At 42.5% G+C, this 1,153,433-nt stretch overlaps 5 protein-coding genes and 2 long non-coding RNA genes across 15 annotated transcripts; 6 read left to right on the forward strand and 1 right to left on the reverse strand.

The window, feature by feature from the left end:
* Positions 1-47,000: 47,000 nt before the first annotated feature.
* On the forward strand, positions 47,001-65,501 carry LOC138105593 (uncharacterized). Its single transcript, XR_011148546.1, has 3 exons — positions 47,001-47,194; positions 63,352-63,699; positions 64,423-65,501. It is a non-coding gene; the product is annotated as an uncharacterized lncRNA (long non-coding RNA).
* Positions 65,502-319,196: 253,695 nt separating this feature from the next.
* Positions 319,197-323,210, forward strand: LOC138105594 (uncharacterized). 2 transcript variants are annotated; one of them, XR_011148547.1, is made up of 3 exons: positions 319,197-319,259; positions 319,383-319,561; positions 320,723-323,210. It is a non-coding gene; the product is annotated as an uncharacterized lncRNA (long non-coding RNA). The 2 variants fall into 2 exon arrangements; XR_011148548.1 differs by having other exon boundaries at positions 319,204-319,259; positions 319,350-319,561.
* A 3,930-nt stretch (positions 323,211-327,140) lies between these two features.
* Positions 327,141-870,681, forward strand: DPP6 (dipeptidyl peptidase like 6). Of its 5 annotated transcripts, none has more exons than XM_069006390.1 (26): positions 327,141-327,375; positions 701,145-701,259; positions 708,536-708,634; positions 734,219-734,313; positions 736,651-736,725; positions 755,913-755,965; positions 772,322-772,403; positions 789,043-789,163; positions 817,016-817,170; positions 818,374-818,471; positions 822,338-822,461; positions 823,293-823,331; positions 830,125-830,232; positions 830,798-830,889; positions 832,592-832,639; positions 834,512-834,630; positions 855,429-855,476; positions 858,663-858,761; positions 861,024-861,093; positions 862,826-863,020; positions 863,976-864,030; positions 864,903-865,008; positions 865,851-865,909; positions 867,169-867,241; positions 867,341-867,414; positions 868,414-870,681. In XM_069006390.1, the coding sequence occupies exons 1-26, from the start codon at positions 327,319-327,321 to the stop codon at positions 868,558-868,560; spliced, it is 2,406 nt and encodes an 801-aa protein (XP_068862491.1). In that variant the 5' UTR covers positions 327,141-327,318; the 3' UTR covers positions 868,561-870,681. The 5 variants fall into 5 exon arrangements, with proteins under 5 accessions (XP_068862491.1, XP_068862489.1, XP_068862492.1 ...); XM_069006388.1 differs by lacking the exon at positions 327,141-327,375 and adding an exon at positions 468,066-468,266; XM_069006391.1 differs by lacking the exon at positions 327,141-327,375 and adding an exon at positions 620,280-620,376.
* Positions 870,682-908,681: 38,000 nt separating this feature from the next.
* PAXIP1 (PAX interacting protein 1) lies at positions 908,682-941,575 on the reverse strand. Of its 4 annotated transcripts, none has more exons than XM_069006396.1 (21): positions 941,140-941,574; positions 936,044-936,178; positions 934,140-934,183; positions 931,543-931,606; positions 931,088-931,201; positions 928,558-929,202; positions 925,053-925,635; positions 924,135-924,229; positions 923,082-923,177; positions 922,580-922,717; positions 921,089-921,210; positions 920,359-920,543; positions 920,183-920,226; positions 917,704-917,771; positions 917,214-917,316; positions 914,258-914,426; positions 912,609-912,709; positions 911,310-911,444; positions 911,151-911,226; positions 909,933-909,997; positions 908,682-909,464 (listed from the first exon to the last, which is right to left on the reverse strand). In XM_069006396.1, the coding sequence occupies exons 1-21, from the start codon at positions 941,227-941,229 to the stop codon at positions 909,453-909,455; spliced, it is 3,084 nt and encodes a 1,027-aa protein (XP_068862497.1). In that variant the 5' UTR covers positions 941,230-941,574; the 3' UTR covers positions 908,682-909,452. The 4 variants fall into 4 exon arrangements, with proteins under 4 accessions (XP_068862497.1, XP_068862494.1, XP_068862495.1 ...); XM_069006393.1 differs by having other exon boundaries at positions 925,053-925,761; XM_069006394.1 differs by having other exon boundaries at positions 908,682-909,997; positions 925,053-925,761.
* Positions 941,576-960,801: 19,226 nt separating this feature from the next.
* HTR5A (5-hydroxytryptamine receptor 5A) lies at positions 960,802-963,386 on the forward strand. Its single transcript, XM_069005726.1, has 2 exons — positions 960,802-961,539; positions 962,488-963,386. The coding sequence occupies exons 1-2, from the start codon at positions 960,802-960,804 to the stop codon at positions 962,818-962,820; spliced, it is 1,071 nt and encodes a 356-aa protein (XP_068861827.1). The 3' UTR covers positions 962,821-963,386.
* A 123,563-nt stretch (positions 963,387-1,086,949) lies between these two features.
* On the forward strand, positions 1,086,950-1,096,940 carry INSIG1 (insulin induced gene 1). The gene is made up of 6 exons (XM_069006398.1): positions 1,086,950-1,087,062; positions 1,087,396-1,087,799; positions 1,090,487-1,090,611; positions 1,091,267-1,091,433; positions 1,091,893-1,091,992; positions 1,094,663-1,096,940. The coding sequence occupies exons 2-6, from the start codon at positions 1,087,412-1,087,414 to the stop codon at positions 1,094,690-1,094,692; spliced, it is 810 nt and encodes a 269-aa protein (XP_068862499.1). The 5' UTR covers positions 1,086,950-1,087,062; positions 1,087,396-1,087,411; the 3' UTR covers positions 1,094,693-1,096,940.
* Positions 1,096,941-1,147,578: 50,638 nt separating this feature from the next.
* Positions 1,147,579-1,150,168, forward strand: EN2 (engrailed homeobox 2). The gene is made up of 2 exons (XM_069005727.1): positions 1,147,579-1,148,122; positions 1,149,852-1,150,168. The coding sequence occupies exons 1-2, from the start codon at positions 1,147,579-1,147,581 to the stop codon at positions 1,150,166-1,150,168; spliced, it is 861 nt and encodes a 286-aa protein (XP_068861828.1).
* The last annotated feature ends 3,265 nt before the right edge of the window (positions 1,150,169-1,153,433 follow it).

Genomic DNA, 1,153,433 nt, shown 5'->3' on the forward strand with positions numbered 1-1,153,433 from the left:
GAAGATTTATCCTGTGTGATCCATAGGTAAAATATGTTTATTGCTCTGTAATTTTCTCTAAGGAAGTTGCTAACAGTTCAAATGCTTTTAAAAAAAAAGCTGATTTATTTGTTGTTGTGCTTAACTTGGATAAGAATGTGAAAACATTTGGTTTCCCTAATTTTGATGAAAACAGGTTGTATGAAGAATTTCCCAACAGGCATCCACCACTACCATCATGAACAGTCTGCATTAACCTGCTGGCTCCTGCTTTTTAGTCAGTTTTAAATCCTACTTGTAGTGTTAGGATCCTGTCATTACACTTGATAATTTAAAAAATTCCAAGCTTTTGGCCAGTTCATTGTATGAAGTTTTAACTGATGCAGATTTATTATTCCTCACCTAACATTTATACAAGCAAATGGAATTGCACCACTGTGGTTAGCCTACGAGGTGCAAAAGTCATAGATACTGAACAGCAATTTCCTTCATTACTCTGATTTTTGTGCAAGTAAAGTGCTTCTGGTATATTGCCAACTATTTTTTTCCAAGGTCATTTCTATTTAATGTGTCATAGTGCTTAATTCTGCTATAGCTCTGCCTGAGTTGAATTAGGAATCCCTGTATGCTGTAACAATTTCTTTTGAAAGGATACCTTAGTAATACTTCTCAGAAGAGTGAAATGTCCAGGTATTAATAGGTACACTTTTCCAGGGATTTTGAAGATGGTAAAAAAAAGCTGTCATTCACCTCAATGATCTTTGCTGAAATTTGACTGGGGCACTTGATGGAGGTGTGGAGGCAGCCCAAAGTCCTGGACTTGGTTTGTGCTCTCCATTTCAGAAGTGAGTGGGAATAGCAGAGTAGAGCTTTAAGGAAATGTTGATAATTGGGAATCTGATGGATAGATGTTGCCACTTTTATATGCCATTTATACGGTCAGAATATGTCTCTCATCAGTTGTAGAAGGATCCTCAGCTCTCAGTAATGATTCCACCTGCCACTGTCCAGTGCTCACTGTCCCATTAGAGATCAAATACAGAAAATATCATGTTCAGTAGTGATTTAAACTGGGTCTGGGAAGGCTGCTTGGGCCTCATCTTCTAATTTTGTCATCTTCAGAAGAGCATGGTTTAGGAGCCGCGGTGGGATAGGAGGATTCAATATCCAAGGGGATCTTGCAGGTTGTCTGGGAAAGAGTGGTCTCAGTTCTTCTCTGCTGCCTGTGTAGAATCCTGAATCTGGCAGGTGTTAATTAGCAGCTTGTGGCCAGTGCAGTCAGGAAGAGCTGGAACCAGTGTCTGATGCACAGCTGCAGTTCACATCCCATTTAGGTCACGTATACAATAACATTCTATGTACAGAAATGCTACAGAGCACAGAGCCCACTGCACCTTTTCGCAACCACAGGAACGACTGCATAGCTGTTGTCTTCTATAGTTAACATTTATGCCTTTGGTTAGAACACATCTAGTAAAAAAAACCCTTCAGTAAATGGTTAGAGGTAGCAGGGTGGTGTGTTGTCCTTTTTTTGCAGAAAACTGAGTTTAGAAAAATTCAGAATTCCAAGGCCAAGACATTTTGCAGCGAGCATGACCAAAGAGCAGGGAGAAATAGCTCAGTACATCTGTAGAACAACATGTTTTAGTTCTGTCTGCATGTACCAGCCAACAGCTCTTATTACACCTGCCCTGGAGTCTGCCAGCTTTGCCACAGACAGAACATGCTGTCCCTGTGTTGAACAGCCTCTCTGTTGTGTGCTCACAGACACCCCATGCTACTTGTCACCCCACAAACCACACTCAACACCTCATTAGCACCCAGATCCCAGGCCAAGGGGTCTTCTGTCCCAAGAAAGGTCTCCATTATCATCAGAATTGTACTGCCCCTTCTAGGAACCCCTCTGGCTTTCAATAGAACCAGTTAACTTTGGGAAAGCTGCTGGGTGGCAAGAGTTTCCCATTTGCTTGGCTGGGCTGTGTGGGGAAGGAGTGGGAGGAAAGAAAAACCACAGTGAGTGTGAATTTGTGTAAGATAGTTTCTAATTTCTTGCTTTTTTATAAGTTTGGCTTTTTCATAGTTTGGTACTCAGGAAGGACACCTGATCATAGAATCATAGAATGGTTTGGGTTGGCACCTTTAAAGGTCATTTAGTCTAAGCCCCCTGTAGTGGGTGGGGACATCTTCCACTGGATCAGTTTGCCCTTCTGTGGTGCTTGACTTGACAGCCTCCTGTGTGGATTCAATGCAGTAAAAGAAGACTGTACTTAATAACCAGATCCAGCCCAAATTTCCAGGAGACCCTATGAGTAAAGCAGAGATATTCATGAAAGCCTTCTCATGTATTTGAATGTCTTATGACAGCCATATTGTTTTCAAAATATTTTTGCTATTTTTTACCTACTTCTTTTCTCCTCTAGAAGTACTGTCCTAGATGACAACTGTAATGGGTTTAATTTCATAATAGAAATACTCCATGTAGCAGTGTTTGGCCATCACTGCAACACAAGGATTTACCCAGTTGCCCAGCTGCTCATTGGGAGATCCTGGTGAACTAAAATAAACTGGCAACCAGCCCCAGTTTGGTAGTTATGAGAAAGGGAATTAAAGTACTAATTGGAAATGGAGTGCATGAATTTGACTGGCATGAGTAGGAAATGCCTGAGGAAGCTGACAATTCATCACTACAATGTTGCTCCTCAGAAATTCTAATTAGAGATAGCAATTGGGTCCTTTTAATTTTTTTCCATGTGCACTCTAAGCAACATGAAACCAATTAACTTCCTTATTGCATTGATACATTACTTTATGTACAGAACATAGTGATAGAAGACATTTCCATTTGAATTCTTGCCTTTTGGCCTTTAACAGAAAATCAGATAGTTGCAATTTATTGGACAATTACAGATTATATAGGAACAAAATTTTTTATCTTTTTTCTACCAGAAAGGAAACCCTAGACCTTTCTACTTCTAGAAACTTTCTTTTTGTACAGAGCTTGTGATTTCTCAGCAATTTTCTAAAACCTGATAAGGATGCACATTAATTAAGTTTAGATGAAGGAAACTTCTTTGCAGTTAATCTTTAAGTCTGATTGCTATTCTGAACAAAAAGCTCTCCTTGGCTGGTAGTAGGTATTTAACCAGGATTTTGTTTGGAGGCAAGGCCTGAGTGTGGGCACTGTGCATGTTCACACACAGGATGAGCTAGTAACTAAAAATAAGTGTCTTGATCCAGCTTGGGATGATTAATAAATTTAGCTTTTCCTGTTTTGACTTTCTTCTGTTTAGGTAGGACTTATTTCTGAGGGAAAGTTGTATAAAGCTAAATATGAAAGTCTTATGGTGATTCCAATTACATTGCCCTGACAAAGATAAATACTGAATTGAGGCTGCTGGGGGACTGGGAGGAGGCAGGAACTGATCTGTCTCAAGACATTTACTCCAAGCCTTACTTCCATTTACTTTCTTTATGGGTCGTTCATTCAAGGCTCATAAATCAAGAAGAACTATGATGATTTCTGTGAAGTGTCTGTTTGGGGAAACTCCACAAAGGGTGAAAACTGGCAGAGACTGGAGTACCTGGCACTGTCTGAATGTGGATTTATGGTGTTAGAGACCCCCAGTCACTCCCCATCATGGCCTCACATGGTGCTGCCTATACCCCATGATGCAGAAGGAGGAAGAGGCTGCCTGCTCCCATTGTTGGACCCTTCCCAGTTGTTATCACAGCTCTGTCCAGCTCTGACAAATATCCAGACCCAGCTCTCTGTTCAGACATCACCCCCAGACAGATGCAGCTGACTGAGAAACCAGTTTCTCCATTGCTCAATAAAGCAATGTAGGGCAGCTGTATATTTTCAGAATAAACTGTGCTGAGGTCCTTGGCAGTGAATTAAAGCCCAGCATGAGCCTTCAGCATTTGCAGCAACGTGGTCCAACCTTTGCAGGTGCTGGATGTGGGAGTGTGGCCCCATCCCCATGATCTCCAGGGGTGTAACCTTCTTTGCCCTCTGGAAAATCAACTGTTTTCATCTTTTCTCTGACCTCTCCTGTCCCTCCAGCAGCCACTGCAACAACTCTGTGGTACCAACTTCCTACCTGAGGACAAGGAGAAGACAGTGGGAAAGGTGGGATGGGTGCTGCTGCCTAACACAGTGCAGGGGTGTTGTTGCTGGGCATGTGGGTGTTGGAGAACCACAGACAGTAACTCAAGTGCTGCCAGGTGCATTTGAAGAGGTCCTGCCTGCAATGGTTTCAAGGAAATTGAGCAATATCTGCTCTGCCACTCCTGGTGAACCTGCAGAGCAAAATTGGCTGCATTACACAGATTGGCACAACAATATTGAGAGCTGAGATGCTGAGAGAGTTTCAAGAAGGGGCAAAAACTCTTAAAGCCAGGTTGCATTTAACATTAAGGAAAGTAAACTCAAAAGTCTCAGGAAACTGAACTTAATGTCTTACTGGTTTGTATTTATTGTTGTTCTCGATCCTGTGGGAGTGATGAGAAGTAGATTTTCAAACTGCATATATTCTGTACTGCCATACTTTTCTGTAAAGTCCAACTTGCATATGTGCAGTGTTGCTCTGTGGTGCAAGATACAGTTCTGTGGTACTGAACACTATCTGATGAGCTAGAGGGAGCTCTTAGACAAAGATATGTGCTCTTTCAGCCTTGCTTTTTCTTTTCAAAACAGTAATTTTAATATCACCAACCTTTCATGACTATTGTTTTCCAAACTTACGACAACATTTAAAGACTTGGAATAGGTTTTCTGTGTAAGAAATTGGGTTTTGTTGAGCTTGTTTGCCTATCTGATGTCCAGAAAAAGTTTGGGCACACTGATAGAGGAATATTTCAGCTTCCCTTACAATGAATTCCTGCTACAGTGGAAAGGCAAACATCTGCTTAAAAAAAAAAAAGTCTAATTTTTAATTCTGAAGTCAGCAGAGCTGTATGTAAGGGGTGTTTTCCAGTGAGAAGCACATTTGCTTATGGGATGCTCCTGTGCTCAAGTGCCTGCTTCTTAACCTGACCCAAAGCTCTTTGCTGTTTGTGGGATGACACTCATTGACTTCAACAGTTTGACCCCAATTATTTCCTGCTGGAGCTGTGGTTTCACACAGGAAGAATTCTGTGTCTGTTGTCTTGAAGAGTTTGTGAAGACTCTGTAGGTCTTCTCTTATCACAGCTTCTCCCTTCTCTCACATCTGGGTTTGGTAAAAAGGTTTGGGTGCTTTGTGAATCTTGAATTATCACTTTCCCATGTTCAGATTATCTTTCAATAATTAGTGAAATAAACCCTGCAGTATCTCACAAGCCCAGCAGTGCTTCTGTTCTCAGTTTACAGGTGGAAGAACTGAGGTGCACTGTGAGCCAACTGCATCCATGGAAACGTGGGATTTCTGTGGCAAAGCCACTGAGCCCCCAAACTTCCCTCTGCTCCTGCCTTTGCTCTGTGGCTTGGATTATAGGATTTGCAGTACTTTAGATGTTTGCACATGTGTCAGGACTAAACTTGCAACCCTTTTCCCCTCTGGTCAACAATTTTGCTGGTTTTTTTCTGAATATCAGTACCTTCATGAAATTCAATGTGTCAAAGACAAAACAAACTTCCTGACTGCCCTATGCTTCCACGTCCAGTTTGTTGAACCAGAGCAATCATGAGATGTCTCAGCAGGGTGTGATGGATTCATACCCGTACATCTTTTACAGCGAGCTGGTGCCTTGATCCAAAAATGTTATCTCTTAAACCTGGACTATTGGCATTTGTAATTCAAGGCAGGATACGTTTTTATGTGTGGAGATAATGCAGAACAAGTCTAAAGATTTCTGCACAAAAGCAGCACTAAAATCAAGTGGAGCATGGAGTCCTTTTCAGTGCAGATGAAATCAATGGCTCTTTCAGCTCCAGCTGGCACACGTGATATCCCAGCCAGGTCTGCCTGTGCAGGAAGCTGGTGATGCTGGGAAGACTTTCACAGGCAGAGGGTTAGGTCAAGTACCTGGTTTTGTGGAGGGTCAGGAAGAACTGCCTGTGTAACTTCACCATTGACATCACCTTTCTTTCCCAGAGATCAATTTGTTCTGGGCAGGACAAAGCATCCTTTCTAGGTTTCCATCTCAAAATAAATGCATTCAGGATGAAAAATAAGGAAAAAAAAAAAAAAAAGAAGAAGAAGAAATAATTTTAAAAATACTTTGGAATCCTTGAAAATTGCCTTATTTTTCCATTCCAAGATGTTTGAAATAAGCTCCATTCACCACCACTCCCTGGGCCTGGCCATCCAGATGGGTTTTTACCCAGTGAACAGTACACCCATCCACGCCATGGGAAGCCACTTTCTCTGGAAGAATGCTGTGGGAGACAGTGTCAAGGGCTTTGCTATAGTCCAGGTAGACCACATCCACAGCCTGTACCTCACCCACTACGTGGGTCACCTTGTCACAAAATGTGAGGAATGAGACAACTCTTTGTAGAAATTAAAACAATTTATTAAAACAGAAAAATTGAAAAATTGCAAAAAAAAAAAAACTAACAAAATATAAAAATTTGGGATCCAGATGGCTCGAGAGATATGCCCCAGGAGCGCAGGGATTCAGGAACTTTAGGCTTAAGACAGCTCTGAACCTCAGGTAGAGAAAAAAAATAAACTTGCAGTTTAGGCTGGTCAAAAAGAAATCTATTTCTAAAAAGCCCCTAGAAAGGGGTAGGCTTCTCCAGCACTGCCTTAGCAAGCTGGAGAGGAAGGGAAAATGAGAGACCACGTGTCTTTTTCTTCCTTTTATAGCTTTTGCTCCGCCCACAGTCCGCCCACAGCCCACCCACAGTCCACCCCCCTGGTTCAAGGCGGTTGGTGTTTTCCCCTTGACAGACCACCTCTGTCCACCAATGGCTCCTCCTGGTCAGAGGGGTGATATTAGTTGAGATAAGGGTCATGTGCTTATGGGGGGCTGGGCTGTTTGTTGCAACTGGGGTTTTTTAAAATCTGCCTTGAAACCAAGATACAACAAAAAAAAAAAAAAAAAATACATCCAACACATCTTAAAACACTTGTAAAGGTATACAGTAAACACAGGAAGATCATAAAAACTTGATTAGTGTACCTGGACTGATGGATTGCTTTAACATTCAATTTAAAAATATTAAGCTCAAATTAATTAAGGCACTTAATATGCAAAGACCAAGCACAAATAGGGATTTCATGTATGACACAAAAGGAGATAAGGTTGGCCAGGCAGGACCTGCCTTTCCTAAAGCCCTGCTGGCTGATCCTGATCCCCTATTTGTCCTTGTGTGCCATGTGGTACTCAAGATGATCTTCTCCATGACCTTCCCTGGCACTGGGGTCAGGCTGACAGGCCTGTAGTTCCCTGGATCCTTCTTCTGGACCTTCCTGTAGATGAGCATCACATTTGCTGACTTCCAGTCAACTGGGACCTCCCCAGTTAGCCAGGACTGCTGGTAAATGATGGAAATTTTCCCAGTGATAACTTCCGGCAGCTCCCTCAGTATCTGTGAGTGGGTCCCACCTGGCCCTGTAGAGTTGTGTGTGTCTTTGGTGGCACACCAGGTCTCTTGAGCTTTTCCCCTTGGGTTATGGGGGCTTCATTCTGCTCCTCATCCCTGTCTTCAGGGGAGCTTCAGCTTGAAGTGGGGGATGCTGAACTGTTGTAACCACTGGACTCTGCCTAGCAGGCTGCTGCTGCCTGAGAGCTCAGCGAGGGTTTCCTCGGGCCATGCCATCAGTCGCACCCCGGAGTCCATTTCGGACAGCCCTGAGATCTGGCTCCAGCACACAGCAGGGTTACAGGGCAGTGGTGGTAAAGAAGGTAGAGAAGGGTCTCTCATGAGGGTTTGAGATGGCTTTAATCACATCTTGTCCCAACGATGTTCAGAGGTAGAGAGACCATGGGGTCTGGGTGCGGGGTGGTTTTGTCAAGGGGCCCAGGGGTGGTCCCTGGGCGGGGTTGGGGTACAGGAACAAATAGGGAGAAACCAAGGGAGTGGCCAAGGCTAGGGAGGGAACAGGGGGAGCATACAGAATCACAGGGTTAACAGGCCACCACACTAAAGCTCAGCTCTGCGAATCAAAATCACAGTTTGATATATTTGTTCCAAGCAACCTGGAGAGGCAAGGTGTGGTTTGCCCTTTTCTGTCCCACAGGTGACTGTAGCAGGACCTGCTTTCTAGATGCTCTTTAGGAACATCAATCAGGCACTTTGGTCTGTAGGGGAGCACAGATGAAAATGAAATTTTCTTCCTTATTTACAGTCAAGGATGCTTCAGTTGGCAGCTGTTGCTGAAGTCACTTCCAATCTCATCTTGCAGAAGTATGCTGCCAGTTAACATGCACTGGCTTGCTTTTCTTCCCATTACAGATGCAGCTGCCAGGAGCTGGGACTGGTCCCAGTGGGTAAACTGGCCACAGAGCAAGGTAATGTGTGTATAGAACAAGGAAGGGAGAGTGAGGAGATGCAGGAATGTTTTTTACATGTCATCCCAGACTGGGGACCCTGGACCAGGCAAAGTTTTTCTTTGTTTGTTGTTGCTGAGTCTGTTTTGCCTGTAAGTGCCTGCCCAGGATCTGCCCCTCAGAGTGTGCTTGTTCTGGGCTCTGCATTTCTGCAGCAGTGATGGCAGCAGTCTGGAGGCTGCTCAGGTTGTGGGAGTGGCAGTATCCACATAAAACTCTTCCACAGGAGGGAGAGCCTCAGAGCTTCATCTGGGGATAAGACAGGCTAAGATGTACCTGGATTAGGACCAGAAGCATATTCCCACATTCCCTGATAAGGACACAGCTATGTAGCTGTATGGTCCTCCTGCTTGTATTACAATGCATCTGGCCCTGTGGAAAGGTCAGGAGGATTGCCAGTATCACTATAATTGTTTTCAGGCTGGTGGAGCATTGAAACTGCTCCCCAGCCCCAGATTTAACCTTTTTTTTAAATTCCTAGGCCTGCTATATCTGCCATTAAAAAAATCCCTGGCTGAAAACTTCCTGCCAATTTAATGTTTTCAGGACAGGAGTCTTCTGAATTGTTTGTCTGAGCTACAAATAACATATTATACATATGCATGGTGTAAATAACAAATTTTGGGGAAAACTCTTAGAATGTGATTGTTGAGAGATACAAGCCAAGTGGTGAGGGCTTGAAGCTGCCCCAGAGGTTTGAGTCCACCGGTTCAGAGGAAAACAATGAAAATTATATGGGGATCATTTGATACCTGGTTTAGATTCCTAAGATTTTGTGGCTACAGTGTAAGCATCTGCAGGCAAAGCAGATGTCTAAGCTCTCATAGCTGATGAAGATGAAGGCAAAATAGTCACTGGAGATATCTGCTTTAAGATGAATAGAATCATTCTCCAAACTCTGCTAACTACATTGGGATCTCAGACACCTGGATTCTATGTATAGAGCTATAGGTAGGCACTTATGTAGAGGTTCATTCTCTGGAGCTGAATAGTGCTGTAAATACAAAATATAACCTGGAGAGATTGAGATCAACACTTGCTCAGCCTAAATATGAAAAGACTGAGAAGGAGTAGCTCTAGTCTTCAAATACACAGAGGACTGCTACCAAGAATAACTTGTTTTTCAGATTCCTGGAGAATGTGATGAGAATTGATGGATTTTGGTTGCAAGCAAGGAGGATTTAAAATCGACATCACAAAAAAATTTGGTAATGAAACACTGAATAGAGATTCACTGAGAAGGATGTAGAGATGTCAACATTTGAGGTATTTATTAACATGTATCTGCCAGAGGAGGTTGGTTTGGATTCCTTACAGTCAAGTAACTGAAAGATAAGGTCTCTTTACTATTATAGTATAATTGAAAGACAATATATGAAACATTACACAAATCATGGCTTCATTTACAGAAACATTTCCTGCCCTGGAATTGAGGATGTCACCAGACTGGGATGTTCCCTCTGTAGGGGTTACTGGCTGTGCTTACATTTTCCTGAGGAGTCACTGGTGTGGCAACAAGAACAAATAAGTCTTTCTGGAGCAATTCAAAGGCAGTTTTGTTTTCAAAAGCTTAAGCTACTTGTAAAACAAGTGGTATGAGCATTTCTGCAAGCATTTTGCCTGTTGAAGGAATCCCATCCACCATTTTGAACCTCTCAAAATCAAAATCAACCTTCTGCCTGTCCTGCAGAAGCAGCTTCTGAAGGTGCAAGAGTCCTATACAAAATCTGTGTGCTCTAGAGCACATGGCACCTTCTGTGCTCTATATTAAGTCTGAAAAATTGCAATAGGAATATTATAAATGCTTGGATACTGGATTTTTCTGGCAAAATATAGGGAGAAATGAAATCTTCAAAGGCATTTGACATAAAGTAGTTTAAGCCTTGTGAACTGCTGAAACAGCATGTTTGGGTAGGGCTATCTACTGTAGCTATTATCAATATCAAGCACTATATTACTGTGGCTGTGTTATCTCTGACAAGATTAAGTGCATTCCTGTCAGAGAGAATTTTCCGATAAAGATTTCATTGCCTCTTCCCCACATACAAAATGATAAGTGACCCTGATATTTCTCTGCTCCACTTTATCAATAAAAATTGTTCTGCTTGGATTATTTCTGTTTGTCTCCTAATGAAGTGACATTTTGTGATGTGTCAGTCAATCCTGGACTTGAGGAAGACATACGGACTCAAACCCACATCCTAGAAGTTGTAGCTATGCACCACACACTGAAATATGCTGTGCTAGGCTTTTAATCTGCTTTGATCATAAAAGCATAAATCACCAATTAAAAATAATAACTGAGGTGAGGCAATAGATTATTTGATGACCCAGATTGCTCACTGTGAATCATTGCATCACTTGCTGAAACAGGCATATGATGGCATGGAGTTGGAGACATTGAAGCTGATTTAAGAATAGACACCAGCAATGTTAAATCAAAGTTACTGCTTATAGAGCAGGATTTATAGTTTGCTGGGTAGACATCTTGAGGACCACATGGAGTCCCATGAATATTAAATATTCCATGCTGCATGTGAAAAGTGCAACAGAATGGTCTAAAATATGCACAGGAACCTGAACTGATGACAGTGCCCTCGTGTCCTTTTCCTCACTTACTCATCCCAATGCATCCATTTCCAGGGAATCTCAGCTGTGCTGGGGTGAGCCTTCCACACTCAGTCGGGCCCAGCACAACAAAGGGAGCTGGGATTTCCATGTTGGCACAGGTGAACTTACCCAGAATAAAAGTTATTCTCTGGCATCTGTGTAGGTTGGATAAGCTCATGATGGCTGAAGCTGCTTTCCAGGGCTTCTTGGGAAGTGTGAATGCCATTTTAAGAATATTTTTGTCAATGGAAGTGGCTTTGGGGATGATAGAAGGAGTCAGTGGCCAAATAGGAGCTCAGAATACCTGCCCATTCCTGGCTTGGAGTGTTATGGAACTGCTGCAGCTGGTATCTGGTGGAGATTGAAACCAGTTCCACCTACACTGTGAACAGACCAAGGGACAGGATAGTCCCCAGGCATGAGAGGAAGAAGGGGGAAGAGCATTTAGGAAAGGCTGAGGCTAGTGAGATTGCATCTGATTTAGAGCATGGAATTTGCTATCTAAACTGAGGCAAAGAGCCAAGTGAAGAGCCAGGAAAATGGAGAAAGGAGCTGTGTCTAGAGAATCAACACCATGGCATGGGAGAATCATTGATTCCCTCCATCCCATCAAAGAGCCATTGGTTCTTCTTACACCCATGGCTGTTCTGGTGGCCTTAGATTACCTGAGTAGCAAGACCAGAGACTGGGAAAGCTGATGTGAGTGTGCAGCAGTCAGTGCCAGTGGTTGTAAAGGATCTGCAGCTGTTTTCATAGGTGACATAGTTCTCATTTGCCCATTATGATGTCAAGTGTGTTAAATTTATGAGGCAGTGTGTTTATTTTAATGTGCAGTGTCTGCATCTCACCAGCCACATATATTTCAGTCTTTAATGCAGCCATCTCATTGGATTATAACACTCTTGCATATTTACTCACAGTCTCTCTGAATGGAGAATTGAACAGTATCTCATGGCATTTTACTAATTAAATAGATTGTGTGTTTTGCTGGCAGTGTGTTGTGAACATTAACTTCTGAAAGCTTTTTCATTTGTCATTGTCTCATTCCTTGGCATTATGATTACTGCAATTTTATATGTGGTAAGACTGTACAGCAAGTTAGACTGTACATCAGAAATTCCTGCCAGCAGCAATCTGCTCCGTGAGATAGAAGTGTAATGGGATTCATAATGTTCACTCACACTCTCTTCATCAGCATTTCCTCCCTCCTCTTGACTGGGCATTTTATTTGTGTCTCTCCCTGTTCCATTTGGGCTGTGGGGAAGAGGGCTATGCTCTTTTTTTGATTTTCTACTTTAACCTTGACTCTGAAACACTTTCTTATCAGGAAGCTGTTAGATGGGGTTTCACAAAGGCCAGGATGCTGCAGGAGCATATGGCTGTGAATAGGATATGTGTTCTCACAGGTACTATCAGATCCCCTCCCTCCTAGAGTGTGGAAGCAGCTGCTCCATCCCTAAACCTCCAGCTCAGTGGCACTACTCTAGCAGGGTGTGAAGCATAAAACCCCACAGCTGAGCACTGGCTTGCTCCTGGCACTGAATGAGGTTTGTAAATGCCCATGTTGCCTTTAGGTTTGGGGTTGCTGTTGCAGCACAGTGGTGCTTGGACCTGTTTGGGCCCATTTTCTATTGTAAAAAAGCCATGGCCATCAGTGCAAATGGTGTTTGTATCCCCTAATTTAGGATGTCTACATTATAAAAATTTGCCTCAACTATATTCCAGTGCTGAATAGAAAAATATTTTAACTTTGGGAAAAGAGATGTATTCTAGTCCTGATTTCAGAAATTGCTGGTGAGATGCAGATTGTCCTAAATTTAGGGACAGGTAAACTCTCAGATTGAGATGGCTGTGTGTGAGCCTGTGCCCAGATTCCCATTTTATTCCATGAAGAAGCTGTTGATGAAGAGACCAAATTGCAGAGAGTTGTTCAGCTCTGCATAAATGTAGGATGAGATTAATACTTCCTAGATTTCACTAACTGGACAGGCTGGCTCTCTATGAGATATAATCGGGGGTCACCTGCAGATGTCTCACCTGGCAAGATGTGCCTGGAGGTGACAGTGCTGGGTGTCAAAGCTACTGTGATGTCTGTCCCAAGGGATGGCAGGGACCTTGAAAATTCTTCTCCAGACTCCTCATCTGAAAGAGAGCCCTTCTAGAAATGCTGTTGAAGTGACCACAAGCTTGGAAATCCTTCTTTCTTACTTGTTGATGCTTCCAAAGGTCATGGCTGCCTCCTGCCTGAGCAATGAAGTGCACAGAGCAGTGCAAGTGCTGTGCTGTTCTTTCTGCAGGATTATTGTGACTTGATGCCTCTTCTCAGCTGCATCTGCAGGAGCCATTAGTCTCCTCCAGTCTGATGAAGTACATCCATCTTCCTCCCTCTCCTGGTGGCCTCATCTCCTGATGACAGTGCCTGTTCTTGTGTGGATGTGTTTTGGAGCCCCTCTAAGCACGGTGATCTTCAGCACTTTTTTAATGCTTGTAAGGCTCTTCTATTTCTTTAAGGTAGGGAGCTGCTCTTATAAGTTATACCTTTTGAATTTATTTTTTTGCTCAGGCAAAATAAGATCAATCAAATCGTATGGCTAATAAAATTGATAAAGGACCAATAAAAGCCTGATGACACACCATCTGGCACGCTGAAGATGAATGAGAAAACCAAGCCACTGCTCAAGTCTTAACCTTCCCAATCACATTAGAAGCTCATTCACACTTCATAATAGCCCAATATTTCATTTCAGCTACCAAGATTAATGCCAAAGAATACATAATCAGACAATAAATCTCTGTATCTTTCTATCCAGATGCATCGAATGTAGTCATCAAAATAAACAGATCAACTCTTTCTTCCTTCCCACCATATTCACTAGCACTGTAACAGCAGCAACCAAAACAGAACCTCTGCAGGAACTGGGGATCCTGCTGTTAAACAAAAGGCAGCTGGAAAGAACAGCTTTTCCAAAGAATCAAAATTACCTAGGGGGAGAACCCCTGTTAAAGTCCACAAAATTCAAGTTGTAACTCATGGAGCCTCCTGCTGTGGAGCCATCAATGGGCTTTTGAAATTTTCACCTGACCCTGCCAAGAAGGGTGTTACCACAGAGTATAAAGCTGAGTCTCAGATGGAAAGCTCAGGTGAGAGTACCACGGTGCAATCAATGGAGCTGTATCTTAACAAGGGTTTTCAAAAGTCAGAAAGGAACTGAAAAGCCAAATAAGGGTTATTGGAGATCATAGCACTGAACAGCCACATCTATAACATTGAGTGATCTTTTAGAAAGTGAACATATCCTTAATATGGATTGTGATCCTGATGCACCCTGAAAATATGGGGTATTTTAACAAATATTGACAAATTGTCAGTGTAATCATACCTGACAGGGCTGGAGAGTTAACTGCATATTTAAAGTACAGATTGCTGAAGGCTCCTCAGCTCCTTCTTTCCCACTGCTGACCATCCCTCTCGTAATGCATGGTATCTTGTACAATATCTGCTGCAGTACTGTGAGCTGTTCACAGTCCCAGTGACAGGCTTTGGTCATCTATCACTTCAAGGCCTAATCAGAGTGCTGCTCTGCCTGTGATGTGTTGGTGCAATGCATCTGCCCAGAGACAGGGCTGGAGATTGCAAACCCACACATCTGGCAAAGGCACATGCCCCACGTGCTTATGGATGTGTGTAGAGGGGTGTGTGGGCACCCACATGGAGCTGTTTCTCTCTTTGGCTTTAGATTAAAATTGTATTGATGTTTACAGCATAGCTCAGGACTCCCAAAAGAGAGATGTGCATCTCTCAAAATGCCTGTGGGCTGAAGTAATCCTGGTATCTGCCTCGAGGGATGCCATGAATTGGGAACGATGACTGTGGTGGGAGGATTACAGCAATTGTGCTCGGTGATATTAAATGGCCATTAAACCGTTTATTAAGCCCCACAATAAATGGCATACTGAATCATCTGAACCATGCAAAATATCTTAAAGACCTGACTTACCAGGAGAACTCAGTGAGTAGTTACACACAGGATGTAACTCAATGCAATGCATTTATTAATGATCCAAAGGAAAAGAAGGGCTCATTACTAGCAAGTTTTGTGGTTTGGAGCAGCAGCTGGCAGTGGTGAATAATGGTGAGGGAAGGGCAGTTATACAGTGTTCTGTAAGGTGGAATGATTTCAAGAACCAGCACTTTTAATGTACCCAAATGCCAACATGTACCCCTGGGAAGTGGAGTTGTGCCTGGAGCTGGCAGGATGTGGGGCTACCTCCTGGAAGGCATCAACTTGGGGAGGGAATGAGAGGTTATGGCCAACAAACAGCATGCAATGGTTGTCTGATATAATTGTGTGGCTCAGAGAGCTAATGGGAGGCTCAGATGTAAATCCAGGGGAAAATGGAACAAAAGAAAGAAAGTTATATTATAGCTGTTTGCTGCTGTAGTGTGTTTGATGGCCAGAAATGATCTTGGAGTCTGAATGAAGGTGCAATGCAGTCCTTACTACAAGAATAACCACTTACATTTTAAAAAAGTTATCTGAGTTTAGGCAAAAAGCCTAATTACAAGAGGAAGGTTACTCAGAAATAAATATGTGTCTTACAGACTGTAAGCACCTATGTGGGATAAAAAATTACTGAAGGGCTGGGGAAATGAGCAGGCAAAGACATGGTGACATCCTGTGCCAGAACTTCAAAATGGATATATTCAGGGTAACAACGCAGAACTTTTTACAGGCTAGCAGCCCTGGTAATACTCCATCTAATGATTTTCTGTATTCTTCATCACTGCTGGGTTTCTCTTGGTAAGCTTTACTCAGTTCAAGCAGAAATTATGCAGGAATTACCAGGTGAAATGTTATGCCCTGTATTACAGTGCTGTCATATTCACTGATCCTCATGTTCCCTCCTGGCACTACAAATCTGTGAACCTAAGAAACACATGACTGAAGGGCAGCCGTGGTACAGCTGCTGCATTCTTAAGTGGAGAAAGCTATCTGGGTCATATCTTGGGGAGAGAGATTGTGCTGTGCTGGGGAGACAGGCAGAGGTGAGGACTGACCTTTGGCTTGTTCTCAGTGACAGGAATTGCAAATGCATGTTCTTTGCAAAAATACACCTTTCCCTGCCAGTCCTAGGCAGCAAAGGTCTGCTGCAGACAGAGCCTGGCTGGCTCTCACAAGGCTTTGTAAGGGGTAAGAGGGGGAATGCATTTTTGCAGGGGGCCATACTTAGGGCTTGTACTGGAAGAAGGCTGTTTGTGTGGCCACAGAATGAGCTGGTATGGTTTTTCCCCACTCCAACAACAATTCAGACCAAGACTACCCATGTTTAGCACTGTGCCATCCCCTGCTGTCAGTGCTTCTCACAATGAGCCCAGGATGCCATTTTCCCTCCTGGCTACAGGGGCACATTGCCACTGAACTGACTTGTGCTCAGCTTGGTGTCCACCAGGACTTCCAGGGCCTCTTCTCCCAAGCTGTTTTCCAGTCAGTCAGCCTCCAGCTTATCCTGGTGCCTAGGGATGCTCCTCCCCAGCTGCAGGACCTGTCACTTGCCTTTGCTGAGCTGCATGATGTTCCTGTTGGCCCATTTCTCCAGTCTGTCGAGGTCCCTCTGGATGGCAGCACAGCCACTGGTTCATCAACCACTCCTCCCAGTTCTGCGCTGTCTGCAAACTTGCTTGCCAGTTAGTTGGCTTCAGTAGCCAAGCTGCTGGACATTCTGCCACATGAAGCTTCTACCAGGACTTTCACCAATGCAAGGAAGGCCTCATGCCCAGGCAGCCCAGTGTCCCCAGGGCTGTGAGCTGAGTGCCACATTTGGGACACCTCTACAGGGCAGGTTTGTGTGACAGCAGCCCCTCACTTACACCAGTAAGTGACAATCAGTGGGCTGGGGCACAGGTATCTAGATAAGGTTTCTAGTAGAGGACTGATGTCTCCTGTGCTTCATTTTTTTGTCAAAACTGTCTCCTTATCCCCGTGGGCTCCCTCCCTAGTGCACAGCTGCACTAGTGTTACAAAAAGGATAGGATATTGGATTTTAGAAGTAGTAAGGCTAAGGCTCTGCTAGGCTGTAAGGCCTCAGGTGTAGAAATAGTTCTCTGGGGAAACAGGAATAGAATGTACTGGGTGGGGAGGTTAGGAATAGTGAATTAGCTGGGCATGGTGAACCTGTTAGTGAATTAGCTGGGCATGGTGAACCTGTCTAAAAGTAAATTGTTCTGGGTTGATATATGTTGTATGCAAGGGGGATTTCAGTGGTAGGAGCTCGTTGAGCATTATCTAAGACTAGACAACCATAGAGAGATATGGCGTAGGGTATGATTATCAATTGTTAATCCTTGTGATGTATGTTTTACTTTGAAGATTAAATCTTGTATGTGTGCCAATGTTTGAAACTGTATAAAGAGCTGAGTGAAACGATAGGCCTTCGGGAAGCCTGATTTGGGACACCAGTCCCCAGGTCCCCGGGCCCTGAATAAAGCACCGCATAAACTGACTCTCTGTTGGTTTGTGTTTGTGGTCGGTGGGCAACAGTTTTCTGGCGACCGCGGCAGGACTCCGGGGGTCGTAGGGGCGGTTCGCGGGGTGATCTGCTCCGTGCCGGCACCAGGTGATTTCTGGGGAGACATCAGCCCGTGCCCGACCCCGCGTCCGACGGACAACTGTGAGGTAAGCCCATAAGGTGCTTTATTCCTTTTAAACCGGTGGTGGTAGCCTGCCCGGTAAGACGAGTCTCTACTCGCAGGGTTGGGGCATTGGTTTGGATTATAAGGCCTAGGCGCTGGCCGTCAGACAGAGCGAAAGCTTTGCAGAGCCAGCCCTTGCTTCTCGCGGCGACGAGATAAGCAAGGAGGGAATTGGATATTGTGGTAATTAGTATTGGTATTAGTCTGTGTGTTACTAGGTGTGTGTGTGTTATTGTGTGGTTGCATACCTCTGGAATGATGCCGTTGCGGGTGTTTCGGGCTTTGTCAAGTTCAGATAAGGATATTCCGGAGGATTCTCCCCTCGGGTGTTTGCTAAGTCATTGGAAGGAGGGTAAATTGGGACGGGAGCTGCGGAAAAGGGAATTGATTGATTATTGTAATAAGGTATGGCCTGAATATGAAACTGGGGGGATGCAGTGGCCGTGGAATGGCACTATTAATTCTGAAATTATAACCCCCATGATGCGGTACCTACGGGAAAATGAGAAGTGGGATGAGATACCCTATTTGGATTTGTTCTATCAGCTAATAGGAAAAAAGGATTGGCAGAGGAAACGGGGGCATGGGAAGAGGTGGTTTCGGAGGTTTTGTGAATCAGAATGTAGGGAACCAGATGATGCGTAGGGGTAGAGGTAAATTGGGGCCCAATCAGTGCGCCCGATGCTTCGCCGAAGGTCATTGGAAGAATGAGTGCCCCCTCAATTTGGGGATGGGGACACCGATGAGTAACTTTCCAGGAAGGAATCCCATAAATCAGGGAATGAACGCGAATGATGGGTTAAACCCTTTCGCGCCAGGACCACAAGGTGTTGCTCAAGCCTTTATGATGGGGAACTATCAAAATCAGAGCTGACTAGATAAAGATCTAAAAGTGGTCCTGGAAGTTGACGGGGGGCCCAGGGAATTTAGGGTAGATACAGGAGCCACTTTCTCTGCAATCAATGAACAAATAGGACCGTTAAGTGATTCAGTTGTGAAAGTAGTAGGGGTGTCGGGGGAGGTGGTGGAGAGGTCATTCTTGCAGCCACTGGAAATCAAATTTGGAAACAAAGAATTGGATCACCAGTTTTTATATATGCCAAGCAGCCCGGAATGCTTGTTGGGGCAAGATTTATTATCGGCACTGGATGCAAAAATCATATTCGAGAAAGGGCGTGCTAAACTAGAAATCCCGGAGGGGAATCTGGCAAAACTTTTTGTGATTAAAGAGACAAAGACAGAGGAGATACCCCAGGAAATAGAGCAGGCAGTAGTCCCGTGGGTATGGGAAACAGGGACCCCGGGCAGATCCAGGGTAGCCGTTCCTGTAAAAATTGAACTAAAGGAAGGGGCACACCCGGTAAGAGTTCGACAGTACCCTATTAGTTTGGAAGCCAGGAAAGGAATTGCCCCAATGATCACACAATTTATAGCATTAGGGATTTTACAAGAATGCGAATCAGAATTTAATACTCCAATCTTTCCGGTAAGGAAACCAAATGGGAAATACAGGTTGGTGCAGGACCTGAGAGCAGTAAATGCAATTGCCAAAGATACACACCCGGTGGTGGCCAATCCATATACATTGTTAACATCGATTTCTGAGAATTTTCAGTGGTTCACAGTGATTGATCTAAAAGACGCCTTCTTCTGCATCCCACTGGCCCCCGAGAGTCAATACATTTTCGCCTTTGAATGGGAAAGCCCAGACACTCGCCGCAAGCAACAGTTAACATGGACCAGGTTGCCACAAGGATTTAAGTGTTCACCCACCATTTTTGGAAACCAGCTAGCAAAGGAGTTAGAGGAATGGAAAACTACCAAGGTAAAAGAGTCTCCTTTTTCTTATGTTGTTTTACAATATGTGGATGACATACTCCTGGGAACAGAGGAGCGGGGACTGTGCTTAAAGTTAACAATTGAACTATTAAACATGCTGGGTCAGGCAGGATACCGAGTATCCAAGGAAAAAGCGCAGCTGGTGCGACAGAAGGTAATTTATCTGGGATGTGAAATATCACAAGGAGTCAGGAGAATAGGGGTGAATCGCATACAAGCCATCTGTGCAATCCCTGTACCACGAAATAATCAGGAATTAAGATCTTTCCTAGGGATGGTCGGCTGGTGTCGCCTGTGGATTCCGAATTTCGGACTCATGGCCAAACCACTGTACGAAACAATCAAGGAACCCGAATTCAAGTGGGGTAAGACACAGCACAAGGCTTTCCAGGAATTAAAGCAAGCACTCAAAGAGGCCCCCGCCCTGGGTCTGCCAGACCTGACAAAAGACTTTCAATTGTATGTGCATGAAAGGCAGAGATTAGCTTTAGGAGTACTCACACAGCGATTGGGGTCATGGAAGAGGCCCGTGGGGTACTTCTCGAAACAGCTGGACATGGTGAGCGGAGGGTGGCCGGGGTGCTTGCGAGCAGTGGCTGCTACGGTAATCCTAATTCAGGAGGCACGGAAACTGACGCTGGGAAAACACATCACGGTATATGTACCTCACATGGTCATAGCCGTCTTGGAACAAAAAGGGGGGCATTGGCTCTCCTCCAGCAGAATGATGCAGTACCAGGCTCAGTTGCGGGAACAAGATGATGTTGAATTAAAAATAACCAACCATCTCAATCCAGCAGAATTCCTCAGGTCCACCCAAGAGGAAGGAGAACTGGAGCATGACTGCGTGGAGGTGATCGAACAAGTGTATGCCAGCCGTGAAGACCTGAAAGATGTCCCGATGGCAGATCCCGATGTGGAGCTGTTCACGGATGGATCCAGTTTTATGGAGCATGGAACCAGGTATGCAGGGTATGCTGTGGTGACACTCCAAGAAATAGTGGAAGCTAAAGCACTGCCTCCAGAAACTTCAGCGCAAAAAGCAGAAGTATGGGCGTTGGTAAGGGCATTGGTCCTTAGTAGAGACAGGAAAGTAAACATTTGGACTGATTCAAAGTATGCATTTGGTGTGGTTCACATCCATGGGGCTTTGTGGAAAGAAAGAGGACTTTTAACCTCTCAAGGTTCACAGATCAAACATAAGGAAGTAATAATTCAGTTGCTGGAAGCTGTACACTTACCTAAAGCAGTAGCGATCATGCATGTCCAAGGTCATCAAGCAGACTCCGGGAAAGAATTTCAGGGGAATCGGATGGCAGATGAAGCTGCGAAAAGGGCAGCCAGATTGGTCTGGACTCAAATGGCTCTGATACCGACAAGAGAAAATCCCGCTGCACCTTATTTAGAAGAGAAACCGTGCTACTCTCCGGAGGATGAACGGTTGGCACAAATCACTGGAGCAAGAAGGAATGTTGTAGGATGGTATGTAACACCGGTCAGACAAGTTATACTGCCAGTAGGATTGATGAAAGTAGTCATGGAAACTGAACATAACAAACTCCACTGTGGTGCAGAAGCATTGGTAGAATATCTAAAGAAAATAGTACTCTCTAATTCGATGATAACAATGGCCAAAAGAATAAATGCCACCTGCCCGATTTGCATTAAAAATAACCCGTTGGTTGGAAGACAGGTCCAAATGGGGAAAATACGTGTAGGGCCACAACCAGGGGATTATTGGCAAATAGATTTTTCCGAGTTACCAAAATCTCAGGCATACAAGTACTTACTAGTTTATGTGTGCACCTTTTCGGGATGGCCCGAAGCTTTCCCTTGCAAGACGAATCAGGCCAAGGAGGTAGTGAAAACCCTTCTCAAGGAAATTATTCCAAGGTTTGGGGTTCCTTTAGGAATATCATCAGATAGAGGACCACATTTTACTGCAGGGATCGTGCAGGAAGTTTCTACTATTCTGGGAATTCAGTGGCACTTACACACCCCCTGGAGACCTCAATCTAGTGGTCAGGTGGAACGAATGAATCAAACTCTGAAAAATCAAATTAAAAAGATTTGTCAAGAAGCTAAAATACAGTGGCCCCAAGCATTGCCTCTAGCCCTTCTGAGGATTAGGATTAAACCACGAGAAAGGATAGGGGTAAGTCCGTATGAAATTTTGTACGGCAAACCATATCATGCTGTAACCTATCAAGGGGACCCACATGTAATTGGGGATCAGATGATTGTAAATTATGTTCTGTCTTTAAATAAGACCCTTGCAGCACTGAGATCCACGCTGGAGTGGAATCGACCGTTACCTCTGGACACTCCTGCTCACGATATTCACCCAGGAGATCAAGTTTACGTGAAGAACTGGTCGGTGGAGCCTCTGAAGGAAACATGGGACGGCCCCCATCAAGTGATAATGACAACTTACACCGCCGTCAAGGTCGACGGGATCAACAGCTGGATCCATTACACACGGGTCAAAAAGGTCCCCTCCCGATGGTCGGTGGAACCCCTATCTCCCACCAGAATGGTGTTCAAAGCCAAAAATTAATGCTGTTGTTGTTACTCTTGAGTAAAATAATAATTGTTGAAACCTTTGTTAAAATCACAATACCTGAATCAAGGGTGTGGGTACCGGAGAATTCAAATGTAAATCTTACATGTTTGTTTGTCAATGATCAGGGAGCTGGATGGGACAGAGTCAGGGCACAATGGAAATGGATCACCAAGGATCAAATTCCCGATAAAGGAGTAGAAACGGTCTAGGATGAGAAGCAGCAAAAAGGTAGGATTACCCTGCAGATATCCAATATAACAAAAGCCAGAACAGGAAAATACGCTTGTGTGGTTTGGATAAAAGGGACTTATGATTATGGATTCGTAAATCTTGACATTTTAAATATCTCCCAAACAGAATCAGAAAATAAAGTCCAGGTGAATCTCCCAAATGGGAAAGTAGATATGTGAGACGGACCTCCCCTCAGAATAAAATGTACTCATAGGTTTAAGACAGGGTGTCAGAAACAGATTAGAATGAAATAGTGGAAATAGAACACGACACAGGAAATGTGGAATCCACAGGTACAAGGGACAAGTTGGTGGACGCTGGGAAATGAGAGCAGAGGATGGTTGAATATAACGAACTCAGAGATTGGTAGATCGGAGGGTAAATACCTTTGTGTTATCGTTTGTGGTGATAGTGGAGGTTATGGGGTCAGGAAGGTAGAAGTGGTATTACAACAGGAGCAAGGAATCAAGCCTGAACAGGAAATATATAATGCAAAGAAAAGGCAGGATTTAGTTTTAAGATGTAAGATACCAACCGAAAGCTATACTGAGTATGAATGGTGGTTTGGAGGACAAAGCTTGGTGGCTCAAGGGAAATATCAAATTAAAAGAAAACCCCAAGAAATAGTGTTAGTAATTAAAGAAGTCCTAGAACAGCAAGATAATGGACAATACTGGTGTTGGGTTGCTCGAGATGATTGGTGGGCAGCCGGGATGATTAGTGTTTATGTTGAAAGAACAAGGGTGACTCGGCAGGTACTAGAGGATGAAATCCAAACCAAACCAGAGAATCTGATTGTGGGTTTAATTAGGGATTTTGGGCAAACACAAAATGTATCAGCAATCACTGCATGTCTGCCTTTGCCCCATGCGGCAGGAGACCCTATACCATGGGGAATTATACCAGCTCCAGACATGCCTGCATCTAATCGAACAGTTACCTTAAGTTGTACCCAGGAGATTAGGAGCCGAACTAAATTGGTTAATCGGACAAATGTGATAAGGAGGAAAACCCCGAGGACTCGAGCAGATTGTTATAAGCTTCCGAATGCTGTATTTACCAGAATCGGAAGATTCCAGGGAGTAGGATGGTGTGAATACGATGAGAGGCAAACACGAGAAGTCCCGGCAACTGAACAATATTTTGAAATAACATGCCAGAATGTTACAAACACATCTACCATGGAACAATGGCAGACAATCTGGGGACCTAGTTTGTTGGAAACTTATAGTTATATAGGAACAGTTCAATGGTGTATTCATTGGAAGGGACGGAAAAATCAAACTTACTCAAAGACCTATCAAGAACAGGATAGTTGGAAGAAAGATGCACCTAGGATGACCGATTGGAATTGCACTGAGGTCTTCACTTGTGACAGCCCAAGTGAGTCTGTGAGTCTACTGCCGGTAAAGGTACTTTTGAGATTTGGCTGTGAATGTAGGGGATATAACCACACGATAACAGACAAAAATACAGAAGGAGAGTTAAACTGTAAAACTACATCAATCCGAGCTCCAGGAAATTTAGTTTGGGTAATGGGTCATGGACATTGGACCACTCATATGCCGGTAGATGGTCCAACTACACAAATTACTTTAGGAGTTCCAACTCTTTGTCCTTTCTGGAAATCGACAAAATTGACGGCTTCAGAAATACAAATAAGACATAAGCGAGATATAAGTCAGGAAATTGGGGACATAGGGTTAGAAGAAGGGGAAGATTGGCATGAACCTTCTTCAGGAATTAAATTTGGGTGGGTATTAGAATCTCTCTTTGCACAAATATCGTCATATCGAAACAGGGAAATGTTGTACAAATTGTTGGGACAAACAGAAAGGTTAGCGGCTGTGACTAAGAAGGGATTCAAGGACTTAAATCTGCAGTTACAAGCTACGTCTAGAATGACAATTCAAAATCGGATGGCTCTAGATATGATATTGTTGAAGGAGCATGGCGTATGTGGATATCTGCATGGTAGAGACGACCATTGCTGCATTCACATCCCGAATGTTACACAAAAAGTAGAAAAGGATATAAGTCAATTAGAACGGATTGAAGGAAAGGTGAATGATATTCAGAAAGAGGCAGAACACAATTGGGTTGGAGAACTGTTCAGCTCCCTGGGAATTCGGATGTCCGGATGGATATCCTCAATTGTACAATATGGAATCATGATTGTTATAATCATTTTAGTTGCCTTAATAGTATATAAGTGTCTTTTAGGAATGATTGTCAAGGAAGGTCAACATACTCGGCGAATAATGAAGGCGATAATGCGAAGAGAAGTCCTGGCAAAACCAGCCGTTCCACCTCCTGCTTATCGCGAAACAGCGACATGAATTGTTGAGCATCCTTGCGAACCCAGAAGAAGCTCGAAGGATGCTCAAAAGGGGGGACTTGTTACAAAAAGGATAGGATATTGGATTTTAGAAGTAGTAAGGCTAAGGCTCTGCTAGGCTGTAAGGCCTCAGGTGTAGAAATAGTTCTCTGGGGAAACAGGAATAGAATGTACTGGGTGGGGAGGTTAGGAATAGTGAATTAGCTGGGCATGGTGAACCTGTTAGTGAATTAGCTGGGCATGGTGAACCTGTCTAAAAGTAAATTGTTCTGGGTTGATATATGTTGTATGCAAGGGGGATTTCAGTGGTAGGAGCTCGTTGAGCATTATCTAAGACTAGACAACCATAGAGAGATATGGCGTAGGGTATGATTATCAATTGTTAATCCTTGTGATGTATGTTTTACTTTGAAGATTAAATCTTGTATGTGTGCCAATGTTTGAAACTGTATAAAGAGCTGAGTGAAACGATAGGCCTTCGGGAAGCCTGATTTGGGACACCAGTCCCCAGGTCCCCGGGCCCTGAATAAAGCACCGCATAAACTGACTCTCTGTTGGTTTGTGTTTGTGGTCGGTGGGCAACACTAGGAGACCATCACTTGATCTATCCAGCCTTTAGTCAGGTCTACACCTTGCAGTTGATTTCACTGCAAGAATCGGTGAGTTAATGTGGAGTTTTCTGATGGAGACACAGATCATGTGGGTATTGAGTCATGCAGAGATATTAGATCAGACCCCAATAGCTCATCACTCTTAGCACAGCAACAAACCCACGCTGGTAATCTCCATCTCTTAGCAAAACTAATGCCCTCAGAGGTGGGGCTGTGCTGCTCTGGAGCTTGGGTAGCCATCCCTTGCTCTGGCATTTCTGCTCTGTTCCACGTGGTGTGATGTAGACACACTCTTAGATACTTTTCAGACTCACTAAATCATGGCAGTTCCCAGGAACTGATTGGGAAGTTGTATTCTCAGCTCCCTGGAAAATTATTGCTACTATATTGTCACATCAACAGTTGGACAGGCATTTTTACAGGCAAATAATACCAGATCAGGTGGGGAGATTAAAAGGTGTAACCAATGAAAAGGACAAAGCAACAGGGATGAAAAATTACTGCAGTGCAGATTAATTGGAAAGCACAGATGTAAACTGCAAGTCATTCAAGTCAGGAAGGCAAAAGAGAGCTTGATAGACAAGGAATAAAATGCAAAGTACAGGAACAAATGCAATTTCAACAGAAAGTTTATGAGGAATTATTGCTCTGAGGTAAAGAATTTGAGGCTGGAAGAAATAGCTAATAAAGCAGAAGGAAAGTAATTTATTATTTGAAGATGTAAAGGTTTAGGAGCAAAATCTGTGACAGTTCTTTAATATCAGCAGAGATCTGAGTGCAGTTATTCCCTTGGATAACACTGAGACCTCTGGAACTTCTGCAAACTACAGGATGAGACCTGCAACAGCCTGTCCTGTTCATGAAATAATTGTGGGTTCTTTCTCCATATTTCAACAGAGGACAGAGGAAAGCTCAGAGGTAGAAAATGTGCACCTGAAGGCTGAATGATTTTTGATAAATGTTTAACTTGCGAAATGCATTGCCCTGAGCTGTCATGGAGCTCACCACATTGAGAAAATTCATTGAAATAATGGTCACAAGGAGAAGGCTGCATTGTGGTGACAGTTTGACACCACAGCTGAGCCAGTCTGGCCTGGTGAGCTGGGGGAGGGAGCACACACCAGTTTTTCAGCTACAGGCAGGTGGTGCAGCCATCATCTGTTCAGTGTAGGCAGCAGCTCCTGCACTATCCACAAGTGACACTCCTGTCACTGAGGCTGCTTGACAAGTCCCACTACGGAACTGTCATGGTAAGTCGGCATAATTTTGCTGGGCATTAACAGTTAGAGAGAAACTTTCTTGGATGGACAATTCGAGGAGGATGGCATTGATGGTTTTTGTCTTCCTCAGCTTCTCTCTCAGCCATGCCCAGCTCAAGCCTGGGAATGTGACAACAGGCTGGTTGTGGAGTTCCCTTGGAGCAGCCAAGGCTGGTTGCCTTCAGCTACTGGCATTGCCGTCAGCCTCATTACTGATGTGCTAATTGAACTCATTGGTCCAAAGGGTTCTGGCCCACAGTTCCAGAGGCTGTGTGTGCAGTATTTACGTTTCTAGGGAAAGAAGAATTTGATGTCTTTTCCCCTGGTAATTAGTGCAGAAGTTTGAAATCTTTCACTTTCACTATCCAAACTCCACTCAGCCCATAGCACTCTTTTTATGAAAAGTGTATGGAAGGTGTTTGAAAAACCTCTGAAAGACTGCCAGTGTCTTGCAGACTTTATGCTGTCCTATACTAGGTGAAGGTCCCTGAAGAATTCACCCAACAACTCAGTCATTTCCTGTGTAAATGGCTGTCTTATGTACAGAAGGGATTTCTGGGGGCAAAAAAAATCATTTATACCTTTCTGGTTTGTTAACTTGTCCATGTAATAGGAGGCAAGCTGTGCTATCTGTCTGAAGGTGGGTGAAACAGTTTTTACTGCATGAACAATTCATAAGAACATGAGAATGACCATACAAGGTCAGATCAAAAGTCCATCCAAGCCTATGTTTGGCACAGACAATAAAGTGGCAGAGGGAAAATGTAGAACAGAAGAGCAAGCAGACAATATGCCCTCTTTACCTCTCTATGGTTTCCTTATACATACACTTTTTTTTTTTGGTGATTTATTCTTTAGCCTTCACTAACACAGATCATAATCCTGACGTCAGTGGCCATGCTATAGATTTGTGTCAAAATGCCTGGTGCTCTCATCAGGCTGAGGTCAGTAATGCAAGTTATGGCAGAGCTGCTGATCCAAAGCCCTTTCTGCTGGAAGCATCCAGGACTGGAGATCTTGGTGGTTTAAAGACCAGATAGGATTGACTGGCTCTCTGGGAACTGAGATACTGATTTGACATCCTGTAAGAGTAAAGGTAGTCCTGGGATTATATTTCATGAATAAATAAACCTTGGTAGTGAATTCCCTCAAATAGCTGTCAAAGATTCATATTGGTGTTTCAGTAAAAATCAGAAGCCTTGATGGTACAACAAAGCTGATGTAGTGAAGCAAATGAAATTTTTACCAGTGAATGCTTGAGGTTCAATTAATCAGTTCTTTAAAGTCAAGAACATTTATTCTTTTCATCACTGAATTTAGTAATATTATAGCAGTAAATACAAAAAGGCTTGCTATAAATTGTGCTGGCCATGTATGGTCAGATTATTTGTGGGAATAATTGCTACATGGACTAGAATTACATTACCTCAGGTTATTGGATTACATATCATGTCCTGCTGAATTTGTAATATCGTTTTCTTTAAATGCAAATGCTAAAATAAATGATAGCTTCTGCTTTAGGGCTGTGGATTAGTTATTCAAGATGATCTTACTATTAACTCTGCAGGGAAGATAAATTGGTTAAAGGAAAAACTTGACATCTTATCAATTTTTTCTATATAGAGGTTTTAGTGGAAAAAAATGCTTGTTGCAGCAGTTTCATTTTAGTTCCTTAATCATGTGTTAAGTAAGTCTCTACTAGGAGTTTAATATGGAATTTTAAAGTGCTTGGACCTAATGAAACCAGGCAGGACAGTGGCACTGTGGCAGTAGCAGGACAAGCTGTCTTAGAGTAGGAAAAAACCAAACAAGTCATGTTGCCATTCCTCCTTCCCATTGAAAAGTTTGCCAAAGCTTTTATGGTGCCTAATGTCACCGAATTTGGGTGATATGGGAGAGTCACAAGAGAGGCAGGTTAGTGCTGTGTGCTGCCACCACACCTTTCAGTGACTTTTTAGAACTTAAAGGAGGCCTATAAGGAAGACAGGGGCCTCTTGTGAAGATGAGGGAGAATTGTTTTGAAGAGAAGGAGGGTAGATTCAGACTAGATACAAGAAATATTTTTTTTTTAGAAGGAGGGTGGTGAAACACTGGCACAGGTTGCCCAGAGAGGTGGTGGATGCCCCATTCCTGGAAACATTCAAGGCCAGGTTGGGTGGGGCTCTGAGCAACCTGGTGTAGTGGAAGGTGTCCCTACTTGTGTCAGGGGGGTTGGATTAGATGACCTTTAAAGGTCACTTCCAATCCAAAATGTGCTATGATTCTATAACTGTGCAAAAAATTTTGAGACAGAAAACTGGGGAGATTGGAAAAATTAGATGAAAGGTAATTTAAAGAAGAAAAACTCTGCACAAACTCCAGATTCAGTGGAAGGATCAAGCACATGAGGAGTAGTAGGAAGGGCTGGGAGTGCAATCATGGGTGTTATGGCTTGGAGCAATGGGATGAGGAGGCAGTGACTTCATTCTGCCTAAGCTTTTGTGCATTTAATCTTCTGGTCTCCCTAGGCAGGTCATAACTAGGACACACTGAGGGACAGGCTAGAATTCAAGCACTGGTAATAATAAGGGCTGTAGAGCAGGATTTATGAAGAAAAGTTAAGCACCAAATGTGCACAGTTTGTCTCTGTGACAGCCTGACATTAGAGCAGTGTAAATACAGATGAAAAGGAAGAGGTGTCATTTAACATGGATTTAACAGAAGGATGCTGTGAGCAAGGGCTTTACACACATCCTCACTTCAAGGAAGTCTGCACATTAATGAAGACAAAACTCAACCCCTTCTGCATGCTTGGCTGCTGCTGAGATTCCCACCCCCTGCAACTCCTCAGTCAGAGCCTTACCCTGCTCCCAGGAGGGAAATCAATCACTCCTAGCCACATCCAGGTGGGATGAAGAGGGATTCACTCTCCTGGGAGTCAGCAAAACTCCCTTCCCCTTTCTCCAGAGGCTCAGAATAAATCCCCTTAGTCAATGATGTGCTGCACACGGTCCCTGCTCTCCTGTCACCCGTACCTCAGGTAAGGTTTGAGGTGTAGCTGCTGAGGTTACCTGAGTGCTCTAATCCATCACTGCTCACTGGGGCAATGGCACACAAACAGTTGGCCCTGAGGAACCACTTAGCCAGTGAAATGGATTACAAAGCTACCAAACCTCAGGAAAACTTTGGAGACCATCAGGCTGAAAGAAACACCTGTCCAGAGGAGCTGTCTGCAGCCCTTTTCTGATTCCTCACTCAAGGGTAGCAGCTGTCTGAAACCTCCTACAGCCCAGGACAAGGCAACCAGTGCTCAGCTATCAGGAAAGCATCCACAAGTAGTAATTTCCCATTATTTGTTAGATTGCATTTTAATTATTGACAGGCGGGCAGCCAGCATTGGATGGTGATAGCTGCCAAGAGCCCAAAGGCTTTTTGTGTAGGAGGTTAAATTTTGTTAATGATCTGAGTTTCTGCCAAACTCACTGCCACATATCAGGAGTGACACTAACTAGACTTGGAGGCTGTTTCAGTTAAGTGCTTGCACTTTATTTACATGAGCCATTTCATAAACTGCTGCTCAGAAAATACAGAAGAGCACAGAGAAGAAATAAGGATGGGTGAGTACCTCTGGATGGCTGACCAATTTCCTTCTCCACATTGTCAAGTTATTTTTCTGCAGCTGGGAAAGAAATTTGCCCTTATACTGTCATATTGATTTAAGAAAACTCCTTCTTTCCAGTCCTACCTGCCCTTCTGCCTCTCCTTCCAGGAAAGAATTTTACTAGGGAGTCTGGGAATTTTTATACAAGAGGAATGCTGTGATTTTTGGGTTCCTTTCTGACATGTCTGTTTAATTTTTCCTTCGTCTCCAGCTCAAGAAGTCACACGGACGGTTTAGATTCATTACCTTCCTCGACAAAGTCTTTCATGACCTTCAGCTTCCCTTCTGCTTACCAAATCCACCTGCCCTCATCTCCCCCCTTCTTTTCCTTAGGGTGGCAGCTCACCTCTTCACTATTTCACTTTCATCCTTACCCCGGTGTATTAAATTCAGAGACTCATCTACCCATTTCCAATTAATTTTCTTCCTTCCATTTTCCACTTCTTGAAAACCATCTCTCATGCACTACCCCGGGGGTTTCCAGGAAACCCTTATGCTATCCTTTTGGGGTCTCTTCCCCCTGCCATGCAGCCCTGGGAGAGGGGCCCTGAGGGCACAGACACACGGGGTTTCCCTGCCCGTGGTCAGCCTCATTCCCCATGGGTTGGTTTGTGTTCCCCTGCACGGGCAAGGACCCTCAGCCCAGACTGTGAGAGTTCCTCAGCAGAGCCCGGCCATGCGGCTGGGGAAATAAACATCTCTGAAACATCTACCAAGAATCCGTCCATAGATATTCCTTTTCCATGGGACTCCTTGTTTGATATAGGCGTTACAGTATCCCCACTGTAACAAATGGTGGTGAATTGAGAGCAGAACGATCCCCGATCCCTAAGCGACTGATGTGTGTGAGTAAACCCTAGAAACTTTGGATTCCTCTTCTTGTTTTTGTTTTGCTATTCCATATCTAAACTATGGAGGAACTGTGGGAAGATTCTTAGCTTTCAGAGCCACATATGGACATCCATCTTAAACTTAAAATGATTCTTGCACAATGATTTGTAAATTTTAGCTTAATTCAAGCTCAAAAATAACTGAAACACTTCCTGGCATGGTTGTTTAAGAACTTTTTCTATGTTTCTTGGGACTTAATTCTTACCAAAGACTTTTCCAACACCATTTGGACACAGTTAAATTTTGAGTCAAAATACATGCCGATGGAAGAATATTTTTGTGAATATTATTTAATTACCGAGACTGTTGAGCAATGTCAGCTGTGTCCTGGTGAAGGGAAGCCTGGCTCAGGGACCGTGCGGCCCAGGCCACGTGCACCGAGCGCTCTGCGAGCCGCAGCGAGACGGTTCCCGTGTGCGGGCGGAGCCACGCGGGCCGCAGTGTCGGTGGCGGAGCGAGGCGCGGCAGGAGCGGCGCGGCCCGGCAGTGCCCGCCCGGCCCCACGCAGCGCGTGCTGGAGCGAGCCCCGAGAGCGCCCGAACGAGAGGGGCGGCGCGCGGGCGGCGGCTGGCGGCGGCGGAGCGGAGCCGTGCCCAGCCGAAACGCGCGCTGGAGCGGGGCACGGGGGGGTCATCGTTCAGGGGCCCGGCCGAGACGTGGCTGCAGCACCTCGCAGCGGCAGCGAAGCTGCGACCAGAGGAGGCGACACACGGAGAACGGAGCGGAGTGGCCCGGCCCGGCCCGCGCAGCCCCGAACGCGACCCCGGGAAGAGCGCACAGGCACGAGCAGCTCCAGAGGCCCTGGCAGCCCCAGAAGCTCCGGCAATTCCAACACAGGAGCAACCGAAAGAGAAAGCAAGAACGCAGCGAGACAGAAAACAGCAGCCACTTGGAAAAAGGAAAATATCGTAGCAAAGGTTTTAAGAATAGTAAAGTGGTATAATGTTAAACAAAATTATGGTTTTATAACAAGGTGTGATAACCAGCAAGACATATTCATGCATAGAACTGCTATTAAAAAGAATAACCCTGAAAAATGCATCCCAAGCTTGGGAGATAGAGAGGTGGTGGAATTCAAAATTGTACAAGGTAGAAAAGGGTTACAAGCATCGCAGGTCACTGGGCCTGATGGTGTTCCTGTGAAAGGCAGTATATATGCTAAAAATCATAGTCATGTTAGACAAGATCTCCATTATAAGCCCCCCCTACAGTCTCCTAATCCCACCTTTCCCTTTTACCCTATGTCCTATTACCCCCGGTGTATTCCCAATCCGTTTTTTTATCCATGGTTTCCCTCACAAAACCATGCCTTTGCCAATTGTTTCCCCAAAAATCCCTTTCCAATGCCGAATGGGGGATGAAAAGGGGGAGGGAAGAAATTAAACCCTCTCCTGCCTCAGTTTCCCCACAAAGCATGCTCAGAGAGTTCTGTCTCCCTTCTGTCAGCCCTAAGATGTTCCACAGAATCTGTTTGGACATTTAAAGACTCAGGAGGGTGGCTTGTTTTGTTTTGAAACTGTTCTTGTTATGTTTATCCAGTTGTTTTAAATGTTAAGTTTTAAATCTCTTTTGTTAAAAATAAATGGGTGAAATGTTGGGGTCTCCTCTCCCTGCCATGCAGTCCTGGGAGAGGGGCCCTGAGGGGAGGTTTCCTGAGCCCCTGGGCAGCCTCGTTCCCCATGGGTTGGTTTGTGTTCCCTGCGTGGGCAAGGACCCTCAGCCCAGACTGTGAGGGTTCCTCGGCAGAGCCCGGCCATGCGGCTGGAGACATAAACATCTCTCTGAAACATCTGCCAAGAATCCATCCATATCTATTTCTTTTCCGCAGGACTCCTTGTTTGATATATGTGTGTTGCAGTAATCCCAGCTGTAACACTATCCACTCTTCCAAGAACTCTTGTGGCTCTCATGCCAAAGAGGATGGTGCTGTTGCCATCAGAGGATTTCACTGCTACCACCAATTTCTTGACCATGATGTTTTTCCCAGGACTTCAGTTTTTCTCACCATCTAAATTCTGAAGGTTCCAAAATGAATGAAAGTAGCACTGACAATATGTTTAGCAGGTGACCTGAATGCACATGGTATTGCAACAGCAGATGATGTGGACAGGATGGGAATTTCAGCTCACCATTCTGGTGGCCTGTAGTGTTGGGGCTGGTTGGCAGGGGAAATGTCAGCCTGTCCCATTCTGTCAGCCTTGCAGTTAGAGCTTCTTCCCTGAGCCCTGGACACCTCTGCAATACCTGGAAAGTGATTGCTTGGAGACTGCAGAACATCTGAAGTGAGTGCCCACTGCCTATACCCACAGCTTCATTGCACACCCAAAACTCTTAAGTAGGATTTAGGGCTGAGAAGTACAGGAAGTTATGTGATTCCTTACTCTAAGTCAAGAAAGCATCACCTGTCAAGGCAATCTAACTTCCCTGTTTTATCTCCTGAGAAAAAATACATGGTTGATAAATTTATAGAAGTTAACACAAACAAGTTATTTTAAAGGAAATATTCACCACCCTCAAGAAATCCCTTCTGCTCAAATTTGGCTGGCCCCCAAATGTCTTGCAGAAAGGTTAGTACTGAGTATTTTAATTCCCCCTCCAGGCCTCCACAGTTATGAGTTCTCATTTCCCTTCCCTTCCCTTCCCTTCCCTTCCCTTCCCTTCCCTTCCCTTCCCTTCCCTTCCCTTCCCTTCCCTTCCCTTCCCTTCCCTTCCCTTGTCCCTTGTCCCTTGTCCCTTTTCCCTTTTCACTTTTTCCTTTTTCCTCTTCTTATATAAGTAAAATTCCAAGTGCAATGCATCTCATTAGTGATCATGTTTCATATTAATTTAGGTAAACCAGGAGAGGACATTATATAAAGCACTCAATTGAGCAATAGGCTGAGTACCAGCATGTTGGATAAATAGGGAAACAAATTCCCAGAATGCTCAGTGCTTTGTGTTTTGCTCACTACCTTGCCCAGTTCCTTTTCCCGGCACTAGATTCCCAGTAGTGTGAAATAATACTTAATAAAACTTACACTTGGAAAAGTAATTTGTTTGGGCTATTGATTTAATTAAATCGAGTCCATTTGTTTGAGCACTGTTTGTGTTTTAAATGCACAGCACAGAACCCACAGAAGAATGTTCCTCACTGCAGTCAAATACTCTATTCCTTCCTGGAGCGAGGTAAGGAATGGCAAAAGAGTTTCCCTTGGCACATACTCTGTTGAAAATCTCAGTATGGAGGGTTAATGATCCATCAGTGACCTGGTGCTCCAGTTTGGGCTGCTGTCTGTGGACTGAGAGCCCTTTGTGCCCTTGGTGTAATGGAACCTGTGGCTTCAGTAGGGAGAGTTTGCAACTTTACATCAATGGGGATTTTGTCTGTGATTGGTTTTTCTTGTTACTCAACAACAACCAAAAGGCTTTAAAATACATGAAACTTGTTAGGCTGATGTCTATTCTACCAAATGCCTCTCTGTTATTGGCAAATTTACTCAGCTGTATTATTTTGTAATGCCAATATCCCTTCATCAGCCATGAGTCACAGTGTGTGTCAGATCTGAGGGATTGGGTTCTGTAAGGCTTCACCTGTGAAAGATCTTGGTGAGAGTTGGGAAGGTCCCTCCATTTTGCCATTTGTGAGGTGCAGTTATGCTTTTCTACTTGATTTAATGCTGGGCAACAGTCTACAGGTGGAATAAACAGGAATAAACCAGTAATATTAGGAAACAACCCTTTAGTATAAGAGTATATAGGCAGGTTGCCTTGGATCTATGATTGCTAATAAGGCATGAGAAAATGTCAGACATCTCATTTTTCTGTGTCTTTTTTTAAGGCTGAGATGTGGAGAGTGCTACTTTCCACTTACTCATTCTGAACTGGGAGCCAGTAGTGTTCTGCAGAAGTGTCTCTACAATATCTAGAACTGATTAAAAGTAAGATTTTAAAGGATTTTCATTTTTTGGCGAGTACAGAATTAAAATGTCGGGTGAAGGTTACAACTGCCTGTTGATTTCTGTGCATCACTCTTGTGGGCATGAGAATAAAGAATTACCATCACCCTAAGTTACTCAACTTTCTTAGTATGGAGAGTAGAAAGTCAAGAATATCCTCCTCTTCAAGCACTGCAGAACAAGGTATCACAATTCTCTCATCTGGAGACCCTGATAGGGCCCCAGAAAATGGCCACATCACCAGATTTTTAGCTGGAAGGCTCATCAGCCCTAACTTCCATTCACAAAATCATATTTTGGGTTCAGACTCAGGTTTTGAGGAATATGGGTGGTATGAGAAGCTGAATGGGATGGAGTAAAAAAAAAAAATCTTTTTATTGTTTCATGTTTAGTGCACCTTATTCTTCATACAGCTCAGAAGATGGGTTTGATTTTCTTCTAGCATGATATAATTGTATTTTGTCCTGACACTTCATTTCCCTCCTCAGACACAGAGTTGCCATTTTATACCATCAACTAATTGTTCATTATTGTTGAAAAGGATGAGAGGAATTTGACAGCTCCACAGAAGTCCAGAAGTCACTGGGTGTCTGTGGTTGGGCTCCTGTAGCCAAGTGTAACCTCTGTCCTCTGGCAGTCAAAGGAAACATTCTCCATGAAGCCAAGGATGTACAAGTAAATAAACACCCTCATTAGGTTTTGTAGTGAAGACCTCATCACTTAAATTATTGATATTTCAATTAATTTGGAGAACTCTCAGGATCCTTGCTGCTTACAGACTGCTGACCTTCATGGCCAGAGATGCTAATGCTCAGTTAATTATGAACAGGTTAATGCCCAGTTAGTTATAAGCAGCATTATGCCCTTAAAAAAATGCAAATGTGTTTGCTGTCAGAGAAACGATTTAACAGTCAGCAAAGGTATGGACAGGAAGAGCTGTTGGTATTATTCCTCTTCTTAAGTTAGTTTCTCATGGATTTTTTAAGTGTTTTGGTTAGTTAATTTATCTGCCATTATTAAATATCTCTGTGCCTAAAGAGAAGAAAAGAAGCAAGAAGACATTGTGATTTTTTGTATCCATTTCCTAGCATGAAAGATGTGTAAGGAATTTTTAAGATTGTAAATCCAAACATAAAGAAATGAGTAAATCACAGCCATAGCTCTCCCTCTTTGTGCATCATTTAGACAGACATACATGGGAAAAAAAAAAAAAAAACCCGTGAAGGTGCAGTTAAAGAATCATAAAATTATAGACTAGTTTTTGGAAGGGACCTTTAAAAGTCATCCAGTCCAGCCTCCCTGCAATGAGCAGGGACATCTTCAGCTGGACCAGGTTGCTCAGAGCCCCATCCAGCCTGACCTTGAATGATTACAGGGCCAAATCCTGATGCATAGAAATCTGCTTGCTTTCCATGGAATTTCACAGGGCTTTTTGATCACAAAGCTCACTGTGCAACCACTGGCATGGCATCCATTCTTGCTTCCTCCTGAGCATCTCCCTGTCTTCCTCTGGACCTTGGCAATTCTAGTAGGTGCAGATACTGGATTTTTCACAGCAAAATAGCAAATACAATGTATGGGCTGTAATGTAAGAGCTGTGTGAAGTGCAGAATAGCATTACAAATTCCCTCAGCCATTCCATGTTCTGCGATTTCTCTGCTTCTCACCAGTTCAGCTTTGAAAGCACCCTTCACAATTTTACTGGTTTTTCTGGGAAGCATCTGTCTTGAAGCTGTACCAGAGGGGAAATAAAAAAGGGAGCTGGGGGACTGTTGGAACCATATTGATTGTGTGAAACTCCTTGTCAGTGCTATTGAGAATAAAGGAAAATTATTGAAATTATTGAAAATAAAGGAAAAAATTTCATATTTATATTAACGAAATAATATTAAAACTACTGATATATCTTTTGTTTTGTTTTGTTATTTATTAATTTTTAAAAAGACCCTATGATCCAGCCAAGCAGGATTTTTACAGCCTTAGTGAAAGGGATAATAAAATCCACAATGTGTCCCTTTCTTTCCCATCATCTCCTTGTTGAGCTAAGACATATTTGGCCAGCTGCTGCAACAGGCTGATGCTTTTAAATCCATGCCATCCTTCTTGCAATTGGTTGCAATCAGTGAGGTCAAGAAAGTTCTGCAAAATCAGCTTCTTTAGGCTCAATACAGGTAAATTAAAAGCACATAGTTTTGAGCTGAAGAATTTACTCAGTATATCCTTTGTTTAATCACAATCAAGCCAAATTCCATTAAAACTCATTGTGCACTTGACTGCCCATATAATAGGAACCACAGCAAACAATGAGGTATTAGTTGTCTTTTTTCCCTTTCCTTTTCCTTTGACCCTTGAATTTGTACAATATCCATGGAGTGCAACTAACTATGATCTCCGTACTTAATCTTAAAACGTAATTAAAACAAAGAAGTGTGAAATGAAAAACAATCAGACAGAAAACACAGACTCCAGTCAGAGAAGTTCTGTCTGTTTTAGGAATATAAATTGGGCTGATTGCATACTTGGATCAGTCTAATCAAAGTAGTACTAGAGACCCAAACCAGTTTTTGAGGAGAAAAAACAGATATAATTGTTAGGTTTTCCACTCTACAGGGGACAAAAAACAACCAAGATTGCAAAAGTCTTGTCCAGCATTGGGTCAGGTTGGGAGTACAGGGGATGAGCCTGTGCTGGGAGTCCATGGTTCTCAGTTCCCAGGGGAAGAAGGAAGTGCCAGCCCTTCCAGCTTTGGTCATCACTCTGCCATTGCTGAGTCAAAAATTATAACAGTGGCCATGCACTCCTGGCCAAATGAACAGCAGCAAGGACTGCTTTGGTGTGGCGTCTTACTCAGGGCAGTTCTTAGCCTTATCCTCTTTTGTATTACTACCTTATCTAATTGTCACTGAGGAGGCTTTGCAGCCATTAAACAAATAGTTTAGTGCTTAATCCTGTCTGTGTCAGCATTCCCAGCCTGCAAAACAGAAAAAAAGAAAGAAAAAGAAAAAATAATTCCTGGTTTTGGGAACTCTTTGGGCAAGATTTGTACTCTGTATATGTACAGAGCTTTATCCCAACTCAGCTATTTTTATGTCACCAGGATCCATATAATGAACAGTTTATGGCCATGCTATAGATCAGCCCATTTGGCTCAAAAATTAAATAACAGTAATATGAACATCAGGTACCAACAGTGAAGCTCTCAATCAGTGTATCCAGGAGTGCTTTATGAAGGTGGCCAGGTACAGCAGTAACCAGTCAGCAGACAAGGCATACTCAAGGCTCTCTTTCTCAAAATGACACCCACAGGTGTCCATTTGTCCTCATTTATGTCCTTATTATGCACTGGATGGGATATAAATTGTTCAAGTGGCAAATGTTTTTTTATCAGCATAATCGAGTGTTCCACAGTGGGAAAGAATCTCATAATCTTACATAAATGGTTTTAAAACAAACCTACTGTGTGTCCTCTCAAGAACTTACAATGAGTGGATCTCCCTCGGCTTTGGCAGATTTTGTTCTATTCACTCTGTGTTTGGCCCATATTCACCATCAATCTTTGGCTAAATTAGGATCAGTTCAATTTGCTGTACCTCTTGGGCGGACAGTGCAGGAAAGCATGAAAATATCCATGGAAAAAACCCTTTCTCAAGGGATATTTTATCTTTATTTGAATTAGCATTGTGAAAAATCTCACCACTGTGTTATCTTTCCAGGCTGCAAGTCTAATAAACATGAGCCCAAGAATCCTGCATTTAGCTATTTTTTAGATGTTGAAAATAAAGTATGAAGAGCTGCGAAGCAGCAGCAGCAGCAGCAGGACAACCTCATCGCCTTGGGGTCAGGGAGGACCCTGGGAGAGAGAACTGCTCCTTCCCAGCCAGCAGCAGACCTCACTTAACTGGGAAAACCTTCAGGAGCTGGGAGACTGTAACAGAGGTGGTGACCAGGAAGTTCTGAAGGGAGTCAAGGAGTGGGGCCACATTAAAGCCTTCAAGGGGAAGGCAGGAGGGAAGGCAGGAAGGCAGGAAGGCAGGAAGGCAGGAAGGCAGGCAGGCAGGCAGGAAGGGAGACATTTTCTACAAACCTTGAGGGATGCAGAGTCCATTGAGCTCCAGAAGTTGATGAGGGCTGCTGGGCTAAGAACTGGTTGGGAAGAATGGACCTAACATGAGGACTGTTTACATCTCCTTATTCTCAATCATTGCACCTGTAAGACCCCAGTTTTATCCACCTAAAGGTTACCTCCTTCTAGGATGTGCTTTGACAAAGTGCAGAACTTGAGTTTTTGATGGGGAAGATGGAGGCAGAGCCCTTTCCAAGCCTGACACCTCACAGCACTGGAGAGCCTGGCCAGGACTGTGTTGGGGCTCAAGCCATGCTGTCTAGCAGTGACTCCACCCTCAATCACCCCAGCACCAACCTAAGAGCCTCCCTAGCACCAGGTGGTAGAGGATTGGAGCCCTGCATCTTGTTTTCTGAGAACACCATGTGCCTGCAAAAGGTTGGGAAATGGCTTGGTGCAGCCAAAGTTCTGACCACAATGCCAGACTTCCCGCAGCAGCATTGAATAGAGAAGAGGGAAACCCTGAAAATTACTAGCAGTGCTTTTAGTTTTAATTTCCATGGTTTAGCAGGAAGATGACTCTGTCTTTCTTCACGGTTTCAGCATGAAGGGAGGAGAAAAGCAGGTGAAATCCAGTGTTGAATGGAGTGCTGCTCATCAGCAGGGTGTGTTAGCCACTGACAAGAGGAGAGTGTTTGGTGAGGGCTGTGACTACCCACCCCTCCAGTCTGACAGCAAGGCAACAACACAGATGAATTTATGTTCCTCATTCTTCCCACTCCTGATAGTGCTCTTCTCTCCTTTCCACTCCTCAGTTTTCCTCCTCTCTGATCCTCCTCTCAAACTTTAATTCTCTCAGCGTTTTCCTCCATGCACTGACAGCACTCTCCTAATTTCTCCTTTCATGGCATTTCCCTCTTATCTTCTTTTGAGCCCAAATTACTTTTGTTTTGTACCACCCGGTTTTCTTTCAGCAGCTCTATTCTTCCTCCTCACAATCCAAACTCTGTTTTCCCAGGAGGCCTGGCTTATCCCAGCTCTTTGAATTCAATTAATTGATCTTCATCAGCCAGATTGCCATTGGCAAAGAAAACCAGCATGCTGACTGTCTTTGTGCTTTAACTTCTGTTTTATCCTCATTTAATTTGTGCCCTTTGCAGCTTATTGAGCTCTAATTACCTCTGCTGCCACCTCACTGTATTCAATTATAGCCTTCATCTCACTGACCTGACGTCTCTGTCCTCATCATATCTCACCTTTCTGACTTTGCCCATTATTTTTGTATAAAGTCAGTACCCTCAATGGGGAGCTCAGTTCTTCCAATCTCACTTCATTTCCTTGACTGCTTCCAAGCACTTTCCGTGCATTTTCCTGCCTTCACTCTTCCAAGCTATTATGAGATTCATCAGAGCAGAGACAGACCAGACACTCAGGCAGTGGTTTTATCCAAGGCATCTTGACCTGGCTTGAGGAAAATTGATCTATACACCAGCATCTCATAGTAAGGGTAAAAAAATCTCCCACACCCACTGCACAAACTCTCATATGCCCATGCTATTAATATTTAATGTATTTTTTGCTAACATTTCTGGTGAAATCTATCCCACTGGTGCCTGGGTACCTCCTCTCCTGCTCTTTTCATTCCTCTTCCTATTATCTCTTTTCCCACCATCCCATCCCACTGCTGTCAGGTCATGATCCTCAGATATGCCTCTTTCAGATAGCCCAAATTTCCCATATCCTTCATTCCCTGACCTATTTTTGCACTGCTTCTGCTCTTTTCCTTCTTACAAACCTGACCATAATGTGGAGGGGGCTGCACACTGACACAGCACTCACATCTTCGCTCTTATTCCTCTATCTCTTCATTGGGCTTTGTTTGGTTATCCCTGATTTTCTTAACTTCTCTGGAAAGGCTCATGCTTTCCTAATAGCTAACATCCTTACCCTTTGCCCCATTCTAATTTTTACCTTTATTTTCATATTTTCTGTCTCCCATGATGGTGATTTTTGTGTGATTTATGGGCTGTTGTTTGGAAGTGGGGATGGTTCATCACTTGAAAAGTGACTCTTAGCCACAACACAGAAATGCCACTGAAGGTTCACTTCTCACTGAGTCGATCCTGCAAAGTGCCTGGGTTTGACCATTTCCCTCCTTTCCAGCCTTTCTTGCCTATTGCTGTGGAGCTCCTTCATAGGGCTGATTTGGGCTCTGGGTTATCTCTGTGACTCTGTCCTCATCCACCAGCAGGTTTCTGGTCCGTGCTTGTATTTCTGTGAGTCACCTGCAGCAAACTTTATCTACTGATGCCCATATACCATGGTCCATGATGCCTCTGATATCTCCTAATTTCATTCATCTCACTAGTACTTCTTTAAAAAAAGAAATTCTGTCAACTGCTGCCATAGTGGCTCATGTCAGGGATGGCACGCAAGAAGGTCTGGGCATGAGGACTTGCTGCAGGAGCCCCAGCCTATTGAAAAAAGGCCATTTGTGTAATTTTTTCTGTTTCTGTAATCCATCTCAGAGGTGAGGAGGATCTGGGCAGTTACCCTTTCTAGGCTGCATGAGTCCCAAACTCATCAGTCAAGTTTCTGATTCCTCACAATGTTCTGATTCCCATTTCAGCTCATTTCTCAGTTGGATGTTTGGCTTTATCACTGATCCCAGGAGCTGCACTGCTCTGGTTTGGCTGAAGAACAGTGCTGGTTTCTCACAGTGCTGGTCATAAGTGGCCTTGAGGAAGCTTGCATAGCTTCCTCAAGTGTTGAGTTGTACATAAAACACACCTGCCCGGGTCCTTTGCTGTCCTGCAGCTGAGCCCCACTCAAGGAATGTCTCCAAAAATAACCTTGAGCTTTCCTCTCCCTCAGTGAGAGCTATAGCTCTGGGTAGGAAGGCAGCTCCTGAAATTAAACACGAATTCCCGAGTCACTAGTGCAGCCTCAGATGAATATTTGCCAGCGAGGGAATAGGCTGTGAGACTTGGCCTGAGTTATTTTCTCACTTGGGGCTTGCTCCAGCAGCAATGAGCAGAGCTACTGCTTGATCTCTCACTCACAAAGGAGTGAAGTGTGGCATGCCAGGTTCCTCCTCTGACCTTATGTCAGAAGAAAAAGTGCTTTTTAGTACTTTTTCTTTTTGATATGACTGTACTGCTTTGTCTTCTTCCTACTCTTCCTGAACATTCAACTCCCTTCACAATCCCCTTGCTAACTACAAAATTCCTTTTTTCCTTCCTCCCTGCCTTTACTCTGCTGTGTTACTAGATACATGAGAATAAAACAAAAGAAAGTGTAAATTCAGAAGACACAGCTGTTTTGATTATCTGGTTGCTTTTGTGCCATCCTTGAAAATTCTATTTCTGTGTAAGAAATTCTTTTAAGTCAGAGGAGAACTTTCTGCCTTCACTGTTCATTGAGATGTTTTGTGGTACACACAGGTACAATAATATGACAGCAGAGCTTCAGGTATGCTGAATGATTCCCATTTATCCCAAAGCTTTGCATGAAAACAAATTGTTATGAAATTATTGAACAAGTCTCTTTCTAAGACTCTCAGAGCAGGCAGTCCAAACCCATTCCCTTCCCAGGGTACAATGAGATGAGATCTTCAGCCCTATTGCAATATTTATCCCAAGGCATCAGATGGAACGACAGAGCTTAATACTGCAAGGAATTACAGTTGCATTTTTTATCATGTCCAGCTTACATCTCAGCCCTGCTTTGGTTTACTTACCTTTGAATTCGCTGTGTTTATGCTTCAAATGTGCACTGTGGCTATTTCTGTCTGGTAAAAAATAGATAATATGTGTGCCTACATCTTGTTGTAAATGTGTACAGAAGCACATTAGGGGGATCAGATTTCCAGGAGACACAAACCAGCACTACATTGTTAATGTGTTTGTAATATCAGCCAAATTTCACTGCTTAGAACTATTTACAGCTATTTTCCACCTTTACACAATGCATGGGTCTCAAGGTCACAGTTACCAATAGAACAGAAGAATTGGGTCAGACTGGAGTGTCTGCACCTACTGTAAGATGAATGAACTACAGGCCCTGGTTGACACATAAATTGGTGAGTGTTAAGTGTGTGGGCTTGGGAACTTGGTGTTTGGAAGGAGGAATTCAGAGTTTTACTGCCATATGGGTGTGCTGTGAGTGAAGCAGAATGATGTGATGATGATGGCACTGGGTGGGTTACCCAAAGTGTTGTGTGATTTGGGACACATCCTTCACCTGGACACACTCTCTCTGCTCACTGGGGTGAAATAAAGGTGCTGCTCCTCTCCTCTGTACTGAGAACCTTAGAGCAGAGTGGCTTTTATTCTCTAACATAAAGCCCTCATTGAGAAAGATGGGTTGTATCTGTAGGGATGCATTGCCCGTGGGGCTGAGCAACAGAGCTCCTCTGACTTGATGATGGACCATAAACACTCCCATCATTTTTTGCATTCCCAGGGCAAACAGGTAGAAGCAAATCTCTATGACTTCTAGTAATACTAGGGTTTTTATGAAACCTGCTCCTTCCCTAGCCTGGCTAAGGGAGGCTCTGCCTTGCTGTCATGAGAGATGCTTTTATGTGTAAGTGCCTTTTCTCTCCACACTCCTGTCAGTTTTCTTCCAAAGCTATCTCAGAGTGGTAATTTGGGAAATCAAGGTTAAAGTTTCCAATTCCTCTGTTGACAGACCTCTTTCAGAGTCCAGGTCACTTCTTTAATGGCGATTCACCTTTTGCACCCTGAGCAGTAGGTTTCCTATTTCATAAATTTAAAGTTGTCTCAGAATGACATCTTCTGTTCTGATGTGATGGTGGAGCTGTAGCAGTGAACACAGCAGCAAAGCCCAGCCTATCTCCTCTCATTTAGGGTCCATGCCATCCTTTGGAGCAGGTGGAGGGTGTTTCTTGCTTTTTTGGACACATCTTCTGCATTTTAGGCATCTCTCATGCCTTTGGACAGTTTCTGCACTTTCTGTCCTGTTTCCTTTTAGGGTGGATGCATGGGAGGGGAGTGCAGGTGCGCTGAGCATGGGGTTTTACTGCTGGGATTGAGCTGGGAGCAGCAGCTGCTTATTTCTCTGAAGCTTAGGCTGGAGTGGTGAGGAGATGGGGAAAGTGGATGTTTGGAGATGCTAGGGATAAAATGGTGAGGCATGTTAATCAAGGAATGTGGTCCTCCATGCACGGCTTCTCACGATGGGCATTAAACAGGGAAAGGGACTGTAGGAAATGTGAGAAAGATAACTTTATTTTTGACTAGAAGACTTAAGGAGGATATGAAAGCCACTGACATGAGAAGAAAACACTTTAGTCCATTTTTATTATTTGTATTAATTATCTGTGCCTGACTGTGTCTTGGGACCAGGCAGTGATTCTGCCTTGCTTTTGTGCTTGGAGGGCTGCAAGGATCTGAGAACCAAGACCTCATTACTCAAGATTCCCTGTGGCTGAAGGACAGCTTCATCTAAGCGGGCAAGACCTGGGACATTTTTGAGTATCTCATGTTCTGTGTCCAGCTGAGAGGAGTTTGGATGGCATCACATATACAGGTGAGTTCCAGGTGTCTACTCTTGTTGCCCTCCCTGGCTTCTCTTTGCAAGTGGCTCAGTACCAAGGGGTTAGTGAGTCAGTTTAGAGCTCATTTATGCTTTTTCAGTGCTGTTACCAATAATGATTGTACAAATTTAAAGGCTAACACACAATGGAAGAAACTCTTCTGGGGAGCTTTGTTCCAGGACCAGAGGTAATTTCTCCAAGGCTGATAATAGTGAAAATTAATAATTCCCCATTTGAATTAATTAATGTATTTCGATTGTCTTAGTACTAGGAATTTAATGAAGAAAAAGGGCATGTGGGGGAGGTGAACCCAATTAAAATGTAATTGTTTCATTCAATTCACAATCTTGCATTAACGAATCTGTAAAAATAAGTTTTTATAATTAAAACGAAAAGTAGGTTTGATGATGTCCACCAGCACTTTTGGAGTCCATCTATACTACAACAAAAAGAAATTCAACATGTTTGTGTCTGGAAAGAGCATCTGGTATGTACCCCTCCTTTCTGACTTGCTTAGAGTTTATTAATCATTTACATGAGAATAGAAGAAGCCATTCAAAAGAAGAAAATATGTAATGATCCTTTACTACCACTTCTAATACTGGAAATTTGTAATGTATCATAGTGGGGACCCTCCTCCAGCATGGTGAGGTTTGTAAGTTTGATGAAATGACTACCTACTGACTAAATTCCATCTGTTCCAAATACTCCAGGAAGCACGGTATTGCACTAGATTTTGGCAAACTGTTATATGAGGTTCGGCCCCATATTAGCATTTTAATTGCTGGCTGATTGCTTTTATGTTGCAAAACTCAGCTCGCAACAGTGTGTAAGTTGCAATTAGTTTTTACTGTGTGATTCATTAGTTCCTATAAAGCATGTCGTGCTGCAACATTTGGAAGGTAATTTGCTAGAAACATTAGCACTCGCATTCAAGAGTGGGGAGTGGCACTGGAAATGTAGCAGTCCTGCCTTTTACAACACAGAGCCCACGTTTGCTGGCAGGACGCCTTCTCTCAAACGAGATCGAGCTGACAGCTGCGGATAAAATTGTCTCACAGTGGCAGGTTTTCCACGTAAACAGCATCTTGTTCCTGCAGCCTGCTCCGTATGGATTTGCGTCTGCCTGGGATCTGAACGGAGTTGGTAGGATGGACACAGGTGTGAGAGTTCCCTTTCTGGGAGTTTGGCTGCTGAGCTCAGCCTGGTCTGTGATATCCCTCTGGGGGAGTTTCAGATGTCTTTTTCATGCCTCAAGAATCTCAGGCTTCTTTTGGAGATGCTGTCGTGTTCACATTGCTTGTGATGGGGAGGATGTGTGTGTTCAAGTTACATTAATCAGTTTTGCCTTGAGAAAGGGGGATCAATTAAGCACCATCTTTAAAACTCTGCTACCTCTATCATCCTATATTCCTCTAGGCAAAAAAGCAGGTATTCTGACTGGGTTTAAAACCAGCCAAGACTTTTTAGCCCCATTCTGTTAAGCACAGTGGTTCATTTTGCCTTCTTCCATCTCTTTTGGAAATTGTTGTCTCTGGCAGAAAACTTCAACAAATAATGCATGAGGACATGATCAGTGAGTTTCCTACTGGTACACGCATGGTGTGACAGCTTTTCTGAGTATCCACGACAGTCATATTATTTTATCTCCCCTGACTCGGTGAAACTACCCTGGAAAGATTATTCTGCATGTGGTTGCTGGCAGTCCAAATTCTAAATCCTGGCTGTGAATGGCCTGTCTGGGATGCACCACACCACACATCACACTTCAGCACTCACTGCTAGCACCTCTCTGAAGGTGATGCCTTAGGTTTTAACTTTCAAAGGTGTAAATCTCAAAATATAGCCTACAGTTTTAAGGAGGAATTTGAATTTTTCTTGACTGATGAATAAAAAATGGATCCAGAAAACAATAGTTAAAACATCTACCCTCTAAGCAACGTCCCTTGGGATTTTCTAGGTTTCCTTTCTTCTGTTTTCACAAACCCTCTGAATATTTGAAGTCAAACTTTGTGCATCTTGCCTGTCAGAAGTTTTGCATTGGAAGCATTTGCCAAGTAAAGAAAAACACTGCTTATTCCTGAGGAAACACACTTAAACTGGCACATTTGTAATTATACAACAACTTAGGTAAAATATAAACTTCCAATACTTCAGCTCAGACTGGAAAAACTCACTCAATTTTCTAGCATATGCTTTACACCTGTAGGAGTCAAAAGCACCTGCAGCTGCTCAGTCTTCCCTGTTGGTTTGGTATAAGTGGCAGCTGCCTCCCAGCCTTGATTTTCATCTCTCAGTTTAAGCATCTTGCTGCTCAAACCAAATTATAATGCAAAGCGTGGTCTGTGCTGGGAGATTTGAGGTGCATGCTCTAGTTGTCTGTTGGTAAGTCTGATTGTGGAATAAGAGTTTATCCATTTCTTTCAGCTCAAGCTGTACAGTGTGTTCTCTGTTGTGCTAGGACAGAATGACTGCTGAGGGTGTGAGTGCAGAGGTCAGCTGCCAGGTAAGGTGGGTGACTCCAAAGGTTTTATGTTAGGTGTGAGTCAGAAGTACAGGATTTATGCCTCTTTTTGTGTTTCTGCTGCCTGGAAAGTGAAATCCATGGGAGGTGTACTGACAGCAGCAGAGGTGATGCCAAAGTGGGAAAGATGGAAATCTTTCTCCTGCTGCCTTTTCCTGTTTTTATAGTGCATGGAGCCCAACCAGCCAAAATCTTCCCTGAAGGCTTAGTTGGTAGTCCCTGTTGGGCTGCTCTGCCAGCACTGCCTGTGAATAATTTCTGTTTGAATTTCTCTGGAATGGGAGCAGATGGAATTTCCTAAATAGAAGTTTGCTTTGCTCAGGTTAGAGGACTAAGTCCCACTGACAGGCATAAAGCATCTGCTCTGACTGCAGTGAAATATGAGTGACTTGCCTGTGTGTATTTAAAGTCTTGCTCCAAATAAAACAGTGCTTGAAGGAATGGTCAGGGAAATCAGGAGCACCCTTTGCTCTGCTCATCCACTGCTGGCCCACACATGTGAGCAGTGCAGGGTAGGCAGTGTGTGTAGGGGAAATGATGGGCTGAGATTTGAATGGTGCAAATGCTTATTTGGTGTCTGAGATGCAGGAGAGTGGGCAATGAATCTATTGAATTCTACTAACTGCCCTGGATTTGGTCCTGTAGTGTTACCCAGACTCTCCTGGAGATGGTGATTATTCAGTACCCAGCAGAGCTGATCTTCAGGAGTGTGGCTAAGGCTCTTGTGTATACCATAAAAACATAACTGCTCCTCTGTTGTAGTTGAAATATTTTTCTTCAACACAACTTAAACTGGTTAAAATGATAAGCTAAGCTGGAAAAAAGTCCAAAAGTCTGTTACACTCGAGTAGGATGATGTGTTGTATGTGTGTAACTGTAAGTAGCTGAGAATTACATGGGGCATTACAGTGATTGAATTTACTGCAGAGGCAAATCCTTAAGCCAGAGTTGGTAGCATCTTTGTTGGACAGCATGGCTGGAAAGAGTTTTTTCCACAATCATTTTTTTTCTGTATAAGGTGTAAAGGACAATGGTGACTTTTTTGGATCTTTTATGCATTTATATTCAAGAAATAAGCAAGTAAACTAAGAATTTTCTCTAAATGCAAAATTATTGTTTTTTTTTTTTTTTTTCCCCAAACGTTTCTTTGGTGAGGAAGGGCAGGATGGGAGGGTTGTCAAAATTTTTTTCATCTCAGCACTTTCAGTGTGTGGTATTTAATTTCAGAGGGTTCCTCATTCTCTGTCTGCTGTTCAAGCTGACCTCAGAGACTCCCTTTGCCCCTGCAAAAAAAGAAGAAAACTTTTGGAGATATGGCATTGCTTTGTTCCACCAGTGGGTAAAAACGGGAATAAAAACTGATGACAATATAGCTCTTGGTACATACTTAAAAAAAATATATATATATGGCAGCCCAGTGCTGCTCAGATTTCCAGCTTTCTTCTCTTTTTCTTTTTTCTTTTACAAGCACAGGCTGTAGGTGGGGGAAGTCTGAATGAAGTTGGCAGAGGCATTTTGTGTGAGACTGTGCTGCTTTTAACATACCCCACGTATCACTGGCAGTGTTAGCCAGCACTGCTGCTTCTGTGAGACTTTTGATGGTGACAGAGTGGTTTGCTGAAAAGGCTCAGAAATCCTGTGGAGAGACAGATTTTTCTGTTTCACTGTGTTTAATAGATTGTCTTTTGCAAATGTGTTTTACTCTGGTGGACAAATGCAAAACTTGACTTCTTTGTGACCCAATACTTAAATTACATGGCATTGGGAAGGGTGAGGACAAGCATTCCTAGTCCAGCTTTACACATGGAAAGTGGGTGCAAAATTCTGTGTATGGGAGAAGAAGAATTGTTCCTTGTCTGGATGCCTGTGGACTGGGGGAGAGGAGATTAAGGCAAGCCTGAAGTCAGTCTGGCATGGGTAAAAGAGAGTGTGCTTGATGTCTGCTTTGCTCTGCAAGGCCATGCCAGGTGCAAGGAGTGGAGACATCTTCACTATTGCAGAGTAATGGAAAAATTCAGAGTAGCAGACAGCCTGATGTTCACCTGCTCTCCCAGAGGAAATGGGAGAGAAGGAAATGGTACCTTTAAGGAGAATTTTTATGCAGGAGTGAAAAATCAGAGATGGCATAAAGCAAACGTGCAAGAAACCCCCACATGCATCTGGCTTTGGAGTGAGACCAGCCCTTTTCTTTGAGATGCCACACAAGTGCTTAGTGATGGCAAAAGCTGATGGTAAGACAAAAATAGAAATATGGCACTCACTTTCAACCTATCAAACTAGCTGACATCAATGCTGCAGCAGATCAATCAATGGTTGATTTATTTATCCATGTATTTCTCTGGCACACCCAGCCCCTATTTCTGGAAAAGGAAAACATTTGTGTGTTTGCATAGTGTAGGAGTAGATTTGTCAGTGGAGCCGCTGAGAATGTTTGCTAAGTGAAAAATAATTTTTTATGTTTTAGTAAATGCAATTCATCAGAAGCTGTGCAAATTAACTGGGTAGAGCTACACTGAACACAATGGGATCTGCAGACAAAAAAAAGATAAATTATGATATTAATCCTGCTCTATGATTCATTGGGAAGAACTCAGAAGCCAAGTATTTTCTTCAAAGAAATTCTTCAATGAAGACTGAACAGTGACTATGAAAAAACAAAACACCTCTTTTGCAATGGTTTTAAATATTGTACATAAAATCTAATTTATATGGTATTAAAGGCTTTTCTTTGGACTACAAATCATCTTTGAAAAAAGCATCTTGCAAACGGTTCCTCAGATGCATCTCAAATACTTTTATGATTATTAGTAAATGGAAATAGAGCACCTTGTAGTAGTTTTATTACATTTTGCATCACTGTAATGGATTACAGAGAGGCTCTCAGTGCTGTAACTCAGGCTGCACTGCAACTTCTAAGTCAATACACATTTTTCATAGGTTCTTTGTTTTTTGGGATGATACACCACTTTGCTCTGAAATGATCCATGCCTAATGCCAGCTGGAAGTGGGAGCAGTCAAATGGAGCTGCCCATGTCTGTTAAGAAAGTCCATGATGTGTGTAAATGACTGGACTTCACCACCTGCTTTTGTTTCTTGCTTTGTCTGGCAGGTGGAAGGAGATCTGCAGCACCCTCAGGAGGTGTGAGAGAGGGAGGGGTTCACCTTAGGTCATGCTGGTGTTAATTGTGGAGTGTTCAGGGGATCTCTCTCCCCAAGCTCCCATGACACACTGTGGTTCTAAGAGAGTCACTCCAGACCAGTGTTATTCTGGGATGGCATTTGGTGGCCATCTGTGATAACACACAGTGCCCAAAGCAGTGCTTGGCCATGATGTTTATGGGGCTGGATGTAGCCCTCTCTCTGCAGCTGAGCTAGTCAGTGTAGGCCAGGCTGGAGAGAAATAAGTACGTTCAAGGCATGAGTTATTTCAGGTTAGGTGTCTAGCTTGTGTCTAGTTAGTCTGCAACATCAACATCTTTATTAGTACAGAGAGGTAGCTTGGATGGATGTGGGAAGAGATAAGATAGAATTGAGCTGTGGGCTGTGAGACGTGCTGCAGAGACACATGGCAGCACAAAGGAGCACATGGCAGCACAAAGGAGCACATGGCAGCACACAAAGGCTTGTCTCCACTGGACCCTGGGAGGAGGAGGTGTCACAGGGCAGACCCCTACGGAGAGGAGCCTGCCGGGAGCTGATGGACGGGTGAACGATGAGTGATCATCCCACAGAAGGAAGTCTGCTGCTGATGTGGCAACATGGGATAGGTCATGTAGTGAGAATTGCCATATGAGGAAATGCTGTGCCTTGGAAAAGTGTATAAAACCAGCTGATTTCTTTGAAGAAATGATGAGATTCCCTGCTGGTCTGGGTCCATGCCTCAATCGCTAGAGATGAACACTTGAAGTTGGTCAGATGAAACTCACGTGTTTAATCTAAACTACTTGTGTGGGCTTTTCCAACAAAAACAACAGAGAAACAGAGCATGGTTCATCCTACCCTTTTTGGAAACCTCCACATGGGATGGGTTCACAGAATCAGTAAGGCTGGAAAAGACCACTGCTAAACCATCACCACCATGTTCGCCACTAAACCAGGTGTCACATTCATGCGTTTTATGAACACTTCCAGGGATGGTGATTCCAGCACTTCCCTGGGCAGCCTCATCAAATGCTTGGCAACCCTTGCAGTGGAGACATTTTTCCTAATATCCAATCCAAACCTCCTCTGGTGCAGCCTGAGGCCATTTGCTCTCATCCTTGGAATCTATGTGTGCTCTCCACTGACTGCAGACAAATCCTGAATGAGTTGTTTAGAAAGCATAGCTTATCTGAGGCCAGCTTAGGTCGAACAGGATAAATCCTAGCTTTACAGGCCTGTAAGAAGATTTCTGCTGCCTAAAGTTTTATCCAACTGCATTCCATGCAGTAAAGAATACTAATTCCATCAGAACTTGTGTATTTTTGTCCTTAACTTGCCCTAGTTATACCTCTGGGCCAAGGTCCAGCTAGAAACTGGTCTTGGCTTCTAAGTTATAGAGATCCTTTGAAAATATAAGGCATTATCCAAGTAATATAGTATCTTATCCCAGTAGTGCCTGGCCCAATAGCATTGGTGAAGTTCTTACTGCTCCCATGTTTTTCCTTGCTTACAAAAGGACCCATGTGCTTGCTAGATGAGTGTTGAAGTAAAGCACGAGCACATGAGTGCTTTGCTGAACAGGGATTGATTAAAATACATACTTTGGGGCCTTACTTAATTATGTGTTGGGGACTGCATAATTGGCACCGTACTGAAGACATTTAATAGCTTTCTTCTGATAAGTCTGTACAAGCACAGCAGTCCTGAACTGTAATTTAGCATGATAATGCCAGCTTCATCAAGGCCTGCAGAAAAAAAGCAGAAAGATGTTGGGCTCTCTGTGTCCTTGTGAGAGGACTGAATTAGTGATTGCAGTCTCTGATCTGACAAAAAACAGCTTCAGTGTATTTTTCCACTGAAACAGCTTCTTGAGCAGAATGAAGGAGGCCCTGCATAGCTGGCAGAGACTGAGCTGGCAGAGACTGAGGTAGTAACAGAGACTTTCAGCCTCTAGTCAGTCAGGCTGACAAACAGTGGCACAAGATAAATTCACTACAGGACTTGAAGAGATTATAATGCCCTCCATTAGTTTTAAACAGCAGTCCAGTGTCTGATGGGAGACACTAAATCTTGGTGTAGTAAAAGACATTAAATTATTTCTAAGCTCTCTGCTCTGTATTTTCAGGGTTAATAAAAAGCTACTTCACTATCAGAAGCTTCACAGAATGTGTGTATTTAGTAAGTATCTTTCCTTGAGAATGAGTTGTGACTGTTTTATTCTTCTCTTTGTTGCAACACAGAGTGAAAAGGACAAACTCTTCTGCTATCAGAGTGCACACTGCACACAAGCAGAAAGAGGCAGGAGAGAGACCCTCGAGGAAGGTGCAAGCTGTGATTTAAAGGCTGCACAGGTCACTCTCCAAATCGAGTCCTGGCTGTGACTGCTGGCTTGTCACTCCCAGCCATGGACAGGGCTTACAAGTTCTCTTCCCTGCTGCTGCCTTTCTTCTCAGTCATCCTGCAGGCTAGCTCCCCTGTGTCTGTGCTGGTGTGATCCTTGCTGCAAAAAGCCCAAACAAAGGCTTGTCAGATGTGTTGTGTTGGGAAGAAATGTGCTTTTCTTTTCAAGTGAGAAGGCATTGAATTTTATTATATTATGAGTTTTCCCGTGTGTTTCTGGAGCTCAGTGTGTGCTGTGCTGTGTAATGCAGGGAAATAAGCCTATGCAATATTAATACCCCTGTGTCCAGGGCATCCAAGGTGGGTGCAGGGTCCTCTCTACCTCCAAGACTCTGCAAGAAGGAGACAGGTGAAGCAAAAAGTCATGAGGTGTTTACATTTGTTAAGAAAATTGACATTTGACCAGAAAAGCTTTTGAACATACATCACAAAAGCATGAAACATTTGCTCTGAAGGGTAAGTTTCTACCTCTAGGAGCCAGTGCTTCACAACTCATAGGAAGGAGGAGGTCTGCTTGCCCTGAGGCCCAGCTGTGGATACTTGTCATAGGGTTCATCTCACCAGCCCACATCCAGGGCCTTGTTAAGAATGTTTGTTCCACTGGGGAGAGCTGGTATCTTCAGCAGATATTTCTTTACTGTTCCTTTACCAGAAATGTTAAAAAACCCCCAAGTTCTGCCCCCCTAAATATTATAGAAGTATGCAATGGAGGGTTTTGCTACAGGCATTTTATTATTCTGCAGCAGTGTTCCCACAATATGGTCTCTTTCCTCACTCAAGCTTATAGAGAAAATATTTGACTTACTTTCAATAAATCTGAAGGCCATTAAGTAGTGAGTATTTGGTTTATTTTTCTGGGGGCTTCTCTAGTGCTATTCTTGTATTGGGTTTGTACATTGGTAGGACCAGTTTGCATTAGAAGAGGTTAAATAGTTTTTCTTTGTTTATAAACATTTTGCTGACATAAATATTTAATGTCATTAGGGGGCTGCTCCTCTTCATGAGAGTGCTAAATATCATGCAAAATTGAAATAAATGTTACATCAGGGAACTCTAGGGAGCAGTAAGAAAAATAGTCTTAAAACAGGAGCAGAACTGTAATTTATGTTTTACCTAATTTTGTTTCCAATGAAATGATCTGGTTTTATAATCTAAAAAGAGTGATCTTGTCCAAAGGGGAGCTATATTTTACTAAATTTTGTCTTACCTTAAATCAGGCCTTACTGTCCCTTGAACAAGGTGAAACATGTTAGAACAGCCTCAAAGAAAAAATTGCTGACAGTCCCCTGAAGTTAAGCAAATGGCAAGTAATTGTTAAATGGAAGGTAGGAAATGGGAAGTAGTTTTCAAGGGTGGCTTCTTCAGGGGAAATCCCCCCTCCAAAAAAAACCCAAAACCCAACAATTTCAGGAGGTTTGGGAAGGGTGAAAGCTACAATCCAAAGGGCTGTAGTTGTTGTAAGAGTCCTTCTGTGACTCCTTCATAGCCAAGAGAAGCTCAATAGTACAGACTCGATCACCATCATGGAATATCTACAAGATAGAGAGATTGTGTTTGTAAGGTCTTCCATGGGGAGGAAAGGGATTTTGGGCTGATAGCTCAGATCCAGCAAGTTCCATCTGTGGATAGGTGGGAAGTTTTTGGGCTCTTGAGAGAGTTTTTGAGTTCTTGAGAGAACAGGAGTTACATGAAGTAGGGTAGGCAGGGTACAGGGATGTCTCCATGTCCTCCTCATCCCACAAAACTGCCCTTGTCCCAGTATTCCCCATTATTGCATCTCAGCAGGAGCTCACAAGATGAATGGTAGGCATCTAAATGTAATGAAGGGTGTACTGCAAACAAAGTATGAGGAATATTAATTTTTTGAGAGCTAAGGAGCTAATAGAGAATCACAAAACTTCTGGGAATAGACAGAGATGAGGATTAAAGAGTTGTGAATTATTAATTTATTGCCACGAGATGAGAGAGGCACAGTGCAATTTATCCTCTCTACTGCTCCTTCCCTGCTACAGGTGACTTACATCTACCTCAGATTACAGAATCTGCCATAAAAATTAAATTTCACTGCTAAGAGCATTCTAAGGACAAAGAGAAAACATTGAAGGATGCTCCCACCCCACAGATGCTGGGTGAATATGCTCCATGTATTCACTCAGCAGTTCAGATTTGCACCCGAGGGATTTCTGCTGCAGGTTGGTGATAATCTCGTTGTTCCTTTGGTCCCTGAATCTCCCTTGCAGAGTGTCCCTTCTGATACAATCCTGCAGAGACAAAAATTCAGTGTAAATGAGCATAGCTCCATCAGTCAGATGCACTCAGCTGTAGCCAGCCCATGTGAGATATTCACAGCTCTCACACAATCCTCTGGCTGTGTGTCCCCAGTTGTCCCCCGTTGAAATCGTCACTCTTCAAGTAGCTGCATGGTGCTTTCCTCCTGCCAGCTGGATGGGATGTTTTTTGCCCAGCTTTGCCATGAGAAGGGATCAAGTTCTGTTGAACAGATTCATCCCCTGTCTTAGCTGCATGTATTTAGGGTACAAGAGAGCAACCGCCCAGACCTGTCTCTTCCCTGCATCCCAGCTACCTGCTGTGCTTGTTGGAAGGTGAGTTGAATCCATGAATGGCATTTGACCCTTTTATTGCCAGCTGAATTTTCAGCTGTCAGTACATCCTGCTGTAGCCTGAACTGCTGCTCCCAGCCTGGCACTGAAATGCCCAGACAGACAGTGCAACCCAGCGCTCGCTTATGGGACATGAGTTTGAGCTTGCATGACTTTGACTCTCCCCTGCCTCCTGTGCAAAACCTTCTCCTTCATGCTGCTGTTACCAAAAAAGCAGAGTCAGGGATTGCTCTTGCAGCAGATTTCAGGCTGAAAACAGGCCATTGACAAATGGTGCTAGGTCTTACAGAGCTCATTCGTGTTCTGCTTTGCTCAGCTGCGCCATCAGCTATCAGTTGTTCCTGGTTTCATCAATATCAGGCTGCTACAGAGACCTTAACAAGAGGGGGAATGTAAATTAAGCACAAAAAGGTGTACCCAATAATTCATTGCCTTTCTCACTTCTAATTTGGCATTGAGAGAATATAACTTCCTAATACAACATTTGGTGCCTGGCCAAACACTAAATTTAGGTATTTGTTTGTTCCCTGTTTACCATTTGCATGAGGAGATAAATATTGCTCATTGAGTCACTGTTATTACCTTAGAAATAGCTCTGCTGCCCTAAAAGCTTACCCCTTAACTGAAATGGGCAAAAGGTGTGTCAAGTACAGAAAGCAAAGCAGTACCAGAGGGGATGCCATGCCCTTTTCTTGCATACAACTTGATTAATTCTTATTGTTTAATGCCTGGAGGAAAATGTTGCAGATCACTTCTAGGTAAATATCGTAGGGCATGACTTAATTTGTAATACTAGGGGCTATGGCACTGCATTTATTATCACTTTCTTAGCTATTGCAATTTGTTTTTCCTGACAGGCACAGATCCCAGGGTAGTTTATCTCACAAGGACATTGATAATGGGGAAACACCTTCTTTGGAATAGGAACTCTTTGTGGGAAGATGAACAGAAGAGCTTCTCCTTAGCACTGTTCCTTCCCTCACCAACTCTGATAAGCAAAGAGCAGGGGTGGATCACAGCTTGTGCACAAGAGCTTGTCTGCAAGGTTCCAGGGAATTGTGTGGGCAGTGGGAGCCTGTGGCTGTGGGTATAACACAGCCAGTGCATGGGGGTTTGGCAGGAGAGATGGGAATATTTGTATCTGGTGCTGCATTCTGAGTATCTTCAGGCACAAATACTGATGTCCCCAGCCAAAGCTTTGTGACTGACATTGCAGTATTTAATGAGTAAATCATAACTGGCCCAAGAAGTCAACACAGTTGTGACTGAGGTTCATGGTGAGCAGCCAGTGCCTGCATCTGAATCATACTGGCTCATTTATATCTTGTACTCCTGCATCCTTATGCACATTCCAGGAGCACATCTTGTACTCCTGCATCCTTTTGTACCATTCCAACTCCTCTTCCACATAGCACACCCACCTGTTGGAAAGGACTCCTGTACCCCATTGCAAGGGCTGTGTTTTGGTTGTTTCTTTGGTTTTCCTTCAACATTTTTGCCTGCTTCTGTGCCTCACCATAGCAGCCAGACATGCACTCCTCCAGCAAACAACATGTAACTTCCCTCAGCACCCCTATTCACAAGATAAACCACCTGAATGCCTAGTCAAAGCTTTGGGTTTGGCTTTTTTTTTCCTCTCTCCCTGTCCTGGTTTTTCTTGTCATAAGGATTATATTTGCTCTGTGTTTTTGCAGAGCCACAGGCAAGGAAGGTTGGTTTGACAGTGGCTCTGAGTGCTTCTGCATGTGGGTGAGCCACAAGTGGTCCCTCCTGGAGCCAGAGTAGGTGTCAAAGCCATGAGCTGGTGGAAACGCACAGCTGAGGCTGTGGCTCTATCCCTGCCATTTCTTTTCCTTGCTGCTAATGTGCAGGAACTCTGCTAGGAAGATGATAAAGCCTTCATATTGGGGCTCAGTTTTTCAATAGTTTCTACCACTCAGAGCTGTTCAGAAGCTGCAAAGTGAATTTTGTTTGCAAGCCACGTGAGCCTCTTGCTTGCTTTTCTGGCAGGTGCAGGGAAGACACGGGCCACTTGTTTGCTTCCTCGTTTCTATGCGAGAGCATGGTGACATCTGCTCTGCTTGACATTGTCTGTGCTGTGTGCAGGATGCTGAAACATGGATTTTATGACTGCTGCCTCTCTGGGAACTCCAAGAAAATTAGATATTTCTCTCATGAGGTTCATCTGCTGGGGAAAAATATTTAAATAACTGCACAAGGCTGCAGCGATGCCATTCTTATCCCTTAAAATGAGAAAGCAGATTGCTTTGCTTTTGTGCCTGGATTTTGTCTCATACCCGGGGTGATGCTTAGTACTGACAAAAAGAGGACAGGCTGATTTCCACAGAGCTCTGGGCAGTGTTTATACCAGTGCATATGTACGAGTCTGAACACCCAATAAAAACACCTGATGGAAATACTTAAATTTATATGAGCACCATGGAGCTTTGGCTATGGCTCTTGCTGCACACACCTGTGCTGCTGCACATAGGCCTGGTAATTATTTGCCTGAATTTGATAAGAATTGGCTGTGTTTGTGTTAGGAAAGACCACTCAAAGGAGCTTATGCTGAGTACCCCCTTTAGCCTCATACTGTGATAGATTTTATTTCAAACCAAACTTAACCTGGTGCTCTGGAGTCAGTTTTTCCACTTTATAAGTAGCTTGAAACTGTTCAAAGGATGGTTTGTAACCCTATAACTCATTTGGGAGTGAGATTTATTCTGCTTTTGGTGATGTGCTGGTTTGGGCAAATTTGGAAATATATCCTCTGATAAACGGCAGGTTACAACCAGCCCTCCCCCACCAGGTTTGGGAAAAAATGAATTTTCCTTGAAGGAAAATGAAAGAGATAGAAACCATTTATTTAACAAGCACACAGGAAAAGAATAATAATGCTAAATAATAAAACCTCTCAGTCTGCTGAGAAAAACCTGGGAAAATTTAGAGTCCTTCCGTAGATCTCTCTCCCCCTCCTTGGAGCTGGGATGGGGTGGTGGGCCCACCTCCAGGGCCAAGGCCTTGGTGGAAAGTCCTCCCAATGCATTCTGATGTTGAAACCATCCAGCAGAGAAGAAGGGAAAAAATTGGAGTCCCAGAAAAACAAAGTTCAACACTCCAGAGGAAAAGGAGCTGAAAAACTGGCCGAGAGCTGGCTGGAAAGAAAGCAAGTTGGGTGCTTCCCTCCGCTCTCGCTCTCCTGCTGCAGATGAATGCAGAGAGCTGTCTCTATTTCTGTGTCCTTGAAAACATGAAAACAAACTGCAAACTGCTTTGAAAGTTTTGGTCAGGTTTTTTTCTCTTCTCAGGCTCAGTTTAAAGGCATAGAAAGGCACAAAATTAATTTCTGGGCATAGGGCAGCGATATGGGATACAACATCATAAAGTCACCCCAAGACATGTGAACTGGGGAAGAGCTTCTGTTGTAGTTTCCTCCAGAGGAGATTTATTTCACACATGCCAACACTGTGCTGCAGACCAAAACAATGGGGATTCACTTCAGAGCCTCCTTGCTGCTTTGAACCAAACAGAATATCCAAATGTAGACCCAACCAGCATGAGTTAGACATGACTGGGAGTTTTTCCACATGTGCCCTGTCCCTACTAACTAGAACAAATCCACCTGCTCCCTCCTTGCCTGTTTTTTGGCTGCAAATGGAAAAAACTCAATTAAGGATGCTGTGGCACTTAGGAATTGAACTGGAGGTGAGTGGTAAACACTTTCTTTGTGACTGGGCTGGGTGAGCCACGGTCTTGAGCTGAGTCACCTTGAAGATGTAGGGGATGGGCCAGCTACCAGGACAGAAAATACAGCACCAAAATCTGCACTAGAAACTGCTGAACCACATTAAAACCTGTGTTTCTGGGCAGATCTTATGATATTTGTCTCTCTCTTTCTTCCCACCTTCCCATCCCCCTTTTAATTCATATTGGTTTAGGCTTTTCATTTAAAGTTTGAAATTATCCTAAGAAAATGCTTTGAATGAACACGATTTTCCAGTAGAAGGCCTTTATTAAACATTTTAGATTAGTCTTCTTGATTGTTGAATTTTAAAAGATTTCCTCTTGGCATGGTAATTCAGGCTTTAAGAAGGAAATTTCTTATGAAAGGACTCAGTGGTTTGTTATAAAAAAATGCAAGCAGATGTGGTTAGCAATAAAATTGCACCATGATGTCTTTTAATTCCATATTAATGTGTAATTGAGTAATAAAATAGTAGCCTAACGTTTTGCATGCTGCAGTTTTACATACCCATAATTTACCCTGTAATGTTACCTGGCTTTCTTGATCTCATCACAGTATAAAACTGGAATTTTATTAATGGAACTAAATTCTATTTCTGCTACACTTTATATCTGAGTCTGCCAGGCAGCACTGAAAACCCTCAGGACAATTTACTAGAAGCTAAAATTGCTGTTTTTCTTTCAGCATAAGACACAAATGAGACAAAGCTGCCCCTTCCAGTAATGTGGATAATATACAGAAGCTGAACTCTATTAAAAAAAAAAAAGTGTTTATTTATAATTAAGAGTAGGATAACCACTAAGCCTATAAAGCCATCATCCAGAGTTGATAGTGGGATTTTTATGCCACAGATACTCTGTGGTTTTTTAGGAATCTGTAATCATTCAAAAGCCATACAAAGCCCTGTAAGCTCTCTAGGAGAATTGCTTACCAACCTATTTTGAGTGCATCTGAAACAGATTTAATTTACAGTGATCTTTCAGCAAAGCTTCTCTATAGATCCAGTTCCCTTTGGCTCGCTCTTATGTCTAAACATATCTTATAGAACAACCTTCCTGGCTTTAATGATAGCCAAAATAAATATATAATTATGCTTGTTCCTGTAAGTCATGACCATTTCCATAGGATGAAACAATACATGTGTGATTTGTTTGAATTTGATGTTAACTCAGTCACTGTTGCAGCTCCAAGTGCTCTGCAGACAGAATGCTTTTGACTTCAGCAAGAAAATTAAATTAAGCCCACAAAACAGAGACCTTTAGATGATTCCAAGGCTCTTTTGTTATCTCTAAGCTGGGCTTTTTTAGAGATGCTTCAGCAAGGCACAGGGTTTCTGAACTGTAGATTTTACTCATTTTCAACAGCACATTAACAAAAAACCACAGAGCAAATGTAAAATGGATACTTAATTTGTGGATCTAGCAAACCATAAATGTTGCATTTAAAAGCAGAGGTAGATTAGATTTTTAGCAGGAGCTGGTGTTATCTGAAAAGTTTTACTGGAAAAGAGGTTTTCTTTTGAAAATGCTCCTTCAGCAAAGCTGTGTTGCCAGAGGCAAAGGCTCTGGGAAGCACTGTGAGCTCTGTGTGTAGCACCAGGGGATGGATCCTGGTCTGATGTGTCCTCCAAAATGTAACCTGTGACCTTTGGGGCCTCACTGGCTTTTTGCCAACAGATCACAATGAACATGATCATGAGAAAAAATTTTAGACATTGTCCCAGGAAAACAGCATTTCCCTTGGTAAATCACGTGTATTTTATCTCAAATGTATATTTCTGCTGCTTTGAAATATACTGTCAGTCACCACAAGCCTCAATTTACTGGTGAAAATGCTGCATGTTATCAGTTTTTATATATTTCAGTACATTTTGTTTTCGTAAACCTAGTCATAAAAATCCATACCTATTCCACTGACAATTTTAATAGAAGTTCAGCCTTAGCAGAATCCGTATTCAGCAAGATGCTGCATCTGCCCAAATCCTTTCACGGAGGAAAATATTCTTTCTGTGGCTGCATTAGAGATAGGAAAGGATGTAATAAATTCCACATGTTTTAAAAAAGTTGCAGGAAACTGATGTTGAAGGTTCTGGAATATTGTGTGTTCTCACTGTACTGAGCCAGTAGGTACAAGGTATTTCTGAAAAAATATGTTCAGATCCAACTTTGTATTAGGATTTGGCCTCTCAGTGTTTGGGACCTTAGAAGTCAACTTTTTTTTCTTCCCAGAGAAAAAGACTGATTCATTTGCTATGAAACTGGCTGTTCAAGAGCCAACTCAGAATGAAATTATTTTTGAGATTTTTTTTTTTTTGCCCTGAGATATTTTTAGATAAATTACACATCTGATGAAAGAATTTATTCTGTGATTTGGATTTGTTTTTTTTTTTCTTGTTGTAATTTGCTCGTCACTGAATCCTCTGTGTTACAGACTTGAGCACATCCCAGATGAAACTATTCTACTTCTAAGACAGCACCTTGAAATTTTTAGCATGCAATTTTAGCACATAATTACTATTCATAAAAAGTGTCTTTCCACTATCTTCATCTTTGCCACTGTGAAGAAAATGTAACCCTAACCTTGTCTCTATAGAAAGACGTAATTTTTGGAAAATATTTGAGATCCTTTCAATATACATGTAATTACCTGTGTGGGTGTGCCTGAACACTTTGCTGTGCTGAAGGCTGACAAATGGATTTCCTGTAATTTTGGAATTCTTCTGGCACATGACAAGTGACTGAAAACTTCAGTTACGTAAACTTCCAGATCAAAGGATGCTTTTCTCAGGGAGCTCTGCTGTGTGACACTGTATGAGAATGAAGCACCTGAATGGAAGCAAATATTTATTCTTCTTTTCCTTTGAACATTAGACACATTAAAAATAGCAGCCCCAAAGCAGATTGTATTCTTGAGGTCTCAGCCATTTATTTGACTGCAGTAACCTTTTTACACCTGCAATTATTCTAAATGAAGTTTCACTGCTGCCTGGCAGATCACCAGACAATGGATTGTTTCCTTTTGAAGCACAAAGAAACAAGCAGTTTTGGGAGACATTTTTGTATGTCCATGATTTCAAGGATTAGTGGCAGCAGAGAAAGAATAAGCTCTTTTCAGCCATTTCATGTATTGGTTTTTTTGGTTGGAAACTTTTATATATATGTGTAAGGTATATGGAGGAAGAGCTGATAGATTTTGGCACAGAACTGTGAAGATGCATCCTGTTACCTCTAAGTTGTGTTCTCCAAGGTTCACACTCCACCTTTGCAGTTGCTCTTGGGGTAGCCATATGAGCAACTGTGGGTAATGCTGAAGGACACTTCTATCCCTTCTGTAACCCTGTCATTTTCTATCTCCTCCAAGGACCTTGGTAACCAAGTGTTTGAACTGTTTTGCTGTCAAAACCTGTTGAAATTTTTAACATCTGCCCCATTTGCATGTTGCCTTTTGATGATCCACCATGAGCAACCGAGAAACCTGCCTGCCTAAACTGCAATAAATCTCAAAGCAATTATTGCTTCTCTCAGTGATCCATGGAAAATCATATCTGCTCATTTAAGAAAATGCAAAGCTGTTCCTTCTTTCAGGGCTTATGTCTTGCCTTTCTGATGGGATGGTAACACCTCTGCTGTTGGTCATAAGCCCTTTAAGGCTCTAAATCAACCAAGTGTAAATACATAAATAATCCACTGATTTGACTTCATCTGCCTGTGCTCCCTCTGTGTCGGCTTAGAGCTTCCCAGGCACTCTGGGATTGGTGCTCACCATGGGCAGTCAGTCCATGGCTGAAATAATTTTTGGAAAGTAAAAGAGCGTGTGCATATGGTAATATTTGTGCACTAATCTTCTTTCCTGGCCAGGCTGAGGCTAAGAAATTGTCTTACAGTTGATTTTTTTTTTTTTTGACATGTCAGTAGTGGCTGAAATTTCATCAGTTTGAAGTTTCTGATGTAGTTTATGATCCATTGTTCTTTGAAGTGTTGCATGAATGAATGATTTTGTCTAGAATCTAAAATGGTGAACTTGATATTGAGCACTAAAGTGTCTTGGAGATATACTTTAGTCTTCCCTGAAGTCCAACTTTCTATATGTGATAAAATTGCCAGATGAATAACTCCTTCCTGATAGTCACTGATGCTGTATCCTGTGTTGTTTATACATCTAATGTTTTTAGTCTTTACTGAAAAGTATCACTAAACTTGTTTTGCTGCCTAAAATGTTCTTAATAATTTTAGATCACATGCAGGTTTTATCTGAAGAGGTGGACACTGAAGAAAGAATCAGTAGTGCTCCCTTCTCAGCAAGGCACAATTGCTACTTCAAGAATGTTAATTGAATTTCAGCAATGGATAACAATCTAATGGGTTATTCTCCTGAGCTTCCCAGATCCACAGATGTTTCCATTTCCTGATACCACCAAAGGTTTGTTAAGAAGGGAATGCCACAGGTGAAAAACTCTCAGAACTAATGAAGTGGTTTCTTGCTAAAAACACTTTTGAATGTAATAAAAAACCTGGGTATTAGGATTCTAATGAGGGAAACTTCACAGAAACTGAGATGAGCTGCAAGTTGATCACCAGCAGGTAAGCTGCAGTACTTATCTCCGAAATAAAATGTGTACTTGTAAAGACAAGCACTAATGGAGTGTTGGGTAAATGTAATAGATTCGATGAGGATGGACAAGTGGAAAATAACTTGGTAAAGATGACAGGCGGAAGGACTCCTACTGTTACCCGTATAAATACTGAAGAAATTTTCTGTCCCATCAGTTATTAAAATTATACATTAAATCAAGAAGGATAAAACCAGAATACTGTTAACATCAGCAATATACACACTGCAACAGAAAAAATTGTGTTCATTAGAAATGAGCCTTTTGCTAATGCCTTCCTGACTCCAAATTTCCCTGAGAGATGACGTGAAGCCTCAGGTGAGAAATGACATCTAAGTACAAGAGATGGTCTTCTTGCTTTGAAACATATCACAATTATATCTTCTCTTGCTAAATTATCAACAGAGACAAACAAAAGTAGTTCATCAACCTTAGCAGAGGTACTAACATTACTTATTGATGGTGTGTGTAAGTGCAGGTGGAAAAGAAAAATCTACTGAAAGAACATTCTGCTTTTATTTGCTCTGGTCACTAGTATGGATTTTCTAAAAAGAGTGGTGCCATTCATTCTCTTAGTAAATTAATGAATTAACTGTACTGTACCACAAGATTTAGTCTTTGAAACTCAGGATTTGTTTCACAACAAGATGTTGTGTTTACAAGAAACATTAATCTTATGTGTTTGCTACTCCAGCTTTGAGTAACTTACGAAGAACAGCTCTCTGTGGGCAAATGTGGGTGTTTATTTTACACTGAGCTGGATAACTCTTTTGGTCGACTTCTCTACCTCCCTCGCAATGCTGGAAAGAGTAAACAGAGAAAAGTCAACATCGCAGCACTGTATCTGCAGAAGAGCATTTAGAGAAATATTTTTGGATTTCTGCTTTACAGATACCAGAAGAGATTGCAAAAGCTGAGAGGAAGCAGAGAAGAATCTGCATGGTCACATATATTATCTTATTTTCTGGTTATAGGTCTGTCCCACTTATGGAACAAGTGTGATTGAAACAACAAATGCTGTTAACAAGGCATTGGCAGAACGGGATGTTTCTGATCATTGGAGCTCCACGAAGACACAGAAACTCGTAGAATTAATGTAGTGTTCAGCCTTTACAAGGAAATGTCAATTAGAGATGCTGAGAAATGAAAGAGGGGATAAACACAAACATTTATTTCAAGAACGCAGGTGCAGGTTACAAATCTCAACAGCAAGTCAAGCCTTGCCATGTTCTAGCTAGGAAAATAGGGAGAAAATGGTTGGAAAGATGTGGTGTGAACATCATCTACAGTACTTGTGAGCCCTTCTGATTGCAGTTAAGTGGAAGCACTGGAAAGAAGAACTTCTACCTTGTGGCCTGAGGACTCATGTTCCAGTGGTTTTCTCCATGTGCTGTTGACATCTCGTCATGGACACAGGACAGTCATCGGTGCTGGAGAAGCAGGCAGTCTCAGGCTCTCTGCCTTGTGTTCAGCCATGGTAGTCACTCCCTGGTGTAGTAAAAGTAGGGAGAGATTTGGACATGATTTATTGACATTAGAGAATTCACATTCCTTTTTTTTTTTGGAACAGCTGCATGGAAAACTCTGGTTTTCCTGCTTGGCTTTTCAGAGGACTTTGATAAATGCAGCTTTAGTATAGATTTTGCTGGTGAGAGAGAGCTGGTAAACTGAAATCTTTTGCAATGCCAGTGTCAGTGAATGCCTTTTACCAACCCACCTCTGCCAAACGGGGTGAATGCAACACTGATCACCCTGCTCCTGCCTGTGGGATGTGCAGACAGACCCAGGCTGTTCCTGGCTGGGGGAGCACAGTGGTGGGCATGACAGCAGCAAGATGCCAATGGAAATTGCTTGGGTAGGTCATGGTAGCCGGATGCAAAGCTGCCTTGGAGACTGTGAAATGCATCTCTCTCCATTTTGGACAAATCAGTGGATGCAGGTGCACTGGCAAAGCACCTGGGGGTGCAGTGATGCACAGGTATTACCAGTCAAAAGGCTGATGCTGAAGAGGTAAAGAGCTCCTTAGACTATTCCAATGAATAGGGTAAGACAAGAAGGAGGAAAACAATTACCATAGTGTTTGAAGTATCTACCAAGTGTCTTACAAATGCCTTACCACAGTCTTTTATCACAGGAAAATAGTGGGTTGTGGCACTTACAAAAAAGGAGTATATTATATATTTTTAGTTCTTTGTATGTATTAATCCCCTCTTTTTGAGTCATAAGCAGTAAGTTTTAAGAGAAAAACTAAATTTATTGCAAGATTAAAGATTATCACTGTTCAAATCACCATACTTGTTCTGAGCTGTACTTCAGGGAAGGATATCTTACCTAAATCATATTTGTGCCCACAGAAAAATTCAAAGAGCATTCTCAGAGTTGGCCTTAACATGTAAAGTCATAGCAACAACTAAGTTTTCTGAACTGGGTTCACTGATGAACCAGAGTTTTCTTTCTGTTGCATGGTATTTCCTTACTGAATGCAGGAGTATTTACTGGGAGCAAATCACATTTTCAGAAGCCTTAAATGGGAAGCTAAACCCTTATTTTTTAGTTTATGCTGTCAATTCAAGGGGGAATTATCCAATTCTGCAGAATTGGACAATTTTGTAGAAAAAGAGCTTCCTTCTTTTTTGTTCCCTATTACCTGCTGTTGGGACATGTGGTATGTAAATTTATACACCATTTATACGTTTGTGAACTCCAGGACAGAATTTCTGCTTTTTTTTTTTTTTTAAATGTTTGTGTGTGTGTGTATGTTTTCAGCATTTCTGGAGTTCAGAGCAAACTCCCAGACTTTGAGGTTTATTCCTGTCTCACTGAAGTCAGTGGGTGTTGTGCTATTGATTCCCAGAGAGGGAAAGCTGAATTGTCCAGAATGCAGCTCTGGGTCTGTCCCTTTGCTGTTTTCCCAGTACTGGCAGAGGGATGATGTGGATGAGAGCAGAGTGGGTGGTTTGAAAGCACCAACTGAGACATTGATTTTAGTTTTAGGTGACTAAAATGACTGGGCTCCAGGTACCTAATGAGAAATCCTTATATGATGCCAGGCACTTAGCTGGGGTTTATAGACCATCTTCACATAGGAAAAATACAATGCACTTCATGAAGTGTATTCCCTGGGTAACTCCTGCTGAGTTAAATGGGACTAAAGTAAATAATTAAAGTTTCTCTTTGCAGCGTTTTTTCACCCTGACCAATGTATTTGGTGGTACAAAAATTGCCTTCTTTTAGCATGGTGTGCTAGCAGGTACAACAAGCTTTCATCTCCTTACACTTCTGATAGCAGCTTTTCCCCACTGTATTTCAGATGTGTGCGAGGAAAGCCTCTTTAATCAGGCAAGAGTAAATATCTGCAAAAGTATTTTAATTATATTAAGATGAGTTGTTATAAAGGCTTTCTTCCAGTCTCCTTAGGGTTTCTGTTTAGTTCTTATCACTGAGAGAATGTTGTTCTTTTACCTTTAGATGGAGAACAGAAAGTTTAGGGCAGAAATAATGAAATTTTTGTTTATTTATAGGTTATTTTTTAAGCTTAAATATTACTGTAGTGGATACTTTCCATGGCACTGATAATAACAATGAAAGATCAGCCACAGATCATAGAATATTGTCATGTAATGGATAATGTATTAAATGCAACTGCACTTTCTTTTATTCTGAGTCAAGTTTAAATTACATGTGACATTCAGATCAATGAGAGGATTTTGAATTAAATGTCTCATTATCCTCTAATGGAACAATAAATACTAATGTAGGTGTTCCTAGGTAGTAACTCTCTTTGGAATATGGTCTGGCTGTAGAATGCATTAGATCATAGTAACATTTAATGTGTTTCTGTGTTAACACCAACAGAAACAAAGGTGGAGCCATCCACAGCTGGTCCTGAGGTCTGTGTTAATCCTGGGTTTAGCCTAATGTTAACCCAATCCTCATTTGCTGAATGAGATGGAAGAAATTGAGTTCTTGTCAATCCAGTTAAACCCCTTAGGTATGAAGGGTTTTGTCTGTGAGCATTGTATCATGACAATTTTAGTCAACTAAAAAGAACATATTGGAAACCTTGTTTGTTCCAGGCAAGCAAAAGATTGTCCCCTGAGTGTGTGCAGCTTCTGCTGGTGCCTGTTAAATCACACTGAGCCAATGGCCAGTGTCACATCTTCCCAAACTTTGCACAGTTCATATGCTCAGACCTTTGTTTCCCTTGTACATTAAACATAGCTAGCCTGGTTTAAGCTCCTGTCACAGTTTGATTAATGAATGTATAAAACTCAGATCTTGTGAGGCAGCAAGAAGGAGTGATAGCAAGAATGAGTGAGTTTTTGTCAAAATGTGTAAAGCAGAGCTAAAGAAAATTTGTATCTGACTCTGAAGCCTTAAAGGTTTAAAGAAACATATGCACATCTGTTAAGAATCAGTGGGGAAAGCCTCAATTTCAGCTGCATGCATGGACTGAAAATTCTTTCTCTTAGTAAATAAAGGGCTTGGCTTTGCTGAATTGATTCCAAATATACCAGGGTGAAGAGCAACCTCTTGACTAATGAAGCTGTGTAAATGACTGAAGAAGATTGTCACTGGGACTTTGTTTAAGGAAGTGGAAGAAGACTTTGACTCAAAAGCTAAGTACCTACCAATATATATAATAAGGAGAATATGAGTTAATATTATCTTTTTTTACTTTTAATTAGATTACTTGTAGCTGGTGAAAGAGGGCAAATTTTGAGTGTTTTGAGAAAACTGGAATACACCATTTGACACTTTTGATTCCACAGAAGCAATTATTTTCCATTGGAACTAGCACTTTTGACTGTCTGCTCTGGCTGTCAGTTTATGCTGCAGCTCTGTATATTTGCCCTCAGTGCAAGTTTGGTGTTTTGGTGGTCCTGTCTCCTCACTGAGTAGCTGTGAGTGTGTCAACACTGACTTTAATCCACTGTTGTTGAATCGATGGCCATCTTAATCCCCTTTGTGCTCAAACTGAGGCCAATGGATTCTGAAATGAAGAAATCAATAGGCAATTGATGTCTTGGAGGAGATGAAAAATGAAACTTGACTTGAAAAATAGGGCTACAAGATATACATAAATAATGATGATGAGAATGGCCTTAGGCAAAGCAGCTTCAAACTATTTGCTCCACCTTTACTAGAGAACTGCTTCCTTGTTTGCTAGATGAAGCAGAATTTGCTGATGGTTTTGCACCTTTCTTAGACAGGTCACAGTCTTTGCCAGCTTTTCTGTCCTCCTTTTCTCAGTTTGATGTGTTTTAGTAGTTTTTTTTTAATAATTTGCCTGTCATTCTGAGAGTGCATATTGTTCTGAGCCTGCCAACATCTCCTCCCATCTCACAACTTTCTCCTTTTATCTTTCTCTTGCTTCTGGCATCCTTGTACCTTTTGTGCAGTACTCCACACTTTTTGAATCACTATCTTGTGTGCTAATCCTTCTTAAAATCCTTATCCTTCTTAAAATCTCATATATTTTCTAAGGGTCTGATAAAAATCCCTGAGGCTTTAACCAAACCTTTTATGACTGGTTGATGCCTCTGGTGTTGACCACAGCAGCCTCTGGATGAGTCTTAGCTGCTTTTCCCTGAATATTATAATATTCATGAATTCAATATAATTCATGAAACTTGAAGATCTTGCTGGTGAATACCCTTCTTGTGTTCTAGCCTGCATACTCTAAATATTACTAAAATTGGCTTATGAATTGGTGTGAGTTAATTCACTGGTGCTGAGCCTGAGAGCCTTGAGAAGAGCTGTAGAAGTGAGATCCAAGCAGGTCTAAAAATACAGCAGTGTGCTCTGTGACTGAGGAAACTGAAATCTTGGTTTTCTGTGGCTTTATATTGGGTGGTTGGATAATCTTCCATCAAATTAAGTGCAGGCTCTGACTGAAAGTTTTCCTGAATTTCTAACAGCATTTGTAACAGTCTGTACTCAGGGGGATTCTCTGATGTCTGGTTCCATAATTAAAGTAGTGCTGAACTAATTTCTCTCCTCTGCACTGGAACCTCTTTTCACAAAACTTTCAGGGTCTAAATGCATCTAAGCCTTCAATTCCTCTCTTCAGATTTTCACTGAATCTGGCTGAGTGGTTCTGATGTTAAGAGGATGCACAAAGGCAGTGGGATTAGCCAACCCCTTTTTGTCTCAAATCAACCTTACAAAAATATTTGGAGCAGGACTCACGGTTCAAATATTTTGAAAATTGATGGCTGTTTCTTAGTTATGAGAGTGGATGGAGGATTGTCTACAAAAATCTCTGCTTGTCTTGAAAGAGATACTTTCTGCTGGGCATGCATTGGAAACCACCTTGGTGTGTCAAAAGGTGCAGAGAACAAGGCTTATTCTTGTTTTACATATAACATGTTAAGACAGTTTCATTCTAAGCAAACAATGGGAAATAAAATTTGGAGCAAAATTAAAATATACCTACATTTTTGACAGAGACTTATTTTGTAATTCCTATAGAATTACTCCTTATAGAATTGGAAAGCATGGCAAATTTGTTTATAAATGATGTAAAAAGCAAGAATGTAATTTTGGAAATTATTGGAGAGAAATCCAGATTTTCAGGCAGCCAGAGAGCACTTGTACGCTTGGTTTGAAAGAGATTCTGCTTATGTGTGTAGAGTTCACACCTGGCTTTCATAGTTGCTGGACAGCACAGAGGGGCCTTCTCACTTTGATTTAGGAGCTTGTTCTGAATGGGGAGATCACAAAAGGGGTTTGGCAGAGTTTGGGTGCTGGCAGAGAGTGAGAAGGAGTGGGTTGCTCTTGTGTGTAGGTGGGAAATAAAATACTCATGTCTGCCTCTCTAAGAATGCTGACTGGAAACAGGAAGGTTTGGCTCCCCAGTTTTACACTCTCTGATGAACCCAGGTGATGGTGCAAAGTTAAATTTGCCCCATTCCTGTGTACTGGACTTAAATGGACTTTGAAGCAGGCAGTACCTTCCTGTGTTGAAATCCCAGCTGATGGCTAATGCCTGTCTGCCTTGTAGAAATGCCAAGAGATGAAAGCAAAGATGTGGTGGCTGCTGTGAGGAACCACTTGGAAACCAGTTTCTGAGGTGCTTTCTGAACACAGCATTATTTTCCTCTCCAGAAGCACAGAGAAAGAGTCCCTGTAAGTGTATACTGGGATTTGGGCAAACCTGTGTTGCATTAAGTCTCCCTGAATTAATGTTATTTTTCCCAGACATTGCATTTTAGAAAGATTTTTTAATTGGAATGGGTGGCCAAAGCCTTTTAGTAATTTGTAAGCATCCTATAGTGATTTGCTATTCTCTCCTAAAAATATGCTTTTATTTCCTGCTGGAATTGGTTTCACTTTGACACTGGACCTTGTTATGCCTTTGTCTGCTAACCTAAAGATCCTCTTAAGCCAGAAAAATCTCTTTCTTAAAGTAGGTATTTATAGATTAATTTATCATTTAAGCCAAACTGAGTGTTTTTAAAACTCTCAGTGGAAAGTTGATTTTACAGACCTTGAATCATTTTTTCCTTATCCTTTGTGAACCCTTGCTTGACCTCTGCACTCTGAGAATGATGACAGAAATGTAGTGGACTGATCTCCAGTCACGGTGTCTCCATGGTCTCATGAACAGGCAGTTGTATATTACCATGGGATATTTCTATTTTTAGATTTTGCAGCTCTACAGCCATGCCAGATGTTGTTAACCTGAATTACAGAGACATGTATATTTATTCTTTAGGGCTTAATAATTTAATGCTTTGCCTCTCACATTTCACTGATACTTGAAAGTAAACTATAACATTTTTCTTTTCATCCTTTCCTCTTGCCTGTTTATCTGAAAATTTCACAGAAATTAACTTTTTAGGTAAGCAATACATGTTTAGAGATAGAAAAATATCCCAGAAGGATTTGATTTCCACTCTTTGTTGTACCCCAACCATGTCCTAAAAGCCAATGAAGGAGCAGTCTCAGATACAGAGGAAGTCAAGAGACAACTAGTCATTATTCCTCGTTATTTCACTGTGTTCCTTATTCTGGTATTATCAGACAGCAGAGTTAAAACATTTTTTTAGTCTTTCCTTTTTTCAAAGCACTCCAGCCCAACACACCCCAAGGAAAGGATCTCAGTAACAGAGCTCAGGGAGCTATAAAGTTTTTCCTCTCTCTGGGCAATAAGTAAATGTGTTTTCTCATTATTTTTCTTTGTTGTTAGCACATTAATCTGAAACCAGAAAGAAAAGACCAACAAGTACTAAGGGTGATAAGGGATTTGCTGATGTTTCATGAAGGCAGCTAGATTGCTGCAATACAGATGGGAAATAGGAATACTAAAGTCTACTCTAAACTCCATTTTACGATAATGACTCATAAAATATCAGTTCTTTGTTTTAAGATATTGTGGCTGTATAGTAACTATGCATTTCAAGAGGAAGTATCTCTAAGTTGGGTATTAAGACTAACTTATCAAATTGAGAGGAAATGAGGGAAAGAGATTATTTTTTTTAAGCTCAAATGTGATTTTTCTGGCCCCAGATTTTCAAGTAAAAATTGAAGATAAATCTTAAGGAAAGGAAAAAAAAAACAGACTATAAATGTAATAACTTGCTGGAGCATTTTACGAACCCTCAGTACAAACAATATTTCTTGTGATAGCTTTGAAGATGGAATTTGGACCATATTTCATGTGCTGATGCATACAACAGTGGCTGTAGTATATGACAAATATTTCTCTCTTTTTTTTTTTTAGAAAACCTAGAACTCCTATTGCACTTTATCTTGTTCACTGTAGATCTGCAAGTGTTTTGTTGAGGGGAAACAAAGAACAGCAAAAAAATAAAGGGATTATAACCTTTCATATTAACTGAGGTCTTTGTTGTATTCATTGCACTCAAAATGGACTCCAGAAATGCTCTTTGTAATGAGACCATGTCAAAGAGCCTGGTGTTTAATTTGTGGAAGTAGGGATGCTCTGCAGTGCAGCTCCACAGAACTCAGCAGAGCTGCTTCAGACAGCCCCAGAGGAGGGTCTGCTTTATCTGTTTGGTGTCAGAACAACTTAACACACGGTTGGTATCACTCTTCCCAGGTTCAGTTTACTGTGCAGTTATTAAGGTATATATCTCTGGATGTCTGTAATCAAGTTATTTGCAGCCAAACCCAGACAACCTGTGCTGCTTTTGGTCAATAGGTAAGGTGAGTTGGACCCTAAAAGTGTTCATTCCAGGGAGCTGGATGAAGCAGGGCTCTAACCTTTGCAAAAGGAGGCAGAATACAGATATGTTTAGTCTTTTGTAGATGGGTTATGAGCTCGTTTTGCTCTTGATCCTCGTCTGAAAGAAATGGACCATTACTAGTGTGAATATATCCTGCCTTTGACCTGAGATATACCTGGGGTATATTACCTGGTGCAATATGTGGACTGGTGTAATATGTATAATCTCACCCCTGCATGGACCCGTCATGAACCTGTGGTGAACACAGTGGTGTTGGGTTAATTTTGGACCCAATCATCTTCGAGGTCTTTCCAACCTTAATGATTCTGTATTTTTTCATTCTGTGATTTACCTGTGCTGATGGAGCAAGCTGGGTGGGTGACTGAGCCTGCACTGGCCAGGCTGCCCCTGAGATGTGCAAATCCACATTTAGGTACAGTGGCGTATGAGAAAAGCTGCTGCTGCAAAAGGGCATTCTGGCTATTTTGACCCTGCAGAGCACTTCTCTGTTTCACAGGCAGCGACTGGCACTGGAGTAATTTGAAGCAAGTTTTGGCCTCTTGTGATTACTGCAGCCCAGTGAAGGCTAAACAAGCCTGGAATTTACTGTAAATGTGGGGGGAATATGAGGGAGGCCTACGAGATATCTTATCCCTTTTCCTTGTGATTTGTGCTGTTTTATTTTGCTGCACCTCCTAATCCCCCTCAGTGGCTGCCCAGTGAAGGTGTGCAAACACAACTCAGAGCTCTCCAGGAATGGAAGGAATACCAAGACTGACCTTGCATAGCAACAAGGACTACAGTGCTGTGTGCTTTGCAATTTGTGGTGGTGGGCAACATCAGTGCCCTTAAATCTGACTTCACCCTCAGGAGGAGATCCTGGACAGAGGTGACTGTGGCAGGCTTTAAAGGGAATGGTCAGGGTGGCAAACACTCTGCCAGACTGATTTTTGCACCGTTCACCCCGATACCTTCTCTGTCTTTCCCAACACAGCTCAGGAAAGGTGTGAGGATGAGGAAGCAGCTGCCTCGTGGGAATCTGTGTGTCCTTGTCAGGAGTGTGACCTGGGACAGTGGTTCCACTGATGAAGGAGCAATGTGAGGATGCTTTTGTAGGGACAGGTTTCAGCAAATTGTTGCTGGTCCTGCCTGTGCTCTGAGCCACTTTGAAACCTGAAGTCAGAAGTGCAGTGGTGACACAAACACAGCCTATCTCCTCCTGTCAGCTTCCACCCAACACAGAAAGTTTTTCCAAAATTTGTCACTTGGAGAAAAAGAAATTATCTTAAAAAGTCCTTATGTATGTGTCCAGAGATAGACTAACTTGTGCACTAATAGAATTTCTGCCTTAGGAACTGGGCAATAATCTAAATTTGTCCAACATACAGCAGCAAAATAGGGAGGGGAAAAAAAAGTACTTTTTTTTCCTCAGCAAGGACTCCAAGAACTCCAAGATACTGATAACATTTAACCTTCTCTCCTCTTCTGTAAATATCTGTCCCCTGAGGACCTTGACAATGGCTAAAACCCAACTGTTCAGTTCAGCAGAGCTCTAGAGACATCCTGCTGTTTTAAAATTGTAACTGTGAAACAGGATGGCAATGCCTCATTATAAAAATTCCCTATGATACCATTTCTAAATCAAGTTAGTATGCAAGAAGTGTCTTGGAGCAGGAGAGAGGCTTTCCTGTTTTTCATTCTCCTCTGATATTGTCTGCGTGGGAGGCAGCTGTTGGAAGGCCTGCAGGAACTTGAGAATTTGACTGAAAGCCATAAAATTGTACAAATGCATTCAAAAGCTTTGTACAGTTTCTATTGGAATCTGGGTTGCAAGTTTATGGTGAAACCTGAAAACTTCATCTGCCCGTTATTTTTTTTGATGTGAATGTTTTGCTGTGAATATTTTGGAACATCTAATTTGAAGTATTAAAATGTATCTGCAAGGAAGAGGTGTAAATACTTTCCTGGAATCAACTCCCATGCAAGAAATTAATTACAGAAAAGAATTCTCTTCAACATCTACGTCTGCATATGTCTGTTTTCATCTAGGGCTGCTGTTCGTTGCTATTCAGAGGTGCTTTCCCACCGTTTTATCATATTGTGTTAATTAAGATGATGTTTTCATTAGTTTCAGTTCACATATTGTTGGAATATAGATTTTTGAAGAGAGATTTTAGCAGATAATGGAACGTGGGCAGCACAGTGGAGGCCACAGGGAGCTCATTACCCTTTTCTCAATTCGTTGTGGTTTCATCAGTCATTAATTCCACTCTAAGTACCCTATTGTTAGAATGTACATTGTGAGTGACTTTGCTTTTCATATTCAACAACGTGCCACTTTCCATACATAATACAAAGGTAGACTGTAATTATTGGAAGGATTAGAATACTTCAAAAGATTTAGAGACGTGGAAGAAGGCTCCCTGAGGAGGGTGTGTTTGAGAGTGTTTGAGACAACAACACAAATAACCTTGTAAGGCTAGAGAAAAAGGTAGTGAAGAAAAGGGATGATGTTGAGCTTGCTCTCATTTCACAAAGGGATAGAATGAGTTAGGTTGGAAGAGGACTCTCTGGTCCAAGTCCCTCCTTGGGACTTGACTTCAGTGTTAGGTGATATTGCTCAGGGCCTTTTCCAATTGAGTTGTAAATATTTTTGAGGACACTGATTTCAGGCTTGACTACCTTCAGGATGTTAAGCTTTTATTTAAAGGGATTTTTTCTTGTGGTAACTATCATCTCTTACCCCTTGTCCTATTGCGCTTCACCGCTCTGGACATTTTGTGTGTCTTCTGTCCATACCACCCCACTAAAGAGTTAAAGACAGTAATAAGAGCCTCCCTTGGACCCTCTTTCTTTTCCAGGCAGAGCCAAAACAGCTTTTTCAGCTTCTTATGGTACTTTATGTGCTCCAGGCTCTGGAACATCTGCTGTACTCTCTTCTGTATGTCTGTGTCCCTCTTGTATACAGGAGCCCCAAATGATACGCAGTATTCCATATGCTGTCTTGCAAGTCCACGATGAAAAATCACTTCTCTTGACTAGTTGTCTATGCTTTTGCCCAGTATTTGGTTGTTTTTATTTGCTGCAGTGGTACACTGCTCACTTGTCCTCAATTTGCCCACCAGCAACCATGGATCCTTATCCATGGAGCTGCTCTCCAGCTGCTTGGCCTCCAGCCTGTGCCAGTGTGCAGATGATTCCTCCCCATGTACAGGGCATTTCCTGAACTCTGGGAAATTTCTGCCAGCTCATTTCTCCAGTCTGTTAAGCCCCTGCTCCAGCTCCCTCTTGCCATTCTTAAAGATGCATATGATTTTTGTCATCACCTTTGCATGCATCCTTCCTGTTCTTGTATACTTTGGTACAGGCTTGTGTAGTCTCTAATTTGATGTTCTTCTACCACAAGCAGGGCTTCACTGCCCTCAGCTTTGGCCTCAGCACAGGGGTGTGGCTCACTGGTGTGTGTTTATATCCATACCCACCCAATTCACATACAGGAGCCAAAGGACACACACATACAAAACCTTCTGCCCTGACATCCCTGTCTCCTTGTACCATTGCAAACGGACCATGTGCCTACTAAGGCTCACACCTGGGAGCTGGAAGCAAGCTCCCCAAAATGGATTGAGGTGATACCAGACTTATGGCTGGGCTATTGTTCAATTAATAGATTTTGGTTGCTTACTAGAGGTCACAGCATGGCCAGATCCAGAAGTGAAGGCTCTCCCTAGAAAAGTGAAGTGATGGCTGGTTATAAGTCAGCTCTCAAGCAGATGCATGCAGAGACAGTTAGGACAGAGAGCTACCAACTATCAGGAAAGCTGAGTATAATCCTGGCACAGTCCTATAACTCACAGAGCATATTAGGTGCTGAAATTCTTATTCCTCATTTTCTTGACAAATGATGCAACAAGAGCAGAAAATGGCTAATATGAATCTTGTCTCAAGACTGTGATTACAGTGGTAATAAGGAATGATGTAAACTTAACTTGCTCTTGTTACAGAGTGCTAAGGAGAGGGAATTGGACTTCAGGAGCAGTGTGCAGCCAGAACAGAATCTGGCTATAAAATAGCTGTTTAATAACCCTTTTTCATGATTTTTGAATTCTGTTTAGCAAGCAGGGTTCTTGTGTGATACTCAAAGTATCACAGAAAACAAATGCTTCTTTGCTGTACCTTTTGACCATCAAAGAAAAGCTTGTTTAAGGAGGGATATTTTGTAAGGATTATAGAATCATAGAGTGGTTTGGTTTGGAAGGAACATTTAAAGGTCCTCTCTGCAATAATCAGGGACATCTTGAACTACATTAGATTGCTCAGAGCCCCATTCAGCCTGGTCTCAAATGTTTCCAGGGATTATACACCACATCTCTGGACAGCCTGTTCCAGTGTTTCACTGAAAATTATTGTAAGAAATCAAATTCAAAAAACTTCTTCCTTATATCTAGTCTGAATCTACCCATGTGGGACATGAAATACTTGTTCACAAATACCATCTTCTAGCCAGACTCTGTGTGGGTTTGCTTTGCTTGAACATGAAATCTTGCAGAGAACACAATACATGATACAGAAATCATGGCAAAAGGAGGCTTCAGTTCCCGGAAATCTCTCTTTACTGGTCTGGCTTTTGATCCCTTTGTATATTTTATAAGTAAACTATCATTATTGGATTAATCTAATAACTGGTAGAGCCCTTTAGTTTGCGTTCAGGAAGCAATAATGTATCTCAGTGTCTTAGGAGGGGGAACAATCCACTGTTTTGCAGCCCTCTGGGGCAACACTCTGCTGAGCTGTCAATACATGGATTATCAGGTGCCTCCACCTTTCACTTCCTCTGTCAAAAGGCTTCTCTCAAGAGCTTGATTCCTCTAAAAGCCTTGTCTTCATCTATCCTTAGTGACCGTGATTGAAATTATTCTTTCTGGAATATAATAGCTCAGTTTAGGAGTGCCCATGTCACCCAATTCTTGCTATTTTAAACTGTGGAATCAATTACCTTCATTTATTTGAAAATAAATAATATTTGTTTTCAGCATCCCCGTTCTTTTGGTACTTTAGTGTTTCTTTAATGCCTCCGTTTATCTGTGGCCAAATGAGAACTATTTTATTGGGATTTTCTGATTCTGGTATTCATTCTGACATTTTTCTTTCCACCAGTGTAGAAGTAGGTTTGTTCAGCCCTGAAATGCATCCCAGACAAAAGTGTTCAAATTTTGATAGTAGAACCATGCACACAGACTGATTCTCTTCTATTTGCAATGTTTCTTCTTCAGTGATCTGTTTCTAGTTCATCTGCAGACTTGCAGATTCAATGCAAAGCTCTTTATCATGTTTGCATGCAGGTTTACTGCTTGTTTCAGATCATTAGCTGCTCTTGAAAGTGTTTTTGGTATTACTAATGGGACCCAAGCTGAACCTTAGTTGTGATTAAGTACTTCCATATTTGCAAAATCCTCTTTGGTGGTATCTGTTACTTTCTCTTTTGGGTCTTACAGCCAGTGCTCATTGATTAGTTTCTGCTTTGAAACTGCAACTCCAGGGGAAGCTTGAAAATGTTATTCATAGATACTTGCTTGGGTCAATATAGCAAATGCACCATCTATTTCACTTTGTGTACACATCTCCAAGTAGCTCCCAAACCTGTGGGTGTGTAAGAGGCTAATAAACAACCTGCTCTGTGATTCTGCAGCAGTTCTGCTCCCAGCCCTCCCTGCTGCTTCTGTAAGGAGAGTTTGATTTCTTTCGACAGGTTGGTGTTTTCTGCTGATGTTGAAAGGGTTTTCTTTCTTGGGCTGCTCTTGTGCCGTAGCATCCATGGCAGTTTGCTAATCTAGCACAAGTTCTGTGAGCTTTGCAGGGGCCTTACATTTCCCTTCTGACTTTTGAACAATTTTATAGAAGAGTCTTGGCACATGCAGTATTACTTGAAAATGAGGTCATGGGGCAAGGTTTTTTTGCACTTTAGAGTAATATGGCTCTTGCTTGAAACTAACAGCTGGTCTTTTATGGCTTAAGATTCTTTGCTTCAGTCATTCCTAGTGTTTGCTGCAGCTCATATCCCCAGGCCATCAGCATGCCCTTTCACATTTTCAGATGAACTGTGTCTGGCTTGCTGTCCAGTGAAATCTCCATATACATTCCTGTGCAATATTTAAATTCTACTTTACAGTCATGAGGTGGAAATAGATGTAAGGGTTTCAGCTCTGCTCATAGATTGAGCATCCTGCTCTACCAGCTTCCTCTGTCATGACACAGAAGGTACAAAAGTGTCATTTTGGATCCTTTGCTGCATCCCATGGCATTGTCCTGAAGAAAGGAGAATGCTCAACTTCTCATGTCACTAAACTTGACACTTCTGCATAATTTTGACCAGTTGCAGATCAAAACCAAAAAATTGTGCAAGCCAAGATAATAGCCCAGAATCATTCCAAGGTGAAGAAAATGGTTCCTGCTGCAATAGAAAATGCAGGGGAAATGTACAAGAAGGCCTCCTCCATCTGATGATGTTGTGTAGGTACAGCCAGGCTATCCACATGTGACACTTCTCTAGCCTGCCTTCAAAAACTCCTCTAGGAGGAAGATTCAGTAGGTTCTCTAGGAGGTTTGAAAAAGAATTCTGTAATTCTGAGGTAACATTACCTTTTCTCTTGCTTTACTGGTAACCAAGGAGAAATCAGATCCATTAATTGGGTTCTTCTCTGAATGTTATTTCCTGCTTTTGTATGGCAGATGCCACATGCTCCATGTCTTTTCTGAACTCCTGTGATTTTACTGGCATATGTTGTTTGGTCATATTTATATTCTGGGCTCTGTATAGGATACTCTGGTAATAGAAATTTAATGGTTCCCACTGTGTTTAATTCAGTCATTGTATTTAGCTACACTTGCTCCTCTGTGTCCATCTTGTTTGTGTTGTGTGTTTTACTGGAATGCTATTTAATTAACAAGATCTCTCAAAAACAATGATTAAAAATTCCACACTGTATTTAAAACACACATTTCACTGACTTTTAGGTGCACTGGAACATAAGTTTTGCACATCAACACAGCATTTTTGTCCATTGTCTGTGCAGTTGCCTGAACTTTTTTTTCTGTAGTCTTTATTTTCCTGTAGTTGTGCTGATTGCTGTGTTACTGCCATTGCTTCCTGCTTTCCACCATTCGCAAAATTCACCTCTGTTGCAGTTGCTTCCCAATTTTGCTTACAGATTCTTATCAATATATCTTCTTGGCCTTTCTCCAGGATTCTGTGTAGCTATTTCTTTTACTGTTTGATATATGCACATCTGTATCTATCTTGACTACAGTGGTGTGAAATCCATCCCTAGAGCTCACAGACTTGCTTTTTAATAGTTATAACCTGTCTGGTTTTTAATAAGAAAGTCTTTTATGACCCCATCTTCAGAGGAAGGGGTCCTTAAATTTCCCTCTTCATTTTGTCTCTTCCTCGTTGCAGTTTTTTAATAAGTAATGCACAGTGCTCTAGACTTGCTGTGGATTTGTAAATGCATTTCCATCTTTGCTGAGTTTTTGTATTAATGTTCACAAAATACACAGCATTTAGGATGAGGGAAAAAAAGAGCATAAAAGACTTTCTTCAAACAACAGGCAGAAACCTCATGTTCACAAGCCCTGTACCTCAGAGTGGACTTAAGCCACCCTGATACGTGCTGGAAAGGCCCAGCAGGGCCAGGGCACAGGCAATGCAACAGGTTTCTGATGACAGCACTGATAAGAGCTTCTTGACACAGGTGATTGAGAAGCTGATGAGTGGGGAGACACTGCTGAACCTCATGCTGACAGTGCTGGGGCATGTGGAGTTTGGCAGAAACCTTGATGACACTGACTGCATGAAGGTAAAAGTCAGGATTATGAAAGGAGGGCAAAAAGCAGGATCACAGCCCCAGACTTCAGTAGAACAGACTTTGAGTCTTCAGGGACCTGGGCCTTGTTCTGTCCAGTTTGAAAATCTCCAAAGCCAGTGATTCTCTGAGCATCACTCTCTCTGTGAATGTCTTTTCCCCCTCTTCCATTTTCCTGTCTTCTGTCTTTTCATGGTACAATTGCTGGATTATCCTGTCTCTTTCCAGCAGCTAAACTCCTTTGACTGAACTGTTGAAGTCAATTGATCTGCTATGGTCAGCCATGTACACACAGCTTTCTATTTCACTGAGCTGTTCAGGTTTCCTGTCTTGTGGGGTCTTATCTTCTTCAGTGAACATTTCAGTACTGCAGCTCAAAGTGGTCATAAGGTTGTGGGGAGAGGCAAGGATGAGAGAAACAAGACCACAGCTGGTGTTATTTTCAGCCTGTTCAGTCTGGGATCAGTGTACAGGGAGTGACAACACACATCTTGGAAGTAAATGCGTGGCTACACACTTGGAGGTCTTTGTTTTCCTCACCTAAGAATGATGTTTGACAAGGTGATGGGTGAAAATGGAGACCAGTGAGGATCTTTGACTTAGAATTAATCACTCCCAGAAGTAGCATAAAAAATGGTGACTTAGGTGGACATAAAAATCAGGCTGGGTTGTTCTTCATAAAGTCATAGGAGTGGAGAGCACTCACTGTAATGCAAGAAGGATGATGAACAAGCAGAAGGAGCTGTAAATCTTAATGCAGGTTCTCAGTTACCCGCATATCTGTTGCAAATAAAATGTATTTCAGAGGGAGCCTGTTCAGCAAGTGCTTTGAATGTGTTTCTGATGGACTTTGGTAAAGATAATCAAGGTAAGTAGAATAGGGTGAACTTTGATTAAATACTGACCGATAGGAAGAAACTGACAATATTTAGACAAAGATCATGTTAGCTGAGAATGATCATGAAATTATATATTTATGATTCACAGGACTTGAAGGAACATAAGTAGCAAAACAGTAACAATGGATTTCAAGTAGGAAGGCTTCAATACTCACAGAATTGGTAGGTGTTGCCTGGGAGGCAAGCGTGATGGAACAGGGAATTTAAGAAAGCTGGCAGTTTTTTAAAGAAGAATATTAATAAGGCTCTCTCCTTGTGGAGGATAGATAAGATGTCAGTAAGAGATCAACTTGGTTAAATTATGAGCCTTTCATTGACTTCAAACACAGGAGGAAAGGATACAGAGACAAGAAACTAGGTGAGGTTACTAAGGAGGAGAATAAAGGCATTGCAAGAACTCTCAGTAACCTAATCAAAAAGGTTAAGACATAAAGTGAGATGAAATAGCAAGGCACATTACTAAGGAGAAGTCCAAATGTTGACACTTAATAGACAGAAGATTTGGAGAAGCCTAAAATGATGAATGCTTTATTCTGTGCTGATCTTCACTTGCCATCAGGTAGACAGCACTATTAATGCCTGTGCACAACAGAGTGAAATGACAGCCAGAGCAGGAGAGCAAAACAGCAGAGGGAGTTCTCAAATTGATCATGTAAAGTTTTTCTGTCAAAAGAATTTTAGCAGCCCTTAGCTGCTAAAAAGCCCTTATTATCCTTTTCCCCATGAGAGTACTTGGAGATGAGTGAGGTACTCAATGGGTGTAGAATGTGGATGGGTACTAGGGAAGTGTGGTCTAGAGGAAATGACTGATTAGTTCTCTCAGAACAATATAACACATGAGCATTTCACCTTGAAATGAAGGATATTGTCAGTGAAGTCCTTCAAAGTTTCCTCAGGGTTTGGCTGTGACCAGTGTTTTTGTTAGTGACCTGTACAAGGCAGAGGATCCTGAGATGAGAATCCCTATCAGAAGGATACGGACCATAATTAAAAATGATCTTGACAGAATGGAAGTATGACTAGAAAAATGAGAATATTATTTAATAGGGAAAGATTACACTTATGTAGGAATAATAAAGTATGTGAGTATAGGATGAGACGAAAACTCTCTGGACATTCTGAGATGGGTGAAGAGGCTACAGAGAACTGCAAACTAGACAGAGATGAATGATTGCAAGCTTTTCAAAGTAGTTAGTGTCACAGGGAATGTGTGAACAGCAGCACAGGCTACCATGTGAGGTAATTATTCCTGTGCAGCAAAAGGATGGCCTTAGAGAGAGAATTGTGCCATTTTTAGTGCTGTCCTTCAAGACAGAGATGATCTATTCTCTAGCTGAGAACAGTTTGAAACATGACCTAAAAAGAAATATTGAAAGAATTGGGCTTGTTCAAGATGAAGAAAGAATGCCGATAAGAACATGCTATCTTCCTTATTTAATTTTCATATTACTTTTTACTTATTTCCCCCCTATTTGCTCTTGTTAAAGAAAAAAGGAGAGTATCTTCTCTAAGTGCATTTTGAAAATGGAAAAAGGACAAGATTTGACCTTCAGCAAGGAAGTTTCAAGTTGGGCTGTGGAGACTGTCATTGGGGCTGACTTAGTTGAAAAATGTTCATGAGGAATGCCTTGGGCAGGGAAGATGGGTGGACTGGGTAATGCCCTCTTGGATATCTTCCAGCCTTATTTTCTGTGCTGTGAATTGTTGCGGTGGCTAAGTCCACTTTACACCCCCCAAGTTACCCTAAAAGTGAACACTGTGCTAGAAAGTTCTCCCTTTGTCTAGATTCTCCTGGTCACTGGCCCTCTCCCCACTCCTATCCCTTTTCCCCCTGGCCCCTGTTATGCCATTCAACCTTGCCTCTGCCCCCGAGCCCTCAGACTATTGGTTTTGGATGCTCTGCCCTCCTTTGGGAGTTTTTGGGATAAAACTGGCGCGGGCTTTCGGTTTTGGGATCATCTTTCCCCTGCCACCCTTTGGCTGTGTTGCCATTAAACACCTCAGAATTGCATGCAGAGAACCCCTCTCGTCTCTCTGTCTCCAGTTCGTGCACAGACTGTGGGTGTGAGCGGCTGTTGGTGACCACCTGCCAAGGTGAGGTGGGTGCGCGCGTGGGTGCCGGGAGAGCATCGCCTGAGCGGCCCACGAGGGACCCAGCAGGGACAAACGCGGCCTCGACCCACCGAAACCTGCATTCAGTAGTGAGTGAATGAGGTTTTAGCTGCATTACTGTTGGGAGGCAGCGACCCTTCTCCCTACGAATGTCATACTGGCTTGTGAGCAGAGTGACATGCGGATGAACAGGAATACTGCTGGCAGTAATCACTTGTTGTTGCCTTATCTTTACTTTCAGACATCTAGTCACCAAAAAGAGGGATAATATCCCATGGCACAGCTGATTTCTGACTTTATACAAACTGAGAGTGAAATTCATATAGAAACCTTTGATTGAAAACTGTTTATTTCTGTATGATGTGTAAATACTACATTATCACTTCACAATTGACGAGTGAGCAGAAAAATAAGCATCTTTGTAATCATTTGTTTGTAATACAGGCAAATCTGTTCACATTATGAAAGGAATAAATTTTACCAGCTTCTGAGTATCTTTTTTTTTTTCATTGTTTGTCACACTTCAGAATGGAATAAATCTGAAAGAACATCGTAGAAAGGCAAAATATAAGTGCTGAAGAAAAAAATTGGCAAGGAGTTAGGACTTGTCTATCATTTGTCATCCATCAGTTGCAGAGGAGGCATAAATGACTCTTGTTAGACTCTGAGATGGTTTGTATTGACAGAGTTTGTTGTGTTTAATTGCATTAAAACTTTCCATAAGACAATATGTTTCAGCCTTGTGTACTCTGAGTTTTAGAAAATAGTTGTAGACAGAATTTCCTAGAAATAAATGATGCTGTGGGTTGATTGATACATATGAACCCAAAGCCCTCTAAGACTGTTTGGCAGCTAAAAAAGCCTCTAAGGAATCAAGGACAAGTGTAAGACTTTTCTTCTTAATAAATTTGTTCTCATGAGCCATGAATAATTCTGATATCTAGGACAATTTTTTCAGGACAGAGAGCATCATGTTTCAGTGTTTGATATGGTTACACTTTCATGTCATTTGTTCCTGTACATAGGAAATAGCTGTACTGTGTTGAGGGATCTGGTTTTAATACCGTCAGAATGCGTAATCAATGGAGTTTTTAAATATTCTTTTTTTTTTTACTTGTGGGAAGTTATGCATAATGCAACATGTGAGAATACCTTTAGCACTGGTGCTAATGAAAATCCGTTTTTTTGAAAATCTCAGGCATTAATGAACGCAGGAATGTGTTATTCCTTGCAGTCATTATTTTGAAGATTATCCCAGGTTATTAGATTTGATTAAAGGATTTTATGCTTGGCTTGCTTGAGAGCTGAGGATTAAGCAGTAAGGAGCTTTCTCCTATGCTGTATCTTTGGGCTTATCATTTCAGTACTGCAGGGCTTTGATTACTTACCCAATTTTGTAAAACATACAGATTTTGTTAGTTTACAGCTTTTTAGATCAGTCAGAGCTATTAAGCCTTCTGGGTGATATCCTGCCTGACAAGCCCTATTATGGGCTAGGTTTGCTTCTGCTGGCTTGACCAATGTATGCCCTTTGTCAATACAGAGCACTCAGCCCTTGTGGGGATCCCAATCCCTCCATACAGGGACTTCAGTGTCCTTGGGGATTGAACTTGCCTACCTGTTAGCAAATATCCAGAAAGTTTTGGGGATCAGAAGCTTTTTTTTGACTTGTATGAAGGATGTGAGGTTCTTCAGCTTCATCCAGAGACAAGGACTGATACTAAGATGATTCAGGGGATGCCTATCTGGATTGTTTGTCTGCTTTGCTGTAGAACTATCCCTGATCTGCCTTTGCACAAGAGCAGGCTTCATCTGGTGCTTTCTTATGGGGGGTTTGGAGGGAAAGGTGAGGAATTCAGATGCTCATTTCACTGTTACAGTGGTTTACAGACAAGAGGACAAATGTGTTTTCACTCTATGGGTGCTGCAGACAAAGGATATAAGTGTGTGTCTGTATGTCCTTTTTCTGAAGACAGTGCAGAGGTGGTCAGAAGTGCAGGAGCAGGGTCAGAAGATCACTGTGAATTATTCTCCTGAGGATAAAAACCCATTCTGCTCATGGTTCTGTCTCCCATGTACCAGAAGTTAGGGCTATAAGAGGTCTTCTCCACACCAGTGTGCCTGGCTGTTGTGCTATGTTTATGCTCACCCACAGCCTGTGCACTGGAGGTGTCCAGGTGGGAATGCTGTCACTCATATCCTCCAGCCAAACCTGCAGCAGTTTCAACAGATGTTCTGCTGAAGGTGTCTTTGTCTTCTCTGGTACACTATCAAAGAGCAGGTCAAATTCAAGGGTGTGGGTTTGTGTTTTGGGTTGGTCTTCAATACCAGAAGATGCACGTCACGTTAATGTTGTCTTTGTTCATGGCAAAAGACTTTCCTTGTCCCTAAACAGCTGCCTGAAGGATACAGGTTGTGTTTCTCAAACACTCTCTTTTGCCAGTCCTTCAGCTCATTTCCAGTGTGGGATGAAGTACCTTGGAGTTTAGAACAAAACAAGACCTCTGACTTCTTCAACCCAATCTCCCACACACAGACTTCCCACAGAATGAGTCCAGCAGACTGCCTAGGCTGCTTTTTGATGTTTAAAGACCCTGCGTGTATATAGATTCCCCTGATGTTCTTTGAAATATGTGGGCTGGTGGTCACTTTAGTGTTAAGTGTAGAGCAGCAGACAAATACAGCTGCTGAGCTTTCACAACCTTTAATTCATTTAATTGTAACTGCCCCATCTGACTTGATGTTCCCACTTTGGTCTATGATTTTGATTTATTTTTTCCCAGCTTTGACTCTTTTCCATCATCAAAGAGCTGAAAAACAGACACCATTCTTTTACTTTTTATTCCCTGTGGTCAGTTCATAACTTATTCAGCATATTAATTGCTTGTTACACCGTGCTTGGCTTATCTTTCTTCAAACAACTCATTTGCAGAGCTGCAGTTCAATCTGGTTCCAGTTCTCGTTAGAAAGAAATTAAACTTAGATTGACCAGAAATCAGAATCTGTAGTTGTTAACCCATGGGAGTTCAGGGAAAGCTCTGGACTTCACAGCTTTTGTCAACTTTTAATGTGTAAGGTGGTCCAGGAGGTGATGAGACATGGAATTCGGTTATAGCAATGACAGAGGAGAGGTATGAAAGGAAGCCAAGACATTTCTAATGCTGTTGATAGTGTAGATTCCTTTCCTCTCCTTACTTGCTGTTTCTTGCCAGGACCATCCTTCTTCTTTACATACTGTCCTTGGTAGAAGAATTTTGACAGGTGGGACAGTACAAGGGTGAATGTCTCAGAATAGTCTGCTGAGCTAATATCCTCTCAGTTGTCCTTTTGCAAGTTTGGGAGGTGTGGACCTGGGCAACCTTAGGGAATAGTGACAAAATTCCGGTGACTAATAATTCAGAAACCCCTCCTGAATGAAACACAGCATATTTGTTTTTGTTTTGGTGTTGTTTTTATCAATCAATTGAACTTACTAAAATGTGAACCATATTCAGACATTAAAAACCTCTCACCTAAATTAACTTTTGATAGAACCATTTTATTGGTGTTCTTAGACCTCCAACAAAGAGTAACGATGGTAAATCATTAATATATATGCTGCCATTTTAAAAATTAAAGCTGTGCCCTAATATGTTTTACTGCTTTATAGCTATTATATGAAGCCCCTTGGGATGTTCTCATAAAAGGTGCCCCATAAATTTTATATAGCCTTGTACTGCATTATGTTTTATTGCAATATTCCAGCTTTTCAAAAAACCTCCAAGGCATCGTTTTTTTTTCCTGCAGGCCTCCATGGGAGAAAGACATCAGAATTTGTGTTAGCAATTTCTAGTGAAAACACCTACCATTTGCAATTGTCATCTCTGTTCTCAGTGACATACTGCCTTCTGTCATTTTCGATGGAAAAAGCTTAGGTGTAAAAGATACAAAAGGAGATGGATCTGTAGGAATGAGAGAGATCTATTTTGTATGCACTTCTTCTGTCTCTGATTACACACCAGTTGGTTTCTCTCTGCTTGTTTTGCCCTCCTGCTGAGCTTTCACAGGCTTTCCTGCAGTTTAGCTACTTCTACAAAAACAGCCAGGGCCACATCCTATAGGGGAGGACAGAGGCAGATGCTGGGTGGGATCCATATGCTCCCAACTCCTAACAATGGTCCCTGGGGGTAAGGAAATGAACCCTGAGGCAGCATCCAAGCGTGGGGAGATTGCCCCATAACCCCTCTTGGTAGGAACAAAGAGAGAGATGCTGATTTTGTCAGCCCTCTGGAGACTTGTAGTCCCTACAAAGGAGAGAAGGAATGATCTCCTGGATGGCAGCCTGAAATTTAGTACTTGAGGTTAATTCCCATATATACCACAATACAATGTATTGGCATATTAGAAGAGAGCAGGTTTTTAACATTATTTTGGAGGCCTAAAGATGCAAATCCTCTTTGTGTGTGGAGATCTGAAATGCTTTGGGGTGCTTAAATGATTAAAAAATGGAGATGGGTGTATGGAGACTCTGGGACAGCTGTCATCTCACTCTGAGTGTGCAGTGCCCAAGGCTGTGGTACCTGAAGGGAAGGGAAGGAGTCCTTCAGGAAAGCCACAGTGCTGGTTCCTGCATTGCAGCAACAGCAGCTGCTCCATCTCCAAACTCTGGTGAGGAGGGATTGCAGAAACCCAGTGGCTCAAAACAGACTTTTGCAGACATTGGGGAATGCAGAGGAACTTCCTCAACACTGTGAATGTTCTTCAAAATCACATCAATTGTTTCTTAATGTGGAAATTATTTTCCTACTACTGCTTTTCTCAAGGATTGAAATTAGTCCTTGCTTGAATTTCTTTGGGGCATGCAGAAAGGAGGTACTTTCCAGGTCTTTCAATTTCTTCAAGAGCCATCAATGCTTTTCCTTGAAGCTTTACTTGCAATGTTTCTCAGTTATCAAATAAAATGCTCTCCTAGATTCCAAGTTAAGATAAATACTTAAATCAGAATGCTTAAAGCAAAAGATAATTTCAGAAAGGTCCCGTGAGTTTTCAGGCTCGTGATGTTTCTGAGCATTTGTCATCCTCTTCATTATTTTTGACGGGACCAGTGATGTGCCAACAAATTTGCCCATCAGCAGATCTGACAGTACAGGACGTATCAGAGTTCTGCCTCTGAGCAAACTACTTGAGAACTAATGCCTCCTAAGCTGTGCCTTTTGAATGATGCGTGTATCTTCTACCCCCTTTGACACCCACTTCATCTGTGATCTAATTCAAAGAGTGAACTAAAATGGGAAAAGGAAAGAAAATTTTGAAACGTGGTCACTTGTAATTTTGCCTACTGAGTTTTCCCCTTGGGGTCTGGTTTTGCTCTTGTATTAGGTGTGCTGCTGGTCCTAATGCCTCTATAAACCCATTTACAATCTCACTCCTTGCTGTTTGATTCTGTTCATCATTATTATCCACCCTTGTCAGCAATTTTAATCACAGTGATGAAACCAGATTAGAACTATTTAAATATGCTAATATGGTGACAGGCAATTGAAAGGCTTCTTATAAATGACTCAAAATCAAACATAACTTCCTGTGCTTTGCTGCACCTTATTAGCTGTGATATTTCTGCTTGTCAAATATGTTATGCTGCCTCTTACTTTCTTTGTGGTCTGATTTACCCTTTTGATTACTCTCAGTTTATTTCAAATTCTTCCCAAATTGCATTTGTGCATTTCTCTCCTCACCAAGGTGGGTGTAGGGGGTCCCTGGTTTGACACTGGGCAGAAACACCAATTAAGGTGTAGTGGTTTGGTTCAAAATACTCATTACTTACTTATTTACCTTCTGTGAGATAAGAATTAGGAGAAAGCAAAGCAGGCATAAAACTTAAGAGAATATAAAGAAGTTTATTAATAGACCTAAAAGAAAGGAAAAAAAAATCAGACCAAACCTTCAGAACACTTCTCCTCCCCCCACCTTCCTCCCTTCTCCCACTGACAATGTAAAAAGGCAACCCTTGAGATTTTCAGGCAGTTTACCAACTCTATAATAACCTTTTTCAGTTCACTTAGGGAGAGGAGTCTCTCTTGCTCATGCTATGGAGACATCTCCACAAGAAGTTCTCTCATGGCTTCAATGTCACAATGAGACAGCCGCCCCAGTTGGTTCTCTGCTCACATGTGAGAGTCCCTTCCCCCGACGTGCAGCTTTCCCCACAACTGCTTTCGAGGGTCCAATCTTGAGCTACTGGGGTACCTTTTTAAGGTTGAGCTGTTCAGAAACAAAGGTTCTCTTCACCCATCTCTGGGAACATCTTCATCTCTAGGAATAGAGGCCCTCCCCCTTCCCTGGGAGAAAAAGGGTCCTCATGGTCCTCATCATCTTCATCTCTAGGAATAGAGGTTCTCCTCCTCCCCTGGGAGCAAAGAGGCCTCATCAAATTACAGCTACTGTCATTTGCTTATTTCAGCACAAGTACTTCTGCTCACAATTACAGTTTGAATACTCCACCCCCCCATGCTTTCATGAAATTACAACGGGTACTCTGAGATATCATAGTCTATCACCACCATAGCTTTACAACAGAATTTCAGCTTCTAAGCATCTCCCCTTTCAACTCCCTCAGGGTTTCAGCTCTTCCTTCTTCACTGACTTTGGTGTCTCTATGGTGTTTTCTTCACCTTCCCTCTTGCTCAGACTCGGAAGAGGATTAATGTCTGCAGGCTTTATCTGTTCTGGAGGAATCTCACAGCACTAAAAGGGTTAATCTCATCTGGGCCCCGCAGCTGGAATTTCGCTTATCGCTGTTGGTCACACGATCTTTGCCAGGCAGCAGAGCAGCTTCAGCTGAATCTTTGGGTGCACTGGAGGGCTGCCTGCATGGAGCAGGGCTGCGGGGGCCACCTGCACGGAGCAGGGCTGGGGTGGGCTGTAGATGGAACAGGGCCGCGCCACGGCCGACCTGGCTGGGCCGAGCAAAGCCCGGCCCAGCCCCACTGGGCCGCCTGCAGGCTGCCCCCACCCCACTAGATGTCCGAAAGCTGGAAGGCAAGAGAGCATTCCCAGGCTCTGTTCGTTCTTAAATGTGGGTCACAGAGGCGTGTCAAGCTCTTTAAGTGGCTTAAAAAGTTGCCAATGTTCAACTAGCCAGTTGATAGGTTCTGTTAGGTCATAGAGGAAGCTGTAAGCACCTCTTTGCAAGAGAATCACTTCCGTAGCTATGCTAACCCATGACAGTGGGTTTGTAAAACTGCACCCCAAACTGCACCCAGTGGCAATGCACTGTAACCTACCAGCAAAGCAGGTGATCAGCCTGGAACAGTTAAACAATCACTGGAGGTCTTCAAAGACTGAATCAAGGATTCTTCTCATCTGTTTTGCAGCTATGGAGGCTGGAGGTTTAAATGTAACCTTTAGAAACCACTAACCAGCAGAACACAGGAATACAAAGGTATCACAGGATTGTCAAATCTGCTGGCAAGGGGCTTTCAGCTCTACATCAAGACACTTTCTGCATGTCAGACAGTGATAGGACAAGGGGAAATACTTTCAAACTAAAAAGAATAGATTTTGATCAGATGTTAGGAAGAAGTTCTTTATTCAGAGGGTGAAACACTGGCACAGGTTGCCCAGAGAAGTTGTGGACACCCCATACCTGGAAGTGTTCAAGGCCAGGTTGGATGGGGTTTTGAGCCACCTGCTCTAGTGGAACGTGCTCCTGTCCATGGAATTAGATGTTCTTTTGAGTCCCTTCCAGCCCAAACCATTCTATGATTCTATGATAGTTACAGGACTGAATTTATTGCCAAGCTTAATTTGGTCCGCTAGAAGTATAACTTCATTTCATGTTTCTGACTAATCTAATTATGGTAGCAAAACATTGAGATTAGCAGTCTCCCGTGTAACCCTAAATGAAAAAGACAGCCTAGATCCCAGTAGAGATCCTGGTCTGTGTTATAATTCTGGCAGAGTGGGGGGGAGTGGGAATAGAAAAGCTGTGTGTCTGTTTTGGGGTTGAAGCAGAAGTGCTTGTCCTACACAGACTCACATGGGAGATAAAGACTTTGCTAGAGGATGGGGTCTCTAGACATCTTTCCTCAAAAGGAAAGACACTGTTTTTCCCCATGTTTACAAACCAAGCTAGTAAAGAAACTGATTGCAAATTTGTAAAAGAAAATTTGAATATATTGATTTTTTTTTTTGGTAGGGGTGTATAGATTGCATGTTAATGAAACTAATTTGTGGCATTCTAGAGGGAAAGTTTTTCCAGATATTAGTTTTTCAGAAAAAGTAGGAAAACCTAATTTTATGCATTGTCTTTTTCTGAGATATTCGTGACCCCTGGTGTACTGAGCTATTCTTAACTCATGTGTGTGGCTGGGAGATGCATGTACAGGTGATTTGGGAGAGACTGAACGTTATAGCCAGCAGTGGTGAGATCTCAGCTGAGTGTTATAGGCACATATCAGTGAGACATTTGAAGAAAATGCTGAGCAGTAATAGAGACTCTGAAAAATGAACTCCAGAAGGAGAGGACTAGAAAATGTGACCTGAGTCCTCAATTTACTGAAAATAAAGAAGATTAATTTTTCTGTGGCCTAGGAACTGGACAAGAAGTAGTGAGCTTAATTCCTCAAAGAAAGGGAGGTTCAGGTTGGAATGACACTGAAGTTAGGAAGAAGTCTTTTGGGAAGAGCTGTGGAGCTGTTTGGGAGATGTACAGTTTCCACCACTGGAGGTCTTTGAGAAGCACTCAGCTCAGCATTGCTTGGGATGATTAAGGCATGGCAAATCCTCAGCTGGGACTTAGCTTATAGATCTGCAGGAGTCAATTGCTATTTACTGAATCAAAGGGAGTAATACGGAAGTATAAACCCACAAAATGCCATGATAATTTATAATTTCAAATAAAATAATAAAAAAATAGAATATTGTCCTGGGTTGCAGTGTATTCTATTACCATCCTCATGAGCTGTGGAAATCAGGTGGGGCAGTGTTTCCTTGCCTCCTCCCCCCAGACTATCTTGCTGTTAATGGCCCATCATTGTCCTGCTGCATGACTCAGAGATAACTCCCTCCGGACCATCTTCTGTTAATGAGCCTAATCAACACTTGGCCTCCTGACTCATTACCCCATTGTGAGATGCTCCACCCAGAGGGAGGAACCAAGCATCCCATCGTGGATATAATCGGGGACTCTGAACACCGGAGACACTCTTTCCACTGGATTTCCAGAGGACAGGAGCTACACAGCCATCACTGGACCTGAGGAAGAGCAGACCCTTTTTCTACAGGATCACCACTTCAGAGGACTGCAGCCACCACCCTGCCTAACAGGATGTCAGGTTGTATCTTGACTGTCAATTTGAACCAGTGTTTTCTTTTAGTTTTTTCTTTTCTTTAATTTCCCCATTAAATTGTTATTCTGACTTGGTGCCTCCCACTGGTTTGTTTTCAAACTAGTACAAATATCTAAAAGGCTAGAAACTCGTCTACCAAATGAGTTCTCAATTCTAGACTCTGGATAAATGAATGTTAGATGTATCCCAAGCTAAATTTGGAAAGTGCTAGAGAGATTAAATCACATACATGTCATTCTTTTCAAAGCAGGATGTCAGTTGCATGTTTTATATCAAATCAAACGCTATTAAACTGCAGTGGTTTGTAAAGCCTGTCTTCACTGAGACAAAAAAGTCTCTTAGTGTCATGTATTCCAAAATAAACTCCTTAAGAGTGAGCTGGGAGAGAGTGAGTGACCTTCAGCAGAAGAAGGACATCATGTGTTGAGGATACCTTGGGATGCCTTGTCTTGTTACATCACCATTGCAGGCAATGAAGAAAGCTTTTCAAGAGGTAACCAAAATCCAGCTCTTAGAGGGATTTACAGTCTAACATGATAAATCATGTTTGCTACCCAGGCATGGGAATAGTCTTGATGTTATTTCTACTACATAGTCTTGATGTTATTTCTACTACTCATAAAATCAGAAGCTTGCTTTATGTAGGAGCAGGCATTTAAACTGGGCTAATAATTCTGCCCTGCCATGCATAAATATAGCAAAAATCTATATGTCCAAGAATGCAAGATTTGCCTCTGAGTTTAAAAATCTAATGGAAATAAATCAGTGTATATAAACCCAAGAGAGAAATGTAATTAATGCCTCTCAGTGCACTCTTCTCCAAATAAGAATCCCCTGGCAAAAACTATGCCTTCAAGCAACTGGGTAATGTAAAGTGTCACTTACAGCCATCACTAATGGAGCTCTCAGTACGTAAAATGATGAGCTCCCAGCCACAGGGTTTATTGAAGATGTTAAATAGTTCAGAGCACATAAACACAAGTTGAGCTGAACTCGCAGCTTGACTTTGTCAAGAGATCTGCCAAAAGAAGATTGAAATAGGAGACGGCAGAAAGCTGCTACCCTGGATCCTCTCACCCTCCCCAGCCAGGGCAAGGATCTTCTTTAGAGTCTGTTTTCTAGTGGTTGTCTATAATCTGTGATTGGAAGGGACAGATCTGAAATTAATTATGTGTTGTTGAGTGCTGAAATGTTGTTTTTCCTTTGTTGAATTATTGTCGTCTTGCTGAGTTGGGCCAGCCAGACGTTTATTTCTTTTTGTCACACAGATTTATTCCACAGTATTCTGTGATTAGAGCAGGGGGGAAGGTGCATTTCAAAATCTGCCAGAAATCTTAATGTAAATGGACTTTAAAAACATCATGCCTTTTATCATCATTTTACTGGACGCCCCTGAAATTATCAACTTCAGCTTTGAATTTTTCTACTTCATTTTCACCTATTGATGTTCCAACATGTAGCCTGAATAAAACAAACTGGCATTTCTATTTTTCTTTTCTGTTCTTCTCATTTTGTACATCTCAAAAATTTATTGCTGGGGCCCAGCTATGAAATGTGGCCATTGATTTAAGTTCAGTTCCCTGAAAGATAGAAGGTGGCTGTGGTCTTAGAAGATCTGCTTCCCTGAAGTTTGGTTTCATATGTTGGAGGAAGCTCATCCATCTCTAGGAATGAACAGCGTTAGCCACAACAGAGTCTTCAGGATTGTTTAAGTGAAGGTAAATACTAATAAAAAAAAAGCTAAGAAGAACATAATTACAGAGTTATTACTCAGCATCCACAATCAAGTACTTTCCCTGACATCATTGTTAACAGTGTTCAGCTAATCCTTTGGAAGAGTTTTTACTGCTTATACTCAATACAATTTATTTTCCATTTTCACTTCTATTTATCTGCTTTTATGATAATGAGTGCTTAATCCACCATTCATCACTGGTCTTACTATGATCCACTTTTGAACATTTCAATCTGATTATACCAGTGATGTATCTCAGGGAATTAGCACACCAAAGTGTGAACAGCAGGACATTATCTGGCTTTTTATTTTTGTGTGGGTAACAATTTTCAGGTGGTGTTTCTAATTTTTTTTAACAAAAATAAATGAAATGGCTGCTGAAGGGGAATGTAGGAGAAGGGAGGATTAGGCTTTAAGGTTAAAATGGGTTAATAACAGCCAGGAAGAGTAGTTTTGTGAGAGCTTATCAGCATCACTCCCTCCATGGATATGAGAAGAAGCCTGGAAGGAGCCTGGGTACTGCAACAATTCAGCTGGGGATGGCTCCACAGTGCTCTGGTGGTTCATTTTTTCTGGTTCTGTATAAAACCACAGAATTAGGAGAAATGTAGGAAAATAAGATATGAGTAATGCTTTCAAAATTGATAAGCAACAGAAGAGACCAGACCTGTTTTTGATGCTACACCGACAATCCAAAGCCAATGTCTTGTTTGTTTCCAAAAAAACTAAGACCTGAAGGTTGGTGGTTGTTGGCCAAGGTAGTTGTATTTATGAGTATTTGCAGGAAACTTATATTGGGGAAGAGAAGTTGCTGCTGCCACAGCTTATTCCTTCCCCTTGAGCAGCACAGCAGCAGTGTCACATGTGCAACACAACCACACTGCAAAGCTTTTGTCAGCACAGCTGTGGGTCACAAATCACAGCTTACCCGGCTGCTGGGTGAAACCAGAATTGTAGCAACAGCTGGTGGCAAAGATCTCTGCTCCAGGCCCCATCCCTCAAAAAAACCCTCTGGCTTTAGCAATTCTGGCAGGACAAGCAACCCAGACCTTTGCTTACACCAGCGTTGTTGCTCTTAAATGTTGTTAGGTGACAACTAATTACCGAGCTATTTCATTATAAAGTTGCTCCATTAAGTTGTGCTGGGAACTAGTTTGCAAAGTTCCTTTGGACATAGGTTGGGTCAGTTCTCCCCAGAAGTTCTTGAACCTTGGCCAAACCTTTCTTTGCTGTTCATTCTTAATAGTGATATGTTATTGAGGCACCAAGCAGTAGAGGTTTATGAAAATAGTATTGCACAATACGAGAACAACACAGGTCATTTATTTCCCAGATAATGTTAACAAGGTGAGAATAATAACTTGTTACACATGGAAATTAAAATAATGGCTGCTTCCCTGTAAAGCACTGTGGCTTCCTGCTGCACAACCATATCCTGCTTAGTTCAAATGCTGCAGGTGGTAAGGAGAAAACTGGGAGGGGTGCAAGTTGGGTGGAGTGTAGGGGCATGAGAGAAGTAATAAGGAAATAGATCACCTTGTAGGCAGATTTATGTAGGAACTTTAGAGAAAAAGGTGGAAGGTCTGGAGTTGATCTATTAGAGAAGAATACCTGGATTCTACTCTTGGGACTACCAGTAGGAGAGGAGATTTATACACCTCTCTGGGCAATGTTCAAGACCATGGGTTGTTGTATGCCACTCAACCAGCTGTTTCCCCAGGCCATTCTATACTGAAATATGGGCCTGCTGAGAAGGTAATGGAGAGTGGCCAGAGAGGCTACAGAGAAGGTGGAGAGCAGCCTGGGTAAGGGTGATGTGAGTGTGGGTAATGGAAAAAGCAATAACTGGGTGCTGAGGTCTCGAGCTAGCTAATCAACACCTTTTTGTAAAGCTGAAATATCTTCATTTTATAGGCAAGAGGAAAGAATCCTGCAAACTGATTAATCTTTCCAAAAGGGGACTAAAAGCTCATACAAAGGCAGAATTATGTCCCAGCTCTTCTGCCACGAGCCATTGAACTTCTAGTGAAATATGAAAGTGCCATTTTTGGCCAGATTGGATTAGTAAAACAACCACATCTATTAGCAAAACTTGAGGCACTGTGAGATATGGTTATCCTACGGAAAAAAATGTGCTGCAATATAAAAGGTTGGTTCATTTGGCATTCTTGATACGTAAAGTCATTGAAACTGCTTTTGTTAGAACAGCACAGGGGGAGGGGGCTTATGAATAGGAACAAAAATTCTTTTGTGTTTATATTATCTGTGAAGTGACTTAGGTATCATACAGAACACAGCTTTTCCTTCCTTTTCTTTTTCTTTCTTTCCATCCTTCTCAGTGAGCCTCTTCCTTCCTTGTGATGTTGAGATAAATAGGATGGAAAATAAATGTTAGGTGAATGAACAACTTGTATCCCAGCTTTGTCTCATTTAATTTTACAGTGACCATATCCCACCTGGGATAGAGGACACAGATACCTCAACTCAAATTTTTAGAGTAATTTGGTTGAAATTGAAAAAAAGAATTTAAAATAACACTATTACAATCTCATATTTTTACATAAACAGGAAAAAAGCATTTTCATCCCTGCATTAGAGATGGCTACCCAGCTCTGACTGAATTTACCACAGCAGGTGGCTTGCTGGGGTAGGGCAGGGAGAGCTGTCTTGAGCAGGTAGAGAGGCTGGGTCTGCCTGGAGAGCTCCATGGGGAGCCCCAGCAACAGCATTCCGTGTCAACACATCACAATGGATCCTCAGATCAATACTGCTTTGGTTTGCATACTTGTAAGGCTGAATGATTAATTTAGCAAACAAATGTAACAGAATGACAATTCCCTACTGGAGATTGTTAGAGGAGCAGCATGTTTCCCTTTCCAGTAAATCTGGAGGCTTCTGTGTTGTTGTTACATCTCATTTTCAGAGTGCTGCTTGATCAGCTGAAGAGGAGTTGATGGGAGAGGGACTCATGGTACTCACACATGAGGGATTGTGTCACCTCTCCAGTCTTGTATTTCCACTGGATAACAGAATGGGACAGGGGTGAGCATCTCAGTGCTCTGCCTGCTGAATCCTTCTCTGGATGGTCAGAAAATGGCCTTCGAAATTCCTGTGCCATATTCATGCTTTGGGCTGATTTTCTTTTTTTGCACAGCTTTCAGCACATTATTCATTGTTCAGCTGCCCCTTGAGATGGAGAGTCCAGAATTTTATGAGTATTTTATACTCCCCATTCTAAATGTGCTCTATATTTATAGTCTGAAATTCACAGAATCATAAAACAGTTTGGGTTGGAAGGGACTTTTAAAGCTCATGTAGTCCAACCTCCCTGCAATGAGCAGGGTTGCTTTCAAGTAGATGGGGAACCTCATCCAACCTGACCTTGAATGTTTCCAGGAATGGGGCATCCAGCGCCTCTCTGGGAAACCTCTGCCAGTGTTTCACCACCCTCACTGTAAAAAATCTCTTCCTTGGCCTGAATCTATGCTCTTTTTATTTAAAACCATTACCCCTTGTTCTATCACAACAGGACCTGCTAATAACTTTGTCTCTATCTTTCATGTAGCCCCTTTAGGTACTGCAAGGTGCTCTAAGGTCTCCCCAGAGCCTTTTCTTCCCCAGGTTGATCAAGCCCAGCTCTCTCATAGCAGAGATGCTCCATTCCTCTGATCGTCTTCACGGCCTCCTCCAGACTCACTCCAACATGTCCATGTCCTGCTTCATTCTGCCTTAGACATCTCCTTCTACTCTCAGAAATCCCTTTTCCCTGTGGGACACAAGGCTGACACAGCCACTCTCTATGAGCCAAACTAAACCCACACCAGGATCCCTGAACTAAGTAATTTCAGCCATGCCCACTGAACTCCTCACAAGTGGCCTTGTGCCTGCAGCTGACCTTGTGAACCTTGGTTCTCAGAGTTGGCAGCTTTGACTTTCTGTAGCTTTCAGTAGGTGATAAGGTTGAGCCTTCCCCCAGAAACCAATTTAGAGCCACTTTTGCTTTTCAGTCTTTTAAATGGAGCATTGTCTCCCATAACATCCCCTTCCTGGAGATGCTGTCCATCTGTCAGATGCTACTATCACACCTTCCCCTGGGCTGCTCCTCAGCATCTCTGCTGTCACACCCAGCTGCCCTTGACCTTGCTGTGGACTTTGGAAGTACAGACTGAATGTTGTCACACAGGGGCTGTCTGACATTGAGGTACATTATGAAGTGATGACAGGAGATTTGCATTTGTTGTTGCTTTCATCCTCTGCTCAGGGTGACTGCAACCCTTAGGAAATATAGTTCTTGGTGTAGAAATTGTAAATACTTAAGTGGCATTCAGTTTTCAAGAGGAGAAAGGAAAATGGTGATATTTGAGGCACTTGTTATGGTAAGTTCTGCACTCTGCATAGAAATGAGGACACAACAATGTGCATGTGTATTTAATACCTCTGGAAGCTGGGTGGAGCTTGTCACCTTGTGCTTCAGCTGAAACAGGTTCAAATCCCAGCTTTGCCTGGCTGGTAACAGTACTAGAGTACTTCCCTATCCTTGTCATCCTGAATCTGGTAGAATGAGAGCTGAATTTATTTCTTCAGGCATCAAATTCTACTAACATCTGTGTTTTCCACTCCCAGCCTCTGGCATGAGCTGCAGGAAATGGCAGAACCCTTACCAAATTTTCCTTCTGATCAGTTCTGTACAGAGGAAATACTACAGACAGTTCATTTCCAAGGCACGTGGAGAAGTGGAAATAGTGCCTTCTAATTAAAGATTAAACTGCCACTTAGGTAGTCAGACAGGCATTAAGGCACCTTCTGAGCTCAAGGAAATGGCTCCATGTCAGAAAACAGGCATAAATCACCTGAGAATATGAGCTTGAAGTAGCTTGGTGGATTGATATATAGAGAACAGCTCTTAGAGCTGTATTTAGTTAAAAAATAAACATGAATTACTGAAGGGATATGCATAAGACAAGCACTAATCAGCTCGATTCAAGAGTATCTTCAATAAAGGCAAGAAAATCTGTATCCAGGTGACACAGGAGGTAAGAGCTGATGTTATGACTGTTCTTGTGGAATGTCACTGCAGGGGTGCCAGAGAAGAATCTGATATGAAATTTATTTTGGTAGACACCAACTTGTGAATGTCAAAACTTAAGGAAAAAAAATCAAGAGTTAAATTCAAAATGGGGAAAACATTTGCATTTAAACTATTGGGCCTTTTCATACTTCTCCAGTTAACTGCTATAACTTTATTGAAAGATTCAGAAATACAAAAGATACTCACCACAGGTTTCATCTCTATCACTTTGCTAGTAAAAGATTATTTATTCCAGAAATGTCATTGCCATGAGCCACTGCCCCAGTGGTCTGATCTGTGGATAAGACTCAGAGAAATCACAATATACCAGTGGAGGAAAGTAGGAACAGAAATGTCAATAGAATTGGTCTCAAATATCTGAGGATTGAAGTAGACTTCTAATCAGAGGGATTATATTACTCATGACCTTAAGTCCCTTACCTTATCCTTGGTGGATAGTGCCTCCTGTACATGTCTTCCCAATAAAACCAAAGGTAGTTTGTTTTGTTTTTGTGTGTGTAGGTTGTGTGGAGGACAATGGCATCTGAGGGTGGAAACAGCTCATGGCCTCTCCCATGATCAGGCTGAGACAATAAAGAGTCTATCTGTATTTTTTTCGTGCTCAGTGGTAGAAAGTACCAAGTTGTGCAGAGCCATTAGCATTTCAGTTGTATTAGTGGTTCCTTCATGCGTGTAATCACAGCCATTGCCACTGCTCCTCCTAGACTCAGTGAGAGGAAGTAATTATCAAAAGGAGAAAGGAGACCTCAAGGTCAGGTTTATATCTGAGTGCTTTGTGTTTCAGACACCAGCAGTGTCACAAGCCCTGAGAGCCTCCCCCACCTAAAAGTAAATGTTTTGTTGGTGGAGCATGACTACACGTGTCCTCTGTGTGAGGAGAGGAAGTTCAGACATCTGCCTTGTACTTGTGACTTCCAGAGAGTTCCACTGGAGTGGAATGAACCCTTCCTTCAATGAGTAGCATGAATTTCTCTGCTCTTCAAAAAAATATGTCTTTCAAGGAATTGGGGAGTTTGCCGACAGTAGGGTTTCATTATGCCCAATACAGATCAGTCAGATTAGAACTTGCAGTTTTGTATGTATTTCTGTATTTTAAAAGATATTAACAGGTAAGTAAAATAGAATGACATTGGCCTTGATTTTCCTGTTTGGGGCTTTGCCCCATTTTTTAAATCTCTGGAAACTAACTTTGTAATTCTGAACTGCACTCAGGTCTCACCTGTCAACTGTCAAAAAATGACATATGAAGGAGGAGAAAAATTATACCCTTAAACCTAATGTATGGCCATGAAATAGTCTCTCTTTCTTGTATGACTGCAGCTCATTAGCTGTGCTGCACAAAAGGGTGTGACAGCCTGCTTTTCTGCTACCATTAAAACCTCCTCTGTTTTCTATAATGCTTCAAGCTGGACCTTCCCTGGGTAGTTGCCTGTCAATTGCTGTGCCCATTGCCTTTTAGTAAATATTTTTCTCTTTATATGTCAGTCAGAGGGGTGGGAGTTTTCAGAAGAAGCAAATGCTGGAGGAATATTTTGGTAACTTTTTGTGGACTTTTCCAAGCCAAAGTCTTTCTGCTTTCCATTCATCTGAGAATTAGTGAAGGTTGCCTTGAAGATCTATTGTTGTTTATGGTAACCCTGTGGAATAGCAAGGCTTGAAACTTCACTGGTTTTGCTATCACTGTGCTCCAGGAGACGTGCTGTGAGGATAGGGACTCGACATAACATTTCTTCTCCTGTCATCTCTGATGACGCAGATGCACAAACGAAGTTCTAGTTGTTTACTCACATGTTAATTTTAAGCTTAATTAGTAACACAAGGGGTGCAGGGAATTAGTGTTTGACAAATAGAAGAAGACACATTTGGAAGGAGAATGAAGCAATGTTTGTTTTTAAGCTCCTAAGAGGCTGTTGCAAACTGTGAAGAGAAAAAGAAAACAAAGTTGAACTACACGAAAAGTACTTAAGAGTGTGTCCTTTCAAGTACTCCTTCCTCTAATTTAAAAGGGCAATGACTGCAAATATAAAGAGCACAGAAAAAATTGTCCTGTATTTAATTTTCTAGAGGAACAAGAGCCAGTATGAACCTGGCTGTTCATTCCCCAGGGAAGACATCGGATTAAGTTTCCTTTGTAACTTGGGTATAACCCATATAGTTTTATCCAGTAGCCCCTCTGTGATTCCTGCAGTCCTTTAATAGTCTTTAATATACCAGCCTTATGTTGGTTAAACAATCAACAGAAGAGATCACTATCTAGCCACTGCTGAGGAACAGGGAGAATGGCTTTAAGGACCCCTGCCAATTTGCTTTACCCCTAATATTTCCCCTTCCCAGCTGAAAAGCAGCCTTTGTGGAGCATCTCACCTTCTGATAGTTCTAAACCCATTCTTAGACTGCAAAATGGCACCAAGGGTCACATAAAAGCCGATGAAGAGTCAAGACCAGGTCTGAGGGGTGTGACCTGTATTACGAGCACCAGGCAACCACGTCAGTTGTTCAGGAGATAAGATTTACCACTGGCTCATGTTGTACTGTTGTTCCTGGTGTGTTTAGAGGCAGTATCTCCTCCTTTCCTGCTGTGCATGCCATCCCTCACCTGGAAAAACAGAGCAGCAAGATCAAAGCACACGAAGCAGCTACACTGCACTTGCAAGGTATTTTAAAGTCTTGTGTCTCTGTTCTTGGTGAGACTGCAAGCTGTCAGCTGAACAACCTCAGCAAAACACGGTGGCCTGGATCCAGAGCTTTTGATTCTAAAAGTCTCTGGAGGACAAGAACTCGATTTAGAGTTGGAGGAAAATCAGTAAGAGCAGGTGAAGGTTGAGAATGACTGTGCAGCCCCTGCATGAGAGCTGAGGGGTCATGGACCCTGCAGCATACCAGCTTTGAATGATTATCTCTCTGGAACAGGGCTTTGCACAAGAAGCATCTCTCAGGTCCTCTCAGCAGCTGGAGATCCTTCTGGTTTTGTTTAGTTTAAAATGTAATTTCAGCAGTGCTGATGAGCAAGGGCATATGGAGAGGGCACACGCTGCCACCCATGCTGCAGGTCATGAGAAACAGATCAGCAACTCCTCATTCCCAGAAAGGCTCCTTCCAGCCCTTTCCTCCAAGGGGTTCTCTCAGTGCATCTGTGCTGTTGTGTGGACCTGTTTTGCTGTTTCGTCTTGGTTTTTCCCTGTAACTGTGCCAACTCTGTGGGCAGAGGGAAGCACAGCACCTCCTGGTTTTGCTGATCCCATGGAGAGTTCTTGTGGAGATAGTGGGCCCTGCTTCCACTTCCCCCACTCCACAGCTCTGTCATCAAAACTTCAGTGGCCAATTACTGCCAACATTGGCTAGAAACTTTGGTGTTTGGCATGTTTCTTCTTGCATGTTCAAAGAGTTGAAGGGTGAAGTGTGAATCTCTGCCAGGTATGTTTGGGTCTTGTTATTGGTTTTTGTTGTTTTGTTTAATTTAGTTTAGTTTTGTTTTTTTCCCCTAGAAAATTACAGCTCTGCCATTGGGCTCTCTTCTCTTCCCTGCTAAACTGATGAGCATTTAGAGAAATTTCAGTGTGACTGCTAGTGAAGTAAATTTATTCAGGGGTTTCTGAGCAGAGCATCTGGCTCTGCATAGATCTATCTTCATTGCCCTGCATGAGCTGGTCTATACAATTTTAATTGTGCTGCTTTACACCTCCCCTGAGAAACCATTTGCTTTTCCTTAAAATAATAAGGAGTGCAGTGGAAGTTGGATTGGTTCCCAAATGCCATAAATCTTTTCCCCGGTTTTGGGAGAGACTTCCAAAATCATTGACTAAACTAAAACAGAATCAAATGCATATTATACCCTTCAAGAAATCTACCTTTAATAGTTACACTGTGTCAGCTATCTTTATTTCTTTTTCTTTTTAATAAAAAATCTATTAACATTCCTCAGAGTTTCAAGTTGTTAGTGCATTCTGTAGTTAGTAGTATATGGCATATCTAGGAATATATAGTAGCCTACAACAGCCCTGTGCTCAGTTGCTAAAAGGAAAAAGCCCGTTTCATGTTTTAAATTTACTAGCTTTGATATACGTAAAAGGCATAGAGAGACTTCTCCTTTCTCCTTCAGACTGAGCCGAAGCCAAATATTTTTTGTCCTCCACCAGGGACCAAGTGAAGGATGCTCAGAGCTTCCTCAGCAAGGTTTTCTGAAAGCACAGGAGAGACTCTCCTTGTCAGGAATTCAATTCAAGACATCAGCACAAACCCTGGTTCTTAAATCAGCACAAAATAATACTTTCCTTTTTGTATAAAGTCAGCTTTCTCTAGATCAAAGAGGGACTTTTCTAGAACTAAGAGGCATGTAAGGATACATGTTCTGTTTATATTCTCTATGCACAGGTTATCTGAAGTTTTTCCAAAATATTTCTGGACTGCTGTTGCAATGCTTTTATTGCAGTCTTTTAATTTTCATTTACTTAGCATTAGGAATTGACCTGGTTGTTTCACCAAAAGTGTTGAGATGAAAATTATAAACCTATTTCCTTTTCCTGCAACGAAAATGGTGAGGTTTGGTTTTTTTAATTGATTAAAAAAAATTAAGTATCGGGATAGAGCTTCTATTTTGCTGGCAAAGTTTTGGTCACAATCATTTTTTGAGTCCATGGCTATCATAACTGAGCTGAACCTGACAAATTTTTGACAGTGTTCTGCAGCTGAATAATAATTCCACTGAGGTTCATGTAATAATTCAATCCCACTTCACCTGTGTTTGCCAGTCACTCACTCATGCTCAAATAAATCTTATTAATAGGACATAATGCTCCAGACCTGTGCTGTGATCCTGCTCTTCTTTAAGGAAAACTCCTGCCCCTTTCCCTGTGATATCAGTTTCCTGTTCTTTGTTCTACTACAAATAATATACTCCAAGCTTTTAAGTTTAGTCTTTTTGCTGTACTTCATTTATGCATTGTTTTTGTAAAATTATTCTGCCCGCATGATTGAAATTATTCTTACAAAATTTCTCTGCTCGAGTCTCTCTGCATTTTTATGAAAGTTTGTATTGCTCCCCTCAGAGAGACTCTTGTCTTCAATTTGCACAGTAATTTTCCTGTGCACTTAAATTTTTCTCCTAGAAAAGGAATTTGTATTGTCTATGTGTTAAGATTTTGTTTTGTTTAATCCATTTTAATTTGGAGAATGAAAAAACATCATTCAACTTGATCCAGATGGAAAAAGACAAAGTTTTTGAATTCCAGAGGACATTTCTGTCAAGTTGTTACCAAAACTCATCTTTATTAATGATATTTTAGTATCTGGGTACTCATTTAGGGACTATGTTACCTCCCCATATTTTATAACATATATGGAAACAACTATTAATTCCCTCATTGGTGAATGCAGTGCTATGTTCAATTTTGTGCATTCATGCCTATTCTTTAGCATCTTTTTAAGTTATTTATGGAACAGGATTTCTACCTACTTTTACAAAAACAAAAGTGTTATTTTCTTCTTTCTTTGACAGACTGCTTTGCCTCTAGATGGAAACCTAGCTGTTTCCACTACTTCTTTTCATGCAGGAATTTTTTCCTTTCTCAATTCTTATTTTAAGGGAGTTTTGCTGGTTCTGTGTCATCTAACCCAATAGTTCAGGTGCCTCTTGTTAGGCTGGGTGGCTGCATTCCTGTCTCTATATGTGATGTTATAGAACTGCTTATCAAGATAAGAGATGAAAATCCTGGCCCTGTGGGATTTAATCAAAAATAGTAAGGAAGGATGGAATAGAAGGGAGGATGAATGAATTAAATTCAATTAAAGAAATAACTTCTAAAATAATGATGTTTCTTGGTCTGCATTCTGTATGATATTCCCCTAACAGAGAAGACATTACCCTCACATATTTCCCTTTTATCCCCAGATATCCCTCCTGTTCTTCTTCAAGTTGAGGTGCTGTGTGTCTTATTCCTGTGTGGTGCCACACAACAAGGAGCAGTGTGTGATTCAGACTACGTGGGGTTTTGCCTTGCAGAAGGCTGTGAGTGGGCTGAATTTCTCTGACTCATTGGAGAGGCTGTGTGTGTGTGAGAAAGGGCTGGCACTAGGGTAGGATAGCAGAGCCTTCCCTTGGGGTAAGCTCTTTTGGGAGGGAATGACCAAAAGAGCAGAGCCATGGAGCTGGAGTTTTAATTTCCTCAGGGCAGAAGATGGTCAGAAAGAACCACCAGTCTGATGTTAAACAGTTCATAGAAGAGTGCTAGAGCAGGCTGGTCTTTCTATTTACCCCTGCCCTGAGCCACTACAACACACTTACTGTCTTCTGGACCTACACATTTTATAGGTAATGATCCTGCTTTATCCTTTGGCATCTTGCCTTCCCTGAGGGCGAAGTTAATTTACATTTACTTTTGCTTCCTGTACTGCTGTTTTTCCTTATCGTGGAGGAGCCATGGTACTTTTCAATGTCTCTTATCTGGGTGTATTGAGGAGACCTAAACAGCACTGCCTCTTCCTAAATCTTCTGCTGTCACAGGTAGTTCTCCAGAGGCAGACTTAAATCAGGCCTGATGACTTTTCCTTCTCTGTTGTAATACACCTGGCTCCACTAACTTCAGAACATGAGGCCCCATCTTTCGAAAACCATCACTACTTTGATGTGTTCAGGCCCTGATGTGAAGAGCCTGGTGCTGAGGAAGGAGGGGAGCCACGTCCCACCCAACCTTGTGAATGTTTTCTTCCCTGAAAACACTTGTGTTTACTGATGCTGATCATGAGGACAGGGCAACTCCAAACAAGGAGCTCAGCATGAGCTGGAAAAGAAGCAGTTTCAAACAAGAGACAATTTAGAGCAGTCGGAAGCAGCCCTAACAGGTAACTCAAGGAGTCAGTGCTCCCTTCCCATGCCATTAGCATCAAGGGCAGCCACCATGTGGAGAGAGACATGATGTCCTTTTGCTTTCCAGTCTCCCTCTGTGGATGAGGGCTCTTTCCTGCTTCTACCCATTTTATAGCCATGACCAGTCCCAAAAAGGCTGGGAGATGAACGTAGATCTCCTGGTTCAAAAGTTGCTACTGAAAGGGCTGTTATCCTTTGCGTGTCTTTCTCCAAACATTGGGTTTCATTCCTTTTTAGGAAATGCTGAATAAGTAAACATTAAAAAATGAAAAATGCATAAATATCTTCCTTTGTAGCGCTAAAAAGAAATACCTTGGCACAGTAGTTCTCTCCCCTGCTGTCCCACCTCTGTTATCTGAGGATGTTGTTATAAGGCAGTTCAGAGCCTGACACACACTTTGCAAATATAGATTGTCTTTCTCTGCAGTGCTGCTGTAAAATGTGTTTTTGGGAGGAATCTCTTGGTTTCCCCTGTGATCTCTCATTTTAATCTTCCCACTCTTCAGCTCCTGTTAGCAAGAACTCTAAGCTTTGGGGAAGACTGAATGGCCACCAGAGTCACCTGCTCACACACTCTAAAGTGTTTAGACAGATATCAGCATTCATATTGAGCATTCCAAAATAAAAACCTCTTTGCATTTCTGTGCTTTCTCACAATATTCTTTCGGTAGTGGGACACAAATAAGTGCTTTTAATCCATCTGAGGACTTTCAACTATCATTTGCTGATGAACACATCTATGAAAAATAGCAGTAGGGCACTTGTATCTGTGCCTTCTTCACTGTATTTCTGTGCTTGAGCTACAGCAGCCTAAATGAATAGGGACATAGCATAGATGGAGCAGCGTGATCAGGGCACACTAATTTGGAAACACAGCTGTCCCCAGAGCTTGTGTGATGGGGCCGATGCGATGTGGTGTTGTGCAAGGACTAGAAAGGGTCTGATAAACCTTCAAATGGCTCTTGTGTACTAAAATGCCTCCAGTTTTTCAGCCCTGGAAAAGACATCTCCAAGTCTATCCAGATTCACTGATGACTGAGTCATCCCATTACAGGAGGCTACCAGAAGCACATCTCCAGCAATAATCTCAGCACTGCTGTCAGCAAAAGAACAGCAGTTTCACAGTCTGAATAATTTGCTAACTCAAAAAATTTACTACTGAAACAAGTGGTTAAAAATGACAGCTTAAAAAAGTGAATCTCGTAAAAGTAAATTGAGTTTAGACAAATGAAATAAGATGGTCTTTTAGTTTTTGGCTTCCCCAAATCCTGGTAATTTTGGGTCCTGGTCACTTAAGTGTTTTACTTAATGAGATCACTAAAAATAATTAGGTACATGTTGCTGATGTAAAGGAAATTCCAGCAGCAATTGTATATGAACTGATAAGGATTTGCTGCTGGTGGAGTTCTTGGAAATAGGAGTTTAAAAGAGGATAATTACTGTAGAAATCTTGTTGACTTTAGTCAGTGGTTACATAAAACTGTCCTGATCCGTTAAAGGCAAACCTTTTGCCTCAGAAATAAGGCACTATTTTCCCAACAGGGGTATTGTTTGGCATTGCTGATGCCATTCATCTAAGAAAAACCACATTCCCATCATGGAAGGAAAAATGTAACAGGCTGCCTCTGTACACAGGGAGCTAGAGTTTGGATAGGACTCTGTGTCAGGTAACACAAAAGGCACCTGAATAATCAAAGCTGGGCTCATGGTTTTGTGCAAATTCTTATATTTTCCTGCAAATAGCAAAATTATGAAAACTGCATCTCAATTCACATCATTTACAATATTATAAGGAGCTGGTGCTTTGTAATAACCACCAAGGATTTGGGGAATTGGGTGCAGACACTGGGGATACAGGTGTCATTACAGAAGCCTCTAGGGCCATGATCTGCCCCTGGGACCAGCCATCATCAGCAGAGGATTTGGAGGATGAGGCAGATCTATGGGGAGCTCTAGGGGATGGCCCTGTCTAGCCCAAAGGCCAATTCTCCATGGTGCCCAACTTGGGGGCACCAAGTTAAAAAAAAATGCAAAAAAGGACAGACTGGACTACCCCTGCTAATGTTCTTCAAAACAGCTCTCCCCAAGGGTGGTTTGCCATTAACTCAGGTTTTTTTTGAGCCAAGGATGACCCAGGATCACCCTGCACAAAGGTTGGTATCTGCCAGGTGAGCCTCTCTATTTCTCCTCATGCTGAGGTGCCAGGAGGGCCGCAGGCTTGAGCATGTCCTGCCTGGATGCACAACGAGCTGAGTAGTTTTCCCTGGATTTTTGGTGGATTTTCAAAGTAAGGCATAGCTGTTCTTCCTCTGCTGAGGAGCTGGGCAGTAACAGCTCTGTGAAGGGGACATCTGGAGACTCCATGGGGCAGGAATATCCTTGTGTTGTCTCCATGAGAGTGAGTTCTTCCTCTGCCCTTCTGCTCTTGGCTGCTACCAGCTGCTGGTTTGGTGTGACCCAGAGAGTTCTCAGCCCTCAGAGCTGGACAAAGGGCTTTCAATCCTGCAGTCTGCTGCACAACAACTGTTTTCTTGTGCTGTCAGCTTTCATACAGACTGATAACTTCTTGCTGTTTTGAAAGCTGTAAGGCTTGAAACTTTGGGAGGCGTAGGTTCGCCTTGTGACAGATAATTGAGTCTGTGTCACTGAACTCCAAATTCTTAGTTTGATTCAGTGTTCTTCCATGAATTCAATACTATGCTTTTGTTTGTTTCACCTTTCCCCTAACAGCTTGCACGCCTTCAGTAGCAAACTCCAGGTAAAAGGCTTTCTTTAGAGTGGCAAAATGCTGTCTTCAGTGTGGGTGTTAAAAAGACAAACAATTGCTGCAAACAATTTCACTAGCACTAATAAGGGTAATTGGAATTGTTTGGCTTAGAAGAAGTATGGTGGATTTAAAAGCCTAAAAGCTACAGCATTCTGCAAACAGAGAGATCCTCCTCAACAGGGAATGATTTCATCTATTATAAAGGTATAAACTCCTGCTCTGGACAATAAGTGCTGAGAGCAGCAGGCTTAGGAATATTATGGCTTTTAGAATAACTGGCCATAATAATTTGAGTCATAGAAAAGCTTGACTTCTTGAATCCCGGTCTTCAGAAAATCTTTGTGTGAATCTTAAGAACAATTTCTGCTAAGTGTCCAGTTACACTGAGCTCATGCTTATAAGGAAAAGAGGAGCATGAACTGAAATCCTGATTTCAGCAATAATAATACTGTTATTTTCTTAAGTGGAAGATATTGCTTCTGAGACTTATGTTGGGAGAGGGGTGATGTGGTTTCCAGTTATTCTAAAAAGGGATTTCTTGTGTAAAATTAATCCAAACTGTCAAAAAATGCCTTACTAAAAAACAAGGAAAAGGCTGCTGGAAAGCGGTCTAAATGTTAGTTCATATCTGTGGCATAAAATATTACTCTATTTATCTGAAAAGACCAGAGAAGAATAGCAGAAATAACTGTATTGGGAGCACTTTAATCCTGGTAAACGTGAGATAATGAGGCTTAAGTTTCTTCCATTGAGATTAAAATAACTTTTATTACACTGTACTTGCAGTGGGCAACAGTGCCTGTGGATGGTTATCAAGGCCCAGCTAGCCCATGGTAGCTGTTTCTTGGTCACCTGAGTGTGCAGGTTGAAAGAAAAAAAAGAAGAAAAAAAAAAGAAAAAAACAGGTCTGAGCACTTCATAAAGCACCAGAGATAGTGGGACTGGGATTTTGCTTTACTGTTATCTGGAAGATCAAAGCTGCTGGCTGTCTGTTTTGTCTTCCCCTCTCATACCACAGCAAGCAGCCCATTTACCCCATAGGTACATAACAGATGATCAAAAGCTTTTATGCTTTTTCCAACTACATCAGCCAGTCTAATAAAAATAAAGTCATCTTTCCCTTTATTTCCTGGTATCCTTAGAAGCTTACAGCATTACCACCACCATATCCTTAACACATTCAAAATGGGAGGGAAAACAGCTGAGAGATGGGGAATTAACCTTGTATCATTCATGTCTGATTGATGATAACCCAGTACCATTCCTGCCCAGTCAGTTAGAACAGTCATCTAATAATACTGTATCTGTGTTAGTGTTAAGAGTATTCAGGTTTATTTGGGTAAAGTATTGCTGTTTTAATATCACTTCCTTCACTCTGGTCTGATCCACGGCAGTCTGAAGCTGACTTTTTCAAGCCCCATCTGCTCAGAATGGTCTGCAGCTCAGGTAGGAGACACTTATGTCTGTAAATATTGTCTTTCTCCTTCAAACCCTGCTGTGGCTGACATATGCTGTTCTCTGCCCCCTCTTTAGAGCCTGATTAATAATACTGAGGAACTCAACATATGCCTGACTCCTTTTGTATTACTGAGCCAGTGACTCCTTTTCTAATATTGAGCCAGTTAACCTCTGATCTATTAACATTAAACTATATAATTCAATAAGTAAGGGCTGGGCTTTCAATAATTGAGAACAGGCTACAGGGTAATTAGATATTATGAACTGGGGGTGAAGAAGCTCTAATAATCTGAGGAGACATGCAAATCCATAGTGAAAACTTCTCTGGAGGATTACTCCCTTTTCATTTAGGGCTGCTAGGGAGGTTGTGCAATACCTCTGCCTGCAAACTACTCTGCCAATACCAAGTGGGTTCAGGAAGAAAATAAGTATAATGCTGACATGACCAATATGGAATATGTGACAGAGTCTAAGTAAGTTGGATGAATATTTCTTAATTAGTGTAGGAAACGTTAATTCAAATGTATGAACACTGCTAAGCATCTTCATGATTTATTCATGAATATTCCTAGCTGCTATGAAAGCAAACCATGACTTACTGCAGACTTCTTAGCTTCCTGTTGATAATAAAACCAAATCCTCTGGTAAATAACTCTGTAGAAAGTCCTGGTGCCCCATAAGATTTTTTTCAGGAAGCACTGCAGGAAAAATGTTCAGATCCCAATGGATCTGATGGAGTTAGAAGACTTACTCAGATCTTATAGGATCATCAAAGTTGGAGACCCCAAAATTTAGGGCAGGGACATAAGGTCCCTTGACAGCCACCAAAGGGATTCTTTTGACACAACTGTGTTTAAAACCAAGCTTTTGTGTTCATGAAAGCCACTGGTGTTTGAATCCAAACATTTTCAAGGAAATCTTGAGAAGTTTGGTAAGTAAATGCTTCTTGCTATTCTCTCCTGATGTTTGCTTGCAAGAGTTGAGTCAGTTTGCTTGTGCTGTGGAAATTGCCTGTGATTATCCACCAGTTCCCAGCAATTACTCAAAATGTGACAGAACAATATTTCAGTATGACTAAGTCAAAACAGATTCTTACTGGGCTTAGGCATTTTGAACTCAATGGGACTGCTCATGTGGTTAGAAGTAAGTTACAGCTCCAAAATTAGTCTAGATTTCACTACCAGTTTATTCACCTCCTTTTTAAGGGCAGATGTACAAATTGCACGTCTCAATAAGGGGCCATGAAGGGCACCCTCAAATAGTAGCTTTGAATCTTTGTCAGCACTTTATTGAAAAAAAATGGATTGGAAAAAGGGGTGTTTACTGCTCCTGAAAAGAGCAGTTCATCTTCCTGAGTACACACTGTTCCTAAAGCTGAGAGAAAATCCTCCAGACAGTTGAATTATTGGCATCCATCACTAAACCAGTCATCCTGTGCTCCTACCATAGTATCTGAGCTGAGGTACACTGAATCTCTCCATGATTCAGTCTATTCACGTGTTTGAGGTGTTCCAAATACTCATTCCTATAGCCAGCGACATCCCGGGAAGTTGTGCTCGAACTACTTGCAAAGGAAAGCAAAGGAGAATTCAGGATTATATAATTTCCTGCTTTCCTACAAACCTCTTTCTGTCCAGGGTTCCACAAAACAATTGGGGAACTCTTAATTTTCAGCAGGGAAAACACAGATTTAATGCCAATATAGCAGCTAGTCTGGTTCACATGGGCCATTTGGAAAACATTTGTTCACATGTAGAGTGCATTCATGACTGCCTTGTGATCTCAATAACAATCCTGAATCCCTTGGGCAGCACACAGGGCAGAATCTCTTGTCTCAATTCTATTCGAGGCTTCCTCTGGAGTCCCAAGTAAAACCAGAATGATGTCAATGTCCCTGGAAAGCATGAAGGGACAGCTTTGGAGGTAAACTCAGGATCTCAGCTCAGCTTTGGCGTTTATTCATTACGTGGCAATTCCCAGTGAGGGTCTTCAAATGTTCTGCCGGAAATACACACAAATGGAAATTCTCTGAAAGAGGGAACATCGATGCTGTTTATAGATTAAAAGTAGGTTATCAGGAAATTAAATTATTTTAGTGAAACTTTGGCTGAAAATCGTCCAAGTCTCTTGGGATGAGATAAAAATAGAAAAAAATTGCATGGAGTTATTTCTATCAGTAATTTCTGATGACTTCCATGGTCTGTAGAATTATGCCCTCTGTGTCAACAACATTGTTACAGAGATGCACAAGAAATCATAGTCCTCACTTTGAAAAGTAGACATAAATGCTATAAAAAGAGTAAGAGCACAAAACATAAAAGAAATTTCCCTCTTTAATCCACTTTATATCTATGCTACAAGCTCTGCTGCAAGACTCTTCATAGTGATGAGTCTATACCCTCCTTTCACAGCTAAAACAGAAAAATGAACAAATCATTCAGCTTTTATACCCTCTCCAAATACAAAGCTCATCTGCTTGTTTGTGGATCCTTTCTTTGCTCCCTCTTAATTGCATCCATGTGTATCAGCAGTCACTGATGTCTCTGATAATGAGGGAAAACTTGCAAAGGCTGAATGCCGAGAGTGGCAGTTCTGAAGTGTGAGTCTGCTCGTGCACTGTGTTCTTGTTTTTTGTCATGTGGGAGTGGGATTTTGTTTTTGCAATGTGCTGCACAAGTAGCACCCTTCAGGAATGAAGAGATTGCTTGTTGGAACCCTAACCAAAAGAAGAAGCAGGATTAAATAAGAGGGTTTCTCTTTTTTTCTTTTTATTTTTAAAGAAATTATTATTTCACCAGTTGATTTTCTGTGAAATAAGAAAACTTGCAATACGTGTTTAATGTTGTATTTAAGCAGACAAAACATGTCAGGCATTGCAGTTTGGGGTGATAATAGGTGGCAATTTACTTATTTATTCATTCCAAATTTCTCCATGCACATTAATGGAGTGTCTCTTCCTGGATCTAGGTGCCTTAACAGATACTTAAAAATCCAACCAAATGAAGACAAGAGAGAGCACACGCACTCCCTGAATGTCTGAAACCCTGTAAGGACCATGCCCAGGGGGATTTTTGTGTGCCCTCAAGAGCAGATCAGGGGTCATTTGGAAGCAAAGAAAATGAGGATTACAAGCTGCAGCATTCTCAGAGAGGATATTCCAGTAGTATTTTCCTTTCTTATGTTCAAAGCAGGGTTCAGCACTTCTGTTGGTCTTATCTGTGGGAACATGGCGAGAGTGTGTTGGATCAAAAAAAAAGTTGTGAAGAGAAAGTACACTGCTACAGTAGAAGTGGTGCCAAATCCTGAAACAAAATACTTCAGACTATGTAGAATTATAAGACTTGTACCCAGGCACTTTAAAAGACTGGATATATGTATACTTTTTCTTGATATAAGAAGCCGTGGAGAACTCCTTCTCTACCTGTATGCACATGCATTTAAGCTGCTCAATTTGCAAAATCAGTATCTCAAGAAGTTAAGACATGCCAGTATAAAAGAATGATATTTAGTCTGCTTTTCATCACTGTGGGCATATGATGCTATGCTATGCACTTTAATAATTTGTAAGCATAGTTGATATTTTAATTTCTACAGGATTTTTACTTCTGTGTTTCAAGACCAACAGTTTTCCCACTAGTTTTTTTTCCCCTTAGGTGTCACCTGGCTGAAGGAGGAGTAATGAGAGGGAAAGTTTTGCTCAACTTCTGCAATCTTTAGACCCTTCTCAGTACAACCAGTATATTCAGAAATTAGATGCACATACATGGTTGCACACCAGCTTGTGTTGTAATCTCTAACCAGATTCAACCTCTAAATTCCCATGGACATCTGAGTTGGAGTGAGGTAAAGTGAGTTTTGCACTGAATTTGAAGGGAGGCTTTGGGAAATACCATAGTGCCATAGATGGATATCCCTGGTGGATGCCTGAATTCTTCATGGGGACAGTGGTAGGTATACAATGCCACGTGGTGTCCTGTATGGCTGCTTTCTGAGGCACAGAGCCACTTCCAATTCAGGTGTGATTTATAGCCTGTTCTTGCTTTCTTCCTGATCAATTGCATGAACTCTGTAATAATTTGTACTGGTGTGTTCTTATATGGTAAAATAATCCCCTGTATTCTTCATTTCACTAAAAGCAGGTACATTTTCTGTGCAGCTCTTTAGTCACAGAGTGAGTGAGAAATAGGGGTGTGACATGTGAACACATCTGGTGGCACCATCAGAGGGTGTGCTGGTGGCTGGAGAGGGGATGTCCAGGTCTCAGGTGTACAAAGAGCAGTCCCAGTTTGCAGTGACCTAATTAATGACAGTAGAGCCCCATGAGAAGAGAAGCCTGAAATGACCCATGAGAGCTGCAAACCTGCAGCTCTCAGCTGATGGTAGCATGGGTAGGCTGCTCCTGGTGCTATCCAGAAAATGTCAGCACCCTGCAGGGGTTAAAAACTGGATGGTTTTGTATTATGGACCTTAGATCCCTCTTGGATAACTGGTCACTGAAGATTATGATCTTTGCACAGGAATTAACAGGGAAATAGGGATTTAAGGAGAGGAAACATATGTGAAGGTGTGTCAGATGGAACTGGATATCAACCAGAAGTTCTGGCTGGTACTGTAAAAGTAGCTGGAAAATATGCTGTGGTGGTTAACAATGCCAATATGAAGAGTGCAATGAGAAACTCATAAAAAAAGAAGCAGAAATATGAATTCACAAATTATCTAACCTGAAATACTCTGAGGTACATGAACAGCAGACTGTGAGAGTTGCCTCCCCCCACAAAAAATTCTTAAAGGACCAACTCTCCTTCAGCTGAACAAGAAAAAAATGTGCATTAGAACATCCTAATCCAGTTTGGATTCACCTTGAACCTCTTGTTAAAAAGGTAATTTTGTTTCTATTTCTCTCTCCTACCCAAAAACGTTCTTCTCCCGTGATCAACATTCAGATCATGCAGCTGAAAGACTGCGACATCCACCAGACACTGAGACACCTCATGGGGAGGCGACTTCCTTTGTTCTGTAAAGGCTTGGATTGGGCAAGAGTAGCTGGATACTAATAATGCAAATGACATCCTTAACAAGTCTGTGCAACAGAAAAGGTGATTTGTTTCTGGTAATTGCAACTATGTGACCCCACAGAAAACTGCCCTGGATTTCCAGCACGACTCTCAGGAGCAGAACTCAACCTACTATTTGGCTTTGTTCTCTTTTGCTTCTCTCTTTATTCTATCTGCTTTCCTCCATGGTACAAGCCCACCTTCATATTTTAGAGCATCTTGAAGTGTTTCACAAATGTAGGTTAATTAGCAGTTTCAGACCAATCTTTACAAAGAGGAAGGAACATTTATCTAGCACAAGATTAGAGTGGTTTGCTCTGTCTGCTTTGGATCTGAAGGATGATGGCTCTGCTGGACAAATGGGCATGTGCTTATTGAAGCTGACACAAGGAATGATGTTTTTTCTCTGGTTCAGGGTGAAGTTTAGCTACCATTTTCTTAGAAACCTGTAATGATCACAGTCTAAACCCCTCCTTACAGTCTATTCCAGCTTTTGAATATCTATCTCCTAGCTACAGCAGGCATGAAGAACACCTTATTAATATCTTTTTTTCTTGTGTGTATCTTTTATGTTGTTGATGTTTGTTTTCTTGGTCTGCTTTTTCCAAACTGAACTGAGCCCCAAGCCTTTCCTATAGGTTGCATTTTCTAGAGCTCTTGCTGTTATTTTTCTCTATTCTCTCTGATCCATGCATTCCTTGAACTGTGATGCTCAAAGCAGAAGAGTGTTTTCTTAGTGATTTGGTCAACTTTGAGTTGCAAAGAAGAAATTCTGTTTGTATTTCAAGAGTTATTTTATGGATTTTTTTTTCCTCTTTTTCTTTTTCTCTCTTTTTAAAGAAGTTTGACATTTACTTCTCTTTATTTCCTCATCCTCTAAAAACCACAAATCCTTTTTGTAGAGGAGCTGCATAATCAGTTGCTTCTTATCTCTTATGCAGTTGATTATTCTGTGGTCTGCATCACATCCCTTACAGGCTGCTTCTCCAAGGGGACAGTCTTATCAATTCTTCCCACGGAAAGGCAGAACATACTTAGTTTATAGATAGGTTAACCATATTCACTGTAATTCTGGCTGGTTTAGTGTCCAGGGAGTGTGACTGTATCTGCAACAAATTTGGATAATAGCATATAATTTTTTGTTTCCTTGAGCATCTTTTATCCCAGTCGTGTGTGGTACATGTACCTGCTGCTAAGTACTATCATGGAACCACTTTGGAACAGAGCAAAGTTCAAATCTGAAAGGATAAGGGAGGATGTATTTCATTGGAACGCTTTTTTTCTAGGACAGTTTTATAGAAACATTCAGAATTTGATGTCCTGGCATTTCCTGAGGCTGAAGTCACAGACTGTAGTATTTCCCACCAGCTCTAGATCAGAGCTGAGTTACAGCAGGGCTCCTTTCACATGCCAAGTTATATAGGAGATTCAGGAACTTCATGCTGTCTCTTTGCATGAGCCCAAAAATGCTAACTACTGGTAATTAGTAACTAATGGAAATTAATACATCACTAATATGGGAGAATAATTTTGGTCCTACTTACATTCTTCTATAATGAACAGCACTTGCACCTTCATGGTTGCTATTATCACAGTGTGAGCTCTGACAGAATATGAGAACTGGGAGTATAGACCAATTTGCAATAATAATAAAAAAAATTCAGTCTGGAGTAAACCAATTCAGTGACTGAATTAATGGCCATGCAGTACTGTTCAGTCAGTAACTAAGCCAAGTTGGTGCTGTATAAGTCAAATGTCACAGCTGTCATTGCCTGCAACTTCTAGTAGGACAAAAACCCTGCAAATAAATTGAGTCTTCTGCAATCTGCATGGCTTGTTTCTGTTTGAATTTTCTCTTGGTTGTGTCCCCTTTCTTGGATGTGGTTTTGTGCTCTGATGTACAGCAGCTGCCCTGAGCTGGTGGTTTCAGCCAGTACAAATCTCTTCTCTGAGCTCACAGGCTGCTCTGTACTGTCTGCTGGCAAAGAGTAGCATCAAATCAAGTTACTACAGCTCTCTCTCAGGTGCCAATTAAGAGTGATCCTGAAATGTGTTGTGGTACACAGCCTGGGAAACCTGACAGCTGTGTTATGAAAAGCAGGAAGATTAGCTTTTCCCCCTAAATCACTGAGAAATCCCCAGTGACACAGTATTTGTGAACTAAGAAGATAAATAATATATGCGTTTTTTACACATATGTTTTAAAATATACAAAGAGTTTAGGAGTTGGAATTACATCTCTCAAATCCCTGTGAACTTTACTTTACTTTTTCGCATCTCAGTAGCATAAATCTTGCCTTGGGGAACTATTTGCAAGCCCAATCAGGGGATTTCAAGCCTGTGTGAGCACCTCCTGCCCATATCACAGTGGATCAATCAATACCACAGCAGTGCGATAATGCTCTGCATCAAAAATTCTGCAGAAGTCTTATCAAGACCTACCAGGGAATGAAACCAGAGAGTGTTATTTTGAGTGCAAAGGCCAGCCACACGTTTTGAGAGGGAGGTTGTTAATCTCAGCACTGTCAAAAAGTGTGGTACCTGGGGAAGAAATGAAAAAATAACATCGGCTTGCTTTTATTTTTGTATTTACAGCTGGGCAATGAAGTATTTTCTTTTCTTATTCCTGCTTCTGCCTTCCTCAACACATTTCCCACCACTGTGACATAATAGGTCAAGTTAATAACTGATAATGCCACTTGGTTTGACAAGAAGTTGGCGTATTTTTTCTCCCTATCTTCCTTTATACTTTTGCACGTCTGTCCATTTGTGGTATTCATATTTTGCAGATTATCCTGCAGGGCTTGGCTCCCGAGGCAGAAGAAGGACAACGTTGTTATGGGATATTCATACCAGTTATGCACATTTTGAAGCTGACTCTCCAGCACCTTGTTGTGATGCAGCCACTTCTCCCCTAAAAACCAGCTGTAAAGTGCCTACTACAAATGCAAATAGCTGTAAGAGCATGCAGGGCAATACACTATTTGGCTCTGTGGCACTACAATTTTGAGGGGGAGGAAGCAAAATTGTAATTTAACCCACAAATCATGGCTTGCTCTTGCTTCTATTTGAGAATACATCATCATAATCTCTTCCAAAACCACTCTTATTAATCTCTCAGCATTTGTGTTAATCACAGCCATTCATGTGATTCGTGTAGAAATCAAGAACCTATGATGTCTCTTATCACAGCATCAGTGTGATGGGTAATTAAAAGCTAATCAAGTGGTCTCCCAGAGTTCTGGGCCATCATTTACCACTGTAGCCAGCATGATGGATTAAAGCAGTAATTCAGCCTGAAAAGATAGAATCCATGTTATTTTTCCTGATTTTAATTCAAATGGTAGAATTTCATCCTTTTGGTAAGATAGATGATGCCATTTCAGAATATTTTATGTTCGTGGGTAGATTTAGGAGGGGGGGATTTAATAATAAGGCACAGGAAAAAGAGAAAGAGGTTGTTGATAGAGCAATAAAATACATACAGCACAGCAAGGTGGGCAAAACAGCAGTCTTGAAGCTCAATCCCTTCTGAACACAAGCTGCAGTTTGGTGCAGTTCAGCCTGTGGGTCCTCATGGATGCTCTGAGAGCTTTGTTGAGTTTTTTCTGACAGAAGGATTCCAGTACCTTTCTTTCTCTCCACCTCCCAAACTCCTACTTCCTATTTCCTACTTTCTTTCCTATGGGAAAACCTCACTCATTTGGAAAGCAAAAGACCAAAGCTCAGAAACTACAGGCTAGCTGGTATAAATCTTTAAAGCACCCCTGGAGACTTTGTCAGCCATTAGTGTGCTCTGTGATTTGTCTGTGAATTGTAAAACTCCCTGGGTGGATGGGGACACACATGAAGGTTTGCACTAATTATTCTCTTGACTCAGTATTAATTTAGTACCCTGGACTCTTCTCTATTAACACAATTGGAAAAATAGAGCTAAACCATTGAGGCTCTCACATTCAAGAGTCTTCTCTATAAGGCAAAAACCACACAGTGTAGACCAATCATGAGAAAGGCAATTTTTTAAGAATCCTAGTCTCTTAAAGGCCTTTGTGAAGTGCAACCTCTGACAAGAACATGTCTTCACTGTCTCTCCTTAAAGCCCTGTTGCTGGGCTGCTTGTGTCAGTGAAGGAAAAACCACTCTCTTCTCCTCAGCAAACTGTCACACTGTGTCAGTAAAAATGATGCACAGCACTGACAAGTTCAGGGTGGTATCAGTGCTTGTTTTCAGTAAGTGGTGTGACCTTGCATTTGACTCTACTACATTTGTCATTAGGGATAATTAGGTGTGTTCTGCATCCCAAAGCTTCCAACTTTTCTTTACCCAACTTTTCCCTCTTCATTCTCCTTCACTGCCTGATTTTCTGGAGTTCTTCCTAGAGCACATTGTACCAGACACACGTGGTTATTTGTACTCAAGATTCTACTGGTATTTGATGAAAAATATGAAGCATATTTTTAGCTTAGATTAGACTGAGAATGATCAACTATTAAACAGCTGCAGGTCAGGGCAGAGGTTCATCCTGCTCAGTACTCTCTCAGAGTGGGCAAGAGTAGAGGCAAGAAATGCAGAGTGATATTTCCCAGCACATTCTTCCAGCCTCTGATATGTGACTCAGCAAATTCCTTATCCAGAAGTGGTGCATCTTTATATTTAGCACCCCTTTCTCCATTAATTCGTATTTTTGTTCTGAAATGTGCCCTGAAATTTTATGTACAAGGATTTATAAAAATTCCAAAGGCTAGACAGCTCCAGGTAGTGTTGGATGCTGACCCCTGTGCCTTGCATTACTCCAGGAGGAAAGACTGTCTCCTATGGACACTGACTATATTAGATTTTCTCTTTACAGTGAGGGAGCTGGGGGTAGGTGTTCCTCTTCTCCAGTGCCTGCCAGCTCTGGGCAGCCTTGCATGTTGTTCCTCAAGGGATTGACTGTTCTCAGGCTTTCACCTGTGTGAAAAAGAGGTTTTTATGGTAAAGCTCTGTGTTGCTCCAACAAACTGTGCACTGGTTTCTCAAATAATTTATTTTCATTTGGTTCAGTGCTGTACTGATTCTGCAGTATAGCTGATTTTATACCCTTCCGTAGCAGTGACTGGTCTCTTAACAGGCAGCAATAAAACTTGACCTATAGCCCATGTTTCCCCCCCAAATAGTGATTATATTTTAATGTGGAAGGAATGGTCTCATGGAAAATATCTCTCAAAAGGAGCAGTAATAAAAAAAAAATAAAAACAAAAAGGAGACAAGAAGGAATGGAAGGAAAATGGGGCTTACTCTGGTTATTTGCTCCCTGTGACCTGACAATAATTTATGTGCAGTGTTAAGTAAAAGAGAAGTTACCATAAAGTTTCATATTGTCTTCCTCTTGAGGGAATAATAATTGTAAAATGGAAAAACCCAGACCCAGTTTGCTGTTATAAATGGATTGTATATATGAATAGCTTGTGGAGGTAAGTGGTGAAACTGTTGCTTATGAAGGTGTTTATTTTATATTGCTTTTGTGTGCAGGGCAATCAGTCTCCACTTGTTTGTGATTTTTATTAAATATGATGCCCACTGATATTTTATGAGAAATATTTGGGCAAAGTAATCTATTTGATTCATCATCTGAAATTTACCTAATGAATATATATTGCATATGATTAATCTTCTTACATTTCACCGTTCCAAGCATTTAAAAAAAAAGAGAATATAACCAGAATGGGCAGCTTAATGCTATCCAATAAGCTGCAAATGAATAGAGGCTTTTAGCAAAGGTGTTTGAACTTGCAGCTCATGGCTGGCTGGCAATGTTTTGCTTTCAGACAAAATGAGTTTTCTCAAAGAATCTTTTTCTTCTCCTTGTTCTCCACTAAACTGAACTGAAATGCCTGACTTGCAGTTTATATGATTTAAGAATTTGAACTGTGTAATTGGGTGGGGTCTGCAATTTGTTTCCATCCTGTGGTTGGGTTTGTCTCTTCTTGTTTCATCAGATGCTGCAGAGGGAGAAGCTATCCCTCTTCATAGTGAGACAGAAAACACCAAAAATGTTTAAAAGTTTGGGCACCTCTAGCAAAGCCCTTTTGCTCTCTAATATGGTGGATTTCCTTTAATATACACTGGGATTCTCTTTGAATGACTCTGCCCCTTGAGGTTGAATTTTCATAAGCTCTGCAGACAAAGAGTGATATGTGACACCTTTTGTGACCCTTTTGTCTTGGAACCAAAGTTGTGTATTGGAGCTTTTGGTTTGTCTGTCCCCCTTCTACAGCTTTTGATGCAGGTGGCCATTTTCATCCAATGATGGCGTGACTCTGTCCCTGCCAGCACTGATGAAGTCACATCTCAGATCTTGTGGTCAGTTTTGGGCCCCTCACTACAAGAAAGACATTGAGATGTTGAAGTCTGCCCAGTAATGGGCAACAGAGCTGGTGAAGGAGGTGGAGCACAAGTCCTGTGAGGAGCAGCTGAGGGAGCTGGGGTGCTCAGCCTGGAGAAAAAGAGGCTCAGGGGGGACCTTCTCACTCTCTATAGCCACCTGAAAGGAGGCTGTAGCCAGGTGGGGGTCAATCTCTTCTCCCAAGGAACAAACAATAGGACAAGAGGAAATGGCCTCTAGTTATGCCAGGGGAGGATTAGATTGGCTATCAGGAAAATTCCTCATCAGAAGGGTTGTCAAGCACTCGACCAGGCTGCCCAGGGAAATGGTGGAGTCACCATCTCTACAGGTATTTAAAAGACATGTAGATATGGCACTTAGGGACATGGCTTAGTGGGGGCTTCACAGTGCTGGGTTAACATTTGGACTTGATGTTCTTAAAGGTCTTTTCCAACCTAAATGATTCTGTGAGAATTAAAGACCTTAATGATACCTTTTGATACTTAGGTAAATAGAAGACAAAAAAAGAAGGAACCAAAGGGGAGACCAAAGACGGGGGAGACCAAAGGGGAGACCAAAGAAGGAAAAAGGGGACACCCACTTAAAGAGGCATTTATGACCTCATATATCCTGGGGGTAAGAGCTACCAAGCCAGTGCCCACTGGCCATGTCACAAGAGCCCCAAACTGCTCTGCTGGAAGGAACTGGAAATACTGGTTGGGGTGCATGGGAAAGAAGGCAGAAAACCTGACTGCAAGAAAACAGTCTTTCTTAAGCTTTACCATTCATGAAACAGCTTTTGTATTTGGGAGCTGGATTGAGTTTCTGATATGGTTAAGGCCACACTGTGAATCACTATTGACAAGCAGGACATTTTTTGTTCATGGCTGACAGTCCCTATATTGCCAGGCAAGCTGCCAGCATGGAACAATTGAGTCTGTGGCAAAGTCAGGGTGATGGGGAAGCAGAGATGCTGATTAAGATATGGATGTTATCCCAATGAGTAGGAAAGTGAGGGAAATAATCCCTTTTTCCATATGCTGGAAATTTAGAGTAGTATATGCCATTATTTCCACACCTTCTCTAGTTTTCATAGAAATGTACGGAAGTTTGGTCTTGTGGTTTGGTTTTTTCCCCCAAAGTAGGTAAGAATATTGTTATTAAATATATAAGAACCAGCATTCTGGGCTAGATTAAAAGCAGGTAGTGTCCAATCCTTTCTCTGTTTTTAATCAGTGATTCCCCTGGGTGAGGATTAACAGGTTGTATGGGAAACTATTTTTATCTGGTATATCCTACTGGCTCCTGGCAAACAGCAGTTCAAGGAATTTCTGAGCCACCATTCATCTGCAATGACATATTCTCTATCAGTGAGATTAAACTTTTTTTATGAACCAGATTTTGCTTTTGTCTCTACAATTTCCTGTGGCAATGAGTTACACAATTTAATTATGAAGTGCATAAAAAATAATTTCTGTTGGTTTTGGGTTTTTTTACCTTCCTTCTGATCATTGCATTTCACACTGGCTTTTTCTTGGGCATCATGAATAATGATTTGCAACCTTTCTTGTCTGCACAGCTCCTATACAGACCTCTCCTATCCTTTTCTTCTCTTTCTCTAATTTCTATAACCTATAATTTTGTATGTGTGGTTATGTTTTTTTCCCCCAAATGCATTAATTTGTATTCATTAGTATTGAAATTCAACTGCAATCTTACCACCCTGTCATTCAGCATTGTGAGCTCCTTTTCTGAGTCTTTGAAATCAGCACAGAATTGACTGTTCTGAATAGTTTTTTGTTATTCATTCCTCTCCCTAAACCATTTATGAATATGCTGAGCTGAACAAACTCTGGGATGGACCCTCGAGGGACTTCCCTGCTAACTTTACCTCTCTCTCTCTCTCCCCAGTTTTTTGTTATTCCTTTTGTTTCTTGCATTTTAATGTGTGCATTAATCTGTAAGGACATATTTGTTTTGTTGGTCTGTCCATGCCTGTGGTTCACTACATCATTTCCCATCCATATTCACAGGCTCCTCCTCCAGATGAGGTTTTTTTTCACCAAGGCAGACCTTCCCCGTGGATTACACAGGAGTGAGCTGGGAGCAAGGCCAGTGGAGTGAGGAGCAATGCAGCAAGCCTAGAAACCCCACTGATAAAGGAGGCAGTGATGCTTTTCTCTTTCCTTCATTACCACTGGAAGAGAAGAACAACTCAAGCTACCACACTAAATGCAGCCTGGGCTCCGTGCTGCATCAGGAGAAGGCAAGGGGAGAGCAGCAGACCTGGCTGGCCATTAATTGAACCTGACAAGTGTTTACATGAGGAATCAGACTGGCAGTGCCTTAAATGTACTGATTTATAAGGCTATTGATTAGCAGTGACCAGTCAGGAAGAGCAGAGGCAAACTGCTGCTTCAGCATTGCCCTTAAGGGCAAAGATGAGTGCAAGCAGCCCACGCCTGTGTATTTATAGCTGTATCCATGCACTCATTGCCATACTGGGCTTCTATTAATATATTCATATATTACAACAGTTGTGCATTCACCAGACCAAACCCATGTTCTGTTATCCTTCATATTGATTAGGTTTTTACACACATATTGAGACAGATGTACTGGATGTACTTGTTTTTAGCTGATACATATTTATAAAGGAAGACGACTAAGTGTGTGCCTGTGGTCACAGTTTATCTTTTGCTGCCTTGCTTTCCGAGGGATACAACACAGCTCTCTCCAAGATTACTTCCCTTTTTATTGGTATCTCATCTTCCACACTGAAACAGTCTCTAAAGTCCTTCAAATTATAAATGTATCTTAACACTCCCTGATGTAATGCATCATATTTATGCATCTCACAACCCAAGTATGAAATAGTCTCTTGGCCTACTCGGGTTGCTGCACATGGAATATTTTAATATTGTAAAAATCAACTATTCTCAGGCAAATATTTTTTTCATCTCCTTAATATTGGAGTACTCTTTTCAGATATATAAATAAAATTCGGTGTCTTAAAGTCCTCATTTATAGAAATGCTTTTGAACTTAAGATGCAAATACAATGCAAAATGAGGTTTATCATTTGCCCTTCCTCTGATAGCACAGAGAAATATTATACATCAAGTCCAGTGTCAAGTCCAGTGAGCTTTCTGTTCTGATGAACTTGTAACTCCTGAGATGTCAGAAGCCTCTAAACAGAAAATTCCCCACCAGTTCTACTGATATGCTCTGTGACTGAAGCCCTGCAATTTCTTTTCTCCATCTGTGCTGTATCTATCTATCTACTCAAAAAATGATGGGAAATATCATGGATGCAGGACCCAAATTCATTTGAGCCCTAGGGAGCGTTCTCAGTAATATCAACCCTCCTCAGGTACACAGTTCATTCATATCATTTGTTATTAATATTTGTTGTTTTCCTTCCTCCCTTTGCACAGCTTGGCAATGGTCCACAGCCCTGGGTCTGGTGGCTGTGGAATCAAGAGGTGTAATGCCCTTCTGCACTTCCAGGCTCCCCCTGCCCATGCATCAGGCAGGAATTTCTACTGTTTCCCATCACTAGGTGAAGAAGTTTTTTGTTTCTGCTCCTCAGTTGCATCAGACCTGACTTTGAATCCTGATTTCCATTCCCATTTTGTTTCTCAGTCTCTCTTGGAGAGATTTAGCTGCTGGCAGGTGCTTTCTGGAGAGATTGTGGCTGGAAGTTGTCTGCAATCTCAGGATCTTCCTTTCAGAAGCAGCATTGTGGATACTGAAGTCATCCAGAGGCAGGGGAATACCCAGTGCAGCATGGGCACACTTTGCTTCCTGGGCAGCTTTGGGAACATCTGGGTCTGCAAGCAACTCAGATGTCACCACATTGTCTCTACAGGTTAGATACATCACCATGAAGCTTTGCTTGAGGCTCTCAGAGGGACCTGCTGGTTCAGATTTTTGTGGCACCAGGGAACTGGGAACTTCTGGGATGGGTGCTGTGAAGTGCAAAATGAACAATGTCCTTCAGCAAAGAGCTGAGAGTGCAAACTAGGGCAGCCATCAGCACAGTGCCACAAATGCCATCAAGCACAACCAGCCAAAGTTTAGGTCTCTCTGCTGAATAAATAAGTTAGAGCTTTTGGTTACCAAAGGTCTCATCTGTACAGAAATTGTTCTGGCCTTTAGCACGAAGTTTGCCTCGGATGTTGCAGAAAGAAAACATTTAGAAGTCTGAACTGTGCAAATGGGCTTTAGAAGCGACCTTATCTGTATTTGTAAAGATCAATATTACAGCCATACTTGTAGCTATACTTTCACTGGACTGCTGAGAGCCCCTGAAACAGAGCCACTGCTTTGCCCTGTTTTGGTCTGTCATGGCAGCTCTCACAGCTCCAGACAATAGCGTCCATTAACCGGGTTAGGGCCCACAGGTAAGACTGACCTGTGAGCTGCTCCTGGGTCCACATCCCTAATTCTCCTCCTCTGGAGAACTAAATGAGCTTTCTGGGGGACTGGCAGGAGCCAGAGTTGCTCATCCATGAGCCTGAGGACCCTTTCTGAATTTCATGCTTCTACTACTTCTACAAGAATCTTTGCAGGAAGCTGTGAGTTCTGCAACTCTATAAATTGTTCTGGCAAGAAATCAATAAAGACTAAAGCCTAATGAACTGGGTTTCCATGAATGATTTCATTAAAAGCCCCAAATCAGCCAGGTGCTTAGATAGACTTACCTTCAAGCATCCGATCAGTCTTACTTTTAGTCAGCTCTCTGCTGTCTTAGCTCCAGGCATGAAAGCAGCTCAAGTCAAGATGTCTTGATGGAATAAATTTATGTGTATGATGAATCACAATAATGAAATATGTGCTTTCTGCTTTCCTGAGTACAGATCTAACAAAAAAAAAAAAAAAAAAAAGAATGGCAGCTTCTGGTTTGTTTTTGCTTTGAATGTCCTGTGTATAATGATGTCTGCTATTAACTTTAGGGATTATTAAAATTCCCTGGGCTGTATGAACAGAGTAGTAACTAGAAGAATTTTCTAATTCAAATTAGCTTTACTGCTGGGGAAAGTTTAGGGACTACAGCATGGCTCTTCAAGCATCTGTTATGAATGCTTTTTGAACACTTGCCATGAACAAGGCCTGGGTTTCACCTCTCCACCTGTGTGCTACCCCTCCAGCTTGAGAGGATGATGGAAAGCCAAAACTTCTGGTCTTGGAGGTCATTTTACACTAACAATCCTTTCAGCCTCCACTAATCTCTAGGAATCACAAATTGTGTTTCTTATTAATGCCCTCAGAGAGCCTCAGTTTCCTTGACTGAGGCAGAGTGTTGGAAAGAGACAGGATTTAAATGAACAAGAGGAACGGAACTGGAATACAGCTGTCCCAGTTTGCAAAGTCCATTCAGCTGTGACTGTTGTTTTGCATATGTCATTCTTGGTTTGCAGATAAATAGCAGCACAAATGGATTCACATGTAAATTTGTCCCATGATGATGCTGTGTAGCAGAAACGAACATGGCTCTCCAGGGCTTATCTGCTTCAGTTCAAGGGGTAGCCAGTTCCTCTGTAAAGCTGGCTGATATGCTCAGTGTTTGCAGGAGTGAGACCAGGGGAAAGAGTGAGAAATTCCTTTTTTGCTATCAACTTTGTGCAATTGCCAGCAGCAGACACAGCACACATCAGTGTGTGTGAGGGGGTAAAGGGGCACACTTCTGTTAGGGATTTCCATTAGATCATCTGCACTTCAGAACCAATACGGTCCCCACCACTGTTTAATTGCTGGGGCTCATCCACCAGGATGCAGAGGGCAGGCACTGCATGACTAACGGGAGCAAAAAGCAACCCAGTGTTTTTAAAACCATACTCAGCTCTCCTGGGCTGCGTGATGGCACACTTCTGTCTGCAGGATCATTTAGCCAACTCCCCCTGAAACCCAACTGTCTGTAATGGAAATGCTGATATCTTCAGTGGCAATAATGGAGGAACCATGAAATATGCCCAGGGAGCCCCTTTATTGGTTTTAAAGTGACAACAGAGACACATTCACAACTGTAATCTGCTCAGGACACAAATTTGCTCCTCGTTATCTGTGGGTCCAAACTTAATGCCTTTTTAATTGCCTATTCACCGCACCTACCAATTAAGGCAAAATGATATCTCTCAGTTTAAAAAATGTATGAGCTTTACAATTAGAAGTAATTGTCCTCGTTAATTGAAAATGCAGCTTTATTTTCTGTTGATTGTATTTCTTTTTTTTATTAAAGGATTGTAAAGGCTTTTGGAATCCCATTAAAGGGCAAATGCTATCGTGTGCTTCCACTGCAGTCACCAAGGACAAACACAGGGGTCAGCTCAGCACTTGGGGGCTCTTTAAGCTCTGTGAATATTCAACATAAAGTTAGTGATGTTTAAATATGCTAAACTGTGCCAGAGGGTAACTTTCACACCGGACATCTTTTTCTCACTGCTATCAGTAGCACTCAGATTCTTGCCTCTTGGGACAATGGCCATCTCTACATTATGTGTAAGTGTTATTCCAAGAAAAATAGTGCCAAGCTCTTGTGTGCTGCTGTTTGATGAAGGAATGGTAAGTATATCTGTACTGCATGAAGAAGAAGACTCTTGGGGAACACCAAGAATTTTGGAAGCCCCAGAATACAGGACTCAGGGTCATCAAATCCATAGCTGGGATCAGGGAACCAGCCAAAATGGAGCACACAGCACAGGAACCATAGATGGTGTTCACATCAAGGTTGCAGGCACTTGGTCTAATAAATCTGTATTTCAAATAATAATCTCATTCAGGGGACAAGGGACATCTCCTGCCTATTGCTCTCATATCTCATGCTGAGGATATTCAGAGTAAAGGCAGACAGAAAAAATTATGAGCTCAGATGAAAATGCTGAAGAAAACTTTGGGGATGGAACCACCAGGGCAGTCCTTGTACATTCTGAACATCTCATTCCCTATAAAGAGTTATCTGGGTTATAAGCTGCATCATGACTTTGATAATGCATCACAACTTCAGTAGTGGAATTGGGACATCTTCAACATCCAGGCTACCCTGCCTGTCAGTGGATGCCAGAATTAAATTTCAGTGCATGAAATCAAGCCTCACTGCTGTGCAAAGATCCTGCCCAAGAGCCTCAGAGTCCCTCTTCCCCCTTCAGCAGAGAGCTGGAGCCTGCAGAGATGCACTGACTGACGTGCAAAGGCATCTTTCATCTTTCCCTGTCCATGCGTTTGCAAATGGAAGCAAATGGACACAGCCAGGCTTTTCTTCTGAAAATCCTCTGCCTTATTCTTCACATCACCTTTAAATGACTAGATCCCGTGTTCCACAGAGCAGCTCAGAAGAAAGACACAAGGCAACTGCTTCATTTAACACTGCTTGACAAAATGATCTCTCATGACCTCCCAGCAGCAACCCTCTCACTCATTTTAAGTACAGTGTAATTGCCGGGTGTCTGACTCACCTCGCTGTTTTTCAAGTGCACTTCTATGGCTACATTTTTAGGCATGACTTTAAAATATGCAGTTAAATGCTATCTGTTCATATTTCTATGTTACTCTGGTGTTCTGGCTGGGATGTGTGTCAGTCAAATGGACGTTTAACCTTTTCTTCTGAGGGAAGAAAATACTGTGGGATAATATTAATTGGTTTGTGTGAAATGAGTGCTTGAAAGCTGCATGCCTCTGTGTATCTGAGTGTAATCTGATTTAATGGGACAATGCTTGGATTGCAGCTCCCCAGACCTGGCAAGCTGCTCAACCCTTTGATTTGTGGGTTTTTCAGTCAGGGTCCAGTTCAGTTTGCGTGGTTCACTGCCTCTCTGACATGGGACTATGTATTCCCAGCAAGATACTGGGATACAAGATATAGACCCACTAGCAAAACAAAAGATTGAACTGTGGTTGTACTCCTCATTAAAGCACAAATATATTGTTTGGGCTGTATTCATGTTCAGAAGCTCTCAAAATAATGGTCCTGCTTCCAGCTGAAGCTGGCAGGGAGTGAGAAGCATCCAGAGGTATTCCATCCTGTCTTAATAGCAGTATCTGAGCAAGGGGTGTGTGTAACTCTCAAGGGCTGCCTCTCTTTCCTTTAATTTTGATGGAAAGCTAAAACACCATCAAAGCTAAATAGTTGGTATCAGCTAAAACCAATTCCCATCATGCTCTCTATATAATCACAGTGTGATTAATATGTTGGAAAGACCCCATGTAGAAACCTACCTTTATTCTACAAAGGAAATTCATGCTGATTCTTCTGACATTTACCTTAAGATGGGCTAAAGAGCTCTGTTGAGGTGCCCCTCTCCCCACCCTATTCAAGGACCCCCAGAGTGGAATTTCAGATAGTCAGAGCTATCAGAGTAGTAAGAGCAACCCCAGTCTAGCCTGGTAAGCCATATTTGGCCACCTATTCCTTAGTTGTGGTCTTCATGTATAGCTTATTTTTCAAGTTTTAGAGAATACATATAGAATTTAAATATACTAGTTAAACGATACTATAATAAAATTTAAAAACTTGTGGATAATATTACTTTAAAGTTATTCCAGGGCATTACAGCTTGTGCTCCTTTTTTGCACTGAAAAGATTAATCTTTAAAATCCAATGTTACTTCTAGATTCTCTTGAGGAAACTGTGGAATTAATTTGGACCTAAGGGACAGATTCTTGATGGGTGCAAATGGGTGCCTGGTCCTGTCATCAAGTGTCTGTTTTTTTATCTTAATCTTGAAGTTAAAATGCTTTTCAACCCCAAGAACAAGTAGTCCAGTGCCCAGGGCACTCAGGAGAAGTCTTTTCTTGTTTTCACTGGTCTGCTGAGGTTACTTGGATGCTGCAGTTTTCTATCTCAAAGCTCTTCCTTGCGAAACAGATCCATCCAAGACTTTGCCCCACAGAGTCCTGAGTCTTGTGGGAGCCCTGAAAACTAGACCTAGCTTCAGTGGTCTCCCACAAGCCCTGGGAGTGCTGAGTGCCTTCCAGCAGAGAGATTTTAAAAGGAGGGCTTGCCTCCTTTCACAAGTCCTTGTTGATCTTAATTTCCCCAGTGTTCTCTCCTGTATAAATAAGACCTGATCCCTAAAACCAGAAGAGAGCTTTGCAAGGAAGCGATTACATGAGGTCTTGTTTGCATTAAAAATTATTAAAGTATGATGAGAATCTGGACTGAAGCAACAGTGCTACCTGCTAAGGCATGAATGGTGTCTCGGATTAATTTATATTAGCTCAGTCCTATATTCTATAATTCATATGGATTTTTGATTGCCTTCAAGAAATACACTGTGATGTGTGATTTTTATTTTATTTGTGTCTCCTGTCATTCTCAAGCTGGCAAGTAGGGAGTAGGGAGTGGATCATCTTTGATCAACAGGCTGGCAATTGCCATGTCTCTGTGTAACTTAGCCATGAGCAGTAGGATGTGTCTGACCCAGTGTAGACACTGAAATGCAGAGGAACCACTTGACTGAAGCTGCCCAGGGTAATGGTGTGTGCTGGTTTCATTTTCTTCACAGTAGCTACATGGGGCTGTGTTTTGGCTTTTAAAGATTGGGATGGAAACATCCCTGTTCTTGAGTCTGTGAGGACCACGGCCAGGTTCATTTATTTTTAAACTATTTTTAGAGAAAGTTTCTTCTTGCCTACATTCTTGCTCGTTCTCATTATCTTTTACATGCTGAATTTCTTCCATTCCTCTGACATTTCCTTTCTCTGCATTGCTTTTCCCTGTGCTACACATCTGTTATTCTGCCTCTTCCTATTTATTTCCTCTTCCTACTTTCTAAAATCACTAAAATCCCCCCCTCTTCCCTCTTTCTTCTTTTCCAGCAACCCTCAGGCTTTCTGTCTATTGATCTGCTATCCTACACTTTGTCTTATTTTGTTGACTTAAGAGGGGAGCTTAGCTCTGCAGGGGACTTGTCATTCCTGCACTGGCAAAGCACAGGGCAGTTAAAATGGTATGAACATGTTTTGCAGAAATAATCACCTATAATATTTATATTTGCATGGCAAAATATTAACTGGAGTCAACTTAGAGACACAAATCCTGAAAATTGCAGAAATTTCTAGTTATGTGCCTACAGCAAAGACTTAAAAATACTGATGACAGTTCTGTTCCTCTTGTGTATGATGTAAGAAAAGAGGTAGCAGAGACCTGTTACATGTTTTGCCTTTTACATTACCTTTACCAGCAGAAGCACCACCATCCAATTCAGCACCTAGTTGTTTTTATCACAAATGTCTGAGGTCACAGCTGTGCTGCATCTTACAAAGCATGAGTAGGTTTGTAGTCATATTATCATGTAGCAGAATATCAATAAAATGGTGAAGGCAAGAATTATTCTGGTATACTCACCATGTAGAAAACTTGAGCTCTAAAGGTTTTAAATCAGCATTTTCTTTTATAGCAGGTGCAGGCTGAACAGCAATGGGCAGATCCCATATTCTCACTGTGTAAATGGTGACACACATCACTAGTGGGATTTTCAAATGTGCCTCTAAAAATAAATCTTTTTGAAAAGCAGACTCTTAAGCATTTAGGTTCTGCTAACATCACATCCAAACGAAGTTCGTGTGGGCAAGCATGAAAGCAAAATCTTCATATAATAATGTGTTTTTTTTATTGCCCCTCGAGTATCCAAACAAATCACGGAGGTGTTTTTTGCTAACAAACTCTCAGCACCCCAGCATAAAAAAATGCTGCTTACACACATGCATGAGTGATGTACACGTGTCTGCCTGCACTGCCATGTGCACACAGAGGAGGGAGGAGGGAGAGGACGCAGAGGGAGAGGGTTCTTTTTGCACCATTACTCTCAAAGATGTTTTGGAGCAAATTCAGGGAGAAGTTAAGCTTTGTCTGCCACATTAAGTCAATGTGTGTTAAAGGCACAATAAAGATGCAAAGACGTCAATGAACGCAACACAACAGCCGATGCAGTCAGAACTGTCAGGCTCAGGTCTCTGGAATAAGTGATTTCTTCCCTTTAAAGGTTTTTTGAAAAGCAGCAGTAAGCATAATTAACTGTCATAGCGAGATATAAATTGTTTTCTGGAGAAAACACTGAGCTTTTGCCTACATATTTCATACAGCTGTGGTTATAGAAAAGGAGGTTTTGGGAAACTGGCCTCCTCTGACTGCATCCTTGTTATAAATGTGTTCATTTCCATTTCTTTGTTTTGTTACAACTGCAGAGACATTTTGTGATTTTTTTAAAAAAATTCAATCAATAATTATTTTTTAATTAAAAAAAATATAGTAAGAAAGTGATTTCTTTTAAACAAGATTCTTTATCCAAGTTTTAGTCTTTTAATCATTAATTTTCTCTCTCACTGATGAATCTTACCCTGATGATCTTGATGGGGACACACATGTATCTGCAACATAGAGCAAGTGGTAGGGGCTGCTGGAATATGTTCAGATATGGCCAGGTATGTCTGTCTGAAGTCTTTGAGGTCTGCATGTCCCTGTCTGAGGGTAAAATTAGGCCTTTGCTATGTTCTGCATGGAGCCAAGACTGGAAGTAGTGTGAGTCGCAAGATGCACAGAGTTTCAGCAAATGAAACACATATTTTCAGGTCACAATGTCAAGGATCACAAGTTTACAGCTTACAGCCTGGATAAATTAATTTTCTCTGATGGGCCATAAAACTATTACAACAGCCATTACTACAAGAGGTGCAACACTGTGAAAAACCTGGCCACTTTTACATCTCTGGGTCAATAGGCTTGTTCAATTTTGCTATTCTCTGCATCAACAGCTGCTTCTTAGGTCTGGCAAGAACCCTGCTCAAATCTCCTTTATTAACTGATAGTTCTAATGTTATTATTTTCCTATATCCTCTATCATTATTGATACTGTTTTTAGGGCAAGGTGTGCAGTTTCTTGCTAATTCCAAAGCTGAAATGAATACTCATGTTCTACTTAATTACATTTTCATAACAGTGCCCTTGGATTGGTAATTTAGAGCTGAAAATACATATAGCTCTTCTTTCTTTTACTAATGGGCTGGTTATTTAGTGTCAGTACAGATTCAGGAATCTTTTATTTTGAGACAGCCAAAGGGGAAGTCAAGGATATACTTTTTATTATCCTCAAACAATGGCAAATCTTAAAGCCTTGAAAATAAATTCCTGCTAAAAGAAATATCTGTGGCATGGAATCTAGATATTCTCTTAATCCAAATTCTTAGTAAAGTTAGAATAATGCATCTATTGTGTAGGGAGATATTCAGTAAAAGCAAATCAAACTCTCACTCCAGACAATCAAAAAACCATTCACAATTCACTCTGGACAAATTGAGTCATAAAAGAAATTCCCTGCTTGCAGGAGCTTCCCCAGAGACAAGACATCTCAATAACAATATGGCCAATATGGCCTTTCTTCAACACTTTTGCATTCAGAGAATTTATAAAAACAGGTGTGACAGAGTGTTTTTCAGCCTCTCACAGTAAGAAGAGAACAAGGCTGTGTCTGTGCCAGGTAGGCAGGCAAATAATTTACCATTGTTTGACACTATGAAAATTAGAACAAACTGAACTTGAGATTTTGGGGATGTTCTTAGCTTCTTCTGACTCGATTAATTTGAGAAATAACTGCTCCTTACTGGGAAAAGACAAGTCCTTTCTGGAAATGCTCCATAGTCTGAAGAGATTTGTTTGGGTTTTCCTACATAATGAATGGCAGTGGGGAGACCTGTGCTGAGAAAATAATGTCTGCTTAACTGTAGTAATTAAAGATTTTGTTCCTTTTAATTTTGTTTTTTAAGCTGAAAATCTAATTCATCACAAACACAAAGAAAATGTTATTAAGAGGGTGTAAGCCTCTGGCATATTTTTTAGTGCACAGCCATACCATGGGGAAATATTGTAAGGAAGGTCCATTTGTGTTCCACTTACTGGCTTTTACTCCTTGGAAAGATTCTTTAATGATAAATGTGTTTAAAAATCCATTACAACCGGTACATTGGGTTGTTTTCAGTTGGAAAGGGGGAAAAAGCAGCATAAACAATTTTGTATTTCAAATGCATTTTGTGCTGAAACATTCTGCTGTGGCAGAATTTAAACTGCAGACAGATTGGAAAAAATAATGCAGAACTGCTTTGTTTTAAAATATTGGTAGAGATAAAAAATGCATTATTCAAGGAAGTTCTTTGGACTAGTTCTGAAATAGCAAAGAGTGAATGCAGATGGTCTTAAATACATATGTAAGAGAGAAATTTGAGGGAGACATAGCACATGGGACCCAGCTGTGATCCCATCAGATGCTCTGCAGGGATGCTCTCTGGCTTGTAAAGTTTATTTTTCCTTCTTCCTCCTTGAAAAGCTGTGGTAAATATTTTCTGTTTCGTACCCTTTTATCTGCCCTCCTTATTTAATCTTCCCTTGCCTCTTCCTTCCTAGACATCCTTGATAAGAATATGATCACTGGTCAGCTTGCTTATACTTTTATTTCTTCTCTTTAGTGTCACTTCCTTTGAGGTCTTCATCTGAAATCTGTCTCAAGTGGCCACGAGGAAGAAATCTTGTCTGCACCCTACTGTGGCAATCTCTATGCCTAATTAGAGTGTTTTTTAATTGCTTGGAAGGTACTTGGGACAGAGTCTGCTCTGAGGCCTCTGTAACACCCTCATGCTGTTGGTTGATCTGAAAGGAGCCAGTCTCCCTCATAATACCATGTAATTCCAAGGTATCCCTTGTAATACCATGGACATTGTTTAAACTTCTTGATGACCAGCCTTCACAGAGAGGTGGCAGGAAGAGCTTTTGTGTAAGAAACAACCTCAGGCATCTTGTGTTTGTTCCCAGTGAAGAGTCCTGTCCATCAAACAGGTGAAGCAGGTGGAGTTTCTCCATTTTCAGAAAACAATGGTGGCTTTCAGAGCTGTGGAGATTGCTCCTATTGCTCTCACACGCTTCACAAATGAGAACTCAACAGCAATGACACTTATATTTCACATTACATTTCTACCCTACAAGCAGCTGGACCTGTTGCACCCTGTGATTTTTAAAGCAGGGATCAATAACACTTGATTTTGCAGCACAAACATTTCAAGGGGAAAGCATCAGAGTGCACGTCATACTTTATGCCCATCCCAGTAAATTTTTAGCCCGGGGCTCATGGAGAACATGTGTTAGCTGTTGATGAGGAACTGCACTGAGGTCAAAGCTGTATGGTCAGAAAGCAAGGAGACAGCGTGTCTGAAGGGGTTTGCAGTGCTCATGTCCCACTTCAGGCCAGTGTGCTGCTTGAGAGGCTTTCTGGCACTGCTGGCTGCCAGGGGAAATGGCAGTGTCGGGGTTCCAGGCTGGTGAAGCGTGGTGGTGACTGCAGCCTGCAGCTTCCCTGCATGGCTGTGTGTGTTCCCTGCCTGGAGACAGCAGCAGCTGAGCCCCCTTCTCTGACATCCATCACCAAGCACATTCCCTTTCCCATTCCCAGCACATGGGGTTTGATTTGCTCCATCACAGGCATCAGAACCAGTGCTAACAAACAGTCAGATCTGCACTGGGGGCTGCCTGTAAAGAAGTTGTGAGGAGCCCCCAAACTGGCAGGCACATGAGGTGGAGCTGGAGACAGCCTCAACCCTGCAGCAGATGCCTCCATGGAGACAGGCTGAGGTCAATACTTCAACAAAAAGCACTGTGTTTTTGCATTCAGACTCCCTCTGGGAGAGGTGGAAGGCATCTCCCACATGGATGGCAGGTATCTTTTCAACCCTTTTCATGTCCAGCAACTGTAGTTGGGCAAAATTATCTCAAACTCTACAGCTTTCTCTGCCCCCCAGCCAACATATTGATCTGTTCATGAGTAAATCAGCAGGGGGATACCCTTCAGCAAATGTGTTAACTGCCCCCAGGCAAAAATTACAGTGACCCTACAAGGGAAGCATCAGTCGTTGCCCTCCGTGATGATGTGAGTTTTAACTTTCCTATCTCCTGTCAACAAATGGCAGCCAAGGTTTTCTGACCACTTGAGACACTCAGGAATAAATTACTCCACCTGCCATTACAATCAATTTTGAGGCCAAAAATATAAAGCCAGTGCTTTAGCCAGAAGAGGCATGGAACATGCTGTGGATGTGATTCACACCTGTTGCCATGTACTGACATGGGATGAGGCTTAATTTTTTCTGGGCTGGTGTGAATGAGGGGGTTGGCATTTTCAAATGTGCCTAAAGGTAGTGGTGCAAGGACCTGCAAACCTGCTAGGCACGGGGCAGTCTCTGTCTCCACAGTGAATATTGTCCTATTTGTAGTTGGCTGAGAATCTTGTGATAGAATTGGTGTGTGAATAAGAGATGATGTGGACTGAAATGCTGGGGAAAAAAAAATCAGTAGGCAACACCACAGAAGGAAAAGAGTATACTCAACAAGTAAACACAGTAACTTCTGTGTTTGAGAGAACTGGGGATGGGAGGGATGCTTCAAGGCAAAGACTGAAAGGGGTATTAAATTATTTTATCTCCCTGATGAGTTTTGCTGTACATTTTTCTTCCACCCTTTCAGCCAAGGAAGCTGTATGTCAGGTGACATTTAATATAAAAACAGCTCTCACTAAATCACCAGACAGGACTGAGGGATATCTTTAATATCACAAATGTGCCTGAGAACCTTTAATAGGCATGGCACCAGCTGTAAAAGCGACTGCTCCTTATGAACACCTCAAATTGGCATATTGTGTAGGATCCTTTTGATGTGCAGATCTAATCTGTCTCTGAGCAGTAATTGTGCAGCTCACACAATGATATTAGCATGTAGACCATGCAGCTTGACTCTGTAAACGTATTCTGCTGCAGCAGATGGAGTAGCAGCTTTTTTTTTTAATTGAGATAAAATATCAAAAACCAGAAGCAATTTTTAAAAATTACTTTTTTTTTTTTTTTTTTTCCTGAGGGGAGGGGGGTGTGAGTGCTGTAATTTTGGAAGATGTCAAGATAGCAAGATCAAGCACCTGGACCCTCTTTAGCTAAAACTTATCACCATGAGATACAAATGTTGATTTATTCTTCACAATATCAGCGTTTTCATTTTCAAAAACAACCAGTTATTTCTGGTGCCCCAGTTTCTAGTTTCCTATTTTTTTTTCACTATACAGAGACCTATTTTTGCAAAATGACACTTCAGAAATCAAGCTTCTTCAATGAGATTTAAATTGGACATGCAATCTCCTCAGTTATTTGGAAATAATTTGAACCCAGATAGTTCTAATGTAAATATCCACCATTCATCCATATCAGAATCAGTTGATATCAGAGAAAACATTGAAACTGATATCAAGTCATTGATGTTTCCTGTGTATGTGAAAGGAAGAAGTAAACTATACTATCTGTTCACACTGGGCAGAAAGTGATGGGATTAAAACCAAAAGTCAGCACTTGAATAAATTATTTGGGAGTTTGGGCAATTGCTGTTGTTTGAAGATTTTGTGAAAAGCTTAGATGCCTATCAAGAATGATCTGTTAGATCTGGTCCAGCTTTGCAGAAGAATATTCACTAGGTGAGATCACAAGGTCTTTTCCAGCCTCATTTTCAACCATTTTCTCAATGTATATTTCATGATATATTATATATATATATTCAGAACTTCATTTATATGATTTAATAGATCCACCTGATTCTGTCCCCACATATACACATATACAACATACTAGACCAATATATATAGGTAGCTTGCAGACATGGCCTAATGATTTATATTTAGATTTACAATTTTTCACGCTGTGGAATGAAAAGCTAATCAGGGCAATAATAATGAAGGCTGGCAAGTGCAGAGCAGATGCAGAGGTTTTGCTAAGGAGCTCATTCCTCCTTCTCAGCTCGAAGAAAAGTCTCCAGATGGGCCACAAGGTGGCAGATGAGCTGCAAAGATTACAGATTAATAGCTACAAAATAAGATTGCAAATGACAAGTTTAAAAAAAAAAAAAAAAAAGGCAACAATTAGGGATGGAATCGTTGCTGACCTTTTGGGTGCTTTCCTTGAAATTCAGCAGTGCTTCTCATTTTCATCACATAACAAAGTAAACCAAATATCCTCATCTCTGTTGCAACAGGTTTGAGTTCTGATTATATTTGATGATAACAAAATCAACCACAGTAATTTTTTTGGGCAGGCTCCTTGCCTTGGGCAATATTCCAAAAAATTTACTGGTTTTGGCCTTTCATCAGTGTTTGGACTGAAACAGCTCAAGCATGAATTATTTTACATCTGATGGTTTGGAAGTGTAGTGAAGAAATTTCCTTGGGACTGGAGAGTAGCAAATGCACTGTGTGTTTGTGCTGGAACCCTCACCTGCTTGTTTAAATGCCTTTGTGTGTCTGGTGTTTGTAGCAGAAGAGTGATAAGAAACTGGCAGCACGTGTTTTCTGCAGCTCAGAACTGGTGATCAGAAACAGTGAGCAAGGGATCCTGGCTCTGGTCCTTGGCTTATCCCCTGTCTGGTAGATCATTCTCTTTCTGCTGTCTCACCAGCTCATTCCTTTTTCTGAGCTACAGACAGTCTGCTCTGCAACCTTACAACCAATATTAAAAAAATCCTCCCGAACTGCTATAATTTCCCTACTGGGATGGACTAAATTATTGGTATTGTCTGAATCATTGCCCACCTCAGCAAACACGCAGCAGACAGGAAACAAGCTCTAATTAATTTCACTCTTCATTTCAAGAAGACCGAGTTCTCCTTCAGCTTTGTCTCTGAGGCTGATCTGAGCCCGTTCTTGTAAGAGCCATTTGAAGCACAGATTAGCTCTCAGAGAGTGACAGCCCCTCACTAGCAGTGAAACACCTAACTGGAGCAAAGACACTTTGCTTGTTAATGGAAACATTAATAATGGTTCCATTGCTTTTGTAGTTTTAAATAATTTTACTGAATAGTTAAACAGAAATTTCTTCTTTTTGTTTGAAAGCAGTTGTCTAATTTTTCAGCTTGTGTTTGTTATGCTGTTGTTGATTTTCCTGTGTTTGATCTTATGTTTGCTATAAGAAGGATATATACTGGAGTGCTTCTAAAATGCAATAGATAAATGAATTTGCTGGCTATGGTCTTATGTAAGGCTTTGCAATTTTGTGAGTGAATATTTTGTTATAAATAATTCAGTCAATATTAATCAAAAATTCTTGTTTAATAATCATTTGGTTCCATGTCTCCTGTTCATTACTTTTCCTCTTATTAAAACAGTCATAAGTTGTAGGAACTCTCTGAGTATATCCCAGAGAGATCCAGTGACAGTCAGAGTAAGTGGCTGAAAAAAGATTCCTGTCAATGTTTTTTCAAAGGCTTATTGTGTTTTTGTTAATTTTCTTAACTCATTGTCCTAAGAGCAAGAATGGCCAGATTTTCAGAGTACAGAAGAGAATGGTTTACAGTGTTTTTTGCCTTATGTTTGGTTATGGTGGCATAATCAATCAAGACTATTTAATGATGAAAATAATCAGGATTCTGCAAAATCAAGAATTTATATTTACTCTGTTTCAATTCAATTCAATTAAATTAGCTTCTACTACAAATTCAGCTTATAGTCAGAGAAGGAAGGCAAAAAGGGTTTATGAGATTGTCCTGGTTTTGGCTGGGATATAGTTAATTTTCTTCCAAATGGCTGGTACAGTTTTGTATTTTGAATTTAGAATGAGAATAATGCTGATAGCACACTGATGTTTTAGCTGTTACTGAGCAGTGCTTACTTTAAATCAGGGTCTTTTCAGCTTCTCACATCAGAAAGGAGGCTCAAGGGGCACCAGAAGTTGGGAGGGGACACTGCCAGGTCCCAACTGGCTGAAGGGATATTCCAGACCATATGGCATCACACCCAGTATGTAAAGTGTGGGGAAAGCTGGCCAGGGGCTGCTGCTCAGGAACTGTCTGGGCATGGGTTGTGGGGTGGAGAGCCCTATGCAGGGCACAAATTGCATTGTGCATTATTTGTTTTGTATATTCTAATGATTTTATTTTTGTCACTGATTATTATTTTCAATTCCTTTTCTGTCCTATTAAACTGTCTTTATCTCAACTCAAGGATTTTAATTTTTTCCCCCAATTCTGTCTCCCATCCCACTGTGTGAGGGAAGGAGGCAGTGCCTGTGTGGTGTTCAACCATGACAGATAGAGTTTTCTGGGATCTCTAAGATGGCCAACATGACTGGTAAATTTCTGATCTAGTGGTAATGTGAGCATCCATCACTTTGGCTGGCTTTGGGGGAGACAAAGGCATTCAGAGACTCCCAGGTGTGGGCCCAAATCCAGGAAGAATTAGCAGAAGGGTGTAATGGCTCTTTGCTGGAACTGGCACAGCTGATTTTCTAATTTGGAAGAGCTGATTTTCTCTGAGCTGTAGCACTTACCCTTAATGAGACAAAATAATTTCATTCAGGTAGAAATGTTCACTCTGCTCTTTTGCATTTCCTGATTTGTCTTGGTTAGTTTTTTCTGTCCCTCACAGTGGTTCCAACAAAGCCTCATCACTGCAAAGAAGGGGTTTTTATAGTTATCACAAACCTTATACAAAGTGCTCTTTTTTAATCATCTCTTTTGGTATTCCTCATCAAAAATGAACCCACTAGGGATTGCCATTTAATAAACTCTTTTCTTAGGGGAGAATCACATATGTTATTAACTGTGTTGAAATTGAAAACTGAATTGCAAAAATTACTTTGAATATTTAAAAGTTTAAGGAGGGGGAAAATGGCAGTTAAGCAGTTATGAGGAAAACATAGTTTGCTGGACATTCTCAGTCTTCTAAATCATGTTTCAAATTTTGTGTGGTATCCTGAATAAAGTCAATATTCTTTCAGAAAAACTCAAACAGCAAGACTGTGCACAAGAGTTACTCGCATAGATGACTACAGCTGAATTAATCTTCCTTGGCTTCCTTTACAGGCACCAGAGTCAAAACATGGGACTCATAGAGCGCTATTCTACTCATCCCAAAATAATTTAAATTAATCAGATCCTTGAATCGTCTAATTCTTCCTGATGACCATGAAGACACACTCAGGTATTTGTTTGGCAGCTGACATCCTTTCTGTGGATGAAATGCCACCCACAGAGACTTTGTGAGATAAGGCACGGAGACTTTGGATAATATAGATATGTAAGAACTGAAATGGTGCAAAGCTGAATTCATTGCATGAGTCAGTGATGCTGTTGTCGAGGTGTGTGGAATAGCTAAATCAATATAGTGATAATAGAATCTGACTTTTTGCATATTTTTAGTTACAATACCATGATTAGCTATACTATTATGCCATAGTTACAATAGTAACAATATACTTAGGAGTTATTATACTATGATGTATTTCCTAGGTCAGGAAAAGGAGGAGAAGCTGTCTCTGGAAAACTGAACTGAAATAATTATTAACTTTAAAGTCTACATCCTTTCTTTATGGATTAGGTTTAAACATAATATTTATAATTTAAAATGGGCACTTATGAATTTTTGCTCAGAGTCCTATCTGGGGGATGTCAGGTACTTCATATACTTCTTTTAAAGTGCTAATATGAGAACTTGAGAAGTGAGATGGAGAAGCTCTGCCTTTGTGATAGCTGTGGCTGAACATTATCCCCATTTTATAACCTACTGTATGTTAGTTGCACAACAGAATAAATGGATAATGTACTTTGAAGGGAAGTTTTTCTGTCATTGTAGGCCTGAATGTATATGAAAACCTGTTTTGCTGATGGACAGTGGGATGGGATGGAGAGAACACCAGAAGATGGGGTTGGCAGTCATGGCTCTTGACAATCTTGGTAGAAGACATCTTGAAAATGAAGTTATTGCTAAATCAAGGTAGCATCAGCATTCCTACATCTGCTTACTTAGAAATGAAAGCTTCAGTGTAGGAATCTGTGAAAGAAATGGAAAATGTTACAAGAGACAGTAAGAAGCAAGGTGGAGGTGATGATGGGTTGGGAATATGTTCCCACGGATCCTGGCAACCCGTACCAGTCAGAATCTATCATTAGACAGGATTTCTTGCCTCAAACCCCCATTTATCTTTCATGTAAGGAGCCTGCAGGAGAATATTCATGGTATATTGCAGTAGATGAAAGACTGCCAAAGTTGACTAGCTGGAGTCAGCCTTCTCCATATAGTTTTTGTTGGAGTTCTGAGATTAATTTTATGTCCTTTGGTGTTGTCATTGCTGTCTCTTCCAGTGACAGACTATACAAGGGAGGGTGTTTTCAGAGATGTAGGGTATGTATACTTTTTCTTTGCTATCTTCTTTCTGAATAGTTCCTCCTTGCAGTGAATAATTTTTCACCAAGGTATGAGCTGGAAAAGCTCTCCATGAGTCATTGTTGCACAATGCTGATAAGATGCTATCAACAGCTGAAGCAATAGCATATTGGTTTTTCTTCTCACATCCTACACTACAGATAAAAGATACACGTCAATTGAAAACGTCCATTTGGTGGAAATGTTCTTCTATAAATCCTTATTATCTGTTTGATTCTTTTTGTTATTATTGCAGCCAACCCTTTCACCAAAACCGCCTCAGACTAATGTTTATAATACGGAAATATAGACAAGCAGTCACAATATTCTTCCCTCTAGTGCACCTGGCCACTCTTCAACATGCAGCAATGCCACTTGGAACTGACTTTTATGACAGGAGTTTTCCTCTGGACTCGATGAAGATGTGCTGGGAGACAGATCCAGATCCTTTGCCTCCAACTGTTTGGCACTGGCACAATGTCCATGCGACACAAACCAGTCCATGCGACACAAACCAGTCCATGTGACACAAACCAGTCCATCTGCATATTGCCAGGTTCTCTTATGTTCCAAAGTAACTTACTGGGAATGGTCAAATCTGCCCAGAAATCTTGTGAGATCTGGGAGATATTGGTCAAAGCTGCCCTTGGAAGCCTTCTGACAGTGTACCAGGATGGACAGCATTTCAAAGTCTGGGGACATTGCTTGGCATATTTCAGTTTTGTAGCAGAGATACAGCTTCTGCAATAACCAGTTACATGTATTTTGTTCTCACAAATGTCAGTACTCAAAAAGCTATCTCTATCAGCAAACTTAGTTATATGCTGGTTATATATGCTGTTGGTAAAAACCTGGGTTTATAGTCTCTGAAGTGGAGGATTAGAGGAAGAATTTATGATTCAAGAATTCAGAAACTAAATTGTTCTATTAGATATTGTTCATTTTTGACAAATACCTCTAAAAGCCAGAGTTCATATCATTCCACGGCTGTCTCCATACACAGATACAGCTGCCTCCCTTCAAACATCCTGCCTGTTGGTAGAAAGTGAATCTATGACTTTGTGGCTATTGGTAGGAAGTGAATCCTTGACCTTCAACACCAAAAGAATAAGAAGTGAGCCAAAAGAGTAAACCTTGCAGCTGTAAGAAATCTGTGGGCTATTACAGACACTGGAGCTTGCCTTTAGATGAAGACATGATTATACACTAAGCCAGTGTATTATTACACTTTCATTTTCTCTACTGAAAGGTCTATTACACTCTCTGTAGCATGATCTAATATCTGTTGAAGTCAGTGTGAGCTTTTCATTGAGTTTAATCGGCTCTGATTCATGATCTAAATGTGCGAGCCTGTTCATACCAGCTAGAATTAAACAGGGTATAAGAAGTGTGAAGAGGTAATCTTTAAAATCTATGTATTGATCTCTAGATCTGCCTCTCCATATACATCTGTTTTCCATGTAAACACTTAGACATAACAGAACATCTATCTGAAGATGGTAACATAAAGTGTGAAGGAACCCAGTCTAAATTTAATCAAGTGGTTGTAAAGGGCAGCTTAGGTAAACCTGATAGAAAGAAAAAGGAGATTTTTGAGTGAAAGGAAAAGAAAAGATAGCAGTTTTCATGAGTAACCTTAAAAAGAAGGGTTTTTTATCATCAGCATATATTTGTTTTGTTTGAGGTTCATTTCCTACTTTTTCTTACTCTGTCACTGCAATGAATATGTTTTTTTTTTTTCTCTGAGTATTTTTTACAGATATTTTCATCACTGTCAGTAAAGGGAGGTTCTCCGAAGGCAGAGTGCACCCAACCCAAATCCATCAGCAAGGAATCAGCTCTCTGAGGCTGTGCAAATAATATGGAAAATACTCCCATATTTTTAATCTTGAAGCATGTGATATAGGCCCTAAAGTCTGAACTTTTAATTATCTGAATTTTTTTTCCAGAGGAAAATGCTCTGATAAGGACAAGACTGAGGCTTTAGGGCAGTTTTATATTGCAGGAAAAGGCTCTCAGTCATCTTCAAGTACTTGACCTGAATCTGCTAATTCTCCTTTTGCTGCTGTGTACATGAATGGCCACACTGGTCAAACCAAAAGGTTGTTGAACAGTTCATGTGGCTGATATTCAGTAGGTGCTGATATTCAGGAAACATTTAGGAGACCAACATATATTGTACACAGAGCTGTCCTGCATCGTGTAGCCCTCATCTTCTCTTAGTCAACAGTTCAGCACCTTTCTGAGCTGTAGTTTCTTTAGTACTGTTATGATTAACACCCAGTCTCAGCCCTCCCCTCTGGTGTTCCAGTACATTTTCTAGCAGAGTAGGGTATTTTTTAATGTATTTGTTTCTTGACAACTCCAGCTCATTTGCACATATTTTAATGGCAATTCATTCATGAGCAACTTAGTTAGACTCCAAAATGAACTGTACCTGCTACAGTTCTGCCCACACCTCACATGTCCCCACTTTCACTAACTGGTACAACTACACAATTACAAATCTTCATTGTGACAGCCAAAATTTCCACCAGTGGGAATTACCTCTGTAGGAAAGCAGGCAAGGATATTTTCCTGCAAATTGTGGTTGATTGCCATAAGGAGTCCATCCAAATGAAACTGCAGTTGCTCAGCTACTGTAGTAGATGGATCATTTTAAATCTATAGTATAGACAAGTGTAGACTATAAATCAGCAAAAAATTCTCAGTAGACAAGCTTTTTCAGCCACAACTATTTATTGTGGTGGAAATTAACATACATTTGATGTGTGCATATGAAAGGTGACAGGATATAATGACTGGGAGAGCATTACATGGGATGTGGCTGTGGGCTGCAGACTGCTGGGAGAAAATTCTGTTTTGCATCAAACTCTCGGAGACACTAAGACCACTCAAATCCTCTACAGTTTGTCACTGCCAATAGTGAAATCACCTGGCTAGTACTGTGCTTTCTATAAGCAAAGGAAAACGATCATAAATCAGCCACTAGCTTTTAAAATCAAAAATATATATTTTAGTAATAATACAGTGCTGACAACTTCAAGCTCTCTGAAGGGCTCACAGACACTTTCATCCAAAACCCTCTGCAGAGAGTAAAAATAACCTAAGGATTTGGGGCCAGGCTTACTGAATTTCCCTATCTACCCCTTTATCTTCCAGTCAGCTGGCATCAACATCAATTACTGTGCATACTGCAGGAAATGAGAATGCTTTTCATACTATATTATTGGTCTAGAAATCATATTTTGATTCAGTGAACCTAGAAACTCAAAATGGAGGCTGAATCGTGTGAGATAGCAAGAAGGCAGGTGGAGAATGGGGAACACTGTGGCTTGTGTCTCTACTTTCTCCTGCCAGAGGAAGGGAGTGGCCATGGCACAAACCCAGAAACCTTCCCCCCGAGGGTCCCCATGTTTGCAGACACCCTGCCAGAAAACACTTTTGAGGGTATGGCCCCATCCCACAACTTCCCTCTTTGCCATCCTTCTCCTATCTCATGACTCTTCACCACTTGGTCCAAAGAGGCAGAGGAGCAGAAAGCAGTGAGAGGAGGCTGGAAAACACATTGTCTGGAGGTGCAGGATGTATTTGTGTGACAAAAACTGTGTGCCTTTTGGGCACCCTGAGCTATGGGATGTGTCCCTGCTCTGGACTTGTTTCTTAGATGTTTTTTCTGACCTAAATGATTCTATGATTCTCTGTAGCACGTTCTGCTTGCCCCACATACAGCCAGAATAACTTGGATTGTGACATGGGTAACACCAAACCTGTGGATGAACATTGCTCTTTTGAGAATAGCATAAAATTTCTACTGCGGAGAACCAACTTATTAATTAAATTTTCTCTTGTAACAACATGACATCCCTAGGGAGCTGGTTCAGACAGGAAATGAGGATAAAAAGGAAGGAGATATAATTTAGGGCACAGTAATTTTTTTTGACATTCCCATTTTGATGCACTTAGCAGGGGTGGGCAGGTTGTCTGATCAAATTTACGTTTGACCTCATGACCTCAGTCTGCCTTAATATCAGTGGAGACAAGTAGGCACTGCAAAGGCATGACTCACCTCATGAAAGCAGAGATCTGAGTCAAGAGAAGCCCCCAGAAGTGCCTATTTCTTTCCATTGATTATACAGGTCAGATATAAGTGCTCACATTAGAGATGTATAAAGATGGGGGTCGTGAAGACACTGCAGAAGAGCACTTTCTACCTGTCCATCCACCAAATATAAAATAAGCCAATCAATTACATGATTAAATCTTTTGGGCAGGAAAAATCTTCCTGACATGCGGGTGCAGGTAAAAGTCTGGGAATAGCAGTAAAGGCTCTCAGAAATATCAGAAGAGAAATAATAATAATTTATGTGTCTTATTTCACAGGGTGGAAACTCAAGTGCTACTCTGAGATCTGTCACAGGATCTATGAAATATGACTGACATTAAAAGAAAGATAAAAAAAAAGGGTAATTTGGTAACCTCATAACTATTCTGGGTTAAATTAGTTTTTATCATTTTAGAGGATTAGGTTTCCACATAAACTTTTATTGGCTACAACATCTTTATTACTTGAATCAAATAGGGTCTAGTTTTCTGGATCTTATTTTGGTCTTGCAGAGATACTTAATTTTATTAGATTGTTTGATCTTGTCTAAGTGCAGCTGTTAATCAGTCCCTTTCTACATCCTCCTTTCTTCCTCTGCCTTTTCTGGTAAATTATTTCTGCCATTAAGAGCGCAAAATCTGCTAGTCTTAGTAAAATTCATCTTGCCCAATACTATAATAGGAAAATTTAACATGATTTCCAGAAACCCAGATGCTTTTCAAAGGACATCTATCAGGTAGATCAAGGAAGATCTTGGTCATTTTGGGCAGCCTTGTTTTGCTTGCCTCTGTGTGTTGTTTAATATTCACTGGTCATTAGCCCCACACACAATTTGCACTGGATTTCTGAGGATTTAGATCTTCTTGCTTTAATTACATATATAAAAATATCAGACTATCTCAATATTTTTTGTACATTGCACTTAAATATATATAAATATTGTTAACAGGGGCAGTAGTGAGATATTTTCTATTTTGTGTTTCTTCTCATATACACATTTTTTCTGAGTTAACGTAGTCTCAATCTTTTTGAATCTCAAAGATTTTCTAAGTGCTTTTTTTCTGTCTAATGCAGAAATAAAAACAGCCTGCTAGAAAAAAAGGAACAGGTATCTGTTCTCTATAAATAGAAAGTTGTTTTGTTGTTTTCCAGATTGCTAGCTATCCAGTGCTACACTGTATAGAAATATATTGTCAATTTATGCAGAAAATCAAGGAACACAAATTAACAAGGAAGATGAAAAGAAAACTGATGGTGGACTGATCTGTTCTTTCAGCATCTACAGTCTGATCTTACAAAAGTCCTAATCTATTTTTACACCACCTAGGGTGTAAAAAGCCAAAAATGGAGTTAAATTAGCCATTGTATTTCTCTAGAACACACTATGTGCATATATAGTTTCTAAGAAAACACCAATGTTCAGCATATACACAAAGATTGATAGGTACAGTTGAGAGTCTGCTGTCCCAAACTGGATTAGATTCAAAGAAGATAATGAGGTGTTAGAAAGGATGCTCTAAAGTTGTTTATTTTATATTTATTGTGGACCTCTAAGGACCCCCAAAGGGCATTGTTAGTGGATAGGCAGTCAGTCCACATCATCATCTGGTTATAGTTTTGTTCTTTGCATCAGTGAACCCAATAAGTGATTGCAAATATGTAAAGGGTTCAAGAGCTGCTGTAATTTGTGGGGGGTTTCTGTAGTGTTTGTTTTGGTTTTTGTTTTCTTTTCTGTTCACTTTTGTTTTGTTGTGTTTGTCTCATATGATGCAGTTTCAGCAGACAGGATGTAAATAGCCAGACTTTCTAGTTTGCCCCTCAAATAAATCAGAGTTTTTCTCTGCCACCTCTGTGTTGGCCTATGGAGGGTACTGAAATCCTCTTTGTAAACCTGGCCATTTCCACACATTGTGGAGGGTTGTGTTAAGCCAGGTAACATTAACTGGGTTCACCAGCAACACCCATCCTCCTAATCTGGTCCATTCACAGCTGTGCACACTGTGTGTCTGAGATGGCAATTTCCCCCTGATTTGAGTTGTTTGCAGCATGTTGACTTCTAGGATGGAAGAAGTGATGCTCAGCTGCAGTGACCCAGCAGTGTGTGCTCCTCTCTCAGCACTCTGGCAAGTAAATCAAGAGTGTCTCTCCCTTCCAGACTGTTCATCAGCCCATGGGCTCTTGCAGCCCCTCTGTCATATGTTTTGTGCACGTAATATACTCTTTGCAACTAAGAATTGGGCCTGAAAGGAGAAATTGCTGCAGCAGCTCAGTGACAGTTCTTCTGTAGCTATATTTTTCTTGTCCTTACCAGTTCATTCCCCTCCAGAAGTTTAACAGGCTGAGCAGGACTTTGAGTTAGAAAATCTCAGTTGTGCAAAGCGCAGTTTGAAAAATTCCCTACAGTACAGAAACAATATTAACAGTAGATGATAATTAGAGTTATTGGAGTCTGATTGTTAATTGGGCTGTTACAAATGAAACAAATGGATCATTAAAAGGACATCAAACATGGTGGCTTGCAGTAGGGACAGCAGGCTTTGGCAGAGACAAATTGTTCATTAAGGCCATATGATGACTCTAAGTAGTGGTTGTTAACACCAAATTTCACTCTAATGGGATGCTCTTTGGTGCCTGGATAATTTCCCTTCTTATCTTCTTGTGCTTCTTTAATGGGCTTTTCCTTTCCTGTGTGTTGTCTTTGGTTTTGTCGCTCTCAGCTGTGCTCACTGGCCCTGACAGTCTCCTGGCAGGTCCTCTGTTTGCCTGTTTGTTTGTGCAGCCATTTCTTAACTAAGTCACTGGTGTACACCAGACACATCAGTCCTTTGTAGCTTGGTGGGAGCACTCAGTGCTCATGAGAGTCTCCTATTTCTCTGTATTATCCTGGTTGTTTCTCTTTTCTGTTCCACTATGGTTACCAGCACAGAGAGAAATACCAGTTGCTTTTCACCCAAACTGAGTGACCAGAAGCAATCCCACCAAAATGACAGAATGTAATGTCAACATAAGCAAAATCAGGAACAAGGCTCAGTAAAGAGATCCTCCACAAATGCTGAGGTGATATCATAGTGCTCTAAGAGAAAGTTGGTTCTGGGGAAACATTTAAGCTAGGATATCTTAGGTATTTTAGACTAATTTCAGGATAGACCTTTATTTTTCTGGTATTTAATTTCCAGGGGAGTTCTGCACTCAGCAGCATTTGGCATTAGTCCTCAGATGGACAACAGGCAGCCTGCTCATTAGTCCTGTATTTAAGTGTTTTTTAGTCACACTCTCAAGCTTTCCATCTCTTCAGTTGCACAGATACTTTTATTGAATTTCATTCTTTTTCAGACCTTTCCAGGATTTTTTAGCCCTTGCTTGGAGAGAGGAAGCCTCAAAAAATTCAAAGGGCATGGGACTGGCCAAGAAAAGGATTAAGAGGTGACAGATAGTCTGTTCCAGGTTTGTCTCAAATAAGTGAAGGAGTACCTAAAGGTACCTACAAGAAAGCTGGAGAGTGACTTTTTGCAAGGGCAGGTAGAGATAGAACAATGGGGAACAGCTTTAAACAGACAGAGAGTAGGTTTAGATTGGATATTAGGAAGAAGTTCTTTACTGTGAGGCATTGGAACAGGTTGCCCAGAGAAGTTTTGGATGTCCTATCTCTGGAAGTGTCCAAGGCCAGGCTGGATGGGGCTCTAAGCAACCTGCCCTAGTGGAAGGTGTCCCTGCATAGACAAGGGAGTTGAAACTAGGTGGTCTTTAAGGTCTCTTCCAACCCACATCATTTTAGGATTCTATTCAATGACTTCTGGGGCTCATGGCAATGTGCTTTCAGTTTAATTCATCCTTGATCACCGTCTTGTGCTGTATTTTCACACCCAGTGGGATCTGGCTGGGTGCATCCATGCCTGGATGTGAGCACCTGGAGACCCAGCACAGGTAGCTTTATGAATTGACCAAATGTGTTCACGCTTGTGCAATCCATATGAAGCAAAATAACCAGGTACTGCTCTGGGGAATGGAGCTGCCAGTTTGGCATGCATCTCTCCTTGAAAAACTAGACTGAATAAATTCATGTAGACACCCTGACAAGCAGCTGCTGCAGCTGTGTTGTTCTGAGGAGTCTGAGGGTCATTAGTGTCCTTTAGAGACAAGCCTACAGCAGACACGAGGTGTGATAACAGCATCCATCCCCACACAGGCCTTGATTCTGCTGTTGATTTTGTCAGCAGAAGTGTTTTCCCATGAGGAAACCTCTGACATAAGGATTCCCCAGGCTGGGCAAGGCCATCTGCAGACAGGTATTTGTACCATGGTGACCTGTGCTCTGTGGGGATAGAAATCACTTTGATAATAGACTTGCTTTCAATAAAGACAAAGTGATACTTCTCTCTTGTTGGTAAGATTAATACATCATATGTATTCTAAACACTGTCTCCTAAGCTGTCTGGCTTGAATTTTGGGTAATGCAAATGGTATTTTTTTCTTCTTCCTGCTTACAGCACCCTTCAGTTGAAGAAATAGCTTTTCACAGGAGAGACCACATTTTGCAATGCTTTAATCTTTGTAAATGTGGAAATCTGATCTTTATAATCACTTCCAATTATTTCTTATAGCAGACCTTTCTAACCCTAAGAGGTTATTGATGTAATTGTGTTTCCTCCTTGTTAGGCAAATGATACCCTGTAAAGTGTCTTGAGCAAAATTAATGGCTCCATTTTTTATTGATCTGTTTGGCTCATGCAATTGATTTGCCTTTCAGTACTGATTGGCTGATGATACTCACAGTAAGAGCTGATAAATAAATCCTTTTCTTGTGCAAAGCATCACGAAAGAAATTGCCCACTGAAATCTTTCTCTTTTCAGTAGCTGTTTAACTGATGCAGAAAGGAGACTTCTCACAATGAATAAAAACTAAAAGTTGTGGTTTTTTATAATGGGAGAAACTAACTCCTGTCAATTTAATCTGCTTTTTCTTGTCATAGGCAGACTATTCCCTACGGAAAATACCCTTCTCCCTAAAATATCCTTCCCTTGTAATTTTAACTGATCATCAAGTTCACTAAACCAGTCAAAGAGGATGAAAGATGGGCAGTGGATGTGTAATGATACAGGATGCGAAGCTTCTCTTTTCTGTGATGTTACCAGCAATATCTTGGCGTCATCCAGTCAGGAGTCCAATATGGGACATTTTAAAATCAATCCTTACCCCCACTGAAAGGGATGTACCAGCCTGGAGATTCAAAGGCAAAGCTTCTTTAAGACATTGGAGACTTGCTCTTTCCTTTTCCTCTCTAGTCATCTTCAGGACTATCTTTTAAATGCTGAAGATATCAGATGCATACAGTACAAAATTTTTCCAAAAGTGTCAAAGCCTTAAAAACACAAAAGCAAACACTTGAAAGAAGGGGTATTATTGTGCAACATGAGTTAAGTTGTGAAATGTGCTTGGATCCACTGGCCTGTGCCAGTCCTGCTTTGGGGGACAGAAAGGGTCTGGAGACCATTTCCTTGCGAGCATTTTAACTCTCTGGTCCCAAGTAGCAGGCTTGCATAAGATGTTGACAATTTTTACCACCTCCAAACATGAACAAGAGGTGTTTGTGCTCAGTACTCAAGCTCTTGGCAGTTTTTCCACCTGTACAGCATCACAGGGAGTCAGAATTCTAGAGCTAAAGTATTAGGTAACACTGACGTGATTTTAAAGGGTGTTATTTGAAATCAAGAGTTATGCTGTCCATAGAAACATACCGGGGAAAATGAGGGTCCAAAACCACCTTCCTCATGCTGAAGTTAGCAGTATGACACCTTTTTTCAGGAGCAGGACATGAGAAATCTGCTTCCACAAGAGTTGCTGAAGGTTGGAAATGATGAGATAATCAGAATTGGGCCCTTTGATTTTTTCTTCTGTTCTGTTCTAACCTTCTAACCTGTTGCTTCTTTCCATCAGAAAAAGCAGAGCAATATTAATTTCTCTCACACAAACCACATGCTCTTATTAAACAGACTCCTGCACCTGGCTCGTGGCTCCTTGAGGGCTCCTTTGCATATCCCACTCTCTAATTGCCAGCCACAGTGACCTTCAAGTGCTTTGTGCAAAATGCTGGAGAATGACCAAGAGCAATATTTTAATAACTTCACTAGCATGTTAAAATGAGGGGGGGGGGGGGGGGGGGAAGGTGGAAAAAGTCTACTTTATTGTGTGTAACAGCTGGTACCCATTTCAATAGGATTTACTGAAAAACTTTTTTGCTTCTGGGTTTAGGATGACTCATAATTGATCCTGAGAGGACAGCTCAACTAATCTCTGAACAAAACATAATTATGATAAGTATTTTGGAAAATTAAATTATTCTGCCTTTGGGAACTTACAGTCTTTAGAAGAGATCTGCTTCTTACCACATTTATTTGGACTAGTGATTTGTAAAGGGACAAATAACATCTAACTCCCATCATAAAACAACCTTCATTTTGGCCTCATTAAAAAATTAATCAAGGCACATATACTATACTCTGAATGGCATTGGTGTGTGGGCCAAGACTCAGTTCCTCAAAGGCATACAACTGTCCAGATAGGAATTAACCATCCAATACTCGGTGATTTTGATGGAATTATTTACTTAACAGCCGTTGTGGGTCTGAGACTAAATCCTGGGGAACTGGGTACCAGCTGGCATCTGTGATGCTGCATAAATGCTGATGTTGCACAGCAGTGACTGAGACACTGAGAGAACAGCTCTGACAGTGTTGGCTGATAAATGTGGGAGGTGATGGTTTGGGCAGCAGAGGCAGAAAGCAGAGCAATGCCATCAGGCAGAAAAAGGAAACAGTTTCACACAGGGGCAGCAAAGACCCCACTCTTTCAAGCATTAGAAGAAATTTTCCGTGATTCACTACTTCTCCATTGCTCAAGTGTATTGACAACATCCTCTGAATGGCATCATGTTTTGTGGGTTCAGACATTCTCTTGAGCACCTGGCAAAAATATATTGGGGCAAAGATCAGAGGTAAGGGGTTAGACATTAAAGTAATAGCAAATTTTTCACAGCCAGGTAACATTTGGATTTTGGTTTCCACAACTCCTGTTGGAGATGTGATCTCACCAATAAAAATTTCATTTTTCCAGCAAATAGTGACTAGAACAATATATTCCTGATTTGTTTTAAGAGGGACCTCTCAGAGTTAAATATGGTTTCTGCTCCTAGACTCTGGGAAAGACAGTATAGAAATGTTTTAAGTGAAAAAAATGATTACTTGATACAAGAAAAACCTTTAAAATGAAAAAAAACTAACAAAAAACCCCAAATCCCATAACCAACCAAACCGCAAAACAAAACAGAACAACAGCAAGGGGAAAATATATTTTCTTCTGACTTCAAATGAGAATTCATTCTTTCTGTCTGTGATAAAACAGTCAAAATAATGGAAAGAATTTATCTTAGTGTCCCACAAAAACAGTGCCTCCTTTATTTAAACAGTGTAAATATATTTCTGCTTGCAAGAAAAAAATATATTGTAAGTCCATACTATTTTCTCAATTCCCTGAGATAGTCTTAACAGGACCCTGAAGCTAAACAAGTGCTCACACTTATCAAATCCATTTTCACTACATACCTGGCACAGTAATGCTTGAGAATGGAAACAGGTTAGTGGGTATCAGTTTACGCAGTCTACTGAGAAGCATGGATTTAAATGTTGTATCACTATTTTCCACCATGCAAAACTTCAGGGGCTTACATCAAGTGGTAATGTTGACACCAGAAAACTATGGAGTTGATCTTGGATCCATTTGCATCACTGGTGCTGTAGGGATGGTGTGTGTGAGGCATCAGCTCCCACCTGCACACTAATGTCAGATCCAGTCAGGGGCTGCAAATGTGGGAAGGGACAATTTGGAGCCAGATGTGGGAATCTGCCCTCTCACAGACACAAACTGCACTGGTGCTCCTAGGACAGACTTTGTCATCATCCGGAGGGTGGAGATGGAAACACCCTTCAGAAAAACAGGCAGCCCTTCTGAATCCATAAAACACAGAGCCAACCCTCACAGATTCACCCAGCCCCAGGTTTGGAAAAAGCAACAAATTGTCTGCATGGGAAAGGCCCTGCAGTATCTGTCAGCTGTGGTGCTATTTGGGGAGCAGGTATCCCAAGGGGTTTGCTCTGTGAATGCCACTGCTCAGAGAATTTTAGAGATGGTTCACTAGTAAGGTGTGTATGTATAATCTGTATGTGTGACTTTTGTTTTGGTATGGCTGTGCTTTACTGAGGAGGGCTATACCTTCAAGAGCTCAAGTAAGTACTGATTGCTGTGCTGTGGACAATATTCACGTTATCAGCATTCTGGAGAGCTGGAGAAAGTGTCCTGAAAAATACAAATTCATGGATTGGTTTTCACAGACCTCTCAGTCAATTTATTTGTCTTCCAACTAAAAGATTCAATTATTAATTTCTGCCAAATATCAAGTTCAAATTCAGATGCAAATCTAGAGGTCAGGCTGGCGACCCCCTCCTCTTCCTCATCATCAGAAACAGGTTTTGGTCAAGATGCCCTTGTGCAAATCCATTAGCCTTTAACTGGACTGTTAACTGTTCTGCAGCTGGGCTCAGTGCATTGTTTTCAGACTACAGAGTTATATAATAGGAAATGTACATTCATGTCTGTGACTTTTGATCTGCAAGATGATATTTATCGATGAGCCATCTTTTTTCCTGATGTTTATTTTCTTCTTCATTGTTTATGAGCATTTCAAACAGCTTTCTTTCTTTCTCAGTCTTTTCTGGGGCTTTTTATTGACACTAATGCACAGCAGTTGTTTAAATAAATAATTGAGTGGATTCAGGTTTAAATATTGATTAATTGTTAAGGAATCTGCGTTCAAAGTGGGTGGCCGTACAAAGGGCTGGCACATGTGAGAAGGGAAATACCAGGAAGGAAAAGACCATATTTATAGTGTGGTTTTGTCATAAATTACTAAAAAGATTTAAAAAATAATACTATAAGTTTTTCAGCTCCAGATCTGATCTTGCTGTAAGAAGAGAATATAATTTTCCATATTATACTGCTATAAAGGAAGAATGTGTGACATGCCCACACCTACTGGCAGAGAGGCAAAGAGAATCCAGCCACCACATCCAGATGTTCTTGTCACACCATTGTGGTGCCTGATTGTACTTGAATGCTGGTTGGTGTTTGAAATCCAGATCCATTTCCAAAACTCTAAATTCCTTGCCAGTTCCTCCAAAGGATCAAACCATGAATGATTCCTAATATCCATCCATATGAAAGGTTGGAGTCTTTGAATTTTTGGTGCAGTTATGTGGTCCTAATGGCAAATCCTCAGCTGAAACCAACAGTTCTGTTGAAATCGGGAAAGTCACAGTGGTTTAGAACAAAACTGGAATAAATTTTCTTAGCAGAAGCAGTTCATGGAAGACTAAAATATCCTGTGGGATGCTGCAGCCCAATGGATCACTGATTTTAGGAAGCAGAAGCTCTCAGTTGCAGATCTCCACTGCTATCTCCTGCGTCTCCATTTCTTTTATCAGCAGGTGGCGGCTGCATGACAAGGGCAGCCACTTCTGAAATCAGCAGAGTTGGTTTAGATTTACTATGGCAAAAGTGGGATCAGAATTTGGTTTCCTCTTTTTATACCTTAGACATGTTTGTTAGATCTCTGCCTAGATGGAGACGGGCCAGGAAGAGCTGGGTTTTTAAGAAAGAGATAAAACCAATTCTATCAGTAAGCAGGAAGAAAAAGCAACTCTTCCACTTGCTGATCCATACAAAAAAAGCCCATTTTTCTTTCACAGAAAAACCCAAGGAAGTGATTTTTCATTCTGGACGAAACTGCAGAAATGACATGAAAAGTGCTTTTTCCAAGGATTTTTCTCCAAGGCAGATGCATCTCGCATCCCAATGACCACAGAGGGCTGGTGTGCTGTGCAGTCCCCGTGCTCCAGAGGAGGATGGGGTGTATCAGTCCTGAATTACAAGTGAACAAGCCTTGTCCTCATGCTACCTTCAGATCAGGGTGATCTGTCTGCCCGTCGGTCTCAGCAATGGTGCTGCTGCCCATCATCAGGATACGTCAGCACTTGCCATGCGAAATTCGCTGGCAATAACAGTTTTTGACTGTTCCATTATTATTAATTTCACTCTCAGGCTGCAAAACCCATGTGGCTGAGACACTCAGAGAGAATTAAAGGAGCCCTGTCTGTGTGAAATAAGCAGTAAATCTCTGAAGTAGTTGTCTGTTTTGGTGTATCTAGTGTGCAAGCCTGGACATTCTTTCTGGTCGCATCAATTTATTACGTCAAGAGCTGTGGTGTCACTATCAGAAGATCCAGATGTTTCTGTGCCTGCATGTGGAAAGTCAAAGCAAGGAGGAGATTCTGGCTTTGACTATTTTTTGTTATATATTTTTGTTGGAAGTGGTGATCTGAGGCAAGCATGAATTTTAAGAGGAAAAGTAAAGTTGCAGAGACCAGTGCTCTAGAGATTTCTACCTCTCAGCATTGAGTAATACATTTCCACAAACCAGAGCATTGGCTTCTAAGAGAGGGGAACAAACAGGACCATAAGGATTCATTTTTCTCCCAGAGAGCAGTGTTTGCTGCTTTGTAGTCAGGTTTGTAACCCTGCACACCAGTCTTTATTCCTCACTTGGCTAGTCCATGACTGGTATCAATGCCTTCCTTGCTGTAGCTTTATGCTTTGTACTGTTAAAGATTGGCACTTCTGGGGTGAGAAACAGGCAGCAGGCTGGAGGAGACACAGCTCTGAGGATGACCACAAGATATTTGGTCTTTTCAGCAACCAGACAAAAGCCCTTTGTGTTTGTGCTTTCAGATCGTGACCCATGTCTTGTGATTTGATAAATCAATATCTCCAGAAACAATCTGGCCAGGCCTGGATTTCAAACATCCCCAAACAGTAAACTACTTCAGAGCTGTGCTGCATAACAGGGGTGAGTGGAGAGGTCATTTGTCTATATCTCTATGATCAAGAAGTTGTGCCCTGTAGCCCTGCTGAAGGTCTTAGCACAAATAAACTCTCTAATACCCAGCTGAGAGCTAAAAATCTGCAGTGAAACTTGCCTGTTTTTAAAAGAAGCAGAATCAGGCTAGCATTAAGTGCTTCCTAAAACTTTAGCTTCCGTTGAGTTTTTTGACAGTTCAGATTCTTTCTTTGATGTGTTACCAGCAGAAATACTTATATCCGGTATTAATTTGAAGAAAAAGCAATGTTGCTCTTATGAAGGAAGCACCAACATGAAGGAGTGGACCTTTGCAGCGGCCAGTGCAAGATGTCACAAGAGTGTTAACAACATAAGAGTGACCATACCAATTGGGATAAAAAGTCTATTAATCACAGCAGTGCATCCTGCTGCTGCTTATCAAGCCTCAGTGCTCAGGTCCTGTAAATCCCTGAGGTGGAGGGACTGGCTCTGAAAAACCTGTCTGAGGCCTGTATTGAGAGCACTGAATGTGAGGGGCTCAGACAGGTCTGTAGTGTTTTCCAGCTCTTCCCTGCCTTATGGACAGCAGCCACCTACAGCCTACATTGATACCTCAACTAATGCTTAACCATAAGGGGAATCAAATCTGAAACAAATAACACAATCTAGAATTTGTTTGTTTTTCTTCTACCTTTTACTAACGTGACTGGAGGAACTACCAGGCTTTCAGGCTGTTGCTATCCCAGGTCCGCCTGCGGTCCTTTCATTTTCCACCTGCTACATCCTTCTAATCCCAAGAGAGCTTTAAGGGAAAGGTAAAATGTTGCCATTGGTATTTTGGCTATTTCATCACTGGGCTCCCTTAGGAGGAGTGGATGCCCTGGTCAGAGACTGGCATTCACTTTTTCGATTTGTCCCTGCACCTCTTCTGTGATTATTCAGTCTCAGACAGACCTACAGGCTATACAAGACTCTTTTCAGTTTCTTCCACAGCAAACACCTATAAAAAGAGTTTGTTAGCTGCCTGGTAGTGCCCTTGTCTTCCCTGAGTGATCCTTGTCCACTGGGATCATCAGTTGGCCCTACAGGCTTTTCTAGGCTGGTTTGTTCCTGGTGTATTGGAAGAAGAAATTATTATTTGTTTTAATCTTTTAGTCAATTGCTTCTCAAATTGTGTTTTTCATGAGCCTGATTTTATTTTGTGTTTACTAAAAAGAATTTATGGTGCTTCACCAGTATTTTTATTACTATTATTTGGTTTGGGTACAGTTTCAGTCTGTGGAATGGTGCCTTCTTAATTCTAATAACCTCTTTTTCTTTGCTGTGTCATCACGCTGCTTTCCTTTTATCTTTTCTCAAGATTTCCTTGGGGGAGGGGGTATTCACTGTGCTTCCAGATTCACATCCTTCAGTAGTCTTCATACTGCCTAAGAGGTTTTCATTCCCTCAGCTGGTTGTTTTAACTTTTTAACAAGCTTTCTCATTTATACCAAAGTTGTCTATTGGAGTTTAGCTCTACTGCCTTGGACTCTTGTTGTGGTGGTAGGGATATTGAATATCAGTTCATTTCAGTCTCTGTTAAGAGTGGGGCCTCCTCTGTGCAGGCCTGAATCAGACCCTGTGCATTGCTCAGTGTGAAGGCAAGGATTGCTTTTCATCTCCCCATCTGCTTCAACAAACTATTGCAGATAACTGAAACCCTAAATATATTCAAAAGATAATTCCTATGTCACTGAGGTTATTGCAATAACCATTTTAGAGGATCCCCCTGGGGAATTTGATGGCATACAAAGCTGAAACCTGTGCTCCTGAAATTATCCATTCACAGCCAACCTTCACCAACATGGTGGAGAACAAATCAAAGAATGGGAGCTATCCTCCAAATTTGGATCATAATTTCCCCTTGCACGCATTTTAGTTCATCAACAGCCAGTGCTTGGTCTTTGCTGGGAGTGGGAATGCTGCTCCTTAATTCTCTAATTCACAATTGTTGGGCAATTTGCCCAACCCTTCCAGACAGCCTGGACCTGCAGGTGGCTACAAGGCAGGAGAGGAGGGGATCTTAACAGAGGCACAGAAGGAAAATCCCCTCAACTGCAAGCCAAGCCCAATCTTTGGGGGTGTGTTTGTACCATATGGCACCAAACAGCTCTGAAAAACAAACCTGACAGAGTAGGCTCTGCACACACAACCTAATGCTGCTTCTTGCTGTTATTTCACACTTCTGAGGTACAGCTCTGGGAGGTCTTCAGCATATGCCAGCATAACCGAAATATGTACTCTACTTCGTCTTTTTCTTTTTTTTTTTTTTTTTTTTTTTTTTTTTTTTTTTGCTGGGGTTGGTAGTATTAGGAAGAAGATTTAGAGTGAGGAACTAACTGACATCAAATATACCTCATTCTGCCCTGAGATAATTCCAAGAAGTCTATTCCCTATTTTGTATACATTGTATTCTCTATTGTGTGTGCATTTATGTCTGTAACGAATTTTCAGGTGTTTTTAGGAGGATTACTGAGCAGGGCCAGAGTAATTTTCACGGAAGAGAAAACCATGTTTCTAAATCATGAATGCAGACATTCACCATCACAGGTGGTGGCTTTTACTCCGTGCTGTTAAACCCTGCTACAAAACTGGATCCAGATAGAGCTGAGGTGAAAGCAGACTAATGCCTGCTCAACCTCTGGCTTTTTTGTTCTTGCACTGTGAATAATCTTAGATGAGATGAAAACTTATCAGGGACTAAAGACATGGTGATGCCATGCTGGCAAAATCCAGAGCACAAGGGAAGTATTCAGGTGAAAGATGGTAACTGAGGGCACACATTAGTCTTCTCCTGAAAATTATTTCTTTTTGTTGGAAAAAAAGGAAAAAAATCCACACTCCAAGAGCAACACTAACAATGATGTATCACAAGTGTTTACATTTCCCTCTTCCTAAGATTGAGTAAAGACAGTTCCTATCACTGAGTTTCACTCCTGGTGGTTGGCAATGGTGCCACACTATTGGCAAGAACTCAAATGAACAGAAACTCATGAAGATATCTAATGACGACTAAAATTTCTGAATGTGTTTGTCTAGTACCTCGTGCATTCTTAATTATTTATCCTGCTGTCCATCTCTCAGCACTGACAGCCCTTGCTGTAGGCTTGGCCTCTCAATGGAGCATAAAGGAGTGCAGAGATCTCTGAAATACAAGTAAAACACAGATTGGAATTCCCACAGTATTTCCCTGGGCAGCCATATGACAAATATTTAATTGTCTGTAGACCAGTAAAGCACATATCCCACCTGCCAACATATTTATTTGGGAAGAAATCCTTGAGAAGTTTGGCCACTGCAATGCAGCTCTTGCTAAGAGCAGGTAGGACTGGGACAACATGTTACAGCAGTCTTATTTGCAGGCTCTTGTAATTTTATTAGGATTTGATTGTTTCTCCTAGACAATTTTATAGGCCTTTTTGTTTTAGTTGCTATAGATTGTTAGAGAAGATGACACTGCTCCAGCAGGTCTTACAGCAAGTGCTCTTATGAACTCTGGATGCCATGGACGCTATTGGGAGCTTTTCCCTTTTATGGTGAATTACAAAGCTGAAATGTGAAAAAACAAGTTTGTTCCCTTTATTGCTTCTTTGTGGTGCATAAGGGCAGTTTCAGCATCTATTCTGCCACTGACCTTTCAGCACAAATATCAAGCTCTGAATGCCTGGATTTGTTCAGGAGCTCTGGGGAGAACAGATTCAACAGGACAGAAATATGACAACAGACAAAGCAGAATCTGTGCTTTATTCCTTATTCAGCACCCGAACTGAATGTATGACTCCAAACTCTACTTTACTTTTTCTGTGTGGGGGTCTACCTCTTTGCCAAGATTGATTTCACCCAACTTTAGGTGTCACCCTTCTAGTTAAAGGGAAAGAATATATATGTTTAGGGAGTGGCTCATCTGACCCATCTTAGATGTCATCTTTAGCTTGAGAAGAATCACACCATTGATCAAGACATGCTTCACCCTGTCACACATAAGAGCCATAAAAGGTCACATGAATCACTTAAACTTGGAAGAAAAATCACTGACAGGAGAACTTGGTGCCTCCTTATCCTTATTTACACATAAACACTTCAACTACATAACAGAGAGAGTCACCAAGGCCACAGGGGCCTTCAATTGTTTCCTGGGATCACATACTGAGCATGACTATCTGATTCCGAGGGCACAGTTCTGCTTTATTTATGAGTCTAGTTATTTTAAGGCAGAAAAACATCAGAGCTTCTAAAGAAATTCTCCAGCTTTTCATCCTAGAGTAAGATGCTGCTTGTAGGCAAAGAAAAAACAGTTTGAGAGACGGGGTATGGCAGTACCTTCTGACTATATTTAAGCATAAGAAAAGCAGTTCTGGGTTGTTGTGTGGATGGAACTGGCTGGCAGAACAAGTACTGGTAACCTTAAGCCCTTATTTGAGTAGAGAGAGTGAAAACATTCTAGAAATAAATGATGGGTCTCACATAACACTTGTGTTTCAGTCTATTTTGATTTCCACCAAATAGGCCCAAGGCTAAAAATAAGCAAACTTACTTATTCTTGGGAGATAACAGGAAAAAACCCCAACCCCGTTGTGATTAAAGGGCTTGAAGGGACATGGTGACAGGCATGTGAAGAGATTGACCTAACACTTGATCAAACACTTCTAATATGTTAGAAAACCTATTCCTTCTGAGCACTGGTGCTGAAACGCCCTTGGGACACATAGCAGGGACCAGACTTGAACACAAATGTGTGCTGGAAATGTTGTTCACTGAACAGGGGAAACCTGTGCATTGTGAGTGCCTCCCATGCAGATCATAGCAGCTGCTGGGGGCAATCTGCTGTAGATAATATTAATATAACCCCGTATCACACAGCCCATACAGACATATGTCTCCACCAGTAGTTTATATTCCTACACTTACGCAGAGAAGAAGTGTTGGAGGGTTTGGTGTCATCTTTGTCAGATATCAAGTGTTTGACCAGCTTCCAGTGGCTGGTTATGCTCCCAGTGGGCATCTTTTAAGGATAATTGATTCCACCCACAGATACATCATATATGAATATGAAGAAAGCCTTGAACATTGTTTAAATTATACAGGTAGAGTGGAATCAGTCTGAGCACTTGAGCTCTTCCTCCCAGAGAGAGGAACCATTTTATCTTACTTTGTTTCCTTTTTCAGTCAATTAACAGAAAGGAGCAATTTAGAGGATGATGTATGCAATTGCTTAGCCATCATCTTTAGGGTGAGATAAATCATAATACAGCTTCTCTTGACTGGGCATGAAGACAAAGGTTGAGTCATGTTTAAGTGAATGTGAGCCAGACCTTACTGAATCATTTCTGCCCCAACTCTCCTTTTCTTCCTGCTCTGGATGCATTTCTTCTTGCCATCTCAAGGGCCGTAGTTAACACAATACAGAGCAGTGTCAGGCTAGCAGAACAAGCAGCAAACCCAGCAGTACTAAGGCATCACCTTCTAATAAAAATTGCCAGGCAAATCTGGGGAACAGGACTGTGTGAAAGACACCCATCATACTGCATTTTGGAGGCAGCACTGGAGCATAGCTGCCTTGGAAAAATAAAATATATGTACTTCAGATTTTAGATTTGGGTTGAAAAGTCAACATATGTATCTGCCTGGAACTAGTGGCTTCAGTTTGCTATGTTCACCTCTGGAAAATTGTTGCTCATCCAACTGTGAATATGACAGAGAGCCAGACTCCCCCAAGGGAAGATGAGGAACAGGCAGTTTCAGTGGATAAAGTATATCACTGGCACACACACACCGAGCAAAGGTGTGCTGGGGAGACCCACTCCTGAAGGATGGCAAGTAAATCAGAAATAATATCCTAGGCCAAGAGACTGCAGCTCTGGAGGTTGTTGTGGTATGGTTAAATGGACAGAAGGTGATAGGGAATGGCCTTCAGGTGCAAGGACATTTAGGGAGGTATCCGGGATAAATGAGGTAACTCCTGAAAGGGAGAGGAAGAACTCCAAAGGCCCATAAGTATACAAATAGCAGGAAGCAGTAACAGGCACCATGGAGATGGGATCAGTGTGGTTGGAGGGGGATTAGACTAGATTTTGTGGCTGTTTCATTCTTTTGTGGCTGTTTCATGAGAAAGGTGTCTCTGGAAATGGAAGGAGCTAGAAGTGAATGGCTTGTGCCCTGGTGAGACAGCAAACAGTTCAAGTGGAGGATGATAGACCTAAAGACCCACTGATTGCAGATAGACCTGACTGATTGCAGCAGCTGAAAATGGGCCTGGAAGTGAGGTCTTACTGATGCAGAGGTGCCTGTGCCCACCCCAGGGAGAACCACTCTTGTGATTGCACAAAAAGGAGACGAGCATGAGTGGGAGGTGACTGAGTCTCCGGCTGACCCAGCTGCCTGGATGGCCTGCCCGTGGGGAGTGACAGGTTCAGTGAGGCATTTCCTTTCCTTCCTTCTCATCTATCCCTTCAAAAGGCAAAAGGTGTGTCCCAGCAGGGAAGTCTGGAAAAGCTAGAATATAAACCCAAGATCTAGAATGTGGTTTCCCATACTGACGAAATATTAGTTAAATGTTATTTGACCCAGCCCAGCCAGCGTGGCTGTTGAAGAGCCACAGGGGTGATACACTGCCCAGGGACCCCCACAGGACAAAGCAGAAGTTGAATTAACTCTTTTGATATCAATGCCCAGACCACAATTCCAGCCAGCATATCCCAGCATGGACATCATCTCCCATTCCAGTGGAGCCAATGAATCAAGCCTCTCATCCCTTGCTAGTACTGTTGACTGCATGTTAGACACCCCATGCTTCTCCAGTCTCCATCACAGCAGAGGTCCAAGGAACCACAGCTGATGCCCTGCTTTTGTCACTCTCTGCCATACCTGAACAAACTAGTGAAAAAATGACAAAAATCACCTGCATGTGAGGTGAATTCCAAAGATCACTGAGTGCTGGGAAGCACCATGGAAGGGCATGAAGGTGGAGGCGAGCAGGCTGCCTTCATACAGACTCACCAGGTCCACAGCAGCCGTTTGTGCCCACAATGAGTTGTGTTCAGTGAGTAAAACCAGATATCAAATTCATGTGAATCCAATAGGCTAAGCTATAAAGTTCTTAATATGATATTGAGGTGTTACTCTGATGTAATAGGCCACTTACAAAAAAATGGATATAGATTTTCTGTCTTTTACCTGATCCATTTCCTTTCTCACAAAGGAGCAGCTAAGGAGGAAAGTGCTGTGCTCTTGTTTCATAACCATTCCTCTGATGCTTATGGTGATGCTTTAATGGAGATGCTTCGAATCATTTGCTTTATATTGCTGTTACCTGTTATTTTCATATCCCTTTTCCATTACAGTTAAGCCAAGCACTCATTTAGTAATTCTTACCCAAGGCCACGAGAAAACAATAGCAAGATATTTAGTGTTACTGAAAAGCTTCGGGAGCTTTCTATGTCCATAAACTGCACAAATATTTCTGTGTACCAAATGAGTTTGCAGACATGGCTGGGATCTGTGCTCTGAGTTGTAGATGTTGTGGTTGTGCAGGGCTCTTGGCATCTGTGCTCCAGGAGCAGGAAATTTCAGCAATTTGTTATAAAATGCTGCATTGCCAAAGGCCTGAGCACATTTTAATGCAAAAGATCGAGTGTATGTTGCATATCTTTTTCTGGCACCTTGTCTGCAGGGAGGTTGGGCTCAAAGCAACCACAAGAAGAGGCAAATCCCTTGATGAAGCAGTAAAACTCCTGCTTTTGACTCTGGAGATCCTTAATGCCAGTGGATCACAGCAGAGGAGCGATGGGACTACTTCCAGGGTTAATTGCAGTTTCCTACTTTTATGATAGTCTGTAAAAAATTTGTGGGTTTACCCAAATATATGTATTAAAAACAAGAACAACAGATATCTATCATCTTCAACAACATTTTGCTCAAAGCAAATAAAACACTCTCAACCTCTCTGTCTCTGCCTATCACACACAGTCTCCCCCTGCCAACCTACGGAAAGAGTTTGAAGGCAGCAAAGCATTCTACTTTTGACATTTACTGAATGCATCATTTTTCACTGTGAAGTCATCTCATACTTTAGAATTTGCTAAACCTTTGAGACATATTATAAAAACCACAAACAAAAGCAAACAAGAACAGCAGCAAAGCAACATATACTTCACTGAAACCTTTAAATAAAATAGTTTTTTGCCATTTTGTCTTACAGGCAACAAGCCCATTGAGTTGATTTATTCTCCTCTGGTTGTTGTGTAATGCAAGGGGTTTGGGATTTGGGAGAAGAAAGGGTTCTATTGGAGATATTTAATTCAATTCTTCATTTTAAAGCTTCATGCCTTTAATTATTTAATTCTTCAGACATGCCATTGTGGGTATATGTGTAACAAATTGGCACCTACCTGCCTCTTACAACCCAGGGGTGTCAGGAATGGGAGCCTGAACAACACTGGAAAGCTATATTATATTATTTTGTCCTGAATATTGTACAAAGCAAGGGACAGGTTCACTGTCAGACACTCTGAGGGCAGAATTTATCATCTGGGTGCTGTGGAAATGAACAGGCTGCATTCCCTGGTTTATCTGAGTGTACCTCTTCAGCTATACTAAATTGGATGCTGAATGCAGGCCTCTTCCCAAAGTTAGAAAAAAGTAAGCTGGACACAGCCAAATGTAACTTGAGCAAGGCAAGGGAACTAATGATTTGTACTCTGTGTTTAGTAAATAACAAAGCAAAAATTCTGGGACCGTCAAAAAGATTTGGTCCTAAAGAAAAATAAAAAGATTTAATTCTTAAACCAAACCCTTTACGTTCTGCTGATTAATACTTAGTCATGCTTAGTATTCAATAGTGATGGTTTTCTCACTACCTTAACTGTTAATTCAGTGGGACAAACTTAGTAGGTGACTGATTTGGTAGTAATGTCATTAAAACACCGTAAATATTATTGACCCAGTGTTTAACAGCTCTTTGCTTTCAGTCCTGTTTGAAAATTTTTTCATGAAGCATTGGGACAGGCTTTAGTAGAGATGAGGGATTCGTCTTTCTTTACTGGTCTTGTTTTAACCAGATTGTTTAAAAAGACAAATAAATAAGTGGTTTGAGTCACATTATAGTGCTCACACACAAATCCCGCCCCCCAAAATGCCAAAAAACCCCAAACAAGAAAAACGCAAAAGAAATTCTCAGCACAATCGTTGGTGAAATTGCAGTGCCTGGAGCCACCCTGTTTCCTGTACAGTAAGAAAACTGTGCTGGAGTCATGAGATATAAAATCCTAGTTCCCTTAGGTGTGCCCAGTAAGGATCACAATGTACTTGTTCTAATCGCTCCAAAAAAGGGTTTATCAGTCTGATCCTTCAGATACTCCTGAATTTCACAGCCTGGATTTCAGTGTCCTCCAACAGTTCCACTTCCACCAAAATTTCCCCCTGAATTGGGAAATGTGCCTTTTTCCTGAGCAGGCTATAGATTTCTCCATGCCTCAAACTGAGCACAGATTTATGCCATGGTGAGAAAAGCTCTTTCCCTGGAAGAGTTTGGCACCAGTGGCAGCTCTGGATTCTCCTGGGACATCCTTGCTCCTGTGGCCTGTGACAGAGCCGTGCTTGGATGGGTGGTACTCCCTCCCTCTGACTGCTTCCCTTGTTGGAAGCCCTAAGAAGTTAAAAGTCAAAGGATTGACTTGACAAAGGATTGATTTGTAAAAAAACAGATGGGGATAACTTGCACTCAAGAGTTTTAAAGGATCCAGCCAAAGTACTCTTAAATTCCTTAAAACTGATGGTTAGCAAGGCCATGAAACTGCAGGAAAGTAAATACACTGATGTTTTTAAAGGATAAATAGTATGACTTGGGTAATTGCTGCTCTTTCTGTATGACATTGATTCCACAGAATATAATGGAACAATCAATCTGATATAGGATTAAAGGACAATAACGTAATTAATGCTAATCTGCCTAAGATTATTAACAGTAGATCTTGTCAAACTAAAGTGGGTAACTTTACTTGATAGCTTTACAAACCATGCTGATAAGGGAAATAATATCCCATTGATGGACTTAGGCTTTGCTAAAAAATTTGCCTTAGTCCTTAGAAAAAATAGAAAATCAACATGGATGCATTAAATTGATTAAAAGCTGCTAATGGGAGGAACTCAAAACATTCCTGTAAATTAGAGATCATTACTGGACAGGTGACCTGCTAGTTAAGACTGCTATTTAACAGTTCTGTCAAGGCTTTGAATAAAATCGTATCTGATAAAGCAAGGTAATGACAGTAATGTTGGGGGTGTGATAAATAATGAGAGGTGTGATGGAGATGGAATGGTCTGCATTGATTGGCAAACTGAGCCTGGTCAAGCAATGTGCCTTTTGCAACAGCAAATCAAAGTCATAAATTGAACGAAGAACAAAGGGATGGATGCTAGACAGAGGCTGCTGCTCGAGAAACTGAATGTGGAAGGGCTGGCCAGGGTGGATAAAACTGACTCATTGTAGACTCCTGGTTTGAGGGTCTCACCAGTGGAGTGGAGGGATTTCTTAGATCATCAAATAGGAGGCCATCCAATTAGTTTGGAGAGGTTTGAACATTTTAAATTCAGTTGGTTGTTGTTGTAGGCAGTTTTTGTTTAATCATATGTCTGTACATAACCAAAGTCTTCATTTAGCAAGTTACCCAGGACCATTTCTTCCATTAAGCATATGCTTAAATAGTTTGCTGAGCTGGGGACTCTCATCACAAGATACTCTTCCATTATCTTGTGGCTGTTTTTTCCCTTGATTTCATAAACTCATTTGGATGCAGTGGTTTTCTGTGGTTTAATTTACTTTCTCTGTGTTATTATTGTCTCCAAACTGTGTATATTTACAAAAGGAATTAAATGACTACTATTTATTTTACAGCCTGTAATGGCCCTTTTGGAGGGAAGCCATTATGTAGATACTTAGAACATACATCTTTTCGCATTAGAGAGCTCTCATGACATAAATACAAGAAAACAAATATCAGGCTCAGTCCTGGGAACAGTTTATCACAAAATAGGCTTTATTTCCAAGAACAGCTCTGTAAAAAAATGGAACTATTCATTCAGCTGGGAGTATCTCCTGATTTTTCCCTATTAAAGCAGTTTGGTTATAGATGTCTGGGTAAAATTGTCATTAAAAAATAAATGTTCTCGTGTGTGAGTAATTGCATGTGCAGAAATCACAACCAATTTCAGTAGGACTATTCCTGTTTCTCCCAGTTTCAGCTCAGTTAAAGGAAGGAGATTTAAAAACCCTTTTTTGTTGCACAGTCAGTACAGAAAACTTAAGCAGAAAGCTGAATCTGGACCAATGTAATGAATGTGGCATTAGAAAGGTGAAAGGTTTTTTCTGGGAGAGGAGAGGAGAGGAGAGGAGAGGAGAGGAGAGGAGAGGAGAGGAGAGGAGAGGAGAGGAGAGGAGAGGAGAGGAGAGGAGAGGAGAGGAGAGGAGAGGAGAGGAGAGGAGAGGAGAGGAGAGGAGAGGAGAGGAGAGGAGAGGGAAAAAGGAAAAGGGAAAGGAAAAGGGAAAAGGGAAAAGGGAAAAGGGAAAGGGAAAAGGGAAAAGGGAAAAGGAAAAAGGAAGCCACAGGAAACAATTTAACAGAGAGAGAAATGTATGAATGTGCTGGTAGTGGGTGACTTTCTCGACTGCCTTTTGTCAGGGACAGTGGTGACTGCTCTTTCAAATTTTGTCCAAACATGTGTCTGCTTTGGCCTGGATGAAATTGTTTTCAAAAAATGACTGTACTAGAAAAGTTTTGTGTAGTGAGTATTGTATCTTCTGCCTACAATTTTGAAAATAAATGGTGTGGGCTTAAATGCAATTGGTCTACCTCAGATGAAGCCAAAGAGTCTTTTATTACACATAAAAATTGTCTGGATGTATTGACCTTAACAGGGCAACAATGATTTACCCCAGCTGGGAATGTCTCTGCATGTTTATTTATTTCCTTTGCTTTCCTTTTCTTCCTCACTGCTCCTATAGCTTGTTTCTCTCGTCCAACCCTCCACCTTCTGCACACAGACAAATATATACATCTAGACTTCATTCTCATTCACTTTCTTTTTAAATTTTGCTATGAAATTTAAGGCTGATTTCTGAACAGGGCCAGAAGCATTTCAGTTTTTAAGCTCAAGAAATTTTTCCACTCTTCATGCTAATCAAATCCAGCAATTTGTATGGCATAAAGGTAGGCTGTGACTAGCCAGGCTCAAAGATTATTTCTTGACAACATATTAATGCCAAAAATCTCAGTTGTTTTATTCTGGTCATTGCTGTTCTATGGACACAGGAAAATGGTTTTATTCTTTTTGTATGTCCTGGACAATCAACTCAATTTTCTTTGAAAGCATCTTTTGGCAGAATGTATCCCTGTGATGCAAAGCCTGGTATGTTGATATTATGCCTATCTCACAGCTTGGTATGAAAGACCTTGAACTAATGACTTCAGAATTTAGATTAAGCATATTTATCACCTATTGAACTTATACACCTTGGAGAGCAAACTTTAAAAAAAAAAAATCTTTTTTTTTCTCTTTTCCAAATCCCACTGAAAAAAAACAGAGAATGAATCAATGGATACAAATGTCATGTTAGGCATGGTAAATACTTCTTTGCAGTCATGGTGTTGGGAAGCCATAGCCTTCTGTGTTTTCAGCTAAAGACTGAAGTCTATAACTAGAAGATTGTGGGTCAGATCTCTGCTTTTGCCCTTCCTCTGCCAGGAACTGCCAGCACAAATACAAAATAATAATATTTGAAAAACTGCAGTTTGTACCTGTTTCTCATTAGATTCAGAGATCCAAGGCCATGAGCAGCAGAGAGAATGGAGTGGAAAAAAGACCAAGGGCAATGAAGTAAAAGGGGGTAGGAGACCCAAGAGGTCCGGATTAAGAGGGATCTAGTGATGGGATAACTGAGATGATTCTTTGTGAAGCACAGCAGAGGGCAGAACCATAACCATTGCAGTGCACTTGTCAGCTTGCGACCCATCTTGCAGAGAATCAATAATCTCAGCAAACAATTGCCAAATCTAGTAGTGAAGTGGGCACTAAACTGCATTTGATGCTGATTCCATATAGATTCATATCTGTTGATCTGGGTAATGCCAAACTCTGTCACCTGAGCAGGTTCCTTCACAGGTGGAAGTTTCAGGGGAGATTTTACCTGTGGTCCAAATACTTTGTCCTTAGCAAGCAGAAAGGTAAAAAGACAGCCAGAAGACTGATGATTTCAGTCAGATAAGGGAAACTGTTGACTAAAACTGAAAGAGAAGAAAAGATGTTAAATCAGAAAGCAGTAGAAAAAGAGTGAGTGAAAGGGAAGTGACAGAAGACCATAAGTGACACAAGAAATAATATTTAATCACTGCTCTCTATTCCAAGGATAACAAGTATTTGATGATCAGTTGACAGACCTGTAAAGTTTCCACGTTATGTGGACCCAGATCATCCCTAAATATCTCTTTTGATGGGGCCATTCATTCAAGACTTCTTTGCTTCATACCCTTCCAGAATAGGGAGAGCCAAGATTCAAACTTTGCAAACCCAGGAAAGTTGCAGGCAAACTGTCAACTGGGAGACTGGGAACAGACCAGAGAATCTAAAATCTTAGGGGTTTTGCTACCTTCTACCTGTTTTACCTTCACTTACACAATTTTATAATATATATATCCCCTATGTTTGTAGATATTTCTGGGCTTCATCCTTCTGCAAACAGCACCGACACCTCCAATTCATAACAGAGGCTTCTTTCATGGCCAGCTGACAGTGATGTGGATCTGGGTGATCAAGAAAATAACAAAAGTAACAAGTTAATGAGGGAAATTGTGTCTTTGCTGTCCCCCACAGCCTTCAAATCAAGACTGGATGCTATTCTGCATCTCTCACAAACATTTAATTCTAGTAGGTGTTGATCATCTGCCTAGGAAAGGGTTTCAAGGCTCCCGAATTTACCTCCTGCATACATTTCACTCAGCTTTGAAGTGAAGGAAAGTGAGGTCTAAGAGGCAGGCATTGGGCTGTGGACTTAACAGGCAAGCACAAGGAATGGCCAAATCTAAGGAGAAGGTTTGGCATAAACTTTGGTAAATTATCACCTCTTTTATTTTGTTTGTGAAGTCCAAGCTCAGGTTATGGTTTCTCTATTGTGCTTTATAGGTTAAAAGATACCTGGCATTTATAAATGCCTGATGGAACATCAATAGTTACTGTTTATGTTCAAGGCCATGGGCCTGGGAAGTTGGAATCAACCTGCAGTCAGAAGCATGCCCTCAACTGAGGAATGTTGGAAAGCTTTGACAGAGAGGGTGGACTGCCTTTTATAAGAGCTTCTCGGGGAGCACCCATCTCTGAGCAATAGCAAGAAATGCTTCTGCGGTTTTGTTTTTGTTTCCTTTAATGTGTGCACTGCCAATTACCACAGCCTTCAGAATTTTAAGGAAAACAGTCATTAAGAGGTAACCATCCCACATTTGTAGGATGGTTCGCTGGCAGCATTTGCTCTAATTGACCCATTCAGGAGAGTTATGTTGGTCATGTGAACATAATCGACCCACAGCAGATTATTATTTCTGTCACAGGGCTTCTCTGCAGGTGTGATAGAAAGTAACTTAGGCAGGGGCTTCCGAGAATCTCATCAGCCTTGAGCAGTACAAATACTTGTATGCTACTGAGATAAACATGAAATACAACATTCATAAATACCAGGCCCTTGGGCTCAGCACACCTAATGAATGTGGAATGTGTTTCTTATATTATAGTAGATGTGATGGAATGCTACATAGAAACTGAAAATAGAGTACTAGTCACGAAACATCCTTCGTAAAAATGTTTATTTATGTTTATCTTTAATTAATACGGTTCAACAACATCTGTTCATATAAAATAGGAAAATCATTGACTCAAATGCAAGTTATTTGAACAATCATAATTCTCTGACTGACAGCTTGCTGGAAACATTTGCAAACCCGTATCATGACAAGTCTGGCAAATTGTATCTTACTATTCCATTAATATTCAGCAAAATGAGATTTTTTTATTTTTGTCATCTATCATATAGAAACCAAAACCAAAATCAAGTGACACTTCACTCAGTTTACTGTGAAAACCCTCTACTTATAAAAAATGAACTGTAAATGAAATGTACTGAGGAGATTAATTAAATAATATCCTAAATAATATCTTTTAATCTTGGATGTAATCAAGTCCTTACTGAAATCATGGTATGCATATAATCCTGCATTTATGGTTGTGGCGGGGAAATATCTTCAGTGTTTCACTACTGGCACATTTTAGAGAAGCTATGATTGGGCAACATTTCCTCAAATCCTGATTGTATTCTCTTCCTATCCACCATTAGTACATTGCCAGGAGATTTTTTTGTATTTAAATTAAAAATTAAAATGCATCATATGCAAGCTGTAAAGTAAGCTGGTATATGAATCATTTAAACTGAAATGTATACCACTGCAGAAACTGGTTTAGATTAATTTCTGAGAAGAAAATTATTTTAAAAAATGACACCTTCTTATCCATAGAGTTGTGGCTTCCTATGTTTATTTTAAGGAGGTTGCCTGGTTTTGGTGACAAATGCACTTTTTTACTGTTGTAGCCACGACAACTGCACAGCAAGAGGCAACAAACTGCGCATTTGATTCTTTGTGCATGTTAGCATCAAAGCCTCTTTCTTTACTCCAAGAATTTGTTCCTGTGCAAAGACATTGAAACCAACGGCTTTCTTAAAAAACTCCTCCTGGGAGCAGGTAAGACTGAAAAACTTCTGTCATTTCTAGGAAATTAGCTTAAGATTTCCAGCTTTTACCTCAGACCTTGCACACACCAAATAATCTACAAGATGGAATGTCATGGAAAAATCATGTCTTTGTGGAGGTGGCATGGACACACCAGAAATTTTTCCACTGCCACAAACTTTAGGCACCAAGTTTTGATGTGGGATGTGAAGGAGGAAAGGGTGAGGAAAGGCAGGAAGGAGAAAAAGGAAGGGAGGCAAGGCACAAAATTTTGAACATGAGTGCTTCTAGGGCTGGAAACGAGACTGGATGTCTTTGCATTTGCCTACATATGAGATAAATATGATACTGCACAGCCAGACCTCCCATCTCACCTCTCCTCAGTCCTCCTCAGGCTCTAAGGAATCAACCAAACCCATCCTGGGCCATGTGTGTTGCAGGTGTTTTGGGATGAGGGATGTTTAGCTATGAGAAATGAGCTCTTGGCAAGAGTACAGGGGATGATGAAGAGCCTGGTGAGTGCCAGACTTGCCCAGAGGCAGCTCCTGACACCTCTTGACCTGTGAAGGTCACCCAGGCTGTGATCAGGCACCATCACCTCCAGCCCCAAAATGAGAGCAGGTGTGTACCTCCTTGGGTGGCACCTCTGTGCACAAACAGCTGGCTTAGCCAAATCCTTGATGAGCAGGGACAAAGCATGGAAAGACTAGAGGGTACTCTGGGATGTTGGTCTTGGGGACTTCAAAACCTTCAGCATTATTTTTGAAGGGTTCAATTTCCCTTGGATATGATTTGACTCTCCCATCAGATGGATATTTAAATGTATCTGGACTCCAGAATATCGTACTGGCTCGTGGGAGGACTGTTTTACTTTTGTGGAGTTTGAGACTTCTGCAGGAGGATCCATTGAGGCGTAAAAACTTCATTTAAGTCTGCAGAATGGTTTGTGACTGCATCAGCTACACACTTTATGGTCTTATGCTTTTCTTTTTCCTTCTTCAGGAGAGTGCATTTTACTGGAGTGGTCCCATGTGAAAATTACTCAGTTCCTGAGTCCATTTCATTTGGAAACCATTGAGAAGCATTAAACACAGAATCTCACATTGGCATTAATGCAAACCCACTTTTTAGAGCAGAAGTTGACATTACCAGGCGCCAACAGATGCCCTGTAAGATCCACTAACAAGTGCTATTTGTGGAGAAAATTCAGCATATTAACAGTGTAGAGAGCAAGAAACAGAGTAGACTTGGTTTTATCAGATTATTTAGCATAAAAAACATCACTTTTGCTTCTCAAATGGTGACTTATTCCTCTTGTTGCTGCTTAACTTGAACAGATTAATGCAAATTTGTCTAGGGTGCAATTTTGACTTGAATTAAGATAAAAGCCACTTTTAATCAAGTACTTCATGCTCTGTAGGTTCCCAGCCATTCCTTATCTCTTATTAAGCACGTAACCCATTCTGTCATTTTGATTTTGTATCAACAATTGTCAAGATCGGTTGTCACTCTCTTCCCTGACCAGCAGATACTTGATCAGAATAGGTTTAGGATAGCCAGACTCTTTCAAAACAAGAAAGCAAAGCTTTAGAAATATTTTTTTAGTGCTTAAACCGGTCCTTAGAGATTTTTTTGCCCGTGAACAGAGTTCTGTTTTTTTTTAGACAAACTTCTAATTTTCCAGTACATTTTTTTATTTCCATGTGAGCTCGATGTCTTGGCTGATAAAGTGACAGAATTCTGGAAATGCTTCTCTACAGACAGTTGAGAACATTTTCAGTCCATGCTTCAGAGGACCTAACAGAAGACCCATTTTTTCAGAGAATGAATCAGTCCAGCCGACTGTTACTTCAAAAAAAACCCCAAAAAACCAAAAAAACAAACCTGAAAAAAAGACTCCACCAAAAAAAAAAAAAAAAAAAAAAGGAGAAATAAAAGCAGCTTAGAAGCTTTGAACTATGAGATGCTCAAACTAGTTCTTAATAAATGGAACATTTCTGATTTTGGTGTACAATATTTAAACTCTGTGATCCCTAAGATGTTATTTAGGAGCTTGTTTTGTTCTTGACAGGTTTTCAATGCATTTGGAACAGGGTTTGAAAATGGGAGGGCTTCATTTAAATAGAGAACTATGAAGAGTCTGGGCTGCAGATGTACAGAAAAATGTGTGCAGTCTGATTTTGATGAGGGAAAATGAGGGTAGGAGGCTAAGACGGAATCTGCTTACTTCTTAGGGATCCTGAAGGGGAAATAAGGAAAAAAAAAATGCTTAGGCTAACTTACTATCCAGGGGTTCCTGCCTCTGTGGAAATGTCTGAAGGTCTGCCAGTTAGAGGAAAAAAAAAAGAAGAGCTGAACGCTATTAAAATACACCAATGCTGGAACAGCACAACATTTCAAGACCTTGCTATGAATTTGCTTGCTTCCAAGTGGTGCTGAGTGAACAACGTGTAACAAATAATTTATTTGACCTGTTTGTTTGGTTTTTTTTCTTCTTCTTTTATTCTCCCTGTATATTAATCACAGTTTCCAAACAGTGCTCCCGGGTGTGTTTGTAAAGAGAGGGCCCCAGTGCACACCTATCATAGAAAGGTCTTCTGAGTGTGGCTGGGTGAACTCCACTGAGTCTCATTGTGCAGCCCCAATGCTGCAGGCTCTTGGAATGAACTTCAGTGTGGAAGAGGCCAGGTGGGATTTGCTTCACAGAGCTATGCAAACAGCCTGACTCCAAGTCTGAAAGGCTTTTGAGAATGTTACACTGGGCTCTGCGCGTGTAGATCCAGCTTGTAGAGACTGAAGGCTCTATGCAAATATTTAGAGCAGCCCTATTTGCTAGGCTTTGTTCATTCACTCTGTAAAGTCCTTTTGAGGGATTACCAGAAAGTGTGATGAATTCATAATAAATGTACTTAATTTTAAGTACTTTTAATACCCTGCACATGAGCCTCTTTATATAGCACCTCTTAAAAAAAAAACCCCAAACCAAAATAAAGACTCATACTTTGTTGATTGGCACATGCATAAAGACTGCATATTATGATCAGCTCATGTAGAAAGTGTCCCAAGGTTGTCTTCTGTGTATCATATAAATAGGAGTCCTGGGCTACTTGTCATGGGGTAACGATTATCATGGCCCACAAATCTTCTGCTTCACTTATTGACAAATAATCTTGAGCACAAGCTTATTTGAATAAGCAGAGTTCTTCCTGATGGGAAACCTATGGCAGGAGGTTTGCATTCTATATCCTAATAGTGGGTTAAGCAGGATAGCCCCAGAGGTCTTTGTTCTGAGAGAGTTCGTGACCCAGTTAGGACCCAATTCATCGCTATGCACATGAGTGTAGTGGTGAAGAACCACAGATTTGTCAGGGTTGGAAGGGACCTCTGGAGATCATCCAATCCAACCCCCCTGCCACGGCAGGGTCATCTGGAGCAGGTGACACAGGAATGTGTCCAGGTGGGTTTGGAATGTCTCCAGAGAGGGAAACTCCATGACCTCCCTGGGCAGCTGTGCCAGTGCTCTGCCACCCTCAATGCGAGGAAGTTCTTCACGTTGAGGTGGAACTTCCTGTGTTTTAGTTTGTGGGCATTGCTCCTCATCCTGTTGTTGGGCGCCACTGAGAAGAGTCTGGCACCATCCTCTGACACCACCTTTGAGATATTTATTTGTATTAATGAGATTCCCTCTCAGTCTTCTCTTCTCTAGACTAACCAGGCCCATCTCCCACGTTCTTTCCTCAGAACAGAGGTGCTCCAGACACTTTATAATCTTTGTGACCCTCTGCTGGATCCTCTCCAAGTACCTCCTTGTCTCTCTTGTACTGAGAAGCCCAGAACTGGACACAGCAATCCAGATGTGGCCTCACCAGGGCAGACTAGAGGGGCAGGATCACCTCCCTTGACCTGCTCACCACGCTCTTCCTGAAGCACCCCAGGATACCACTGGCCCTCCTGGGGCCCTGGCCAGGGCACTGCTGGCTCATGGTCAACTTGTCACTCACCAAGACTCCCAGGTCCTTCTCAGCAGAGCTGCTCTCGAGCAGGTAGGAAGATACAGTCTCATAGCGAATGTTAGTTACCTTTCAAAGGCTTCCTTTCAGAATAAAATCCTGAACAACAAATGTGCAATTTTCCACTTATAACTAATTTTATGCAAAAGAGACTTCCATAGGATCAGTCCTCAAGAAACTACACCAGAAATTTCAGAGGTCTTTTCTGAGAGGTTTGACAAACTTTGGGTCTCACTCAGCTGGCTATATAATGACAACAATCCCTCTCAGACTACTTTTTATTTTAACCATAGACAAATCAAGGGCTATAACTTTAAAAAGCATGCAAGTTCAAATTATTTTTGGGTCTGGTTTTATTCCTCCAGTTGGATATAGGCCTATCTGCTTCTTGGCTCTTATCTGAGCTATTGACAATTACCAGGCAAAGACTGCACCCAGCTGACAGATTGATTTATTAACAGAAATGACAGAGGTCTGCATTTGAGCTTAAATTTCAAGTTCAAGTTTAACTTCTCTTGACAATCACTCAACTTTGATCTTAAACAATTTGAAGCAATTTTACCATAATTCCTCACTGTAAGTGAGCCAGTTCTAGTCAATATGTCTATCTCTTTGAGGGAAAACATTGCAGTTTTTTCTCTGTGAAGGAAGTCCTGCTACCATCTTCACTGGGGACAAAAAAAGTCCTGCATAACATAATATGATTTATCTGGGAGAGATATGATGAGGATGCTATTTTTAATGATAGCTCAACTAAAATAAAATGTGCAATGACTCTAGGAGGTTATCATTTGAGAATCAGAATCTCACAAAGAGAAAAAGAGCAGCATGAAAAATTAATCATAGGAATGCCTAATCTCCACAGAAGGCATTTTCAAAAGGGAACACCTTTCATGCTTTCAAAGGGAGCCTTACCACTTGAAAAGGCATTTATCAGAGACAGGAAAAAAGACCCCTGTGAAACTTGCAGTCCAGGACTGGAAACTGCAGTAACAGGTTCCAGGTTTTGTTGCAAACTTGCAGTTTTGGCTATAGTTACTGTAAGCTCTGGGTAAATTTGTACTACTAGTGAATCTGGGTGTGTTTACACATGTCACTGAAGACTAGGCAGTAGTAGTAAGAGAATATTTTTTCTTTTCTGGATCTTGAAACATCCTCCCCAATACATAAATCTTCAGAGAAGTCCTTATCTTAGCCCTGGTGTTTGAAAGGGTCTATGAGAGGTACAAGAAGTACTGCCCTTACTCTTTTGTGGAATGGTAGGAAGTACCAAAGCGGCTTTATTTTTACATGAAAACTATGCCCACTGAGATCCATAGAAGGAGAAAGCACTTAGGAATCTCAGAAAAGAAGTTTTCTGTTATTCACAAATTATAAGTCTACTTTAATTTTGATGCAATTAAAAATTAAGATAAAACATGGACTATACTTCAGGTTTCATCCCAAAGCCAAAGACACCCAAGTCTATGTGTCTCAAGTATGGTTCTGTTCTACTGACCCAAGCTGTCCAAGTCTTTTGGTTCAAGCTTGAATTTTTAATCTTTAAAACTCAATTAGATTTTCCTCTCTGTGAACATTAGCAATTGTGCAGTTCTGGGCCATAAAACTTCCCAGATTTTGTAGCACTGCTGCTGTATGTTCTGTGAGGTTCCTGGAGATGCTCCCAGACAGAGGACATAGCTGTTTGGGATTTTAAAGGCTGTTATCAGTAATGTTCTGGAGCTTGCTGTGAGCACAGTTGGCTTCTTATGCTTGTACACTCATTCTATTTTTTTCTGTGTATTTGTTTTGGACTGGTAGAACAACATTTGCTGATTCTGGTAATTTTTTTTTTGTATCAGACTGAAGGTGCTGGAACTTGAGTGTATTTCATGAATATCTGAGACTCTTTTGCATTACAGATAGATCAACATTACTTCAGCAAACACCCCTGGGACTCCTATCTCTATGCAGAGGACAAGCACTTTCTTGAGCTGAGCTCACATTCTGACAACTAATAAATGTTTTTGCTTTGCACACCATTGCCAGAGTAACTGATGCAGCACATGACAGTGACCTATAACTTGTCCATTCATCAAAACCTGAACTGTTTCATTGTATTTTCTATATGGCTGGATAAATGCCTTGATCCAAACGCCACTGGAATCAGTGAGAATGTTGTGTTAATGTTGCTGGGATTAAGGTTGAACCCACAGAGGTTAGGGATTTTTGGAGGGCAGATAATTTTGTATGGCCTTTTGAAATCCATCCTTTTAGAGAGGTATCCTAGATAGAACGTGTGCTAGAGGATTAACAGTACCAATCATCACAGCTCATTAGGGCCATCACAGGGAGATTAATAAACTTCTATTGGAGGGGTTTTCAGCCACTGGGAGCTGGCAGAAGGGGATTTTACCCCTCATGTGCCAACACAAAGAAGCCTGGAGGTTAACGCCGAAACCCCTCTGGAAGGCGGCACTCAGTGCCCGGCACACAATGAAAAGGGGCAGAGCTCCTCACCCCAAAGGGGCTGTATCTTCCTGTCGCTGTTAAGCAGGCACGCAGGCAAAGAAGTAAAGAGAGGGGACTCTCTGTACGTGTTCCACGCAGGCAAATTCCCATGAAACAACAGGGACGAAGAGGCCAATCGGTGGGAGGGTCCAGGGATCTTATACTGGGTACAGAATAGGTGGGGAAAGGGATCTCAGCCAATGGGATAGAGACGAGCAGGTGGGATTGACAGGAAGGGAACCAATGAGAACAAGACATAGGAGGGACTCAGGGAAGGATTCAATGGAGCATTGAGGAACAAAGAACTTTCTAGAACTAATACATATTAAAGAAGGAAAATGAATATACATAACTTCATACATAAAACAGGACACAAAATATTAACCAATCAGAGGAAAACATGCAAAAGGCAGAACAAGGGAATCATGGGTTCTCACCGTGACTGAAAATTAGATGCTAAACTTGGGTTGCTGACCACCACAGCTGGTTGTCTGAGTTCTCCTCAGGAGAAAGAGTGGCTAGAACCACCTGCACCGCCACTTTCTGTAGGGTTTGCTGAGCAAAACTGGCTATTTTATAGTTTTTAGATTCTTGTTAGGCACTCTCTAACACCTGTAGTCGACACTTAAAAATCTTGTAATGCTAATGATATTCCATTCAGTCCCTGGCAGTCTGCATCCTGCTGAGAATACAAATAGTTTGCAGTCATGCCTGTGCCTCTTGCTCACTGGTGTGTCAGGAAGTGAATGCAGGACGTATTTGTTGACAACCAACAACATGGTTTTGATATAAATTGCAGTTATGACATCAATTTCCTTTTGTATAGCACTCCAAAGTCATTGAATATTTACACAAGGCCAAATTCACCTCAAGGACAATGCTGAACTAAATTTAGCAAAGGTACAGAGAACAGAGGAACAACGATACATGACTCCTGTTTCTCTTTTTTTTTGGTGTGAAGCCTGCAGACCAATTCAGATATTCATACAAGATACAGAACCTTTGAAATCCCAGAACTCCTTACAGTTAAAGTTGGTGTCTTTTGTTTTTGTGGTCCCATCCTGTTACTAGTTGTTTAGAGGGAAGAAAATCTCGTTGTGAGTGACAAACTGAGGGTGACTGCTTCCCTAGCCAGAAGTAGTACCCTGAAAGCCATGGAAACCTGGAATGCTGAGAACCAGAGCCAGGAAAATCACTGAAGTTTCTTGAAAAACCACCAGGAGATGACCAAGGGGCTGGGGCAAGGTGACAGGAAACCAGGTCTCCAAAGCTACAGGGCAGGCAGCAGTCAACCTTCAGCCTGTTGGAGCATTCCAAAACTAATACATCCAGGAAGAACTTTTTCATTCCAACAAATTGATAAGGTAAAATATCAATTTATACGTATGGCATCAATCTCTGTCTGATCAGATATCAGTTTTCTTCTTCACCTGTGTCTCAGAGTAAGGTCAGTTTTGGATTTCAGTCTAGTACTAGACTCATCCTTCTGGGAACACAGCTCCAGACTGATGTAAAGTTGTATTACTTCATAGATTCTCAAAGGATTATATTTTTATTCCACCATTGTTTAACTATTTATTCTTCCAGCCTCCATTACTGCATTTGATATAATTTTTCAACTTTATGTTTGTCTTGGTTTGAAAGACAGATGTCTACCAAGGAAGGCAGGAGTCTCGCTTGAAATGAAAAAAAAATGCAACCCCCTTCCCTCCAAATTATTGTAATTTTGAAATTAAGCAGCTTTCAGGCAAAGATATGAGGAATAGGAATAACAGTTCTTTACTATTATATATCTATATGTGTATAACCAGCCAAACAAACAGCAATAGCCATGGCAGTAACAGCAAACAATCCCCAACCCAGTCCCAGCCTTCTCGGCTGTCGGGCCCTTTCCCCTCGGGTGCAGTTCCGCTCGCAGCCGGCAGGGGCGCTGGCGGCTCCCGGTGAGCAGGGCAGGTGCGATGGTTCCCCCGCGGCTGCAGGGGGCGCTCCGGAGCGAGCTCGGGGAGCAGCGGCACCGGGGCCCGGGGATCCCGGGAAGGGATGGGACAAAGGAGCTTCACAAACCCCTGGGCAGCCGATCCCGGTGTCCGGCCGGACCCTCGGGAACAGCAGGCTGGAACGGCAGGCACAAACACAAATCCGTGGTGGTAGATGAGATGTATCAAACTCCGGAGCTGCGGTGGGAACCCCCAGAGGTCTGCGCAGGCAGGGTGTGCGGGGCTACAGAGCAGCGAAGGCTCGAAGCAACAGCGGGGGCAGGGCGGCCGCAGCCCGGCTCCCAGCGGAACAGGGAAAGGCAGGCTTGGGAGTCCCGGGGTTCCTCCGGTAGAAGGAAGGCAGCCGAAAAAGCAGAAGCCTGCAGTGCTGACGAATTCCTTCCAGCCTCTCTCTCCGTCCAAATGCTGGGAACTAACAGCCCACAAGCCCAGGTGAAAGAGAGTAGCCAGATGGACCTCTCCTTCTGTGGCCAGGTGTTTTGTTTTTCTTAAGCACCCAGTAATTTGTCCCCCTGGCAGCATGTATGGGGAAAATTCTTTAAGAGAAAAAGAAAACAGAAGGAGAACTCCTAAAACCCCAACAATGTGCTTCATTCTGATCTGTGGTGACTTCCTCATGTGCATCACTTGCAGCAAGACTGATGTTTTATTATTTTAAGCTGTAGGGAAATGCAGAGAAAAGCATAATGAGAAGTAGAGAGAAGTGTCTGGCTCACCTCAGAAGTCTTTAAAAATACTTGAGACAATCCTGGTTAATTTTTCGAAGTGAGTGATTTACACATTTTGAAAGTGGAGGATAGCAATGCCAGGGAACAGGAGCCACCTCTCCAGGCTCCTACCAGATGTAAATCACTGTAATATCAAACTGGAGAAGAGAAGGACCAGTCTTAATCCTTTCCAACAAGGTAGAAAAGAAAAATATTTTGCACTTTAAATTCATTGCTTTCAGGCTGCGAACTGAACGGAGACATACAGGGTTAGTTAAGCAGCATTTTCATTTTACATGTGACTAGACTATGTGTTCATTTCCCCAGGAAGAAAAATGAGATGCTTTCTTCTCCCCTTTTTATCCTTTGGAGAAAAGATGTGTGTGTATCTTGCAGGCAACTTGTTGCCTGTGAGTGTAACAGAGAAGAAAATAAAAGTGAGGAGAAAGAACAATTTCAGCCAAAGGTCAGAATTGGAACAACACAAAATTGCTATAAATTTTTCATGAGTGAGTTTAGACTGGATTGCTCCAATTCACAAAACTACCTTTCAGATCATTGAGTAAGAGCAAAGTGACCTGTGAGGTGTTGAAGCAGAGCTCAGTAAGCTGGCAAGATAAACCACATAACGTGGTGACCGCAATGGGAGCTCTGCAGCAGGACCTGCAGTCGGTTGCATCTGCAGAGGTCCTCCTGGGAAGGACCTTCTGCCTGGCAGGGGACAGCCTGCAGCATGATGTGACTGCTGGGCACAGGTTGCTAAACTCCTTTCCCTGGTAACGTGTGGTCCCAAGCTGCTGCTGCTGTCATTGCCACTGTGGAAGGTGGTGTGGAGGCCTGGCTTGTCTGAAAATGTCATTCATTTTCTTCTTCTGCACATAGTATGGGTCAAACACACCTGGGGCCAGCTGAGGTGTCCAAGGATCTCCCACCCAAACAGTGTCACTGCAGGAGGAAAGTCTTCTGTAGATCTTGTGCTGTCTGCCAGACTCACACCCCAGATGCCCAAGGGCATTTTGCATAGCAAGTATACCTGTGTTTAGAAAACTAATTATGGCCCCACACAGTGGTTTGAATAAATCTAGATATCTACAATGCAGGCATCTCTATGAGCTAGTCAATATGTCCATTGACTACACCATGACTAAATCAATTGAGATTTAGTCAGTGTAAGTCACTGGTATCTATGGTGCAATTTATCTCATTCTGAAGCAGATACCTGAAATTAGTCAAGTGGTTCTCACTCTAGAAGTGTCAATTTCTCTCCATTAACTATAATGTGAGCCAGATGTGAGATGGTCTGATTTAACCCTGCTTTTTTTCCGATGTTAAAGGTTAAGTGAGCTCAATTTCTTTCTAATTATACTAGTCATGTGTAAACCCTGATGAAGCTCCTCAAATCCAAGAGTTTCTGACTGGAAGAAGGAGAAATAAAACTTTAGTAACCTATGAACCAGAGTTTTGTCTGAATGATAGGGTCAGCTCAGCCAGCCTCAGGGGTGGCTGACAGTTCAATGACTCAGTGCCAAGCTTAGCTCAGGCCAACTGCAAATGTGAACCCCAAAACAGCTCCTGTCACCGCTCACTTAAACCCCCATGGCTCAGGTGGCATTGTCCAGCTTAGAAATCAGAGTGAAAAGAATTATTTACTAAATTTTGCAGGTACATTATTTTGTCTGTTATTAACATTTGTGGTATTTGCAGTATTTAAACACTCTGCAATTTTTTCCCCTTAGGCTATCAGTGCTTTCTTGCAGCTCGGAGAACAGCTCTGTACACAGTGCTGTTGCATGTTTTCACCAATTTATCTGAAGACAGAATTAACTGATATAAGCAATTACGAGGCTTACAAGATTCATAATTGACCTTCTTTGGAGTGACTATATAAGATAAATGGATATGATGTCACTAAACTGCCCTCTGATTACCCTTTAAGACCACAAACACTCTTGCAGGTAACACTTGGGATGTTATGTAGGAATGTAAATATAAAATTCATTGATGGCATATTGATTTCCTACAGTGACTCAAAGCATTTATCTTAGCTCTACTTATTACTTATCATAACTCCAAGAATGGCAGCAGATTCACCTTCTCACTAATGGAAAACATTGTTCAGGTTTCTCTGAAGAGAGACACAAATTGTTTAGTAATAGTATTTTGCATAATCACCTGTTTAAATAATTACCAACGCCCTCCTCCTGCTGATGTTCTATAATACACATAATGATTTCTGAAAACATTGTGTAGCCTTCTGTGACTGGTCCAGACATGTCAAGGTTTTCTGGTCTAGCAGCCACAAGGAGAAGAAATCGTGCTTAGCATGTGTAGGACTTTTTCCTCCAGTGCCAAAGCCAAATGCTCTGCCAAACATCTTGCTCATGTGTAGTGTTTTCTGCACATATCCAGCTGTCACTGCCCTGTGTCACAGAGCATGTGGGTTGATTCTTAGATCAAGAAAAGAGCAAAACATTTTGTCTTTGGGATAAGTTTAGTCATAAATCTCCTGAGTTTTCTTTTTCTTTTTTTTTTTTTTTCCAGATAGAGTAAATATGGTTACATGATGCCGCTGTTTGAATTTATGATATTTATATAATCTTTTCCTGTTGGGGAATTGGGAAATTGACTCCTCAATAGGATTGAAAGTATGCTTAAGTAAACAGCCGTGTGAAAGGCAAAGCATGTTGTGATTTTATTTTGCCATTCCTTTCAAAATGAAAGAAAGTTTGCAAAGTACATTTCAGTGGAACACTTTTTTTTGTTTTAATTATGGTAACATTTTACCCTGATGGAAGCCAGTAAGTTTCTACAATGACACATTGAATGCTTATGGTAGATAAGGATGGTGGCAATGCCATCACTTGTGGCTTCAACAGCATCAAACCATGGCTCCAGCTTTGACATCCTGTGGTGGCAATGGCATTTCCCTTACTGGCTCTGCTTGCTTGTGTTTCACTTTACTGGTACTTGCCCTTTAAATTGAACAAAGATAAGATGATTTAATTATCTGTCTCAGTTTAGTGGAAGTGAGGTCATTATTTAACTCTTTAATATTTTCCTGTGTCAGCATCATTATTTTTTCCAATAATGGAGGCTATTGTCTGGCTGATAATCTTCTCTTGTCCTTTCAAATTCCTGAGAAGATCACGGGTCCTTTGTAAAACGAACCTTTAAATATATTGACAGTAAAACCCACAGATACAGATGAGCCAGGATTAATGCTTAAATCTCAAGGGCTTCCAAATGTCAATGACAACGTGGGAGTTGTGCACGGAACTGAGCTGAAAATTCCCATGAAATGTGCCTGTCAAAAACCACTGATTTTCACTTATTCCAGGCAGTTCACTTGAAATTCTTGTTCTCCAAAATTAATATTTAAAAAGTTAGATGTTACTTCAGTTTCTGGGAGGATTTGTTACACCACTGAGTGCAATTATCATTCCCAACCTGTTGTGAAACAAAGTACTTAATGCTAAAAGCAGCAGGGATGCTGGGTGTCTGGGGCTTCCTGTTAAAAGCACATCGGTCTGTTAGCACTGGAGTTAATGCAGCCTGCTTTCCTCCAGGTTGTATCTTGTGGTTGGCTGTCTGATATCTAATGAAGTGTGTGTTCATGTTGCATCTTTTAGTACTTTACAAGCTCTCTTTGTCAGCCAGTTTTCATGAAACATCTCTGAGATTTCTGCTCGGGTTGAATTTGGTTTTATTGTAGCAGGACTGTCACGCAGTTTCTCTGGCTTGCACACACACATACAGAAAAGAGCTGCTTAACTTCTATAACCTTAGAAAAAGAGTTTAGGATGTCTCGGCTGCAAATAATTAAGCTAATTCTGAATTTGCTTGTGGGGTTTTGCTTGTGGGGATATCACTCTTGCAATGGTCTGGTTCTGTATTCACTGGTTGTTGCACATGTCCATGCCTCAGTCAGCCAGTGACCTTCTTGCAGAAGAAGGTTGCCTTGGAATTGTTTGCATCAGGAACATGTTATGGCCATGAATGCTATTGAAAAGAACGTACTGGTTTAGAGGGTTTTCTTTTGTCAAATGAATGCAGGGGGATAACACTTTGTGGCTTGTAACCTAGCCTGGTGATTGCAATGAAATTACAGCTCGTGGCAGAAACAGATGATGGCTGTGTCAGAACATTTGAGGTTTTAATGAGGCAGAATTTTGTTACCTGACCCTAGATCCAGTAGCTTGTCATCTAGTTGTGAGCAGAATAATTACCAGTGGTCAGGATTCATTAAAAAGGTAATTCTCTTTTAAAAGGAAGAGCTGTGTGAAGCTCAGCCTTTGGGCTCTCAAACCTCTGAGTGGCATACGGGGGATGGCAAGGAGATGGCAGTCAGTGTGCAGCTCAGGGGGGGTGGGATGGAGCAGAATACTTTGTAATGTCACCCTCCATTTATAACAAAAGCACATCGGATAGAAGTAAGAGGAATGCCCTTTTGTAAGAACTGCAATAGGACTCATTACTCCCAACGTTTTTAACTATAGAAAATATGAGAAGATCAGCAATATCTGACTCCATAGCTGAGCACAGACCACATAGCAGGGACAAAGGCAGCAAATTGGATCTCAAATGAGAGAGAAAGAGCCTTTAGAACAACAATGACTCCAGGAGCTTCAGAGCTGAAGAGGCTTTTGAGGAGACAGGAAGAAAAAGGAAATCTTTTGTCCCTTTTAGGAACAATGTATTCAGGCTTTTTAGCACTTGGGAGGAGTGATTTGCCTGACTGGAACAACAGACAGGGCTGTGGAAGTTTGCTGGCTTCACTGTGCCTAGGAGAAGGATCAACATCACTTTTTACCCTAACATTGAGCTACTTGGTGAGAGAGTCACAGCTGATACCCTGCGACGGAGTTAAGATCAAGTTTGGGAGTTTTTGAGGCTGGAAATGCACCTTCCTCCTTTGGATGGGACTGACTGGAGGGAGGAGACTGTCATTTGAAAAGAGGGCAGGTTCTCTTCCCTACGGCAGCCTGGGCAAGCAACAAGTGGGTAACTCTGGAGAATGCTCATGGTCTCGCAGCATGGCTGGTCACTGCAATTGGACTGTTCAGTCTGTAATGTGTTTCCATGCACTAATAACTGCAGCCAGAGGGGTGGGTGTCACCAATGGTATGATGTCTGAGAGATGTGTAACCAGCTTTCTCCACTCCAGTGTGAATAAAAGTTGGTGAAAAGACAGAAATTTGTCTTGTTTATCTTTGGTGTTCAGTTCAGTGCTCTGGAACAGCTGCCCTCCTGTCTTTGCAGCATTCAGGCCCCAGGACATTGAAGAGGACATTACCCTGACAGTCTCCCAGCTCAGGTTTTGGGCATGGTTCCCTGACCTTGCTCAATCAAGAATCCTGTTGGTTCAGAGACCATTCAAAATTATCTGCTGTGGGACTTTTCTTCTCATTCTGATCATTCTTTCCTTTTGTAAATCTCATTTAAGGACATATTTTTACTCTGCCTGCCAGTATGTCCATGGAAAGCACGGAGGTTATATTGCAAAGATAAAGCAGGAAAAGCTTCAGGGTTTTTAGACACTTTTCTACAAAAAATATCAAATTTCTCAAGCCCACATTTACAATAGGCACGGAGTAAGACCCAAAATTTATAACAGTATTATTATGTACTATGTATTTTTTGTATTTATAGAATTTTACTTTATTAGCAGGCAAAGGCTTTTTAGTAATTCTCTAGGACAAAATTGTCTTCTGAGCTCAGCACAGTTATGTTATTTCCTTCTCTCTGTATCTGGGAAGACTTTTGATGTAGCTCATTTAGGGAGGAAAAGGACGGCAGACCCCTGCACTCTCTGCTCTGGGGGCTTTCCTGCACCTTGGGGTCACAGGGTCTCTTCTGCTGTGTTTACTGCTTTCACAGCCCTTTTTATACGCTTCCAGGGCAGGTGCTGCAAACTGGAGGTCCCCAGAAACAAGGATGACAGAACTTCATTTACATTTCTTTGTGTGCTGGATTGTCCTACCTGAGACTGCTCAATGCATTTAATTTCTGCTGTTCCAACTATTTTGCAGTTAAGCTTGAGCAGTAAAGCTGAAATCCCCCTCTTTCTCTCTCTCTCCTCTTGTGGCACTTCAAAGCATATTTCAAGGCACATTTTTGTGCTCTACCTTAAGAATACAGCACTGACCAGGGGTGAATGGTCCCTGTAGCTCTATTAATGTTAAATGAGGCTTTTCATAAATCATGACTGAATTTCTTATGTTACATTATGCCAGAAATTCTTTTCAAAATGCTCAGTGAAATCAAAGTAGCACACAAGGATTGACATTTAAGTTGCATATCTACCTAAAAATATTTTACACACTCCATTAAAAAGTTGAAGATAATTTAAACACAGTAATTCATATTAATGCTGTTAAGTGGAAAGGAAGTATATTTTCAATGCTGAAAAATGTTTATATGGCAGCTTAACCAAATATTAGAACAAACAGAAAAGTCTGAAGTCTAATTTTCAAATGTTGCCTGGCCGTATTTAGAAAAGGGTAAATAACTCTGCATCTGTCTGCCTTTCCAAACAGAAAGGTTGTTAGCTACCAGGGATCAGGAGAAGATTTATATGTCTCTTTTTGTCTTTCATCTGCCTAAACAAAAAAAATTCATGTTGTACCTATAATGATGGAAGTAATAAGGGAAATGGTAATCAAGCAGAATTAAACACTCTGAAATTGTCTAGCGATGAATTACTTTAAGCGAATGTTTAAAGTGCATCATCATTTTACTGGAAGATTGGAAAATCTCATCAGGCACTGCAGATGGATAGATGTAGAGCTAAGGATTGTCCTTTCCCACGAGTTCAGTCCCTGCTGATGAAAATGGTCCCCCACTGGTTGCTGTGACTTGTACTCCTCATCCTGCAAGGCTCAATCCCTGTTTAAATCTTCACACTTGAAGGCTCACCATGATCATACCATTTTGGGTCTGATCCTCTGCACAACCTTTTCCTCTCTCTTCAAACACCTGGTTTAGAAAAATGGGTGCAACTGTCCTGGTGCTCTTGTCCTTCCCTGTCCCATGCTGTGTGTAGATCCTGGTTCCTCTGTGAGGGGAAGGATGCACAGAGATGAGTGCTGGAGAGTTTACAGGTTTTATTTTCTTGGTCTCATTTGAAAATATCTCCTAGGGGCAAGGCTGGAGGGTACCTGTAAGGGTAAGTGAGCCAGAACCATTGGATTGAAGGGGAGAAAGCTGTGCCTTGATTTTCCTTTGCTCTTTACAGTCATTAGCACAGTTATCAATCTGTATGGGAGTACTCCACGCCTGTTCAGCAGGAGGTGCTGGAGAATCACAGCTTGAGGCGGTTTTGTGTGTTCAGACTGCAAATAGGGCAGGAGGGTGTCTTAGTTAAACCTTCCTGGTCACTTCATCTTCTGCCAGTCTTGTGCAAGACAAGGCTTAGCACTTAGGTGTGAGGTGAACAGAGAACTTCTGCAAAACATGGGTGTCTCTGTCCTGATGTGACTCCTACTGTAGGAAATGATTTTACTGAAGGAGAGCAATGTGACCTCAGAAGAAAACCAGTTATTAGAAACTGCAGTCAGCAAAAGTGTTTTCAGTACTGAGTGTTGGTGTTCTCAGCTGGTTCAAGCTGACACATGGCTGAAGCTTTTCTCCTCTCTGTTCTTTGTGTTGCCCTTTTCTGAGAGCACTGAAGAGCCTTGCCTGATGAAAAATTGTTCAGGAAAACACAGCTGATTTTCCCTGCCCTTTCCTCATGGCAGCCAAAGATCACTGAGGGAAAGATGCTGATTGGCAATATCCAATTCCTGTTACAGCCACGTGGATCCATAAGATAAAGATTGCAGCAGAGGCAGGGCTGCTCTGATTTATGACTGATCCTGAATTATGGCTGATCCATTGTCATCTGAGACATCTTTTTTAGCCATCCACCTGAGGCTGCCAGACATTGAGTAAGCCAGAAGCAGAACCTCATTGTTCCAGACAACAGCGTCCACATACAAACAAGCTCTAATAAAGCATGTGGCCATATTTTTTCAGGAGCATTGGCTCCAAAAGGGAGGTTCATATGTATTCCAGAGTTTGCAGACTGTGACAATGCACCTGCTCCCGTGGCAGCATCCCTGGCTGTGCACTGGGGGTGTGTTTCTCTGTTTCCAAGCAGTAGATTACTGTCTGAAATAGTTCTGTGGCCTTATAAAGAAATGTTTCGATTAGGTGAAATCTCTCTGACCCTCTGTTATTTTTCTACTCACCAGCTTTCCCTGTGTGGGTGAGTCTTTCCTCCCCTCATTCAGAGGCTTAACAAAAGTCCTTAAAATTGCCACAAAGTTGTCTGTGAGCAATTCCTGTGTGTGAAAGAAAACAGATGGGAGAATGTTGGAAGAATTGTTTAGTTTTTAAAAACTCTTTTCATTTTTCTGATCTCCTTGTCCTCTTCAATCATGTGAAGCAGAAGTAAGCATTTAAATAATAAGACATTTGTGTAAAATTACTTTTTCCTTGCCCTTGTTTTATATTACATGAATCTATCAATTTTCCCTGCATAAACAAACAAGATTAATTATTCTTGGATGTTTGAGAATATTTCTGCCTCTTATCATCAAGCCCATTCAAGTTATTGAAAGGAATAATAAGAACAGCATTTCACGTTGAATAAAACGTCTTTTATTTGGTCATTAATGCACTATGGTCCTTATGTACCAACACCCTAAGCAATTAAATTCTCATGAGGTAGATTAGCCTTTAAAGGCTAATCAGAAACCTAACAGACTCACTTTAAAGGGGCACATATTTCAGGAACTGGCTAAAGGATGGGTTTTCAGAGGTAGTTTTGAATGCTGGCTGTTCATAGCAGAAAATGGTTTGGGTCATGCAAAGTGAATGTGAATCCATTTTCTTGTCTTGTGAAAAATGTTGAAGCTTCAAGGAGTTCTTTGTGCCAAACCCATGTGCCTTGGAGACCTATCAAAATGTTTGTGTTTACCTATTTATTTTTCCTGAGAAATGAGGAAGGGGAGGTCTAGGAACAGAACAGTCTTGGGAGAGCAAACAGCTTGGTAATCAAGTCCCTCTGCTGAGCTCCCTGTGGATGCTCTGCTTGTTAGGAAGGAAAGGGCTCTTTCAGTCTCCCCTCAACGTCTGATACGACTCTGAGTAGCAACTGTGCATGAGCACATGTGGGAAGAGAGTGGTCTGTGTCTCCCTCCTCTACTCAGGTCCTGACTGATTTCTGATCAGTACTCAGGTACTGATGTTGATTTCTCTTCTTCTCCAACAAAAATGAATGGTTTTTTCATGAAAAAAAAAAAAGAGGAGCAAAGGGTCTTGTTGATTCATCATTTCTTAACAAGGAATATCTTGCTGAACACTTTCCAATCAATTAGCTCTGCTGTTTTATGTGTCCAGCTCAGCACCTAACTTTTCCCTGTGCCAGAAGTGATTGCCCTGCTGTGGTGCAAAGGATAAAAGTACTGCTTTGCTTCTTGGGACAAAGTGAGGAGAGATTGAGGCACGAGCAGCAGCACTTTGTTAAATTGGGATGAATCTTGAGCACTGACTTGGTGTCTTGAGAGAGTGACCACACAAGGAGTCAGAGGATAGACCCTTCAAGTCTTCTGGAGCTGGGCCCAGTGAGCTTAGCCTGTATCAGCACCATTCCTGCTTATGTGAAATATTCTGCTATACAAACAGAGGGACAACCATGCTGTCAGCAATGGGAGGAAATTGAGATAAGGTAGAGTTTCCTCTTCCTCTCCAGACCATACCCTGGCTCCACAGCTTGGAGGTTTGAGTCTCTGTTCATAGGGTAAACCTTCTTGGCAGCAAAGTATCATTTTAAGTCAGGTCAGCTGTGAGAGAAGTACAAGCAAGCTGATCCATGGCTGAGCAATGAAGTGCACTGAAGGGGGCCACAGTGACCATTTGGGAAGTGTTCCATTAAACAGACAAATTTTTGCTATTGTGAGAGCACTCAGTGGGTGTCCACATAGTTTGGGACCATCATCCCAGTCAGGCAGGCATGGAAACATGGTGGTTTTTTTTTTATTTCTATGTTGTTTTTCTTCCCTCTTACCCTCCATGTTCAGTATTTTAATGCTTCTGGAAACCTGAACTGAAGAACTCACCAGGGGATGCAGCTGACAGAAGTGTCCCAGTGGCATTCTACAGCTCACACTGATACATTCAGAGCTCAAAACATCTTTGTCCTCTGTTATATTCCTACTGTACTTGGTCTGAGTAACAAAGTTGATGTCTTTATCTTCTTTCTATTTATTTCTGTCTCTCCCTTTTGGCTTATGGCTATGGGAAAGGTTTTATTTGGGTTCATCTTCAGTTCAACCTTCATCAATAAATACTACATGTCATAAATTTAGCAAAGAAAACTTATTCTGTCAGCAGAAGCATTCACTCAAGTCAGACCTGCTTGGCCAGGTGGATGAGGGGAGCATTACGTGACTGACTTCAGAAGGGTCTTTCCGGCAAATGTCACGGAATTGAATTTAAAGTGTCAGACACTTGCTCCCGTTATAGCTCCTGCTGGGCACCAAAGCCTGTTGAAAAACCCTAAAAGACAGCTGGAAGGGAGTATTGTAGCAAATGTCACTGTGTTTTAATTGACTGGTCTGAGCAACGAAATCCACAAAATACTGAGAGGCCAAGTCCTTGCCCTCAGGTAGTTGGCTTCAGGAGAACTTGCTGTTGCCTTCAAAGAGTACGTCATGCATCCCTGTTGTCTAAGAAGATAAGGGTCTGATGCAGCTGGTGAAGTTCAGCTTTGAGTTTGAGAGGTGTAGATCTGTGTTCAGCTCCACAGGTCAGGGGTTCAAACCTTGCTAACGACTTTTGAAGAAGCAAATCTCACACATCTATCTCAGAAATCAGCCCCAGAAGTTTAACACCGGTGAGTTCTCAGTAATCTATTGAAAAGCAATGATATGAAGAAGGGAAGCTTTTTGCCTTTGAAAATGCAATCTCCACATGCTGCTGTACCTGAAAATGTGCTTTAGCAGCGGTAAAAATGTCATGTTGCCACCAACATGCATTGGACAGATCTGCTCACGGCAGAGAGGGCTCATTTGGCAAAATTTAGCAATGGGTAGAGATTCTCAGCATTCAGAGGACTTTGGCTGAGCTAGAGTTGAGCCAATCCATCAGGGAAGGCTGCTCTTTTTTTTCTTAGTCATCTCTCTCCTCACATTTGTTCATGATTTTCTCCTAAGAAAAGTAGAGAGTGTGGGGAGATGACTTTCTCTGAAAGGAGAAGGCAGGAGAGTGACTACATATTTCAGGTGTGAAGATCTGTTGTTAGGGAGCTAAAGTCATAGGCATGGGAAGGTGGAACAGGTCAAACCATCTTGACTTGCCTTTCAATCAAAGAACTGTGAAACCTTCTGGAAAAAAAATCCCTCAGGTATCACATGAGCTAATGTTGCAATGCCTTTTCTATGTAACTAAATAAAAACAAGGCAAATGTGCAGTGATTACTTATTGCTCTCATGCTGAGTTTTTGGTCAGTTCCACAATTAGGACAAGAAAAGTGCATTTGAGGTTTATTTCTAGTAATGACTTTGGGAAGGACTTTCTAATATCTTACGGAGCACCAACAGCTGCTAGAGGATAAGAAACATCAGCATAGATGCACCTTCCCAGGACCTGGGCCATGTGTAGCATGTTGTGGTGTTCATTGGCAAAGACAGACAAAACAGGAAAGGGCAGCATCAGCCAAGGGAATTTGGTAACAGGTTGAAGGGGCTTAAGCAATTGAGAAAGAAGAAATGGATACCTATTCCTTGTGAGAGTGAGAAAAACCTACTCTACTGTAAATACTCTGGCGTGGTGCTGAAAGAAGCGAGTGTTGTATCTAAAGGCACAGCCCTTTAAAGAATGAAAAAGATGCTCCTGGTCTGCTGAGGTTTAGTTCAGATAAAGTTTCAGTTTGGGCTTGTGAAGGATCCAGCCACTCTGCTCCTTTGCCCTGCTCCCACCCGTGTCACACACTGTGCTCTGAGCAGAAAACTCACACTCTCAGGTGTGCATCTGCTTGTGACAACACTCAGGCCAGGAAAAGAATAGCTCAGCTTTTATGTGGAGGATTAAAACAGAAACAGAACCTGAGGGGGTTGGTATATCTTTTTGTGTTGTGAGAAGCATCAGGCAACAAAAAGAGATGAAAGAAAAATCCACTTCTCTCCCTAGAGATCCAGCAGACTAAAGAGACATGGTGTCAGAGGAAAGGGATGCCTGGAGAGGTGAAAGACTGGCCCAAGGTCACAGAGCCAGGGCAGGGTTTGCTGAGGAGTCAAAGCTTTCCCCGTTGCAGCTTATGGTTTGCCTATTTGTTGGATGTTCTTGACTTAAGATGTCATTTTCAAAGCTGAGTTAGCAGCTGTAATTGCACTCCAGTCATCTTTATTGCATTCTGATAGTTCATTCAGACAGCCTCTTAGGCACAGCACTTCATGGACCTCTGGAATGGCAGGTGTGTGCTGTGAGGAGCTCAGTTTAGGCTGTGCTTGGCACTGCAAAGTAATGGCAGACAATAAAGTAAAGCAGACAGGTGGGAGGGCTGTAACACTGAATGTGCTGATATATCAAAGGAAAGGTAATGAAATCCTACGTGGGTAGATCATCCTTCATCCATAAAACAGGACAGTTCTCAGCAAGAGAGAATTACATTTAAATGTAGCTTTGCCTTGTTAACATTTTTTGGACATTGTCCCTTTTCTCTTGTCTGTGTTGTGATGACCACTAGATTTTTCCTTTGGATCTCAAGTTTAGTGTGGAGAAGAACAAAAGGTTTTAATAATCTTTAGGTATAAAACTAAATATAGATTAAAACCTAATTGTTTGCCTAGCATCAGTTTTCAAAAAAAATTGATGAGGCTGGACCTGGAATTAAAGGTGTGCTGGCCAGTGAGAATGAATGGATGGAAAACAAAGTGTTAAATATGAGGGAATAGTGAACATAAGGACATTAACGTGCTTGGACATTCTGGAGTATCACTGCCCTGCAATATCAAAAGCCAGAAGGGTGAATTGCATTCACAGCAGCAATTCTATAAATGTGTGCTGTGACTGTTGGAGAAGTACTATCATTGAGAAAAAAAAAAAAAAGAAGTGAAAGTTACAGAGACAATCAAACGTTAATAATCTGATTGTAATTGTACAAAAGTCTTTGAATCACTCTGAAAGCAAGGAAAAATCAGAGACATAGAGGTGAGCAGAAAGCAGACTAAAAAAGCCCACAGGTTTATCAAAGGGACAGCATGTTGTGCTGTTCGATACCTTTCTCTGATAAAGAGATTATATCTGTGGGATTTACCTCGTATAAAAACATCAAAAAACCATTTGAGACAGTGCCATGTGAGAAACTGTAAATAAAATCAGAAAACATTAGGACCAGTGCAAGAACTCTACAGTGAAATGACAGGAAGGAAGGAAGCTTTAGTAGTTGACAGGAGCTATGTCAGTCTCGGGGAAGTTACTTACAGTCTTTTTCAAAAATCATTGCAAGATCACTTAATGGACAAATAAAGGATAAATGGTGAGGAAAGATAAATATCTTCCTTCACAAGGTGACTAAGAGACACCATGGCTATGAAAAGATAAATAGCTAGGTAGGCTACACTGGCACAAGCTCATCCAGTAGAGGTAGGTAAGTAATGACACCACTGTGTAAGGCACTGGTCAGGCATCAGGAATTGTAACATTTTTCTATATAAAATGTAAATGTAGAATCCTGGCCACCTACATTCAAGTGACATGAATAACAAACCAACAGGAGCAGGAAAGTAGAGTGGGAAGGAGCAAGAGATTGTTCTTTATGAAAGGAGAAATGAAGAGTAAAACTTCTACAGCCTGGTAAAAGAAGGATAAGCAGGTGTATGGCAACCATCAACAAATCTATGAGGATGGAGACTAAGCAGAAGAGAAGAGAAGAGAAGAGAAGAGAAGAGAAGAGAAGAGAAGAGAAGAGAAGAGAAGAGAAGAGAAGAGAAGAGAAGATTAACACAGGTGAAGGAACAAACATACCCAGACTAGCTGGTTTAGAAATTTCTAGCTATCAGAGGAGCAAGGCTCTGGAACAGTTTTTGGGTGGGGTCAGGATACAAAACTAGACTATTTTGAAGATGGCACATACTTTGTCTGCCTGCAACAGTCACGGACAAAACACAATGACCTGGGAAATCCCTTCTTGCCCTGCACTGCTCTATGTTAAAGAGGAATGGGTGATGTCATGGGTGCATGTAGAGAACTAATGTCCACATGAATTGTTATTTACTGTCCTCAGCTGAGGATTTTTTTTGGCTCTCATGGCAGTGTTTGAACACTGGCTGGCTGAGTTTTGGATGTGATATCTTTTGAAGTAATCTGCAAACCTTCCTCTCGAGCCCTGAAAGCATCTCATCCATCAGGGAGTATATCCCTGAGCATCCCAACCTCCAAGGGTATGTCCCAAAGAGCACAGTGTCAATGGCAAAAGACACTGAATCACTGAGACATAAATGCAGGTATGTAGTTGTAAGAGATGCTCTGGTTTATGTGACTGCTGTGGGGAGGAGGAGGTGTGCAGAGTACAGAAAATAAACTGTGGGACAAGCACTGCTTTTATGATTACTAAAAAACTTCACACTCCATCAATTCTAAGACCTCTGGTCTTTAATCCAATATCTGAGGCTTACAAACAACTTGCTACCATAACTCACTAAATCTTCATGACTCTGGGTCAGAAATGCAGTCCTGGTGATTAGAATTCAATAGATCTTCACCTCTTTACACCACGCTTGGGTCTGGCCACGTAGTCACCCTGGTGGCCTTTGGCTTGGACTGTGTATTAATTTAGGTACAGCATTTATGTCTGCAGTTCAACAAAGTTATTGGCTATCTGAATAATGTCATATGAAAGGGAAATACAATTTCATTTAGAGATCTACGGGGATAATTCAGAGTTCCAAATATCCCCTTGGCAGACCTGCAAATTAAAGGTTACTTTCTTCTTCAGCTTAATAACAGAGCTCTCCTTGATCCATCCATCTTAAGAAAATAAAAATAAAATATTTCAAAATCTAATTTAGCAACTTCCCACATAGTACTGGGATATTTATAAGCAAAGGATATCTGAATTATTTCAGTGTTTAGTAAATATATAACTGTCACTTGCAAAAGTAGACACTGAGGCTTTTCCTTCTGTGAGCTGGAATCAGTGGCCCATTAAAATGCTCCCCAAACACTCCCTAACAGCTGGGCTTCAGATACCTCACTCTGTAGGGAGCTACTAAACGTGGTCAAAGCCAGGTTCATGATTTTAATTTATATTTGGTTTATGTAGTGTTTCAGAGCATATTTACAGATGTATCTTAAGATTTTCCTAGTTAAAAAGATTATCATCTTGTGGAAACAGGTCTGTCCCTTCTGTGACACACAGAGAAGAATTGCCAGGTCTCTCTGAACCCCATCTGTCCTACCTTAGACCTGGGATTCTTGGATGATCCCATGGGAAAAACAGGAGGGAAGATTTAATTCTGTAAGACAATGACTTTAAAGGTACAGAGACTGAATAGGCCAAGCCTTATTTTCTGTGATTGTCTTAAATTGTGCTGTCAATAGTGGCACAACCTTCATTTGGAAGGATATGAACACATCTTTCTGCTTATCCAGAGGTAGAACTTAGAGAGAGGAGCAATGCTTGAGAAAGAGAAGGTGGAAGCTGCTGGAAGTGAGCAACTGTTTCTTTTCCTGGCATTGAAGACTTGTAAATTTTGTCCTTGTATTGAATTCTGACCTGAGCAGTTTGAACATACAGGAGTCATAGAATCATGGAAAGGCTTGGCTTGGAAGGGACCTTAAAGACACCTCCCTGCCATGGTCAGGGACACCTTCCACTATCCCAGGTTGCTCCCAGCCCCATCCAGCCTGGCCTTGAACTGTTCCAGGGATGGGGCAGCCACAGCTTCTCCAGGCAACCTGTTCCAGTGCCTCACCACATACTGATTCAAGAACTTCCTCCTATTCTCTAATCAAAATCTTGTCTCTTTTAGTTTAAAACTTTCCCCCTTGTCCTATCACTGTCTGCTTATGTAAAAAGTTGCTCTCCCTCTTTTTACAGTCATTTATATGAAAGTCTTAGAAGAGATAGAGAGATGTTTGGAAATATATCTGAATTTCTTTCTATGAAGATGGGAAAATATGAAAAGAAAAAAGACAGAAATCCTTTGCCTCTGATAGTCATTATACAAGAAAATAGCATAACTTCTGGAATAAAGAGTCATGTTCATTAACATCCAGGCTTCTACACCACAAATTTTTGCCAGCATGGTTTCTTAGCCAATGTGATGAGGCAATGTGATGTGTCCAGGCAAAAAGCCCAGTTCACCAGCAGTTACACTCCCATTGTAGTACAGAGTTTATTTGAAGATTGAACAGTTGGAGGATAAGAACAGAGACACAGATCCGTAAAGGGCATCACTCAACTTCTCCTCACTGTTTTACTGATGACAGTATCAGTTTATCCACTTTTGTGTTCAAGCAACAAAACTTTGCAGTAGGAGCCTACAGAGAACATGAATGTCCTGATCAGTTATCAGGGCTTTGCACTGTGTCCTTTCCCATCATACCCAGACAGTGGAAAATCACTTGCTGCAGTGGCTCTCTGTAGTATCTGTATCCTAAATTAATAACATGCCAGTTTATTATGGGACACAGCTCTCTGCATTCAGGAAAACGAGGACAGAAACATAGTGCTGCTTCCTGCCTGTGGCATTTCCTTTCCTCTCTGGGATGTAAGCTCCTCTGGGTCACTATCAAACTACATTTCTGCAGTCTTTTGCTTCTCTGCTTAAAACTGAGTTTCAGACCAGATCCCAGGAAACACTGAACATTTTAAATTCCTGTTGTAAAGGACGTGCACAGTCAGAGTCTTAACACCTACTCAGGTCAGGTACTTCTTTGATTCTGCTACAAAAGAGGGAAGCTGTGAGCTTCAGTTCCCACAGAGTTATTCAGTGTCTATCTCCAAAGGGGTACGATATCTGAAGTGTAGTAACAAGCATCTATCCTCCTAAGCAGACAAAGCTAAATGCAAATTTCACGGCAATGAATATACGGAATTTCCATTTCATGCTTGGAAGAAGGGGCAGGCTTTTTATGACCTGATCCACTTTCAGAGACTTCCTGAACTGATAGATCTGATCTAATCCAAACTAGCTTCTGCTGCCCTTGAGTGCCTGCAGTCCTTGCTGCCTGTTTCTGTACTTCTTTCCTGAAATTTGATCCTCTGCCCTTCCCTGTCCCCCAGCACTGACTCCATTTTAGGGCTTTGCGAAGTTCCCCATTCTGTCCCATGTGGGTGCACTTAGAAGCCCACATTACTTGTTTAAAGTCCTGTCTTTGACCACTCCAACTTCTCCAAATTCTCATGTCTTTCTGTCTACAAGCATCAACAGTGCCATGTCATGTTCCCATGGGGAACAGTCCTGCTGGCTGGTAGGGATCACCTGGATAGTAGGTTGTAGGAAAGACAGCAGCCATTTAAACTGATTGATGTATTTTTTTATTGTGGTTCCATTTCACTGTGTTCAGCACAATCTGCTCCCCTCACTGATGCAGCTGTTCTGTGACACCATCAGGGGTCATCTGTGCAGGGCCAGGGGGAGGTTGTGGGCTTGCCCCTTTGGTTTTGGTGACTTTTTTTTCCTAGATAAAATCTTATCTTCCCTTTCCCTTTCTGCCAGCAGGTACTCACCTGCAGGGTCTGCTGGCTTGGGCAGATGGCACAGGGCACATAGGAAGTCTGTGGTAGAGCAGGAAATTAACACCACCAAAATGCCAACATTTTTTCTCATTCTTTTAACTTTGGGGCCGGGAAAAATGCCAGACCCCATGACTGCTGCTGAGGGGAGAAGAAGGGACTCTTTGCTGACTTCAAGTGTTGCTGTCCTTAGATCAGAGAAAAAGCTTGGGACTGTCACACAGGGATACAAGTGACCCTCCAAATCTGCAGCTGTAAAGTCTTGGGGCTCCTTAATCTTCTAACAAGGATGCAGAGCTGCTGTATGGAGCAGTGAAGAGCTTACTATGAATGATGTGCACCAAAGTGTGGGGTTGAAGCTTTCCCAGCTCCTGATTACCAGTCATGAAAATATGGAAACTCCAATCTCAGTTTTTCCACTCTTTCAGGAAAGGGTGTGGTGTGGAACCTCCTCTAAAGCTGCACCCTATTCTCCAAACCATGGGCTTGGCATAAGGGAGAGCAGAGAAAGGGTCCCTCCTGCCCAGAGTGGCTCCTACAGAGCAGGGTGAAACCCTCCGCACACTCTTGTCCACCTCTGCCTTCCCTTCAGGCAGGGCAATGCCATGACCTTCAATCTACACCTCCCCAAGCAGCTGTGAGTGCAGCTGGGTCCTCTCAGTGCAGTGCATCTGTTTTCCCTAAGTGTGAGGTGCTGTCTTGCAAACTATTCCTCTCTTAATAAATTATTGATGAAGCTTCTCCCTGACAGATTGCAAAGCCAGGGAGCCTTGGGCATTTCTGCTCCTCCCCCAAAATGTTCTAACACTTGTATTTATCTGAAGAACATATGCTTATTGTTCCTGATGACTTTGCAGCTTTTTGAGTTGTTGTCTTCTTCAGGAACACAAATGCTTTCTCTTCCTGCAGACAGGAAATCACCTTCCTCTACGCTCAACTTTTCATGGTGTTTTTGGAATTTAATGGGGAAGTACTCTACTGGGAATGTGACTGGACTGCTTACTGATGGATTTTGAAGTTTTAGCTTTGGACTGACTGTTGGTATTGGTATAAATGCACAACAAAGAAGCAAATTAACACAAAACTCCATTTTGTATTTTGGGAGTTTCTGTACAGCTGCACTTCTGAGGAGCCAAAGAGCTTTGCATTGTTCAGGTTTTCTAAACACAGGAGGTTCTCAGAACAGTGGGAAAGCATGATTTTAATAGAGTTTTTCAAAATACAGCCTCAAATTGACCACCTTGGAGTCAGCATGGCAGATACGAGCTTCTTGTCATCGTGCCTGAGCAGTGGCTGTCTGCTCTGAGTCCTCCTTGTATATCTTAGACCACTAAAAAAGTGAGACAGAGCCATATCTCTGATGGAAACTGAGTTCCCCAGGCATGCTCTGACTACAGCAAGTTGCCTTGGGGGTATGTTAGCAACCAAAACCTGGCTTACCTCTACAAGCAGAGTAACCTTCAAATGGCAATGGAGAATATATTTTACTGTTGTTAAAGCCACATGCAGCCATTGCTGTCCCAGCCACAACCAAGGCTGGTCCAGGCTCAGGGTACTCTTTGCAGTGCTTGAGCCACACAGGTGGGCTTGGGGCAGATAGGTCTGCTGGGGTCATGCCCGTGCACAGGTCAGGCCATGTTTGCAGGGCTTTACTGAGTGCTGGAAGTTGGATTGCAGCTTTTAGAAAGTGGGTTAACCATCAAACTTCACATTCTTCCCAATTTCCCTCAAGCCATCTTTCTAAAACTTGGCATCCTTTTACTGTGCCAAAAATATTTAAAAATATTCCCTTTTAAGTCAGCAGAATCTCCTGCTATTTCCATATTTAGCTTTCCCATTATTTTTATCTGCTCTGTTTTGTGCTTCTAGAGTCAGGTAGAACTTTTTTGTTCACTTTAAAAGCTGCAAATGCTCACCTACCAGTCTGCTTTTGTGTTGGCTCCACTGGCTTAATGGAGAGGGCTCCTTTAATTCCCCAAGGAAGGGGGTGTAGAAAGGAGGAGGGATGGTAAAAAGCAGGTAAAGGTTGGAGGTTGGTGAACAATTTTCAGCAGTGTTTCTGTGAGTGGTTACATGTGTTCTCCTTGGAAGCATTCAGAGCTGTCTCTGTCAGTGCCTGCACAGTAAGAGCTTGAACCTTTAGAATTTTCCTTTTTAAATTTGACATTATTTTAATTTCCATAAGTCATCAGTTATCATACCCCAATGGCCATTTTTTCCTTACACCAGAGAAAAATACAAGCTAGTTTTCCTTCAGTACCTTTGTCCCAGTGTGCCAATCCTTGGTTTAGGATATGAAGTCTCATGAAATTTATGTAAGGCTGCTGTTTTCACTGTGTTTCATTATTACTAATACAGACTTTCAAGCAAAGGACATAAATACTAAAAAAAATTTTCTTTTTGTGCTTCTTCCATCTGACTTGGTAGTCTGACTCAAGTCTTGATTTGTGGGTCAAACTTAAGGGTACAATCTGTTAACCTCAGTTTGTTTTTACATATCTCCTTTGCTGCCTGACACCTGCATTTAAAACTTTCATCCATTGTGAAAAGCAGATAGGAAAAGCATTGACTGCTGGCTAGAATGGATATTTCTAATCCATCTTCATCAAAGCTACTCCCAGTTCACCCTCCTTAATCCTAATTTGCAACCATTTTCTAAACACTTGGGAAAGATGGTTAATACTGTAAAGAAACTACCTGGAGTGTCCCAGGGCAACATCTGTGGTAGCAGTTACCTTCCTGGTGAAGTAATCCCACCTCTCAGCTCTCAAAGGTTATAATTTTCAGTGACAGACTCTTTTAAAGTTTTCTGTCAGGATTAGGAGTTTTTAGAGCTCTTGCACTCTAGTTGGGATCTCTTTATGCAACTTTTTTTACATGACCAGTGAATGCTTTTTAAGTCACTATTGAAATGATCATGTGAAGGGCAATGACAGAAATGGGACCACAGATTCCCCCGACCTGTTAGAGATATTGCAAAACACTGTCTCTAACTAATTGTGAACAGGGTTTCTGGGTCCTGATCTTGGGGACAAGAGGCTTATTTCTGCAACTAATATTGTAAGATTAATCTGGATTAAATCTACCAACCCTAGCATCTCAAAATAAAATATTTTCTCATTTATTGGAAAGAGTTTGGGGAAGAGTTTCCAAACTTTCTGGACCACGGGAAGGTCTCAGCTGCAGGTGTACCTTACTCATTTGTGCCCTTAGTGAAAGGTTTGCAGAGGCAGCAGGGATGTGGTGACCAGCTGTGTCCAGGACCTGTGGGACCCCACAAACCATAACTGGGAGATCACTGTGGCTGGGCCTCATGGGCATGTGCTGAACCAACTGAATACAAGCAAACATTGAGTGAGAGTCATGGTCAAGATTTGGCAGCCTGAAACACAGGAACTTTTTCAAAACTGGAAGAGTGATTTCACTGCTGATTTTGTGCCTCAATATCCTCAGTTATGGTATATCAAACTGTGGGATAGGATGGAAGACAAGGGCCACCAGTGATCCATGCTGGCACCACACACAGCACAGGGCAGCACTGTGGGGTGATGCCAGCTGTGATCTGGCAGCAGTAAAGGTGCTCAGGCTGAGGTCCAGATGACCTATCTTGCATTCCCACAGGATGTATTAACTCAAGTGGTAACAGATCTTTCTTATTTCTAGTACTACCATGGTCAATGTCAGGGCTTGAGGGCCCACTTGGTGGGCAGGACTTTAGGAACTTTTCAGGATGATGCCCTTGAAGCTCATGCTCCTGTCTGGTAGGTATGGAGTGTTATTCTGCAAGGATGACAAAAAGGATTTATAAAAATTTCCTAATTCACACAAAAACAGTGCCACTGTGTGTTTCAGTTCCACACTGAGCTCTGCAACAACTAGTTAAAAAAAAATTTGGTTGATTCTGGGTCATCAAGTCCAGACACCTTTCACCTTTGTGAACATGGTAAATCCTGTTCATATTCTGAAAAACTCTATTTTGAGATTGTCTAGATTGCCTTTCTTCCATTACTAGCAAGGCATTCAAAATCCTCACTCTTCTAACAGAAACTGCCATAGGATTCTCAGCCCAAATTTACTGACAGCTAAGTTCTTGTTCCATCATTTCTTTTAATAGTCCTCCCTCTAGGGTTTGTAGCCAATCCATCATCTCACATTTTACAGAATGATCATCTCTCTTTCATTTGTTAAACCAAACAAGGTAATCATAAGATAAATGACTTTAGAGTGAGAGGAGATCAGACTTATTGTCTCATAGAATTGCACAGCAAATTGTAAGCACCTCTTTCCAATCATCCTTTTTGTTCTAGAGCACAGTGGTCTGAAGTTATGTAGTGAAGTATTAAAGACAGGGATTTGTTTATTCCCATGGGAAAATACCTGCCCTGCTGTACCATTACTGGAAATATCTCATCTGAAAAGTCCCTGGCTCACAGTGATTATTTTCATGCTGGATTCCCTCTTCCCCTCAGCCATGCTATTTTTCTTGTGGGACTATTCCCAATCCAGCAAGCTTTTTGTAGTTCCTGCTGTCAGGGTTTGATTTTGTGTTTTTTGTGCTGGGTTTTTTCCCCAGCATTCTGGGTGAGGGATTTTTCAATACCCTGGGTATACTGAGATCTCTGGACTTGGCTTTTACCTGGGATATGACTGTACTCTTCTACCTGTGCTCCATTATTCTGATTGCCTGGGCTTTACTAGCAACCCTGCCTCTTTCTTCTTGTTAAAACAAGAAATATAATGCTTATTTCATATTTTATCTACAACTTTAATCCCCTCCTAATCCACACTGGCCTTGTCCCTTTTCTTCTGCTTCCTCATAGTAGGTAGATACCTTTCACCAGAAATAACTCAGTATGACTGCTGGGCTTTCTCATCTGTTGACAGCATTAACAGATCAGATGTTTTTCTAATGCTTCTGAGATGATGGTCCCAATTTAGTTTTCTTGTTCAGGTTGGGTTATAGGAGTCATTTGCTAAAAGTGAGCAAACAAGAACTCTTTACTTGTAAACAGAACTTAATTAGTAGTGGAGTAATTCAGAGATAATATCACAGGGCCCTTCTGGCACAGGACACGCTGTCACTTCCATGCTCATTGATCCCGTTTAATTCCCATGGCATGCAGACTGCAGCTTCCATCAGACCTCTGGAGCCCACCATGCACAGGTCACTGTATCTGACACGTGCATTTCATTTAACATCCCTCACAAGTAGCTGTCCCTTGAGTTCTCATTTCCCTGACTCCTACCTTGTGTGACATGCAGGCACAGTTCACTGGGTGGGCAGCATCCAGCCTAGGAGTGCATCTTCCACAGGGCTCCTACATGTCACCATAACAAAATAAAATGGTGTTGCTTTCATCCAGTTTAATCACGTGTCTCAATTTTATAAGTGTTAAAACCATTCAAAGTATTTTCATGCAACTCTAACTGACACCTTTTTCTTTTTTTTTTTTGGTGAGTAATGAAAAGAAGTAGGGTGAAATTAAATACCTCTAAAATGTTTTGTCAGTTTTCCCCCCATGTTCCAGCTCTGCTTTGCACTGACTGACAAATAAGATGCATATGAAATTAAAATCACCAATGAATAACGCATTTCTCCAGGAGAGCGTGTAAAGCCAGGAAGATTGTCTTTCCCATTTATGAATTTAAAGCATGAATAATTTAGCAATGTACTGGCACACTAAATATTTATTTGTGGTGCTGCTCTGAGCAGAAAAGATTTAAAAAGGCACAGAAAACAGACTTGACTTTGACCATGAAGATATAAATAGGGGATTTATGTGCTGACTTAAGAGGTTTAGGAACATGTACCTCAGTTGCAATAGGATTTATGCTACTGAATCCCCATGTTTCTTCTGGAAATGTCCTCTAACATCTTCTGTGGTTCCTAGATATTGCCTTGGTTTGCCTGGATGTGCCTTCTACTTCTGGCCCTTTTTGATCACAGTATGTGGTAATACTCTGAAATCAGCACTTCAGCTGCACTGGTTTTAATTATAAATACACTTCATGCAATTAAAAGATTAAATCCCCCATCCCTGACTAGCTTTTCTGAAACTGGGCTAACAATCAGAACACTTGTTTTTCTGTGTGCAAGGCAAATCATGATCAGCCCTCCCTGGAATCAGCCTCTGGAGGGAATATGGGGGTGGAAAGAGAGGAGAGTGGATTCTATTTTCTGTAAATAGAGAGGAAGGAACCTGAGGATGTGTTTTCCACCGTCCGGTTTCCAAAGATGAAAAGCAAACAACACCTAAAGCCCCTCAGGCAACTCAGTGTCTCTGTTTTCTCTCTCTGTTCTCAGCTATCACCATTTGAAATGGTTCTTAGGGTCCTACATCCCTGAGTTACTGTTCTGAATCAATTTACAGTGGTGCATGAAGGGACAAGATGGAGTGGACAAAATGTTAGGACACAGACCTGCTTTTAAGTACTTGGCTTTGTAGTTCATACACCATGATTTTAAGAAGGAAGCTGACTGCATGTATTTTTAGCTAGAGACAAACAGCACAGGTAAAAGCTATAAAGAGAGATGATATTTTAAATAGGGAAGCACAAGATGCCAGAGCTATGACTGAGCATCCCAGTGTTTACATTCTGAGTCATATTAGAAGTATCTTTTCAAAAAGCTTTCTTCATATTTTCATATCTTCATCAGCTTCCTTTTTTTTAAACAAGCCGATCATATTGTTTTCCTCTGCAGAGTGGTAAGATGAACATTGCATTTTCAAGCTGGTAAATGAGCTGAAATGCTGCATTTAAAACCACTTACTGCCAAATCTCCCACGGAGGAGAAATACCTTGTGAGCCTAATAGTCTGCCCAGAGCAGAGTCTGGGCAACTCAGGCTTCAAATGCAGCTCCTTCCCATGAGAGGCACAGAAAATGTGAATTGTCAATGAGATGGCTTTCTGAAAGAAGACTCCCAGCTAAATGTTGGGTTGTGCATGCAGAAGGCGTTGTCTGGAATTCTCTGGCCTGTGGTACAGCAGATGGGTGGAGTCAGACTAGATAATAAAAATGGCCTGTTGAGGTTGCATAAGCCATAAGTGGCATGAAGATAGGAGTGTATGTTTATGTTAACCCTGTAAAAACTCATGGAGAACACCAGTAGCATTACAAAATCAGGCACACAGAGGTTAGGAAAAGCCAGAATTAGGGGAAGACTACTAATTTATGCACAGTCACTGTGATTGCCTTTTAAGGTGGTAAATAATGATGCGTACTTCTTTGTAGTGCGAGGGTTCAGTGGGAAAGAGAACTCTCTTCTGACCTGTCCTGACCAAGCCAGTGGGACACCTGTGTTGTAGGGCTGCTTGGAACCCCTGTCTTCGGGTTTGGGAACTCGGGGAGCAGGGATCTGGGCACAGGGCTCTGCTTTCATGGTGGGTTACAGATCAGAACCTCCACACTGTCAGAGAGAATAGGTTTAAGCTTTCTTCTTGAATTAGTGTTCCAGCTGGTCATACTTTCAGCTTCACCCCTGCAGACAGGCTTATGGTAACACTCAACCCTGCAGTGCCCCAGCCCATGAGTGGACTAGACCTCAGTTCTCTGGTCCCAGCTGGAAAACAGAGGCTGTGAGCCAGGAAAGCCCATTACTGACAGGTTGCAACTTGCCCAGAAAGCAATGGTTAAATAAATGGAAAATGTCTCATATGAGCCTGTCAGCTCCTCCACTGATCTTCTCCAGAGCAGAGACTGGTAATTATAGCACTGCACATTAAATTAAATGGTGACTTTGTCCAATAAAAGGTAAGTTAATTAATTTTTACTTATTCTCTATAAGATTTGTACTGAACTTGTGTTCAAAGGACAGTGCCTTAGCCTTAAGTGTTTTCTAGTCTCATTGGCTTGTTTTAGCTACAGCTAAACCTACCTCACTCTGAAGCTTGTATCATCCACAGGCAAAATGTGTAAAAAGCTGGGTTCTTTTCCCCACTTTGCCTGGTGGAAGGTGGCCTCATATCTGCAATAAGAACCATGGCCTTACTTTATTATTCTGACTATAATTTTTTCCTGCTTAAGTTCCTGTTTTATTCTTGACAATATTCTTTTAGGCTCTTTAATTATTTGATGCAAGGAGTATTTTCATCTTCACTTCAAAACTCTGTAGCAATTTCTTTTCGCCTTTTTAAAAAAAGCAAATGATAATTTGTTTTGCCCATTTGGAACAATGGGAGCTTAAGAGAGCACTCATCTTTCACCTTTCATCTGTAGCTGAAGACAAGAGTCTGCCATGACCCACTCAGCAGCACAGGTTAATGCCAGCAGAGCTCACAGTGGCACAGTTTCCCACCCCCCTCCTCTGAAGCCTCATTACTTCCTGCACAGTCATCTCTTCAGCTGGATGAGCTAAAGGCACTTTCCTCAGCATTAGCTGGATGTTGTTTATGGATTTTGTTGGCAAGGGCTGCTGTGGCACCCTTCAGTGTGGGAAGGCGGTCACGGTCACATACCCCAGGGGTTTGGGCAGCCAGGCTGGTGGCAGCTTCTGAGGGGGTAGGGTTATGAAGGGTGGCAATGACCTTTGGGGGGAAGAAGTGCTGTTCACACTATTCTCACTAAGACCCTCCTCCTCCCTCTTCCAGCTGGGACCTTTCTCTGTCCTCTCCCTGTGGCAGCAATGCCCAGCCCAAGGGATCTCTGTGTGAGAAGGGTAGAAAATGGATCTGGCTCTGTGTTCCCCCTCTGACTGCTCAGCCTGGCATTGTTTCCTGTGCTATAGACATTGCTGAAAAGTCCAGCCCCAAGCTGCTGCTGGTTTTACTTACTTATCTGTGTTTTCCATGCTCCAGGTCTCACAGGTAGGCTCAGTAATGACCCTTTTGAGGTAGGGCATTCTATTTTATCAGACTCTGGGTCTGGCTCTACAATACGTGCTCAGTAGCAAAGGAAAATTGGGATACTTATTACCTAAGTATGCATGTAGAAGTCAGACTTTACAATGCACTGCTCCTGGTAAAAAATAATTTCCTTTGAGAAAAGGACTCACCTTTCTGCATTTTGGATATATAAATCTTTCTTAGGGGCAACCTGGATTTTGTAGAATGGATGACTATAAACATATAGAAAATTAATATATGCAGTGTTGAGTGAAGATCCAGTCAAAGTGAATTCAAATGTGAACTTAAACGACAGAAAATCAGTTCCTGAGCCACAGTTTGCAACTATAGGCAGGAGTAATTCTATATTTTAAACAAAACATAGTTACTCCTGCCTACATAGATAAATGTACTTTTCCCTTATTTTACACTGATAAAAATTTTATTGCAAATGGTTTATCTACATCAGAGAGATAACTTTATTTTTTTCTGTGGAGGAAGAGAACTGGTTAATCTGCAGCTTTTTATGGCTTTCTGGGATTAAAAGATGAGGAGAATGCTCTAAACTTTTTAGTGAAAGATGAACCAATGACAAAAACGTAAGAGAAACCCACAGTCCACAAGCACCTTTCATCAAATGCTGCCCAATCAATAAAATGCTAAACAAAATTAGACAGCTGGGGTAAAAATAACACATACAAGATCACTTTGGAAATTGAACTAACAATAAAGATGAGGATTTGTTTTGGGATTAAATGGTTTAATTCTTCTTTGTGTTGGATTTTTTTTTTTTAAGTTGCAGGTGGTTTGTTTGTTTTTAATTGCAGGTTGATGTAGTCCTCTGTGGAAGGGACATGCTAAAAAAGGGTGTTAATAGCAGGGGGACGAATAGTTCCCAGCCCTGCAACTCTCCCCAAGTTACCTCCAGCAAATCCTGCTTAGGGCAGCAGGGTCCTGCTTTTGGAAGGAGCTGGAGACCTGAGTCTTCCAGATGTGACATGTTTCACGTGTTGTAAAAGCTGCAACTTTCTGGAAGTGTCCAAAAAGCTAAAATTACTCTGGTGATTTAGTCACAAGCTAAAACAGTAGCTGGGTTAGGCTGGTGGGAACAAGGCAGCAGATGAACTTGGCTCACTACTCCCTCTGACATGAACATGGAGATTGTCTCCTGCTGGATTAGCTCATCAGAAGGAGTTAGAGCAGTCAAAGTCACTGGTTCTGGCACTTTTCAGTCAGCTCTGTTTTGTTGCATCCCAAAATGGATGCATTAGCTAAATCTAATTCTCTTGCAGTCCTTTAAATATAGAGATCCTGAGAGTTGCAATGGATTGGCTGCTTTAAAGAGAGCAGAATTCGATCCTTTGCGTGTGGCTCTCTACCCTTCTGTGGGTAAATGCTACAGAAAGTCAGCCCTTTTCCAAAAGATTCATGCCTTTCCAACCCACATCCACTAATTGATTGCTCTCTATAAATTGTAGCAGTGTTTGAGATAGTTTTACTATCTGCTGAGGTTTCTGATTCACTGCTTTATTTGAAGTGGCACTTTCTATTTCAAGGCACTCTGATTCAACTGAACTTCTGAGCTTATATTTAAAAGGTTATTTTGTTCATCATTGCCCTAATGAAGTCACAAAGCCAAGAAGATGCTGCACAAGTTGGATTTGTGCTGCTGCTTTCATCACCTGAACCATGTTCATGCATTCCTACTTGACAAATGTCTCAGAAATTCAGAGCATTCAAATGGCTTCCTGTTCCCTGCAGCTCCTGGAAGAAAAGTTACCTTTGTTTACCCGTGGAGATGGAGAGGCTCTCAGCAGCTTCTGGCTTCTGCTTTTAGAATGGAGTGAAGGCCCTTGTCTGGAAATACAGACACGTGTTCTGTGTGGGCAGTGGGAGATAATGGCCAGCTCGGGGGAGAAATGATGTCACTCTGGTGAAAAGTAGACGGTGGGCAAGCTGAGGATAGACACTAAAAGGATAAGAAAGACAGTGAGGAGGTTTATATCTGATGGGGAGAAATGTGGTTGAAAAATGCATAGAATGAAGAGAAAAACAAATGGTGGGGAAAATATATTGTCAAGATCATGTGGGGATTATGACTGGACAGAATTACATTTGCCAAGACCAAAGCAAAGGGTGTTAGAAGGACCATGTGGTGAGAAGCAGGTATCTGTCACTCCCCTGTAAGAGCTCCTTGGTTCTGTTTGATTATCTTTTCACTAATGTTACAACTAAATATTTCTTGCAGCTAAATTCCCTTCTCTGAAGATAAATAGAAGAGTTGTGGCATGGTTAAAAAATGTGGTATAACTGAGGAGAAATAGAAGAGGTGAATTGTTACTAGCATGGCATTAGGGTGGTGCTAAGGTTTCTCAGCAGTAGTGATGTTTATGGCACTGTGTGAATTGTGTGCTGCAGTTTTACTGTGTCCACAGAGTGAAAGGAAGACAGATGAGTTACAATTTTCTGCAAGGAAATTGAGTGGTAAGGTCTGTCCTAAGCTCCCAGGAGGAATCACTGAGAGAAGTCATTTGATTTCTCAAATTCATAGCGTCATGGTATTGGAAAAGACCTCCAAGGGTCAGCAGGAACTTTCACTGCCCGAGGCAGGACCGCCTTTATCGATGTTAATCGTGCCAAACTTGCTCTTGAAGATGTCCAGTGCTAAACACTCCCACACTCCCCAGACATCCCATTCTCCTGCTTATAAAGCATCTAGAAATCTTTTTTTCCTGGTTTACACTTTGTTGGCTATTAGTAAAATATTTTCAATCTCCTGTTTTGAAAGACACTTTGTAGACTTGATGAGATGACTTCTTGTCACGACTGCAAGGCACAACTGTAACTTCTGTTGCAACACATTGCAACAGGGGCTCTGCTGGTTTAGGGGTCAGGGTTTAGCAGATGTGCCCATGGTGGAGTCCAACATCTGCATCTGGCATCATGCTGTTGTTACACTGCAACTCAGGAGCTCAGCAACATCTGTCCCCTGGCTCTCATATGAAGACCTGAGATTTTGATTTTCTTTTCCTGAGAAAAACAAAGCTGGAGGCTCTGCCCCTGCTTTTTAATGCAGAAAATTGGGATTCAAATGTGATTTTACTTGGGCTAGTGTTGGATTCCCTGAACATGCTGCACTCCATAAATAGTCACAGAGAAAAAATCTGGAAGAAAGCTCTGTAACTTGAATCACCTGAAGGGTGAGAATAGTTGTTTCAAATTTTTGTGGTATATCCTTGTGAAAGTAGAGTTGATCCAGACCTCATGCTTCCTTCTTTTTATTGCATAAACATTACTGTAAGATTTCCGAAATCTTTCATCATTTTGTTATTTATGCAGAAACAATGCATTAAGTTCAATAGATTCAATAGATCTTTTGCCCCAAACCAGCATTTTCAGTGTAGAAAGAAATTGGAGAATTAATCCTTTTGGATTTGTGCGGTTATAGGAAGAAATTACTTGTGCGCTTCAGGAAAAAGGGAAAAAAACCCAGGGGATAAATATTGATCTTAAGTTTTCATGTAAGATGTGAGCTCCTTGCATCAAGAACTCTGATTAACTGCTTGTCTCTACAGCACCTCATGCAGGGTAGTGTTGCTGTAAATGTTTTCTATCATATTATGATGTCTAACAGGAACCATAAGATTACTTTTGTATCTCTCCTCTATGATCCAGTGCAGGCACATGAAAGGCAACATACCAGCACTATATACATATTTAATAGACAGCCACTGCTTGTAACCATGGAAAGGTCCTTCTAAAGCATGAAGGACTTAATGAATGTCTCAAACACAATTGGTCGTTACACCCTTGAAAATTTGAGATCAGTGGAAAAGCTGAAATAGCAAGAATTCCAGGATTGCACTTTGGGTGAATTTTGAATCAAGAAATGGTACAGGGACCCAAGGTAACAGGCTAAGACACTTATTCGTGTGCAGGTGCAATTGGGGCTTTCTTTTCTTCCTTCCACTCCCAATACACACTGTTATTTTCAATACTTGAGAATTTGTGTCTGGTTTCTGTACTTGCTTTTTCTTCCCATGGTTACCTGGACAAGTCATGGCCTTTCTTTCATCCAGTCACAACTATCTTTAAAAGATGCAACAACTCCTTTTGGGTGAAAGAAAAGTACTCTAGTGGGGGAACAGTGGGGAGACCTAGTTTCCTTTCTTCAGTATGGCCTATTTGATGTCCATGGAAAAGTGTTGTGACATCTTTGTGCCTCATTTTATCCAAGAATAAACAGAGATATTAATGCTTCCCTTTCTTTGGCAGATTGTGCTGTTTGTTGATGAAAGAAGTATATAATATTAGCCCTTGTTGTTATTATCCATGTTGTTGCTGAAGATTTCACATGCATTTTAGGGAGCAGGGAACTAAATGTGCACCCACCAAAGATCCCAAAGGCTGTCTTTATGAGCTGGATTGCTGTAAACAGGAGGATGTGGAGCTATTTGAATGTGGTTCAATGGAGCTTTGTGTCTTGTGCTGTCCTCAGGCAGAAGACTTCTGTGTACTGCCTGTGTCTGGGACAGAATTCCTCTTTCAAATGGATACTGGGCACTACCAGGGTATTTCAGAAGTGTATTGAGACAGTTCATCCTGGAAAATGTGATTTCACAGCCAGTAAAACATTAGACATGGTAATAAAAAGGCTTAATATGTGTTGTTTGTTTTGCTGGCAACAGTGATTTTTTTTTTTTTTAAATTGAGCTTTTGAAGTTGAGCAGAATGATGCCTCTACAGGATTTTCTGAGCAATTTGGTTCAGATTTTCATCTGGAGGATTATTGTTTCCTTGCAGACAATAACAAAAAAATCCCACAAAAATAACTCCTTCTCTGGGTTTTTGACAAGCATAAGCCTCAGACACTCCAGTCCTGGAGCTTGTCTAAAATACACACCCCAGGAAAACAGCCTCTTCAGGCAAAAAGTGGTGCCTTGGTGTTGGCCTGTAAAACTACCAGATAAAGACTGTAGTTTAATTGCTCATTTAAGACAGCCTAAAACTGCACTGCTTTCTGCCCCAGCTGCCTGCCATACCCCAAAAGGAGAGCCAGAGGACCTTGATGCAGCCAGATAAATGAGGCTCCTCACAGAGTGGTTCCCACAGATTGCACAGCCCAGGGCACGGGGAAGGATGGAACCAGCACGTTCCACAGTGATATCAAACTACATAACCGTGCTTTCAGGCTTTCAGGCAATTAAGCCAGGACTGCTGAGGTCCAGGGCATTAATATAAACGACAGCTGGTGGTGATTTACATTAATCTGGGGGCTGTGATTGTGGCAGTTCAGGGGTGGCTCTAAGCTCAGTTTGGATATCTCTGTGAAGAGAGAGAGGCAGAGAGCCTAAACATCAGCCACCCTTAAATAGACTGTGAAATGTGAGTCAGAGCCTTGATTTAATTCTTTATTATGGTGGAGAGGTTCAAAGTGAAGCATTACATTTTACCTTGGAGCTCTCAGCAGTGAAGGCAACAGGCTGGCTACAGCAAAAGCCAAGCACGGGGCAGTGGCATGAGAATGCGTGCCTCAAGTTTAAAATTAAAGATTTTGCTCACCTGCAGAGTGCTAGTTATCTTCTATGATGTTCCCTATGTTTTCCAGTGTGTTGTTATTTTCCCTGAAAATAGGGGTCCAAAGCAAAGAACAGTTTTATGCACTGAAACTGTCAGTGCTGTGTCTGTGTGGAGGCAGCACTGGGGCAGGGAAAGTGACTGCAGGCACAAGAGGCTCTCAGGAGCTGCATATCCCCCTTGTTTTAATACTCAACATTTGGGATCCAATTAATGTAATCTGAAATGGGGTGGACCAAAAATGAAAACAGCAAGTGAGGAACTAAGTCGACAGAGAAGCAAAACTGGGCTCACGGTCTACTTCTTTAAAAGCATCCTTGAACAGGTGGGCACTCTTCATGCAGCTCCAAGAGCATCCAAAAAATGAGGAGGGAGCAAATCTCTTCAGACCCAGTGGGAACCAAAAATGTCAGACAAAAAAAAAGAGATCCCTTGATCAAGGGCATCAAAGACAGAAGGCACATCTGAAAGAATGGGAAGGGATATGTGACCGCAATCCATCACCAAGAAGATGCTGTGAGCTGTGACTCTTGGAAATGCCATTGTCTGGGAGCAAACTGAACTCTCATCTGCCCAGCAAATTTTAGGAAAAAGCATGAGGCTCTAGAATCACAAATGATTTAATCTTTTAATCTTATACATATTTTAACCTTTGTGTTTAACAGCCGCCAGTAGACCTGCCACCCATTAACACGGTTTATGACTAATTTGTTTTTTAATCCATTTATTCTCCTGGCTCGTATGATATATCACGGCAATGAGTTACAAAATTGAAGTGTGGTAAGGTGTTTGGCAGGCTGCTTATTCTTGGGGCCTATTTGTCATACTGTGAGAAATAATCAACTGCTCACTGAGTGCAGTAAGCCTTCCTAGCTCTTCTTTTACTTGTCACCTCAGGGCTAAGAGAGCTCCTGTAGGGTAGGAATTGTGGGGTAGTTGGAATCTTTTACCTGTATTTTCTATTCCTTTGAGTTTTTTCTATCCTTCACTGCACTTTCATTTCTTTTGCCGCTATGCACAAGCTTCAGAATACAATAAATCACATTTCTTTTATGTTTCTAGTGGGCTTGAACACATTTCAATACTTCAGACTCTCCTTTAGAGTTTTGGCTTTGTTGTCCTGTTGTTCATCAGCATTTCCAGCCACAGAGGCTCACAAAATGAATTCAGGCTGCTCATCATTTTTTGACATGCTCTGTGTAAGGAGTTCCAGCTGGCTCAGTGCACAGTCTCTGAAAAGTCCTGAAGCCAGACACAGTTTTCCGTGGACACAAAAAAATGTGAATGGTTTCACTATTTACCTCCTTGTAACTTGTCAGCTTCAGATGACTTGCCACTATATAACTTTGCCATTCCATTTATCTTTCCCTGCTACTGCATATAGAGGTGTCTCTTTGTGCCACCCTGAAGAAGATCTTTATCTGCAGCTTTGCAGAAAATATCTTACTCTGGCATCTCCTTCTTTAAACCGAAGTAGATTCTTGAGTCTCATGAGAAACATGGCAGCAACATACGTAAGGTGGATGTGTACCTGTTGAAGTGAGCCCAGAGGAGGGGCACAAAGATGCTCAGAGTGCTGGAGCATCTCTGCTATGGAGACAGACTGAGCGAGCTGGGTTTGTTCATTGTGAAGAAGAGAAGGCTCTGAGGAGACCTTAAAACACCTTCCAGTGCCTAAAGGGGCTACGAGGGAGCTGCAGAGGGAATTTTGACAAATACCCGTAGTAATGGGACAAAGAGAAATGGCTTTAAATTGAAAGAGGGGAGATATAAATTCAAGCACTATCCAGATGAAGGTATCAGCTGTGGATGCAACAGACTGTACCTCTTATCTGAGTGATGGAAAATTCCCTCATTATGGATTGATAGAAAGGTTGAGAGATTATTTAGAAAGCATACAATGTAAGAGTAGATGGCTGTATGCTGATCAAGGCTCAGGCCTATTGGTTTATGACAGTTATAAAAATTGAAATGTTACTTACTGTTTGCAGTAATGCCTCTGAACAAGCAGTACTGTAAATTCTAAGAAAATGTTCATCTCCTAATCAGATATACTTCTCAAGTCTACACTTCTTTTGGAGCTTATGCTTCTTATATGGCTTACTTACACTCCCTCTAGCCATCAAAGAAAATGCATTAACTTTGAGCTGAAATGAGCTATTATTTCTTGTGTCCTAACTTGGGAAGGCCAAAGAGGAAAGGATAAACAGTGAATCAGAACTATGCATTTTCTTGCATTTGTGCCCTCATTGTATGCACAGATGGCTAATGAAGCAGATCTGTGACAGTGCTGCTGTGTGAATGATCATGGTGGCTGGCAGTAAAAACTGAAGTTGCATATCTGAATGTATATTCCTTTAACTGACACGTCTATCCTATCCTTAGACCATGCATCTAAATAAACTTTCTCTAAGCAGGGAAGTGGGGAAACTGAACCAGGTTAACATTTTAACATTGGCTCACTATCCACTGAAGTAAATAGAAGTTTAATGCCTCAACTTATTTTTTTAGTTGTTACTGTGTAACTTTGGAAACCTGAAATTAGTTGTTCAATCAAACAGTCAGTGTTCTGTTGTCTTGCAGTCTTTTCAGCCCTAGGATCAAACAGGAGCTAAAAAATACCTCCTAACAGAAATTTAGTCTTTGTGAAAATGGCGATTATGAAATTGAGTGCTTAGAACACCATCTTGGAAAAATGCTTTAAGTTATTGCAGGGAAAAATAGTTTAGTCTGGCTCACTGGTGCTTAATTTACAGTGTGATTGCTCTGATGTGCCTGTCCTTCCAAATGTTTAGCAATGGAAAGGTTTGGGCATGTGAATGTTTTACTGGGGAGCACTAAATCATTCTGTGGCAGCTTCTTCATGACCATTTCACAGGTACAGGCTCTCCTCTAAGGGGACCTGACAGTAAATGTGAGGGACCTGGGGCTAACACACTTTTAAACTTCTGTTCATTGAGGACTAAAAGCATGAACACAGGTGAGTTGCTGTAAAGTAACTGTAAAGTGTTGATTTGTTAAACTAAGAAAATGATTCATATTTATATATCGGTGTTTCTAAAACTATTTTCTAAAAATTAGGGTCCCCACTGAGAGCAACAGTACTCTGCAGTATACAGTAACACAGATCTCAGTTTTATGAAATAGATTTTTTCCTTAATGACAAAAAGATGTATCCCTGCTGTCTGGCTGAATTTTCAGAAGGGGAATTGTTACTCTTTGCCTTGAAGTGTTTATGGGTCTGTTCTATGGCTGGTTTTATGGTTACCGTGTCAAAGGTATTTGGTGATTGCTGTTTTGATGCCCAGCTGTAAAAGCCTCACAGGCTCCTCATCTGCATAGTTTGTTGAAAACAAGGCTAGTGAAAAATTAGGGGCAGTTTGCCGAAGCTGTTAGAAAATGGCAGTCTCTCTTTGTAGTGGACATAATTTCACAAAGTTGATAAGAGTGGAAATGTCAGGGAAGATTGTGGGTGAATTAGACACAGATCTGCCAGGTGCTTAGATGCCAATTTCTTGCCAGCATCAAGGGGATGTCAGAGCAGATGCTTTACACCCAGAGTGGAAGTGTGGTGTGCATCCACCTCACGTCTGTTCTCCCTGGCTGGGGAATTGACCATTGGTGGAGAAAAGGAGAAGGCAGCAGTATTGAGATAGCTCCTCCTGTCCAAACCCTGCTAGAACGAGGTGTCTCAGGGGAAATGGTTGCAGTAAATCAGATTTGTTCTGGGAATGGCAGGCAGTTAATCAGGTCTCTGCTTACTAAGTGCGTTCACTGGGATTTCCAGTAGAGAAGAGAAAGCTTTTAGTACCACTCTGTGCAAAGTGCAGGATAAAGGAGACACCAATTGGAGAAGTTTGTTTCTCTTTTTTCCCTCCATGTTACATCTGCAGTCTGTTTCCTCAAAACTCCTTTTCTACCGCTGGGCCTTTTGCTGCTTTTCACCATGCCCTGCCTGATGGCTCTCTGGTTTATTTCCCAGCATAATAGAAGGCTTAAATGTGAAAACCTCTAAGAAATCACAAGCTGGATGCTAGATATGACTGCTCTGCCTATGCTTTTATGCGTTGCTTTTTTTCTCAGTCTCTCGAGGCTGAAGTGTTTACATTAAGGGCATATTATCTTCTATGTTTTGATAGGATAGGAATATGACAAGGAGTAATGGATACAAACTAAAAGAGGGGAAATTTAGGTTTAGATATTAGGAAGAAATTCTTTCAAATTAATTAGCAAGAAATGCAGCTAAAGACTTAGATCACAAAGTCTTTATCCAGAGATCACATGGAAAATCCACCTCTTGTCTCTTTTTCTGTCTCTCTTAGTTATACTGCAAAAGGAACAAGGAAAATGCAAGGCCCATATGTTGAAATGGAATGAGACTAAGAATGTGTTGAAACTTTTCACTTTGGAGATATGAATTCAGAGCATGGAAGGGTTGAGCCCCTCTGACCTGCTCAAAGGCTCCAGACACTCAGAAGCATTTCCTTGGCTGCTTGCAATAGATGTCTTTTGAAAATATTGCCCCATTTAGAGTTTCTGAGCTCCAAGAGTTTCTGAGCATTGAGCGCAGTGGAAATGAAGACAAAACATCCCACAGCTCACTGCCTACCAGCAGACAAACTGCCAAGCAGATTCCATTGCCAGATGCTGCCTACTTTGCTTCTTTTATCAGCCATCACCTGCTTTTATACACTCAGTGATTAATGTAGGCCATCCCCAATCCTCAGGCAGAAGTTGCTGCAACTAGATTAATATTAAACACTTCTGGCTTATTAAAATAATAATTTTGCTTTTGCATAATTAAGCTCTTTAAAGGATTATATATATTTTTTCCTCTCCATGTGGCAGCCCTAAGAGCTCAGTAGTTATTGATCACCACGTATCCTAATGGAACCACAAGAGCTTGTGATACAGCTCTGATCTGTCTCTGCATTGCTAATGAAGGTGCTTTAAGCAAATTAGATTAGCTTCAGTTTTATGTAGCTCATATAGAAGCTTTGAAAATATATAAAATAAAAGTCCTCCTGATAATTTTTGACATTACTAGAGATAAAAGTCTTATTGTGACCTGAGGTAGCCTCCTATGGTTTTTTTTTTTTGGAAAGCTGCAAGTGTAAACCTGTGTCTCTATTTTGAGTCAGCACTCCAGGTTTGTTGTGTTCTGCAGCAAGGAGAGATCAGCAAGAGATAAAGGACCATGATACTGCCACAGCTATGGGGAAGGGAACTAACAGCTAATGATGATGACAGAACCATAGAATATTAAGGGATTTGAATGGACCTTAAAGATCATTTAGTTCCAACCCCCTTTCCATGAGCAGGGACAACTCCCACTAGACCAGGTTGCTCAGAACCTCATCCGACCTGGCTCTGAATACTGCCAAGGTTGAGCCATCCGCCACCTCCCTAGGCAACCTGTTCCAGTGTCTTACCACCATCACAGTAAAAAAATTCTTCCTAATATCCAGCCTAAATTTCCACTCTTTCAATTTGTATCCATTACTCCTTGTCCCATCCCTATCTTGTCAAAACATCTGTGTCAAACTCAGCTCTGGAACAGTCTGCATTGTGTGTTCCATTTCTTCCTCTGGGAAATAAAGCACTTTTCACTTCAAAAAGTGGATTTTTACTCAGAAAAGTAATACACTTTGTTCTGCTTCTGAGTGGAGGGGAAGATTGGAAATAGTGGATGGACATCCATTAACAGAAAAGGAAAGAGGGGCTTTGCAGCTAGTCTTTCTAACTCACTTCAGGATAACCTCTGGAGTGGTAGGTACTCAAAAGGAGCCTTTAATTACATCTCCTATTTGGCTGTCATGAGATCAAGCCCAACTGCTCTGCAGACAGGGTCTGGGAGGCCAAACAAGCAAAGTTTGTCTGTAGATGGTACAACGAGACTTCTTGGGATTGACTCCTCTGACAACTGAACCAAACTCCTTATGTCCCAGACTAGAATATCAAAGTTTGATAAACATTTCTTACAATGAGGGCTGAGTGATGACCTCTAGTGTGGTGGCAGTTCAATCCTCCTGATACTGTACATGATCTCAGAGCCTGTGTTAAGAGCTTGCACTGTCCATGCACATTTTCTTCAACCATCACTGACTCAAGCCTTTGTATTTTAGACTGCTACATCTCTAGGGTGCTAAAAGGCCAAAATTTCCTTAGTGATTATCAGGTCTTTGGATACTGTGGTAATAAAGCTATATTAGTCACCAGAGAAACTCTCAGTAGTTGACTGAGGTGATGCAGCAGGAATTGGACAATAATTTATTTTTAGCTAAGATGTTTTTATCCATTTTAGCAAAATTTCACACTAGTTCTCTGAACCCTGAAAGTCTAACAAGGACCATTTTAGAAATTAAAAATGTATGGCATGAGGCTATTTGATGCTACCATTAAGGCACTTCACTGCTGTATTCCTGGATCATCAGGGGAGGAGGAGGAGGGGTGCCCTTCAAATTAGCAGAAGCTGCATATTGCACAGCTGCATGGAGGGAGCCTGAGTGCATTTTACTCAGGGAAAAGAGGTAGTGGTGGCCAGAAAGAATTGCCTTACGTAATGGAAATGGCAAACAGCCTTTGGGTGTGCAGTCGAGGGGGAGAGAAGCCTCTGGACATAACATGTCAAAACACTTAGGAGATTTTGCCAGTGGATCTCAGTCATTCAGAGAGTTCAGTGGCAGCAAAGACATCCCACCACATACCTTTAATTTGCTTTATGTGTTTACTCATTCTTTGCCTTTTCATTCACATCAGTTTGGCTGTGTCTTGGTACTGTACAAGCTCTAATTGCCTGAGCAGATAGCTTTTCCCTGACTTTTGTGTCATAAATGAAGAATAGTCTTGGAAAAGGCAAGGGCTAGGCTAATAATACACTGCTGTTGTGTAGGTGTGCTCAGCACTTCTTTAAATTCTTGCTGGCTAAAGGGTTCAAAGCCAGCTGGCTGGAACAAGGCTGTTAACTCTGCCTTTACACACCTGAATGTAAATGGCCTGACTTGTGAGAAATTATGGACACCCACGTAAATTTCCTATACTTCTCTGGACACATTTGGGGAATTCTTGTTAAAAAAATCTACAGTACTAATTCCCACATCTTCTAGTTGTTTAGCCCTGAGGGCTTGGCTAATTCCAGAGGACTGAGCTCTGTGACCTTTCTGCTGAGTCCAATGTTTGTCATATATGAGCTGGAACAAAGAGCAAGAGGGCATCAGGACAAAATTCATGCCCTGAATAACTATCAGAACTGGAAAGAAAACACAGATTAATAATTTTGTTTCTTGCTCTAACTCTCTATATGGTAAAGCATGGCTGATTATGGGCTTTCAATGCTCCTTATTGCCATTATTTTGCTGTATTCTGCAAAAACTGTCACATTCATTCTTAGTGTGGGTGTCTAAAGGAAGGGAGGCCAGAGATCCAGTGTAAGACAACATAATTAACCTTTATTTGTCTGCAGGCGCTGGAGCACCTTCTGAAGAAATGTGCAGCTCTGAGCCAATGTCCCACCTGATGGTAATGGACTAGCTTCTCTCAGGGTTTTGTAAATGTTCCTCTGCACCCATGCATCCATGAAAATTAAGCTTCTGCAAGTGCTGCTTACTGTTAACATCACATTTTGGTATCAGACAGATTCCCAAATTAGTATCCTGTGTTTTAAATGAAATTCTCTGAATGTTTTGGCCATTTCCAAGAACAGATTTAGGTGAATGAAGATGATGTTTGTCATGTTAAAGAAAGACAAGGAAAGTATTTCTGCCGTAGATTTCAGTAGGAAGATTCTGATTTCTAGAAGACAACCAAATTATTTCACATTTTAAGAACTGACTTACATCCACATTTGAGTGAGGGATAGCTCACTATAATACGACACCAAGACCATCTCTTCCCAACTCAGTGTTGTCCTGTGATTCATCCAAAGCTCCTTAAAGACTCACAATGATATCACCTGGTGTGCACATTTGCACTTCGGGCTTGGGCTGGCTTAAGTCCACAAGAAACTCTTCTCATGCTTTAATTTGTCCCTGAGATTTGAAGCTGAAGCAGATTTAGTTCTTTCCCTCTGCAGTGACAAGACACAGAGGCTGCATTTGCTATGAAACTTGTGATATGGTTCTTAGTCCAGAGAGGGCTGGGTTGGAAAGGACCTTAAAGATCATCTCGTTCCAAGCCCCTGCCATGGGCAGGGACACCTCCTGCTATATCAGATTGCTCAGAGCCCCATCCAACCTGGCTTTGAACACTTCCAGGGATGGGGCATCCACAGTGTCTCTGGGCAACCTGTGCCAGTGCCTCACCACCCTCACAAGAAAGGATTTCCTACTAATACCTAACTTAAGCCTGGCCTCTTTCAGTTTAAAACCATTGCCCCTTGTTCTAGTGCTATGTGCCATTGCAAAAAAGTGCTGTGAAGCCCTGAAGGATGGGAAGACAGGAAGGGTTGCACTGTGACTGCAGAGCTGTTAGCACTGCTGTGACAAGCAGGTCATACTTAGTTAAGCAACCTGCTCATTTTCACTCTGCCTGAACAAGAGGTCAAGAGAAGTTCAGTGTAATTAACTGTAGAGAGATACAGGGCATGGAAAAGTGTGAGGCAGTGTTTATTTAAAGAGCTATAAACCTGGTGAAAAAAAAAAAATTCCTACCAGAGAGGGAGCTATTAGAATCAGCTTTCTTTAGGAATATTTCTATAATAAAGTCTTGCAACTCCATAAAAGGGTGTAAAGCTGTCTGAATAAAACCCAAGGAACAGATTTCTGAAGCCCAGGAGCCACAAGGGACAGGAGCATCAAGCTTTGTTCGTAGCTCCCTTACCTTGAGCTCATGCATATGTGGGAAGCTGCATTCCCAAAAATGCCCGGTTCATAATGATCCACTATTGTCCAGTGGCTGAAATGGAAATTTAGGAGCCCCAGTGGGGAGCTGCTGCTCCTGCAGGGCTTGTGTGGGAAATGCCAGAGAGCTTTTACAGCTCATAGAATGTAGCTTGACACACTGCTCTTCATCACTTTGTTCTGGCTGCAGCTGCTCCCCCTGGTAATACTGTTAATACCTGTAATGGCTGATAATGGTGTTTGATGTGGGTTTGACTGATAATGGTCCTTGACATGGGTTTCCCAAGATTCAAAGGTTTTTCGTGCAGTGAGGCTGCCCTGTGCTATGGGCTGTTCTTCCCCTCCTCTCCTGGGAGCAATCTGACAGGAGGGGAATGAGAAGGGTGAGAGCCAGAGAACTCAGAGCAGCAGGGCTGGGCAAACATTGAAACCAAAATGGGCTTGAGAGGGGGTAGGTACAGAATCTTGGGGCACGTGGGGGTGCTGTCAGTGCTTCCCCTACATCTGTTTAGTAGGGCAGCAAGCATGCAAGCAAGTACAGCACCAGATCCTGACCCAAAAACTACCTAACTAGTACAATTCCAGCAGTAGCACAGCTCTGCTTGGCTAGTTTGGGACTTAAATTTTAATTCAGAGCCAAAATAAATGTTTGAACAAAGATGGTGTTTTTTTTTCTTTGAGGGATGCTCTTAAACACCTCTCCTGTCTTTGAGCTCTCTCAAAATATTGGTGAGCACAGCTGTTACTCTTGTTGGATGTGGGTTTAAAGGTCCCTCCCATACATTATCAATCATCTCCTAAAGTAGTTTTCCTACTTTAAAGCACCGGAAATTAAGAGTAATTAAAAAAATGCTCAATTGAAGTTGTCTGCCACTGAATCTGTCTGCCATAGGAGGAACCCTGTGCTGGAGAGGAGAAAAAACCTGAGCATTCCCTTATGGGGAGGAAGGAGTGGCAGAGACAGCGTGTGATGGATCATCCCCCTTCCTTGTTCCACTGTGTTGCTGTGGGGAGGAGGCAGAGAAAATTGGGAGTGAAGTAGAGCCCAGGAAGAAGGGAGAGGTGGGAAGAAGGAGGTAATTAGTCATAAAAAGTTATTGGTGTTAAGTTATTGTCAATCAAATCCAAGTAGGATAATGAGAAATAAAACCAAAAGCCACTCCTGTAGCTCCTCCACTACCAAAACCTTGCCATGCAAACATAACACAAGTAATCATATTTCAAACATAACGGGTTGAAAAATGATCTGCCATCATGTAAGGTGGACATAACTCCTATCCATGGATCAAAGGTTCTTTATAGTTAAAGAATTTGTCCTGCCTTTCCTCCTTTGAAAGCTCTTACCATAATTTTTCGTTCTGTAAAAATAATAATTATAATCATCCCAATCAAAGGTCACCCAAATGTAGGAAGTTTTATCTGAAAAAGGATTTTTAAAGCTGTAGGTTTCGGCTCACTGTCAAGGAACATTTTCTATTTCATTATATGAGCTTTTGGATTTGCAAGGAGAGTACAGATTCTGAAATAAAACCCCTTCTCTCTAAAAGCTTAGATTTCACACACCGTTCTTTACCATTATTGCTCAGTGGCATAAATTTCTAGCTAAAGTTTACACAGTGTTTTATAAACCTTGTAAGATATTTTCTATGTCCTGAAGTCCCCTGATCTTAGGAAAAAAAGCAAATCATGTAGTTCAGGAAATATAGGAACCTTGTCATCTGAAAACAGACCCGAAACCCACTTTGTTTAGAATCTTCCCTCTGGCACCAGCAGCAGGCAGTGTTTCAGAGGGAAGCCACAGAGCTTGGTAGGAGACAGGTGGATTTGCTTCCCCACACTGGCCTCTAATCACAGGTGGCTGCTTTAAGTCCTGATAAGTGAGATTCTAAAATCCTAGATCGTGAAGCTCCCTCAGGATGGGGGAAATGGAGGGGAAGGTTTGAAGCTCACAGGATCAGACTCCCATCTAAGGAAGCTGCTGTTGAGGCAGAGGAGATGCAGACACCAAGACTTTCCGCTGATTACACATGGACACTGCAGAAAAGACATAAATTAATGAGTTCAGGCAACACTGGGATTCTTTTACAAACCTAGATCAGACCTTCTGGTGTCCACTTCAAGGTACATCCTTCATACAGGACAATGCTTTCCCCCCAGATATGAAACCAAATGGAACCAAATGGAGCACTTGGTCCTGCTCTCAGAATCACTTCACTCTGAGCCTCAGCTGGGGACTGAAATTACTGACATGTTTGAAGTAATGACAGTGCTTATATACTTTGGCAGATGAGAGTGACAGTGCTCAGCACCAGCCAAAACTGAGTCCTTGCATGAGCTTACCTTTGTGGCAGGGATTTCTTAAGCTTAAAACCCAAAGTCTCTCAGAGACAGATAATTACATATTTTTACCTTGTGGAAATATTTACACAGGCTTGTCATGGGGAGTCATAGTGTCCTGTGTTTTTTGTGTTTGTGTCTTGTACCCTCTTAAAAAGAAACAGAGTCTGGCTTTGAAAGTAACATTTCAGAGTGTTGACATCAAATTCTCCTTCCTTTGAGATGCTGCATGAATGGTTGTCCAGGTACGGGTGCAAAGGCTTAAACACAGGTGTGTAAAGAGAAAAAATGATTTTTTTGTGAGAAAAATGTTTTCCTGTATTTTCTTCTGCTGGGTTTTATACTGGAAAGCAATAACAAGAACAAAAAACTTTCCATAGCTGAGTTGACATTTCCATTTGTAATTGCAAGACCAGAGTAAGATGGAGCAGAAAAGCTTTAAAACAGAACCATGTGGAGAAGAGAATTTCTATACTAATGGACATGTTGATGCCTCAATATTTCGTTGCACGTCAGAATGAAGCAAGCTTGTGTTTAAAATTTCAGAAGTCCTGCAAAAAGCTGATTCAAAAATTCTGGAAAAGATTTTTTTGTCATGATTTCTGTGAAAATAAGCATGCTCTTTGGAAGCATCAATATCAAACTATTCATTAAGGAGGAAGTACCTAATTCTCAAAGTCTCCACTAGAAAATATAAATTATTCTCATATTCCCTAGGAAGAACTCTCCTACTCCATTGATTCCTCTGCCAGCCTCCCCCATTCTCCTTTCCTAATGGTGTCATTGAAGGAATAAAGTTAATTGAAAATTAGTGGTCAGCTCCACTTATTACTGATCATGCACACCAAATCACTGCAAATGAGCAGTGGGCCTGGGGGATGTGTCCTTCTCAGGTGCTTCTGGACTCCACAGACAGCTTCCAAACCACAGTCCTGATAAAGCTTAATGGATCAGAAATGCTTTGAACTTGAGCTCTTATTTATCTTCTATTTTGCCTTCAATGAGTCAATGGGAGTTTTGCAATGATGTAAACGGGAACACCGCCCACTCAACCAGAATTATATTACAGTGGCTCATTATTTCTTTGATTCTAAAATGTATAAAAGGACATTTTCCCCACAATTAGGACATTGTTGTGTGATCCTCCAAATATGCAGTAGCTTCTACTGGGCTTATAGACTGAGTAATTGATGCTTATGGAGTTCTCAGAAGACTGCATTTACTCCTCTGTGGCTTGAAGGGCTCTATACTGGCCATTATAAAGGATTTGTTCTTTCTCTAGGAATCATTACTGTTGTGGAACATCTGAATCACTGTTGCAGAGGGTGTATCACTGGTGACAACCAGATGATTGATCCAAAACCAGTTTATTAAAAATTAATTTGATGTCATTCGTAACGTTGGCTCCAGTGCTGTTTTCTCTGAAGTCCTGCTTGCTTTGAAGTTTTGTCACTGTCTTCTTCAATATCAAGATCAAACACTTCTTCTGCATAAGTGTTACCATTCAGGGCAACGCTGTGTGTGACCAGTTTCCTTGATCAAGACTTTCTGGTGACCTGTGCAATCAATCTGTGTCTGTTGTGCTGCTGAACTTCCACAGCTCAGCCACACACCCTGGTAGACTTTCATGGGTTTTGGTTTTTCTTTTTATCTTTTTTAATTTTTTTTTTTTCAATTTTGAGAGTTTGGCATTTTTTATTCTTTTTTTCACATCCCAAAATGGTTAGAAAAGTTGGAGTTGATAATCTGAATGCATCTAGAATGGATTTTTTGCTTTACATCCTTTATAATTACACTGTGCCATCATGACCTCCCAAGAAAATCCCCAAGTGTCTTGATTGCAGTTGACAAAATATACATCAATTTTATTTCTCCTTGGATTCCAAAAGGAATAAGAATTAGCAGTCTGATTGTCTTCATAGCCTTTTCTCCTAGTCACAGAGATCAAGTTCACATTTATCAGACCTCCTCCAAGTCATCAGTGTTGCTCTGCTGTTTTGCAATTTCATCAGTTTATGACAGAACACTTACATTAGTGTGATTGTTTGTTCAAATTTTCCTTTCTCTGAAAGTATTCCTCTTTTGGATGCTTATTACTGCTATTATTCTGCAGGTCTCTGTTCAATCACCTTCTCTGATGAGGGGAGTTCATCACCAATAGATATGAAAAATACAGGAGATAGAGCTGTAGGTGGTAGTAGGAACAAGGAGAATAAATGTGGCAATTCTGCAAACTATGCAAGTCTAGGAACTTATATTCTCTAATTTTTGTTGATGTTTTTTTGAAAAGGATTCACAGATTTAAGAACTTTGAGGATCTGAGTGTTGGAAAATTTCATCCCAGGCACTTTGTCCAAGGTCACATGTAAAGAGCTTGTGTAAGAGCTGGAACCAAATATCTTGAGACCTGATTAGCTGCAGGATTATGAACCTTTTGTTTATTCCCTCTCCTGTGGTCACTGCAGCATCACACACTCCCCTCAGTCACATTCAGCTAATGGAAAAGTTGTCATCTAATATGCTGAGGATATTGCTTTGTCTCTTATATTTCAAACATCCCAAACTACAAAGCTAAAGAAAAAGATGCCCTCAGCTCCTCATTTATCATTTCTATTCTCACAGGATCTGCTGCTGCAGAATTTGTTTTCAAAGTGAGTTAAGGGAAAAATCCCTCCTAATTGCTAAACCTTTCTAGTTTATCTCTTATTAGTTGCAAATAAACACATGAATTACATGGATGTCTGTTATTCATGAAAGATTGTTATAAAGTGTCTTTTTAAAGCACTTCAAATTTAGTGACACTTTCCCCCTTTCAGGAATATTATGATGACAACATAAGAGGAACTTGCCAAAAATGCTTTCTGGGTGGGATAATAAATCTGTGTAGCAAACATCAGCTCAAGTGATATTGAAGGCAAAAGGCTCTGTGGAGATTTGCCATAAGAAGGTGTGTTCTTCTCCTTGTGGATGCTTTGTTTCTACAGCTCCCGTATTTCACTGCCAGTACATTACAACCTGTATCATTTTGCAACAATAAAACCAACAGTCACACTCACTGCCTCCAAATACTTCACAAATTGTTCAATCCATTTTGCCATTTCCTTGGAAAATCAATTCCACGTCTCTATTTTAGCTCTGGTGAGCACAAAGAAGAATGTTTGGAAAAGTGTGGGTGTGCCAGGATAATCTGCGGCCAAGTGGGATCAGCACCTGTCAAAACCACAGTGTCTTTCCAGCCTTAAGCTTTATCTATGAGCACACCTAGCAAGGAAATGCAAATATTCCTCAGTCTTTGAGGTGAAAGATGTTATGGAAAAAAATGTGGTTGCTAGTTTGCAGGTCCATGGTTAAAACAGAAACTTAGAAATGCACCTTTGAGGTGTGTTTTTTGTTATTGTTAGCTTTGTTGTTGCTGTTGTTTTTAATTTTTTTTTTTTAATAGCAAGAAGTAATTTCCTCTGGGTTAGCACATGGTGAATCATGCCAGTTCCTGCAGCAATGGCACACAATAAATCACACAACTAGTACTTACCATTTTTTGTCACCTGAAGAACCAGGTTACAGAATGCAAGATTTGCCAAGATAGTTTTGGCATAATTATTTACAAATATTTACACTCATAATTTTTTAGCTTCCACCAGGCACTGAAATTATTTGTCATAATTTTAAGGCAAATAAAGAAGCTAAAGGTCATTTTCAGAAATTCTTTTTGCATCCTTGGGGTCCTCTACAAATGTTAGGCAGGTGTCAAAGCTGTACACAACATCTTAAGTATGAACTAATTCTCATTAGGCTTGGGCAGCTGCTGTGCTTTCACACTGAAAACCTTCTCTGTCCAAGTACAGATTCTGCCAGGAATTTCAGCTGAGGGAAGTATTTTTCTTTCCAACCAACTAAATTCTCTTATCAGCTTCCTTTTTATTTTATCTGTACAAAGCAAGGAGTAAGACCCACATACCAGAGTGAACACTAAAGCAAATAATTAGCAACCAGTGACCCTCTCCTCCATACCTTGAGGTGTGGCCAGAACTCAAAATGGTAAGCTATGACCCCCAGTTAAATTCCAGCCACAACAGGAACAATATTTACATTGTGGATTTAGGGTTGAAAAAGTGAAATATTTGGGCAGAGGACCTAGAGTTTCCCATCAGGCTGTCTATACTTGTGTCCAGGAGAGGACATCAGCTCCCAATGCTGCAGAACACCTGGTTGTGTTGAGCAGCATGTGGCAAGATCATGGGCATAGGTAGAGGTTTAACAGCAGAAAGTGGAGATGGGCAAGTAGAAATAGAAGATGGGCCATCTTTAGGTCCATCCTCATGACTCCATTATCCTGGACATCCCATCAGACACACGGTGAAGGCTGTCAGGCTTGGCAGACCTCTTTCTCCAGCCCTTTCTTTGGTTGTGATGGAGTCTGTTTGTGTGGGCATCTATTTACACTGTAATCAAAATACTTGTTTGGAAATGTTTAGTTTCATTTGGGTGGGCTGTAAAAGCCTTCTGCTCTTCCTCTGCTTCTGAATGGGAAATGAGGCTTCAAAGTGACAAACTCAAGAGCTTCATTTTGGAAGTTGTTAAAATGAAATGTTCCATCATGTCAGAAAGTATTTATTTGTGACTCTTGAAAACAAAACTCCAATATTTTAAAAACACTTTAATTTTTTTTTTCAGCAGAAACAAAAAATCCACAACCCAACAAAAATCCCCAAACTAACAATCCTGTTCTGAAAATTAGATATAAATCTACTGGAAGTTTCACTTGCATAAATGCACACTTCATTCCCACTGAAACCCCTTTTTTCATTCAATTTGGTGGTTAAAAGGGAAAAATAAAATAGCCCTCTCCCTGTTTAAGGACACAAGCAGAAGGGAATGACAGCAGTGTCACTTGCAGGCTGGGCCAGGGACTTAGAAAGTGCCAACACTCCCAGTCTTTTTTCCATTTCTCGTGGGACTTTGCTGATGGGATTTCAGCCAGTGGGTTGACGGAGCCAGAGATGTCTTTGAAATAAAAGCAGCCTGATTTTCAAAAATACCCAATGCCTGTCACTTTTACTGACTGCAGCAAAACTTCCCTGAACTGAAAGAAGGGACATTTAAGTGTAGGTGTTCAGCCATCTGACTCTCAGGTTTATCTATGAGGCACAATTTCTGGTGTTAATACACAGTATCTCCCCTAAAGAGTCATGCAAGTGTATTTTGGAAAAGTAGGAAGTCTCTCAGAAAAGAATATGATATTTTTACATGTGCTAAAAAGAATGTTATTTACTGTGTGTGTACAGCTCCTGTTGGACTCAGTACTATCCAAGCAAATTCTTGCAGAAGCTTGACACTAAGGCAGTTGTGTTATAATGTTCTTTTTACAGCCAGATTTAGCAGTTATATCTTGTTTTCCTTAATTTGTATTAGTTAATTGCTTTGCAAACCAAAATGAATAGAGGCAAAACTCCTGTGAGACTCTGGGAGTGTGCTGGGAGCATGTTGTGTTACATCTGCTCTCTTCACTTTGAATTGCATCAGATTCTGGAGTGTAACAGACTGTTAATGGGTGCTGTCACACACACCTTGATGAAACTATATCTCTACATTCTGAATTTTCAGCCCTAAACTTGACCCCAATGGACCCCTGAGAAGGGTTTTAGTTCCCTGTGACATGCTTCTTTTAAATCTATGCCAATGCATTTCGAAAGAGCTCTCAGTCTACACTACTGCATAAGTGTCACTGGACAAGATTTTTTTGTCAGCACCATAGGCTTGTCCCAACGACGCCAAAGTCAATGGTATATGAATCTATTTATTTGCAACTGCAGATCCCTGAATGCTGGTGAAAGACACAGTTCACATCCCTGAATTCAAAGACAGTATCACTAATAAACAGCATAATCATGTATGTGATCACAGTGTGTAGGAACAACCCAAAGAGACACAAGAGGCTTTAGAAGAAATCTCGGTGAAGAAAAGGGTTAGAACAGTGAGTGTGGAATAAAACAGGGGAACAGGAAAAGATGGGCACACAGGGCTGGAGCAAAGATACAAGTGACATGAGGTGAAGTTCAGTCTGTTCCACAGGAAAAGAGAGAAAGCAGATGGTTCACAGCTATTGCAGCTACTGCAACTGTTCCTGCAAGCGGGAGCCACTTTGGCAAAGTTGCCTCCAAGATCTCAGGTGAGGAGTGATGGAATGAGGAGGAAGATGGCAGGAAAGGATCACAGGATTCTTTAGTTCCCCAGGTAGGGAAAGGTCTCCTCTGCCTTTAAGGTTGTTAGTCATAGCAAGGCTGCAGTGATATTGCACCCCTTTGAAAGGCCCTGAGAAATCTTTGCTCTCTGAAAATGAGCATGGATACAAGAGGATCCAAGCTGAAAACTGAAACCCTAAATTGCATTTAAAAAATGAATTATCTACTTTAGGGAAGCTATCCCTGGATCAATCCATTCTGGAGAACACTGACCTAGATGTGTAGATCTCCAGGGTGAGATATTTGGTTTCAGCAGAGAGATGTTCATTCACCCTGAGAGTCCTGCTAGAGATTTGCAAAGTGTTAAACTTGCATCTGATACTTATGTAGTGAACCAAATTCTTGCCTTCAGCAACATTAATTTAATATTGGAGTTAGCCAGTGGAGTTGCTCTGAACTCCAGCTTATGGGAATGAGAGGCACATCTAATCTAGAATCTCATGTGGAAACCGGCAATATAGATTGAGATGTTATTTAGAAATATTTCATTGTCAATACCATAACTTCAAAGCTCAATGTGATCTCAAGTCTCCTGGCATGGATACATGACATTTATTAATAGAGGTGCTGAAGGACTGGCATCCAGTTGATGTCATCAGACAAATTACTTCTCCATTACCTATTGATTACTGTTCTGCCTGGCAAAAAGTACGTGCTTACTTCTCATACCGATGGGAACTAGAAAAATTCAATAGCTGACTGCTTTAGGCAATTATCCAGTTCTTGAAATGCTTCATCCATGGACAAATAGAAACTGTGGCTTTTCCAGCACCCAGAAATCTGTTTTCTCAGCAGAATAATCCAAGAGAACATATTGCTTTTGTGTTCCTCATATTTCTCTGATTCTTTTCCACTAGATGGGAGGTTTAATTCATGCTCCAGGCTATATTTTCCACAAGTGGGGCATAGTTAGTCAAAAGATGACTTTATTACATTTTATCCACAAGATAAGAGTGAATCATTAATAGGATTTGTGAAAAAGTTTCGATCCAACAGGTTTCCACAAAAAAATCACAGTTATTTAAATAGAAATGCATGTAAGAATGTGTAAGTTTTCACCAAATAAGACAGGAGAAAATCCAAGTGACTTTTTTTCTCATTTCATTTTGATAGGAAAAAACCCCTTTTTTCTGACACTATTGTCCAGACAAATTTTGTCTAAACTGCTCCATTAAATGCCAATACATATTTTTACAGCATAACAAAGGCATCACATAAATTGATATATTATTTCCTTATCTCTGCAAAACATTTTGACACTGCTGAAATTAAATGCTTCTGTAGTCTTAAAATCAAGCATTGGATTTCTGTGGACGAAAAGACTTCTGGTTTCATTTTGTTTTCCCTCTTTTCATGAAACCACTTAATATGAGCACAGATGTTACGATGTGTTCTGGTGACAGAACAGTAAGGTCTGTTTCCTAGTCACAGTTGAGATTACAGTTGGAAGATCCAGATTAGTTCTTGTTCTCAAAGAGCTGATTCTTTCATGTGGAGAAAAAACCCCCACAACTCTCCTTCCTGTGAAATAAGCCTGGTGTTGCATTTCTGCAGAGGTGGTGTGGAGGTGACTGTTTATAGACCTTCTAATAGTGTTTGAGATGGGATAGACACAGTACTGAGATTGGAGAGCTAAAGGGGAATTCATCAAGAAGGGAATGTGATGGATAAATGCGCAGAGTGAAGCCCATGGAAGAAAGGATGGAAAATGGCCAAGTGCCTGTAGAATGGGGATGAAGGACATGTTTCTCTACTAGCACTGAGTCAAAAAGGGGTTTGTCTTGTTCAGAGTGAGTCACTGTTAAAGAACTGAGAAAACTCACCAGGCAATTGTGACTAAACTCAGACATTCCAATCCCTCTGTGAACCACAAGGAGCTTAATTTGGGATGGGCAATGGCACTGGAGTGGGAAGAGAAAACTGAAATTAATGGGAAATGTGAGAACAGATAGATTCTTGGTGGCAGATTTCAGCTCAGGAGACTGTTATTAGCACTTTAGCCTTTCCAAATATCTCTTTTAAGATTAAGGATGTGAAGAGTCATTGCTGTTGTAGCTAAGGAACAGCTCCCCAAGAAAACACAGAAACTAACCTGTACCTCAGCAGAGCGCCCCAGGTGTGCTCTACAGCTCTGTGCAAGAGCAGGCAAGCTATTCTTTTAAGATCTTTAAAAATTGCATGGAAAAGACTTTGACAAAACCTGCCCTGATTTACATCCTTCACAATTTCACAATTTCAGCCACCTTCCACAGAGAGTAAATCAGAAAAGGATTTGTCTCACTGGCTGCTTAATCAGTCTGTAGTTGCTTAGCAGCTCTCCAGATTGGCACACAGTGGCCAGGAAAGTTCAGGAGCCCTTGTGACTTCTTGCAGAGCATAAAGTAGTTTAAAAAAAAAATCTTTCTTTAATCTATGTTCTCAAGGGCAAAATGGTCACCCACTGGAAAAATGGTCAGCAAAATGGATTAATCAGAAAAAAGAAAAGCAACACCCAAAGGCTTTCTAGATTTCTTGTAACTACAGCTGGGACAAGGTTGAAACCTTGCACTGTGACAATTCAAATAGAATTATTCAAATAAATAGAAATATCAAAAACCCAACTACTCAAATCTGTTGTTAACACTTCACCAAAAAGATCTCAGCACCTCTGGTTGTCCTACAGCATTCCCCTTTCTCAGACAACAGTGAATCCATGTCCAACTCCTGTTTGGGTCTTTCCCAAAAGAAAGAGAAGAAACACCTCACCAGCCTGCAGGGAACATCTGGGTTATTTTGTAGTCTCTGCCATGAAATCTTCACATGGATGTCCAAACACTGTCATTATTTGTCAGGGTTATGAATGGGAAAACAGGATTGGGCATAAAAATCAGAATGAACTTTGAATAGGAGCCAACATGGAGAGCTGTAATCCATTATTTGTTGACAGTAGTGGTTTCTGTGTGAGGAGAGGGTGAATGGGGAATTGCAGAGTTACGAAAGGTGTGTCTTTGACAGGGTTGTGTTTTCTCCATTTGTGGGTAGGATCAGGATGTTCTTGTTTTGCTGCCTCCAGCCCTTTTGAATACAGTGACTTTTCCTCAGCTAGAATAACTCAAGTCCCAGCCCTTTCCCACTTGCACAGTGAGCTCTAATGCCCCTACTGCATTCATGTACAATTGTCAGTAATAAGGAATAATATATGTATTTATCCATATCTGTGCTTGGGAGTTACTCATACCTCCCAGTGCTGAGTGAGGTAGCACTCAGGCCATCTTTCAGAAGATAAATAAATGAACAGACATTAGCTTTTTGTTACTTCTGTGATATAAGTAAGTGCTTTTGGTAAGTGACTGCTTCAGTTTTAACAGCTGAAAGTTAAGCAACCTTAAAAGAGAGTGCAGTTTTGTGTTCACTGAGGTAGAAAGGATAACTTTCCTGGCGTGATGGAGGTTTTTGAATGTTATTACATGCCCCGTGAGCAAGTGGGGTTTTAAGATTACAGTTCCAGAACTGAAACATATTGAGTGATACATCAGGGACTTGAGAATGAAACATAAGCCATGGGTAGGTCTGTTATCAAGGATGAGGTGTGTATGGCATATAATCAGTGTCCAAAACTGGGAGGGAGCATAGCTGGGACAGGTGGCTTGAACAGTATTCCGTAACATGGAATGTCATGTCCAGCATATAAGCTGGGGAAATTACCTGGAAGCAGGGACTGATCTGGGCTCAGGAAGGGGGATCTGGCATCAGTCAGTGGGTGGTGAGCAACTGTATTGTGCATCACTTTTTTCTTGTGGGTTGTTTTCTTTCCCTTTTTATTATCATCACTACTATTATTATTATTTACCATTATTTTTGTATCTTACTTTGTTTTCAACTATTAAACTGTCCTTATCTCAACCTACAAGTTTTGCTTTTGATTCTCCTCTGCATTCCATGGGGGTGGGGAGGGAAGAGAGGAGGGTTGAGTGAGTGCCCTTGTGATGCCTGATTTCCCTCATTTCCAGCTGGGCTTAAATCACCGTACTGGTCCATGGCTTCCAAGTACTGTTGGCTTTGTTGGTGTGATGACACCCACAGGCTGATGATTCCCAGTTTTTTACTGTTCCTCTTTGGATAGAGTACATTGCACAGACATTCCTGCTCTTGTTTAATAGCACTTTCTGCAGATTGCTTCCTTGGATGAACATCTTGCCTTTGTTCAGCTGTCAAAAATAATTCATGCAACAGTGCAAAACATATTTGAGGCAAATAATAGCACAATAATGAATATAAACCGTGTAGCAGTGCAATGCAGATGAAACAAATAGGGAAGGAGATGAAAGAATTAATAACTATAACTACTGGAAACAGGTTCTTTTTTAAAAGGTAAACACAGAGTGATAAACATCAGCATAAAAAGCGAGAGTGTGTGCAGCCTGGAAACAAGGTGTAGACAAGCAGAACATAGTCTCCCCTTAAAGCAGCAGAAAAATTATCAGAAAATGTCTGGCAAGAGAAACTAAGTCATCTCTAAAGACTGCCAAAAAATAATACATAATGCATTTGACTTCCTGCTTTGCTCTTTGCATACCCAGATCTTTTGGTTGTGTCAGAGGGAGATCTGGCAAGTCCAGAGAGGTGAAATGAAGCCTGAACAGGAATCCAACACATATTTTACTTCTCTTACATCCTTCCCTGCCCTACATAGGCTTACATGATTTCATCCCATTGTAAATTATCCCATTATCATCACTGTAACACCTGAAAGCTGATCTCAGCCAAGCTGATCTGCATAATGTTACATCTGAGCTTATTTATTCAGGGCAGTACTGCAAGCTGGGTTGAATCTTTGGGAAATTTTTTGCTAGTTTGTTTGCTTGCTTTATTTTTTTTAACATAAATATAACATATATATAGTGTTCACTTTGCAAAAGAGAAAGCTGAAGACTTGTGAAACTCGATGAAAAAGAATTTCACAAGATGAAGACCTGACTTTAGCACATTTATGCAAGTCCTTAAATCCCCCATTGTTGAAATCATCACTTAAGTTTATACACAGTGCAAAGGATGTTCTTCCAGCTCATTGACCACAACATCTAGTAGATGTGTTTACCTAGGAACTTTTCCTGGTGGTACAAAGGTACATTTTACTGTGCAAGGTTTCTACTTAAAACAATATCTATTTTTTTTTTCTGATTAAGAACTTAATACAAGTCAGGAGGAGGACTAAAGTGAGGACCCCAGAATTCATACAAGGGAGGGATCTCCGAGGTTGTCATGATCCAGAACAATGATATGCCCTTGTCCACATCCATCAGGGAAAGAGGGAAGATAGTTCAGATGCTGCTTCATTACTTTCTAACAATTAGTAGGTACCCTGGCCTTTGCCAGTCACATTGGTGGTGGTGGCAGCAAGCATGAGAAGGACAAATCCCACCAGGCTGGTGAAAAACAAGTTCTTTTTTCCATTAAAAAAAGATTCTCCAAAGGAGGTGGTTCATTTTGCTTACAGAGGATTTTTTAATCATTGCATTTTAAATGAACAGAAGTACTTTTGATCCAAGAGCTCAGAAAAACAAAGCAAAACCCCATTTTTTTTGCTGTCTGTGGATATCACATTTATGCCACATAAACCCCTTGCTTTGGAACTCCTCCTGGCTATCTCAGGGGACAGGAAAGATTGCTTTTCCCCAATTTTAATCCATAATTTAGAGGGACAGAACTGGGAGGGACAAGCAATGGAAAATTTTTAATGTTAGAGATGTCATGGGGGGATGCAGTGGGTATTCTTGGTGGCATTAGGCTTTTTAGTCCGTCATTGTGTTTTGTCTGCACTGAGGTTCCAGAATGGATTTTTCTCCTATATTTTTTGTGTGAGAGTAGGAAAGTGGATCAGTTTTCTCTGTAGCATGGGCTGCAGTTCCTTTCCTATGGCGCATGGGACAATGTATATAAGGAGAAAAGGTACTTCACAAGTCCTCTGCTAGGGGAGGTATCTAAAGTGGGGAGGTATCTAAAGCAGGGAGGCAGCAGCCACACTCCAATGCACATTTCTGATGTGGCACATTACTTGTGTGGGTTTGGGTTTCCCACTCTATGTCCTTGATCAGCATAAGATGGTGGGAGGAACGTCTGCAGGGCGAGGACAGACGTTCTCTGTGCCAACCAAAAAAGAAAATCACTGTGACATATAGAAAATGTGGTTTACCCCCTTTTTTTTTTTTTTTACATGTTGTCTTCTGCAAAAATGGACCTGAATTCACAGATTTGGGTGGGGAAAGGGAAGTGTTGTCCACTAGTTCATTTGTATCCTCCTGACCCATAGAGCTGCTCAGAAGCAAGAAGTTCTGGAATTTTTTAGAAGCAGGTGAGAATAATTTTTCACTTAACCATGCCTTTCTCACTTAAAATAATTACATATATTTTGTCTCTAGGACGATATGCAGGCTAGATATTAAAAAGCATTTTTGTATGTTGGTGTTGAATGGGTTTTGTAAAGTACCTTCATGGCTATTTGTCTTTTATTTCAATGAATGTCAGGTGATGTAGAAAATTCTCCTAAGTACCTCTCTTACCTTTCTATAAATATCTTAAAAATCCATGACCTGCACAACCCAGATAAGAGCAGAAAACAGAATATCAATTTGGAAGTTTTGTGGATGGCAAATGATCCACACAGATTGTCTGGCTCCTCTCCACACCAGAGTGTCTCCTTCCATCATGGCCCTGAGAAGGACACAACTTTCTAAAGTTAATTCAAGTTATGGGCACGAGTAAGGAAGTGGAACTGCTCATTGGGAGAGGACAGACTTGTCTGACAACCAGGAGGAGCCTCCTAACATTGTAGAGGTAACTTTGGGAAATGTTCCCACAGGGAACGGTTCTTGATGTCTTCTGGGTCACTTTAAACCACAATGGGAAATAAGCAGGGCCAATCTAAGCTTTCCTGGAAGGGAAAACACTGGGAGTAGCTATTTTTTCCCAACATGTTCTGTTCTTGTCTCAGACATACTGTTAAAATTCAGGCCAGGTATTTATTTGCCTATGGATTTGCCAAGGTGTCCAACAGTTCCTAACACGTCACTGGAGGGTGCTCAGATAATTTAGAGGCTGTCACTGCGATGGGATCACATCCTGCTGCAGAGGGAAAGATTTTGCATGCTTCTTCCATGCCCAATTCTGTTCTACCTTTTGAGACTATCTTAGAAAATAAAAGTTTGGGAATTCTTGGACTTTGGGGAATTGGAGAATTTGGGAACTTAGATTAAAAAACCCTCCTTGAATTCTTTAAGCCTAGGGGACTCTTTCCTTTGCTACTGGATATTTTTGGCAAGAGTGATAGAAAATATCCTTTGCTCTATCAAAAGACAAGAAACATCCTGTGGAGGACTGAAAGGGAAGTTGAGAAAACATTTTTGAGAGGCACCTCCAGTGAAGAGGCTTCATTTAATGTCACTTGAAAGAAAAAATCCATTTCTCTCAAACTCTTGCTCCTTTTTACTGAACTATTATACTTGGGCACTGCCAACTAAGTCAGAATGTTGGTGTCAGGTGTTATTAACATTTACATGCCCTTGAAAGTGTCAGGGAGTGTTTCCTTGATATTGTGGTGGTTTTTTTCTTGTTTGATGTCCTACCTTGTAAAGTTGGTGAGAGCATCCTGGAAGAGGGTGAATGCTTCTCTTTCTTTTTAATTCCTGTCTTCTGTTGTCAGAAGCCATAATGTTGGAAGCTAAATGCCTCAGTGCAAAAGTGGAGGTATTTTTCTTTCTACAGGCTCTTTTTACTCTTCTACACTGCCAACTCATGAGTAGGTCTTTGATAATTGTTCCCTTCAGCACAACTTTTAACAGATCCTCTTGAGATTAAAACTTTTCAAAGAATATCACTAAACTTTCACTGAACATGTACCAAACTGTACATCAATATAAAATTGTTCCTACCATTCTAGTTGTTTTGGAGAGAAAAACTGAAAAAGAAAATGAGGAAAACAGAATAAGGAAAATAAAAAAAAGGAAGAAAAAGGTTGTTCATAACTCCTGACAAATCTTTCAGAGATCTCCTGACTTCCTGTCCTTGGACATTCTTATGTCCAAGTTACGAGTACTAATTGTTACTTGTTCATACTGGCATGGGAACAGTGGAGCAAAATAGAAGTAAACCAGAGACTTAAAGGGGCTGAGTGGAAAAATGTACCACAGGTATGGCTCAGGATGTCAGAAGTGTTCTAGAAAGAGATGGATAATAGAAAAATAGGACTGATTCAACAGGTAAAGATATGTGCTCCACAAGCCAGTCATAACCCCCGCTATTGGACACCTGGTCCTCCCCTCCAGGTTATCACCAGAGGGGTCTGTTTGCATTAATAAACCTCAGTAGATTCTCTGCTGAGGTACAGTGGCTGGAGAGGAGAGTAGGTAACACTGCTGCTTTAGGCCCAGAGTAATTCAGGCAGGTTTGCATCATTCTCCTGGAGCAAAAGAAATTGGGTCCAAGAGACTAAAAAATTAGGAACATCTCTCAGCAAATTAATTCCTACTTGGAATTTTCTATACAGCCCTAAAAAGTGTAGATTTTTGCAGACTTGAAAGGTGGGTACAAATGGCATCAGAGCATCTTTACTCTTTCACACAGGGGAAAACCAGTTCTGCATGCAACTTCTTGGATGAGTCTGCATTGGCTTGTGGTAGAGTGGGAGAGTGCAGCAGGGCTTTTATTTTAATGCTGTAATAAAATATCTACAATAAACTCTTATGTAATTATCAGTGCTCTGTTTCCATCAGAAATGCTCAACATATCTGACTTCAAAAGATAAGATTCTTTACCAAGTAGGCTAGGTCAGTTCTATCTTGCCAGTAAATACTGCATCTAATAGCACATCTATTTTTACTGAAGTTAAAATGATTATTTTAATGCATTATTAGTTGTTAATTTTTACCTGAATGTGTCACATTAAAATAAAACATTTAGCATCCAAAGATGTGAAGAAGCACAATGTCACCTGTAAAAATCAGAACAACTGAACAGGGCCAGGCACTTGCTGACTGCCTCACAGGGAATGTCACAGCAAAGGGCCACATCCTGTCCTTGGTGCCACCAGTGTAATTTGCAACAAGTGCACTGACTACGAGCATTTCCATTATGTTCTGGTTATAAAGTAGAACACTGAATATGGTAATCTGGGAAGAACCATGTGCTTGAGTACAGGAAACCAGTTCATGGAACAGAATGAATTGATGAGAAATGTGGATGACAAAGGTAAATGTTGTTTCTCAGCTGGCTTAAACAAAGGCTACCAGGGAGAGGGAGCATCCCTTCTTTTTCTGCTGCCCTCACCTGCATGGTTCTTCTCTTCATGGTTCAGTAATTTCACTGAGTGTGTGAAATTTTCAACCAGCTCAGTCCAGATGGATTGTGACACTTAATTTGACATTGCTAACCCAGCAGAACTAGGGCACATCTTCCAGGTCCACATATGTGCCCTCATTACATCATGGTGAAGGAACAGGAGAAGAGGCAGACACTCACTGGCCTCTCCTGCCTCATAGAAACCTAGATCTGTGTGCCAGAAAGGGCCACAACATGCTGTGGCAGATCCTCATCTGGATATTAGGGCTGCACCTGGGGTGGTGTCTTGGTTTGAAAGACAGGTGTCTGCTAAGGAAGGCAGGAGCCCCCCTTGGAATGGCAGATGTGACCCCCCTTCCTTCCAAGTTATTATAATTTTGAAATCAAGGGGCTTTTAGGCAAAGACGTGGGAAATAGGAATAACACTTCTTTACTATTATATATCTATATGTGTATAACCAGTCAAACAAACAGCAATAACTGTGGCAGTAACAGCAAACACAAACCCAGTCCCAGCCTTCTCGGCTGTCGGGCCCTTTCCCCTCGGGTGCAGTTCCGCTCGCAGCCGGCAGGGGCGCTGGCGGCTCCCGGTGAGCAGGGCAGGTGCGATGGTTCCCCCGCGGCTGCAGGGGGCGCTCCGGAGCGAGCTCGGGGAGCACGCAGCACCAGTGCCCTGGGATCCCGGGAAGGGATGGGACAAAGGCTTCACAAACCCCTGGGCAGCCGATCCCGGTGTCCGGCCGGACCCTTGGGAACAGCAGGCTGGAACGGCAGGGGCGAGCACAAATCCCGGGTGGCAGACGAGATGTATCTAAACGGGGAACCCCCTGGAGGTCTGGGCAGGCAGGGTGAGCAGGGCTACGACGTAGCAAAGGCTTGAAGCAATGGCAGGGGCAGGGTGGCCACGGCCCGACTCCCAGCGGGGCAGGGAAGGCGGGCTGGGGATCCTGGGGTTTCTCTGGCAGAAGCAAAAGCAGCTGAAGAAAGCAGCCTCCCTCTCCATCCAAAATGCCGGGGACCAACTGACAGCCACCCAGGTGAAACAAGAGTAGCCAGATGCACCCCACCTCAGTGGCCAGGTCTTTTGTTTTACTGAAGTACCCAGCAATTTGTCCCCCTAGAAACACGTATGGGGAAAATTCCTTTAACAGAAGAAAAAGCCAGGAGAACTCCTAAAACCCCAACTGGTGGTCAAGGCCTTTACCCCTCAGGCAGATGCACAGAAAAGGAATGCCTGGGTTTGTAAAATGCCATATGTGAACTCTGTGGCAGAGCTGGAGATAATTCTCTTAAATATGAGTCAATAGTATCAGTCACAGGGCCTTGAGATGTCTTTAGCTTTTACCACTGAACTGAACTCTGTCTGAGCTGGGCAGGATTGATATGGCTGTGATGACTTCCATGCCAGTAAGCCAGCTTGGCCTGAGATCAAATTAGCCAACAGAATATCACTGTTGGTAAGTTTCAGTTTCCAGATGCCAATGTCTTTTAACATTCCTACCACAAGAGTGCTACTGGGATTTGTTTTCTATTATCTAATTGGGTGAAGCCCATCTTTATTTAACATTATTTTGAAGTTCAATATAGTTTGTCTTTTTTTTAGGTCACAGGACCCACAAATCAATATGTATTGAGTTAGACAACCGCAATGAGATAGTTAATTCTCATCCACCACGCTTTGAGCACTACCTGCATTGACTAGAGAAGGCAGAACTGCCTCCTTGCACTGAAAACCAACGACAACACCCACTAATGACATTGCCAAGTACTAACCCTAAGTTATTTAAGCTAGAATTTTTGCTGAATTAAACTATCAGTTCTTCTACATTGTGTAATGACTTTTCCAAGCAAGCTCATAGGTATGCATTTGAAGTTTCTATCTGCACTGTATGTTTTATACTCTGTGGCCACTTTAAAACACATTAAAGGTAAGAATGTCACAATCTGACTTAGATTGACACAGAGGTTCTTTCTCTGGTATATAAATAATATTTTTTTTGCCTTTCAGTAAAATTCCTCTATATAAACTCTGGTGCCACTGGTGAAAGTAAATTCACTGCACGGTATTTGGCAAATAGACAACACCATTATCCCATCTTTGCAGCTTATTTTTACACATAGACTTTTGCAGCTGGTGGCAAGTGGTTAGTCTACCTGTAACAGTGTGAAAGTGTTTATCTGTATAAAGCACTAGCTGTCAATGCCATTTTTTTTTCCACAAAGCTCAAAATACTCTGCATATTTCTTCAAACCCTGGTGTTTAGGTCTGTGTGATCACACACAGCTCTTCTCTACCTCTGATTGAGCGTAAACACATTAATAGCTTTATGATTAATGAGAAAAGCCTGGAAATGTCATTATTCACAACTTAGAGCTCAGAAGATAAACAGCAATAATCCCAAGGCAATTGGCTTAAAATTAGTAGAGTTATATGTAAATAATTATAAATTGAAAAAAAAACCCCAAAAGTAAATTTCATACTGGCAGTTATGAATGGCCTGGAAAGGCAATTTTATGGTTCACTAAGAGGGTGGGGGAATGTGTTTTTCTCAAGCCCACCACGACAGGATCCTGAACCCAGGTGATGATTTCTTAGCATTGCTACAATACACACAGATAATAAATTTTTCTAAGAGCAGAGTTCAGAGCCTCAGCATTGTTTAGTAATGCTGAATAGCAGATGATGCCTCAAGGAGCTTTCAATCTCTTGGGAATTAAATGGACTATTGCCCAAGTCCCTATGGAATCATAACTTTGAGGATACCTAGCAGGCAGTGAGAGACTAGAAATAAGTCATGCCCAACCTTGGTGTTACATCCTGTGACACCCCAGGCAGAGCAGTGCCAAGGTGTGACTTGTTTAGCAGTGAAGACACCCAAACCATGGCATGGTCATTCCTGACCTGGGACAGGGCCAAGACTTGCTTTTCCTGCTTTTGGAACCAGCTCCCATGACCACCACTGATGGAGGCATCTGACAAAAGACGTGTGTGGGATTTTGTTTCAGCTATTTTAAAGTTCCATTCCTTCATCAATACTTTAGCCCCTTTGATCCAAATTTTCTGTGTTCCATTTTGCATTAAGTAGTTCTGCTCTTTCAGAAAGCAGAGATGAGGAATTACCTCAGCCAGCTTCTGTTGAGACATCTCAATATTTTCAAGTACTTGCCTTTGCAATATTTTTTTTTTTTGGATAGTCTACAAACAGGCAAAGGCCATGCGCAAAACCAAATACAGGTTCCTTACATTTGCCACCTTTCCAGATTTGGCAAGTGTGTAACAGTGTGGTATTTCCCACCCTTTTTTTAGGTTTATGAACAAAAAAGCAGTGAAAATCATCATGTTCCTGTGACATGACACTTCACAATATTCCCAGGAAACAGCATTTGTGATGGAATCAAACCAAAACTATTGCTAATTTTTTTTTTTCTCCTAAGAGTCCTCTAGTTAGGGAAGAATGTAATCTTGCTGCTAATTTTTTCCATTGTACAATTTTGTAAATAAATCTGCAAAGTTTAAGGGTGAGATTTTAGAAGGTCTGTCTTGCATTTCTTGTACTTACAACAGAAAGTTGTTCTCTTTAATGCATCTGTTTCTTGTTTTGGTTTCAGAGAAGATTGTATACTTTCCTTAAAAGTGCTGAAGACCCTTACAGTGCTTTTTATCCCTCTTCATCTTCAAAAGACAGGAATGGAGTCTTTGCTAGTGCTCTCTTTTATTATGCAGTGTTCTCTTTGGTGTCAAATATGACAATACTCTTCAGGGAGACTTAAAAAGGGATGGCCCACTCATTGTCCTGGTTCATAAAGAGCAACTGAAGTGGAAGAAAAATTATCATTAAAGAATTTTCCTGGAGATCTTCCAGGGAAAGCCTCAAGACTGAGCAAATGAGAAAGGCAATCTCCATCAGTTACACCTGACTGTTCAGAGAATTAAGCTTGTAATAGAAATCATAACAAATGCATTTTCTGTCATTGGGAGGTTTGCTGGCAAGGCTTGAGCAGTAGGAAGAACTTTGGGCTGTGCCAAAATTAATAAATTTAGGGATGTTACAGTTACATACCTGCTGCAGCTTATTTTGAGCTGCCATTCATGTTTCCTTACTAGTGCTGGCAGTCTCCTCCACCCACAGAAACAGGGAATGCTGTTTCCAGGGTCTAGGCTGATCCAAACCCACCCAGCAGTTCTGGTTATGTCACTGGTCAACTAAATAACACAAACCAAGACCTGCCTAAAGGGGATGAAATCCATTTAGAGACAGTCTCACCACACCGTGGAGAGGAGAGGGGCAGGTGTGTTGTGCAAGGGGTTATAAAAAGAGTTAGAAAAGAAGATTTGTACCTGAACAGCACACGATGATTGCCACCCCTAGTGCTGCTGTAATACAGCTGAACCACAAAAGTATCTGAGCATAGCTAATTTTAACCTTCATGGTTATTATCTCTGGTTTAGTAAACAACCATAGCCAAAGACGTAGAGCAGCTTTTTATTCCTCTGTCCTGTGTCTTGATGAATCCTGCTGTATTTTGCATCCAAATACAGCTCCAGATACAGCTGCATCCTGGCATCAGCTGGCAGAGCTCTGGTGCACCACAGGGTCCCACTGACGCGGGACTGGAGAGATGCTGGGACAGGTTCACACTGGGGCCTTAGATAAACAGAGTTTTCTCTGATAAGGCCCTAACTTTGTGATATTAGGGATGGGAGAGGAAGAAAGGGAGGGAGGTTCTTCTTAGTAGAACTTCTGATCTTGCTACCACTTCTACAGGCAAATCATCCAAACTCTAAATGGATGAAATCAGAAAGAAAAGCACCAGAGATGGAATGTTTTCCTCAGGTTTTTTTTTTCCTTGGTGTTTTCCACCAGTCTCTGCAATACTGTTTATGTCCTCTGTCTCCCTGCTATGTGGGTCACAGACAGACTTGTCTGCTCCTAAAAAGTCATCCTGTTCTTTTATCTGCCATCAGGACCAGTCAGGCTGCTGCAGATCTACCTGCCCCATACCATGGTGGGGCTCACAACTGTGAATTCTTCCAGCTCATAAGATGTGCCCGAAATTCCATTTTCCTACCAAACAGCATTGCTATAACAGGTATAAAATAACTAGAGGGTGGGCTGTGGAAGCTGCACATAGCTGGGCAGAAGGAGTCTGTATATCATTTTCCTATCTCAGTAATTTTTTTGCTTCCCCTCGGGGCATGTCTCCTAAGCCTGCCTCCCTCTTTGCCTGGTGCAGGGCTGGTCTCACCTCTCCTAGGCAGCACCAGCCCAGGTCTAGTCATCTGCTTTGGTCCCACTGGGGACATTGTTCAGGGTTTTTTTCCCAATCATTTACTAGAAGGGGAGAGAGAGTGTGGGAGCTGCGTTTTATAGGGGATGGGCACAGGAAAGTGTGGGTATGGGTGCTTCCAAAGGGTGTGCAGGTTACTGTAAGGACGAAGGCTACTAGAAATGCCTGCAATACTGCTTATTCAATTATTAAATCAGTGCTCTCCACTTTTTAAAATACTTTCATGTGCTTGGAGGAGAAAGATACCTAATTTGCACATTAGCTAGAACAAAAGCTTTTGTTCTGAGTTGATTAAATGCATTGCAATTGCTCCCACATCTTTCCCCAGGCAAGCACCCAGAATTTATGTACTGAAACATATCAGCACTGGTGATGACTGTGCACAAGAGGATGGGGATAGAGAGGATTTTGTTGCCTGTGTGTCTGGTTCTTTTGCAAAAAACTGATTCCTGTCGTCAGTCTGGTTCCCGCCAAGCAGTGGACAACACTGGCTGAAGATTTGTGCATTGACCTCCAGTTGGTCCAGATCAGAACCCAGGGGAATTTTTTGAGAAAGAGGAAAGGACATTACAGCCTTTCAAAAGTCGTTCATGCCTCCAAGGCTGATCAAAATGTCTGAGAGGTTGTTCTGGCGTGTCACTAACAAACATGCACCCAGTCAATCATGTTGCATTTGGGGTCTTTTGCCTAAATGGGGAGAAAGAGCTGAGAGAAAAAGGAGCAGTCAGCAGAACCCATCCCTGCGTGCCAACTCAGCCATTTCTTGGTGCAGCAGCAGTGTGCCCTGTCTGCTGGAGGACAGAGCTGCAAATATTTGCACTTTGCATGGTCTGTTACATGAGGCAGCTGAAACTCTCATGACCAGCAAAAATTAGAAGCTAACATCTACACAAATCATGGATTTGGCCGTGATAGTCAAGGTGAGAGAGCAAGTCTTGGCTGATCCCCTCTGTGCCAAAAAATCTCCATGGCAATGTGGGTTTAAGAATATTTTCAGTGGAAAAAACAAACTTAATAACATTCTCCTCACTCCTCTTTTTATTCCAGCCATCTTTTGAGCATAGCCTGTCAACAGCCTCTGGAGCTGTGCAGAACCTTTTCTGCTGGATATCAAACTTCTTTTTATAGTGCTGTTCACTTCATTCTTCCAGTTTGCACAGAGGCAGGAGACACATCTGGACCCGCAGGATATTTTTGGAAAATTAAAAAGAAAAATATTGTGTTTATTTTAAGAAAACAAAGAAGGCAGCCCACTTTTTGAACAGGGCCAAGGTGGCTGTTTAAAATATTGATACTTGTACAAAAGGCCCGGCGACAGAATGATAGTTCAGCTTTGTGTGTGTTTGTCTTCCCCTTTGTTCTCTGATGAGACAAGCCTGTTTATTTATGCTGGGGGCCTCTTGTACAGTGCAGATGAAGGCAGGGAGAATGAGCAATGACCTCTCTGGACAGGAGAGGAGCTCTCAGTAGCCCTCCTCAGCCAGAGACTGCTGACTTTAATTCAGGATGGTGTGTGGGGATCATGGCTGCTCGAGGTGGGAGGGAAGAGCTGTCTCTTGAGCCCTGCTGTGCTCAGCTGCTTGGATTTAATAAATCAGCTGGATTTATTTTCACATAGCTTTAGACATCTCTGGTATCATCCTGGGCTTCCTTTACAATCAGTAAGAGGAATGGGCACCTACAGCACTGTTACAGATGCTTGTTTTCAGAGGAGCTGCTCCCCCAGACTCTGCTCACTCTCTTCCCTGAATATCCACTAACTCTGACGGGATCCTTGTGGGATCAGTGTGGGTTAGAATATTTAACTGCAGGGAGTTACATTAAGCCGTCTGAATGCATCTTTAGTGGGAAAAAGGCTTTTGCTTCTCTGTCCTAGAAGCTTTCTATACTTTAAATATATGTATTCTGACTTGTTTTCTGTGACCATTCCCTGGTGGGAGGATGTATGCGTAGCAAACTTAAACCCACTGAAAATAAGCTTGTTTTTATTATTTACCTTTCTCTGCCTCTGTAGGAATAGTCCTCTCACTTGCCAGGCTCCACGGACAACAAAGTATAAACCACCAAGTTTTAGAAAGTGTTTTGTGAATAAAGCTGTGAGAATAACCTTAGTGACACTGCTGGTGGCTTATGGTTTATGAACCAGTGAGGCACCTCTAGAGAAGGAACTAGAAAATTATGGAGGAATAAGGAATAAAATTCTGCTCTCCCTACACTGATAGAAATGTGGAAAGCATGTACCTGGCAGCTCTCATGGTGAGTTTTATCAAAGCAGTTGCTGCTGGCCTAATTTTCCTACCCAGTAAGCCAGGTTTTGACATTTGTGACAGCAGAGTAAAGGCTGTATTAAATGTGAACTACTGTTCTCCGTCACCCAGATGAGCATCTCTGGCACCAGAAATATTGCAGGAGTCCCAGTCCCCATGAACAGTTTTTCTGCCCTTAGACACAGTTTCACTTTGTATTTGGGAATGATGTTGTCTCCAGGTGCAGCCTCTAATGGTGGAGAAGAGACAGCAGAGGTAGTTTTCCTTGTGTTTGGTACCTATGATATAAAGAAATACTGCCTTAAGTGAAAAGTCCACATTTTTTCTGGGGTAGTCTGAAATCCCTCCATGGCCTGCTGGAGATGAGGAGCATCTGTCCATGTGTTTTGCAAAGAGACAGAAGCATTCTGTTGTTGCCCTGTTAAAATAATGACTCACATAAAGGAAAGGTTTGGAAAAATCAAGCAGGAGGAGTGAGAGTGTATGTGGCTGTGTGTGCATGATGCATAAAAGTCTGAGTGAGGATTAATATTGTATTAGAAATTTAACAACTCTGAATCACTGCAGTTTTCATTTAATGTTACAAATGCCTGTAACCTTAAAAGTCTAATACATGACAGATACACTTAATTACCTCACTGGAAGAAAAATAATGATCAGGACTGTTAAGTAGGAGAAATGAAACATGACTAAGCTGGCATTTGTTACAGTGTCTAGTTTTAGACTTTTCCAAGCCATTTGATGGCAAGTCTGTAAGCAGTGGGTGGTCACTAATGCCTTTTCATGGTCAAACTAACACTTTCTGTGCCACTCTCAGTGCTGGGTTGGGGGTGGGCTGGGTCCTCCCCAGGATGCTCTGACAGAAGAAAGGATGGACTGAGATGAATAGAGGAGGGTAGGGCCTGAGAGTTCCAATCTGTCTTCACCACTGACATCACTGAAGCTGGGAGAATCATCCGCTCCAAACAAAGGCCCACTGTGAGGTGAACAAGAAATTAATAATTTTGTGAGCTTTAAAGTAAACATAGAGTGATTAATAGTTTTAAAATTATTTATTATGCCAAAATGCAATAGCCAGTGTCTCCCATGTGTGCTTCAATATTTAAGTTTCACCAGCAAGCATAACATGTAGTTTCAGTGAAGCAGACTTAGCTGGGTACCTAATATGGAGTGCACCACCAGAAGGGAGAGATGATTTTTGACATAAATTGAGTTCATCTTTATCTGTTGAGAGTTAGTTTAATTTTTTTAAAAAACCCAAACAAACCAAACTTGATATTAATGGTAAATCCAGCCACAGTCTTCAAAAAATATACCTTGTGAATGTCCTTGGGCATCAATAAACAAGGCTTCTGACTGGAGCACCTTTTAATATAGCATTTTTTTCTTCTCCTTCCTTTTCTTCTTTCCTCAAATTTTTATTCATTACAAAGTCAAAAATTGTTGAGCTGAAAAATGACCATGTTTAAATTTCTTTTATGTTAACTGTGTCAGTGAAGCAGCAAAGTGCTTTTTGTATTTCTCCATTGCTCAAGGCAATTCTTACGGCCTTTTCTCATGATCTACCCAAATGCCTGGGAAAAGAAAAAAATTCTTCAGAATGAATTGATTTATGAACACAGTTATTGGTTTTTAACACATTTTTAGTTTTTTTGTCTTTCTCTCCTGGATGAAAGATGTTTAGTCTATGAATATTATTGGTTCTAAAATTCTTTCTCATATGTCTCATGCAATCACAGAGATTAGAGAGAGAGAGAGAGACTTTTTGAGTCATTTAATTCATCCCCTTACTATTACAGAACTGTCATCTAAAGTATATCCAGTACTTTATTTTGTTCAATTCAAAATAATTTGGTAGATGTGGGCTTTGAAAACGCCCAGGAAACAATTCCAGTGTCTCATCAGTCCCATATTGATCTGGATCAGTTGAGACAGCCCATCTGGACCAGCAGTGTCACAGCACAGCTGGTTTTGGGAACAATCTCAAAGATCCACTGGTGCAGCTGCCACATGTGGCTGCTTCTCCGGCCCATCCATCCCTGCATGGCTTGGGTTGGGGCAGCTTCTGAGTCTACAGCAATGCTCACACTTGTGTCTTCCACTCTTCCATCTCTTGGAGATAGGAAGGAGGGTTGTTAATCTTTCCTGTTCTAATTTCTAAGGGCTCTCTGCATACCAGCTTCCTCCAGCAATGGTGCTTAGAAATTTCAGATATGCTTTTCTGGGTGGTGCTTTTAGGCATGTAGCTCCTTTAATGAGAGTTTCTGGAGACTTGCACCTTTGAATCCCATGAAGCAGAGCGTGGCAGTGGCTTGCTTGTAGTAGCTGGAAGATGCACACCAGATCCTCTCTGTGTACCAGGGGCTTTGCCTCAGTTTCTTGCTCTTGTTCAGAATGTCCTAGATTAAAACTGCTCTTTGCTTTCTATCCTGACTGCAACTGAGTATTGGCATCCTCCTGCCCATGAGCTGGTTTGGAGGGAAGCTGAGATTCAAGTCAGAGCATGTAATTGCTCTACTTTGTGTGAGTGCCTCTGGCATATTCTTATACATTTATTTATTTAATCAAGAATGTGGTTAACATCCCACAAGGGCCAGGTAAGCAATTTCTATTTGGTCATGACCAATTTTATTTATTTATGAGCAGAAAACCTTCCATTACCAAGCAACATAATGCAAGCTAAGGTCATTATCTTGAAGTTTACATCATTGTTACAGTTTTCCAATAGCACAAAACTCAAAGATAAGCATTGAATATCGTAGCTTCTTGAAGGGGTTGGAGCCAGATCCATTTGCTATGTCTGTCACCTAACTGAGTTTCCCATTAGGCATGGGGCTGGGGTGCAGGTCCTCTGCAGAACTGCCATGGTTGCATTTGAGCTGAGGAGAGGGTCCTTGTGCTACAAGGTGTGGCACCACACAGAGATTACAGAGCTTGCACCAGGCCAGGCCACTTGTTCAAATACCAACTAATTTTTAACATTTGAAACATCCACACAATTACTGAATCATTTAGGTTGGAAAAGACCTCCAAGACCTTGGACTAACCTGCACCTTGCCAACTACACCGCAACACTAAGTGCCACATCCAATTGTTTCTTCAACTCTTCCAGGGATGGTGAATCCACCACCTCTCTGGGCAGTCCATTCCAACATTAACAACCCCTTCTGTGAAGAAATTCTTCCTGATGTCCAAACCGAACCTCTTCTGGTGCAGCTTGAGGCCATTTCCTCTTCTTCTGTCACTGGTTGCCTGAGAGGAGAGACCCACCCCCACCTGGCTACAGCCTCCTTTCAGGTGCTTGTAGAGAGTGATAAGGTCTCCCCTGAGTCTCCTTTTCTCCAGGCTAAATTCCTCCAGCTCCCTCAGCTGCTCTCACAGCACTTGTGCTCCAGACCCTGCACCAGCTCTGTTGCCATTCTTGGGACATTCTCCAGCCCCTCAATGTCCTTCTTGTAGTGAGGGGTCTAGAACTGGACAGAGCACTCAAGGTGCAGCCTCACCAGTGCCCAGGGAGACAATCCCTGCCCTGGTCCTGCTGGCCACACTATTGCTGATACAAGCCAGGATGCCATTGGCCTTCTGGGCCACCTGGGCATACCTGGCTCATGTTCAAGGGGCTGTTGACCCAAATCCAAGATCAGTGGTTGAGGAAAAAGAGTAGGAACAAAGTCTTTCAGTCCTTCAGGCAATGTTGTGTTGAGGGTAATGAATGGAGTGCTCAGATTTTTCTGCTTCTCTTTGTTTTTTGCTTGCTTTTTTGTCAATAGGAAACAAAAATGCAGCTTCCACATATCTCAGGCGAATTCAGAGGATGCTTTTAATCAGAAAAGTACTCACTACTCTTTTTCAGCTGATGCCTTTCACATGCTTTAGTGCTTATTGCAGTAATCAATTAAAGAGACTATGGTGAGCATTTTTTTAACTTAAACTCCTAAACCTTGTATCCAGGAACCAAAGTACGTGCCTGGATTTCCATGTGCCAATGCCCAAGAGATCACATGGACACAAGGGACCTGGAAAAAGAAAGAGAAAAGGAGAAAGAAAAGGAAATGAAAAATGAAAAGGAAAAATGGAGAAAAAAGGAAAGGAAAAGGAAAGGGAAAGGGAAAGGGAAAGGAAAAGGGAAAGGGAAAGGGAAAGGGAAAGGGAAAGGGAAAGGAAAAGGAAAAGGAAAAGGAAAAGGAAAAGGAAACCTCTATAAAGGTGATTAATTTCATGTAGTTCATTTTGGAAAAATAATGGCCTGGGGACATAAATATTTACCTATATCCACTCAGGCAAGCTTTATAGACACACCTATAGCACTGAGCTGTGTGCATTGGGTATGTGCCATCCACTGTGGGGACAGTCATGTCCCAGAAAAGTATCTCCTCAAAGGCAGATCCACCTGAAAGTGATGCTTCTCCATATCTGTTTCTCACTAAGGCATCACTGAACCCTGACCCAAACTTTCCATGACCCTGCAGCAACACAGTTTTCCAGTTTTTCTTGATGTCAGTTAACAGCTCCTCACTGCCTTTGCTGCTCACTCTGTTGAAATCTTGTGGATATATCCACACTACTTATTTAATTTTTGGCCCAGGATACAGTGGGTGAGTGGTAGGTCTCACCACAAGCATTTAGTGGCTGACTATGTTTGTGCCAAGTGTTACTAAAGGGACAATTGCCAGCCCTTGCTGGATAAAGATATGGTTAATTATGATTAATTTTAAAGAACAGCCTGCAAGGTGCAACATCCACTCATCCTACTCCTGCAAATCATGTCTGCTTAAAGATAAGCAAATACCTAGAAACAAATTAATTGACATCTACACTTCTTTCTGGCTTAATGCTTGCACTGCTCTGCTAACTGGAAGCTGCAGTCATAAATCCAGTCTCTCCATGTGCTAAATGCTATGGAAGGAAAAGGAATTTTGGGGAGTTGTTACTGTTTGCTTGGGTCTGCAGAGTCCCTATTCACCCACTTTTTGGATAATTTTAGCACTTTCCCAAGCAATTGCTATTTCTTTGGAGGACAGCCTTGGCTGCAATTCACTCTGGATGTTTTAAGTTTTAAATTAAGATATCATCATCAATCTATCTAGGCCTATCAGTGAGAAGAGACAGGGGATCCTTGGTATTGCCCTAAAAATACTGTGTTCTTTGTCCAGCCTTCTCTAAATGAGGATGGAACAGGAAGTCACCAAGTAGGAAATCAGAGGCAAAATCAGCAGTAAAAAAGATTTACTAAAATAATGAATTGAATAACAACTAGCATAAAGCTGGTCTCCTGTTAAAAAAGGATATTCAATACAGGTTTTCCTAGTAATCTTCATTATTTCCTATGAATTTCCAAAGGGACTGAGGAAGGAAGAAATATTGGAAAAGCAATGTTTTCAATCCTGCTTGAGGGACAACTTAAAATTCTACTCCCTCATGCAGCTGTTCATCAGTAGAGCACAGAACTCCAAAACCGTGTCTGCAATTCAGCCTTTTCAACTTGATATCAAGCAGGGCTCTGACAATATCTGGGTAATTGCAGACTACTTGGAGATATTCCCTTGTTCTCAGTTTAAGGTCTCTCTCAAAAACAGAAACAACAATAAAATTGCATAGATTGTTACTTCAGAAACAGTCAGAAATCACTGGTCTGCTTTCCATGATGTTCTCTTAAAGCACATTACCATTTTTGTGGGGAAGCACAGTGAAAGCCAACAGTAAGTGTTGTGTCACACATCTGTAGTGGTAAAGTTTTGAAGGGGGGTATGGGACGTGGGTAGGAAAAAGAGAGAGAGAATAGTGCTTTCTGTAGCTCTTTGTTGCTGTTGTGAATAGCATCACAATATCTCTTAATGAAGCAGATGTTCAGATAAAGAGTTTCAGGCTACAGGCACCAAAAAATAGAAGTTTCCACACAGCTTGAGTTCCAGCTCTGTTATTCTTGTTAACCAGTTGTCATGCTCTGCCTGACAAGCCATAAGCTCAAAGGCATCTGTTGGAAGAAAAGTGTATCAGAAATATTTCCATTACAGTTTCTTAACCACATCTTGCTGTGCACTCTTTCATCATGTTAGATGGAACCTTTTCAGACTTGTGATCCCAATTTCTATTACTCATTTCATTCTCATGTGGGCCACCACAGACCTAATGCTCTGCTGTTGTAAAATGGGAAATAAGTTTACATAAAACAGATGAGTTTTGATTTAATTGCTTTTTACTTATAATTATGTGCTAGCGCTTGCTAATTGGAACTGTGTCAAACAGTCTCCAAAGTCTCATGAGAAAATTGTTATTTTAACATCCACATGTGATAAAACTCTAATACATTTGGGACTCTTTCTCATTTTTGGATGTATAAATGAGAAAATTGTAAGGGGAAGGAGAGAAGATGTTTTGGAGGAGAGGTCTGGTTTGTACATTAAGTATGGGGCAAGAAAGTCACACTTCACTTTGGAGAAACCTGGATCACTGATAGGTATCAGCATTCTCAGAGTGAAAGATATTTGGAGACTACTTTCAAACACAGAGCAGCTGCTAAAAAGGCTTGGTGAACCTAGAATTAGGTGCAGACCAAAGACAATTAGACCACTGGGTCAAAACCAGCATTTGCACTGCGAACATCTGCTCTGGGTTTGTGTCCAGACTCTTGTGATCTCCTGCAAGCCAGAGACTGGTGAGTGTCTATTAGGGAATGTCAGCCAGAGGCATGGGCAAAGGGACAAATCCACCCTGTGTACAAGGCTTAACAGGAGGTGCTTATTTTTTAGCTGCCATGGTTGATGTTGAAGTGGCCTGCCTGGCTCGTTGACAAGCAGGGTGCTGGCAAGTGGAAGCATAAAGCTGGCTAATGGGAAAGGTGCACAAATCCCTTCAAAAACAATAGCTGGCTCTGTGCAACCTGGAGGCAAAGCCAAAACCATCATGTGCACCGAGGTACAAAACAAACAAAATAAAAAGAAAAATAGGTCCATAAAGGACAACAGCAGTGACTGCAGTGTAGTCGTGCTGCTTATGGCCTCCCACAGCTGTGTCAGACAGCACAGATGCTGTAATCACTCCTCTCATGCTTGTGACTGGGGAGACAAGTATTCTCCTCATGCTGTGGAAGAGCTGCACGATGCGGTGGTGAAGATGATCTGCCAGGACCTGTGCCACTGCCTCCATCCAGCACACAGAGGAAGAGTGCATGTCCTTGCTGTGAAAGCGATACAGAAGGACACAAGTCCCCTGGCCACTGTAACTCAACTCTGATTGTAAAGTAATGAGATCTTGAGTTACAAAAGCCCTGCAGTGAAACCTCAGTGGAGGCAGCTGGAAACAGAGTAAGCCTACAACAACAACAGCAGCAGCATGTGAGTGATAAAGTTAAAGCTCCTGACTGCAGCAGCATTCGTGCAGACTGCATGAACACACCTGTGCTTAACCCACCCTGACCCAGACTCTGTAGCTGAGTGTGGGTTTGTGTCCATGATGTGAGTCCTGAGGTATGGGAATGGCATCTGCCCTACAGGACCTGGAGCTGGAAATGATGAGGCAAACAAAGCTCAGTTTAGCAGTCTACAAGACAGAAAGGAACCTGCATGTACAAGGTGGTGTACAAGGTGAAATCGTGGGTTATGACAAATTTTGAAGACCTAGTGTAAGGTTTTCATGCTTGCTAACACATATACGTGCTTGGTGGTCCTGTGAAGACAGACTGATGCTGTTATGTTACAGACAGGTTTCTTTCCTCAGCCTCAAGGCCAGAGTTTTCTGGAATCCCCAAATTCAGGAAAGGAGTTTGTCTGGCCTGAAAGTAAAAATTTTCCCTTTGGCTGCTGCATCTTCAGGCTTTTGCTTCTAAAGACCACAGGCTAATCCTGGGCTATGCTAAGATGCCTCAGGGAGATGGCTTTCCTATGGGAGTCTCTGTCAAGGACTGCAGCACCATATTCCCTTTGTTTATTTTAGTTAATAGCTTGAAATTGCTCCAGAAGAAGGAAGGTATGTGAGTAAAAAGGAATTTGTCAGACCTAAGTATGATTACAGAGGAATCAAAATAGCTTTACCCCTTCAGATTTATCATGAAGATCTGCCTCAATGGGACTCTTTGTTGTCAATGGAGATAAAAAGGTAGTTTAAGACAGTAGGTGATCTGACCTGTTTCAGATGTCCCTGTCAGTACGATGGTTTTCTCCCACCTCTGTCCCTGTTCACTGAACCTCTGATGACTTTAAAGGCAGCCTTCAGTGACTGGCTCAGCTACAGCCACCTCCATTTAGTCAGCTAAATCCACAGGCTGATACAGAGAATCTGGGTCAGAGATGTCAAGTGCAAAACCAATAAAGCAATGAGCAGACACATTCATCAAACTCTTCTAGAGGATGAAAAGCTGCTGCAGTAGCAGCAGCACACAGCTATTTATTCTCTTTCATTAAAATATGCTTAATTTGGGTTGCTATTCACTTAAAGGCTCTCCTTCACATTTCACCTTTTCCCTTAGAATTAACCTTGGAACCCACAGCATTTTCTTTAAATATCACAACCTCAACCTCCAGGGTTAGTTATTCTTTAGCAAAATTGCTCTTGACTAGGCAATGCTGTATACTAACCAGAATTATGTCAAGACATTAATTCACTTTCCTACTTATTTGGAGAGGGGAGGACATTTGGGATATTTAAATAATGTTGTAAATCTAATTAAGGAAATCTAAAAGAGTCTGAGTTTTCCCAACTGGCATGATTTCCTGCATTTCTTCCACTGATGTTGATGTTCCTCTCAGTCACCTCTGGATTCATCAGGAGATGTCAGACTTTGCAGAACAAGCTGTTTACACAGGAAAATTAAAAGTACTCAGTGCTCATGCAAGTCTCCTGATTGATAATATGCCCAAAGCACAGTATATGGGCTTCTTTCTCTTCTTAGGCCGTGTGCTGGGTGCCAAGCACTGTCTGAAGTCTGCAGTGATTTATCTGTGCACGTCTCTGCACTTACAGGGGGGATGGAAGGAAGTTGCCACAGTCTGAGTTGGAAGTGCAAGTGTATTGCTCTGGTGCTAATAGCAGACTGCTGTATTTCTGTCAGTCCAGGCTCTGTCTGAAAGTGCATGTTAAGACCACTTCCAGTAATTTATGAGATGAGTGAGGAGCCAGCAATGTGAGGGAAACTGCCTTAATAGCATGAAATGCAGTGCTAAAACAACATGCAGCCCTGGAACAATGTGATGTGACTCCTGTTCTTCATTTTTGTCAAAGTTCTGCAATTTCCTGAAGGCCATGAACAGCTTGAGAAGCCACATGAACCACTCCAGTCCCAGGGTCAACCAAATGTCCAGACCACAGTATGCCACAATGGGACACTTTTTTCTCTTCAGTGACACTTCCAAGAAAGTCAGTGCTGATTGACCCCCACATTTACCAGACTATTGCTTCTCCTGCTTATCAGCTCAGGTTCCTCCTGCCAGGTCATAAATATAAAGTTGCCCAGAATGTTCGTACAGTGCATGGGACAGATGGAGCTGTGACCAGTGGCTGAGGTCATTAAGCTCCTATAAAGCCAGCAGTAATAACAATAATAACAAGAAGCTTGAAAGAAATCTGTGCCTTCCTAGAGGTTCTGGGAAAGACATCTGCTGCAAGCAGTTCTTTCATACAAGATGCAAAGAAGCACTGTTAAAACCATTCTTGTGATTTGTCACTGATTTCTGTGCCATCATTACCCTTTCTCTAACCCAAATATTTGCATCTTCAGTTGTTCCCATATTGTTAATCCTTTTATTGTCATTGTTGTTTTCATGGATACAATTTCTCCTCATAAGTGACTTTTCATTGGTGCAAAGCATTGTTTCATTGCTGTATTGTGTTGCACAGCTGCTGTTTTTCCTAGAATTGCATTCTTTGTTGTAATTTCCTGCTTAGCACTTAGCACAAAAACCTGTTGTCCTTTCCTATAATTTTTGCTGGTTCAGTCTTGCTCTTGTCTGTGATTCAGCCTCCACAGACTTCTTTCATGGAGTGTCCTTTTCCCTCTCTCTAATTTGCATTTTTTGCAATATTGTGTATTCCTTTCCCATTTTAAAGGAAAGTTGCAACACTGTGTTAATCCGATTCTCTTTTCCTACCTGCTTTACTGCTTCAGCTTCAGGAATCCTTTCTTTTCCCTCCCATTTCCACTATCATTAACGGTGAACTTCCACCACCTCCAAGGGCAGCCTGTTTTAATGTTTGAGCAACATTTCAGTGATGAAATTTCCCCTATCTAAACCTCCCTTTCCTTTCCCACAGGAATCTGATGACTGAGCACTGCCTCTCAACTACCCTCTTATTCACCCCTCAACTTTTCTCTTTCTGTCTTTTCCTTTCCTACCTGTCCCTTGTTTCTCTCTCATTGAGCTACCATGTGTCCACCTACTCTGAATAGTGGGATGTAAATAATTATTTTGCTGTCAAATGTTTCATGTTCATTTCCTTCTCTGGACTGTAATTCTTCCATGAGTGGTCACTGCGTAGTTAATCGCAATTCATTACATGGCTGTCAGAAATCCAAGCTATAGCTTGATATATTCAATCAGTGCCCTTGGCTTTCATGCAGTAATGTGCAGTGGGCTTTAGATTAAATTGTTATTGTTTGTTAAAAACTTATGCACCTTCCAATGCTGTCATTGTAGGGCCTTGGGTGTGTTGGGATGGAGAAACAGCTGCTCCCGAGTGTGATGGGAGATGTCCCATCAGCAGTGGCTGAACCAGGACTGGTGGTAGGAGGACACTGCCTGGGAATTTTCTCCTGTATTATGTGGCCAGGCAGGGCTCAGGGGTCTTGGTCCAGGCTGCAGCCAAAGCAGATGGCACTACTTTGGAAAGTTATGGAAATACTTAGTGAGCTTTGAAGCTTGTTGAGCTGAGGCCGTAAGCGAGCCAGTTTTCTGGAGAGAGCTAAAATAGATTTCAATTGATTGTCATCCCTGGCTAAAATAGGGCAACTGTAAGGTAAACAATCCCTTCTTCCAGGCCAAAGTAAAATCTTTCACCTTCAAAGCTAAATTGATTTGATGGTGTAACTTAAACTACCTTGCTGCTACCGCCTGAGTCGTGCAGGATGTACACTGGTATTTCACCCTTGGTGGCAGTGCAGCCTGTGCTGGTGCCTACAGGCTGCACTGAGGACCTATCAGAATAAGCCCAACCTATAGGCCAGCCTAAATATATTGCCAGCCCAAATATATGGCCAAGTTCATCTTTTTATAGCTCTTGCCAACACAGTTCCTCCTGACTGTATGAACAGAAGTGGGCACCAAGGTGTCTCCACACTACAACAGCTTCATCGAGCAATGCTGAAGAGGTTTAAATAACCACAGTTTGAAGTCAATTTTAGTCAACATTTTACCTGAGAAATACAGATGGTATCTTTATTGTCTGGGCTGAAATTTTGGATTCCCTCACAGGTTTCTAAGACAAATTTAATACACTTCAGTCTACCATCAGCTATCTCTTGAATTCAGTTCTAGCAGTATCGAAGTCCAGCAAACCATGGTCAGCATAAAAACGGTATCCAAAAAACTGTACTGTATAAAATTGTGCAAGTCACACCCCAGTGAACACAAATGCAGCAGTCCAATCCAAAACATACTAAAAAACAGCAAACAAATAGGCTGCCAGGTTTTCACCACCATCACATCTGTTCTAAGGGGTCCCATACCCACCTTGACAGTCTGAAGAAGCTGCTTGAAAAGTAAATATTTTTCCACACAGACAGTTCTTCTATATTTTCTCAGAAACTTGCTTCAAAAACCTTAAACTGCACCATAGACCACCAAACTCAACATTAAAAGGAAAATATGAAAGAACAATATGTACCAAATGGAATCACATAATTCCTTGAATAATATGTAGTAAAATTGTCAGTATATCCCCAATCATAAGAATATTCCTGAATCCTATGCCCAGGACTCCTACCAAAATATAATATACTTCACCTATGACACAACATCCTCATAGAAATTTTATGGCTGTAACAACCCCCATGAGTGAGAAAAAAAACTAGCACAGGCAAAGCAGAATGGCAAAAATACCCAGTTATTAGTAGATTAAAAACTTGTACCACACAGACACTCAATTTCCTCTCTCTGTCTCCATCCTCCAGAGGAAACACAAAACACTTTCCAAAGGTGGCAATCAAAAGACATTACTCATGATAAGAAAAAGTCAAAGCATCAACAGAGACAAACATTCATGACATGTTGTAATTCTCTTCTTTCAGCACCACTCCAAATTGCTTCCCAGTGAAACTGCCCATGTGCCATGAGCTATAAATTCTTACTCTCTCCTCTCTCTCTGTGTATCCCTTTCCAGTGGTAGACACTCTCATGTCACCTTTCCCTTTACAAAACCCTTTCTTCTCTTCTACAGCTATCAAATTTTTCCTCTTACCTTCCCCCCCACAACTGATTAAGAGAACATAATTAAATTCTATCCTTTGTTCTCAGTTTATACTCACCTTTGAAGTTTGGTCTACCTATTCCTGGCTCAGCAAAGAGCTTTTAAGCCTGAAATCTGTCTGTTGTTTCAAAGTAAATCAGTTAAAGTAGCAAAAGATGCTTTTTTCCTCTGTACAAACTTTGCCTAGCTTAATACATAACTTAGATCAACGCTTAGAAAAACACCACCTCCAAATCTATTTTGTTGCATAAATATTACTCAGACTTGACATCCATGGCTCAACACTAAATTTTTAAGGGATTTTTTCCTCTTTTTTTATTCCAGACTGGGTGTGAGTTCCAGTGGGCCAATACTGCCTGTCTTAATAGGAATTATCTGAACTGACTTTAAAAAGTGTGTGTAGATCTATGCGAATAAATTCCCCTCTGCATCAACCAGGACAGTCTTCTGCAGCAGCACAGCTCTTCTTGTTCCTTTTGTAAGGCATGTTTAACTGCCTCAGCACCTCCATGTGAAATATCTGGCTTTCAGAGCCATATGTCTTTGTTGAGCTGTGAGATGTGTCTCGTGTATCACCTGCTGCACAGAGATTCTGATGCATGACTTGGTCCCCCAGGCTTTACTGCCCAGGCAGCTCCATGCAAGGCTTAATCCTGCCAGTCCTATGGAGTGGTGTCTTGAACTTCCAATTGAAGTGGTGCTAGGCACAATGCACAGTGTGGGGAATGCAGGCAAGGCTGGGCTAAAGATCTTTCTGAAGCATGAGTACATGGATCAGAGGAGCACTGGGCTCCCCATTGCAGCTGATCATAGAAGGAAAGCCGCCAGGTGATTTACATAGTCTGGTACTTCATGGTGAGCAGCATCTTTGAAATTGGGAAGGTTTTGCCCTTTCTCCCATTGAGCACAGCATGTGACGTGAGTGCAGAAACATCCCTGCTGCTGTTTAGGGAAGTGGTTTGATAATAAAATAGCCAACAGACATGAGCACTTGAATTCAGGCACCTCATTTATGCTGCCTTTGAAATTTAAACAGGCTAAGTGACTCCTCCTGAATTACTCCTATCACTCCATATGAATCTATGATTGTATTTTACTTTTTTTTTTTTTAAGACTTGTTTTCTTTCAGTCAGTAAAAGCCCATCAGACTATTCCATACTCCTTGTGTCCCTGATGATGACATGTTATCTCCTAATCTCTGTGTGCATAGGAATGCACTAGGGAAAATCTCAGGGACTGAAATTCCAGGGAAATATTTCTCTAGGTGAAGTGAAAAAGGTGGGATGGCAGATTTTATTGAAACATTTACTATGAGTGATTTCAGTTCAGGATGAACTGTTCCTAGGCCTTTCTCTGGGTTAGGTGCAAGCAACCTGCATTGCAAACCTGCATAATAGCACCTTCAGTCCTGCTCTCTTCAATATTAGATTAATCCACCAATGCCTTGGTATGTATGACCCTGTGGCAGAGTCAGTCACCTACATGCTCCCAAACTGCTGCAAACACACTGAGGGAAATTTAAATTCTCAAAAAATTGATGGTGCTTTGATGTTGGTAAATTTTTTAATGTCATTTTGGTATATAATAGCAACAAATAAAGAAAAATCCCAGAAGCTGCAAATGCATCTTTTTCAGTTGTCTATGGCAGGACTTGTTCCTGTAAAAGCTACGAAGGGGACGCTAATGGGGATTACATATTTATAAAAAACAGATTAGATTCTGTATCTCACTAAAGGCAAGTACCTGGTTCCAGTTTGGTGTAGGCAATCAACTGCACAGAAACACTGGCTGGGGAGTGTTGGGGTGGGTTGTGGTGCTGCAGAAAAGACTTTGGACATATGTGCAGGTGCTAGGGTAAATGGGTCAGTGGGGCCATGGAATTAGGCATGGGATGCTTAAAAATGGTATCTTCCATTCCCTGGAGGAAAAGCACAGATTCAGGTTAATCCAGCATTCAGTCCAGGGCACACCAGTAATAATGCAAACCACCTGTGGGAATTGGGAGGAGTTAACTGGAGTCCTTCAGTCAAAGATGAGGGACAGTAACATCCTTCAGAGATGCAAAAAATATAAACCCCAAGGAATAAGCTGCTCACCCTGTTCCTTGTGGGTAGGATGAAAAGAGCCAGCACCAGACAGCAGCAACTGAGAGTTTTGTTAGGCACTTGGAAAAACCTTTTAAGGTTGCTTAAGCTCTAGGAGGGCCCAGCAAATGCTTTGTGGGTTGTTATGAAGATCTAGGAGGGCCCAGCAAACAACCTTTGTGGGTTTTTACAAAGAGGCTGTGCAGGCACCTGTCAGCAATGATATGCTAATGATTCTGAGCAGAGCTGACCTCTGAAGGTCTCATTCCTATGAGTGGGAAGACAGTGGTTTGTGTAGATCCCATACATAATTTAGGAAGCCTGCAGCTGCTGCCCATAGGCTTCCAAAAACAGTAATGCTCAAAAGTCCTTGGCAAAAGATGCTGTCTTTCTCAGTGGTACCCAGGGGTGTTTGTGGAGGTAATTTCTTTTTTCCTGCCTGATCATCAGAGTCTTCCATTTACTTATTCTTGGCAAACCCTATGTGATCATTAGTGAGGTAAAAGGCAATAGGTACATTTTAGGAAGTTAGATCACTTGCTTTGCTTCAAACACTGGCTTGGCAAAGCTGAATTTTTTCTTCAAACATGGTCAAACTTTGTTTTTTTATTTTATCCTGGTCATTCTAGCCATCCTGGCTTTCCTTCTCCTCCCCCCCCCCCCCCCGCCCCAAGTTCTGTATTTCAAAATAACATATTTACAGAACAAAAAAATTTTACCAAGTCACTTTTCCTATTGATCCACATCAGCTTTAGAAGCTGGCTGGACTGAGACAAGTCCATGTCTTGCTTCCACTTTAAGGTGCAAGTAAACATCTGAAAATCCCATTCAGAGCCTTTGCTGCAAGCTCAGGTCTTAGAATGCCTGTTTCTTGTTGATTTTCCCATGCAGAAAGCAAACAGGAAATCAGAGTGCTCAGGCCAGGTCCTGAATCACTCTTCCTATGAAGAAATGATTAGATTTAGATTTGATTAGATGCTTTACTCCACTTTACTACTGATTCGAGCACTCTCATAACATCTTAATCCATCTTTAACTTGACACCACCAGTCTGATGAACCTGACCATACTTAGCAGAAAACAACACTACAGGACAAGGAATGTGTCAGTTTTCTCTCTGGTGGAGGGCTATGAAATAAACTGCTGAAAGACACCTCTAACAAAAATAATTTCTAGAGCCAGCAGTGCTACCTGAAGAGCTGGGTGCCCTTGAAAAATTATATATTCCTTCCTTAGCCCAGTATCTGCAGCATTTGCAAGCTCATCGAGTAGTTGCTAAATAATGTATTCCGTTCCTAATTATTCTTGCAGATGAGAACAGTTATAGCACAGCCATCACGTAGCCCAGCTCTGCTTGGCTTATGAGCATTGATGTTTGCTTAGCAGCTTTGCCAACTGTGGGTGCTACATTTTCCTTGCTTTGCTTGCAGTGAGCATGAACCTGAAAGATCTTATGATCCTTTTGAAAACCGTAAGTTTCTCTGCATCCTGACTCATTTCTGGAGTGAGCAGGAGGACTGAGCACCTCATGGGGTCAGACTTGCGCACAAGCAGAATAATTTAGCATGAAAAATGCTGTTGTATTCAGCAAACTATTTCCCTCTAGGATTAGTGAATATAAGAGGAAAGCAAAGGAAGTTAATGTTTGCCAGAAGGGAAATAAGATCTCTCCCCCAGTATGGGGCTCAACTGAGCAATCAATCTTGAACATGCAGCCCAGCATGCCCAGAGAAAAACTCCTACTCCTTCTCCCCTGCAGAAATTTATTAGTTTGAGACATTTTCCACAGCTTGCTCTCTGTACTCTATTTTCATAGCTTACAAGTGCTCCTGGAGGGCCGGAAACCCAAAAGTGCGATTTGAGTAATTGTTGCATTGCTCCTTCAGAACAGCAAGGGAGAAGCCACATACACCCCATTCTCCAGCCAGGGTGGATGACATACAATACCACGTTTTTTCAGCTGAAGAGGAATGCAGCACACCTTTGGTGGGGCTTCCACCACTAGCTCTGAGTGTGATATCCACTCTGTTGGGAGGTTTCCCCAAGGGCACTGTTGTGTGGTGAAGGGTTTTTGAGCTACAGGCAAGGAGAGCCTGAACCAGCTCTGCTGCTTGAGACTCATTTTCCCTCATCCTCCTGGATCTATTGTAGGCCACTCAGGAAATATCTTGATCTTCCAGTACAGCACAGCAGAGATGGGAATTATCGATGACTGTAGTCACTGCTTTCTTTTCACTTGTGAACAAGAAAACTGTGAACAGGAGATTGAGTCTGCAACCTCATTGCAGTTACAACTTCTTCATGAGGTGAAGAGGAAGGGCAAACACTGATCTCTGCTTTACAATGGTCAGTGAGGGGAACCTGAGGGAATGGCCTGAAGCTGTGTCAGGGGAGGTTTAGGATGGATATTAGGAAAAGGTTTTTCACCCAGAGGGTGGTTGGGCACTGAGCAGGCTCCCCAGGGCAGTGGTCACAGCACCAAACCTGACAGAGATCAAGAAGATCATGAACAATGCTCTCAGGCACATGGTGGGTTTTTTGGGGTTTTCCTGTGCACAGCCAGGAGTTGGACTTCGATGATCCTTGTGGGTCCCTTCCAGCTCAGGATATTCTGTGATTCTGCTGGTTGTCTGTCTCTGCCCAGCTGGGATGGCAGCTGATGAGACTTGCATTAATCTTTCTGACTCCCTTGGGCTGGTCTCTGGGGTGGGATCACCCTGCTTGCCTTGGGATGTCTGCAGAGTGAAAGTCTGAACCTGTCACCCTCATGGTCAGCAGGGTTGGGTAGGCACAGGCAAGATGTAACTCACCTAGTCCAGGTTAGACCTTTCGTTTAGGTGACTCACTCTAAAAACACGTGTTTCACCAATGACTGTAATGGATGTCAGGGTCTCTCCATGACTCCAGACACCAGTTTTTGGTCAGAATCAGCCCCATCTGTGGACTTGTGCCACATGTGGAAGGTCTCTGGGGACAGGACACTGTTTCTGCCCGTTATGCAATGCTTAGCCCTGTGAGGAGCTGTATTCTTTACTGTGACCACCCATTCTGACACAAAAGTTCAATAATTAACATGTTGTTGCTATAAACTTGTGGTCAATAATAAAGATGCTATTTCTATCAACTTGTTTTCCGTTTGTTTTCCAAAGAACTATTCCCAAGGCAGTAGCAAACTGACTAGAGGTCAGATCAGAGACATTGTTGACCTCCATTTGCTAGTGCCACCACTAAATCTTAAATAGCCATTACAGATGAGACCATGACATTTTTTCTAACAATGCTTGGTTTGAATGATGCTGTCATTTTTAGATCTCTGTTCTCAGCCTGAAAAATCTCTATTTTGTAGACTTGGTTAAAGATTTTGAAGAATATTTTTCAGGAAGGGATTGCTTTGATGATATACTTTGTACATAATACTTGAACAATCCCCATCTGAAAGCTGTTGTTAAGATATCATTTTACTTCTGGTGGAAGCAAGGAAGCTGATGGATTGTCTATAAGATGAATGAGCAGGGGAGGCAGATTAAACAGCAGGGTCTGAAGGAATAATTATTCTGTGTACTTACCAGAGGAAATTGATTATCAGACATTCCTGATCAATTCAGTTTCCCTACATCTGTTTTTTCAGAAGAATGAATATATTTCACTTTATTAAAATTTCATGGTCTAAGGGGCCTTTTAATACTATGAACCAATAACTCCAATAAGCTGTTAGTATGAACAGTCCAGCTTAGCAGTGATGTGTAAAAACTTCAAATGTGGAAACAAAACAGTTGGGAAAAAGAGCAAAACCAGGAACAACTAAATGAAATGAAAGAAATGTGTAGTGAGTGGTAAAATTATCCTTTACCTCTTCCTCATTGTGTTACTCCTTCATGAGAGTTTTCTGTCTGTATCTCTGTCTGGAACTGTCTCTTTTCTCTTAAGTATAATGCACACATAAGGTGAAGGAATTGCCTCGAATGTCACAACATTATTTTTGAGATTGGTTTTGCAAAATTAATGAAATCTCCCAGTGCTCTTACCAAAATGCTGGGCTTTGAAATTTATACCTCAGTGACTGGAGCCCACAGAAAGCAACAGTACAAGCTAAGAATTATGTAGGGAGGGCAGGGGACTCGCATCTTGGGCTGTTCAGGGCAGTCAGGAGCCATGAGTTCCTCCATCTACCCATATGCTGTGTTTTGCTCCATCTGGAGTGGTGACACGACTCTGCATGAACCTGCAGGATTGACTTACTCTCTTATTTTCTTCCTGACTCCTCTTGCTCTCTTGTCAGCACCTACAAATCCATCGCTTGGTCAGGGACACCCCAGCTGCACAGATGGAACAGAACAGGGGTTGAAGTACAAGCAGTGGACCAACCAAACTGAAACAAAGGGACTGACTTCACTTCTTGCCATCCTTCATAAAAAATATTTAATTATTCAGTGTAACTCTCCATGTGGGAAATTTGAACTGTCCTGAAGACTTCTCATGTGCTGTAGCTAGACAAATCTTTATGCTTCAGAGCAATTTTTTTCATTTTGATGTGTTGATTAATACCCTGGATGGAGAATCTGAAGTCTCTCAAGTAGTTCCCACTGCAAAAGCAATCCAATTGTATACAGATAACAAAATTTTAAAATTCTCTTGCAGATACAGGAAGGGTCAAAAAGGAATTTTTTTTGTAATTTTGTTGTGTTGTACTCTTTTACTAAGACAGGAGATGTTTATCTATGGTTTAAGACAACCGAGGACTATGGATTGTGCATTTGCAATAGTGGTCATGTAGGAGCTGGATGCCGGAACTGCACTTTGGGGAGTATCATGAAATCCATATGGATCTCCAGATGGAGATGCTCTTGCACAGCTGCTTGCAAGTCAGGCTCTGGTCACCATCCAGGCAGCAACCAGACACTGTTCACAAGATTTAGTGCCTCGTGGAAGCATTACCTTTTGCAAAAACATCAATTTTTTGTCAAACATTCTGTAGATGCAATGGTTAAGTGATGGAAGGTAAGTGAGACTTTCCTATCTGAACAGAGAAAACCAATTTCTACCATAGTAAATTACCTAATCAAGAAGACAGATATGCCATACAGTATTTTGGAAAATTTATTAGGAGATTGCAAGACACAGTGCTTTTTTGCTGAAAATATCCCTCTATCAGCTCAGGGTTCTGTCTCTAATATTATTTCCTCCTCTAGGAAACAGTTTCTGCATCAATCTCAAAAGTAGGAATGTTTTCTTCATGAGCTGTAGACCAGCTGGTCAAGAGGGAATAGCAGCAAGGACGAAAGTGATGTCCTTGAATCCTTCATACAAATAATTTAGATTCAATCTGTTTACAGAGGTTAGATACCAGTACATAATTCAGATCCCATTAGACTAGAACATCAGGGGTGAGATGATATTTAGATAGATCCTACAAACACAAATCTCCTCTTTCTTAATGCAGTTAACCTAGCAAACTCACCTTACAAAGCAAAATAAGCACTCTGAAGAATCAGAAAATATGTGTAATTTAAAGTAAAATCCCAGTTTCTTTACTAATTTTGCAAACTGCTTTGCTATTTGTATGGTTACAACTGTCAGCACTCATCTGAATTTCCAGGTTAAAATCACAACAGTAAAATAAAAGGAAATTCTTTTCACCATGGACTATGAAGGACAGAAGGGCAATCAAAAGACTTAATTTGAGAATCCTTGTTGACTGGAATATTGACTCGCTGTGACCATTACCGTGGAATTAATCTAACAGAATTTAGACACATAAAATGCAGACTTCTGTGTAGGAGTTTCTAGTTATGCTGGGCTCCCTGTGTGGCCATTTGGAAACTCAACCAGGGAAATTTCAGAGAAGTTAAGATGCATTTTATCTCATCCTAAAGATGCCTACAGTCCTGACATAAAAATGTTTCTCTCCACAGACTGAAGAAAACACCTTGGCAGGCTCATAGACTGTAGGAGTGCAACGTCAGCTTAGGTGGAGGCTTAACTGCCCATTTATAAAGAAGAAACCACAGAAGCACTTGAAAATCCTGGCTGAATCTGTGAATGCTAAACTGGCTTCTCTCTTGTTGGCCTGTTTCTGAAGAGAGGGGTCACAGCACCACGAGCCCACGAAATTCCTGAAGAAACCCCTAGGAATGAGAGCAAGAGCATATCCCTTTCACAGGCAAGTCTTAAAAAACCTTGGTCTTGCCTCACAGTGTAGGACTGTGGGGAGGGGAAATGTCCTGTTCGTTTTCAGGTTGCTAGAAACAGCAGAGATGTAAAACATTGTAGGAGAAAATGGAAAACCTCTGAATCTTTGTTAACCAGGGGGAGCCAGGGACCAGCCTGACCTTCTGGAAATGGTTGCTTTTGAGAACTGATGAGCCGTACCCATTTTTATGACAGACCTTGTTCAGCAAGTCCCTTTTGCTCAGCTGTAATTTCTGCTGGAGAAGTAACTAGATTACAGTGTCATAGTGTACATATGGTCCTTACAGCCAGTGAATTAAAACTTCCCTGATTCTCCTCAGTTGCTGCTGCTGCCAAAACAAAGGTATTTTGCACTAAATATGAAATCTATGACTTTAAATCTGCCTTGCTCTAACAGCCAGGCTCACTTAAAAAATGATGGTTCAGCCAATAACCAGCCTGTTAATTTGCTGAAGAGATTATTGAATCTTGCCAAAATGCAAAAAGGAAAAGAAGAGCTGGGCTTTTCCATCATCACTGATAAAAAAAGTGAAAGTGATGAGACAAAGTGTATGTACAGGAAATTAAATCCCTGGGACAAAACAACCTGGTTAGCTAGAAAGCAAGCCAAGCAGCCAGGAGACAGTAACTCTGCAATCATAAAATATCCGCATTTTTGGCTGCCAGCTTCTTAATAAATGCCACCTTTGCTTCAGTGTTTTGCTCTCCACCTTCTGTCTGCTCAATTTCTTACTCTGGAATAAAGTTTTCCACTTCAGTTCTGCTTTTAAATTCTGAATTCCAGGTTTCTCAGAATTAATCTATATTGTGCTGTGCTGTCTGTAGGTGCCAAAGTCTCCAACAAAAGTACTGAACAAATTTCGGAATAGAAACAACTTCCTCTTCCAAGTGTTTTCCCAGGAATCAGCACAAAGGTCCATGATAGCATTCCTAGGTCTGGCAGCACACAGGTCCTGTCTCTTCTCACAGCCAGCCTAATTTGTTATAAGATCTTGACTCTAACAGAGTAAGAACTTCCAAAGTTGGTAGCTAAGGTCAAAAATGTAGAAACAAACTACCATTAGTGAGAAAAAGCCATGTTAATAATGAGGACAGTGTTCAATTTAGATTTGTTGGCTCAATACTTACTCTTCCTCCTTGAAGATCACCTTCAGGAAGAAGAGCCCTTGAAGCTCCACTTCATGAAATCTGGATTAACATTGGCAAGCAGAGATCTGAGAAACTCTTCCAAAGCAGGATGGTGTAGGAGTCCTTCAGTCAGATGTTTTCTGGGAAATCCAGTAGTACACAACATGCACATATGTAATCATGGACCAAACCTTCCAGAACAACTGCACAATGACCAAACATCATCTTCTAAGCATCCAGCTAGCATAGCAAGGCCTGTGACTGTCACAAGATACTATATCTAAAACCCAAACATTCACAAAGAGGTTGAAGACTGGTCGCTGCTGAATGCTCATTGTTATTATTTTTAATTATAGAGCCTGTTATGGTGAAATGTTTATGAGGGTCCCAGCTTTCAGTGACTGTCAAAGGGAACTTAGTCCCTTCACACCACTGGAAAAAACTGGCACAGTATAAACCCATCAAGTGGAAACAAAGAATTAAACATCAGTGGTTTGCCAGAGCATTGGTGACAGCCTTCTCCTCCCCTCTTCTCATTGCCATGCAAACAGCTGAGGGATGCACAAGAAAAGGCAAAATAAAAGAATCCTTTCAACAGGAGACAAAAATGAATCACTTTAGAATAAATATAATCCCTCAGCCATGAAGGGCAATTAAAGTTATTTTACTAGTGAAAAGGAGAGCTTAATAAAGTTATGAGTGTTTTAAAACTCATAAAAGCAATTTTTACATTCCCCCTTCATGGATGAGCTCTCACAAGTCACAAGTTTGTGAGCTCAATTATCAGCTGCCATTCAGGGAGCCGCAGGTTGTTAAAGTGCTTTATCAACTCTCTCCATCTCCAAGCTTCACCCTTAATTCAAGACTGGGGTTTTTTCCCTTCCATCCAAGAAATTAGAACCCAATAACAATTTTGGTTAGAACAAGACAATACATTCAGCTCCCCATCTCTTCTCTTCATGCCAGCTCTGTAAAATGATCAGCCAAATAATTGGTAGAATTTCTGGTTTTTGTTCCTCCCCAAGTAGCTGTTGAAAACAGATAGGTGAAAATATGAACACATTATGGGAGGAGCAAAGCAAGGCACTGTGGTGGAGCAAAACCTGAAACATAGAAATTATAAGCCAATAAACAAGTTTAAGGAAGGCATTTGAAAGCCTGGACGATTTAACCCTGGTTTATCTGTGAGAATAACTGTCACCTTCTGAGCAGATCCATATCCCTTTGAATGTTTACATCCTTGCCAAGGCTTTCTGCATTGTTTGGATACTTCCCCCCTTATCTGGGTAAACTTTACTTGACACATTGACTTATTTTAGTGGTTTTGGCCTAAAATTGATTTGGATTTACAGACTGAAATTTCCTTCTCTTTCAGTGCTTATACAATCACACATACAGTGGGGGAGAGGGGTGAGTGGGAGGAGAATTCTTGATTCATTTCTGGTTCCTAAGAGCTCATGTCCAGTAGAAATGAACCCTTTTTCTGATCTGCTTCACTGACTATTCCTGTATATGCAAATGCTTCAAGAAGTTAAAGTAATTCCTACAATAGTAGTGAGTGAAAGCTGTATGCAAAACTCTTGTCTTTTAACAGCAGCTATCTTGTGCCAAACAAAATAAAATAAGTGGTGAGCTGAGATGGAGAGCTTCATTTACATTCTCCCTTTCTATGGTAAACCACACAAGATGTACCATCTCAGATGAAATTTCAGACACTTAATAGCACAAAGCAGTCACACACCAGGTGGTATTTGCAGAGGGGTCACCGTACGAGCAGCTACAGGGAGTTCTGCCAAAACTCACCTTTCACTCAGGCAATTCTGCAAGTGGCCACCTCTTAAAAGTCAGCTGCTTTGTTCCTGTGCATAAAACATTGAAAATGTTGGAGCTTTCAGATGTTGCTTATCAAGACAACATTAGGGCAGGAAAATCACACTCCCTACAAAGCACTTGACCTTTTGTTCAATCTCACTCTCCTGCACATTTTAGTGCATGATTTTAAATGTTCTGAAATGAAAGGGAAATTAGGCTGCTGTGATAGTAGTGGTGCAGTTATTTACAGTTGTTTCTGGAGGCTGATTCAGAAATGTTTTTGCTGGACTGTGCACCATCAAGCTTCTTTGAATATCCTCATCAGAACTCCCCAGGGTCTGGGCACTGTACAAGCACAAGTGTGATGCATGCACATGTATATTTTCGGAAGCAGCTCCTCTTTGAGCCCTCAGGTATCAGGATTATGAGTAACATATTTGTTTGTTGGGTCCTTTCCCCCTGCCATGTGGTCCTGGGAGAGGGGCCCTGGGGGACAGACACGAGGTTTCCCTGCCCCTGGGCAGCCTCGTTCCCTGTTGGTTGTTTTGTGTTCCCCTGCCCAGCAAGGACCCTCTGGTCCCGTTATTGCCACAGTTCCTCGGCAGAGCCCCGGCCATGCAGTTGGGGAAATAAACATCTCTGAAACAGCTAGCAAGAACCAGTCCATAGATATTTCTTTTCCACGGTCCTGTTGTCTGATACACGTGTTGCAGCATCCCCACTGTAACCTTTATTCTCTGGGGCAGTCACACTGTATGCTTCCTGACACAGGAAACATTTTTTGAAACAAGGTGAATAAAAAAAGAAAAATCTATCAATTATGTATTTTTACAACCTTAGCTCTGTTGCAAGAATAAAATTGCATCTAGACCTACCCACACCAATATTCTTTGCAACTGTTGGCAAGAGCATGTAGTGACAAGGGGGAATGGCTATAAACTGAAAGAGAGCAGGTTTACATTGGATATTAGGAAGAAATTCTTTACTATAATGGTGGCGAGGTGCTGAAACAGGGAAGTTGTAGATGCCCCATCCCTGACAGTGTTCGAGGCTAGGTTGGATGGGGCTCTGAGCAACTTGGGATAGTGGAAGGTGCCCCTGCCCACGGCAGGGGGTTGGAACAAGATGATCTTTAAGGTCCCTCCATTCCAAATAATTCTATGATTTTATAATTCTAAATTTCATGGACCAAAGAGGAAACATGTCTGAATATTCAGCCCTCTTACACGGTCATTGCAGAGTAATGTATGGATCAGCATCACTTAGAGCACCAAAGTCAGAGAAGTTACTCTTGCACTAGCTGCAAGTTATCAGAACAAACTTCTGAAAATAGTACATGCTTTTGCCACTTGTAATGCTCAGGTTTTAGCAAATTTCCCATTCAGACACAAATTCAATAAGCCCTTGATATTCTGAGTGGTGTCCAAATATAATATCATTATGTGATACAAACCATTTTACTGTTTTCTAATGTAACAACTCTCCAGTGTGAAATACTGTTAATGACCAACATAAAATAGTGATCATTTTAGTACAGTTGTAAATCAAAATTTATTTTGTAGCTGGCCTGCCATGAGGGTATGATTAACTTTTATAAAATGGGCAGGATTTGGGGAGCCATTTGATTGGTCAATATTAGTTCTAAGCCAGAAGTATAAATCTTTATGACTAAACAGGTCAAAATTCATTAGTCCTGTGCCCCTCCTTCAGTTTGCTGTAAAGTGGCTAGGAAAAAAGCACCAGTGAAAAAAAATGCTTTTTTTTTTTTCATTCCCTGATCTATTTTCTCCCAGCAGAATGAAAATATACTGTGGGCTTTAGGTCCAGCCTTGCTGCATGATGATCTCTCTCAGTTACAGCCACAGGCTGGCATCTGTGGACAGCTCTGTGGAGGTTGCACAGCTTGGAGGGGTTTGCGCAAGCCAAAATCTTGCAAAAGGTGCTCACCCCTCTCAGCCAAGTCCTGGAGCCATCCCTTATCCTTTCCTGTGTCCAAGGCCAAGGCTAAGCAGCACAAAACCACCTGGTGCTGCTTGGAGAGCCAAAATGAGGAGGAAAACATGGCATGGATTAAACAGAAGTCCCTGATGTTATCGACTTTCAGCTCAGTCATTGCCTCCTCCATGGCCTGGAGCAACCCTCTGTGCAGATTCTATTTAAATAAAGACACTTAATTTCACACTGCTTGTTCATTTTCTTTTTCCCTTCCTCCCCAGGGCACAGACATCAAAGTCCACAGGAAACAGAGGATTTCAAGCCTACAGCGCTCTCATGCAGGTGCTGCTTCCCAGAGCCATCACCCCAGCATAGCTGTGCTGGAAGGGAAAAAGGGCTTGCTTCTTGATTACTTTGTTGTTTTTCACCTCCCTGGCCAGGCAGGTGTGGATGCTGAGGCACCTGGTGATGAAAGAGCCCCTTGGACAGCTCAGCCCATCACTGAGGTGGGGAGGCACATGCCAGTTCCAGCCTCTGCATTTCTCAGAGGTTCTCATGGAGCTGGGAAGATTTCACTTCTATGCCTCCCTCTGGGTAGGTATAGGGAGGTATCTCCATGCCTTGATGGAGTCATTTGATTTCTTGAATTAAAAAGATAAGGAAAAAACCAGAAGCCTTGTTATCAGGTATGGGCACCTCCAGAGGTTTAATTCTGCTGGAGACCTGCTTTGCAGCTGGGGAGCTGTCCACCAGTTATCCATCCAATTAGGGAGGGGGCCACAGGAGAAGCAGCACCTCAGCAACGTGTCCCCAAGAAGAAAATGCCCACACCTGCAGTGGTATCCACTGGTTCAGAGCTGGGGGCACCAGGTGCCTCGGCACCCCCATAGAACTCATGGCTAAATGAAGGTGACAAGGACACACAGAGAGGCTGTGCCACAGCAGGAGCCCTGCCAGGACCTTTGTCACTCCTCTGCACCACCTCTCTGGCTATAAATCTATGAACATTGTCTCCAGACAGTTAATGATGTGTTTATGTACCAGAGTTTCTAACATTTTATAAGTGATTCTTATCACCCCTTTAATCATCTTCCTTCAGCCATTTTAAACTGCTGTTCCCATGAGATCTATAAATGAATATTATTCATCGGTGAACAATGTTAGTGAAGGAATCCAAACAGAATCTGGTACTTTATATCTGGGAATTAAGCAGCTTTATTATGGAAACTCTTCTGCAATTTTAATTACAGTGACTGTTACTTTTGACTGCTCATAATAAAAAAATTATTTATCTCTGATAAATGCTAAAATAGCAGCTCCAAAAATGAGAGCATGAAAACAATATGTGGTGAAATATTTGTTATTTTGTGTCCTTAAAGCAGTCAGGGCATGACTAGAGCAGAATTAGGGTTAGGATAATAGTAAAACTACTATTAGATGGGAAAGTTTCTTTGCTTAAAGGAAGCCTAAAGAGATTTCCTCACTCTTAACAACAAATTTAAAAGAAATTTTGATCAAAACTAGAAGGACTGTGCATGCAAAACTTATTAAGCAAGGAGGACTCATTTCTCACCTGAGTAGTCAGAGATTTATTGAGTCTGTGAAGCAAATATCCTCTGCAGCAGATTTTAGCACCTTCCTGACCCGGTGGCCAAAAAGCACAGCCAAGCAGGCAAAAATTGCCTCTTCTCTTTCCAAATGCTCACTGCTTCTTGTTTAGATAAGAAATGAGTCATCCACAATCTTAGCAGGAGGCACTGCTGGCCTCATTGCACAATTTTTTTTACTTCAGAGGGTACTTCCCTGTCTCAGACTGTTCCTTCCAAGGCAGGAGGCACTGCCCTGTTTCTGGAACAGCATCAAGCATGGCACAGCACTTTGGGTACATCCAGGGTTCTTCAGAGTCATTTAGCCTGGTTTGATTTGGTTGCTGTTAAGCGAAAAGAACAGATTAACATCTCTGCTGAAATAAAAAGAGTTCCCCTAACAGAGCAATATTTTGGGAACAGAAGAGGGTCTTGTTTCTGAGGACGGGACACATTTAGCTTCTGAGATCCAAGGAGCAGCCTCTTGACTGGGACTCATAAAACCACATCAGTAAGAATTACCAAATCCCCAGTACCACTTCCAAATGGTGTGTCTTCTCCTTTAAAACGGATGGCTCACTGCAGGCTGGGCAGACCTTTAAATGTTCTTATTTGACTTGTGCCCTCCACATCCAGGGTTGATGCACAGTCTTTAGTGCCTTCGTAGTGCCATCTGCTCCCCTGGCCAGCTGCCCAGGGACAACCTGCTCCTACCCTTCCCTTGGACATATGGTGCCAGTGCTGAGCGGGGGCAGCCTGCACCGCAGGGAAATTCTCCTCTGCTGTCCCCCCCACTCTCAGCCTCTGCTCTGATGGGGGGGAAAAAAGGGGCAAAGCCAGGCTGAAAAAATATAAATAAGGAGCCTGAGCATCTCCTGAGCTTCCCTGGTTGCTTGTGCTGCTCCCAGAAGACCCACAGCCAGGCTGAGGAGACCAACGGTAGGCGACCACCTTGGAGCAGTTTACCCTGAGGTCTCTTAATAATCTGCAGTGCTTTTTGCATTACCAGCCATCTGACTTGCTCCAGGCTGTGTTCAGATGAACACAGCAGCTCCAGAGGGATCTGGGGAGGGCTGGTTCCTGTTAGACTCCCTGCCTACAGACATCTACCCGCAGGTGAGTAAAGCCCTTGCGTCCTCCAGGCTTCACAGCTCCCACAGGATACTGCAGGGAAAGCCAGTCTTGGGGGTAGCAGAGTCCCAGGGCACCCAACCTTTAAGGTCTGATTTGCATTTTGCACAGATGGATGAATGTAATTTTAAGGTCTGGATACCACAGCACCAAAAACACAACTGCAGCTCCCCTGGGTGCAACTTGAGGGAAGCTGCAAGCAGCAACCAGAAAAAAAAAAAAAAAAAAAAGAAACAGCCCCAAATCCAGCCTGCCTTCGACAGCAATTGGCAAAAAAACATCTCACTGAGAGATTCACTTGTGTGCAGGCTGGCAGAAAGTGGCAGGTCACTCTCACCACAGGATACACACACTGGGATAATGAGCTCCAGGCTATCACGCTTAGGGATGATTAGAGCCACAGAGTTCACTGAAGGGAGGAGTTATCTGTAGGGGGATAGGAGGCAGTAGGTCCAAACTGATAGGGCATTAAGTCAGCACTCCTTGGAGAAGATGCTCAATTTGCCATGATTTGTCATGTATGTAAAATTCAAAAATTAATGTGCAGTTCTGTTCCTTCAATAGAGCCTTCTAATGTGTTTTGGAAGGATTTATTTGCTACGGCTTTTTGTGATATTTTATTAATTTTATTTCAACATTTTATTACAGACAACAAAAGCAGAGAAAATACTTTGAAATATTGCAGCATCTTATTATATTCATAAACTACCCTTGACTAGAAAGAAGTACTCGCTATTTTATAAAGGAGTGAAAAGAAATCCTTGCTTCATGGTTCACTACAGGTTTGGAAGACTCCTACACCCAAACTGTGCTTTACTGCTGCAGAGTTTAAAAAGGTGGCCTGAAATAAAGCACAAATTGTAAAGCTAGATGGTATTAACTCAAGCATTTAAATGGTACTCAAATATGAAATTGAGGAATCACTAAGTATTGTTAAACTGAGCTTTACTGTGTGAGCAATGCAGAGCAATAAACACAATCTCAGTGGCAAATATATTGTTACCCTTTAAAACAGCTTTAGGAGTGGTGTGAGAATCCAAAGATAATTGATTCTGTCTTTCACACCAGACAAAAAAATGTATAAGATACACTAAAGAAAAGAATTAGAAAATGCTGATACAAAACTCTGATATATTGTAAAGAATTAACAGGATTTTCATTTAAAAAATTAAATAAATTATGTCCTTCACATATATCAGGATTATTTGCAAGGAGCCAATGACCATGAAGATAAACATGGTTTTGTCACTGCAAAGGAGCTGGAGTTTAAAAAAACTTAAATATCTTGCCAAAGACTGTTAAGGAAACTAAATTCTTAAGGGATAAGAAGGAAACTCCTACTCCAGATTAATTACTGAAAACAATTAATCAGGAATTGTCTAATTAATTGGGTAGAAATAAACAGTTTGTTCTCACACTGGAGAGCGAGGTCCTGCATTAAGGATCTCTGTTAAGCTTGGTGCTGTCTGTGTGTTCAGAAATGACCCAGGAACAGGGGAAGATACTTAATGAAATCATCCCCTGACTGATGAGCTGTGGCAGAGTCTTGTGCTATACTGCAGCTTCAAGATAAAAAGATGTGCTTAAATCATTTCAGAGCTCTGTCCCAGCTCTCACCAGCATGTATATCATGTGGAAAACCCAGACATGCCTTATCCCTTCTGTCAGTGTTACCAGGGAGGTCTGATGGCTGTGATCTTTCCTGAAGGAATACTGCATGTCATGTGGGTGTCTTCTGAAGCCATAGGAGATATTTCTTTGGAAAATCCTGTGCTTTGACCCCAGGCCTCTGGCCAGAGTGTGATGTGTCTGCAAATGGTGTAATGCAGTTTCCTTGCATGGCTGGTGCCAGAGTGATGCCAGAGGCAGTGGGAAGGGGGAGGAAAGGAAAACATTTGAACTCATGATTGAGAATCCCACATGCATCCCACATCACTAGTAAAATAAGTCAAACTAGATGGAAAAGGTAAAGCAATGTCACTGTGGCAAAGGTAAAACTCAATAAACCAAGATAGAAGTGATACAGATATATCAGAAAGAATATTTGTGAAAGTTGATACTGTAAGTCCTTTTAAATCTATCCCAGTTCTTGGCAAAATGGAAACCTGCCCTTTTAGTGGCTCACTGTCCTGGTACCACACATAAATCCTGCTGGCAAACAACTGATGCTGAATTTTTCTTGGCTTTTATTTCCCCTTACTGTGTAACAAAAATAAGTGACTCCCTGTGCTCAATTTGTAAGCAGTCAGTGTTCAGATTATGAGCTGAAAGTCAGACCACTTGACAGTACACACCCATAAAGCCCAAACAGGAACTTTCACCCCAGATGAAGGGGAGGAGGAAGAAGTATCTTCAGTCCTTCACTACTTCATGTTCAATCAATTTTCCCTCAATGCTGAATGAGTTCCTTTGACTCTGTTTCCTGTCTTTCCCTTACACAGGACAAAGCAGTCCCATCCAATATTTATGGCAACCCTTATTTCATATTGATTATTTTTAGCTCTTGGTGTTCAGCAGCAGCAGAATTCTCTATTGAAGTTCAATGTAAAATCTAACTACAGCAGCACTCTCGCAATAATTATTTTATTAATTAATTAGAGGTAAGTGGCTGTACATAAGGACAATTGTAATTATATGTATCATACTGTGAACTGCAAACAGTCACACTTTTGGGCTTGAATACTTTTCCTCTTCCTTTTAAGAATAAGCCCATCAAATCTAGAAGAACTCTTTGCACCAGAATTTGGCTGACAGGCTGTGTTGATTGAACTCAATATTTCTGTCTTAGGTTTGTGGGTTTTTCCCCTGAAGAATCTATTAACAACTTTTTCTTTTCTATATCCTTGTTCAGTTGCTGTGTGATGCAAGTTTCAGGGTCAGGCAATATCACCATGGGCCTTCATTCCAACACCCCTTATTTGGGCAGAAATTTCATAAAAGTGAATCAGGAAAGAGTGTGGAAGCACCTTTCTAATATTGCTTTCCTGTTTTGGGGGATTTGGCTGAGCCCTGATTAGATATGTGGTATCTCATGCCTGCTGCTTCACTCCATCCTCTGAATCTTTCTAAGAAATGTATGAAGACTGAAGCCAAACAATCCTGACATAATACAGATCATAAATTCAGGACTTACACACACCTCTCCTCACGCATGCTCAGTCACAGTGTCATGAAACCTTTATTGTTTGCAAAGGTTAAGAGCAGATGAGCTGGATGCTGCTGGTCCATCCCAGCAGGAAGAGGTTCCTAGGAAGAGGCTTCTTCCCCATATCTCCTTAGGGCCGGTGTTAGAACCCAGATGGGATCATCTGCAGGAAGCTTCCCTGGCAGGACCTGAGCCAAAGGTGCCTCCAGTCCAACCTCCTCTTCCTGTGGTCTCACACCAAGCTTGGACATTGTTTATAACAATTTCTCATTCCCACAGGTGCTCAGGACCCCTGTCCATCCCTCTTTGCTCCCCACATCCCTTGTCCTTCTCTATCCATTATTCTTCTGGGCAGGCCTCCAGATGCACAGGGGCATTTAGGCTCTGAATTCCAGTGTGGAGCAGAGAGACACAGGCACCATTGCAGGTTTTGGTTGGAGGAAACTCCTTCCCCCCGCTGTGAAGATCTGTAGGAAAGACATCAGGGTTCAGTGAGGCTCTTGTAGGTATTCAGAAAACATCAATATCTCACACAACTTGTCTGGAGTGTGTGCACAGGTACTGAAAAATTTCAGCCTAGCGGGGGTACTACCACAACACGTGGGAGGTGGGAAGAACATTGCTCTGAGGGCTTAAGGGTTCCTTTGCTCTCTCCTCCTCTCATGGGGAGGTCTGCACACATTCTGTGTAGCCCACTAAGATCAGCACCAATAGAAAAACATGTTTGAAATCAGAGAAGATGCTTTGTGTGGGAAGAAGAAAAGATCAAAGACTACTTAACCTAGTTCTTAGGAAATGGACCATGGCTCAAGCAAGAAAGAAACTGAGAAGAGAGATCAGGCTGCAGAATTCAGATGTGGAGAGCTGGAGTACCCTGCAGAGTCTGCAGTGTGACCAACAGGTCTGGCAGCATTTCAATTGCAAAGGTGAGACAGGGTTAAAATAGAAATACTTTTCTACATAACTGGTTATAAAACAGTCAAGGAAAGCTAGCAAAATGCATAACCTCTGCTAAATGCTCTCTCAAATGTGAAATTTTTTTCCAGTGTCAAAATATAAATTATGAGGAATAGAAGCCATTGCCTGAAAAACTTTGAGAACCTTTTGGTTACCATGCTGGAAGGCACTGCATGTTAATTGCTCTTCAGCCCTTACTCAAGAAGTTCTGAACACCATGAGAATTCAGGAGACCTGTAGTTTCCAAACAACTCCAAAATAAATTTTTTCATTTTTCCATCTTCTGTCCACTGTAAAGCATTTCCATAAAATTTCTGAACTTCCACAAGGAAATAGTTGCTGCACTTATCTTTACTGAGGAAAACCAGCTTGTTAGGCTTGCTTTCTCCCCAGATTCCCTGAGCTGAGCTAAATAAGAGAACCTGGATTAGTAAAATGCACAAGAAAGGGTTAAAAGAGAACAAGGGCTGAAACCTGGCCCTGTTGAAGCATATTTAAAGTTCCATTGACTTCCATGGGGCAGAAAAACACATCTGCTTTGGAGAGGATGAGTTTAATTTTATGATAGGATTAACACAGCTGCTTTGAAGGAGGCTCCCTCAGCTCTAAATGCTTCCAACTTTCTGACAGTTTTGCAGCCCTAATCTTTGATGTTGAAATGTCTCAGAGGGTCAGAAGTCCAGCTGAGGTTCAGACCCCAGCCTTGCTGAGGAGACAAACCTTCATCTACAAGAGAAAAGGTAGGAGCTGGATTTGTCAGGACTAGGAGGCTCTGAGGGCAGAGCCCTTTCCATCCATTTTGCAGGAGATATTTCAATGGATACCCCTGCCTGGATATATCTACTGAGGGGAAAGTGTCCTGGAAGTACCAAGGTGACATTTTGCCTGAGCCTTAACAATCTCATGGTCCTATCAAGTCACAGGGTCTGAGAAAGTTAAACCACAAATAGGCTAAACAGCAGCAATTTCCAAACACCTCAACAGGCCCCTGACATTTAAACAAATTGGGTGTTTATCTGTTCTGAAAATCAGGCAGTGAGACTAAAATTCATCTGCAGTTTAGACATCCATGTCTGAGCAAGGTGATGGAGGCCACAGAGGGTAGGGAGCAGCTGAGCAGCCTGAGATTGTGAATAGAGGTGATAAATTATGTCCCCAAAGTGCCTATGGTCTCCCAGTGACCATGAAGAGTGGCTAGCTTGGTTTTTAAGGTAGGTGAGATGAATCACAGCACTAGTTAGCTAGAAAATTGCACAGTGACTTTGCTGAGTTGGTCCTCAATAAGAATATGAATTCACAGTCTGTCTCCTGTAATTGGTGTAGATTCAGAATAACTACTGAGTCCAGTATGGAGGCACTTCTGCCCTTGCCCTCTAAAAACCTGAACTAATCTAAAAGCACTGATGAATGGTGGTTTCCTGAAGAGCTTGAGGCAGAAAATAAGGGGCCATATCACTTGCAAATGCCATCAGGAAATGTTGCAACAGTCAGGGACTGAATTGTAGTTGCCCTTGCTCTCCATTTCTGTCTCATGGTTGCTCATGAAACCATTCTTTCTGCTGTCTGGAATAAGTGGCAGGATGCAGACTCCAGAAATGTATTTCAGACTACTTGCATGATAAATCACCTTTTATTGTGAAGGGTGGAGGACTGACAACCTGGTGTGTGGGGTTCTTAATCATGTCCTTTTGAGAGAAAATGGTCTCCATCTATTTTGAAATATTTAAATACTGGAAACCAGTGTCCTGGTTTAATCACAGCCAAGAGTCAAGGCTGACCTGGACACTCACACAGCTCCTCCCAGTGGGATGGGAGAGACAATTGGAAGGGCAAAAATGAGAAAACTCGTGGGTTGAGACAAAACCAGTTTAAAAGGTAAAGCAAAAGCCACATACAGGCAAAACAAAACAAGGGATTCATTCCTCATTTCCCATGGGCAGCAGGTGCTCAGCCATCCCCAGGAAAGCAGGGCTCCATCAGGCATAAAGGTGACTTGAGAACACAAAACTCATGACTCTGAACATCTTCCCTCTTCCTTCTTCTTCCCCCAGCTTTATGCACTGGGCATGATGCCATACAGTGTGGATTATCTCTGTGGTCAGTCAGGGTCAGCTGTCCAGGTTCTGTCCCCTCACAACACCTTGTGCACCCCCAGCCTCCTGTCTGGAGGTGTCAGATGAGAAGGAGAAAAGGCCTTGCCTCTGTGTAAGCCCTGCCCAGCAGTAACTAAAACATCCCTGTGTTATCAATGCTGTTTTCAACACAGATCCAAAACATAGCTCCACGCTATGAAGAAAATTAACTCTATCCAAGCTAAAGCCAGTACAATAAAAAAAGATTTATTTACAGGGAAATAAATTTTGCTTTTGTCCCTAGACAAATCCATAGTCTTGTCTTGTACTGTGGTTGAAGCAGAGTTCAAAAGTGATGTGTGGCCAAAGGCAGGTTTATGATTATTTCCTTTGAATCACCTATTTTTTTATGAGCTACATTAGCCCGAATTAAGCAATATATTTGGCAACCTCAGTCCTTTCATCAGAAATATAAAATTTGTGTGTTGAGTGTTTGAGAAGTTGATTCTTATTAATTCCCAGCCCTTTCAAAAATCAGTTTTACTGCTGTCCTTTCATTCTTCCTCTCTAAGACTGGGTGCTGACTACATCAGCTGAATTTTTTACATCAAAGATTTTCTGGGAGAAGGCACAATTTATGGTCAGACTGCTTGGAGATAGACAAAATAACATCTCTTCCATCTCCTTATACTCTTGGGTTTGAGTGGCCCCCATATCTCATCTTAGGTCACCTCTTTACTCAGGACAGGATGAGGGGTTCTGGTTGGTGTCCCCACATGATCTTGGGGAAGCCATCTAGTCATTTATGTCTGTAAAACCCACTGTGAAACTGAATTCTGTAGGAACAAAGCAGTATGAGATGAGATGGGGTATCATGAGAGGCAGAATATATCTCAAATGTGGGTCTTTTGCTTTCTCTTTTCCAGATTTTACACCCTCCTGTTAAGTAAATCACTTTACACACAAGAGCTGCTTTACAGAGTTATAAACTGAAATGTTTTTCCAAGCTGCCAATTTCCACTCTGTTATTTCACTTTTCCCTTTACACAGGCGAGCTCTGAAGAATCAATTTTCATCTTCAAAGATATTAAAGCCTTTAATGAGGTTGATAGGGTTGCCGTCATCTCTTGATAAAACTGACCAGCTTTCGCCCATTGATCTCTATGTCAAAGATTTTTACTCCTCCTTTGGAAAAAGAATGTCTAAAATTCATTCTTGACCCATATGCTGTGACCATTTGCAATCACAAATGGAAACAAAGGAAAGGGAAATGAAAGGACTGGTGACAAAACTAGTTTTTCATTGTTTTAAGACTTTTGCAAAAGTGCACCAGAAGTTGTAACTACTGAGGGGTTTAAGGCTTCCACATGCCTTTCATTTCCAAGATGTGTTTATAGCAGTGAGAGATCTCTGCTGTCAATCTATGTTTCATATTTGACTGTTTGACTTTCCAGTAATGATCTTTTAATGACAGTTTTGTTTAATATTAAGGCTCCTCTGTCCTGTTTTGGTTAAAAACCCAAACAGAACCTCCTTACCACCCCGGGTAAATCTCAGCATATGGTGTAACATAAATTAGTCCCTCTGCCCCAACCAGCAGAAAGCATTTGGTCATGGCTACTGGGATAAGTGAATTAGAGCAGGAATAGGTCACTATTCCCAGTGCAGACTGGTACTGAAGAGCAGAGCACGTAGCTGGCCAGAGGGTTTCATGCTTTTCTGTCAGTGGCAGGAGAGTCTAATGTAGGTCTGAATCTCTTTTCCATCCACCATGGTCAGAGCTTTTTCTGCCCACCTCACAGCACCAGTGTGCCAGGTGTCTCTCCCTTCCCTTCTTGACTGTTTTGTCCCAGTCTTGTTTCCCTTTCCTTGGCCTCTCTTCTACCTCCCAGACCTTATCTCTTTGTCCAAGCATTTTTTTCTAACTTCCTTCCCTTATCTCTATCTAATTTAATTATCTTTTTAACCAGACACTGTCTAGCCCTGCAATTCCCTTCTTCACCATCATACTAGCAGCAAGAAACACAAAGCTGGGGAAAGCACAGGAGAGACAGAAACTGGTCACACCTGATATTGGGGAGCTAAAATATGTTGCAAGAACATCTGGGTCTGCTCTGGAGCTGTGAAGAGCAAATTCAGTCACTGTCTTCATGCAAGCAGAGCTCAGGAGGAGTAAGAGCTGAAAGGCTGGAGAAACCTCAGTGAAAACCCAAGCCTGGAAGATGTTTTCTGTCAAGCTTTCAGAGGTCTGTACTGACCCATGGAAAACAAGCTGACTTCCAAAACCAGCAGCTCAATAGATATTCTAGGCATAGGCACAGTTATCCTTGGGAAAAAAAAGTAACTTTCCTGCCATGGTTTCACCTGGGGAAAGGGATACTAAAACTGCTAAGAAGAGTCTCAAGTATTGCCTGGCACAAGAAATGCAGTAGTTGAAATGTCTTGACAGAGACCCTGAATCAAAAAGTAATGGAAAAACCAAAGCACACAAACCCCACCTGGCTCTACAGGTCCCAAAGCTGGCTGAATAGGAACTGCTTCAAGGATTAATTCAGGCGAGCATCCTGCCTCAGCCAGGATACACAAGCCCTAGCTGATGGGATTCAGAAAACAGAGAGTAGAAAAGCAGTGGAAACAGGCTCATCTTGCAAACATTTATTAGAAAAGCAGTTCAGTGAGCAGCCATGATAATAAAAAAGAGGCAGCAATGGCAGCCATAGTCAGGATTTTCATACTCTGCTCAGGCTGCGCATTTGATCCATCACAAAATCCCCAAAGCCACGGAATGATGCCCTGTCTCCTATGAATGGATCTGGTTTAAAGGAGGAATCTGCTTTTAAAGGACACAAAACAGGTGATACAGGCTCTACTTTGAAAACCCATGTGATTTCATAAAAAAAAAAAGGGTTGTGCTTCTCTGGCTTGTTAGAACGTGTTGAGTTTTTCTGTTAGTGTAAAGGCTTCTGTAATGAAACCAATCACTGCTTTGGGTAGGAAATTTGTAAAGCTTTTAACCCAATTCTTTGGTTCCTAATTAAAATAACATCTAAGAAGCAGAGTTATACAGGCATGAGATATTAGCGCAGTGCTTAAAATTTGGTTAATTCTAGAAACCATGTCTTTAAAAAGAAAATTTAACAGCCATGAGAGACTCTGCAAAAGCCAGCAGTGGGATGTGAGATTTGTTATTGTTTATATTAACACTGGGTATAATGGCACTGAAATCAAGGTTTTCTGGTTTTTAAATTATGCTAAAGACCCACAGATGATAATGGGCTTTGAAATTGGGCTCTGAAGTAATATCAAATAGTGAATGTGATTAAATATAGATAAGCAGAGCATAATCAGTCATGGAAGAAGAAACCAAAAAAGCAGTTGTGAAAATGGAAATATGGTGCTGCAAACTGCCAAGAAAAGAGATTTGTCAAAGAAACAAAAAAGGGTTCAGAAAATGTCCTGAGTTTAGGCAGCAAGTTTGCTACTGAATGCAAACAGGACTTTGGACTTCTGGGGAATATAATAATCTGTAAATCAAAAGGAGAGGTAGTACAGTGCTTCTGTACAATGTATTAGTTAAAGACCATCTAGAGTAACTGTCATTGTGCAATCGAATTTCTCTTAATTGGGAAAAATAGAGATGAAAGCTAATATTATGCACCTCAAAGATAATATTATGCACCTCAAAGATTCGAGAGATGCAGGAATTTAATAAAATTTTAGACTTTTCCTTCAGTGCCCAATGAGAAGGCTGTTTATGTAAACATTCTCACATCACATTGGTAACATTGCTCCTAAGATACACGTGTGTAGGTGCAAGAGAGAAGAAATATTGCCACTTCCAGCAGTATTTATCCAGATTCCCTCCACCCCATGCTGTCCCCCTGCCATACAAGGGGGGGTACTGCAGTGATGCACTCAGAAGGCACCTGCTGAGGAGGGTTCACCTCTCTGAGGGGTCCTTGGTGCAGATGTGAAGGTGACAGAGATGTCCTGGAGACCAAACGACTCTGGTTACACCCTATTTACAGGGGGATGTGCCCTGCTCTAGAGAGCTTTCAAACTCCACAGAGGGAACTGGGGAAAAGAAGATGTTTACAGTAATTGAAGTGGTAGGAGTAGAAACATCATCCCCACACCCCACAGTTTTGTGGGTTTAGAAAAACACCACTGTGTGTCTGAGGTGTAGAACGAAAGTGCAGTGTAGATGAATTCTTTCCAAAAGTTTTTTTTCATTTCTGACCCTCATTTTCCAGATCTGTCGTGTGCCCCTTTCCTCTTTTGATGCTGCTGTAAAGCTGAGCTCTCTAATGCAGTTACTACATCCACTCTGTACAGCACAAGCTGTTCAGCACGAATGTATTGCTCTTTGCTTGCTTTTCTTGTGTTCCCATGACACTGTTGTTGACAGGTTTTGAACACGTCACAGACACAGGTGAGGGCAACAAGAAATGAATCAAGCTAAAATCCCAGGCAATGAGATTTCTTGCTTCTAAGACATTTTTTCCCGCTGTGTTTGATAAGGAAGTTCATTTATTACCCTGTTTTTAAGTGAGTTGCCTATTCTACCTTCAGGATCCTAATTGCTTTTCAGATTGTGTATATCATTAATACTGTATATCTTTATTTTCTAGCCTAGGTAATAATTGAGCATTCAGTCATTGTTATACCCACCATTCTGCCAAAATTTATTAAAATGAAGCAATTAACTATTGTCTTAAATGGAGTTTAGAGCTAAGGCTCATTAATTTTAGACCCACTACAATTAAGTGGGATGATAAACGTAAACTTTTTTTATCACAGCTTTTTACAGAAACCTTTTTTTATTATGTGGTGTGAGTGTTCACTTTGTGCTGCATATTTTTTAGTTTGTTTGGCCTCATTTTATGAAGACACAAGTCAGTACTGTGTCTGACATTGGAATTGCCCTGAATCACACCCAGAGCTGGTAGACAGAAGGCAGCACCCTTCTGGACAAGACCTTCAGATGCAGGAATCCACAGCTAAAGGCTGTCACACAGAGTGACTTGATTTCAAAAGCTGATTTCCCCTCTGCCCTCAGCTCAGCTATGAACCATTCAGATGAAGTCCTTTTCTAATTAAAGTCCTTAATGCAGATGAACCTAATGATGTAGCTACACGTTCATGAACAAGGTCAGAGAGATGAGGACTCCTGATGAAGTCCAGAAGGAGCACTCCAGAGCATAATGTCAAGGCACATGATTAAGTGCCTTGCTGAATGCAAACTTCAAGATCTAAATATACCCAGCCAGGCTCCCCAGAGGCCCCATAGCACATCAACTCAGACCCAAAGATGATACAGAGGCTTCATTCCATTAATTTTTCTCCTTTAACACATAACTTCCAGGGCAGTATTATCCCTATTCCTTAATTTAGGTTATTCCTTCTCTACTGGAACAAGAGAAAGTAATATGAATAATAGGTGAGGTAGGAGAGTCTGAGGAAAAAAAAAAAAAAAAAATCATAATTATAAACTCTGCCATTAGCTCACAGCTCTGAAGAGTACAGCTTTTCTGTACCTCTGTCTAGCAGCTGGACAGAGCACTTTGAAGGGGTCTGCAGTTCTCAGAGATCGGGTATTCTTGTCCAGATATCCAAGTATAGTCACCTTGCAGGACATGTCTTCTGTTGCAGCTTTTGTGTCATTTGAGATGTAAATTACATCACCACTTTGCTAATATTTATTTTAGAAGAGTGATGCCATGAAGATTTTTGCCTTTTCTTTTATACCCCTGTTATACCTTTTTACAACTTCTGTACTCCTAGTGCTTTTTGCCTACATTCTTGGACTTGTTTGTTCAGCTCAGAGACTGAACATTTTAGAAGCTTCGTAGGTAGAGATCAGTGTGCCCCAGAGCCCAAGGTCCTCTCCAGAACACATTCTGTAAACCAAGATAGAACCATCCAGGGGAAGGTTCCTTGGGGAGGGGGGGCTCACTTGAGCCTCTCATTGGGGAATCTTTGATAGATCTGCTAATTAGTAACACCTATAATGTTATACCCAAAGTTGGAGGGGAGAGACTCGGCGGGGTGCATCTCGATGCGTATGACCTGGATGTGTGCACCTAAGGATCCTTAAAATAAATACCAAGGTAAAATCCCTTTTCCCCTTCTAACCGTGTATGACTCTTGATTTTAAGACCAGGAAAAGGCATCAAGAGGAAGGAAAGCCATGAGAATAGGGAAGGATCTAGGTCTGGCTGTCTCCACATATCACTGCCTTCCTCCCCTACCTCTCCGATGAGATAAAAGGGGCACAGTTGGTAAGTGGCTCTTTGAAACCTGCCAGGCTTTCCTTTTGGTTCGTGACAGCTTTGAGAATCCCTGGGCTGGCTGCAAAAATCCTGCTTTTGTAGCCCTCACTCTGATCTGCTCCTAGGGGTAAAGGTCCACTGCTAAAATCAGGAGGATTTTGGCTTCTACCTGCAGGGAAGTTGTGATCAAACACCCAAGAAATGCCTAACATTGTCTATTCCAAATCCCTGGCAGTGAGCAGCAACATCTTCAACTGGATCAGGTTTCTCAGAGCTCCATCCAGTTTAAGATAACAAAATGAAGTCCAACAATTACTGAGTAAGCAGAATGACTTGATCTTTTCAAGAAAAAAAAATTTCAGTAAGGACAAGTACCTTATTTGAAACTATTTTGTGCTAAGGGGAGAAAAAAAATAACCACAGATAAACAACCCTGAGTTTGTATTTTCATGGTGGTACCAGATTAAATTTCAAATCTGAGAATGCCTCTTGGGTCACAAATGTTGGTTTTCAGCTTGTTCTCATTTCCTGGGAGAGTAAGTGAGGTAGCAAAGGAGACTCCAGAAAAGTCAGATATGTCAAAACCTGTAAGTAATATTTCAGGAAAGTCCTTTGTGATTTTTTCTGGATGGCAGCATTTCAATGCAATCAATAAGAGAATTTGTGCCTTTTTGGGGTTCTTTCATAGAACCAGTTGAGTGTCCAATCCTCAGGACCCAACAGATTCATACTTTCAGGAAACAAATAAGATCAACAATGAATTATTGGCTTCAGCAGTAAACTTCCAGGTAGAAATCCTCCTTTCTCTAGTTTGGAAAGGGAATTTAAATTAATAGAATTCAAAGCATCCAACTTAAAGTAAAACCCTGAAAAAGGCCCATAACTCCCTGCAATCATCCTCAATTCCCACCTTACCAGAGAGTTTCTGCTTGAGATACACCCACTCTGGTTTTATAAATCTGCTTACTGCAGTGTAGGAAGCCCAGGTCACCTCCTTCCCCCACATGTCCTGTGTTTACCCAGGAACAACTGCAGCAGGGGCACTGATTTACCAGATTAGACATAACCCTGCTTCCTGAGCTGCACAGAAGAGACTGCCTGTGATTAGTAGCTATCTGTGAAATGTTCAAAGTGAATTGAGAGTTAGCAGCCTCATCTGACTCCCTAAAGGTCTATAATCCCTCTGCATGGGGGTTCAGATGAGTTGATGTGATGTAATTTGTAATTAGGCAGCTTGAATAGCAGAGAGCCTTTAGAGAGCTGGGTAAAGCCTGCTTTCTCCAGGGAGAGTGTTCCTCACAGTGAAAGGGGAAAAAAAAGCAGCAAAACAAACACACAGCTTCCAATAAAGCCAAGAAACAGCCACTCACGCTGCCCATGGCTTATTTGGTCTCTTCTACAAACAACCTCTCTCCTAGGAGGTTCCCTGTGCTGGTTTGTTTCCAGAAACAGTGGTTCCTTCCCGTAGTGGTGATGTGAATATCCCAGTTGTGGACCTAAAGAAAAGGAAAGCAAAACTACATTCATTCAGAACCTCATTTCATGCCTATTTAGATCACCACTGACTCCAGTAACCCTGAAAGAATTCTATTCCTATTTGTGGCAGATTTAATGGTTGGTTGTCACTTTATTTTAAACATTAATACCATGTTTTATTTCTATGAATAGAAGACACAGGTATTTTCTCAGCATTAAAAGGGCTGGTTTCTTGTCTACTTTCCCTTTAATTTCTTGCTACAATTCAGATAGAGACAGATTCTACAGCTCCTGACTCTAAATTCTTGCTGGAGTACAGGGTGTCTGTGTCAGGGGTCCTGGAGAGGACGGCTTCATATTGCAAATTCATTTTAAGGCACTCTATTGCATTTTCACTGTTCAGCCTCCAATCCAAGATTATCTTTGCCCATCTGTTATTTATCCTACTGGTTACATGACCTGTGGATTACCCAGATTTTCTTTAAAAATCTCATTCTGCTTATGTCCATTCATTACTTGCTGCTTATTTGTCAAAAAAGTTGCCAGCCTGCAGTTTTACTGAGACAGTGGTAGGATGCATATTGTACAACTGAAGGGTTTGTGCACACATCTGTAGCTATCTGTACCAGGGACAGCAGAATTTGGGAGAAGCACACAAGTATCCACTGCACCCCCTGAGGAAGCCCAGATGGCCACGAGGGGAGATTTTGCCTGTGTGATGCTTCTTGAGCAAACACATACCCATCAACGTGAGCTGAACACTGCCATTCAGTATTTCCACTGATTGATTTTTCACTGACCTCTGTAATTTTCACTCATAATCACCTAGGATTACCTGTGCATGAGCACCAGCTTTGCAGAAGTAGTCTTTGGCCACCAGTTGATTTAGGGAGCAGTTTTGCCATGGTTCCTGAACTGCTGCACTTCTGCCTTTTTGGGTTTCAGAAGGGTTTTGACTGTGCCTATTCTTAATGAGACATGTTATGGATGTTCTAGCACTAAGGATTCTACTTTTGACCAAAAAGAAAATCCTTTCCCCCCCAACTACAGCTACTGCATCTGAATAATGGATTAATACATGTACCCTGGACTCATGCTACACAGAGGTCTAACAACATGTGTGCATTAAGCCCCATCTGACTTTAAAGGCATTCTTCCTATCTTTTTTCATAATAAACAGTTTTTCAAGAGGGAGACTAAAAATGTGATATTGCTGCTACTGGTATGCACTTTGCACCATCCTGCATCTTTAAAGCTTTACTTAGAGCTGTGTCCCATTATGTTGGGAGATGGAAAAGCAGAGGGAAAGTCACTGCACACCTTAGGGAAATCAGCTTTAAATTAATAGCATAAAACAAACAGCTGTGAAAACTTGGAGCTGGCAAGGCCTGGGAGCATGTTGTACAAACAGAGGGAAGACACCAAAGGGAATAGTTCAGACAGGAGTGGACTATATAGGAAGTTAAACACTGATTTTTTTTCCATTCTAACACCTCTCCACTGCAATCCCTTGGTGTCAAAGCAGAATTAGTCTCAGCTGTTTTCCTGCCAGTTTCATGTAAAATATAACAAAATTATCAACTTTAAAATGCTTTGAATTCTTTAAATTGTCTGTACTTGTAAAGTTGTTGGTATTACCTGCTGCTAAAGCCATTCTCTTGGTCAGGGGGTGGATATACAAACTAATGACACTGTTTGCAGAGGACTATTGCAGCCAGGAGTTGGAACAAAGTCTCCTACATCCAAACTCAGCATGGTTTACAGCAGTTGTACTCCCTGTTGCTCTCTTTCATGTTTGTGTTGAAGTTTTTGCTACCTAAAGGACAACTAATAATAGCCCCAAGGAAAACACAGAGGTGCCTGGCAGCCACTTTACCTTTCTGTGATAACAGATTGATGGAGAGGGGAAGAAAAGCTGGGAAATGGTGCTGTGAGCTGTTACTGATGTTACAGGTGGGGTCTGACTGCTGAGCTCATGGGCACATCTTTATTGCTCATGAGCCAGTTATCCTCTTTCAGGCTTGTGAAGGAAGCAGGAGGCCAGGCCAGGCTGCTGTCTTTTCTCCAAGCTTGGTTTCCTCCATGCAATGAAAAATATTGACTGAAATGGCTGAAAACTCATAGTCTATCTAGGTCCTAAAGGGTCACCCAGTGAAAAGAAAATAGTGCTGGCTCTGCCTGTTACATGACACAAAGAGAATGGAGATACTTTTATTCTGAGAAACCTTAGCATACTAGTGACTGAAAATGAAGAGCTGTGATTTCAGTCTCACAGCCAGAGGAGGATCCGGAGCAAGTGATTGTCCTCATGTTCCCATAACCCTTATTTTCAGAGATGTGTCTCAAAATGCTGATTATTGCTTGTGGAAAGCAAAGGGAGCTCTCATGTTCTCTTGCCCCAGTATTGCCTGTGTCTGTTTAAAAGCAGATGGGTTCTGGTAGCCAGGTGCAAAAAACATCTGAATGGAAGAAAAATAGATTTTCCATAACACCAAACTAAAGAAAGCTGCTTTTTTTTTGTTTTAATTTACAAACCATTACCCATCACATCCAGGGTATTACCAGAGCTGTCAAGAGAAAGAAATCAGTGTGGAAATAGCATTCCACTGGGAAATGTGAAATGGCAACAAGTTGGTCTCTCTACAATATGTCCAACACTTAATATAAAATGATGTACAACTAACGTGCAATGAGCTCTGCACAGGAACTCTCTTCTGGGTTGCTGGCTAGTGATTTACTTGCTTGCTCAGAAAAAGAACTCCTTATAAAAAAAATATTATTCTTTGTTTCCCTTCTCTTTTTTCAGCACAGACTAATGAAGAAGCTGAGCAATTCAGCTGCTAATGTGACCATGAAGGGGATATGTTTCAGCATTTATGATGGTTCTGTGGTGATTATAGCTTTCTCTCAGTTACTTTCCATGCCATGCTCTCTTCAATATGAGTAACAAGTGGCTTCAGGCACTTCTGTGGAGGATTAAGCATTATCTCAGTGATGAAGTCTTCTCCTCTCTCATCTACTCTCTGTCCTTAATGTTTTGCGTGCTTCTCTCTTCCATCTGCTTTCCCCTCACATGTTCAAGCTCTCTCCCAAAACTTAATTTTGCATTCCAGCCTTGATAAACCTGTGCCAGTGCATGGTTAATGGGCCAAGTGAGGGCTCAGGGACATTGGAGGAACTTCCTGCAAGCATTTGCCCTGTGCTCCTTCAGCTATGATTTCAGCTCCCAGACAGAATCCCAGACTAACAAACTGGGACAAAGTGGCTCAAAGCTGCAGCCTCCTCCATCTTTCTTTCTTCATGATCTTCTTTTCTTCCTTCATTCTCCCTTGTTTTTCTCACTGTGACATCTCTGCCTACTCTTTATTCCTAGTTCTTTCCTCCATTGATCAATCCTGCATCCCCAGCTATTAGCTGCCTTTATTTCTTTCATAGCTTCCTTTCCTGAAGTGGTCCACTCCTTTAATACTTAAACATTTCTGGGAGAAAAAGCCCTACTCAGCTGATTTTACAAGCCATTACCCATCACACCCAGCATCTTGCCAGGGCTGTACTCACCTGCTTCCCTTTAATCTTATCACCTCCCCAGTTTCCTTCTCCTCTCAACTAACTGGAAATGCTGATGACAACCATTAACTCCATTTTATATTCCCCCAGCCATTTTTCTGGCTTGCTTTTCACCTAATTTTAGCTTCTCCCTGAACTCTCACTGACAACTCTTTTTTGGCCATGTCTCTAGATGTCAGTTCCCTCCCTGATGCTTAGGCTTCTTCTAATGTTATTACTCACTCCTCTTCAACACTTCATGGCTTACAGCCCCCTAAAGTAACAACTCCTTTCTAGTTATTCTTGTGTCCATGGGGTTTTCCTCTGCTTCTTTTTTATAGACCTTCCTCTTATTGCTTCTGCTCTGTAAGTGGTGCCAACCCCATTCCTCTCTTCACAGTCCCAGCAGTCATCCACATTTAGCACTGAAATCAGTTTTGTCTGCTACCACTCCATCGTGTTTCTTGTCATCCCAAATGAGTCATGGTCACCTTCAATCTCCATACAGAAAAATCAAATGGGATGATGGCTGAGGAAGAGCTTTCCATGAGAGGGCTTTGGTGCTGAGCAGCTTTCTGTGCATTTTGCACTTTTATGTAAATCCAGATGAGTTATGTGTAAATAAATATTGCCAAAAAGGCATTTTATGGGTTATCCAAGCATTTGCAAAAGCTAGGTCATAAGCAAGCACATCTTTACACTATGGCAGAACTTTTACGTCAGGAATTTCCCAGGGCCTCCTAGACACTATGTCCTATTAAGATGATCTGTTGTAAGTGCTGTTCCTCCCTTAGGACACAGCAAAGAACCACTCCTTATATATTATTTACACGGAGCTCTAGCCTAGGTAAATATGTATGGTAATGCTGACTGTGTCATTCTGCACCTCGCTGTATTCATGCTCTTTTTCTTGCTGTGGTAATATAATACACTTGTTTGCAGCAGCTGTTTCATCAGAATATCCTTCAGCAGGGCTAGTTGTGCCTCTCAGGCTGTGCATACATTTGCTGAGGGATACAGAGAGAATTGAAATAGAAGAGATTATTTTTTAAGCCCCAAGACGTTTGTCACTTAGGCTGTAAATCAGCTGTGTGTTATACAGATACACTACTGCTTTTAAACTGTTTGTATTTGAAAATCCACTATGGTGGAAGCTGTGAATTCCCTCTGGACTTCCTGCTATTAGATTATTTTAATTATGCAGCAACTTCATCCTCATTTGAATACAAAGGGCCTGATTTTCATTGTGGTAAAGACACCCAGGCACTTTTCAAGCCAGAGCAAAGGAGTGTCAGCAGAAGCAGCTCAGAGCTCTTCCCACTTGCTCCCACCAAGCTTCCAGCTTTCATATGGCTGGGGAGAAGGGGACAGTTCTAGTGACCAGACATCCCCAATGACAGTGCCAGGCCAGATGCTGAACTTCAGCGAGGCTGCAGATGAAAGGTGTGGCTGGAAGCTCCTGGGAGCACAGCCCTTCGGAGGGGCTCACAATGCCCGAGGGTGGGAGCAGCCCATGGTGACAGCACTGCTGTGGGCACCTCCCAGGGCTCAGGGAGGGACATGGGCTGTGATGGGGGTTTGTCCATGCAGGAGAAGGTGGCAGAGGCTGAGCCTCTGCTCTGGTTTTGCTGAGATGAGCAAGTTGTCTTTTCTACTGAGCTTTCTTAGCAAAAGTCTCTCTCTGACCCAGACAGTACCTGTACAAGGTTCCTCCATTTTGGGGTGATATGAGGAAAGAATCATGCTTCAGCCAATGCCTTTTTTCCGCTCCAAGAAATACAGAAAACGTATTCCATGCCATTTTTGAGTGCTGCACTCACACAAGTAGAGAGAAGGGGGTGAACAGGCAGCTGCACTCACCCAACCTCCCCCTGTGCCTGGTCCAGGGAACCTCTTGGACTTGGCTGACTCCTCTGTCCAGCAACCCTTCAAAGACTTTTCTCCCCTGAACTTGTACAGTAATTTCTTTAAGTCTATGCAAACTTTTAGCATTTACAACACCTAAGTGTTTGTACAACGCCTAAATTTGTAAGTCTGACAAAATTACCATAGTTAAAATATTCATTGTGCAAAAATTACCCACTCTTTTGGTTAGTTTTGTTTTTAACTTGCCACTTTGCATCATTTCTTGATGACCTTTAATTCCTGTATTATGAGGATGAAGTGCATTCACCACCTTGCCACCTCCACTGTGACATTCACAACTTGTATCTTTGCTGGTGGTTCTATTCAGTCTAGTGGCTTATATGGAAATAACTTTGTACCTCTGTTCACCTTTGCAACTTCCTCTGAGTATTATCCAATTGTCTGTATCCTTTTCAAGAGGTAGGATTAAAATGGCATGCATTACTTCAAATGTGGGATTATTTAATGGGTTGATATAATGGCATAATGATGTTTTCTGTTCTATTCTCTGTTCTTTTTGCTTTTTATTTCTTCACTTTTTAGCTGTCAGTGAGCATCCAGCTAATAGATGCATGAAAGTGGCTTTTTTAACCTCAAGATGTTTTTCTTGAGCAGTAATAACTAGCTCAAAGCCCATAATCATGTATGCAAAGTTAAGATTGTGCTTGGGGTTTTTTGGCATTTTTAAAATGAAATTCCTTACTTCACACTTTGGTGTCACATTTCATCTGCCGTTTAACCATGAAGTCACATAATACTGTAATTCTACAATTCTTTTCAGTTCACTTGTCTTTTACTAATCTGAATAATAAAACATCAGCAAGCCTGCTCACTGACAAGGCTCTTCTCCACATGCTTTGTGTCTATTTTGAAAAGTGAATGTGCTGGAACCCTCTGTAGGATGGCACTGGGCACAACCCCACACATTCCTGCCCTTTTATTCCTACTTTCCAGCTGTCTCCTTGTCCATGCAAAGATTTTCTCAATCATATTCCAAAACAACTAACTTTCTAAGAATTTCTGGTAAAACCATTTCTCAAAAGCCTTTAGGAAATGTGAGGAAATACCTCATCAGGCTACAGTCTTTTGTGCACAGACAGGTTTCCTCCAAAGTACTCCAATAGACTTGAGCAATATTATCTTCTTCTTTTTCTACAAAAGTCTCAGCTTTTCCTAATATATCCCAGCTTTGGTCAATGTGTCTGTTAGTTTTGGATGTGCTACAGCTTCTACCAACTTACCCCATGTGATTGCCATCCTGCCCCAAAGATAAATTCCTTGATTCCTCTGCCACCATCCTTTAAACCAGCATTATAAGGCCACTTACTCATTGGTATTAAGACAGTTTTAAACAAAAGAGTAGGTATTACCTAGTAGCTCACCTATTTTATCCTTCAGTATATATAGGTATTCACCTAGTTTTTGGTGAATACCATCTCATCTCTGGCTTTTGTTATGCTTTACTTTTTCAGCTGTTTCATCTGACCTTACTCTTTCTCAGAGCTCTTTTTATGCCTTGATCATCTTCTGGCACCCAAGCTTTTTCCAAATGATGCACCTGGAAAGGATATTCAGAGATTTAAACAATATATGCTTTTGTTTGCATTCTGCTTGTGCATTTAGTATGATTGGAAAAGCGATTTTTTTTCTTTGGTGCACAAACCTCAGCTACCCAAGAAGTGTTTTTTTCCCTAATTGCTTCACCTGCCTTGTTCTATAACCACACTTCTTTTTGAAAAAACACAAAAACGTGAATTTTATCTGTATTTAAGTATGTTGTTTTTTATCAATTTAGGCATTCTCTGAGCTGCATGCCAGATTTTTACCTTTTCAGATGAAACTAAAAGCTAAGGGAGTAAAGTGCTGTAGGTAGATTGAGGATTGAGTATTCAGACAGACAGAGGATTGATTAGCTAATTTACAAAGCACTAATTTTCTAGGTGACTTTACAAGGACTGTGTGATCTAGACAAGTTATATATACAGTTTAACAGAATTCACTAATTTTTCAACTAAATTTAAAGATCTCTGAGAGAAACTTTTCATCAATATGGAATTGCTGAGTGGTCCACCCCTCTGCCTTTGAGGCCTGTGTTCAAATCTCTGTTCCATCCCAGCCCTTTTGTACAGAAGGTGATCTATTGCAGCATGTAGAAGTTCTGCTCAAGTGAAATAGCAAAAGGGATCCCTTTTCTCTCATGGCCCCCCATGTGTGGCCAGGAAAACGGGTGTTACTCTCTGAAAAATAACACTGGTGAAAGATTCACACATATGTGGGAGCTGCAACTTGATTACCGTGGTTACCCTGGTTACCCAGGACAGCAGGTAAAGTTAAATGATGGTAAAAGGTAGTTTGTCCTTCAGACAGATCCAGCTGGCACTTCTGAACCACTTGGAAGAAAATCCCGTGACTTGAATGCCAGAGGTCTGTAAAATGGGGGAGCGGAGAGCAGAAATAAAGGTCAGCAGGTTGAGGGTCTCCCTGTGTCCCGTGGAGCAGATGCTCTGTCTTCAGGACTTGAGGCAGGAATGGATTCCCTAATGCATTGTGATTCCTCATAATGCCATTCAGCTGATTACCTAAACCAATAATTATACTTCTTAACTTGAATGGAGATCAGGGAAATGAAAGTGTGTAAGAAATAATTATGCTGGTTTTACATTTGTAGCTTTCCTTATCTGCAAACCTTGTTTCCAATCTTAACTCTAAATCCATGGATTTTATGTTTCTTTTCTCTAAAAGGTAATGAAACAAGTTACACAGTTTGACAGAGCCTGCTCTAGCAGCTGAATTCCATCTGCCTCACCAGCATTTCACAACTAAGTTAAGTCATTCTCCCTCTTTTTTTTTTTCCTTCTTAGAAAGTCTAGGCTTGAGATCTCCAGGAGTGATGATTTTCGGAGAACTAGGCAAGTAATACTATTCTGTGATCTCAGAACTTTCACCAGGTCTCTGGTCCATTTAGTAATGTTCCTTTGCACTGCAAAATGCATGTATTGGAAATGAAGGGTATAGCTAAGCACAGCTGAACCACAAAATTCCTGAACGTCTCCTAAAAGAGTCATGCTCCACTAAGATTAAAGGTTAAGTGCTTCATAACAAGTAAATTATCATCTGAAAAATACAGCCTGCGCTTAGTTAGCCTTTGGAAGGTGTGGAAGCTCTGTAGGTAGTAGCTCAGATAAATTAAGGAACAACAAGAAAACTTTGCTGCCTGATCTCATTGTATAAACATGGGGTGCTGAGCAGGACTTGTGAAATGAAGTTCTGTAATGTAGTATAAGGGCTGCATCTAAAGGTCTCCACTGGTGCAGGGTCACGTTGTGCTGAGGACTCTGAATGTAAAACCTGTGCAACAATGGAGCAGCAGGAATTAGTAAGATTATAAACTCAGTTATGAAGTGCTAATCTTAAACCTTCTTTGAAGTCAGAAGGATTTTAAATGCAGCAGTCCCTTGGCTTGAAGCTCAATCCTTTCAACCTTTATTATTTGCTTCTTAAAGTTGCCACGGACTATTGGCTAAGGTAGTCTTCTTACATATTGGAGACAAAAGACTTTGATTTAACTGTTCACACAGAGTCTGTACAGGAGCCTAAATTGTACATAATCCTTAAGCACCTATGCAGGAGCAGTGTGTTTCTCCTCTGATGCCATTGCTAAAGTTCTTCTGATTAAAGCACTTGGAGGCAATAAACTTGCAGCATCAAGTTTCATTCTCTTCCTTCTCAGTCAGCTCAGTATAAGTTTTCCCCCGGTGAAGAAGTTGAGGAAATAAACTTTGAATTCCCAGAAAGATAGGATTGAAAATGGTAAGTTTGGCTTCTTTTCAGCAGCAAGAATGACTTTGATAAGCTGACCTGCAAAGGGATGAGCCATGCTGACACGCAAGAATGACCATGTAGATTGCAGATACCTCTACATCTGCTGAATTGCAGAGGAGGCCCCAGCCAAAATGCAGAAGCAGAGGCTTCAGCTGCAGCTGAGGGCCCATATTTCCATCCAGGTGATGCTGGGCAAATGCACAACTTGTTTCTGGTGCAGGAGATGCAATATGTCCAACACACACCAGAGCCTCTGTACCTGTGCTGCAGCACAGCTGATCTCTTACAGATTAGAAAATACCTAAATGTTTTGAACAAATTTATTTTTCTCCACTGAAGCAATATTTCCTGAAGAGGAAAAGAAAGTAAAAAGATGATAATAGATACCAAGTCAGAAAGCAAATTCCCCATCTACTGAATTTGTTCCTCAGAGCTCTTAATCCATATTTCACACTGCATTAATTTGCAAAGGTTTGCAAGTGAAAGGTACAAAAATGATTTTAGCATTAGAGAAAAATGTCCTAAACCGGGATGCTTAGGTTCACCCATCCAGCTAATGGAAGAGATTAGAATCCTGTTGGATTGCTGTTGTGGGAGTACTGATGTACAGGCAATGTCCTGCTCCTGAAAGGGCTCTTTAGCCTAGAAAAGGATAACAAGAACCAGTGTCTGGAAGTGAAGACAAACCTAAATTTGAAAAAAGGACATGTTTTCTATTAGCATGACGATGTAACTGCCAGAAAAATTTCCCAAAGGAAATAATAGATTTTCTACTTATTTGTCCTTAAAGCCAGCAAAGCTTTCTGAAATAAATATTATGATCAAACACAAGTTTCTGGGCTAAACAATATCTGTTTGTAAATTGGAATAGTGAAGGACACTAAAGAGGACAAAATAGAGGATCAAATGTTTTATTTAGCATTTAAAGTCCTCCAAGTTTCTGAAGCTGCTCTTGTACCTGGTCTGAGTGGGGCTGTAGGGATGCATGCTTCACTCCAATATATTATTATATATTGTTACTATATGTTTGCAATCTATTATTATTTATTTGAAATTAGAAAGATTACACTTTTCACTTTAATATTCAGCAGCATATTGCATTTTTAGGGACCAGGGCACTACCTTGGAGGGACAATATATTCTCAGTGCAGTCATGTTTGACCTGTTAATGACGTGACCCTAAACGGGGGCTTCAGATTAATCTCTCTAAAGAAAAAGGTATCAGAGAAGAATTTCATTCCAGTTTGAACTGAGGTTACTTGAGTCAACTTCCAGTATGATTTCTTTCTCTTTCTAAAGAACATAAATCCTCTAACATTAGGGCTGTCTAATGCCTTAAGAGTCAGGGCTATTGTCAACACAACTTTTCAAGACTTTGTCTTCACTTCGTTTCCGTTAACTTTAACAAGATACCACACTGAAATAAGGTGCTTCCTGGAAATGTAGGATTTTAATATATAACTCTTTGAACATTCTCCCTTCCTCAAAAAGCATCCTCTGATTTTCTGAAAGGAAAAGGCACTTCTGCGAGAAATCAATAAACTTTAGAGGAGATGAAAAGCACCATTGTCTTTTTTCATTTTAAATCCTATGAGAAAATCAAAAGCAAAATATTATGATCTGTGCTCACGTTCCCTAATGTTTGTTAACCAAAATATTGTCTTGCTTCTTTCCACTGGGTTGTACTAGAAAAAAAAAATCACAGTCTAGTATCAAGAGGGAAACTTGGCCCTAATTCAGGACTGTCTAAGCAACTGCTTATGATACATTTGCTGGAAAATTATATGTATGCTTGAATGTGTAGCTGAATCAGGACTTTTCCATGTCCCATTATAGATTACATTCAGCCTTTTTTCTCAAGCACAACTAGAGTTTGAATCAAGGAGATGTTTCAGCTCATATTTAACCCTTCCCTACTCTCAAAATAATTAACCATGATGTCTAAAAGTGGTTGGCTCAGCCACCGGTGGAAACACTTCATTCCTCTTGGCATGTGCAGCAGAGGGGTACAAACGTCCCCAGACTGTCCCACCCCACTGTCTCCAGGCCCCTGGGAGTATAATTCCAGCATGGCACAGGGGCATGGACCCCACTGGGGTCAGCTTCCCAAGCCCCAGTGATCCACAAACACTAGCAAACATGGGCAGTGCTGCTGATCCAAGGGAGGGTGGGAAGAGCTGCTGCTCTTCCTGGACTCTCTTTGCCAAGCCAGCACTGCAAACCCTGCCTCTTCCCAAAGGAGGAGTCTTTGGAAACCACTTATCCCAGCCCCTTTCATCACTATCCTGTCTTATTGAGGAACTTGCTATTTTGCCTGACTTTTGTAAGGATATGTGGTGATAAAACTAAAGTTTCTCTGTTCTTACCTCTCCATCTATCACCACTGGAATAACAAAGATACAAAAGCTTAATGCTGGGAGATGAAAATTATAGAAAGGAATGACAACTGAACCCTCTCCATGTGATTTTATCTCACACTCTCTCTCCTCTTTTCCCTGCTTACTCTTGAGAGTGGAGCTCTGTCAATTATCAGGCATCAACCAAATCAGAAAGAAATCATTGAGATATGTCTATCTGCAGATTTCCTTGTATTATTTTCTCCCTCTGTTCTCCGTGGAAACTGCTGGCAATTATTTTTTGCTTCTCTTTTCTGTCACTGTCTATTTCTTTTTCACCAGTTTCACAATTAATGCATCTGAATGCCATGCAGGACGCTTCAGGTACCACACAGAGAGCACTGAGCTCTCAAAAGTGTAGCAAACATACAGTGCAGGAAAAAAACACAAAATATGATTTCTTCAGTGACAAGCTTTGCTCACACTGTGAAATGAATGAACTCCTTTCTTCATTTTAGATAAAATATTTTATGCTTAGAACTTCCCCACAGCACTTCTCTGCCAGGTTCAGAATTTAGATTATGGACATTTCATTTCTGTGACATGTAGCTCCATTTAGAGCACATCTATTCCCTTCTTTAATTGTATTTTGAGTTGGCCACAGTGGAGCTGCATTTCTGGTGCTCACTCCATGGGACCCGGTGAAGGGATGAGCCACACAGAAGGGACATCTTGCCCAGGTGTCCCTAATTTCAGAGACCAAGAATGAACTGCCCATGGGAATGAAATGGAAGAATTCTATTCCCCTTTCATCATCATCAAATTCCCAGGAGTAAGAAGGGATGGCATCCTTTCTCATTCTTTCAGTTATCTTCCCATGAAGGTTTTTTTGCTCCTGAAGAAAAGAATTTTTCTCTTTCTTTTTTTTTTTTTTTTTTTTTTGTTTTCCTTTAAAGGCAGTTGTATTATTACTTCAAGATTGATGTGAGGGACAGTGCCTAAGAAATACTCGTTTTACTTCACTCTCTAACCTCTACATGATTAGGGGAATAAAGTGTAAATAAAGACCAAGCTCTGTGTAAGAGTATGGAGTAAATACATTTCCTCTGAGTAAGAAAGTGAGAGTGGATATGTACTGAAGAAGCCTGGCTAATATCGCTGTTCTAACTTGTAGAAGTAGATGGGTCATAAATCAACTTCATCATAGCTGTAGGAAAACTGCCTGGAAAAACAATCTAATGCAGCTTCTCAATGGCGAAATTGCATGAGAAACCTCGGGCAGCCCAGCTGTAGCTTCATAAGAAAATTAGATGTCTGTGTTCCCTAGACCTTGCCTTTTGTCCAAACTAAATGTGACTACTTAAATTGTTCCTTCGATATGACTTGCAAGCATAAAAGTGGATGCACACATTTTGAAATTTCCTCAACAAGGAGAATTTACTTCTGTGCTGCTTGCATGCAGATGAAGATTTGATACTGAGCATGTTTTTAGTAGAAAATTGATTAATACAATGTGTTTGCAATGAACTTCGCTTTGTGATGCACCTCACTGCACTAAAGTGGCTCTAGCAAAATTTATTTAGAAAAATGTAGTAGGCAAAAAGTCCATTGCAAATTTATATTTTGAGACTCTTGTGGTTCAGATCTCAGCCCAACCAGCTCTCAGGAGGACCACCCTTGCCAGACAGATAGAGTGACATTCATTCTGACCAGGTTTTTAATTCAAGTTGGCACAGCTCAAAAATGAATGGCCTTATTTCTGTCCCTGGAAAGAATAGAGCTGTATCTATATGTGCTTCCTCAAAGAGCACAGTTAGAGCTGAGTCAGCTCTGAAGTTCTGGCATGGACAACCCAGGTAGCCATGAGCCAACTGCCCTCAGCAGTGCTTTATCTTACACATGCATTTTTCAGGAGGGCAGGAATTCTGTTAAATGTTGGCACTGTAAACCTCAGCAGAAGAACACCTTTGATGTCAGCTGAGTAACTAACCAAATTATACCCCCTGGGAGAGCAGGCCAAGTAGTTAAAAGTAGCAGACATGAGGTGAAACCCAGAACAGCAATCCTCACGTTAGCAATACAGATGTTTTACAGGTACAGCTGTTCAGCTCTCCACACCTACAACTCCCACTGACATCACGGTGCAAATGTTTGCATAAGGGTGGTAGGAAGAAGTTTGTGATCATCTGAGATTCTGTAAGGGGGAACTGACTGCTTTTTTCAGAGGAAATAGAATAGTGCACAAGTCAGCTACTGTAATGAAAATGTTCAGCTTCACAGAAAAGCAGGAAAAATAATCACTAGAAAATGTTTAGCCAAACCCATGTTTCCAGTACAGAAACGTTGACTCTTAAACAGAAGGTATAAAACATTTACCTCTGTTTGGAGCAGCCAATATCCCAACAGTCCAAACTCCTTTGCAGTCAGAGAAGAAACCAAGGGGGAATGGTACATTGACCCAAGAGGGAAAGTGGGTCATCAGTGTCCCAGGTTTTGAACTACTCTGAGATTTCTCTGTTGAATTTTCCTATGTAAGATTATATATATATATTTATTTTTTTTTTTTAATTCTGATCCTGAATAGAACCTTCAAATCCTCTTTTTGTGTGTGTAAAGTACACTGTTTTGTTTCTTTTCTGGCAAGGCTGTCAGTTCCTTTGAGGAGCGGAAAGAGGGAACCCACACAGCATATGGTGACAGTTGCCTGCATTGCTGTTCCCAAAGAAAGCTGTCTGGCTGTCCTAAAATAAAGAGAGACAAAGCATTTGAGGAGAAATGCTGCAGATTAGCACCAAGGATTACCTCAGATGTCACTTTTTTTTTCTTAGAATATGTTATAAACACTCAACAGGACAAGATATTTAAACATATACTTAAAATAGTGAATATTCTCGTGTGAATCACTGAAATCACTCAATCTAGTAACCTCTCAGATCCTATATGCTAAATAATGCAGTTATAGTAGATATGCTGCTACATTCATATTCCAAAGATACCTGGGGTCCTGTACCACAGCCCTCAGTCTGAGTCCTGACCTGATTAATGCTCATGGCACCACCTTCAGCAGTGTCTCAACTACCCCTAAGCCTTTTTGCCTCTTTAGGATCATCATCAGATTTATGTGCAGTGCAGATATACTTGAACAGGACTGCCTCGAGCCATCTCCTTCAGGTGTGCTCCTTCAAAGGCTGTGCTGAGCTGTGCTGGTTATCAATGGTGCCTGTCAAGAGTATTTGCCAGCAGCACTTGTTTCCAGCCTTGCTGGTAGTCAAATTCCTCACAGAACACCAAGAAACCAAGAGCTTTGCAACTTTAAATCCAAAGCCATTGAAAATTACCAGCAGCCTCCTGGTAATCAAAGGCCTTGGGAATGAATACTTTAGTGATGGACAGCAAGAGCTGCCAAAAGAGCCTTATTCCCTGCCCTTTCTCTTTGCAATAACTCATCTGGTGACCATTGACCCCCTGATTTAAGTGTGGGAGTTGTTAACGTAGCAATTAGTGCAAGACCTTAGAGCAGGGCAGGGTCTCTGCCTAACAGCATGGATAAGGCACCTGAGAATTCTGCTTATCATTTAAGTGGATTTCCTATGTGCCTGGTGTTCTTGGTTCTCAGGCAACCTTAGCTGCAAGTGCAGATTTAGATAAATTGTGGGGAACTACACATTTTCAGAGATGATTCATCTGATATATTTTAGATGTCTATTCTACAGTGAGATTATCATGTCTTAGAGTCCATTGAGTGACAGATGAGTTCTGCATTGACAAGAAAGTGAGCCTTTAGTGTAACTCACAGGGAGATAACTCCACTGTAGCTACCTCCTGCTAGGCAGATGAGTTCCATGCTAAATACCTGTACCAGCAAATTCACTCAGTCTGAGCCCCAGGATTTTTGACTCAAGCCACATGTGAAAGGTGAATGTGCCTTAAACCAACGTTTTGGGATCCCTCTGCTTACATTTAAGTAATATTGCTGTCAATAGAAGGAGAGTTGTTTCATTTCATTAAGCAATTGAGTACCTGTTCTGTAGATCTTATACTGGGGAGAAAAGCAGTTGGGTATCCAAGCACTATAAATCAGTTTAATCACTCTACTTTTCTTGGTATATGGAGTGGCTACAACAAAGAATTTGGCTGATCATCTTTCTTCAGCTGTCAGCTGCTCTGGAACAGTGGAAGATTTCTATCCTTTGCAAAGAGCTCTGCAGCTGCCAAACGTCTAAAGCAATTCAAGAACCTGTCATAGGCTTTCCTGTGGCAGCCGTGAGTGAAGTCTCACTGCAGAGGGGAAGGAAATGAACTTGCTTTGCTCTTTTAGTATGGATGTAATCAGCATCATTACCCAAGGGAATTGAGCTGTAAATCTAATGTCAACTTCAAGGTTAGTATCATCCAGAGGACTTCCTAGGGAGAGACGGGTTCACTGTGATGAAGTGTTTTGACTTACTACTGTTGTGTTACTTTTGACTGTGTAGCCCTGCAGCTACAGAAGCTGTTGCCTCGGTGGACATTTCCTGCCTGTGGCCCCTTAGGAAGGTGATTTGGAAGACTAGGACAGTGTGCACTGAAAATCCACACATCCAAGGAGGGGTTGAAGTGTAATGTTGGGAGTAGAGTGTTAAACTGCAGTGCTCCTTAGCCTTCATGATCCCAAATCTGAATAAGAGAGTGTGTTCACGATACATTCATTTCAGGGTGAAACTTGAGGTGGCCCCTTCTACATCTGCAATACCACACTCTACTCTCCAGCTCAGCCTGTGCACAGCAGCGAGCCTGCTTTTCACATGCCCTTATGATGAGATTTAACCTGCAGTATCCAGAATGGTGACCAATGTCAGAGAAATCTGAGCCACTGAATTCCTTCATTTTGGCTCCTTAGTTCTGCCAGTTCTTTTGAAGAACAACCTTCTTCACCTGGGGCTCCTCCAAGTTTCTTCAGGAACTCTGAAGCCAGACATGCCTCTCTCCCATCTCTAGATGCTTGTATGGGAGTGGGTGTGTGTCTTTCCCTCTAGTTTTCCTTTTCTACTCCTGCAGTTCTTCAGGGAGAGTTGTGGTCCCTTAGCAACCCCAGGGCTACAACAGTCTGTCAACATAACTGCAGCCAAGCAGGGTTCACCAAAAGACCTCACTCCTATAGGGTACAATCATTCCCACTTTAGAGAGTCTTCAGCACTCCTCTCCCTTCTCTGACTATCTGCTGCCTCCCAGCACAGCAGCCTGATGAGAGATGTCTTGAGCTGAGTCTTCCTCAAACAATCTTCAGGATGGGCTCATACACAGCTCCCAAGAAAGGCTGAACTTTTGTCATAACCTTTAAGCACAAGCTTAATGGCAGTAGACAGATAGGGGTTTAAGCACTTGTTAAAACTAAGTGCACCTTGCTGTTCCTTGTTATATGATGACTGGTCATGGATTACACTGGAATGGTGGTATTTCTGAAAGAAGCCAGAGAGGTTTCTCCAGAACAGCTGTTTCCAAAAGCTGCATTCATTTTCTTATTCCCTTTCTTATGAGCCTGAAACCACACCTTTCAAAATGTCTTTCTGGTGAAGGCAGGAATTTCAGCACTCAGAGATGTTACGGACAGTGGCCTCATATTTATTGCAACAAACACTGAGAGACTCCACTGAGCACAGGCTGTGAGTGGCTACAAATGTAGAGAGCACAGGACACAGGGATACTCTCCGTGGAACATGGTTTTACATCACAGATCAAAACACAAGACTGAACAATATAATCACAGTGTAACCAAAGGTGCTGTTAAGCAGCAAAATCTCATGAAAGAGACATGAGGGGGTTTCGTTTCCTTTCCCAAGACTGCTGAGTGTGTTTCATCTTTAAGTATGAAATCTGGTTTATTTTACTAACAAATCTTGATCCCAAATTGGCAAAAGGGCTTCAAATGTTCTTTCCCTTTCCCCTTTCCCCTTTCCCCTTTCCCCTTTCCCCTTTCCCCTTTCCCCTTTCCCATGCCCCTTTCCCCTTTCCCCTTTGACCCTTCCCTTCCCTTCCCTTCCCTTCCCTTCCCTTCCCTTCCCTTCCCTTCCCTTCCCTTCCCTTCCCTTCCCTTCCCTTCCCTTCCCTTCCCTTCCCTTCCCTTCCCTTCCCTTCCCTTCCCTTCCCTTCCCTTCCCTTCCCTTCCCTTCCCTTCCCTTCCCTTCCCTTCCCTTCCCTTCCCTTCCCTTCCCTTCCCTTCCCTTCCCTTCCCTTCCCTTCCCTTCCCTTCCCTTCCCTTTCTTTTTTTCGTCTCTGAGTAACTTGAAAGTGAATACTCATGTTTAAACACCTATGATTGAATACTTTTCTGTCTAACTCAAATGAATCTACCCCCAGTACATTATTTTATAGTTTGCCTTCCAGTCTGTATACTTGCTGATGTTGAGTGGACATTACAGAATCCTCTATTGGAATTTCACCACATTTCCTAAATTCTCAGAATGAATTATCACAGTAATTCCTTGTAATAATAATAATTCCAAGAGGACAAATTTTGCCCTTGTTTTATTCTCATGTAAACCCATGGGCAAAATTTCAGTCAAAATACTTCAAAGCAAGATCTGGGTAACAAATTTTCAATTTTGCAGAGCTTGCAGGACCAGATATCTCTAATCTGAAGCTGGGCCCTAAGGCATAGTTGTGCACATGGAAGTTCACCCTTGTGCAGTCAAATCCTGTAAACTTCCATTTATAAATGATAGGATTTACACATGCAAGGGCTATAGCTGTTTTTGTAAATAAACATCTTGTGAAGGCACTTGCAATTATCTGCAGGAATAGTGGGTCTCTTTTCTGGCCTGATGCCTTTTTCTACCATATTTAGGTGAGAAATAGATTTCAGCATGATTTTTGTATAACCCTTTTTATCATAACTGCATGAGTCCTTCCACTGTCTTCAGCTGAGATGCTGACTGTGCACCTCAACATCTTGGGCTATTAGCTCTGCTCTCTCTCTAAAGGAAGTTTAACATCCTACAGTTAGGCTGAAAAATGGGTAGCATGCACGTTTCACTGTACCCTCCTAAGTTCAATTTCTGCAATATAAATTCAATTTCTACTACATAATGCAAGCCAATAAGACTAGAAACCGCTTTTGTAGAAAACCAGATAATAGCTTCTCCCTGGATTGCTTCTTGGCATAATAACCTTATTTGGTGGCATTTCATCACAAGACTGATGGGGCCATGCCTCTTGGTGGAGAATGAGTAATGAAGCACTGCAACAAGGCCCTGACATAGTTTAATTGGGAATAAAATGCATTTTATGCAAACTCATAACATACAGGACTGGAAAGAGATTTGCAATGTAACACAGTTCCCTCTTTCTTTCCCGTTACTTTTTTTAGCACACAAATTAACAATCTGTAACATACTATTATAATAATTGGAATTCTAGTCTGTAACAGGCATGAACATAATTTAAATGAAGCAGAGCTGCATGGTGACAGCAAGAAGTCTTAACTTTCATGGCCAAATATAGTTATGAGAGTCATCATGAATATATTTGTGTGAATTCCTGGAGTCAGCACTATCCTGATATGGTTCTGTATATCTGTATTAATTATTGATGATATTGAGCTAAACAGATATTGATGTATCTTTCATCAATATAATTGCCTTTGGAAAGTTTTTGTTGCCTCCTGCACTGATTCCTTTCCACAGGTCAAGTAGTGACAGTGTTGACCAGGTCCAATTTCTGGCTTTGGAGGGGATGTCTGGAGAGGTGGGAGCAATCTAATAGGCTCCCCAGCCCACTTGGCCAATGAAGGCTTTGAATACTTTGCCCTTGCCCTGCTAAATGGCCTGGCATCATCTCAGTGTCCCATGCAATACCTCAGAAGGAATTTCACCACCCAAGTAGGAAGGTGTCTGCACCAGCTGGTAGGAGGTCAGCAGGCAGAGGTGTTTCCTAAATCCAACTCTCTCCATGGTCCAGGCACTTAATGCATCACTTTTCTTCATTCAGTATTAACTCCTGAGCCCTATTCTTTCCTTGAGAAATACAGCAGAGATCAATAGTGCCTTAAAAAGGAGACTGCAGCAGGGCCAGCCTTATGTATCACACACACCCCGTGTGGGATAATTCAGTCGCCATAAAGAACCCACATCACCTCCGAGCATATGAAACCCTTTAGTGCTCACATTCTACAGATGGTGGGCAAACCAGCAGCCTCCTACTTCTCCTCAGCTACTGCCAAAGAGTGCCTAAACCAGCTGCTTGAGCCATGATGTTGGATCTAGAGGATCTTTGTTCAAATGCTATGGAGAAGCTGCAACAAGATAAAATGGGAGTTAATGTCTTGTTTCTCATCCCTCCTTCCCCTAAAGGAACCCTGTTCACATCCCAGATTCACCTTTGGCCTCAGGGTAGGAGAGGCACCCATAACTTCTACAGTAAAAGAAAGCTGAACCCAGGACCCACAAGTCTTGGTGGACTGGATTAAGAAGCTGATTATTTCTGAAAGATGGAGAAAATGCTCAGGCCAGGTTTTGAAGGAGTACAACTGATGATTGTTTTCTGCAGGACAGCCTCAGCAAGGTGCCCATCAGCCCAGGGTGTGAGAGGCAGATGGACAAACACAACCTTCCTCATGTTCTCCAGACAGTTCTCCTAACTCTCCCTCCACTGAGAACTGGGATATTTGGGGACTTTTAGCATTCAAATTAAACATATTCATTTTTTACCCTCAGCATGAAGTGAAAGGACATCAGTGAGAGTTGAGGCTTTCTTTGGATCCAGTCTCAGTTGTCTCCCTCTGGACCTAGGGAAAAAAGCCTTTTTGCACTGAAAATCGCAAGAAGCATAGTTAGATGCCATGGTAATTGGAACATTGACTCAGTTGGGCAGAATCGGATTCCAGGAAAATCTCCTTGCCAGAGAAAATCAATCTGAAGGAAAAATCAAATCAAAATCATGAAGAAAACAGAATTACAGTGGAGAAAATTCTAGTCCCCCACTTCCCAGGGCCTATAAAAAGAACAAACCTATTCAACACTCCACTGAAATGGTATTACCTTCTTATCAAACAAACTGAAAGAGAATGAAAAGCCATTGGTTTTATTTATACAATCTACATTTGTACCTGTCTGGGTTTTTTGGTTGGTTGTTTTTTTTTTTTCTTTTGCAAAGGATTCAAGCCCAGAAAGAAAAATCTCTTGAATTTCAATTTTTTGTTGACTGAAATAAAAGACTGAATCCTTGTAATCTCTACTATTTTACTATTTATTTTTCTATTCAGAGACACTTTTAAGTCATAATTTCTGACTACCTGAGTTGACCTAAAATCATGTTGCTACATATGTTTAGTTTCTTTTTCTGTATCCTAATAGCCTTTACAGCATAAAGAACTTCCTGTTTAGTCAACAGGTTCTCCCCTATTCAATCAAGCTAACTGAGTTCACAGAAATGCTGGACATTGCACTTGAGCTGCCACAGATGACAGCTAAAAACTGCTTAAATTTAAAATCTAAACTAAAAATAGTTTCAATATGAAACTTGAAAACTAGCCAAAGACAAACTGAAGTTCACATTTTCTAAACCACTCCACAGCTACAAAGGTATAACTCAGTAAAAATAAAAGCTTTGCTCAGTCTCTGGAGATCAAAATGGGTTGGGCTTTGTCATGCAGAGAACAAGTACCTCAGTAACAACCTAATAGGCTTAAATTAGGATCACCCCCTTGTAGACTCACAATAAATCTATATCATCTTCCATCCAGAATTAGCAGATTCAGAAGAAATTAAATAGTTACTGGCAGACGTGGTTGGTCCTTCAACTCAGTTTGCTAAATATGTAGATAAAAATATAAATATATAGATAGACATGATTGTGCTGTGAATGTCTCTATTAATGAGTACACATTGATCTGTTTATCTCGAAAACTTCCTGCAGGAACTGGACATTTTTAAGCAGATTGGATGGAGAATTAAGAGTCTCAGAGTTATTATGAGATTCATGTAAATAGCTGGCCTGCAAGAAGAAGGATCAAACAATTCCTTATAGACAAAAGGGATGCAGCATGAAGCCAAATTGTACTGGAGAACCCAAGTCAAGGACAACTGTTAGAAACATACCAGCAGGAGAAAATGCTTCAGCTGAGCCTTGCCCTACTCTGGAAACCAGAAAACTCCCTTCCTAAGAGCCCAGTTTCCATTTCCTTAATGTTTGCAGTGTCTCTCACCTGAATTCCCAATATTCTTTTTCCACTAATAAGTTTTCTATCTTGGTTTTGATGTGTGGTATGAGAGAAATACAAAAAAAAAATTAATTACAAACAAGCGAAAGAAAAAAGCATAATGTGGATGTAGATTCATGGTTTGTTGTTTTTTCTTTTCAGTGATCATCACTTTTTTTTTGTGTTTCAGCATGTTTATTTTTCATAGTGGCACTACTTTGGCAATTTCTAATACTTAGTTTAGGATCTCTGTTTCCAAGGACTTGGTGTGGCCCTCAGTGTCAAATGAGCAAGTGATTTCATTTATTGCAGTGAATATTTTAGAACAAAAAGTAAGAGCATTTGTGTTGCTGATTGTAACACTAAAGAAATTTATGTGCTGAGTCACTCTTCACAGTCTTTGTCCACATAACTCAGGTGAGCTGGGCACTCTGCTGATTCAGCTGACCACTCTGAGCATCTGGGTGTTGCCAGATCCCATCTATTCTGGACAAGGCATAGAAATCCTGATCCCTCCTCTACCTTTTACCATCCCACAGACCCGTCCTGAGATGTCCTTACCAGAAGTTTTCCTGAGAAGAACCTGAGACCAGACCCAATGACTTTAAAACTACAACTGGAATCTAGCTCTTTTGCAACAAATAAACCTGTGCTTGCAGAGATTGTCAGTGCTGGGTGCTGTTTCTGTCTAACCTTTAATGGAGAAAATAAAGGGTTTATATTTGTAGTATCTTAATAACATAGCCCCCAATCAGTCCTGCTAATTGTAGTAGGTGAGAAAGAGTACCCCAGTGGTATAATTTATTTGTCAGATTAAGACCATGTGTATGTTGTTATGGAACCTCCCATGTGTGGTGCCAGGTTAATGTGTTGGGCTTGACTTGATTGTTTTGGGGTTTTTTCATTTTGAATAACTCATCACAAAAAGGATCCACTTAACTTCCCCCTCGTTTCCCTAGACAGACTGCAATTAAAACAGACCACAACCCCTATGAGGTCTAACAACTTTAGGTACAAAAACTACACCGTTTTTTGGTTTAAAAGTCTGGACAATATTCCATCAATATTAGTTAGAATTAACACCTGCTTGTATTGCAAGCTTTTTCATCTTATTGGTGGACTCTTTAGCATTCCTATAAAGCATCTGTCCTGATTTCAGCTAGGAAAGAGTTAGTTTTCTTTCTTGCAGCAGGTATAATGTTGTGTTTTGGATTGACTATTTTCTGTATCAACAGCATTACAGTAAAATCACCCCAAAAAAATCAAGAATTAATTTTGCTGATGGAACCAGACAAACACAGTGGTGATGGAACCAGAACTGGCTTCAGCCTACAACAATCAAACTGTGTATATCAAAACACAGAAAAGGTAATCATGATTAGTTGGGATGAGCTGGAAAATGTTGGACTTGGGCATGAACTAAAAGTATGGAATAAGGGATGGGTACTGTTCTGGTTTTAGCTGGGATAGAGTTAATTTTCCTCCTAGTGGCTGGTACAGTGCTGTGTTCTGTAATGATGTTGGTAACTGCAGTGGATTTGCATGGCAAGGGTTTGGTAGAGGGAACCAGAGACATTGTGTGTTGAACTGACCATAACCCTCTTTCCCTGTGCCCTTGTGCTGCTGGGGAGGAGAAAAAAAAGAATTTGGGACTAAAGTTAAGCCCAGGAAAAAGGGAAGTGTGGAGTGCAGGTGTTTCAAGATTTAATTTTTATTTCTCGTTATCCTATTCTCTTTGTTTGGTAACCACTTAATTTCCTCAATTCAAGTCTGTTTTGCCTGTGATGGCAACTGATCTCACTTGTTTTGTATATTTCAACACTTTTACTACTACTGCTACTACTACTATTATTATTTTTATTATTATTCCTTCTTTTTCTGCTTTATTAAACTGCATTTATCTCAACTCCTAAGTTTTCTCACTGTAACTCTTCCAATTCTCTCTCCCATCACACTGCTGGGGGAGTGAGCAAGTGGCTGCATGGTGTTTAGCTGTTGGCTGGGATCTGTCTGTGTAATCACCATAGTGCAAATTATTCCTCATTGATCTCTTACATGGGGGTGGAGGGAGAGCCTAGCCACAGTCTGTGTTTCAAAGTAACTGGCTGTTAAAAATTGATTCATTTAAGCCAACAAGCACCTTCTCATCAAGTTTTCTCTAAGCTCCTATATGATTTTCACTTTTATTTAGAAGTCCATGTAGAAAAACTTATTTCTGTAAATGGTTTGATAAAGACACCAGAAACAGCATGCAGGAGGGAAAAAAAAAATAATAAGAAAAGGCACTTACACCTGCACAGCAATGCATGATTAGTTTTTCTGGTAACTGCTATAGCAATGATTGCTTCATTTGCTACCCTTGATGCAGGGAGAATCTGTCATCTCAAATGTTTTCTCCTGCTGTCTATTAATTCTCCTGAATGTATTTGCTGTGGCATATGCCATTTTGTCTTCCCTGGCAACTAAAATTTGTTCCCATGCAAAGCCACAGTAAATACCCCATGAGAGATAGTATAGCCTGCCTTAAAAACCAAAAAACACCACAAAACCCTGAAACAAGCAAAAAGTAAGCCTCAGATAAACCATAACAGATGTATAGGCTGGAATGCCCTTTTAAATACAGTATGTTATAATGTGTATTTTCAGGATTTGTACTATCAGTGTGCTTTCAGGTATAATAGACTTTGTATGAGTCTGATATCACTTGGCAGGAGGAAGCTTTAGAGGCACTATTAACCCAGACTTAATTTGAGGAGCCTGAAAATGCCACCTTATTGTATTGATGGAAGGGCCAACCTAAGGCACTGTCTGAGGTTTGATTGCAACTTCAGTTTTTAGGGGGCTGACCCACCTGACCCAGCCATCAGGCCCTTCCCTGAACCTGGTTGGGTTGGATGACCTGTTGCAACTTTCTAACCTGTTGTAACTCTCTGACCTGTTGTAACTTTCTGACTGTTGTAGCTCTGCTCACAGGTGGGAAGCACTGGGGTGAGATGGGATTGCAGCTGAAGAGCAGAGGATCCAGGAAAACTTAGGTGAGTCTGAACAAAACACTCTGAGGATGAGATGAAGGAGAACCTGTTCAGAGCCCCATTTAATCTAAATTCAGGCTGTAACTAATATACTGCTAAAATCAGGCTTCAGTACATAACTGTGATCTATAAGACACACAAGGGTGTTTTGTTCAGCTTATAAAAAGCTAAAGCTTGCTGCTAAAACCTGTGCTTGAACTCTTCTGAAGCCAGCCCTGAAACTCTCAAGCTGCAGAAGGTTTTGTGAGAAATGACCACAGAATGCAACAATTGTGTGGCTGATGTGAAATCGTCATCTCCAGCTGCCTTTCAGAGTTCACCTTTGAGGTGAAATTTGGCCTCACAATACAGAGCAGGAGCTGCAGTCCTATGTTAGATGTTTCCTGGTACCATCTTCTTGTATTGCAGAGCCACCAATCCTGCTCTGCTGACTGATTTGTCCAGGTGCAAGTGATAAACAAAACCTGCCCCAAACTGAGTGTTCAAGTCTAAAACCTGCCCTCTGGTGCTTTGCTGCTAAAGGGGTAAAGAAAACTTGATAAATCTTTATCCTTACGTACAAAATCAATGCACCTCATTTACTCCTGATTTTTCTGTCCATCAGGCTGCAGCAGTCAATGCAACCTCTCAGTAGATGAACTTGTTTTGCAGAGCAGAACATTGGTGTTAGGGAGGTCTGTAGCATTTCAGTTATGTCTTTTGACATGTGTCTCTGAGTACTTCCTGCCTGTGGGTTGTTTTTTGTAAGCATTTTGAAATGCTTGAGAAGTGGTAGATGGAAGATGAGGTGGATTCCTGGGCAATCACCCCAAACCTTATGGGTTTGAGGTTTCGGTGCTGTTTTGAGAATTTCGGTGCTGTTTTGCTTCGTGTGCGTGCTATAGAGTTCTCTAGAAATGTATTTTTAGGCTCTTTGACTTCTTCAGAGCTTGTGATGGCCATGATGGGGACAGGACTCCAATGCAGGGTCCCAGCCCAAGGCATCAGCCAACGATTTGGATTGTTCCACAGCGTTGAAATGAGGGATAATGGATGTTCCACCCTGGCTTGCCTCTTATCACCCACAGCTGTATCAAACCTCCCAGATCAAGCCACTATCACTAGAGAGATACTACAAAAAGAGAACACAGTTTGATTGCTTCTGTGCAGCTCTTACTGTTTAATGTCACCTTCATCAGCTTATTTGTGCTGCTGTACACCTGACTGTCATTTTCAAATACTGGAGTTTATTTCAACATCAAACTCCTTTTATTTTTGGCTTGTAAAAGGTGGAGGTTTGAATAGTGGCTCTTGGAGGATAACAGGCAGTCTTCATGCAGAGTTAACAGGGGGTTTGTAATTGTCCTTAACAAATGGGCAAACATCCATCCATTCAATACATTGTATTGATGTAGTTAAAAGAGAATATTTTGCAGGAAATTGTGTCAACTTAGAGTAGGGCATTGAAAAGGTTTTTGAATCACTTAGTTTCTTTTCACTTTCTCTTCCTTGTCAAGAATAGGAGGGTAAAGGGAGGGCAAAGTCCCTTCAAGCCAGAAGGGGCTGACCAGTCAGAGGTGTGGGGGGCTGATCACCTGCTGGGGGGCTGTGTCATCAAGCACTGCACACTGGAGGGACCTGCTCAAGCTGATGGGTCATATGTTTCTCATCCTTTACCTTGATTTCCACTTCAAGCTGACCAAATAAACAGTTAAAAATGCAATTCAGGACTCAGAAGCTGCTACAGGAACTCTTCAGTAGCCTAATGCAAGTCTTCTTAGAATCACCTGATTTTAGGGAGTGAAAGCTCACGGCTCAGCACTTTGTGAAAATGAGGAAGGTCTTTTGGGCTGGTTGTCCAGTAACTGAAGTGTTCAGAAGAACTGATCTGGTTTCAAGAATCTTGGCTTAAAACATCTTTTTGCTATTCCTTTTCCATCTAAGCAAATGCTTTAGTTGCCTCGGGGATACTGTGTGTCTGTGTTGTGCATCTATCGTGCTAAAAAGTAGTTCACACAGAACAAAAATGAAAACTAAGGCTGCTTGGGAGTTTTTCCACCAAAATTAACCATTGAAAAATACTGTGTTTTCATCCCAGGAAGGGCAGAGTGGATTTCCTCAGCTCCTCAAAGAATAAAACCCAACGGTTTTCTTAAGTGGTAAGGGAAGTGTTTAATATTTTTTGTTGAAAAGTTTTAATGATTTGATTTCAAATACTGTTGTGCCATATAAAAATTCTTATTTGGTAGCTCCCAGTCTCCTTATGCTTCTCTGATGTCCAGGATCCACTGAGGAACTGCAGAGCCAATGCTGGGTTTCTGGTGCTTCTCCAAAAGACAACAGTTCTGCAACAGGACAGGTGAAGAGCAACTGAGAAGTCCAAGGATACAGACTTGGATTACTGCTCCTATGAGCAACTCTGTGACAGTCATTGCACCTCCACTTCATTTATTTTAACAAGGTATTGTGGATCTAAAAATTTTAACTTTTAAAAAATTTTATGCTTTTCAGTTTTTGTTTTTCTTTTTCAAAGATATTCCAAAACAAAAAATCCCCTTCAGTTTGCTCTAAGGAGAAACTGAAGTAGTATCTAGTAAACTTTTTTTTTTTTTAAAGTTAGTATGGACTTTGTGCAGCTGTAAGAAATGACCTTAACTTTCAAAACATGTAAGTGGTGACCAGTGCAAGGGTCAGCAACGCTGTTTGAACATCCTGTCATCCAGCTCAGTCATGTTGCACTGCCTCGTGGTCAGCAGGATTTTAGCATCACTGCCAAAAGCCCTCTCATCCATGTGAATAGCACTAGAGCTTTAACTAGATAGATGCCCTTCATTTTCAGTGCAGATATCCCAATCTTTCATCTGCTTCACACAGCTTTCTCCCTCTGCAAAGGTAAGATTTGAATAAAATTATTTCTCTTTGATTTATTAAATTAAATGGGCTCATGTAGCCTTAATCTAGCCTGAAGAATATTTGATGGCAGGGTTTATTGGATGATTTTTCTTATGTTTATAATCTATATAAATTATGCAATATTTTTGTAACATGTCATGTATCATGATGTGATTTAATATCCCATATATATTCTGGTGCCTGAAAGTAATGTGGAGAGATGTCTTTGAAAGGCCATTAAGTATAAATAAATTAGAGTGAGAGCTAGAGTGGTGCTGATGAATAACATTCCTCAATAAGGAGACCTCGTAGACTAAATGGAATGAGTAAATTATTACTTAATAATGCCATGCTTAAAACATTCCTAATAGTTACAGCATTCACCTGGGAGTGTTCATGCATCTGCCCAAAGAACTGCTTATCCAGCAGCTGCATAGCATAAAATAAAATGCAGTTCCAGAAGCAGGCACAAACCCCAGAAATACTGAAAAGAAAAAAGCTCTTAGAACCAAAACTGTGGATGTTCACCCCGGACATGTGTTCTCTGGCCTTGTAAGCCCTGATTTCTCCACTGGGCAAGTTCACAACTTTCAAGGGATGCCTCATCTGGCGCTTTCTGGTGTTCAGTGAATTTAGAGCCTGTGGGACCTACAAAACATAAAAGTGAGGTTGGCTGTTTTCTAACTAACTTGGGTGTTTTGCTTCCACTAAATTCCTTTACCAAATCCAGCAGGTTATCTGTCCTCCATGGGTGTGAGAGCAGCTGCTTGGCTGACCTGCAGGTGGAAGAAAATATGGATGATCCAGGCAGCTGAAAGGACTCAGTGGATCAGCAGCCGAGCCAAAAGCAAAGCCTGGATCCCACATTCCATGCCTGTGCTCAAGTGTTTGAGAAGCTACATCCTCCTGAATGATGATAATGGGATGAGATAGGCAGGCAGGGAAAGGCAGGAGGAGTATTGGAGGAGAGGAGTTCAGCATTGTAGGGTTACTTGTTATTTGCTTTTTAAGCTCTCTTTCACCATCACACCTTGGGTGAACAACAGGCCAGGTAAAAGAATATTTGGAAATTGTAGCTGAGGAGACAGGATGGACTTGGTTGACATGAGAGCTGCTGTGAGTGCACAGGTGAAACAAGACCAAGTTTCTCCTTGGAAAGAGCTCCACAAGTGCGGAGTTTTTTGGCTCTCACACTGCAGTAACCACTGGACTCTGCCTAGCAGGCTGCTGCTGCCTGAGAGCTCAGCGAGGGTTTCCTCGGGCCATGCCATCAGTCGCACCCCGGAGTCCATTTCGGACAGCCCTGAGATCTGGCTCCAGCACACAGCAGGGTTACAGGGCAGTGGGTGGTAAAGAAGGTAGAGAAGGGTCTCTCATGAGGGTTTGAGATGGCTTTAATCACACCTTGTCCCCACGATGTTCAGAGGTAGAGAGACCATGGGGTCTGGGTGCGGGGTGGTTTTGTCAAGGGGCCCAGGGGTGGTCCCTGGGCGGGGTTGGGGTACAGAACAAACAGGGAGAAACCAAGGGAGTGTCCAAGGCTAGGGAGGGAACAAGGGGAACATACAGAATCACAGGGTTAACAGGCCACCACATCACACCCTTTTGAGAGTCTCACTGGGTCAGCTTGTTTCAGGGATAGTTTTGCCACCAGTCAGGCCTGCAGGCTGCAGGGGTTGCAGAGATGCCATGAACTGGCTTTGAATGCACGGAACTGAAATTCATCCTTCTTGAGGAGAGGATATTGGGCCAAGCTGGGCTCTGTGTTGACAACAGCAGCAGCTTGGGTATTCTTCCTATTACAGTCAACATGGATAAGTCATGATAGAGTCTGCTGAGCAAGGATTTCTCTTCATGATCAAGGCTTTGAGGCACTCAAAACACCTCTTTTTCCCTGCCTGTTGACAAATCTGGAAGTCTATGGAGATGTCTCTGTTCTGGGGAGGTTTAATGTTTACATCAGTGTTACTCTACACTGGCATCTTCCCCATCATTGCCTTATCGTTGATTAACCTCCACTGTGGTAACAATGAGAGTGGAGATGGTCTCTTTGCAGTTTCAGTGCAGAGCCACAGAACACAGCGTGGCCAGAACAAGTCCAAGTGCTGTTGGGGTTATTCCTGCTTTCCAGAGTTTTGCTGAGTCCACACCAGTCCCAGAAGCACAGCTGCAGTAGGAGATGCTCTTGTCTGCACCACGTGTGTGCTGGTGGTTTTTAATCTAAATTGGAGACTTTTTATCTAAAATGGAGACTGAAAGATCCCGTGAGCCACCTCTGTGTTGCTGTCATGAGAAGAACTCTAACAATCAAACCAAACTCTGCATTAACTGTGTCCACTTGAGTGGATTCAAAAAGCTCAGTCAGGCTCCTGGCTATGACTAAACCATCTAATTATAGCCTTCCCGTGCTGTGCTTTTTGCATTCATTCCTGATCCATCATTGCATTGATTTTTGGAATTGTGTTCTTTAGCACTCCATGGTCTCAATTTTCACATCCTCCTTGTCTCCTGTGCTCTCAATTTCTCTGCCCTCACTGTGTGTTGACTGCTCATCTTTCTGTTTTCCTTAAATCAGGCTTTTAACCACAATTCCCTTCTGGGGTGGAGGGCAAGGTGAACCTTGATGGTTTCTGCAGTACTTTGAACTCTGTACAAGTGCCAGCTCACGTTTTGGTTTCTGTGTCCCTGTACAGTGGCTTTGACCCGTACAAAATGGATGTGCTTCTCTGGTTACGTCACAAGTGATGTGAAAAATTACAGAGTGATGAGGTCTTGGACTAACCTCAGTCAGCTTCCTACTGAATATACTGGAGAAGGAAATCAGTGGTGTTGTGTCTTTGCCATGTTATTGAGAAAACTTCAAAACCCCTGCAGTTCACAGAGCAGTGCTACCATGCCCCAGACAGCTCAAATTTAGATCAAAACAGGCTCCTGGGAAGAACTTAAAGTATTAAGAAATATTTCAAAGGTCCTCATCGAAGTCTAACCTGAAACTTGGAACTAGATGAGTTTAACAGTCTTGGCAGTTCTGTGTTTTTACTTTGAGTTTTGTGACAGTGGATATTTCTTCAAAAGACTCAGCTTTTGGAGTCAGAATAAATATGTAAAGCTCTGGATTTCAGTTTTGACTTTCACTCAGCTTTACAGAGTTCATCTGCAAAGTATGAATTAGAAGAAATCAAAAAGTCCTCCACACATTATTAAATTTTGTGACATAATTTTGGCTTTAAAGTTTTGTTTTGTTTTTAAGTCTTATGTCATGATTGCATGGATTTCCTTGCATGCATTTTGCATAGCTTTAGCTCAGCTCCAAAGACAGATTACTAAACGTTCCCAAAAAGTATGACTGAGACGCCTTTTTAATACTCTTTTCAGCCAAGCTTATGTATAATCCTTTTCAAAGTGTAAAATGCCAAGGGATGTTTATATGCTACAGCTTATGTGACAGTATATTGTTGTTCCTTCACACTTCACTAAACAGTCTACGAATACTAATCTGTAAATCATTCACTTTTCTCACAGGCACTAGAAAACTCTGTGCTGTTTGTGGCATTGTCTGTTCTTTTCTAGATATTGAAGCCACTTCAGTTTAAAAAACAACAGACTAACGATTTCACTGTTGGTTTTCTGCAGAAATTAGGGCCTTCATTGAAACAAGGGCCAAAATGATGGTGGACACCACAGGGTTGCACAAATATGTCCTGCATCAGGGATGTTGGAAGTAGATGGGCAGAGGTGGGATCTCCCTCAGTGCAGGAGCACTGAAGGGCAGAGAGGAATGGTGGGTGGATTTTTTTGTTTGTTTTGTTTTTGTTTTGTTTTCTGTTTTTTTTTCCCCCCAGGATCATGTTGAGAGAGCAGAGTTTCTCTTAGCAGAGTTTGATATTGAATCAATTTCTCCCAACTTTCAAAGGCTGCACCACCACTATGCATTCAGTATTTCCTTTCAAAGACTAGTAAACATCAACATGCTAGCTCACATTTTTGAAATCAAAAACCTTTTTCCATGAACTCTTCCTGATATCTCAGTTGGAAACTGCTCTTTGCTATAGAGAAGGGAGGTCCAGTGCCATGAGGTTTGTTTTGGTTTTAGTGGAGAATGGAGATGCCCATGAGTGGGGCAGGCATTAAGTGGAAAAATGATCAGTGTCATACATAAAATCCCTATTAGTGCTTGGTCTTCGCATATTAAGTGTTTTAATTAATTTTGAGTTAAATATTTTTAAATTGGATGTTAAAATTAACCCATCAGCCCAGGTACACAAATCAAGTTTTATTACTTTGGTTTTCACTTGTTCCAAGCTGTTCATTTGTGCCCTTCCCAGTAAAAATCCCCAGTTAAAAGTTCCCCAGTTAAAATCCCTTTTCAAACATTTATCACTTGTACACCATAAGAGCTATCTTTCCTATGTTTACTGTATACTTTTACAAGTGTTTTAAGATGTGTTGGATGTATTTTTTTTATGTTTTTACTTGTACTTTGGTTTCAAAGAAGATTTCAAAACCCCAGTTCCAACAAACAGCACAGCCCCCACAGCCATTAAGCTGTGGAGCCCTGTAAGCTAACCTGAATTTCAATGATTGGTGGACAGAGATAATCTGTCAAAGGGAAAACACCAATCACCTTAAACCAAAGGGGCGGGCTGTGGGCGGACTGTGGGCGGAGCAAAAGCTATAAAAGGGAGCAAAAGAAAGACACGCCCCCTCTCATTTTCCCTTCCTCTCCAGCTTGCTAAGTTCAGTGCTGGAGAAACCTACTCCTTTTCAGGGGCCTTTAGAAATATATATTTCTTTTTTGACCAGCCTAGCACTGCAAGCCTTTTTTTTCTCTACCTGAGGTTCAGTGCTGTCTAAGCCTGAAGATCTCGAATCACTGCGCTCCTGGGGCATACCTCCTGAGCCACTAGGATCCCAAATTTTTAATTTTTGCAATTTTTCAATTTTTCTGTTTTAATAAATTGTTTTAATTTCTACTAAGAGTTGTCTCATTCCTCACAATCAGGAGACTTTCCTTGTGTCTCTCTTGCCAGGGAATAAGACAAAATGTGCCCTATAGTGAAAACAGACTCCCTGCCTGCTCCAGCTGACTGGTTAATGAATGGAGAGGGGGATTCTCCTCAGAAAGGGCAGTGAGGTTGTGTCTTCTGCTTTACTTCAGAACAAAACTGATAAACTCAGTGGCACAACACTCCCATGATCAGTCTGTGAAATGCAAAGAATTTGTTGAGCAAGAAAGAGAGAAAAGAGTACAGATACTTCACCTGCTCCATATAGTTGCCAGAAGGATTTGCCATGGATTTGAAATCTCTTTGGGCAGTTTTGCTTGCCTCTTTTTTTTCCCCAAATTTCTTCTTCTCACTTGTACAACTGCAAATAAGTCCAGGGACTTCCGCATGTCTCCATGCAACAAACCATGCTGAGAGAGTATAATGATGCCAGGGCCCATCAAATATCCAACTCGAAGTCTATTAATTGGGTTTATTAGCAGACAGTTTGCTTGGGAAGGTATGAAAACCAAACCACTTGAACGGAGCAGTCAGAGCAGGAAACTTCAAATCTTAATTAGCACAAAAAGGTAAAAGCCATCCTAGGGCTGTAGCAGGGAATAGTGATGATGGGGTGTTTGGTGCTGAGCATGCTTGACAGATCAGCCAGGGTGCCAGCACCCACTGCCCACAGAGATTGGTGGGACACTTGTCCCTGAGAGGGGCTCACTGGCAGCACTTGGAGCTAAAGAGAAGCAGACACTGCAGGATTAAGGAGCAGAGTATGGTCATTACAACAGGAGAGCTGCCTGAGGGGGCAAAACTGACACTGACAAGGTGGTTTGTGCCCTGAGAGACTTGTTTGCCTGATAAAACAAGACCTTAGATGGCCACTCATCTCAAAACCAGTGTGCCCTGCTGACAGGGAGGGATGTTTGACAACACACGGCAGCATTGGGTCCTCTCTCCTGCCTCAGAGCTGAAACCAATTGCTTATAACCAAGTCTGCCTTTTAACTACACTTCATTCTGCTGTCAGCCTCCGTGGCGGGCTCCTCACCTCTATTTTAGCCACAGGGCTAGAAGATGCAGCCAGTTAAACGTGGGCTATTTGCCCTTCAGAAATGAAGGAGCTGGGCTTCTCCAAAGCAGCATGGGCTCTGGGGCAGGACAAGCAACTATTTCTGGTTTTCTGTAACATGCAGAAAGGGTTTTATTTATTTAGAGGTACTAAAGTTTGCTGTAGGAACATAAAAATACTTGAAACAATCTATTTGGATAGATTAATCCAAAACCAAAAGAAACCATGGTTTGAGAAGATGAAGTGTGGATCCTTTTAGCCTTAGCTATCCAGATCTTCTTACTCAAATATAAGGTGTTTTGGGTTTTTGGTTGGTTGGTTTTTTCTTTTGCTAGTCTGAGAACTGAAATTCACCAATTTTTTGTTGCAATAAAAGAGGAGGTGGTTTCTGACCTCATGGGCTGAAGTGGAGGGGTGGACGGGGGACAGGAAAAATATCCCAATAATGACATGACATGGATATTTTATGTTCGTTCGTTTGTTTGTTTGTTTAAAAAAACCCGCCAACTTAAAGCACCAAACTTTTACCAACACAGCAGAGTTGCTTGTGCAGCTCTTATTTCACCAAAACGAAAAACAACCAAAAAGCCAAAACCTAAACCCTGAACCCTAGGGACATCTGGAAAAGGAATTGCTCAAAAAGGTAAGACCCAAATCCTTTAGCTTGGTCCTAAGGAAACATCTGCCCAGCATTTCTTTCACTGTAAAGAGCTGGACTCACTACCCCGAGCCCCAGTGGGTCAAACACCAGCTCCGTGGGAGCCCGTGGCAAATCTTTAACGCGATTTCTCACTGCCCACGCTGGGGTGGGGGATTAAATGAAATGATGCCGAAGGAGTGAGCGGTGCCGGGGGCGAGGCCGGGCCCGGGACCCCGGGGTGGGGAGCGTCCCGCGGGGCGCGGAGCGGAGCCGAGCGCAGCCGGGCGAGCCCTCCCCGCTGCCGCGGCGGCCTCGGAGGGCGGGGGGCGGGCAGAGCCGGGCTCGCCTCGCCTCTGCTTCGGAGGGCGGGGGAGGAAAGCGGTGCCGGGGCCGGGGGGGTGTTTCGGGTTTTGTTTTGGAGCCGGGAAGCCGGGAGCGCCGCCAACGAGCAGACCCCGGCGGACGGGGGCAGAGTCGCGGTGCGGGTGAGAATCGCGGTGCGGGGGAGAATCGCGGTGCGGGGAGACGCCGTCCTGCCCTGCCTGCTGCCATCCCCCCTCCGCCGCTCCTTGGAGAGTCGTGCCCGAAGCCCAACTTTCCAGCCCGCCCGCCGGCCCCAGCATGAACCAGACGGCCGGGGTGAGCAACCACGTCCGCTGCTCCGGCAAGGGCTCCAAGGTAAGAGCGGCCGGGGGTCCGCCCCGCGGGGAGCGGGGCTCGCTGGGGTGCGTGGCGGCGGGGATACCTGGTCCCCCCTCCTCGGCTCCCGCTCCCCAAACCTATAGCTGAGAGCGTGTCCCCCCGGCCCCGGGAAGCAGCCTCTGCGCTCCCCGCTAGCCCATCGCTTGGCGAAGTTCAGCATCTCTCCCCGGCTCCCGCCGCCGCCCGGGGCGTGGAGCCGCCTCCCCGCAGGGCGCTGGGGCACGGATGGCTCTGCATGGCTCTCCGTCCCTCCGCGCAGGGGTGACCCCTTCGGGCTGCGACCCGGGCGGGTGTTGGACCGGGCGCTCAGGGTGCTGTAGCCTCACAGCATCAAGTGCTGGAACGGTCGGAACTCATGCACCTCATGCTTCAAACGGGATAAAATGCTTTGAAGGTAAGGGCTTGTGGTGGAGTGGAACGTGGGATCAGGTACAGCTTTATCTACTGCTTTTACTTCTTGCCACGGTGTGTTTGCATAGCCAGCATTGAAAATAAATAGCTGAGATTAAACACGTTATTGTGCACTCTGCTGAATTCAATCGAAATGTAACTGGGTGCTTGCACCTCATCCAGGTCAAATTTGCATTAATGTTTTTATGTAGTGACGAACATAGCCCTTACACCTACACAACTACTTTATGTTGCAGAGTATCAGTGCTCTAAAGGCAGATGCATGTGCCCTCTTACAGACAATTCTGCTGATGTTGTTCTTCTGCAACTCTTTGAAGTGTTTCTCTCCGTATTTGTGTTTCTCTGTTATGGGGTGGACACACCACCTCCCCAAGATTTCACATACTTTTTGGGGCTAGTATTTGGTAGAGAGATATGATTCTATAATACTTAATGGGATGCACCCTAAAGAAATGCAAAATTTACCTTTCACTGGAAGTGGTGCTGTGCTAACTTTTTTAAATTTTATTTTGCCTTCTAACATTGGCATCCTGTTCCATCCTCTAGACTTGGTGTTGCGGTGTTGAGATCCTGGTGCTGCTGCTGCTCACCTGGTTGTATACTTCATGTCTAGTTAGTGCAGACCTGACTCTACAAACTCTCAGGCACACAGATTTACTTCGTACCTCCCCTTCTGTGAAGTTAATACAGTTGTTCCTCCTTTTCTCATATAGTGTTTTTAGGATTAAACCCACTAGTCATAAGGCTATGTGAGTATTAAAAGATGCAACATGATGAGGGCTGCGGAAGTAAACAAACAGATTAGATGAGTCTGCTGAAATTATTTACTTGGCTCCATGACTAATCATATATTTGAAGTTGAACCCATACCTAAGCTCTTTGCATAATTCAAGAGCCTTAAATTAAAGGTCCCCTGGATCTTGTCTGTAATTTCAATGCTGGGCCTCCTTCCTTTGCACTTTCTGGTTTTCTTTGAGTTTTGGGTTGAACAGCTAAGGTTATTGCATATCAGTAATAATTTATTCTATCAAGCTGCTGACCTAATACTTTAATGCAGAAGAGAGATTGGACTCAAATGTGTATATTCTTAGCACATGATAATTGATACATTTTTATTTGCCTTGAAGGCATTTTCGTCTCATTTTCAAATGCTGTAGGATGTGGATATTTTTTCCACAAGAAATAAATACAATTTTTTCAAGTCATAAGTTTGAAATTATTGATGATTTCAGGATTTAATTAAAACACAGAAAGCTCCGTGCATGACTGATTTAGTTTCAAGGAAACCTTGCAGAGTTCAGAAATGAGAGTTTATCAAATGGGGCTGAAAAGTCAAGTAACTGATTGGTAAGAGGTCTCTGATGGAGTAGACAAGAGGCAGAATAGCCAAGTTTTTTGTGACTCTGACTTCTAAAGCATAGAAATTAGAAGTGCTGGTGAGATGTTTAATACCTGTGTTTCATTTGTTTGGAGTTTTTTTCTGAACAACAAACAAACAAACAAAACCTCAATGATAAACAAAACACAGAACCACAAACAGGATTTGTCTGACTTTTCTAATCTCCTAACTTTTGAACTCGCAGCCAATTTTAACCAAAATTGACAGAATAAGAGTAATGTTGTGTCAGCTTGCTACAAGTGTCATGGAAATCTGTTGTTTAATAGAGAAGGACTATTTAATACCTGAATAGAGGAAGAAGAAGGGAGAAATCTATCCCACCCTGTCCCAGCACCTCAGTCAGCACATGGCTGTTGCTACAACAGCATCTGCCCTTCATAGGCTGTGAAAAGATTGGGAGGGAATGAGAGAAAGGAAAAAGCACAGAAGGAACTTCCAGAAGAACTGAAAGTTTGTGGAGGCAAAGAGGCAGCAGTGGGTGAGGGCTGGGGTCTTCCCAAGGGGGAGTGTGTTGAGCAAATAATTAATCATAAATAAAACACTTTGTTTTCACAGCTGAATAAACAACCTGTTAGGGTTTTTTTCCTCCCCCAAAAAAGTTGTTAGGATGTGTCAACTCAAATGCCAACTCACTGAGGTAAGGTCACTCTTCTTCCTGGCTTCTTCTGAGTTTCCCTCTTGCTAGGCAATGAGCACTTAGACTTCACATTTCTTTTGCAAGATTTACAGCTTTGCTCAGTTGTGGTGAGCAAGGGAGGTAGCATTTTAAAGGAGGGATACAATTAAAGCCCTTAAGTAGATGGGCTTGTTTGTAATTCCAAACTCTAGTAATGCATGCCCACTAAAAGGTGTATATATTTTTAACATTTCTATGTAATGGTTTTTAGCTGTTTCTAACCAAGAGCTAGAAGCTCTAAGCCACTCATGAGTGCTATTGAAATACTGATTTATTGTCTAGAGAGAACTATTTTTGAGAAATAGTTTGTGTACATACAGCTTCTAATGCTCTTTTTTCCTGCCTGTGACTAATCCCTTTGCCTTTCCTAAGACAATTTGTGGGAGGAAGGCAAGAGGATTCACCCCAATGCTGTAATGAAAAGCTATGTCACAGGAAGATTTCTGATGTGTTGGGGTGGTTGGGGTGGTGAGCAGCCCGAGTCTGTACAAAACCCACCCACCCCTTTTGTGTGGGCTGGGAGCAGGCTTTGACTCTGGTTAAGGAAGTGCACTTTACTGCAAAGTCACTCAGATCCTGCCAGAAGAATTTGGGGGTCAGTTCCAAGCTGTCACATTTTGACAGATTTCTTGAAGCAATTAATGAGTACTAAGTCCATATGGGGACTCAGGCTTTTCAACAGTGCATGTTGCAGCTTCTGGCTTTTGGCTTTTATTCAGCAGCCCAAAGCCCCACACCAGCCAATACAAGACACAGAAATTGTGTCTTGAATTTCGCTTCTTTTCTTAAATTAATACCAAGGAAGACACTGTGAGAAGGCACTTTGTTTCTTGTTGGGGCTCCCAAATTCATCTGTCTTCAGGAAGGAAAATCAACAGAAATCATTTGGGGTAACTTCTTTCTTTAGAAACTATACTTGGGGTCCTTCATCTGAGGACCATCCCTGTCCTCACCCAGTGAGAAAGGAAGTGTCCCATGGAGCAGGATCTGTGGATCTGGTGTCCTTCTAAGTGTTGATGAGGACTCAGAGACCCATCAGCTTCCATTCTTTTAGGGACTCTTGTACCCAGCAGGAGACAGGCTGCTCCACAGCAGGAGCCCTCCCTTCTCTCCTTTTGGAGAAGGGCCAGAGCAGAGTTCAGGGCTGTTCTTTGGAGTCGGTAAGATGGAAACTCACAGTGCCTCCTGGGGAGAGGGGGATGCACTGTCTCTTTATTTTAGATGAAAATGCCTTTAGCCAAACCATTGGTTGACATGCACAATTTAGAGGGTACAGTCTAAACCCCCAGATCTGTGCAGTAACCTCAGCAGCACATCAGGACGTTGTTTGGCACAACCCTGCTGCTATTCAGCCTCTTCCAACTTCTCTCTGACTGTATTTTTGAACAATTGCAGCAGTTTTAGCTGTTTTGTGTGGAGCTCAGTCTTGGACATTGTCAGTGCATGCCTTCTGGATCAGGTCTCCCTAATCCGATCCCCATTGTCCCATGAGATGTCAGTCCAGCTCCTTTGCCATCCTCATATGCAGCTTATGGCACCACTGATGAATACCCAAACTGATTATGTGTTTGGAGGGTTGATTATGTGTTTATTAGACATTTGTATCTTTATTTTGTGGAGCTAGGCTTTAACCTCTTCCTGATTCCAATCCTCATGTGTGGATGGGAGACAAGTGTTTTCCTGCCTCAACAGCAGGGATGAGAATCCCTCAGGCTGTATAGTAAAATGAAACAAAACTGAGAAAATGGGGCTTGTTTCCATCATGGATTTTGTTGGTGTCAACACACGACACACATTTTGGACTGTAAAACATACTAAAAAACCAATTTTTCCTCTCTCGGTGCTGTTTACGTAAGCATTAAAAAAAGCTTGCTGAAACAAAGTTAGGACATCCACCTGAATAACTGTAACCTCACTTTTAATCAGCAACAATGAGTGCTCAAGGATAACAGCAAATCATTTGGACAGATTATTTTTTTTCTTTCCTTTGAAAGGAGAAACAATTGTCTGAATTAGCAGTATTGCTATGTAAGAATGTGGGTATGAAAACAACTCAATGTGGTAATGTAATGTGTTTGTTAAAGTAAAGTACACTCAATTAAGCTGAATGGAAAATGCAGTTATGATTGTACCCCTGGTTTTCTCTCTCTCATTGTTTTCAAAAGAACAAATTTAACCTAGGAGAAAAACAAACTGCTGATGTAGGGTGTTCTGGCTGCCCTGATCTAAAGGGATGGTGCAACTTTTGTACAGCTGTGGGCAAGAGGTCCATAATGTCCTTTTAACAGATTGTGAGGGAGTTTGTTTTTATAGTTTATTCCTTAAACGATCAATAAGAGATTATTGCATCTACACTGGGTAAATCTAATTGTCTTCTCTTTTACATGAACTATTCCCCTCATATGAATTCCAATGATTTCAATTGAATTACTGCTTATTTATGTTGGTTTAATTGCAGAAAGATTCAATACCTCCAAAGTTATGGAAGCAGTAGAGGCACAGCATTTCTAGGACTCTTGGATGCAGAAAATTAAGATAAGGAAGTTGTGCTGGCTCCTCTGTGTTACTGCTGAAGTGGAAACAAGTTCAGCTTTACTTGCACATTGTATTTTACTGTGAGTGGTAAGTTACCCTGCATGGGCACAGCTAAGCAGTGCGTTTTTGAGTTGCCCAATTTTAGTGCTCTAGTGGGAATTCAAGGTTGACTTCCACACCTAATAAGTATTAAAGTAGGACTTGATGTAGCTACCAGGATGTTAAAACATGATCAGTCAGCTACCTCCAAAATCCAGCCTTACTCAGAGGGCAGTGGCTTAGAAATTACACTTCCAACTCAAAACGTCAACCTTCCTGAGTAGTCTAATATAGCACTGCATGAGAGACACAGACAAGATCAGTGCCCCATCCTGCTGGATGTTGTGACCCCACACAGACAGAAATGGCTTGGCCTTCAGTGTGTCTATGGTTTAAGCTGACAATAAGGAGCAAAAAGCTGGGAGAATGGGAGAATTACTCTGGTTTTGCAGGCAGTGAAGTGCCAGGAGTAAGCCACCAAACCTACCAAGCATAAGAGAATAATAACAATCTCAAATTCTGTGAGAATTTCAGACTAGGTAGAGATTACAGACTGAAGTTTGAGCTTTTCTGCCATAGAAAAAAAGGCAATGCTAATCATTGTCCATTTAAGAGCCAGCAGGCTCATCAGCATGTGTTCCCCATATCCCACCAGCTTATCCCTCTCTGTGAAGCATGTTATCCCTTGCCCAGGGTAGGTGTCAGCAGGAAAAATCTGTGGGCAAAGAAGGGAGAGAAAACTGTACACTTGGGTCCTCTGTCCACTAGGGAGCCAGGTATTATTTTGGCTCCTGAAGGAACAAGGTTTCATTTTGTACATGAAGTGGAACTATGTAGTGTTGATTTAGTTCTTTCCCCTGTACCAATTTGTGTAGATCCTCTATCTTCTACATCCTTTGGGAGGAACTTCCACAGAGCTGCAGAGGCAAAACCCATCAAGACTTCAAGTGGTGAACTCTAAATCAAGAAGACATGCCAAGGAACTTAGGGGAAAGTGTTTGAAATTGGTTTTTATTACATTCTTTGACTTTCTTGTAAACTGTAAGTTTTAGTGAACACTATCTGGAACAGGCACTGAATTTAGTGAGAGAAGTTCTGCTTCTGTTGATGTAAATGGAAAGATTATTTTAGAAATGTCTATGGCCTTAAGCAACCCAGCCCTAAGGATTTTAGGAGCAACAGTTGTGGGAACTTCTTGGTTTGATCTTGTTATTATTTCAGACAGTGAAATCTGCTTTCTCTATAATTCTACCTGTAAACCTGATGGCTTTTGGCAGTTAATTCAGCCATGTTCCCTTGAGTGCTTCCTGGGACTGTCTGAGTGTCAGCTGTCTTATAAAGGTCCACTTAGCAGGATATTTGGCAAGAAGAATAATGGTGGGTCAGGACCAGAAATTTCAGAGGAAGGCTCAAACGCCCCTTTGAAGGATAGGAAGCCAAAGGGAGATGGCCAGGCTAATGCTGTAAGCGTCCTGAGTGATCAAAAAACCTCCTGGCAGGGGTTGTGCTTTCCCTGACTGAAGGGAATCTCACCACAGGATGCAACCTGAGGAACAGCAGGCTCCTCTAGCCCTGGTGTTGAGGTAGCATCCTGTTGAGGATATTTTGGGTGATGGGGAGCCAAAGGAGCTGTGATTTTTGTAGCCCTGAGCAAATATGCACCAGCAAGGGTGTACTTTGCCTACAACAGCTGTTATTTTAAGGGTCTGGAGAAAGACCCTTCCTCCCCCATTAAATATTTGCCTGGAGCATTACAGAAGGGCTGTGTGGAGCTCAAGGGGTTCCCAGCAGTGCGTGGGATTTCGTGCTCCATATCCCTGCAGTGTCCTCAGGCACAGGAAGCCCTGAATCTGATGAGTTCTGGGCATCAGTGGTGACAGAACCATCCCTGTGTATTTGTGGGTGCTGCTCTGCCACTGTTTTTCATCTTTAATGAGAGCTGAACACACCATAAAATTTTATTGGGTGTTTATGCTAACAAAATTAACTAACAGTTGGTGCTTTATAAATGCAGCCAGAGCTCTGAGCTCTATAACTGGGAATCTGCAATGGCTTTTTAACTGGTGTAGGACAGAGCAAATGTGTGAGTGCCAATGTCATTTAACAGCAAACAACTTTATATTAACTTTTTATTGACCAGAACTGATTAATTGAAATTTCCAAAATAAACCTTAGCATGATATGTGCTTAAACAAAATCGGATTTTCAGACGTTAGATAGCTGGAAGCTCTGTCAAAATTGTGGTGTTAATTTATAATACCAAGACCAATGGGCTGATAATCAAAATAAACTAGCTTAGCCACTTCAATACTTCAATGCTTAAATGAAATAATAGGAAGAAGATTTATTCTAGCATTTTGATTATTGTGTTTCCCAATAAAATAGATATAATATCATGCTGTGAATGCTGTATGGATTACTCGAGACCACAATTTCAATGGGAGTACAAAGAACCTCTAGGCTACAGAAAAAAAAAAAGAAAAGGGATTATCTTCAGACTCAAATTCTTTCTCAGTAGAATGGAATTGACTTATTTCTATATCAGCACTGTTAAGTAAACCTAGGAAAGTGATTTGCTTTCATTCATTTATTTATTTAGCGCTTTTCTTTATTTTCATGCAGTTTGCCCATGCCTAGTCTGGAGAGTTTGATGTTTATGATCTTTGCATTATACCAGGACATTTTATGCTGCTTTTAAAATAAGCAGATTGACATGCTGGAATTTTAAATTTTTTAAAATTTTTCTTATCAATGAAATAGTTTGATTATCAGGTAGCACTGATTTACCATGTATTTAGGTATAGTCAAGGATAATTTGCATTTCATGGCACTTACACAAATAAAGTTTGGCTAAAACACTTGAGGGGAATGTCCTGATCTATGGATTAAGCCCTGAGTTACATTGGGACAGTGCCTGAGTGGTTTAGGCTTTACATTGTCATGTATTTGTAGGTTCTGGCTGATTTTGAAGGCCAGACACTGCTGCCATCAAGAAAACTTCTCTAATCTGCTTTTAACCTCCCAGTGTAAGCATGATCTTGGGGATGTGATGTGAACTCACAGCAGTCAACAGTAGTTGCACCTCATTGAGACTGGGAAAATGGTTCTGCTCACGCTTTAGTTTTTTATTGGTGAAAGTAAGGATGAGCACTTCCCTTGCATGGTCTGTGAGCTCTTTGGTGGAGGAGGATAACTTGGTAACCCACTAAGTGGGGCTTCTATCTTTATTGTTGGCTTTATGTTACTGTGCTTAAAATCTGAGAATTTAACAAATTTTAGTGCCATTCATTCCTTGGAATGAAGGAAAAAAGGTAGAGGAGGGACAGAAATATAGTAGGTTGCACAGTCCCTGTTCCCTGTCATCCAAACCTTGCTCCAAAAGACAACCTGGGAGGGAATGCATGTACCCAAAAGACAGTAGTGTTGCAGGCATGTAGCACATGGAGGGTAAGCAGGGACCACATCAATTTTTCAGCTCACTTGAAAGGAAGGCTGTTAAAATGATAAGATCTTTGGTAATTTAAAAAGAGAGCATGTACAGCCCTCCTAGGTGTCATGTCTTCAATTAGGCAGAATAAAGTATGCTGCAGCAAAGTCAGGGCTTGTCCTTGGTGAGAGCCCTAGGGAGAAGCTTGGGGACTAACAAAGGTGGTGGGCACTGGACCCCTCTCAGCTCTGCTGGAAAATTGAAAAGGGGCAGGATGTCAACATTTTGAAACCAGCTCATTTTGTTATCTGCAGATGGCAAATTGGAATGCTAGGAAGAGGCTGAAATTATGGCAGACAGATGTGTGCTGCTGGTAATTTACTGCTACTCAGGGCAGCAGATACACCACAGAATTTCTTTTTTTTATTAGTAGTTTACACTTCTAGGCTCTTGACTTTCCCTTAACATCCCAGCCATCCTAGTGTTTGCAGATTTTTAGTGCAGTTTTATATTCAAGTCCAATTTTTCTAGATAATGACCTCACACAGAGCTTTTGCCACTACTTTAGCTGTTCTCCTAAATGGAGGATCAAAGAGTTTTTCACAGGTTACAAGTCCAGGAAAGGTCCAGCAGCAGGGACTAACATCAGTGTTATTTCTATTGCAGCACTCTGTAGGAATGCTAGTTGCATGTTGGGATTCGATTGAACAAGAGGATCTCCAACCAGACAGCAGAATACTGCTTCCTACATCAAAGAACTTAGATTTTAAATTTGTTCATTGCTTTATGGTCATCCCTCAAGCTTAGAACTTTATTCTTCCCCTTATATTCTTGGTTCTTAGCAGTGATTTCTGTGTGTGAGCTCGCTGATTGTCACAGGGCTTCTCTTACACTGGTTAGCACCTCTCAGGGCTGCACCTGGAGCCCACTGGGAGCAGGCAGTGAAACACATTTCCCTCGACACGCTGTGTTGCCTCACTGCCAGTCCTCCTGTCTGACCACCCGTTGCACAATTAATCTGCCAGCAGAGGCCACTGAAGTTTTTCAGTCACTTACTCCAGCTTTAGCCACTCTTTACTGTTAGAGATCTCTCCTCCAGCAGGTCAGGACTATCCTTTAATTTCCCAGGTCCTAATCTCTGCATGCTCTGTACCTTCACATTTTCTGACTCGTTCTGAATTTAATCACTTGAGTTATCTTGATATTGTTAGAATTCCCTAAGGCTGAAGCAGTATTGCAGAGCATATCTGTGCCCCGTCTGTATCTTTCAATCCCTCATTTAGGGTTCATTCCTGCTTCCTTCCTAGGCCTGCTCTGCTCCTACTGTTTTTGGGTGGGTGTTTTTTATGGCAGGGGAGGGCACCGAATACTCCACTTTACAAAGTTAATTTACTTTCAGTAAATAAAACCAGCTGGTTTTCCCTTACATTAAACAATAAGGGAAATTTGCTTGTATATATATAGTTTTTTTGTTAATCTGTGTGTATTTTTGCCTGTAAAGTGCATTTGTAGCACAAAAAATAATTTGCCTTGCTGGTTTGATCAGCTCAGGGGCACTAAGGGGCTGATTTAGACTGCAAAACAGGTATCTTTAATGGGCCCCTGAAAAGGTAGTGATGGCTCTTATGAAGGTAGTTCAAGCTGCCACTCAGAAGCTGCATCTAGCCATGCATGATCACAGTGAAAGTGATGAAAGTATTAGCCAAGGAAGGAGGGAGGAAAGAATTTGTTTATGAACCCTCAAACTCTTTAGTTATGGCAGTAATTTGTTGCTGGGTTTTTTTCTCTTTTATCCTTTTTTTTTTTAGAAAACTTCAGTGCTTTTTATGATTTTAATGGAAAGTGATCAATGCTGTTCACCATCACAGCATTATGATAAAAATGCTAAAACTATCTTTGACAGCAGAATATTGTAAGTGACCTCCAACAGTTAACCTTCCTCACATACTTTCTTGCTCTATCTTCATTATATTTTACAGCATATATTTTTCACCAGAGAAATTGTGATTGGCAGCTGATATGGACTAACTGAAAGATAGGGAGATTGTCTTTATTTTCTTTAAGCACAGGAAGGATATCCATGTCTAACTTCCAGTAATGCCAGCAGAAGCAACATCCTTAAATCTGTGTGCTGATGGAAGAATTGCCTCTGAAGCTTTCAGTGTAAAACATAAAATTTATTGAAGAATCCCTAATGAAGAGCGATAGTTCCTGGTGCTTAAAGTTTTAGTGATTGTACAAAAATGAGGCCTATTGCATGTTAAATTATAGTTTGTAGAGACATTACCACAAATTACTTATTCTTTCTTGAAAGATCCTTTCTTATCTCCTTGCTAGCATTTGTTAGATTTGGATTTTGATATGGACATCATTCAGAAAAAAAAATTAATATTTTTTTCAATGGAAATTGTCACTTTTATACTCTCATGCTTTGGAAATAGAAATTAAAAAGACTTAGGGAGCAAATTTCACAGTGGTCCTACCATTGTTGTTTCCAGACTTAGCAGTTTAACTAAGACTGTAACATTCATATGAAGACTGACTGTATTTACCTGAGAAGTAGCTGTTCTTTGCAGAGGCTGAAGTGCACAGATGCACCCAAATACTGCAGTAAAATAATAAAATGTAGGTTTTACCAGAGCAAAGCTGTATGCTTACATTGTGTGGTAGAAAAGGTATCTACTGTCCCATGTGTGGTTTCAAAGCCAGCATGCCTGATCCTGTCAACAGCACCATGGAGTTCAGGTGATAGTGTTTGCCAAAAACCAGGTATTTTTTGATGAGTGAGAAGGGTGTACTGGAGCATCACTGGAGGGAAACTTCCTTTCTGATGTGTAAATATGAACAAATCTTCACATTTTGGCTCCGTGTCTATGTGTGCTGTAATAGCACTCCTGAGCACCACTGTAACAGCATTTCTAACCATGAGAGTTCATGCATTTTTCAAGATTTCCAATTTCATTTAATAAAACAGCAACCAAAAAAAAAAAGTAAAAATGTTATAGCCAGTGCTGCTGCAGAGGTGAAAAAATGCCAAAGTGCTGCAAGGGAGTTGGCTTGAATGAGTCCTCAGAAAGATTGAAACTCTCTCTCTGCACTAATTGGGAAACCAGTGTAAGGTGATCCTTGAAGTATAGGACTCAGTTTAGGATTACAGCACCGATATTTAGACATTTATTTCTGCTCACATGTAATTTAGTGGCAGGATTTTTCTGCACTAGTGCTGTGTGAGATGCCACATATCCTTCCAGCTGTGTTCCACAGGGACATGAACTTACCACAGGTCCTGTGTTGTGTCTGCCAGCACCAACAGTGTGTCTTGGAGGTGCTGGGACATCTCAAATGATGCTAGATATCTTCATTTAGTCAGTGGAATTGGACAGGCAATACCTAAGCTCCCATTATAGTCAATGGGACATAGTAGTGTCTAGGGAGTGATGAAACTCACTGCAAGGTTGCTGTGGGCTGGCTGCTCCCTGACTTGCTGCTTATATTCCATTGATTTCCTTTGACTAGATCCCTGTTGACTCTAATAGGAGTTTAGACACCTGGTACTCATATAAACACCTGAATGTAGACATCCTAATCTCAAATTGCATCCCTCTTGTAGCATCAGCCTCGTCTACTGTGTTACTAGTTGTCAGTGTGGGTAAGAAAAGTGGGAAGAATTATGCTATTAAATTCTTGCCTGCCAGTTCCCAAGATCCAGGATGTTTCTTGTGTGTCCAGATGGATGGCTGAATACCAGAGTGTAATCAGCAAACCTGAGAGTGATTTATCTATAAAAATACAAGGCACAGCAGTCAGAGCTTGGGGAAAAAAGAGTGGGTCTATTTTCCTAAAATCCGGTCTCGGAAAAGCTTTGTTTATTCTGATCAGGGTAATTGTGGTAGCAGACTTAGATTTATGTCTGCATTTCAATCTTGATGAATCCTTGGAGAGGCAGCCTGTTGTCTGGACCAACAGAAAAAGGATGCTCACATGAATTTGAAGATACCAGTTCTTTTGAAATAGGCAAATAAGGATTGCAAAAATGCTGATATCAGTGCACAGAAGATTTATGAATCTCTACGTGGAGCAGAAGGCAGAAATGGATAAAGCAGGCAAGGTTAAATCATGCTTTGTCTGTAATTGTGAGCATGATATCAATGTAGGTGTCTCTGACTGCTGGTTCCTTTGGGAACCCTGTCAAACATTAGCTAGTCACTTGTAACTCAGGCCATGCCTTATTTTTAAAAATTTTGCTCTAAATAAATTTAATCAATAATGAGATCTTGTGTTGAAAAATGCACTGCTTTCTGTTGGTACCATATTTTTTTTATTTTGCACAGCAGATTGCCCTCCCCTTACTGCTCCAAGAACTAAAGATGGGGTATTTACTCCAGTGTCCAAAGCCAAGGCTCATTCTCCACTCCCTTAAGATGGGTTAGATGCCACCATGGTGACAACTTCCCTTAGTCCTCTTGACATAACTTCAGTGGGCTTAATTCAGCACATGGCTGATGGTAAAGAAAAACCAGGCTATGTCAGAACTGCCAACAGCTCTTGTTATACCAACAGTCTTAGCCCTCTTAAATTCTAGCATTTAGTTTTACCCTGGTTCTTCAATATTTAGGCAAGAAGATCTAAAATATTTAGACCTCTGAAAGAGGCAAATGCTGGAAAGGTTATTTGGGGAGAAATATAGTTGGTTTAGTCTTTTTTTTCTGGTGGATGGCTCTGGCTTGTTACATTTAGAGGGCTTTTAAATTTAGTTGTTCTTTTTAAAGGTATATTTTTCCATTTAGAAATAACTTTATGGTCAAGTGACAGAAAAATTTGTAAAAATCTGTGGGGAAAACATCAAGTCCTAAGGGAAAACATACACACATTAGAAAGTAATTTTCAAAACTCGACCAGAACTTAGTGAACTGCGTTTTTGATGCATTATCCTCACAAGAGAGGAGATAAGGAGTGAAGAAGAAACAGTCATCAGCTAGGATATGTCTGTGGGCTCCATTGCTGTAATGTTTTAGCTCCTCAAAGCCTCTGTTGAGATTTGCTACAGATAACTACTGATTGCTGTAGATTGGATTGAATTACGTTAGATTAGTGTTACTCCAGTTTTACAGACAGTGGAACTGAGAAACAGGGACAGCAGGGACTGGATTTTCAAAGATATTTTTCACTTTTGTAGTTAGACATGACATTTGGTAGTGTCTGCACAGTTGTCTTCCACTACATGGGAGGTGGGAGCTCTTTGTAGGGTTTCCTTCTTCCATCTACCACCTCTCTGGGCGACCTGTGCCAGTGTCTCACCACACTCACAGTAAAGAATTTCTTTCAAATATTTAACCTGAATCTGCCCTCTTTCTGTTTAAAGCCATTACAGCTTATCCTATCACTACATGTCCTTGTAAAATGTTCCTCTGCAACTTTTCTGTAGTCTCCCTTTAGGCACTGGGAGGTGCCTAAACCTGAACTCCTGCGGGATAAATACAGAATACTCCTAATTGTTTATTATTTGTAAGGTCATGAGCCTGCAAAGGGGGTTTTCTGGCGTCTCCTGTTTCATCTGGTCAGGTCTGATGGCTTTCTGCATGACATGCCCATGATATGTATAAACACACAAATCCTTCACTTGGTTGGCAGCAAAACTTCTCTGTGACACTTAATTAGCTTCAATTTACAAAGCCCTGAAGAGAATTCCCAGAGAATCTCCCTTCTTTACTTTCTTCCCATGTTTGCTGCGTGCAGAGAGCAGGAGCAGGAGGCTGTGCAGTGATCCGAGTGTTTTGAGCTATGATTTTTTGCTGAATGCTAATTGGTACCTTTGCACAGAGGATCTCCATTCCCCAGCACTGTTAATGGTGGGGAAACAGAGATGCCTCTCTCGAGAGAAGCTCTGCGGTCTCCTCACTCAAACCCCGGTTTTTGTTTATTTGGACTCATACGTGCTGTGCTCATCACTCGATTGCTCTGCTGCTCCTTGAAATGCTTTGGTCATGAGATTTTGACTTTTTTTTTTTTCTCTTTGTAACTTCCCTACTTTCCCACTTCCTGCATGACATGAAGGAAAAAGGGTAGTGGAAGTTTTTGGAATACATGCATGCTTAATTTTCTGTAAGCTGACTTGTATCCTTCTGCCTTGCTGTGGCTTGAAGTGAATTTTAGATTTCCAGAGCAGTGATATAAACCATTAAAGAGTTTTGCTGTCTAACCAGGCACAGTGCTTCTACAAAGCTGACTCTTCCATCAGATAAAGATGAGAAAGAGATCAGACTGAGAAAATCACACTGTTTAGGAATGAAGAGCATGTTTTATTGATCCAGAACAAGGAGGCTGCAGTGCTGTACTGCTGGTGTGCATCATCTTCACTTGAGCACGGGTTTCACTCGTGGATTGATAGCCAGTAATAGCTGGCTGCCAGTTTAAGGTCATAGTGAAGGCCTGTGCTTGACAGCAAAATTTCAGAAGAAAATGTGAGTGTTACACGAGCAGTTAAAGCATATTTTGACCTTTGGGTATAGCTAAATATCACAAGGGAAATTGAGGAAAGCAGAGGGAACAGGGGTGGCTGTAAGGCTGTTCAAGCAGGCATTAGCTTCCAGCATCCCAAGAACACACTGCAGCAGGCAGAGATCAGCAGTGTTGGGCCAGCTGACCAACACTGTCACGATGCTGAAATGTCTGAGCTAGGCTGCAACACAAGGTACCAAACTCTGACATGCCATTCCCAGCAGAAAGCAACTCCTTCTTCTCCCCTGTGGGGTCACATTTGAGTCAAACCTCAAGGGAAAAGAGGAGCTGCAGCACTGTCTTTTTGCAGCCAGCATGGAACTTTTCAGCAGGGCTCTTTTACTCTTGGGGTGGCTGCTTGTAGTAGTTTGAAAACAAACCAGTGGGAGGCACCAACTCAGAATAACAGTTTAATGGGGAAATTAAAGAAAAGGAAAAACTAAAAGAAAACATTGGTTCAAACTGACAGAGTCAAGATACAACCTGACACCCTGTTAGGCAGGGCGGTGGTAGCAGTCTGGTGGAATGGTGGCTGCAGTCCTCTGAAGTGGTGATCCTGTAGAAAAAGGGTCTGCTCTTCCTCAGAAGGTCCAGTGGTGGCTGTGTAGCTTCTGTCCTCTGGAAATCCAGTGGAAGGGTTGTCTCTGGTGTTCAGCATCTCAGATTATATCCACGATGGGGTGCTTGGTTCCTCCCTCTGGGTGGAGCATCTCACAATGGGATGATGAGTCATGAGGCCAAGTGTTGATTAGGCTCATTAACAGAAGATAGTCCGGAGGGAGTTATCTCTGAGTCATGCAGCAGGACAATGATGGGCCATTAACAGCAAGATGGTCTGGGGGGAGGAGGCAAGGAAACACTGCCCCACCTGATTTCCACAGCTCATGAGGATGGTAATAGAATACACCTCAACCCAGGACACTGCTAAACATTACAAAGCCCTCATGGCACAGGGCGCCAGCCAGGGCACATCCACACATTTCAAGCTGAACAAGATGCCTCAGCTCTTCACCTTTCACAGCACCCCAGTGATGGACATCCCATTTCCCAGGGGATCAAGCCAAGAGATCCTCATATGCAAGTAGAGGCTGCTTCATGACATGCATTATTCATCAGTCTGTCCACCTTTTGTGCCACTTCAAAGGCTCCTTCTCTCTACCTGCTCTGAACAGGTCTTAAGCCTGGCTGAAAATCAGGACTGCAATTCTGTCCAATTTGGTTTTATCTTTTGGCAGCAGCATATTAATTACTTTGTCATGAACCCCAGATGTAATAATAAGTTGCATACGGAAATCTGTGCCTTTCTTTTCTTTAACTTCTGTAATTTTTGTTGTGTTATGGAGAAGTTACATGATTTTTTTTTTTCTCTAGGGAAAATAAACATTGTTGGTCCCAACTATTCCATTTTTGCCTGTCCCTTGATTTGTAGGCTGTGTTGCATTTTCATTTCAGTTTGTGCTGATCTGTTTAGCACTTGTGGTGGGTCTGCATGTTTTCAAGATGAGAACCAACAACAAGCTATCTTTTTTCTTTTATTCTCTTCAGTTTTTCAACTCAGATCTTGGCCTCTCTTAGGCAGGTTGAATAGCCAATACTTGTACCCATTGACTGCTGTCTTGGCCTCTGAGAGGTTTTTGTTTCCAACCTGAGATTCTCTCTGTGGAAGGACTGTTTCTAGAAAGGCTTTAGCCCCCAGTGGAAGAGGAATGAGGCCTTTTATTTGGCAAAGTTAGATACCTACATATCACTTTTTAAAAATCCTAACCAAAAGAGATATAGTAATTTCTTTGTTTAACAGTAGAATTTATTTAGATTTTTTTTTAAAGCTCCATTTTGTAAGAGGAAAGAATTTACCATGGCATCAATTTAATCTGCCCTTTTCCATCTGAAAATGCTCAAGTTGCAACCTCCTTGTTTTTCTGTAAATCTCTTTAAAGGTTCCTTTCACAGTGCACTGCAGAGGGAAAAAGAAAAGAGAAGACATGGAGAGATTTTACATGCTAAGGAGGCTACTTCAGACAGAGGCAATTAACTGGTGCTGTACAGCTCATACAAGAAAATCAGGAGATGTGAACTGAAGATCACTTTGAAAATGTGGTTAACAGGCAGAGCCTGAAAGCCTCCTGCAGCAGCAGTCTGGGCTGAGGTCACCAGGGTTTGATTCTGGGTCCTAAGCAGCTTCTCTACTGCAACCCAAGACGAGAATCTTGGTTACTTCTATTCTCAGATTGACAGGGATGGGATAATTTTGCTCCATGCTGGATGAAAGCAGCCCAGAAATCTCTTACATAAAGGTTGTCTGTGATTATTCTTGATTTTCTTTTTTTTATATCTCGCATATGGAGTAAGGTACTTCACTCATAAGAGAGAAGTAGTAATATGCTTACGGATATAAACCAACAATGTGATAAAGTTTGATTGTACAAAATTCAGTGGCAAGGTACACTTGATTATTTACTGCAGAGAGGACAGAGTCAAAGAACTGTCAGGGAAACCCTCCTGTTGACTCATGAGATTCAGAAGAGAATCCCTTGCATTTTATACTCCTCCTTAGAGTGGGGTTTAGATGCAACAAGATCCAGACTTAGTCCCAGACTTGGTCAATGGTTTATGTCTAAAGGATTATATGTGCCCAGTCAATCCTTTAAATCACTTAGCTAAGATTTTGTAGTCTAATTCCCAAGTCACCACCCAGTATCTGATGTGATAAGGATCCTCTTGGTCTCAAGGTGCAACCCTAACCGTGGTTCAAGTACTGATAGATAATAATCAGAGGACATTGTCCTCTTTACCTCATCTTAGAGAAATTTTGAGCTCCTCTGTTATTTGTCCTGGTGTATCTTTCCCTTTCCCTTTCCCTTTCCCTTTCCCTTTCCCTTTCCCTTTCCCTTTCCCTTTCCCTTTCCCTTTCCCTTTCCCTTTCCCTTTCCCCTCTCTCTCTCTCTCTTTCTTTCTCTCTCTCTCTCACTTTCTTTCTCTCTCTCTCTCACTTTCTTTCTCTCTCTCTCTCTCTCTCTTTCTTTCTCTCTTTCCTCCCTTCCCCTCTTTCTATCATTCTACTCTGTATTAAGTGTTGATTGCTGACAGATCCAGGTCCAGATCTGGTGATCTCAACAGCTACTTCTCTGAACCAAACCTGTATTCTTTGTTTCTATAGATGGAATTTGTGGGCTAAAGGCTGGGGGTTCAGTCACCTTTTGCAGGAACTAGTTTAGAGCATGTTTTATTCATGGCTTTATGTAGGTGTCATTCAGAATAGAAAAATTTCAGTGCCTGTTTGAAAGCTGCAGGAAGAAGTCAGGCATTGCAGCATTTGTAGCAGCGGCTGCCCATGCTTTAATGTGTCCAATGAAAGAACAGGGGTTCTGTGTCTCGGAAATAATGCAGTGCCTCAGCCTGTGACTCAGTGGTGGCTAAGGTGGCACAGATTTGCAGACAGAGCACTGACCAGTCTCAAAGCTTTTCTTGCAGCATTCCCTTGCTCTAAGCACACTGGCATGCTTGGAAGCTGCCCATGCCCCTGTCATGCTCAACAATCTAATGCAGTAATACCACTGAGAGGGTTTTTTTATCCTCACAACATTGAGAGAGAAACATTCAAGTCTCATACCATGGAATGCAGAAATGATTAATGGTGTCGTTGGATACAGCTCTTTTTTTGCTCATTCAAATTTTTTACATGAGGAACCAGGATATGTAAAAATCTATAAAGGATGAGGTTTCAATTCTGCACAGTTTTTGTGTCTGAGTCAACTTCTGAGACTGGAGCTGATAAAAAGTCCGAATTTATCTTTCCTCTAAAATTTTGTCAAAATTGGTATGATTGCATAAACAGAGCTGGTTTTCTCAATCAGGCTTTTCCTTGTGGAAATCTGTTCCAGTGGAAAACCTCTGGCAGATCTTGTTAGAGAACATAAGTATCCTAAAACTACTTTGACTGAGGAAGGAGGCAGTTGTCTGCTTGTGCATTGAAAGGAAAAAAAAAGAAAAATCCACAGCAACAGCAGGAACTGCTATTTTGAGACTTAACATCCATCCATCCATCCATCCATCCATCCATCCATCCATCCATCCATCCATCCATCCATCCATCCACATCTGTCTGGAGCTAACAAAGTATTACACAAAACAAGATTCAAGAAAAAACCAAAATACATCTATTGCCTGTGATGGAAAGCTGTAGGTGTGTGGCAGAGGCATATTCCAACTCAAAATGCAAAGCCTGCTATCAGGGAGCTGAATGTGCTGTCAGATAAAGAAAAAACACTGTAGAAGGCAGCACATTCATAGTAGCATTCAGAAAGATAATATGCTACAGATAAAAGACAAGCATCCTAATACAGAGAGAATTATACTTCCTTACAATGAATGTCTTTTCTAACAGCAATGAAGATCTTTTTTTTCTTGGCTCAATTTCGTTCTTTTCACTTGTTCATGTAAATACTATTTCTATCACAGTTAATTAAGCAGATTAGGGTTTGTGGGGTTTTGCCAGGTTCTATATTGTTTCTCCCAGAAGAAGTGGTCACTGGCTAAAAATTCTTCAGAGACTATCAAGTGTTGGCAGGAAAAAGTTGCTGGGGCCTCGAGTTAAAATGGAAATGTCACTGATTTGCTGCAGTAAAGAAGCAAGGATGCTTCTTCCCCAACACTGACATCCCAGATGTGCTCCCACATTACTTGAAATTCATGGAAATTAGATATTTATAGCACCATGCTCATTAATTCAAATAGAAATGGGTCCCAAATAGTAAGCAAATGTTTTCAATTTTCATGTGTTAAGCTGTAAGAGCCTATTCTTAGCTTATTCATTTCAGGTTGTGATCAAACTGGATTAAGATGTGTATTTATACATAGTTTGACACAGTGTTTGAAAGGGGGAAGGATAGTTATGTGATTTCCATGGCTATCAAAGTATTTGCTTGTAATTAACAACCAGAAGCATGAAAGGATTTGTTGCAGCAGGGATAAATCTTTAAATAATGCCAGCACGTTTCCCAAACCTCATCTCATACTGGCCTCTGTGGTTAAGGCAAATGAACAGGAATAGAGATGAACCAAAGAAAAATGTGATACTGGAAAGAGGCAAAAAATAACTATCTTTTGAGGAGATACCTGTCAGAGAATTGCTTTGTGTTTGAGTCACAGTAGCCTTGTATTTGAGATGTGTGCTAGACATCCCTACTGTTCATCATGCCCCAAAATAAACAACAGATAATGTGTGAAGCATGGAATCAGACATGCAAAGTGTTTTGCTCACAATCTCTTGGCAGATTAGTGGCAGAAGGTGGGGGAAAGGCTCGTAGAGCTTCAATTCCCACTGCTTAGAGAGCACTGGCTCTGCTCAGCAGCTCCTGCCTGGAAGGGTGCAGGCAGAGCCCCACCTGACTTTCCTTGGGGGGATTTTGATCCTGAGAGCTCTTGCCAGTGGATTTCTGGGAAGACCCAGGTCCCTCTAGCTGCTGCTGTTGGACTAAGAAATGGCTTGGAAAATTCAGCCCTGTTTTAGGAGATGTGCTTGTTAGGGGAGGTCTTACACACCTGACTGCTTCTTGTGGTAGGAGGTTGTGTGCCAGGAGGGGATTTTTTCCAGCTGATCATGAACTGCGGAGGAAAAAGTCCATCTGAGTGTGCAGAACAGATTTCCTCTGTGCTCTGGAGAAACACGGATGCTGCTACCTGGTGCAACTGAGGGGTCTGGCATGAACCAGGATGTCAGGGTCCTGCTTCAAGTCTCCAGTGTGCTAGGCAAGATGATGGCCATCACCTTAAATGAGTTCTGATCCCTTCTAGACCAAGTCTGTTAGCTCTCTGTCAACAGGAGACTGAATTATCTGTTGTGGCCCGAGATCTGGGTGCCAGCAGTTGTCTGGAAGTCCTGTTCCACTGCAGCACAACTTGTTCCTTTCCTGCCTGCACTCCCCATGTGAGAGCACTCTTCCAATTGCTACGCTGTAAGCTCCCAGCAACAGCATTTGGATTGAGTATTAATGGGACTGAATTAATTGTCCCTGGTATCCCCAAGCACCGTGCTCCCTTCTCTGCCACTGCTTCCCCTCTGTGGGGTCTCTCCTGCAATGCCTGGTCCTTATGGGGAGGCAGCAGGAGAAGGGTACGTGGTGTCCCCATGCAGAACAGCCTGCACGTTTCTGTTCACTGAGACTGATGGGCTGCCCTGACTCCAGCAGATTAAATGTGCCTGGGACAGTTCTCAGGCACTGAAGCCATCTGGCACATGCTGTCTGCATCTCCATTGCTGAACCTTGGAGCCTCCCCAGAAAGGATGACAACTGCTTTTTGCTCATGGGCCAGCACCTGTGTTAATTCCCAATGCACCCAGGAGTTTTTTGGAGGAGCACTGGTTGTCAAGGGCCAAAACCCTGCCTGTGACTGTGTTAACAATTTAACTTTGTACAGGCCTCAGTGCCAGTGCCCACAAATGGCCCTTGACCCTGGTTAGTTTATTAACAGAGACATGTGGCCTTTTCCCTTTTTATCTCTCAGGGGACCAGTCTCAGAGCCATGTCCAGTGCTCCTGGGTGCACAAGGGGCAGGAAGATGCCAGCGTATGTGAGGCCTTAGTGAAGAGAAACACCCTTCTTAAAATCATGCCATTTCCCAATTTCTCTATATGGCTCCAAGCTAGGACTAAAATCCAGAGGAAAACTTCTCCTGGAGTGTTTTACTGACTCTCACAAGTCAGTAAGCAGTTTCATGGCCTCTTTAGAGAATGGCAAAATGAAAGGACTGAAAATGAGCACTCTTGTCCCAAAGGCACCTGGGCTTATTTTCCGTGTCTTTTCAAGGTAACCATTCTGTTACTTAGATGTTGGAGGCACTTGGGCAAAGCTTCTTCTTTAAAGACCCATGAATGGATAGACTGTGTGTCAAAATGCAATTTAAAAAGGCACATAATAAAAACAATATCATTCCATAACTCTCAGTACCATTAAGCTAGTCAGCAGGGGATGCAGAAGTCACCCAGGAAAGAAAAAGCAAGATAATTTTTCAGAAGAACATAGGCTGCTAAATTACTTTGCAGCTTCCAAGCATCTGGGGAGAAAAATAAAGTACATTCATCCCTGCTTGAACTGATGAATAGAAACTGCAGAAAAGACTGGGTTTTTGTATTGCTGGTCTGCATGTTAATTCAGAGCCTGGAGCTGGTGGATTCTGCTTCGACTGAGCATAGTTAGCAGAGAGTACGTGCTGAGAACTTGCCTCTGTGATACAGTGTGAATAATTTCATTCTGTTGGAAGTGGTTTCTCAATGGCCTGTACAGAGAGGAAGATCTCTGGTCTGGTTTTCTGGGATAATGAGGTGTTATGTGACCACAACGTGTGTGCAAGTGCACAATTGCTTCTGCTTCTCTCCAGTAGCTTTTTGATTCAACCCACCAGTATCAGCTAGATGTGATGAAAGGTCTGACAAGCTTCATGAAAATCAATGGCTTCATAAAGGAGAGAGACTCTTTTTATGCCTCCACCATATTAAAGAGTGCGGTATGGATTTACTCACTGGAGACACTGTACAAAGGAGAAATAGGAATGCTCTAGCCAAGGAAGAAGCGTCAGCAGGAGCTGATACCTTGTTAGACATCAGAGAATCTCACCATGAGCCATGGAAGATGAGACTTCAGTAGTTCCATTGCCCAAGGAGCCAATATTTTCCCCTCCATTAGTTTCCTTCTGCTCTTCCAGACAGGGATGTAATGTTCTTTTAACATTGAGCTATGAGTAACTAACAAATAAAGAAGATAAGGCATCCTTCTTAAGACTTCTGGAAAGCAGTCCAGCAGAGAAATTGCTAGCAAAGAGACTGCCATCTAGACCATGCTGCCTTCCACCACAATGTTGTGGTGAAGCATCAGGGGTCCACATCTTCCTTTGAACTTGTGGGCATTCTTGCTGCAAGGAAAGTTTGCTTCCTTTTGTGGGTGAGGAGCAGCTATTAACTGTGAGGATTGGCTGTGCCATGGCAGGGTTATGGACCTTTTGGAACACAGCCTGTCACTCATGCCCTCAAGACCAGCAGATTAAAGAGAAGTGTGTAGTTTTTAGCAGTTTTTTCTTATTTTACGGTGAGCAGGTAATTTGTAATGTTTCATGAGTTGCTGTGAGGGGTGGGATTCCTGGGGCAAGTGACCCCTGTACAAAGCCCCAGGTCTGTGAGGCTTGTGGTGACCCAAAGGAGGCTGAGCTAACACCCACTAAGGACTCCAGTGACAGCACAAGTGGCAGGGGAATGAAAGCTGTTTCAGTAGAAGAAGTTGGGCAGAAAAAAAAGTTATATTTGGGTCCAGACTTTACATCCTTCAGTGCCTTCCAGTAGTACTGTTGTGTGTGCAAGAATTATAAGAGAAACAGCAATGAGAACAGCTAACAAGCAGTTAGAGCCATCATCACAAGATGTGAATGTACATTTACCCACATACATCTTCAAACAAGGACTTACTTTCTTCCTTTGCATGAGAGGAGCCCCATGTAAGCATCCATGAAACTATTTCATTATCATCCTTTATCATCCTTCAAATTATGTCTCTTTTTGCTCCTTACCATCCTTCATTCCTTTCCCTGTTTCTCTCCTGTCTGTCTGTCCATGTCTCTGTGCTGTTTCCTCTCTGAAATTTGAGACCTGCTGCACAGGCTCTTTCTGTTCTTTACATAGCACATTGCACAATGAGTCAGAGTCCATTGTAATGGAAATATTGTATTACTTTTATAATAATCATACTTTACACACACACACACACATACATTTACTCATTTGTTTTTAAATTAAAAGGGGAATGGGGACTTTCTGACATTTTGATAAAGAATATCCTAGGTAGAGTTGCTTGTGGGTTTTTGTTTTATTTTGTGGTAATTTTTTTGCCAACTACAAGGGACTTTATCCAGAATTTTATAGTCTTTTTCATTTTCCTTGAGCTTGGTTGGAGTTTGGCTGGCACTTTATCAGTTACTAAGTCCTGTTCCTGCCCTATTTCTTGAATCTTTTTTAGCATTTGCACGATTTTTGGCAGTAACCTTCTCAACCACATCCAAATTGTAGAATCCTCTCCCACTTCCAACAGGTAGCTTGGTTAACAGCAGCAGCATTTTACTCTTGGTGTACAAACCTTCTCTTTGCCACAGGGAGTTGTGTGCTTGGGTTCATCCAACCTTGCTGACAAATTTAAGTGAGAAATCTGGTCCCCTCCAGGCTCCCTTTATAGTTGGTGATTTTTGATGGATGTGCCCAAAAGCAATTCTCCCCACCCAATATATGAAACATTCTTCACAAGCCTCTGTCTCAGAGCTTCCAGCCTTGGCCTAAACAGTGCCAGTGTTTGGCCACTGTGTTTCTTGTGCTGAAAAATGTTGCAGAGCACTCATATAATTCCTAATGGAAGATAGACTAGTGACTTAATGCAGTTTCAATTTCTAATATAATAAGAAATAAGGTAATGTGTTTTTTGCTTGATAGCTTGTGGTTTATGACTGAATTGATGCAGTTTATGTGGATAACTGTACACTTAACAAACTTAGACACAAGGTCAATACATCAACAAATAGGTGGGCAATGGGGACACAAGAGTTACAAATGAAGGCACACAACCTTTGGAGTCTTTGGAGTCACCTGAAGCATGGTGACAAAGGAAGTTGGTGAGAACCAACAGGCCAGGGCAGAGTCTGGCCAGCTGAAACAAGGCACTGATGATGGAGTGGAGTGGTTACAGTGTAGGACTGAAACTGCCTTGGCAGGAGGGCTGTACTTTGATCTCTTTTGGAAAGGCCATAGCTGAACTCCTCAAGGGAAACCATTCTGGGACACAGACTGTAGTTACAGGTATCTGCATTCTCAACTTCATGCCCTGAATAAAGAGCCAAAATTCAGGTGGGATGACTCTGGATAATTCTTTATCTTTTTGTACACATGAGAAAACTAAGAGCTGTATCCCATGACTTCTGCATGAAGCATCCATTCCATATTTTGCATCCAATATTTCTAAAACCTGATAGAGTATGTCTGGGGTGCAGGAGAGAGAGAATCTGCCAATATGTCTAGAGAAGTAATGTTTTACTGAAGTTATTCCATTGCTGTTTAATGCATTCTTTGTCATGTTACTCCAGGAAGGCAGGAAAGTCCTTTAACCTTTCTGCAGTTGGAAACCATGGCATGAAATTCTTTGTCCAACATATTTCAGGAGGCCTCTGATGGAAGGATCAAGGTCCAACACTCACTTCTGAATCTGTATAAGACGAGATCTCACTTGGGAATTTAACTGATGGGTTGTGACTATCTACAAAGGTGTATTACTTTTGACCAGGACACATTCAGCACTTTGAAATGGCTTCTGTTCTAACCTGAGGGAGATGGTGGACACAGGGATGGTTAGGAGGTGTTTGTGCAGTTCATTGATTTCAGAAAGGGGCAAGAATTTAATAACCAAACTTTGGGGCTGACAGACATAAGCAGAATTTTTTTGGTCAATAATACGCAATGCTCAGCCTCTGTCTTGCTGTTTGTCAGTTTCTCTTCCAAACTCTCTCTGTACTGAATAATTTAAATTTTGCAGGCTGGCTGTTCACTTTGTTTTGCTCTGCACTGCATTCTTTGAAAAGGCATGGGAGCTTTCCCCAATATGATAACAAAGACTAGGTATAATATACCCAGAGAGGTCTTATCACTTTCTTACAGTGTATAGCAATTACAGTAGTGCTTTTGATTTATGTTATATCCTCCTAGCAACCACACATTTTGTTTGCCGCCTTCATTTCAGCTGCATATTGAACTAACAGATTTGGGATTTTTTTACTCACAGTGAAAGACCTTAATATCTTAAACAGCTCCAAAACACTTTCCTGGTCTGCTAAAACTTCTCATTTTTATAATGTTTTTTTTCTTTTATTATTATTCCTTTTTTTTTTTCCTTTTCTCTAGACCTATTATTTTCTCCATTTTTGTATGAACTTTAAGCTTGACCACTTTATTGATTTAATTCCTGACTACATTTTTTAGATTTGGGGCATAGATATAGGTACTCTGTGTCTACTCCAAGTTGGTATTTGCAAAATTACCAACCCTATCTAAGTCTTCTGTGCAGAGTGAATGCTGGAACATGGGAAGTGTTTACTCCATCCACAACACTTCCACTGTTTGTGCTGCTATTGCACTTCTGTTCGGAATGCCTTCAAGGGAAAAAGCATTTTCCCCCTCCTGTTATCCACTGGGAAGAAAAGCACCATTCAGAAGAGCTCATTTCTGTTGAGTGGGTGCTAATTTATTATGGTGTTCTAAATTCATATATAAACAAGTGTTAATTTGAGAGCAGGTGGCTTTTATAGTGACAGAGCCATCTGTAGGGGACCAATTCTAATCTCATTTCTTTATTTCAGTTTCTATTTCTAGAGCACAGCTATCACTCACTCCATAGCCAATGTGTAGGCAGGTGGGGACAGCCACAGGGAGGACCCACTGGATGTTGAGATGCAGCTTGACTGTTGCTGATGAGCTGTTTCCTCATGTGAATTGCTCCAAAGGCATTTCTCCATAGTTAATTCTCATAGACTCAAACTTTAAGGCTCCATCCTGACAAAGCATGTCCAGAGAAGGGCAACAAAGCTGTGAAGGGTCTGGAGCAAAATTCTGGTGGGGAGTGGTTGGGGATGGGGGTGCTCAGCCTGGAGAAAAGGAGGCTCAGGGGGAACCTTATCACGCTCTACAACACCCTGAAAGAAGGATGTTATCAGGTATGGGTCGGCCTCTTCTCCCAAGTAATAAGGAACAGAGCAAGGGGAAATGACCTCAAGTTGTACCAGGATAGGTTTAGATAGGATAGCTGGAAATCTTCACTGAAAGGGTTGTCCAACACTGGGACAGGCTTGCCAGGGGAGAGGTGGAGTCACCATCCCTGGTGGTATTTAAAAGACATGTAGATATGGCACTGAGGGATGTGGTTTAGTGGTGGACCTGGCAGTTCTCAGTTAACTGTTGAACTTGATAATCTTTGAGGTCTTTTCAAACCTAAAAGTTTCTGTAGTTGTTAAAATAAGCAAACAAAAAAATTGGAAAGGTTGCAACCAATTAGGAGATCAAGTCCTCTTGAAAATGCATATTTAGTTTGAAAAGCAGTGGAGAATTAAGCATATGGGTACAAGTGGGTGTTTTAGCACAGTTTACAGTCCAGGAACCTACATTCCTCACATGGAAGGCCTTGAAAAGTTTTTTTTTCTTCTAGGGGGTCTCTCAAGGAGTAGGATTTAACCCTTTACAATGCAATTTGTAGGGCATTCCCCTTGCCTTTTGTTTTTGAGGAACAGTAAAAAAAATTCCTTAGTAAATTTAGCACAAGACTTTGGAATACACTCTCTTATTCTGCATGTTTCAGACCATATTTACTTTTGCAAGTGCTTTGGATGGATTCAGATCCATAATGCAAGAAAACAGGGAAGTCAGCAGGAAAAATGTAATGTTAAAATTATTGTAGGAAAACACTGAAAAATGTTTGTGCTTATGAGAAAATGAATAGTTTCTGAACTGTAGCACCACGTGTGCTTGTGACATGAGGGCTATAAAAGGTCTATACAGACTGATCCCATGTATTTGGAAATGAGTAATTTCCTTTTCATACTGCTGATCTGAGTTTCTGTATTTGGCATTTACACCTTCAGGAGCAAGAGAAGTTTTGCAGTAATTTTAGCTGAATTTCAATTAAAATTGAACCTATGTTACACTAAATTCAAAAGAACAACCATTACCTTTATTGTTCGTGGGAACATATTTTCTCCTGTGACCTTGGCACCTCAGATAGTGCCCCAGGATGTTTTCTTTCATCATCTTGGTTCAAGCAAGATGATTATGGGGATAATTCTTTGATTTATATAAAAAGAAAAGAAAAATAAACCTGTACAAAAACTCTGGGCATTTTCTGGCTTAATGCTAATTACTGCTAGTTTAAAATGCATTAACAGAGAAAGTATTTGTGAAAGATGCTCATGTGAAAGATTCTGCCAATTCCACCCCAGCCATGAGGCCCTGCATCCCAGCTCAAAAACTTACAGAAGGAATCTCAGATGCATTGAAAATTGATTCCTGTGCTTCTGAGCAGAATAAGCTTTGAAACCGTATTATAGAAAGATCAGATGCTGTGAATTTGAGGTAAACAGCAGTAGCACAGTCTTTAAGAGACAGAGCAAGAAGCTGACAGGGGAGTGGTGCTGCAAAACTCACAGCTTTAATTTGTAGATCATTTCCTTGGAGAAATACTCTTTCCAGTGGGTATTTCTGTGTATTGTAGGAGCTCACGCTTGACTTCTTCCTGCTGGCTGCTGGCTGGATTCATTCAGCCCACACAGTTTCAGCATCAGTGCAGAGTAAGACCTAGTATTGCTTCAATACCAGTTGACTCCTGAAGGAATATTTATCCCACTATCTTTGTTTTTTTCTTACTAACTGTTGACCCTGAAATTCATAGCTCAGATTGGAGGCATTAAAAATCAGGATGAAGAGGAACATGAGGTGTTCAGGTGAAAAGCTGCTTTTCCATCTTTCAGCCACTCAGCCATTTTTGCTGCCCTTTTCTTCTACCAGCAGAAAAAAAGTACAGGTTTGTAAAGCATTTAGTTGTTGTATTCATCTCTGGGGAAATTGCATGTGTCTCAAGGTCCAGGAGCCCTCAGAGCTTTTTAACTCATGCTGTTTCTTGGTACAGTGGAAGGATGATAACTCAAGATGACACATTTGCAGGGCAGTGATTATTAATTAACTGAAATGAGTTTGCCTTTGGCAAGAGCCAGGTCACATCAATGGTACATTTGAAAATCCCACCGTCTGTCTGTACCAGCCACAGCCTTCAGGTGTAACTGTCACAGGCAGATAAAAGTCCTGAAAATTTTAGACTCCTATGGTAGCATAAGCTTTTCATTTTCATCTTTATAATTTCAATGATTTCATTACAGTGGAAGTGTTTGTGAGAGTTGTGACTGGAACTGCAGAGTTTGAAGCATATACTGAAGAAAACTTGAATTTGGCCACAGTGACTTCATAAATTTGCCAGTCTGACCTCGAGCCAGGAGGAACACTGGAAGGAGCAGTGATGGATGCTGCCCTGTTATTTCTCTTTAAAGGAACAGACTCCTATTCCCAGTCCTGGACCTTCTGCCGTGCTCAGCAGAGCTGCCGGTGCTGTTCTGCCATCCTGCCAAAGGATGGTGGCAGCACTCCAGGAAAGCGTTTTGTGATGATCAATGCTTTGCTTTGAGTCCCTCGGCCCTCTCTGGATTTCCACAGTGCCGTAGTCTCACCCTCTCCCTGTGTAACTCAACTCAGTTGTCCCATGAGGAGGCTCCAGTGCCAGTCCTGATGACACCTCTAATCTCTGTCCCTGCAGTTTGGGAGTGAGCTGAACCCAGGTACCAGCTTGGTGAAAGTTATATCTGTAGGAAACTTCCTGTTTTCCTTGAGAACTCTTTTATGTTCCACCACTGATGAATTAACTGTCTGACTCTCAGTTTGCCATAGGAGAAACCACCTTTGTCACCCTGCTCTCTGCAGACCCTCCCCTTCTGCTTCATAGGCACACACTGCCTTTTCTCTAATATAGTCTGATTGAAAAAGTTAGTTAAACTCTGAAGAGCTGTTCTTAGCTTGCATTTGTTTTTGAAAATGGATGTTTCTGTGCCAGACCTGGAGAAGGTTATTGTGTGTCTAAAAACCTGACAGTTTTTCCAACTTTATCAAGCCTTCTAATAACATATATCCTCTCTCCACAGAGAGACGGAAAGGTAAAATCTGTGGGAGGGTCTTTGATAGAATGTAATGTTCTGCTCATGGCATACTTCAACAGCCTGCAATTTTGGATTTCCCTTCCTAAACATTTCACCAACTCTGAATGACACAGAGCAATCTCTGACACACACCAAAGAAAAGTAAAAAAAATACACACTTTCCCATCTCTGGGGAGCTATGTGCCATCTTTTCCAGAAACAGTGCAGGCTTGATGGTTTGGTTGCACACTAAATGTTTTCAGTACTTCCCACTTCTACTATTGCAAAATACTTTATCTGACCTTGAAAAGAATTATGCTTTTATGCCCAGACAAAAAAAAAATCATCTAGTACAGAATGGAGCTGTAAGCCTCCTCAGCTACATGGATTACTGAAATCACATCACCTCTGTGCTCTGTTCATTGCACCGACTGCCTATATAGAGCAGCAAAAGGATTAGGCAACTCTAAGAGATTGGCTGTCATAATAAGACCCAAAATCAGGTGAGTTTGGTCTAAATTTGGGTTGTTGTGAACACTTTTCAGATATCTCTGTGTATGATTCCAGGTATCTCAGTCTGAGAAAAATAGGGATTCATTAAAACTCAACATCAAGCTTTCTGATCTAATAGTTATATTACATGTAATTACATTTAGACTCAAAATCCTTAGAAGTCTCTTTTATAGTTTGTCTTAATTGATCTGGACATGCTGAGCAAAAGTGAAAATTTTAGCTTTGCCTTATTCCATTCTTTCCTTTACTAGAGCAGTTTAAAGGATCCACTTGTCAAAAAGAATAAAGGATTCTCTCATATTGAGAGTTCTCATAAAAGGCCCTAAGAGCTTCTATAGAGCCATTACTGTCTATTGTGCACAGCAGATCTGTAAAATACTGGCATGGGGCTATATTTAATGCACTGAACATGGTTAACATAATTGGGAATCAGCATGTTTTCCTGTGGAACTGGGCATCTTTTGCCCCCTTTTGCTGTCTCCAAAGAAGCCCAGCGGTTTCACACTTTCTATTAATTCCTTTCTTTCTTTGAAACAGGGTGTTTTGTGGAGGAAGGAAAAAAAGGTAAAAATATAGGGGAAGGCAGAAATCACTGGCATTACAAGTATGAGTAAGCTTTGTGATGTGACAGTGTATGTATTAAAATGACAGCTGAAGGAAAATTCATTCCTATTAAGAGTGAAAGAACTGAATGTGAAGAGACCCAAATGAGATGCATAAAATTGCCAGAGACAGAGTAAATAGTGGGTGTCACAAAACTGCATCATCCTGAAAAAAATGCACAGAAGGCAATACTGAAACTTTGAAGAAAGATTGATGTGACAACAGCTGCAGGTAAATACTGTGGGGGAAAAGTAATTTCCACGCAAAGTACAGCAACCCTTGCCTTTTAAGTCTGTTATGATGGCAACAATGCATCAGTATGCACAGGAGGAAAAAAAGAACACAGAGGATTTGTGCAAAGGTAATTAAGATAATTAATCATGCTCTTTTGGTAGCCTTGATCACTGAAAACTTTGACACTATAGGAAAAATTATCCTTTGGTATTATTTTTGCAGTACCATATGAACAGTCTGTGGGACCGTGAATATCTCAAGGAAGACATAACAAGGCCATGTCCTACATTCAGAAGTCTTGGCAGTTTTTCCAAACAGGTCCCGCAGCAATCCACCCCATAACTGCAAAAAAAGAGAGGAAATCTATGCCATTAAAAAAAAAAAAAAAGAGAATTCCTGCATCAAATGACTTTTCGTTAGCAAATAGAAAAGTGGGTAAAAGGCCACAGAGTCCATTAAGAACTTTGCTATTAATGCCAATATTTTAAGCCATGCTCCAATATTGTGTGAAACTAAAAAATACTAAAATATATAAGTGGAACTAGTGGACCTCAAAACAAAGATTAACTTTTCATGAGGCTAGTGCAAGTGCCCACTGTTAATATATGAAACACTACAAGCTCCTTGTTTTTTCCAATTTCTTCACTTGTTTGGGGTGTACTTAATTTCTCCTAACTGAGGGCTGTGAGAGTTAATTTCTGTGGGTGAAGGAACAATATTCAGGAAGAAAGAGACACCTCTCAAGGACTGCTTTTCACTAGCTGAGACATTTTGATGAAAACTGCTGGAAATGCCCATTTCTCTCCATTGACAATAACCAACACTGATGCCTGAGTGATGTTGGGGTGTCAGAGGAAATGAGAGAAAAGCTAGCATTGATGTTCATATTTAATCTTAATCATCACAATGTTACACTTGTGGAATTTATTGCCGCTGTAGTTTGTGCTGCTTTCTGTGGATTTTATTCCAGCCAGGTTCATTTTTGCAGGGACACTGGCTAGGCTTGAGTAACTTGTCTAGAGCATAATGATGGTGACAATCAGGTTCAGTGTTTGTTGGCAACCAGGATGAGGAGGCAGATGAAATATCCTATAAGCATTTGGGAGAAGTCTTGCTATTGCTGGCTCTTGTTCTTCTGGGGGACTTCAACTTATCAGATGTCAGCTGGAAATCCAATACAGCAGAGAGGAAACAGAAGGTTCCTGGAGTGTGTGGAAGATAACTTTCTGATGAAACAGGTGAGTGAGTCAGCTGGGGGAGGCCCCTGTTGGACCTGCTGATTGTGAAAAGACAAGGTGATGTGATGGTTGTAGCCCATGCTTGGTACAGCGATCATGAAATGATAGAGCTTCTTATTCTTAGAAGTGTAAGGAGTGGGCTCAGCAGAACACTTGTCTTGGACCTCTAGAGATCAGGCTTTAGCCTGTTAAGTGGTGGAGTTAAGAGGGTCCCTTGGGAGGCAGTCCTGAAGGGCAAAGGGGTCCAGCAAGGCTGGAGGTTCTTCAAGAAGGAAATTCCCATGTGCTGTAGGCCAAGCTGGCAGGGAAAATGGCATGGGTGAACAGAGGGCTTTGGCAGGAACTCAGGAACAAAAGGAGTTTATGACCTTTGGAAGAAGGCTGAGGGAGCTGTGGATGTTGAGCCTGTGGTGATTGAATGGTTGAGGCACCAGCCCTGGAGGAAATTAAAAGCTGTATAGATGTGGCACTGAGGGACATGGTTTAGCGGGGGGCTTGTCAGTGCTGTGTATTAGTTTGACTCAATGATCTTGAGGGTCTCTTCCAACCGAAACAATTTTGTGATTCCAACTTAGTGAACCCTGCCATTCAACCCTAAAACTTTTCTCATACCTTTCTGATTCCTTTGTCTTTGCTTTGGATGCCTCTATACTGCTGTGCTGCTGGTGGAGGACCTCCCTTAGAATAGGAGTTTGCGCTGTGGCAGCGACGCAACACATGGCAAGTGATGTATGTGCTTCCTGCCTTGCAGCCAAGCTGGCCAAAGTGGGATCCTGATTTAGCAAAGGATGAAAAGGTGGAAGCAGTCAGGCAAATAGACTGAATGCAGATGCAGGAGTCTGGGCATCGTTGCTGGTTCAGTGCCTTCCCAGTGTCCAGAAGCAGGAATAGAATAGGGGAAGAGACTACAGCATGGTCCTAATGAAAACAAAAGATTCTTTCATATAGGTTTTGGCTAAAAAAGGGAGATTCAGTATTGTTAGCAGAAAACTCTTCCTTGAGTTCTATTTCAGGATATTAATTTCAGATGGTGTTTGAGAAGGAAAAAAAAAAAAAAGGGATTGTGTGAAGTTTTTTTCAGTGAATGAGCAGAATAATATCAGGAAATTATGTGACTGTCATCCACCAAAACAAAACATCAAAGGCTGAATCAGCACTTGGATCAAAAAGAACTTTTAATTTCTTTGGTTTTGACCTTAACACTTCTATAATTGGTTTCTGATGTTTTTGCCTGTTCTTATCTAAATTTCCATCTCCAGTATTGTTGTCTTCATCTCCCAGTATTGTTGAACTTGAAAATCAGGTGTTGGCTCCTGTAACAGCTCAGTTTAATTCATTTCATGCAACAGTCACTGTGTTACTGGAAAATAACTGGAGAAACAGCTTATGCTTTTGCATTATCTAAACATAGCTGTTTCAGAATGCATTCACCTACAGAATGAAGAATTTGTTCCTAACACTTTTTTTTCACTATTTGATCAATTTATGTGCATACATTTGAAGTAGTTGACTGCTCTGTTCAGAAAACTTGGTCTCTTTAGTTCACTCATCCACCTCAAAAGCTGTGCCCTCAGATTAACTTGCCTTTACCTTGCACTGAAGAACTCTATCAGTTTTTTTATATTCCAATAGCATATAGTCCATACCCATGAAGATTCAGGAACTTCATCTATTTGCAGAACCTTTTACACACAGCACTACCTCACTAATTTTTTCAGAAGGGTAAATATAGCAACACTGTATGGTTTTTTGTAAATAGTCTATCAGTAATTCTTGTCCCTGAGGAGCAATCCTGTTTTATGAGTGCCCTTTCATGCTACAGGAATTCAAAATCATCCATGATTGCTTTCAGATTTTTTGGCATCGCTGCTGTCACAATACTGTAGCCAAAGTAACCTAAATTAATTTAGGTCTACTGGCTTTAGAACCAATTTACAGTAATTGATGATCTGTCCTTTATAGTTGATGCATTTTACATGTGCTTATCTTTACTTGCTGCATTAGCTTGGCACCCAAATCCAAATAAGCAAAGTTGCATAATTATGTCAAACTTGGCCTCCCTACATACTGGTCATTTAACAAACTACCAGATTTGATCTAATTATCTCATCATTTGCCTTGTTAATGTATAAATACATTTTTTTTCATTGCTTCTTATCCTGACTACAGCTATTTCTCTTGCTTGCAAGTGCTGCCACTTCTGAGAACGTTACCCCCAAAATCTACAAATCGAAATCTTGGTAAAAACCTCTTGCTATCCTCAATATGTTAAAAAGTGCCATGTTCTTCCTGTTTTATTTTTAATAGTTTCTAATCCATGACATTTATTTCTCTCTTAACCTAACACAAACCATTGAAGCTCCTGTAATGTCTTTCTGTTGCTGTTAGAGGGCTTTGGATCAAGCCCAGCATTTTCCCCACAGTGTCTTCTGAGGGATTTTCTAAAAAAAAAAAAATGAAATTTCTATAATATCATTGTTAGTCTCCTTTGTTCTGGTACAAAAGCCAGCTTCTGTAGGACTACAGGGGTCTCACTTCCCACTGAAATGCCTGATGTATTGAGTGTTTCCATGCAGTGAACTGCTCAGGGCCAGGGCAGGGCCTGGCAGCTGCCTGTGGTTGTCTGTGGTGCCAGTTTACAGAGCTGCTGGCACAGTTTTTCTCTGTTGGTGCCCTCAGAAGTGTTTGGGCACAGTTCCAGCCATAGCAGAGGCTAAAGAACATTCCCAGTGGGCTGCCAGCATATGCTCCCTGTTTTGGAGGAGAAAGGGACTACAGCTGGAGGGCTGGAGTTCTACTGCTTGGCCTCTGGACAGCAGATATTCAGTGGGTTGTTTTATCTTTTTGCATAGACATAACTGTGCAAACTGGTAACAAAACAAGCTGTTCTGAGCCATGTATTCTGTGTATCACATTGGGTTGGTGCAGAAGACAATGTTGTGGTTGATGCACTAACTGGATGTGGGATATTGAGTGCCCCAGGAAAGGCTGGCAGGATTTCCCCTGACTGTAAGGTCTGAAGAGGTGCAGAAGGAAATGGGAATGAGTTTTGATGTCCTGCCCTTCAGTCTTTGTCCCTAGGCTGTCCACCTACTCATAGCTCAGTAGGCATGAAGTGTCCTGGGCTGAGATCCTGATGGGGTCATACTCCAAATGATCTATGCAGGTTGTTCAGTGGTGTTTGTAAAGCTGGTGGTCACCTGTTTAGTTAGTTGGACATTATATGTAGGCAATTTGCTGCAAGAAAGTTTATATCCTTTACATATATCCTTTAAGGTTACACCTATTCCACCTATTTCACAATTTAACTGGAAATATTGAAGTTCACTGTCGAGTGGCTCACACTAACAAAAATCCCACAACCTGAAAAAAACCCCACTATTTAAAAACTTCAAACTGAAAGCACCACATTGCAGGCAGTTTTCGATTGTACAATTTCTCTTTGCAAAACCCAGAGTACCAGGGTGACATTTAGACAACAGACTATCCTTGCCCCAGAATAACCCTGTTTACAAAGTGCAATTTTCTTCTGCCCTTAAACACTCTATCTGTTGATTTTTTTGCTAGTACCTTAATTCACAAAAGGTGAATTTTCAATTCTGTCTGAAAGAGATTTACCTTGACAAAAGCCAAACTAAGAAATACCAAATAAAACAAAAGCCAACTAAAAAACCCCAAAAAAATCCCAAAACAAACACGCGTCTCTTCCCCCCCCCCCGCCCAAAAAACCCCAACCTCCTTCCCTCAAACCCTGGAAACAGTGAGAGGCTGAACCCTGAGGGAAGAAATGTGCTGGGCATTTAAGATCACACAAAAGAGCATCATCCTCTTCAAGATTTCTCACCAAACCTGCCTACCTCATAAAATTCTTTGCATTGGAAGTGGTTTGGGAAATGAGAAATTTCAGTTCACCAGAATCATGTCTTGGTAAAGTAGTCATTCAAGTGGTCAAAGTATGTTTCCTTTCCTTAAAATAAAAATAAAAAACCCCAAAAAACCGAACACCAAAAAACCCCCCAAATAATATAAAGAAACTCTATTATTCTGCAGGATGAGAAGTTCATGGAATAGGTGTAGCTGTATTCTTCTCTGGACATCTTCATGAAGACATCAGCCCTTATCAAGGCAAGGGCCAGTACAGCCAGGGGGTTTGACTGGGTACCAAGAAAAAATGTCACCAAAATGAGAGGCAGGAGGTAGCTGGAAATGATGAACAGCCAGAAACAAGTAATCAAGAACAGTGCCTGTCCTCCAGAGGGCCACTTATCTCCATCTCCTTCACTCAGAAATTTATGAACCACCTTAGTTCACAACTTTGCTTAAATCTGATCGAAACACTCAATGCTTGGTGTATGAAATATGAAGCAAGATGGAAATGTTAAGACTAAGAGTTGTAGGGAAATGTCGTGGTTTGCTTCCCTTGAAAGCATTTTCACAAGGATGGTGCTCTTGCCTTGGCTTCCAGCTCCACCCCTTGTGCCCTAAACATCTGAACACCACTTTGCTTGTGCTTAATGAACTCTCTGATGCATGTCTGAATAAAACAAAACAAACCAGATCTCCTGCAAGCAGGGACATTTTTTTTTGGTGTTTGGAAGGTAATGTGCATGTCAGTAGCACTGCATAATGGAATCACTCAGGAAGAAGAATAACTTTGGATTTAGAAGGCATCATGAGATGCCATTCAATAAGGAACTGGATTAATACCTTAAATTACTTAGAAATGTGGGGCTGTAAAGGGCATCTGGGGCTGAGGCCAGCCCCTTGCCATAGTCAGCCTCTGTCAGATAAACCCTTTCATAAACTAATTAGCTGATCCATCTTAGAACAAATTAGGTCATTTACTACCATTACTCCCATGGGGAAATTGTTCAAGGGCCTCACTTCTCTGTTGCTTTGAAATGTTCTTCTAATTTTCAGCCTCACTTTATTCATGGCCAGTTTATATCCATTTGTTCTTGTGCCAATGTTGTCCTTTAGCTTAAATAGCTCAGTTTCCTCTCTTATTGTATTCCTTGATGTATTTATAGACAACACCCACATCCTCTCTGAGCTTCTGCTTCACTAGGCTGAACAAGACAGGCTTCCTTTTTCTTCTAGCACAGGCTCAGTGTTGGTGTGATCATCATTGTCCTCAGAACCTGATCTTACCTGGATTTGTTTCACCTCTGTGTGTGAGGTGACAAATACAAATAATTGAAAATAAGAGCAGTCACCTTTATCCAAGATTCAATAGAGAAGAAATCATCTACATTAAAAATGGGAAATTATACCTGCAGTGGATGAGGTGGCAGCATTCCCTATTTTTGGTAGCATTTATATAATTCTGAGCTTATTTCAAATGCAAAAGAAAACCCATTTCATGCTCTAGAAAGTATACACATTGTTTTCCTCCACTATCTCCATCTATGGGAGTTCTTGACACTTGTGGTTGGTATTTTCTCCTCCCAAGCACAGTTTTAGGCCACTATTCTTTTTTTAGGGTCAGAGGTAGACTCAGAGGAGGGAGTGGGGTATGTTGTGGCCACATCTCTTCAGTAGATTTTGAAAGGACATTTCCCCTTTCTGCCCCTACTCCACATGCAGTCGTTTGCCAGGGAAGAAGCTGTTTCATAGTTCTGCAGTGCTCTGGGTCACTACACCTGAGATCCCCCCTGTCCCAGTCCAGAGGTTGGTGACCAGAGCACTGCCCTTGCTCCAAAAGGGTTGAGAAGCTATGAAAAGGATGTGCCACGTGCCTTGGGACATGTGGCACACCAGCAACAGCTCATACAGGGCATGGAGGTCACTTTGGACCCTTGAGTAAATCCAGGCTGGAAGGCTGGCTTCATCTTTTGTCAAACAAAAGATACAGTTCTCTTTCATGCTTTCACCTGCTCCCAAAAGCACGTCCTGAAAACTTCATTATTTATTATTGTAACTCACAGTGTGTTTGATTTAGAGCAAGAACCAAAGATGCTGACAGCAGTGTGTGAGATACATATGAAGATAGTTTCAGGGAGTTTGTATTCTGATGCTTTAGTGCTGCAGAGATTTGGGCATCTATTTCACTTCAAAAAATATACATCTTTTTAAAATGAATGTAACATTTAGAAATACACATTCTTCTGCTTCTGGTTAAGCCACTGTGGAAGCCTTTGAAGAGTCAGAGCCTAAAAGATGCACATAGCTGAGGTGTTTTGGGAGATACAGAAAATGTATTAGCACAGATTTATTAATTCAGTTACACAAACTCTCCACATGCTCATCTCTTTGTACTAAGAAATGTGACATTTTATGGGCCTCGCTGGTAAAGTAAGGCTCTAGCAGAGGCCTAAAACCTGGTGCTTCAGGTGTGGGAAATCATTTAATGTGTAGGAGTTAATGAGAAGGAATATAAACTATTTCACAAACATTTCTGAAAACATGTTATCCCTTTCTTCCTTCATATTCCTGACACATGTTGTCATCAAATGGCCATTTCACACACCCACAGACATCTAGTCATGTCTTTCTTTCTCATCTAAAATACTCTCTGTTTTGAGCAGTTGCTAGACTTTTAGAGATCTCTCAATTAGAGATGATCAAAAACATTTCAAGTTTAACAACCATCAGGAAACACAGCTTAATTAAAATAGGCACATTTTGCAGGAACAAATTGGTTTCAGTTTTGATACAAGTTTAAATGGAGAATGAATGTAAATAAATTGTGTCAGGTTTCTTTCATTTAAATATAGAAAATATTTCGGTTTTACTTTACAGTTTTGGTTAATTTTGTTTCAGCTGTAGTAGTCAAAACACTTTATATTTCTGTTCATCATGTATCTACTTATAATTAATATTTAATTAAAATGCTTTAGACTTGAAACTTTCCTGTAACATGATGGACTTTTTATTTCCCTTTAGAGTTTTGTGTTAGTGAGAAATTACATGGTAATTTTTTTTTTTTTTTGAATTCAGAATTTCCTACTTCCATCAGTAAAATTGGAGTGAGCCCCTTCTTTGTATTTCTTATGCTGGGGGGGGAATAAGTTTCCCCAGATTTTGATTTTTATTACCAAACAATCCACATTAGTTGTGCTCAGACAGCCTTTGGCACCAGAGGGTCCATCCAGATGTCACTGAGTACCAAAAACTGGCTTGGCAGTTACAGATGTGCCTTTGTTGAGGTGATTCCCTCTGTGGAGAACTGCAGGGCGTTTTGGAAAGGGCGGTTCAAAGGCTGTCTCTAAGAAGTGAGGTTACAAAGGCTGGGGGAAGGCAGGCTGACAGAGCCCAGATGAGTCACAGGCTATCAGACAGTTCATTTAATGATAAAAAGTGAATTATTGTGGTGCACAAGTTTTGTAGTTGAGAACACAGCATGGAAGGCTGAAACAGCATTACCCAGGTCTGACTGCTTATAATATGGATTTAGCTGTCTTTGACAGCCAGTGCCCTGTGAGCAGTTTATTATCTGGAAAGTTTTAGAGCCCCGTGTTCTGCTGATGGTTATTCATCAAGTGTTGCCTTCGTTCCCAGGCTGTGCTCAGACGTCTTTCAAAATTATGGTAAATATTGATTTAGTGCCCTGCTTAAACATGCATCTCTGGCACAGACTGTTCAGCAAGTGTGCCTGTGTCAAACAGGAGAATTAAATTCATAGCCAGAGTTCACTATAATAGCTGTCTTATTTGTCTAATGCTTGCCTTCTTGGAAAGCATCATCCTGTCATGTGTGTCCCTGAAGAACATAAATGCAATAAATCTATTAAAATGTTAAGATCTTTGACAGTGAAATATACTGAGCCCCTTAATTCTGGAAAAGTCAATTTTGAAGAGTCACTGTAAAAGTGGTTTGTTTGGGCTGCATGTCTTAGCTCCTGCAGGAGAGACTCTCATCATTGCCTCTTCCATTCTCAAGTTGTACTTAATTTCTAGTGGGGTACCTCCTGCTTGAGCAGTTGGTGCTGTGATGACCAGTTCACCTCACCCAGTGTCAGAATGAAAGCAGACATCCCTTGAAGAAACTGGTTTGGGGTTCAGCAGTGAACCAGAACACCAGAGGAGATGAATGGGCAGATGGGTGTTCTTTTGTGTGTGGTGCCTGATGTGGAGCCTCTTCACCAGTGGCGGGCCAAGTTTATATCTGTGGGTAGAGATTGACAGAGAACTTCACAGGGATTTATGTGTCTGGTGATCCTTGTGGAGAGCTTCCATGTGACCCACTGAGAAGAGTTCCAAATTGGGACGTTTGCCAACTCAGTCTAATATTAAAATGAGACTCCAATTCCTCAGTATCACCTTCCTTGACCATAGTGCTTATAAAAACAGAAATTGCTAATGTACGTAAAATTAATACAGCAAAATAGAAAAGGGTTGAGATGGTTGTCAAGAACAGTTTGATGCATAGGGAGGATTAAGCAGACTCAATTTAAAACAAAGAAATAGTGAACTGCAACTGCTTCATAAGAAACTATGTTAAGTTGTGCAAACCCCATCTAAGTTGGTTTTTTCTCTTTAGTGAATATATGAAACCACAAACATTCTTTTCGATGTTGCATAAAGCCCAGCAGTATTATTTCATCGTTAGCCTCTCTAGGAATTCATGGTACAATTTTCTTCATGAGAAATGTACTGTTGGCTGTACTGGATGTGTCCAGTTTCTGGCTATGAGGACTTTTGCTCGTGCCCAATGTTGCCTCTGTTGTTAACTGATCCGGTTCAGCCCCGTGGTTCAGGAATGGCACAGCTCTCAGTAGACCCATGAGGATGTTTATCTGAAGGTATCTGCTGCTCTGCTTGCACAGGACCTTTCCTTGGTACTTTCTTTTTTTGATGCCACCTGTGACCTGCTTTTACCACTGCCTTATTGTCCTTTCGTAGAGCCACACCTTTTGTAATCTGCCTACACACAGTGAAGTAAGAGTCTAGCTTTACTGCTTTTTATTTTTGTATGTAAAATGTAAAAAATATGAGGTTTTGAGGTCCTTTCTTCTTAGAAAACTCACCCATGAGGAAGGGACTGTGTAGATCCTGCTCTGCGGCAGCATTTCTTCTGGGATGAAGTTTAGACTCCATTATATGCATTTTTCTGGAGAGCAAATGGGTAGATATTGGGCCGTTTCTGTGTCTAGGAGGTTAACTTTCTCATTACACATTTCTTTTCAGCAAGACTTCACACTGAAAGGGCAGAAAACTGCTTTGATTCTGAGTCCTCCAGCAGCCTTTTCCTTCTATGGAAAAGAATTTAGATACTTGTGATGGTTACATTTCTTTGTCTGTTTTTTCCCTTTGTGTTCCCTTTCTGATTTTTGATGTCTCTGTTAGCCATCTTCAGAGGAAAGCATCTGTTTTGTGGAAGACATGAGGCAAAGCAGCTGCTGCTAACTCTGGGGAAGGGAGAGTTGGTTAAAAACCTGACCCTTAGTGGTGTCAGTTTAAGGTGCTAATGGATTGGATGGCAGATTCAGACAGGCAGGTTGGTGTCGCCAACAAGATCAATGACGTGAAAGGTTAATTAATGACACATGGCTCATTTAGATTAGGAAGGGCAGCAGCTGGGAAGACCATGAGATGGATTTGCTGAAAGCATCACAACTGAAATGGGTTGTGTTGGGTTTGTTTTTGAGGGAATGAGCTGATTTCAGGTGGACATTCCTTCCATCCCCTAACTGGGATTTGCTTGAGTGTAAAAGGTGTGTTTGTGCACGTTTATATGTGTGCTTTACACACATGTGTGCATCCCATCATTAGCTCCCTAAAGGCCCTAGAGAAGATATGACACGCCCAAGAGAGGACATCATTGATGATTTCTGAAGAGCCAACAGAAATCTGGGTCCTACTGAACACACTGGCACCAGTCCAGGGGGGTGTTTAATAAAGTGCTGAAATTTTAGCGTGGGGATAGTCACCGTAGGTCAAAGTAAAAGCATAAATGGTTGGCTGGTCTGAGCCAGGTTGCTCAGCTTTCTGCAAGAGGGAGACTGTAATGAGCAAGACTGCTCATAGTATCAGTGGCATTCCTGAAAATTCAGGCATGAATTCAGTGCTTTTCATCTAAGCACTTTATATAGGCTGCCAGTTGGCCTTACTTCAGTAACAGAAAAGCTCTGTTACTCAAGATTTACCCCTCAGACCAGTGGCAGCTTTTCAAGTAAAACTCAAGTGTCTTGTGAGACTGTTTGGGAGTAAGTTCACCTAAGCCACCCTGAAGAGTCCCTCACTATGGACGGTACCTCAGCAGTGCAGCTCTGGTGCCTTTGGCTCTATCACCAAAAAAAAGTCACCATTAACAAAAGAAAGTCATTTGGCCCTCATATCTCATTTATGTGAGCAGTCCTTCCTGCAGTCACTGTGAGTGATGATGTCCCCACACCTTTTCCTCTGAGGTTAAGCCTGTTGTGGCAGTATGGAAAAGAGGTGTTGCTCATCAGTCTCTGAGGGTTTCCAACAGGAATAGGCACCACTACTGGGCACTAGTTTTGCTGCTCATCCTGTAGAGAGTTGTTGGAGCTGGGTTTGAACTCCTTGTTCTTCCAGCTGCTGGCTGTGAGCCATGAGTTCTGTGAGGAGCAGGGAACAGGCACACATGTGAACCAGACTTTCAGAAACAAAAATGGACCATTCAATTCATCTGGCCAGGACCAGGTAAGGTATTGCTGGGAAGGCTGTGTACACAGTGCATGGCCAATAACAGCAGCATGATTTTGTACTAGGGGCAGGAGGTTCTTCTTCAATAAAACACTTCAGTAAAGTGTTCACCAAAAATGTTCATGTTCCTTCACATAGCCCACAACTCCACGTTTGGAGCAGATGCTTCTCTTTTAGACAGCAGCTAACTCAAAACAAAACTGCTTGAAGTAGGTGTTCTGGTATGTATTATTAAGAGCAGGGAGATGAATTCTTCATTTATCTGTTATGTATGTGGGCAAACTCAAGAAAATAGGTGTGTAAGTACTGATTAATCAAATATTGGAATTAATGGCATAAAACAGCACGTTAATGGAAAATATTCAAAGTGTGTGTTGTTCCTTACCAGTTTGTTGATTTTGTAATAAACATTGACTTGTCTGAAGAGCTACTGAATTATAGGTATGATTGAAGCAGCTTCATCTTATAAGTTCTGGTGCTGTATGTTGATACATATCTTTGTAGGTTATCAAATGAAAAATAAGCATGTCTGAACATCTGCCCTGCACTGTCTTAGGAGCACTTTGAGAATATATAGGCTAAGTTTGCCCTCTACTGGATTGCAAAATTACATCACTGGCTTTATTACTGGCCAGATATGTTATGCTCTGGTTATTCCCAAGGAAGTTTCCCATTACATGATATAACACCTACTCACCTCATCCTCAACACTTGTGTCATCTTTCCAGTCCGTCATCTTTGCTGTGTGAACTGCTCCCTGAATTATTTTTTTAAGAGTTGTTCTTTTAAAAAATGTCTGTACCCAGTGGTACTTTGGAACAGGGTTGTGTTGGTGCCTTTTTCTTTAGATGAAAAGCTTCTGCAATGGGAGTGGTTCTGAACATCAGGAATAAACTAACAACTGATTGACAGGAGACATCTGCACAAACAGATCCTCTCTTTTCCCTCTGACAGCTTGTTTCTAGCAAGCCCTGGGGTCTCCAGCAAGCTGCATTCACAGCCAGGAAACAGCCCCTGAGGGGCTGCAGCTCCTGCTCTTTCTCTGCTAGTCAGGCTCCCTGCCACATACTTACTGAGCACTTTTAGTGTGGCTGCAGCTACTTGCAGTCAAGGCATGAAGTGATGCTGCATCCTAATTCTAAGGATGTACTGGGGTTTCAAGGCTCATTTGGTTTGTGCTTTAAATAGTAGTTACAAACATACACATCTGTGACAGACTGCATTTGACATCAGCTCTATAAGAGTGATCCCAGAGTTATGAGGTCATACCCAGGAAAGTTAAATCTGCTGTGATGAATCATGAGGTATATGAGATCAGGTGCTTATCTAATGTAAATCAGTGTAAGTTCTCTGACCTGAACAAAATTGTGTTGACTTGTTCTAGCTGAAGGTTTGTCTCATTTTTAATGTAATTTCTCATTTGTTGTTTTCCTCTGTTGGGTGAGCTGGTAAAGAAGGTTTCTTGGCCTCACCAAACCACTTCAAATTTCTGTACTTGCTCATAATTTTTAGGTCTGCCAGGCTCTGTTTATAACCAGAAATGCTGTGTCAAAAATATATTAGTTCCAAAACGTAAATCAGCATCTGTCTGGACACTGCTGGACAGATCTTTGTTCTGTCTCTTTGTTCAGATTTTATCTGTACTGAAAAAAGACCAGACAGCACAGTGGGGCACTATTGTCCATCCCCGTGGCAGTGCCAAAAGCATGTTAGGAGCAGCTGATGGCATTTTTAGGGCTCCTGTTACAGCTCTCTTTTACTCTTCCCTGGATCCCCAGGCAGCAGTGTGAACCAGAAAGCTGCTGAGTTTTTCTACTGACAAGGGTAAGGTTTTTTGCTATGAAGTTGTGTATCTGCACCCTGATGTGCTAGAAGGTTGTGGTGAAAACCCCTGAAACTCAAAAAGCTCTTTCCAATAGCACTATAGTTCCCCAGAGCCAGCAGGTTGCTGTTTTCATGCTGGTTTTATATACAGATAACCTGAAAGAGGCATGGAGATTGAATATTATCTGAACTGCTCCACAGTCAAAACTAAATTTGGAGGTGAGGAGGAAACCAGCATATCTTAGAGCATCAGGTAATAGGGAGATATTTCTGGCTGACTGATTTATTTGTCTATTTATTTCACCATCAATTTCGGAGTTAAAGTAAGTCCCTGGGAAAAATGGGGTAGGCAAGAATGTTTAGTGGTGAAAGATGTATGATAAATTACTGTGCCTATGGCTCTACAGTTCATTTCAGGGGCAGCACCTCCAAAACAGGCAGAGGAGAATCAGCTGCTCGAGATTGGGAAGAAATTATTAAAAAAAAAATTGGATATTTGAATGGTGCACAGGCAGAAAAGGAGGACTACAGTACCAGTAGATAAGCCACTGATTGCTCTGACCGTGGAGGCTTCTCTTGAAGTCTAGGGAAGCCTACCTCATTTGATTTCAGAATGTCCTTAGGAGAAGTGAAGTCCTGACATCAGTCCCAGTAATTCATGTCTTGTAGGTCCCAGCCACTCTCTCAGTCTTTGTGGGAACTTGGTGGTGTGGTGTCGTAGGCTGGGCAAATTCTGGTTGCACCAGAAAATGTGTCTGAAGGCAGAAACTGGTGCAAACTCCTTGAGTCAGGAGGTTTCATTGCACAGAGAACAGCTCTGCTCAGTAAGGAGTTCCTGTGATGTGGAGTTGAGGGGTTTTTAATCATTCCCAACTAGTCACTCTGTGCTGAAGTAGAACTGCATGGATGTTCCATTCTGCATCCTATGTATCCTGAAATTTGACATTTCAGGACTCTTTGGGTGGTACACAACTCTTCCACATGGAAGAAGCTACAGCCCTGCTTTGAAAGCGTGAACAAAGGCTGGGAGTGGAAAGCAACACACTGGACCCTGCCTAGTGCCTGGAGGAGCTGGATGGGGGCTCCTGGGAGCAAGCAGACCTGAAAATTCTGTCATTTGATGTAATTTTTTTCCCATTTCATTTGTGAATATCCAAGAACAGAGTGTGGAGGTTAAGACCTGAATGGCTGCAATATTGCTGGCAGAGCTCTTTCCTTGACCATAATGACTTTTAGCTTCCAAGTGGTATTCCTAGGACAAATCCTGAAAATCACAATCTGTTTCCTAATGATGAGCCTGGAATAGAGCTAGCAGTGTCCTAATTTTTCCATGGACTGGTGCACAGAGAAGCTAAGATCTGGGTCCTCAGAGGTTCTTGGCACTTAACTCCAGTGCTGTGAGTGGACTAATAGGCAAGAATTGCCCTGACCAGCCTCATCTTGGACCTGTGTCCACACTCTCTGCTCACGTCCAGCAGCTCTGTTTAAGCTTGTGCTCAGGTGTCCAAGCCTGAGCTATATTGCAGGTGTCCCTGAGCCCAGCCCAGCCTTCTGCTGTCCTGGCACTGACTGCTCTCCCTGGATGCACCCCCAAATCTTCCTTGATGGCAGTTTGTCTCAGGTTGGTCTCCTGCTGGAGTTCACTGAATAGAGCTGGATCTGACCCACCATCACGCCTTGATGGAGCTCTTATCACCACGGCTCTGATCAGGTCTGTGGGGCTGTGCCCTCTGTCTCCTGGCTCCTTCTCCCTCAAGGAGCAGCCCTGCTTTTGCTGGTCCCTGGCACTCAGCCCTGTGGAAGTCATTGAGTCCTTTATAGACATTTCAAGAACTAGCCCATGTCTTGCCTGAGGCCACAGAGCAATATCAGCAGACATGACAAATCTTCATTGAACCATCTTTCTTTTGTGCTGCATCAATCCTCTGTAATTAATAAGATTTACAAACTTACATCCATTACTTAATTGCTTCTGTATTCATAAAAATGTCACAACATTTTCGTTCCTTTTACATTTACAGGCTGGAGCTGTGCAATCTGTGGGGCAATGAGCAGATTTCCACTTCATTATAACCCAAATGGTAAACAACTGCACAAATGGCTTCGTTGTTAGCTCAGGCCTGAGAATTGAGCTCTAGACCACTGTAGACCACAGGCTACTTTAATGAAAACATACTTTTGATAGAGGACATGGAGATAAGCCATGCAAAATAGTTTGGGAAAATGAAAGCAAATGTGAAAGGTAGGTTGGTTTTCGTCGAAGACAAGCCATTTAAAAGGGTTTGGGAGTGGATGGGGAGAGAAAGGAGAGAAGGGTGCCTGGATCATGTGCACGTTGCACAGAAATGGCCAGGGGGTTGTGCAGCATCTCTCATACAGGACTCAGACCAAGCCATTTTTCCATAATGCACATGAAAGAAGAAGAAACACCTATGTCCGTTTTACCTGTGCAGGAGCCAGGCTCTGAATTCCATTCTCTAAGTGTTACAGAGGTATTGTGTTAACTCAACTGGTAGTCTTCCATTTTTAATTTTAAAAACTATAGCTATGGACCTAGAAATAATCTGTGGGAGTTATAAGGGAAAGAAAATAATTTCTCTTGCGTTCCATCATCCCAGCTCACATCTAATTTATTCACTTCATAGACGCATAAATTCACACAGAAGTCAGACTCAGCTGAAACCAGAATAGATGGAGTATTTATTGCACAGGCAAGAGCAGCCTGAAGAACATCAGAAAAAAAGAGAGCACCACAAGACATATTCCGAGCTCCTATCTCATAAGCACCTTTGATTTCAAATTCTCTTACAAAGGAGTAAATAGTACCAGAGAAACTGCTTTAACAGACTGCGTGTTACAGCTGGCTAGGGAAAAGTTGCATCTTTTTTACCAAAAAGTGTCTACTTTTTATTTAATTTAAAAAAAAAATATTTCAAGAGGAAATAAGGCATAAAAACTGTAATGGCCAATCTCATGCAGCATTTGAGTTCAGAAGTTATTTTCTTTGTATTCTATAAAAACACAGAACACTTGAATTTCAAGAACGTAGCAAGGATTTGTGTGGAACTGAAAGGGAGACAAAAGAGAGTCAGTGACTGCCTAAGGTTAGGAACTCAATCCACTTCTAGCTACAGCAGCAGACAGGAATATAAATTCTGTCTCTCAGTAAAGTTTTGAGAAAATAATGTCATTTTCTCCATAAAAACTGCTTCCAAGCTCTCCTCCTCAACTTTTCATGGTATCTGCATATGTCTTAGAGCTCTTGGCCCTAGAGGATTTGGGAACCCATCTCTTCCCTTGTAGGCAGGGCTGAGGAGAGGACACCTTGCCCCAAAGCTGTGGAGTGGGTGCTGGATGTTGGTTTGCAGGCAGCCCAAGCACACAGATGAGCTGTGGAGCACCGTGGCTGCTCAAACTCAGGGCACTCGCTCGGGGGAGCCCAGGTCTGTGTGAACCCAGGACAACTGTGCAGGTCACAAACCCCAATGCCAATGGAGCTGAAAAGGTACCAGAGTGAGGTGAGGGTTGAGCTGAAATTCTTATGATTTCATCTGTAGACCCAAAGGTCTAAATTCCACTTACATCTTGCTTTAGGCCTCCAAGTGTTCCACTGGCCTTATTTCCTTTTGTTCCATGTATTTCTGTTTCAGAGCCGCTGTGGTAATGTTATTCAGACTCTTTCTGTTTTGCTCTGCACCTGATCTCTGTGTCCTTTGACAGCATGAATCAGGCAAAACGTGTTGTTTACATTTTGAATTTGCCACTATTTCATCCTTGGAATCAGTGATTCTACTTGTAAAAAGCTTTTAGGTTTTTTTAACTCTATAAATGACAATTGAGATTGGTTCAATTCTTAAAACATCTTGCAGATAGCTATCACAAAAGTCAATAAGTTTCCTTATAGAAAAAATGAAGGTTTTGGTTACAAAAAAGTCTTTATTTTAAAAAATATTTTAACTTTGTGAGAAATGGTAGCCAGATTTTTTTCAGCAGTCTGTACAACTTCACTTGGTGCACCAGTTTTGGGGCCTTACAGGTCTCAGCTTCAATGGAAGCTAATGGCTTAATAAATTCTCAATCAAGTATTTTAAAACTAAACAGTTTTTAGACACCATTTGCAGGTTTTGGTAAATAAAAGTTTTCATGGAGAGAATTTCCACAGAAACATTCACATTTTCTTCTTGCTTGTGTAGGGAGAAGTTTTTGCTGTCTTGTAACCACTTTTTGGGTTTTCATGCCCTTGTTGTTTTTGGTTAACATTCCTTGTGCAAGTCATGTTGTCCATATCCATGATGTGCATAATACACCTGGTAAAAAAATCCAGTATTTGAAAGTGAAGATCAGTTAACCAAGGATCTATCCTGTAGAAAGAGTTAATATCTAATGAACTTCCATGGTAAAAAACAGCTGCATTTCAAAACAAAATCACTCATGAAGAATAATCTTTCCTTTAAAAATTTCAGCATAAAAGTATATTCTTATCTGTAAGAGAAGACTGTAATCCTCAAAATGTTTCCTCTTGTTGTATTCCAAACACTGAACTTCAGCACTTCATTTATATTGATGTTTAATAAATTGGTTTTGTTTTTCAGCCGCAACAAGGCAAGATGAATTTTGTGGAATAGGGCAGGGTAATGGAGATGCGGTGTGTAATTTGGATGATGAATTATCAGAGATCCAGAGTAGCCTGTGTTGTGGTCATTTTATTGTTCAGAGCAGTAATAGAGTTAAGTTATATTTACATTTTCTAATTATATTTTGTTATGCAAAAAATTATATGTACATAGCCTCTTGCCAAACCAACCACTGAACTCTATTCCTCGCTCAGAAAAAAAAAGAAAGAGAACAACTAAGACTGAAATAGAAAACAAAATAGATAATGAAAGCCCAGTGAAATCACAGAGAGGCTCCACACTGAATTCCAGACAAGCATCCTGCATTTCATCATGGCCATGGCCTTCGGTTGTCCGCCAAGCCTGCGGCTCAACGTCTCCTCCTGCCAGCAGCCTTGGCCAGGATCCCTCACTCAGTGCTGCTCCGGGAAACACATCTTTAAAATCCCTTGATTTTAGGATCAGCCACAAAATGTGCTTGCTGGAGGTGGTGGCACCCAAAAGACTGAGATTATTCTCCCCTGTGCCACACAAAGGAGCTGTAATGGCAACCCAGCGATCAGGGCACAGCAGGTGCCATTTTCTCCCCAGACTCCAGACACAAAGTGTTTTTCCTCAAAGAGATGGCTCAAGTTTTGGTTCTCCTTCTATGCAGGGTGGTCACTCAGGAGCCAGGTGAGATGCCTGGACAGTCACTCCATGGAGGGAGAGAGGGAGGGACCCCAAAGCCAGGGGTGTTCTTTCTCATATCTTTCAGTAGAGTATCCCAGTAAGCTGTTCTCTGCATCCCTGTATTGGAGCAAAACAATGTTTTTATTCATCTACTTGGACACACTGGGTCTGCCTCAGGTAACTGAGAGTCTGCAGAGATTCCACTCACCTCCCCATAGTAACTGAATTTCCTGAAAACCCATTTGTGTCTATGTGTCTTTATAAGTGAAGGATGGCATAACCTTTATTCTTTTTGATGGGACTTCTAGACCTTTTTCTTTGCTGCTTCCCAGGCATTTGTTGCAATGAACACTATTTTCCTTACTTAGCTGCTTCCCCACCTTTAAATGACTGTGTCTAAACTAGACAAAATAGGGTGCATTAGAAAGATATTGAGAAGATGTATTAATTTATGATTCCAGGTAAAATAGAGATTCCCCAAAATAAAGTCCAAGGTAGGTTTAAACTCCAGTTCTTCTACCCCAAGGCTGGTAACCTGAACTAATACCTAGAAAAATTAATAATAACTTTTCCAAAGTTCCTTTTGGTTCCATATTAGGCAGCACTGTCTTTAACTGAAAGCAAAATGTTGATGTAAATTATCATTTGCATTCTATATACCTTGATTTAGAGCTGAACACTGACAAAAGTAGTCACATTCTTGACTATTCTTCCTAAATATATTAGGCATTCAGAGATAAAGTCTTGGTCTGTGCCCATCTTACTAAGACTTGAAAAACAACAATTCTATTGCAATATTTTATATTATTGGCTAGATGTCAGGGCCCTCTTTGCTCCTACATTTTATAAATGTGATAAAGTGTAGGCCCTGCTCTAGAGAGTTCACACTTTCATAAACTCAAATAATGAAAATTAAGTGATTGTCACAACAGGTTAAGTAAATCCTTAACTTTGGAGAGCTCTAAAACTCCATCCTAGCAATTGGTTCACACCAATAGACAACACAGATTACCTGTAGGCATGATATCAATTTCTTCAAAAGTAAAGAAACTTAGGTACCTGGCCTCAAATAATTAAGAAATTAACTTACTAAATACACCTAAGCAGAATAAACCGTGTATTATAATGCCTATATAGCAATGTTTGGCCACTTAATGTAATAAAATTCCACTGAAATGCCACTACAAAGTAGAGAAAAAAATATCTGCTGGTGTTGTAGGAACATCATCCAACAGCAAGAAACATTATCTTTGCCCTCAAGGTGGAGAAGAACTCAAAGTGAATTGACAGGCTTATATCAACCTCTCATCATTTAGAAAAGGAGTAATGCAATTAAAAGTAGTCTTATTTTGTTGAAATATTTTATGTCAGGCACAGGGTGTTCTGAGGTGATACAGATAATTAGCAGAGAAATTTAATCATCCGTATCACAATGAAAGAAAAAAATTTGCTCTTTAATCAAAAGATAGACCCACCTGATCTGAAATGAGAATGTTTCAGTATGTCTTCCAGGCTAGAAAGCCTAGTTAAAAATTAATGGAAGTTGGCAAGCATTAAATTATCTACCTAAAAGATCCTATACAGCTTTACAAATTAAATAGAAATTCATTGATATTCACAAACTAAGTTATCTGCAGGACTGATGCATTGGAAGAGTGAAATAGCATATACCAAAGGCAGAATGCCTTCTGAGCAGTGTGCCTTCACTGGGGCTTGTGCTAAGCAGAAGGTTCATTTGTGGGTCCAGGTTTTCTGCTCGGCTTAAGTGGGAACGGTGCTATTTTCTACCAGTAGAGCTTGACTCACGGTGGTGTTGAAGGAAAATTTATGGCTAGACCCTGGCTGCAGCTGTGGCTTCAGTGGCAGGACTTGAGTTGATTTCAATGAGATGAGCTTGCCTGGCTCTTAGTGCTTGGCATTTTCTTGGCAATATGTGAGATTCTTCTTGGTTCCAGGACTTGTGGTTTTGGTATCTTTCCAACTTGGCTGGAATCACTGTCAGGAGTGAACACGTCAGTGAAGGAGATTTTGATGCTTTTTGCATTCTCAACATAATTGTGATTAAAAAATGTAACTGTCAGAATGGTATTGAAATAAAATTAAACTTGTTTCAGAGGATAAAATCTGTTGCATAACAAACTTTCAAATGTTTACTACAAGTCTGTCTATATTTTCATTTCAGTGTTAATGAAAAAACCTTAGCACATATGCTGCTTTCAGCATTCTATATTCTAGTTAGGCTTTTGTGTGGATTTATGCATTTGTTTTTAAAGATCTGTAGTCTTCACTTGTACTGGGAGAAGCTTGGTAGCACAGGATACTCTTAATTTAGCAAAGACGATGGGATCCTTTTGCTAGGCACTGGAATTGGTGAAGTCCAGATGAAAATCCAAAGTATGTTTAAGGGTGAGGATACTTGCTAGAAGAGATTAATGAGGAGTACATCATTCTACAGCAGGACTTGTAGTTTTTGAAGTATAAAAAACTTTAGCTCTGATTAACCAAAAGTGGTACTTGCCTGAAAAACAGTCTCATAATTCTTTCTATTAGCATTTTCCTGTTACTGATAGTGAATCTAATGGTTCTGCCCAGATTTTCCCAGCATCCCCATGCATTTAAATTTTATACGCCCAGATATGATACAGAAATCATATTCTGAATGCTTTTCCTCCTACTCCAAATCCCTTAGCAACTTCAATTTCATTCATGGAAAAGTAATTATTTGAACTCTGTATATTTTTAGCTTTTATTAATGGAGTTTAAAAGCTGGAAATGTGAAAAAACAAGAAGGCTTAGGGTAGAATTTATACTTCTAGTGGAAATCCTCCAGAATTTGCCTTCATCCTTGGGCTGTGCTATAGAGTTTATCCTCTGCTTGTCTTAGGAGGAAACCTCACGGTCAGTATGGACAGGGACTCATGTATGAAACACATTTGGTACTTCTACCCAAGGAATTGAAAACACAGCACATTCATTAGTGCTGTGGATATGAGTCTGAGACCCCCACATCCAATCTGTTTTTGTGAGAGCACAGAAGGTTCTGTCTGGGCCAGGTGAGGAATCAGCATAACAAAATGAAAGGCACTGCCCCACTGAGCCTGTGAGCTCTTGGGTTTATCATGGGCTACATGAAAGCAAGCTGGGGATCTCTGTACTGACCCCGTGGTCTATTTGCTGACGAATATTCACTCAGGGATAACGGGGAGCTGACTGAGTTCCAGGTAGCTGTCCAGAGGTGATGTGTCTCCAGCCAAATCGCTGATAAATCTAACAAATTACCACGTTTGCTAAGAATTAAATGTCAAAGCACATAAAAGGGTATTTAGTGTCTCAGTAGTGTCAGGAGACATCAGATGTGTTGAGCTCCCCACTGTTTCCCCTGGGAAATTGGTACATGAGGAATAAACTGTCCAGTTATATCCTTGGGAAAATACACTCCTGTTGGTGTAACAAGAACATATCAGTATGTCTTTTCTCAACAACAACAGTGTTCAGCTGTTCCATTCCACATTCCCTGAGCATGTGAAGTTTTTAAGTCCTACATTAAACTGGGAGGGATGAGAAGTGAATGAACATGCTGTCAAAAAAATAACATGGAGAACAGGTTTGTAGTAACCCAACAAAATATAAGAATTTTAAAAAGAACTAATCAAAATATACATAATTCTAAAATTCAGAGGTTTCTATCACATTCACTTTTTCCTCAGGAAACAGAGGATGCTGCCTGAGATAACATAATTTCCTTTTTTCAGACTCTCCCATTTAGGTTAACAAAGATGGCTTAAGCACCCTCACGCAGTAAGAGCTAGCAAATATTAGCTTTTTAACAGCAGCTGCTCTGTCATTATTGTAATCTCCTGAAGAATTAGTGATCCTAAGAAGTAAATTTTAAATTTATTTAGCAGTGTATTTACTTTATCGTTCTCTCCAATTTCTCCTCTGGCAGACAAGGCAAGACTTCCTTAGAAGACAAGGCTAGAAACTGTAAGACAAGAAGATGTAAATTCTTGGGCAAAATTTTAGGATATAAGAAGTGAAGATTTTTCAGAAGAGACATGTAGCAGCGGAATTCTCAAAATTGATCCACTTATGAAGGAAAAAAAGGTTCCTTGTTGTAATTCTCTGGGTTTGTTTTTTTTTTTTTTTTCAGTGTTGTATTACTAAATACTCTTATGGAATATATTTACTATGACTAAAGCTGTTTCTGCCTTATTTAGGATTGCACAGTATAACACTCAACTATTTCATTTGGGATCTCACCAATCCCATCCCTCTTGAATACTATAATTTAATAACAAAGCAAATACTAGAGATGTTCTCTGCTTCAGCTGTTACCTCCTTTTCTTGGCACTCACTAGACCACATCTGTGGTTCAGCTCTGGGGCCTCACTACACGACTGATATAAATTGGAACAAGTTCAGCAGAAATCCACCAGGATGGTCAGGGACTGGAGCACTTAACCCTTGCAGAGAGGCTGAGGGAGATGGGCTGGTTCAGCCTGAGGAAGAGATGGGTTTGGGAGGACCTGGCAGCAGCTTTGCTACTTCTTGGGGAGGTTATCAAGAAGATGGAACCAAGCTCTTCACAGTGAGGTGTGGCAGAAGGATGAGAAGCAGCAGGCACAAGCTGAGACAAGAAAAGTTCAGACTGAATATAAGGAAAACCTTTATCCCTGTGGGATGAGTCAGCTATTAGAGCAGGTTGCCTAGTGAGGCTGTGGAATCCCAGTTCCTGCAGGGTTTCAAGGCATGACAAAGCTCTGAGCAACCTGCTCTGGTCTCAGAGCTGACACTACTTCAGTAGGAGGTTGGGTTAGTCACCTCCTGAGGTCCTTCCAGTCTGAATGATCTTCTGATCTCAAGCATTTGGGTTGGGATCCCCCTCAGCATTTCTAGTGAAAAGCCCCAGTTTTCGTGGATGCTTGACAGAAAGTGCAAATCAGACTCCCCTGATGCTCAGCTCAGACTGTGGGCTCAGTGAAGGGAAGAAGAGGTGAGTTATATGACAAAACAGTGTGCTGGGGACCTGGGTCTGGTGGGATGCAGAGGATGAGAAGAATTCAGAGCAAAAGAGTACTATGTCTTAGCCCAGTCTTAGAGAACACTGTCTTGAAATTAGGCTGGAGAGAAGCCTGAGCATAGGTTTGTGGCATCAAGCTGAGAGGTAAAAGACGGGATCCTCACAAAAGGTCTGACTGAGAAGAAAAAGCCATTTGTTGCATTTTGAAAACACAAATCCTTTTATTGGAGACAATAAAAAGTAACCTTAAATTAAGGAGAGGGAGTGAAATCTTGATGCTCTTAGAACTCTTAATACAACAGCTGTTGTATTTGTCTGTGGTCTTACATCCTTGAAAGATTTTTCTTTCAAAATACTGAAAAAATTAGTGTCTGTGCTCTGCAGCCAGATAATACTGTGTGAAGTTAATTCTTTCCTTCTATTCAGAAGGACTGATCCCAGGCTTGTTTGGAGAGTGAGGAGAGCCAGCATCAAATGCATTGAATGGGTTTTATTTGATAAAATAAATTCTCCCACTCTCTTATCAACATGGCTTTAAATAAAGTATTGTGAATAGGATGTAAGCGTTGTAGCCTGTATTCCTTCTCAGATAAAGTTAGCCCCAGAGTACTGAAACCCACAAAGAATAGAATATCCATGGAGCTTTATTTTTTTTCCTATCTCTCATTCTGTGAGAGGTGTGAGAAAAGCATGTTTTCTCAAAATGGCCTATAAAAATGTTGGTGGATGAAGATGCCACGTTGGTTTTGTCATAGTACCTGAGGTACGGAGGCTATATCTAGATCAGATTTAAAATGAAAACTTTCTGGTTTCCCAGGGTTTTCCTCCTGTTATGCACCTGAGATACAAATGGACTGATTGCAAAAAAACCCCTTCTTATACAGGGGTTTCACTTCAGATCTTGCTGTTAAGATGCAGCTGAGCCTGGGCCAAGCCTTCCAACATTTATATCAAAAGTAACTCTACTGGTAAAGTAGGTGCACTGAGACTAAACTAAGGAATGCAAAACTAATGCATTTTCACATTTTCCCTCTGAGAAAAAGCCTGATATAATGAAGGAATATTTTCATGTTTTATTGAGGTTTCCTGGGCTAGATCTCTGGTCTTAAATACAGAGGCTTTTTAGCTACTTAAATCACACTACTTTATTGGGTCCCAGGGTGATTGTCTGTCCTTACACATCATTCAAAGGAAGTAAAAAAAAAAGTTCCCCAACAAAAATATGGAAGAAATTTCAGGTCATCTTTCTGCTTTTACCATTCCACTTCCTAATAATAAAAAACTTGATTCTGTGTTCAGTGAGAGTATTTGTTGCAGCTCTAGTGAATTTCCATTAAAATGACAAGGAGAACATCCATCAAGAAGAAAATCTCAAAAGATGTCTGAATGGTGGCTGACAGGGAGTCCAGTCAGGTTAATGCACTTGAGGGAGTAATGTGGTTGTATCACTTGGAGCTGTCTTAAATGTCCCAAATCTGAAGCACAGTGTCATTGACTGTTTGCAGCAGAATCACCTGGCCTGGGGTACAGATCAGCAGCATGGCTTAGTCTCACACTTCTAGATCTGAGATCAAGTCTTAGCTGTTCCATCAGCCAAGCAAAAGTTGTTCAGGAGTGAAAATTACCAGCCAACGTCACGATCAGCAGAACCTGAAGTCTTTGGGAGCACAAGAGATGCAGTTTTGGAATCATCTTAGGAAGCAACAGAACAAGTCATTTGTTAAAGGGACGTTTTGATCTGTAACAAAAAGGGTCACTCTGTCCAGGGTGCTGTGATCCTTTGGGGCACAGGGTGATGTAGGCTGAAAGAGGCCTCAGGAGATCTGTAGCCCAACCTCCTGCTCACAGCAGGGTGAGCTCTGGCAGCCTCCTGCTCTGAGACCAGGGGAACCAGGGCTTTATCCACTCAGCTTTGTAAACTTCCAAGGGTGGACTCTGATCATAAAACTTTCCAGAGATAAACCATTCACTATGTCTTTTCTGAAAGTGTCAGGTGAGTCAGAAAATAAGAATGAAAAGCTGTAAACAAGAATTCTCTCTCATAATGTGTTTGGCATTTTTGCTACAACATCATTGGTGTCATTTTGCACAACACTGCAAAACACTTTTGTTTCCTGTTTCTGGAAGTCTCTGGATTATAGGGTCAGACTTCAATGGCAGAAGTGAAAGCCCAGTAATGTACAAATTCCAGCCAAAAGGACCCTGGTTGGTGTTTAATAAAAGAAAAAGCCCTGGATACCGTTAGTGGTGAAACTAAGCATTTTGCCAGTAATCTCAACTTTAAACAAAGCTGTTTTAATCAAGATAATTGCTACTTTTATGCCAATAGTGCATAAATTAAATATGAAATAAAAATAAGAGATAAACACTGCAACTGCATTATGACAAAGCTGAGGTAAAAATATCCAAAACCCCACTACTGCCAGAATTCAATGTATGGTAAGGATTTCTATTGGTGTATGAAGTCATGAAGGAGGCAAATCGAACTACTAACAGTGAAGTACAAGTGTATTTTGCATTTGTACATAATTAAAACTCCTAAGGGTAAAAACTGAGATGGAACAGGAACTTCCTCATAAAACACCAAATTCCAAGTAGAGAAATTGAGACCAGATTTTGAGGAACATAATGAAGAACTTCCTGCTCAAAATGCACCTTGTATAAAGTATAAGCAATTCCCAAATGAAGACAAAAGAGAGAGTAATCAAGATATTCAAGTGAGGGGTGGCATTTTTGTGAAACAAAAGCTCCCACAGGTAGTCTTCAAAGGTACCAGCATCACCTGCCATTGGCACTTCCCACAAGGGTCTTGGAGTCTCACTTCTCCAATTACCATCACTTCTGAGATACTTTCTTGTCATCTTGGGTGATATTTTGTATTTAAATATCTTTGAACAGCTGGGTGGCTTAGAGAAAACTAGAGTGTGAACAACACTATGGGATTGCACAAGTTGTGTCCTATTTCTAGTGAACACCCATTGCCTATGAAGTGAAGATGCTGCAAACTGTGAAGGACCAGAGCTCAAAGTGCTACAGATGGGCATAAAAAAGGATGCGTGGACACGTCTGAAGTTCCCTTGCTGGGAAAGAAAAAAAAAAAGAAAAAAGAGCTTTTGGTTCAGCCATTGGCTTGGTTAAACCTTGGATGACAAGAAGAGCTCCTGCTTTTTCTTCTTGGTTTCCCTTCTCAGATATTAAGCAAATCACTTAATCACTTCTCAGTTTCTTGTCTCCTTTTGAGTGAGCAAAATGTAAAGCAGCCCTGTTCCTGCCAAGTGAAATCGACGGGCACCTAATTCTCCTGGAATGTAATTACTTCTGGTGCATCAGGGAGAGACAAAAGAGACCACACTCCACAAGGATTTTTTTTTCTGTGTGCAAGCTGAGGTGTAAACCTTTGGGATGGGTGGCAAGGCTCTATCCCTGGAAAGCTGCGCCAGGGCGAGGAGGGACCACATTCTCACAAGGGCAGCAGGATGGCACCGTCTTCCAGCGGCTGCTCCAGCCACCTGTGGGGCAGCGCAGCTGAGGGACTGCAGTGACACCGATAGGAAACCTCTCACAAGTGCGGGCACCGCTGGAAAGGCACAGAGGCCACGGCCGGGTTCAGCTGCAGCCCGACGCGGGCAATGCCCTTGGCTCTGCATTTTCCCATGTGGGAGCCGAGCTCCGGCATCCCCCTGCCCCTTCCTGCGCCGTGCGGAGGGGCTCGCCTCGGATCCCGAACCCTGGCGCTGGGACAAGTCCCTGGAAGCGCCGCATCCCCGACAGCTCCCCGCGCACCCTGCGGGCTGAGAGCGGGAGGGTCGGGGGGCTGCGGGTCCGGGGCGCAGCCATGGTAACGCGCCGAGCATCCCCCGCTCCCCGCGGCAGCGCCGTGCTTTCCCCACCCTCCTGCACCAGCCGTGGCCTGGCCGGGGCCGCGCCGGCTCAGCCGGTGAACAGTTAACGCCGGAGAGGCGGCTCCTCTCCCCACACCCTCCCCGGTTCCTGTTGTAAAAAGCGTGTGTAACCCCCCGGGAGAGCGGCGAGCCGGGCACAGCCAGCGGAGGGGCGACGGCCCCCCTCTTTTTTATTTATTGCCCCCCACCCTCCTTTTTTCTGCAAGTGCTCTGCGGGGTGGGCTTGGCTCGGCGGGACCGCCCGGGCCCGGGGCGGCGGCCGGGCATGGCCGGGGCGGGGAGCGTGTGTGCGGCTCCCTCCTGCCCACCCACCCCGCCCCGCCGGCTCCCGCAGGGCAAAACCTGGATCCGGGTGGTGACAGAGCTGGGTGTCCCCGCTGCTCTCGCCTCCCCTCTCCTCTGACAGGAGCTGCTTTATTTTTATTACCTTTTTTTTTTTTTTTTTTTTTTTTTTTTTACTTTGGGTCAAAAGGAAAAATATGTATTGAAAGGGTGGGGAAGGAAAAGAGAGAAAGCAGGCACCCTCCCCCTCTGCTGCTCGTAGTCCCCTCCACTCCACACCAAAAAGAGCCATCGCAAGTGCACGCCAGTTCTTCACTAAAGTGATCCAGCCGCTGGATTAAGTAACTCTCGGGGAACAGCACACGCACGCACACACACGGCAAAAATGAAGGAAAAGGCAATGTTTCAAACGGCTAAAATGCAAGGAAACATGATGGTAAGTGGCTGCTGCTGGCGCCTCCAGTGACTGTAAGTGTCGGGGCTCCCTGCTCGGCTCGGCGCTGCCAGACCCCGCTCACCGCCCGCACGGTCGGCGCGGAGCCCCCGCTGCTGGGGCTGGGCTGGCCGGGGGACAGAAGGGGGCTCTTTGCTTGGTGTCCGTGCCCCGCTTGGTGCCTGTCCCCCCACTGAAGGGGGTCACGGGGGATTTGGGGGTGCGGGGGCGTCCCCGTTTGCCGGGGGAGTGGGGTGCAGCGCGGGCGGGGGGCGCGGGGCTCGCTGGGGCACCGCGCCCCGACACGGCCAACTTCGCCAAGTTGATGACCACGATGTATGTGCGTGAGCTGGGGGCTGTGGGGGCTGCCTCGCCTTTCCTCCGGCATTACTACTGGAAACATTTGTCTTGATGCCATTAAAAAAAAAAAAAACCAACAAAAAACCCCCCACTACTCGGGATGCCTTTTCAATAATCCCCCTCCTCCCTTAAGGAAAAAATAAAAGCATCCAGCTGCTCTGCCGGAAGAAGTGCTGGTTGCCATCTTGTGCTGATGGAAATATATTGGTGTGTTTTGCCTGCTGGCTTGACCCGCTGGGGGCGGCGGGGCTGGGGGTGCGCGGGGCCCCGCATGCGGCGGCTCCGCAGCCGGGAGGAGCTCGCTGCGGTGGGGCGGGGGTGCACGGCAGGCTGGGAGAGGCTTCAGGGCGCTTCGCCTTAAAACCAACTTCTTTCAAATAACCTGAAGCTCGTAAAGGGTACCTGTTGGTCTCCTGTCCCTTCTCTGCTCAAGAAGAGCCCTCCTGTCTGTGTTTTGCCTCCCCTGTGAGGGGAAATGCTAATATTTAATAAGAAAGGTAGTATCTGTTTCTCTCATGCCTTCTGTTCAAGAAGCAGCCAAAGTATTCGCCATCCTTTAATCAAGTTCTGTAGTAAAATGCTTTGCTGGCTTTTTAAGGAAGTGCCTGCTTTTCCAACTCCAATAATATTGCTTTTTCCAGCGGTAGTGTTTAAGAGGAAGGTGCAATGCTATGTGACCTGTGAATTCAAGTAAGGCAACTGAACAGGAACTTCTACAAACATTTTTTTTCCAGGAGAATTACACAGCCTGTGTGATTGCAGTGTGCTCCTTTTATTGTGCTTTTTAAATGCCTGGCAAATATCTAGTGCTGGAACTTTTTTTTTGTGGGGGGAAATTTAGACTATTATCTGCCTGAGCTACTCATCCTGATGGTCATTATAGCCTTTGGTTAGGAAGTTCTCGATCAGTAAGAAAAAACAATCAACCAGCTGAGATGGCATTGTTTGATTTAAGTACAGGGTGAGGCTAATTCACACACACAGAATGTGTAAAATCACAGAATTAATAAAATCCTCCTGCACATTTTCCTTGCTAGTGTCCAAAGTCAGGGAATGAGGAGCAGGCAGGGATTCCCCCACCACCACTCAGCGCAGGGCTGGAGCTTCTGCTGGGATTTCTGGCTGGTGCTTCCGAGCGTGGCAAAATGGATCCGCATTTCCACAGCTCTGCGGGATGAGCAAGGGCTGGGTGATCCATCTGCACACATGGCTCTGTAGCAGGGGCAGTCCACAACTCCAACCTTCAGCCAGAGACAATAGTTTATGCCTCTGGCTCAGACAGGAGCAGGATCTTGCCCCTCAGGCTGCTAAGTCACAGTTGCTTCTGTCACTTGGGGCAGTCTCCCTGGCCTGGAATGCAAGGTTTTCCTTTTGAGAACTCATTTTTGAGACACTGGGAATCAAATTTAAAGACAAAAAACGGTTATATTTGATTTTGGTGGGGGAACAGGTGATTTCTTTAGATAATGTCTGTTTCTATGGGCCACACACATCTGGTTTTGGTGCTAATCTGCTCTGTGTTTGCAGCTGGATCTGCAGTTTATTTTAGCAAGAATTAAGTTTAGGTGAATATTTGAGCTTTAAGATACTTGAATAGATTTTGTATTTCTTCAAAGTAGTATTTAGCAGATCTAGTCCTGAAAACTGAGGTACACTTTTGATGGAAATTCCAACAAGTTAAGCCTAGTAGTTTATGCTTTTCCTTAAGCTGTTGTTTAAAAAATAGTAGTTTTGCTTTTATATCACTTTTGTTTTAATTAAAATTAGAATCCTGAACTACTCATGTCAAATCCTGTGCTGTGAATGTCCTCCCTCTCATACCTGGCAGTGATTGAGAGTACTGGCTTGGGGTGTGTGGAATCCCAGGAGTTGCATTACAGTGTGCCCTGCATTAAGTGCCTCAGCAGAATTCAAAAAGTCATTGAAAATTCAAAGCCCACCATGACTTTTTTTGTTGTTGTTGTTTGTTTGTTTTCTGGCAGTTTTGCTGTTGCTTAGAATCCTGACAAGCTTCTAACTATGTATTGATTTTTCTTCTCTTTAAAAATCTCTGTTAAATTGAGCTATTTCATTCCTAAAATGATGTGACAGCAGGTGATAATACTGACACACTGGTCCCTGGCCATGCAGTGGACCCTTTTCAAGTGTAGTAGTAGCTCATGGAGTCATTACACCTGTGATTTCTTTATTACCTAATTAGACCAGCAAAAAATGAAGCCATTCTTGTGACACCTAGATAAATGTTTTTATCCCTGTAGCAGTATTTTACCAGGGCTTTGTTTGGTTTTTTTTTAAACAACAGCATTTACCTGGAAAGGTGCCTATTTTTATTTTACTGCTGTAGTTCCCATTCATCATTTGAACCAGAGGAATGCAACTTAGAGAAATAGCTCAGGCTCTTACAATGGGCTTTCTCTTAATTCTACATAAATGCTGTAGGAAGTGATTAATATACAGTGGTTTCTCCTAATAAGAATTGACATATCCTTGAGTTTTCCAGTGTACTTGAAGTTAGTATGAAACAATATGGTATAGAGATAAATGTTTATCACTTTTGGAGATAAATTTAACACACTTGCATTTTATCCTAACTTTAGGTGTGGCTATATAATTTATTTCATTAAAATATTCCAGTCTTTTTCCTTACACATCCAGTTGCCAGGCCAGGGCAATAGTGCCAACTAGGCATTTTATTCTGTGCTTCTCTGTGTCTCCCCAGGGACTGGTCTGTCATGTACACAGGGGTTTTGTTTGTTTGTTTTTAATGGATTTGCAAACAAATGTATCCACAAGAGCTGTTTTGAAGAGCACTTTTACAGTAGTGCCAGATTCTTCTCTTACAAGCACTCTTGCAAATCCCAATTTGTTAGAGGTACAATTGCAACAAGGTTAATAAGGAGCTACTACCTTTGGTTGTGGACAATTAGGTGAGTGGTAACAATGGGCTTGGGGGAATGCAGAGGAGTCTTGAAGGCAAATTAATGTGCTGTGTGTGAGCAGGCTGTTAGTTTGGCACACTTAGTAGTCAGTGGAAGCAGTGAGCACCCTGATCTATCTATGTGTATTAGGGGGAGGGACATTGCTGTGAAACTCTTGTTCTGAATTTCACTCTAACCTGCAGGTGCTTGAATGTTTGGAAACTGCCAAGAGAAACCGTGGTGGATGTGTCAGATTTCTGCTTTACTCTGATGAAAAATGCATGAATAGGGCAAAAGAGACAGCTTGGGTTCATTGAGAGGACTTGCAGAAGAGTCTGGAGATCTAGATTTTCAGTTTGACCATTTAAATTCCAACTCTTGTAGCTACAGTTTTGATGTACATATAAAAAACCCAAATAAAAATAAGCCCAGTGGCAACTGTTATCTCCTCAGAAGTCTGCTAGCACCTCTGAGGCCTCGGAGACCTCAAGGGTACAACTGACATGAAGACTAAGCTACTCTGTCATCCCAGGAGTGCTCCTGCTCTTCCTTGAGAAACACAACTCTGGTGCCTCTCAGGAGCAATAAATTCTTACTGAAATAAATAAGACCTTGGTGTTCCATTGTGATTTTCCTTATTTGGCATAATTTACCTACAGGTGTGTTTCTTGCAGTGCTCAATCACACGGCACTGAAACATGGTGAAATTCTTCTCAGCCAAGAATGCAGTTGTCCTAACATGGGCTAAAGAAGCTGTGTAAAGATTAATTTTTCTTGAAACTCCCACACTGAAGTACATGGTGGAGTTTGTGATCCAGTGCAGCTCCCTGCTACTTTAGCCTTCCCTCTGTCTTATATTCAGCTTGACTGAGAAGCCAAATGCAATCCAGATTTTGTGTACTGTTCCTTAGTTGCCTACTACCTCAGCTGAAACACAGGGAGCTCCAGAACTGAAAGCAAGGAAACCGAGGTAGCAGTTCCCAGGTGAGCTATCATGAGTTCAGCTGGAGTTTAAAGCCAGGCAGGAATTCAATTGCTGATACTACAGCAAGAATTGCAGCAAAAAAGTCTTTGGGACTGAGGCTGCTTAGTGAAAGGCGAGTTGTGTTTTGAGGACTGTAACATTCTGGTATCGTTTCTGGGTCAGGCATGAAAGGGAACAAGGGTTCCCTTTTGTAAGGATAATATGTGCAGCGGGCATACAATCCATAGGAGGTGCTGGAATTGCTGCATTGTGGGAAAGCTGTAAGATATGTTGAGATTGTTCTAATGTCGTGTTGCTAGCTGGTGGAAATTAGGATCCTTTTTACATTTGAGGTGGGATGGTAGAGAGCTCCACAATCTTTGCAGGATCCTAATATTGTCCATGGAATATAGTGTGTTTTTAGATACATCCTTACTTAGGGGATAGAGAAGTGCAAAGCCTAGAATTATAAGGGATCCACTAAAGCTGCAGGACCTGTGAGAAATACATGGTACCAAGCTGTCTCAGAATAACTTTGGGAGCCGTGGGAAGCACTCCACATCTCTGGCTCGCTACTTAGTGCTGTGAAATTGAAGGAGGACATGTGGTCTGACTTTAATTTTCACTGTCAGAAGGGTTCAAAATCTTGAATCTGATGGTGCTCCTCACACCTGCATCTTTTTCTTCAGTATTCCTCAGCAGCTTCCCTGGTTCCTCTTACTTGCAAGGAAAAAGGTGCACTTTGTGCTAATTTCTCCCTTCCTCCTCTGAGCTGTCAGACTATTCACAGGACAGTCTATCCCCTCCCTCTCTTTCTGAATCTTTTCACTGCTTTGCCAAACAGTAAAAGGAGAAGTAGAAGGGACTGTTATGATTTTAGTGAATGACAGCTGAGTGGGTGGCTTTAGAGCCTTGAGCAGCAACAGAGCCACAGAGCTGTCTGTGCAGCTGGGAAGACAGCATTGCATTCATCTCTATTTGAGAGGTTACATTTGTTCATTAATGAAGTCTGGACTTGCTTAAGATAAATACCTAAAATGTAAGTATTGTAGATGTTGATGGCCTGAGGCTTTATTTGATGAGCAGGGTTTTTCTTTCTGTGCTGTGCAATGAATCTTTCAACTGCCAGCAGCTACCACACAGCACGTTTCAAGTGTCACTCTTGTATATCTCAGAGGTCTCATTTCTTGGCAGAACTTTGCACTCTCTCAGTATTGGCCTGACTGACCATGTAAAGGGAAAGGCAATAGAGAATCATGCCCCAAGAACACCTCTGGTTGGTACACAACCCTTAGTACCAACAGGCACTTTAATGCAGATGACAAAGACAAAACAAGATTCAAAACTGAAAGTTGCAGTCAGAGCATTCCAAACTAGAAGATAAAGTGCCCAGTTTTTACAGGGAAGGTGATGAACTGCTGGAACAGTCTCTGTGGGAGTCTGGTAATTCTTCATTAGAACAAGATGGACATAGGATTCCTCTGACTAAACATTGGCTTCTTCAGTATAGACATTTATATCTAAGTTAGTCAGCCTGGGCTCCCTCTACAAATTAGTCAGTGGAGTCTGATTCATCCTATCTTCCTGTAGATGTGCAAAATGGGCCAGAGTACCTGCACTCTTAAGTGCCAACTTCTCTCCATTGACTCAAGGAATTATGGGGTACAAGCTGAGCCTGCACATATCCAAGTGATGAGTTTGCCTGTTGCTTAAACATAGTCATAGATATTCCAGAGCATCTTAAGTGAAACTAGGAACCCTCTCTAGCCTTAAGAGAAACTAGGAACCCTCTCTAGCCTCTGCTGTTTCATCAGACAAAAATTACTCTGCACATCTGCCCAGGGTTTGTCAACTACATCTGCAGTGGCATGTGAAGATAGATGAGCTCCACATTTGGAGCTCTGCTCTTCACAGGTCCCTGCATGCTTGTGCAGAAGCAGGTCCAGTCTCCCAGCAGCACAGCCCAGCTGTAGCAGGAGAGGAGCTCCATCTCAGCAAGATGCCCTGTTGTAGCAGGAATCTCTTGGTCTGGAGTTTGTATAAACTGAGCTGTCCTAGAACATTATAATGCACCCTTGGCTTTAAAATTATTTAATCCAAATGGTTTAATGTCATCACAAGTGCAATATGAGAATTTATTCTTCTAGGTCTGTGTTTGCTTGTGTGCTGTCTGTACAGTATTGTACTACACAGTGACTCACGTGAGATTAACAAGCAAAGCCCATTTATTAAATTGTTTTATGTACTCTAAATCTCATGTAATCCACTAATGCATAATGCTGTCACTTAGTAACCTTGGCATTCCTTCCCAATGGAGCATTGCATTTAGCAAGTTCCCATAGTATTCAGTCCTTTTGAAAAGGCTGCAGTTGAGAATGCAATTTTAAAAATAAATCTAAACCCTTAGAGCCTAAATGCTTACAATACACTGAGAACTGGGACCCAGCTGTAGCATGCATTCACCTGTAGATTGCATGGATTTTCTAACCTCTTAAGGACACTGTAGCAAACAGACCTTGCACTGTAGCATGCAAAGTTTGCATTTGCAGATTGTCAAGATCATGTCACAATACTGTTTTTGCAAAAACTGGCTTTGTGCCATCACTTGGATATCTGTGGAGATATTGGTGAGGTCCTGAGACTTCCTGGAGCACCCATGTTGTAATGTTTATGCTGTGCTCTGGGTAGAAGTTTGTGCCTTGCTGGTGGTTTCCGAGCACAAAGTTTTCCCTGTGGGTTCTGTATGCCCGGCAATATCCTCTTCATTGCTACAGAAGGGAAGAGTGGGAACAGAAGCAGTGGAATTGCCTGTGGAATTGCCTTGATCAGGGGAAGAATTATTTTGTGTGTAACTGGATCTGAGTCCAACCCTCAGTTGTAAATAGGTAGTTCCCAAGTTGCACACTTGCAAGGCACAATAAAATTGTTGCAAACTTGGTGCACCTCCAGCAACAAATTTAGGAGTTTTTCTGTGGCAAGGCCTCTTTCATAGTGTGACTCAGTGCTTCCATGAAGTATTCTCACCATCTCATCCCTAATCACTGTGGAATAATGACTTAAGGGGTTATCCTGAGATGCACACAAATGTCCAATCAAAGCAAGTATGAGAAAACAAACAATTCAAGACAGTGGGATGAGCTGCAGTGGTGAACATTGCATGCCCAGGTCAAGCACTGGATGGTAAACAGAGTGGTCAGTGCTCTGGAAAATCCCTCTCAAGTTACAGGGAATACTGGCCAGAAGATTTTGTCAACTCAGGCGTGTGTAGACAGACTTGGCATGAATTCCAGTCACATATTGCATAGCCTCATTCTGTAGTCATTATTCAGCACTTACTCAAGCAAAACTTTTGCCAAACTTAATGGGTTTACTACTCCTGCTGAAATGAGTAAGAATTTTGTCTGAGGCTCAGGTGCTTTCAGATTTGACTCTTGACACGTAACCCCACCATGTTCTGTGTCACCAGGGATTTTCAGTGTTTTAAAAGATAGCAACAGTGAAATATATTGTAGTTGACAAAAAAAAAAAAAAAAAATAGAAAGTAAACTTCATGGTAGGAAGGCAAGAAGAAGAAGAAGAAAAGCAGAGTGAGGTGGTTAAGACAAGCACTCTGTATTTTTTACTTCATCTTGTTTTATGAGTTGTCCCCCGTGGAAAGCCCCATGAGCTCCTCCATCAGCTGTTCCCCAGAGCATGCTGCATGCCTGCACTTCTGCTTATGTTTGTTTTCACTGATGATGTTAAACTGGAAAACATGCTGAAAATGAAGCATTTTTTATTTGTTTTTCATTTGGGACTGACGTTATTAAAAACACGGAGAAAAATTGAAATGATAGCTTGGCATGTTTTCTGTAAATACTGAGTAGTTCTTCTGCAGCCTATGATATAACCAAAGTAACCTAGAAATAAGCTTGTATTGCTTTTTTCTAGTGCCTAATTATAAGGATGTAAAAAATATGCTCATAATAATGTCTTCTCATCCAACTGTGAGGGGGCTGAAAGTACCACTTATGAAGATCTAGTTTGTAAAGCAAGTGATTGTAATGCAGGAATATGACTATTCATGAGCTCTGAGTTTATTGACTGTTAAAAACTGGATCTGTGGTCTACATGAAGGATGTATAAAATGCTGTGGGTAGAGCAGTAATTCAGAAAGTAATTGTAGTTCATATCAGTATGACTGAGCCTTTCTTGATCTCACTATTTAGAGTTTTTCTCTGGGAAAAGAAAATATTCTCTGTTGCTTTTATGTTATTCTCTCTGAATTTTATTTCATTTGCATTAAACATGTTCATCTACATTTGTTAAAAACATTGTTAAGGATGGTCCATTTTGGTTGGATTCAAACATTCTTGTAGGAATCCAAACCTATAAAAGATGCTAGGAGTTTTAAAAATAAAATTTGCTCCTCTTTGTTCCAGTGTCTTGGGTTTTACAGATACACCTTCTTTTGTTTTTTGTGATTTTTTTTTTTTTTAATAAAGAGAGCATTTCTCACTATCTTCCTACTCAAATTTTAACAGAATTGCAGTCTTGGTGGAGAAAGGAGGCTGTTGGTAATATCTAAGGGTATCAAATAAATCCTATGCAACAGCAATTAAAGCAAAAAATCACGTCCTCCAGAGGCGTGCTCCTTGTTATGTTCCCTATTCAGCAGCGTACTTAAGCACCTGTTTAACATTAATGGTAAGCATATGCTTAAATGTTTCTGCTGACTTGGGAGTTATGAGAAGCCTGCCTTGCACACACAATAGTTGAACAGCCCATTTCCATCTGTGTGTGAGCCCAGAGCATGGTGCTAGCTGAGCATTTTCCAGGTTAATTAGATTCTGTAGTCATCAGCTCTTCTGTGCTCTCTGGCTATTGGGAGCTCTGCTTCAAGTTGTGTATCTTGTGCTGGTAACTGAAACAGAATATTGCACTGTATTTCACCAGTGTGTTCAAACAGAAGCAGAATTGAATGGATTGCAAGTACACCATAAATACAAATTTGTCTCTATATTGCTAGCATTAATATGGTGCATTCTTCAAATGCACAGTGCCTACCAAGGACTATTTATTCTACAGAGCTACCAATAATGATTATGCTTTCATGAATTATGCATGTATTTGTCCTTAAAACTCACCTGGCTGTGATGTGGAGTGTTTAAGATTTGAAGCTGGCTGTAAGTATAAATTGCGGATATTTTTCATAAAATATGAAGTCCTTACAAGTTTCTTTGCAATATTAGAGACTGTTGTGCCTGTGTCTACAATAAAAAAAAAAATTGGAATCAGAAGAATTCTAATTCAGTACAGGAGAAAAAAAGAGAGCTTGATGCTCAAGAGTCTTGCAAGAAAAGGCAAAATTATCTGAAGTCAAAGGTGAGCTATTCATGTATTCAATAAAGCAAGCAAGATGAGATGGAGGCATAGAAATACATCTATGGAAATTATAAGAGGGTTATTGTAGAAATAAGGGAGTTATTATTTACCAAATGAAGAAAAGAAAATTTTATCCCACAGAATGCCTAGAAGCAACTTGCCAAAGTGTAAAAATGTAGCAGTGAGCATCACATTATCTATTCTGGTCTTCTGATGGATTAAAATGAGGAAAAAAAGTACACACATTTAGGGAGATATTGAATAGATGAGGAGGAGTATAATCATTTTACCTGAATTCAGTGGCACAAAATTTAGCTTTCCAGTATTTTCAGAGAGAGGCTGCCTTTGTTTCCTCTGAAGTTTCCCCTATTTTTGCCATTTATATGGTTCTATCATATTTGAATTTCTGGTTTCTAGAGAGTTCCCTCGTATTTAATTTTCACATTCAGGTATGTCGTTTGTATGGTTTTAGCCTAACCCCTGAAGTTTTTAAAGAGTTAGATGCTAGTGAAACATTGCATATTAACAGTGCCATCACCAAAAACATTGAGACAAAGTGGGCTAATCTGCAGAATGGTGACAAATGGCTGTAGTGCTCTCCTGAGCTCTCTGCTTCCTGCTGGAGTGAGGAAGACATGTTATGAATAGATGTGACTGCAGAAAGGCAGAACAATGGAAAGACTGGAAGGCTTTGGGCATTTTGCATTTGTGTTAGGGGAAGCTTTCAATCTTCAGTCACAGTTTGAATCCATCCTAAACTGATAGTTATTGATGGCTGCTAGCATTCATTGCCTGCTTGCTCATTTTTGGGTGCTGTGGGAGGAACAGAGCCCCAGCTGCATAAGGAATTGCCGTGAACCACCGTGTGACCACTCAGGCACTCTCTGGAGGTGACTGATGCATCCACGTTGCACATCATTTGGCAGGAACCTCCCTTCTCCCAAATGGCTTAATTATTACTGGAATTGAAATAATTTCCATGGGATTTTTTCAGCTTGAGGAACAGGATTCAGTCATGGATGATTTTGTTCTGTGATGTGTGAATGTGTGTTTGTTCCATGCAGGGGGTGAGGCTACAAGGCTGCCTGAGACAAGGCTAGAGCAGAATAGGAAGGAGAAGAGATGTGTCCTAAGTGTGCACCATATCTGTAGGGCACACTCTGGAATGGACTGTCTTTGTGAACTGTGCCTTTTTCAGGGAGCTAGCAGCACTGCCTGGAAAGCAGCTTGGAGGAGGAATTGCTGCATGTGAAACAGATGCTCAAATCCTGGTTCCTGGAGTGAAATAAAGAGCAAATTTGTAGTCAGGACACGTGCAGTCTCTGCTTGTGGGTAGAGTCCGTATGTCAAGGAGTCTTGCAGTTGGTGAATTCATGCACAGGCACATCAAGAACTTGCAAATCATAGGATGTGTTGGATTGGAGGATACCAAGTCTAGTTCCCAGTTGTCTCAAGTATCTTTGTTATTGGTGTACGCTGCAGAAATTCTGCTTGAGGCTAGGAGAGTCCATTGGATCACACAAGCTAAGCCCAGTAAACACATTTACTGTTTGAAAAGTGAATTCATTTATTTCTCTTGTGCCTTGTAGATGTGTCAGACTGGCACATCCACTCTGCTGGATTCTGTATCTTGTGCTTTCTCCTTTTGCAGATTCTTGTAGTAAGCTGGTTTTACTCTCATGTAACTGAACGTGTAGAGACTTGTAGCAGAAATACTAGTATTAATATGACTGGAATAGAGATGCAAATATGTCTCTGTAAACACTGGAAAAATCAGCAAAATGAGTGTCAGAACAATATCACACTGATAACAAAGAGCATTATTCCCAGCAATAAAACTGAGGAATATGCTGTACTGTCAAGCCCAGAAGGCCTGAGCTCTGACAAAAAGCACAGTACAGGCATCTCTCCAGCACAGGACCTCACTTTCTAAGGACACTAAAAGACCACAAGGTACTAGCACACTGTGTGTGTAATCACAGTTCTTTCTCCTGTTATGCCAACAGGGAGCTACACCAGCCAAACAAATGTTTATTTTTTCAGACATACTCCATATAAACTAAATCAGCTTCTGAGCTGCAGCCTTACTAATACTTAGGAACGCCTAAGTAGGCAAGATTTGGAAGCAAAGGACTACCTGTTCTCAACTTTTGACTCATAAAAATTATAGAAGATCTGCCAAAAAACTAACTTGTCATTACCAGTCAAGAAAAAACAAGTGTTGTGATGAGAACTTAATACTTGATACCCCTTGTCTGCCATGACACTTGTAAATCATCTCAGCCAGACTACCTGAACACACATCTTGGTGCACTTGACAGTGTGGTGGATGAACTCAGAGAGAATGAGTGAGGGGATAAAACCAACATATTCAGATTTTCCCAATAAATACCATTTTCTTCCATAAGGTATTGCACTGGAGCTTCTTACACTCATTTCACACATGCTCAGGAACAGATGTCAGTCCTTTGCTGCATGCTATCAGCAAGGGTCTGTATGTTGTGGTAGGTCACACACGATTTGGGAATGGGGGAAGGTCACACCTCCTGACCTGCCCAACCATGTGATGGCACACTGAAAGACGTGACTGGAAATGATGAGAGCAGGGTGGTTGGGGGCTGTCAAAATCCAGTGATGGAATGAGTTAAAATAATGAAGCCAAGTGCATTTCCAAATGTCTGAGTCTGTCATGCCTACACCATTACCTTTATCAATCAAATCTGTAGTTTCATCAAGAAATGAAATTGTATTTGTTTGACAGGACCTATTTTCCAGAAATCTGTATGGACTAATATTATTTATGTTGCTATCTTTTAGTTCTCTATTAATTGAATCCCATTTCAGCCTTACTACTTTTCCATTCTTAGACAAAGTCCTTCTAAAGGGAGACTAACCAAGCCATATCATTTCTGGGGGTAAATAGGGCATTAATTTGGAAAGGCTGGTTGTAAATGCTGTAAATCACGACAGTAAAACCAGCAAGGGTGAAGAGGAGATGCAGGGAGACACTTTATGATACGAGGTGAGACAGAGCACCATCAGCAAGAAAGTCCTTTTGAGATTCTGCAACATCAGTAAAATGGAGTGCGTGCATCTGTGAGAGGACAAGAGAGTGTGAGGCAGAGAGAATTGTTATTAGTAGTAGTCCTAAGCAATGATGTTGTTTGTTACACACTTTGTTGTACATACCTGTGAGCAGTAGGAATGTATGCTGAAGGTGTGAGGAGAGGCAAAAATGGTATAGGTGCTTCTGCAGAGAAACAACTTCATGACAAGTAGAAAGGCATTTACAATTAGCTACAGCAAGGACAGACTGGGGTGAGAAGCAAAAGAATAATGATGGAGTTCTGTGTGTGCTGTGCTGGAGTGGTATGTCATGCAATCTGACTGAAAAGCCCGTGCCACATTGCTATGATATGGAGCAACTTCAGAAGTTGTTAATGCAAATGTGTCCTGCCATGGGGAGAAAAGTAAGTCTAGAGATTTGACTATAAACGAAGTAAGGACTAACCTATGGTAATGAAATGCAAAGCATCTGATCAAAATTCAGCATGTTAATCTGAACAGTAAATCTTTTATATGAATGTGTCACTTGAGCCCCATAGTCTACACAGTTTTCTTCTCACAGTGTATGCTGCCCTTGATGTCCATTGTGGTTGCAGAGTGTGGTAACATTTCACTGTTCCCACTTTGTCCTCCACAGCTTCATGGAGTCAAATGGCTTTAAAAGTTTCCTGACTACTGGAAGCTTTCAGGATGCACAAGAAAATTTGTTGAACTGTAGGGCCTTTGCATGGGATTGAGAGCGTAAGATAAGTGGGCATTGCATTTGATCTAGTCATTGAAAGTGAAATTTAAAGGAAACCTCATGTTTAAATGCCAACTGGTGCAATGCTCTGTGATGAGCAGGGGCCACTGTGGCTTCCTCAGTTTATTTCCTTCATGCAGACTCTGAGACATCTCATGGTTTCTGAGGAGAAGCAGTGTCCTGCAATGAATACACTTGGTTTGGCACACAACAAATTTGAATTTAGAGGGAATATGATACCGATTTCCTGTGTGACCTTGGACAAAATCTCCTGCTGCTGCCATACACAGGATAGCTGTGTCCCTACAGGGCAGCTCTACCACCTCCTTCTGTGGGAGCCATGTCCTGCCTGGAGCTTCTCGCTGGGCTTTGTCTTCATTCCCCATTTGTAAAATAGGGGTGATAATTCCTTCCATTCCCTTTCCTTCGAAGTTTTGACTGTGGAATTTAAACTCCCATAATATCCATCCATATTTGTTTGGTACATAAACTGTGTCTTACTGTTTTAAGTGCTTGTCTATAATTAGAATTACATTAACTGCTACAAATGTCACTGATCTGTTGAAGGTACAGAGTTCAATAAGGGATAATAGGAATCTGTAACTCTGTACAATACCTGTTAGGTGACACTTGTAGAACAGGTTTATGCCAAATTACAAAGAAAAGTGAGGATAATGTCTCCTATTCATGTCTGTGTTTGTGGCTGAGTGAGAGTTTTATTATGAATCTAAGCAGAATTTTCACAGATAGTTTCTGTGCACTAACTTTTTTTACTGAATCAGGCAATATCCTAAATTGATAATATTTCAGTTGATGAGAAAATTCTGGCAGATGGTGGAGTCTAGTACAAAATTTTCAGATCAAATATTTCTTTCTCTGTTTTTAGCATTAACCTCATGTAGGAATGTTATGATTTTGATAATGCAGTGTTAAGAAAAAGATGAATTAGAGTACTCTGTCAAAGTCTGATATCTGAAAAAACCACTTTGAAATGTAATCATTGATGGTTGTTTGCTTTTATGTTATATAACTAATATGTGGAAAATTAATTATTTCAGTATTAATGAGAGTTTGATGGGAACTGAAATTTTGTTTACTGTGAAGTTTCAACAGTCCTTGTTTTCATCTTGCTTTGGAAGGAAAACAAATATTGAAATAATTTTTTCTTCTAAATGGAGATCTAATTTTCTTTTTCTCACCTCGGTTTTGCTTTTTAGCACATAATTTCCCCATCCATCTACAGCCTGTTAATGCTGTTAAAAATGTATTGTAAATTGAACGGACTGAAAAGAGCATATTTAGACACAAGCTATTATTCTGTTCTTAATTCATCTTTTGCTTATGCAAGACCATAATCTGGATTCACAACCTTTTTAATATTCAACATGGTGTTTCTAGCCTGATTTGACTCCTTTAGGTTGTTGGTAGGGATAAAGTGAGCAGGATTTAGACTAGAACCCTCTACAGGATGGAAAGTTATTGAGGGATGTCTTGTTTCTCTGTCTTCATCAGAAAGAGAGCTGCTGTTTGAGATCTTTAATGGGTGTGCGTAGCTTTCTTTGTCTTGAGGCTCCTGAAAGTCATTACAGCTTTTAGAATAAGAATGTGATAGCTCCTTTGGAACCATGAATATTCCTTTAAAAAACGTACTTTCAAAGTCACTCATTACCAAGAGTGCACTGATAAGTACTGCAGGCATCCCTAAAGTCCTTGGCATGTGCCACGGGTCGGTTTCAAGCAGACCATTCTAAGATCTCCAAATGGACAAAACTTCCTAACATGCCTGGATGGATCCAAATCCCATCTGGGGTAATCATTCTGGAACCAGTAGCACCCATTTAGATCTTGGTTCTCCATGCATATCATATGCAGTTGTGTCTTTCAAGATGGGCACAGAGAGGAAAATGATGCTCAAGGTGAAACCACAGCACATACAGGCACTCTTCATCCTGCTTTCAAGTAGCCAGTCAATGGCAGTGAATCTGGGTCAGGCAGCTGCTCTGAGCACCATGTTCCTGTGAGTAATCTAATATCATCCCAGACCTTCTTGGATAGACCTGCCAGAGCTGCTGTCACGCCCTGACTGCATTTAAACTTGACCTTGATCACAGTCCCCACTGTGCTCACTTGTTCTAAATACAGTTTATTCTGTCCTTGTTTGCCTTGTTAAATCTGCTGAGATGTGTGTGTTGGCTTTAGACAAACAGCTCCTAGAGAAATGCTATCTCTTAGGGGAATCCTTATTTCATGGCAGATTTGCCTGGGTGGTGGGGTGTGGTGCATGTTTGTGGTGAAAGATCCCAGTGTCCCAGGGTAGCTGGTGGGTGTCTACAAGAATGGTGCCAACTGACCCAAAAAAGAGTCATGAACAAAAGCTGACCTGGAGATTTGCTGTTTTTTCGTAAGGAGTTTACGCTGTAAGTCATGTGAGCTCCTTTAGAAGGAAGTAAAAGAAAAAAGAAGAAAAATACTGAAGCATAGCACTCAATCAGTTCTTTGGAGCTAATTTGCAAAGGATTAGTGGTTTAAATACTGTTTCAGTTCTTACAGTGTTGTTGCTCCTTACATGGACTGTGTGCTTCTGAATCAGTCCAACATAACTCTATGAAAACATAAGTAACAAAGTTTTTAGCTGTAGTTCTAACCTGGTTGTTTTTCTCCCCAGAATGGCCGATTTAACTTCCACACTGTCTTTTCTTCAGGCCTTTTCTGTGTTGACAAATGTACTGTGGGATGAAAGTCATGCCCTCCTCATGGTTTCTCTCTCTGTACCATTACAGTGCTATGGTATATGTCGGCCATGGGTTTATTTTGCTGGGAGAGGCAGACAGTCTTTTGAACATCACCAGGAGTGAATTTGGATGTTGTACCATGGTGTTCCTATTTCTTGCTGGTTTTTTTCGTTTAGCAATGTGGCCAGGAGCACTTCAGTACATATTTTTGCAAAATGCAGTTGATAAATATTGAATACAAGGGCACTAGATTTAGCTGTTGGCAATGTAGGTGAGTATTTCTGTACATCCTATCATGAAGTTTGGATATCAACTGCTATTGAGACTGAAGCAATGGGGCTTTTTTAAAAATCAGAACTGATACTTCATCACAAAGCTGCAGTGCATAAGGACCTTGTATTTCTAGCCATGCAGTCTGCAGTCTTCTCTGTTGTAATGACAAGAATTCCTGGCTATTACTGGACTGACCCAAATAGACTAAAGGATGGTTTGTTGCAGAGAAGGCTTTTGTTTCCTTTAGATTTAGTCTGCCCCGGCACTGCACAACAGAGACTCATGAGGCTGTGAGTGTAGTAGTGTGATCTATAAAGGACCCCGATTATCACTTTCATAAATGACTCTGAATTTTCTGACCAAATTACCAATGAAGTGAAAGGCATTGAACAAGATTTTTAATTATAATGGATGGAATCTGTGCTTTCTAATCAGATTGTTGTATGGGTGGCTATTATTCCTTGCTAAAAGTTAGAGCAATTAAACTTCAGACAGTCATTGGGCAGATTATATTAAAGAATCACTTCATTTGAAGGTTTGGGTGTTGGTTTGGATTTTTTAATTACTGTCTCTAGTGGAAACTCACAGTATATTGATTTTTCAAACCTGCATAAAGGTGAAGTATTAATACTTGTGCCAAAACAGCTACTACAGGTGTTACTGTTATAGACTTGCAAACTTGAACAAAATTAATGTTGTGTCTTGATTTTGTGAGACAGTAAAACTAGTGGAAGGCAATATGGGGTTTTCTATTATTTTTTTCATCTTAGTGTTTCTTTCTGGGTCTAAATTTTCTATCTACCTGTGAGATGACAATACCATGTCCTTTCTCCTTTTCATATACATCAAAGCTGACTGCTTGCCTGTCAGACAAGTGTGGAGGGGGTATCTATTTTGCCTGTTTTGGAGACGAAGGGATTGTGGACCAATACTGAGGGTAGATGTGGTCTCTTGGTTCGGTCTGCAGCTGGCTGCTGATGCAGTATGATCCTGCTTTGAAGAATAAGGTATATTGCTCCTTTGGAACATATTTGTGGCAGGGATTTGCAGCTACTTCGGTGCGAAAAAAATCTATATTTCTGCAAATTCTTTCTAATGAGCCTCATTGTATCTGTGTTCAGCCATTTGTGAAGTGGGCAACTTAACTTTTGTCTGTCACATAGGAGTATTGTTCAGCTTGGTGAGGATTAACTTAAAAACCATTTAGAGATCCTTGGATGACAGACACTATAAAAAATACTGATTCTTTGCACTATTTCACTGCTCTCCTTGTCCATTTTAAGTCCAGCTGTGCACTTACACCAAGATGTTAACACTCTGCTCCTGTGCAAAAGCAGGTTTGCTGACCCTTTTTGTGGAGATGTAATATTTGTATTCACCTCGCATGAGCAAAAAATGCCTTTAGAATTTAAGAATAAAGCCACCTAATCCTGAGTATATTTAACTGGCAGCAGGGCACACCAGGAAGGTGCTTCTACATCCAGGTGGAATATTACAAGTATTCATCCTCAGTCATTACTTACAGAAGCAAGGAGGAAACCTGGGGCTGTAGTTCACTTGCGGTTCCCTTCAGGCCTTGAACATTTGGAATCACAGAAGCAACTCATTACTTAAGTGAGCTTTGAGTGATAAGCTTTGAAGGATGAGCATCCTTTTTAAAGGATAATAGTTGCTGCTTAGTCGAACATTTTCCAAAAGCCTTGATGAGATTTGAATGCTGGGTTCTCCGGAAATAGAATAATCCTCCAAGTGGCCTGGAAAAGCCCAGCCTGAACACTACACTTTCAGAACTGTGCTGTGCTACCTTACCCGCTGGATCTGGATTCAAAGGCATTTCTTTGGATGGGCTTTTGGCGAGGCTTAAAATCCTGTAGGAGGGAGTGGACGCTGTCCGCGGTGCTGGGCGCTGTCCTCGGTGCCGGGCGCTGTCCTCGGTGCCGGGCGCTGTCCGTGGTGCTGGGCGCTGTCCGCGGTGCTGGGCGCTGGCCGCAGGGCTGGGCGCTGTCCGCGGTGCTGGGCGCTGTCCGCGGTGCTGGGCGCTGGCCGCGGGGCTGGGAGCTGTCCGTGGGCTGGGCGCTGTCCGCGGGGCTGGGCGCTGTCCTCAGTGCTGGGCGCTGTCCGCGATGCTGGGAGCTGTCCTCGGTGCCAGGCGCTGTCCGCGGTGCTGGGAGCTGTCCGTGGGTCTGGGAGCTGTCCACGGGGCTGGGCGCTGTCCGTGGGGCTGGGTGCTGTCCGTGGTGCTGGGCGCTGTCCGTGGGGCTGGGCGCTGTCCACGGGTCTGGGCGCTGTCCACGGGGCTGGGCGCTGTCCACGGGGCTGGGCGCTGTCCACGGGGCTGGGCGCTGTCCACGGTGCTGTCCGCGGGGCTGGGAGCTGTCCACGGGGCTGGGCGCTGTCCATGGTGCTGGGAGCTGCCCAACTCCGGCGGCAAGGAAGGCTGAGTGTGTGCTCAGCACATCGCTGTGCCAGTGCCTGCCCCCCTCCCCGAGTCTGTAGCCAAAAAACCTCAGCCCTCTTCTTGAGAGCAGATGGGTATTCATTTGACCATCTGATTTATTTGATTGTAGTGGAATCCTGTGTGCAAAGAACTGTGTGGAGGCTTGCTCCAAAAGTATCACAAGAATGGCATCTTCTTAAAATATGGCCACAATTAGCCATGCAGGAGCCAGGATGAAAACACAGCACTGCTATTCTCTGCCTTGTTCTGTACCAGCGTGTTGCAAATGAGGGGGGACATTTATACAAGACCACCTGCCTCCTCTTATTTCTGTTTGGCCACTGTCAGAGACTATTTACTTTGGGATCTTCAGCAAAGTTCATCTGAGAAGTTGTGGATGTTCTCTCCCTGGAAGTGTTCAAGAGAAGGTTGGATGGATCTCTGAGCAACCCAGTCTAGTGCAAAAGATCCCTGCACATAGAAGGAAAGTTGGAACGAGATGATCTTTAAGGTCCATTCCAACCCAAGCTACTCTATGATTCTATAAATTAACTAAAAAGTTGTCAGTTAGCTATTTAAGCCACAGAGAACTCTCATTCAGAATTAAAGTAGCCTCCATTTCATTTTGTTTATTTAACTCATGTAGTGGATTAAGCTAAATTAAATTAAAGGCATTAAATTCCATAAGGGCTATCTTTGCAGATACTTAATGTGGCATAACTTGTCCATTTACAAAGTAAATTTACATGTAGCATTCCAAGAATCTCAGGGTAAACAGGTCTTTAGCCTTTATCAAGAAAACCTTTATTTGCTGTTTAATAATATACTTTGAAAGTGTTTGAACTTTTAATGAACAAGGGCACCAACTGTTCCCTGGGGGAATTGACATGGAACAGCAAATGGACTAGGAATTCCTAGTTTGATATGTAGTAGTTTTCCCACTGTATAGATAAAACAGGTTCTGTTGAGGTCCATAAGTATTTTCTGTGGAATTTAAGACCCTCGGTTCTGCTTACAAACATGATAGTCACAGACTCATAAAGTGAAGTGGGAATCTGAGGCCTGATTTAGCAGGAAACACTGTGCACACACAGCTTTAAATACAGAGGAGTTTGATTGACTGGTTAAGAATTGCCCTGAATCAGAGCCAAAGTGCTGTGGCTTTTTGTGACATTTATATGGCTTCAGGACATGGATGTTCAATGAAAGCTTCAATGACAATCTTCCTTAATAATTCAGAACTCCTGATTTTTCTTCAAAATTAATATCAGTCTGGGTGATACAATCATTCTGCAAATTTGAGTCCTGGCTCTATAAGGACCTTTTTGCAGGAAGCAGCTAACAGATAGCAGCTTTATTACAGGCAGAAGAAGCTGGCTGTAAACTTTTTTTTTTTTTTAATTGAAGTTGCTTGTATTTTATTAAAGCCATTTTAAAGCTATTTTTAGTCTCCTGGGAAAACAGTGGTGTGCTTTCCAGAAATCTGTATTGTGTGAAGCCTCACCTGGAGTACTGCGTTCATCTCGGGCCCTCAGCACAAAAGAGACATGCAGCTCTTGGAGTGAGTTCAGAAGAAGTCACAGAGATGCTCAGAGGGCTGGAGCACCACTCCTGAGAAGACAGGCTGAGAGACTTAGGATTGTTCCTATTGGAGAAGAGAAGGCTCTGGGCAGACCTTAGAGATCTTTCCAGTACCAGGGCTATATGACACTCGGAGAGGGACTTTTGACAAGGGCATGTAGTGATGAGAAAAGAGGTACTGGATTTAAACTGGAAAAACACAGGTTTAGATTGGATGTTGGAAAGAGATTCTTTGCTGTGAGGGTGGTGAGACACTGGAACTGGTTTCCCAGAGAATCTGTAGATGGCCCATCCCTGGAAGTGCTCAAGGCCAGGTTGGATGGATCTCTGAGCAAGCTGGTTTAGTGGGAGGTGTCCCTGCCCATGGCAGGGGGGTTGGAATGATATGATTTTTAGGGTCCTTCCAACACAAACCGTTTTGTGATTTATGCATAGTTTTTACTACAGGAAGTCTCTCTTCATCATTAGAAGGTGAAAAGCATTAATAGCAACACTATCATGAAGTAATGCACAGCTGTTGATTTACTTTATTGCAGCCACAAGTTACTATTTCCTGGGGAAATAAAGAAACAAAAGGAATCATTGGGAAAGACTTTGGGAAATCATGCCGTACTTCATGATTGCTATGAAATTCACAGTTTTTTGCCACTGTAAAGAAATCCTCCACCACTAATCCTCTTATTAGTTTTAAAATTAAAAATACCATTTTTTACCTATAAAATAATGTCTTGAAACATGAAAAATAACTTAATAACCATAAGAATTTACCTAGGCATTTGAAAATGTCTGGTATGAATGATTGTTTCTCTTGAGTGTCACTGAAATAGCACAGAAAAAATCTGGTTTGTTGTCGCAGAATTCCTGCAGCATAATGGAAAGCAGATGCAAAGACCACAGTTACCTGAGGTATGAGGGTTCTGCCAGTTTGGCTTTAGGAAACATAAAATATTCCTCAAAATGGAACAGCTTTGTTTAATGCATATATATTATTCACTGCTGTTATATGCATTCATTTTTCCAAGTGTGTGCACTGAGGTTACAGACATATTTGCATATGCTGAAAAACATCAAATAACCTGAAGTTAAAAACCTACAATAAATTTATGTTAACATCTCAGTAAACAGGGTGGGAGGAAAAGACATCACAACAACATGTATGTCTTCCTAAGTGCTTGAGAGGAATGAAATTCTCTCAGTGTAAAAGGTTGTCTCTTGATTGTAATTGCCAACTACACTGTGGGTTTCTACATAAACATATAAAGAAAAATTTAAAAAGGACAATTGCATTATATGCATATTAAAAAAATACATCTATTCCATGAGAAAAACGATGCTTGCTGGAAAGTTAAATATGCAATTGAAACTGTTTGGCCTTGAGCAGACATAATTACTCTCAATCTGAGGCTTAGGTGGAAGTCAAGGCTTTGAAGCTGTAAATGTTTAAGTGCATGAGCAACTTGCATTGTGTTTTGTACTTGGAGCTCCCTGGGGAGTGTGTCATCTGAAGGGGGACTCATGTGGGCAAGTGTTTGCAGGCCAGGTCTTGCACAACAGTGATGTGGTGAGTGCTGGGAGCTGCATTGGTCTAACCCTGCCCTTTCCCATCTTCAGGGGTTGTGAGTCTCCCACAACTGCTTGTGTTTGCCCCAAAGTATGTATCAAATAATTTTTGATTGCTTGTCCCTTTAAAAAATGAGCTACAGGCTTCACTTTTATGTCTCAGGAATCCAGTCAATAGAGATCTGGTGAAACAGGACCTCAAGGTGGGGTTGGGACAAATTTGGGGTTAATGTCAAGCTGTGCCTCTAAGTCTTGCTTAAGGCCCTTTATTGTGTAAGGTAAACTCTACCCTACAACCTGTTCCAAACTTTCATTGTTAAGCAAATTGATGTAGCATTCATGTCCTTTCTATAAAGAAAATTCTACCGTGGGAACTATTACAGCTTTTTCCTTTAACTACTCTATTCTGTGTTTTAGTACAGGACTATTTTAAATTAATTATCCTCTAATTTGTAGTTGAGGCACTCAGTGGCTGTAAGTGATAACATCTCCACTGTGCAGTTAATGTTATGCTTCTTTATGTATATAAATACATCACAAACACATTTTTCTGTGGTGTAAATTGAAATCTAATAGTCTAAACAGGATCATTTCTGGATAGTGCTTAGCAATGAATTCCAGGTGCTTGAAAGCAATTCGAGAGAGTGTGAAAAAATTTCCACAAATTCTTCATATCTTAAACTTTCTGTTAGTCTCTGCAGTTGACCTCATATGCTGTTAATAGGAAACACTGCAATGTTTTTGAGCATGGTTTTAGCATGGGTGCAAAGATAGTGAAGCAATTTAGATTTTCTGGATTTTTGTTTGAGCTTTCCAGTGCAGGTTCAGTTGAGAAATTATAATGAAAAATCTATTCAAATGTAAAAAAATCTCTTTATGTTCTAATATACAATCTTTTAAACTCTGAGGGTGTGAAAGCAAGAATTACAGGAGTGATTTTTGTAGGAAGCTTTCATTTTTCCAGTGTTTAAGAGGACATATTGAAGATTCTTAGTGAAGGACCTCTGCATTTTTGGGAAATAGGGCCCAGTAAGGGGTGGGTTGCACTGGAGAAAAATTTATGAGCTATCTTGAATGTCTTGGGGTTTGGAATTACAGTCTTCCATTTTAAAAATTTGGCAAAAAGTGTGGCATTTACTGGGATTCAAAAGAGCTGTGAGATAAATGAATAATACAGAGTAGATGTCATATTAACACTGTTAATACATTGTTTTTCTTATTAATCCATCCACCAGTCAAAAAGAAAAAAAGACGTGGTTAGCAGGTGGGTTTTTGCTCTTTTAGATACAGCATTAAACTTTTAAAGTGCTCTCTGATACACTTTTATGCATGTCTTGATCGTTATCTCTCCATCATTTATGTTATAATGCATTACTGGATGATCTGGAGTAAATTTAATTTCCTTACCAGCTGCAGTCTTTTTCTTTTGGCACAGAGTGATTGTGCTTGGCTGTGTTTAGAATGAGAATAGAAAGAGCTTTTCACATGGCTTCTTAGACCTCTGGTGTTGTACAGTCACCTGAAGTAGGAACTTGGTGCAGTAGAGACCCTGAAAGATATGAAAAGAGACTTTCAGCTACAGCAACACAGTTCATATTCTCCACTCTGCAAGAACTCTGAAGGAAATCACTTCTTTTTGTCAATACTCAGAATATAAACCATATTAATAGTGCAGGCGAGATCACTGAAACTCCAGCAGTGAGAGAACAATCTGGGGTGTTTTTTTATCAATTCTTCATCCAGGGTGATGTAGTTAAAATTTAGAGCAAAAAGCTTGATCAGCAGTTCAGTGACACAGATGTGATTACCAAAAGTGTCAAGCTTAGCAGAGCTCTTGTTGAAGTCAGCAGGCATTTTCTCAATGACACTATGGGTATGGGGAACTCATATGTTTTAAATAAGCAGTTTGCAAATGTGTGTCCCATGGGTGCATTTCAGAGTCTCAATGGATCATCTTGCTCTTCTCATAATTTCTTTTGATTATACCAGGCTGGTGTTTGCTGTTCTGATGTGTGGGGTAGGTACATTCCAGTGTTGCTACTGAGTCTGTTCCTTTACCAGTAAGCATTTATCCAAGTCTCCAGTGTGACTGCATCTTCAGGAGTGGCTTTGCACTGAGAATGTTTGTCCCCCTGACCTTTATGCACCATAAAAAAAACAAAAAAGCCCTTAGAGTAAAAGATAAACACAGCATGATAACAGCAACAACTCAGCAAGCTTCAGTCTTTCCTAAATGCAAATCAGCGTAATTAAATTCTGCAGTTAATGACAGACTATACAAGCCTGATTTAGCAGATCCTCTAATGAAACCCTGGGGAAAAACAGAAGCGTGCTGCCCTCTGAGAGTATTAAGGCACAGCATCATCCTCACCTAAGGTTTTGGAGCTGCTACTCTGAGTGAGAGGCCAGGGCCTGTGAGATAGCCAAGCCAGGTCTCCCAGAGCAAGTAAGAGCTGACAGAAAGAGCAGAAGGGAAGCACAGCAGTCTGTCATTTCTCCCATAATTATTGCCTGCTTACTCAAGTTCTTCAAGGAAGAACAAGCAAAGTGTTTGGGCCTCTTCCAGTATGTTACATAACAAAAGATTCCTGCTTTTTGCCTGTAATCAGAAGGCTAATAATAAACGTGATTTCATGTGTGTTTTTGAGCTTTGAACATTATTTGTGTCCTGTTCAGAGAAAAATACTTTTGATTTATTTTATTTCACCATGACAGAATTTGGTGTGATTTGTCAGAGATCTGCAACCAGCGCATTTTTTGGCACTGTACTTCAAAGTGGGTAGCCAAAGAACTTAACTGTGGGGAAAGAACCAGTGCCATTTACTATGTTAGAGTCCAGTGCACACATAAGCAAAGGCCTTGAACTTTCACTTTGAAGTCAGGGTTGACAGTAATATCTGCAAGCTGTGAAATAGCTGTGACATGGAAAAGCATTGAAGAGATTAACATGCAAATAAGGGCACGGGTCTTGTGGTTTGTTTCCAAATTCCCTCATTCAGTACTGTTACAAGAGACTTCTGAAAGTAGAGCAGAGTTTGCCCACAGGACAGGTTTATAAGATCACTGCAGAAGCTTATTCACTGGTGTTAGGTCTTATCACTTTGATGCACAGATTTGACTTCCATTCTAGGATGTAAATTCTAACTTTCAACACAGCTCCAGTTTCACAGGACAGCAATGCCAGAGTTCTGTGGTTTGGGACAAAAAGGTAGCTGGTTTTGTTAGCTGTGTGTACTTAGAAAAAACCAAAACCAAACAACATCCCCTCCTCCCCAACTTAACGATTGGTTAATTTGCTTCTAAGCAAAGAAACCATCTGAACTCCTGGTAGACCACTGTGTCATGTGATTTCTCCATGAATCTATACTGACTGCCTAAGAAGTTTATTTTATGCCAAGTTTCCATAACCTGCACCCGTGAGGAGGTAAAATAGGTGTGTGCTGTGATATTCCATTGCTTGACTAGGGCTAAGCATCCCCAAAGGGTCAAAGCATTTGTTCATACTGGCAGTTGTTTACAAGTTGGACAATGGTTTGTAGAACATCCAGCACAGTGAAACATGGAAGGTCCTCATGTGGCCCATCCCAAGAGTGGCTGCCATCACCTTCTTCCTGCTGTCACATCTTCTGAGAGAGAAGGAAGGTACCAGCTGAAGTACACATTCACATATTCACAGTGTTTTAAAAATAATTAATTTTCAAAGAGTAACAAGTAAAAGAAAAAAGGATTGATAAAACAGATATTTCAATGTTACTCAACATTATAAATTATCACCAAGGTTTTTACTTTTTACTTTTTACTTTTTACTTTTTACTTTTTACTTTTTACTTTTTACTTTCTACTTTCTACTTTTTACTTTCTTTCTACTTTCTACTTTCTACTTTCTACTTTCTACTTTCTACTTTCTACTTTCTACTTTCTACTTTCTAATTTTACTTTCTACTTTCTACTTTCTACTTTTTACTTTCTACTTTTTACTTTCTATTTTCTACTTTCTACTATTTTTGATCGAAAGGATGTGAAGTTGGTGTAAATTTACGTGTTGGCAGTCTCTCTCTGACTGAAGGCTTTTCCAGGAGAGAGAAGTGGGAATAAGGAGAGCCACTCAATGATATTTAAGGATGAAGATTGCAAAAGGGTTCCTTGAAAATACAGAATTAATCTGTCCTTGTCTAACTTATCCCAAGAACTGCATCCTGCTTTTGTTTTAACAAAGGCAAGCCTGGGTCTAATTGTTTTCTGGGTAAATGGGACTGAATGATACAAAGTAATTTCTCGTCCTCCCCAAGCCCAACTCCCTGTGAATCTTTATTCATTGATGACTACCCACAAGAATTCCTTGGGCTCTTTCCTCCAACCTGTGCCCAGTATTCTGGATAAAGGTCTTGAGTCCATCTAGTACCCACTTGCCCCTTTTGTGTTTTCATTGTGGGATAATGTTCCGTTCTTTGACATTACTCATTTCCACTGCTTGCTCTGGAGGGATTGGAATGTTCTCCAGCACAATGGTGAAAGACATTCTGCACCACAAAGCACAAGATGTCAGAGCTACAGAATCTTAGGAGCTGCCCAGTGTGTTGGAATCTGGTGGAGGAACTCTTGTTTTGAGCACAGTAAAATTATCTTAACTGGTGAGCCTGACTGAACAGCTGAAGCAAAGATACTGCGAGATTTGGGACATGATATAATCATTACCCTTAATTATGGATGACTGAGTCTGACTAATACCTGTGAGGGCCTAAGACACAAAGCAGGACTCCCATGGTGCTCAGAGCAGAATGAAAATACAGTAATTGGCCCAAAAAATCCCCGTAACTTAGGACTTAAAATCCAACTGGTAGCAAAAATTAGTCTCCAAAATGACTACGGTGTCAGATAAAGAATTCAAAAAGACATGGGAAATCATCAATATGAAGGCAGATAAGAACTGTGCAAATTTGGGTCTAGCAAGAAATCTACCAGCTTGAAAGTAGTCACCTGGATGTAAATTATTTTTTTAAAGCGTGTTCCATTAATACAGTGGTTGATTAAGTACTCCTCATGTCTGGTCCTAATTTGTTGAAAATACTTGTTTTCTTTACTTTTAAGAATTTTTTTTTCCAAACTAAAACTTATCAAAAACTCTTACAAGTTCAAAAAATAATCATGTCATTCTGCCTATTACCAAAATGAGTAATAATTACTTACATTTGGTGTGTTAGTATCAAGATCTGCTTTCATAAACGGAAAATATTAAGAATTACTTTATTTTCTCCTGAAAAGTTTAAATATTGATTTCTAGGTGTGTATACACGGATTTTTTTGGTCCATTAAAAACCACCTCCAAATGAAGCCATTTCAGCATTTCAAAACCAGCTTTTCAATTCTCAGCCAACTGACTGATGAGATTAACTTAAGTTTGATGTACATACAATGCTAAAAAAATACATAATTTCTCTAACACAGCATTAATGTCTAATTCTCAGCATTTTCAAGTGACAGTTGAATTTTTTTACAGTGCAATCTATTTTACAAGGTTGAGCCTCCTGCTGGGGAGTAAAGTGCTGTATCATTGAAGGTAGATGTCAAAGCAAAGTGCTTTTAGGTTTTTTTCTTTCCCCTTCCTTCCTGATAAGGCACAAAGCAGCCTTGAGGGCCTATCCTCCACTGGGAAATCTAAAAGTGTCCCACTTGTTCATCTACAAGTGATGAACTATCAGCTGACACCAGTGTTTTAATCCTCCATCCTGAGTAACCCTGCTGAGAGCAGGTCTAATCGGCACAGCTGTAATGGCCCAGAGGTGATGGAATTTCCCAGGTGCAGTCAAAACTAAAGGTTAAGTGGTGTTCTCTCATTGTGTTTTTTGGGACTGTCAGAGATTTAGTTTTTCTTTCTTTGGGTTCAAGGGCTTTGTTTATAGTTTAGGTATTAAGTTTATTCAGTGCTGCAATCTAGGTCCTCTAAAGAAAGAAGCTTGCAGCCTTATCCAGAAAAAAGAGGAGTGGGTGAGGATATGATTGTTCCAGCATAACAAATTCCAGCAAACCAACACTAGCTTTAATGATGTCTCTTGTAAATGGGAAATGTCACTACTCTTGTTTCATAACTTCCCGAAAGTATAAATTGAGGTGGGTTAACTTGTGAAGGAGGCTGGAATACAGGAGACCTAGAACAAAGTAACCTATTCCAAAGCTCAGGACAGGTTTCTTGGGCCCAGTCCTGGATTGCCACAGCTGCACAGGCAGTGCTGAGAACTGGCAGTGAAGGAGAAAGCAGTTCTTGTTTGCAGAGAGGAGTAACTGCAGAGTTTCCACAGGGATAGCTATAGACCTTACTCAATATTGTGAAACTGTAATTCTATGTTTTTTAGGAATTAGTGACAAGGTCCTCTTGACCTAAGATAGGCTGGGATGGATTTGAGTGAACAATGACAAGCAAATTCATAAGAATTATGTAGAGAGGGCGTGTTGGAAGCAGGACAGTCTGCAGTTCCAAGCTGAAATTACTTAGCTAAACTGAGGGAAACATCTTAAAAAAGAAAAGAAGAAACAAGGAGAATAAATATAAACCAGGATTTTTTTACTACTGTCCTCTTTTGCTCTATGTGTTTTTTTTTCCTATTGGGGGGTTGATTAAATAATGCTGTGCACTGAAGTTCTAGAGCCACTTTGATCAACTGGCTTTTCAGATATTCCTTGGAAGAACTTCGAGACGTCAAATGCAGTTACTCTTGTTAAGAGTGCTGGAAGATGGAGGAACACAGAGAGGCAGTGACTGATCCCAACATGGTTGAAGCAGGTGGTTCTGCTCAGAGTACTGCAGAAATACCAGGCTGTCATCTCAAATACAAATTAAAGGAATATTCCTGGAGCTCTCTGGCAAGGTCTCCTGGGGGTGTGACACCATCTTTGTCTAATAAAAGCCTGTCCCCAGCAGGATGAGTGACAACTTATTTCTGTGTTCTTTATGAACTAGACTTCTCAAACCTGGTACCCTTTTTCATTACAAGCTGCAGAGTTTAGGGCAGAAACATAAACCTGGCTTTTCTTTTTATATCAGAAGTGACTAAAAGGTCATCAGACTTCCATTTGTGATTTCAGCAATTCAGATGTGGTTTTGAACTTTGTTCCATTTTAACAGGAATTACTCAGTTCTTACAGTATGGTGATCATATGTGAGAAGCAAATGTGCTGTGGGCAAAGGGTAACCAGACTAACTATTTATGAGTATCATTTAAATTATTCCTGTGAGGAATTCAGTTTAGATTTCAATGAACTAATTTCTTTTAACAAGATATAATTAATTTTAGCCCACTTAGTACAACAGAAAAGATAATTTCTAAAAAGCATTTAACTTCTTTGGTACTTCCTGTCCACAGAGATAAAACTTGCTTTTCAAAGGAGAATAAATAACTTCATGCCAGTTATTCAGCAGTGAAACTAAGCCACCAAAGAGGTGATACAAGCAACATCTATACAAACAAGTCATTTACAGCGTGAATCTCTCTATTTCTGTCACTAATTCTGGACTTTCTTGATAGTGAGTAGAGAGACATTGGCATGTTTAGGGTACAGTCCCTCTGACCTATTTTAGATATCCATATTAGGAAGAGATGAATCCAGCCTCATGTGAGGGCTGTTGGCTACCAAAGAAGATGAGGTTGGCCAGCTCAGAAGTCAGATAGTCAGAAGCATCCACATTTGATCAAATAATTCCCATCCTTAATACACATTTCATTTTCTGGAGTGATTTTTTGCAGTGTCCTAGTTTTCCTTTGTGGACAGTGACCACGTAGCCAAGGCCTTTAAGACTGAAATCTTACATGGAGGAAGACTGAAAATAAAATGTGGTAAAAAGCAGAAGATGCCAAATGAATGAGCAGGGTGGCTACCTTGGCACCGGCCAAGGTGAATGCTGACACACACATCAATGGTTAATCGATCACTGTAGCAATGCAGGGTAATAATCAATGCTGCAAGAATTTTCATTTTCCCCTATGAAAAGCAATATAACTATAAAAGATTAATTGCACTTCCATTGCTACATAGCTCTTAATTTCATAGTAAATATTATCTCAGAATAAAAATGATTTTATTTAAGATTAGAGTGCATGCAGCAGAACAATATCAATTTATCCGTAGCCATGTATTTTCTTCTGCTTTGTAGCCACAGCAGTTAATTTTCCCATGCAGCTGAGTACTGAAATGGGTTGGCTTTGAAGCCCAAATGCAGCTGTAAGTGAGATGTGATACATTGTGAAAATTGATCTGAATGTCACAGCTTGTAATATAGAGGACACCGGTTCCTGTTAGTACCTGTAATGTCCTACTCCTCAGCCTCCGGCATGATGGAGTAATCACTTTAAAAATTATCCAGAGTAGACAGCCATCTCAGACAATTTGCTGAAATCAGTTCCTGTGTAGGTGTTCCTGCTAAGCAAGTGCCTCATTTAAGCTTCATACTGATTAAGGAGGTCTTTCTATTTACAAAGATATTAAAATGAGCTTGTTCATTTTTTTTTTTTTCCCTCGTAGATTTAACAGATATTTTGTCTCTGGGGAAGAACTTCATTATTATCTGTTTCATTTGTTAGCAAGTAATAAAGTTGCATTTATTGCCAAGTAATCAAGGAGAGCTCCCTGGTATCACAGACTCTGAGGACACAGAGAATAGGCAGCTCTTACCCTGAAAGTGTGTGGTCTGTGTGAGGTAGCTTTCTGGGGAAAAGGTCAGGAGTCCACATTTCAGACTTCATACGAGCATGAAGACAATCTTTTTGCACAGAGCAGAGCAGTGCACTTTCATAAGAGCTTCTGGGACATTTTTACAGTGGTCCTGCTTGTTCAGCTGGGACTCAGCTAAAAGCAAAGCAATGAAGCAGGTGTGAAGTGAAGCCTGGGGGCAGAAGATGAGAGGCAGAGGTGGAGACAGCTTGAGTACACAGTGTATTAGTACACAGTGGTGGAAATCCAAGCAGCACTGCAAGTGTGTCTGTGAACTGTCAAAGGCTCCTCATGCATTTGCTTCTACAATTGTTTCTGTTTCCTGAGGTGTTTGAAAGACTCTCTGCAGCTTTTCCTGGTGCTCTTTGCTGGAGGGGAGACACTGGGAGGACTGCACAGCAGATAAATGATCCTCTGCTCAGTCTGTAGATCAGAGGAGAGAGAAGCTGTACCCATTGGATGTCTCATTGATTTCCTTATCTCTCTCTGATCCACCTCCCCATCTGGTAATACGAAGAAAATCTCAAGTAGAATTGCTGCTGGTCTTCTGGTGATACAGGGGTTTTCTCCTTGCTCACTGTAGCAGTATTTCTATTATTTTAGCTTTCACTGTGTGTTGCAGGGGTTTCATATGAAGATGTAAAGGTGTTGCTAATGTTGACTATACTAATTGCATCTGATTTCATGGGGAGCATCCTCTCCATAGGGATAGCAGACAAAAGAAGGAAGTTGGAAAACAGATCTGTAGGTGTTAAGTGAAATGCAGGCAATCACTGAGGTGTCCCAATCAAAAATGACAGCATTCTGTTTTAATTCAAACTGTCATGACACCTTCTGCAGTCCTGCTGGCAACACATGCCATGAAACGTGCAGCAGGATCAGAGCTGATTCTAGGATGAGATTGCAAAGCAAGAAATACTAAGCCTGAGTCCCAGTTCTGACAGCTATTCCCAGCAACCTGGAGGGTAATTCCTGACCTGCCACATTTGCTTCCTTCTAGGGCAGCATGTGGCTCCCAAGAGCCATCCTCTGCCCCATACCCCTGGGTGGATCACATTGGCAGCTCTAAATAAGAAACTCTTTTACTACAAGGGAAGGTGTGTTAGGTGTGGCATTTAGTCACCAGCCCAGAAAATGTTGGTTTTTCCACTCCAGTTTAAATCATCTCTTTAGGAAAAAAACCAAGACATCGTCATTAACCTCTGTATCCCTGTTCCCACACAATGACAGAGGAATAAATGTGGAGGTTTTTAGACAGGTGTATTGCAGTAGTATTTATTGCCTCAGGATTCCACTTCAATGCAGATAATAAAATGCATATCGATATTGGCCCACGTACAGCTGTGCATAAGAAAACTCTATTGTGGGAGAAGGGACAGTTCCTTATTCTTTTGTATGAAATGTCAATGAAATCATGAGGCTAGTGAGACCTCATAGGTATGGCTATAGTAAAAATTATAAATGTTAACAATTAGGGCTGTACTTAATTGAGCGGGGTTCCTTTGGTATCTTAAAATGCAAAGTTTTTCCATGCCAGTGACTGTCACCACAAAGGATCCATCTCATTTGGAGGTACTATTTCCAAATAATAGAGCCCTTAGCAATAAAGAAAACTGCAAATATCACTTTAAATCTTTGAAATGGGAGGCAAACCTTAATTGATGTGAGGTTTAATTCTCTCTCCCTACTGCAACCCGGGGAACCAATCAATAATACCACTACTAACATGTCAGCTCACTGTTCAAAGCAGCTTCTGACAGAAATCTAGCACAAGGCTTTTTTGTTTTCGGGAGAATATGACACACAAGAGATGTTCAGTGTTACTCTGTACAGATGCCTTTCTAAAGTGCATTGGTCTGGGCTTGGATTTCAGCATTTTTATACAAGAAGGAACATCTGACAAAAATATCAATGGTCACATGTTAAGTCTTTTAATAGTTGGATCTCTCAGTGATAACCTCTTTTCTATTGTGAAGGCTATCTTTTCGAAGAGTATATTGAGAAAGAAGCAAACATTTGATTAACACTCTTAAAACAGTACCTTAAAATCTCTTACTAAAGTATCTTATTTCTCTAGGCAAATCCAGGGACAATGAACATGTAAATTTATTGTTATTAAGGGAGTTTGGGGTTTGGATAAACTTTAGGTGGTAATTTCAAGGGATTGTAACTGAATATGTAATTTACTTCTACATCTATATTTTATTCCAAGAACATGGAAAGAGTCTGTGCTGAGTAGTCTGCTTAAAGAGTGATTCTTCATCTTTAATGGTGATTTTGTTTTTAATCAGTACATGTTGTCCAAATTAGGATTGCCTTTGTTTTACCTCTACAACTTTAAAATAATTGTGCCAATGAAATTTGGGGAAAATCCTGACTCCATGAATTTTCTTAAGCAAGTTGAGAAATGGTATCTACACCCACATAGATTAGAATTTTTTATAAAGAAATACTAATTTATCAGCTTCCTGGTACAAGCAGATCATCAGGGTAAAATTGTGCAAAGGTTCCTGTAACGGAGTGCAATGATTATTAACACACAGGTGCCTTGGTCTGGCACTCTGGTGGTATTACAACAAAAATGGTCTGAACTTTTAGAATTCACCAATTCTACAATGTTATCCTGTCCCTTTGAGTTAATTATGTCTGTAATCAAGAGCTGAAACTTTGTTGATGGATAATAATCAGCTCTCTAGTAGTGGTGGACTCCTGTGAAGAGTCAGCACGAGTTGCATTGATTAACAAGATGAGAGACTGCAGCTTGACAGGAACTTACACTTGTGACTGTAAAACAAAAGACTTACTGTAAATTGCACAGACTAACAAATAAGACAGCAGGAATAAATTGGTACTCAGGCATTTTGAGATCTCTTGACTGAAATCTCTCTCTAGCATGAGCAATAAGCTACTCTTCTTCACTTCTATCTCTAAGGGGAAGGAAAACAAACCAGTGTGGCAGAGAAAAAGCAAGGGATGTTCAAGAAATGGTTGTTGATAGCACACATTGGTACCTAAATTATGAGTCTACATAAAGAATTTATGGAGTGGTGACACAAGACATAAATAATGTGCTTGGTAAAAAACTGACCTCCTAGAACAGATAAGAAATTCAATAAACTGTATCTGGTAAAATCATATATATACCTAATTTATTAAAAGTATATCCAGGAAGTCCTTTGATTAAGGCCCGAGAAGCTCCATGCCAGACTTTATGATTCCACTGTTGTCAGAGGAATGTAACATCTCTGACACTGTATATTGCAACTATTAGAAAAAAGTCAGGAAATTTGGAACATTTGGAAATTAAAAAGCTGTGAGATTGCTTCCTTGAACCCTGGGTACCACTCAGCTTTTCCTAGGCAGGACTGGGGTGACATCCCTGTGTAGATTAAATGCCAGAGGGGACGAGATCACAAGGCCTTGATAGTCTGTTGTAGTTTTTGGTGTTGACTCTGGGGTGGGTGCCTCCTATTTATAATGATTGTGGGGGGAAAAAAAGAAAGATACATTTGATAGAGTATTTACAGACTTCGTTTCTAGACTTTCATCATAAAGCAAATATCTGAGGCAAAAAATAATTAAGTATTGATTATGGAAAAAAAAAAAATTACTCAACTTTGTACTGTTTTGTAACTGAGACAAACTAATTCCAGGAAGAAAAATTGTATTATAAAAGCAAAACAAAATCAGCAATTATAGATGAAAGAAAAAAAAAAAAAAAAGTCACAGAAAAATCCCTAGCAAAGCAAAATGTTCTCATTCATGATAGGAATTTCCTGCTGACTTCAGAGAAATAGGGTTAGGAGCAAAGGTGCAAAGTTTGACAAAAGATGTTACTTAAACTGTCAAGGCAATTCTGATGAGCCTGTCAACACTGTGTGGATGCCTAATCTCAGATGTGATGCCAGGGCCATAACTCTGAGCTAATTTATTCATAAAGAATTAATCTGCCAGCATCAAATGTTTATTCTGAGAGCTGTTTTACTGATATGTGGCCTTAGCACAAAACAAAAATCTACTCAGTGAAAATATTTTTAACACATTTTGGCAGTAAACGCCTACATTCAATCATAACCATAAAAGTGTCCTCTTGGTCCTGTTGTGAACGCTTGTTATGGATCAGCAGTGCTTCTTTAGAGGTAAGAAATCCAGGTTCAGCAGGGGTGAACATTCGTGGTGCTCTCCGTGTCCTCTGTAAATCTGTTCTTGAAAGGTTCTTGTAACTCTGTGATCCTGTGCACAGCAGGCTGCCACAGGCCCTTGGTGAGCATGAAGGACTTTGGCACTACAAATCATGCTGTGTGCTATGTTGTGCTTTAGGAGGGAGGGTTGTTTAATGAGAAGCTTGGCATGGCCCAGCAATGTGCACTGGCAGCCCAGAAAGTCAGCTGTGTCCTGGACTGCATCACAAGCAGTGTGGGGAGCAGGTCGAGGGAGAGGATTCTGCCTCTCTATTCCACTCTTGTGGGACCCCACCCACAGTGCTGCATCCAGCTCTGGGTCCCCCAACATAAGAAGGACGTGGAGCTGTTGGAGGAGTCCAGAGGAGGGTCATGAAGATGATCCAGGCACTGGAGCACCTCTGCTGTGAAGACAGAGAGAGTTGGGGTTGCTCTGATGCCTTTTCCTGGTCTTAAAATCAAGAGTCATACATGGTTAGAAGGGGAAAAGGGATTTTACCTTGGTATTTATTTTAAGGATCCTTAGGTGCACACATCCAGGTCATATGCATCAAGATGCACCCTGCCAAGTCTGTGTGTCTGCCTCCCCCCCCCAACATTGGGTATAACATTATAGGTTTTACTAATTAGCATATCTATCAAAGATTCCTCAATGAGAGGCTCAAGTGAGCCCCCCTCCCCAAGGAACCTTCCCCTGGATGGTTCTATCTCAGTTTACAGAATGTGTTCTGGAGAGGACCTTGGGGCCTGGGACACACTTGATCCCTGGGTACAAAGCTTCTAAAATGTTTAGTCTCTTAGCTTAACAAACAAGTCCAAGAATGTAGGCAAAAAGCACTAGGAGTACAGAAGTTGTAAAAAGGTTTAACAGGGGTATAAAAGAAAAGGCAAAAATCTTCATGGCATCAGCTCATCTTGGAGAAGGCTCTGGGGAGACCTTAGAGCACATTTCAGTACCTAAAGGGGCTACAAGAGAGCTGGAGAGGGACTTTGGTCAAGGACATGCAGTGATAGAGCAAGACATGACAGCTTTAAAAGGAAAAGGGCAGGGTTAGATTGGATATTGGAAAGAAATTATTTTCTGTGAGTGTGTGAGAACTGGAACAGGTTTGCCAGAGAAGCTGTGGATGTCCCATCCCTGGAAGTGTTCAAAGCCAGGCTGGATGGGGCTTTGAGTAACCTGGTCTAGTGAAAGGTGTCCCTGCCCATGGCAGGGGGGTTGGAAATGGATGGTCTTCAAGGTCGCTTCCAACCCAAACCATTCTATGATGATTCTTTGAAAATTGGGAAACCACTTGTTCGTTACTCCAAAGAAAAAGTGCAATTTGATCTGATACATCACAGCTCTCTTCTAAACTCTTCTACATCTCTTGGGTATGTAGCAACTAGTCCCATTATCCAAACCTTTGACAATCAATAACTATCAATTTACTGCAAATTCCAATAGATAATGTTAGATTTTGAAAATGGAACAGCTTAAATCAACCTTTTATTCCCAAATCAAACAAGTAAATTCAAATTTGATCAAAAATCGCCTATGCCATCATTCTCTCCTTCTACTTTATTAATTTTAACACATGCAAGAATTAATTGAATCTGTAATAATAATTGTTTTCCAGACATAAGGATTGTGGTGAATGTGTTCAGTTTTATTCAGTCTCATGTGCATCTTTTCCTCCTGTGTCTCCAAATTTATATTCTGGGAGCAAAGCTAGAGAGATTTTAGGTTTCCCCTCCTCACGCACATCCTCTATTAAGTATTGATTTGTCGTCCCATTTAAATACAGCATTCAATATTCAGGTGTTTAAGTGAGACATAAATAAAATGGCTTACTTGGCTAAGCCAAAGAAACTATTTTCCAGGGAGCTGTTGTAGTTTATGGTAGGCTTGGCACCAGCATAAATATCATGATTTCATTATCACAACCAAATGGTGAACCCTTTTGGGCTCGTGGAAGAAGAGTTATCCCAAAGAATGGAGAGGAGAAATAGGAGCTGAGCACTGTTGCTGCACTGGTTGGGATGAGGGTTTGAGGTGGCCACGCCTTTATGTGGCTGGGGCTGGATTAACCCTGCTCACTGTTGAACATAGCTGGAGAAAGGAGGATGGTTTCCTAGACTGGGGATAATCACAGAATATTCAGAGTTGAAAGGGACCCACAGGGATCATCAAAGTCCAGCTCCTGGCCCTGCACAGAACAGCCATAAGAACAATGGTGGTTTTCGTTTTGAGGATTGATTTGAGCCCTGAGGAAGGCGATGGGAGGCTGATGAGAAAAGTGATGAGGAGACTCCAGGGTGCAGGGACAAGATCCATCAGCACCTTGAGCTGTAGAAGGGGCCTGGAGCAGGGTGAGCCTTGGCCTGACTGAGGAGGGGGATTTTACTTCCTTGTCTCACTGGCTTTGCCACAACATCAGTGATGGTTTCAGCAGAGAAAGTGACCTCCTCCTCCTCCTCCTCCTCCATGGCCTCCACCCCTCTCAGCAAGCTGACAGATGCCCTGCCCTCACACCAGCCGTGAACTTCCCTGGCTGCTCACCCTGGCTCTCTGCAGCCTTCCTGGGGCTGGGCATGCCCAACCTCCCACTAGCTTGCCCTCTCATGAGAAAAACCTCCAGAGCTTTGCCTATTGAGCAGCTTTTCCCCCTCCAGCTCCGAGTGCCAGGGCAGCTGAGGCCGCTTGCTGTGAGGAGCTGCCTCAGAGAGCTGGGGAGGGGGTGAGTTATGTCGACCTTTTAAGTACAGAGGCGAGAGCACATCTCGTAAAACAGAAGGATAAATTCATCTCCACGATGCAGTTTCAGTGTTTCAGCAGCCTACAAATTACTATGGAAATTGGATTTCTCAGTAGTGTCCCATCCCCCAGCTCCCGGTTCCCCTTGGGTGGGAAAACAGAGCTGAGAAAGCAGTGAGAAAAGTGTGGGGAGAGGACAAGGGAGTGGGAAGGAGGGAAAGCCCCACTGACAAGAGCAAGTCCCTTCTGGTGTTCAACAGAGCCTCCCTGTGTTTCCCATGCTGAGGGAGAGGGGCCTGTGCCTCTCATGGGCACAGCAGGGTGGGAAGCAGTGGTTCAGCTGAGGCCTCCTGGGCCCCCCATCTTGCCCAGAAGGGCACCTCCTGTGCCTTTCATGGAGAGAAAAAAAGTCTTAAATCTCATCCAGCGTGCTCCTCTAAATCCCAGGGAGGAGGGGGAGTCAGTTTTATTCCCAGGCAGTGATCTGGAGCTGTACACAGTACCAAATAGGATGATGTGAGGTTGGCTGGTTATTTATTTGCTTGATGGATCCTTCTTGTGGATGTCACTCCCCTTGATCCTTCTGATGCTGTTGCCAGATTTTGCAATTTTTGTAATTAGTGTGTGTGAGTGGGTTTTTTATTATTAAACTATTATATATCATCCCCCATATTGAGTGGGTTTTTTATTATTAAACTATTATATACCATCCCCCATATTTCTTGCTGATGTTCTTCCATGAGACGTGAAGAGAGTGGAACCTAAACTTAGTCCAAAAGTTTAATTTCTCACCTGCACACTTATAAGACCAGTCACCCAATTTGCCTTTAAAGGAAAGGCAAATCTTTTTTGAGGACTAACCTCAAAGTAGCCTGGAAACTGTTCCCCAGGATAATGTCTCTGTAGTGCTTCACTCGCCTTAAAATGTTGATGTTTTTCATCCCTTAAGCACTTGGCTAATAGAAGGTAATAATTGGGTTGGTTATAATGTTTAGTTTATTTTGTTGGTTTATTCTGTTTCCTATTGTGAGAAGCATATTTAAAATGGCTTTAAACTGTTTCATTTTGTGGCCTGAAATCAAAGTTAATCATAAACCTCTTTTTTCTTCTTAATATAATGAAGTGTTTCAAGTTGTAAGATCCAGCCTGCGTTGTGCGCCGTCTCTTATAAGCTGCATGCTTCATGGAGTTAAATAACAGAGTCAGGGCTTTTAATCATGACTAATGGCAAAGACAGAAGCAAATTAAGAGCTGCAGGCAAGAGCAGAATAATGTGTCCTGGTGAGTTTTGAGAATTGATGGATTATGTGCTTATTTAAACTCCAGGAGCACCTGTGGTCTTTGCTCATGGAAGAAGGGCCAGGTGTGGTAGACATAGGTTCTGCAGGATGTTCCTGATGGGCAAGAGGCAAAAAAAGTGGGTGAAATACAGAGATGGAGAAGGGGATGATGCAACAGAAATATGCCCAGTTATGTTTTTAGGAGAATAGGTGTAAGAATAATGGAGCTCTGTGGAGGTTACAGGCATTTGGCAGCAGTCAGGAGTGCAAGAGGTCCAGTAAGGGCTCCTCAGGGAGTTTGGATGGTGTGTAGAAGCACAAGGATATAGCAGTGTGTAAAAAGAAGTTCCAGGGCACAAGAGCTGCAGAGGAAAAGGCATTTAAACTCAGAGTGTCTGGGTGATACCAGGGATGGGGTGATTTCATTCTAGGCAGGAAAAACTCATTTTGAATGTGACATCATACTTGAAGTTGGATTTTAAAATAAATAAATAAACAAAATTAAATAAACAAAATTTCTGGCAATATTGCTGAAAAGGCCAGCTCTTGCCCAGGAGGTGAGCACAGAGTTACAAAGCCCTGAGAAGGGACTTGCCAGCTGAACCTTGCTGGTATTTGCAGATTTGGGTAAAAAATCAATGCATGCAAAACAAATGGATAGAATTTCAAACAGTAAGAATTTATATTAATATTTATTAATGTATACCTCTGTCACAATATACTATTTCAGTGCAATTGGTTCACGTTTGGCTGATTTCTTGACTTGTTATCATTTCCAGCCTGCCTCTCTAATGTCGTGTGCTTGAGGCAGTCATTAACAGCCTGGGCAAGGAGGAATAGTCCTCTGCCACATAAGAATTGTTGGGATTTACTCTCCTTTTTGCATGAGTGGAAATAATTTCACTTTCTGGAAAATAGCCTGAGAGGATTTGGGAGTCCTTAGAGTAAAATGGCCATAGGTTAAAGGACCTTTTTTATCTGGTGTGGTAATTTGGGCTGATATTCACTCCATGTAGTCCAGGAAGACATAAAATTTCTTCTGGTCCTCTAATGCTTTCCTGCTGCTACCTGTGCAGCACCATGCAAGTGCTGTGCAGTGCCCTGTGTAGTTCTTGTGGCTGCCAATCTGCAGTACGGTTTTGGATTTGCCTATTAATGGTAAACCCTTTGGAGAACACTGATCAGTCATTTCCTGATTTTACTGGTGGTGTAGAGGACTTTCCTGCTGACTGGCTCTTTAGTGATCCTTAAGGTTGAGTTCTGCCCTTCCAACAGAACACAAGCAGAAGTCTCTTTGCTTGCCCTGATCACCCCTTTTGGTCCATTTGTTGGTATTTACTCCATAGATACCTTCTCCACTGTTCTGTCCCCACCCCACTTCTCCAAGTCCATACCTGTGGAGGATGCTGTGTGTCCTACTGCAGTTTAGCTCATTTCCTTTGTGTGGATGTTTCAGAGCTAGAAGCAGCCCAGATTTTTTGTTTGCTATGGCTTTGTGCTCTTGGCTTCTTTGCTTCAGTAGGATGCCTCCCTGGTCTGAGCTTCTTTCAGCTGTTTTCTTGGCCTGATGGTTGTTCCTCTTCTAGGCTGCAGTTGCCTGTTCTGAAGAGACCAAGCAGAATCCTGACTTTCTGTCTGCTGGAAGGAGAACCTGCAGTGTTTCAATGTTTTTGAGCAGGGAACCCATATGTTCTTCTCTTGCCTTTGCTGTTTAGTCTCTTGGTCACCTAGGCACTTCTGCCTTCCTCCATGGATAAATGGGAAGGACTGTCACTATAACTCTTCTCTGTTTCAGCACATTCTGATTGTGTCTACTTTTGTCTGAAGAAAACACAAGAGATGTGCTACTTACGATAAACTTTCCTCTTGTGTCAACAGTCCATGCTTGAACGTCTCCAGACCTCTCTGCTTAGAGAAACTGGAGCAGTAACTTGTGAGCAGACACTTCCCCATGAAGTGCTGTAGAAAGTGGATTTAAGTCAAAGTCCTCAATTTTTACAAGCTTCTTCCTTGCCACTGACGATCTTAATTCCATTATAGTTTTCAGTGACTCCCATGAATTCTGTATTTCACTCTCCTCCTGGGATACACGACATGTTCATTCTAGTCCATTGCCTGAAAAAACATTTTCTTTTATTTTAATGCAATGCAGCATAAATCCTGTTGTGACACATTATATGCCTGCATCATTTCAAGTTTTCCTAAAGTTTTACTGTGATTAAATCCACAGCCTGTGCTTTCCAGACCTACTCAGTTCTGCATGTCAGCTGATGTGAACTTTATGTAGTACTTGCTCTTGGTTCTTTGTGAGTCTCCCATTGACACCTTGCATTTGCCCATTGGCCTCAACATGGCTTTATTGTCTATGGGCAGCTCTTGCTCACAAATATTATGGTCTGCTGTTAGTGCCTTGTCAGAGCTGTAGGGATAATGTCGCAGCTGGCTATTCAATCCTGCTGGAACAGAATTGGTCATTGACCTAACAGCATAGCTGCCAGCATGGTGATTGAATTGTTGGCAGTTCTTTCCAATAGCGTCTACACATTGATGGTCCTTGGGTTTGCTGAAGTCACTTTCTGTAGCTCTGTTTAATTGGAAATCTCTATGTCTTCAATAACTGCATACATTGCCTTCTTTCTTCTCTAAATGGCTGTGTATTTCAAAATTAGGAGGTCGTGATTTTCAGCACGTGACAGGCCAGTCTTTCTTTAGCCTCCTGCACCCCCACTCCCTCTGTGTGTCCTGGACTCAAATGCCTCTGTATTGGTTCTGTTTCTTGTTTTCCTTTAACCTTGGGCTTCAGTACTTGTTCTGACTGTTTCAGTTTTAACTTCTTCCCTGTCAGATCACTTACCTTTGCTGTTTGCAACCACTTCTCTAAGATCAGGTGCAATGCAAGCCTCACTCCTGCTGATGTCCCAAATGTCCCAAACATTTCTCTGACCATGAATCTGTGATGGCAATACAGTTACATGCTGATTGCAGAAAGGTCCCACTTACCACAAGATATGACCTGTCAGCACTTCATTGCTCAGCAATAACCAACCTTCCTGTTCCATTTCTTGCTGTATGAAGAAAGCAATTTTTCTCTGGGTTTTTTTTCCTTTCTTTTTTTTTTTTTTTTCTTTTCCTCTTGAATGTTGGTACTTACTAAACACTCTCATTGGCTGTATTGGATTTGAGGCATTATTCTGGCAAGTGTGTCTCATAGGCCTTCCATTTTTTTTCCACAAATACATTGTAAAAGTTCTCATCATTATTCATGATGGCTGTTAATATAAATTGTTCTTTCTTTCACTGTCTCCAAGTTGTTGCAAAGGTTTTGTATAGAAAACCACTTTTTTCCAGTTGCCAGCCAGAATCTCCATCTGGCTGCTTCAGTAGACGGTGTTCTATCCTGTTACTCTCACTGTTCTTTGCTACATTTCTGTGTTATTTGTATCAATTGTTAGGTCGTAAGAACTCCCGTTTTTAAAACTGAACTCACTTTTCATTCAGGGAAACGCTTGCAAAAATATAATATGTTATATGAAAGCTGTGTGAAAATGTATTGATTTTCTTACATCTTCATCAAACTCTTTTCAAGATCTGCTTTATTCTCTTCTGGTTTCATGGTGTTCAGCTAATGTGGTAAACACATGATTCAGTGATGTATGAGGCAATGGAAAGCTTTATTCAATTTCTGGAGTGAAAATTAATTCATTAACATTGTCATCCACCATTAAATGTCTGTGTTTTCTGGGTGCTCATCTTTCTAGTTTTTTGCAATTGATCATCTCACTAGTGTTCACTCCTTTAATGTGGTTTTTTTTCGTATATGGCTCAAGTAATAATTTTGTAGTCTGGATGTCTGGTTCTCTTCAGTCCACACCAGTCTTAATTTTTGCACTGACCAGGGGTAAAGTGATGGTACAGACCTGTTTATTGTAGGCAATGAGAGCTTATTCAAAAAACAGCACTCAGCTGATGAAAGCTGAAACTGTCAAGAATTTAGTCATGTAAATTAAGAATTATAGTCCTGGGAATCTTGGATCAGCTACAGACTAAAACTCAGGATACATATATGACTTTAATGTCTTCCTTTTTCATCTTAGTCTGCCAAGTACCTGCACAGCCTGTTTTTGTATGCTGAGGTTTGTCTCTTTTTCACAATGGACCAATCTTCTGCCTGTTCCAGGTCAGGAGAAATTGTCCAGATCCCAGCAAGACTGTTCCAGTAGGTGCTGCTACCTTTAGCAGGCATTCATCAACTCTTGCTGAAAAAACCACACAGCTGCTGCTTCAGATAGAATGGTGGAGGAGTATAGAGGAGGGATAGTTTATAATAGTTTATATTTTTTTCTGTAGAACCTTATAGCTAGACTTTTCATCTATTTAAAGCATGAGATCCTCTGCCCAAGTGGCTCAAACCCACTGTCCCTTCCTGGATGTGGAAGAGCCTTTTCTCTTTCTCCTTTAAAATTATAACTTGAATGCAATTTGGGATTCATGGGGCACAGGATACCACAAGACCCACTGGCCAGCTGATTAAACTGCCTATCTTTGTGTAGGCTTGGGTTCTGATTCTGGATCCTAGGCCTGTTTCTGTATTTTGAATTAGCCAGTTATTGTAATTCAGACTGACACTGCTTGTTTCATTGTATTTTCAAATAGCATACCTGTCCTAGAGAGCCAGGTGATAAACTATATCTGCCAGATCAAAAACTAAATAAATGTAAATATCCCTTAGGCCAGAGAAATTCTCAGTTTACCTTACTATTTTTGCAGTAATAAAAGTACTTAGAAAAATCAGCACCTCAGTTTCAACAGAAGTTTTAGCCAGGAGAAAAATAAGCACAGGAGAAATGTGTGCAAAAGAAATTTAGTCTTGTCAGTGGCTGTCTAAAATTCCCCTTTGTTTAACCTTTATCCACAACATACCTTTAAAAGTTTTCTCTTCACACCTGATTTAAGAATCCTTGATCAGATCTTCGTCACTTGAGTGTGTAGCAAAGAGAAATTGGAGGGAAATCACAAATGCAGCATTGTATGAACACAGCAAACATCCAGTGAGGTGCTGTGATTTGACTACACTGGCACAGACCTCAGTGACCTTGGGCTACTCCTGGAGACTTGGTGTGTCTCTTGCTAGTTTTAAAATAGAAAGAATATATTTTGTAAAAGGTGTTGAGAGGTACAGAGTAACATAATAAGATACTTCACTCTTCTGTAATTACTTGTTCTCTGACTAGTTCTGGGGTGGGGTTTATGCATAGATGTGCACTTCTGGACATCTGTGCAGACATCAATAACATTTATTTCAACACAAATGCATTTTCTGTTTATGCTGTGGTCTTGTTATTAGCAGTTATGATGTTCCTCTCCTGTCTTTGTTATATTTTGCTATTAAAATCTCATGCACATTAAGGCAATAGTAGCCTTTGTATTCTCAGTTTTTATGTTTTTGAGAGGATGTATACAGGGAACTGTCTCCCATCTTACAGCTTTGCAGTCAAGTGTTTAATGCAAAATCTAATATTCAATTACAGTATTTATAAAGGCAGTTGTTGTCCATGGTGCTTATGAAGGAACTTGCAAATGAAAATCTCAGTCATTTGAAAAGCAAATGGCAAATAAAAGCACTAGGAGTAAACAATTATTAGATCTCATGGTTTTTAGAATTCTTGCATTATTTAAGGAAGTTCAGCACTGTAATTAATTCATAACTGCTCAAAACTTGCAGTCCTGAATTTCTGGTATAAGATTTTGTTGTGTATTCTGGGACACCTCTGGGTACTACCTGGAAATACAATCATGGAATCATTAAGGTTGGAAAAGACCCTCAAGATCGCATCCAACCTTTCACTGAACACCACCACATCAACTAAACCAAAACACCAAGTGCCACATCCAGTAATTTCCTGAATATGTCCAGGGATGATGACTCCACCACCTCCCTGGACAGCCTGTTCCAAAGCTTGACAACCCTTTCAGTGAAGAAATTCTTCCTGATGTCCAAGGTGAACCTTCTCTGGTGCAGCTTAGGGCCATTTCCTCTTGTCCTGTCACTTGTTGCCAGTGAGAAGAGACCAACACTCCCCTTGCTGCATCCTCTTCTCCAGAGGAAACCACCCCAGCTCGTTCAGCTGCTCCTCATAGGACAACTCATAGGACTACTCCTCTCTACACCCTTCACCAGCTTCTTTGCCCTTCTCTGGACTTTCTGCAGCACCTCAATGTCTTTTTGTATTGAGGGACCCAGAACTGGACACAGCACTCGAGGTATGCCTGACCAGTGCTGAATAAAAAGGGACAACCCTTTCCCTGGTCCTGCTGGTCACATTATTTTTGGTATAAGCCAGGATGCCATTGGCAGATGTGTTGTCCACAGCCTTCCTGCCCACCAGCAAGTCAACACTCCCATCCAATTTAGTGTCATCTGTGAGCTGACTGAGGTTGCACTTGATCCCCTCATCCAGATCATTGATAAAGATATTAAACAGAACTGGCCCAAATCCTGAGCTCTGGTGGACACCACTAGAGACCAGCTTCTCTCCCAGGAGCCCTTCTCTGTTTGTAAACATCAGATCTTAAAATAATATCTTGTATTTAGAAGATAATTATTTCAATATTTATCCTATTGATTTAATGAACAATAGCTTGATAAATTGGACAAACTGTAAAAATATACCAGCATGTCCTGCACAACTGATAGGACAAGGAGTAAAGGGTGCCAACTGAAAGAGGGGGAAATTATGTTCGATTCTAGGACGGAATTCTTTACTCTGGGTGTGGTGAGACACTGGAACAGGTTGTCCAGGGAGGTTTTGGATGCCCCATCCTTGGCAGTGTTCAAGGCCAGGTTGGATAAGGCCTTGAGCAACTTGGTTTAGTGGGAGTTGTTCCTTCCAGTGGCATGGGGAGTTGGGAATAAAGGATCTTTAAGGTCCATTTCAACCCCTTAGCATTCTATGGTTCTATGATTCTATGCGCACACAGATAGAAGAAAACACTGGTATATAATTTTTAAGTTTTTCTCCAATCTGAAAATCCCCATATGAAAACACACTTTGTGAAAACATAATATCTCTTCAGTGGAGTTCTGAAACTTGACTGCAGCAGGTGCTACGAAAAAGATAATAGATCCTCAAATATCTTCTCATTAATTCCAGGTTATTACATACTGCACTAGACACATGGCACAGCATTAGAAGAATTTTAGAAAGTACAGTTAGGCAGAGTGATAGTTTATCTACATTTTCCCATATTTACAAGGAAATGTTCACCCAGCATAAAAAGATACTAATTCAGGTTGAATAGTACCTATGAGCCCAATTCCCAAACCAGAGCTGTGACTTTGTCTGGTGCTATGCAAAACCTGCTCAAAGTTCTAATCCAGGTGCTCTAGGATAGAAGTACATACAGTGATGACCTTCTCTGCTAGGATAACCACATGTATGGGAAAATCCATGCACTGAAATAGGTTCCTTTGTCCAGGAACGGGCCTTGATGGAGATGCTGAAAATACTGAGGGATCTTCTTGTACATCAGGACCATCTTTAAGAGGTGTTATTTTTCTCCCACATCTCCCTGGCTGTCAGATGCCAACTGATGTTTTATTTTAGCCTCTTAAAATACACTCTCAGTTGCAACTCATTTTAAAAGCTACCACTGTCATAAGGAATAGTATTTCAAAAGTACTTCATAATGGGTGGAGTGCCTGGCTGTCTGCTTGTCTTAGTGAGATGGGATTTTTTATATAGGGCTGAAGATCAATTTTAGTTTTACTTAACTGCCAAAGCTCAAATAATGCAGAATGTAATTTCAGATATCTAAACCCTTTAAAACAGAGTAAAGACCTACAAACTCTCCTCAGGCTCCTGCTTGTGAAAATACTGTAGGAAAAAACCACCATCCTGATAACAAATCATGTCGGGTTAAGGACATTTTTATTACAACACAGTGATGTAAATGTGACTGTTTTATAGGGTCTGTCTGTGTTACTTCTGCTGATGACTGAGTTATTAAATAGTTTATTATGCTTTTGTTTTAAATATTTTATTTCCCCTCAAAAAAATGAGTGCAGCCAACCAACATTTAATGCTATGCATCATTGACGAGGTAGAAATATTTGAACATTTTGGTCTGCTTCAGACTGTGGAGAGCTCAGTTTCAGTCTGCATTGAACCCCAGTGTTTTTTGTAAAACTCTCTGTATTTCGTGCACTCTCAGAGTATCTTGCAGGTGTGAGCAGAGGTGGTCCAAACCAAGTCTCATTGCTGTTCTGGTAAAGGAGTCCTGCTGCCCCTGCCCTCCAGAAGACACCTGCTTTCAGACTGTATGCAGCCATACTTATCTTGCACCAGTATTCTTTGTATGTACTGTCAAGAAACAATATGATTTTCAGTTGCAAAACTCATCATTCTTACAAAGTGTGCATGTGCAGAGAACAGGTTTTTTTCCTCATTGGAAAAGGAGACTTTTTCACAGTGTCACCATATAGAGTTGTTTTTTGTCAGAACTCTAACACTTCTTAGACACCCTGGAACTCTGAAAACTAACCAATATATTGCTCAGTCACTTGAATGCCTCAGAAATAGTAACATGGACATTATTTCTAACTCTCCTCTTTTCATTTGTATTTCTGAGTTTCTGTTAGAATTTAACTGGCCAGAATTGCTGAAACACTGTAAACAAAGCCATTTTTGCTCTTCTGTGCTGTGCTGTGGCCCAGACTTCCTCTTGCCCTGTCCTGCTGTTGTTTGAGTTTTTCAAGTGCAATTAAAGTTTGAGGCCAGTAGAGATCTGTGGGAATACACAGGCCTATCTGTGTTCTCTCGAGAAGACAGAAGGTTTGGCTTCAAAATCATTTGTACTCATCTGTGGACTACTGGACCATGCAGCAAGATGAACTGGATCTAATTTGGGGTTTGGCACATGCCCACATTTCTGTCAGCTCCTTTGGCTTCCAAGGCTGCTGTGGAAGGCAAAACTATACCTGATTTCTCCAAAAGTTTGCTGGTACAACCTCAACTTGTCCATAATTCTGTAATGGATTTAGACCAGCAGAATGAGCTTCTCTTGGACAATCTTCTGTGTCATGTAGCTAGAAAATTTTTGATCTGATGCTGTGAGCCTTACAGACAGGTTTTCTGTATTACTGAGCTGTGGTCTGAGCAAAGAAATAGGAGGTTTAGAATTTCTTGACTACTTAGCTCTGCTTGTCCTTGTCTGCAAGGACACACTTGTGCAGGTTTTGTTGCAACAGGAATTTTAATAAAACAAGTTCTACTAAAAACTGCCAGGAAAATTTCAGATTTACATTAATAAATCTGGCTTATAATTTTCATAAAATAAGTTAAATAGAAGGTAAAAAATGATTTTAAAAAAAATTGTTTCCTAGAAATAAAGAAGCAAGAGATACATACCAAAAACATGTCCCTAACGTTATGCTTATCCGTAGGGATTTTCCTTATTTGTTCCAAGTAAGCCAGCTAAATAATTTCTACCTGATTTGCTTTGGAGACCTCTCAGAGCTACAGCTCCTCTTTCCTCTTGGTTTTAAAAAGCAACCTGCTTTCTTTTTGACAGAAAATAGAATGATCAGTCAGACCTTTTCAAGACCATATTTCTTTCCTACTTGTGATTTCACACTGGGATGTCCCAGGTACTATGACCATGTTAAATAATATCTTTCCCCTGTCCTTCCTAGGGTTCTGGAATTAACACTTTTATGGCATATCTGGATTGGATTATATAACTGGCTTTAGGCTTTAAGCAGTCTACCCCATAATACAGCCTTTTAAAAAGATGCTGATATGACTTTAGAAAGGGACATATTAACAGCATGCAGTAATCTCAAAATTTGTAATATGTGGCTCACCACATATTTTTCAGGTATATATGTGTATATGTATATCTACAGATAAAAATTAGATTTTCAGTGAGTATATAAGGCTAGAAACCCAAAACTGAGTAATGCTTAACTTCCTTTCACTTACACTTTGTTAGGTTTGAAGGGGTTTGACAGACTTTCCACTGCAGGAGTCTAGTGCTATGCTGTATGCTCTGAGACTTATTTTAGCAATTACTGGACTATTTTCTGACACAATACCTGACTTTAAATGCAGCAGCCGTGTGTCTGTTGCCTACTGTTGCTTGTATCTGTCATACCAATTGCTATTGCTCAGCAAAGATACAATTTTAAGGATATATTCCTGGTTTGGCTCCCAAGTCACCTTAAAACTGATGGCTCCATCAGATTGCTTCAAAAACCTGTGTTTTGTAGCCAATAAATGCAAAAAATAAAGGAAACTTGGATATATACGTCCTTAAAGAACACCTCCATAAATTTTGGTCACTTTGCTTAGGGGCAGAAGAAGTTTCATTTCTCTGGGTACAATTGCACAATCTTCAAATACTGGAAGGTTGTGATGAGGTCCCAATGCAACCTTCACTTCTCCAGGCTGAACAGCCCCAATTTTATGGTTTTGTTCTTTTCTATGGTAAAATCTCAAAAAACCCCACCTCTTTGATGTTTTGTGTTGGAAAATTGGTGTGTATTAAACAATTTAAAATGTTTTAATTGTTCTGCAGACTATTTTCCTCCAATGTACCTACCAGTGAGAGAGTTAACCATGTCTGCTGAGAAGAATCAGCCTAACTGTGAGGTGTTTTCTGCTCTGGTGCTCACTGTGGTTGAGGAGCTGAAGATACCAGTTCAGAATCAGGAATTCATTATGCACAAATCTGACATGTTTCAGGCTATGTATATTTTTGGGCAAGACAGGGGAATTTCTGGATTTCTTTTTTCTTCCCCAGATAATTCAGTTAGCCAGAAGTATCCGGAGCAATATGGGCTCTTTTGGAAACTGAGGTTGGTTTAATGGCTGGTTTCAAAGTGGTGCTTTCTGCCCTGTGCCTGTTGGCCTTTGTCCTTTTGCAGTGAAGAGCTGCTGGGGCTGGGGTCTGCAGCTTGTGCTGGTCTGGGAGGGGTGTCCAGATGCTGTGCCAGTGAATGTGCTGAGAGCAGGCTGCTGGACTGTGACTAATTGCCTCATTTTTGCTACTCCTGTGTACTGATGAGAAAGGGGAAGGAGCTTTAGCTTCTGCTTTTCCACTAGTATATGTTTGCTTTTCACTAGATGGCCCTTCTTTCCTGACTCTTTAATTGATGGATGCTGTGGCCAAAAAGCCAGAGCAGGATGTGCCTCATCCTCACTTCACTTCCAAGCCTGATGTGATGGAGTGAGTAAAAAGAGATTATCTAAGATATTTATCCATGGTAAGGGTCCTTATAGATGAATGTGTACATTTAGGATCTCTAAGAATAAAACCCAGAGGAAGATTGAATTACATCATTAAATTAGCTGATAACAGGAATGCGTCAGGGAAAGCTGGTGTCTTGCCAGCTGGGAAGTTTCCTGATTTGTTTCCAAAGGAGACTTTCTAGTTCTTTGAAAAGCTATTGAAAAATATACTCCTGCATAGGAGGAGGTTAGGGAAGGTTGGTCCTGTCAATACACCTGAGAGTTCTTTCCTTGGATTCATTACTAAAATCAGTAAGACTTTAAGAGCAGCTGTTAGATAATGTCAGTTAGGCCAGAGAAACTTTGCAGAAATTCAGAGTACTCTTGTTTGACTAAGCAAATAGAACTTGATACTTACCCTGAGTTCTGCAAATACTACAGTCTGTTACTGATGCACTAGATACACATAAGGACTCTAAGGAATTTATTTTAATGTCCCAAGTATTGATTGAATAGTAATCTGAGTTTCTCTAATGTTGACATCAGTTTACAAAATTATCTCTGATAATGTGCTGGTTCAGAATAATAGATTTTGTGGCCTAAATCGGATCATTATGATAATCTAATCAGAGCTTCTATGCAACACAAGTCCACAGGGGACCTGGTGGAGCTTCTGTGCTAGTTTGGCTGGCAAATTTTACTTGCAGAGTGTATTGCCTCTTATCTTACATAAGACTGGAATGCTTCCTGAGCATTTTTCTGCTCTGTGATTGTACTGGGCCCCAGCATATGACAGTGGCTCAAATAATATGATGAAGAAGGAAAAATATGGAAGGTTTTTTCCTTTTATTTTTGCACAAGCTTGTTCCTATTTCTTCATTATACCAGAGAGCTATTTTGACCTCCTACAGGAAGTCAAGTCAATAATCCTAGAGAAGCCTAAGACAGATAAACAATACAGATAGAGATCTCGAAATCTTATCAAAGTGCTGATTGGATAAAACACAGGCTTGGGGTTTGGACTGAGGTTCCTTATTTAAGAAACTTCGATAAGTAATTTGGAAATGGTAGAAAGAACAGTCCTGATAGAGAAGAGAAACGAAAAATAGATGGGAAACCTTGAGTTTTGTAATTGGGGCACTTCAGAAGAAGACATTGGGCTCTCTTAAAAGCTCTTGATAAGAGAGAATATATATAATCTGTCTGGTGTGATAGTCCTTCCTTTGCATAAGCAGTTTGCTTTTCCTTCACAGAAGCTGTCTAGGGTCATTGTGTCTCTTTTGTGGCTCTCAAAGGAAAATTGCCCAGAACTGAATGCAATTAGGCCTGCTTGGGAAACACAGGTAATAGAAGAGAGGTTATAGAATCATGGAATAGTTTGGGTTGGCAGGAACCTATAAAGATCATGTAGTCCAAACCACATTTCATGGGCAGGGCCGTCTTTCACAAGACCAGGCTGCTCAAAGACCTTGTCATCCTGACCTTGAACACTTCAGGGATGGGGCATCTAAAGCTTCTCTGGGCATCCTGTTTCAATGTCTCAACACTATAATTGTCAAAATTTTTTCCCAACATCCAATCTAAACCTACCCTCTTTCAGTTTGAAACCATTGACTCTTGTTTTGTCACTACAGACCTTGGCAAAAAGTCCTCCTTTTTTTTAAACCTTCTCTCTTTAACTACTGAAAATCTTCAGGAAAGTCTCCCTGGAGCTTCCTCTTCTCCAGGGCGAACAACTCTTTCAGCCTGTCTTTAGAGGAGAGGTGTTTCAACCCTCTGACCTCTCCTCTGGACCCACTTTAACACACCCCAGACCCCAGACTTTAACAGATCTGGCTCCACAGTGCTCCAGGTGGGGTCTCACCAGAGCAGAATAGAAGGGGAGAGTCCCCTCCCTCAATCTCCTGACTCTGCTCCTTGTCATGCAGCTCAGGATACGATTCTGGGCTGTGAGCACACATTACTGGGTCATGTCCAACTTTTCATGTCACTCTCAATCCAATCACAGTCTACATGCAGAACCTTGCACTTGGCCTTGTCAAACTTCATGAGGTCTGCCCAGGCCCTATCCTCAATCCTGTCAAGGTCCTTCTGGATGGCATCAGAGTTACTAAAGGTTATGTCAGAGCAAGATCTGTATAAAAGGCTGTATGAATTGAGACCTTTCATCTTAGAATAGAAGCAAACTCCAGGTCTGCTGTTCGGAAAATTTTGAGCATACCCTGGTTGCTGCACTCAAGACACAATTTTATTTGTGTAATTAATGGTGAACACCTCCCAAAGTAAAGCATGCAGTGATACTAAGGGGAACTCTAGTTCCCAGACGTAGCCAAGTGGGCAGTTTTATTTTGTCAGTTGATTTCTCCATGGCTTTGCTCTCCTAGTTTCAGTTCTGTGCAGTTTTTCCCAATTTGCCATGCAGTGGAAGTGTTACGAATTTCTGATTGATGCCACCAGACCTGTTTTTCACATTATTTCCTCAATAGCTTCTTGCAACTCTTAACTTTGAAATAGTTTCAGAGATGTAGTTTTGCAATACACACAGATTCACTTAAACTGCTTAAGGCAACACACTGTTCCTGCATTCCCAAACAGCTTCACTCAGCTCCCATTTGTCAACAGCACTTCTCTTCCTCCAGGCTATTTTGGGTAGGAAATGTCATTCAAAACCAGGACATTCTAGCTCTGTAATTCTGTGAATAGCTTTAGTCAGGTATCACAGCACCTCCCTATTGATTAGGTACTTGTTCCTCCAAGGTGATTAACAAACTAATTTGTTCTGCTAATTGCCAAAGGACTTGACCCCTGACCTGGAGAATTACCATAGATTTGAGATAGGACAATGCTCAGGGTTTCTTCTGTGAGTGGCTTGTTAGAGATCCTCTGAGCTGTTGGCAGTCTGCACAATCAAGGGAACAGTTCTCTCCTGAAATGTCTTCCCAGCAATGGTGCTCTGCGTGAGGAGCAGCGGGAGCTCTTTCATAGGGAGCAGAGGCGAAGCATTTCCTTTGGAATGCTTGTCTTGATTGATGATCCACACAATGTTCAAGGCATCCTCAGTTAACCCCAGCTCTGGATTCGACACTGGTTTCCAAGTGCTGGGTTTTATGGGTTTACCTCCGTCTTAGGCACTTTCTTTTTGCATCTTATCCAGGATTCTAGGATCTTCTGCTTATATCATATGCAGAAATCAGAAATTCTCCTGTACAAAAGTCACCATAATGACTTCTCTTATGAGAAAGGTGTTAGTAGTGTGGTTAGGTAGGCAGAATTTCTTTGCTGTGAAAGTAATGAAACTCTTTTCCGCCTGAAAAGCTCTTCTACATTATCTATTTTTACTTGCAAGGGAAGATAATTTTGGTGATTATCAGCTCTGTGGATTTCCTCAGGTTCACCTCTCATGGAATGACTTAGCAAATAAAAAATGGTCACGACATAACTTTATGTCTCCTGGCTCCCTAAAACCCTGCAGTTTTCCAGTTATCTTCCTGGGTTAAACTGATTTTGGAAGGGGACCTAAACTAGATTTTATTGAATGAGAATTGGACATTTTACCTTTTTGATTCTTTAAAATACAGCTGTGTTTTGAGAATAACAAACTAAAATTTACCTACTGTGACTTTCCTAGAGCCTTTAGAGGTTAAGTATCTCCTTGGATGTAAGGGCTATTTGCTCTTGGAGGGCCTCCAGGAGGGACAGTCTCTCAAACTACCTTTGCCAGTCCAGTGTTCTTGATATTGAATTGGTATGCCCCTATTTTGGGTACCCACTTCTTCGGGGAGTACTCCAAGATAAAAAGAGGCAAGTTCTCATTCATTAATTTTTTGTTTAGGTCTTACAAGTTCCAGTTTAACATTGTGAAGCTGGAGAAACTTTATGTCTGAAAAAATGAAATTTGTGTGTGGAAGATGCCCACTGGTGCAATGATGTGGCACTGCTGGACATCACCAGAGCTTTGATATTGTGTGTAGTTTTAGAACCCTTAGTAGAATGGAATTTCAGAGTATTTTCAGTTTAGTTTAACTTGCAGGTTGTTAGACTTATTGCTGTGGTAATTCTGTAAGCATTTTCTCATGTCCAGCTGATGTGTAAGATGTTGAACATTATCAGGGTTTTTGTCTAGAGGTGGACTGAGATCTAAAAAGAGCACCAGATTCTTAATATTCCTTGCTTCATGCTGCTGCATTCATGAACTCAGAAGTGCAGCTTACCAGGAGCTGAAGTCACAGAAAGTGAGTGGGAAACCCAGCCTTTTGAGGAAGCTTGTCGTATTCTGTGAGAATTTTGTTACAATGAAATGAATCTGCTCAGCCACTTCTTGTATTGTTTTTTAAACAGACTGCAGCATTCAGCAGCTTGCTGGAGAGCTTTTCATGTTACCTGTATTTAAGAACTGCTGGATTGAGTTTCAGATCAATCTCACCCCAGCTGCAGGGTTCTGCAGGGGTTCATCTGTCTTCCTGTGCTTAGGAAAGCAAACACTGTCTTACACAAATACATTTCTGCCACTGCCATCAAAGAAACAATTTATAGATATAAAGGAAACCTGGAGGACAATAGTAAATGGCAAAAAATACCCAAAACTTTAAAACTGTGTCATGCCAAATCCATTTTACTAGTTTAGGGCTGGGTCGATCCTCATTTAATGTAGTGAGTGTGGAAACAGGAGGAATAATGCTGTTGAAGTCAGAAAAAGTGATGCCTATTAAAGTGAGAATAGAATCAGATTATAATCAAGTGAGAAATATGTAGTGTAATGAAAATCATCTTTAAAATACCTACTCTGAGTCATGATGGTTTGAAGGCTCTGAGTTTTTTTGTAGGATTTTATCATTTCAAGTGTGCATATCTTCCACAGAATAGAAAGATTTTTTTTCTGATGCTTACATCCTGCAATCTCCTGTCTGGATCTGAAAGCCAGGCTGTGGACATTCTGCCTTGCTCATCCACAGCAAAAACAAAACAAGCAAGAAACAAAGCTCACCAATGCTGACAAGGGAAAAGGAAATCCAGAGCTAAAGGGAAAGGTTTTACTTAGTTCATTGTTCAGCTGCAATCCAGGATCATGCTGCCTTGGTCACTCTTGGGATGTGTCTGTTTAATGTTTCAAAAATTCTAATGGGGTAGGTTTCACACTCTTCCTGGGTGATGCTACAGCATCCTTAGAAATCTTGTCTCTCTCTTACCTTCTTGTGAGATCTGTTCTGTCTACTACAGACACAGCAATTGTTGCCTCTTCCTTTATAACCAGCTGTTACAAAACTGTTGGGGTTTTCTTTACCCCCTCAGTTACTTTTCCTTCTGCATGTTCCTCCTTGTTTTTCTCCATAGTCTCTCCCAACTGATTAGCATTTTTTGTCTCAATATGGGCACAGAACCCTAAAAGCTAAATTTAGTAAAAATCTTACTGGAAGCGTATTTAAAGCTCTTCTTCTGTCTTTCACTGGCTCCATCATAGTATTTGCACTTCCCAAAAGTGTGGTGTTACTGTCTCATACCAAGTTTGAGAGCTGTTTTAGTACAAGGTCCTTTCCCTCAGAACTTTCATCTATCTGTGAATTCCCCAACCCATATTTGTGTACCTCATTATTCTCATTGAAATGCAGTTACTTGCCCTTATTGCATTATTTATTTTATTTCTCCAGTTTAAAATCTGTCTGAATTTTGATACTCTGATGTTGACTAATACTATAATGTGTTGGTCAGCTTTTTGCAAAATAAGGCATACCTGCTCCCTGTAATGATCTGGATGCATTTACAGGTGGTGCACCCATATTTATTGACTTTGCAGCAGGTAGGGGGAGTGCAGTTGTGCCCTTGTCATGACAAAGTAGAAGCTGATTGCATAATGTAGGTCTGCCTCGTCTGGGATGCTATCATCCCCCTTCCAAGCCAAACCTTAGTGGTCCATTAATGTAAACTGCAGAGCTAAGACAAGTGATCAGCTCAGCTCCTGATACAGAGGAATTCATCACTTTGCAGAATTATATCCAGTTATATTTTATAAATAAAGAGATACTACAGCATTTTTCCAAACATCTATTAATATCCAGGAGATACAAGTGCTAGTGATAAAAATCACTGCAGCATTACCAGTTTCTTTGCAGGGAGAATGTTGCTGTCATTCTCCGGCTGAAAGCAAAGCAGAAGAAATTTATTTTTCCTGTAATGCTTTTACCCTCCAAAGAAATCAAGGTGAAATTAAACCCATCATAGCTGTGCTGAAAAGTAAAATTTACACGAGGAGAATACGAATGCAGTTTGTGGGCAGACTCTGTTTTCTGCCTCTAGGAAATACAATAAAAATACAAACCAGCTGGCTGAAATTGGTTTGTGAGTGTTTTTGTAAGGCTGTAGGCAGGCCTGAGTCTCATGCATGAAGTATAAGATCACACATTTGGCTTCCACCTCACACTCTCGGGTCCCTTGGCTTGTGCATCTTGCATTTGAAACACACGTGGTTTCTCGCCTGTGCTGTGACCCCACAGGGTGTGTGCTCTCCAGCTGCAGCCTGTCTGCATGGTTCTTCTCTTTCACTGGGCTGTGATGCATGGGGATATATCCACATTTGACAGAAGAGAGACTCCACATCTGAGTATCTCTATAGATTTAATCTTGGCTTCTCCTTACACTTGATTCTGAGTATAGCAGACACTGCCAAACTGGTTTTTCAGTGGTCTGCCAGTGGGATTTTAAGTACTCTGATGCTTGTCTACAGATGGTGTGGTTTTGGAATTGTTATGCAGACACTGTTCTTTTTTTATTTTTTTTTCATAGTAGCTTAATCCTCTGTGAAAGAGGATTTAACTAGAAAACAGTTCTCTTCCTGTGAAAGAAGTTGATTGTGGAATTACCCTGTCCTTTCCATCACCTTTGTGGCTGGGGCCAGCTCTGTTTGGTTTTCCTTTTGCATTCACTGATGAGTGACTTCACACATAAGTAAACTCAGGCTATTCTTTAGGGATCTTTGCAGTTTTCATCAGCCTCAAGTTAATTTGCCTGTACATCCCAGTGTCACAAAAGAGTTAATGGTTGAAAATCAAAGGCATTTGTGCTCTCAAGTCAGATAAGGAACTGAGGCCAGGTATCCTAGGTAGCTTGAGGTTTTGCAGACATTTAACGTGTGTATTTGTTCACATTCTTATGTGTTTTCAGTGCCTTTATTTATGACATTTACATATATTCTACAGAAGTGATACATGCAATTAAGAAACCATGCTTGGTTTATTTTGATTTTGGCATGCTTGAAAATCATTTAATACACATAGAAATATTTCACAGAGAGTTCTTGATAGATTATATTTGGATTAGACCCCAAGCATATCCTCTGTTTAGAAGCTGTGGTGTTTCGTTTGCTGTGTCTTAAGGCTGGAAAGCTACCCTGACTTAGGTAAATTCTCCCCAAGGAGGTATCAGAATATGTGGTTATTGAGGGCCACTCAGTCTCAGTTCTGCCTTGTCCTTCTCTGGCCCCACTGCTGTAGCAGCCACACAAAACAGCCTTTAAGGGCTTTTTCTTCACAGTACTTTTGTGTGTGATCAGTGTTACAGTCCTTTTAAGAGACTGACAGACACAGGGCAGGATTAATTCGTGACTGATTCAGGATTCCTGATGGAATGTAGATATATGAGGGGTGGACATATTGCATCTTAGCTGGTCGTCCCAGTTTCCTACTGAAACTTGTGGAGATCCAGTGAGTGCTCTTAGCAAGGCTTGCCAGAACTCATCTCTATTAAATAGGTGCTGAAATAGATCAAATGACTCCTGACCTACAGTGGTTATTACTTACAAAGAGAACTTACGTAATGAGCTTAGCTATAAATATTTAAATTGTAGGAGGTTAAAGGTGTGAAATAAAGCTCAGCTGGTACAGTGAGGGTATAGCATGGCCAACAGCTCAGATGATTAGAAAACTGTGAGTTTACTGTGGACTCCATGTTTGTTTCTGAGGAAAGTCAGACACAGTGTTGGCTTGAGATCCTTTCCTGTCACTGTTGGGTTTTAGTTGTGTGACCTTGCAGACATAACTGAGGATGCAGGTTGAAAATTGGCAATGCATTTGAGATAATAGCTGTGTTCATCTAAATATCACAAAGGAGAAGTTTCGCTGTGCAGGAGCAAAGCTGTAGAAGTGAATACATGCCCAGGTAGCACACTTCACACTGGCCTATCTATCCTGTTTCCACAGCAGAGGACAATCTAGAAGGGGAAAATTTATTCTATTGTGTTGAAATGTGGGATTTTTTCTTGCCTGCTGAATGGTTTACTGCATGCTGTTAGTGAAGTTATATGAAGAAGGAAGACTTACCGTGTTGCTATCTGGAAACTCTGAGGCTGGTGCTCAGTATTGATTTAGCCATTGTCCACAGGAACACTAAGAATTATGCCTGCTGTGGTTGTTATGCTTTCATCGTAAAGCCTTTGTTGAGCAGCCTTGGCCAGTAATACTAATGGATGGAGCACTATCAAGCTCACTGCTCTTGTAGGTCAAATGAAGTCTCAGAATTTAGTAGATGCTTGGTGTTTCCTTTCTTAGTGATTCTGCTCACAGTTTTCCTGGAGCAGGTTGTAACAACTGAGTTTTGTGAGAAAAGTCTGGGTTTTCAAATATTGTGGCTTCAAAGACCCTGCACACGTGAGGAACCTGAACTGACAGTCACCAGAGGTATTTGGAGCTCTCACATAGACTTTTCTCCTAATCCTCAGAAGAGATCTCTATTCCAGACCTGGATACAACTGAAGTAGGAACTTGAGTAGAGTTCCTGTTATCAGCAGTGTGTGATCAGCTTTCTATTGTAAATAGGGTTTTTCATCAAAGTTTTTGCAGTGTGGGAAAGCTACTTGCAAGTGGTTGTAAACTGCAAAATTAATGGGCCAGATAATTGCATAACTGTGTCATCTGGCATTATCAACAAGTGTTTTTAAGAGCTTAAATTTTCCTGTGAATCTATTGAAAGCTCTAGGTCAGCAGACACTACATTAGTATAGTTGCCTTTGATTCCATTGGAATCAGATATCAGCATGGATAGGTACCTAATTCCTCTTGTGAACTTCATTGATTTATTTGCACACAGCAGCTTTCTTGCTGTGAATGGTGTGTTTTCTGCTTTGCCAAAAGTAAGGAAGAACCATTGATAAAGGATGCCCACAAAGAAGGGCAGCTTTTATTTGAAAAATGTATCCACACGAAGTGAGTGGGAAGATGCAGAGGAAAGGTAGGTGGTATTTCTGGTGATGGCAGGGTCCATGAACTTGTAGTTAGTTCCTAAGAAAGGTGTTGGATCTCAACTGATCTGTTGATCCTGAGGGAAGCTGGTAGGCTTTAAAGGTAAGTGAAAATTTGAGGTAGAAACACCTTAAGAAATACAGATTCTTAATGCACTCTTTTCTGTTTTAATCTTCTAAAGAGATTTTCCTATTCCACATAATTTTACTGCTTATATAACAGAAAGAGTCTGCCTGTTGCAGGGAATCTTGGAATATGGGGTTATATCACTAATTTTTTAAGGCCATCTATCATTAGTCTATTGTCAGAAGCATCTTCCATGAGATTGGAATGTCAGCATTTCAGTGTGTTTGTTTAAATGGCCACTGGTGAATCAAGGTCCTTCAAGACCCTGGTGAACCCTCTGTGTTTATCTGCACATGTCAGCTTGTGTGTGCTGTCTGGTACATTCATAAACAGCTCTGGGATTGTAGCACTGGCATCCACCTCTTAATAAAATAGCCACAAGCTTTTCATTCACTACAGACAGCCTGAACGTGCGCTCTGCTCTACTCTGTGGGTTTCTCCAGTCTTGCTTTGTTTCATATGGAGGTATTTCCCGAAAACAAGCATCTGTTTTTGGTAACATCATTTTTTGGTAGTGTGAACTGAGACCTCTAGAATTAGTACAAACATAAATAAGTTAAAAAAAGATGCAAAATAAGAATACTGAGGGGAATAAAGGAGTGCTTGAGTTTATTCTACAAAAACCTCACGTGTTAGACATGTCCAGGGTTTAAGCTGTTAGGGATTTTATTTTCTCAAGATCAATTTATTAAAATGTATTTAAGCATCATATGTGAATAATCATTGTGACTGAGAGCCCTCCAAGAAGCTAGCAAAGGGCAGCCTATCATGATGCTTGTAAATCTTAAATTTAATATAAATGTGTATCTAGGAGCAGAGAGGTCTGAGACAGGGAGGTAAAAACCTTCACATAAATGGCCTTATGTTAAGTCTAGCAAATTAAAATTCTCAAATGGAATTATTCTCTGACCTTTTATCACCCTTGGACTATGCTCAAGTGTTTTAGTGAACAACTTAATGGCAAGAGTTCTTCTGCCTTCAGTGAGGATTTCATCCTGCCTGTGTTTGAGATATGCCACAGAAGCCTAACAAAGGCATTTGTCTATTCTTGGAAGTCAATGATGAGCCTTGTAGTCATTCCCATACTTCTTTCAGTGGAGAAGATCATGCACACAAAGAGAAATAAATCTCCTTTGTGTTTTCATAGTCTTATGGCTTCGTACTTCAGGAGATGAGGTGACCTACTTAGGGGGAAAAAGAAAAGACGGTAAAAGGGAAGTAAAGGACAAAGGAACAATAACCTAGTGTGGATTCGTGAAGAGTTATAGCAGAATAAACTGATCATTTTTGTTTCTGGAGATGTGATTCAACCTGCTTTCTGCTTGGAGCTCCCCACAGCTTGGTTTGCAGAGATCTTGTGGAAGGTGAACATATTAAAGGTGTCAAACTTGTGGTTAGCAGGCAGCATGACAGACTGGACAGAGGAGCCTGGAAAGAGACAGTTTTACTCCCAGCTCTGTGACTGGTTTAGATGAGTGTATATTAGTTCTCTCTGTTTCTTTTCTCACCTCCCACCTCTCTTGCTTCTGAAGACTGTAAGCTCTTCAGAGCCAGAATTGGCTTCCACCATGTATTTATATGTTGTCTGGCACACTGAGACTCAGGTCCCAGCTGTGGTTCCTGTATGCTGCTGGAATATAAATAATAAACATCTATTTTCTTTCACTAATTCTAACTCTGCATCTTTTGATACTTCCTTAGTTGTGCTCTGTTATTTTACAAGATCACAGAGACATTTCAGGGAGTGCACGCAGTCCTTGCCTACCAGTTATCCTACAGATGTCAGAACAGAACCCCAGTGGCTACAGCTGAGCTTAGGATGGAGCATTACCAGAAATAAAAGTAGAACTGGTCCCAGATGGCCTTTCAGTAGTGATAGGTGCAGTAGTGGTGAAGACTTTTCTGTAAATGTGCTGCTGTTTGTTGTGTACACTGAACTGATAGGTGAAGAAGGTCTTTTGGCCAAATGCAGCATCTTTCTCTTGCTGAAACAGTACTCACATCACAGCACATCTCAATATTCACAAATATCCCAGAGGATGTGCTGTATCTATATGAGAACAGTCTATAAAAGCTCTGAATCTTTGCAATTTTGCCACTCCTTGCTTTTATGCCCACTGTGTTTCGGTATAAACAATGCAGTTGCTTCTCTCCCTGGAAGTCCTTAAGAATGAGCTTCAGCTCATAGTGGGGCTGCCCATCGGCTGTCTCACATCAGGGGCTATTAAAACTTGACAAAGGAAACGCCCTGGCTTCATTCAGGGAATGTTTTGGGGGGTGCACTAGATCCACAGAGTTTTTGTTCTTCAAAATTGACAGCTTCAGGGAGATTCATTCTCAGCATTCAGCATCTTAGAAAGGAAGCTGGGTCTCTATAGCCAGTGCAGAGGGGAATACCCTCCCAGAGTGTAATTTCAGAGCTTGTAAGTTTTAAGTATGCTTAATTCCATTGTCTGAAGACCCCAACTGCAGATAGTAAGTATATTTTTCTAATGCTCCCTCTCGTTTGCTTCTTTTCCCCCCAATTTCCAAAGAAGCTGAGGCACCCAGAATCACATTTGTGTGTTTCTGTCTAATTTTGCCTATTTAATCAATTTTACAACCAGCTCTGGCAAAATGGTGTGAGGGTAGAAGTCTATATTGCTACAATTTTCTTTAAAAATAGGTGGTTTGATAAGAAAAGACAGAATTCATAGACCTTCAAAGGGAGACCGCTATGTAATTTTTCTGTCTTATCAAGCACTGGAGGCTTTCTAAAAGAAGAGTTGTTGTAAAATGCACACCTGCAGAAAAAATTCCTGCTGGAGCTGATACCTCATTGGACAGTAGAGGATTTAACCATTACCTTTGTCTAGCTGGAAAAGTTTGCCTCACTAGTTCTTCTCCACAAAAACACGTGTTGGGGGGTTTTTTTATGTTCTTCTTTTATGGTCTGCTTTTAGGCCAGTTTTGGCTTTTTTTTTTTTTTTTTTGTGACTGGCAAATCCCAGTACTGCCATCTGTGAGCAGCAGTGCAAAATACCATCTGCTGTGAATGACTCTCATTGCTCTGTACCCATTAGAACCCCACCAAAGATATGTGTTAAGATGCAGTGGAAGGCTTCAGGAGACAGAAGTGCAACTGGAGCAATGTTTTGTGCCATACGTGATCCCACTGGTGCCAGGAGGATTATCTGATGTTTAAATTAGCATATAACCTGACCTCAGCTGTTTAACATTAAGCAGAGGGGAAAAATCTATTTTCATTAATCATGGTGATGGTGGATGTAAAATGCCTGCATTAAGTCATTGTGATAATTTAAGAAAGCAAAGGTTGCTGCTCTGATTTGAGATGGTAAGAAATAGGAAGGAAATCTGCAGTAGGGAAATTGGAGAAGTGAGTGGTATCAAAAACTGCTTTCATGCAATGCTTTTTGTGCTGCATTAGTTTTTTGCATTGCTTTTCTAAATGGAAACCAGTGTAATTCCAGCTTGAAAAGAACAGTGCCCACTTGTATTAAGTTTCTGGTCTGCATTGCAGAGCCCTCTGGCAATTATATGAATAGACCACTAAATTTAAGCATTCTTCTGCCCTTTTGACATGTATAGAAGGTTATTGCCTTTCCTCTGCATATTTGCTGTTCAAATAGTAGAAAGAAATTTGGTTATTGCAGGTGGTCAGTTCATTCAGACTTATAACATTTCTCAGCTTGTAATGTCAGAGCCTAGGCAGGGAAGATAAGCAATGAAATAGTATTTTGAACTTCTCCCTTTTATGGGTCATCAACAGAAGCAGGTTTTGGAAAGATTAAAATGTATTTTGTAGTTGCAATATTCCATATATTTTACTGCATTGTAGTACACTTGTGAAATGACTGGTGGTGCTTTGAAATGTCTGTGGTGCTCATTTCTGCCAGAGTCATGAAAGATGTGGATAGACAAGGGCATCACAGGTAAAATTCAGAGTGCAGGAGGAGAGTGAAATATTGCCCCATTCTATAAATAGAAAAGCTTACTAAAACCTCAAAATCCTGCTCATTTGGACAGCATGCTGTGGCTGTAATTTCTTTACAAATAAACAAGAAGCCTGGTTCTCTAGATAGAAATAATCCCAGGAGTGAACATAATATCTCATAAATGTTCTGCTCCCCTAGCTGGCACGTATCTGGGCTTAATTTGCTGCTCTTGAGAGAATTCAGTTCTTCTTTCAGTACACAGAGGCCTAATATCTGGAGCCTGTGAAAAGACTCTTAGTGGACTTTGGATCAGGCCTGAGTTCCAGCTTTAAACTGTTGAGAGTTTGGAAGCCCTGCATGTCTCCAGTCTGAGCTGAGGCTCCAAACTTTGCCATGCCAGTGCTTTGTGTCTGTGTGTTTGTGTGCCCCAGCATATGTCTATACAAGCACTGAGGAATTTGGGAGCATTTTCAAAGTGGATCTGGAGAGCTGGAAGTCAGCTTCTCTCTCTAGTCATGGAGATTAAAGTGAACTGCCTGAAATTCATCTACAGCAATATGGAGGCCTTGAGGGTAGGATGAGGAGGCAGGTATTATCTGTGCCTTAGAAGGAAGGAATTGCATGTGATTTCCTTTGTATAATGCCTGTTAACCTTCCTTTTCAGCTGCCTTGTCCATGCCTGGTTATCTCTGAACAGATTACTGTCACACTCTCACAGGCTGGCTATGGAGGTGCACACTTCCATGTGCATTCTGCATTTCCAGATGCAAGACTCGTCCTTCCGAGGAAAACGTTTTGCTTGGCGTGGCCAGCCCAGGATCTCCACTGGTCATTTTGAGGTCATGGATGGTGCACAAGATGCCAGCTGTGATCTGTTGGGCTGGGAGCTTGTCCAGCACAAGGATCAAGCTTGCATCATCAAGCTGAGATCAGAAGGGTGCCTGACCTGTGTGCCCATTAAGAGCTAAGGCAATTAGAGGAATGTTCTCCAGGACTCTGGAATGAGTTTCTGTTCAAAGGACTGAAATAACCCATATTTAAAGAATTGGAGTATGCTGCAAAAGGCAGAGTGGACTTCTGCCTGCACTGAAGCAAGTGATAGCTCAAAAATGGTTTGCTGCCTGAGTTTCTGTGAAACTGATGACTTTAAAGCTGATCAAATTCTATTGAGTAGTTAATGATGCTGGGGCACTGAGGCTCATGGAGAAGTAAATTTGTGAATTGTTTTAAATCTAAGTAAGCAAATATGTTGTCACAGCACATGAAGCATTTCCATTCTGTTTTTTATAAGCTACCTTTTCCTCCAGAACAGCCTTTCCTCAGTGCTGAAGACAGAAAGCATCTCAGTGATTTGGTCTGATGACTTTAAGAAATGGATGTGATTCATTAAACACTTCTAGGGACCCTGAATTAAAACACAGGGTTGTTAAGTCTCAATTCTGCTTTGTATGTTTCTCACTCTCCCTGAGGAGCAAAAGAAGTTGTGAAATATTGAGAAGTAGTGAAGGTTTTTTCTTAACATTGAAGAGAATGATAGAGCTGGAGAAAGCAAGGAGTGAAAGAAGGATTGTAACTCTTCACAGGGTAAAGGAGAGGATGGTGGCTCATGAGGTAACCATACTATAAAGCTGTAGCCCTGATCTTGCAAAGATTTCCATGCAGACTGAACAACATTTCTTGCAGAAGTTGACCATATGATCACATTATTAGGATGTCCCATTTCTAAGGATAAGCATTTTCAACCTCGGGTGCAATTCTGCTATCACTGAGCTCAGTGGGGAACTCTGCAGGTGCTTTGCTGGTGCATGATAGATGTTTGAGCAAAGGATATAATGCACAAACACTCATGTTTTCCTGCCAGAATTGGGTAGCAGATTGCAATTCTGGAGTGTGTTCTAGCTTCTTGCTTTCCCTCCCCTCCAGCTGTTAATTATTCTTCCTGGTTTATATCTTAAGGGAGGAATTATTTATCTTTTTCTATTTGTGTTTCGGTGAAACATTAGCAATCTCTTATTAACTGCCTCTGCTAATTATCTCAACAGTAGAAATATTCCTGCTCATCAGTGAAGCTGTGAAGGAAGAATACAGAGCAGGAATAATTAAATCACTTTGTTGTCCCCTTTCTCTGCATGCTGCACACAAACAGAGTAAAAGGATGGAAGATCTTAACCCTGCTATGCAGAAAATGCAGTGCTCAAGATCTTCTTGAAGGAGGGAAGATGTTTTAAAATGCTTCTGTGGAGAACTTTGGGGAGTTCTGCAGTATGCCATAATTCAGTTTTTGCACAGCTGTCTCTTTCCTGTGTGCATTGACACAAAACAGCCACATGCTCCTTACAATGAAATATTTCAACCTAAAGATTTCAATGTTTTAAAAACATTTGTGTGTAGGAAACCAAAGTGGTTAATGTGAATGTCAGTGCCCCTCATCTGTAATGAGTGCTTACAGGAGTCCTCTGTGATACCAGGAGGAAATTTACAGGAGGAAAATTAGAAATGTTACCCAGCACGTTACTGGTATAATTAAACTGAAAAAAAATATAAAGTAGGAGTATTTATTGTGCAATAAAAAATGAAATTATTTGTTTAAAAAGCTAAGGGCTTCTAACACTTATCTACTAGAAAAGATTTTGCAATGGCAGACTTAATAAATACCCCTTTTCTACAGTGCTGTTTGCCACAAAACATAAATCCTTTTTGTTGAATAGGATGACTGAAAGAAAGCAGAGTTATGGAAATACATGACTAATGAAGAGAAGGTGATATGAGTTATTCTAATGTGAAAGGCTCTCTCCTAACTCTAATGCTGACCTTTTCCCAGTGAAATACATTTACAGTGTTACATGTTACTTGTCAATAATTTCAAATATTCTGGTGGTGGAGTTCATAACTCTTAGCTTGAATGTGTCTTCTAAAGTAACCATGACCATTTTCTGAGAGACAGGGAATTCTGATCATTTTTCATGCGTAGACATAACTAGGACAAATGTCTGTCCTTGGGATCCAGGTGCTTTCCTGCCATTAATCTTCACAGCCCCCTCTGGGGTAGGTGGAGTTTGTTATGCACACATTTTATTCCTGGGGAAGTGAAACAGAATCAGAGAAGCTTGCCCAAAATTTAATTCTGGTCTGACTGAAGTTAATAGGAGGAAAATGCTTTGTTAAGATTTGTTGGAGGCACAATTTCCCATATAGTAAAGATGCATTTCAACAATCAGGAGTCTGTGCCTCCAACAGCCAAATCACTTGTCTCTGGCCTGTATGCTGACCCTTCTTGTACGTGTAGGCCAAGCTGGACCTCTCACCTGTGTGAGATGGACTTATATTTTAAATGAGGCCAAGATGGTGTTCTACCTTATTTTCCTATTTTTCTCTTTCAAAAAAGTCCTCACAGCAGTTCTTTAACTTGTAAAAATTATATATATCTTTTATTTTCCTCATTGGAAATATTAATGTGGTATTTGTGATCTTGGCATAGGGAAGCAGATAGGTCTTGGGCTAATGTTAATCATGTGTAAAGGCATTTGTAAAGGTATTTAAAAGGATACCATTCTCAATGGAATAATCAGGGCACTGTCTGCAAAGTAATGAAAATTTAAAAATAACTGTTTGAACAATGGAATGTAGAAACGAATAGGCTGCAGGAAAACCCACATAGTGTCAAGATTGTCTGACTATTTCTGACACACTTTTTATAAAGAGGGGGAATATTGACATATTGGCTCTAACTTCAGATGCTTTAATAAAACAATGTCTTGCTACATAGGCTCAGAGATTGCTCCTGTCTCTGTAAAGTGTCCATAGCCACTTTTGCTCTCTTTTTTTGTTGCTGAGTATTGCAATCTAGGGGCCAAATAGCTCTAGGCTCTTAGTGCTAAGGCCAGAGAAGAACAGTTTGCAGAATGAATTTCTGTCTCTTCACACCTTCATACAGTCACCCTCATCTCATTGCTTTCCCTCTGTCATCTTTAGCTGGGAAGGAGAGGCTACAGGATTTGTTGGGCAGTGAATATGTACTTCAGAAAGATGTTTATCGGGGTGAAATCAATTTTCTTCAAAAATGGGACCAGTTCCTCTCTCACTGCAGAGGACTGCTCCTCATACTTACCTGTTTACAGACTGTATCCAGCCCTGCACCAGGGCATTCTTACTCTGCTAGCTGATTGCAGTACTTTGACTCCAAGGCCAAGGTTCAGATAATCATCATCTTTCTCAATAGTTTCAGGAATCCTTAGAACATACCCTGTTCTAGTGGGCACCCAGCAAGGAGGTCAGAGCTGAGAAAAACTAAGGCTTCAGGGCTTCAAAAACTTTGCTGCTCAGCTGGGATGGGTAATAAGTCCTGGAATTGTCTGCTCTGTGCCAAGCCAAGGAGTAAAATGAGTTTGGTTCAGCTTAAATGATTTATTTTAATTTAATTTTTTTACCATTCTTCATCCAAATTTCAAAATTACTTTATTTTGGGACATAAATTGGTGTTCTATTCTGGCTGAAAGTGGCCGATTTATGTCTTCTAACCTTAACCAATAAATCCCCTCCACCAATGTCTTTGAACAGGGAATTTTCTTTTAAACTAGCTCTTTTACCACCAGCAGTTTTAACTTGGATGGGTCAGCACTTTCCCAGAGTATCACAAAACAGTTCCTGACCAGCTCTCTTTGAGTACCTGGTAAGAGTCAGATTAAAAAACTGGAATTGAACAAACTTTACAAATTAGAGTTCATTTCAGTCACTATGCCTTCACATGTAGAGTGATTTCATACATTTCAAAAGAAGCATCATTATCATCATTTATCATTTTTTTCATGCTTTTATATCCTTTTTTATTATAAAAAGGAGGTTCTACATCATAGGAAAACCCTAGATTGTGTTTGACACATCTCTTCATTTAAGTTGCTGTGGCTTTTTGGAAACATTTTCTATTGTATTTTGGTATTGCTTTGTGTTTTACTGACTATTCAATATATTTCCCACAGAGACCAGTTCTGTGTGTTTCCTGTAGTGAAGACTATTCAAAGAGCCTATAATCCTGTAATAGTTTATAGCAAAATCAATTTGATATGCCTTGAAAAATATTCTCTTGTATTACAGTCAAAGGAAATGTGTGTGCAGAGCTGAGAATTTATACTTGTAATGAATTTCCTGAAGTTGGAAATGCATGTGCTTGTGTAATTGAGGGCCCTGGCCCTCTTATGTTTGACTTAATTTTTCCTTTTCCCAGCTCTTTTTAAGGAGAATCCCGTTTTATCACCGCAGTTAGTTAGGAAGGTTTTTAGGATTTTAAACCTCTATTTCAGAAGAAGCTCTCCTGTTCAGCAGTATTTTGTGCTAATTTAGCTCCAAACGTTCTGAGTGCCTCCACGGAAGTAATTAGGTGAATTATTGCAGCGTAGCTCTGAGTACAGTACCTGCCTGGCAGCACAGCTTTGAGTTAATATTTAAGAACTACTGCAGCACCCCCAAGTGGTGATGCTGATCTGTATTTACAGTTGGTTTTCTCCCAAATGTTTATTTCTAGGCTTATGGATAATTTCAGTGTTTTGGACTGGCCTGCTCAGGTACTGTCAGTCCCTGCAGTCCTTACTCAGGTAAAGTGCCCACTAAATACAGTTAATCACTTTGGAATCTGAACAACGGTCTTGGGGAAGTTTTCCTTGGATCGTCAAATGATTTTATGGAGGGCATAAAGAGTCCTCTGTGCTCACAGTAACTCTGGCTTTTGGCTAGAATAAGAAACCTGAGAACCCTATAGAAAGAGAAATGCATGTTGGGGTTTTTCTCCAGACTGCGCTTGCAAACATGGAACAGCTGTGGCATAAGAAACACAATTCCTTGGGGCACACACACTGACCCCAGTGACATCTATGGCAATGACTTATGAGGAATGAATGCTATTTCTTAAGGAATTTTTACTACCTTTGTGGTGTAGTTATTTTTCCACTAGCTGCCTATTTTAAACAAGCAGCTGGGCAGTGGATCAGATGAATGACCCTGGTTCGGTGCCTTGTTGCTTCCAAAATTAGCAAGTGGCACCTCCCCTGGTGTTTCATCTCCTAATTCTGCTGAGCCTTCCCAGTAACAAGAGTCATTACCCTGTAAAACAAAAGGCCATAGGGTAAAGCCTGTGCACCCTCCTGCCCCCAATACAGACCTACACGAGCTCCTCTGGTCTCATCCCTAAAACACTGACGAGAAGTTTCATCTCAGAAATTTACTGTAAGTCTTAATGGGTGTTGTCATTACTTTAAGGGCCTTAAGTGAAAACAGCTATCAAAATTCTTACTCTCTCGTCACTTAAAACAGTGTGTGCTGGACAGAGTGTACAGAGTGGTGGGAGTGGAAGTGTTCCCTCACCTCCAGAGCTGCTTTGTGCCCTGTGTGCTAATGCTGTGGGTTAGCAGAATGGCCCAGCTGCTTGTTTACCACTGCAACTTCTACCAGGTCTGGCGTATTTTCTATATCAAACTCAGAGAAGAGGTTTGACAAACACTATTAAAAAAACCCCAATTTTATTTCAGGAAGGCAGAAGGTGATCCAGACTCTTATTTATAAATTTGTGTTGATCCAAATGAATTTTCTTCAGATTAATATTAATATTTAATTTTAAATTTTTTTTTCTTTTTGCCCTCTCTCAGCTATTTGACATAGAAAATAGAAATCACTAGAATTGTAAGCTTTGTACTCCTGTCTTTTTTTTTGCCTCTCTTTTAAAAGAAGACTCATTTTAAGTGTGCCATCTCAGTTGCCATCTGTATAAGAGACTGCATTGTGTTCAGAAGAGAAGCATGTCAGTAGAGGGCAGGGTCCAACAGTAGTGAGTTTCCAAAGGGATCTGATAAAGAAATGACAACTATTTTCTAATATGAGCTATATAATAGACAAAAACTGTGTGTGATGGAGCATATTTAATTTAATGTCTGTGCTCTGATCTTAAAGGCCTGCTGTCAGCTCAGAAATCACAGGGTGAACTTTTTTATTTTATTTTATTTTCTATAGAAAAACACTACTGGTGGCAAAAAAGAGAGAGAGATTACTTTGTGAATTTGCCTTAGGCTGCTCCTAAAATAAGCAGAAAGGTGCAGTCCCACCATGGCTGCAGTACTAAGCTGGGATATGCTGGCAGCCCACACTGCAGCTGACCCACAAACCTATTTTATGATATTTTGGGGCACGTGTGGGGCTTGCAAGGTGGCAGGGCAGGCAGCTGCTGCTGCCTCTTAAACTAGGTGGTCTGGCTAAAGAATTGTCTGTGGTGGAGAGGGGACCTAAGTTCAGTATGAGAATCCCAGTCAAGGTTCAGTCAGCATAACAGGGCATCCTCAGCCCTGGATCACGAGCTCAGTGCACAGACACATCACAGATAAAGCAGTGCTCCTCTATAGCTCCCTGGAAAAAGCAGACCAAAAATGAAACTATTGCCAGTGGACTTATTTAGAAATAGGCCTCCATGAGTGTTCTGAAAGTAACACTATTTCAGGCTTAAGAGACTGGGAAATTCCAAAGATTTGAGCTCCTTTCAGGTGTTATCTCTCCTTTTCCATAGGATCATGTAATCCTAGTATTGTTTAGTTTGGAAAAGATTGTTGATACCAACTGCTCACCCACCACTTAACCGTGTCCCAAGTGCCACACCTACACATCTGTTAAATACCTTCAGGGAGTGACTCCACCACTGCCCTGGACAGCCTGGTCTGGTGCTAGACATCCCTTTCCATGAAGAAATTTTTTGTAATATCCTGTCTAAATCTTCCCTGATCAACTTGAGGCTGTTTCCTGTCATCCAGTCGCTTGGAAAAGAGACCAAATCTCCACCTGGCTACAACCTCCTCCCAGGGAGCTGTAGAAGCAATAAGGTCTCCCTTGAGCCTCCTTTCCTCCAGGATGACCACCCTCAGCTCCCTGAAATACTCCTTATAAGACCTGAACCCTGATACAAGCCAGTTTCCAACACTTTCTTGCAAATTCTTTAACACAAAAAAATCTCTGTGCGTTTCAAGATGAGGCAGATGTTTTTCGTAGGAAAATCCCAGATAATTTAAATTCCTCTGTGTCCTGTTCTACCCAAAACACAGTTTTGCCCCACTTTGGGGTGACTGTCCTACTTTCTTATGTCATCTCTGTTATCCAGCAAACGTTTCCACCTCTGACAAGTTGCTGGCTGCATTTGTCATAACGCGCCGCAAATGTCGGTACCACGTGTGCTTCATCTTCAAGGACCCGTATGTTTCTGGGTGACACAACTAGGCCATGCTCATTGCTTTTGAGGCATCATCCACTTCCAAAAATACCAAGCAACACCAATAGAAGGATATACACCTTTGAATGGGGATACTGTTTTCTCAGTAAAGTTTCACGAAAATTATCATCCCCAGAATCAGTAGCAAATTCTGTTTTACCAAGTTACTGGATAGGCAAAGACATACTTAAATTGGTGAAGAATAACTAGAATAAACAATTCTCACAGAAAAATTATAAAATTCACTCAGCCTCATGAAGCTGAAGAACGTTATAATGTGTGAAGTCATTGAGAATGTAGTGTTGAGAAGCAATTCAATGATTTAAGAACCTTAAATTCCAAATAAATGGTGATGCTGGTTCCATCTGCCCATTGCTGATAATGCTCCTGGAGGGGTGGCATCAGCCAGTGTAGCAAATGATGTTTCATCAGAAGTTACTTCCTAAAGTCATGGTGGCCTCATTTTTTCCACAATTGCATTCAGTGTTGGTGCTTTTACAAAATGCAGCTCTGCTTGTGCTGCTGTTATGTTGCAGACACTGTGAGGGACTCAACAGCTGGTTTTTGGACCCTGTTGTGAGATTTTTAGCTGCCTCATTGCTGTTTGCCTGCTTTTGTGAAGAGGAACAGGAGGATCTGAATGCTGCTGTGTTCTTGTATAACTTGGAGGAAATTAGATTATTTTTCTCTGGAAGAACAAACCTTTTGCAGAGATTTGAAATTATCAGTCGCAGTCAGACTTTCCCAGGATTGCCTTTGTCACAGTCTTATTCAGATCATGATGAAGCAGCTTGTATTTTTGCACTTGGCAGAGTCCTGAATTGCTTTTATCTGTGTGGTGAAATTATTGAACATCTCTGAAGTTAGTTTTCATACTTTCTTCAGTTCACTTGACATGCTTTTATGATTCCTTGGCACATGCAAATAAATATAGATATAGATCTATGTCTAAGTCAGGAGTGCCTAGGTGTGTGCCTGGCTTGTTTCACAAAGCACTGGCTTTATTTGTTTTCTAAAGATATTACTTAGCAAGCCAATAAGATCTCTGCCAGCTTAACTAGCAACTAGAAACAAAATGCTCCTACATTTAGGTACATGTAGTGAATACATCAAAATTCATGTGAATATCCCCATGAATTTTCCAAAGCAGGAGCTCATACTGATTTTACCATCTCTGATCTGCTTTTGATAATTCCAGTGTGTATTCCAGTACCTCATGTTGCTGAATACCTTTGCAAAGCTTAGTGCCTGTGGCATACAATGAAAGAGTGCAGTAAAATTAAAAAGAAGCACATATATTGGTGAGTTTAATCCAGGTACATCCTAAGAGGTATTTAAAATGAAAACCACTCATTGGTTGGCTTGTCTGTTGGCCCTCAGCAGCTTTGGTCATAAACTTGTGTTCAATTGGTAAAGACATAATTTATTAATCTCCTATCAGAATTCAAGTCTTGTCCTTGTGTTTCCCACCTTTTAAAAAATGAATGCACTGTTTGACAGCCATTTATAATCTTGTATATTTGTTGCTACATAATGGCAGTTGACCAGAAACATTTACAAACCTCTAAAATAACTTCCATGAGTCTCAGCCATTTCAGACTTTATGTTACTAAGACAGGTGAATTGGACAAATGGTGTAATTTGTACTTAGAAAACTGTGAGCAAGTCTGTAAGCCTTTTTCCCTAATCAATTTATGAAGGCAAATAGGCAGGAAAGAACATGCACCAGCACTAAGAGTGAAGAAGCACAAACATCGACCCACTTAAATTAGTCCCAAATCCAAAAAGGGATTATTTGCCTTTAGGTGATTTCAGGGGACTTCAGAGAGCTAATCTAGAGCTGTGCTCCATGAAGTCCCTGCTCACAGCCCACTTAGCTCCAGATGACTGGAACTCATCAGGTGCTTTTCTGTTCAGTCTGAAAACTCCCTGAAGTACACCCAGTGGCAGTTCTGTACATTCAAAACTGCCCATGAAGAGATCCCACAACAGCTCCTCACCTGTCTGTAATCCTGGTGGGAGACAGAAACTGGGGTGAGTTGTACCTACAGCCCTCAAGATTGCCTGATCCGGTATTTATCCCTGAAGAATATCCAACATGCTCTCTCACAGGCAGGGGTTTTACAAACCTCCAGCATTGCTCCTTTCTGTATCAATGCTGCAAGAGAAGAATATTTGAATATGCTGAATCCATGCCAAACTGGAGGAGGAAACATATGTCTGGCAGGGCCACAAGGAGAACAAAGGAGTGGGAGGATATTTGGTTAGCCTAAGGTAGCCTTTTTGAGATGTCCACTTGTCTAAATATACCTTTTCCCCTGCATATTCATATTTTCCTCTAGGGTTTTCTTTCAGCTGGAGGGTTCCAAAACCTAAAATTGTGTCATTACATCCTCTGAGTATTTTAATCAATCTAGGTTTTGTTTCTATTCCAAGCAACAACAACAACAAAAAAACCCTGTGAGTTTAGTGATAGCTAGTCTGAGGAGTCAGATCTGTTTAAAGAAAATCTTTGTATTATAAACAAAATACTTTAAATGAAATTATTTTGTCTTGTCTGCTCCCTTTGAATCCTGTGGCAGGCATTTGAAATTCTAACTCATTAAATTCCTTCTGTTTCTCCAAGATTCTGCATGCACAAGTTCTTTTTGGCAAGTGGAAACTCAGAATTTCTCCAAGGTATTTTGCTTCTGTGTGCTGCCAATTTTACAGTGGTGAATTTGAGAGGAATTGCCTCAGCTTCTCCCAACTTGGGCAATTAAGGATGTGCAGATGTGGCTCATGCACATAAATGGAGCAGGAACCTTATGCATCCCTTTCACATACAGAGCTGAGCATATCTCTTGTCTTGAGTCAGAGTCTGAGGTGACAGAGGGACCATTTTGCAAGATGTTTGCTTTTCTGATAGACCTGTAAAAGCCTACTTTGCCTTTCTGAAGACAAATATATCCCCTTTTCTTACTGAAAACCCCCTTGAGAGATCAGATTAATCAGGCAACCTGATTGCTGTCATGGCATATCTGACTTGAGTATCAAACACTGGCAGGTTACAAAGCAGAGAAGAATGTGCCTAGTGGAGAGCAGCTCAGCAACATCAGCCAAGCCTCACATGGGTGCCAACAGCTCGTGGCATCCAAAGAAAAATATATTTATCTGTAATGCTTGACTTCCTGGCTTCTCTTGAAGACATGGATTTGGGACCTCATCCTAACTTCTTTCAGATAAAGCTTCCAAAGACACAATGGTAATTAAGACAAGAACGACAGTCTGCAGTACAAATTTCTATTGGTATGAATGGCAGTACCAGGTACAGGGGTAGGCCAGGACCCTGATGTGGTGTGCAGCTGTACAAACACATGCAAATCAGTGTTTTCTTTTACTTAGGCTTTGCATAAGCTTTTTTAGCACCAGACTTGCACAGCCATTGCTCCCAACTCCTCTCTTCTGTGTTGGTTTCTTTGTTTTCTGCCTTTCCTCACCTCTGCACCAACTGCAAAATCATGAAAAAACCATATGGGAAAGACCTTCCTGGTCATGTGATCTATAGTTTTGCCAGTTGGCAGGATTATGCCTTACAGCACATTTTCTAACACCTCACACAGGCTATTTATAAGTGCCCTCAGCATTAGGACTTTCACCCATTTCCTTTGGAAACAGTGCTGCTCACACTGCCAGGAAGAGCCTGCTGATACTCAGCTACGTGCTCTTGATTTCATTTAATTAGGCCTAGGTGGGTATCAAGACTCTCAGTGGTTAAAATCACCTGTCTGGCTGACCACTGAGAGAACATTTGTCCACCAGGCATCGGAATTGCCCTCTGGAGCAGCAGATCTCCCTGGTTTTGAAAATGCTCCCATTGTGGGGCTCCAATTAACCTTGTACCACCCCAGCCTGGCTCCCTGCTCCCCAGGCGTGTTGGTGCTTTCCATCTCTGACAGTTTTTGGTCCATTTCTTCCCTGTCTCTTTGACCTCACTTGTCTTCATCTCCTTTTTTTCTCAGCCCTCCTGGTTACCTCACTGTGTCCCTGCCTCTTCTATATGCTTTTGATTTTTTTATTCTTGCCTCCCTCTGGGCCCATCTCTAGTCCTGAAGAGCCTTTTCTTCCAGCCTACTTTTTTCTTCCCCAAAATCTTGTATCCTGTAAAGCCACCATTGTCTGCTGTTCCCAGTACTTGAGTATCAGTGTTTTATTTTCCCCACAAAAGCTGTCATTCAACCACTTGTGGAAGATTGAATTATTATTGGGGCTCACAGAAAACTAATTTTACTAATGTTTCTCTTAGTCCAGCCTGGAAAGCTATCTTAGGGGCCTGTGAGGGTATTTTTCTGAATAGTGTGTGATTCCAGAGAAAAATATGCTTCTCTCTGTCCTAAGCTCACTCATTGTCCAATGCTGCATTTCTACATCACTTGCTCTGAGATGCTGCTGGCACAAATAATGAGCTAGGAAAGTGAACAGCTCAGCATACTAATTCCACAATAAATGTTGCCCCTCCTCAGCCCTACTGTCACTTGTCTTGACACAGTGCAGTGCTCCTCCCAGCACACCCTTGAGGTCAAAATGAGTGATCAAATGTGTCCTCAGGGACTCTTAACTGGTGCATTTGACACAGGAAAGGGATTTTCTGCTCTGGTTTGGTTGGGTTGGGTTTTTAGTGGACACCGGGCAGCAGATGTATAGAATGCATAAGCCTGGGGCCGTCAGAGATTCATGAGCTGGATGCTTTTATCTTGGCTGACCATGGTAATAGGAGTTAAGATACTGTATCTTTGTCTAGTGCCTAGACAGTTGCTATTATAAAAAACTCAGATGTTTTATATTAATAAATACAGTCATTTTAAGAGAGAATACTAACTTGGCCTTTTTGGGAGTGACAAAAAAATAACCAGGAAATTCTAGAATTCCTTTAAAAGTCCATTGGAAAATTAAAATATAATAGTTAAATAATCAAGAGTGTACTTGAACTAATTTTTTTTGTTGTTAAAAACCCCACCTAATCAGCTGCTTAATAATTATCACCACTTGAAAACTGGAAACAAGTTTAGCTCTGTCTGCAACAAACTCTGTATTATTTAGGTGGCAAGCTCATAAATTGCTTTGTCAGAACAGAAGAATGGAACATGAATAGCAATGCTTGAATTCCCTGACAGATAGAACTAATATCTAAATAAAAAATATCCAGGAGTAATATTGCTGGATTGTTTCTTTGCCAGTGTTATTCTGAGCTGATTTGTCTGAAAACAAATATTTAATGTAAAGTTTTAAAGGCAGTAGGGCTTGGGTTTGACCTGCTTTTGATTGTGTTACATTAATAGTGCTGAAATATGGGGACACTGTTTATTTATACAACGTGGGGGGGGGGAGGGAAAGTGTAATTTTTATCTGAATGCTTTAGAAATGTCAGTAAAACATACTTTGGTGCTGCAGGGAAAATGTCTTAACTAACACACTCTATTTTGATGGAAATGTCACTAGTTAGGAATCAAACCTCCCTTCAAAACTTTGGATACTGAATTAAATATACAACTAAGTGAGGCTTGAAGGCACTGTTTGTTTTGAAGTGCCTTGATTTTTATCTTGGGATAAAAGATTGCAGGGTTTGGGGTTTAGGGAAAAGGTTTAGGGAAAGGATTTTTCTTACATATAAGATAGGGTTTAAAGACAAGAACCCTACGTTTGTACTTTTGAAATATTTTGCCTCTTTACACACGTTCCAGAACGCAAATTGCTCACTTCTCAAATCTTGCCACGGGCTGGAAAGGTCTTTTGCTGCAATGCAACCCCGGTTCCTGATGTGGTGTTTGTTTAGTGGCATTTTGCAGCCATGTCTCGATGTTTCCTGTAGTTCTTTTTGGCTCCATGCTTTCCATGCCCCACTGGTGTGCACATTTTATGGCAGTATCTGATCACATAACCAGGACATTGTAGAGGACTCTGGGCTCCCAGTTGTGCACAGATGAATAGCAAATTAACCACGGACTTGCAAGTGGAGGGTAGAGGTGCCTCCTGCACTGAGCAGTGCCTCAGGAGCGCTGTGTCCCTGCCTCACAGACAGGCAGGACTCCCATAGCACATGTTTGCAGGGGACGAGCTACACCCTGAGATAACCTGTGCACAGGCAGCCTGGAGTGCTCTCCAGAAACCCTAATGAAATCATCTGGGTCCCCTATAACTCTGAAAAATCCTCCTGCTTTCAGCAATGCCATCGACAGACTCATTCTGGTGCATCTTATTGCAGGGGGTTATTTAAGATATATCTGCCTCCAGCTGCCTGCCCAGCCCTTTTAAAACAAGGTCACTCTGGCTGTAGCAGGGTGACAGAAATGTGTCTTGCACTTCCCAACTGGCGCAAATTTTCTTCCTTCACCCACTGTGATATCCAGAACATGATATTAAATTGTTTCTGCTGTCCCCAGTCTGTCATGGAGGGGAGAGCTGGAATCAGAAATGCCTTTAAATAGCTGTAATTATTTATTTTCAGGCAAATGAATCACAGCCCAAAGCTGCACGATCAGGATATTTTGGTGGATGAGGACCATTTGGCTGTTTGTTTTTCACTGAGCTTTTCAAGTATTTGACATTGCAATTTTGTATTTCCTTAATGTAATTTTTCCATGAATTGTGTACACACATATACGTACAATATACGTGTGCATGACTAGGCAAACTCAACTGTGTGAAATCTTGGTTCTTGAGAATTAAAACCACAAACAATGTATTTGGATCTGAATTGGTCCTTAGAGGTTCTTCTGGGTTTGAACTGGGCTGTGATGCTGAATGTTTTCTTTTTTCTGTACTTTCTTTGAAACTCTTTAATTCAGACATTTAATCTGGTGTTTTTTCCTGCCTAGTGGTTTCATCTTGCCTTTTCGTGGCTTTCTTTGATTATTCCTTTGTGTCCTACTTTTTCCTTAGAAGTTAAAAATGTATTATTTCTTTTAATTTTATTCTCTTGCTCCTTTTTTTTTCAGCACTAGTTGTCACCAATTCCAAATATCATAAAGCCACTCTTAATGCAGTTCAAGGTGGAATTTAGCTGAGCTATGTGCCCAGATTTTTGGTGGTCGATTTGTGTCTGAAACAGAAGTTACAAGGGGTCCAAGTGGCTTCTGGAAAGTTACCTCTGTTATGATGTGTGTCACTATGACAGAAGCCAGACCTTTGCTTCAGAGCGTTGTGTGCTCATCTTGTTTTTTAATTAAATGTCAGGATCTCAGTTGTGAAGATCAAAATGATTCCTTCTTTCAAGTTCCGTCAGGAAGGTGATAGAGCGTTTGTTTTTGTTTTCTCTCTTGATGAGATAAGTCTCCCTTTTCATCTAAATATTAAGACTTTTCATGCCTGACTTTGAAGACACAAATAAAAAGGAGTGGATGAAACTATTCAGATGCAAAGAGATTTTTGATCAGGCGGGTGTTGAAATCGTGGGGGGAGGGGGTGGGGATAGTTGCTCTTAAGAATATTGTATACATGATCTACTGAAGTGGGTTTTTTTTAAGACTGATGAAATTACATTTATCAGAGATGGTATTATATTAACAGCTAAAACTTTAAGCAAGAACTGTGTTTAGAGACACAATTTCAGTCCATAAAATCCACTAGTTAAATTATAACGAAGTTTGTGAGCTCTTCAGCAGTAAGTCTCTCAGCGGGAACGGGCAAACATTGGTTTATGCTCTGTGTGTTGTAATCCCAATATCTCTGTTAAATTTAGAGGTCAAAGGGGAGGTTTTTGGAGCGCAAAAGAGGGGACGGCAACTCTGCCACTTTCCTTTAAACCCAAGCATCTGTTGCTATGGAAACCCCTGTGCCTGATGCTGGAGCAACAGGAACTGTCACCCTCTGTCCCGAGCAGCCGTGCTGGGCTGGCGGGGCTGTACCCCGCCGGCAGCTCCGCGGTGCCGGCCCGAGCAGTGCCCGGTGTTCCCGCCCGGAGCGCGGAGCGGCGCCCGCGGTTCCCGGGCCGGGGGAAGGGGCCCGGCGGCCCCGAGCAAAAGCCGTAGCGGGAGGTTCCCGGCGCGGCCCCGGCCCCGGATCCGACCCCGACCGCGACCCCGACCCCAGCCCCGGCCCAGCACGCGCAGCCCGGCCCCGGCTCCGTCCCCGGCTCCGGGACCGCGGTTGTTTATCCCCGGCCGGAGCCGCCGGGAGCCGCTTTGGGCGGATTTCCACTGAGGGGCGCTGAAGCACGTTTTAATGCAGCAAAATGAATTAATACAAAAATAGTAAGAGACACGATTTACCGGATTATTTTAAAAAGCGACGACAACAACCACCTCCAAAAAACCCGCAACCCCCCCCCTCTCCCCGGCCGTGGGGAGATGGGGGAAGGAGGAGGACGGGCGGAGGGGACGGGGACCGGGCAGTGCCCTCTTGCCGGGCTAACCCGTGCCCGCTGGGGCAGGGCAGGGCAGAGGAGAGGCTTCGCCCTCCCCCCTCTCGCCCCGTCCTCGGGGCCGAGCCACTCCGCGCACGGCGGCCTCCCAGAGCCCCTCCGGCTGCCGGTCCCGCCTCCCCACCTCACCTTCCCCCTCCCCACCTCTTTTTCTCCCTCTCGACTGGCGATCAGGTGTCTGTTGCCCTTTTTTTTTTTTTTTTTTTTTTTTTTGAGTTGTTTCCCCGGGAAAAAAAAAAATAGGCAGGAAAAAAACCCAGAAGGTACCGAAAAGGAGATGATTGTAGAAGAACCCTCCTTCCCAGGAAGAGCAACGTGCTTTGAATGAGGCTTCCCAGCCTCTTCCACTCCATCTCACACACTCTGTCACTCTGCCTCTCGCTTGTGCACACTGTTGGTATGCGACCTCGGAGGCGACTGCTCCGCCACCTCTGCCTGGGGAGCCGCTGACAGCCAGCGATTGAGCCAGCCCCCCTTCCTTTTTTTTTTTTTTTTTTTTTTCCCTGCTTTTGCAAACACACACGCACACCCCCAAAGCACATTTAATGCTGATCCACTCAGGCGCCATTATCGGGGGTACGTCTTCGTGGAGTGTTTTGGTTCCTTTTTTTTCTCTTCTGTTTTTTTTTTCCTTCCCAGCACCGGATGGTGCAGCATTCCCGGGGCCTGTGGTGTTACAGCTCGATTGCGTTTTATTATTTATTTATCGTTCTTCTTCCTCTCATCACTCCCCCGTCTCTGCTCTCTTGATCCCCCCCGTTTCTCTCCGGGTGCCGGTGCCGAGGACCGCGTAGCAGGATCCCTCGCTCTCCCTTCCACTGATGTGGGACTGATCCTCACCCGCGTGTAGCATGCTGTAGCCAAAAGGAAGAGAGGAGGGGAAGAAAAAAAGAAGCGGCTCTCTTTCCCTCCCTCTCCCTCGTTTCCCGCGGATTGACTTCATGGCTTCACTGTACCAGCGGTTCAGCGGGAAGATCAACACCTCCCGCTCGTTCCCGGTTCCCCCCGAGGCGAGTCACCTCCTGGGCGGCCAGAGCAGCGAGGAGGACGGCGCTGCCGGCAAGACCCCGCGTCCATTGCAACAGGAAGGCAGCCGGCCCCGCTTCCAGTACCAGTCGCGAAGTGACTGCGAGGAGGAGGATGTAAGCGCCGGTGTCGTTCGCGTGCGGTTGGGTTGGGTTTTGGGTGCCCCCCCCTCCCCGCCCCCTGTCCTGCGGGATGGCTGTGTGCCCCTCTAGGCTGGCAGCAATTTCTTGCGGTTTGTCCGCTCTTCCAGGCGGGTCTTTGAGCTCCTCTTCTTCCCCTGAAGTGCCGGGAATAGTACGGGACGGAGCCCGCTGGGAGTCGAGCTGATCCAGGACCCGCCCGCCCCCGCGCTGTCCCCGCAGCTCTCCCTGTTACCGGGCTCCTTGCGCGGCTCTCCGCTCCTGTGGAACGGGGCTGGGGGGCTCGGGGTCAGCACGTTAGGGAACGCCAAGTGCCAGCTCCGTCCGTCTTCCCACAAGCTACGCGACAAGGCTCCCCATCCCCCTTTTTAAAATTTTTAATTTTTTTTATTATTATTATTCTGTGTTTTACCTCTTAACACTCTCCTGGGGCAGAAGTCTTCGCCTTGTCCGTCCCTCCTCGCTTTCCTGTCAGCCTCCCCCTAACCTGGCAGCAGGGAAACTTTTTAACCACTGAGCAGCCGTTTCTGGGTCTCTCTCTCGCCCCCTCCCCCTGCCCCCGGGAGAGCCCCCGCGGGGAAGCCGCAAACTTCGGCCGCGCACCTTCGGCTCCCGCGCTGCTTCCGAGAGCAGCGACTTCAAAGGGTGCATCTGCATATCGCCTTAGTAACGAGTGACTAATCCAGGCCGCTGGCTGCCTGCTGTGTCCGATGGAGTTAAACTAGTCTGGGTCGACTGCCCCTAGTTCTTTTGGGGTGGCGAGGAGGGGGCCAGGGGATTTGGAAAGCAGAAAGACTAAGAGAAAAAGGGCCAGTGTTAGATCAAAACATGTGGCTCCCCATCGCTGGCTGGTGTTAGGTTTGCAGAGGGATTTGAGTGTGTTTTGCCTCTGTGGAAGCACACACAAGGGGAAGCAAATGGCTGCAGTTGGGAATAATGTTTGTGTCTGTTAAAAATACTTGCCCGAGTGGGACGCGTTAGCTTTGCAGTAGGGTTTAGCTTTGGCTCTGGGAGCCTTCCCAAGCAAGGCACAACTTCAAGCCACAACAGCAGGGCTGCTTCACTCAGAGGATAGTTGTACATGCAGGGAAATGTCCTCGGATTATCTTTTAAGTCCCTGTCCATATTTATAAAGACTTTTGTGGTCCATAGAGCAAGCGCTGACTTCTGTCAAGCGATGGGGCCAATCGACCTAAACCTCTCCCTGAGGTGAGAGAATGATGACAGCCCCGGGGGACAGCAGTGACAGGGACCTGAATTGACTCTTCCCTGTGACCCGCTCACCGGCAAAGATCTTGGCACTGCTGCTCCTTGGCCCTGGCCAGCTGCAGGAAGGGACCGGGCCCCTTTCCCGGGCGTCCGCACCCACTCGTGACCCTCTCCCGGTGTGGCTGGGGACACGGGGCCCTTCCCGGCGGTGTGCTGGGCTCTAGGTGTCGCTGCGAGCCAGCGGAGTGCCACCTCCAGGGCTGGGCTCAGGCACATTTTCCTCAATTGTTTTAATTTCGCTTTCCTGGATTTGGAGACAGCAGATGTCTGGAGCCGCTTCTCTGGTCACCAGAAGCGCTGAGTCCGGAAGCCAAGGAAAGCCTGCAGTTTAGCTTGTGCAAGTGATTTGTGCAGAGAGTGTCCAAAATAATATTAATAAGAATATTCTTTAACTTCTAAAACGAGAGGTTTTTTTCCTTCTTTTTTCTTTTTTTCTTTTCTCTTCCCCCCTCAGAGGGGTGTGGGTGGAGAGTACTGCTGGGCACTGCTGTCTGTGCCTGCCTAGGTGTCTTCTGCAAGGAAGTGCAAAAAGTGTGGCCAGAAACAGGGACTTGGGGTGACTCCTAAACTCACACAGACACTTTGTGTGAATTGTTTTTAAAGGGGGCAAAGTGTCTGAGAAAGTCCCCAGGACTAGGTCGGCAGCTCACAGGTGCTCCCGTCCAGCAGACTGGGCAACCTGAGCTGGTGGTCTCCGGCAGAGGGTCGTTCAGGTCGGGAGGATGAAGTCATGACGAACCAGTGGAAATGGTCTTCAACTTGGGTGTTCCGGGAGCGGCAGTTCGGCCCGCGGGGACAGGCGCCGGCAGGAGGGGCAGGGCGGCCGGAGGTGTCCGCGGTGCTGAACCGGAGCGCAGTGGGGCAGGGGAGCGGGGTACGGAGCTGTCCGCGGTGCCGAACCGCCCTGTCCTGGGACATGGGGAGCGGGGTACGGAGCTGTCCGCGGTGCCGAACCCCTCCTGTCCCGGGACACGGGGAGCGGGGTACGGAGCTGTCCGCGGTGCCGAACCGCCCTGTCCCGGGACAGGGGGAGCGGGGTACGGAGCTGTCCGCGGTGCCGAACCCCTCCTGTCCTGGGACACGGGGAGCGGGGTACGGAGCTGTCCGCGGTGCCGAACCGCCCTGTCCCGGGACACGGGGAGCGGGGTACGGAGCTGTCCGCGGTGCCGAACCGCCCTGTCCCGGGACACGGGGAGCGGGGTACGGAGCTGTCCGCGGTGCCGAACCCCTCCTGTCCTGGGACACGGGGAGCGGGGTACGGAGCTGTCCGCGGTGCCGAACCCCTCCTGTCCTGGGTCGGGGGAGCTGTCCGCCGTGCCGAACCCCTCCTGTCCCGGGACAGGGGGAGCTGTCCGCGGTGCCGAACCCCTCCTGTCCCGGTACAGGGGGAGCTGTCCGCGGTGCCGAACCCCTCCTGTCCCGGGACACGGGGAGCGGGGTACGGAGCTGTCCGTGGCGCCGAACCCCCCTGACCCGAGTCAGGAGGAGAGGTCCACTGTGCCGAAGCCCTCCTGTCCCGGGACACGGGGAGCTGTCCGCGGTGCCGAACCCCTCCTGTCCCCGAGAAGAGGAGCTGTTTGTTCTGCCAAACCCTCCCGGAGTGGTGCCGAGGCGAGCTGGCAGTGACCTCTTGCCATCATCCCTGGCGAGATCGGCAGAGACAGAGGCCTCCTTACCCATCCCCCGTGGCAGCAGTCAGGCTCACTCAGGATGAGCAAATGCAGCCCTGGGCATGAGACCCCCGAGGGAAAGGGAAAAGTGAGGCAGAGGGCTGGCAAAGACCAAGGAATAAGTACAAGGAGAGTGGTCTGTGTTGTGCAGGGTGTCAGGAGTACGTGCTATTGCTCATCATGGGGGAGGGCTTAAGGAGACAGCATTGGAAACTCTTTTCGAAGATCAGACTTCTGTTCTCTGTTTTGTACAAGCGGGGCAGTCACACTGTCTTTTGTCTTTCGACATCAAACCCCAGAACTTAAACATATAGAAACAAAGGGCTTTTTCCCTTTCCATAATTGGAAATATCAAAACAAACGTGAGAATGAGGCTGTTCTGTTCCTAACTTTGTCATGTGATTAATAAAAGGGAGAGAACTGAGTGTATTTTATGGGTTGCTGCTGCTGATTTTTCCTATTGAAATATGTGTGCTGCATTCAGCGCTGTATTTTTAAGCACCAGCACAGACTTCAATGCAGAAAAAAACAGAGGGAAAGGCAGGATCTTGCCTTTGAAGGTCACAGTATTGTAAGTAAGCATTCTGTCCACTGGAAGTACTACTGGTGGAAAAATACTATGTGAAATCTATACAGAGTTAAAGAGGAGGCAGTAAGTCCCTAATAAAATTCAAACCAAAACCAATAATGATTTTATATGACAACTGCTGACTTACAGACGCCATTGAAACACACCTGAGAACATTATTTTTGTAACGTAAAAGTATAGCAAAGTAGAGGTTGCAACATTCTTTAGAATTTTAAATAGTTTGTACTATGTTTCAACTCATGGCAGTTCTATCAGAAAAATAATATATAGTAGACCTAACTACTGAACAAAACCTGGATTGAATCATGCAAATTTTTCATGTTAATTTCTAGTCTGATGAGACAATCATGTTATTTGTGGGAGGAGTAATAAGGAAACTAGGTTCTGTATAAATGATGCCAGAAAAGCACTTCCTAGTTGCCTCCGTGGCATTATTGATATTAAAGTTAATTATTGGAACAGCTCTAAACAAAATTCTGATGACATATTTAACTTGTTGTAAGATTAGCTTTTCACTACATTTATTTAGATGAAGAGACATCTGTGAGAACTCTTCATTCAATTTAGTGTGGTGGTATAACAGGTTATGAAAAAATTTTTAACATAATTTTCTTTTTTTAGATTGATGAGATTACCTTTTAGATGGTAATTTTGATTGGCTTACCTTTTAGACTGATGAGATAAATGCTGTGCATATTGTACAGTGGAAGGGATTTTCTCTTACACGTTGACTTGGGAACTTTTCTCCATAAGATAGAGCTTCTTCATCTTTTCAAGGCTTCTTTCTTGGCATCACAGTGATTAATGAGTTTAATTTTTGCAGGCAACTGCCAGGAGGTGCTGAGTAAGATGTATCATGCTGATTGTGTGTAATGCCGCTCCTTTTAATTACTGGGATGATAACAATGCATTAATCAGGTGCATAAAAAATTCAACACTGTTTTGTAATGTGGAATATTGATCCATTTTATAAGGCACTGATTGTAAAACAATGATCACGGAAGTCTTTTTTAAAGTGAATTTTGTATGATAAGTTATCTGTTAAAGATATTGAATCCTCCAGTGAAACATCGTAACACTTTTTTATATAAAAAGCCACATGCTGCATTCTTACAGGTTCATTACTTAGCCAAAACTCTCTTTGGCTTTGGTAGGAGACTTAAGCATATTAAAAAAAGCCAGTCCCAAGTACAAAAGCTTGCATTCCTATGAATAATCTTTCAATAACTGAATTCTGAATATTTCTTTCTTTCCTGCATTTGTGTAAAACTACATTTGGCCATATATTATACTTTACTAGTTCTGCAATTGATTTAGATTGCAGAAGACTGATTTACCTTTTGAGAAGTTTTTCGTTCAGATATAAATGGAGATCATTTTGAGATGCCTCAGTGAAACTGTGTTTTGTGCTTCAATAAATTAAGGATTTAGTAAATCAAATATTCTTTGTTAACAGAGTGAGTCTGAGCAAGTGAGAATCAAAACTATCAGTGTAAAAAAAAAGGTAATTTGATATGTTAGACTTGCTGTTGCATGTAATTGAAAGTGTTAATTTTCAGTTCATTATTTGTGTAATGGGAAGAGATATTGCCTCCTAGAAATGTGTGTCAAGGACAGTGTTTCAGAAAGTTTGAGGCCTGAGCTGCTGGCAACAGGCATTTCAAAAGTGGGATGTTTTTCTCCTAAAGAGAAGAGTGAATTGATTGTACAGAGGGGTTTGTAGGACTGCAGAAATCCCAGCTTTGTCGTAAGATGTAATAATTTGAATTGTAACCAGAAGTCTATCTGTAGATCTGGACCACTGTGTATATGGGCAGAAACTACTGTTTAAGTCTGTAAGAATCTCTTGTTCTGCCTCTTCTTCATGAGTTTTAGGATGCTGAACTCAATTATCCTCCAGCCATTAAGATGCAGAGAGCTGGAATGGTTATTTCAGTGCAAATAGTTAGGCCCCACTGACATCCTGTAACTCACCTTTTGAAATGAATAAAAATTGCAGCTTACTTCCTTCAAAAGGAATAGTTATAAACCTTATTAAAATCATGGGTTATATTTGCACAGAAGCCCATCACATATTTTGTGATTACTGAATACTGGACACTCTGATCTGCAGGTGATCCACTTTTCATACTTTGTTTTATGGCTATATCTGTCACTAAACCAACTTACGATTTTCGCTGCCAGTTTAAAAGCAGCCTCTGTTTCTGCAGTCTTCCCTAGCCATGGTGATGATGCACACACTAAAAAATCTGCCAGAGAAAATGTATTTTTAAGTATTCAGGAATAACTGTGTGAAGAGGCTGAATCATCTCTCTGATAGTAGTGAACTGTGCCATAGGTTGGGATACTTCACACAGAGTACTCGGCTCACGTTATTTCTCTCTCTGAGCTGGGAGCTCAAGTGCAGAAACCAGAGACTGAGCCCAGGGTTGGAGCAGCTCAAGTTGGTTTCCAAGGGGCTTTTAAAGACATAGGAACTGGGAAAAAACATCTGTGAGTATGTGCTCTTCTCCACCCATTTGTATATTTTTGTTTCAGGAAAGGCCAGACTGAAGGCAGTCCTCAGGGTGTGTATAACAGCTTGGAAAATGCTCTTTGGGACTCAGAAGATTTTTGTCCCTTGAAATAAAAAGCTTTACATTACTTCGGGCTAATATATTTATGCTTGTGTTGGTGCAGTAAATTCTCCCGTTGTAGCTCGTTAACTGCAGGTTGATTTTTCCGGGATTTTTGTCTGATGTGCTGGATGGTTCCCAGCACGCTGCCGCGAGGTACGAGCGTTTTCATCCCGTGACCAAGGGGTGGCAGCGTGTCGTGATCACACCGTTCCTATGGAGTGCTTGGCTTTCTCCTGCTTTTATAGGGAAGCACCAACCACCCACTTGTTTACGTACTCACACCTACACGTGGGGGTTCTTCAATTCCTTACTGCTTTCTCTAGGTCTGTTGGAACTGATGGCAGTTCTGTAACTCTCTTTTTCACCTCCAGGGAGAAATATTTGTTTTGACAGCTCAGACAAAATGATTCAGCAATAGTTTAAAGTGGCCCCTTATTCAGACATGGAGGAAGGAGGAAAGAAACAAATCTTCCTTCTAAGGGAATGTTTTTCTCCTTTCTCCGAAAGGAAAGCAAAAAACACACCAGTATTTTCCCAAAAGCCTTTTTCACTCACAGTGGGTTGTGATACACTGTATCTTTTCAAAAGCAATAATAATAATTTAGGTTTGTAGTTTCAAGGTATTTCAAAAGATTTGTGGTCAAATACAAAAATACATACTGGAATCTATTTCTTAGTTAGATGCACAAATACTTATTTTGGATCAGTTTTTTAACAGATGCATTCACCTTTGAAAACGTTTTGTGTATTCATTAAACTGTGGGTGTTTGGTACTGGTAGGATTCAGTGTGGGTGAGTTAACTGAGTTAAAGCATATTTTGAGTGTGTGCATTCATCTGTAGGAATAGATCACTGGGCCATAATCTTTACTGCCAGTATATAACTATAAAAGAAAGTCAGAATGAGCATTGGGCTCATGGATATTTCACAGCACAGAGCAGTGCAGAAGGGAACAGAGGGAGAGTGTGCTAGTACAGTCCAGTAAAGTGTTCTGAAGGGGGAATGGGCACTGGTTTCTCTGTAGTGGAAAGACAAGTCCTTCACAACCTTTCCACCTATGAGCATTTGGGAACCTAAATTTTCCACATGAAAACCAGAGTTTTAATTACATCTTATTTTTTTAAGCACTTTAATTTAGAGACATTTCATAGTTTATTTTGTTAAAAATAGCATTTGAAAGTCTTCCCAAATATTACAGCAAAGATCAATGCTGTTTTTAACCCTCAGGAAACTTGCAATGTGGAGTCAGGGGGAGAGGTAGAGAGGGGCCTGGTACTCACCCATTCACTCAGGAAGCATTTGAGTTTACACAGAGGTACTGAAGTGTGTGAGGTAATCTGAAAAATGCCGATACTGTGACTCTCTGCTGATGAAAACTGAATATGGTTTTTAATTATTTATCCCTCACATAGTGTAAATTATTTCACTCTAAACAAGGTGCTTGTTAGTAGAGCTCAGCTATTATATAGATTCTTCCACAAGCTGCAGTCTCTGTGCCTTTTCAAACTGCACTTATTATTATCTTCACTTTGCTGATGGAGAGTTGGAGTCTGAGGTGACACATGGGCAGTTCATATCAGCAGTGATGGTCTGCTGTGGCTCAGCCTTGTGAGCTATTGCAATTTCTGGTTCTGGGCCCCAGGGGCTTTAAGACTAAAAATTGTCCCAGTTATCATCAAGGATATTCTTACAGGTGTAAAACTAATTGTGAAGTCTGGCACATTTGAATCTTTGCTGTATCTAGCACTCATTTCTGACAGTTTTGCTGTGGCATTTCAAATGTCTGATGCTTCCTTCTAGCTCTTCAAGGCTTTGGAGTTTGCTTTGAGCAAAAGGAGATTTAAAGCATCCAAAAGGAAGGACAGGAGTACCTTAATGCTTTCATTATAATATTTCAGGGAGGGGGAGGTTTGGGGCTTTTTATATTTCTTTTCTGTATTTGTCAATAGCATCTGCTCCAGCATTTCAAGCAGATTTCAATCTAGGCAGACCTCAAAAGCAAATGCAAAATTCTCCCCAGGCTTTCTCTTTTGGATGTACAGAGCTACATGAAATGGAAATGCAGCAGTGGGAAATTCCTGGTAACCTCAGCTCCAGTTATACCCCAGTCATTAATTTTAAAGTGTTTATGACAAAAGTATGTACGTGTTCCTTATTTTCCATTAAAATAAGCTCTATAAAAGAACATAGCTGTGGTATTTTGGTCAGAGGAGAAATGAAACCCATGCAGACTGAACAATTACAGATGTTGCTGCAGTCTCCAAGCCCTAGATCTGAAGACACTTGGTGAGCAGAACCTGCAGGAGGTGTACACAGGATCCCTGTGCCTGCTGCTTTCCTCCTGTTCTGGCAGAGGCAGAGGGAGAAGTCCAGCAACTGGGCAGCAGCAGGAGGTTTGTTGCTGCCTGTTGTCCCTTCTCAAGGGTATAAGCAGTGGTTTGCAGAGCCCAGTCTGTACAGTTTGTGTCTGTGAAGATGAATTCAAGTGTCCTGCAGTGCCTCTGGCTAAGGGGGACTAAAAAAGACTTTTATTTATAAGGTCAGCCTTTGGCAAAGGAAAAAGTGTGACCTGCTAACAGTATCAAAACAGACATTTATGCTTGTATCAGGGTTACAGAAAAGGAATCTGGTGGCAGCTGCTGCTGCTGGCTGGATAGGGTGGTATGGGAGGTGGCTCTGGGCTGGATGGCTCTTCCCATTTGCTCCCAAGACTTCTGAATCCCTTATATGCCATAGAGGCAGCAAGCACAGCTCATCTCTTCCTCTCTCCCATCCCTCAGCCCTACCTCATAGGAGAAGAATTCCATGGTTTTTTGCACTGCTGGGAAGTCATGAGTCAGTTCTTCCTCCCCATCTAACAGGTGGCTGCTGGCAACCTTATCTCTCTGTGCCCTGGTGCCTAAGGATGGATATCCCAGCAAAACCCCAGATGGCTCCACTCCAGCCACTTTCCAGTGATATTCCCTCTGGCATTGCTCCTGCCTGTGTCCATGCTCTCCTCTCAGGATAGGCAGGTTGGGTTATCTTGTGTTTCAGAGGAGCACAAGGAGACTTGAGCAGAGAGCAAAGAGGATGTTGGGATCTGCTTTAAATAGTGTTTGACCTCTTGCATAAGAGACTGATTGTCCCAAGATAAGTTTATTGCATACAGAGCTCTGAGAGTTGCACAGATTGCTAGTGAGATTGTTTCATGTGACTGTAGAATCCTATCTTTGTTTGTAATTTATTGCTAAATCTTTCCTCATGTTTCTGTATAACCTGTACTAAATATGATTTGGTTTTGATTTTGTTTTTCTATTTCTATTTCATCCAGGTGCTAGAAAAGAAAAGCAATATTTAAAAGACCGAATTTCTATTACTTTGTGCTTAGGGAAGCTGTAGAAATCAACAACTATGTTGCTATAGGCACATAAATGCTTTACAGTGAACCAAAGATTTCCACTTTTACTACTCTTACTTCTAGGCATATTGAATCTAAGCACTTTATTGACACCGTTCCTCTACCTGCTCTATATTAACTCCTTCTTTTTCATTTTTTTCTTTTCTTTTCTTTTTTTTTTTTTTAATTTTTATTTGGGTGTAATCCCAGATACAAGAGGAGACACATGGAGAAAACACTAAAGGTATTATAGTTCTTCACAATGGTGTCTCTGATAAAGTGGGTGCTGTTGAAGCAGCTTCTTTGTTCTGTTATGAACTGCAGCACAAACACTTGTCAGAACACATACAGTGAGTCATTGCAAACAAGAGTAATTAATTAAAACTGACAGAGCCAAGGTTTAGGATCACAGTAACCCCATCTATTGAACTTGTCTTGTTTGTACTCCCTGTGTTTGAGTGCGGTGTGATTGCAAGAGGCTTCTTCAAGGAGTGGGTGACTGATTTCTGGGCACATTCATACACCTTCTGTTTGAGGAGGCATGGATCAGTGGTAGAGCATTGGAATAACTATTAGGGAAGTCTTGCAGCTCCTGGGTCTGCCACTGACCTGCTGCATGACCTTCAGCCAGTTGTTTACCCCTGGGAGGCATGACCTGCATCTGTTGGGCACCATAAAGGAATCAGGGCTGTGACTTTGTTGCTTCGCTGTGGTGGTGCAGAATTAAATAATTTTTGCTTTTGGCCTAAAGCTTCAGGCTAAAAAGAACCCATAGATAGAAACATGAGATTATTAACAATTAGTAGTGCAGTCATTAATTCTGACAGTGGCAACATTTGTGGGAGCATTGCTAATAACCAAAACAGGCCCTTGTTTATGGTGGGCTAAAGGTCTCCTTCATTACAATGTTTCACTGGCAGTGCCAGGAACGGATAATCACTATAATGTACATTTTTTCTTTTAGCTAAGAAAAGCTAATAAGCATCTGTAGTTTTGAAAATGTCAGATTGAGCCAAAGTGCATGCAATTAGATAAGGATAATGTAGCAGATAATAAGAAGATACATGATACTGGATGAGCAGTTATCAGACTGTTGTGCTTTGGCTGCTGGAGTGCTACGTGCTGTGGAAAAGGAAGCGGTGGTTGGTTGAGGGGAAACATGCCAAGAGTTGTCACAAATGGAAACGGGAGCTAATGTGGTAAAGTGACAAGGTTGGTCCTGGGGGAGTGTAAATATGGATGTCAGGCTTTTGATAGATGGAAGGGTTGTCTGGGTTAAAAGTCATGTACTTGGGAGGTGGGAAAGGCCACTGAGGAAAAAAAAAAGGAAGCAAATATGGAAAGGAAGATGGGCAGAATGGAATAATTTGTTGTTGCTGTCTCTCATGTTTCTTTTTTCCTTTTTTCAAAGACTCTCTGCCTTGTGTGTGTGTGGTGTCTGGGCTGTTCTAGCAGCTTTAGTGTGCTAAAACCTTTCTGAGACAACTTTGCCCAAAAGGAGACACAGACATGATGCACTCATTAAGTGTGAATTTTCAATCAGTGTCCTCCGTTTGCCTCTGGGGGAAAGAATGAGGCAGACTCTGGGAGCAAGGTTAAAAACAAGAGGATGAAAAACAGACAAGGGACAACAAAGGAAAAGAAGAAAGAGGAAAGCCATGAGGCACAGAACTGGATGCCAACTCTGATACTGGAAGAGAAGAAATTTTGCTTCTAAAATTTTTTTGTTTTAGGGCAAAATATTTCTTGTGGCTGAGACAGAACATTCCATATTTTCCCTTTCTTCCTACTTAGCCTAATCTAGAAGTTAGCTCTCGACAGAAGGGCAGGTTCTTTGTGATCTGAGAGAATAGGGATTTTTTGTCTGATGTTTTTTCCTGAAATGTCTCTTCTACTCTTATTCCACCTCTCATGAAGCATTCTGATGCCTCCAGAGAGAAGAGATTAGAAGCCATTTCTGCTGTATTTTGGTTCTATAATAACTTTTACCATTTTTTCTTTTTAGAATTCTCCAATTTAATACCTTTATAAAATACCTGACAGAAAATCTGTATAGTTCTCATCCTCTCCTCTTCTGTAATGTCTTTAAGACCTTTAAGAAGATATTCTATAAATACTTAACTTGTGACTAGCTATGTAGCTACACGTTCAGTCTTAGGAAAAAAAATATTATTATCCTTATGATATGTTTGAATTTTAAATAACAAATTCAAGGTATGTTTTGTCAGAAAAAAATGTCCCTTTAAATTGCAGTTCACACCAGAATATATCCTTTTCTTTTGTGTACTTTCAGCCTTGATTACCTGTGTTTGTATTACAGGGTTGTATAGAAGGCTGTGTTTGATGTTTGGAGAGGTCTCTAAGAGAATCATAGAATCACAGAATTGTTTGGGTTGGAAGGGATCTTAAAAATCATCTTTCCCATGGGCAGGGGCACCTTCACTGTCTGTGACAGTTTAAACTCGGGGGGGGGGGGGTTGAAATTCTCTTCCCATGAATGTTCAGAGGAGGTAACATCACATTCACAGGATGTAAATCCAGAGCACATATGAACATGGCCACAATGGTTATTTTTGTTGTTGTTTTCTGTTTTATTTTTACAATTCAGTCAATAGCAAGTTAAATGCTTCTCAGTAAGTTGTTCTTCTCCAGGCATTGGGCAAAGTTCATCTTAGAGGAGAGGGAAAGGAGAGGAAATCCACGGTCTTGTCTCATGTTGGGTCGTGAGTGAACACTTTCTTTCTCTCACAGACACACGTTTCTCTCATAACAACTGCACAGCTCTGTAGTGGCTCTCTCCTTTTTGGGTGAGCTAGAAAGAAGTGCCTCATGGCACTGGGCAGAGAAGGTGAAGATCAAGAGCAAGGTTAAAGCCAGTTTAATCACACTCTGTAAATCTGCATGTGAAATCCCTCAAATTGTAACCATGTTCCTTCACTGCCTCTCCCTGTCTGTGCTAAGCTTGAGCTCTTCTAGAAATTCGCTTTTGGTAGATAGCACATGGCCAGTGAGCTGGAAGGATGTGTGAGAATGCCACAGTCAGCTTTTTAACTGTGCAGCTTAGTGTAAAATGTAGGGAGCAGCAGTGTGAATCGGAGGATTGAATTTGCCCTAAAAGTTCCACAAAAGCCTCCTCTTTTGCTGAAGACAGATTGTGCCAGTCCAACCTGAAAAACTGTAATTTAATTTGAAAGCACCGTTTTGCATTCCTTTCACCTGATCTCGATTGGTGACAAGCCATAAAATTTCTCTGTGGTCTGCTGGAGTTTAATAGATGAGAATCCCCTCACTTCATAAAATGATTAAAAGCACTCCAAATGTATACTATTAGCAAGACTTCTGTGAGACAACTCAATCAGCAGGCTTCAGGGCCCTTTGAGAAAGGTTTTGTGAGCATTGCTTGAAAGGCAGGTTGCTGAGATAGGTAATAATTGAGGGAAAGATTAATAAACTGCAAGACAAAGTAACTTAGAGAAAAAATGATAAAAGATGTGTGTAACAGAGGTTTTTCCTGTTTGCCACAATGCTGAGAAGATGAATTGTACAAGGATCAATGTCTCTAGCAGGGATAAGTGATAACTGTGGGGCTCATTTTGGCAGCAGCCCTCTCCTGTGTTTTTCTTTAACCAGCACATTGGACAGCACTGAAAAGCAGAAAGAAGCGGTTTGGTTTTGTGTGTACTGCCTGTATCTCATCTAGAAAACTCATCTTCCTCCAGCATGTTGGATCATAAACCAAAAACTGAATCCACTTTCATCAAATGTTTGTAAGTAATGAACCATTTCAGGACCGTTCTGTTCTGCTCAGGGCATTTCTACAAACAGAAGAAGGATGATTTATTGACTGATTGTAAAATACATGTTGGGCATTAGGGACTGCCTTTCCTCTCTCCCTCTCCCTCCTTTCATACAGGCGGGCTGTGACTTTCCAAACAAACAATAAAATGTGACTGTTTTATTTTCCTATTCCATTTGTTTTCGTGAATGCCAAGCAAAGGCTAGTTAAGTGGTAACTGGGCAACCAGATATTTGGAAACTGAGCCTCTTAACATCAGTTTTGATGCCCCAAATTTCTAAGATTGAAGAAATCTGGTGGCTGCTTTTAATCAAATGGGTTGAGAGTTTGTCTATTGGCATCACTGAACTTTCTGATGAAAACTTAGAATATATCTCATAGTTAGTCTTCTCTTTTCTTCCTCTGGAGCTCAGAGCAGTCCAGCAAGGTACAGCACCAAAATATGTTCTTTACATCACAGTGACATAACCTTCAGAGTTTCCAAATGTAAATTTGTGTACTTACTAAAAGGCAAAGAGGCTTTTTGTACTTAATAGGTCTTATCTCTTATCAAAGCAGGAGGTGAGAATTTTCCATGACTTGGACTCTCCCTTTCCCTTATAATGGCTGAAGTGGAGAATCTGTCCATCCTCAGGATATCTATCTAGGAGGAAGTTTTGTTGTCAGACTGAGGCATTTCTATCATTTTTCTTGGTCGCTTTCAATTATCACTGATTCTCATTTGTTCAGGTCAATGGGCCCTTCTCTGGAGACAGTAAAGTTTTTTAAAATGAAGGATATTGTTGAAATAAGAATTGATGGCTCTAATCTGGTCATAAATTGTTTTAGGCAAGAAATAACAAGATTTTTAAGATCTTGTGCATTGAAGTATTGAAATAGTCTTCTAGAAAGACTGGACAAAGATAAAAATGATATTTAGCTTTAGGCTAGATCTCGAAATCCTACTTTTATGTGATTGTATACCTGCCCTTGGAAGCAGAGAAAACATAGGGGCCACTTTTTCAACTAAATCTATTGAAATTTTACATGAGCTAGTGAAGAGGTCTCTTCCTCCAGAGAGGTAACAAGAACTCAGTTTTGATTATACACGCTAAACATCTTTTCCAAGAATCTCATGAAGAGGTAAAGGCTATTAGAGTCTGTGTTTGTTAAAAAAATAATAATAAACACAATAAAATGGGTTATACAGGGCTGAATCTGCCCTTTGAACATATTTTTAAGGTAGTTCAGTCAGGTTTATTTGAGAGTCCCTTGATTGCTGCATTTCAAACAGGTTGTGTCAGATGTATATGATATTTCTCTAAGCATTTCCAGCTACCTCCCCTGTAGGCCAAACACTTTTCCACTTCCAGAGGCAAGATGTCTGTCACTGGGAGGGCAGCAGCATCTATAGACATTTATGCTGCAAATGTTCTGTGTGGGAAAATCTAATTCAGAGCAGTTCTTTTCCTCTTATTGTTGTAGAATTGTATGTTTTTTTCATTTGGCTTTAGTGTTTCTGCAGAGAGTCCCAGAGTCCTTTATAGACAGTAGCTTTGCCTGTCTCCGTAACAAAGGCAGATTGCAAAGAAAAGCCTAAGGATGAGAAACTCAGAAGAATATCAGACAGTTTGTTTTCTGTTACAGGGCCACTACAGTGCATGAACATTATCTCCAGACTAGGTGAGTTGCAGATTTTGGTATCGGAGAGAATTTAGTAGCTCAATACATTCAAATGATCGAGATCACTGAAATGAGTTTGAACAGCCTTGCTGAGTATTTTCCTTTTTTAACACAAATCACCCCCAGGCCATAGGAGCAGTGCAGCTCATGTGACAGAATTGCCCAGCTGTAAGCACCCACGTTCATTAAGTCTCTCTGTGACTCAGAAACAGGCAGAGCAAGAGTTCACTTCATGTAGGAGCACACCCGAAGCCCTTCAATGGCTCATTGCACTGTATGGGTTCAGAGTGGGTTTAACATGCATTGGAAGCTTACAGTAATAAAACACAAATTGTTTTAGAGACCTCACCCAGAGGAGAAAAACTGCCCATTACTGTGTGCCATTTTTCTAGTGAGAAGTCTGGGATTGGTTCTCAGCCTTGTTCCAGACCCCATCTCTGAGCATGAGCTCTTGGCTGTTGCTGCAGACCCAGGAGGGGTCTCCTCTCTCCTGTCCTTTCTAAACACAAGGAAACACGGGAAAGTTGGTAAAAAAACTGAGGAAAAGTGAACATGACTGGGTGGTGGTGGTAGGAAGAGTGCTGGGACGTAGGGCTCTGCTCGTCAGCAGATGGTGAGTGTAAAAATTACCGAAGAAGGGGTACCACAGGCAATGCCAGGCAATTCCTGTTAGCTTCTTCCCCTCAGTATCCCTGGTGCTGATTTTTCAAGCTCACAGTGGGCTCCAAATGTTGCCAGTGTAGGAAGGGCTGTGAGCAGCTGTGTCCTTTGCTATGTCTGGCCCTGAGCACTTGTGAGAACTTGACCTACAGCACAGACTGGTTTAATGAAGCTACTTCTTCAAATAAGTGATGACACGCATACGTGTGAAGAGGTTTGATGTAGCAAGACTGCTCTGAGGCAGGAAATTTCATACCAGTTATTCACTGGGAATAATTCACTGGCCAGCACTGGGAGACAAGAACAGTTCTCTCTGCTTTTGAGCAGTGCAGGAGGGGAACAGCAGAAGTGGTGCTTTCTGAAATGGGTGCTGAGGGGAAGCAGTGACGGTGGTGCCCTCTCAGTGTGGTTAGAGGCAAAGGATGCAGGCAACAGCTTTGCACAAGTGCAGAGGAGTGGATTGGGTGCACAGGACAGCACTGATGTTGATAGGGTGGAACCTGCCAAAGTAATCTCCAGGTGTCTCATCCCAACAGCAGAGGGAAGGCAATCTGCATGTGAGCAGTACATCTGCCAAACCCATGGCTGTGGCATGTGACTGGGAGTTAGAGAGCTGGCTTCTCTTCCTGTGTGGCATTTAATTTTTTGGGAACATTTAAATCCCTGGGTTGTATTGGGCAGATTTTCCAGAAGATTTTGGTTATGCAATAAGAGTCATCCGATATTGTTTCTACACTGCTGTTAAGATGATGTGTTCTTATTATATCCTATAATCTTACTTGAGCTTTCTGTTCTTGATGGTTTTTCTAAGCCTTGGGCTAAAAGGCATTGTGATAGAAATTATTCACTCAACAAAATGTCCAAACTGTAAAGCACTAGAACTCCTTCCTTTTTCCCCTATTTCTCAAGACAGCAAAGATCAAGCAGTAGAGCTTATACTGCTTGAAAGTGCTAATATGTGTTGAAGACTCAGGATTTTTAGGTTTATTTGAGCTGGAATTTCACATGCCACCAAACACACAGTCAATCTAAATCAGTGCCTCCCCAGGACCGTGTGTGCCCAAGGGATGAGGGTCCCTCGTGCCAAAGCTGCATGTGCAGGGCTCAGTGTACTGCTCTTGTGGAAGAGCTGAGGGTACCACAAGCACTTTGTTGTGCTCATGCAGTGCAAGCTTTCACCTGCTGATCACTCATATTAGTCAGAACTAATTTACCTACTGATCAGTCACCCTGCTGTAAACCTTCAGGTGCTGGTAGAGGTTTTTCAGGGCTCCATTACAAACCTCTGTATGATATTACAATGTACATCAGAGAAATCACCACCATGTCAGGCACTCAAAAAATATCAGTGGTGCTGGACTTACCATTGCTAGTGAATCCCTTCATTCATTTTTGCTTGTACTCAGTACTCTAATTTCCTTGTGTGCTTTGAGTGTCTTTAATTAAATGATTGCATGTCACTGTGGTTTTGTTTGGTTGTTTTGCACAGGACCCCTCTTCCTGTGCTCACAATCCTTTGATGAAAAGCTCTCCAACATTGCATTTTCTGCCTGTTGTTTAATGCATGGCCCTAGGCCTTAATCTGCTCTCTCTTCAGACACTGTTTAATTTTCTCTTCGGCTCTTTTCTAGCATTTACTGCCACAATTTTTGAATGCTTTTCAAAAACTAATGATTTATTTTCATGGGACAGTTGCTGAATATGAGGAGGGGTTTATTCACTGAGCTAAGGAGCAATTCTTAAGGTATCCTAAATACCAAAATATAAAGACTGTTTTTGTGAGAGTTTAAAACATGGATCTGTGACCTCAGTGACAGTGCTGACCCTCAGCGTTTCTCAAATAGTATCAGAAGTCCCAGAGGTGAACATTTGTGAAGTAAGTGACACTGTAGTGCTCACTTAGCAAAATTCAGCTTAAATGTTTTGCCCAGCATCACAGAATCTGGCTGCATGAGAGACAGGGAAACCATCTGTGTCTTTAGCATGTCTTGCTGAGTCATGAAATTGTCCCTCCTCCATCTTTCCAGCTCAGTACTTCATTTAATGCATGCTGCTGCTTTCCAGTCATGCATGTCACCATGGGCCCCACTAATTCCCTCATGGGGCCTTTGCACTAGAAATCCCAGTGTGCTTGAGGACGAGGCTAAGTTAAAGTTGCATTGGACTGTATCAGTTTTACAGAGACTCCCAAAAATGTGCTGTGCTTAGAGGTAAACCAAGACTTGTAGGGAGAAGTAGTATTTTTCATTAGGGTAACAAGTCTTGTGGGTAGAAAATTTGAAGTGCACTTGCCCTTCAGATTCCTCTTACATCAGCTGACTTCCTCCGAAAAACTACACCTCTTTTATGTCCCCAGCTGAGGCTACAGAAATAGCCCCCTCTTACAAAGCAAGCAGGAAAACAGGAGGTGGCATTACATGTCAGCAAATGGAGTCTCCAGTGGCTCATTATTAGATTAACTGCAGGAGAGTGACCCCAGACCTTTGAGTTAACAGAGTAACAGAAAATGGTTTTGTTTTCACCCTCTCTAAGAATCAGCTGTTGTGGGGAAGGAGGTCCCTTATCTCTCTCTAGTGTCGTAGTCATCAGAATGCAGGAAATATGTCATGAATTGGGAATGCTGAATTCTTTTCTGATAGCAAAGGGTGTATTTTAGTTATTTCTACCGACTCATGAGGAAATCAGACACACAGCTCTGACACCTTTCCACTGTCTCTTCCCTTTTGTATGCATCTGACTGTCTTCTGCAACATGCATTACCAATAAATTATTTTGGTAGAATTTACCTTTCTGTTGGTATTCATACATTTCCTGGGTGATGTGGTGTGTGCTGGGGTAATTAGGTAAACTTAGCTGAGCTGTTTTCCAAATAAACTGATTATTTTCTAAACTCTCTAATTCTGGTTTACATTAAACTGACAAGGTTGTCCTGACTTTAGGGACAGTTTTGGCAATGACAATTTAATTTAGATTAAATTAAAATAGAAGAAGGGAGTTTTAGCAATCTGTTGGGTGAAATCATCTCAGAAAGTTTCCTAATCCCAAATACACAGGATTTTATGGGTGTGCTTTATAGAAGTCCTACCACCTTATATAGATAATTAAAGAATCATAGGACCAAACTTTTAAACCCAGGTATCCAACTTTCCAAGAGCTACACCCCCATGGCTGAGAATTCTCTGACCCACATAATCATTTAAGTTGATCTAGGCAAAGTGAATAAGCTCACATGGAAAAGAATGACAGTATCCCCTCCAAGCACATTTCCAAAATCTTTAGCCTGGATATATGAGGATGAAATTCTAGGAGGTCAACAGTGGAACAAAAACAACTAAGAGAAAAGAAAAATATCCACAAAAACATAAAGCACAACTATTTTTTTCACGTTCCTTCTTGTTACCATGCATATCATTCTGGAATTTTGTATTATTCTAGTTGTTGCTTCACCCAGTTTTCCTCTACTGAAGCTATTAAAAAAGATGTTTATCTTTTTGTATCTTCAGTATTTTTATTGCTGAGAAAGAATAATTGAAATCTTGTCTCCTATTCATCTTTCTGCTCTGTGTGATACTGTATCTGTGTTGAGTTTAGGCAGAACTTCACAGCTGATGTAACATACTTAGAGGATTTTCCTACTTTTAATAAGACAGAGTATCCTTAGGGCTTTAGAAGAGTTCTCGGAGGAGTCAATAGGAAGAAATGTTCATCATTGCTTAATGGAAAACAGAAGTCCTCCTGCTAAGAGAGAAATGCAGCACCACAGGATGTTTTATTTTATTGCTTTATATTACAAAAGATCTGCTTCCAAATTCTCTGAGGCTAGAGAAACTTCAGGTACCTGGAAAATAGAAAATTTCCTTGTCCTGAGTGGCTCAAAGGACTAAATTTTAGGGGGAAAATTAAAAGAAACAGGTTTATGAATGAATGCGGAAGAAATTATTCATGTGTGTGCTCTGATGACACAAATATATTATGGGAAGAAGATTTGCATAGAGTTGGCCATGAAGAGAAAAACAAGCTAAAGTGTGGTCTGTTTGGAGGTAAGGTTAGTAAGGGTGAGGTTCCTGAGACTGTTAAGAATTCCTTCTGTAAATAAAGTTCAATTTCAGTTTTTGGCCTGTAAATATTTTGTGATTTGTGTTCAGGAACAATAAATTATGGATTTAAGATGAAACAGGGCAGTATTTAGTACTACATCCTATGCTAAAAGGAGTAGTTCTGAACTACTTGGAGAAATAGAGTAGATCTCTTCACTGTTTTCCATGATTATGTTCAATTCACCTGATCCCCTGGTCACAAGATTCTGATGGATTAGAGCTGTGATTCCAGGTTTGGACAATAAGAGCTCATAGTTCTGAGAGCACCAGGCAATATTTAATATTTCCCAGTCACCCTGAGCTCCTGTGCTGGAAAGAGCAGGAGTTTGCTGCATTGCTGGAAAAGTGCTGGCACATTTATTGCAAGGGCAGCTTGCACATCTGATATTTGTAATGAGCTTGCACCTACCTGGAAAAGCAGAAATCACAGAATTTAGGCACATGAGCTGTTAAGTGGCAGTTCTCAGGCAGTAAGTGCCCTGTAAAGGCTAAACTAACCCAAATAACCTCACATTTCCATGGGCTAAGAGTGTGCACAAAGAAAGTTATTGCACATCAGCAGCCAAGTGATGGTTTTATTGCTTGCTGCAGTTTGTTTGTTTGCACCTGAGCCCCGAGGAGCAATCCATCCTTTAGAGATCCTGAACCCCAAGGAACAATCCATTTTTAGCCTGTTTGTGCCTTTCCCAATGGAGTCTTGATCTGTGAGTGGCAGTATGACAACACAGTGGTGGACTGGTCGCTGTGGGTGAGAGCAATCTGCTGTGCTGCCCCAAATTTCAGACTAAAGTTGAGATTTTCACTTGACATTTTAGTGCATAAATCTTCAGTATCCCTGTCCCTATCCTAATTGTCTTGTTCTATATTTCCTGCCTAATGATGACCTGTTGCTTTAACATTCCACTAATAATAATGTATATTTCTCCTCTTCCCTGGGACTGGTAGGAGTCTCTCATCTCCTCTGCAGAGACATGTCACACTCTTTCAAGCCCTTCCCAGAGCAAATGTCTGGGCATCCATGTGTTGATTCTATCTGCAAGATCCCTTCTTCCCCCAGAATTCATAAGGATACATTCCTGGTATGGCATTTCATCCTGTCAGACTAGACTGGACTGTAAGAAGTTAAGAAATGGTGTACTTACAAGAGAAGGTAAACTTAGCTGCAGTCATCTAATCTCTTCTGGTTGTTCTGGTATCTCATGAATCAGATGTGATGCATGGAACACATCCATCCATCCATCCATCCATCCATCCATCCATCCATCCATCCATCCATCCATCCATCCATCCATCCATCCATCCATCCATCCATCTCTTTTAGCTTTAGTGAATAGGAACAGGAAGGTGCTTGCCCAGGAAATGTTGCACTTCCTTTGCCTATGGAATAAGGGGAGTTTCTGCTGCCAGGGTTTTGTGGCAAATGCTGGGAGCCAGAGCTGTGCCTCATCCTGTCCAGGCACAGTTCAGCAATGCAGGGAATGTTGGTGCTGAGTGTGGCTGGAAGGCATTTTCAAAACTGCAAAGCGCTACCTGAGGTTGAATGGTTCTGAAGCTGTTGGGCTGACACCTTCCTTCGGCAGGTCATGAGCTTCCAGGAGCTATGCCAGCTTTGAGCTGGGCACTTTTTGAGTGTAGTCATGATCTGACCATGCCCCAGAGACAGAGAATCCATCAAGGTGTTAAAGTGACGCAGCCATTAATGACTTTGCTCTCAACTACGTGCCTCATTTTTCACCTGGATTTTTCTGAATTTGTCTGGCTTCAGATTTCAAGCATTGATCTCTGCTGGGAGGCTGAAAACCTTCCTACCATTCAATATATTTGGTAGGGGAAGAAACTAGTGCTTTATAAATGTGGGCCTGTGCTAATGTCACTTTTTTTTTTAACTTCTTTTCCTATATATGACATTTAATGTAATTAAAGAAACCTCTTCTTTTGCTGCTGCAAATGTTTGGAAAAGAATTACTGCACTGTGGAGGTAGAGCTGCAACTCCTGCAGGTGCAGCCATGTCTGATAAAAGGTTATTTTGACTGGGTGCCATTAGGAATTTAGTCCTGGCAGCACAAATCTCACTGTGGGCTCCTCATGGCTGCCAGAGTCAGGAAGTTTGTGTTTGCATGGCTAACCTTGCTGAACTTGCTGCTGGGACTTACCTGCTCCAGGGACCTGAACCTGCTAAAACAAAGCGAGCGTGGGCTGCAGTCTCCTGTCACCAGGAATGAAGATATACTGTGTTTCTTAATTTATTTCTCCCTGATCCCTATCTCTTGTCATGAAATTCAAATTAATTCTTAACACTTAGGAGTCAGAAAATTTCCTGTTTATTGTCTGTATAGGACTGATCAGAATGGAAATTCTGTGGAATGATATTGCTGAATTTTGAGGGAACAAGCTCACTTCCAGTAGTGTTTGCCTGTTGTATTTTTAACAGAAAATGAAGATTTAGAATGTACAGCGTTTTAATAATAAAACGTATTACAAATAATAAGAATAATTAGCTTGAACATTAGAGTCTGGTGTGGGAAAGAACTGAGTTTTGCTGGGCTTTGGCATTTAAGTATCTCTGTAGAGCTGGCCTAGAATCTTGCACCTTGGCCACATAAATGATAGATTTGTGGCTTCTGTAAGCAACCCCTAATTAAATTCACGGATAAAAGAAAGAAAACGGAGGAGAAAAATGAGTTAGGGGAGGAACAGCCAGTTCTCTTACACAAAATGTACTATAGGTGTATGATGAAACACAGCAGCTTATCAAGAGAAAAAGCATAATTAAAAAATACAATAATGGTTGCAAAAGGACCAAGAGAATAGTCTGGGAATATGTGCAGAAAAACATTTTGACAGAAGCCGCTACTGATGCAGAGAGAGAAATTAATTTCTGTTTGCTGTTAAGGGGGTAAGCGGGTAGATGGTAAACTAACCTGGATAACTTTGGGTATTTTGAAATTGAAATTGAAGCTGCTGGAGAAGCTGATTTGCAGAGATCTGATGATTCACCAGATATTTTCCAAGCCCTCAGCACTGCAGCTAATGCTGGTTTTCCTGGTGTGCTTGGGTGTGATTTTTAAACAGGCGCTTCACAGGATGGCCCTAATGTTACTCCACTGGGAGAAACATTTTCCAGCTGAAGTTCTTAACACAGTTGAAGTGATGAGGAGAGAGATGAGAGCAAGAAGGTTATCTCCTATCCTTCCAAAATGGGCTTTTCTGCATAATACATTCTTGTGTTTGTCCAGTTTGACTTTAAATTATTCAAACTGTGGGCATCCCTGAAGTAACCTGTTTCATAACTAGAATCTCAATGAGCCCCTCCATTCACAGTACAAATCCCTCTGCATGCCTCTGGAGAGCTGCATGTGCTGATTTGGGATGGGATATGGGCCATGGAATATAAATTGTTCATGGACAGCTGCAGGGCTTGAGAATGACCCCGTGATTTAAGCTGTGGATCTCAGCTTAAAGCAAACCAGCTGACCTTGTGAGCATTAATCTCTCTCTGTAGACATTTTGAAGTGCCATCCTGTGAGGGCCATGAGGGTGTGGGTTTCACAAGCTCTCAGTGGAGCTTGGGTTATAACTGCTCTATGGGGATACCATTAATGGGATGACACATGGCATGGGATTCAGCATTACTCTGCCATTCCTCTCGACTGCCAGTTTTCAGATCAATGTAGAGAGTAGTGAACTCCTTACTTTTCAGAAGCAAAGTCAGTGGAAATCCCCAAGGAAGCATTGGATTCCACATTGATCAGTTGGTGGTAGCAAGTCAGCAGGGCTTGTTTTTCAGCTTCAGCTGTGCATGTATGTTTTCCCGCCTGGAAGAGTCCTGGAGAGCTTTCTTTCCCTCCTGGGAGGGAACATTGTACTCTTCTGCTCCCTTGTTGCTTCTGGGATGGTGCAGAGGATATGGAGGCACTCAAAGCATTCCCATCATGATTCCTATTCCATCACAGGACCTGGTGTGCTGCCTGTGTGGCTTGTGTGTCACCTGGCAGGATGTGCATGTGCTGTTCTATTACACATATCACAAACAGGGAGAGGAGCACCCAGAGCAATGCACAGCCTAATTCCTCTGTTCCTGCTGCCTCCCAGGTTCTTTCTGCTGCAGGACAGCAGGAGAAAAGATCATTATGGGTTCATCAGTGCACTGTCATGGAGAAATAGAGGAGACAAACATTGAATTGAAAGGTGTGTACCATTAATATTGCCAATTCCCCCCAGCATCTGTAAATTCAGGCCTCCACAACTTAAAATTTGATTAACTTAATCAGGAGATTAAACAATTCTAAATCCCTTAAGGCCTTTTATGATTTGCTTCTATAATTTCAAGTGTTGAGCTTCTAAAAGAAAGCTGAAGTCACCAAGAAAATTCCAGTACTAAAACATAGCAGAGTGCATACTGGATCACTCCAAAGGTCAAAATAGTTTCTTTTTTCATCTCCTTGATAATTGTCAGTAGCGATTGCCTGGAGAAAGAATATTAGACAAGTATAAACAGACTGTGTAGCTCCCCCACATGTCCTCCCTGCAGCCTGTGGCTGAGGATGTTTCTGTGCCCAAGGCCATGTCACTGGATTTTTCATACAAACACATATAAACTTCTGGCATACACAGAATCCTGGGGCACTGAGCTTCAAGGATTAACTCTCTGCTCTTGGAAAGGGAAAAGAAAGATTGAAAGGTCTTTTGTAAGAAGAGGATAAAATGAAAGAAACATTGCTGTTCCTGCACATCTGAGCCCTGATGTGCCCTTCAATTCTTTCTCTACCCCTGCAGTGAAACCATCTATTCTGGGTTTCCACGTAGGACCTGGCCAGCCCCTATCCCCTTTTATTTCTAAGAATCAGTAAGGTAAACTTTTTTGGGGGACAGAATGGAATAGCTCCCCTTGTGTCCTAACTCAGTATATCAAGGCACAAGGCTCCCCTCTGCAGTCTGTATTATTGCCTAGAAAACAGAGAAACTGAGACAGAGGCTGACCTTGTGTCTCATCAGAGCAATCCCTGGATGCAATGCAATAAATTTTCCAACTACTTTAAGCAAGAAATTTATTATTACTTACCAGCGAGGTGAAAAACCCATTTGGTTTCCCTAAGTGAGGGTGACCAGTGAAGGTCTGGATATTCTGGAGGTCTCTGGATTGCATTAGCAGTGTGTTTAGAATACATAGTGTGGGGAGGAGAGATGGAGATGGCAGATGAGATTCCTGAGAATTTAACATGCTGCTTCCCAAGAAAATGTGTGGGAGCCCAGCCTTGCTGCGCTTTTGCCCCAGTGCTGTGAGTTTTTGCTGGAGCAGGGAGAGAAGGAACCGGTCTCTCCTAAGCAGCGTGACTTAGACTTCACTTTGATTTTCATCATCCGGGTGAGAATTGTGCAAAACTCGTGAGTTTCAAGCTGCTATAGAAGCTCTCCAAATTTCCAGGAAAGAGGCAAAGATAAAAGGAAGGGAAGACCAACTGAGAAAGAGAGTAAGGTGATGCCTTAGGTTTTAACTTTTATATTTTTCAAATCCTGTACTGCCTGGTGTGTAACTCTGAAGTTTGGTGTGGATTGTTAACTACTGTTCTCTCGTGCTGGTTAGACATAACAAACCTCTCTAGGTTTGCTTTCCAAGGACGTCTCAATTGTCCCAGGCCCAAAATGTATAAACTAAAAGCCTCTGAAGAGGAGGGGCAAACTTGTGGTAATTACATCATTAACTGAAGTTATAACTGGAGAATTAACCCTGATATGCAAATGGACCAAACTTATAAAAGAGTGAAGAACCCATGACCCAGGGTCCATCTTGGGTGGAACCTTTTGACTGCCCAGGGTGTACCTTTGAAAGCCCTTCAAATCAATACCTACTTTTATTCTCTTATTTCGTCTAGCCTCTGTTTTTAGGTGGCCACCCCAAGGCATCAAAGGGACAATGAACACAAAAGGGAGGAAAGAAGAGATGTGTGTCGTTGCTTTTCATCTTAGTGGCTTTGCTACCAGGCTGGCACACTCGTGCATTGTAATGCACTTCTCAAGTTATAGGGTGGTTTGAAGCCTTGTATGGTATCAGAGAAGGGAGTGAAAGTATAAAGCTGTCTGCCTTCTGCCCTGAAATTCGCTCCTTGCCTTGGCTGTAAGCCACTAAACCACAATTAAAATAGCATGAACAGGATGTGTCACTGAAATGAAGATCACAGTGTTCCCTCAAACCCTCTGGTGGTGCCCTCCGGAGGCCCTGTGACAGAAGGTGAGCCCAGTGTATGGCTTGCATCCCTTGGGCACCGAGGTACAGGTAAAAGGCTTCAGAAGCACAGCCGGGAATTTATGGCAGGAGCACATGAGGAGACAAAAACAAGAATATAAAGCGAGTGACAGAACTGGAGACAAGACAATTACAAGCAAATTGCCTCTTCTCTCCCTTCTTTTACAGCACTTTAGTACTAAGAACAGGCTCAGCACTGTCAGCAATAAAGAAATGTTCTCTGTCTCCAAGCCATTCAGCATGTCTTCGGTAAATCAGCAGTTTGACAATCATTGCAACAGCAGAAACCCTCCTTTGCATAGACACTGCTGTGTGGACTGCATGAGCTGCTGGAGCCACATTGTGTGGGACTGCAAATCCAGGGCCTAAGCCACTGGCCCTCTCACTGCACAATTTCAGTCCTAGTTGCTTGGAGACTGGTGCCACACATAAAAGATTTTGGAAGATCCTTGCTTTTTTTGAAACAATCCTTGAAACCTCTCAATGCTTCATCAGCCTCAAGGCACCTGACAGTGGAGCAGCCCATCTTCCAGGCCAGTAAGATGGCTTATCCTCCTGTTATGGAGTCTTTCTGTAGAAAACTCTGTTGAACTCAATTGCCCAAGCCCGTAGTAATGGCCAGTTAGATGGTAGGGTGCGCTGGTTTCTCCCACTGCTCCAAGTGCTAGTTGTGTTCAACATTTGCTAGTTCTCTGGCACTTTCTAACTGATGACACCTCTTGAGCTCCACAGCAGATCTGAGCCCCTTTAGTGTCACCTTGACTCGAGGCTGTGCTCACACGTGCCTTGAGTCAGTTGTGCCCTCACCCCAGAGCCACACTTGACCCTTGTGTACTCTGTTTCAGCTGCTGAGGTCAGCTTGCACATGCTGCCTCCCTGGCTTGAGATCAGGAGCTCCAGGCACTCCTCATGGGGCTCTAGGCTCAGCAGAAGACCCATGTTCACACTCCATACTGGTTTAAGCATGTACTTAAACCCATGCACATGTAAGACCTTTGCTGAGTCAAGGTAAGTGACAGCAAACTCCTGTGCCATGAATAGCAATGAAAGCCAGAAAAAAATTTTAAGGGCACCATTAACTTGAAAATCCCACTCTGCCTGAAAATTGTATCTGTTCTAATTAGCAGTAGCGCTGTGACTGAAGGAAAGTAGCAAGGCATCAAATGTCTCTCCTCTTAGTCTGATAATTGTTCTCTTGATTGTGATTTGAGCTCTGTTGTTCTTACTGCTTTATTTGTTTTTTCATGCCTGCTTTGCCTTTGCTTCGTGCATTAGCAAAAATCGTAGAATCCAAGAATCGTTAAGGTTGGAAAAGGCCTCCAAGGTCATTCAATCCAACTATTAACCCTGTTCAACACAAAACCGTGTCCCCAAGTGCCATATCCACACGTTTTTATAACCCTTCCAGAGATGGTGGTTCCACCACTTCCCTGGGCAACCTGTTCCAATGCTTGAACACCCTTTCAGTGAAGAAATTTTTCCTAGTATCCAGTCTAAACCTCCCTTGATGCAACTTCAGGTTGGTGGCTTTGCTCTTGCCTGTAGTGCTCTCCTTGCCTTAGGCTGTGCAGAAGGGCACTTCCCCGGAGCAGCAGCAGGAGGACTCACACTGCTCTTGCTGGGTTTGGTCTCTGCAGGAGTCTTGCTGTCCCAATGAATCCTCTGCAGACAGGGGAGCTGCCTTGCTGACGTGCATGATGGGCCTGGGGAGCCAGCAGGCATCTTCTATTGCTGACCAACAGCACCTTTGTCTCCCTCACCCATCCACTGGATGAGGGTTAGAAGTATTTTTCAATTTTTTGTGTCTCCCATAGCAATGATGGGGATCTGAAATGAATTAACTGCCAGCTCCAGTGCTGGGACCCAAGGGCAGGGAAAAAACTTGTCTTTCATCCCTTTTCTGGGGCTGTTTCTGGCTTCCCCACAGTGTGTCATCATGTGGCCCCACAGACATTTGTGCTCCTGGCAGAGGATGGAGAAGGCAGGAGGTGTTCTGGCTGTGGTATCCATTTAATAACTTCTCAGGCCATCTTTGTAGGAGCTGCAGTGTTTAACACCATGGAGCAAATGGGTTCTGCTGTAGTGAGAGCAATAGAAATGCTCTCAGTTAACCAGTTTTCACAGCTGTTTCCAGTCTTTCAGCTATCCTCCAGTCCTAGCTAAGTGCTCTGTGGGTCACCTGAAGCTGTTTCCAAGACTTCTCTGCAACTTGGCACCCAACTCTTCCTCCATGGTGCTGCTCCCAGCCTGGGACCAGCAAGAAACACAGTATTTAGTGGTGGGCAGCTGTTTGACAGGGAAGAAGTTGTGATTTATGGGCCTCTTCCCTACCTTTCTACTTGCCTGTCCAGGTGTGTCTCAGCATGACAAGCCTTGTGCCAGGCCTTGATGCTGCCTAACAATCTGCAGGGGAAAAAAAATCCGCTGAAAATTCTGGTAACTCCTCAGTTTTGAAAGAGAATCACAGTGTGTGCAGCTGGCAGCTCTCAGCAGAGTTGCCAGTGAATATATAAACTCTGGCAACTGCTCTAAAAATCCAGTGACCTGCTGATGTCTGTCCCTCAACTGTTAATTTCGTTTTGATGACTGCCTGGATTTTGGTGCATAGCAATTGTAAAGGTGCCTCTGCTACAACCACACAAGTTTTTGCACGATGGTAGGGGGGAATACACTGTTTATATGGCTCAGAAGGAGGCACAGTTGTGTGCTGAGCTGATACCTGTTTGGGAAAACAGTTTAGCAAATAACTTTAAATAAATCTGTTGAATAGGAAGTCTGAAAAATGTCTTTTGTCAAAGATATGTGCATATCTGGATTTCACAATTTTATTATTATCTGTGGAAGGCTATGATTTCTGATTCTATAAATATGATAAGTTTAGGAACCCAATTATGCCAACCATTTATGATGTCCATTATTTTTTTTACCAGAATTGCCTGGTGTCATGGTGATTTCTAAGGAGCAATACCCAGTGTGTGAGATGTGTATCTCAGCTCGGCAGGTGTGGGGCCAGGGATGGGCTCAAGGATGTTCCTCTCTACAGCACCTGACAGGCTGAGGCCTCTGCTCTTGCAGTGGCAGAAGGATGAGGCTGGACAATAAATCTTTAGCACTGTTTGATCAGACTGGTTGTTTCCAGAGAAGAGGGGTGAATACAATACGAAATGTTTATGCACATAATGTACAGAATAGGCAGCATGAACATTTCTCTGAAACAAAAGAAAAAAAAATCAATATTTTTCATTAATATCTGAAGAGGGAACAAATAAAATCCAAACCATGCCACTGAATGGGTGTTTGCTTGCATTTTTCATGGCAATGTATGTGCAAAGAGGCACCTCCCAAATGTTTATATATGCATGGCACTAATGGCGTTTAGTCACCAGAGGGCAGGGTTTGCTGAGCAGAAATTCTTTCTGCTAAGAGAAATACAGCTCAGGAAAGAGCTCCAGAGTCCCACTCTCAGTGCTTTAATGCCCTTCCAGCACTCTGCTGCCTACCCTCCGAGTTAATTCATCTGTTCTCAGTTTCAGCTTTCTTATTTAAATCTCCTTGCATAAAATTTATAATTCTTTCTCTGTGTCCACCTACAATGCACCACTAACTCTGGTTCAGTTAAGCTGTTTTGGATATATTTATGAGCTTTGTAGGTTCAGGGACTATATAACTTTGAAAATCATTGTGGGTCATATTCTGTCTTTTGGGAAATGTTAAAAAAAGTGACAGAGTTCAACAAAATAAAATTGCAATACAGAAAGAGTCACGGGGAAATTTTTTCTGAGCTGAGGTCAGGAAAAAGCCAAAAACTCTTGCAGGAAGGAGTTTCAATTACAGCGAGCAAGAATAAATTGTGGAGTTTCTTGTCCTAGGATGGTAATAAGTACCAGACAGAAAGGCTGGGGAGAATATTAAGGATGTTGGCAGTCTTTTACCTGAATTGGTGGTAAAGACATTTGAGGCTTTAAACCTTTCAGACTGCATGTGGCAAATTATTGTTCTATTTATCTTATCTGATGTTGATATGGAATACCTGTAAGCAGCGTGCTAGTAGGGAAGTTTCTTGAACTACATAAAAACCCCAGCTTATTCCTCCTTTGTTAAAAATTAGATTAAATGGCACAGTGCAAGGACTGATAGGCAGTGAATGAGAAAGTTGATTCCTCTTAGAAATCCCATAAGGAAAAGCTGATTATATGTAGAAAGACTTAAATCTCGACCTGTTAGCTTTGAAAGTTTCCCTTTAGCTGCTCTCACCTGTGGCTGAATTTTAATCAGGTTTAATTCTGATTGCCCATATGAAATGTGTGGAAGTTTGTTTGGAGGAAAACATTGAGGAAAAAAGGAGAGTCACAGCAACAACCATGAAACTGTTGTTTGTGATCTGTGAAATACTTGAGATAGTTTAATTTTCTGTTAGCCTAATTCTGCTTTCATTATATTCTGGAGTTCCTGTTGCTTGTTTAATGTGTATTATTGGATGAGTTTTGTCATTTGGTGGAGTAGTTAAATTCTGTTGTAATCTGAAGAAGTGCTTCAGACCTGCCTAATACAGGAAGGATGAGAGAACTGGCTACTGCAGCTCCTTTAGTTTTCTTTCTTGTTCTGATGAGAGCTGCTCCACTGAAATGCCACTGATCTGCCTCAAATAAACCATAAGAAATGTGGGAATAGTCAGATCCTTGGAGGTGAATGAATGTTTTGGAATAATCACATCCTCAGGGGGGAATGAATATTTAGTGTAAGAGAGGAGCCTCTTTTAAACACTGAAATTAAGACCTTCAACCAACAACATTCACTTAACCCAATGTAGAATATTGAACCTAACATAAAAGCATTTTGGGTAGGAAAGAGTTAATTGATTCATCATTAATACTTACGTAATTTGCTTCTTTGAAAAAAAGGAAATAAAAGGAAGAAGAAAAGTGGAAATGTCTAAGCAGAGCAGTGGAAAGTTGTAACACATGGTGACATTGTGGATTCCCCCAGCTCCCACCCTCTGACTGCCCCGATGTGGTTTGTTGCCTGAGTGCTTGAGACAATCACTGGTGAATTCAGTCTGTCCAGCAGGGAGGGCTCCAATTTCCACGTAGGACATTTCCTATTGGAAATTGGCTCAAATTTGCCAAATAGGGACCACATATTTTATAGGGGGTGAATTGAGGAAAGCTGAGACCAAGAATGTTGCCTGTGCTGGCCAGGGAAGACTGTGGCACCGTAAGGAATTAACTCCAATTCCAGGCTAACTGGACCATAGTCCATCCTCCCTTCCTGTAGCTTTTACCATTATTATAGATAGAGGAATTTTGGGTTTTTTTCTTCTATGTCTGACTCTTACACAGACCCACTCTTGGCTTTGCTGTTCACACCTACAGTCTTTCACAGAACTATAAGCACGTAAAAGAGAAGCTGAAAAAAAAAATATTTTTTTTTAAACCTGAACTTTTCTGGAAAGTTGATTTCAGAAGTAAGTTGTGGATTTGTTGGACATGTTCAGATTAATGTGCACTGCAGTGCAGTGAATATTAAAGGAGCTGTCAAGAAGGAAAGTCTGTGTATGGGATAAATTAGGACTCTCTAGGGATTAAAAAGATGTAGGACTTTTATTAAGTAGCTAGCCTACTATTGAAAAATAATGAGTAGTTTCCATAGCAACCTCACTTTCACATGGAGCAGACATACTGTAGCAACATAAAAAAGAACAGTATCAAAGAAGGAATAAAACTGAGCTGTGCTATTTGGATTTTTAAAAATATCCCTCTGCCCTGAACTCTCTGTTTACAATGCAAAGATCAGTAAATCAGAGGATTTTTTTTTTCAGAGGTTGTAATTGTTATAACTTTCATCCAAATACTTGGTATAAGGAAGTGAAGTGATAAATACTGCTGAAAAGAGAACTGGAAAAGATCATGGTTCTTTCCAGTCTGTACCATAGATTAAACAAAGGCAAGGGCATTTCAAGTTATCAGCATCTTGTCACGGTCCCATATCCCTGGGTGAGTTTAGTTTGATTGGGAGGCTGCTGCTGGTATTTCCTGCATGCAGGAAAGGTGTGTGACAGTGTGTATTACACTCATGTTGCTCAACATTTGACCTGTGCAGAATATTTGTGAGAAAAGCCCAGTGAAAGTCGAACTCTCCTGTCTTCAAGTTCTCAAAATTCAGGTTCAAGTTCCTCTGAAGGTTGACTAAAGGTTCAGTTTTCTTCAAGCAAGGCTGGGTTCCTTAATAGTTTCATGGAGAAATCAAGTACAAATGACACAGTCTCTAAAAAGAAAGGCCAACCCTCAGCTGACAACTTTGACAGAGGTTTGCTGTGGTTTTTTCATGTCAGCATGAGTCCAGAATTCCCAACAAGTGCTGAAGGCCATGAACTTCAGGCTACTAAAACTCAGGAAAGTTTCAGATACACTAACTTTGACAAGAGGGTCTCTCTCTCTCTCTCTGTATTCTGCTCAGGAATAGTCCTCTAAATGACCTAACTACTCAGTCTAGAAAGAAAAATTACTGGTTTTCTTTTCTAGCCTATATTGGAGAAAAGGTACAAGCAGATTTTTAAATACAGGTAGAGAAGGGATTATAAATATAAAACCACTAAGGATGCAAGTAAAGAAAAAAATCATTAGTAGTAATCATTATAATAAATTAGAAGATTGAGTTTCTAGAGTAAGAAGAGACAAAGATGATGAAATCCAAAAGGTATCAACATGTTCAACATGTGCAGACAGGTTAGGCTCTTACCTGGCCAATAGCTTTACAACAGTGTAATTGTACACAAAGAACCATCACAGAGTAAATGTGCTCAGTCCTGCTGGTTCTTGGTCCATGCTCTCAAAACTTGTGTAATTCACCCATAAGAATGCAAGAAGAAATGGCAGACCAAGTTTTCTGATTAGGGACACTGACCTTTGTGTCAGTACTAAAGATAATGTGACAGCTGGGATCTGTTGAAAGAATCCAAGAATCCCCACCTATTTCAAATCAGTCATATATGAAACCAAAATATAAGGTCATATTTGAAGGGTGAGGGGAATAATGTCCGCGAAAAAAAGAGTTGGTGTCATTGAGGGATATCAAGAGAAGGACAAGCTCTTTGTACATTAATGTGTCCAAAAATGTTCACATGTATTTGACCCTTTAACCAGAAGAATGAAATTACAGTAGATTTTTACTGACCCTGATGGGATTGTCAATTAAAAATGACGTGTGTGACAAGTGGCCATGTTTGGAAAATTTTTGAGCCCAAGGAAGAGGATCAAGAGATTTTCTGATGTTGCATAATGGAAGGGAATATATGTCTCACAGAGTTGAATTTGAAATATTTGTTTGTTGAAGTGGAAGTTCAGCGCTCTATGACTTCACCTCTCTGATCTGCATGAAAAAGAGGTAAACAGAGCAGAGTAAAGAAAACTGAAGGTAGGGAAAGATTTCCAAATGAGGCAGGTAGGTGTAGCCTGCTAGTTGAATAAATTGCCAATAATTATTTGTAATGAACTCCAGTTTGGGAATTTTTTTAGTCAGGACTAATGAATTGTCTAACTCAAACAGAACTCAAATTCAGAGAAGACCTGCAACCATCAGGATTTCTGAATAAATGACTTTAAACATTCTTTATAGTTGATGAATGTATTAACCTTTTTGATTTGTGAAAGCTCTGCCATGTGAGCCTGTTACTGCACTGCAGGATTTGCCTCAGGGCAGCTGATTCAGGATTGTTGATATGAGCCTGTCCTGCTCCACCATCAGCTCTATGAGGCAGCTTGTTCCCCTTTTGCTCCAGGTATCATTCAATCAGCCCAGGCTTGATTAACTCAGCTTACCTTACATTTACCTCTGAGTGCCAGGTCATACAAGTGAAACTGTGCATAGTTATTGCAGGGAAACTGATATCTAGTAATTTCCTGTGCTAAGTCCTTTAGAAATGCCAGCAGGTAATATGCCATGAACTGTATTCTTTTTTCCTGGCCCCAGCTCTCAGAAATAGAAACGAACTATTAATTGTAAACAGGTGTAAAAGGCCATAAGGATCATGAAGTTTTGCTTTTGCAGCAAAAATTCTTATGCATAGTAAAATGTGGTGAAGTCTGTCCTTTAAAATGGAGAGAGCAGATTAGATTTTGAAGTGTCAAGTGTGGTTCCAAAAAGCTTGTATCCCTAAAAGTAAGAATTTGATTATGTGATTTACTGAACTGGGCTGTTTATTAACATGGAATAGTGCCATTTTCAAGTCAGAATGTTGCAAATAACTGTTTTTCTTTATGATATTTTCTTTCTTCTGCCTTGTACAGAACTTTTTATATGGCTTCAGTTTCATTAATATTAAAACAAAATTTGACAATAATGAAAAGGTTCTGATTTTAGCTCTACAAAGGCAAATTAATAGATAAGACAAACAGTCACCTTAATGTTTCATTAATACTCTCCAACATTTCTACTTGGGCTACATAGAGCTGTGGCACCTTTCTTGATAAAATACTCCTTAATGCCAAATGCTAATTATTCATGGGAATATGCTTTTCTGTAGCCTCAGGTTGTTACAGAAAATGACAGCTTTTGATATTACTAAATAAAATAATGTTTCCCCTGTGGCATTTTATTGTGTACCACATTTAATGAAATGTAGATTTTTAAGGTCATTTCATTAGCAATGAACCCAATCGCTTTTAGTGTCTGATTGTGCTGTAGTGGTTTTAAAAACAAGTTTCTGAGTAAACTTATTTTGCTACAGAATTTCTTGGAGTTTCTTGAACTTTCAAAGTCTATTTTCTCCACTTGCATCAGAAAAAAAAAATGTGATTGCTAGGAAGAAAGCTGTGATGTGAAAAGCTGAGATTCCAACTCATTTTGTTTCTGTGAAGATCTGAAGCGCATTTCCCCTTCATCAGTTATATGACTCTCCATCCTACATCACTTACTTTTCAATTAATAACCTTTTTTCCAAATCCATGCCCTTTGGGGAATAGATTTTTATTACTTCAGGAGTCCTCTGCTGCTTTTTACAGCTGTTCAGATTATTTTAAATACTTGTGAATTAGGAAAACCTCTAGCTACTATGGCAACACCTGATGTTCATCAGAGGGTTGTTTTCTTCTGTGCCTGCAGGCCTGATCCTGACCCCTAGGAATCAGTAGGGAATTTTGCCAGTAATGCCATGGAGAAGTATCCCAGCCACGGGGGTACAGCCCGCAGTGTTTTTGTAGGGGAAAAGGCAGTGCCTGAGCTCTTGTGCTGGTAGGAATTTCTTCCCTTTGGAGTCACTCAAAGCTGTTGACCCATGAGAAGCCATAACTGGTAGCCCAAGTTCAGCCTTTGCAAAGCCTGTCCACCTTCCGGGTGCCCTTTCAGGATGCCTCTGTCTCACTTTTCCCACCTGCCATTGCTCCAAAGGGAAAGGGACATTTAGACTCCCAGTATCTCTTCTAGACCCCACTGTAGCACTGGGATGGTTAAATAACTGCCCCTTTTTAGATAGCACTACTGATAAAAAGCTCCTCCTGGCCTTGTGTCAGCTTCATGCCAAGGCACGCTGCTGGTGGTGTGTATTCTTCAAAGGATGGCTGCCATCCTTGCTTACTTCTCTGCAGAGAGCAAAGAGCCTTTGAAAGTACCTTCTGCCTCATCAGAGTAATGAGCACTTAAAAAAACCTCACCAATCCCAGAGCTGGCTCAGTTCAGAATTTTGCTGGATTCTGTGTAATTAATTAAGATTTTTTTAAACAGTTGCTCTGCCAGCCTGTGTATGTAGGTTGTGCCAGTTTCCAGGATTCCCCTCCACCCCCATCCCCGCCCCTTGCCCCGGTTCCTCGCACAGGCGTGAGCAGCTGCAGCAATGGAAGACTTCTTTGTAGAGGAGGCAGCTCCAGTGAAACAGGTAGGCGGGCTGGGGTGGGCACTCCATGCCCCGAGTGTGCTGTGGTGGCTGGCAGCATTTAAACCCAACAGACCCAGGATCCAAACAGCTTACAAGCTCCTGCTGCCTGTGAGGGAGCAGGGGTGATAGGATGTCTCAGAGACACAGCAGGTGTGGCCGAGAGCAGCCTGGAATTCTGGAGGAAGATGTCCTGGTGTCCATCAGGAGAAGGCTAAAAAGTTTCTTATGTGACTAGAAATCTTTGTGTTTTGCTCATGGGGGTGGGTGTTGTTGTAAGCAGAGCTCTCTCTCTCAGGGAGGAGGGAATTCAGCAGGAATGATGCTGAGCAGAGAAGTTCTGAAGTCTTGTGGGAGCAGGGAAGGAGAGGAGCAAGCAGGCTGGAGGTTTCCTGCACAGGCCTGGGTATGAGGAGGCTTTCTGTGATCTGTTCTCAGATGGGTCTCTCGGCGCTGTTACTGCTTCTCTGACTTTTCTGTTTCATGATGTGTTGGATGCAGAAAACTGAGGACACTGTTGCAGCACAGGTTACATCAGGACTGGATTTGTCCTGTCTGCCTTATGTTGACACGGAACGTTTCCTTCCTGTATGATTCCTTTTTTTGTTGTTGTTTTTGGTTGGTTGGTTGGTTTTTTGTGAGTCGGTTACTCTTTAGATTATTCACACCTCTGCCAACCCTCTTGTTCCTTCAGCCCTGTCCCAGACAGACACATCTGTGTGCAAGCAATACCCTTGGACAAAATGATTCACAGCAATCACTGCGTGGGGCAGAAATGTGAAGCTGGTCAATGCTGTGGAGTTTGACCAAAAGGATTCAGGACAGCAGGTGACTTGTTATTATTGCAGGTTCTTTAGGCCAAACCCGATTTGGGGAGTGTGTTCTCCATTAGGAAAAATGACAGCTGCAGAAGATGCCTGTAACACTTCTCACATTCCACCAGACTGACGCTGCTGTGTTTGAAGAGTTGAGCATTAGCACTGAACTGTTTTTTCTAAGATGTAAGTGTACAAACTGATATATACAGGGTGGAAAATAATGTGAAATAAAAGCTAATTATTTGAACTGGCTGCTTTAACTGATAGGCATATTTTGAAATGAGCTATTCTCTTTGGTCACACAAGGGTTGTGGGCTGAGTTTTGCTGCTCCTTGAGTAACTCCTGAAAACATCTGCAGCACTAACAGCATCAGATCCTGCCACACTTTTCCAGTGACCCTAACCCAGATAACAGCTGAGAACACACAGTGCATACACTGTATTGACAGGTAAAGCTGTGAATACAGGGGAAACCTACAGCCAGCAGGAGTGGATCTGATGTTGCTGGTGGCTGCCACAGTGGTGCAAAGCCTGGCTGCCAAAGCAGTACTTTATGTTTAAGTGATGATTCACCCAAAAATACAATCCTCAGGGTACTCAAGAGCAGACTCAGGATGCACCAACTTTGGGACTCATTATCCTGAGCTCTACTGCATGGATGGGCAGCTATTCATCTATTGGGCTTCCAGTCCTTCACTGTTACAGTGGGATAACAGCATTGCTTGCCTCCTGGGAATGTGGTGAGGATAAATACTGCATCAGTCTGCCAGATGCTATGGACTGTAGCTATGTTAGAGGGCCCTAAATGGGTAGGTTATGTTTACTTTGTGCCTGAAATGGTGTTTTGGACCTGATGGGGAGATCTGTGTCTCTGATTAGACAAGTTGAAGAAGAATTCAAGCCTGTTCAGTGGATCTGAAGAAATGTTCAGGACATTCATCTGATGATAATATTTTCAAGTGGAAGATTAGTTTTTGCAAAGTCATGTCATGTTTCACAACTTTTGTTAGAAGTGAAACCCCGTTGTTTCTAAACCAATTTGGCAAATAGGTGTACATTGAACTTGGCAATTTTTTGTAGTGGATAGCTGACAGTACCTGTGAGAAGGGTGAGGAGTTATATTCCTGTGCTAAATAATGAAGTAGGCACATCAGTGACAGGCTACCACTTCTTTAAGCAGGTTTGAGTAATTTAGACATCAGCTTATAGTTCAGTCTGTATGGACAATTTGCTTGTGCTGGATAACTTGTTTTCCTCTCCACTGATGCTGATGTTTGGCTGCCAAGTGGAACAGGACTTGAACTTAGTGTCTATCTGGAATTTTTCACTTTGCAAGTGCCCTGTTTAATTGCCAATTTCCCTTGGGAGTGGTGTGTCAGCACTGTAGGACCCCTACAAAGGGTTACATTCAGCTGTTTGGTTTACAAGTACTCCTGGAAGCAGGAACTGGAGAAAACTGGCTTTGAATTGTTGAAATTCTGAACTGAGAATTTTTTTTTGTGTTTTTATTTTAATACAATGATTATACCTTTCTACGGATTTCCATGTTTGCAGTCATTTTTCAGAAGCTGATATTTTAATATGAGTAGGAGGGAGCATGCACTATAGCTGCATATTTGTTCTGTAAGCATTTTGGATAATGGAATAAGGAGTACAGTTAAAGTTTGCAAAATTGGTAATTGCAAGCACTCTCAAAGAGGACAGGCATAGAATTTCAGATGATCATGATAAATGTGAGTGACAGTGTGAAATCAATAAGAAAAAAGTCAAGAAAAACAAATGCTGAGTATTGTAGTTAGGAAGGAAAGTCATTTGACACCAGGACAAAATGGGGAATGGAATAACTGGCTAAGCAGCTCCCTGCAGGAAAGGGGGTTTGTGGCTTTTGTAGATAGTTGCTGACAAGTTAAATATAGATCCAAAATGTGTGCAACTGCAGAAAAGGTGGTGCTCATTCCAGGGTATATTGATGGTTGTATTTGAGTTTTGGGAAGTAATTATTCAGTTCTACTTGGTACTGGAGAAGTCTGAAATTGAATGCTGGGCCTAATGCTTGGAGGGAAATTAGGGAAACTGGAAGGAGTCCAAATAAACTCAGAAGGGCAGAGGAACATGAAAGAAATTTGAAAAACTCTATTTGTTTAATTGAAAAAAACAGAAAACTGAAGAGAAAAAAATTGTCTTAGCTATGAAAAGGATTTTTTGTAATAAAATTTTCTACTAGGAAATCTTAATTTGCAACAATAATATGTTGGTTAGATTTTAGAAGAAACTTTATAATTATACATGGCTTTAAGGAAGAATATGGAGTACTTTTTGTGAAGAGAACAATTCAGAACAGAGAAGACAAACATCTGTCAGTGTAAGGGACTGGAAATTCCCCTGGGCTATCTTCAGCAGAGTCTTTGTGTAGATTTCATTGCTATGGAAGGTACAGGCTATGTGCTATGCCCAAAAAGGATTTTTTTTAAATGTGTTTTAGAGGAATTTTGTGGTGGCATAGAAGAGAGATGCAGAAACAAGAGCTATGTAGGTTCTATCAATAAGGTCCCAAGGAGTCGGGGGCAGGGTGTGGATGTCAGGGCTGCTTCTCACAAAGACAGAAGTGCTGCTCTTGCTGTCCTTTGTGTTAAGTGCCAAGGAGGCATTCCTATGCACCTGCAGATGATTGGCTTACTAATGAAACAGCAGTTTGTAAATACCCATTTTTGGAAGAATTCTGGTTCTTTAAGTGAAACAAGTGATGCTACATTGCTCGACACCATCCTCTAACATCAGGTAAACACCTGTCCCTACCACCTACTCACATATTTGTGATCATTATTTTAGAACTATCCCTGTTTTTATCTAAAAGGAGGATATTTCACTGTATTATATGTTGAGTTGGGGGACATGTAAATAGGAGAGTGAGTCAGAGAGAACTTCAAGGGTAACTCCTATGATTACTTTCCTGGAAAAGGTCCGATTTTACTGCTTGGCTGGCAGAGAAAGAGCTAAACCAAAAATGTTTTCCCCATGGGTTCCATTAAACAAAATCAGGGATTGAGAGTTGTCATCTGCCCAGCCAATTTTAGGAGAAGAACTGTAGCTCTTGTGTAGCAGGCAAAGAGTTTTTGTTGTGAGTCACTACCTAGCAAAATCTTTAAGTGAAAACAAGCACAAATACAGGCTGGGTGGGGAATGGATTGAGAGCAGCCCTGAGTGAAATCACTTGAGGGTGTGTGTTGATGAGAAGCTCAACGTGACCAGGCAATGGGTTGTTGCAGCCCAGAAAGCCAATCGTGTCCTGGGCCACATCAAAAGCAGTGTGACCAGCAGGTCGAGGGAGGGAATTCCACCCCTCTAGTCTGATCTCATGAGACCCCACCTGGGGCCCCCAACATAGGAAGGACATGGACTTGTTGGACTGAGCCCAGAGGAGGCCATAAAGATGCTCAGAGGGCTGGAGCACCTCTGTTGTGAAAATAGGCTGGGAGCTGGGGTTGTTCAGCTTGGAGAAGAGAAGGTTCTGGGGAGACCTTAGAGCCCCTTCCAGTATATAAAGGGGCTATGAGAGAGCTGGAGAGGGACTTTTTTGCAAGAGGGTGGAGTGATTTGGCAAGGAGTAAGGGATTTAAAGTGAAAGATGTTATATTTAGATTAGATATTAAGAAGAAATTCTTTACTGAGAAGGTGGTGAGGTCCTGGCACAGGTTGCCCCATCCGTGGACATGTTCAAGGCTGGGTTGGATGGGGCTTGAAGCAACCTGCTCTAGTGGAAGGTGTCCTGCACATGGCAGGAGGGGTTGGACTAGATGGTCCTTAAGGTCCTTTCTAACCCAAACCATTCTGTTGCTTTGATATATAAATGAAGGTGCTGCTGGTAGCTTGATATTCTTGGATTTCTAAATCTGGTGATATTTAGCAAGGTTGTTATGCAAAACATGAACAACTCAGAGCTTTCTGCTGAGAAGAGAGATTGTTAGAGCTTAAGGATGATTTAACAGAGCAAACTGACATTTTAAGAAGCACACTGCTATGTCATATATTTTGACCACTTTGATGGAGTTCTTCTGGATTATCTGCTGGTGTGACAATCCAGATCTCAAGTATAAAGCATGAAAAGGGCTAAAGCCATTAGAATACAGCTAGCTAACATTTTTTTTCCTGAAGGAATAAAGCAGCCTAACCAACAACTTATTCCCTTGATGATCATGACTGTACATCAGACTGCTTGGGTTTCCACAATAAAGTAAGAGAATGCTGTACTATGGTATTGCTTAAGTTGGATCAATGAGCAATTAAATAAATTTATCCAATTAACTTGGCCCTTTCTTCTATTCTCAAGCTGTTTTCAGATCAGCCTTGTCTCTTGTGTATTTGTCTTTTCTGTTGAGCACAAAACACATTTCTGTATCTAGATCTTCTGCAAATTATAATTGCAGTGTTTTTCCTGTTCAGTGGCTGATAAATGAATTCTAAAAAGAATGTCGTAAAAGCAACACAGTCTTTTATGGTTTGGTTGTTTAGATATTAACTAAGTATTTTGAAATTCACAGATTTTCAAATTTCTGGAACATGCTCTTAGTTATTTCCAAGTACATCTTGTTGCCTCCAGTAATTTCATAAGCCAGAGCTCTCCATCCATTTAGTACTCCTAAACGAATTTTTCTTTTATGAATTTGTCCATTAGCTTTTGAATCCATGTACTTTTTAGGGCATTTTATGCACTGTTGTGTAATTATCATATTGAAAGATAGAATAAACAAGCATTCCCAGATTACCTTTTGGATTCCACACCTCCTTATTTAGACCCTTGTCCTGTCTGTTTTTTCTGGTCTGTTCCCTCTTTCTTGACTAATGATTTGCAGCATTTGACTTGCATCCTTGACAGATCCTGATCACCAGCTGACATTTTCATAGATCTGTTTGTTTTAACCCAAGCTCTCCCCCCTGAGTGCTGATTGCTCAAACCCATCATTCTCTATGAAAACTTTAGGGTCGTTTCTTCTTTGTGCATCACTTTACATGAGTTTACACTGGGCTCTTGTGGGACCTTCCATCTTTCCCTCATCCATGAGGCTTTAGTCTCATGACCCTTGGCAGCCACTTGAGCAAATCCCAGTGTCATTCCTTTCCTATCCCACATACTGTCTGTGACATGTGGCTCTTCTGTCTTTACTTGTTGTTAGAGCTGGTTACTGCCATTAATTCTAGCTCCACTGGAGTTGGTGGATACATTCACTGGGACAGATGGGTGTCCCTCACATGCCATGTTAAATTCCCTTTCCAGGTGGTCTCTAACCTGTTGGTTTGATTTAGTAGCTGATAGTATTCATTTTCTACCTGCCAGCAGGACCAGAGATGCAGTCCTTTAGTTCAGGAAGATAATAATTTTGTTACAAGTTAAATAATAAATCATAAACTAAACTGGCATTTTGGGGTTCTTTTTATGATTCCTGCAGTTTTGCCACTAGACCTTGGGAGATTATGCCATCTGAAAAATTGAGTCACTCTATGGAGATACTTTGTCAGTGGTTTAAAAATTGGATATGTGAGATTTATGGTTCTGAAAAACTAATGATCTCTTTTCTCAATGCTTTGTCAAATCCTGCTGGGCTTATGCTGTCCATAAGCCCATCTAAGCCTTGGTTTCTATAAGGGAATGTATTTGGGTGATTAACAAAGTATTTTCATCTATATTTATTACACTGAACATTGTCAGAACAATTCTGATCCAGCACATTTATTAGATTGTATCTCTTCATGCCACTGATGCCACAGTGATAGTTTCCTGTGCCTGGTTGCAATAAAATTTAAAAAAAAAAACCCAACCCAAGGAGCAATGTATATATTTGCATAGATTGCTGAAAAAGGTGTTAGATAAAATATTGCTGTGTTTTTATGTTCTGAGAATGTCTTGAATTGCAGCCTTAAGCCAGATGATAAATTCCCTCAGTCAGGTATGGCTGAATAAGTTCTTACCTTGATAAGTCAAAATAAAGATGTGTGAGTGGTTGTTTGGAGAATTCACAAGGTGAAAGAAATATGAAAGTTAGTGGCTTTAGGAAATGCAGTGCAGGTGGGAGAGTGCATATGCTTTAAAGCCTGGGACTGCTCTCACTTGTTTAGGTTGCATCTGCGATGTGATGAGAATGCAGATTCATTCCATGGTAAGAAGAAACCAAAAAAACCTCCCTTTCTTTTAACAGTAAGCCAGTAACTTCAGGGAATATCTGTGTCCCCTTTTCTGTGTGTTTGATGGAAATTTCATCAACACTATCGCTCACTTCATCTTACAGTTAATAAATTATGTCTCCCTGTGGAACCATAGTATCATTTAAGCTGGAAAAGGTCTCCACGATCACCAAATCCAACCCAGCAATGCCAAGTCCACCATTAAACCTTGTGGAGTGCCACATCTATGGGCCTTCAGGACTTGTTCCCTGGGAGCCTGGTCCAATGCTTGACAATCCTTTCGGTAAAGAAATTTTTCCTAATATCCAACCTAAATGTCCCCTGGCACAACTTGAGGCCATTTGCCCTTGCCCTTGCCCTGTTGCTTTTTACATGAGAGAAGAGACTGACCCTGCCCTTGCCACAACCTCCTTTCAGGAGGTTGCAGAGAGTGATAAAGTCCCCGAGTCTCCTTTTCTCCAGGTTAAAGACCCCCAGATCCCTCAGCCACTCCTCATAGGAATGGTTTGCTATGATTTAGAAATACCTGAGGGGAGGTTTTTCAGAAGTACAGCAGGCAGGTGTGCCTGATGCTCTTCGACAGCCACCAGAAAAAGTCCTCATTTTTGTCCCAAGCAATCAAAAAAGCTTATGGTGCTGTGCCCGTTTCTGGGCTTGCACCCCTGTGCTTTGGGAGTAGCACAGCATCGCTTTACAATATGTGAAAACAAATCCATTTTTAGCTTCAAATGAAAGGCTCTTTTCCTCCTCTGAGCTTTAGGGCCCCACATTGTGCTTTATCTGCCAGGACATTGATATTTACATGTGAGCCTGCTTCTTTCTAAGGTAGTAAGACAGAATTGCAGTTGGTATAAACCACAATTGAATACAGCTATGGAAAGGAAAGAGAGAATGTTACTAGTGGCCAGGGATGTTTATTCTATTTTCTTTTGTTTTATTTTAGTGGGTTTTGCTGTAGGAGTTAGAGCTGCTAAAATTACTGCTACTTTTCTCTCCAAATAAAGTGCTTTACAATTTATGTTTTAAATACTTTCTAAAGAATCTTTTCTCACATAAATTCTACTGCAACTATAAATATCAGTGAAATCAGTTTAAAATATCTAGCTAATATCTGCATTTTTGTATCATATCCTCATCAGGCTTTTTGCTAGGCAGATTTTCTTGTCATTTTTCAGTGCATCTCAAAAACTGTTGCACATTTTTTGTCCTTCTCTGTCTCCAGCTACTTTCAGACTGCAGATTTATTTAATAATTAAACAATGTCGCAGCATCCACTTGTTAATAAGGGTACGAGAAACCTGGCAGTGATTTCCAGAGTCCTTATTAAGAAAAAAGAGCAGAGAAACATGGAGTGCATGAAAAGCATCTTAGAGAACATAAGGGCTATGAGGACTTTATAACAAAAGTCTCCTGGAAGAGCCCTCCAGAATAAGATACAGCTTAAAATTCAGCAAGAGCTTTTTGCCAGTGCAGCCAGCTGACCTTCCTCTATCAGAGGACACAGAGAGTCCTTAAGAAAACACATGGACCTGCTGGTGTAGGTGCATCAGCAGGAGGGGTGAGAAACTCAGTGTGGGGGGAAAGGTGTTGACTCCCTCACCCCCTGGTTGTGCCAACAACCCTTCCCGGCATGTGCCTTTGCCTTAGCAAGGGACTGTGGTGTTCCCCCTGATGCACAAGGCACAGGTGTGTCTGTGTAGTTTATTTAAAGTTTCCTTCTATGCTCATGAATGCTGGTGGGAATGTTGGAAGCTCAGGGCAGACTTCTGCACAGTGGAGAACGTGTCTCAATGAGGGCAGGTATACCTGCTGCCATCAAATTCAGACACCTGATGCCAGTTCTCCCAGCTACTTTGTGCTGTCCCTGCTGTGACCCCCTTCCAAGTGCCTATGTAATCCTAAGAACTGGCCCTTATTACTATTTCTCAAGCCAAAAGTTTCCTTTGAAAAGACTTTTTCTTAAAGAATTGTGATGACTATTGCAATTTTGAAGTCTTTCTCTTGCAATCAGCTCCTCACCCATGACCTCTCCTGCCTGTTCTATGGAGAGTTTTGTGTCCTCCATCAGCCTTGCACAGCCTCTGTGACATGTGGCCCAGCTGTATCCCACATCCACTGAGTGCCAGGCTTCAGCTGATGATGCCTTTTCCTGGTCTCAAAATCAAGAGTTAGAGGGGTTAGAGGGGGAAAAGGGATTTTACCTTGGTGTTTATTTTAAGGATCCTTAGGTGCACTACATCCAGGTCGAATGCACTGAAATGCACCCCGCAAAAATGCCCTCCCCAAAAGATCTGGTATAACATTATAGGTGTTACTAATTAGCATATCTATCAAAGATTCCCCAATGAGAGGCTCAAGTGGGTCCCCCTCCCCAAGGAGCCTTCCCCTGGATGGTTCTATCTTGGTTTACAGAATGTGTTCTGGAGAGGACCTTGGGCTCTGGGGCACACTGATCTCTACCTACGAAGCTTCTAAAATGTTTAGTCTCTGAGCTGAACAAACAAATCCAAGAATGTAGGCAAAAAGCACTAGGAATTCAGAAGTTGTGAAAAGGTATAAAAGGAGTATAAAAGAAAAGGCAAAAATCTTCATGGCATCACTGGGTATTGGGTGCCTGGAATCACTAGCACTAAGATCAGGGAGAAGAGCAGCAATGATTTGAGAGGTGTTTCAGGAGCCTGCTCAGGGCAGTTTTAGGAGATGTGATTCATGAGATCAAGCCTCATATGGGAATGGAGTAAACAGGGGCTTTAGGTACTCAGCAAATACAGTCCTGGTGTATGTACTCATGGTGTGTTGCTCAGCTATTAGATGCTTGTGTAGCATTTCAGATAATGACTGTTCCTTAGCAAACAGCACAGACCAAGCAAGACCTTGAGCTGAGTAGGTGTCAGTGTTTCTGTAGGATTCACTCCTGCTGCCTGTTGAAGGGGCTCTGTGTTTGAGTAAGGTTTGAGGCTGTACCTCATCAGGACAGATTTTGTGTCTGGTTTTGAAAGTACAGCTACATCCATTCATTCAGACTTGCAAAACTGTAATGGAAATTTATCAGCTCAGCCACAAAGACTAATCTTCCAGCTTTAGCAGAATGGAAATACTAATGGCAATTTACTTGTCCATCAAAAATAATTACTCATCCCAGATGAGCAGGCAAGTAAAATTTGCAAGACTCAATTAAATACCTGCGCTGAGGAGAGTTTATATGATATTCTTGTTGCAAAGCACTCTGATTCTTACTGGAGCTGCATAAATTAACAACTTCAGTGCTTTCCAAGAAACCCCATGGGTCAGAACTCAGATTCCTTGACACTTTGCACTGTTAAGAGTGGCTTTCACTGAGGAGCAGGTAATAGAAAATGTCTACATGAGGTAATAGGAAATGTCTACAGTAGCAAAGTAATTGCTACCAGATGCACTTGTGGCAAATACATGATGCTAAATGATACATAGTAATAAATGAAGTGACACGGTATAAAAAGGAGCAGCATTATTTCAAATCTTTTCGTGATATTTTGGTGCTCACTCAGCCAGTGTGGAGCCACACATGGAACCGAGACCCACTGAAGCAGAGCACAGCAGTGAGGACTGGTGTGGAGCCAGTCCAGAGGTGCTTGTGAAGAGGTTCATTCCATGGAGAAACTGATCTTCTCACACCTTGCTGCTGTGCCTCCAGAGTGCATGTCCTGGTCCTCCCTGCTGCCCACCACAGGCCAGCCTTGGGGGAGATGGTGACATTCCCTCTGCTTTTGTTCTCCCTTGGAGAGAGCTGATGAGGAGGCACAATGCTGTCTTGAGTGCTGTGCTGAGGAGATGCAAATGGATTTTAGAATTTTAACAGTGGGATTTTCTTATCATCAGGGTTGTGGTGGGGGAAGTTGCTGGATTACAGAAGGGCAAAGTTTCTGATGAATAAACCACAAATTTATCCACATGCCAAGGGCCTTCCTTATGGCTACTGTGAGCCAGCCAGGGATGCTCCTGAGAAATGGGGGACCAGCAATCATCACCTGTGGGATGCTGCATCAGATGCATTTGTGACTACCTTTGTGAGGGAGAAAGATTCCTTGAGCTGTTTTCTAGACCTGTCCAAATAACTCAGCAGCTTAAAATTTTGTTCCAAGTTGCTGCTTCCCACTGCTGCAAAGGTAAATGTTCTCCAGATAGGTAGCTCAGGCTCTAATTTCTGACAAAGAGGAGATTAGTTTAGGATTTATGTAATGAAGTGCTGGATGCAGGGTAAATTGAATAGCTCCATTTGTTCAGACATAAAGCACAAACCACCTGCAGGCTGAGTGACTGTCCCTTAAATGTCATGGGGACATGGGTCATTGTGGAAATATTGCAGGTTTGAGTCACACACTTAAATAGAAACATGAAAATCAGGAAGCAAAGGGGGCTGTCAACTCATCAAGCTCATCACCTCATTTGTACTGAACATGCCCTAAGACCCAGAGCAGTGTCTGTTGGCTGGAATGACACTCCACCTTCAAATCAGCTCAGTGCAAATCTCAAAAGGTACCAACTAAACATAAATGTGGAAGGCTCTGAGGATATAAATGCATTCAAAAATCCCTTTTTTTTTTTTTTTAACTATGCCTGGATAGGGATTCAGAGAGAATATTTCTGAATTGTTTAAGAAAATAAAATGAATGTTGCTGAAAAAGGCCATGACAGGAAGACTTTAGTGTGTTCTGACATTTTTTATAGTCAATACTGAGACAGTATGCAAAAAAAAAAAAAAAAAAGGCAAATTAATAAAACATTTGCTTCTTAAAACCAAATCAACCTTCCATCTATATTAAAATCCATAGTCCACCCACCAGTTAATTAAGCCTACAGCAACGTAATGGCCATTCAGCATTACGCACTCTGAATTAGGTAACAAATTTGCTCAGCCAGCCACAGGCATTAAATAACCATACATACATAACTTCCACTAGTCAATAAATCAAAGTTACACAAAATCATTACTCACTTTTCTGCACATCTTTTCTTCTCTGAGATTTCTGCTTTCTTTCCAATAATTGTGAACATTAAAGGCTTTCCCAGAGTGTGTGCTGAAAGGGCATCATTGAGATGAGCAAGGAGAGGGAACAATGGCAAGACTCAAAGGAATGGTCTGCTCAGGTCCTGCAAAAAGGGGCTTACAGCTCCCATGTCTCTTCCTTGCAAACAGAGATGCTCCTGCAGGCCAGGCAAGGGCTAATTGTGAGTAAATTAATCCTTGTGCTCCATTTCACTATTTTTACAGTGTTGATCAGTTCACTTAATTTCTCAGTTGCTTTTTTTTCACCCTTCAAAGAGTAACCATCAGTTCCTTCCATCTTGGAGAGAATAAATACACTGCAAGTGGTGAGGCAGTCAAATACCAGAGAACTGAAGCCAAACAATTCCCTAAAATTGTAGGACATACTAAACCATGACCTGTGTGTTACAATCGACCCAAAGGCCTGTTCACAGGGACCCTCAGCCCATCAGTCATCTTCTCCATGAAACGCTTGGTGCTCATTGCATCACCCATGAGCAGGTACAAGGTGAGGCCTCCTGGATAGTGTATCACATGGAGCTCACCTTGCAGGTGCTTGGTCTTCTGTCTTAAACCCCTGTGAGTTGTCTCGTGTCGTATAATATCAGCCTCTCCTGTTTGAGCATGGCTGGGTTGTCCCTTCAGACTGAGCAGTGAAGTTTTACCATGGAAAAGTAGCTACTGGGAGGCAAGTTGTGACCTGGAGAATTGCCCTTGCCACCAGGTTTTTCATTTTTCTTAAACCAGTCATTTATTCCTAAGACTTCCCTTGAGCAGATGTCGCTGGATGTTGTCTGTCAATATGTGAAGTGCAGGCAACAATGTGTTAAAATTTTCTTGTAAAGAAAAATGTTTTAAAATTTCCAGATAGTTCTGTTAAAACTCAGAAATAAACTTCTGCTGCTTTCTGTGTCCCTCTAATAAGCAAAGAAATACAAAGAGCTCCGTTTTAAAGGTTACATCTAAAGAATTAAAGCAATAAAGAAATGTAGACAAGGTAGAGATTCAGGTATCAACCAGGTCAGTGGGCAAGAGGAAGGATAAAAGAGCTGTAAAAAATAGATGGCAAATTATCTATCTGTAGAAGGCAGAAAAATAACATGAAGTGTAGAAATATTTAGAAATAAACTCTTTATGAATATTGATCCATATTATTCATGCTTTCTAAAAATGTGTTGGGAAAAAGTGGAGTCCTGTCTTTGTGAAGCCCACTGTTCAGAAGGGGAAATGCAGGATGGGAGAAAAGTGCTTGTTGTATACACAGCTGTGTTTCCTGTATTCTATTATGGAATCTAGTCTCAAATGATTTCTAGCCCTTAGTTTGTAATCCTAATGTCTTTTGGATTAGAAAAACAAGATGTTTCATCAAGAAGATTCCAAATGCAAAATCACCTGTAGAAATGAAGACTCCAGAAAGCCAGAATTTATGATTCCAATAAGCTCCATGTAGCAGTTCTTGCAAATTAGACAAAATGCAGCCATCCAAGACTGCCAGTTTATCAGGTCAATTGGAAAGCGCATCACTTTCCCAAGCCCCATCCAGCACCAGCTGGATTTGAATCTCTGCCAAATCTTTTCAGTCGTGGTATGTGAGCAAAACCTCGGCTGATCGGGTTTGCAGCACAAACCCAAAATGAGTTTGTCAGTCTTTTAAATTCCCACATACACTGGTGGAAAATTGCTGGAAAATGAAATAAAGAAACGACAGAAGCAGTTTCGTTTCCTGTCAGCTACGAGGTGCAGACAGCCTTACACAAATATGATCCACAAGCAAGCTCATGTCAGCGTGTCCTGGTTTCAGCTGTGATGGAGTTCATTTTTTCTCTGTAGCTGGTACAGGGCTGTGTTTTGGATTCAGTATAATGTTGATAACACACTGATGTTTTGGGTTGCCAAGTAGTGCTTACCCTAAGCCAAGGAATTTTCAGTGTCTCATGCTCTGCCATAGAGAAACTGCAAAAAAAACCAGGAGGGAGCATGGCCAGAACAGCTGTGACCCCGACTGTCCAGAGGGATATTCCATACCAGAGAACCCCATGTCCAGTGTATAAACTGGGTGAGTTACTCAGGAGAGGGGCCAGTCATGCTTCAGGGACAGGTCTGGCATTGGTCAGCAGGTGGTGAGCAATTGTATTACACATCAATTGTTTCTTTTACATTTTACTTCTCTCCCTTCTTCCTCTTCACATTACTACGACTATTACTACTACTACTACTACTACTACTACTACTACTACTACTACTACTACTACTACTACTATTATGTTAATATTTTACTTAATTTCAATTATTAAACTGTTCTTATCTCAGCCCATGACTTTTACTTTTTTGCTGAGTCTCCTGCCCATTCCACTGGGTTGGGGTTAAACCACAATGTGGCATAATCTGGCTTCAAAGAGAAGGTGCTCGGGTAGGAATGGCCCAAGGCTGGATCTGCTCCTGGGTCTCAGCAGTCTCATCACAGCAGAGGGTTTTTCTCTTGACTTACCCCCACTCTTGGCTTCTCAGGTAGGTTGAGCTCGGGCTGCTCATCCTACAGCTGCTGATCCCCATATGAGAAGAGTGGAAATCTGCCAGGCTCCTAGCAAGGCATATGGATGCTTGCTGTTGCCATGCTCCAGCTCCAAGCTTCTCATGCCACACTGTAGCTGCTATGTCTAATGTTGTTTAAATGTGGGCCCAGCACATTGTGGTACTGGCTTCTTCTGGACCTCAGGGCATGGTCCAAGTACTGTTTATGCACTAGAAATTTAAAATTAAAAAAAAATGAAAAGAAAAGAAGACATCAGCAAGATCTTTTTTCTGCTTGTTGTAGGGTCAGGTCCTGCTCACTTTCAGTGTGGGTCCAAGAATACACAAGTGTGTCCTTGGTACAGGATACACAAATGTATTCTGTGTCGTCACACAAGTGTGACCCACACAAGTGGGTCCTTGAAACACACTTTGTATATTTATTTGTATAAGACTGTGCACATAGTGAGTTATTTGGAGCAGCTTCTCTAAAACAGCCCTTTCTGGAGTAACTTCTGTTTTAAGCAAGCCCTTGTTACTTGATAGTTTTCATTCTGCCATGCTCATAACTACCTTTCCTTTAGCCTCTTTCCAGAAGCCACTTGCAATTGGAGAGGGTGCAAAAGGTGCAGAATCCAATGGATTAGCACTGAAAATACTCAGTTTTAGTACTATGCTGGGCTCCAGCTGCTCTCTCAGATCTCTGCCCAGGTTTTAGGCACTGGAGAGAAACAGAGGAGCAGAAGGTGTATGGTACATGTTTTCACATCAGAGCATTTCTCCTGAGAAGTGCTGAGCATTTTATTATTTATTTCTGGGGGATATATTGAGAGGCAAGATGCAAATTTTCTCAAATGGTGGGGGCCCAGTTTGTGACACAAACTGGAACGAGCTGTGGGGTCACACCTCTCACATGACACCGAGTGACTTACATAAGGAAACCCGGGTGATTACAAACAGGTGTCACATCACTTTTTCTATTAAAGTGACCAAATGGGTTGAAATCCCCAAAGATGAAGTTATTGAGGTCTGTGCTCGGGGCTACATAGCCCAATTGCCTGCAGTCTCAGGGGAGTGGGAGCTTTGCACAGGAAATGAACTCTGGCCATCCGAATTTTCTTTAATAATTGCCTCAAAGTCTTATTATGTGTGCACTACATCAAATAATTACAGGACTCCTCTTTTTTTTTTAACTTGTTACCTAGGACTATATTTGCTTGCAAAATCAAGCTTAGTTATTTAGTCCTTGAACTGCTTTTTCCTCTACCTCTACTGCATTTAAGGATTTATCACTGGCCAGAGTAAAGCCCCATGAAGCAGTAGTAGTCTTAAAAGTAGAGTGATATGTCAATTGGACGAACAATAGCATGAAGTCAGGCTGCTTCCTGCAGAGTGGACTAGTGGAATAAACCAATTTTTGGTGTTCAGAGGTTTTAAAAAATGTTCCTTTCAGCCGTTTTCAAGATCATCTTTCATTTTGCATAGGGCAAGGATTTTTATTGGCAACAAAGCATTTTATTTCCCAGTGATGAATTATCAGTCAGTGAGTTATTCCTGTGAACCCAGTGGGTTTTTTGTAATCTCTCGGAACCCTCTTTTACTTCTTCATGCTGCTCTCCAGACTTCTCAATGATTAGGCTTCCATCTCCCTGCATGTGTACGAAGGTCCAGGTTGTCTGGTTAATTTTCATTATTTTTCGAAACCGATGGAACCCAGCAACAGTTTTAAAGGTGAGAGGTGCCCTTCCTCCTGCAATTTGCCCTTGTCTGATCACCCCGGGTTGTTTGAGAGCCCAGTTTAAAAGCAAATACCTCCCCTTGAAAGCAATCCCAGGCGACAGCTCCCATTAAGCGCTGGGTGGTAAATGAGGCTCTGATTCACAGCCCTGCTGGGTGCTGCTGCTCTGCTACCAAAGGGTGGGAAATAACAGACAAGCACAGGATTTTCCCTTGCAATCAAACCCTTTCCGACTGGCTCTAATGGATATGTGCAGGTGCAGTGGAGCACGTGGATGCTTGGAGAGAGCTGTGGATTTCTGTTCCTGTTTCAGGCTGGGGTTCTTGGCTGCAGCGTGTGGGTGTGTTACAGCAAAATCCATCACCACGTTAAGTGCTTGGAGTGATTGCTTTGCATGTGAAGTAGCAGCATTCACCTTTTTGTGTCAGGTAACATTCCAGCTATCCATGAATGCCCAATCCCAGTTCCCCTGTAATTAAGCTGTTCTGTTTCAGCCATAAATATGGTCTAATAATGGTATTTCATAGCACTGCAGCCATCGGACTGCGGTCCTTCTGCAGGTGTGCTGCAGGAAGCCATGGAAATGCAGCTGCCACAAGAGTGTCTGGGAGAGCAGGGCCCAAATTACTCGGGCTGCATAGCAATCAGCCTAAATTGCTGTTGGTTTGATCAGAAGGACAAATAGGTTGACAATAACACATGGCTGTATTGACAGACAGCCCTTCCCCACAGCTGTAAAAGCTGAATAGCAAAAGGTAGCACAGGACTCTGTTGCAGATCCTAACAGTTAGATTGCCAGTTTCTGTTTCATTTTGCCACCAAATGCTATTATACTTGACATTTATGCATGTTCACCACTATAATTTTAAATTGTATTATCGAAATAAAGAATGGTATGTGAAAGCCACAAATGATAGCTCATTTAGTGCTTTCCTTGTGGCTTTGGCTCATCATGTTTTTTGACTTACAAAAGACTTGGCAATTACACAACTGGGCACAGTGAAGGAAAAAAAAACCCAAACCACAACACACTTTTTCATCAGATTTTTAAATTAGTTGAACTTTCTTTGCAGTGGAATTGTGTGGTCTGGTAGGACAGGCTCCCAGGTGGGATATTTCTGTGGTCATAAAAATTTGTGCATCTGAGCAGATTGCTTGGAACATGCTGTGGGGGAAAACTCTGTGACATGATCGTTCTTTGGTATTTTCTAGTGTGGGCAAAAGTTTCCCTAAGGTTCAGTTCTCAGAGGTCAGACTGTTTCAAATGGTAACATGAAGGAATACACAAGAATTTGGAAAGAGAGGAAGTTGAGCTGAGGCACAGAATAACTTGCAGCAAGCAAGTCACCTAAAAGACAACAAAAACACCACTATAAATACATTAGGAACATGTGAAAGGCAAAAAAAGTGACACCAATTGCATAATGTGGAAAGAAAAATCAAGATGGCTGACAAAAGGCTGAAATTTTTATTCTTTATTTCAGTCTTCTGAAATAAATTTGTGACCCTTTAATTAAAATGATTAAATTTACCAAGGAGACAGATGACACTGGAGAAAAGAGAGGAGAAAACACTATAAAATATGTAGATAAGTCAAACATATTTAGTTTAGGAGTGTCTGGCTAAAATCACCTGTGAGAGTGAACCACAACTAGGGAATGAGCCACGAGGAAGGAAGAAGCTTGAGAGAATGGCCAAGCAGTCAATAGCCCAAAGGAGTATGGATCTATTCATTAATAACCCTGTGGAGCATAATAAGGAGATAAAAATAGACCCTGTGGATTTGTCAGGTATAAATTGTGTCATCCCTGTAAAAGGATGGGATCTGCCAAGTGGATAAAAAGTGGTAAGTGTGACACATCTTGAATGCAGCAAGGCTTTCAACACCATTCCAAATGGCACTTCCCAAAATCTGTAGAGGAAAATGCGTTAGGGTTCAGTCATCTCAAAATGGGTGTAGAGATGCCTGAAAAGCAGTAGAGTAACCTATTCATGGTTTGCTGTAGAGCTAGGAGAGCTTTCATTGAAATGCACCCAGGCATCAAACCTTGGGACTTGTTGTCAATATTTTCACGGATCCAGTTGATGGAGGAAAATCTGCCCTGCTGGCATTTCTTGCTGGTGCCAGCCTGGGATGGGTTACAGACACTGCAGAGTGCAGGATTAGAATACAGAGTGGCATAGGCCTGCTTGTCAAATAGCCTAAAATCATTAAAATACAGTTAAATAAACCAAAATACTATCTACAGGGCTGAAGGGAATTAAATACAGAGATATAAAATGGTAATAGAGATATATTTCACTGGGCAGCATGGAAAGGACTGGTGTTAGATCATAGATAGACATTGTTAATGCTGTTGTAAAAATGTAAGGAATTTCTTGAGGGAAATTTTAATAAGAATAGCATTAATAGAATATGGGAAATAGTTATTCTGCTATAAATACTTTTTTTTTTGTGATTTGAGTCCCAGTTTCAGAACTATAAGTACAAATCAAAAAGAACTAGAGGAAAGCAAGAATGACAAGATTTAAAAACTAAACAAAACTAAACTAAGCTTGTTTGAAGGCTGAATTTGTTTGATATAAAAGGAGAGGATTTCAAGGCATCTCCAGTCCAGAACTTCTTAGAAAATGGAGAGTAGTGAGTCAGAAGCAGAAAAAGAGTGAGTAGACTTTATTTTCAGTAAGAAAAAGATAAGTTTATTAGCAGGGAAAAAAACATGATTCTAAGAATAATTAAGCCTTTTAAAAAGCTTGAAAAAAACCCTACAGTTGTTGATGCGTGATGCTCAGTGATTGTTTAGTGACAGATAACTAAAAAAATCAAAACACAGTGCAACTGTACATACAGTAGTGCATGTAATTTTGTATACTACTATTGCATAATAAAAATATTAAGCCTAACATGAAACTTGAATTGAAATAATTTAACAAAGGCAGTTTGCACTGGAGGTTTCAAGATGGCAATTAGCTCTGTTCTGTGCCACTGTCCTGTGAGCCTCTGGGTGGATGTGTGTGAGTGGAACTGTGTGATGCCAAAGATGGTGAATCAAAACCTGGTCCTGCTGGTATCAGTGATCAGTTCTGGTGCCTTCTTCAAAGGGAAACTTGTACCAAAAGGAGTAGAGAAAAGAAATGAAATGCAGCCAGTTTGAAACTTGCAAATAACAGGAAGCCACAACAGCTGTGCCTGAAGTCTCCAAATTAGATACCCAAAATAAACACCCATGTTTGCAAAGCCTGGGGATGCAGGGATGCACCAGACTGGGCAATGCAGGTCTGTTTTCCCAGCCACTGGCAGGAGGAGTTACTGCTCTTCAGAGCAGGACGTGTGAAGGGCGTTGGAGAATGATCAGCACTCGCAGTCTTTGCCTGCTGAAATGTGTAGAGGTCACAGGCAATATTTCAGTGAAGCTAAAGATCTAACCTGCAGCCCTTCACAGGGATAGAAGTGTTTTTATTTCCCCCCTATATACAAGGAAGGTAGGAGGCTAGGTTTAAACAACTTTATAATATCTCTATGCCCTTAGTAGAGAATACACTATTAATAATTGTCAGGAATATCTATAATTTGCATCCTACAGACGTCTTACAAAGGGAGGTTTTCTGCAAAAGGTGCATCACTGGTCCTGGTGAGTTCAGCAAACACTGAAACACATACATTTTTGTGGGGACAAATAAAGAAAGCTGTTCTGATCCAAAATTGGTTTGAATCGAAAATATTTCATTTGATCAGTAAATGAAAAAAACTACAATAAGTTCTGTCATTCTTTTGGTCCTAGCTTCAGGCTGCAATATTGGCTACACTTTGAGAAAGTGATGGGGTTTATGACATTTTAAAGAGAGAAAACTAATTCCATTTGTAGACTGTCCCTTTCTTAACATTCCTGTTTATGAGAAAACAAATAAATAACACAGCATAGATATTTATATAATGGAAATTCTGTTTGAAATTGAAATGTATTCCATTTCAGAAATGATACGATATCCTGAAGTTTAAATATGAGCTTGAAAATGTGGAAATGAATTAGGTATTTTCATTCTCTTACTGGTAAACTTTAAAAAAGAAAATTTAATACCTTTGAAGGACAAACGATTCAGAGCACTGGAAGCAGAAAGCCTCTATGGATTTGGGTCATGCACTCAATCATTTCTTCTAAACTTAAGCATAGATATGAGAAACACCCCTGGTTCTTTATACATTAAAGCCTGGATCTAAACTCCATACCTTTGTCACAACTTGATATTGAGATATAAATCACTAAACAGAAATCTCTGTAAAGCCTCATTATAGAAGGGACTTGTGTTAGTAGCATTGATTGAGCTGCTGATTTACTGCATCCTCATCACTGAAGTTCTCAGTCTACTAAATGTATTCCACACGCATCAAGAGAAGTTGGTATTTATGAAATCAAATATACTGAAATGCACACAGTTGTGCCTTTCCCAAATGTAGTTTGATCTTGATAAATCATGGAATTGTAACATGCATTTGTCATCATCAGCCCAGCAAGGCGAATTACTCATGTCTGAAGATGGGCTTCTGTCCCTTTGAAATCCACAGTATTTAATAAGCTCATGCCTAATTCTGTTAATTTGTGCTTTAATTTACCTGCAAGCAAGCCATGGTTCAATAGTTGTATTTTAGTATATATGAAAAAACAGGCTTGCTTTTGTTTATATTATTATTATTATTTGGAGCCTAAAAGATATTTAAACACACATGTGGTCTGAAATATCCAAAAGAGACTCTAAAATACAGAGGTTGCAATCTCCTTTGGCAGAACAAGTAATAAAGAATGTTATTTCATAGCTTTGTCACAGAAGGAACTTGATTCCTCTTTTATTATATTTTCTTCATTCAAGGGCATGTTCAGGTGAAAGAGGGATTTTGTAAGTTTTTCAGTGTTATTGATCAAAATAAATGCAGGTGTGGGCATTTTTTTCCCTATCTGCCACTAGTCAGAAAAACACACACACATCAAATTGGAAGTACTTTGGCCATAGTGATATATTTATTTCTACTCAGGGGTACCTCATGCTTTCTGTAGAAACAAAGTGGAGAAAGCTTAATGAAAGGAAAATGAGGAAGTGTATTTTCTTGGTTCAAACTCTGAAAGTTCCTTACTTCCAGCACAAAATTCTCATTGTGGTCTGAACAAGATTGAATACTTTGTGCCTCCTCTAAAATAGGAAAGAATTTATTTCTGTTTGTAGTCTCTTTTATCAGTTGAGGTTTGTCACTCTTACTGTGGAGAGCATTCTTAGGCCATTCTTTTATGACTCCTAATGGTCAGGGTACAGAAATTCTTGCAGCACCATTAGAAACACATGGATCTCACTTTTGATGTTTGCATTCAGAGCATAAGCACAATGAAATATCAAAAGTAACTAAAGCACAGATTATGGCAGATACTTAATTTGGAGAGCCATATTTCATGCCTTATAGCTTGATGGTAAAGAATTTTTTTTTCTAAAAATCTCAGCATAGTCTTATTCCATCAAGAGTAAAGAATTCCTTCTGAAAGAAGAAAAACACAAGGAAAACCACAACAAATCACAGTAGGTTCCACTTCAGTGAAACAGACGTCTGAAAAGCTTCTGAAATTCATACAGCAGGCACTTATAGGGTAAAATGTGATCAAAACACTCTGTCATAGGCTCATATTCATGCATTGCACACCTATCAGTTCAGTTAACCTCTCTCTGATGAAATAATTATGTTGAGAGCATGATGGTGTGCTGTTTTAAGTCTGCCATTGCTGATGACTTATTATTTTGTCTACTTTGACTTAAAAAGGTTCAAAGAATGTGCAACCAGTATGAACAAACCCTTGGTCCCTCTGGAAGAAAGTCTGATGTTCCAGATTTTCTCCAACAGCCTGACTGTAATATCTGAAGGGGAAGAACAAGTGTGTCTTGGAAGCAAAAAGTGAACCCCACATTTTCCCTGTGCAGACTCCTCATTTGAGCTGTGAAATGCTTTTTCTGTGTGTGCCAGAGGAGCCTGGGCTGTCCCTGGACAGCTGCTCGGAGAAGGATCTGACCCTTCTTGCTCCACACGTGGTCTTGTGACAGATTTGCCAAATTTGGGGCTTTTAAACATTTGCATCTGCTTCACTCAGACAGCTCCACCATCTATTGACTTGAGCTGGGTTTTTTACCTGACTGGATTTACTCCATTTGGATTAGATGGCCCTTCCTGTTGTACTTGTTCGCCCTAAAAACCACTTTAAAAAGTAACTTTCATGAGAGCACTTTGTATCTTTCAGCATAATTACTGCACCTAAGCCAAAAATTGTGGTGAGACAAATTCACCCTTGTGCCTTCTGTTAAAGATGTTTGTAACCCATGTTGTATTGGCAGTCAACACATTTTCCACTTTGTGACTTTCCAAAGCCTTGAACATACTTGATCATCTTTAGAAACAACATCAAAGATGCCAATTTACAACAGAAGGAGGAACTCTGCCTTGTTTGAGGATTTTAATTATAGTCCAACTCTACTATAGTGCCCATTGTTTTTAATATCTTTGAATGGGTGAAGTGATGGTCAGCATCTGTCTCCATGGGAGGAGATTGAGATAAACCTTACAGCATTTCTGACAGCTGCCTGCTTAAGAAGACCATGAGTCATAAATCCAGATTAGGACAATGGGAGGTTTTTTCCTTCTTTCCTTCTTCCTCTGGTAATGAACAGGGCCCAAGTGGGAACTGCACTGAGACAGTCTGACTTGAGTGAAGAGGATGTTTAAGAAACAAAACCTTCAGCCCCAGTTCAGTGTAAATTCTCCGAGTGAACTCATCAAAGAAGCTGGCAGCTGGATAAAGGCATCTCACACTATACAACACTTCAGTTTTTCTTCTCTGGTTTATAGATGTCAGATCTTGTTTCTTTGATGATTTTCTTCTAGTTCTCTCCATCTCTGGTAGTAACAGCTGAGAAGGATGAAATCTCCAATTTTTTCATGGTCAAGCAAGACAATTGTATTTAATTAGAATTAGAAAAGACAGTAACACCACTGTGCTTTGGGATGTATTCCTAAAGAGCATTAAAGTCCCAGTAAATAGCATGTCCTTTGGTTAAATGCAAATATTTCCAGAAAGGGAAAATCCTGGCTGCCAGAACCATTAGTCCATGGGCATGGTGTCTAAATAAAGCAGTCAAGGTCATTGTTTACCCATCAGTATTCCCAAAATACAGCATCTAAATTACCTTCAGGTAAAAGCCAATATAATTTTTTAACCATTTTAACAAAGATCCAAACAGGCTTGGTTCTGTACAAACACAGAGCAGACAGATGGTCCCTGCCCTGGAGAGCTGGACTCTGAGACCTTGCATTTCTCCTGGTGACTTTCTGTGGTTTCTTTGATTAGAATATAAGCACTGGCAGGCCAGGAGACCTTGTTAGATCCTCCTTCCCCCAGGTTCCTCCATATGTATGAAACATTCAGCAGAGATTCGGATTTTTAAATGGTTTTCTTTCACAGCCCAGTGCTACTTTATAAACTCAGACTCTAAATGGGGCTAAGTCAGTGCAATCCTTCCATGTTATTGCATCCCATAAAAGCTCTATCAATTTTCTGGTGTGTTATTCCTCATCCTTGAACAAACTGGCCTTTTGGATGGAGGTAGAAACATTCAATACATAATCCACTATTCAAAATTACTCTTTGATGTTGAATAAATTGTAAGATCTGCAACTGTACTGCTTCATGTTAATAAAACACTGATATAATATTAGCAGACTTGCTATCTTTTATTAATAAATTAGGCCTTACTCTTGTCTCTAAATAGGCTAATTGCTTGTGTGGGATGGAAACTTATAAAGGAAGCGATTTACACTTTGTTGTGGAGAAGAAATTCCCTCTCTTCCCTCCCTTTCCCATCCTTTTAACTTGAGCTGGCCAGAAAGTTTTATACCTTTTCCAAACTAACCACGACATTTTTGTTCCAATGTTCTGGTCTTCTTTCCTTTCTCTCTGCCATCACCTCTCTGGAGTTTAGAAAAGGTTGGTTTGTGCCTTTTACCCTTTTTTCAGATTTACTGGAAAAGAGAGGAAGAGGAAGAAGGGAAGACAAGATAAAGGGGAAGATTAGGAAGAGGGTAGAAAAAAGGGAAACTTTCTGATTCCCTATGATTTTTCCTAAAATCTTGATTTTTGTCTGAAATATTAACACAGAAATTATCTTTTTTAAAAAAAATCCCCACTATTTATACTGGAATGTTTTATTGGATTATTTTTTAAGCTCTCTTGTGGATTTTTTCCTTTGATTTTTCTATTTTCTGTCGTTTGAGGTGTTTTAAGATTAGTATATTATGTATCTTTCCATCAGACACCCCTATGAATCCTAGTTCCCTACACACTCTTGGGCTGTAGAGTACCAAAGTGCAGAAGGTGCTTCCCATACTTCTCTGGGTGTGTCTGAATTAAATGCAGATTTTCATTTTATTGGGGCAGAATCTGCTTCATTTGTTTCCTATTTCTACCTCACCAACATGGTAGGATATATTAAGGCCAGGATTGTGCCTTTCAGGCTTTTTTTTATCAGCTTGTTATTCTTAGTTTCTATATCTTCTCTATCTTTCCCTATTTTCTGCCTGTTTCTCCAACACTGCCCATTTTTTTGAGTGCCTATTCTTCCTTAGTGGCTGCCATGCTCTTCTGCTCTCCTGATATCTGCTGCCTCCTTTGGCTCATCTAGCCCCAAAAGTCATGTTCCTTCCCTGCTTCACCTTGCCACCTTCCCTTCCAGCCTCTCCAAGTCACAGATCTCCCTGCACTCTGGTGGTTTCCCCAAGGAGCAGTGGGATGCCTGCTCATGGTGTCCGAGTCGTCAGCACTGGTACACACTGATAATTAAGGGGTTAGTAAAATAATGCACTGAGTGTAAAGGATGTCAGATTAAAGCTTATGCAATGAACTCAATTAAACTGACAGTGGAGAGCTGGGGAGGCAGGAGTTCAATTTCTTATCCTAACTGGCAGTTCTTTTACCTCCCTAGCTATTACTAAAGAGAAAAAAAAGCTAAACCCTAGAGACATCCCTAACTGCCAGTGCAAATATTCTCATGAAAGTGCAATAAAATCCTTAGCACGTAGATAGGACTAAGCAGTGCACTTGACAGTCCTTAATCCTGTTGACTTAAGGCATTCTCTGGATATTCATTTTACATTTCTGTAAGAATGCCTGAGAAGTGGGACAGGAGATTTTCTGTCAAAAATGGCATGTCAGCATCAAATCCATTTTACAGCTTGCAGATGTAGATTGTACTGAAAGTAAACAGAGGGATTTGGGAAGATAAGAGGAAACACCTTAGATCCAATTACATATAAAAAAAGTAACCTCAAAGTCAAGAGATTTTGTAAGTCACAAACAGTATGTCAACTTTTAGCCTCTCTGTGCTGTGGCTGACCATAAGATTCACCATGAGTATAATCACATTTATAGATGTTAAGGGCAGAAAGGATTCTCTTATCTGAACTGAATGCAAAGGTCATTAAGCTCTCACCTGACATCGTTGTATTCATCCTTATGACTTCCAATACAGATTTTAAAACATACCTGGAAAGCAAAACTAAGGAATCAAAATGCAGATGCAGTGTAGCTCCTTTGCAGCAGCCTAAGTGCTAAAGTTTTAGACAAAGAAATGCTAAGTAGGTAAGTCTGGTTTGTAGTTGTAAATATGATCACGTATCCTTCCAATGTGGTATTGTGGATGGACAAAAAATATACTGTCCTTTTAAACATGATTTATTTTTTGTACTTTCTTACCGAATTTTAACAGGAGTTGGGAAATAGAGTAGTTGTCTGCTCATTGCAGTCTTCCTGGATGCCTACTCTGAAAGCCACTCCATGCCAGATGTGTCAGCCTATTTGGTAATATTATTAGGTTCTGGAGGGGGATTAAATTCACAGGTTAAGACACGTAAATATCAGCGTCTGCAGGACTGTCTAAACTCCCGTTACATCCTGTGCATATACAGCCAATAGAGCCAGTTGTGCCTAGAGAAAAAAAGATGGTTTTCAGGTTAATATAGGCCCTTAATTTTAGGTGTTTTAATTTGCAAGTTGAATTCCACCCTTGGTGTCCCACCACCATCTGACGACAGTCCTTAACAACCAGGCACAAACTTCCTAGAGGAGCTGTGGAAATTTTAGCCTTGTTCCCACCCCACTGCACCCACCTGTGTGTCTGTGCATTTGCCCTGTCTGTATCTGGTGCCACGTTTAGGGAGATGCAGGGAAGCTCTGAGAACAGCATGCAAATCACATCAAGGATGAGGAGGTGGAGAGCTCAAGCTTTTCCCCTTTTGAAGCTGTGCCCTGCCTTCATCAGCCATACAGTTGTTTCTATCTCTGATATTCCAGATCATGAATTACCTCTGCCCTCACCAGTGAGTCTGGACACTTCCTCCAGCCTGTTCCCCTTTATGAGTAAACTGTGATTAACTTTGCTCCCCACCCTAGAAGAGGTGCAGCAGGACAGGTGACATTGCCAGGAGAGCAAGGACAGGATCGTGTTAGTAACACAATGACTCCCTCTTCACAGAGCAGATGAGAAAAAATGAAGAATTAAACTGTCCTTGCAGCAAATTCAGTGTTATTCCGTGGCTTCCCAGAAAGTGCCAGGAATTTTCTAGCTGTGAAATACTCAGTCTTCACTTCCAGTATCTTCCCATGTAGACCTAAGTGAACACTGCACACATGGTTTGTGAGATCAGAGAACATTTCCCTGGGGTTGGGGGGAAGTAGCTGTTACTCCAGTTGCTTTCTCTAAGGAGTTACCACCTCAATTGAGACAACAAAGAAAAATAATCTCAGATTAAGCTTTTTATTTGTATTTACAATATTTGATTGAGGTGGGTTTTTTTTAGGCTGATAGACCTTTGACTTTATACTTTTCTCATGTGAATTGGATTTTCTTTATAGAAAAGTGCCAACATTATTAGCAATACTATTTTAAAAGTATCTGAAGGGTTCATTAAAACCAGTATATTTTAACAACCACTCTTTCTAATATAAAAGCCAATACATTTCACATACCATCTGGAACTAGGCAGTGAATTCTTTCAATTAGGTTAGGCATTTAATTAAACTGAATGGATATAATGGTTTTCCAAAATATTTTTATGACAGTTCTGGTACTGTATTAAGCATAAGAAATTTATGAGAAAGTCAGTTATTTATCATGCTTTCATCTGCTTTCAAGTGATGCCTTTCTTCTTGATGGGCTCTTTTTGATGGGACTGTTAGGATATAGAAAATGCTGCTGTCAAAGTGATTTGCTCCTGCAGCACCTTCCTCTAGGTTCTTTTTCAAAGTGATAACTCTAACAAGCCTAAAAGTGGGTTATACTCTTTGCACTGCTACAGGTGGAACATATTTTGGTGGCATGTCTTTACACAGATACTGATTTATGAGTTTCTAATACTTTCCATATTCCTAATGCAATAGAGTAGTGTAGAACACACTGAGGTAATCTGGCCCCTACCAGCTACAAATGATGTGAGTTTGTAGCCTGCTTCCACCCAGATGGTAACTTCTGATCCTGGAAGGCCCACAGAAGAAATTAGACACTGCTCAGGACAAAGAAATAATGTACAGGCAGCAGCCTTTCACAGTAGGTCTGTAAACATAAATCAACCCAATACCTGTGAAATTTGAATTTTATTCTTTTTTTTTTTTCCAGAAGTTTAATTTTTCTCCATGTGTTTTGTTAGAAAAAGGAGATGTGTCTTTCCATTCTTTGTGTATTTGATCTCCACACCTCGATTAAGCAAACAAATGAAAGCACAGCATTACTTGTTCTGTGGTGAGACAACAACAAGTGGCTTTTAAAATATCCTCTCATTCTGAGGCCCAAGTTACAAGTTCAAATAAAGCCACAGGATACCAAGTAGAAGATCCCTATCTTTCAGAATCATAGGCACTGACTCTGCTGTTTCTTTCAGGAGTCCTTAATGTCTGCATATACAACTGTAAAGGATAAGCTTCAGGACACTGGAGTTTATGTGACCATGCATCATTGCAGATGATGTAGGGACATTTCTTTGGCACACCTCCAGACAAAGCAGAGAGATAAAGAGCAACAATGTCATTCCAACCAGATAAAATATGTTTTATCTACAGAGGTTTCAAGAAAAAACAGACCAGAGCACTACCTAGACAATACAGTTAAAACAGCAAAACTCAGGAAAATTCACCATTCTGTGGGTGGGTGCTATTCCTGACAGTCATTTTGATGAACCTGCCTATTTTAGCATTTTTAATCAGTGAGCTTTTATCCATGCATTTTCCTTGACCATTGAGGTTACCATATTACCTAACTCTTGATGTAAAGCAGCATTTGTAGAAATGCAGATTTTTAAAAAAGCCCAATTGTCTTCCTCAGTTGCTGGGCAAACATAGCAAGGAGCTTTTTTTTTTTTCAATTTTCTTTGCTTTCTATAAGAATTAAGAAAGAGAGGCAGTTTCTAAACGTAGGGATCACTGGCAAACCATACTTCTCTAATACCTATCAACAACCTTAAATCTGACAGATTCAGAGATTTTATGGTGAAGCATGTAACAATACCTTTCAGAACATTTGCATAGTTCAGATGATAGTTTGAGAGCCACTTAAATAGATCTTCACATAATAAATTGTAATTCTGCTCATTGACCTGCCCTGGCATTGGCTTGTACTTCAGAGATGAACTAGACTGAAAATTGGAGGGCAGAAATTTTGGTTTTACTCCACCCAGTGGAGAACATTTGGCTACAGCTCCAAGCGTGATGAAAGAGGTATTTTTCTAAAAATTAAATAGCAGACAGATGAGTTTGATACTAATGCAGTAGGAAGGTCATAAGATAGTTAAACAGTGCAATTGAATAGCAAAGGCCATCTTCCAAAGAACAAGCCCTTCACAGGAGACAGCTGGAGCTCTGCTCCTTGCAGTTTGTTGGATGGTGCCATTACCTGCTTTTGGGCAACTGAAACAAACCCTAAGGATGAAATCTGAACTGTAGGCACCTAAATGGGAGCCAGCCCACTAAGTTCCCATGATAGTGGAGGTTGTTGACTGAATTAGTGGAGTCAGAAGAATTCAGATCACCCTAAAACAGAAGTCTGTCTCATCAATTGAACTGTGCTTGGGACTTCATTAATTAAATTGAGTGTATCTCCATGGTCTGTAGTGGGAACTTGGAGATGTGGTTTGTGTGGTCACACTCAGGTATGTCTCTGCAAGGCCAATCACACCCCAAATGTTGCATAATCCTCTCTACCTTTCTTGGTTTTAGCATTGCATGTGACTCTGCAGATGCAGTTCATTATAGCCTTGTGGAGGTTGTCATAGTGGAAGTGGCAATAAAGGGGGCATTTGTCCTGAAAAATGCTTGTGAAGGATTTGGGTACTCTATGATAATTATACTTGCTGTTTTCATTTAAAATTCATCAAAAGTGAAACAGTTAATGAAGTGATTGTTCCAGTTCAGAGTTTATTTTACAGCTGAAAATCTATTGAGGAGACCAGAAAAGGTCTTCCCCCCACTCTGTTGTCTTACAGACATCTACACATTGAGGATGAATTCAGTGGTTTTGCTTAGATTACATATTTTAGGGTTTTTTGCAGCCCTTGCAGCTAGAAGCAGCACCTCCGAACAAGACTTGCGATGCTATTTCATGCTAGGGAAATAAATGTGACAGCAACCTGAAAACGTCACTAATCACAGCTCTGCCTAGGGACATGAAGCAGGAAAGCATTATTTCTGCCCTGTTTGGTAGAGTGTTAAACACTGATTAGACTCCAGTGAAAGTAACAGGTGTAACAGGGAAAATGAGCCATCCCTGTTTCATGCAGCTTTTGTCGCAGTGGGTAGTTGAAACTGTTTAGGATGTATTTTTCTAGCTATAAAAATGTCTGCAGATGATTGAGAATTACTGACTCCACAGCACGACTCCACACTTTTGGATCTCTTTGCCTCCATTAGTCACAGTTCTTCTTCTCCTCAGAAATCCTCTTTCTTCGTCCTTTTTTCCCCCACTTTTGCAAGCAACCGGGCACTGCCATCCCGCTGCTCCGTGCATGAATCATTGTGGCTGCCTCTCAGACTTTATATTGTGAGGCTTGGAAGGTTTGTGGAGAGAGTGGAAACTCCTGCTCATCCTTAAATTGCCCTGATAAGTGGTGACTGGCTTTCTGTTGTGTTAGCTGCCTCTCTTGCAAGCTCAGCTAAGCCTGAAGAGTGAGTGAATGAAGAACTCAAAGGTGGTGCAAGATGCTTTACAAGCCATGTTTAATGTTTAATGAAAAAGTATAAAACCAGGAAAGAATGAACCTTTCTGTCTTTCTCAGATCCTTTATAAAGGCCCTGATTTTAATTTAAGTTTAACCTCATTGAACCACATTCCTTTCTCTCATTTTTACTGACACTTCCAGGCAACCCATTAAGACTACATCTAGTGATAATTAAGGAAAGTTCAGTAGGAACAGATTGTGCTCTGGGCTTCTCAACAGTTACCAGTAATGATGTTAGAATGAAACAACTGCTCAAAATGCAGAGTCTGTATTTACATATAGTAAGAGAGATGGAGGCAGGGAAGATGAAGGTTTATGTTGCAGGACATATATGCTCTGCAGCTATCCTTGGGAAGTCACTTTTTTCCATGTCCCTTTGTTCTTCTCTAGTCTTCTGTCTGATTTTTTAATTTTATTTAATGGTAGGACTCAATGGCAAGCAGAGCCTCCTGGTAGATATTTACGTGACAACTAGTCCACAGGCTCCAGTTTCAGAAAGAGCTCTGGGCAAAATTATAACAATCATTAATTATCCCTTCTGTAAGTAATTGCATTTTTTTGGATGAGTAGCTTGTTTGCAGAACTATCAGTCTGCTAAATAACAGTACATTTGCATATTAAAAAATGTAAAGAACAGGAAAAGTGTCTGCCCTGGAGCATCTGAAGGATACAGTAGTTAGTGCAGGACCCTACCAGTTCTGTATTGCTTTCTTTACTTTTTTAGGCACTGTTGATTCAAGTGAAACTATTTCCTGAAGTTGGCTCAGTTTAAAACCAGCAGCTTTTCTGATGGTGGGTTTGTGGTGGATTGTGCCCCCTCATCCCATATTCTTTGCAGCTCTGCAATGAAGTGGACAATGGTTCTTGTGAGATGTAAGGGTTCAGGGACACTGATGTTGAACACTTTTTGGGTATTTCCCACTCCTGGAACTTGAAATTTGATCTCGACAACACTTAAGTGAATTTAAACATCACCATAAGTGTCAAAGACTTTGGATTTGCATGTGGCCATTATGAAAAAGAGTTTGATTTTATACTTTCGAGGTTCTTTGTTGTTCAGCTGTTTGGGCTACTTTGAGGGCTGTGATAGTTCTTTTCAGACTGTGAGTATTGAGGTCAGCGAGGGACCAAGCTGTTTCTGCTTGTCCTTGAAATGCAGGCAGGAGGAAGGTTTGTGATGTGACCTTCATGTGCTCCTTCCTCTGGCATCTATTGTTTCCATTCAAAGGGGAAATAAAACTGAATTCTCAGTTTAAATGCAATTTTGAAACCTGTGAGATTATTTTCTTTGAATGTGAGGTAGGCAGGTGAATTTCTAAAGCCTCTGAGGTAGTTTTGAATGCAGAAAAAAAATTGTGAGTGGTTTTATGTCTCACTACCCCATGGTACTTATGTAAATGGCCATTTGAATTGGTAGGTGCTTGGGAATTCTAGAAATGCACTTTTGAGATATAAAAGCTATTTTTATGCATTATTAGATAATTTCTGAATCCATCCTGAAGTGATGCATCCCTGGTTTTAAGCAGGAGGTGGCTGTGGGATCCTGTTAGAGGGGGTATGTTGGGGAGAAGCCAAAGTGGATTTGCTCAGCGAGGGAAAGTCATGCGGGAGCTGGGGAGTCAGTGGGGCAGGCAGGGCAGAGCAAGGCAAGCAGAGCTGGCCCAGGGATGGCAGCCAGGCTCTGGCAACAGGACAGATCTCCAGGCACAACAATAGGATAAGATAGGTCCACAGTCAAGCCAGAATTCCAGTCAGCATGGCCAGGCTCAGGCATAGCTACAGCATCAGTGAGGCAAGGACCTGGAGCAAGGGCTGGAGCACAGGCCTCTCCCAAGTGAAGGGGTCAGCCCCTGATGGAGCCTCTGCCAGATGGTCTCACAGCCCCGCTCCCAGTAGCCTGGTCCCAGACTGTAGCCATGCCACTGGGGCCAGCCAAACCTTCAGACAGCCAAACCTTCGGAGTGGGGATGAGGTTTTGCAGAGTCTGTTGATGCATCAGGACCACTGGCATCTGGGGAGGGAACCTGCCTTTCTTTGCTGCATTCCCTCTGCATGCCTCCAGTTATCTACAGGATTGCCTGGAATTCCTGCTGCATAATGCTGGATTTTACAGACTCTCCTGAGGCATCTGCAGTGAGTGCCCCTTTCAGTGTCCTTTCCCAGCTATGGCTTTGGGTGTAGCTTAAAACTGATGTCTTGGCCACTGTGGCTACATCCCCAGCCTGTTAAATAAAAGTAGAGATGATCTCTACTCTTTCCTCAACATGTTTCAGTGTGGAGAATTTTATCAAAGACACACGAAGCACTCCTGTACTTTGCAGAAGGAAAACTTTTTGGTGTCTGTTGCTGTAATGGATGAGTCAGAGATGATAACGTGTCCTCCTCTGTGCTGCCGCCACGCCCGAGTGCGTTGAAGGATGTTCTCTTACGTGGAGAGCATGCATCAACTCCAGGGAAGTTTTCAGCTCCTGGATGCAGCAGTTCAGTCTCTGGTGCAGCCCAAATGTTTTGGCTTTCTTGTCTGTATATGCTGAAGTGACATTCAGCTGAAAAGTTAAGGTGGTGCTTGTGCTGTGCTGCTCTGGAAATGCATATTTCTTCAGATGCAAACACTTGCTAAAAGAAAAAAGAAACCAACTATAAAATGTAACTATAAGATATGAAATATGGAATTTATTTGTATGAGACACTGTACAATGATATTTTTATATGAAGCCAAAATATCCAGGAGAAGTAATTTTTACTCCCAACTTCTGCAAAATCATTGTGCAGTTTTGAAGGAAAGGTGACACTGTACTACTCTGGTATCTTTGGATGCTTTGCTGTGTCTTCATGAGACATGCAGAGAACAACTTAGGAGAGCAGATGGCCCAAAACACCACTTAGCACCCTCCTTCTGCTGTAGCAGCTTTACAGATCCTATGTCTCCCTCCAAGCCCCTCTGGTATCTCCTGAGAGCTGAATGGATGGGGTCACAGTGAGACATGATGTGTTGTGATCACTACTGCTGTGATTCTAGAGATATTCTGGAGGCTCTGTCAACACCATCTGAGATTACTTCATGTTCCCTGTTCTTTGGCACATCTGACTCATCAGTTTCCTGCTTAGAATACAGAAAGTTCAATAACTCCAGTCCTCTTCATTTTATTTGTTGAGAGAAAGGTGTTGAAAGCAGGCTGCTTTGTGGTATAGAGGACTCCAGGGTCCAAAGCTACTGAAGGCTCATGTATTTGGGGGTGAAAAGGAGGGTGAAGATTTATACTGGTATGTTAAAGAGTGATGTCCCAACACATCTGCACCTCTGAATGTTCACAGCCACGGTGTGCATGGTGCAGACAATCAGTGAAGTGTCATGGCTGCAGCCAGCTCAGTTGGTTTGTCACATCAAATTTCCTCTATTCTCCAACTTTAGGAAATCAAGGATATGCAGAACAAAACTATTCTAGGGGAGCAGACTCATTTTCTAATGAGCTTATCATAAAAACATAATCTGTTCACTGCAAAATGAAAATGTTTTCTTCTTTACTTTGATAGGGAGAAATGGGAGGTAACATTAGATGAAGGTTATTCTTAAGAGCTTAAATCGGTACTTCTTCCTTGAAGTTCCCAGTGTTGCCTTTGGCTAGAGTGACTGAAGTTAAAATATAAGGCCCTTTTTTGAAAGCCTTTTGAATTAACGAAGACTCCGCTGGGCTTTCTTATTCAAAACAAAACACGGTGTCTGTGTGGGGGAGAAAAGGAAATGGAAGTGGTTAAACACTCAAGGAAAGCAAGGACAATAGCAGCAGAAAGTACCTTCCTTGTAACACTGATAAGAAAGAGGAGAAACCTGGTGTGACATTGTTTGTGTGTGGAGCTGGCAGAGCTCCTTTTCTCAGCCTGGAAAAGCAGAGTTTTAAAGAAGTTAAAAATGAACTTGAATGAGATATTAAACTTTTAGGAAGATGATACCTGCAAAAAGAGGCAGAGATTGTACAGGGGAAGGCAAACAAAGCAGTGCACAAACTCTGCAGCAAGTTCCAAATGGCAAGAAACTCAAAATCATTGAACTGTTTTTAATAGATGAAAAAAAACATGCCATGCTGCAGTCACAAAATGATCCAAATCCGTAACTTTGCTCAATAATTTTAAGAATTTAAATTTGGGTTCAGGCAGTGTGATAGTGAGTAGCCTAATGAGCCAGCTACCAGGCAAGATAAACAAGGTAAGTTGTCTGGACAGGAGGTGTCACATTTGTGATCAAAGCTTGGGAGTCTTGTCACTGCATTTTCCACATGTCACCCTAGAATAAGCTTAGTAAACCTCATTAAAAACAGTCTTCCCTTGCAGGTTATTTGTAGTTCCTGTTTTTAACTTATTTTGAGGTGTAGGGCTTTACAAGTTCCTATTTTTATAAGATTAAAATCCCCAAAAGACCACGGGATCATGTAACTACTTTTTTCCTTTTTTATTTCATCTGTCTCTGGGTCAAACCCTGCAATTCTTGCAATTTGTCATCCAAGAAGACATCCTGTCTTACTTGGAGTTGTAAACACCAGAGAATCTTCCCATTCCCTCGGCAGTGGTGTACACCTGGCTGGAAAATCAGAACCTCTGATATCTCTGATTTGACAAGCAAGACATTTTGTTTGGCTGAAGGGAAATATCTCAGTGTCCTTAAACCAGCTTTTTTTCAGGTGCTGGAAGGAATGATGATGGGTGCATTCAAACGTTATTACACAGGATCTCTGTGCTTGATCCCACACCCAGGCACATCCAGGACACACATGGGTGTTGTGCCAGCTGGGGGTTCTGTCAGACCAACCTCAGACAAGACTGTGACACCGGGGAACCAGGTCTGCAATGAAAAAGGGGACACTGGGCATCTGACCTGTGACAAACAGTCAGGATGAGGACAGAGCAGGGTGTGGTTAACCCAAATGAAGATGTTTGCCTTCATTTTGACAAACCAGAATCTTGTCTTCCAGTAGTGCTGTTATGAAAAACTGAAATATGTGAGGTGAAAGACACATAGAAAATGTTGATTTTTCTGGAAATTGTGCTTCCTACTGCAAAGAAAGTTATCTGAGTGGTGGTTTATTCCCAACTGACTCTAACAGAGATTCTGTCTGAATCTTAGTATTGCCATCTGGCACCCAGTTGGAGAACCACAATGGCATATGCTTCTTTTATGTTGCTATTTGATAGTTATGAGTAAGACAACTAAGTAATATATTTGGCTAATTACTTTTTAAAATTCAATGTCCAGAAAATTCATTGGAAATGTGGTACAAAACTTTGTTGAACACAAATGAGCCAGAAACTGTTTTCAACCTGCAGTAAAGAGGAAACACAAAGCAAAGACACAGCACAAAATCACGCTGCACCCTGCAGTGATGATGATGCAAAGCTTCATTGCCCAGGTGGGAATTGACGAGCTGTCAGATAAAACCGTGAACTCCCAAATCAGAAACATTGACAATGTTAAAATAGCAGTTAAAAATCACTGCTTTTAAATGTAATGGTATTGTGTTGGCCCCTTCTCTTCCATGCTTCTGAAAAATATGGCTGTTTTCCAAAGAAAATACAAAATACTGATTGAGGGGAAGCCGTGTGAGGAGTGGCTGAGGGCACTTGGTCTGTTCAGCTGGAGAAGAGGAGAATGAGGGGAGACCTCACTGCAGTTGCAACTTCCTCGTGAGGGGCAGAGGAGGGGCAGGCACCGATCTCTTCTCTGTGGTGACAGTGACAAGATCTGAGGGAACGGCCTGAAGCTGTGTCAGGGGAGGTTTGGGTTGGATGTTAGAAAAAGATTTTTCACCCAGAGGGTGGTTGGGCACTGAACAGGCTCCCCAGGGCAGTGGCCACAGCACCAACCCTGACAGAGCTCAAGAAGCATTTGAACAATGCTCTCAGACACATGGTGGGCTTCTTGGGGATGGTCCTGTACAGGGGCAGGAGTTGGACTCGATGATCCTTATGGGTTCCCTCCCTTTCTGATGGAGGATGGCAATCAGGAACAGGGATGGACACTTTTGGCATTTTACATTGTGCAAGGAGATCTTCTGAGTGTTGCGTGAGCTCCTCATGGTTTGAGGGCATAACATTGGGAAGGGAGTGCTCAGTGCATTTTGGAGGACTTCAGAGTTCATTGGTTTGGACCTCAGACTAAAATTCCCTTATCACAGCAGAACTAAGAGTTGTGGAGTGTGTTACAGGACCATGTGGAAACCCTGGTGGAGTTCACTGGGCTGTTACAGGAATACTGCTGTAAGTTGTTATTAATTAATCAATGGAAAAAAAAATTTTAACAATTATTATTAGTAGCAGTCTTGGGTGCAAAAATATCTGATTCTTTAGACCTTAAGCTGAATTAATAGGTATTAAGGAAGGGAAATCCAGAAAATTTGCTGGAAGTTTGCTCAGATTCCGAGAGACTGCATGAATCCATATATTACTTTAATAGAGCCACATTTCACGGTGCAGCACAATTTAACAGATTTAAATTGCAAAACAATGAATGCACTATTTTCTAAGAGCAGTATAAAAACTAAAGCTACCTTTGGTAGAGTCTATGCTGAGGAAATGAGAAAGGAACAGATGGGAAAGCATTTACATAGGAGATGGCAGGCAATTTCATTTTTTCTATTGGCATGCTAATTAATGATCTTTCCAAAGCAGGAATGCTGTATAAATCTCCTAAAGGAAGGATAATAGCAAGGTCAGATGTATCTGCTAAACCATGCAGGAATTTGAATGCACAAGTATTGCAAAATCATGTGTCAGATTAATAACCTGTTATATAGAAAAATTTGAAGCACTTGGTAAATACAATTTGAAATGCAGATAGGAGATAGAAGAGCAATGCACGGGAATTTCAAGTTGCAAAACTTGAACTCTCGAGCTGTCCTGGATCCTGCAACTTGTTTAAATTTATTGCACAGGGTGAATGTTGAAAAGCAGAGTGGGGGCTCAGATCTGTCATTTCCTCCCCTTTCCTGAGTCCATGGATGCCTTTGAAAGTCTGCATAGTTTAGCTGAGAAATAGGGATTCAAAGACTTAAAAGAATTCTGTTTAGCTGAGATAAACATTTGAAATAGGGGAGACTTTTCTATAGCTTAGAATAATAGTCATCATATTTGCAGTTCTTGATGTAACTAAAAGCTGTGTAATGCTCCTGTCCCTGCTGTGCTGGGAAGTGAACAATTCTCCATTCTGGCCCAGAAGGAGCCCTGCTCACAGCTACCAGGAATTCCCAATTCCATGTCTGGGGTGCTGCTCAACCCGGTGTCACATCACCTTATGCACACCAAACCCATGGCAGTGTAGGATTTTTTCCTTTTTTACAAAATAAATAGAAAAGTTGTCTAAAGTCACCCTGATAAAGCTATAGTAGAACTGTAACCTGGGACTCCATCCCCAGCTTTGTCTGACTCCAAGGCTGCACTGCCTGAGTGTGCTTCTGCCACCTTTCCAGCCTCATCTCTCTCCTTATCACCTTTGACATTTTTGGATCTCGTCCTCTATGACAACTTTCTGCCCCTGCAGCCAAGTCCCTGAGAATCCAGTGTTTCACAGTGCTGAATTGTGTTTTTGAACACATGGAAATTATAAACCTAAAATCCCCCATGGCTGAAGACCACTTAGAAAACATTTTAAATTGGATGATTCTGAGGAAAGTTAAAATATGTATTTCATGCAAAAGACCATGAGGCCATGCTGTGCCTCACAGGTTGGCTCAGGAGTGCAATTCTGGAAAGAGTTGGATGGGTAATTTCTGTAGTAAATCTCTGTGCTCATTCAGCATCCAAACTGCTGGATGCTAAACTGAGTGAGGAGCTTAAAGTTGAGTTCCTTGGTGATCCTCACTTTGGATCAGTTCCAGTTGTAAGTATCTCTGGGCTAAATTCACGAGGAAGACTGAGTAAGCTCCCAGGTCCAGATGTAGGGCAGGAAGAGCCCTGTGACATCCTCCTTAAAGCTGTGCCAGAGCAGAGCCATGGGTGGTCTGTGTATTTCTCATTGTAGGATCCATGGCCTCCAGCCATTCCACTCCTTCTTATCTTCCACAGCAGCTCAGGCTTTTCTACACAGGGAGCTTTTAACGACTTTTCTCTTCATCAGCCTTTAATGGGAAGCTGAGGATGTGAATTTCATATCCAGAAATTACCTTTGGAGCAGTAAGGAAAAACTCCAGGTACATCTGCAAGTAAACCTGACGTAAACAATGGATAAAAAAACCAGCATGGAGTTGGAAATCAAGATGCTGAAGAATAGTAGCACAAATGTGATTGTCAGAAGCAGTATTTGACAAAATTATACAGTACAGTCTACTAGTGAGTGTTCACACATCATCAAGTGGAAAACTGTCCCCATCCCAATTCTTAAAATGAAGGAATTCAAACAGAATAAAATACCATCATGATATTGTTCTGTACTCTCAGTAGTAAATGAGATGCATTAACAAAATGTGACTTAGAGAACTTGGCAAGCAAGTAGGATTCAGATGAGTGAGCCTACACTGAAAAAATGAATGAATACAGCTAGAAATACAACAAGGCAAGCGTTAAAATTTAATTTTAACCTCGAGACTGAAGAAAATGTTAGCTATTATATATTGTTATATTTGTATGCAAAGATGTCAATTCTAACCATTTCATGAGCAAAAGAGACTCAAATCTCCAGCAATAGTTTCTCAAAGATTTTAAAAAAAATATTTAGAGGTGAGTGTGGCTGTTAGCTTAATTGGGTTAGCATCTAACTTAATAGAAAATGAGGCACTGGCAATAATATAAATAATGCTGTTTAATTACAGTCATGACCTTTAGTAATTGCTGCATTATTGCTTGATATTGTAGGAGATTTATTGTATTTGCTGTAACAATTGTTTTTTTCCTTTTCCAAAACCATCAGGCATTGGAATTGGAAAATATCTGTTAGATTATCCAGTTTGTGTATCCCCTGCTGTGCAATGTCTTGTCCAGTTCTGTTGCAAATATCTTGAAGTGTTTTTTAGTGTGAAATGTGCTGGAAGGTTATTCTTCAGCCTGAAATACTGGCTATTCTTACCATGGAAATATTTTTCCCTCTGGTGAGTTGAGGTCCAGGGTTCCTTCCATCCCATTTCTGCTGGTTGATTCTTTTTTTCATGCTTCTCTTCATTTAAAATGGTTTTATTAACCCATTCTTCTTCAGAGTATTCACTCTTTTAGAAAACTTAAACCCATATTGAGGGATTAGTTTTTAACAACTCATATGATTGCTTCTGTAATATTGAAGAAAATAGGAGAATGTGCATTTTTTCATCAAGTCTGTAGAACACTTGTGCAGCTATTAGTGAAACAAAGGCAAAAAATAAGCACAGTAGAGCTGGTGCCCTTTGAAACCTCAAACTCAAAGAGATTCCCTAATGCCCCTAATTTATTAGCATCCTGATGACAGTGGAATTCCTGAGGCAAAATGTAGTCGTTTAAAAGCAAAAAGTGAAATTAAAAGAAAAGAGGAAAAAAAAAAGAGTCCCCGAAGCATCTTTTGTCTGTCCAGGCCTAGTGAATAATACTGGAAAGACTTCAAAAAAACCTGCACTACAAGGGACAAATATTAACACAAGGACTATAGCTAATATTAAAGAAGTGTAACCAGCAGATTATAGCCTGGGATGTGTAATGAGCTCTCACATTCTTCCTTCCCATCAAACTTGTAAGAATTTTTCAGGATCTGCAATGATCTGCCATTGTGCCAACTGATTTACAGCATTTGGCTTTATTGAGTCATCTGGTGAAATTTGTAAGTAACTGACAGTAAGGGACTCCTGGGTATGTGTACAGAGGTTGACAGGGGATGTGTGTTTTTACCTTCAAAAGTAGATTAAAAAAAAATCACTTTTTAAATGTACCTAACTCATGCATCAATTATACAGGAAACTAATACCTGAACATCAGGGGGGAAAAAAGGAAAGGGTAAATCAGGAATTTTCAGAAATATTACCTATTTTTAGAATAAATAAATGTTCTTAAAGAGTCAGTGTTGGAAGGACACCCAATGGTTATTCTGCCCTCTCTGTTGTCACTCTGCCTGCAGTCCCTTGTGCCTCAGTTTCCCTTCAGAGCTGCTTCCCACTGGTTTCTTCCTGAGGCTCACAGGCTTGAGTCAAGACAAGGGTCATTTGTATGGCTGAAGGCCAATCCCTGCCTTGCTGGAAGCTGAACACCATGAAGGGACTTGAAATTAAATAATTTACCCAAATGAATAAAACATTGACTGCTATTTTTAGAAGCCAGACTGAGTTCTGACAGACTCAGTACTTTATTTCAACTAATCTCACTGCTGGTCCCCCTGAGCCCAGGGCTATCCTCTGCACTCCAGAATTCAGAAAGTAACATCATTAATGATTTTGATGGAATTTGCTACCTTTTAGCCAAGTGAGTTCCTCTGGGGCCTGGAGGCTCATTTCAGAGGCAGTCTCCCATAGAAAAGCTGCCTTGGCCAAACTTCCAGAAACTCGCTCAGATTATTTAATTGAACCTCTCACTCTCACAAGAAGGTATTGCTTATTCTCAGAGACTCAATAGGTCTCCTGGTCTAGACAGTTCCCTCTGATCATTACAAGAGGTAGAGCCATTAATATCAGCTCAACAAGTTTTGCTGCTCTGTCACATTTTCCCTTATTTTAATTTTACTGGAAGTGTTATATTAGCACAGTTCTTTTGAAGAAATGTGAATAATTTTGGCCTGATTTTCCTCTTGACTGACCATATTTTCAAAATAGGTTATTTTCTTCGTCAGCCCATTTTGATGACAAGTTTTATCTCCTTCTCAAAGGATGGGAAATACCCTTCAGGTGTGATGGCTGCCTCAGGGTCATCATTGGGGTCTGGTGGATGCAGCCAGACCTAAAAAGTACATATTTGCTTGTCCAAGAGTTTGCATGCATTATAAATTAGGGCCTTAAACATAGCACAGGTGTCCCACATTTTTTTGAGCCATTCCAAAACTCATTGCTTACTGGGAGAGAGCAGTGTGGGATAAGAGTTTCCAGTGACAAAACTGATTTCTCTTACAATCCTCTTCCTTACCAAAAGATGCCTGGATTGGTGATACCACTACAACTTTCTTTCTGATAGACATGCAAGAGACTCCCAGAATCTTGTACTCGTTCACTTAATTCAAGTAGTAACAGAGGAGAGGCATCTTCAAAGAAACAAACAGGCTGGGAAATGCAACATGGGAGCACTTTTTAATCGTCCTACTTGTTTATCGAATAGATTGCATCCAAATTTAGACACCTATAAAAATCAACAGAAGGGGTAAAAATTTCCCAGCAATGCTTCTGGTATTAATTTTTAAGAAAAAAGAAATGTATATCTTTTCAGAGAACTCAGCAGGATGCTGCCTTTTCTTTTTTATTATTATTGTTCATTGTATTCAGGATGGAATTAATGATTTTCTCAAAGGCTTATTTCTTTCAGAAATCAGTTCAGAAAAACCATCTGTCTTGACAAAAGAGCCAGAACTCTTCCAAACCAGGCCTTGCTAACGAATATATTGCTCCTTGAACTTTGATGACCTTCACAAGCACTTCAGCTCAGAGGTTATGTCTCATCTCACACAAATGTCTCTCACACCAGTGTGCCAGGTGAAGGTAATGTCACAAATGTGCCTTACCCCCACACAAATGATGAATCTTCCATGTGAATATTAGAACTTGCTTAATGTGACTTCAGACAGTTGAAGGTTTTGATGCAGGCAACAGGGGGAAATATAGGAAAAGAATGTGGAAGTTGTTAAAACATATCTATAGATAGGAATTGTCATTTCCTACTCCAAATAGGGAGAAGATCATATTCTATTCTGGGAGCTACTCTGCCCCAGATAGCAACATTTCTTCTGTCTGTCCTCACTTTGTCAGGACCAGGTATCTTTCCTCTTGGCACCTCTCTTTGCCTTTCAGCAACCTCCTGCTCCTGTAACCTTCTCTTATTCACATCCTTCTCACCAGGCTGCTTTATCACTGTTTCCTTGAGATTCTCTGTTTCTTTCTTCCCTGGCCTTCAATCTCTTCAGATGTGTTCTAAGAGGATCTTTCTTATCCCATATCTTTCAGCTCCAGGCTTCCCTTCCTATCCCTACTTATAAATGCCTTCTCTCTCAGCCTCCTCACCCTCCCAGCTCTGTGGGATGGCTCAGGTAGAGGCAGCTGTATGATCCTGTGGCTCCAGAAGGAACCCTGCCCATCTCAGCCTGGACTTTGATGTCCTCAGGAGCAGCACTCCTGGCAGGTTGTCTCCTGCCATCAGGCACTGCAGCCTTGTGCTGCTGCCCTGCTTCTACTTCCCTATGCACTGGCAATTCGTTGCTGCTGCCAGGGTGGTTTGGGGGAGATATGGGGTGGCATGATGAGGCAACCAGAAACTTTTTGCCATATTTTGCAGAAAGTCCTAGAACTGAAGTTTCCATGCCCCCTGGTATGGAAAGAGCCCACTGTGACAGGCTCCCCAGGGAAGTAGTGGAGTCACCATCCCTGGAAGTGTTCAGAACACAAATGGACACGGCACTTTGTGCTCTGGTTTGGTGGTCCTGGTGGTATTTGGTCAAAGGTTGGGCTTGATGATACTGCAGATTTTTTTCCAGCCTCAATGATTCTGTGATCCTGTGATTGTCTGAAATACAGGCTCTGCGTGTCTTTGCATCCTCTGACCCTTCCTCATCCCCAGGTGCTTCCATTGCTGATGTGGGGGCTTGCTGTGGAGTCTGTGAACATACTGTATGAGACTGTATTCATTAAGGCCTTTTTCTCAGGCCTCTTTAATTCTTTAAGTGAAAAAATGCCATCAAAATATTCAATTCAGTGTAAATCAGACACTTGGCTACTCAGATTACAGAAAAAAATTCTCCAAGTGACATTTTTGAGCTAAACGGTGTCTCACAGGCCATTCCCCTCCTCAGGACTGCCTGTGCAGATGCACTCTCACAGGACTGGGTTTAGTCCAGCTGGTTTCTATTGTGAAGCAGAAAAACAATTCTGGCAAAGGCTTATTATGGAAGAGAGGCCACACAGATGTGAGGGGTGAGCTGAAAAAGGCATTTCAGCAAGGAATTGTGCTCTGTCTGAGCTCTCTGAGCAATGAGTTCCTCTTTCATAAGGTGAACAGAAATGGCAGGACCCTTTTGTCCCTAAACCTTGGCTTTTCTGGGTTCTGGTGTGATGAAGAAGGGTAACATTTGCCTCAGGCTGCCCCAGGGTGCTGTGCTGTACCTCTGGCTGATGGTGCAGCTTTGCATCCTCTCTACTCCATGAGATGCCTTATTGGTACAAATCCACACCAGAGTAAGTTCGTGCAGAAAATTCCATGTAAGCAGTGATGAGTGTGTGATTGCTGGTGCAGCCCCGTGAAACTCATTGGAAAAGTCACCCCTTTGCCATTTCATCACTGTAACTTAAGGGAAAAAAACCCTGACAAAAAATGGCATATGATTTTTTCCCATCAACCTTTAAGTGCAGTCACAGTGTATATTTTGAACGGCCATAGAGAGGCAAGGAATCCTTCATGAATCCAACTGGAGAACAACAGATCTATTTTTACTGGATGTTTTCAGGCCTTATTCAGTACATAAAAATTAATGGGCAAGAATTATCTACATTCCTGTGCTATTAAAAAAAAAAAACAAAACAGAAAACCAAACCACCTCATTCAATTTCTCATCTTGTACCAGCCTGTTCTAACAGGAACAGAGGCAGTTTGCCAAAGGCTAATGCTTCAGTTTTATATGATTAGTTTCTTTAGCCAGAACCAGATATTTAGAGGAACTAATAATTTGTTGCACTGCTAATCTCCAAAATGCCTGCAAGGACTCACATCTAACCACACCAAAGTGTAGTCATGAATCTTTTTGTTCATATTTTTTCTCTATATTTTTGGAATTAATATGTTAATGTAAGAAAAGAACAGTGACAAGATTATATGACCCATATAATTTTTCACAGCTTGGCATCACAAGGATGTATAAGCAAAAACAACATAAGGGAGAAGTACCTAGATAGAAGCTGGAGGTTTAATTAGAGAAAATTATGTGGCTATAAAATTGTCAGTATTATTCATAGCTGACCTTGATCAATCAAACTATCTTTAAGTGGGGGCACAGCATAACCTGACTATATTTCTGCAGTTTAGAACAGACATCTCTATGTGAGAATGGCATTTCAATGGTGCCTGATAGTTTGGAATGCCTTCATTCTTGAGTGTGCCGTGGAAAGAACTCTGATATTCAGAAATGTGGTGAAAATCAGTTCCCTTTACAATCACTTGTCCTGGGCCTTTTGGACTCTGATATACTCAGGATTATTGATCATTTCTAAAAATGTAGCATGTTGTAATATAGACTTTTTTCTGTATCCCTCTAAGCCAACACAACTGGGGTTCATAAGGGAACCTTCAGGCCTCTTTATGATGCTGACTGTAATACCACTAAACATTGCATTTACTGGTGCATATCACACAGTACTTAAGCTCCTAAATAGTTGAAAAGACATCTGCCAAATCTGCAGATAACTACTGTGAAAAATGTTCCCCTTTTCATTCTGTATCTGAGGCAGCAGTAGGAGCCCACCTTTTAACTCCTGAAATCTGCAATGCCTCTTTTTTCTCCCCAGGTGCTGCACTGTGAAAATCAACATTAAAAAAACCCCAAACTTTTCAATAGAAAATGAAAAGGGGAAAAAAAAGAATTTTCCTATAATAAATTGACTCAGATTGGGCCCTGTGGCCAGTGCCCATCTAAACTGTCATAAAAATTAACATAGGAATTACCAGATCAGAATGTCACAAACTAATGCTCCATCTGGTCCAGTGTTCTGTTTCCAGAAGTGACTTACACCAGATGCTTCAAGGGAGGAATAAAATATTAAATATTTAAAGAATGTTATAAGTGCCCTAACCAGCCACTAACATGGCCATTGGGCAGCTGCTTGGAAATCTAGGGGCAGAAGGAGCCTGCCAGAGTTTCTGCCTTCCTAGTAAATAGAGCAAAGAAATGCACTTCCCTGTGGGACACTGGTATCCTCTGTGTCCAGCCCTGGGAACATTTATCATTCCTCCTTCCTGGTGTACTCACGTGCATCCAGATGCACACACAAATCCTGCTCTTTTAAGTGCAAAAAATGTGCAAGGGTTGCAACGTGAAGGATTTTATCAGAGGTGAAAAGTTGCTCAGGAGGCTCACGGGGCAGGATTTGTTTTAATGCAGCACAGACGTTTCCATCTGATCCAGTCTCCTTAAAATCCCTTTATAACCCAAAGAGCAATAATGGCACCTCCAGGTCCTGCCTCTTCTACATGGGCTTAGATGCCTGCTTTAGGAGCCAGTAACTTCACAGACTTGAGCTCCATTGACTTCCAAAGGTGTCCAGGATGGCTTTGCTCAGACCTGACATGTCTGCATTTCACCAAATGAGTCCCACCTTTGGTGGCAAAGCTAATATTTTCAGAATGATAAGGGGCTTTAAGGAATTAAGATCCAAAACAGTTAAGGCTCTTGAGGAAATATTTCAGTCTGTCCCTTTCCTTAGCCTCCCTTATCGCCCAGCAGTAATTACATCTAACACAGTCTGGATGATTATGGGAGTGGGATAAAGAGCTTTTTCCCTCTAACTAGCTGCTCAAAATGATCCATCTTCATAATGACCCAAATGTGTTGGCAGTAGATGGCCATGAATGGGTTGATTGCATCGCTAATGGTTGATCACACAAAATGCCCTCTGGATTAACATTAATTGGTCACCTTGGTGGGAACTTCAGATGAAAAATCTGTCTGAACAGGGGCAACGATTAGGTTTTACTTCCCTTATGGAATTTGTCCTTTAAAGGAGGAAAAACCCTGAGGGAATGGTGGCACAACTACTGGATGTAGAGAGTGACTTGTCCTCCCCATGCCTGGCATCTTCCAAAGTCACTACTTCTGTCTCTGTCCTAATTGCTTTATATTTCATGTTGTTTGAAATTCAGTATTTGTTTATCTAAAATACAGGTTATATTCGTAGGGGTACAAAATAGCTTTCTGTGTATTTTCTTTGAGTCTAATTTGTTGACCTTTCATGTTATGATTTTTTGCCTGCAGTGACTGGGGACAAGATGACTTCAGGTGACTGAGCAACTCTAGTGAAAATAATACCAGGGCTGGTAAACCATTACTGTTCCTAACAACCCAGGAATACACAGGATAGATAAAGAAAAGCAGAAATCTTCAAGGCACAGTGTTGTATCACCAATCAATGTCAGAGAGCAACATAATTTAGAAAGAAAAAACACACTCACCCAGAGTGCAACACACCATTAAATACAATGTAGACATTTTATCTGTACCTAATAAGGGAGAGAAATAGAAACTGGCTCTATAAAATAACATCTATTAAGCCTGAGAATAAATCCACACCATGGATGGAAAATAAATTTTTAAAGCGTAAAACCAGGTATTGTTTAATGCCTGCCCTCACAAGGACACAGAGTGACAGTTTTTATTTATCTAAAGAGTACTTGCAAAGGGGAAAACTATCCTTAGGTCTTGATGTAGGCATGGCATAGAATAATGAGCTTGGAAATTTAACTTTCCAGCTGTAGCAGCTGGGCTGGATTGCCTACAAAGGTTGTCAGATCTCCATCAGTGGAAGTTTCTAAACCAGGGTTGGACAAATATTTGACAGGAACTTTTCAACTCTTTACTCCTACTTTGTAAATTGGTTTATTTTAATTTAATTCCAGAGAATCAAGGCTTTCTTGCAACAAGGTGTAATATAATTCACTGTAATTTATTATATGTAAAACAGGTTTGCAGTGAGCTGTCAAACTACCAAAATTCAGTGGAGGACAGCCCTGGAGCTGCTTGTCCTGGAAGATACTGCTTAGCTGGGCTGCCCCAGCTGCAGGGTGCCTGGAAAGCTGAGATGCCAAGAGAGATCTGGTAACTCTGACCAGTGCATCTTCCCGTGGATCCCAGATCTCTTATCTATTCATATTTGACAATTTCTAACAAATTTAGCCTTTCAGGAGGGTTGCTTTGACTGGTTTTTGTGTTTCTGCCCACCTACTCACTTTCTTAGCCCTCTTGGTCCAAAGCAAGAAGAGGGATTCATCCAAATGTCCCTTAAAGAGGACAGAAGACCCCAAAAACCTAAGTCCCTCTTCCTGCAGTCCAGAAGTTCAAGACTTTAGGCTCCTGAATGCACAGCATGTCATGGATTGTTGGTGCTGCTGGTTAAGGAGTCGAGACTTCACAGTGAACAAATCAGGAGTGCAAATCAGGATTAGGTGTTGCTGTGAATCTGCCACGTAGGTGAGAATGGAAGTTTTCAGGCAGTAGATTTAGACATTGAAATGGAAAAAACTCTTTAATTTCTTTCTGGTTTTACCTTCAATTTGAGTAGGAAGATTTTGACTCTTGGCACTGAATTTCAGTGAAGATGTTTGTATGCTATGGTCAAAACATGCTGGTGAAGATGGGTCAGTTTGCTTTTTCTTCTCTACAGCTTTTATACAAGCTGAGACACAGAACACATGCAGTGGAGGGAAGGAGAACTTGTTAATCACCTCATACTGGGACCCTAAAATCTGTGTAGCTGAGTTTGATGGAGACACTGCTTGCAAAAAGTTTCAATAATAAATGGGGCCTTCTGTGACAGACAGTGGAGATGGCAGGTTGTCTCGGATTATCTTGTTCCACCCAGAGCCCACGCTGCTTTCAAGCCTTCGCTCTTCCATCTCCTGCAGACTGGAAATCAGCCACTGAGTGTGACTCGGAATAACTGAGCAGAAATAGGTGCTGCATTTTGCAAAGGCTCCATGCCTGTCTATGTGCACTTATATATGAGAAAAGACACTTTTTCACCTTCATATTTCTCTAGCACAGTGCGTGGATGTGGCTGAAGTATCGTTTGAGTTAATATATATGCAAATAGTAGAGACCATTAAATAGAAATTATTTCCTCCTGCTAGTGATCTTCAGTACTCTTACACTGCTGCACTGTGGCTTCTTCCCAGTGCTTTTTGCTTGCAAACAGCTGACTCCTTGCCCTGTGATGGCTGGTGCTTCCAAGGAGCAGGGGGCAAGCTCAGGAGTTCACTGAAGCTCCCAGCATGGGGGGCTGGAAAGCAATGCCAGAGAAAGGAGTTGCTTGTCCTCAGCCTGCCCACACAATGGCTTGTACAGCCCTGCTGTGAGCCAGATCAATGTGCTGATAAGTGAAATGACCTGCCCTGAAAATAACCTGGTAAAAAAAGATGAATTTTCTGATCCACCTCACTATGTTTTATTGCCACAACCAAGGTATCTGCACACTGCAGTGTGCTACATGTTTAATGGAGGAACTTCATTAAAAGTATCTCCTGGATTTGTCTGTTGTTGAAATAAAGCAAGCAGGAGTTCATGTTCAGACATCTGTGTGGCTCACATGAGCACCATCTGACAGGGCAGTGTGGGATAGCAATGGACATGTTGTTGCTCTCCGGATAGTGGCAGTCATGAGGAAAATACTGTTTGGGGGAGACTTATCTCCCTTCTGGAAACAGGCAAAGGTTGGCATCCAATTCCCTGCTTCTGAGCATGCAGCAGAATCAGTGCTGTCAGTGGCAGAATGAGTACAACCAGTCCTGCAGGCAAGGGAAGAATGAAACATGTCGGGTTTCTGGATTTTGGCCAAAAGCTGCCGTGGTCTTTGGAGACGACAACAGGCAGCTCAGGCTGGAGAGATAGGGGCAAACTGGAGGTGTGAATTTTTTCTCTCCAGGCTTCTATCCATGAGTCACAACTGTCTGTGGGCAGAGCTGGGCACAGCATCTTCCTGTCACTGTGGCCTCGTGTGTTTGCACCTGTTTTCATCACAGTTCATCTATACTGATACATGTCCAAGCCTCAGCCATTATAAGATCTTCATGAAATGAGGTGGAGAGCTGGGTGTTTCAGTCCTGCTTCTTTTACTTCCTCTTACAATAATACAAAGAGTTGTTTTGGTCTGTTTTTATTCCATGGGTTTGGTATTTCACTTTGCTTCTTTGGTTTGGGCTGTGGCTCTGGGGTTCCATATCCATTTCCAGAGTCAATTATTGAGCTGGGATGGGAATCAGAGTGTGATTCTGCTCCTTTCACTTCTGAGGACATTATGAGCAAACAGGACTACAGATTTCCGTCTTTTCCTCTTTTGTAGATTTTCTGTTACTTTTTGCTTGTTTGTTTGCATTTTTATATTTTCTTTACCTGTCAGAATATTCTGCATCTGGCTGTTGTGACTGACCCCCAGTGCAGGGGTATGATCAGATCATGTCCTGGTGAGCAGGTAATGCCCTGGTGCCAAATGGACCTATGGGCTTACACAGGTAAATGGAGAAAGTTAGAGCAGTCCCCTAAGACCACTTCATGGGGCATTGTGTTCTCACTGGGAGCAGAAAAGAGTCACAGCTGCTCACAGTGCAGCTGAGCATCAGGTCCAACTTGCAAAGATGTTTGCCTAATTCTGTCAAGAGAGCTCTGCAAGGAGCAGGAAATTGGTAGCAGCTTTTCAGGATTTCTTAATGCAGGCACCCTGGCATCCTGTCCCCCTCATAAACCACTCAACAGTGATCTTAGATTTGTGTAACATTTATTCCTTTCTACTTTTATTAGGAAGATACCCCAGAGTTAGATGATCACAAACCATTTTCTGATTTTTAGCTTGCATTTGTTCTTTCTTGGTTTATACATATCTGTCCTGTGTCAGTGTTAAATCTGGGGTTAAATAGCTCTTCCCCATTTCTGCTTCCTTTCCCAGTATATTTATAGGTGGCAGCCTTGCTTTAATTAGGCTCCTGTAGTTTCTGTCACAAGACAGTTCTCCACTGCCTCAGTCATCTGCCAGCCATTATTTGCATCTGTTCCAGTTTTGTTTTCATTTCTCATGAATATGAGTGACCACAACTGTACCCACTATCCAAATGAGATGTCAGCAGTACTCTGTGATTCCTTACTAACATTTCTCAGCCCTTACTGGAAAGCAAAGACTTTCCCAGTAAGTCCTTGGAAGTGTGGATTTCATTTTTGCTGCCTTCCACACCGGTGGTTTATAATCCTGTGATCGATTACTGCAATCAAATCATCTTCCTCTTCTGTTAATTTGAGAGCTGCTATAGGAACCAAATTATACTTACAGGAACACACATAGTGTTATTGCTCTCAGTAAATGCAGCTGAGGTGGGATTTTGAGCTTGCAGTAAATATTCTTGGATGATTTCACTCCATTATGTTTAACTAAATTACTGGGTAAAAGCTGAGCATCTCACCTTAGTGGAAGCAAAGCAGCAAAACCCACAGCAGCAGTCACTGCTCAGGGGCACAAATGTGTAACCCACCAGGGCAGTGTGGTGGTTTGCTCCAAAATACTCATTACTGTTTACCTTCTGTGAGATAAGAATTAGGAGAAAGCAAAGCAGGCACAAAACTTGAAAGAATATAAAGAAGTTTATTAATAGACCTAAAAGAGGGAAAAAAAAAAAAATCATACCACACCTTCAGAACTCTCCTCCTCCCCCCACCTTTTCCCCCTTCTGCCACTGTAAAAAGACGACCCTTGAGATGTTCAATCTGTTTACCACTTCCATAATAACCTTGTTCAGTTCACTTAGGGAGAGGAGTCTCTCTTGCTCATGCTATGGAGATATCTCCACAAGAAATTCTCTCATGGCTTCAATGTCACAGTGAGACAGCCGCCCGGGTTGGTTCTCTGCTCACATGTGAGAGTCCCTTCTCCCGACGTGCAGCTTTTCCCACAACTGCTTTTGAGGGTCCAATCTTGAGCTACTGGGGTACAATTTTAAGGTTGAGCTGTTCAAAAAAAAGGTTCTCTTCACCCATCTCTGGGAGCATCTTCATCTCTAGGAATAGAGGCCCTCCCCTTTCCCTGGGAGAAAAGGGTCTTCTTCATCTCTAGGACTATCTCTGGGAGTATCTCTAGGAACAGAGGTCTTCTCCTGATTGAGCAAGAGTCCTCACTGCTTCCATCTCTCCCTGTTCAAACTTCTCATCAAATTACAGCTGCTTCAGCATTTGCTTATTCCAGCACGGGTGCTTTTGCTCACAAGTGCAGTTTGAACGCTCCACCCCCCATGCTTTCATGAAATTACAATGGGTACTCTGATATATCATAGTCCATCACCATCATAGCTTTACAACAGAATTTCAGCTTTAAGCATCTCCTCTTTCTTCTCCCTCAGGATTTCAGCTCTTCTTTCTTTACTTAATGTCTGCAGGCTCCGTCTGTTCTGGAGGAAACTTACAGCACTGAAAGGGTTAATCTCACCCAGGCCTTGCAGCTGGAATGTCGCTTATCGCTGTTGGTCGCATGATCTTTGCTGGGCAGCGGGGCAGCTTCAGCTGAATCTTTGTCCTCACTGGAGAGGGGGAGCCGAGCTACGCCGTCTGCACAGAGCAGGGCTGGGGGGGCCGCGGGTGGAACAGGGCCCATCGGCTCCAGGATGGCTGTGTCCCGGCCCAGACCCAGCCCGAGAAGGTCACGGCCCGGACCCAGCAGGGCCCAGCAGGGCCCACTGGGCCCTGTCCTGGCCCAGCCCAGTTACCTGTCCCCCAGCAAGAGAGAGAGCTTCCTGGGGTTTGTCCATTCTTAAATGTGGACCACAGAGGCAGTCAAAATTCTAAGTGGCTTAAAAATTTGTCAATATTCAAACTAGCCAGTTGATAGGTTCTGTTAGGTCATAGAGGAAGCTGTAAGCACCTCTGCAAAAGACTCACTTCTGGGGCTATGCTTGCTAACCCATGACAGGCATCCAAATGGAGGAAGTTAATACTGAAGGATCATCTGTAAGGACTTGTGGAAAATTTGACAGTTGTGGTTGCTTTTTTCCCAAAACATCAATGTGACTTCTTTTGTACCTCTGTTTGTCTCCTTTCCTTCATCTGTTTCTTACAAAGGGAAGGTCATGGAGGAGAAATTTTATGGTTCGATGAAGAGAGAACAGGCATTAGACTTACATCATATTTTTGCCATAGGGAGGTTTATATAGAGGTCAGAGTTTATGGAAAGGAGTTGAAGGACGTGAGAGAGTGATTTGGTCATTAATAGCTGGGCTCTACTCCGACCTCCTCAAACGCCCTCACCTTGTCAGCAAGACCTTGGAAATGCCAGTGCTTTGACATTTGTGGGCTTCAGACTTCCTGAGTCTAGAGAGAAGCTACTCTCCTAAAGTGCATCTGTCAGAGTAATGAGAATAGTGAATGAACTACCTCAGTTTATTTCTGAATTAGGATTTTATCATGAAACCATGTTAAAAATGTGCTGAAAGCCACTTTTCAGCACATTACAATGTCAAAAGCCCTTAACGTGGTGAAAGCATTTTGAATGATTCCACAGTGGCTTTAATTCAGAAGAAATATTTTCCCTCACTCCTAACCATAACATTCAAACCACAAAGGAGAAATCTACAAGGTAGAGTCACATTTAGCTTGACCTTGACCTGGACGTGCTGTGTTGTTTATAAGCCCTGCCCGCAGCAAGCAAAGGAAATCTGCTGAACAATTTCACTTCTTACAGCATGGAAAGCCCAAAACTCATTCCCATCTTTGGAGGACAAAGGAATATAAAGCACATTCTCCTACTGCTTAGAGGAACCATTTCAGGGAGGGATTCCACTTCATTTTGGGTATCACTGGAGTCCAGAAAAGTGCACCTTCAGCTGTAGGTGTCTAGTGGTGCATGAACAAAGATGGGAAAGAGGAGAATAGCACTCAAATCGTGACTCAGCTCTTAGTGGGCAGGCACATGTCAGCACAAAGCTGTCACTCTGGTTTTGCTCAGAGGAAGAGCTCCATGCAGCTGTGCCTGCAGTCAGAGCACATGTTCCCACAACAGCTCTTGTCTGCACTGAGCTTGACTGAAGTGCTTGGGACCTCAATACTAATTGCATAACATCAAGAAGGGTTTCTACACATTTCCTTACATCTAACTAATCATTAACTAATCTAACAATAAACACTAAGAAAATTGAAATATTCTTATCTGTCTCTTCAGTGGCAGTCAGACTAAGGGTGTATTGCCAGAATGACAGAAAATTAAGTCTGAAAAAGTTTGGAATACTGTTAGATAATTGAGAGGCTGATTACTAAGGGGGAAAAAAGTTAATGAGGTATAGCTAGTCCTTTCAGATAAACATGAGATGAGTCACTTTTGTTCTTTATTGAACAAAGGTCAGATTCCACTGCCATTAAAATAAATGGGAATGCTCCTCATGGGAAAACATTAGGACTCTGATACCAAATGTGAGAATAAAATAATCAAATACATCCACAGGACCAGTCCGTCATTTCTGTAATTAGCACATAACAGCTCTTGGAGTCAAGTAAATTTGGTATTCACATTTGTAATGGAGCTTTGCATTTCGTGAAACATATCCCAGCCATTAGGAAGTGGGTCAGGTCCCAAATTGCTGGTCAGTGCACATCCCCCTATGGATTTGCTGTACCGTGTGAGTAATGACACCTTGCACAATTAGAACATTACAGGTTCAGACCCAAAACACTTCTGCCCTTCCATGAAGGGAAGAAAGGAAAGGTTTCATAAGGACTGTGTGAATATTGACCAGAATATCAAATGTGGTCTTATATTCAGTGCAGTCTGATCAAGTACACACTGCACTGTGCTGTAAGACAGGAAGAGGAGTTTTCTGTGATGCTGTAACACAAAGATGAAGATGTATGATAGCACAATGTGGCAAAGAAAGTAGTCACATAAGAATGTGCTACCCTCTTTCTTATTGAGACAGCCAGGCAACACACCAGCTATTCAAAGCAAATCTCTCTTATCTATTTCTACTGGATGAGTTCCTTCCAGCACCTGGGTTAAACCACCAGGCTTTCAATCAGAGCTGACACTTCAAAAAGGTGTCCTCTGCATAGTCACATCTCTAGAGGTGGCCTGTTATGCTCCACCACACTGCAGGAGATCAGCTTTAACAGCTGTAACTGCCTGTAATAAATCAGTGTTTGTCAAACAAACTTATTTTCTCATTCCAGAAATGGATTTGAGATATGGTAGGGGGTTTTATGTTTTACCAGAGAGGGATATTTCACACTCTTTCTGCTTTCTTTTCCATTTCCTGAAATTATAAAAGGGAACATAAGAAGACCAGATGCATGAACAATAAAAGCAAATGGTCCTTCTCTCTTATAGTGCCCTATGAGCTGGATAGCATGAACTGTGAACAAAATTTTTATGGTTAGGACTTTCTATGGGAACTCCCTTCTGGATAGATTCTCTCAATGATATCTTTCCTTTAGAATAAACATTGTTACAATTTCCTGAGTAATTGATTGATTTTCAGGAGACAAAAAATTAACATCTCTGTGTTTTCTATTTTATATTTATTTTTTATTTAAAGAGGGACAAAGGATTAAAAATAATTTGGGAGGAATGATAGGTCTGTAGACCCCCACAATCATAAAAATCTCCCACCATTAGAAAACCACAAAAATAAAGTAGAAAGCACTACATGAGGTATTTCTCAGCTTCATTCCCTTGCAGCACATTGGAGATATTTTTGTTACACCATGTGATTTCCATACTCCTTAAGTAGCTTGGGTGATTTTTTTTCTTTTTTTCCCTTTTTTTTTTTTTTCATATAGGATTTAAACAATCCCTTTGTAAAGACTCATCATGACGGTGCTTTAAAGTGCCATGACTGTCAGCTCACAAGTCGTCTTAAAGTTGGATGGCTGACATAATAGCATCTTTTTTTTTTTTTTTTCACTGACCTAAATCAAGCATTGGATGGATCAAGACTTCTCCCTGTATCATCTCAAACAAGGGATTTTGGCTTTCTTTTTGTGCCCATGTTCAGCTATTGGTTACTTTGTGCTGAGCTGTGAACTGTGTGGTTGTTGGAAGCAGCATTAAAAGCCAGGGAGTGCCTCTGTTTTCAAGAATATCTATCACTCTACTGTTTTAGGCTCCAGACTGGTTGTAAAATATGTCTACAGCCATATAGGATATGTATTTGATCTGCAGACCTCAGAGATGAACAAAACCAAATTGTCCAGAATGAAGAGATTCAAAAAAATATGGAGGGTGAGTGAAAAGTATGCATTAGTCTATTAAAAAGATTGCAATGGTAGCAAATTAATTGCAAGCAGATAATTCTGGTGTTTGTGGACAAGTTGTCTGGCTGCATGTACGTTACTTGATCAGACTTTTCACTGCAGGGTTTGATTGTGTGCTTATTTTTTTTTTTTCTTGCATATTAGCTGCATCTTCGCAAATTTCTCGAGACATTAAGCATTCGAGTTTATTTGACTTTTGAGAAAAGTTTCAGAGAATTTGCAACAACAACGTTTTTACAGTAAGAGCTCTTGAGGAAACTAAGCTAAACTGATTTCCTTGGTGGCCTTTAAAAATGCCATTTAAGGTTGGATGAATATAAAAAAGGCATTACAAAAAAACCAAGCCTCTTTTCCCCTCAGGCTGTATTTTAGGTCTGAGATATACTGTAGAGTTGAATGAAATGGGACATGTTTAAAGCCCTTGCAGCACTGGAATCTAGCATTATGGCCAAATTAAATAATAATAGATTGTCATATTTACTTTATAAACAATTGCATGTCTTATAGGTTGGAAATAAGAGAAAATAAACAGATGATTCTCTAAAAAATGTGAAGTTAATTTGGTGCAACAAGTGAAACTGGCATCTCTGATGTCTCATGAACTGGGTTTCCTTGAAAAGTTTGGGGTTAGTTTTTCTCATTGTTAAATTTGCTGCAAAGAGTAGCCATTTAAAAAGGAATTTAAAAGTCCTTAAATACATTTGTTTGGATGCTTTCAGAAGATGGGGCTTTGAAATCAGTTAATTATGTAAATTATGTTGCATTATTAGTTAAATAAGATGCATTTTCCCCGATCTGAAGCTCAGCTGACTTGCTTAGTGATAACATTGATTAGACTACTTTAAATTAGCTTTGATTTGATATTCTATCAATGATGAGAAATGGTTAATTCCCATAATATACAGCAATTTATAGTCAGGGCATTGAGTAGCAGAGGATATTCACATTTATAAGTCTGTCTTCAAATAGATGTAACATCTCTATTTATGGTTTTGTTTGTTAAAAAGTGTTACTGCTTGAGTGAAAATTATATTTTAATCATCATACAAGTTTCATTTGTGCAAACAGGCAGTTTCCTTAGAAATTAAAACAGATCCATTAAGCATAAGTAGATATTATATCATATTAAGTGACATGAGATAATTACTGTAGTCAAAGCACGGTACTTAAATGGGCTCTGGGAGCAGTTAGTTGTGAGAGACAAAATGTCCTTCTTGGATAGAAGTATTTTATTTGCAATAGCCGTGTATGTTGTGGTGCAGCTGAACACTTTGTCCTTTACCTCCTATTTGTGGAAGCTATTTAGCTGCAGGCTATTAGGCATCCTTTAATTGATGCCTTTTCTGCTCTTCTCCCTGAAGCGTTTGTCCCTATTCCATCACTGTGGTACCTGGTATTTCAGGGTAATATAAATTAAATTAAATAAAAATTAAATTTCTGCAGAATCAGATGTCAGTTTTAAATACTACTGTTTCCTTTTTTCCTACTTCAAGCTATTCTGGATAGAAGCACATCAAAATCTCAAAGAGGGCTTTTATGCTTGGGATTAAACCAAAAGGGTTAGACCTTATATTGTGCAGAGTGTGCTTTTATAATAAGCCATAATATATTTATGCAGGAGATTACATGTCTATGATATGGCACACATTCCCTTCCTCCACTTAACTCTCAGCACTTAACTTGCTCAGTATTTATGGATATATCAAAATTATGATTTACACTGTACTTATCATTAACATCCCTTGCAATAGCTCTCTGCAGTTCTTGCCATCCTTCAGAATCCAGTCATAAAATGAAGAGATTAACAGATAATTAAATTAAATCCTTAATTATTTGGGGATGATGAATTCACTCTGTGATTCCAGAAAGGTATAGAGAGTCTTTTTCACAAGCAGTATAAGTTGAAACCAGTGGAGCTGTGATGATTTATGCCTGCTTGATGATCTGACTCACACTGTTAATTTTCTGCTCCTCTTTTAAAAACATATTAATAAAAAATGGATGTAGGAACTGTTTATTAAAATATGAAGCTTTCAAGATATTTTTGAAATATTATATACACTCCAAGATAGCACTGCTTGAAAAGTGTTTGTCATTTTTCACACTAAATAGAATGTCCTTCAGCAAAAGGCAGGGGAACTTCACTTTTGTTTCTCCAGAGGTGTCTGCCATCCATGGGAAGCCTCTCATTGTTTTTAATTAATTCTTGATCTGGCCTCTGTTTCATGCCGATCTCCAAAGGGTTGGAATATATCCCTGACAGTTAAATCTTCCAAAGTTTTCGGCAGGTATGCACTCCTGCTGGAGAAGTGGCTGGTTACTATACACTCCTGAAGATAGAGCCAACTCACCCCAGTAAGGACATAAAGCCAAACTTACCAGAAAAACAAAACAAAACAAAACAGGGAAATGAAGTATAGGGTCAAAAAAGCAGAAACAATAAGCACTCAATCTGTACTCAATTCTGAGTGCATTTGCTCAAAAAAAATCTACCTACAGTCATTATAAAGCAATATACAGATTATGGTATTTGATGGGAATGCTGGGCTATGGTGAGGACTGAGGGTTATATTTACCTTAGGTATTGGGCTGTTTTGAGACCTTTTTAGTAATGGTTCTTCCTGATGCAGAGACATCTGGTTAACACTTCCCCCAAGCTTGGAAAAAACCACCATGCTGAGTTTTATTAGGAATAAAAAAGTAAAGCAATTGTCATGGAAACATGAAAATTGATATGAAAGTATATAATGGCTACTTCAAAGCCAGTGATCCTCTCGTGTAAACCTTTATTTAGAAAATGTCTGGAGCAGACATTATTTACTTAATAGGACACTCCATTGTGATCCATCATACCTGTAAGTGTTTAAGCTCTGGGTTTTTTTAATGCATTTTTGACCCAATAGACTATGACGGCTATAAAACCCTATTATGGCCTTTCAGGCTAAGTGTTTGAAGCAAATATGCCTTCTTTAAAAATCCCTATAATTTGCTCTGGAAAATGCTTATGGTAGTGGGCTGGAGCAATTTGTTCTTTTCAGGAGCATCTCCTGGAACTGTCACTGATTCCATCAGGCAGCTGTACTTTCCTACTTCATAATTTTTGTATTTCAGGCTATAAATTGGTATAAAAGCACTGATTCTGGAGCAATTTTTAAGTTTCTCTGATTCTTAAATACATATCTTGATAAATATTGTTTTAGGTAGTTTGTGACTGAGGGACTGAGATGCAAAAAGAATGTCTTATTTCAGTGCTGTTAAAATACATTTTATTTTAAAAGAATTACAGCCTGAGCCCCAGCCTTAAAGGCAACAAGGCTGAAGTGTTTTAACCTGTTAACAGAATGTGTGTCCAGATTTTAGGGCTTTCCCCCTCCCTCAAGTGGCAGTGATCTGCCCTTTCACTGCTGAGGACAGGGGATGAGTGCAAGCTCCAGCTTGTATGGACTCCTGTATTCTCCTTGCTCCCTGTATACATCCATCAGGCAGCAATACAGTGCAGCTTTAAACCTTTCTGGAGAATTTCATTTCTTCCTTGCAGTCTGTAGGGCAGCTGCTCCTGGGCTGTGCTGTGTCAGAGCATCCTGCAGCAGCTCTGCCTAAGCAAGAACTGATGTAGGCATTGATGGCCCCAGATTTCAACGAGCAAAGATGGATTTAGGAGAGGAACATGCATCTCAGCAAATTTCTTGATGGTTTCTTTTCTGCCTCTCCCTCTAGTAGCTTTTAACAGGAGACTAATGGGGGTGCAAAAGTCCATCAATTAGTGCACTCCCCCCTTTCCATTTTCCGGGATGCTGCTCCCATCCTCTGCAGCAGGCACTAATGGGGGAAGGATGACTGGGAGAGGAATGGGAGAGAGGGAGGAGGCACCTGAAAGTCTGAGGATGACCCTCAGCATAGGCAGGTGGGAAAAGGCTTGGGCAGCCTCTGGCTCCCCTGGTAGGGAGCACATCCTTCCTTCCTGCAGCAGAGGATGAGCCTGCAGCACCCATGGGTGCCTGCCCGGGTAGAGGGGGAGCAGCTCTCTGGCAACTTGAGCAGCGGGGACCTTCCTGAGGATGATCTGGTTAGTGCTGGCAGGTAGGAATGGGGTCTGAGAGGAGCAAAGATGACAGAGACCCCCCCCAAATCTGAGGTACAGGGGTGGCAGATAGGCTGGGGGAACTGCTTGTTGTGTTGGCAGAGGGCAACAATGGGGTCGAGATTTCTGCTTTTGTCGTTCTCCCTTTGCTTTCTCCTCTCCTCCCTTTGAGGGCTTTGTGATCAGGTGAAGGAAAGGAGGAGGAAAGAGAAATTTGGATGGAACAACTCACAGCAGCACTACTTCTGCTGGGACCAGCTCCAGTCCCTCTGAGTCCTTTGTCCCCAGGTAAGGAGCAATAGTGAAAGAAGGTTGTAGACAGGTGTGGGTCAGCTCTTTTCTCACAGGTAACAAGAAACAGGACAAGAGAAAACAGACCAAAGTTATTCTAGGGGAGGTTTAGAGTGGATATTAGGAAAAATTTCTTCACCAAAAGAGCTGTCGGGCTGCCCAGGGATGTGGTGGAGTCACCATCCCTGAAAGTGTTCAAAAAATGTGTAGATGTGGTGCTTAAGAACACAGTTTAGTGGTGGACTTGGCAGTGTCAGGTTAATGGTTGGACTCAATGATTTTAGAGGACTTTTCCAGCCTTAATGTTTCTATGATTCTCTGTGGGTTTTAGTTCCTGTGTTTGGGGAAGGGTTTGGCCATGTCTACTTCAAGTCCTCCAGTTTCAAAGACTTCTCATGGCTGAATCAGGAGGCTCCACCATTCTCCCCTTGGAGATTCTTGTCCTGGCCCAGGACTCAGCCATGCTCAAAGGGCTCACTTGGAAAGTGCTCAGAGAAGTGAACCAAGAAAACTGTTAAAAAACAACCAATTGCACATAAATTTGAATCAATCACTTATAACTCTCTGTTTATGAGACTTTAGGTTTATGAAAAAGTCAAATGTTCACCTTCAGGAGGCATTTGGCCATTTGTTGCTCTCTGTGTGATGCATTTTGCTAGTGAGGGTGGCTGAAAACAAACTGCATTGATTTAAAATAATAAGGGAAAATATTTTATTACATTCTTGAAAATAACAATTACCTACAGAGGTCTTCCTTGCAAAGATGAGTGTGCTTAAACTGGTCTTAGTTATTCAGGGCCTGTCCTTTGTGTTGCAAAACTAGTGAAAAAATCCCTATAAATCAATAGAAATGTACATTACAGATTTTGCTATGTATTGCTCCTTATATAGCTCTTATAAGGTTTCTAATTATACTTAACTATTAGTATGTGGTGTATTGGTTCAATATGGGAACTACTCAATTCACTTCATGTTCTTTTACTGCTCATTCCCCAAGGTCAGCAGGGGGACTCTCAAGTGTGGTAAAGCTGTTAAGTGTAAACTGGATTAGAGAATTTACACATGCTTGCAAATCTCAGTGAGCAGGCTTTAAATTGCTTGATTTAAGGTTTTAAGTGGACTTGGTAAAGCAATCTACAAATGCATCCTACTGCAACATTAGATACAAATGTAGGACATGCTATTTCAAAATGCTTCTTCTGCTTTCCATTTGAATTTTGCAAACTCCTGTGGATAAAAAAACAATATTGAAACTTAACACACTGATCCTGCAAACCCTTATTCAGGTGAGTGATTCCATTCATGGCAAGCATTCTTTTGGTTTCTGTGGGAACTGTCTATAAAATTAAACATATCTATAAATGTTTACTGCCCTGTCAGAAAAAAAAAAATAAATTGTTGAAAATTGAATGGCATTAGGTGTTCATTGTCCTGGAAGTGTTGTGAGGTTTTTGGATAGAGCTGATTGGGATGCAGCTGAGCTATAGCTACACAGACCAGGGACCTAAGGGTGGTCCTCTGATGGACTTGGATTCATCTCCCTCACCTGTGGGATGTAAACCCCTGGCAATAAACTGCAAAGGCAACCCTCCCAGAGTGAAAAAGCCCTTCACCCCCAACATTTTTGCTGCCTTAGCAAGTTCCTTTCAGGTTATTTCATCTGAAGATATCAGAGAGGCTGCTTGTTTTATACCAGGGATGACATCAGGATGTCTGTAGCACAGATATCCTGATGTCATAGCAACAGGATGTAGGGACAGCATTTTAACCTAATTTTTACAAAAGAAATGCTCTCAGAATATCACACTGCAATTCAAACACTTCAGCAACCTAAACCTAAAATGGAAAATTGAGCAAGCAAATGAAAATGAAAATGAGTATTTCCAGCTTAACTCTTCTTTGTAAATCACTTTTCACCTGTGATTCTCCTTTCACTGTAGACCATGCTAAGAAGTTGACTGTGCATCTGTTCATAAGACACTGATGCTGTGCTGATGGCTGTGTGGAATCACTGCTAGCAGTGACAGCAGGCTGTAGGCAATTTCCTTTAGCATTTCTAGTCAGTATTTTCACTGTGAATGCTGAGATCTGAGGTTTCTGGAGTAAAATCCTTGTAGTCACAAACAGACCTTCAGTAGTGACCATGGCTCAAGTCTTGGATGCTGAGGATCTTCTGGATGAAGGCATCTTCTTTGACAGCCATGGGGCATGGGGACTTAGCAGCATTGCTTGCACAGAGAGGTAACTTCAAATATTCTGCTCTTATTTAAATGAGGTGCAACATATTCATAATTGATATAATTTATTTTAAAATAATGAGGAGATGGGAAAGGAGGAGAACAGCACTAGAATTCAGCCCTCCTGTTCAGGGACAACATGAGAAACTTGTCTGATTTTGCATTCATAGAGTCCTAAAATGATTTGGGTTGGAAGGGACCTTAAAGACCATCATTATTTACCTTCAGGGTGGAAGGGCCGCTTCCCACCACAGCTCAGTCTCATTTTGCTCTGTTCTTTACATCAGCACATCCTGAACTGCACGGACTGAGCTTCTCAACACCAACAAAGCAATGATGGGGAGCTAGGACTTGGCCTTTGATTCATTTTCTACAGCCACAATGGTCTTCTTGGTAGAGTCTTGGGGTTTATTGAAATAAAGGGTCTGTATGCCACTATTGGATGCAGGAGTTTGAGTCTAGGCTTGCTAATTTAGGTTCCTAAATAGGACCTATTCTCTTCCAAGCAGAGGAAAACGCCAAACAAACCGGTGAACAGGTTTGTCTTCAAAAAAGTGTCAATGGGGCAAAAGCTGAATGTAATGCATTTACATTTAGCAAAATTACCTGTTTATGCAAAAAATATGGAGTTTTTAGTGCCTGTGTTTAAAAGACTAACAAAATACTGATGTCAAAAGAAAGCTCCCATCTCACATATTTTTAATACAACCAATGAATTCCTCACTGGTGGGATGTGGGGATGTCTCTGTCTGAGAACAGAGTGACTCTTGACTGGCAGTTTCATGGTCCTCTGAGGGCCTAATGCGAGAGATGGGTTGTCCTGCTCATCCCTGGGCCATGGTCCCAGAACAAGGCAGATCTTCTTTTGGTAGACCTGCTACCTCCCCATCCCTCAAAGAGGTGAGGGGTCCCTGTGGGAACAGGGCTGTGTTGTGACAGAGCTTGCTGGCACCACAACAGTACCAAGGGCTGAGCAGGGAGCAGCCCTATCCCTTTTTCTGGCATCTCCATTGAGAAAGGCCTTTCTTACCAAGGCTTTCTTACCCAATTCAGTTAGAGTTTGCCTCCTCTGAGTGGAGGGCAAGTGTTTATCACCCGAGAGCTCTTGCATCTTTGATCCCACAAATAGCTTACATAAGCAAGAAAGTATGTGAGCCTGGTCCAGGCTGGCACCTGAGGAACACTGCTGCTGGTTAATTTGCATGTGCCCTGCTAAATTGAATATTTAATCTGAAAATTTTATAGGTTATACTCACGGGAACCAATGTGCAGGATTTAATGGCAAATAACACAGTCAGTAAAGGCCTACTTATAATAATTTATTATTGGGTTTTGTGTGTGTGTTTCTTTTTTTTGTTTTAAAGAATGGTGAAATTGTCCTGGGACTCCTCTTGACCCCCTTTCCCTAGAGGGTGATTGTGACTTCTCCTCTTTTGCCCAGCAACAGCACTGGAGGGTGGGAAGGTGAAAGTATCCTTGAAGTGTGGCACAGAATAACTGTTTGGTAGATAATTGCTGCATTTAGAGAGGGTACAGAATTAATGGTGTGGTGTCCTTCTGGCAAAAAAATTGCATGTATTAGAGAAGCGGTGCTAATAATTCAGAATGCCTCCACAAATGCAGAAGTTTGCATAATTGCACAAATTTGGTGAGTGTAAAAGCTGTGTAAAAGTAATGATTTCTGATGGCAGTAAATAAAATGGCACATCTTTCAGTTCATAAAGAATTTGTTTATGCAGACTTTGGTGTCTGCTGAAATCTAAGGACTCGCTCCCTTTGCCTTTTACTGGGTGCTGTGTGGCAAGGTGTAATCAGTTCCTGTCTTCCAGCAGGATGACTGGCTGTTGCCCACACCTCGTATGGTGAAAATCAGAGTGGTCTCCAGCCAAGGCTGAAGTTATCTTAATCTGGAGGACTGGTCAGGAAGGTGGTGATTTCCTTCCCCTCCAGTGAGTTTTGGACAGTTTTTCCAAAGTTAATATCTAGAAGATTTTTCCTTTCCATTTCACTACCAGAGCAGTTCCTAGATGGCTTTTCTCCTCATTTCAGCCATACCATTGTTGAATTTCTGGACATTTTTCTCCTGTGATGATTTCCTTTTATTACCATTGGCTTCCAAATAGCTCATATGGGAGGCAAGCAGGAAAAATACTTCTGTGTGCTGACTCTGTTCCCTTCTAATACCTACGAGGGGAAAGAAGGGAGGTTTCTTGCACCCTTTTGAGGTAACTTAATTCCATCATTCTTGCTCACTGACAAAAAGGAAATGCTCTTTCCATTTTCTGCACAAAGAACAACATCTGGTGCTGAGCGGTGTCAGCAGAAACCCTCCTGCTGGTGAAAAGACCAAGAGGGCACAGATATCTAACCAGGAGAGTGGATGGAGACCTTCTGGGATTCATTTGAGAGCATCTAGCTTAATTCTGTCAGCCTCAGAGACTGAGAAGGTCTATTTTAATATGTTGACCCAGTCTCAACAATCTGGGAAAGCAATTTTTTGTTGTGGAAAGCTCTCTATAATTAAAAGTACCCATTTGTTTTGAACACTTCTGTTGTGTTAGTGCATTAGAGTAGCTGAGCTGCATCCCACAGATGTTCTCACAGGATAAAGAGGTGCACTGACAACAAAGGAGGTTATGCTGTTGTACTCCACAATCATATTCCCATCTAGATTTTGGACTTGTACAGAGCTGAATGCTTGGAGGGAGGAAGGCCTTATTGTTGCCTTTGGGAATATGGGCAGACTCCTGGCTGAAGAATCAATAGAATGATAAAACTTAGGATCTTTTGGTTTGAAGGATCTGACCTGTACAGACTTTGGAAAGGGTTTCTAGTGAGCACTTCTTGCCATTCCTTCTCTTGTCCTGTTGTTGTTCCCCATAAAGCTTGGAGCAAGCACTTGCTGGACCACACAAAAGAAACAGGTTTATGGCTGCTCTCTGAATTTCAGTTTTTACTGCCTTTGTGGGGCTGTTCCTGAGAACTAAGTATCTCTGAAATAGTAACTTGATTGACAATAAGGAGATTGGATATTGCTCTCCACACCTGCTGCAGTTTCAGGCTGTGTACAGCAATTGGTGGAGCAAAAAGTCTTCTTGCAGAAGGACAAGTCACTCCATTGTCTTTTTTTTTTGGTGAAGAGCAATCCTGTCTGGAGTATTTGAACACTGATAGATGGCTGCAACTGAAAAACACAGTAGGGTGGACTGAAGTTTTTGACACTTAGTTCTTCACAGAGGTGCCCTAAATAGATGTTACATACAGATTTCCAGCGTTCAGGTGTGGCTGTGTTCCCTGTCAAACCTGCCAGAAACATTTGTTTGTTCAGAAAATGAAGCAGTAATAGCATATATTACTTAGAATAAATTCAGATTATTTAAAAAAAATAAAATAGTAAAATGAAGCTGAGATTTTTTTTTTTTTAAAGACACATGGGTATTTTCCCACAAACCATAGGATTTGTGGTGACTTTTAAACTCTTTATGGATTCTTCTTTGATAAATTTTTGCCTTTTGAAAGTGAACTAGCTTTTTTTTTTTTGTTTTTTCTTTGTTCAGGCCAGCTATTTGTTTCTGTGGAAAGTCTTCCTCCTGTTTCTTATCTCCCCACTACTTCTAATAGTGCAAACAGAGAACATTTTTCATATTTCTGCTCCTAAGCACTTTAAAACCACTGGTATGCTCCCAGGGCCATGTCTGAGTGACCAGACACACCTCGTGAAGGTTTTGCAGACAGTAAGCTCTGTGCAATTCATTATTAAAGACTCTCAGGCTCTTTCAGTGCCTGCTGGGACTGCCCTGATGGTGATTCTGCTCCTGCTTCCCTGTCACTGAGTGCTCAGGGGCCTGTGGGAGTCCCACCAGCAGTTTCCAGGGTGAAGCAGGTCTGGGTTCAGCCTGGTGCCCAGGATTTCTGCCTTGCAGGGGATACTGGGTGGCTCTGTTGCTGCTGGTACTGTTCAGGTATCTAAACTGTGCCTATTTTCCTTCCTCATTCTCTCCTCACATAATTTCATGTCTTCCTGTTGTACACCAGCACAAAGTAAAGAGGACTCTACCTTTTGATTTGTGATAAAAGTGATTCTAAAAATATCTTGAAGAGATCCCCTTGGCTTCTCTTCCTACCATATCAAATCCAGAGATCATGTTTGCCTCTTTGTTTTGTTTTCTGCTGTGAATTTTTTTTTTTGTCTCCTTCAGCACACTTTTATAGGAATACACTCAGAGTGAAAGAAATGATCAAAGGATTGGAACAATTAGTGTGAGAAAGAACATTTAAATATGCATAAAGTACTTTGATTTAACGACAAGTGATGTGGATGTGAGTTTATAACAGTTTACATATTTAGGAAAGATGTAAACATGAGGAAAACAAGAAAATATTTGTCATAACAAGTTGGAGTCTAATTTACACTTATGGAATGGAACTTTAAATGGAATAATGTATGCTGAATATAAAGTAAATTGTACTGCCTATAACATCACTTCAGCTGTAAAATATTTCACAGGAGATGGAACAAAATCCCTTTGCTATTGTGTAAAAATTTTCAACTGACCTAGATGAAACACTAAAATATTGTTTTAGGAGAACAGTCTTGCATCACTCAGAATGATGGAGCGGCTGAGGCTGTTTTCCCTCACTAATTCCCAAGATCCAATAGTCTTTGAATTTGACAAGATGTGCAGAGGGCAAACAATCTCAGAGATGTAGCTTCTACTTTTTGTGTTATGCAGTGAGGCTAAACAGCAGCAGCTGCAATGAGTTCCAGCCTTCATGAGCCTGCAATGGTATTGCATCTAATTGCTTTGCAGACTGTATTATAGTTTAGCTTGATGCCTCTTAGGAAAAAAATAAGTTTCTTAATTCCTTTTTGAACCAGAAGTGCTTTGATAAAGAAGTGCTAATGTTGTTTTAGCAGAAAGAGTGTCTGTGCAGAGTGCTTGGTATGGGTCCAGAGACACCAATGTCTTAGACCACCTATGGCAAAATTCATTCCTCAGCCCTTCATTTGGAAATTTCTCAGGATGACACAAGCAGTAATTAATCCTGAAGCAGTCCACTGAGGCAGGCAAACCTCATTTTCCAGGCTAGGCTCCTTAGAAAAGATGGTAAAGCTCTCCCAGAGTTGTGAATATCCACTGCTGAGTGCAATGGAGTTACTCAGTACCTTTCAAAACCAGCTTGTTCCTGAGTGCCTACAAATGGGCTTAGACGCCTTGCATGAGTCTTCTAGATTAGAAAACTGCACCTTTACACTCCAGCCCAAAGGAACTGAGGGCAAAATCGGCACTAAAACATGAAGTACAACCACATCACACTGCTGGGGGCTGGCACAGCAGCTCCTGGCAGCCTCAGTGTGTCCCTGCCCAGAGGGCTGGCACGGAGAGTAATCTGGAGTGGCATTTCACCTGGTGGGGAGATGTGCTGTAATGGAAGAGAAGGGATGGGCCTGGCAAGGCTTTCAGAACCTGTCCATGGTTTGCAGTCTGAAAGTGCCTTTATCAGTCAAATAGCACACCAGGATGCAATTTGCTGTGAAGACTCCAGATATCAGTTGGGAACCGTGAGATTCTAAGGAAGTGGAGCTCTTGAACTAGCAAATACAAATAATTTTACTTTGAATTTCACATTCTTAGTAGATGGTCATACAGAGATGATGAGGCAGATACATGCATTACAGTCACACAGAATATATGAATGTGTGATTAGGTGGATAGGAAGTGATAAAGAAAATAAATGTAAAAAAGAAGAGAATTTGTTAAAATCAGAACAGAAAAAGAACAGTGACAGCCAGGTAACTTAATAGTGGAGAAAATCTTTCCTGACTTACCTCAGTTCAGAGGTCAGTGTTAAGATTCATGAGAAGTTTCAGGCCATCTGCTGATGTGAAGCAGGTTCAATGCTGAGGAATACCGACTTGGTACAAACCAATCTGCCTTTTATTTTCTAAAACTTGTATGAAGTTAGCTTAATTTCTCTAAGGCAGCTAAATATGGTATTATTAAATTACCTTAATACAACCATGGTAAACAAATACCCGTTCTGCTAATATGATTTTTCTCTCTGTAAGGTAATGAATATATTTATTCACTGATTTGTAACTCAGCTGGATTTCTGACTTCTGCCTATGGAAAGCTCCAGGCCACTTCTTTTGAATCTCTTTGCTTCTAATCTTTTCTGGAAATCTTTATTTTCTATTAGCATAACTAAACAGAGCAAATGAAGCCTACAGCTATTACTTGCCTATGCTAAGCTCCTTCATGTATCGTTACATTATTCTGGATATCTGATTGTTGTTCCTTGTATTATCTTTTGCTCAGTAAGACATACAGTACTACAGAAAGACTTAAGATTAAATGATAGGACTGCACTTAGCTCAGTCTTTCTGCCGTTGTTCGGAATTATTTGGGATTTAGGTCAGTCATCTAAGGATTCATCTCCTAACTAGAAGATGGATTTTCTTTGAATCATTAAGTCTCACAGGTCTCTTCTTCCCACATCTCTGAAGTGGTTCTTTCATTTATAATCTCCTGGCATGCTCAGATAACTTTCTTACATGGCTTGACACAGTATCAAAGTCCATTACTCACTTACCAACCCTAATCTGTCCTCTGGCCTCCCTGCAGTGGAGTGGAGCTGAAATTCCAGCCTGCCTGGGACTCAGCCAAACCCTGGCTGAGGGATGGCTCATGCAAAAGGGCTTTTCATAAATAGCAAAATCCCCTCATTGCAAGCCCAGTGCTGCAGGCAAGGACTCCTCTTATGCTCACAAACTGATACAGGGGGCAGGAGGAAGAGTAGAAAAAAGGCAAAGTATTCACATAGATCTACATATACAAATAGCAGTTCGACATAGATCTGGAGTTCTTGGTGCTGAATGTAATTCAGAAGTGGAGTCCCTAAATATTTTAATTCTGTTTATGTGTATATATAGATACATAAATATATTTCCTTACACACACAGACATGAAAACCCCACAGGCACACTACACATGACTGTGGATGTACAAGTGCAGCAGTCCTCCTCAGGGAGGAGAGTTGTGTTGCTTCACCAAAAGGTGTTTAGAGAGAACTTTGAACACTGTAGCAGCAAAGCCATTCCAGCAGTACAAACTTGGGGAAGATGAATCTCTCTTAACTTAAATGGACTCTGTGTAGGTTGAAAAATCCCTTTTCAACACTGCCAAACCTTTGAAGCAAAAATCTGCACATTGTGAGGGAATGATTGAAGTGTGAAAACCACCTGTCCACGAGAAGCCTATAAAGGATCCCCACCTGCTCTGATCAGTGTGGATGTGTAACACGAGCCATTGCTGTGTGCTGCTCTCTCTTTGTGCTGTGCATTTCTCCAGCCCCAATGTCAGTGTTCACCTCAGTGTCACAAGACCACCCTGACACTGAAAAAGGGCCACAGGACACAGAATTGGGACAACCAGCTTAGCTGGTGGGCTGGCACAGGGTGAGAGAATAAAAAGCTTCATAATGCAGGGACACAAAGAGAGGTTTTGCAGTGAGCAGAGATCAGACACATGAGTAGTGCTGCTTGGGGTACATGAGCATGGCAAAATTCATAGGGAACTTGGAAAGAGAAGTTGACCCAGATGAAGGCTCCTCTGTTTTTCTGTTAAGGGGTTGAAACCCTCTTGTTCTGGTTTTGCAAATTTCTCACAATGGAGTTGGGCCTCTGCAATCCCTTTGGCCAAGAGACCAGCACCATCCTACTCCCATCTCCACAGGCACAAGGCACTTGCAGTAGTCTCATTCAAAGCCCCAACACTGTGCTTGAGACCTAAGGCTACATTTCCCAAGGCTGTGCAAGCCCAGTCTTGTGACTGGAGTTTGTCTCGGGCTGTATCAAGGCTGTTCTCCATCACAGTCACAAGCCAGATTTCAGAAAAGTCTGATCAAAATTAAAGGATGGTGGCAGGCAGCTAAGGTGAAGTGATGCCTGAGCAGAGAGTTAACACAAGGGTAGAGGTACTGTTAAGCACTTGTGGTAGGCTTCTTTTCTTTTTCTTTTTTTTTTTTTTTCAGGGACAAAATAACCTTTTATGGCTTGAGGCTTTTTTTTGGTTGTCTTTTGGTGTGGTTTTTGGTTGGTTGCTTGCTTGGGTTTTTTGTTTGTTTGTTTGCTTGGTTTTGGGGTTGTTAGGGTTTTATTTCCCAGTATCCTCATACTTCAGTTGTTACCATAAAGCAGTTGCTATGTATTTCTAAAATAGAAGGCACACTCCAATATCTGTTTGGAGATTTTGACTTGATAGGTTGAATGTCCTGTAACTCGTGAATTGTGAATGTCCCATCAATATTTTAAAACTCCTGTTCCAGCTACAGACTCACTGAAACCCATACTGAGACTTCATTTTCCTGACAGATGCCTTTATATTTGCAGTTCTGTCTGGTCTTGCTGTTGCAAAATCTAATCAAGAAAAACAGGTCACTGCTGGTTTGAGCCTATTCTCGAGGTGCTTGGTTTGAGGTTGCATTGCAGTTGTCACCACCTCCTTGCACAGTTTTGTAATCTCAGACCATTTCCGCAGACCAATGGGCTACGGGTCCCTTTGCTCTAATAACACTTCCACACTGCACAAAGAAGCTGGGAAAATAATATCCACTGAGGTGGGAGAAAAGTTTAGACACAGAAGTGATCAGGGTTAGATTTGTGCATAGATCAGCGACAGTGAAACACCCTTCAAAAATCTCTACCTCAAAGCAAAATTTGACTTGCCTAATGTTCTCATTTTGTCTTGTTGGGTGAGTAACAGGCTAAGATAATCTCAAAGAATCTTGTCATTTCTCTGTTGAATCACTATGTGCAATAGGGATACTTTTTCTACACAAGTATGAAGGAAATCAGAGTTTTAGGACTCGGTGGCTGGAGGAATTTCCATAGAAATTTGGGCTATGAAAGGAGTACAGCATCTGTGCCACTGTTATTTCTGTTAGGGTCACCAACAGAGAGATGTAAATTAACCCCACCCCACGTGTACCAAGTCAATAACAGCAGGACTAACAGAAGGAAGTGTAGCTTTTTTAAAAATGCACCCTCTAGGATTCAGCATAATTTTGTTTGGCTTATCCATGGCATTCACACCTACCAACTATCTACAAATACTCTCTAGAAGGTTCCTACACTGACCAGAGGTTTAAAAATAGATTTTACTATTATTCTGTGATATATATGTGGTTTTTACTTTTAGAGACCTAGAGCCTTCCACACTTTTCCAAATCCTGCGCTTTTCAAAAAGCCAAAAGCCCTCAGCTGACAATCTCACTGAAATATTTCAGAGAATCACTCCAGTTGTGTCTTATTTTCTGCACTCTGTAATAAGCACTAAGCATTTACTCTTTGGTTATGTAATTTATAAAATTCATCTGCTAACTAAAAGTCAGATTCACTGACAAAGAAAAAAGCAAGGCAAGTGAAATGTCTTCTGTAAAGGTTAAGTGCATCCTTTATTTGCAACAGAAGATTAAGGATTTTCCCTGACAAGTATTGTGTATCTGAGTAACCTTGTAAAAATGAATTTTCTTTATTTACAAGCTGTAGTTCTGTAGTCAGAGAATTTTCTGAATCCTCTCTGCTGTGGATGGTCTCTGGGGTAAGTTCTCCAGTGCCTACTACCATGATTGCATTTGTCATCTATCACTTCATTCTGTACAGAGATTTACTCTCATCTGTCTTCCCTGCCAGGCTGCCCACTTGCACAAAAGTTGTGGGACTTTTAATATATTTGCTGAACTTTATTTTCTCAAATTTCGTTGAGTAGCCACAAGTCCAAAATTGATCAGGGCAGACACACATACATATAGTCATACCAGAAAATCATTAGAAGCCTGGATTTAAAAAATCAGATTAAAGATAAGAATCTGCTGAGGAGTTCTGTGAATCCTATTTCTAGTGTTTTTGAGGGCATGATGATATTTTGCAGGGTCTCAGCCGAGTTTGCAAGCACAGTCAGAAACAAGAGCAGTGAGAAGGGGATGTAGGTAACAATTCATAAACTGTTTAGGATTGTCTGTGACAGATTCTCTGTACAGAGAGCTGGAGAGAGGCAAAGAGAAAGGCAGAGCAAAACTTTTGTGAGCAGGGAGCAACTGAAAGATGAGGTAAAGCTGGAGATGCACAAAATGTTCACTATTTTGCTCTTTGCCTTCTGCATTCTGGGGCCACATGAAGAGATGACAAGCAAACTTCTTCCCTATACTTAGTTTTACAGACTTTGGTAATAGATCTGCTTCTCTAAATCACAAATATGTTGTCTCTGAGGGCAGATGGGCAGACTTAGTCCCTATTGTGCTCCCCTCAGTAAAGCACAGCAAAATTACATCCTGGAAAGAACCCAGACTTGATTGCTTGGTATAGCAAGTCTTTCTTGAATATTCAGTGTGAAAATAATTTGTGTAACTCCTGTATGTGGCATCTTAATTTTGCTGTTGTTACACTCATTCTAGAGCACAAATACCCTTCCCAAAAATCACAAGATGAAAGAGAAGACATAAAATTTTAATATTTGCAGTCAAAAGGAAATGAGGCTGTATCATGTGAGATTTTAACTAAATAGAGATTTGGATCCCATTTTCAGCAGCCTTCAACCCTTGAGTCTACCAAAGGCACACAACCCTTTGTAGAGCAAGATGAAATGATGTTTAAGCACCCTGCCAGTTAACAGGTGATTAGTGTATGCCTTTGCTCATTACTCCATCAAGGAACTTGCTCTCAAACAGGAGCACTGAGAAATGCTGTCATTGTTCCTAAATTATTTTGTGGTAATTAGTCAGCTGTAGTCCCAAAGAAGAAAGTAAGTTGAGGATAATGGCAATATTTCCTGATTACCTAGAAGCATGTTAATGCCCTGCAGTCCTGAATGTGTCTAGGGGGATCTGTGCCTATGCCAGAGTCCTCAGTCTGTGCTGTATGCTGTCTCAGTTATACAGCTGAGCATAAATACAAAATTTCTGACCCTTTTTACATCTTGAGCCATGATTCACACTTCTTTCAAGAGCTGCATCCTACAAAAACCATAATTAGGGGAACTTTATATATTCTATAGGCCATGGGACCTCTGTTTGAAGGTTAAATCCTGTAACCACAATTGTCCATTTCATTTCCCTTCACTTGCATTGATGACTTGATACGTCTGTCATCGTTTACTGTTGTAGATTGGTGCTTGCTTGAAGGTTTCTTGGCAAAATTTGAAACCCACAGAAGTAATGCCATGAATTGTGGCTGTTGCATCTTAATTTACCCCAATGCAGGGGTGGATTTCAGTGTGGAAGCAAAAAACACCTCTGAAATTGAATATGTACAGCTAATTCTACAAGCACACAAAACCTTGTGGTTTTGTGTTTGCAGACTTGTAGGTGTAGTTTGATGTTATTTTATTATTGATAATAGACCAAAAACTGTGTAGAATCAGAGCACTCCATAATTTCCTTGACAACTTCTATATTTTTGGGCATGAAACATGTAATTTCTACTGTCCCCATAATTTTGAAATACTCCCCAAATCTTCCATGTTAATCTAATAAATGTGTGTTTACCTACTGCTAAGTACTACATGAGTCAAAAGTAGGGTTTTTTTCTTTCTAAATACAGTCACCAGTAAAGCACTGTGTATTCTGGAGTATTCTGGACAGATAATTGAACAGCTGGCAGTAGTCCTGTCAATGAGTACAAATGGTACCACAAAAGGTAGCCCAGCAGCTTTTCTTCTGCTATTGTAACTTGCACAGTGCATCCATTTTCCCCCTCTGTCTAAATCAGGCAGCTGTACAGCAATTACTGTCAGCATAAATTGAGCAAGCTTGCAAATTGTCTTCAAAGTCATCCAAGAAAGCAACTTTATCCTTTAAGGTAACTGAAATATTATGTTGATATTATATACACTATATATATACAATTATTCATATAATTTATAGGTTTTTGTAGGGACAAGTTAAGTGCACTTTATGTGTTTTATCTGGATGACTCCTAATGCATGGAAATGTGAATTATTCATAAGCTGCCTTTTGGTTATAGGAGTCTTTATACAGCTTTTGTTTGCTAATGCATTTGATAGGCTATTTTGTGCACTAACACATTCTATAGAAAACGCTGGCAATAAAATAAATGCTAAATTATACATTCTGTAGTTCTGCATTAAGAGCTCTTATAGTCTGCTTCGTCATCTTTCCTCTGCTCTGCTCCACAAATCTAAAGATAATTGATACTGTGGAACTATCACTCAACTCATCAAAAACACGCTGCCAGTGAACTGTTGCTGTGTATGTTGATGTAGAGCTGGCAGGGGTGGCCAATTCCTTAGAGCAGTGAAAACCTAAAGACCTGACATGGAAGCTTCAATATAATACCCAGAGTCCACCTGGGGCTTCTTAAATTCTTAAGTGTGAACAAATAGAATTTATAGTTATCATCCAAACAAAATAATTAGTAAAGGTTTTGAGTGCTTGAGTGCGTCTACTGTAGCCAAACTGATGACCTAAATCCATGGGAAGGGAAGGGAAGGGAAGGGAAGGGAAGGGAAGGGAAGGGAAGGGAAGGGAAGGGAAGGGAAGGGAAGGGAAGGGAAGGGAAGGGAAGGGAAGGGAAGGGAAGGGAAGGGAAGGGAAGGGAAGGGAAGGGAAGGGAAGGGAAGGGAAGGGAAGGGAAGGGAAGGGAAGGGAAGGGAAGGGAAGGGAAGGGAAGGGAAGGGGAGGGGAGGGGAGGGGAGGGGAGGGGAGGGGAGGGGAGGGGAGGGGAGGGGAGGGGAGGGGAGGGGAGGGGAGGGGAGGGCAGGAAAGGAAAGGAAAGGAAAGGAAAGGAAAGGAAAGGAAAGGAAAGGAAAGGAAAGGAAAGGAAAGGAAAGGAAAGGAAAGGAAAGGAAAGGAAAGGAAAGGAAAGGAAAGGAAAGGAAAGGAAAGGAAAGGAAAGGAAAGGAAAGGAAAGGAAAGGAAAGGAAAGGAAAGGAAAGGAAAGGAAAGGAAAGGAAAGGAAAGGAAAGGAAAGGAAAGGAAAGGAAAGGAAAGGAAAGGAAAGGAAAGGAAAGGAAAGGAAAGGAAAGGAAAGGAAAGGAAAGGAAAGGAAAGGAGAGGAGGGGAGGAGGGGAGAGGAGAGGAGAGGAGAAGGGGAGAAGGGGAGAAGGGGAAAAGGGGAAAAGAGGATGAAGGAGAAAAGAGGATGAAGAGGATGGAGTGACCTCCATATCTTTTTCACCCTACAGACTTGTTGTTCAGAGTATAAATGAGTCAAGGTGATTTAGGGAGGACTCTGCAAATGTAGGGGGTTCTATAAGATGAGGAAGGGCTAATCTCTTGGATTGTTTACTTATATCCTTGGAAACAATGGAGGTCACATTGGCATTGCTCATGGTCATTTTTCATGAGCAGGGTCTTCTTAATAGACTTGGTCAGTCTCTCAAAGTTTTTAATAAGATTTATATCTCCTCTCTACTGGACATCTTGATGTAGGGTTGCTCTCGAACTTCTGGTTTGCACAGCCAGATTGGGCATATCTTTCCCCTCAAAGGTCAGAATTCAGAGGAGCTGTTGAATGACTTAAAATCTACTGCAGTTTCCTATAGACTTGTCAGTGCTAACTCTGCCCCAGGGATGTCAGGTGGGCTTTTGTGGATCTGAACACTTTGGGACCACAGCATCATTCATCTTACTGAAAGTTCCTATTATCAAAATGTGCCTGCTGTAGCAGATCCTTGTCCCTCAGGTACACTGAGGAGATTTTTCACTAGAAATGGGTATTTCAGCCGAAACAGCAATAAAAGGGTAACCCTAGAAGACAAGTACCAGACACAAAGTACCTGAATTAACAACAGAGGCAGGAGCAGGAACCAGCTTCTGAATCAGTGAGATTACCTTTTATGTGGAATTTATGACTCTAGCCTGGTGTCTTTGACATTTTCATAGCAAATTGGATCCTTAGGTCACACTCTTCCCCTATCATATGTAACATACATTTCCTCAGTGGTTTTGGTGCCAGCACTCCAGGCTACCTTTACATTGTTGTTGAGGAGGACTGGAGTAGATGGGTGACCCATTTCATACCTAACAATTCAATCACAAGGGAAAACAGCCATCATTTGCAATTTTGTGTTCTGCTTGAGCCAAATACATGTTCCAAGTCCAGCCTGAGTCCCAGCTAGTGCCTGGTTTGATAGTTCTTGTCAAAAAAGGTGTTCATCTATTGGGTTTGTATCTTGCTTTTGTCAATGATCAGTGTGTAATGTTTCAGAAAAGGGACTAAAGAAAAAAAAAACCCAAACCATAATTCACTAAACCAGTTGCACAACACTGTTAATTTATTCTCAGTGCCCTATGAGCATTTTTGTGAGTTCTCCAGCCTCAGCTGAATCTGGTCTTAAGTTTCATAAATTAAAAATAATTACTGTTAATGAACATTTTTAGTATCTGTATTCAGATTAGCTCATCTTAATTAACTCGGATCTGCTTTTCCTTAGTTTTTGAAAAAAAGTAGCAGTTTGAAATACAACTAAAAGCCAAAGAGGATTTACAGTGCACATTGTCCCAGGTTCATGCAGACCACCAGAATTCTTACTCTTTTGGAACCATTCAGGTTCTTTTATTAATCTTCTATTAAATGTTTCCCATTCCTCCTGTGTGGGCTCACATACCTCCTATTCTGATGTAAACCAAAAGGCTTCCAATAACAGTGTTACACCTTTCTTAAGAATCCCTGGTTACTCTCACCTGTGAGTTAAGCTTCTGAGTAGTTGAAAAACAGGGAGTGTGTTAAAATTTAGTGAGTAAGAATAATGGTTATTACTTGAAAATAATCTTCCATTAATTTTTTTTAATTTGCTAATGGTTTCTCAGTCATGGGCTGAAATTGTTCTCCTTTACCACTGCATTATCTTTTCTTTTGTTACAGATTTTTATTACTTCTGATAGTTCAGTTGATTTAACCATATTCATTCAGAGGAGCTGTATTTACCAGAAAAATTTGCAAGAGATATTTCTACTTCTGAAAATGTTGAAAAATGTTGTTTGCTTTTTTCTTTATTTTTTTATAAGATAGTTTCATTTTTATGTTACCATTTCAGAGCTTTTCTGAGTTTCCAGGGGGAATTATTGGTTAAAAGTCACCAGAGCATAGTCATTAAACTCTCTGGAATTAAGTGCATGGAGGGATGAGCAACTTTGGAGGGAATGCAAATCTTTGTAAACTTTGTGAATTAGGATATAAGCACCTATTAAAACATATCATTATTCAATTAGTCTGTAAGATAATGGGAGCCTTGTTTCCAAATTACTTAATCTTTATGCTTATGAGTCTGCAAAATATTTCCAAGTGCAGTAGAATACATTAAGGATTACTGCTTAAACTCTGCCTTAGAAACCTGTTTCTCCATTACCTTGTGACTCAAGAGGTCTTGAATGAAATACTCCTAAATGAGAATTTTCCTTTCACATCACTTGCACACAGGTTTTTTCCTGGAGAAGGAGTTACATGGCAACAGCTGCTGGCTCATATGTTGCACAGCTTCCTGGGGTTCAAAAGCAATTTCCTAGAAATTCCAAGAAGTAAGAGGACTGTGCACTTGACCTCTGGAATCCATCAGGAGAGCCTACTCACTGTCTCTTTTTGTGTGCCACATTGAAACCAACATGGAGTTTTTTGTTTGTTTGACTGGTTTTTGGCGTTTGGTTTGTTGGGTTTTTCCCCCCCCCCTATTTTCTGCTTCTTTCTTTTCTGCTCTCCTTGTTGGGAAAATATTTTACAGAGACCAAGAGTTTCAACTCCCCAAGTTATTCTAAACAGCAGCCAAACTTCTCAAAAAGGAGCAAATTTAATATGTTCAGAAGTTCTTTCCTGTCAAGTTGCAAACTGCAGAATCTCCCAAATGTAGTGTACAGAATCATTGCTAAGGAGATTAGGCCAATTTGTGCAATTGGTTCTAGAATCCCCTAATTTAATAAAAATATGAAGTAAGTGTGGTCATCCTGAGGAAAAGAGAGAATATTAATGAGGCAATCATTACATTTGATCTCCAAAAATAATTTGATTAGTTTTTATTTTAACAGGGTAATTAGAAAAGATGACTCACATTTTACTGATTTCATTTCCCTTAGCGCGTATAAGGACATAAAAATTAGAAATAAAACATCTATGTGGAACACTGATTTAGGTATATCTTCTTATGCTCCCTACTTAAATTTTGTGTTGGCCATTATTCTTCATGTATTGCAGTGCTTTACAGCTGAGATTTCTGAGATATACACTTCCCACTGACATTAATGGGAATGGTACATCAAAATCCGCTAGGTGGCTTTGAAAATTTCAGATATATTTTCAGTCCACTGTGGGAATACTGCTGAATTTATCCTTACACCACCCCTTGGAGACAGGTAAATATCCTTTAAATATATTTTATTGAAGTTGAACTGTGCAGAACAGAGATGTGGGAGACATAATGGACCTAATCCTATTGACTTATTCTGGCATGGGAGGCGTAATCATGAGCCAAAACCATTAAGCATTCATCAGCAAAACTAGACTGATACTGTAGTGGCCTCATACTATTTAAAGATATGATTTAGAAAAAATCTTTGGCACTCTGATTTCTTTTTTTGGTGTGCAGAGGGCAGGGAGTGCATTTATATATTTTGAAGTGAAAACCAAAATATATTTTTATAATTGGCATTATAATGCTTCATGGGAGGAATACCTCTAGAGCTTGATATTCTTTTCTTGGCAGAACTACATATGGGTTTCTCTTTTGGATTCAAGAGCAGCTCTGGTCATGTCCATTACAAAATAAATCTCCTGGCTACTGTGGGCAGCCTGGGCCACCGATAGATAAAATGAGCAACATTTTCTTTACTGGACAATTTCTCTGCTCTTTGTACTTAGTCTTTCCCCTTTGTCCACCACTTCTGAGACTTCATCTGGGGCACTGTGTCCAGTTTGGGGATCCCTAGAAAAATAAAGACATCAATAAACTGGAGTAAGTCCAGGGGTGGCCATCAAGATGGTCAAGGGCTGCGTAAGGAGCTGTGTCAAGAGAGGCTGAGGGGCTTTACCCAGCCTGGACGAGAGCCAGACTCAACACCTCTTGGAGATGCACAGCTGAAAAGATGACAGGACAGGCACACAGGTTACAGCAGCAGAAAATTAATGAGTTGCTGTAGAATTTATTTCAAATCATTGTGCAATATGTGAGAAATAATGACACTGTAAGGAGGCCTCAATTAAAAGTGCTGGAAAGAAGTGTTACAAATCATGTGTTGGTTGTGATTATGGCAAGAAATTACAGGCTTCAGTAACAGGTGATTCTTATCAGACATCAGGAAATAATGGCAATGTTAAGCAAAGGGAGAATAGAATCAATTTTTAGTAGTGTGGGATCCCCACTACTGCAGGTGTAAGAGAACATCCTGGAGGAACATCTTTCAGGAACGGCCTAGGGGGAGTTTATTTAGTTTTTTGGAGGGACAGACAAAATAACGTCTCCCAGGCTCTTTCACACATGTTTTATCTGGTTTTGTTGATTAAAGTGTAGGGCAAAAACTTGGGGTCAAAGCCTTGGCCCAGCTGCAGTCTTCTTGTGTGACCTTGGGTACCTCAGTCAGCTTGGGCTGCGGTTCAACATTCCATCTCCCAAAGGAGGTTATTGTTATTAGTGCTAAGCATGAGAGGTGCAGCGAAGGTATAATCCATTAATGCTTTTAAAGCACTGGCATACTACATTAATGATAAAGACAAAGAAATGTTCTGTCCTTGCAGAATTTGAAATCTAAAAAGATGAAAGAATGTGAGAGGAAACGTCCGTATCCTTGCCTTAGGGATGAATGACACAATCACAGGAGAAGCAATTTGTCAAATGTGACAAAGCAGGACTGAGAGAAAACACCCAGATTTGTCATGTATTCCTTAAAGACAAGGCTGTGTTTCCTGTCTTAGCATAACTGGTCACAAATATTGTGATTTTGTTTCTTTAAGCTCCTCCATCGGTGTTTCTTCACAGGAGTCATTTTTGCTGCCACCAGCAGTAGGAGCAGTACAACCTGCAGCCATTCAGTTTGAGTTTATTTTAAGATGGCAAGCAAGTATTAACAAAGTTAACAGGACTAACCCAGTGGTGTAGTGCATCCTCCCAGCCACAACCTTGTTCACCCTGTCAGCTCTCTCAAAGGGTAGCTTGCTTTACACAGTGCAGGCACTGCTATTAATAATCCATATGTTACTCATTTTTCATGGCTTCTGGCTTCTATTGCCTGGAATCCCTTTGTTCTTTTTGACTTCAAGACCAGAAATCCTGCCAGTGGGTTTGATCCAACCCTGACTCGTGCTCAGAGTAGTGTTCTCCAGACTGCCACGAGTGCTGCATCAGTACTGCTCTTATTGTGTATGTAAAGATGGCCTCTATAACTTTGCTGGGCTCTGTAGAATTTACTGAGATCTGTGCAAAACCACAGTCACTTGCTTATTTTAAAAACAAGATTTAATCCAAGAAAATGCATAAAAGGCCTGGAGAGTGCTTCACCCTTGGGTGAGAGCTGTTTTCTCCACACTAAGTGGAGGCACACAGACCTGTGACTCAAAAGATTATTGTGCTGTTGGAACAGTTTGTCACAGGCTGATGAATGATGTCAAGGCAGGACACCATCTCCTAGCAACTCCTCTAGCCCAGAGTTGCTGCCTTTATGTTTAACCCTTCTTAATTGCCATGCATGCCAGGATGCCACCAGGATGTGTTTGCACACCAGCTTCTGCCACAATTTTATCAATACTTCTCTTCCACTGCTCTTTGAACAGTGGGCAGGGCAGGGCAGAGGGCTCCAGCACATTGACTTGGCTAAATGGAATGGATCAATCTGGGATGCCAACACATTTTTTTCCTTCTTTTGCCTGTTTCTTTCCCTTCTGCTTTTTAGACGCGGGATTGTTTCTGCTTTATCATGTGTTCAATAATCCCTATGGTTTCACTGAAGTCTGCCTTAAAACATGCTTCTCTGCATGGCTCTGAGTTCATGGCATCCAAAAGGAGTATTTTAAAATGATCAAATGGTTTAAATAATGCAGGGAAAAATCCAGCAGCAATCTGAACTTCAAGACTTTCCCTTTGTTACAGACTGGTAGACAGAAGATGCCTCTCCAGGATGCAGCAGCTCTTCTTCGGTTCCTAGTTCCCACCACGTGTTACACACATGCCTGGTGACAGCAGGAAAGATGTTTCCTTGCTGAGAGGAAAACTGGTAACAAAACTCTCAGCAAAGCCTTTCACTACACTTTTCTGAAAAAACAGAATATAGGTGGTTTTATGGAACTAATTCGATCTCAGCAAGCTAAGTAAGGGAAGTCATAGTGTCATTGATTTAGAGATACATAAGAGTTACAAAGAGAAGGAAAGCACTCATCAGTTGTGTAAGGGTAAAGGGATGGCTTGGGACCAAGTTTCTGTGTTCCTGACTTTTGTCTCAGATCATGCCAGAAAAGACTTCGAGTCTTTGCTTAACTCTTCTTGATGGCAGTGCATTGTGTTCAAGAGCACTTATCTGAATGGAAAGAAATCTCTTCATATTTTGCCTCAGTTTTAATCTTTGAATGGACAAGGCATTCATGTAAATGGCATCAGGGAAGTTGGTTCAGTCCAGTTACTGTTGGAATTGTGCTGTTCATACCAGTTTGTTGCATGAACTGGCATTATCCCCACGCTTTGGCCATGAGAGTTCACGTGCTTGTTGGCTGTCCCATCTCAAACCGTGCCATTTAGAATTTTCATACCCAAAGCCAGTGGGAGCTGAGCAACTGGCACTTACTGAGCATGTGCAGCTTGAAAAATGAATTTAAATTTGAATTTTATAGCCGAATGGAGTCCTCACTCCTCATGGTGTTTCTCTGTTCCCAGACCGAGCTGTGAATAACCAAGAGGAGTACCAAGTTTGTGGAGACAGGGTGCCCATCCTGCCTGTCTCCCCAACATAACCTCACAGAGGTCTCTCAATGAAAGGTCCTTCATTTGTCTGTGCTTGCCAGCACTAAAATCCCTGTTGCAAATCACTTCAGTAGTAGCTGCCAATTTATTTTTGTGAATCACCTCGCTGCAGCAGCCCCGCTGCTGAGTGGCAGAGCTTTGCTGTAGCGCAATCTGTGTTCATTACAGAAAAAAGTTTGGGCCTCTTCACAAGTTTGGGTAATATTGCAAATCTTTCAGCATCTATTAGAGCTGGAGCTTGAGGCTTGAATGCTAATGGTACTGAAACATAACACGGAGGTGATCTGACAAAGTCACCTAAGGAGATTTTCATAAACCTTTTGTACAATTTCTCTGCTTCTTTGCCAGTGAAAATTAACCTCTACTTGCAAAAAAAACGAAACTTCACCTAACTCATTTAGAAATAGCAGAGGGAAAGAGAAAATCAATCCATAATGAACAGTATCACATTAAGAAAATCTAATTAGAAATGGCTTCTCTTTTATTGCACTGATAATGGTAAGCTCTAAGAATGTCATCATTACAAAATTCAATAGCTTATAACAGAGTGAATTTTTTAAAAAGTGTTTAAACTACCAGATCAATAGCTTCACATACCACATAATTAAATTGTACAGAAATTCTCAGTAAACACTAATGTTAGAAATGTGGTACTTTCTTTTAAAATAAAGTATATATTATCTTGTGCTGTATATACTTCTAAAAGTTGCCTTGATATTATTGAAGAGTGAAATTCTCTCTTTACATGGCACTGAGGACAAAGACTTCCCTGCTTAATCTTACTTATTTGTCTTCAGCTGGAGTTGGGTGGAATTTTACTTGAGTCGGTGAGCCAGCTTCTCCCTAGAAATGTTATTTGAATATGGATGGTGGTCTTTAAGACAGGGACTTGAAGAAGTAGAAAAATTGAAACCTTTCCAATGTAACTCCCAATATTTTCTTTTCAAATTATTCTTAATTTCTTCAGAAAAAAACAAAACTAAAAATTCTCCTACTACCTGGAAACAGGCTCGAATTGTAAAATTGTATCCAGGGTTCCCTCTGTTGCACAGTCTTTAAACCAACTTCAGTTTTACGAAATTCAAACACCCACTAATGAGTTTTTAATCAGTCACTGCATGATTTGATACTTGAGATAATTCATCGAGTTCTGGATGCAGCTAAAATGCAATGTTGTGCTGCACACCCGTTATATCCTGTGGCCTAAGGTGTAATTTACCAGTGCTAAAATTCTGATTTTCTAAATGCACTCAGATAATCCACACTCACACTGAGGGAGCAGCATATCTAATGTGTAATCTTTTTGTAATGAGCCTATTACTCTGGTTTCTAGGTAGAGTTCCACCAGGCATATCTGTGGGCAGTTTTGTTCATACTCTCATTAAAAAAACATCTTTGTAAGATGAGCTGCTGCTTGGCAATTTACATGCCTAGATATATTTGTTTATAACAAGAGCAAGAGATAATTAATACACTTTATGCAGAAAGCTTCAGCCATGGAAATAAAGAGGAACAAGATAAAATCAGTTCTGCTTTCTTTTTAACCAGTCAAGGGTGGCAGAAGTTTCAAAAAGTTTAGGAAAAGGATTCAAGGTTACACAACAAAAGAATTTCTCTAGCGTGGACCTTGCAGATAAGAAACAATGTGCTGCACATAATACTTCTGAGGTTTGAATTAAAACTGCCAGGGATATTGGCAGTGGAGATGAGCACTGTAATGCACTGTTCTGCAAAAGGAGTTCATCACTGCTAACAGAATTTGAATTATGCTTTACTAGATTTCCTGCATATGTCAAAAATAAGTAATTGCCAATTATCCTGCTCAAAAGAGCCAGTGGGATACAGTCATTTAACTTGAGCATAAGTGCAGAGCTGCAGAGCTCTGAGAAAAAGCTCTGCAGTGGAAAAGCTTCAAGAAGTAGTTGCTCATAAATCGAGATAACTTCAACTGAAGCAAAGGCCAATTTTAACTTCATCCTAGCATGCAGATGTTCAGTACTACTTAATACTCTGCAGCAATGCACCAACTAAAGCAATGGGTTAATTCCAGCTGGCTCAATAAGGAGTATCTTTATTCCTCAGGAAAGAAACAGCCACAGAGGCTGTGGCTTGCTTGGAATAAATGTGCAAGATCAAGAATGAGCCTGGGTCTCTTAAGCTCAGCACCCTATCCACTGGAGTCTGCTTTCTCTGGATGACCAGCAGAGAACTAATGAGAAAATATGATTCCTTATATAGTAGGCTCTTTTTAAATTTTTCTTTCTTTCTGCAAAGGTTATTGAATCCATGTAGGAGCCAGAATATTTAATGGTTAGTTCAGAGATCAGAGTCCAGAGCTAGAGCTCCAAATTTCTATTCCAGGTTCTGCTGCTACTTCATTTTAGACAGGTCACTTGTTAGCTTCCCCAGTGGCTGAAAAGGAAATAATTACATGGAGTTTGTGGTGGTGCTGTGAGACATACTTGTTGGTTTAGATTGCCTTGGGATCGTTGCAAGAGAGCTGATAGGGAAATGTCAAGTGTTAAAGTACTGAAATCTTTCCAGCGTCTGAAAAGGTTCCTGGAGAAACTGTGCACACAATATGAAAAAAATCATAGAACACAAAATATAACCATAACATAATTGTAGAGATTTGCCTACAAACATACTCAACTTATAAAATGCTTGGTATGACTAAACTCCATCTGGAACAGGCAAAACTGAGTTTGACTCCAAGCATCAAACAATTCTAGTTTTCTGCATATATTTGTGTGCTAATGCATTAGATTAAGGAGAGATTTTATAAATAGATTTCTGTGAGTCAGGCTTCCCGGCAGTTTAAAATTGTTTGGAATTCTCTAAAATATATCCCCCTGTTTTTTGGTGCCTACACATAAATTCTTGAGACATGAGGATAGCAAATGGGGCTGACAATAATTGTGTGGGAGACAGGCAGAGAATTCCCCAGGAGCAAAACAAACAGCCCAATAATTCCCTACCTTAGCAAAGTGAGTTCTCCAGTTGCCTTGAATAGGAGAAATTATCACCCAAACCTCCCAAGCCCAGCCTGCTGTGGAGATGATATAATTAAATTATATGCAATTAAATACTGTAAGTAGCACACCTGCACAGAGGATGGGCAGCTCTGCCCCAGGTGATCCTCTTGACATCTCTGTCCTGGGGTAGCTCTTTCTCCCCATCAAGTTCTCTGGAAAGCTGCCAGCAGGTTATGCTGGTGCCTCCAGGCTCACAAGATGCTGTAATGGGATCTTGTGGAAATCTGTCATGTTCCTGGAGCCTCTAGGACTTGCCCAGCACTGAGTGTTTTGGGGACTGCAGCTGGAGAACCAAAAGAGATGAGAGGTGTTTATGTAGGCTGCACATCCTGGAGTCACAGCTGAGGGTTTGATCTCTGTAGTTCCCTGGTTCTGGGGTTGGGTTCCTGAAATAATGGACCAAAATTGCTGGGGGCAGCACAGCAAGTGGTGAACTTCACCCCTAAAGTTACATGGGTCTTGGATTGCCATTTAAATTAATCTATGATTTTTGGCCTGACCCCCTCAAACTCTTTATCTGAGCTTACAGATCTGGCAGCCAGATGCCAAGGGAGTGCAAAGATTGTTTGCTCAGAAATTTCAGAGAGAAACTATGTAAGGCAGTTGCCTCTAAAAAAAAAAAAAAAAAGTCTTATTAGCTTCTTAGTTAGTCAGAATCCTAAATCGAGAGAATGAGAATTGAGGGGGAAGAGGCTGATAAATTGAGATGTCTGTGAAACTCCAGTGAGATCTGAGGTGAAGTCTGTGATTGTACCATTTGCTCTGGGCTGTCACAATGTAGAATGTGGCTTGTGGTCTGCAGGGTGATCTGGTGGCTAAACCTGTCACTGGGGCTGTGTGGTTCCCTCTGCCTGCCCCAAACCCATGTAAAATAGCATCATTAGATACAGTGAGGTCACTACAATCTAGTCTTTTGATCAGATTGTGCTCACCTTAAAGAAATAGGCCAGAAAAAAATGATCTTTCGGATGAAAGCAGGAATAAATCAGGTAAAATCTTTTTGACAGGTTTTTGAAGTTTATTTTTTCCTCTTCACGTAAATAACATGCACAGAACTTATTACTCAGCTTGGCTGGAAGCTTGGTAACTCCTGAGATGTATTGACCTATCTGAGTGGGTTCATACTCTTCCCCTTCCATGGGAGATTGTGGTCTTGGCAAGATTCAGCTGTGGAATGAAAATCCACCCATGTTCACAGCACTGCTTTCCATGGGGAGACAGGTGCTGCATTTTAACATTTGACTGGAAAAAAAAGTAGGTTAGAAGCTTTTGGTGTCCTCCCTGGGGCTTCATCCCTGGCTGAACAGATAATAACTCTCTAGGAAAACACTCCAGCAGTCTGGTGTTTTCATCCTCCTTCCCTGAAAAACCCACTTGCTGCTCTCCTCTAAGGAGATGAGGAGGGTGAATGTCTGCAATTAGCAGATGATCCTGCATTGAGGGGCTTGAGAAGATTTGATTCCCATTTTGGGTATGTGGCACTTCTGAAACAACTGGCCCCTAATCCTCAGCTGACGTGCTGCAGGCAGGGCCCTGTTTGGCTGTGGATCTGGTCTGTAGTTCTGGCATGTTCCCTACAGGTTTGATACACATTTTCAGTGGGAAAAAACAAGAATGGTGCCTTAAAGACACAGAGTAAGGCTGTACAGGATATGTCTCTCTGAAGTATGAATGCCAGAAAAATTCATATCTGGGCACGTATTGACCTGGTCACTCCAGGCTCTCTTTGTAGCCATAGGAGAAAAAAACAGCACGTTCAGAGTATAATTTCTGGCCTAGGTTTCCTCAGGCCTTCTGTGGAATATATTGATGGGTGGTTGTTGACTAGGAAGCCACAGGTCATGTGGAGGGCTCAGGTGTGGGTATATTCCTTTGACCAGATGAAGCTGATGTCCAGGAGCTGGAGCCAGTCTCAGGTTTTAGGACTTTTTGCCATCACCTTTCACTGTGCCAAAATAACTGCACATGTAATATTACACTGTCTTTCCTAAAGTGTGACAGAAGTCCATTCCCCTCCATCCCTGGGTTATTACTCAAATACCATCCTGAGGACTCTGGAATGACTTTTTGGGAATCCACTGTTATTCTTCAGCTTTTTTTGTTATGTCTGTCTGAGAAGGAGTAACACGCTTAGTGGCTTGACCTCAGCTTCCCCTTCTCATCTTATTTGGCTCAACTGCTCTGGAAAATGCTACAGTGGTTTGTGGGTTTGCCCATATCTGCCCATTCTTTATAGTAAGCACTGAATTACTTTGGCCCATCCTTTTCTTTCTCATTTAGTGTCCCCTCTGCCCTTCCCTGTTACCGAGGCAAGACAAGGTAATGCAAAGCTCCCAGCCCTGTCTCACCCTCTGGCATCCTTTCCAATAAACAGACATTGCTTTAGGCACCTCCTCCCCCTTTGGAGCTGTGATTCAAATAGTTTAATACTAAAATATACGTTTATGTTGTCGCTCACCTTCATTTCTTCTACACTCTTGGAGTGATACCAACCAGCCTGAGTGATATATTGCATTTTAATTTATTGAACTGTTCTTTTGCCTCTTTTCTTGATACATTTGCCTTTGTGAGTACCTTGGCTTCATTACCTGTAAAGTGTCACCTTGGGATGGATATTTCCCATTCACCTTCTGAAGTGGAAGAGAAACAAAAAGAAATCCATTTAGTTTCTCTGCACTTGGACTGAATCATTTACCTTCTCATTCTCTTTGATTGTCACTTTTACACCACAGGATTGCTGCTAACAAACTTTCCTGTGGGCATCCTGCTGCTGGGAAATTGGGTTTATTCCTCATCTTCACAGTCTTGGTTAATTCATCTTCACCTCTGTACCAGCCCGTTTTCAGTAGGAGGTTTGCAGTAGACCCAGAAAGTAGAAGTGCACATGTGGAAGTGACTTTATTACTCACCTCTCCTTGCCTGAAGGTTTTTCTGGTCTGACCTGATTCATCCTGCTGGTTAATAATATTTGGGAAAAGCTCTCTGGTAGTTTTCTGGACTTTCCTGGGTTCTTATGAACTGGGACTTGTTAGATGATTTTGCAACTTTTTTTCCCCCCAAGGGTGCCCTGAGGGCAAAACAGGATTGCTCATAATTTACTGTGACTTTCTAGGTTATTTAGAAATTCCCTAAAAGGAAAATTTAGGAGAATACCAAGAAGTGTCTTAAATCAGCATGGCAGCAGGTAATGATCACCTTGCTGTAGTTCCTGGAGGACTGTCAAGTCTGTAAACACAAGCAGATGTTGTGCATGTGAAGAAATGACCCATCCCCTGGAGTCTGAAAGCACTCAGAGAGGAAGGGAATTACTCCTGGTACTGCAGGGCTTTCCCTCTCCTGGGCAATGAGTGAAGGGCTCTCAAATTCCCACCTATCTGCCCGGGGGCTGTTTGGTACTGCCCTGTTTACCTCAATACAAGAGAGGGTTATATCAGGACGAATATTTCTGCTGCTTCTAGTAGAATTTAACTTCAAGATCAATCTGTTCAAAATGTGGCTGCTTAAACTTGTTGACTCAGTCAGCACTAATTACAGAGGCAGTGATTGTATGATGCTGGAATTATGTAATTCCCTCATTTTTCCTTCCCTGATTTCATTTATTCTCATTCTACATTCTATTCTTGGCATCAAAAGTCTTGTCTCTTTCTTTCTATTTTTTTTTTTCTTTTCAGTTCAGAAGAAATGGAAATTTATAGAATGGACCAGTTTCTGATTTTAATTTGACTTTTTTTTTTTTCCAAAATTCAGCCTTTAGGATGGATTACTTTGTATTTAGCAGCATCAGGATTAAATTTTTCTCTCGGGCTTCTTGGATTTGTTCTTGTTGGACTATTCTTTCTTAGCCCTGCCTGCCAACAACTAAAACACAGTTATCTGATGTCCATAAATAACATAGTTCTGCTCCTTGTAGGATTAATCATCTTCCATGATTCTTTCAAAGCACGTTTTGGCTTCCTTTCCTCACTTACAAAACTTCTTCTACCCATTGCTCAGATACTATTTATTTTCATTAACAAAGGTTTGTATAATTTTATTTTTTTGGTCTGGTGGGTAAATCAAGTCTTCTTACGTGGCTCCATTCTCAAGAAAATTCCCTGGTGCATTTAAGGTAATAGTTAACCACTATTCTTCCACTTCATCATGGCCTTAACACATAAAGACAATGAAATTGTGAGTGGCTTTTGGTTGGTTGGTTGGTTTTGGGTTTTGTTTGTTCTTGTTTTGTTGTTTTTTTAATTTAGTGGATTCAGTTTTGCATCTCTTTAAAACAAAACAGTTGTCAGTTTATCCTGCCATTGGAGCAACTGGAATACAGATCTGTGCTCTTCAATTCCAGAACATGTTTACAGCCTGAATTAAGCATCACTTAAAAGACAAATTAAAAGTCAGACTTGCTATGCTTTTCATTAAATGGAATTAGTTCTTTTTGACCAGCACCTCTTTGTATCCCAGGTTACCTAGGAAGTTCACCATTCTTTCATTTTCTACCCCAATTTTTGTACAGAGATTCTGATTCTGATATGATGAATTTAGCAGCTCCAATGCTGAATGTTTCTGTTGCACTCTTTTGTATTCCATATAATGCCTATATGCTTTATACTGAACTTTATATTTCATTCTTGGGAGATTTCATAATTTATTAAATTCTGCTGCATTAGAAGCATCATTTAGATAACAGTCTCATAAAAAATTCTATATTCATTAGGACTAGACCCTTCTCCTTTACTAATTGTAGTTCAGAGACTACAATTCCTGACCCACATGAAAAGCAGCTATTGCCCAGTTTTCAAGCCTTAGAAAACATCTTCTCTATCTAGTTCATCCTGTGGGGGAGCCAGGAAAACAACCATCAGCAGCCATCCCTAAACTTCTGTGTCACTACCCAAACCTGTCCAACACTACTGAAGGAGCATGGAAACCCAGAGAAACACTTTTATGAAGAATCCAGCATCTGACTGAGTGGACACACTGCGGAGACAAATTTAGAGGAGTTTTCATGTGCCCTGTAGAGCGTAAATGAAATTGTCCAGTTGCTCAAGATGCTCACCTACCCAAAACACAAGCACCTGGCAAAAGACAGTTCCCAACAGGAAGATTTTTTTTTCCTCACTCTGGGAATTACTTCTTTATCCAGTCACTTCTTATTAATAAAAAAGAAAAAGGTATTTCTGAATCACCTAGATGGCAGAATTCCTTGAGAATGAAAAGAATGTAATGAAAAGAAGATAACGAACATAACTTGCTTGAGCAAAGCTACCAGTTTAAAAGAGCACAAGAAAGGAAAGGTCATGTCTAGGTCTACACAGAAAATCTTCTGCAGAACCATAGCTAATACAAAAAAAATCCATAATTCAACATTCAGTGCATCCTCTTTGCCTAAGCACAAGTATCTAAATGAGCAGATAAATAAATAACTGGAGCAAAGCCAATTGTTTCAACTCTGAGAAATTCACAATAGAGAATTAAACACTAGAGATGGGGATGAGGGGAGGTAATTAAAACAAATTGGAAATTTTAATAGGTAGAAATAAAAATGGAGAACTTTCTATCAATGAGTAATCTTGATTGCAAAAGTACTTGCAGATGGCTTTGAGCCTTAGAGGATTTCAGCTGGGAGGTTCTTCAGCAGCACAATGAGCTCTGCAGTGCTGACCCTTTGTAAGTGCCTAAACTAATCTTCATTTGGAGTATCTGGGGAACTGGGAAACAACTGATACTTACCCGGGCTTTCTCAGGTGTGTTTTGCAAAAGGCTCCCAGCAGACAGGATGGAGCTGTTCACAAAGACATCAGTTATCTTCCCAACCTCATCTTTTCTTGTATTTTGTTAAAAATGAAAAGGCCCTGGTGAAATTAGTGCAAAATACAGTTGGGAACATAATAAAAACTCTTTTCTGAAAGTCTTTACAATGCTGCAAGCATCCCTCACTTCTCTCTTCCAAAAAGGATATAATGGTGCTTTTTACTGTTTTGTTATATTTGAAAGAGGAACATGTAAGTGTTTTTTACTTCTTTTTGTATTTTCTTTTACCATTTTTTAGTAACCCAAAATTCAAATTGGATGAGGACAACATATAATGTCCTGGCTTATTTTTTTTTTTCTGAAGAAAAGCTATGCTCAGTATTTTAATAGCACCATCTGTCACTATAGCAAGTGCCAAGCTGCAATATTGATCTTGTCACTTTGGGGAATGGTATGATATTTAGGATTATAAATAATATTTTTCTTTGCCCTGTTCATGTGTTAGTTTTTATATAGAATCCAAACTCAAGAAACCACTCTTGCCATCTAATAAGACAAGCACTTTCTTAGAATCCACAGTAAAATATCATTAGGACCCAAAGCAGTATTTGTGTTAGTACCTGTCACAGCTCAGTGGTGTGAATAACCAAACTGGTCTCTGAGATTTATATAGTGGCAAGTAGAGCCACAGCTAAGTAAAGATAACATCTTCTAGTGACCATAAGTCAGCACTGGGCACTAGTTTCCTCTCTTTAAAAGAGAGAAGATTATGCTGATGAGATTTTAAATTAAGAGCGCTCAAGCTGAGGTTATAAAGAAAGCAAGTGCTTCGTTTTTTGCTATTTTATGTGTCGAACAGAATCTTGGTATGTTTTTTTAACAGCTCTGTCCACTTCAAGATCACTTGGATTTTGTTTAAAATTTTCATTTAGTTTGCCTTGGGAAAGAGAACATGCAGTATTGTAGCCTGTTTTTATCTCCAAACAAGACTCTCTGGAGAGGCCAGAATGGTGGTGTCAGGTTTGAGGTTATCATGAGCCTGGAAAGGTCTCAGTGTGTTGAGCTGATTCAGAAAGAGACTTTTCCTGCCAAGGAGGAGACAATTCTCCTTTTAATGTAAAATCTTTTGGGTGTTTCCCCCCTTGTTTACATTTCTGGATGTAGATGTATTTTCCAGTGCACTAGGCAAAACTCTGATGCTCATGAATGGTTGAAGGAAAGATGCTGGACAGATGTAAGGGGTAATGAAATTTTCTGAGTAATAATGATGTTTTCCAGGATTTACAGGGCTGAGTACTTCTCTCTGTAATATTCTGCTAGACAATCAACATTTTAATTATATGACAGCATTTTTTTCTGCTCCACAAGTATCTTTGCTTTGGGTTGGGTATTACATGAATTTTGTGCCTGATAAAGTAGGATTTCACCTGGGACTTGAGGTGTTAAAGTGTTAGAACAGAAATACTTTAATCCTGTTTTTTTCTGTTAGTAGTCCTCCTGCTGCTGAACATATATTTATCCTCTGCATGCAATTTCATTTCAAGGCAGCTCCATGGTGCTCCTAAGTACTGCATTTTATAGATTTTAAGCAGTTGCCATTAAATATCTCTCTTGAGGAACAAAAATACCAAAAACATTTACACAAAACATCAAAATCTTGTACTAAAATAATCCATTATAATCCCATTCTTCATTTTTCACTGTCTGTGCAAATTGATTTCATCTAAGATATTACCCAACTATATTCAAGATTGGGGCTGATACTTTCATCTGTTTCATTTCCTGTAACTCAAGTAATTTTATGAAGTGCAGTATTTTTACTGCAGAAAAATAAAATCTAGTAAATTGTCTGCTGTGTGTTGGGATCTGGATAATCCATTCTCTTTCTCATTGCTTGTTTTTGCTGCCTGGTTGTTCAGACACTTGCTCAGCCATTTCTGAGTGCTAGCATTTAATTAAAGTAATACCTGGTGTAGAGGACAGCCAGACTGTAGCCATGGATGCAGCAGAAATTTGTACAGATGGCACATCGAGCTGTTGTACATAGATGTACAAACAATCTGTAGCATAACTCAACAGAACACAGAAAATTTCACATATAAAGTGTGTGTATGTATATATATGCATATTTATAAGTGTGTATATACACACACACATATATATATGTTATGTGGGATAAGGGCAGTTGCCAAAATCTCCACAGTGGTCTTAGCCATACCTTTGAATACCAAATGTGATTTCTTTCCTTGTGTTTCCTGTGGTAGCTCATAAATACTGTGTGAGGCTCTGGCAGGGGTTGATCATCAGCTTTTGAGGCCATGGGGAGTTTGGTTGGGCAGTGTCCAGCCCATGATTGGTGGGAACTCATCCTGCTCTGCATGGACTTTAACATCATGGCAGCACTGAGGTGTGGCTGGTCCAGGATCCCTGCTCCTCCAGCAGGGAACAATGGTTTAGAATAGGAATGGGCATTATTTTGCACATTGTTGGGTAGTAAAAAAAAGCATGACTAATTTTTTTTCTGTTTTTTTCCAAGCAAAAGGGAGTATCTGCCTCGCCTTCTCCTTGCAAAATTGGCACAGGTTACTCCTACATCCATTGCCTTATGTCTGTAATTATTCAATGCTAGTGTTTTCCTATATGTGGGTCGCTTCTCACAGGTGGTAAATGCTGATCTAACCTCCTTTACTGATGCTCCACTAGCTCAGAGCCAGTAATGCCTGGCTGCAGGTGGGAAAGGAGACAACAAGAAACATTGCTCTGTTTGAGGCTTGACACAATCATCTTTTTGCATATACTCGTCTCTGTTTTTTGGTGGTGGAGGGAGCTATACTGTCATTAGCAGCCAGCAGGGTGTTGTAAGGGATGTATTTTTGCAGTGAATTCAACTCCCCTGGTGCCTTAGGAGCCTGTCTGCCTTCCCAGCAGCAGAAAGTGGGGGAGGCTCTGGGCTGTCTGGGTCAGCAGGAACCAAAATGCTGGGGAGAATGGAAAACTGGCAATAATCTCACCTTTTCCTTTGAAATGTGGGGTGACTTGCCTGGCTTGGGGACACTGGGGGGGTGAGGTTCTGCATCGAGCCAGGGCAGGAGGAGAGCTGCAAGGAGCTAAAGGGTGTGGGGTGAGATCACATTTTGTATGTAAATGAGCAGAGGGAATGAAAGGAAAAGGTTTACATGGACCTCTGTGATCAAAGAAAAGATTTTGTGTGTTTCACCAAGAGTTTTATCTCCCCTCTGGGCTGTATTACACAACCAGCTCTCAAACAGAGCTTTTTTAAAGAAAACACAGGTAGCTTTTCTTTTTGATGATCAAACAGGAGAGATGCATAAAGTTACTGAAAGTGCCTGATTAAAACCAAATATCCCTCCTTCCAAATGCCTGTGCTGACAATTTTTTCTAAGTCTGAGAAGTTTTGTCCAGCTGTAAGCTGGGAAATGCTGGGGAAAAGGAGCAATTAATAACCCCAGGGAAGCAGAGGAGGATGTGGTGAGTGCAGCAGGAAGCACAAACCAGAGCAGAAGCATTGGTCAGAGGGAAGGAGAGATGGGCACTCTGACTGCAAATTAATTAAGCAGCAGATTTAATCTGAAGTCTATGGGCATGCAGGAAAATATGTCAGCCTTATTGCATTTAAAGTATTTATATTTATAAATAGATTATACAAATTCACAAATGATGGAGCACTAAAAACTAGCTTTTTTGGAGATGGGGATGGATGTAGGAAGCTACATGTTCACTAGCCAGTATTGTGGAAGTGGCTAGGAAAGGTTTGTGGATACCAAGTGTGATAGTTAAGAAGAGATAAGTGGGGAATGATTCATGTCCTTGTTTGTTAAGGAAAAGAAAAATAGAGGGAAAATATTTTTCTCTATTATCAGAAATAAAGACTAGAGACAAGTGCTTTGATGCAAGTGATCTCTTGTAATAAATTGTGCTGAGTATCTCTTCATTAGAAAGGCCAAGAGGGTGGTTAGAGCTGTGAAAAATGCCAATAAGATAACTGCAGCAGGACTTGAAGGATTTCCTGCTCCAGAGAAGGGCAAACTGAATGATTTAACAGGCAGCAACACTGCCAGCAGCTTCCCTGTCCTTACCCGGCCATCCAGACCTATCATACCAAAGGGATTTTCTGGCTGCTGGGTGTCTTCCTGCCTTGGTCTGGGTGTCCCAGGGGAGCATCCAGAGCTGAGATCTTCTCTGATGCACCATGGGAGAGTTTCCCCATGACCTGGTGTCCTGAGGTGCAGCAGTTCCAGAGTTTACCCTTCTTACAGTCCTTGCTGAATTTCCAACTCCTGAAATGCATATTTGGCAGGACACCGAGCACCCAATGCCTCTGCTGTGGGGTCTGAGGGGAGATGCAATCCCAGAGAAGCCATGGATGCATTTGGGGTGTAGAATGCAAGGCTCAGGGCTGCAGGGCTTCTGGCTGTGATGGCTGATGTCTGTAGGGAATTTGGGCAGATGACCTACGCAATCAACGCATCAGAGAAAATAGGAATGGAAAGGATCTCTAAAGGTCACCTAGTTCACCCTTTTGTCCGAAGGCGAGTTTAATTATACCCACACCATTCCTGAGAGATGTTACATCTCCTCAGCCTCTGCCTCTCTAAATTAAACCATCTGAATTCTTTTAAGTTTCTCCTCAGATATGATGTGATTTTGGAAAACTGTGAGCCTCTTCTGGACTCTTTCCAATTGATGTGTGTCCTTCAGCAGCCCAGGGCTGACTGTGGCTGGTGCCCTACATGCACTCTCTCCAACTGATGAGCACCAAGGATTTCCAGTTTTGTTTCATGACCCCATAGATGTATTCAGCCTTTCATAATTTGGAGAGTTTCCTCAAAAATCAGTTTAATGTCTTTAAGAACTCTTGGGTTTGAGTTAACAGCCTTTTTTATTAACTTTTGACAGAGTAAAATAATGGGTCAAGTCTAAATATGAAAACTTTTAGAAATTGCCTCAATATAAAAAAACTTTGTGTGGACCGAAAATTAGTACAAAGTTTTTGATAAATGGCAAAGTCTCTGTTTACAAGGAAATGTTTAGTGCAGCTGTCTGTGTTAGGTCAGCTCTCATTTAGCATCTCCATTTAATGATCCTGAAGAGGGAGTAAACAGTCTGTTAATGAATTTGTGTGTGGTGCTGTATAGGGAGGAACTGTGAGTAATAGGCAGGAAAGAAAAAGACTACAAAGGGACATAGAGATTATAAACACTCACAGATAATGAAGTTAACTTCATCTCTGCGTAACACAAATTAATGTGTTTGGGTGGAGGGGAGGAAGGGAAGATGCTCAAATGAACTTGGCCTAGTTGAGGGCATTTTACGAGAAACGTAGACTGATATGCCTTGTACCTAAAAGGGGGCCTGCAAGAGAAGCTGTAAAAGGACCTTCTACAAGGGCATGAAGTAATAAGACAAGGAGGAGTGGCTTTATGGTGAAGAAGGGTAGATTTTGATTAGAAACAAAGAAGAAATCTGCATCTCTGAAAATGTTCAAGGCCAGGTTGGATGGGGCTTTGAGCAACCTGGTCTAGTGGAAGGTGTCCTTGCCCATGGAAGGGGGTGGAACTGGATGATCTTTAAGGTCCCTTCCAATGCAAGCCATTCTATCATCCTGTGTGATACTACTCCCAAAAAGCTCAATTGGATGGAATTTGGACTGTTCAAGGAACCCCTCAGACACACGTGGGACACAGAAATCTTCCCTCTCTGTTTGATTGCTCCTTGTCTGTGTGCCTTACTACCAAAGAGATATTTGATTATACACAAAACCAGTAGTGAAGATGAAGGGGGACTGGTTAATGAGACTGAATTGAAATATCCTGGATTGGCTGATTAACCTAAAGGACAGAACAGCCTATGGGGTTTCAGCAGAGGAAACAGAGGCACCAACATGGCAAAAGGGAAGATGTATGAGAAAATGCATTTGAGAATGGGAAAATTGTCACCAGCCATAAGGCATTTGAGCTGACCACATGTGACAGATAGTTCAGCCTGGTGCTTAGAAAAGTGTGTAATATGTGGTGGGAAAACATTAGGGAAAAGCTGGATTTCTGGGAAAGATGGCATAGAGGATAAGGGGTGTCATCCTCATTTTTATTTTAATTTATTTTAATTCCCCTTACATTGTTCTGAAAAGAGTAGCAAGGGAGGAAGTTTAACAGGAATGAGAGTCTGGCCCTAAGAGTCTCTGCTGAGAGCAGGTTTCCTCCAGCATTTCAGCCCTTGAGTCCCTTCTGGAAATAGAGATGAATTCAAGGATCAGATATCTCAAACCCTCAAAGATTTGGATTTAAAAACTTAGACATTTTATTTTCAAATTTTTTCTACTCTTCCTTTTGTGAGTGTCCCAACGTGCTGGAGGTTTGAATAAAGAAAGTTACCTATCTAAACTAGAACACATCCAAAACCTATTCCAAATGCAAATTTGTGTGCATGTGTATAAAGAGATTGAGGGACTATTTAATTATGATTTTCCTTTAAAAAAACTGCATAAAAAGTAGAAAAATACATTGAAAAATTCAGCTGGGCCTGTTAGTAACTGGCTTATGGGTAAACAGCAGCAATGTCCTTAAATATCACAGAAATAATGTAGGAATGCTGAGGTCGATGAGGGCATTAAGAGACATGAGTAGGGAATGACAGATGAGATTGTCATTGCAAAAAGCCTCCATGAGTCCTTTGCCATTAGTATTTAGAGAAAAAACTGAAGGTCATATCAGAGACTAGAATATGTTTTCCTGGGGGCAATATGAAATGCTAAAAGGTTTTAAGATTATGCCAGAGCAGATAGTTAGGCAATTAGAGCTGTTAAAAATTGTCAAAGCATGGGATCCAGATGAGGTGCATCCGAGAACTGAGATGGAAGTAGCAAGTGGAATTGAAAGCTTTGGCAGATATTTTTTTGATCCATCTCCAAGGATGGGGTGGTTGGAGAGGATTGGGCAGCATGGCTAATGTAGTTGCTATATATAATCAATGCTCATGAAAAATCCAGTGCCAAAGCAACAGTTTGGTAAGAATATGACTAAAAGAGGATATTTTGCTTGGACTTAGGAAAAGGGAGTTCTTGGCTTACAAATTCACTGGACTTTCTGAAACATGTTATTGCTCCAGAAGACAAATGCCAAGCAAAGTCCATAATTTATCTGACTTTTCTGAGAGCATAGCATGCAAAATATCGATCTTCTTAATAAATGCACATTATCTCCTGAAAATGACTAAAAATTAGTTCAGGGAGAACAAATAGTGTCAGTAACACTGCAGAGGGATAACAGAGACCCAAAGAGCAAACACTCATTGTGCACGATCTATTTGCAAGGTTTGGCATCCTTGTGCAACATTTTTCTTGTTTTGAGCTTTAGACTTAAAATGTAGAGGTAAAAGGGGGAAATCTTGTACTTTCTTGTGCCAAAGTACAGGTACAGTGAGGGGCAGAACCACCACAAGCCATTCAAAGCTGTGCAAGTCTAGACTGTGTAAATACATTGTGTCCAGCCTTGGCAGGGGCTGCCCCTCAGGCACGATTCTGATTCAAAGGAGCTCAGCTCTGTCTGGGGTGATGACTGGCCTCATAAAGTATTAATGATGGCAAACTAGACTGTTTCCAGCACAGCAGAATGGGATGTCAGGAAATATTTGTGAGAAGATGAAGAATGCAGTGTGATGGTTTTAACGCTTCCCTCTGTGCTGGGCTCCTTCCCCAAAGAGGATTCCTTCTCCTGGTTGGAGATGGGAGCTCCCAAAGCAGCAGCAACGGGCAGCTGTCCATCCCTTTCCTGTGTGTGATGTTCTCCTTGTCTCCTCACCTTTCAAAGTGATATAGGTCACTGTTACACTGAACCTCTGTGTCCCTGTGAGGCAGGAGTAGATGTGCAAAGGGGTGAGCTTTTATTCCTCCCCACTTTTCATTCTAGGGGTACATATATTTCTAGGGGTGTCTTATCTTCTTTTGCAGACTGAAAAAGCAGTAGCAGGTCTCTTGCAGGTGAGATTTTTATTCAAAGTGGGATCTGTCCCATGGTGTAAAGGGAGCACACGTCCCTTAGAATGCACCTGTGCTGCATTCTACCATCCCAGACCGACCTCTTGCACTGACCCAGCAGGAATGCAAACAGGAATTGTAAGTACTCAGCACCTTCAGGGATCCAGCATTGTTGTAATCTCCTCCTCCAGCATAATCTTCATAGCTGAACGACTGTTAATGTGTTTGCTATTCATCTGTTCTAGCATTTAAATAGTAATTATTAGTGGCATAGTCTTTTGGGTGATCAGCCCAAAGCTGCAGTGCCATAGTGTGACCTTGAGTTTTCCTACAGACAATGGAAATTAGTTGATAATGGACAACAGTAATTGCTTGGATGACAGTGCACCTCTGGAGCTACATCACCACAATACATCACTGAGGCCAGGAGCTTAGCAGGACTCAGAAAAAAAAGGGAATTAACAAAATGCAAACAAGATGTTGAAATGCATAAAAAATGGGACAGAGGATAATATAGAGGGTAATTATAATGTAATTATATAAATATAATCATATAAGTAAGCACTGTGGCTTCACTGGGAGTGCTGCATGCAGGGCTGGGCTCAGAGATGGCTGATGAGTATGTTTCTGATGAGTGTGTTTTGAGGCTTGAGTAAGTCTTACTCACAGGAGAATTCTTAAACAGTGGTATTATTTAGTTTTGGAAAGGAGACCACAAGGAGGACATCAAAGTGTGACAAAGGGCTCCTCAAATGTCAAGCTGTGGGCCAGATCCAGCCCCAGTGAAGGCAAGTGCCGTGCCAGGAATCTTCAATTTTGGAGCCCTTTTCTCTCACAGTGGAAGAGGATGAAGGAAGGGGATGGGACTAAACAGAATATCAGGACATCTTTTCCTCTTTTTCACATGCAAATGTTCATCAGGGTCATTGATGAACCGATGCACAAGAAGCTACAGGGAGGAAGAAACCAGGGTAGCAGAAACCAGAGCAATGAGATTCCCCCCCCCAGCCTCCTGTTAAATAGTTGTCCTTGCCTACTCCCCCAAATATCTCCCTGTGTCTCTGGAAGTCCTGCTGCAAGGCTTGATCCAGGGAAGAGAAAACAAAAGCTTCTGAACAAGCGATAAGTCTGACATTTCTAACATTTGAGTTCAAATTGAATACACCGACTTTATTTTCACACATGGAGCTTGTTGCCACAAAAGGAGACGAGAGAAGAAGTCTTACAGGTTTGGGAAGAATATGGAAACATCAAAATTAAGAGTACTGCTGTTGTTCTGATTCGCAGCAGCACCTTTTAGGAGGGATAGTCAAACTCCACAACTGACATTATATTTTAAATATTGGGGATGAAGATAAAAGCTAAGCTGGAAGTACAGCATCCTTCCTGGTTTTTACACTTTCTGGAATTAATTATGTTTTCTACACATTGAATTCACCCACTTGTATTTCTAGTCAGGTCTTCTGTGCACTCCTGTGTTTGCATGAACAAAAAGCATTCACAATTATCAGCATAAAGGTTAGAAATATATAAAAAGAGCTTTTGGAAGGACTACTAATAATTTAATAGAAAATTTGTGCCTTTAAGCAGGTTTGTGAAAGTATTTTTGCATTTTAATCTGGCTGATTCTGGCTGTCATAATACAAGCTTTACTAAACTGATCATTAGCTTGATCCAATGTAATGTGTTTTGTGGTTTTGATCTTGCTTGCTGCTGCAAACTTATCCTTCAATCAGAAATGGCCTCACATATAAGGTGGCTGCACTTGCAGGCTCCAATTTTATTACAACATTTGGCAGACTGACACACTCATGCCATTTAGTATCACTTTATCATGGATAATGACAGCACAACTAACTACAAAAACAAAAAAAGCCTTTAAATTTTACATATTGGAAACTAGTTAAAATTCAGTTTTGACCAGGGGGTCTTCTTCAAGCTGAGAAGAAAATGTAAAATGTATAATTTCATTACCCTGCATTAAACTGCTATTTTTCCTTTAGAGTGTCTCTAGTGAAATCAGCATGACCAAAATCCTGTTCACTTTGCTCTTGTTCTTTTTTCCATGGAACTCAAAAATGGGTAATATTTCCATGATTTTTCCATTCTGTGGTTTTATTGCTGGGGCAGTATTGTTTCTGTTACGGCTTGTGAGCAGTACTTTGTATCTGTTCTTAAACAGTTCTGATGCGTGAAATGATGATGTTCCTGTGCTCTCTCAGGCTTTGAAGTTATTAGAGCTAAATATTGTCAAGTTTGCTAAATGTTTAGGTGAACGAGCTGCTGTACTGTCAGACCTGAATGTGCAAGAAGTAATAACCCATACTAAAAAGAAAAATATATCAGCATTTAAAATAAAGAAAAAAGAGTACTGGCATTTTAAAAGGAAATGTATTTTCAGGCCTCTTTATCTCTCTACTGGGTTTTGCACTTTGTGTTAATGAAGTCAAACTTTCCCCTTTCCTCAGGAAGGCCAGAAATTGATTTTTTTTATTCTTTTTTAATGGAATTTGGGTGTCTCACATGCCTCCCTATGTGAGGACTTTAAAGAAATCTCCACACATCAGTCTTTCCTGAAGATTTAGTTGTACCTTCTAGCAACCTCTCCAAACATGCTTGTCTGCACTACCCTTTATTATAAATACTTCCCCTCTTTGCAAATGTATTTTAGTCCTGAGTAAGGGATAGACAGCTGAAGGGAATCCTGGAAAAGGCAGGCTGGTGCTATTCCTTAGTGTCTGACTAACTTATCATTAGGGCTTGCTGTGCCTCACATCGCCCCAGCACTGATGGAGTTTCCATAGTGGGGAAAACAATTATTGCCAGTTTGCCTTGTAAATGTTGAAAGGCATCTGCTGCTCTTCTTAGAAATGGAAATTGATGCTGATAATAAACACAATTATAAAGAAGGTTGCTGGAAAGACTCCTGTAAGGGAAAAGTGATATTTTAAGGGCTGTGCTGTGGGGTATAATGAGAATTGGTATTGCCTTTTAAACCATCGTACTGAGACTGGGTTGGGTCTGATAAAGTCTCACCCATTATGAGACATTATTGCAAAAAGTTTGTGTGGTATCAAAGTCCATGATGGCACAGGGGTTTAGGCTGGAAATTCTTTATCCCTGTATCTCATTTGCAAACCTCTGGATCTGGGCTTTTATTGGGGTTTTGTTGGGTCTTTTTTTAATACAGAAAGGAAGGGTGTCAAAGACCTTCCCTTTGCAAACTCTTGCAAGTTCAGCAAGGCTCAAGCCTGGCCAGTCCAGACCATCATCAGGGACCTGTTGGGTTGCAAAATACAAAGAAAAATGAATGTCTGGATTTGGTGCAAAGCATCTGGCTTGATGTGCCTGCACAATCTAATCTTGAAAACAGTAATGTCAAAGAGGAAGAGGATGAAAACACATTCTATAAGCTTTGTGCTACCCAGTAATTTATGCACCAGGTATTTAGACTGAGGTCATGAAATACCAGCTTTTAAATTAGAGACAGCTTGGTGCAAATGCCAGTGATAAATGAGTTGAAAATAACATTAAATAATTACTGTGAAATAAAAGGACTATTTAGAAGTTGTAATTGAGTTTGATGCGTGGTGATTATGGTATTGGTAGCAGTTCATGGCTCATCCAATGTTATTATTGCAGAATCGATGTTTTCATTTAATGTTTTCTGGATCGTTGTTGTCATCTGTGGTGCTTAATTGAATAAAACACAAGATTCACTTGGAATAGATGCAGATACAAAGTACTAAATTTCTCAGAGGAAGAATGTTTTCACTTTGTTTAACCCAAAGCATTACTTTATTTGCAAATATAATTGATACTGGCTTGAAGAGCATTCCTAGAGTACATTAAGCAGGACAGCCATAACAACAGTACTAGATTTATGGCAGATGAGTGTAAATAGTGCAGTATTAACTGTAATGGATTCTGGACTATAAATACACCACCACATCCCACTGGGTAGGATCAGGAGTCTCATTCATGAATGACTCTTTAGATGTGCACTGTATGAAAGGAAAAAAGCCCTGTACTTTGAATTACCTCTTGATACTTAGCACAAAACTGCATATTTTGGTAATTCTGAGCTGCAGGGTAAAGCCCAGGTCTCAGCCCCCAGTAAGGTTGTGCTCTTGGTGTCCAAGGCCAGCACTGAAAGTAGAAACAGAACGTTGAGTTTGGTGGAGGTTCTGTCAAACCTCAGCTCAGGAGGACCTGTGCAGGGAACTGCATATTTTAAATCCTCTCTCAATCCAAATGGAGGTGTTACCTCACCGAAAGCTACTGAATGTGAACCATTCAAGTTTTCTGTATCCAGGAAGGGTGCAGACATGCAATACTGCACACACAGAGAGAGTCTTTCAACAGGGGGCCTCAGAAGCGAGTACTGGAAAAAGAAATATCTGTCCTATGGGGAGAGAGAAAGCCACTGGTAGTAAAAATGGTCTCTTCAGGAACAGGCAGCAGTGTGCTGGGCAGGTGGCAGGCAGAATATTCTTCTTGGAACTGCAAGGCATTTTCTGCAGGGTCTGTTCTGTTGGAAGTTTCTCCAGCCCAAAGCACAGGGAACCCCCAGATGTGCAGCTCCTTGGTGCTGTTGTAATACAAGTAATGCATATAAAAAAATGGTTACTTTTCATTTAGTTTCATTACAATGATCTTCTTGTATGTTGGCTGTATTGCTTGTATGCAACTGTGCTACAGGACTATTCTATGAATAGATGCTTTTTTGGTTTTGACTTCAGCACACAAAAAATGGGTGTTCATTTATACTGTGTGGGCGTTGCACTTCTCTGACTACGTAAGGAGGCTTCAAAATTGATGTGCCTTACACTTACAGCCACTTGGAGCCACTTCACAGAGCCAGAGTAACATCAAGGGGCTTCATTGCCTGGGAGAAGATGCACAGCACTTTGCCAGGATGGAAGCTCTATCAGCCTTTTATGCAATCAATTACCTCTGATTATAGAAATTGAACCCTCATTTACAGTGCAAAATCTGATGAATATACTTAAGTTTCTGTATCCCAAGTAAGGATTCATCCCAAACAAATTAACTACCCCTTTTCCTCATGGAAGGAAAGTCAAAGTGAAGAGATGTTCTGGTATCATGTTCCACAATTCAGTGTGAGCTCTGCTCTTTCAGCAAAGGCCTACCTGTACCATAAGGGTTTATTCTACCCTCTGTGTTTGTGTAAACTTCTGTTAAAAAACTATATTGTTATTGGGGAGAAAATTAAATTCTTAGAACAGGTTTCTCTGAGGGAACTGTCTGAGTCCTCTGTGTTGCTAGAGAATGTATCTGTATCAAGGAATGTGATACTGCAGAGTTTATTTAACAATCTGATACAAAAGGGTTTATTTTATTACAATTCATGCCATCCTAATGAACCACTCGATAAGAAAGTATTAAAATGCAGTGCTGGATGGACTGTAAGTGAATATTTATTTGCCTTCTTCCACTACCACATAGATGAACCAACAGTCTCAGGCTGGTACTTGATGGTTAAGATGAACTGTTTAATCAGCTCTATGGCATTCTGCTGCCAATACTGTCTGAAGTGAAATCAGTTGAAAGAAAACACCAATTGAAAGCATCCTTGCAAGACTGTAACTGCTATTTTTGTAGCTTTTAATCACATGCAGCCAGTCTCTGGCATCTGTGAAGCGGGGGGAAATGTTGAAAATAGATTTATCTATTTTGGAAAGCTTGTCTCTTTTCTTCATTTCTGGACATAATTAAAATACTGATCTGTTGGTTAGAATTTTCCCATGTACTTTGACTTCTCTTTGACTGCTGGAAGGGGTGAAGTGACCAGGCCAGGTACTTCTGAAGAATGATGTCTGTTAAAGTTCTGTACAGGAGTTTCCCTCTCATGTCCAGCTCAGATACATTGACCATCAATCTCTTACGTTTTCTCCTCATATTTTTCCTTTCAGAGTAGCTACTGCTTGTTCTGGTGTCACCAAACTACAACTCAAAGTGAGAATTAGTTAACTCAGTACTCTGGATTGCTCTATAAGGCAGGAGGAATTTTTTTTTATTATTTTTTTTCTGCTGGCCAACTTCTATTTCCATTATTTCAGGCTCTTGCAGCTTAAGCCTCTAAACATCCCATCTTGCAGTCACTTCCCACACCAGCAGAAGTCTTGATCTACAGAGATGAACAATAGAAATGAAAAGACTGCTGATTCCATGAATAAATATAAGCCCTAAGCTGCCTTATTATCCCTGGAAAATATGTCCAAAAAGCTGTCTTTGGGTAATATTTGCAATAAAAGGCTGATAGTGTTCTCAGGACTGATGAAATCTCCCCCTCCTTGTTTCAAAATTCTGATTTGCTCAACAGAGAATGCAGTGATGGGCGATGCAACTTTTTTTCTAGTGTGAATTCAGCTATGAAAGTGAAACTTTGTGAGCTTTCCAAATGTAACATATTGCAGATATTTCACAGGTAGAGTTGGGCAATGACCCAGGGCTTTTCAGAACACACTGTTTACAGCAAAGCCTGATCTGAGCACATGGTATTGATCTCCTACTGCCTTGGTGGATGGGTTTTAAGTCCTTCTGCATCTCATCTTGTAACCAGGGTAGGATGACAGCAAGCTGGACCGACAGCTGGAAAAGGAGTGAGCTCAGCTTTTGTCTCTGTGGAGTTTGGTGCTGTATTACAGCATATGCAGGCAGCCACATGCAGCACCTGTATCTGATTTTTATGTGTGTGCAAATGATGGGCACATTTCATATGTGCAGCTACATGCAATTTGAGAGGTATGTAAATGAGACATGCATTAATTATTTGTGACAAGAAAATGGCTCACTCTGGTTTACTCTAGCTCACATTTCATACTTGTGTGATTTCCTAAGGAAGAAAGGAAAAGTCCACATTCCTGCATAGCTTTGTGTAACCATGTTATGGAACTTTCTGTAAGTCTCAAAATATCTCAAATTCCCTTCTTTGTGCTATTTTCTAAGCTAAATGAAATCACCGATCTTTTTTTGTGCAAGAATTCAGAGGCTCACAGCTGTAGGCTACTTTGAAATGTTTGTGTCATTATTTATTCTTTGCTGTCTTCAGAATATGGCAAAATGGAAAGGTCACAGATACCATATCAAACAATAATGTGGGGAAAAAACTGCGTTGGAGACAAACTCACTAGTGAGTGTTACAGAAAAGATGTGCTTCTTGTTTTGGGTTGTGTGTAGGAAGTCGTGATTAAATACATCAGAGTAACTGTGCAGTGTTTTGGGGAGGCTGTAATGTTTTTTTTTCATATTCATAAAAAAGAATGAAGCTCTGTAAACTGTGTTGGGGCAATCTCAAAGTAATACTGAGTCACAATTTTTTGTTAAGCAGAGGTCCTCAGTCCCTCAGTGAGTGCTGCTCAGCACTCCCAGGACCCTACAGTAACACTCAGACCTCCAGAGCCATTCCCTGTGCCTCAGGCTGGCTGTCAGACCGCAAAGGAACAAACATTTCAGATGGGAAGGCACAGGGAGTAGTCTTGGCAAGAGACATTTTTATGCTCCCTGTACATTTTGGACATCCCACCTCTGCTGCTGCTGCTGATCTTTTGCCACTGACTGTCACAGCTTTTTGAAGACTCGTCCCTGTTTCCAGTAGGGACAGTGGGGGCAAGTTTGAGGCACCCTTTGTCATTTCCAGGAGAGATGTGAGGGTTTCACACCTGCTCTGCCTGCAGGGCATCAGGGGCTGTGCAATCTGCCCTTGCTCCAGCCCCGCCTGAGTGCCCAAGGTGGCATTGCTGAATACCTGCTAAGTCTCTGTAATTAATGAACATTATCAATGCTAAAAAAAGGATGTCTTATCCCCTTTCAGAGGTCTTTTGCTGTGCTCAGAGCCCTGCTGTTCTCCTGTAAGATGTAGAGGATTTATAGACGTCATGCATCTCTTCTGCATTAATTTTCTTACGTTACAGGTAAATCAAATAAATACATGAGAACAGGACTTCACCACTACATTATTTGAATTCTATTTAGGTTTGTATTCAGGCAGTTATGTATTGTATGTGTTTGTACATCATGCTGTAAGGTTTCCTTACTGTGTCATCTGTCTACAAGTGAGCTGGGGATCTGGTTTGGTGCAGTATCCTCAGAGCTGAAGAGTACCTCTCTGAGGCAGTCAAAACAATGATGTAGTACTAGCATGCTTCTGAAAATGAAAGCTCTGTAAGGTGGTACAAATGGCACATCAAAACTGCTGTTTTTTAAAAAAAATAGAGCAAGGCATTGTTCTGGTTTCCTCACAATAGAAGCAACTATTGAGGTTGCAGTATTAATAAGCCAATTCTGTTCATCTCCTTCATCTATTTTAGCAAACACACACTTTTACCTCTGTCAGGGGTTCTGGGTAGGCCTTTCCAGTTGGCCCATTTTCCATGAATTGCATTTCCACTAGAGGGCATTCAGCATTCCAGTAACATGTTTTGTCTGCCCTTTGGGATAGTACATGTATTGTGCAAGACCTGCAGTCCAGAAAGGTGAATGTAGGGTGGGTACTGAGGCACAGAGGGGGGAAGTGAGTGAGGTGACATGACTCTGTGCATTACTTGTTTTATCTGCTTAGTGGAGTTTTGCCCAAGTGTTGTTTTCTTCCTCTTCCTCTTCCTTCCACCTTCAGACTTGAGCATAGGAATCTGAAAACATTGTGGGATTGCCTTCTCCAAAAATAAAGACATGAAGCAGACAGGAAGGGCTTTGGGTCCCTTTGTGCCTCTTTTAGAGAAGACAAGTGTTGGCAGTGTTTTCATTGTTCAGACTCTTGAGGAGGTTATTTTAGTTTGGTGGAAAAGCTTATCTACCACAGAGTTAGCAGGAATGCAGCAGCATATGCTTACCAGAACAGATTTAATCCCAAGAGACCTAGAAACGCTTGATAAAAAACACACCAGCATAACAAACCCTCACAGCCATCATAGCCCCCACCAGAAGCTGAGGGTAGTGACCCCCACAACCCATCCAGCTCCCGTGAGCATGGTGGGGAGGCAGAGAACACCAGGGAAAACACCAGTGCAGGTGGCAGAGGTGAAATCCTTGCACCTCTTGGTGTTGTTTGGGAATATCTGAGAGAAGTTATGAGGCGAACATGGTGTTCAATGAGTCACCACTCCTCAGGGCCAAGTGGTCACACCCTCTGCTGCAGGTGATGAGAGTCCCGAGGAGATCCTCTCCAAATGCCTAAAGCTGGGTTCAGCCTGCCCAGCCTGTAGGATCTGATGGAGCCACGTGTCAAGTTTTACATTCAGAGACTGAGGCTGTTTGGTCTTTATGCCTTCATCACCTGTGAGACCTCAGAAGCCGTCACAGTGTAACTTTCAAATGTGCAACATCCATAAGATGAATGTCTGTTTTATGCATCCATTTAACAGTGTCAGTATTTGCATCATTATTGAAAGTGTATGGCTCATATTGAAAGTACAGGTATTTTTTCCTCTTTTTTTCTTTTTTGTTAAAGCTGATATAAAAGTAAATGAAAAATAACAACCATTGCAATGAAAAGTGTACTTCATAAAACAAATGCTTAAAAAGCCACTTGCTCCAGCTGCGGCTTTTATGTACAAGGATCTCTCAGGCAATGTATGCGCTTACACAAGAAGCCTTTCACAACATTTACATTTAAACCAGTCATCATCTTATATGCAGATCATTTATTCATCCTATAAATCACTTTGGAGCTAAAAATGAAGATGAGGCTCTCTTTTTTCCAAGCAGTAGGCTGCTAAATAGCCTAATATGTTTGCAGCTGTTGTGAAGATGGGGATTCTCTGTTTGACAGTGATTGGGGGGGGGGATTTTCTCATCACTGGTGATGTCTTTTACATCTGACATGGATATTTCAGTTGCAAAATATATGTTGTGGCTATTCTGTAAAATTGATGTTTAATGAAAGAAAAATAATAAAGGTAAGGAGCAAAGAAATAAATTCTTCCACTCCTAAAACAACAGTTAAAAAGAACACATTCTGAGTCAATAAGGAAGTAATTCAGCTGCTACCTAGAAATAACCAGGAGGTGTGGGGGGAAAATGTCAGTGAATATTGATCCCTAAGAGCACAGGGAGCAGGAATACTAAGCCAGACTGCGAGGAGGCAAACTCTGAAAAAACAATTTGGAGACCATTCACAGCTGGCACTGAAGTTGGGGCCTCAGAAGCCTCTCTCACACAGATAAACAAGTGAGAAAGAGGCATCTGTTGCATTGCAGCTGCCAAGGTCACACCAGCAGGAGCAGGCAGAGAAAAGCCAGTGACAGGGTCTGTATTCCATGCAAGGATAACACAGCGTCAAACAATTGTGGCACTGCTCATCCCCTGCCTTTGAGATTGGGATGATGTATTAAAATATATACACTGACTCAACAAATAACCACACAGTGGATTAAAAGTAATGTTTTTAGCTACTTCAACAGAAAAGTCTGACTGTCAGAACACACACTTGATCTTTGGGGTAGGCAAACCAAAGCGGGTACGGAATCCAGAACTGAGAAGGGCACAAGTACCTGCTGTGTTCCCCAGAGTCACGCTCCAATTTAGGCAGGAAAGTGCTATGCAAAACAGCTCTAGCTGTGCATGAAAGAGCAGACTTCTTCACAGCTTGCATCCCCGTGTTGTCTTATTTGTTTACCATGAACTGTGGGGTCCTGGAACTCGGAGCGGGAGAGAGAAATGGGAAGCAGCAGAATACAGTGCTTCAAATAAACCTATTTTAATAATTCTAAACCACCTTCTCATGTTCAAGATTAAAAAAAAAAAAAAAAAAAAAAAGGGAACTTAGTGAGGCTTTGGTAATGGACAAATAGTAGCAACACCACAGGACTATCATGCAGACACACAAGTCGTTCTTGCAATGCCCATTGTCTCTGTGTCCCCTGCTGCCATGTACCTGCTGTCTCAGATAGCAGGAGTTCTCATGCTGGTGGGAGCATTTTGAAGTGTATCCCCTGTAGGAACAGATATTCATGCAAATAACTAATTAATGGCATTGACTAAATAAACTGGATTTGATCTGTTAAAACGAAAATAGCACACCAGATTGCTTTCTTAATGATTTTGGTCATGGGTAATGGAAATGTGATGTATTTTTAACTGTAACTATATTCATAATCTGTTATTGCCTCTAGTCCTTTCACAGAACCTTTGAAATCTGAAAAATCATCTGAGTGGATCCCCAAGACAGAGGGGTCCTCAGTGGAGCCTCTGAAAATTCCTCTGGACACAGAGACTCTGCTATGACTAACCCTTGGTAGAATTAACATGTTGGAGACAGCCAGAGAGGGGCAACCATAGCAGGGCTGATGAAAGATAAAGCTAATTAATGCATATCCTTAAAGGCCAAAACTTACTTTCTTTTATAATAAAATTAGTTTTGGGATGCCTTTTGACAAACAGAGAACTCTTGCCAAAGCTAGGGATTAACTTGGAACAAGACTAAAGCATTTTTATGGTCTTCTAACAGGAACTATTATGAGAAGCAGGGCTGGGGATGGTGTGTAGGCAATAGAGATGCTCTGCAGCCTTTGTAGGAGTAGGGCTGATGTCAGCTGATCTCCCATCTAAGTGTTTCCAATTCCTCATTCCTACTGGGGATGCTGCTGTGTAATAATGTGATATTACTGTTGTCACATTCTTGGAGAGGGGCAGGGCACAAACTGTGCTTTCAGAACAAAAAAAATTAAATTCTCCCTCTCCAAAGCTTATTCAAATAAGCACAGAACAGAAATCTCCAGAATGAACAGCCAGAATATCTGGGTGCTTCTGAAGCATCTAAACCATATACTCCTGTAAAAAGAGTTTCTAGCCATGCAGCCCTCATGGGTTTACAGCTCTCTGTTCTGCTCTGGCATCAGCTAAATGAGGAGTCCTTGACCTCCAGAAGGATCTGCAGAGGAGGACACAGCCCCCTCTGACCCACTGCATCTGAGCCATACAGGTCCAGAAGGAGAGGGGCTGTGCCATTCTTTTTTGTGTGGATGAGATGTTGGCACTGGGACTTGAGGAGTGGTAACTGGTCACCAGATGCCCTGGCACATCTTCAGGACCATGGACATCTTGATTTTTATGGACCTTTCCCTCTTGTTCCTCTTAGAATTTCTCTAGGAAAATTGGAGTGGTGGGGCAACAAATAGGACAGTTGCAAAGGCATTTTATCAGTCTTGGGGATTGAGTGGTTTTACCTTTTTTTGGAGTATGCTGCTGGTCTTAGAAGAACATTGTTCAGGGAGACCTTCTCACACAGGAAGCTGCCAGCCTGGTGTCCCCCCTGCCTCTGTGGCCTGGAAAGCAGCACCTCTGCACACTGAGCACTGTTCCCCTTGCATCCCGTGGGCCAGTGTTGACCCACATTTTAAATGTCTGAATGATAAAATACATGGCTGCAACCTTTTTAAGGCTCATCTCATAGTGGATGCCTCTGCTGGCAGAGTCCATCTCTCTTCCTGAGTTGTCTTTAAAACATCGACTACCTACATAACTTTCCTAAAAACCTGGAGCCTTTAGGACTTTTCCTCTGTAACATACCTATGAGTAAATTTTTCTCTTGCCATATGCTTTCCTGGGCCTTGTGTCCTTCCTGAACTGAGAGCAAATCAGCCAAACTAGTAGGAACTGTCAGTGAGCGTGAAGCTCAGAGGGGCTGGATGTACGAAATGAGATTGTGTGATGTGTTCTGCTGGAGGTAACACATTACTGCACCCCAGATACCAACAGTGCTAATGGCTTAGACCCACCAAAAAATTCAGCTACGTAGCTCTCCATGGGATCTGGTCATTATCTCGAGAAGGGAGAACATTAGCAGACTGTTCAAAGGTATGGTTACTCAAGTAGAGTTAATTTCTACCCACTTGCCCACTGGCTTCAACTTCCTTGATGTGGCAATGAAAGGGGAATAAATAACCCAGTGTGGTACAGAGCCCCAGGTTTCAATGGAGCACAAGGGTTCTGCATCCAATAACTGTACCTGCTGCTGCTGCAGGCTTCTCACTGCTCTTAGTCTGTGCTCCCTGGAACAGATGTGTGCAGCTGGAGGGCTCACTGGGCACAGGCTGCTGTTGGATCTGGCCTTTGTAACACACAGGGAATAGGAATGCTCTGCACTGACTGCTGAGAGCCCATTGCTGCTTTCCATGAAGGAGCTGCTCTGCATCCAGACACCTGTACCTCCACAGAAGGGCAGAATCAAGGATGGTCTTGTATCCTGATCTGCTTAAAAATGTTTGGGAGCAGTAACAAACTGCTCCTTTTACTATCATGCATTGCTGTAATGCATCATCATAAACAAAGGTTGATGTGCCTTAGCTCCTAAAAGTTCACAAACTTTGTGGTGTTGACAGTTTGAGCTTTTGTTCCACCTTGTCCTCCAGAGCCACTGGAACAGTTATTTCTATTTGCAGTGTTCAAGGTTTTCAACAATCTTTGAGCAGGCAGTTTTGTGGTGACTTTGTGAACTCCAAGGAGAATTTTAAGAATGATCCCAGACCATAATCTTGTTTCTGCCAGTCTCAGGAGAATGAAGCACTTTCCTTCTAACAGAAAATGCTCTAGGACATGTGTGACTAATTTGTTACAAGGTAATTAAAAATTATCTGTATGACTGCAGTGCTGCATGATTGTGTTGAAACAAGCACCCTGGGTGAAGATGAGTTGAGAAGCTGGGAACAGCTCCTTTCACCTGTCCCTGGTTCCTGTCCTGATGGGAGAGAGTTGGCTGTCTGTCCTGGTGTGGTGGCTGAGGAAATAATTGCTGTCAAACATGGGGGTGGCATTCATGTGCTTGTAGCTGGCATTTTGAATGTACATCTTGGTTAGCAAGGAGAGATGTCTGTGCTCATAGTGGGGCTCCTGAGCTGTCCCAGTGGTGGCACAGTGTGGACTACATGGATTGATGGAGGCTGCTCACCATGGGAATGCAGTTTCTGTGGCAGGGTCTGGAAATAGACCTCTCACATGGCACAGGGAGGGAATGGAGACAAACCTGATGCAATGATGGGTAGTAGGGGGTGAAAAGCCTGGTGTGTATTTGACCCTGGTAGGGAGGAACAACCAGCTCCCTGTATCCTTGTGATCAGCTGGGATGCTGTGGGGAGGGATGGATTGGAAGGTCGTACTCCCAGGGCCCTTGTCTGCCAATGCCTCCTGCCATGCCCTAAATGGGAGTGTCTGGGACCCATCCTTGTGCCTGCCAGGTTTGGCAGATACAGATTCCTGTCCTTTGATAGGGGTGTATTAATCTTTCATCAGTGATAACTCAGCCAAGCGATAGCATTGGTACCCTAACATAGCTCAGAGGTCAGGAAGGATGGCCTCAGCCCTGCTAATGTGAAAGGAGATTATTCTCTGCCTGTGACTAATGAGCATTTCTGAATGGCAATGACCACTACTTCCTCCTCCACTGTCACCCCAGAAGGTGTCTGGCAACCTCAGAACCCCTTTGATCAAGGCAGGAGGGTGACAGAGAGCTTGAGGGGATGTCACTGCCCCTGCTGCCATATCCTCCAGGCAGTGAGCAGCTGGTGGCCATCTGAGGGGATGAGACACCCTGCCCTGGTCAGGGGTGGCAAGGAGGTACCGCCAGGCATTTCAGGAACACTGGGGTAGCTGTGCCAGGCACTGGGAGAGCCAGTCAGAACAGCAGCCTCCTAATGCACCATGTAATGAGGCTCAGCCACATGCATTTGCATAGCTAACTGCTGGACTAATTAGTACAATTAACTTCTTAGGTGTCCAACAACAAGCTTAGTGGAAAAAAATCTACATTGTAAGGGAGAGTGGCCATTTCCAGAAAAACAGTGAAAAACAGTGTGTTTTAAGTTGTTAACTGTAAAAGAATTGAATCTGCATGGGGAGGGCATGCAGTGCAATTAAGTTCAGGGATTGCCAGTGTAGGTACTGAGGGGTCAGGGACACAGTGAATGGCCCATGTTTTAAAAAGGGATTCATTTTTTTGCAGAAATTTCCAGCATGTACATAAAAAACCCCAACCAACTAAACAACAACTTCACAACCAAAAAAAAAAATAAAACCCAAACCAACACACCAATTCCAAATACAGTTTTGTTACATTTGAATTCCTCTTGGAAAGAAAAATAGCAGAAGTGTGGAGTAAAGCAAGCCTTCATTACCACTCACAACAGGTAGAAAAGTAGACCAAGACAATTGGAAAATTCAAACTGATCCACTTATATAAAACCTTGAAAACAATTCTGTTCTGATGGCTGGGGAAAAGTTTATGAGCAATAACCTCACTATAAACATACAGAAAATATTGTGACTTAAACTATGGGGACTAAAGAGTTGGAACTGCAGTGTAAGCTAGGACTGTGTCAGAGTATAACCCAGCATGAAATCAACACAGGCTGATAGATTTAAATGCAAATTATTATTTTGTGTTAGGTGCTATTCACTTTTCTTTTTAATGAGCTGTTGCCTGGATTGTGGCACCTGGGACAAGGCAAGGTTGTCTTGTTTGCTACCAGCACAATTCCGTGTTGCAGATCTTTTACTTCATGGTTTCTATGAACTTCTGGGAATGTAATGGTGAAAATGCAGAAATACTTAGGGAGTCTGAGAGGTGGCTTGTAGATGTCTTTAGGAAAACTTGGCCTGCCATTGATGGGTCCCTGAACCAAGGATCAAGATTATCCCAGGTGTAAGGAGACATTGACTGTAATGGTGTTGGTGAATGTGACCTTGAATAATAAATCCGTGCTGTAAAATTGAGGATCAAATGAGGCATAATCACTTCCTTGTCAGATAACAGTCTGATGTTCCCTTTCCTTAGCTGGTTATCCGCAGACTCAGCAGAGATCTCAGCATCACGTGAGCGAGAAAACATTCACCTTTACACAGCACTACAGCACTGAGGACAGCTCTGGGCTCCATCCTGGGTGTGCTGGGTGGGAGGTGAGGATGGGAGGAGCAGCAACGTGGCAGTTTCGTGTCACCTGGTGTTGGGGTGAGTGAGGGCTCGCATCAGTCCCAAGCAAATATTGAGAAACCTCCATGCTGCCCTAAGTTTTGTCCAGCCATGTGCGGTGCCCATCCTGGAGCGTGGCACTTGCTCTGTGCCCCGTGCTCAGGCACAGCCCGTGTCACCCCGTGCTGCCAGCAAGGTGGGCGAGCGGGCTCGGGAGGCCCGTTTGAGAGCTCTGATGTGTTGGAGCGATCTCTGCTGTGGCAGAGAAGCTGCAGGGAGCGAGCTACGGCAGCGCGGCGCGGAGCAGGCAACGCGTGCTCGTGTGTCACCCTGCAACGTGACCTACATGGCAGCCACCACGGCAGACGGGCACGGTGGCCCCCGTCACACCGGGGACATGGAGGGGGCTGGGGGAGGCCGGGGGCACGTTCCACCCTTCGGCAGTGAGGGGGCAGCTCCCCGGACAGCGTCGGTGCTCCCTGCGTCCCACGGCTGGGAACCTGCTTCCCTGCGAGCGCGCTGCATCCCGCAAACGTGCGCTCGCAGCGGGGCAGCGGCTGCCCTTGACACAGCTCCGCTCCAGAGCCGGGACTGACGGCGCCGGAGCCTCCGCAAGTTGGGAGAAGACAAGAGCGCGCCGGCCAGGAACGCCGGGGGATGCGGGATGGGGCAGCGGCCCCGCGGCGGTGCGGGATGGGGCAGCGGCCCCGCGGCGGTGCGGGATGGGGCAGCGGCCCCGCGGCCGCCGCTCCTGGCAGGGGATGAGCGCCGGCTGGGCGCATCCCAGCGAGCCGCACAGCGAGCGCCGAGGCAGCCGGTGCATGCGCAAGGCGCGGGCGGCCGCCGTGGAGGTGGGGAGCGAGGACCACATCGCTGCCTCCGGCTCCGAGCTGCCAGTTGCTGGTTGCCAAGCAGTTATCATTGTTTCTGTGACGATTGCAGAGGCTGTTGCTAATTGAAGAAGCCCCCACAGCATCCTTCTCTCTGCTCCTGCTTCTGCTTTTATTTTAGAGGCTCAAGGGGGAAGACAGCCAGACTAGTGCTTTTTTACATTGCATTTTTATTTATTTCTTTTTGTGGGGGTGGGAAATTTCTCAGCTGGTGATTGAGTGATGGACTAGTTACTCATCCGTATCCCTTCAGTCTTTGTGTGTGTGCGTGTGTGTGCGTGTATGTCTGAACACACAGACCAGCTTACACACACGCACACACACACACAGAGTAAAATCCTGTTTGCCACTGCAGTGGGCACAAATAGGTGAGCATGACTACAGCCAAGGAGCAAAATGCATCAGGGAAACAAGCCCAACAGCAAGACCAGGTAATGCTTATTTTCCTCAATTTCAAACAGATACAGATTTGCATTGTGTAGCTTTGTGTTTCTTGTATGATTATTATGATTTTTTTTTTTTTTTTAATCTTTTTGGTGTGCGTTCTTAAAATTGTCAACTGAGTCACCAGTCAGTGGCAGGAGGAAAGTGCTGTGTAGCTGGGTTCAAGGTCTGCTTTCTCAGTGTGTGTAGAGACTTGGGGAAGAAGCTGAAATTGTGCTATTTTTAACAGCCTATACCTCTTGCTGAAGGCTATAGCGGTTTGTTCTGTAACTTGTTCCTTACATGGGTGCTGGGAGAGGGGGCAGGATGTTGGGATGGAGGCCCCTTCTCACTGGAGGAAGGGGGCAAGGGTATTTAAAAGCCCCTCTGCGGATAGAAATAAAATTGTAAAAGTGAGGTTCAGCTTCGGACTTTGTTGTGCACTTTCAGTGAATTTTTTTTGCCTGGCATTGTCTTGGAAGGGCACTTCAGGGTACAGCAGGTGCCCAGGCTGTGCATGAGCAAGCAGGGGTGACAGGGGAGGCAAAAAGCAGCTGCAAGTAGGTAAAACTCCTAATGGCTTTGGGGGAAATTGCTGTGCTCACACCATATCTGAACTCGATTAATTTATTTCTCTTGGTAGGGAAATTATGCAGCTTTACATGTTTCCGTAGAGGTAGAAAGTCAAAGGCTTCATTTTCTCTGTCAAACCTGTATTTTGGAGGATATTCCTCTCTGCCTGCACTTACCAGGACGGAATGAAGTCAAAACTTTCCCTGTCTAAAACGCAGCGGGTGGGAGAAAAAGAAAGGAATGTGTCCTCAGCTGTAAAGGATGGGCAGAGTTAAAAAGTGGTGGCATAAGGGAAAGTCTGGTTGCGATCTCTGAGGCTGGTGAAGGTTCCTGGGCTCCGAGGGCACCAGCAGATCAACATCTCCGTTCTCCTCATCCCCACCTTCCCCTCCCCATGCTCGGGCCGTGCCTGGGGGAGCACGGTGGAGCCCGGACACTCCAGTTCTTCAATTTTCCTCATCTCCTTAAAACATTGGAAGTTCTCCACTTTAAGCTTTGGTTAGAACAGCACGGGAGGATAATTTAAACAGATCTCTCAGGGCACAAATTAATTCTTAAAATAGTTCTTCCTGGCTTGATAGGCTGAGAGCCTCACATATTGTTTTTCTTTTTTTTTTTTCTTGGTAACGTATTTTAGGGAAGGGAAAAGCATGGGAAGACACTAGGCACCAAAAATAGCATCATATAATCTGCATTTTCAGGGTGACATTATACTAATGACCAAAACGGGCTCAATGGTTCAGAGAAAACAAGAAGGAAGCAACTTTGATACCCAGGGTAAAGAAACTAATGCCTTCATCTAACCCTGTGTGCGTTGGACTTTGTTTCTCTGTTCAGTGCTTTTGGAATATGTATTTTTGTCACTGTTTGCTGCAGGTTAAAATGAGTCTACCTGTGTTTCTGAGAAGCAGGGGTTTTTATAAGTGCCTTTTCTGAACACAGAGGACTGTGTGGCTTAAAGCTCTGTGAAAGTATTGGGTTTTGTAAGTCAAGAAGTATATGTTGCCTTTTTATAAAGGAGAGGTGTTTTTGTTTCAAGTAGTGTTACCTGCCTAATGCCATTTTGCTGTTGCCATGCCATGTCTTTGCTACTTTGGTCTTCCTACGTGAAGTATAAAGTGCTCAGAATAGGTCTTCAGTATTATGCAGACTCTTGATTGAGTATATTCTAAAACTGACTGAATTGCAATTATACCCATATGGTACACTTAAATATTCTGGAAGTACGTGCTCTCTCAGCTCTGCCCTAGTGTGAGCATGAAATAGAAATACCAAGAATATATAAATATCAATCATATTGATGAATATTAATGTCTGAGTCTGTGAGCAACTTTGCTCACTCCCATAATTTCTTTTATTGTTTTCACAATACATTATTAGTAAAATGGCTTGACAGCGGGGGGTTGAATCCAATCTCTGTCTATTGATTTGAGTGCACTTTTATCTTCCAACACCAAAAGCAGATCCAAACCCTTATTTTATCTAAAACTGTTCATAACTGAAAAAGGCTCTATTCAAATTCTATTTCTAGCTGAAATTCTATTTCCAGGCTTATGCATATCAAGAATTACTGAGATTTTTTCTTCCTTGCTTAAAAGTGATCAAGAAACTGAAAAATGTAGCTTGGAGAAAAATTGAAGGCAAAGTGCTGGTCTGGCTGTAGAGGACTGAGTCTTTTTCAGCAGCAGCTGCTGCTGTCGTAAGAGATTTTGACCATCCCTTTTCTGTGTTCCTTGCTGTGACATTCCCTGGATCCAGAGGCAAGCAAGTGACACAGTTGGCTTAAATCTGTGCTGTGTCCTACCATGCTAACCCAAACAGAAACTGGGCATGAAAAGATACTGCAGGAACAGGGTGGGGAAAGTTTGAAAACATCTGCAGAAGCTTTGCAGGCATAAATTAAAAAATTTACTTTAGACTCATGTGTCTACATGCAAATGAAGTCATGTTCTGTCCTGAGATTTACAAAAATGATAATACTTAGAAAATCATTGGGATGTGGAGATAAGTAACGCACTGCCTTAGCTGCTGAAGGCAGGCAATCCCTTTCTTCCTTAGGTAATTAAAAATGCTTCTATACAATATCTTTCTGATAAGTAATGCTGCTCACCTCCATGCCAGTTAAACTACTCAGAATTCCAATCATTTATCTCCTTGCTTATCTGTCTCTTGAGTCTGAACTCTAAGTCTTTTGGACATCATGTACAGAAAACATTCTGTAAGTGATAAGTAATGCTGTCTGTTACTGTCAAGCTGTGATTGCTTGATCAAGATGTGAGTTGGATGTGGTTGCCTCTGTGCACTTGGCTGCTCCTGACACAGCTGTGGCTTCTTGTTTAGGGGGCTGGAGTTGGACACCGTGCAGTACACGATTATCTCAGTTGGCTTTCTGCTAGACCCAGTGCTCAGAAGTCCATGGCAAAGCCTGCAGACACTGATAGACTCAGGGTCTGGCTCCAGAGGACTAGAGAATCTTCTCTCTCTTGGGGTTTGTTAGCTGGATGTGTGGATATGCCATTAAAACACTTTTCCATTAAAAAGGAGAAGAAAATAGCAACAGCAGGTCAAGTACTCTGACAATGTGCTTTAGCTATTTACACAGGCTGATGATCTCTGTGTTTTAACATAAGCCTGTAAATTTGTTATCTTAGTTTAGCCCAATTCTTGCTACTTTTAATGGCTTTTGGGAATGCAAATAGCTCTGCAGTCATATATAAAGATAAGGAGGCTGATTTTTTAATGAAAATGTGATAACAGGCATAACGCTAAAATGAGACTGTTAAATATTTTAAAAAGTGAGTCAGCATATCAAGTATAACAGGATCACAGATTCTCAAAGAACACTTTTTATAAAACATATTTAAAGGGTTGACTGGTTAATTGGGTATTTGAACATGGAGAATAAAGGATTGTTCTCATTTCTTTTGCTGTGTAGAGAAGAGCTGTCATGGGCTTATGGGGAGCAAGATCCTGCTCTGAAATGTGCTGCTGTCCTAGACAAGGTTGTTAATGACTGCATGGAACTCCATGTAAAAGACCAAAAAATAAGTGAGGAGACAAAATAGCTTTAGGTCTGCCTTATTGAAGTGGGCTCCATGGAGGAGTGGAATCAGATCAACAGAACAGTTCTGCCTATTAGCTGTCATTAAGGTAATCAATTCTGAATTTTACAGAACAGCTGGAATTCCAAATAAGAGGTGTGGTGTCTTCAAGTGGAAAGAGAACACATTTTACTTGGAAAACCTAGGCCAGACTCAGGAATACAATGATGGAAAGATTAATATTTCATGCTGCTAATGTTCCCCTGCCACCCTACTTCACAGAAATAACCCGTAGTATCTTGAAGACTGAGTACAGGTGGAGTATCTAATATACTGTGCTGAAATGTGCCTCTACTTGTGTAATTTTATCCAAATAGGAAAGCAAGTGTGCACTTAGCTGCATTATGCAGGCATTCCCCCTGTGTTGTTGTAATTCGGGTAATTCTGGGATTTCCAGTACCAGGGGATGGCAATCCCTGTGTGCCCTGCTGTCTCCCTGCAAGGTCATAAATACTCTCTGTCATTGTCAGCTCAGTCCTGTGCTGTTACTTCATTCCCAGAGTAGATTAAACTAAAAAATATGGGTGTGCTCACATTGGGAAGTAGTGTGGACCCTCCCTATGAGAGGCAGAGAGATGATATTGGGGTCCCAAACACACATTTGGGATGCAGGGTTATTTCAAACTTGTTCCAGACTGGTGTGAATGTCCTTTAGTGGCTGTTCAGCATCTTCTCACTAAGCATCATCTGAAATGAGGCCAGTTCCTGTACTCTGAATCTACTATAAAATCTGAGTGAGAGCATGGTAGACGGGTACAACTGAGGGGTTTGGTCAGTAGTGCAGTTCTGAAATGAACTAAAGTACTAGAAGTGCCCCACATGTCTTTAGTAGGATGGATGAAGTCAAATAAAAACTTCATGTGGGCTTTGTTCCTGTACCCAAAGATATTCTTATATACATATATATATATATATTTTTTTTTCCTGTGAAGTGTGACTTAAAAATCATTCCAGATCTTCTTTGCTCACTTGGCCGCTGTCCAGAAAATCACTGCCCCTGGGTACCGAATGTCTTGGTTGGTTCTACATGCTCTGCATGAAAGAATGCAGCAATCCTGATCCTCTATGACAACAAAGCCTCCATACAGCACATGAGCAATACAGATTATGTCCAAAGAGTGCAGGATCCCTTCACATTGTAAACAGGCAGTAGTGTACAGCAGGTTCAGGCATGAATTATAAGTTGTGCATTTTATGTCTTGAAATAGGGAAGGGATTTTTCCCTTTTATTTGTCGACACCATGTCTGTTGTGTGCTGGATCACAAAGAGGGCACTGCTGAATCCTCTCTTTTTCAGCAAGGTTGAAGTTCCACATTGTAACTGAATGTTTGTAAGCAGATTGAGCTGTGAATTCACAAGAAAGCCCTGATTCACAGATCCATTAGCTGGCACAGTCAGACTCCCCACTGCAGCATCCCAGTGCCACAGAATCCACACAGAGGAATGGAACAGCACCATGAAATACCTCTGAGGTGCCTAGATCCAACACTGAGCTGAAAGGAGCCTGGCCTGGACCAGTTGAACAGGTGGGAGTGAGTCTCCCAGGAGATGAGCTAATTTAGCGTGTTATCTCAGTGACTTGTGATAGCAGAGCTCCTACGTTCCTGGCTGGAGCTGAAAACTGTCACATCCCAAAGGTGAGGCCCTGCTGGTGAGAATCCCTCATTCTCATTGCAGTATTCTGGCTCAGGTTATTACTGCTGTGCAGAAATCAGGGGCAGTGCCCACTTTGGGAAGGTGTCTGTCAATGAGAAGAGAAAAAGGAGAAAGCTCTGATTTGCATAGAAAACAATAGGTTTCTTTAGTTCTAGTGGAACTGTTTAGTATTTGCTGTTTGAGGGCATAATTTTTTTAAAATAAAAATTTTTCATGGGAAAGAATATTTTTTTTTCATGATAAAAACTCTTTAAATTACATGTCTTATTGTTGTCCCAACACAGGCTTTCTCCAGGAACTCACAGAGAACATTTGTTTCGTTCTGTTAATGGCATCTGATCTATTCCTCAAGAGATTAAATTTCCGTAATAGCGCTCCTGAGAACACTGTATTCAAGAACATGGAATTGCATCAAACTGGCAGTCTTTTCAGGCTGTTAATTTGCCACGAGGAATGCACTCAGCTAAGCAACGGGGAGGGGGAGACAGAGGTGGAAAGGAGCCTGTTTGGTGTAAAACTGAAGTGTCAAAAAACAGGATACTGCAGAAAAGCCTTTTCAGTATCCAGTGCTGAAATGGAAGTGCTTCTGGAAGGCCTCTGGAAGGCCACAGCCTCTAAAGTTCGTACATTTCCACAGGATGCTGTTTGAGATGGTGTAAATTTTACATGCTCTCTATACCTTGACCAAGTGGGATGTGCTCTGCCACTCTCCTTGGTACAGCTGCTCCCTCCGTTCCTGGCAGAGGCACCTTGTGTTGCGTTCTTTCTTATTAAATCTCTCTTTTGCTGTTGGATACGGACAGAATAATCAGTCTCTGAAGTTCACCAGTTATGTGGGGTCATGAGGGTGTGTTTGAATGCCACAAGACTCTCAGAGAATTCGATGTGTCATTCCAGCTGTGGTCCATTAGCAGTTCTGTGCATTGCTACAGGCATTTCATGAACAATGGCTGTACCTGCTTTCAGTTCTTATGCCTTTAATGCTGCTTCTTTGTGATCTTTATCAGGCATTAAGTTGTGGTGAATCATGGTCTCTTTGGATGATGTGAGAGAAGGCAGCACTTTTAAAATGATGCAGAGTACAGTAATGTCTATTTTTTATATAGTATATTCTGTATGTTTTTCGTTCGCATTTTTTGATCTTTTGTCCATTTTTTTTCTTTCATCTTTTCTTTCACCATTCTGTTCTGCCCACTCTGATTCTTAAGTGGGATTTAAGTAAATGAAATAGAATCAGAGAGAGTGCCAGCAGCAACGGACCAGGAAAACTGTGCACACTTCTTCAAAGTGCAGATGTGAAGATGTGAAGAATTAACTGTGAGAGGAGTGCATTCAGCAAGTTTGAAACATTTGTTAAACATAAATTTGGAGAGGGACCTGTATTTAAAATCAGTGAAGGTTGTCAGGAATGGAAAGACAAGTAAATATGAATTTCTGCCTTAACAGCAAATTTTGAGTGGGATTATTGGTTGGCTTTGAAGGACAATTCAGTGGGTGGAGTACGGAACTTAATCCTTCTTGTGTGCAGACTTCCACTGCGGTTTTGGGCAAGAGTGTTGGGTCCTTAGTGGAAGTTAGGAGTTTCTTTTCTGCTGAGATAGTCCACGTTGCCTAAAATGGGGGAAAAAATATCTGGGAGTCTCCTGAGGATAAGTACATGAAATATGGAGTTCTGAGATACCGTAGTAACTCAGGCTGCACAAGTAACTGAGATACCAGAGAGATGCATTCCTTGATGTTTGGGGAATGGAGGGACAGGGTCACAGGAGAAAACCTGAAAGTTAAAACTCATTCTGAAGGTTTAGATATGAATAAGAATTTCAGCAGAAAAATATCAAGATAAAGGTAAATGCTGTCAGGACTCGAGACAGTTATAAGCAAACTTGCAAATGAGAGAGAGATAATGCACAGAATCTGAGGATTGTGTCTGATTCTAAGATTTTGGGACCTTGAAGCAATTTTATACTTTAAGGTAAGATGGAGATGCGTCTTTCAGCTCTCCGTTGCATAATACAGAGACCTTTTCCGAGAAGGAGTAATTAATATTTTTTTCAATAGAAATACTGCAGTATAATTAGGAGCCAGGGAGCTTAAATGGAAAAGTAAATGGCGGGATGATGAGCCAAGGATATGCGGGGTCATAGGTTAAACCAAAACCTTTCAGAAATGGAAGCCAGAAGCTGAAGTTTGGCACTTGGCAGGCTAATGGAGAGCATCTTCCTGAAAGTCAGGGTGAGGGGATGAGCCAAGTCTGAAGCCCAGAGTCTGGTACTTGTAGAGAGAAAGCCTTGAAAAAAGTTGTGGAAGTTGTTGGAAGCGGAAGCTCTTAAGTGTGATGGAAGTGGAGAGGACATAGCTACGTCCCACCTCCACGGGACAAAATCCTTCACTATATAAAATCCTTTACTATATAAAATTAAGGAAATAGCTGATCTTCAGAGGTGTCTTCCAACCCTAACTTTTCTGTAATCCATAGGAGAGGAGATGGTGAGTGGGCTAGACAGTGACTATTAACTCTCTGGACTAGTTATGGGAATTACAGCAGAAGTGAGATTGGATTTGGTGGTGAAAGATGCTTGGGGAGGAAGGAGCTTCAGGCACCTGTTCACCTGTCTGCCCTGAGCAAAGCAGCAAAGAGGGGTTTATTTTTGCCAGCTCTCAGATACCCTGCTCCCCTTCAGAAGCACCCTGCCTTCACAATAAGCCCTTAAATAACACAGTAACCAGAGATGTGGCCTGCTTTTCTGTGTGGGGGGTATGATGGGGAAAAGGCAGCAGCTGTCTTTGCCGGGGGAGAAGATTCCCAAAAAGAACAAGAGGAAGAAAATGGTTAAGGTCCCCCTCTTGCTCAGGAAAAGGGCTCTGGTTCTCTCATTGTCCCTTGTGCTCCCCATCCCTGAGTGCCCTGATTGCCTGTGCCCTTACTGCTGCAGGACTGAAGCTTTTTGTTGAGAGACAACCTGTCTGCTGTCGGCATGATAAATGGTCAGTGGCAAGCAATGTAGGGCTATTACTATTATGAGATACTATTTTGTGAAAGAAACTGCAGGTGAAAAGTGCAGATAGACCATAATTTCTCAGAGCAGGTTTTGTCCTAGACTGCTGAACATCATCTGCTCACAGAGGCATAACAGGGGCTCTGCTTTGGGATCTTGTCTTGTCAAATAACCCCGCAGTGCCAGCACCGTGGCTGTGCCTCTGGGCTAATGGCCTTGGCAGGAGAGGCTGGTGAAAGGATGGGACAATATCCTTGCTTTGCTGGTGAGTGAGGAGCCCTGTTGGAAGGCATTTCCCTGTCTCAAACAACCACCTTAAAAAAGCTGAAATGCAGATGATCGTGGGCAGAGGATAGACCAGTTTGTTAGAGTCGGTGTGTGCTGGGATGGAGAGAATCAGTGATGGGATCCTAGTGAGTCACCAAGGGAGCAGGAGCATCCAGACATCATCTCTCTGCTGCTCCCTCAAAACTGTTTTGTTCCTTTTTACTCTTTGGTGGGTATTCACCATCCATCCCAGGGTGGGAAAGCCTCATGCCCTCATTGCACCTGTATGAATACACAAGCTGAGCAGGGAACCAAACCCTGTTTTGTCTCATGGTGAAGGGGGATGAGAAAGACTGAAGCAAATACTTATGAAGAGTTAAACTGAGCTTACAAATTAAAAGATCATGCAAAAACCCATTGGAAAGGGAAAGAGGATGAGTTTGAATGAAATAGCAAAAACAAGCCAATCTGGAGGCTGAATTGTTGCCTTTTTTTTTTTTTTTTAACCCTTCAGCTTACATCCTTTGTCGGTCTGAAAACAAATGAATGTTCCTTTTATTGTTTATAACACTGTAAGAGAGATAAAAGTAAATTTTACATAAAGTTTCACAATGCTTTGGCTAAAGTAGTTTCTATTGCTGCTTAACTGCTGCTCAGCTTGAAATTGGAGAGATAATAAGCCTTCATCTGAAGCAATTAGTCTGCAGTTTTTGTCTCCATTACCTTCACTTATGTCTGTAGCCCAATAGTTACATGCAGATATTTAAGACTTAGTTGTAGTAAGATATTGTCAAAAGTGAAATCACAACTTAGACTTTAATTTATTGTTAATTTAGACTGTCAGAGATACTGTTATAAACATATAATAGCATATTATGTGGAATGCATTTTGGGCCATTAATTTAGCTTAATCACACACTGTGACCAACCTCTCAACTCTTTTTGTGTCGGGTTTAAAGGGGTCTGATACTTAGTGTGGTTGTAGGAATTAACAAATGGTACATTAAGTTGTAACTGCACTTAAGTGTGCTGAGAGCCTCACACTTTTATGCTTTTGTTTTCATGGCCAGGAGCAAACAGGTTATTATCAAATGCATTTGCAGCATTTTGTGCCTACTGATAGAAACTCAAGGATGGACAGGGAAAGCATTTTAGAACTTAGCCCATATTAAATGAGAGGGAGGAGACATGGGACAATACATGGAAAAGCAGATATAGCTTGAAGGATGTAGTAAGGAAAACCTTCATGGTTGTTATTATTCTGAGATATGGTGGTGTTAGAGAAAAAGGAGGAATTGCTCAAGGCGGGGAAACATAATGCAACTTTTTATTACTTAAATTTGGGATTCTGTAGATGTCTTTGCACTGAGTATAATAAGCATTGACTAGTCCTCATAGCAGGAAATTTGTTTCTCAACTTCGCTTCTTCTCCTTAAGAATCCCTGGCACTTCACAGTTTAGTTGAATCTAGTATACTAACAAGCTTCCTTTTTCTAATTTTTGTGTCCCAATATCTGTGATTTAAAAGTTAATTTGCAAACATTGCTGAGAATGCTGATGCATTGTATCTAGCGAGGATTTGAGATCAGTCTTTGTGAGCTCGATCATTGGAAGGTTCAATTGCATTAAATTGATTTATTTTCCATGGTGTTTTCCTCATAAGCTACAATACATGGTTTAACATGGACTATATTGGTAGTTGACTTTGCTATTGCAAGTCATGGTGTAATTAGAAGTTTTATTCCAACAAGCTAAACAAGCCAGATAAGGAGCAGTTGTGAAAATACGGGACAGAAAAATCCAAGGAGAAATTGATTGAAACAGCCCTGGAAAGTACTTTACACATACAGTCTGTGCATTAGTAAGATTATATTGATTGGGAAATGCTTTGACTTTGGTTGCTGAGGGCTGTTCAGTGCTCACTTGTCCAAATCAGTGTCTCTTGGCAGGACCAGCTGACCTCAGTTCCTACTCCTCTACTTGAGAAATGTTACTTTCCCACCCGTAATGCCTTTGAGGGTGATAATAAGTAAATAGATGATGTCTTCTTTTGGTTTTGTGCCTTCTTTGCAAACTGGGCTTTCCAAAGCCCTTCTGGGAGATTGCAAGACCGAGTTGTTGTGTATGAGGCATTTTTCCCTCAAATGTGTTAAGGAATTCAGTGTTGATACTGGGCTGTACGATAACAGAGCATCCCTGTGTAAAGCAGAGAACTTTAAGGAATTCTGGAAAGTGTAGGTATCTGAAATTAGAGATGTTTTACATGAGTGTCTACATTGAGAATAAATCTGTTGACTTCATCAAGCCATGAGCTGGCCCCTGTACTACCTTTCACTATCCTGGAAACCCTCATGAAGAAAATTAAGGCTTTAAATCTACAAGAGCAACAAACTTGTAACAGATTTATTCCAGCTGGCTCATTCTGTTTTCATGTGGCTTTTATTATAGAAATAGCTGATACTATAAACAGTTCTCTGTACTGTTCTATCACAGTGGGGAGAAGTGTTTCTTCCAGAAATCCAGTTTCTCTTAGGTTCTCAGAGGTGTAGAAATCTGATGGAGCTCCATCTGAGAATGGGCTTCAGGATTAGGACCACAATATAAATTAGGCCTTGTATACACACTGGGATAAGGTTGTGGGCCTGGTTTCCTCATCATTTGTTTCAGAAGATTTATTTTATCACCTGTTGGCTCCCATCCTCTTGCTTGTGAGGAAATACTGTCCACACTGGACTTCTCCTGACCTTGAGGTGGGAGGTGACTAGAATGCACCTGGGGACCACGTAGGTTCCCTGCCAAATCTCCATTCTAGATAGTGTGCTTCCTATAAATTCCTGTAGGTTCCTAAAATTCCTGCAAGCTCCTATAAATTTTAGAACTTCTCCAGTCATAATGCTCTTAGCATCTGGGTAGTAAATCAGTGTTATCAGTAAATAAATTGTCATCTTGTCTGTCATGTCAAAAGGGAGCAATTTTTTTTTTCTTCAGCATCCTGCTGTGAATTCCAGAGAGGCTCCAGTGATCAATAGCACACAGCCACTGTCACAGGCTAAGCCCAGGTTTTAAGTCTTCAGTGATCTCTCTGCTGTAAATTACAGCTGTTTGAAACTATGATGCATAGTTGTTTTTCTGTAAAAATGCAGTTCATTTGTGCAAGGATATTCCCCGTAAATCATCCCACTCAAAATATAGTGGGGAAACCTTTCAAATCTCCGTGGAGCTCTTCCTGGGGATGGATGGGGAGCTGGCTGAAGCTTGTGGCTCAGGACTGAAAGGTGGGCAGGGACAGGAGACTTTGAGAGCAGCCCTGAGGAAAAGAACTTGGGGGTGTCAGTTGATGAGAAGCTGAACATGACCCAGCAATGTGAGCTGGCAGCCCAGAAGCCCAACCACATCCTGGGCTGCATCAAAAGAAACGTGGACAACAGGTCAAGGGAGGTGATTGTCCCTCTTTACTCTGGTGAGTCTCCACCTGGAGCACTCTGTTCAGCTCTGGGGATCCTGACACAAGAAGGACTGAGGAGGCCACAAAGATGGTTCGGGGGCTGGAGCACCTCTCCTATGGAGACAGGCTGAGACAGTTGGGGTTGTTAACCCTGCAGAAGACAAGGTTCTGGAGAGACTTTATACCACCTTCCAGTGCCTAAATGGGGCTACAAAAGAGCTGGACAGGGACCTTTTACAAGAGCATGAAGTGACAGGGCAAGGGGTAGTGGCTTTAAACTGAAAGAGGATCAGGTTGGTTTAGATACAAGGAACAAATTCTTTATTGTGAGGCTGGTGAGGCCCTGGCACAGGTTGCCCAGAGAAGCTGTGGCTGCCCCTGGATCTCTGGAAGTGTTCAAGACCAAGTTGGATGGGGCTTGGAGCAACCTGATCTGGTGGAAGGTGTCCCTGCCCATGGCAGGGGGGTTGGAACAAGACGGTCTAGTCCTAAGTCCCTTCCAATTCCCCTTCCAATGTCCCAAACCATTCTATGATGCTATGGTTCTATGTTGAACATGTTTGGACCATAAACCTAGTTTTACCTAAGAATTTGTGTGTGTCTACATCAAAAAGTAAAACCAAAAATGACTGAAATCAGATTTAATGGGATCGGGAATTACCAAATCAAAGAAACCTCCCATTGTTCTAAAAATGTCTCTGCTGCCCAAATATGTGATAAGCTTCTGTTTTTATTCTCAAAGGTTTAAAATTTCTGAAAACTGAAACTTTTTGTCCCACTTTGATATAATTGGAGTTAATTACACCCCACACACAATTAATATAATAAATCTCTTCCCCATCTTGCTCTAGGAAAGTAAAGAGAGCTTGGCTGGTTGCTACTTCTGTAATAAAGCATTCTGGAAATACTGTTTTATGTACACAAAGATATGAAGTAATTGAGCTCAACAGGCCATGTAAAATACACATGAGAAATAAAGTATGTACTTGAGGCTAAAAATATAATCCTAAATGAATCCTACTGGGATGGTCTGTGCTCATGCTACTTCTAGTCCTCTCACTGCAAGTAGAGTTTATTTCTCTTTGCTTTTGTTTCCCAAATAGCTTTTTTTGATCATTTTTCTTTGGCCTCTATGAAAAAAAGTTGGAGAAAGAATCAATTCTTTCTTCGTGTAAGTTGCTACAGCAAGGCCTACTGTAATACACCAATTGTGCAGAAGAATAGATGTAGCAGAGGTTTGGGGAAGAAGTTAATGAGAGATTATAATGAAGCTACACGAGTATGCTGTTTCTCTGTGGAGTCACTGTTCAGGGAGACTGTGATACACATTTTTCAAACCATCTTCCAGATTATTTTTCCTTCAGTTCTAACCAGGCTCTTAAATTTTTGCTCACAAGTGCCTGCAGGTTGCAAGAAACACAGCCTCCAATATCCACTGAGCCTTTGCTTTAGTTTTCCTTGGCCCCTTTCTTGAGTAATGGTTTGTGTTGTTCAAAGAGAAAAAATCAGGAATTCACTTGTTGCAAGCTACACACCAAATACTGTTTGTACTTTTATGTGTGGTTGGCTGCTCATCAGGTGTAATGCATAGCTTTTATTTCTTTTTATTGCCAAAACTGCTGTTAAAACAAGAGATGACAGTTGCTCCAAGGAGACTAAATTGAGGTGACACTCAGATGTTTATACTTCATTACTTTTCATTGCCTTGACAGTTTCTGTAGAGCTCCTTTCCATCATAGAAGCCTTCAATTAAGATTAGTGCGTGGCTCCCATGACAAAAAAACTATTGAGCTGCATTTTGTATAGTAATCATCAACATGGATAATACAACTAAATCAAGAACAGATCAACTTCAGTTAAGGGATTCTGCAAGGCTTGTTGTGTTGGCAGCATGCAAAAGTGAAGATCTGACTGAAAAAGGTGTGGCATTCACTTGTCCATTCGTGCTGATTGTCTTTGCAAATATGAACTATCATTACATTATCCTTTTGCTTTCATATCCTGTGAGGGAGGAGAGGATACACAAAAAAATTGTATTAAGCCAGACTGTTAGCTCAAGACTGATGAAATCACTGCTGTCCATTTTGTGAAATTTCAGTGCACAAGAGAAGACCAGGAGCTTTCTTTAAAAGGAGTAAATAGATAAATAAAATCCTCCTGTAATGCTTGCTTGCAAAAATTATGGATTTGAGGGAAGAGAGATTTTTGCAGAATTGGATGCTGCTGTTGCTAGTCTCTCAGAGCCCTTCCTCCCTGCCTGGGACGTGGTTTGCAAAGGGGTCTGGAGACGGGAGGCTGTTGTTTCCCAGTGCCTGGCTGCAGCATCCCTGCTCCCGCCCTGACACCGCGGCACAGGCAGATGGCTGAGGGTGGCACAGAAGGCTCCCATCCATTTTTAGCAGCAGATTTCAGTGCCTGCTAGCCACTTACTCCTTTTGTCATTTGGGCAATGCTTCAAACTCTGCTCACATTATTTATCTTTTAAAAAGCTGGGGTAGCTCCTCATTTCTTTTTAGAGCATTTGGGACAAATATCCTCCTGTGTTTTGTCTTGGTCATGCTGCTGAATGATGTGATTCTGTTTGTTGTGAAATGCATTTTGCATGCATAAAACACAGCTAGAACTACTCAACAAGCTTCAGAGACTTACTTAGCTAGCTGGGATTTGGCAGGAGATGACCAGTTAACATGAAAACCCAGGAAGAAAATCAAATAGTTGTGGGAGATGTTGAAAGTAACAGATGAGAAGAGGTTGCTTGCAGAATTTTAATTCTACACAATAAATTATTGCTCGCAAATTGAACTGCTGCTTGCTTTTCAGGGATATTAGAGAGCTGGAAATAATGCATATTTTAGCCAGGCAATCATCTACTGCCTTTTGTTGACAGACAAGTAAAACCTGAGTGGGGAAAAAGACTAATTAATCATTACTTTATGTAACCTTTACCAGTGTGATACAGCATTTGCATCTGAGTCCTAGTGTGCAGTGTTCATTTAAATTAAGTCTAGTTTGGTCCTTAATTGCTGTAAGATCCAGGAATAAAACAAGTGGAATTACTGGTTTTGGGGAGCCTAATAGTCCAAGTCCAACCAAAAATGACAGTCTCAAATGTCTCCACTTTCTGTATACCACATCATTGGTAAATAATGCCCAGGGGAGAAATTGTGAGTCGTGATAAATTGTTGAGCATCCAAAAGCTATTGTTGGTCTCACTGGGGACCACTGAAAGCTCAGTGCTATTGAAAACCCAGCCAATTATGCACGTGCTTATGCGTGGGCTTTGAAGGCTCACTTTTCTTGCTTATTAAAAGGCATGGTTTTTTAAAAGCTTTCTGTCATTACTGGCCATTTATTTTTCCTTCTGTTTTCTTTTGAAAACATCTAAAAAGATAGCACACTTGAAACAAACACATTTGAACTGCTGTGTAGTCAAATGATGGCATGTAATTCAGGAAACTGAGGGTGGTCTTTTGGTCAGTATTAAGAAGGAAAAGGCAGCAGTTTCTCAGGTTTTAGAGTATTAGATAGCCCTATTGAGTTTTGTCTTTTCCTTTGCATACAAGAGATAATAATGGAGCCAAAGTGTCATTTTAGTTATAGGATACAGTTTGTTTTCCTGTTTTAGTTGGAATATAACAGATTCTGAAAGACCTTAGGACAGGAGATGCTCTACAATAACTGTTTATATTATTAATGAAAATTAATTTTAATTATATTTTAATTATGTTATTTAAATATATCTTCCTTGCAGAAAGGTGTGTGTTACTAAAATTGCTCTTTCCACATGTGATAATAATAATACCTAACACATCCTTCACGCTTTATGTCTATGAATTGCTTTTAAAAATATTCATTCTGACATCTCAGTGATGTAGGTAAACTGCATTACCCACACTTGGCAGAAAGGGAAGCTTGATACAAGAATGAAATGGCTTGCCCAGGGCTATATTATGCCTGTATTTCAGGCTCCAAGCCCATGAATTGCAGTGACAATCAGTGCTGTGGGGGCAAACAGTTTGGGTCAGCACTGGCTTCAGGCAGTTTGTTGACATGTCCTACATTGCTTAAGCATTTTGAGAATGTTAACAATGATTTATTCATCCATTCATTCCACTACTCACTAAAAGTTCTGATTCCTTTAAATCAGATCAGGCACACTTGGGTCTTTGGATCTTTGTGGGCACTTGTAGAGATTTGACAGTCATTTAAAGAATCTCCTCCTAACCCAGACTCTAGTAAGCAACCATGGATATTAAAAATCCATCAGGAGAACATGTGCACACTGATTATATACACTCATGTGTCCACACACAGATACACAGACATACAGCCCACCATGAAAATCATCAAACGAATCCTCGTGCCTGGCAGCATTTAATGAACTCTGAACCTGAGAGCAAGAAATCACTGTTGTAAATCTAAAATGCTTCCAGAAAGGTGTTAGGCACTATCTCTCCCCTTGAAGAGGCAGCATTTTCCAGCTTTAACTGAATTTCTACTGGCCTAAGTAATAACTGACCAGGGAAATAAAAGCAGACTGGTGCACCACTCTCAAAAAATATCTCATCCCTACAGTAGAAAATAGTGTCTTTCTCCTGCAGATGGTTGTAAATTTGAAGTGGTTTGTTATTTGTTCCTGAAGGAAGAAGAATTTAATGATATCTGCTGCTTTGTGTCAAAAAAATATCCAAGTGCTGTGGGTCAGTGCTTTGCAGTGGCAGGATGCAATGAGCCCCAGAAGTGCCTGTCGGATGCACTGATATCACCTCCCCCTGTAGCCAAGTGCCTCACAACTTTTAATGCATTGAACCTCAGTGGCTGGGATGCTGGCACAGCTCATGAAGCCTGAACAGACTCTTTTGGTTGCCTGCTTAGTGTTTCTAACTGTAGCAGGCTGCACAGTTACCTTTAATTTGTGCTTCTCCTTTCACAGGGAGAGGATAGAGGCACAAAGTGATGATTCAGCTCTGTCTCAGACCCAGCGCTTAACCCTTGCCTCCCAAGCCTTCAATGCTTTCTCCACTGAATCAGCCTTTCTCCCAGAAAATTCAGTGTTACAGGAGTTATTTTATAACCTGCAAATGTGTTTGCTTCCCTTGAGGAGCAGAGTATATGTCATTCCTTAGTGGGCAAATAGGAATGGCATAAGGGACAGGTGAACAGTACTGCTCTTAGCTGTCCCCCTAGACAGATGGTTCTGGGGCCATGGATTGCTGGCCTGAGAAAAAGAAATATGATGAGGTTTTCAGGCAAATCCCTGAAATTTCTCTTTCTGCTTTTCATAGCATGGCAAAGTGACAGCATTTTCTCTAAGCTACAACTAATGAGGGCAAGAGGACCTAGAGAAAGTGTGGAGGCTGGAGGAGAGGGAGCCTTCCCTTGAAAATAGATGTAGTGTGTTAAAAATATATATGTGGGGATAAGGAAAAGTCACTAGAAAAACAAATCCTCATTGGCCTCTGTTTCTTGTTCTTTCTGGAAATTCTGCATCTGAAGCTGTAAATAGTTTCTGTCCTGAAACACTCCAAGTGGTCTTTCCCCTTCCCTTTGGCTCTAGCAATGTTAGTGGCATAGGGCTGGCTGGACAGCCCTGTATTTTGCAAGAGACAAGGATTCTGGCACTTGATTAACTCCAATAAATGGTGTTTTTAAGAAGTATTTCTCAGTGAGGCATGATAGCCCTTTGTCTCTAATGAACTACTCAAGATACTACTTTTATTTTCATTATGTCTGCATATTATCAAGCAATAAATGCAGACGTGCATCTAAGTGGAAATACCCACTCCAAACCAACCTCTCCTATCCAAAGAAAAAAGCAAATACAATTTGAACCAAATGTTGGGAAGCTTGAAAGAAGCCAAAATGCCTTATTTAAGGACTTTCAAAAGAGCAATCTTTGATATTAAGAGTGATTTTTGGAGTCTAACATTGATATGTTACTATGTAGTACTTTGGGCTCAGTTGTTGAAGATACCAGACACAGCTTAAGGACCAAGAAAGATGTTATGATAGCTGAGGAGGCTAAATGCTGTCATGGGGCCCCTCACACCCTTGTGCTGTAGCTTCTATGTAATTCTGAGTGATCCCCTTAGCCAAACATTTCCCAGGTTAAACAGCTCCTATTTGTCCCATTTTTTTTTTCCCAATGCTCAGCTGAATTTATTTGCTAACTAAGTCTGGATTCTAAACTTTTTTTTTTTTCTGACTTTCAGAAGTGCTAGACATTTCCAGCTACAATTGAACTAGATAGGAGCTATACTTAACTATATAAAGTTATGATAATTGCTCTGAATAAAATCAGATCTCAGGCATCTGAAATTAAACACCCTAAATTAGCAAAATGTTTGACCTTAATCATTCTCTGACTCAGCTCCCCATCTGTGTAATGGCATGCCATCTTCCCTTCACCACGTAGAGGTGCTGTGGAAAGAGAGTGATGAATATTTGAAGCACTCATGTATTGTAGTGAGGAGCTCCACAGAAACCACTGTGAGAAAATTGGTAACTCTGCCTCTAGAGCAGGTTGGGATTGTGCAAATGCAGGATCAAATGAAATATTAAAGAGCCCTCATTACATGTGAGCACCAACCACTTGGTGCAGTTTCTGAGGAAGTTGAAAGTATGTAGGATGTATAATTAGACTTCTGCACAATATGTATGTACAGGGGGCTGAATTACAGCTCATGAACCTTGAGGCTTGAATTTGACATTGCCCAACTTAGTGCCTATGTGTGAACCTGAACCTCAAGGTAGATTTAGTCTCTTACTGTTGATTACAGGTGAGATTTTCAAAAGCATTTGGCTCTTCCCCTCTCTGTTGCCAGTAGAGATAACAGGACTTTATGGATGGCCTTAGCAGGAGCTGAGATAGACCCATGTTGAGTATTTTCAAGTCACAAGCAAGGATTTATGTTGCACGTTGCCTGAAAAATACACTGGGAAAAAAAATGCAGTGTTTGATGCTTTAACTCAGTGAAGTTCTTGTCGTTCCTAAGGGCTGTTAGCTTTTTCTATTAAGAACAACCTTGTATGTGAGATGCTAAAATTAGGTATTGGCAGTGTTTGTTGTTGTTTGCCAGTGCATAACATGAGTAGGCACAATTTCTCTTATTAACCTTGAATAAAGAATTCCACTGACCTGGTTCTGAACATCAGAAACCTTGTGATAACCTCCAGAGGCTCTTATCTGACATGCACTGAGTGGTATTTAAATGACCCAGAGTTGAGTTTTAGTATTATTTATATTGCAGAAAGCATCAGAGATCAAAACCTCATTGTGTCAGGTTCTTATCAGACGCTGCCATGAAGATCTGGCAGTATAAATTGACAAATGGAGTTTTCTTATTCCTGTTTTACACACAGAGGAGGCAGAATGTGGCCTGCAGAAAGCAGGACTTGTTTTATGCTCACTGAAGAAGAGAAGAGACTCCCTCAAAGTCAGGCACAGAACCTTTACCAGAGTCAGTAGCAGTATCCAGAACTGTTGGGTCAGAACTGTCATTTCAGCAGCATTACTTCTTTTCTCATCTCCTTTGCAGATACAGTCTTCCAGCCTGCATGCTGAGATTTTGCCTTTTTTTCCCCTGCCCATTAATGAATTTTTCTGTCCCTTTTACATAAGCAATGTCTTATATTATTAGCAAATAATTGTCTTCTTCTGCAAAAAGAAGATTTTTTTTTAATCACAGCTCTTCTCATGGCACTTAGCATGTCTCTTTTGAACTTTGCAAGTCAGAGTGTACTGAATTGATGCTACAGTGCGTTCCTCCTACCTCCAGCATAATTTTCTACCATACCCTTGGCACAGACTCCCTGATCCTGCACATTTTCTTAGCAGCAAAAAAGAGCCATTTGAGCTGCTACAATTTATGTGATCTCACAGGGAAAACATTATTTCCTTAGAAGCAGCAGAAGCAAATTGAAGTATTCCTCACTGTGAGGTAGCAATTGGATTGAAATACCTTTCTGAACCCCAGGAAGCTGTCCACTCTCACAAAGCAATGGAATGCTTTGGAAAACATCTGTCAGCTGCCATGGAAGCCCACTGGTCCAGCACCCTGTCTTTGTTCCATTGTCTCACGGGTACTGTGGTGAGCTGTGGTATCAAAGAGCAATAATAATCTTTCAGCAGCACAGATACACCCAGGTACAAACTGAGATGCTCATCACAGGAGAATATTTCTTTGCCATGCTGGAAAGGGCCTCTCATGATGAATTCTGGCTCAGAGATGACCACATCCAGGGGTGGCAAGAGTAGATGAAGATACTGCCCTTTCTGTGAAATCATTGTTCAAATTTTCATCTAATTTTTCTAATTCAATTGACTTTCCAACACCATTTTCTCTTAGCCACAAATCTAACTCCTGCATTTAGGTTATCTTGTATTTATTCATATTTTGATAATATCTAGTAGCTCTGGTCATTTTACCGGTTTCTGTTTCCAAGGAAATGAAGAACTATGTGTAAAGCAAGAGATGATGTTTATGATGAGTACAAACAGTAAAACAGAAAGAAATAAGACAATAAAAATTGGCCTAAAATACTCATTACTGTTTATCTTCTGTGAGATAAGAATTAGGAGAAATGCAAAGCAGGCACCAACTTGAATGAATATAAAGAAGTTTATTAACAGACCTAAAAGAAGAAAAGAAAAAAATTATACCACCTTTAGAACTCTCCTCCTCCCCCCACCTTCCTCCCTTCTCCCACTGACAATGTAAAGACAACCCTTAAGATGTTCAGTCTGTTTACCACTTCCATAATAACCTTGTTCAGTCCATTTAGAAAGAGAAGTCACTTTTTGCTCATGCTATGAAAACAGTATCACACCGAGACAGCCGCCCACTTCCAAATATTGTTCAGTCCATTTAGGAAGAGGAGTCTCTCTGCTTGCGATGTGAGTCCCTTCCCCCCGACTTGCAGCTTTTCCCGCAACTGCTTTCGAGGGTCCACTCTTGAAAGTTTTCTGGGGTACAATTTTAAGGTTGAGCTGTTCAGAAACAAAAAAAAACAGAGGCCCTTCTCCTTCCCTGGGAGCAAAGGGTCATCTTCATCTTTAAGACTATCTCTGGAAGCATCTCTAGGAATTGAGGTTTTTCTCCTTTCCTCTTCGGAGCAAAAGTCCTCATCTGGTTCATCTGGTTCATCTCTCTCTGTCCAAACTTCTCATGAAATTACAGCTGCGGCAGCATCTGCCTATTGCTTATGAGTTGAACACTCCACCCCCCATATCTTCATGAAATTACAACAGGATACTCTGATATATCGTAGCTTCACAACAGAATTTCAGCTTTAAGCATCTCCTCTCTCTCTTCCCTCAGGTTTTCAGCTCTTCACAGCAATAAAAGGGTTAATCTCACCTCGGCCTTGCAGCTGGAATGTGGCTTATCGCAGTTGGTCACCTGACCTCTGCCGGACAGAGGTGCCGCTTTGCTGAATCTCGGCCGCAGTGGAGGGGGGGTTCCGAGCCGCTCCGGCTGCCCACGGCAAGGCAGTGGGGGGGGGGTTCCATGGCTGGAACAGGCCCATGGCTCCAGGCTGGCCGTGGCCCGGCCCGGCCTGGCCCAAGCAGGGCCTGGCCGGGCCTGCTGGCCCCTGCACGGGGCCTGCAGCCACCTGTCCCAGTGCCGGAAACGAGAGAGAGCTTGGGGGGGGAGTTTGTCTATTCTTAAGTGTGGATCACAGAGGCGGTCACAACTTTAAGTGGCTTAAAGAATTGTCCATATTCAAACTGGCCAGCTGATAGGTTCTGTCAGGTCCCAGAGGAAGCTGTAAGCACCCCTTAGCAAGGATATCCCTTCTGGGACTATGCTTGCTAACCTATGACAAAAGGCCACTTTCTTCCTAGGCTTTGATAAGGATCCTAAAGTACATGGTTATACATTTGAGAGCATTTCAATATTGAGTGTCAATGATTAGGAATGCATAATGTGCTCATCCCAAACGAGCATGACTTTTTGAAAATCAGTGTTTTCTTTAGTGGGACTCTGAAAAGGAGGAAAAGTGCACTTGCAAGTGGATTCTCTTCTCTCTCTTCTCTCTTCTTCTGTCTTCTTCTGTCTTCTTCTGTCTTCTTCTCTCCTCTCTTCTCTCTCTTCTCTCTTCTCTCTTCTCTCTTTTCTCTTTTCTCTCTTCTCTCTTCTCTCTTCTCTCTTCTCTCTTCTCTCTTCTCTCTTCTCTCTTCTCTCTTCTCTCTTCTCTCTTCTCTCTTCTCTCTTCTCTCTTCTCTCTTCTCTCTTCTCTCTTCTCTCTTCTCTCTTCTCTTCTCTTCTCTTCTCTTCTCTTCTCTTCTCTTCTCTTCTCATTGTTATATTCAGGAGGGAAGTTCAACATGCAGCTCAGCAAGCCAGACTGGATGGTAGCACAAAAGAGAGGCTCTGCATTGCTTTTTGCCTGCAGTGATTCTGGCAAAACAGTTATGAGGGGAATTTGAACAAAGTGATTTCCTTATTCCCTCTCTTCTAGTATCTCATCTCTCTGTTTCATGACTACTGAACTCTCAGTTTTTAATCCCACTTCTGTATTGTTTCATTTTTTTTATTGTGTTTATTATTAAAAAATATCTAACAATCCTAATGAAATAGAAGCAGTCTATGTGATTATGAGATTTTAAATGTTATATATAAATCATTCTTAGGAATAACAAGTCTTTGTTCTCTTACCCAACAGGAATGTATCACTAAATGCCTAACATTATGTGTTAAATGCATTCTTAAGAGCAGTGGGGATTTCACATGGTGTGCACTCAGGGATGCCCATCTGTAAGAGATGGAAGCCTCCATTATTTCATAGCCTGAAATCTCACTCTCTCTACCCCATTTCAGGACTTATTCTTACAAGGAGCAAGATCACTGCTGAGTGACCTGCAGTGGTTTGGTGGGCATCTCTGAGGTTGCTGTCTGTACCTCTGAAGGAAAAAAATCAATCCCTTGTTCCAACTTATCTGATTTAGCAAGAGAGAGAATAAAAACTTTGATCCCGGTAAATTCCTGTAAGATAAAGAGAACATACGAAAATGAGATTTCACCAACAATAGCCCCATTTAATGGTGAAGCTAATGACTGATGTATTTTCATATGCTATTTCCTCCAAGACTTCAGCTGTTTTTCTAGAACTGGATGGTGAAGCTATTCCTCAGCTGAATAGGAACAGTGGCACTACTGTGGCAGGAGAATTCTGGGGAGGATTTTACAGGAAATAGTTTTGCCATGCAGGAAGATTTCAGCAGCTCTTGAGCCACTCCATTTCTGCAGGTTGATCCACTGGAGAACCTGGAGCATCCCAATCTTTGCAGAGCACCTCTTCACCTGCATGAGCCATTGCAAATGGCTCCACCACTGGGATTGTTTTGTTAAAGTGAACAAGGTTATGGTCTGTCATATTTATAGAAAACTCTTTAAATATTCCAGTTGCAATCTTCTCCAAACCATGACAGAAAACACTAATGAAAAAAAAAGCATTTAAACCCAAAAACCAAACCAAATTTATAATTCTGGGAACTGGGATTCCTATTTGTAAATAAGAAGAGAATGTAGTGTAACCAGGAATTGCTCTCAAAAGGCTTCCTGAAATGTTAGTATTATTTTAAAAGTACCTATAAGGCAAGTGTTATTTGGAGGCACAAAGCCCTACTACTTGAAACACTGTTTTCCTTTTAGTTCTATTGATTTCTTTTGTGACTCTTGGTTTCATTCCCAGGAACTTACAATGCTTGCTAAAAGTTCATGTTATTTATCTTCCATGAATTCTTGCATATCTGTGATAGTTCAGCAAAATTCTATTTCTTAGCAATTTGCTCTTGATGACTTATATTTTCCAGAATTTAACCACAGGCTTGATTTCTTTTTTTCACCTGATATCCAAATTATTCAAGACATGATGCTTAAGAAATACTGTGGGCAATAAAAGGGAAAGATTCTGGAATTTGTGGGTGCAAAGTAGTCAAAATCAGGGCTTTTTTTTACTATCTCTCTGCGCCTTCTTTCAGCACAACTCTGATTTAATTCCATGAAATTCCATGCTTTCATCTCTCCTTGCTCTTCTCTTGAGTTCAGGATGCCAGTCATATCAATGTTGGAAAATGTCTTCAACCTCCTTACAGATGTGTATGAGGAAAGAATTATGGGCTCAGTTGTGCTTGAAGTATGTTTGAATTGTAGGAGCTATTCAATAAGTCTTAAACTGCACATTTGCTGCTGCTGCATCTGTGCTGATCTGTCAGTAACAGCATTGCCTTTGGGTGGTCTCCTCCTCAAACACCTTTTGTGTGTTTGGGTGAGTTGACTTCCTCTCTGTGTCCACTGGGGCAACATCTACTCTTGAGAAAAAGCAAATGCAGTTAGTGTACATATTTCTCTATTGGGGCACGTGCAGAAAAGAGCCCCTTGGAAGCTTTTCCTCTGTGTAGCTTATGAGCTGTTCCCTGTGCAGTTCTAAGGAAACACTTCTTGGTGTCCCTCTTTTAGGTGACACACATCAAAGATATAACAGATGTCTCTTGATAAGCAGACTTCTAGTTCTGCTTAGTGGCTGCCTTTCTTTGTAGTCCTTTGCAACTTTTTGTGTGGCACTATTATGGGTGGTTCGCTGGATTCCATTGCGGTAATTCAGTTTTATTACAAATATTAGAAAAATGTGTGGTATTTAATGCTTTTATTTGATACTTGTAAACAGACAAATGGCTGCTCAGCACTGCATGAGCCTTGGGAGGTGTTTTCAGCAGTATTGCACAGGAGAAGCCATTGTTACACAAAGCAGGAATTTGCTTGAGTTAACAATAGGATGTTGGGAGTTCCTTTAGGAATAGTCTGGCAGTGACTTGGAGTGCACATGTTCTTTGAAGTGCTGTGTTGGAAGTAATGCTTTATTTCTGATAAAGGGTTCTATTTGAAATGGTATGAAACAATCATTATTCACTTCAGTCCCTTTGACCAATGAACCTGAAAACATCCTCAGGCATTAAACTTGCATTTTTCTTAACACCACTACTGAACCAGGGCAAGGATAATATTGAGAAATTTCATTGCTGCTTATAAGCAGGGATATCATTAGTCATCAGAGTCATTATTAAATTATATGATTTGTTTAATGGACCTACAGTATACTTGAATTGCTGAAAAATCAGTTACAATTTTTTCTAGGAATTATAGGAGCGGGCCTACAAGCACACATAAATAGAAATTTATGTGAGACTGTTCTAGTAGGAACCAGACTGAAGTCTGAATTGCTGCGATAACTGCTAAAAAAAAGCCTTTCCTATTTCTAAGAGCTGGAAGTTGGTGCCACTGAAAGATTGAAGTTAGGCCAAAACAGCGTTACACATAAGCAGCCATTACCTCACAGTCATTCATGGTCTGCAAATGACTTCAGATAGGATTATGTGGGTTTTTTTCCCGGGCATTAAGGATGGCATTCAAGTATTTGAATGTAAATGCCTAGTGCTGTTTTCATGTCACAGACAGAGAACTGAAGACCTGCATCTTTCTGGAGTGGCAGAGGGAAGCCAAGCAGGGTAGACCATGACATTTAAAATAGCACATGACATCTGTGATTAGGGATTGGAATCCTACTGTTTTAGTGATATTCATGTTTTTAGTGACTTTTAATTTCTTTCTGGTTTACTTCAATACTCTCTCACAGCTGATGTTATTTGCCTTCCATGCAATCCTGCAGAGCTATAATACTTAGTCTCTTAAAAGAGTGTTCCAGCTAAAGCTCTGCTTAAAGATTTTACATAAGTAGTCATTCTTTTAATGTCTTTTGGACCCCATAACCACAGTTTCATATTAAGTTCTTTATACCTCATCTCAGGTAACAATTATACACATTTATGAATGACTAAAAGATAAACGTTTTTTACAAAATATATACATACATTATTTCAACTTTCATTGACATGAAAGAAAGCTGCTTGTCTTTTTTAGAATATTTCTCTTCTACCTGAAAGAGTTACAGCTAGGATTACCTCCTCTGTGTTTCTAGCATGCAAAAGTGATTCCCTCTTCTGTATTTATCATGAGATAAACTCCACATACATGAACCACAGAATCTGAGATCTATTGGTTCAAGAGAATTATGGAAGAATAAACTAAATTGTTATGAACTGATCTACTTGCTGTAATTCATATAGCAGAAATGCCTCAATTGCTTACACTGAAACCAGATCTAAGACAGCATGCAACTATAGTGTATTGTGAAAGTAGTCCTAGTCTAATTTCAAAACCAAAAAATCTGAAATTACTTTTTATTTGGGAATGCAGCAGGAAATACAGAAATTGATAGTGGGCTGCTGAGGAATGAGAAAAAGGATATCTGCATCAGTCATACAGACAGCTTGCAATCTGAAAAAAAAAAAAAAGTGGAATAAAGTGATTTGCAAGATTAGTTTATACCTAAAACTATATATTCTGGTAGGATAAAGTCTTTGCATATTGATACCAACAACTTTTCCTTGAAGAAACACTTCTAGGCTTGATTTGGGAGGATATGTTCAACCATGCTCTCTATGCCTTCACCTTTCTGACCATCTCTGCCAATAACTGTGGAATCCAGCAGCTAGTTTCAGCCAAATGTGATGGAACAGGCAGAGATTTCAAAAGTATTAAGCCCAAATGAGAAAAGTAGTGGTTGCATAGGAGTAAAGAAACTCAGATTAATGCCTCTGAGGGGGAAATGAATGGAACACGAACCCAACAGTCGCATGGTCTGGCTGACCTGCCAGCTGGCTGAGCAGCACACGGAGTAGTTTCCCTTTCCATGACCAATTTTCTGACTTGGGCTGTAACTCTGTCCAGAGCACAGCTGTAAAGCTTCCTGACCCTTTTTGTGTGTATTGGAAGAGATCTGAGACTCCCTTTTCAGCAACATGATCTTTAAGAGGAATAAGAGAACCAGAACTCCTGAATTCTGCGCAGGGAAATGTTGAGTTAATGTTGAAGGAGGGTCTGTCTAGAAAGTGAAGCTTGAGCTTCTGAGCAAAAAAGCCTTGGAAGTTGTTAATTTTGGCTCCCATTTCTCAGGATTCCTATAGTTTTTAGCACTTGTCCCACAAGTTTTACTCAAGCAAAGAAATTCAGATTTCATAGTGCTTAGTGAAAGGAACATTGCAGCTTGGAGTGGGCTGTAAATCCTGGGTGGCTGTAGTAATTCCCAAGGGAATAGCATATGTCACCACAAATGAAGTGTGAAGCTGATGGTTTTTCTGTCTCTGGTGCATCAGAGAGAAAACTCATGTAGTAAAGACTCAACAGCTTTGTACTACCTGAAAAAATGTAGTTTGCTTGAAGGAGGCCAGGCAGACTAATGGCTTCTAGCTGGAATTGCATGCATGTGTGGGGCTTGTGTGTTGGATAGTTATAGTAGCATAAGTAATGGGTTTGTTTCCTGTGAAGGTCTGAATAAGGAAACAAGTTTAGAGCTTTGAAATTTATTAATCCCCACACAGAATATAACTACTGGAGATTCATAGCTGTAATGTTTGGATTTCCTTAATTTCCATAATTTTCTGCCTTTTTTCTCCATCCATCTGCTCATCTCTCTGCATTCTTGTAACAGACATTCACTTGCTTTCTTAAGCTTTTTTTTTTCCCCCATCATAAACTCTTTGATGTTCTTTGATTCTGCTATTTTTATTTTTTTGTTTTATAATTACAGCCCTTTTTTGTTGTTGTTGTTTTCTCTCTTGATACATAAAGTTTTTGTGAGGTCTTGCTTGTGTCATCCACACAATCAAGTTGTAACCTGTGCCCAAGGTTTCCAGCCAAAACGAGGTAGATTAACACTAGCTTTCAAACAAGTGTGCAGAAGTCAGTGTGTCGTTCCCTTTTCTCTTGAAAATTCAGGACTTCCCTGATGCCCAGAGGCAGCAAGTCGATAACCACTCGTCAGCAGAGCTCATGGCCCCAGACCTTTCTTTCTGTAGCAGAACACTTGTGCCCACACAGCAACACACGGCTTCCCTACGGCTCTGAGGGAAGGTACAAAGTCTGCTACAAATGGCACTAATCCTCCTTCATGATTCATGTGTACCCACAGGATGGACTCGTGGGGACCAGGCTGCCAAACTGGAATTCGGAGTCAGACGCAGTTCAGGGGAGGATCTGACATTGTGTTGATTTCTGCAAAGCACCCAGAGTACTCCCAGCCCACACAGAGATGTTTTATTATTGCATATTAATATACACTATTGAAATACCACCAGAAGGTCAAGAACAATTTAAGCTGTATTGTGCTGACATGAATCAAAATTACAGAAAGCAACAGATCTGGCCCCCAAAGGGCTGTTGTCAGAAAGCAACATGGACCATACAGGAGAGATGGGCAGAAGCAAGAGGTACTGAGGGGAAAGGGAAGCAAGTAACTCTTAATGATAAATGCAAGCTAGTGTCAGGTGGGAAATAATTCCAATTAAAGAGAGAATTTATTCAATAACAAATATTCTTATCTTGGTGAGCTGCCATCTCCAAGAAGACAAGTGTGGAAGTGAGGGTATCGGTGCTCATACACATGATTGAGATTCTGCATGCATGGCAATACTTTTGATTTCCTCCAAATGCAGTTGAGACCAAAAACCTTCAGCTACTTTGGAGACACATTAAAAGGTCACCAGGAAGCTTAATTTTTCAAGATGTGTTACAAATATACATGATCTAAGTTGTAGCCCAATGTGTTTATTAAATACCAGGCTGTTCTATGCCCCCTTTTTCTCCCATATTTTTTGCACTCCTTTCTTTTTCTAGTTACATGAGTGTATTAGTTATGTATCTGCAATGAATCAAGTATAAGTTGTTATTGCAGTTACTGCCTTCTCAAGCTTTTGTATTATTGGTTGTGCCATATTTATGGGCACATCCTGCACACCTGACTCAGGCAAGTAGATCTATTATGTGTAGAGGAGATATATATTTTTTTTAAATTTTTACTCATATAATAATGACAGATTAAACAATGGCCTTTAGCTGGGATTTTTTCTGTCAATGTTAATTTTAGAAGTACCCATGAAAATACATTTTTTTTTCTTTGATTCTCTTCCCTTTATGAAGAGCTGAAGAGAGAACCATAAAATTCACAGTGGTGGGGCTTTGAATTCTGCATCACTGTTGGGCTATCACAGTTTGCATTTTTTTGTACAAGGTGCTCCTGCTGTCTGCAACCCAAGGGAAACAATCCACTGCAGAAAGCATTTTAAGTGGTCGTATAAACACAGAATAAAATTCCATTTATTTTATCTATAGGTATATTTATACTTGCATTTGAAAAAAAAAAAAAAAAGAAAATCAAGAATTCTAGCTTTTGATTTCTAATTTTGAAGAACTACAAAAAGTCAGTTGTGCTGTCTCTTATTTTATTAAAAGGCATTCCAAGTTGCTTGATCTATTCCAAAGATCTTCTTTTACTGAAAATTGTAGGTGATCATTGAAAGATGCTATAATTAAGTAATTAATTAATAAGTAATTAAATAAAGCTTAATATTTTCATGGTCTATTTATTATAGGCACCATGCAGCAGAAGGACCTGTATCAAGAAGATGAGACAGGATAATGGAATAGGAAGCAACGATTTTGAGTCTTTGCTTTCCAGAAAGAGGCATACCTAAAGTGTGGAGATAAAATTAAAGTGCCTTGGGGTGTGAAAGGGTTAAGGATCAGGTATATATCTGTGTGTGGGCTTGTACATACATTTATGTATGTATTTTGCGTGCAGCATTATAGAAATCATAACTCTAATTTCCTGTTTCCTATATATTATACACAAGATTTCTGCATAGAGAATCTTCAGTCTTAATAATACAGATTATTATTTAAACTTGTTTTCAGTTTTGTGCTATATGCTTGGGACATCTATTTTAAATAGTCTACTATTTACTATTTGTTTAATAGGCTTTTTCAGGTGTAAGGTAGCTTTACAAGATGTATTTTGATTCAAAGGGAAGCTCTTACTATGGTAGTGTGGATTTCAGAGGCAGCAGTTGTTGGCCTCAGGGCACTCGTTGAGCTGGCAGTTCCAAACCAGTCGAGATTAGGTGCATGTGAGAATGATATTTTGCATCTCTATGTACAGAATTTAGTTGAAGATTATTTCTTCCCCCCAGCACATTTTAGATAAGAGTGTTCTCTTTTTTTCTCACTCAGTTGTGATTCTCTCAGTTTTAACTGCTGGCATTTTATTCTTCCCTTCTGAAAAATAGTCATGGCTATCCTATGTCATCTCTTTGGAAAAAAAAAATGTGGTGTTGTTATCTGTTGGTGGATTATTTCTTGATCAAACAAGTCAGCATTGTGAAGGCTGAAATTTTATCCTAGTTTACTAAGAGCAAACAAGGGGACACCTCTTAACCTGAAAGAACTCTTAACCTGAAAGAACTGTTAGCCTTAATACACAAAGATAAATACACATTCACCCCCCCTTCACAGAAAGCATATGAATAAATACACCTCTCTGAACTGAGATTAGTCCTTAAGTTTCATCATAAAATCAGAACTGAAATTATGGACATTTCCCAAGAACATAAATATACTGAAATATTCCTTTGGTGAGCCTGCAGTATCTACTTGTTATTGAAGTAAATAATGTTACTAAACTCTTTGAAGTATTCATTCAATTTGGGAGTTTCAAACTATCCCATACAGGGCCAGGTTTTCTGCTTATCTAATCCTGTCTGCTCTCTAAGGCAGAGCTCTTTCTACTGACATGTGCTGCTATCAAAGAGTCCTGCTTGTTCTGGGTCCCTCCTACTTGTCTGTGGAGCACAAATGCATCTCTATGAGGTTAAAAGTGTTAGTGTGAGCTGGAAATAGGGTACCCACTCGTTGTTCTGATTCTCAACATAGAAACTAAGGCTCACTTTGTTGTTTTGTTCAGTTTGATTTCACTTCACTGGAGTTTGAAAGTACTAGGGGAATTTTGTCAGAGCCCTATTTCAAGGAAACCTTATTAATCACTTTCAGTCATGCTGCATAGTTTCCTGCTGTGTATTGTTGCTGAAGAGGGAAATTCCAGACTGATGTTTTCATTAATGGTTGCAGAAAGTTGGACTGGTACTACTTGCAAATATTGAATCCAGTGGGGTTATAAGAAGGCTTTTCATAATGTGCACCTCAGTGTAAGAGAAAAGTTACTCCATGTTCATATTCTGTCTGCATTAAGGGTTGTAGCACACGAAAGCAGCAGCTCAGGTGGTTACCTGCAGAGAATAGTAGCCTTGAGAAAGCACAGTAGGTATTTCTTGCTGCATCATATGTTGGAAACTTGCCAAATATTGGGAGTCAAGGTCTCAGCTGGTTCTTGTAAAATTTGACATTGTTAATGTGGTTAATGAATGAAAACCAAGGTATACCAGCACCATGAGAGCACCCCCTGTGTGAATGATCTCTGCATTTCCATCATTGTCTTCACCCTTTGACATCCAGATCTCTGTCTTCACCCTTTCTTCTTCACAAACTATGTATTCTTAAAAAAGGATTCTAAATCTTCTTCTGTGGAATAGTATAAGAAAATAGTTTAGGAAAAAACTTTTGAGTTTTCATTCCAGGTAGGAGTCGTGTTATCTTTTGAGGGGCCTGTTTTGTGGGGTAAGTTGTGGACCAGTGGTGGCCCAAAGACTACTGAGTGAGGCTACACTTCCAGGCACCACAGTTTGGGAATCCGTGAGCCAAGCTATAATTTAATGAGTCAAACCTCATTAAAAGCTTCTCCCTCTTAACTTAGAGGATGAGACTCCTCAAAATCTTCTGGAACTGTAGTTCAGGCTTAGATGCCTGCCATTACTTCGGATAGCTAGCTTGCTCTTCTATTCATCTAAGTTACATGAAAGGTAGGGATTTCATTTCAACTTACAGATGGTTAGGTATTTGCAGTCTCCTGATTCATTGATTATATTGATACATGACACGAGCTGATCGTTGAAATGTATTTTAAATCCCATTTTATTTGCAATATATTCTTAAGTATAGCACTTAATGCAGTGTTTCACAGTGATTCGGAATAGAGGCGAGTGACTCAGAGTCAGGGAGAAGAGACTAAGTTTTTTTGACTGCTCTTGAAGGCATTTCTGTCATAAGGAGATACTGGGAAAGAATGCAAATATTGCATCAGAAGAGCACAAATTAAGTCAGAGGAAGAAAATGGAGTGCTGCAATGGAAAGTGATGCTCTGGATTGGACAGAAGATAAGAAGCCTGTAGAAGAGATAAAAGCTGGTGTTGGTGTGCTCCAACACGATATTTGGAGAAATATAAACTACAGCCTCAGGGATTTTAAAGAATAAAGAATTTAGAGAGCAATATTGAAAGGGAAAAGAACCAAAAATTTCTTAGTGAAGACAAATATAACTAATTTGTTCTAAATTTTTTCTGATTTTAAAGTTTATGTAGTACTTATCAAGAACTTCTTTGATGTAAATTGGGTTTTGTGTTCTTGCTTAGCACTTGAAATATTGCATAAATGACAGTACTTTTAAATATCTTATATAACTACTGAAAGTTATCTCAGTTTTTTAGTTCCTCTTGAAAAATGGTTTGCTTAGCTTGTTGAAGCAGGACTTTTTAATTGAAATCTAGTGGAAGCTTCTAGAATTCTTACACATGAATGATGTATAAAGTCTCACTTAATTTGTCCTGTGGTTTTTTCCATTGTCTACTGAATTCACTTTGCTTCCTGACTGAATTTAATGAACTTGCTGTCCTTCAGGAACATTGATATTAATGCTGTGTACTGCTCAAAGGCCCCAGGCAGGAGGAGTGGTGCAAGGTGCTGTGCAAACACTCAGATGTCATCGTGACCCCCAGGTGTCATCTTGCCAAATTTATTACTTTCATTTCACGCATGCAGCAGCTTCAGCTAAAAAGTGTTTTCTTTGAAGCCTCATTGTGGCAGCCTAATTACTGCTCAGCAGCAGTAAAGGCAGTCCCTTGAACCCTACAGAGCTGGATTCAAGGGACTGAATGGCTGGGACCATTAAAAATATGATGTCAGGTCTGTCCTTGTCCTCAAGTGGGAATCGTGCAGAAATAAGAGCAACAGGTCCTCCTCTACTGGCCTTGACTGAAGTGCAGGGGGTAGATTTAGTTTTTCTTTACCACCTGGTTCACTGTATTACTGCAGGGATCACCACGTCATGTGAGGGAGGGGACAGGAAAAATATCCTCCTAATATTAAACAGATATCAAGGTCTTGCCAGAGCTGTCATTCTCCAGGTTAATAAAAGAGTAGTGTGGAGCACAGAAGTGCTGGAAAGGAAAAGCCATTTCTCTACACACATCTGCTTCAGTGGGAGAAGAGGAATTTTACACAGGGATGGATGCAGAGCTGTGTAATCCCTGTCCTGCACTCACACCAGTCTGGTCCAGCCATGTGGGAACCCACTGCCTGCCAAGGCACCACGGTGCTGGGACATTCACAGACACACAGCTCTTGCAGAGGCCAATGTGGACCTGCACAACTGCTCTGGTGCCAGACAATGATGATGACATTCTGTCTGTCATTCTCTCGATGTAGGATCGATAAACAAAAGAGCTTGTGGGCCCTAATTAGGAAAATGCAAAGATGAAACTGATGTGCAGGCAGAATTAATTTTCATTAATTTAAATTCATTCTTTAAATTTTAAATTAATTAATTTTAATACTGTTGCTTCTATTAGGAGATCTGACTGCTACAGTCAATCATTGTGATCACCTCTGCAGTACAGTTGTAGAGGAAAAAGTACTCTTCCAGGATTAATGTATGAAAATTGGACTGTCACTGTTTCTATTCTTGTTTCCAATTTTATCACTGATTATTAGAGTGGCCTTGGTAAAATCACTTGTTCACCCTGGACAATCTTTCACTTTTTCCTCTAAAAAAATTCAGTGAAGTAACTTTTAGTTCACAGGAATTATGTATGTTAAGCTTTACCAAGTAAATGTGTTTTGAAATCACCAGATTAAAACAGATTATCAGTGCAGGGTATTGTGAAACTATTTCACTGCTAAATGACTCATCTGAGAAGTTAAAAATAGAGTGCCAATGGGTTTTTGTTGTTCAGTTGTACTGTGACTCTAGAATTATGTTATCACTGTTGCATGGCCAACTCAAAGACCATGTCTCCCTACTGTAAGAAAGACTTGACAAGCCTCCCCCTGCTCTGAGGTTTTCCAGGCATTTGAGTTGTTTTTATCTGGGGCAGATGTTCACAAGAGACTTTTCACTTGAGCAGGAGGGAATTGATATAATGGAAAAGAGTTTTCCATGCTGTTATGAGAGAAAAAATTCCTCAGACTCTCGTCCTACACTCAGAAATGAGTTTTGTGATTTTGGTAACTGCGGCTGGAAGATTTGCAGTGAGCACACCTTGAGTGTGTGTTTCTGCTTTCCTGCCTCAAGTGAGCTTGATGAAATACTCCCCATTATTCCCCTCTCAATCAGATTTATTTCCTCATTCAGGCTAAGCAGTTTCCAGTGTACTCCACAGTCAGATATGGTGAACAGTCATGGTTCAGTACATATCCACTTCTTCAGTTTTGGTTCATATACTTCTGTATTTTTCTTGGTTTTGTTTCACTGAGGTCAACAAGAAGCAGGCAATGGGAAAACAGAAGAGGAAAATGTCTGTGCAACTTTGCATGATGATTTCTGTCCATTTGTTCTTGCTTGTCTGAGGTCAGACTATTGACATTTAAGCCTTTTCTGGTTTAGAGAGATGTATTAAAATCCATCAGTGGGTGTTTTCTCAGTTGACACCAGCACAAAGTTAGCACAAGCTGCATGTGACAGGAGGAAAGATCAGTTCAGCATTTCCCTGCCCTTACCTCTCCATCTGACTATGACACTTGAGTCCCCATATTCACAGAGCTTTGGTGTCATCCACATCCCAGAGTTTTCTATGCCCATAAAGGCTTGGGGGCAGCCAGAAAAGAAGCACTAAGTGTGGGACCTGAATGAGATCAAGCCTCTGTGAAACAGGGCCTGTGATGCTCCACAGGGGCATCTGCTCTTTCACAGAGATCACTCACCAGTGAGTTTTGCTCAGGGCCACCCTTTCCATTTGTGCAGAGGCACTGTGGCTCTCCTGGAAACTGGTTACAGATGCTTTCTGTCTTTCAGCTGCTATCTTTTATTTTATAGACCTTTTCTCTGTTCTAATCAGATGAGGTATACCCAATTTAACATTTTCAAATGGCCTGCCCCAGCAAATAGGATGTCTAGAGTTAAACTCTGATACCTTCTGAGATACTGGAGCCCATGAGCCTCCCCTTGAGTTCTGTGTCTGACATTTACATTTCACTTTCTGAGCAGGTTTACAGACTATGTGATTTTTTTTATACTCTCTGGTTTCAGTAACAACTCTGATTGCTGACTCTTGTGATGAGGCCTAAAAACTCATTTCTTTTACTCTTAATTTTCACATTCTTGAACAGTGACAGGCCAGGAGGTGCTTTGGCTCTCTAGAGAATAACTTCTGTAATGTGAGCTCAATTATTTGATGGGGTGCTTCACACATGCCTGTAAAGTGGCCTGGGAGGGGATGGAAAATGGTGACTATTAATTTAGAAGTCAGCTTAGTGAATCAAGTTCATTCAGCCTGGGAGGACCTGCCCTTTAGGCAGCAAGTCACCTGTATGATCCTCCTGAGTAGCTACAGCATGTGGATTGTAACAGGAGAGAGGAAAGCAAACCAGAATTACAGATTTGTTGAAGTTGGGAACAAGGCAAGAGCATCTTGGCATGGTGCAGCCTGGTTCCATGTCAAGAATATAAACCTTCTCAAGGTCTTGAACTTCTGCAAAGCAAAATTTTCATTACTTCAAGTTTTCTGTGATCTTTCCCAGAGCCAGATTCAGCCATAAATTGACAGGCTGGCTCTGTATTCTGCTGTCTCTAAGATGTTTCAATGCCTCTTGCCTGGGACACATCCCTTTTCTCCATGGTGTGAGGGGCTTTGGGTGCAGAGTGCTGCTCTGCTGGAAGGACTGGAATGCTTGGATACAACTGGAGAGCACAGCAGGCAGCTGAGCTTCTCTGAACATGTGGGACATCCTGTCCTCAGAGTGCAGTACAGCTCAAGGACTGATCCATGGCTGCATCTGGCACTGGGGAGGGGACTGTGAGAGAGGCTGCAGAACTGCACAGGTCTGACTGCAGGGACCATGGGGTCAGGAGTTTGATATCACACTGAATGTATTGAGCTTAACAATTCTGATAACCCTTTTGGTTACAGCTGAATGACGTGGAAGTCTAGTTGGGTGGAACATCTTGCAGCTTTACAGGAGTTTTGTAGTGCCTGGGGATCTTGTGTGCATCTCTGGAGGCCCAAGAGGTATCTCTTGCAGAAGCATATTTCTAATGCAAGAAGGAGGTGTGCAGTGAACTAAAAAAAATGTTTGCATAACCTTGATATGTCTGTGTAAGAATTAGCTTTTACATCTGGTAAATAAAATACTGTGTAAACTTTCTGTGACCAAAAGATGACATTAACAGAAAATGAATTGTAATTAATCTTAGTTAACTGCTAATTACCTGTAAAATCTGATTAAAGGGAAAACTAAATTTGCCTGCAGTAATTAGTGTTTCAATATGAAGTCTATGTCCATGTAAATATGTCTAGTTCTCTGCATTAATTTATCGCCACTGTTATTTATGAGCTTTCTTTTTCTGCTTTCTGCAAAGGTTACAGAGAGGGAAGGGCAAAATTAGAATAATGAATCCTTGTTTATTAGCACAGCAACAGAACAATTATTGTATAGACATTTTATAAACTCCAACATTATGATATTGTCAGAGAAACATAGTGTTTCAAACATATTAGCATAGAAATAGGCTTGTTTCTTATTATTTAAAATAGTTCTGCTTGCACTGGTTTGTCATTCAGCTGTCAGTAGAAAGGCAACAAACATTCAGTGAGAACTGACCCCCCAAGAAAGGAGTGGCCATTCTGCTATTCACTGAAAAATGGATTTTGAAATATTCGCGTAATGAAATCCCCAGAGCAAATGGACTTTAATGGCTGGTGGGGTTTTGTAAAGCAACATCAAATCAGATGGACATCCAGAGTGAATTTTCAGTGGGGACAGCAGGCAAGTATATACCCAGGTAGAATGTGATTGAAAGGAGTAGACATGTAATTCTTCAGTCTGACAGGTAGCAAGTCTTTTCTCTGTCTTTTTAGAGCAAATACATTAACTACCTTGTCCTCCATCAAATTGTCTTAAGAATATTCCTATGCCAGAAAAATTTGGTATGTATCATGTTCAACAGCAAAAAGAGCAATCCATAAAGTATTCCTTAAAGAAAACTCACAAGCCTACACACTTCCACACAACAAGCTGTTACTCAGAACAGCCCCCGTGCTCGTGATGGAGTCAGATATTGCTGCATCTGCATCTACACTGAGGGGAAAACACACACAGCCTGTCCCAGCCATCTCAGGACAACTTCCACGAAGCAGGATGCTTTTCCATGGAAATAATTCCACCTTTGAATAAAGGACATGAACAACGCTCTTAAGCACTCAAACAGGAAATGTCAAGGGTTTTTGTGCTACTCCCCCCCAGGCAATACAGAAAATCACTCTGTGAGTACCTCCTGCATTGGAAAAATAACACATGCTGACCCTCTCCCTTCTATCCTTTAAACAGCTATCCTAAACCTTACCAAACTGATTATCAGAAGCTTGATATAATCAGGTGGTATGAGAACGACAATTAGAAAAGCTGCCAAAATATTTCCAAAGCCACCACCAAAAAAAAAAAAAAATTCTTGACAACCAACTAAGCAGTGATCTCCACACATTGAAATCTTACAGTGTGATATACTTTTTGTAATGTTCCAAATACCCTCCTGGAGTTATGTGAGTGAAACAGTGACTTTGCACCAAAATACTTCTCTGCTGATAATTGGAAAAGGACAGAAAAGCCAGTACTCAGAGAAGTAGCAAACAACTACTTTATCTCTGTCTCACTGAGCCTGGGTCTCAAGGGAGATGTATAAAATACCTTTGAGGAAGGCAATTTGGGATAAAATGCATAACTTTGCTGGATATTAGAAATACAGACACAACAGCTTCATTTTTATTTTGAATTGCAATTTTTTTCTAAGCCCTTCGTCTCGATAAACCCCTTCTGTTCCACTTTCTGTCCAACTGATAAGGAAAGGAGCCTTATCACCTCTTCCCTTGATTACCCTTCATGACGCTTTTCTCTCAAGTTGTTCAGCTGATTAACATGACTAAACGAAAGTCAGAACAGTGTGTCCTGCTTTGTACAGAGATTGAAGTTTGCTGCCTCTGTTTCAGCCAAAACTCTATCAATTGCTCTATGAAAGATATTAAAATCTTCAAATCTTGCCAGTCTTACATGGATAAAACATGGATTTAGATGTTTACAACAAGGCTACTTGTAGTTCCCTCTTGAAATTGCTCTCCCATGACAACAAGGGAGCAAAAGTTGAGATAGTTTTGTCTTTCAAGAAGGAACCAGAAGGATATCAAAGCAACTCGCTGGATATGACACCCTTTCTCTGTTTCCCCTTGGATTAAGGGCGTATGGATGGTCTCCTAGAAGATATGTACCATCATGCTTTGCTTATACAAAATTAAGTAAGAAAACTGTAAAAGTTGTCAGCAAGATCTCCAAAGAATAGTAGTTCTGAACTAGGCCTTTAAAACTGTCTTAATGTGCCCAAAGATTATCGTATCAATGGTTAATTCCTAAATGATTTCATGACACAAACTATTACATCACCTGTGTGAACCTCTTTGAAAATTTGTACTGACACATAAATCAAAGGGGAACAGCATTTGTTCTCACAAAGAGAAATTGATAAACCATTTATGTAACTTAAACATTATTATATCCTTGATTATTTACATGCAATCTCATAATTTTCAAGATCTAACCTTTTTTTACAGAGAACCAAATTTCTTAGAAATACAAATAAGCAATATACACACAAACCTCCCAGAGAAACAAACAGAAAAAAACCCAGGAAAAACAGTCTGGTAAATCCCGGGGCCTGTAATTTCTAGCATATAATCTATATTTCACTGTTATAAGATCAACTGGGCAATGCACAGTAAACAGTATCTCACACATTGACTCCTCAGTGCTTTGTGTAATTCTTAACTGGGCCAATGTCCTCAAGGAAACTTCACCTGTCTCTGGAACAACTGTAGAATCATGGAACCATGGAATCACTAATGCTGAAAAGACCTTTGAGATCATTGAGTCCAACTGTTAACCCAGAACTGCCAAGTCCAGCACTAAACCATGTTCCCAAGTGGCACATCTAGACATTTTTTTAACACTTCCAGGTATAGTGACTCTACAACTTCCCTGAGCAGCCTATTCCAATGTCTGACCACTCTTTCAGTGAAAAACCTTTTCCCAATATCCAATCTAAACCTCCCTGGTGCAACTTGTGGCCGTTTCCACTTTTCCTAACACTTCTTCCTTGGGAGAAGAGACCAAGCCACCACATGGCTACAGCCTCCTTTCAGGTGGCTGTAGAGATTGATAAGATCCCTCTGAGCCTCCTTTTCTCCAGGCTGAGCCCTGTTGCCCTTCTCTGGACACACTCCAGCAGCCCAATGTCTTTCCTGTAGTGAGGGGTCCAGAACTGAACAAATAGAGCTAAGCCCTTATCTTTTTATTTCCATTAATTTTAATTTAGCCAAAAAGAAGGGACTCAGTCTTACAAACTAATGACTTGACTACTCTTTTCTGTAATAGTTTTGACATTGAGTTCAAAGATAGACTGTGCATCTATGGGACCGTGTTTTTGTATTCCTGTCACCTTTGTCCTTTCTTCATTTCTTTTCCATATTCAGTCATTCCATGTAATTCAAATAAAACTCTGCTTGTCTTTAAGCTGGGGTGATGCATCAATTGCAATGCCTGAAAGTGTGAAAGCAATTTCAACCAGAACCTTTTGCAATAGACATCATACTGCAGTGGAAACTGCTCTTACATGTACCAAACATTGCAAGGGCATTGTAACAGATCCTTTGTGGCAGATTTTCAGGCTACTTGGGAGCTACTGTGCTTGTTCTCATTTTGGCTACTGTGCTTGTTCTCATTTTGGGATGAGAAGGCACCTCATTCATATTATTGAGGGGATCAGGAGGTGAGCTCAATATCCTTTAAAGAAATATTTTGTTTGTTTAGGGTTTTTTTTCCTTCAGCTGTATTTCTCTGCAGTGATTTCCTTTGGTATTTGATCACATTTAAAATTCACTCATTTGATTGTATTTTTCAGAAACTGTTGTGTCAGCAGCTCATATTCAGCAGATAGAAGTCCAAATAATTTTGGCCATTACTTACCAAAGAAACTCTTCTTCTACTCTTCCCTTGTGTCTTGTACAGAAACAGTAGTAAAATTGGATCTCTGCTTTGTCTGGTCTATAGATAACAATTGGTAATTCTGAGAGGCTGAAACACTGATGCTTCCTTTGGCAGTGCAGCTCAACAGAAAAGCCTACAGAGGTTTTTGCCTATTTAGAGGGCAGGGAGTGTGTCTGTATTTCATTCCTCTAGTGCAGCTCAGTTTCTCTCTAGAAATCGATGAAGAAGACGGGAATTGATGCTTTCCTGCCTGCTTAGTTTTGTTCCAGTACTGCTAATGCAACCTAGATTATAAATAGGACTGGAGTTATACAGTAGTAGTTTACCACTTTGGCAAGTTTCAACTGCTAGAAATTGTTTATCACTGATTACCCTTGTAGTGCAACCTGTGTACCAGATCCAAGCTTCTTCCAGACAAAATTGTCTAGGAACCAGGGATTCAGAAGAAGGGCAAAATATCTCTTACTTGAATAACTCCTTTTTCTTGCTCTGTCTTGCAGAGCATTTAATATTTTTTTCTGCAACCCTCCAGTCTTCCAGGTGAGTTCATTTGGTAGGAAACCCTGGAGTAACAAATACTTGTTTTCTCAGAAGATCTAATTCCAGCACACCTGAGTCGATGGGAGATGGAGGAGACTGTTGTGCCAGAGTCCTGAACTGGACCACCGGCTTGCTGCAATCTTTCACGCCTGGCCTTTCATCCTTGTAGCTTGAATTCCAGCTGATTCTCCTGTTATGACAACTGAATGTATTAAAACCACTTATAAAACCCCCAGAACATGAGGAAAACTTAGAGCATCTCCATGGATAGCAACACCTTGCCTGGCCAGGAACAGCTGAGCTTTTCACTTGTGGTAGGAAGTCCTGATCACATTGTCCCTTTGACTAACACTGAGAGCTCTATCCATTAATTTTGAAGCAGTCTGCTTTAATGTCCCTTCTTCTCCTGAATACGCTCTGTAGCAATGAATTCAGAAATTATTGTCCCAAGTTTTAGAGAATAGGAGCCTTGACTAAAAACACCAGCCACCCCAAAGAGCAGCTGGTGCTTTCTCTCCAGCACTGGGCTAGATCTGTGTCCTTCCCTATGCCCTGTTGCTGAACTTAGGGGTTTCACATAGCAGGATGATACTTTGAAATGTATTTGAGAGATAAGATAAGGTTCATGAACGTGGTCTCTCTCTCTCTACAGAATATTGTGCATTAGGGTGATACATGGAAGTGGACAAATGTACCTGTCATGGGGAAGTATGCCTTGTAAGGCCAGTGTAATTGAAACACAGCAAAACTGTCATTTATAGGTAAAACTTTTAATCTGAATATGGAAAAGTATAGTTTTGAGAAAAAGTCAAACCTGCAGGGTGTTTTTTAGCATCTTGCATTAATCAGGAAAGGGAATTTGTAGGATCAGGTGAAAAAATTTTTGTCTCATGAGACAACCTGTACATGAACTTTTTCAGATGATAAAAGGTAAAAAAATTAGAAATGACTGAAACTGTCAGATGAATTTTCCTGTGGAAAATTGAGGGGCAGTTCCATGGTAATTGAATAGGGTGAAATGTGTCGGTCTTCTGATAATCACTATCAAAGAACTGGTCAAATCTCTAACCAGATTAAAAGATCCTTGGTTATTAAGCATTGGCAAAGGAACTTTAACACTGCTCTCTTTGTGCAAGTAGGCACGTGGGGGTTTTGGCACCGGGAAGTAGAGTGCGGTGTTTTTTTTCCTCCTGGTGTTGAGATTTAGCTCTGATTACTGAGGCTGATTCTTCCTTTATGTAAAAGACAAAAGCAGCCAACGACTCCGTCCTTTAAAGCCGAACTGTGTCGGAATGACTGGTGATTCTGTGTTGGAATTCACCAATGGGCTACTGCTGCCTTTAGAATGAAAAAAAAAGAAATCCTGATAACATTATTGATGGAAGACTATCCCGTCTACATCCTTAAAATTCACAAGAAAAACAAAGGCAGACTTAACTGCTGAATTAATCAACACAGGCTGAACTTCTCTCCAGCTAACAGCTTGTCTTCAAAAGAAAAAAAAAAAAGGAAAGAAAAGAATAAAAGAAAAGAGAAAGGAAAAAAAAGGAAAAAACAGAGCGAGCAGGTAAGAATGAAGTATGACAGGAGTGTAAAGTGGAAGTTACAGAAAACAACAGACCTTTAGCAAGCTTTATACCCTTCTGGTGCAAGAAAACAGATAAGATTAAATCCCTCAGCTTCTTAAGAAAGGCGTAGAACAATCTGCTGCGGGCTATTGCAACACCAGAAGGATGTGTGAGGGTCTGAGACAAGCTTGAATATCTTTCAGTGCTCATTTCCAAGTGCCTTTTTGGCTCCTGATTCCTCTAGGCTTCTAATTTGCCTGTTACTTTGACTCAGCCTGAGGGCTAATTATGTGCTTGAAGAATCCATTAGAAAATAAACGGCATAGAAAGGCAACCCAGAAAGATGTGTTGAATGAATGCTGAAGGCAGAAATAACGAGTGTCTTCACAAAGTCGAAGGAGGAGAAGGTGAAAGCAAGTAGCCCTTGCAGCAAGAGCCTGCTACAGTCCATGCCCTTCCTCCTCCCACTCCCCACAGGAGCCTGAGCCCTGAGAGGACTGATGCTGGTTTTCGCTGCTGGAGGTTTCTGGAAGTTTATTCAGTAAGAACTGTTCCTTTCAGCTGTTCTAAGTCTCTAAAGGAGGTGTGATCAAGGACAAGTCAGGGTGAATAGGGTTCCTAATTCAGATCGTGTCCTGTAGTGGATGTTGTATTCACAGGATTCTGCATATAAACTGTGTGATCTGAGCTAGGTTTTCCTTTCCTTTAAAATACATACACAACATTAAAAATGGAACATATTTAACTGAAGTTAATAATTATGGGCCAGATTCTCAACGAGTGCCAAACAGCTCTGACTTTCTGTGGAGATGCTGTGAGCTACTAGAGCTGGCAGCCAGACCCAGAAGGGACAGCAGTTCGTTTGGTGTACTGCTTCACACTTCTGGTCGAGCTGGGATTATCATATTGCCTAGGGGACTTAGGCAACTTCATTAGCTCCCTAATTTCTGTTTTGGTGCTTTGAAAATACCAGATGTAATTAGTGTGTTTTCTCCTAATGCGGACTGCATGCAGTTTTCTTTTCCCGTGTTGTCCTGTCCAGGTCAATCTCCAGTGTATGGGAAGGCTATAGGACCACGGATCTGTTCCTGCTCCTTCCCATTCCAAAGCCTGTCACATCCATAGTGCTGTTCAAACTATCACTTTTTCTCTCTACGGCCGTTCCAAGGCAAAAATGAAAAATGGTTCTTTCCCAAGGGCTGGGGAAAAGTTAATAGCTTTGAACCAAATAAAAAAAGTTGTCTGTCTTGGTTTATGCTGAGTACAGCTTTGAAAAGAGACAGGAGCAGATTAATTTTGAAAACATCACAAGTCAAAAAATCAACTCCCTATTAATCAAATACTTTGGCAGAAACCTTTTGTCAGAATGCTTTTTGTTGTTGCTCTTATTAATGTCGTGTTTTGTCTCTGAAGCTTCGGCTGCTGCTTGCTCCTACCCCTTGGGTCTGGAGTTCTGGCCCACTTAAGTCAATGTTAAAGCTGCTTTGCAGTCTCAGTCCTTCACTGGGGCCCCACAAGGGTTTGTCTGTGCCTTGATCAGTGCAGGAGGCTAGGAAAAGCTGTCTTATTTATTTTCCCACCACAGCAATTAAAAGATATTTAGGCTGTTTGGCACTAGGAAAGGAGTCCTGCTGTCCTCCATGTCATTATTCCAGCTGTAGCTTCATAAACTGATGTTCTGGCATAGAAAATGAATTTATGTGGAGTCAGATATCTGAGATTAAAGCTAAAATGCTGTTTGAATGCTTTTGTGTGGTGTCATGAATATAGATCAGCTGAAACACTCCATATACCTGTCTGTCTAATCATATACCTACTTCTTGAATCAATAAAGTTAAGCACATGGAAATCTATTTGAAATACAAATCCACACAAAAGACACTTGCTTTCTTTAATCTTGGACCAGTACTTGGCTATTTCATTAACATATTATCTCTGAAAGGTAACTGGGTTTGTCAGAGTTGAAATAAGATTAAATGAATCAGCTATTGTAGTTCATCTGTTAAATCACAGCACTTTGCTCTCCGTTTGTAATACTCTCCAGACTAATGAAGTAGGGTCAATCACATGCATTTTTGCTGGGACCAAATTGCCATTAATTGTGTCATCAATTGTATGGATAGGTCAATAAATGTTGCCATTGCACACTGACTACTGCACTGCCAGAAGATGAGCCATGTTCTCATAGTGTTGTGCAGATTTAGGCTCTGCACAGATCAGTGTCTGATTTCTGCAGTGTAGGAGCTCCCCACACAGCACATGGTTTCCTGCAGGAATATCCCTGGCTACGTCACCTGCAAGTGCCCCATGGCTGGAATGGCTGACAGCCATGGGCAGCTGGTATTTAGCACTGTGGGAGGTGTGGGAATCACTCAATTCCCACAGATCCCTTTGTAACTTCAGTGTGTTGAGCAACTTCTGAAGAAACATTTATTATTCACAGTTGTTCTGTTTTGGTTTGTGGTTCACTGGCGGATGAGAGTGGCAGGAGAAACATTTGTGATAAGTAATGCAAGCAATGTGTTGAGTGGCTACTGCAGTGACTGCATCAGGGCACACATTGGGTATTTAATTTGCTAATAAAAATCACCCAAGAAAGGGAGGGAGGGAGGGGCTGTGTTGGCTGGCAGTGTCACACATCCTGGTTGAGGTTTCCAGGGATATCAGGCGGTGCAGAGCCGTCTGCTCTGACACACACCTCTGACATTCTGCAGAGGGCGTTTAACCAGCCTGAGAGGACACAGACAGTGACCTTGGGAGGGATTTCAAAAGGGCAGGTGAGAGGGGGTGAAGAGAAGGAAAGAGCTGCTCCATCTCAAAGGGGATGGGTTAGAAGTGACTTGCATAAAAGGCTTGGCTAAATGAGATCTCATCACAGATTTTTTTCTGTATTAAAGCTTACTTTCTTTTTTTTTTTTTTTTTTGGGTGGGGGGGAGTGGGGGGTTTTGGTTTTTTGTTTGTTTGTTTTTGGGGTTTTTTTGTTTTTTTTTTTTTTGGGGGGGGGTTTGTTTTGGTTTTTTTTTTAATTCAGCTTTTTTATATTTGTTTCTTTTGTTAAGATTCAGTAATCTTTGACCAATCTGATCACTTCAACTAATCTTGGGTTTCAGTCTTCAGAGAGAAAAATGCCAGTGCCAAAACCAGCAGGGGTCTGGGTTCAAGTGCTACTGGTGCAGAACCTGCTGTGAAATGTCTTCAGAAGAGGGGGAATAAGTGGATCTTTCTCTGAAGAGCAGAAATGGGAAGTCTCATCAGCTCTGAGAGTCCAAAAGGGACCAAAGTTACACTACACTTTTTATTTGTGATATGTGTGGAAGAAATATTTCTGTCTAGCAAAGAGGCTCAAGTTTGTGATTTGTTTGGGTATTTTTGTTTGCTAGTGTGGGGGTTTGGGGCTTTTTTTGTTTTTAATATGCTCTTTTTTCATGGTTTGTGTGGGTGAAAATCCAAGAACTGAGCAAGTTCTTGGGAAAAAAAAAATAGAGCTTCTAAGCAAACTGCAAAGAGATGAGAGCACTTTCCATTCTCCCACTTCCCCAAGGAATGTGCTAACCATTCAGCAGTTAGCTGCTCTGGGCTGGATTTCTCTCAGCTTTTCTTGTTGCAGCTGCATAAACAATTAAATATTAATTGGACTAGGAAAACAGATTGGCCATGTGCAGAATAAAGACATTCACCTGGGACATGAATGGCCAAGTTCAGCTCTCAACTCCAAAACTGGTGAATTTTTCTGACTTACTTCTGAGTTGTTGGTCTCAGTCACCTGAATATTATTTACCTCTCTTTGTTGCTTTTGTCCATGGTGTCTCCCATGTTTGAATCATTTTAAGCACAAAACACCTTTTCTAAAGATTTCATCAAAATTAGCACATTCCCCACAGAAGTGTTAGTTTTTGGGTGCTACTTTCTAGGTTGTGGCAGGTTCAACACTTCTTTTTAAAAAAATTTGACTAGTTCCAAAGTGTTAGAAATATTTATTTAAACAGACCTTCTGCCACAGGCCTTTTTTTTTTTTTTCTCCAGACAAACCTTGGAAGCTGAAGGATGAAAATATGTGCCTGTTACCTTATTCTGTCCCTTTTACTGGGAGGATAAATATTATGTTACCTTTTGCAAGTTGTGAGATGTTTTCTTAGCACAAGGCATAGCATGTGTTATTTGTCTGTTCAGTTATAGCAGCTTCTGGATATTCAAATACTGCATTTGTTGCCTCAAAAGTGCTCACAGTCCCCTGTATTTTATCAGCACGTGTAGTACAAAAAAAGGCCAAAGTGAGGAATGTGATGTAATGAAAATGTCATACCTAATTCAAAAAGCAAACAAGGACCAGATGTATGACCAGAGATGGTCATGCATTATGGATACATACAGGATGGAACAAAGGTCTGGGTTTTGCACTTTGAGGATTTTTCGTATTCCAAAACACTATTATGACATAACTTTTGATGTATATTCAGGCTATCCCGTGCTTTGCATTCCCAGTGGAGTGTACCTATATTAAGACCATTGCTCAAAGAGTACTCTCAACTATAATATAATTATTTTCAGCTTTGAATTTGATCTCTTTTGGTCTCAGAAAGGTTAATTATCAAATGTCCCCTGTTTGCTTCTTATAAGTCTCTCAAAATTTCTGTAACTGAGATTATACACTAGCTACTGGACAAAATTTAGCAGTGATGCTCTGTATTGAGTCAGAAAAAAACCCAATCTTAATTGTTCTCTGTACCCTGTGAATCTTCTTTGAAGTTAGCAGGGCTGGTGTGGGAAGAAGATCATTTGACTACTGCTTTTGTTGCCTGCTGCAGCTCATCTTAAAATTTTAAACTGGGTAAGGCACAAGGGGATTTCTCTGGAGATCTCAGCTGTCAAAAGGGCACATTTCCCAGTAATTCCCAGAGAAGAGCTTGGATTCTTGTCATCATTTTTAACAGTTATAACAAGTATGCTCTCTATTTGCCAGTAATACAACAACTTAGTATGCTGTTAAATTCAGCTGGGTAACAACACTTCCCAACAATTGCTATCCAGTCAGGAAAATAGATAAAATATGTGGAGATTTTTGTTTTGTTGGTTTTTTTTTCTTTCTTATTAAATGAAATTATGAAAAGCCAAGTCATACAGACTTTTCTTTGAGCTCTTTTAATCAGTAAACCTGCAGTAGCACATGTATTACAAAGGCATATGGGAAGATGAAAATGATCACAGAGGGGTTTGAGACATGCAAGTAGGAATTTCAAGGGAAGGGAAAATGTGTTTCTTAATGCAGTCTGCTTTGACTGCAGAGTTGCTCCCCAAAGCCAGCTCCAGCTTTTTTCACTGGAGATACAGTAAAGGGCAAGGAAGCAACTGTATTAACCAGGGGTCTGTTCTGATTTTGTCATTTCTGATGGTCTCCTGCTTTAGAAGAGTGTGACTTTGCCACCAGCCCCGTGTTAAGGACAAAGCCTCCAAGATCTCCGAGTCATTCAGCAGCACACTTTTTTTCCCCTTGTCCAGCTTGCGCTGTGGGCACTGCATTACCATCCCAAAAGGGTTCCTTAGAAACCCAGCTGCTGGGTCAGCGACCGGAGCAGGGATCAGAGAAATGCCTTGCAAGGAGAGCTGAGTGCAGCTCTGTCCCTTGGACCACACTCAGCACCCCGGTAGATTGCAGCGACACTGCCGGGAGCTGATATTGTTGCATGTGATGTTTCTTTTTTACATATTTTTGCCCCGCCCAAGAAAGCCCAGCTGCCAGGACAGTGTTCACTGCTATTTGCCTTGAGATACCAACGTGTGTTTACTGTGCTGATCAGGTAAAGCATCAGTGAAGGTTTAATCGTTGCAGAGATGTTGGCCTCAGGTGTTTATAAATCACAGCCAGGGACACCTTCCATTAAACCAGGTTGCTCAGAGCTCCATCCAACCTGGCCTTTAACACTTCCAGGGATTGGACATCCACACCTTCTCTGGGCAACCTGTGCCAGTGCCTCATGATTTGAGTTCTCAAGAACTGTTTGCCCTAGAAATCTGCAAATTTACACAGTTTTGTTGTCTTGAATTACTGCTTGGCTTTCTGAATCTCTAAGGGATCACTCAAATCATGTTAATAAACTCCCTGGACCATAAAAGCCTTTTTTTAATTTTTTTTTCCTAAAAAGAAGCATTTTTTATTCATCACAAGGCTAACAGAAGCAGAGTTTCCCAGTACTGGTGAGTAAATCTGCATGCTCACAGCTCTTATTAAGCCCAGTAAGAGTTGTGGGAATTGGAAGACTCTGGAAAGGAAGTCTTAAGTCATTAAATCATTCTGATATCCCTATGAGGGCCTGCATTTTCTATTTTATTTACAGCTTTCTGGCTCCTTAACACATCACAGATTTTCACTTTCAATGTTGCTTGATATCACACCAAACCAAGAGTCCCATACCCCTGGCTGGGCAATGGATCCCCTAAAACTGCTATTGGGGTAGAAGTGAAAAGCAGACATTTCCAGCATGTCCTGATTCCCATTTCACTGCACAGCCCCCGTGGGATGGGAACGTCATTCTGCTAAGGGAGGGACAGATAACAGAAACACCTTTTTGGAAAGTGATTTAAAATATACACCTGTAGTATGTTTGGATTGGACATCACAGAGAATTGAAGGTCTGCAGAGTGGCTTTTCAGTGCAGGAGAAAGACCTCTGTAGCAGCTGGTCTTTTTGCAGTGTGGGCTGTGTTTGTGTGAGCTCTCAGCCAAGAATATTCCCTCTGGTCCTGTGTCTGGCTGACCGGTAATTAGGAAAACCTTTGAAGTGTGAGCAGGATTTCTGATGATCCTTCAGCTTTGGGGTCATTAACAGACAAGAGGGTGGCAGGATTGGTGGCAATCTGCTTTTCTAGGAGACTTGCTGCCCTAGCTGGCATGTAAAATGTGCACTGGGTTGTAAATCCTAGAGGGTTTTTTACTCCACAGAGGTGAGGGAGGCTGTGTCTGGTGGCTGTGACACTGACTGGAGACCTGGAGGAGTTTAGCAGGTTAGACTCTTCCTTCATTGGAACCAGTGGGACCGTGATTTTTTTTCTTGTTAATCTCTGTACCTTGAGCCTCCTTCAAGCAAAGTAAGCCCAGGAGTACCTCAGCATTCCACAGGAGCACAGGGCAGGCAATTCCTTATGATTTGCCTAAAGTGAAGCTAGTACAGTTCAGCCTGACTAATGATTTAAAAATCAAATCAGACATTAAATCCAATAAATGAAGTTGTGAAACTTTGTTTTCTTTTGTCATGAATTGCTTCCACAAAGCATTCTAAAAGCAAGGAACCCTTCCTCTGATCAATCTTACTTAACAGGGGTAAACAGGGATATAGCCCCAGCATTTTACACAATCCTACAGGGCTGAACTGACACAAACTGGTTTGTTCCACCACTTCAAAAGACAGATGAAGTAGAAAATTAATTATAATATTGATTCCAGATTAGCCAAGTTAAATTAAATGGTTTGTTCAATACCAGGTGATTTTTAAAATGTATTATACAGTGCATTATTTACGATCTCCACTTAAACAAAAAGACCCAAATATTTTATGTAATTAAGAAATGGATTCTGAGGTATAGCTCTACAGGCTGAATGAGTAGGCTAGGTGCACTTCTGGAGATATTTGTTCTACAGAGAGCATAGGAATGACATTAGGAGAGCAGACAGAGGACCCATCAGTCTAGTGCCTTGTCTCAGGCAGTGGTCACTCACAGATAGTTGTAGAAGAGTATAAAAAAGGGCAAATGCACGACTGTATTTTCTCAAAACAAATTTTCCTGGTTTCCAGCTATAGATGGAGAAGGGCTTGCACCATCAAATACAGCTTTCTCTGGATGTAACCACATGTTATGTCACTGAAATCAGTGGTATTGGAATAGATTTACACTGCCAAAACAAATACAGGGTCTAGCTCTTAGCTTCCCATCTGGAGGATGTCATTGAGTCCCTCACTGACTCCAAAAAAAATAAACCGGAAAAAGTGATTTTAGTGCATTATCCCTCAATAAGACCAAATGGACACCTTTAACAGGAGTCAGACTACAGTAAAAGGCAGGAGTGTATTAGTATGTCAGTGATAAGAATCACACATAAAGATTATGAAGATGAACCATACAGGGGTTTGCTGTTCCTTTGGCTCTGAAGATTTCTCTAGAGAATTTGAGGTTCAGATATAAAATGTTTCTGGCTGATAGAGCTGCTTGTATGGTTGCTATATCTTGCTGATGTTTTCCCCTAAACTGATATATTTAAATAACATCTAAGGTTTGTGTCCTGCAGTCCTATCAGGACTGACACTCTGTAAGCAACAGAAAATGAAAGGCGATTTTTATCTCTGAGCTGGGTTTGACATTACAATTTCCCAGGGTAGCCTGCACCTCAGGATTGTCACTATAACCATGTGGATCTCATGATCCAGAATTTTGTCTTTGGCGCTGATGAGTCAATGTCCCCGTGCTGAGATGTGTTCACGAGGATGGAAACACAGTGAAAGGTTGTGCTCTCAGCAGTCCCTGCGTGGCCTGTTTCTCATCAATTCCCCAGTGCTTGTGTTCCTGACCCATGTCATTAAAATCCTGACCACACACTGGTACTACAAATGCTGCAGCTTTCTCTCCCATTATCAAGGATGTTCTGTAGCCACCAACATATCCCCAAGCTTCCTGTGAGAATTGGAGTGCAGCAGATCTGGGGCTCATCGGTCTCCCTCTGGCAAAACGAGTGGAGGAGGAGGAGGCTTAGCTGGGTTGTAAGCCACAGTTTTTATCACAATTCTTCACAATATCTGGAATTTCTCTTGATGTCCCTGCTCCAGGAGGCAAGTGGCTACAGGCAGACCTCAACTTAGAGCAATCAAACCAGTGAACAAAAAAACCCTTGAAATGAATGTGTTGGAAAGATCAAATCCAGACAACTAATGATAAGTTCTAGGTTTCCCATTTGAAAATATCCACGGCTTTGCAAATAATCTCTTAATATGGTTTGTGTTTGAGTCTGATTGATGATCTTTAATTATTGAAAGGTTGGCAGAGCTCAGCAGAAACAGGTGAGAATGGTTCTTATCTATCTTTCTTTGACCATGATATTGACATTTAAGTTTCTTGTGCCGAAACAGAGGAGTTCAATATATGAGATGTGCAAGTCAGAGCCCTGGTTTGCAGGATATTTTCCTTTGAGGTGGGAGAACTTCCTAAGAGAAAAGTGTCAAAAGTGTGCTTACAGAGGGTTTATGTGCAGCAAGGCAGGGAAAATATCTGCAGTCATATAATGTAGCTCTATTACAGAAAGAAGGTAGAACCCTTGAGCATAGCAGAGCTCTTCCTACACCTGTATTTTTCTATTTTCTTAGCTTTTTTTCTGGATGAAACCCCAGCCAAATCTCTTCTCTGTGGTGGTGAATCAGTGGGAATGCTCTGTGCATACTCATTAGGCTTCAAAACCCTTATGCATAAAGAAGGACTCACAGTCAGGGCAAGTGACCGTGTTCAACCAACTGCGTTCCTATCAAATCGCTTTTATGTCCAGTGCTGAGAATTGCCACACTTTAAATTGTAGTTTGGTTGTGGGGTTTGGGGTTTTTTCCCTCTTAGCATGTGTTTTCCCACTTGGGAAATACCGTGCTGTTTGGTAGATGTTAAGCAATTAATAAACTGGCATATTTTGCATCCCATTATGTGGACAGAATGACAGAGCTCTTCTTGTGTGCGCAGATAAAGGCAGCAACATTTAATTCCCTCTCAACTGCTGAAACATGTCTGGTCTGTGCTAGACTTGCACTGTACTGCTGCTGCAGGACTGGGGTTATTTAATGCCACAAATATCGGAATATCTTACACTGTGTGCTGTTTTAAAGGATTTTTGTTTCATTATTCAAAGCTGCCAGGAAATGATTTTTGCATAGTTTATCTTACCCTTTTTTCTAGTATTAGTAATCCTACATGGCAAGTCAGTTTTGTCACTGGCTTGGGACACCAAAGGTTTGAGTTCATCCTCTGCTGCCAAATATATCTTACATGACTTTGGGTGCTGACTCTTGGTTAAGAGCCTCTTACTATAAACAGGTCACAGGCAAGCAATGATGTCTCTAATGCCTTGATTATCATGCAAAATTTGTGTTTGAGGTTTATGTGACATTTATTTAGAGAATTTTGGGGGGAAAAAACCCAACTAAACAACCCAAATCCTGTAGTCATGAATTTAGGGCCACGTATCCTTCACAGAACTCTCTACAGAACAGTTTTCAAGTCTGGACTGAGAGCTCCTAGATGAGTCTCAGTGCAGGCATGGCCAGATCCTCCTCTGGAATCATCTGCCCAGGACTTCTGCTGCACAGTTTACCAATAATCAGGGAACCATATGCTGTATTTCATAGTTAAATTGAAACAGCCTTCATTTCCACCAGTAAGAGTAGTAGGAATAATTTCATATTTTGCATTTAATTTGGAAAAATGAGTAGAGAGTGTGTCATTTTCTTTTATATGACAATTAGAAATGTGCCAAAAAATTCAGTCTGGAATTTATGTGCAGCTATCCTTAGCAATTAGTCATCATATTTACTGCCAAATAAATGTGGTTTTTAGCAGAATTTCTGTGAAACTGCAATTACAAGTAGGGAATGAGTAGATTAATCCCATCTGCATGTTTCATGTGGATCTTCCCACAGATACTCTGCATCCCCTCCCCACATGCTCTATTCATGGCTGACTTACTGAATCCAGTAAAACTGGGAGAAGGAAATTCTCTTCTCTCTTCAAATGAAAAACTGAATTAATATTACTTAACCTTATTTACCAAAAAAAAATTACATTTTCCTATGCCACCTACTATCATGGCAATTTGAGCAGGCAGAATGCATCATTTTCCTTTGAGGAGAATATTGGTTGGAGTTCAGGACCTAATGCTGCAGGCCTTCCTCCCTCTGCTAAAAACAGGGTGATTTAGAAGAGAAAGGACTAAAGGATCAGACCATGACACACAGAACAATTGAAGTATTGCATGAGGTGAAAGGGGTAATAAATCATGTCAGGATTAACTTCTTGGCTTTCATTTTTTTTTTTTGAGACAGTATGTGCTTCCAGAAACTCCTCTCCTTTAAAACAAGTGCAGTCCAGAGGTTTCTTTTTCTGAGAACTAATTGGGATTATTTGTTGTAGGAGTTGTTGGGTGATAAATTCAGATGATGCTTTGTGGATGTCAAGAATCATGTTTTGCACTTGTATACAATACACAAAACCTTGCCAGATATAAATCAGACTGTGCACTGGTGAGGTCTGTGCATGCAATTTGCAGCAGGAAAAGGGTCTCCCAGGCATATTCATAAACCCCCACACTGCAGCACATACTTGAGTAAAGGAGCTGATATCAGGGCTGGACAGAGAACTGAGCACAGCCCTTACTGCTCCCTTTGGTTGCTCCTCAGCACTTTTTTGGCTCATGACAGTCAGTACTCTCCCAGCAGCACAAGAGGAACAGTTTGGGGCACAAGGGGGCATGACCCTTCTAAAAATGACCATCATATTTTGGCCTCTGAAGTAGAGAATAAGTTCTGGCATCTTCTATTGAACAAAATGAGTTTTTCAACATCATTTACTGAGGCACGTGTTGGTCCTGTGTTTTTCATAAGGCTTCTCAACTGTCTCAGAGAAAAATTGTTCCAAACTAAGGATAATGAAGTCTGAGCTTGACATATTCATTATTACTAATGGTAAATCTGTTAATTGCAGTCATCTTTAAGTTCTTTGTTAAATTACTTTTTGAAAGTGAAGAATATCTGAAGGATATATCTTCTGAAATTTTACTGAAATGTTTCACTGAGCCTACCCAGTAAGAAGACCCTGTTCACATTTGCAGGTTGATATTTCTGCAAATATTGCTCTTTTAACATGTCTTAGGGAGTTAAACTGTACCCATATGATGATTACAGCCATTTGCTGGACCATCTGTCTTTCAGGACTATCAGAAAGTCTAGATGGATGATACTATAATTTGGAACAAGGTATTTCACTCCCTTGAATTTACTAATGCCAGACAATACATAGCTCAGTTCTATTTCTAGTAATGATGATCTAATTTCCTCAGCCAGACTGTGTCACCTCATTGGGAGTATAGATTTGTGTGATGCCTGCTCAGTCATGGGTAGACCTAGAAGGGGTCATGCCAAAATACCCAATCATATGATTGTACAAATGTATCTTCAAAATGAAGTGGGTTAGGAGTGTGATCCATTTATTTCCTTCTCATTTGAGCAATGAACACATCCATAGTGCAGGGGGGACAGTGCATCCCACTATGCAGCAAAAGCTGTGTGGAGACACCACAGGACAGTCACAGAAAACCTTAGGTTGGAGGTACTGCTGCAGAAAGGTGGCCCAAACCCATGCCATCAGGGCTGAATTGCAGTTATGTTTTGTTACTCAGGGCCTCATGAAGTCCAGCTGCAAAACTCTTCAAGGGTGGGGATGACACGGCCTCACTAGCCCTTGTCACAAAGATTTACCACTCCTATTATGATGATTTTTTCATGTCTTACCAGAATTTCCCATGTTACAGCTCATGGACTTTGTTGTGCATGAGAGGACTACCAAGAAATCTTTCTCTGTTCAATAAAGGTCCATAAAGGCAAAGAAAAGAAGACTTGGGAGCATGAGAGACACTCCCATTCATTAGCAGTGTTCATTTAGAAGTTGCCTGTACATTGATCAGCAGAATCAAGCTGCATGGAGGTACAAAGTGTCCCTTACACACCCAGGTATCCTTGCACAGTCTTTAGTGTTCACCCCAAGTTGTTTTTACACTGGATTCTCTATCCTATTCATTCTCCAAGCTTGATGACTTCAGAGATTAATCACAGCTTGTGTAGTGAAGTTTTCTTCAAGGTTGGTTGCAGAAGATGAGATTGACATGGTGAATGTTGCACTGGTCACTTCTCAGATTAGAAGTAAATTTGGACATTCATCTGTCTAGCCTTGATTCTATGTTCACAAAAAGAGGATAATAATTCTTACTTGCTTAAAAAAGCTGTTAGGAAGAAAGATTCCGTAAGAGACTGCCAGTCTCAGAAAAGGTGGTGTCCAGGCAGGCTGGTGGCAGAGCCATGCCCAGTCCTTCCAGGCAGGAATGAGAGCTTGAAGCAGCACTGAAGGGCTGAGCTTTGTCCTGGAGGCTGCTGCAGAGGATGTGCAAATCGCCCATGTGAACAGTGGGAGAGCCCAGACTTCACAAAGTACTCAGACCTCATCTGGGGGTGTAGAAATGCTCATGGAAAACTTTCCAGGGATTTAATAACCTTTAAATTTAATGAGATTTGAGTGGTGAGTTATGGAAAGATGAGATATACAAATAGAATAAAAATAATCAATGAAATAGTAGCATTGAACATGCCCACAGTGTGAAACAAATTTTATGAAATAAAGGAGATACAGTTTTAGGCAAGGATCTGCTAAACCCAGTATGTGGTGGTGTATCCAAATGCTCACAGCCTGAAGAGACAATGTAAGCCTTGGCTTTTTCTGATTCCTGAGACTCTGACTTTGCAACCTGGGTCATTTAGTATGTTTTCTGTTAAACATTTAACAGTATTCATATTAAAACATCTAAACCTGGACAAGCATTTCTGTAGGCCAAATATATTAGCACTCATCTGTAGCAAACGTGCTGCATATTCAGATTATTCGTACGGTGCTTTGGAGAATCAGCTGGTAATGGGTATTTTGCTGGATGTGTGGAGATGTGTGATTTGTGGTGAAGGACAGACCAGCCATGGATCTGAGCAGATGGTGGTCATTACTTGTGCCAACATGCAACTGCATTTAATTACAACCGAAGTGCTGAGGCAGATATTCCACTGGGCTCTTCACATATATCTTCCTAGCAAAGTGAGTAAGTAGTCAAGGAAGCTTTGCATATAAAGCATCAGAACTGAAACAGACTCACTTTAATCACTGCTATATGACACAGTGTCTAATACTCAGAAATTCCTATTCTCATATGCATTTACAGGTAGTTCTGCCACTTGAGAGCAACAGAATATATTCTTCTCAGTGTGCAGGGACCACAATGCAATGCAATTTGATGGAAGCTTCGTTTTTCCTTGAATTCACAAAGCAATAGAGTAAACTGGCTGCTCATAATAAATATGTCTGCACACCTTGAAACACAAATGCAGCTTGCCATTCTGAACCACATTATATGGAATTATCTATATTGCAATATAATTTCATCTTGGGAACTTCACTGTTTTATGTTTATATGCTCTCACTAAGTCGTATTTTCAATTTTATGAGTTATTTTATTATTGTTTTGCTAATGACACTTAAACCTCTTTGTTTCTCCCTCATAATGCATCTTCAGTGACAGATAGTGTGGTCTCTTGGCTGGGAGTTTGTGGTTGTGGAATAATTTTTAGCAATTAAGCATGTTATTGATTAAACTGTTCCTTCTGTTCCATGATTCATGTCACCAGACAGTGCACAGGGAGCAAAAAACAGCTGCAAAGAGAACCGAGTGTAGAAAATGAGGGTTGTGTCAGATTATTCCTCATCAACCCCAGCTTTCACAGACAACTCTCAGCCTCAACAGCATCTTGTAGCCAGCAGCCCATGGTGAAATGCTCCAGAAGAAAACCACGTACCACATGTAGAATTAGCACATAAAATGAGTGCTGCTGGAAGCAGTACTGACATTTCCTATGTACTTGGAGGTATGGACTGGAAAAGGGGCAAAATTTACAGGCTTAGCAGTCTCTGACATTGTATAGCCTCACCTGCCTCATATGGCTGGGGAATAGGCTTGCAGAAACAGCTCTGTCTGGGATTTAGGGACTGCTTTTGTACTTAGAGAAGGTACAGTCAGCATCCCTGGAAGTGTTCAAAAAATGGGTAGACGTGGTACTTCACCACATGGTTTAGTTGGCACAGTGGTATTTGGTCAAAGGTTGGACTTGATGATCTTAAAGATCTTTTCCAACCTTGATGATTCAATGATTCTAAAAGTCTTTCTAGTTATTCCAGAGATTCATCTGTCTGCCTTTATTCTAGGTCCCATGCTGTCTGCATTATGTCCTGTAGCTTGAATTTTCATGGGCCAGCACATAATTTGAATATCGAGGGAATTATGATGAAACCATCTGAAAGCATTTGTTCCTTTATGAATGTAAAAAGCAGTGAAAATAAAGTCCTTTCTTTAGTAATAAAATCTTATGCTTGTGGCCATATGGCTGATTTTCCTGCCCATCTCCTACCTGGCTGCCAGGGCCACTGGTGCCTATTGATATTGTAGGGACCATTCTGTGCTTTTCAGATGTTTCCACAGATCTTTTGATGTGCAATTCTAAACTTGTCTGTATCAAAATATCTGCTGATATTCTAGTAACAGGGGCTTCTGCTTCATCCTTTTGAGGCTGGTTTCTGGGCATCCCCAAATGATGTTGCTTCTTTTAGGGAATTTTAATTACATGAGATTAGGGCCTCAGACATTTTTAATGCGTGTAGAGTAGATAGAATTTTGGCTTTTGGTCAGTTTTGGTGAGTATCTGGGGAAGAAGAGCAGCCCAGGCATGTCTGAATGGGAGCCCCAGGGTGATATGTGATATGTGGGACACAACCAGGGCTAGCCCGGGCTGGGGGAAGGCATATTCTCCTCCTGAGAAAGAGGCAGAGGCAACACAAAGTCTTGCAATTTATTCGTTGAAGCTTTGCATGCAACTGACCTCCACTTAAGCATTTTGTACTATATAAATATTTCAACTGAGCCATGAATCAAGATTAATGCATTAGGTGACTACCAAATCATTAGCAGTGCAGGATGTAATAAAGTTGATGCTGAGGTTTTATTGAACAGGGCGTGTTGGTCATTAAGGTAAAGTAATGGTGGTGTGTAAATGTGAGAGCAGAAGCAAATTCCCTCTGGGTGTCTCATCTCAAACAGGTAGTAATGGTAGGAATGGCAAGTAGCAAGGCAGGAAGTCAGGCATTATTTAAATCTCTGTAGTGACTGAATTCTGATTAAGAGATTTGCTGCATCTCTTCTCACAAGGAAGATGATGCCAAACCTTATTTTCTGTTAGGCCTCAAAACCATAATTTGGTTAGTGCTAGGAGAGCTGACTTGTCAGAGTCAAAACCAAACACTGGAAAGAACACAGAGCTGGGGAGCAAGACAAAACTCAGGATTTGCAGCATATACACAAATTTCTAGTCTTCTCTTTTTTTTGGTAGTAACAGAATGTAACAGTCAATGAAACATTTATAATTTATTGTCAAAACAGACTTTTAGAAAACAAATAGGAAAAACCCCAGTATCTATTAATTCTTTTTATGCTTGAAATTTCCCTAGTTTCAATGATCATCATCCACTTCATTCATTCATTTTGTTTGTGCCCCTGAGTTTGTGCTATAAATGAGATAAAAAAAAAAACAAACTTGCAAAGAATTACTTGGCTAAGAGCTGAGAAGTTCACTATGTTGGCATTTACCTTTGTGTGCATTCCTGTGAATTCCAATGATGAGAACACCAGCCTGTTTGACAAATGCAGCCAGGATTTGGATTCAAGCAGGAATTCGTGCCCTTGCCCCCGTGTCCTCACGGGCAGGGCTGGCACTGCGGTCCCATCTCTTGGTGGGCTGGGGTTGGTCACCCACAGACCAGAGAGATGGAATGACCTCCACTGACACCTGTTATCTCTGCTGTCAGCAGCTTCCTCCCCACTCCCTTGCTGAAACTGAGGCTTTCTGTGACTTTTAGGCCATCACTATTGATTTCATAACTCTTTTGAGCTCCTGATGGTTTGTTTTTTTTTTTTACTCTTTGCAAATTAATAACTTGAGATATTTGTGCTGATTTTCCTGCTTATTTCCATTGTAGTCTTGTTCAATCTTGTGTGTTTGTATCTCAGATAGGAACTTTACCCCTCCTACTCTCCTGGTTTCTGAACAAAATGCTGCTTTTATTATCTTTGCTTCCCCTTTAGCATTTAATTCATCACTGGCATTTCTTATCCCCTAATACCGTTGTATTTCAGGGATCCATTCAAATGATGGATCCATCCTAACAATACCAACACACCCCTGGCTGCAGTGATTCTCTAGCCAGGATGGGAGCTTTCTTTCTTTGATATTTTTTTTCCTTTTTCATTTAAAAACAAATTTTGAAGATTTAAGATTTTGATCTGCTCCTTGCTAGGGAAAGCATTTTTTGTTCATCAGTTTCTCATCCCCAACATTCTTCTTGAAATATCATCAACCCTCTTCTTCAGATTGTTTCCTTCTTTGCAGTCTGGAGCCTTTATAAATACAGTAATTACAGGTAGAATGCCAACATAACATTTTTCAATGGCCACATTCTGCAAACCAGAATTATACAGGTTTCAGGGGAAAAAAAAAAAAAGTCCATGGTCACTTTAGAAACTGATAGACAGGATTAAAGTGCTTAAGTGAAGCATTTACCTTTATGGAAATGTGTGTTTTAGCTGATGCTTTTGCCCTGTCTTTTGTAATGCATTGTCCTTAGCTGAAGTGAACATATTTTTGCATTGCTTATTTTTGTGAGCAGTAACTAACTTGTGATTTAAATGATCAATTTATAACTCTCTGAGGTTGCTACCTTATTTTATGGTGATTTATTTTTGTGTAGAATGTACTTTTACAGCAAGTGACATTTCAAGAGCGTATTGCAGTCTCTGGAGTCCTTGAACTATTTCCAAGCAGTGAGCCTGCTGAGGTTTAAGCCAGTTTGGAAATCTGTCTGTTGGGTTGATGGATTATAGTCCATGTAGTGAGCACTCAGCCTCCACAAGGTTCATGGCATCTTCACCTTTAAGTATCTAATTTATGTAGAAATGCCAATAAATTATTTAGAAGGGCATGCTTGCTGATATCAGCAGTTCTGGAGCAACTAAAAATGGTGTGACTTTGAAAAGCGTTGGAAATGTTGGCAGGTCTTCAACAATTCTTTATAGGTTCCAGGTATTAAATATTTTGGAAGGAAAAAAAAAGCTGGTTTTTAGTCTTTTCCCCAAGATTTTCCTGTCCGTTCTTTAGGAATTTATCAGATTGTTCTTGGAGTAAAGTTCACATTGATTCTGGAAAAGAATTCATCCCAGAAACGTGTGAGAGTGAAATTTCAATAAAATAGAAATATAAAAGAGCTTCTTCCTTACTTCCTGGCTCGTTAAGGATTTGTTCCTGAACTTGAAGGAACCTCACATCTCTACTAATAAACTTCATATAAGTACATGTACAGGGGCCAGGCAAGGATCCAGGTTAGCACAACATGTAGAGCAGCTGATGATGTAGAAATTTGCCCTGAAAGCCCAGGTAATCCTTCTGGAGAACTGCAAATGTTGACTCTTCAGGTTAAATACCTAAATCTGTCTGAAGGTGTCTATCGAAACAGCAGTGTTTTTACAAGTGCTGAGCACCTAAGTTCTTCACTAAATCAACAGGAATTTGAAAATCACCTTGTAAACACAATCTGACAAAATTAACATTTATTAATGTACAGGCTTTAGAAGAGAGAGCAAAACCCAGTTGTGCCACCTCTGAACTTGGGGTTTGTAAGATACCACCAGTCAGAGGACCATTTGCAATTCTCTCCTTCCCCCAAAACTTATTCTTTGCCCCCCACACTGAGATATTCCTGAAAGCACAAAAAACAAGCAAAGGTAGTAAGTGAAAATTAGCTTTACTAATTTTTATTTGATTGTAAATGCTAATTGTCATTGCACTGCCATGTTAGATTAATAAAAGGCAGGTGTTGTTGGACTTCTCCCCCCATTGGGTGTCTGTTCAGAACCAGGGCTTCTTCCTCCTGTATCTCTCTAAAGGTCAGGGCATTACTTGGCCACCTATTCTAAAAAGAAACATACATGTGTCGAAGGTGATTTTCCTTTTACTATTTTATTTAATATTTATAGCAAATAAGCAGCCACTGAAAACTGGACTTAGATTTTAACTTCATGCACAAATGAGAAAACAAGTTGTACTGCAGATAATATTTTACAGGAATATGACACAGAATATGGATTTTCTTTAATCCTGAAATTCACAGGAGTAGTGGTGCAGCTTTGTCCTTAGCTGGGATCTGTTTATCTAAAGCTTTAATGACTCATTTTTTTAAAATTTTTTTCTTGCAAAGCCTAATTGAATTTTGCAAGCAGGATTAGATCTTTAAACTCTGAGGCACTGATGGGAATGATTATGGAAGACCAAACTAAAGCAGTTGTCTGTTATTCGCAGTGACAGCACAGCAAGCTCCTTTCTAAGGGTGTCATATGCAAACAGCTGCTAACTTAGCATGGATCTGGCTCAGGACTTTCCAGCAATTTGGAAAGCTCGTGGGTTTTCACCTGAAAGAGTAATGTGGGACACAGAGTGTAGTTTTTGTACGTGAACACACACATTGCTAGGGAGGGGAGCAACGGGAGGTAGTGCACAGACTTTGGTGCTGTGCTGATCACTACCACCTTCTGCATCCCTGTGTTAGCTCATTGCCTGTTTCAAAGGAGATATCCATCACATGTGTGCAAGGATCTTATTTTAACCAGTAAACATATGGTGAGCATAGCTGCTTTTTGCTGTGGCCAGAACACTGAATTTTTAGGTGTGAATCTGCTGCAGGGCATTGCCTTGGGGCAGGATGAGGTAGCAGAAGACAGAGCCTCCTGAAATAGATCCTAATTCACATGAATTTGGTTCCTATTAACAAATTAACTCTTTGACATTGTGGAAATATGTAGAGGTAGGGGGAGATTCCAAAAGCCCTTTCTTTTGCACAGGGTTGGTAGAATCACGTTAAAATTTTCAGAAAATGCCGTGGGTTTTGTCTGCTGGCTGTGTCAGAGGTATACTAATGATGCTAAAACATTTCAGGTTGTCAGCAATGACTTGCTTAACAGGGGCTTTAGGGTCAACATTGCCTCTTCTAATTAAGCCCTTTACAAGTAGTGTCAGGACAATTTCTAACACAGTCAGGTCATAGTTTTGATGGAAACATTTAGTGTCCACTGCCAAGACTGAAGAGAATTTGAAAATCTGGTTATTAAGCAGAGCGATAGTCACTAGTGGTAAATTCTCTTTTATTTGTGGTGGGTACATGAGCATGTCTAATGCCTGCATCTCACTCTCCCAAGGCAATGCCAACCCAAGCATCACCATCTTCTCCGGAAGCTGCAGCAAATTCTGGTAATTGCTAATTTATCCAATTATCCCATTACCTCACTGGGAGGCTGGCTGTATTTAGAGGAGTCTGTAAAGGAATGAATAATGTGAGGAGGAATAATAACTGAGAAGGGAGTAAAGAAGTGATGTTAGTATAGGAAATATCCTTTTTGAATAGGTACTTTTCTATTGTGGTCAGTTATGGTCATTACATTTTATTCCCACATATGTTTCTTGGCTGCTGCAGGAATGCTTTTACTTTTGCATTTATTTTCAAGCATTTTGCAAATTATTTGATGCGTGCTGGGCTTTCCTTTTTTAGCTCTCCCTGGAAACATTCCTCAAAGCCAAGGAAGGACCTGTCTGTCTTTCTCAGGGACTATATCTCTGGTAGCTGCTTTGATGAGTAAGGAACTGTCTGTCTGAGAGTAGTTGGCATTCATGGAGGGGGAAAGACAACTTAGAGCTACAAACTAAAATAAAACTAATGGTTGTATCCTATAATGTATTACAGCATCATCCAGAAGAGCCTTGCTAGTCAAACTGAACGAGCTGCCTCTTGAGATGCTTAGTCCTCTCTGAGCACTACCAATCTAAACAGAGGCAGCAATAGAGGATGTCATATGTTATTCTCCCTGAATACATTTAAGAAGGGTGTAGGTATATGAAACTACAGTTATATAACTTGCTTCTGAAAGGAGAAAAATGCAGTATGAAAAGCGATGTAAAGGGCAGTAAAGGGTTAAGATGGAAGTACAAAATCTATATTTCCAGTTTAGTTTTTAATCCCTATCAAGTCCATCAGAGAAGTGAAAAAGGAGTAAGAGCAATTGATATGGAAGTATTTTTTCTAAATATGTTAATGTCTTTATTGTGAAGTAGCACCTGCTACTGCATCGAAGGTTATTAGATTGTGTGTGCATGAAGCAATACCCATAGAAGAATTTAGATGAATAACCCATAATAAATCATACATTACAAGTGCATGCAGTTAATATCAAGATTAATTATGTAGTGACTTGTAAGTCATTATATCATAGATATCAATGTTGAGGTTTAATTTTTCTCTAAAAACTGATGAATTCTGATGTAGCTCTTTAACTATTTATAAGTCCCTTTGAGATGCAGGCTTAAGCAAGGCAAGGAAAACATACCATTGTGTCATTGGTTTGCTTCTGTAATGGAGTAGTTAAACCTGCTGCATCAATCATATAGGAATTTAACTGGAGTTTTTGTTTTCTGTACCAACCTTGTAAACACCTTATCGTGTTTTTCTTCTGAAGTTTGTGGTAGCACCTTGTTTTTCTCATTTTTACACTCCTGATAATCTTCTCTTGTGATGGTTATATTGTGGCATCATTTTTATCTGATTTATTAAAATTATTAAAGAGCAGGAAAACACAGGATACATTCTGCCATGTTGATTAAGTTTTATGAGCTCTTTTAATATATTGTGCCAAATATAATTTATATTCTTGAGCCATTAGCGTGTTGTGTTAGGTTTGAGAGGCCAGGTTTTGGTAATGGGGGGGCTACAGGGGTGGCTTCTGTTAGAAGCTGCTGGAAGCTTCCCCTGTGCCCAGAAGAGCCAATGCCAGGCAGCTCCAGGATGGACCCACTGCTGGACAAGTGTCTTCCTGTACTGCTGGGGGGAGGAGGTAGAGCTTGGGAGGGAGAGAGGGGAGAGGGAAGGTGTTTCTAAGATTTATTTTGCTTCTCATTATCCTGCTCTGATTTTACTGGTAATGAATTCAGTTGGTATCCCCACGCTGAGTCTGTTTTGACCGTGATGGTGTTTGGTGAATGACCTCTCCTGATCCATGTCTCAACTCATGAACCCTTTGTTACCTTTTCTCTCCCCTGCCCAACTGTGGAGGGCAGTGATAGAGAGAGACTTTGGTGTGTACCTGGCATCCAACCAGGGTCAACCCACCACACGTGTGAAACACCACAATAATTTATCTCCCTTCCCAATTAAGGGCCAGATCAACTTTTGAGACAGACACCCATGAGCTGGGCTTAGCTCCCCACACTGTGCACAGAGAGGGCTGGGAGCTGCAGGGAGGTGGTGCAGGATTTCATGCACAGGGCAGACATCTCCCTACCAGGGAAAGGATATCCCTGTTTAGAAACCTGTGTTGGATCTTGGGTCTTTTACTGCAGAGCAAGTGTTTATGTTGGGAAGTCATACACCAAAATGTCTGGGAAGTGCTGAAATACTCCTGTCTGCATCCCACTGAAGTACATGGGGCACAACCCTAAATGGTTACAGAAAGGTATCCTATTAAGTGCTTTTCATGAATTCATGTACAGATGAGCCTGTGGGCACGTGTGGCCACAGGAAACCACTGCCCCTTTCGGGCAATATTTTCTCTGTAGATGTAGGAGAGCATCCTATGAGAAAGGAGACAGGAAAACCATTGTACAGTATCATGCATTTACTGACACCAGCATTTCTTTATTTGTACCAAAAAGATTTAGTAAAATAACAAACAGTGATTTTAGGAGCAGCCCACAGTGTACAGTGTTAAATTTGTATTTGGATGAAGAAACCAAAAGTACTCTGAGGCACACTGTACAGTTACTTGATGAAAAATTGACTGACAAGCAAAGCCTAATCATGACTGAGCCACATTTTGATTTTTCTGGAAGTTACCTATTTTCTATTCCTTTGCTTAATTGCCCACATTTCCCTTAATATATATATATTTTTTTAAAAAAATTGCCTACATGCCCAAATGGCTGACACGTGCAGTTTGGAGCCACACACATCCTCCCCATACACCACACGCCATCCCTCTGAGCTCAGAGCTTAACTGGTGTGCAAAGGGTGATGAGTGCCATCTGGACTGAGGTAAATGTCATCCCTCATGGACATGGGAAGCATTTTCCAGAGGCTGATTCCAAGTGTGCTCCCCATTAGCAGGCAGGCCAAGCATCCCCACCTCTTGCTGACCCTGTGCCGCCCACGGCAGCGTTCTCTGCCAAATCAGGCTCTGTGAAAGATGCTCAGGCAGTTTGCTGTGACTGCTACAATCATCCCAGCAGCAGCAGAGGGAAATGGGATTCTTCTTCCCTCTGCAACAAACATTTCAATAATTTTAAGTGAAAGCAGCAAGCTGGAACTATGTGTGGTGTCCATTCACGCAGGATAACAGGAGTTAATAAAATACACTGGGATTACCTCTACCTGTGCAGAGCAGCAAATAACAGACAGCACACCCAGTGGTGCTCTCCAAGCCAAGTTCAAATGCTCCTGTCTTGACAAGGTGGTGGAAACAGCTGATTAGATGTTACCTCCTGCTCCTCTTACTTGAAATTCTGCCCTTACATTCCCCCTTGCTGGTCACACCACAGATGTGCTGCCTGTGGGCACGGATGCAAACCAGCTGCAGCTTGGGAATGTATTTTGTTACCTGGCACAGCTTCAGAGAGGGCGTTGCTGGCAAGGGAGAGCTGAGCAGGCAGCAGGTGAGCTCTGGCCTGTCCTGCTGAGCAGAAATAAGGGGAGCTTCACCCTTCTCTGTGCCCTGTCCCCCAAAGCTCTTGTGTGTTCGGCTCAACTTCAAGGCTGCTCCCCTACCTCAAAGCTATAGTGGGAGATCGGTTTCTTTTGCTGTATGTGAGCAAAGGAAGGTGGTTTTTAAATGATACTCAAATGGAGAAGTGCTTAGGCACTGGGCATCAATCTTCACAGATGTTTGGGAGCCTTGCCTGCAGAGAAACCGAGGGCAATCAAGAACCAAAATGACTTTTAAAAACCTAACCCTGCTTTTGATGCAATTGCTCAAATATCTTGCATAGATGACCTCATAAACCCTCCATGTTTCCCAAAATCTCTGTTCTGAGAGTGAGGGTATTCCATCTTCTCATACTATGGAAGGGAAAACTATTGGCAAAACAGTGGCAGGAAAAGCTACAAACCAGTGAGGAAATAGGAAGATGCAGATTTGGGATCAGCATCACTACTGAGGGAGGTTGACGAGTTGTCCATTACTGGATCAAAAATTGGATCCATACCATGGTTTCCACCCTGCATGGTTCCCTCCTACCATGGAGTGACCAACTGGTGGGAGAGGGATTAGTTCAAAATCAGAAAAATTAACTAGTACAAGCATGAAGTAGTCTGTAAAAATTAAACTTTTTCCAACCATTTCTCTCATTTGGTCGTTCCACATATTTTTTTTATGCAGCAGGTGCATTTTCTGGTTTAGGAATTTTAATTCTTAATATAAGGTTTAATGTAAGTGAACACTTAGTTGTGTTGTATTTCAGAGATATGTGAAATGTGGATGCTATGGAATGTAGGAGGCTCTTGTGTAGTCCATGCTGAGCATGAACCCAAGCATAGAATTTTCATAGACTTGTCTTTTGAGATTTTCTGAGTTCAGAATTCTTGTTGTTAAAGGATCAGGACTATATCAAGATGTCTTTCATTCCCATGGGAGATGATGACTTCCTGTCTGGATGGCAAATGTTCTCATTTCCTTTGAAAAGTTTCAGGACAAATGTTAAGCACCTCCTGTAATTTCACAAAGACATTTGATAGAAGCCTCCAGCTATTTTTTTCTGTCTGTGCTGAGCATTTTTTGTTGTTCTAGAAGCTGATGGCAAGGTACAGGCTGTAGCACAGGGGCTCATTAGGGCCTTGGAAGATTGATTATTTTGCACTCCACGGCTTCAGCCTGTGAAGGGGATGTGCTGTGCAGTGGTGGAACTCGCACTCAGAGCACCTCCTCACGTGGCACCTGCAGCTGGACTTGGAATTGCTGGAATTGTGTCACCAGACCCCAGGGAAAAAAAAGTAGAACTGGGCTTATTCCCTGCAAAGGAATTTTTTAAAATGTATTTTTTACAGAAGCACAACAGAAGCAAACAGCTTCCAACTCTTTGTCCTATTACCCAGGAGAGGTTATTCTCTCTCACAGGAGGGGAAAAAAAATACTAAAATCATGAGTAAATGGTGACGAAGCCATTAAACAAAATGGAAATTAAGGGGAAAGTGGGAATGAGATGCTGTTGATGTGAATTTTAAGAGTCCTTCACAAAGGGTTATGTAAGAGAATGAACTAGATTCTGATTATGTTTTTGAATTCATTCCAATAAAATGAGAAGAAAAGTACAATCCTAGGTCTGTAGTGCCCCATTAGTTTGCTGTGAGTTTTCCTGTACATAATATGACTTTTTCATTTTACATTATAAGGCAGTATTTTAAAAGGAAAAATACTGTACACAAAAAAGCAATGCTTCTTCTTTGCTATTCCAATAACCTAGCTGGGCACTAAGGCACAGTCTTAACATATTTCTTATTAAAAAGGAGAGGTCCTAAAGCTTTTTTTTTCTCCTCCATCCTACTACTAAAAAGTAAATGAAAGCTTTGCAGTCATTGTCACAAGCTCTAAATTATCTTGCTGGGATCCCAGGACCATGTGGCTGCACTGACTGCCCCAGCCCCTCTCCCAGCTCCCAGACAGGTCCATGTTCCAAACACAGCTCAGCTCAAGGTGCCCTTGTGGGCTTTGGGAGGTGCAAGGCAGATACATGACACCAACAACCACCACGCTGTCAGCAGCACAAACAGGGATGGGGTGAGCTTTCAGATTTAGAATATGGTTTGGGTTGGGAGGGACCTTAAAGACCATCTTGTTCCAAATCCCTTCCCATGGGCAGGGACACCTTCCACTAGGCCAAGTTACTCAGAGCCCCATCCAGCCTGGTCTCAAACACCTCCAGGAACTTGGAGTACACAACCTCTAAGGGCCCTTTTATTCCCTGTGAACCCAAAGAAGCCCATGGCAAAAAAGAAAGAAAATGGGGAAGAAATAATAAAAAGAAGCCACTGGCTTTTACTTCAATTCCTCTGATTCTTTTTAACTTCTGATCAGACATATTTCAATTATTACTCACAAGTCATAGACCCTGACCATATGGAGAAGGAATTAGGTGAGATGATGAAACTTCTGCCTTCTCCACTGGTCCTACCTGGTGGGGAGGGGACTGCAGCTATTGACTTGTGAGCTGTCCTTCAGAGGAGCCAAAGCCCAGCTCCACTCAGTGTATGGAAGAACAGTTTATTTCCTATTTCAAAGGAGATAAAAAATAATGAGTGAAAAAGAGCTGACTTCTCATACAAAGCTAAGTGTGTGTAAAGGATGAGTCTCTGCTTTTCCATGACAAGACATGGAGAGAAAAAAGTTGTGTCTTTATATATATATATATACACACATATATACTTCACTGCAATAGCATTATAAAGCAGTGAATGAATCTGTGCAAGCCAAGACGTTTCTTTGATCCTCTCTCCCTCACACACCTTGTCCAAATTAATTTAACAAAAATGACTGCAATTTTTTTAGTATCATGGCTTTCTTCCTTGTCTGTGTTCAATTTTTAGGTGAAATGGTGGCTTTAACCTTGCAGTTCATCTTGGCAACCAAGAGTACCACTTGACACTCCCTTCACTGATAGATCAAACCAGCTATAAGAGTAGGGAATAAATGGTCCATAGCAACCTCATCAGACATAAAAGACCACAGTTATATATAGTCATATAGTCTTGCCATTATTTACCAACAGATGAAGAATTTCTGGGAGTAGAGGTAGAGAATCCCATGGTACTGTGAAGACACAGGCAGGGAAGTGTGGATCCTCAACATGGGGGATGCTCCAGGGGTCAAATGAGCAAAACAGCTGTGGCCTCTGTTTCTCAAGGCATCCATCATTTGGAAATGAATGAAGATCAAATAACTGAGATTCTTTACACTGACCATTATCTGCTCTCTACAGGGGGAGCTTTCAGTGGTGGAAAGCTGTTGAATGCACAGGGGGAATGATGCAGGTATTTATGCCAATGCAATGGAAGGAAAATAATGCAGCTGATCTATCCTGAGTAGCCCATATGATCTGTCTGTTCCTTCACCGTGCTGTGGTGTCTTTTGGCAACCAGCACAGTGGCTGCCAAAAGATAAGAGCACAGATCAGTTGTGTCATGTTCTCTCTTCATTCCAGTGACTCAGAATATGCCATCAAATCTTGCACTCCTAAGTGCCACCTTTCAGTTCCTGAATTTCGTGGCAGCAAATGTCACTTGAGAAAAGCACATGGGCTATGATGGGTGATAATTTCAGGAAACATGGTGTGGAGCTGTGTCACTTCAAAGACTTGTTCTGATTGTGGCTTTGAGTGTGAATGTCACTGTACTGCTCAGTGTCCTCTCCGGGTAGGGAAGACACCCTGTGTATTGTGAAGGGGAGAGGAGTCCACAGTTTGCAAATCAGATGATGGGGAGTGGAGAGCCTGTGGCAGTGCCATGAAGTTATGGGAACTGCTTTGGATCTCTTGAAAATGTAGGATTTCAGCTGGTGTTTGCTCTTCTGCCAGTTAAAATTAGGGGAAATCTGAAAACTGTTTCAGACAGGTGCCATGAGTCCAGAGAAGCTTCATGCCTTCAGCTGCAGCAAGGCCAATGTCAGGTCTTGCTGAATGGGAAGTCTGGAGTTCAGAAGCCAAACCCTGCTTTTTCTGAGATTACAGGAGTGTGTGCAAGAGGAGGTAAAGGGGTCACAGTCTGGTGAACGTGAGGAGAGCTGACAAATGTGTTTCCTAAGCAAAATGACTTTATATTGCATTACAGAAAATGTTGTGCTTTGCAGGCTGGTAGGAGGGAGAGTCCTGCTTTTAATTATGATTCAACATTATCTTTCACTGATAATTGCCTTTTTGTAATCAAAGGAGGTAAAAATTAAATGTATGTTGCTGATTTTTTTTTGTGTGCACCAATGAGAAACACAATCATAATGTAGTTTTAGATTAAATTCTTTTGTTCCTTTTGTTAATTTGAGTTTGATGGCTTTCTCTGGTGCCAGAGCATAATTTACAGCAGAGAAAATTCCCTTAAATTGATTTTTAAAAATGCATTCATATACACTACATTAACCTTTTCATTCCCTTATGGTGTGTGTCAAAGAAAAATGATCCCTGTAACTCTGCTTATTGGAGAGATACATCTGTGAAGTACATTAATTGGTAGAGTTCCCATTCTGCCCTGAATAGATTTTTCACATGGTAAATGAATTCCTGGCTGTGCTAATGCTCATCTATCTTTAAAAATACCAGTATTCCAGCCCTTGTCATTTACTTTCTCACTGTTCCATGTCTGATCACTTCTGAACTCTTTTATTAGTTGTGGAGGAGTTTTATCTTTTAACCTAGATCAGGTGAAGAGAGGCACAGAGGCAAAGGTCCTCAGGACTAATCTTGTGCTTGAATCCCAGTGAAGCCACAGGGATTTAAGGACCTGAGCAGCTCTGAGGACACTGGCACGTGCATGGTGCAATGTGCTGTTGGCAGCCCCACATCAGAGGGCTCAGACTGGTGCCTGGTAGGGAGATCTCTACTGGAAGGTTCAGTGCAGCATCACAAGTTTAGGATGTCTTTAAGCCTTGCAAAAGGAGTGAGAAGGAAAGGGATATATGAAGACAGAGGATCTTTTTAAGGTGTGTTATGATCACAAATAGATCCAAAACTGTGCTGAGCTCTGTAGGGAAATGTGACCATAGCTTTGCCTGCTGGGTCTGATAAAGCCCTCAATTTCAGAAGCCAAACCCTGCTTCTTGTGAGAATAACAGGCTGGTGAGGTGTGGAGAAGAAACTTCTTTCTTGGATGCTTTTTTCCTTACCAGCTTTGGAGCATTTTTCCATGGGATGCAGTGAACCTGTCACACATAAGTTGTTGAGTCTGCATGAGTGATTTTTCTCTTTTCAAATCCTACAGCATGTTTATTTCAATATTATGTCCCTACATTTATGGATAAATCACCTGCATGACTCAGGAGAAGAGGTGTTTTTGTCACTGCTCCTGAGATGGTAACATGAATTGTTCAGGGAGATTAAAAATCATCAGGAAAGCAGTGGCTTTACTGCTGGTGGCCCTGGTGGCAAGGGACCCTTGTGAAATAGATCTTCTAAGAGAAAAAAAAATGCAATTTCTATCTCAATCAGTTTTGCTTCTTTTTCTTTTTAATTATTTTTTGAGTGGGAATGTGGATATTTCCATTTCCCTCTGTAATTCGCTTACTGAGTCTCAGAATTGTATTGAATTAAGGATAATTCTTTCAAATGAAAAATGAGCAAGAAAAGTGTTCTTTATATACAAGGAGTCACGCTCCTGTGGTGTTGTGCCACAGTTAACACAACCCAGTATGGAAAATTTGGCATCTTGCTTTCCTGAGGAAAAATGACTTAATGTTTGTTGGTTCTGTTTGCTGTCAACCAGGAAGTTCTGAAAATTAAAATAAATGACTTTGCAAAGCCTTGTACTGTGCTGTGAGAACCCTAGCAAAAACAGAAATCAATTAAAACAGACCAAGCATAAGACTCATAAACCTTTGGAGACCTTGGAGTGGCTTTTCCTGACAGCAGCATCGGTGCTGAGCCAGCTGCTGGGATTTCATGCCAAGAACCCGAGCACCCTTCAAAGAACTGTAATGCTTCCAACCACAGTTGTCCTCAGATAGTGCTGGAGAAGGGCCTGGGGGAATTCAGTCTTTTTTTAAAAAAACAGCTTCATGAACATCAAATCAGGATATCCATGAAGTGGTTTCTGGTTCAAGAATATCTGAGAAATACCCAAGCAAATACCATTGGGAGAAGTAAGATGTCTCCCAGCTACTGAGGACAGTCTCACAGCCTGTGGACTTTGCCTCTTGCCTCATCATCCCAGTGATGCCCATGGATGTCAGCACAGGTTGCTGCTAGCCAGAAAGAAATAGTCAGCATTATAAAACATATAAAAAACATCTGTTCTTTCACTGTTGTGTCCCCCTCCCTTTACTTCTGTGTGAGTAAAATGGGGACTCAAGCAAATGATTTTCCTTAAGTGTAAGAATTACACAAATGGGGGAGAGTTGGGGATTAATGCTAAGATTTTGAATTTGGGATCCTGATGAAGTTTAGGGCTGCATTTCTATGATGAAATACCCTGGAGGGGTGCAGGGGACCAAACATAGGTGACCACTGGTGTGGTTTGTCAGTGTGCTCCCAGGTGTGGTTTTGGCCCATTGTAGCAGGACTGTCACAGGAGTGCTGCAGAAAATGTTGGTGTATGGAGTGGGCCAGGGCCTGTTGTAGTGTAGTGAGGTTGTGCTGCACTCCAGTATCAGAGAGTTTGGCTTTTGGGTGAGAGGAGTGCTCAGCCAGTCACCCTTGGGACAAGAGAACATATTTGTTTACTGTTTTTTATTTACTTGTGAAACCAGGAATGCAAGTTTCAGTAGATGAGATGAAGGGGACAGAGATGAAGCAAAAACTCTTGGCTGTACTGACTGGGGAGAAGGCCACTTAGCTGGGAGAGAAGAGCCTCCATACTGGATCCCACTCCCACAGCTTCTAATGTCTTTTTGTCTAACAGAATTGTATAAAATGCAGGCCTACACTTACACTTTCTTTTTCCATTGTTCAACTTAGTTAAAAATTTATCAGAGAAGAATATTCTTTCCATAATTTTATTTAAAGTCTTGGCTACATACTGCAACATTAGAGACCTACATATCAAAAATTACTTGTTCCTAGAAACAACAGAAAATTAGGATTCCCTTAAAGGTAAAATTATAAGTATAACCTTCATATAAATATTTGTACAATGATGAATAATGCAATTGCATTGTCTTTGAAACATCCATACATCAAACATTTTGTCTTTTTCAAAACTGTAAATGACTGGTGCTTGAAAATAAGCTGTGTAAAATCCATTTCCACCCTCCCCCCCGCCGCTGTACATATGGATTTCATATTCCTCTTCCCACTGTCTCTGCACCACAGTGACCTCAAACCTTGGCTGTCCTCATAGCTCTCCCTCACATTGCTCCCAAGCAAGTTATTTAGGAATTAAACCTTGTCTGCCTCATTTTTTCCTTCCTGTACCATTTATAAAAAAATTATTTGTAAACTAAATTGAAAAAAAAAATGCCTAGGAATTAATAAAATATAATATTGAACCGTATTTTTAATGCTGTCTTTCTACCTAGGGGAATTAAACACCTCACTATTTCTCTTATCACAAATTCTTTCTTGGTGTTCAGAGTCATAGATTGAATGATGTTTTCTTTTTTTACTGAAATACAGTTTCACTAAAAATCCGAATTGCCTTTTTACAATGTAAGGAGGTTGGCATTTTTTTGGAATTAGGGGAGAAAACAAAGCTGAGAGGTTGTTTTGCCAATCTCTCAAATCTTTCAGAAAAGTTTCTTTACCCCTTTCTTGAGACCCTAATTCTTTAAGAAGTAGAGTGGGGAGATGCAATCTTGGCATGCCTTGGCAACACCACTCTTTGCAGATGCTTTCTGCATGGGTATGAGCTGTTTCAGGGCTCATGCATGTGTGTTGTGGCTCAGTTTGGAAGGAGCCAGGCTGTCAGAGCATTGTAGTGGAAAAACTGGAGCTTGGCAACTGCTGTGGTGTAGAGGGGTCCTGGGATCAGTGATATGATCTGTGGCATTTGGACTTGCCAAGCATTTTCATGGATTTGGTGAACACACAGACTCCTCTGGAATAAAACCCTAAGCATCAAACCAAGTTTTACTGGTGCCATGGCAGATATTTCACTCTAGGAGATGATTTGCTTCTGTTTTAGCGGATGAATGTGTGTGCTTATATCAAACACTGAAATAAAATCAAAGAAATGCTGTTGATTTTATGGGCTCTGTCAGTAGTGTGAATGGATCTTTAATTATGACTTGAATTACAGTAGCAGCTAAGGGCCCTGAGAGGATTCACAGTCCCACCATGCCAGGTGCTATAAAAACCATCTGTGTTACAGCACCAGAATCGACCTAACTAATGGGGGGAAAGTGAAAGGATTAATAAAATGACATTAAGTCAAGGCCAACACAGTTCTTGGCTAAAGAGATCTGTAGTCACATATGTCCTGTGCCATACACAGGTATTGCCATCTCCTTTCTTCTGGCCATGGTCAGAGGCTGGCCCTGCCTCTGGCTGGAACCACTCAGAGTGCAACAGGTCCAGATGGTGTTTGCAGCATGAATTTTGTCACCTTGAGAACAGGCTTCTGGCAGAATTTCAGAGTCCCCGTTCCAAGGTTCTAATTTATTTTGGAAGTTCCATGGAGTCGCTCTGACCCTAAGCACTAGGAATAATTTGGGGATGTTTCAAATAGCAGTGGTGCTTATTTACAGATGCTGTAAGGGCATAGGAGGGTGTTGCAGCGTGGCTACTCTCCTTGGGTATGAAAGTCATGTGAAATGCCAGTTCAAAACACAGAGATGCTAAATTAATCTTTTAGTGCTGCAAGGTCTGGAGGTGATCCAAAACCATTTCATCATAATGCCTATAAAAATGATGGGAAGTTATTAAATATCCATTTCTGCAATCCAGAACATCTAGGAATTCCAGATATTACTATATTTAAATCATTTTATGGATTTATTTTTCTTTTAACTCAGAGGCAGCACTGGGTTTCATTTGCAGCTGACAGACTCTCTTGGCTCCAGTGGAGCCAATGATCTGTGTCAGTCAATGCTAGCTGAGGATCTGGTGCCTTCTGCTCTTAAACTATGGAAGACTTGTCGTCTGTTAAAGCTACACTTAGGTGTGGGATGCAGATGGCATTCATTCTCTCTTATTGACTTTGTAATAGAAACAAGTGAGGCCGCAAGCTCTACCACAGCATAAAACATGCAGGGTTTAATTTTATGGGGAGCTGAGTGTTACAGGTACAATCTTTCCCTCACTCACTCTCAAACACACCATTAGTGCCCAGCCTCTGAGCATTTGCACTCTGCAGATAATGGTGGGAGGAGATGGAGCCAAGCAGAATGGCTTTAGGGCATTCATAAAAGAGCCTCCCAGAAATGCAGGGCTGGAGAGCGTTCTGCATTCTGTGCAGGGTAAAAGATTTGTCTCACAGTGCTGGGGAGTGGGCAGCAAAGATGTTCACTGTTACTAAGTCATTGCTCCCTATTAGTAAAAGCATCAACAGAAGATGAAGAAAAACATAACATAGTTGTCTTTCATCACCACAACAGGCAGATGGTTTTATCCCTCTTATTTCTGTTGGGGTTTTGCAGGAAAGCCCACGTACCTGCCATTCCTCGTTTGTAAAAACAGAGCAAGGTTTTATTCCTCTCACTCTGAAGTGTCACCTTTAGCATCTGAACAACTGAGTTTACTGTAGCCTCAGGCTCAGGCTCTGTGTCTATCTGGAAACTGATTGTTATTCAGCATCACACTCCAGCTGGAGCACAGCTCAGGGTGGTCTGCAGCAGCAGAGGGGAGGGAGGCAAGTAGGGAGGAGAGGGAAAGGAAAGAAAATAAATAAAATATCCCCAAGCAAAAGTAACTCAGCTTGACTTCAAAGGTGAGAATGATGCAGTTACATGCTTATTATTGTTCATCTGTGTTATGATGCTTCCTAAATTCTCTAGTGGCTGAGGTTTCCTCTGTGCCAAGCAGGGTATCAGAAGTGATTCCTTCCCGTGAAGAACCTCCATCCTAGGCTTAAGGCAGAGGAGCAGTGGAGGATCCAGGCAGGAGGACTGTGTTGAGACAGCAATGCAGTATCAATCAGCAGAATAACCAGGATTCTCAGTGAGCTCCTGCTGTAATCACTGTAACTCATCTAGTTTGCTGCCATTATCATTGCAATTAGTGTTTCTTTTTTGCAACATAAGGTTGATAATCTAATAACTGTATGAGTTACCCACTCCTCAGCTCATTTGTTGTACTATTCAGCAGGTGTAATCTGCTGCAGTTTTGTATTATAAAGAACTAATTAGCAGCAAGATTATTTTTCCCCTGAACTTCACAGGATTTTTTGTCTTGGACAACAGTGTTCCTATACTATTTTATTCTGTGCCATGTTCAGGACTTGGTGAGCTGAGTTGTAAGAGACACCCCACTCACCCACATTTCATCAGACAGAAGTCCTAATTCAGAATTAGGCAGCATGAATGAAAGGTAAAATACTCATTTTTCAATTAACAAAGTTAACAAGCTTGTTAGAACAATTTTTATTTGCTGTGTTTATAAGTGTTGTATTTAAGGCCAAAATTTGGAAATAAATCAAAAAGAAGCAAGAAACAGAGCTTGCAAGAGTAGCAAGTATGGAAACTACAAAATTACTGCTATAAATCCCCATCCTGCCACCTCTGAAGCAAACAAAACCTCTTGCACCTGCTTTTATTTCATACCATTAATTTCTAGGATTTTCTTTCATCTTTTGCTTCAGATTTACACCAGTGTAACTGGGTCCAGAGCTCAGTCTCCATGGCCCAGTGTCACCTGCTTCTGCAGGGAACGTCTAAATACAGCACCTGTGTCTGGAATGTATATATTTCATAGAACACACCTAGGATTTATTGGTACTGCACAAAAGTGGCAGCTCTGTGTTGACAAAGACTAAGAGGCCCACCATGACTATCTCACTACTGATACTTCAAAGATTTTGGTCCAGGATGTATAAGTTTTTATTAAATAATAACTACACTTGATGAGTGATGTCTGTATTGTCCTCCAGCCATACAGAACATGGTTATTTAAAAAGGAAAAAAGAAGTTGTGCTTGATGAGTTGTTTTAAGAAGCTATTATATTATTGTAATATGACCACTGTGCTGGCAGGATTTTGGCAGGTTTCAAATAAACATGCCAGAAATAATTTTGTTGACAGCATCTTGGATTGGAGCGCATCCAGCCTTCATCCATAACATGTCAGCACAGTGATTCTTTCCCAGGCAGGAAAATATGTCACTGTAGATCTGTATTTTAGAATCTTAAAATACTGTAGATGTCTAGATTAATGGCTCCAAAATCAACTTCATAGGTGGGTAGTGACGTTTTTCAATCACAAATGAAGATGTAAGAGATAGCATTTGCAGTTTTTAATATGCAGCATCAATGAAGTGTGCTTATGTAAAAACCTGTGGAAACATCTGCTTTACTTTCCAAATCCAAAATCAATTTAGTTTTTGTGTAATGGGAAGAAGGAGGTAAAAAAAAAAAAAAAAAACATCAAAGGCAAAGAAGGAGAAAACCAGGCTGAAGGGTTTTACCTTGCTTGCCCAGGTTGTGGAGATGTTGTGTTAGTGCCTCATGTGAGGCAGAGAGGAGGTGGCTCCTACTGATGAGTGACTTTAATGTTTTCTTTCGTGTTCCCTTCATCAGAACAGAAACCATATGTGCTTGGTTTATTTCCCTTTGTGTCATATGCTCAAATTTCAGTATGAAACCCAAATTTGGTATCTTTAGGATTAATACAAAGGGCATCTGCTTGCTGGTGGGTTTAGATCTCCATGTTTATCCCTGCAATCTGGGTCTATCAGGAACAGGCAAATTCCAGCTTTGTGCCATGTGCTGGAAATGCACCCTTTGGGCTGCCACTTCAAGATCATTTATGTGCCTGAATCAGTACCTGCCTAGGGCTGAATTAAGCACCTTCCTGGCTTCAGTCCCAAGCACAGAGCTTCCCTGAGCAGTGTGAACGGGCAGCTGATGCCTGCTGGTGGGAAATGCCAGTGAAGGGTTGGCAGGGGGTATCACAGGCTGGTGAGGCTGTAATGCCCTGGAGGTAAAGGCTGGTCACACTGACACAGCAACATCCCTCTGGAATTAACAGAAATACAGACAGGGATAACCTGAGGTGGCAGTGCTATCCTGAGTATGGTGTGATGTGTCTGCAGTTTTGCTGTGAGCGATTCTATCAAAAGAGACTTCAAATGACTGAGAACAAAAGAGCAGCTTTCCAAACCTGTGCTGAATAAAGCTGTTTGTCTTTCTTTGAAAAGTCATTTATCTCTCCTTTCTTTTTACCAGGGGAAACTTCCTGATGGAATTTTGAAAAGAAAGTGAAAATGTTCTTTTCTACTTCCTTGCAGTGTATTAAACCCCAATATTTTGCTTATGAATAGTGTTCCTCCTCTTGATACACGAGAAATTCACAGTCTTTTTTTTTGTTGAGATTTTGCTCAAATATTGATTGAATGCCTGGAGAATTAATGGGATTGACTTGATAATGGATTCAGTGCAAGTACAGATGTCTTGAAAGCTCAAGTACGTGTGTGTATTTCTATCACACAGGACTCATGGATGGGGAAATCACACTTAATGCAAGGTTTTATTAATCTTTTGAACTATGTCTGGATTTGTAGATGTTATTCAAGTCCATGATCTAGTTTCTTCTTCAATTTTAAAACTTCTGACCATTTGTGGTGAGAGTGTTGTTAGATTATTTTCAGGACTGTGACTGTTGCTGTCAGTTCTGTAACACTCTCAGTATTTCACCCCTGTCCCAAGACACTGTGAGGGCTTGGATGAGTTTCTCAGCAGCTTCTCCTCTGTTCTCCTGTTTCTCTCTAGATCCCCCTGCACCCTGATGTGAAAGAAAGAACATTTCTGCCACTTATGAAGAAGCCCTGCATTCTTTCCCTGGCTCATTTATCAGTTTGTTTCTCTAGGAAAGCCACAGACTTTCATTTGTGCCTTTTTGCATCACCTGAAAAATGGAGACCATAACAGTTTCCTAAAACTGGTGTTAGAAGACTAAATTGATTAACATTTGTATTCATAATTAGTGTAAAGAATCTGTAGAAATGGGAGTATTTATTCTGATTGTTGCCAAAATTGCATTTCTCAAAGCTCCTGACCCACTTTTCAAATTTTTCTCCAGTAACAATAGTAAACTATGAATTTGTTCCTTCTAATTATTTTTCACTTCAAATAGAAAGCCAAATGCAAGGGGGAGACAGGGAGGGGAAGGTGTGCTCACCTCTACCCCTCTTTGCCAGAAGGGAGAGCAACCTTGTGGCTTTTCCAGAACTAGAATAAATAATGGAGTGCATCAGGTGTTTAATGCCTCAAACTTGGTTTTCTTTGTAGTGGCTACATCCCAAACATATGGAAAGAGAGTCTAGACATTAACTTTTTCTGTAAAATGCATTCTAGGGAAAGGTTGAAAAATATTTCCCAGCATCTTCTGAAAACAAAACTCTGAGGTTTGCCTGACTTGCCTGTTCCAGTCTTTTTGCCGTGTACAAGAAACAGAAGTGAAACAAACTCTGAATAACAGAAGAACTTAGTCTACTAGAAAGTTTTTTATTTCCATAAAAAATTTAAAATGAAAAAAATTAGTCTTTTAAAGAAGAACAAGCAGCTCTGTTTTAGACACACTATCCCTCATAATAAAGGAAATGAGGCAAAAATCCTAAATGGATGAGTTTTACAAGGAGGAGGAGCATCCAGAGTTGTTCTAGCTGTGAGACCAGATCACTTGACCGAATTCAGCCTCCCAGAAATATTTCATAATACTTCATACCATTCCTGGGGGTGCTTCAATGCCTGCACGAAATCCCATATAATGCAAAATGCTAAGAGGAATCCAGCAAAACACATGAAAGTGCAATAAATGTTTAAGATCTTGTGAATGCGAGCACAGCACTTCATAAAACCCTCAGTGCTGAGAGCAGGGGTGCTGTACACATCACAGGCAGAACATATGGTGCAACCACAGTGCAGTCAGAGCTGATCAGTGAGCGGTGATGGAGCTTTTATTCTAAAGTTTTAAGGACGTGATTAAATTTAATGTACATGCTAGACAAGGAGCCTGTCTTCAGTTGCTTAGACCTACCAACCTAGGAGTGCACACAAAATGCCCTGAGGAGATGTCCTGTTTTCTGGGAAGGCAGGAAGGTTCACCAGGGGGATATCCTTATTGATTTTTATCTCTATATATGCCCCTGTGAATTATTTATCTTCCTGTATGCTTCTCTGACATCTTATTATGAAAGTCTCTTGAAAGTTACTGTAAAGCTCCTCATTCCCAGACTTAATGAGGGTTGGTAGGAAATCGGCGTTGATGAGTGCGTTTGGATGAGTGCTGGGATTTGGGCTGGTGCCTGAGTGCCAGGAGGTAATGGGGAGTGTGGGTTCCACTACTGAGCCACCTGTGGGTGCATTGCATTTATTCACTGTGTAAGGACTTGGGATTAATTCAATTAATGCCCCCATTAATTATAACAGCGTGGATTGTGTTCAGCTCAAGGACGTCACCCACCGTGGCTGCAGGGTGTAGTTCTGCAGACATACTTTGCTGTCTAGATTCTGTGCTTGTTTCCATGTCTAAGTGCCATTTTCTAAATGTTCATCTTCTTTTGATGTTTCTAGGAGCTGGTGGGGAGTAATCCTCCTCAAAGGAACTGGAAAGGAATTGCAATTGCCTTACTTGTTATTCTCGTTATCTGCTCCCTGATTGTCACCTCCGTCATACTCCTGACACCAGGTATTTATAACCTTTAACTCACTTCCAGTCTAGTTTTCTTCTGTAATTTTACACTTCCAAGAGTAAAGGGATTGCAAACTGACTGCAAAGTCGACATCAAAGGAATTCTCCTTCCTGACTTTTTCTCGATGTGATGCTGAGTTCAAGGTTATTCTTAGGTAGATTGTTTTAGAGTTTTACATTTCAGTTCAGAGCTGAGGACACAAGGCTGGAACTTGATTGCCTAAACATGGGTGGGGAGTGTCATTTTAGATGTGCCAGGGTAGGAGAGAAACCCTCACAGGGCAGTCAGTGAGGGCACAGGAACTTGGGAAATTCATGTGCACATGGAGCAGTAGTTGCCAGTTGAGGGTCATATCCCAGACCATTGGCAATGGCATTAGTTGCTTATTCCTTGGCACCTAAATCCCATCCCATTCAGCTGGATTGATTTTTAGTTCAGAGCACAGTGTTTACAAAGCAATTTCAGGTAATGATATACCAGATATTACTTATCCACAGCAAATAATGAGTAACTTCCCAATAAGGAATTCTTTAAGTTAATCCCCTTACCAAGTTTCAGCAAAGTTCTGTGCACGTAACCTCTGTAAATTACTTCTCTTACAGTAGTTGCTGGTGTTGTAGGCTTGAATTTTAATGTGGTGTCATTATGGTTATTTATTATTATGTATTTATACAGCCCTATAAATTTCCATGCCTACTTAGGGAGTAGAAATAAAGCAGCACTGAGAAGACTGTGAACTGAATATGAAAAGACAAACAAAATGAGAGACAAGACATAGAAAAGAGAATTCAGTGTCAGAGAGGGTGAGGAGCTACAAAACACAGGGGGAAGACAAAGGTTCCTTGCTTAGGGATGTAGAGGAGAAGAACAGGGACTCCTTCTTGGATGAGTACATCTGAGTGGGAGAATCTGGGGAGCAGCAGGACAGAGAGCACAGAGCTGAGGAGCAGAATGGAGGCAAGAGAGAAATGAAACCTGAGGAAGGGGAAGAGCACAGGGTAGTCAAATGGGAAAATGAGATGGAACTGTGGGGCAAAAATTTCCAGCTCATTACATGTGAAAGTACATGCAGTCCAGCAGGTCTGGGCCATCTTCCCTGACCAAATTCTTATCCCACAGTCCTGCTGTATGATGAATAGGAGACAGTGACAAACCAGGAAACACAGGAGTACACTGAGTTAATTTGAAATGAGTGAAAATCAGCACATTATTTTTTTGGTTATTTATTGTCGTGCCGTATTCAGTTTATTTCATGTTATCCTGAAGTTTTCAATGTAAATGTAAGTATGATGTGGTCATGCCAGATTAATTATGTAATTAAATTAATTAAGGTTAAACTTAATTAAGGATAATTTATTAAATTAATTTTGCTGCTGTTCAGATTCAACATCTTTGGACAGTGCTGTTCATCTCAGAGATATTTTGAGGCATGGTCTGTGGACTACACTCACATCAGGCACAACTTATTAGATATGGAAATGTTGCCTTCAGTTTTACAGAAGCACAGATTTTCAAGGATGCACACTAAAGCCTAGATTCCTAAGCCCATACCTGTGAGCTGCCACAAGTTGTCTTGAAGCAACTGCACTGCACATATGGGACCACAGGTGCCACTTTCATCAAAATCCAAAAAGATTGCATCTACTGACTTCCCTTGATCAGCTAGGTGGGTTACCCTGCCATGATATGAAATCAGATTTGATAAGCAGGACTCTGCTCTCATGAAGCTGTGCTGGCTGTGACCAACGACTCAATTCTCTTTCAGGTGTTTTTCAATACTTCCCAGAATAAACTTCTCCATAACTTTTCCAGGTACTGAAATATCACTAACAGACCTCTAGTTTCCAGGGTCCTCCTTCTTCTCCATCTTGAAATACCCACATTCAGTTATAAATAAAATTCACAAGTGTATTTTTTTATTTATATTTTATATGCACACACAAAGACATTCTCCCTTTGGGATGTGTGTGCACACACATAAAATACAGTTTTTAGTATGTACCCAGCAACACCTCCAGATTACACTGTTGAGAGGGTCTCCATGCTTAAAACTTAGGAATATGCAAAGTAATTTTCTTTCTGTGCTAAAATTTCCGTTCATATTTTTTGAGATTTTTAATTCCCTGATCTGCTGGTAAACTGGGCTTGGGTTGTTTTTTTCCCCTGTTGACATTTCAGAATTGTGTCCTACATGTACATGCAAAAACTCTGAGCTCAGTACTGCTCCTGTTTTCATTGTGGATCCAGAGTGCTTCATGGTAAGACTATGGGGTAAATTAGAGAGCTTAGGTTGCTGCTGTGGCTTGGCAGCAGCTGAGTTCAGTCTTCTTCTAAGCCACTGGCCCTGGGACTTGTTACGAGGTTGGGCTATGACAGAAGGGAACAGGAGGCCCATTTCATGGGTGTTTCCTGACAGTCAGTGCTAAGTGACACACTGAGCCTGGTTTGACAAATGTAAAATGTATAACATTGCTAATCCTGACTGGGATGTCCCGACAAGGACTGGGGAAGATGGAGGAGCCTTTCCAAAAGGAGAAGCAGAGTCTGCATTTCCCTGCCATAAAATAGTTCTCTTGAAGAAGAAATGTTTATCCTTTGGTAGCCAAGCAGAGAATTAAGTGATGGTTAATGAACAAGAGGCAAGGAAGGGGCAGGAGCACAGTAAGGAAGGAGGTGGAGTGGTTTTGTGGATGTTCACAGGGAGCTGCCAAGTAGGAGAGTGACATCGGAAATAAAACAAACAAAACAACCAAACAACAACTCCACTGCAAAAACCTCCAAGAGGGGATATTCAAATGTTTTAATTCTTCCTTCCAATGGTAATGTTGGAGTCCAGCCTGATGCTGTCACATCAGCACAAACAACCTTTTGCATTTTACCTCTGAATCCCTTACTTGTTCTTGTCTATCTCAGTCCTCTTCCTGTCTGGGAAACCATTTTTCTCTCAGTATTTTGATGTTGGATTGAAGGCCTGCTTTGCAGTGCAGTAGCAAGGCCTGAGATGCAGAGATGTTTTAAACCCAGTGCTGAACATCATTCAGTGTCTGATTCCAGAGAGTAATTTTGGACAAAATGGGCTAGAGTGCTGCATATGGGCAGGTAGTCCATGCTCAGACAAAGAAAAGTGGTTACCTGGACCCATAGCTTGGACTAACACTGGGAAAACTTGGGTAATCTCCTGAAAAGTCAAGAATAACAGGTAAAGTGGGAAGTGGGGAAGATTTGCTTAGCAGGGCAGATAATGATTAAGGTATTTAATAATTGGGGGAAAAGGGGATTTGTATATCTCTTCCAGATTCTTTTTCAAATCAGCCCAAACCTTTCAAGGTTTTAACTCTGGATTCAGCTGCAGAAGGGCTGAAATCCCCACTGGTTTGGGTTTCTCAGGGGGAGGTTACTCACCCTGCTCCAAGACTAGCTCATAAACTGGGAGCAGTGGATTTTGCATTCAGCAGATGCTGTAATTACAGTAGCAGTGCTCTATTGCTGGCTAATGCCTGTGTTTTCTTTTATAAAATCCTAAAAGCATCTCAACATTTCTATGATTTGTATATCCTTTGATGTTCTAGAACAACATTCTCAAAAGAAGCAGTAACTGATGGAAGTTTACATTTAATTACACAACAGGACACCACACACACACCATTGCCTATGTTGAGCTTCTCCAATTTCATGTGTGTGTGAGGCCTGCCATTCCACCCACCTCTGACACCTTTGAAAAATGTGAAGCTGTTTATACAAATGATAACAGTGTTGGCCTGAACCTTTCCTTATTGGCAGCTCCTCACTTGTCACAGCATGTGGCACCTGTCTGGGTCCCATTCCATTGTTTGTGTATTTGTATAAAGACATGCAAAACTTTCTGGAAGTCTGCCCATGCACATACACACAGAGCAAAGCTGCAAAGAGGACCCAGTCCTACAGAAATTGTGAGTACAATAAAACCTTCCCAAATTGCACTAGACATTTTGCTTAGGAAGAGGCTGCTTTCTCCTACATCCGTTCCTGATATTTAAAGCTTTCCGGAGATATACATCACATTTGCTCCTTTCAAATCTGACCTTTTAGCTGGAAAAAAGGAAAGTACACCCTAATCCATATTAAAATTTTTGCAAAATCCATAAGAAACATTTCTCAGAAGAGGTACTGAGCTAGTCATTGCACAGCATTAATTCATGGCATGCTGTCTGACAGTCGAAGGTATTGCCTAGAAGCTTTGTAGCACTTGTGATACTCAGAAAGAACAAGGAGCTGTCCTTTGAGCAGCTGTGCAGGAGAGCAGTTTGTTCACAATAGTTATGTATAAATGTGTATTTTATACCACTAGGAAAAGGAGGGATATTACAGAAGGGAGAAAGGCTGCCTGTTTGCCTTGTCTGGCCACTGCCTTTTGGTGACAGAGAGGTTATCTGGGTGAAAAGAAGGGTTAGATCTGCCCAGAGATCCAGCAGCTATGCTGAGGTGGGAAAGGAGCTCCTGGTGTGCTGGCCACGGAGAGATGGACACACTGTCCCTCACATGCAGTGCACAACAAGCCAGTGTGTGAGGAGGGCATCTGACACCAGCTTGTGGCTGAGCTCCAGGGATGATGGAAAGAAAGGTGGGCAGCCAAAGGTGGCTGTAGCCTTCTGACCCATCAAACAGCCTTTGAGCATGGCTGGAGTTGAGAAGAAGCTTGAAAGAGAGGAGGCAAAACAGGCAGTGAGGTCAGCTCCTTGCTCCTTTTTGTTTGAGTTTTCTGGATTTGTGGAGGATCTTTGTTCGTTTTGTGTTTTGGAGAGCTGGGTGTTGTCAGCTCAGCCCAGGTTTGTTTGGGACCACTGACTTCAAGGATGAAGAGCAGGCAGATGAACCCAAACAGAGGGTTCCTGTCATGCCTCTAGTATTGAATCAAAACCAATATGGGCATGGTTTCTACTCAGTTCTCTCAGCATGTAGCTGTGATGTTTGGATGCTGGGTTTGTGACTTGGCACTCAGATCTCAAACCCCTGTGCCACTTGCACTGCTGCCATGCTGCCATCTGGATCTGCTGGGCTGGGAGATATGAATGAAAAAAAAAAAGGTGGCACATGCTAAATCCTGTCCTTCCATAAGCCCAAAGAGGCCTTGCAGTCCCTGCAGTTGGGTGTGGACACAACCTGTCCCCCGACTGGTTTAGACACCCTGAGGCACACTTAGAGTCTGCTGCTCAGGACAGAGTGGGCTGCCTGAGATCCCACAATTGCATTTCTTCCTCCACACATGTCTCCATTAGGGCCAGAGGAATGGAGCAAATGTTCTTAATAAGCCCTCTTACCTACCTGTGTGTTAGAGGAGAGGTCAGGATATCTGATTTTTTTCACTAAAATTCATTGATGGGTTTATTATTTAGTTATTTGTTTTCTCCCCAGCTTTGTGGCTGAGATAAATGTAGTCCATGATCTAGTAGAGGACCTCTTGCAGCTCTTACAGCCCAAAGCAGGGGACAGGAAGGGAAGCTCACCTCTTTTCTTAGAGAGGCTCCTAAGTGGGCAAAGCCCAGATGCTGCCTCTCCCTCTTCCTGCTGTCCCTCACGAGGAGCTGGAGTGCTGTGGAGGAACAGAGATGGTGCAGCTCCCAGACTGCCTGTCCCCATCCTGCAAAAAAAGGAGGAATAGGAAGGGCTTCCCACCCTGCTTCTCCCCAAATCTCCAGCACAGAGGTTTGCTTGTGCCTGTCCTTACAGCCTCATGGAGGGAAGAGGGTGTCTGTGTTCCTCCAGAGGGCATTTGGGAAGCAGCTCCTGGAACAGGCACAAGCCCAGGGCTGTGTGGGCTCTGAGCTCCTGCTCTGCCCCTCCTGACCTCCCTGGGTATCCAGTTCCGGGGACTTGCACCACGGTGGAAACTAATTGGAACAATTTCCTGGGGTCCTTGTCGCCTCTATTTTTCATTTTAATAAATAAAATTATGTGGAATAACTTGGCATAATGCTGTCACACAGAGGGATTTGGCTGAGGACTTGTATTGATGGCTTTTGGTATTTGGAAGCCACAGTGAACAGTGTGATTGAAGCCTCAGCCAGACTTGGGAAAAATATGAACATTGAAGAATATAATTTAATTTGGTAAAAATGAAAGTTTGTTCTGAAACACCTTTTAGTGGAACAAAACACTGTTCATAGGTAATTTTCTGTCATCTCAGGTAGCTCAGGGGCTTCAATTTAGTACAGCAAAGAAGACTTATTTCCCACAAATAAATGCCTTCAGAGTCTGATTCCGCTTTTCTAATCATAAGTGTTCAGTGTAAGTTTAGCACTAAACAATATTAAAGATAGCTAAGGCTGCCAGTAAGCCTCAGGCATGAGGATACTGCCATGAGGAAAGATGCTGAAACATACATTCCTGCTGTGGAAATACTCAGATTGTGGCCTCTTCTTTTCGTTAAAAGAGCAAATGTATTTAAAGCTGACTGAAAGGTTTCCATGAAAATATTATTTCAGCAAAAAATTGAATGTTGACAGCAAATTATTCATAGAGGGTGACTGCTTGTCATAACAAAAAAAAATTACAGTTGATGGGAGAAAAGGAAAGCGGCAATGTATTAATCAAAATTGTTGTGTTTTCAAAGTTGTTAGTTTTCCTCTAAAATTTTCAGCTTTGATATTGCCATGTTTACAAATGAAACTGTACATCCTTTCACTAAAAGTTAAAATTAGTATAGGCCAGCTATGCAACACCTAAGGGTTTAGGGTTACGTCTCATAGACTTCTCAAAAATATTTCTTCAACCTAGTGGCTGATTCCCACAGAAATTCTTTTGTGAATTTCTGAAGTAATCTGTATGAGCCCTTATAAGGTTAAACACCTTTCTAGCTATGGTTTTATGTGACATTTTTTAAGGAAATAAAAATATAAGCTGTAAAGAATTGGCCATTTTAAATACTTTTTAAAATGTAACTCATGATTTCAGAAATGTTTTAGTGTTTAGCTCTCGAATATAACACCTACAGGTGTGTTTGCATGACTTATGCTCTTTTTTGATCATGTTATGTCTGAAAATGTGTGTTTTGGACCATTTATTGGTCTTTTTGTAGTTGTTAAGACCAGGCATACATAGCAAGGAGGGTTCTGCTTGTGAACCATTAGGTGGTCCTTTTATAACGCCGACAGTGGGAAGGGATTTGAGTGTGTCAGAAAGTTTAATGTGGACTGTTTCCAAATGAAACACGACATGTCACTATCCACAGTTGCTGTACTTCCAGATCCATTTCAAAGTTGAATTAATGGTGGTTTATTTTTGAATGTTTTACAGTCGAAGATAACAGCTTGTCTCAGAAGAAGAAGATAACAGTGGAAGATCTCTTCAGTGATGATTTCAAGATTCATGACCCAGAGGCTAAATGGATAACTGGTGAGTTTTGAGCATTTTTTAGTATCTTTTCTTTGCTTCCTTGCTCCCTGGACATTGCTTTTTTTATCTCCTTCTTAATTCCTCCAGTTCTTTATGTTGATCCTGAAATTACAGAACCAAGGAGTGCTTGGGGTTGGAAGAGACTTCTGGAGATCATCTTGTCCAACTCCCTCCTCCAGCTTCTAGAGCTGTTTGCCCAGAATCATGTCCTCAAATCCCTGTTTTCAACCTTCAAATTCCTATTCCAGTTTTCCTCCTGTTAAACATACAAACACCACTGTTCTAACTTTTTATCTAGGGCTGCCCAGTGGGCTCATAGATAGGCACGGAAAAATACAGCCTTCTTCTCCAAGAGCATTCAGAACTTAGTAAGCGATGTAACACATGGCTGGAGGAAGTGGTTGGAGCACCAGCAGTGATTATTTTACCATTAACAAAACTGGAGGTTTATATTCCCTCATCAAATCCCTTTTTTCCTGGCAGAGAGGTGAAGCAATGCTAAGCAACAGGCAAACAGAGGTCCAGCAGCAGCTGGGCTGGGGCTTGCACACAAGCCATGTGCTCTTTTTATCCTCTGCTGCCTTACATTTTCCAGTCAGAGGAAAACCAAATAATACTTGAATTAATGCATGTTGGATTTGCTGGAGTGGAGCTACTTTGGGGGATGTAGATTCCAGCTCTCACTGGAAATTGCTGCAGTCAGAATGAGCTTTGGTGAGAATAAAATGATTTGTGGTGTGCTGTTCATGTGAGTTCCAGTCCAACTCCTATTATCACGGAAGTTATTAGCTTTTCTTTTGAATTTAATGGAGAACTGGATTGAGTCCTTCCTTGTGTTTAGCTTTCCTTGTCTGCTGTGCCCATTGGGAACAATTTTAATACCTGTAATGAAAAGAGAGAGTGTTAAAGGGTAGTGCCAAAATAACACGTTCCCCAGCTGCAAGTTCTGCCACCCACTCAAGTAGAGGGGAAAGCTGTTGCAGGCAATAAACACCTTCACAAACACACCTGCAAAGTGCAGGAGCTCTTTTCCAGGCTGTGTTCTCTGTGGGAAAGGTGCTCCCCACAGCCACTTTCTGGGAATGATGATAATGGAAATGTTAGCTGCATTGAAGTTCAGGATTTTTTGTCTAGCATCCTTTTCCATTTAGCATGGATATCCCTGATGACCCTAACAAAAGGAAAGGTGTTTTATTGAGACCTTGACTGCTATTTTCTTTATTTGCTGGAGTATAGCAAATAGGGCATAATGGAGGCAATGATAATGAATTAAGTAAACTTTTGCAGGAACAGAGAATGAAGTATTGCCATAGAGCTGGGTATAATATGCCCTCACTGATGAGTATCACTTTATGTGGACATAAGGCTTGTTTTCCACAAAACTGTGGTCTGCTGTGAAAAAAACAGCATTTCCCTTGCTATGGTCAAATACTAAAGTCATATAAAATTTTATTAAGACTCCGTTCTTGACTGTTTTAAAAACTATGTCTGTCCTCTCATGTACCCTTACTGACTTCAGTGCAGTCTTGCCAGATCTGAAATTACTAAAATATTGTTTCTGTAAGAGACAAAACACAAAGACATATTGTGAAAATATACTCAGAAATTTTAGAATTACTTCGTCCATTGCTTTGATACGGACAAACACTGACACTGATTTCAATACATCTAAAGGAATTTTATGAAGCCAACAGATACCCTGAAGATTTGCCCAAGGGTGACTTTTCATTTAAGGGCAAGATGCTGATCTATAATGTCATTCATCCAAGGGCCCAAAGCCATTTTGAAACATTAATTGCTTTTCTGTATTATAGTTGGATTTTTCACAGCTTTCTCTAGCTGGCTAAGTGGTGAAATTGTGATTAAGATGAAAGACTGGTAGCCAGATTCCTAAGCACATGCTGTTATTGGTCTCTTAGCTTTCAGTATGCAAATGAAAGACTCCAAAAATACCAAAGCCAAACTAATTAACTTAGTATAACAAGATTGCTGGAATGCCTTAGCAAAAAAAATTGCTTATTTTAAAATACCTAATTTAAATTTGGATGTCAGCTCCCAAACCTAGCTGATGCTTTGCAGGGATCCACACAGGTGTTAAAATACAAGTAGCTGTTCTGTGTCCTTCTTCCCCTTCCTCCCCTGTTAATCATACAGCAAAATATCACACTCATTCAAAGCTCTGCACAATTCAGTCCTCTTGGCTCATCAAGGCTCTATTTCCTTCCTTTCCCTCTACATTATTGGAGAAGAGAGGAGCTTGGTGGCCAAAGATGAAGCATGCTGCATGTTTTAGGAGTATTTGAATCATCTGAGGGATCTACTCCCAAAATAATTCAGTCAGTAAAACATGTGTCCTTCCCAGTAAGCAAGGGACTGATGCAAACACTCTGAATGAGGAAAGTCTTTCCTTTATCTTGAGTGAATCTTAGAGAAAGTGTTTCAATAAATAAAATACTTATATTCAGGGTGACACTTAAACATATGCTGAAAGTTCCATGAAATTTATGGGATGAGCTCATGTTTTAGTATTTTCTTGATTCTCAATGGGCATGTGGAAAAATAACATATTTCTAATCAACAGCTTTGTGTCATTCTATTGATTTTAAAGGAGGAAAGAAAAAAGAAAAGAACCAGTCTCAAAGCTGACATAACTACACTTTCAGTTGTAAAGATTACAGGCTTTGGCTCATTTAGGGATATGTTTGCATTTTTTTAAATTGGAATTGCAATTAAATTTACTTGCACAAAGTTAGAGATGTGGCAAAGTTGTAAATTTGAACGTTAGAATCTTTGTGGTGCCACTGTAATTTCAAATTCCAGTTTGCATTTTTATCTAATGGTTTAGGGATAGGAAAGAATAATTTGTTTAATTAGGATGTGTCTTCTACTGCTCTGAGCACTGTTGTCTTTGGCTGCATTAAGAGCGATCCAGAGAGGAGTGAGGCATTCATGGAGCCTTCAGTGACAGGACAAGGGCAATGGCTTCAAACTGGCTGAGAGTAGGTTTAGATTGGATATTAGGAATAAATTCTTTACTGTGAGGGTGGTGAGGCCCTGGCACAGGTTGCCCAGAGAAGCTGTGGATGTGTTCCTTGGAAGTGTTCAAGGCCAGGCTGGATGGGGCTCTGGTCTAGTGGAAGGTGTCCCTGCCCATGGCAGGGGGTTGGAACTGGATGATCTCCAAGGCCCCTTCCAACCCAGGCCATTCTGAGATTCTATGATTCTGTGACTAGAATGGACTGCTCCAGAGTTTATTTCCAGTTTCACTTCCAGGAACTGCTATAGGTTATGTTTTCCCTGTAGTGTGAGTAAATGCTGACTTTATTGTGCAGGTTTTGTTATTCAGCACAGCATATATGTTATACTACAGAAGGTGTAAAGCAGTGAAGTACAGGAAGTTTTGGGTTCTGCTGGTGGTTAATTGGCACCCCCTTGCCTGGCAGTCCAAGTGCAAATAATCTGAGCTGTGTCTCTGTTCCAGCCCCATTCATCCCACACCTCCTGCGTTCCTCTCCTCATCTCTCCATGCCTCTCGCTCTGCTGAACTTCCCTTTCCTGCACAACTACAGTTATATTGTCCATATACTTAACAAGCATATGAGCTCCAATCAGTGGCTCTTTTCATACTTTGCATCATAAACATAGTATTTGAATGATTCCTTGTTCCATATCCCACTCCATAGCCCATCAGGAGTGTCCTGTGCCAGCCTTTTCAGCCATCTCCCAGCTGACAGGTGGCCTACTCGTTAGTCTAGTCTCTAATTGTTTAGCAGTTCTGCTCATGAGCACCACATTACCTTGTAATTAAGCTTCACAATTACTGGGCTTTTCCTGTAATTTCTCTCACACAGCATTTTAGGTCAGGTTTCTGAAAAGCTCGATGGGATGCTGTAATGATCCTGTAACGTTCAACAAAAAACAGGATAAAGAAATTTGTTGTCATTTTGTGCTGAAGAGCAGCTTGGTCATCTGATTTCTCCTACACACAATAATTCATAGTCATTATTTAGACCTGACCTGAGAAGCCAGTTGAGTTATGCATTCTGGTTTTGTGGCCCTTTAGAGCTGCAGTGCTTCCTGCCAGCTGTGAATCTGCCCCCAGCGTCCTGGGAGCACTCCTGCCTGATGGGGAGGGAGCATAACATAAAAGAAAACAGTGGAGACTGAACTGCATATGCCACTTGTGGAGACTTATGCTAATCTTCTGTCTTTTTACTTAATGGCAAATATATTTTGCCCACGTTGTAAGTACTTGGCTGCTGTTTTAGTTAGAAAAAACATCAGAGCAGCCTCTAATATCCTGATAGAGGTTATTGTGATGGATTGGGTGCAACGTGTCATTCCTTACTTCTTAGAGGTTGTTTTTCCAGCCTTGCTGTTGGCATCTTGCAAGACAGTGTATTTTGCTCTGGCTCTTGTCAGAATTTTGGGCTGGTGATTAAATAGGTGACTGGAGGTTTTAATTTTCCTTACACTAGACACTGGCCAGAAATGGGGAGACAAGCCTTGCAGAGGAGTTGTAGCCAAATGGGAAGAGTAAAGGTTGAAGTGAAGAGCACAATATATTCAAGCAGTGAGGAGCACTGCAGTGAGGTGTAGGACACCAAAGGACCCGTTTAGGGCCACAGGAACTTGAAAAAATGTGAAAATCAAGGACTTCACTCTATGGTCCCTGCCCTCTCACTTCACCTGCAATATTGGAAAAATAATATTTATTCTTATCTGAAGACGAATAATGAGTAAATTAGCAAGAGGCTCCAAATGACATTTTCAGAAATGTCTCAGTTATTTGGAAGCCTGCCACTCAGTGAGAGCCAGGACCATGGTGTGCCCAGCTCGCCTCTGAGAATGGCAGCTGGGCTTTTATCTCAAAAGTCCCTTTGAAAAACACACTAATAACTAATATCTAAATATAAAGGAGTAATTCTTTTATCTTTAATACTGAAGCACATATGTTCTGTAGCATGTTTTGCTAATAACATCATAGAGTTTCTGGGCTCTTTTAAATTCTAATATTGAATTTAATGACCTAGAACTAATAAGTTTTATTTACCATGCTAAAAAAAGCATCGTGTAGTAACTGAGGTAATTATTTTGGTTTACCTTTAGTAATAATGCTCAGATCAACAATACTTAGATAGCCCAAATGCCCTCAAACCTCTTCTCTGCAGTGTAAATCCATTGCACTGTATTGATAAAAGCACTGATGCATTTCAAATTATGCAGATGCACATTGAGTAAATGAATTATTTATAGGTTGCTTTGCATAGATATTAAGAACTTTGTAAGTGCTAATATTTTTCATTATGAAAAAGATTTGTGCTAAGGTGCTGCTTTGATAGCTCTTAAGACTAAAATTGCCCTCCTAGAAGCTACAGCATGGTTGACTGGCGTGCAGGCATCTCTGGGCTGCTTCTCCACGGGCCAAAAGATTCATAGGATCATTAAGGTTGAAAAAGACCTCTGAGATCATCCAGACCAACCATTAACCCAGCACTGCCTAGTCCACCACTAAACCATATCCCTTAGCTCCACATTGACATGGTTCTTGAACACTTCCAAGGGTGGTGATTCCACCTCTTCCCTGAGCAGCCAGTTCCAGTGCTTGACCAGGGAAGAAATTCTCCTAATGTGCAATCTAAATCTGGCATGACTCAAAGTCATTTCCTCTTGTCCTATCACTCAGGAGAGGAGGCCAGCTCCCACCTCACTAGAGCCTCTTTTCAGGTAATTGCAGAGAGCTACTGACAGCTTGGAAGTGACCATCCAAAATGTAAGGCAGAAGGAGCCTTTCCCTTGGCAAGGTTGGGCTGTCAGATGAAAGGAAAACTCACCTTTCTCTTTGTTGTCCGAGGGGCAAAGTTGTCTTCCTCGGGCACTGCAGCTTGCACCCTTGTGCACGTTTGGGATCTGTGTTAGGAAGGAGCTGCTTCCCCCTGCAGGCACCCTTCAGCCCCAATGCCACCCCAGTGCCTGTCTTGTGTTAGGAGAATGTAAGGTAGAAGATGCTCACAGGTGGTTTTGTTGGTGTAAATCTGGTGAAGGCATAAAGAAAACTGGGTTACTCTATCAGAATATTCGCCCACCTTGCTAAGTAGAAATATTAGTTCATTAATTTCAATGTGTTTTAAATATGTGTTTAAAAGACTTAAATGAATGGGTTTACTGGTCTTAATGGTTCAAAGACAACTTTCTCCACTCCCAATTCTGGTCCGTCAAACTTCATATCCAAGCTCTTGGCAGCTTGTTCTGAAGTATTTTTTATGAGTGTTTTGGTTTTTAAAATGTTTCTGAAATATTTTCTGAGACACACGGCAAGGTACCTGGGGTATAGCACATTGGTTTGTGGTGCCAAAGGTTTCAGTGAACTTCCAGTCCCCGTTACAAAGAGCCCCACAGCCTGTAAGGATGACCTTATGCTGAGGTAAAGACACCCTAACTAAAGGAAAATGCTGTGTGGGCCAGAAGAAAATACAGAGGAAGGACTAAGAAGGCTCTTCTGGTCTAGCACATCATGGTTTTGCTGGGGATGACCTTCAGAAACCCTCTGTTATGATTCATGAAGATATGGATGATTGTTAAGTGAGTTTTTAGGTAGTGTTGGTGCCAGTGGAAGTGTCCATGCACTTTAGATCTGGTCGATTACTATTCTCAATCTAAACGTCTTCGTGAAGTGACATCCTGTGTTGCCAAAGCAGAGTGGGTAAGGCAGTGGTTGCTCCATCACGACTGCCACATGGAGGAAGAAGTGAGGAATATGTTAAACCATTTGAACCATAGTTTTGATTTTAGATCCCATCCTGGATCATCTTCTTCAGGGATTTCTGTGGATCTGTGATCTGAGAGCACTGAAGAGAATTTGTCCTACTCCTGCCTTTCAGCTGCTGGGCAACTGCCTGAGTTCAGCAGTGACAGTAGCCCATTCACTAAAGACAGGAAACATAGGAATTAATGGCTTTTTAAGATCCTATAATAGGCCATGGAGGAGAGCATCCCTGCCATGTAGCTGTTTTGTTCATTACTGCTAGAGAGAATGAAATGAGAAATCATTTTGGCTCTTTCAAAAATTAATACAGTCTGCAGGAGCAAGCTGGGGAGGAGTGTGGTGCCGAGGCTTTGGCAGTGCCTCAGTGCCCTCTCCTCTGCAGTGCTGGAGTGCTGGTGGGACACGTGCTGCTCTTGGACTGAGATGATAATTCTTTGGTGTTTACAGCAACTTCTGAATTTAGAAGGAGAAATGTGCTGGATAAAGTCCTGTTTGGGAAAAATATCGCACCCTGGAAAAGCAGAAGTAACACTGTAATGGTCAAATAGCGGTTTCGTGTGTGGTGTTTTTGAGTAGTTTGATGTCTTGAGGGCTCAAGATGTCCATAAGAGCCTAACCCTGTGTTTGGAAGCCTCCACAGGTAATCTAATTTCTCCAAAGCCTGCTGAACTCTAATCATTCCCCTGTCTGTCATGGCTGCTATTGAGCCTCTGAGTCAAATGTCCTCCTGAGGTATCAACATATGGCTTTAGTTAGAGAACATCTAAAAACCTACATGCATTAAAAAGTGGCCTCAGACATTCAGTGTCATAGCTTTCTATCTGTTATGTCTCTGCATCTTGCCAGGATGAGTGAAGAGTCAGGCCCAGGGACAGGGCTGGTGGCATGAAGGTCACCTGGGAGAACTGAGATGCAAGGAATGAGTCATGAGGAGAACATGGGCAATGTGATGCTGCACAGTCACTCAGGGGAGAAGCCCAGGCAAGCAGGGAGGCTCTTGGGGGTGTTCCAGGTGGAGAAGGAGCTGGAGTTTTGAAAAGAATGAAAATGAGTCTGGAAGTCAGTACTGCTGAGAAGTGGCTTAATGGCCTATGATGAAGAGCTGGAAAATATATTCAGTTGCTGTGGCAGTATCAAAGAGAATACTTAGTGAATCAAAGATGGCTGGAAGAGGCAGGAAAATTTCTTGGACTTAATTTCTTCTTGACTAGGTTCTGCTAACACCTCCTGCCCATAACTGCCTGATTCTGTTCGCACTGGTTTTTTTTTTAAAACAAAGGAGGAAAAATAGACTTCCCCCCAACAGGCAACTTCCCACTCTCACATGTTGGACCAGCAGGCTGCTTTCCTAGACTTTTTATAGCCATTAACAAAAACAGATTCCCTATTTCCATTTCAAGCCCTACTCCACTAAAATTAGTGCTTTTCCCTCAAAGTAGCTCAGAAGTGAGGCAGTCCCCCCTGGTGTGACTGGGTCTGCCAGCAAGAAGCAGCTTCGGGGAATAATTTGAAGTTGTAAAAGGTGTGTGAAAACTAGAACAATTTGGGCTCCTTTGTGTGTTAAATTTGTTTGTAGATTTGAGGTAGAAATCCCTGAGAATTATGTAGAAGCTGCCCCCTTTGCTTCTCCCCATCAGCTGTGTGTTGCTCTAAGGCGCACTGCAGCGTTCCTTGGCTCAGTGGTCCTGATGGTGAATGCAAAGCTGATAAATTCAGTGCTGGTCCTTTTACCTGCCAGCAGGCAGGCATGCAGCAATGACACTGGATTCACAGTGGGGAGCCTTTTGATTAAAAAGTAAATAAATAAATGAAGGAGAACAGCAGGGATGGAAGTGAGAAGGAAACGCTGCCACAGGGAGCGGCAGCATCTATGAGGGACTTTGAAGAATGTGGCTCACAGCAGAGATGTTTCTGAACCACAGACACACAACCACATGCACAGTCCTGCCTGTGTGCTGAACAGTAAATCCTGTCAGGAAAAGGATCAGGGTTTTTTTGTCCTGTTCAAAGTGGTTTGAAATCAAAACCCCACTGCTTTCAGAGCCAAAGGAAAGGCACTGGTTTTTCAAGAGTTTAACTGGGAGAGGGATTAGGTGTTCTCTCAGTGGGTGTTAGTTAAAAATCTATGTGAATAGCTACAGGTAGAGTGTGACACCAAGAGATGCTCTTCCCCAGCTGACACCTGTGAACCAGGTAAGGGTGAGCTCCCAGCTGTCCCCAGCCCTTGGAGAAGAGGAAACTGCTGTAAAAAAAATTGTCTGTGATAAGCCTTAAAAAGGATGGCCGTAATTGCAGCCCTGCTGGTTGAATTTGTACTAAAATAAAGTTGCTGGGTTTTTTTCCTTTGCTTCTTCAGAGGAATGTAACACAGGCAAGAGGAGGGAGAGAAACAGGAGCCGTGCTCTGCTCCTGAGTGATGGAGCAAGCTGGACACAGCAGAGGGTGATGGTCTCTCTTCCCCAGGAGCTTGGCAGTGTTTCACCATGAGGAGGGTTACTTTTGGATGAGAGTAAGAAATTTTATTTTGCTTGGATCCAGAACTGCTTAGAAAATGTGGGTAGATAGGAAGGAGACTCAGTTTTGAATGAACTTGATGAAGGTTTTCCTAACAGGCTGATTTAAGGATAGAAACATTTTAGGAAAGCGACACTTAAGAGTTAAGCACCCAGGAAAGCACAGATGGAAGAAATGAGGTGCATAATTGCAGGCTACACTGAGCAAAAAGCACATTCAGGGGAGGACTGTAAAGGGATGATGGAGAAAGAACTCTTCAGGGTGTTTTCAGGCCTCTTGTTAATCCATTGATCCTAATTACTACTACTAGTGCTGATACCTCCACTAGTGATTTCCAGAAATGTTTTTCTTCTGACACAGTCCATCTTTAGGAACCCTCCATTCTCTAGGATGCAATTTGCTTACTTTATTTATTTATTTATTTATTTATTATATTTTAATCAAGGTAATTTTCTGTTTTTCACACTGCCCTGCCCAACTTTGATTCCTTCGTGGAGATTTTTACTTGGTGCAAAGCACATTTTCCTGACTCACTAGCTTTCCCTGAGCTTGCTCCACTGCTGTTGGACACTTGTTGAACATGGAATGCTTACCAAGGATTAATTAGAGCAGTATGTATTCTACTTGTTCCTTTTAATTGATATTAAATAAATATATGCTGAGATACCATAATTAAATAATTTGAAGACAGGAAATACTGTATTTCTGGTGATTAAGCTTTATATCATGTCTTTGTAACTGAAAATTTAGCAGGCAAAGATTTACTTATCTAAGAAAAAAGTCCCCGGTGAGCTTAGACCTCCTGACTGGATTAAGCTGTTGAATGTATGACAAGCACTTCTTTTTTCTTTTTTTTTTTTTTTTTACAAGAAATAGCACCAGACTTATATAACTCATTAAAAGAAATTTAGAACAAGATAATTATCATTGATCAAGGGAATGTAATTATACTTTAAAATCTCACATCAGTGGAAATTCAATTAAGAACACAGGAGACCAAAGGTTTGCCCAGCCTCAAGTCCTGTTTCCAGGAGAGGCGAGGTGTGTGTGCACAAGGATGAGCAGGAGGGCAGTGAACCTCACGCACTTTTTAGCTCAGAGAATTCTCAGATCCTCTTGGATATTTTCTGTTCAGTTGCCCAAAAATAGCTTTCTCTTCTCAGACAGTTTCCAAGCGTCCTCCAGAGCCTCTTGCATCCACCATTTCTTTCATCAACGAATTTCACTGACCTAAGACCTCTCGCATGGGGAAGGGTTCTTGGGAGTTTATTTCTATTTGCTTTGCTTGGTCAGCCTTAGATCAGAACCTTGGACGAATGTTTTCCATTTCTAATATATAATTCTAGAGGATGGGATGGGAACTACACAACTTCTCAAAACTTCTCAAAAGTGTTCAAATTATTTGAGTTTCATGACATTTGAAGACAAGTGTATGCATGCAGTATAATTTGTTTGACCCTAAAGAAAAGCCAGATGATTTTGCTGTGTATTAGAGGTAAAATCTGTAGGTCCCTATACCAAATCATGCCACACAAAATAATCACGATGTTATAAAATCATGTGATTCAGGTCCTCAGCAGAGCTTCATAGATTCATGTGAAATCATCTCTGGGTCTGCTGGGTATGATGCCAAGATTTATTTCATTTTGCTACTTGACTTAAAGTCCCAGCTTCTGGGGACAGATAGCACACAAAAATACTCTACTTTGTTTCAAAAAAGCAGTGTAATAAATAAACACATTTTTAGTCGTCAAAGATATTATCATAATTGTTTCCAAATGGTCCTTCAAATGCTAAAATTATTTGGAAGGTAAATTGAGACAATCCAATGTTTAAATTCATTAGAAAAGATGTTTTAAAAATATCAGGTTCTTTTGAAGGCTTGTACCTGATTTCCAATGCTTAAGTTCCATAATAATTCACAAAATCTGGGTAATCCTCTTCAAAGCATTTTAATTTTTCAGGGAAGGCAGATTGGCGGGGGTGGAAAAAAAGTGTAAACAAAGTCTAGTAAGAAGGCAGTGGGACATTGTTGGGGTCCCTCACCCTGCCATGGGGCCCTGGGGGAGGGGCCCTGGGGGGGAGAGACACGGGGTTTCCCTGCCCCTGTCAGCCTCGTTCCCCATTGGTTGGTTTGTGTTCCCCGGGATGAGCAAAAGGTCCCGGGGTCCCGTGACTGCAGAGTTCCTGAGCTGAGCCCCGGCCATGCGGCTGGAGAAATAAACATCTCTGAAACATCTATCAATAATCTGTATATATATATTTCTTTTCCACGGGACTCCTGGTTTGATATATGCGTGTTACAGTAATCCCCGCTGTAACAACTGGTGGAAGAATGCGGGCAAGACACCGATCCCTGAGGAAATTCGTGAGTAAAAAACAACTCTAGGCCTCTCTCTTCTCATCTTGGTTTGGATATTCTCTCTGGACTATGGAAGAATCGTGGGAAATGGGGCTCTCTGAGCCACAGAAAAAAATGTATCTAGAAGTAAAAGAAATCCTTGAACAACAAAACAAAAAAGTAATGCAACCGGGAGATGTAGAACACTTCTTTATGTGGCTTTTCAAAAGGTTCCCCTATATTTCCCGAGACTTACTTTTTGATATCGAACCTCCTGAATCTTGTGAGGGGTGTTTCTGGGACGAGATCTGGGATAAGGTATGGGATCAAAGCGAAGCTTTCCGTGCATATCTTGTAATCAGGGACGCTCTTGAAGAGCATTTGTATGGTCCCATTACCCCTAAAGCAGAAGATCATACTTCTCCCGTGGCCGAGACCGCGCAGCAGCCATCCCGGGAGCGCATGACTGCAGCCGTGCCAGCGGAAGTGCCTGCGCTGGATGTGCCCGGCCCCCTCGGGAGCGCGCGCCTTATCGCGGACCCCATCCCTGTCTCAGGGTCCCCAGCCACCCGGCCGCGAGTGAGGGAGCGACACCGCAGGCGCCGCGGGTGTCGTGGGCCACGAGCAGCCAGGAACCGGGCATCGGCGTGGCAGGCCGCTCTGAGCGACTGGCTCGGAGAGCCCTGTGGAGGGAGAAGCGGCGGTTTCCACAGCGACACGAGAAGCCGCGCCGTGCAGCGCCGAGCCGAAACGGGGCCACTCTCAAAGCGGCGTGGAGTTTGCGGAGCGGAACCACTCGCAGGGCACGGGGCCGGCGGCGATGGCAGCGCGGGGCCGCGCAGAGCCCAGACAGGCGCCGGAGCGGGGCCGTGCAGAGCCCAGACAGGCGCCGGAGCGGGGCCGTGCAGAGAGCGCAGAGCGGCCGCAACGCGGGGGCCCGGCCGAGACGTCGGAGTCAGCGAGGCAGCGGCCACGCGAGACCGGCACCCACGACGAACACGCAAGCAAGTGATAGGAGACGTTGTAGCCACGAAAATCACAGGAACTGTGAAATGGTACAATGTCAAAAACAACTATGGATTTATAACACGAGATGATACAGGAGAAGACTTATTCATCCATAGAACTGCCATTAAAAGGAATAACCCTAAAAATTACCTGCAAAGTGTAAGAGATGGAGAAGCTGTACAATTTGATATAGTGCAAGGAAAGAAGGGTTTACAAGCAGCGAATGTTACTGGGCCTGGGGGTATTCCCGTCAAAGGCAGCCGTTATGCACAAAATTATAAACAATATCCATCCCAGCAATTTCCCTACCCGCAGCCTAATTTCCCCTTTTACCCTATACCCAATATAAACCCTTTCCTAAGTCTACCCTATCCCCAGTTTATTCCTAATCCGTTTTTCACCCCATGGCTTCCTTATACAGTTCCATTTCCTTACAATTCCTCTTCAATGCCGATGGGGGGATGAAAAGGGGGAGGGAAGAAATCAAGCCCTATCCTGCCTCAGTTTCCCCACAAAGCATGTTCAGAAAGTTCTGTCTCCCTTCTGTCAGCCGTAAGATGTTCCAGAGAATCTGTTTAGACATTTAAAGACTCAAGAGAGTGGCTTGTTTTGTTTTGAAACTGTTCTTGTTATGTTTATCAGGTTGTTTTCATTCTCATTTTATTAAAATAAAACGGGGGAGATGTTGGGGTCCCTCACCCTGCCATGGGGCCCTGGGGGAGGGGCCCTGGGGGGGAGAGACACGGGGTTTCCCTGCCCCTGTCAGCCTCGTTCCCCATTGGTTGGTTTGTGTTCCCCGGGATGAGCAAAAGGTCCCGGGGTCCCGTGACTGCAGAGTTCCTGAGCTGAGCCCCGGCCATGCGGCTGGAGAAATAAACATCTCTGAAACATCTATCAATAATCTGTATATATATATTTCTTTTCCACGGGACTCCTGGTTTGATATATGCGTGTTACAGTAATCCCCGCTGTAACAGGACATGTCGATGTTCAAGCCAAGAAAAGTTTAAAAAGTCTCAGCTCAGAAGTATTTCCCCCATAAGGGACAAAAGTTCGGATCTGTTGGATAAATGAGGATTATTTTGGCATACACTTGACTCTATAAGAATTGACTCCACAATGAGTGGTGGTGAATCCAGCAGCTCAGAGAGACTTTGGTCTTACTGCAGTTATGTTCCATGTGGTCATTTATGCAGGCTAAGCCATTCCAGGGTCTGGGTGCAAGTGTTGGCTTTGCCATGCATTCACTGTAGGAATATCTGAGTACCATGGTATCTTCAGGCAGGCTAAGAACCACCAAGGCGTGGACAAACATCTAAAATCCACCAATTCTGCCCAGGTGGTGTCCAGATATTTTTCCGGTACTCTAATTTGTTACCACCCTAATAAACACTTATTCTCTGCTCAGCAGTCAACTTTCCTATTTCCTGGTGGACAGGAGCCCATCCCCAGGCCTGCTCCTGCAGCTGGCTCTGGATGCTCACCCGCTGGCAGCAGCGTTGGGGAGCAGAGCCAGCGGGGTCGGGCTGGCCCATCGCCCCACAGAGGGGTTAATGCACATATGCTGGGCCATGTGCAGCAGCTTCCACTGTCTGCTACTGCTTCAGCTGATGGACTGACTCATTTTACAAGACAAATTGCTTGGAATACTCATGCATAAGCCAAGATGCTTATTAATAATTTGGAGGTATTTTTTCCTTCCTTATTCTCCTTGGTAGGGGGAGCAGGCTGTGAATTGTGACTTATTTAAAACCAAAGAGTATACGTACATATGTATATATGCTGGTTTGGCCAAATTTAGAAATATATCCTCTGAGAGAAGGCAGGTCACCACCCCTCCCCACCAGGTTCAGGAAAAACAAATTTTCCTCGAAGGAAAGTGAAGGAGATAAAGCTATTTATTTACCAAACACACAAGAAAGGAAAATAATGCTAAACAATAAAACCTGTTGCTGTGCAGGAAAAACCTGGGAAAGTGTTCGAGTCCTCCCTTTGGTCTCCTCGGAGCTGGGGCTTGGCCCAGGGCCAGGCCCTCTGTGCCCGGTGGAAAGTCCTCCCGATGTGCTCTGATGTTGAAACAGTCCAGTGGAAAAGGGAGAAAATCCGAAATTCCAGGGAAGGGAAAAAAAGTTCAGCTCTCAGTCTCTCTCTGGTGAACAAGAAACTGCAACAACTGGCCAAAAGCTGACTGGAAAGCAGCAAGCCGGGTGCTTCCTCGCTCCTCTGCCGCAGCTGGGGAAAAAAGTCGCTATCTGTGTGTGACCTTGAACAAGCTGCAAACTGCTTTGAGAAAGTTTTGCTCAGTTTTTTCTTCCCCCTCTCAGGCTCAGTTTAGAGGCATAGAAAGGCACAAGAATTAATTTCTGGGCATAGGCAGCGATATGGGATACATATCATAAGGTCACCTCAAGATAGTATATTTATTCCATGCGTTTCATATTTTATTTCTTCCAGGTGTCAATTTCAGGGGCAGCATTTGTGAGAGTTTGCCATTACCTTTTGCCTTGAAGCTGATACTGGCATAAGATATGGCCTTAAACCAAATTAACCTTTAACATAAAAGCATGTTCTTTATTATTATTTTCTAATTTTAATGCCTCACAAAAGAAGATATTTTTAAAAATATATACCAATAATTATAATATTCTTGATTTCTTTTCCCAAGGGGCACAGAATGGCTAATATAGCTAAACTATCAAGCCAGAAGACTGAATAAGAAAACAGGAGAGGGATTATTAGAATTCCATAATTTATATTTGCTTTCCTTCTTCTAGGGCAGGAAACTGAGAGTGTAATCAATTTTCTGTTGCAATCAACTTTTTTTTAGGAGAAATAATATTGAACTATACTCAGGAGAGAACAATACTGAAAACAGCATGTTTTTATCCAGTTTGAGGGACATTATCACCTTGATCACTGCAGTGAGCTTGGGTTGCTCCATCCAAAAAAGATAGACTGTAATGGGAATAGAAATGGTCCAGAGAAAGATTAAGACCATGACAGAAGCATGGAAATGCACGATAAAAAGAATTTCCCTGAGTTATAAAGAAATTATGTAAGGATAGAAAATAAAAAAAAATATGAAGAAGTCAAGCTCTTTCCATTGAATAAGGTCATTCTTTGGATTTAATCTCATCTGCTGAAAGTTGTTAACCCATTGAGAAGGTGTACTTGGACAGAATATTGATGAGAATTGAAGGAAGGAGCAGTCATTCTTTTGGTGTAACTATTTTTCATCCATTGCACTTAAACCAGGTGCTCATATCAGCCCTTTTGCTTCTGCACCAGCATCAGCACAATTGTCTTCTTAGCAATAAACCACTGCTGCTTCAAGACAGCAGAACAAAGGCAGTAACAGGTGGATGATGTTGGTTCCATGGTAGAGAGAGGAATAGGAACAAGAAGAAGTGAAATGAGGAGTTCAGGAATCTTTTCTGGGCTTTGGTACAGGACTCTGTGTAGGAGCTGACCTAGTCACTGCAGGCAAACCAAACCAGTGTGTGATGCTAAGGAAAAGCTCCTCGCTCATCATGGTTTGGCATGGAGGGGAACTGAAACATCATCCAGTTGCAACCCCCCTGCCACAGGCAGGGACATATTCACTAAACCAAGTTCCTCAGAGCTCCATCCAACCTGGCTTTGAACACTTCCAGGAATGGGCCATCTACGGCTTCTCCGGGAAGCCTGTTCTATTGCCTCACCATCCTGCTTAGGTGGCAATAATTTTTCCATTCCCTCATCAGTTGGTTTAAAAATAATGGGATTTTATGTATAATTGCAAAGTGTTTCTCCAGTAGTAGCTCCCTTGCAGTTGAGTGCAGGAAGACTGTTCTCACTCAGGTGCCATTTCCTTCACTCAGTGCCATCTCACTCAGGACACCAGTCCTCTGCCCAGCATCGGATCTAATTATTTATTAATGGTTCTTTGCAAGTGTTGAAAGTGTTTCCATTGGCTCTGTAACAGGGTGCCCTCTTGTGACCACTCCAAAGCGAGTAATCATACACTGGTAACCAAGATGTGTCTTGGGGTCTTGGATTTCATCTCTTGTCTGTCTTGATTTTCAAAACCCTGAGGTCAGGGTGATGGCCATGTGATCACAGACTCCTCATACAGTTAGAGTTCAGCACAATCACGCCTTGCCAGGCACATCTGAAATTACAGGGTGACATCAGAGGGATTGGGAAATACTGCCCACAAAGATAATTAAAACTTTACCAGAGCTGCACACACAGCATAGCTGCTTGTTAATATACAACAGTCTCCTTCAGTCTGCATGGAAATTTAAGTAATCTGCCCGCAATAGTAATAATGAAAACCAAGAAAAACCACTTTATATGTTCTTTCTGCCCATCGTGGCCACTAATAGGTGCAATTTGGTTAGGGGCAAAGAGAAGGAGCCACGGGAATGCACAGAGAAATTGAGTGAGTGAGCTGTGGGGTCACATTTTAATGAAAATTTATTCATGGATTCCTTTTCTTCTCAGTGTCAAATGGATTATTACATTTAGGTGTAACACTTTGGATTATGCACTCCCCTGTGTGGAGCCAAACTAAATGAGGCAGGTAAGACCCAGTTCATTTGGCAGAGAAGAGGGGGGGGTCACTGACTGCACTGGACTGGGAGTGCTTGGAGCAAGTGTCCCTGCATGGAACAGGCAAGGTGGATGCAAACAAGGAGGAATGGTATCTTGGGCTCTCATCTGAGCTAGCAACTACAGTGGAAAAAGCCCTGGAGGTTTCATATTCCCAGTAAAATCTGTGTCATTGTGTGTTTGGGGCTGTGCACCCACCCCAGTCACTTTATGGAGCTGGGATAAGCTGATTCCTGCTACCTGTTGGCTGCACTTTTTTTTTTCTCTTCAATTGCATGATGAGACTGAAAAATATGTAGGGTGTGGATAAAAGCATCAAGGACCCTTTTCTGGGAAAATAGTTGTCTGGGGTTAAATTGCTTTTGGCCTGTGTTGAATGTGAGATGTTTCCAGCAGGGAATCAAAGGGATGAGTGTAATCTGCTGTCTCCAGCTGTCCGGTAACCCAGGGGTCATCTGCACTTTTCCTTCTATAACATCTAGGATTTGGAAAGCACATGGCATGAGCACAGCTGAACAGGAGAATAAGATGGCAGAGAATTTTTGAGGGAGATTTTTTGGCTCTGGAATACACCAAAGTCAACTCAGTGTGGTGCACTCCCCTCCTCCCCTCAGTCATCAGAAAAATTGAGGGCAGCAAGCAACAAGGTGTGAAGTTTCACTGCTGTTGCTATGGTTTTGCAGCAGTTTTGTAATCAAGATGTTTTGCCCTGGATGGATTTAGAGCAGAGAATTTCTCATTCATTTTTTGCCTAATTGTAGTGTCTCTCTTTTCCCCCACTCCATGTTACAAAAGCAGATAGAAGTAGGGAAGGGAGTTACGTGAAGTTGAAACAAATTCTCGGTTTCTCACATGCATTTCAGCTTTTCATGCCTGTGCCACTGAGTTGTAATCCGAGACCACAAAGTTCCCAGATTTGGGCTCTTTGAGGACGAGTTCAGCCTCACAAATGAGGCAGCAGCAGAATTTTACCTGGTTTCAAATGTGGCACCAAAATTTCAAAGGTGTGCTCTGCCTGGATTTCAGGCTTGGTGCTGAAATTTCTTTTGCTGTTTTTGTTGTTGTTTTTGGTTGGTTTTTTGTTTTGTTTGAATCTTGAAAGATTTGGGATTAGATAAAAAAGAGAAACAGACTGGTATTGCTGATTTTTATAGTTTTAAGTTTTCCCAAGACTCAGTCCTCTTCAAGCTTTTGACAAGTTAATTTACAAGCCTGCTAGAGGTGCATGCTGATGTGGGAATTTTCCTGAGCTATAACTGTGTTTTATTTTACTGGTACTACTCTAAAAGCACTATATTGGTGCACCAAGTGCAACTGCATTGAGATGATGAGCAATTAAAACCCCTTCTTGCATAATAAAGCACATTCTATCATGTTGCACTTACTTAACATACCAATGCAATGTGTTATACAGCATTTAGCTAAATTACAGTAAATCACCTATTTAAAGAAGTTTTTCTTTCCGCCTTGCATGTGGGGAAAAAGTGCTGGGAACAGTAAAAGGATAATGATCTATAATGGCAGAAAGCTAAAAATGGGATTCCAGTTGTCTCTTGGAATTAAAGGCTGTAGCAATGTTGTTAAAGGCAAGCTGTTCTCTGTCCCCTGTTGCTCCTTGTATCAGCATCACAAAGTCTAAGAAATTCTTATTTATTTCTACCAGGAAAAGTAGCAAGGCAGAAGAAAAAGGAGTTACTGGTGGCGGCAGGCAGATTGAAACAAGAGACAGGGTGGTGGCAGGGGCTCTGAAAATGTACAAATGCCAAAGTCTACAGGGACCATCCCTAAGGACCAGCTCACTGAGGGCATGATGAAGCTGTGGGTATGGAAATGGGATTTTGGTGCTATTCCCTATTCATGATCCTTGCCTCCCACTTTCTCTTACCCCAGCCTGCTGTAGGCACCAGGGGACAGGAAATGGGAAACTTTCCCTGCATTTTCTCTCTGGGAAACAGCTCAGTATCAAAACAATCTTTGCTTCTGCCTTGGGGAGGGAACTTCAGAGTCAGTTGTTTGTTGGGTACATGCTGTAAATATCAAATAGATGAACTGCAGCATGTCTGAAAGAACAACAGATCACAGTATTAAATCCATCATCACAACAGCTTTATTTCCACCTGAGTTTGTCATTGCATCCCTCTGGACACCTGAATAGGCTTCCACTGGGGGATTGTGCTTTTATTTTGCATTATGATCTAAGTGGTGAAGTTTTGCAGCAGTTATTGAGCATGCACAGTCCTAGCATTTGTTCAACATATGTTCTCAGTGTTTCTCTGAGGAGTACATTCCACCTGCCCCAAGGAGTGTAGGTCTTGGGGCGCCACTCTCCTACCTGACTCCAGTTAGGCAGATACTGTCCTAAGTGAGTCAATAATCCTACAAGCCTAGTAAACAAGATGCAATTTCCCCTCGCCTGAAAGCAAAGTAAAATAAATATTTCCACAAACCTGCCTGTGTTCATCCTTCTCCTAGCTCATACTGTGCTGCACCTTACTCCTCGTTTGGTGCTTCTTCATGTTATCTGGTTTGGGGTATTTTTTTTTTCTGACAGTTTCTGTTTCCTCTGTGAATTTACCCTTTCTGTTGTTTTCTTCTCTGCTTCCATTATGTCCAAAAACCTCAGGCTCCCTCTCTCTCAAAACGAGCCCCTGAAGATAGCAGGCTGTGTCTGAAGATAGATGCTTCTGCTGCATCTGGTAGGATTAAGGGGTTTTAGGGTCTTGGCCCCTCACACAGCAACCTGTTAACCACAGCTTGTGCTATTCCCTCACCTGTGACACTCAACACATTTTTTACAGGAAATTCAGACCCCCCCCCCAGTTTACTTTCCCTGTGAGTTGCTCACCTGAGCTGTGGAGGTGGCTGTACTGAACATCCACGCCTGGTGCTTCATGTGCTGCTGATGGGCTGCTCTCTCCCTCGGGCACTGCTTCGTGGCTGGTTGTGGGTGTGAATGTCGATAGTCACAGCTGAGCCACAGCCTGCCTGGGTACCTAGCTCAGTCAGGATGCTCTTCCCACAGACACTGGATTGCAGTGGGAGCTGCCAGCCTCCCCCAGTCCTGAAAGCGTGGGCAATCACCACTAGCCAGTAGGTTTTTCCTGTGTGCTGCAGGTCATCTATGGATGGTCTGGGTTTGCTTTCTCCAGCTGGACCCTTCTCTTTGGCCCTGGTGTGTGTGTGCTGGGATGAGAGCTGTGACATGCTCAAGTCATTGGGCACAGCCACTTCTTTCCCCACTCTGGTCTCCATCCACTGTTCTAGGGCTCACCTGGCCCTTCAGAAGAGTTGCTGGGATGCTAGACAAGCAGAAATCTTTTTTTCAGTTTTAACTCCACTGCCTGATCCTCATGTACTACATAATGTTGAAAATACAAATTCTGTCTGGAGAAACATCTATCCTACTATTGCAGTCTTTCTGGCTGTTATCTTGTTAGATGGTGAGTGCTATCCAGGTGTTTCTGATCAATACCTGCCTGGGAGGACTCCAAGAAACCCTTGGCTGGTTCAGGCGTTGCTGTCACCTCAGTGAAACATGTGCTGTGCCAGTGCAGAGCTCCATCCCAGCAGCCCTGCACGTGGCTGGGTGCAAAGTGACCTCTGTCCCCAGGGAGGGATGAGGGCTCATCCCACACGACCTGCTGCTGTCTGCTCTCTCAACACAGCATAATGTGTTTGCCAATCCTGCTAGTATCTGGAGGCTCATTTATCTGAAATGACTTAGAACAACTTCAGGACTTAAATTTCCTTTATTCACCAATCTTCCTTAATCTTAGGGATTGAGAACAATAATTCCCTAGATGCTGGCTTTCATCAGACTGAGACTCATTCAATTATCTTTCATATCTGTTGATCAGGACTCAAGAAGTTGCCTTTTCCAATAAATCTGTGGCTTTAAAAGACTGGAGCGGCCTTAATGGTCCCGACTCTACCTTCTCTCTTTCACTACCTGTCTCTGCTGACTTGCTGCATATGAATTTCATAACCTCTTTCTGACTACTTGTCATTCATCCATTATTAAACTGATAGAAAACTACAATTTCATTAAAATACTTTTTAGAGCTGGATTTAAATGCTTTTTTTCCCCCTCATATTTTATCCCTCAGTTTTGCCTTGTGTTTTCCATAATCTGTGATGAATAATCAAAGTTCCCCTCACAAGCATGCAGATCCTGCTAGGATCTTGTAAACCAGTCTCCCCTCTCTGGTAGTGTAGACTTCAGAGAAGCTGTACTGCACTAAATTTTTGGGCACTGAGCTATGTTCCTGTTGATGGATGTAATTCCTTCAAATTCTTTGCACTGCCAGCACTCAAACTTGCTCCTTCTAGAAGTAAAGTTGTCCCAAACCTTCTTGTCCACGGTGGTGAGCTATTTTGTCTGGTGCCTTGTCTGACTGACTGTGCTGTTCCTGGCCAGGGCTCAGTGGCTTCAAGGGACACGAGCTCCCTCTCACTGGGCCTGTTTTCTCTGCCCATGTATTTTCTGACTGAATTCAAGACAGAGAAGCAGATGGGGTTTATGATTTCACCCGTTCTGCTCAGCAGGTTTTTAAAAGTTTCTCCCCAGGCCTCTCCATTCCTCTGCACTGACTCTGTACAGCCCCAGGGCTGCTCCATTATTTCTGGTAATCGTTGTTTTTTGCAATCAGTCACCTTTTTTTTAAGTGTGACTACATATCTGTGTCTACACTCACAGGCTGAAAATATATTTTACCACCCAGACAATTTCCTGGAAGTTGGAAGAGGGGTGAGGAGTGGTGAAGTGAACTTTGCTATTGAATCATAGAATTATAGACAGGTTTGGGTTGGAAGGAACCTTAAAGACCACCCCCTTCCAACCCCACTGGACACCTTTCACTAGACCAGATTGCTCAGAGCTCCAACCATCCTGGCCTGGAACACCTCCAGGGATCGGCCACCCACAACTTCTTTGGTGAAGAAGTGATGGAAGAAATCCAAGAAAGATTGAAGAAATGGAATAAATGGCTGTAAGCCTGAAAATTATAATTTTTAGCATCATTTATAATGAACACCAGCCCCAAAGAAAGGCAGATATAAAAAATGAGATGCAGTGATGACCTTTATCAGATGTGGTGACAACTATAAATCAGGCTGCAAATTCTCATCAGCTTGCTGGACAGAATTCATTACAGACAGAGGCTGCTGCATTGCTTTCTGGCTTTGATTGAGGTATGTCCCATTTAAATAAATGCTCTTGCACTGGAACAAATCACACATTTCAAAACAGAAGTCCAGGATATTATTCATCTTTTGAGGACTAAGACCAGCTAAACCTCACCGTGTTTTGTTTGGAATATAATGCAGATCAATTTGTTCTTCTCTTAAGCAGACCAGTTTTCTGTTCATTAATTCAGACAGTGTGTTGATGGCTGGTAGTGAATATAATGGTAAGATTTACAGCCCTAACAAATCAGCACTGCTTCATTTATGGTTTTTTTAATGCATTCCAGAAGTACATGCAGCAGATTAACACCTGATTTTAAACTTGTTATGGTTTAACAAATAATGGGAAAGTGTGTCATCTCTTACATCCAAGCATGGAGCAACCATGGAGTAATCTTCCTGAAGTTTCATAGTTTATTAAAATGTTATGGGGTTTTTTTGGAGCATAAGGAGCAATAAAATTTGGTAGCAATGTCATTATGGGCAGTAATGTAGCTTCCATCAGTTCCTGCAACGTTCAAGAAACAGCTTCACAGACTCATTAGATTAATAAGATACTTTACCTGTGTACTGAACTTTAAGCTGAGTTTCATTGCTATATTTTTCACTAATTAGGAAATAGCCTGAGAGCCTTACAATTATCTAAATGTTTTGCTGGCCATATTTAAAATGTAATTTTTCTGCCTAGAACTTAGTGTGTAATTGGAAAACATTCTGTGTTGTTGACAGAGGGTGATTATTAAAGCAGTAATCTTTTTCAGAATGCCTGATTATTAGGTAATAGTCTGTCTCTCAGTTTAATTTTTCCTGTTATTTCTGGAATGCCTGAAATATTGCTGGAAAATAAAAATTTGGATGGCATATTTTCCTCTTATAACAATTCTTCAGACTTTGTGGCCCAAGTATATAAAGACCAGGTGTGTACAAAACATTAAATCTTTTATTGCCTTACTTCCTAAATTGCTGGCATAAACACATTTCTTAAGGATCTAAACACAGAAGGTGGAAGTTAGAGTTGTAAATAAATTGCTGCTGGATCAGACCCCAGGGACTGTCTCTTCTGGCATATGGACCAGGACAAGGGCAAATACTTCAGGAAGATTCTAAAAAGCAGGCAAATTTCTCAAGCTGATGATTCAGGATATGCCTTAAGTCCCTCACTATGGCTGGTTCAAAGGCTTCCTGAAAAGCATCCCCCTTCAAGACATATAATCTTTGGTGGATTTTTCTTCCACTTTTCAAATCCTAGTTTGGATCCACCTGCATCCCTGGCACTTGCTCTGTTCTGGGACTGTGACTTCCACACTTTGTTTGCCTTCAGCATGAAGAAATAATCCCTTTTATTTGTTTTGAACCTGACACTGACTGGTGTCATTTGGTGCCTTCCAGTATTTATCTTGGAAAAGGCAGGGAATAAGCAGCCCTGGTTTATCTTCTCCATACTGCTTATGATTTTTTTGACTTCTGTCCTAACTCTGTTCAATCAGTTCTTTCTCAAGTTAAAGTTTCTTAGTTTGTTCAGTCATAAATTTTATGAAGGAATACTTCAAAGATAAATGCAAGTCTTAATCTAATTCAGATCCTTTTTTTTTTTTTTTTATTCAAGACAGAAGTTGCTAATAAAATTTATTCCATAATTTAAAAAACAGTTATGCTTTGAGAACTTTGCCTATGAGTCTGAAGAGCTGCTGCTCTGACTTGGACACTGAGAAGCTTAACGTTTCTAAAACCTTGTGATTTTGAGAGGATAAACTGTATTGCAGCAACCATTTGCCCTTACAGAGTCTGATTCATCACAATCTCAGAGAAGATTTCTTCTTTCTCCACTCATGTATAAATCTGTGACATGGAAGAGGAGATTTTTTATTGGTAGCAATAAGCAGAGCATAGAAGCTTTTCATCTGCACCTTCAGAGCATTTTGTAAAGCTGGTTAATGACTATGATGAAGATTATCATCACCAGGTTGGAAATAAAAGACTGAAACATAGATAAGGAGTGCGGTAGGTCTGTACACCAAAGTTTTGAAAGAAACCCAGTGTTGCTTTTAGCAGGTCACCCCAACTGGGCAGTGCACACCTCTGTGGTTACAGTGAGCTGGATTTGTGCTTGTACAAATCCTAGGGGATTAAACCTCACCTTTGACTCATCCCAGGACAACCCATGGATAGTGTTAAACCATCCACGTCTCTAACCCTTGTTGCACCATGGTAACACCCCTGGGGTAGCCACAGTAAGGGTAAGCAATGAGGAATTGTTTCCCCAACTGAAACTGGAGGCAGGAGTTGGGTAGGATCCATCAGTTCTCACTCTCAGTCTAGCCAAGTTGCAAAAAAAAACCATAACCCTAGTCCTGTGCCAAGAAAACCTGCTGATTCCCTTAATGGCAGAGTGCTTGGGACTTAGGTTTTATGTTTTATCTGTGGGGCAGTGCATGTAAGCACTGCTCAGGCTTGAACTTCAGTTTATGACACCCTTGTATTGTTGTAAGGTTTTTCATCCTGAACTTCTGACCTGCTACCTAACCCTCATTTGGAGACCCTTTCATATGTCTGCCCCAGCCCTTCTGTCAGGCAGGTTGTGTGCTTTGAGAGCTGGACACTGTCTCCAGTATTCTTGTCTTTGTGCAGCTGTCTTGAGAGCTGGAGTAGTCCCAAAGTGCATAGAGACAAGCTGATTTGCCTTGTTTCATGTGGAAATGGTGATTTCTCTGCATGTATCTCCTTCTGGTATAAGTTTGCAGAACAAATGTCAGAGCTGGAGCACAATATTATGTTCCAGAATCTGCTTTGTTAGAGGATCATTTGCCTTTCAGACTTTACAGGCTTATTAAACTCCTACAGAGACTGTGGACCTTGGAAACCTTTAAACATAAGGAATGGGTTTTTTGGCCTTGTTTCCTACCCTAACAATATAGCAAGCTGTGTATGTACATTCAAAACAAGTCACTCTTGCATTCATCTAAGGGAAAGTGTGGCACAACAAACACATGACAAACACTAACCACATCGTTTTATGGCTGTCCTCAAAGCCACTTTTAGTGGTGGCTGTGTTAAAAAATAATCTGTGTTCTTCAGAAAGAAATTCCCAACAGTACTTTTGGTTTGAGTCTGTAATTGGGTTTCACACAAACAGACAATTCCAGATTTCCTTAATGACCTTTTGTTTTCCTCCTTGCAGATAATGAATTCATTTATAGAAACCAGAATGGCACAGTGATTCTGAGGAATGTCGAAACCAACAGTTCAACAATATTAATAGAAAACAAAAAAATTGTAAGTATTTTCTATGACAAGTAGCTGAATTTCTCAGCAGTTGAATCAGTAAAGCAGAAAATGACTTGGGTTTCAACTTCATGTATTGTCAAGGAGAAGCAATTCACTGGTAATACAATGGGCTATGCAGTGATGGATAATGTGAGATTGAACTCCAGCTTTTGTTATTATTCTGAGAGCTCAGTTTTCCTCATACTTCTGGAAAGTATCATATGGAGATTTGAAGCTAGTCTTGCATATCATATATAATTGAAAGATGCATAACTCTCATGTCTGCATGCTTAATAAAAAGGACAATTGATATAATTTACTGTCTGTCATCATTCTCTACATTTCTCCATGCAAATACCTATTTTTAATTTGTGCATTTGCTGATTTTTCTTGCCTAATTTCAGTGTTGTTTATGAGTAGTGCTGAGGAGCAGAAGTGGAGTTGCACAGGAGAGAAACCCTAGGAAATTGTGAAAAGAGGTCATTACATGGCTATTAAAATTAATGTAAAGAAAGCAAATTCCCATGTGATACAGAGTATTGTTTATAGCAATAGAAGTGTTTTGTAGCACTGTTTTTTGTAGATGAAGCCAGCATTGTGGCAGAAGTTAGTACATCAATTGTATTAATTACTTTTTAAGGAGACAAAGAATTTATCACTGAGTTATGATAGCGGGGCCCAACTTTAAGCTTCACATGCTGCATTTAATCTTCAACCTTTGCTGCATCACACAAGCGATCCTCTTTTAGCAGAGTGTAACCCTTTTCTTTACAATTCTAAGGGTAAAGAATGGGCTGGCTTCCTTTAACATCAAGGTCTGCTGAAGTCAAATTGCTTCCATTTGGCCTCTGTTTATTCCACTGGTTTTTAATTTTTGCCATTTTAAGAAAAGGACAGTTCTACAAGATAATCCTACATTTTCATCCCATTGCCACCCTACTGCCTGTTCTACCTTTGTTGCTCTGCCCTCTCAGTAAATAAATCAGCAGGTCACCTCCACACTAATCCAGAAAGTGCCAGTGCAAGAGCTGCAGTTACACCTCGCTCAGACATGTTGTCTTTTTCCTCTTCCTTCCCAGCCCTGGGTCAGAAAACTTTAGCTACTTGGACATGTTTTCCTTTCTCCGTGTTATTAACATAACAGTAAATAAAATCTGCCTTCATGCTGACACTGCTGGTTCCCAGGCTCCCCTGTACCTCCTCATCCTGATCTACGCTGGGTCATCAGCCTGTTAGATGTCCTGGAGAGCTGGTGGGTGCCTCTTCCCCACCATTTCCCTTGGAAATGCTCAAGATCAGGTTGGATGGGGCTCTGAGCAACCTGGTCTAGGTGAAGATGTCCCTGCTCATTGCAGAGGTTTGGACAAGATGGCCTTAAAAGGTCCCTTCCAACCCAAATCATTCTATGATGGTATGACCTGTGCCCTCTGCCTTTGGCTGTTCCCTGGGCTCCCCCCACAGCACATCCAGCACATCCAGCACATCCAGCACATCCAGCCTCACTGGCCTTGAGGAGGACTTTCCCCAATGGGGTGCTCTGTCTTTCCCAAATTTCCCTTTCAATTTTTCTCTGTGGGACTCTCTCAAGGACTTACATCTAATTTGTTAGGTGAGAGGGTGAGATTTAAAAGCCAGTGGATGAGTGATGTGTTAGTGGCACCTCTCTTTGACCTTGGTGCCATCTGTGCCAGCAATGCATTATATTGAAACACACTGGGAAGGAGAATGGCTTCACTACACAAATGAAAAGTGGAGCAGAAAAAAGGTATTCCTGAGAAGTCTGAGATATCCTGGCATTTCTTCTTGTTAGCAAGATTTACAGTGCTGATTTTTGCAGAACCCAGGTCAGGATGCACTGTATCACTGCAGCATCCCAAAGACTTTTAACTGGGGAAAATGGAATAATTTTCCTCCGTGTTGTCTTAATTGGGGGAGGTAGTGGTGTCTGTATTGCTAATTTGCTCCAGAAGCTATTTACTCTTTTTCATCTCCTGCACTGAGAGAATGAGAGGGAATTAATAAATTGCCATTTATCAGAGTTTTCTATTAACTACTGCCTACAGCTGCCACCTCACCAGCCACTGTGCAGTAAGATTGAAAGCAAAATTCTGGGTTTTTTTATATAGCTGCCTGCTCTGAGTCACAATGCATCTATTTTTCCTCTTATGGGGGCACCCAGGTGCCCACATAACATTTCTGGTGGTTGAAAAAAGATACTACATTTTCCATGGCACTCGATCTGGCAATACTCTTCAAACTTAGAGAGACAGTCATAACAATTAGTTCTAGGTGTCATTAGCTTGAGAACTGAAGAACATTTGTTTCAATATTGTGTTTATTTTTCAGGTCTCCTTAAAGGCTATCCGGTATGAAGTGTCACCTGACCGGGAATATGCTCTATTTGCCTTTGATGTTGAACCCGTAAGTAAACAGATTTGATTTCAAAATACACAGCCAGTGGCAAACTTTACTTTCTTTTTTTTTCACTTTTTATGCCAAGAAGATGATATTTTAAATTAACTGCTTCCTATGAAACAAAGCAAGAAACCCCTTCACTTAGCAATTCTGAGAGCATGTCACACTGCCATCTAGTAGAGGAGAAAGGTATAAATTAGACCGTAGAGGAAACACTGTCATTGCTGGGATTTTAGCCATAAAATCTGTCATAGCCTTTGGGAGGGGGATTGTAAGGACATGTCTTTGCTACAAGGATTTCTATCCCTCTTCTGAGGTTTTTTTTTTTCCACAGTGCCTTTTTCAGTGACCCTATAAATTTCTTCCCCAGAACAAAAGCTACTGTCAGTGTCTCCCACAACTGAAATAATACATTAATTATGGTGTCACCATTCCCAGTGCTGCAGTTAGGGTTGAGCTATCACTTTCATTATAAATCCTTTTCTTCAGAGGGTTAGGTATAAATCATTCGTAAAAAATCACCATTAGGTTGCTACTAAATTCTGGATTACAGCAAATTTTTTACCAAACTTCAAAAGGGAAAAGTGTAATGAGTCATTTTTAAATGATGACCAAAGAATCAAACATGGGGGAAGCAATTCTTCTGCATGACTAATATTTTTTTCTTTCTCAATTCTGTTGGTATAAGGCCTGAAATGTTTGAATGATAGCTATGCTGTACTACTTGCATGAACCATAAGCCCTATATATTTTGTTTCCATAATCTAGAATATCACCAATTCTTCAAAATAAAAATAATTAATCCACTAACATCTGTAATTCTTTTTCCATAATGTAAATAACTTTTCAGTTGCTAACCAAAGGAAATTTGTTGCTCCTTTAGGTAGTGGGGGTTGTGGCTCTCTTGCTCATCTGATTTCTTTGCTATCATCTTTGGAGTTATTCCTGACTTGGTGTTATAAAAGTCAGTAGAAGCATGCCTGGTTTTAGAAGGAGGGAAAATAAAACTGTATCAGAAACTTTAGGAATAATTCATAATGATTTTTCCTGGGGAAATTACTGGTGGTGTGACTTCACTTACCTGAAGCTTAGCTGAGTTCCAGACAGAGATGGATGTGGAAGTGTTAATTCTAAACATGGGGAAGACAGCCTAAGGGTCAATGAGCAAGCAAAGCCTTTCTCTCAAATTTCCCCACCTTGTGAGCCAGAGATGTTTTGTAAAATTCAGTTCTTTTAGTGTAAATCAGCCTTTGGCCGTGGAAGCCCTGTGCCAACACTGCTCAGATGCACTGTGCAAGCTGGAAGAGCCCCGAGGAGGGAGGGCTTCCTCAGTTCCTCTGAGAATAACAGAAAAACACCTTTAATTACAAAAAAAAAAAAAAAAAAAAGAGAGAGTTTAATTTATGAAAAACAGTAATGAGAAATTAACTTTTTATTCTCAACCTTTATCCATTGAAAGGACTGCACACTCTGAAGGTCTGCAAGAAGCAGAATTTGGGGGGCTTTTACAGTGCAGACTTTGTGGTCAGGCTCTAGAGGAGTGCTTGATGTGGGCAATGTGGCAGGAGGGGCATGGGAATGGAAAGGGATGGGCTGGATGTGTTTCCTCTGCATCCTCGGTGTGCCAGTGCTTGCACACCTGTGGGTTTGAGGTACAGGCAGAATGCTGAGTTTGTGGTCCCTAAGATGCCTCTCTGGAGAAGAGAGAGCAGCACACAGCCAGGTGCTCCCTTCCTCACACCACATCTTCTTCCAGAAAGGAAAACCCAGGGTGGAAGGCTGAAGACATGACCTTTGGGAACATTTCAGGACGTGACATATACTCAGTGTAAGGGAACATTGCAAATTGTTCAGGTATTCATATATAGCAAGAGGTCCTGAAGCAAAATAAAACAAAACAAAACCACCTCTTTTTTTCCCTAAAGATCCATGTTTATGGAGAAAACAAAGTTTGTTTTTGTTTTGTGTTGTGTTTGGTTTTGTTTTGCTTTGTTTTGAAGCATGCTAATAGAGGGGTAGTTAGGTTCTGTCTTGGTTATTGCAGCCTTAAGCCATGATGGGTGGCTCTGTGTATTAAAATGGCAATAACTGTTAAATTACTTCTTCAGCTTTCTTCTCCCTTGGTATGCAGACTGTGGCTACAAATAATTGCATGTTAGTTAGCTCTTCACATTTTCTGCATTTCAAACTGTATTCTTGGACAAAATTCAAATTATGCTGTTGTCTGCAACACAAGAAATTGATTAGCAAAGCCTTGGGCAGTTGTCCTTGTTGCAAAGTCAAAAGGAAATTTCAGGAGATGTATTGGCAGAGGATATGTCTTTAAAATTTAATTCAATAATTTCAAAAAAAGGGGCTTCTTGGAATTATTGTGTACTTATTTTGTAGGTGTCACAAATTGTTTCCTATTTTTTTGGCATTTGAAAGTGGGATGTGCTGCCTTTTAATTGTTTGTGAGTATAGATGTTTTCATCATTTTTTTACACAGTACAGTTGTGCTGCTTTTACATATGTGTATAATATTTTAATATGCATAGTATGAATTAATCATTTTTCTGAATTCTGAAATGAATGGATTCAGCCTGTATGTTTAATACCAGCCAGGAATAAACATCAAATAGAAGAGCACAATGTGTCACTCCAATGAAGCAGAATATTTTTAAGAAAAGTGCTACAAAGTCATTTCCTTCCAGTGATAGCTGCTTCTATACTTTTCTGTTTATTTGCACAGAAGCATCTCTGCTCACTGTTGGTCTGGGTGACAGCAGTGACACCCACGTTGGAATAACACAGTGCTGAACTGGCAGACACCTATTTTGCAAAGATACTGAGGCAGCTAACGTTTGTTTTCCTGTTGTATCACTTCATCATTTTAAAGGATAATGAATTAAAGCACGTTCCTTACAATATATTTCTCCCAGGAAGCTTGGCAGACAGCTGTGAGGTTGGTGTGGGTACACTGTGGCTAGTCTGGCTGTCACATTTCATTGTAAATGCTTTTTTTGCAGTGCTTATATTTACAGAAGTTTAATCTTTCAAGCAGCAATATTCTGGGTAAGCCTTGTGCTAATAGGGAGCTTTTCTAACCTTGAACACAGAAGATTTGTTCTTTTTCTGGAAAGGTCACAGGAAAGGCACCAGGCTTCTTTGTCTTAAAATACTCCCACAGTTTTTCTGCTGTTTGTTTTTGATTTCTTTACACTAAAACAAGGTGCAACCTGAGGACGAAACAGCAGAGGGAAATTTCTGGAAAGCACTGGGGAATAAACACCTCCACAGAGAAACTTTGACTTCAGATCATCCTTCACCAAAACAAGTGTCTGGGGCTCTGATATAGGGTTTAGTAACCCCAAAACACATGGGCAAATGGAATTTGGCCACTGCACCTCAGCAGAAGGGGTGCAGAGGCTCACGGCTGTCTCTGGTGGTGCCCGGCCAAGAACGCTCTTGCCCAGCTCGTGGCTCCACCAGCACTGCCGGGCAAGCTCTGTGCTCCCCGTGTTCCTCCTGGGGAGACACACAAGCCTCTGGGCTGGAATCACCTCTGGGGGTCTTCCTGGTCTCCAAAATGGATTTCCTAAATAACCGAGTGACAAGGCAGCCCTTAAATCCAGTGGCATTTCTGTGACTGAGGTAAGAGTAAAGACGAGTCACTAAAGCCCCACGGGCTTGTGCAGCTGTCTGTGGCAGTCAGTTACCAGTGGAGTTTGTGTAATGGGATAAAAGAAACACAGGAAATTTGTGAGAAGAAAAATTATTTTTTGGAGTGACAAAGTGAGATGTTCAATAGGGAATATTTAATTGCCTTTATTATGAATCAGTGTTGTCATCATGCAAGAGAGGAACTAAACCTGCCAAGATTCTTCTTAAAACTTTTTCGGGTTTTGTCTCCAATTTTACCAGCCCATTACTGTGTTTGTGCTAGTAAAGGGCAATTACACCCAGAAATCCTGGCTGATTAGCATGGACCAAACTGCAAAGACTTCTGAAGAAAGTTAGGGCTCAGAGGCTGTTGCAGCTGATACAACAGATGCTGTTACCTATTTTGCAGTAAAAGAAATGTTCTTTTTTAATGCTGAGGGATGGAAAAAATCAATCATTGTTGTAATTAGAACATAATTATTATTTTTTAGACTAGTTCATGTGGTGAGTTGAGTATTTCTATTCTCCCTGCCTGTACCTCTGACAGGAGTGATGGGACCAAAGAGAGCTCAGAAAGACCCAGACCAAACCTAAGACTTGGTATTCAGAGTGAATGAAGTAAAAAAACATTATTTACAGAAAGCAACATATTACTATTTGTTGTTGTTACTATTTTTTATTATTTCTCCAAGTCTGGTTGTTATGTGAAATGAACAGGTTTTGTGCTTATGGTACAATTACAACCTCATACTAATTTAATTAGCTGTGTAAAAATTAAAATAATATAATGCTTGTTATTTCCAAAACATTAATGGGTATAAATATTAATGAGTCCTCACAATATCCTTCTGAGCCAGGTGATAAACATTATTAAGATAAATATACCTCTGAAAATTGAACACTGTCATAGCTATCATCAGGAATACTGCTCAAACTGTAGTCATGATATTTATTGCTTAATTGAAATGGATTTACCAGGCCTAGAAAGAGGCTTACATAAATCTGTTTTCTTTCTATGGCAATAAATATATTTCAAATTTACTTTTTCCATTCTCACCCAATGTTGTTTTCAGGAACACTGAAAATGTTTAGTGATTTCATGATAAAGTGAGCACAGGTAGAATATTTGTGTCATAAACAATGCTACCTGTTTTATTGATTGTTGTTTAATTTTTGGTGTTTGTTGTAAATTATTCGGTTTTGAGGTGTCATTTTGAGGGGAAAAAAGCTTACGTTTATAGTTTTTCATATCCTCTCTTTAATGTGAATATAGTTGTGAATCCTTGTTGTTCATAAATCAGAAGGATCCTCTATTGGAAAGCTGCACAATATAAGGGCATTTTTCACTTATATCAAACGCTGGTGGCTAAAATTATTTTTTCCACTGTTATTAGGATAAATAATGGATTGGGATAATGCACTTCCAAAATAAAAATCAGAAAAGGACTCAGTCCAAATACTGTTTATATTAGCTAAAATGTTCTTCTGTTATTGCATCTGTGCATGTGTGTATCTTCAGGCAGAGTATCTTCTCTTTTCTCAATTCACCAACTGTATGAATGCAGTCATGAATGAAGAATAAGCTGTATGACTGTAGTCATTCAGTGCTTTTTTAATGAGCAGAAGCCAAGTTATTAATGAATTAGTGGAAACACGTTGACCAGCCACTCATCAAATCTGATAATTTGCTAAGTTTTCATGAAAGCAGCATCTTCAGTTACTTCCCACAGAATAAATATTATTAATACCATTCAGCTAATCTTTAATATTTCAATGAAAGGCTCACAGTTTCATGTACCCGTGTGGGCTTTCAGTGAGGTTGTTCTGGGGCTTCAGAGCTGAAGGTGGGGAGCACCTTTCTTTCTCCTTCTTCTAACAGAACCTCTTTTGAGTGATATTATTTTAACAGCCAAGATCAGTAGTGCAAATAACCTTGTTTGATAAAGTGCTGTTTAACCTCTTTGTGGTAGAGCAGCGGCTCTCCAGCTACATTTACACAGCTAAAGCTAAGGCCTGTGTGTCCAGAAGAGTTGTTTTAACAAGAATGTGCTAAGAACATACAAGAGGTTAATTTTGTGGGTGATAGTTTACTTTGGATTCGAAGCTGAAGCAGCAGCTATTGTTTGACAACATTTAGAGGCAATAATTTGTTTTAAAAGGAGATAGATGTGGGAATTTTTAATTATGAATCTGGTCTTTGTGAATGACAGCCTACCTTTTCCAATCTCAAACCCACCATGAATAAACTCCCTCATCTGCTGTCTTCAACAAAATAGACAAAACAGAACTTTGAAAGGCATCAGAGAATATTGATTCAAAAAGATTCCCACACTTCCATTTGCTTTTCTGTCTGACCTGGGGGAGTGTATCTAAGCCAGGACATCTGCTCTTCATGGCCACCTTTCAGTGAATAAACCAAAGCTGCTAATACAGGCAACCTCAGCAGCTGGGAGGTTTTCCTACCAGTGAACTCAGCTCAGGCAGAAGTAGCAGTATCCCTGTCAGACTTACCAACGTGCTGCCGTTGTTGGTATCACTAATTGTTTCAGCCTAATTAATATTTGATATCTGCAGTGGCACAGAGAGAGAGGGAAGTTTGTGGCACAGCTCTAGGGGGATTCATGGGTTTTCAAAACTCTATTACAGTTGTGCAAACACTGCCTTCTCAGGTGTCCCCAGCCGTGCCTTCAGCAGCAGAGCCCTTCTGATGTCAAATCTTCTCTGCTGCACGTGCTCACATAATTCAAAGTTCTTGCCATAGGAGGGTGGATACTCAGTGTAATTGAGTAAACATGTTATCAAGTGGTGAGAATATTTGTTCTTACTGCTCAGCAGTCAACACTCCATCCAATTTCTGTCACATGGTTTGTTTAGAACAGAAATTTTTGGACACAGTTACAGGCCAGTGGAGCAATAATTACACACAAGTTTAATCCTAGAGTTTTATTTTGAAGGAGAAACTACAGAAACTAATTTCATACTGCTAAATTTCAGGGCCAATTTTGGACTAACACAGGTGAAGAAAACAAGCCAAACCTACTCTTTATTTGGTTTGAAGGACTTTCATGGTTAATTTGAAGTCCTGACAAAGTTCCAGCAGAAACTGTGTTTCTTTATGTAGCCTGAATGTTTCTTTGCTTTTGACAGCAATTCTTCTGCTTTGGAACAGCTTGGTTTAATGAGAAAAAAATTAGTTTAAACAAGAAGTTAGAGGGGCGTTAGGAACGCAAATAAATGAGCTGTAGGAATGCAATGGTAGTTAGGATCCTTGGGCCGTGGGAAAATGGGTTCTTATTTAAAATTAAGGGTCTGTCATTGTAACTCAGTAGAAACTGAAAAAAAAAAAAAGGTGGAATGAAAAGACAAAAGACATATCCCAAGCCTGCATACTTTATCTTCCATTCTTAATAAAAGGGAAATGATAGGCACTGAGTGTCAGCAAGGAAGAAAGGCTGGGTGGGGGCTGCTTGTGTCTATTTTCCGTGGAAAATATGTTTGCACCCCTTAAATGCAAAGAATGGGTGCTCTCCTCATCCTCAGCAGGTGTTCTTGGAGTGGGATCTTCTCAACATTGAAGGAACCTGGTCTAGTAGAAGGTGTCCCTGCCCGTAGCAGGGAGGTTGGAACCGGCTGATCTTCCAACCCCAACCATTCTATGATTTATCCTTGGCAGCCACTATGGTGACTTAGAGCCTGCAGCTCTTTCATGACCAACAGTGAAACCACAATGGATGCCAGATTTTTAGCTCTGTTGCTCCCTGTTTTTGGGGGATGTTTCCAGGGGGAAGTTTGTGCTTCTGAAATGATGGTCTGGGTGCGTCCATAAAACACAACATGAGGTGATTGCCTGAGCTGGGAAGCAAAGCTCAGCACAGCCTGCAGTCCTCCATCCCCACATTCCAGTTTTGCTGGTGCCTGCTCCCTGCATAGCAGTGGTTTTGGTAAAACTGCACCAAACCCCAATTTCTTACTGAGTCTCCATTCTCTCCATTCCAGGGACTGTTTATTCTGATTATTGCAACAAAATACTCTGCACAAAGTGCAGAGCATTAAAAACTGAGTCTGCTGACTTCAGCTGCTGAGCTTTAACTGCTTTCCTACTAAAAACAATGGATTAAACCCTTGCTGTTCTCCTAATAATGCAGATAAATGGAGTTAGAACTAAACCTGAAGCCTCCTGATTTGAGCTGGGAGTCTTCAACAGAATTTGCACAAACACGACTGAGTGCAAAATTGTTATTTCAGACTAAGTTGGACAGCCTTGCTTATGTAGCAAAGGCCAATAAACTGTATCCTACATTTATTCACAGGCACAGATACACATCAGTAAACTGAAAAGCAAATTTCACAGTTCCAGGGAAGACTAGAGGAACATCAAAACTCAGAAATAATTAGCCTGTCATGCAAAAGTACATAGGTGTATTATGTATCAGTATCAGCTATCAGCAGTCTTCCTCTGTAAATATTTTCTTTAGTAAATGAGGTTTGCATCAAGCAGGGAAGGAAAAATTAAAAAGCCTCAAGGCAAAAACACTATGATACAAAAATAATAATTTTTTCTTAGCTCACATAAGGTTATATTTCTCATTCTGCCTCCTTTTCTGAGTGTATAGGTGAGCTAACTTGAGTAAACTGTTAGAGATTAATGTCCTAATAAGATTCACAAAATATCTTAAAAATAAACTGCAATTTCTTTTTGAATAAAGCCTTCATAAGATAATTGTGCAAGGTTTCCTAGATAGTCAAAATCAGATGGACAAGAGTAAAATAATCAGATTTCTTTCTTGTACTTCTATGGGGATCTATCTTAGTGAAACATGGGGGAACTTTGCTTTACGAGAAATTAAATAAAAACTAGTATGAAAATTATTGAAAAAAATTTAAAAATTAACAAATAATCAGATTCCTTGCAACATAGAGAGGTTTCAGAATTACATTAGAGGTGAGTTCCTGCTTTTTGGCATAAATTTGCTTCCTAAGCTTTTCGGGACAATAAACATCCTGGCTTGTGCTGGATCATAATAAATATAGGTGGTTATTTTAAAATGTTAAGGAAAGAAATATATTAGGAATAGCATGCAAAATGGGAAGACAACAGTGATTTAAAAAGCTTCAGAAAGCAAAACTAGAAAGAATTTAATTCTGGTGTCTCCACAGAAGCATGTGAAGCAGTCTATAATCTAATTCTCCTGATTTCCAGTCCTTTTTATTTTTTTAATTTTTAATCACTGAAATAGTAAAAAAAATATATTTAGTGCCCTCTTCTGGAAAAACAGCTCTTGCTATGCAGGGCACCCCAGTGAAGTTCCTGTAATCAGAAACACAAATCTTCTGACACAAATGGTCTCCTCTTTAGCCGAGTTACATGCCTAAATCCAAGGAGTGTGTGGCTCTGTGTTTACCCTGAACAAGTGCCTTTTATCTCTTGAACTGCCTGCAGAACTCTGCTTTTACCAGCTCTATGTTAAAACCAATAATTAACGTTCCTCCTTGGGCAGCTAATGACCCAGATTTGAAAATGGAATCTTCTATTCTATTTTTCTTCTATTCTCTGCTCAAAAGAAGCTCTTTTTTGAAAAGGGAGAGGAATCATAGGGCTTTAGTCATGTCTTTAAATGCATGAATCCTCATATTTTTTTTGTGCAGGAGTGGAAGAGTGATGCTGTTGATGGCAGTGCTGCGAAGGGTTCTGCAGCAGGCAAGGAGCAGGGCAGGTTCTGTGCTCCTTCCTGTCCTCTTTGCTCTCCCCCTACTTTCCAAAAAGATTCTCCCCATCACCACAGACCATTTACCCCATGGAAGTTGCCCACAGCATCACAAAGATAACACATAAAATGTCCGCCTGCCTTCTGTGTGATTTCAGTTTGTTTTCTTTATGTCGGAAAATAGAATTGTCTCCTCCAGTGAATTAGATCTGTGTGGCCATTGGGATGCAGCTCTGTGTCTTCTGATCTCATATGGAACTGGAAAATTAATCTTTCACTGAACGGGGAGAGGATTTTTGACCAAGGTCCCTGGCATATATCTGAATATTTTCATTTCTTTCGCATCCACTTCACTGTTTAAAACTGTTGCTCTCTAATGTTTTCTGACGCTCTCATCTTTCTTGTTTCAGATTCTTTTCTTTGAGTATTCTAAAAGTGCCCTGAACATAGGACCATCTTAAAAAATTTCAATGCCAGTGCTAACTTCTTTGTCATATTCACATTCTCAGCTGCTACAGTAGAAAAAGCAATCTTTACATGCTAAGAGTAAATTTTAATAGAAAGAACATATGCTGTGGTTCTGTAGTTGCTAATTTCTGTCTCTAAAGTGAATTATTTAAAAAGAATAAATTAATTAGATATACTAAGCATTCAGCACATTTTCATGGCTTGGTTCTCACATAATTGCTACAAAGCTTTATCATTTGCATTGTAAACTTCACAAAAAAGAGGCTTTTAGAATCTTTCCACAGTCAGTGTCTGCACAGCTCAAGAAATATCTCTTTGAAAGAAGGAGTTACACAATGCTTCATTAAAAGCAGTATTAAGCATTGATTTCCCATGCTGTCCTTCAGCCCTCAGACCTGTGACTCCAAAGGCAATGAAGGTGAGAGTCAGTCGAGTGAATGTAGATGTGAACCCTGTAAACTCCCGTCTCCACCAGCTACCCCCATCTGCCTCTATAAACAGTATATTCAGGGTGTAAACCTGAGGCTAAAATAGATACCAAAGGCTGCTGAGAGGAGCCATACCCCACACAAGCTTTTGGCACCATTGTCTGGGAAAAGGGAGTTGCTGCATGAGTTTGTAGGTGCAAAAAGGGCAAATGCTTGTTAAGAATGACTGGAGGCCGGTGGCAGGGACACCCCTCAAGGTCGACAGCTGCAAAGAGAGGCACTCCAAGTTGCAAAGTGCAAGAGCCTGGTGAAAGTATTTTGGGAAAGGATGACTGTAAATCAGCTAACTTCAGTCTTCTGTCTGAATTGGCTTTGGGCTACTGAGCTGGATGAGCTGGAATGGTGAACTGGATGGACTTTGGGTCCAATACAACTATTATTATGATCCCAGATATTCCTAGAGAATCATGCTGTGTGTTTTTGTGGGTGTGTTTGTATGGATCAGAAGGTGTCCTATGTATCCCAAATCCCTGGATTAGGGATAATTGCTATCTCCTTTTAAAATATTTATTTGGCCTCAGGCTACTTTTGTACTCTTAATACATAATAGCGTTTGTTCATCTTTTACTTCTTTTCTTTAGATATATTGCTCAGTGTGTTAGAATCACGACCATGTAATAGATAATTTTATTCTCATTTCCAAGTTTCTGAATGGAGGGTGGGAGAGGAACCTGGGGATTTATATATGTGATGTGAATATTGATAAAAGTTTAAGAAGATCAACAGCAGAATGAGCTCATTATTCATAACCCTCATTCTTAATTCTTTATAACTTCATTGCAGCTACTTCCCAATAACCTGAGCATCCACAAGTGCACAAAGGCTGGTGTAAAAATCCTACTGAGTGCTTTGCAGCTCCCATTTTATTTACCAGTTAAAAATGGAACAGTCGTCCTTTAAGCGAGTGACTGCAAGGGCTTTGTGGTGCCAGTGAAGCGCTGTGAGGGACAGGTGGCTCGGGAGCAAAAGGAGGCTTTTGTAATTGCTTGGCAGGGCAGAGCTGTATTAGAGTGCAGCAGCAGTTGGCAGATTGGATTAACGCTCTCCGAGGGGTGAGAGCTGGCACACGAGCTGTATGTTAATACCTGTGGCCTGAGTTGCTTCTGGAGCTGCATTTGTAACAAAAAGAGCCTCCACTCCACTCCGCTGCCGTCACAAAGTCATAAATCCTCAAGGCAGCCTTGAAATTCCCTTTTGGCATTGTCAGCAGTATAAGGCTCTCGAAAGTGTAGTTTGAAAACCAATCTTTTAATAAAGAATTACTATCATGAAACAACTGAGATAGATAATCAGTTTGTGGAAGGTGAATTAGCAGCATTACCTTACAACACAGCAGTCCATCCATTACCGTGGTGGATGTTGCTATCACACTTTATTTACGGTTGTTTTGCAAACTTGAGGTGACACTATTTGTAAAGGAATAACTCCTTGGCTTTGTTGTTTCAGAGACCTTTGGTCTGGTGCTTGGAAAAACAGCTTCTAATCCCAGCACAGCCTCTGTATATTTGTGGGAGAGATTTACATACTAACCGTGCGTGCTGCCTGTGGTGCATGGCCCCACCGCAGTCAGCTTGAGTTACAAATGCTTCCAAAATGCAAGTCCCCGTGGCAGGAATGTGCTGTCCCTTCCTCATGTCACCTTGATGTGAGATTATTCTCTGAGGAAACCTCTCTGGTGTGGGTGGCAGAGCATTCACAGCACTGCATGGCTGGAGAGCTGTCCTGGTTGTCCTTTAAACAACGAGGACAATGATTTAATTTTCAGTCTTATGAGATTAAATTGTTAAAAGATTTGAAAAACAGAGACATGCAAACACTGTCCATGGTGATCCACTGCCTCTTGTGTTACTTCCTTCTTCCAAATCAAATGCTAAAGTTTCTTTCTTGTCCTGGAGACACGGAGCTGCTGATTTCCTACGACGTTGGGTATGAGTGGAGTGATCCATACTGGTTTGATTGAGAGGAGGCACGGCCCCGCTGGGTCTCTCTGAGGCACTGACAGTTTGGTGCTGGCTGTGTCACCTCACCCAGGCACAGTTACACTGCTGGATCGGGATCCTTCCCTCCTTTTTGCAAGAAAAAGGTTTGCTTCCCATAATAACTCTAATAAACTCATTCCCCAGATATATATCCTCCTGCTTTTTCCCAAATGTTAAGTTAGTTCCTCTGGAATACAGAGACAATTACAGAACAGACAACCAGTTGTCAAATTATCGGTACATTGATTGATTCAGAGACCCCATCTTCTCATCAGCTTTCTTGCTCAAGCCCATTTCCTCCAACTCTGCCCTCCCCTGAGCTCCCCAGACTGTGCTGGAGTGTCCCAGCAGTGCCAGAGTGCCCTTTCTGTGGCTGGGAGCACATCACACATGTGGCTGATCAGCTGGATACGGCAAATCAGGTGTTTGATGACAGCTGTGGGTTATTGGCTGCCAGCTGAACCAATGCTCAGGAAGTGCTTGTTGATAGCATTTCATTATGGGTTTTCTAATTTATTAGAAGCATGAAGAGAAATGGGCAGTGTTCCTTAGAGGGCTGTACAAGCAGGTTGACACACAGCATGAGACTGTACTGGAGATGCATTACTGGAGAAGTGATAAAGTACAAAGGATAATTCAATGCAGGGAGAATATGCTGTCGCAGAAGAAAGCAAAATGGGTCAGTATCACAATGAATCTGAAAGGTGAGAATGTTGAAGAGACCTCAAATTATACAGCTTTATTGATTTGTTTTGTTCTTGCAAGCAATCAAGCTTCACTGAGTGCGAGGTACAAAATACCAGTATGGATTTCGGTAGTTTTTCCTTTTTTATTGCAGTGACACAAAAGGAATAGATAGCATGATGTTGCTGAGAGAATCTAATTCCAAGCTGGTTACTATGGAGTGCCTATTAGCTATAAAATGATCATAATCCTTTGCAAAAATAGTTGGGCTGGGGAGAACACTGCTGGCCATTCTGTCTCCACTGAGGGAAAAAATGAAAAGGCCATTACCCAACCATGCCTCAGCCAGAGGTAACCCCTTGTGCTCTAAATCACAAATAGAGGGGAGAATGAAAGTACAGAAATTGAACAAAACATTACACAGAAGTTGGTGGTCAGATACAGGAATGGATTTTTCATCCCTTTGGAGGGCCAATTCAACATGTAATGGCAAATGAATGATTTCTTCACTACAGAACAGAAGGGTTCAACAAAACCAGTGGTGTCATAAAGAATTTTGATCAAGGCAAATAACATTGAGATATTAAGTGAAAATTTAGTTTTTAATGCTGACGTTCGTAAAAAATACAGAATATTCTGCAAACAGGTACAGCGACCTGCTTTAATCCTCCACAGACTACCTTAACAGATTATGGCAATGAGGTATTTTTAGTCAACTAATTATCCTTTTCTCTCCTGGAAGATTTGTATGAACAACACTGTTACCCTGGAAAGTGAACATCATATTTGCTTGTTGGTGACTGACCAATAGAAGGGTCCATGTGACAGTGTGGTAGTGACTTGTATCCTTTATAAACATGATATGTCCATGCAGGAGAAGGAAACACAACCTCTGAGTAGCGTTTGCTTGTGATTTTCCTCCTGAACTTGTTTTCCCCTCCCTTTCACACCATTGTGAGAAAACAGGGTACCAAATACATGAGCTATTTGCCAATGCATAGCAGCAGCCTTCCTGCATTCTACTTTATTCTCTTTCCCCTGTTAATCTGTCAGCTTCAGAGCCTGGTTAAATATCACAGATGCTAAAGGCCAAATGGCAAATCATCTTTTACCTGCATATTTTGCATCACAGCGTTAGTTAGTGTTTAAGGGCGCCAGGACCATTTTGAAAGGTGGAATATGTAATTATGTCAAATGTTTGGGATTATTCAATTGGTTTGACATTCATATGTGCATTTGGGGATTTGTCTGCTCATAGCATAAGTAGGAAAATGGGCTGTACAATCTATTTCCAGCAAATGTCTTTTTAGAGACTCTTTGTGGGAAACCCTTTTAATGGATCTGGCAGTTCCTGTTTCACCAGCCACTTGTGATATATTTTTACTGTCTTACTACACAGTGTAGAAGCAGATACATTATCAAGACAACTGGGGTCTGTTAAGAACCCTGAGGGGATCTATTATTTGTTGATATACTTTATTGTTACAGAATAAAAAATGAGTCATTTTACCCAGATAAATCCTGAGTGCTTTATGATTAATTACATTAAAATATATTCTTGCTATTTTCAGGCTTTAGCAAACTGTTGTACACTTTTCTTTCTGATGATTATTTAGTGTGTTCATTTTTATTTGGGAGCACTGGGGTGACTTTTTGGGTAAAATGTGTAATTCCTGAAAAAGAAGAAAAACACTAAACAGTAGAAATTTTGCATTTAGCCTTGCAAGCTGAAACAGCTTGCACTTCTGCTCTGCCCTGTACTGGTCCCTTGCGAGCTCTAAGTTTTATGGGATTTTTTTTGTGAGCTTTCTGGGCAATTCTTTAATGTAAATAACACTACTGTATAAGGGGCCAGGTGGCTCTATGGAGCCATTTAGAAAATGGATGCAAAGCACGCTTTATTCCTGTATTTATCAAGTAAGTAACAATCATGAGCTCACAGCAGCCAGTCCACCTGGGTTTAATCCCAGATCTATGAGCTGTTTTATATGCCAGGTGGTAAGACCCTAAATCAGCTGTTGGTAGAACAGCCTGCTGGAAGATGAGTGGATTGGGCTGATTTGGGGGGCCTTCTTCTAAGGGCTTTTCCCACTTTTCCTTGTTTGTAAACCTCCTTGAAATGAGATGCCTCTTCTTTGTATTGATTCAGCAGCTTGTCATGCAAACATTAAAGAAAGCCTTCTATAAATGCTGATTATTGCTGGTGCTGGCATCAGCTCACAAAGTGAGACAGAAACCAGCAGACAGAGGAGATGGAGGTGTACACTAAACTCTTTCTTTTTTTCCTGATGCTTGTGATAAATCCTCAGCAGGTAGTGCAATCTTTCATACCAGTCATAAGATGCTGAAAAAACATTTCACAAACTTCTTGGATTTATGTCACATACTTCTGCAATTACTTTGGGGCAAGAATAAGAGCTATGGATTCTAATTTAAAGTATATGAATAGTCAAAATAAATAAATGAGTCCAGATCCATTCTATGCTTGAGTAACATATAGTTTCTATTTCAGCAAGCCCTGCTGGACTAGGACCTGTATCCTTACAGTACTTAAGTTCTTCCAAGGAGACATTACCATTCACACCATACTTTGCTCTGTAGTGACAGAGAACAGACATTGCTTCTTCCATTTTATTCTTGTACCTTGTTGGAACCACAATTTCCCTGCTCCTTTGGAATTTGGTGGCATGGGAGAGGCACAAGCCCTTCTCTGCTGCTCTGTGTGCTGCAGTGTTTCCATTTCTGCTGTCATCTGGCCAGGCCCAGGTTTCTTCTGTTGGCTACATAAAACGAGGTCAGTGGCTTCCCAACAAGGTGTTGTCATATATAATTATCCCTGCATTCTTCTGAATTTTAGAGGGATAATTGCCTTTCCAAGACTCCAGTGGGAACAGATAGATCCATCTCTCAGTCCCTTTATGATTCCAGTGTAAACATGCACCTGTTCCAGAGCATAATTTAGATTGAAAGTAAACAAGATCTGTGCTGTGACCTGGATGAGAAGCCTAGTGGGGGAAGTTTCTGGCCCAATGGTTTTAGCATAATGGCTTTTACAGCACTTGTTGGTGACAGCTTGCATGGGAGCTTCTGTGGCCTGAGTGTGGTGGTACCCAGAACCCCTCAGAGCACTCTCAAACCCGTTCTGACTGAGGCTGATGGGATGGCTCAGCACACAGAGTCTGCATAGCAGAACAATTGCCAAAACTTCTTCTACCCCAAAGATGCCTCTCTACTGAGAGGAGCTGTAAAGCTTCTGGGATCCAGCTAAAAATCAGGGCTGAGAGCATCAAATCAGTCACTGGCTTTTGCCACACTCTTTGATAGAAAAGGGGAACACACAGTTTATACAGCTATTTTTTTGGCCAAGCCTCAGAAACAGACAGGTTTAATGAAATGAATACTAACTTTTAAACTCTACTCTCTGAGGCTTGGTTTGGGTTTCAGAAGAATGCTCATCTCTTTCCCTGCACTTTTCCCTGCGGTGGATTTTTCCTACTGCAAAATGAATAGCCAAATTCATCTTGACCCCAGCAGAAATTTTAGTAGAGATATTAAGCAAAAAAAGTCATCCTCTCAAAAAGTTCAGTTAACTTCATTTGGTTTGCATATCTAAGAGGAAAGCAGACATTTAATTTCTCAGAAAGACATAAAGTGATTTTTCTCTTGGATTCTTTTCTGCTTAGGAGTATTGCTGGCAGTGTGTTTTCCAAACAGGTTTGAAATTGTCGGGCTGAGAGGGATTTTTGAGCTGCATGTGCTCGTGTCCTAATAATAATAAATACCTGATCCTGAAATCTTCGCTCCTACAAGTAGTTATTTTTTACATAAGCAAACCTACATCTTGTGTGGATTTATCTGACAAAATTTTGCTCCTGTGAGTGAATTCTGCCAGCTGCAAGCCTTTGAAGACTGTATACTATAGCACAGCTCATGTGAGATATTTCAGAGTCTGGCCAAAGACCCAAGATGATGACAAATGACATTCATAAAATGAAAGAGTTCTTTGAGTGTCCTGCAACTTTTGTTTTCCTTACTCCTAAGCTGTCTCAGCAAAGAAAATGTTTTGCCTCAGTCTCCATTAATGGCTCTAAGACAGCTCTGAACTCTCCAGCATGGCTGTAGGACTCTGTACCACAAGTAAGGACATCAGCAGGTGTCCTGTTCAAAATTTCCCTGGCTGTTTCTTTTACCTCCAGCTTGCCACATTTGTCTATTTTCCCCTGAAGGCATCTGTCCATGCTCATTTTGGGGGGCTTATGTCCTTGGTATCCAATAACACAGCATGGCTCATAACCTTGAACTACAGTCCCAGCCTCAGATCAGAATTTATATATCTACATCATTTTCTTCATCCTACTGCCAGGATATTGGAAGACAAAAGTGGCTCAGTATTTAATGACAATGTATTATCAAGTTTTTCAGGTCTGTAGGCAGATTCAATCTTCCAGTGCTTTTTGTTTAAGGAATTTTAGCAGTTTTAAGACTTCATCAAAGCCGGAATAAACTCTAAGGCATCAGCCAGGTCTCATCAACATCAGAAGATTCAAGAGCTCTTTGGTATGACTGGATGAGGGTGAGGAAATTTGACATCATCTGACACAGGTGGATCTAAAAAGGACACTGGTACTAAAACAAATGCTGGCTTGTGGTCAATTCACTTGTATTCCTAGACCTCCCCTGATAGCAACACACCAAAGGATCACCTTGTGTGAAGAGTCCTTATGGATCTGAATGCTGGGAAGGAGACAGGATTTGGGGATGTGACCTCATGATGTCCTTGTAATGAAGGGAGTGAGTTGCACAGGGAAGAAGGCAATCCCTTCAATCCAGCATCAGTCTCTGCATTTCATAGGTAGAAATCCACTTTCACCTCTGTGCCTGTTTTTCGGGGAGCTCATGCAGTGGTGTAAGGATTCAGTGTTTGGTTTCAAATCATAACAGAGAAGTTTGATTTGATATTTACAGGATGATGTGCCTTGTGTTTACTGATGTGCCTCGTGTTTACCTGCCTCTTCACTGAGAGCCCCGAAGCTGCAGGGCTGTTCTAGACACCTCTGTGCAGGTTTGCCCTCCAGAGTGGCAGGCAGTGAGTCATGCTTACTTGTGATGCTAATGATGTGCTTGGGATGGCCCCTGCTGGGGCTGGCAGCATCATCCAGGACATCTCATGGTTTCTTGGCATAAGGGTAAAAAAAATACTTGTGCTAAAACAGAGGGGCCTAGGAAAAATAATTCTGATCAAACTTGCTTGGTGAAGCAAGTATTCAAGAAATTTCTTCTTTGTCCTCTTGGGCAGGATGCTTTATGAGAGTTGCTGGACAGCAAAAATGGTTTAAAGATTTAAGTAGAAGCCAAATTAAATTATTGCTAGGAGACGTATTTATTTACTTATTTATTTAGGAGCATACAGTAAGAGGACAGAATAGCAAAAAGTGATTCCTGTATAAATTTGTATTAAATGATTCATATTTAGACCTTTCACACTGGTGCCCTGACTTCTGATCACTGTAAGGAGCTGTGCTGTCACCAGTGGAAAATCACCACCTCTTAAATCACTGACATTGACTCTGGTGTTATTATTTACTGCTTAGAAAATAAGTAATAAACTGTCCCCTGTGAGATGAGCTGCTGTGCAAGCTGGCCAGCTCCTCCCCAAGGCCCAAAGAGCACAGATGGATATGAAGATGCAACTTAGCAGGTCACAGAAACATGAGGCCAGCTTTATGCCTTGAGTCAATACAGTTTTATTTCCTGGCTGACAGGGGCTTGACAACCCGCTCTGATATCACCCAGCACCGCTCCCTGTTTTATTTATGTGGAAATAAAGAAAAAAATCCATGTGTTGTGTCCCTGTTGTGTCTAGTTATAATGATGGAGAATGTCTCCAGCTGACCAAGGTGTCCTCATTAATGACTGTTCTATATTTAGCCTTTGCAGCACCCGTGTGCCCCCAGTTTAATCAAAGACCTGGTAGCCATGGTAACGACACCGAGCATCTGGGTGTGCACGATCTGCCAAACACCGTAACAAAGTGCAGGATGAAAAGAACACACAACAGCTCTAAGTGGATTAATGCATTGTTCTTTTCTATTAGAGATTTTGAAGTGTTCAGAAGAGCTTCTCAGCCACATAGGCTAGAGCATTTTTGCAGAAAACGAGCCCTATTAACACAGGTGACAGTTACTAATCTCTTTTTTTTCTTTTTTTTTCTTAATTTTGTTTTGCAGGTGTATCAGCATTCATATACAGCATATTATGTCCTCAGCAAAATACCTCATGGGTAAGCAATTTTTCAATGTCTTCATTTAAAAATTCAGCCATTAAGGATCCTGCAAAGCAACATGTATTGTTACAAATGGTTTCCTGTGACAGCCCTTTGCAATGGCTTGGCTTTCAGCTGCAGCATCCACTGAGCTGTGTGCCATGTAAAAGATGACAAAGTCTGGAAACAGAAGTACTCAGCTTCCCCAGAGAGTCAGACTACAGGAATTTCATATTCCAGATTTCAGGGTTTCTGTCTAGAATATCGATGTGGCGGTGTCTGGCTGAGAGCCATGGTTGGCCACTCACCAGAGCACTGGAGAGGAGAAGGCTCTGGAGAGACCTTATTGCAGCCTCTCAGTGCCTGAAGGGGGCCTGACAGTGAGCTGGAGAGGGGCATTCTACAAGGGCATGGACTGATGGGACAAGGCTTCAAACGCAAAAAGGGCAGGTTTAGATTAAATATTGGGAATAAATCTTTTCCTCTTGAGTGTGGTGAAGCCTGGCACAGGATGCCCAGAGGAGTCGTGGCTGCCCCACCCCTGGGAATGTTCAAAGTAAGGTTGGGTGGGGCTTTGAGCAACCTGGTCTGGTGGAAGGTGTCCCTGCCCAGGGCAGGGGGGTTGGAACTGGATGTTCTTTAAGGTCCCTTCCAACCCAAACCATCCTATCATTCTGTGATTCTTTGATTCTTTAGCTTTGATCATTTGAAGTTTTTTTAAACCCCCTTTTTACGCTTTGTCTTCATGGTGCCTGTGGTTCCAACTCCATCACCCAACCACTCATCACCTGCCTTGTTTCTTTAGAGTTCAGCTCTTAGTTTCTACCTTCTTTTCCCTAAATTATACCTTCTTTTTCTCTATGCAATTGAAGCAGTGGCCCAGCTGGTCAGGAATGGGATGCCACCACACCAGAGTCACATGTAGACATATACTGGAACAGAGCATTTCAGAGTGACGTTTCCATAGCACCCATGGAAATGCATAACTTCCACAACAAAATTCCTCAACTGACTGTCATTAAATATGAAGCTAAAAGCCAGGAAGCTGCTGTCAGGCTGCATGTTTTAAGTATCTTAGGGGTGATAACTGTGCAGAAATGGGTAAAAGGGACAATATAGTTGTGCTTTGCCATTTCTGTCCATCATTGTACATGACTCATTTAAATACTTGCCAAGATTCTTCTGGTTGCCATTATTATACATTATGGCTAACCAGATAGAAGATGTTTTGGATCTTTGCAGTAGCTGGCAAAACGTGCAAGACTGAAACAACTTTTTCTGGTTTGTACATAGGGCGATCATATTATCACCAGGTAACTCAGTCCAACCTCCTGCTCAAACCAGCTTACTCAGAGTTTTATCTAGCTGGATTTTGAAAACCTGCAGGGATGGGGACTGCACAGCCTCTCTGGGCAACCTGTCACACTGCCTGACTGCCCTCACAGGCAGAAAGTTTCTCCTTGTATCCAGTGTGAACCTCCCCTTTCAGTTGCTATCTGCTTTCTCTCACCAATACCACTGTATTAAGTGGGTTGGGACTTGGGAAAACACTGGAACATGTCCTAAAGACCTGTTGATTTCAGCCTCCAGGGGCTTGCCCTGGGAGAAGGCAGGGTCCTGGCCATGCCTGTGTGCTCAGTTTCCTACTGCTTTCTGCAGACAGCTCCCACTGTTCTGTGCACTGTGGATCAGCAGCCTTCCCGCTGGGCAGTCCTCAGGGGAACTAATTTTTCAACAGGGGTATGATATCTTAGGGGCAAAAAGGCCTAGAATCAGACATTGCAACACCTACATTTTTTAGTCCCCTGCCCTCTTTCCAATTCTTTTTTTTTTTTTTTTTGGTACAGTAGCCAGTGGGTTTAACAGTGAAGAAGTACAGATATAAACACATCTCTCAGCATTTCTTCTGCATAAAAATCCTATCTACATTCAGGTGTTCCTCAAGGATTTGTGTCAGCATACTAGTCCACATGCACACACACACACAAAAAAATGAACAGGAGAAAACAAACCAACCCACAAAAAACCTGCTACCCAACAAAACCCTCAAACAACAACAACAACAAAGCCAAAATAACTTCTTTGTCTTCTACTTACTGACAGACAAACAATACTTTGTACGAAAAAGTGTGTACTAGAGACATACATGGTTTAAAATCTTTGAGCCCTGGAGCCTGTGCAGCCTGCCTCGTTCCAGCTTCCATCCTGTGACCTGCTCACCACAGAAAATCATGAGCTTGGTGTTAAATTGTTTCCATGTATGGTTGGAACATGGAAATTAGGAGATTTCTCACCATCAACCCTGTTAAAGCTGTAGTACCCATGTGACACACTCCAGATTTCTTCAGTCTTTTCCTTTCCCTGCTGCAATCTGTTCTTTGTTTTTTTGCTTTCCTTTTTATGTGGAGAGGTGGTTTTTTGGGGGGGTGATGTGTTTCTTGTTTGTTCAGTTTTTTGTTTTTGTTTGTTTTGGTTTGTTTGGTTTGCTTTGTTTGGTTATGTTTTGGTTTGGGTGGGTTGGTTGGTTGGTTGGTCAGGCTGGGAATTTACTCAATATGCTTAGTTTTTGAAAACTCCATCTTTCTGGCAATGTATCTGAGTAGTAGCTTGTGGGCTGAAAGTGTTCAGCAACAGGATGAAGACGCAGCATGAGCACATAAGCTTTGTGTCTGCAGCAAACCTGGCTAAGAGCAAAAAAGGCTTGACTGACAGCGTAGTTCTATTCCAGACAAAACAAAGGTGGAAAAAATAGAAGTATCATGCATAATGTGTATTAGAAATGCTGAAAAATAACAGTACAGTGGTCCAAGCAGTTTTCTACTACTGCATGATCTTTGTCCCTGACAACCAGCTCCTTTTTCCCCCCAGCTTCAACTTGGTTGTGCACGCAGCTATGGTTCCCCTCACTCTCTGTGTTTGGTTGGGCAGTGGCACAGGAAACTGAAGGGTTGGATGTGTCAGAGGAGAAGTTTCCAGCATAAGGGGGAGATTTGGAAAGTGAGAGCACACCAGAAGGTGCACAGCTGTGTCAGGCATTGATGTCCTCAGAGCATGCTGAGGTGGTGGTGGATCAGGAGACCACGAGCTGAAGAAGGGCTGGAAAGATCCCTGAATCTCGTGTTGGTACAGGTGTGGTTTGCAGTTTAGGCTTTAGATATGTACACAGGCATTGTAAACCATACTGTGCAGAGACAATTTCATTGATCTTTCAGGTGATCATGGTACATGAGTGGTGCCATTTCCCAGGAACATGGGCATTTATTATTCCTGTGGAGCTCTGTGTATATTTTAGGGTGGTGCATGAAGAGAGAGGATAGGTCTAACAGGTGAACATGAGGTAACAGGTGCTGAAACACATCAGCTGAAAGTAGAGCCTTTGTTGGATGAAGGGGTAAAAATCTTTTCCTCACCTATTTCATATTTAACGCAGGAATATTGCTCTGATGGATATCTGGGGATGAAGGTTATTGAGGGCAGGACACAGCACACCAACACAGCACAAGGATCAGTTCAGTTTGACATTCCAGGTTCTTTGGTGACAATGAAATTTGCAATCCACAAGCAGTCATCCTTGTCATCCACCTGTCAGTAGCAGGAGTGAGAAAATTCTGCACTGAGCAACGACCCCTTTGCCCCTTTTACAAACTGTTTCCAGTTTTTCCTCCTGTGCAAGCAGGCACAGCTTTACACCCTGTTGGTGTGTGCCTGTGGCCCTCGGCATCTCTCCAGCAGCCGAGGCAGTGACTGCTGGGGAACAAACTCACTCCCCTCCACAGTATCCTCCTGCTCAGCAGACAGTCATTCCTGGAAACAGGCTGTGACAGTGTTGCTTTCCTTGTGCTCCCTCTCTCTATCCTATCAGGAGGGCCAGGCAATTTAGGATTTGCACCCTCTCACGCCTTTGCTACTCCCCTGCTGAGGCTAACTAATAAGGAAGCCAATTAACCTAATCTCTGGCATCACTTTTAAAATAACATGGCATTAATCTGCCAGCATAAATTGTTTTTTAAAGGGAATTTTCTAATTATTTTTGCCACGTTCTGCAGGCTCTCCAGATTCAGGCTGTGTCTGAAGTCAAAAGGAGCTCATACCAATGTTTTCCAGATTTCATTTTGAGCTCTCAATAAGTTTGACAAATCAATTTGGGAATGTCCTCAGCACATATGTTCCCAAATGGTATTTTATACAGGACTGCAACATTTTTCCACAAGAGCTGCTGTCAAAGTAAACTGCCCACACTGGGTCTCTACAGGACAACTAATAGATGCCAATGACATAGACTCAAAGGATCTGATTTGAAAATTAAAATAAGCCCAAGGCAGAAGAAAGAGATTGCGCAGATTTGATACCTCCCTTCTTGTTACTTCAGCTTTCTCCCAGCCTCTTGGCAAATTCAGGGTCGCACCCCCGCTGGTTTGACTCATTTGCCTCCTGCTTTCAATGGCCCGTGGTTGATGGTTTCCACAGGGGGAGCCGGCTGAGATCCGCAGTTCCCGTTTTCCTGAGCGGAGGTGTGACGGGGGTTATGCTCCGTTCCGCTTTCCTTCATGTCACCTCTTCTCTCCTCCTGCTGCTCTCCCAAAAACGCGATGCTGGCGCCGGGTGCCATCTAGTGGAACCAGCCCCGTGTTCCCTGGGATGAGCATCTCCGTCCTGTCCCATCTGCTCCCCTCTGACTGCTGCTGCTTTTCAGAGATATCTGCTGATAACTGCTTGCAGCTGTCTCCATTTATAAATATTTTTGCAAGGCTCTTCTCATAACACCACAGTTGCACTTGCTGCATTGCAGTTGCCAACTACTTGTAATTTATAGGTACTGTGATAGCATCTGCAGGTCCAGATGTGGAACAGGGAGTTCTCCTGCAGTATGCTGGGGGAATGTGGAACTCCAGTACCATATACAGTTATTTCCTAATACTATTTTTCCTAATTTTGGAAAATAAAAATTTAGCAGTACAGACAACAACCTGAAAAACAGGCACTGATAATTGTTTTATTCTTTTGTGGGTTTAATAATGTTGCCCTTACCTAGTCCAATATGAATTATCTTAGTCATTCACATCCTTCACTGAAATAAGGGGAAGAACTTCATTTCTTGGGGGTTTTTATGGTCAGGCTGGGACTGACCAGAGTGTTTTCCCTAACCCAGTTGCAAGATTTCCCTCACCAGAATTAAAGTGTTTTCACACCAGTGCATGCTGCTGGGCCAGTGGTGTGATCTGGCTCTGCAGGTTCTAAGCAAGAGCTAATTTTGGATAGATATCCAAGGGGGTACTTGTGTATTTAATTTTTTGCTGTGGCCAGCAGAAATGCTACACTTTTTTCCAGTTATGTTTGCATTCCCCAAAATAAAGTCCAACATAAAACATGTTTTTTCAGACCTCCTAGCACTCTCCCAGCTCTGATGAACCATTTCCCTCTGGACACAGCCAAGTATCAGGGATTAGTGCTAACCCCCTCACAGGAGCTCTTGGCACACCCAGCTGGGACATGTCAGTGGGAGCTTCCAAATATTTTTACCAGGATCAGGGAGAAAATCAGCAGTTATTCCCACTCCTCACTGATTTTGTGTTTGAGAAGGAAGGATTTGTGCACAGTTACTCCTAAGCAGAATCCATATTTCTTACCAGATTCATGTGTTGGGCTCAGAGGAACATGGTAAGCACAGAGCTGAGTTCAGCTCTTCCTGCCTACACTGCCAGGGTCTGTAAAATCCTGCACAAGTGCCCCATGCTGAGCCCCAGTAACTTCAAGAGAAGTCCCAGGAGTGGAGTGAGTGCACAAAACATGCTGGAGATCCACAGAAGTGGTAACAGGGAAAGGAACTGAGCCCGTGCTTCACTGTGGGTAAATTTTCAAAGTGATGTCTATAGATCTCTCTGCAGAGCTCTCACTATTCTTTCTTTTTTTTTTTTTTTCACAAGCCACTGGCAGAAAAGAAATGGACTTCAAAGTTAATTAGAGAAAACTTAATCAGTTTTGTATGTATCTTGTATATTTCGAAAGACAGGAAGTTTACCCTTGCACATGTTTCCATTTGCATGTTCATAGCAAAAGGAAATTGTGTTTCATTATTTAAAATCATGGATAAAAGAACTTCAGGAAACCGAATCTACTTCAGACACCTGCCCATTTGACCAAGACTGCTCTGTTTCATTTTGATCTGGCCTGTTGCACATTGTCTCTGTAGCACTAAAAAATCCTGTGCCTCAGTATCCCCATCTGCAAAGCAAGAAGAGAGATTGTACCTACCCAATGGAGGCAATATGCAATAATTATTGTACAGACTACTGCACAATTTCAATCTAACATTTATAAACTTGTATTAGTGCCCACACTTTATCTTAAGAGGGAAAAGTACAGCATTTAATAAAACCCGTTTTCAGCTAATTAAATTTTACTTAGAGCAGCTGAATATTTTCCCCCATGAATGATCTGTAGAGGTTGAAATAAAATCTTTATGAAAAGGTATGTAAAACCACATGAAAATGTGAAATTTGTTAAGTAAGTAAAAAAATGTATTCTGCAGTTCATGAAGAACTTATTATTTCTACTCCTTCTCTCCTCCCTCTCTCAACAATTACCATTCTTTAGATTTTATCACATTTTGAGATAGTTTATATAGTTAATTAAGGCACTTCTGCACAGTGTGGTGGCTTTTCTGCCAGACTATAAATAAGAACATCCTCATGATGTCAGATGCTTTTTCAGTTGCATTTTGACAACAGAAAACTGGCCCTTGGAATGGTTACATTTGGTAGCTTGATTGTGGAGCCTGACCTTACATCCTCTGATGTGGACAGGAATTTTTCATCTGAATCTGCTGGCATTTGGCTCAAGCCCTGATGGAACAGTTTGGCTTTTTGCTTTCTATAATCTTCTGAATTAAACACTCTGTAAATCACTGAAATAGTGGTTAAATCACATACCAGCTTATTGCTTATGAATACATTTTGGGCCTCTTTGAAAAGAAAGAACCAGCATTTCATTAAGCAAAGCCACTATTGGAGCATCACTCACTTCCAAGCTGTGGCAGGTTGAAAGCAGCTCAGCCTGGAAGGCAGTTCAGGCAGGGCTCTTGGCTATGCTGGTGGGAGGAAATCCACTTCAGCAGCTCAACACCATATCATTTCCCCAGGGGATTTTCCAGTTGCTCACCCATGTTGGTCACTGCACAGCATTTATTTTATTATTATTAATGTGAAATGTTCCTTTCTTGTGTAGGCAAAGCAATTCCTACCACATGCTTCTTTCTTCCAGAATCAGTTGTGATGTGGGTGGACACCTTAGAAACCATGTATAGTGATAATAATAACGAATGGTCCCCTGAGGGGAGGATTTGATATTAAGAATTATAGTAATGACTGAAAAAAAAAAAAGAATTTGGGTAATTAATAGTTAGACACAAATGTTAGCACTTTAGCAGAGAAAAGCCCAGCAACCAACCTCTTTATGTTACAGAAAAGGTCAATAGCTTATAGCTCATCAGAAAGAAAAAAAAAAAAGAAGAAAGGTTTGAAGCAAACTCTCCCATTGTGTTTTTCTGAGACAGCACCCCCTGAAATGGAGGCAGGGTTCCTATTAAAGTCTGAATCTTGAATAAAATGTCCTTCACTGGTGAGAAACATGTCTGCATTTGAAAGTGGTTTTGTGCCTCAGGATGAACCTCCTCTGGACCCCAGGCTGGTGTCAGCCTCCAAACCTCAGTCACTGCTGGCGGGTACACGTGCTTCCTGACACCACCAAAAATCATCTCCTTGGCATGAGTATTCCTCCTTTTTCATACCAACAAGGTTGAGTTAGTAGAGAGTTTTGACAGAGAAGGGAAATAAAGGTAGATGAAAGAGAATTTATAAAATGATGGTGCATAGCACCGACTAACCACAGCCTGTACAAATGCTGCTTCCATGCATCACCTTCCCAGGGATAAAATTCTAGGTGGATTTTCATAGTGGGAATCAGGAATTTTTGTTTGCATTTTTGCCCTAATGTTCAGGGTCCTGGATGGGGTTTCCAATAGGACAGGAACAAGAAACACAGGTTTCCCTGGGGAGCTGTTTTCGCTCCACCTCTGTGGGTCTGTGGAGGGTGAGCCTTGATCATTTGTTGCTGTGGCTGGGTGATAAGCTCTTTCAGCCCACTAAACTCTCAGTGCTCTGCTGTTTGATTACACAGCACAAAGAATGTGCATCCTACAAAAAACAAACTTGTTTCATTTGTGGGCACCTGAAAATAAGTCAGTTTTGAGGACCCAAACCTGCAAGATTATGGGCATTTCCTCATTGTTGTGGGATTTAATGAGTCCTGGGCTCAGTCACATAGTTAGGGCTATATAGGGACCTGTGCCAGCCACTGAGGGCTGTACAGTGCCCCACCTCTGAGAAATATGTAGCAGTCCATGCCATAGCAGTCCATGCCACAGCTCTTGTGCACCCTATCTGTGTCCTGGGGCTCCCTGTTATCCTTGCTACTTGGTGGTGTTACCCCTCCACAGGTAGTCACTAACCAAATTTAGTAGTCTAAAAATGCCTTTTTCCAAAAACAGGCATCCTGAACCCCTAGGGAGCTCAAAAGATATGGGGAAGAAGGGTATGGGGATATTTTGGAAAGCAGGAGAGGACCTCTGGGTGGAGAATGGATGCTACAGCCAGAACTGTCCTTGTCACCGTAACCACTGAGAAAGTCTCTCTATGGCAAAGGTGATAAAATACCTGGCTGATAGCCCAGACTGTGTCACTCCAGCCATGATGCCTCTTCACCCCTTACCCCAACATTTACTGAGTGTTCCACTAGAAATCTGAAGAGATAAGACAGGAATAGAAAAGGTTGCTTTCCCATGTCACACATGAGGAGGAGATGAGAGGAATGAAAGGGCCTTCCATACGCAGACCACTGAAGGCAGATGTTATACCCCCTTTCAAATGCAAGCATTCCCTCTTGTGTGGGTACTTCAACTTTATACATCTCTGTTAGGGGGCAGAAGTGCAGAGCTAGAGGTCCTTTGAATAAGGAGAGTGTTTTGCCACCCGCTTTTAAGCTGTACCTGAAACCAGGCCAGCTGTGGTGGTGTTTAAAAATCATCATATCACTGTTGATAAAAAATGGAAATAATGGCACAACTAAGTGTATGCCTTGTTAATTTTAACTGATGATGACACAGTCTGTGTGTGGAGAGGCTGTTTAGCAGAGTGTTCCAATACTCCTGAGTACTGGAACTCCTCCACACAAACCTCCAGGATCTCCTTACCCTGTTGACATGAGAAGAAATAAGATTTGCTCAAAGACTTAGTTTTCAAAAGGAAAACTGAGAATACTGAGTCATTCTGGTTTGGTTTGAAACCAATTAACACAGACTCTTAAATTATTTTAGAGCACAAGCCCAGGAATCAATGTCTTGCCCAATTAGGAGTGTGACCTAACAGCCAGTGAAGTCTTATTGTAACAGGGCACTTCTGCTGTCTCTGGTGGTAGGAGATCATTTCTGTGTCTCATTTTATGTGCTAATAATCCCATATTGCTCTCTGCAGGCATCACATCATGCTGCCATATTTTTATTAGTGTTTGAAAGTCAGACAAGGTCAGCTGGATGGAAAATGCTCAGGTTTCATCACAAACATCCTTTCCTGTAGATTGGCAGAATTGCTCAGAAGAACCACATTCAATCCAGGCTCATCCAGGAGACTTTCCCAGTTCATTCTTAAACATCTCAGTGCTTATCAAGTTCTTTGTCTTCAACCTGCATTTTTTCCCCCATATTTTGAACAGCGATTTTTGGCTAGCTGCAATTCTGACTAGCCTTCTTTATAGCATTCAAATATTTATATTTTCATTTTTTTCATGTCTCTGTTGTAGATAAGTACTCGTGAAACCCTGATAAATCCAGTGCCTTACCTTGTGCCTTGCATAGCACTGAGGTCAGAGCTGGCTGAGAAAGCTCTACAGAGTAAAAGAAAATTACATGAGTAAGAGAAAATTGCTTTTAAGTGGTTGAGTTTATCACCTGAGTGCTATCGCCTCTCATTGTCACTTTAGGAGACAAAATATGGCTCCAGGAACAAATGTTCCTTTTAAAAATACTATAAAAATTCACTCTGTCTTCTCTGATTTAGAAGGGTCACATGAGAAACATGATAATGTCATCTTTTTAAAAGTAATGTTGCCAGTGTCCAAGGTCCATGTCCACTGTTTGCTTACTCTGGGAAATGCAGAGGTTTTGATCAATGCTTTGCAGTTCTCCAGCCTGCATCACTGCAACCCAGAGCTCTGTACCAGTCTCTGATGCACTTTTAAATCAGTTCTTTTAGACTGGAAAGGCAGCTCTGTGCCATCATTTTTCACCATTACCAATGGAAGTGGCTCCTTTTCTGACAAGTGATTGTGTTTTGTGCCTTTGTCCATGGCAGGTGGGCTGGAACTAGATGATCTTTAAAGTCCCCTCCAGCCCAAACCATTCTATGAATCTATGATTCCAAGGTGGTATTAGTAAAGTGCAAGGTTTTGCAGGTTCAGTAGCAAATATTAAATTGATGGGGGGTTACAGACACAGGCAGACCTCTGAGCTCATATTGTTGGCCTGAATCCAAAAGAATTGCCAAATTAGAGACAAATGTTTTAGATTCCCTTGCTTTTTAGCTTTTATACTCTAAATTCATGAAATTCGTCCATCTTGGAACAAACGGTTGGTGAGTGCTGATGTTTCTAAGAGCAGCTGAATCAATTGATGTGCATCTGCAGCTGAAATTAATAAGTTCAAATTGCTTTCATCACCTCCTTCTACTTTTGTTCATTGAAAAGTGCTGCAAGGAAAATATGTGTATGTGTGAGTGTGTGAATTAAATATTTAATAGTGGATGAGCCTAGATGAATGGAAGAGCCTTTCCCATCTAATTAAGCACTTTTATTAGAATTCCAGGAGGGTTCTTTTTGTTGCATCTTCTAACAGTCTGATTTCTTGATTATCTGTTCTGGCAAGTCTTTATTCCCATTTGTATGATACTTTATTCTGTCTCACTGTGAGTCTCAGCAGGGCTCTGTATCTCCTGGAGAGAAATTTTCTTAATGGCACCTGTCTTCTCTTCTCCTTGGTGAATTTTGAAGTAAACAAGTCATTTAATTGTGTCAAGTCATTAAAAACAACTCATTAAAATTGTGTGTTTGCTACTCCAGGAATTGCATTCCTGCCTCTTAGAAATCTTTCACTCTTCCTCCATGTCCTTATCTACGGTTCTTTGTACATTTATTAATTAACCTATATGTTTTACACGCTTTTATTTGGTTTTGAAAATTTTTTCCTGTTTGCTTTTTCTTCCTCATTATGCATCAAGATCTCTTAAATATTAAGACGTTTCCAGTTCTTTATTGCCCTTCCAGATCTATTCTCTATTTTTTTCTCTATTTTCTTTCCCTCTTTCTAAGGAAGAAGAAATCTGTCCTAGCTGCTGTCCGATTTTATGTTATTAGAAGTAGATGTGAGGACATTGAGTTCTGGTGCTGAGACAGATAGTTTAGATAGATAGATAGTTTTTTTATAGTTAACCATAAAAAATGCTTAAAGTACTGTGAGCTGATGTCCTTAGGACTGTTGTCTTCCAAAATATTCAGTGCTGGCTTGATGCAGATAACAAGAGGAGATATTTCTGCCTTCCCCACATGTTCTTGTAGCTGTCTTTATTTCTTCAACTTTTATGTATTACTGACATCTTAACGTACTAATTATATAGTAAATGTTTTCCAAAATTATGACATAGTGAAGTAAGGAGGTTCAAATTTTTCCCCAGTAAAGCATATATACATAGTTTATATTATTTCCTTAGAGGATGGACATATCAGAGCAGCCTTTGGTGCAAATTGTTGCATTTTTATTCACAGTGGCAGCATATTCAAAGAATTTCCATACCAATCCTGTCGTTCTGTATTTGAAATTAAAATTAACTTATGAAAACAGACCTTAAGACAACAGCCTATACCACACCCCAAAATTTGACTGCTTTTATCAGGTTCAGACTTTTTCAGTCTGGCATTGTAAAATATTCTTCTTGAAGTAAAGGGAGCCAGTCCCTCAATTACAGTGGAAGATTTCTGGGTATTTTTAGTTGCTTTTGAAGAACTTTCTATAGAAGAGTTAATCATGTCTATGCTCAGAAGGAGAACCAGCACCACGAAGTCTCTGAGGGAAATTTGCCTTCTTTAGGAGAAAATGTCAGAAGAGGGAACACACAGATATAAAAATTTCAGCAAAAACCAGTAAAAACTCTTTCAAACAAGTTCCTCATTAATCACAGTAACTTTTAAAGTCAAATGCAGGTTACACATGATTGATTAGTTTGTTTTATTCTACATGCTTGTTCTGAGCTCAGTTGCAAGCAAAGATGATTTGGCAGTCAGCACTCTGCTTGCACTTGGGAACTTCCCTTGTTTGGAAATTTTGAGGGAAGACTTTTTGGCAAAAAACTTCACTTAAACGAGCAAATTTCTCAATTTATTCTTCAGTAATGTTTTTTGAACGTGGTGCTAAAGTCATGCCTTTGTCTGGAGCAATTTAACAGCCTCTGGTCCAGACAATGTCATTTTAATGTGGAAGAGTTTATGTAGCACCTGCTCCACTTCTGTCTGGCCTAAAAGGTTTTATTCCTCTCTTTCCCAGGCTATAAGACCAATCATTTTAAAAGATGAAAGAAATAATGGCAACGGTTTAGTAAGGCCTTGCCATTTCTTTGGCTGGAAATTAAGATTAAGGTTCTTTTTTGTGAGAAAATAGTGAAAATACTGTGAGGATGCCGTGAAGCTGATTCTTCATCCAAACCAGGAGCCAGAGATGTACAGACTGCCTTTGGAATTGCCCATTTCCAAGCCAGCATCCTGCACAAATGAGCTCACAAGGGACAGGCTCAAATCCAAACAAGCCCTAATTATGAGGGTCTGTGAGGAGCACTGGCTCTTTGGAGAGGCTGAGATGACCCATAATATTGATTGATTCAGGAAAAAAAGTACAGAGGAATTTTAAGCAGGTTGTTTTGGGGGAGATGGAAGGGTGTAGCTATGGAGGACTACAGCTTAAGAGGAGTCACGTACCTCCCAGAAGGAGCTGACTGGCATGAGATCCCATTTATGCAACTGTAAAATGGATGAGTGCTCCTGGAACACAGGTGTGCATTTGGTCTGACTCCCCTGCAGAAATTTAACAAAGGAGAGATAAAGGTCCAGAATAGCACAAGATAATTGGAAATGTGTTTGATAAATGCTCTCCAAAACGGGTTTTCAGTTTGAGGATCCCTAAGAGCTTTCTCCAAGAGAGCATCGGAGAGTTGTGGCCATCCTGCCTGGATGTGTAGACAACTCTCCCTCCTCCTTCTCTCTCTAGGTGATATAATAGCCCAGAGAAGTTAACTTATAGTTAGTTAGGGTATAATTTGCCCAGAGAATACCCTATCCCTGGACGTGTTCAAGGCCAGGCTGGATGGGGCTTGGAGCAACCTGGTCTAATGGGAAGCATTGCCCTGCCCATGGCAGGGGGCTTGGAATGAGATGATCTTTAAGGTCCTTTCCAACCCAAAGCAATCTGTGAATCTCTGATAATGGGTTTTTAAAGCAGTTGCTTGGGGCTTCCAGGTCAGGAGTCCATGCATATTCCAGCGTGGACCATGCACCCAGTGTAGCCCAGTTAAGTGTGTGGGGATCTGATCTTTCACAGTGAGGTCCACAAGTGAGTGGACTCCATTCATGGAGCCACCTTTGGGCTTGCTGACAGCCCAGTTTCCCCTGGCCACTTCTGGCACAGCCCATCTCCAGGTAGCTCCTGCAGTTTTTCTGAAGCCTGAGAGATCAGGCTTGGCAAGGAGGGATGTCTTCTCAACCCCCTTGCATGTGGTACTGAAGTTGGCTGCAAGTGGGTGAAGGAGTGTGGCTACTTCAGGGAAGAAGATTCCCTTCAAAAGATGAGGAAGAAGCCAGAATATACCAAGATGAATATGTCCATCTCTTGGGACCATTTGTGTGAGGAAACTAGGATCTTAGTCTGCTTTTGTAGCCTGTGGTAGAAGGGAATAGCTCACAGCATGAGGATGGATTTTGCTACAAGATTTTGCTACAAAAGTAGTTTCCCAGCCAAACCAAACAACTTGAGGAAGAACTCAGGAGATGCAATTCTGTTTTTCCTTGGCCATACCCAAGAATGAGAAGATGACTTTGCTTTTTTTTTTTTTATCTGCAGCACAGCTCTTTACTTTTCCTTCTACCTTATCATCTACCAAAGCTGGTTTATGCAGCATTTCTCATTGCATTAGTTTTCCTCTCCTGACAGATGATGCAGTGAGCAGAACTGACAGGACTTGTCTGAGCTCTGGTGTGAATGATTTGCTGTAATTGGCATGTCTGTCCCTTAGCTCCACCTGTATTATCTGCAGCATTACGGCTTTAAATTCTTACAATTTGTATAATCTCTTTATTTATGTATGGTATTTCCCCCTTTATTTGTAATTTCTTGCTCTTCTTCTCACCATGGGTAAAATAACCCAAGAACTAGATAGTTCATTTGACAAACAGTGAAGTGCTATTTTTTTTCCCAAAAGGGTTTTTGATTTGATTCACTGATTTTCTCTTTTCCTTCTACTCTCAGAGGTTACTCTCTGTTAAGATAATCAGGATAGCTAACCAGAGAGACTGATTCCTAACAGACATAGCTGACTGGAAACTTAAGGATCTAATGCACACAAGCTTGAAAAGATCCAGAACAAGTTGTAGGGCTCACCTTTTTACAGGAAAGGGAATTTTGTGGCTGTTCTCAGAAAGAGCATTATGTGTTCTCTTATCCATATCTTTGTCATAACAAAAATGACTTTAGGCTGCTCGCAAGGGCACCTTCTGGGTAAAAAAAACATAAGAAAAGATATGATTTTGCTCTCCAAGCAGCAGCTGTGGATGACATTTTGAATGTAGAAACAAAAGCTATCTGGGCATCTTATGATACACTCAGACTTGCAGTGTCAGGGCATCAACAACCCACTTTGCCCCTCCACATTCTCAGTTCATCCCATCTGCATCAAACCTGTCAGCTTTACTGGGAGGGTTCCACCTGCAGGACCAATGGAAGGGGGAACCTGTGGCCATCAGGGTCCTCACCTTGGGTCTGCCCTGATTCTGGCAGGCCTTTGAACAGTTCACAGGAAATTACGGTTTTTTCACCGTGGGAAGATGGCACAAAATCAGTTCTGAACATTCCTCTTGCTGCTGTGCTTGTCCTTGTTGCAACAGCACCAGCACAGAGGGAATGTGCAGCCCAGGGACTTTTGCCTGACAGTGCAGAGCTGGACTGTGACAGTCTGGTACTGCACCAGGCCCAAAACAGGCAATAAAGAGAATTCACTTAGTGTCTAATTATTGCATTCAGTTTTGTTCTGTTTTGAAAACATGGTCTGGAAAACCGTATGCAAGGAGGCCTTTTGCTTAAAGGCCAGGTAGGATTTGGCTCTTTTCTCTGGTTTTCAGTGATGTTGGCCTCAAATTGCCTTGTTATTCCTGTCTGTAGACCGGTGATGATAATACCCTTACTTTTTCAAGCACTTTGAGATCTTCTAATGAGGTATATTTTATACAGGCTTTATTAGAGTTCTTGTTTGTATTGATATTACGATACACAGGGTTGTTGCAATGTGACTTCAGAATATGTAATGTAATTATTTGTGCTGAGTATAAATACAGTTAAGGCAATGCTGTCTGTGCTGGGATAAAATGACATTATGCTGCTGTGACATTTACCAAAAAAGCCTCCTTTTTCTATATTGCATTTGCTGTGTGTCACTTGTGTTCTGCTACAATGTGACGGTAATGGATGGGAGAACAAGAAAAGCGTTTTGATTTTATTTTCTAAAAAATTTGATATTTTGTATTAATAGGAGCTTTTCTCTTTGAAGCCAGGCTTCATATCAGTTGTCATATGGTTGCTAATCTTTTCTGCCGTCATGTTCAAAAGAAAATTATGAGGCAAAAAAGACATTGGGTGAAGAAGACGAAATTATATTTTTCTTGTGGCAGTAGGATTCAAAGATATAATTATTGCTTATCCTTTGTGGACATCAGCAGGTTGATAAATACAATTAGATTGTTTGCCATCCCTGAACTAATTCTTAAGGCTTAGGCAAGTCAGCAGTGGAACTAATATGTTTAGCTTCTTATTAATAAGAAACAGAAATTGTCGCTTAAATGCTTGATCTTACCAACACTTGCTAGGAGTATAGTGTTTACCTTACTCTCAAAAAAGTCTAGTGAAATCTGGCTGAAAGGCATCTTACAAGTTCGTGGTGCATTTCCAAAGCAGGTGTGCAGCAGCTTAAACAAGGACATTTCTGAAATTGAAATCTTACTTTTCTCTTTTCGCAGGGATCCCCAGAATTTGTATCCCCCTGAGGTCAGCAATGCAAAGCTTCAGTATGCTGGTTGGGGTCCAAAAGGGCAACAGCTGGTAAGAGAAAAAAAAAAAATGTGCCAATGCATTTAGAGACCATACTGCTATTGCTTGGAAGTAAAGAAACAATAATTCCTTTTCGAATAGTTCCTTGAAACTTGTGTGGTGGCTTCTAGCATTTATTTGTGATTGTTCTATCATGTAATTTATAAAATTATTATAAAGATTATAAAATATGTCATGTATTTATAAAATTCCCAAATAGATCCACTCACTTCAAAGTAATCGTGTCTAAAAATGCAGAGAAAGAACTCTTCATGAAAGCTTTTTGAGAGGATGCACCTGCTTCTCCTGATGCTGGACACAGGACAGATTATAGAGATAATAGACAGTTTGATTTATTTAGCATCTCATTGCTTCACAAGGGCATCTTCAGACTTGCAAACTTGGCAGTGGGGATATGTTAATATTAGCAGCCCAGTTTGGAGAATGCATCTCTCTAGAACAGAGATGCCCTGAGTTTGCCCTGTGGTTGTTTGCAAAATAGACAGAATTAGAAGTGGATCCTGGAAAGTTTTCAGAGCTGCTTAAAAAAAACCAACCACACCACTTGTCAGGGATTCATTGTATTTCATGGAGCTATTCATACTGCAACAATCTTAAAATCTCCAGTATTTTACTCCTCAGCCACTGCCATCCTGGATGTGCCCATTTTTTCAGTTTTTTTCAGAGCATGTATTTCCTGGCCAGATCCCCTGGCTTCATTTCCTGGTGCAAATCCAATATTACATTTTTTCCATATTCCAAACAATCTCTTTCTACCGTAACAAAAAATGAAAAAGTGGCAACATCTTTTTTGATATGGAAGGTTTATACCGAGAAATGAGCTTTGAAAGCTCATTAAAGGGGAAAATCTGGCATTTGTCTCCTGTTCCCAGCCCTCTCTTGGGGACTGTTTGTCTGTGTCCTCAACTAGATTATTTTAAATTCCGTGATTTAAAAAACAGCTGTAGGAGTCATTATAATTGCAAGTCTGAAAATCGGGTTGGAGAAAACATAACAGATACAGGAACAGGAAAGTCTTTCCTCTGCTCCATCAGGAAAATTGTGTTTCAGCATCATTGACCTCAAATCTGATCAGAGAGGAGATGCAGCAGCCTTCACCTCTATGCAACATGTCCTCTGAGGAGCTCTTTGCTCTCATTGCACGCAGATGGAAGGGACTTTACACATCATGTTGTTCCAATCCCCCCCCCATGTGTAGGGAATACCTTTAGGACATAGCAAACAAAGCCAAACATTTTTTCCTTCACTGCTCACTAGCTCTATTTTGAGTCTGACAAACTGAGTTTCACAATGTGTAACAAAAACTACATCTGCTAATTAAAAGCTACTATTGAGTGGCATTAGTCACGTTCTCCACCACACAAGTGAATCTTCCTTCCTTTAGCAGAGTTTATTTGTGAACTTCTGTGCCCTCAGCACCTGTAATCCCAGCTTGTTGCTGACTCACACCCCTGCCCATTTTACCAAGCTGAAGGGCTGCACATAATTTCCACCTTGGAAAGAAGAACTAATGAGATCTTATACCAAAGCCAGGATGACCAATTTACTGCCTCCATGGCCTTCTCTACCAAAGTAAAATAACCACACAGAAAGGAAAAATGTTCGTATCAAAATAGACAAATTATATCTCCAACAGGACAGTATATGCAGTCCAAGAGAAGAAAAGTCTTCTTTACTCCCAACTTTATCATTTAATGCCAAGGTAGCTGATACCAATTTCCACCATATTTTATTAAGAAATTTTCAGTGAAAACTCAAAGCCCTAAGAATTCTGTACAGGTTCCTTCTGTGGGGTACATGCTACATATATATATATATATGTATGTATATATATTTAAGTACCTTTAAAAATCCCTGTGGTTGTTGAATTCTGTATGAATCTTGGAAATAACTTGCTACAGCCAATTTGTTCTGCATGCTTATTTTTTCTTTTTTCTTTTTCTTTTTTCTTTTTTTTACTTCCAAATATGTAAAATTATTGGCCTGTAATTGAGCTCTATTCCCTTTTCTTGCATTTGGAATCAGGTTAGGTGAGGAGGAACTCACTGGTAGTTTAAGCATTATTTTTTCATACTTCTAACATATGTGCCTTTTGCCCTTTTCTTTGCCAGTCATTTACCTTGAAATAAAGTTATAGCTGTAGTTTATAAAATAAACATGCTTTTACATACATCAGTATAATCTTTTTATATCTAATTAGCAGCAGAGAATTGTCAGAGAAAAAAGAGAAGCTTTTAAAATAAGAAAAAAAAACCTACAAGCATTATAAATGAGATCTAGAAATACACCATGTTCACTGTTCTGTATTTCAGGACTAATTGGGTTACTCAGAATATAATTGCCAGCGAAATTCGTGTCACCTTCTGTGGAGATGCAAAGACAGAGAAAAATTAAAGTCTATTAAAATTTGATAGTGGGAATGTGTTTGCTAAATGTACACCGAGTTGTGTTGCAGGAGAAGGAGGGAAAACATGCTGAGTGGGAGGGAAAGGAGTAACTGGGAAGTGCATGTCAGCTGCCCTGGTTCCAGGAGGTTCCTGAGGGTGTTTGAGGAGGGTCCTACAGCAGCAATTAGGAACCCGAGTGTGTCAGGCCTGGTGCTGCACACAGCAGCAGCCCTCTGGGCACAGGCTCAATCCAATTTTATGCTGCATCTCCCAGGAAAGGTGGGAGTGAAGGGCAAGTGGGTTTTGCATCACCTTGAAGATACCCCAATTTTCAGGAAATAGAAAAGCTTTCCCCTTGAAATCTCCTGGTTTGTTCTTTTTTGGCAACACAAAGGAGAGGCAGGGCAGGAGAGTAAGAGGGCTTGGTTCCAAAATTTTTATTCTCTTTGTAGCTTCTATTTCATCCTTCCTAGGGGAACTTTGGGTTGCTGTGCCTGACCTCTTTCTCTCTTGCATGTCTAATCATTCAAAAAAAACCCCAAATCTGAAATAGAAGGAGCCTGAATGATCTTCATTCTCCGCGATTAAAAATATAGTGGAATATTCCCAGGAACAATTTTCTATTTATCTTGCTTTATGTTGTCCTTTCTCATTAAATTATATGCCAATTTTGGGGTGATTAAATCCTCAGAGCATGATTCTTCACTTCTTACTAGCCTGAAGAATGCCACACATGCCAACTGAGCTGTTTAAATAATGGCAGATACTGGATCTGAGAAAATCAGAATGCAAAAAAGCTCTCACTTCTGGCATCTCAGAAAAATGCTTCAGCTTTTCTCTGATCTCAGCCAAAGTCTTGACAAATAAAGTCTCACAAAGCTGTTGGAAGAATGGGGCCCTCACCAGTGTGAGCTCCAGAGTCATTAGAAAGAGAACCACTAATTTCAATGCAAGAGGGAACACATTCCCTAAATCTGGCTGTTAATGAAGGGCTCGTTCCTCTCATTTGTCCTACAGCATGAGTCATCATTTATGCTTTTATAGAATAAGTGAAAAACACTGTTAACTTGGAATAGCTGTGTGATATATTCACTATTTGTGGGTGTAAATGACTATGCAAAATGCCTATGGGAAAAATCCATCCTTTCCATGGTGCACCTGACAGCCCAAAGTCACACTTAGTGTTCAGTTTCATCAGCCCACTGGCCTTCAAGCATGGTGCCTGGTGTTTTTTTAGTGAACAGACTGTATTATCCACAGTTTGTGTGATACTTTCCAGCAATATGAGGCTGTGGGTGGCATAACAGGACTGCAAAAAAGTGTTATTCTGTACCTTTGTCCTGTTCTGGGTGTGCTTATCTACACAAGAATCTTCACTCCTTAGATTTCTTCTCTTATTCTGATCATGCCATCTATGACTCAACAGCTACCCACTTCTGATTTTGCCACAAAAAAAAATGAAAACCTTCTGTTAATTGATCTTATTGGAATATTTTACCAGTTTCATCATGTTCCATCTCATGTTCCAAGGCTCTGCCCACATCCCGAGAGCTCACGTAATGTTCCCATGCTACATTTGCCCCAACAGTATCCAAGAAAAGGTTAATAGTGCCTCTGATCCTGAACTCAGCTTCATAAAACTTGTGTGGCAGACAGGCCTGGACCTGTCTATTTATCAAGAAAAGTAAGTGCAGTGTGAAGAGGTTTCCTTTGTTGTTTTGCTTGGCAGCACAGCCGAAGTCAGGGAGTGCTTCAGGAGCAAGAGACTGTCCAGTGCATGTCTGTAGCTGAGGTGCTCAATAAACCCAAAGCTTTCAGGAGGTTTTTATTTAAGTTATCCCAAAATGAGCACATCCAAGTTCAAAGTATTTGCATTAAGCACCAGCTGGGAATATCCGTGGGCCCTACTGCCAAAAGGAAGGAGGAAGCGGGAGGCCTGCTCTAATAAAATGCAGTGAATATTTGTCTGCGTTGACAGCACTAAATACAGTTCACAGGAGTTGTTAAACTCCAATTTCAAAAGCAGAAGCACTTCTGCTGTGCTGCTATTTTCTTTTTTTTTCAAAATCAGAATCTGTAACCGTCCTGACAGATATTAATGGTAATGGTGACACTTCAGATGCTGGGGGAAGCAGTTTTGCACAACTTTAGAGGCAGCAGTTATAATTCTAAAAAATACCTCTCATAGATCATAGTATTTATTCTTCTACTAAGAGAAACATTTTTTTTTAAGGTTCTCCTGACCAGTCAGTCTTTTACTGTTTACACAGTTTTTTTAAGTACCTAAAACATACAGAAAGAGGGTTGGGGTTGCTGGAAGTTTTGTGTGCCCTTGCACTTACTGCAGCCCCACAGAAGGGTCAAAACACGTTTTTCCTGCATTCATAGGCAATTAGCCTTTTTCAGTGTCAACTCTTTTTGGAGCAGGAGCTATCTCTTATTCTTGTAGACTACTGTCAAGTCTGTAATTGGTTCTAAGGTAACAGAAGTTAAGTTTCACAGCAGGTGCAGAAGATGCAATAAGAAATCTCTATTTCAGGGAAATGCAAATGCCAGGAAAAAAAAAGGAGTGATTCTTTCAGCCTCTACCATGTTAGGGGTTTTCAGGTGCCTTCAAACAATGAATGCTGATGCTGGCAAACAGCTTATTGTCATAAATATTGCTGTTTTAAGAAGTGCAATACGATTAAGAGAAACATCAGGTTTTTTTAATATTTAAAACATTTGAATGATAGATCCTGCTGCACATGACCAGAACGTATCCATCTCCCTTATCTTTTTATTTTTCTAATGCTGTAGTACAATGTTTTGCCAAGTAGGATATCTAGATGCAAAAAAAAAAAGGCTGGTTAAGTGATGACACCTGGAACTAAACTGGAGTGACTCCTCTAATTAGAAGTTTTTTCCTTGCCTGAATTTGTGCCTGTCATGCCAGCTTAGTTCCAGGCAGAAGGGCTGCACAGATATCAAGGGAAGAGGACCATTTTCACAGGAGGCACTGAATTACCTGCTGTTGTTCCTATTCCAGCTGGGCTTTTGAACTGCTCTGGGTATAATTGCTGTAGGTCTATTTGTCTCTACCATTCTTTCATAGATTTTTGCATCATTATTTTCAAGCTGCTGTTCCCTCACCTTTTCTTTTTGCAATGACATCTGAATCAATATTTAGCTGTGGTCTGCTGTATGTAATTATTCTGGCTTGCTTATCTTGCTAGTTGCAAGAAAAAATACTTCTGCCCTGTCTCCCTCTCAACCCCCATCCCCAAAGTGTATGTAAGCCCTATTTAAGCATAGTGAGGGATATTCAGGCAGATTTTAAAATGGTCCCTGCATTGTGGAAATGCAAGACTTTCAGCATGATAATGTGCCATCCTCATGCCCCTCTCCAGTGTCAGAATATGAAATTTTTTAGGGAAATGTCAGTAAGATATAATACACATACACTGAGCACCTGGACAGGTTGCTCCTTTCCCCTCTCCCCTCGCTTTATTCAAATAATTCCACTGGAAAAGTGTTGTGTTTAGGTTTTGTTTTGTTTCTTGGTTTGTTTTTTCCTTTGATACTCTCTCTTTGGTTACAGTGGCAGCAGTGTCCTACTTGTAACCTTGCACATCCTTGTCATTCCTTTGTTACCCTTGGGCTTGGTGTTGGGTCCTCATTCCCCAAAGGGAGGCTTTGGCACAGTCAGTGTTATTTTCTTTGCTGAGAAATGGTCACATCCCTTCCTCTCCCAGCATCCTTGGTACTGCATCTTCATCAGTGGCAAAAGAGCAAGATATTTAAGATAATTGAAGGTGCTGCAACAAATGTTACTGAAAGAAGATGTAGGTGATTTTATTTAAAATAAGATGTTGCTCTTTCTGTGGACATGAAAGATTGCAGAGGACAAAATGGAATTGATTATTTGCCATAGAAGTTTCACCAATAAATCAGAAAGTAGCTGCCCTTACACCCAAATATGAGGCATAGGATGATGTATGCATTTCTCCTGGGGCTGAGACACTCCCACAGGCTTCCTCTGTGATTTCTTATATGTCACTTTGTTTTCTGGTGAAGTTGCAGCAATGGATTCCTACCTTTAAATGGACTTACAGAATTGATGCATTAAATGTTGCAGACATTCACAGTCTACATTAAGGAAACTGAGTTTGTACTTAAAAGAAATGCATATATCCATGGATTTACTAGCTCAGAGGAGCTCACCATCTTGTTCCTCTACAAGGAAAGTACTGAGTTCTCTTCCTTTATATGTTACTGCATTTCCTCACCTGCTGCTGTACAAGATTCCTAGCAGTAAAACACTCCAGCATTGGGTCAGTTCCACTGAAAGTTACTCCCTCCTATTACAGAAATTTCTTGACTTTCAGTTGAGATTTATGGATATCAAACAACTCTTTTTTGTTACGAGCAGTTTTCATTTCAGAGATCCAAATGCCAAAAGTGTCTTCTTGGCTGTGCATAAGGGTTCCTGGCATCTTACAAATCAGTGGTTAGTGGGTGATGGCCATTGAAATCCGTGCCTATGAAAAGTGTTGTTCTTGAAAAGTGCCATGAAAATAGTTACCTTTTACTTTAGACAGCAGCAGTCACTGCTGAGAGTGAGGTGAAGTGACAGCCACTGGGATGCCACAAGCAGGACTGAGCAGTGCCACCCAAGGGACCGTGGAGTGTCCCCCCTTGGCTTGTGGTGCTCCTTCCCCAGAAACTGCCATTTACCAGAGAGATGAGGAAACTTCATAAAAAATTCTGTTAGGTCTCCTCCTCCCCTGCTGGAATAGGTGTTGAGTGTTTCTACAACCAAGCTTCTAATTAAAGAGGAATATTGGAGTGACCAGCTCACTGTCCAAGGTCGGATGTGCACCTGGAGGAATCCTAAATCCCAATTGCCAGCTTCTTTATGCTGACACAAATAATCTCTCTGCTCTTCTTAGTCAGGTACTCTTTCTATAACACAATAAAGTATTTTAAATGGAACACTGTATCATCTCACATTAAATAATCTAATTTACAGTCATGCCCTACATAACCATCAGAGATATTAGGTTATAGAATACAAAATAATCCATCAAGCAGAACTTAAAAGCAGAATCAGAGTTCCATACTAAGTGGTACATTTACTATTACATTCTTTTATATAACAAGGCAGTTATAAATTAAAATAACCCCATTAGAATACAGGGCAATGAAATACAAGCAGACATGGTTCTTTCTCATTGTTGAGGTGAAAAAAACCCTCTTTTCTTCCCTGAAGAACAGAAAATAGGGCAGCACGTTTTTCTTCAAACATACATTTTTAAATCTCCAGATTTGTGATAATTGTTTATTTGGCTGTACTTTGGCACATTCTGGGTGTGATTAGAATCCATGCACGTTGTGGTCTAACCTGCTCACAGACTACAAATGGATATGTAATGATGCAATGTCAGAAACGTAAGAAAGCTCATAGAAAACTGAGAAGAATATTAATGCACTGAAGGACTTAAGCTGGGAGAATCCAAAGGGAAAATCTCTTCTGTACCCAGTTTAAAAGGAAAAATTTTGGGAATGTGTCTTCATTCTGTAGAAATTTCTCATTACTTCTATAGTCCATTATGTGGGACTTTATCTCAAGTATTAGTTTTGACAATTTTGGATTGTCTAAAGACATTTAAACCCACAAGGTCTTTATAACTCTACTGATTTCCTAAGAGAGAATCCAAGTGGGATACTTCCAAGCAAGTTTCTGAACAGACCAAATTCTGTTCCCCTGAATTCCAGGGCTTGATACTTTTTTTGCCATATTTCCTCATGTAATCCTGAGCTTCATCACCTCATGGTTTGTGCAGCATCAGCTGCTCCCAGATTTGACCTTGCCCTGCGGTTTCTCCTGGTTTGAAACTGTGAGGTCCAGCAGAGCATCTCCCTTCATCAGCTCCTTCATCACCTGTGTCAGGACAAATGCCCTCCACAGACCTCCTGGGTTATCGTGCCCATGTTGTTGACCCTCCAGGAGTTAAGGTGCCCCATCAGGATCAGGGTATTTGAATGTGAGGCTTCTTTCCTTTATATGAAGAAGGCCTCATCTCCTTCTTGACCAGCCAGTTGGTAACAGATGCTCCCACTGCTCCTTTCCTTCCTCCACCCATACCCACGCCCTACAAGGTGATCACCTCCCCCAGCACCAGAGAGAAGTCACCTCCAGACCTGGAGAGCCACGTCCTCTCTCAGGAACCCTTAAGACACTGTTCTAGAGCTCTGGGCACTGTTGACAGGTATAGGAAATATTTCTTTATCTGAAGACATGAAGGAATGCTTTCCCATTCTCTCTGACATTTTAGTCGCTTTGTTGATCGCATGTGATGAAAGCAAAATTAAGTTCTTAATGGTTATTTTACGAGATATATTGGCAGTTTCCAAGCTATGTGGCTAAAATCAGGAGATTTGCATGATTTACTAGTGGTGACTCTTCTACACTTCCTTTCCCAAACATGCAATCAACGCCACTGAAGGCAGCATATTTTTTGTTTGACTTTTGCAGTGATTCTGGTGGTTTCCCTTGCACAAACACTTGCATTTCTTGTCATTGCACAGATTTCCATGCAGCTAAGCTCTTACACCACTGGAATCACATGTGTTCAAGTCTTCCAACCCCAGTGAGAAGGCATCAATATTGTTTTTGACGTGTTCATGGATCAGCATGATTCTTACTTGCATCAATCTGCACTGCTGTATTCTCTGGCTGCAGTAGTTCCCTGGGATTTTTAAGCTCTCCTGAAAACTTCCCTGCAGAATTTTTTTAAACAGGTGTAGTCCTCACTTTGATGTAAACATTACCTTTGCCTATGTCTGAGCAAGGTAAATTTAAATTAAACTAAGCTTTATCTCTTTGTGGCATACATTCAGAAACTGCTATTTCTTCTAAATCCCTGGTGTCTTAAGGAGTTAGCTTCTTACTTTGAATTAAAACAAAGATAAACTCTGATATAAAAAACTGAAACTGTAGCCTTTTCTGTCAATTATTTATTAAGATGTGATTCGCTGCAATGTGCTGATTGTGTGGAAGATTTCATTGTTTCATCACTGGTCTTAATAATGATATTTTCATTTTCTGAAGAAAAAAAGTTGATTTAAAAATTCTTTATCTCACTCTTCCGTCATAATTGCTATCTGTCTCTTTTCTAAGTTATGATCATGAACCAATTGAAGGAGAGAATGAAAATATTTTGAAGGTTTTTGTCTTGTATTTTTTTATCAGTGCTATCAAACTATATTTAAATGGCAACAAGAAAAGTCTAATTAAAATTGTAGATCTTATTATGTAAGCTCACTGGTGAGGAGCAGTTTATGGTTTTATTACCCTTTTTGAAGAACTGATAGGAGCTGGTGTAATCACATCATATGCATTAGGAAAAACACTAATGACTGAATACATTAATGACAGCTATTTGAACAGCAAAGTTTGCATTTTATGAGGCTCAAAAGAAGAAATTGGCAGAGGACTCATTAAATAATGCATAATCAATCAGCAACAAGCTTTAGAACTGATTTTGAATTGATCACACATTTTTCTGCTGAAGTTGATGTAAGAGCAATAAACTATGCTCGTCACACTTCCTTGATATCCCAAAATGAAAACACAATTGTTGTATCTGCTTCGAGATGCTACATGGATGAGGACAGGCCCATGCTAATTGTGTGTGGTACAGACAGGTTTTAGCTTGAACAAACAGCAGGGAATCTCTCTCTCTGCAGCTTTTCATTTTCACAGTCCTCAGCTTCCAGGTTTCATCTGGCAGCACGAAAACAAAACCAGCTTAAGAAGTGATGCCTCCAAAATATTTGGATGGAATTAAAGAGCACTGGGAATGGGGGAGAGAAAGGAGAGGTCTCTCTGTATGTGCATACCAGGAAGGGTTTGATCATGATCAAATCTACTTGTGTCCGTGATCTGACAGTTCCAAACCCCATTTACAAGCTGTGACTCTGTTACAGACCTCAGCCAGCTACTTAGCATATAAATAAAGACATAATACTTTTCCACTTCCTGAACATATTGGTAAGATAAATCTGTGTATTTTCCAGAGGCTTTCCGATCAATGTGATGAATAACATCATATAAATATGTAAATAGTTAATATAGAGTTCAGCACAAAAAATTCCTGTTGTTGAAACCCAAAAGAAAATGAACAGGAGTCAGACTATTCTAAGGAAGTATCTTATGCTGAAAAGTTTTTAATAAAAGTCCTTGATTAAAGGGACTTTAAACCCCCTTGTGGCATTACTGTGGTGGGCTGCCAACCAAACTGCCCTATCACTCCCTCTCCCCCATGGGCATGGGGGAGAAAATTCTGTGAAAATGTCATAGGTGGCATTAAGGACAGAGGGATCACTCACCAGTTGCCATCAGGGCAAAACAGACTCAAATTGGGGAAATCAATTTGATAATTTGCCATTAATTGTAACAGAATTGTGAGAGTGAGAAACAAAACAAAATCAAGCACAGCTGCCCTTCCTCCCCCTCCTCCTCCACTGACCATGGTGTCTGCAAGTCTGTTTCTCTCACATTTTCTCACTCACATACAAAACCAGCATTTTTACCCTTTCATAAATACATTTTCACAGATGCACTAGCAGTGTCCCTGATGGGCTCAGCTTTGACCAGTGGCAGGCCTGTCACTTTTCACAGACTTTCTTTTCTTTTTTAACTGATTCTGCAAAATAAATACAAGCATTTCTGAGAGACGCAAAAAGTTTTAAGATTATTCTGTTTCTTTGTTAATTATTCAGAATATGCTCTCAGGTAAACTGGTTTTCCAGCAAAACAGCAGAAAAAGAAAAACTAAAAGTTTAACATTAAAACCAAGAAACAATGAAGTACATTATGTTGGATGAGAATAGTGTGTTTATTTGTAGCTCTATTTCCCCACACACTGTGTCTTCCATTTTGTGACCAGTCTTTTTAAGCCTCAAAGGAAGCTTGAACTGATTTTGAATTTAAAGCAGGGTTTTGTGGTTTAACCCCAGCCAGCAGCCAAGCCCCACACAGCTGCTCACTCCAGTGGGATCAGGGAGAGAACCAGAAGAGTAAAAGCCAGAGCACTTGTGGGTGGAGATAAAGACAGTTTAACAGGGAAAGGAAAAGCTGTGCACACAAGCAAAGCAAAACAGGGAATTAATTCACTGCTTCCCATGGCTGGTTCAGCATCTCCAGGAGAGCAGAGCCCCATCACACATAGCAGTGACTTGGGAAGACAAACACCATCACTCCAAATGTTCCCCTCTTCCTCCTTCTTCCCCCCATTTTATATACTGATCATGATGCCACCTGGTCTGGGATATCCCTTGGGGCAGTTTGGGTCACCTGTCCTGGCTCCTCCCAACTTCCCAGGCACCCCCAGCCTCCTTGCCTGCATGGCAGCACCAAAAGCAGAAAAAACCTTGGCTTTGTGCAGCCCCTGCTCTGCAATAACAAAAATATCTCTGTATTATCAACCCTGTGCTCAGCACAAATCCAAAACACAGCCCTATACCAGACACTGGGAAGGAAATTAACTCTACCCCAGCCAAACCCAGCCCAGAGTGTCAAGGCAAGACTTTGTGCCTGTCTGTTCATGAGGGCCAGCTCTTGTTGAGCAAACTCTCCATGTCAAAGGGCCAACCTTTCCATGTTATCTATTCTCTCACAGATAAATCCTGTGGGCTCACCTTGCAGTGTGGAAATGTGCATTTTAATGTGTAGGAAGCATTTACACTTCCCAATGTGCTAATAATTTAAAGTAATGAGCACCCAGGCATTTACTTTATGCTAAATTTGAGTGACGCAGCTCATTTAGTTGACAAGTTATATGCTAGAAATTGTGGGATAAAGAGAACATAAACTTAGAATGCCACGCTGCAGCTGGAAAATAAATAGGAGCAGTAAAAATGCAGATTAGTGCACATGAATCTATTTTCTTTTGGTCTATGGAGAACCAGGAATTTCACACACCTCTTTGTCTGGAAGGAAGGTGGGTTGAACAGCTGTAAAAGGAGGTGTAGTATTCACCTACTCAAAATAGTTGGTCACTGTGACTTTTTAAGTCTTAAGGAGATTATTTTCATTATATTCTTGAAAAGATCCATAAATTAATCCATTTAAAAGTACCAATATTTTAATTAATGCAGCATAATTACTGAATACCACTCTGGGTCAGTTTGGTAGAGAGTATTATTTCAGAAGCCATTAAGCAGTTGCAAAAGCATTTTAAATAAATCCTTGAATCAGTGTCGTTAAGGCTCTTGTATCTTTGAAGTGAATTAAGTTTAATTTGTTGTTAGATCAAATATTTACCTTACTGTACAAATTTATCTTACTAGATACTTAAGCTTTGACTTTTCTTCCTGTCTCAGGCTCCAGAATCAGTCTCATTTTTTTTTTCTCCAATTTTAGTTGTGTCGTGCAAGGATGTCAAATGGTTTGAAGTAATCAGTTCTAACACCAGTTGCAAACAGGCATGGATTTCTTCCCAGAGCACAGGAGTTAGTGCTGTGCTGATACCTGAGGCTGAAGGGGGTATGTCTGAAAGTTTCAGGTGATGTCCTGAGCCACATAAAGCTAAAAGCAAAATCTCCATTGATTTTTATTATCCTGGGATTAAGTGAATGCATTTGAAAAACCCCAAACTTTAGCTTAATCCCCTCAGATTTTCCAGTTATTTTTGTTAAGTGTTTAATCTTTTGGGCATCTGTTAAAACATCCAGCAGAAAGAGAAGTCTTCTGCTAGATCCAGTGGCAAGAATTTCCATATGTTAATCCTGATTTCATTAGGAAAAATAATCTAGGTTTCATTGGTTTGCCTGTTGTTTTGGAGAAATAAAAGGGTGAAAATACATTTTTCCTTTTTTCTGTGTCCTGTCCGTTGTTTTGTAGAGCTCATATCTTCCCTTTTTTTCTGTAGAGTTAGAAATTTCTGTTTCTTCAATCTATGTGTGGATGTTTCCATTCTTCTTATTTGTTTCAGAATATCCTCTTTCCTCTGCATTGAATGTGTCATGATGAAAATGGACATGGTATTCAACACAGGGCTCTTCCTGACTTAGCACAGCTTGATTTTCCATGCCAGTGGCTGTGCTGTGTTGGATTTTAAGGCACACATATTACAAGAAATTCTGGGGTAAAGTCTTGCTCAAATACGGACATCAAAAGAGAAGACACCAGAAATTTGGGCTCTGCTCTTCATCTCCTGTACACAGAGGCATAAAACTGAGCTCGATCCCTTCTGTCATCATTTTAAATTTGTCTAGGGGTGTTATGCAAAGCTGGCATAAAGTAATGTGAAAGTGACGTCCGTACATATATTTACTATTTTTCTTTACTAAAATTTCTCATTGTCTAATTAGCTGACAGGATTGATCATTTGATAGAAAGCACTGCTTTGATGCCATAAAACCAAAACAGTAAAAATTGTTACACAGGTATTTCACAATAACTTCAAATATGTTTCTAACATGGGATGTGAGGTAATCCAAAGACATTTCTTTCTCGATGAATAACAGAAGTCCAAAAGCTTTTTCTTAATTTATAAGATACATTATACAGAAATCTTCCTTGTGCTGCTTCAGTTATCTTTTATCTTGATTATGGTTGACATTTTTAGGGTACAAGGCACTGTAGTTAGGAGGATAATTTTTAAATCTCCATGAGGTGCTGCATTATATGGGAGACAGTTTGAAGTCAGAGCACTATCTTATTTTTCCACCACAGCTACCAGATACCTCACACAGCCTGATGAGTGCAATGAAGCTTTGAAAGACCCAGCAGTGAAGATGGAAAACAATGCAGTTCTTTAAAAAGGGAAGGGCAGGAACAGGTTGTCAATCCACCTTCTTTGTTTTTCCTGTAAACTCATATAACACTGAATATAGTAGAAAATATTGCAAACCTTCTTTTGCTGGAAGAATTTTGGCAAGGGAAGGGTTGCATCACTTGAATAAATCCACTTGATTGTGTGCCTGTCACAGAAGAGCTCTCACCCAAGCACCCCTTAGCACATTTAGTACTCAGACACAGAGATTTGGATTTATTTGGACTCAGAGTATCTTATTCTGCTAAGTCTTCACTTTTTTTTTTTTTTTTTCACATTTAAGCTTCAAAAACCTCCCCATATGCAGATTAGCTAACAGATAAAATTCTTTACTTGGAATCCTTTATCTGGCCCCTCTGTTTACTAAAATTCAAGGTAGGAAAGAGAAAGTAGTATCTTCCACAATGTAATTTCTACTTTCAAAACCTATTAATTGAATGAAGCTCTTCTTAGTTTAAAAGGAAAGAGAGGAAGCTACAGCTTCAGTAATAATTTTTACCTTTAGGCAAACCTGCTATAACTCCTGCCAAAATTAAATTAAGGTCTATACTTTCTTCTGGAATCTTTCCAGCTCATCTTTGGGTGAAACATGTACCATAATAGGATGTGAAACAGAAGATGAAAGCAAATATTTTTCTCAGTTCTGTCTTTTCATAACGTGAGAAATTACATTCTAGTATCATGGTAAAGATACATAACATTTATTCCAATATCTTCAAGTATATAAAAACCCATCTGTATATGTCTACTAAATTATATTAACAGTTTGCATTTCAGTCTAAATAGCTTACTGATACATCTTTTCAGCTTGAATAGACTTATTTTAAAGACAGGGATGGGGAGCAGAATAAAGCCCTCATAATCCAAGGTGCAAGGGTCAGTGATCTGGCACACCTCTCAGACACACACAGCTCTATGAGGCTGGATAGGATCCATTCAGCTGGATGTGGGAGCTGGCAGAAGTGCTCTCTGAGATACTTTCCATCATTTACCAGCAGTCCTGGCTAACAGGGAAGGTCCCAGTTGACTGGAGGGCAGCAGATGTGATGCCCATCTACAAAAATGGCCAATGGTGTGAGGTTCAACAGGGCCAAGTGCTGGGTCCTGCATTTGGGTCACAACAACCCCAGGTAGCGCTAGAGGCTGGGGACAGAGTGGCTGGAAAGTGGCCCTGCAGAAAAGGACCTGTGGGTGCTGGTCAACAGCAGCTGAACATGAGCCAGGCATGCCCAGGTGGCCAAGAGGCCAAAGGCATCCTGGCTTGTATCAGAAATGGTGTGGCCAGCAGGACCGGGGCGGCGATTGTCCCTCCATACTGGGCACTGGTGAGGCTGCACCTCAAACCCTGTGCTCAGTTCCCTCACAAGAAAGGCTTTGACGGGCTGGATCATGTCCAGAGAAGGGCAACGGAGCTGGGGAAGGGTCTGGAGCTCCAATCTTATGAGGAGTGGCTGAGGGAGCTGGGATTGTTTAGCCTGGAGCAAAGGAGGCTCAGGGTTATCAGTCTGCACAGCTACCTGAAAGGAGGCTGTAGCGAGGGGGATCAGTCTCTTTTGCCAAGAGGTAAGACAAGAGGAAATGGCCTCAAGTTGTGATGGGGAGGTTTAGGTTGGATTCTAAGAGCAATTCCTTCACAGAAAGGGTTGTCAAGCGTTGGAACAGGATGCCCATGGCAGTGGTGGAGTCACCATCTCTGGAGGTATTTAAAAGATGTGTGGATGTGGCACTGGGGGATGTGGTTTAGTGGTGAACTTGGCAGTGCTGGATTAATGCTTGGACTCAGGGATCTTAGAATCATAGAATGGTTTGGGTTGGAAGGGACCTTAAAGACCTTAAGGGTCTTTTCCAACCAAGTGATTCTGTGATTCTGTGACTCTACTTAGAGCAGGATGTGTTTCACTTTGGGGTGAGGGGACAGGAACTGTGCTATCGATGACAGCGAAATGCAGAACAAAGTATTTAACCACATGATAAAGACTAATGCCATGGAACCATATTTTTATTATTGGTTGGCTAAAGCTTTACTTCCTGATTAGCATTTAAACACATAAATAAAGAGCCTGATTCACAGGAGCATTTCACAGCAATAGATCTAACAGTGCTCAAAACCTGAGCAATGGCATTCTTCATCTCCTGCCCTCTAACTGAACTGTTCGATTTCTGAAATGAAGACAGGAGTGAGAGAAATAAAGCTGGTATCAAAGCACCAAGGCTTCAGTTTGTTGTAAATTAGCATCTTTCTATTAGCTGATGGCATTGGAAGCAAACTGTGGAAATCCTTTTTTTGACAAAAGATGCCATAAAACTGTTGATATGTGATTTTGTACTGCCAATTATTGTAAAAGCACAATGCAACACTTTATGCTGAAGCCACTGCTTAATGCTGTTCTCTTTTTCTTTTTTTTTTTTCCTTCAAATCAGATATTTATCTTTGAGAATAACATCTATTACTGTGCCCATGTGGGGAAACAAGCCATCCGAGTGGTCTCCACAGGAAAGGAAGGTGTTATTTTCAATGGGCTCAGCGACTGGCTGTATGAAGGTAGGACACGACATTTAGGCCAGCAGCTAGTTATGAGTTTAAGTTACACTCTAGAATTACAGACCTTGCTGGAATTAGACATCCAGCATTGCATTTCTGGGCATTGGTGGACCACGGAGCTGAAAACCTGCTATTCCAACAGTTGCCTGATGTGCTGGACTGGAAATCATGTGAAATGATGTAAGAATTCTGTTTTCAGGAGGCTGTTTTCTTTCCCTTAGTCCAAAGGTAATAAATCACTGGGCTTTAATGAACAGAACTGCTTCATTATTTAATGGCACCTGCAATCACTCATGGATGTGCCAGTTTTCAAATCACAGAAGAGGACAGAAATGGGGAGGGAAAGGGGTTCTATCTTAAAGGAAAAAGCGAGGAAATAATTCCACAGAACTAGGTGGGCCTTGGAAGCTGCCCAGATCTTGCCACCTAAAAAAAATTTCTAAAAGCAGACCCCAGTAATTGGCTTCTTTCCTGCAAAAATGATCCTGACAGGGTGGAGGGTCATCTCTGGAGCACTGCTTTTCTTTGATCCTTTCATCTGGCAAAGGGCCATTTAGGTGTCTGTGAGCAGCTGCTTGAAAAGTGATCTCAACTGCTCGTTAGCTTAGGAGAGCATTGCCACCCCCCCAAGTTCTTTTGGGGGTTGTCGTAGGCTTTTAAACTCATATATCAGAATAAAAATAATTGTAATACACACATTCTCCCCCCCATGTATATATATATACATATACATACATATATATATAAAACAGGCACACAACATGCATACTGCTCTCTGTTGCAGGCTAATGCCAGCAGTTCTTTCTCACAAGGATCCTGACTTTTGGACCTGGCAGTGTCTCTTTCCTGTGGCACAGCTTCCCTCTAAAGTCACATTTTCTCCTACAGGTCCCAGCATAGTGCCAAGGTTTTCTTACCTCTACAGAGAGGAAGTTTCCAGATACATCTATTAACTGTGTCCTGTTGGCTGCTTCCAGTTTTCTTGAGGCTTAATAGAACAGAATAGGTTGCAAAATGCCATTAACAGTTAATTGGAGTAAAAATATGAACCACTACTTAAATTGGTCTGTATCACAGCTAAACTGGGGGCCATGGACTCAAGAATGAGGGAATTAAAATAAATTAGTTTGTTTGCCCCTCCCAAAGAAGCTGGTCCCATAAATCAGCGTACAAACTTGCCAAACACATCAGTGGAAAGATCTGATAGGAGTTTATTACTTTTGCTATCTAAACATGTGTTTCTACTAAAATACAGCACATTTGCAAGTAAACATCCTCCTTGTGCTGTGAAAGCACTTTGTAACAAGAGAAGAGGCTAAGAAATTACCAAATGCTAATTTTCTTTCACTTTCCTTTATTTATTAATTTGCTGGTGAAGTTGTGGGCAGGCCTGTTTGACTCTGTAGGTCAAATGTGCCTACTACTACCACTCATATTTTGCTGATGAACATCATTTACTACATCAGGTCTCCTCACAGAGTCTCACACGTAGCACCACGCTGAGAGGAGTTTGTCAGGCCCGTGAACTCTGAGCAAGCCCGGGATGACACTTGTTTTGCTGACACATATTTTTATTCAATTACAGGATTGCTCAGGCAATTTCTTGGCTGACATTGACTTTCAGGTTTGCCCTATGTAATGAATTTTCTTGTTAACTTTATGTTAATATCCTGGGGTAAGAAATGAATGTGTGATCGAGTACAGTCTGGTTATCCCAAGCTAGGTTCTGTAACCTGTGAGGCTTGAGGCAGATTAGGACCACTGAACCTGCTGTTCACTGGCAGTAAGTTTGGGATAAACTGGGAAGTGGAAATGTCACTTTGTGTCCAAATACAGTTTATATTAAACTAAATAATTCTCTTATTTCACAAGTAAGGTGCAGAAGGTCCCACAGGAAAACCTGATTTAAACATTCCCAACTAATGGGAATCCAGCATCAAATCCAGAGGTGCACTGTGTGAGCTGAGCTCCTTCTCTTGTCATCACTTGTGCAGTCCTCATGGAGGCAAACCTGGGACCAGTGTCAGGACAGAGGATTTGTGCCAGGTGCTTGAACAAGCTGTGGGGCCAGGGTGTTGGATGGGCCTGCAGTGTTCAGGTGCCAGCTCTCTACATGCATGGATGGATGGAGCAGGATCCAGAGGAAGTTGGATATTCCATGGGGATAAACAGATAAGGACAACTGAGAAATGAGAGACATCTTCCCAGTGGAGTCAAAGGGAATCCAGTTCTGGTTGCCAGTGAGGCTGAAGCTTTAACCTGGGATACTCTGCCAACACACTATCACCAGAACCTTTGTTCTTCCAAAGTCTCTCCTTTTCTTGGATGCCACCTCTCAGTGGGATAAACTTGGACAACATTTTAAATCTGAACTTACCTGACTGGAAATGCTTGAAAACTTGGCAAAGACTGAAATATACCACGTCAAGACTGTTTTTGTTCTTCACTCATTCCTGCTGTGGTTTGAAGCCATGCCTTCCCCACCTCCCCAGCCGAGCTGGGTGGGATGCTCAGGCCCGTGTTTGTTTGCTGCTGTCTCAGCGAGCTACCAGGATGAACGCTGAGCATATGCAGAAATCTCCCTCCATCTGTGCAGCCAGCTCCAGCAGATAGTCTGCAAAGGAGCTTGTGAGAATCAGGATCACAGAGAGTTCAGCACACTCCTCTTCGCTCCCATGCTCTTTTTGTTGCTGAAGTTCTGTGCCCCCTGGCAGCGACAGCAGAGCCTCCTTGAAGCGCCTGTTGGGTTACTGTGGCAGCTCACAACCTGCTTCTCACTTCCCTAAATGCAGCACAGAAAATAAAACTCGGTGTTTTCTATTTGAGGAAGATGACTTTTAACGACTTTTATCTAAGTAGCAAAAGCACACCAACAACCCCCCCCCCCCGACCTTTCTGAGAGCTGTTTGCACAGTGAGCTCTGCAGATGGCAACCCAGCAGTGCCACCCTTTGGGGTAACTCCTGACACTTCACATGGATGGCAGACCCGGGGGGACACTTTTATTCATAATGTCATTGCTTTTGCCACAACAGAATAGATGTGCTGCACTGTTAATCACAGGTTTTTCCTAAGTCCAGAAGCACAGCAGATCCAGAGTAAATTTGACAGGCTTTTTGCCCTGGAAAAATGCAGACGTTCATTTCAATTCAAGTTAAGCTCTGCTTTTGTAAATTTGCCAAAGGAGAAGAAATTTCTTCGAGGTATTTATGCTGATCTGTTGACTTTTGATAATATAGTGAAAAACATTTCAAATCAATCAGAGCTTAATCTACTTAGTGCATTTAGCTGGAAGGTTATAGATTGATACATAGATTACTGTAACATGAAAGCATAGATTAAACATGGGGTTTATTACTAAAATAAGCATTGACAAGGTTTTCATAGTCTGACTTAACATTTTCAGAGCTTTGCCTGATAGATGCTTGTACTAAAATCGAGTGATATCCTATAAAAGAGAGTTTAAATTCTGCAGCTGAAATCAGCTACACATTTAAATGCATAGCAGCAGCAAAGAGTGGTTTTTATTTCAGTTTGCTGTATGATTATTGTTGGTTTGAGAATATGTTTTAGCAATGATAAGTTTTACAGATAATTTTAAAGCAAGTGCTGGTATAGCAAAAAGGACTTCCAAAGCAATAGGATAAGAGTATTTATATATTCTGTATATAAGTAGTAATATTTTAAAGATAAGGCGCATTTAAAAATTAAATTGCAGGTAAAATTAATTTCATTCATGCGCTTTTTTTAGAGCACTCTTCCACAGAAGTTAATTCTGTCATGGTGTAATTAAAGTGTCTTAATTTGCCACCAAGCACTTGGAGAGGCTGTTCAGATGTTGTGAGGAAGTGTGGCAGCAAGGCACTCTGATGGAGGTCACCTCTGTGATTCTGTTAAGTGAGAAGGAGCAGGTGGAGGTGTCCCTGTGTTGCAGTTTGGAAGCTTGTTGATTTTGGATTTGTGTGATTGTGAATCCTGAGGAATGAGGCTGGAGGACTTCCCTCCATACCAGCGTGTTGCTGCCAGAGCAGGAGCAGCCCAGCAGGGTAATTCAGGGTCCCTTTAGCAGGACAGGGACCTCCTCTGGGCTGCACTGCTATGAAGTGCTGGTGTGGTCTCCTGTGAGCAAGTCTGTGTTCACAGATAAAGGTGGATAACTTCTGGTGTTATGCTCTAAGTGCATGCTTGGAAGTTCTGGGGGAGCAGGATGTGACACAGTGGTGTGTGCCCCTGTCGCTCCTGGAAGGGGAAGGAAGGATTTTCACCTCTGGATGGTCCTATGCCACGAATAAAGTGTAAAACTGAGTGTGAAACTCGCTGCACGTGTGTTCAGATATAGGAGTAGAAACTAGAAAAATGTGGGAGCTATTTTGCAGCTTGGTCTGTGGGACACATTTGTGGTGATTTGGGACTTTGGTAAGAATTGATTGTGAGTAAAAAAGTAAGCACTGAGTTAAGAAGTAAGAATTGCATGTGAGTTACTCCCTTATCTCGTGTCACTGTCAGAGATCAGAGGATCAGAGGTGGTCTCTAAATTTGTAAGTCTCTAAATCTCAAGATCATCTCAAAGTGAGAATTCCCATTCCAGACTTTGTCCTGACACCATGGTTGTGACATCTCATCTGGACATCTCCTTGTCCTCAGACATCAGAGGGAACCACTCCTGGCAGCCAAGCCCCAGCCCCAGCTCCCACAGCACACATTTTAATCTCTTGTGTAGTATGAGCTTTACACAGCCGTCCTTTAAAACTGATACTCTGCTTTGTTGAGCTTAATGCACAGTGGTGTTGCTGTGTTTCTTTTTTTGCTAGGAACCAGGAGGAGGAGGGAAAAAAAGACTCTTTTTCAGAGATGACTCCTGTGCCTTATTAATCTTCATTCTGTCTGCATCTTGTGTGATCACCAACAGATCCTCTTGTGTGACTTCGCAGTGACACCTGGTGGGAGAGGCCAGGATGTCATCGTCATTAAGACAATGAAACTGCAGAATTTTTTGCTGCAAGATCTAGGAAAGGCTCCCAGTTTCCCATCACATACATTTCCCTGAAACTCTCTCTGAGCTTATGGGAACTACACATCCAAAGCCACTGGCTGATTCGTGCTAATAGTGCTTCTGTTCCTTTTGTACACTTTATAAAGAGAGGAAAGAGAACACAGTAATAAAGAAAAATCTTTTCCATAATTGAATCAGCATCTCACAAAAAATATCAGAGGGTATATTTAGAACATGTATGACTGGTCTTGGAAGTGCAGCGCCTGGCAGGAGCTGCCAAATCAAATATCAGCTATTTTGAGCCGTATCTTTTATGCCTGTAGCATTTCAAGCAAGTGAAGTAGATGTATTTCTTATGTTTAGAAATATTAATTCTGTTCCTCTGGCAGTGGTCTTAGTACTGGGAAAACACTCAGTAAGTCTGCTGAAGCAGTGCCTTACCTAATTCATCTGTGTGCTCAATTTTTCATTGTATAACATGAGAAAGCTGAACTTCTGCTTGGAAATAGGAACTTTGATGGTCAAATTATACCTGAATTTGAAAAGGAACATTCATAATTAGGCTGAAAACAAGTATGTCCTGAAGTTCCTGTTTAGTGCCACCAGAGAAGGAGATGACATATCCTTGTGTTTCACAGGCAGGGCTAACCTTTCCCAGTAATTAGAAGCTCCAAAACCTGGTGGGGGAGAATGAGATGAAGAATTAGACTGACTCATCACTGCATTTTTTAAGATATTCCAGATAAATAAATGTCTTGCCATGCAAAAGCCATTTCTGCAGACAGTAAAGGAAATGGGACTACAGCCTTAATGGGACTACAAATTATTCCAATTTGACAAGGTATGTGAAGAATCATTGGGACACAGAAAACAGATTTTACTTTGTTTTTAAGAACTTTTCACATTTTCAGTCACAAAGAAAATATTCCATGGACATGGGTAAATTTGCAGTTCTACACAGCTGCTGTGGGGTAAAGGGAATTTGGGAAACATTTGGAACTGGGAAATGGCATGAGATAGTGCCAGAAATGCAAGTCTAAAAACCATTCGTTTATTCTCAAGTATGTGCTGATAATTTTTGAAGGTCTTTGGGGGAAGCTGCACGGAATTTGTTCCCTCATTTGTGTGCTTGCTCAGGTGAGGTAGCAAAAGCAGTGTGGTGCTTTGGTGACATTGCAGTAAAACAGGAGGTTTTCCTCTGTTTTGCCTTTCAGACATCATTCAGTGTTGCCCATTCAGTACACTCAGCTGCTGTGCAGCACTTGGGGCCATACAGGTCCCAGTTAGCCATTCTTTAGCTGCCTATTGAAGGTGACTGTGTTTTTGTGCACTTTTATGTGCACACTGATTTATACCAAATGTGCATAAAATCCGCCCAGTTTAGTTGCTGTCAGAGGATGAAGAGCAGCTCTTGACCTCAGCCACGTGTTTGAAGTGGATATTTCCACCATACATAATTCTGTTGCAAGGAAGATGAACTAGATGCAACATTATTTTGCCTTATTCATGTTAAAGCAGAGAAAGAGAGTCTTGCAGGGAAAGAGAGTCTTAAATTTCACCAGATGATGTCATGAAAGGTTCTGTAGAAGTTCCCTCACCTCCTTGCTTTGGCAGACATTCCCCTGTTCCAGGGAACTCACTAGGAAAAGGCTTCTGGCCCCTCTCAGCTGGCAAAGGTCAGGGAAAATTGAACCATTTAAAATGCACATTGTGAATGCCTGCCTGGAAATCAGCAAGCTCCTGAAAACTTTAAATGTGCTCTTGTCTGGACTGGCTTCAAAATCCAGCACCGCACCATGAGAAACCCTGCCAGCTCTAGCCCAGTCCTTAACCTTCCCTTTCTGCAGAAGGTTGTTTGGAAGGAGGATGCCAGCCAAAACCAACACCTGTCATCCTCTAATTTTTGGATCATCATCACTCAGGCTTCAGGATGGCTTTTGGAAGGAAAAGAGAATATTATTTACTGTGGTCAGTGATCTCTTTGGGGCAGTGGAAAGGAAGCCAGTTGTTCCTCCTGATGTTGCAGCTCAGCCAGCAGCTGCTGGTACCTTAAGAGGTGTTCAGTGAGTGAAGTTGTTTTTAATTTGCCCTGAAGCCCTAGTAGGTATCCCAAAATAGGTATTGTATCACTAGAGTCAAATATTTCCAAAAGAAATGGTTTATTTTGAGTTGCATAACAGAGCTGTTACGGTTTTCTGCTTGCACACAAGTTCTATTTCTCTGCACCAATTTTATTACAGTGGCCTTGGGTTAAATTACCTATTGGAGATCTGTGTCCTCATTTTCTCACTATGCTGGTATTTTTAATAACTAATTAGTATACTAGCACTTTAGATATTGCAGAACAGATTTTGACCTATGCCATGCTAAGTTGAAGTCTGGAATAACTCCATGGAAGATAATCATGATGCCCTGGATCTGCACCAGGATGCTGAATGAGAGGCTGTTGCTGTAATATTTGTGCCTTATGTCCACTATCAGGGTTTCAGAGGAAATATCTTAAAACATTATTATTCCCAGAAAATAAAGAGTGGCATGTTAGAGACTATTTTCAAATCCAATCAAATTTAAAAGCCATGCTTTTCCTCCATAGAATCATTTCGGTGGTTTGATACTATAAAATACAGAAAATGCATTTAGGTGATCAGGTTTACTGCGTGTAAAACAAAAATGCATCATTTCTGTGTTGGTAGAACTGAGCCTGGGGGCTGTGACACATGTAAGAGTCTTCCAGGCTGTAGAATGTAGTAAGAGATTAAAAGAATTTAATTACTTTGTACAAAAATGATGTACAGTATTATAGGGTGGAAATATAGCTGTTAGGACATGTTTCCCAGGGATACTGCAGGGATCTCTGTCCTGGGGGATTTTTAAGAGTGAATTAAACAGATTTTTGTCATGGGTTGTTGAGATAAACATCAATCCTATTTCAGTGCAAGGAGGGGATTAGATGACTTCTTTGGGCTTCTTCTAGAGCTAAAATTTTATGATCTTATGTATAGTTTTGATGTCTTTTTCTGATATCTTTGCAGTTAGACATTTTGGCTCTGAGATTACAAGGAATGCCTGGTTTTATATAAAACAGGGTAAATACACATAAACTGGTTGTACTCGATGGTTGTAGGGAATGGAGCTCTCTATCATGATAAATTTATATGTGCCTCATTATTTCCCTGAGGAAAATTGGTCATTTCCTTCTTCTGAGGGTGTCCATGAACTTTTATTTGAAAAACATGTTGGAAAGAAAGAAAGCTTAATGTTTTTAAAGTGCTGCAATCAAGAAGTGATTACAGAAAGAACAAAGAAATTGAAAGATAGTCATAGAAATTTTATGTTAGTGTGTAATTCCATCAATTTGACCTAAAAAGTAATTTCCTGTAGGTTTTTTTCTTGGTACAGCCTTTCTTGTGGAACTTAAGGGGCCAGTGCAAAAGCTGCAGGCTGTTTAAATAGCTTTCCTATTTGTCTCACTGCTCCCTGGCCTGAATAAAGAGTATCTGTCTTAAGAAATAAAAAAAGCAAAAATGAATGTACTCTGTCCAAATTTAGAACAAGGGAAAGCTACATGAAAGGGATGAAAATTCTGCTGAGATATGTGATTCTCACTAGAGAGCAGGCCTGTCCGTTGTTGTATAATAGCAGGGAAATCAAAAGAATATCCAAAATGATGACACAAGTCAGATTATAATTTTTGTACATCAGCTTCCCTAATTTAAAGGGGAAAAAAAAATTAAAAAGGACAAAGAATCAAATTGAAGTGCAGTTTAAAATACACAACTCCAAATCCTAATGCCATCTGGAAGCAATCAGAGGTCAGAGTGGGTCTGTGACTGGAAGAGCAGAGAAGTAATGACATGAAATGCAAAGGGGGAATCACTACTTAGGGCTGGCTGGGGACCTGGGAGGCCCCCACAGAGCTCAAGTTCATGGTTTTCTCCAGCAGAGATTAAATCTTTGTATGTGAAATAAGCAAGAGGTTCAATCTTTGTATGTGAAAAACAACCTTCCATGTTCCTGTGTGTGCTGCCTGTGCTTGGCACTGTGTGAGGCATGATGAGCAGCATGCTCAGATCCTGGGACTGGGAAAACAAGACTCTTTTCTCCAGCAGTGTTCAAGCTACCAGCTCTCCACTGAGCCTCAGACCTTTAAGACATGAGGCATGTGGGTGATACAGTGCAGGGTGTTTTTCAAACTGTGCCAAGGAAGCCCAGTGCTGACTGCAATGTTGATGTCAACCAGGACATGGAGCTGACCCTGGCTGGGTTCTGCTCTGTGTCAGGACAACTGAAGAGCTAGAACAGATCTTTAAAACTATCAATTGACATGCCAGCAGTTCCTGAAAGATAAAGCATCCAGGGATTGTATCACCCTCAACACTCAATTAGTTTACATTGCTATAAGTAACTACCATATGGTGTAGCTTCTGCACCAGCTGCTTTCCACTCTTCCACGAGTACAGGTCTAAGGGGAAACTATGCCATGGGGTTAACAGTAATTAGAAAAGTGGGGGAAAATAGCAGGTTTTAAAGATGATCTTAAAGCTTTTGGATGGGTTAAGCAGTAAAATACAAGTGGCCAGGGATGCATTGGCTGCTGTGTGCCAGGCTGGGAATGCCAGATGCCTGCAAACACCACACACATGTGCACAGCAGCCAGTGTGGGACAGCAGGGACCAAACCCAGAGGGATGTCAGAAACCTTCAGTCCTATCCTGGGATGAGGTCTGCAGAGACCAAGCAACTGCTCAGACCTGCACTGTGCTCTGCCTTCTGGCAGCCCTTGCCCACATCCACTGGGATTTCTCAGTGTCTGGAGGTGGAGGGATACGTATTGAGCCCATTAAGGCAGAGCCAGACAGGGGGGATAAGACCAGGAACAAACCCATGTCATGATGTCTGCTCAGCTCTGCAGCCTCCAGCAAGAACAGCATCAACCTCTTGTGTGTTGCACGGCCTCTTTGCCTGTTTTCCTCTCTTTCCATTACAAATTGAGTTTCCTACTTTGAGAACTGTCTCCACAGCTGAGCCTTGTAAAGCTGGATTTGCTGCCATTCTTCCCAGTTCTTCTCTTCTAAAGGGATCATGGTCGTTTCTTTGTTCACCTGTGTCATTCTGGTGCTGAATGATCCCTCTCTCAGCCAGTTTGTGCTACTGTTTGCATACCAGAAAATCAAGTTTAGATTACCTTGTTTACTTTAGTTTTCATTTTTTGATTTTATTTTTAATGACTGAAAATTTGCTGTGCTGTATTCTCCAGCCATAAGAAGTTTTAAGACCATGAAAGTTGTCACAAGTCACTCTGCGCTGGAAAAATTTATTCTATTGCTTTGAGTCACATCAAACAGCACAGGGACACAAAATGCTGCTAAGAGCTAAATACTGTGTTTTATTTAACTGCAGATTTTGAAACTATGCTTTTTCACTTTTAATTTTTTTCAGATTTTAGTGAGAGTGGATGTATCATATAGTACAAAAGTAAAATATCAAGTGCTCTGTGTTTTTATTCATAAAATTTCCTGCCATGTAGTGAGGTGTCCTAGATGGTTTTCCAACTGTACTGGTCATATAGACATAAGCTACACCAAGAAATTATTTACTCTTCATCTCACCTGGTACTGATTATATAGCAGAGGACACACACTGCAAATACACTGTTGGGCAGATTATTTGAATTTCAAACTCTTAGCTGAGAAATATTTCCCATAGTTCAGACAAATTTGCCAGAAATGTAGATGAAAAATGAACAATTACAATCTCATTCAGTATGCACAATGCCCTGATTTATATATTAGATCCAGATCAGAATTATACAGTTAAGCAGAAGCTGATACCTCTAGCAAATGTGCATATTCTTTAAAGTTCTCTGAGTTTTGCTTCAGTATTTTTTGAGTGTTTTCACTGACTTAAATAGTGTTTATTCTTGGCTATCATTGATTAAGCCTTAAATCTGTGGCATCTGGCTTGGGAACCAGAGAATAAAGCCTTTCTTCTGAGACCTGGAATAGCTATATTCCAGTCTGAGAAGAATCCACACTTTTTCAAAAGTGTAGAAAAAAATGTTTACATTGTAGTTTAGATGTAGACTTTTGATGCATACTGATTTTAAAAGGTAGTAACTAATAGATCTTGTTTTTTTATTTTATCAGTATCACAGTCATTTAAAATGAAGATTACAATTCTACTCAGTGTGATTTTAAAAGCATGATCTCTCATGGTTCAGCTTTTCTTCTGCATCTGTAATTCCTTTCCAGGCTGAATATTTTACTGTTTTCTGTTGTTATTGTTTAGTACATATTCCTATTTTTATTATTATTATTATTATTATATTTCATGCATTCCTTTTAAGCTTGTTTTAAATCATTTGAGACTTTTCTCTTTCCCAATTCTGATGAGGCAACAAGAACAACATAAGCTAAAGAGGAGAAGTACTGCCTTGGAAGGAAGGGGTTAATACTGAAGGGCACATGAATGCTTGTTGGCAAAAGGGAGCAGTTCCAGAGTGGTCCTCAAAACTTCATTAGAGATCAGAGAAACATGCAATATTGCATTAACTGGAAGAAAAACTCTTATATTACGGGGTTTAATGTCTTTAGAAATGTTGCAGAGTTTATTTGAAAAATAAACCCAACAAGCCTCTATTAAATTTATTGAGGAAATGGAAAGCAGAAACTCAGAAGACTGTAATTGCCACCTACAAATATGATAATTAGAGTGAATAAGAAGTAATGAAGGAGGAAATCAGAGACAACTCACCTCCTGAGCAGGAAGGTGGAGGTTACATTGCCACCATGTGGTAAAACTATGGAGAGCTGGAGCAGCTCCTCTCTCCATCAGGATTCGAGAGGAGAACTGCAAACAGCCAGAAATCTGCATGATTTGCTGGAAAAAATATAGTATGCAAATGGCATCCTGATTGGAAAGAAGCAATGTGAGATGAAATCCTATTTTGCTTTTGATTAGTGTGTGCCGTCGGTTCTTCGTTGGTGTGTTTGTGGGGGTTTTGACTTGAATTTTAATTCAAAACGCTGTTACATAAAATATTCAGTGGAAAAGTGAGAAGAGTGCAGAAAAGAATAGGAAGAAAAGCTCTCTTTTTAAAATGATGTCATCTATAAGCTTTTTTGAGTACAAAAATCCATCATTCTGTTGTATGACTTCATGAAATCATCTCCAAAGTTTCTGCATTTATTTTGATTTTTTCAAATTCTTCTGATAATCCTGGGATACTTCCCAGTTCTATAACATTTAGAAACATGAGCCTTAGTGTTTCACAAAGTACTTTTTAGAGCACACTATATGGAAATGTAATTTTTTTTTAATGGAAATGCTTCAAGTTCTGCCTACAGCAGGATTTGGGATTCACAAAACTGTGTCAGCTTGCTCTCCCTCCCCCCCCAACTTCATCTGGTAAATCGTCATGGTGTGACAACTGGTTGCTGTAGAAATTATTAGGATTCAAGAGCATGATTTCACAGTCTGAGTCGGATGAGCTTTTCACAATCCCTCTTTTGATCAGATTAGTGCTGACCCCTGAGCTGACCACCAGCCAAGGGGAGCCGGGTAAGCCTCTCCTCCCAAGGCAGGGGTTGCTGGTGGCCTCCCTGGCTTTCCCTTCAGGCCACTCTGTCCTGCTCCACTGCAAGGTCTGTTTCTTGTCCTCAGTGCAGCATGAACCTTTCCCTGATCTATGCCTCACATCCCTTGCACAGGCCTGTTTGGGTTTATAAAGGGCTTGAATCGATGCTAAATACAGTGGTTGCCTCTGTAAGAGCAGCTCCCCTCCTTAGCACCCCCGCACCTGTAGATAAAATGCAAGAAAAAGATTAAATGACCAGCACAGATGACGCTCAGATGTATCTCTTGGTACAAGTCTAATTATGACCTCCACTGAGGCAATTATTCTGTCTTGATCTTAATGTCTTTTTCAAGCATCAATTAATAAAGCTTCACATAATGTCCTGGTAGGACAGGAATTATTACCATCTTTTTAGAAACAGGCAAACTGAGGCACAATTATTGACCTGGTTTTAGATGAGATGAGAGAAATTAGGACACCAAACTGAGGTGAGAGTTTCACCTTAGTCCATAGAAACCAAATAAAGTGCAGAGCACAGTGTGAAAACCCAGATCTGGCTGGTTTTGGCACATCCCTCGGCTCACCTCCAGCACAGACCCCCAGCAGGTGCCCTTAAGTTTTGGTCACAGGATATGAGGGACGCACAGCTGGAGAGATGCATCTGTGAGAGTCACTCTGCAGGAAGGCTGGACCAGTCCCTAGTGATTTCCACAGGAATAAGAAGCTTTCCAACCCACAGGGCACCCTGTGAGCAGAAGGCAAATGTCTGTTGTTAAAGCTGCCCCAGCTCTGTCAGACTGCTCTGCACCCTGAAGGGACTGATGGACTCTTACCTGCCTTTCAAATCCCAGAAAAAAAGGAGCAAATCGCTTCAGCCCTTCCCTTTTTACCCAAATGAATCACAATCATTTGCCTCCTACATTAGTTTTGCTTTTGCTCAAAGTTGAGTCATTGTCTTATATTTGATTTAACAACAATAGCAGGAGAAAAAAAATAGCCATCAGTAGCTACTGCATAAGACTAGATCAAAAGCAGTTCCTTAAAGGAGGCTTTCATGATAGCTAGATTAAAGATTTGAGAAAGTGGTAAGAAATGGAGCTGAAGAAAAAACAGCTCCTAAAAGCAAAGCATTATGTTTTCATGCTATCTTGCTTTTAAAATTGAAGGCAACAGTCTGAAAACAGACATCTAAATAAATCTTACTTGAAGAGAATTATCTGGAGATCATTGTATTTATTGCATTTGTTTTGATTTTCCAGCCTCTGCCTCAGACTGTAGGCATGGACATAAAAGATCCAATAACTCATTTTAAAAATTAAACTTCACTTGATTATTGAACTGACCCATCTTAACCCTTAAATTGTCATGTGTTATTCTGGACTATCACCAGCAGGCTAGAAATGGTGAGAATAGGATAGGAGACAAGAGCTGTGACCCCAGCAGCTGAGGGATTTCAGATGCGATAGCTGAGGCTGTGCTGCCCCTCGGAGGCACAGCACAAAGTTGCATAAGCACATGAGGAGAGAAAGGTTTAATTACGGTGCTTTTAAATGATCTTGGTTTTAGCTCTGCCTCCTCTCCACTCTTCTCCCCGAACACCCTGTGAATTGCCCAAAGGGCTGTATGTCTGAAGGCTCTTGATAAGGGTCTAAAAGCCCTGTGATGTAGCACTCCTTGCCCAGATTATATCGTGTGTGATGATACACTGGATAAATAATTTTCCAGCTAAATGTTGGTATTTTAGAATCCTTTTGTGCCTTTCATCCCTTTTCGCTAATATTTGACATCTGCTATTACTGTGGATATCTCAGCAACTATGGATGAACAGTGGTGGGATGGGAAGGTCAGGAGAAGGTTCAGGGAGTTGATGTGATTATTGTCTGGCTCTGTGGAGCAGGGAATAGGTCTGGGGATTTCCCTGTAAATTTCCCCATTTCAGCAGTGTCAGTGGAGCTGTAAATCTGGCTTGTGAGCACTGCTGATAAACACCAGACCCGTAGCCATGGTGGGAGAAGTTGTTGTGCTGCTTGCATGGCCCCAGTGTCAACACACTGAGACGAAGAAGCAGCTCAATTCTGCCCACTCAGGAACTTGGGGTCCTTTTAAAAACTCTCTCTGGGGGATGACCCAGCTAAAATACTATGCTTTTTGAGAAACAACAACACAAGGCTTCTTACAGGACTCCTCTGGTTTGAGAGTTTGCCTATGAATTTTGGGCATCTGCTTTTGGCCTTGCAAGTGAGAGTAATTTGAACTGGATGCCGACCTGGCAAGTAGTGAACCAGGAACTCTAGATGTGCATCAGGAATGTTTCAGTGCTTTTGTGAGATTTAAAATTATTCAAGACAGGATGATAAACCCCAAAAGGAGAAATGGTAACTTTAATGGAGTTGTTCTGGCCGTGTTAGCAGAGAGCCTGAGGCTCTAGGTGAGAGGTGGGAGTAGCACGACAGAAGTGCAGTCCTAACAACTGAGCTGCCATTTGGAAGGGTTGTGTGCAGGATCTCCCAGTTACTGAGGTCGAAGTTTATCTTCAATGAGCAGATCTCACAGCACAGCACTGCAGAATGGCAGCTGAAGGAAGTTGTAGGAAGAGTGGAGAAGCCAAGAGGTGTGTTTTCCTTCATCCCACTGAGACTTCACAATCCAGCCCTGGCAGAGCTTCTTTCCCTGGGAGAGGAAGAAGACAGCAACATGATGGATCTAGCCACATTGCTTGAAGCACAGGCTTGTCTCTGACTGAGCAAATTGGGGTTAAAACAGCCAACCTTCTGTTCCCTCCCAGAACTGATGTTCACCTGCATGAACTACTTGCTTGGACTTTGTGGAAATTTCAAATGCAAGTCCACTGAGTGCAGTAAATGCCAGATCGCAAGGAATTTGGCTTTGGTTCCAACAAAATGATTTTCTTGGGACATCCAGAGATGATTCCTGACTTGCCCTGTACCATGTTTGACCTGATCTTTTCCTGTAGGAGAAAATACACATTTGAGAGCACAGCTGAGTTATGGTTTAGAGGGGAAACAGCCCTTTGCTTTCAACCCAACAGCTAAATTGTGCCTGAAAATGGAGAGTGACTTCTTCAGTCTGACTTTACTTCTTTCCAAGCTTTTAGTTTAGCTTAGTGGAAAGAGGGTGTACTTTGCTGACCACTTGAAAAAGGAAAGAAAGTATAAAATCATTGCTTGGCTGCACAGTTTTCCTGAGTAAATGTCTATTTTTAGTCTCAAGTAAAGAATGAACTGTGAGTGCATTCACAGAAATTAAAGGAGTGGATTTGGCTCCTTCAAACACATCAGTCCTTATTGGACAAACCTGACAGTTTCATTTCTTTATATCACATTATAAAATAAGAACTGGAATGTTATTAAGTATGTATTACTACTTATACCAGTTATGAATTTGGACTTAAAACCACATTAAACCATCTGTCTGAGTACAAGGGACACAGAAAGGTAATTTACAGGCAATTAATCAGCCAGGTGGTTGTGTTTATAGCAGTATATCATGGTCCCATTTTCAGTTTGGGAACATAAATCTGCAAAACAGAAACCAGATATCCTGCTAGCATTCCTTAAAGAAATGTTCTTCACACTAAAAAAAAAAAAAAAAAATAAAAAATAAATCTGTGTAGTCATGATGTAACCATGCTTTGAGTATTTTCATAACCTGGTGGAATCTTGCTAAGGCTGATGAAGAAGAAACCTGCAGGCTGGAGCACAAAATCTTCAGGGGCTGGAGGGAATGACAGAGAAATATCACTTGGAAGCAGCCTGAAGAGCAAGTCCCAGCCTCCCTCCCTGATGAACCCTCCCACACAGGAGTGTTTGTGCCTGTAGGAGCAGGGCTGAGCACCCACCTTGCACTGCTGCAAGTGTTCAGCCAGTCCAGAGCTGCTGGGCTTTCCAGGAGGAAAGTTACTAAGAAAAGATGAAAGGCAGCCAAGGAAGTCTTGGAAGGAAAGGACAATATACATACTAAAATTGGCACCTCTGAGTGTAACCCACATCCAAATACTCCAGGAATAACCTGAGTTAAAAGGCTGGGTTTTTAGTGATAGGTAATAAATGGCAAAGAGTACAACTCACCACTGCTGGTCCTACTCAGCAAGGACAGTGGTATTTTCTTTGCAATTTCATAACATTTGCCATCTGAACATTTTGAGGCATTTCAAAACCTATGCTTCATAGTCTGGTGGTGGGAAAGTTCTTGCCAGCTTGCTGTGTCCTGTAGCCCAGCTGTGCCTAGTGCTCAGCAGCAAACACCCCACAAAACCAGAGCCAGGGAACAGTGAAATATTGGTCAGCCATGCCCTCAACACAGCAGCGCTGCTAATGTCATGGATAGTAAAAATATACTAGTGGAAAAGGAGCTGCTATAATCAGTGGGTTTATTTTGTTTGGGTTTGTTTTTGGGGTTTTTTTTGTTTGTTTGTTTTAATGTGGGAATTGTCCTCAATACTAAATAGGAAGTTTTTTAAGGGTAGAGCAGGCTATGATGACCTTGGAAATTCAGATTATGCTACGTTAGGTATTGTGATCTGTTGGGTAGATAAAAATGGAGCCATCTCCATCCTGCCAATAAGTGCAACAGATAAAGAGGGGAAAGGAGGGTATTTCTTTCCAAAGCCACCCTTAATCAGCAAAAAACAGCAGACAAAATTATCTTTGGTAGATGGGGATTTGTGCAGTATGGGTTACATTTATTATCTGGCAGGTTATAAGCTGTATTTTAATTTCCGGTATTTGCCCGCTACATCCGAAGGAACAATACGAGCTGGATCCTCTGCATGTCATTTATAAGTCTGTGCATGTCATTTATATGGTAATGGGGGAGTTCCCCCTCATCCCCAGTGATTTCTGCAAAATTCTGCATGCTGGTTCTCAGCATATTTAGCTTTCTCCAGCGTAAATTAAAATGCACATTCATGATCTTTGAACAAAGCGGGCAGGGATAATTGGTAATTTGAGCCTGTTCTGTACAATGCAATTCAAAGTAATAGTTATAATTTGCAGTTAATTAATCAGGGCTTTTTTCCCCTTAAAATTCTTAATTGCCTTTCTATGATATTGATTTTTAATAAGTTTTATTCCTACCAGTTTTAGAGACAATTATACAGGCAATTTCTTCTCACTGTTACTGCATGGCTCTGTGTGTGTTTATATGTATTTCCATATATTTGGGGATATTTTTTCAGAAATTTTTATATGCTGGCTTACGGATAGAGTTTTTGTCGGCTGAAATTAAAAAGTTGAAAATAATAGAATCAATGTACAGCCAAGAGAAACAAGGTACAACAGGGAACAGAAAACTCAAATCAATACAATGAAATTTTTAAGGAATTTAAAATATCTGGAATTCCATTGCCACTATGAACAGTCAGCCTCATCTGGTATTTAATTCACTATCCAATTAAAACTCTCTTTAGAAGACTCTAATTGTTGTAGCTTTAAAGTAAAACCAGCAATCATTAGAGGCACAAACTTTGGAGTCTCCAAGGAAATTAAGATGGTCATAAATTCAAAAATAATAATCTTGGCGAATATAGATGTACGTGGGGGTGGTGCCTGGGATGGCAAATACACCTTGGGCACCGAGCACCCCATGCCTCACCAAGCCCAGCCCCATCCAACCTGACCTTGAATGACCAGGGATGGGTCATCCACCACCTCTCTGGGCAACCTGTGCCAGTGTTTCACCACCCTCATTGTAAAAACCTTCTTTCATATATCTAATCTACCCTCCTTCAGTTTAAAACCGTCACCCTTTGTCCTGTCACAACAGGCTTTCTAAAAAGCTTGTCCCCATCTTTCTTAAAGGCTTCCTCCAAGTACTGAGAGGCTGCAAAAAATTCTGCCTGGAGCCTTCTCTTCTCCAGGCTGAACAACCCCAGCTCTCAGACTCCACAGCAGAGGTGCTCCAGCCCTCTGATCCTCTTCCCGGCCTCCTCTGGATCTACTGGAATTTCCCCACTGGGCATTCTGCCCACCAAACCCACTGGGGTTTATTTCCTATCTCACTTATGGGAGTTTCTAGGCTGTCACTGACAGCTGGAGTTGCACAGACCTGGTTGGTGCCCCTGCCCCAGGGGCACAACTTTCCCTTTACTTTTGTCAGTAGATTTAGGGTTACTGCACACGAGTGGGTCTACAGCTCAAAAATATTGATAAAAGAAAATATTTCCTGGTAGCAGGGATAAAAGAGATTTTGATGGGTGGACATTAGCCTGCAGGGATGTTTGTCTTTTCTTTTTGCTTACCTGAGTCCAGAGTGGAGGACCTTCAAGACACACACCCAGGAAGAACAGAATTCTGCTCAACATGCAAGTGCCACAACTCTGATAAACACAGTCAAACCCCACTGATCCATCAGTGGCATAATCTGATTACATACCATTACCTTCATTAATAATAAATGTTCCTGGTTTTTTATAAGAACATTTTTTCTGAAATATTGCTGCAAGCTAATTTGAATTCTGTTTTTATCCAGCTCTCTTTCTTTTATTATTCCTTGGTGACTCTATTGATCTCAGTAGTTCCTCTGATTATTCAGTCCTGTAAAATCAGATTCATCCTCTGAGTCATTATTGATCTAAATCTCTCAGTTAGCCAGGTCCTGAGTCACTGTTCAAGTTGAAACCTCTGGGAATATTGCCATAACAGGGCAATATATACCCTGAGTGGTTTTTTAATGGTTGTTCAATGACTTCAGCAGTTTAAACCCAGTAAGGAATTAGGAGCTAAACCAAATTCAGTCAGTGTGCTCCAGTTCCCATTTCATGAAGCAGGGCTGTATTTTGCAATATTAACTGACATTTATTAGCACTCAGACTAGGTGACTAGCAGGTGCTGCTCAGGGTGAATAAATCATGCAAGTAATTCACATGAAAGACAGCTTGTGCAAGTGCTGATAAAAATCCATGGGGTTGAAGAACCAAGTTCTTTAATAGCAATGTCAGGCTGTTCAGTCTTCTTATCTCTCATATTTCTTTATGAAATGTTAAAAGAGATTGCTTTTGGGCACTTGTGTTCTTGAACTATTGCAATCATCTAATGAATTTTTGATTCAGAGGGTTTTGTGATCACTAACTTTCTTGATATATCTGTAGCTATTGAAATGGATCCCCTGTGTCAAGGCTGGCTGTCCATCTTCCTCCTATCATAAACCCCACAGATTCGTTAAGAAGAACCTGTAACTTTTAATTTAAAGGAAAGGTGAAGTCGAAGCTACTTGAGCAGGTTTGAATAGAGTAATATTCAGCGTATAATGAAAGCCTTGGTTTGTCTCACTGCATTGCACAGATAAGCAAATTGCATTCCCAGCCATAGCAACCTTTTCAGTGGCACCAGAGGGGTAAAGAGCCCTACTTCACCTGGGCCATGTGAATTCTCTCTGGTCTGGGTCCTTGGCAACTGAGAAGGTATGGCTGGACCTTGCAGAGAGCGTTTACCCACGTCAGTGATCTACACTGCAAATTGCTCAGAGGATTTCTGCCAGGAAATGTTTCTACAGATTTAGTGCCTTCAGCTAACAGGCTTTCATGAAGACCTGACAGCAGGCTGTGGGTTTAAGTTTGTGCCAGGTGATGGAAAAACACGTTGTTATTATACATTAGTGGCAGACAGCAGTTTGCCACTGCGGATGGGCTTCCTAGATATATTTGCTCTGTGGAGTGAGTGCTGGAAACAGGAGTAGCTGAGGGTAGGATCTCTAATATTTCTATTTTGATATTCAGCCCCCATTTTCATTATTACACATGGACACGCTGACAGATCACAGACCTGCCGGTGTCTGCATGTCAGTCTTGTCATCATGGTCCAAAGGTGGTTACTGACACTGAGACTGACTCACACAACCAAAGGACACCTACTAATTGTTAGGAGCTGTTGTGAGCATTAATCATTAATGCTTTTGAAAACTAAGGATTCCTAAGGATGGGGTACAGGTGACAAAAACCCAGAAGCACAGAGAAAGAAGCTTCTAAAAAGAGGAGAGGGAGGATGTGGAGGCAACTCAACATTTTTCTGGTGTGTTTTTTTGGAAAGAGAACAGCTTTTATTGCAAATCAGGCCCCAAAAGACTGATGTGCCAACAGGATGGTATTGCTTTGTGTATGACACGTGGTAGCCCTGCCTGTCTGCTGTGATTGCTCTGGAGAGGTGCCAAACCTCGTGGGGAGTTGCTCATTGCTCCTGCTGGATACCCAGGGTCCATGTGAAACCTGAGGGACAGCTCCTCTCCATGGCTTTTTGCACCTCAAGTGAGATTTTCAGAGCTGAGTGCACTCAGTGTGTCACAATGTGAAGGTGGCCTGGAGGAGACACTGAGCATTTTCAAATCATTGAATTCTTCCCTTATTTGTAAGAATACATCTCAGATGACATCTCACACTTGTATCTGTTTTGTTTGATGGTTGATTGGGTTTTTTTTCCAACAAATCTATTTGTATGATTGAGGGAGATTTTAAATATTCATGATTTCTTGGTTATTACAGTCTGAGCTTGGCCTCCTGTGTGTGTTCTGTAGGGTCTGTAGAGGTGTACCTGAGGATAGGATCAGGCTGGTGTTCAATAAAACCAGCTTTTGAAGCCCCCAAGCACTCAAACAGTAAAGAAGGTCTGGCAGCTGCATGCCAATAACCTTATAAACAACACCCGTATTGCCCTGACTCATATGGCAAATATAGGATCCTTTAGTGTTGGAAACACAACAAATTAGAAGAATCAATGAATCAGGGGAAAAAAAAAGCAAAACAAATAAAACACAAACATTAAATCAACAATTTCTAAATGGGGTGAAATTGGTAGCCTCAGAAAGTCTCTTTTGTCTGTCAGGAGCTTGTCCCGTGTTAACATGATCTCATCCTGCTTCTTGGGGATTGGTGTCCTAAAGACTGTCCTAGAGCAGCACTGGTGGATATTTCTGGTAGTTGGGACTATGATGAGGAGTCCAGGCTGGAGTGGTCAGGATTTGGCCAGGCTAGCTGGCAGAGTTGCCTCTGATGTGTACGCTCTGGCTTTTCTGGACACTGTTTGCTCTTCATTCCCATGTGTTCCCTCAGGGATCCTGGCCAGGTATTAGCAAGCATCCCACAGTGACTTGTCTGCTGCTGGAGCACTGCAGCTTGTGGTGCTGTCACCCAGAGCCACCTCCATCTCACAGAAGGGAAGGTGGACCACAGCCCATTTGTGTCCAGGTTTGGTGGGGTTTGCCTGTTTGCCAAGCCTGGGCTTGGCTCAGGCCACGCAGCAGCTCTGGGGCCCAGGTTAGAGATGTGGAGGTAAGACATGACCTTGCTGACCACACAGAACACATGAAGGGTGGTTGTCCCCAGTGCCCAGCACGAACCCCCTGGCTGAGATGAGCTTCTCTCCCAGCCCTCAGCATCTGGCAATGGGGAGGCAAAAGCACTGGCCAAACCCTTGCCTGCTGTCTCAACACGCAGGAGCAAGGGGCTGCCAGATGGCCTGAGCAGAAAACAGAGTGTGGTCCAGCAATTAAACCAGATGACTAAGAGGAACTAATGATACTTGCATCCCACAGCCTCCCTGTGCTTGAGGAGATGCAGAACTCCTGGCTGGGCTCCTTTCCCATGGATGAGGGGCTGCCACCTTCTCATGGCTGCCGAACACATGGGAGCTGCTCGCCCTCCACAATGAGATTTGGGATCAAGGATCTGGTGTTTATAAAGTGCTCTCTAAAGCAGGTCCTCAAGAATGCCACAAAAGCAAGTAATAGTCTATTCTTCCTAAGCTTGTTGCCTGTCAGTGGCAGAGGAGACTGTGTTCCAAGCAGGAATAAAGGGCCACAGGGATGAGCATTGCAGCTTGTTTTTCTTAAGGATCTCTGGGAGCACTGCAGCTCATTTTTCTTAGGGATCTCTTGGAAAATAGCAGCTTGAGAAGGGTTGTTGTTTGCATCCAGATTCACAGAATATTCTGAGCTGGAAGGGACCCACAAGGATCATCAAGTTAAACTCTTCATGGCCTAAATGGCCTGTACAGAGATCAAACCCACACCCTTGGTGTTATCAGCACCATGCTCTGGCTAGCTGAGCTAATCTCAGGGTCAGGAACTGTTTAATTGGGCTGAACCCCTAGTTTGCCCTCAGCCACATAAATTTTTATATTTTCTACAAAAGGTTGTTGAATTGTTCAGTGGACCTGCAAAATTGCATTTTTTTTCCACCTGATTCAATTAAACAACTGTGAAAGAGGATTAATTGCTCTGAAATCAATAGTTCTGCAGGGCTGTTGCTGACATCAGCACAAAATAATGTCAACACAGGAAAATGTAGATTGGATATGGTAATCTAAAACAGTTTTATACTATTTGCATACACATAACTACTTTTTACACTCATTTTATACCTATTACAATGATTTAATGGAAGTCAGTGAAGGCCTACACTACAGCAATTGAGAGAAAAATTTGATTGTATAGAATAAAGGTCATTTTCCACAGCCATCCCTGAAACACGTTTGTAAAGGCCAATGGGAACAATGAGTTTTCTTTAACTGGCTAAAAATACTTGCTTTCACACTGTACAATAGTAATCGATTTGGACATGTGGTTGGTGCTTTGAGATGATGTAGTAATTGATTTTAAAACAGATGGCAGCTGTCAAATAAGCATTTGTATTTATTTGATGTTTCTATGAGAACCCTTGGGGTTTCACTATCTCAGTAGTCTTTGTTTTCTCCTTTCCTAGACCCTCTTGCTGTTCTCTGATCTCTCTTCCTCTCATGTTCTTTTGATGCGTCCTACTGACAATTTCTTTTGAGCTTTCTTTCCCAAAGTAAGCCATTCCCTTTATGTCAGGCTTTAATTTCATTTTGCTTAAAATTCCTTTTTATTAACAGTTTTAATAAAACAGCAAAGTATCTTCAGTACACCAAACACTTCATGATCTGAGCATCAGCTACAATACATCACACAAACAGAACCATTGGCTACAGTCCCCAGAACAGCTGTGCTTTACCACAGCAATAAATAATACTGGTCCTGAAAGCTTTGGAATCTTAAACTGCTAATGCCTTCTAATTATTTTTCTAATTTTTTTTTGAGTGATCCAAAAGAGTTGCAATGGTACCTGTCAGACTGTCAGAGGACTTGTCTGTCCAAGCATCTTTGTCCTCTTGTTCAAGTCTCTGTTTCTGTTAACTCACACTAGAAAATTACAAGTTATTTGTGTCTTCTAATAAGAAGGCCCAGGAAAAATATTTTTCTTCACTTGCAAATTATTTCTTTTTCTCAGTTTTTTTCTCCTGATACCATCTTTTTCCTTTTTTTGTCAACTTCAAAAATTGGAAGAAATCTCTAAGCTACCAATGGATTTCTCAGTCAGTCACTGGTGAAGGTTCCATCTTTTCCAAAGAGCAGGCCAGAACTTTGCCATTTTCAGCAGAAAGTTAAAATTCACAAATATCACTCAGGATGGACAAAGGCTGCAGAACTAGTTGGATTTTTAGAAAAGCATGAGGAAATGCCCATGGCCATGGCATTTACATGTGCTTATTAGCAAAGAGAAACTCTAACAGTCTAGAGCTCTGTGCAAGGTTGGGAAGTGGATTTGTCATGGAAATGTCTTTAGAAATGCTCCAATGGCAGGTTATGGTTCAGGACATTAAAACCATCCCTGTGGATTTCCAAATGTGGTGCATACAACAGTTTTTTTCCAGAACCTTCTGGTTGCCACTGAGGTTGCACAAGATAAAGGCCTGGTGCTTTTCCCTGCATTGAGTCTATCAGGGAAGCCAGAGGTCTGAATGCACTTCACTGGGACTATTCAGTGCTTAGATAAGGACATGATAATTAAAATGTTTGAGTTCTATGGCTAAAGGTGCTATACAAGTATTAAAAAGAATAGCCAAATCCACTAGTGAAGATTTTACCGGATTGGGGTGGATATTGTCCATGGAGGAATGAGCCAGAGGGCTTTTGGAGTCTCTTCGAGGCCCATTTCCTATGATTCCTTGAGAAGTTTGTTACCTCAGGTAAGATACAAGTCTCCCATTTCACTGCTCTTGCAAGTACTGCTGGAATTAAATTGCAGTTTGAAACAAGCAGGTGGCTGCTTATCTTTGTACACATGCTGGGCTAGTTTTTGGTGACACACCTACTAGAAATGTCCACCCAAGTTCTGATCCACTGTTCAGTCTTTCCAGGGATTATCCACATTGTATCATAGCTAAATGCTGCATCCAAGCTCAGATTCACCACAATTTGTTACTTGGCAGCTGAGAACCGAAGCAGGGGACTTCTCATTCTTCACTCTGATGGTGAGCAGGAAAGCATCTATCAGGAAACACATCCTTCAGAAGAGATGGCATTCCCACTTTGGGCAGCCTGGTTCGCTCTGGATGCTGCTCAGGTCTTGATTCCAAAGACAGCCACCCATGTAATGCACTAATGCACCAACCTTGAATTCAGCTCAGGGAACATTCCTCTCCTCACACCTCTGTTACTGCCTCCAGTTTCTCCTCCAGTGATACTGAAGTCTCTAAAATGGATATACACCCTGTTGTCACTGAGTATACTCTGACCTAGGACTTCAAATGCTCCTACTGAGGATCTGTTAATTTAGAAAAGTCTTTGTTTCACACAGCTTTGAAATGATCATTCAGTTGGGCCTTATTCAGCTAGAAGAAGGATTAAAATACACATCCTGTAATACTCCCTGAGCACAAACCCATCACTGGCTAACACATGTCCCCACTGCGGAGTCACCACTCATGAGCAGGGTCATCCAGCTGTTTTCAGAGTGGCTCATTACTGAATGTGCTGACATGGAATAAGCACTGACTTGCCTCAGACCCTGTGCTTGAACCCAGCCAGCAGGTCTGAACAGCCTTTTTAACTAAGGGAACTGCACACTTTATTCTCACTATTTTTCAGGTTTGCATGCCCTGTTGGGGCTGGCAGGAAAAACTGTAGAGAAAGAAGGAGCACAGAGCCACCAGGATCTGACTGTGAGGAGTCTCAGCAGCTCACTCACAGCATCCTGACATCATGTCTCTGCAAGCTCTGGGGAAGAGAGCAAAAGTTTTTTGATGAGTTACCACTTTATGCTTTTAGTCAGGAGGTCATGGTCTATATACATAGGGGGGCTTTGGTGTTTAAGGAGAGCCTGGTTTTTCATACACATGAGGCAGAATCTGAACTGACTTTAGAAAGACCCAGCAATATTGAATGCAACTGATTTTCAGAGCATGTGCTAAATGCAAACACATAAGGAATAAACTGTCTCCAAGAACAAATTGTCTGCAAATCATTTTTTCTTTCAGCTGAAAGGACTTTCTGGTACTAATCCATTCTATATTCCATAAGAATATTCTTTGGTTTGCTAAAACTAACTGATCTCTCTAACAACAGCAAGGTCCTGGCTTTGTTTCAAGGCAAAGGTTCACTCAATTAAATCTCATTAGCAGAGGACCACAAAACCTGCACTAAAACCTTTCTGGATGTATGACCTTCAGCAGAACTGCTTCATTAAGTCTGAGATCCTGGAGAAAATGTTTGCTGAATAAAGTCATTCCTAATTAATGTTAAAATGTCAAGGATTCATCTGCCATCCATCTTTACTCCTTTTTCTTTATGCTCTTCATTATCTCTTTAATGGGCAACCAATATAAAAGTCAAAAGCAACATCTCTTAAATGTACATATAACAGGTGGGACAGTGCAGCAGAGCAAATTTGCCAGATGTGCTTTCCCATGAAACATTTCTAACTTCCCAAATATCTTTCCAAAACCTCACTTGCATGCTGCCATTAAACATTGATTAATTAATTTGTTATTTATGAAAACCATAAGTACTGAGGATTAATTTTCCCTTGCACCCTCTCTGATAGTACCTTGAGTTTTATTCCAAGCCATATGCAAGTCTTGATTAACAAAGTGTTTACTTGCCCTGTGATGAATATAATTGTCTATTCTCCAAGGATTGCTCATCCAATTTTTTTTTTTTTTTAATTAAACCTTCTCTGGTGAGTTTCTGCTCATCAGACCAGAGGGACATCCTAGTTGGACTGGGGGAGTCATCAGAGGGTGGTGTAAAACCTGGTGGGTCTGAACTCAAAAAATCCTCATCTGGTTTTCCAATGACCGGTGATGGCAGCAGATATTGGAGCTGCTTGGACCTGTGCAGCAGGACTTCATGGTGAACATTCTGCAGCCTCTTTAATTTTTATTCTCACATTAAAGTAATGGGACCCATCTTCCTGCCCATCAATCTGTACAGCATATGCAAGCCCTTCTGGTGGTTTAAATAGGAATGACTCACACGATATTAAGCCTCTTAATGAAAATGGATTACGTTATTGTCTTTCACAAAATGGGAGGTTTAAAAAGCCAAGTTAATGTCTTCCAAATGTCAGTAACTGGAGATACTTTGGACCAAGAGTCAATTTTATAGCTTTTCTACAAATCTGTAAGATGAGTTCATCTTTACAATGAAGGATATTAGATGATATGGAAAGTATTAGAAATTAGAAGTTACTTGAATTTGAATTTAATGAGAACTAGTATTAAAAGTAATGTCACATGATGGCAATATTGTTTTCTCCTTACATACCTGAACTCTGACATGTTTGCATTGACATCTTTCTAAGTACCTTTTCAATGGCAACTATATTATTGAAATCTCAAAAATCCCAAAAGTCAGTGGTATAAAGGATCAGGCTCTAACCTGGCTACTTATGGCAAATTGCCTTGCAAAAGCAATTTAAAATACAAAATAGGGATAAAAGTCAAGGTGGTATCCAAGGCATAGACTCTAAGGCCTGGTATCTTGTTCTGAAGTTCCAGCCTTTCATAAGTTACAGGAAATTGCTATATTTGTTTATTCCCAACTGGCAACAGAATTTAGGAATATTTAAATTGTTGCTGAAGCTCTTGCATAAGCACTGTTTGAATTGATTGGTATGTGTCTAGTCGGATGTTGTGAACTCTAATCATGTGCAGGACACACGGCAGGAGCAGCAGGGCCTTGTGTGCTGTCATGAATGTGCTTACTAATATGAATAATTTGATGTTTCTTCAGCAAAGGTAATTAAGTCTAATAACCTATAAATACAGAGTAATTGTTATCAATTGTGTTCATTTGTGTATGTGGCATAATTTGATGAGTATTTTTGATTGATATTCCTGTGGCATCCTCCCTTGTGCTGTGATTAGACTGGGATTTTCATATCTGCTCTGTTTCATTTATTGCTAAATAGTAATTTACCTCTAACAGCCCTTTTTTTTTTCTGTCCTCTCTCTCTTTTTTTTCTTTTTTAATTAGAGGAGATCTTGAAGACTCACATTGCTCATTGGTGGTCTCCTGATGGCACCAGGTTGGCATATGCAACAATTAATGCCTCCAGAGTCCCCACCATGGAGATCCCGATATATACAGGCATCATTTACCCTACTGTTAAAACATATCATTATCCAAAGGTAAGGGGAAATAAAACAGTCAGTCCTGCTGTTCTATTGAAATAAAGAATTGTTTCTTTCCAGTCGACTCAGACAGGAGACTAATAATGCATGCTCACAGGCAATGAAAATAAACACATCCAGGGGAAGATCAGCTGTTCCCCCGTGAGGGTGGTCTCCATTACTCTTTAGCTGCATTTGTAAAATTGCAGTTTTCTGGTTCTATGAGAATTATTAATTCTATGTACAATGAAAATAAAATTTAAAAATCCTTGCTTTTTATGCACACAAAAGCAATTTTGCTTCCACGCTGGAATGGATGGAAGTTGGATGGTGTCTGAGAGTTTGTCTCCAGGATGGGATTGTTGGTGTCTGTGGGTTTGGAATTTCTATATTTCAATATTTGGATATGTTTACATTTAGATATATTTCTATATTTAGTTTTTATATTGATAGATAGATACACACATACATACATATATTCTTTATTTAGATATATTTTCTTCTGTATAGAAGGAAAGTAGTATTTGGGCTTCCTTAGAGTATCCAGGATGGCCTTATGTCAGTGGAGTCATTGGTTTTAGAGATTTGCTGTGCCTGAAAGACAGAAAAGACTTAAGAGCCAATCTCCCCTTGACTGCAGAGACCTGCAGCGGGTGCACAGCACTGACACAGCTCTCCACCAGCACAGACTCACTGCTGCTGTTATTGCTGTAATTTCCTGCTCTAAAGCAGTACAGGAGTGTCTGCTGCAGTCATCCCTTCTGGGTTTCTTGCTTTAAGCACTGATTGCCAAAGACCTCACATGCTGGTCCAAATTGAACCATAATTCAACAGGAGAGATACCCAGATATATGCAGGTTTTTTGGAAATCACAATGGCTCAGCCCTTTCCCTACAGTACAAACTGAATCAGTATTTTACTATATCAACCATCATCCTGTTAGAGAACCTTTTGTCAAAAGGTCCAGGAAATAGCAAAATAGTAGAATTTTTTGCTAAGGGTACAAGAGTCCTGAGTAAAATTGCCCCTTGTCTATGCATACCAACCTCTCCACAGCTCTGTGCCACATCCCCAGATTTGCAGTCTCCCTGTGAAAGACCACAGCAGTGCAGTCCATATCCCCTTCAATGGGAATGCTTTTTATAATCCATGGGGATGTAATAATTCAAAACCATTCTGTGTTGTATATGGTATGGTAATTTATAACTTTTTAAAATCTAGGTTGGAATGGAAAATCCAACTATTTCTTTGCATGTGATTGGTCTGAATGGACCCACTCATGACCTGGAAATGACTCCCCCAGATGATCAGAGAATGAGGTAGGTGCTTTCTCACCCTGGGATACTGGCCCCAGTTCCCCTGGGGTTTTAGATCAGAGTCTGACTTTTTTCAAGATCATTTTACAGTTTTTTAACACCAGACCTTTCTCTGCTGCTATCAAAAAGTTTAATTTTGTGTAAATCTGCCTAATTTTTTTTTCAAATTATTTGTCTTTTTATCTGTATTTTATAGAACATTTTATTAAAACAGGTTTACAGTTAATAACTGTAAAATAACCTAAACCCATTTATGCAAAAGATGATGTATGACCTGTGGCCAAACAAAATGGGCATTTGCCTTTCAAAAGTACAACTTCAGACCCGTGTACAGCAGGTGGGAATTCAGGGTCACAGTATTCCCATCATGGTATCAGATTGGTGGCACCTGGAAAACATAATTTCTCTTTTGGTAGCATTCTCTTCAAACAGAGAGATTCAGAAAGGTTTTAATTACAGCAATAACTTCTGACTTCAGGATCCAAGTGTTGCTAATAAATTTGTTCTATGTGGTTATGGGTGGCTGTAATTTATTTGGTTGCAATCAATATTGCAAAATGATGCAAAATACATCATAATTAATTAGCTCCTGTATATTTAATCAAAACCATTGCCATCTCTAGGGATGATAGAAGTGGTGCTGTCAGAGCAATAGGGGTGCACTTTCATTATGTGTATGTTTTCTGAAATGGGAGGATCAGTGTGATAAAATTTCGTTGAAATAGGCAAGAGGGATGTACTACACATTCAGTTACAGAAGGGAGCTTCAAGAAAGCAGGGGAAGCTGGTGATAAGGATCTTCCAGCAGACACATCCTATCTGAAGCATTTCAATGTGCTCAGTGCAGATGATATATGGACAGAGTGGCATTTCGTGTTCTTTTTATCTGGAGCAAAGTGATTTAGTACAATTAATAAAGCTGATGATAAAGTGAAGATATACCATGGCCTTTTTTCCTTCAAAATTGAAAGAAGACAGAAATTTTCCACAGAAATTGGATATTTTTCAGTTAAAACAAAAACAAAAAAAATGAAAACCAGAAAACCAAAAAAAAACCAAAAACAAACAAACAAAGCAAAGATGATGATGGGAAAACATATTTGGGGGTGAAATGTACAATATCGATCACTTGTAGCTTTTAAATATCTTTCATTCTGAACATTTTTGTCAAGTATTTTCCAATGCCATGCTTTTCTGTAAAAATAAAGAAAGTGAAAGGAAGGGGTTGAAACTGAAACTGAAGGTGGGGGAAAGTAGTAGTATAACATTTAATGTCTGAAAGGCATTTTTTGTTTTGGTGAAAACCACTGGACCTCAAGAGTTTCATCAGCAGATGGTCAGAACTGGATCATGATGCAGCTTATTTCTTATATTTGCATCTCTGGTGACAAATTGAGGAATGATGTTATCTCCCTGGAGTGCAAAAACCATCCCTGGCCCTTGCATGGGCCAGAAGCAGACAAATAATGGAAAAAACTCAGACAACTCCAGTCTGGATCTGAGACAGGGGTTGTCTGTGCCCCAGGGACCAAGGGCTGGAATGCTGCCTGTCCCTTGGCCTTTAATAAATCACTGCCTGTTCTTTGTGGTGTTTGTGGCTTTGTTCCCATGGTCATACTGTAGGTATTCATATTGTAGAGTTGTTGGGGATTCCTGCCTCCAGGAAGCAGCCACGGACAGCTGGGGCATGGACTGGGGTGCTGCACAATAACCAGTCTCAGATGATTGCAAACCAAACCAACAATGTCTTTACTGGGATGGCAAAATCCATTGCAAACTCAGGATGGCTCCAGCCTCCCTGACAGGGCTCAGACAAGGTGTCCTTTCCCTTTTGCTCTGATGTGGATGTCTATAAATGCAGCAGCTGAGTATCTGCGGGTACAGATTTCGTTCTATGGAAGAAACAGGTTCTCCCTTAAATCAGCTCCATATAAAAAGGGACAGGTCAGGCAGAGAGGGCTTGGGAAATGCACTGACTTCCTGTGTTCTCACCACTGGCTGCTTAACCAGTGCAGCAAATGTTTAAAATCAGCTGAGATGAATCACACCTTCTTGTCTCATTTTCCTGTGCAAAATGGGAACCATAAAGCTTGGTTGTCCTATAGAAGAGATGTGAAGGGAAGTAAATGAAACTAAAGACTCCACACTACTCAGAAACTGGAATAATGAATATGTGCAGTTATCTGTGGGCTGGGTTATCCATAGTCTTGATGGCTGGGAGAGGCTTCAGAGAGAAATTGAGACTCCATGCCCTTCTCTGGGGTTGTAGGGAACACCTTGATACACCTAAAATAATAAAGTTCCTGATAAAGAACTGTGGCTCCTGTGTTCAAACAGTGAGAGGGATGTAAAAATGAATATATGTCCTTGAAACTTTAAATTGGATTTATGGAAAAAATGCTCCAAGCCACAATAAGTACTAAAATCAAGTTCTTTTTCTGGGGAGACTGAATCTGCTCAGTTCATTTTGGAGAGAAAGAAGATACAGTTATACAGTTTAATTTTGCTGTGTTGTTTTTTTCCTCTTAGGGCCTATGCTGTTGCTGATAAAGAGTAAAATTACAATTTTGTTTCAGGCTCCAAATTTTCAGACTGCTGTTGTCTCACCTGGGCATATCCTTCCCCCCAGTGCAGTAGATGTAAGCATTGAGACCTTTTGTTCCTTTTTCCCCCAGCCAATTTCAGGCACTAAATACTACTGAAAAGCACAAAATCAATTTCCAACTTGTTCTTTTTCTAGACAAAAATATTTGTGCTTTTGCCCTTTCTCTTCAGTATATGCAGCAGCTCTTGCCAGAACATGAAGGACTCTCCAGTGACACAGCACGTTATTTCCAATGAGAGCAACAATTCCTTATACATATTTTATAGCAAACAAATGAACTAATAAATTTTTTATAGACTGTATGCTGTAAAAAGTCGTATTATGCTTTAAGGATGTCTTGGCCCACATAGCCCAGCAGTAAATCATAACATCCCCAGCTTTGACAGTTCAGCCAGAGTTGTGCCATACAAATGAAGTGGTGGAGCCCTGAATTGCTGCAGAGGTGGATGTCTGGCAGCACCATGCCCTGGCTCTAATAAGGCAACCATCAGTGAATTTATTCCTGCATTTTCCAGCCCAGCTTAAGTGGTTGCACTCCTCACTATTGTACAGGACTTTTCCTGGAGGTACTGATTACAGGACTGTGCCACCCACACCCACGATTTACTCCAAGCATCATCACAACCTGAATATGTCCAGCAATAAGATGGTGCAGGGAGTGTGGGAGGGTGGTTTTGCTCATGCAAACTATCTCTGCTGATGTCTTTATGGCAACCAACTGCATCTGCTTTACAGAAACCCTGTGTCACTCCAAATTCTGTCCTTCTTACTATTTGTCTTTTAATGCAACACTCCTGGATACTTTGGTGTGTAGTTGGAATACTCAGAGGCCATCAACTTTTTGTAAGCATAAAGAACCCAACCATTGATAGTGATGGGTCTGAGTCAGCTCAGGTTAGTGTGCTCAGAATGAACGTGGGTTGCAATTTCTTTTCCACCGGTGCATAAATTTGTAGCTCTGGGCAGTTCAATCCTTCTCAGAAGACAGAATAGCTTGAAAGACTCTTTATCTCTGTATTCGTCTCTTCTTTGAAAATAACTTCCAGAAGTGGCAGATAAAACACCTGCACAGCCCTAAAAATGTCATTTTTAGGGGTTGAAATCCATACATAAAGCAGCCTAGAGACATCAGGACACGATGTTCTTTAAAACCATCAGTCTCTCCTGAACTGTTTGCCTGCATCAGCCCCCGACTGCTCTGCCATGTGGCAGTTCATTAGGATGGCAGCGTTGTGATTTGGTTTGTGCATGTCTGTGTTTGCAGGGACTACTACATCACCATGGTGAAATGGGCCACCAGCACCAAGGTGGCAGTGAACTGGCTGAACAGGGCCCAGAACGTGTCCATCCTGACGCTCTGCGATGCCACCACAGGGGTTTGCACCAAGGTAGGGGAGATTAGCACAGCCATCAGTGTTCATAACCCAGGCAAGGAGAAAGTGTTTAAGTTATTTTACATGATGAAAATTCAGCTGGCACACATTAATTTAGGCAGACAGAATATAAACAATGTTCACAATTTTTAATTCTTTTTCAACACCTAGAAATCCAAAAACATTCTCTGTGTGAGTGAGGGAGGGTGATTACCTGTCTTGAAATACCTGTATCCTCACACAAGCTCACACAGCTCAACAGTTTGCAACCTAAATATCTTTGCAACATTCTAGCTGTGTTATATGTATTTAATGGCATTAAAACTAGCTCATGCTTATCTACACATGCCTTAATTGTAGTTCATTAATCCCTTCTATAAATGCACTAATACAAATGGTGTATTGATATAAGATCTGGATTAGCAGATTCCATCATTTAAACTGGCATATGTTTCCACTGTATAAAATTGCTCTTATACATCCATCCCTTGAAAAAAATGATGCAATTCTGTGCATAGAGCATGGTGAGAATTTTTTTCTTAATAATTTTCATTTCAACCCTTATTTATTTCTTAAGAAGCTTCATTTCTTTGGGGAATAATGTATCTTGTGGATTTATGTGTTTTGTCTCTATGAGTAAAATGCTTTCTTGATCTAGTGAATGCTTATCCATCAGGGAGGAAAGTCAAGGAAAGCAGCCACTTCATTCCACTCCAGAAACAAATATTTGAACAGTTTCTTTGTATTTCTGAACAACCTTTCAACTACAATCTGACAGCTTCCTGCATTGATAGGCAAAATATAATATGTGACAAGTATGGTGTTAATGATCTTTTTGTGTTTTAGAAACATGAAGATGAGAGCGATGCCTGGCTGCACAGACAGGTATGAGTGATCTTCTCCTTGAGGTCCAGGTTTTGGTAGGATTATTGTTTCGTTGAGTTTTTCTCCAAAGGGAAAAACTGATTTCTGGCCCTGAGAGAGATACTTGGAAGATGGCATCTACTCTGGTAGGTCCCACTGTTCTTAGCCTGGAATTTACTTGTATTTAAAAGAGATGAAAGGCTGATGTTGGTAGAAAACCTCTCACTGGCAGTGTCTGTAGAGGACTCATCATCCTCAGAGGCAATCCTTCATACCCTACCCTCATGCTGATGATGATTTAAACACTATGGTGGTTGTTTTCTGGTCATTTTATTAAGAGGATCTGAGTCCATTCAGAGAAAAAATCATGCAGATAGACTGTTAAGACAGTTAAATATCATATATAACACTTGCCCAGGAGTCAGTTTGTGACCTCAGATTCATTAAGCTGTTCTTGAGAGAGAAGCTGTGATCTCAATTCAGCCACAACACTGAACTGTTTCTCCAGCCTTGTGTGAATGCCAGACAGGGAGCAGCATGTCCCATAATATCTTGTACTGTATGTTTTTCCAAGTCCAGGATTAAAACATTTCAGATTTTTGTCACAGCTTGTTCAGAGGAGCCAAGAACCTGTAGAAATGGCACTACATCAGTTCACAGCAAGAACAATGCTCTCCTGTGTTCCAGTGGCTGTCCTGCAGCAATGGGCTACGTGATGCAGATGAAAATTGATTGTATATGGGGAAATAGATTTTGTGCTCCAAGCATTTCAAATAATCTTTTGCTGATATCGAGTAAAAATGATGCTGAAATATTCTTTACATTCATAAGGACCATATTGGCTTGAGTAGGAAACAAAAGCTTTAAAGACAAGCCAAATCAAGGGAAAATCAAATTGCTTGGATATTGTACATTAGAAAAACAAAAACAAAAACAAAAACAAAAACAAAAACAAAACAAAAAAAAAAAAAAAAAAAAAAAAAAAAAAACAAAAACCAGGATTTATTTATTTTATAAGTTTGAGGACAGTAGTAATCCTTTAGTTGCTATGTACTGCAGTATAGTAGAAGTTGTGTTTTATAATATTAATACAGTACAGTGGAACTTGTGTTTTTACACTGCTCTGGTTATTTAGTCACCTACCACGTGGACAGGCATTAAAAGATGGTGCTTTATCCTCAATATCTGAAGTAAATAGTCTGTCAGTCCCTAATGGGCCTGCTCTAGGGAAATACATTTTTTTTTACTACATCTCCAAAAAGCATATACTTAGTTTGAGAGCACGTACTTAGTTTGATGTTAGAGAAGGATGTTCATTACAGCCAAATGAGTCAGACATCTCAGTGCTAAACTAAAATAACATTTTCTATGGACTTTGGAGACATTTGATAGCACCCTTCAAAAGCTTTTGCACGAGTCTGAAGAATTATATAGCTCTTTTGCCTCTATTTCTGACAACAAAATTACTTAAAATTCTAGTTTTGACTGAATATGATTACTGGGATAATTGTATTTTCTATATTTGCCTTTTATTCTATGACACATTAATCTAGATAACTGAAAAGGTATTTTCATGGCATGTGTGTCTGACTATGAGGATGATTTGAAAATGTTAAATGCTAGTTTGGGTATACTAACCTCTTCAAGAAGGAGATGAATTGCACACCAGGCAGCTGCTGAAGGAGCTCAGGAGTGTGGCTCAGCTCAGGATGATGACTCCTTGGTTAAGAGATTTTAATAGAAGTATTTGCAAATGAGCCAGGTGCTCTGTCCCCTCTGGAGACAGCCAGGGTGGTGGCAGTGGGGTCACACAGCCAAGGGACCCTGGGCAGGGTTCAGCCCACCACAAAGACCTTTGACAAGTGTCCCAATTTTAAATCATTAGGACCAAGGAATCCAGCTGCTTGCCTCATTCTTTAAAATACTCCTTCAAAATTCTCCATGTGCATGGTTTGAAAAGCACACATAGGTTTTGCCTTTTTCCCAGGAATTTAAGTGCATCCTGGAATTAGGGACAAACTTCACAGTTGACTTGGGGAAGGAGACGAGGAGAAGATCCTCACCAGGGACGTGAGGAAGTCTCCAAGGATGACAGGGTTGACTTTTTTCAGCTTTCTGAAATCCTGGGAGTTCTGAGATAAAGCATACAAGGCGTGAATTTGAATTTTGTTGTTGTAGTAGTTTGATGACTCCGTGGCATTTAACAGTCTGTCTACAGAAGGTCATAGTAAACAATCTCATGTTTCCTTCTGGGCTTCAGTTAGTGAATACATTTTATGCAAGTCCAAAATCTTTAGAGAGCCTCTCTCCAGCACAGGCAAAGAGAAATAAGGCAACCACTCACTGTGCAGCTAAAAAATAGGATAAACTACTTAAAGTATAATGAGAAATACACAGTATTTACACAGGTTTTGCTGGAAAGTATCTGTCACTCTTTGTCAGATGAGGTGGCACATGTTCACTAAAGCTGCCCAGGGACTCTGGAAGTTTATACTTCTTTTATTTATATACTTGCTTGTGCACTTCTGAGCCCAAGAGCCAGACTCAACTTCACTCATACTTTTGCTTAAATACACAAATTGTTTGAACCACTAATTATAGCTGTAAGCAATTTTGTTTGAATTTTTGTGAGGAAGCCATTTTCCAATAGTACTGGGGATGGTCATATACAGGCAATGAGTCAGCAAGGGAGAAATCAGACAATATCTGAGCACCTGCTGAAGATAAACTTTACTGGCATTTTAATTGGTTTATTTATTTAATTGTGCATGTGGCCTGAAAAAAAAATTTAATTATAAACCAGGGTGCAATTGCAACTCCACCAAAGGCTGCAGCCTTTCACATTGACGTTGACAGGACCAGGAGATTACCATAAAATAATTTAGAGACCTATAACCTCCAAAACTTCCTGTGTGGGCTGGCTGCCCTCCCCTGATAATAGTTTCTTTGGGTTGCATTTTTCTTTCCAGTCCTTATTTCCCCTGTGTTTCAGATGACCTCAGTCTGAAACTGAAGACTTGCTCTCTTAAAAGGCTGAGATGTTGAAAACCTCACACCATTTTTTTTACTACTCCCTTGCTTTGATCCTGCATAACCCAGAAATGAATCTTACATGTAGTTAATAGGAGGCATGAAAAGAGATTTTTAAAATAAAACCAGATTCCAGAGGAACTTACAAACAGGACCCACTTTTTTCGCTCTGTAAAACTTTTTTGCCATGTAATTAGCCCATAACTGACCTAATTTTGGCCTAAAGACAAAGGATGCAGCAGAAAGAGGACCCAGAGTCCCATAACTCCAATACCCAAATTCATCTGCCAGAGATAAAAAAGCAGCTTCTGGCTACAAACAACCTTTTTGATGCTTAAATGGAGAGTGCCCATTTCATCCAGCGGAGGGGATGAGCACCCAGACACATGGGATCCTCTCCAGTTGCTGACCCTGATTTTGGTGCAGCTGCCCTGGCTTCAAAGATGGCCTCATCTGAGCATGGGGACAGGGATGGAGGATGAAGCTCAGCATTGCCCCAGGGGCTGAGTGTGTCAGGAGATGGAAAGAGATCTTCCCCCTGTGCCCTAAAGAGGAGGGGACTGCACTGTCCCATTAGAGTCGGTGCACACTGGGTGTTTTCCTTGTTGGATTTAAACAAAGTGTTTGCCAATATGCAAGGGGTTAAAAGGACTCGTGTCACACCTATCTGTTTATCAGAGCTATGGGGCTGTGACACTAAAAGTGCTGAGACATTTCACTGAAAGAATAAATGCCCACACAGCAAAATCATTAATGCTGGGATCTGGGCAAAGGTGGATCAGACAGAGAGGGCAGGAGACTGCTGAGGAAGGGAAAATGCATCAGAGAATCAATTGGAAAGGATTCAGTTATTCAGTTTAATTTGTTTCCTTCTTAAATCACAAGGATGAACCAGAAAATAATAATTCTTGTGGAAGTATAACTCTCAGTCAGTAATAAAACCAATATGCAAAGAATCTGCTTTGCCACTGATTTCTGTGAGGAAAGTGTGGAGTCCAGCCAAGAGCATGTGAGGCACTGTAGAAGAACAGGAGGCTGGGATTGTGTTGAGCACAGACAAACCAGTTTGGAGCTGCAATGTGTGGTGCTGAAACATGAGGATTGTTTGACCCATGATGATGCGTGTGTGGTTTTGGTGGAGCTGTACTTCTGTGTCCATGAATCTTTCATACATTCCAACTCACCAGAAATCAGATAATTTCTCTTTCAAACTTTTGTCCCAGTGAATTTTTCATCATGCAAATCCTCGAGGTTGGAGACACTTGTGCACTCCCCACCATCCTGTATGCACCTTATCTTCCCCTTGTTGTACCTGAGGAGTCTTCCTCAGCTGGCTGCAGATCCAGTGATGCTCAAACACAATTGAATTCACTCTTCTTTTTTTTTTTTTTTTTAATTTTTTAATCATTCTTCTTTACTCCAGGACTTTGAGCCTTTCTCTAAGACCTACAGAAGCTCTGACTGCATTTGGCACTGTCCCCTCACCCATCCCTATTCTGCCAAACTTGGGATAAGCCGCAGAGGCACTCCTTGTTTTCTTCTCCTGACCATTTGCAGATACATTGACTTGAGTTGTGCAACTCTGAGCTCCAGCACTGAACCCTCCAGGAGGTTCAGAGCCCTCCAGCAGCCTCCCATTACCTTCTCTTTTCCAATAAAGCTGAAGTATTTGGTGACATAATTTTCTCATATTTCACCATCATCTACAACAAAAAGACTACAGACATTTGAGACTATATCCTTATCCTTTAATTATGTATTAATGAAACATGAGTTTGTTCAATCCCTTTTTGCACCTACTGATACCAGCTGTGGCCATAAACCTCTTGTGGCAAAAAAACTTCCACACATTCCATGCCTACTGCATAGTAAAAGTATTTTCTTTTACTAGCACTAAACTGATGTATTATTTTCAAGGAGGGCTATTCTGTTCTAGTGTTGTGGCATTCAGTCAATAATGGTCAACCAAAGGCTCAGACAGCTCATATCACATGCAGAATATTTTAATTAGGTAGCTCCCTAAATTACAAAATCCTGTTCCATGAGAATTTCAGTCTGTCTCCTCATTTACCACCTGGGATCAGTCATCTCTGTCACAAAGTTCTGACTGCATTCATGTGTTGTCTTTCCAGCAACAGGAACATGCAAACAGGGTGCCTTGTAACATCAGCCGTGTGCTAGAACCTCACATCTGTCACCTGTGCCATGAACTTCTTTCCCCTGTAGCTCTGAATGAATCTCAAACTCATCTGCACAATGCCTGCTCACTCTGGCAGAGACATACTGCTGGAATATATAATGCAGGAGGCACAGATACAGAAATGGGGGGTGAACTCATTGCTACCTACCTCAGGAAAGGAAAACCTGTCGAGCAGAAGGTTTGCCTGAGTTATCACAGTCATTATTCAATGAGGTTTCTCCTGTCATGAAAAGCATTTGGAAATAATATAGAGTTTCATGTTTCAGGTTCCAGAACAATGTCAGAAACAAACGAAACCATTATTTCATAGATTTGCAACAAGCTGCAAATGGGCACATTTCAAAATATACTGAAAACCTAAGCAGGGGAAAATAAAAGGGGAAAAGAACAGTTTGAACACCTAATAGAGCCCTGACAAATCTGATAAATAGTGGAAAAGAATCAATCAGTAAAGAACAAAAGAGAAAAGAAACCTAGAATAGGAATAATGTGTTAGCTTATGGGAAATAAAAATGTTTATTCCTTTGCTGTGCCATAAGTTTTTCTGTGTGGCCAGGTTCCTGCTGGTTCAGTGTGGTATCTTGGCATGGGCCAAGCAGAAAATCAAGATGTTTGATTAACACTGAACTGCAGAGGACCCAGAAGAGGCTGGCAACAGTATCCTTGTTGATTGCCCTGGAGGAAGAAGGGTCCACAAAGCCCAGCCAAGAAAGGCAGGGCTCATCCAGCCACAGAAAATCCTGATATCACAGGAGAGCTTCAACAGAGGTTCAGCTTTTTATTTACTCCCAACTAGTCGAGATTTAGAGTTAGCTTCATGTAGCCAGTTCTCTTGGTACAGTGCTCCTTTGTCCCACCATATGGACCATCCTTTGCCTTCCCTGGTAATCTGCTGTTCAACCATCTCATGCAGCAGAGACTTCTCATGTGCCTCAGGGTTCTTGTTCACAAAAAGAAGGCTCCCTTCCAGGAGGTGCTTGCTTGCCACATGTGGTGTTTGGTTTTCCTTCTGCTGAGTCTCTTCTATCTCTGGGTGAAAGTTCCAGTCACCCAATAAAAGTCAATCACCACATTCACCTGGGAGCTCTGTGCCAAAGAGAGTTCTGCAGGAGATCCTCTCCTTCATAAATAATTCAGTGAGATAAGCATTTGTAAGACAGTAGGAAAAGGCAGCAGTTAGATGGTGTTCAGTTGTGTTTCCTCCAGGACAGGAGCAGAGAGGTTCTTCCAGCAGGGTAAACAGGGTTTGTCACACAGGTACTAAAGGCTGTATTCCAAGTCCCCCAAGCAGTCAGCTGTATATGTGTACTTTTGGCTTTGCAAGTGGGAATTGACTTTGTAGCTGAGGAACTCGCCTTGCTGCCTGTCTTCCAACAGCTGAAAGGTGTCTGCTTTCCCAAGAGCAAGAAGCAATAATCCTCAAAACTTCCTCCAATTTTCAGCAGGCTCTTTGTTTGCCTCAGGTTATTGTCAAAGAGCACTTTCTGTTTTGCTGTGAATTAATTTCACAGGGTTTTGGAGTGCTGAGCTAATTCTAAGTACAACCAATTAACACTAATACACCTAATTTTGCTCCTTCTACAGAATGAAGAGCCCGTTTTTTCCAAGGACGGTCGGAAGTTTTTCTTCGTCCGGGCCATTCCCCAGGGAGGACGTGGGCACTTCTACCACATTGCCATGTCATCATCACAGGTGACTCACTGCTGCTGCTGCTGCTGCTCTGGGTCTCACCTGAGGCAGACAGCAATAAAAGTGGTGTCTGTGCTTGCAGCAGCGAGATGGGGAGGTGCAGATGTAGAAAGGTCTTGTGCATAAAATAAAACCTCCAATGATGCTTTATGGGGCGTAAGAAAACGTGAATTTCCAAATGAAATACTTAGAAGGAAAAGGTCAATCAACTGTCTCTTTCCAAGCATTGTTATTGTTTTGGTTTAGTTTTGTAATGCCACCTTAGTTGTAGATAAGCAAATCACCACCCTGCCATGAAGGATTAAATAGAAGCATGTGGGCACACTGGATTAGAGGAAGGGGTTTGAAGTTGCTCTGTGCTGAATTCACCTCATTGTCTTCAGTGGAGTCATGGTTAAGATAATTCTGATTCTGTTTTTTCCATGCCTGCAGATTCACAGAAATAGCAGATGTAGTGGTGGAAATTGCAGATGTATGGTTTATTTTTCATGGGTAATGGAGCCAGAAGAACTCCCTTTTTCAGAAGTTTTAACAATAAAGAAATCTACTTCTCTTTTCTTTCTGGCAGCCCAACAGTAGCAATGACGACTTACAGGCTATTACATCTGGAGATTGGGATGTGACAAAGATACTGGCATATGATGAAAAGAGGCAGAAAATGTAAGTAAATTTTGGCCTGACAGATCAGACTTTGTTTAGCCCTGGGCTCTCAGGGCTAAACAGGGCTCTCAGTTACAAAGGTGTTGTGTATACACTGAAACCTGTGAGCATAAGGAGGTGGGGATAAGAAAGCAGGAGAAGCTGTCTCTGTTTTGGCTTAACCTCTCACACCATTACATATATCTTGTGTTATTTTGATTAATCTGTACAGTTCAAGCCTCTCTTTCTCTGACTATTAAATAAATTTGTGCAGAGGAGTAATTTCTCCTGATGCAACTTCTAATGTTAGCCTCTGTAGGAAAGAAGCCTGTTTTCATCAACCACCTAGTTAGTTTTGGAAAGATTCCTTTGTTGACCTGCAAAAATACCAATGCAGTGGGAAAAAAAAGAGTATTTTGTTAGAACTAGAAAAAAAAAATTTAAAAAAAGAAAAACAAACCCACCCTCCTTCACACTTGCTCTTTATGCTACAGAAGTAAAATAACTTCTGTAAACATTCATTTTTTCAAATACACTTCAAGAAATTATGTAAGAAAATGTTTAGACAGAAAATATTTAGCTTTCTGAAATCAAATAACAGATTTCTTTCCAGACAAAATTTTAGGTGGATATGAGGTTCTTACCTCTCAGTTACTTAAGGTCACTGAACAGTTGAGTAAATAGTTTCTGGAATACAATAAACTTTGGGTGGTCATTAAGAGCACAGTTCTTCTTCAAGATTTTGAATGCTCTCAATCACCAGTAACTTCAGAACAATATAAAATCATAGAAACACAGAATCACAGAATGGCTTGGGCTGGAAGGGAAAGATCATCCAGCTCCAGCTCCCTGCCATGGGCAGGGACACCAGGTTGCCTGTCAAACCTGGCCTTGAGCACTTCCAGGGGTGGTCTAAGCAGCAAACTAGCACCAAAGTCTTATTGGCATTTTAGCTGTCCAGTCAAGCAGAAAATACCACACACAATTTGTGCAATCAAGATGTGTGCCTGGGCAAGTGCAGCTTGTTGGAAGCAGATCAGCAGGGATGAATATCCTTGCTGACATTGTTCACCCCATGGATGCTGTATTTGCTCCTGTGCTTTATCATTATCTACATGAAATGCATCTGGAGGATTAATTCAGACCCCAGAGGCTGGACTGAGGTCAGCCACCTCCTGCAGCATCTCTCCTTTACCTCCAGAAGCTGCCACTGCACAACAGAGCTTGTGTTGTTTATCCAGAAAGGATAAAGGACTCACCACAGTCTCAGGACAAAACAAGGACAACAAAGTGTTCTTCAGCTTCATGCTCTGCCTTCCCACCAAGCCTTGGTTAGCTGTCTATCTGGGCATGGAATAAAATGTGGCCAGAGAAGTAAAAGCTTCCTCTAGAGGAAGAAGAAAGGTCTTTAAAAGAAATTCTGAGCCATGAAACTTGAAGTAAAAAGGTGGATGCCTCCACTTAATCACTTGATCCTTTTTGGTCTGCTGATATGACCAGTGTAGGACCCAAAGTCTTCCATGTTTGTTTTAATTTCAGTGCAGTCAGCAGTGGACTTACTTGACCCTCTCAGCGATGTGTCCCTCTGTATCTTTTTCTAATTCAGTTTAAACCTTGCTTTTACAAGACCATGAAAATGGCAATATGAGTAAAGGTGTTGTTGCATGAGATACTTCTAAGCACCCTCCTAATGGTGCAATTCACTTTTGTTTTTCCCCTCCAGTTATTTCCACAGCACAGAAGATTCGCCAAGAAGGAGACATTTATACAGGTATTTGCTTTACTAACTTCATATACAGAATTTCCCATCTCTTCAATTTTACATAAATCATTTCTTAAGTTTTTGTCTTTAATGGCATTGCAAGATCTTTCAATGTGTCACTGGAAAAGACAGAACAGTGAACAAAATGCTTGACACTTGGAAATGTTCTAAATTAAGAAATTTTCTCATATTAATGCAAATTTTAAATTGGTCTCAAGATTGACTGTCACAAAACTTTCCAACAGAACTTCTTAGTACTTGAAAGAATTCAGAAATACATAAACTAATGGTATAAACTGTTTTTATACTTTCCAATAGAGGTTTTGAGAAATTTGATAGTAGCTCACCTCTTCATGAAACTGAAAAGCATTAACAATATTTTATGTTTAGAAACCTTTTTCTGCAGTTCCAGAAGAGTTTGGTATCCTCCCTAAATGTATGAAGAGCAAAAGGCTGCCTTTACAGCAAGCTATTGGTAGTGTTGCTATTGTGAAATATAGTGGAAGCAGATTAGAAAGGGGAGGAAACACAAACTTTTAAATAAATGTTTTTGAATCATTGTTCCATTTTCCCTATTTCTGTTCTCAGTCACCCTGCTGCCATCACAACATGAGGGGCAGAGCTGGTGATGGATAAGGGACAGTCAGTACATTTTCCTTCTCTCCCATGACCTCATACCTTTTTTTTTTCCTCAGTGGGAATGAAACTAGAGCAAACTAAATTACCTTTAGTTAAATAATTTTTTCCTTTCAAGACCTATATGCTTGTTCACTGCACTCCACAGTTTTTTGAGAGTGTTTATTTCCTTGAAGAAAATTTTTAAAATTACATTAGCTCTTCATTTCTATTGAAATGAGAAGAAAACCTTGCTTTAAAAACTGAGTCCAGGCACAGCTGTTCAAGAGCTGCTGGAATGAGTCAAAGTGCTCCCCACCCTTCCTTGTCTTGGCATCCATCTCACCCTGGTGCCTCATCAGCCTCATCTCCCCACACAGATAACTGAGAAAGAGCAGATGAAGATCTGTTTTTTTGTGTTTGATTTAGTATATTTAATTGGGATTGAAGTCAGAGATAAAATCTGAGCCTAAACAAGAACCCATGATCTGCTTATTTCAGTCTCTGTGATCCTAAAAAGGTTGCTCAGCCTCATCTCTTGAAATGTTAGCAAAAACCACTCACCTGCTTTACAGTCATGCTGGAAAGATCTCTTGGTTAATATTCCTGAAGTTTCAAAATGCTATAGTGGTGCAAAATGTTATCTATTAATATTTGCTAATAATCTGTAATTCATTCTTCAAAATTCAGTGGACTCCTAGCAGCACTTGTGAGCGAATGGGCAGGCCTCATTACCTTCTTCAACAAGAGATCCCTGAATTCAGTCTTTCCTTTCTACTTGGAGGTTTTAAGAGCAGCTATTTAACCTGTAAAAAAGCCTTTGGCCTCTGAGGCAGCAGCTAGCAAATCAGACCAGTGATGCAACCAGTAAGAAAGTTGGAGAAAGCAATTCCAGCTCTTTGTTGTCTGTTATAATATAAATAAGTGTAGAAATATTGCTCATTTGTTTTATGATTTTATCCACCAAATTATGACTTCCTCCTGTGGAATTGCAACCATCATTTTCTTTCAAAAACTATACCTTCCTTCATAACCACCTGACCTTGCAAAATGACATCAGTATCCATTTATATATTCTCTATTCAAGCAAGAGGGGAAAAAAAATCCATTACTGCTATTTAAACTCAACCAAATGGAAATACTTTGTCTCTTACTAATGTTGGACACATTAGATTTATATTCTTGTTCTAAAGTAAGGTTCAAGTAATCTTGCTTTCAAATAACGTTTGCTCAGTGACCTTCATGGAATTGTATTAACTTTTTCAGTGCAAGCACAAATGGCAACTTCAACAGGAGGTGCCTGTCCTGTGATCTGATTGAAAACTGTACTTATTTCAGTGCATCCTTCAGCCACAATCTGGAATACTTCCTCCTGACATGTGAAGGTACGTTGGGTTCTGTTATTGTAGCTGCTGTGCCTCAGGGTCAGGATTTAGAGCCAGCACTGAAATCTTTAGGCAAAGAGATGCTTTCAAAGCTTTACTCTTGACATTTTTCTTTTTCTTTTCTGTTTTTACTTGTAGCTAGAAAGCAAATATTTACAACCTTTTTCTGTGCATACGTGCATAGAAGGTAGAGGTAGATTCCTCCAGCCTCAAGTATCCTTAAGGGAAAGTAACAGCAAAACCTGGAGAATATAAAACATCAGAAAATTTATGAGAGAGAAGCCAGTAAGGTGGGGTTTACTGTGGGTGACAGGGACTGAGTTCCAGATACATCAACCAGTACTGTGAACAGAGGGATTTAAAGTAAGTTACAACGAGAAGACAATTTGCCAAGAAAAGGCAGTTTACAGAAATGTGCCTAATGGACAATGTGAGTACAGAATATCTGGTGCTTCCCCACTCATTCATCATAGATTTACTTTAACTTGGCATAATCTGCAGGTCCAACAGGAATTTCCTGTTTTGAAAATGCCTGAGAGTATCCAAGAGGCCAAGGATAGAGGACGTTGCAGAAAAGTCAATGAAGTTTTTTCCAGCTTTGTTAAGACTAAATGCAGATCTTCACAAAACTTAATCCTGTGTAATTTAATTCTGCTTAATTATCCAAAATTGCACACACAGTGCATGCACACCAGTCATCTGCTCCTAGGATTGAAGCTGCTCAAATGGCTGCATGTCCTCTGAAACAAGGCTTGAAATCTGCAAACAGAAAATTCCTTATTTTCAACAGCTCAGGAGAGAAGTGAGTAGGTTTTGATGGGATATTTGCAAGGAATTATTTGCTATGAGGGCAATGAGGCCCTGGAACAGGTTGCCCAGAAAAGTTATGGGTGCCCCATCCCTGGAAGTGTTCCAGGCCAGGTTGGATGGGGCTCTGAGCAACCTGGGATAGTGGTGCCCACGGCTGGGGGACATCAGGGGTCTCTGTGGTGATGCAGAGGCTGCCCCTTCTCTGACTGGCAAATACCCATTGCTGCCAGTAACTGTTTTTGGTGAACACCAAGGGTAAAGAAGGAATATTTGAGATGGTAAAACAGGGAAATAATCAAGACAAAGTGGGGAAGTAGAATGGTTACCATACTATAAAGTAAAACAGCTGGACTAGGACAACTGTAAAAGGATGTTTTTCCCCTGGAAGGGAATGATAGGCTGCATGTTGGAGGCATTTAAAGGTATTAAAAAGATATCTGGCAGATACAGTACAGAAAAATAGCATTAACAGGGTAGTGCATTAATTAACTCAATTGACTAATTAACTTAATGGACTTACCTGTAAATATAAATTTATAGCTATGGCAATTATACACAGAGAAGTGTCATTTGTCAATAAACATTCAATTCTGTAGCAAATATTATATTTACAAAGTTCCTCTCTTTAAAAGAAAAACCTTGTTTATTTTTCTTCTTATTTTCAAGAACAGCTGTCAGGAGCTACCAGACAGTGTCCATTTCCTTTGCATCAAGATAATTGTTTAACCATAATGAGAATCATTTGTGAATAACAAGATTCAGGTTTAGAAAGGACCTTATCAACAGTTATGAGGTGATAAGTTTTTGATTACATTAGATCTCATCCACAAAAACCTGCAGCAATACCTGAAGAGGTTAATGAGTTTTATTAGTGTGCACATTAATCCAGTACACAAGATAATGATTTTGCATAATGAACCATGGGCCTGATTCTCAGCTGCTGTACACAATAACTCAATTATAGGGTCATTAGGGTTAGATGTGTTTACATCTGCTGAATATATCTTTGTCTGAATTTTCATTATTCCAGACTAAATCCTCAAAATACAACCTCACTGTAGCACAAATACAGCACAGCTTCATCTGTGGAGCTCATCTCAGTGTCTCCATTTAGATACCTCCAAAAAAAAATATGTATACATGAGAATTTGGTAGAATTTCCATTTTCAGTGATTTTATAAAAATATCAGTCCATTGCATTTGGTGGAGTTAGTCCTTATTTACATGACTGAAAGTGAGAGGTCTTTCAGCCTATTTGCTTTCAAGCAGTTTACAGGAACCACATTTTTTTGGGCACTTTTCATGCTGGGTCCATCTAACTTCAGATGTGCACTATGGGTGCACTTGCAGCTGGGACAGCTCCCTTTGGTTCCTGTTGCAGCTGATGTGAGACAGGTCAGTGTAAACCTCTGTTCTGGATGAACTGCAGACTTCTGGATAAAAATATCCTGCTGTCAGGCTTTGGTCATATACATAGGTGTTGTGGTTTCATGGAGAATCACCTGGATCCACTAACAGGAGAATTCCTGTTCCACAGCTCCTCAGACTGCTGAGCCAGAGCTTGGCCATGCCTCAGTTCCTCAGGGTGTTGGCTTATTGCTCACAAGCACTCATGCTCTAGTATAGTTTTGATTAACAGGAAATCTTATTTATTCACGTGTACGTATAACCCATAAATGGAAAAACTCCTTGATGAGGCTATACAAAGGGAGCCTGCTTATCCTGTGGTTGATCAAGCAGACAGAGCAAGCCCACCAGGGTGAACAAGAGTTTGTCTTACAATGTCTGCTCCCCAAGGGCTTCTGCCAGGAGTGCCCATCTCTGCTTCCCAAAAAAACCCCACAGCTGGAGCCGATGTTCAAGACCAGTGTCAGACAGTACCTGTGGCTGCTTGGTGCTTTCTCCTCCATAATATGTCTAACATGCATGAATTTGTATATAAATATGTATAAAATGCATAAACCTCCATAATATGTATAAAATGCATCAATATGTATAAAAGCACCCAGATCTCAGGTCTTGCTGCGTACTCAGTGACTGTGACATGAAAATGTGTGTTCGTAGTGATCATTGGTGTACCCCATGTCAGCCTCATATGTATCTTTGAAGGTAGCTAAATTAAATGATTTTTCTCCAATCAAGCCTGTGGTAGCTTAAAAAAATTGTATTTTCTCAGCTGTCCACAGAACAAATGCATGGGCAAATATTTATGGCTTGAAAACAATTTCTGTACTGACAGAGAATAACCTCCACCATACCTCAGTTTCACTCTGTCCTTTCCTTTATGACCTTCTGTTCTAAATTTCACTGAGTTTAGAGCCACAGACATGTCTGTGGCTCAGCTGAACTTCTCTACAGTGGATGGCAAGGTTTGTAGGATTTGATCAATCAAACAGTGCTTATAAAATACTCTGTGATACTTAAATGAAGGGCAAGGGAGAGGGAAAATATCTATTGTAAAAGAACCCCAAAAAACCAAGAAAGGTCTGGCATTGCTCATTTGATCCCAAAAGTCAAGAGCTGGAAGTTTTCTACTCACTCTTTTGGTGCTTTAAAGGCAACATATAATTGCCTTAAAAGATTTTTTTCTGACCTGCAGAATACATTTAACAGCTTTACTACTTGGCACAGGCTGAAATGAGAGCAGCATGCTGTAATAAAAGGTAACCTCTCTTGAAAGAGGACAGTGTAATGCTTACTGTCAGGAGGCAACATTTATTGCAATCAGTTAGTCCCAGAAGGCTAGTTACCTTATTTTTCATCTAATTTTGTGTGCTCATCATTGAATTACTGTAGCAGGAGCTAAGGAAACATGATGCTTTGCAGACTGCTGTTGGATTATCTCCTCTAGACACGGTTGAAAAAGCAGTATCTGCTTGACCAAGGTCACTCCTACTGCCATTTTCACCATAAAATATGGGTTTACACTTCTGCCTCCTCTCATAAACCAGCACAGGCACCTTGACTGATTCCATCTAAGATAAACAGAAATAAAATCTGGATGGAAGTGGTTTGCTATTTCATACATAAATTTAATTGAGGATGGATTTTTCTCATCTGAAATGGGATGTAAATTTCAGTTGCATTGAGAAAAGGATAGGAAATTGCAAATTTTGGCTGTGGGAAGAAATTTATTCCTGTTTCTTTAGTGGGTCTCAGACACGTAGGGTGCAAGCCTGAATGACCCGAGCCAATAAAGCACTGAGCTATCACATTTTTAGGTGATAGTTCATTCTCCTCTGAAGGATGAAGCCTTACCAATTATTACGACTGTAGTCAACTGTGCAGTGTTTTAATATTTCCACTGTACATAGATACACTTTGTCTTCAAAGACTCCTTCCCTCTGCCCCCGGTGTAACCCGCCAGCAGCATTAAAACTCAATTCCTAATGAGGTTGTTCACAGGGAAAGAAAGGGAAGCAGCCCTTTCTGTTGCAGGATAATTGGTACTCTGACACTCAGGTGCTTTGGCTGCAGTGTCTTCACTCTCATAAAAAAATCTGTGAAATCACAGAGAGTTCCAGTCGGACTCACAGAACTGGCAGAGGTTTCCTAGAACCTGGAGTTCAAGTCCCTGATGTGGCAGACAGTGCTGTTGTGCATCCTTTACATAAGTTGCTCCTTCTCCATCAACTGACCTCAGCCAAAAATCTGATCCTGGCCAGCTCAGTGTCCCTGGGGAGGTGTGAGGTTCCCCACAAAGGGTTAATGCCTTCTGGCTCTGAGGCAAGAGGAATAGAGAGGAAGACCTCTGGCCTGTGCATACATCTCTGCAATTAATGACATTTAATACACAATGAAAACGATGAGGGGAGGGCAGTGTTGTTCATGGGATGCCCACCAGCCTGATAATTAAAGTTCTCCATAATCATGCTTTATCAGGAAGGGATTAATAATTTTTAGGGATGTCACAAAGAAAATTGGAGGGGAGAGGACTGTAACAAGGACTAAGGGAAGATTTGTCTCATGCTTGGCATGGTTGCTGATGATGGAGAAGTGCCTTGGCCACTACACTGTGTGTTATTATTCATTCAGTGACCAGTTAGGGAAGAAACAGCTTCCACTTTGAGGAGGGACAACAGTGCAACTGATCAGGGAACTATCTTCTTCTATAGCCCTTCCTCCTCTTCCAGAAACAGTAAGATTGGTCTGTTTCAAAATGCCATAAAACCACTATTGTTTATCCTGTCTCTTTGAAGATTATCTCTGCTGGAAGCTGTGTCTGTGGCTGGCCTTTATTGTCAGTCTTGTGCAGGCCAAATGACTTTAAAGCTGTCTCTCTCTTTGGAGAAAAGAAAACAGACTCATGTAAGAAAAATGTTAAAATATTGTCACCTGATTTGGCTGTCCTCTCTGGCAGTGTGGTTCTCAACAGCTTGGCCTAGATGCTGTAGATCATTAATGACAGGTAACAGAAATGAAGTCATTTCTGCCTTTCCTAGCAGGCAACTCTGCAGCTGTAGAGCAAAATTTTATGTTGTAACTGAGCTGTGTTTGATAAAATACCTAAAGAACCAATACAAAAGTATATCTGCTTTTTCCCACGTGTGTCCTCTGAGCCAGCAATGGCAGCAACTCTGCAACTGCACTCCTGGCCCTGAGGCACTGAGAGGTGCCAATAGGCCTGGGAAATCTTTAAAAATAGGATTTATTGCTATTACATCCTGCCAGAAAAAATCATGTTTCAATCCCATTCACAGATAAAATGTGGTACAAAAGCACTGATTCGGAAAACTTCACAATTTAAGGATCTCCTTTGAGAGTGATTGATACTAATGAAGGAGAAGCACAGCCAAATTAGTGATGATCTGAGTCAAGTTTCTCATGCCATTGGACATTCATTCATTCTGTCTGTGCTTTTGTGACTTTTAAAGACAAGTGCTGCAAGTTTTTCCTCTACAGAGGCAGCCTGTAGCTGTAAACTTCCCAGGTCCTTAAATTGTGTCTTGAGAATTTAATTATCTTCTTTCCTCTCGCTTGGTGGAACTTGGAAGCACCATCTGGAGATGGGAACCCTTAAGAGCATCACTTGCTGCTTTCACTTAATAGGTTTGTGCTGAGCCTTAAAAAGTGATTTTGTTATTCCGCATTTGTTTTATTTTCCAGAATTTTGCTGGAGTCAGTAAAGATTTTCACTACCAAGTTTCATCAAGTGATCTGGCTCTGCTTTGTGGCAGGTTGTCCTGACTTTGCTTTTAAACACATTTTAACACCACAGAGCCTGGAGCATGGTTTAACAAGGTTCAGCCTTCCACTGTGGAGAGGTCTAAACCCACAGTTTGGCATCTTTTTAGGTATCCAGGTTGTTCTGCCCACTGATGTAGACACAACACAAGCTCTTGCCCACACAGATGACAGAAGTCTGAAATGTTTTGTAGTTCTGGAGTTTACCATAGACAGAGAAATTTTTAGTGTGGGTGAGTCTAAGTCCTAAAAGGCGTTGAGTGAAATCATTGTTTTGTGATGAGGGCTGCTTTAGGAGAAGCATTTCTCCTTCTAGGGACCAGGATCCAAACCCACGCTCGTGTCCTTGGCCAGTGCCATCTCTCTAAATCCAGTCAGTGATTGCTCACTAGCATTTCTCCTACTTTCTTTGAATGGGAAGGGCATTTTACTAAAAATCACAATCCAGCACTCCTGGGCAAGGGAACGTTTAATAGAGGCTGGAGGTGGTCAGAAAAGTGGGAAAACTGGGTCATTAATGCTGCCTCATGTGCTGCATATCCCATGAACAGCATGAGATAAGCTCAGACAGCAGCTGGGTGGGTGGGAAAAACCTTTGAAGCATCAGCATCCAGCACCAGCACCATTGGCATAGCTCAGCTCAAGATTTAAACCCCAGGATTTTTAATTTTTTCTTAAACATAAAATTCTGAGCATTGTTTCTAGTATTGTGGCTATACTTAATGTCATTTCTGCATAAAGACATTGACCTTTTTTGAGGAGATATCTATTTTGGAAAATCTCCTAGTATTTTATTCTCTCATGGGATTACCAACTGATTTAGAAAGGCTTGAACGTGTGCCATAGAAAAGCTAAATTAAAACCAATAAATCACATGGATTTGTTGATGAATATCCCTACAAAGTAACATTTTCTTTTGTTTTGCCCATCTACTTATGGGTTCAGTCTGCTTCATCTGCACTTTTTGTAAGTGGCTTTGGGGAACTTTTTCCCTGAAAATCACTTAAAAGATCACTCCTGTGAAAATTTTGTCTGTAACATTCATCAAAAAAACAGGGGCTGTACTGATAAAGACTTACTTTGTGAAAAAAAGTCTGAATCCTTTCTGCCTCAGGACAGAAGATCATGACATTTGTCTTTCACTGTGAATGAATCAAATCACATTTTTCTTCAGTTTCTCCATCAAAATGAGGGGGCCATGTCACAGAGATATTTTTGGCAGCAATTTTTACATTTATGACTCCTTGAACAGAAAGAGCTTAATACTATTTAATATCTCAGGAAAATGCTATACTGATATTTATCAGGATACAGGAAGAGGGAGTAGAAGTTTTATTGTTGGCAAAATAAATACTGCACTAAGTTTTTTATTTGAATTATGGAAAGGCATGAAAATTCTTTTGCAGCCTTTCTCCAGATGATCATTTTCATGCTTTTACCAAGTGGGGAGCAGGGGTACAGTGAGAATAAGTGGTTTGCCTATGGACACGTCTGGAGTCAAGTATCATGACCCCCATTTCCTTCCTCATATTTCAAGACAGTACTCCAAGGAAAAGCAGCACTGACTCCTGGAACAGACCAGAAATGTGTTGTCTCCTTCTGCAGCTTGTCTCCATTGTGGATGGTGGATAATTAACCCTCTTCAGGATTTTTGCAATAATGTACCCATCAGGGACGTGTCTGCCCAGCTCCTGCAATGAGAGGTTGGCTCATGCCTTCAGGCAGGAGAATAATGAACCTCTTTCTACATCTTCCTCAGTTCCTTCATTTAATCAGACCTTTTAACCTGTGCCATTTGGGCCAGGCCTACCATCCCAGGAAAGCAATGGAAAATCTGGAGATGAGAATATTTTTACTAACTATGGACAAGCAGATGTAAATCAATGATTCACAAAGCACAAATTTATAAGGCAGTGTTTTAAACCTCTCTACATTGCCCATATATTGCCTTAAATATCACGTAGAAATGTTGCATGTCACAGTGTCCTCAATAACATTGCTGGAACCAGATTGTAATTAGCAGTTGTTATGCTCAGGTAAACATCAGTGCAAGCCATAACAGAAGTATACAGCTTAGCTCTTCCCTGAATATATTGGGCTATTTATGAACTATAAAACAGCTCCATATTTAAGCAGATATATCTGCAAAAAGCAGCTGGGTTGCTTTCTTTTTTCTCCTTCCCGTTACAAAATAATCATGGTTTTTGTATAATGCTGTTTTGTGTAAGGATTCTCTAAATCCTGAGTTGGATGTGGACACCTATGATACATACACTTACAAACATGTTTTTTTTACAATAATTGTTTTAATTTGTTGACCCACATCCAGACACGGAAAATTCCAAGGCACATTTGGTAACAGTGGCCTGAGAAGTCCTAACCAGCTGCTAAATGTTGGTCAGGACTCACGGGTTTGGCTTTTTTCTGCTGTCACGAGCTCCTTTAGGGAATTCAAGTAGGTCCTGTAACTCCAACTTCCTAGAGGTGTTGTGAAAATAAAGTCCATTACCGACTGCAAAGCTCAGGTGTGCAGTGACAATAAGGGACACAGAGGCTCCTAGACGGATAAATTTCCAGAGTGCTTTTGAAAGCTTCGGTGAATCTTCAGTCTATTCAGTGCAAAGAAACCTTCCTAGCACAGAAACCCAGCCATTAGTATGCAGGAGAGCACTCCTGTGACAAAACCAGCATGTAAAGTGATTAAATGGTACCAGAGTGAGGAGTTAACGAGGCATGGCCGCAGACGTTTGCTGGTAGCGCGCGGCTCCACGCGACGCCTCGTCTCAACAGCAATCCAATAACGAGCCTGTAATTACACCACGGGCCTTAATAAGTGCAGGGCCAGTCCTCCCAGGTGCTGGATGCTCCTAACTCCCTCCAGCCACAGCTGAAGGCACCCACAGCAGCAAAGAAGCCCTCAGTGTGTTGCAGGATGGGGCTCCAGCCTCCTGTGCCCCCACAGCATTGCTCAGTGCCTTCAGAGACAGGCAGGGATCTCTTGAACAAGGGTCTGGATTCTGAGTTATAGCAGCACTAAAGCAGTTATGAAAAATATAATAACTCATTTTGTCTTAAAGCACATCATTATGCATTGTGTCTTCACAGCACTGTGAGTGTGTCAGGGTCTGGGAGACCCAGTGCAGCTGCAAGGGGAAATATCTTCCTGTGGCTTTTTTTTGCTTGGAGAGTCCTCAGACATGTATGTGTGTGCTGTTTGCTTCTTGTGGGTCATATGGAAGTACTGAGCTTCTAGGAAGGATTTGAACAGAGGAAAAAGTTTGCTTGTCAAATGCTACTGGGACGATGTTTCATTAGAAGTGTTTTCTGCCCTTAACACCCAAGTTAAAATAATAGAAACTCTTTTTCTTGCTTTTGAGAGATGAAGAAGCTGAAGCTCCTATTTCACGTCCCAAAGTAACCACTTCATTGTGACTTGGAGCATCTCTGGCAGATATCCAGGGAAAGCTTGTGGTTGTGGGTACAAATATCTCACTCCAGGGCCTGAAAACAATATTAAATGCACCAGGAGGAAATACCGACATTTAATCCCTACTTAAATTTACTTAGGTAGAAAGCCTGGTACCTGGCAAGGTTTCTGAAGCATATGGGTTTAGTGTCAACTAATAATGTCATAAAACTGCCCATCCTGGTAAAGGCAAAGCATCTTAGAGAGTCTCACTTCCTACTGGAATTCATGTAAATGCATTCTAAGTGCAGCTGGTCCTGCTAAGAGGGCCAGAGCTTGGCAGTTCAGGTGACCTTTGGCAAATATAATGATAAATTAAGTTGTTGAGGTCTAAAGAGACTTAACTGGATGCTGAAATAACTATTAGCACTGAAAATGAGTTTTATTAACCAAATCAAGAGCCTATGGATATAAAAGTGCAATAGGCACACCTCAGTTTAAACAAATGCTGACCAGCTGGAGGCTGCAGCTCCATGTAGACACGTCAGTAGCTCTGAAGACCTCAGGCAAGGCTGAGAGCCAACTTAAAATACTTTTTTACTGCTGACACTATAAGCAATAATTCTCAGGTGGTGGCTGGGAGGAGGAAACTAAGGGAAAGGTTGTTTCTACCTGCTGTCCCTGACAGGTTGTGCCTCCCTGTGCCCCACCTTGCCTTACTGTGAAATGCAATAATCACCTATAAAGCTCCTCATTGTATTTTTCATCAGTACATCTCAGGGGAACACAGCATTGCCTGTCCACAAGGACTGGAAGACAAAGTCAGTGCAGATCCACCCTCTGTCCACCTCAGGGGCTTTTTCACCAATCTGCTGCCTGTGCCACAAACAGGCTCATTCTTAGCTGGGCCCAGGAACTGAACTAAATGAAAATTAAATAGATTTTTTTTTTTTTTTCCTGCTGGGATCAGTTCTAGAAGCTGTTCTGCTGCTTTACTGGATGATTTTACAAACATTTCTGATCTTGCAAGGGAGTGGGATAGGATGGGATGGGATCAATTGGCTGAGATAGGGATGGGAATGGACAATACTAAATTCAGTGTCTTGGGGAAACTGAGTGAGGATTTCATCATTATGGAAACATAGAACACCCTTAGTTAGAGGGCACCCACAAGGATCATTGAAGTCAACCAATGTCCCTGAACAGTACCAGCCTAAGAATCATTTAGAAGTTTTTTATGGGCCACCTAATGACTGCAGCCTATAACTGCTGCACTCCAGAGTCGACTGGTATCTATATTCTATATAATTCAAAAATAAAATACAGTTTTCATCAGTTCACCCAGTTTTAATGTTATTTTAAATCCCACCAAGTGCTATAATATACTTCAATATAGATTTTTGCTACTTGGTTCTTGGTGTGCAGGTCTTGGGTGCTCAGGTTTTCTGAACTATCTGAGCTGTCCTTGGCTTGGTTCTGAGTCTACAGCAAGGGGCAGGAAGCCAATATTTGACAGTGTGTGCTCTGGGGGTCTGAACACAGGGGTGTCTGTCCAGGTAGAGCAGGGCAGGCAACGCCCAAGAGGTTTCACTCTTGTGTTACCACCCAGGACCGTTATCCTGGCCAAAATACCCAAAATACCTGTCTAACAAACCCCAAGATCCATCAGAAACACAGAGCTAATGCTCAAGTGCAGCTGAATGTCCTGTGGTGTGCTCAGGGCATCCAGGAACCGGGTGTGCCCCAGCCGTGTGCCTGCAGGTTCCCACCCAGCTGGATGCTAAACGGGCACAGCAGCGTGCTGGGGCCTGGCAGGCATTCCCAGGGCTTGCTCACATCTCAGGTCACTGGGTGAGTGTTATCTGTTGTGACCAGAGTGGTTTCCCATGCAAGGATGATTACCACAACCTCAGGTTCTTGTGTACCCGGTAGCGGGAGGCTGTAATTAGCGCTTCCAGGCAAACGGTGACCTTTTGGAACTTTTCCTGAGGCTTATGAAGCCTAAATTAGTTTCTGCTGTTTGAAAGCATGCACAGACTTAATCTCTGGGCCCTATTTATATTATAATTACTATATAATTCACATTTGCATTCACTTGACTCCTTTTCTTACTTAACAGCCGAGGTTGGCTCTCGCTTCTCAAGTCCTTTGTGCGCGGTTCATGGGTCACAAATCCCGTGGGTGAAGGCAGGGTGGGGGATGCTCATTCTCCCTCCCTCACACGCTGTACAACTGCAAAACAGCAGGCTGGCATGAAAACCCCCTTTTGAACAAGCAGAAGGTACCACCAGAGCTTTTTCTGCAGGAAAAGAGAGGATAGTATTCTTGGTTTGGGAGTTGGATGAGAACTTCTTTTCTATCTCCTGTTAACAGCACAGTTATGATTATAGTTTGAGATTAATTAAAATGGTGACTTTTGTGGATATTCCAGTACATTTTTTCTTCCTTTAAGCAGACCACTCATTTATGTTATAAAGTATTTCACTCTATTCTTATACATCTTTAGCGTGTTGTAAACTCCCCATAAGTACTCAGTGACATAAAAATAGGTGGAAAACCACCCCAAACTAGTATGCATGAATATTTAACAATAAAATTAATAGAAAATGTCTGTAATTTTCAGTGCATGAAAAAATATTGTGGAATTAAAGCCAAAATTCCTCTCCTCTTTGAAATGGCCCCATTCTGCAAAGCACTATGTGTTCCTTGCTTTTACATGTTCAGATCTTGCTTTCATTTTGATTCTTGCTTGTAAATATGAGCTGCCTGGCATTGCCCAGAGGAAGGTGATCTATCATCTGCTTCTATCCAGGGTTCTTGTCACTTGGTCATTCTGTACACACAAAATTTTATCTGAGCTCCACTCGCAGGAGACAAATGACCATGACAACAGGCTTCCTCTGATGCTTCAAATAATGAAGCTTCACAAATCAGGCAGAAGCCTCCTGCGTGTCGAGACCAGGGTGCATGTGCATTATTTCCAGCTATATGAGCAACCTTGGATGAACTCATTATTCTGCAGAGGGTAGTACAGATGTTACCATCTCACAAGATTTAAAGCTTCCTCTGAGGAAAACTGCTTCTTTCACCTTGTTTGCCAGCTGGGCCAGCTGTAAGGTTTATTGGTGGCTTTTGTTTTCTGTTTGCATGGTACTTGTTAAGCCCTTTATTAATGCAGTCAGTACATTAAGGGTATATTGAAACCTGAGAACTCATGAGAGGAAAACAGCTTAATAACCAGACAATGGGAAACAATGTTATTTATGGGATGTTGGTGGTGTTTTTTAAGTTAATATCCGGCACCAGTTATTACTTAATTAGCTAGGAAATAATTATTTTGTTGCAAGAGAATTTTACTTATGGAAAAAAATAAATTAAGATTACCTAAATCAATTTCTACCAGGTTTTTACTGGAATAAGCAGAAAATATTCAATGGGGTTTTCTTCAGTCTGTTAATGAGGTATAAATGGCACTGAGAGAGAGCATTTTCTTTTATGCTGCAATTATAAAGAATTATCCTTTTTCCTTGAATATCACAGAATCATGGGATGGTTTGCATTGGAGGGGACCTTGAAGTTCATCTTGTTCCACACCCTGCCATGGGCAGGAACACCTTCCACTAGACCAGGGTGCTCAAAGCCCCATCCAGCCTGGCCTTGAACACTTCCAAGGATGGGACAACCACAGCTTCTCTGGGAAACTACTTCCAGTACCTCACCACCCTATTGTGACTTTTCTAATGCGAAATTACAAAATCATAGGAGAATTCAGGTTGAGAGGAGCCTTAGGAGGTCTGTAGTGAAACCTCCTGCACCCAGCAGGGTCAGAGAGGATATCAGACCTGGCTGCTCAGGGCTCTGTCTAGTCTTGCCTTCAAAGCCTCCAAGAATGGAGAGTGCACAACCTCCTTGGACATGCTGAGCTATCCAGTGACTTTCCAGAGTAGTCAGGGAATACAGAAAATGCCAGACATAGTCCCCCACATACGGTATTTCTTTTAGGGTTAGCATGTACTAATCCAATAAGAAACTTATACTTTAAAAATAGGGACAAATGTTAACTTTTGGTTTCATCTCTTTTCAAAGTTTGGAGAAAGCCTGGATGAAAATTAGATTGAAAGAGGTTAAATTGAGGTATTCAAATAAAAAGAACCTGGAAAAAAGAGGGAGTTGAGTATGGTGATTTTTCTGTAGATTGGACCATAGATTGGACCAGCATACTAGAAAAAAATGCCCTGGGCTTTTGGGAAGTCAGTTACCCTCATGTGAACTGGGGTTGTTCCCTCCTGCCTCTGGTACTTGCAACTCCAGGGGTGCATTATCAGATTCATGAACGCTGCAAGCAAATTCTCCTAATCTGCCTCCTTTTCACAGCTAATCTTATCACTACAGTGGTTATATACCTGCTCCATGCCCTGGAGTTTGTATGTTTTCCACGTTCCTTTTTGGATCCATCCACATGCATTATTGCATTATGGCTCTTTAGAACCTTAGCCAAAGCCTCATGAAAGGGAGGAAATGCTCAGCCCACTCAATGTGACACCTCATTGGCTGATATTAATTAAGAAGGAGAAGAGGGAGATTAGTGAAAGAATTGTGAGCGAAGGTTAAGTACCAGCAAAACGAACAGGAAGTAGATTATGATGAAGAGGAATAAAAGGCTAATTGGAGATCAGCTGCAGGGTTCATTAGGAGCTGGCCTGGGGAATGACCCGACTCAGATTGTTCCCTGGCAGCCTGGGAACCCAAGGCTGGATGAAGCTGGTGGAATTTGTTAAGACACAAAGCTGATAAGCATCATCAGAAGGCAGAGATAAATACTAGAGAATCTGGATGTCTTGCAGGGCTGGAGTGGGAGAAATTAATAGTACAAAGAGCAAACTTAAGCACATGGTGACTCAGGGCAAGAATTTGTCTTGTGTGTTTGAAGCTCAAAAGTTACAAATGCCTGAGCAGAGCAGATGTGGCACACAACGCTGACCACTGGATTAGCAAACTGCCTACCTGCTGTGGTCATGGAGTAGGTGAATGCTCTCTTAGGATGGATCAGGCACGGAATTTTCCATGGAACTGGGCAAGTAGCAGTTTCAGCATAAGAACCAATTAGGACATCCTCAACAGCAGGGGTAGAGTTCTGGTCTTTTCTGTTCAGGAATGAGGAACTGAATGTAAAACACTTGCATCAAAGAATAAGATGAAAAGAAACTTTGTCCTGCAAAAGGGAACTAAAATAATCATCTAGTTTATCTGACTGGATGAGAGCTTTTGAGGACACGTGACTGCTGTGACTATGATGGAAATACTCATGCTTAGTAGAAAACAGATTGTTGGAACAACCCCAAAAAGGTGCAAATTGGAGTGACAGCCTGTACAGCTTCACATTGGAAGGCAGCTCCTACCAGAAGAGCAAGACACCAGTAGGAATTACATCAGCAAACCCAATTACATTTAGAGGGAGTTTGTCAATACTTTTGTAACACACGATTTCCTGAAGCAGCAAGGATCTTCTGGGACCCAAAGGCCTCGTGTCCTTCAGTGGCCATAGGACAGAGAGCAGGATAAGCTGGTCAGTGCCAGCCCAGCTTCCCACACTGCTCTTTGCAGGCACCTCTCAAAATCCCATGGAATGGACTGAGGACCTGACCACGCTTATTCATTCCAGCAACCTTTTGAAGAACCTGTCAGGCCTGTTTTGTGTAGTGGAATTAAGACCAAATCTCTTGTTCATTTGCCCTCTAGTCACTGATAACTGATGCTGCCTCAGAGTAACCAGATTTATTTCTGCTCCACATAAAGTAAGCATGAAATTTATTACCAGTATCACACAGGGCAGAGACAAGCAGTACCATCAGAGTGCTTGCATGAGAACAAGCCAGGATTGATTATTTTACAAGACAAGCTACATTTGAGGAAGTAAAGATTTGATTAAAAAATTAAATGCCTTGGGGAGGGTGAATAGCAGCATAAATCTGTTTGATGTTTATGTCAACAAGGTTGCCAAAGCAAACAGCACGAACATCTGTCCATAGCATCGGCTGCAAAATGCTGCAAATGGAGAAATATTTTAATTGTGAGCCCTGGTTCACGGAACTCCCCATGTCTTTATTTATTATGCTGATAATATCACCCCAACATATGAACTTTATGCAGCACGTATAAATAATTCATGGCTTAGCAAATAAAGAGATCTGGAATCTGTACACAGAGATGGCTGTTGCCAATTATCTCACTTGTGCAGAGCCAGACCCTTTCAGCTCCCATCGGCTGCAGCTGCTCTTTTAAATCATTCATCAGTGCTTAAGAGATATGCTGGTGGCGCTGGCAGAGAGTATTTGAATTTTCATTGTTTACACACTGAATTTAGCTTCTGGTCTGAAATTATCTGCAACGCTGAAGCCTTTGAGAATATAGATGAGAAAAATAAGACAATTCCTCTTTTTATCCTTTTTAAACACTTCTGTAATTTTGATTAACTTTTATTCAATTTTACTTTGTATTCTTTTTATAATCACTACTTTCATTTTAAAGTTATAATAATTTATATAATTCTCTATGTTGTTTAGATCATGAAAACATCAGGAATACTCTGGAGTATAAAAAGTATTACAAAACAAATGTCTGGTAAATATTTTCTTCAAGATTATAAAAAGATTTTCCATTTTTATTCTAGAAATCTATACCTTATTGCTTAAAGATCTAGAGTTGCTTCTTTCTGATCATGCTTAAGCAGAACCTTTTTGGAAATAATAATAAAGGCTGCTTAAAAATTGATGACAAACCATGGCCAGTGCTTTTTCTTGTCAAATTACTGAGGTACTGAGTTTCTGTGCCCATTCACATCATGATGGGTAGTACCTCCTGGGTGATAAATTGGCCTGTTGTCATTAGAGCAATATAGCTCAATTTACTTCTTGCATGGATAATTACAGTAATGGTTTTAAAGTCAAAGGCCTTATGATAAACCCAGACTTTCAGCTGTATTAATTGAAAATCTAACTCATGTAACTAGACTTTTGTGCAGCATTATTAACCGTGCATCTATCTGGGATGTACAGAGTGTGTCTCTACACAGAAGTTCTGTCAATAGTTTTGCTCCTTTCTCTTAAGCTACAAATAAAGAAACAACTTCTAAACTTCTGTCAGGATGCTGGAGTTGGCTGGTGCAATGCTGCGGGCAGGAGAGGGGAGTCGAGCCTGCAGTGGCATTCAAGCACATCCCATCCCACTCCTGACACAGGGATGCAGAAAGGGATAACAGGGACCTGTATGGTGCCACCCCTAAAAATTCTGGTGGAGGTGACAGGGAGCAGGAGTGGCACACCTTGGGGAATGTCACAGCCCTGCTTGAACCTACCCCTCTGGGGCAAGAAATCCAACAGCATCATCTTCACCATGTCATGCAGAGAGTGGCCTGCCCATGATTTTGGGAACAGTCATGAGGTTATAAGGTATGAGCTGGGTCTCTCTTACTTTTGCAATCAAGGCAAAGCAGCTCAGTGTCTGCTTTACTTACTTAAAGTGGAGCACTTTGTGTTTTATCCTTGAAGGAGCACAAGTGAGTTTTATCCTTCAAGGATCCTGATGCTCCCATGCTCTCAGGACCTCTGTGAACAAGTGTTGGAAGCCGCGCGGGACGAGGAGCCCGGATCCCCGGCAGGGGGAGCGAGAAAGAGAATCCAAACCAATATGGTTGATAAATGAACTCCGTTTATCAGCAGTCTAAAGGCACTTATATAGTATACCAGCTTGTTAGCTCCTAAGTGGCTTAAAGCTTATCAAGACACATTTCTATTTCTACATAATTGGACCTACATTGGCAAGTTTCCACAGTCTTGTTATGATCAAAAGAATTTTGTGCTCACCTCCCCTGGTTCACTCCCGGACAGCACAGCTGCAAGTTCTTTACTCCCTGTTCTTTCTCAGGCTGTTTGTTTTCCTTCACACAGGGACTTTCCCATGGAAAGTGTCTCTCACACACACAAGCCTAAAAACTTCCAACCCTATTGCTTGCACAGTTCTTTTATTGATACCAATAATTCTATTCCCCAACAAGCAAGAGGCAGAGCACCCAAAAGGTTTCTGAGGGGGGAAGGTAGACACTGGGGGATCATCAGTGCTGATTAAAAAACAGAAGCAGCAGAATGTGCCTGAGAACGTGGGGGCTCAGGAGTCCCCATCAAAGCCCGTTTGGATGGGCTCTGGAGGAAGGAGACACGGAGCAGAGGATGTCCTTGCTCTGCTTCTGTCAGCTCCCAGCAGCTCACTGAACAAATCAGGTTTCCCTCTCAGATCGGCGCATGACAGTGGCTGGCACTTAGCAGATGGCATGTGTAATGGGACTGTCACACCACCACAGGTTTAGCAATAAAGCTGGGGAGGCAGTTAATGAATACACACTTCTCATTTCAAGGAATTCTTTCTGTCCCTGTCAGGCATTAGGCACTCAACTTGTGAGTGTTGAAAGACTTCTGATGTGTGTGCATTAAAAGACGCAGTCTAGCATGTAACTGGGTTGTTTTACTTTAAAAACTGGCATTGAAATAAGCAATTTATGTCATTCCTTAAAAAGTGACTTTTTCTTGATAACTTTCAGCCGGCTCACAAGTGAAATGTGTTCTTTAACTGGAGTGTTGTCATTGAGAATATTTAATATCAAGAGTAATTCTTCTCACAGAGATGATTCTACTCTGTAGTTTTCTGTCTTTATCATTCTTCCTTCTTTGTTAAAAAATAATAATTAGGCAAGTCAAAAATCTACTTTTTCAAGGATACTTATTCTTTTTTTTTTTTTTTAAATTTCATATTACCTCAAACAATATCTTTATGTAGGACTTCACTTAAAAACATTGATCTGGGGAGATGACAGTAGCAGTAGTTAGTAGTGAGAGACTAAGGAAACACAATATATAATACATGTAATTTTCTAAACTACAGACTAGAATCTTTATTTATTTATTAGGTTCTCACAGCTTTTTCAATGCCAATAAAAAAATGAAAAATAAATTAGAAAATATAGGTATTATATGCATTGTATTTCTCTCTCTATCCCCTTCTTTTTGTTGGCATTTTGGTGTTAATTAAAGGACTACTCTAGCTCCAACTGGAGTCATTTGGGAGGATTCCTTTTATTTTCAGTGATGATTTTATCATGCCCATGTTTATTAGGTTTGTTGCTTTTCCAGCAGTCTGGCTTCTGGGACTGCAGGGAAAAAGCAGGGCAGATTTATAAATAAATGCAGTCAGCGTATCAATGTATATCAGTAGGAGAAAGGTAAATTTAGCTAAATCCTGGTGAGTAAACCTGTTTTCCTTTGTTCATTATAATCCACCTTCCTGCATTCTAAAAATGAATTGGATTGTCAGGGGAGAAGATTCTCAGTTACAAAGAAACAAAAGTCAGGCTGCCATGTTAGTCAGCTTAATTATAAATAAAATATTTTCCTGCCTTTTCTCTGTCCACGTGAGGTCTGGATGAAACGCTCTTGACTGCCTGCAGTGGGATGCGGGCTCTTGGCAGCACAGGGAAAGCCACTGACACAATTATAGCACCTCAAAGCTTTTCTTGCTCTCAAGAACTTATTTCATGCACCACACCAGTAAGAATGGCTCACCAGCACCTGCTTTTGCTGCCATTTGTGTGCACACTCTCAGTTACAGCATTGTAGGGGCTTTTTCTCAGCCAGCCCTGAACAAATTGCTGTTGCACAAGCGGTGATCCCACAGGATTTGCTCGTAGGTTGAAGGGCTTAAGAAGGCACCTTAAAGGGGTTGGAATCTCAGTGGATATCAGTCTCTTAAAGCTTAAAGAATGTTGGGTTTTTTGATATTCAGTGTTCTGTTTCAGGTCCCTCACAACAAGAAAGACATTGAGGCGCTGGAACATGTCCAGGGAAGGGCAACAGAGCTGGGGAAGGGTCTGGAGCACAATTCCAGAGGAACAGCTGAGGGAGCTGGGAGTGTTTTAGTCTGGAGAAGAAGAAACTCAGGGGAGACCTTATCATTCTCTACAACCTCCTGAAAGGAGGGTGTAGCCAGGTGGGGGTCAGGCTCTCCTCCCAAGGAACAAGTGATAGGACCAGAGGAAATGGCCTCAAGTTTCCCCAGGGAATGTTTAGGTTGGATATTAGGAAAAATTTCTTTTCCAAAAGGTTTGCCAAGCATTGGAACAGGATGTCCAAGGAAGTGATGGGGTCACCACCCCTGGAGGTGTTTAAAAGACAAGTAAATGTGGTACTGAGGGACATGGTTTAGTGGTGAACTTGGCAGTGCTGGGTTAATGGTTGGACTCAATCATCTTAGAGGTGTTTTCCAACAGAGGTGATTCCACGGATTTATGATTCTGGGATCTTCCCACAGACACGGCATGGGAGCCTCCTGGCCCTGCTATTGGGACCTTTGCTGGGCACACAGGTTTCCCCAGCTGCTCACACTCTCTGCAGTTGTACCACGTTAAATTATGGGCAAAGCAAAGGAAAGTAAAACAGTCTCTGAGGTGAAGAATTCAACATTTCATCACTGCAGGGCTATTTCCACCTTCCTGAGCAGTACTGTCAAGGAAAATCTACAAACAGGTCTGGGAGCAACATGTGAGTGGCTGTCCTGGGTCAGCCCACCTGGGCCCAGTGTCCTGTCTCCAAGAGCAGTCACCAGATGACAGCTGGAAAACAGGGAGAAAGAAGCTGACAACTACAATATGAACTTGATCTCGTGTACCATCCCATTTTTCTATCAATCAGCCACTTGATGACTTTCTGAACAAGAGGATGAACCCAGATCACTGTGCTAAGGACAAAAGGACCCTACAGCATCCTCTGGTGAAGACTGTGGCATCCTGAATGCTGCAGCATCCTGTGGCAGTGAATTGTGTGGTTCACTCATGTGCACTGCATAGTAATGATAATTCTCTTTGTATAACACTGACTGATTTCAATACCCAAATGTTGCATTTTAAGACAGAAAATGTGGCCTTTTTCAGTGTGAGAGACAAGCTAGTGTTTAATTCATTAAGAAAAAAATAATTTGCAAAACAGCAACATTTATCCATAGCATACAAAATGTAAATGCTTTGTGCTGTGATGTTTGGGCATCATTAGAATAATTTTAAAGGCGAGTGATTTAATTGTGTTTCTGCTAATTATAATGTTTACAAATTAGGGAAAGATGCATTTAGTGGTCTGTTGGGAAAGGGCTTTGAAACCTCACATGTCTTTGAGTCTACAGTACTGTCATTTAGTCATAAACTCTTTCTAATACCAGGGTGATTTGCTTTTTAGATTAGTCTTGCATGAAAAATGAGTCTCAAGAGCCCTCAGCTCCATGGAATTCAAAACCAGGTTCACGTGTGTCTGTGTGTGCTTTGATAGAAATTTAACCAAGTTCTTTTCTTCTCCTTTTCAAGGTCCCCGTGTCCCGATGGTGACTGTTCACAACACAACAGATGCACAGAGTAAGAGCGGGCTTGAGCTTTGCAATCGTTCAAACAAAAGTAGCCAGGCAGGACAGTGAGATGTAGCTGCTCTTTGCTAAACTTACCCTCCTGGGGAGCCCAGACTCTGCCTAAATGGAAGTTTTCTGCAAGGCAAAGGGACTTGCAGGGCTGTTGTGCTGCCATCACAACAGCTGCTGTTTGGGGTAAAAACACACAGGTTGGGGCATGATGTTTGTTATCCTCTTTCTCAAAAAAATGCACAATTCAAATCCCTCTCAGTCTTTTTGTTAGTCTTCCACTGATTTTGTTTTGAGTCCCATATATAAGAAATAAGATAATAAGATAAATGTAAGAAATATTTAGCCTAATCTGTGGTTTTAATAAAATCACTCTGATATGAATTATCAGAGATAATGAAGAGGAGTGAGCCTCACAAGTGGTGCCTCTGCCTGGTTCCCTGACCTGCCCACAGAGATTGTAGCACTTATTATTTGGTAAAGCTTTTTCATGCTAATGATTTGCATCTACATCAGTGCAAAGCTGTAATTATTCCAAAAATAGGTTTCTTCCCTCAAAATATTTGGCACTCTCTATAGCCATTACCAGGCTGGCAATGTAGAGTCCAGAAAGCCATGGAGTTTCTGGGGTTCCACTCTGGTGGGATGTGGCACTGAGTCTCACGTGAAACCAAGATTTATCTTCTCCCATCATTTTAATGGGAAAACATCATCTTTTGTTTTAACAAAGAGTTCAGCCCAGCCTTAACTGCAGTTAGGGACTTCAGGCACTGATATGACCCAAATAATAAGCAACACCTTTATTCTATTTCTATCTGCTTTGTACATGGTCAATACCTGTTTATCAAGTATCAGTTTCACTTACCTGCATTTACAGCAGCTCACTGCTCTTATCTCAAAAGAAAAAAAAAGAGAGTGAGCAAACCAAGAGATTTGGCACTCAAACTAAAGGTTTACTGTGAAATGCTGAGCTGCTTCATTTCCCACTGAGGTAGTCAGTGTGACAGGAAAGACTCTCTGCACAAGGGAGTGTCAGCTCCTTCTTCATCCCAGCAGAGCGTGAGCTTGGCAGTGCCCTCCCCAAGTGTAACCCCAGAGCAGCCCAGCTGATGCCCACGAGGCACTTCAGCCAGGAGAGTTTCTTTGCCCTGATCTGCAGCTCCAAAGTCACTTTCTTTCTCCCCCACTTTAAATAAAACACCTTAATTTTACTGCCGACATGGAGATGTCTGAGTGGCTATATCAGCATGGGACAGTGCTCTCGTGAGTGGTGTTATATGTTTTATAAAATACTTTTAGGTGAATAAAATGACAGAAAATATAAAACAGAGTGAATGAAGGGCTTTAAAAAGTAAAACAAAACACGCCAGGACTAGTTTTACTTTGACAGATGCATATGGGTAGCATCTATTACACAGAGAACTCAATCTACTCATGTGCAGAACACATTCTCTACTGAAATTCATGATCTTCTGCATACAATTACCATTTCCCCTGGTTCTTTTCTTTTTTCCCCCCTCATTCTTTTGCTTTTGAATGAAGGGCAACTGACAGTTGCATGTTACTGAATTTACTTATTTAATATGAGCCCATTACTCTATAAAAGGGAGTTTGCCTCTGTATTCTGCAATAATCTGATAATAGTGAGTTGCACTGAATATTAGAGTGTGCTTACATTTAATTAAGCAATGACCATTTGTACTCCACAGACTCAAGCTCCCTGTGGTCCTAAAGCAAAAAGGATAGTCCTTTAGGAGATATGCCAATCTTTTTTTATTTCCTTCACAGTCTTCCTGGCTTTCTGTGAATGCAATTATATGAACAAATAAAACGGCTTGACTAAATTCCCCTACGTGCCAAGCCCCTTTCTGCTGATAAAGCTACTTGTGTGTGCCATAATTAAATGAGAATCTTAATATTTAACTAAATGTAATAGGCTGTTGCTTTGACACTTTTGTGGGGGTTGTGGTTTTGATAAAGAACCAGGCTTTGCAGAAGCAGGGTGAATATTCACTGAACCAATATACTACTGCTGAAAGGTCTCTGAAATGTGTTAACTGGGAAGGGCGAGTTTTTGCCTGCCTGTCCAGCAGAGATGGGCAGTGAGAGCAGGATAATCAGGTACCAAAAGTGTTATTTGAGGAGCTGGGGTTACATGTTTCTTTCTGGGGTTACGTATTTATTTATCAGTGTGTCTCAAAAGGGAAGTTAGATTCAGTGAAACATAATGTGGTGTGAAATCTCACACCCTCCTGGGGTTCACGTGACAGAGATAATGCCCTGGATCCCCCTGCTTCACACCCAAACTGATGCCAGGGGAATGAGCACTGATGATAGACTCCCCAGACCAGGATCTACTCACCCCAGCCCTTGAATCCTTCCTCCATGGGGCTCAGGATCTTTGCCATCACATGGAGACATTTCCCACCATGTAAGACATACAGCCTGAAGTGCCTCCTAAAGAGAGGCTCTTTCCCTACCAGCTGGAAAGGACTTACTCTTGCTGGTGCTGGAGGTGGCTGCTTTTTCTAGAAGAGGCTCAGCAGGTAGAGCACATGGCCAGCATGAGAGGATAAAGGTTAAATCCCAGGAAGGAGGAAGGGATCCTCTATCTCTGACCCAGAGAGTCCTTGGGTAAGACACACAAGCAAAATGAAAACTTTTTGAAACACTCCAAATGTCAAGACTGCTCCAAAACCTGACCTTGCTTGTTTGTATGAGTTTTGCCCACTCTCCTCCTACCATGGCTTTCCTTCCCATGGATTCTATCTTGCACAGCAGCACTACCTTGGCCTGAAGCCCTCCATAGTCTCCTCCCCCTCCTATATATTATGTATAACTTGGACACACATACAGACTTGAGGACCTCCTCATCTGAGACCTAGCTTTGCATGGCAGGTAGATACCTGACTGGGACCCATGGTAGTGTCCCAGCACAGCAGGTCACATTCCCACCTCCTGCAAATCAGCTGAATGCCACTGATTTCAGGAATACAGCTCTTTTGCCAATGCAGAGAACTTGGAAGGGGTTTCAAAGGCTTAACTGAATTAGACATTTATGAGGACTAGAAGGAAATCCGTCTGTAAGGAAACTTGTGTTAAATATATCAAGGTGACTATAAAATGTTAAAATGCTTTTTCACAAACTGTGCCAAAATTTTTTGTGATCTTGTCCTTCTTCTTTCAGAAATTTTTGAGCTGGAGGTAAATGAAAATGTGCAGCTGGCTGTAAATGACAGGCAAATGCCGAAGGTAGAATACAAGGAAATCAAGATAGATGATTACAGTAAGTAGCTCCTTTCTTCTCACTTATTTGTCTCTTTCACTGCTATAGCTGTGAAATGATACAGCCATCCTGGGTAGACTGGCAGGAGGAAAAATTACTTTGACTCTCAATAAACTCACACAGTTTGCAAAGCACTCTCCTAGAATGTGCTACATTAAGGAGGTTATTACAGAGGCAGAATTTGATGAGAATTCAGCTGAAGAAAGGCAAAATTATAGGGTTGGAGTTTTTTTTCCCTCTTAAAACTTTCTTTGTGTAGAAAAAGCCACTCAGGGAAATGACACGGTGGGGTGCCCCTATTGTTGGAGGCATTTGCCCTGGGTGTGTGTGTGTCATTTGAAATGAGTTTGGAGTGGGCTAATGTGTGTTCTTGCTGGCTACAAATGTGTCTGCCTCTCTGCACAATCTGAGCTGCTGTGAATGAAGTTGACTCTCCACTGACTGCCCACTGGAGTCACTCAGGATTCTTAGAGAAAGCCATATGATTTGGGAGGGTTGGAAAAAAGAAGAAAGAGCCTTATGAGAAAAGACAAAGGAGATTTCACCTGGAGTAAAGAAAGCAGATGCTTGGAGCAGTTTGCACCTGCAGCTGGTGTGTTGTTTCTAGTACTTGTAAAATCATTCCCCACATATATATATACACGTTTGCCAAAGAGAGAGAAAAGCCTGGTGGCAAACAGCCAAAGTGTAAGCCTGTCTCTGTAGTTGTAGTTTCTCTATATGGGGAAAATCCACATATTCAGAGATGCACAACAGCTCCCCAAAATCCCAGCCTGCATGTATGGTGGCAACTCTAGAAAAAACCCCAAAGGCCCTGGGTTCAAATGTGGCCCATAATGTTTTCCATACCAGGAAGGACTGAATCTCTCAGGCCACAGGCAGTGAAATGAAAGCAGCGAGCTGTGCTGGGGGCAGGTTACTGATTTCAGGCATTTCCAGATGTTATAAGATGTGGAGCAAGGTCTGAGAGATGGTTGCCATTTGAAAAGGATAACAATGGCCCTAAAATGTTCTGTTTGCCACACGGGCATAAGGAACATAAACCAGTGCACAAAAATAACAGGAACAGACGTGTGCTTCCAGGTTTATGGACAGGAAAGGAAGGGTAAAGAGCCCATATTTCCCCCCAAAAGCCAGCTCATGGGAGACTGACAGTTTATTAGGGATAACTCAGCTTGATACTAAATTTTTTAACTGCAGGTCCCATTGCAATTCTGCTCATTTAACCAAAAATATACTTGTGTGCAATAAATACAAACTGGCCACAGCCATGTGGCCATTCTGCTGTGCCCCCCCTGTGATTCCAAAGCTTTGGGCTGAGCAGCCTTGGGAACACTGCAGGTAGCACTTAGTAATATTTAAAGTCAAGTGATGGCCTTTTTGGCTGTCCCTGGGCCATTGATCCAATTTGCAGCTATTAGCATTCAGATGGAATAACTAATTAGGCAGAGTGTCAAGCAACGATTGCAGAGCAAACCACTTAAACCGTGCTGCTAATCTGTGTATTAATCTACTGAAAATGCTCCTAATACCAGTTTAATTGCTGGGCCTTTGCTAATCTAGATTGTAGATAATATTTTTAAAATAAATGTGCTGTCCTTAATGCAGAGAGTGTTTGTATGGAGGCAGTTTTGGCTACTGATACAAACCCATAGAAATGACATTCAGCTAAAAGAAGCTTCAGTGGTCACATCTCCCCTTTACATTGGTTCTGTACCAGTACAACAATGTGGGCTTCAGCACCTTTGCCTCTTGTTTACAGCAAAATTTAGCCCTTTAGAGGTTAGGATTGAAATACTTGTTTCTCCCTCTGTCTTCACACCACTATAGCAAAATAATTCTATTTCTCTCCCCCAGCCACCATACTTAATTGGGTTTTAAATTACCATTTTCATTGCCAATTTTCCTCCTTCTCTTTTGCCCTGAAATATTGATTTCTGTCTGCGTCACTCATCCAGCTGCCAAAAAAGGAAAATTATAGCTATTGACAGATGTTAATTGAATGCTGTAAAAGTGATGCATGACTGAGCAGCTTGCACTGTACTCCCCATTTACATTTCTTGTCACCTCAGCTATCACAATATGGGTCTTTTTTTGTTTTGACAACATCTGTGTTTCTAAGGTGTTTTATGCCACTGCCTCTGAAGAAATGCCATTTTGCTCCTACTCATCTGTAGCCAAAACACCAGAAAAATCTATTGGAATCGTGTCAGCATTCCCACATCAAAGACATGTTGTTATTTGTTCTTTTTTTTTGCTTAGGATTGCCAATGCAGATCTTAAAGCCAGCAACCTTTTCGGACACGGCGCACTACCCTTTGCTTTTGATTGTGTAAGTTCCTGCTTGTGCTTTCTTTCTGTTCACGTTATCAGGGCAGCATGGAAACCTTGCCCATGATCAGGAACTTTTAGGATATGTTTTGTACAAGGAATGCCAGAGTCCAGCACATTGGTCCCTACCCCGTCTCCCTTCACAGCTGGGAGAGGCCAGATGTACATAACTTCTTTCCCATGTTTGAGCCAAGGTTTTCAGCTCCCAGGAGGGCACCCTGTTGAAATCCTGCAGAGTAAATTGTGGATTTTGTGAAGGTGTTCCATGTACACTTCAATCATTTGTGGGGCAGAAACAGGAGAAGGAGGAATACAAGATGTATTTCAACTTTCTGTCCCAGGGCTCAGGGCACCCACCTTGCGATTAAGAGGTAATTTTAGAGTGGAATTCAGGTGGCCTTACTAGAGCTTAAATTTTAGGTGCCCTCATGCAGAAATCATTCCCTTGTAAGTGCTGGTGTTCCCTGAAGTGACAGTAAAGAGAGAGCTGGAAACCTTTGAAGATCTCCACAAAGTTAGCATTTATATTAGATAGGTAGGTTTTCCTCCTGGTGGGCAGAGCAGGTGGGTATTTCTTTATGCAACATTTAATAATAATAATACACATTACTGAGGGCTTTTCTGGGAGTTTGAAAAGCAACTGCAGGAGGGAATTCACTGACCTTGCAAGAACCTGTTTGGCCCTGGCTGCATCCCAGTGCATCGCTTGCTGCCTGCCAGGGAACACCCAAGAGAGAAAAGCCTCATGCAGGAGGGATGAATGCCTGGTGAATGCCTGTACCACCCTGCACAGCCCTCCATGAAGGACAAAGCCACTGCAGTGAGCGTGTCGTTACGTCATGAAATTACTGCGGAGAAAATGTGCTTCATTATGGGAGTGCTCGAGGAAGATTGGTTCTCATCAAGCACCCGGCACTTGATTAGGCTGCCTCTGGAGCTGGATGGGCCGGGGTCTCGCTTGGATACATGCAAATGAATGGAGTCACATGCACATTAAAATCCTGCAGTGAAGTGCCTGATGTCTCTGATAACCCCAAAAATGAGAAAAAGTGGATAAAAATGCCAGTGATTCTACGGTAATCCCAGCCCCAAATTATTGCTTAAAGTCATCATCATCTTCCCTTGTTTATTCCGAGCTGCCTGGCTGAAGCAGGGTCTGTATTTCTCAAGACAGTTCCCCTGTGAAGACCCTAAGCAGAAGGGTGAAGAGGAGGTCTTTCCCACCCCTTCCCCCTTCCCACCAATTTTGGGCCAAACTGGGCATTATTAAGCCATTTTTTTTTTCACTTTAGAAGAGTCCTTTCCCTCTGTACTTGTGTGATGCAGTGATGACAGAACCACTTCAGAGAAAATAAAATAGAGCTTTGGGGAATATGGAAAATAGATACACATAAATAGATCCCAAAATAGATCCCAAAATAGTTCCCAAAATAGATCACTGCCCTGGTTACTCATGGGAGGAATCCTGACCAGTTAGAGATGTGCTTGTTGGTGGGGTTCAAAGCTCAGCTTAGAGGCTGCTGTGCACAGAGGGAGGCAGAAACCAACCTGCAGCTTCCACCCAGCCCCAAAACCCATCCCACACAATCAGCCTCCTGCGTGCCATCCTTGCAGAGACTGGTGTCCCCTTCCAGAAACCTGTCCTGCCTTACCCTGCACCATGGGGCTGTCCCACAGCCCCGGGGAGGGCGTTCGGTGCCGTTGCCTTTTCTTGATGCCCGTTTCTGTTTCAGAGATGGGACACCCGGCAGCCAGATCGTCACGGAGAGGTTCGAGGTGACGTGGGAGAGCGCCATGGTCAGCTCCCACAACGCCATCGTGCTCAAGTTCGACGGCCGTGGCAGCGGCTTCCAGGGCGCCAAGTTACTGCATGAGGTCAAGAGGAGGCTGGGCCTTTTGGAAGAGAAGGACCAGTTGGAAGCTGTCCGGTGAATGGCGCTGTTGTTGAAGAAATTAATTCATTATAATAATTAACCCAAGACTGTCATTAGTCCTGTGATGTGTTAGGGTAGAGCAAGGAGATGAGGGGGACAGTGTAGTCATACAATTGCAACTGCATGTGAGAGGGAGCTCATGCCAGCACAGTGCAGAAGGAGAAAAACAAGCCCTAAACAGAGCTAAATTAGAGCACACTTATCTGCATCACGTGTTCAAAGCCCATTTATTTTTAGCTCTGTACAGTCATACAGCTACAAACAAGTAAGCTTGAATATCTGTTCCTACATTAATATTTTGCGTGCCTGGTAGTTGGAAAAAAATCCATCTTTAAATCCTTAAACTTTTTAAACAGAATAACCAGGGCAAAACCCTAAATGTCAAGTCCTGTCATATGGTTAGATTTATTCTGCACATAATCACGTTAAAACCACTATCAGAGTATTGCAATTGCTTTGCAATAGCTTACTATGGCTTCCAGAGGTAGTGCAGGTTATTTGTTGCCATTGCTTGGTCAAATCCAACGAATGAGGTTGCAAGATTAAATCAGATTCATGTGAAAGCAGCTTGGACCAGATTTCCTAGACTGTCTGTGTCAAGGGGAAAGGGCTTGAAAAAGGGCAGGTTCAGATTATATATTGGGAAGAAACTCTTAGCTCTGAGGGTGAGAACTGGAACAGGTTGCCCAGAGAAGCTGTGGATGCCCCATCCCTGGAAGTGTCCAAGGCCAGGTTGGATGGGGCTTGAAGCACTCTGGTCTAGTGGAAGGTGTCCCTGCCCATGGCAGAGAGGTTAGAACTGGATGGTCTTTAAGGTCCCTTTCAACTCAAACCATTCTATTAATTTTTCTGGGGCCACTTTAATTTAAAGCTGATGAAAATCACACTGGTTTTGCTATCGAAGGGAAAAATATTTTTAATCCATTGCTTTTCCTCTCTCATGTTCTAGGACAATGCTGCAGGAGCACTTCATTGATAAAACGAGAGTTGGTGTGTTTGGGAAGGTAATGTTTTTCCATTGCTCCGTTGTGCTGTTCCAGTTGGCTGATATGGCTAAACAGCTGCACTAAATCCTGATTTACTGAGTATGTCAGTGGTGACATTTTTGTTATCATTTATTTTTGAGATAGGCTGCACCTTGCTCAGCAATGCTAAAGGTGGAAGCTTTCATTTCACCAATGTCTTCATCAATAACTTCTTTTAAATTAACTTCCAAGTGCAAAAAGTGACTATTGCTCAGAAAAAACATTGTCAGATAATTAGGGTTTTTTTTCCCTTAAAAAACTTTTATTTCATTTTCACCTTGTCTCTTAAAGCCTGTGGGAACATGGGTGCATCTAACTCACATGTACAACAACGTTGTGGGTTTCTGAGGCTGATTTGCTGTGTGTGCCTGGCTGGGAAACAGCAGCTGTAAAGTACTCAGGGTTTGAGATGAGAGCGGGACTGCGAGTAGAAATCATTTATTGTGGGAGACACGGGCTTGGAGTGGGTGAAGAGAGCTGCACATAGAGCAGCATCCCTGCAGGGAATTGTTAGCAGGCTGGCAGCAGACACTGAAATTGTGATGCTCATTTTAAATAGAGAAAGACTGGGGTAAACGTTTTGGAGAGGTAACATATCTGGTTAGAGCTATAGCCATAAAGTGGGATGAAAAAGGCTGACTCTTGGGCACACAACCCTCCTGCCTTCAGGAGAGTGCCAGCCACAGGGCCAGGGAGATGTCCCTTGTTTTGTGTTTTTCCAGGGCAAGGAGGTAAAGGCTCTGTAAAGTCTGAGCATTTGCTGCAAGGTCTCAGCTGCCCTGTTTCTGTACCCAAAAGCAGCAGTGCCTCCCAGCAGGAGCACTGACACCCCTGTCCCCTTTCTGTTCCAGGATTATGGTGGCTACCTGAGCACTTACATGCTTCCAGCCGGTGAAGAGAACCAGGTGTTCACCTGTGGAGCTGCTCTTTCCCCGGTGACAGACTTCAGGCTATATGGTAAACCCCATCCCTGAGCCCACAGACCCTCCTGCTGACCAAATGATGTTTCTTCCCTATCCTTTCCCAGTTGCCATCTTTCTTTCCCAAGATCCTTCTTAGTTTATATTCTGTGTCTTTTTAGGACTAGCCATAAACCCTTTTACCCAACTCAAGCAATTTTGCTGGCACCACTGGGACCAGCCATGGTGGTCAGAGGAATCAAATCACTTTACTACTCCTCTTAAATAAAGGAGAATTGTCTTTAAACTCCTCCAGTCTTTGCCACCAACCAGCCCCACTGCCTTGAACATGCTTCCTTCTTGCCTGAACCACCCATCCAGGCAAGCTGTGGTCCAGTCTACCTGGCCCATCCTGGCTCTGACCATAGCACTACACTGCACATGGTGGTCCTTGCTCTCAGGGATGGGAGTCCCCTTTGCACTTAATGCCAGTGAAAATCAGGGGACTGCCATGGAAGTCAGTGGTGTTCAGCCAGACTTCAGGAGCTGTACAGTTATCCCTGAGACCAAAGGGAACTTGCTGCTGATGGAGAAGGCCCCAGCTGAAAGGAGGAAAGGGACACAACATGATAACGCCCTTCTATCTCAGTTGCATTAACAAAGATTAAAAAAAAGGATTTTCTGTGAACTTTTTAGTGACCAGAAGTACGTGGTGACAATGACAGACTGTGGTATCACACATATCCTTAGTGCATTTCAAAAAACTTTTAGAAATGCATCTTCTGTAAGTAAGGCCATGTTAGAAAATAAGATGGTTTTTAGCATTTGCAATATTTGACTCAGAAGCACCAGTGTGCTCACTTATGACTGAAAGTGATATTTTCTTTTTTTCTCTTCAAGCTTCAGCCTTTTCTGAAAGATACTTGGGCTTGAACGGGATTGATAACAAAGCTTATGATGTAAGTGCATGGACACTGCATTTCCCTGCTAAAATGTGAACTGGGTCTTAACTCTCCCTCCACGTGTTCTCCTTTGAGGAGGAAGCAAAGTTATGCAAGGGGGACTTACTAGTGAAGCTCTGAAGGTGTCCTTCAGCCTGCTTACTGCTTTTCTTGTCTTAATAGTAATCATGGATAAAGTTTTTATTGATTAGCTCTCATGTCTGCCTCTCTAAATTGGGTAAATACAGTTCTAGAGATTGAAAGAGCTGAGTGACTCAGATGTGCCCAAGACAACACGGTGTCACGACCTCCTGAAAGTTCCTGCCAATGGTCTTGTAACTTTGGTTCTCTCTGAGATAAACAAACTCAAGTAAAACTCAGCTTGATTTTCTCAAACTTCGTGGTATTTCAGGTAGGCAGAACTCTGTGCCAGAACTGATCAGGACATAGGAAAGGAGACACAGCATCAGTTAACAAAGACGTTGTTAAATGCATGTGATGGGATCAGTTGGATCCTGTGCTGCAACTACTTGCAGGCAAAACCTGATAAAGAACAGTCACACAAACAAAATTTGTTATAGACTAAACCTTTTTCAGCTTCTAGGCCTTGTCTCCAGCCAGAAGATGTGAAGGCAGCAAAGGTCTGCCACTGTTCTCACAGAGAAAGCAGGTATCACCCTGTGTCTTCACAAGGCGAGATTTAGCCTGGCTACCTAAACTCCGAGTTCATTGTACTCATAATCTCTACATTAATGCAAACTCTTTTGTGTCCTTTTAGAAATAGTTTGTATTTATTTTCCCCCGTGCATCTGAAAGACATCTGGGGGTAAAGGCCGTCTCAGAAGTGGACACTTGAATTTCATATCAGATCCTCCCCCAAGCTATCAAACTCATTGAGGTTGGCTTTCAAACCACACCAAAGTCATTCCAGATCCATGAAGAGTTCTTAGGCATAGGCACCTGGGCACACTTTCTTACTCACTGGAAATTCACTTTGTTCTTCTCCATGATCTGCAGGTCAAGCTTTTAGTGAACATTACCAGAACAGATGAGGATCTCTGACATTTTCCTGCTGCTGACACTGCCCTGCCAGCACAGGATGGGGGTCTATTTTATCTCTAGATTTATATAAGTAGCCAGGACAATATGCTGTGCTGGTGTCTGCTTGTTATCCTGGTGATAAAGTATTAAATGGAAATAAGTGCTTCTATTGCCTCCATATAAACTGCTCATTTCTAGCAAGTTTTTTAATCTTATTACAACCTTTACCTTCACAGATCAGCAAATTATCACACAGAGTCTCATTACTAAAGGAACAGACATTTTTGATCATTCATGCTACTGCTGATGGTGAGTTAGCCCATCATTTGAGCTCATTATGTGTTTGTGATAGCTTTGATTTTTGTTAATTAAATTTGCCTCTTTAATGATTTCAATCTGTTTTTACAGAAAAAATCCATTTTCAGCATACTACGGACCTTATCACACACCTAATTAGGGCAAAGGCTAATTACAGCTTGCAGGTACAGTATATGTTTCTTTTTTTCCTATTTGAACAGTTATTTCCCAGTTTGAACTCAAACTGCTGTTATGAAACAAGCTTTAAAAAGCCACTAGCAAACTCAGCCTGGCAGTAGAAGTAGCACCAGCATATAACATGTTTCTATTAGTCCCATGCTTATGTGATATCACTATTTTGGTCTGGACAGTTGTAGAACAATTATTGAATTACAGTAAATTATGTGAGAGACATATCCCTAAGGAATTTCTTCCTGTTGACTTCCTTTGGGAACAACAGAACAAATTCAGGATGAATTTCAGGGGAAACAGGGCTCTGAATTAAATCAACCAGAAAAGTTACGAAGATAAATGTCACTTAAATCTGACATCCCACTGTGAATGGCATACTCTGGTCTAGAAAGTTCCACTTTCCACCAAATTATATCTCTGTTTTGCTGAATGCTCTATGTCCAAGTCATTAAATCTTTCAAAATGAACCCACCCTAGCACCCCTGCCTAGACAACCCGTTATGATCCTCTTGCATGTCTTCAAGTTACCTGCTCCATTTAAATGAAAAGTTGGGTTTAAGCTATTTCATTTCTAGCTTCCTTTTTTTTTTTTTGTTTAATTACTTCTCCAGCAAGATTTATTAATTTTTTTTTACTTAATGACATTTTTGCTTTAAAGCCCTCATTTTAGTCAGGATGACCTAATGCCATTTCTCTCCAGAACTGCGTGGTTTTTTGGTTTTCCCAAGGAAAGTGTGGGCTGGTTCTTCTTAGACTGAGCCTGTTCAGAACGGAATTAAATGGAAAATCCTCCCATCCAAAAAAGTTCCTTGTGAGGGAAGATGCAAGTCTGCACTCAGAGCACTGAGGTGCCCAAATTACCCCGGGCCTCACACGCATCCATGGGAAGCCCTATGATGCTGGGGAGAGGCAGTGGGTTTGCAGCTCAAGCTGCAGGTGTGGGTGATCAGTCCTGAGACTCTAAAAGGTGTGTATTTACCTGTTTTTTGCAGATTTACCCTGATCAAAGCCATTACTTCAGCAATGCAGCATTTGAGCAGCACTTGTACCAGTCCATTGTCAACTTCTTTGTGGAGTGTTTCCAAGTTCCGGACAAGCTGCCACTAGCGCCACTGAAAGAGGAGGAGGATGATGATTAACCCTACTTGTCCGTGCTAAGCACAAGGCAGATCTCTCTGACAATATGCAACTGGATCATTTTCCTGAAGAAAGAGATGTTGTTAGCATGTATTTAAAAAAAAAAAAAAAAAAAACAAACTGAAAGCAGCTCCTCTGCTTTACTTGACAGCAACTCCTTCCTAAATGGAAGAACATTAAGCATGGTGAACTCAGCAGAAACTGCTGTCTGAAATAAATCCATCACAACCAACATCTTCTTTTTCTTCTGTTGTTTTGGGGTTTTTTCCCTTTTTTTTCCTTTCTTTCTTTTTTTTTTTTTTTTTGTTTGCCACAAAATGACTTCTAGAGTGAAAGTGGTAAGACATTGAACTTGAATGAACATCCCAAGAAACCACTTTGAGGACTGGAAGATTTAATATCTCTTTGCATTCAAGCAGTCAAGCAGTAGCAGTGAAATCCATCATCCACATTAAGGTTACCATAGTTAGCATCACACTGTGTCAGAAAAAAAAAGTCTAACCTAATACATGGAGAAGATTATAGCACAATTATTTTAAAGGATACAGATTCATACACTTGCCTGCTCTTTTCCACCTTCAAGAGGTTTGTCATTGCTACGGGATACACAAATTCAATTGTGCGAAATATCACTATAGTTACACCTATCTTTACCTTCTTGTAATTATTTTGTTAATTCTGTATGGCTTTTACTTCTGTTGTTCATTGGGCCTCATGCTTACCTTATTAGCTTCTCAGCTTGTTCTGGATGGGGAAAAAACATACAATGAATTAACCAACTCACTTTAGACCTCAGGGGTCTAATGAGGCAATGGGACTTGAGCTACCCAGATATTAAAAAATCTATTGGAATAAAGAAAAACTCACTCTTGAGTTCCCAAAATAGCTCTTGCCAGCAAGATTGAGTATTTTCTTTGGCAGCCTTGAAAAATATGCACATAAATAAGCTAAATCAGCTTACATTGAGATATTTTTTATTGTGATGAAGAAAAATATGCGACAGTCATGATTATTCTTTCTCTTCCTTTAGTGCTGGAACAAATGGCTGGCAACCTGTTGGGGAACAGCTAGGTGAGGCTATGGTACAGGAATTTGTACCAGAGACCTCACAGATCATCTTATAAAGCCATTTAAACAGAGACAATGTGCAGAGATTTATTGCACATGCTGTCTGTGGCTTAGTTTTATTCCAGGTCAATGATTAGCATATTCCAAACTCATTTAATTATCTCTTCTGTTCACACTAGTTTTGACAACCATAAAAGAAAAAAAAAAAAAAAAAAAAAGGAGGATTTTTTGCTTTTAAATGTCTAACTGTTCATTTTAGCAATGGAAAGCAACTTCTAAAACTTCTTGTGAAAACATTCAGCTCTCAGAAAGGAATCCAACCTCCATTCACTTCCACGTACTGTGTCATAAGAATTTTGACAGTGTCGCTCCTTGTAAAATATTCTGACCAAATGTACAGCCAGTATTAATACTGTATATTTCATTTTGTTGTATATAAAGGAATGTAAGTCAGCTCTTTGTCAGATCCCCAATCCAATATTAGTCTTGTGTTCGACATGCATGCGGTAACACTTCTTTGCTGATCAGGACTCCTTAGAAGTACTAGCTTGGAAATATAACAATTAATGTAATTTCTTTTCTTGTTTTAACAGCTTGAATGTCAATGCTGGTTTCTACTTTTTACATAGTACTGTGGGTAAACTCACATCCTGACAGCAATGATGATGTTTCCATTGTGTTCTTTAGTGTGTCTTTTTTCTTACCTTTATTTTAAGCTTTGAACGTTGGTTGTACTTTGACCATCATGAAAAGATATATTGATAAACCACGGAAATTACCTAGTTTGGTTGGGATTATCTCCTTTAATTTACAGTGCATCGACATTGTGTGAACAAGAACTACAGTGTAAATCTGCTTTATCTGGCAAAATGCCAAATAGACCACGAGAATGCTGCGTGTCCAGATTTTGCTACGCTGAACAGGCTCGAGAGCCTGAAATGAACTTGAACTGAGAAATGTAAAAATCTGCTCTGTCCACAATCTTTTGTAGAAAGAACTTTAGGATGTGGCATGGTAGTGTTTGTTCATTCATGGAATAAAGCATTATTTTACCACCCTGGTTGCTACTGCTGTTATTTTGTATTAAGATATTAAGCAAGCATCAAGTTCCTGGAAGTGCTATTTCTGGTTGAATTGAGCCCAAACTGGCACTGCTGACTTGCTGCACTTTGTCAGTGCCAGGGTGTTGTCCCATCAGCTGACACCCATTTGACCAAATGAGATTCAGAGGAAGAGAAATTTAATACCTCAAAGCAAAACCAAGAAATGATTGAGGACACTTACTCCAATCTTTGTTTCCAGCAGATTAGGAAACAAGAAATTGGAGCACTGGGCTGGGGAAGAGCAGATTGCATCAGTACAAAATAGCTTTGCTGTTATTTTGCTTAATTACCTAAATGCAGCTAGTATTTTTTTATTGTCCAAACAAATCAAGCTTATACTCTCAGCTAACTGGCATATCTGGTTGCCATAATGTTCAACTGTGGCATCCCAAAGAGGAAGAGAACTAATGAGCAGTGCCCTACTAATTCAGAAGGAAACCGCAGAGGGAAAAATGAGGCATTGCTGGTAGCTAATTAACAAAGCCAGGCAGCCAGCCATGTTTGTAATTGTCTATGGGTTCAGGCATAGAGCTTATAAACCCATCCAAGCTCTGCTTATGAGCTCAAGCCAAACAAATGCTGCATCTATGAAGGGTGGGAAGGAAAAGAATTGAGTGAACGAGAAATGGTACATGGGATGTTCCCATGGGAAGAGCAGTGGAGTCTGCTGTTTGCAAGGGGGAAAAATGTTTGGTGGGGGAGGCTGAAGGTATGGGGCCAGTGCTGGTACCTGGGAGGTGCTCCTGCATTTGCTGTCATGCTCGTGTTGTCCCAAAGCTCACTCAAGTTGTTTGGTGTGTTGGGTCTCAGGGCACATCTGCCCCACAGTCTTTTGTGGGGCTGGCACGGAGCTGCCAGACCTGCCTGGCTGAGGGCTGGGCTGAGGACAACGTTCTTCCTTGACCTGAGTAAATGCTGGCTCCCTGTGGCACTCATTTATCTCTGGACTTCTTACCTGCTTCCCATTTGCAAAAGAAGAGTAAATGGTAAAAATGGAAAAGACAACAGAAAAAGCTCAAGATCTCAGTTACCAATTCCTTAATCATGTTGCCTTACTGAGCCCAATGTTTGCTTATTTTTATTCTGCTCTCTAAAGTAAAGCTACCAGCTGGAGGCTCAGAGTGGAGCTTAGGGCACTTTCTAAGATCTGTCTCCTCTTCCCACTTCATCTTTCCATCTTCTCCCCATTCAGCATGTTTACAGTCTGAAAGAAAACCCACCACCCCCCTGGAAACTAGGAAAAGACAAATATAAAAACAGCGTGGTGAGCCCTCCCAATAAGCCATGACCAAAATAAATCCTTTATTCTAATAGTTAATTTATGATGATTTTTTTTTTTCCTCTTTGCTTTGAGACATTCATGAAAAGACTCAGGTTAAATGATGCTACATTCTGCCTCCTCACTGGAGGAACAGCTTTAATCAAAATGTCCATTTCCATGATTGAGAGCAAAGACTAAAAAGCAAATACAGGTGGAACGAGGCCCCAGGAAAGCACAAAAGTAAACCATGCTCCAGTATTCCTGTGGAATAGCAAGGTTCCCTCCAGGCTGGGTTTTTTTCCTTCCTTCCTTCACTTTAAATTTACCTTTTGGGTCAATTTAAAGCAAGAAACAACTCTCTGAGCTGATGTGAATGCTCTCATCCTTGCTGGAAAAGGAATCCTTACGGTGCCTTTGGAACAGCTGTTGCAGTCAACAGCTGTCAGTGTCCTGAATTGCAGTTTGTGCGGAACAGTTCCACTAACTCAAACTGACATGTCATTTCCAGTGAGTATTTGGAACCTGCCTGCAGAAGATCCTGAGCACCTGCTCCCCACCACCTTGTCTGGGAGCACCTTGAATTGAGGCTTAGCTCTTCACCAGGAAAGCCAAACCCATGACCAAGGCGAATCCTCTGCTCCGCGTTCTGCTCTGAAACACCACAGGAAAAGAGTGCAGAGCGTCAGGAGCCCAGATTGTGGCTGCGACAGTTCCTGGTTGACTTTTGTTCCCTGTAAATTCCCATTTGGATACGCAGAAAGCAGGGAATTCAGGATGTTGTTTTGCCTGTACTCGGCTCCTTCGAGAGCAGAGCAATGGAGCCATCACATGAGCCGTGGCACACACGAGGAAATGTGGCCATCACAGGAGTCTGGCATGTGATGCCAAAAGCTTGTCACCCATTAAAAAGTGTTGGAGAGCAAGGGGGAAATGAGACCCCAGAGGAGGCATGGCCCATCCTGAGACACAATCCCTCCCCTGCCGTGGTTAGAATCATGCCCATGAGAAACACAGAGACTCTCCAGATGTTTTCAGTCTGTGCACTAAGACAGGTGCCAAAAGACAGATGAGAAAAGCAAGACTAACACAGTAAGCTTAAATTTCCCAGCTATCAAACCTCTGTGGGAAATCTTTAGGAGTCTAGAAATCAGTGTGAGCTGAAGACAGCTGAGATCTGGCTCCCAGCTCTTCCCCCAAGGCAGAGGCTTGGAGCTGCTCATCGCAGCTTGCACCCTCGGAGCTGCCATGAGCAAGAAGCACATGCACCCATAATGATGCAGAGAGTGCTGGGGAGAAACAGAAAGGGGCACATTCTCACCCAAAAGCTACCAGCCATGCCTGCAATTTTATCCTGCATCTTGTGCACATGGAAGTTAATGGTCACTGAGGAAATCAGTGGTGGAAGGTCAGCAGTAAGCACACATCAGCAGGTGTGCTGAAAGACAGAGCAGGGCTGGTGCCGTGACAGGAGCAGAAATCACTGCTGCAGGACTATCAGTACCAGAGCTGGTGATAAGGTGTTTGTCAGATGATGGTGATGAAGGTATTGTAAGGGACAGAAGCAAACAATGTCCCAGATCTCAGTGGAAAAAAAAGTCAGAGCTATGCAATCATTTTTAATCCTTATCATCTCTGCACAGTGGGCTACGGTTCTTCTTGAAGAGGTGTTTTTTGAAAGTAGAAGCCCTGGAAACAAACCTTATGTCTCTGTGATCCAGTAGACTTTTGTTTTCACTGTGATGATGCTGATAATTATATCATTTACAAGGAAATTGGGATAGGAGAAACTTTTTTCACTTGTCTCTGGAGGCAGGCTGTAAACAATTTATCCTGCAACACAGCAACCAGCAGCCAGAAACTCAGCCCAAACTTCCTTTAAAAAATCTGCAACTCTGCCTCAACCAATAACAGCTGAAAAAGCACAGCCTTTTCCTACATCAGGATTTTAAAGCGAATATATCCTTCATCCCCTCACTCAGCATCTTCAGGAAAGAAAGTAAAGAAGAGGAATTAATCCCCACTTCATTGGATGCAAAGACTTTCCCTATCTGCAGTGGCCTGGGTTACCTCTTCTGGGAGGTAACTTAGGAAGATGCTTTCAGGAAAAGCTACAGTTCCACAGTTTTTTGTGGACAGATGTCAGCCAGTTTTGCGGAGGGATGTAGTAAACTGCAGATGTCTGCATGGAACATCTCTGCAGCTGAGACGGCCATTCTAGACTTTGTAACTTTTTATGCAGACTAATAGGCACTTTATGGCACAATTTCATAGAAACATGGTTTGGGTTGTAAGGGACCTTAAAGATCACCTAGTTCCAGCACCCATTCCAACCCAAATTTATCCAGCCAGCTCCCTGTGCCCACTTTATGAGGGCACACTCTGTGGTCTTCATGGACCAGACAGATCTGGGTGAGCAGACCAGCTGCAGATATCTCTTTTCATCCCAGAAAACAGGGACAGCAGAGAAAGTACTGGATTTGTAAAGGAGTGATCCCTAACCCCTCAGTTTTCCACCAAGTTGCTGAGTGCAGCTATGAGCAGAGCACAGGCACTTGCTGTTGTATATTTCTTACACTTTCCAGCGCTGGGAAGCTTTTGAGTGGTAGGATGCCATCTGCTGCTCCAAAGGGTTATTTGCTCCTTCCTTATGCCTTCCCAGTGGGCAGCTCCCACTGATGGGAACAAATCTGGAATATATTGAGGACATTTGTGAAGTGAAAATTTTTTCATCCATAAAAAAATCCCTTCTCAGATAATAGAAAATGGAGTTAAGAATTTAATCTCACAAGAGCCGGCTCAGTTCTGAAGAAAAGTTTGTGCAATGAACGAGGCATCCTAGAGAAGACACACAGTATTTACCCACAGACCAGCTTGCCAAGAAGATTGGATTTTGTATAATTCCCAGTTTAATGCCAAGAGTTGCTGCTGATTCTGCCAGCACCCAGCCCCATTACCACAGAAACAATCACCTCCACATCTGTGAGCCGATGTGATGGCCTGTGACCCTGAGATATGGTCCCAGCATGTCTCTCTAAATCCTGTAGAGTGAAGAACAAATTAAAACACCCCATCAGCTCTCAGGGACTGGAACTTAAACCTGCAAGCAAGCTCTATTAAGTAGAGTAATAGACACCAGTCATACTCAGCCACACAATGGAAGTAAAAGGGGATGAATAGCACTCCATTGGCTCCAGCTCTCCAGAAGTAATAAGCATCATGCTGGGCTCACTGCACTGACTAATCCATAATTTATTTGGCTTCATAAATATCAAAACATACCACAGCTGTTAGTACTTCAGCACAAACCCTGCAAATATTGCTTCAATTATTCAAGAGCTCGTCTCAGGAGCCAGTCGACTGCTTCGAAGGTGCAATTACAGAAGGTATCTACTGCTTGGGAGTTTCAGCAGAGCAGTTGCCACCCAGGCCCCTGAGGCAGTTGGTACAGGGAGTGTTGGGAGTACCAACAAAAAGAGGACAAAATTGCCTTTCCCTCAGAAATAGCCTGAAGCCTTGAGCCTCACACAGAAAGGGATGCAGGCAGCTTGGTGGCAGCTCTCAGAGGGGTTGTGTGTGGTCCCCGAGAGCCTTCAGAGACATCCCTGCCTCAGCATCTCCCTTTGAGGGGCTGCCCAAATGGTCATTAAATCAACAGTGTCAAAGCTTGCACTCCTAAATTTACCCTCCATGCAGGACAGACCCAGACTTGCTTGAATGATCAAGTCCAGCAGTCCAAGTCATGTCTCCACCAAGGAACCCCCACCCAAAGCCACCCTAGGCTTTTTCTCCTGAAGATACCCCCCTCTCCCAATGGCATTTGGGTGCCAGGGACAAGACCAGAGGCTGTGTCCAGTCGCTGGTTGGTTGGAGGTCAGGGTTACAATGACCAGATGGGACAGTGGCATCAGGTCCCACACAGATCATCCCTGTCCATTCTCCCCTCTTCATTGGGGTTCATACATCAAACCCCCTCTGTTTAAAGCCAGGTTTCCAGGTTGGATCATGTGGAAGTTGCTGGTTGTGTTTTATGAGCCAATATATTTTTCCACTGAAGAGAAAAAATGAAAAAGCATTTTAAATCTGATTTCACTCCCATGCCTTCCTCCTGCAAAGAAATGGGGAAAGAGAAGGCTCAGGGGCCAGCAACCCTCAGGGGCTCAGCCCAGCACAGAGCAGCACCCAGCCTGGATGCACGCACAGGTTTGGGATCCCCACATCATTCGTGAAACAACACAAAGAATATTAACTGGAACAGGTATTAGATAGTCTGGCCAAAGCCTGCAATGCCTTTAGTTAAGCAAGCAGAGCAAAGTCAAAATGCAAGTGTGACCAGACCTACAGCAAATCCCATTTGAAGATATGAAGCCTGACTTTGTAAAATAAACTCAAATTTATCCAGGTATTAGAGACCTGCTGACCCAGTTTGGTCTGCCCCTTTGCTCCAGAACTGGGAAGCTGTTTTCCTGCATGTCCAAAGTTTTTAAAAGGGGGTGATTTTTTGATCTTTAATGGGGCCAGAGCAAACTTCTGGTGTTTTAACATGGCCAGAGCTGTCAAAAAGCCACCCAGGATTCCAAAGTCCAACTTTCTTTTCTTTAACAGACAAGTTCCTGCTCCCATGACTTTTTCAAAACAACAACTACATTAAAACCCCCTTTGCATTCAGTATTTCTATTAAAGGGTTTGCTGGAGCTCAGCAGGACCTTTTCCTGGAGTGAGGGGAAGGGCAGCACAGCAGGGAAGGGCTCCTGCAAGTGAACAGCATGAAATTTTCATGCAAATCTCCCACCAGAGCCTCTGGAATAAAGCTCCAGATTTCCCTGCCCTTAATGAATAAATCACTCAGCTCGTTAGTGGAGCCTCCGGCAAGAGGGCAGCAAGCATCACCTTTGTTGCTGGGCTGACCAAAGAACTGACATGACCAGGGATAAATATTGCTCCTAAACTGGTGCTGATGAAGCCATGAAAACCGTGTTAGCTCATAATCTCACACACAGGGAAGCAAAGTGCAGATAATTGAGATATAAGTGCTGCTCAGGCACCAACTTCAGAAACATTTTTCCTCCCTTAGTAGGCAAACAAGTCATTTCCAAGGCAGTGAAACTCTTTAATGTATGTCTGGAGGGGGCTTTTGCACAGCAACAAAAACAAAGGGGCTCTGAAAAAGGGTCCCTTTATAGAAATATAAATGTATGTATCTCAGCTGCTGGGGCAGATGTGCTGCAGGAGAGGTGTTTTGGTCAGTGTCCTGGGCACAGATGTGTCCTGGGGCATTGTGCAAAGTCAGTAGCTCATCATTTCCCATAACACGCATCCCATGAATGCCACACAGCCCAGGTCTGCAGGAACCTGTCTGAGTCAGGGCCATGCTTCAGGAAGCTCCACAAACAGGGCCAGTGATGTGGCACAGAGCAAGAGTCCATCATCAGAAGGGGGATTCTCTCATCCCCTCTGATGCCCATTAGTGGTACCCAACAGGGGCAGCTCCCCACTTACATCTGGCTCTCCCTCCAGCTCTGCCTTCTCCCTCCTTCCTCACTGATAAAATAAAAAGTAAATTTTCTGGAGTGTCTGCATGTCACAAAGCATCTGGGTGTCTTATTTTCCTAATCAGGCACTTTGGATGTGGCACCAAGAGTTCCAGCTCCAAATCCAGCCTTGGCTCCACATGTCAGGTGAGCTCAGTCCTTGCATGGGTCTGGTAAATAAAGGGAGGAGCAGCATCAGTGGTGCTGGTTTGAGAGCAGAGCTCTGGTGTTCCTGGATATGAATGTGCCTGGGTCTCCTGAAGAGTGCAAAGACATTTGAGGTGTCCAAGAGATCATCCAGCACATTCCCAGGCAACAAGGAAGTGCCGGTGTTTTAGCAAAAGGCTTCTTGTGCACCCTTCCCCTCCCACACCCCCCAGGGAAAGGCAGGTCAGCACTCCAGCATTTCATTTGCATGGGACACTGGCCTGCTTTAAGGCATGGGCACTGCCAGGGAAATCCTTGCTGGAATTTCAAATCCTCCGAATGAAGCTCTCTCAGCTGTCACTCAGAGGACAGCTTTAAATTTTCTCACATTTTGCACACTGATCACTCCCAGGCTCAAAGGTCTCATGGCTTGCTGTCCACAGAAGCCACAAACTGATTGCTGAGTGTTGTATTTGTGCTCTAGGTTATTTAACTTACCAGTGATAATGTTCTTGGAAAACATGGACAAACAGCCCCACCTGCCTGTCTCCACCCTTGCTCACATTTCCAGAAGGACATTCACTGGCACCTGCCATGCTGTCTCTGCCACGCGCTTCAAACCCCACAAATCTGAGCCAGAGGTTCTCAGCACCTTCTTTACTGCACTAGCTTGGTAAATCCCGTGCATATCCATGGAATCTAGCTGTTACCAAGAAAAACATAGATGTGGAAAGCCTGCTACAAGGAATATAGACTGGCCGTTCCCAGGCTTTCAGTCAATGTATGAACATATGGCAGTTGTCTGCTTTCTAAACTCCGTAACTCTCTCACTCTGCAGAGTGGCATAAACAGACACTTTTCTGTGCACACCTCTGACAGCTTCAACTTCAACACGGTATAGAGGGAAGGATCCCTCTCCCTGACTGCTGGATTGTACTTGTTTCACAGTTCAGCTCCTGTGGCTATCTGGGAATGTGTCCCTGCACTGGGACAAGCCTTGTTCAGCATTCCCAGTCCCATGGTGCTGCTGCAGTTTGTGCTGCTAATGCCCTGCTTTCCAACATTTCCCAACAATGCTTTCTTCAAGATAGGAACATTTGGAGTTAGGAAAAATCCTCAGAATAATACAGATTCTGGCACTGTTACTGCTTTTGCAAAAGCAGCACACTAACTTACCTCATCATGCCACAGTGCACAAGCTCATGACTCAGACACTGGAAAAAGTTGAGTCATATGGGTAAAGTCTCTCAAAGGGCTAATGGAGCCCTCAGGAGCTGCTGAAGAGGAGCACTGGATATTTAGATGGACACTGAGTTTATTAGAAGGCAGGGGAAGGACAGACCTCAGGTCTGTCTGCTTTCATGTCGTTTCACCTCTGGAATTGCTTCCTCCAGGACTGTAAACCCTGAGGAACTTGTGCCTCCATCCCTACAAAACATTACACACTGAGATCCGGCTCTGCCAGGCAAAAAAGGAATGCTGAAGTTGTCTCCTGCATGTTGCACTTTCCCTGCTCTGTACCTCCACCAGCCCACAGAGGTGGCACACAGAGATGTGGCCCATGAGGTCTTGGGGACATCTGCATGGGGACAGAAGCCAGGTCCAGCTCAGTTTGCAGTGGGAGGAGGTGCTCTGGCTTCAGCCCATGCTCTGCTCCTAGCAAAACAACTTCACCTGGATTTCCATGAGAGGAATTGAATGAGATGTTCATCCAGAAGCTAAAGAACATTTCACAGCTGTGAATCACGATTGTGTGAGACAGATAATTAGTCAATTACAACAGTTAGGTGTTCAAAAGACATCATGTCTAGAAATGAGGGTGAAGAACCAGGAAAAATCTTGCTGGAAGTTTTTCAAATGACAATGATGCAGGAGCAAGATGCTGGAGAGAGGAGAAGGGAAGAAGGTAGAGGGCAAGGTAAGTTGTCTTGGGCAAGCCATACAAAAATTAATACTTGCCCCTGTGAATTCGTGGGATTTCTGAGGTGGTTGTATTTGCTTATCAGAATCAACAATCAAACAGAGGACACAAATTATGCATTCTTTGGGTTTTGGAGCCATTAAGACTTTTTGCAACCTTTACATTTTGATGCTGTGCTGAGCCAGAGGCATCACTTGGAGAACAGTCCTGCCTCCAGGCATCTCCCTGGAGAGCCACATTCCCTATCAGGCTGAAACAGCCTGTTCTTCTTCTGGGGATTACAATTTGCTTTGTCTGCCTGGGACTTTTCAGTCTCTCGTGTTTCATACAGGGCTGATCAGAACGTGGTCTTGCCAGAAGTGGGTAAAACTGATTGCAGAGTCATTTCAGGTCTTTGCTTTTTCCAGGCTGTCAATTTGGTCATTTGTTCAGGACCTTCAAGGTGAACCTTGGCCTGGAACAAGGCTCAGAGCCCCGGCTGTGCCCAGCTCTGGACACTGCTTGTGTGGCTGTGGCTGTAGCTGGGTGTGCTGGTGGAGACTTCAGAGAGGCCCCTCTGGAAACAAGAAAAAATCCCTCCTTCCTCAGGGAGAAGTCAATGTCTCAGATGCACCAGCCAAGAGAAAAGGCATTTGCAGGGCTAGAGAACTCATGAAGATTAACACAGCAAACTCCACACAACGTTTTCCCTGCTCTGCCAGGAGCTGCTCTGCTTCTCATCACAAGGAGCAGATCTGGTACCAGGGTGGAGAAGGGACCGTGGCTCCCTGGACTAGGACTGGGACTGGGACCTTGACAGCTGCCCAAAGATTGCCCCATTTCTCTGCTTGGGAAAAGGGTTTGTCTGATTTGCTGTCTGAAAAGCTCCCAGAAAAACGGAGCAAAAAGTTGGATTCCTCTTTTTGGTCTATAATTCAGGTAACCAGGTGAAGCTTATAGCTCAGCTGCTGAATTTTTGGGGCTCCATCACCACTTTCTGGCTAGTCCAGGCACTGCTGCCCATAGATGTGGAGAGCAGTGCTGATTCTCCTTGTTAAAGCCACCGTTGTAAAACACTTTGGCACAGGTAGACTTTACTCTCCTCTTGTAGCAACAGCACAGGAAAGCTCAGATTGCTGATTGTGACACCCAAGGGTTTTCTCAGCATTTATCCCTGCCTCACACGGGGCTCTCCAGCCTCCCATCACCCAGCACAGAATTTGGGCCCCTCTGCAGCCTTCTCACCCTGCACCACACCTCCACTGTGCCTGCTGAGGCTGCCATCCCCCTGCCCCTGCCTCCCCACCCTCAGCTCACCTCTGCCCTCTCCCCTTCACTTGTTGAACCAGCCCCTCCCCAGCTCTTTGTACTGCTCTCAATGGAAGGCAGAAGAAGCAATTTTTAAGTGCAAAAGGGCTTTTCTGGATTTCACCAGCTGTGTTTTGCCCTGATTTTTGGGAAGGGTCTGGGTACAGCATATCCCTGCCGAGGTGAAAGGTATTTTTCTGCCATGGTATTTTTCTGTCCTGCCACCACACCACCATCTGTGCTCAGCTGAAACAATCCCTTCTTAACCTAGCAGGCAGCTGGAAAACCATTATAAAGATTTTCTTCCCACTTTCTGCACATGCCAGCAGAGCAAAGGGAACACACAGGGTCTCTTGCTCCTCTCTCTCCCTGTGCCTGCTTTATAGCCCCTCCTGTGACTGACACTGTTTTATATTTTACCCCCCCTCCCTTGCATTTGTTTTATATTTCACCTTCACTCTCTTGCATTTATCCCAGCCAAAAATCGCTTTTAGCTCTTGCATTTCCAAAAATTCCTCAATGCCTTTTTGTCAGTGCTTTGCCAGCATTCCGGGGCTGTAGCATCTTCCTGGGCACATCTGTTCATCCCTTTCTCTGCCTCCCTTGATCCTGTCCATATTTCACCACACAGGATTAGGTTCAACACATGACCTTTTACTGTTGGTGCTGTACTTCAGTGCCAGCTATGTCCAAGATTTTTAGGGGGTTTGTTGCCACAATCAGGTTTCATAACAACGTTACACTTTCTCACAAGACCACTACACTCTTCTCTGAGTGGCTGAGGCACCTGTGCTTTAAAACACTTTAAAAAGCAAATTTATCTATTTAAATGGAGCATGTAATGGCATTAAAAAGGGGGGGAAAAGAAGGGGAGGATTAAATACCAGACTTATTGAAGCAAATGGGAGTTTTGTCCCTAATGTCAGCCAAGCTGGGGTTTCACCCAGAATCTGAGAGAGCACAGATGAGCAGATAATAGAAACGAACCAGCTGTGAAAGCTGGATCTGCAATCTCAGCCTGAACTCCCCTGCCCCACACAAGGCTTACAGCATGGCTCTGCCTCTAATTGCTGTAGGAATTGCCATCCTATTGCATCTTCTGCTATTCCATCACTGAAAGAAGGACACTTATGGTACAAATGACAGGGGAAAAAAAAGAAAAGCAAAGCACCAACACCCATAGGTATTATCGTGCCTTGTGCACTCATGAAATGAGAAGGTTATTACCACAGAGAGGAATTAAGCTACAATGCTGATGCTCTGTCTCACTGAGGGTTTACTGAGTGGTAATTAAGAGAAGCACTTTCTGCCTAAGAGAGCTCTTCTGCTAGAGAGGAAGAAAAAACATTTCTGCTCGTTTTAATCAGGCGTTGATGGATGGCGTTAATCAGCTACGATAACGTGTCAGCATCTCCCTCGTCCTCTGCAGAGCTCCTGGAGCTGCAGGATACCCCCAGCATGCTCCCTTCCTGCCTGGACCACAGCCCACATCGCTGGGGAAGCACGCAGAGGCTGGGCCTAGCAGGACAGGGAAAACACCAACCCCGCTGTTTATTTATTACAACATTTCCAGCACTGTTTTGGAACCCCTGCAGCTTCGCAGACACCAAACCATGAAATCCCTACGTGAATGAAAAACCCCTTTCCCCAGGTCAGGCTGCTGCTGGCCATAGGCATAAATCACTGGAGTGGATTTCAGAGCCCGTGACACAAGATGGACACATCTCTGCAACAGAGGTGGACTCAAAGGACTTTATGCAGTGAGTGCTCCTTTCCCAGATGGTTCTCACTCACCTGCATGACCAGCCTGGTTTGGGAGGCTGCAAGAGGACATCAGGAGCCCTGTGGTGCTTTGAAAGCCTCTTTGCACACAGCACTGGGAGCTCTCATCCCTGGGAGGTTGGGAAATCTCCTTGTTATGGGCAGGGAAGCAGCATGGCAAGGTTAAGCCCCCTGCACTATGTTCCAAGCCAGAAACACCAATTGCACTACGTTGAGCCAGCCTGGGAAGTTTGGGGTGAGCAGGTTACTCACCACACAACAGCAGGACCATGCTCACAGCAGTCTCTGGTGCTACAGCCCACGATGGGCACCTGGGCTCCACCCAAAACCTGCTCAAGGTAACTGAATCCTTCAGGGTTTCAATCTGCTTGGCAGCTTTTGAGACTGGGTGAAAAAAGAAGTGCAGAAGGCACATAAATGTGGCTGATGGGAATGATCTCCACTGTGCTGGAGTGCAAGTGGTAAGAGAGGAGAGAGAACAATACAAATGCAGGGGCCTGAACCCAGACCCCGAATGCTGCTCCTCTGTTTACCCACAGCATTGTCCTTGCCAGGTTTGAGGGGTTTTGATCCAAGGGAAGCTGTGAAGATGAGCAGACTCTCAGAGGAAGCTGAGCCTCCCTCTTCAGAAAATGCTTCTTTTGCATCTTTTGCCTCTGGAAAAGTTGGAAACAATTTTCCTTGTCCTCCTGCTTGTCCAAAATCAGCAGGGGAGTTTCTCCAGCATCTGTCTCCTTGGAACATCACTGGCAGCTTTCATTTTCTTTTCAAGCACATCTTTAAAGTGCAGGGAGAGAGAACAGCCCCTGGAAGCGCCTCAGCAGAGGGTCAAGCTGGCTGCCAGAGGCAGAGCATCGGGCTTGGCACCAGTGGATGCAAACACTCTTGCCCTGTGGTCCTGCTCAGTCCTGCAGCTGCCAGAGCTCAAAGCCACAGCTGTGGAGCAGCAAAAGAGGATAAAATGGAATCTTTGAGTGAAAAAGAGCCTTCCAAGGACACAGCTGTTATTTTGAAGAGCAGGGCAGGAAAAGCCATGGCTTTAGTGTGCTGCTCATTGCCAAAGGCACTGTCTGAAGGAAGAGAAAGGACCACTGGGAAGCACAGGTGGGGCAGCCCTGGCTCCAGGTGAGCACCACGAGCATTTCTGTGTTGTGTCTCTAGGCAAGACAAGGTCTTGATCAAGACTTAAGGGAGTGCATAAATGCCTGGATAGTTTGTAGAGCAGTCCATGAGCCTGTTCCTGTAGATACAGTGTCCAGCTGTGAGTCCATGGAGGAACTGAGGCAATTTCAGGAGCAAGACTTGGAAGCAAGACCCTGGTACTGAGCCCAGCATGGGATTCCTGTCCCACTGGAGTAAGGGGAAGGTGATGGACAGAGACATCCCCAAATCTCTCTGAGCAGAATGAGGCCTCTCCAGCACATGGTTACAACTATGGCCCCATCAGCATCATGACTGTTGCTGGGACTGGAAAAATGCAGAAAAACAGCAGAGCTGGTGTCTCAAAATGGGTGGATTTGTGATTTCTTGGTTAAACTTTCTAAGCAGAAGTCAAGCAGAGAGACTCAAGGGTAAGGAAGAATGCCAATGCTCATGGAGGTTGGGTTTTGGTTGGTCCAGATCTGCCTTCTATGGGGTGGTTTCTAGTTACCATGAAGGAAAAGGGAGAAAAATATATCACAAACCCCAGTGTGGTTTTGGCTTTAACCAGCTCTTAGCACAAGCAGGGGTCACACCTTCATCATGTTGAGTTTTGCAGGCCCACAAGGAGTTGCAGACGGCTTCTCCCACTGGGCCTCAGGCAGCAGAGGCTGCAGCTCCTGCCTTTTTCCCCAGCCTGGGACAGGAGAGCATCCAAAGCCCTGGGACAGAGAAGGCTGATGCTCAAAACATCCACAAGGACTTTCTGTGCAGCCTCTGTTGTGTGCAAGGGGTGACAAAGGAGCCAGCACTGTCCCCAGCCTTTGGCTGCACAGCAAAATGCAGCTGCTTGGAGGGGAACTGAACTGTCAGTACTGAGTGATAGCACTGCACATCTCCTTCCCAGGGACAGGGATGAGAGGAAGAGGGACTCACATTTCCCAGGTTTTTAATCATCATTTTTATTGCAAGAGCTATAGAGATGACAACCTTGGAGCATGGGAATAATAACTGAGAACAGCCTTTGTTGTAAAGTGTAAACAAACAAAAAACCAAAAACTTCAAAAAAGCAACAGCAAACAAGTCCAAGGTTACTGGCCTATACATGTGATTTCAAAGGCTGAATTTCTTTTTTTAAAACCAAGGTTGTCTCTCTCTCAGAGTTATTGTTTGGATTACAGTCTTGCCCTGAAAGAGGATGAATCTGCCTCTCTGTGCCAGCAACGAGAAATGTTGCTATTCACATCTCTCTGGAGGTGCCAGACAAAAGTAAGCACTGCCTGTAAATAAGCTGCCTTAATAATTAATTGCTGTCACAGAGAGCACAATAGAAAAGCTCCAGAAGTAAGTTATTGCAAGTACAATTTCAAACTAACAATGCATGAACAGCTTCTGAAAAAGCCTCCAAAAAGCAGACCCTGAGTTTCAGAGAGAGGTAAAACACCACCTATCAAAATGTCTCTGCTCTCTGAATAAGAGGCCTCTTATTCCACTTCAGGTGAGGCAGCACATAGCCCACAAATGAGCCCCCATCAGCTGTGCCTGGCTGGCAAACAGGAAAATAAAAAAGGTTTCAAAGGAGCAGGGATGAGTGGTATGGTCATAGGGAGCAGGGAAGAGGAGAGAGAAAGAAATGGAGAGGGAGGGAAGGAGGGAAGGAGGGAAGGAGGGAAGGAGGGAAGGAGGGAAGGAGGGAAGGAGGGAAGGAGGGAAGGAGGGAAGGAGGGAAGGAGGGAAGGAGGGAAGGAGGGAAGGAGGGAAGGAGGGAAGGAGGGAAGGAAGGAAGGAAGGAAGGAAGGAAGGAAGGAAGGAAGGAAGGAAGGAAGGAAGGAAGGAAGGAAGGAAGGAAGGAAGGAAGGAAGGAAGGAAGGAAGGAAGGAAGGAAGGAAGGAAGGAAGGAAGGAAGGAAGGAAGGAAGGAAGGAAGGAAGGAAGGAAGGAAGGAAGGAAGGAAGGAAGGAAGGAAGGAAGGAAGGAAGGAAGGAAGGAAGGAAGGAAGGAAGGAAGGAAGGAAGGAAGGAAGGAAGGAAGGAAGGAAGGAAGGAAGGAAGGAAGGAAGGAAGGAAGGAAGGAAGGAAGGAAGGAAGGAAGGAAGGAAGGAAGGAAGGAAGGAAGGAAGGAAGGAAGGAAGGAAGGAAGGAAGGAAGGAAGGAAGGAAGGAAGGAAGGAAGGAAGGAAGGAAGGAAGGAAGGAAGGAAGGAAGGAAGGAAGGAAGGAAGGAAGGAAGGAAGGAAGGAAGGAAGGAAGGAAGGAAGGAAGGAAGGAAGGAAGGAAGGAAGGAAGGAAGGAAGGAAGGAAGGAAGGAAGGAAGGAAGGAAGGAAGGAAGGAAGGAAGGAAGGAAGGAAGGAAGGAAGGAAGGAAGGAAGGAAGGAAGGAAGGAAGGAAGGAAGGAAGGAAGGAAGGAAGGAAGGAAGGAAGGAAGGAAGGAAGGAAGGAAGGAAGGAAGGAAGGAAGGAAGGAAGGAAGGAAGGAAGGAAGGAAGGAAGGAAGGAAGGAAGGAAGGAAGGAAGGAAGGAAGGAAGGAAGGAAGGAAGGAAGGAAGGAAGGAAGGAAGGAAGGAAGGAAGGAAGGAAGGAAGGAAGGAAGGAAGGAAGGAAGGAAGGAAGGAAGGAAGGAAGGAAGGAAGGAAGGAAGGAAGGAAGGAAGGAAGGAAGGAAGGAAGGAAGGAAGGAAGGAAGGAAGGATGTGGTCTGTGAGCATGGTCAATAAGAAATATCATCATATGGAGAGAGCAGCCACATGACAACCACAGGCATCCTCTGCTCTGGGAAGTTTCATCCAGCAGCAATGGGAAGAAGAGGAGGGTGAGGAAGGCAGAACTTCTTTAGGCCCTGTCAGGGAGCACAAACTTTGTCTGAGAAATTCAAGGTACGAGGCACATGGGGAGGAAAAGCTTTATTGAAACAAGGTACAAAAGGGAAGAATATGAAGTGGTTTATTCCCCAAGCCCATCAGTGTTTTAGAGGGATAATGCCCTTAATAGCATGCTTTAAGCCCTTAATAAGTTCTCTTCTCTTCTCTTCTCTTCTCTTCTCTTCTCTTCTCTTCTCTTCTCTTCTCTTCTCTTCTCTTCTCTTCTCTTCTCTTCTCTTCTCTTCTCTTCTCTTCTCTTCTCTTCTCTTCTCTCCTCTCCTCTCCTCTCCTCTCCTCTCCTCTCCTCTCCTCTCCTCTCCTCTCCTCTCCTCTCCTCTCCTCTCCTCTCCTCTCCTCTCCTCTCCTCTCCTATCCTATCCTATCCCATGATTTAGGACAATTCAAAGCTCACTTTAAGCTATCATTAGCAAGTAGGGGAGAGATGGCAGTGACAGGAAGGAGGGAGAAGACACTGTAAATAGAAAAAAAAAATAAATAAAAACCACATTCAAGCAGAATTTGTAATTCCCAAACAAAGGAAAGAAGTGGTAGTGATGCACATCAAACCAAGGAAATCATCCTGCAGGCTGACTATTGGCTAATTAAATTTCTTACTTGGAATACATTAACTGAGCTGCAACTGGCACTTCACCACACTGGCACGAGCCAAACCTCTGTCCCTCAGCTGTGAGAGAAATGCCACAGGAGTAGAGCAAGGCAGCTTTATTTTACACCACACCCACCCTGAAGTGCAGCCAGAGTCAGAGGATGGCCAGGACACGGGGTCAGCTGCACGTGGGGCTGTGGCCCAGCTCTGAGTGACCCCTGTGCAGGATCACAGCCCTGGCACAGAGCTGCAGCATGTGCAGCCCTCAGGTAAAAGGCCACAGTCGGCCCATTACAGGGCAGGGGGGTCACACTGAGGGCTTTTCAGTGGCTGTGGTTCAGGCATGCTCTGACTGTGAACCAGGAGAGGGTTCTGATCCAACAACCCTGCTTGTGAGAGCTGCAGCACAGGGGTCAGATCTGATTTCTTCTGGTTCTCGGGTCTGTTTTGTGGCTGGAGATTCATTATTTAGCAATTGTGCTGAGGACAGGAGGGCTGCACTAGGACACAGGGACTCTGTTCTAATGACAGCTCTGGGACAACACACCTCTCCCTATCCACACACTCCCACACCCTTAAAGGCTGATGGGCTTCAGGTGAAAAGTTCAGGTACTTCAGGTTTTAAACAGCCACAAGTGGGTTGTTTTCTTTCTGGAAGCACAGTGGCATCGCCAGCAGAGCTCACCAAAGACCCCCTAACAGTCTGAGCCAGGAACAGGAAAGCAGCCAACCATGTTGGGTAGCCCAAAGATTAGATAGGAAAACTCTTCTGTCATCCTTCCAGGTTTGCATCCTGCCAGTGCAGCCCTTATCTCCCATACCACTATGGTGAGCCTAAAAGCAAAAGTGCTGAGTGGAGACACTCTGCATTTTCACCTTTCTCAGGCATTTCATGGCCTCTGTCACTCAGCATCTCCATGGGCACAACTGAACAGCACCAGCCACAGCCTGACACCATCAGATGGGCAAAGGGCCTTCCTAAGGCCTCCAGAGAGCAGCCCCCCAACTGGCAATTACTGCTTTTAGAAAGGGATTAGTGGGTAATGGCAGAACAACGCCCACACTGGAGCTGGCAGCTGCTCTTATGGAAAACTCTCCCCCTTGGTTTGCTTCAGTCTGGTTTCAGGGAGCCTTTGGGAGCAGGATGCTGTCATGCTGCTGGAGTTCAGGCTTAGATAAGTGCTGAATCACAAACATTTCGCCTAAAGGTGAACATTCTAAGTGTAACAGAGAGATGGGATTATTTTCTTCTGGATTTTAGTCAGATAGTATACACATTCCCTTATCAAACCATGTAATTCTTAATCAATACTTAAGCATTTAAATTATGTAAATTTATTGCAATTTTTTTTTGCATTTTTTCCACCCTTTACGCCTAAATGACCAGAAAACTTGGATGCAAAACTGTCCATCATGCAATTTTGCCCCCTGCATTAGGATTAAAGACAAAACACTGAGCAAAGTTCAGCTGGGTATGCAACCCAGTGACAGGGAGGGATCAGTCCATGAGGGTTCAGAGGGTGTATCTCCAGAAGAGATGGCAGAAAAGATCCCACCACGAACCACAGGAAGGGTCATCCCTGTATCCCAGGCATGTTCTTCCATCTGTCTGTCTGCACTGCCTGAAAAAGTCTTTCTTGCCAGGATGATCTCTTGTGTGTTATACAATCTTTGCTGAATAATTACCCCAAATCTACTGTGGTGTTTTGGTGGGTAAAACAATTTCCATCCCTAACAGCCATAAATGCCTTTGGGACAGGAAAGGCCATCAAACTGAAAGGCCCTTGACTCGAAGGTCTGTGATGATCAGCTGAAGCCTTCCAGAGCAAGAGACTCAGCCACCATTTCCCACAGATCAGTGTTCCTCCAATCCCGAACTTCAAGGTCAGTTAAAGTTTCCAAAATGTGCTTGATAAAAGCTCTGCAGTGCCACCTCTCCAGAGCCCGGCTCGAATGGAGAGCGTGTTGTAACCTTCAGCCTGTCTGGATGTCTGATTCCCTGCTTGGATCCTATTATCATCACTCACTGGGGACACCAGCTATGTCTGAAGGAAGCCAAGCCTTCCAGCTTGTCAGCTCTGAAATATGTTGCCCGAGGCTGTCCAGGCTGTGGTTATTCCTCATTCCATGTGTGGGCTAAGGGTACCTGCAGCTCTCACCCTCTTTGCTGCACAGATGGATTTATCCTTGGACTGCTGCTGTTTGCAAAGAGGGGAGAGTTGTCTGCAGCATCAGACAGGAACAGCCTTAGCCCTTATGGAACAAAACATTACCTGGAATTGCAGTGCCCCAAAAAGACAGAGGGTCCATTGCCCAGCGAAACCCAGCAGTGAGGCCAGCCCAGGCTGGCTGCTGGTCTGCAGCTGGAAATGCCTCTCTAATTCCCCTCCAGCTTGTTTACTTTTCACCTTTTACCATCCACGTGCCACTCTGCCTATTTCCTCTCACAGTGCACCTCTAAGGAAAGAGGGGTGGCTGTCAGATGGAAGCTCCAACCCCCACAACCTCCCCTACGACAACACCCACCCTCCTGGCAGTGGGGCAGCAGCTCTGGGATTGGACAGCTCTGCCCAATTCCTTGCAGGAACACCCAGAGCTGCAGCTCCTGGAGCATCTGTCTGCACCACAGGGAGCCTGGGAGCGCGGACGTGTCAGGGCTTGGGAGCACCGCTGCAAACGCAGCCAGCAGCAGGTCAGAGATGCGCAGTCAGGCGTTCCCCTGCGCAGGGCACCCTCCTCTAGGGCCGCTGGCATTGGACCCCTCAGAAGGGATAGCAAGGGAGATAGAGCCCAGCAGGGACACAGCCTGGCACCCTTGGCCAGCAGCGCGGGGCCATGCAGGACAGACACGGACACGTGTGGTCACTGCTCTCTCAGGTGTGCATTCGGCAGGAAAGGGGAGTGTGCCAAAAATGGGGGTGGGACAAAGCAGCGCCCCAAGCTGCAGCCCTGGGAGCGTGTCTGCTCTCCCGCATCCCCGTAAATGCTCTGGCTGTGGCCGGCAGCTTTGGGAGCTGCCACTCTCTCCACACTGGTATGGACTCAAGGAGGAGCAGCGTTTGGACACCTGAGGTGACAGCCTGGACCCCCCACTCCTCATGGCCCAGGCTTCCCCAGGCTGCCTCGGCAGGAGGGGGTGCAAGAGGGGGAAATCCACTCATGCTGCAGCTTGGGAGAGCCCACTCAAGCTGAAGCGAGCTCCCAGGTGGTGGTGGGAGGCCGTGGTGAACATCCAGGTGCCAAAAGTCAAGCCAAACCCAAGGAAATGCTGCATTGCTGTGAGGATGGTCACAGGAGTGGTGCACCAGGATGGGGGGACCTGCAATTGAGGAGGCAGAGAGCGGGGGACTCCGGAGAGGGGTCTCTGGGAGAGAGAGCAGCCGCAGGGACACGGTGTGAGGGTGCCACAGTCCTGTGCCACAGGACCACCAGTGCCCCCGGCTGCTCCTCCCTCCGCGGGGCTGCCGGGAGCACGCTTCATTCCAGGTTACAGGGAGACGGCTGTACTGCCATGCCGTGAAGCAGAGCTCTTCCTCACATATCTCAGCTGGGAAACTTTCCTTTTCTAAAGAAGTCTTAGGTAAAGAAAACCTGGTTTGTACAGCGGCTGTTTCCCCTGCGAAACCACTTCCCAGCCTTTCCGCGGGTTCGCTGCGGCTCAGCCATCGCTCCATCTAGTGGGAATCTAGTGGGAATCTGCTGTACAGAGCTGTGAGACACCGAGGGACACAGGGAAGGCTCCGGGACTGTCACCGCTGCTGCTGGGAGCGAAGGGAGCAGCCAAGCCCGGACCTCCTCTTCTGCTGTGACACCCGCAGAGGGTCTGGGCACGAGGGAGGATCTCACCGGAGCTGGCAAAAGCAAAGCAAGGATTCAGATTTTATGACTCACGTGGCCCTGAATGTCTGCACAAAACCACTGAACTCGAGGAGTGGGTGCTCCTGGTCCCCCCCGATGCAGGCAAACTGTGAACCTCGACGGAGTTCAAGCGAGGATTTGAGTGGAAAGTTCTCCACCTTCCACTGCTCCATTCTACACCTTCCTTCTCCTCCCATTCTGAGGATGCACCTCCCTAATAACTTTATCCCTTAATTTTCAAATTTCCTTTGATTCTTGTTAAAAAACATACTAGATTAGATTTGAAAGTAAGTCTTTAAGCCCAGAGTCACTGGCTGCTCTATAACTCCCCCCACCACACTGGTAGTCAAACAAAAAGGTTAAAGATAAGTTCAGCCACAGAACCAGAAAAAATTGGCTATTCCCCTAAAGATAAAAGAGAAAACTGGGAGGTATCACAAGAGAAAGAAAGGGACACCAGCATGGGTTGTTACATTTTTAGCTAAACAGGGCTTATGCAATGTTCTCTGCAGGTGCAGGTGTTAATTTTCCTGCCTGACGTCTCTCTTCAAGCCCTGAAAGTCCCTATCCACTGCTCAGTGTTAGCAGAGATAACAGGCCCAAAAATACCGAGCTCTGAGTGAAAACAGGTGCCTGCATTGAATGATAACCTTAAATATCCTCATGGAAAGTCAGTGACACTCCTGCATATCTGTGAAGTTGCACAGGAGAAACTCCCCAGGAAGCAAGTGGTGTTTGTTCTGCTGTCCTAGAATCCATTTCTTTCTCGTGGAGTGTGGAGAGAGATGAGATGAGATGAGATGAGATTAACTTTTACCTGACTCAGTACCATCACTGCAGTTTTGAATAGGAAAGGGAAAGCCAGAGGAGTAAATCAAATTCATGGACACAAATTCCCATCGGTGTAGGACTGGCACTGCTGCTTTGGTTCATAAACTCCCCATATTCCAGCCCTCACACAGAATCACGAGCTGCTGCTTCACAGCCAGAGTAAGCCCAGGATTAGCATAAAAGGCCCAAATTCGGTGACACAGCTCACGTGGTACAAACACCCTGGCACGAGGCTGGTGCTGGTGTTTCAGAGCAGTTTCTAACCTCGGGGTGCTGCAGTGCTGTGGGACAGGAGCTGCGTGGGGACAGCAGACGTGACTGAGCCTGTCAGAGCTGTGTGCTCTCTGCGATTCCTGCACACAGCACCTCCCTCCAGGAGCACGGTGGTGAAGAGAGTGTCACCCCAGCCCACCATGGGAAGCACTGGGAGCTCGGTGTGACCTCCAGGACAGCTCACAGAGGGGCACTAGTGCGGGGCATCTTGGCTAAGGTTTGAGCAGGCTCGTGCAGAGGAACTGGGATGGGACCGGATCCCCAGGGTGCAGCCCCACACTCACAGCCTCAGAGGCAGTGGCAATGCTGGCAACTCTCAGAAGGCAGCTCAGCCACCTGAACTCAAGGCTCAGGAGCTCAGTGGGGACCCTCTCCCCAAACACATGTGCTTCTCCAAGTGCTGCCCCAACAAAATCCAAACTGGGAACAGCATCAGTCAGTGGAGGCATCAGCAGGACTTTTTTTTTTTGCAGCCTTAAAAGTGGCCTAGGCTGTTGTGGCTCATGACAGAGAGATGCCTCACACTGCCCAAGTTCCCTTGGAGTGAGCAAAGTGAGAATGAGGCGCCCTTTCTTACAGGGTGGGTAGGCAGAGGTGTCACTCCTGCATGCCAGTGGCAGCTCCACACCTCAGTTCTCTCTTGGAAAGGAAATCCCTGGAAATGAACCAGTGGAAGCTGTGGCAGCATTGGGGCGGGAAAATAGTAATTTTCCTCCTATTTAAAAGAGAAAGAATCGAGCATCCTCACTTGTATCAGTAATAGTGTGACCAGCAGGACCAGGGCAGTGATAGTCCCCCCTGTATTCACCACTGGTGACACCGCACCTCAAATCCTGTGTTCAGTTTTGGGCCCTCACTACAAGAAAGACACTGAGGCAACAGAGGAGGCGAAGGATCTGGAGCACGACGTATGGGGAGAGGCTGAGGGAGCTGGGGGTGCTCAGCCTGGAGAAAAGGAGCTCGGGGGGACCTTATCACTCTCTACAAGCACCTGAAAGGAGGCTGTCCCCAGGTAGGGATCGGTCTCTTCTCCCAAGCAGCAAGCCATAGGACAAGACAAAATGGCCTCAAGCTGTGCCAAGGGCAGTTTAGATTGGATAGTAGGAAAAATTCCTGCACTGAAAGGGCTGCCAAGCACTGGAACAGGCTGCCCAGGGCAGTGGTGGAGTCACCATCCCTGGAGGTGCTTAAAAGGCGCGTAGATGTGTTACTGAGGGACGTGGCTGAGTGCTGGGCTGGGGGTAAGGGTTGGACCCGGAGATCCCAAAGGTCTTTTCCAAGCGGAGCGATCCCGAACACGCGCGCGCTGCCCGCAGTGGAGAGGGACGGGCGGCAGAGGGCGGCAGAGGCCGCGCTGAGAGCGGGGACGGGGACACGGACAGGGACAGGGACACGGACAGGGACACGGACACGGACAGGGACAGGGACAGGGACAGGGACAGGGACACGGACAGGGACACGGACAGGGACACGGACCGGGACAGGGACAGGGACAGGGACAGGGACAGGGACACGGACAGGGACAGGGACAGGGACAGGGACAGGGACACGGACAGGGACACGGACACGGACACGGACACGGACACGGACACGGACAGGGACACGGACACGGACCGGGACAGGGACACGGACACGGACACGGACACGGACACGGACACGGACACGGACCGGGACACGGACACGGACACGGACACGGGCACGGACACGGACACAGACAGGGACACGGACACTGACCGGGACAGGGACACGGACAGGGACACAGACAGGGACAGGGACACGGACACTGACCGGGACAGGGACACGGACAGGGACACAGACAGGGACAGGGACACGGGCACAGACAGGGACACGGACACGGACACGGACACGGACACGGACACGGACACGGACACGGACCGGGACAGGGACAGGGACAGGGACAGGGACACGGACACGGACACGGACACGGACACGGACACAGACACGGACCGGGACACGGACACGGACACGGACACGGACACGGACACGGGCACGGACACGGACACAGACAGGGACACGGACACTGACCGGGACAGGGACACGGACAGGGACACGGACACGGACAGGGACACAGACAGGGACAGGGACACGGACAGGGACAGGGACAGGGACACGGACAGGGACAGGACACGGACACGGACACGGACACGGACACGGACACGGACAGGGACAGGGACAGGGACACTGACCGGGACAGGGACACGGACACGAACACGGACAGGAACACGGACACAGACACGGACACGGACACGGACACGGATACGGACACGGGCATGGACAGAGACATGGACACGGACACGGACACGGACACTGACCGGGACACGGACACGGACACGGACGTGGCCACGGACACGGGACCTCTGGGATCCGCCCTGTCCCTTCGGGCACGAGGTGTCCCCGGGACACAGCGCGCTCCGGCCGCCACCGGACAGCTGGCCAGGACCTTGTCCCCGCCTGGCTTTTCCCTTCTCGCCCCGCAGCCGCTGTTTCGGGAGCGCATGTTGGGGATGCCGCCCTGGAGGGCACCGGGAGCGCTGGGAGCCAGGAGGGACAGAGGGTGCAGCAGGTGTGGCTGTGACACCTCCCGGTTCAAAGCTCCCGACAGTGACAGAAATCCTGCGCTTTCACCTCTTCCTTTCCCGTCACACGCTGTTACGGGTTACAGGAGTAGTGCACGGGAATTCCAGGACCCAGGCTCTGGGCTGCTGTGTCCCCCTTGTGCTGGCCTTAGTTCTTCAGGGACCCACAAAGACCCTTCCCTTTCCAGCCCAGATGTGTTGATGCTGTGGGTCACCCTTTGTGAGGGGTCTGGTCAAGGGCTCAGTGCTGTGATTTGCTGCCCTTACTGCACAGCATTGCCTTTCTGAGAGCTGATATCCAAACTAATTTCCTATTTCTGTGACTCTTTCAATCTCCTCTCATAAAATAAAAAGTAGAAAACACATCTCAGTCAAGGGAGGGGGGACAAATGAAGAGACTTTCACAGGTGTCTGTGACTGAAACTCCAAAGGCAATGGGGTGCTAAGCATAAATCCGGGTATCCCCCCCAAAGACATTTCCATGGAGGTGATCACATAGCTCAGTGACCATTGCAATGAAAAACTGTTGCCTTAATAATTCCTTTTACTGTTACCTTTCTCCCCAAGAAGCAGATTTGAATTACATGTTGGAGTCACTGTTCAATCCAGCTCCATTTGCCTGATCAGTGCTGGTTTTGGAGTGGATCCTTTCCTCCTGTGGGTAATCAGGGAATCCAGCAGCCTCTGTGCACTTCCTGGCTCTTCAGAATGATCCCAGCTGCACCACATCCAGTGTTATAGCCTATACTTTAAGTAATAAACAACTACTTCAGTTAATAAAAACGAATTCTGGATGACTCTGAAGACTGAAGAGCCCTTCCTCTCTACCAACAGGAGGACTAACATGGGACAAGATACTTGCAGACAGTATTTTTCATTTTCTTCTTTAGGTCAAATGTGTACAAACAGCTTTTTAATTCATTTTCATAGGAAGAAGTCAGATGAGCCTGGATTCAGATTGCCAGAAGTTTTGGGGAACCCAAGCTGTCTCTGAATCCCAAAAAAAGCAAAGCATTGCAGTGACCCAGATGCTGCTATCCCTCAAGGTTCAGGGATCACTTAGAGAGCCCAGATGTGAAGTGATGCTCTGCAATGATGCTCGTCTTCCTAGACAGGATGAATCCACAACTTTCTGAAGCCATAAGTGCCAGCTATTTCCACCAGTCCTGGAATGATTCCTTCATTGTGATGCTCACTCTTGTGAAAGTTGATCTTATTGTTTGAGTAAGCCTAACTCATGGCATTAGCTATAAATTGCAACTCCCTTTATATTCATTTTCTTCTCTCCCATTTTCATTTCATGGATATATTTTGTTAGGAGATGCTGCTCTTGTGGCTCTCAGCATCCTCACAGCTACAAAACTGCTTCTTGAAGCAGAACTCCTTAAAGTTATAAAAACTCAGTTTAAGGAAACCATGATGTGGCCTGAAGCATCTTCATAAAAGACTACAAGCAATCTGTGAAGCACATCAGCAGTACATTTGTATGGGTAAAACTACATATGAATATGTTTTTAATGTTTTATTCATAGCTGCATCACACTGATAAATTATAGGGTACAAACTGTGTGACAAGACATAATTAGGAGCACTACTTATTTTAATTAAGGTGTATTATTAGATATAGTATTCCAGATCCCCAGAGGTGCAGCAATAGCTCTCTGAAGGGATGTATGCAAAACATCCTCTCATCATACAAGAAATCTGCTTCCATGTGCTGTAATTCCTGTGCAAAACGTACTCACAGAGGAAAACTATCTCTTGTGAGAGCTTAGGAAATCCTGCTTTGCTGGTGAACATGAGAAGTGGAGTTTCAAGGGGAGAGTGTTGCTGCAATTCAGGGACTGAACAAGAGGCAGGAGAGACTCTCAGCTTCTGACATGATCCATGTTGATGGTGACAAAGTTTTGCTGCTTGGTGTCGTGGGGACACCTCTTGCTGGCTGCAGATGCTTTGTCTGGGCTGGCAGCAGGCATCCCTTCGAATGCATGTTCCCTGTAGATGAACAGGTGAGTTTTCCAGTGTTTCTTTCCCAGGCTGAGAGGACACAGTTGTATCTGCTCATCTTTTACAGGTGTCAGACAGAACTTCTGCCCAACACAGGCTGAGCTCAGAGCTGTCACCTGGGGACAGCAGACACTCTAGATGGTGCTTTTGTTTCCTGCTGTTGAACAGGTAAAGAAGCAGATAAAGGAAATCTTTGCACTCCAAAGTCTACCCAGCCACACACGTCTGGCTTTCTGCCTGCCCTGGGTGCTGCTTCCTGCATCCTTGGCTGGATTGCAGTGGCATCCCTGGGGCTGGCAGCTGCAGCCCTGCCCTCACCCTGGCCCCAGCTGCCTCCCAGTGCCGAGGCTGCTCCTGGGACAAGGAACCACCCAGCACAAGGCATTTCCTCAGGCAACATCACTTTTGTATGAAATGATACCAGGCCAGCTTAGGTAAAACATCATTTACAGGGAGAGGGAATAGCTAAAAATGGAGCAGTGACACCAAATGCTGAACTGGGACAGTCTTTCTCCCCTCAACACAGATTGCTACATCTGTATCTAGAAATCCTAAAGCCACAAAATGGATCTTGGAAGCAGGGATTGAGAGGAGCCTGCCATTGGGCAAACAGGGTGAATCAGGACCCTGACAGGCAGCACCCTCCTGCTGTTTCTGTGGAAGAGCCATCCTGGTTTCTGCCCATGATCAGATGACTTTGAGATGTCACACTGGGATGATGAGACTTCTCCTGGAGTGGCCAAGGACTTGGGGTTTTTTAACAATATTTCAAACAGCCTGTCATTTTAAGCCACTTTGGGAAAGTTGCAGGAGTTAATCACCATTTCCATGAGTGGAAAAAAGATGACAAGAACTACCTCTAGAGAAAGTTTCCATCCCTGAAGGCCAGAAACACTGATTCCTGTCTCTTTGCAAGGAACATCAGAACAAAGGAGGTCTCTGAATTTTAATGCATGCTTCTGCATGTGATTAAGCCCCTGTGAGAAGAGGGCAGCAGCGCTGCTGCCTGTATGGACCACTGGAAATTCGTGTTGGCAGGGGAATGAGAGGGCAAACAAAGGTCAGAGCAATATCCAGGATGCCCTTTACCACATCTGCTTTGCTCCCAGCTTTGCCTGAGCTCCACTCTGAAGTATTGCAGCAACACAGCCAGTGCAATTCCACCCCAGCACTGCTGCCCCAGCCCCTTTGCCATGATTTTTGGGGTTGATTTATGAGTGAGGAAGAAGGAGCTGCCAAGAACAGCCATCCAGTTGTCATCTTTGTTCCACTCTCATGTCTGTCCTTACTGTTTTCTTACAAATGTGGGTACTGAGGGGCCAGGCTGACCAGTCTAGTGTGAAGGCTCCCCACACCAGACACACGATCTCATCTTTGTTCCTTCACCTTTAAAAGCTGATCTGATTAATTAGACTCAAAAACCACAGGTATCTTCCAGGTAGGTGCTGGTGCCTGGGAGGGAGCCTCGGCTGGATGCAGGTCGAGGCAAGGTGAGTGAAATAACCTTTCTTGAGTCATTCTTGAGTGAAATAAACAGCAGAAGAGGGTGGCTGAGCTGCACTCCAGGTGTGCAGCCACAGCCCAGCCTAGGCAGTGTCTGATTGTGTGAGAGGCTGCAAAGGGTTGGCAACAAACAGCATCAGGGCACAGGCAGATGGGAGCAGGGATTCATCCCTTGGGCCATCCTGAGAGTAGGGATTAGGCCTAAAGAGAAGTGTTCTGGTAAACAGGAGTAATTTTCTGTGTTATGCTGACAACACATCTACTCCAACTTTCAGCTCATTCCACTTCTATTAACACTAAACCAGGGGTAAAAAAGTGCCACCAAGACTATTAAGGTCAGAGCTGTAAAGTGTGAGCATCTGTCCCTGCTTTTACCCCGAGGGTTTCTCTAGGGCAAGGGGAATCCCACAGATCCGTGAGAGGAGGCTTCTCCTTAGCTCCCCATCTCCCACACCTCTGGTGGGAGCACGTGGCCTTCCCTGGCTCCATCTCCTCCTCTAACAAAGAGACCAAAACCAATTGCATTGGAAAAGGGAAGCTGAGTGAAGGCAGTCCATATTAAATGTGCTGCTCATTAAACAGAGAGGAAAGGCGTTTCACAGCCACCTACGCAGATGCACGCATCGCAATTATCTTTATAAATTCTAAATCAAAGCAAATTAGCAGCCTAGTGCCAAGCAATAAACATGATTTGATTAGGTATTCCATACCCAGGGTACAGCAGGATTTTATTTTTTTTAAGCACTCAATTACCATCATGATCCTGTTTTCTGTGTGTTATGAAGAGCTCACTGCCCTGTGTGACAGCTCAGTTCACAGGGGCAGCTTTCAAAGCTCTCCTTTTGCCCTGGGACACTGAGTAGATGCTAAGATCACAAGAGCTGGCAGCTCTGCAGCTCACTGTGCCTTGGGTGGCACTGCCATTGTCAGCTCCAGCTCCTGGAGTCACCAAGGGCAAGGCCCTGTTCCTGAGCCAGGGAAACTCCCAGAACCAATACAGAACCAATGGAGGGATTGAGAGCAGTCCTGCCAAGAAGGACCTGGGGACAGGGGGGGTTGAAATATTGGACATGACCTTGCAGTGTGCACTGGCAGCCCAGAAAGTCAACATATCCTGGGCTGCATCACAAGCAGCAGGGACAGCATGATGAGGGAGGGGATTCTCCCTCTCTGCTCTGTCCTCATGAGATCCCTCCTGTGTGCTGCATCCAGCTCCGGGGCTCCCGGCACAAGATCTGGACCTGTTGAGGCTCTCCCATGAAGAGCTGAAGAAACTTTTTATGCTGAGGGCAGTGAGGCACTGGAACAAATTGTCTAGAGAAGCTGTGGATGCCCCATCCCTAGGAGCATTGGATGCAGTCTGGAGCAGCCTGCTCCCTTCCAACTCAAACCATTCTATTATTCTAAAATTCGACAATTCACAAAATCCTTAGTTCTCCATTTCTTATTTGAAAACATGTTGCTATACCTGTGGCTGATGAGAAAACTTGAAAATATGCTTAAAGCTCAAGCCCTCCAAAATTAGATGGCAAAAATATGTTTTAAATGTCCTAAATCTCAAATCATGCTGGATCCCAAGCTCTCTGGGGTGGCAAAAGCAAGTGCTGGTGTTCACATCCCTCAAGTGAAACACATAATTTCAGAGGTCCTTGCACAGACAACCCCTCCTCCGTGATGCTGCCAGATCAACAGAGAGGACAAAAGGTCTAGAGGAACTTTGCTGTGACTTTCTGCATCACTAAGGTCATGGGTTTGTGCTCAAAAGCTGTATAGCAGCTGAAATCAAACATGAGAGACAAGGATGTCAGCACACAAATGTCTCAACAGTTCAATATGCAGCATTAGATAAATGCTTAATGCTCATTAGCATTAAATAAATATATCCTTACAGGAGGGATACTTCTGTCGAGCAAACATCACACACTTAAAGTTGTTGTGGTGGTGGATATTTGAACAGTAAATCTGTTACAAACTTGTCTGTAAAGGGCTCATTTCTCACCGGCTTTCAATTCACTCCAAAAGTAATGCAAGAGATGAACATCGGGAGCACAGGGTTCTGCCAGGCTGCAGAGCCCAACAAAGTCAACAAACAAAACAAACCAGCAATAGAAGACTCATTACAGTCATGCCAGAGCAATCCAGTCCTTCCAAGCACTTTTTCTCCATGATGTCCTAAAGAAAAACCCTCTCGTGCTCAGTGCTGCCTTTAACAGTGTTTGGTGACACTTGTGCATGAGAAGCACCAAGCCCAACACGATGAGCACAGCTGGGAGGAGAGGTGGGGTGTAGGTAACAGATGTGCTGTAGTTCCCATCCTCATTCCCAATGGGAGCATCCTTGCCCTTGCCAGGACCACAAAGCACAAATGATCCTGTTTTCCTTCCTAGAAGCCATAGGACCCTGAGGCTGCAGCCCCTTTTGCTGAGAAAGCAGCACTCTGGTGTGACGTGTACTTGGTGACGCTCTCTTGCCTCTGCTTATTGTCACCTGTTTTTCAAAGGGTCCTTTGGTACCTATTTGTGCAGGAGGAGCTGCAAGCAATGATTGTGATGGAAACCTCTGCCACATGTGTGTTAACAGGTACTTTATCCCTCCCAGAACCTGCAGTTGTGGGGGACAGAGGTGTCATTTCCGGACTCCAGGAATGTGTTTGGAAAAGGAACATGTGGCAAGCACTCATTCAGGACTTGCAGAACAGCACACAGCAACAGGCCACACTGATAAGGCTGTTGCTTCCTTCTTCCTTTCTTCAATACTTCTTTCTATGCAGACACAATCACTGGTGCTGTCACACAGATTCCCTGTCACGTTAAAGCAGTTGTATGTCCTGTGCATTTTATAGGCAGAAGTGGGGCAGCTGTTAGTCTTTCTCTAAGTTACTAGGGTGAGTTTTCAGCCTTGCTGGAACTGGGACTTGCTGCAAACTGGCAGAGCATGGAATTGCAAGACAAGTCACCAACAAAACAAGAGGACTGGCTCTGTGCATTTGCAGCCACAAAACACACATTTTGGAAGAAACTTGCCATGGTGGGTAAAAATTAACCAGGAGTAGTGAGCGGAGTTAATGCAAGAGGCTGGGAGCAGGTGGCTGTGGCTCTATCCAGGTTGCTCATTGTCAGGCTGTGTCTGCTACCTGGGTAACCCCAGCTCTGGTGCTTTAGGGTGGGTGTAAGTTTGGTGACAATCACAAGAGGTCAGTACAGCTACTCCCATGTTTTCATGTTAAACACATGCTTTCATTCCCCAGGGTCTGAAGTTACCTGGACTTTCTTCACTGGATTCAGCAGTTAAAGGGCAAAACCCAGAGAGTGCAACTCAGTTTTTGCTGATGTATTAAATTCTCTCCATATGGCACAAAGGGGTATTATTGCTTTCCTAAAAATCCGGGGAGCTATACTCACCACAGCAAAGTAAATCAGTCTTTCTGCAGAAAGAAGTAAAGCAAAGCAGCATTGGCTGCAACAGCTCTTTCTACCTCCTTTGTCATTTCCAAATTTGAAGAGCAGAGAAGCCCAGGAACCATGTTTTTTCCACTATGAAACATAACCCAGTGCCAGCTGGTGTTCGGTATGGTCATTTCCCAAAGCAGAAGAAATTGATTTAAATCTTTATAGGTAGAAAAAGAGCTGTTTCTGTCCTTATATTTCCCATGCTGAGCTTAAAAATTTTATAGGATGGTACAATCAAACCTGTAATTTTTCTGACAGTCCTTTGAAGGACATACTTATCCTTCCACTTCTGCCCCTCTGTTTTCTTACCCCGTGAGAGGATGCTTAGGACAGAAACTTCACCTGTGCTCTGTAAGGGCTCCACGGCTGTTTGCAGCTTCTGTGTGGAGGGAGGGTGATGAATTTCTAGAGGTCTGTGTAACTGAAGGTTAAACAATTCATAACATCAGTTAGATCCCCTAAATAAACGACTGAACTACCCTGAAGTGCTGCATGATGTGCTCGTGATGTTGTTAACAGGTGCAAGAGGGAGGAGGTGGTAAGTTAGCACTTATGCCTAGTGTGGTGTTGGAGGAAAAAATAAACTTTAAAAGGTTCTCTCCTTGTTTTTTCAGAGTGTGGATAAACTACAAGACTTCTGCAGTGTTTCAGCAGTTACAAGTGTTGCTGCTGCAAAACTGGAAATGAGAATTCCCATTTCAGTTTCCCCACAGTGAGCACGTTTGATTATAGTGGTTTTGTTTCTGTTTTGTTTTCTCAATTAGTTTTATATCAGTTACTTTATTATTTGATACCTTAATAATTCATTTTGCCTTCCTAGTCAAAAAGCCCCAAGCTAGTTTCATTAAAATCGAGTTTCTTGCAATATACTTCAATTTAAATGGAACAATTTACTAATTTGTCAGCTCCCAGAGGCTCCTAGACTTACAAAATCTCCCCAACACACCCTATTTTTTGGGCAGAGTACATTTTCTCTCATTGTCCAGAGGCACTAACGTGAAGTTTCCACTCTTGCTTGCTATTACCCCTGCATCTCTTTCAAAGCAAGCAAGACCATGCCTCCCTGGGATGCTCAGCTGTTCCAGCTGCAGGCTGAGGACCAGAGACTGAGTTCTTGGGAGCCATCTCAGCCCACCCCCTCACATCTCCTGTATTCCCCTGCCCTTGCTGTTGAACTCAACACTTCATTTAGCTCTTAGAAGTTTCTTGGTTCTCAGAAAGCCCCTGTGTCTCACATCCATGTGAGAATGGGGTTTATGTTCATCACTGTCCTGGGTTGCAGTGTATTCTATTACCATCCTCATGAGCTGTTGAAATCAGGTGGGGCAGTGTTTCCTTGCCTCCTCCCCCCAGACTATCTTGCTGTTAATGGCCCATCATTGTCCTGCTGCATGACTCAGAGATAACTCCCTCCGGACTATCTTCTGTTAATGAGCCTAATCAACACCTGGCCTCATGACTCATTACCCCATTGTGAGATGCTCCACCCAGAGGAAGGAACCAAGCATCCCATCGTGGATATAATCTGGGACTCTGAACACCGGAGACACTCTTTCCACTGGATTTCCAGAGGACAGGAGCTACACAGCCACCACTGGACTTTCTGAGAAAGAGCAGACCCCTTCTACTACAGGATCACTACTTCAGAGGACTGCAGCCACCATTCCACCAGACTGCTACCACCACCCTGCCTAACAGGGACTCAGGTTGTATCTTGACTTTGTCAGTGTTTTCTTTTCCTTTTCTTTAATTTCCATTAAATTGTTATTCTGACTTGGTGCCTCCCACTGGTTTGTTTTCAAACTAGCACAATCACTCAAAATGATCTGCAGAGAGAGGCACAGCAGCTCCAGCCCCCGAGCAGGGTTTGTTCTCTCGGTGTATTGCTGACGAGTGACTAATGTTCCCAGGGCTTCACACAGCCCCCAGCTCGCCCTGTGCTGCAAGGGATGATGTCACTTAATCAGATGATGTCACCAGATAAAATAGAGGAGTTTCCAATCACAAAACCTTTCCTCCAGGTGCACAAGTAACTCAGAGCTTGGCCACTTTGATCATCTCTTCTAGGAAGATATTCTCTCTTCTTGTAAAGCAGTTTACAAACATTCTTTTCTTCTACCTACCAGGATGAAGAGAGGTTTTCCTTTAATAACTGGACTTTATTATATCATCTGTTCCATGGAAGTAAAAATGAAATTCACACTACAAAACTTCTTGGGATGATAAGAGAGGAAATGAAGCTGTATCAGTCACTGTGGATCAAGAGGAAAAGGCTCCATAAAACCAATATGTTGAGATATTCATTGCAAAGAAACTGGAGAATCTGCTTGTGAGGAAACTGCTCAATTTCCACTCCAGAACTGTGCCATGACCCCACGTTCACGTGAGGAACAGCCAAGTTGAAGAGCACAGATGGAAATGAGAGCTGCTGCTCATGCTGGAGACAGCAGCCTGGAGGGGTTAGAGGCCAAGGACACAAAATATATTGCTTTTAATGCCCTAAGCAGCACTTTTGATACGCTGGATAGCTTTTATACCATGCTGGCTACTCTGTCAGAAAGATGGTGGCTTTGGGGAGGCCAGGTAAAGAAGTCTACAGCCCAATAGCAGCTAGAGAGTCTGTAGAGTTAAATTACTGGCTACTGCAGCCTTCTCTAGGAACTGAGGAAAACAGAGCCAGGGGTAAAAGCAGAGTAGGAAGCACTGGACTGACAATATGCTCACTGCATGAGAAGCAAGGTGCTGGTTTTGGCAGGGAGGTGTCTCACTCCATCCAGGTAGAGTTATGTGGGTTTGTTGTGTTTGAAACTCTCCTGGAAAGGTGACTGAAATACAACTTGGACCACAGCTCCTCTCAGTTCTCCCCTTAGGTGATGTGAGCTGTAACTCAGCTAAAGGACGCTGGAAGAGGAAGGACATGCCTGTGTTTTGATCCCTCCCTTTTTCAGTCCCATCTGCAGAGTCTCTCCACAAACCCACACCTGCCTGCAGGACCTGTGTGCCTCCAGCCACACCCAGGTTTGAACGCGGGCGAGTCACCACTGAAGGGCTCTGTGGATGCACTTTCCCAGGCGAGCAGCAGAACGTCACTGCAGGCAGAACACAGCTGGTTTATGTCACATCTGTCACGGCCTCGGAGCTCCCAGCCCAGACAGAGCTCGGTAACTTCTTAACCCCTCCTGACTCATCTGCAATTCAGATTTCTCCGGGCTGGCCTGTTGGCTCAGTCTGCCTCTCTCCATGCTGGGCTGGAAGCCACAATTGTCACGTGAAAAATCACACTCTTCTCTCCCTCTCTCCTTTGAAAATATTTCATTGCTTTAACTGAACATAAGACAACTCTGAGCTGCTTTAAAGTACATACTTTTTTTCAGAGGGCTCCTCTGGGGAAGGCTGCCTGACTGCCTGCTCTTATCACTGAGCTCCTCTTCCTTCCCTCTGCTCCAGCCTGGCCTCTGGAAGGCTGGTGGGCTCCAGTTCTTTTGGGCCCCAAGTTAATCCAGCCTTCACAAATACAGTTCAAATACTTATTTTTTTCAGACAAAGACATTTCTCTATCTTCTCTCACAAAGTCCCTTTGTACTGCAGGAAGGGACTGTATTACATAGTTACTGTCAATAAAAAGCTGTGAGTTTATAGAGTTTAAATACCAAATCCCAAAAGCCGTGAAAATTGTGAAGATGTGTATTTGCTTATTGAAGCATTTGCAGTATCTGTAAGGAGAAAATTCCTGTCACCAGAAAGGATTGTGCAATTGCCCACAGCACTACAAGTTAAATGGAATTAAGTGAGGAGGATTTGTCCTATAAAGACACAAAAAGCAGGGAAGGAAACTTATTTCATCTCTGATATAACTGCATCATTTAAAGTCCTTTGGTTGATATACTAATAAAATATGGTCTCTTGAGCTTAAAATACTTTTTTTTTTTCCATTTTTGGTGTCGCTTGCTACAAGGACAAACCCACTCAAAGCTGTCTGATCTGGGGTGCTCCCTGTTACTGATGCTTCCTCCCTGGCAAACACGGCCTGGTCTCTTTCTGACAAAACACTGCTCAAGGATCAGAGAAACCTACCCTCTTCGTAAGGGTGGGAGTATTTTCCCCAGCATCCCTCACTCTTCACACGTGTCTGCATTCATACTACACAGGTTAAAATTCCCACTGAAGAGCTCATCTCCTAAGGGCTCAGTCCTCCAGGGAAAGCTCCCATATCCACTGAGGAAGCTTCTCAAGCATGCCTGTCCCTTGGGACGAGTCTCTTGTGCTTCAAGGAAAGCAGGTAAGAGCCAGACTCTGCTGGGCGGCATGTGAGGATGAAACGAGCATCACCAGCCACTTGTGGAACAATCAATTTTCTGAATAAATACAAAGATGATTTATTTTCTTGAGGGTAGCAAAAATACAGAAATGAAATGCCCAGAGGTTGTGGCATCTCCATCCTTTGAGATACTGAACATTTAACCTCCAGAGGTCTACTCCAGATGTATTTCTGCAAATCCATTCCACAATTCTCCTTGATGACTCACAGCAAAGAAAGCTGCACAGTAACAAGTGGAGACCATGTCTGCTTGACTTCCAACATATCCCTAACTGATGGAATGTCTTTGCTATTAGATATGTTCTTCATTTACCTTTAAATAACTACTTTATCAGAACGGGTTTTCTATAAACCACAAGTTTGTATTATGGACCTTTGGCTTCTGCAAGCAACTAAGTGACAACATGCAAAGGTACTTTTTTTTTCCGCCCTGAATACAAAGGACAGGATCAAATGAACACTTGAGTATTACAACTTTCCACTAAGGAAAAAGCATGTTCATAACAGCAATGCTGTATCAGAATACTCCATCAAACCCTTTCTCTATCACTAATCACATGCACAGTAACATCTGTGCAAGCCAGTTGGCTCTGGACAGCTCCTATGGTTCTTGAAAGACTACTTCTTGGCAGGTTGTGTTTTTCACTCTAATTGAAAGGTTAATCCAATAAGTCATACTTGTATGTTGGCTAAATAAACACAGTCTTCACTGATGATGAAACAGATGCATTACCACTCATGTTTCCCATGGGGTTCATTTGTTCCATGATCACATTTGGTTTTCTTCAAGCTCCTCTATGCAGTATCTGACAGCATTTTGGATAGTTTTCGTAAGGAAATTTACCTTGCAGATGCTATTGCATTTGTGTCTTAACAGTTTCTGGTAAGGGTATTACATATCCTCAACGTTGCTTCATTTGGAAAATGTGGAGGAAGCCAATCTTACAAAAGGCTGAGAACTCTCAGTGAGCACAAATGCATTATGGAGTGGAGCAGTCTATGCTGCTGAGGCTGAGACTGCCAACACATCCAAACCTGGTTTCCCTCTGCCTCTCCCTCAGCGAGGCTCTCATCTTGCACCAAGCTGTTGTAGCAGCTCTCTTTAGCTTCTAGGACCCAGTCCTGCAAGGTCATGTGCCTTGAGTCTGATTCTGTGCACAACTGAGCTGACCCCTGACACATGCGTGTCTCTCTGAAAGCAGCATTTACACTTGATAGGACAACACATCATTGATAAGGCAGGCAGAACTCTTGGTGAATGCACAACAGGTACAAAATATGCATTCAAGTAGTTTTGTGTACCACAACATTGCCACGCATCCAAAAGCTGCAACAGCTGATATTTGTTTTAAAGGAAAAGGCACTCAAGAATCTTCCTGCAACTTGGTAATGAGAACAATGAAAAAGATCTCAAGCCCTACACAGATTAACAGAGATTTAGATCATTTCAATACTACATTCTTAAGTGGGGCAAAAAGGTGCACTTATTTCTCCATTAAAAACAGTATTCATGCAATGTATTATGACATTCTTTACGCTGGGATTACCTTTATTTATCTTCTGTGTTCTAAAAGGTTTAGATAACTAAACTACTTTGTTGAACTGTTAGAGATGTGTCTCTGCAGGGCTCTTTAAGCCAGGTTTCAGAGATGTTCTGTCCCTCCACTGACAGTAAAGGGAGACCAGACTTGCCAGGTCCACGTGTCTGAACAATTTAAGTCATTTGCACAACAACTCATCAACCAACAATTAACTTCCACTCCAGTCCCTCCTTCATTTTTACTATTTTTAAAAGTTAAAGCATAAAATCATGTCATCAATTTCCAGCCTTAGGTCTCCACATTACAGACCTCCTTAATGTGTCTTGTAAAAGGAAACTGCACTTTGGAGAGCTGAACATCACACCAAGAAAAAACACAGAACTCTGACACATAAGTAAATGGCATTTGTGAAGAAGTATCATTTCCTCCCATTCTGTACCACACCTCTATAACCTTTCATTCACTACAAACCATGGTGACCAAAGTGCAACACTCTCATTTATCCCATTTTGCCACCTTCCCAAAAGTCCTGCTGGTAGAAATTTTACCATTCCTGTGATCCTCACACAGCCTCCTACTGCTCCCAAAAGAAAAGCCAAACACAGGAGCAGGTCAGGACATGGATAGAGCTGAGGAACCAGAGCCAGCAATAAAAGGCAACAGGCGCACGCTGACCTCTGAGGGACCTCACTCATCTTGACATTTACGACCAGTGGGTTCTTACAGCAGCCATTTGTCATTCACTTAAGCACTTTGTTCCACTGAGGCATTGGGAGAAAGGCAACAGAATCAGTAAACCCAAGCAGCAGCTGGATTTACACTTTAAGCCACAGCACAAAAGAGATTTGGAATCAGTCATTTCCCTGATAGGGGAGTACAGATACTCACTTGTCCGTACAGCATCAGAGCAGAATTGTCTTGCTGATCAGAAAAAAAATGCTTTTAGGATCACTTTTTTATCTACTGAAATCTAAACTGATAAAAATGGTCAAATCAGATTATTAGAACTCTGTGTGTTGCAGGAAATACAACTGAATATAGATTCGGGAGACTCTTTTTATAATATTTATTTAGTAAAACTCACTATACAAACAAAAAGTTATCACAACAGTGTAATATGCAGGGTTATAGTTTCTTCTTCCTTCAAGCTGCTTCTCTGCTTCAGTAAAAACACATATATACATTTACAATGATTTCCCTTTGAAGCACTGGGATTCATATATTAAAACATACCTGGTAAAATAAGCTCAAAATAATTTCACATTGCTTGGAAAAAGATTTGAGTAATTTACTCTTACCAGAGTGCCATTGTTGCACAGTATTCAAAAAAATGAACGACCACTAAAATATAGAGTAAAACATTTAAAAGTACATTTATTTCAAATGTGGGCAAAATATCAATATAAAAGAAAATAGAGTATAAGAAATAAAAATAAAGTACAAAACATTTTCATCTTCAACATCCATAATTTAATAGATAGCAAGCCCTTTTATTTTTACATCCAAATTACACTTTTGGCTGAAGTACCATAATTTATTTTAAAACGCTTAAAAACGGGCTCATCATGATACCTAAAGTGGGCTCTTTTAAAATGGTAGTATAATACAAAACATAGTAAATTATGTTTCAGCATAATAAAATTACACATCCTAAAAAAGATGCAGTTTATTTTTGCTTTCCTGCTTTAAACTGCTCATCATCCCTAGGAAAACAGCTGGAAAACAGCATCCACAGGAAGTTCTAGTTGCTTTGTACAATGGCTGAACAGCTAGATATAGTGCTCCAAGGATTCTGGAGCAGTAAGGCATTTTACTATCCATCAAGTAAATTTATATGTAAGCTCGTTAAGAAAGAACAACTGTAAGAAATGACAGCTTCTATATAAAACATGCATAAAGACATAGAGGCCTTGCTGGTCCCTCCACTGCATTTATCAAACAGGGTCTATAATCTTCAGTAAAAAGCTATTTTCCTCATCTGAAAGTAACTTGTGCTAAATATTTTCCTTAGTGACAAGGTTTTTTCCATTGTCTAATAGGCTACTATTTACCAATTTATTTAATATTTACTAATATTTACTACTCCTTTGTGACCACCCTGCCTCCCTCCTCCCCTGAAGTATTTCCCATCAAAAAGTAATTCCATGTTGAATTTAAGCTAGGTTTTTGGGTGTTAAACTACCCTCCTATCAAGTAAATATTACATAACCTAAAAAACTACAATTAATTAGTTCCTAACTAAGAAAAACTTTCAGTAAACCACACTCCCCCTAAGCAGCAGAATGTCTTTACACAAAAGGATATGATTCATAATCCAGTGTTTGAGTAAGTACTCCAGTCAGGACAAACTCAGCATTGTGGACATCTGGAAATATCAAAATTCATACAGTTCACACCCTACACAGAAATTCTGCCTCATTCTGCAGATGTCAGGAGGGGCTGTTCTGGACCTTTGTGGCCTTCATGCAAGGGTGTGCAGGGGTGTCACCCCACCACTACCAGGGCCCTACAATCAGCCCTTACACCTGACACTGCACAGACCACACTTGTCCATTCATACTCCTGTTAATAATTAGCACCTATTGGGGCGTTACACTAAAGTAAAAATACCTAAAGTGAAAAACCCCAACTCACTTGATGAATACTGAGATGGTGCCCTGGTTTCAATATGGATACAGTTCCTTTCTTAGTAGCTGGTACAGGGCTGTGTTTTGCATTTAGGATGAGGATAATGTTGATAGCACACTGATGCTTTAGCTGTTGTTAAGCCGTGCTTACCCTAAGTCAAGGACTTCTCAGCTTCCCGTGCTCTGCCATCAAACAAGTGCACAAGGAGCCAGGAAGGGGCATGGCCAGGACAGCTGACCCCAAGTGGCCAGAGCGATACTCCACACCACAGAACACCATGCCCAGTATATCAACTGAGAGGAACTGGCTGGGAGCCACTGCTCACTGCTCAGGGATGGGCTGGGCACTGGCCAGTGGGCAATGAGCAATTGTGTTATGCATCATTTGTATCTCTTGGGTTTTACTCCTCTCTCTTTCATTGCTATTATTACAATTTTTATTATTAAGCATGTTGTTGCTACTGTCATTAGTATTAACAGTATATTACCTTATTTCAGTTATTACAGTCTTCTATCTCAACCCATGAGGTTTACTTTTTTCTAATTCTCTTCCCCTCCAGTGTTGTGGTGGCAGGAGCCAGGGTGTGGTATTGAGCTGCCTTTTGGGCTTAAACCACAGAACACAGGAACTTTGCCTGAACAGGACTAAAACCCCAAGGTCCAGCCTAACCTTCCAAAAATTTATGATGACCTGCCTATAAAATAATTATTAAAAATGGCCAGCAAGCAGCTGTTTCAGATTTCTCCACGGTTTGCAGGATAGTCCATGTGTCCCTCTATTACCTGAAAGCTTCAAATGACCTCTGTATTTGTATAATAATAACTGTAAAAGAAGAAAAAAAATCAAAATAATAGCTATACTGTTGAAATGACAATAAAGGTTTTACATACCTATGCCTCGTGCGAAATATTCTCGACACAAATGAAGGTCATTTTCACAGGAAATCAAGATTATCTCCGGCAAACTCTAAAGGCAAGAAACTAATGGTAAGCTCAGAAGAATATGGTAAGGTATTATCAATAAATTTTAGAAAGCAACACTCAACACACTTTATTCTGCTTATGCTCCATGAGTTTTCGAAAAGAAGGTTGTTTAGATAATACTTTTCCTCCTGCGCACTCCACAATAGCTTTCATGGTGGAAAGACTGGGACAAATTCCAGGTGTAATGTAAAAATATTTTCCCTAAAAAGAGAAAAGGAAGAACAAGAAAAAACATTATTTTGTTAACTGATTTCTGCAACACATAAAGTTTTAATGTCATGTGACACTTCTTTTATACAACAGGGCAGGCTTTGTAAGCTGGGGTCGGGTTTATGGACACAGATTCATCAGTTGATGAGTTGTCCTTAATTACTGCTGATGTTTCCCCCGGAGGGGCAAATCTACAATTCTGATAAATTTGAACAGTTCAGGTGTGCCTATTTCCACAGCTGTAAAAGAACAACTGCAGCTTGGTAAAACACGTAAGAACAATGCTCCTTGCTTCTTTGAGCACAGCAACATCTCAAGTGTTACAAAAGAATTTTCATCTTTTAATTAACAGCCAATTTATTACTTCCTGACAAAAATTATTCTACTACTTGACTGAGATAGGTGATCAGATCACAAAGTAGATTATCTCTGTTAATCAGCTAGGAATAGAAAACCAGAAAACACCTTGCTATTTAGTCTGCAAAACGGAGAGCAAAATGTAGCATTTAGACATAACAGAAGACATAGATTCTTATTCATTACAGGTTGAAAAAATACCTGTTTTAGGTGGTTTACCTCAATAAACAGTCTGTAATTCAGTTAGGCTGAAGAATCTTTAGCAATTCACATCTCCAGATACCTCTCTGCACTGTAATGTAATTTTAACCAGAGGCACGAAAACATCTTGCACCATCCTAGCAAAGAGCCTGGTGGAAAGTGCAGTCTCCAAGGAGAATCATACTACAACTCCCTGAGGCTGAAGGGCAAACTCACTCTCAGACTCCCATTTTTATGGGCAAGTGCTCTGACTATGAGGCTGGTGTAAAAAAGAAAAGAGAAAAGAAAGAAAAGAAAGTCCCCTCCGTAAGTGGCTTTTTACAAGTAACAACAGTGTTCTAAATTTTGGCAGGGAATAAATATATTAAGTGTGTTTTGTTAGCATCTACAGGATCCAGTCATTCAGAGGGTTTACATCCACCCCCAATGATGCTTAAGCAGGAAATAGGCATAAAGTCAGAAAGAAAATTTATAACAAATGTTTGATGTTATATACCAGTCTCCTCTACTGCTTTCAGCTATAAAACCTGTGGTCCCAATGCTGAAAAATCAGGTTGAAAAACTCCAAGTGTTTAAACGCTGTGTTAAACTGCATACCTTGAACAGTGGAGCTACTTGTGCTCTCTTTAGAGACTCCTCTAAACTAAAGCAGAAAAGCACCTCAGCTTCAGCATCTCTGAGCACAAAGTTCTGCTCATCTGAAAAAGAAAGACTGATGATGTGGCACACAAAACACAAACATCCACAGGACCCAGGGTGGAATCTGAGCAGAACATCTTGGTGGCAAAGTGGCTCTGAATAGCAAACACCTACTATAATTTAACATGATTACAATACCCCCTTCCATTAGGCTTCTTACAGTGATGACCCCAAATTACTTGCAGAATTAAACTATGTTTTACCAGTTGCATACCTAGCAACATCACTGTTCCATCAAGTCCCTTTTTCTAACTTATTGGAGAAACTTGCAAATTTTTATTTGATTCTCTGCAAACAAAGGAGCAGAATGATCAAGAAGAAGGATTAAGTTTAAAGTAAAATTATTATGACCACTTAAGGGAGCCCAGAAAATGTCTTCAAGCCCTCACACAGTCTTAACAGGAAGAACTTTCCATCTGTTTCACTTGTCCTGTTACTCAGCCAATTTTTCATTTTTTATTAAGGATGGAATTTCAGTCTTTATCTTTCCACAAAAGCTACGTCAAACACATTTCTAAATCCAATACCCCTAAGTCTAAATGCCAAAACAAAAAAATTATACAGAGAAAAAATTGGTCTTTCCAAGGCCAATTCTGACAACTTGCAAGACACAGAGTAAATACTCTTCCAAAAGACAAAAGAAACAATTAAGACAATTTTTGTAAACAATTGCCATATTTTCCATCATTGTAGCAGGTACTAAACTGGAGCCAGCCCATTAGCTACAAATCAATGTAATTTCAGTAAGTAAACACCTCCAGTACTAGATCACAACTAGATCATCCTTAGTGCCCCAACTTTCTTCATCTTCTAAGAGTTTTCAAATGAATAAATTTCTCAGTTCACTGATGCTGAAGTAAACAAATTGCCTTCTTAGGATTTATAAAAATGTTTGCTGGTTTATTAGCTCATTATCTATAGATTCAAGTCTTTATGGTGGTTAGCCAGTGATGTTATACATTTTCTTCTTACAAATAATTCTATAAAAAGCATAAAATAATAATAAACCAAATAATCACCCTTTCAGAAAGGGTGAATTAAAAAATAATGCAGCCACAGATAGCAATCTACAAAATGGCTAATACAAGAAAAAAATACAATACTTAACAACATCCAGTCATTTAATCACCCTAAAGCAAACTTTTAAAGCATGCTTTTCTTTCATTTAAGGGAAAGAAACTGTATTAAAACAAATGAAAACTAAATGAAACAAAATCTTCTGCTGAAAGAGAACTTGATTTTTAAAAAAAAACCCCACATAATTCTTGTGACAGCTTTGCTTAACCATAACAACACAACCTTCTAACTCAAGTGGAATACAAACTAGCTGCTAATATCATTATTTAAAAACTTAGCAAATTATTCTTTAAGAGGTGTGAACAACGATAGACTTGCTGTAGAATTAAAATTTCTGCTTTCAAAAGCTGAACTCTTTAGAAAATTGGTAAGAAACACTGAAAACGGAAGACAAAACAACAAAGTATATTTAAATATGCTTGTCAATGAACGTTTATTTTACCATAGGAATTGAAACTAATTTAACTTACCAACAAATTTCTGGCATTTGAAACACTCTTCTAACCACTCTGGAGTTACTATGTGCTTGACTACAGAAATTGCTGTCAGGAACTTGACAGTTCGGGTCACTTTACTGGCAATTAGATGGGTACATTTCTGGGCAGAGTCTGCTACTTCACCTCCAAGGATATACAGTTTCTGGAAGTTGTACAAAACACAAATCACAATGGAATAGTTGTTAAAAAAATGGAGGAAAAAATGAAACTAACTATCATAACATCACCATCAAATAAAACTAAGCTCCTAATGAAATAATAAATATAGATTTCTGTATTACAGTCATTCCTTTACTAAAGCTGATTAATTCTGACAGAATTTACAGCCATTGAAAATCCAGGTATTTCCCCACATAAATATCACCTGGCAAGATTGAAAAGTATTCCCTGCTTCTGCAGTTTTTTGATTTTGGGTTGTGCTTTTTTTAAGCAAGGAGCTAACTGTAAGATACAAATTACATTTTTTTTTCAGTGAAATGGGATATTAAATTTTAATTAAGCGATAATAAGAGTATTTAATAATTTTGGTCTTTTCTAGGGAAGGTGCAGTACACACTGTAGCTACAGCAAACTTGATTTTGCTAGGCTTTTCTTTAAAAAGCATCTCATGAAAAACACGTATTCCACATGCATTTTTGATGATAATGAGCAACTATTCCCTTTTCCTTGGTTTAAACTAGCTCCTCACAGTTGCTATCTATCAATTAAACCACTCATTATCTGAAGGAATGAGTAATACAATGAATTAGCTGGTGAGGCAGATCAGATTACCACAGGTGTGAAAGAGTGCTCCCCTCAAAAAAATTTCTAGAATGAAAAAATATTGGGACAGCTTTAGTAACTATGCACCCTGGACTTCTGATTAAGACAAACATTTTGCACAAATAAATAAAACCCACACCAATATCTATAAGCATGAATATTTAACAGACTAGGGTGATTTTATTACATGAATCCTTGGGAGTCTCTAAGCAAGAAAGCCTAAGGGGTGGGTTAGAAGGCCTAAGAGCAATGGGCAGCCCTGAGCACTCTACTGCTCTGATAATGATGAACACGTAGGACACACATGGACAGTGTTTATAGCTCTTCTTTACCATGCTCTGATGGTTTGCATCAAGATGACCCACGAAAGTATTATTCAATGACACTGAACCTCTCCACTATTTACTTCCTTCCTGGTATGTGCAAACACCCTGTGAACAGTCCATTGTACCCCTCTGCAAGGCAAAGGCTGCTGTTTCTATGTTCACCTCAAACACTTCTACGTCTGAGGGTAGATCACACAAGATTTCCACTCTGATGTGGAAGAAATGCTTTTGGCAGAGGTACAAAGATCACCCCTCCATCTCAAGAAGATGAGAAGTATCCAGCCCCAGTTAGGTATCCATACTCTGCAGTTTTGACAGCATCAGTGCTGACAGGTTTCCATTCAACTTCACAAGCTTTGAGGCTGAAGTTGAATGGTTTTTTACTTGTGAGCCACAGCTGTTACCAAGACAGATTCTCTATATAAGTAACCTGCTACCAACTTGACAGAAAATGAGAAGTTCACATTGGACCTTTATGGGATACACTGAAAAATATTACCAAAATATTTAATATCAAGCTTCAAATGCATACACGGCAAAGGAAAAAAAACCCTCTGAAGCTGAACCACTTTAAAAACAAGTATTAGGTGTAATTAAGAAAATATTATGTATTTTTGAGCACACCGAAGTACATATTTGTAAGAAATGTAGTGAACTCAAATTAGACCTTATTTACTTCTCATTATCCGAATGTCATAAATTATTTATAGTTAAGTTTTAGTACAGCTTTATCAGGGAACAGAACAAAACCTCCATAGGAACTTATCTCACACCTGCCATAAGCTTTGTCATCAGCTTTCTTTGAAGCATTTGGCACTACAGATAGCAACTCCACTAGAAGAATCTTGGGTCTTATCCAGTACAACCATCACTATTTTTCTCACCTAAACTTGGTCATGAAATTTGCTGATTTAAAAACAAATGGGGAAAGGGCTTTCTTGCTTTTTAAAGCAGTCCTACAGAAAGAAAAAGCAAGTAGCAGAGTATTATGAAGTAGTTAACTAAAGGAGAACAGCTACCAAATAAAACTCATTTCACATAAACCTACTCTAACGTCATCACCAGTAAGTATGTGTAGGAACCCAGAGTGCTGAGAATATTCCTCTGCCTGTTTTGAAGGGATTTTACCCCCCTGAACAACCCTGTTTTGACCTCCAACCTTGGAAAAAATTACCAGCTATCAGACAAGAATTAGAAAATACAATGGTGTGGATCAGGTGATAGACTACTATGTAAGATTGTCACAGGGTGAAAAATTTAGAGGTTTTGGGCTTCTCTTTGTAGTAAATAGATAAGAGCAAAAAACCATCACAATGGAGGATTGTTGTTCTTCTCCAAACCTTCTTCTTCTTCTTCTTCTACTACTCCATATTCTGCAGTAAAAGTAATTTGGGATGATTGGACAAAAAATTCTGCAGTTCCTGGCTGTGTTACTGAATAATTGGTAGGAAAGTGAAAACAATATACGTTTTTAGCAACCATTGGTTAAATTATCTTTAAAAGGCTGTGTAAATCTTGTTAATTGGACTTTTCTCCTGCATTCTCTGCTCTGTGTTACACCTGGGTCACGCTGGTGACTCTGTTTCTCTGATAAGACTTAATAAACAACTATCTGGCAGCAGTGCAACTCCAGGAAAGTCTCCATTTGTCTCTCAAACTCCTGGCAAGTACTTTAAAAGGCTCTCCCATCAGGAGAGATTTGATTTACAGCACGGTTCAGTGTCAATATGGGGTTTTTTATGCTGGATATATGCTAATCAAGTCTTAGCAAAAATTCAGTATCAATAAAAAAGTTGTCAGATGTTTCAAAGCAGTTCACAAGAGATAAGCCTGAAAGTCACCTTAATGTACTGTTGCACTTGCATAGGTTCAAATCCTGTGAAGAGCACCATTGGTGTCAGCTCAGGGGTGAGTTTTTTAGTAGGTGGTGGCAGGTCTTCAATCCTACAAAATACAGGAAATACAGCAGAATGTGATGTTTGGGCTCAAGGCTGTATAATTTAATTTTGAAATTAGACATGCACACTTTTGCAAGTTTTACCAATGGAAGGCCCAGATGAACAAGAATTAGGCAGAACTTTCTCCGAAGCAAAAAATCACCATGCTGAGAACATGACATATTCTCTTCTTTCTGCACTCTCCCAACTCTTTTACTACTTCACTCTTGTAGCTATTGTTTTATTCCTGCCAACCGTGTAACTGGCAACATCCAAAACCCACTGACAGTTATTTCATTGAGCAGGGCACAGGAAGGTGCAGGCTGTGTGCAGCTGGCACTTCTGAGGAACAGTCAGTTAAGGACTATGGGCACTGACTGCTCGCTGCTCTTACCTTGCTCTTTTGGAAGACGGCTGAAGACTGGATTCATTTTGCTTTGGTTTCAAAGGCAACCTCACACCCTGAAATCAGACCAGTTACATGTTTAGATCTGAATCAAGCAGGGAAACCAACTTCTAACCTGAATTAAACACAAATGAAAATGACATGCTGCTGAAGACATGGAGCACCTCTGCTTACACAACAAAGCCAAGAGCAAAGCTGAGCATCAGCCAAAGCTTCTCCACAAACTTATATTAAGTGTTCACCAAATAAAATACTGTGGGACATTTTTTCCTTTATCCACTGATAATTATCAATGGAAAAGTCAATGAATTAAATGAGAAAGAAACTGAAAAGTCTGTTCATTTGTTAAGTACATGAAGACTACAATATTCTTCCTGGTGCTAAGCATCATGGAATGGTAATGTCCCAGAAAATACTGTTTTACACTCAAGTTCCCTAACTACATAAACAGCAGCTGGATGGATAGTCCCACCTCCCCAGTACCAGATCAGCCTCTAGAGCATGTGCCCAGGGGTGGTTAAATGTAGCTTTTAGGCTCTCCTTGGTCTGAGTAACCTGAAACCACAGCTCTCAGGTTCAGGAGTGTGTAACATCTATTCCTTTTTAACCTTCAAATCGACACCTGAAATTCAATGAAGAATGCTAGAGGCACATGAAGGACAGGCAGCATTGTCCCAGCCTTGCTGTGAGAATGCTCCTTTGGGAGAAATAAGCCACAGGGGTCTGTTCCCTGCTCTCAGGAACAGGCATTTTTATGCTAGACAGCCCATAGTATGAGCAGCTGGAAAGAAAAGTGCACACATTCACATTTTGATGGACATTTCAACTATGAAAAGGCAAGGAGTAGATGGCATCAAGAGCATCTGACAAGACATCTGTCCTCAGAAGAGGACCCCAAATCCCAAGACATACTTGTGAAGGCAGTGAAGCACCTTGTCTTCCCTGACACTTCCACGTGCCCAGCATTTTCTATTACCAAGCCACATTCCTGTGTAGGCACCCAGAGGGCAGCTGGACCAGATTGTCTCCAGAAGCCCCTTTCAGTCTAAGTCACAAAATTCCCACTTCACATGTGCAAGAAGGGTCCCCATAAAAATACAGAAGGGAAGGTACTAAATTACCCATCTGACTACTGGGGTCTCCATTTGCTACACAAGACAAAACACGGACAAAAACCCAGTGTGACTGACCCACACAAAGAAGGCAAGTGTCCATTTTTACGATCAGCTCAACAGCAGTGTGGATGCAAATGGCAGTGGTAACAAACCCAAAACTGAGTTAGTTAAAAGCTATTTTAAATACTAATATTGCATATACTGAATCTTCTCAAAGACTTTTCTGGTTTTCAACAGCAGATATTTTCCGTCTTCAGGAAAATATGAAGACCACAAATTTTTCAAAGCATTTAGTTTTCTAAATGCGAGTTTCCTACAGGCCCACAAAACAATACTACAGGGATCTGTAAGAAGAATGTTTCAAACTTATGGTTAGGAATACAGTAGTGCTTATTTCTAAAGCTGAAGGGTATTCAAGCAACAGTGCCCTGAATCCCCATCTAAAACATTAGTGCAAATTAAGTTCTGTGAGTTACTAAGCACCTCTTTTCTGAACAGTTTACAAAGTGCCTGAGATTCAACTGATCCAGAACACAAGAGGTATGGCAGTAAGTTTTTCTATAATACAAAATGTTATCTGAGAGTCACCTGTAGTACAAATGAACAGAAGTTCATCAGCCTAAACTGGGATTTACCTACATCAAGACATACTGTGCAAAATTATCAAGTATAAATCTGAAATGGGAAGCAAATTTACAATACAAAAAACATGAGATAGGTGTAAGAGCTGACATGGAAACTACAGCTTATTCTGAGTATGTGGAAAACCATCTCATGCTTTGCAGGGTTCACAGAAACTCTACATGACAAAAATTTACTTCTCTTGTATTTTTTCAAGGTACAATTTTTCATTGTTCATTTCCGCTGATATTTCAGGGTTATCAACTACACTTTTTAATGCATGGTATATTTTTAAATCCTAAAATACATGGCACATATGCCCATGGTTTGAGTTCTTAGTATATATCAGAGAAACAATATAAAGAAATTCCACCCTTACTTTACATTATGTATCCTACTTAAAATTCAGTCATTATTACTGATTTTGCGTGTTCTGTCTTAAAAACCCTTATGTGGTCTCATCTACAGAGTATGAGGTACTGACTTAAAAAGTACTAAGCCCTTTGTAAAGGTCTGATGTTGAAATTGAAGAGTGAAACACCTAGCCCAAGGTGCGTTAACAGCAACTTCATTCTGTATATCCCACTAAAATTCCTTAATTCTGCAAAAGATTCTTTCTCAGATTCCTCAAAATAAAATAGAACATTAGCAGAAAGTACAACCAGGAGCTTCAGCAAAGGCAAGGAGTGATCTTATCAAAATAGCTGTATCTATACAATAATTCGACATACCATTAGAAGTTCTGGTGACACCTTTAATGGGACTCTCCAAGCATCTAGGGAACGGAGAACAGAACAAAAATGACACCATTGCCAAGTTGTTTATACCTGAGGAGACAGGCTCCTACTGATTAAACAGGCACATAAAAATGCTGCAGAACAGCAGATTTTGTGAGCGAAACTCTTACCCAGCAGGTTTAGCACGAGGTGCTGGCTGGGAGAGAGCGGGTCCTGGAGGTTGAACACGGTGTAGCGGCTGTGCTGGATCTGCCGCAGCGCCTCGAAGTTGCCCAGCAGGATGTCACAGAGCCACTGCGCGTTCACGCACGGGATCCGCCACTCCTTGGCTTTCTCATACTTCAACCCGCTGGCCCTTGGTGGTCAGAGAAGAATAAAAATAGTATGTATTGCAAAGAAATCAGTAAAATAGCGATTTCTGATAATAAACCTAGAATACCACTCTTTCCTTATTGGTGTATTATTTGTTTAAACTGTGACAGAGGAGATACTCTGAAAAATGTTTTTGTTCTACGTGTCAGAATCAGTCAGTCAGAGAAGAATTTCTGCTGCAAATGGAATCTTTAGACCTGGATTTAAATTCTCCCTCCTCCAACATTTTAGAACAACTACTTAAAAAAAGGTATTTTATTTATGGATGATCTAAGAGTCATCATCACTTAAGACAAAATAGCAACATTGGAAATTACTTTTCTTTTGCCTGTCTTCAGAATGCCAAATTTACCACGTAATATGCACTGTAATTTAGTTCAATAAAAAGTATCATTAAGTTTATTGCTATTGAAGTGCAGAATTAATTAAAACTTTTATAATGAACCATATGTAGCACCTCACATTCAGAGAGGCACTACCTGCCAAGAGGTTGCTGAGAAAGCAAGGACTATGGAGTAAAGCACTTACTCTTTACAGATGAGAACTGTATTGCTGCGACACAGATAGCCCGTGTATTTGGCACCTGCTAGGTAGGCCATGAGCTTGAGGTCATCTCTGTCACTATCAACAAATCCTGTCACAGAGATTATCTGCAGACAGAAAGACACACTTATAAATAACTGAACACTGATAGCACTTACAAAACACTCCCATGGAAAATATTTTTCCATGACTAACTTTTTACATTACAATGAAATGCACAGCATGGTGTATAAGCATTTAATTAAAGCATGGCTTGTAGGATACAAACAGTACAATTTAAAATTGATTTGTTTATACATAAAAATTTCAGGTTTCTAGCAGTAGCTCTGACTCAGGAAGAATCATTTTCATTCTTCTGGTAATATTTCATTCTTCTTTTTCTTATTTACAGAGACCACAGTTGTATTACAAAAGAGCTCAGAGCTAATTTGCTTCTCCCAGGTCTCCCCTCTTCCTTCTGCTGCTATTTATGTTGAAGCACAAAAAAAATGCTTACACTTACTTGCTCTACTCTTAGTATCTGAAAACTGTGTTCTACTCTGCTACGAAGCCAAATAAACTGTGCCAGCTGATCACAGGTGGTGAACTGTAATTCCACATCTCCCATTATTATCTTTAATCTTGACAGGTTTTCATTTTTGCCACTCTCTCCTTTTCTTTAGGAAAAGGCAACAGTAATTTTGTTTGATAGTGTTTATTACATTACATATTACATTTACTACTAACCCCTGAGTTCACATGCATGCTGTTATACTCTGATTTTCCCAAATCTGTATTTCTTTTTCTGTCGGTCAGGACAGGCTATTAGCAAGGCTATCATCCCATATGTCTGAATCCAGCACAAAGAAGTCCAATGCCAAGACATACTTTGGCATCTTGGTTTATACAGCATAGCGCATTCCAAGGTGCCTTTGAAAAAACTAAGATTTTTCAACCCAGTAAAATTCCACTTCCACACAGCTCCTCATTGCACAGGCAATGGAACTGTTACCTCCTATCCTCTGATTAGGAGCACAGGCTTTTTTTTTTTTTTTTAGGTATTTGCTAAGCATTGACTTAGAAGAAGAAAAACCCTCAAAAATCCTCTCAGAATATTGGGTTATGGTAAAGGAAGCACATACTGTTAGATGTGCTGTTGCTCTGCTGCTATAAACTGTGCAGCCCGGATTGCTGATACCTTGCTACGTGTAAGTCATGCAATCTTTGCCCCCTCAGCGTCTGAGAGAGTAACTCACAAAGGCAGGTGTTACTCCTCACTACTCTGAACTCAGGGACACTTGCAAAGCACTGAGAAACACCTAGCAGCAGCACCAGATCAACACAGCACCTTAACAGAAGCTTTTCTTCCAAGGCAAAAGAAACGTGTTTTGCTCTGAGTAAGCATTTTCTAGCTCTGTTTTAATACTGCTCATGTAAAGAAGCAAGCAGTGAAGCAAGCATTCTTTCATTCTTTCGAAGTAAGCTTTTTCTTCTTACATGCTGAGAGCATGGCTTTCCTCCTGGTGGAAATGCCACTGGAAAATGAAGGGCTCGATGAGGTGGGACCATTTTCTTCTTCTTCAAGATTGCATTCAGCCAATGTGCTGTAATACATCTCTTCCTTTCTCTTAAAGCCTAGGAATACAGACACAAACAGCTTTTAAAACCCAAAATACATGTTTATATTATTTTATTTATATTTTAATTATATTATTTTAATTATTTTTTTAACTTTGCCTACAAATCAAAGCTTAGATTTTAATTGTTTTTTTTACTTTTTAGACTCCTCCTTCTCATAGCATCTTCCTTAGTGCTCTCTGGAACAAGTCTACTACATGCACTATGAAAGTTCGTACCCCAAAAAAACCACAAATCATAAAATACCACATAATAAGAAACTTTGTATTTTCTATCTAAGCATGAAGTACACAATGCAAAGCCGTGCCTTTCCAGTGATAAAATGAAAGCATGTACCAGTACAGGTTCCCAGCTGGCTTACCTGAGCATACATGTTACTGACTTGGCTTTCACAGAGAAGGTGAGTACATCTGCTTGTGAGGGTAGGGTCCACTGTCCCACCATGTGCTTGGATGATCTGGCAAGAGAGCAAACCCAGAACTTCTAGTATGTAACAGTTTTTATATTACATTAAGAAACAAAAAAAATCTGAAATGAAGTCCACCCTTTAGGACACTGCCACCATTAGCATCGCTTCACTGAAGAGTTACCCCCCAAAACCAGGTTTGTTATCTAGCTTAAGAACAATTTTGAAAACAAAAACCAAAATTAAATATGGAGCTTTTCATTGAACAAAAAGTCTATTCTTTAGAATAAATGGGAAAAAAACAAAATAAAGATATAGAAATAAAAATAACCCTTCTCATGTTTTATATTTTTTGTAGTATAACTATTAAACAATTTTTCATGAACTATTCAATTCTATCTCAGCAATAAACACAAGTGCTGTTAAAAATGTCAACAGCTTACTTGATTATGCAAAATTGTAGGGAAAATTCAACTATAAAATCCATCAGAAGTTTCTGAAGAACATCAAAGTCCTCTTATTTAGGAAAGGATACAATCAGATTTCTCTGAAAAATAGAAGTTGGCAAAAAAAATAGAAACACTCTATTCTTCAATCTTATTCACTCAGGTGGATACCTCACAGGCTACTAAATGCCAAAATTATACCCAAAAAAGAATGCTTTTATACAATCAAGTTAAAGATAGACAGCGATGCTTTATTACATTTGCTGTACTACAGCTGCCTGATTAAAAGTATAAATAACTGGAAAATAGTTAAGGCTGCAACTTATTTAGCTCATGTTCTGACTGAACATTTAATTCAACCAGGCTGCACAACTTAAGTATTTTTATTACTTTTTCTGGTCAGCAGCAGTTGAATAATTTCTTTTAGGTTGTAACAGAAGAATCACACAAAAGGATGCCCACAGAAAAGTGAACAGTGCTGAAGCACTTCCAATGTTTTCTTTTAGAATGTAGGGACTATGAAATCATGTTACAGTTTTTTAGAAATACAGCAGAATCTTACCCGTTTCCAGGTCGCTAAGAGCTGCTTGTCAGACATCTGTTCTGGGTAATCAGCAATTGCAAAGACACAGCCCAGTAGGAAATACTCTTCTGGAACTGAAATAGTTTGGCACATAAAGAACAAACAAATACTTAAATGTCTGAAGAGTTCATCTCAGAACACACTTGCTACACTGACCTCTTTCCTATTACCAGGTTATAAACTTCCTAAATGTACTTCCTTGGAAAAAGTAGGATCCAAAATTTCAAAGCTGAAAGCCTTTAAGGCACAGCTCAGCCCAGAGTTTGATTTTGTTACGGGCAGTTTTTTTTCCTGGATGAAGAGGGGCTAAAGGGACAAAAGGAAGGGTCACCAAAAGGAACACATAATACAACTTCCTCTTCTACAAAGATCAGCTATGAATAGCCAAAACAATCAAAAAGCTTTCAGTTCTACTAGTACGGACACAATTCAAAGCAAGGACAACTTTCTGATATCTTCATTAATTTACTAGTATTTCCAAAGTTGTAGCTGTCCTTCCTGTTCTTACACTGTTTGAAAGCTTCCCCCTCCCCCTCTTCCAAAGAAAAAAAAATTTAAAACAATTATGCTATGTATTTACTGTATTTATGTATTAGGTTAAATATTTACTATTTAAAACAATTATGCTATGTTCTGAATGTATAGGTTGTGTACTTGTGGTATCAAGTGTGTATTTGAAAAGAGAATGTTCTCAGCTCTCTCATGTTTTTCAGATTGCTGGATCATCCTTTGTTATTATTTAAGCATTTGCCTTAAAAATCAGTAAAACCAGTTCTGAGCCAGGAGTGGCATTTCTTACAATCCCATCCTGTAAACACACCATTACTTTTTGATATTCTACCCCATGTCATGCCATTAGCTACTTCTTTCCCCGGATCAGAAGGAATAATTACTAACTCTCCACTGCTGGATCATGCCCAAAAAGCGGCTGCTGCTGCAGTTGCTGCTGTTGCTGCTGGTGGTGTTGTGGCTGCTGGGCTGCAACTGGAAGCTGTAGTGCTTGAGGTGTCTGAGTTAAGTGCTGCGCTGCCTGATTCTGCATTTGCTGCTGCTGATGCTGTTGGTGCAGTCGCTGTAAGTGCTGCTGCTGCAGTTGCTGCTGCTGATGTTGCAGCTGTTGTTGTTGCAGCTGTTGCTGCTGCAGGTTCTGCTGCTGCAGCTGTTGCAGCTGCTGCTGTTGCTGCTGCAGCTGTTGCAGCTGCTGTTGCAACACATGCTGCTGCTGGAACTGGAGCGGCTGCGGAGGGCGGTGCAGCTGCTGCTGCGCATGGAGCGGCTGCTGCGGGAACTGGAGCTGCTGCTGGGAGAACTGGTGCTGCTGATGGACTTGCTGCTGCTGCTGCTGGGGAAACTGGTGAGGCTGCTGCTGTTGGAAAGACTGCTGGGAGATCTGGGGTTGTTGCTGCTGGAGCTGCATAAGTTGCTGAGGTTGAAGGTGTAAAAGAGGATGGTGCTGTTGCTGCTGTGCTTGATGTGACTGCTGCAATAAATGTGTCTCTGGTGTTAGTTTCACTTGACTAAACAGCACCACATTTGGATGTCCCTGTTGGCTATGATTTACTTGTTGTTCTAAACTTTTTGTAGGTGCTGAAAGTGATTGTAATATCTAGAAAACAAAGATTATTTTTGTGACCTTTTGGTTGTAATTTGGTTTTAAAAAAATTTAAAGAACTACTGGGAAAATACAATTCCTAGAAGTAAAGAACCCTATGCCTAAATACCTTGTGAGCTAAACAAAAATCTTTAACTGCTTAATAGCAAAATGAAAAGACAGGACTTACACAAAGAGATGTGTGGAGCTGCATGTGGCTCCTAATAAACGGCAATGCACATTGTAGTAGAATTTAAGATTAAAGCCCATCCCTGTATGATTAATCATTTCTCCAACAGCATTATGACTATTAACACTATATTAATAATTACATCGATCAACTGCAATATTAATTTTAAAATCCCATTGGCCCATTAAATTCAGAGCTTAGTTCTATAGTCTTATTTTCACTTAAAAATTGCTAATGATGCCTTCATTCATTAGTGCTGTTTGAAATACGGGAATCTTGTTCTCTTTTGAACCAATTCAGGAATATATAGCTTGTTTTTTAATCTCAATTCCACAAAACAAAGAAAAACATTGATCTGCTGAGCACTAAGGGTTTCTTGGGAAAAAAAACCAAAACAACCTAACCTCCCTACTTAAGAATACTAGATTTTAGGTTTATATAGAGTGCCGAAGTAATCTGGAATTTAATTTTATTTTTAGAAGTGTAACTCACTGTTAAGAGAAAAATCATTTTACACTAAGCAGACACAAGTTAGGAAGTGAATTTTTAAGCATCAGAAAAGGGAAAATTAGGCAAAGTTCTAATAGATTAGGACAAGATCTACATATTTATGAAAATATTTTAATATAAACTACGTATTAGAAATGAGAAGGAGCAATAGGAAATTCTAGACTTGCCATTCATAAAGTCTTTTAAACATGACATCAGCTTTGATGAATCCTGCAAAGCTTTTTCCTTCACCCTCACTACTTCAACACACACAGTGTCACCTTCAATGATGTGCATGTGTGAGAGAGGAACCAAAGCCCACCACTAGAGCACAAAGCCAATTAACTGTATCCTCTCAACCAGACATCCATCAACTCTCCATCAGAGGTGGCTCAAGTGTTTTCACAATGCACATCAAAACATCTCAGGTGTCATCTAAATAATTCTGATGTGGCTGGTATCGCACACGTGCAACCATGATTATCAATGCATCACGATTATCCATCACTCATGTCTCAGCAGCACCACAGCAGAAACACTCAACAGCTAAAAATAACACACACAAAAATGTTTCTGGGGTTCCGTATGAGGAGCTACTCTCCACAACAAGTACCAAAAGCCAAAATTACAGAAGCTTCAGGACATGTATTTCAAAATAAAGGGATAAAACTTTCTAAAGTATTCTACGTCGATATTCAGAAAGTAACAGTGTATCTGCAAACACCTGATGATGACAGATCTTGCCACTCAGCAGAAATCTGAAGTTCAAACCCAACACTAACTTGCCAACAACGTTCACCAAGACTTGCACTCATCATTCCGGGCACAAAGTAAAAGAGAAGTTATAGAGAGAAAAGCAGTACTGGTATTCCTCCCTCTAGGAAGCAGATTCACAATTCTAAGATGCAAAGCCTTTCTGCCCATGCTGGAGCTGGCACAGCACCCTGAGACAGTACCTGGTACAGCCCTCGGACACCACAGCCCAGCCCCTACTCCAGCAGACTTTGGGTGAACAGAGACAAGCCAAAGCACACGACCACCAAGTGCCCTGTAGCTCTGCAAATACTACTGACAGAGAAATACTTCCACAGGGACACCACTGATGTGTATTTGACAGCACAGTGACTGGGCTGGAGACCATGTGGTGGCCAACTTACCCATGCTGGCCAACCAAGCAAAAGGTTGGCAGTTCTGCTCAGGCCTTGCCCAGAAGTCTCAGCCCTCAAACACTGATAAGGCACTGAGAAGAGGAATCTAAGACTCAGATTTAAAATAAAGCCTGTATTTCCATTCCATATTTAGATGTCACATGAATAGCACAGAACCAACACTTCTGAGTGACACCACATTCTGTGTTTAAGTACTGGCTGGAAGTCTCTATACTATTCAGGTACCTTCCAGAGTTTTACCATCAGATGAACATCCAAAGAAAGGCACCGATGCAATTATTTACATAAAAGATATGTCTAACATTTACCAATAGGTTCTCATGCTCCCTTCCCACAAACATCTAAGAATTTCAATGCTGCAGATGCAGCATGCTCACTTGCTTTTTATCTTCTTGTAGAAATACATTCAACACAAGAACTGCAATTATTTCAACTACACAAGTGGCATTAGAAAGTGTAAGTTTGGACTTCTCCATAATAATGTGTATACTATATAACAGCCTAGTGATGCCCAGCAGAACAATGCAGTATAGAACTGAACCTACTGTGGGAACAATCGATTTCACAGTTTTATGTGTTTATAGCAAAAATAATTCCTTGCCCTGTCTGAGAAGCTTGAAGGATAGGAAATCAGGTTTCCTGAACTAGCAAAATAATTCTAAATTAATGCTTTTTTCCCCTCTCTTACCAAGAAGTCCTTACTGAAAATCTAAACCATGCTATAGTTATACATAGCTTTACTCTTCTAAACATTTTTTCTAAATGCATTCTTACTTCTGTGAACCTGCTAGAAATTAAGTTACTTATTATGGGTAAAATATGAATTTGGCCACAATTCTAAGTAACAAGAGGACGTTTTAACTTTGGGTATTTTAAGAACAGTAAAAGGAAACTGAAGTTCTTGGACACGATAGTTCTTAAGAAAAAGTCCAATAGCTTATAAATTAAAAATCCAACACTTACATGTGCTACATTTGATGGTCTATTAATCTGCTGAATATCAGCACTATTAGTAATATTCCTTAACGTCCGCACGGTTGGACTCCACGTGGCCATCACTTCCTGGCGGTCAGAACTTTGGGCACCTTGTACTGAAGCCATGAGGTTGCCTCTCATATCAGGAGGCAAAATGTTACCTGGCACTGGTGGGACATTGGCACACAAATTAATCAACCCGGAGTCTTTCCCTTGAGGCAACCTACGCTTTGCTGCAGATGCCTGTGGGACTTCAGCTGGTGTCCAATTCAAATTCCTTTCTTGCTTTTCTGGAGAGGAATCGGAAGAATCATCGAACATCAGTTCCCCTTTTGCCTTATCAGCAGTAGTAGATTTTGGTGAAAAAGCTTGATCACCCAAAGGAGATCCTTCTCGAGAAGATGCTGGGCTTGATAATTTTTCATCAGTACTAGCCTCATTTTGTGAATCTTGTTCTTCATTTTCTGCTTCTTCCTCCTCTTCCTCCTCCTCCTCTTCTTCCTCCTCGTATATGATTAAACGAGGATGATAAGGAGTCTCTTCTTTTTTACTCTTATCAGCTATAGAATCCAGTACCCAGTCTGGGGTCACAATTTTAATGCTGTCCCGTTTATAAGCACATTCATATTTTTCCTGGGGGGGGAAAAAAATTATTTAAAGACAAAAAAATTGCAGATAAGCTCTTTGAGATCAGGGCTAGAGCATGGAGAGGGAGATCACAAGAGGCTGTCCAATACCAGAGTGATCTTGCCCAGATCCAACAGGACACACTCCACACTACTGTGCAGAACCACAAGTTCCAAGATTAAAACAAAAAACCCCAGATTCTCCACATATACAATATTAAGGACTCAGAGACACAACTGCAGAAGACGAATGTTTTCACTTGCAAAATTCTTCTCTAACCCAATCACCAAGATTGCAACCCAGCAGCAAGGAACATCACAGTCAGTACTAAAATGCAGGTGATTTTAGGTGGACATTAAGGAAAGTCTAAATACAGTTTATGTTTTGTCCCCTATAAAAAAAATAAAAGTAAAAAACTCCAGCCCCACTATGGAAAAGCATTTGGGGAAAAAGTCAGAATTTCATAATAAAGCAGAGACAAATTTTTAATAGGTGAACACTAAAAAAAAAGCATTTCAGCAGGAATACAGCTTAAATCTGAAAGCTTCACCATTTCCTTTACTAATAAATAGAGTAGACACAGAATCTATTAGAATCTAAATAGTGTTCTATTTGTTGGAATATCCTCTTTGATGGAAACCCCTCACATACATCAAAACAGTACAGAAAAAAAACTTTCTTTCAAAAATTTGAAACTTATTTCAGTATCTAATATTTAAAAGTGATTGAGCTGGTATTTTCTTTTATGTCAAACAACATAAATTAACAACAAGCACATTCAGAGTGATTCTCTGGAGTTATTTCCTACAATGAAACTGTCATTCATACATAATAAAAGATTGGAGATGAAACCAAGTTTCTTTACCGACACGAGTTTTTATTCTTTCTTTCTGGTGAGAATTATTAACAATCTTGTTTTATCATCCTGTGTCTAGTCAGAACAATCAAGTAAGGTTTCCTAGTGACAGAATTGTTCTCGTTACAAACTGCTGCAGTTTCCCCTGTAGTGAATCAGAGCAGCAGGACTGGAAGCAAAAAGTAATCATCCCATAAAATTGTTCCCATTCAATGACTATGTGCATTAAAATATTTGTGCCCTACAGACAGGAAATGCTAATACCTTGTTAAGTTTCTTGACTGGCAAGCTAAAGACAATATCCTTTGTTCTAAAAAGCTTATTATTTAAGCTTTTAAGTAAGTTATTAAAGTTATGATTCTTAATGTATTTCATTGTCTCTTACAAACAAAATTCTAGGTAATAAAGCTTTATCCAAGCATTATATTTTATTGTGATGAAAGGGACAAGAATGGTGCTCGACACCCTTCTAAATAGTCCACAGAAGAAAGATCAAGCACTTAATAAAAAGTCAAAATCAACACACACACATATTCACCAAAAAGAACCCAGCCCTACAAAGGTTCCTATATTTTAAAGAAGGAAAAGCATTCATCTCCCATAGCCACACCTTCTCTTCTCCCAATGCCAGCCCATGTTTTATTCTTTCATTTTTCAATTTTGTCCTTCATTTTTCTTCACTGATTCTGTGCCTGTGGATTTATAAATCACAATCACTAATGACTGTGACATATCAAAATTGGGCTAAGACAAACAAGAAAAATAATAAAATTCTTTATTCAAACAGGAATTCAAATACCAGTGTGAAACTGGACATCTTTTGAATTAATCAGGCTTAAAGCCATGCAGAAAATAACTACAAACTTGTCGAAGTCACCCCAAGACAAAACCGAATAGCTGCAATGCGTAATTTTGCTGATTTTAGTTGTTAATGAACAGTCTTAAGAATTCTAACTTCAGGGAGATGGAAAATTTTTGACTATTTGAAACCAAATGAGAACTACAAGAAGAATTGTGTATGTAATAAACTCTTACCCCCTTTGGCTCAGGCACAATCAAATGAGTACACTTCTTATTGAGGCTCAGCTGGCAATTCCCTCCATAAAAAGTAATCAAAGCCCACAGCGTACTTCGGTCTTCAGATGAAACCTAAAAGGAAGGTAGAAAAGCCTTTCAGTTCTGTGCACCCAGCTGTCTACAGCTGGAAGAATGTTAGTAATCCACAACATACCATTTACAAGGCTGGCTAATGTATTACCTATCGCTTTTAAATACCAAATTAGCATGAAAGTTAGAGAGAAAAAAGGATGACAAAGACACAAAACAAGAAAAACCACTGAAGAGTAATTTTTAACCTGCACAGAGACAGAGAAAACAAAGAGAAAAAAAAGTCATAGTACAACAGAAGAACTGGTATCTCGCCTTAAAAAAGCAAAACATCACACATGTAATGCACACTGGAGTAGACTGAAATATGGTTCACTTCTTACCTGAGAGAGACAAGCAGTGACTCCAAAAAAGATCTGACATGATTCTGGAGAAAAGCCATTTACACTGGAAAGTAGGTGTCAAGGATGCAAAATAATTAGATGAAAGTTTCCTGAGTGACATTAGAAGGAAATTAACTTCTCAGATAATACCAAGTACTTGACCATTCAAAAACTTTAATCTTTGAAAGCACATTTGCTGTTTGCAACTGAAGTTGTATGCAGCAAGAAAAAACCTGATGTACAACTGAATCAGGACATCTGTAACATTATGATCAATTTTGGTAACACTCTAAACCAGAACTGACCTGGGAAAGACAGACGGACCACTGGACTTCTGCAACTTCCCTCCCTTTTCCACACTTTCATATGCTCTTATGTTTAAGATCCCTGCCCATTCGTCAGAAAAAAAACCACTACAGAGACAGGTGTACATTGTGTCACAAGTAGACAGAGATTTTTTAAATGAAACAAAATTATTTTCCCTGTGATGCTGACAGATACACCAGCAACACTCAAGTTCTGAGGCCCAGAAGAGACAGCACACAGCAAGCTGATGACGAAGCCCAGAGCAATTTAAAACTTAAGAATAAATTACTGCCATTACCAAGAATATCTCAAGGAGTTCAAGCCTGATGAACATCCTAAATCGTTCTCCATTTCATCCAAGGTAGAAATTCAGTACTGGATCTTTCCGACGTCTACATGTGTCTACTCCCTGCCTGAGTACCTACTGCGAGCACATAAAACAGAAACAGTAGGTATTTAACTTTTAAGAGGTTGATCAGTTTACCTGGAGCTTGCACTCTCTAAAGAACAGGAATGAAACAGACTCTCTTAAAACACAAGTAGCATAACAATAAAACAAAAGAGGGAATACAGCAAAACTCACTTTTTTTCCTGCCAGCAACAAAACTCCAGAAGTGCTCTTTTATCTGTACAAGACCATGGAAAAATACACCCTCCTCATTCTTGCTTTTGCTGTGAAAGAAACTGCCAGCCCTCTTTGTGGTATTATAGCCAAGGTTTTCACACATGAAACTCTTTTTCCTTCTTCACTAAGTCTGCTTCCAGCTTCATTTTTCTGCTACTTCCCTTCCACTGCAGGTTAGTCAGAATTTGCAAATATCAGTGGCAGGGCACAGGAGAACACTCTGCCTTCCTAAGTTCTCCCTGATGAAAACAACTTCCACTAAGAAACAGACAAAATTACTGTGCTTTTACATTGTATTAAATCTTTCTATATTAAACTTTACTTCTAGCAACTGAGAGGCAAATGCCCATCAAATAAGCACCAGAACTGGTAAGACAACATAAAATCCTTAAGGCTCTTATTAGATCCATATGTCTAACTGACACGAGATGTTTCTAGGACTTGGTTCTCCAGAAATTCAATGACCACTTCGAGTATTACCAAATTAAAACATAAACAAAAGACAAAACCACACAATCTCAAACTTCTGCCTAAACTGTGTCCAAAAGCTATCAACTGGAAAAATGAAGCTATTCCTATTAACAACTGTATTTTTTTCATTATGGCAGTACCTAAATCCCTAACGAAAGGCCAGATGTCACTGCACTAGAAGTCATAAAGAGACTGAAACAGGATAAAACAAAGTTAAGACTTAACAACCCATTTTAGTGAGCGCAATAAGACTCAGAGTAAAACCTAAACGCACCATGCTCTAAGGACATGAAGTGCTAGAAAGTCAAAGGTCCAAGGACATATTTATTGCTGACAGGTGTACAAAACTTCCTTCTTCCATGAAACTGAAGAACAAGACCCTACTGAGACCTGGTCTTTTCATTTGGCCATTCCAAAGTTCCCACAATAAAGACTTCCTGAGCAATAGCCATTGAGGGCTACATTCCCACATTTATTGCTACAATTTAGTTATGGACTGCATCACTCTGCTGTTTCATGTTTATTTCTCTTCTGGGTATCCAATAACATCAGCTCTTACGAGTACCCTTTTAAAAAACCCTGGTTGCAGATGGAAGACAAATATTTTAATAGTGCAACTTCTTCATGTGAAAGAACGTCAATAATGAAATGTTAGGTTACTTAAACCTGAAAATGTAGATAATTCCAAGGGTTTTTCTTGTGAACACTCCTCATGGACCCAAAGAAGTTTAGAGACGTGTGACATAAGCAACTAAACACTCTCATCCTGATGATCAAAGGACAATAAACACATTTATTATGTCCAGACAAAAATGACCAAGATCACTAGCCTAGACCACACCACAGAAACACAGTGCGATGCAAAGGCACGCACCTTAAACTACTGGGTATAAAACAGGAATTCTGAATCCCTGAAGCACATTAAGGCCTGAATTCCTAATATAAACACCTGGATTCTTGCACCTACCACCTCTTGTTTTCCATTTCATAACAGTTGTCTTCTAAGTGCCTGTGAAACACAAAATAGGCAAAGGGACAGGAAAACTGAAGACAAAGAAGCTCCAAGCACAATGCAATCTTGGCAGGCAGAACACTTGCAATCATTTTAGAAGTTTAAGCAGTACCTATTTGAAACAGTCTTGAATCCTTCAATGGTATCCATGATTTCTACGGATTTTTGAACTTAAAAGGATACGGCAGAAGAGCTCCACAGCGAACAGACAAGATCACCCAGGAAGGCTGAAGAAAACAAAACCCACAAGACATTAAAAACCTTGGTCTACATGAATTACCTTCCAAGTTCATGCTATAGCTAGTTTTAATATATGTTTTCCAGATTTGGAAGTCTAAGTGTTTCACAGACACTGCACCTAGTCTACAAAAAAGACTTCATTTATTTGCAAGCGTTCGCATAAAGACAGCTCAAAGGTTGTGCAGCAACCCCCTTCTCCCATGCCATTTACAGCATTTATTCATCCTCTCCCTTTTTGCAGTTCTCCTTGCTTGTAAGAAAAAATAATTCAGATAATCCCACCCTACACGCATCACCAAGGAGTGAAGAACCCTAACCTTATACAGAATGAGTTTTCTAAAGACAGAACAGTGCTGGCTGCTGAGCAGTGATGGCCTCTACCTGACAGTATTCTGGGACAGAAGGGCTCAAAGGGACACAGGGAGGTGGCAGCAAATGAAGGAGATGTAGGACACTGGTCCCAATGCAACAGAATAAGGAAGAATGGGCAAAGAGTAACATCACATTCAGTATAAAATTACTTTCCCTCAAAGACAAGCAAAAGAGTATATTGTGGCAACTGTGTTTATGGCATCCCAGTTCTTGTTATTCTCTTTCCCTTACAAGGAATAATACAAAAAATAGCTAAAAACATTTAACTTCTAACTCCCCGATCCTCAGGGGAAAAAAAAAAAAAAGGTATTTTCCTTTCTTAAGTTTTTATCTTCCTTTTTCCCTCTAACCAGCTACTTTTGCCTCTGACTTCCAGTCCCTTAATACTTAGTCTGATCTTCTTGATTACAGATCATGCTGTGATGTTTTCAGGTCAAACTAAGTGACATTAGTGAAAGATCTGCTCTCATCTGGCAAATGAGATGGCAGTTATGAAGCAAATTAAATTATCTGAGTGGCATTAGAAAGCAGGAACTGCTCTCTATGACATTGATGTCCCTCCTTCTCATGAAAATGGCAGCAGTTTCCTTGTTTATGAAGTTAAAATTACACCAAAAAAGCACTTTAGAAAAAGGAACTAAAAATTAACCAGCATACCCATTAAAACCATAAGGGTCCCTAGCCAAGCACCTTTCATTTCTTAGAATTAATTCACAGTTCTACACCATCAGGTGAACTCTCATGACAAAACCTATCAAAATTCTCTACTGTCACCTGTACCCATATGGAAAAAACAACCAAAAATCATGTACCCAAAGGTATCAGCACTGAAATTCTAGTGTTACTTCTTCTAATCTCTATCATGACTTACAAAGTGAAAAGTTCACATTTGCAAAGACGAAGCCCATAATTTTTCACTGAAAAAATACCCCACTATTGCAAGGTAGTAACAAAATACTTCTTTTTCAGTGTAAGAAAGTATAATTCCAGTGTAAGAAAGAAAAAAGAAGACTAAAAAACCCCTTAAAAAACTAAAATAAAGAGGAAAAAAACCCTAATTTTCTACAAGTTCCTATAATCCGTAATTAGCATAGTACACATATGCAGAATCAACAAAATAACTTTGCACCTTGCCAATTATATATGTGTTTAAAAACACCCCTCAGTAATCTACTACTTACTCTAAATTAAAGTTTTCTGTTGCCAGAAGCTTGTAAGAACCTTCCCATCAGAAATATTTCTAAAGTAGAGCTAGCAGGACATCATCTCACAGATGATAGATACAACAGAGCAACAACAGAAAGGTGAGAACAGAACTGTAATAGAAGTCAAGTGAGGATAAAAGTTTGTGTAACAAGAAGGTAAGATTTTTAAAGACATGTTTTACTTGGTCATCATCCAAAGATGAATATTTTGTTACAATGAAATATCTATGTCAGTACTTTGACAATATCATGGATGGATGAGTCACTCACTTTTACCACAGGGAGATCAAAAACTTCTCGAGATTCTCCAACTTCTGGATTGTCCCCATCTTCTGAAATAATATGTGAGGCCAGTGCATTGTAAGAAACTTCCTTTGCTTTCCCAGCTTTCAGAAGTTGGATAACCTAAAGCCAAAGGAGAACAGGGAAAAGCCAACAATTTTTAGCAACTTTTATTGGAGAAAAACATTACTGCAAGAAGAAACTAACACTGGATGGATGCATTAATATGACCTTCTCTCTTGGCTGTCCTCCTGTAGGCGGCCAGCACTTTCCTGAAGTTGCCAAACATACTACATTTAAAACCTGACTGCCAAAGGTTTACATCTCTTCTATATTTTCATCATTCCATCTGAACATCTACTTTTCAAAATAACTGAGGATGGGGTAGGAGTTGGGGAAATGTTAAGGTTTTTCCAAAGTATGTATTCCTAAAAAAACATATGAAAACAAATTTCCCTCAAGCAGGGAAAGAAAGCTCTTCTAAGTGTTTGGTTTTGCATAGGGTAGCTCTGGAAGTGTTTCAATATACTTTAAAGTAGGAGGTTGAATTCTAAGGACTAAGTGATTTAGCAAAATACAGAAGAAAAAAAACCCATAAGTAGGACTCAGGCTCCCTAAATTTACCTCAAGGAGCTGGAACTGAAGTGCCTCACTCCACTGCTCTGTCCTGAGAGAATGCAAAACACCTCCCAACCGCCAAAGCACATCTCACTCCCAGTTTTGCAAGGCCCAAATAGCAGATGCTGCTTTAAGAGTTCACTGCTCTCTCAGCTCTGCTGTAGAGATCTGTATGATGACTCCAGCCCTGTGCCCCAAAAAACAAGACTTTCATTTGAACAGAGAAGGAAGGTAGTGGGGCATAGAGGGGAGGAAGAGAGAAATGTTTTAAAACATTACAATCTAGAGTTCAAAGGTTAAAAATGCCAATTAAGATCATTGTTTCATTTCCCTTTTATTATTCCAAAATAATGATTTAGAACAAAACTGGTGTGATGTTCATCTTCCAAAACATGCCAGGGACAGATGCCTATCTCTGCAAACCTGCTGGGGACATTCCCTTCAAAACAGGATGCTCTGCCCACAACAGTGAACAGCAGAGAGCAAGGCAATGCATTCATCAAACAAAACACTAATTAATTGGTCCTTAAGCAATTACTTACTACCCTGTACACTCACCAGGACAAAGAAGCACTGAAAAAGAGACTCTCCCAAAACACAGCATCAGGCTATTTTATAAAGCATTTCTGCTAAGCAGAGAAACAAAGATAGAAAAATCACCACTCACTGAGGAGGCAATTTTGGCATTTCCTGACTGAAGTACCTGACTTTAAACTCCATTTGAAAAAACAAAAATCAACTTCTTTTTTTTTCTGCAATGGATTAATATTACCAAAAGAATTACCCTAAAATAACCAAGAAAATTGATCATGAGTTTGCTGTTCTTGTCACCACAGCCAGAAACAGGAGTGAATGTTTCCATTTTGCACACCAATCCCCTAAATCATAATACACCTTCCTGTGTGAAATCCAGTTAACCATAAAGAAACACAGGATACTATCACTCCAGTGGGAGAAGCTAAATCCAAATGAAGCACTTTTGAAAACAGAAGGTACTTAAGAACAGTCTCAGCACACAAGCTCCTTGTCTCACACAGTTACAATCCCATTCAACTGCTCATTTAGGGGAAGGCTAAAAAAAGGAGTGAACGTCATGAAAACTGAGAACCCAAATCTGACAGCATCAGAAAGAAGCTATAAATAATGTGCTAAAACTATGATTTTTTTTTATATCAAAACAATGTTGCACTACAGAACTTGTGCAAAAATGTCTGCTTATACAAAAGGTTACACTGCTTTCATGTAGTAGTTTAAACACTAAAAATACAATACATAATTATTCATTTGATTATTTTATGTGTCATGAAAAAGATTCTTCCTAATTTAGCTTATGTCAACTTCAAAACTCCTCTCAGAATACAAACTTCTTCAGATTAAGTAGTGCCTGGACTGAAAAGTTGTATTGGCACAATTAAAGAACTCACTTATACTGGTATCAGCCATATATCTGTACCTAGAAAATAAAATGCTGAAAAGCCTTAATATGAACACTGTAAAAATCCTGCATTTCAGGTATTGGTTTATACCCATTCAATGAAATTTCTTTTGGTGGGGGGGGGGGGGGATAAAAATTTTATCTTGTTCTCTCCCACTAAAATCTGTGTAAAATCTGTGTTGGAAGAAACAAGAGGAATAGTTCAAAACTAAGAAGTAGCACAATGGGCATAAAAAAATAAATTAAATGAGATAACCAAAACCCAAATATCCTGTTCAAAGACCTTGACCTGCACTGCATTACTTTTCATCTCTTTCTGATGGAAATACTGATTTTAACTGGTGTTTCCAAAGCACGATGGTCTGGGTTTATATGTTTGAGGAAAGCAGGAAGAGCATTTATCAAAAGAAAAGGAGTAGCTGACATCTACTCATCAGCCTCAGTAAGGTGTGAGCAGCAAAGTGCACCCAATGGAATGGAACGGATATAAAGCTGAGAGCCAGCCTAATTCTCCATCATTTGCCAAAGAACACCTAGGCACAATTCCAGACTTTTGTTTCCCTTCCAATTTATGCTGCATGTGCTTTAATAGGCAGTGGTTTGCAGTTATTCACCTGAATAAATTACTTTTTTTTCCCTTACTCTTGGATTTGTTTTGATTAGTGTGCTCACTTGTGCTAAGGCTGTTTTAATATTTACTACAGTAACTGGTTTTCAGTGAAACCATTTGGAAATTTAAGCTGATCAAAGTGTGCTCCTCCCAAGAAGATGAAGGAGGAAACTTCTTTGCAAAAAATCAAGCTGGCATCCACTTGTATATGAAGTAGTAAAAAGCACCAAATACAGTTGTGATTTTTGTATCGGTAATGGGACAAATTTCACTCTACGAATGGTTTGGGTTTGATTTATAATTCCTGCATTCTGTCTTGGCTCAAAACACACCTAATAAATGCTCCTTGTACTCAGGTGCCCCAGGGAACCACAGAGGATGCCCACAGGAGTGGGTGTCCTGGTCTCAGCAAGGGTAAGAGCTAATGTATTCTCAGCAGCTGCTACAGTTCTGTGTTTTGGATTCAGAATGGGATAATGTTGATAACACATTGATGTTTTGGTTTTTGCTAAGTCCTGTTAACACTAAATTAAGGACTCTTTTTTTGTGTCTCATGCTCTGCCAGTGAGGAGGTACAAAAAAGGCTGGGAAAGAGCACAGCCTGGGCAGGTGACCCAAACTGGCCAAAGGGATATTCCACACCAAAGCATGTCATGCCCAGGATATAAACCAGGGGAGTTACCCAAAAAAAAGACTGATCTGGGTTCAGGAATGAAGTCTGGCATCAGTCAGCAGACGGTGAGCAATTCTATCATGTATCCCTTGCTTGGGGTTTTCTTTCTTTCCCTTTTTCTTATAATTATTATTTACTATTACATCTTACCTGGTTTTCAACCATTAAACCGTTTTTTTATCTCAACCTACAAGCTTAATTTTTGATTCTCCTCCCCATTCCACTGGGTAGGGGGTGAGAGAGCAGCTGTGTTGTGCTTAGTTGCCAGCTGGGCTTAAGCCAGTACACAGGGTTCTCCCAGGAGCTGGCCCCGAGCTGAGCCCAGCCCAGCTCCTCGCTCTGACCCAGCTCTGCCACCCAACCCAGGCCGAGGAAAATTCAATGCACTGAGTGTGGAGCAAATCAAAGCCCTATGACAATGACTCTGACTGCAAAGAAGAATAAAACTTAACATGAGAAAGAAAACCAGTTTAAGAGAATGCTTGTCTACTTGCTCTATGGGAAAGCTGCTCATTGTCCCCCTGTATCAACACACAACTAAGCACAGGCCTTTCAGGACACTACTTCTATGACAAATTATTTACAAGAGTCCTACAGGATTTTTGCACTTGTCCTCATACGCATAATAATAATAATACTGCTGCTGTAGGGTTTTTTTTGCAAGTATGGGAATTTGTTGAGTGCTAAACCACTGTCAAAAATTTTATGTCTAAAGACCTAAATTCTATATCTAAAGACCTGTCTAAAAAAGTTTTCATCTTGATCTTTAACTGTATTCATCCTAGACTGTATTTCTTTTAGCACAATAGGCATGAAAACCATCTGAATCGGCCAGTGCCTGTGTCTCCAAGTCACTTATAAGGCATACGAGGCTCAGTGAGTGCCAGGACAGGAAGCCAAAGGAATCCAACGCTGAACTAAGACCTTACTGCAGCAAATACCACAGAGGCAAAGACTTTAACTTCACTGTGAAGCATACAGTAACCTGCTTGCAGGAAGCTGCTGTCCTAAAGCTCGGTACGGTGTACTTCGAGCACCTGTCTAATTGGACACACCGCAGAAACTTTGTTTCAACCACCTTTGCCCACCACGGGTGTTATTCACTGCAAGGCCACCTGCATTACCCAGGGCGCTGCCCCAGGGCACGGCGGGAGGGCTGGGCGGCCCTTGGCCTAAACCACACCAGCACCACACCGGGCGGTCCCGGGGCGGTACCAGGGCCGTGCCAAGGCGGGAAGGTCTTGTGTGGGAGGGAAGAGCCAGTCCGGCCCCCCATGACGAACCTTCCCCATGGCCTGTCCCTGTATCTCCGTACGGAACCGGGCACAAGGGAGGGGCCGGGCCTGCGGAGCGCTCGGGTCGGAGGAGCGGCGGCCGCTGCCCCCACTGCCCGCCCGGCCCGGCCCGGCACAGGAAGTCCCTCCGCCCGCTCCTCCTCCGCTCAGGCGGCTCCGGCGGGGCCTGCGCGGCGGGGCCGCGGCTCCCATGGCGGCGGCGGCGGCGCTTCCCGCGGGCACGGCGGGGATCGGGACCGGGATCTGGACCGGCCGTTTCCCCTCCCCCCCCGCCATCCCTCACGGTCCCTCAGGCGCGCGCGGTCCCCCCCCACTCCCGCCCTTTCCCCGTGAGACGGCGCGAGCCTCGAGCCCGCGCGTGGCAGCCGGACGATTCCACAGTGCCCCCCCCCGCATCGGGAGGGGGGGAGACGAAGGGGAAGGCGGGAATGATCTGAAGGGATGACCCGGTACCTTGGGGTCGATGTCTCCCACCACGAAGAACTTGACGTCTTTGAACATCTCCTCCGGGACTTTCAGCTCCTCCTCGTCGTCGGCCAACATGGTCCCGGCCGGCAGCAGCGGGCGCTCCCCCCCTGCTCGCTATTCCCCCGCGCTCACTGTGGAAAAGCCGCCGGGGCCCGGGTCTCTCCCGTCCCCCTCCCCCCGCAGAGCCGCCGAACCGCGCGAGCAAGGCGCGCGCTGCGGGACACACCATCCCCCGCCGGGACGTAGGGGGGGTGGAAGGGGGAGGGGAGAGCCGCACCGACAGAGCGGCTTCCCCCGCCCGATCAGCCACCACCGCTGCTGCAGGGCCGCGCCTGGTTCTGATCCACAGGCGCTATCCCTGGTCCTTCCTCTCTCTCCGAACCGGACCGGCAGACAGCATCCGGGTCCGGAGCTCCCCCCGCGCGGGATGCAATGGACTCGCCCCGAACGACAGAGGCGGGCAGCGGGGCTACCCGGCCCCGCCCATTGGCGAGGGGGGAGGGAAGGCAACCGCCTCCGGCCCCGCCCCCCAGGGCGCCCAAGCCCCGCCCCCGGCCCGGCCCCGCCCCGGCCCGGCCCCGCCCCTCGGTGCCGCTGTGGGGGGACGCGGGCGATGGCGGCGGGGCCCTGAGGCGGCACCGCCCGCCAATGGTTTTGGGGTGTATTCCAAGATCCAGCTCATCAGTGACTGACTACTGACGTACTGACTACTCCCGAAATCAGCGCATACATCCACTTAGGTTGGAAAAGCCCTATCAGGTCATCGAATCCCACCGAAATAAGGCATTTTTCCCTCAGAAACTGCAAAGCATCCTTCTACATTGATAATGAACCATTCCCACCTAGAGGGGGATGTATCTTACCTAACTATTTTAGATAACAGAAAACAGAAATCATCACTTTATACAAGTTATGGTCAACAGAAAGAAACAAGCACTTTCAGAGCCTGATTCATGTTGTATATTTTAAACAACGCTGCATTGCCAGGGGTGTTTAAAATATAAATACTACAAAATATCATTGTATCTATATAATGAACACTCTGCTTTCCAAAGGAGTTCTGGACCCCCTCATAATACTTTGATGTGGACAATGTTTCCCTCCCATACTCAGAGCATTTTTAAGAGATGGCATCGTAAGACTTACTGAAATAAAAATACAGGGCACCTACTGTTTCTGTCCTACCTGCAAGGCCTGTCTCACTTTTCCAGGAGAAAACTGTATTTTTTTTACCTATGTTATTCTTGAAACAATGGTAGAAACTATAAATAGGTGTACAAGTCATTTATTTACTTTTACTGGATAAAATTTTACTGGATAAAGGCTTCACCTGTCTTTCTCCAGGTCTCCTGGATCTCCACATGACATCTTCCCCTTTTTTACTCCAACTATACAATATCCAACCTATCACCTGTTCTTTTTCCACTCCAGAAGGAAATCTTACCCTTTAGTTGAAGGTTTTATTGTTTTGCCCACCCTCCCAATGAAATTTACTTTTTATAGTGAAAATCAAACTAAAAAGTCCTTAAGCTTTTATATGGTACACTTTTTTTATTGTAGGGCAGGAAAAAGGTAGAAATAACCCTCTGCTTTTAAATCCATTTATACCTTTCTTTCAACAATTCATATTCTCATCTCACTTTCTATCTTTTCTAATAGCCCTTGTTCAGAGTCATTTTATTCTGTCCCATGTATTTCCTGGACTGACTTTGAAAAGACTTCTCTGAGCTCTGCTTTCCTTTATAACCACTCTCCAGACAGCTATGCCCAGCCTTTGTTTTCTTAGTTCCATAATTTTCACTCTTTCCAACTCCATCTTTGATCCATTTTGACTTCTTTGCACTGAATTAGAACTATTTTGACCAAAATCTTCCTTCACCTGCAGAGAAATATTTTTTCTTATTCTTCTTGATCTACCATATTTCATTAACACCACTGCTTCCTGAGCCTCCTTTCCTGCTGGATTTCATTGCCTCTGTAATCATCTGCATCTCCCAGCACTGGTAATTTTCACTTCTTTTCTTCGATAAATATCACTATCTCTCAGCTTTCTGTTCCACATTTATCTCTGAGTCCTTTTCTCTTCCTGATGTCATTCATTATTTAAATTCATCTTTCTCAGTGTGATCACTAAATTGCCCTTTCTCACAGGAATACCTTCCTTATATCTAAGCCCATACACTATCACATATTCCCACTCCACACAAAGAAAACCAAAGTTTTGTCCTCCAAGAGTTTGTCCTCTTGATTTCCCTTCTCTGCCTATTTTTTTTTGTTACTCTAATGAGTTCCCCTGGCCTTCCAATATTTTGGATTTTCCATAGTCACATAATTTTTGGTTCGTCATGCACCTCCAAGATTACAAGTATTTCAAAACAGGCATTATGCTAATAGTGGCAAAGAACATAATGCAAACAACCTGCACACATTTTTCATAATACTGCCCCTTCCCAAACTTTCAGCAGGAGTTGCAGCTATTGCAGCATTGGGTGGGACCACCTTGGATCTTCCATTTGTTCAGCTTGCCAAAGCAGAAGAATATGAGATGAATTTGCTACTCTAAATCACAGCAATTTTAAAATTCTCTAGCAATAGAAGGTCAGATTACTGCATCAAATCATTGAAATTCACTGCAAAAGCAGTTTTCCACAAATAAAAAGTACCCATTTATACGGGTAATTGTAATTATCCTTAGGGCTTAATCATTCTTTTTAACTAATTATGATAAAAATCCAAGAATAAAGTGTAATTCCGTCCACAGTATGGAAGTGTAATGAAATGTGAAAAAAAAGAGAAAGGTTAAGAATTAACTATAATGGGTTTACCAGAAGAAAATTGTTTTATAAATTCGGTCCTGCATAGCAAAGATAAAATTGTGGCCCTGACCTGGGATGTGGAACATGGAGTTTTGGGTCTGTCTTCCTCTTCCCAACTGGAGTAAAAGTAACTTCGCTGAGGCACAAGTTAGGGATGGCCACTGGATGCCTAAATCCTTTGGATGTTCTTTAACCACAGAACTTTTGATAGAAATGGGAAGAATGAGGCCATCCCATCCTCTCTCTGAAAGCAGCTCCTGGACAGAGCCCCGGAGCTGTGCTTGGTGAGAGCAGGAGGACTCGGAAAATCCTGCCCAAGCTCAAGCAGATGTCAGGCAGGTGACCAGCTGTGCAGCACCACCAAAACAAGGGTTTGTCTCTGATGTGCCATGAAACAATGCACAGCAACAACTCTACAGAAAACTTGCCTGGTAGCAGTTTAAACACCTGTCAGTTCTAGTGGCCCCTGATAAGAAATTTTGTAGATGTCAGTACAGCATTGCACAGACAGGCTGTTGTATTATTGGCAGTGCTACTAATCTCACGCAGAAATAGCTTTCTTTATTCACAATTTTTTGTCTTCAAAATGACCACTCCCAGAAGAAAAGACTACTCCCATGAGTCACAAATTTTTCCCCTCAAGTGCCTTCAAAATAAGCGGTGGAATTAAATTAATGAACATATCTTTTACTTCGTTAAGTATTTCATGAGTCACCTGTCAAGAAAATATTTAAATTCTAGTAATTAGACTATTTCTAACAAAAATGACTAGTTCCAATTTCGCATCATGTGTATGATCTCATTTACAGACCATAAGAGCAGAAAACAAGATTGGAAAAGCACGTTTTTGAACAAGAAAAATATCCCGTGTATTTGCCAGAAATAAATTCTGCCTTCTGCTCACGTCAGCACCCAGAACTAAGTCAAATCAGTGGGCTGGTCTCACTGCTCAGGTGTGCAGCAAAGTGCTCACCTGTATTTAGCCTCAATATGGATTTGTCAGGTTATGAGGTAAAGCTCATCTGCACAAGCTGAGGGACAATGGAAGGAGGGGGAGCCCAAATAATACTCTGCAAGCTGCTGCCAGGCCCATCCCTGGGACCATCAGCCCATCAAAGGTCCATCTCCACAAGCCAGAGGAGCACAGGGGCACACTGGCAGGTGAGAACCCAAACCAAGGTACCACACAGGGCCTCCAAAGTGTCCAGGCAGAAGGAGAGCAGGATAAGGCCATTGGTGCTGTGCCTGTTAGAGAGAGTGCTCTGAATTGATGTGACGTTGGCCATGTACACGTGTATGTCCACAAGAGTCCACAATAATGTGAACAGTGCATTACCTGTGCTAGAAACACACCTCTGATCTCTTAACTACCAGAACTCTGCACAGAGAACTTCATGAGCATGTTTCCAGAAAAACTGTAATGTGATCTAAATTTTGTAATGGGTGCTGCTTGCACGAGGTGAAAGCCCACCGAGCTGACAAGATTTGTGCAGACAATTAGTCTTTGCTTGCATAAATGCCTTATTTGTGTGTACAAATGATTATATGAAAAATTCATACACACCTACAATATCATATTTAGGCGTAATTGCTTGTGAAAAAACAACAGCTCGATTTTTTTATCTTGTGGTTAATTAAATTCGGAGCTTAGATTAAATTGTATATTTGTTTTACTCCAGTAAGCAGAAGGCTTTCTGAGTCCTTTGTTAATAATACATACTTGTTTGGTAGCAGCTGCCTCTCTAGATGTTACTTTTCCAACAAAATATGTCTTCACAAAGTACCTAGTGTTTTACAGAAAGCTGATGTTAGTTTCCATGTGCCTGGAAAGTTGTTGACAATCCCAGAAGGCGTGCTGCCTGCATTATCTCCATTTCCATTTCTTAATGTGAATAAGATCCGCTTTTTAATCTGAATCAAAACAGGTATGCAGAGGGCTCTGTTTTGGCTTGAGCTGTCTAGGCATTTTTCCTCTTTTCTTTAGTGGGACTGCTTGCAATGGCAAATATGATTTATAATTAAAAACTTTCTTATTATCTGTACAGCAACACTGAATCCTAAAAGGCTCCCTTGGAACTGGTAGTTTTATTTTCGATTCCCTTCTAATTCCAGAACTGCACTGAGAATCCCCTGTCATTTGCTTGACGGTTTTCTTTTTTAATATAATAGTTACAAGTTTGTTTGGTTGGTTTTTTTTTGCAAGTGCCAAGTAACAAGTTATATCTTTACTATAACTGTGCATAAATGAGCAGGGGGGAGAATGCTCTCATTAGCACATCTTAATATGAGGGCAATTTTGTCAGAAGTGAGACATAGTGTTAAAAGAGGGGATGTGGTCCTTTGTGTTACCTGCTTAGGAATGCAAAAGGTTCATTCACCTTTACAAATAAATTCTTTCTTTCTGTCTTTCCCTCAGACTGGCAATAACCACCTCTATATAAATTACACACATATATATATATACATACATACTTTTATATATATATATATATAAAACATTATAACACTTTCTTAATGAGTTTTGGACCTAACTGTATGACACCAGGAAAGAAGAATGCAAGTCTTCCCAGTGTTCTGGGAAAGAACAAATAATTTGCCACAAATAAAACATGATACTATAATTTATAGACTCCATTCTTTGCACCTCAAGAGAAGTCTTTGCTTCTGCTCAAACTAAGATACCTACCAAATTCTGTGTATTTTCTGAGTCTGAGAAAAAATGTTTGTGAAGTGTGGTGGGTAATTATCCCTGTAGCCCTTCTTTGTAGCTTGTCAAGATTTACATCATTTATAGGCTTTCCATTGGGGTAAATTAGTATCAGTGAAATAATGGAGAATGAAAATTTTCATTTGAGCCTGGGCTTTCATTCATGCAGGCTTGAAAAAAACCCAATGAAAGATGGAGTTACTAAAATGAATTTTTCTAGAAATGAACAAACTTGGCATTACTTGTGCCAAATCTTTTTTATGTTATTCAAAGAACACTAACACTTGTATCTATTTTTACATTATTAATGCATAAATGCAGAAAAAGGCAACTAAAGTTGGTGGTATTGCAGAGCATATTACAGAACAGTGTGAAGAGTGAGCCTGGGTACTGCTCCAAGATGATCTCCAGTATTCATTTATGGCTTTGTGCTTACCAGTAGAGTGAAAACCCTAAATTTGTGCTGATAAAACATTGACACACACATTGACATTACATTGCCCTTTTTCTGTATGTTGTCCAGATAGTTAAATATTTCCTTTACTCATCCAGAAAGAGGAATGGACAGAAGACACTTGCCTGAGGATGTGTAACTATGCTCACACAGAAGCTCCAGTGTCTCGGGGGTGGCCTGTGCTGATCTTTCTGGGAACAATCTATTAAAAGTGGCTGGTTTTCCACAGGTTCTCCTGACTCAGTTAACCCAGTGCTGGCTTGGTGCAGGCAGTGACTCAGGGCTCCTGGTCTGGAGCAGAGACAGAGGGCAGCAGCTACACGAGCCCACCTGTGCCACCAGGGAAATTCATATGTAGCCATGGGGTCTTAGTGCTAAAACCTTTTGAAAAATATTTCATTGCTGACATATTTTCACAGCAACTGCATCGTCTTCAGAGCAGTTCCTCCAACTTATCAAGTGTAAGGCCAGAAGGCCACTTTGATAAACCTCCCACATGGAGCACTGGGAGCAGAACTGATCATTGTTTGTCCCTAAAAGCAGCCCCAGCCTGGGAGCACATTTCTGCTTTATGGCCTTCCCAAATGCTGAAGCTTAGAGAAGCATTTTCAGGGTGGCTGAAAGACAGGTGACTGCACATCCTTAAATGCAGACACAGGTAGACAAAGTTATCTGCCTGTGATAAGGCACAAACAGAGAGGCTGAATGTATTTGTCACATGTTTGTAGCTGCAGCTTTGGGAAGCTCCCAGTGCTTAGACATGGATGTGACTGCACTATGCAGACAAGTAGTTACTGTTGCTGGATTGAACTCCCATTTTCTTCTTCTGTGGAAGGAGCCTGATTTCTATTTCCCACATAGTTTCAAATGAAATGAGGAACTTGCACTGACATTCTTGAAAAATGTGTTCTGACAGCATTCTTATAACAGCCTCGAGGCCAGAAGAATCCAGTAGCTCTTCCAGTCAGTTTTTCTTAAAATTTTCCCTTAAATTTAACCCCAAATACTCCTTTTCTGAGCTAAGGTAATAATCAAGTCTTGATCTGAAGACATCAAGAGACAAATCCACCGCTGCTCTTAAATGGTCAACCTTAACGGGACCTTGGACCCATCTTAATTAATTAGAGATTGATATCTAGAACTCTGCCTCTTTAGTGTGTCAGGCAGGAAACATTATGAAATGAGACATTTGTTACTTAAGTCCCTAATTGTCTGCCACTCTTGAATGCAAAAAAAAAAAAAAAAGTTATTGATTTGATATCTAGAGTATGTCTGTTTTATTGATCTCAATTATTGAGTACTAACCAGAAGCTGGGATTCAGACTAACAGATGTCACTGTCAGGACTTTCTCATTAGAGCCTAAGCTGAGGACAAATGCAGGTAAACTGCTTATTCTCTCAAGCCAGTTCTGGCTCTGATTCTCTTTTTTGGCTTACAGGAAGCTTTCAGGAAAATAAAGGCTCTGTAAGCCCCCAAATGTTTTGGTTAGTTGAAGGATATGCTCTGTGATATGCTGGAGCTGCCTCAATAGGAGCACATAGATCTCTGAATCAGGAAAGCCTACTGTTAATGTTAATGTCTCCAGGTCTAACTCCTCTATGAAGTGGCTGAGGCCAAGGAAAGTTTAAGTTCAAAGTGTGGCTCCTTCAGTGTTTAGTAAGGTCTTTCATCTCTACCATATCCCTGATACCTCTGTAGACAGTCAAATATGGTTAAAAATGCCCAGGAATTGGGAAAACAGGACAAGTGTCATAGCACACACAAGAAACTGTGATCACATTGAACCCCTTCAAGACACCAGGCTACAAAGAAGTGATTTCTTTTTATTTTGGCCTAGTACAGCCAAACTTGTTACTTCTCCTGTGTGCTTAAAGGACCATCCTCCTCCTCAAAGGACCATCCTCCTCCTTCATCACTGAGGCTTCTGCCATATTCATGTCAATGCTGGTCATTTTTAGTCTTTGACACTGTGGCAGATACTCACAGATACCAGTTTAATCTTTGAAGAAGCCACCGAAAAGGTCTCTAGGTTTATTAAGAGCTGGCCCTATTCCCTACATAAATTAGAGCAGCCTCAGGATCCCAGGACTTCCCACATCTGACTTCTCAGTGTTGCAAATGGAAGAAGAAATTCTGGCATGAGGCAGAAAGCACCAAAGCTGTAATGATCTTCCTTCAGGGAGTCAATTACATTTGCTGTTTGCCTTATGGCACACATAGGTGATTACTGTGTGAGGGCCAGGGTGCATTTGTTTAATGTATGCTTGAACTCTTATTACATTTTCCACTCATCTTGCTAGAGCTTTATCTTCAATTACACTCCTTTCCATATGCCCCAAGCTGTTTTTTGTTATAAGGCCAATCTGACCCTCTTATATCCAAAATGTCACTGAATTAAATCAAATTTTTATACTTTTCGACTTGAACAGTTATCTCTCGATGCACATAACAAACAGATAATGAGATCTGCATTTTATTAGACACAGAGGAGCTCACTGATGTTTAACTATTAGGCAGAACCATTTTGCTGCTCAGTTACAATTACATTATTTTTCTCTATGGCTGGATAGCTGTCAATTGATTTAATTCATTCTAAATGTGTACTATAATATTTTCCTCAGTGTTGTCTGCATTCAGAGAACTGAATACATTTCTACACTTTTTTTCCTAAAAGGGAAGGGACTGCCCTGTAGTTATATTTCTCTACAGTCTAATCTTTTTGCTTCAAAATTTTGTGACAATTTTCCCAAGCTTTGTCTCTGAATCAGGGATGCTTCAAGATCCCATTCTTAGCTTTAAGCATATCCTCAAACCCTGCTCATTTCAATAGGATGAAAGCACATACTTGAAATTAAACAGTCGTGAATGAAGACACGTTCCTGAAATAAGTCCAGCTTAAAAATGCCCCACTGGCCATGTTCCAAAGGCTGACATGGCCACCATCGAGCTGTAGTGCCCTGACATCCTGTGCTTTATAGAACATGTTCATAATTTATGATTCACACAGTGCTCATAATGATGAAATGATATCAGCATCAAAGTAGGATCTAATCAGTGCAAATATTTAGGTCCATCACAGGCCACGGGAAGATCTGCTCTCTCTCCAGAAGGGCCCAGTGATTCTCCTGCGTGCTGGGAGCCAACTCAGACAGTCATAAATAATCCAGTTGGCAAATACCAGAAGGTTACATACCCTCTCTGGTACTGTGTGCATACCCCTGCTCTGGCTCAGTGCAAGGGGAGGAAGAGAGACATGCAGGGAGGTGGGTCTAACTCCCTTTACATTTTAAGCCAACAAGAACAGAAGGATATATGTCATCATTTGCTGCATCTAAATTTGTGGAGGGTAATTTCTCATAATAGGCTGCCTTGATTGCTTACAGAACATACCTTGGAGACTGGTCTTGCTTTTGTGCAGCAAAAGCATGTCTCTCTTCACTCAAAAGGATAAAGGATATAAAAGATAGTAAAGGAGTATTATTATTCAGATAAAGAAAAGAAAGCTTGTTTCAGATAGGGATGTCTTTTTGAGATTTACTAAGCAGTCCACAGGATTTAGATATCTACATTTTAGACATCTCAGTTTAATATAGAAAAAAATCTTATTACATTTCAAAATAATAACTCTACTTGAAATGAATGGAAGAGGCTCATCCAGAGCCATAGATTGCTTCAGAAAATCTATTTCCTCACCTATTTCACTGACATTCACAGAAAGCAGCTGCCATAAATTTTTATAATAAATGCCAGGCATATGGATGGCTAACTATGTTTGCACAGCCTCAGCCTGTACAGTAAACCTCACCTCTGCAGAACAGTCCAGCTGGTTGTTTATCAGTAATTGTTTGCAAGATGCACCCTGAGGAGCCTGCTATGGTTCTCCATGGCCCGTGGTGCTCTTTTGTAACACTTGTCATTAATCTGAGGCTGTAATGTGGTATTTAATGGGGCAGACCTCTCACCAGGCAGGAGGGATTACCTGGGACAAGGATATCAGGATTTATGGTTCCTTACAGTCACAGCTGTCATACAACCAGAAAACCTCCTCGAAAGGAAGAACAGGCACTGTGGAGACCATTTGTTTTTGTGCAACTTCCTCACAACATGTCAAGCCCAGGACTCCACTTGCAGCCCCCCACCAAGATGTGGCCATACTGCAGAAGGGTTGATGGCAGGAGAAAGACTGAGCACCAGCAGCCAGGCTGGTTAGAGTGATACCAAAACTGGAGGGGTGGGAAGCACCTGTGTGTGGGCAGCTTTGCAAGACTGAGACTACTGCTAGGAGTCAAAGCCAAGGGACAGGAGATGTCATATGTGTGAGTGTTGGATGGAAGGCTTTAAAACATGAAAATCTTGGTGGGGTTTGCATTTTTTTCTATTGAATTCTTGGTTGTGCTTGCAGTTGCATTTATAACCCTACTGCCAAGTCAGTTGCTAGTGGTGATGTAGTAAAAGCTGCCTATGTTAACTATTCTAGTGCTCAGGAAAACACAGAAGAAAGGAGAGACAGGAGCATACAATGAAGATGCTGAAATGTGGAGAGGAAGAAGGACACTGACAGTCTGCCCAGAAAGTTCTGAAGTTGTATCAGGTCAGATGAGGAGTCCTTTTAAAAACCAGTGATTTCTTTTGTTTCAAAACTGAAATTCAGATTTTAAATACATAAGCCACCTTCTGTGCATTGATGACTTTAATGAAGACACCCCATTAAGTATGCTCGCATGAAACCCTGAATAATTCACTAGTGCCAAAATGGAAGATTTTTACTAAATTTACACCGAAATCTGGATAAAATCAGAAAAAAAAGCTTCAGTCAAAATCTGAAAGCAGAAGGTAACCACAGAAGAAGTAGAAAAAGTAGAAACTACAAAAGGAGCCACCAGCTGAGCATGTCCAACCAGGTCCCTTGCCTTTCAGGTCAGTCTCTGTAGGGACAAGAATTACATGATTCATTGCTTCTAAAGGGAGGAGAGGGCTCTGAAAGGAGAAACTCACTAGTGGCAGATGCCAGCAGCTCCCTCCAAGCCTGGTGGCTTCACCATGTGACAAGGCATGGGTGGGCACACAGCTGTACCCCAGGGTGACTCAGAGATGCTGGCCTCAGCCCCTCTTGCTGGATAGGCTTTCCCACCACCAGCTCTTGCAGGAGCATGTTCCTAGTGTCACATATCATGTCCCCAAAGTGGGAGCTAAGCATGAAGCACTAGGGATCTGCTGCAGTTCACATACCACTGGGCCACCACCTCTGAGCTACAGTCTTCCAACTTTGACTCACAGATCAGCAGCCAGAAAAAAAAAATCTGCTGTTTTTAATAAAATGCAGTGCTAGACAATTAAGAAAGGTCTGGCAACATTTTGCTGTTACAGCAATGAATACTGGTTGTTAAAAATAATGATGCTACTAATAAAAATGCTTGTGAAAAACAGAGAGACACTTAGACATATTTATACAACCACTTCCATCCCATGGGTTCAGAAAATTTTATAGCAGTAGCAAGAAGACTGCTTGATCAGGTGCTTGCTGTGGTAGAAGGGACTAAAACAAAATATTTCTAACATGATACTGTCTAATTATATGAGAGAAATTATGTTTGGAGATGATTAAAAATGGTTTGTTCAAATAACTGGAAAAGTTTGCTATCATGCCTGTGATCCAGGGGCAAGCTATTTATCAGCCTACAGGAGACATCTGTAAGTTCTTTTCTTGCAAAGACATGGGAGCAGACTCATTTTAGCTGCAGACAGGAAGCGTGTGGTCACATACTACCATTTGACTTTTTCTAACTTGTAAGTAGCTCTTCTTATTTGTATGAACCTCTCCCTCACCTAAACAGCAACACAGATATGAAATATAAATAAACAAAATTCCACAGCTTTCGTATCTTCTCTAATGACCTGCCATGTTGCATGGCTTGAAAATACTGGGAATTCACCTTACTTAAATTAAGAGCATGACCTGGGCAGGCTGCAGCAGGGAAACATCCAGCTAGGCCAAATAATCAGGGGGAAGAAAATATTCCACAGCTGGAAGGAAGCAGCATGTGAATATGAATCTGAGACACTCAACAGTGATACCCAAGCTGAGAAAGCTGTACAGCTATGCCAGTGCTTCCTTTGGCAGGTAGGGATGTGGCTGTGACTGTTCAGAGACCTCCAGGGAAGGAGGCAGCAACCAAAGGCCTATAAGGAAATCAGGCTGAGTGGAAGAGAAAACACATCCCTTGATGATGACATCAGTTTAATTTTTGCACCTATTACCAATCAGTTACAATAACAAAACTAGTCTTGAATGCTAAAGTGAGAGGAGGTTTGGGAATAAGGAACTCCAACCAATGGAAGTGGGTTGCCCAGTGAGCATGGAAACACACTGACAAGGAGTCGAAGGGAGTGTAATGGGGGTGAACGTAGGTATATGCAAAAAAAGTTGGAGAATTTCTGGCTCAGAAAACAGTTTAGAGTGATTTCTGTTCTTAATCTGGTAAATGGATCCTAAAACATTTTGCCTCTTAGCTCGAAAGAACATTTCCAGACTGTGGATGGATTTATGTAAATAAAGATTCAGAAACCTGCCACCTGCAAGGCAGCAGAAAGGTAACCTGGAAAACACCATACAACAGAAAAACTCATGTTCAGCCTCACACTATAACAGCCTTCCCTATAGCTTCACACCTATGCAAATTATCTGTCACAATGCATAAAGCTCAAGATAAACAAACCTCTTCCACAACTTGGCATACGGAAGAAGGGTCTGAAGTGAAATGGTAATTGAGTTTTAGAGACCCATCCATTTGCTGTCATCGTGCCATCTGTCTCCCCGGCAGAGTCCTGACAGCTTGCATTGGCAGCTTTGATTGCCAAAGCTCATGTATTAAGTTAGATTTACCTAGGCTTCCCACACACAGTTTCTTATTTTTCTATGGCCCTGCTATTCTAGATGATTCACAGAACTGCAGGATACCCTGTACTCCCAGAAGCATAATATATTTTGGTATTTTTAAACTCTTTTTTTTTTTTTTAGCCAGAAATATGGATAATATTCTATTGTGGCTTTTAAGCCACCTGTAGACACCAAGTCCGCCAGAGTCCAGAGGAAGACTTGCTTCTAAGGGACTGGCCATGGGTAACAGAGATCACAGGTGCTGGTGTGTGCATGTGTGAAGTATTTGCTACCATCAGAGTAATAAATGAAAACTGCAGATGCCTTATGAGGGCAGAACCCCCCAAGGCAGGCTCCAAGTTATTGCATTACTGTCATAACTGCTCACTGCAAAGCACCTTTGACTAAAAACCAATATGATGCCTAGCATAACTCTGCTGACTCCCCTGAAATTACACAGATGATTAATGTCGTCCCTTAAGGTATGAAAGAAGAGATAAAATTATTTACATTTCATGTCTTTACCCAGAATGGAACTTTAACTGCGGCAGTGAATGATGTGGGAGTTGCCCTCAGACTTTATTAAGTTACGTTCCAGCTGGTCCTCTGACCATGAACACGTTTTTCACTATGCAAGAACAAAGGGTTTAATTCCAGCAGGAGCTAATTCATGTTGGGCAGAAGACAGATAAACACTCCTGGCAGTCCATTTACTGAGACATACACAGCAGTGCAAGGTACCAGAGTCCATCCTGCCTTTAGGCCAAAGGGATTGTGGCCACATCCAAAAGACACAAGCACTGAGACATCACTGGCTTTACATAAAGGAGGACTATGCTCTGGGCAAGGCAAGAGGCTGCTCTGTTGAACAGCTTTTGTTCTTGTTCTGCTTTGTTCCTGTTGCAGAATTAAACAACATTTTAGTTATGTCACTGAAGTTTTTTTCCTGGTTTTGACTCGATACAGTAATTTTCTTTTTAGTAGCTGGTACAGGGCTGTGTTTTGCATTTAGGATGAGGATAATGTTGATAGCACACTGATGCTTTAGCTGTTGTTAAGCCGTGCTTACCCTAAGTCAAGGACTTCTCAGCCTCCCGTGCTCTGCCATCAAACAAGTGCACAAGGAGCCAGGAAGGGGCATGGCCAGGACAGCTGACCCCAAGTGGCCAGAGCGATACTCCACACCACAGAACACCATGCCCAGTATATCAACTGAGAGGAACTGGCTGGGAGCCACTGCTCACTGCTCAGGGACGGGCTGGGCATCCATCAGCAGGTGTTGAGCAATCCTGTTGTGCATCTCTTGTGTCTCTTGGATAGCATTCCTCTTTCTCCCTCTTTTTTTTTTCATTAGTACTAGCAGTAGTATCATTATTATTATTGTTTCAATTATTAAACTGTTCCTATTTCAATCCATGAGGTCCACTTTTTTTTCCCAATTCTGCTCCCCACTTGGGAGGGGGCAAGTGGCTGCATGGGATGACAGTCATTTAGTTGGTGGCTTCCTAAAGGAAAGCTTGCATGCCCTAAACTGGATTAGACCTGCCTGAGGGATAGTTTTTTACAAATAAGAAGCCAAGAGGATTTCAACTCATTGTTTTAATTTCTGTCCCTAGACAGAAAGACTTCTCAAAGTTCTTCATAAGCATCCAAACCAACAGAACATGATCTGGCAAACAGGTCACTCAATGGGACACTGTGAGGGTGCGGGGCATTCAGGTCCTCCTTGTTCTTGCTCCAAGGTACTCCTACAATCCTACAGTGTCTCCTACTAATACACAACAGGATTAATCAGTCAGGGAATTGCTCTACTTTGAAGTAAGTAATTACATATTACTGGGAGAGAAAGACTGACTCCAACTGTGGCCCTTGGCTGGCATGTTAGAAAACCCCATGTAAGTCCATGCTCCAGTAAATATGTGATTATTAACCAGCTGCAGCCCCAGAAACCTGAGAGAGAGCTATCCAGAGCAGCCAGCTGCTTGGCAGTGGAAATACAGGAGCTACAAAGCATCACGATCCAAGCTCGTAGCCTGAGCTTCAATGCTTTGAACCTTGGTCGCCTTGGTCAGAACTAGATGATCTTTAAGACCCCTTCTAACCCAAACCATTCTATGATTCTGTGATCTTGGTTTCAGAAGACTAGAGTGACATCAGAACTGAGGACGGGCTCTGAGGGTGTGAGAATAACCTCACAGTCTGTGCATTTTTACTGTGGTCTTGTTTGACCATTCTGCAATAGGAGAAGAGTGGGTGGTCTGAAATTGTGTTCAAAAAGCATGGCTGGATGTGGTGTGAGGCTGGACTGAGGCTGGTTGCAAATTAAATGAAATTCAAGTGACAAATACCTGAGGTTTAGAAATTGCTGTACAGGATGCACACTTACTGAGCAGTCTGGCTGGCAACTGAGCACAGCTTTCAGTAGTGGTGTATATACACAGTGAGAATATGTGTTCCTTTAATCCTTGTATAACCTAGCAGCTCCACCTACCCTGTAGCCTGAAATTCTCATTCATTCATTGAGCATGCCCAGCAAAAACTCCTCCTGAGCCTTCTCCTCTCCCTTTTCTGCCAGTTATAAGGGCAGAGGTTCTAAAGATCTGCACAGAGATTAACAATATAAATCCATTCACCCTCTTCCCAGTAGATAATACTTGGATGTGCATTTAGGCAGTGGCACTGATTGCATTGTGAATTCCCTCCTAACCTCCAACCATCAGATACATATTTTGAATTGGAAGGTACCTCCAGTAAATGGCATTTAGTAGCAAGCATTATTTAATGTCTTTACTGGAGGGGATGCTGCTAAACCCAGGAAAGTCCTGTCACTTCTAATTCCTCTGGCTCCATCGGCAAAGATGTGAGATAATCCTGACTTTGTAATACAGATCCTTTTCTCAGAGACTTTCACAGATGTGATCATTCCACAAGCATTATCTGCTAGCTAAAGATCCCAGCCTTCTGCTCGCTTAATAAATGGCAACAGTTCTGGGAAAATGAATGGTCTTACTAATCTGTGTAAAGTAAACAGCATTTTGTCCTTAAAAATAACAATATTTAGTCACCTCCAGAATCTGGTGCATTCAGCCAAGGCGCCTAAAGAATGCAGAATCAAAATTGTGAAATGATCTAGGTTGGGAGGGACCTGTAGAGATCACCTGGTCCAACCCCATTGAAGAGGGGCTAACTTCAAAGTCAGATCAGGTCACTCACAGTGCTGTCCAGCTGAATATTGGACATCACTAAGGATGGAGATTTCACAGCCTCTTTGAACTGATTTTAGAGTTTGACCACTCTCCAGGGGAATATTTATTTCTTAATTTCTAACTGGAATATAGAACCGTAGAAGGGTTTAGGCAGAAAGGAACCTGAGACATCATCTAGTTCCAACCACTCTGCCATGGGCAGGGACACTTTCCGCTAGACCAGAGCCCCACCCAACCTGTCCTTGAACACTTTCAGGGATGGGGCATCCACAACTTCTCTGAGCAACCTGTTCCAGTGTCTCACCACTCTCACAGGAAAGAATTTCTTCCAATTTAATGCTAGCTTAATCCAATCTAAACCTACCCTCCCTCATCCTAAAGCTGTTACCTCTTGTTCTATCATTCCATGCCCTTTTAAAAGGTCCCTTTCCAGGTCTCTTGTAGCCCCTTTAGATACTGGAAAGTGCTATAAGGTGTCTCCAGAGGCTTCCCTTCTCCAGGCTGAACGACCCCAACTCTCTCAGCCTGTCTTCATAGCAGAGGTGCTCCAGCCCTCTGGGCATCTCCATGGCCTCCTCTGGACTCACTCCAACAGGTCCATGTCTCTCCTGTATTGGGGGACCCAGAACTTAATGAAGCACTGCAGGTGGGGTCCCACATGACTGGAGCAGAGGGGCAGAATCCCTTCCCTCCAGCTGCTGGTCACCCTGCTTGTAGTGCAGCCCCAGGACATGGGTGACTTTCTGGGCTGCCAGTGCACGTTGCCAGATCACATTGAGCTCCTCATCAACCAACACGCCCAAGGCAGCACCTGATCTTGGGATCCTCACTTGTTGCATCCCATCCAACCCCTGCACTTCTAAGGAGAGTTTGCTTTCACCCTCTCTACACCCACCCCTGAGGTAGCTGGAGACAGCAGTAACAATTTCCTCTTAACCATCTCTTTTTAGGAGTGATAAACTCAGTTCTTCCTGTCTCTACACATCATATGCAGGTCTGCTCATCACCTTGATTACCTTTGACTGGACTTCCCCTGGGTGAGGAACCCCAAATCGGACATAAAATTCCAAGGTCTGTTGGATAGAGGGAAATAGTTATAACCCTAAACCTGACGGACACAATCTTGCTCATATATAGGCCAGGATGCTCCTGCTCCAGGATGTGTCCAAGAGACCCATGAGGTCCTCCTCTCAACAAGAAGGTTGTCTGACCAGTCAGCCCCCAACCTGTACTCTTGTATAGGACTCTTCCATCCCAAGTGCAGACCTATGCATTTCCATATATATACACACACACACACATATATATATTTGTCTACATTCTCTATTTCCCTTTACTTCTCAACTGACCCATTCAACTCCAGCATCTGCCAACATACATTTTTTAAAGTCGAGTAAGTAAGATAATGAAAGTATTAATGATTTTTCATGAGAACATAATCTAGTTTTACTTCTTTAGATTTAATACATTTTATTTTCATTTCCCTTTTAATGCACTTTTTGTCTATTTGTTCCTGAAACAAAAAATAATAATTTATTTTCAGGAGAACATATTTTGTAATTTGTGGTTGATTCTATTAATTCTGGGTCATAGGTTTTTCTGGGAAGAGTCCACGCAACAAAAAGCTCTCAGCCCTGGCAGTTGCTAAGTGTTTTGATCAATATAATGACAGTCAAGGGTGTTTTACACCTTACAAACCAGGACTTTTAAATCAAGAGGCTTTATGAAAGCCTGCAAACCCCATTTGTCCTTTGAGTTGTAAGTAAAAAACCTACTCATTCCAAAATTGTCAGTATTGTATATAAAAGATAAAATAATAATTTCTCCCCCCAAAAGATGGCAGTTTATTTCCAAAAATATGATATAGTCTCTAAGGCTACATCTGTTCCAGTACTACAATAGGATCCCTGGTTCTGACAATGACTAGCACGGCACTGAATGAATCCATAGGGGAAGATCCTGTTCCACTAGAACAAGGTTCTGGACCTGTTTTGGATATTCTGCTTTGCCTTTCCTGTGGTAGCACGGAGGAACAAGTAGCAGCAATAGAAAACATCTTGTTCGTTACCCCTTGTTATTGTAACTTGCTGTTTTCATTAAAGATTTCCAAAAGATTCAGGAGGAAGCACCAGTTTGGTTTTACCCTCCATGTACCACGAGCATGGAATGCATCGGGTGCTCCCTGAACATCTCTGTTTATGTCTTCTCCCCAACTCTCTCAAACTGCAGCTCACCAGCAAATGTCATTGTCACCTGATCTTAACACAGATGCCTTTCCTTCCTTCTCCCCCAAGAGATGCAAACTGTGAGCCCCCCGTTAGTGCCTGCTGGCTTCTCACCTCACGTGTCTGACCCAAAAGCCCTTTGGACCTGTTATCCCAGGGCTGTCTGGAGAAGCAGAGTGCCAGCACCAGCGCAGCCCTGCCTGGATGCCGTCCAAGGCTTGTGGGCTGGAGCTGGCTAGCATCCCTGCATGAAGCTGAGGCACAGGGAATCCTGCTCGGTGGGGTTAAATTCTGACTTCTGCAATGAAGCCCAGAATCCCTCTGCTCATCGCAATTAGTGTGCTAAAAACCAGGGGAAATGCTCAAGCATTTCAACAATGGCTAATGTTATTAAATGAACAATTAATAAGAGCAGTCAAGTGAATGATTATTTCTAATAAAAGGCCCGACAATCGCTAACAAGTTAGGAAATGCCAGCGCAGAAGTTCTCAAAGAAATAATTCCGTGCCACATTGCCCCTGCACAGAATAACCGGGGTTACTAACAGGTTTGCTGGGGGCAGACTGTAGCCTATCTGGGAGCAAGGAAATTCCCGTGGCGCCTCACTAACACCTTTTTAGAGGAGCCCAGGGACAATTTCACAGGGATGCTAACTTTCTGCGGCTGGTACCGAATACGCCCCGAGGGGGAGAAGCCACCCCGAGACAAAGCCGGGGCTGATTCCCGCACAATGCGGGCAGCGGGCTGGCAGGGAATGGGCAGCGGGCAGGGCAAGGACAGCGGGAAGCGGGCTGGGGTAGGGGCAGGGGACGGGCAGGGGCAGCTGGCTGGGGCTGGGGCCGCCGGCTCTGCCCTCCCGCTCGGCCCGGCGCCGGTTCCGACCCGCGCACGGACATGACTAAGCAGCACCTCTCCCTCCGCGGCCGCGGCCGCTCCCGCTCCCGCCGGGCTGCCCGCCCCGCACCCGCGCACGGCGGGACTCACCTGCCCGCCCCGGCCCCGCCAGCCCGCGGCGCGGCTCCTCCGCAGGGGCCGCCGCTCCTCCGCCCCGCTCCGGCCGCTCCGCCGCCGCCAGCGCCGCCCCGCTCCAGCCGCGCACCCCCCCGCGCCCGCGGAGCCGCCGCCTCTCGCCGCCGGGGCGGGCCGGGGGCTGCCGTCAGCCGCGGCTGACGCAGGGCTCTTCCTGCCGGGGATGAAGCCCCCCGCGGCCGCCAGCCGGCAGCCCCCGCGCCCGGAGGCACTCGGGGCGGCCGCGGACCCCCCGCGCCCGCGGTAGGGCGGCGCTTTCCCCCGCTCCCGGCGCGGGCAGCGCAGCGCCTCCCGCCGCCGCCGCGCCCGCAGCAGCCCCGAGCAGCCCCGGCATGGAGAGCCCGCTCAACCTCAGCTGCCCCGCCGATACGACGCCGGACACCGGCAACAGGAGCGGGTCCTCCGCCGGCCCCGAAGGCGGCCAGGCCCATCTCTCCGTCTTCAGCGTGTTGGTCCTCACCCTGTTGGCCATGCTGGTGGTGGCCACGTTCCTCTGGAACGGGCTGGTCCTGGCCACCATCCTCCGCGTGCGCAGTTTCCACCGGGTGCCCCACAACCTGGTGGCCTCCATGGCCATCTCCGACGTGATGGTGGCAGCCCTCGTCATGCCCCTCAGCTTGGTGCACGAGTTGTCCGGGCGGCGGTGGCGGCTGGGCCGGTCGCTCTGCCAGGTGTGGATCTCCTTCGACGTGCTCTGCTGCACTGCCAGCATCTGGAATGTCACGGCCATTGCCCTCGACCGCTACTGGTCCATCACCCGCCACCTGGAGTACACGCTCCGCACTCGGCGCCGCATCTCCAACATCATGATTGCCCTCACCTGGGCACTCTCTGCCTTTATCTCTCTGGCTCCACTGCTCTTTGGCTGGGGAGAAACTTACTCAGAGGACAGTGAAGAGTGTCAAGTCAGCCAGGAGCCTTCCTACACCATCTTCTCCACCTTTGGGGCCTTCTACCTACCTCTCTGCGTGGTGCTCTTTGTGTACTGGAAGATCTACAAGGCTGCCAAGTTTCGAATCGGATCTCGCAAGAGCAACTCCATCACCCCCATTACACCAGAAGCACTGGAGGTAGGTCAGCTTGATTGTGTTTTGCTGGGGTCAAGCGCTGGCAGCAGGCAAAAGCCTTTGCCAGAAGTGGGGGAAACCTAGACCAAAAATGTGCAAGTGAACAGTGATCCACCAAGGCCCTGTGGACCCTGGAGATTTCCAAGGGAAAGCAGACAGCAAAGCTTGCAATCCCAGGCTGTTGGCTCCTTCTGAGCCCCCAGCTGTGAGCACTCAAGGTGTAGCAAAAGTAACTTTGGGCAGATTGTGAGCCTGAGCTCCACGTGGGCGAGCGGTGACTCACAGATGTCCCCCCATGGAATGCTGAATCAGTGCTCACCAGCATGAGTAAGGGGTCACCATCCCTCCCATGGGGAGGCAAGGGGAGAGTGGATGGATGGGGTGCTGTGTCTGCTGGGGATGATACCCTGGCAACCAAAGCTGTGGCTTTGGGGACACTGTGAATTTACCCAGACAGAAAACACACGTGCAGAATGTCCTTGGAAATCTTTCCTAATCGTGACTGCATTGTGTCAGTTCATCCCAGGCACGGTGACTCTGCACTGTAAAGATTTCTTGCCGGGAGGAAGCAAATGTGTGCTAATTTTCTTTCCTGCCAAGAACTCTTAAACTCAATGGGTTTAGAGAAAGTAAGCAGACTTCTGTGCATGGCATGTGGGTGTGTGCCTGTTCTGCTGATCAGACTGTAAGTGGGGAAATAATCTTATTGTGCTGCTGTGTGAGCAACCCCATGTACCCTCAGTACTCTCTCTAGTTTCTAATCTCACTTTAATTAGTCTCCATCACCCAGAGGAGGTTGTACAGCCACCTTCCTTTCAGTTAGACTGTGACGTGGGTAGCCTGTGTTTCCCCTGGAGCCTTGGCCCTCACTGGCATTGTTTGGCTCTGTACCTGCTGTGTGGGATCACCTGACTGAGTACATATGGTGCAACTTGTGTTTGTGTTTGGCAGGTAAAAGAAGCTGCCCAGCAGCCACAGATGGTCTTCACTGTCCGTCACGCCACTGTTACATTCCAGACGGACGGAGACACATGGAGAGAGCAGAAGGAAAAGAAAGCTGCCCTGATGGTGGGCATCCTTATTGGGGTCTTCGTGCTCTGCTGGATCCCCTTCTTCATCACAGAGCTCATCAGCCCACTCTGCTCGTACAACATCCCACCCGTTTGGAAGAGCATTTTTCTATGGCTGGGCTATTCAAATTCCTTTTTTAATCCACTCATCTACACTGCTTTCAACAAAAACTACAACAATGCCTTCAGGAACCTATTCTTTAGGCAGCAGTGAGAAGAAAAAGCTTTCCTGCTGTCCCAGGAAGCTGATTTCAAGTGTCAATGTTTCCTACCAAATTCCTGAGGAAGTTCAAAGCCACAGATACCGAGATGATGCTAAAAACGCATCGCCGTGGGTCGTATGTCCCAGCAACAGTCCCAGTCCCTCAGCAGGCTCTACATCCCAGCCTCTCAGCTGCTATTTTTTCCTGCGAGTAGCATGTAAGGGTTTCTCCTGCCAGCAGCCTGGCATCCTCGCTCCAGTGCCCCTCTGTGTTCCTCCTGCCTCCCCAGTGACACTCTGTTTGGTAGCACCAAAGGTGCAGAGGAGTCCACTGGCAAAGAAACATTGGTTTGGCCACTGCTGGTGTCTCACAGCAGTAATCAGCTTTGTCCCATGTGCAAAACTGGGACCTTATAACATCAGGAGGTTTTGTGATTACATATGAGAGTATATATTTTATGGCTTGGCTGAAAACGTGGTTTGTCTTGTCTTTCACTGGTAAAGACTGCAAAGTCTTTGTTTTTGGGGAATAAAACCCTTGGTAAGGGTTAAGTGCAGGCTACAAGTACCAAGCCTTTTCTCACGTACTTTATGAACAGCAAATTGTGTCTATTTGCTTTTGGATTCTATGTAGCACGTTTTTTTTAAAGAAAAATACTTATTGTGAAAGCTGAATGCATGGTGTACCCTGGAATGAGAGAGAATGCATGGGAAACTCACCTCTCATTCCCTGACTGCTACATGTGAGCATCTGCCTCAGACCTTTATGTTCAGAAATACCAGCTGTAAATGCTAATCTTTGTGCCTGTTGTTTCCCATTTTAAAACATAAATGTATTTTGAGCAGCTGTGGGCAGGTTTCCTCTAGTTTCAGGGGATGCAAGGGGTGTATTTCAAGTTGCTTGTCAATGAGGAACTGTGTTTTACTTTTTCTGAGTGCAATCCAGAACTTGAAACCAAAGCAAAGACTCCCCTTCGTTTCCATGAGCACTGGGTTGCAGGCAGAGGGCAGTTAATGACAGGTGATGTTTCTTTCTGGAAGCATAATCAAACCATGGAGCTTCTCTTCTGCAAGGACCAGACTTGAATATTTCTTTTTCTGCCCACCTGTCCTTCTCTTCCTGCCCCTTTAAGGCTCCATCCCTCATGGTTGTTACTGCTCTGTTGCCTCCCTGCCTTTCCACATTGCCAACTTAATTATAGTAGTTGGTATTTCACTCCTAGAATTAGAGTTACACACTTTATACTGCACTGCTGAAAGACTGGCAGGTCTGCAGATAAAGGAAAGCATTCATTTTAACTTAGTTAGGGGCAGCCACTGAAATCAGACTGGAACTGAAATGGTGGAAAAGAAGACAAGATGGAAATCAGAACGACCTGATTTCATGTCAGATATCTCAAGAAGAGATAAAATGAAAAGATGTCAATTAATCATGATAAAGCTCCCTGAGGGTGGGTAGTATTGATTTCTATCTTTAGTAGACTGTGAGACATCAGATGTTAAAATTGTCACTGGTCCTTTAAACCAGTCAAAAATCCTGACAGAGTTGGCAATAAAAGCCCTTTTTTCTTTTGCTGTCCCTGGACAGGTGAAAATGGAAGCAGAGGTCAAGGTGCTCTCTGGTGTTGCAGCGCTTTCAGGACCAGTTAGACAAACATCCATCAGCACTGATATGGACATGGTCGATCCTGCCTTGTGGCAAGAGGAGAAATAGGATGGCCCTTGAGATCTTCCTTAACACTATCTTGTGAAAGTCTGTTAGAAATACTAGGTAAAAACCTGCCCTCATTGAAAGCAATGGATTTTCAGTGATTTCAAATGAATCAGATTTTTATGTGGCGTGTCTTGTCTCGTGAAAGCATAGTTTTCATGTCAATTAATTCAAGGAGAAGATGGGTGGGATGTGAGTAATCTTCTAACTCCCGTGAAAGAGCCTCTGACCTGCCCTAACCATGTGCCAATCTTTACAACTAGTAAAGAGCATTTTCTCTCTTTGTTACATATTTTAAAATATTACTAGTGAGATCTCTGATGTATCAAAAATTGTAATAAACTCTTGAGCTGCTTTTTTTTGCTGAGTATATAAAGGCTGTGCTGCTTTCTCTAGACAGTCCATAACTGATGCTGAGTTGTTCCATTTGGGAATTGCTGCTTTTGTTGTGCCAAAGGTTGTTTAGCCAAAAATGACTCGGAAAAAATGCTTCCTTTTTAATGCCAGAACTTCAGCTAAACTTGATAGTGCCTGAAAATAGGCGACTATTTCTTAGGCCCCCAGAGTGACACTTTAAAGCATGGATTACCTGGGAAGTTGGACCTTAGTTCCCCATTTTCACACCTAACACCATGTCTGCACAACCCTCTGTCAGTCCCAGCTGTGTGCATGCCATTTTTATTTGCTTTTTGATAGGTATTGCAGATTCTCTGTCTCTGTTGTGTGGGGTCCTTGTGCAGGCTGTGGAATCAGCTGCAAGCTCAAATTAATGTCCACTGTAAGCAGACAAAAGTTAAACTGAGATCAGTGGGAAATTTCCCTACTTTTGCTGCAGTTTGGGGCTGGGGTAAAGCTGCCTTTTGTTACACCCTGTGTGTGTTCATGCTGTGCCTTAAGCAGTGACAGGGAGACAGGAGATAATTTTGAAGTGACACTAGATAGTTCTAATTTGCCTGTAGTCAGGAGTAGTCCACCATCCTGGTGTAAATTACACTCACATTTAGTTGACAGGCCACATCTCATACAATCATTTTCTGCAAAAAAACCAGATTCCAGTTGGTCATAAGATTTGTTCTTTTAAATCTTGATAAAAGTAGCAGCTTTTTTGTTGGACAATTCCCACAGCTCATACTTGAGACCTAACACCATGGTTAGGTAACACTTCTTTTCTGAAGATCATTCCTGCAATGCAATATGACCAGGCAGGGAAAATATCATTACTCTGGAGGTTACACTACAGAATCATATTGAAACATGCCACAAAGACCTCAGCACAGGGAGGTGGCACAAAGAGACCTGGACATCTGATCTGGGCTCCAAGGCTTTTTACAAACCTCTCATTATTCAAACACAGATGCTGAGTGGGCTCCCTGAGATGCAAATCATGTTTGAAGACATAGGCAACCACAGCTTCAAAGGAAGCATCTTGTACTTTCTTGTTCCCATTTATCCACAGAATCAGTGGTGTGAAGAGATCTGCCTCACCGAGGCTTTGTGAGGATTAATTACTAAATGTTTATCGTGTACCAGGAAGGTGGAACACTCTGGTTTGAATGCCGAGCAGCGTTATAAATTGAGCTTCTATTTAATTCCTCGGAAGAACGTTATTACCCATTATTATTGAGTTTTGTATGCAATTTAATGGCTATATAATACTTCCAGAAAAGATTTCACTAACCTGCTCACACTTGCAATTAGTTTAGTTCCCTCTCAATGCCCTGACAATGCAATGAACATCTGTAAGGGAGCTTGGTAGTGAAGGCAGCATGTGCTGAATTCTGGCTGCTGCTGAGCCTCGCCTCGCGATGCTGAGCGTGTGCTGTCAAGGTTCAAGGAGCAGCAGCTCTCTAGGCAGTCTGCTCTGAGTTTCTTTCATTTTTTAGGGAGGACAAGAAAAGGTCACTGAAGAATGCCCGTGGATTACATGACAGGTTGGCTAACCACCTTCCTCCTCCACCCTCAGCCTGTTGGCCTTTCTTCTCAATGCAGGCAGGCCAGGCAGGTGACTCCAGGACGTGCACTGGCCCTGCGTGGCCAGAGGTGAGCCACGCGTGACTTCATCCCCTGGTAATTTTCCAGGGCTTTTCATAACAATTTCTGCTAGGAGACATGTCCTTTAGACTGTCAGCGGCAGCTGAAAGTGGGAGTTTCCTGGAAGTAAAGTCACAGGTAATTAAAGAAATTTTGCCTGACAGAGGTAATTAATGACTATTCTTATTCCCGTGGTGAGGTGCGACTTGACAAAGTGTCAACAAGATTTTTGCAAAGTAGTGGTGTGAGCTGCTTTGTTCATTGTGTTTTACTCTTGGACCCCTTATTTTACCATCACTGGTAGAACATTCCCATGGGACTCCAGTGAAGTCATGGTGAACATGATACAGGCACCACGAATGCTCCATGTAAGAACACATCCGTGGCAAAATTAGCATCCCCACTGTGATACACCCTGGGTGAAAATGATGACACTGCCACCATTTCATCAAATGTAAGACATGGCAAAGAGCTCTTTAAATCCTCATTATTTTTAGTTACACCGAGGTGCTGAGGAAGTTGCAAAAGACTGGAAGAGAGCTGGAGCTGTGCCAGTATTTTAAAAAGGTAAATTTGGAGAGCCAAATATTTCTAAGACAAATGCTGTTACTGATTTACAGCTTGAAATTGATCCTTGGCAAAAAAAGTGGAGGAGCTGATAAAGGATTCAGTGAATAAAAAATTACGGGAAATAAATATAATTAAAATAAATCACATTGATGTCTTTGATTGCAGTGCATGGTTCACTGCTGATGGTGATATAAAGTATTCACTCAATAATGAATCTGGCTTGACAACATTTAATGCCTCCATTAAAAATTGAAGAAGAAACCCATATGAGGTTCAAACTGTCCAATAATTGCTAATGACTTATGGACTGGGAAAGGTGTAAATACAGAAAATAAGGCCACTTCTAAAGAGAAACGAGGATGAAAACTGGTTGGGAGCATTTCAGCCTGGTGTGAGGGAAAGGCACGTGTCCAGGAGCAGCAGGATGGGGCCCTGGTTGAAGGAGGAGAGACAAGGCTGTGATGGGGTGTATCAGGAGCTGAACATATGGGACTTTTCAGCATTTCAGGAACAAGCAGGCTTATTTCTTGCCTGTGCATGGGCTATATCCAGCTGTGGGTTTTATTCTGATCACTGGAAGAGAGGCTGCGATTTCAGTTCATCGCCTTTTTGCTCTTCCCTCCTCCTCGCCACTGCCAGGCAGTGAGCCTCACATTGCCATTCTGTGTCATTTCCCATGCTGGCCAAATCAAATACTGTCCATAATCATCCTCAAAGGCAAGACAGATGGGCCCTTTGCCTGGATCCCGCAGTGCATTGTTGTTGTTCCTCTGTCTGTTTCAGCAGTGGGATCAACAGCTTCTGTGATGCTGACGCCCCACTGCTGCTGGTGATGGGACCAAACAGAGCTGGGTACAGCTCCAGGGGTTATCCATGGAGCAGGCACTGCCCCACCACTGCTCTCTGACAGGAACTAGGATGGGGAAAGATAAAACTGGAGCTATACCCCCTCCCTGGTTTTCTGCTGGAGCCACTCCCAACAAAACAGTTCCTAATCCTGCTTCTAGTCCCCTCCCTGCTTCTGGTGAGACCAAACCTGGCCAGGCACCCCCTGCCACAGATCTGTTCATCTCTGCAGGAAGGAGAAAGAGATGGGTAAAACCTTTCTCCACTCTAATTGCAGGAAAAAAAGTTCCCCAGCCCTGCCTTCCTGGGAGAGGACACAAAGTCTGCATGGCTGAGGCACCCCCTCTGCCCACTTCATTCCCTTCCCACTGGTAGCTGCAGAGGGTGGACACCACTGTATCATTCCAAGCTGCCTGCTGATCACCAGGTCCTGAGTCTGTGCAAGTGTTGGGCTGAAACTTTACATCATCTGATCAGGGCTGCAGCCTGAGATCAGTGCTTCTTCCTTGTGCTTTTCCATCCCCAAGCCCTGGTTAAGCACAGGTCCCACCAGCCTCAGCTGCTGGTACAGAGGAGGGCAGCCTTTCAAAATTAGCATCTTTAAAGGTTGGGGAAGAAGATCTCCTTGTCTCTGGGCTCAAGATGCCAAACCAGTAGCTGAGGTGCCACAAAACCCCAAGATCTGCTTCTTCTTGCCTGAGCTACTATGAATCAATGTTTGGCTTATCTGGCTCTTCACACGACACCTGGTTGAGCAGCCCCAAAGCTTAAACCATGTCCAGTCAGGTTCACCTTGCTAAGGTCCACCACATGTCCCAGCTTCTTACTGCTCTCCTGTGGTGCTGTTCTGGAGCTATGGATATGGGGAAAATGTTCACACATGCCTCCACAGCACCTCTGTGGCATGGCACAGCTGGACCAAACAGGGCTGTTTCCAACCCAAAAGAGCCTGTGTCACACAGACCATGGTGAAAATCGATGCGATCACCTTGCAACCCTCTAAATATGCTCACAGCCTGATATCCTGCCCCACAAGCTACCTGTGCTGCTGTCAGGCAGAGTTTAGAGGGGAAAAGCAGAACCTGTGGTCACGTATTTTCACAGTTTGAGTGGAGACCTGCCTTTGAGGAGGGGGGAGGGGTAATTTTGATGCGTTGCCAAATGGCTCTTTCGGTGGCCACCGGAGCATATGGAGCCTCTCGCACAATTGCCTGGGAGCTGCAGGTCTGTGATGTTTTTTCTCTCCTCAGCTGCTCACCTGACACCAAAGTTTCCAGGTGCATTAAGGCAGGATGCTCCCGCCGTGCGCCTTGAACCTTCCACCTGCCCATCACGGTGCTGCGGTGAATATTAAACAGACAGCAGATGCGAAGTGCAAGTACACTTGCTGGCACAAGGGGTTACTCAATATCTGGAATTTGAATGGAAAAAGAAACTGAGAGCCCATGGTATTAAGCAATTAAGCTTTTCTGAGACTTTTTAAAAGGAGGCAGGTAGATGCTGAGGAGACGTGATGCAGCACAGAGCCACGCTTCTCTGCTTCCCGCAGCTTTGCAGCACAAACCTCAGCCTGACAGGGGATTTCAGAGCACGTTACCCTGACTAAAGCCCTCGGGCTACTTTATAAGCTGTTGATAGTTGCCAACCAAAATGAGTGTCAGGGCTGTTTCTTATTAAAATGAGCATTTAGGGCACCTGGAGAACACTGTAAGTAGCATAAACCCTATAAATTCTTTCTGAAACCATCAAATTGGCCAATGCTTGCATGCAGAACATGCCAAATAAGTTTTAAATGAAATTTATTTGACAGGAAATCTGCTGCTGGTTATCAGATCAGCTTCTCCACCACTGTTACTCACACACACATCTCCAAGACACCATGTACCCACTACATCACCTTCCCCAGGTGATCCCACACGTGACTGTCCTGCAGGGGGTTGTGTCCTGGATTCCCCAGCACGAGGTGCAAGGCAGCACCTCCTGTTCCTGGTCACCTGGCCTTCAGGATACACTGGATGTGGACATGGTGTGGCTGGCTGTGGAGCAGCTGGGCTATTTTTCAGACCCTTGTTCCTCATCCTTCTGTCTGCCAGCCCCAGCTGAAGCAGCTCCCACTCCACACCACTTCTCCTGGCTTCCTCTTGCTCTTGGAGGTGCCCCGAGGAGATCTTCAATGGCTTGGTGGAGCCTATGGTGGAGCTCTGTAGAGCTGTGGTGGTGCTCCCAGAGTCAGGGCTGCTCCTCCAGGGCTCATGGAGAAGGTAATCACCTCATAAACGGAATGAGTCATGAAGCCCCAGATCAAATGGGGTGATGAAACGCTGGTGTGTTGCTCTGGTATCCCTCTGAAATGCCACTTTGCAGTGGGTTTAGGCACTTCAAAACCGTAAAGTAGGCATGACCATCATGGAGGGGGATGCTGAGGAAAAAAGGGAGTTGTCTCAGCCCCAGTCTCTCCATCACTGTTAATGGGAAAGGCATTTATTTCTTTTAGGACCCCCATTCTTACGGAGGGGCTCCCACACCCCCTGTGCAGCGCAGCAGGACCCGCATCCATCGCAGCCACGCGGCCTCGGGGACACCGAAGCGAAGGACAGCGCTCGGACCTGACCATGTGCACCTGCACAAGCCCAGAGCCTGCTGGAGAGACAAGAGGTGGCTCTGGAAGCACAGCAGGAGGGTGAGGAGAGAGCGCCTGGCTCTGTCCCGCAGGACGGGAGCCGGGGGCCGCCAGCGCTGCGGGCGACAGACAGAGCGCTCTGCTCGCCCCACCGCCAGCCCTGGCAGCAGGACAGCGAGGTGACTGCTCCTCGCAGCAGGGAGGCCACCGACAAAGCACCATCTGGCCCGCTCACCCTCCCGCTCCTCCGTGGCAAGATCAGTCCGTTTGGCGAGCCGTGAGCTGAGCGTGCTCGGATCTGCTCGAGGGTGGCAGCACAGGGCAGAAGGAGAATGAGTGTTGCTCGCTTCCTTCTGCCAGCTGCCATGCAGGGGAGAAACTGAGCAATAGACCTTTTATTGTTCCCAGTGTAGTCCTGAGAGATGACGGGATGCTTGGAGGTTTGGGGGTTTTTTTAAATTGTTATCTGAATGGTAATGAAGCACCTAAATAACCTGGATAACGCAAACTTCAGTGCTGAAAGCGCAAGGAAAGGAAAGATGTGCTCTGTCACTGAGCAAGTGCCCTCCAGCTTTGTGAGATGTCTCAATACTGTGCAAAATGAGCAGCATGTTCATGTTGTTCAGCATTCAAATGTATGCTAACTTCATACAGCTCCTGGTAAATGGAAAACATCTTCCTTGCTTACCATGTACAGCTGCTACAACAGCCCTCTAAACCAGACCAGTGGTCACAAGCCTGACAGAGTTCTAGAAGTGTTTGGACAATACTGCCAGGTATATGGTGTGACTCCTGGGGTTGGTTCTTTGTGAGGCCAGGAGTTGGCCAGGAAGGGATCCTTGTGGGTCCCTTCCAACTCGCCATATTCTGTAGTTTTGTAAATTCCACTGGCCTCCTTCTTGTCCCCCTTCTAATTGCCCTGAATTTTGAGATGCTGCAGAGTAGGATTAGCACTGCACATTCCCAGACTCCTTTCCTTATCCAACTTTACACCCTCTAACACTCCTACTCCTCGCAAAGGCACAGCTGCCCAGCCTGGCTCTGCCTGCGGGAGTCCCAAGTGAGGAGTGTCTGCAGCAAGTGGACATGAAAACCAGAATTACCCACATTGTAGGGTGATGTTGTTTCTGAAGAATGGCTGGTTTATTTTATGGGATCAGGATGTGTTGGGGTCCCTTCCCCCTGCCATGTGGTCCTGGGAGAGGGGCCCTGGGGGACAGACACGAGGTTTCCCTGCCCCTGGGCAGCCTCGTTCCCCGTTGGTTGTTTTGTGTTCCCCTGCCCAGCAAGGACCCTCTGGTCCCGTTAGTGCCGCAGTTCCTCGGCAGAGCCCCGGCCATGCGGCTGGAGAAATAAACATCTCTGAAACATCTAGCAAGAATCAGTCCATAGATATTTCTTTTCCACAGTCTGATGCACGTGTTGCAGTACACTGTAACAAGGATGCAACTTTTTTATGGACAAATGTCCTTAGGAGACCTTATAGACACAGGTGAGTATGGGAACTTTTTTTGTCCTTTGCCCTCCAAGCAGAGCAGCACAGGAGATGTGGGCACACACACACAGCAATTTCCCAGATTAATTGCTTTGAGTTTTCCTGGCAAGCCTAAAGCACTGCATACCTAAACATACCAGGAAAACGTGTTCCCTTTGGGCACAATGACCAGCCCACGCACACTGGAAAATATCAACACAAACAAACACTTTTCCTGCAAAACACACACACACACACAGAACCACATGTGCTCTTCTTTTTTAGAATCACAGACTCATAGGATGGTTTGGGATGCAGGACACCTTAAGGATCATCTAGTTCCAATCCCCCTGCCACTGGCAGGGACACCTTCCACTATGCCCCATCCAGTCTGTCTTTCAAAATCTCCAGGGATGGGGAAGTGGTCACACTGCATCCACCATTTTAGCTGGGTTTTAGTTATTTTGCTCTTGATTGGAAAGTCTGAATGAATGTGTGAAGGACAAAAAACCTCTCTCAGCAAAATGTTAATTACTAAAGCCTCTCTCTGATCAAGGATAAATGGAAAGGTGAATCAAAGGTAAACTGATTTTGACCACAGAAAATTCTGATAACTTGAATTTTTCTATACCATCAATTATATGTGATTTGAGGAGATAAAACATTTCCTGAACTCTTCCTGGAGGAGATTAGCAGAATATTTTGGTAATCCCTCTGATCCCTCGGGAGTGAGTGCTATTTTATTAATCATTATGCATGAAGGGTTGATGTTATAGACAGAGACTGCTACAAACAGAGTTAAGAAATGTGACCAAGAGTTCACAGAGTGGCTGAGGGTGGCTGGAGGTCACCTGGTTCACCCCGGTGAAGCAGGGCCACCTAGAGCTGGTTGCCCAGGACCATGTCCAGATGGCTTTTGGGTGTCTCCAAGGATGGAGACTGTTCAAATTCCCCTGGGCATCCTGTGCAAGTGCTCAGACACTCTCAACAAAAACGTGTTTCCTGATGTTTAGAGAGAACTACCTGTGTTTGCATTTGCCCCCATTGCCTCTGACCCTGTCACTGGGGACCACTGGACCTTTTTGAAAGGTCTTTAGCTTTAGACTAAGAGGACAGAAAGCTTGCAGGGGCTTTGTTCATTTGGACTGCAACGTGACAGATAGTTTGATCTCTTCGCATTCATATCCTCTCCTGCAATTAAATGAAGTGTATTGTTCCAGTGTCTGATTGCATGTGGGAGGCAGGGATGTAGTCTGTACTCTGACTTACAGTGTTCTAGAATTAATGAAAAAATTTTCTATTTTTTTTAAATGGAGAAAAAATGTTATTGTCTCCTTTTTCTTACTGCCTTCAGGGATCATCAGGAGAATTCTTGTAGCTACATGTCTCACAAGTATTTAAAGTAGTAAAATGTGTAATAGCATCTTTTTCCTTCTTCTTTTTCTTCCTTTAGAAAAAAACCTGTGAGTTGCATGGAAGTTGTTTGGTGATGTGTGGGTGTTTTATGTGTGTGTCAAACTTGCCGGGGGAAAGCTAATGAAGAACGAAGAGTCTTGCCTACGACTTAAACACCTCTCTTCCAATCACTCATTTGACTGGCATTTCAGGGAAAAGACAGTGGTTTGAGGATTGAAGAGAAGTCAGGAGTGTGGAGGTGACAGACAGTGACGCTCAGATGTGGCTGATGTTGCAGCATATCTCTGAGTTTCCACCGTAAGGCTCCTCTGTCTGGGGACATGACAAGCTGCCGGTTTGCTGCTCTGTACTCAGACTCCTCTTGTTCCACATGCCTTGTGGGGCTCAAAAATGCCCAGCCAACCCCATGCACTGCCAAGGAGGCAGCCCCATGTTCCTGGCAGCTGTGGGGCACCATTGCTAACAGTTGTGTGGGTCTCACGCTGGCTCCTGGGAGTGAAGGCTGATCTGGTGAGACAGGAAGAGTTTGTGGCAGCCCTTTGCTTTTCTTGTTGCTTGATGCTTCTCCTTGAGACAGTTAAAATGGGCTTTGCAGAGAGGCAGAGCCCAGGTGTATGAACAGGGGTTATCACTTGAGGATAATCCAGCATATCTCCTGCATGAGAAAGCATTTCCTGAACTTGTTAGCAAGAGGGTCTGGGAAATACAAGCATGTCTTCATTTAAGATGAGACTTAGATGATCTAAACCACAGTTCTGAGAAAAGCTCGAGAATTAATTATGTAAGTTTCTTTTTATTTGGTGAAATGAGAGAGAGCACAGTGGGGCTTTCTCCTTTAGCCCATTATCCCGGTAGCCAAATACCTCCTGGGAGTGGTTCATAAAATCTGTGGACAATAGCAGATTTACTACAGCTACATCACCAGAAAATGGGGAAATGTATGGTTTTTAATAGGTGACAAACTGTTTCTCTGACTACTGGCCATTCTTTGTAAATAAGAACATGAATGTCCAAAGACAAAAATATTGATGCTGTTTCAAGTGCTGTCCCCTGTGGTCTGTACAGGAAATCACTCTTCTGCAGTTGGGTATTACACACCAAAATCTTTACCATGTGTAACTGCAAGTGTTACATGTATTTTCAATCCTGGAGACAAAACATCAGGCTGAACTTCTAACCCACAGTTTCATGTCAAAAGCACCCACCCTAAAGATGACAGAGCCACTGCTTTCTAGCCCTACAATAGTCAGTCGAAATGGATGCTGGATTTGCCAGTTGAATTTTTGAGTATCTGCTCAAGTGAAACATGGATGCACCCAGGTCATGGGTGGGAGCAGTGCTTCAAAACATGCCTGTTATTGATGAGTTTCAAACAGGTCACATATGGTTCTTATTTGGCTTTTCAAAATCCTTCAGGCAAACAGCAAGGAGTCACCACCTAGATAAGTGTTGCTCTATTGGTAACACTTTGCATTTCCTAATTATTGTCAGGTTATTCCCAAGCAATTCTACACTGCAAAAAGGTAGAAGATGCCTGGCTGAGGCAAGGACCATCTCACTGCCCATACTGTGCTCTGAAAGCATGACACTGTCCTTTGGGTTGGTGCTATTCTCGTGGTGCAGCTCTGCCTTCACCTGTCCATAGGCTCCATACGGGTCCCCAGCCCTGCCTCATCCCTCTCCCCATTCCCACGGAGGTGCCCAACATCACTGAGCTGATGCTGAAGGCACTTGCTTGCCAATGCTGTTGAAAGAGAGGAGAGGTTGTTTCTCACTTTCCATGAGGTTAATACATAAAATATTTATTTGTAGCTTCTGCAAGCTTCTGGCCAAGACTTGCTCTTCAGAAGGTTCCTGGAGGCTCTGCTCTTCCCCTCTGGCCATTGACGTGGGCTGCTTCTCTGAGCTCCCTTCCACTGCTGCTGAACCAGACATGGATACCCTGGACTTTCCTAGGCACCAGCCCATGTTTAAGCATTGCAGGTAGATGCCCAAGGCACGCAGACAGGCAGCATGGATCTTGCCTTTGATCTGTGCACACACACACCATCCTCTTTATCTTTTACTACCTGTTGTAAAATCCTTCCCTCCAAAGGGCTGTGATCCCAGCTCGGGTTTTTTGCTGCTCCCCTGCTGCAGATTCCAAAAGGATTTATGGGAGGTGCGAGATGAAAGAAAGGCTCAGAGGAAGAGCTCTCAGTGCAGACAGTTTCTGGTGAGCAGTGTGGGGCTGGCAGTGCTGGAGAACAAAACACTCTTGGCATTTGCAGCTCAGATTTCTACGAAGGGAGAGCCGGGAGCTCCTCTCCCAGCACTCACCGTGCTGTGACCTCCCCTCAGTGCTGCCTCAGACCTGTCTCTGAGTCAGACAGCAGGGAGGGGGCACAGCAACACCACGGAATAATGTCTTTATGGAAGTGGTGAGTTCCCACTGCCCAAAGCTCTCTGAAGCACACGCTGACATCAAGCCGCGGTGTCTTGGTTACAGGGCAGGGTAACTCTTGCAAGGTATTTTCTGTCCTGTGCTTTGGAAGTTGGAAGTGATGCTCCAGCAAGCTCTGCAGTCTTACAGAATATGAATTGTCCTCTTTTGAAACTCTTACCAGATGACCTTTTGTATTTCTGAAGACAACTTTTGCACACTAGCCATGTTACTCATCTGCATGGGAGGTACTGTTTGGCTTGAAAAAAGCACCAAAGCAAGAAGAGGTCTGAGCGTGGCTGGTCCCACACTCCTACTCGGTGGGCTGCTCTGGGGTCATCATTCCACGTTTTATTAAATATATTTTTTGTAAACCCTCTTGTCCCAAAAGCCTTTTAAAGTGGGAAAAAGAATATAAAGTGGGGGTGGGCAGAAGAAAGAGGGAAGCTGTAAGGGTGGACAAGATTTGCCCCTTGAAACTGAGTGGAGGGGAAGGAACCCATCCCATTCTACAGATTTCAGAGATACAGGAGCAAAAGACATCTCTTCCATGTTGTAAGCCAACTGGAAAAGTGCTGGGACAAGAAAACAGCCCTGTGTGGGCAGTCAGAGCAGAGCAGCTTTGCAGCAGGTAAAACAACTGTGGATGTTGCTTCTGCAAGAACCTTCATTACATCCCCCTTGGGCTGAACTGAAAAGCAAGTCACCATAGCTGAGCAGGCTCGCAAAAAGACATTTTCTTAGGAGAAGAAAATTGAGAGGTTAAGTGACTTTGCAGCAGTTCTAGTTAAGGTTCTGAGTTCAGGGTTCAGTGCTGAATTTATCTTTGTTGCTGCCCTGAGCTGGTGCTGGGTTTCAGTGGGAAACAAGCTGAAGTCTTGGTATGGAGACAAATCTCAGCACATGTGCTGTTGTGGTAGTGTTGAACTATTTACATATCCTCGAATTTTACGAAGTGGAATCTCTTAATTCACAGTTTCATCCCAGCAAGTAATGCTCCAGTGTAGCACCATGGAGCAGCACATTCCCTGCCTCCTGAGTGCCTGTATTGCCCTCCATGGTGTGTCTCCCATGATTGTTTGCAGGCCACAAGGTCTGGGTTTGAACAGATGATGCATTTCTATGCTGTGATTTGGAAGCCCTGTTTGCATGTCAAGAGATGAGGTGGGTAGAGGAAAAAAATCACCTACCTGAGGATCACTGTGGAGCTTCATGAGGCTCTTGCCATCACTTTCCTGTAGGAAACCACAGATCAGAACTTCCCACTGCCTGCTCTCTATCCTCCTGTTTCCTCTCTCACACAGACACTTTGACAACAGGGACTCTCCTCAGTAGGGACCAGAGTGAAATTCAACCACCTACAAAGAAGCTAAATTTTTCCAGGGCAGTTGACTGTGGGAAGAGCTAACCAAGCAGCTTACCATTACTTGGAAGCAAAAATCTGAGGTTTTTCTGAAAGATTATTACCAGGAGAAGTAGAAGACCCCGAGGCTGATGTACAAAATGAGGGTGAAAAGCTGTAGAAATGATAATAAGAGGGCACCTTGTGGTATGATACCAGTAGTCACTTGGAGAATCTGGGATTATTTCTCCAGCTTCTGCTTGAGTTCTGAATTTAGCTGCCTCAAATACTTTGATTGTCCCTCCTCCTCATGTTTAAAAATGACTGCCCTGAAGCCGAAATGTGAGATGCTAACATTAATGTTAATGCAGCCTCAGACTCCCAGCCTGCTAATCCAGAAAAACCCCACAGTAAACCACTCTCTTGATCCAAATGGTCAATGATAGGCACTGAGAAAACTGCTGTGAGACATCCCAGGGTCAACAAGTGCCCACAGGCATGTTAATGGCAGAAGAAAAAGCCCCGTGTTTCACCAATATTTGGATTTGGGCAGTGCTGGAGCCTGGTATTAAAGACCTGAAGACTGCCAGGATCTCACCCGCCTCTGGAACATCACTTCAAAGCCCAGTGCAAACCCTCCATGGTCCATGAGCTGTTCCTCATCCTGGTAGGAAAGTTACAGAAGTGCTACTAATCTAAATCCACATGTCAGAACTCAGACTGCTGCCAGAATTTAGCCGTGGTTAGGAAAATTAACAGAAAAAATCCAACTCAAAATCTGGAGATGCTCATTGTGGAGCAGGAGCCAAGGAAACTTGTTTACAACTCGTTCTCCATTTAGAACAATTAATCACTGAGCCTTGGTTGCACTTCCCACAAATTACCCAAAGGATGCCTGTCTGGTTGGATTAAGCCAAAATGCCCTGATGGAGTCAGTAACTGCCTGGGATATGGATGAAAACTGGCAGGTCAACTCACTGATTTATCAAAAAAAAAAAAAAAAAAAAAAAAGAGAGAAATTATCTATTGAGGGACCAGGGGTTTTGCCCCCTAATTGCTTTCTGATACCAGGACTGAATTCATAACCAAGGAGGTGATAACCTGAGATGCTCTTGAACCTCTCCAGTTGTGGGGTCTTCTCTGGCCATGAAGTCATAAAATGCACTAAGAAATGCATTAAGATGAAACTAATGAGAGAGGAAAAATGGAGTTTTGAAAAAAGGAACAATTTCTTCCACTGTTCTTTGGAAGAGCTACTCTCCTGAGGAAGCAGCAGCAGGCGTGACCATAACAAGAGACACAAATCTGGACAACACCAGAAAATATGAGTTCTTGTGGGAGACACATCCCCAAGGTGAGTCACATTTGGAAATTCTCAGCTTTTCCCTGGCCAGGGTCTCAGTGAGGGGCACAGGATCTGCAGCTTCTTCTCCAGCCATGGATTTTATCCCAGGTTGACCCTCACCTTACCAGCTTGGTCATGGACTAGCCTGGACACTGGGAATGAGCCTGGAGATCTGGCTGGTGGCCATAATTTTATCTGCATGCAGTGTCTACATGGCTGGTTCAGACTGCCAGAGGTTGTCACCCCAGTAAAAAACGAGACAAAAGTTATAAATATCTCATTCATCAGATATTAGGTAAGTTACACACAGAAGCTGAGTTTGATGTGAAAGCAAGAAAGTATCTTGATCTGAAATGGGGTTTTTTGTTTAAATGAGGGAAAAAGTCAAGATGGATGTGTGCTATGCTCCCAGACCTTCCCTGAAGGTGCATGAACTTTACAGATTCTTATCTGGAAATATTCAGCAGCATTCACTTAGGTCATTTTCAGACATAAACCAGACCTAGTACAGATTTCTAATTAGTTTTGCACATAATAAAGTATCTAGAACATAATTTCTTGGCATTTTCAATTGCATTTTTCCTCTATACTGCAGCTATAAAGTGATCACTGATGCCTAAGAAGCATCAATGAAAATAGAGACATCAGCTATTAGGAAGTCTCTTATTTATACACTATATCTACAAAAAGAATGCCTTTCTTCAGTTAAGCAGTGAGTTGCTGTTTTAGTCTGGGTCTCCATGTCTCCTTTCCTGTTCCAAGATAAGATCTTCATCAAGAAGAGTTTTCCATTTAGGAGATCCTGTCTACACCATCTTTCTCAATACACTTGCAATTATTTTGTCTCCAAATGAACTCATTTGCATTTTGTAGTCCATTCTAATTCCAAAACATATTTCAGAAAAATTAAACACCAAAGAGATATTCCAGAGTACATTGCAGATGACTTTTCCTTAAAGTAGTAGTTACTAATGATAAAAGTTTCTTCTCTCTTGAATTAGCATGATCTAAAATTAATAGCCATAGGCAACCATTTGAGGTGTAGAATGCTGCTAATCAGATTGAATTTAAAGCACCAAGTCATTTAGTTAAATAGTCAGGGAAGTCACCTTAGCCAGAAAGTCAGTCTGGGCCACCCAAAGACAGCTGGGTTGATGCTGGTTACAGACCTGCTCCTCAGCACTCTGAGCCAGTAGTGGGGCAGTAGTGGAGATAAGGAGTATTTAAACATCTCCACTTCTTCTTCTTTCTTTCTCAGTCTGAACTTTCAGACCATCATTGAAATGTTTTAGACAAATGGCAAGGCTATCTTTGGGTCCCTGTGAAGAGACCAACAATGTTGTAGTTGTGCAAGTGTGTTAATAAGAGTTTGCAGAGTTTGCAGAGAATGAAGAGGAACGAGGGGCAGAGCACCTCTGGTGCAGGAGAGAAGACATTGGTTCATAACTCTCTCTCCTGTGAAAGGTGTGACCTTTAGCTGTGGATCCTAAGGAGCACAATAGACATGACGTGTTAAAGAATGGTTAGAGGATCAGGGACATGGATTATTGATAAAGGGTACAAATTAATAACAGAACTGTACAAGTAAGAGCCTGCAAGCAAAGGCCTGCATGAGAAAAAGCCTCCATGAGAAAATGCCTGTGTGAGAAACAGGCCTGAGAACCAAAAGGGAGTTTTTAGGAGGTACAGTGCTGTTCTGATAAAGATGTGCTGACCATGAGAAGGGAGGAAAATCTTTGATCTCTCAAGACAAAACAAATAATAGAAGCTTGCCAAATGTCGTCTTTTATCTAACCCAATTATGTAGAAGTAAGAATTCGCTTTTGTAAGTTTAAACTAATCAAAGAACTGATAAGCTTGTACTTTCACTGTATAAGTGCCTCTGTATTGCCAATAAATGAAGCTTGCTTTATCAATCACATTGATTGTCTGCATGGCTTCCCCCACTGGAAAATCAGCTATGACATTAGGAAGCATTTCCATAACTGAGAGGATGCCTGAACAATGGAACAGGCTCGTTAAAGAGATGGTCAGTGCCCCAAGCCTGTCAGTGTTTAAGAGGCATTTGAAAAATGCCTTTAACAACTTCCTTCAAACTGGTGAGCCCTGAAAGGGTCAGGCAGTTGGACTGGATGATCTGTAGGTCCCTTCCCCATTGAATAATCTATCCTATTCTATATCGATTTAAAGGACTTTATGCACTAAAATTCTCTTCATCACACATGCCTATAGATTCCCTTGTGGAACAGAGAGCTCCTCTATTGGACATGGGTCCTGGCTGTCACAGGGGTCAGCTGGCTTCTCAACCCAAGCCGGGTCACACCCTGGTTTCTTTCTGCTGCATCAGCCCGTCCCAGGGCTGGGAAGAGCTTGTCCTTGGAGGTGCAGCCTGAGGCAGGTGTCCCCTGTGTCCTTGGTGTTGTCCTTAGGACTGGCACACTGGCAAAACGTAACCCATGTTTTGTTCTCAACCAGCCTGTTCCTTACAGGACTGCCTGGGAATGGGACTCCTCCTGCCTGCCAAGTGTCCCAAGATCCACATGCCGCTGCTTTGCCTTTTCACAGCAGCCATTCCCAACACACACCGGCAATTCTGGGGCCATAACACTTACTGGGATTTTATCTGATTCATGTAAAAGATGGTTCTGTTAAAAAAAGAAAAATGGGCTAACAGATCAGTTTTAATACAAACATGACCAAGCAGTGCAAACTCGAGCAGAGTAGCTTGTCAGTGCTGGGGTTTTCAGTCCAAATCCCAGTGCTGGCAGAGGTAGGAAAAGCCCTTCAGAGACACCTCTTGCCTTTCAAGGTGTTTGGTGTTTCTCAGCTGCACTCTGCCTTTGCAAAGCGGCTTTCTCACAACAGCAATCAAATTCATTGCCTGAGGAGGGACAAAAGCAATTCCCACTACCTATTCTCCTAAACAGTAATCATTTTTTAAACGCGTTTATGGTGTCTCTTTCCGTGGAGAGAAATGTGCAGTGTAAGAGCAGCACAAAGCTGTTTATGGTGCATTGGCTGAGCTATCAGAGGAAGGCAGCAGCGTGTTCCTCTGTCTCCATCCCACAAGGAAAACCAGCTCCTGTGCCCCCCGTGGGAAAGGGCTGACCACACGAGGTGCACAACACGTGTTGTGTGTCACAAATACAGTTGGGGCCGGGGGGGCTGTTCCCGTGTCTACGGAAGATGTGCCAGGCAGCTTTGCCTCCTGCTCTGCAGGGTGGTTCTCCAGGGAAACCCTGGATACAGCAGCTCCTGCTGCAGCAGCAGGAAGGCAGAAGCAGGGCTGGTTCAGCTGGAAGGAGCCTTGTGGACCAAGGTGGTGGCCCTACATGCCTGTTGCCAGGTTCTAAGGGCAAGGAAATCTGCACACACCTGCAACTGAGTTTTCATGCTGGCCTGCTCGTATATTTTCAGTCCACATACACAAGCTCTAGGAAAAGGGAGCATTTTTTTACTTTTTTTCCTTCCTACAGCGTCTAAGCTGTATTCCTGTTTCAAATAGCATGTCACACAGCAAGGGTCCATACTGCTCACACTCCTCTCACCCACCTGGTGAATGAGAGGTATCACTGCAGGAGGGGATTCCTGAGACCAGGCACATGAAATAGCTCGTGTCCGTCTGTGGCAAGCCCTTTATCATGTTCAGTCAATCCCTGTGAAGCATTTTGGAGAGGTTGGAGAGGTATCACAAAGTGAGATCACTCTACACATTACACTTGACTTGTCCTGATATCCCACTGCTTGCTTCAGGGCTGTGATTTCTTGTCCAGAACTGCTCATAGCAGTAGTTTTCTTTTGACAGAAGAGGCATGAAATCCTCTGTAGTAAGGAATGTGTGGGTTTTCACATGCTGTTTCTGCTTTATTCACAGTTTGCAGGCAATTTAAAGGCAGCTATTGAAGATACCAAGGGAGGCTCTGCCTGTTACAGGAAAAGCTTTTACGAAAAAGCCTTGGATAAGATGGGCTGGGGGGTGTTTCATAGTGCTGAACATCCATAATTTTAACCAACTATACTTTAAATAGTACCCTTTTTAACCTGTCATTTGAAGCAGTGCCTGAGAATATTCCCACCACTTCAGAAACCTGGTGTAGCATATAACTCCTCTCTTCTGAATGGCTCTTTCAGCACAGATTCATTCCCCAAATCCGTTTTTAACAGGAGGGCTGCCTTGAAAGCTGTGCAAAACACATAAACCTCAGAACAAGATACATGGTAATGCCCATTTGTAGTGGTTTGGTCTAAAATACTCATTACTGTTTATCTTCTGTGAGATAAGAATTAGGAGAAATGCAAAGCAGGCACCAATCTTGAAAGAATATAAAGAAGTTTATTAACAGACCTAAAAGAAGAAAAAAAAATTATACCATACCTTCAGAACTCTCTTCCTCCCCCCACCTTCCTCCTTCCTCCCTTCTCCCACTGACAATGTAGAAAGACAACCCTTAAGATGTTCAGTCTGTTTACCACTTCCATAATAACCTTGTTCAGTCCATTTAGAAAGAGAAGTCTCTTTTTGCTCGTGCTATGAAAACAGTATCACACCGAGACAGCCACCCACTTCCAAATATTGTTCAGTCCATTTAGGAAGAGGAGTCTCTCTGCTCACATGCAAGTCCCTTCCCCCGACTTGCAGCTTTTCCCACACCTGCTTTCGAGGGTCCACTCTTGAAGTCTTTTGGGGTACAATTTTAAGGCTGAGCCATTCAGAAACAAAAAAAAACAGAGGCCCTTCTCCTTCCCTGGGAGCAAAGGGTCTTCCTCATCTTCATCGTTAGGACTATCTCTGGGAGCATCTCTAGGAATTGAGGTTTTCTCCTTTCCCGTTTGGAGCAAAAGTCCTCATCTGGTTCATCTCTCCCTGTCCAAACTTCTCATGAAATTACAGCTGCGTCAGCATCTGCCTATTGCTTACGAGTTGAACACTCCACCCCCCATATCTTCATGAAATTACAACGGGATACTCTGATATATCATAGCTTCACATCAGAATTTCAGCTTTAAGCATCTCCTCTCTCTCTTCCCTCAGGTTTTCAGCTCTTCACAGCAATAAAAGGGTTAATCTCACCTCAGCCTTGCAGCTTTGCAGCTGGAATGTTGAATTTTTCTTATGGCCGTGGAGATGGGGGAGAGCCGAGCCGCTCCGGCTGCCCATGGCAAGGCAGTGGGGGGGGGTTCCATGGCTGGAACAGGCCCATGGCTCCAGGCTGGCCGTGGCCCGGCCCGGCCTGGCCCAAGCAGGGCCTGGCCGGGCCCGCTGGCCCCTGCACGGGGCCTGCAGCCACCTGTGCCAGCGCCGGAAACGAGAGAGAGCTTGGGGGGGGAGTTTGTCTATTCTTAAGTGTGGATCACAGAGGCGGTCACAACTTTAAGTGGCTTAAAGAATTGTCCATATTCAAACTGGCCAGCTGATAGGTTCTATCAGGTCCCAGAGGAAGCTGTAAGCACCCCTTAGCAAGGACATCCCTTCTGGGACTATGCTTGCTAACCCATGACACCATTACTGCTTCCATGCAGCACTGCCCAGCTGCTGTGGGAGCTCTGCACTTTGCTGTTTAGAAAACACTCCCCTGTATTGACACTTGTAAATGATAGAAACCAGCCGTATGTTTGCAGCCTGGTGATGTGCAGATGGGTTTTCATCTGGACCTCAGGGTTCCAAATTCAACTGTTTTCAAAGAAATGAAGGAGCCATTAAAAAGCAGAAAAGTTTAATTTGGGAAAACAAGACAAATTTTAAGCTTACAGCCAATGAAGGGGTGGAAGATGCTTCTGGCTGTGAATGTTTGCATCTGTCCTAGTGCAAGAATCAAGCCCACCCAAGGGAGCATGGACATGTCACCTTTCAAGAACTGGGAACACAATATATGGCTTAAGAAGGATAAAAAGTGCTAATTACAGATGAAAACATGAAATCACAGCATGGCTTGGGTTGGAACTTTAGACCATCTAGTTCCAACACCTCTGCTGTGGGCAGGGAGACCTTCCACTATCCCAGGTTGCTCAGAGCCCAACCCAGCCTGGCCTTGAACACTGCCAGGGATGGGGCATCCACAATTTCTCTGGGCAACCTGTGCCAGGGCCTCACCACCCTCTGATTGAAGAATTTCCTCCAAACATCTAAGCTAAATCTCTTCTCTTTTATTTTAAAGCCATGCCCCCTTGTCCTATCACTCTCTGCCCAGGTATAATCAATGAAGGGAATAAAAGTCTCATTTGTTAAACGAAACAGACTGTTCATTTAGAAAATACCCACCATTTAAGCTCAAATCTCCACTTTGGGGAATACTTTCGGATTACACCCATTGTACCTGTGACTGTCTTAGTGCCACTGTTATCTCTCTATCGAAATTTCTATTTGCATTGTCTCTCAGTTGATCCTGTCAGGTATATCTGTGCTGGTTTTACATGTTGAGACACTTATTCAATCCCCTCCAGAGCACTCAAATCCTGCACATCAAAGCATCCAACAAGCAAATCCAGTTACTTCCAACTAGTGTTGCTATAACTAGGTTTTGTAGAGGTTTCAATATGCAGAAAAGGTAGAAGATATTTTCAATGAATAAATTGAGAAGGATTTAGGTGCTTTATATTTATTTGAAATTCAATAGGCATGCTTTGTAATGCTTTCTCCACGAGCTTCCCAAATGTGCCAAGAACAATGCACAAGCTGAAAGCCATCATTTCAAGGCGCTGCAGGCTTTGTTCTGCTCCAAAGGCAGTTTCCCCTCATCCTCTGGATTTACTTCTACTTGCAGTGTTTAAATTTTAATACAGAAAAGCCAAAACCCAACCTTCTACAGTGTCCAGGGAGTTGTATGTCTGTGCTAATGGATAAGAATCTTAAAAGTGACTTAATTTTGTTTGCTGCCATCTGCTTCCCCCCAGTATCACTTTTTTGGCTGAACCAGTGCAGTACAACTTGTATTGAACAAAGTTGTATCCATGTCAAAGAGCATCTCCCAACTACTGATCAAAATGTGTCTCGGACCTGGGGATCCTTAGCAAGTGCTGGACAACATTTCAAGTGTTTAATGGTAACACTGGGAGCTCAGCTTCATCCTAACCCCATTTCTTCTCCCATTTCTGCTCCCACCAGCCTGATTTCACCCACAATCAACATTGAGCTCATGGTCTCTGCCCTCCCTCCCATACAGACAGATCCAAACACATTCCCAAAATGCAGCTTCATGCTGTTGCATCTCCTTCTGCAAAAATCTTCCCTTCAAACCAGCCAGACCACATCTCAAAATGCAAATGCCACAGAAAAACCTTCAGGGCATCTCTCAAATCTCCCATATTGGCCTGAATGAAATCCCCAGAGAAGACTTGCACAACCATTTAGCAGAGCCAGGGTCCTTCTTGAATCGCCACATCTCCACATCTTTTGGAGTGGCAGACCTGTCCTCCCTATCACCTGTGGGCACCACAGAGGTGGTTGCCCATTGGATCTCTTCACTGAGCTCCACATATCTCATCTCATCTCATCTCATCTCATCTCATCTCATCTCATCTCATCATCTCATCTCATCTCATCTCATCTCATCTCATCTCATCTCATCTCATCTCATCTCATCTCTCAGAGATGGCTCTTCTGGGGTCCACCACACATCTGATCATGAAAGGAGCCAAATTCCTGTTGTTGTTAACCAACACAGATGGAAATGAGATGTGGACAGGTGATATTTCTACCACCACCATCAGCCCCTTCAGTTCAGTGTCCATATTTCAGAGAACAGAGGGGTAATTTCAGTTTTTAATTAAATTTTTAATTTATCCTGCTTAGTCTTATATTTGTGGGAGCCCTTTTTCTCACCAGTTTTTCCATTGTGCCTGCAGTTAACTCAGCTGCCTCTCTCATTTTTTTTTTCCATAATCACTTATTTCCCTGGTTTTGCAGGTTGGATTTATGACTTTTACTCAGAATCCCATAATGTCATGAGGCAGCTGAGGATCAATTTTTTCCTCATGCATATTAAACTCGACTGCACAGGGAGCTCATGCTCTACCAACCACTTGCTTTCTAGCAAAGGTCAGAGTCAGAAAATGGAAAGAAACACCTCCTGCTGTGCTTCCTCCGAATTCTGTGAGATCCTGCCTAATCCAGATGGCAGTGGGGAGAAGTTGAAGGGAACCTGACCTGACTTCCAATTGCCAGAGGTCCTTTCCAACCCAAAGTTTTCTCCAGCCCCACAGAACTGCTGTGAATGCCACACCTCTGCAAATTACACCAATGGGCCCAACTCCATTGCCCAGCCCCTGGCTCACACTGAGTCTTTTTTGATGTTGAATTTTTGCCTTCTCTGCTGCCCTGCACATCTGCCAGTAAGTCCCAGGTTGGCCAGTATTTCCATGCTTTCCTCTGTTTCATGGGAAAATCTCTATGGCAGGTTGTGGGTCATTTTTTTGAGCTGGTTTGACATTCCAAAAAGTGAGATTTGCTGGTGGGCTCCCAACATGTGCAGATGTTCAGCATTTGCTATTCATGGAAAGATGCTGCCTAGATATTTTGTGTTTCAAGGAAAACTGACTCCTCTTGACAGAGACCTGGTTTTATCTCCTTTGGCGAAGTCTCTGGGCTGTAAATCCTTTTCAGCCACGTCCAAGTTTGCGACCTTTTCTATTTCATGCTCTGCCTTGGCCAGCTCACAATTCTCCTTAGAAAGCTGGCTACCTCTGCTGCCTTACCCATCTCCTCTCTTTATTTAAGTGATTCATAACTGAGGGGTCCTGCATGGGGTGCAAGGCAGGAGAGGGACAGTCCCCAATGTCACCACATTTATGCACAGACACATCCAGAGCACGGCTTTGCTGAGTGTAGGAGTGAACAAGCAACCACAAAGAACTTCATTGCTTCCTGTTCAGCCAGCACTTGGTCCCAAACCCCAGTCCCAGAGGCACACAGGATGGCAGGGGACATTAAAGCTTTCTTTACTACCTGAATTGCTTCTCATCACCCACTCATGCTCCTTCCCATACCATGCTCTGCAGATCTCCCAAACTGCTGGCACTCCTGAGTAATTTCACATTTACTTTTATGAATACAAGCTCCTGCTTAATCATCTGTAACATTGCCTTGCATTGAAGGTGCTGATTAAACATCTCACTTCCAAAGAGGTTTAATCCACCTCAGAGAAAATCACCCCCAAGTCTGTGCTGTAGTTCTGGTACTGTCAGTGCACAGTGCTGGCAGCCTTGGCTTTCCTGCCCAGAGAAGTCCATCATATCTGTAACAACCTGCCTGGATTTATTCCTTTATTGAGCATCATTCTTCCACTGAATCCCTTCAGCCACTCTGACACCAGGAGAAAAATGCCAATGACGTTAGCAGAAATCAGCAAGGGACAGAATTGGGGTAAAGTTGCAGTATTTTATGGTGGAACATTTGTAACAGCTGTAGCAACTCTAACTTCTCGTGGGATTCTTTTGATACTAAGAGTCCTGCGAGGGAATATCTAGCAAAAAATTAAATACTTGGGCAAATTCTGATTTCTTTCTTCCTCACAAAAATCATGGACATAGCAGTGAAGTTCCCAAGCCCCCCTGCAGTGATTCTTCCCAACACACCTCCACGGCAAAGGAGATCTCTTGGCCATCTTACACTGCTCATGGGATGCCAGAAGTAACAAGTGACAGGATGAGAGAAAATGGCCTCAAGTTGCACCAGGGGAGGTTTAGGTTGGATATAAGGAAAAAATTCTTCACCAAAAAGGTTGTCAAGCACTGGAACAGGCTGCTCAGGGCAGTGGTGGAGTCACCAACCCTGGAAACATGCAAAACATGGGAACATGTGTCACTTAAGGACATGGTTTGGTGGTGGACTTGGCAGTGCTGAGTTAGAGGCTGGTCTTGATCTTAAAGGTCTTTTCCAACCTAAACAATTGTATGATTCTAAATTTGGCTTCTCTTGCTCCTACAACCCATTTCACAATACCTGGATCACTTCTGCAAGGAGTTTTCTGTCCTGCCCTGGCAGAGGCTGAAAGCACAAAATACAGACTTGGGGAGTCTTAGAGCCATCGTATCACACCACTTTTTTGTCATGGTTACTCCCTTGGATCTCACTTCACAGGCAGAAATCCACAAAGCAGAGGGTCAAAGCGTAAAAAAATTGATTTCCTGCCCTTCACAAAACCACTTTCCCACTTACAGTTGTGAAAAAAAAGACCAGATAGAACTGGTAAGTCTCATTTTTCCCTCTGTCTGATTCTTCCTGTTACCATCAACTCTTGCTGCAGGATTTGACCAGCTGACCTCCCACACTGCCGTGATGAAGAAGAGCCCTTCCCTTCCTGGCCGGGTCGTGGCAAGCACCAGGCAGCCTCTGATCACAGAAGCCCAAGACCTGGTTTGTATGCCTGGGTTGCTTTTAAAAGGTTTCTTTCTCTCTCTTTTATGTTGGAAGAGCAGCTCCACCCACTTATTGTGCTGATAAGGGCAACAGGGTCTGGACAGTCAACACGGAAAAGACATTTCTGGAGGAAAGAGTTGGAGGATTTGGGTGGCATTTTGCTAGACAACCCCAAGTGAACCCTGAACCCATAAATACTCCTTGTGAAGGCCTGTGTGCTTCAGAGAAGGCTGAGGGTGGCTCATCAGAACTGGCAGTGCCACTGGTGCTGACACCTGAACGCATCCCCTCCTGCCCTCTCACAGAGGAGGGGGCTTTTGCAAATGATGGGGTGAAGGGGGAGGCCAGATAATTGTGATATTTCTGTTTCATGTGGCCACACTGAGGGTCCTCACTACTGTGTGCAGGACTATAAATCACCACCACATCCCACATCACCAGGACTGGCCCCAAACTGTAGCAGGGTTGGAGGGGGTGGCAATACTTTGTGGTTAGTGAGGCTGGAGAGTGAATCGGCAGGAAAAATCTCCATTTTCTAAAGTAGAGAGACAAATTTCTCTGCTTTGCAGTGTTCAAAATGTCACCTTTTTATTTTGCAGTTCTAAATGGCGTTTCTAAGTTTTACTTCAGCTTCATTATAAAAACCCCAATAAATTCATGGAGCTGTTATTTCTCTCTGTAGACATTTTCCAGTGTTTCCATTCACCTTTAAATGATTTTTCCTTCAAACCCTTGGTGCATCTAATGAACCAAATAGAGGTTTGAAGCTGTTCACCACCTGGTCTCAGCTTTTGTCATGGCAGATCTCAGCATAAGATCCCAGGATATCAAGCTCAGGACGTTCAGGTGTCAGCAACAGCCCAGTTCCACTCTGGGTACAAGAATCACCTGCCATAACTATCTCAAGAAGCCAAAAAGCATAGTACCAACTTAAAATAAGTTTTAAAATAAAAACCAGTGCAAAATGTTTTGAGCCAAGGACCGTGTTTATATCTGCACATGGTTCATGATGGGACACTTGAGCCCAATGTCATGCTACACACAGGCACTGCAGTTCAAAGAACTGCAACAGGTATTCACTAACTTTTATCAATTTTGGCTGTAGGTAGTTTCTCCTTTTCGAATTTTAGGCTGTATTTTGGCCTCTGAAGCTTTCCTGTATGTCTATTGATGTGAGATTTTTCCAGCTGGGAGAGAGTACACTCCCACTACTCCAAAATCTGGCACTTTAGAAACACTAAATGTTATGGGACTTGCAGAAAAAATGCCAGCTCTGGACACTGGCTGGGATCTCCTCCCACTGAGTGCTAACACTGTATCTTTTCCAGCCTTAATGATTCTGTGATGTACTGACTGCGAGCCAAGCACTTCATAGCTCTGCCAGAAAGCACACAGTGTGTTCAGTTGTGCAGGAAACTCATTCAGCTGAGATATATCCAACCACTAGCACAAATTACACCAAGATGGATTTTCTTCACCTCTTAAATCCCTTCTGATATGTTTTAGGAAACTAAAAAAGATGCTGTGACGATGAGCTGTCTATATGGAGACAATGTCTATATCCCTGTGTGGTGACACCTTGCAGAAACAAAGAAAAAAAACCATCTCCAGTATCGAGATAACCTGTGGAAGAACAAACACAAACATTCCCTGAAACTCATCAGGATCTGTAGTTCTTGTAGTCACAGGTAGAGATCCAGCTCTCTACAATCTCAATGGGGAAATTCAGAATAATAACCCAGGTCAGCCTCCCCCGCTATAAACCATGGAAGCCAAACCATGTTTGCGACCACGATGTCCTGGGGATGCTCCAGAACTGCATGCATCCCGCAGACCTGGTGATATGAGCTGCAGCCCTGCAAAGCCCTGCTGCAGCACAGACAGTGCTGCAGAGAGTCAGACCCTCAAACAGCTCTCAGAGTTGAAGAAGTTGCCTGGGTTACACAAGTGCAAAAAAAAACCAAACAAAAAGTAGGAAAGGACTCACCAGGTCCAAAAGTTTACAGAGCTGGGAAGAAATGGGGATCAAAAGTATGGGGTAAAAAAGTAGTGTTTCAGTTTCCTGCTGTAGCAACCCAGGAATGAGTGATGACCCAGGCAAAACAGGCAGAGTGCAGCCGTGCTCTGGCCACGCAGCCTGTGGCAAAGGGATTGAGACACCCACATTCTGGTGGTCACAGATTCATGGCATGGCTAGGGAGGACAGCCCAGCATCATGGTAGGTCACGTCCTCCTTCCTTTTTTCCAGCAACATGGACAGTAAGTGCAAGGCTCACCCATCCTTCACTCCCAGCCACAGGACTCGCTCAGCTGAGAGTGCTGCATTCACCACTGACCCTGTCTGCTGCTGCTCCCTCCACCCAGCGAGGAAAACACCTCCCTGTGGGAGCTCCTGGGCAGCTAAGGCTGGTCCATCCCAGCTCCTGAGGTTTTTGTGCAGCCACCAAGAGGAATCGTGGTTCACGATGGTCTGGATATTTCCTGCAGGGAGTCTGAGCTGTGTATTGAAGGTGGAAAGGCTGCACAAGCCTGGAAGACATCAAAACTGAATTCTCCTGTTAATCAACACCTGCTGTTCTACCAACATGTAAAACACAACTGAAAATAGCATGAGAGCTGCTCCTCACAAAAACACCCCAAGCTGTCCACTGAACCATGGCTCCGTGCCATGCTGGCATGTGCTAAATGCCTGGGGGTGGGACAAAAAGACAAAAATCTAAGTAAACCATAAAAAAAAAATCCAATCTCTAAAGTAAATCCCCAAGGAGAAGCCTTGTCAGAGACTATCATTTGTATGTGCATCTCTCAGTTTCCCACGCCTCTGTGTTTCCAAACTATGAATTCCCTCTTTCTTAATCCAGAAAAAAAACCAAACAAGAGACTTGAAAGTTCTTTATGAGTGAGCTCCAGGCCATAATATGTGATAATATGAACAAACTCCCCTCGTTTTTCTGGAGTTTAACTCTACACTATCCCAAATACACAGTAGCACTCCTTCCAGCTCCCATCACTGGCTTGATTTCAGGAATTCAGCTATGGACAGTGACAATCATTTTGGAAAGAGCTCCTCTTACAAGAACTGCTTCTCAGTCTAGAAAACGCCCTTCTTGTTCCTCCTACCAGCCCCATCTGGGAGGAGCTGCAGGTGTGGAGGGTGAAGTTACAGCTTCAACTTCCAAAATGTCAAATAAAATCACATGCCATTGGATACCATGCAGATCCAAGCATGTTGTTACTAACTCTGCACAAGGAAAAGGCTGTGAAAAGCCTTGATAGCTCTAAAATGGAAAAATTGAGGAATCTCGCCACAGAAGAAATGCTTTGGTCCTCTTCTGCATTCAGCACGTGGATCAGAACCCTTCCCATGACAACAGCCCTAAAGAAGAGGGAAAAGTCTCAGTCATCTGCACATTATTCTATTACTCCTCATCTTCATTCTTCTGCAAACGTGAAGGGGTACAAGGCTGTGCTCAGAAATCCAGCTGCTGTTGCTAAATTTGTACTGGCACCCAATGGGTGCCATAAATAAAGTCTGATAGCACCCAGCTGGGTGCAGATGCAGGGCTGGGATTTGCATTACAGTTTTTACCAGTTGCTCCAAGGACTGGTTCACTCACTAGCTGCTGCTTTTGTCTGATAATCACTGCACAGCTCTATCTGTTTAACAGGGATCCTGTTTGGTGTGGATGACAATGCAGAAACCTCCCTGCTCAAAGAGCACAAGAGAGGTGGCATGTTTATTAATGCTCAGTGAGTGCTTCTGCAGACAATACCCACACAGGCTGTGCAGAAATGTATAACTAATGCATTTCTGGAAAGGATCTCGTGAAGCAGAAACCATGAAGCCAAGAACAGATGGGAACCAAACTTTCACTCACTGCTGCATTTTGAAATTAAGAATAATTTCTTTAAAAGAGCTCAAATGAACAAAGAGATTGCAGAAGCAGAAATGCACAGTTTATGGTTGTCCTGGTCTTTGGTTTGGAACACACAAGAGTTCCCAGAATTGCATTTAGTTTCAGTGATTACCTGCCTTTTTTTTTTAAATAAAAAGTGTGTAATTGTGAGAAAATAATTACAGCAGAGTTAATGTGGAGTGCTTGGTGAATCTTCTGTGCATCATTAAATATGCTGAAACAAATTCTGAATTATTATTAATTGCAAATAGGAGGAGTTTAGCCACAGCACACCAGTACAGACAGCTCAAGGAGCAGAAGGAAGAAGAGTTTACTACTGGGAAGCAAGGAACTTTTTTTCCTCATCCTGTTAGGCTCAATCTAAGAAGAAAAAGTTGAAAGGAACTTCATCACACATAGGATGGGAGGTAAGGGTGGATGGAAGGGTTGACAAGAAAACAGGAAAATTATTCTGGAGAAATAATGAACAAGAAATAAGCACAGTGGGAGGAGTGAGGGAACCAGTTGTGAGTTTGATGAATCTGTAGAAAGCAGGCAGGCATGGTTTGGTTTGGGTTTTTTTAACATCTGAGAAATAACTTTTGTGGTTAGATTAGTTCCTCTCCCTCCTTGTGAACTTTTCCTGCTTGTAGAACAAGAAACAAAATTTTTAAAAAAAGGTTCAAGCCTTGATTTTCACCCTACAGCTGGGCCATGAGCATGATCAATGAGCAGTGGCTCACACAGCTGATGCCCAAGCACAAATTTCAGGAAGAGATTGCACCAGTCCCTCCCCTGCGTGCTGCTTGAGGAGCACGAAAATACCCTGGCAGAGAAATAAAGAGCATGCCTAGGGCTGGAGCAGGTTGGAAGGATCATCCTGCTGATGAGAATTAGATCTTAAATTGCCATTTCTGATGGCTTAAGCAAAGAGATGTTGAAGAGTGCTGGTTCTGCTCTCCACAAAAACAACCCCCTGGGCCATAACTGGCTGCCTGCTCTGGGGGTAACCCCGACCTCAGGATAGAGCATGTGGCCACTGTGGCTTCTGCACTGGCAGTGCTGAGAGGCTGCTGAAACCATGAGCAGGGGAGGGATAACCAGGAGCAGGAATGCTGGAAAGTGTCACTATTGGAAAAGCACTGCCTGAGTGAGCAGGAGTCTGCTCCTTATGCAAACCCAGAGAGGAAAAGGCCATTTCAGTACATCTCATATGCACTACAGAGCAATAAAGCTGCCTGGGCTCTAAGAGGAGATAAGAGCTCATCTTCTGGCTTGTTATTGAATGATTGTGGGCTAATAGAGGGAAAATAATGGTAAAGGAATCAAGGAGAATGTAGGTTAAGTAACCAGGTAACACAGCTAATGGAGATAAAAATGATGGGGACTGAAAGGGTTCATTGGCTGGGCTTTTTATATGCTCTTTATTAAAAATACAAAGATGAAAGACATGCAGTGCCTTTAACAAATGTGTTAAAGGCTGGAGTGAAAGAAACACGAGCTACACAACACCTTCTCTGGAGAGAAGGGACTTCTGTGCAGAGGAACAGCCATGTTTCATCTTCCTGGCCCCTCTGAGGTCCTGCCTGCACCTCTCAGACAGCTCTCTTAGAGGCAACAGAAGCAGACTCCTGCCTGCTATTAACCCTTTTGAATAGATTAAGACCAGGTGCCTGCCCTTGGGTCTGTAGCTCTTCAGAAAGAGGAGGCAGAAGTCTGCATTATCCTTTTCTTTATATCTGGTCTTTAATTCTTCTCACTTTGTCTCTAGGATCTTTTGAAGTTCCTGGGAGCAGGTCTCTGGAGCAACTCTGATCTTTCACAGACTGTGACAAAAACACCTCTTTCCTGCCATGGTTTAGAGGTGAATTGGCAGTGCTCTAGCATAGGGTGTCCCCCACGGCAGACAGTCCTTCATGGGCTCCAGTGTGAGTCCTTCCCACGGGCTGCAGCTCTCCATGACCTCCGGTGGGGTCAGCCCTGCAGGCACAGCCTGCTCAGCCTGGGTCACCCACAGGATCACAAGTCCTGCCAGCAAAGCTCCTTCAGCCTGGGCTCCTCTCTGCTCAGAGCCACAGGTGCTGCCAGGAGCCTGCTCCAGCACAGGCTTCCCACAGAGTCACAGCCTCCTTCCAGCATCCACCTGCTCTGCTCTGGGGGTCTCAGGGGCTGTAGGTGGATCTCTGCCCCCCCATGGACCTCCACGGGCTGCAGAGGCACAGCTGCCTCACCACAGGCTGCAGAGTGATCTCCTCCCTGTCCTTCTGCACTGACCTTGGGGTTTGCAGAGCTGTTCCTCTCACTTACTCTCACTCCTCTCTCCCAGCTGTTGTTGAACAGCAATTTTTTGCCTGTCTTAAATATGGTATCATATAGCCACAACCACCATCGCTGCTGGGCTTGGCCTTGGCCAGTGTCCAGTGTCCAGTGTCCAGTGTCCAGTGTCCAGTGTCCAGTGGGGGTGAGAAGGGGCAGGTGTGAGAGAAGAGGGATGGAAAAGCAAAGGAAGATGAGAGGCTCTGGCTCAATGCAAATGAGGAGAGGAAAAATACCCTTGATATGGAATAGCCATCACAATATGAGGAGAGACAAAATATTAGCTGTTACTGTAATACGTGGATTTGTTTGCTTCCTGCTTTGCATTGATTTTGGATTGTGTGAATCCAGTGACTTTAATATAGTAACTATCGATTTGTAGTGGTGAAAGAGAGTGGAGAATCTGACCACATCTGTTAGAAACAAACAAGGATCCTTTGGGGTTTACAGAAAAGATTTTGCTTCAGCTTAATTATAAACACAACTACAAGTTCCGATCCAGGTTTGGAATGCAGAATTTCCTTTCAGGGGGTGGCAAAGGCTGTTCAGCTACTGGACAGAAGTGTTTTCACCATCAACGAAACTGGAAAATCATTCCCAAGATGCAGAGGAGTTGTTTCGTAGAATCATAGAATAGTTGGTGTTGGAAGGGACCTTTAAAGCTCCTCTGGTCTGGTCCAACCCCCCTGAAATTAGCAGGGACATCTCCAGTGAGATCAGGTTGCTCAGCATGTTTGTGTGCAGTGTGGCTGCACTTCTGTTCCTTGTGGTTGTGGCAGTGATCAGAAGATGACCTCCAAACAAAGCCCTTGAGCTCTGTTTTGTCCCTCAAAAGAACTCTCCCACAAACTCAGCGTGAAGCATTCACACCCTGGTAGCTGCAGAGGCTCAGCCTCCACTGCCCTGTTCCTGCCCCCTCACTGATCCTGCCTGGACCCATTTCTGCCTCCTCAGTGTCCTCTGTATCTCCAGGGACCCACCAGGGAGGCACCACAGCCATTCCTGCAGGTGAGGGAAGGCAGGTGTGCTCCCCAGCCAGGAGCCAGCTAGCTGCACTCTGCTCTGCCTAGACAACACCAGCATCTAACATCTACCTTCAGACACTTCATTAACCGCCTCCATCTAATCCCAGCTAAGAGGATTTACCCTGATTCGCTGCCAGTCAATCAGTAATTGGGTTTGTTGACAGCCATAAAGGCAGAAATGCCCATCTCTGTGCTTCAGACACCATGTCTGACCATTCCTTCCTCCTGGTTGTTTTTATTTTTGGTTTGTCCTGGTGAAATTTGGAGCTAGCAAAATATTCCCTAGGTAATAAGACCCAGGACTGTCACCATCAGTCCCGAGCTGATAAATGCCCCTCAGTCTGCAGGGAATGTGAGTCATTTGGAGGTTTGATGTTGTGAATCTGTCCTCAGATGACATCACTTACTAAGCTTCTCAATGCAGCCCACAGCAGCTCTTAGGAAGCCCATTACCTTTCCATGATCCTCGACTCACTCAAAAACGAGTGAGGCTTGTGGAGCCTGGGACCATTATGAGCACCTCTGAGGATCTCCAGCTGGAGCTGAGCTATCCTAAGTAGCCAAAATACCCAAACTTATCTCCAGGAAAAGAGCAAGATGACAGTGTGACTCTCGATTTTGGAGAGAAGTCCAAGCAACCAGCAGCTGCCTGGGGGCTGCAGGCATCCCTCATTTAGGGATTGCTCCCGTGGCAAGATGATTCTCCTGTAACTAAGCAGTGTGCACGGGCTGACCTGAGCTATGGAACTGCACTGAACTTTTCATGTGGGAAAAATACAACCTGGCTGTGCCTCCATGCCAATCCCTGCTGGCAGCTGTGCCAGCCCATGATTGGGCCTCTCTGGCCCCATCAGGAGCACTGGGCCAAGGAATCATGGTGGTGGATGCGTCACCCTGGCAAAACTGCACTCCCTGTGATGTGACTTCTTTCCCTGGTGAAGGAAGCTTTTCCTAAGCCTGCATAAAACATAGCCCTGTGAATTGTTGTGTGCCCTTTGCAGGTACAATGCTGCATAAACCAGGTGAGGGAGGGTGTTTGGTGCAGCGCAGCCTCGGTGTCAAGCAGCAGGGGGGAGAGTTTTCTGTGTTAGACATGGCTGAGACAATTTATCACATTGAAAATGCCACACAAAGAGGAGCAAATGAGCTGGCTTGTTCAGTCTCTGGTGAAAAGGAGAAGCCACTTCCAAACAAAGCAGCTGTGAATCTTTTTGGTCTCCAGAAAGCTCATGGATGGATGTAAATATCAGTGTCAGTGTTTCTGTGGTGCACAGGAACAGCGCTGGGGAGAACACAGAGTTCCTATGAAACAAGATCTCAGGAAAAGCCTGAACACAGAAGCTAAGCTTGAGGAATGGTTTGGCCCCTCACAGCAAAGAGGAAATGATGGAACCTGTCTCTCACCTGCCTTCTCAGGTGGATGGTGCAAAACAATGCCACTGCCTGCACACCCTCAAAGCTCAAGCTAATGCTGCAGAGCAGACCTTTGTATGGCTGCCCACTCAGGCTGATGTGTTTCAGGTACATTCCAGGGGATATAAATGATTAACAAAGAAGAAAATGGGTTTAATCTCAACATAGGATAGCTGAAATATGCTTTAGTAAGACATTGACTCAGCTACATCCAGGAACACCTCTGTCAGCCCCAAACACCGAGCACTTGTGCTGCTGACCAGGAATTGCCTTCTGTACTGATGCCTGGAAAAACATTAGTCCATTTATGTCCCGTGGTGCTGGAGGACTTCTGATTGACTGAGTAAATTAAAGCTGGCTGAATAATTCATTAAATAAATCATTTATTTGAAGAATTTCTCTCCCATTTCATTTGCAGATTGGAGTGTGGCACGAACAGCATCACACTGATTTGACATTATTTCTCAGCTACTTCCAGGCCATAATTGTAGCTCAGTCAACAGTGCTGACAGCTTGTTTCCCATGCTCAATAGCTGCAATGCTGTCAGCAGGGAGCATTTCTGTCTGGTTCCTGATAGTCTCAGCCCCAATGGGAGAGGAATTGAGGTTTCACCCAAGCCAAGGTCAATATGATGCCACAAGGAGCAGAGGAGAGGGATGAGGGTAACAGCACCAGGTTCCCCATTATCTGTAGGGTAAAGAAACCCTGTGACAACTCTGTACTTTGGAGCAAGCTTTTTCAGGGTCTTGATTCCACTGTGGAAATCCACCCTGGACTTCTGAACCCAAATATGTTGTTCACAGGGAGGACAGCCTGCAAAGCACTCATAAAACCCTGCTCCTGTGTCTGCAGAGACCAGATTTATGAGCCACTGCCTGGAGAGCTGGGGACTAAAGCCAGTCCCCATCCACTTCCCCTCCTGCCCTGACTCATTTGCAGGTGGAAAACCATTCTCCTTTCCTTAATCCCTAGGGAGAGGTGAGCCACTCTCATCATGGCCAAGGAGAAATTCGGGTTTCCCATGGAAATTGTGGCACATATTCACTTAAACCAACTATTTACAAATATTGTCCTGTTTATTCTTAAATACTCCTGGCTCATGAGCATTCCTGTGAGTTGTCACTGCCTGAAATAGCCATGCAAAAGGTAACACAGCCTTCTTTATAACCATGCCCCTATGTTCAAGTCTTTGACTCTGCAGCATTTTTCTGGGGTTTTTTTCCATCTAGAATTAAGATGGGAAGGGAACAAACCAGGTGGAAATGGGAAAAGAAAACCCATCCCCAAATTCAGGATGCCTCCTGACTGTTGGTCCCTCCTGTTCCTTTGCTCCTTTGTAAAAAGACTAAAAAAGGAAATTAAATATCCACTTAATTAACATTTCTTTAGCCTTTCTATCTGGAAAGGACCATGATTTTTACAATATGGGATACATGTTGGGTAAATCTGCCATCATTTGTGTACCATCTCTTAGGGGGTTTATATCTTGGAGCATCTAAATTGCCAAGAAATAAAGGTCAGGATCCTCTCAGTGCCATGTTCCCAATGGCTCACAGCAAAATCTTCAGCTCATCAGTGGTTTTAACTTCCTTTGTGCATTTATTATTATATCTTGTTATTTTAACAGAAGAAAATCCACTTTTAAAACAAGGCTTTAATATTGATAAAACCTCAGGCACAGCTTTGTTGAGCTGGCTTCTGCCTAAGAATATTCAGTGCCTTTTTTCAAGAATTAGCTTGATGGATTTTTTCTTCCCTTGGCTTAGCAGTCCTGAAATCAATGGGATCACAGAAGTGGAAGGCAAAACTTTGAGATAACACAGAATTTTTGGCACCTTTGTTATGAACACAGACTTGCCAGCCACAAAAGACTCACTCTGAAATTCGAAGCATGTGGGTTTGCTGGCTAGCAGAATATTGGAATATTGACTCTCTTTACTTATACATGAAGATCATCTGCACTGCCAGGATAAAAGCACAGAAGATAGGATGGGAGCTAGTCTCCAGAATTACCCAGATTCTCTTGAACATCTACTTAGACTCTCCCAATATGGAGTTTCTATGGGTGGGATGGAATTTTGACTGGTGAGAGCACATGAAAGGTAAAATAGGATTCTATGTTTTGGAAAAAATCTTAGGTTGAGTGTAGAGCTGAAGGAGTTGAAAGCCCATCCTGACAAAAGCTTCTTGGAATCCAAGTACTTTCTATCATCTCACCATGAACTCATTTACTTCTTTTTAGGAGCTGGGACATGCTACTGATACATAGCTTTTGTCTCAACTCACAAAGTGAACATTCCCTGAAATCTACCTAAGCATTAATCAATCATTCCGTGGGACAAATATGTTTTCTAGTAATAATAGTAATTTTCTCTAAAAGTCCTTGAAAGTTTGGCTGTTGTTTACCAGGAATAAACAGAAATAGAAGAGAAATTATCTCAAGCTATAAAGTCAGGCTGCTGCTGTGCTCATAGAACCAGCAAAGTTCTGCAAAGATCTTTTATTGGTCAGAGCTCCCAAAAAGATGACTTAACTGAGGATATTTTTACAAGACACAGGAAAGGAGAAGGATGGCAGGTGTAGAAAGGTGTATAAGCCAGCCTTTGAAAAGTGGATCAACTGATAATGAATCACTGCTAAATAGCTCACGGCTATTTGGATTTTGTTACTCAAGTAGAGAAATAACTTACACTCTGTCATCCCTGATGGTCTTGGGAAATAAACTACCAATGTATCTATAAATTACCCCCACACTGAGTTATGCAGCAACAGCAGAACCATATTTTCCTCCCTCTCAGGCACGAACACACGAATGTGGTCTGACACCTCCATCCTCTCACCCACTAACCTGGTACCTATAAACACAGAAAATGGCTGTTCCAAAGCACAGTGCCAAGTCAATCTAAAACTTAACCATTACAAAAAATATGTAATAAGCTTTCTTTAATTCAGATGAAGTAAAGGAGTGTTTTCAGGGGAGCTGTAGATGCACCATGACAGGTCTTTGCAATGCAAATCCTCAGTGTGGCTGAAATCTCAGCACAGATCAGATTTTTAGCCAAAAACAGCTGCTAACACTCCAGGCTCAGGAAAAGTGGATTGAAGAAAGCCAATCTTTGTTACATCTGAGCCATTCAGTTCCTCAGTCTTTAGGATTCCAAGGGCAAAATAGGAATAAACTTCCTCAACCATCCTCAAACCCAAACCTGCTTCTATACAGGGGACACAGGGAAGACCCCTAAACCTCAAATCCTAAACCCACCCTTCCCTTTCCTCCTTTTATTGCCTGGTTTTAGTCACTCTAGTCTCTCCAAACAGCACTGTCATCCACCCCAGACACCATTCTACCAAGTGCTTTATACACACAAACAGGAATGGGGAAAAGAAATGTCATCTTGGGTAAAAAGACCCCAAACACAGTAAAAAAAGCAATTATTAAAAAAAAAAAAAAAAAACCAACAAAACAACAACAAAAAAAATTCACACACAAAGAAATTAACATGTGAATAGACAGTGTTAAGACCCACAATATAAAATGTACAGTCCAATCCAGGTCACTTCAAAACAGTAGAACTTTTTTCACTGGTGTGCATTGGATACAAAGGTTCTGTTTCTGCCTTGGTTCTGCTGCACTGAAGACAGTGGTAACATTTTCATTAACCTTTTGGTGGGAGCTCAGCTGGGCTGTAGTCATTGCTGCAAATCATTTGTCATATAGATGCTAAAAAAAAGGAGCCTTTTTTGTGCAAGCCTTGTGGACATCTGAAAACTGAAGTCAGTTTATAATCTCTGGCAATGGGTGGCAGAGGTAAAACAAACACGAGTCTGAGTTACAGCATAGCATCCACCGTGGCTGCTCCACCACTGGGCTAAGTCCATTTCCAGAAAGAAGGGCAGGAAGGAGAAGTGAAAATGAGGGAACCAGATGGGAACTGTGCAGCCCCTGGAGCTCAGCTCTGCTGGAAAACTTGCCTCAGTTTGTTGTGCAAATCTTCCTCCTGCTCTCCCATTATTTCCCATTCCATTCCCAGCAACACTCGATTGTGATAATCCATTCTGTGGGGAGAAAAACAAAAAGACACGAATTTTAAGATTACAGCCCTCGTGCCTTGTCTTTGTTTGAAAACTCCTGTAACTGAGTGGCCCTTAGGGCCTGCAGTGCCACAGCTTTGTGCCTCTCCTGCCAAAGAGAGCTCTGCTTAGGAAGCATCGTGATGTCAGGTTGGGGGATATTGAGCAGAGATTTACAATCTCTGTGAATTTGCACTTTTCTGGACTCGCAGGCACTTTCAGGTGGCTGTGGGAGGAGTTTTTTTCAAGTGAGAAGTAAACACAGAGGTGTTGGCCTCTCTGGGAGATGGGAAGCAGTTAACTTCAGAGCTAATTACTGGGAGGCTGACGGATGCTGACAGATGTATTGTCCTGGCGAAGGGCTTGCCACTGGTTCTGCCATGAGACAGGGAGCAAAGCCTCTCTCCTCCTCTCAGCAGGCCCATGGCACCAGGGAGGAAGAAGACAAGGATGTCAGGACTTCTAATTATACACCAGGAACCTGCAAAATTGGAACAATAGAAGTGTTAGTTAAAAATAATGCCCTGAGGTGCTGAAGTGGAGCAGCAGGAGGAGGAAGACCACAGGGGTGGGAGTGAGGGGCTGGAGAGGAGATCTCCTGCTCATCCTCTTGTGATGGGGTCTGGAGGGGCTTCTTTCCAGGGATGCACAAAACACATGTACAGTTATACATCTACCAAAACCCTGCCTCCATTGTAATTTGAGGTGTGTTTCCAAAAGCAGTTTTAAACCCAGTTTAAAGCTGCTTCTGCTGAAAACATTGCCAGTATGATCTGTCAGTCAGTCATCCTCCAGCCTGGAGAAAAGCTGCTTTCCTGTAAAAAATGGAATGGACATTTACTGGTTCACCTCAGGTTTGGAAGATTTTTGCTCACTTCCCAGCTCTGCCACAGCCAGGCCAAGGGAAGACAGCTCTTGAATTACATTTTATTGCAGATTCACTTGAACTCTTCTGCATAAAAAGGAACTTGTGCATATTTTTTGTCTGAAAATCATCTGGTATGTTAACGAGAGTCACTTACACCAACTTGGAGGGATGTTTGCTGAAAATCCACCTCCATCCTCACTAAGGGAGGTGCAGCTATAGCAGGTAATAATATGCATCTTGTCCCTGGAGCATGACTGATGGGCATTTTAATACCAGATGGAATGTCCACCAGGATCCAGCTGTGGCTGCTGCACAGCTGGGCTGTGCCAGTGCCCTGTACAGCCAGAGCTGGGGCAGAAACTGCCCTGTGCAGGGATGCTCTGAGGAGCTGGGGGACAGCAGATAGAGCTGCATTTTGTGGACTCTCTTGTTCATCTGCAGAGTCAAATTTTCATTGATCTGGTGGCCTGTAAGATGCACTCCCTGAAAATTTTTGGATATTAATTGGACAAGGAGAGCTGCTGTGCAGAGGGATGACCCAACCTTCAGATTCATTCCCACGTCTGGTTCAATGTGCTGAAAGCAGCTGACAGCTGTGCACAGAGAAACTCTAAACCTACCAAAATGGTAGCCTGAGGTGGGACCCCCTTTCCAGGCCATTGTCCATCTCTCAAGCAGCACTGGGTCCATCTCACCATCTCTGAGCACACTGGACACCTCCCCTCACTATCACCACTTCCAGAGCGCTGATGGTGAGGAAAAGTATCAGCTGGAGTTCTGAACCCACTCTAGACCTGCCCAAACTGGACAATTTTACAAACCTGAGGGGCCACTGCTTTCTGCCTGGCATGGGTGATCACCTTGCAAACTGGTGGCATCACAAAGGCTAAAATTTGCTGACCTGCCCATAGGAAAAACACTTTTATTAGAGCAGCACATCCCAAAATGAAAAAGGGCTGCTATCATATATCTGGCCCCTGATGTTTTGTGCCCACAGCTCCTAGCCAAAATAATGTATTAGGAGGTAAAACACCTCCATACATTTCTCACAGGCACTTAGGAAAAGAACACAATTACAGGGAGGACCGCAGGGAATTCCTCTCTCTCAGTCAGGGAAGTCTATTATCTCTCCTCATGCTCCAGCATTGCCTGTCAATCTTAAACCAAATAAATATGAGAAATGGGAAGAGAAAACCCCTCAGAAGCAGTCAGTGGCCTCAGACAGCACAGCTCTGCCTTGACCCTGCAGCTTGTGGCACCTTTCACCTTTGTAGCAGGGTGCCCGTTGTCCATGGAGTCACCAGCACAACTCACCTTCTCTGATGGATGTTGGGCATTTTGAAGAGAAGATAATAAAGAATTTCAATTTTTTTTCCCTGAGGGATTTCACACATTTTAGTGTCTTCCAAGGATGCAGCTCAAAGTGTGCAGAAAAACCAATCTGCCATCCCCTGAAGAAATGATGCATCATCAGTTGGTGAAGCTTTCATCATCTTTGGTTGGACTTTATCAGCCTGTTTATAGTCAGCATTTGAAGGATCACAGAATTTGCCCCATGCATTTCCAGAGGCAACTTTGGAAAGGCCACCTGGCAAGGAAGGAGAAGAAAGATTTTGTTTTAGTATGAGCCCTTGGAGAGTGGGATCTCCTGCAAAAAGAAAATACCAACCTGCAACAGTAAGTGCTGCTGCCTTCAGTACCTTTGCTGTGAAGTGACCCCAAATACCTTGATTATGGCTTGTGCCTATCACTTTACAGAGGTGCACTGACAAGCATTAGCTGGATAACTGTACAGAACTGAAAAACTGTGCAAAACCTGAAAAACGTTTCCAAGTACAACCTGAAATGCCAAGAGAGGACAATAATGGGCTCTGTGTGTCTCTGGAAGAGCAAGCAAATGGCAAGGGCAACACTGAAGGGCAATGTGTGCCTGGAGGCAGAGCAGCCTTCCCCTTTGGATGGCTTTAGGGACAGCTGCCAGGATTTTACGTAGTGGATCCATTTTCAGGGCAGTGGGATAAATTCTGTGCTCTCTTGAAGCCCAATGATCCACACCTTGGTATCACACACCTAGAGTTACTCTGTTTCTGTGCTTTCCAGGGAGGGATCACTCTTCCCTACAGCAGAAAGGCTTTGAGGATGCAAAATCAAGACCATTTTCAATAGACTCAGTCACGACTTCGTTGAGAGTTACTGATACCATTGCTTAAGTGATGTGCATCTCTCACAGGACTTTTGCTGCTTAGGGTCATTTGTTTCCCAGCTCTGCATGCACACTGCATCCACACACAGGCAAGAGTAATTTTCAGGATGCACCAAGCTTCAGGAAAATGAGATACAGCACAAGCTCACGCTCTGACCATGTAGCAGAAGGACTTGCTCCAGCAATCTCAGAGTTGCAGGGTGAAACAGGGCCTTGGAATAAAATTGTCATTTTATGCCGGGAAGGACAGGGGATGAGAAATCACAATAGAAATTGTCTATTCTAATGAGAAAAGGGTTGTATGCTCATGAGCAAGGAAAGGCATTTCAAAGGAAGGAAAACAATACCTTGTGCAAATTGCATGAGGCTGCTGTTTGCTTAGAGGGAGCAGAGGCCAAGGCCTGACAGTTTCATCAGAGAAATTGGTTAGGAAATGACCAAGGGAACATAATTCATTGTTCAAATGTCAAGCTGCTCATATCTAGAGAGGAGAGTGTGCATTTATCATCACCAGTAGTGCACACCCCAAAAGAATGTAAGAGAAACCAAAAAATCCATCACAGATCTGGCATGACTCAGATATCCCTGGTGCTCTGGCTGAAGATGACCAGGAGAGGAAGATTCATATTACATTTCCTTGGAAAGTGGTGTGATGGACAAATACTGAGTGTGTTATAAGCCTGAGAGAGAGAAAACAAAGCTTTTCCCAGCCATTGGGCTGTGCATGATCTCAGCAGAGCAATAAGAAAGAGCTGAATCTGTAGTAACTGGAGATATTGAATTGGGTCAGCCACGAGCAGACAGGAGGATTCAATCTAAGGGGTCAGGGGAATACTGCTAAAGTAATTTATTTTGCAGGCAACAATAGATTAAGACAGATTTGCAGGGAAAAAATTCTACTGAAAGCATCTTTAAAAGAACAAGTACCAGTTTTTAGGTAGAAAACAAACAGCAGAGGGAATAGTGAGAGAATATGTGCTGGGTCAAAAATAAACATGTTTGTTGTGATGTATCTAGAGGAAAATGGAAGAGGAGGGGAATTGCTGCAGGGGAACTGAACACAAGGTTTGTTGGAACAATTTTGGTTAAGAGAAGTCTTCTTGCATGGCATGCCTCTTGGTTCAAGACTCTTGTTTTTTTATATTATTGTCTAAAGGCCACGTGTTGATCACAGGAATCTTGTTCACGAGCACAGAACTAGTGTCAGAGGTGAGGTACACATCTTGGAGTTCAAGGCTTTTAATTTTGCCTTTGGATCAGTGTAAGTGGTGAACAGACCCATCTATGTCCTGCTCTATCAGACCTGCCACACCCAGACTAAACTGCTTTGAGTATTTATGAATTGAACCTTAGGAAGTCAATCCAGGACAATAACTAGGATGACAAATTCAGGCTAGATATGAGTTAACTGGAAAATTGCAAAAGCACTCTGTGCCACTTGGTGTCCAAGCAATGAAATGGCACATGAAAGTCTCAGGAAATTAATGTAAAGCGATGTACGTGGAAAATAATCCTAATTTTGCTTGTATAATGGTGGGCTATGAGCTATTACCAACCAGGAGCCAAATCTCAGGTTTATAATATGAGGTTATGTGAAAATATCAGCTTGATGCATTGATAAGGAATTGTTAGAAAAGGAGCAAAGAACACAAACAGGCTATGCTAGCACATCAAAGACAGATCTGATCCTCTGGCCCAGAGGATGTGAAAATTAGTATCACATTAATTTAATATTGTAGAAATTGAAGAACTAAAGGAAAGAGTGATGGGATGATCAAATATGTAGTAAGGTTCCTGTAGAAAAATGTTCTTACTAGACAAGGACCCTTCAGTCAGGGAGAGAAAGGACTGAGAGGATCTATGAGGGTCATCTCAAAAATGATCAGCAGTATTCATTAAGGTCATTATCTCTGGTCCAGCAGTTCCATGGGGCACAAGTAGCTGGAGTCTAGGACAGCATCCTGGGGAAGCCTTACTGCAGCTCCTGAGGTGTTCACTACTGGCCTCTGTTGGAGGTAAATTTCTGGGCTGGGAGGTCTAATCTGACTTAGCTTCCCTTACATTTTTAGGATCCTTAGGCCATGAATAGATATTTTAATCTCACACAACACCATGCAGCATTAGCACTTATCTCCCCTAATCTCTTCTGCAGAAACCACATGGTTCCTCTCCCTCCTGCTTGTTATGATCAACAGACTGAAGGGCTCCCAAATACTCTGATTTTTATATTGCTTCCAGGCAGAGAGTGCTGCCCTGGGTGTCATAGTGCAAACAAACTCCAGCAAATGCACGTGGCACAGCAGATTCCAAGCCACCTGTCTCCTTGCTCCTTCTCATGTGCCACCCCCCAGCTTTCTCAAGAAGGTTCATCCACACTGGGAAACACCGAAATTCCAAACCCACCTGGACATGTTCCTGTGTCACCTGCTCCAGCTGACCCTGCCTTGGCAGGAGTGATGGGGTGGATGATCTCCAAAGGTCCCTTCCAACCTCAAAACTTTTGCAATTCTGTGATTCTGCGGCACAGCTCAGCCAATTCTGTAATATAGACACAAACATGGTACAGAATGATTGGCTGGACCCAAACAGCTCAGCACTGGTTTTGTTTGACCCAGAGGCTACAAAAATGAGAGCTCTGCTTGCTGATGGTAGTTCTGTTTGGATCCTGTAAACCAAGGCACAGAGAGAACTGGAGCTCAGAGTTCAGCCTGCTGTGAAAAGGCAGCAACTCTCCTCCTGCTACTCTCAGAATGTACTTGCCTATTCTACACACTGCTCTGATCAGCCTTTTATTCATGCATGCAAATATTCACTCATCTTTTGGCTCTTCAAGCTTCCAGGTCAACGGGGAAAAAAGTCAGTAAGTCAACAAATTAATTTAATTTATGTGTCCTGCAGACGAGGAATAGAGGAGTGCAGGAGGTTCTGAGCAGGAATGACAATTCAGAGAGGAAAATGACAGCAAAGCATTTGAGATGTACACAGTTTTGTACTTATGGCCATCCAAGATACCATGAGGTAGGTAAGTTCTGGGCAGGAGCTGTGTCAGCTGGGGAAAGCTGCTCCATGCAATATGGAGACACGAGTCACATCAGAAAACATTCCATATATAAAACCCAGGACACTGCCACCTCCTTTGCCTCTCACAGGCATTTCTTGCAATGCCCTCAGTGCCCTGCCTGACCTCCCCACTGGAGGGGCACAGGACTCCTGTAGGACCTGTGCTCTCTCTGCCATTGCTGGCCTTGAACACTTCCAGGGATGGGGATGCTCAGTCAGGCTGGAAGGACTCTGCAAACCTGTGCCTTTGGGTTCAAAGCTAACTTAATTAGTGGCCTGTTTACTCAAAAGAGGATGATGTGCCCAAGTGTTCCTGTCTTCAACTGTAAACAAAGAATTATTAAAAGGTTCTCAAGGATTTGAGATAGTAATTAAAAGAAGATGAGTGATTGTCACAAGCTGCAGCCCGGCTGCTTTGCAAATGTTTGTGGTGAAGCTCCTTGGCTGGGATCTGGTTGTGATTGCAAATTATCATCTCTAAGGCTAAAGATATAACAGGATTCCCACACACCCCTCTCTGAGGCAGCTGCATGTTTCCATGCACAGGGAACGGAGCTGCTACGTGACAGACACTGCACTTGGAGCCATGCAGAGGGGACAGCAGCAAACTGTAAACAGTGTCTGGATACAGAGTCAAAAAAAGGTGTAGATGGACCTGTCAAACCAAACATGGCAGGAATGGGCTGCCTTTCCCATGTCCTTTCTGCAGATCCCACTGGTGAAATGAAGAATTCCCCACTGAGAGAATGGATATAAAGTTTTTTAAGGGAGTAAAGAGCTGCGGGGAGCAGCCAGGTATGTGCAGTTCCAGAAGCTGTTCATTGACAACAGCCAAGCTAACAAGAAAGTCCATTTTTAAAACACTGGAAAAGTCCTCTGCTCTTTCTTAAATGGAATCAGTTGTGTCTTTAGTCAGCTCAGTGCAAGCTAATCCCTTGGCTCATTTGTAAAGAAAATAGTGATATAAATGGATAAAGCTCTCAAGATAGCTGCTAACAATCATGTTCCAAGCCAATTTTCTGCTTCACTAATACTTTGAAGCTAATCAGCATTTTTCTAAATGATCTCTGCATACTACTTGATTTTTCTGCCCCCAATATATTTACTTGGAAACATTTACACTGGTCACACATCTTGTCACTTACTTATACTTATCAATTAAAATAACATTTTATAGAAATAATTTCATGAGTTGTAGCTCCCAAAGATGAGTGACCTTCTCCCAGACCAGGGGTTTCCCTGACATCCAAAGCTGTGTGTGAGGTGAAGTTTGGAGGCAGGGTGGAAGATGGGTGCCAGCTTGGACGCTGCTGCAGCAGGTGGAAGAGGGCAGCCCTTGACCAAGAGCTGAGCAGGTGGAGCTTCACCAAGACCCTGATACTGCAGACAAACTGAGGGGCTTGAGCTGGTTTTGCCTGGAATCCAGACTGAGATCTGCACGTGGCTCTGAAAAGATACACAGGTGATGTTCCTGCCTTTTGGGGCACATCAGGCATGGGAGATACTATTAAATTTCACCAAGATTTAAACTTGCTGTTGTATTGCTCTCACCAGCCATTTTATAAAAGTTGGTACTAAATTCAGCACCTCCTGGTTTTCTGATGATGAGCCATACTTAAGGAGGAAAATACACCCCTGATAATGGTTCAGCTGGTTCTTCCTTGGCTTCACAATCATAAATAGCACCCAGTCTTGACTGTAACTCTTCATTTCCCAGACTTCTTCCATAAGCTTTTCTTCCAGCACTTCATTTTGGCATGAAGCTTCTTTTGAGTCCCAAGTAAAGGCGCTCCCAGGATACATTAAGGTGAACATTGACAAAAAAAACTATTCCAGTTTTTCTCCCATGGCCTCATCCAAGTTCTTCTATATCTCAGTCTTCTATGGGCTTTACCACTTCTGGGCAAGCCTCCTATCCTGGAGTAATTTTTTAAATGTTATCATGTATTGTTATTTTGATGCGTTTTGCAAGCTGGTCACCAAACTCTCTTTAGCCTTCTTTCATTTTTAAACAAGCAGAGTTTCAACTGAGCACCACGTGGGGACAGCTGAGGCTTCCAGGTCCTCGTAGGATGCCCAGCATAAGTCATCTCTAAACATGCACCTACCATTGCTTCCAAAAGGGTCTCGGATCTCAGGAGAGCAAGACTGAGCCATAAAGACTACAGAAATAGTAGGTGGTTTCTGAAAAAAAACAACAGAGACAGTTAAAGCTACAGGGCCTCTGCTTTTTTTCTGAGATGTTGATCATTTTTAGCTGAATTTTGGTTTGAACAATTTAATTTTTTTTCATACCTCCACGTGAAAAAAAATATTTCACCTATTTCTGCATTCAGCACAGGACTATTGCTTATCTGGAGTCTTTCTGAAGGCAATGACTCCATTAAACAGCACCTTTTGCTACTAAATTTTATTGAAGTAGGTTCAATAGTTACTGAAAAGGGTCAGGGAAATTACTGCTGACTACCTCTTAAGAACCTTGCAAGGAGGGAAAATTATGGGGGCTATGATAATTCCATAGGAATCATACAGGAATGGGTTCAAAAAACTCCATAATGGGCTAGATGTGGAAATAATATTGAAATTTGCAGTTAACTCCATTTAAGAAAAGTATTTGTGAATATAACTGAAGCATTTGCTATTTAAATCTTCCCATGGACAGTAGAACTCCTATTTTTCACATAATTTCTTCGACATCATTATTTCCTCTTTTTTTCAGCTTAAATTCTATTCTCATCTGAATGAGATGCACTCCCACAAACTGAAATCAATGAAAGCCTGTACAACCCCTTGCAAATGACATCCATCAAAAGGTTCTTCCCACTGTGTTCACTTCAAGAAAATCCTTCCCATGGATTTCTGTGACACCACAGAAGACTCACAAGTTCTATGAGCCACAAAAATAACTGATTTCATTTATGCTTTAAACTTATTTTCAGTATTTCTCTGCATGTTTAATTCACTGGAGCAGAGAAGTATCAAGTAGATGTATAAGAACAAGTGAAACCACTGGCCACTCTTATTTATGGTTACAGCCCGAGAGAGTTAAATATTGGATTTTCTCCTGTATAAAAAAAAGTTGTCACTTCTGATTTATTTTTTAATTCATAAAGCAGATGAATTTTCAAAATTTCCATCTAGATAGAAAATATTAGGCAAAATTAAGTTAAAACAGACGAACAACAGCAACAAAAAAAATCACCCATGGAATGCCAGATCATTTTTACCGCTATGAAGTGAAGAAACAGCTTTGACCTGTGGACTCCCCAGACTGCCCTGTGAAACACAGAGCTTAGAAGCCCTGTGTGCCCCACTTTGCAGAGACAATAAAGAGCCTTCCTACATCAGGAAGCTTCTTCACCCAGAGTCATGGCAACCTTGTCTTCAGATCAGTTTAGTAAACTAATCTATCTCGAAAGCATTTGGTACTGCTCTGCTGGGAATGCTGTGGGAGCATTACAGTGCTGATAATTAGAAGCTTCCAATTAATTTGCAGGTTAAAATGTACTTGTGGTCATTTGATACCCATTTGTTCTGCTGCCAAGATTGCCTGTAACTGAGAGCTGGGCACCCTGTGAGCCCCAGGATGCCAGGGCACAGCTCTGCTGATGTTTTTCTCAGCTGCATCCAAAGCCAAAGCGCATCAAAATCGACATGTGCCATAGAAACTGCCTTGCTAGCTCCAGCTGCAAACATCTGCTGATCCACCACTAAAGCAAACCAAAGGGCTTCACATTTGGGAAATTTTCAGGCAGGTTCAGCTGAGCAAACACACAGAGGGAATTGAGCTGTCTAGATGTGAGCATCTGCTGCTGTTTCAAGCTCCTGGGAGGTCTGGATGGTGCAGGCAGACATGGAACAGGATCTGAAGGGGTCTCACCACTCTCTGGAGGCCAGGCAGGGCATGTTAGGGCACCCCAAAACCTTTAGACAACTCTGTGAGAAACCTGAATCCCAGCTGGATGTTCAGGACAGTGTGAGCTGGAGAGCTCTCTAGGATCTGCTGATTCCATTTCCTATCACGGGATCTCAGCCATGGTGCTCACAAAGGAATACAGACATGCAGACACCTGGGTATAGGTGCCTTACCTTTTGACCTGAATCCCACATGATCTTAAAATATTATCCGGAGAAATACTATTTTTCTGTACATAAATGTTATTGATGATTTTCTGGACTCCACATATTTGGGGCACCTTTAGAGAATTCAACATATTAATAGATGTTATTATTAATAGACAAAGGGAGCTAAACAAAAAGTAATGCATAAACACACATTTTTCTCTTGCTTTCCTCAAAGAGGCCACAGTGCAAGAGAACTCCTAAATTTATAGTGGATGTAGTGGGGTTTTTTCAGCCTGGATTTTCAATGTCAGACTCAGAGAACTCAACTTTTTATAGTTGGATTTTATGCTCTCCTAAGGTGAAAGAATAAATCACGAGAAGTCTATTAGAAAACCTGGGCTGACCTAGTTTCAATTATCCTTAAAAGGAGTTTGTTAGAAAAGTGACATTGTAAGAAAGATTTTGTCCTCTAGAACTGAGATTTCCTAATGCTGTTACCTGGTGTTCTTGTACTGGAGTCAGAAGAGGGGAAGTAGAGGAGATCACTGCAATGGTTTGTGCTGCTTTTGGCTGGTGTAGAGTTACTTTTCTTCCCAGTGGCTGGTGTAGGGGTGCATTTTGGGGTTGTGCTGAGCACAGGGTTGATAATACTGAGATGTTTTTGTTATTGCTGAGCGGGGCTTACTTAGAGGGATAAAGCAGAAGAAGATTGCAACTGAATTTCATCATTTCCAGAGCACATCTCTAAAAAAGTTCGGATGGGTTGTTCAGAGAAGAGAAAGGAACATCTGAGACAACGTTAATATGGTAAAGGCTTCAGATGTCCTTGCCCTGTATGGCAGGATAATCAGCATCTGTCCCACCATCCAGGAGAAATGTCTGCAGGAAAGTTCTCTAGAATACCCCAGTAGCAGAAAAAAGCAGAGAGACCACAAGGGTTGATATAAAGCAGATGCTGGAGAAGAAAGATGTATCTTTACAGAGAAGAGCTCTAGTGATTGAAGCAAAAGTTGCCAGTCCTGTTTAGGAGCATTAAAGCCAGCAGAAGATCATACTTCTGGCACATGCATGGACAAAAGCCTAGAGAAACGAGCAACGAGGCACAGAAGCAAAGCTGCACATGCTTGTCCTCAGCCCCATTCTCGTAAGACAGTGCTGATGCCACCATGGACCAGAAAAAGGAGGAAAACAAGAGGAGAAGCATGGAAACAAGAGAAGGGATCAGCCTGATCCTAAACTCCAGGAGTTTCATATCCACCACAGTTTCACATCCACCACAGGGCAGCAACAAGCATTTTAAGCTCATCTGTCTAGCCAAAAATGACATCACATGGCTGAAAATAGCAAATTTAAAGGGAAGAGAAGAAAGGGAAAGAGTAAAATCAGTCTCAAGTCTGACCTCAAAGACAAGTAAGATTAAAGATTTAAGAAAAGTATAATGGAGATAAATTATATAACGAGCAGTATGGACTTATCAAAGTCAGCTCAGGAACATAATTGGCTTTCTAGATGCAGAGAGTGCAGTAGAGCTCATCCACACTGTCTGGAAGAAAGCACTTGTTAAGCAACATCTGAGAGATTAGCTCAGATGGGAAGGGTGGAAACCAAATGAACTGCAAATGTGCTGCAGCATGAAGGGGAGATGGAAACGTACTACTGCAAAGGTTGGGATCAGATGGGGGAGAAATTATTACTAAAGTTCCTTAAGAGACAGTTTTGACACCAATATTTTTGTTAATTACTTGGGCACAGAAAATGCCTGATCAAATCTGCTAAAGGCAAAATTTAGAGGCAATGCCAATATGTATGTGGAGAGAGATAAAAACAAACTCATGATCCTGAGGACTGAGGTAAGCAGAGAGAGATAAAATTCACTGGTGTGAAACGCAAGGTAATGAATTTGGGAACCCAATAAAAATGCAGCTTTCTGATACCTGTGCACCTCATCTCCTGGAAGTGACTGAGGAGTACCACCTGATTGGAGAGTGAACAGCATGATGAAGTTATGCAAATGAGAAATATGGTTGTAATCTCAAGAAGGACTGGGTTGAACATCCCCTGGCTGGGCTGGGGAGGGTGTCCACAGCAGAGATAGGAAACAAAGCACTGGTACTCCCTCACCTGAGTGCTGCTCAGCTCTGTAACCACCCAGGTTCAAGTGACAGGCAGATGCAGCCATGAGTGGGGCTGGACGAGGGTCATTAGGACAATAAGAGCAACTGGGAGGCAATCACAAAAAGAGAGATGATGTCCTGCTGGTGTTGGGGGTCCCAGAGATGGGCAACAGACGCTGTGGTCCCAGGGTCCCAAGCCTTGGCCCTTCTGTCAGCCCCTTCCCTGGTGAGCCTGGCCAGCCCTGCGCTGCCTCACCTCCTCCTCGGGTTCTTGGCAAGCAGCTCCACCTGCTGCTGGTGAGCCAAGAGGTGCTCAGGAGAGTCCAAGTCTGCACAACATCTTTCCCAGTTTTCCCTTTGGACTGGGAAGGACAAGTTTCCCTCCTCTGGACAATAAGGTCTGATTAGAACAGTGCCCTCCAGGGGCACAATTTCTGTTTGGGGGGATTTACCCTCCAGAACCAGCCATGGGTCTCTTTTTCTCACCTCAGAGAGAAGAAACCAAAGTTATAAGAAGTCTGTGGAGGAGCCAGGAGCCAACCCAAGCTCTCAGGAGAAGTACACAGATGCCTCCTCTGCAAGACCCTCCTTCCTCGGGGAGAAAAAAACCCCAAGCAAACAAAAACACAACCAAAAATCACACTCACAAGCATTTGTAGCAGTCATTATCCAGATTTTCTAAAAGCTACTGAAGCTCATCAAAATTCTGGATCTCATGCTGGAAACTGGGCAGGGATGTATTAAGCAAGGGGAAAAATATACACCCTCTGCTTGGATGTGCTGCCACATACCTCTGTGAGGTATAATTAAGGCTCCCATTCCTCTTCTCTCCTACCACTATTTCTATATATTAAGTTCCATTCTAATTTAATTACGTTTATTGCAGCATCTCTTAATTCAAAACAAAAGGCTCCTAGGAATGGTGCTTTCAGGGGAACACAGTGGGCTGGGGATTTTTTTTGGCACTGGTAATTGGCATTTGCAGTAAGCATGGGGAGATCCCAATTCCCAATGCCTTGGGGAAGATAATGAAGTTTGCACAGTTCTGAGACATTAGAAGGGAACTGGAGGTGTAAAACAACTTTTACAGAAGAAAATTGGAAACATGCTAGTTTACGTTACAGGCAGCAAATGGGAAATTCATAGACAAGCTAAACCCTTATAAAGTAATTAATTTCCCATGTTAATGTTATTTATGGGCCACACAGCAGCAGCAGACTCCACCCAAGACTGGGACCCCCTTGCTCTAGTACTGTCCAAGGGGTTACAGTAAATCATCCACACCACCTAGAATCCATAACAAGAGCTCCATGAAAATTGCCCCTAGGACCATTTTTTTCTGATGGAAATTGAAATGTCCATAAATCATCTGTTTTAACCCAGCTCTGATTATTTCAGATGAGGGATCAGCCCAGACAGTTTGTGCCCTGTGCATTCCTGTGCTGCTGGGGAATGCCCTCTGGTTTAGATTTAAGGGTTCTGTGGATTTTCCTGGAGATTCTGAATGTGTTTGCTGTGCCATGATGGTGTCTGATGCCTCTGAAACCTGTTGGACCTGCTGCAGCCTTCAAAGACTCTGTCCACATACGTCCAAAAACCCCTGTGTGCAGAGGTCCTGGGTAGCATAAGAACAAAGACAATTTCTGCTAGGAAAAGCATTTTTCTTGCCAGTGTGGCACATCATGGGGTACAAGCCCTTCTCAAGCATTTTACCAAAGTATGTTGAAATACAGAGCAAGTGATGCAGGAATTTCCAAAAGGGGACACAGAATAAATGTGCCTGAAGCCCACCAGAAGTGGTTAAATCAAGATTACAGAGATGACAGCAAAACCAAGGACCATCTAACTGAAAGCTCAGCCTTAGGTTTTTTCCTTCTATAAGAATAAAAATTTTTGCAGATTCTGTATATGCCATTAATTTTTGATCTAAAGAGGTACTGGATAAGATGAGCAAACTGGGAGAAAAAGGCTAAAGGAATCCTAATCTCAATCCTAAAATTTCGAGCTACTAATGATTTTGGGTGCGTCCTTTTTAGATGTCCATGTAGACTATTGGCTGAAAATTGATGTTCTCCACTTCTTGTCAAATCACTTCTAATAAGAGCTTTTAGTTCAGCAGCCAAAAATCAAGGTACACAGATCCCCAGTCGCTTTTGGAAACTGAGTATTTCGTGTAGTTAAAGACCAAAAACTTCCCACCATCCTCTCCACATCTTTTTTATTTTTCCATAGCAGGTGTGGGGAATTCTCTCTTAACACAACTTTTTCAGTGTCTTTAATGCTTAATATTACCCAAGGAAGCTGGGCAAAGGAGCTTATGCCACAGTGTTTTGTGCACGAACCTTCTGGGCTACTTGTATTTGTGTCACACCAACACCTTCCAGAGAGATGGGGGAGGTTCAGACCCCCAGTTCAGCTGTTTTTACTACTGAAACAACTGAAAGGAGTAGTAGTTATATTTTGTTATGCACACCAGGAACAGCAAAAAGTGATTCCTCAGGCTCTGTCCCTGAATGTTGCTCACATCTCCCAGCCATGAACTCCATCAGCACCCTGCTAAGACATATTCCTGGCCTGTGGAATACAGGAACAGAACCAGTTATTGCTATTTCCTCCAATATTATGCAGCCTCTTGACAATGTAATCCCTCAGGAGAGTGAAAGCAGATCGGTTTTTTTGGGAGCACACAGCATTCTTGTATTTGGTTTCCTTTCTGGTTAAGCCCACTTGCTGGTCCCATTGCACTGCTGCCTGTAATTTGAATTTCCATTTTCAATCACTTTATGCACAGCTAACTCTTGCAAAAAAGGCTTCAACAATGGTAATATACAGTCAAATGCACATAATTGCTCCTACAAAAGGAAAATAAATCACACCAAGGAACATAAACCTCAGTCCCTGTGTACTGCAGTTTGAAATAGATTGTGCCCTATGGCTGATAATGTATTTCAGTCATTATCATTATGAGTCTACTAGATAAGAGGCCAATCATTGTTCTAACAAGGCATTCATTAGTAATGTGGACAGAGATGATATAGATGGCATGTAACACCTGGAAGTGGCAAATGAAAGCAGGAGAGGGATGGGATGAAAGCACAGGTATAATAAATGCAGTTGCAGCTCTGTCCAAGTCCTGGCTTTAATTAGGAAGAGCAGCAACCTGCTGCCAGCGATGCATGCTCCATCCTGCTGGCTTTCTGATGAGTGCTGTGCTTTCCCAAGCCTTTAATGTGGGAGGAAAACAGATATCACAGCCCCAGAAAAGCCACTGCTGTGGCCAGCATGACCTGGGCTCTGCCCTCCAGTCCAGGCATGCTTCAGCTGATGGTGTGTAGGCTGTGCTAGGAAATGAGCTCTGTGTGTGTACAGGACAGGCCATCTGAGAATCATTTCAGCACTGATGCATCCAGGGAGCTTGATGGAGGAGATTCCCTCATTAGGGCCTGCTTCTATTGCTTCTGCTCAGGCCAGGAGCATAAAATTTGGCATAAGGTGAGAAAGAAATCCTCTCTCTGGGATAGCTGTGTTAGGGCAGTGCATAAAGCTCTCCAGCAAGGAGGTGCTGATCTTAAGACGCCTTCAAGCAAAGAGAAATCTCTGTGCCATTGGCATGTGCGTGACTGTGCCAATGACACCTGAGATTGCGTGGAAGTCATCATCAGTCACATGGGTAAAGCTGAAAGTGGACAGAAAAACAAGTCCAGGAGACAGATGGATGGAGAGACCTCACCTCAGCCAAGCAAGAGAGCTGGGCTTTGTCTCGACTGCACGTCCCAGCAACCTTCTGAGGCCAGCACCTGGCACACCCTGTGCTCACAGTGACCACCTCCAGGGGCAGAGGGAGGTTGGCAGTGATACAGCCAGACCTTGGCACCATCTCCACCAGCTGCAGGATACACATCAGTCCATCCCAAAGGCTGTCCCGAGGCTTGATCCTGCTTGTGCCACAGGCTCGGGTGAGACCCAGCTCCCCAGGCCTGGTGAAGATGTGGTTGTGGCTTGGATGAACTGAGGCTCCATGGTGAAAGCTGAGGCGACAGCAGAGGATTGACTCAGTTTCCTGACCTGACTAACTCCTGTCTGCATGAGGGTCCTGCCTCTCCCATTCCCAGGCAGTGGGCACCTGGCTGCTGTGCCAGGAGTGAAGATGCTGACCAGGGCCCTTGGGTCCAGTTGGGAACAGCACTTTTTGCCTGGCTGGGAGGCTGGGAAGGAAAATACTTACTCTGATAACCAGCACCCTTTTCTTTGTAGAATAGAGGGAAGAATAAACTGCAGCACTTTTTGCCTTGGAGCAGGACAGTGAAGGGATGGCTCTACCACCCCTCCACGGGCAGTTCTGGAGATGACAGAAGTAGAATATCCCCTCTTGGAAATTCTATACTCGGCATCACTAGTGCAGGGCCCTTGTTTTCCCCTCACTATTCCCACCTGGTGCTGTGACCAGCCTGATAGAGAAAGGGCTGGGAGACAATGCCTGCCCCTTGTGAGCCCTCATACATGGAGTGCCTCAGGACCAGAGCCTGTTAGGGTACCACAGCAAAGGGACCTTCTCCCACCACCACATGGCAGAGGGGAATGTCCAAGTCCAATGTTTCCTGTAGTTACCTTTCAACTGCATGAAGACCCAACAATAACTTTAGTGGTACATGTTCAGATACATCTGTGCGACTTACCCACAAATTTGGGACATACTTGCAAGATTTTGGGGGAAGAAAAGGAGGAGTGATGATCAGTCCATCCAGCCACCAGCTGTTCACTGGTTTTCAAGCTGAGCATGAGACCTGCCATAATGGCACCAGGCAGCCTTCCAGCTTGATTAAAGGGGAAGGGTCTCCTGTTCTTTCTGTAAGAGTTGGCACCCCAACATATCAATGCAAATGTCAAATGCTCTGCCTTGGTATTTATCTCACAGGTAGCAGTGCTATCTTGCCTTCACACTGCTTTTCTTGGAGTGGAAAAGGCAAGGCAAGGCTGGAAGCCCAGAGATGCAGTGCAGAGGTTGTTCTGCAGAGCTCTGATATGCCCTTAAGCTCTCCTGTGCCTCACTTTCCCCACAGGGAGACCCAGAGCTCAGCATCCCCCTTGCCAGCAATCTTAGACCAGACTTGATATTGGCAGAGGTGCTGCAGAGGAGATGAAGGGTTCCACATCGGTGCAGAGTAAATTGTTATTAAATGAGAACTAATGAATGACCACATGAACCCCTAACTGGAGCAATTAGCCACTCTGCTGCTGCAGAGGGTATTTCCCTGCTGCCACAGTTGCCTCTAGGTGGCTGATTTTTAAATTACTCTTTCCTCATCTCTTCAAGACATTGTCTTGGGAATCAATCAATCAAGCTTCTTTCTTTCCAGGTTTGTCTAAGTGCTCATTTACACCGTAGTGCAGGTCAGGTGGGGCTGACCTATCACTCTGGGTGCAGTTTACTCCTGCTGAAAAATCTTATTTTCTTGAAGGGAGGATAAGTTCAGGGTGGTTACAAAGCACCTTTGCACACACAAAGATGCATGAGGAGCTACCAGACCAGGGGCTACAGCACACACCAAGTCCAACGTTCTTGGGCAACCACTGGCTTTGTCTGTGTAGGAAAATCTGCTTCATTTCATTGCTTTGGTGTGTGCAGCAGAGCCCACACCAAAGCAAAAGGGTGACTACCAAGTTTGCCACAGGTACCCTGGCCACGCACTGTGACAGGACTCAGTATCTCTGACCTGGTTGCTATGGTTATCCCTTGGTGCTGAGGAAGAAGGAAACTGAGGCAGGACAGGCAAAGGAGTCTGCAAAGTCCCTCAGGAGGCAGCAACAAGGTCCCTGGAGCTGTGCAATGAGTTGGGCTCACACAGATTCCAGCAGTGGCTGCTTCAAAATACTAACAACAGCCTGGCAAGGGACCCAGCTTTGGCAGGAGATAGGCTTGAAGAAGTCCAGGGTTAAAAAAATTTTCTTGTGAGTCCCAAATTCTCCCATTTTCATTAGGTTATTTTTCAGGTGTGGGTGAGGGGATTTCTATACCCAGCCCAGTCCCAAGGACTGAGGTGGGGCAAACACCCAGAGGCACAAATCATAGCCACTGATGCTGGTAGTTCTGGGCCTTTTGCCTGAATTTTGTATTTCACCCACTTTGGGTGTACAAGATCTCCAGGCCCAGCTGGCAAGTGAGTGTGACAAAAGAGGTGTAGACAACTGGGCTTTTTCATCACAAACCTGGTAAATGGCAGCAGGAGGGCAGAAAACATTCTTCACTGCTGCATCCCCCCCAAAGGCACGTCTCATAGCCATCTTTATGGCTCCTGTAATTATTTTACTCACCCATAATTAATGCCCATTTGCTCTGTGCAAGCTGGGTAAGATGGCTCTCACCACTCACAGCCACGTGGCCGTGGCTCCTGTCTAAGGCTCTGCACAGCCACTGCCCTGGCTGGGGTTTGGTCCTCCTGCCAGCAAACCCAGGAGAGCTGGTGGGATCTCAGCCACGAGCAAATGGTAACAAGCTCCCTTCAGCCCATTTTTCTTGATTGACTGCAGCTTTTTAAGCACTTACCTCGGTCTGTCATCACTGGTGTGAGAGCTGGGACCTGGCCATGCTCAGAGATCTCCTTATGGTTGGCTGGAGGGGGAGATGAGGGCAGAATTTGGCTGAGCACTGCTGGAGCTGTAGCCAGCCTGGACATGTTTTTCCTTGCATTACAGAGAGTTCAGCTGGGCACATCCAGCTGTTTGTATTTCATCAACATGAAAAAGTGACTTCATCACCATGGAGACAGTGATGATTTGCATCTTAATTAAGCAATGACAGATGCCCTACTGATAAAGGTAATCCTCAGCTTTGGATACCCATCAACTTCCAGTTCCAGCATTCCCATTTATTAGCAGGTGCTTCTGAAAACAAAATTTTACCAGGTGATTGGCAGGGAGTAACCTGTTAATGCTTTTGCTCTGTTGATGTTCTGATGGGAACAAATATTTCTCGCTGGTGAGGTGGTCAAATATTTTGGGCTGAAGAAGAGTGGGACTGGCAGGATAGGGGCCTGTCCTGTAGGTCATAAACCCCACTGCCCAAAGAAGGGGAATTCAGGGAGGCACAAAGTGATCAGCAAAAGAATGGCCATGGACATATGTATGACAGTGCACCACCAAGCTACCCTAAAGGGCTTCAAAGGCTGAAGACCTGGGCACTCACAGGGCAGGTAATGCCCACGATGGATTTCCAGCCCTGGCATCTTTTTTTCCTATTTTTGGATGCTGAAATTTCATTTCCACCTCCTCTGTGCTGAAGGGCTGTTGCTGCTGGCCTGTTCTCCTGCTGGCCTGTGCACATGGTAGAAAACAGGGTGCCAGGAGCAAGGGAGCAATGGTCAGGTCATCGGGCAGGGAGGAGCAGAGCAACCCCAAGTGAGATGGAGCTGACCCAGGTACAGTGGTGTCCCAGGGACTGGAGCAGCCCATGCCACTGCACAAAACCTGCTCTGACTGAAAACTGCTCTTGGGCTCAGGAGTGTGCCCACAACCCTCTCAGAACTTCACTGCCATTATTGGAGCCAACAACCCAGCACTTACCACCTTCAGCAGCTTCGTCATCCTCTTGTTGTGCACGGGCCTTTTGGGGTTTATCCCATTCCTGGTTTGCTGGCTGTAGAGAAGGTGTGAGCTTAAATCCAAGCTCTTCACACTTCAATGGGCTTCATTCACATTTCATTCACAGTTACAAGGGCTTTTTGTGAATTTGCTGGCACTTGGTATGGTCTCAGCACACATTGCCACTCTCCCTTTGGCAAAGGTCTGCAGTGCATCTTTCTCCTCTGCCTGGCCACCCATTTTCATTTAGCCCAATTCACACAAAATCACTTACCTTTACAACTTCTTCTCACCTGCAGAAATCTGACCAAAGCCTCGGGAGGAACAATGAGAGTGAGGATAGGCAGATAGGGACTGACACCTGTGCTACAGGTCACAAATCACTTATGGAATTTCAATCCAAATGGATTGGAAATACTGAATGCAGTGTTCTGTCCTACAAAAAGATGGTGACTCCTACATCAGAGACATGGATTAGGCCAAGTAGATAACAGAGCTGGGAAGGGCTGAAACTGCAGCTCATATCAGAAAATGGAGCTGTTTGACTGTGGTGACATCTCTGCCTTTTTGGCAGGAAGTAGAGAAGGTGTTTCTTGTTCAGCCATGTAAAACCAGAGTTAGCAGTCAGGTCAGGTTCCTCCCAGGAGGATTTTTTAGCCTCCTGTGCTCCTTTGAGCTCTATGGCATGCTGAGCATCTCCCGTGCTTGAAGGGCAGGAGACCCCTGCCTGAGAACACCAAAAAGTTAATTGGAAAGAGCAGCCATGAAAAAGGCCTGACCTTTTCCTGAATCACGGCCCAGTGCTGGGTAGCAGAGGTCATCCAATTAATGGGGGAAATGATGCTGGAAGAGAATTTTCAGCCTTGAAGGAGTGATGCTGAGTCCTGTTAGCAGGGCCCTGTCACAGCATGCGAGATGTCAAGGCGAGATGTCTTCGCAATGAGAAATCAGAGGTTCCAGGCCTTGGATGTGGAGGGTTGTCCCCAACAGTGACATGGTTCCTTGAGCTCCAGCAGCATTGCCAGAGATTGGCCATGGTCACAATAGCCTGCTAAAATGATGTTCCTGTCTCCAGAGGTTTTTGCTGTTGGTAAAGTTGAAGTCTGTTCCAAGGGAAATGGCCAGGTAGGAGCAAGATTTCAGACTTGGCTATTCTCCATGCTAACAGGAAAGAGAGAAGACTGTTTCAGTATCTCATGCTCTTAGCATGTCCAAACCCTAGCAGGTTTCCTGCTCTCCAGGGACTCCATTAAATTTAGAAAGAAACTCCTCCCTTGGCACTTCTTACAACATTGCCAAGGTTATTCTCCAGGCTCCAGCAGACTGAATCAATGGGACTCCTTCGGGCTGGTTCCATGGACCATGTCACTAACTCAGATCCATTGGGATGTCTCTCATTTCACTGGTTAACAAAGATGTTCCTCCTCTGTTTTCTGATGAAGGAAAGCAATCACTTCTCAGTGCCACAGGATATCAGCTCACAGTGTCACTGCCTTATGCAGATAAACTCCACTCCTTTGGGCTTCAAAACACTGAGAAATCATGTCAGTTTGTAACAAGATTCTGTAAGTTGTTTTACAAGGTGCATACTAAAAGCAGTTGAATTGGGATACAGATCTTTCCTCCACACTGACTTTCTGTATAAAACATAGACACTTAGAGCCAGCCTGATGCCCAGGCCTGGGCTTGTCTGTCTGTAGGTGTGATGAAGTATCTCGTACTCAGGTCATTCTCTGTGGATGCAAACATGCTGCTAGCAAGAATTTCTCTTGCTTCTTTCCAGTCCCGTGAGATATTTTTCTCTCTCAGGGAAGATATTAGTAGAGTTCTATAAGCTATGAACACCTGAGACATTGCAAACATTTGTTTATAGTACAGTAGAAAAATATTTTGACAATGGATGTTTTAGGATTTTTAGCCAATCACCCCAAGGGGTGGCTGATCCTTTAACCAATTAGACTATGAAGAAAAAAGTCTATAAAAGAGTTGTAAAATAATTAAATAGAGGAATCTTGCTGCACAATTCCTGCCTGCTGGATTTCTCTTCTCCTCCCTACCACTGCGGGATACCGCAATAATTCTCCACACCGTACTCACCAGACAGTCTTAAAAAGTCATGAGAAGTGCAAGGGAGAGAAGCAGTTCAACTTTTTCACCTTCCACAACCCCATTAAAGTGTCAAAGACAAGGATAATACAAGGAAATCTGTCAGGATGAATCTAATTGCATGCTCTCTGGATCAGAACAGACTTTTGCTTAGTCAGAGGTTCAAAAGAAAGCAGCCAGAGAAAGCATAAAGCCAAAAAAATGAAAAGACCTGTTAACTTTCCCCACCAGCCATTACCAGCCACTCCAGAAAATATGAAACCTGGTGTGAAACCCTCCAATACTCCTTGGTGCTGATTGACAGCACTTAAGAGGAGCACCAGGAAAAGTGTGTAAGAAAAAGAAGTATTAGATGAACTAGGAGATGGGAGAAAATGTGGACAGGTAAATCGGGTGTTCAGGGGACTGTGGAAAAACCAAACAGCTGGAATTTCGGAACACAGAAATGTAATTGAAATAATACTTCTTGTAGTGCTTTCTCCAAAGAGGTCTGCTATTCTCTCACCAATTTTATTTACTGTGGTCATAAAGAGTACAACTAATACATGTAGAAATAAAAATCAAACAGGGATTACCGGAGCAGTATATCAGAGACATGTCAGATTTACTACAGAACCTGCTTAGCAAGCTTGAAATCAATTTTTTTTTGTTTTTAATCTAATTGTCACATATTTTAAATAAGTCATCGATTACAGCTATTTGCTTTGAGAAGAAACACAAGCAGGTGTTAGCAAGAGATTTACTCCCTTTGGCAAGAGTTTTATGTGTTTCTCTAACAGCAGCAGATGAGCCCTGTGTGAGGAAGGCAGAGAGATCCTGTCCTCCATTTTTAAGCAGGAGAGATATGTGTAAATAAATGCTGTAATTAAAACTGACATCTTTTACTTGACTGCTAACAGCAACCACAAGGATGAAAAATGACATTAGTTCCACCAGGGGCAGGGACTCATTGTAAGAGATTAGGGAGAGCATTAAAGAGATGATGAAGTGGCTCGTAAGGTCTTTCCCAGAGATGCTGGATGGTTCCAGTGATCCACAGTGCCATTCCCAGCATGATGACTGGCACTGGTGGAGAGGAGAGGTGCCAGCTTTCAGGAGAGCTGTTGTTTGCAAATATTCTCCATGCCTGAGGTGCAGAGAGAAAAACTGTTCTCAGCGAAGGCAGAGAGGGGTGTTGTGAGAGTGAGAGGGTGGTGAGGACAGGTGGGTGGTCTAAAGGGACAAACAAATCAGTGATTCAAATGCTGTTGGGCTGGAGTGGCAACTCCATCACCAAATATTCTGTGTCCTCTGTGTTTATTGTAGACCTAGGGACAGGCCAAACACAGAAAAGTCAGAGGCTCCAGCTGGGTGACACACCCAGATTTTTTAGGAGCACCTCTTGGCACTCACGTTCCATCAAGTTCCCAAGGGCTGCATAGACTTCACTCACTCAGGTTCCTGGGGCCAAGGGAGTGACACAGCACAGGAGAGGAGTCCTGTGGATGGGGAGCTCTGGAGATGTGGGAACCTCAAAGAAGGTGACACCAAGATATGATGGCTGCTTGGGGTACCTGGGACATTCACACTTTCTATCACCTCTGGTAGGAGCTCTGCTAGAAGAGGCAAGGTAGGGCCCTCAGCTGACCTTGTTAGTGGCCACCCCAGCATCCTGCTCAGAGCTCCTCTCCTTCTCTGAACAGGGAGCCTGAGACACTGTCCTTGGCAGTCACATTCTTGCTCATTTTCAGAGGAATTAAGAAAAAAAGATGTGGCAATTTCACAGCACCGTGACATCAATCAGAATTCATAAGCAGCTTCCTGAAACATCACACTTGGTAACTAAACAGCATCTTGCCGGTAATTAGATGCCAATGATTAATAAAGTGTGTCTGGTTCAGAGTCTCTGGCTTTGTGCTTTTTTTTCCCCCTGCTCTTGTTGCCTCTTGAAGTGGAAATTTAGCTAATTTATTCTGGCCAACACAGCAGCATAAGGGCTTGGGTGTAACTGTTGCATTTTTGTCTGAAAGAGGCTCAGGTGGCTCCAGTCCAACATCACCTATTAAACAACCTGGTCAACAGTATCTTTGCTTCAACCTCTGCATGGACTTTGTGAGTGCCACCTATCACTTGATATACAATTGTGTGCTCTTCCTTTCCTCTGAAATGAAACACAGAGTTTAAATCTTATTTGCATATGGTCAGCTCTATAAATGGCACCCCAGAAGCTGGTGTGGGCCCCTGCATGAGGACTAAAACAACATGAATGCAGTCAGCACCAGCCCATGGCTTGTAAAAATCACATTTTATTGTCTCTAAAAAATTAGCTAGAAGTGCTTTAAAATACATGCTCAACAGAGGATTGATCAAAACAACTTAATTAGAGACATATTTACACTGGCTTTTGCTTTTTTAATTTAGCCTTAATTTTCATGCTGGAGAGTAACCAAGCAAAACAAAACTCACATGGCTTCATGGAAACTCATGTCATTATTGAAAGCAGCTCTCACCCTGTGCAGGAAAATCGCAAAGGAGATGGGTAGGAAACAGCAATCCAGGTGCCGACCCAGGTTTTTAAATGCCACAGGTGTGTGGACACGACCAGATGTCCCTTGCTCTCTGAATCAGTGCCTGATCCTTGCTCCAGCATGGGGATCTCCTGTCTGTCCCCTTCCTGGAGATGCTCAGAGTGGGTCCCAGACCCCCAGTGACATCCCATGCTGTCCATACTCTCTGTGCCCTACCTGTGCATGCAGCAGCAAAGGTGGTCTCTGCCACCAAGCATCTGAGTGGAGCCATGAGGGGTCCAGCCCCTCTGCCCAGGCCTCAGGTGAGATTCAAGTTTGGACTTGACCTAATCCCTTATGGAAGCACATTCTGCAACCTCCCAAAATGCCTGTGCTTTACTTCTGATGGCACTGGCTATAGAAAAATGTTTTCTTCCCTCTAAACCAAACCTCTCCTCCTGTACCAGCAGGTTCTTTTTTGGAAGAGATGTAAAATACAGAAATATACATAGGAATATGTCATCTGGAAAAGGGGAGAACACAGAATGAAGTGTCCAGAATGATTTAAAAGTTCAAGACAAGTGCAAAACTTCAGAAGGATTTTAAAACATCACTGGCCAATTTGACACAGCCGGAAGCTCAGTCCACAGCACACACCTGTGGGATATCCCCCTGTTTTCATTGCCCATGCAGCAGCAGGCTGGCACCTCTGGGATTACAGCCATAAAGATTTTCATCACAAATTATTTTTTAATGGCTTTTCTTTTCTGTCTGAGATATTACACATTGTAGCACACTGGACTGAGTGTCTGGGTAAAAAGGCAGGCATCAGAGCCCAACAGGAGATGAAAGCAGCAGAGTCTCCTGAGCACCTGGTTGAACCTTCAGGCTGCATCCCACCTGTCCTCACCATACAGCTCTGGGATAACTTGGAATGCCAGATGAAAATTGAAAATTTCAGAGGTTTTCTTCTGCCTGCAGAAAAAAAAAAAAGCAGGGGAAAGATGGGTCAAGGGCCATTCCCCTCAGTGACCAATTCTTTCCAGATAAATTCAGTATGAACAAAACTGTGTTGCTGGTTTGGAAAGAAGAAAGAGAAGGAACTGAGCTGGCTGGGATCCAGCTAGCAGAGCACAGATAACAGGATCTTCAAATGTCCTAGACATCCAAACAAGATGGATAGTCGGGTCCTGTTTGGATATTACAATTTTAAACTACCTTACCTTTTTTCTAAGAATGGCCAAAATGCTAAAACTGAAATTGGAAAAGGGCCAAACTCTCTCATTTCCTGGGGCAGTTAGTGGTTTTTACCTAGCAGGACCAGCAGCTTGGCTCCCTTGACCTTCCTTCCTTCCTTCCTTCCTTCCTTCCTTCCTTCCTTCCTTCCTTCCTTCCTTCCTTCCTTCCTTCCTTCCTTCCTTCCTTCCTTCCTTCCTTCCTTCCTTCCTTCCTTCCTTCCTTCCTTCCTTCCTCCCTTCCTCCCTTCCTCCCTTCCTCCCTTCCTTCCTTCCTCCCTTCCTCCCTTCCTCCCTCCCTCACACAGCCTGGAGGGCAGACTGCAAACCTGCAAAACCTGCATTTACTGTACACCATAAAGATGACTGAGAGAATTTCAGGCTAATCTAAAGAAGGAAAGCAAGGCAGGAATGTAACGCTACATCAGCATGGACATGAAACAAGTGAGAAGAGAGGGACTAATAAAGTGGATACTGGAAACAAAATCTTATTAAATGTGCAACTTGGAGCTAGAAAAAGTCTTTGTCAATGAAATAAAGAGGCCTCGCTTCCTGCTTCAAGCATTACCTATAAAAGGTTGCACCTATATTGCCTCTAGTTCTGTTACCAAGTCTACGTGCTCTTTTATTTTTTATTCCCTCCTCCTCCCCCATTCCATAATTTTCTTGCTTCTAAGGGTGAAAAATATATGTAATCAATTTCTGAATTTCGTTTGCTTTTTCCTGACGACAGACTTTGTCAGAAATATGAAAGAAAGTAACAAAAAGGAGGTTTTGAAGCAATTATTTTAAGAATTCCTTCTGAGGGTCTGATTAACACTTGGCAATCAAAACAGCAGGTTTGCAAAGACCTGACTTCATGACCTGCCACCAGAAGGAAAACACAAAAATCATAAAAGCTTATTGGAAACACTCCCAGGTTTCCCAGGGTGGGCAGCCACCTCTCCCTGCCCCTTCCACCCCACATCCCGTTCCCAGGGAGGACAAGAAGGAGCTGGCCAGGTTGTGGAGCAGATCAGAGCCTGGTCTTTTGGGGCTCTCTGAAGTCACCCCATCTGGCCCCATGAGGACATTTCCCCACTGAGCCTCCTTGGGCAGCTTGGCAACAGGTGCCTGAGACAAAATGCTCTTCCTCTCTTCTGCTTCTTCTCCATCAGCTGCATCCTTTCCTATGGATTCCCCCTCCTGTGGAATAACTGCTATTCCTGCTGTGTGCACCTGGATGTGGCCCTTCACACCAAGGGCAGACTTTGAGCTTCAGCCACACCCTGAGCTGCTGTGCTCCCTGGTGCTTTTCAGGGCTGTGCTGTAACACCTCATTGACCATCCAGGACCAGAGATCCCTCAACTTCTTTTTCAAATGCTTCCTACACATTTCCTTATCTCTTTAATGGTGTCACAGTTATTTAATTTAGCTCCTTGGAGTTTCATTTTCATTTTAATTTCCCCAAGGTTCTCTTACTTATTTCTTCTTTTTTACTGTCTCTATTTCAATGTCTGCACTCAGCTCTAACTGAGGCTCTTTCTGGGCCAAGACAAGATGTGTAGCTGGAGAACGCTGGTCTAAATCATCCCTCTGCTTTTTTAATTCTGCAATTAAAGATAATGCATTATCTGAAGCAGTTGTCTGGAGGTTTCTTGATGGCAGAGGCCAAGGCATGAACACCAACACGAGTGTTGTGTAGCCACTGACTCCAAGTTCATGAAGGGTCACAGGAAGGTCTGTGTGGCCATTTGTGTTAAGTTTTACAAGATCCCAGCTGCTCACCCTTGGCTGATTTTGTTGTGACAGAACCTGGAGGAGAATGAACAAGGGGTTATGACCCAAAATAAGTAGTCAGTGACTCAGACCAGAAGTTTCTCCTGGATACCACAGGGCAAACTCCAGAAAGCCTGGTGGATCTGAGACATTTTCTCTCTGGAAATTATTAAGCCCCAGAGAACCAAGATAATGCTAAAGCAAAATATGATCTGTTATCTTTGAAGCATTGTTTCTAATTTAATTTTAATGATGCTTATGAGAAATGTGACGCCTGCGTGTCTGCTTTGTAATTGCTACATATTCTATCTCAGAGGCTCTAATGTGATTTTACAGGGGGCCTGTTGATTTCCTCTTGTATCTATTGCAATGAAGCTTCAGATTTTTTGGTAGATATTCCGGAAATTACAAATTATAACTTCCCTCCTCAGACACAGGCTATGTGGCAAACCTGAGTTTATTAGCTCTGTCATAAAAGGCAACAGTTTTTTCTGCTGTAGCTGAGGCTGAATTATGGACCTGAAACTATTAGGTCTCTTATGAAAGTGCATAAAGAAATGCTATACCAATAAGATATCCAATATTAATGGAAAAAATGGAGCTCTTGAGAGGTTCTGACTTTTTCACATTCATTGTCCCAGCAGTCATATTATCTGTACTTAATTTGAGATTGCTGGATTAATTCACCATTTTTTTCCTGTGGGTTGCCAGGCAATCAGAACTCTCTGCTTTTGCCATTTCATCCTGTGTTGCTCTCTGAAGGAACTAGGATCTAGCAGCACATTTTTTTAAGAGATTATTTATTACTCCCTTCTGTTCCAGAAGTGCTTCTCTCCGGACAGGGGGACATGCTGATTTTACTCTTCATCTCTCCATCTCCTTGGGACACACCAAGTATTTTATTACAACAGTTTTTTCAAGCACCACAAGTGCTCGTTGAAAACATCTGTCAATGCCTTTGGAGGCACTTCCAACAACTATTGCATTTCCTAATTTCAGGTTAGGCTCTTCTCAGCCTTGACTGCTGATCTCTCTCCTTACCTGTGCAGGTAGTAAAGTTACAGAGGAACCAAAGCAACATGTTTTTGCATTCAAGTTCAGATCTGAGTTTTTGTGGCCACATATTCATCTTGAAATGAAATGGGAGCATGATCACAGAATCCCAGGATTGTTAGGGTTGGGAGGAACCTTGGAGATCATCCAGTCCAACCCCCCTCCCAGGGCAGGGTCACCTGGAACCAGTGTGTCATGGGTTAGCAAGCATAGTCCCAGAAGTGATGCTCTTGCTAAGGGGTGCTTACAGCTTCCTCTATGACCTGACAGAACCTATCAGCGGCCAGTTTGAATATGGACAATTCTTTAAGCCACTTGAAGTTGTGACCGCCTCTGTGATACACACTTAAGAACAGAAACCCCCTCCCTCCCCCCCCCCTCAGCCCTGTCTCGTTTCTGCTGCTGGGACAGGTGGCTGTGGGCCCCGTGCGGGGGCCAGCGGGCCCAGCCCAGGCCCTGCTTGGGCCAGGCTGGGCTGGGCCACGGCCATCCTGGAGCCGATGGGCCCTGTTCCATCCATGGACCACACCCTCCCATCCCCCCTCCCCCCACAGGCTCCCCCTCTCCTCTTTGGCCAAGATTCAGCTGAAGCTGCCCCGCTGTCTGGCAAAGATCATGTGACCAACAGCGGATAAGCGACATTCCAGCTGCAAGGCCTAGGTGAGATTAACCCTTTTAGTGCTGTGAGGAGCTGAAAACCTGATGGAAGAGAGAGAGGAGATGCTTAAAGCTGAAATTCTGTTGTGAAGTGTGGAAGGTATCTTTTCAGCTTTATACCGGCTAGCGCTTGTATTTCAATGCCTTAGAAAGCCTCGAGCAGCCCAGAGAGGCAGCACGGGCGATCTAGCACTTTAGTAGCTCTAAAATCGGTACCTGTATCAGCTGCAAAGCAAATACCATCAGCAGAAGCAAAGAGGGAGAAATATAGCTCCCTGCCAGCTTAATTTCCTGCAGTTAGAAGCTTTCAAAATGAGACAGACAACCAGAGATGTTGGAAGGTCACAGGAAGATAGCTGAGCTGAGAGAGAGAGCAGAGCCTCCCCTCGACTATGCTTTATTGGGAGAAGGGGAAAGGGGAGGACTGGGGGCGGACCCGGGGTGAGCGGCCAATCAGACACTGCCAAAGAGTCTGAGTTACATTTGGTTTTGCCCACTTTTGGAACAAAGGAGCTCGGAGCACATGGGCAGGAGCACGTGTCTTTGGGAGGGGGAGAGGACACTCAGAACAGGCAGCAACAGTGAAGCTATGATATATCAGAGTACCCATTGTAATTCCATGAAGATGTGGGGGGTGGAGTGTTCAACTTGTGAGCAAAAGCACCTGCGCTGAGATAGGCAGATGCTGACGCAGCTGTAATTTCATGAGAAGTATGAACAGGGAGAGATGGAGCAGATGAGGACTTTTGCTCCAAATGGAAAAGGAGAAAACCTCAGTTCCGAGAGATGCTCCCAGAGATAGTCCTAACGATGAAGATGAGGAAGACCCTTTGCTCTGAGGGAAGGAGAAGGGCCTCTGTTCTTAGAGATGAAATGCTCCCAGAGATGGGTGAAGAGAACTTTTGTTTCTGAACGGCTCAACCTTAAAATTGTACCCCAAAAAACTTCAAGAGTGAACCCTTGAAAGCAGTTGTGGGAAAAGCTGCAAGTCAGGGGAAGGGACTCGCATGCGAGCAGAGAGACTCCTCTTCCTAAATGGACTGAACAAGGTTATTATGGAAGCGGTAAACAGACTGAACATCTCAAGGGTTGTCTTTTTTTATTATCATTTGGAGAAGGGGGAAAAGTGGGGGGAGGAGAAGTGTTCTGAAGGTGTGGTATGATTTTTTTTTTTTCTTTTAGGTCTGTTAATAAACTATTTTATATTCTTTCAAGATTGGTGCCTGCTTTGCGTTTCTCCTAATTCTTATCTCACAGAAGGTAAACAGTAATGAGTATTTTGGGCCAAACCACTACACAGTGACAGAGAAACAAGTCCAGGTGGAATGTCTCCAGAGAGGGAGACGCCGTGACCTCCCTGGGCAGCCAGTTCCAGATCTTCTATATCATCTGAAATGGGAGGTGGGAAATCTTAAGCAGATATAATGAAAAAAAATTTCTCAGGGGAGGTGTGAAAAAGAATCTTGACAGCACAAGGCAAGCCACCTGATCCAGGTGTGTCCTGGAACTAGGTGACCTCCAGAGGTCCCTTCCAACTGTGATCCAGACCTTCCCTGCCTTCCCTGACCAAATAAACCAGAACAAACATGCATGACTGACAGAACAGCAAACATAAGGCAGCTGTTTTTCATTCCATAGGTACACCAGTATAATAGAAACCTAACACCTCATTGTGCTGGAAATGAGCTGACAAGCAGTTTTATGCCCATCAAACACCAGAAAAAACCCTCATTGGCCCCATTTCTCACTGGTCTGTTCACACCAACATTTTCAGCTATTAGGGCTATAATACATAACTAATGCTTTCTTATTTGGCAGCCTTATTAAACCCTGGAGACTGACTTAAGCTTCTAGTTTGTTACATTATTAAGCTTGTCATTCATTATGAGATCAGTCTGAGTTTATTGCAGCTCTGAGCTACAGACTATTAAATGCCAAAATCAGCATTTATCCAGCATTAAGAGAGCACAGGCCCACAGAAATTTGGGGAAGGCAAAATTTTGAGCTGGTGCCTCATCATTCATGTTTATTGGAGAGGAAGAAGCTTTCCAGCAAGAATTACAATGACAGAGCCTGGTTCTTCACGGTCTTCTTCCCATGAGGAAGGGCTATACCACAGCATCCACCTTCGGGGTGATGAATGAGGCTGTATTTGTTGGCTGGGGAACTCCACATCCTGGGGAAGGTGGTGGCCACAGAGCAGCTGGGCTGTCCGAGAGGAGCTGGAGCAGTTTCTGTCCTCTTGGCAGGAGCAGCTTCATCCTGTTTTTCTTAGGGAGTTCCCTGTCTGGCTCCTGTCTGATGCTGTTTCAGATCTAAACTTTGCAATAGGAAGAAAGTTATGGCAACCAATCCAAATTACATTATTTAAGGTGAAGCTTAACCAGTCCTTCAGTCTCATCACGGTGTCAGTATCTCCTGATGGACACACAGGAGGTGTCCATACCAACACCCAGCATTTGTTTTGTGCTTTGTAGGGTCTGGTGTGCAGATAAGGTGGGCACAGAGCACCCATGATAGACTATACCTCATTTAAAGAGGTTACTTGGATTGTGGGCAAAGAGTTGCTCAGTATTAGAATTTTTCTTATATAACTTCAAGTTTCTATAACAGGAAAAGCAGTTTCTATCTCTCTCTTGAAATACTGATCTTCCAGTGTACACCTTCTTGCATTTTTAACTTTGGGTCTTACTAGTGTCTTTTCTCATCCCCTGCAATTCTAAATTCTCTGATGCATTTCTCAAAAGGTCCTGCAAAAACTGAAATCCCCACTTTTAACGGAGCAGACATTTAGGTAATACAGGTGGGCTTTTTTCTGCAGAACACACCTTTGATCTGTCATCCGTATTTCATTTCCTTGCCATGACAGAGATTTCCTATTTGATGTTAATAGGGGATATTTTTCCATTCTTTTCATAAACTGTTTTTTTTTACAGTTTATCAGGATCAAAGAGCAAACATTATAGCTTCTGATCAAACACGCACTTGTTTTGTGGCTCACATATTCTCTTTTAATTATCAGGTCATTAAGAGAACATGTCTGACATGCTCCTGGTGGGGTTTTCAGCTGCTTCATCCTCTGGTTCAGTTCTTCTGGTCATGTGAGCATCCTATTCTTTAATTTCTCTAACGAACTGAGAAGGAGAAAAGCTATGTGAATAAATCCACGTGTGAGAGAAAGTTTCACATACCTTTTAGGAAGTCAAGGAAGCTGAAAAGTCTGCCTATACAGCAGTGATTCAGCCTCTGAGTGAGCACATGAACATCAAAAACACCTTTTGTTCAGCCTCTCAGGGTTCATTCACAGTCATATCAGCTTTTCCTGGCAGGAAGTCCCAACGGGATCATGTTGGTTGCTGATGGCATCTGAAGGCCAAGTCTCTGTATATGAGAATTGCTACATCCATATCCCAGGGGATGGGACCTGGGACTTCATTCACCCCTTTTCCCCTACTGTGGGAAGTTATGTCCGACAGTTATGAACTATTGGGTGACCACATGTTTTTTCCTGTTATTTCATCAACAGGTGACACTGAACCCTCCAGAATTTGTATTCAAAAAGTCTCCCATCAGCCCTCATGCTCAGGTTAGAACTGAATCAACCCCCCAGGGTCTTGCTTGGTGTCTTCCCAATCTTTATTCCCAGAATGCTCTGACCAGATGAAGGAATGAGGCAGGCTTACATTTCCCTTTCACTGGGTACCAGGAGATTTGAACAGAGAACAAATCAATGACATAAACTTGAGATACTTTTGAGACGAGTGACTCTAAATAAAACATCAAAGCTGGGCCCGTGTGGAACTTCTCAAAACCAAAGCTGTGTGTGGAAAAACACCCTGTGTTTCAACAAGACAGTTGCTAGAGGGCTTTCTCAGGTTTAATACCACATCCCAAGGACACTAGACATTTTACTAACACCCAGATGACTTGTTCAAATCCATCATGCATCTCAATGTGTATGGCAGCAGTGTTGCCACAGCTGTCAGCTTTAGAGGTTGCTGCTTTATTTCTTATTTGACATACAGTCTGCACCTGAGAGCTTTTTGGTTTTCAATACCTGTTTCACTTGGTCTGAACTTAATGTGCCTTGTCATGAAGGGTTTTGAAAGGCCTTGGGTTCACCCTGACAGAGAACAGCTTGACCCTGTAGTGAAACATCACACTCTCAGGTTTCTCTGTCAAAAACAAGAGTCCTTAAAAACACCCACGAGCAGTTTATTGGCATAACTGCAGCTTGTTTGGTGTTGAAGACACCATCCTCTGTGTGATCCTCTGAAACACACTTTCCCTGTTCACATTTCAGCCCATGGGGGAACCATCTCAACAAATAATTCTGGGTATTGAATACCCCCCTTTGCACACCTTCTCTTCAGTAGAAAGGAACCTTTGATGAAAACATGCAGTAGATCATCAGGCAAATTAATTTAAATAATTTAATAAATATGAGTTCCTTAAATATATTTTGAGTGCTGTCCTAACTTGGAGTAACTAATTTTGTTAATGAGGAGTTTAAACCTGACTGTTTATGAATTTTTGCTGTCGATGCCTTTAGCAATTCCTGTCGCTACATTTGATTTAAAAATTTAGCACTTGAAGTCTATTTAGAACGATGCTTAGAGTTTGAGCATTCAAAATCTCAATACATAAAACCCAAGGAGAATTACAGAATTGTTAACTTTCACATACTCTCTCATTTGGCCATCCAGCTGAAAGAAAGACAGCAATGAAAAATCAGTGTTATTGTGATGGTAAGTCAGTTGTGTGGCAGGAGAACAGCAGGTCCAGCCCACAAAAACGTCATTGTTTATTTCCTGAATTTTCCAAATAATATAATCTCTTCTAATTTCACATCATTCTTCACATTCCTGGCTTGAAAATGTTTACATGCAAGATCATATCCACTTCAGCTCTCATTTCAAGGTGGGTATCCAATTATTTTTACCAGCCTTACTGATACTTTTCAACTAGGAAAATCTTTAGGCAAAAGCATTAAAAATTAAAAGGTATATACAGAAAAGAAAAAAAAAAAAAAGGCTGAAAATATGTCTCATATAATTAAACAACGTTACTCATTTATTTTCCCTCCTGGGTCTCCAGATCATGTTGTCACATTGCTCAGGGCATTTTCCCCTTGCTTGTTCCTCTCAAGAATATGACTTTCAGAAACTTCCTAATTTTAATCACGTCCTACAACGAAGATCTGGCTGGAAAATTAGAAGCTTTACAAGAGACAATGTCACTGAAAAGTGACAGAACTGAAAGACCTTGCTGTGAAATTCAGGAGACAGCATGGTTGATGTCACCAGACCCACAGAGTCCTTGCTCATCCAGCTCATGGTTACCAATGAAACTGGCCCCCAACACATGACTCAAGATATTCATGTGCATCCTTATGGACTTCACAGAGGTAAATGTGCTCTGAGTTGCTTCATGACTCAGCCCCAGAGACTGTTGGTACTCTGAGCTTCCCAGGCTGCCCCATCTCACTTCCACAGGACACAGTGCCACTACATAGGTGTGGCCCTACCTCAAGTGACTTCAGAGCAGCTGCTTTGAGACCTTCAGCTTCTCCAGCATTCAGCATCGGAGGTGGATGCTTCTGGACAGCACATACACTGGTGGTTGGATATGTCCCCAAGGGCCATGCTTATCTCTGCCTTTCCTGAGGTGACAAGCACTGGGGAGCTGCAATGATGGGTGTCCTTCAGGAAATCCCTGCAGCAATGAAAGGCAGAAGCTCATGTCTCCTGCTCCTGCATGATGCAGCAATCTGGATATGCATTATAAGCACAGATATCAACCAGAACACATTCAGAGGAGGCTCAGTGATGAGGGCTATCCCATGAGCCAGGCACTGGGAGTTCTGCACACCAGTGTGGAGTGGAAAGATATCAGGAAGTATTTTTGTGAGGAGACCTTGGCTGGGTGAAGGCTTTGAGCCATCCTCTGTCACCATGACATGAGGCCAGGGGTGGAGGTGAAGGATGGAAGTAGGAAGCTGGAGCTTGGTTTTCCACTGCTGTTGGTAGGTCCATCACTAGAGGGAGACCAAGACCTACCCTGTGGTTGGTGGGCATTGTATTGGTTTGGCATGGCCTGGTTTTAGGTAGCAGGGGGGCCACAAAGATGGATCCTGTGAGGAAGCTGCTGGAAGCTTCCCACCATGTCTGGCAGAGCCAGTGGCTGGTGACTCTGAAGATGGACATGCTGCTGGCCAGAACTGGGCCAATGAGAGAGGCTGGTAGCCCCTCTGTGATGACATATTTAAGAAGAAAATCAAAACAAAGTCACAAGATTTTTGATTCTAGTCAGAGAAGAGGAGGAGGTGAGAACATGTTGGGAAAACAACATGGCAACACCAAGATCGGTGGAGAAGGAAGGGGAGGAGGTGCTCCAGGCACCAGAGCCGAGGTTCCTCTGCAGGCCGTGGTGAGGACCATGGTGCAGCAGCTGTGCCCTGCAGCCCGTGGGTCTGGGGGATGCACAGATCCACCCTCAGCCCGTGGGGGAGGTGCCCGTGCCGGAGCGGGTGGATGCCTGGAGGAGGCTGTGCTCCAGTGGGAGACCCGCTGGAGAGAGAGGGCCCTGCTCCCAGGCTGGAGCAGCCTGGCCTTGGAGCACTGCAGCCCGTGGGAAGAGAGAGCCCCGGCGCTGCAGTTTTGGGGGGCTGTGTGCCCGTGGGAGGGGCTCAGGCTGCAGCAGGGGCGGGGTGGCTGCTGCTCCTGAGGGGGGACCCATGCCAGGGAAGTTCAGGAGAAATGTCTCCCATGGGAGGGACCCCACGGCCTCGCAGGGGAAGACTCCTGTCCCGGAGCAGCGGAAGGAAATCTCGGTGATGGACTGAGCAAACCCCCGTGCCCTGTCCCCCTGCGCTGTCGGTGGGAAGGAGGGAGGGGCTGGGGAAAAAGGTGTTTTAAGGGCTTATTTTACTTTTCATTATCCTCCTCTGATTCTGTTAGCAATAAATTCACTTTGTAACTTAAGTTGAGCCTGTTTCACCCTTGAAGTGTTTCTCCCGGTCCTTATGTTACTCATTAAGCCTTTGTTAATTTTGTTTTTCCTTTTTCCTCCTCTGCCCAGCTCTGGCAGGGAGGGTGAGCGAGCGGCTCTCATGGGTCCCTGGTGTTGGGTTGACACTGGTGTTGGGCCAGTGTCAAACCACTACAGGCATTCACCTCGCCTCTGACTGGACTACAGCAAGGAAACTTTGCCTTGCCATTTTCTTCTTTTCCCAGAAATGTTTGGGGTCCAGCTCAAGAAGATAGTTTGGCGTGACTGCTACCATCAAACAGTACGACTGCATGGATAGTGCATCGTATCCTCAGGACTTCCTCTTATTTTAATGCCATGAACCTGGTTCAAACTTACCAAGCCTTACCATTTGCCTGGTTTTATTATATGATTTAAACAGGAGGATTTTGTCTGGTCTCAGAGGAGAAATATCTACATCTGAAGTACATCTGAAGTCTACATCTGAAGTTAGGCTTCAAACACTGTCTCGGGCTTTGCCACTGAGAAAACTCTGTTGTTGCTGTGCTTTAAACAAAGTACAATTCAAAATTTTATACAGTAAGCTTGGAATTTCTGATGGTGGTCAAGAGGATAACTACTCTTGAAAGTTTATCTTGCTTTTGTGCCAGCAGTGAGCTGGAGAAGAGAGTCTGCTGGAACTTGCTGGAGGTGTGGGCCAGGGTGGGGGGCACAGCCAATGCTCTGCTGCTATGCACCCTCAGCCCTGGGGACACTGGAGAGGGGCTCTGCCAGGGGAGTCTCCCCTCACAACCCACACATCACCCCCAAAGAAGAGGTGTCCATGCAACAGCTACAGTCCATTTTAACCAGAGCAGGATAACCTTATCTGTGCAACAGGTGACATAAGCTCTTAGCTTCATGAGCAGCAAGCAAGTGGGGAAGGATCTCAGGCAAAATCTCATTCCAGCTGGTTGCTCCCCTTTCCTAAGTGAGGTGCTACTTTTGCAACAGAACCAGTAGAAACGCTGCCTAGTTTGAAGCTATATTATTATAATTGCAAGAAATTCTGGTTGCAGAAGCTTCTTGCCAAAGTCTTCAAGCTTCTTTGTCTATTTCCCGACACAATTATGTTTTCTGGCTCCTTTCTGGAACACCTGTGTAAGCTGAAATTTATTTGCAGCTTGTGTTTGCTCATTGCTCGTGGCCTCTCCACCATGTTCCTCTTCTGGGAGCTGCTGATGCAGAAACATTTGCATTACAACCTGATGGGGCTCATCAAACACTGTTAGTGTAAACACGATCAGATTTACAAAACAGTTCATGTCCAACAGCAGCTGGGGGCTGCTATCAATGGAGACAGTGACAGTGACCATCCGTCACCTGAGAGAAGGGCACAGCTCATGTCTCAGCCCAGCCCTCATTCTTATGCAGCTGGTGGGATGTCTGTCCTGCTGGGATGCAGCCAAAGCTGCAAGAGGCAGGGTCTGCTGGAGAAATGCCAAGCAGCTTTGCTGCTCTGGGTGTAGGCAGGGCAAGCAGCAGAGGATGGTGTGGGGCTGGGGGCAGGAAAGCGCTGCCTTGGCCCCGTCCTCACTCCAGTGTGCCAGACACTGGGGGAGAAACATTATTGACTGATTAGCTTTTGCATCAGATTTCAGTGCTGCAGCTGGTCTCTGCTCCTGTGCTCCCTGAGGTCTGTCCTCCCATGCACTCAGAGCTGCTGAAGGTTTGTGTCCCTCACTTTTTCACACTTTGGCCGTTTTGTCTTTTTTTTTTCCTGGCGCTGCAATATGCCACCTGTCAGATGGGATTCATGGGCACACGGCTCAGCCTGACAGCTAGGGTGTGCCCAAAAACTTCTGCACTGATCCTGTTGTCTCCTCCATAAAGTAACTGGGAACCCAACCCAGTGCTATCTTTTCTATCACCACCATATAAAACTGAAGTGTTGGCCTGTTGATCAATCCACTGTGCAGCTCTTAGGACATGTTTTCAAGGGAAAGAGTAGAGAGTTAAGGGTTTAAAACAATATCAGGATTCCTGCACATAATTCCTTGCACAGTGGTTTTAAAACACACCCTACAAATCACACTCTTTCTGGCTCCCAACAAAATCTAATCAGGAGTTCATCTTGTTACAAGGTAACTTCACCAGGCAAGGAAACTTGTGATGGATTCATTTGGTCACAGTATTAGTTCATCCAAACACAGCCTCACTCCACACCAATTGGCTTCCTCTTCCCAAAAGGAGTCACAGAGGCAATACCCATCTCCTTCCAGCCTCAGTGGGGTTGTGGAAATACCTGTCTGTCCATGAAAGACTCAATATGACAGCAACCAGTCCAGGCATCTGCCTACCCCATCTGTATGCCCTGGGCTGAACAGCCCCCTGGGAGAAGAGCAGGTAACACTGGGAAGGTTTATTTCAAATAGCTCCTTCATCTAATTTGCTTCTTTGGTGTGCACAGCACCTGAGCTGGTGGTTGGGTTCTGCCAAGTATCTTGGTCATCACTGCTGGCCTGGACTTTATAAACCAGCAGTGCTACTGGCTCTTTGGATGGTCTTTGAGGGATCTGATCTCCTTGGACCTCCTTACAAGCCATGTAGAAAGCCAAGGTCCACCTGGACTGCCCTGCCATGATAGTAAATGCCTGGCTGCTTTACGGCTGTGGGGATCTTTTAGGTCTCTCACTTCAGGCCAGTCACACCAAAGCCACATCTGCAGATCTGGAGGAAGCACAGGATCATCCTTGGTGCCAGCCTGAGACTTCTCTGCTGAACCAGGGAGGGATTTCCTTGCTCTGAAGAGCAAAACTTCCCTAAATCCAAGCACTGGAAATTGAATCAGGGAGGTACAAAGGAGCAGATCTGAAAAATATTTTTCTCAACAAATAGAAAGGCTTATGAAGGACCTAAGTGAAAAGAAAACACCCTGAGGAACCAGTCAGAGTGAGACAGGAGCCAGTCCAGGGCCAGCTCAGCTGCTGCAGCCCACAGTGTGACAGCTCACCATGCAAAGTTTGTTTCTTGTCTACATCAGCTGTCAGGCCAGGTAACTCACACCACATCACACCACATCACATCACACCACATCACACCACATCACATCACATCACACCACATCACACCACATCACATTACACCACATCACATCTGGCTTTTCTGGATGTTTAAAGATGCCCAAGGAGGTTCATGCAACTCATTTCAGAGGGATACTTGCTAGATCGGATCTAGAACAATCTAGATCAAGTTGCTGGCATGTATGGACAAAACTCCCTTGAAAATGAATTTATTGCTTAAAATAAATAACAGTTTGTTTTATTAATGCTTAAAATAAATGAGAGTCAGAGGGTGCTCCATAGATTTAGCTTAGCAATAATTTCCATGGAAGTCTTACTCCAAGCTTCAGTTCCTTTGAATTTTATCATTACTGCATCAAAATTGCAGGAGGTGCTGATGGAGCAGTGCTGTACTGCTGTCAACCAAAATGAGATCTCTGAACATGCTTCTTCCTGCCCAGTTTGTAACAATCATGTTTATACATCAAAGCTACCTAAACACTGCAGTGGTCTGCCTCAAGAAGTAACCAAAAGGTTAAATTTGTCTTGAAACAAAAATACAGTCCACCAGCATTATCTACTGTCATTTTAAATCTACACAGACGCTGCTGCTTTATCTAGTGGCAGGTGGGGGTGAAGAACGATGGCCAGAACTAAAATAGCAGCAGAGCTGTTTGCTTGTTTCCTGTGCATGCTTGAGAAGAAGCTGTTGACATCAGTCAGTTGTGCTTGAAGGACATCCCAGAGAAAAGGAGTCCTTTAATGAAATCTTGATACCAGAAAGCCATTCTGCAAGGCCTCCTTGGAAACATTTGCTCCTGCCTGGGGTCCACTTAAAGCTCATCCTCAGCCTTGTTAAGCACAAATGCCATCTTTGCCCCTCTTTCACACCGTGGTGCTCACAGCACCCTATCGCTACTGAAGGTGCTACCAGCACCCATCCCAGTGCCTTGTTGGCCGTGGGATGCAAACCCTTGAGGGTGCAAAGGAATCACTTCTCTGTGGGCATCATGGGGAGTAAGTGCAGTTTATGTGTACTATTGCCTTTGTTCTTTAATGACTCTCCTCGGCTCTGAAAGTGTTGAAGGCCGGGTTGGATGGGGCTCTGAGCCACCTGGTCTGGTGGAAGGTTGTCCCTGCCCATGGCATGAGGATTAGGTCATGTCTAAGGTCCCTTCCAACCCAAACAATTCCATGATGTGATGAATCCCAACACCAGGATTGCAGAAGACACCAGGCAAGAGGGAAGGCACAGGTCTGTATGAGCACACACAGAGCCAGAACAACTCCTCCCCTGCAAGAACCACGACTGGTTGAACCAAACCAGCAGACAGCAGGCTGTTATTTAGGGAGGTTGTTATTTATGCAGCAAGTCATTAAGCTGTGGGTGGCCACAGGATGTGGCAGTCACCAGAAGTTTCCAAGGGCAAGCAGACATAAGCATGACAGAAGAATTCTGTACAGATTTTTTGACACAAAGAGACTCTTGGCTTGGGAATGTCCCAACCACAGATCACTGCAAAGTTAGGAGTACTTTGGGGAAGTCTCACTGGAAGTATTTCTGCTGGAGATGAGATACAGGCCTGGGGGATGCTTTGCCTGACACATTTGTTCTCCTATTATCAGATTAGAACAGTTCTTTCCTTTAAGAGAAAAAGTAAAGAAGTTCAGAAGTTACCAAATTGCTTTTTGCCTAAATGCTGAGGAGGGCAGTCAGAACCACACTTTTGTACTCAGAGACCTAAATTCTTTCTGTGTCAAACCTGAAGCACTTACACTGCCTATTGATTCCCTGAAGACTTCATCTGTTCTCTTATGTTTATGGGAATCTGTCTTTTCCAGGATTGTCCCTCATCGTGATACCATGATATGCATTCCTTAATCCTAAATTTATGAGCTTACTTTCATTCCCTTAAAATATCTTCTTAATTATGGTCAGGCTATTGAGTGATTAAGTTCATGCTGTATAAGGGATATTTCTGCTCCATCCTCATGCCAACAATTACTGCATCGTCTGGATGTTTTTCACCAATCACTCATATTTTCCCTTCAATTTATGGCAGACCTATGATCTTACAGTAAATATATAGATACCTCTTGGACAAAGAAATCATTCCTGAAAGGAAAAATTGCCTGATATCTCCTAATTTAAAATATTAATTTTATATTAATACTAATTTACTTCTTTTTTAGATTAGCCAGAGAGGTTTTAGTCCATTTAATGTGTTGTACCATTTTTTATGCAAAGTTTTAACAAAGTTAGATCACACCATAAGTTGAAAACCCTTAAAAAAATCATAACTGCAGTGCATTCAACTGACCAAAGCTCACCAAAGAAGTCTGTCAAAGTAATTTAAGAAAGAACTGTTCTTTACCTAAGCATCTTGATTGTTAACAGCATCTTTCAGCTCATAAATTCAAATGATCAGCTCATATTCGGGACAGACATGAAGGGTGGCTGCTGCTGGGAAATCAGGGAGGAATCCAACAGCAGCTGCCCTTCTAATAGCATGTGGAGGTGTCAGGATTTCTTGGCAAGGTGTATCTATTTATAAAAAAAACCCTGCTTTATATAAATACAAATAAAGAAAATAAAAATAAATACATAAAGATTGGAACACAGCGATCAGCAGATCTAAAGATTAAGTAATTGTATCCTGTAAAACTTCAACTTGCCATGAATAAATAGCTCAACATTATATTTTCTTAAGCAATGTAGAAAAAATACTCAGAAAAGGATGAGAAAATGTTGTAATAAAACACCAGAGAGGTAATTTTTACCTGTATAAGTATACCAGTGGGGAGATTAGGTAGGGAAACTAGAAAACTGAGTGCAACATCTTCGAACAGCCATTTAATAATGGGAGAGGTTTCAGTAAGAAACCACAGGAAGATCTGAGAAGTGATAGAGATGCCTAACAAGCAGGAGAACCAAGAAGCTCCATCTGCTTGACTTCATCATAAAGAAGATCAAAAATTGTTTATCACGGAGCATAAATACCTTTAAAGGAAGGAATTCCTTGGGAGACATGAAACCAGAAGCAGTGGCTGACAGTTACAGCCAAACAATTATCAGTGAACCATAGAACACTCTTTTTTTCATGTGAAAGGTGATTAGCCACCAAGGCAAACTAATTAAGTAAACAGAGGAAACCTTGGTGGTTTTCTGAGGAGTGAGAACCATCACCACCATTTCCTGCAGTCAATGTGATAATCACATGGATTCCAATTCAGAAACTGGTTTGTTCTACCTTTTAAGTGTTCTGGATCAAAGACCCATCTGTGCCTCCTCTCTAAGAGCAGTGGAAGAATGTTATCTTGACTTCCCAGGCATCACTGGCCCTGCTGAAGCAACTCTGCCTCTTCTGGCACCCTCTCACAAAGGAGGTGGAGTTTGCAGCCATCAACAGCAGAGTAACGCCAGCACTGGGTGATGCAGGAGCCGTGCAAGGGGGCTCAGCAGCAAGTGAGGCTCTGGGAGATGCTCACCAGAAACCCAGGCAGGACTCTGTCTACAGCCTGTGTTGGGATTCAGCAAAAACACCTCCACAGAGGCAAATGAAACACTTCAGGCCCAAAGAACCAGGGCTGCATCTTGCAACATTATTTGGGGTCTTGCCAGGCAGCCCTAGTGAGCAGCACAGGCAATGGATTACTGCACCCATGCACCACATGAGAAATGAGTGATGCACCTTCATGTGAGAGGCATAGCTGATGGGTTTTGTATTAGTTCCACTGAGCCATATTCCCCCACCACACTCTTCCCCTTGCACCTAGGAATTCACATCCCATCCTGCCTTTTTTCCATAGCAAATCTTTTTTTTTTTTTTTGGTGTAAAAAGCAAAGATGTACAGAGCTTTTGGAAATGCCTACACTCTATCTTCACAGCTGTCAAATCCACTGTCTGCAAAGCAGGTGTTATTTTTACCACATGCTCTCAAGGAAACAGCTTCCCCGAGCTATGGTTTTCAAGAACGCAGCCATAATATTTCAAATATGTGTACTATCATCATGACAAGTCTGTCAGTCAGTCTGTCTTGGGAGCAGCTTTATTTTTCCTGCATTAGCTGTGCTGTGATCAGACCCGAGAGCCTCAATGTGGCAGACGCTGAGAAAAAAAAAAAAAAAAAAAAAACAGTGAAAACCCAATTCTTGCCAAGTTTCCTTGCATTCATCACAAAACCTTTGGGAAGAGGAGCTCTCACAAAAAAAATCTGTTATTGTGGTTAGAGAGACTTCGTCACTGTGGTAGCCCCTGCATAAGATCTTCTTCAATGGATAAGTAAGGGAAGAAAAGGCTTTTTGCATGGATAGGATGGGATGTGCATCCAGGGGCATGAAGTGTGCAAGGATAAAACATCAGCCTCCCTGGTGAAGTCATCCATGCCCATGCAAAGAAAACACAGGCTGCTCCTGAACGAAAGCATTCGTATTTTTCACCCTTTTGTTTATTTCACAATTCAAAGCCTGACACAGGGGACAGCAAGACCTATTTCAAGTTGGAGTGAAACCTGAGATCCTAGAGCAGCCAGGGCTTTCCTCTCCTCCACAATGCCACGAGGGGAAGCATCCAGCCTGCAAACTGGTGGAAAATTTGCAGAAAGTTTTCAGCCACCTTCCAACCTGCCCCCCGCTGGTCAGGAGCCCATATCACAGAGGGAGAGGGAAACCCTAGCAGAGATTAACCCATTCCTTTTCCACACAGGCACTTTTAATGAAAGACACTTCCTGAAAATCCCTAAAAACCAGGTTATGAGTTGTTTCAGATTTTGGGAGATTGATACAGCCTCCGTTCAGAATTGAAAGGCACAGTAAGCCTGTTGCTGTTCCCACCTCTCCCCTGACACGTGCAGGATGTAGTACTCCATTAATTCTGCTCATCTCCAGCATTTGTATCCAGAATTAGCAATCCTCACTGTTCTCTGCTGGTATCACCTTGGAATAACCCCAGTAGAGTCATTCATCATGTAAGCAGCCAGGCAAGGATGCAACACTGTTTCATAACACAAATATATTCATATTGACAGGAGGAAAAGCTACACTCACACTATCCAGTCTCCATGTGGGACTGGGGAATGCTGGGAGTGCTCATCTCTGGCTCTATGGGGAAGGACACTGTCCATGACTGATCTCACAGCCCTGACAGCACACGGATTAGGGCAAAGCAGAACTCAATTAGGAGCTGCAGTAGCCCTTGTCACTCTCAAGAGAACAAACCATAACTCTGATCAGCAGTGTACACGCAGGGACCCGCGATACGGACAGCTAGCTGTGCTTGGCAATCACCTCAGGTTGTGATGGAGCCTGTCAGGTGTGTCAGACAACTCCCTCTGGCTGCCTGAAGGCACAGAGGAGCAGTGCTGCCCCAACAGCAAACGACTTTTCATCCCATTAAACTCTCCCACAGAGGCACCGGCACACCAGGCACAGCAGCTGTGCCAGAGAGCTCTCAGGCAGCTGTAAGGGATGCAGAGTAACACACACTGCACCTCTGAGCTCAGCTCAGGTGGTGTCCTGGTTTTGGCTGGGACAGAGTTAATTTTCTTCCTATTACCTGGTAAAATCTATGTTTTGAATGCGATGTGGAAATAATGTCGGTAACACACTGATGTTTTAGCTGATGCTGAGTAGTGCTTTCCCCAAGTCAAGGAATTTTCAGTTTCCCGTACTCTGACAGGAGCTGGGAGGGAGCAAAGGTAGGACAGCTGACCCCAACTGCTCAAGGGGATACTCCATACCACAGATCCTCATGCCCAGTACATAAGCTGGGGGTGTTGGCCAGGAGGCACCGATTGCTGCTCAGGGACAGGATGGGCATCAGTCAGCAGGTGGTGAGGAACTGTGCTGTGCATCTCATTTGTCTTAGGGGTTACTCCTCTCTCTCCCCCCTTTCCATTACAATTATTATTATTGTTATTATTATAGTATTGTATTCTTTTTTCAATTAGTAAGCTCTTTTCATCTCAACCCATGAATTTTACTTTGTTTTTCTTCCAAAAATGGTGCAAGAGGAGGGGGAGAGTGTGAGCAAACCAAGTTGCCAGCTGGGGTTAAATCACAACAGATGTCTTAAGGGAAAAAAACCATCTTTGGTCCTTGTTTGTGTAGCACATGTTACATGACACCATGAACAGATGGAATGGAGATGTTCATTGGTATCCACATATGTGGCTGATAAAAGTGGCCTCATCAAAGCCTGGTGCATCAAAAAGAAGAATGATAACCCAGCTCACCTTTTTATTTTACTACAAAACCAAGATAAAGGGGAGCCAAATGCCAAGCCACTCAATTTGGATCCCAAATTAATTTCTCTTGGCTCCAAGTAGTTGGGCACAAAATCCCAATGCGAACGTTGACACAATTACCTCAAACTAATATTTTTACCTGTGCAGAAGCAAAATAAAGGTCATGATTCAACTTTGTGAAAAGGATTGTGTGATGAGCAGCAGACCCAGGGAGCCCCTTCCAGTGCTTGCTGTGTTTTTATGGGAGCTGTGCACTGAGGGAAGGCTTCACCCACCCACCCACAGGTGGAGAGGGCTCTTACTTCCCCAACAGTTCCTGGCTAACATCTCCACTTAACCTCCTCCCTTCTTCTTGTTACACATCCTTCCAGAACGAAGAAACAATCACTTCAGCAGGTGTGTATTTCCATCTCATTACTCCACCAAACCTGTAGATTGCCTTCCCCCACTCGCCCAGCTCTCCCCAGATGGTGCCAACGTTGCATCAGTGGGTGTTCCAACACCAAGCAGGGCCAGCCACAAGGACCAAAAGGAGACAAAACACTAAGCATGACCCTAGACTGTGAAGACACATACAATTCTGGGCAAAGACCATCAGGCAGAGCATGACACGGAGATGTCAGAAGAACTGGAGGCTGAAGTGCCCTTGCAAATGAGCGATGGTGAGGGCAGAGGGAGGAGGGCTCTGTGAATAATCACATGTTTTTATTCTTTCCCCGCAGATCCAGCGTGTCACATAATCACCCAAACAGTGGATAGCTTTATCTACCTTTTGCAGCTGGCAGGCAGAGTCTGTGTAGCAACATTACCCCCTACAGTCCAACACGAGGTTCCCACCTTCTCCAAGCTCTCCACACAGCACCAGGTTTGGCTTATTTTAAGCCACTGGGGAAACTTTCTTACTTTAGTTTAAATCTATTAAACCGGTGCTTGTGTGGGGAACTCCTGGAGGAGGCGAAAGGAGCAGGCAAGTCAGCAGTGTGCAAAGACTAATTACTGCAAATAAGCCTTGAAAAAATGAAATACATTAATATTTTCCCATCTGCACTTTCTCCTTACTTACAGATTTTTGTTCACACATTTTCTAGAAAAATGGTCATTTTTTTCCAACTTACCTAATGTTTTCATCTGCTATTTGAGAAGAACGTGAAATGTCTTACAAGATGGAAAAATTACTTGAAATTTCACATTTGGGAACTTTACTGAGAAAAAGGTACATTCTTATACAGAAAGTTAGCTCAAACAATGTTTTTATCAAGCACAAACTTTAAAAGGCAAACTACAGTGTTGCTGGCTGATGGGGATGATGGCCCCCCCTTTCTGCAAGCCTCAGGGGTTCCACTCCTGTGGCTCTTGCAGGCCTTGAGGTATTCCTGAATGGCTATTCTTGTCCTGTTTTCCTTTTTCTACATTTTCTTAAACATGAGGAAACACAATAGAATTTGTGTTTGTTTTTTGTTTGTTTTTTTTTTTTTTAAATACCATAAACCTTGTGAAAACCAGAGCACCTTTGAAAGGGGATGCAAATACCTTTAAATGTTAATGGGTATTAAATTTAAGGCAACACTTCAGGCAGTGGTGCCTTTAAAGGCGGATCATTCAGCACCACCTGACTCTGTAAAAGCTGAAGCTGACTTTTTTGGGGCTCATTTGCACTCCTGGGCAGAACTACAGCAAAGCAGTGACAGCCAGGGCACACAGTTATGTTCACATTTCTCACAGTTTATCATTTACCACTGTAAAATGCTTGAGCTTATTCATTATCTATAAAATTGCAGGAGATTTTGAAAGGTTCAGTGCCCAGGCACTGGTCCTGGAGTGACACAAAGGTGCAGAGGAGGAGAAGGATGCTGAGTCTCCAACCCCTGTTCCTAAAAGCCTGCTCTGATGTCCCAGTGACGTGCAGTTGGGTGCCTCCCTGCCCATCCCATGTGGAAGCCTGCACTGGTGAAGCCCCTTTCCTTCCCATCCTGAGCAGGCAAGTGACTCCATCATCTCACCTGTGATGATGGAGAAAGGAAGCACCTCTGTGTGAATACATCTGGTGGGTGGTGGTGGCATGATCAGAGAGCAGCCAGTGTTGCATTTTGCAGTGTATCACACACAAATTGCAGCTCATAGGAGGAGCAGGCAAGAGGTTTCCTCAGCCAAGTGTGACAACTTCATATGCACCTCACACAAAAACAGAGGCTTGGAAAATTATTAAACAGAAACCCTGAAACTGCAATCAGAAATCTGAATGGATGCTAGGCCAAGAGTAGTAAATGATCACTTAGCACTGATCACTCTGTGGCTTTGCCTTCGCTGCTATTAAAAGCATATTTAAGAATCCCAAAGGATTCAGTTTCTGCAATAATTCCTTGTGTCCTGCCCCCATAATCATACTTATATTCAGTCAGCATGGACCAGATGACAAGTGTGAGCATTTTCTTGCTGCGAGTGGAAAGCTACAGGAAAAGCCTCTGCAGACACAGCTTTTAATGGATCTTCTTAGATCACTGCAACCCTGCGCTTGGGGCTATCTGATTTTTGGTTTAAAAGCAACTTATCTTGACTTAGCAGTGAGGCATCAATTTTGGCTGCAGGTTCCTTTCAGCCATGGCATCAAACTCTGTGGTATTTTGTTTGGAAGGAAGGACATATTCTTTTTATCCAAAATAGGAATATATTTTCTGCAAGATGCTGCCTTTGGGGGTTCATGGGGCAGATAACAGGGTTTGCTGTGCAAACAGCACTGCTTAAACCAAGTGCTCTGTTTCCCAGGAAAATTAAGGGAATGGATCAGAATTCAGAGAGTTTAAACTCATCTGGTTTTCTCTTCCATTATAGAATTCCTGGTAGCAATGCCCAGTTGCAATTAATCTAAACATATGGTTGCAAGGAATCTCATGTTTCTCCATCACACTTTTGACTTCCTTGGAGAGCAGAGCTTGAAGGAGGAGCACAGAGTTAAGACCTCTAGAGGCACCTCTGGAGGCACATCTGGGCATTCATAGGTTAATCCTTTAAGAAAAGCTCCGGGCCAAGTGAGCCATGCACTGTATCAGAAACCAGGGCTCCAGTCCCAGCAGCACTTCTGCAACTCAGGCTGCAGCGATCTGACTTCCTGGATTGGGGTAAGCATCAAGATACTCAGATCCCAGGAAGAGCAAAAAGAAACCTGTGAATGCTTTTAACTTGAGCTTCAGGGGTTTTTTTCCCTGGGTTTGTTGTTGCTGCTGCTATTTATAGTTCCTTTTCTGCCTAAACTGCTGTAATTCTGATTACTACTGTGATGAAGTGAAGGTGGAAATGCCAGCATCCCCCAGGGCTGACACTGAGTGTTTCACACAGCTGTTGCAAGGCTGGATACCTGCACTGGGCTCTTCTGGCACAGCAGTGAGGACCAGCACTCAAAAATATTTGAGTTGAGCTCTGTGTAGGTTCATAATGCCCCAACAGACCAACAAGAAGCAAGCTGTTACCCAGTGTTCAGCTGATCCCCAAATTACTCCCATTTCCAGCCCACTTGCTTCCCTGTGCAGAGGGTATGAGCACGAGCAGTGGTTTCTGAGCAGTGCTAGAGCAGCCCAGACACCTCAGATTCACTGATTCAGGTTATCAGCACTAACATTAATGCTAAAAATGAGGTCTCGGGGCAGCAATGACAGTAAGAAATGAGTTTTGCTACAAACCCTTACCAAAGACATTTGAAACTCTGTGTTCTAAAGAAACCAAAGATTCAAAGCTCTGAAATCCTGCTCAGCTTCACAAGACCTGCATAAAAAGTGCACAGAATCCCAGATTATGCCGAGATAGAAGGGGCTCACAAGGACCATTGTAGTCCACCTCCTGGCCCTGCACAGGACACCCCAGGAGTCACACTATGTGCCTGAGAGGATTGTTCAAACACTTCTTGAACTCTGTCAGGTTGGTGCTGGGACCACCTCCCTGGGGAGCCTGTTCTAGTGTCTGACTACCCTCTGGGTGAAGAACCTTTTTCTAATATCTGACCTAAATCTCCCCTGACACTACTTCGTATCGTTCCCTTCAAAACCAATTTCATATGCTAAAGAGATGCCAAGTAATTATCGTAAGATGCTGCAGCACAGCTGCCTCAAGTTCCTGTGTGATCAGCATATTTTAAGGAGAGTTTTGCAGTGCTGTTTCTGAAGGTTGCAATCACAGGAGAGCCCTGGGGACCCACAGCACACCTCCTGCCACAGCTGGGCTCCACCATCTCCTTCTCAACTTGGGAGCCCTCCACTTGCAGCAGCCTCTGGGATCCTTCAGGATCTGTTCCCTGCTTATTCTCACTCCACCTTCCATCAAGAACCCCACAGTGGGAGTTTGTCTGTAGAATACAGGCAAATATTCTGCTCATGCTTGTGCTGGCGTGGGCGCTTCCACCAAGGACTGCCCAAATCCAGTGCTGCAGTCACGTGGATCAGCCCCCTGGCCATAACCAGTTTGAGTGGAGCCTGAAAGTGTCTGCTCAGATGTGCAGAAGAGGAGGCAGCTGCTGAAGCATAGGGCTGTAGAGTCCATAGAGAGACACGAGGGTATCCAAGACATCTTCGAGTTTTTTAATGGAACCCTGTAGGAGATGTGCAATTTTCTGGGTCAGCATCTGGAAGTTGGGCAAGGTACCTTAGGGCCCCTCAAATGCATGCCCAGGTTTAGGTGACCCAATAATTCATGAAGGATAAGATTAATATTGAAGATCAAGAGACCTAAGTCAAAGAGGTGCTCAGGTGAGCAGGGTGTCTCGTTCCCACCACTGTCAGTGGACATCAGGGATCTGACTCCACTACCCAAATTCAGGAATCTTGTGTACTCTGAAATGCTGTAGGGTGTTCCTTCCAGACTCCAGCTGGCACTCAGAAGCTCATGGTTCTCTCATGGGTTCTATGTGGATGTCTCAGATATCCTGGGATATACTGGATGTTAAAAGATGCCTACAGGAGGGCACTGGATTGAGTGCTGGATCCCCCTCATGTAACAGCAACTCAGCATTTTCCTCATTGACACCCACACACAGACACCAAGGTGAGTGTGTCTTAATTCATGAGCCAGACCCCATCCAGAGGCTTTTGTTGTTCTGCAGATCACGAGTAATGTTCCTCTGCTGCTCACATAGCTGCTTGTGCCATGATTTCCCTGCACTGTACTTACAAGGGCACCCCAGCCTGGTGCAGGTTTCACACTGATGTTAACAGGATCAGGAACATGGCCCATGCAAAGATCGAATATAAGCCTCTTACCTCTGCACCCAGAGGCAAAACAGCATTAAGCACTTTAGAAATGCATATAAATTCTATACTGATGCAAAGATGTCAAGTAAACAATACAGAAAAAAGGACAGTTTTGTTGCCTGTTGTTTTGAATTTATAGGAGACATCGCCCAGATCACCAGGAAACACTGCCAATTAATTATGTCTAAAATATGTGCTTGGAATTTTTCAGAAGCTACCTAAATACGAGAACAAAAGGCTTTTCTCCCTCAAAACAAACATAAAATGCTATCTAGTGTTGACTCTTTGCTACTGCAGTCTCACATAACTATTTCTGAATTAAACAAAACGAGCTGTGAAGCGTTAAGGGTTTCAGCAGCACCTCATGCCCAAGATACAGGAGCTTTGTCCTGCTTCAATGTCCACTCTGAATTTCAAAGACCATATAAAGATGGCATATTGCTGGATTCCCTCCTCACAGGGGAGAACTGAAGCAGGGAAGCAAGACTGGGAAGAGAGATGCAGAATTAAAGATCGAACCAGCTGCTGACCCAGGCATCAGTACTGGCTTAGCTGTACTTTTGACTTAACAAAGCACAGGATCATCTCTAGCTAGAAAACATCCATCATTTTTAATATATTCTGGCTGTGTGCAGTGTAACATTGAATTGCACGAACTATTTCTATTAAAGTACTGGAATATATATTTAACAATAAGTATCTGCATTTAAAGCAGAAGGGAATAAATGGCAATGGACTGAAGATTTATGGGGTTCAGATCAATACTTAATATTTATCTTCTGTGTTAGTTTTTTTTTTAAAAATACCCTCTTGCAAGTATTTGCGGTTTCCATTCTGATGTCTGAGTTAATTAAAGATCAGATCCTACCTCCACAGCCTCTCTTGCAAGAGAACTCCTATACGAGGCTGCTTTTCCACCAGCAGCTTTCCTGCCCATCAGCCCGGCATTATGACATCTCAGCACGTACAAAAACATCTTCTTTAAATTGCCATCAGCCTTGCCTAAGATGGATCAAAACACCTCAGCTTCCCTCGTGTGATGTGTCTCAGAAATGTCACTTTTATCCTCAGCAGGTGACGCCCCAGCTAACAGTTTCCATGTCCTTCCAGGGGGAGGGAGCAGAGGGAGGGATGGGGGAGAGGAGGTGGCAGCAGCCATTAACATGACTGCTCACGTGCTGAATTTGCTTTCTGATGCCAAATTTTCCTTTGCTGGCTCTGTGAGACACGCCACATACCCCTGCTTGTGGCACATATAGCTGCCACTGTCCTGCCTGTGAGCTCAGAAGGGCTCACAGGATTTGGGGTTCTTGGACTAGACAGCATCACCTCAAGCTTTGGCCATAACACTTTTTTTTAGAGAGTTTTTAATGTGCCTCATGGAAGTGTATTTGTTTTCAGTCAGACAACTGCAAGTAAAGGCTCTTAAAAGAAACACCTTTCTTTCAAAATGCAGTTTTCTTCCTGATGTAAAGGCAGAATGGACTGTGCATGACAGACATTGGTCAGGTTTCTATTGTTATACTGAAAACAAAAATGTGTGGTGAGAAGTGCAAACACCTGTGGGTCCAAGACCCCTCTCCTACGCCAGAAATGGATCAGTAGAAAGAGCCAGTGGATCCCAGCAGAGAAAATTTCCCATTCGACAGCTGCAGGAGGGAAATAGTCAAAGTTCCTGGAGAAGACCAAAGGGTTTGGGAAAAGTTCCTGGCCAACAGGAGGGAACACAGACGGGCAGCAGGAGCCTGCCAGGGCACACGCCGGCCAGCCCTGGCGCGCCAGCAGCACACGATGTCCAACATCTCTCACTTCAGAGAATTAATTCTTCACCAGAACTTGGTGTTCTGTAAGCTTTGGGCATGGATGCCACGCCACAGACAGAGGGCAAGGATAACCCACAGACTGGGCTGGGGCTGCAGTACCAGCACAGGAGGATAAGGAGAGATATCGTTTCACTTCTGTCTGAAAGCAGGAAGATTTAACTGGGACAACCACGATATATTTTGTTCCTGTGTCAGACTGGTAAAGAGGCAGCAGCCAGTGCTCATAATGTGATTTCATTGCTATTTGTTCCAGCTCCCGGGGTCATGCCATTCTGAACAAATGTCAGCTACTGCTAAAAAATGAGCTCCAGGATCTAGCCCCCACAGAAAACAGTCTTTTAAAGGGTAACCCCAGAAGGCTGGAAAACCAAAAGCAAATGAAAACTGTTGTCCAAGCCATAGCACTTATCCTCTCTTTTTTGTCATGATCTCCAAAGGTGAGATCTGTGACATTTTAACTCTGTGGGCTGGCACAGTGAGACGAGAAGCCACTGGGGCTGTAAGGCTGGCTGGGGAAGAATGTTACAAACCCTTGCTCTGGTTGAAGGCATGCTCCAGCATTAGCTAAAAAGACACGTCACAGTGAATGGTTACTGTCTAACAAAAATAAGTGTCATAGTCACCCCTGCATGAAAAGCAGAAAGGTGCAGTAACACTTCAAAGGATCCTTCACTGCAATGGCATGCTCCAGGCTCTTGGAAGTTGATGCAAAGGCAACAAACTGTCTTGTCACAGGATGTGATCTCCCACTGAGGCACAAGGGTCCCTGGGGTGAATATGGGAACGGAAATATCCTGAGCAATAATAACACAGGCTTCACAACCCAGAAACAGGCACTGCTTCAACGTGTGTGAACTGATTCCCTGGCCCATAATTCTGAGCCTTTACAGTACAGACAGGCACCATGGAAAAAGTCTCTTTGAGCTGCAGACTTGCACGTCTTGTAAGGGGAGTGAGGCAGTGAAAAGGAGGGTCCGTGCCAAGGTCTCAGTGTTCCCCTCATCAGTGTGGTCCCAGTTTCTGGTGGCTCTGTGCAGTACACAGACACTCATTCTGGTTCCAGGGATAGAATCAAAGGATCATAAAATTGTTAATGTTGGAAAAGACCTCTTATCTCGGTTTTGAAAGACAGGTGTCTGCTAAGGAAGGCAGAAGCCTCCCTTGAAGTGGCAGATGTAACCCCTTTCCCTCTGAGTTATTATAATTTTGAAATCAAGGGCCTTTAGGCAAAGATGTGGGAAATAGGAATAACAGTTCTTTACTATTATATATCTGTATGTGTATAACCAGTCAAACAAACAGCAATAACTCTGGCAGTAACAGCAAACAATCCCAAACCCAGTCCCAGCCTTCTCGGCTGTCGGGCCCTTTCCCCTCGGGTGCAGTTCCGCTCGCAGCCGGCAGGGGCGCTGGCGGCTCCCGGTGAGCAGGGCAGGTGCGATGGTTCCCCCGCGGCTGCAGGGGGCGCTCCGGAGCGAGCTCGGGGAGCAGCGGCACCGGGGCCCTGGGATCCCGGGAAGGGATGGAACAAAGGCTCCACAAACCCCTGGGCAGCCGATCCCGGTGTCCGGCCGGACCCTCGGGAACAGCAGGCTGGAGCGGCAAGCACAAACACAAATCCCGGGTGGCAGACGAGGTGTATCCAAGCGGGGAACCCCCCGGGGCTCCAGGCAGGCAGGGCGAGCACGGCTGCAACGCAGCGAAGGCTCGAAGCAGCAGCGGGGCAGGGCGGCCACAGCCCAGGCTCCAGCAGGGCAGGGAAAGCGGCTTTGGGATCCCGGCGTTGTTTTCAGCAGGAAGAAAAAAACGGCTGAAAAAAAGAACCAGCAGCTCCTTTCTCTGCGGCTTCTCTCGCCAGACGCTGAGAGCGAACTGAACTCACACCCAGGTGAAAACATAAGCCTGGCCAGGCCCTTTTGTCTTAAGTACGGCCATTTATCTCCTAGCAACATGCATATGGGAAAAAAATCCTTTAACAGAAAAAAACTAGGACTAAACTAAAACGCCAACACCTCTAAGATGAGCAAGTCCAACCATTAACCCACCAGTGTCACGTTACCACTAAATCATGACCCCAAGTGCCACAACCACATAATTTTTGAATGCTTCAAGGCATGGTGAATCCACCCCTTCCCTGAGAAGCTTATTCCAATGCCTGACCACCCTTTCAGTGAAGAAATTTTTCCTAATATCTAATCTAAACCTCACCTGGTGCAACTTGAGGCCATTTGAGATGCTTTGCAAAGAAATAGCGCCTGGAGCATGCCCACCATGGACAAGGACTGACTTTTTTTAATTCCTGAGCTTCTGCTGAGGAATTCCTGAGCTTCTATACCACACACAGTGACAGCTGCTGGTGCAGATACAGGTCTCACCTATTTGATGCAGTCCAATGCTCCATCTACACCAGGAGTTTTCCAGGTTAGATAGGTCAATTAAATATATCACATCATTAATCAGTGAAGGTGTGGTGGCAAACATGGGCCAAAGTGACCTTGGAAGAGGTTCTGAATTGCCCACTGACAAGATGAACCTCCCCAGCCAATATCCTCCAGCTCTTTCCCTACTTTTGTGCTTTTTCTCCATTCATTTACTCTTCTCCTCCTCCTCTTTTATTCCTGAGAAATCTCCAAGGTCTGGCAGCAAACCTGCTGCTCCTGAGAGTTTTGCTTTTCCGGCATTTCTGCCACCAGGGAAGTTCATCCCATTTGGGTAAAAATTGAAATATTGACACATGAAATGCTTTAAAGGAACTACCTCGAGTGCCTGTGGGAAGTACCTTGAGCTCAAGAGCTTTATCCTGAGAGATGTTTCCCAACACTTCAAAATCCTCCCTTGCTAACAAAAAGGTCAAAAACCCAACCTGAAAATACCTTTCTGCAGAGGTGACACAACCTGAGGGTGGTTCACATCACTGACACCAGAGCACAGTTCCCAACCCCCTTCACTGGGGATTAAAGTCTTTACCTGGGCCTTGGACACCTCACTCACAGCATGTCAAAGGCAAAGAGAAGACTGGGTCTGAAACAGCTCTTCTTCATCCCAGGCTGGCACTGCACGCCAGTGGCAAACATCCTGACACCTCAGCTTCACAAGTCACTGGTTTTCTGCTAATTTCAGAGCATTTTAGCACCCGTTCTTCCAACTGCTTTTTTGCTATATGACTGGTTTTTCAAGCTTGTTACTTATACACTGTATTGGGGGAGAAGTGAAAAATGAAGCATGTTGTGGAAGGTTTAGGAGGAGAAAAGGACTACAAAGGTATGATCCTGCCTAGGAATTTTTCTTTCCTTATTGCCTACCAGACCTGTAGTGGTCTGGAGGCAGAAACTGGCTGCTCTCAGCTCACATCCCGCTGCTCTTTGGGTGCAGATTTTATAACGGAAAAATCCTGCAAATAACAAAACCAGGGAAGGCAGCTACTTACTGAAAGAGAATGAGTCACTGTGTTTACCCCACAGACTGTGATGTGAAAGACAAGAAGCCACAAAAGGTCACAGAGGAGTTGTCTCCTTGCCACTTATTTTGTCTGTTCCTCCAACAAAGGCAAAGCCATCTGCAGTACAAGCAATGAAGCAGTGATGACCAAAAGATTTCAAAAGGACCTGTGAAGAGTGCCAAACACTCTTGATAAAGAAGCGAGTGAACAAGGGGAGTCACACAGCTCTTTGTGTAACCTTTACTCCGCTGTTAAGTGCGCCAGTTTATAGCAATTATGGAAAAGCCACTGATTGTATTATAAATGTAATGACATTAGCAGGACTGTCACTGTGTTTGTAGCAACAGTTGTGAAATTAATTTTTTTCTTCATTAAGGAGATCCTTATTTGCATGATTAAAATGTCAGCCCAGATAAATGCATGTGCTGGAGAATGAATCACTGAGCAAAAATGCCACCTGCCAAGCCAAGAGAATAAGACAAATAAACAAGCAGCGAGGAGCAGCTCAAAACTTGATCCAGCTCCCAGTGGGAGCCGTTCCATCCATCATCCTCGGGAGCGGCAACAGGCTCCAAGCGAGCGCCAAGGCGAGGGGGCTCAGCCAAGAAACAGCTCAAATGCTTGGGATTTTTGCTTTGGCCACACTCAGCTATTACAGAAGGGAAAGCTGAAGCCTAATAAAAACAGGCTGTCTCTGCTGTGGTTTAGAGGGTACAAAAATCTACTCCCACGAAAGAGGGCAAAAATATATGCTATCCAAACTCACTCCTTTCCTACTATTTGATAAATGAAAAGCCCAGTCGTGACCCCTCTAATGTGGCTGAAACTCATCAACACTGCCTGCTACTGCAAATCAACAATATTTCCTATTTACCTTCAAGCTCCATTCAAATACTTCCTAAAGGAGATGAATCCACACCAAAAAATGTGCCCTTGTAAGAAGTTCCAGGCTCGGAAACTGACTTACAGCTGTCCCCGAAAGTGCTGGATCCCAAATGACAAAATTGAGAATAACTGTGTGAAGATCACTAAGTTGTTTTCCTTTTCACCTGAAGTTGAGAAGGGAAGCTGAAAAGATAACAGGGTGTCAAGGAGATAGCATATTTTATCTGGTTTAAATAGCTCTTGATGTTGCAAGAGTATTTTCACCGATAATTAATGCCAAAAAAAAAAAAAAGGATAAGAAAAAGGTACTATTTTAAATTTATTTACTCCTTTTAAAGTTCATAGAGACTCTTGATATCTGTTTTAATCTGTTTCTCATGGCAAATTGCATGATTTGGACTTTTGTCCATGCTACAAAATACAACAAAGAAAGTAAATTTGGTATGTCCTTAAAATTCCAAGGAAATGTGTTTGTTATTCAAAATGCTGGACTTTGATACAGTGAAAAAAATCCAATTTGGCTTTATATTTTGTTTTGTATCACTTGAAAACATTAAAAGCTGAAATGTAAAGTCATCTAGAGAAACAGAACATTTCACTCTGGAAAGGCAAAACCAAAAGACTTCAGAGGCAGCGCAAGGCTGGGTCCACAAGGACCCATGGGCACAGCCCCAAAGAAAATTTCTTAAACCAGTGCATTTCAGTGAAATTCTATTTGAAAACTAACACTTCCTAGAAAATAACCTGTCAGACATCACCTGACCAGCTCAGCATGAGGCCAATCCACCCCTCCTGGGGAGCAGAACTGGCCTGCAGAGTGACTCAGTGACAGGACAGGCAGGACAGGCAGCTGCCAGCTCAAGATGAGCTGCCAGCTGATCACAGCTGAGCTGAGGAGGCACCAGCCCGCTGGAAATCTGCATTGTCCCCTCAGCCTCCTCATCTTCCTGAGCAGATCAGTACAGCTGGCATAAAATCCTTCTTCTGATCCTCATCAGAGCGGAATATTCTCATCAATACCAGTCTATATTGTGTTTGACTGAAGAAGAATATGCTCCAAATGTACTTTAACACAGAAGCTTTTTTATTTTTAGTTACTCCACTGAATCAAGTCTTTGTATGTTAGAAAAATGCTAAGGATATTTCTAATATACCTCAGTCTAGATGATGCAAATCATCTGAATCAGATATCTCTTAAGACTCCATAAGAAAATTGGCTATTTTTGTGAAAGTTGGGAAAGAACTGGAAATTTCAAGTCCTGAATGCTAATTTGCATGTACCAATTTATTTATAAAAAGACAAACTTCAGTCCACCACCATGAAACACCACTCGTGGGATGGAATAAAAATAAGGCAGGAGACTCTAACCAGGGGACACAAACCACAGAATACAGCTCAGATCTCAGGTTTTCATAAGGATGCAATGCAATAGCTGGACTGGGAGGAGACAAGAGTCTTGCCAGTCACGTAGCTCAGTCTTGCAGAGAATAAGATGATTCAGGGTCAGAGGCAAGATAATGGTTCTTCATTTCCAAGATAACGGAGAGACTCCTGTCAGCCTCATCAGGCTTTTGTGAACCTCAGGTAGAAGAAAGAGGAGTGGACAGGAAACTCAAAGTGGGTGTAAAACCAAGACTGACATGGCTTTATCCAAGACCTTTATCCTGTATAATTTCTGCTGCTGCCCTTGGCTTTCACAAACACAGCCCCCATTGACTTCTTGCCCAGGAGCTGTACAGGTCAAACACAGCCCAGTTCAGCACATTTGTGGATCATGGACAGTCTTTCCTGTAATTTCATGAAGCCTTTAGATGAGACCCTGTGCTTAGGCAGGTGTAGCAGAGGCAAAGCAAGGGAAAGGGAAAAATGGCAATTGTTTTTGCCAGACCTTCAGGGTTTCATATTGAATTTCACATGCTCCCAACACTGCAGTAGAGCTCCAGCTGCTGCACCAAGAGCCTCTCCCATAGGACCCAGGGCATGGGGCTAACACAGGGAGGGAGAGGAGGCAGAATGGAAGGTGCATGATCATGTTTCACCCCCTGATGGAGTCATCACATCACCAAGGAGCTGAGAAAAGCCTTTTTGACCCAGGTGATACAGAGAAAACCCTGCCTCACACAGGGCAAAGCAGAGAGACCTTTGTTCTGAACCACTTCCTTACATATAGGCAAGGTCTTGGCTGTGGAGCTAAACAGCCTTTCCACAAAGACTCCAGGGATTTAGGGGAGCTGTTGCCTTTCCAGGTGCATTAACTCTTTTCTATCATCTTCTGCAACATCATGGCTTTGCACTCTGAACTCCTGCTGGGTCCAGTTTTCAACCTCTGCCTCTTCCTCTGTTTCAAGCCCTGCTGCTGCTGCTGCTGCTGCTGAACCGACTGATGCTGCAGCCTGGATCTCACTGTATGATAAAGAGAAGTTTTTTGCCTCTTCAGGAAATAAAAAGAGCTCCAGATGTGGATTTCACCAGTGCTAGACTTGGTGTTAGTCAACATCAGCACAGGCCTCCGGAAGACCCTACCCTTGACCTACCAAAGTGAGCTTCTCTCAGCAAAATCTGATTGCAAAACTGACCACAGAGTACATGAGGAAAAATTCCTGAGTCTGAGGAAAGACTCCTGACAACATGAGCTCCACAAAAGGTTTGTTCTGTCTTTCCTCTGCCCTTCCCAGCAGAATTTGATTCCTGGCTTTGGATCTTGACTTAGGTGTTCCCTGCCAAAGACAATGTCTGAATCCTCGCATGCCCCGTGGCTCCTCTTGGCATCCTGGATCACGGGCTTGCCTGCTGGAGAGACATGAGCTCATCCTCCTCTGCTGCCTTCACAATGGGATTCTGATAGCTGCAGACCAGTTTGCATCATCTTACACTGAGATGACTCTGACAGACATCCAGGGAGCTGCTCTGCACCGTCAGGGGCTCCTAGTCCAGTTCCCAGCTCTGCAGGATCCTGGATGTCCCTTTAACCACCACCAGTTACTTTTGCCCTGAATGCTATTTTTGACAGAGTGTTTCAGGATGTGAGATTTGATACTATCTTCTGCTGCTGTCATACAAAGTGGTAGGAAAGCCAACAAATCCTTATTACTTATTGGTTTTCAGCTAAGTTCAAATCAATTTGTATTACAGAACGCTGGACGTATATTTAATTATTGTGTCCTTCCTGACACCAGAGAGATGGAGGGATTGTTATTAGTATTGTGGCATTTATGCTGAAAAGTTTTGCAGCAACTTTGCAAAGGAGGGAAGAGCAATAGAGTGATATGCAGGACGACAGATGATGGAAAAGAAAGCAGCAGTGCAGAATAAAAAACAATTGGTTGAACTGCAGAATATAAGAAAGGAAAAAGGCATAATTAAACACTCAATTTTCAGGTTATTACCACTGCCAGCCCTGGGTCTCTGGGAAGATGGGCCCAAGCTGTGGAGTTATCTGCAAAACCCCAGTGAAATTAGTAATCATTTATAAGGCAAAAGCAGCATTTCTCCCAGGTGTAGCTCTGCTGCCTGGGCTCCCTGGGAACTCCCTATTTCACCTGCATCCCCTATTTCTCCTAGATCCCAGTAAGTGCCTTTTCTGCATTTTAAATTTTGCACTCTGCAGTCACAGTCTCTTTCCTCCACTGCTGCCACAATACAAAGCACAGGAGCACATTCTCTAAAACTAGTTACGTTAGGGGAAAAAACTGTAATAACATAAAAGCTTTCCTTGACCTTGCTGAATACTTGGATCAACATCTAATTGCTAAATGTTGCATGTTTCCCTAGAGACCAAACAAATAGGAAGAAAAGCCACTGGATTGTGAAGGCTGGCAAAGCTATCTGCCATCTGCAGAAATTCAGCTGGGCTTCCAGCAGATAACAACAGAAAACAATACTTTGATTTTCCTTGTTTTTCTCTCCTCTTACACAATGGACTATCTTCTCCACTTAGAACTTGGGTCCCCTTTAGTCTGACTGAGGACATATTTTCCTGGGACCCTGCTATTGTGAAATGCTGAAACCGATCTCTTCAGTGTACTTGTGGTAAAAGTCAACATCATCTTGAAATTCCAGACCAGAATAAATGCCTCTGGTGCTAAAAATGATCCTCCTGCTACTTCAACTAGAAAAAGTGTTTGCAAAGCTTGTGCTGCAAGCACACACAGTAGAGGTCAGGTATAGGTTGACTGTCTAATTTTTTGTAAAATCTCTTGATTTTGGACTCTTTAAATGCGTGGATCCCAGAGTGCAACGCAAGGCCATCTCTCACCTGGCCCATGTGTGAGGGTTGCAAGGCATGGGAGGAAAGAGATCTCCACAGGAATGACTTTGCTTTTGCATTTTAAGAACATGCTCAGAACACTTTCTGGGCCTCGTGTTGGGATAGATTCAGGCAGTTCTGCTCTGGAATTAAATGTCACAGGTAAAAGTATGTCCATGTGCCCCAGGGATCTCAGTGGGATTCAGCACCATGCTGCACTGCCTGCCTCTCACAGGCTACTTCCCCCACCAGGGGATTTAGACCACTTAGATCTTTCTGCTTTGGTACAAACAAAAAACACTACCAAAAGATTACACTGGCCCTTGTGTTCCCAGAGTGCTGCCTTCTCCATAAGAAAATGAATGGCCTCACCTCATCCACGCAGAAGATGCTGCTGTGACATGTTGCTCATTCAGCTGGTGGCAGCACCCAGCATCCCTAGTCACGGAGCAGAGCTCCCTGATGTTCACCATATGACACCACGGGTAGCTACTTTCAAAGTGACTTGCTTTTCTTTTCTTAATTTACACCTCTAATTTGCTATCTAAATTTAAGCTTGTCCCCTGAGTATTTCTTCTCTACAGTCAAAGGCCAATATTTAGGGGGGCAATTGTTTCTAAAACAAGCAGCTAAAGTTGGGTTGATACTGCTATAATTACATGAGTTTGTATTATGCAGACTCAATTCCTTTTGTGTCGTCCTCTAGACTGTGGCAGATGATGGCAATGGAGAATATGCTGCTGTACTGCGTTCTAAAATTTCACTTTCATGTTTTGGAATCTAGCATGTCCCATGTATTCCCTTTTGGTAAATCTCTGCTCTGGGCAGCTGCTGCTCCCTGGCCCATGTGCTAATGAGTACTTCCTATCAGCAGACCCAGGAGTCATCACTGACTAATCAAAACAGGTTACAGAGCAATTAAGAGGGGACAAAAGCTCCTAAGAAGAATGCTGATGGTGTTCAGAAGCAGGTCCCACTTTCTAGCTGCCACACGATGTGGGGCTTATAGGGGAAAACATCCAAAGCCTGCCCTTCTGCCATGCCTGTATCCCAGCCGGGGCAAAGCACAGGGACCCACCCTATCCCACAGACAGCATGAACAGTGCACAGCCCAGGGCAGCCACCGACACCAGAGGCTCTTATCCCACATCCCCTTACACCAGAGGAGCTCAGCAATGCAGTGAGGGGATGCAATGGCACAGCTCAGCTTCCTCCAAAGTAGAACCCAAATCTGTGCCCAAAAGGGAGCCTGAGGTGGGTGGCTCAGCTCTAGGTCTCTATTGAAGTCAGCAAACTTTAGCTGAGATTTTATCCTCACTTCAAAGTTGTAAAGCTGTTTGGGGGATAATGGTGGAACTGAGGATTTTATTCTTCTTTTTGCTTCCTTGCTTTCCTGACTGAGGCAGTGTTTTAGTGGTAAAGCTGCCACTAGACCCAGGGAAAAAATATCAATAAACAAATTAACTAAACCCTCTATCCCAGAGCTAAAAGGAATGAGGTCCCCACAATGCCTCACTGTACTATCAAGTACTTAATATCAGCCATGCATTTATTCTTACAGAAATGCCCTCTGAGTAGGGTGTTTGTTCACGTGCATCTGGTTTATAAAGAACAAAGACAACCCTAATGATATTTGGGTAAGAGTCCCAGTTCGCTGCTAATCTACACCAGCATCACTGGGAGCAGGCCAAGGTTCTGTTCAGACCAGGAACAGTGCTTGGGTCTTCTCTGATCAGAAATGAACAGATGTGGGTTAAGCATAACCAGGAAAACAGGATTTCAAGTGGTTTGCTCCAGGCCAGAAAAAAAAGAAGTTATGAGAAAACTGGGACTAAAACCTCGAGTAGCTCAGTTTTGCACATACACCACTACCACCAAGAAATTCTCCTCCCTCGGCCAGGGTGAATGCATAAACCAGTACTGGATTCAAGCTGCCCTATGGATCAAGCAAGTTCTGTACCCATAGCTGGAAACAGCCCTGCCCGAGCCCCCACCCCTGGCAGCTCTCACCAGGAGCCTGTGTGTGCCTCAATACAAAGAACATGGGTTTAATATGCACAGAACACATGGCATGAATCATCCCTCCACACTGACCTACGTAGTCATTTATGCCAGAGCAGGATGGAAACAAAGCACTTTTGGTCCTAATTTGGGAGCAAGGGCCAGCTTCTTTCCCAGCTCTAACTGCTGGTGGGTGCCACAAGGCAGGGCCAGGCCGGAGGCACGTGGGCATCCAGACACAGCATCCTTCCCCTTGTCTGCTGGTCTAAACTGCAGGGAATTTCCCTGGTTTTGAAGTCAAAACACATATGTTTTAAAGAGAAAAGCAGAGGAGCAGCTTAAAGCCATAACAGCACAGCAGAAGGCTGAGGAGCAGAGGGCCCTGTGCTGGAAGAACAGCAGGGCTGGAGGGCAGCACTGAAAGCCATTAGCAGAGCTTTGTGAGGACACTGGCAGAATGACATATGACATTGTCAAGGCTTTCAGCCTCCTGTTTAATGAGGGTTATGTTTCTCCCACAGGCTATATCTACATGGAGGATTTTCTGAAATCTCACTGAAGTGAAGCTCCACCAGCACCAGCAGTAGTGGTGCTTTGTTACTAATCCTGCTTGAGCAAAGTTATACAAAAACACGATATGATCAGGGGAACCAAAGCATACTCTGTTTTATTAAAGCAATGCTTTTTGTTAGATATTCCTGGGGGGGAAAAGGATAAAAGCTGTAGGGGACAAAAAGTTGTTAATGAAACCTATTAGACCAATGAGTCCAAGTTTAGCCTCTGCATAAACTGGCTGAAGTGAAGAATGTCACTCTCTGTCTACTATAGGCAGCCAAGTAGAAGGAAAAACCTTTGGAAAGAGATAAAAGCAGGCAAGGATTTTGTTGAAGAAAGCTGTCCCTATACCAACAGAGGCAGTGTGGGTGACATTATGAATGGAGAAGCTGCTCCCACAAGGTGCCAAACATCCCTCAAGTCCTGCTCTAATGCATTAAGCCTGGTGTGTCAGAGTCACAACCTGAGAAAACAGTGGAAAGCTTCCTGATTTATTGGTGTGCTGGAAGACAGGGCAGAGGGCCAACAGATAGAGCAGACAGTCCTGCAGCAAGATGCTAAGTCCCAGGCAGAATCCAAATAGGGTGTACAAATGGAGAAGAGATTCATCATTGCCAAGAGCTGGCAGCATTGCTTATTGATCACATCCTCTAAGAGTATTAGATGCTGACACATTGCATGGGGACAGCACTGATGGAGCAACATGTCACTCCACCCTGCAGTGGTGCTGCTGTCTGAGGGGTGAGGCAGCTCTGCCCAGCATTCTGTCACACTCTGCATGTGTCACAGCAGCAGGGCCCGTAGGAAAGCCTCACATCTGGCACAGTGCTCTCCTTGAAAGATGAAAGGGTAAAAGGCTTGATTCCATGATTAGTAGCTAGGAGCTTTCTGGCCACCAGCTTATCTGTAAGGTGATAGCTTAACTTACTCTCTGCCTTTTTAGCTGATTGCTGCTGGCGTGTTTTAAATGTGTATGTTAAGAAAACATGCCCCATTCAGGCTACAGATGTTTCCCAAACTGAAAAGGTGTTCTCTAAAATCCTCTCATGGAATCCTTGCTCTGAATATGACTCAAAATGAGCAAACAGTTGTAGTTTTACCAGAGAAGGAGCAAAGTTTGCTTCTTGGCAGTGTTAAATGTGCCTCAGCACTGGCAGCACTGCTTTGCTAACAGCACCAGGCACTGCAAATGACTGTGCTGGAGTACAAGTTATCATCACTCTGAAATGAGAATTAAATAGGGTTGCTCTAGCAAATGTCAAGTTAATTTGATGTTGGGAAATAGTCTCGAACTGATAAGCCAAGCCCTACTCTCCCCATGTGAAATCCTCTTTCTAATATGTATTTCACCCAGGTTGAGCAGAGATCACACCTCCCTGTGGGTGAGGAGCACCTGCCTCTCCCTGTGAGCCCTGGGCCCCAGTGCCAGACACAGGATTGCTTTCACCCAAATGTGATGCCAGGAGGAGGAGGTTTAGTGGGATTTTGCTGAAAATGTCATATTTTACTCTCAAAAGATCCACTTCCTCAGTGATTTTCACTTCTCCTCAACTTTTACACAGCTTGGTTTTTCTAAAGTTAGCAAGGGAGCTTGCTGTGCAGCTTAACTCTTTCCACCCCTTTTCCACCCCTCAACCAAATGTGTGAGATAAAGGTTTATGAAGATTAAGCTGTGGATGTCCCATCCCTGGAAGTGTTCAAGGCCAGGCTGGATGGGGCTCAGAACAACCTGCTCTAGTGGAAGGTGTCCCTGCCTAGGGCAGGAGGTTGGAACTGGATGATCATTAAGGTCCCTTCCAACCCCAAACCATCCTATGGTTCTGTGATTCTGTGATTTAACCTTGGTACAAACACAAGGGCACTCATCTTGTTTTGACAGCTGAGTTGCAATGGATTTTAACAGATTACCTAGGACTCTTCTTCTAAGGGCTTTCTAGGTGTTTAAAAGCAGACTGCAAGAAATAAAATCACCTTAGAGCTAACAAATCAATAAGAAATAATTGAAACCAGACCAGCTCTCACTCTGCATATGCAGACACCAGAAGATTTTGCCTGCATTCATGCAACTGAAAGATGCTGTGTCACTTATTTCAGGGTTTGCACTTTTATATGACCATGATAAACTGTGCCAGTGAAAAACAGGACAAAGAACTGTGGTGAACTCTGGGATGTATCAGGAATACAGCTTGAGTCTTCTGACTGATTTAAAAAATCTTAAGCAACACAGACAGCAATTACAGCTGTGCTAGAAACTTCATTCCAATACCAGAAGAAATCTGCTGTACCAATAACATTTTGAAAGCATGTCAAATAATTTTCTTAGTTTTTAATTAGCTTCTGCAAGAGGTTGTGGCTTAGAGCTTGAAACAGAGAGCTGGGAGTAACAACATCCAGAGTCTCTTCCCAGGCATGGAAGTGACAGGAGAGGTGGCTCTGGGCCACTGGCTGCAGCCCCTCTGTCCAGCTTCCACAGCTGTAAAATGGGTAAAATCATACTTACTGCTCAGGGACACTGTGAGACCTAATTAGAAGTTTGCAAGGAACCCACTGGTCCTCCAATGAATTGTGTGGGGGAAATGAACAGTATTATCATATGGGTAATGAGCTCTCACAAGACAGGGACTCTTTTGTTCAAAGAAACCAGCTTTTTCAGCAGCAGCCAGGATCCAACATAAGTTTATTAGAGAAAAGTAAGTTTTGTTCATCTCTGTATAACTGAGAATTTATTGCTTTATATTAGGAGGATTTATCTGCAACATATTGCATTCCTCAGAGTTTCTACCTTTAGGGAATGACTGAGGAATAACTCCTTAACATCTAGTTTTGTTATGAAAATTAACTTTAGCTATCTTATGAATTGTTTATCTTAAGCCTGCACAATCAGTCTGATTATAGAAATCTAGTGTTATTCAAAAGACTGCAGAATCTCTGGTGAGTAGATGAATATTGAAAAGATACAAGGGACATTCTGCTTTTCTGATTCTGTTCCACTCATGTGCCCATTTCTCATATGAAGAACAAGAGTGTAATTGTATTGCAACTTATTATTGTCATACAGAAGAAGCAATTACTATATGTATACAGAAAGATCATTAAATATTTCCACTGGTAACCATGAATCGTGCCAGAAATGCATTGCTATCATACTGTATTTTCATTACATTCCCCACAAGAAACTTGGTCAACAATTAATTCCAGCAACAGCATAAGGAAATAGCAAATAGAATATGATTTTTTTCAGTCATCCTTACTTGTAGACTGAAATGAAAAATGATGTGACAAAAAGCAGCTGAAACATTGGAAGCTGTTAATTAGCAGAATAATCTATGCAGAGCTGAGTGACTGTAGGAGTGCAGCCACCTGAGCAAAATGTGGGGCTGTGTTGGTGCAGCAATGAGTCCCCGCAGGCTGAAGAGGTGAAGCAACCAGCCCAACCCTCTGGTTTTCACTGCTGGGAAAAAAAATAAACACTGACATCCCTTCTCCCACCCACACATTGCCAGCTGCACCAGCAGTTCAAGGCAAAAGCCCCAACAGCTCCAGCACCTTGGGGTAGAGCCCTGTGTGCTCACAGTCCTGACCAGGACACAGACGTCCCTGAAATATTTGTGGGTGGTAGTAAAGGGTTCAGCCACTCACTGCTCTGTTTCTCTCTACTTAAACTGTATTTTCCCTATTTTTTGTGCCTTCACCAGTGATGGTAGGAAATACCAACAGGTTTTCTGTTTCTATGGAATGGCTACACACAGCATTCCTACACCATCCCAGCCCTAAGAGCAAATTGCACAAACAGTGCCAGTGTATGACATTTATGAATTATGTATGAACTTTATATTGCCACAGGGCCACGGCAGCCACCAGACCAGCAACATCAGCCTTGTGCCCTTCCTGCAGCACCTTGCATCACCTTGCTGCACTGGACTGCCCTGTCTGCCCACTCCTGGCAGCCTCTGTCCACATGGCTCCACCACTGTGACCATGAGGAGGAGGGAGGCTGGAAAGAAACCACCGTGGCCATGGAGAGGCTGGAAAGCAGCCACACTCTGCCTCAATTTCTTTCCCAGACAGGCAGAACATCTTGTCTTCCCAGAAAAGTGGTAGTTCAGAACAAAATGTCTGTGGGGTCAGTGGATGCACCACTGCCTGATGAGTGGGAGTGGGGAGGGGAGGCAAAGGGAATCCCTAATTCCAAGGTGGGTGGTAGAGTAAAAGAGGAGAGAAAGGCACCAGAGAAGAAACCCCTGAGCCTCAGGAGGAGAGGAACATCAGGAGCAGACCCATAACAGTGTCTTGTGCTGCAGCATCCAAGAGGCAGCAAAGTCTCCCAGGCCCCAGACTGTCAGAGAGGACTGCTGGGGCTCAGGGAGAGCAGGAGAGGCACTGAGGACATTTAGGAGAGAAGCTGTTGTAGTTTATCAGTGGAGACTTTTAATTATAACACCCAGTGACAATGCCCACTTGGTTGCAAGATGTGAATCTCTGCCACTGTTGTAGTAGAGAAGAGGAAAACACTATATTTTTTCTCCTCTGAAATGTTAAGAGAAGCAGCACAGCTTTGTAACTCTCACAGCCAGATTACTTAACAAGAAACTCCAGGCAGTTATGAAATAGGTATAAAAGAGTGTGCCAGGGCTCCCGAGGTTCCACATGAGTTAATCAAAGACAAGTCAGAACGATGATAGCACCAGAGCCATTGAGTGAGCTTCACTTGCAATTAAAGACACACATGGCAGCAAAGTCTTCCCTTTCCACTGTTTATTTCCAGCTGTTTTGCAGTTTGCCATAACTATGAAGCTTGTGGCCTTTCTCTGCTCTTCCAAGCTCTGTAATCACTCCAACAAAATGATTAACATGAGGCCAGTTTTGCATTAGCATTTCAGCAGAGTTCTGCTGTGATCTTCCTTATTTTGTTGTGTGTGTTTACAACTAAATTCAGCACCTGCAGTGACTGCAGCCCTCTAGCAGTGTGTTTACCTTGTGTATGTGTTTAGCTTGAGTAGTCTATCTGTTGTACATAACATGCACACCAGACAGAGGGAAAGCTTGCCTGGATTGCTCCTTTAGTCTCCTTTTGGAAGGAATCACAAGGCAATCAGCAGGAAGTCTGCTTGATGCCACTGTGAAGGCAAAAGCTGCCACTTCAATGTGTACAGCACTTATCACTGGCAGGTCAATGGAACACCTTTCTAGGAGAGCTTTAGAAACTGGAAGGGAAAAGTTCTGGATCTACCTCCTACTTTTATTGCTCATTCATGGAAAGTGTCCTGTTTCCACCAAAATTAAGATAGTAATATCCACTTAGTATAGCAGAGAAGGCAGCACAACCCTCTAGTATGACCAGTATTTAAATCTCATATAATCTTGTTTAAATTCAGATCAATGCAGCAGGATCTATTCCAGATTAACACAGGCATAAGCATAGAACTGGAGCTTAAGCTGAAGGCCTCAGGGTCCTTCTTTCTGGATCTCTACAGCTGTTCTACACCTCAATCTGGTAGATGTGATGAAAGTCACCTACTTAGCCAAAAAAAAGTTTCCTCTTTGCCAGCAGTTATTGCAAACACTTAAGCAGGCAAGTATTGGGTAATCCCTATGACTCTGCTGATGTTCTGGCATATCTCTGCTTGGAAAACAGACAAGTCAGCATCTGAGCAGAATGATTTCTGCTCTAACAAAAAAATAAACCAACCAAACAAAAAACCAGATTATTTACAAAACAGCTCTTGTAACAAATGCTTTAAAGAAAAGGTTAGCAGGTCAACAGATTAAAATCTGAGAACATTTCTTTTACAGCATTTTCTAGCCTTCTAGTTAGTCTGCTTTTGAAGCTAAATGGTATTCATCCCTGGGGATCTTTCTTACTACATTATAGATCTTGAGAAATACATATTTTCTGTTACTAATAATTTTTGCCTTTCCTTGAACTTCCACCCTCTGTTCTTCTGGCATTAATCATGTCCTCATGCAATGTTTACCTGGTGCGCTTTTTTTTTTTATTGCATATTTTTGGGACAGTCTGGGATACCAACTGTCTGTTTTTCTGATCTGATGCAATTGCTTGATGTATTCAGAGAGCATGGTGAGTGCTGACGACAGCCATCCTAGATCAAATCAAAGCTCCTGCCAGCCCAGTCTGACAATGGCCAGTGGGTTAAGAACAGCACAAGCTTGCATGGTTTGCCCTCTAGAATATTTTTCCAGCTTCTAACAACTTCTGGTTTAGGAATCTCATGAGCAGAAATGTTATTTTCACATTTAGGGTGTACGTTTCTTCTAGCTATTTGTTTTATCCTTTTCTCAGTCCTTGTAAATAACATGCTGCTGTAGGTTGTAGGTTTCAGATTTTGTGGTAGAAAACTAAAACAAGTAATGTTTTTACTGTTATGTAAGTGGAGTCTCACCATATGGTTATTCCATGCCTAATGAAAAGAACAAGACTATGCTTAATTATATTCAGATTTACAGAAAGCAGTTGGGTTCTTCAGGTTTGGATACTGGTGATTCAATAGACAGCTTCTTCCCCTGAGTCATTAAAAACATTGCCTCAGCATGTGAATATTGCTGGAAGTATCAGCCTTAACACTGAATAAAAACACAAAGTCCTCATCACTTTGAGACTTTGAAAAATAACTAACCCAGCTGGAGTGTTGCTAGTTTTAATTTCCTCCTCGGCCTGCACTGCTGAACTGATCTTGTTGATGGTACCTTAAACGCTCGGGTTTAGTCCTCAGCTGGCACATAGACTTGCCCTGTCTGGTGGCTGCACTGTTCCATCCAAGAGGAAGCCATTTATGAGGAAGCTGTACAGAGCTGTACTTGCAGCCAAATTACTGTGTTCATCAACATCTCACTCCATACTCAGCCTTATGACTTCGGCACCAGCTCTAATTACTGAATGGATTGAACAAGCTAAGCACTCTAGCAACCTGTTATTAAGATTACCTGAAAACACAGCTCAGTCTGGCTCTGAGAGGTGTGACCAACTTTGTTACGGAAAAAAAAGGCTAAATGAGAGCAACTCCTCTGCTTCCATTCAGTCTCACCTGACCTCTGCTGATCTGTCACACCCTTAAAATTTTTAGCTGAGGAAGATGAAACTACAGAGTAAACCATGAGTTATATATGATTCAGTACCAGGCTAGTAGGACAAGAGGAGGTGTCCAGGTTCCTTTATTAGTGTGCTCTGCTCAGAAACTCCTCATTTCCATCACCGCACTGGCCCTGTTTGCTGGTTAGTCTTGGAGTTGGTTCTGTTAATGGAGAACCTGTCTTTTTGAGCCCATCCTGTCCTTCTAATAAGTGATTGACATAAAAGCTGCTGCTGCAAAGCTGGCAGGAGAGCAGTTTTCTCAGCCAGGACTTGCAGTGTCACTGACCGTGAGCACTCTCACTGCAGTGGAGTCAGCCCAGCAAGGGCCAATAAAATGCTGCTGCCATGGGCATTTGATTCTTGCAAAAATAGGTTATCCAGGAATAGAGGCTGCCAGAAGCACACACAGGCAAGTAAACAACTTGTGGATGTGCGTGGCAGAATGGGGAAATATCCTAGAAACCAGGATATTTCCCCATTCAGTGGGAGTAATAATCCTGCTACCCCAGCATTCCATTTGCTAGATTGAAGTCAATGTGACTATGGCCAATGACTTCAATACAGGACTGGGCTCCTGGGACTTAATTCTGCAAGGCTTCAAGCACTCATGTACCCTGCTGAGTGTGCTGGCTCTCCTGTAGAAGCCCAGGAGTTTTTTGAAGAGTCTGAAATTAAAAAAAACCCTGCTAGTGCAGATACTTACTGAAAATGAAAGGCCTGCAAAGACAAGGATGCAATACATGAGTTAATTATTTCTCACCTCCTTTCAACAGAAACATAAATTACTGGTTTGACGAATTGCAAGATTGCAAGAGCATAGGTAAAGGTGAGATAACATCTCTCTTCAGAATCTCTTTGGAATAATAAAAGATAAAGATAACAAGGCAAATACAAATCTGCAATTTTTTTCCAGTTAAACAAAACAAATCAGATCCTTTGTTGATATCACTTTAACATGGAGTCTATTAGATAAGCACCTAAACATTTAAAATTTAACTGATGACTTGCATTAAGACCTAAATTCACCACATTCTATTAATTTAAAGTAAATACAAGTTCAAGCAGTCCATGTTTGCTGCTGAAGATGAAAAGGAAAACCATTTTGCTAAGAAGCACATGGAACAAGATTTGCTGTAGCCATGACCAGTTTTTGGAAACAGCAGCCTTGCCTACAAGTGCTGTGCATCAATCAGTACTAACTAATTCAGTACTAACTAAACTAAACTAACTAGTAACTAGTTTAATAAAATAAACTAGTTTATTTAAAGTTGGGAATCTCTCCTGTGCTGGTTGTCTAAGGCACAAAGAAGATAGTTTCCTCAGCTTCAGACAGCTGAGGGGCTGCCACCATCGGTCCCAGAGCATCAATAAACTCGGTTTATGCCAAGTAAATGTGCAACAAGAAGTGTTGCATCTCTGTGCTGCTGCAGGAGCCTGGCCATGACAGCTGACTCTGCACTGAGGAGAGGCCTCCACACAGCTGTGACACAGATAATCTGCTGCTGAGCTGGAGGGAGCCATGGAACTGACAGATGTGCACGCAACACTGCTGGGATCGATGCAGTCTCCTGGTCCAAAGTCAACTTTCCACGTGGTGAATGAACTGAGGTCCACACATCCCCAGCCTGGTTAATCCACGAGCCAGACAAGCCATGCGTAGATAACTGAGAATTGATTTCCCCATTGAAGAGACAGACAAATGACTACAGGCTCTCCATTCAGTTTATGATCTACAAGGAAAAACACACCTTTTAATTTTTATCAGTGATAAAGAATTATTTATATTTTTGTTAGGAAAAAAAAACCGCCCCACAAAAATAACCAAAAAAAAAAAAAAGATAATGAAGTGGCCTGTTTAGGATATGGCTTCTTGTTTGCTGATTTGAAAAGCAAAGCAGTGCTACTATGACAGATAAAGAAGCCTGAGCTGTCTCTTGGAACAGCATATCCAGCATAACTTGACACAGATTAATGGGTAAGCAGAGAAAAGTGAATTTACACCAGCTTTGAATCCTCCCCCTTTCAGTCTTCTCAGGAGACTAAATAATGTATGGTGGCATTATCAGATGGACTAAATGAGGAAAGGAAATAGGAAATAAGTTTGGGAAAACTATGGCTCAGATAGTTTGGGGGAAAATAAAAGTTGTGCTTACCAGCAAACTAGGTCACTAGTGACACTGATACAGTAGCCAAGTCAGTCAGAGATTAGGGTTTGTTGTATTTGCTCTTGGTCTTTAGTTATATATGGAAAACCTACTCCATGGAACTGTGGACCTAGGAAGAAGAGAAGTTTTATGTGTGTTCATTTGGAATAAAATACCCAGTTTTAGGGGTTGTTCTCTTAAGCAGTTAAGTCAGTGGATCTGTTCCTAACAGCTGTCCAGAGGAGGATAAAGCTTTGTTTGCCTTTCTTGAGGTACTACACAGCAAACTGTAAAGCAACTGCAGGAGACAAATCAAATAGCATTTTGGCTCTTGGGACCAAATCTTTGTACAAGACCTAATCTACAAATTTTACACCTCAGTAAAACTTCAGATTTTCCCAAAAGAGAGGATTGATCTGCTATGCAGCCATGGGTTTGCACACAGCAGACCCTAAGTGCATCCATGCAGGTCAGAACCAGCCCAGGCAGTAAAAAAGCCTTTGCAGCTGCTTTGCCAAACATCATCACCTCAAGCCTAGGTCCAAATTATTTTATTAATGCTTGATTTAAGCAGAAGATCTTCTCATCCAGCCATTTCTCCAGGGCAAAAGGCCAACCATGCTTCCACGGTCATAAATACTCCCTGTTCTTGCACTACTGCCAGTCTTTTTTCCATGCTTCAGAGCAGCCTTTCAAAAAGATTGAGTAAAGTTGTTTGATGGACAGTATTACAGAAAATTAAGTTTTTAATTATTTTTCAGCCAGTCTATATCTGTTCCTGAGGAATGGTTTATTGCAAAAGCAATGACACGCTCCACTGCTTGGGAAGAGTTAAAGACAAGCTGCTGTGCAAGTTTGCTCCTCACGAGGAGCGTGTGTGCCAAACCACCTTCTCCCAAGCCTTGTTCTCTCTATTCCCCTGGGAAGGATATTGATGGACATCCTTCACCTTCAACATGAAATAACAGCAGGCTTTATTTCTAGAGAGAACCCAGATACATTATGCAGGCAAGAACATTAAGTCATGACACTAATTCCTACATTATTTATTGTAGTGTTATACATCAGTTGGATTAAAATTGAGGTGGATTATCTGTAAAATGTACAGTTACACTAGACTAAAACATTCATACCATATACAGGAAGTCTTTAAAAAAAGTTGTAGATTTCCTTTTTCATTCAGTAGATTTTTCATTAATGAATCTTGTGGAACAAACACAGGTCTTTGCTTTTCCCATTGAAATTTATTGGTAAAGGGCATTTCCTACTACAAAGTTAAGTGTTAACGACCTCTCTGAACAAATGAGGTTGTGGACTTTAAACATTTGATTGAAAATTTCAAGTGCAAATTTGCCTTTTTCTTGAGGGGAAAGTCATTGGGCAGTTAGGCATTTCTGACTGGCTGCCAGTCCTAACACCAGACATTCACGACAGAATTTCTCTTGTGAATGGACAACACTTTGCTTTAGCAGATCCAGGCAGGTGAGTAGAAGCACAAAATGACACATTCCTTCCCCAGCCTCATGAAAGCTTCTCTGTTACTTAAATGAGTCTTCAGTAATATCTCAAGACCAAACAACAGAACAAGTTCTTCCTGTCCAGCTCAAATAAGCATTTACAGCACAGTCAAGGAAATACAGATATAATCCAGGTTAGAAAGCTTTGTCCAAACTTCAAGCAAAACCAGATGGAAGTATTCAGAAAATATGGTGTTGGTTTAATAAAGGTCTGATGAAGAGTGAGAAACATCCTGGGATATTCACACAGAAATCACCAGTTTCACTAAATGCAGCACCCAGAGAAAAGGCAAGACTGGAAGGAGGAAGTAATTTCCACGGGCGGCTGCCAGAAGATGAGGACTGGGTGTCATGGTACATGATTGCAGATTGTTTACACACAAGGAACAGGAAAAAACTCTGTAGAGAAATAGGATTGGTAATCACAAAATCACAAGGGAGACTGTCTGTATATAGTTTGCTCACCAGTATCGAGACTGGGGAAGAAGAGTGGTACAGTTTTTAGCCTGTTCTTTAATGAAAGGAGATTTATTCAGCCTTGCTGCCTTGACTAGTATTCACTTTCCTACTTGTCCCATACATTTCAAACCACTGGACAATTTTAAATTTTTTTACAGCTGCATAAAGGTCACTATGAAATAAAGTTCAAGATGTTTTCAAAATGAAGATAGCAAGGAAAAACACAGAATCATTTGTGCTGTTTTTAAGAATTCCAGTTATGCATGACTGAGGGAAATACTCAACATGAGCTTACAAGAATCCACTTCAACTTCTCAGTGCTTGAAAAGATGCCAACAACAAGAAAAATTATAGTCAGTTTGCCATCAGTTGACAAAAAAACAGGGTGAGTGAGCTCATAGGAAACTACTGAGCACATCCCTGGTGGAATGGCTGGGTGGTGAGCTGCAGTGAGACGCTTTCCACACAGGGAGGGCAAAACAGGCAGTGGCACAACTGACCTCAGCAGGCTCCATGCATCTGTAGCTGCTTTTCCTCACTCACCACACCATTCATAGGGATGGATGAGGAGTGGATTAGACAAGAGAATGGATGCAGCCAAAACCTGCAGGTAACCTGTGCTGCCTGGGTCACGGCCTCCTGCTTCCCAGAATGATTGCACAGGGAGATCCATGAGCATGCTGCAGGGACTGGCAATGGGATTAACTGCAGGAGGAGAGAAATGGCTGACTACCTGGTCAATAAATGCTTGCTCAGAGGCCACCTAAGCTTCAATACTCACATCATAAAGGCAGGCAAAACTCTGTGACTTGCAGTAAAGGACAGGGAGCAGTGGAGGAGTAGATGGCTGCACTGTGGTAATCAAAGGCTTTTACACCACAGTTGGTATCAGTGAACCCAGTGGAACTAGTGACTAAGCAAGATACCAGGTGGTGTAAGAGTATCAGAGCTTGGCCTTATGGAAGTGAAACTCTAAATGATCCTTATTTGTTTTTGGAAGACAAGAATAAATAGTTGAACCTTGCAGAAATACAGTGAGAATTTCAAACAAGACAAATAACTGCTAATAAAATAAAACCCTCATATACTAAAGTTTTTCTCAGTCCTATAGACAGACGTGCTCTGTTCAGGTGTGTGTGAAGCAATGGCTCCATGAGACTGTGCAAGTCTTTCAAGACAAGCCAGCGTAAATCCTCTCCAAATATGGTCCAGGCTTTCACAGCTACAGATACACAGAAACTGAACTGCATCTACACAATACCTCAACTGTGGAGTTCAATTTCCCTTCTCCTTATGTCACAACTGTTTTTAGTAACTTTTGTTCAAAGGAAGGCTCCATTACCTATTAATAGCCTCTTCAGTGATAAATCTTCATTAGAATCTGTTCATATGTGTGTGGATATTTACAGTGTACTTTGGAGCTAATGATAACATATGCAATAGTCACCCCATAAGGTTTATGCAAGGTATTTATTTTATATATATATATATATATACAAACACACCTTCCATGAGCACCACAAGCTTGCAGTTTTCAAAACAACTTTAGGTATTTGGACCTACTTATATTCACTTAGGCAATTTCTACATCTGTGGAAAACTCACCTTTGATATTCAAAGGCACTCTGGTAAATAAATTCACTTTAAGAGGACTAAGACCCAGTGGAAGTCCAGCAGTTTTGAACTTGCAGTCAGTGAATAAGGCACAGTGAATAACCCCTTCATGGTTGTAATCATAAGACCTCCCAGTTAGAGAATACAGTCCATCTGTAATTAGAAGTAAAAATGGCCAAGACAGTTAAATTAAATCCACTTTATACAGCCTGACCATAAGAAGTGGCCTCGTAATTATCAATTTCATTTAAGGCTTTACATTGCTGGGCCCTTTATGTCAACAGGAGTCCAGCCCTCTTTGTCTTCTGTGCATGCAAGTATAGTATTGCAAATATTTACCCAATTAGACAAGTTAGCTCCACCCAAGTATGAACAAACAAAAACAACTGCTCATAGCATTCCAGAGAAACAACACAGCACAAAAACAAAGATTTCCACATGCAAACACAGGCAGTCAGCTCACCACGGAACAGCAAAACCAGCAGATTCTTAAATGTTAAAAATTAGGGGCAAGTTCTCTTTGATAACCACAAATCTTCGTGTGATTCAGACATAGGGGAAGTTGCCTGCCTGATTTTTCCAGCTGAGATTCCTCCAGTGCAAGTGGGAAAATTAAATACATATTCAGTTGAATAGATGCCCAGGCTGGCTGATGAGAAAACCAATAACTTCTCTGATGGGATGCAGATTCTCTCTGGCTTCTCAGATGGGACACAAAGCCATTCATCCTTGAGATGTTTTGTATTGGTTTCTTCTGTTTCCTCTGACAGGGTTATTGGTTTTTATTCCTGGTGTTTTTTCTCCCTTGCCGGATGAAGGACATTATAAACAGTAACACCCAAGAGGTTAATCCCTGTCTGCCACGAGATCTTTCTGCAATCACAGTTTCCAGCCTCTGCAACAGACATGAAGGCACCAACCTCATCTTTACAAATGTCATGAGCACCTGACCTTGTGAGGCAATTCACAAACAAACCTGGCCAAACAATGAAACCTGGGTGAGTTCTACACCAACAAACCATTCTGTATGATAACAGGGTAGAAACATATAGCTGCCCTCTGACCTCAAAGCTTGAATCTATCCCTCCTTCCTTCTGAATAAAGAAAGCAGAAGGTTTTGCTATAGTCAGAGGACAGAAATAGGCACCTCCCAAGGTCAGCCCAGACAAACTGGGATCTCAGCAGCCTCTGGAGGTACTATTTCCTCCTGCTCTCTCCAAGGGCAACCAAAAGCAACAGCTACTAACTTCAGCACCTCCATTACAGGCATTAATCTGAGCACAGTGCATGATCCTGAACCAAGGATATTGTTACTCTACGTGTTCTGAACTTCTTCAGCACTCTACATAAGCAACACCCCAAAATATGCCTGAATAAGCAAGTGAAGCTGGCAGTGTGCAGCTCAGATCATTAATGAGGTGAAATCTGCCTAGCATCTGATTTGATCTGTTAGTAGTATCTGTAAAACCAGTAAAATTTACAGTGGCATATTTGAAGCTGCTGTGTAAGGCCCAATCCTGCAGTGCAATGATAGCAAAAGTTACACTAGTGTATAGTTAGAACAACTTAGCACTTAATTAGTCCTTTGAGTTTGCATGCAAGTGGCCTGATCTCATTATTACTAGTGTATCCTTTCATGAGTAAAAGCTGAAGGGTTTGGCTTTATATTAATACATTTTTCAGCATAACCCAGCTTCAGCAGTTTCTAAAGTATTGCTCCAGGCAAATTGTAGGCTTCCCATGTGCTGCACATTTTTAACTTAAAGTTCAGCCTGGCAATCTGAAACCATGTCTGACAGCAATTTTTCCCACCTAGGTACAGTGAGCTGCATTTAAGAGCACTGATATAATCACTGACATGGGACTCTTAAGATTTTGCCTGAAAAGTGGCAATATTTACAGTACTGATCATGAAGCAACGTGGAAGCCACGCTTTCACACCATATTAAGCACTAGCACATGTGCACATTCTGTCTCTGATGCTTTTCCTCTGCACTGGTCTTCCTGGTTGTATGGGGAGCAATAACTTGGAAAGGTTTTCCCATTATGCTGCTCAAACCCAAGACAGCTCTCTGAATACATAACTCTACAGAATGATGGGAGAAAAAAATCATGGGTAGATTAGCTCCACATATTCATGCTCGCAGCCTGGAATAGGCACTGGCAGTTCTTGGGCACCTCCACTGAGCTCTTTCATGTAGTCATAAAGTTGTCCTTGCAGATGAGCTACAGATGTCTTAAAGGCCTCTTTTTTTTCTCCTTCTTTTAAAAGCAGTGTGAATTGGGCAGAATCATCCTATGTGAAAAGCTCTGGAAGAAAGTGTTTTCCATATGAGAGGAACAGCTCTAAAGCTCTTGGCCTTTGTACTCCTGAGTTTAAGGGACATGAGGATGTACAGCTGTAACCAGTGTGTGTGTGATACTGAGTCTATTCCTGGTAGCCACGGCTCTGCTATTTATAGTTATTGCCATGGTAAGGACAGGAAGGGAAGGGAAGGAGCCAAGGATCACTGATCTGATTTAGACCTTGACTATCTAGTCAGACATCAATGCTGCAGCCAGCTCTCCTAGGTGGGAACAGTCCCTCTGCCTGACAAAGTGAGGAGAGTTTGGAAAAGGAGGGTGCTGCAGAGCTCCTTCCTGTCCTCTGTAGCTACTCATTCCAAGCTGAGAGCCTGCAGTGCCACTGCATGTCTCCCCCACGGCAACGTGATGAAAAATCCAAAACTTGGAGTAAGCTGGAGTACCACCTTTGTGGTGGTTTCATGTTTAACCCTACAAATTAGCATAGGAATTCCAGGAGCATCTTCCTCAGGCACATATGACAGGAGTAACTGGGAGGGTTGCCTACCTGAGAGGAGAAGAGCTGGAATTAAGTGTTATAAGAAGAGGAATGTAAGAGGAAGACAGTTCACAATGCACTACTCGAGAGAAGTTCCTTTTTATCCTACATGGGAATGACCGAATCCAAATCACCAAACAAGTGAAAACCATTAAAGCTTAAATCAACCATGGACATGCTTGCCTGAACACACTCCTTGGAGGTGCCTTTTTGAAAAGGACTGATGTTGCATAAGGATTGGTGATAGAAATGTACCTAGTTTTCTTCTTTATGCAAGCAATATTTCCATCAAGAAATAAATGCATTTAAAAGACAATGTTCCTTTTGTTTGGTGGTTTATCATGATACCTCTGTTTATTTCACCCATTCTTTCCATAACTTGGACTACTATTATAAGACACAGGCCACCCCCCCCCCCCCCCAGATGACAATTGACTAGCTACTCCTTTAAAAAGGCATTACAGTCGATAATTTTGCCATCAAGGAAACTTGGTCCATAGTGCCCTGCTTTTTATGCCACAGCTAACGTTAAAAAAAAAAAAGGATGGGACTATCACTTCCAACCGGTATCTTTAAAGGTCTGAACATAGTATAAATAAATGTATAAACACAAATACAGAAAGACTAGAATATCAACAATTTTAACCACACTTGGATAGAACAGCTTGCCTCAGTAATGACGCTCATACCAGCCTCACAAACCTACTGTCATCATCAAAGAAGTAACTTTTTCGGCAATATAACCAACAAACAGTATTTTTTCATAATGAAATTTAGTTTCAGTCACCATTTTGAATATCAAGTATGAACTCCCTGAACTCTCTGCTACATAAATATGCAGAACGATGGTGATGAATGAAGTCAAAAGCGAGGCAAAGGCGCTGCCTTTGTGTCAGGACAGAGGTTCATTGACAGGGAGTGAGTGCCCACAGCTGCATGTGGGATGTTGGTTGGCTAATTATATGATAGTTGTTACATGGATTTATAGACATTTGAAGACTGCAGCCTGCATAGAATTGTTCTTTCTGTTTTGTTCTGATAAAAGAAAAGGCAACTAGAGAAACGTCAGCAACTAAGCAAAAAAACTTCAATTAACATTTGTCATATGCTCACTACAATTTTATTAACTACACAAAGACAGGGCTTTGTTCAGATATCTTAGGGTTTAATTTCAATGTTCCAATGTTCAGACTCCAACTATAGTTCCTCACCCTCAGATTATGTAAAAGCAGCCAAGTTTTTAAGCTCTGCTCACTGTGGATGACTCACGTTATTATACACTAACCACCAACACACTTTGTTTTTCCCCTTTGTTTTACATGCCTGAAGTGTTCTGGCTGGAGTTTGCCTTGTTCAGAGCTTGTACGTTCTGCATCCTGCCTGTTGTACCATGTAATCATTCCCTGTCCTTCTCCTTTCAGCTTTTAATGAGCTCCTGTGCTGGGGCTTGGGCAATCTCACAGAACTGCCCTACAGAACTCAACATACACCATTTACCTCTGAAGTGCCCTGACCTCTGAGAAGGAACCAGGACATCAGTGACAAGTGGTGTCCTTCAGGGTCCTCACTGGGACCAGTGTTATTAAGTATCTTCATTAATGACATAGATAAGGGGACTGAGGGCACCCTCAGCAAGTTTACAGATGACACCAAGCTGAGTGGTGCAGTGGCCACACCTGAAGGATGGGATGCCATCCAGAGGGACCTGGATGAACCTGAGAAGTGGCCCATGGGAATCTCTGTGGTTTAACAAAGCCAAGTACAAGGTGCTGCATCTGGGTTGGGGCCACCTCGATAGCAATCCAGGCTGGAGGATGAACAGATTGAGAGGGATTTGGGGGTGCTAGTGGGTGAGAGGATGGACATGACCTGGCCATGTGCAGTCACACCCATGTCCTGGGCTGCATCCAAAGCACCAAGGGCAGCAGGGAGAGGAAGGGGATTCTGTCTCTCTGTTCTGGTGAGACCTCACTTGCAGTGCTGCATCCAGCTCTGGGGTCCCCAACATAGGACAGACATGGACCTGTTGGATGGACTCCGGAGGAGGCCACCATGATGATCAGAGGGATGGAGCACCTCTCTTATGAGGAAAGGCTGAGAGAATTGGGATTGTTCAGCCTCAAAGGAGAAGTCTTCAAGGTGACCTGATAGTGACCTTCTAGTACCTGAAAGGAGCCTACAAGAAAAATAGAGAGGGACTTTTTGCAAGAGCCTGGAGTGACAGGACAAGGAGGAATGGCTTCACCTTGAGAGCAGGTTTAGATCAGATATCAGGAAGAAATTATTTATTGTGAGTGCAGTGAGGCCCTGGCACAGGTTGCCCAGGGAATGTGTGGATGCCCCACTCCTGGGTGTGTTCAAGGACAGGTGGGATGGAGCTCTGAGCAACCTGGTCTAGTGAAAGGTGTCCCTACCCAAGGCAGGGGCGTTGAACAAGATGATCTTTAGGGCCTCTTCCAACCCAGGCCATTCTATGATTCTATGATCTGCAGGTTTTGCTGCAGGTTCCTGAGAATTCACACAACTAGACTGGAAACCTCTGATAAAGCAAAGAACTCAGGATGATAGACTGCTGCTGATGTCAAAAGAGTTTTTGAACTCTTGTACGTAGGGTTGGCATGGGGAATCAAACAATGAATGTCACTAAATCCTTTTATGGAGACACAGGAGATTACGGCTGAGCATATGACTGGGAAGGTTTCTCTTCTCTGTATCAATAGGAGAAAGTCTTGAAGGTGAATAAACTCAAAAAAAATTTCCAGTGAAGCAGAGGGAGAGCAGTTTTATACATAAAACAAGCCTTGCTCTGTGATTCTCTACCACTGCCTTTTGAGCTCTTACCAGCAGCCAGCTCATGTTTTTGATCTGGTTTAAGTAGGGAGAAAAATAAATTGTCCAAGTATCCTAAGCTTCCCACGTTAGAAGCCCATGAGACAGTCCTCGTGAGGCAAACACATTGTCAGACTCCAGAACATCACAGAGTTTAATACAGAAAGTGTGAAAGAACAGGTGAAATTATTTATTTATGTAATGAGTAGCAATGCTGAGTACTTAGAGATTCTGCTGCCTTTGCTAAGGGATGAGATAAAAATAACGATGTCATTAATCTTACAAAGACATGTGAGCGCTTCTTTCCAGAAATAACTGTTAGGCATAAAATTTCAGGCATTAATCAAAGCATAGTGAGGCCTAACCTTCTTTAGGATTCCAAAAAGAAATGTAAAGCAACAGGACTGTAAAGCAACACGAACAAAAGGGGCATTTAACCTTTATTCTAAGTGGGTAACTTTGGGGAAAATATGCTTGGGGACAGGTTACTGACTAGTGTAGATTTGCACTGATTCATCTGGTTTTAGCAAAGCTGCAGCAAGTCTTACCCTCTCAGAAGTTGGTCTCTGCTGTCTGAAAGGAACCAGGAAGAAAGAAGGGCACCACCACATGATATCATGAATATGAAAAAATATAAAAATAAAATATTCAAATAAAATATTCTGCAGGAAGTAGCAAAAGAGACATACCCACAAGGAAAGGAAAAACACAGGATAAAGAAAAATGCTTAAGAGGTTCTTTCAGGAAGGAAAACCAGCAGATGCAGCACAAGGGAATGTAAACTCTGCCAAAACACTGAGAATATGGGCAAGATTCAGGGAGAGAATTTAAATACAGAAAGATACTTTTTCAAATAAAGTAGAGATGCAGCACAAGCAAGGATAAATTATATTTGTTTCCCATAGACCAAGTCCAAGAAGAGATTTCCTACAAAGATGAATCATTTTATCTCAGATCCACAGCCTTGTTGATAAATCTCAAAGTGATTCACCAAGAAAGAGTATTTCCCAGGGAATGAGTTCTAGCCCTTTTTTAGAGCTGCTGAAGGTGTTGCTTAGCGGTCTGGGGATGCAGATAAATTGTCTCTGCCAATTCAAAGCTCGTACACAGTTTCCATGAGGGGAAGTTTTATGTCTGCATGTGATTTCCTGAAACAAATCAAACGTTTCTGCAGAGGAACCCATAAAAAGCTGACAATATATTAAGGCTGTTTTCTCTCAAAATAGTTAACTCAGACTTATAGTGCAGGTCCAGCTGGGTTAGAAAAAAAAAAAACAAAATTAAAAAAAAAGAAGAAAGGGAAATATGTCTTAAAAAATCTGACAGAAGAATCCAAACAGTGTTAGCATATGAAACTAAAACCAAAAGCTGTTTCAGTACAATAAACAGCAATGGAAACTGAATATTTACAATTCCGTGCACAGAGGACACATATACCTTGGTTCAGCAGTAAAGTCTGCAAGACATTACTGGGGTGATCCCAGTTGGCATTAAGAGAAAAATACTGGGCTCATCTGTCACTTCCAACAGTGGCACTAACAATCTGTCCAGTATGTTTTCCAAAGGCACTTTGCTCAGCAGGATCAGCTCTGCTAACTCTTTCCATCACAGCTAAAAATGAGCAGAGATCAGAAGGGATAGCCATATGCCAGCTTAATTTTACCCTTCATGATATGCAGAGAAGAGCTGCCTTTTTCCATATCTTTAATTGATTTCATGTATTTTATTTGCTACATTTAACACATCAATGAAAGACAACTGGAACCATCACTGAACCACCACCAAACACTGATCTTGGACCATTGTTCTGCCCATCACAGGCATGACTAACAACTACTCCTAAATCCTCAGTGCCACCACTCAGGAAGCCCATGGGTCCTATATTCCTTCCAAGTGTAATGATGGCACACCTCGTGTGAAAAGAAGACCTGCTGGCTCCAGTGAGGCCAGTTCATAAACAAGAAGCCCAGTTATTCCCTCTGTATACACCAGCCTCCCATGTGTCCTGGAGAACTGGTGTCTTAAAAAGGAAGCTTGCGAGCTGAGTCCTGCTCTGCGAGCTCATCTTTTGGTGCTGAACTCTAACATAATGTACAGCTCACACTTAACTATCCCTGATAGGCCTCTTCCCAAACCCTTGCAGAGCCCAGAGGGTGAACTTGTATTTAACTGGTTTTTTATGATTTTAGTCTGGGAGGATTGTGACCCGAGCTTTGCCAGTGCTGGCAGAGCAGCTGCTCAGGCTGTCAGGGAACAGTCAGGAGCTCGGCATCCTCCGGTCACCCCATGGCTGGTCGCTGACGCAGCGTCTGGCTTTGGCACCATCATCTTACAGAGTCATGGGATTGGCAGGATCCCCTTACACCATTTTAAAATGATGACGGGGATCACCGAACCCTCCGTCTTCAGGAGATGCCACGATAGACGCCTTCAACCTTCCCCATTATTAACTGCCATCTCCCAAAGGGACAAGCAGCAGGCTGGGCGAGCACACAAGGGCTGGGCTGCAAAGGCCACCAACACGTGGCCTTAAGATGAGACATGGGAGATTCAGATTAGATAGCAGAAAAAAAAAAAATCACTTTTAGGGTGGTCAGGTATTGGGATGGGTTGCTCAAGGAGGTGGTGCAGTCCTTGGAGGTGTTCAAGAGGCGTCTGGACTGATGCTGGGTGATGTTTAAGGGTTACAGTGCTGGCACGGGGTTGACAGCTGGACTCATCGATCTTAAAGGTCTCTTCCAACCTTGACCATTCTATGATTCTATGACAGCGTCGCCACCACCAGCATCTCCATCCCTCCGCCGCCCTCCCCTTCCCGCCCGCGGCGGCGCGCATCCCCCGCGCGCTCCCGCCGCCGGCCGCGTCCCCAGGGCCCCGCACGGGCCCTTCCGCCGCCGCCGCCGCGGTGCGGGCGGAGCGGCCGGCCCGGGAGGCGGGTGGTGTGTCCCGCACGTCATATCAGCCGCCCGCCCGCCATTGGCTGCGCCGCCTCACCCGACCGGAGCCGCGGCCGCCCGGGGCTGGCGCGGCGACTCCCGCGCCCGGCGCTCGCCCCGCCCGGCGGGGAGGGGACGGGCGGGGCGGCGGCGAGGAGCGGAGCGGCGGGTCCGGCGCTGCCTGCGGCCGCGGGTAGGTTGGTGACGGGTAACGTGACATCCGCGGCTCGGGGCTTATAAACCTTCCCCGGGGCGCCGGCCGGTGGCGCGCAGCCGGCAGGGAGGCGGCGGAGCGGCGGCCGGCGCAGCCTCCCCCCACCCCGAGGTGAGCGGGCGGCGGGACCCGTGCTCCGGATGCCCGGGCGGAGACGGGCGGGCTGGGGGGCGGAGGCTGTACGGGCCCGGGTAGGGGAGCGATCCCCGTCCCCGCGGGAGACGGTCAGCGCGGGGGCGCGGGCGGGGGTCCGCGTTCTCCCGTTAGGACGAGGCAGCGCAGCCCCGGGGCTGCGCCGGTGGGTCCGGTCACCCCGCATCCCCCGGCGTCTCGGGAGCCCTATCGGTGCTGGAGGAAGCGGCGATGTGTGTCAGCGCAGACAGAGGCGCCGGCCTGACCCGTTGCTGGGGGCTTTACTAGCGTGTGCCTGTGCGTGTGTTTCAGGACTCCGGAGAAGCCAATGCCCAGGCTGGAGAGCTGCGCCTGGAGCTGTTCCTGCGCTGCTAGAGGAAGGCACAGGACCCAGCTAGGGGACACGGCGGCGGGGCTGGCCGCCAAGGTGGGCGAGATGCTGAGCTCCTCCGTGTCGAGCCCCTCGCTGGCGCTGGTGGGTCGCGGCGCTCGCAGCCCCAGCACCTCCAGCGCCACCAGCAGCACCAGCAGCACCTTGAACTGGAGTCAGCACCTGGTGCAGAGGAGCGTGGTGCTCTTCGTCGTGGGTGCTTTCATGGCCCTGGTGCTGAACTTGCTGCAGATCCAGCGGAATGTGACTTTGTTCCCTGACGAAGTGATTTCCACTCTCTTCTCCTCCGCCTGGTGGGTGCCCCCGTGCTGCGGCACAGCCGCAGGTGAGTCGCTGACCTCCACGAGTGATTTTTGTTCGTTTCCTCATCCTCTCGTGCAGGCGGAGAGACGATGGGGCTGAGTGCGTGACCCGTGCGCGTGGGAGGCCAGCACTTCCATCACACAGCGAGTGATGCGAACTCGGGCTTTTGGAAGGGTGCGCGCCCAGCTTTATCCACGCGCGAGAGCTGCCCGCGCGTTTCCGCGTGTCCGAGGGCTATGTTTGAGCCGGTGCGCTGTGAGGGGGAGGTAGAGCGGCGGGTTTTGTTTCCCGGGCCGGAAGCGCGGCGGCGGCCGCGGGGTTCCCGCGGGGTTCCCGCGTGTTCCCGATGCCCGCGAGCCGCGCGCGGGGTTCCCGCGCTGCCCCTGCCTCGCGCCGCCGGGGGGCGTGTCGGCCCCGCCCCCCGCCGCCCATTGGCTGCCGCCGAACTGGTGAGTGGCGGGCGGCGCGCGCCATTGGCTGCGGCCGCGACTGGCCACGGGCCGGGCCACAACAAGGAAGTCACGTGCGGCGGCGCGCGCGGGCCCGCCACCGGCCCGGGGCCTGTCACCGCCCCTGTCACCGGCCCGGGGCCTGTCACCGCCCCTGTCACCGGCCCGGTCCCACCGTCACCGGCCCGGGGCCTGTCACCGCCCCTGTCACCGGCCCGGGGCCTGTCACCGTCACCGGCCCGGGGCCTGTCACCGCCACCGGCCCGGGGCCCGTCACCGCCCCTGTCACCGGCCCGGGGCCTGTCACCGTCACCGGCCCGGTCCCTCCGCCCCTGTCACCGGCCCGGGGCCTGTCACCGCCACCGGCCCGGTCCCACCGTCACCGGCCCGGGGCCTGTCACCGTCACCGGCCCGGTCCCACCGTCACCGGCCCGGGGCCTGTCACCGTCACGGGCCCGGTCCCACCGTCACCGGCCCGGGTCCTGTCACCGTCACCGGCCCGGGGCCTGTCACCGCCACCGGCCCGGTGCCCCCGCCCCTGTCACCGGCCCGATCCTCCCGCCCCTGTCACCGGCCCGGCCCCTGTCACCGTGCCCGGCCCGGTGCCCCCGCCCCTGTCACCGGCCCGGGGCCTGTCCCCGGCCTGGCCCCTGCCCGGTGTCCCTTTTCCTTCTGCCCCTGTCACCAGCCTGGCCCTTGCTCTCTACCCGTGTAACCTGCCTGGCCCCCACCCCTGTCACCCGCCTGGCCCCTGCCCAGTGCCCCTTGCCCACTGGCCCTGTCGGCTGCCTTCTTGCTGCCCCTTGCGCCTCTCACCTGCCTGCCCCCTGTCACCTGCCTGCCTGCAGCCCCCTGCCCACCCCTACCCACTGCTGGGCAAATACTACAGACGATGCAAGTCACAGTGTGGTTGTCACAGCAGCTGGCACATACCCAGTGCTTTATCATTCATAACTCCCCCAGTCCATGTCTAGACAAAACAAGGCTTTGGTGAATGGTTGGGGAATTTAAAAGGAGTTAAATTTTAAGAAATAAACCCACTGTAATAATTTTAATTTGCATTGAAAATACTGTAAACAACTCCTGCATGTTTTTGTTTAATGCAGTTGTGTGATGTCTGTTTGTATCACACAGTGAAGGGGGCATGAATGATAAACCATAAACCTGAATGAATAATGAACTGTGTAGTAAAAAGGATGGCCTGGGATATTCTCCAATGAGAGTTTTTATAGACCTGTCACAGTTGGATTAAACTTTGGAATTTAGCTGTTAGCATAAGGCAAAAGTCCTGCTAGCTGGCAACAGAATAATGAGGCTGTTTCAGAACACAGCTGTCTTGGAATAGTATGTCCTGTAGCCTTCTTAACATAGAATTTATTACTCTTAGGTGTTTAAGGAAAATAAAACAAAAACAAAAAAAGGCAGGAAAGGAAATGTATAAACACAGAAGTTACACACAGTAAAAGCAGCATGTCTGACCCTGGAGCTGGTGACAACACGTGGAGTTGCAAGTCTTAAAAGAATGAAACTCATCTGGTGTTTTTGCTAGCAGCTGGGCTAACACTAGGCTGTGTTTTTCTTCTGCCAATTTCCAAACTGATAAGGTTCAAAAAGTGCTATATGAAGATAAGGTCTTTGTCTGCTTAATAGTATGAGTAGTTATTTTTCCCTCATACAAATAGACTGGTGGCAGGTGCTTGTTTAACTTCAGCTCTGCTTCTGTTTGGTATCAAAATTTATCTGACATGGACAGGAGCACTGGGCTGACTTACAGCCCAGCAGAAGGAGAGAAAGCAACTCTGCCAAGGAACTTTTAAGTCCAGGCAAATATTTAATTGAGACCTGATTCACAGCTGATGAATCATGTTCATAAAGCTGTCAGCCCTGCACGTGAGCAGTGAACCCATATTCCACTCCTCGCAAAGCTTTTATTATGCTTTGCTTTTATTGGTACAAGCATTTGCTCAGGATGGCAAATGACAAATCTCTTTGGACAAAAGGAGCTTCAAGTCAGATACCTTAACAGTGCAATATATATCTCTGCTTTAGAAGTTCAAAGAGAATACTGCTGGTTAGAGTGGGGTTTTTACTTCTCTGAAGTAGAAAAGGTGGGTAATAATTGTCTTTTCTTCCTCAGTCTGACAGTAGTGTGATGAGCACCTTGCTGTTTCTCAAGCACTTACATGCCAAGCTAATATTCAGTGATACTGGAGTAATCACTGCCTGACAGCTGGTACAAGTGGTGTTCCTTCTCTTGCAGCTGTGGTTGGCCTGCTGTACCCCTGCATCGACAGCCACCTTGGGGAGCCCCACAAGTTCAAGCGGGAGTGGGCCAGCGTCATGCGCTGCATCGCCGTGTTCGTGGGCATCAACCACGCCAGTGCTGTATCCTTGAGCTAGTGTTTGCTCCATGGGCTTACTCTGTGCTCATGAAACTCTCTGCCACTCAGGTCTGGGAGAATTGTGAAGGTAAGGGTGGTGCTTCTGGCAGAGAGGTTCTGTGAGACCTGCTGTGCGCTGCAGTGGTTACTGTGGGATGTATAACATGGCTCACTTGAAGTGTTACGGGAGGGAAGAGGGATCGACATCGCAGTATGTCTTGTTTAACTGCAAATGTAACAGTGGAAGTTGTGTTATTTTAATCTATATCTTGTCTACATCTAAAAGTTAACACAACTGACTAGTGATGTGCTAGTGAGAAGCACAAAATAAGAGTGTTCTTTGTGTTGAGATGTGGTGGTTTGAGCAGAAAACCTAAGTCAGCTGGCTTACCCAGGTTACTTGAAACAAAATTCCTCAAAGTTAAATATTTTAAAATGTAGCATATTCTCTAGATGTTCAATGTGACAAAAATTGATGTTGACTTTGCAGAGTCAACAAGAGCTATGATTGCTTGGCAGGTCTGAAAACCAAATCCTAAATGTATTGTATTTAAAGACAGAGAATTGTGCTCACTTCCAGTTTGAGTTCTCCCTTGTTCAGTTTCAGCAGCAGCATGACTGCAGATTTAAAAAGGATTGTCCTTAACGTCTTTTTCCAGAAACTAGACTTTGCAAACAACGTCCAGCTGTCCCTGACTCTGGCAGCCTTATCACTGGGGCTTTGGTGGACATTTGATCGTTCAAGAAGTGGTCTCGGACTTGGAATTACAATAGCTTTTGTAGCAACTCTGATAACCCAGTTCCTTGTATATAATGGTGTTTATCAGTAAGTTATGCTTCTAAAATACTATTTCAATTCTCCTGTCTTAACTAAAAACATGGGTGCACATGAACTGGAATTTAGTTGTTAACATATTTGGCACGTTCTTATAAGAAAGTTATGTTTGTCTAAGGTAATGGTCCGGTTGTTCCAAATGCCCAGGCTGAGAACTGGGGGGTGGAAGGTGGAGAGCAGATGGATTGGGATGTGTGTTGAAATGGTAGGAGCTCAGACACCTGAACTTCTACTGGATCTCAGCAGAGTGAATTTCTAAACTTTACTGGCTAGGACATGGGGGTTTAGAAACTCATGAAGTTTACAGACTTAATTTGGTCTCCCAATTTCCTTTTCCTCTGTTGCTGCTTTTTTGTTTCAGCCCAGGGAGAGAACTCTGTAGCATCTGGTTAACAGTATGTAAGATGATGAAAGTTACTTGTCTCTAATTTATCTCCTTTTCTTTACTAGGTATACATCCCCAGATTTCCTTTACATCCGTTCTTGGCTTCCATGTATATTTTTCTCAGGAGGTGTGACTGTAGGAAACATAGGACGCCAGCTGGCTATGGTAATTACTGCATAATTAGTAGTTTCCTTAACAATCCAAATCCCTTCCATTGTTGTTAGTCCAAGAATAAACTGTGCCTTGAAGGGTGTGACTCACAAACTGACAGAGTTAAATGGATGTATTCCTAACAGCTGAGCTGTAAGCAGACAACCTGTGTTGCCAGTAGAGTGAGTATTGTCTTAGTAAGTGTTGGATTATCTTTTGTATTTAACTTTTTCCAGCAGTATCCTAAATAAGACTGGAATCAGTACATTGCTCCTGCTCCATCAGTGTTTATAATTAACATCTAGGGTAGCTGGAGAACTGAGACACTGATGGGCTTTCTCTAATTACTCATGCACAAAAGTATATATAGGGAAATGTCCCTATATAGCATCAAATTCCACTGCTCCAAAATCAAATATTCTCTTGCTGGTCACTTAAGAGATGGTTCAAGTATCACTCCATACATGGGATAATATAAATTGCTATCTTGTTTGCTAGGTTCTTAAGGAGTTATTTCCTGGTGGCACACTGAAGAGTAAACCTGGCTGTGTTGTTTGCACATCAGCCTAAGGCTTAGTTGTGAAAAGTGCTCTGACACTGATGCATAGTAATAATTAATATTGTGTTGGTTTAACTTCTGTCTTCTTTGCTATGTAAGTCCTGTATCCTGGAAAACATCCTTCAGGTATTTAACTTTCCTAAGGCTGCTTTGGTTTAGGTGTCTTCAATTTTTCCTGAAGGAAGGGCATTTGATGTTCTTTAAACACAAGTTCTCCCCCTTCAAATCCCACTGGTGCATACAATCTGCATTTGGGTTTATTTAGGACTACGTGTATGGGAGAAGGAGAAGATATAATTTCTCTTTTTAAATTTGCCACTCACATCAAATGAAAAACATACATTAACTTAATTCTATTGAAGCTTTGCTATTGCAGCAGAGTCTCAAAATAAAATTACAGTTGGTTTTGTGCTACAGTTCTGTATTTCACACAGTGCTTCCAGTCGCTCTGCTGGTCCTGTTAGAAAGCAAAGGAAGGGAGCCTTAAACTAGAAAGAGCTAAAATGAATTTAGGCACATAGAACTTTTTTCCTTTGATATCTTTTCACCTGGCATCTCACCTGAATGTAGTTAAAATCAGCCTGGATTCTGCCTGCAGCTTTCCTGTCAATCTTGTCATCCCCCTTATAAAGAAAGGGGGAAGTTGGCAAGGCAGAGCTTTTTATTCTGGTTATTTAGAGGTGTCTTCTCATGTGTTTTACATTGCCATTACTTAGTCAGGAAAAGCTTGGAGAGGTGCAACATTTTCATATGGAGCACTTCTGCGAGTCATTGTGCAGCATTCCATGCTGGAAATCCAAAGAAGTAAGAGTCTATAATTCAATCAACCACATCTTTCTTCCACAGAGGTAACTCAAAAGTACTGGTCTGTTTTGTCAGCCATTGTGGATGTGTCAGGAAGATGGAATGCAGCATTTTTTTAACCCATACTTGACTTAAAACAGTTATTTCTGTAGCTATATTGTGCTGCAGTCCCTGAGCTATTTGCTGCATGTGACAGCTGCAGACCAAACAACAGATATCTTCTGGGCCTGTCCAGAGCAGAAGGTGGCACCTGTGGAAATAAGTGGAGTAAAGTTGCTTTGCTTCTTCCTCAGCCCCTGTCTAGCTTTTGCAGTTAGAAATTAAAAGTGAAATGAAAAGTGTCCCTGAGACATCTCCCATGGTGATAAATGTTAGCTGGGAGATGCTTGCTGCTTTCCAGTTCTTGGATTTCAAGGGAGCTCCCATGTACTAACAAAGTGCAGTGTGACCTTTCAGCAAACCTGCTGTTAGCAGAGACTTTGGGGTTTTGTTTGGCTTGTTGGACTTTTTTTGCTACCAGCTTGAGGATGAAATCCAATGTTTTCTTTTAGTAGGTTTTATACAAAAGAAGAGGCAAAGGTGCTGCTGCTGCCGCCATCAATTCTTTTCTGCTCATTATGACACCTAGAGTTGCTCAGTCAGTGCTAATCAGCTGGGTTAAGTGGATGGCAACACTTAATTTTGAGTTGTAACCATTCTCAGCATCTGACAAATTAGGGTGGTATTCAGAGCTTGGGCTTCACAAATACCTATTGTGTATTAGTGCTAGAGACTGGACTGAGAATGCCTTCAGTACTTGAAAATTTGTTTGCATTTTGACCCTAGAAAGAGAACGTTACAAGGTTTGTTTCAAAAAAAAGTTGGTTAAATTTCTTACAGTGACATACTACAGGATTCCATACTAGAAAAGGGACTTAGAGGGAAATGAGTTAAGTCTCTGATACCAGGCTTTGACTGGAAAATAAGATAACTTGTGGTTAAAGGCAGTTTGAAAAAGGGCTGTTAAAACTGAATTAATGTCCATTAAGTGAAGCACTGGGTACCTTCTGCTAAGAAATGAACTGAGATAGAGAGGAAAGATAACAAAGTCTTATAAAAACTAGTGCAGTTGTCAGATGGATTTTTCAGATGCACTGATTGAGGCAACAAACACCCATAGTGTTTGATTTGGTTTTTTGTCCACAGTTAGGGAGCACGTCCTTGTTAAGCTTTTATAAGAAGCCATGCTCGCTGGGTCATTGTCAGCCTAATTGGAGTTAGTTGACTATTTAATAATTGAAAATACTAAAACCTAACATGTGTTTGATGTTTTTTTTCCATAGGGTATTCCAGAGAAACCACACAATGACTAAGCCTTTGAAGAACACCCAGTGCCAGTGTGAAAGCAACATTATGAAGATGTGTTCCTTTTTAAAACTGAAGATTATTTAGAAGAAATAATCTCTTTGTGGGCTCACTGCACAAATGACTTGTGGGGGAAAAAAAATATTAATCCACTCTTAGAATAGCCAAGTGAAATTAACTGCTTATCTTGAAATCTTACCCTGATTTACTGCATAAGCATTTGCGTATGGCTGTTCTCTGGAAGAGTTTAACACCCAGTGCATACAACTGTTCAGGCTAAGTGGCAGTTTTCCAAGTATTAGATTCCACTGTAAGTTATTGAATCAGCTGCCGTGTTTTAAAGCCTTGAAACGGAAATTTAATTACAAGCTCTTGTATCAGTGCCCAAAGGAAGTAGATCGATGGTGCTTAACAATGATGAAGTATGGTTTAATAGGAATAGTATTTATCCAAATCTTTAAAAAATAGGGTTATTTAAAAATAAGAGTGATCGAAACAGATTAAAGGCATTGCACTAATGCTTTTAGGAGACTTATGAAGGAATCATGCCCTTACTTGTAATGCTGCATTAAGTTTCTGTCTTTGATGGTGGAGAGCGTTTGAGGGATGAGAGGTTGGAAGCCTTAGTTTGGAATTTCTAAATTACTTCAGTATGAGAAGTGAACACTGGAGACAATCTTGTTCAGACGTGAACCTTTATCAATAGATTCCAACTGGAAATTTCATTACTCCTGAGGCTTGCAGGTAGATTTGCAAGAATCAAGTTCTGGCCACAATTCAGTAAGAAATCTTAAGTGTGTGTGACTACCCCTGCTTAATATTAGACACCTGCTTCAGTGTCTCACCAAAGGACGTCTTTAAGTATCTCAAATGTCTGGTGTCACTGAAAAAACATGCATTGCATGTCTTTGCCTGGCCATCAAATATGTGCCCCCAACTTCTTTGATTTGTTATTTCCTCGTAGAGCTGCCCTTTCAATCAGGGTTTGGACTGAAATGATTAGAAACAGAATTGGGCCTAAAATGTGATTTAAGCTGTATGTGAAAAATAGCAAAGAGCTTGTTTTCTCAGTTCAGTTTCTGAAAGAGATCACTACTTGTTTTTACACAACCCTATAGAACTTGCAATCTGTGATTGCCTTCTTAAAAACAAAAAGTGCTTATGTCACTGCATTAAACATTTGGTGTTTCCTAATACATAGTTCTGGTGAGCACAACATATTCATTTGATAGCTTAGACCACAGGAGACCTAAATAGCAAGTATTAGGTCTTAAAAGTTGAAGTGCAATGTACAGTAAGTCTGAGCCTCAAGTTCTCTTCAATATCGATCATTTCTTATGAGAGATTAAAGAGAAAAGGGTTCTGAGTTCATTTCAATGCTGCATGGAGTCAAATGGAGCAATAATTTATTTAACTAGTAAAGCTAGTTTTGTTGTATCTTACATTGAACCCAAATTTTTAGAAATACTCCAATTTTGTGGTTATGGTGTACTTGTAAACTTTTATGGATTTGCCTTTTTGTATTATGCAATTTTTTTTTTTTTGGTTGTGTTCTTTTACTATATTACATGGCTTCAGTTATGGTTAGAGGTATCAGTTAAAGGTTGAACCATCAAAACAGATGTTGAGGCCAGGTCACAGTTCTGGCTGTTTTCACTCTTCTAAAGGAATGCTAGCAACAAAAGTTTAGCACAAAGTCTGTACTACAGAGCACTACAGAGCAGACCCCAATTCTAACATTGCTTTGGTGTAAATCAAGAGTAATTTCATTGGTACAAGATCCTTCCTCAAATGTTCAAAACCTAAATAATCAAATTCTATAGAACTACTTGGAGAGGTCGGGGTGGGTTCAGCTCAGCTGTTTAAGAAGCTGCTGCCTTGCTGGAGATGCAGCTTTGTAACCATCTTGAAACCCATTTCACAATGTTAGGAAACCAGATGTAAGTAAAGCTGGCAGTGATCTCTATGGATATTTGATAGAGAAGTATTTAAGATTTATTTGTAAAAACTGAAACTAAATCTGTACCTGTTAGAAATAATGCAGCCAAAAATGTAAGTCAAAAGTTCATTTTTTGCCAATACTTCTGAGTATCTTAACCAAAGTGATTTAAGTTTGGAAGAGGTGGGGAGGGGAGTGAAGAAAATTTGCACTATTCTGAATTTGAACACTTAAATTCTCATTCTTACTGATAAGTTTTCACCGGTGTGTTTGGTTTTACACTTTTTTTACTATTAAAGTTTTAAGATCAAACCATGTTTGCCTTGGATTCTCTGTGCTCACATTATGCAGGAATCTCTCTTGAAAAGGACAGTTGTTATGGTTGCATAACAAATATTCAGTCATGCATATGCAGTGGTTTAAAAAAAAATAAAAATTCCTAAACTGAACTTGGCAAGATCAGCTTCAGCCTGGGTTGTAGAGTTGAAGAAAAACAGCCTTGCTATTGTACCAGGAAAGAAACATAAGTGTGTTGTGGTTTTGTGGCTTCAAGTACAGAATCTTCCTGCCATTGTCTTCCAAAATGCTGAAATCCATAATCTGAAACAAAATATGGAGGGGGCAGGGTAAACATGAAAATTCCTGTTGTGGTTTGCTTGTCTGCAGCAGTGATTACTAAAGTCTGAAGCATCTTGAAGAGTGCAAGCTAAGAATGAGCTGATCAGGCTAAGCAGCTCTAATAGCAGCTTGCAAATTTAGACTAAAAGTCTTCAATTTTACTGCACTTAAGTCTCTGTTTTGGACTTCTAGAAGTTGCTGCATTTTCAGTGGAAACAGTAGAATGACTTTTTGGTCAATTTTCTGTTGGCTTAGCTGAAGAAAGCTTCGTTAGGAACCTCTTAAGTACTTCAGCTTAAATAGCCCAGGTTTGTTTAAGTTCAGTGTAGCTGCTGCTGAGGTCAGTGTTAACAGCTCCAATCTGATGGCCCACATTCTCCAGGTACATTGATTTCCCTGAAACTCCACTCAAATTTTGTGAAAAGGAATTAAATATATATTTTTTTTATGTGTGTATGTATATAAAAGGTTGTGGGACACAGCCTGGTCTTGGAGAACTAAAGCATGAGGGTCTCCTTTTGAGGCAGGAACAGGTGTACAAAGTTTATAAAGGAAAAAAAACCAAAATATTCTTCCCACCAAGTGGGATGATTTGATGTGCATATTCCTGCAGATCCATTCTGTGGCTTGTGCAGCCTTTGGCTTTAATCATGGGGATTTGCAGGTGCTAAATTAGCCACAGGAGGGCCCATAGTCTGTTCTCTGAATGCAGCAGGAACATATTGAGATGAATAATGAAATTAGGTCTCAATTGCCTTTACTGCACATCAGAGTAGCTCCAAAATTCATGAGAACAAAGCACTACATGCTGGACTAATTGAGCAAAGCATATCTGTGAGAGCTTATTGGGGGTCCTGTCTTGGAAACAGGTGAGAGGTGGGGATGACAGTGGGTTCTTTCAGCTAAAAGGCCAAGAAAGGCACCTATAGATAGATAATGGTGATTTCTCTGGGCAATGAAATACCACAGGGGTTCCCCCATACACAGTTTGGAGTCATCTCTCTGCTTTCAAATCCTTACATTGTGCAGTGATAATGTTCTGCCTTCATGGGCTGCAAAGGGGGACAGATGAATTGCATATTCAATAAAGCCACAGTCCTGGTGCCTGGCTGTGTGATAAGAGAGTCTGTAGATCGTGATGATGCTTCTGACCTGCTCTGGCTAACTTTCAAACACAGAATTCAAAGTACATAGGATAATTCTTATAAATAATGAATTGCTACCCAAATCACATTAAAGGTTAGAGCTTTACTGAGTTTTACTCTCTGAAAGTTTTTGTCCAGCTGCAAATCATGTTTTCCCTATTCCATTAAGTCTTCTTTGTGTGTTAAGTGGCTAGAGTGCTATTATATTGTTTTATTAAATATCAGAAAAGTGCTACAGAGATTTACATAAAGCTACTGTGTTTTATGAGAATTAAAACATCATCTACAAATCAGCAGAAATTAAACACAGCTACATCAGTTTCTCCCAGCTGGGATGGGGCTCCCTGTGGCAACCAGGTGTGTGCCCCTTGGGTATCCCTGCCATGGTTTGGGGCTGGGAAGGGGAGGCTGACTCCTGTAGCTGCTGTGTATGTCTTTTATTCATATGAATGCACAGGAAGTTCATCCTTTTCAAGATATCTTAGAGTAGGAGCCAAAAAATTAAAATAAGTTAACCTGGACTCACAAGTGAGTCCCATCCAGTAAGGGCCTGTGACAGAAAGGTTCACTGAGATGCTCCTGGAGAAATGTAATTTGTTCACATGTGACCATGGAGTTGTTCAAGACAGAAGGTTTGGTGGCTGTTCTGGGCTGCCTTTTGAGTTGCAGGATACTGGAGAGCTCACAGAATCATGAAATGGTTTGGGGTGGGACCTTGAAGACCATCTGCTTCTAATCCCCCCCTGCTATGGGCAGACACACCTTCCACTTGCCCAGGTTGCTCCTAGCCCCATCCAGCCTGGCCTTGAATACTGCCAGGGATGGGGCATCCACAGCTTTTCTGACCAACCTGTGCTAGGTAAGACCACCAAGCACCAAGTCTGGGTCCACTTGCTACCACCTTGATGTGTTGGTTTGATTCTGACCTTTGAAAAGTGGTCCAAGTTGTCTGACAGTGCAATGCTTCACCTCTTCAAAAACCTAAACCACTCTTTTTTATAAAAACGAAATAAGCAATTTTGATTTCCAAACCTTCTTTCTGGTTGTTTTTAATGTTGCAGAAATGTATAAGAATTTGTTGGTTTAGAAATTATCTTTTGTTTTGATAAATCAGCATTTTTTGTCCAGAAAAAAGATTTTTTTAAAAAAATCTGGTCACTTTTGGTAAGTATCACCTTGCTTATGCACCACCCTCATCGATCTTTTATTTTCTGGCCCTGGGTAATCACTTTCTTCTTCCTTCCTGCCCTTTGTTGGTGAAACGGCCTCCTCTAGGCTTTATACTGGCTTCGTCACCTTTCAGACCTCATCTTCCTCTCTGCCCCCCCCAATGGGAGCTTGAAAGGCAGCAGACACCTGTTCTGGATCTGTAGTCTGCACGCTGCACCGTCTGGACCTTTTCATTCTCAGACATTACTGAGAGCTTGTTCGAGGATTTTTTTTTCCTGTTTTCTTGCCTGTTTCTGTCAGAAACTCTTTTTAGAATAAAAAGTCAGCCTGCTGAAAAGACCAGCATCCCCCATCTCGGCACCTGGGGGAGCAAGCAAGGAGCTGTGTTGTTGTGCAGAATCTCTGCCTTGTCCTGACAATTGTGTTTGGGAAGATGAACTGAAGTTTTGTGTTTCAAGCAAACAAAAGAACCCAAATAAACCCCAAGTTTTTCTCACCAGTTCTGCTGTGGCTCAGGAGAGCAGCTTTGCAGTGCCAGCTCTGTCACTGTCACTGGTCCTGGAGACTTCTGGGGTTTCAAACAGCATCCCCTGGGGATGGGATACCTCAGGCTGTGTGTTAACTCTGGATCCTACAAGCCATCACTCCGATTTTAATACCAGCACCTCTCGTGCTGCTGCTGTGTTACAAAAAAACAGCTGCTGTTGAGTTTAATGCTAGCTATCATTTGAACAGATGTCATCCAAAATCAAGAGAAGTTGTCTGTGATCCCTGATCACTCCTGGTGTGTCGCTGACAGACCAGGCTGGAGGGTCCTTCTTGGAGGGGTCTGTGCTGCTGAGCTCTTGCACCAGGACCCTGTAGCACAGAGCGTGGCACTGTGTGGAGCTGTGCTGGAGGGATGAGCAATCAGCGCCGATTTCTCCAGGAAATCTGCTGCTCCAGGGCTGGTGGAAGAGGTGACATGTGCTAATGGAGGAAGAAGGTGCAACAGATCCCCACCAGCATCGATCAACCCCACTCCAAATTTTGCCCTGCAAGGATCAGACAGCATAGTCCAGAAACCGCTGGAGGTGCAGAGCTTGGGCTAAGGAAAAATCCCCAGGAATACCTACCCTGCTGACTTACCCAGCACTAGCCAAATAAACAGGGCAAAATCAAAACGCCAGGGGCTCTTTTGTGCACCAGAGACCTTGTCCAGACAAGCAGAGATGATTCATTTCCATGCAGAGCTCTGCAGCAGGGAAATTCTTTGCAACCTCTTGCTTAAAGGTTTTTCCTTGCTTGGCTGAAGCACACAGCCACTGCGGTCAGTGACGGCCCAGAAAGGATTCAAACACAGGTGACCTGAGGTGTAGCACAGGTGAAGTCAGTGGGACTGGAGATGTGCTGAGCATCACGAGCAGCTCTAGGTCTGGAGTTGTGCTCCCAGCCACAGCAGAACAGCAGAGACTGTCACTGCTAAGGGCTGGAGGTTGGACATGAATAATCCTCCTACCAAAGCTCCCGCAAGTCACCTTCCAAGCACCTTGCTTAGGGCTATTTTGCAACAGTTGAGTAAGAGTGAATAAAAACATCAACAAAAGAGGCACACTCCGTAGTAAGCAACTGAGTTATCAGCTCAGTGGAAGAAGACAGTAATGGTGTCTAACAGCATAACCAGTTCTGATGTGTTTACTCAGAATTTTAGCAATTTTTTTGTCTTTTCATGCAAAGAAAACACCTGGTATCTCCAGGGCAAATCCTAATGTCATTGTTTAGCTTTTACTTCATCTTTACTCCCACAGCTTATGGTGCTGCTGGGATGAGAATCCTACCAGGGTATGAATGAGTCTGTACCAAACACAGATTGAAGGTACGACCTGGGGACTCATGATTCCCTTGGTGGAACTCAGTTGCAAAGAATAAACATTCCCATAATTGTAGATACCCCAAGGTATTCAAGGCTTCTCTACGGGCTGGTGGATTTGGCACAGGAGACACAAATTGGCCATGAAGACCACAGAGAAGGTGTGGTACATCTCAGAATCATGGAACTGATGCCTTGAAGCAGCTACCTGAAAACAGAGGCTACACGAGATTAAGAGAATAAAAGTGGGTATTTATTTGAAGGGCCTTCAAAGGTACACCTTGGGAGTCAAAAGCCTCCAAGGGGCTCCACCCAAGATGGACCCCAGGTCATGGGTTTTTCACACTTTTAAAAGTTTGGCCCATTTTCATATCAGGGTTAATTCTCTGATTATAATTTCAGATAATGATGTAATTACCCCAAGTTGGCTCCCCCTGTCCAGAGGCTCAGTTTACATATTTCAAGGCCTGGGACAGCAAGGTGTCCTTGAGTTCAGGCCCAGAGAGGGTTTGTTACATCTAATCAAAATGAGAGAACAGTAGCTAACAGGCTGTATGAAGTTTCAGAGTTACATACTAACCAGTACAGGATCTGAAAAATATAAAAGCTAAAACCTAAGGCATCAGAATCACTTACACTGGGAAAACATTTAAGGTCATCAAGTCCCGCTGGTAACCCAGCACTGCCAAGTCCATCACTGAAATCCTGTCCCTAAGTGCCACATCTACACATCTCTTAAAGACCTCCAGGGATGGTGACTCCACCACTGCCCTGGGCAGCCTGTTCCAGTGCTTGACAACCCTTAAGGAGAAGAAATTTTTCCTAATATCCCATCTGAACTTCCCCTGGCACAACTTGAGGCTGTTTCCTCTCATCCCAAACCAAAACAACAGGAGGCTCAAGGTTTGAACTCCACCTTCAACGTCCACTAATGTGTGAACCAAAGACATCCATCAGTGCTTAAGATGAGAAAAGCCAGGGGGTTGGGGGTTTTCTCAACAATCAGATGTTGGAAGTAGACCATGAAGCCAGCAATGCACAGTTACCTCAGCATCATCACGCCCACAACTCACTGTCATGGGAAGGACCATTCTCCTGGAAGGTGCATCCAGGTGATGAAAGTCTGAATGCAAACTTATGAGGTCGATAGAACCAGTAGCTTCACACAGGAGCTGGTGAATAAGTCTTTCCCATCAGATCTGCAGTGGGATTTGGGGAAAGAACAGCTGCATTTTTCTGCCGGCTCCTTGGGCATGTTCCACCTGCTTAATTGAAGGCAGGTCCGAGTGAGCCATCTGTTGACCTGGTTGAGGAATCAGAGCTTCCCACTAATTTAAAGATATTCTTAACAGGTTATTAAAGGCCTAGAAGGAAAGGAGAGATGGATAAAAAACAACAGTAAGAAGCTTTGCCTTAGAGGCACAGGTAATATCTGTAACAGCTGCTACACCCTATGCCTAAGCTAATTGTTAAATGAATCACCCTGGCAAAAGAAGCATTAATAAAGGGAAGCGAAGACTGAACATCTGGAAAATAATATGAAAGGGAAGAATTTTCATATTTTGGAACTCCTTGCTGTGTGGGAACTGCTTGGGGAGACAGCTCTAATTGCTTGTCTGAGAGAATGAAAAGCAAATCTATTCCCAGTCTGAAATCAGCACAGTCATTGTGTATTCCTCTCTGCTCTCCTGTCCCAATGCCACAACTGTTACAGGGGGCCCTGACCTGCAAATATCAAGACAAACTCTTCATCTTCTGCTCTTTGGCCAGAGAGCAGCGCTGGTCCACAAAGGCAGTGGTGTGCACCAGCCTCCTCAGGACCTGGGTCCAAGCTCAGAAGCTGTTTTGAGCAGCCAAGTGCAAGACAAACCATCAAAATAAGGTTTTTCTGGTGGCACCTCTGTCTCAGGGCTGCTGGGTGTTACCAGGACTCATTTGATAAGCCAGCTCTCTGCCTGAGGCTGTCATGACAATGGCTGTGGGGTATGAGGGGAGAACACCAGGCCTTCTGCTGCCTGTTCCTGCTGTGCCTTGCAACACTTTGCTGGATACAGGGAGCTAAAGACATGGCCAAGTTTCTCCCTCTACAGAAAAAGGACACGGCCAACACAGAGCAGAGTCCTCTGTGCAAGCCCCCGGAGATACCTTGTCCAGCACAGCAAGGAGCTCTGCAAAAAGAGCCCACATCACAGTCTGAGCCAGACCCTTTTCATGATTTGACACTAGAAACTGGGCTGGATGAAACTCTGGAATGTTCCTGGGCCTCGTTCAGCTTTGGTAAGGAGAACCAAACCAGGATACCATGGATCTCTCTGATAGGAGGATGCTGGGATTTTAGCATATGCCTGGAAAACAGATTTGCTGCAATACCTGTGCTCTGAGTCTGACTGGGCTTAGCTTTTCTGCTCACCATTTCCTTGCAGAAGCAGCTCATGATTCTTCCACCTTCCTTCCATTTGGTCTTCTTGCTCTTCTGCCATTCTGCATTTTCTCCATCTCTCATCTTGGGGAAGAATCTCCTTCACTTAACACCTCAAACAGCACTATACAGCCAGATCTCCATCCAGCAGAGTACCTGGCAGCCCAGGTTTCTGCACAAATGGGTCCTGGGCAGCAACTTCCCAGGGCACATGTCCAGCAGGACACTGGGTCTGTAACAGGGGCATGCTGAGGGCAGGGGAGAGAAGCAGCACTGAACCAGGGCCCTGCAGCAAGACAGGGTCAAGGCTCTCTCATTTCAGCAGGACTGTAAAAGTCTGATGAAGTCTTCTAAACAGAGCTTAAAAGCAATTCAACCACCCTCCGAACACAGCACTGCTCCCAGCCCAAGCTTGCAAGGCATTGCCAGTGGCATGTGAAGCCCTTCTGAGCTTTTAATTTCCACCTGCAAAAGGGATAGGAGAGTTTTTCGATATTTTACATTTGCACTGGTGTAGGTGAAATGCCAACCTGAGCACAGGCAGAACTTTTATGTGGGACTCCACTCTTAAGGTCCCCAGCACCACCTGGCGTGCCCCAGATCCCACCCCTCTGGTGCCACTGAAGGAAGAGCCTTTGACCCCTGTCTCTTGACTGGCTGAACACAAAACTTCCTGTAACTGATTATTCCGATCTGCTTCTTCCTGATGTTCTTCTGGAGTAGCTGTGCGTGGGAATCAATTTTGCAGGCGGGAGACCTGACACGGGGATGTGCCAGCAGCCCAGTGGCAGCGTGTGGCATGGCACTGTGGCATGGCCCTCGGGAGGGCTGTCCCGTGGCACGGAGCAGAGGAGGCTCAGTGGGTGCCAGGGTCAGGGATGAAGAGGGGCAGCACCCCGGGCACCCACGGGTGCAGGGAGAGGAATGCCACTGAGGCAGCACGGACAGGGAAGACGCTGAAGCCAAGGAGGGGGTGTGGGGGGGCTGGGGCCGGGCAGGCGCATTCCCAAACATCCACGCAAGGATCCTAAAGCATAATTATGAAATTTTAAAAAACAACTTGACGTTATAATTATAACGGTTCCTGGAGGAGCCGCGTAATTGAATTCTAGGGTGTCTCGCTCTCATTGCAGGCACTAACAAGAGAATGGCTCAGCTTCCCTTGCAGCCTTCCCGGAGCCCTGCAAAGCTCGGGAGACACCCAACAATTCAATTATTGTTTCCCTCTGGAAAGCAGATCATTTTAGACACGCGGCCAGCTCTAATTACAAAGGAGAGGGGGGGAAAATTTCTTGTGTCCAAAATTATTTGACTCATTAAGAGGATTTACTTTCTGCCGGGCCTAAGGAGTTGAAGCTCTGGTGGAAGGATGGAAGGCGGAGAGAAGCAGCAGCTCTGGCAGGAAATAGAGGGACCCCTACCCTGAAGCAGCATCCCCAGGAGCCTGTACTCGGGGCTGAGCCCCTCCAGGTCCCCCTTTCCCAGGGAAAGCTGTTTTCCATGCGGAAGGAAGCCGGGGCTGCAGCCAGGGGTGGTCGGGCAGGCAGAGTTCATGGCAGACCACGAGGCTTGGCACCAGCAGCATGTGAGGAGAACAGCTCCCTCGCAGGGGTTTGGCAGGAGCGAGACCGGGGCTGGGGAGCTTCCCTCCTCCCTGCTCTCCTCGGCAATGAAAACATGAGGTCTTTTACTCAAAAGCTTCATTATGGTGTTGTGGGGGCTTTTTTTCCTCAGATTATTTTTAAGTGCTCTTTTCTGGCAAAAGACGATTTTACGTAGGGGAGGTCCCTTTTCCAATTACCATTAATTAACTCATCTGTAATAGATTTTTTTATAGCCCTCCATTTCCTATGGCAGGGAGAAGGCAAAGGGCAGGAGGCTGACCCGCTGCTCTGCCCCCGGATGGATCAGGGCCAATCCAACCTTACCAAGACAACACTTTAGGAGGGATTTTTTTCCATTTTTGTTTCTTTTTTAATATTTTTTTATAATTAAAATAATGCCTTCATGGGTTTTACAGGGACAATGCTACTGCCCAGTGTGGACAGCTTGGGTGAGAGGAAAGGGATTCTGGGCACAAGGCTCCCAGAACCATTCCATGCTCTCATCCCCAAATCCACACCTTCCCTCCTCTCCAGTGCAATGAAATGAATTCCAGCGTAATGTTTATGGTTAATTTGAAATCTAGCACTTGTTAGCTAATCCTGTTAGTAGCTTGCAAAAACAAGGGATCCCTTGTATAATCAGTAATTATAACAGGCGTTTTATGTTAAATTATATCTAATAAGCAAGACAAAAAGAGGGATGTGTTCTCAGATGAAGCTTTCCTCATCCAAAAAGAAAATAAAATAAAAAGAAGCAAAAAGTCTTCTCCATAAGGAAACTATACACCTAGAGGGAAAATTGGAAAACATTAAGTGGTGGGATGTCACAGTGCGTTTGGCATGTCGCAGCACAGTGCCGGGGGTGGGAATTCAGAGTGGTTTCGTGCCCCATGGCAGGACCTGACCCAGCCGGCCGCCATCGAGGGCTGAGGAGCTGCGGGGTCGCGGGGCTGGGGATGCCGAGGACAGGAGGAGGAGGAGGAGGAAGAGGAAGAGCCTCAGTGTGTGCCCCAGGGCAGAGTGGTGCCGCCGCTGGGCCCGGCTGCCCGGCTCCGCATGGACGGGGCGGGCGGTGAGCCCCGGTCCCTGCGCACCGCTCCGCCCCGCCGTGCACCGCTCCGCACCGAACCGCACCGCTCCGCACCACGCCGCACCGCTCCGCACCGCTCCGCACCGAACCGCTCCGAACAGCTCCGCTCCACACTGCCCCGCACCGCTCCGCACGGCCCCGCACCGCCCCGAACCGAACCGCCCCGCACGGTTCCGCACGGCCCCGCACCGCCCCGCACCGCTCCGCTCCGCCCCGCACTACTCCGCACGGCTCCGCACCGCTCCACACCACACCGCCCCGCACCGCACCGAACCGCACCGCTCCGCTCCACACCGCCCCGCACCGCTCCGCTCCGCACCGCCCCGCACCGCACCGCCCCGCACTACTGCGCACCGCACCGCTCCGCTCCGCCCCGCACCACCCCGCTCCGCTCCGCACCTCTGCGGGGCAGCAGCAGCGCACTGCGAGGGCGGCGCCGCCTGCGCGGCTCTGCGCGGGTTTCCCGCGGTAGCGGGCGGAGCAAAGGAAACCGCGGCGAGAGTGGGAGAATCCCGGTGAGAAGTGGCGCCCCTTTCCCCCGCCAGAGGAAAAAAAAAATTGAAAGAAAAATAGAAATTAAAAATAAAATTTTAGCATTAAAAAAAATGAAGCCCTCCTGCTGCGGAGAAAAGGGGTTTGTGCCCTGAGGAGCAGCACCCCCAGCCCGGGGGGCTTCCCCGCACAAGCAGCCGCGCTGTGGCCGCGGGTGCGCACCCTCAGCTCCGCGCTGGGGCTCCGCGGGGCCTGCGGGCTCCTGTCCGCGGGGATCCCGTGACAAAGACCCTTTTGTCTGACTGTAGGACCCCCGCTCCGAGTTCCGTGGTTTATTGGTTGTAATGCCTGATGGAAATAAAAGAAGGTAAAAGAAGGTAGGAGAAAAAAGAAAGGTAAAATAAAATAAAATAAAAATAAAATAAAATAAAATAAAATAAAATAAAATAAAATAAAATAAAATAAAATAAAATAAAATAAAATAAAATAAAATAAAATAAAATAAAATAAAATAAAATAAAATAAAATAAAATAATAAAATCCCCGGGGCACGCTGGAGGGCTTCATTCTCTGCAACTTTTTCCCGTTTTAAAATCACACTTTCATTAAACCATCCCCTAAAATGTGACAATGTTTAACTACCTGAGTTATTGTAAATACGTTTAATCAAATAGACTCTTGAGGAAATCTCCCTCCATAAACACGCAATCTTGTCCTTTAAACATGTGTATAATCAGAAAATCTAATTAAAAGCTAATCGGAGGGCCGGGTTGGGTTGATTCTGCGCGGGGGCGGGCGTGCTGCGCGGCGGCCCCGGCCGCGGTGTCTCCGCTCGGCTTTTCCATCCGAGATGGCAGATCCTGCCCGGATTCCAAACACCGTGTGTCAGGACGAGAAGCAAATGTTGTTTTAGCAGGAAAGTAGTAATAACAAAGCCATTTATGCAAGCACATTAGAGCGGTCGGAATCCTGCCTCTTAGTTAAAATTTTTGAGCCAGAAAATTAAAAACAAATATTTAACTTCGCAATTTGCACCCCCCGGCTGCCGCCGCCGCGAAACTTTCCGCATGCATATGGATGAACCCGGCCCCGCGCTCGCCCGGCCGCGGGAGATGGTTTAATGCACCTTTAAATAAATTAATAGAAGTTTTGGGGCGATGCCGGGGCGAGGCGCGGAGGGGCCGCGTGTGCGCAGCCCAGCGCGGGGGGAGGCTGCGTTGGGGGTGGCGAGTCCCGGCATCACCGCGGCCACCGGCGCGGAGAGGGGCGGAAACTCCGCGGTTCCCACGGCCCGGGAGGAGCCCCCGCGCTGCTTCCGCAGCCGCGCAGAGAGCCCGGAGAGAGACTCCTTCGGGAATGCGTGCGGTGAGCGGGGATCGAGCCCACCGCGCAGGGCCGCGGAGCGCGGAGGAAGGACGTGGGGTTGGCGCTGAATTCCAGAGGGGCTGAGGGGGAATGAGGGAAGGGAAGGGAAGGGAAGGGAAGGGAAGGGAAGGGAAGGGAAGGGAAGGGAAGGGAAGGGAAGGGAAGGGAAGGGAAGGGAAGGGAAGGGAAGGGAAGGGAAGGGAAGGGAAGGGAAGGGAAGGGAAGGGAAGGGAAGGGAAGGGAAGGGAAGGGAAGGGAAGGGAAGGGAAGGGAAGGGAAGGGAAGGGAAGGGAAGGGAAGGGAAGGGAAGGGAAGGGAAGGGAAGGGAAGGGAAGGGAAGGGAAGGGAAGGGAGGAAGGAAGGATCAAAAAGAAAAAGAAAGAAAGCCGAAATAGAGACGGGAAGACAAACATCAGCCAAGTTTTCTAACTGGGTTTGGTCCCACCTCGGCCGAGCACGGCGGGTTTGGGTGAGCGGGGAAGAGATTGGCACCCGGGACGGGCTGGGCACCCCCACCTGAGCACCGTCCCGAGCATCCCATTGCGGTGCCCGCACCTCCCTGTCACCACTGCTCTCCCGCCCTGACGCTTCTCCCCCAGCACATGGAAACTCTCGCATTTATCCTCCTCCTTTTCCCTCCTTTATTTCCCTACCGTCAATTTGCCAACCGAGCATCATTTCTCGGTAAAATTCAATTTAACGAGTGCAGGCTGCATCGAGCGCCCCGGGTCCTGCCGCAGTGGGACGGGGCATTTGCCGGGGCCGTTGGTAATTGCAGCTTTTTGGGGGATTTGGGAGATCCTCAGCATCGACAGCCACTAAGTGTCATTTCCTTGGCTCGCTGGGGAAGTATGTGGAAGTTATTTTTATTGATGTGCTCCTGGTACATTATTTTGGCAGTTGCAATTTCCGTGTGACATATCCAGACTCTCCTCCGAAAATCGAGAAGAAAAAAAAAAAAAAAAAAAAGAAGGAAAAAAAAAAAAGGCGCCTTGACATTTATCCCCAGCTACTGCCGCTGCTCAGTAACGTTTAATTACAAAACTCGGCTGCGATGCCAACCTGTATCGGTCATTAGGAACCTTTCTTAAAATCTTGTCAGCCTTCAATGAGAAACAGATTTAATGGAGGCAACCACATAGCTCCTGGTCTGCCAGCTGAAACTGAGACTATGCAAAAGAGGATAGAAATGCCAAAAAAGCCACCGCATTCCCTTCCTAGCAACCAACTCTTTAAATTTATTGCACTTTTTTTCCCCCCCATTCCTGCCCTTCAAACTGCCTTTGAGGAACGGGGCAGGATCTTCTGTATTGTTAAAGGTGTTTTGGGGAGGGAGAAACAAGTTTTTCCCGGGGATGTCGCTTGTGTCGGTTTGGCTGGGTTTGTTGGTTGGGGTTTTGGGGAACGAGGCCACGAGAGACAGAGACGGCCGGTGGCGACCTCCCCCCGCGTCCCTGGCCCCCTCCCCGGTCTCGCCGGTCCCCTCCCCGCTGTCCCCGGCATCCCCGGCCCCTGCTGTCCTTGCAGCGAGGGGACGCCAGGGGGCAAGAGGCATTCACAAAGACTGCATCCCTTCATCCCTCCACCATTCCATCTCTCCTTCTTCCCATCCCTCCATCCTTTCATCCCTTCACCCTTCCATCCTTCCGTCCCTCTCTCCCACGGGGCTTTCATCGTCTCACAACGGCAAAAGTCAGATTTCTTACTAAAAATAAAAAGAAAACATTCCGCAAAGTGGTCTAAATTCCCAATCCCACCCCCAACCTTATCTCCACGTGCACCTCGTGCGCACAGCAACGCGCTGCCTCGCACGCAGCACAGCCAGGCGGAAACAATATCCAGCAGCCTTGTAAAGAATGGCAGAGTTTATTTAAGCCAGCCATTAATCCTACTTACCTTGCTGCTATTTGGACCTAATCCTATTTCCTCTGTGCATTATAAGGGACAGTGAAACGACACATTTTTGTTCTCCTGGTGGAGGCTGGCTGGGAGGAGCACGCCGCCGGTGCCTGGGCTGCCGCTGGAGCCGGAGGAGAGGGATGCGCTCCGCGGGCAGCAGCAGCCTCCAAAGGAAATCACTCAAGGGAAACTTCGCCAGAGAAAAAAAAACACATTCAATTTCCTGACTACTGCTTTCCTGCCTGAGTTATTTATTTTGGCAGCCGCACGTTCAATAAATGAAATATTCAGTCAACTGACCTCCGTGCCAGCTCATATGATTCTTTCAGGAGTCCACTTTTTTTTTTTTTTTTTTTAATTTTATTTTGTTTTAGTCCTTAGATAAACTGCAGGGAGGGTTCCCATATCCCGGCTTTGCTTGGCAACTGATGCATTACATGGCTTATGAATTTTGCAGACAATGAACCCCAGTGTGGCTGAAGCAGACCGTACACACATCTACGTGCCATTTCCCAGGCACGTTAGACATTAGGGAAAAGTATCACTTATTTTTTCATCTTTTTCACACCTTTCCCTTTCCCAGACTTTGCCCCAAACGCTGAGTTGGGATGTGAAGCTAATGCCAGAGATTTTGCTGCAGAGACAGAAACCACTTAAAATAATCAGATGGCAAAATACCAGGCTCACCCCCGAGAGCAGCATTTGTAATGCTCCTGCCTGGCATTTTATTCCTTGCTTTATCTCCCCGTATCACACAAATCCATACGCTGTGTATCATTTCTGTTTGAAATGCCATGAACTTGGTGTTTTAAATCGAACCAGCCTTTCTTTTTTTTTTTTTTCCTTTCTTTTTTTTTTTTTTTTTAGCCTCAAAACAATGGAGATTGTCAAAGGGCCCCGGGTTGAGCTTTTCTGCGTGTTCACAAAGCGTTAAAGCTTTATCGAACAAACCGGCTCTGTCTGACCCCTGCCAGACAAAAGGCAAGTTCCATTTTCCTCTGCAGAGAAGAGGGGCAGAGAGGGACACAGAGAGGGATGTACAGTAGGATGGGGTGGGCCTGGGGCTGTGGGGTGCCCCAAGGCAGTGGTGGCATGTCCGGTCACCCAGCCACAACCCTGGTGCTGCCAGCCCTGGTCATTTTGGAGGTGTTGATGTGCTTGGCCTCATGCAGGTGGGAGCATGGTGCCAGTACAGCCAGGGAGCAGCAGTCCAGCGAGCTGGCACCTGCTGGGGGCTCAGGCAGGGATTTTGTGTGGTGCTGTGCTGCATTTAGTGCTGCACCCAGCTCAGCGAGCCTCGACTGAATGAATGTCCACCCACCATGAATGGTCCTGGAGGGTTTGAATTTTTCTTTGAGGCTTTGCACAGGGCAGAACCATTCCATTGCTCCTAAGGTCCACACAGATGATTTACCATTTCCATGGGGTTTTTTCACGAATTTTGAATAAGATGGGAACATCTCTTTCTGGAGCAGTACACCACCAGGGAGGCTGGGAACGGTGGCCAGGCTTAAAGGAAGAAATGGTCAGAGAGGTAAGAAATGGTCAGAAAAGCCTTCTCAGGAGCAACACAGGCAGGGGGACAACTGGTGGAAGACTGGATCTGCAAATGCTGGTGGCTGGGTGTGGACATCTGTTTAAGCCTGGGCTCTGTGTGTCCCATATGAAACCCTACTCGACCTCCAGCTGCTGGTCCAGAAGAGCATTGATCTTTTGTAGGCTCTTGGTGACATCTACCATCACCACATGAGTGTCCCAGACACCCTTCCAGTGGCACCAATCTCTGCTAACCTCACCTCTGCCTTGCTCACATGTAGAGCCCAACGTGGAGCCACTGGGCTAAATCCTGCCCAGCGTGTCCACAGCTTTGACAAAAGTTCAAGCACTGTTTCTTCCAGCTCCAGCCACAGCCAGGCAGCAGATGAATCAGTTTATTGACAATCACCATGATTCCCGTCAGCAGAGATGTGTCTGGAGCACTGTGATGTTGAGTGGTGTGAGGCATTTATTTCTGCATCTGCTTCTCGTGTGGGAGGATGAGCATGGAGACATCCTTTGCTGGCACCTGGAGCTGAAATGGGCTGCTCAGAGGTGGGTGGGAGAAATGCTCACCTCCTATGAGTTGTGCTTTGAGGGCTGCTGGTGAAGTCCACACTATTTCCCCCTCGGGTTTGGTTATTTGCAGAGACCCTCGTGCCCTATGCACATCTCTATCCCACAGGCAGCAGGCCAATGCCACAATAGCAGAGACCACCTTTCTGCAGGTATACCATGTTCTCACAGTACCAAAGCACCCACAGATTTACAAGCCTGCTCATAAAATGTTAATTTCCGAGGAGGAGGCCGTGACTATGCTAGTTTTGGGGTTTGGTGAGCTTTGGGTAGCAGGCTCGGGCTGCTCACCCCCCCCCCAGCAGTGTTTTGCATTACTTGTTAAGGGAAGCTGGCACTCAGCTTTGCTGTCAGCGGAGATTTGTAAGCCTGATTATATTCCTAAGCATATGTTTGGAAATGAGAAGCAGCTCTCTGAAGTCAGTGGAATTGCTCTGATTGCAAATCTCAAGTCAAGAGGAGGGAAGCCTGGCTGCGGGTCTGAGCTCCCTCTTGGAAGAGCCACAGGCAGTGAGTAACAGCTCTGGGCTCTTCTCCACTCCGAGGGTGAAGTTGAACAGAAAGCAGAACAAACATCTTTGTCGTGAAAATCCCATAATATTACAGAAGTTTTTGTGTTGGTGGTTTTTAAGTGCATTAATGATGAACCATACTACCTGGGTGGGCAAGTAATGCCTGGCACCATTTCCAGGGTATTTTTCATGTTTCAGAGGAAAATCCTAAGGAGAAAGGGAAGTTCATTGAGCACAGGATGCACCAGATATTCCCCCCAGCAGATGGCTGACTTTGAGTGATGGAACAAGTGGCCAGGGCTCGGCAGCAGCAGCAGCAGTAAAGGATTCACATCACCTTGCAGGGTTCAGCTCTTCGTGTCACTGGGCTCAGCTGCTGCAAAAGATGTCTCTGAATGGGAACTGCAGTTTCATTCCCAGAACCAAACCATTCCTAAAAGAACACCACTTATTTTGGGACAGCACCACTTCCCTGGAATCAGCCAGATTTGCCTGGCACAAAACTGCCACTACAGAGCAATGATTCTGATCTGTGAACCTCAAAGTAGTGAGAGAGATTTGAAATACTAGAAAGGCAAGTGGGTGCTTTGGTTGCTTCATGTTGGAATTGGTGGGAGATGAATATCATAAAATATTACCCATGCAGGGTCACGATTCTGCAGCACTCACTCATACACCTTCTGCATTCCCTGACTCCAAACATGCTGGTACTCAAAGCTAGGCCACAAAAAATGCTTGAAAAAATTAAATTTGAATTGTATCCATGCCAGTTGTCACATCAGAAAGAAAATGCTGCTCATGCAGTGAGCATCTTTTTATAAGGGCAGGTAGTGATAGGCCAAGGGGGAATGGCTTTAAACTGAAACAGGGTAGATTTAGCTTGGATATTATGAAGAAATTTTTCACTATCAGAGTGGTGAGACCCTGGAACGGGTTGCCCAGAAAAGCTGCGGATGCCCCATCCCTGGAAGTGTTCCAGGCCAGGTTGGATGGGGTTTTGAGTAAGCTGGTCTAGAGGAAGGTGTCTCTGCCCATAACATGGGATTGGAACAAGATAGTTTTTAAGGCCCTAACCTGAACCATTCTATGATTCTATGACCCGACTCACCAGGACTGAGACTTGCTGCCTGGAGCAGCTGCCATGCGATGCCTCCTGTGGCATCTGTCCCTCCAGTGAGCTGTAAATCCCAGCCTCAGGACTGGAATTACTTCCACTTTACACCAGCACAGGGAATGGGACAATCAGGCTGACTTTGTGTAACTGGGACAAGAGAAAATTCTATTTAAATTCTGCACCCTGCCAGTGAATCTTGCAGCAGCCTAATTTTTCTATGAATAATGCCTTGGGCAAGGCTTGTGTGGCCCAGAAAAGAAAAAAAAAGGGTTGAATTTCCTCCACCCTGCTTATTTGTAACCTCCTTCCTAATGGATGATGAATCTTGGGAGGTTTGGCCCACTGGTGGCCAAGTCAGGGCTGTGATGCTGGAGAGGGCACCCGGCTGGGGATCGCTGGCACCTGTCAAAGCAAGGAGGGGGCAGATACAGGGACTCAAATGCTTGCGCGATTAAGACAGAGAGCAAAAATAAAATAAAATTAACAAAAAAAATTAAAAAAAGAAAAATTAATTGAGTAACCTCAAATTACAAATCAATTTGAGGAAATCCCAATCTAGCTGCAGACACTCTGTGAGCAGTTGAAGCTAAATTCATTGAGCAGATAGCTCTAATTAGCACACGGTTGCTCCAACAAGCTCTGCGTGGCTTTCTCCATGTCAGATGTGCCTGGTCCTGAGCCATGACACTCATCAATTTGACCCAAAATACATTGAAGGCAGGGTGTCACTGCACTGAGATCATTTAGGGGCTGCAGAAAATCAAACTCCAAATTTCTCCGCTCCAACACCTCTGTGCCGCCTTATCCCAGCCACCCCGGGCTGGTTTCTGACCTCATTCATGCCAGTGCAAATCTGCAATAACTTCACGTTAGCCACAGGGTTTATTACAAATTGTCCTTGTGTAAAGAGACCAAAATCTGGTTTATGAAGTTGGCTTCTTTTCCCTCATTCCCAGGCAAGAAACCCTTCTGCAGCCGGAGTCAGTGGGACAGCTTTCACCTTTTAACTTAGAGAGAATTGCTCCCAACTCACACTGATGGAAGCAAGGGGCAAACCCACGTCCTCCATAGTAGCAACACTGCTTTGCTGATGCAGGATTTAGCCCTTTAGATTGAGTGAGAATTGAATATTTTTTTGTAAGAAGCCCAAAATAAGATAAATACCAGGATACCACCGCAGTGAGGCATGTCAAGTTACTAGAAGGGGATGAAACGCTGCACCAAAAAAAATCCCTCTCTTTCAGTTTTAGTGAAAGATGTGACCTCATTCTTTTCCTGGGGCTGTAGAGAGATATGTGGCATTTTCCTTGTAGAGAAGTGTATTTTTCCTTTGGGAAAGGCTGAAAGACTATTTGGGTAGTGTATTATTTTAGACATATTTTGCATTCCTGCTCTCCCTCAGAGGAGGAAGTTGCTCTCTCCCACTTCTGCAACACTCTTATTCCCCTGCACTGAGTCACGTTTGATCAAACACGTGGGAGAAGATCCCTGGCTAATGCAAACACGAGCAGCCACAAGGCTGAGCTGAGTTACACCTGGAGATTTACACCTCCATCACAAATTTCTGGTTTTTCTATAATCGTGTTAAACTCCATCCTTCCTCAAGCATTTCCTCCTTTTTTAACCTGATGTCTTCCACCAGGAGATGTTTTCTGATCTCTCCATTGTATGTTCTTGCTGATATCTGGAGCCCAAATCACATTTAGCTCTGGCAATGAACTGGGAAAATGCAGGTAATATTGTCATGGTCTCATACTTTTTGGGCTTCACTGCCTTGAGGAGAGCTTGAAATCTTCCCAGTGTATTGAAAACATTGCTGTAGTGACAGTTATTGCTCATCCTTAGTGAAGCATTTGAATGAGGCAAAGTTTGTGGGCAGAAATAGTGTATTTCATTAGATTACTTGGGGCAGCTGCACACAGCAGTGAGCCTTTGGGGTCTGCACCTTTCAGATCTGAAGGAAAGCGAGGGTGCAACGCACCTCCTCTGCCTTTCCAGCTCTAAAACAACCTCATCTACCCTTCCAGCTGTGATAAAAGACATTCCCTGACCTACAGCCACCATCCCTGGGAAGCCTTTTCTCACCCTGTTGTACTGAGGCTGCTGGTGTGACTTGGATGTGAGCAGACAGCTGGGATACCTTGCCCAGGTGTGGACATGGACACTGCAAATGTCACACCCAAGTCTATCCCTCAGGCTGCCCTAACAGCCATGGGAGAGGTGGGTGCTCCTAGGAGGTGAAGCCCCTCCCCAAAAGCACCTCAAGCAGATGACTCCTCAGTTTTTGGTCCAGCAACTGGGAATGCTACAGGTGAGAGTGTGCCCTGAAAAGTCCCCCTGAAGGGGTGAGCTCCATCCCCAGTCTCCCCTCAGCCTGGTGAAAGTGTTGGGAAAGCACTGAGTAGCCAATGTGTCCATCCCATTCCTACAGCCCCCGAGGCAGTCCCCTGCATCCAAAGCTGCCCTTTACAAGACAGGTACAGCTCAGGCACTTTCAGGATGGGGTCCAAGCAAGCAGTGATGGCTTGTGGAGCCATCATTGACTTTTTTCCTACCCAGGCTTCCCCAGAGAACTGCATCTTTCTCTCGACCCCATATCTGCCAGGGTATATGCTGTTTTTCCATTCCCCAAACGCTGTTGCAATCATTTCTGCCCAGATTTATCTCATTTCAGTAATGTCTCTTGGGTTTCATCTCTATTAAATCGTTCGGACATTGGAAAGTGGGATTACCCCACTTAGCTGTAGCTGTCTCCAGTGTGGCTCCATGTGTACTTCTGATCCTGGTCCTGAGCAGGGACAGTGGGATGAAACAAGTCCTTTTGGTGTCAGCTTGGATACCTACAGGGAAATGGGCAGCTCTGCCAGCTCCATGCCCCAGAGCAGATACCCTGGGGCAGCTGGTTCCCATCTGTAGGATTCCATATGATTGCCCTCTGAGCAACCTGGTCTAGCGCAAGACATCCCTGACCGTGGCAGGGCGTTGGAAATGGATGATCTTTAAGGTCTCTTTCAACCCAGGCGAGGGTGGAAGAGAAGGGTGAAGGGTAAAACAGGAGAGTGAAGGGTGGCAGAGGATGCTGAAGCAGCTTTGCTGTCCCAGCTGCTCCTGAGTGTAGTATTCTAGCAGCAGGAAAACAGTCTTCATACCGTGTTGTACAACAAGATTTTTTAATGGATGTTAAGCCCAAACCCCCAGAAAGTTTCTCTCTAAAGGGCAGCTTCTCACAGGGCTCGGTAATGAAGCTTCACTGATGAAAGTGTCTAGTGCTGGTTTATAGCAGCTCTAAGAAATCAGTGCAATGTAAGAACAACCAGGGGGGTATTGACTTTAAATACACTGACTTGTTTTGGTTTTAACTGGTATTTTGGATCAAGAACCTTGAAAGAAGATTTGACACCAGCTTTTATGGTAATACTTCTCCCTGATGATACCACACCTTTCCCCCAGTCACCACTACAAGTAAAACTAAGAATAAAAGCATTTTTTTAATCTTTACACTTTATATTAAAAAATAACTCTCAATAAACACCTTCCAGGATCACTTTTGACATTAAACATTGATTTCTATGTCTGTTATAAACCTTGAAGAATTGCCTCAGGCACTTGTAATAATCTAAGCATTAGATAGAAGCATTTTCACTATCTAATTATTACCCAGTTTAATACAAGCTGCACTACAAGAATATTTGAAAAAAGAAATTATCTTTAAAAAAAAGACCCATCCCCCAGCAACTTCACTGTTGCTGTTGGAGCCAAATGCAATACACATCAATGCAGGGAATACAAATCAGACCACCCAGTAACATGACTCTTTTGAAAAGCCATCAAAACATGTACAGAAATGTCAAGGTCATCTTTCTAAACCGGTAAAATTCTCTCCCCATTGCTCTTATTTCCAGAAGGAATAACATCCAGTTTCATTCTTTCCTGTTTCCAGAACACGGCTCCTTGCTGAGCACATTTCAGACACAAGGTTAATGCAGCAAAGGGATTTGTGTACTCCCATGTCCAAGGCTGATTCCTGCTTGTTTACATTTGTGAGCCATCAGTTATTTTTGCATTTTTCTCCCCAAAACAGGGCTTTTAGGAAATTAAAGTTGGGAGTATTTGCCCATAACTCAACTCATACGAGGCCAGTAAGTTACATCTAGTCACAGAAGAGAAAATTTCTGGAATAGCCTGAATTTAGTGTCTCCTGTACTTCATACAGCTGTTTCCATAATTTATGTGCACTTATTTAACTTGGCTTTATAATTCTCACTCCAAAAATCGTAGAGGAATAAAATACTCAGCAGAGGAAGCTAAATACTTGAGCTGGGATTAATCTCACAGAATCACAGGTGTTGGAAGGGACCTTAAAGATCAACTGGTTCCATCCCCCTTCCATGGGCAGGGACACCTTCCCCTAGAGCAGGTAGCTCAGAGCTGTATCCACCCTGGCTTTGAACACTTCTAAGGATGGGGCATCCACAGCTTCTCCAGGCAACCTCTGTCAGTGCCTCACCGCCCTGATGGTGGAGAATTTCCTCCTAGCATCTAATCTAAAACTGCCCTTTTTCAGTTTAAAGCCATTGCCCCTTGTCCTATAGCTACATGCCCTGCAATATTAATGGGGAAAGTGTGAACACTAAATCTAATGCAATTATGACTTATTACAGAAGGAAAGATATATTTTTTGTTAAATTATGCCAGTGGAGTACTGAAACCCGTTTGTCTCTCGTGGTACTTTTGTCATAAATCCAACAGGCAATTAGAGCATTTCAAATCTTGCCTGGAGTAACTTCTTGATTTACAGATTTTCCTGCACAGCTGTGAACAGCCAAATTGGGCTTAAAATTCTCCAGTGAGACAATGAGAAAGCTCATTTTTTGTCAGATATGTCGATCTCCTTTCATAAATCTGTGCAGAGTTTGGATGCTCCACATCTCAGACAATCAGGCAACTCATTGTACCCTTAAGTGTGGAGTTGGATGTCCAGCTGTGGACAGAGCTGCTGTTCTCATTTGCTTGTCAGCCAGAAACATCAGCAACATTATTGGGCAAAGTCTGTAGAAACAAAGACTGAGAAATGGCTTCAGAATTGGACCTTCTCAAAGGCCTCAACTAAGAATGATGAGCAAGGGTCACTACAGCTGCCAACCCAAGTTCTGCCCCTTTTAGGGACCAGGAGTGACATTTATCCCGTGGCAGGCAGAGTTTCCTTCCTTGTCTTTGTCCCCCATGCCTCATTCCAGCAAAACTTTCTGGTGCTGCTGTGGAGGTCACAAACAGGAATGGTCAGTGGGAAACCACTGGGAATCCCCTGCACAGACTTCCATCCACATCCCAGTCAGAAGATCTGTCTGTGATGGACAGTGATTTGGTCCAGAGCAGAATATACCCATGTTCTGTATCTCCCTGGTACAGCATGTAACCTCTCAGTGTAACTGGGCCATGGATGTGCTTTTCCTTATCCCTGTGTATGCACAGCACCCATGGTTTCATCTCTGCTGGTTCAACCCATTCATTTAGGGAACAAAGTTTCACAGCATGATGATCTATGTGCCTCTTAGAGAAGCTGGGGTGGGAAAATTCAGCTATCCAGCCTAGAATTGGAGTCTTCTTACCTTACAGTTTCCACACTCCATCTCCTTCCTTCTGTGTTTGGATCCATCCCTGCAGTTTTATGCCTATCACATATTTTTAAGGTATTTTCCCCAGAAGTGTAAATGTTGAAACAATGTTGGCGTCAGTGTGATCCTTTTGAATTTCCGTGAGTGTGTGGAAAAGCCTCAGGATATGAGATGATGATAGGCACTGAAAAACACCTTTCACTGGAGAGTCAGCCACAGTATTTCCAGCAAGCTCTAGAAAAACTGGCCAGAACTGGGTGACAGGTTCCTCCTTTTCCCCTGCCTGAGGGACAGGAGAAGGAAGTGGTCTCCTAAAGCACAACACCAAGAGAGTCACTGAAGGCAATTAAAGTCCCTGCAGCTCTGGTTTGCTTCAACAGCAGAACCTCTGCATGCTTTTTTCGGTGCATTCCCCCAAGCCAGGAAGGAAACACCCACACCTGGACACTGGGGGCTGGATAACACCAGCCACCCCGTTGGTGCCAAGCAGGAGGATGGAGATCCACCTCTGCTGGCTCCCCTTGCCCGTGGGAAGTCGTGCTGGTCCTGCCCAGGGTGCGATGGCTGCTGCCTGCAGCCAGCGGGGCCTTTTGAAGGTGGCAGAAAACTGACGGATCAAAAGTTTAGCCCAGAGGCTGCTGTCAGTTTGCTCAAGCAAATAACTTCATAGAGCTTTCAGAGATCCGTGGGATCTCCATGTGCAGGAGGCAAACTTAAATAAATGGGAGAGTTTTTCTGGAGAGAGAGGCTGGCTCCTGTTCCTGGGCCTCTCAGATGGGTATAGATGGAGAAAAGGAAGGGCTGTGGCATTGGAAGTGGGGGAAGCAATGGGGCCAGAGCTGGGCTGGGGCAGATAAGCAGGAGGGGACCCCAAAGGGCACAAGGAAGGACAGGTCCTGTCACTGAGCACTGCAGAGCAAAGCCAGCCCAACGTAATTAAATCTAACATACGTATATTTACACAGTGCACGTCTATCCCTCTAGACATATATTCACAGAGGGACATGACCATCTTATTTTGCTATGCTACACCACCCAGAAAAAGCCAGCCCAGAGCCCTAAGTGTCTGCTGAAGTGGACAGAGCCATCTGCAAAATACCTGGTACCAAGACACAAGAATCTGTGTTTGAACACTTTATCCTGGTGTTCAGTAATTCACTAAAGCAAGACAAAGAGTTTTAAACCAACTGTTTGAAAATCAGCTTTATTGCAATTCAGACAGACACCTTTCCTCTGCCAGGCCACGGTTTTAATAAACACACCAGGCTCATGTCTGAGCTCACAGAGGATAACCTATAAGCACTGAGTGACAGATTTGACACTTTTTTGGAGACATACTAGAAATTCCAATTGCTGGAATCGATGTCAAAGTTTCTCTCCTTTAGGATTTTATTTGTAACCTCTCAGCTCCTTGCCTTGGGATTCAGGGGCAGGGGAGAGGATGGGTGAGAGGTAACTTTCCCAGGAATGTTGTTTTAATGATGCTCTGTTTATGTGATGATTTGGAGTAATGTGAAACCTTGACATGCTCTTTATTTTTTTCCCTTTCAATCTTGTATTGTGTGGGTTTGGTTTATTTCCTTTTTTTCTCCCTGCACTTAACAAAACATAAGTGCTATTTGGGACTTAAGAACAGAGTCCTGACATGAAAAGGAGATCACCTGAGAGCGGGTGACTTCCATTTTGAAAGCTCAGACATGGCTTTTTTAGTTCTGTGCTTCAGATGGGCTGGGACTGCAGTGGTTTATCCTGGATTTTGGCAAGTAGGGGGATACAAATGGAATCAGACCCCAGCCCAGTCTCCCTCCCACACCCTCCTGAGGAAACAGACTTGGGTCCCTGGGCAACCAGCAAGGGGGACACAGTAGAAAGCACTGTAAAATGAAGGTAAAATGAAGCTACTCTTTCCACTTGACCTAGGCCAGCTCTGAGGCTGAGGTCTTGCAATGTGATGACTTTCACAAGTGTGGGTGAAAATGTTGTGGGGCCACGAGGTGAAGAGTATGCTCCAGTTTTGCTTCCTTTGGTGAAGGTGGTGAAGGGAAGAAGGCACTTCTCACCTCGAGTGATGCCCTCAGACCTTGTTTTGACCTCAGTGCTGGGCTTTGGTACCATCACAGGGCTGAGCCCCGGGCAGGGGTCCAGGGACGGCTCCTGGTCACGGGCTGCCGGGCAGGAGACAGGCAAGAGGGAGCTGTGACTCCGAGTGTTGATCTGGAGACTTGGCATCCTTCGCTCGGTTCCAGGTTTGACCTGTAAGGACAAAGAGAGCACATGCCTGGCAGTGACTGCGCTCTGCCTCCGTGCCAGGCTGCCAGCAGGGGGCTTGTGCTTTTTGCTTAGGGTTTTATTTTTAGGTAGAGCCCAGAGACGCGACAGTGCCGGGAGGCACAGGCAGGGCTTCACCCTCTAGAGCACAGACAGCATTTGAATACGTGATTCAGAAGAATTTTTCTTGCCTGAAATTGCACACGTTAAAGCTTTTGGAGCGAATGCTTCTTAATTGCTCAGTTGTGTTATGAACAAGGTTTTCCCTCGTTGGATGACTGTTCTTGTGATCTCCGTGGTCATCATTATTCCTCTGCCTCACGCAGCCCTGGCACATGCAGGGACCAACTCACCCGGTGTTTTCTATGCCTAAATTATAACACTCTTCGTCACAACAAGCTCTCAATCCATAGAGCCAGATCCATGGGAGAAGGGAGCTGTTAGCTACCTTTTAGTATTCACTTACAAACAACAAACAGGGCCACTGCTCTTTCCAAGCTCACCTGCAAGGTCACTACAGTATCACTGCTCAACAAATTAGTGCAATACCTGAAGATTTCATTCCAGCTCCTGGAATGAGGTACCTCATCTCAAGGAGCATAAGTGCTTCATTTTGTGCTAGAGTTCAGGGGACATCCATCATTTGGAAATTGAATTTGCATTAGTTTGGTCTCAGCCTGGGCACTGTGTCCCCTCGGTGGCACAGCCACTCACCGGCTGTTGGGATCCTGCCCTTCCTGGATCATTTAAACCTGTTGATTTGCACTTCCCAAGCCCAGAGCAGTTGCATTTAGCAGGTGATTGACATATTGAGGAAGATTTAATTGAACAGGTCCTCTCAGAGACAGCATTATTGGGACTTAGATCCTTTTCACTCAGCTTTTGGAAGCACATGTCAGAAAGGTTATGAGCAAATTTCCCGCTTGGAAAACCTGATAGGTGACCAATACCATGCAGTTCATTCTCATTAGTGACAGGAAAACACCATGGGTGTTACCTGAATATTTCTGGTCTCTGCCTGCATAGGCAATACCCAGTCTGATGCTGCATTCCTCTTTTCTAGGACAAGCAATTTGATTTTTTTACCTGGTAATTCAGACTGTTCTTGCAGATCACTATTCACTAACCTTACAGGGAGCTGGATAAATGTTACAGCCATAAATGCATGACAGGGGAGGGTCCTAGTGCAGGGGTCTGTGGCACTGGTTCTAAAATGCTTTTGCTGTACAGTAACAGCTGCTCTTGTAAACCTGCTCCCCAGTGACTACCCCACTGTCAATCTGATGTTTGACAACATTTCACATTTTGGATGTCGAAGCATTTCAAAATTGTTGCACAGGTTTGATGTAATTGTACCAAAAATGAACCCACAAAAACCTCATGAGGTCCAACAAGGCCAAGTGCAAGGTGCTGCACGTGGGTCAGGGCAATCCCCTCTGTCCTTACAGACTGAGAGGTGAATGGATTGAGAGCAGCCCTGCCAAGAAGGACCTGGGGACACTGATGGATGAAAAACTGAATGACCCAGCAATGTGCACTTGCAGCCCAGAAAGCCATCCCTGGATGTGTTCAAGGCCAGGTTAGATGGGGCTTGGAGTTACCTGGTCTAGTGGAAGGTGTCCCTGCCCATGGCAGGGAGCTCAGACTAGATGATCTTAAATGATCCCTTCCTACCCAAACCGTTGTATGATTCTATGAATTTAACAAGCTAAACAAATATATTTATTAGTCAGCTCCAAATCTACTTGCCTTGTGCCCAGGAGCGTGGCTGGGACTGAGCTGAGGGCTCTCCTGGAGGAGCAGAGGGACCCTGTGTGCTGGTGGGCTCTTGCAACACTCCCTGACCCCCAACTGCTTCATCTTTCCTTGAGAGTTAATCTCTTTTATGAAATTTGACATTGAAATGCCTCCCTTATACAACAGATTATGATTGTAATTAGCTACAGGATAAATAACACTGTATTGAGTATTACACCAGACTTCTCCTTTATTCTGTCACTGAAGCATGTTTTTCCCCTATTGCTTCTCCCAAATCATCATGAGACTTTTGTAAAGAGAATATTTGCACAAAAAGCTGTGGGCAATTGCTCTTGAAAAGATTCTTGCAGTTACTTAATACTGTGAAAGGGCAAAATGAAATGCTATTTAAATGTATTTTCATGCTAAATTAGAATAATGAAACTTCCTCTTGATGCTCTGGCAATGAAATTGGAGACAACTCACTTCACCCAGGTAAACTATGCAGACTGGGGGGAGCTCCTCAAACATGAGGAATGGAGTTTATTTATCAGTAGATGATGGCTGTTTGCTTTAAAAATTAATTAAATTATTGTAGTCTGCTTCACTTGAAAACTAACTTTTAATGTGTCACAAGATGGGGGAAAGAGGATTCTTGATGGGAATCAGGGAAGCTCTTAGCTCCCAGTGAAAAACAAGGCTGGGTACAGTGTCAGGGGTCCCAGCATGAGGAACTGGAGAGGGAATGTGTTCAGCAAAGGGAAGTGTCATTCTCTGAACATCATCAAGGAGACAGAAGACACCACAATTTTGTGGTACAGCATCCTCAGGCTCCTCTGGGGGTCCCTGCTGCATCTCCCATCATCCCAGCTCCTAAAATCACCCCAAAATTACAAGCCTTTTGCCGTGAGTAGCTGCTGCAATCACCATCCTCCTGTAAAACTGACATAATTTTCTTCCCTCTGGAGAAGGGTTTGTAAACAAACCCTCTCCTCTGTGACAAGCCATTAGTTCAGGTAATGCTGTGGCTCTGAATAGAAAGTCCCAGAGCCAGCCAAAGCCCAGAGCTGATATTTTCTCCATGGCAGTGCCCTTGTGCTTCCGTATCTCGCAGCGCTGGAGCAGCGTGTGGCCAGGCTTGCCATATGTGCTGCGGCACCTGCCTGCCCCTCCTCACTGGAGCAGCATTCCAGCCTGGATCTGTGGCTAGGCACTGATAAGCACGTGAAAATGAGACCTTTATTCCTCCCTTTGACCCTACCAGCGTCCACAGTCCTCAAGGTTAAGTTTGCATGGGATGCTCGGGTTGATGATATTTCTCCTTCTATGATTCACCCCCAAAACCTCCTGATCCTATTCCTGAAGCAAATAGGCTGGAGCTGTGAGAAGAAAAATAAGAGTTAGGAAGCCCAGATGTGCAAAGAAGAAGGCAGGTGAGGAGTGGCAGCATTTCCCAGCTTTGGTAAATACAAATAACCCCAGTGAGGGACAGGGATGATCTCAGCAGCAGGACAGAGGTATGCACACCCTGGTAAGAGTGCTAACACTCACCTTCAGCATGTGTGTGTGTCTTATATATGTGTGTGTACATATATCTATATCTATATCTATATCTATATCTATATCTATATCTATATCTATATCTATATCTATAATAGGTTTTGCTGGTGTTTTTTATTTATATGTATGTGTATATGTACACACGTGTATGTATGTGTGTATTTATACAAATATACGCATACATATATTTATTTGTGTGTATATACACGTGTGTAAATTTTCCTGTATCTCTCCTCTCTCCTTGATGATGTCTAAATAACATCATTTCTCTTTGCTGGACACAGTCCATCCCCAGTGTTCCTCCTGCTGGGGCTCCTGAACCTGAAACCAGCCTTATTTCTCTACAGGGAGCCAAGAGCTCTCCTCCATCTTGTAACACTTAAAAGTTAGTTTTCAAGTGAAGCAGGCTACTGAAAAAAAGAACCCTAAAGGGAAAAAAAAAAAGGTCTAAAATATTATAAAAAATACATTTACTGATTTACATGTATAAGAACACACACATCTGGAAAACCCCAGCCCAAACCACAACCCTGCACCTCACGACAGAATCCCCTGCCTGACTCAGCGATAAGCAGCTCTCCTGATTATCATTTCACAATTCAGAGCACCTCACCTCACGTCAGATGTATATTTTCCTGTCATACAGCTCACCTGAGGCTACGTAAACCTCGCTGAGCTGCTGCTGCCTGTCTCAGCAATGGGAATATAACTTAATGATTCACTCCTCGCCTGGACCAACATGTCAGCCCCTCCTGATCGTACGACTTGTTTAACCTCTTAGGAATAGGAGCTACCCTGACACCTGATGTGTCACATCAGCTATCAGGATGCAGAGAGAGATCTGGCTGCCCCATCTCCATAAATCCTTGATCTCTGTAGCAGGGCTGTCACTTCTCCCTGCAGAGACTGTAATTTCGGGTTTGCTTTGAGCTGGCTGCAGTACACCTTGGGTTTGATATCTTCATCACAACTCAGAGTCTCTGTGCCAGCCCAGGATGGTGTTGCTATGACTGCTCACGATGATGTTGCAAGATGTCCAGCAAGGACTTCAAAGCCTTTGCAGATGCTTTTTAATGAAGCCTCGTAGTGAGCTGTAAAGTAAACAAGCATCATTAAATGTCTGCACAGACACGGAGAGGAATTGTCACTGCTGAGATCATCCCTTAAGGTCACACTGTTGAGTGGGCTCAACTAGATCAGGGCAGCCCCCATGTCCTGCCCCACTCATTAGAAAATACTTTCTCTTAACCCAGTCGACACCTCTGTAGCAGCAGAGTGGCCATAAATCACAGCATTAAACCCGAAGGCTGGTGCTGCTGCTCTGAATGCAGCGGGCAGCAAGGGCAACCTGCTGCTGCCCATCATCCATCTCCACATCAGGGCATGCCCTTCCTTCTGCTCTCCTGGAAAAAAGTCCTGGAAAAAAACTAGTCCAGCCTGGGAAAATCCCACTCTCCAAACTGGGAAATGCCACCTATTACAAGAACTTTTTTCCACCCTCTTTTCACCCATCCAGTTTTTGTTTCCATGGAAACATGGACGGTAAATCGGCTGGCCAGAGGCAGCCCGGGAGTGGGGAAACCCCTGGGGAGGTTTCCATACCTGAAAACTACAAGGGGTAATTTGCAAAACATAGGCTTTTTGTTCCTTTGGGGCTCCCAAGTCTCTCAAAATGTTTAAATGCAAATAAAAGATTAATAAGTTTCCTATACCTACATAGAAGCACAGAGTTTAGCAGCTAAATGTTCCCACCTGAACCTGGGTAATGTTTTGGATAGTCCCAGCTTCAGGTGGAGATTCTGGTGCATGGTCTTGTCCTTTGCATTGGGGGCAGATTTTGGGGCTTGGGGGTAAAAGTAGCACCAGGGTGGCCCCTGAAGTCTGTATAGAGGAAGATACAGGACATAAATAGATGTGTCTAAGTATTTACACAAACAGAGAGCAGGAGAGATTAAAAGCTACAAATTTAAAATATTTTAAATGCTTTTAGTGACAGAAAGCAGTGGTAAGTGCAGCTATGGGCCAGCCCTTGAAACCAGAAATCACTTCCCATCCGTCAGAAACAGTGTCCAGCCTCAACCACAGGCACCACCATTCCATGCCATCCCACTGCAGGGAAAACAGCCTCACACGATGCACATGGAAGCAATCCCACCTTTTTCACCTATCAGCAAAGACATTCTCAAAAACATTTGCCCAACACACCCTTTCCCCAGGATACACCATCTGGGATGGTCTCATGTTGGACACCCAGGCAAGCAAGGCTGAGAAAATATGAGCCCATGGCTGCATCTTGTTGCTGACCTTCCCGCTCGCTGTGTTTAATTCAGAAATCCAATTATATCATTTTTAAATCCCCAAATCTTGTGCTCTTTCTCCTGTGCACATCTCTTCTCCAGCCCTGATCAATATTTCCCAGCCTCTTACCAGGGAGCAAACCGCAACAGCGCTGCAGGATTTGCTCTCACGCCGCCGAAGCAAAGCTCTTCCCTGCTGCTACCCACGAGCCTGCCGTGCTGGTCAGGAAAAAATCACCAGGGGGGTGGACGGCTCTAGTCCACCTCTCTGTTGCTAGAAAATTAAAATTAAAAGCCAGCTGTGGGTCTAAAGCCGGCAGGGGCTGGCAGGCAGCGGCGTGTGCTCCCTCTGCCGTTGCGGCCGCAGCAGTGATGGGCTCCGGGCAGGGCTTTCCGTGCAGGGATGCACAAAGCAGGGAAGGCAAGTCCAGCCAAAGACGTTGTTTTCCCATTAAAGTGGAGTTTTAATAGCTGATGAGGCTGCTCTCTGCCTGGCCACCTGTGTCAGGCTGCTCCTGGCAGGTAGAAAGGCAAGCTGGAGAAAATGTCTGTAAGGAAGCTGTAGAGACAAAGGCGTGATATGGGGATTGCTCTGGAGCCCCTTGGTCAGGTCAAATCTGTGCTTCAGAGCAATGGTCAGGGGCTCAAAGAACAGATATTTGGAAGGCTGCAGTATCAGCAGTATCAGTGGGTGCCTGCATAGGGGCAAGTTTTATTCCAGAAGGCTTTGCAATGCACACACTGACTTGTATCAGCAGTGCTGCTTGTCTTAGAGAGGCTGTAGCATCACTTAAGTCAACTGGAGGAAAGTGATTTTTATCCCACTAATCTCCCCTGCAACATCAGCCCAGCCACCCCTGAGGGACCCTGCTCTCCCTTACAGAAGATTTAACCCTTATAATATCCAAATATTGTGTGATTGAGGCAAATCTGTCAGGATCTCCAGGACATGTCTGGGATGGAGACAGAAGCACAGCCCTGCCCCTGTCAGTGTCTCCCAGGGCTCAGCTCAGAGATGTGCCTGTCCTGAAAGCAGGCGGAGATTGAGCACTGCTCATGCTCTTTCATGATGCAAGTAGGTGGCCAAGCCCACTGTCTGAAACACAGGGCACTGGAAGGTACTCCAAGTTCTCTCCAGAGCCTTTTTTTCTCCAGTGTGAACAATGCCAGCTCGCTCAGACTGTCTCCAGTAGGTGCTCCAGCCCTCAGAGCATCTTCACAGAGTCCTCCAAACCTGCTCAAGTAGATCCATGTCTTGCTTGTACTTAGGGCCCCTGAATAATTTTTATCACTGTTCATCTCACCTTAAAAATATGTTCCCAATCCTTCTTGTCTGGCATTCGGGGGGTTCCCCTGGTCAGGATACCCAAAGTTGTTTTGTGTAGCTACCAAGTGTGACAGCACAGGAGAAATACCCCCAGTTACTACCTAGCTGCATACACATAATTAGCCATTTGTGTGCTGTTATTTCCAAATGTCTTCAAACCAGGGCTGTGCCTTGCACCCAAAACTGCTGGTGGCTGCCTCCACTTCCCCATCCAGGCTGTGGAAATTACATTACTCCTTGTGGATGGGGTAATGAGGAGGACACAAGTCCCTGCAAAGCCCCCTCCCCATGTCTTCAGCAGCAATCCCATCAGAAAGGACCCGGAGGACAGTGACTAGGGACATAGATGCATGTTTTCTCTAAGTGGGGAGGATGGCAAAATTGGCAAGGGGCCAGTGGGAAGTATTTGTAAACACTTTGTAAATGATCCAATTTTCCTGAGCATCTGTTCACGACTCACTTGCCAGCTCCATGGAACCAGTGCTGGTTGCTCAAATGGCAAAGGCTGGAAAAACCCCAGACTCGCTGTGACTTCGATCCCATCACCGAAGCAATTAATTCACAACAGCTTCGCTCTGACAACGCAGGCACCTTGAAAGAATAAAACCCCTTGTCAGGAAGATGCCTGCATCATTATTGCATTGCTTCTCAGAACAATGTGCTCCAGCCCAAGGACACTTGCAGCTGGCGTCTCATCAGCACCCTTTGCCATGGTGAGGACATTTCCTGCATTCCTTCTGGAAAGATGCTCACAGCAGTTTGAGTAGGTGCACTTGCCATGCTGGAGCTAGGGCTAACTATAACTAAAACCTGGTTTGGTCCTAGTTAAGCCAACAGCAGTGGGAACAAGTGTTTTCCATAGGGGGTTAAATATTAGAGCAAGCTTGACACAGTTTTCTAGGTTTTTGGATGAAGACTGAGCTCAGGAATTGGCAGCAGTGTGTCAAGATGAAATGACCTCATGTAATCTCTGATTTCTGTGTCCTGCTATGCCCTTTCCCATTGAAAGTAATCAACTCCTCCAAAAAATATGCAATAAAGGGTTTCTTCTTAATAAAGAACCTGGAAAGAAAGCACAAGGACATCAGGCTCCACAGACCTGAGTACTGACAATCCAGTAGGTATTTAGTGCTATGGTCCCAGCTACGTCTTCATCTGCTTTATTTTTTCCCTCCTTTAAATTGGGTCAGAATCACAAGACCAAATCTCCATTTCCAGCATATATTGGGACCCTCTGTGGGTAGCTTGGATCTGCAGTCAGGACATTTCAGCACGGATTTGGAGCAGCAGAAGGGATGTACTGGTTCTTCATCCCATGTTAGTTCGTTCTCCCAAAGACCACAAGGTGTTTCCTGCTTCCTACTATTACCTGGGAATTTCACATGGAAAATTCCTCATTACTGGAGGATGTGATGATTCTAGGGATGCCTTTCACCCCCACTCTTCTCTCACTCCAGAAAATTAGTGCTTATGTGGGAAATCAGCTCAGACATTGCCCCAGGTCAGTGCATCTGCCAGCATTTGGCCAGTCAAGCTCTGCCATCAGTGCCCATCAAGCCATGCCCTGGCCTGGAGTTTTCAGAAGTGATATATTAATTTTTTTCCCAGGTGAAGATGACCCCATTCATAGCTCCTCATCTATTCATCCTCATGCTAATAATTAGAGCAGTGAGAGGCCAGGGGAGCACGCCTGACATGCCTGGGAAAGAAAATCTCTCCTGCCTCGGGGAGGGTTTCTTCAGCCAAAGGAGGAATTGCTAAAAGAAGAAAAGAAGAAAAAGAGCCAGCAGCTCTTAGATGGGCTGTGTCTGTATCAAGGACAAAGTATGCCTCCCCACAGTTCCTGATACAGAAATGGAAGGTAACATCTCCATCAGGAAGGAACCACAGAAAAGGCACGGAAGGGAGGAATCACAGTATGTTGGGTGAACAATATAGGATCTTGTGCTAAAAACTAAAGATGTTGGAGGTTCTGACTCCACTCTCATCCATCACCATCACCTGGAATCATTTACCTGCATTTAACAGGGTGATTTTGATGCCTTAGGTTTTAACTTTTATATTTTTCAAATCCTGTACTGCCTGGTGTGTAACTCTGAAGTTTGGTGTGGACTGTTAACTACTGTTCTCTCGTGCTGGTTAGACATAACAAACCTCTCTAGGTTTGCTCTTCAAGGACACCTCAATTGTCCCAGGCCCAAAATGTGTAAACTAAAAGCCTCTGAAGAGGAGGGGCAAACTTGGGGTAATTACATCATTAACTGAAGTTATAACTGGAGAATTAACCCTGATATGCAAATGGACCAAACTTATAAAAGAGTGAAGAACCCATGACCCAGGGTCCATCTTGGGTGGAGCCCCTCATAGGCTTTACACTCCCAAGGTGTACCTTTGAAGGCCCTTCAAAATAAATACCTACTTTTATTCTTTTATTGTTGTCTAGCCTCTGTTTTCAGGTAGCCACACCAAGGCATCAATCTATTTGAACCAAGAAGGAAGAGTCTGTTCCTTACTGAAGTACTCAGAAATCCTGGCTTTTCTGTCCATGCAGCCTCCTCAGTAAGTGAGTTCTGGAGTTGAAAAGCCCATCCAGCCTTCAGACTGGCCTTGTTTCAGTGACTTCATGGTTTTGGGGGTTGCTTTTGGGAGACATGGGCTCACCTGGGTGGGCTCTTTGCTGTGAGGATATTCCAAGGGAATTAGTCACAGCATTGCTATGTTTCTGCCTAAATTAGGGAGTGGTGGTAGGTTAAAGAAACTAAGTTTGTGTTATTATTTTCCTGGTCACTTTTTCACTCTACCTCTTCCCTTACTTCTCACTGGAAAAATGGATGTTAAAATATTTGACTGGCTGGTTACAGACCAACTCACTGCCACAGAAGAGCAGTAGCGTGTCACTTCACCTGCTACAAATCCCCAGATCAAACTTTCTCATCCCCAAAAAAAGCCCATTTCAGGCATCTAACTTACTGCTGGCTGCTCATGGTGTGGTGTAATGGGATAAACTCTGGCTCAGAATTGGAGATGGGCTTGCAGGAGACGATCATCCTTCAGGCCTCTGCAGCTGGTGCCATGACTTGCACACTCCCACTGCAAAGTCTTTCCCTGAGGCTTTGCTTCACTGAAAGCTGGAGAAAAAAAATCAGTCTTGTGGTTAGTGTATCTTGAGGTATTTCAGGTGCAATTTTTTTTGTTCTAGTTGTCATTAACCTGCCTGTAGTTGGTTTTGTGATCTTGATTTAAAACGAATGAAGTCTGGAGTAGAAAGTCTTGGTTAATTTTCTTGGGATTCCATAGACTCTACTCAAGTTCCCAGTAGCATATCTCAACACTGGGAATTAGCTGGAGTGGTTTTTCTTGTACCTAAGCAAGTAAAATTCTGGTTTCAATGTGTAATAAAGCCAGAATGATACATATGGGATAAAGGGCAAGACATACCTTGAACTGGCATGGTGAAATTATCTGTAAGTGAGTCGATTGAAAAGAAATGGCTCATACGCATCCAATAGGAAAAAATAAATGGTGTTCTGGTGTTGGGTTATGAAAACAGAGGCAGGAGAAACCCTTGGCTGGGCAGGTTTCCATACCAAAGAAATGGAAAATATCCATTATTTCCAGAATAAAGCTACAGAGATTATTCTGCTGGTTGCACACAGTAAGTATTACCTGCCTTTGAAATGAGGTCTGGTTTTGCTCTGGTGGCTGATGAATCAAACTCACCTTTAAAGGTCCAACCCCCTTGCAGTGAGCAGGTACACCTTCACCTAGATCAGGTTGCTCAGAGCCCTGTCCAACCTGACCCTGAATGTTTCCACGGGTGAGGCATCCACCACCTCTCTGGGCAACCTGTGCCATTGTTTCAACACCTTCATTGCATAAAATTTCTCCCTTGTATCTAGTCTGAATCTATCTTCTTTTAGTTTAAAACCATTACCCCTTTTTCTCCCACAAATGGCTCTGCTTAAAAGTCTGTCTTCGTTGTTCTTGTAAGTTCCCTCTGAGTGCTGATAGGCCACTCTTGAGGTCTGCCCAGAGCCTTCTCTTCTCCAGGATGAACAACCCCAACTCTGGGCATCGTTTCCTCATAAGAGAGGTGCTCCAGCCCTCTGATCACTTTTGTGGCTTCCTCTGAACTGGCTCCAACAGGTCTTCCCTGTGCTGAGGACCCCAGAGCTGGCCATCCCAGTACTGCAGGTGGGATTTCATGAGAGCATGGGGGAAAATCACCTCCCTTGACCTGCTGGTCACACTTTGTACCCATTGAGTCCTGTGCATCTGCTGCCCTTCTTGGGAAAACCCTCATTCCCCCACACATAAATAGGTCAGAGCACAGAGGTACAGCTCCTACTGGGAGTGCAACACATTTCCTCCTCTGAAATCCTGACAAAGCCCAGGATGCAGCACGGGAACTGCAGGAAGCACACAGAGGTCAGGGACCTTGCTAAATGGGAGGGAAGGAGGACATCAGTCCCTACTGCTCTGGGGACCCAGGTAATCAGCACTGGGGTGCCTGTGACACTGGTGGGCCCCTCCGTGGCTCAGCACTGTAGGGGTACCTGGGTGGGCATGAACAAGACTCAGTTTGGTCTGGTCTTCTCTGAGGATCCTTCTCTGAGGATCCAGGAGACAGGAGAGGTGATCCAGGAGACAGAAGAGGTGATACAGGGCTTTTTAATACCTTGATAAAATCTCTAAAAGGGATTCAGGCTGTGAGCAGCAGCACCAGGACACCAGGCTGCAGAGAGGGGTCATGCTGTGTGGCTATGGCAAGAGGCACTCCCTCCTTCCCCCCATCTCTCCTTCCCTCAATCTCTGTGTCCCTCCATCAGTGTGTCCTTTCCTTCATCTCTTCCACCTTCCTTCCTTCCTTCCTTCCTTCCTTCCTTCCTTCCTTCCTTCCTTCCTTCCTTCCTTCCTTCCTTCCTTCCTTCCTTCCTTCCTTCCTTCCTTCCTTCCTTCCTTCCTTCCTTCCTTCCTTCCTCCATTCCTCCCTCCCTTCCTTCCTTCTTTCCTCCTTTCCTTCCTTCCATCCTTCCTCCATCCTTCCTCCCTCCCTCCATCCTCCCTGCCTCCCTCCATCCTCCCTTCAGCCCTCCCAGCCTCCCTGGGTCTTTTCAAACAGGCTCCCCCATTCAGAGGGGATTTCTCCACGCCAGGCCGATCAGGGGGATTAAAGAGCAATTAAACCTGATAAATTATCTGCCTGAAACATTTTTTCAAAGTGGCCACTGTGCTGGAGCAAAGTCCCTGTCGCTTCATTTCCCCTGTGAAGGGGGATCAGGGCAGATCAAGCCCCGGCGACCCGCTGACCTCCGCCTGTGCCGGGCAAGGAGCAGCGAGGGACCCGCGCCGACACCGCGCTCCCCTCCACGCCCCACCGCGAGTGAAACCGGCCTCTCCGCCCCTTTTGGCAGGGCTTTAGCCTTTGGGAAGCGTGAGGGATGCCTCCCAGGCTGAGGCAAGCAAAGCAGGAACAGAGCAGCCTGCCTCCTTTAAGGCTAAACAAACAGCCTTTGCCTTCAAAGCTCACAGCAAACCTTGTCCTAATTTCTCTCCAGTTTGATATTCTGCATCTGCTTTCGTGAAGGCTCCAGCTGCCTCTCACCTCAAACCTTTTCCAGCCTCTGCTCGGCAGAAGGAGTCAAAGTAAGAGGCTTTAATGGCAATTAGGAGTGTTCCCTGTTTAAATAAATCCCAGACCTACACCGGTCCTCAGGGGTGCTCCAAAATGCACTGTGGTTTCTAGCTGGGTGCTTTGAGCTAGAGTACAGTCTCAGGCTGTCTTATCAGTCCTTTTCCTCTGTTCCTTCAGTCAGGGTCCATAAAATTCCTGCTTTTATTTCCAGCCCTCTTCAACTGCTCAACCCAGCTGCTGTCTAGATCCATCTCCTCTCAGCTGGTTACCCACGGCCTGTCCTCAGCTACAACAGACCTGTGCCTGCTCCCATCATGGGTTTATCAGTGAAAGGGGTTCAGCCCCATGGAGCTAGTCCAGATTTTGGGTGCTGTAACAAGGAGCAGGATTCAGCACCCCACACATGATCATTGATTTCAATAGGAAGGTTGAAAAACCTCATTTCTGGCCCTTGCATTTCTCTGGTTTTCTTTCCCACACCTTCACTCCATTTATTAGAATAGGAAAAGGTGCCACAAAAAATCTAATGGTGCCTGAGTGTTTTATGATAATGAATGCCAATGTTAATGCAATACAGCATCCACCCAAAAACTCATGAAAACAAAACAGCCCTGTGTGGGAGCACAATGCTGTGTACAGCCTTGCAAACTGTGGGAAGGAGGGAAAGCAAGGACAAAAGTAGTTTCTGATAGACTAATTAATTGAAAATAACTGTGGGGTCAAGGATTAGACTGCTAGGAATATGCTTTTAAAGATGCTGAATATGTTTGGTTTCTACAGTGTATCCAGATTTCATGTCCTTGCTGGAGTCCCCCATGTGGAAATCCACCTCTTGCCTCTCAAGTCCAGTTATTCAGAAAGCACTTCGATCAAAACTGGGATGTTCAGCTCTTCAAACAACAAATCACCGCTTTTCTCTGCCCTATCTGCAATACCAACAGCCTTGAAGATCTTGGGTCACATTACCCCTGAGCTTCTAAACCCAGAATCAGCACATGGAGAAGTTCTGCAAAGGCTGCATCTCGGTAAAGAAGATGATCCTTGCTGTTTGAGCTGGTGGACAGCTCAAAAAATAGGCTGAAATGTTTTTAAAAATGCAATTTGATTTGTCCATATGCTTGCCTCTTCTGCCTTTACTTTCCTTACATGGCCTAACAGATTAATTACTTGGCTGAAACGTGCCTGTAAAGGGAAAACTATAAGCTAGGAAAGATCTCCAGAAATGTGACCTGGTGCTGACAGCACCATCCACCCCTTGAGGGCAGATCAGCACTAATGTGACCTGTGTGTCCAGCAGCATGTGTCAGCCCTGTGAACCTTCACACTCCTGGGGGATTGCTTGTGAATAACCTGTGGATGGGTTGTCTGGCACTGGAACAGGCTGCCCAGGGAAGTGGTGGAGACCCCACCCCTGCCAGAATTTAAGAGACTATAGATGTGGCACTTAGGGGCAAGGCTTAGTGGTAGGCTTGGCAGCGCTGGGTTAACAATGGCTCTACTCAATGTTCTCAGAGGTCTTTTCCAACATAAACGATTCTATGATTCTATTGGCTGAGAATGACTTCAGAAATATGCCCATAGCCTCTGAAAGAGAAAGATGAAATCAGTCACCCAAGGATATGAGAAATTCTGATGTGAAATGGAGATTTCATCCTGGAAATTTTCATCTCTTCCATTTTCTGGCAGAGATGAAAAATGCAAGACATCCATGTCCTGGGAAGTTTTGGCAGTGTTGGCTGAGAGTGCACAGATATTTAGGGGGCAAAATCACTTGAAAAAAAAACCTATCTGCTTAGGAGTATTTGATAACAGAGGGGCCCAGGGCATACAATATCCTTTCCACACATCCATTTTAGGTCATCCATCCCTTGCTCACCCCCTCCCTTCAAAGTAAGTCCTTCTGCCCAGAGTGCCTCTCCCTGCCCCAACAGCCACTATCCCAGTTAACATCACAACATCCTTATGTGTAGCAGTCAGGAAAATCCAGCATTTTCTTTCTCATTTCTGTCACCTGTACCTGTGGATACAAAAATGCTGCTAGCAAGGATTTTCTTGCTATTTTCTAAGCCCATGAGAGAATTTTCTCTCTCACAGAAGAGGTACCAGAGTTATGTAAACAACCAAACACCTGCAGCCTTGAAAAGTCTTGCTGATAGTACAGTAGAAAAATATTTTGACAATGGATGTTTTAGGATTTTAGCCAATCACCCCCAGGGGTGGCTGATGCTTTGTCCAATTAGACTATGAAGAAAAAAAGCCTATAAAAGAGTTTGTAAAATAATTAAATAAATCAATCTTGCTGTATAATTTCTGCCTGTTGGATCTTCTCTCCTCCTCCCTACGGCTGTGGGACACGGTGATATACCCTAGGGTTGCAGTAATATGTACCCACATCTCATCTTCATCTTCCTCTGCTGGGAAACTTCTCCCCTCCCCATGCCCATGCTCCCAGGCAGAGGCTTGCTGGATAACACAGCCATCACCACAATGCTCCTGCTATTAGGCATAATAATGCTGCTGGGATTATTTCCCTCCTACTATAAGTGATACATTAAATTGATTTCACAAGGAACTGCTATTCCTGCTCCCAGCACCATCCGGAGCACACTAGGAGTGCATGGCGTTATTTACATTTGTTTGCCCGTACCAAGGCTGTCTGTTACTCCATAAATATTTATAGAAGCAGTGTGTATCTACAATACCCAGTCAATTCTCAGTGAGTGGTGTGTGCTAGGCTTTCTGGTCTACCCCGTGGTTTTATATAAAACCGATGATGCAGAAAGGTAAGGGGAAAGGGAAAGACAAACTCCTGGTCCGCATGAGCCGCTGGTGCTTGCCTGAGTGAGAAGAATCCACACCTCAGGGAGAGGTCTCCCCGGACAGCACAGTTTGCAGATGGTTCACGGCACGTAAGTCCGTAAGTCAGGGGAGCTGTGACCCAGCTCAGACGGGCGCAGGAGCCAGCTCTGCACAAGCTAACGCCAGCGCCAGACCCTGCGAGCCAAAGAGGGACGATTTACTGTCCTCCAGCAGTTGTGGCAGGCAGAGTGCCAAGTGGCATCTCCAGTGAGCACGGCTGGGCGTTCGCTACCCAGGTTGCAGGGGGATATTTACTGAATGACACTAATAAAACCCAAAACCAAAGCAGGCTAATGTGGGTAATTCCCTCGGACAATTGAAATGCACATATTTTAGGACAAGAGCAGCCTCCCACACATCCATTCTCACACACGCTCTCTAAATACCGAGAACAATGTGGCCGCTGCACTTTGGAGAAGAAAGTGAGAATAGATCTGAGGACTGGAAGTGCCAAGCAGAAGCCGCAGAGCCAAACGTCACAGAGCCCTGGGACTGCAGGAAAGAGCAGGAGAGATGGTGCGTGAGCATCCTCTCCGTAGAGGCACGGAGGGACAAAGCTGTCTGCTCAGGGTCACGGCAGCAAGTGGCCGCCTCTCCAACACTTGCCTCAAATGCTGCACACAGCAAACATCCTGCATCTTCCCATGCAGCCTGAGGGGAGTCTCCGCTGTATCCGCATCCTGGTTTGCAGGATAAGGACATGGTGCTACTCTTGCAACCCTGAATGGGTCAGGAGTGGTCCCCTCTCCATCCTCATCCCAGCTGAAAGCATGGCCCCAGCTCTCCTTCCAAACGTCCTTCCTGCAGGACATCTCCCCAGACCTGCAGAGAAATGTCACAGCGGCTCCCCTGTGCTGGCAGCAGCCCAGGAGCAAGGGAAGTGTCCCCACTGGCACCTTCCTGTGCCACGGTGAGGATCCCATATTACTGGAGACCTCCTGAGCACGGGAGATGGACAGTCCAGGACCCAAACCCCAGAGAGCGCCAAGATCAAAATTACTTAGGGTTGTTCGCATCCCTCTTAGCAGTGGAAAAGACATTTTCCATCCCTGATGAAACCAGGACTGCATGTCCTTTTCCTTGCTGCCCTGCAGAAATGGCCCCAGGCTCCTCCGCAGGACAGGGCTGGGCACAGCCCCAGTTTGAGACAGGTGAGAAGAGTGTTCCGTGCCCACCCAGAGGGGCAGGGGAACTGGAGAGGGGTCAGGAAGGCAGAGGGCACGCAGGGAGGATGCAGTCACCTTTGTTGGTGTTGACCCCGGAGCCCCGGCTTCTGTCCACGCCTGAGGCCAGGCAGGGTGCCGCCTTTGTGGGGAGGCGAAGGGAAGTGCCCTCGCATCCCTCACGCTGACTTGCCTTCACCAGGGACCTTAATTCAGCAAAAACCGCAGCCGTCACGGATGGATGCGGAAGAGGGGAAGGGAGGGTTGGGGGCGATTGCTTGCGTGGTCCTTTTCCTTTCCATCGCTGTGCCCAGCTCCCCGCAAATAGACGGCAGCAGCCGCCTCAGGGAGGGGCACAGCCTCCTTCCCCGAGCCCCAGCCCTCTGCATCCCACTGCCCTCTGTGTCCCACCTCACGTCTGAGCTCTGGAGGGGCTGCTTCCCTTGCTGTGATGTTCCTGTGGTACGACACAGAGAATGTGAGGGTCTGGGCATTGAAGGAAGGGATTTTACCTCTTTGCATCCATTCCCTTTGACAGCTGAAAGGTGCCTGTGTGGCACCAGTGACTGCCTGGAGCCCTTCAGTCCCGGCCCCCAGCATCGACCCCTTCACTCGCCTCCTCCACCTCCCTTCGGCAGCTCTTCTCCCAGGTTTGGGGAGGCTCCAGCGCTGCTTTCCCTGCGAGGTGGAAAGATAGCTCCTTTAATCTCACCCCTAACCCCATGACCTTCCTCCCTTAAGGAGCTTTTCCCCTTCATGTCACTGCTTTTTAAAGCCTCCTTTACAAATAAAAGCAATTTCCTTTTGGAACTGTAGCTATGACATGGGGAGACGCGCTTCTTTTTTTGGACAATAAAGGGGTAAGAATGGGGGGCCAGCTCCTTTTTGGTGTTTGTATTCGGCAGGGTCTGTTTGTTTTGATACTTTACATAAGACTGTAAACACCAGGAGAGTTAAAAGCTTTAATTAAAAAAAGGTGGTGGGCTGGGGAGGGGAGAGAAAAGGGGAAAAAAAGCCTTTCAATTTACACAGTGACTTAGGGAAGCAGCCCCAGACAGACAAGATAAATACAGCCCGGGAATCCAAGAAAACTAGAGGACAACAAAATAAAGAATATGACGGCATCAACTACAAAACGCAGCAGCTCAGCGCTGTGGCACCGCGCACTCCCGCAGCCCACCCAGCCCTGAGACCCCACCGATGGGCTGAAACCGGCCCTCGCCCCTTTTTGCCGCCTGGGGGGAAGGCAGGAGAGGTGACACCCTTGTCGCCGCCGCCCCACACCCTGCCTTTGAAGTTCCTGGGTGGGGTATTTTACTGTTCTCCCGGGCCTGCATACGGAACGGGCAGGTCCTTGGTGGTCCCCGCCTTGTCACCCGGGCTCTATTGGAGCGATGCACCGGAGCAGAGCCAGTCGTTGCCATCTGGTCCCGCTCCCGCTCCCGTCAGGAACACCTCTCGGGATGCCCGAGGCAGACACTGTCCCGCCACCCCCGGCCGCTGCCGGCCCCTTGGGCAGGCCCTCGGGGTGAGGGGAGCTGGGGGGACCGGCCCCGCGCTGTTGCCGCCGTGCTGCCCGGTCACACCGCCGGACAGTGCCGGCCACAACAGAACCGGGGGTGGCAACAGCCACAGGGACCGGCGGCAGCCAGGGGAAGGAAAGGGAAGGGGAGGAAGGAAGGAAGGAAGGAAGGAAGGAAGGAAGGAAGGAAGGAAGGAAGGAAGGAAGGAAGGAAGGAAGGAAGGAAGGAAGGAAGGAAGGAAGGAAGGAAGGAAGGAAGGAAGGAAGGAAGGAAGGAAGGAAGGAAGGAAGGAAGGAAGGAAGGAAGGAAGGAAGGAAGGAAGGAAGGAAGGAAGGAAGGAAGGAAGGAAGGAAGGAAGGAAGGAAGGAAAAGAAAAAAAGAAAAGAAAGAAAGAAAAGAAAGAAAAGAAAGAAAGAAAGAAAGAAAAGAAGAGAAAGAAAAGATGCCATCCCAGCCCATCCCAGCCCTCCCCACCTCTGTTCCCTCACAGAGAGTGGGTACTGCGGGCGTGGGACAGAGGCCTCGCCCCCCCCTCCGGACCCCTGGCCCAGCCTTCTCCCGCCGGACTCCCGCTCCTCCCCGCCGTCTTCCAGGCCCGGTGGCCGCGGAGGGGCACGCGGAGGGTGTTGGGGTCCCACAGCGGGCGGGTGGGGCGGGGAAGCGGCGAACGACGAGGAAGGACGGGGCTCGGGGCTTAGTCCTCCCTGCGGAACTTTCCGCAGAGCAAGAAGAGACGAGAACGAGCATCCTCCCCATCCACTTTGCCGCCAGCCTGAGCCCTGGTTCCGGCGGGCAGCACTCCTGCCTGGCTGACAGGGACACCCCACTGAGAACTGCAGCTTTGTTTGTTGCTTGTTAAAAAAAAAAAAAAAAAAAAAAAAAAAAAAAAAAAGGCAGGTTTTTGTCTGTATTTTGTATTCGGGGTTAGGGTGTTTTTTGGTTTTTCTTTGCTTGTGTTTGGGGATTTTTGTTTTGTCTTGTTCTCCTGGAAACACTGAGGAAATGCAGTGTGTGTGAAGCGTGTCCGGGCCATGCCCCCGTCACTGCATGCCGCCCCTCGCCCATCCCGGTCCCTCGAGAGGGGTAGGGAGGCAGCCCAGGGCGGGAGGAGACCCCAGGGTAAGGCGCACCTTCACCGGGAGGAGCCAGACGGCCCCACAGCCCGGCCCCAGCACAGCTCTGCCCGTCTCTTCGGCGGGGGTGGCTGGCGTGGACCCACACCTCCGTCCCCACGATGGGGCAGACAGGAGCCCCCCAACCCCGGATTGCCGAGAAGCCTCGGGCAGTGAAGGACGGGGAAGGCGCAGGGAGCCCGGTCCTGCTGGGGAGGGTAGGGACTCCCCCAAACCTCTCTCGGAGCTTGCCCGACACCGGAGCCTCGGCGATGCGGGGTGAGCGCGGCTGGGCTCCCGGTCCGCAACAGCTGGAAAATAGCCTTCGAGAGACCGTAAAAGTTGATTATCCGGTGGGGAGCTGGAGTGGAAATTACCTAGTTAATTAGAGCGGTGGCTTTATTCTGGCTGTGAGTAAATGCCGAGGTGTAAATCCAAGGGAATTTAGGGGAATTAGCTGCCTGTGTGGAAAGTGCAGGAGCAGCTCCAGCATCTCGCTCCAGCCCCTGCTAATGCTGGGGTCGGTGTAGAGTTGCTGAACTTTACCGTGACAACAGCTCCTGTTGTGTCTGCACGGATTAACTCCTCCGAGTCACGGGAGAAGCGGGGAAATGTTCCTCAATCGCGACATCCGCGGGTGTGCACATTTGTGCAGGCGCTGGTACATAGCGGGTGCGTGTGAAACGGGCGGACGCATCATCTTGTTAAGATTAAATAAAAACGGTTGTAGGGAAATTATTTTGTACTTCTTTGAAGCTCTTCTGCCTCCACAGCTCCAGATGAGCGAACGGCGATCCCGGCCGTCGCCCCGCGGAGCCGCTCCGGGATAGGCGCCGGATGCCCGTCGCAGCCGGGGACCGTGCGCCCTGCCCGGGACAGAACCACAGCCGGAGCCCGAGCATCCCCCGGCGGGCACTGACGGGCCGGGTCGGGCTGCACCGGCCATGTCTCACCCAGCTGCGTGTGGCAGAAACTGGGGCCGGTTTTCTGTTTCTTTACAAAGGTGCTGTGGGTGTAACTCCCAAGACACAGGCAGGAGGTTTAACTCCCAACTTTATTTTTAAATATATTTTAATTTTTTTTTTCTTTTAACAAGGGACCACAAACTATTTCTTTGCACAGGCCAAAAACTTTCCCGCAGAGACCCATAGTTTAATCCCTGGTTATGCTTCGGGCTGGTGGGTTTTTAAGGACGGCACGGCAAAACAAAGTCCAGGCACTCCGGGTAGGGAACCGACACCCAGTGTCACCCAGTGTCCTGGTGGGGTCTTGCTGGCTCGGGTAGCCGGACCAGAGCTCCGCCGCAGAGGGCTGGGGGGGTCGGGCCACAGCGAGCATTGCCTCCACCCTGGGAAACCGTAGGGGTTCCTTTTCTTTTTTCTTTTCTTTTCTTTTCTTTTCTTTTCTTTTCTTTTCTTTTCTTTTCTTTTCTTTTCTTTTCTTTTCTTTTCTTTTCTTTTCTTTTCTTTTCTTTTCTTTTCTTTTCTTTTCTTTTCTTTTCTTTTCTTTTCTTTTCTTTTCTTTTCTTTTCTTTTTCTCATCCCTTTCCTTTCCTTTCCTTTCCTTTCCTTTCCTTTCCTTTCCTTTCCTTTCCTTTCCTTTCCTTTCCTTTCCTTTCCTTTCCTTTCCTTTCCTTTCCTTTCCTTTCCTTTCCTTTCCTTTCCTTTCCTTTCCTTTCCTTTCCTTTCCTTTCCTTTCCTTTCCTTTCCTTTCCTTTCCTTTCCTTTCCTTTCCTTTCCTTTCCTTTCCTTTCCTTTCCCTCTCATCTTCTCTTCTCTTCTCTTCTCTTCTCTTCTCTTCTCTTCTCTTCTCTTCTCTTCTCTTCTCTTCTCTTCTCTTCTCTTCTCTTCTCTTCTCTTCTCTTCTCTTCTCTTCTCTTCTCTTCTCTTCTCTTCTCTTCTCTTCTCTTCTCTTCTCTTCTCTTCTCTTCTCTTCTCTTCTCTTCCTCTTCTCTTCCTCTTCTCTTCCTCTTCCTCTTCTCTTCCCTCTCTCTTCATACTTTCTTTCGCAGACCACCATATTATTGCGCTCTGGGCTGTTGTTTACCCTTACTTTCTACCTAATTTTGACAAAATTGGAGGCTTTTATTATTGTTGTATGATCGTTTTCGATTGGGGCCAGAAGGGCTGTCCCCAGTCCCAGCCGGCGGGCGGGAGGGGAGGGCGCTGCTCCTCGTGGGCAGGGGCAGGGCAAGAAGAGGGGCCGGGGGAGGGCAGGGAAAGGACGGGGCAGCGAGAGGACAGGGCCAGGGGCAGGGCGAGCCAGGGGCAGGGCCGGGCCAGGGGCAGGGCGAGCCAGGGGCCGGCACTCCCACCCCACCCGCGCACCCTCCCTCCCGTGGGAAGGGGAGGCGGTGGGGGCTGGCTGCTCCCCGTCACTCCTTGCTGCGAACGATAGCCGTGACCGAACGCAACTTCCCGAGTCAGGACTCTGACATTCACCCTCATCCGTTCCCTCTCGAGCATCCTCCGTGCCCCACATCGGTGCCCTCCTCCGTTCCGCGGGGAGCCCCGTCTCGGGCCGGGCCGGGCCGGGCGCGGCAGCAGCGGGCTCTGCCCTCGCCACGAGCAGCTCATAAAATTTTCATGATCTTGCAAGAAAGTGGAAGCCAGGGTTTCCAACCTGTCTGTTTGCCCCCGTTGATAGGAAAGTATTCCCGCCTGAAGTGGTTGGATGGGCGCTGCAGGTCTCACGACACGCTGCGGGGGGGGGGGGGGGGGGGGGATGACCCCGGCGGCTGGAAAGCGCCCTTCATCCTGCCTGGCATGGGGGAAATTGGGAAATCCCAAAGGTTTCATGTTCTTCATTTTTGTGGTTGCCGGCGGTGCAGCGAGAAGCCGGCGGCACTGGGGTAATGCGGCCGTGCTGGCTGAGCTCTCCCGGCCCGCTGGCTCCAGGGGAGCCTGGGCAGGGCTAGGCGGGCGTCTCTGCTGGGTTTCCCCTTCCAAAATTGATGCGAGAGCCCAGGCAAGGCCGGGCAGCGCCGGGCACACTGCCTGGCAAAGGAGCAGCGACCTCTCCCCTCTCCTCCATCCTCCCCCAGCAGCTCCAAGGCGCTGGCAAAGCTGCCTCAAAGGCTTCGATCGGAAATCAAGCGATGCCGGGTGTGAGCGGGAGGCACATGGGGGCTGCCGGAGGCGCGGCGGTGTGCCCAGGCTGTGCCCACGGGGTAGCGTCGCTGCCAGACCTCCCCGGCGGCACGGGCAGGGACTGGCTGGAAATGGGGGAATTGCTGCAAACCCGGCGAAATTTGGTGCATGCCTGCGTTTTGCAGGCAGTCATTCCACGCTGGGAGGACGGGAGGTGCAGCATCTCCCTGGGCTTCCACTACTGCTCCGGGCATTTTGGCTTCCCAGCACCTCGGGGTTTGTTGTTTTATTTTGTTTATTTCCCGAGTGTGGGGAAAATCTGGAAGGAGGGTTTGCTCGGAGGAGCCGCACAAACAGCCCAAGAGCCTGCCCGCAGCCCGGCCCCGGCCGCGGAGCCTGCCCGCTGCCCGCCGGCGGGCGGGGGTCGGCCGCAATCTCCCTCCCTCCTTCCCCGTACCGAGCTGCCGGGTTGTCATTCCGTTTCTAAAGTTCTCAGTGCCAACAGCACCGAGCAAAGGGCAGAGTGCGGGGGTTCCGCTGCACCCGCACACTCACCTGTTTGAGGGAGGGAAAACATATAAATTTTTTAAAAGGTGGCAGCATGGAATGAGCCTCGTTGGAACTACGCGGAGCGCATAAGGAAAAGAAATATGGCTGGTGTGCGGAGAGGTGACATTTGCAGGCACTAGGTCTGCGAGAGGAGGCTGAAGCAAAGAAGCAAACGAAGCCAAACTCCCATTTTCGAGCCACCTCTCCCGGTGACCCACAGTGGTTCCCGAGGAAAAGCCCCCGCACGCCGCGATGCCGCTTGCGAGGCGACGGCAGACCGGCGAGCAGTAGTGCTGCTGGGGAATGTTTCTACAGAGATTGAGCTCCCAGATAAAAATAACCTTGGGAAAAAAAAAAATAGACCGTTCAGATTTCTTCGGTTCGGTATCAGATCACCCCTTCACCCCCCGCCGCCCCCCCGCTGCCTCTGCATACCTGAGGTGCTGGATTATTGTCAGAGGACAGGCAGATGCAGTAATTGTTTTGTACAGCTTTGTTTATCTCCTACTTCGGAGTTTACCTCAGGAATTCTTCTCCCTGTCCCATGCAGGGTATAAATATTCCCGCGAAGGAGCGGGATAACGAATGGGAAGGTTAACGCTGTACCGGCAGCGAGCGGGCAGGTAACGCGGGGTTCAAGGAGGTTTAAAGTTTTTATCGGTAACTTGGGTCCGCCCGGGAGCGAAATATTTGAAGTGCAGCACATTGAACACGTTTAATTATGGGGTAGTAGCAAAGCGAGAGCTTCCAAGTAATTGTAAAATACTTCTTGGGAGACAGGGTAATCGCTTTTCATGGGGCTCTTGAAGAAATTAACCTCTGGGTGCTTGTTTGAGCAAAACAACTTTGGATCAGCCACTGCGGGTCTTTGCTGATGGACCCGACCCGCTGCGAAATACAAAGAAAATAGGGGAATGAATTTAAAATTAAATACAAATGAAAAATAAAAGGAAAAGAAAAGGGGAAAGAAAAAGGATAAGAAAAGGAAAGCAAAAAGGAAAAGAAAAAAGAAAAGCAGAAGAGGAGAGGAAAGGCTCACTGTCCCTTTCCTTCAAGGTGGCGAGGGATGCATGTCACCGCAGGGAAGCCACCTCCAAATAAAAACGTCACTTAGGGGGAGAGACGGCGGTCGGGATGCGGCCGACACTGGGGCCGAGCCAACACCTCCCGACCCTGCTCGGCCCTCGGCGGAGTCGCTCAGCTCCTCGGTGAGCGCCCCGTCGGGGCGGTGGCACCGTGCGGGCCCCGAACAGGGATAATGGGTCGGCTGCGGGGGGATGACCATCTCCCGCCTCCTCGTCCCTCTCTCGCGCTCCCCGCGGAGGACCCGCGCCCCGCAACCTGTTCAGCCCCCCTAACCCTTCGTCTATCCAGCCGCACTTCGCTCCCTAATTTTGTTTCTGGGTATTTCTCCCTAAAGACAAGCAACGCAGCAGCTGCAGCTTTCCCGTCCTAAAGAGGCAAGGGCTTCTGGGGGGTCCAGAGGGTGACGGGCCGGCGTTTTGGGGGGCAGAACGGCCCGCGATGCCGTTTGGGGAGCAGTCAGGGCTGACCAAAAGCTCCTGTCCGGCTGCGGGAAGGACGAGTCAATTACCGCCGAACCGCGCTGCGGGGAGGGGACGCGCCCCCCCGGGCAGCCCGCGGGCCCCGGGCCGGGCCTGTTCCGCCCCCCCCACAGGACCCCTTTGTATCGCCGCCGCTCGCTTAATATTATTTATGCGTTTCTGCAAGGAATTGTGGGATGCCGGCCCCCTCCCCCGGTAAACACCGGGGCAATTAAACCCCCGACAACTCATCGCCCATCAGGGGTGGGGGGCACACGCGGGCGAGGGGCGGCGGTGCGCGCCCCGCGGCGGGGCACCCCCAGCTCCCCCCCGCGCATCCCCCCGGCGCCCGGGCCCGTCCGGGGGAGGGGCGTGGGCGCTGTCACTTACCGGGGCGCCCCGCACCACGTGTGCGCTCGCCCGGGCTTCCATTGGCCCGAGGCACGTGTCGGAGCGCCCGGGCCGGCGACGTCAGCGGCGGGGGCCCCGTTAAAACCTAAAGGACAACAACCCGAGTGGAAGTGCCCGGGCGCGGCGGCGGCGGCCGCAGGGGCGTAGCGCGGCGCAGGGCGGGCGGCAGGGCAGGGCGGGACGCCCCCCCACCCGCGGCGGCCCCCGCATGTGCGGGCGCGGGGCGGCGCGGGGCGAGGCGCTGCCGGCCGGAGCCCCGCGGGGCGCCCCTCACCGCCCTGCCCTCCGCGGGACACCGGCTGCTGAGAGCCCGCCTACACCCCGCCCCGACACCGGCGCTTCGGTTTTGCTCTTACACCCCCCCTCCGCTCCCCAATTATTATTATTTTTATTATCACTAATTTTTCCTCCGCGGATGAGGCGCGGCGGCGGCGGCCGGGGGAGCAGGCGGCAGCGCGCCGCGGGACCGAGCGGCTGAGCGGCGGCGGGAGGAGGCGAGCGGCGGCGGGAGGACCGGAGCCCCTGTGTTTTCATTTTTTGGCAAAGTTGGAAGTGGTGCAGGCTCGGCTGCTGGCTTGCGGGTCTCCCTTCATTTGTCTCTTAATTTTTTTTTTTTTTAATTACTCTTAATTTTAATTTTTTTCTTTTTTTTTTTTTTTTATTCAAACTCTGGATTTTGAATGCCGGGCGAAGCCAGGAGAAACGAAAGCAAATAGACACCTGTGTGTGCGTGTATATATATATATATATAAAAATATATATATTAAAAAATTAAAATAAAGAACAACCGACTGCAGCAGCAACAACAGACAGCGCTCGGCAGCGCCCGGTCGGCGGCGGGCGGGCAGCGGAGCCGTCGGCGGGGCGGCCGCGCAGCATGGAGGAGGGCGGCCGGAGCCCCCGGGAGGAGGCGGCCGAGCCGCAGGAGTCCGGCGGCGACGCGGAGCCCGGCGGCGGCGGCGGGCGGCGGGGGCTGCTGCTCCCCCCCGGTGACCCCCCACACCCCCACCCGCACCCGCACCGCATCACCAACTTCTTCATCGACAACATCCTGCGGCCCGAGTTCGGGCGGAGGAAGGAGGCGGGCGGCCCCGGCGGAGAGCCCCGGCGGCCCGGCGCGGAGAGCCGCCGCAGCCCCGCCGCGGCGCCGGCCCCCGGGGCTCCGCTGCCCGGCAGCGGGGCGGGCTCGCCGGGCCGGGGGGAGGGCGGCCCCGCCGGGCTGGCCCTGCACGGCGCCGCCAAGAAGGGGGGGGACCCCGCGGCGCTGGAGGCGGCCCTGAAGGCGCGGGGGCTGAGCGGCGGCGACCTGTCGGTGAGCTCGGACTCGGATAGCTCCCAGGCCAGCTCCAACGCCGGGAACCAGCCCATGCTGTGGCCCGCCTGGGTGTACTGCACGCGGTACTCGGACCGGCCCTCCTCAGGTAAGCGCTGCCCCGTCGCAGCCCCGCTCCCCGGCGCCGCAGCCCCTTCCCTGGGGTCCCCGGACCGCCTCCGCCCGCCCGCGAGGCCGGGAAGCGGCGGGGAAAAGATCCCGCTCCCCTTTCCCTCTCCGTCTTCTTCTGGCTTTTTTTTCTGATTGGGCTTTGATTTTCGGGGGTTTTGTTTGTTTGTTTGTTTTTTGGGGGGGAGGGGACTAGGGGGTGGGCGAGTTGCTTAAAATGCGTGAAGATGAAGGGGCGGCTGGGGGTGCGCGGAGCCCCAGGGACGAGGAGGGAACGGGGGTCCCTCCCTCCGTCCCCGCCGCTGCGGAGGAGCTGAGGCCGCCTGGGCTCGGGGCATTTCCCACCAACAGACGAGTTTTATCAAAGAGGGAGGAAAAAAATCTGGCTTCGGGCTCCCCGCTCATCCGCTCGGCGAGCTCTCCTTTTCCCTGCCGGGAACCCCTCCCGTGCTGGGTTTTGGGAAGGGGAGGTGGCATTTCTATAGGCCTCGCCTTGTTTTGATTAGTCCTTTTTGGCCAAAAACAATCCGCGATCGTTTATTTCTCTAAAAGAGGCCTCCAAGCGGCCGCCGTTTCGTTTCTTTCTTTTAATTTCCCCCCATATGCTGTAGGTCAGCTCTGTGGGGGCCAGAGGACATTTCCCAGAGCCGGGAAACTTCTTTGGCAGAGTCCGTCCCTTGGCAAAGGCTTGGGCAGAACGTCCTGAAATTATCTTAAAAAAAAAAAATATTTTAAAAAACCCCAAACAATAAAAAGCAGGGGATAAAATGTCCTTTTGCTACCGCGGGGACAGGGGGGCTGGCTTCGGCAGATCGGTAAAACCCTGGTTAAAAACAAGTAGAAAGCACTGGAGGAAGGCATGGAAAACACCAGTCAGGAGATCTGCTCCCAGGGAGAAGAAAAAATATGGGTCTTTCTCTTACAAAAGCGGCGAGGTAGGATTTTCGCCCGGGAGCCGGCTAGCTGAGGAAGGGATCGTAAAACGAGATGAAAATTAGTTCGTAATGTCTGAAAACAAACTCTTACTCAGAGGTAATATTCAGAGCTGAATTGGAATTTACTCCATTGTTCTCCAGTGCTCTCCTTTGTTAATATTTAATTAACATACATCCTCACAATGGCTCGGCCCGGGCAGAAAAGGCTCCTTGTGCTGCCGAGAATAATATTCCCGAGAATAATCCCGGCGATTCGGATCGGGCCGTGCAACGCCATATGGGCACTGCAGTAGAGAGACGGAATGCTTCTGGCCAAGTAAACTGGAAGAGAATTTCCACTAGAATTTTTATTGTGACTCACCGAAAAAAAAAAAAAAGTCGAAAAAGTAAAGAGGTTTTCTTAAAAAAAAAAAAAAAATCTGTTCAGGGTATAAAATTTAGCTCCATGCCGCTGCTCCTGGTGCAGGCTTTGCTTGCCGGGGATTCTTGGGACACAGAGGGTCGGTAACTGCGTTTCTGGCTGGGGAGGAAGGGGGCGGGGGGGCAGCCGGGCAGCGAGCGGGGGCGCGGGGGGCTGCGGGGGCGCCGGGGGCTGCGGCTGCCGCTCCGCCGCCTCCCGAGCATCCCCAGCGGAGGCACAAAGCGGGGCTGCTTCCCTCCGAGGAGGTGGTGCTGCCAGAGCGTGGGTGCCCCCCACGCGGGAGCGCGCCCGGCGCGGGGCCGCCCGCAGCAGAGCGCGGCGGTGTCGGTGCCTCTCCTCTCTCCCGGCCGTAGGTCCCCGCTCCCGCAAACCAAAGAAGAAGAACCCCAACAAGGAGGACAAGCGGCCGCGCACCGCCTTCACCGCCGAGCAGCTGCAGAGACTCAAGGCCGAGTTCCAGACGAACCGGTACCTGACGGAGCAGCGGCGGCAGAGCCTGGCCCAGGAGCTCGGGCTCAACGAGTCCCAGATCAAAATCTGGTTCCAGAATAAACGGGCCAAGATCAAGAAGGCGACGGGCAGTAAGAACTCCCTGGCAGTGCATCTCATGGCCCAGGGGCTCTACAACCACTCCACCACGGCGAAAGACGGCAAGTCGGACAGTGAATAGCCAAGGGAAAGGGGGGCTGGGAGGGAAGCGAGGGAGGGAGGGGGGAGGCAGGGGTGGGGGGGCCGTTTGCAGTCAAAGTTTATACAATGCAATAATTTAATTAAAAAAATAAAAAGAAACATAAGGGCCAGTGTATAAAGATTATACCAGCATTAATAGTGAAAATATTGTGTATTAGATATAATTCTGCAATATTCTATGTATATATAATTTACAGGTAAGGTGGTGTAAAAATCCAAGATATCTGATTATAATTTTTTTTAAAATTTTTTTTTTGTTGGTTGGTTGGTTTTGGTTTCGGGGGTTTGGGCTTGTTTGGTTTCGTTGGCTTTTTTGATTTTTTTTTTTGGTTGTATGGAGTTTTTAGATGCTATCTTTATGATTTTTTTTTAAGCTTAAGTTACTTTTTTTATAGACTTAAGCGCAGTTTTAATGGACATTGGACGCTGTTTTTTGAAATTCAAAAAAAATTAAAAACAACTTTTGCTGAAGTCCAAAGATTTTTATTGCTGCATTTCACACGACTGTGAACCGAATAAATAGTTCTCCTATTTGTTCTATGAGTTTAAACTTTTTTTTTCACCCCACCCCTAACTTTTTCTCTTTTTTTTTCCTTTTTTTTTTTTTTTTTTTTTTAATGGTTGTAGTGGTTTTTTTGGTTTAGTGGTTTTTTTTGGCTTATTTTTTGGAGTTGGGGTGTCTGGGGTTGATTTTGGGGATAGACGAGGAGAATTTAATTTTAAAAGAAAGAAAAATATAAGTAAGGTTAGGGAAACAAATCTCAAAGCACCGTCTCGAAACATGCCCGGGGGCCTTTCCTGAGCCTCTACTCCTTCATCACCGCCAGCGAGAGCCACGGGCATCCGTGAATGCGGAATGCAGGCGTGGATGCGGGATAGAGATGGGGTTAGCACCCCCCCTTCCAACTTGTTGGGAAAACTTCGGGAACCCCGTCTCCGAAAAGCGGGAGCCCCTCCGGGATCCTGCTCCCTCACGGCCCCCCTGCCCCTCCGCGGAGGGCAGCCGAGGGATGGGACCCGGCTCCGCTCCGGCACCACCTCCCCGAAACATTTGGGAGCGTTTTAGCCCCCCCTCCCCCCCAAAAGTACCATTTTCAGTTGTTCCTTCCCCTCCGCAGCGCGGTCCCCGCTAGCGCGACGCTCCGTGGCAGCGTGCGGGTGGGTGTTTCTCCCCACACCCCCCTTCCTCACGCAGACACCTCCCTGTAATCGGAGTTTTTGGGGGGTTCGAGGCGCTGTGCTGCGTTGAACCCGTTTGTCCCGGAGCGTGGGGTCCCTCTGCCCGCTCCGGAGGGGGGATTTGTCCCGCGTGGGCCTGGGTGTGCGTGGGCGGCTGCTCAGGAACGGGTTCTCCTGCGACGCTGTTTGTGGGGGGAAAAACTTCTCGCTTTGCCTTAAAACCTCTTTATTTTGCAGCTCTAATAGATACACACTGTACATAGTAGTATAAAATTAAAAAGGAAAAAAAAAAAAAGAAAAAAAAAAAAGGAGGAAAGAATCCAGCTATAAAATAAAAACTGTAATTTTAAATTCTGTGAATAACCATCAGCTGCTTAGGAGCCAGGATTAAATGACTTTGCCTTTTAGCAAGAAAGCAAAGGATTTTTTTTTCTTCTCTCCAGTTTATAAAACATGTGCATTTTACAATTGCAGTATCAAATATTTATAATCGGATGAAATATGAATGTTTCTATTTACAACTGTGTTCTCAACATTGTGAACATTCTCGCTGCATTTTGTGTGTTTCGATTCTCGAGGACTGCATTAAATAATAATAATTAAAAAAAACCAACCAAACAACCCCCTTTATTACGAAATCAAAGCCGTGGCACTCAGACGTTACAATGGAGCTTCTCGGGAATATGTATCCCTAAATGTTCATTCAGCCTTTAGACTGCACTTCTGAGTGTTGGAGCTGGAATTAGAAGTATTTCGTAGTTTCAACTCTTTATGGGGGTGGGGGGGGCGGTAAAATCCGTGGCGATTTATGAGAGAGGTGGTTTTGCAGCCAGGCGTTTCATCAGCCTTTTGACTTAATGAGGAAACTTTGGGGGATTCATTTCTAGGCTGAAGGAGAGGACGAACGCCAGCCGGCACTGAGCCCCTCTCGGGCACTCCTCCTCCTGCTCAAAAGGAGCTGGAAACGGAAAGGAAAATCTCTTTAATCTCACGTACTGTCAACAGGTTTCACCTTTTCAAGACTTTAAATACCCGGTGGTGTGATGCTCTGACAGACTGCGTTTGGAAAACCTCTGCTAGAAAAACCCGTAACCCTGGAGCTCGGGAGGAGGGGATGGAATATTGCCGATGCCACGCCACGAAACCAGGCACCCCGTAAAATACTTGGCGACCCCGGGAAATGACAGTACCACGATTTTAGGACAGGCTGGACAAAAATAAAACGATCATCCGCCTTGCTGCGACAAAGGGCACAAGAGCTCCGAAATAGCTTTCCGCAGGCAGGAGAGGGAGGAAGGGCAGAGCCTCGCTCACCCTCAGGGTCGCTCCTGCTGCAGGGGACACGCTCCCAGATAAAACCAAAGAGATGGTGGTGGGGGAAAGGGTGTATTTAAAATTTTATTTTGTATTTTATTTTTTTTCAAGCTGCTACTTTGGGATATAGTCTTCAAAGGGCAAAAATCCTCCAGGAGCGGAGCTGCCGCTGGGGTGGTGCACCAAGGGCTTCACCTGCCCGGAGGAGTTGGGACCAGGGCTGAGTGCGGCGGGAATGCGGGGATGCTGCCAGGATACTGCGGGCTCCTGCTTCCCGTCTTGCTTTATTTTCCCAGCCTCTCTGGTTTGCGTGCTTTTGAGATATATATATTTTTTTTTTTTTTTTTTTTTGGTCATCTCCACTAATGGAGGCAGGTGATTTATTATCCCTTGGGAGAAAACCGATGCCAGTGGGCATTAAAGAAGAGTTTTAAATCTGGCTTGAAAAATAGCTCCCGTTGTCCGATGGTACAAAACGGCACCGTGGGTGTGTTACACGAGGGTGGATAAGTCCCACGGAGATATTATTTGCATTTTTTTAGGAAGTCACTAAACCTGCAGTGGGAGAAAATTTGGCCCTGCTCCTAAGAGTGCAGGCAGAAGTGGAGTTTCCACCTGTCCTCACCCAGCCTGTAAAAAATGCTGGGAACAGAAAACAGATGTGTGACACCAGCAGGAATACGTAGTTATAGTTTTTAAAAAAATGGTAGTGAAAGTTCTCCAGGCTAGTCCAGTCTGTGGAGCAAGGACAT

This window comes from Aphelocoma coerulescens, chromosome 2 (genome assembly GCF_041296385.1).
Source record: "Aphelocoma coerulescens isolate FSJ_1873_10779 chromosome 2, UR_Acoe_1.0, whole genome shotgun sequence".
NCBI classification, from domain to species: Eukaryota; Metazoa; Chordata; class Aves; order Passeriformes; family Corvidae; genus Aphelocoma; species Aphelocoma coerulescens.

Coding starts and splice junctions, on each gene's coding strand:
- INSIG1 (XM_069006398.1), top strand. CDS start 1,087,412: ATGCCCAGGCTGGAGAGCTGCGCCTGGAGCTGTTCCTGCGCTGCTAGA. Junction 1,087,800..1,090,486: donor GTGCTGCGGCACAGCCGCAG/GTGAGTCGCTGA, acceptor CTTCTCTTGCAG/CTGTGGTTGGCCTGCTGTAC. Junction 1,091,434..1,091,892: donor GTATATAATGGTGTTTATCA/GTAAGTTATGCT, acceptor TTTCTTTACTAG/GTATACATCCCCAGATTTCC.
- EN2 (XM_069005727.1), top strand. CDS start 1,147,579: ATGGAGGAGGGCGGCCGGAGCCCCCGGGAGGAGGCGGCCGAGCCGCAG. Junction 1,148,123..1,149,851: donor CTCGGACCGGCCCTCCTCAG/GTAAGCGCTGCC, acceptor TCCCGGCCGTAG/GTCCCCGCTCCCGCAAACCA.
- PAXIP1 (XM_069006393.1), bottom strand. CDS start 941,229: ATGTTGGCCGACGACGAGGAGGAGCTGAAAGTCCCGGAGGAGATGTTC. Junction 931,607..934,139: donor CGCTGTGGAGCTCTTCTGCC/GTATCCTTTTAA, acceptor CCTACTTTCCAG/TGTAAATGGCTTTTCTCCAG. Junction 920,227..920,358: donor CCTCGTGCTAAACCTGCTGG/GTAAGAGTTTCG, acceptor TCCGTTCCCTAG/ATGCTTGGAGAGTCCCATTA.
- HTR5A (XM_069005726.1), top strand. CDS start 960,802: ATGGAGAGCCCGCTCAACCTCAGCTGCCCCGCCGATACGACGCCGGAC. Junction 961,540..962,487: donor TTACACCAGAAGCACTGGAG/GTAGGTCAGCTT, acceptor TGTGTTTGGCAG/GTAAAAGAAGCTGCCCAGCA.
- DPP6 (XM_069006388.1), top strand. CDS start 468,066: ATGGCTTCACTGTACCAGCGGTTCAGCGGGAAGATCAACACCTCCCGC. Junction 832,640..834,511: donor AGAAGGAGACATTTATACAG/GTATTTGCTTTA, acceptor TAACTTTTTCAG/TGCAAGCACAAATGGCAACT. Junction 864,031..864,902: donor GAGTTGGTGTGTTTGGGAAG/GTAATGTTTTTC, acceptor TTTCTGTTCCAG/GATTATGGTGGCTACCTGAG.